At 40.6% G+C, this 1,153,433-nt stretch overlaps 2 protein-coding genes across 4 annotated transcripts; one reads left to right on the top strand and one right to left on the bottom strand.

The window, feature by feature from the left end:
* Positions 1-336,690: 336,690 nt before the first annotated feature.
* tbc1d5 (TBC1 domain family, member 5) lies at positions 336,691-822,603 on the top strand. Of its 3 annotated transcripts, XM_063044062.1 has the most exons (23): positions 336,705-336,861; positions 434,727-434,804; positions 514,893-515,041; positions 556,653-556,722; positions 598,869-598,977; positions 605,297-605,386; positions 605,471-605,545; positions 608,951-609,018; positions 636,104-636,206; positions 636,938-637,026; positions 638,801-638,851; positions 638,938-639,007; positions 643,988-644,160; positions 698,215-698,357; positions 704,064-704,170; positions 732,269-732,354; positions 736,939-737,189; positions 745,720-745,785; positions 754,604-754,770; positions 775,681-775,780; positions 789,767-789,846; positions 801,359-801,535; positions 820,548-822,603. In XM_063044062.1, exons 3-23 carry the CDS (start codon positions 514,927-514,929, stop codon positions 820,872-820,874), a joined length of 2,517 nt encoding a protein of 838 aa, XP_062900132.1. In that variant the 5' UTR covers positions 336,705-336,861; positions 434,727-434,804; positions 514,893-514,926; the 3' UTR covers positions 820,875-822,603. The 3 variants fall into 3 exon arrangements, with proteins under 3 accessions (XP_062900133.1, XP_062900132.1, XP_062900134.1); XM_063044063.1 differs by lacking the exon at positions 434,727-434,804 and having other exon boundaries at positions 336,691-336,861; XM_063044064.1 differs by lacking the exon at positions 745,720-745,785.
* An 85,670-nt stretch (positions 822,604-908,273) lies between these two features.
* Positions 908,274-1,149,660, bottom strand: LOC134344376 (inactive phospholipase C-like protein 2). The gene is made up of 6 exons (XM_063044061.1): positions 1,148,983-1,149,660; positions 1,003,228-1,005,711; positions 977,580-977,780; positions 940,106-940,181; positions 926,390-926,499; positions 908,274-914,118 (listed from the first exon to the last, which is right to left on the bottom strand). The coding sequence occupies exons 1-6, from the start codon at positions 1,149,214-1,149,216 to the stop codon at positions 913,879-913,881; spliced, it is 3,345 nt and encodes a 1,114-aa protein (XP_062900131.1). The 5' UTR covers positions 1,149,217-1,149,660; the 3' UTR covers positions 908,274-913,878.
* Between the last annotated feature and the right edge of the window lie 3,773 nt (positions 1,149,661-1,153,433).

The following is a 1,153,433-nucleotide window of genomic DNA, read 5'->3' as shown; positions in this document are numbered from 1 at the left end:
AAGGACAAGATAAAAGAGCATAATGTTCAGTCATCGACACGGTGGTGTAGTTTACTCCAAAGATCCAAGCTTGATTTTGGGAGTCGTGTTGGCCAGAAAGAACTACAATCTACAAATCAGTGAACTCAAATGAATGAAGGACAGTGGAAGCAGACAGACTAATTGCCTTTGTTCTTGTCATGAGGGAGAAGATGGAGCTGCCATTTTATGAAGAGACTGTGTTCTCCAATTTGTGAGTTAAAGTCACTTGGCTTGATCAGTGTTTTAAAGTAGACACAATGACGCTTCAGGTAACCTGCTGAACTAGGGATCATTTCCAAATTGAATTGAATTGACTTTATTACTTACATCCTTCATATACATGAGGAGTAAAACTTTTATGTTACGTCTCTATTTAAATGTACAATGTGCAACTTATAGTAATTTATAATAAATAGTATGTACAACAGGATAGTCAATATAACATAGAAATACAGATGTGTCAGCATGAATTAAGCCATCTGATAGCCTGGTAGAAGAAGCTGTCCCGGAGCCTGTTGGTCCTGACTTTTATACTGCGGTACCGTTTCCCGGATGGTAGCAACTGGAACAGTTTGTAGTTGGGGTGTCTTGGGTCCCCAATGATCCTTCAGGCGCTTTTTACACACCTGTCTTTGTAAATGTCCTGAATAGTGGAAAGTTCACATCTACAGATGCTCTGGGCTGTCTACACCACTCTCTGTAGAGTCCTGCGATTGAGGGAAGTACAGTTCCCATACCAGGCAGTGATGCAGCCAGTCAGGATGCTCTCAACGGTGCCCCTATAGAAAGTTCTTCAGATTTGGGGGCCTGTACCAAACTTCTTCAACCGTCTGAGGTGAAAGAGAAGTTATTTTAAATAGGAAGTAATTTGTGAGATGTTTTTTGGTTGGATATGACATGCAGATTTGTGACTGTTGTGGGTCTGTATTTGCCCTGCACTATTTAAGCTGGTTGCTGACTGAGAATAAACTGCCATTAATTACCGATTGTAATTTGTCAGGAAGAGGGCGATAAATGGCAGCTGGCTGGAGCAGAGGTGTTAACGGTCAGCCAATGAGACTGGAGCGTAACATTTGAATTGGTAAGGAATTAATATAAAAGCAGATGCTTCAAGTGTACTGGCAGCGGTAACTCAGTAGTATCCTGAACAACAATCGGGGATGAGGAGGATGCACATGGAAGGTGGAGATTCTAAATGGGACTGCGAGGAACATGTGGCCAGCAGCGGAAACTCCTTTTTAACTGGTATGATATTTTCTGTTCTTTGAATTTTCCTGGAAGGTTGGGAAAACTCAGTCGGTGTGCACAGAGCTATTTGGTTGTGTAAGTCACAATTTCTTCTGTTGGGACAATAAAGGTACTTGTCGGTAATTACAGATTCTCGCTGTGCTTTCCTGATCATTACTTCAAGGGTTGATTCTTGTAACAGTTGTCATGTTCTCCCTGTAATGTACTTCCCCCATGGTGCTGCAGCTTCCTCCCACTTGCTGAAGCTATCTTAGTTGGTATATTAACTGGCTGCTGTCCTTGAATTTCCAGTTGCTGATCACTTTAGTACCTCATGCAAGAGGGAAAATAGGACAAGTATAGATGGTGTTTGTTGATCGGCACAGATACAGTATGACAGGGGGCCATTTTCTGTGCTGTGACTCTATGACCCTAACATGTGTTGCATTTATTTCTTTTACGTGAGAAATTGTCCTCTTTGCAACTTAACATTGACTTATTTTCTCTCTTTTCTAGCCCTTATAAGTCTACAACCTGAAATATTCACTCTGCTGTGGTGACCCACTTTCCAGCGCACTCGAACCGGCTCACAAAATGGCGTGCGCCGGCACAGAGGCTGGCACCAAAAAGGGCGCCAGGCCATCTTCACCATCAGCGGGAAAATCCCGCGTGCGGGAAGGGTCTGCGAATACGCATTGCCCACAGCAGTCCCGCCCGGGGAGGGCGGGGAATGGGAAGGCTTTAAAGGAGGCCGCAAAGTTTGAATAAACATCTTTTTCCGCAACTACAACTTCCCGACTATGTGCCGTGTGGTTTTTCTAGCGCTGTGTGTAGCACACCGCTACAATTGGTGACCCCGACAGCCCAAACGATATTTGGACCAGAGATGACCGACGCTGCATCTGTTCATGCAGTTTCGTTAAAATTGCTGAGCTTCTGGACGCTGCGACTCCGCCTATGGTTCGAACAAGCAGAAGCCCAATTCCACATTCGGCAGATAACCTCGGATTCCACTCGTTACTACAACGTGCTGAGCTCCCTCAACAAGGAGACAGCTGTACAAGTTGAGGAGTTTATACAGTCGCCCCCGGAGGACGGCAGATATACAGCATTCAAAGCCCTGCTCATAAGGACTTTCGGACTCTCACGGCGCGAACGAGCACGCCGCTTAATGCACCTGGATGGTTTGGGAGACAGGCCGCCGTCAGCATTAATAAACGAGATGCTGGCCCTGGCTGAAGGACACAAACCCTGCCTCATGTTTGAGCAGGCTTTCCTAGAGTAACTGCCCAAGGACATATGCCTGCTGCTGTCCGACGCAGATTTCAGTGACCCCCAGAAGGTGGTGGCCTGGGCAGATGTGCTGTGGAATGCCAGGAAAGAGAGAGGGGTATCCGTCGCACAGATCACCAAGCCACGTGCCCAACGGCAGACCAGACCAGGCCCGGCAGCAGAGCCTACAAAACCCGGCAACGGGAGTGAGGAGCCCAACGAACAATGGTGCTTCTACCACCAGTGGTGGGGCACAGAGGCCCGCCGCTGCAGACCGCCCTGCAAATTCCCAGGAAACGCCAGGCTGCTGATGGTTACGGCAGCTGGCCATCAGGACAGCCTCCTGTGCGTCTGGGACAAGCAGTCGGGATGCCGCTTTTTGGTCGACACCGGAGTGGAGATCAGCGTTTTACCTCCGAGTTACGACACCCACAACAGAGAACCCGGACCTACCCTGAGGGCTGAAAATGGCAGCACAATACGAACCTACGGCACCCGCACGGTGCGGCTACAGTTCAGCTCCAGCCGGTTCACGTGGGACTTCACACTGGCCGCCGTGGCCCAACCACTGCTGGGGGCGGATTTTCTACGAGCCCACAGCCTGCTGGTCGACCTGCAACGGAAGCGATTAGTCCACGCCAAGACTTTTCAAACGTTCTCCCTGGGCGAAGCAAAGTTGCCAGCCCCACACCTGGACTCCATCACGCTGTCCGACGATGAATTCACCAGGCTCCCGGCGGATTTCCCATCAGTTCTGACACCACAGTTCACGGCAGCCATGCCCAGACACAGAGTACAGCACCACATCCCGACCCAGGGACCACCCCTCTACGCCCGTGCTCGAAGGCTTCCCCCGGAGAAGCTCTGACTGGTGAGGGAGGAGTTCAAGAAGATGGAGGAATTGGGGATCATACGACGGTCCGACAGCTCATGGGCCTCCCCCGTTCACATGGTGCCCAAGGCAACGGGGGGCTGGAGACCATGCGGTGTCTACAGACTGAACGAGGCTAAAACGCCAGATCGCTACCCTGTGCCGCAGATTCAAGACTTTGCAGCAAACTTACACAGCGCAAGGATCTTTTCCAAGGTAGACCTCGTCCGGGGATACCATCAAATTCCAGTACATCTGGACGACATCCCCAAAACAGCACTCATCACCCCGTTTGGCCTTTTTGAATTTCTCCAAATGCTGTTCGGCCTAAAGAATGCTGCACAGACATTCCAGCGGCTAATGGCCTGGACTTTGCATTCATCTATTTGGACGACATCCTCATAGCCAGCAGTAGTCGTCAAGAGCATCTGTCCCACCTCCGCCAGCTCTACTCCCGCCTGAGTGAATTCGGCCTTACAATCAACCCAGCCAAATGCCAGTTCGGACTCGATACCATCGATTTCCTGGGCCACAGGATTACTAAAGACGGGGCAACCCCTCTGCCCGCCAAGGTAGACGCCTCGACCCAACACAATCAAAGGCCAACAACAGGAATTCTGCAGATGCTGGAAATTCAAGCAACATACATCAAAGTTGCTGGTGAGCGCAGCAGGCCAAGCAGCATCCATAGGAAGAGGTGCAGTCGACGTTTCAGGCCGAGACCCTTCGTCAGGACTAACTGAAGGAAGAGTGAGTAAGGGATTTGAAAGTTGGAGGGGGAGGGGGAGATCCAAAATGATAGGAGAAGACAGGAGGGGGAGGGATAGAGCTGAGAGCTGGACAGGTGATAGGCAAAAGGGATACGAGAGGATCATGGGACAGCAGGTCCGGGAAGAAAGACAAGGGGCGGGGGGGACCCAGAGGATGGGCAAGGGGTATATTCAGAGGGACAGAGGGAGAAAAAGGAGAGTGAGAGAAAGAATGTGTGCATAAAAATGAGTAACAGATGGGGTACGAGGGGGAGGTGGGGCCTTAGCGGAAGTTAGAGAAGTCGATGTTCATGCCATCAGGTTGGAGGCTACCCAGACGGAATATAAGTGTCCAACCTGAGTGTGGCTTCATCTTTACAGTAGAGGAGGCCGTGGATAGACATGTCAGAATGGGAATGGGATGTGGAATTAAAATGTGTGGCCACAGGGAGATCCTGCTTTCTCTGGCGGACAGAGCATAGATGTTCAGCAAAGTGGTCTCCCAGTCTGCGTCGGGTCTCGCCAATATATAAAAGGCCACATCGGGAGCACCGGACGCAGTATTTCACCCCAGTCGACTCACAGGTGAAGTGATGCCTCACCTGGAAGGACTGTTTGGGGCCCTGAATGGTGGTAAGGGAGGAAGTGTAAGGGCATGTGTAGCACTTGTTCCGCTTACACGGATAAGTGCCAGGAGGGAGATCAGTGGGGAGGGATGGGGGGGACGAATGGACAAGGGAGTTGTGTAGGGAGTGATCCCTGCGGAATGCAGAGAGAGGTGGGGAGGGAAAGATGTGCTTAGTGGTGGGATCCCGTTGGAGGTGGCGGAAGTTACGGAGAATAATATGTTGGGCCCGGAGGCTGGTGGGGTGGTAGGTGAGGACCAGGGGAACCCTATTCCTAGTGGGGTGGTGGGAGGATGGAGTGAGAGCAGATGTACGTGAAATGGGGGAGATGCGTTTAAGAGCAGAGTTGATAGCGGAGGAAGGGAAGCCCCTTTCTTTAAAAAAGGAAGACATCTCCCTCGTCCTAGAATGAAAAGCCTCATCCTGAGAGCAGATGCGGCGGAGACGGAGGAATTGCGAGAAGGGGATGGCGTTTTTGCAAGAGACAGGGTGAGAAGAGGAATAGTCCAGATAGCTGTGAGAGACAGGGTGAGAAGAGGAATAGTCCAGATAGCTGTGATAGATGGAGTTGAAAACAATCAAAGGCCAGTAGGAATTCGTGGGTATGGTGAATTTCTACCACCGTTTCCTCCCCTCAGCAGCCTGAATCATGCGCCCCCTGTTCACCCTGATATCGGGTAAGGGCAAGGACATTACCTGGGACGAAGAGGCCGCAGCCGCTTTCGTTAAAACCAAAGAAGCCTTGGCAAACGCCGCGATGTTAGTGCACCCCAGAACGGAAGTTCCTGCTGCCCTCACGGTGGACGCATCCAACACAGCAGTCGGTGGAGTGCTGGATCAACTCATCGAGGGTCGCTGGCAACCCCTGGCGTTCTTCAGCAAACACCTACGACCACCCGAACTCAAATACAGTGCTTTCGACCGGGAGCTATTGGCACTATACCTGGCAATCCAGCATTTCAGGTACTTCTTAGAAGGTAGGCCCTTCACCGCATTCACAGACCACAAACCGCTTACCTTTGCATTCATGAAGGTGTCCGACCCCTGGTTGTCCCGCCAGCGGCGACATCTGTCCTACATTTCCGAGTACACGATGGACATCCGGCATGTCTCGGGAAAGGACAACGTCGTGGCGGACGCACTATCCAGACCGACCATACAAGCCCTGTCCCAGGGGGTGGACTATGCAGCGCTGGCAGAGGCACAGCAGGCAGACGCAGAGATCCCTCGTTACAGGACTGCAGTCTCCGGTTTGCAGCTCCAAGACCTCCCCGTAGGCCCAGGCGAGAGGACCCTACTGTGTGACGTAGCTACCGACCAACCCCGCCCCTTTGTCCTGGCGGCGGCGAGTTTTCAACTCCATTCACAACTTAGCGCACCCTTCCATCAGGACAACCGTCCGGCTGGTCTCCAACAGGTTCGTGCGGCATGGACTTCGTAAGCAGGTCAGTGAATGGGATGGACTTGGTAAACAGGTCAGTGAATGGGCCAAAACGTGCATGCAGTACCAAACAGCCAAGGTGCAGTGGCACACCAAGGCTCCGCTGCAGCAGTTCGAACCCACCCACCGGAGGTTCGACCACATTCATGTGGATATCGTGGGGCCCCTGCCAGTGTTGCGAGGAACGTGGTAGCCAACTATGATAGACCAGTTCACCAGATGGCCAGAGGCAGTCCCACTCACCAACACCACCTCCGAATCTTGCGTCCGAGCACTGATCACAACCTGGGTAGCACGCTTCGGGGTATCAGCCCACATTACCTCCGACAGGGGCGCCCAGTTCACCTCCAGCCTGTGGTCGGCTATGGCCAGCCTTTTAGGATCTCAGCTACACCACACAACTGCCTACCACCCACAGTCGAACGGACTAGTGGATCGCTTCCACTGTCACCTGAAGTCGGCTCTCATTGCCCGCCTGGAGGGGCCTAACTGGGTGGACGAACTTCCCTAGGTCCTGCTCGGAATCTGCACGGCGCCCAAAGAGGATCTGCACACCTCGTCGGCCGAGTTGGTGTACGGCGTACCCCTGGTAGTCCCGGGAGAGTTCATACCAGCCCTAAGGGGGCAAAAGGAAGAACCCACAGCAGTCCTGGACAGACCACGAGAGAGGCTCGGTAACCTGGCCCCCATCCCCACTTCACAGCACAGACAGAGCCCGACCTGCGTACCCAAAGACCTGCAGAACTGTAAGTTTCTTTTTGTACGACGGGGCGGACACCGGGCACCGCTACAGCGGCCCTACGAGGGGCCGTTTAAGGTGATCAGGAACAACGGGTCCACGTTCGTGCTGGACATTGGGGGGAGAGAGGAGGTTTTCACAGTGGACCGGCTCAAACCGGCCCATGTGGACCTGGCGCAGCCAGTCCGGGCTCAGGCACCGTGGCGCAGAAGCAGACCTCCCAAACAGAGGCCGATCCAGACTGTGGACATTGGGGGAGGTATCGCCGGTTCTGGGGGCGGGGGTTATGTGGTGACCCACTTTCCAGCGCACTCGAACCAGCTCACAAAACGGCGCACGCAGGCAGAGAGGCCGGCCCCAAAAAGGGAGCCAGGCCATCTTCACCAGCAGAGGGAAAAACCCACGCGTGGGAAGGGTCTGCGAATATGCATTCCCCACAGCAGTCCCACCCGGGGAGGGCAGGAATGGGAAGGCTTTAAAGGAGGCCGCGAAGTTTGAATAAACCTCTTTTTTCGCGACTAAAACTCACTAACTACGTGTCTTTATTCTCGCGCTGTGTGTAGCACACCGCTACACTGCTTCACTTTCAACAAATGCTGCCTGACCCACTGTGTTACTCTGGTGTTTCCTTTTTATATTTCCTTAACACGTAACTCCAAAAGTCTCACAACTCCCTAATGTCATTAGGGACATTAAGCATAGCATTTTCTCTACTCTTTTCAAAATGTATCTTCTAAACTGTTCTGTACACATCCACTAGTGCACTCTATTTCCACAATTTCTTGGAGGTCATCACTAAACAAAGGCCAAGGTGACAGCCTGTAAGAAATGCTAATGAGAATGGTGTCACAAAATGCAGTGGAGAACAATTGAGAAAAGTCAGAAACACTTAAAAAATAATCAGAGTTCAGGAGAAATATATTCCTCAAGCAATCAAGAGCAATAGTTGCAGAAAGAAGGGTAAAACAATAAGTCTATAGTAAGTACTCTACATAGACAACAAAGGAGAATGGAACAAGAAAGAATACAAAGAATCTGGGAAGCAAGTCAAAAGCAATTAGGAAAGCAAAAAGAAATTGTGAAATTAAATTACTGAATAAATTATTAAATAGAAATAGTATACTAGAGACCCACAGATAACAAAGTTCGTGGATAGGGCCGTGAAGGGATGTACATGTTTAATGGCAGAAATATTGAATTGTTCCTTTGCTTCTGTATTTACATGATATTACATTAAAAGGTCAACTTTTCTTTTAAAAATGGGGGAGATAACTGATAAGCCAACCGCGAGCATAACCCCGTCCAAATTAAAAGAAGCTGCAGGACAGATGTCAGAGAAATTATTACAAATAGAATAGTGTCAGGAGGATAGCTAATATGATTACTATGTTAAAAATATATACAGTAAAGCAATTCCAGGGAGCTATACACCAGTCAGCTTAATAGCAGAGACAGGGAATACAATGAATCGTTATTCAAAAACATAATAAAATTTCATTTGGAAACAGAAAAAAATACAAGTGTAGTAGGCATAGGTTTCAAAAGAGAAGGCTGTGCTCGACATACCCTATTGAATTCTTTGACGAAGTAACACGGTGAATGGGCAAGCCTGATGTGGTATTGTCATTTATTTAGGTTTTCGAAGTCCCTCGGGATTTATTGTTTATAAGTTCCTTTTTCCTAACCTGATTCTTCTGATCTTGCAGTCATTCAGTTTATTGCCATCTGTAAGTCTGAGCATTTGCTGTGGGCCTCCCTGTTCAAGTCATCAGGACAGTATCAATGTATGGATGACCAGGGCCAAAAAGCGTGGACTTCAGGAATGCACAGGGTGCTGATGACATATTAGAAAAGAGAGGAGTTAATAGTTGGGGATTGGGGATGGCACAACTGCTGTTCACCATTTCCGTAAATGACTTGGAGTCAGGAATCAGAAATGCAATTTCAAAATTTGTGGAAGATACTGAATTAGAAAGTGTGGTTTGTACAAAGAAAGAATTTTTTAAAAAGGACATAATTGACATATGAATGTGAATGTGAATGTCAGTAAGTTTAAGGTGGCATATTTTTGTAGGAATAAAGTATAATAATTACATATTGCTCAATTAAATCTAACATGACAGAAAATCAAAGGGATCCACGAGTTGTGAGTGTCAGCAATCCCTTCATTAAAGGAGGAGCTCAAACACAAATTTACTTTTGGATCAAGCAACACACACAAAATGCTGGTGAACGCAGCAGGCCAGGCAGCATCTCTAGGAAGAGGTACAGTCGACGTTTTGGCCGAGACCCTTCGTCAGGACTAACTGAAAGAAGAGCTAGTAAGAGATTTGAAAGTGGGAGGGGGAGATCCAAAATGATAGGAGAAGACAGGAGGGGGAGGGATGGAGCCAAGAGCTGGATAGTTGATTGGAAAAAGGGATACAGAGCTGGAGAAGGGGGAGGATCATGGGACAGGAGGCCTAGGGAGAAAGAAAGGGGGAGGGGAGCCCAGAGGAAGATGGAGAGCAGACAAGGAGTGATTGTGAGAGGGACAGAGAGAGAAAAAAGAGAGAGAAAAAAGGGGGAAATAATATAATAAATAAATGAGAAGGGGAGGAGGGGCATTAACGAAGTTAGAGAAATTAATGTTCATGCCATCAGGTTGGAGGTTACCCAGACAGAATATAAGGTGTTGTTCCTCCAACCTGAGTGTGACTTCATCTTGACGGTAGAGGGGGTCATGGATTGACACAGCATAGGTGTTCAGCGAAATGGTCTCCCAGTCTGCGTCGGGTCAGCTGGGGTGATATACTGTGTCCAGTGCTCCCGGTGCAGCCTTCTATATATTAGAACATAGAGTAGTACAGCACATTACAGGCCCTTCGGCCCACAATGTTGTGCCGACCCTTAAACCCTGCCTCCCATATAACCCCCACCTTAAATTCCTCCATAAACTTGTCTAGTAGTTTCTTAAACTTCACGAGTGTATCTGCCTCCACCACTGACTCAGGCAGTGCATTCCACGCACCAACCACTCTCTGAGTAAAAAACCTTCCTCTAATATCCCCCTTGAACTTCCCACCCCTTACCTTAAAGCCATGTCCTCTTGTATTGAGCAGTGGTGCCCTGGGGAAGAGGTACAGGCTATCCACTCTATCTATTCCTCTTAATATCTTGTATACCTCTATCATGTCTCCTCTCATTCTCCTTCTCTCCAAAGAGTAAAGCCCTAGCTCCCTTAATCTGTGACCATAATCCATACTCTCTAAACCAGGCAGCATCCTGGTAAATCTCCTCTGTACCCCTTCCAATGCTTCCACAACCTTTCTATAGTGAGGTGACCAGAACTGGACACAGTATTCCAAGTGTGGCCTAACCAGAGTTTTATAGAGCTGCATCATTACATCGTGACTCTTAACTCTGTCCCTCAATTTATGGAAGCTAACACCCCATAAGCTTTCTTAACTACCCTATCTACCTGTGAGGCAACTTTCAGGGATCTGTGGACATGTACCCCCAGATCCTTCTGCTCCTCCGCACTACCAAGTATCCTGCCATTTACTTTGTACTCTGCCTCAGAGTTTGTCCTTCCAAGGTGTACCACCTCACACTTCTCCAGGTTGAACTCCATCTGCCACTTCTCAGCCTGCTTCTGCATCCTATCAATGTCTCTCTGCAATCTTCGACAATCCTCTACACTATCTACAACACCACCAACCTTTGTGTTATCTGCAAACTTGTCAACCCACCCTTCTACCCCCACATCCAGGTTGTTAATAAAAATCACGATAAGTAGAGGTCCCAGAACAGATCCTTGTGGGACACCACTAGTTACAATCCTCCAGTCTGAATGTACTCTCTCCACCACCACCCTCTGCCTTCTGCAGGCTAGCCAATTCTGAATCCACCTGGCCAAACTTCCCTGGATCCTATGCCTTCTTACTTTCTGAATAAGCCTACTGTGTGGAACCTTGTCAAATGCCTTACTAAAATCCATATAGATCACATCCACTGCACTACCCTCATCTATATGCCTGGTCACCTCCTCAAAGAACTCTATCAGGCTTGTTAGACATGATCTGCCCTTCACAACGCCATGCTGACTGTCCCTGATCAGACCATGATTCTCTAAATGCCCATAGATCCTATCTCTAAGAATCTTTTCCAACAGCTTTCCCACCACAGACGTAAGGCTCACTGGTCTATAATTACCCAGGCAATCCCTACTACATTTTTTGAATAAGGGGTCAACATTCGCCTCCCTCCAGTCCTCCGGTACCATTCTCGTGGACTACGAGGACATAAAGATCCTAGCCAGAGGCTCAGCAATCTCTTCCCTCACCTCATTGAGCAGCCTGGGGAATATTCCGTCAGGCCCCGGGGACTTATCCGTCCTAATGTATTTTAACAACTCCAACACCTCCTCTCCCTTAATATCAACATGCTCCAGAACATCAACCTCACTCATATTGTCCTCACCATCATCAAGTTCCCTCTCATTTGTGAATACCGAAGAGAAGTATTCATTGAGGACCTCGCTCACTTCCATAGCCTCCAGGCACATCTTCACACCTTTATCTCTAATCGGTCCTACCTTCACTCCTGTCATCCTTTTGTTCTTCACATGATTGAAGAATGCCTTGGGGTTTCCCTTTACCCTACTCGCCAAGGCCTTTTCATGCCCCCTTCTTACTCTTCTCAGCCCCTTCTTAAGCTCCTTTCTTGCTTCCATACATTCCTCAATAGACCCATCTGATCCTTGCTTCCTAAACCTCATGTATGCTGCCTTCTTCCACCTGACTAGATTTTCCACCTCACTTGTCACCCATGGTTCCTTCACCCTACCATTCTTTATCTTCCTCACTGGGACAAATTTATCCCTAACATTCTGCAAGAGATCTCTAAACATCAACTACATGTCCATAGTACATTTCCCTGCAAAAACATCATCCCAATTCACACCCGCAAGTTCTAGCCTTATAGCCTCATAATTTGCCCTTCCCCAATTACAAGTTTTCCTGTCCTCTCTGATTCTATCCTTTTCCATGATAATGCTAAAGGCCAGGGAGCAGTGGTCACTGTCCCCCAGATGCTCACCCACTGAGAGATCTGTGACCTGATCCAGTTTATTACCTAGTACTAGATCTAGTATGGCATTCCCTCTAGTCGGTGGAATATCGGTGAGACCCGACGCAGACTGGGAGACCGTTTTGCTGAACACTTATGCTCTGTCCACCAGAGAAAGTGGGATATCCCAGTGGCCACACGTTTTAATTCCATGTCCCATTCCCATTCTGATATGTCCATCTTATATGTTCATAAGTAGCGAATTCAAAACCTGGGGAGGACCAGCAGTGATCAGACCTCCATATAATTCAAAGTGGTAATGGTAAAAATGATACAGTTGGACCAGAAATAAACATCTTAAATAGGGAGAAGGCCAGTTAGAACAAGACAGGGTCTGGCTAAGGTTGACTGGGAGCAGCTACTTGCACTAAAATCTACATCTGCACAATGGGAAGCATTCAAAGAAGAATTAGCAAGAGTTCAAGGCCATTTGTTTCTGTAAGGGTAAAAGCCAAGGGTAGCAAGTTCAGAGAGCCCTCGATGGCGAAGGTTTTTGAGGGATCGATAATGAGGTAAAAGGAAACGTGGCAGGTGATGGTGTGCAAGATTTGTCAGGAGTACAAAAATGTAGGAACGTGCTTATGAAGAACATTTGAAAGGCAAAGGGGAACCACAAAATATCACTGGCATACCTTACATGACAGGTAAATCCAAAAGTATTCATTAACTATAATAATGGCAAAAGCATAAGCAAAGAACAATTAGGGCCCTTTAGGGACAACAGGGGAAATCTGTGCATGGAGTCAGAATGGTACTGGCACGATCCTAACTGGGTATGTTTCATCAGTATTCACTAAGGAAACAGACTTTGTAATTGGAAAATTTAGTGAAGGGGAAGCTGAATATCTACTGCAGATTTCAATAAATAAGAGGAGGTACTCAATGCCCTAGCAGACTTAGAAGTGGATACATCTCTGCAGACAGATGGGATTTAACCCAGGATGCTATGAGAGGCAAGGGAGGAGATTGCTGGGGCTTTAACTGTGTACATACATCTACTGATGCTTCTGGACACATCTTCAGTGATGCTCCTGGAATCATCGGGTGCTTCAGGTCTTTCAACATCATACAACCTCCTCCAGATGACCCAGCCAGGGCTGATCAGACCCCAGCTTGTGTCCAGATGGCTAGCTACTTATGACTTCATGGCTCCCCTCTTTTGAGCCACAGCCATCTTGAGGCCTTCTCTGTCGCGTCAGTGGTACTGCGGATGGCTCTCCTCTTCCTCTCTCCCTCGATGCCCAAATTGCTGAAGGCTCTAACTAAAGAACGGGCTGCGAATCCCCTACAATCAACCTCCACTGGGAACCGTTCAGCTGAGATACTGACAATAATTGTTGTCATGGCTTGCAGCTTCCTATCAACCCCTCCCTTCACCATTGCCTCCAGAATCTGGTTGACATCTTCATCAAACTGCTTCCACAGTGAGGTCATGTTAGCTGCAGGCCATTTGATCCGACTCCTGTTAGACTTCATGTTAGAGGGATTAGTTTGCAACACTTGGAGGTTCCAGGCACTATGGAGTGACTCCAGGCCTGGCACCTCCTTCGCCTCACCAGGTTGGACATCTGTGAGCTTATTAAAAAATATCCAGTAAGCAGCACTTCTGTGGACAAAAACACCCTGTTAATGAGAGAGGTCAGAGGAGAATAGCCAGACTGGTTCAAGCTACAGGAAGGTGACAGTAACTAAATAACTATACATTGCAATAGTGGTGTGCAGAAGAGTGTCTTTGAACACACAACACATCAAACCTTGAAGATGATGGGTTGCCACAGCAGAAGACCACATAGATACACAGCAGGAGACCACATGCATACATTCAGTGGCCACTTTTTTTGGTACAGGGGGTACCTAATAAAGTGGCCACTGAGTGTAGATTTATGATAAAGGGGGAAGCGTTTCAGAGGGCTATGAGGGGAATCACTGTACCTGGAATATGATAGGAGCAGATCCACTGCAATCCTTCAAGAAGTATCTGGATGAGGATTTGAATCATTCAGACATAGAAGGGTCTGCTCCAAGTACTGGAAGATGGGACAAGTGCACTTTGGTATCCACTGGCTGGCATAGATGTAGTGAGCCAATTGGCTAGTTTCCATGTCTTTATGCCTCTATGTCTATGAACCAAGAGTCCAAACCTGGAACCACAAATGTTCCCACAGACATTTTTGCAGCTCAGCTGCCCTCACTTTCCCTTTCCATACTTCCTGTTGTTAGCCTCAAGGGTGATGTAGCATGATCTGGGTATGCAGCATGCTAGTGCCATTGAAGCCAAATTATGGCTTGCAAACAATATTAGTGCCACCAACAATCACCCAAAATTTATGGTGGCTTGTGATGGCTATCTCTGCGATCACTGTCCATGAGTCCTTGCAGTATTTACTCTGACCACCATGGTCTATGAGCATGGGCGAGTTGGGAACAGTCAGAGTTTATTTAGAGAGGCACAAATGTGACATCTATGTGCCATTTCTAGTTCAGCGCAATTGCAGCACAAGAATGATTGCCTCCAACTGGTAACATGAGCTTCACTGAGGGGTCTTCCCGATTGATTCTGAAGGTCTTTTGCATCATTGGTTCTTCTTGACAAGAGTCTTGAGGCAGTGGATCTGCCAGGTCTCACATATGTAGCAGAGTGTAGAGATGACAGCTCTATTATTATAGGTCTCAATCACTGAAAATGATTCAGAATGGTTTCCCAAAAGAGCTAGATGGAAGTTGCTGTTGACTCTCATGGTCAATGATAGTACTTTCATCAAAATGCTACTAGAAGTGCTCAATTGTCTTCAGTCTGATCCCTAATGTGATTTGTGGTGGACCATGTGCATTGCCTGAGGTGAGCTGATGGAGCACCTTAATCTTCTCAGTGTTAAATGAGATTCCAGGGCACCTGTTAGCTGAAGCATAAAGACTCATGAATGCCTTAGAGTGCATGAGGATAGCACAATCACCGGTATACTGAAAATCAGCAATAAATATTCTGGAGACTCCAGACTCTGTATGGAGTTACTGAAGTAAAATAATGAGCTGTTTGTACGTTCTCCCTGGGATGTCAGTTCTACAGGGAACACAAGAACATAAGCAAATAGAGTAGGAGTAGGCCGCTCAGCCCCTCAATCCTGTCCTACTATTCAATATGATTATGACTCATCAGCCAAATCCGCAACTTGTTTCTCCCCCAGAACATGACAGCTCCCAATCTTTCAAAAAAAAAGTTGAGGTGATGAGCGTCAATATGGGCAATAATATCTGCTGAGAAGATAGGAAATAGGGCTGGGGAAATTGCTTAACCCATTTTGAATGATGAAGGTTCATATCCAGACCACTATGGAGTACAGTTGTACTCCTCTGATTGTGAAGGACAATCTAAAACTACACTCAGACTCCACAGGATTGTCTTTCAGGGAGAAGTAATCAGTTTAAGAGGTTACAGGGGAGGATTTTTCTTGTAGAGTGAGCTAAGCAAGGACTTGATCATTTCTATACTGTCTTTCCCTATAGTTATAGAAAAGTAGAGCACAGAAACATCTAGTCCATGCTGGTATAGAACTGCCTACTCCCATCTATCTGCACCCAGATTATAGCCCTCCATACCCTTGCCATTCGTATACCTATCCAAACTTCTCTTAAACGTTGAAATCAAGTTCCGATTTCACTGAGCGCCGCTTGCACTGGCAACTTGTTCCACACTCTCATGGCCCTCCGAGTGAAGAAATTTCCCCTTAAATCTTTCACTTTTCACCCATAACCCATGACCTCTAGTTGTAGTCCCACACAACCTCAGTAGAACAAGTTTACTTGCATTCACCCTATCTATACCCCTTATAATTTTGATTACTTCTGTCATATCTCCCCTCAATCTTCCACGTTCCAAGGAATAAAGTCCTAACCTGTTCAATCTTCTGGCAGCATCCTCGTAAATTTTCTTTGTATTCTTTCAACCTTATTTACATCTTTCCTTTAGGTAGGTGACTAAAACTGCATACAATACTCCAAATTAGGCCTCATGAATGCCTTATGCAACTTCAACATAACATCCCATCTCCTGTACTCAATACTTTGATTTATGAAAGCCAATGTACCAAATTCTTTCTTTATGACATTATCTGCCCGTGCTTCCACTTTCAGTGAATTATGGACCTCTATTCTGAAATCTCTTTGTTCTACCCACTCCACAGTGCCCTACCATTCATTGTGTAAGGACTACCCTTATTGGTCCTACTGAAATGCAACACCTTGCACTTGTCTGCATTAAATTCCATCTGCCCTTTTTCAATTCATTTTTTCAGTTGATCCAGATCCCACCGTAAGTTCTGATAGTCTTCCTTGCTATCCACTACAGGCCCAGTCTTGGTGTTATCTTCACATTTGCTGATCCAGTTAACCACATTATCATCCAAATCATCGATATAGGGAAAGATATTCAAAGATTGCAAAAAAATTGGTATTCTTCAAGTCTTCAAGAATCTTATCTCTATTCCAAATGTGAAGGAAGAGTTTCTGGAGCTTTAATTCTCATCCTTTCCCTTTAAGAATGTAACCAGAATGTTTTCTGGTCCTCCTGCACTGTTTTTGCCATGAAAGTTGGGGGGAGAGAAGTAGATTCCATCATGGCGTATCATTGTTTGGAGTAATAAAACCTGCTCCACCCGGATTTGAAGATTTCAATTTCATTTTCATTAATGAGTTTTGGCACCTTGTTAGCTTTGAGTATTGAGGCGCCATGAGAACTTGGGTAGTAAATCTCTCTAGTCTAGGAAAGATCTTCATATCAAGTGTAGCCCCCCCCCCCGGCCACCCTCAGGGTTGCTCGGCTCGCTGTCGTCTAGGGAAACAGCCTCGGCCCCGCCAAACTGAGTAATTCATTTGTGTGGATGCTGTGTGAGGTACCTCACCCCGCCCAAATAACAGACAATACACCAGATGCAATTAAATGATTTACAGTTTATAGATATTACTGGAACTATATAATTAAAAGAGAATAAAATATAAAAGGAAAATAAAAGGCGCCACACTTATCAAAGTTCAATCTCTTCGTGCACAAAAACCGTTGGAGCACAAGGACCTTCTTCTTCACCCTGCGACCCCCTCGGACCACCTCGACTGGCCGCCTGGGACCAACAACGGTGGTCGACCAGACGCTCCACACAAGTCCGTCTCCGTCTCCTCGCCGAACGTCCCGCTCGGGGTCCGACCCTGTTAGCGGACTCACAGCACCTCGTCCATCCTCTGTCTCGCTCTCCCGCCTTCTGCCCCAAAACCCCGCGCATACAGTATCTTCAAATACACCAAAACCATAACAACTATCCCAATTGGTTAGTAGCACTCTCTTATTAGACTCTAAAGCAAAAACAAACTGTTAGCGCAAACTTTCTCAGTGTTTAACACAACAAAGCCACATTCCCCAGATTAACATAACAAAGACGCCATTTTAATTAGTCTCCGCAGTAACATAAAAATCGAAACCCCTTTACACAAGTTTATCAGATTATAGTTTAACATCTTTGGGCTTTTCTTACTATCATTTACCTTTAATGTCAGATTCTGTTTTGGGATATTGATCTTTAGTTGCTGGTATTATTCTTAGGCTAGAAAGTGCTTTTGTTTTTCAATATGCAATGGTCTTGTCCATTGCAGTCAACCAGGCCCTGAAAGTCAGCATCTTTCTCACCTTGGTGATGGTGTGTGACATTACAAATGGATTCAGTGTATGTATGCAAGGAGGGCAGCAGTCATGAATCCCTTGCAGACATTTTCATTATCATTTTGAGGCTCCATGGTAGTGTAGCAATCAGAGGGACACTATTACAGCTCAGGATGTCAGAGCTATGAGTTCAATTCAAATGCCACCTGTAAGGAGTTTGTACATATTCCCCATGGAATGCATAGTTTTCCTCTGAATGCTCCGGGTTCATTCCACATTCCAAAGGCATACCGGTGATAGGTTACCTGGTCATTGTACATTGTCCTGTGATTAGACTATGGTTCAATAGGTGGGTGACTGGGTGGTGAGACCCATTGGGTCAGAAGGGCCCATTCTGCATTGTATCTCTAAATAAACAATTAACAAATAAACACATGAACACATAAATAGATAGACAGATAGATAATTTGAGCTGTGGCATGACAGACACTACCAAAGTTCCCCAAATATTATTTTACCTTGAAATTGGTGATGGATTTCTTTCACATTGAATTTTCTTGCTTCCTACTAGATCCAATAAAGAAGCAGAGGATCTGATGACTATGTATTCAAGGAGGTGTCAGTGCTTGAAGCAAGAATCTTGTACTTATCATTCCAGGTATTGATAATGTCTAGGCCATGTTCTAAGCATTTTTTCAGAAGTAGAACAGTACTGGAGTTTTTATGCTTTCTTTCCCAATCAAACCATTCCAGAGAAAAGATTCACATTGAAGGCTAGAATTGAAATCTCCAAGAAGAGTGATGTTGTTCTCTTCCACTGAAGCTAGAGAATAAGTCAACTTGGAAAAATGATATGGACGGAGTATGCATTCTGTGTGGGCTCCTCAAATCCCATTGTCTATTTGTGGAAGGTCCACACAAGCATAAGTATGCAGGAAGAATAAGTCAAGGCATATTTTCTTTATACAAAGGCTCCTCACAGACTACTCTCCAAAAGACTCTATAATTATTTTTGCACATAGCAGAACTCTTACAAAAACTAACAGCAATAAACCAAACATTGTTTACAACCCATTTCCATATACTACAAGGTAAGTTGAGATAGAGTTGGTAGAGAATGCCTCCATCTTCACAAATGCTACCTGACCTGATTTACATATCTTGTATTTTCTGTTGCTATTATAACCACTAATAAATATTGAAATTAAAATTCTTTAAACTTGTTGTGCTACATTCTTCTCTGCTATTCCCTTCACATTTAAGCTTTTGTTCTCTAATCCTCAATGCTTGGTCTCTTCACTAAAGCAGTGACTCTTTTCCATTCAGAACTTTCTTTCACAGCATTTCACAGTGGAAGAGCCTCTAACTGTTGGTCTTAATCTCTGAAATTGGCCCCAAAAATCATGAAGTTAACTTTTCTCTGCTCTTCTTTAAAAGTCACTCAAAAATCTATTAAACACTGCTTTCAATCATCTCTCCTACCTCCCCATCAACTCTAGACATCTAATTATCTAAATGTAAAGCTCTGTGCAGAGAATGGTTGATGTAGGTGGAGTTTTAAGCTCTGCTACTACTTCATCCTTAATATTAGCACATCAACTATATTTTGCCCCTTAACTATTCAAATCTACTCTAAAATCGTCATACATTTCAATATTATTCTTGAAACCAAAGTCGTGTGAAACTGGAAGGATTAGGTGCCTTGTGGATTACATTCAAATCAATGTTGCCAAAATTGCATTAAGCCATACCAGTAAGAGTGATACTCAGGCAGAGCAAGTGAATAATTTAAGTAGAGGTGTTAGTAATGCCAACAGAGTCCCTGGACACTCAGCTCAGTATTTGCTTCTTCATTCCTTCATGGATTTCATGGATACCCACTTCTTCACTCCTTCCGTGCCTCCACCAATTTTTCAACTATGTCCTAATCTTCTTCTTCTTCATGTGCCTTGCGCGTTACATGCTTGGGCGATCATGGCTTTCCACATCGAGCGATCCCTCGCAGCGTCAATGCATATCTCGCACACTTAGATCTGTTAGTTCTTTCACAGTGTCCATATATTTTCTTCTTTGCCTTCCTCTACCGCATTCCCAGGCACGTGGCCTTGTAATGTAAGGCATTCTATTTTTCCCTTTCTGATGACATGGCCCAGGAATTTAAGTTTCCTCTTATTTGATGTTCTCATTAAAGATCTATTTATATGGACACTTTAGAGTACTGTCTCATTAGTTGCCCCTTCTCTATATGATATTTTCAGTATTCTTCTAAGAAACCACATCTCTGTTGCTTCTAAGTTTCTTTGGCGTTCTGGTGTTATAGTCCATGTTTCGGAAGCACACAGCAGGATTGACCAGATGTAACATTTTAGTAGCCTAAGCCTTGTTGTCATAGAAATGTGTCTGTTGGTAAAAATGGGTTTCATTTTTTGGAAGTTGGTTTTGGCAATGGCAATTCTTCCTTTTATTTCTACTTTACTTCTAGCATCTTGTGATATAAAGCTACCAAGGTAATTAAAGCTGGTCTTTTGTTCAATCTCTTGGTTACTGATGTACAATTGGCAGTTGGGAGTATCCTGCCGTTTTGATATTACCATACATTTGTTTTTTCTTGGGGTGTATGGGGTGGTTGGGTCCTGACTAAATATCAGGAAATGCCAATAGTGATTATATAGCTTCTACCATTCAAGACAACTCCGCCTTCACATAGGACTTAGGTCCGGGTGCAACCTGTCTTGCTGAAGGATCTCCGTCTATGGCAAGTGTTTGGCGCCAGAAAAATAACCAGACCAATGGTGGTGGTGTCACCTAAAATCACCGAAGTCTCCAGCAGCTGGGAGATGGATTCCAAGCTTCGGTGGAGGATTGTATTTGTACAACAACAGCAAAGGTTGGGCGACATCTAGTGTATGATTCCCAACTGGGAACACCAGTAGAGGTCAAGTGCTCTAGTTAGATGAGCACTGCGGCAACAGAAGGCAACGATAAACCACTGTTGAAATTTCTGCCTAGTCAATAATGGATGTCCTAACACATACCTCAAATCTTCACACTTTTCAGGAACTTAACCATTCCCAACAATTGTCTTAAAGTAATCATCAGTGCCTCTGGTATTTCTTGCTTAGTATTTTTTCAGCATTCTAGTTTAATGACAAGAAAATCTGCAGATGCTAGAAATCCAAGCAACACACACAAAATGCCGGAGGAACTCAGCACATCAAGCAGTATCTGTGAAAAAGTATAAACAGTCAACATTTTGGGCCAAGACCTGAGTTCCTCCAGCATTTTGTGTGTGTTGCTGTTAATGTTACAGAAATTCATTAATGTCACAAAACCAACATTGTGCTGTTGTTCTCTTAGTAGAGTATCGGGGGTCCGAATACAGTCTTCTTATGTAATCAGATCAGAAGAGCACCTCTTTCACAATGGATAGAATAAGCAAAATATATTTGGTAGAATTTCAAATATTTTTCCAATTTGTTATGCATCCCAAAATGTCTGTCAAATAGAAGTAAACTTGTCAATTATAACTTTGTGAATCCATTTTCCCTGAGGAATTATCAGCATAATTCCTTACCATGTCCATTGTGGCTACACTTCCAGCAAAAGGAATCCATCACTGAGTCTTGTTGTACCTTTTATCGAAAGTGATGATCAGTCCCTTGAAGGGAATAAAGTACATGGAGCAGAGAAAATGAAATCCAAATTTTGAAATTGTATTTTTCATTCTCATATTAGTGTGGTTGATGGTTCATCAGTTAACCTAATATTGCTGGCATAATATTCAATTAGTGCATAGTTCACAGCAATTATTGCACCATTATTAAAATGAAGGAACTTAATCCTTTCAAAAAGATTTTTAAGAAACCTTTTGTGGGTTTTTTACAATTATCGTGTCTTTTTTGATGTACTGTATTTAATGAGTCACAATGTGAAATTGGAATTATGATAGTCAAATGATGAAACATAAATAGTTTTTAAGAAGATACATGATGTTTTCATAAATAGTTTGGTCCATCTCCCTTGAAATCTGACCTGTAAATTTTACTGCGGGTGTATATTTATCCATTACAGGCTTATAAAATTATTTAAGATATTAGCTGTGGCCACATTATATTTGGATGTCAAGTTTTATATATTCACAGACATAGCTGCTAAATATCGCAAACACGAGGAAATCTGCAGATGCTGTAATTTCAAGCAACACACATAAAACCTGCTGGTGAATGCAGTAGGCCAGGCAGCATCTCTAGGAAGAGGTGCAGTCGACGTTTCGGGCCGAGACCCTTCATCAGGATGCTGCCTGGCCTGCTGCGTTCACCAGCAACTTTTATATGTGTTGCTAAATACCAAATACTTTTCACAGTTAGGTCCCTGGAAGTCAACAATAAACCGATTTTAAAAAATAGTAGTGATACTTGGTAATATGCTTGGTATGATGCTTAACAAAACAAACTTAACCGATGTTTACCAACCGCATCATCTACTGAATTAAATACTTTTCTTCATTGTATTTTAAGCTTGCTTCTCTGAGTGTATCTGCACTACACACTGTTCTTCATATCCAGATCTTGGATGACAAATGCTTAATACCGTCTATGTCAAGAAATAATCATCTTCAATAAGAAGATATTGAACTGCCATCTTTGTATATTCACAGGCATTTGCTGATACCTGGACTTTCAGAAAGCCTTTGATAAGGTCCCACATAGGAGGTTAGTGTGCAAAATTAGAGCAAATGGTATTGGGGGTAGGGTACTGACATGGATAGAAAATTGGTTGGCAGACAGGAAACAAAGAGTAGGGATTACTGGGTCCTTTTCAGAATGGCAGGCAGTGGCTAGTGGGGTACCACAAGGCTCAGTGCTGGGTCCGCAGCTATTTACAATATATATTAATGATTTAGATGAAGGGATTAAAAGTGACATTAGCAAATTTGCAGTTGATACAAAGCTGGGTGGCAGTGTGAAATGTGAGGAGGATGATATGAGAATGCAGGGTGACTTGGACAGGCTGGGTGAGTGGGCAGATGCATGGCAGATGCAGTTTAATGTGGATAAATGTGCAGTTATCCACTTTGGTGGCAAGAACAGGAAGGCAGATTACTATCTGAATGGTGTCAAGTTAGGAAAAGGGGAAGTACAACGAGATCTAGGTGTCCTTGTCCATCAGTCACTGAAAGTAAGCATGTAGGTACAGCAGGCAGTGAAGAAAGCTAATGGCATGCTGGCCTTCATAACAAGGGGAATTGAGTATAGGAGCAAAGAGGTCCTTCTGCAGTTGTACAGGGCCCTGGTGAGACCACACCTGGAATATTGTGTACAGTTTTGGTCTCCAAATTTGAGGAAGGACATTCTTGCTATTGAGGGAGTGCAGCGTAGGTTCACGAGGTTAATTCCTGGGATGGCGGGACTGTCATATGTTGAAAGATTGGAGCGACTGGGGTTGCATACACTGGAATTTAGAAGGATGAGAGGGGATCTGATTGAAACATATAAGATTTTTAAGGGATTGGACACGCTAGAGGCAGGAAACATGTTCCCGATGTTGGGGGAGTCCAGAACCAAAGGCCACAATTTAAGAATAAGGGGTAGGCAATTTAGAACGGCGTTGAGGAAAAACTTTTTCGCACAGAGGGTTGTGGTTCTGTGGAATGCTCTGCCTCAGAAGGCAGTGGAGGCCTATTCTCTGGATTCTTTCAAAAAAGAGTTAGATAGAGCTCTTAAAGATAGCGGAGTGGAGGGATATGGAAAAGGGTACTGATTGTGGATGATCAGCCATGATCACAGTGAATGGTGGTGCTGGCTCGAAGGGCCGAATGGCCTACTCCTGCGCCTATTGTCTATTGATTCCTCCCAACATCTTGGGTTTGAGGGAAGAGAGGAGGCATGATAGTGTGGGTAATGCTGAGGTCACTATTGGCTGTTGATTTCATTGTTTCTTCCATGTAAATTGCATGAACACCAGACAAGGTCAGACATTTTTTTAAATTTTTATTTAGAAATGCAACACAGGACAGGACCTTCCTGCCCAATGAGCTGTGTCACCCACCTCTTTAACCCCATCCTAGCACAGGGCCATTTATAATGACAATTAACTTACTAACAGTACATCTTTGGAGTGTGAGAGGGAACCCATGCAATCACGGGGAGAACATACAAGCTCCTTACTGACAGCGCTGGAAATGAACTTTGAACTCCAACGCCCCAAGCTGTAATAGTCTTGTGCTAACTGCTACACTACCGTGGCACCCAGACTGATTCCTGTGATGGTAGGTTTATAGTTTGAGGAAACATTAGCAGATTGAGCCAACACTCTTGAGTTTCGAAGAATATCAGCTGGTCTTGTTAAAGCATGCAAAATTCTTGTGGAACTGCAGGGTAGACAACGTTTCTCCTGGCTGAGAGGTAACAAGCTCAAAATAGGATACAGACCATTCATCTGAGAGATGAAAAGAAATTTCCTCACTGAAAAGTTGGATAATATTTGGAATTCTCTGTCAATGAGGTCTGTGGAGGCTCAACCGCTGGGTATATTTAAGAGAGTAATTAATAACATTTCAGATATTGGGGAAATAACTGACATGGGAAAGTGCTGAAAAGTCAGCTGGAGTAGACTAGCTATGATCTTATTGAGTTGCAAAGTAGTGATTAGGGATAGGGATTAGGCAGCATAGAGAAAATACTACTCTGGATAAACACAAACATTTCCCCATAATGGAGAGATCAGAAGCTAGAGGAGTAAGGGGATAAGAGGGGATCTGAAGAAATCTTTATTTTCACTCAGAGGGTAGTTGCAGTCTATAAGATTTTCTGTAGCCACTTGTCCAGGTATTTGTGTACTGTCTCTGAAACCTACACCTCCAGCACATGCAGCACATAAGAGATGATACGTTTCTATTAAAGTCACTTATCTAAACATTGATATGTCACCATATTTTCATCGCTAGGTCAAAATCCTGGAACTTCCTACAAAACATAATTTGGAATAGTACTGTGGTCCAGTGGGAATTATACTTGTAATGTATGTGGTTTGTCTTGTATTCATTGCTCAACACTTTAAGGAGTGACTATTTGTTCCTTATATGTTGCAGCAATGTTCAGTCACAATCTTCCAGAAGTCTGAATGCCTCTGTGGAATAACCACACAATAGAAATTCTCTGTAGGTGTTTATTTTGATATGTTTTTTGTTTGTTAGTTTAATATACTGGCTATCATCCAGTATCTTAACGAAAGTCATTGAAATATTATATCAGATCATGAATAAATTACAAATTAATTATACATAAATGCCATTAAAGAATTCCAACTCATAATAATTACATGAATCCTTGGGAATTTGGCAAGGTCGGTCACCATTCTCTTGATGTGAGGATTATTCATTCTCAGGTTCCTTGCTAGCTGCAGGTCTAATTCATCGAATTATTAAGTGGGGGAAGCAGTGATTCTGCTGCTGAATGACTACCTCCTCAGGTAAAAATCATTATGACGCTGGGGGCACTTTACCCATGGCTGGCAGTGCCAGCTAAAGCACCAGCCGAAGAACAAACCACAATATTGTGTCAATGCTTATTTTAAAGTCTCCCACTCTGCAACTGAATTGACTGAACAGTTTTTCCTTTACATTTTGTGGAAATGCATGCAGAAGATCCTTGCAGCAAATCCGCCCTATCACGCCGCTCTCCCAAATGCTCATTCCTTTACATGCATTGTCCACTAGTCAGGCATTAGAATCCATGAAAGAACTGTAATTGATGGTTAACTTGGACATGGTGGGCCAAAGAGTCTGGTTTGGTTTTGTATGACTATGAATGCATATAAGAAGGAAATAAATTTCAATGTGGCTTTGTAAGGAGTTGTATGGCTTCCAAATGGTGTCAATGGACATGTTTAGCACAAAATCTATGCTACAATATTGGGCTGAGGAATTTATTGGTGTGATTTAGGTGTGTCAGAATCAGTGCTTAGCTGGGTAGAAGGGAATTCCAAACCTCTTCCCAGTTGAATAAAATAAGCTGGCCAATCCAAAAAGGCTGACAGATTTTCGGCTGGAGACTGGGCTGAGGGGAATAAGCTCTGAATTGTGGCCAGAAGGCCCGAAAAGTTGTTGGACTTCCTCATCACTCCATTACACAATGAATGTAAAATCTAGGCTGAGATGTTGCAGAGGGCAAAATGTGTTAGAACAGCATTGCTGTGGTTAATTGTGCTTGCTGGGACCTTCGTGCTAAGTACACAACTTGAACTGAGGAACAAATGGGCAAGAAACCTGTTTCAGAAGTAACTCTCCTGTTTTCAGAAAGATGTCACTAAGCTGAAGAGAATACAAAACAGCTTTATGAGAATGTTGCCAGGATCTGAGGGCCAGAGTTATAGGGAGAGGCTGACTAAGCTAAGACTTTGTTCCTTGGAATGCAGGCAATTGAGGGGTGATTTTATAAAAGTGTATAAAATGAAGGGCATATACATTGGGTAAATACACACAGTCATTTCCCCTGGGAATGGGACCCAAAATCTAGAGGACATAGATTTAAGCTGAAAAGTGAAATGTTTGAAAGAATCAGAAGAGCAACTTACCCACACAGAGGGTGGTTCAAATACAACGTGGAATGAGCTGCCAGAAAAATACAATAACAGCAAGGGCATGTTAAGAAAGATTTAGAGGGATATCAGTCATACAGTGGCAAATGGCACTAGCTTAGATGGACACCTTGGCTGACATGGACATGTTGAGCTGCAGGACCTGCATTACCCTGTAGCTGCATGATTGCGATGCTCTGCCATTAGTTTTGTGGAAACAACATCTTGTTGGCTGACTCATCATTGCAAGACAATGGTCAGCATGAAATTGCCAGACATGCACACCAGGTACAACAAGAACAAGCCACCAACAATTGTCTTGTACTGTCCCCATCTCAGTTTCATTTGAACAGTATGCAGCGTGTTAACCTATTGCAATTCTAGGGTTTTGATGGAGATTTTAATGAGAAACTTTTTAAGAAGTTTATTTTTCTTTCTACATTTTTGTTCTTTCTTAACCAAATTTCTTTTGTTTACATTCTATTTCTCATTACAAATGGAGATTTCTTCTTCTAATTAGTCACAATCTCATTTCCTTAAGTTTGAACTTTCATAGACTGATAGAATCAGAATCAGAATCTGGTTTATATCACTGACATATATAGAAAATACAGTGCAAGACAATAAAATTACTTGAAGTTATAAAAACAAATAAAGAAATATAGTGCAAAAGAATAGCTCTACTAGTAATGGTTTCATGGATAATTCAGAAACATGATGGTTGAGGGGAAGAAGCTAAATTGTGGAGTGTGGATCTTTAGGCTCCTGTCCTCCTCCCCGCTGGTGGTAATGAGATGAGGGCAATTCTCAGATGGTGAGGGTCGTCAGTGATGGATGTTACATTCTTGAGGAACTGCATTTTGAAAATGTCCTCACTTGTTGGGAGAGTTTTGCCTGTGATGGAGCTGGCTAAGTCGACAATCGTCTGTGGCCTGCACGTTGGAGCCCCCACACCAGGGGGTGATGAACACTGGAGCCCCCGTACCAGGGGGTGATGCACACCGGATGCCCCATACCAGGAGGTGATACACACTGGAACCCCCATACCAGGGGTGATGCACACTGGATCCCCCATACCAGGGGGTGATGCACACTGGAACCCCCATACCAGGGGGCAATGCACATTGGATCCCCCATACCAGGGGGTGATGCACACCAGAGCTCCCATACCAGGGGGTGATGCATGTTGGAGTCCCCATACCAGGGGTTAATGAACAATGGAGCCCCCATACCAGGGGGTGATGAACACTGGATCCCCCATACCAGGGACAATGCACACCGGAGCCCCCATACCAGGGGGTGATGCACACTGGGGCTCCCATACCAGGGGGCGATGCATGTTGGAGCCCCCATACCAGAGGGTGATGAACAATGGAGCCCCCATACCAGGGGGTGATGAACACTGGATCCCCCATACCAGGGGTGATGCACACTGGATCCCCCATACCAGAGGGTGATGCACACTGGGGCCCCCTTACCAGGGGGTGATGCGCACTGGAGCCCCCATACCAGGGGGTAATGCACATTGGAGCCCCCATATCAGGGGGTGATGAACACCGGATCCCCCATACCAGGGGGTGATGCATGTTGGAGCCCCCATACCAGGGGGTGATGCACACTGGATCCCCCATACCAAGGGGTGATGCACATTGGAGCCCCCATACCAGGGGGTGATGAACACCGGATCCCCCATACCAGGGGGTGATGCACACTGGATCCCCCATACCAGGGGGTGATGAACAATGGAGCCCCCATACCAGGGGGTGATGAACACCAGATCCCCCATACCAGGGGGCGATGCATGTTGGAGCCCCCATATCAAGGGGTGATGCATGTTGGAGCCCCCATACCAGGGGGTGATGCACATTGGAGCCCCCATACCAGGGGGTGATGAACACCGGAGCCCCCATACCAGGGGTGATGCACACTGGATCCCCCATACCAGGGGGTGATGAACAATGGAGCCCCCATACCAGGGGGTGATGCACACTGGATCCCCCATACCAGGGGGTGATGAACAATGGAGCCCCCATACCAGGGGGTGATGAACACCAGATCCCCCATACCAGGGGGCGATGCATGTTGGAGCCCCCATATCAAGGGGTGATGCATGTTGGAGCCCCCATACCAGGGGGTGATGCACATTGGAGCCCCCATACCAGGGGGTGATGAACACCGGAGCCCCCATACCAGGGGTGATGCACACTGGATCCCCCATACCAGGGGGTGATGAACACCGGATCCCCCATACCAGGGGGTGATGCACACTGGCCAAGCGATGACCTTATAGAAAGGTATTTAAGATCATGAGTGGTATAGGTAGGGCAAATGTACACAGTCTTTTATACCCGGGGAAAGGAAATTAAAAATTGAGAACCTTGGTTTAAGGTGCAAGGGGAAAGACTTAAAAGGCTGGCAACTCCTTCACACAGAGCATGATGTGTTTATAGAACAAGCTGACTGAGGACGCTGTTGAGGCAGGTACAGTAACAACACTTAAAAGACACTTGGATAGGTCCGTGGATAAGACAAATTACCAAGAATCTTAGCCAAACGTGAGCAAAATGGACTAGTTTAGAAGGGCACCTTGGCTGGCATGAATGAGTTGGGCTGTAGGACCATTTTCTGTATTGGTTTTGTTTATAACTGTATGACTCCCTCTGTATCAATTATATCTTTGTCTTCTGTGATGTCTCCAGGAAGTGGGTGCAGATATTAAACATGCCTAACTGTACATGTTTTGACATATTTAAATGACAGATTGATAATGAAAATAATTCAGTTGCTATTACTACAAGAGTTTGGAGAAGACTTGCAGGTGTGGACCAACTCACAATCTACCCACCCACCTAACTTGGAACAATGGCTATGTTAAAATTTTGGCATTTCGAACAATTAATAAATCACAATTGAGAATAAAATTTGTTTATCACATTGTCACCACAAACAGTCAGACTAAATAACAACAGAGATTCATGCAGACAAAAAGCTGACATGATCTGAAGCCCTGGAATGATAATACACAAAATCTCTCCTTAAGTGTAGCTGCTCTCCACAGAGCTGCAATTAATGTTTTGAAGCTTTAGTGGTGTTTAAAACTACATTTTATTATATTTAGAATCATAGCTTCTTTGATTTCTTTGGTTTCACAATCTGAGAAAAGAAAGTGTATAATCAAACAGTTTTTAGTAAACGTTTGAAAACAACTGGTGATTGTACTAACGCAGATGTATTGGATCTTTTATAGATTCAGAATCAATGTTTTCATGGAGCTTCTGAATTCATCACTAAATAAATTGCATGGATGTTTAAACCATAGTACCAGACAAAAGGAATTTCCCTTCCCATCTGTACAATATTTTTGCAGTGGTTTTATCTGAATAGAAATGTTTTTCATACAAGGAGACATTGTTTTGCATCACTGATAAAATGTAATTAGTTTTGATGCACTTTTAGCAGCATTACAAAGAAATCGGTTATTTATCGGTACATTTTGGGCCTGGGGCATATGATTGTGGATTTGTGCTCCGAAGCAATTATATTGTCTGAACTATCTAATTATTGAACTGTCTAAGTCAATCTCCTGTGGACAAAATACTGTACTTTGAAAGTAACATAGCATTGACCACAAAGAATTCATGTCTTCAGTGGAGTAATGTTTAACTTATCACTATTTCTTTTTCCTTTGCACTTCAAAAGACAAACTTCAGTCCACTAGGATTTGATTTTTGAGAGGAATTATGCAGAACTCATCTTAGGCTCACAGATTTTTTTATTTATTCATTTACAGGATGGGTTGGGTGGGTCGCCAACTAAGCCAGCATTTATTGCCTATCCCTAGTTGCCCTGAAGAAGATAGTGATGAGCTGCCTTCTTGAACCGCTGCAGCTGCTGAGGTGTAGGTACACCCACAGTGCTGTTAGGGAGGAAATTCTGTGATTTTGACCCAGCGACAATGAAGGAACTGTGATATGTTTCCAAGTCAGAATGGTGAGTGACGTGGAAGGGATTAAATGTGACAGCCCGGGTGCCAACACATTTATCAATAAGGTAAATGTGGAATAGGTGACATTAACTAGTGTTTCATGGTCGTATCAAATACCAGCTGTGACACAAATATATCAACTATCATCAGCTATTGGTATCTCTATGATTACCAGTTTAATGCATGAACATAAAACACTGGCCATGGATTAATACCTAAAGAACAAGCATTAGCTTTATTTCTCACATGTAGATCAAGACATATATTCAAATGCGTCACTGGCGTCAATGACCCACACAGTCAGGGGATGTGCCAGGAGCAGCTGGCGAGTGTCACCATGCTTCCAGCAACAAAACACGGCCACAACTTATTAACCCCAACCCGTACGTCTTTAGAATGTGGGAGGAAACTGGAGCTTCCGGAAAAAAATCCACATGGTCATAGAAAGAAGCTATAAACTCCTTACAGACGGCTGAGGGAAAAACATATTAAGCACACAAGTAACATGCACCATCAACAAGACAAAGTATATCTGTTCAGTAAATTATTCATTCACAGGATGTGGTGTCACCAGGATTTATGTTCCATCCCCACTTGCTGCTAACCTGAAGGGCCTGATAGACTACTTTAAAGGGCATCATAGGTCAAGGAGACTCCTGTGGTCTGGAGTCACATGTTGGCCGCGCAGAGTAAGATCGACAGGTTTCCTATCGTGAAGGAATTCAATGAACCAGCTGTTTTGTTTATGACACATCAGCTTTGAAGCACCTCTGCTTAAAATTCTGATGCCCCACAGACTACACTCCTATACACTCAATGGTCACTTCATTATGTACCTCCTGTATGAGTGTATGTTCATGGTCTTTTACTGCCATAAGCCATCCGCTTCCAGGTTCAATATGTTGTGGATTCGGGGATGCTCTTCTGCACACCACTGTAGTAATGTGGGATTATTTGAGTTACTGTCACCTTCCAGTCAGCTTGAAGCAGTTTGGCCACTCTCTTCCAACCTTTGTCATTAACAAGGCATTTTCACCCACACAACTACTACTCACTGGATGTTTTTTGATTTTCACACCATCTTCTGTAAACTCTAGAGTTTGTTATGTGTGAAAATCCCAGGAGATCAGCAGTTTCTGAGATACTTAAACCACTCGTGCGACAATCTTCCATTCCACTCAATCATTCCACGGTCAAAGTCTGTCACTTTGATAACATTTCTTCCCCATTCTGTTGTTTGCTCTGAAAATAACTGAATCTCTTGACCATGTCTGCATGCTTTTATGCATTGAGTTGCTGCCAGATGATTAACTGATTTTCAGCAACAAGCAGGTGTATGGTGTAACTAGAAAAGTAGTCACTGAGTGTATGCTCTTAGGCTCTTATTTCAGCAGCCTCTGGAATTCTCTTTGAGAACAAGCTGGAGACTGGAGTAGGTTCACTTCAGTATTGAAATAAAGCCTGCGACAATTTCTGGAAGCATTCTGGGCAACTTAAAACAATACCCTCAACTAACTTAGCAATGAATTCGGAGGATTTGGTGATGAGACCTGAGGGCTTCTCGATACACAGGATGGACCAAACTGCTGACTCAGAGAAGGCAAAAACTGGAGTTCTGTGTTTCCTGATAAGCTCTCTGTTACCTTAGATACAGCGGTTTTAGACTGGATGCAATCTTGTCCCCTGACCTGGAACATCTAATGACTAAATGCGACTGTTTTACTTAGGAAGAGAGGTCTCCTCTGTGATCCGGACCACAGTTTACATACAGCCAAAAGCCGATGTTAACCAAGCTCTCAAGATATTGGATGCTGCCATCACCAAACAAGAAGCAGCACACCCAATGCATTTCACCTCATAGTCAGGGACTTCAGTCAGACTTGTTTGAAGTAAACTTTGCCCAATTATTACCAGCATATAATCTGCAGTACCTGGGATCCCAACATGTTAGACCACTGCTATACTACGGTTAGGAATAGAAACATAGAAACATAGAAAACCTACAGCACAATACAGGCCCTTCAGCCCACAATGCTGTGCCAAACATGTGCTTCCTTTAGAAATTACCTAGGGTTACCCATAACCCTCTATTTTGCTAAGCTTCATGTACCAATCTCTTAAAAGACCCTATTGTATCCGTCTCCACCACCGTCGCCGGCAGCCTATTCCACGCACTCACCACTCTGCGTAAAAAACTTACCCCGGACATCTCCTCTGTACCTACATCCAAGCAACTTAAAACTGTGCTCTCTCGTGTTAGCCATTTCAATCCTGAGAAAAGGCCTCTGACTATCCACATGATCAATGCCTTTCATCAACTCATACACCTCTATCAGGTCACCTCTCATCCTCCGCTGCTCCAAGGAGAAAAGGTCAAGTTCAGTCAACCTATTCTCATAAAGCATGCTCCCCGATCCAGGCAACATCCTTGTAAATCTCCTCTGCACCCTTTCTAAAGTTCCTTCCTGTAGCAAAGTGACCAGAACTGAATACAGTACTCCAAGTGGGGTCTGACCAGGGTCCTATATAGCTCTAACATTACCTCACGGCGCTTAAACTCAATCCCACAATTGATGAAAGCCAATGCATCATATGCCTTCTTAACCACAGAGCCAACCTGCGCAGCAGTTTTGAATATCCTATGGACTCCGACCCCAAGATCCCTCTGATCCTCCACACTGCCAAGAGTCTTACCATTAATACTATATTCTGTCATCATATTTGACCTACCAAAATGAACCACCTCACGCTGATCTGGGTTGAACGCTATCTGCCACTTCTCAGCCCTGTTTTGCATCCTATCGATGTCCCACTGAAACCTCTGACAGCCCTCAACACTATCCATAACACCCCCAACCTTTGTGTCAACAACAAATTTACTAACCCATCCCTCCACTTCCTCATCCAGGTCATTTTTAAAGATCACGAAGAGTAAGGATCCCAGGACAGATCCCAGAGGCACACCACTGGTCACCGACCTCCATGCAGGACATGACCCATCTACAACTACTCTTTGCCTTCTGTGGGCAAGCCAGTTCTGGATCCAAAAAGCAAGGTCCCAATGGATCCCATGCCTCCTTACTTTCTCAATAAGCCTTTCATTGGGTACCTTATCAAATGCCTTGCTGAAATCCTACTGTTCTATCTTAACATAGAAACATAGAAACATAGAAACATAGAAAATAGGTGCAGGAGTAGGCCATTCGGCCCTTCGAGCCTGCACCGCCATTTATTATGATCATGGCTGATCATCCAACTCAGAACCCAGCCTTCCCTCCATAACCCCTGACCCCTGTAGCCACAAGGGCCATATCTAACTTCCTTTTAAACATAGCTAATGAACTGGCCTCAACAGTTTGCTGTGGCAGAGAATTCCACAGATTCACCACTCTCTGTGTGAAGAAGTTTTTCCTAACCTCGGTCCTAAAAGGCTTCCCCTCTATCCTCAAACTGTGACCCCTCGTTCTAGACCTCCCCAACATCGGGAACAATCTTCCCGCATCTAGCCTGTCCAATCCCTTTAGGATCTTATACGTTTCAATCAGATCCCCCCTCAATCTTCTAAATTCCAACGAGTACAAGCCCAGTTCATCCAGTCTTTCTTCATATGAAAGACCTGCCATCCCAGGAATCAATCTGGTGAACCTTCTTTGTACTCCCTCTATGGCAAAGATGTCTTTCCTCAGATTAGGGGACCAAAACTGCACACAATACTCCAGGTGTGGTCTCATCAAGGCCTTGTACAACTGCAGTAGTACCTCCCTGCTCCTGTACTCGAATCCTCTCGCTATAAATGCCAGCATACCGTTCGCCTTTTTCACCGCCTGCTGTACCTGCATGCCCACTTTCAATGACTGGTGTATAATGACACCCAGGTCTCGTTGCACCTCCCCTTTTCCTAATCGGCCACCATTCAGATAATAATCTGTTTTCCTATTTTTGCCACCAAAGTGGATAACTTCACATTTATCCACATTAAATTGCATCTGCCATGAGTTTGCCCACTCACCCAACCTATCCAACTCACCCTGCATCCTCTTAGCATCCTCCTCACTGCTAACACTGCCACCCAGCTTCGTGTCATCCGCAAACTTGGAGATGCTGCATTTAATTCCCTCATCCAAGTCATTAATATATATTGTAAACAACTGGGGTCCCAGCACTGAGCTTTGCGGTACCCCACTAGTTACCACCTGCCATTCTGAAAAGGTCCCATTTATTCCCACTCTTTGCTTCCTGTCTGCTAACCAATTCTCCACCCACACCAATACCTTACCCCCAATACCGTGTGCTTTAAGTTTGCACACTAATCTCCTGTGTGGGACCTTGTCAAAAGCCTTTTGAAAATCCAAATATACCACATCCACTGGTTCTCCCCTATCCACTCTACTAGTTACATCCTCAAAAAATTCTATGAGATTCGTCAGACATGATTTTCCTTTCACAAATCCATGCTGACTTTGTCCGATCATTTCACCGCTTTCCAAATGTGCTGTTATCACATCCTTGATAACTGACTCCAGCAGTTTCCCCACCACCGACGTTAGACTAACCGGCCTATAATTCCCCGGTTTCTCTCTCCCTCCTTTTTTAAAAAGTGGGGTTACATTAGCCACCCTCCAATCCTCAGGAACTAGTCCAGAATCTAACGAGTTTTGAAAAATTATCACTAATGCATCCACTATTTCTTGGGCCACTTCCTTAAGCACTCTGGGATGCAGACCATCTGGCCCTGGGGATTTATCTGCCTTCAATCCCTTCAATTTACCTAACACCACTTCCCTACTAACATGTATTTCGCTCAGTTCCTCCATCTCACTGGACCCTCTGTCCCTTACTATTTCTGGAAGATTATTTATGTCCTCCTTAGTGAAGACAGAACCAAAGTAATTATTCAATTGGTCTGCCATGTCCTTGCTCCCCATAATCAATTCACCTGTTTCTGTTTGCAGGGGACCTACATTTGTCTTTATCAGTCTTTTCCTTTTTACATATCTATAAAAGCTTTTACAGTCCGTTGTTATGTTCTCTGCCAGTTTTCTCTCATAATCTTTTTTCCCCTTCCTAATTAAGCCCTTTGTCCTCCTCTGCTGAACTCTGAATTTCTCCCAGTCCTCAGGTGAGCCACTTTCTCTGGCTAATTTGTATGCTACTTCTTTGGAATTGATACTATCCCTAATTTCTCTTGTCAGCCACGGGTGCACTACCTTCCTTGATTTATTCTTTTGCCAAACTGGGATGAACAATCTTCATCAACATGTTTAGTCCCATCCTCAAAAAATTCAGTTAGGCTCGTAAGGCACAACCTGCCTTTGACAAAGGCATGCTAACTTTTCCTAATCATATTATGTCTCTCCATATGTTCATAAATCCTGCTTCTCAGGATCTTCTCCATCATCTTACCAACCACTGATGTAAGACTCACTGGTCTATAATTTCCTGAGCTATATCTACTCCTTTTCTTGAATAAGGAAACAGCATCTGCAACTCTCCAATCCTCCAGAACCTCTCCCGTCCCCATTGATGATGCAAAGATCATTGCCAGAGGCTCAGCAATCTCCTCCCTTGCCTCCCACAGTAACCTGGAGTACATCTCGCCTGGTCCCAGTGACTTATCCAATTTGATGCTTTCCAAAAGCTCCAGCACATGCTCTTTCTTAATATCTATATGCTCAAGTTTTTCAATCCACTGTAAGTCATCCCTACAATCACCAAGATCCTTTTTCGTAGTGAATGCTGAAGCAAAGTATGCATTAAGTACCTCTTCTATCTCCTCCGGTTCCATACATTCTTTTTTTCCACTGTCACACTTGATTGGTCCTATTCTCTCATGTCTTATCCTCTTGTTCTTCACATACTTGTCGAATGCCTTGGGGTTTTCCTTAATCCTGCTCACCAAGGACTTCTCATGGGCCCCTCCGGCTCTCCTAATTTCATTCTTAAGGTCCTTCCTGCTAGCAGTATAATCTTCTAGATCTCTATCATTACCTAGTTTTTGAACGCTTCGTAAGCTTTTCTTTTCTTGACGAGATTTACAGCATCCTTTGTACACCATGGTGCCTGTACCTTACCATCCTTTCCTTTTTCCATTGGAATGTGCCTATGCAGAATGCCACCCAAATATCCCCTGAACATTTGCCGCATTTCTTCCATACATTTCCCGAGAACATCTGTTCCCAACTTATGCTTCCAAGCTCCTGCCTGATAGCTTCATATTTCCCCTTACTCCACTTAAACACTTTTCTAACTTGTCTGTTCCTGTCCCTCTCCAATGCTATGGTAAAGGAGATAGAATTGTGATCACTATCTCTAAAATGCTCTCCCACTGAGAGATCTGACATCTGAACAGGTTCATTTCCCAATACCAGATCAAGTACAGCCTCTCCTCTTGTAGGCTTATCGACATAGTGTGTCAGGAAACCTTCCTGAACACACCTAACAAACTCAACCCCATCTAAACCCTTTGCTCTAGGGAGATGCCAATTAATATTTTGGAAATTAAAATCTCCCACCACATTGACCCTGTTGTTATTACACCATAGAATGCCTATCGTTCTATGCCTAAACCACAGTTTGGGAAATCTGGTCACTTGACTGTCGTTCTCCTAGCCTGAAGGCTCCAGAGATAAGGCCAGCAAAGAGGTGGTTATGGGAGGCCGAGGAGCAATTACGGGATTGCTCTGAGTCAGCGGACTGGACTATGTCAGGGACTCATCAGACGAACTAAATGAATACACCATGATTGTCACAGGCTTTATTAAAACAGTTGTAGATGAGTGTGTCCCCACAAAATCATTCAGAATCGTCTCCAACCCGAAGCCTTGGATGGTCGATGAAATCTGTAATCTGCTGTGGGCCAGATCAATGGCATTCAGGTCTGGCTACCAAGTAAGATACTCGAGGTCCAGGTACGATCTCTGGAAAGCCACCTCACATGTGAAGTAGCAATTCTGGACCAAACATGAGTCACTGGGGGAAGCCCGACAGCTGTGGCAGGGCTTGAATGCTATTACCTCTTACAGAGTGAAACCAAGTGACGTTGCTGACATGAGAGTATCCATCAGCAGGGTGAACCCATGGAAATATTTAGCCCAGATGGGGTGGCTGGCCGAGCACTACAGACCTGCGCTCGTCAACTGTCTAGTGTTCTCCAATATCTCATCCCCAGTGAGACCACACACCTGGAATATTGTGTACAGTTTTGGTCTCCAAATTTGAGGAAGGACATTCTAGCTATTGAGGGAGTGCAGCGTAGGTTCACGAGGTTAATTCCCCGGATGGCAGGACTGTCATATGTTGAAAGATTGGAGTGACTGCGGTTGTATACACTGGAATTTAGAAGGATGAGAGGGGATCTGATTGAAACATATAAGATTTTTAAGGATTGGACACACTAGAGGCAGGAAACATGTTCCCAATGTTGGGGGAGTCCAGAACCAGAGGCCACAGTTTAAGAATAAGGGGTAGAAAATTTAGAACAGCGTTGAGGAAAAACTTTTTCACACAGAGGGTTGTGGTTCTGTGGAATGCTCTGCCTCAGAAGGCAGTAGAGGCCAATTCTCTGGATTCTTTCAAAAAAAAGTTAGATAGAGCTCTTAAAGATAGCGGAGTGAAGGGATATGGGGAGAAGGCAGGAAAAGGGTACTGATTGTGGATGATCAGCCGTGATCACAGTGAATGGTGGTGCTGGTTCGAAGGGCTGAATGGCCTACGCCTGCACCTATTGTCTGTTGTCTATCATTAACCACTCGCTTCAGCAGCCTGACTTCAAGCAGGCTTCAGTGATACTGCTGCCTACCAACGAGAGTAAAAATTCATGGGAAGTTAGAGAATTGGGAAACTTTTAAAATGCAATAGAAGAGAACAAAAAATGCCATGAGGGGGGAAGGAATGATTAAATATGAAGGTAAGCTTGCTGACAATATTAAAGAGGATATCAGAAGTTTTTCAGATATATAAAGAGAAAAAGTACATATTGAACCACTAGAAAATAATGCTGGAGAAGTAGTAAAGGGGGACAGGAAATGACACATGAACTAAATAAGTATTTTGCATCATTCCTCACTGTGAAAGACACTAGCAGTGTGCCGGAAGTTCAACAGTGTCGGGGGGAGAAGTGAGTGAAGCTGCTATTACTAGGGGTGAAGATGCTTGGGAAACTGAAAGGTCTGAAGGTACAAAAGTCACCTGGACCAGATGGACTACACCCCAGGGTTATGAAAGAGGTGGCTGAAGAGATTGTGAAAGCATTAGTGATCACTAGATTCTGGAATGGCTCCAGAGGATTGCAAAATTGCAAATGTCACACCACTCTTCAAGAAGGGAGGGAGGCAGAAAAAAAGAAAATCATAGGCTAGTTAGCCTGACTTCAGTGATAAAGTGTTTTGAGAGGTTGGTGATGAAATGTATCAACTCCTCCCTGAAAAGTGACTTAGATCCATTTCAGTTTGCCTACCAGCACAATGGGTCCACAGCAGACCCCATTTCATTGGCTCTTCACTCAGCCCTAGAACATCTGGATAGCAAAGATGCATTCAATATTATCGTCCCCTCAAAACTAATCAGTAAACCTCAAGACCTTGGCCTCAATGTCTTCTTATGCAATTGGATCCTTGTTTTCCTCACTTGCAGACCCCGATCTCCATCAGCACGGGTACACCACAAGGCTGTGTGCTTAGCCCCCTGCTGTACTCACTTTACATATAAAACTGTGAGGCTCCAATACTATATTTAAGTCTGCTGATGACACCACTGCCCTTAGCTGAATCAAAAGTGGTGACAAATCAGCATATAGGAGGGAGGTTGAAGTTTTTTGTATGACGCATGGCTCCGGGGTTGTACACCTAATGGGGTTTTTCCCCCACTTTTTCTGCTTAGTAGGGTTTTTTTAATTACCACATAATTTTTTTTCAATCTTTAAGATAATGCTTTTTTTCTTAGAGACATTGTAAGTGTTGTTACTTCGATGTACTCGTGTTATTTCTTTTGTATAATACGACAATAAAAAGATTTGAAAAGAAAAGAAAATCTGGCTGAGTGGTGCCACAACAACAACCTCTCACTCAATGTCAGCAAATCCGAGGAGCTGATTATTGATTTCAGGAGGAGGAAGCTGGAGATCTATGATCCAATCCTCATCAGGGGATCAGAGTTGGTGAGGGTCAGCAACTTTAAATTCCTCTGTGTTATCATTTCAGAGGATCTGTCCTGGGCCCAGCACATAAGAGTAATTACCTTGAAGAAGGCATGGCAGTAGTTTGCGAAGATTCAGCATGACATCTAAAACTTCGACAGATTTCTATAGATGTGTGGTGATGAGTATATTGACTGGTTGCATCACAGCTCTTGAAACATTAATGTCCTTGAACAGAAAATCCTACAAAAAGTAGTGGATACAGCCTAGTCCATCATGGGTAAAGCCGTGAGTACATTTGAGTACATTTATACAGAGCCCTGTTGCAGAAAAGCAGCATCTATCATCAAGGACTGTCACTATCCAAGCCATGAACCCTTCTCAGCTGCCATTAGGAAGAAGGTACAGGAGCCTCAGGATCCTCACCAACAGGTTCAGGAACAATTAATACTCTTCAACCAAGAGGCTCTTGAAGCAGAGAGGATAACTTCAATCAACTTCACTTGTCCCATCACTGAACTGTTCCCACAAACTATGGGCTCACTTTCAAGGACTATTCTTCTTATGTTCTTGATTTTTATTGTTTATTTATTTATTTGTTTGTTTGTTTGTTTTTATTCTTTCTTATTTGCACAGTCTGTTGTCCTTTTCACACTGGTTGTTTGTCAGTCCTGTTGTGTGCGGTCTTTCATTGATTCTATTCTGTTTCTTAGAATTACTGTGTATGCCCACAAGAAAATGAATCTCAGGGATGTATATGGTGACGTATTTATTTGGTAATAAATTTACTTTGAACTTTGAATGAAACTGAATTTTCATTGGAGCAACTCACATTAAACAGTGGGACATCAGCAATGGTGAAGAGAAATGAACAGTCAATGTTTCAGTTCCAGATCATATATCAGGACTGTAAAGAATGAGGGGAGATGCCCAGAATTTTTTTAAAAAACTGGAGTTGGAGGAAGGGGTGAAGCAAGAGCTAGCAGGTGAATGGTGAATCCAGATGAGGGGACTGATAGGCAGGTTAGGAAGAAGGAGACCGGGACTGATGTAAGGAGCTGAAAGGTGTTAGGCTGAAGTGACAAAGGGCTGAAGAAGATTAAATTTAATAGGAAAGGACAACGGATCATGGAATAAAGGTGGTGAGGAGGGGGAGAATATAACTGGCAGATTGAAAGGGGAAGGGGAGGGGAAAGAGAGTCTGGTGGCTGTTGGGGAGAAAGGGATAGAGGCGAGTGATTACTGGAAGCCAGAAAAATTGATGGTCATGCTGTCAAGTTGGAGAACACTAAGGTGGAATATGTGTTGCCTTTCATCTAATTTGCATTTAGCCTCAACTTGGCGGCTGTGGACAGACATGTTGATGTGGGAAGGGGAAGTGGATGTAAAGTGGCTGGCCGCCAAATCATCCTGGTTTTTGAGGTAGACAGAGGGAAGGTGCTCAATGAAGCAATCCCACTATTTGCATCTTCTGGGGGAGAAGGGCGCCTACAATCTGCGTCAGGTCTTACCAGTATAGAGGAGATCACCACGAAACCACCATGCAGTAAGAAATCAACATCTCCCTGGATGAGGCCACTGTCCCTGCAGGCTTCAAGCCCACCCCCATCATCCCAAGAAGCCAGCCATATCCTGCCTCAGTGACTCCTGTCCTGTTGCATTGACCTCAGTAATAATGAAGTGCTTCGAGCAGTTGCCACCATGTTCTCCTTAAATATTTCTCCTTTCACCCTTAACCCATGACCTCTAGTTCTAGTCTCAGCCAACCTCAATAGAAAAAGCTGTATACATGAGAATGGCTGAAAGACAATAAACTTGAATTATTGTCAGGGGGTGGTGAGAGAGTGGAACAAGCTGTCAGCAGAAATGGTGGATACCGGTTCGATCTCAACATTTAAGAGAAATTTGGATAAATACATGAATGGGAGGGATATGGAGGACTATGATCCGAGTGGAGGTTTATGGGACTAGGCAGAATAATAGTTCAGAATGGCCTGTTTCTGTGCTGTAGTGTTCTACAATGTCTATGCTCTGTGTGTTGGCTCTTGTGGTTATAGGTAAGGACAAAGGGAACTCTATTCTTGTTATGTCTGGGTGGGGGGGGGTCTTGGTGGAAATTGATGATAGCTGGCAGACCTATGGAAAAATAGACGAGATGTGGGTGATGGCTGCACCAATAGCAGTAAGGAGAGGGAGTCTCATTTTCTGAAAAAAAGAGGGCAACTCGAAAGATGGTCTCATCACAAGAACAGATGTGGTAGAAACAGAGGAACAGAGAGGAGGGAATTGAACCCTCGTAACTGACAGTGTGGGTAGTGGTGAAGTAGATGTAACTGTATGACTCAGTGGATTTCTCGAAGATGTCAGTGGATTATCAGGTGGAGGGCCGGCTGGTGGCGCAATGGCATCAGCGCCAGACTCCGAAGCGAAGGCTCCCAAGTTCAAATCCAAGTTGGGCCACCCCCCGAGCACTCTTTCCATCCGTGCCGGGTTGAGCGTCCAGCTAGCCACTCGGCCTCATAAAAAAAAAGGGTCAAGTCAGGAACGTTCATACCGTGACCCGGTTAATTGGAAAGGAGACCAATCCTGACTCCACACACCAGACAAGAGTGACTGTCCGGTGCGACACGCTACAAAAAAAATCAGGTGGAGACAGAGAGATCAAGAAAAGCGAGAGACGTTTTGGAGACAGAGCAAGTGAATTTGAGGGTGGGGTGGGAGCTGATAGCAGCACCGATGAAATTGGTGAGCTCAGTTCGGATGTAGGAAGCACCACCAATGCAGTTGTCAATGTAGCAGAGACTGAGTTCAGGGTACTCAAGAGACAGCAGGTGCTGGAACAGCAAATAATCTGCAGGAGGAAGTCAGTGGGTCAAACAGCAAGTGAAGCAGGAAAGGAATTATCAACAATTCAGGTTGAAACTCTGCATTAGGGCAGAGAGTGGAGGGTGAAGGTAGTCAGTGTAAAGAGGAGAGGAGAAGTTTTGAGACTGGAATCAGTAGATGATTCCAGTAGGAATGGACCAAGGACGTGGGTGAAGGATGACAGGCAGACATAGTCAGGTGGATGATAGATTGGAGACAGGGCAACCAATAGATGTAAATGGAACTAGGTGGGGGAGGGCAGGGTGAAGGTTGGAGACAGCTGCTGGAGGGTGATAAACGGGAACACAAAGGACTATCAGTGCTAGACTTTGATAAGAAAATGAGGTGATAATGCAGACCACAAACACAAGAAAATCTGCAGATGCTGGAAATCTAAAGCAACACACACAAAATGCTGGAGGAACTCAACATTTTCCAGCCTTCTTCAGGACTGAAGAACGGTCCCTGCCTGAAACGTTAACTGTTTACTCTTTCCCATAGATGCTGCTTGGCTCACCAAGTTCCTCCCTCCTGCATTTTGTGAGTGTTGATATTAGAGGAGTCGTAAGGTGATGGAATCAGGTGAAGGAGGGGAGATTCCAGTGAATAAAATGTGTGTGTAATAGGTGGATGGAACAAAGATGGTGCCAAAGGTGGGTGATGGTTTAAAGAGAAGGAGTATGGGAAAGGAGATTAAATTGTAAGGACAAGAGGTGGATCTGAAGGAGCAAGAGAGATGAGGGAAACCCAGAAAATAATGTTCACATGGAATTGAAAAATTCAGTGTTTATTCTACTCAGGTGGAATATGAGGCGCTGTTCCTCCAGTTTTTATTGGTCCTCATCTCAGCACGACAAGAATGGACAGGTTGGTGCGGGAATGGGAAGGGAAGTTGAAGTGGCATGCAACTAGGAGCTCAGGATGGCCACCGCAGGCAGAGTGTAGGTGTTCTGCAAATCAGAAACCAAATCTGCAGCCGGTCTTGCTGATGTAGAGGAAGGCTCATCAGGAACACCAAATGCAGCAGATGAAGAGGTGGAGGAAGTGAATGTGAATATTTACCTCACCTTTAAAGCAGTTTAGTTCCCCGGATGATGGTGATGTAGGTAAATTGGTAAACAGGTTTATTATTGTCACATGTATCAAGGTATGCTGAAAAACTTGTTTTGCATACTCTTCATACAGATCAATTTACTACCAGTGTGAAATGAGGTAAAATAATAACAGAGTGCAGAATGAAATGTTACAGTTACAGTGAAAGAGCACTGCAGGTAGTAAGAAGCAACGTCCTAACAAGGTAGATTTTGAGGTCAAGAGTTCGTATTAATTGTACTAGGGATCTGTTGAAGTGGGATTCAAACACCCATCTCCAAATCAATAGTTTTCTAACAGTGCGGTAGAAATTGTCCTTGAGCCTGGTGGTACATGCTTTCAAGCTTTTGTATCTTCTGCCTGATAATATGGGGGAGAAGAGAAAATGTTCAGGGGGGTGGTATCTTTGATTATGCGGACTGTTTTACCGAGGCTAGAGTCTGTGAAGGGGAGGCTGCTTTCTGTGATGTGCTGAGCTGTGTCTACAACCCTCTGCAGTGTCTTGCAGTTGTGAGGACAGCAGTTGCTATACCGAGCTGTGTTGCATTCGGATATGGTGCATCAATAAAAATTGATGAGGGTCAAAGGGGACTTGACAAATTTCTTTACCCTCCTGAAGCATTGAAGGTACTAGTGAGCTTTCTAAGCCATGCATCTATGTAGTTGGCCAGCACAGGCTGTCAGTGATGTTCACTCCCAGGAAGTTGAAGCTCTGAACCCTCTTGACCCTCTTGACTATTGATGCCCAACTCCTTTATTTTGCTGACACTGAGGGAAATGTTGCTATGAAACCGTGTCACTGAGCTACAAAATTGTAGATGGAGATAGCGCAGAATCTGGCCACGTAGTTTGAATTATAGTATTGAAGGTGAAGCTGTAGTCAACAAACAATAGTCTAACCGAGATGCAACACTGGGCGTCATGGGAGGTTGTTCCTGCCTGTGGCCATTGAACTTCGCAGCTCCTCCTGTGGAGGGTCAGACACCCTGAGCCAATAGGCTGGTCCTGGACTTATTTCCATCTGGCATAGTTTGCATATTGTTGTTTGATTGTTTGTGGTTTTTGTATTGCTATATTTATGCTCTATTCTTGGTTGGTGCAGCTGTAACAAAATCCAATTTCCCTCAGGATCAATAAAGTATGTCTATCTATCTATCTATCTATCTAACAGAGGTGTCTTTACTATCAAGCTCCAGAGAAGATCATGGCTGCTAGACCTATATCAATGACAGGCCAACTGCAGTTGGTCAAGATTGTCTGGGAGGATGGAGTTAATGTGTGCCATGACTCACCTCTTGAAGCACCTCATGATGGTGAATGTCACAGCCATTGAGGGGTACTGATTATAGCACATTACTTTGTTCTTCTTAAATGCCAGGATGATTATGGTGTTCTTAAAGCAGGGGGGAATCTTGGATTGAAGCCGAGTTAAAAATATCTGTGACTATCCCATCAACTGACCTGCATAGGACTTAAGTTCAGGGCCAGTGCCTTCTGCAGGTAATCCCTCCAAAACACTGATCTCACAACCACAAAGGTAACTGAGTCTTCAGGTGCATTGGAGTTTGATAGGATAGGTGGAAACATTCAAATCCCCTTCTGCTCAAAATGTGCAGAGAATGCATTGAGGTCACTGGGAAGGGATGCATTGTTGTCAGCAAAGCTCTCAGTTTCATTTTGTATGATGGTAACATATTCATCTAAGCTAGCTGCAGAGTCTTCGAACACGGACCATTCTATCCAATGTTTCAGTCTACTCTAGAACAAATGTTACACCTCCTGCAGTTGCAGGGGAAGGGACCAGGGACCAGGGGTCAGGGAGGGGTGGATGGGAAGAGATAAGCCATCCAGGATGTCATGGAGAGACTGCTCCCTGACTAAGACAGAAAGAGGTAGGGAGGAGGGGCTGTTCCTTTTGGTGGCATCTCATTCCAGCTACAGAATTTCAAAGGTTCAAAGGTTGAAGTATACAACTCTGAAATTCTACAGATAGCCACAAAACCAAGAAAGAAAATAAAAGAACTCCAGCACAATCATCAATCCCCAAATCCCTCCTCCCCACACAAAAATATGAACAAAAATGGAACAGGCACATCGACCCCCCAAATCCCCCTCCCCTGCACACAAAAAAATGACAAAGATTGGGTGAAATACACAGAATATAAAGAACTATAAGACCGAAGAAAAGTCTGTCATCCAAGTCCATATCCAAAACACAGAAAACCTGTGTAACATTCTCCGAGGCAAGCAGCAGGCCTTTCCCTCTCCATAGCAGAGCCATTCCACCAGAGATCAAAAGGCAGTCACCCCTCTCCATAGCAGAGCCATTCCACCAGAGATCAAAAGGCAGTCACCCCTCTCCATAGCAGAGCCATTCCACCAGAGATCAGAAGGCAGTCTCCTCTCTCCATAGCAGACCCATCCCACCCGAGATCAAAAGGCAGTCTCCCCTCTCAATAGTAGAGTGATCCCACCAGAGATCAGAAGGCAGTCTCCTCTCTCCATAGCAGAGCCATCCCACCCAAGATCAAAAGGCAGTCTCCCCTCTCAATAGTAGAGTGATCCCACCAGAGATCAAAAGGTAGTCTCCCCTCTCCATAGTACAGCGACCCCACCAGTGATCAAAAGGCAGGCAGCCAGCGCTCACCTTCTGTATTCACCTTGATGTTTCATCTTCCTCATGGTTTTATTCAGCGAACAGTGGAAGCTTTAACCGGCAAAGTGCAGTTGAACATTGGCTTGTGCCCCATCCCGCCGTCTTCTCACCACTAGGTTCAGACATGCTGCCTCTGCCTCCTGCAATTCTCTTGGAGACTGCAGAGCACTGATACACCTAAATGATCTCCAAACTACAAATCACAGACTCCAACAGTTCTAGAATCAAATTCAAGATGAAAAACAAACATAAATGACATTAAAAAAGTGAGGTATATGGTTTCATGATCTATCCAGAAGCTGTCCACTAAGGGAGTATTGTACACAGGCGCCATCTTGACCGGAAGTTTTGAAGTGATCAGGATGATATGGGGTATGCAGAGGCTGGTAGGATAAAAGGTGAGATGAGGGGAACTATTATTAGGTTTATTTGAAACTCATAATACAGCAGAGGTAGAGAAAGGAAGTAGATTCTCTGCATTGTATCTTCCATTGCGAAATGTTCAAAATGCAGATAAAATTACAGGGGTTGATTTTTATTTCCATTCATTTGAAGTGAACCATTCAGTTTCTTAAAAAATGTTGACTTTCGTGATCTTTTAAAACATGCAAATAAATGCTTGTTTGAACGAATAAGAGCTTTCCCAAGCAATTTCGAGTTCGAATCTGTTTCACCCATTGTACTGGCATTTGAATTCAGAGCAAGGAAATGAAATGGAATCTCTGCCTCTACCTTCATAAAATTAATGTAGTACTACTTCTTGAAGAAGGTAAAAACTCCAGTATTTAGATGAGTTGCAACACAGAGCGTCATAGGAAGTCATTCCTGCCTGTGGCCATCAAACTTTACAACGCCTCCCTTGGAGGGTCAGACACCCTGAGCCAATAGGCTGGTCCTGGACTTATTTCATAATTTACTGGCATAATTTACATATTACTATTTAACTATTTATGGTTTTATTACTATTTATTATTTATGGTGCAACTGTAACAAAAATCAATTTCCCCCCGGATCAATAAAGTATGACTATGACTATGACTACTACGAGTTCCTTAAAATCGTAATTCTTAAAAGTGGTAGTAGAAGCATTGTACTGCCTTATTGTGTCTAACTGTGCCTTGATATCTTATTAAATTTCTATATGTTTTTGAAGCTTTAGACAGAACATCAGCAGTCACGACCTGCCAATGAAACAGTGGCATGAATGGATTCAAATAAAGTACAAAACCTTTACTACTGTGAGGATAAAGGCTTGGTGCATTTGATGAGTTAACATCTGTGGAAGGTTAACTCATTATTAAAAATCTGAGGAAGGTTTCAGTTCCATTCAGATTCATTAGCTCCTTGCTGTTTTAATAATATTTTAATGGAACAAGGTATTTAAATGAAACATAGTCATTTAGTATACCAATTATATATTTTAATCATTCATGGAATTTGGACATCCCTGGCAAGGTCAGAAATTATTGTCAACCTTAACTGTCCCTGAGTTAAAGAACAAGATAAGAGACAATCACATTGTTGAGTCTGGAGTCATATACAGGCCAACCAGATAAGGACAGCAAGCAGACTTCCCTAAAAGGCATAAGTGAACCAGATGAGTTTTTACAACAATCTGGTTTTTTCCCTGGTTACCATTACTGAGACCGGCTTTTTATTCTAGAATGACTTAATTACCGGTATTTAAATTCCACAGCTGTTGATATGGAATTCAAACACCAGTCTCCAAATCAATGGTGTGGGCCTTAAGGTCTTTAGGCCTTAGGCCCAATGACTAAGTATTACGTACCTTAGCCCAAATATTATCATCATTTTCTTTCATTACAATTCTTCCTGAATTAGCCATGTGTATTAACTTACTGCAATGTGCTCCTATTTAGCTTTGTTTGGTTAAGACTTCCCGCTTACTTCAGAAAAATAGTTTGCTTGTGGAGCACATTGTCAAATGAGTATTTAGCTAAAATATATCCTTCATGAAACTCACCTGCAGGGCAAGTGCACAATTGCATAACAGAAGTACAAGTATTGCAGCCAGTACAGTTGGTTCAATACCAGATAATTTTTCCTTTCTTCTTCGCTCCATTTCCTGCTCAAGAAATCTGTAAATCCACGTGCAATACAAGAACACCTCTGTACGGAGTAGATAACAACCTGTACAAGCCAAGCTTGCTGTGAATCGATGCTGATAGGCCTGCATTACAAAGCTTTTATTAAATGCTAATGGCAAGAAGCATTTTCTGAGCCAAAAAGCTGCAGTAGATCTGTCTAGGTCCATTATGACTGATATTAGCTTGTAAGTACATACAGCACTTGTACATCGCGCCTTATCTACCATGGTGCAGGAAGCTGACCTACATTCCATATAACAGAATATGATACACAAACATGTTGAATACAATTTTTCATTTCAAGTTGAAAACAGTGTGGCAAAATAGGATTGACTTAAATCCAATAAAAACTTCTACATGAAAATGTGCATTTTTCCCAATGAAATGATTTGTCTTGTGGCAGTGTAAAGCTTGCTGAGAGTCATACATTTGGCACAGATGGATTGGATTTATGTATAACAGAATTACAGATGGTAAGAATATATTGTGCCTTTATGTAGTGGGAACTATAGCCCAGAACACTTACCTGGATATGAATGTCTCAAAGTAATACTGACTCCCTTAAGTGAACTCAGTTTGTTATGTTTCTATAGAGTGTAATATGGGTGTCATGTAAAAAAAAATACACAACTGTATATGAACTAATAATATGCTTGTTACTATGATGAGATAACTGGGCCGCTTCTAAGTTCATGATTTGAAAACATTGCCTCAATTTTTCTCTCTGGCAATAGCATATGCATACAAACAGTTTAGCTAAAAACACTTGTAATGATTTCAGACAGATCTAAGAAAGCTAAAGCAGCAAATTATTTATAGTTAGATAAATTAAGTGTGTTCTTTTTAACTCAGCCAGCCAAACTGTATATGAGGATCTTGGCTTGCTCAAGTACAGGATAAATCTGCAAGATGTAATTTTAGGGAAATAAAATCATTATTTAACAAATATTTACCACAAAAATCTGGTCTTTTGATAGAATCATATATATCTCAAAACTGTACAGCATAGAAATGGGCTCTTCAACCTATCAGGTCTGATCTGACCATCAAACACCTATTTATATATGTCTGAATCTCCCCTCAGTCCCATCAGATTCTCCCACTCACATGCAGTAGTGACATTTTATAGTGGCCAATTAACCTATCAACCTGCTCTCCTTTGGGATCTGGAGAAAACTAGTGCACTCTGAGGAAACTAAGTCACAAGAGAACTAAGGCAGCACTCCAAACAGACAGCCTCAGAGGTCAGAATTGAGCCTCGTGCCTGGTCTACTAGCTGCACCACCCTTCTGCCATTGTAAAAAAATCTGGTAAGGCAACTGATGTTGGAGTATTTATTATGTGCAAATAGCAACAGCTGCCATATTGATGAAGATATCAGTGCATGAAGTACAAATCAGCATCACAATGCAAAGCTGATTTGCTGCTAACACTGCCAGTTTGAAGTTCCATGTCTCAACTAGTACCTTCCCTTCACCAAGAACAGATGACACTCATTCAACAGATGGAATACCACCTATTCCTACCAGTGAAACTTAAAGGAATCATCAACTATTTTCTGATTGAAAAAGGATCTAGTGCTTTCCTGGCATGTATGACAAATAAACTCCTCTTGGGCTTCAAGCCAATAAGTATTTTAATCAGTAACTATTTTCTGATTAGTTATTGATTGACTTGTACAAACAATTATACAAGAGTTTGACACTTTCTCAAGCTCTTTATGATTACCAGGATAGAATGGGTCTAGTGTCCCAGGTCTTTGACTAGATTTACGTTTCATTACAATCTGATTACTGCCAGATATGGCTGCAAGGTTGGAGAGTATTGGCCTTTGGAGTGCAGCACAAAGAGAGGAATGCACGGACCCACAGTACTTCACAATTTGTTAGAAGAGGGAAGAGGATGAGTGGGAGATGCTTCCTGCCTGCCCCCTATATCCAACCAGGATAGGGCAATTCTGCTGAACCTTCGTTAAGGCTGGTAATGTGGAATGTCAGGCCCCAGTTACCAGTCCTCAGCTGCTCCAGCTATGATTCTGCTATCAGCAGGGTGACAGTCACTTGACAGCGGCTGTCAAGGCTACTGTGGCTGTGAATGTTTACATATTGGGCTCATTCCATGAAATGGCAAATGCCCTACAAGTGTACTACTCACCCATGTGCACTTTCTTGCTGCCGTCCTACCTTAGCATTTGCCCAAATCATGCAGACTAGGTCATTGAAAGCTGTCGGCTCTCAAAGGACAAGGCCACTTGGCCTTACAGGATTATCTCCTGAAGCTCGAGGCTGAAAGAACTCTGTATCAGACAGCACAGGATGAGTAAATTGGCTCATAGACAATACCAAAGGCAGGAGCAGTGCTACGCTCAATCTGAACGTGGACAGCAGATTAACTATACATAAAGCCAATACCACTACCACAGCTCTGAGGCAATGCCACAGTGATTTTAATAATCTGTTGGAAAATACATTACTGGACCCCAGTGATACCTTGCAAGCCCTCAGGCCATCGGTATCTAAGGCCGAGATGGCATTAACCTGGCCTTCCACTGCAGGACCTAGACACATTACAAATCTGTGTGTGCCTCAGGTACATTGATTACACATCCCCCAAGATGACTCCTATAATCTTCTCCTACCATTCCCTCAGTCTGATCTGATGACGTTTTCATCTAGTACTTCCTTTCTCCTTCATCTTGGGTTTCCACCCACTGTATCAGACAAGGATCTCAGCACTGCCCATTCCATTCCTCTCTCCTTCTCTGGAACCAGGATAGGATTTCTCTTGTCTTTTCCTCTCACCCCACCGGCTTCCACAATCATTCTTCATAATTCATGACACCCTGCACTGTCAGGCTCAGCTTTCCTTCCCTTCCCACCTGGAAATTCAGAGCGATCTTCCCCACAGATGATTAATTTAATTGGTTTAGCACAACATTTTGGGCCGAAAGGCCTGTTCCTGTGCTGTACCAGTCTATGTTCTATTTTCTGTTCAAGGTGTGCTTGCCTCTTCACTGAAGAAAGCAAGCACCTTTTGGGTAATGTCTTTGCAGAGCACAGCATTCAGTCTGCAAACGTGATCCCGAGTTTCAAGTTGTTTTTCCTGTTTACACTTCCTTAACGCCTTCTACAAATCCTGTCCCCATCCTCTTTTCACTCCTTTAGCTATTTAAACTGCCCTGTCTTCCACCAACTTGTTCCCCATTTTCTTCATCTTTATTTTATTTTATCTTTTTCTATTTAGAGATACAGCATAGTAACAAGCCCTTCTGTTACCAACAAGCCTGAGCTGCCCAATTATGTCCATGTGACCAAATAACCAACTAACGCAGACGTCTATAGAATATGGGAGGAAACCCAGGCTGTCACAGGGAGAACATACAAGCTCCTTACAGACAGCAGTGAGAATTGTGCTGGTGCTGTAAAGCCTTATGCCAACTGCTTCGCTACTGTGGCTCCCCATGATGATTTTAAGATGACTTTCAAAGTATTCCTATACTGTTGTTAGAACGGTAGCAGAATCTTACAGGAAGCAGCTTGGGAGGATGTGTCATCAATGTACTGGATTTGTAGTTTGCAATTTACTTTTGCTAGTCCAGGTCAAAGGTCTGAAACGGTGAAATGTTCTGTTTCTCTTTCAACCAGTTAAATATCTCAGGCATTCCCTGTTTTATTTCAGACATTGCGAAGCTTAAGGTTGTACTACAGTGGAAGACAGGGCAATGCCCTACAATTACTGCATGGTATTTGAGATTCAGGAGTTCAAATTGAGTCTCCCACTGACTCCATACTGGAAAGAACGAGCTTGTATCAACATGTACGTATGGGTAGATGTGAGGGGAAAGGTTAAGTTTGATGATCAGAGTCATAAAGTTGTACAGCACAGAAAAGGGACTTTTGGCACCTCAGGTCCATGCTGAACCCTTTGCTCACCTACACTAATTCTAGTTGCTTGCACAATCTTCCATCCTTCACCGACTTATGTTTTAGTTTAAATGTCACTTAAGTGTAGTGCCTGTACTCTTCTCTGGCAAAGTGTTCCAGATTCAATCACTTTTTGTGGAAATAATTACCCCTCAGATCTTCTTCAAAACTCCTTCTCAACTTCAACTTATATCCTCTTGTTTTTGATAGTCCTACCATGGAAAGTGGTGGCGGGGTGGAGATATATTTCTACCAGAAGAGGTGTAAGGTGCTCTTTCCCTCCTCTGGCATGCAGGTCATATTTGGGCAGGGTGTAGCATCTGCTTAGCACCCCCCCTCTCCCCCTACCGATCAGGGTCATATGAAGCCATGGTGGCATATGCAAGTGGTCTTGAGTGCCTACATATAGTGTATGGTGATGTGATATTGCATATGAAAGTTGCGCACATGTCTACTCAATCCAAGTCCTCCATCAAAGCCTTGGCACAGACCTGGGAAATGAAGGAACCCATTCTGTACCAATTTTTAACAAGTAGCCATGATACAGCTTTAGAGTACCATAAATATGATACAGGTGCCATCCCACGCCAGTACTATAGATCAACGAAGAGAGTTTGCAGCTTCCATTGCTACGTCTACAAGTGGAGTGTCAGCAAAACAAAACATACTGTTGTCAGTTTACCTTGGCATTTTGCAAATTAACTGTCACCTCAATACAGCAGTGCCAAAAGAAGATCATTTTAATTATAGTCTGGCTTCCAAGCACAATAATTCATGCTTCTGAGTTATTATAAATGTAAATAAATGCAATAAGACAGTTGCATGTTTATGCCAGTTGTAGATAGAAATGTCATTGCTGGTAAAATGTGACCTTTTCCATTTCAGAAACAGAGGCCATAAAATGACAACATAAAGCACGACTTTTTGGGTTGACGTGCTGCATTGGTTTCAAAATGGCGTCAGGTGTTCACATGTTCATTTTGATGAAAATCCTGCTATATTAGTGAGAGTGTTAATATTAATGCCCACCAGGGTTCAGGGTAGAGTTTTCAGTTTTTAGTATCGCTCCTAACCTTGTGCAATGCAAAGGAATTCTGCTGATTAATTCTTCATGCTGTTAATACCATTCTCAAAGGTTTAGTGGTTTCTTAAGTAGTAAGGTGTTGGTAAGGCTGCATTTGGAATATTGTGTTCAGAGGTGATCAGCCTGCTATCTTACTTCCAGTGAGATGGAGAGGTGCTTGGATACAGCAGCTTCTAAGGGGTGAACCAAAGGTGTTAATGTCCTTTTTAAACATTTTTTTAATGATTGCAAGACCCTGCTGGAAATTAATAACTTAAAGTACTGCAGGTCGACCCCATCAGTGGATTAATTGTTGGTGGAGAAACTGAAGGAGCTGGACTTGGTGCAGACCATCGTGCTGCCTGAGACAGAGAGGCATCAATGTGCAAAGGAGGCTTCCAGTCTAACTGTGAGTGATCATCTTAGGTAGTTTCATTGTGATCGGAAGACCTTTTTGGACCTTGGTGGTGTGGAATTCTGCAAACCAAATTCATTGATTTATTGGTGATTTATTTAGTGGGAGACCACGTGGCGTGGAATCCATGCTGGAGTCAGTGCTGCCTCCGAGTGTTCACTCAGCAGGTGTATTGTGTGTGACTGCAGATTGCTGCAACATTTATTCACTCAGGAACATGGTCACTTTTTGCATGACTGTATTTTTCTGGTCTCTTATACAGCTATCTGACATGTGCAATATGTGTATTGAGCTGTGCATGACTGTCGGTACTGTGCTTTGCAGCTTGGTCGCGGATTAAGGCTGTCTTGTTTGACTGTATTCATGGGTATTCACGAATGGTTGACTGACAATTAAACTTGAACTTGAAGGGCGCCATTAAGCTGGAAAGAGTGCAGAGGAGATTCACAAAGATTTTACAAGGACTTGAATGACTGAGTAATAAAGAGAGGTTAGGTAATTTGGGATTATATTGGGATTTTATTATATTGGACTACAGGGGAATGAAAGGTGATCTTATTGAGGTATATGAAATCATGAGGGGCATAGGTAGGGTGAATACACACAGTCATTTTCCCAGGGTTAGAGAATCAAGAACTAGAGGGCATAGGATTAAGGTGAGAGTGAGAAGATTTGATAGGAACCTAAGGGCAACTTTTTCACCCAGAGGGTGGTCAGAAAATTGAATCAGCAGCCAGAGGAAGTAGTTCAGGCAGATATATTAACAATATTCAAAAGGTGCCTGGACAAGAAAATGGATAGGAAAAGTCTGGAGGAATATGAATCAAACATGGGCAAGCGGGACTAGCTTAAATGGGTACCTTGGATGGCATGGACCGTGGGCCAAAGAGCTTGTTTCCATGTTGTAGGACTCTATGACTCATGCAGACGGTCCATGTACAAACCAGTTCCCAGATGCAGCTGCCTTGGTAAACATCTCCTTTGGTGTAGACCATAAGGTTGACGAAAGGTCAGGAGCAGAAGGATATACTTCTAGGAAAGGGAGAAGGAGCAGAGGGAGTTGGGTTCTCTGAAGATACTCATTGAGTAATTCTCCCAGCTGAAATTTAGCAAGAACAGCAGGTGAGATATTTGCATTTTAGCGAGTTCATTGTCTCCAAAATCTGCCACTTAATCTAGCCAAAGATCTTTTTTGTCCTCTTGTTAAGGGCATATGATCATTATTTCTTATACTTCAGGATATGACAAGATGCAGCTAGGAATGTCTGCAATCCCTAATAGTTCTCTGTTTGATTGTATAAATGTCACTGGCACTTCCTATAAAAGAGAGTGGACCATATTTTACTCCCCTATATATTAGAACATAGAACATAGAATAGTACAGCACATTACAGGCCCTTCAGCCCACAATGTTGTGCCGACCCTCAAACCCTGCCTCCCATATAACCCCCCACCTTAAATTCCTCCACATACCTGTCCAGTAGTCTCTTAAACTTCACTAGTGTATCTGCCTCCACCACTGACTCAGGCAGTGCATTCCAAGCACCAACCACTCTCTGAGTAAAAAACCTTCCTCTAATATCCTCCTTGAACTTCCCACCCCTTACCTTAAAGCCATGTCCTCTTGTATTGAGCAGTGGTGCCCTGGGGAAGAGGCACTGGTTGTCCACTCTATCTATTCCTCTTAATATCTTGTACACCTCTATCATGTCTCCTCTCATCCTCCTTCTCTCCAAAAAGTAAAGCCCTAGCTCCCTTAATCTCTGAACATAGTCCATACTCTCTAAACCAGGCAACATCCTGGTAAATCTCCTCTGTACCCTTTCCAATGCTTCCACATCCTTCCTATAGTGAGGCGACCAGAACTGGACACAAGTACTCCAAGTGTGGCCTAACAAGAGTTTTATAGATCTGCATCATTACATCGCAGCTCTTAAACTCTATCCCTCGACTTATGAAAGCTAACACCCCATAAGCTTTCTTAACTACCCTATCTACCTGTGCGGCAACTTTCAGGGATCTGTGGACATGTACCCCCAGATCCCTCTGGTCCTCCGCACTACCAAGTATCCTACCATTTGCTTTGTACTCTGCCTCAGAGTGTGTCCTTCCAAAGTGTACCACCTCACACTTCTCCAGGTTGAACTCCATCTGCCAGTTCTCTGCCCACTTCTGTAACCTATCAATGTCTTTTTGCAATCTTCGACAATCCTCTACACTATCTACAACACCACCAACCTTTGTGTCGTCTGCAAACTTGCCAACCCACCCTTCTACCCCCACATCCAGGTCGTTAATAAAAATCAGGAAAAGTAGAGGTCCCAGAACATATCCTTGTGGGACACCACTAGTCACAACCCTCCAATCCGAATGTACTCCCTCCACCACGACGCTCTGCCTTCTGCAGGCAAGCCAATTCTAAATCCACTTGGCCAAACTTCCCTGGATCCCATGCCTTCTCACTTTCTGAATAAGCCTACCATGTGGAACCTTGTCAAATGCCTTACTAAAATCCACGTAGATCACATCCACTGCACTACTCTCATCTATATGCCTGGTCACCTCCTCAAAGAACTCTATCAGGCTTGTTAGACATGATCTGCCCTTCACAAAGCCATGCTGTCAGTCCTTAATCAGACCATTGTTCTCTAAATGCCCATAGATCCTATCTCTAAGAATCTTTTCCAACAGCTTTCCCACCACAGACGTAAGGCTCACTGGCCTATAATTACCTGGACTATCCCTACTACCTTTTTTGAATATTCTACTGTCCTTGAAAAGAACACAATGCAAACACATAGCTTCACAAGAAGCGGAGGCATCTTCAGGCCAGTCCTGCCCTGAAATAGCCATTGTCCATTTTCCTCCATAGATGCTGCCTGATCTGCTGAGTTCCTCTGGTACTTTGTGTGCTCTTCCAGCTTTCTAGCATCGACATTCTCCCTTGTTTCTCTGTTCCCTTCATGACCAGCTCGTGTGAGGTAACATGTGGTCCATTTTGAAAGTTAAAATAACTAAACTTTGCAGAGGCTTGCTACACTACCTACATTAGGAACATCGCAACAATTCCAGGGAGATTACACGGTGACAAATTCCATCCTCTGAAGAGGTCACTCCAGGGGACACAACCTTTGGCAGCAGGAAGGGAAAAGGTATTCTGCAAAACAAGTAGAGATAGTGTGGGTTATTGGCATGTGGAAATAATACTTTCACTGCTTAACTTCTTCAGCAGAAACCCCGCAGAATGCGTGTCACAACTCATCGTTGTTTGTACTTTTCTGTTATTCTTCTGCTATTGCTTGTCAAAAGACTCTGTTGCATGAGGAGTGGCAAAAGTAAGGGGTACGTGTTTATATTGATTGTAAGTTATTGTCAAAGGAAGAGGATCAGGATGTGAGCAAGATAATTGGACTGTACCTCCCAAAATGAAGTCTATAGAGATAGATTTGCATACTGATTTAGAAAATCCCCCAGCACCATGTAAAGTGATAAATGTTTCATATGATGAGGTCAGCAAGTGATTACAGAATCAACTCAATCCAACGCCTTCAATGAATTGTTGAAAGCTCCAAATTTGGAGCCAAAATCAGATGAGATGTTTAATAATTATAAAGTGAAGTTGAAGTACGTGCCATGACACTGTTATGTTGCCACTTTTCTGAAGCAGCCACTGAAAGACAAGTTTCTGTGTGGTTTCACAGATAAGTAGGTTCAATCTAAACTATTGAATACATATAGTGGTGCTAGAAAGTTTGTGAACCCTGTAGAATTTTCTCTAGTTCCGCATAAATATGAACTAAAATGTGATCCGAATGTCCTATCAGTCCTAAGACTAGATCAAGAGAACCAAATTAAATAAATAACACATTATTTATTGAGAAAAATGGTCCAATATTGCATGTGTTTGTTGGAAAAAATACGTGAACCTTTGCTTTCAGTAACTGTTGTGACCTCCCTTTACAGCAATAACTTTAACCAAACGTTTCCAGTAACCGTTGATCAGTCCTGCACATTGGCTTGGAGGAATTAGGCCACTCCTCCTTACAAAACTGCTTTGTATCTGGGATGTTGGTGGGCTTCCCTGCAGGAACTGCTTGCTTCAGGTCCTTCCACAACATTTCTATATGATTACGTTCAGGACTCAGCTATTCCAAAACACAAATTTTCTTTTTAAACCATTCTGTTGCTGATTTACTCCTGTATTTTGGATCATTGTCTTGTTGCATTATTCAACCTCTATTAAGCTTCAGGTGACAGACTGCTTCCCTGACATTCTCCTGTAAAATATGTTTATACAATTTTGAATTCATTGTTCTCTCAATGATGGCAAGCTGTTCAGGCCATGAGGCAGCAAAGCAGCCCCAAACCCTGATGCTTCTTCCACCATGCTTCACAGTTGGGATGAAGTTCTAGTGTTGGTGTGCAGTACTTTTTTTTCCATCCAAACATAGCAACGTACGTTTCTGTCAAAATGTTCAACTTCTGTCTCATCTGTCCACAGAATTGCCCCAGAAGCATTGTAGAACATCCAGTTGGTCTTTTGCAAATTTGAGACGTGCAGCAATGTGTTTTTTTTTTGTGTACAGTTGCTTTCTCCATGGTGTCCTTCCATGAATACCATTCTTGTTCAGCGTTTTTCTTATAGTGGACACATGAACAGAGACTTCAGCAAGTTCTAGAGATTCCTGCTGGTCTTTTGCTGTTCCCCTTGGGTTCTTTTTCACCTCCTTCATCATTGCACGTTGTGCTTTTGGTGTGATCTTTGAAGGATGCCCACTCCTAGGGAGAGCAGCAACAGTACTGAGATTCCTCCATTTGTAGACAATTTCTCGTACTGTGGACCGATGAACACTCAGGTCTTTAGAAATGCTTTTGTAGTCTTTTCCATTTTGATGCATCTATACAATTTTTCTTCTAAGAACATCTGAAAGTTGTTTTGATCAAGGCATGGTGTACATAAACAGATCTTTCTTGAGAAGAGCAGGCTCTGTCAGTAATCTGACTTTGTGTGTCTTTTGTATAGGGCAGGGCACCTCTACAACCCACATCTCCAATCTCACCTCATTGAATGGAACACCTGACTCCAAATAGCTTTTGTAGAATGAATTACCCCAGAGGTCCACCTACTTTTTTCAACACATACATGTAATATTGGATCATTGTTCTCAATAAATAAATTAACAGGTATAATGTTTTTGTGTTATTTATTTAATTGGGTTCTCTTTATCTAGTTTTAGGACTGACGTGACGATCTGATCACATTTTAGGTGATATTTATGCAGAATTAGAGAAAATTCTACGGGGTTCACAAACTTTCTAGCATCACTGTATGATTTAACACATAAGCATGCATATACATTAGCATTGTTACATTACATTAGTTAATGTTGTAACTGGGCAGAAGGAAAGAGGTAAAAACGCCAATCCTATGACCAAGTGACTCACCATGCAAGTGAGACTTTTATAAAAAATAGAAATCACCAACAGAACTTCAGTCAGTTTAGGAACGTCATGTATGTAAGGACACATAATCTCATTGTGAAGGATAACATCATTAAAGAGCCCTCACACCCTCTCCATGAACTGTTTGTTCTTCTGCCATCAGGCAAACGTTACAGGAGCATCAAAACTAAAACCACAAGGCTATTAAACAGCTTCCTCCCACCGGCCGTCAGACTGCTAAATAGTTGCTCTACCTGACTCTGCTTTGGACACTTTTAACTTGCACTGGACACTTATAACTTGATTTTAACTGACACGTGGCTGTTGTGTTTTACTATTTATTGTCATGTTTATTATTTAGTGTTGCGTTTGTTATGTTATGATTGCACTGCTCCTGGGAAACGCTCTCATTCTGCCCTGCAGAGCTGATGTACGGTTAGAATGACAATGAAGTTTTTTGAATCTTTGACTCTTTGAATCTTAGACCCAGCAGAGCAAGACAAAATAAGGACAAAGTGCTGGGTCTGGCAGCACGGAGATGGACAGTTGATTTATTGGGTTAAGCCCCTTTATGTCAGAACAAAGGAAGTATTGACAACATAAAGATAAGTATTGATAACATAACAGACATAAAGATAAGGACTGATTAGATTAGAAATCGAAAGACTGAATTCTTAACATTTATGTTTGCTGATAACAAGTATTGAGAAATGCATTTATTTTAAATTAAGGTAAAAATTAATAACCAGTGTATCAATATTAACAACAAAGCAGTTGCTGAAACCTTAATTATGATCAGAGATATGTCTACACAATATTATTGCATTAAGGATGGTGATAGCGAAGTTTATGCAGAGCGGCCAATGTTGATGTTAGTGTGTGAGAATGTCTTGAGTGATTTCATTCATACAGAAAGATGTTTCAATGAGAACAAAAAGCCAGTCCATTCTAGATGGATCAGGGTTGAATCAAATGATACCCAAAGACTATGCATTGCAGTTATGGAAGTTACGGAAAGCACCATTTCAACAATGAAATTCAGCCAGGAGTCCATTTATACTTTATACTTTATTGTCACCAAACAATTGATACTAGAATGTACAATCATCACAGCGATATTTGATTCTGCGCTTCCCACTCCCTGGATTACAAATATTAAATATTAAAGATATTAAAAATAGTAAAATTAGTAAATATTAAAAATTTAAATTATAAATCATAAATAGAAAATAGAAAAATGGAAAGTAAGGTAGTTCAAAAAAATCGAGATGCAGGTCCGGATATTTGGAAGGTACGGCCCAGATCCGGGTCAGGATCCGTTCAGCAGTCTTATCACAGTTGGAAAGAAGCTGTTCCCAAATCTGGCCATATGAGTCTTCAAGCTCCTGAGCCTTCTCCCGGAGGGAAGAGGGACGAAAAGTGTGTTGGCTGGATGGGTCGTGTCCTTGATTATCCTGGCAGCACTGCTCCGACAGCGTGCGGTGTAAAGTGAGTCCAAGGATGGAAGATTGGTTTGTGTGATGTGCTGTGCTGTTTTCACGATTTTCTGCAGCTTCTTTTGGTCTTGTACAGGACAACTTCCATACCAGGTTGTGATGCACCCTAGAAGAATGCTTTCTACGGTGCATCTATAAAAATTAGTGAGGGTTTTAGGGGACAGGCCAAATTTCTTTAGTTTTCTCAGGAGGTAAATGCACTGGTGGGCCTTCTTGGCAGTGAACTCTGCTTGGTTGGACCAAGTCAGGTCATTTGTGATATTGACCCTGAGGAACTTAAAGCTTTTGACCTGTTCCACTTGCGCACCACCGATGTAAATTGGGTCGTGCAGTCCGCTACTCCTTCTGAAGTCAACAACCAATTCCTTCGTCTTGCTGACATTGTGGGATAGGTTATTGTCTTCGCACCATGCCACCAGGTTCTTAATTTCCTCTCTGTACTCAAACTCATTATTACCCGAGATATGGCCTACAATTGTTGTGTCATCAGCAAACTTATATATTGAGTTTGATGGAAACTTGGCTACACAATCATGGGTTTACAGTGAGTACAGCAGGGGGCTGAGTACACAGCCTTGTGGGGCACCGGTGCTCAGAGTGATTGTAGAGGAGAGCTTGTCCCCTATTTTTACAGCCTGGGTCCTGTCTGTGAGGAAGTTGAAGATCCAGCTGCAGATCTGAGTGCTAAGGCCCAGGTTCCGGAGCTTAGGAATCAGTTTATTTGGAATGATGGTATTAAAGGCAGAGCTGTAGTCAATGAAAAGGAGCCTTACGTATGCGTCTTTATTCTCCAGGTGTTCTAAGGAGGAATGTAGGGCCGGAGAGATGGCATCTGCCGTTGTCCTGTTGCTCCAGTAGGCGAATTGCAAAGCGTCAAGGTTGACCGGTAGGCTGTGGTTGATGTGTGCCATAACCAGTCTCTCGAAGCACTTCATAGCAATTGATGTCAGAGCCACAGGTCGATAGTCATTCAGGCATGTCACCTTGCTCTTCTTCGGCACTGGGATTATCGTTGCCTTCTTAAAACACGAGGGGATCTTAGACTGAAGCAAGGAGCAGTTGAAAATGTCAGCAAACACCCTAGCTAGCTCGCTTGCACAGGCCCGGAGAACCCGTCCTGGGACGCCATCTGGGCCTGTCGGCTTCCTTGGATTTATCTTCAGGAAGGCCCTTCTAACGTCCTCCTCGGTGATGATGAATCTCGATGCCACCAGGTCCGGTTCATCCGGAGGGAGCGGGACGCTCCTCTTCTGTTCGAATCTTGCGTAGAATACATTAAGTTCATCAGGAAGAGAAGTGCCACAGTTACTGATATTCCCAGCCCTTTCTTTGCATCCAGTGATCTCATTTAGACCCTGCCATATTCAACTGGCATCCCTTTGGTTAGCCTGGGCTTCCAACTTGGCTCGATATTGCCTCTTGGCGCCCTTAATGGCTTTCCGGAGTTCACGCCTGGATTCCATGTAGCGACTGATATCTCTGGACCTAAAAGCCGCAGCTCTAGCCTTTAAAAGGGACTTGACCTCATAATTCATCCAAGGTTTCTGGTTAGGGAATACTCATATTGTCTTGCGAGACACACAGTCCTCCGTGCATTTCCAAATAAAGTCCGTGACAGCTGAGGCATACTCATCAAGGTTAGCTGCCGAGTCCTTGAATACTAACTAGTCCACCGAGGACCTCAAAGCAGTCACAGAGGACCTCATCTGTTTCATCCGTCCAACGCGACACTACTTTTGACACCATGACCTCCCGCTTCAGTGAGTCCATAAAGATGCCTGGACAACCTCCAGGTATAGGCGTACAGTTATTTGAGAAGGTTTGGGACTGTGTGCGAAGCTCCATTATCAGATGCTCTCAAATCCATTTTTATACCAAATTGAATTAGAATCAGAATCAGAATCAGGTTTATTATCACTGTCACATATTATGTGAAATACATTGTTTTGTAACAGCTGTTGAGTGAAATGACATAAAAATGGCACAGGACATATTTGTCTCAGACCAAAGCCCATGATTTAGCCATATCAGACTGAATAATATGCAAAGTCAAATAGGATACAACATCATTCCAAATCTCCCTATCAGGAAAAGCTCGTATGAAGAATTTGAAAGACCAATAGAGCAGTAGAAGAGACACTATAAAATTGAATCCTGGAAGGCAGATAAAATTGACTTTGAAGACTGAATTTATGGATTTCCTTTAGAGCTGTAGATAGAAAATTCATTCCACTACAGACTGTATCCAGCAAAACTACCAAAGAAAGTTTCAAGAAAGGCAACTCAACAGAGGAGAGGTCACAAAGCATGGAAAGAAAAAAGTTAAGACAACATGACACTTGCTGAGTCTCTTGGACAAGTCAGAGATGATGAAATGGGATAACAGGTTGTGGAAGTACATAGTTCCAAGTATTACCTTGTCCAAGTTATTGAGGGATTCATAAATGTTTATGCTTAAACTCACTTAATCTTGTTGCAAGATATTCAACAGAATAGTGAGGAGTTTTGTGGGGAATAGTAAGGTTGTTATAGCTGGGGGTGGTAATAGACACAAGCTCCCTCTACCTAAATGCTTCCAATGGTACACCTCATATAGCCTCTGACAACCAAAGGCAGCTCCTGGCCTTCATGTGTGTCTCAGCTACTAAGCCCGGCGGGACCATTTCTACTGATAGGAGAAGGGGCAAAGGCAAGTTACTGGTGTCTTAAAACCAGTCACTTCGGGCAGCTTTGCCTCATCAGCCATAGTTTGCAGCTCATCTAGGAGAAGGAAAATTCTGATCTCAAACCTCCACTGCCTTGCAGCTATACCCACTCATGGGGTAGGCGTTAGGAGTAAACCCTGAGGTTTGTACCAAACTGTATGTTTGGTTCAAAGGAACAACCTCTGTTGTTCCTTTGGGTTCATCAGTTGCATGGAGTGGTGGAGTTTGCTGCATGGACAAGAGCTTGCTCTCTACATCGTACTGCCCAGACTTCCATATCTAGACAGCTAGGACACAATGTCCATGGTAAACTCTGACCGATGGAGGCCCTCACTCACTCACATGTCAAGCAATGACTTTTCTTCCATGATAACTACAATCCCCATGTAATATTTGGTATTCTACAAGGAGCTGTCTTAAGAGCCCATCTCTAAATCTGGCTCAAGCAAACATTGCTTCAGACAAATGATCACCTGCCATATGGATATTCGCAATACATTCCATTCTACTTCCCACTGCTTCTCTGTCCAGCCCTTCCTATCCTGGGGGTGCTATATCAGATGAACCAGAGCTATTAAACTTCCTTTATAGAGTCATAGAGCAATACAGTACTGAAACAGGACCCTTGGCCCATCTAGTCGGAGCCAAATTATTATTGTGCCTAGCCCCATTGACCCGCACCTGGTCCATAGCCCACCATACACCTCCCATTCATGTACTTATCCCAACCTCCCTTAAATGTTGAGATCAAGCCTGCAGCCATCACTTCTGATGGCAATTTGTTTCACCCTCTTATCACCCTGTGTGGGAAGACATTCCCCCCAAGGTTCTACTTAAATACCTCTCCTTTTGCCCTTAATCTATGACCTCTAGTCTTACGCAAACTCAATGGAAAAAGCCTGCTTGCATTTACCTTATCTATATCTCTCATAATTTTGTATAACTCAAAGTTCAAAGTTCAATGTAAATTTATTATCAAAATACACATATGTCACCATATACAAACCTGGCATTCATGTTCTTGTGCACATACACAGTAAATCAAAGAACCACAATAGCATCAATTAAAGACTGCACCCAACAGGACAAACAACCAATGTGCAAAAGACAACAAACTCTGCAACCACAAAAAATAATAATGAGTAAATAAGCAATAAATATCAGGAACATGAGATGAAGAGTTTTCCCTTTCAAGGGCATTGGCGTTTCCATACCAGGCAGTGATGCAACCAGTCAATATATTCTCCACCACACAGCAATAGAAGTTTGTCAGATTTTTATCACCGGTATGTGACGTGAAATTTGTTAACTTAGCAGCAGCAGTTCAATGCAAAACATAATCTAGCAGAGAAAAAAATAATAAATAAGATAAAAATAATAATAGTAATAATAAATGAACAAGTAAATCAATTACAATATATGTATATTGAATAGCTTTTTTTGAAAGTGCAAAAAACAGAAATACTGTTTATTTTAAAAAAAAGTGAGGTAGTGTCCAAGGATTCAATGTCCATTTAGGAATCAGATGGCAGAGGAGAAGAAGCTGTTCCTGAATTGCTGAGTATGTGCCTTCAGGCTTCTGTACCTCCTGCCTGATGGTAACAGTGAGAAAAGGGCATGCCCTGGGTGATGGAGGACCTTAATAATGGACACTGCCTTTCTGAGACACCACTCCCTGAAGATGTCCTGGGTGCTTTGTAGGCTAGTACCCAAGATAGAGCTGTCTAGATTTACGACCTTCTGTAGCTTCTTTTAGTCCTGTGCAGTAGCACCCCCCCCCCACCCATACCAGAGAGTGGTACAGCCTGTCAGAATGCTCTCCACGGTACAACTATAGAAGTTCTTGAGTGTATTTGTTGACATGCCAAAGCTCTTCAAACTCCTAATGAAGTATAGCCGGTGTCTTGCCTTATTTATAGCTACATTGATATGTTGGGACCAGGTTAGATCCTCAGAGATCTTGACACCCAAAACTTGAAACTGTTCACTCTCTCCACTTCTGATCCCTCTATGAGGATTGGTATGTGTTCCTTCATATTACCCTTCCTGAAGTCCACAATCAGCTCTTTCATCTTACTGATGTTGAGTGCCAGGTTGTTGCTGCAGTATCACCCACTAGTTGGCATATCTCACTCCAGTACGCCCCCTCGTCACCATCTGAGATTCTCCCAACAATGGACGCATCATCAGAAAATTCATAGATGCTATTTTGAGCAATGCCTAGCCACACAGTCATGTGTATATAGAGAGTAGAGCAGTGGGCTAAGCACACACCCGAGGTGCACCAGTGTTGATTTTCGGCGAAGAGGATATGTTATCACCAATCCACACAGATTGTGGTCTTCCAGTTAGGAAGTCGAGGCTTTGAAAAGTCCTGCATTCTAAACCTATTCTCGAACTGGTTCCCATTGATCACAGTTACTGAGTAATCATGACTGAATTTTGTACTGACACCAATATACTATATAAAGCACAGTACTTCCTGTACAATTGATTTGGAATACGTGCCGAGGAGTTCACCTTGCTTATTGTGCTTTTTGAATTTAATATCCACAGCACAATAATAAATGAAATCCTTAGCCTTTCCATAACATTATTTTCGTCACATCCTCACACTCCATCATTTTCCTGCAATTTAACTACATTAACAAAAGCAGGTGCGTATTATCCAGTGGGAAATTTAACATCACCTTCACCCATCCGTTCGCCCTTATACCCCTGCAGCCCTCACTACATCTCTGACTGCTCTAAGTGCAGGTCCAGGTGTGCTATTGGCCCAATGGGATTATCTTATTATTTGGTTGATTCTGGATATCATGGGAATTTACTTTCTCTATGGCAACAAATGAATTGATCAAGGGAACACATTCTCACAAAGCAATTAGCCATTATTATTACAGTATTTACAATATTTTCCCACTCTCCTCCCCCTCCCAGCTCCACAAAATTTCCATCAGCCGAGAATGGGGATTACTGCTGCGCAAGGTCCAATGAGGTAATTTTAGAACAAGTCAGAGAATATAATAGATGTCTTTCTGGTATTGTAGGGCTCAACAAAGTCTCTGCATTGCACCCAAGGTCATAAATATTTATGGAGTAAAGTTTAAAGATGCCTGAATGGACATGATGTATGTTCTATATGGGCTCTCATTAACTCATTTCGACGTGTTTAATACCATTGAAAAGGGATTGTGTTTTATCCTGGGACCTTAATAAGGAAAATCTCCTGCAAGTGCTTGCATGCATGCATGGGTGTGTGCATGTTTGTTTGTGTGTGTCTGTATGTGATTGGGCAGCACTCAGTGCAGGTTCATCGACAAAGTTGTTGTAGATGTCCTCCTGTCAATAGGGGAGATGCAAATGAGAAGTGTGGCCTTTATGAACTTCTGGAGTTTCCATGAAAGAACCAGAAGACCATAGGAGCCACTTGGCCTATCGATTCTGCCCTGCCATTTCATCATGGCTGATCCATTTTTCTTTTCAGCGCCAATCTCCTGCCTCACCCCATGCCCTGACCAATCAAGAATCTATCAACCTTTGCCTTAAATATACATAAAGACTTGACCTCCACACCTGACTGTGGCAACAAATTCCACAGATTCACCACCCTCAGGCTTAAGAAATTCCTACTCATCTCCCTTCTAAAAGGAAACCCCTCTATTCTAAGGCTGTGTCCTCTGGTCTTAGACTCACCCACCATAAGAAACATCCTTTCCATACCCATTGTATCAAGGCCTTTCACCATTTGATTGGTTTCAATGAGGTCACCCCTCATTCTTCTGAATTCCAGTGAATACAGGCCCAGAGTCATCACATGCTTTTCATATCACAAGCCAGTCAAACCTGGAATCATTTTCGTGAGCCTTCTTTGAAGCCTCTCCATTTTCAACACATCCTTTCTGAGATAAGGGGCCCAAAACTGCTTACAATACTCTAAGAGGCCTCACCTGTGCTTTATAAACTCTCAACATTACATCCTTGCCTTTATATTCCAATCTTCCTGCCTTCCTCATCACAGACTCAACCTGCAAATTAACCTTTAAGGAATCCTACACAAGAATATGGCAGGGGGACCAGTATGATAGCACTGAGGATGAGTTAGCAGGTTTACAAGTAGATGATGGGTATAACATGAATGTAAGGAAGGACAAACCAATGATTGGGTACCCATGCAGACAGAGCAAAGAGTTAAGTTGTACCACAGAGGCAAAATTCAAAAAGGCAAAGAATGCAGGACTGAAGGGGCTGTATTTGAATGCGCATAGTATTCAGAATAAGGTAGACAAACTCATGGCGCAGAATAAGGTGGGCAAACTCATGGCGCAAGTAGGTTTGGTCAGTATGTTGTGGGCATCACTGATTTGTGGCTGAAAGAAGGCCATAGTTGGGAGTTTAATATCAAATGATATACTTTGTATCAAAAGGACAGGCAGGAAGGCATAGGCGGTGTGTAGCTTTGTTGGTAAGAGATGGAATTACACCTTTAGAAAGAGGTGACATAGGGTCAGAGAACGTTGTATTTTTGTGGGTGGAGTTAAGAAATTGCAAGGGTAAAAAAAAAACACTATTATAGGAATCGTATATCAGCCTCCAAATAGTAGCCAAGATGTGGGATTGAGATTGCAAAGGGAGCTGGAAAAGGCATTTAATAAGGCTAATAACACAATTGTAAAGGCTGACTTCAATATGCTTAGGGATTGGGAAAATCAGGTTGGTGTTGGATCGCAGGTGAGGGAATTTGTTAAACGCCTATGAGATGGCTTTGTAGGGCATCTTGTGCTTGAGCCTACTCGGGGAATGGCTACCTTAGATTGGGTGTTGTGTAATAACCCAGATCTTATTAGGGAGCTTAATGTAAAGAAACCCTTAGGAGGCAGTGATCATAATATGATTGAATTCATACTGCAAATTGAGAGGGAGAAGCATAACTCACATGTATCAGTATTGCAATGGAATAAAGAGAATTACAGAGGCATGACAGAGGAGCTTTGCCAGGTCGATTGGAGGAGGATACTGGTAAGGATGATAGCAGAGCAGAAACAGCTAAAGTTTCTGGGAATAGTTCACAAGGCACTGGATAGATATGTTCCACAGAGGAAGAAGTTCTCAAATGGCAGGGGTAGGTAAATGTGGCTGACAAGGGAAGTAGAAAACTACATAAAAGCCAAGGAAATGGCACATAAGGTAGCAAAAGTGAGTGGGAAGTTGGATGATTTGGAAGTTTTTAAAATCCAACAAAAGGTAACTAAAAAAGCTATAAGAAGGTAAAAGATGAAATATGGGGGCAAACTACCCAATAGTCTAAAGCAGGATACCTAAAAGTTTTTTCAGTTATATAAAGATCATGACCAATGAACAGATGAACCTAATGGATACTTTGCATCACTCTTCACTGCAAAAGACACTAACAGTGTGCCAGAAGTCTGTGAGCGTCATTGAATGCCATTGCTATTACAAAGGAAAAAGTGTGAGGCAAATTGAAAGATCTTAAGGTGGATAAGAGATTGAGGTGAAGGAACCCTTAGGAGGCAGTGATCATAACATGATTGAGTTCACTGTGAAATTTGAAAAAGAGAAGCCGAAATCTGATGTGTCGGTATTTCAGTGGAGTAAAGGAAATTACAGTGGCATGAGAGAGGAACTGGCCAAAGTTGACTGGAAAGGGACACTGGCAGAAAGGACGGCAGAGCAGCAGGTGCTGGAGTTTATGCGAGAAGTGGGGAAGGTGCAAGACAGGTATATTCCAAAAAAGAAGAAATTTTCAAATGGAAAAATGATGCAACTGTGGTTGACAAGAGAAGTCAAAGCCAAAGGTAAAGCAAAGGAGAGGGTCCCCCAATGAGCCCTATATAGACAGTGTATTGAATTTTTTAGATCTACCTAAACTTACAGATTTACAAAATGAAAGTTTATTAGAACCAGTAACTGTCAAAGAACTGAACGTGGCCATCTCTAGGTTAAAGGCTGGAAAGTCCCCGGGTTCTGATGGGTTTATCTCAGAGTGGTACAAGTCCCTGAAGACACAGTTAGCCCCATTACTACTTAACACCTTTAATTGGATCTTGCAGAGAGGAGAAACTCCACCTTCCTGGAGAGAAGCGATTATTTCAGTTATTCCTAAAGAGGGTAAAGATAAACTAGAATGTGGCAATTCTCGGCCAATTAGTGTTCTTAATTTAGATTACAAACTATTTACATCTATATTAGCGCGCAGATTGGAAAAGCTTTTAGCTGGCCTAATCCATTTAGACCAGACTGGATTTATTCAACAAAGACAAACACAGGACAACATAAGGAGAACTCTGCACATATTAGAACAGGTTAATAAGAACGAGACAGAGACAATGGTGGTAGGATTGGACGCTGAGAAAGCTTTTGATTCGGTTAGTTGGGCATTCCTATACAGAGTGTTAGGAAGATTCGGCTTTCAAGAAAGGTTTATTAAAGTAATTCAGACTCTGTATGACAGCCCAACAGCCCGAATTAAGATAAATGGGGACCTCTCTGACTCCTTCATTTTAGAGAGAGGCACTAGACAGGGATGCCCAATTTCTCCTCTCCTTTTTGCGCTATATATTGAACCACTTACCCAACTAATAAGACAGAGCGAAATCGTGAAAGGTATCAAGGTGGCAGGGATTGAACAGAAAGTGGCGTTATTCGCAGATGATGTTTTGGTCTATCTGAGTGAACCAGAAAAATCATTTATAGGATTGTTTACACTGTTGGATGACTTTGGGAAAATATCAGGTTATAAAATAAATGTAAAGAAAACGCAGGTTATGTCCCTAAATTATACACCATCCAAAAAATTGCAGGATACATACGATCTTAAGTGGGAAGCTAAATCATTAAAATATTTAGGAATAACCCTGCCGAAGGATCTTTCAACACTGTCACAGGTAAATTATGGGCCATTAATCTCAGAGATAAAAGCAGATAGGCATAGATGGAATCTTATCCCCTTTTTAAGTTTAAATTCAAGGATAAATACTATAAAAATGAATATTCTTCCTCGGTTATTATATCTTTTCCGTACTTTACCAGTGGAGGTGGATGATAATCAATTCAGGGAATGGGACAAATGGATTTCCCGCTTCATTTGGCAAGGAAGGAAACCTAGAATTCAATATAACACTTTACAGTTAGGGAAGGAAAGAGGAGGTATGGTTCTTCCTTGCCTGAGAAATTATTTTTATGCCTCACAGATAACCCCTCTGTTATATTGGTGTAATAGGGAATATAAGGCTAGATGGAAGGAAATAGAATTTGGATTAGTTGACAGTTTTCCTCTTCAGGCCTCAATAGCTGACAAAGGATTGATGGCCCAGTTGGAAAAATTTAATAATGCTTGGATAAATCTTACATTAAAAGTATGGCAGAAGGTGGTTAATTCATGTGGAATTAATAACATGCTAAAACTCTTTAGATGGTGTGCATATGATACCGAATTCCTTCCCAACAGAGGAGATAAAAGATTTGAGCTATGAATAAAGAAAGGTCTTACAACCTACCTCTCATTTATAGATAAAAGAGTATTACAAAGTTTCCAAATCCTGCAGGACAAACATGGCCTAGAACATAATGACTTTTTTAGGTACCTTCAAATACGAAACTATGTTAACCAGAGTTGTAGATATACAGACCTATCAACAGTAGAATTAGAATTTTTCAAGATTCTGAATTCGGCTTGCAGTTCAATACCTAGTAAATCAGTTTCTCGCCTATATAATGCACTCTCCCATGCTAAAAATGTAAATACACTGTATATTAAAGAGAAGTGGGAGAAAGCAGCGGGGTTGGTACTTTCAGAGGAGGCTTGGGGGAAAATCTGCAGCTTTCAATGGTCCTCGACTAATTCTTTGACTTGGAGAGAACATTGTTGGAAAAACATTATAAGATACTTCAAGACCTCACATCAGGAAAAATATAAAGATACAAATGTGATGTGTTGGAGAAGGTGCGGCTCTAAGGAGGCAAATCATTTTCATATTTTCTGGGATTGCCCTAAATTAAGTCTATTTTGGGAAGGTATTCATAGAACATTAGTTAAGGTACTTAGGTCCCAGATACCTCTGAACTTTGAGACGCTCTATTTGGGGCATGTATTGTTCCTTGAACAGAAGGAAGATATAAAGTTGCTGCAGGCCCTCTTAGCGGCAAGTAAGAAATCAATCACTAGAAAATGGCTAAATCCAATACCACCTAAGTTAGAAGATTGGTACGAAATTATCTTGGAAATATTTAAAATGGAAAAGTTGACCTACTCCCTGAGAACTCAAAGAGAAACATTTTATCAAATCTGGAATAAATGGATTGAATATATAACCCCAATGCGAGCAGACTTTAGATGACTCTCCTAATGATTTATATTGCTCTTCTCATCAACATAGTAATATTGCTAACGTAAGCACCCCTAGTCTAAATGTTTGTTGTTTTTTTTTGGAAAATAGAGAATTAACACAAGTAAAGGGAAAGATTTGGGAAAGGGATAAAAAAAAATGAAAAAAATTAAGTAAATAAGTACATAGGGATTGGATAATTATGTCTGCGGGCAGGAACAAGCACAAACAAATTGGGATATAAACACCTACAATGGTTGGTATATAGGCTTGTATGCAACATTTTGGACCAGTGGAAATGGTCCAGAAGGGTTGTATGGAAACTATTATTACCATTTTTCTTAACAACTAATTTCATTACTTAGCCTAATAGGTTAGATTTACCACAGTACATAATTATCTATTTAAATGTTTATTTTGCTTTTATATCATCTCAATGTGTACTTAAGAATGTATAAATAATTGTAGTTTTATACATATAAAAAAATGGAAAAGGTTATATGTGTGAAAAAAGTACATGATAATTGTGAACTCCTTATCCAAATAAAAATAAAATTAAAAAAAAGCAAAGGAGAGGGCATACAAGGAAGCAAAAATTAGTGGGAAGACAGAGGATTGGGAAGTTTTTAAAAACTTACAAAAGGAAACTAAGAAGGTCATTAAGAGGGAAAAGATTAACTATGAAAGGAAGCTAGCAAATAATATCAAAGAGGATACTAAAAGCTTTTTCAAGTAGATAAAGAGTAAAAGACAGGTGAGAGTAGATACAGGGCTGATAGAAAATGATGCTGGAGAAATTGTAGTGGGAGATAAGGAGATGGCAGAGGAACTGAACGAGTATTTTGCATCAGTCTTCACTGAGGAAGACATCAGCAGTATACCGGACACTCAAGGGTGGCAGGGAAGAGAAGTGTGCGCAGTCACAATTACGACAGAGAAAGTACTCAGAAAGCTGAATAGTCTAAAGGTAGATAAATCTTCCAGACCAGATGGAATGCACCCGCGTGTTCTGAAGGAAGTAGCTGTGGAGATTGCAGAGGCACTAGTGATGATCTTTCAAAAGTCGATAGATTCTGGCATGGTTCCGGAGGACTGGAAGATTGCGAATGTCACTCCGCTATTTAAGAAGGGAGTAAGGAAGCAAAAAGGAAATTATAGACCTATTAGCTTGACATCGGTGGTTGGGAAGTTGTTGGAGTAAATTGTCAAGGATGAGGTTACAGAGTACCTGGAGGCATACGACAAGATAGGCAGAACTCAGCATGGATTCCTTAAAGGAAAATCCTGCCTGACAAACCTATTACAATTTTTTGAGGAAATTACAAGTAGGCTAGACAAGTAATTTCTCTGCATCTCTGTTCTAAATGCATGTCTTTCAATCCTGAAATCATGCCCGTTTGTCCTAGATTCCCCTACCATGGGAAATAACTTTGCCATATCTAATCTGTTCGGGCCTTTTAACATTCAGAATGCTTCAGTGAGATCCTCCTTCATTTTCCAGAACTGCTGGGAATACAGCCCAAGAGCTGCCAGAGGTTCCTCATATGGTAATCCTTTCATTCCTGGAATCATTCTCGTGAATCTTCTCTGAACCCTCTCCAATGTCAGTATATCCTTTCAAAAATAAGGAGCCCAAAACTGCACACAATACTCCACGTGTGGTCTCATGAGTGCCTAATAGTCTCAACATCATATCCCTACTCTTATATTCTATACCACTAGAAATGAAGGCCAATATTGCACTCACCTTCTGCACCACCTGGAGGTTAACCTTTAGGGTATCCTGCACAAGGACTCCCAAATTCCTTTGAATCTCTGCATTTTGAATTCTCTCCCCATTTAAATAATAGTCTGCCCATTTATTTCTTCCACCAAAGTGTATGACCATACACTTTCCAACATTGTATTTCATTTGCCACTTCTTTGCCCATTCCCCATAACTATCTAAGTTTCTCTGCAAGCTCCCTGTTTCCTCAACACTACCCATTCCTCCATCTATTTTTGTATCATCAGCAAATTTAGCCACAAATCCATTAATCCCATATTCCAAATCACTGACATACATCGTAAAAAGCAGCAGTCCCAACACCAACCCCTGTGGAACTCCACTGGTAACCGGCAGCCAACCAGAATAGGATCCCTTTATTCCCACTCTCTGTTTTCTGCCGATCAGCCAAAGCTCCATCCACACTAGTAACCTCCCTGTAATTCCATGGGATCTTATCTTGTTAAGCAGCCTCATGAGCAGCACCTTGTCAAAGGCCTTCTGAAAATCCAAGTTCACCCCATCTACTGCATCTCCTTTGACAACCCTGCTTGTAATGTCCTCAAAAAATTGCAGTAGGTTAGTCAGGCAAGATTTTCCTTTCAGGAAACCATGCTGGCTTGGGCCTATCTTGTCATGTGCCTCCAGGTACTCCGTAATCTCATCCCTAACAATTCGATTCCAACAACTTCCCAACCACTGATGTCAGGCTAACAGCTCTATAGCTTCCTTTCTGCTGCCTCCCTCCCTTCTTAAATAGTGGAGTAACATTTGCAATTTTCCAGTCATCCGGTAAGATGCCAGAATCTATCGATTCTCGAAAGATCATTGTTATTGCCTCCACAATCTCTCCAGTTAGTTCCTTCAGAACCCTAGGTGCATTCCATCAGGTCCAGGAGACTTATCCACCCTTAGACCATTAATATTCCTGAGCACCTTCTCAGTCGTAATTTTCACTGCACAAGCTTCACTTCCCTGACACTCTTGAATGTCCGGTATCCTGCAGACGTCTTCCACTGTGAAGACTGATGCAAAATACGCATTCAGTTCCTCTGCCATCTCTGCGTCTCTCATTGCAATATCTCCAGCGTCATTTTCTATCAGTCCTATATCTACCCTCAATTCTTTTTTACCCTTTATAAACTTAAAAAAAGCTTTTAGTATTTTCTTTGATATTAGTCGCCAGCTTCCTCTCATAATTCATCTTTTCCTTCCTAATGACCTTCTTAGCTTTTATCTGCAAATTTTTAAAAGTTTCCCAATCCTCTATCTTCCCACTAGGTTTGGCTTCCTTGTATGCCCTCTCTTTTGCTTTTACTTTGGCTCTGACTTCACTTGTCAGCCACAGTAGTGTCCTTCTTCCATTGGAAAATTTCTTCTTATTTGGAATATCTGTCTTGCACTGCCCTCATTTTTCGCAGAAATTCCAGTCATTGCTGCTCAGCTGTTCTTCCTACCAGTGTCCCTTTTCAGTGAACCTTGGCCAATTCCCCTCTCATGCCACTGTAATTTCCTTTATTCCACTGAAATACCGACACATTGGAATTTAGTTTCTCCTCACACTTCAATGTGAACTCGATCATATTGTGATCACGGTTCCCTAAGGTTAAGGTTAAGGTTCCTTGACCTTAAGCTATCTTACCACCTCCGGATCATTGCACGACACTCAATTCAGTGCAGCTGATCCCCTAGTGGGCTCAATAACAAGCTGTTCTAAAAAGCCATCCCTTAGACATTCTACAAATTCTCCATTTTGAGGTCCAGTACTGGCCTGGTTTTTCCAATCCACTTTCATGTTAAAATCCCCTACGATTATCATGACGTTACCCTTCTGACATGCCTTTTCCATCTCCTGCTGTAATTTGTAATCCACATCTCAGCTTCTGTTTGGAGGCCTGTATACAACTGCGATTAGGGTCTATTTACCCTTGCTATTTCTTAACTCAACCCATAGAGACTCCATACCTTCCGATCCTATGTCATCCGTTTCTAATGATTTAATATTATTTCTTATACACAGAGCCTCACCACCCCCTCTGCCTACTAGCCTGTCTTTCTGTTACACCGTATATCCTTGGATGACCAGCTCCCAATGGCAGCCATCCTTTAGTCAAGTTTCAGAGATGGCCATAATTTGCCAATCTGTAGCTGAATTTCAAGATCGTCCATTTTATTTCTTCTGCTGCATGCATTCAAATATAACACTTTCAGTCCAGTATTTGTTGTTTTCTGTTTTAACTGCACCATGCCTTTATTGCCTTGTAATTCATCCCACTGGCTGTGATTATGCCTCACCTCCTGCCAATCCCTTCTATCATCTCTGTTGCACGCTATCTTTGACTTATTTCTATTTGCTCCTTCCTCAGCCCTGTCACACCGGTTCCCATCCTCCTGCCAAATTAGTTTAAACCCTCCCTAACAGCTCTATTAAACCTGTCTGCTGGGATATTGGACCACTTTGGGTTCAGGTGTAACTCGTTCTTTTTGTACAGGTCGTACTTCTCCCAGAAGAGGCCCCAGTGATCCAGAAACCTGAAGCCCTGCCCCTTACACCAGTCTCTCAGCCACACATTAATATACCTGATCATGCTATTCTTGCACTCGTTACCACATGGCACAGGCAGAAATCCTGCGATTACTACCCTGGAGGTCCTGCTTTTCAGCTTCCTACCCAACTCCCTGAATTCTCTCTTCAGGACCTCCTACCCTTTTCTATCAATATTATTGGTACCAACATATAAATGCAAGAAGATAATGCCAAGCCTTTATAAGACACTAGTCAGGCCACACTTGGACTATTGTCAACAGTTCTGAGCCCCTTATCTGAGAATGGATGTGTTGTCATTGGAGGAGGTTCACAAGGATGATTCCAGGAATGAAGGATTTAACATATGAAGAGCAATTAGCAGCACTGGAATTTAGAAGAATGCGGGAGGATCTCATTGAAACCTTCCGATTGTTGGAAGGATTAGATAGGGAGGATGTGGAGAGGATGTTACCTATGGTGGTGTATCCAAAACTCAAGTGCACAGCCTCAAAATTGAGGGGTAACCTATTACAACAGAGGTAAGGAATTTTTTTTAGCCAGAGAGACTGCAGTGGAGGTAAAATCCATGGGTATATTTAAGGTGGAAGTTGATAGTTTCCTGATCGGTCAGGGCATCAAAGGATATGGTGAGAAGGCAGGTGTATGGGGTTGAGAGGGATACGGGATCAGCTGTGATGGAATGGCGAAGCAGCTTTGATGGGATGAATGGCCTATTTCTGCTCCTGTGTCCCATAGTCTTATGGTCTAAAATACTTATTCAGTTCATCCACCATTTTCTTGTCCCCCATTACCACCTCTCCAGCATTGTTTTCCAGCGGTCCGATACCCACTCTCACCTCTCTTTCGTACTTCATGTATTTGAAGAGACGTTTGTTTTCCTCCTTTATATTATTAGTTAGCTTACTTTCATATTACATCTTTACCTTCATGACTTTTTTTGTTGTCTTCTGTTGGTATTTGAAAGCTTCCCAATCCTCTAACTTTTCACTAATTTTGTTCAATTGTGTGCCCAGTCTTTGACTTTTTTTTAGATTATGAGGACACGCAGTCCTCTTTTATTGTCATTTAGTAATGTGTGCATTAAGAAATGATACAACATTCCTCTAGAATGATATCACAGAAACACAAGACAAACAAGACTGAAAAACTGACGAAGACCACATAATTATAACATATAGTTACAACAGTGCAAAACAATACCGTAATTTGATAAGAACAGACCATGGGCACAGTAAAAAAAAGGTCTCATAGTCTCTCGAAAGTCCCATCATCTCACGCAGACGGAGAAGGAAGAGAAACTCTCTTCCTGCCATGAGCTCCCAGCGCCGCAAACTTGCCGATGCAGCACCCTGGAAGCACCCGACCACAGCCAACTCTTGAGTCCGTCCGAAAACTTCGAGCCTCTGACCAGCCCTCCGACACCGAGCACCGAGCACCATCTCTGCCAAGTGCTTCGACCCCGGCCCCAGCAACAGGCAATAGGCAAAGCTGAGGATTTGGGGCCTTCCCTCCGGAGATTCTCGATCACACAGTAGCAGCGGCAGCGAAGCAGGCATTTCAGAAGTTACTCCAGGTGTTCCTCCGTGCTTCTCACGTCTGCCTCCATCAAATCAGGATTGTGCACGGCATCCTACTTACAAATACAATATCATTTTGGAGCGGCCGCGCGAACTGCATCACGCTGCCATCTTCTCCTTTTATGTTGGCTTTGACTTCTCTTGTTAGCCACAGTTGTGTCATCCTGCCTCTAGAATACTTCTTTCTCTTTGGGATGTATATATCCTGCGCCTTCCAAATTGCTTTCAGAAATTCCAGCCATTGCTGCTCTGCTATCCTCTCTGCCAGTGTTCTTTTCCAATCAATTCTGGCCAGCTCCTTTCTCATGCCTCCGTAATTCCCTTTACTTCACTGTAGTACTGATATATATGACTTTAGATCCATACATTTGACATATTTTGTAGAGCACTGAATGCACAAATGTTAAAGAAGCTTAAGGCATTGTTGCCAGATCATTTTGTAGGATACTTGGATCAAAATCTATTAATACAGCAACTGCATAATAAATGTCAAGGGTTGAATTGCCATTCTTTGACTAAACATATTGAAAAGCAAAAGAGGTTAAACAGGCAGTTGGCCAAAGGTGGAGAAAATAACAAAAAATCTGAAAATATATTTGCGATTCTGATGCATTGTTAAAACGACCAAATTAATTATATTTACAAACTGAAAATTTAGGCTCCAGACTCTGGCTGGTCAAACATGGAGAAAAATGATAACTTTCGGAAGACTGAGCAAGTTCTTGAATTATAAACACAAGGGATTCTGTACATTCTGAAAATCCAGAGAAACCAACACAAAGCACTGGAGGAACTCAGTGAGTAAGGCAGCATCACTGGAATGAAGAGTCAATGTTTTCGCCAACATCCCTTCATCAGGACAGGACAAGGAAGGGGGAAAAATAAGAAGATGGGGGCAATTGAGAGATGAAACCAGGAGAGGGGGAAGATAGGTGAAGAAGAAGGAAAGAAAAAAGGAGTTCTTGAATCAAATACATTAACAACAGGAACTTGAGGAGCAGGTGTGTTGAGAAATTGCACATAGTTTTGAGAATAGTAGAATAGAACTACTGGGAGATTTCAATCGTCCTAGTATCGACTGGGGCACCTAGAGAGAAAAGGGCTTGGAATTTGTGGCAGAATTTGAAAAGCTGTGTTCTAGACAGTTTCTTCACACAATATATAGAAGAGCCTATTTGGGAAGGGGAAGTACTGGACCTCCTCTTAGGGAACAAGACAGGCCAAGTATCTGATGTGGCAGTTGGAAAGCACTTTGGGTCTTGTGACCATAGTTCTATCAGTTTTTAGGCAGTGCCTGGCCGAGATGAACTATGCAATGCTATTAAAAGGCAAAGGAACAGTTGGCAAGTGAGAGGCTTCTGAAAGGGTCACAGCAAGAATCCAGGGGCATCAGTGTTCCTACTAGGATGAAGAGCAGACATACAAAGTTCAGAGAAATCTGGCTCAAACAAATTCCTTGATAAATATAGAAAAATTTAATACCAGGTTTAAGAGGGAATTTAAGAGGGTAAAAAGAGGCTATGAGATGGATTTGGCAGACAAGGTTAAAGATAATCCCAAGAAATCCTTTAGTTATATTAACAGTGAAATGGTGAGTAGGGAGTAACTAGGTAGTCTGAAAGACCATCAGGGCCATCTATATGTGGAGATGCAGAAGATGGTTGTGAATTTTAATGCTTATTTCTCATCATTGTTAGTTAAGGAGAATATCATGGCTGACAAAGCAATGAGGGTAATAAATAGTGAGGTCTTGGATCATATGCATATTGCATGGAAAGATGTACTAGCAGCTGAATTGCAAAAAGTGAGAAAATCCCCAGAGTCTAACCAAGTGCACCCCAGATCTTATGGGATGCTAGTAAAGAAATTTCAGAGGCCCTTTTAGAAATATTTGCTTCATCAGTCACCGGTAAAGTTCGAGAGTAATGGTCCCATTGATCAAGAAGGGTAGCAAAAGCAGGCGAGAGAATTACATGCCATTGAACCTGAGTTCAGTTGTAAGGAAGCTACTGGAGGGATTTCCTAGGGACAAGACCTACCATCCCTTGAATAGTCAGGGCCTGATTAATAACAATTAGCATGGTATTGTGCATTGGTTGTCATGTCTGATGAAACTTTTGGAGTTTTTTGAAGAGATAACTAAGAGGATATATAAAGGTAAGGGAGTGGATGATATTTATATGGACTTTAATAAGGTTGTTGACAAGGTCCCACATTGTAGGTAATCTGAAAAATTTGGTTGCATGGAATTCAGGGGAAATAGCAAGGAAGATTCAGAATTGGCTTGATGATAGGAAACAACAGGTGACAGTTGAAAGTAAATTCTCTGACTGGAGGTCGGTGACTAGTGGGATACCTCAGGAGTCAGTATTGGGACCTCTGTCATTCACTATTAATGAGTATGATTTGGATGTGACTGTACATGGCACAATTACCAAGTTTACTGATAATACTAAATTAGGGGGTCTTGTTGATAGTGAAACAGGTTACAGTGAGTTACAAAAAGATCTTGAACAGATAATGATATGGACTAAGAAATAACAAATGGGCTTCAACTCAGATAAGAGTGTGGTGATACATTTGGACATTCAAACCAAGGTAAGATATATGCAGTGAATGGCAGGGGACAGCTGAGTGCTGTGGAACAGAGGGACCTGAGATTTCAAGGGCACAGTTCGCTGAAAACAGCCGTGCAAGTAGATCATGTGGTGAGGAAGGCGTTCAGCCTTCTGGTCTACATAGGTCAGGGCAATGAGTTTAGAAACTGGGACATAATTTTGTACTCATACAAGTCTTTGCTGAGATCACACTTGGTGTATTGTGTACAGTTTTGGTCACCCTGATATATGAAAGACATTGTCAAGCTGGAGAGGATACAGGAGAAGTTTATGAGGGTGCTGCCTGGACTGGAGAACCTAATTTAGAGGGAGAATTTGGCCACGCTGGATCTTCATTCCCTAGAGCATAAGCGTATGAGAAGTGATCTCGCAGAAGTTTATAAAATCATGGAGGGTATGGATAAGGTGGATTGTCATGCTTTATTTCTTTCCCCAGGCTAGGGAGTCCCAAAGTAGAGGACACATATACAAGATAAGAGGGGGGAGATCTGTCAGAGACTTAAGAGATAACTTCCTTACTCAGTGAGTAGCCAGAATGAGCTGCCATGGGAAGGTTGAGACAAGTACAATTGCAACATTAAAGAGGCATTTGGATAGGAGGGAATGTTTTGAAAGGATATGGGCCGAACATGGGCAACTGGGAACAGCAGGGTGGATGCTGTTCTTGGCCTGGTCCAGATGCTCTATTACTCTTTGACTCTTCCACTTGCACATACTAACTGATAAGATAAGTATTTATTCCATTGCATTTACAGGAGAATACAACATGACCTGGGTAAAAATGCTGAGTGTATTGTAAAAAGTGGAGGAAATTTCATATTGGTCTTCAGCAGTAGTAGCATTCCAATGGCAGAGAATCATGAAATTAAACAAGCATTTGTGGAAAGTACATGCAGTGGATCAACAGCTATATGAGAAAGTTTTTAAGGTAGATGCATTTTCTAGACTCTGGCAAATTCCTCAGTCAAAAGAATCTTATGATTCAACATCCCTTTGTTCCCTTGCATTTCAATTGATTATCATTCAGTATCTTATCAAGCTCAGAATATTTCTAGAAATATATATTAATATTCCTGGAAGTCTGCCGCTGAGTATGTCACTTGAAAATTATTTATAAACAGATCCAGTCATTAAATAATGTATGCTTGTTATTGCACTGAAGGAACACCTTTCTTCTTCCTTCAAAGTTCTGAGTAAGTTTATTATAAGTTATCACTATATACAACCCTGAGATTCATTTTCTTGCAGGCATACACAGTAATTCCAAGACACACAATAGAACCAATGAAAGACCACATCCAACAGGACGGCCAAATAAACAATGTGCAGAAGACAACAAACTGTGCGAGTACAAGAGTAAACAAACTAAGCAATAAATATTGATGGTGTGAGATGAAGAGTCCTTGAACGTGAGTCCATAGGCTGTGGGAACAGTTCAGTGATGGGATGAGTGATGTTGAGTGGTTCAGGACCCTAATGTTTGAGGAATAATTAATGTCCTTGAATCTGGTGGCGTGGGTCCTGAGGCTCTTGTGCTGTCTTCCCAATGGCTGCAGTGAAAAGGGAGCATGGCCTGGGTGCTGAGGGCTCTTGCTGGAAGATGCTGCTTTCCTGCAACAGGTCTCCGTGCAGATGAGCTCGATGGTGAGGAGGGTTTTACCCGTGATGGACTGGGCTGTATCCACTACCTTTTGTAGAATATTCTGTTCAAGGGCATTGGTATTTCCATACCAGACCATGATGCAGCCAGTCAATATATTCTCCACCACACATCCTTCTTCCCTCAGTTGCTCCCCATGTTGCTGGTGAGAGGAGATATACCTCCATGGCGGTACACTTGTGCTGCATTTGGAAGACCAATACCATTTTCACAGCCATTCTGCTGAGAAATGCTGGATTCCTTCATAATGTCCAGGTACCATAATCAATGTTTAGCCTTCTACTGAAAGCACACACACGTCTTTGTGCAGCAACCTGCTTAGGTCTGCATGGTCTCTGCTCATTCTGCATCATGTTCTATTCCAGCGGGGACGTCTAACCTGTGCACTCACGGGAACAACTGATTTACGAAATGCCCTGAAGTCAGCAGAAATCTTTTGCACCTGCCACAACACTCCCATTAGTCTTTCACAAATTGAAGCAACTATGGAAAGCACCAATCCCTTGTAGGATTGAGCCATCAGCCAAGAGAAATCAAATCCCAATAAACTACAAGTAGTTGGAACTTCCTTTAAATATTAATGGTAAAGTAATATTACAGTTAGAGAACATGTGTGGTGAGCAACACAGCCATTAGTATGTTGATAAACAACATGACTTTGCATTCAGCATACTGCAGGTATAATCTGTGCCCAGGACCGTACCTCCATCAATATTTGATCAGCTCAGATCATCTTACAAATTTGCTTATAACCACTGGGACCAATTTGGGTCTAGGGATACACAAAGTTCTCAAAAATGTCACAGTGGGAAGAGTGCAACCATAAGGCAAGACAATTTGATATGAAAGAGGAAAGAAGGCTATACTCAAATGGAGTACTTCTCTTGATAAAATGTTTGGAATATGGTTGTGACTCTTCCATTTATTTTCAGGAGATGTATCTCCCTAATTGTCCCAGAGAAGTGAGCTACCTTCTTGAATCAATGCGGTCCTTCTGGCAGAGATATTCTCAAAGTGCTGTTGGGTAAGGACTGCAGGACTGAGCTAATAATTGACTAGTGATATGTTTGCAGTTAGGAATGAATTGGACATACAGGGAAACTAGGAGGTGGCGAGCTTCCAAAGTACAGATCCTCCTGAGGCTATGATAGTGCTCATTCCTGAGAAATGTTTGTAACCCAATCATTTCGCAAGTCAGATTACAACCATAAACTGAGTTTCTACACAACAAGAAATGTACGGAGCCCCATAAAAGTAGACAAATGCATCCCGCCAGTCTCCTAAATGCTTGTTCATATGTAGGGTTTTACATAAGTTGGTCATTGTAAACTTGAGAAAACAATTAAGCAGCACACTGTTTCATCTCAGTGACATACACAGAACTGGTGATAGCCCCAGACCAAGCACAAGTTCCTCTTATACTTTTATCATTGTCTGACCAAGACAAAACAAGGGTGACCATTCCTGAAGCATCATCAATGACAAGAGTATCACTGTAAGAAGATTAACGTCAAACCAATTGAACGCACACAGATCACAAGGCTCAACCAGAACATAACAACTAACCTGTTGACTCCAACTGAAAGAAGCTACAGAGTGTCCATAGTTTATGGGCTGGCCTAAATCCAGCACAATTGACTTTCTTGGCTTCTCTACCAAGAAAAATCTGACTGATGGAATTGTCGAAAAGATCAATGAGCTAATTAACTGCGAATTTAGTGTTCCTGAATTAAACTCTAACTTTCCTCAAAGGAAAATAAAACAGCACTATAGCCACGTAAGGCAAATGTCCAAGAGGAAAAATAGTCTTCTGGCCTGATAGAGGCAAGTAACATTTCCACTACATAATTGCTGACCATCGCCAGCAAGAGAGAAACTAACCCTGGATCCTTCAAACAAACAAAGGGAATACCGTCCTCAGCACTGACCAGAGACAGCACAGCTACAAACGCAGGTCAGAGGCTACATATCCTGAATGGTGCATCAGAATCAGAATCAGGTTTATTATCACTGACCTGCAGAACATAGAACTAACTGTACAGCACAGCACCAGTCCTTCAGTCCATGACGTTGTGCCAGACTTTAATCTAACACTTCCCTCCCACATAGTCCTTCAATTTTATTTTTATCTACGTGCCTATCTAAGAGTCTCTTAAATGCCCCTAATGTCACGGCTGGCAGTGTGTTCCACGCATTTACCCCTTTCTGTGTAAATAAGTTACCTCTAACATCTCCCCTATATTTTCCTCCAATCATCTTAAAAGTAAGCCCTCTCTTGTTAGCTATTTCTGACCTGGGGTAAATTCTCTGGCACTCCATTCAATCTATCCTTCTTAACATCTTATAACCCTCTATCAAGTCACCTCTCATCAACCTTCGGTCCAAAGAGAATCATACGGTATGCTTTCTAATCCATGCAGCATCCTCTACACCCTCTCTAAAGCTTCCACATCCTTCCTATAATAAGGGGAACAAACTGAACATGATATTCGAAGTGTGGTCTAACCAGTTTTTCATGCAGCTGCAATATTTCATGAAATTTGAAACTCTTCGCAGCAGTACAGTGCAAGGCATTAAAATTTGCCTTAAGTTACGATATAAAAATAAGTAAAAGATTATAAACAAGAGAAAATCTGCAGATGCTGGAAATCCGAGCAACATACACAAAATGCTGGAGGATCTCAGCAGCCAGGCAGCATCCAAGGAAAAAAGTACGGTTGACATTTTGGCCAAAACCCTTCCGCTGGACTGGAGAAAAAAAGCTGAGGAGTAGATTTAAAAGGTGGGCGGAGGAGAGAGAAACACCAGGTGACAGGTGAAACTCTGAGGGGGGGGGAATGAAGTACAGAGGTGGGAAGTTAATTGGTGAAAGAGACAGAAGGTCATGAGAGAAAGAAAAATGGGGGGAGGAGCACCAGAGGGAGGTGACAGGCGGGCAAGGGGATAACAAAAGAGGGAAAAGGGGATGGGAAATGGTGAAGGGGGGAGGCATTACTGGAAGATTGAGAAATCAAGTAGGAGATTACCCAATCAAAATATAAGGTGTTGTTCCTCCAACCTAAGTGTGGCCTGATCACGACAGTGGTGGAGGCCATGGATGGACATACCGGAATAGTAATGGGAAGTGGAATTAAAATGGGTGGCCACTGGGAGATGCTGCTTGTTCTGGTGGACAGAGCGTAGATGCTCAGTGAAGTGGTCTCCCAGTCTACGTGGATCTCACCGATATATGGGAGGCCACACCAGGGGCACCTAACACAGTGTATGACCCCAACAGACTCACAGATGAAATATTGCCTCACCTGGAAGGACTGTTTGGGGCCCTAAATGGTAGTGAGGGAGGTGGTGTAGAGGTAGGTGTAGGACTTGTTCCGCTTGCAAGGATAAGTGCCAGTTGGGAGATCAGTGGGGAAGGAAGCAAGGGAGTCCAATAGGGAGTGATCCCTGTGGAAAGCAGAAAGTGGGGGGGGGAGAAAGATATGTTTGTTCATGGGATCCAGTTGGAGGTGGCGGAAGTTTTGGAGAATTATGTGCTGGGCGCGGAAACTGGTGAAGTGGTAGGTGAGGACAAGAGGAACCTCATCCCTAGTAGGGTGGTGGGAGGATGGGTTAAGAGCAGACGCGCGTGAAATGGAAGAGATACGGTTGAGGGCGTGTTGATGGTGCAGGAAGGAAGCCCCTTTCTTTGATAAAGGAGGACATCTTCGTTCTGGAATGAAAAGCCTCATCCTGAGAGCAGATGCAGTGGAGATGGAGGAATTGAGAGAAGGGGATGGTGCTTTACAGGTAGCAGGGTGGGATGAGGTATAGCCCAGTTAGCCATGAGCGTCCATGGATTTATAATAGACATCAGTAGATAAGCTGTCTCCAGAGACAGAGACAGAGGCAGTGAGATTGAGAAAGGGAAGGGAAGTGTCAGAAATGCACCAGGTGGATTTGAGGGCCGAGTGGAAGTTGGGGGCAAAGTGAATGAAATCGGCGAGATCAGCACGGATGCTGGAAGCAGCACGAATGCAGTCATCAATGTAGCGTAGGAAAGTGCAGGACGGTCACCAGTGTAGACTTGGAACATAGTCTGCTCCATGCAGCCAACAAACAGGCTGGCAAAGTTGGGACCCATGCAAGTGCCCATGGCTACCCCTTTTGTTTAAAGGAAATGGGAGGAGCCAAGTAAGAAATTATTTAGAGTGAGGACAAGTTTCGCTAGGTTGAGGAGAGTGATGATGAAGGGGTACTGGTTGGGTGGGTCTGGTGTTCAGAAAGAAATGGAGACCTTCCTGGTGGGGGATAGAGGGCTATAGGGACTAGACATCCATAGTAAAAATAAGATGATGGGGTGGGGGGGTCAGGGAACCTGAAATCCTTGAAAAGATCAAGAGCATGTGAGGTGTCATGGATGTAGGTAGGAAGGGTCTGAACCAGGGAGGATGAAACAGAATTGAGGTATGCCACAATGAACTCAGTGGGGCAGGAACAAGCTGAAACAATTAGTCTGCCTGGACAAGCAGGTTTGTGGATTTTGGGTGGGATGTCGAAACGGGAGGTGTGGGGTGAGGGAACTATGAGGTTGGTGGCAGTGGAGGAGATCCCCAGAGTCAATAAGGTTGGTGATGGTGTGAGAGACAATGGCCTGGTGTTCCTTAGTGGGATCTTGTTCAAGAGATAAGTCTGAGAGTTGGCGCTGGGCCTTGGCAAGGTAGAGGTCAGTACACCAGACTACTACAGCCCCTCTCTTATCTGCGGGTTTGATAAAAGATTACCTTTATTAGCTTTATTTATTACATGTACATTGAAACACAAAGAAATGCATCTTTTGCATTAATGATCAACACTGTCCATAGATGTGCTGGCAGCAGCCTGCAAGTGTCGGCCATGCTTCTCAGGTTCCTACCTGCTAACCCTTACTAAGATTCAAGATTCAAGATTCAAAAAACTTCATTGTCATTCTAACCATACATCAGCTCTGCAGGGCAGAATGAGACAGCGTTCCTCAGGGGCAGTGCAATCATACCATAACAAACGCAACACTAAATAATAAACATAACAATAAATAGTAAAACACAACAGCCACATGTCAGTTAAATCAGTTATAAGTGCCCAGTGCAAGTTAAAAGTGTCCAAAGCAGAGTCAAGTGGAGCAGCTATTTAGCAATCTGACTGCCTGTGGGAGGAAGCTGTTTAGTAGCCTTGTGGTTTTAGTTTTGATGCTCCTGTAATGTTTGCCTGATGGCAGAAGAACAAACAGTTCATGGAGAGGGTGTGAGGGGTCTTTAATGATGTACCGTGTCTTCTGGAGGCATCGACTCTGAAACAGGTCTTGGACAGAAGGTAGGGAGACCCCAATAACCTTCTCTACTCCCCTAACCACCCTCTGCAAGGCTTTATTGTCGACAGCACTGCAGCTGGAGTACCAGTTTATGATGCAAAAGGTCAGCACATACAATTTGGAAATGTGGGAGGAAATCTGAGCACCCAAAGGAAAGGGAAAGATCTACAAATTCCTGACAGACAACGTTGGGAATTGAACCACAATCGCTGGCATTGTAAAGTGCTTTACTGCTGTGCATATAAATAAATAAATAGATAAGTACCTTAATGCAAATGAAGAATAGCAAGGAAGTATTCATGGTTTCATGGACTATTCAAAGTCTGAAAGCAAAGGGGAAAAAAACTGTTTCTAAAACATTGAATGCTGCTCTTTAGGCCCCCATACTTCTTTACTGATGGTAGTAATGAGAAGAGGGCATGTTCCAGATGCTGAGAATCCTTAATGATGGATCGTAGAAACTTCTCCACTTGTTGATTGGCTCTCTTGGACTGGCCGCTGGCTGCGGATGATAGTCAAAGGACAAATTCTCTGAGATGTGTAGGAGGGAGCACAAGTGGGAGACAAATTGTGGCCCCCAGTCTGACACAATGTCCTGAGGAAAACCGTGGAGGTGAGTTACATTTTGAAGCACCAGTGCTGTCCTGTCAATGGCTGATGAAGTTTGAGAAGGGCGATGAAATGGGCTGCCTTAGAGAACCTGTCCACCACTGTCATGATGGCAGTGGTCCCAGTGGAAGATGCCAAACCAATGATGAAACCATGGTAATCTGGGACCACAGGTGTAAAGGGGCCTGGTGGAGGGTCTACAGGACCCCAGAGAGCCCTGGTTGGAGGAATTGGACTGGGCACACTGAGGGCAAGCAGCAACAAACTAACATGTATTTGCAATCATGGTGGGCTACCAGCCCAGTGTTACAGAAAATCCAGCGACTGACATGGGGTGGGATGGCCGGAGAGGGGTGAAGGGTGGGTCCACTGGAGGGCTTCAGAGTGCACTACTGCTGGCACATACATGCGGTAGTCAGCTGCATCAGGCTAAGGCAGGTTTGTGCTGAAGGGCCAGTCAGATCTTCTTCTCAAGGTCCTCGAAGATCGGGGTAAGAATATGGTAGGAAGGACCCATGGGCTAAGTGTCGATCTACATATTACCCAGGTGAGTCTGTCATGAGAGGTGTCCACCTTAGTGTTCTCGGAACTGGGTCAGTAGTCGATGGTGAAGTTGAATTGCTTGACGAAGAGGGCCCAGCGAGCCTGAGGTGGTGAGTCTGTTGTATGGATATGAGGTTCTGGTGGTCAGTCCAGATCAGGAGGGGCTCAGTGTCTCCCATCAGACAGTGTCTCCATTCCTCTATGGCCCATTCCTTTTTCCTACTCCATAGTAGCACTGTGCAGAGTTGAATTTGCACGAGAAGAAGGAAAAAGTAAGGAGCCTTAGGTCTCACAGCACCAGAGTCAGGAACAGTTATGACCTTACAACCATCAGGTTCCTGGAACAACATGGATAACTTCACTCAGCTCAACAGTGAACTGACTTCACAAACTGCAGACTCAATAACTCATATTCCTAGTTATATTTATTTACATTTTTAAAAAATTATTTGCATGATTTGTCTTTGTTACACATTAGTTGCTTGTCAGTCATTGTTATGTTTCTTTCTATCTCGTTCTCACTGGAAGGGGAGGACCCCAGCACTCATGTCAGATGTGTCCACCTCTATCACTAAAGATCTGGAGGGGTTTGGATGGCGGAGAATGGAAGTAATGGTGAAGTGTTTCTTGAACTCCATGAAAGTATGGTTTGGGCAGCAGACCAGGTTATCCGTGAGGTAGGTGTTAGTGAAGGAGGTGAGAGGAGCAGCGATTTGGCTATAGTTTCTGATGAAATGACAGTAGAAGATGGAGAAGCCCTAGAGACACGAGAGCTACTTGAGGAAGCATGGTCAGGACCATTCAATGACAGTGCACACTTCCTCTGGGTCCATGGTTATGCCTTGGGGTGAAAGGATGTAATCTAGGAATTAAATGACTGTGGTGTGGAACTGACAATTCTCTAACTTGCAGGACAGCTGGTATTTGGGGAGACACTGATGGACTGAATGGACATGGTAGACAAAATCTTGGGAGTTCTTGGAGAAGTTGAAAATGTCATCGAGGTAGATGAGCACATACATGTGTGGCATGTCTCAAGGTTCTCATTCGGAAGTGACTGGACTGTTGGAAAGTCCAAAAGGCATCACCATATATTTGTACTGGCCAGTGGGTCTTCCACTCATCCCTCTGGTGGATACGATATAGCTCGGGTGCCTAAGACTTTTGCACAGTACTATATTCATTAACGTGGAGTAGAGAGTGAATTTGTAAATCTGGTGGGAGCAAAGGATGTTAGAAATGATGAGGGTAAGGGGTCACAGGAGGGGTGTTGGATAGTTGGCAGCAAAGGAGTGCCAGGGCAGGGGTTGGCATAGGTACAGACACACCCAGCCCTGAGACACCAGGCAAGGTTATTTGATTCCAAACAATTGATTTATTAATCTTTACAGAATTTCTCTCTTGTGCTTCCACTCCCTCCCCTCTCCCTTCTGCTTTTCCCAACCCATGATTCACCTCTCCCTGTGCCCTTCCCACTCTCAGTTTATAATCACTCACATATGTCATAAAATTTGTTTTTTTTGGTAGCAGCAGTTCAGTGCAATACATAAAATGACTACAGTAATGTACTGTACAAAAATCTTAGGCACCCTAGATATATATAAGTAGATAAGTTCCTAAGATTTTTGCACAGTACTTTACGTCTGCTGATGATGTCTGCCTGTGTTATAGATAAACTGAAGAGATTGTCTAGGGTTATGGCATGACATAGATCAGTTGAAAAGTTGGACAGAGCAATGGCAAATCAAATTCAATCCTGAAAAATGTATCAAGTGTTACATTTTGGGAGAGCAAACAAGGTTAGGATGTATACAGAAAATAGTAGGGCTCTACTGATGAACAGAGGGACTTTGTGTACAAGTCAATGGATCGCTGAAAGGGGCAGCACAGATGGTCACAGTGGTGAAGGGGCCAAATGGGATGCTTGCCTTCATTGACCATGGCAAAGAATATAAGAGCTGGGACACAGCATATAAACACTGCATTAGCACATGTGGAATACTTTGTGTACTGTAGTTCTGATTGACACACTTTAGGAACAATGTGATTGTGCTGCAGACGGTACGGAGGAGATTCACCAGGATATTGCCTAGATTGGAGGTGATGATTTTAAGGAGAGATGAGATAAACTTGGTTTGTTTGCCCTGGAGAACAGGAGACCAAAGTGTGACCTAATAATTGTTTTATTATCTACCCTATCTGTTCCCATCATAAAATTATAAGTGGGGTAGATAAAGTAGACAGTAACTGTCTTGTTCCCATAGTGAGGGCATCTCATACATGAGAGCAGAAAATTAAGATGACAAGTAAAAGCTTTAGAGGAGAAGGAGGGGAACCTGTTCTAAATAATTTGAGTCTGGAATGTACTCCTGAGGAGATGGTAGAGGCAGATACTCTTACAACAATTAAGAAACATCTAAACCAGTCCTTGAGTTGCTTTGGCCCAGGAGGCTACAGATCTAGTGAGGATAAATGAAGTTAATGTAGATAGGCACAACAGGTAGCAAGGATATAATGAGTCGAAGAACCTGCTTGTGTACTGTATGATTCTGTGATTCTGTGAATCTGTAGGCAAGACGCCATCCCACTGAGAGTGTGATGAACTTACTAAGTACGAAGACAGTCGATGCCCAATGGAAGGAATTTTTCAAAGACATAGTCAACTGCTTGATATGTGCATCCTTTTTTAACTTAACTGTAGTCTACTTAATTGTACTTGACCAACAAAAGCTGAAAAGCCAATTTATTTACTACAAAGGACATGATTCAAGAGTAGACGCTATCCCTGTCGTAGTTCTAAAACTTGGCAGTAAGGAGCTTCGATGATGAATTAACAACCTCACCATCTGCAAATAAGGTTGACATCAGGAGACCTCAGTGCATGCCAGTACCAGGACCATCTTCAAGAAAGGAGCCACCACAACTAAGGTATTTCTAGAAAGGTTTTCCTGTTGTCTGCTGCACTGAAAGCAATTGTCCAGGTTCTCTACAACTGTCTCTTCTAGCATCTGCTTAATAGAACCACTGTGTAGTTCTATTGATATGGAGGCACAGTGGACGTAATATTTACCATGCAATAATTCCAAGAGAAATGTAGGGAGCTACAACATGACCTTTGAAGATCTCATAAAAGCCTTTGATTCTATCAACTAATGAGCACACTTTTTCAAGTTAGACCATAGAAATTTATCTCCATTTTACAATTTCATCAGGATGGCATGCAAACCATGATATCAACCATTAGGTCTTCAACAGAGCTATTCTCATTGAAGGCTGGTATCAAATAAGCAGTGTTATTGCCTCAATAATTTATTAGTTTTTATTCCTGCAATCCCCACCTCCAACAAATTTCCCATAGTTGTGGAGCTGATCATTAGATTCATGGCAAGTCATCAAGTATGGAGACTGCACTCCAGGGCCAAGATCACCCAGACCGCAATAGCTGAACTGTAGTTTGCAATATTTACGTTTGCACGTACTTATAGACAGCACTCCAAGTCACCGGTGATTCACTCACTTGAACACATATGAGAATGTTCCTAACATTCAAAATCTACAAGACAAAGGTCCTCCATCACCCTGACCCCACTTCACCATGATGGTCTCCAACAATAAAGGTTTTACAGCATGACTCTGGAAAACATGGACAACTTCTCCCTTTTTTTGGAGTTACTCTGAGCCAGGGATCCCCCACCTGGGGTCTACTGATCCCTCGGTTAATGGTAGGGGTCCATGGCATAAAAGATTGAGGATCCCATCTCTGAGCAAAAGCAGATATTAGTGATAAATTCTTAATTATATTCGATACGCACGCAAAGCTGTCAGCTGATTGAGGAAAAGAGTATTTGAAGGTCAAGACTTTAGACATGTCATAACATTCACAGTCTGAATGCCAGCAGTGAACTCTGACCTTTGATGTGCTTGTGAAACCTGGACTAGCTACTGCAGGTACGACAACACATTGCAAAGATCTTACCAAATGCTGTTTCCACAAAACTTCTAAATTCAAGGACAAGCAGCTAAAGCCAGCATCATTTCCCAATACCATATCCCAGCATTGAAACTCTGGTGACACTCCACTGTGGATAGGCCATGTCACTGGTAAGCACGTACTCACGGCTGGGTCCAGTCAAAAGATTTCCAGGCAGCAAGAAGAAACAATTAAAGGATATGCTCAAAACCTTCTTGAAAGTAACAAAAATAACCCACTAAGTCTTTGAAATTTCTAACCTATGACTATTCAGAATGGAGATGGAGCATTCAAGATAGTATTAAGAACCTCAATACAGTAGTGTGTATATTGGGATTATATAGAAGCTCTTGGTAAACAATGAAAAAATGCATTACTTCACAAACTACCTATATGCTTGTCCCATCAGGCACCTCCTGACCCATCACTACGAGTCCATGGAGGAGAAATAAGAGGTCAAAACTCTGAGATTATCTTATTCAACAAAGTCTCACAGAATAGGATCAAAAATCACATTATTCAACTATGTAAATAACATTCTTACTCATAATCTTTCAAGGTTAAAATTACTCTGTTTAGTTCACTGATTAAGTATATGTAATTTTTATCCAAGTCTTAAACCTATTGTTATATGAATTTTATATTTTGTGTTAAATAATTGGTTAAGTGCATTACCAAGTTCCCTGAAGCAGCCTTTTACATTCAATCAACTCTAACTGAACACAAAAAAAGGTGGAAATTTGTGGGAAGGAAAGAGTTAAGTGAAATACTGAACTAAGAAGATGTTATATTCACAAAGGCAGGTTCAAACACTTACTTTCACAAACGTGTAATAGGAGCCTTGACACTACTTATTTCATCAATTTTCTAAATGATACATGCAGGTGTACTAATGGTGCAATAGGATTATTTTATTATTCAACAGATCATACTCAACCAATGCTATGCCTTATGGGAATTTACCTTCTCCATAGCAACAAATGATTGGGCATGGTACCAAGTTCCCATAATTCCCTTGGATTTTTATTTTACTATTTAGATTTCCCCCACAGCACAAACTGTTTGCTCCCCAAAGACTCTCCTGATCGACTGGGAGAATGAGTAGGGCAGTCATTATTATTTCTGTTCTATTGTGTGGGTTTTAACAAGTGTAAATCAGGACCACAAGGCTAACAGACATTGTCTACAACTTTTCTGTATTGAATTGTTGGTAATCAGTAATATCTGTTGATTTTTTTTATGCAATTGCTAACTGAAGAAAACAACAGAGAATGAGCTTTCAGCAAATCATCTTCCATAGAAGGCAGTTGATTCTCAATGAAGAGCAGTGCCTGGTACACCAGTCTATCAAAAGTCAGTCCACATGGTACACCCAGTTCTTTAAGCTGGAGTCAAATATACCATGCTTCTCCTTTAAAAAATCCTATGCCAACCATCAACTATTTACATTAAAAATCGTACAATATATATATAATGCAATATAATTAATTAATTAATTGCAGGGCAATTAAATGAAATTTATCACAGATACTTAGGGAGGCCAGGGAACAGATTCTTGGGGCCTTGACAGAGATTTTTTTTTTATCTATTTTAGCCTTGAGCTGTGGGAGACTGAAGAAAAAACATTGTTTTTCTTTATTTAAAAATTGAAATAAGAATAAACCAACGAGTTATATAAGCCAGTGAATCAATAGTCACAAAATTATTGGAGAAGATTTTTTGGGTCTAAATTTACTCACATTTGGAAAAAGCATGGGTTTAATATAGGAAGTCAATTTAGCTTTCTTTACTTAGAGATACAGCTCAGTAACAGGACCGTCTAGGCCCATAGAAGGGCTCGTTACTGTTCTGTCTATCTCCTCACAGCTCCTGACATCATTCTCCCTCCTCCACGTTTATGTATCCCTCCTGGATCCACCTATCTCTATCTCCTGCCAGTTCTTACTCCCCAACCCTCCTCCATCTCTTTATACTGACTACCTCTTTTCTATCTTTTGGTCCAGATGAATGGCTTCAACCAAATTACCAACTTCCTTTTCCTTCCTAAGATGCCGCCTGACCTGCTGAGCTCTTCCAGATTTGATGTGTTGCTCCAGATTCCAGCACCTGCAGTCTCTTGTGTTAATATACTTACCCCATCCCCTGACATTCTCAACAGTCTACCACGTGAATCATATTCTATTTAATTCGAACTGATCTTTATTGTGCCACTTCCTCATACAGCAACATCCCAAACTAACACCAGTGAGGTGGCCATAGGCTTCTTAGAATACTCTGCAGGTTAGCACTTCCATTGTATCCTGAGTAATGGACTACCTGACAGGCAAACGACAGTTTGTGTGGCTGCAGAGCTGTGCATCAGACATGGCTATAAGCAGCTCTGGGGCCTCACAGGGGACTGTTTTGGCTCCCTTCCTGTTTATCCTGTATTCCTCGAACTTTAGATACAACACTAAGTCATGTCATCTGCAGAAATCCTCTGATGACTCAACAATAGTTGGGTGTATAAGGGGAAGACAGGAGGATGAATACAGGGTCCTGGTGGAGGACTTTGTCAAATGAAGAGAGCTGAATCATCTGCAGGTCAACATCAGTATGATAAAGGAGATGGTGATGGACTTCAGGAAGACTCAGCCTGCTCTGCTGTCTGTTATTATTGATGGTAAGGATGTGGATGGGGGTGCAACCGGCTGACAGACGAGTGGAGCACCAACGCAGAGGCTGTGTACAAGAAGGGCCAGAATCACCCCTACTCTCTGAGGAGACTGAGGTCCTTTGGAGTATGTAGGCCTCTCCTTCACATGTTCTATCAGTGTGTTGTCGCCAGTACAATCTTCTGTGGCGTGATGTACTGAAGCAACAGTATCAAAATGTGTGGTTCCAACAGGCTCAATAAACTGATTAGAAAGGCTGACTCTGTTATAGAAGTCAAACTGGACACACTGGAGGCTGTAGTAGAATAAAGAACCCTATTGAAAATCCTGGCAATTCTGGACAATGTTTCTCACCCTCTGTATGCCACCTTGGCTAAACAGAGGAGCACTTTTAGTAATAGACTAGGACAACTGTGCTACTGTGAAGAGCACTATATGAGGTCATTCTTATCCTCGGTCATTAGGTTGTATAATGAGTCGACCTTTAGCCGAGGAATTGATGACCCCATCCTGTTAGACTGTTTGAGGTAACTTATTTTATATTCTTTCCACTTCTCTTCTAATATTTATATATTTGTGCACTTGTAATGCTACTGTGACACTGTAATTTCCTTTGGGATCAATAAAGTATCTATCTATCTATCTATCTATCTACAACAGTTATTAAAGTGAAAATAGAGATAGAAATATTATCAAATTTTTGTTATTAAATATTTTGTTATTATTACTTTAATAACAAAATTTCCTGTTTCTAGTACTCTTGTGTCACAAGAGCACCAGAAACAGAAGTAAGTCTTTGGGCATGCTGCACCATTTAATGTAATCATACGCTCAGCTCCTCTTCCATTTCATTTCTCCATAATCCCCTATTCCTACATCTATTAAATATTTATTCAGCTTCATTTTTAATATTTTTAATGATCCAGCTCCAACCACTTGCTGGGGCAAAGAAATCCAGAGATTCACCACCCTTTGAGAGAAGACATTTCTATGTACCTCAATTTTAAATGACCAGCCTCTTATCTAATTATGACCCTTGTTCGAGAATCTCCCTTCAGTGAAAACATCGCAGCATCTACCCTTGAGTACCCCCCTAGAATCTTATATATGTTAAATTACTTCACCCTTCATTATAAACCCAAACTATTTAGTATTTCTTAGTAGAGCAACCATCTCATCTCAGGAATTAGCCAGTTAAGCACAAGAGATTTTGCAGGTGCTGGAAATCTAGAGCAAGACACAACCCAGTTAAATCTCCTTTGTACTGCCTGCAATGTTATAATATTGCAGAGATATTTAAAATTCTCTTAGTCACGAGTGAGGTGCTGGAAGGCTGGAAGTTCATGGTGTTCCATTTTTCAAGAGAGGTTCTAAGAATAAGCCAAGAAATTATAAGCTTGCGAGCTTGACATCATTTGCAGGAAATTATTAGAAGGTATTCTAAGGGACAGCATATGTAAGTATTTGGGTGGACAGGGCCTGATTAGGGATAGTCAAAATGGTTTTGTGCATGGGCTGGTTATGCCTACACAATCTTAGAGAGGTCTTCAATGGGGTTACCAAGAAGGTTGTTGAAAAAAAGGTGGTGGACGTTGTCTGTATGAACTTCAGCAGGCCTTTGACAAGGTCCTGCATGGAAGACTAAATGTCAAGTTGCCTGGCATTCAGGATTAACTAATCCATTGGATCTGACATTGGCTTACTAGCAGAAGCCAGTGAATACTAATAGATGGTTGCCTCTCTGACAGGTGGCCAGTGACTAGGAAACTGCACTGGGTCCTTCTTGTTTATCATTTACTTAGATGATAATGTTGTAAACTGGATTCAGCAGATTTGTAGATGACACCAAAACTGGGGATGTAGTGGACAGCAAGGAAGACTATCAATATTTGCAGCATGACCTTCCAGCAAAATGGGATGAAAAATTGCAGATTGCATTTAATGCAGACAAGTGTTGTACTTTGGGAGGACAAACCAGAGTAAGACTTAGGGACAATGAACGGTAGGGCCCTGAGGTGTGCTGTAGAACAAAGGGACCCAGGAATACAGATCCATAATCCATCACAACTGCCATCACAGGTAGATGGGGTAGGAAAAAAGTTTTCAGTGCATTGGTTTCGTAAACTAGGGCACTGAGTACAGGAGTTGGGATGTTACATTGAGTTCCTACAACACACTGGTGAGGCTGAATTTACCGTTCTGTGTTCATTTCTGGTTATCTATCTATGGGAAAGATATCAATGGGCTTAGAAGAGTGCAGAAGAGGACCTGTGTTGTAAGGAAAGGTTGAATAGATTAGAACTTTATTCCTGGAGTGAAAGAGAATGAGAGGAGATCTTATAGAGATATACAAAATTATGAGGGGTGTATTCAGGTTCTTTCCCTCCAAGTTGGGTAAACCTTGAAGTAGAGGTAATAGGTTTAAGGTGAAATATTCAAGGAGAATCTAAGGGGAAACTTCATCACTCAGAGAGTGGGATGAGCTCCCAATGGAAGTGGCAGATATGGATAGAAATTTAGATAGGTACATGGATGAGAGAGGTATGGAGGGATTTGGTCCGGGTGGAGGCAGAAAATCAGATCAGCACGGACCAGATGGGCTGAAGGGCTTGTTTGCCTGTTTCTACACTGTAGCACTCTGACTCTATCTTTTGTTACATAAGAGAACCAAAACCATCCGGAGTAATCCGGGTGAGAGCTCACCAACACCCTGCACAAATGCAACAAATTCCTCCCTGTTCTCAAACTCCAGCTTCTTTGCAACTGTTATTAATTGTGAGTCAGCCCACATTCAACAGCAATTGCTGGAAGAAAATGGCTCAAACTTCATACTACATGGTACTTATGCACTGTTTTTGGCATCTGCTAGAAATCAGTAATTTAGGGACAAAAGTTTAGAAATTGGGCCCTCATAAGCATATCTGAAAATATTAGCCCATATTTGCTCCATCTCTACAGAAAGCGGAGGAATTAGAGTCATAGGTTTGTGCTTTAGAGTTATAAAGATATACAGCACAGGCCTTTCAGCCCACTAAACCATCTAACACCCATTCACACTAATCCTAGGCTGAAACCATAATTATCTCCAACATTCTCACGAAATTATCTCAGATTCTTTAGCTATATTTAGCATCTCATTCACATCAGTTTAACATTCTAATGATTTCTTACTTGTCTGAGCATAATTGCAAATGATACCATGACCCTCAGTTTCAAGTATTTCCATTCTCAACAGGAGCACCAGACCCTTTCTTAATATTCCAGATATAGTCTCAACAGAGCCTTATATAATCCGAGCAAGCTGCTCCATTCTTGTACTCAAGTACCCTTGTAATAAAATCCCATATTCCAATTGCTTTTTGAACATGCATTTTAACTTTGGATGATTCATGTATAAGGTTTGCACAGAACAACACCTTTTAATCTCTTGCCATTTAAAGAATATCCCATCTTTCTATTTTTATAGCAGAGTGGATTACTTCACATTTTCTCTGCATTATATTCCATCTGCCATACACTTGCTCATTCACCCAGGCAATGAACATCCTCCGAAGTCTGTCTGCAGCCTGCTTCAGACTACACTGCCACCTGTCAAAAAAATTTAGATAGATTGCACTAGATTCCTGAACCCAAATTATTCTTTAAATTGTGAACCGTGCGTTGGTTCCAATTCTCAAACCAAAAATCACTCTCTAGTGATAGTCTTTCTAACCATTAAACAATGCTAAATTCACAATGATATATTGTCCTCGAAACGTGCAACTTCTGAAATTCAACAGTGCAAATAGAAGGATCTCTGAGCTTCCGGAGACAGAGCCTGTCCCCGATGAAGGATCCACCACTCCTAGGGTTAGGTCTCTATCACTGGAGCCCGAACAACCAAAACACAAGGAAACTCAGCAGAGTCAGTCAAGATAAAGGGGCTCGACCTGAAACTGTCTAGTTCCTCCATAGATGCTTCCTGACTTGCTGGGTTTTTCCACCAACTTGGTTTTTTGAGCCATATTCCAGCAGCTGCAATCTCTTGTGTCTCCTGACTAATAAAAAACTACCTTACACAGATGCTGAGTTTTGAGATAGTACCTGGCACTGGTGCAGAAACAAAGGATGTGTAAACTAAGCACAGAGTCTACAGGTAGCATAGTGACCTCATAAACCTGCAACTTCTACCACTAAGAAAGGTAAAGGCAATAGGTGCATAGAAACAACAGCACCTCAACTTTACCAGCAACTTGTGCACCATGCTGACTTGAAAACATACTGCCAGTCTAAATCCTGGGACTCCTCCCAAACAGCACTCTTTTTTGTGTCTTCATCAGAGAGACTGATGTGATTCAAGTAGCCCATCACCATCTTCTCAAGGTTAATTTGGGAAAGGCAATACATGTTGGCCCTGTTGGTGATAGTCTTTTTGAAAGTCTGTAGGAGAAAGCTCCATTTCTCCAAGCAAGCAGTTGGATACAGTTAGATATCCATGTTGGAGATGGTGCTTCCCTCCAGTGTTTGCTCAGCAGAAGGCAAGATGTATTGTGTTCAACTGCAGACTGCTGCAACATTCATGAACTCAGGGACTTAGAAAATACATTTTACGACTGTCTTATATATACGATGTGTGCCTTGTGCTGTGAATGACTGTCAGTATTGTGTTTTGCACCTTGGCTCCAGAGTAACACTGTTTCACACAGCTGTATTCATAAGTTTTCATGTATGGTTGAATGAGAATTAAACTTGAACTTGAACTCGAACTCAGATGACTGATGAAAATCCTGAGAGAGAACTCTTAGTCATATTAAATCTCACACACACACACACACACGCTGCACAGACCATCAACATTAGTATGGAAACCACACCTCATTCTCCATTATCTGTAAGGAGTTCGTATGTTCTCCTCATGACCACGTGGGTTTCCTCCCACATTCCAGAGACATACCAGTTAGTAGTTAATTGGTTATTGTAAATTGTCCTGTGATTAGGCTCGGATTAAATCAAGAGATCGCTGGGTGCTGTGACTCGAAGGGTCTATTCTGCGTTGTATCTCAATAGGTAAGTAAATTAAGTATTGTGCTCCTTCCAGGTTAGCATTTGAGGAATGTGCTACATTGTACAGACATGCAACGGTCTGCATTCTTTGTGTCATGGATATAGATTCCCATAAGGCTGTAAATTTCACCCAACGATCCTGTAAATAAATCTGAACTCCCTAAGTAAACGCTCAGTGTATTCACAAGTAGCCTTGTTTCTTTAAATTGTTTCAGAATATTCTTTGGGGCAAAGAAACAGGAATACTGAAATCCCTAGGATGAATGTGATTTATTTATGTTATTCTAAACAATTATTTGTCTCTTTCTTGTAACAAATCTTAGTTGTGCTCAATATAATGCAGACAGCAAATGAAGTTGGATGGTTGTCTGGAGTTACTTGAAAACATTACAGAGTAATAGTGTCAGGATGCTCTCTAGCAGTGGTTTCCAAACCTTTTTGGGTTACTGCCCACGTGTCTCCCAGACCACATCCCCAGCACCCAACCACCCCCCCCCCCGTTCCAGTCATTACATAAAAACTATAGAGTTTTGATTTACGATGCATAGTGAAAGAAAATAGGAACTGCAAATTCAAAGCAGTGAGAAATAATTGCAAAACTTATTCAAATCTATTAAAAGCTACAAATAAAATTACTTCTTTATTTAATTATAGTAAAGACAATTTTCATCAACAATCTTAGAGCATACAGTAGTAGTCCAACAATTCACCACCTCATTGCTTTTTTTTTACCTTTCAACGTGATGGACTGACTTGGTGCAGTGATATCTGCTTCTCAACATCAGGCAGAATGTCACTTACAAGGAGTCTCAAACTCACATGGTCAGTAATCTGTGTCTGTTTCATTGCTTTGAAAGAAGTTGGCAACTGCATTCAGCTTTCTCTCTGCAACCAAAAGTCTTGATGTGATTTTTTGAACCTCAGCTTCAGCTCAATATTATTTTGTAGTGCGATCAGTTCTTCCTCCATTCTTCCTTTTAATTCTTTGTAACACGTGTTCCGGAATGAATTTATCAGCCGGCGTGCAATCTGAAGCAAAAGAAAATCCTGAAATTTCTCTAACATGTCTTTATGCAACACACCCAGGTGGGCACAATATACTTGAAGATCATCATCCGGTATTCTTTCTTTCTCTTCCAACTCAGAGAGGCTCAGAAATTGGAAAAGGTCGCAACAGCCAATGTTGCACTTAAATAGGGTTAACTTGGACAGGAATGTGGAGACGACTGGTTTGACTTTGATAAGATTCACATAATTTCCTTGCAATTGAAGATTAATTTCATTAAACTTTGTGAATAATTCTGACAGATTAGCAATGTCATGCCTAATATTCTTGAGTTGATTACTAAATGAAGCACTTGAATCTTCTAAGAATTTTATTGGTTTCAAAAAAGCACATAAAAGCGTCTCAGGCAGTTTCCTTTTCAGAGCCATCTGACTTCTGTGTGCAACAGCAAGCATTCAAACTGTTCATCATTCTCAATACAAAACTCTCGAAATAGTCGAGCGTTGAGAGCATGGGACTTGACTTAATTTACCGCTGTCATAACAGTATTTCATGTTCTGTGCAGCTGATCACATAGGATTTTTGTGACAAGATATTGTCAGTGAACTACACTGTGAATGGTAAATAGGATACGCACAACTTTTTCACAAAAATAATAATCTCATCGTGGTATTTTGTCATTGATGGTGCCCTGTCTATTGCACAAGCAAAAACGTTGGTGAACAGAATGTCCTTCTCTTTGAAAAATTGCTTTCTAGATTTAGCAATGACCAAACAACTGTTGTATACAGCATGCAAACCATCACTGTTTTGTTATGAAGTGCTGACAAATACCGTATGTTTTGAAGTGTTTTCCGTTTCTGAAAGTTTTCATGAAGTGACTGAAAATAAACCAAGTTCTTGATAAGGAACAAGAGAAAATCTGCAGATGCTGGAAATCCAAGCAACACACACAAGATGCTGAAGGAACTCAATAGGCCAGGCAGCATCTTGGTAATCTTATCAGAGTGTATTATTTTCAGGAGTTCGAGGAGCCTTCAAATGTGGTCAAGACCTATGAAAGGGCAGATCCTGAACTTTACCTCATTGAGTGCCATACCTTGATTCACAAGAATTGTGTCACTTCAGATTAGAGTATGGGAATCGTATTTACTAACACTGTGTTACAGTAGTGAATGGCAATAACGCACAAGCTGGGCATAGAAATAACACAATTTCTTCTGACCAGATTTATCATGATATGCCAAATACTGAAGTGCCACATTGCTTTTTAACAACTATAATGCACCGAGCAAAGTCTAAGAGAACAGTGGATTGGGAAGAGATGAGGTGCTTACATAATCATTGTGATCAATTATGAAACACTGAAGATCAGACGTTTATAATTCATTTCTTAAATTTAGCCTGAAATACTCCGACTGCCCCGCTTGCTACTGAGAAATCCCCACCACCCCTGGGGGGTAATATCACCAACTTTGGGAACCACTGCTCTACCACCAGCAGAGCTACCTACATCTAGCAAGAAAATGTGACAGGAAAATGGAAGATATTTGAGTTAGTTTGGCAGAAAGATGCTGTAGCAATGGAGCTGGTGCAGAGAGTGGAACAGTTCCAGATGGCAATTCTTCATGACGTGATAGTGATGAGCACGTGACCCTTATTCCATTTGAACAGGCTTGGCAGAAGAAGAGAATGAAGAAGAAAATGTGGATTTTAAGGAAATCTTCTCAATATTGCTAGCCACCGGAAAGGAGAAGGTAAAATGCTGATGATTCTTATGATCACTGTGGAGCAGATTTGCAAACACTCACTGAATGTTGTGAATTTCATGCAATTATGAAGGGAGATAGAGATAGAGATAGAGAGACTTGCTCTTTAGCCAACTATTGTATGCAAGTAGGAGAAGGACATTCAAGTGATCAGATTTCCCAAAATATAGTTTTGGAATGTAATGGTAGGCATTCCTTATCTTAGTACACCAGTGGTCTGGTGTGTTCCGACAGGTTATATGTTGATGGCAATTGGGAAAGGATTTCTTCAGACAAACCTATTTTAAGTTCCATACTATGACTTGAAATGCGTCAGGATGGACTGTTTCTTGTTTGGAGATGGCATTATGCAGTATCTCGAGTGCATGATGATAGTCAGCTGCTGGTGGTATGTAAACTCCAGTGAGGATCATGGATCAGAACTCCCTAGGTAAATAGAATGGAGAGCATTTGATCTTTATATGTTCAAGGTCAGGGGAACACGTGTTTGACAAAACTGCCATATTGGAACACCACCGAGAGTTTATCACAAAACACAAACCTCTACCTTTTGCCTTTTCCAAAATAGCAGTATGGTCCCTCCTGTGAATTGAGAAGCCTTCAGGTCTGATCACCTAATCTGGTGTGCTAGGAGGAAACCATGTCTCAGTCAAACATAGAATACAGCAATCTCTTATCTCCCTCCAATTCTGATACAGCAATCTTGCCCTCAGGTCCTCAGTTTTGTTCTCCAGCAAATGTGCATTTGCTAAAAAGATGCTGGGTAGAGGTTGCCTCATTCCTCTTAGTTTCAGCCTGGCTTGGAGTCCCTCACCCCATCCCTCCTGCCTTACTTCCAGCCATGGCAATGAACTTTTGTCCGTTTAAAGGTGCCTTACCTGCCTGCTTGAGAGTTAAGTCCACGGATCATGAAATTTGTTCATGAAGTGAATTTAAAAGTACATTGCTTGAAGGGAAATTACATGCTGCAGATTGCAGTGAGAGCAATTCAAAAGAGGTATATTTAGAAGTATTGTACATAGCCTGCAAAATGTCACCGTGGTTCTTCAGTGCTATCTTGCATAAAGTGTGGAAGGAGCAATAATGTTTTGAAGTACCGCAGGGAGAATATCACAGGGCATATACAGCAGCCAAGACAACTGATGTGGAGCCCAGGATCATTGTCAATCATTATGGTTTGAATAACACTTTGGACACTAAGTTAGGCAACCATTTGAGTAATTCCATATCACTTGACAAAACCCCCTATGTTTGGCTGGTCCAAAAGATGGTCACATGGAATCTTTGGATACAATTCCCTAGGTTCCTAAAGTGTCAACAAAAGTAGATAGGGTGATAAAGAAAGCACACAACATGCTTGCCTTCATCAATTGAAGAATTGAGTATAAAAGTTGTTACTGCGGTTAGACGACATTTGGAATATTGTGTGTTTCTCTGATGGCCATACCATGGGTTGGGTGTGGAGCTTTGGAGTGGGTGCAGAAGAAGTTCATCAGGATGTACCTGGATTAGAATACATTAGCTGTAAGGAGAAGTTGGACAAACTTGGATTGCTTTCTCCAGAGTGTCGGAAGCAAAGAAGAAATTTGAATAAAGTGTATAAAATTATGGGAGGTATAGATCGGGTAGACAGTCAGTCTTTTCCCAAGATGGGAATGTCACTTGCAAAGCAGAGCATGGAACATATTGCCAGCAGAAATGGTAGAAGAAGATATAATAACAATATTTAAGAGAAATTTAGACAGATTCATGAATGGATGTGGATTTTATGGATATCGACCACATACATCTGGATGGGATTAGTTAAATTTACGTCACGGTCAGTGCAGATGTGTTAGACCAAAGGGCATAAGGTGATGCCAACAGGCTCAATTAACTGATTAGAAAGGCTGGCTCTGTTATAGAAGTCAAACTGGACACACTGGAGGCTGTAGTAGAACAAGGACCCCCTGGAAAATCCTGGCAATTTTGGACAATGTTTCTGATCCTCTGCATGCCACCTTGGCTGAAAAGAGGAGCACTTTTACAAATAGAGTAAGAGAACTGTGCTGCTCCAAAGAGCCCTATATGAGGTCATTCTTACCCTCAGCCATTAGGCTCTATAATGAGTCAACCTATGGTCAGGGAAGTGATGGGCCCTTCTGTTTGAGGTAACTTATTTTTTATTCTTTCTTACTTCTACTCTAATATTTATTTATCTGTGCACTTGTAATTCTACTGTGACACTGTAATTTCCTTTGAGATCAAAAAAGCATCAATCTATCTATCTATATTCCTAAAATGTACTTTTCTATATTTTTTGAAAACAACCAGAAAGCAACAAAGATTTATGGTTTGCAAAGCTTGAATCTCTAATGTCTACAACAAAAGCTCATGGTGAATCTTGTCTTCCTGTTAGAGAATAAATATAATATTGGGTTAAGCAATGACAACTGTAGATGTAAACTGGTCATTCAGTTTGTAGATCATCATAAAATCTCTGCTGGGCTGGAAGGCATGCTTGAATCCTAATTATAATAATATTGAGACGATCAATAAATCATCATTGACTAGTATGTATACATTATGTAATAAAGACCAAAGACTGTTCAAATCAGAATTACTGAAACATTAGACCCAGTGCACATGAAACTCATGGGGTATCAGTGGATTTAGGGGATAATCTATATGAAACGCTAGATGGTCTAATGAGACTATATAGTATCCTTCTGGCAATTAGACTGACTGCTTGGTTCAGTTTAATGGTGGCAATATTTAAAAAGGATGAATCACTATACGAGGAGTGATTGACAAGTTCGTAAGCTAAGGTAGAAGAAGTCAATTTTAGAAAACCTAGCAGATTTATTTTTCCTACATTTACACGCTTAGTCCGGCGGTCGTGGAGCATACGGATCCCTTCTTTGTAGAAGTCGGCGCTTGGACATCCAGAAGTGGTCCACAGCAGGGGTGATTGATAAGTTTGTGGCCTAAGCTAGAAGGAGATGAGTTATTAACTTCAAACTTTCTGCATGACCATTCAGAGTTGAACTGCATGTGCATGTAACGAGAGCTGTATAACTCATCTCCCTCTACCCAAGGCCTTGAACTTATCAATCACCCCTGATGTGGACCACCTGGAGGTCCGAGACGCTCTCGTTACATGCACGTGCAGATCAACTCTTTGAGTGATGATGCAGAAAGTTTGAAGTTAATAACTCATCTCCTTCTATCTTAGGCCACAAACTTGTCAATCACCCCGCTGTGGACCACTTCTACAAAGAAGGGATCCGTATGCTCCACGACCACTGGACTAAGTGTGTAAATGTAGGAGGGGACTATGTTGAAAAATAAATGTGCTAGGTTTTCCAAAAATTGACTCCTCCATATAGATGAGGGTAGTGCAGTGGATGTGATCTATATGGATTTTAGTAAGGCATTTGACAAGGGTCCATATGGTAGGCTTATTCAGAAAGTCAGAAGGCATGGGATCCAGGGAAGTTTGGCCAGGTGGATTCAGAATTGGCTTGCCTGCAGAAGGCAGAGGGTCGTGGTGGAGGGAGTACATTCAGATTGGAGGATTGTGACTAGCGGTTTCCCACAAGGATCTGTTCTGGGACTTCTACTTTTCGTGATTTTTATTTACGACGTGGATGTGGGGGTAGAGGGTGGGTTGGCAAGTTTGCAGACGACACAAAGGTTGGTGGTGTTGTAGATAGTGTAGAGGATTGTTGAAGATTGCAGAGAGACATTGATAGGATACAGAAGTGGGCTGAGAAGTGGCAGATGGAGTTCAACCCGGAGAAGTGTGAGGTGGTACACTTTGGAAGGACAAACGCCAAGGCAGAGTACAAAGTAAATGGCAGGGTACTTGGTAGTGTGGAGGAGCAGAGGATCTGGGGGTACATGTTCACAGATCCCTGAAAGTTGCCTCACAGGTAGATAGGGTAGTTAAGAAAGCTTATGGGGTGTTAGCTTTCATAAGTCGAGGGATAGAGTTTAAGAGTCACGAGGTAATCATGCAGCTCTATAAAACTCTTGTTAGGCCACACTTGGAGTACTGTGTCCAGTTCTGGTCGTGTCACTATAGGAAGGATGTGGAAGCATTGGAAAGGGTACAGAGGAGATTTACGAGGATGCTGCCTGGTTTAGAGAGTATGCATTATGATCACAGATTAAGGGAGTTAGGGCTTTACTCTTTGGAGAGAAGGAGGATGAGAGGAGACATGATAGAGGTGTACAGGATAATAAGAGGAATAGATAGAGTGGACAGGCAGCGCCTCTTCCCCAGGGCACCACTGCTCAATACAAGAGGTCACGGCTTTAAGGTAAGGAGTGGGAAGTTCAAGGGGGATATTAGAGGAAGGTTTTTTACTCAGAGAGTGGTTGGTGCATGGAATGCACTGCCTGAGTCAGTGGTGGAGGCAGATACACTAGTGAAGTTTAAGAGACTACTAGACAGGTATATGGAGGAATTTAAGGTCAGGGGTTATATGGGAGGCAGGGTTTGAGGGTCGGCACAACATTGTGGGCCGAAGGGCCTGTAATGTGCTGTACTGTTATATGTTCTGCCTTAGGCCACAAACTTATCAATCACCCCTCATATTTATGCTTAGATCCTAAATACAAATTAAGTTATTAAATGAAAGGTTTATCCACAAAAACTAATAGAGAGTGAAATTGCAGATGCTAGAAATTGCATCTATTTCCCACATCTCTGTCCTCATCCCCTCTCCTCCTCTACAGACTAAGGATAACGTTCACCTTCTAACTAATTTCCACACCAGCACCTTCAACAAGATTTTGCTAACATACACCTCCCCTGCCCTTTTAGCACTCTGGAGTGACTTTTCCCCTCACGACTCCCGATCTGCTCTTCCATCTCTGCCAGCTGCTCCTCTTCTTCCGGCCCTTTCCCACGTGCCCATGCAACAGCAGGAGGTGCAGTACAGTACCTGACCTTTTATTTCTTCTCTCCCCATGTTTAGGAATAAAAATGGGCTGTCCAAATAAAACGGCGATTCATTTGCACTTCTTCTAATCTAATGGACTGCATTCAGTGTCACAATGTGATCTCCTCTGCATTGGAGAAACTAAATACAGATGACCTCCAGAGGCATCTCAAAGTTCCTGTTGCAGCCACTTCAGTTCATCGTCCCATTTCCAATCTAATCTGCATTGTCATAACCGACTTAGATTCAGATTAGTATATTGACATATACAGTGAGGTTCAACAAAATGTGTTGCTTGCATGAAGCTCGCATATTCAGCAGTATACATACAAAGCAATAATAAATACAACAATAAACACGGTAACAATCATAAAACATCAAAATGTTTCACAGTTGGAAGTGCAATCTGAAGTAGTGCAATCAAATCGCTGAAGTGACAATAACGGAATAGCCAAAAGAGGTAGAAATATAAATAAGCACAACTCAGTATAGTCTAAATCAACAACATCCCATCGTTTAGCTCAATAATGAATTCTCCAGCTTACATGACTCATTTCTCTATCTGGATCAGAACCAGCCCATCCATTTCTGATCTTGTTGTATTGCCACATCCAGAATATTACATTCAGTTCTTGTCATCCCATTGTAGGAAGCATGTAGAGGCTATGGAGAGAGTGCAGGAGAGGTTTACCAGGATGCTGCCTGGATTGGAGGGCATGTGCTATAAGGAGAGATTAGACAAACTAAAGCAACACACACAAAATGCTGGTGGAATATCAGTAAGTCAGGAAGATCTCTGGAGGGAAATAAACAGCTGACTCTTCAGGATGAGACCATTCATCAGGACTGGAGACTCGTATTGTTTTCTCTGAAGAGGTGGAGACTGAGGAGTTCGCTGATAGAAGTTTATAATATTATGGGAGATACAGTATAGATGGAGTAGATAGCCAGTATCTTTCTCCCAAAACCTAAATGCCTAATACTAGACAAGATGCATTTAAGGTGAGAGGAAGTAAAGTTCAAAGGAGATGTGTGGGGCAAACTTTTTCCCCACAGAAAGTGGTGGGTGCCTGGCATGCACTACCAGATGCAGTTCTGACATTTAAGAAGCACTTACATAAGCACATGAAAATAAATGGACATGTTTCAAGTGCGGGAGAAGGAATAGATGTTATTTGCTTAATCAATGTGGCACAACATGATGTGCTGAAGGACCTTTTCCTATGCTATATTGTGTGTCCCTGATGATGGATGCTGCTTTCCTGTGACAGCACTCTGTGTAGATGAGCTCACCAGTAGTGGGGAGGGACTTACCCCTGATGGACTGGGCCGCATCCTCTACTTTTTGTAGGATTTTCTATTCCAGGGCATTAATGTTTCCACACCAGACTGTGATGCAACCAGCCAGTAAACTCTCTATCAGACATCTATAGAAGCTTATCGAAGTTGTAGAAGCCATGCTGAATCTTCACAAACTAAGGAAGTAGATGCGCTGTTGCACTTTCTTCATATTTGCATTTACACGCTGGGCTCAGGACAGATCCTCTGAAATGATAACACTGAGGAAGCTAAAGTTGTTGACCCTCTCCACCTGTGATACTCTATGAGGACTGGTTCGTGGGCCTTTGATTTCCTCCCCCTGAAGACAATAACCAGCTCGTTGGTCTTGCTGACATTGAGTTGAGGGGTTGTTGTTGTGGCACCGCTCAGCCGGATTTTCATTTTCCTTCCTATATGCTGATTAGTCACCGTATTGATTCTGCCAACACCTTGGTATAGATCCAAAGTTAAAGCAGTTTTGGTGATGCCACAACACTTACCGATGTGACAGGGATCCAACATTTATTGGGAATTGCTCAATGTCTACACAAATTTCCATCTCATTTACAATGCCAGATGAAGCTGCTCAGAGATCCAACATGGAAAGATACAGAACAATTCAGAGGAGAATCCAAAGAATTGCACTGAATATAAAAATACACTTACCAGCATATTATTTCTAAGAAATTATTATTTTCAGGATGAGGTGACTTTATAATCTGATGCATTCCAGTTTGGTCTTGTGAAACTTCAATGTAGAATTGGAAAGCCAGACACATTTTAATTCCACGTCCCATTCCCATTCTGATATATCTATCCATGGCCTCCTCTACTGTCAAGATGAAGCCACACTTGGGTTGGAGGAACAACACTTTATATTCCGTCTGGGTAGCCCCCAACCTGATAGCATGAACATTGACTTCTCTAACTTTCATTAATGCCCCACCTCCCCTTCGTACCCCATCCCTTATTTATTTATTATTATTCTTTTCCCTTTTTTTTCTCTTTTTTCTCCCTCTGTCCCTCTCACTATAACTCCTTGCCCATTCTCTGGGTTTCCCCCCCTCCCCCTTTCTTTCTCCCTAGGCCTCCTGTCCCATGATCCTCTCCATTCTCCAGCCTCATATCCCTTTTGCCAATCATCTTTCCAGCTCTTAGTGCCATCCCTCCCCCTCCTGTCTTCTCCTATCATTTCGGATCTCCCCCTCCCCTCCCACTTTCAAATCTCTTACTATCTCTTCTTTCAGTTAGTCCTGACAAAGGGTCTCGGCCCAAAATGTCGACTGTACCTATTCCTATAGATGCTGCCTGGCCTGCTGCGTTCACCGGCAATTTTTGTGTGTGTTGCTTGAATTTCCAGCACCTGCAGATTTCCTCGTTGTTGTGTTTTTAATAACTCTTAACTATTGGTTTAGTTATGTCAGGTTTGGAACATAGTTCTATGAATGGGATATGGGAGAATATTGAAACACATCACTGACTAGTGGAATCAGGAATCTGCAAAATGATCCTCCCAGTGCTAGGTCAGTTCCAGATCAGCAGTGGGGCAATGTTCCTGTTCAGACCTGTGCACTGTTAAGAGTGGACAGGGAATAAGGAGTAAGAGTAGAAGGGAGTAAGGACAGGAGTGGAGAAAGGAATGGGGGCACAGGCTTGCTCACATGACAGGAATAAAGGGGAGGACAAAGGAAAAACCTATGAGTGGGAAGGTGCAAGGCAAGAGGAGAGAACATTCAGATTGGGGAAAGGAGTTTACCAAAGGAAAGTGGGGTTGGTGCCCAACAGTGGGAAGGATGAAGTAGACCACATAAGAACATAAGACATTCGGGAAGATTTAGGCCACTCAGCCCATTGATTCTGCTCCGCCATTCCATCATGGCTGATTTTTATTCCTTTCAACCCCATTCTCCTGCCTTCTCCTTGTGACCTTTGCTGCCCTAACTAATCAAGAATCTATCCAGCTCTGCTATAAATAAACACAATGACTCGGCTTCCACTGCCATCTATGGCAAGGAATTCAACAGATTCACCACCAGTGGGCTAAAGAAATTTCTCAAAAATGTGGCATCCATTGTTAAAGCGCCCAACACCCAGGAAATGTTCTCTTCTCATTGCTACCATCAAGGAGGAAGTAAAAGAGTTTGAAAGTACACACTCAATACTATATCGAAACTACTCCAAACTATACCTTTCTCCAAGGATTGAACATGGACTTGGTGGAACATCTGCTCTTCACGTCCCATCATTCCCCAGTGGAGGCTGTCTCATTGATTATGTAGTTTGCCAATTACTCACCAATAAGGTGCAGTACATCATTCAAGGCTACCATAGAAGACAAGAGTACATCTCAGCCTTTCTGAGTCACTTTGGAACTGGTGTTGTGGAGTATGATGCTGCAGGATTTATCAAGCTCACATTATTATTAATATGGATGGGCTTCTGCTTTAAAGTTCACATTGATTTGCCCCTATAGTTTCTACGGGATCAACCCACTTTGACATTCCAGCCAGTGTACCAATTTACTAGCAATGGACAACTCTACCAACAGATACAAAAATCTTACCCTTACAGTCCATGCTGAGATGGTAATGAGATGGCCAGAAGAGCAAAGGCTTCCTTCAAAACCTATGTTCCTCAGCTCCAGGAGGTGGCTTTCACTAATGGGAAGTTATAATTCATTTTTTGTTTAATTTTTGTGCAACTATGACATTGTGGCCAATAGGAGCAGACAATTTGGAAAAACATTTTATTGGGGTAGGGGGAAATATGATGCTATTAGGCAGGAACTTGGGAGCAGATGTTCTCAGAGAAATGCTCAGCAGAAATGTGGCAAATGTTCAGGGAACATTTGCATGGCGTTCTGCATTGGTATGTTCAATTGAGGCAGGGAAAGGATTGTAGAGTAAAAGAGCCAAGGTGTACAAATGATGTAGAAAATCTAGTAAGGAAGAAAAGAAAAACTTATGAAAGGTTCAAGAAACTAGGGACTGTTAGAGTTCTAGAAAATTACAAGGGTGCCAGGAAGGAACTCAAGAATAAAATTAGGAGGACAAGAAGGGGCCATGAGAAGGCCTTGGAAGCAGGATTAAGGAAAACCCCAAGGCATTCTACAAGTATGTGAAGAGCAAGAAGATGAGTCATGTGAGAATAGGACAATCAAGACCGATAGTGGAAACGTGCATGGAGCCGAAGGAAGTAGTGGAGGTATTTAATGAATGCTTTGCTTTAGTATTCACCAGGGAAAAGGACCTGGGCAATCGTGGGGATGACTTACAGTGGAATGAAATGCTTGAGTGTATAGACATTAAGAAAGAGGATGAACTGGAGCTTTTGAAAGGTATAAAGTTAAATATGTCACCGGGACTAAACGAGAAATACCTCAGGCTACCGTCAGAAGTGAAGGAGGAGATTGCTGAGCCACTGGTGATGATCTTTCTATCATCAATAGGGATGGGAGAAGTACCAGAGGATTGGAGGGTTGCAAATGTCGTTCCCTTGTTCAAGAAAGGAAGTAGAGGTAACCCAGGAAATTATAGACCAGTATTACTTCAGTGGTAGGCAAGTTGTTGGAGAAGATTCTGAGTGGCAGGATTTTTGAGTATTTGGAGAGACATAATCTGATTAGGGATAGTCAGCGTGGCTTTTTCAAGGGCGGGTCATGTCTTATGAACCTGATTGAGTTCTTTGAGGATGTAACTAAACATACTGATGAAAGTAAAGCAGTGGATGTAGTGTATATGGATTTCAGTAAGGTATTTAATAAGGTTCCCCATGCAAGGCTCATTCAGAAAGTAGTGAGGAATGGGACCTAAGGAGGCCTTGCTTTGTGGATCCAGAATTGGCTTTCTCGCAGAAGGCAAAGGGTGGTTGTAGATGGTTCGTACTCTGCACGGAGGTCGGTGACCAGTGGTGTTCCACAGGGATCTGTTCTGGGACCCTCCTCTTTGTGATTTTTTATAAATGACCTGGGTGAGGAAGTAGAAGGGTAGGTTAGTAAGCTTTCTGATGACACACAAGTTGGCGGTGTTGTGGATAGTCTGGCAGGTTTTCAGAGGTTACAGCAGAACATCAGTAGGATGCAGAACTGGGATGAGAAGTGGCAAATGGAGTTCAACCCAGATAAGTGTGAAATGGCTTATTTTAGTAGATCAGATTTGAAGACAGAATATAATATTGATGGTAAGACTCCAGGCAGTGTGGAGAATCAGCGAGATGTTAGGGTTTGTGTCCATAGGACTTTCAAAGTTGCTGCGCAGGTTGACAGTGTTGTTAAGAAGGCATATGGTGTATTGGCCATCATCAACCATGGGATTGATTTCAAGAGCCATGAGGTGATGTTACAGCTATACAAGACCTTAGTTAGACCAAACTTGGAGTACTGTGTTCATTTCTGGTCACCTCACTACAGGAAGGATGTGGATGCTATAGAGAGAGTGCAGAAAAGATTTACAAGATTGGAGAGTGTGCCTTATGAGAACAGGTTGAGTGAACTTGACCTTTTCTCCTTCAAGCGATGGAGGACAAGAGGTGTATAGGATGATGAGGGGCATTGATCGTGTGGATATCCAAAGACTTTAGCCCAGGGCTGAAATGAGGAACATGAGGGGGCATAGTTTTGAGGTGCTTAGAAGTAGGTACAAGGGGAATGTCAGAGGTATGATTTTCACGCAGAGAGTGGTGGGTGCATGAATGCACTGCCAGTGAAGGTTGAATTGAATTGAATTGACTTTTATTTCTTACATCCTTCACATACATGAAGAGTAAAAATCATTATGTTACTTCTCTATCTAAATGTGCCATGTGCAATCATAGTAATTTGTAATAAATAGACCAGTCAATGTAATATAGAGTAAACTCAAATCAGCGTGAGTTCATCAGTCTGATGGCCTGGTGGAAGAAGCTGTCCCAGAGCCTGTTGATCCTGGCTTTTATGCTGCGGTACTGCTTTCCAGATGGTAGCAGCTGGAATAGACTGTGGTTGGGATGGCTTGGGTGCCCAATGATTCTACGAGCCTTTTTTACACATCTGTCCTTGTAAATGTCCTGAATCATGGGGAGTTCACAGCTGCAGATGCACTGGGCTGTCCGCACCACTCTCTGCATAGTCCTACGATTTAGAAAGGTACAGTTCCCATACCAGGCAGTGGTGCAGACAGTCAGAAGAAAACTCAAACTTGTGCCAAACTTCGAATCGAGTTTTCTTCACTTGAAAAAACCCACATCTTTAGATGGACTTTCAGGAAGGACAGATATGAGGTATTCTTTGAGTTTTGCTGGCTTGATACTTCCATTAGCAATATTTTTTCTACAGAAAGTCACAGTGACTTTTGAGTTCCATGATGTCCATTAATGCAAGTGAAACCATATAACTTGTTTGATAAATCTGCAATGAAATAAGTAATCTGTATGTTAATTGAATGAAGTGTAAGATATTTGAGAAAGTTGGATGCCAAGTAAGTAAAGTAAGGCAGGTTTTACAACTTATCAAAAGTTTTAACACTTTTAATGGCTTCTAGGGGATTCTAGGACAAGAGGGTACGAGTTCAGGATTAAAGGACGTCCTTTTAGAACTGAGATGCAGAGAAATTACTTTAGTCAGAGAGAAGTAAGTCTGTGGCATCACTGGCAAGCTTCACTGGATGAAATAGATCATAATGTGCAAGTATGCTGTCTGACATCACCATTTCCTCTGCCTTTTGGAAAGCCACCTTACACTGTTTTGTCCATTGCTATTTCTTCCTGATCCGCACTAATGAGTTCAAGGGGTGGAGCACAATAGCCAGGTTTGGCAGGAACCTGTTATAATAATTGACAAATCCTACAAAGGACTGCAACTGCGACATGCCCTTTGGCTTTGGGGCATCCACCACTGCTTGAATTTTCTCAGCATACTTGTATAATCCCTGTGCGTCAATCATGTGACTACAGTAAGTAATGCTTGGTTTAAAGAATTCACACTTATTGTGTTATGCCCTGAGCCCTTCTTGTCTTTTTCACACCGTGTTGAGGTTTTGGAGATGTTCCTTGTCATCCTTACTGGTAATGATGATGTCATCCAGGTAACACTGAGTACCTGAGCAGCCTCGCAGCACCTGGTCCATGGCTTTCTGCCAGAGTGCAGGTGCAGGTGCAGATGCTACTCCAAAAATAAGTCTGTTATATCGATAAAGCCATTTGTGAGCATTTACAGTGAGAAACACTTTGGACTCTTTCTATCTCCATCTGCCAGTTGGCCTCAGCAAAGTCCACTTTACTGAAGTGCCTTCCTCCAGAAAGGTTTGCAAAGATATCCTCCATGCAGGGCAGAGAGTATTGATCCACTTTCAGTACTAGGTTGATAGTGACCTTAAGATCACCACAGATCCTGAAAGACCCACCCATTATGGCGACTGGAACCACTGGCATTGCCCATGGGCTCCACTCAGCCTTGGAAAGAATACCTTCAGCCTCCATGCGATCTGGCTCACTGGCTATTTACCTTGGAGTCACAATGGGGGTGCTGGGAACAGACCCAAATGCAAGACACAGACACTGAAGTACAGGGAACAGGACTTGACTAGAGTGAGGACATGACAGGATTCAGACCAGGAGCAGGGGCAAGAATGCAGACTTGGGCTAGGGAAAGCGGGACCAGGACTAGGAACCATGGACTAGGAGACAAGGCTTGGACTCCGAGTCAGAGACTGGACAAGGACCCAGAACCTGGGTCTTGCCTTGGGTTCGGACCCCAGAACCAGGCAAAGACATGACATGGCTGGGGGTCTTAGCTCTTGAGGGTTGAGGCTTGGAGTCTTGGGTCTTGAGCTTGGCTGTGGGATCCTCGAGGCTGGGGTCCTAGGAGCGTGGCTGCGGGATCCTTGAGGCTGGGGTCCTAGGAGCGTGGCTGCGGGATCCTCGAGGCTGGGGACCTAGGAGCGTGGCTGCGGGATCCTCGAGGCTGGGGACCTAGGAGCGTGGCTGCGGGATCCTCGAGGCTGGGGACCTAGGAGCGTGGCTGCGGGATCCTCGAGGCTGGGGACCTAGGAGCGTGGCTGCGGGATCCTCGAGGCTGGGGACCTAGGAGCGTGGCTGCGGGATCCTCGAGGCTGGGGACCTAGGAGCGTGGCTGCGGGATCCTCGAGGCTGGGGACCTAGGAGCGTGGCTGCGGGATCCTCGAGGCTGGGGACCTAGGAGCGTGGCTGCGGGATCCTCGAGGCTGGGGACCTAGGAGCGTGGCTGCGGGATCCTCGAGGCTGGGGACCTAGGAGCGTGGCTGCGGGATCCTCGAGGCTGGGGACCTAGGAGCGTGGCTGCAGGATCCTCGAGGCTGGGGTCCTAGGAGCGTGGCTGCAGGATCTTTGTCTTGAAATGCAGAGGCTGATAACTTGGAGGCTGGAGCTGAGAGACAGACTGGGAACTGAACATCAGAGCCGGGACTTATCCTTCGACAAGCCAGGACACACCTTTGACACAACACTAACATGAGACAGGACAGAACATACACATAGAGCCGGGACTTATCCTACGACAAGCCGGGATTCAATTTCATCTCCACACCAAGGTGGGACAGATCCACCTGTTGGGTAACAGCAGGACAGCCAGACTTACCCAACAGAGGCAAAGACAAGACATGTCCCCCTACAGGGCAACAGCAAGACAGCCTGATTAACCCCACGGAGGCGAGGACAAGACAAGACATGACCTTCTGCGGGGCAATGGCAAAGCAGCCTGACTTACCCCACAGAGGAGAGGACAAGAGTAGACAAGACATGACCCCCTGTGGGGCAACAGCAAAACGGCCTGACTTACCCCACAGAGGCAAGGACAAGGAAAGACAAACCTAAAGAACAACAGACAGTTCCATCTCTGCTCTGGGGTTGCTCCAAGTCTCAGTTCAGCCAGCAACCTCAGCTGGCTACAGATACAGCCAGATCCCTACCTAGCTTGGAGTGGCTAGCAGCCACTCAGCTGGCCCAGGAAACAGCTGAATCCATACCGCAAAGACCACTCCAACATGTGGCAACAAGGCTCCATGAAGCAGTGGTCCTCCAACCAGGCCTAGAGATCACGAATGGTTTCCCTAGTCTTCCATCAGCAGGTTGCTCCAAGGGGGACTGACAAGACAATTTTCTTCTTCTTCTTCCCCCCTTCTTCGTTTTATGGCAGTTGGCAACCAGCTTTCAGTGCATTACCACCACCTGCTAGACTTGTGGTGTTCCAACCAAATATGTCCTGGAGTTCTCTACTTTAGTCAATCTAGTTCAGCCTGCAGTTTTCTATTAGCATCACTCTGTAGTTGCTTAATACGCTCATTAGATAATGCCGCAAACTGCTATTCTTCCCTAATTACGTCACACATTTTTGCGTAGTTGCATTACTTCAATTACATTGATTTCATCTACATCACTTGTAAGACTAAAATCATCTTGTTAAACAATAGTAATTATTGCACATTATACTTTTAAGATTGCTGTTTTTCCAAGTCTATCTGCTTTTTCACGTTTTCCTTTTCTTGGATCGTAGCCTGCAGTTGTTTGCTGAGACCTCTGAGTTCTTCTTCATTTGCTTCCATGTTTTCATTTTATAATCTGAATGTAGATAATTCACTTTGCAACAAATTTCTTTTCCTTTTGTATCCTTGTAATAATTTCCTCCATTTTCCAATCTCTTTCCAACTCACCGTTGTTCTTGTTGGGTACTTCTATTTGTTGTTGGAGTTCTGCACATTTACCCTGGGCTTCAACCATGAAATCTGAGGATTTTCCTTAAGTTCTGAAACATTTCTTAAATTCTTGACCATTTGCGATAAGTATACTGCCATTAAGATTCCATCTCCCCTGCCTGTGAACTGTTGGATCCTCCATTCAGCGTTTCTTTGGCTTCTTCCCACCTAATTCCTTTAATACCAAGAAACTTTTCTGCAAACTTGACGATAATTTTAATTTTCTCAGTTCTTTTGCTTGTTTGCACTGAACAATTAATTGCATCCACCATAAAAAGCACAAACTCCTTTCTGCTCATTAATAGTGTATCCTTATTTTTCATATTACAGCTCTCACAATTCACCAGTTTATTATTCCCTGTATTTGTTTGCTTGACAGCCTTTTTTTCCATCAAATTCGTTCACTGCCTCTGCATAACTGATTCCTTGAGTTACTTTTACATATTGTATCTCAGCCGCCTTCTTGCTATAAATGCACCCTCGATAAGCTGCGCTGTGTTCCTCGCCACAATTGCAGCATTTCAGCCTAGCTCCCACTTCACATTTCCCATATTCATGTATTCCAGCGCATCTCCCACATCTTTGTTTTCCTCTGCAGACCACAACAATGTGCCCAAATTTCTGACATTTATAGCATCTTAAAGGCAGTGGTATATATATTCTAACCACATAACACATATACCCTAAGTAAACATTAGTCAGCAATCTCTCTTCATCAAAGTTAATCATTACCAATAAACTATCACACTTTTTCCCATTTCTTGTAACTTTCAAACATTTGGCCTTAATAATTTTTGCTCCTTTATTCCTTTTATGTTCTGTTTAGTCTCATCCATAGTAACTTTTGTTGGTATCCCCAAAACAACTCCTCTAGTACACTTTCTATTGTTGGGTATTGAGCATTGTACTTCTTTGCCATCTATTTTACATAATCTTATCACTTTACCTTGCTGAGCACTATCCCAACAAATCACTAATAGCAATCCATTTCACAAAATCTTTGCTCCTTTAAACTCACCTATAATTTTGTTGAGCATCTTCAACAAATCAGGTTCCAATCACCAAATGACACCCCATCTTCACTTAGTTTTATAATTGCTTTAATCTCATCTTCTTTTCATTGTTTTGCTGTCCTGCTTTGATCATCCACTGATACCTCAGAGTTTGATATCCCATACCTCTGCTTTCTTTTCTCCCTCTTTCCATTCCATTACTCTTTCCCACCAACCTCCATCTCAAGTTCAGTTCCACTCTCACCAGAAACTTCCTTCAATAGCTTGGCTCTTTCCTTGATGTTCTCGCTCCCTGCCATTTTCCAGTCACAACTCAAAATCCAACTCCTATCTCTCCAGTCAAAAGCCACCACCCACACACAATCCCAAGCCTACTTATATTGCAAGCCCAAAGATGGGAATCAGGTGCCTTTGATTTAGTCAAACAAGGGACAGCTGGAAGACCCGGAGTCCTGAGTCCATGGACCGGACCGTGAACCAGAATGGGGACTTCACGGACCGGACCATGACACTTGGATGGTATCAGAAACCAGACAGGCTTTGCAAAACTAGGGTGCGGCATTTTCATTTAGCACTATTTTACCTTTGATAAGTTTGAGTTTTCCAATGCCATCCTTGAACACTACTGTGGCATCATCTAGTACCTTTCTTAATTTGCTTTCATATGGCTTCATTGCAGGGGATGTGACATGAAAATAGTGGATGGATCTCCAATCAAGTTATAGTTGTCTCAGATAATTGTGGCCCCACAATGATGGCCCTCCTGTTTTTACTACATACAAACTCAATGTGGCTTGTTAGTTGTTGTGTTTCACAGTTAAGGAAGTCATTCCCACAGGTGTTATCTTTTCTGTAGTGTAAGTTCTTAGATGGATATCTGCGGGCTTCAGTTCAGTATCTTTGAAATGCCGTCCAAACTTATTTTGCAGAATAACTGATACAGCTGAACCCATCTCCAATTCCATTTTAATTAATTTACCATTCTCTTCTGGCGTAAGTCATATTGCTTGTCTATTGCTAATTTTCACACTGTAAATCTCACAGCCACTAAATATTGTGTCACTCTCATCATTATCAGATTTTTCATTGGTGGCATGCAGATTAGTGCTCTTTCTGAAACTGCATTTTGAGATTTTAGTGTTTTCTCTTCCGTGTGTAGTCTATTTATTTTTGTCTGCCTAACGTGCTCTTTGTATGTGTTCTACTTTGTTGTATTTTCTGCAAGTTTCCCCTTTAAATCTGCGTTTTTCTTCTGTATACAAGCCCTTGCTACAGTTTGTTCAGCCAGGCTGGTTTCTGTTTAGACTTTGCAATTTTGTTCATGCTCACTCTCATTCCTGACTGCAAGTTCATAGCAACTCTGTCTGCGCTTTCCATTCAAATAGCAATTTCCACTGCTCATTTGAAAGTAAGTTCTGCTTCAGTTGCGAGCCATTTTTGAATGCTTTCTTTTAAGATTCCAAAAACTAAACAATCTCCTAGTATATCATTAAGCCCATTACCAAATCAATAATGCTCAGATAATGTCTTTAATTCAGCTACATACCCTGAAATGGACTTCCCTTCTTTTTGATTCCGTTTATGAAACCTAAAGCGCTCTGCAACCAATAATGCCTGCGGTTCTAAATGTTCCTGCATCACTTTTACAGTAGCAGCAAAGCTCGTTTCTGATGGTTTGATTGGAACAGTCAAACTTTAAAGTAACCTGTATGCCTTTAAACCTAATTAACTCAAGCAAAATTGGCTGTTTAATTTGCTTCAAAATATTGTTCTAATAATTCAGTATACACAAGCCAGTTATCCATTGTATAATCAAACTCATCAATCTTTCTGATGTAGCCAGCCACTTTTGATTTTTTTAAATGATTATCATCACCCTGTACTCTACTGTTTTCTGAGTTTAAAAAAATCTTGTATACATATACACATACAAGATTACTCAAATACTATTGAAATATTAAGCACACAATACATACTTCCAATATGCCCCTTCTGAGGGGTGGGTGGGATCTAACCGTACGAGAGAGAGTGGAGGCAGTGTGAATTATACACAGTGTTTCACAACCTCACTCTAGACCAGGGTTTCTCAACCAAGATTCTGTGAGAGCTCACCCGGTGTTCTGAGAGAAATCATGATTAAAAAAACAATGAACATTATTTTTCTAAACTTTGCACAATGCACAATGTTAACCCTCACAGTGGTGGGCAGTGACCAAGCAACCCCATTAGCAATATCATTAGAAGTCTCTCAGCCCAGTAGGACAGTGCACAGTCACAGTAGGACTGTGTTTATTTGGTTGAGTCCATTCTCAGTTTTTGATGTGAGATGGGGGGCACTATTGATAATTGGTGAGCACTGTATTGCACAGAGGGGAGGACAGTGGGCTGACAATTGGTGAGCGCTGTACTGCACAGAGGGGAAGATGGTAGGCTGTTGAGGAGTGTGAAGTGCATTTTCCAAGCATCGAATAGACTCGTCCAATTTAGGCTGTGACGTCAGCCTCTCCCTCCCAAATCACCTCCCCAACATCCCCTTAGGCACTGCCGACTGACTTATGGGAGCAATGAAACTCTACCAGTGTAGTAGAAAATAGGAGGGAAATTTTCATTCTAATAAAATTTTTACCTGCCACAATTCAGCTGCAGGCATACCGCTTTGCTGTTGTTGTAAACATTGCAAAAGGTGGATTGTGTAGTTTAGAAGTAAATTGCAATGTGAAGTTTTCATATTTTCGCAGTTTTCTTATTTAGTTATTAATTATGTCTTTTAAAAAATATTTTATTAACCCCTGTGTTTTACAGACATGTCTGATGGTCCAATGAGACAATTTTTGAATTACAAACTTCTGAGTCACTTCACTGCACGAGTACAACAACAGACATTAAAAAAATCCATCTTTACAATGAAAGCTACTTATCAATGGGTTTTATATGGACTGGTGATCCAAGTTGCCCTATTCCAATGGGCCTAGTCTATGGCAAACAATTTACAAGTGCAGCAATGGCTCCAGCAAAAGTGAAAAGACATCTAACTACAAATCACAGCCATATGACATGTAAAAGTGCTGATTATTTTGAACGGCTATTGGAATCTCAATACAAACAGAATAAAGCTTTGTTAATGACGTCACAGTCAGTAAAATGGTTCTGGAAGTAGGTTATTTAGTAGCAGAAATTATTATCCAGAAAAGGAAAAGTCACACCGTGGGTGAGAACCAAATAATACCAGCATGTAAAATTGTATGAGTAAAATGCTAGGACAAGATGCAGTACGAGAAATTGAAAAGGTTTCACTCTCAAACAGTGTGAATAGTCGATGTATTGATAACATGTCACATGATGCTGGAGAGGTTTTGTGTGATAAACTGAAAAACAACAGCTTCTTTATTCAAGTTGGTGAGTCAACAGATTTCAGCATTTGTAAGATTTGTAAATGATGGTGAAATTCAAGAAAGCCTTTTTTTCCTGTTGCAAAGACTGCCCAAAACAAGTAAAGGCCAAGATATTTAATGTTTTGTCTTCATATCTGGAAACAAAAGGTCTGTCTTAGAGGAACTATGTTGCTTTGGCTTATGGTTTCTAGTAATGTTTCTATTCAACCATTGTTAATAAATTTTCATGTTGTAAATATCATTAATTAAAATCAATTTACAACCTTTATTTAATTAAATCTACCGAGCCTACCTTTAGAAAAAATAAATCCCATTTTGGCTTAAGTCAGTTATTTAACAGGAATTTATTATGTTTGCCTTATGAGTTTTTAAAATGTATGAAAGAGAAAGAAAGAGATTAATTTCAAGAACAGTGAGCTAAGCTTAAGTGCCTGTTTTTTTTTCAAGAAAGGTTGGCTAAAAATTCATCCTCTACTCAAAAGGGCATTGACAATTATTTTTGGATTATTATTTCTATAACTTACTGATCACAGTAAAGTACAATGAGCTGTAGAATATTAATTTTTACACAGGGGTTCCCTGAGACCTGAAGATTATTTCAAGGGTTCCTCTAGGGCAAAAAAAGTTGAGAAAGGCTGCTCTAGACTTTCCATCGGCCAATGGAAATTGAATTATGCAATTTTATTTTTTGAGACATATTACTTTTGTTTTAAGCAATTCTGTGTACATACATATATTGATGCTTCTGGACACATCTTCAGTGATGTTCCTGGAATCATCGGGTGTTTCGGGTCTTTCAACATCATACAACCTCTTCCAGGTGACCCAGCCGGGGCTGATCAGACTCCAGCTTGTGTCCAGATGGCTAGCTACATTAAGTAGTTCCACGTTTTCTTTTGCATTTATTTGGAAAATGCAAACATTTACAATATTTACAATTTTCCTTTCAAGACCTTTAGCTGTTTTTAGCTTTTCACCGGCTCTCATTGAACAGTTATCATTGAACTGTTGCAGTATGAAAAAATGTACTTACTTTAGCTTCACATGCAATATTTATTGATCATTTCCTTATTACCTTCCGACCAAGTTTTTTGTGTAAACCTCTGATTTCCTCCTTCATATTATGAAAATGTTTGGTTTCGCATTTTAAAACCTGCAATTTGAACGAAACAAGTTGTCAACAGCATATGCATTCCCTTACTCGGGAACCCCACTAAACTGTTATTAACTTTCTACATTAAACTGCACCTCTTCAATCTAAAGTAGAGCAATGGACCAAATCATTTTTCTAACTAGGCATGATTTCTTGTTTCTTTTCCATTTTCATTCTATCCATCAGAAATAGATCACAAGAACCATTATACCTGCGTTATTTTTATAGTTTTTAACCTTGACCATGAATCAACCATCTTTACATATTTTAACATCTGTAAAAATAAATAAACAATGTAATTATCCAGTTTGATAATTATTCTTGTATTCTAAAGGATTTCACAATGTGCACACGGTTCAAATACACTGATACCTTTTCCTTGCTTCATTGTCTTTGTAATGCAGGTGCTGAGAGGCCAAGAACTCCAAGAACCATTATAATTATTGCTAGTCAATGATATTCTGCACCAGTGTGTCTTGTGTTGATTTATGCACACATTTTTCTTGCTTGTTAGTTTTGGGACATCTTCTGCATGGCACAGCACCAGCTGACAATGAATCGCTCTGTAAACTGTTGTGTTATAGAATTCCTGTTACAGATACACCATTCTCTCAGGTGGGTCTCTGAAAGAGTTAGGATCTTTATCTTGGTTTTCGCTATCTAATGCTGTTGCTATGTGCTGATTTGTCAAGTGCATCTGCCTTCAGATGCCTGCCAAAGATTATATCTGATATGTGCAGAGTGGGTGAGCTTGCACCTGTTACATTTTCTGGCTTAACAGTAATGATCTTAAATGCTTTCTTTTGCAAATGACTTTTATTTTGCTGTTTTTATTAAATTCAGCACAAGATTTAGAATAAGAGAATTATATTACAGAAAACTGCTGATCTGCAATGTTTTATTGAATCAAAAGGTCTACGGTATTCTAACATGAACCCTAGCACAAATCAAAATATTACTCTGCCATTATCTTGTGTTAAAATCATTTCATCACTTTTGAGTCTCTCTGAGTCAAACCATATTAGTTTCAGACACACAGCACAGCACAAGTTGGCAGAGACACATGAGGGAGAAGTTAAAGACCAGAGCAGGTCCAAGTTCTGATCATTGTTCAGTAAAGTAGGATTTCATCCAGGGAGATTTTCAGGCAAAAGATCAACAATTATTTAGCAATTACCAATAAAGTTTAATTTGCCACCTTTACTTATTTGCAAAAAGCATCAGAAAACATCACAGTCCCTTCCAAAGAGCAGCAGCCAGTACTTACACATTTTCTGAAAGTTGCTTTATTTTAGGAGCTTCCCACTTTCACATTGGAAAGGTATCTTAGTTTGTTTTGCCACAAATCTCACTTGGTAAAATACAGGAAATATGATTAATTGACAAGCACATTAAAAAATTAAGTTTGAAGTTCCTTTAATCATCAAAATATAATGACTAATAAGGAAGTAAACAAACCAAGGGATTCTGATTACCCAGATCATTAGGAAACGTAGAAACATTCTAGAAATGTTTTCCTGTGTTAAAACCAAATCCATCAATTTTATGAAAAAATATTATCATTGCTGAACATGTAAATGTCTTCCTATCGAACTGAAACAGTAAAATTCCACAGACATTAGCTTATGGTTGATCCATCAGCGACTTGAATATTCTTGATGAGCTAAAAATGCAATAGTGAGAAACAAGGATGAAAAATCCGGGATTTAATTTGATTTCAAGAAGACCGGTTAGCCATCAAATAATGGGAGCTGGTGATCGTTGGTTAGCAAAAATGTTAAAAGTGGTGGAGCACACTGTATATATTGATGTATGGGAAAAATTGCAGAATATGCACAGACTATATGGAAAGGTAGCCATCAAATGGAAAGGAACATTAATGAAACTGCAGATCAGTTTTGTGCATAATTTAGAAGTTCAGATACAAAAACAATTCTTTCCAATTTTATTTGCATACTTTAAAATGTTATAGAGTCGGGGAATGAGAGTGATATAGTGGTCAAAAGGATACGAAGGTTTTCTTTCTGTGCTCAGGTTTGAAGTAGCCAACAGAAAACCACAGAGCAGGGCAATGTGAGTTGAGGAGTGTTGGGGGAGCCGATTATCTTCTGCAGTTCAGCATTGATGAATTACGAGTTAGGTAGACCTGCATTAAAACACCAAGAGACTGCCACAGACCAGTGTCAGTGTTGAGGCTAACTGGTCAGATGAAAGAACAAGGACTGTGGATGAGAGCTGGGTTTAAATAGGCTGCAGGTGATGAGTTGGAAACGAGCAGCAGGTGACTCCTGTTAGCTGGGTTGACACTGGGAGAAGCATGCATGACAGGACCCCGACTCCTATGCCAGCACCCGACAGCCAGGATGATCCGGATAGTTCTGGTGCAACTCTTCAATGAGTGATGGATCCACTATTTAACTGGGCAGCCCCAAGCTCTCTCCTCTGCGCTGTATCCTTCCTCATCAACCAGGTAATGTACATCCCGTCCACAATGGCATGAATCCATCAACCGGCGAACAGTGTACACTGGACCATTTTCCACAATCCTAGGGTCCAGAGGCCCAGGTTCAGGTGGATTAAGTGGTTCATAGACAAGCACTTAAGGCAAGAGACATGGAAGGTTGGTATGATCCTGAGGGATGGTGGCAGCTGGAGATGATAAGTGACGGGATTGCTGCGATGGGTGATCTTGAAGGGATCAATGAAATGGGGCAAGAGCTTGTGGGAGTCAATGTGCAGGGGGAAATCTCAGTTGGGCAGCCAGACACAGTCCCCAGGCCAGATTAGTCTGGCTGGGTACCAATGGCGGTTAGCCCTGCAGCCGTAGACGCAGTTGGTCCTCTTCTGAGCGTTCCAGCATCAACAAACCTGTGCACTGGCAGATGGGACTTCCACTGTTGGCTCCTCCATGGGAAACAATGGGGTTGGCTCCTCCATGAAGCACCTCAAAGGGTGACATACCTGTGGCAAAGGAAGTGTGTAGATTGTGGTACAGCTCTGCCCAGAGCGGAGACTTCTTTCATGTGGAAAGGTTAAAAGTGGTGAAGCATCGCAGAAACTTCTCCACTTGTTGATTGAATCCTTCTGACTGACTGTTGGTCTGTGAATGATAGACAGAGAACAAACTCACTGAGGTGTGGAGGAGGAAGCAGGTCTCGCTGGAAGCAAGAGGAGACAAATTGTGGGCCCCAGTCCAACACATTGTCCTGAAGGAAGCCGTGGAGGTAAACTGCATGTTCAAGAACTAGGTCCACCATATCATTCACTGACAGAAGTTTGGGGAGAGCAAATAAGTAGACCACCTTGAAAAACTGATCCATCATTCTCTTGACCACCATGGCTTCATCAGAAAGTGGCAAACCCACGATGAAATCCACGATGATGTGGGACCACAGGTGTCGAGGGACCAGTAGCCCATAGGGCCACTGGTTGGAGGAATTGGACTGGGCACATTGAAGGTAGGCCCGACATGCATCTGGAAGGCCAGAGAGGAGTGAGGAGTGGGCCCACTGGAGTGCCTCGGAGCACATGGCCAACACCACTTTCTTCAGTCGTCTGGTGTGTTAGCCGAATGAGGCTCAAGTTGTGGAGCCTGGAGGATCTGGTTCTCAAGGTCATAGCTGATCAGGGTGAGGGTCTGAGAAGGTGGAATAATGGGCTGAGGGTCAATCCCCCTTTCTATTGGATCGGGCTGTCATGATAGAGCATCCATTCTGGTGTTCTTGAACCGGGTCAGTAGGAGATGGTGAAGCTGAATTGCTCAAAGAAGAGGGCCCAGCGAGTTTGACGTGGGTTGAGTTGGCAGGTCTGTTGTATAGATATGAGGTTCTGGTGGTCAGTCCAGATCAGGACGGATATTATGTTTCCCATCAGTCAATGTCTCTATTCCTCCAAGACCAATTTAAAGGCATGTAATTCCCTGTCTCCTACTCCATAACAGAGCTGTGCAGAGTTGAACCTGCAAGACAAGAAGGCACAAGGGCATGTCTTCTTGTCCGTTCCTCACTGAGAGAGGATAGCACTGGCGTCCACCTCTAACACAGAAGATCCAGAGGGGTTTGGATAGCAGAAAATGGAAGCAGTGGTGAACCTCCTCAAAAGTGTTGTCCATCACACCAGACCAGACTATCCGTGAAGTGAGTGACTTGCTGAGGGGAGGTGATAGCAACATCATTTTGGCTGTAGTTTCTGATGAAACGGTGGTAGAAGTTGAAGAAGCCCAGGAGACGCTGTAGCTGTTTGAGGGAGCATGGTGGCAGCCATTCCATGACAGCGCATACTTTCTCTGGATCCATGGTTATGCCTGGGGGTGAAAGGATGTAACCCAGGAAGGAAATAAGTGGGGTGTGGAACTGGCATTTCCTTAACATGCAGTGCAGATGGTTTCTAAGGTGACGCTGAAGGACTGAATGGATGTGACAGGCATTCACCTGGGAGTATTTGGACAATATGAGGATGCTGTCAGGAACTGAACTGTTGGAAAGTGCAAAAGGCATCACCAGGTATCCATAGAAACCAGTGGGTGTTACAAACGCTGCCTTCCACTCCTCTCCTGGCTTATGCAGATCAGGTTGGAAGCAATCTGTAGATCTAGTTTGGTGCAGATCTGGGCCCAGCAGAGTATCTCTAATGTGCTATACTTCAAGGAGAGAGTGTAGCGGTTCTTAATGCTGACTTGCTGAGACCCCAATCTTTCTTTTTGACAGAGAAGAACCCTAAACAAGCTGGGGACTGGGAAGGCCCACTGAAACCTTGCTGTAGTGCTTTGGCGGTGGAATCAATCATGTCTTGGGTCTCAGAAGGGGATAAGGAGAACAGATGGCCTTGGGGAGGGGTGGCACTCAGGAGGAGGTTGGTCAGGCATTCATGTGGTCTGTAAGGCAGCAGAGTGCTGGCTTCCTTTTGGCTGAAGGCGATGGCTGTCATTCCCGTGGAGGATGGCGAGAGTGCAAGTTTACTCCGTCTCCACTGATTTGCACGGTGAAGTCATCTGAGGGTGCAGGCAGGTGGGCCCCCGACTCAGCAGAGAACCCAACAACCAGGCAAAGTGAGGGTGATGAGTGGAGGGGGCCAACCTGAGGGGCACCAACATAAAGGCAACTTGTGCAACAGTTCTGATGGAAACCATTAAATATTCCCGTTTCAACCTGCTACAGCTGAGAACTATAATTGCATCTAAGGTCTGTATAGTTAGTAGCAACATTTTAAAGTGATTAAACAATCTATTGCTGCTCTAAATAGATGGCAGAAGATCAGACTGTGGCCAGTGGACTGCCCCTTTAAGATGATGGTGGAAGCAGGGCTGTCATGCTGGTCCAAAGGTGTATTTTAAAAAAGTAAGGTTTTCAACTCCCAGTACAGTCTCTGGTAAATAAAACCGAAGATCTTAGAGCTAGAGTGCTGTATCAGAGGAGCATTAGGACCACTTGCATCTGTTTTTTTTCACAGAATCTTGGTTAACCCCTCCCATTCTGGACGCAGCGATTTGAGTTGACAGGCTCACACTACACTGCCAAGGTACAATTGTTGAGCTTGAGTTTTTTTTAAAGTCAAGCGTGGAGGTATATGCTTCATGATCAATTTCACGTGGTGTGAAACTTAGCAGTAGTGTCCCAGTCCTGTTCACCAGGCCTGGAACTTCTCACAATCAAGTGCCGAGCCATTTTATCTGCCACCGGCGATTTCAGCAAACATTTTGGTTGTGGTGTATATCCCACCTTAAGCCAGTGTCAAACAGGCTCCAGAGGAACTGAGCGATGTTATCAATGGGCACAAAACGGCATATGCTAATGCCTTCCCCATCATTTTGGGAGATTTTAAAAAGGCCAGCTTGAAGAAGTCTCTAAATAATTATTATCAACAAATCACGTGTAGTACCAGAGGAACCAACACACTAGGCCACTGTTACACCAGCATCAAGAGTGCTGACCGTGCTATCCCACACCCACACTGTGGAAAGTCTGATCACCTGGCTGTACCTCTACTCCCCGAGTATAGGCAGAGACTGAAGACTGCAGCACCAGGAGTGAGCACCAAGAAGGTATGGACAAGGGAGCCACCAAAGTGCATACAGGACTGTTTTGAATCGGTGGACTGGACTGTATTCAGTGATTCATCTTTGAATCTGAATGAGTACGCCACAGCTGGCATCAACTTCATTAAAAGCTGTGTGGATGAGTGTGCCTACGAGAACATACCGTATATACCTAAATCAAAAGCCATAGATGAACCTGTAGGTTCTTAGTTCTGTTGAGGGCCAGATCTGTGGCATTTAAGTCTGGCAACCAGGGTCTGTACAAGGAAACAAGCTAAGATTTGCAGAGGACTGTCATCCAGTAGTGCTCACATCAACAGTGACAAAATCCTTTGAGATGTTGGTCATGGTCAGAATTAACTCCTGCCTCAGCAAGGACCTGGACCCATTGTAATATTCCTATTGCCACAACAGGCCTAAAGCACACACAATCTCATTGACTCTCCATGGGGCCTTGGATCACCTGGACAATATAAATACCTATTGTATGTCTGGATGCTGTTTATTGACTATAGCTCAGTGTTTAGAACCTGGACCTCTGTACATCCATCTGCAATAGGATCCTCGACTTCCTAACCGGAAGATCACAACCTGAGCAGATTGGTAATAGCATCTCTACCTCTCTGACGATCAACACTGGCGCACCTCAGGGGTGTATGGTTAGCCCACTGCTCTACTCCCTCTATACTCATGGCTGCACAGCTCAGATGCAATTTGTAAATTTGCTGATGATACAACCATTGTTGGCAGAATCTCAGATGGAGACAAGAGGACGTACAACAGCAAGATATACCAGCTAGTCAAGTAACATCACAGCAACAATCTTGCACTTACTGTCAGTGAGACCAAAGAGCTGGCTGTGGATTTCAGAAAGGGTAAGGCGAGAGAAAACACACCAATCCTCAGAGTACTCAGAAGTGGAGCAAGTTCCTGGGTGCTCATATCTCTGAGAACCTAACCTGGTCCCTAAGTATCAAGGAGGCAAGACAGCAGCTATATTTCATTAGGAATTTGAAGAGATTTGATATGTCACCTAAAACACTCAAAAATTTCTACCAACGTACCATAGAGAGCATTCGGACTGGCTGCATCACTGTCTAGTATGGAGTGTCTACTGCACAGGATTGAAGTAAGCTGCAAAGTTAGTCAGCTCCATCGTGGGTACTAGCCTTCGTAGTATCCAAGACCTCTTCAAGGAACAATGCCTCAAAAAGTCAGCATCCATAAATAAGGGCCCCCACCACCCAGCACACGCCCTCTTTAATTGCTACCGTCAGGAAGGAGGTACAGAAGCCTGAAGCCACCCATCAATGATTCAGCAACAGCTCCTTCCCCTCTGCCATCTGATTTCTGAATGGACACTGAACCCATGAACACTACTTCATGACTTTTTTATTGTTTTTGCTTTATTAATTTAACTATTTGATATACATAAATATATATTACTGTGTAATTTAGTGTTTTGTCTATATTATCATCTATTGCAATGTACTGCTGTCACATAACAAATTTCATGACCTATGCCAGTGATACTAAACCTGATTCTGAGAAGCAGGAGTAGCCCGAGATTGGGTGAGTCAATAAGGACTCGTGGTGCCTCTGACGCTCATGTGCGCAGGCCATCTGAACTCTGACCATCCCAGAGCCCAAGGGACATCTATCAATGGCTGTAATATAGGGGGGTGAGTGATGGATTCAGTAGGGGTCCATGCTGCACACACAGAATCCACCAGAGCCTCCTGTGCGTGTGGAGCCGTCAGGGTATGGAGGGGGACAGAGAGAGTGAGTCAGGCTGTGGTACTGGAATGTGAGACTGGGGGGAAATTAACAGATAGAAGGCCCCTCATCTCTACCTGGTGGTACTGTTTACCTGGACACAGTGGGGCATTTAATGCACGGGTGAAAGGCATCTCTGCTGTAAGCGAACAAGTTGGTTCTGCACTGACTGTCGCTTTCTTGAGGGCGATTCAGGGAGCTCTCCCTAACTGCAGGCATTCTGGATTCATTGCCTGAAATTATTCTGGAAAAGAAACTGGGGTTCTGGATGGTGACCTGGAGGGTCATTCCACGTTCCATTGGATGCTCAACAATTCGGAGGTCCAGAGAGATGAGGCTTTCAAGGTTGGTAGGCATCTTCCTGGTAGACAGCTTGTCCTTCAAGCATTTAGAGAGGCCATGGTAGTACTGGGCCAGCAGCACTTCTGCATTCCAGCCGTACTCCACTGCGAGATTATTGAATTCCTCAGTGTAATCCAGCACCGTATGATTGCCTCGATGCAGGTGAAGCATCCAATTCACTGCCCCCCTTTTCTACTTCCCATATGATCGAAGTTTCAGTGCAGCCCTGTGGGGAATTCCTCATACTTATTGCAAGTTGTGGTTTTATTGCCCCATTTACTAGCAGCCCAGGTCAGACAGAGCTTTCCCGATCAAGAAGGAGATGACAAAGGCAATCTTGGCTCTGCCCATAGAATACAGACATGTCTGGACTTCGATGTGTAAAACACACTGGGACAGGAAATTGCAGCACTGGGTTGTGGCACCAGAATATGGGGCTCTGAGGGAGGAAGTTGGCTGCCACAGGTTGGCCCATCAATACAGAGAATTGAAGGAGAGTGGCGAGCAGATAGTCAATGGTTTCCTGCCGCTTCTGGATCATATGCTAATGTCGACAGATAGTCATAGTCATATTCATAGTCATATTTTATTGATCCCGAGGGAAACTGGGTTTCATTACAGTTGCACCAACCAAGAATAGAGTATAAATATAGCAATATAAAACCATAATTAATCAAATAATAATATGCAAATTATGCCAGATGGAAATAAGTCCAGGACCAGCCTATTTGCTCAGGGTGTCTGACCCTCCAAGGAGGAGTTGTAAAGTTTGACAGCCACAGGCAGGAATGACTTCCTATGACGCTCAGTGTTGCATCTCGGTGGAATGAGTCTCTGGCTCCCCTGTGGAGTCCCAGTGCTGCTGATCACTCCATCTGACACATAGTGTTGCAAGCACATGTACTGTGGTCTGCCAGTCAGGTAATCAAGAATCCGTGACACCAGGAAAGCATCCACCTGCATCGTTGTCAGCTTCTCTCCCAGCAGAGCAGGGCGGATGGTGTTGAACGCACTGGAGAAGTCAAAAAACATGACCCTCACAGAGCTCGCTGGCTTGTCCAAGTGGGCGTAGACACGATGGCTTCCTTTAGACAGATGACTTCCTTTAGGCAAACATACTCTGTCAGGTCAATCTTTGATTCACTCACCCTATCAGGAAATTTAGAGAAGGGGGAGGCTTGACCCAAAAGCAGATCAGCAGAGACGATTTAGCAGAGAGTGATAAATTTAATAATCAACTGCAAAATATCAAGCCACGAGGGGCCACAAAACAAGAGAGAACAGGTACTAAACTCACAGGCAACAAGGCTACTGAAGTCTAGGTTGGCTAGTCGAAGGGTGAACAAAATCTGTGGATGAGAGCTGGGTTTAAATAGGCTGCAGGTGATGAGTGAGAAATGAGCAGCAGGTGACTCTGTTTAGCCACGTGGAGACTGGGAGGAGCCTGCAGGTGCAGGTTAGACAACCAGGGTAATTTGCCAGAAGATGAAGGAGGGGTAGAGGCAGATTGGTTTTTGCTAGGAAGCTCGTTCTGCTTTCCAGATGGTTTTTAACATTCCTTGCAATACATTGTCCTGTTAAGTCAATTTTGCAGACTCTTCCTCAGCCAACAACTGCATTAGATCCAGGAGAAGAGGAGGAAGTTTTGGCTGTGTAGAGAGTAGTGGCAAAGTGTTTTCAGTGAACAGGTATAATACTGGAAACCCTAAGCAGATCAGACTTCCTCTCTACACTGATACTGCCAATCTGCTGAGTGTTTCCAGTGTTTTCTGTTTTTATTTCATTGTTCTAGCATCTGTAGTAGGTTTAAGTTTGTTTGAATCTATCCAGTACACCTTAGACAAGGAAACAGCCTATGCCTTCTTGCAGCATTCAATTGTGGACTAATAATTGACAGACAAATATTTGTGCTACATAAGTGCCAATGAAAGATTGCTTACGCCAAATGTCCAATTGCACTTTGCAGTCAACAACAGTATCTTCATTAAAACTGCCTTCATCAATACTCTGGCATCATGACAGACTGGAATCTTACCAGAACCAGGCCTATAGTCACTGTGGCTACAACAGCATATTGGAGGCTAGATATTTCCCAATGAGAAGCTCAACACCTGGCTTTCCAATGCTTTATCAACATCTGCAAGTCCAGAGTTTCTTCACTTGCCTTGTTTATTTCATCTCCAACAACACAGAAGAAACTTGATACCTTTCAAGCCAAAGCAGCCCGATCCTCCACACTGAATATTCACACCACCGCCGCCACTAGTGTGCCTTAGTGACAATGTGCATCTTCTACAAATGTAAGCTCTAACCTGTCAATATTGATCTGACTGCAGCTGGAAAACTTGTAACTTCTACCAATAACCACAGCTGCCTCACAATTTCAGGGGCCTAGGTGTAACTATATCTTGGGTGCCCTAGTGTGGAGTATGAATGTTCTCCTTATGGACATGTGATTTCAGTCCATGTGTTCTAGACTCCTCTTACATCCCAAACACCTGCTGGAAGGGAGGCCAGCTCATCCATTGGGATTATGCTTGCTTCCTACAGAACAATCCTATCAGTCCCATTTGTCCTCTACTTATCTATCTGTAGTCCTACGAAGTATTCCCTTTCATACATCCATCAACTCCCTTTTCAGACTATTGCCACTTAATTCGGGAGAAATATACAGTCATCAATTAACTTACTAGCATGTAGTCAGGCTGTGTGACAGTACAATATTTTACAGTACCAGTAACTTGGGTTCTATTCCCACTGCTGTCTGTAAGGAGTTTGTACGTTCTCCCTGTGACTGCGTGGGTTTCCACCAGGTACTCTGATTTCCTCCCACAGTCCAAACACATACCAGTTGGCAGGTTAATTGGTCATTTAAATTGTCCCAAAATTAGGCTTTTACAAATTGGCCTATTCCACATTGTATCTCAATAAATGAAAAAAATGAAACACCTGGCAGAATCTCACATAGTCACTGATAGAACAGCATATACAAATGAATGTAATTACACCCTGCTCAACCCCACATGAGAAGTTATGAAATTAGGAAACAGAAACTGGCTAACTTTGCTTTCATGCCTTAGACAGGAGCCACATTCAAAGGCCACATCATAAGCTGGAGGCCAGAGACCCATACCAAGCTATGGCCAAGCCTTCAGCAGTACATTTCCAGTGAGATATGGAAGCCAATCATTTCTAAATAGGTCATCTGTTATTAAACCCTCTAAATAGTATTCTATAATCTGCCACTCTAAAATATATTCATTTCTCTCAACTGACTCCCTGCTGGGATTGTGGCTCACGGAACTACACCCTGTTGTGCATTTAATATTTGAGTAATATCGTAAATGTATTGCAAATAAACTCTTCTTGGGCTTCCAGCCAGATACAGGTATCAATTTTAACCAACGTTTTGATGACAAATTTTGCCATCTTCATCAGGTCCAGTGGTATTTCTACCCTCCTCATCTGTCTCTCCTGATTGGTTAGTCCTCATCCAATCAAGTTTCTGCTGTTCTACCTTGTGTACAATCAACCTCCAGTTCTTAGAGCGAGACATTCAGCTTTATTAAAATTATTTTCCTCTAGTTTTATTTCAATGGCTTCCTTCACCAGGTGATCCTAAAAGCCATTGACACACACAATAGTTTTGTGCCGCCTAAGTCAATCCTGTGGCCATTGTTACCGCGAATTTCTCTGGAACCCCCAAACGGATACACCTCCTTGTAAATATATTGTTTGATTAAGCATTCTTTGTTGCTTACATAATTAATTACAGGTTATGTGTAAAGTATGTGAATGGCATACGTCATCACACCACCATGTCATTGTGCTCACTAGCTGTACTGTTCCTGGATCATCCCTTGTGTTCACACTTCGATTTCCTCAAACCCAGTCTCAGAAGGAGTATGCTGGACAAGCAGCTGACAAATTGATGGCTCCTTAAACAAGGAAGTTCAGTGTTCCACTCCTGAATAAACAATGCTGGTGAGGGACTACAGAGATGATTAAAACTGGGTCTTTGGAAAGATTAAGGACAGAACTGGACCACTCTCCTACACAGTAGAGATTGCATCTGATGTCATCTGGAGACACCACATTGATCAGTTGAGGAGAGCAGAGTCAATTGTTAGAGAAGAAAGGTGTCCAAAGCTGTCAAAACCACTTCCTGCAGTCCCAGAGTCAACTCCTACAACCACGACGGAGAAGGCCCCAGAGCTTGGAATTGTTTCACAGCCACACATCTCACCTGCCAAACAGAGTGACTCCCCCTCCATATATTTACACACACACACACACACACAAAATGATCAACAGAAAAAGACTCTCACTTTATCAAGTCAAAGTGAAAACAGATCTCTACAAAGTGATCTAAATTAATCACATATATAAAAAAATACAAAATAATTGAGTACATTAGTATTCACCCCCTTCAAGTCAGTATTTAGTAGATGCTCCTTTGGCAGCAATTACAGCCTTGAAACTGCGTGGATAGATCTCTAACAACTTTGCACATCTGTACACTGCATTTTTTTCCCATTCTTCTTTACAAAACTGCTCAAGCTTTGTCAGATTGCATGGGGATTGTGAGTGAACAGCCCTTTTCAAGTCCAACCACAAATTCTCAATTGGATTGAGGTCTGGACCCTTACTTGGCCACTCCAAGACATTTGTTGTTTTCAAGCCATTTCTGTGTAGCTTTGGCTTTATGCTTGGGGTCATTTACTTGCGGGAAAACAGATCCTCCCAAGTTGCAGTTCTCTTGCAGACTTTTTGTCCAGGATTTCCCTGTATTTTGCTGTATTCATTTTACCCTCTACCTTCACAAGCTTTCCAGGGCCTGCTGCAGTGAAGCATCCCCACAGCATGATGCAGCCACCACCATATTTCACAGCAGGGATGGTGTGTTTTTGATGGTGTGCAGTGTTTGGCTTACACCAAACATAGCATTTAGTCTGATGGCCAAAAACTCAATTTTGGTTTCATCAGACCATCAGACCTTTTTCCAGCTGTCTTCACAGTCTCCCACATGCCTTCTGGCACACTCCAACTGAAATTTCATTTGAGTTTTTTTCAACAGTAGCTTTCTCTTTGCCACCCTCCCATAAAGCTGCGACTGGTGAAGCACCCAGGCAACATTTGTTGTATGTGCTCTCTCTTCCCATCTCAGCCACTGAAGCTTGTAACTCCGCTAGGGTTGGCATAGATCTCTTGATGACCTCCCTCACTAGCCCCTTTCTTGACGGTCACTCTGAGGACGGCCTGCTCTGGGCAGATTTACAGCTGTGTCATATTCTTTCCATTTCTTGATGATTGACTTAACTGTACTCCAAGGGATATTTAGCGACTTGGAAATTTTCGTGTATCCATCTCCTGATCTGTGCTTTTCAAAAACTTTTCGCGGAGTTACTTGCAGAGTTCTTTTGAATTTGTGGTGTAGTTTTTGCCAGGATACTGACTCACCAGCAGTTGAACCTTCCAGATACAGGTGTATTTTTACCACAATCACTTGAAACACCTTTACTGCACGCGGTGATCTTCATTTAACTAACTATGTGACTTCTAAAACCAACTGGCTGCACCAGTGACACCTTGGGTGGGTGTGTTTGTTATTTGTGTGTCTGGAGGTGACCGATGAGTCTAATCCGGGCTAGAAAATATCTCCCACATGTGGGACAAATGTGTGAAGGCTCTGTAGTTGAACCGATTGCTGCTCATTTTTTCCGCTGTTGCCATTTCGTTTTTTGCTTCAGCATTGATTCTTTTCAGCTTTGGTGGCATCTTATTGAGAAGACTGCACGAGGATGAGTGATTCAAGGCTGCACGTTCCCAAGAAGTGTGATCCATCTCAAGGGTCTTGAGCGAAGTCTTGAGCACGTCCTTGAATCATTTTCACTGACCACCATGAGAGCACTTCTCGGTGGATAGTCCTCCGATGAGCAACTGTTTGCAGATGCAATTGTCTGACATCCTGATAACATGGCCTGCCTATCTGACTTGATGTTTTGTTAGCAAAGTGTGAATGGTGGGCATCTCTGCTGCAGATAGCACTTCCCTGTCAGGAATTCTGTCTTGCCAATTGATTTTCATCATCTTCCGTCGGCATGACAAGTGGAAGTGATTCGGTCTATGCACGTGTCTCATGTACACAGTCCACATTTTGCGCGTGTACAGGAGGGTGAGTAGTTCTCCTTCCCCCCACCCCTCAAGACAGCGTCATGATGTTTCCTAAAGTTGCCATTAGCTTTGGTAATCCTGCAGCTGACCTCGTCGTCAATGTGATATAAGTAAATGGGTTATACTGCATGTAAAAGTAGGTGAATGGCATGTGTTATTACATCACCGTGTCATATTGTGTAAGCTTCACTAAAAGTAAAGAAACGAAGCATCCACACATACTGGACTGCTGTATTTATCTTTCAATTAGTTTTATGGTTTGGAGTTATAAAGCATAATACTCTTGATGTAGACATTTTTTTTCTTAAATACCCCCGGTATTCTTTGTTCATTGCTCTAGTCAAGATTTATCGAGCGACATTTTTGTTTATTTGCTGTTCTCCTCAAGGCCTGAGGGCTGCAGGAACTCCTTGGTTAGTAAAAGGTAGTTTTAAAGTGAAATATTGAGTTGCAGAGACCACATGTTCCTCCAGCTTAACCTGCACGGATTTATTTCATCTGCATTGGAGCTGCATTTAGGGACATTTTACTTCCGTGCCTTTGCTTATGAGAAAACAAATTAGGTACCATTATCAAGTCTGATTGCATTGAAGTGTTTCTTGTGAGATTCTGAATTTGCAAAGGTAGAAACTTGTTGGAATCGAGTTGCTATTGATATTGAAGCAAGATTTCTTTGTTAATTTATTTTTAAAACTGATAAATTTCATGAATGTTCAGTGTGTAACATTGAGAGTAGTGTAGCTTGCACCTGCCATGCTTAATGATGAGTTTTCAGTGTCCAGGTTTAAAGCACTGGGTCCTTGTGACTCACGCACAAGAGCACATAAAGGGGCTGGGCATCCAGGTTATCAGGAAACAAAGTCAGGTACAATTCAGAGTAATTGTAAGCCTTGGTACTTATGAATAAGCTCAAGAGCTCTTCAATTTTGAAGAAAAGATGGACAGACAAACAATATTATAGAAATTGAGATTAATGTGTCTGCACAAATCAAAGCCATATGAAAGTCTAAGAAAGCAATCTTCCCAATGGAGATAGGCTGGGATATTATGGCACATTGGCAAACCTTCTGGCACAATGTAAGGTAAACGTGTTCCATTTGATGAGGTGATTGATTGCAGAATCACTTTAATCTGACTCCTTCTTAGATAATAGAAAGATACAAATTAAGGGAAGAAATGAAAGATCAGTTGAATCTATTAATAATTATCTATTTTCTTCTCAGTACTAACTTTGGTGCCTTGGGATGAGGTTGTTTGCAGCTTAACAAACATGCAAATTCAGTTCAAATTACATTTAATGTTTGACCATGCATATACAATTGCCATATTGATAGAGATGGCTTCCAAAATTCTCAAATATTTCAGCCAATGAATAATGTCAGTGCTAATGCTGAATATTGGCAAATGGCAATAACAAAGACAGGAGTTCCAAACACTAGTCCAAGGCATATCTACAGGCTTGTCATCGCAATTCAGACAGGCAGGAGAAGTCGCTATTGAGGTAACGGAGATTATTTATGGCACTTCTGAGCAGTGAAGTGCTTCGACATTAAAAAGGAAGGAGGTACAGCTTTAATGTGTAAGGTCAAATATGGGATTGCATGCCAGAATAACATTTGCAGCGAAGTTCTGAATGTAAGACTACAAAGGCAAGATTAGTAAATCAAAGCAACCCACAGCCTGCTACTTCACCTCACTCTATGAACAAAGTTCCCATGGAACAGACTCCTCACCCTAGACTGGAAATTCCTCAATATGAAGAATCAGAGATTAGGACCTGTTATTCAGACCTGTCCACAACACCCCTCTCCACCTTGTACCCCACACCCATCCACCGAACTATCCAATCACGACAGCAGGTGACAGGTCAGACCTATCTGGTCCTGCATCAAATTCCAGCCCAACGGGAAGCTTGTCAACATTAGAGAAGAGGGCACAGCAAAATGATGTTTTCTTTGTCAGGGCGATATCTCTGCATGGAGAAACTCTAAAAGTAGCACAAAACACTAACAAACCACCAGGATTTTGATACTGAGCCATTGTTTTAGGAAGTATGAGAATACTCTCCGGTTTTTATGTGAACCATTTATTCAAAGAAAAATTTTTTGCAAAATAACTGCAAAAATCTACATCCAATTATTTTAAAAATATTCAAATTTGTTTTAACCTATTTGATTAGTATGTTTCCTAAATACATTTAACAGATTTAACATGTTCTTTTTCTATAAGTTTGAAAGTTTGCAAAGAATTGTATTTGCAGATGTTACAGTGTCACCGAAATGTGTGTGTATTTTGAAAGCTGTGAAGTAAATTCAGCTGTTACTGTTTTTACAAAGCTGAATCTTCTTGGTATAATTCTCAAAACATTTTTTTTCACATTTACATGAGTCCCATAAACTGGAATATAGAAGTGCACTGGGTCTCTTTTCCCCTAAGTGAAGGAATACACTCACAAAGATTGGCACAACACACAAAGTCATGATATAACATTTCCTCTTATACCAGTGATATTCAATACCCTAATTTATTACTGTCACCAGGATAGGACATATACATATCATGCCAAGCTACACTAAATCATTGCCATGCAGATCTTACTCTTACCTGCCTTCCACTAATAGCAATCTTACTGTACCAACTGGGAGCTCCAAATATTCACTATTTTATTCTTGTCAGGCAGTATCTCCCAATGCCTCTTGTCAAATATCAGGGTTAAATACTATTCATATTGCATTATGAAGAAACAACCAACAGTTCATTACAAAGGGAAGTATAGCACTTTATTCATACTATTTAGCAGTAATTCAGCATTAAGTACTGGCTGGTGAAAGGTGTAAACTTGGGAAATCCGTTAACACATAAATCATTGGAACTGTTCAATTTGATAATAGAACTAGTTATATAATCTGAAATGGAGAATTCACAGTGTTTGTGGGAGAAAATGGAGCCGAGGTCAAGGTGAAGGCAAGACTGGATCAATTCAGTGGCAATAGGGTATGTGTGAAAAGGGTTAGAATTTATGATAACTGGGTCAAATTCTCTTACTGGTGAATGTGTATTAGAGCTGCCAAAATAGTCTGAAGACTTGCTTTCCATACTCTGAATGACTATGGCCACATGATTAGCAAATATCAAAAAGCAACATTAGAAATCAATAATCTTCTAATGTCACAAAATCATACCCTGAACCATTTAATATAGGAAACACTGAGAATGATTTTTCAAAACATATTTTCTCCAATAAAAATTTTCAGAGCTAGACACTACTAGTTGGTGCTCATCCCAAGTTAAACTAAATTCTTATGGTGCATAATCTTAGCCAATCCAATATGTGTCGATAAAAAGTTAACTTCCATATAAGGTATCCAGGCATCAGCAATCTTTCAGTTTTACACTGATGGAACCATATTTGAGATGGGCAGACACCAAGCACAAACACATGGTTAACTTTGAGCAACAGAATACAGTAATTTTTTTTGCTTGTAATTGTTACTTATTCTTTATTCTTGTAATTTTGTACGATTATATCAAAACCATAAACACTGATTGCAATCATTGCAGCAGAATGCTTGAACTGATAGTCCTTGAATATTTAAATTCTCACAGCTCTCCATCTTGCCACCGATCACCTGATGAAGCTGTTATAATTCTTTAATGTCACCAACTGTTCTGATTTTTTGTAACTGACGTGTCTAACTAAACATTGCTGTAACCATGCCAACAGAATAATATGACATGAATCCACTGACATTAAACTAGGGCATTGCCTTTTGTAGCTATTTTTCCACCATGTGACCCCTATATTTTGCAAGATAAAATATCTAGACAATCCTCCTAATACAGTGGATGGAACCCATAAAATGTATGGGTTTCACTAAATGGTAAAGAAATCATTTCAAAAACATGCTTGCAAATTCGGAACAACTTTTTCACCAAAACTTAAACTGAGTGATAAGCTGATGAGCACTTAGCTATTGGAAATGTAGATAACGCGGATCTCTCAAGCTGTTTCAATTAGACCAAGTTGATCCTTGATGCTTTTTAACCAAAAGCATCCTTGATCCTTGATCCATTAGCTCTTTCATCCTGGCTTTATATGAACAGTCATAAAATACTTGTCAGACTGGGTACCAAAGACTTTCATACATAAAACAGAAGAGACATTTGAGGGGTAGCCATGGGCCCCAGCTATGCCTGCCTCTTCAGTGGCTACATAGAACAGTCTTCCAAGTCTTCCCTGGAAATGCTCCCCAACTCTTCCTCCGTAAAATTGACAACTGCATTGGTGCTGCTTCATGCATCCACGTTGACCTCATCAATTCCATCAACTTTGCCTCCAACTTCCACCCTGCCCTTAAATTCATTTGGGCCATTTCTGACATTCCCTCCCCTAACTTGATCGTCCTGTCTCCATCTCTGGAGACAAACTGTCAAGCAAAATCTTTTATAAATCCACCAATTCCCACGGCTATCTTGACTAAAGCTCTTCCCTCCCTGTCTGCTGTAAAAGTGCTATTTCCTTTTCTCAGCTCCTTTGTCTCTACTGTATATGTATATGTCCGTTCCAGGTCATCAGAGATACTCTCCTTCTTCAAAGAATGGGGTTTCCCTTCCTCCACCATTGATGCTACCCTCACCCGCATCTCCTCCATTTCCAGAACATCCGTGCTCATCTTAACGGTGATAGAGCTCCTCTTGTCCTTACGTACCACCACATCTGCCTCTGCAAGTTCCACCATCTCCAAAGGGATTCTATCACCAAACATATCTTTACTTCCCTCATCCCTTCCAACAGGGATTGCTCCCTCCTTGATTCCCTTGTCCATTCATCCCCACTAATCTACCTGCTGGTACTTATCCCTGCAAGCGGCCAAGGTGTCCATCAACCTCCACGCTCACTTCCATTCAAGGCCCCAAATAGTCCTCTCAGATAAGGCAACACTTCACCTGTGAATTTGCTGGGGTTGTCTATTGTGTCCACTGCTCCCCATGTGGCTCCTCTGCACTGGTGAGACCCATTGTAAATTGGGGGATCCCTTCATTAAGCACCTCCGCTCCACCTACCATAAGCAAAATTCCCGTGGCCAAATATTTTAATTCCCATTCCGACATGTTGTTCCTTGACTTCATCTTGTGTCAAGATGATCCCACTCTTAGGGTGGAGGAGCAAACCTTATATTCCACTGGGTTAGCCTCCAACCTGATGGCTTGAATATCGATTTCTCCTTCTGGTAGAAACATTTTCCCTCCCCTTCCCTAATCTCAGCTTTTACTTCTCACCTGCCTATCATCTCCCCCTGGATCCCCTTCTCCTTCCCTTTCTCCTATGGCCCACTCTCCTCTCCTATCAAATCCCTCCTCCCCTGTCATTTGTCTTTTTTCTGCATGAGGCTTCACCTATCGCATACTAGCAATCCTCCCTGCCCTCCTCCCACCTTTTTATTCTGGCATTTTCCCCTTTCCTTTCCAGTCCTGAAGAAGGGTCTCAGCCCAAAACGTCGACTGTTTATTCATTTCCATAGATGCTGCTTGAACCTGCTGAGCCCTCCAGCATCTTGTGTGTGTTAAGTTGGACCTACAGTTTAGCATTTTATAGGGTAACAGTTTTCAAGCTTCTTCAACAGATGAGAAGTGGCTTAAAATTGCTTTGATTCAAATTGAACACCAGAATATTGGTGTCGTGGTGTCTTGTAAAAAATAATAATATTAATATGTTTCTCCAATAGTGAATAGGCTGCTGATATCACACGTAGCAATATTTAAGCTGAAACTAGATGCATGTAAAGATATTAATATCAAAACATCAAGGTTTTTAGAATTCCATGAAATAAAAATGAACTTGTTCAGTTAGCATTAACTTGTAGGATTTTGTGAATAAAACATGTGAGAGTCATTTTATGTGCTTAACAAAAGCCGCAGCCCTTTACTTCCATTATGAACAAACCAAAAGCAATCATCTTACACTGACATCATTATATCAGAGACCATTTCTTAAAGTGTACGGAACAGCTCAATGACAGTATTTGTGAATTATGTAGAACTGTTTCAATTATAACAATATGTAGGAGGAGTTAAAGATGGTGCCAGAGGGCGTCTTCTCTCAGTCCATCTGCGAAACACAATTTAAAATTTTTCTCTCTAATGTCTCTTCTTTCCTTTTCGAGGTAGATAGGGTTCTGTCGGAGTCTGTGATCCACAGCTGCGTGGAAACTGTGGTTCTTTACAGCAGTGATATTTCCAGGAGCAGCCTAGAATTGGGTATCTTCGGAGTGCAGCCCTGCGGACAAACTGATTCCACGCTGGTGACACCAACTGAAGCATGGCAGGAGATCCAAACAGTGAAACCGACCACAGTGTACATAGCTGTTGAAATAAGCAATGCTTAAATGTAACATCACAACAGTGAGCTGTTGGCCTTCCTCTCACTGCGGCAGGAGCGATCCCTCTCTTTCCTTTTTAGTGAGAGAGCGATCCCGTGGTATTTTGAACCAATGTGGTGAACAGTGGTTTTTGATGGACTTTAATTCATAGTCTCTTTGGGGACTTTGCTCTTCTTTGCATGGTAGGTGGTGGGAGGGGGGGATGCTTTTTTCTGAGACGGGGGAAGGGGGAGAGTTGATGCTTTTGCTGCTACTTGTCGTGGGAGGGGGAGAGGTGTTTAGGATTTTAACACTTTCTTGCCATTCATTCTTTGGGGTTTTGCTTTTGTTTTGTGGATGTCTGAGAAGAGTAAGAATTTCAGGTTGCATACTGTATACATACTCTGATATTAAATGGAACCATTGAACTATTGAATCATACGCGTCATCTGTCACTTATTACATTTCTCTACACAGAAGCACCAGAATACAAAAAAAGCTGGCATTACAAGACTGTCTGGAGCTAGTACAAGCCACCTGGCTCGGGTCCTATGTGCCTCGGTTGGAGTAACAGCTGGAACCTCTGGCTCATCCCAGGGAGTGCTGGTACACACACAGTCATGCTGTGATGCAAGTGGTGTGATAGTGGAAAGTGTGGACTTGATGAATGTTGGGAATTTGCCCAGCAGGTGAATGAATTCACATATGGTGGACATGAGCTAGGCAGGGCTGTCGTGGGAACTGACTGGGGGTACAGGGGAACGACCCAAGGTCTTTTGTGTTCACAAGCCAGCAGTTATTAAGATCTACTAACAGTCTTTTGGCACACAGGAAATCTGTGCTGAGCAGAAGTCTAGCAACTTCAGCCAAGACAAAACCCCATGTGTAGCACCATCCACTGAAGCAGAGTGTCACACGTGCGAGTCCTATAACTCCAGATCTTACTGCCATTGGCGGCCTTCAGCAAGGTTTCGTCACTCTTTGCCTTCTCATCAATAGGCAATGCTGGTGGCACACTCACTTGAGCCCCCATGTCACACTGGAAGCATTGCCCTGAAAGGCTATCTGTAATGAACAATAGACAACCCTGGCAGTTGGAACCCATGGTGTTCACGGATCCCCCAATGTCCCAATGCAGTGATTCCTCACAGTGTGAACTGGGCTTCCACCTCCACAAACATTGTGGTAGACTGCTACTCCCTAAACCCCAGCAGCTTCAAAGCAACAGTGTTGCTTGATATGTTGTTGAGTAGCTCTGGAATTGTCTGCAAGCATCGGGTCACCAATGCAGGATTTTGTAAGTAAAACACATGAAGGTCATTTTATGTGCTTAACTAAAGCCACAGCCCCTTACTTCCATTAAGAAACAAACCAAAAGCAATCACCTTACACTGATATCATTACATCAGACACTGTCTCTCAAAGTGATAGACCAATGACGGTGTTTGTGAATTATGTAGAACAGATTCTATTATGAACAATATGTGTCATCTATCACCCATTACATTGCCCTACAAACTAATCGCTCAGGTAATGATAGAAAAACATGTGTCTTTCTTTAGCCCAGGCATATTGACCTAACATTGAGGTTTAAATTTCACTGGTCATAACGTGGAGCAAGATACTAGAATTGCCAAATGGAGGAGCACAGATACAAGGATTGGACTTAATAATGCTGAGAATCATGGAAATTCCAGCCTATCAAAAGATGTGTTACAGTTGAACATGCTGAACATTTCCTGTAACTCTGAACTTCACAACGTTTATGTTGCTTTATTTTTCTCTCCTTATTTCACAACTTTAAAATTTGTTTGTTCATACTCCTGTTTTTTTTCCAAACCCCCACCCTCCTCCACAACTTCTGGATAAGTTCATCGGCAGCTAATCCCCTCAACCACCCTGGCCTTACTCCATCATAAATATTCCATTTGATTTATCCTTTTTTCCTGCCTCGCCACCCCACCAAGTTTCACTGCAACATATAACTATCTTGTTTTCTCTCCTTCTCTGTTCTGACAAAAGATCTTCAACCTAAAATATTAATTCTGTTTCTCTTTCCATAGTTGCTATCTGGATTGCTGAGTGTTTCTGGAATGTTCAGTTTTTATTCAAAATCTACAGTCACAGGTTAGAAACACCATAAACAGAAGGCCATTTGCTTTAACTAATTTATCAGGGGGTTTTAAATCTCAACAGTAGTTACTTTATAATTACTTTAAAGTTTAGGTGCAGAAAGCAGCGAGGGTAATTGTTTTTATTCATTATTGTAATTTGGGTGTACTGCCCATCCCCAGCTGTCCTTCAAAGGGTGTTGGAGAGCCTGCTTCTCATACTGCTGTTGCTCTGGGAAAGGGGCTCCTACATCCTGACGGATGACACTCAACTCAATCTGTCATGCTGTTACGCATATGGCTCATCTAGACATGACCCAGATGAGACCTAGAAGGGTCTCGACCTGAAACGTCAACCATCCATTTCCCTCCACAAATGTTGTCTAACTTGCTGAGTTTTTTCAGCATTTTGTGTGCTGCTCCAGATTCTGCAGTCTCATATGTCTCCAACCTAAACCATTAAACGTTTTCTTTTCTCTTGGTGGATGATGCCTGATCTTTTTCTTACTTTTGGATTTCTGAGATCCTCACTTTTCTACTTTCTAATTTCAATTGTGCTGTGTAGGGAATTATAATATTTGAACCCTTGGGTTTTCTTTGATCTTGTACTACGTTTGTACAAAGTATAAGAGTGAAAGAGTGAACAAATGCCAGGCATGCCTCTGGTCCTACCTGCTAGAATTCACTCTGTTAGACAATAGTAAGGCAGTGGTTCAAACATACTCACCTTCCCCAAGGAACAATAGCTGAGCTCTATCATGAGCTTAGTTATAGCTCTGTTTAATGACTTGTGGGATTGATCTGCCAACACATTCTCTGTGGCTCTCCCAGGCTTAACTTAATGTTGTTCTACTCATTACTGGTGTCAAATATGATAATACACCTGCTACTTAAGAACTTCAAGTGTTTAGATTGGCACTTTCCTTGTGCTCGTCTTTCTTCTCCACGACTTTTGGATGAAGCAGTGACATGGAAAATTGGATATTATTGGTAGGGTTACACCAAAGGGTGGATGTGGTATATTAGCGTTCAGTCAACTAGCGAAGAAATCAAATCCAAAATGTTTATAAGGCCTGCAGACTGCACAATGTGTTTTCACTCTTTTCCTTGGTAAATCTTAATGTACTTTTGTCATAGTTCAGTATTAAGCAGGAGAATCTCAACAAACTCAAAGTCCTGGATAAAAAGGAGTGAACACTGAGCACCAGGAAGCCAAGGATTGTATGAGGTTATCAGGAGCACTTCTCAGCTGATGGCAGGAAAGATATTCTAGAGGGGCCTAAGAAGGGCCCGAAGAAGACAACTGCATGGTTAGAGCAGAGCAAGATGGAAACGGGGGGCGTCCCAGGGTTTCATGCTGGAGAAGAAAGGATAGAGTGACAGTCAGCTGTATCCCATGCACAGAGTGAGACCAGCATCAGTAGTATAAACAATGGTAACTCATGGGAAATTATTACACATAATTTCGAGGCAAGCTGTGTATTGAGAAGAGTGTGACAAAATGAGTGCATTTTCATGAGCTATAAATCTCATGAAAGGATACAAAGCAAGTACAAGGGACCTGCTACTAATGGGCATGCAGCAGAATTAAAAGTGACACTGGAGCAGATGTTAATCTGGATTCTGATATATTTAAATGTGGTGAACATAACAAGATTACACTTGACTATGGAAAGTACTAATCAAATGTTCATGAAATTTTCCATTGAGTATGGAAACCGTTAGGTCAGGAAAGGTAATAAATAAATGACAATCTTTTGCTTCTTTCTATTAACAACAGCAAAACACAAGAGTACATAGAAATCGGATAAATAAATAATTAAGTCCCAAAGTATTTTGAAGATATGCAAAGATAGAAGTTGAAGTCTGACATGACCACTTGCACTCTGGACCATAAGATGCAAATTCATTACATCTCTAAAGACATAGAACAATAGTTTCCGATAGTTGTACAGCATAGAAACAAGCTCTTCAGCCCAACATGACGAAGTCCATCTTTTTGTTTAACTACACTAATCCTGAATGCCAAGATTAGGTCCACATTTTTCCATGCCATGCTGCTTGAATTGCTTATCTATATTATATTTCTCAGATGTAGTACTTATATATAAATCTATCACTTCCGCTGGGCAAGGAGTATAAATATGACCCACTCCCAGAGTCCTCTTCAAAACGCCATTAAAATTCTTTCTCTCTCCTTAACTTTATAGTTACCAATTTGAAGGTTGTACAGTAAAAGCACACCTTTGACATATATGATCTACCCAATTTTCCAACAATTAACATACAACAATTTTGTGTAAGTTGTGATTTAGACTGAAGCTGTGCACTGAAATTCCTGTAAAGTGCAGGCAGTACATGGATCCCTGTGCTGAGATTGTCAAATTGAAAAATTTGCCCTCTAGTGTTTAACTTTTAGATAAATTGGACTGTGTGAAGCAGATGGGATGATACAAAAGTTGCAGAAGTAACTGAATGGTAAAGGAAAATTGCAGTAATGTGCAAGCAAAATGACAATTGTGTGTTTTTCATGAATTTGTTGATATTATTGATAATTTTTATCGTCCTCCCTTTTGACAGTTTTTTTCCTTTTTTTAAGTCTCCCATCCTTGACCTTTTCCAATTTGCATCTGCGCTTATTGAGCTTAACTTAAGTGGAGAGATTTGAAAGACTGAAAGTGAAAGTAGAGTTAATAATTCTTGACAGTCAGCGCTAACAGTTTTTGACACCATTTTGAAAGCACTTAAAGCAGTTAATCATATTTAAATCAGAACCAAGACAGTACGAGTTAGGTGGGTAAAAATACTATAATTCTAACTTGACAGTTATCCAGATGGTAAGAACCCTATGGACACTCACCATACATTTGCAATCAAGAAGATAAATCCACATATGATCTAATGCATGACTCAAAGCTCAGCAGCTAATAACAAATTAGAGTAACATTGGTTCTGACAAAGAAATGAGATTGGATACAAGATTTGAGCAATTTCAAAATGTCATCCTGAATATGGTTATACAGACAAGGGAAAAATTATTATATGTCCAGGTAAACCTCTCAGCCTAGAACCTACTGAGTGGCATTATTATTCATCCTTTTTGTTCATATCTTTCTTTTTCTGCTATCTAATGCAAGTAAACACATTTACCTTAAATGGGTTTGTACCTTTGTTAAAATTACACAGCAAGAAGGTCAATGGTTGTTCTTAATATTCCTACATTAATTCCACTCGAATTAATTTTTTGGGGAACGGTTGACTATGAATAGTTTTTTATGAACTCGGGTTTTCGTAGGGGGAAGAATCCCTTCAAGCTTATGGAAGGCCACCAGAGCACTAAAAGAAGCTTGGATTGCCACCATAGAATTATCAGTGATAGAGTATATATTAACACGGCAGAAGAGTACAAGAAACCTTTCATCAAAAGGCTCTGTGAAGATACCAAGGGAGATGCTTAGGGCAAAATGGAGGATGACTGCATGAACTTTTCGGCTACTATCTTAGAGTTCCTCTGATGGAGAAGGGCTGGAACACAGCAGACAGGGGGAGAAAGAGATCTGAAAACCAAGATCTGTTTCAGCTCTAAATATTGATTGTTTACTCTTTTCCATTGATGTTGCCTGGCCTGCTGAGTTCCTCCAGCATTTTGCTCTGAAAACCAAGCCATAACCCTGCATCGGTAGTTGAACACAATGGCCTACAAAATGTTTGATGTCAACCATCTTGTTAAGGCTAAGTTCGGAGCAGGTGATGAAATGGCAAATAGAGCTCATGGCTGAATTTTCTCCAACTTACCTTTGCTGCCGTCACCTCATTTATCAATGGAAATTGCAACCTAGTTGCCCCAATGCTTTTGGGTCACAATAATTCCAATCTTTAGCCTTTTATTAAAAGCAATAGTCTGATTAAGCTTAACAATTACAACATGTTACATCCTCAGTGGATTGTATCTGTACATGGAATGGAAATTTCCATCTATTTTACAATAATTCCCACAGAAACTGCTGAGCCAAATCCTCCCTCCACACATGTCCAGCGTTATCAACAGGTCTCATCTCCTGTGCCCAGAAGCAGCAATATCACCAATGGTTTGCTTCATGACCAACTTCAGATATTGATGGTTTTGGCAGGCAGCATGTTCAAAGACTTCTAGTGACCATTAGAAATCAAGTCTGAGCCAGTCATTGCCATTTGTCAGGATGTACAAATAAATTATACTGGTTACACTCATTAATTAAAAATGAACATTAAATTTGTGAGTAAGTATGTTACAAGAATATTTTGAGAGCTTATGTAATTTTCAGTAGAAAAAATAATAATTTTGACATTTCTATCTCTTTAAGTTAATTTTCAATAGATTTTTCAGACCCAATAGTGCATTTTCCTTTACTCTCTTTTTCTCTGCGTACATGTGTGTACACGTGCGTATGCATATCGCATTTGCGTGTTTCTCCTTTTTGTATCTTTGTCTGTTCCAAAGGTGTGAGCACTCTGAAAGCTGATGATGACACCCATAGGGCGCATCACAGCTTCTAGTGAAAGGAGAAATACTTCCTCATCTCATCATATCACACAAGCGTTTCCTTCAAACCAGCTCACTCCTTTTTTTAATGCTGTGCTGACTTTCTCAGCAGAAAGTGACAGGTTGCATATTGCTCCCTGAGTATCACAGCATGTTTACAGGATCCAACATTGCTTCACACCAGCCAAGCCTTAACCTTTCTAAAGTGCAGCTTCCGTGCTGACCAGCTGCCTATCATCTTCTAATCCCAAGCACTGAGAGAAATAATACTTCATGGAGTAGAAACTTGTCCTAAGCTGCATTTGCAAATTGTGCGATATATTAGTAAAAACGCATTGTTCACTGATTCAGAAATTTGGCTCCAATGAAATCAAGGGCAGGTCAGAATGGGTGCATGGTTAATTCATGATGTTAGAAGATACATACCTACTTATTCCAAATCCACAAAAATTGAAATACTGCAAGTTGTAGGATCTTTTATAGAATGAGTCCTGCAATCCCCTGAAAGATTCCTGATTATGGTCAATCAATGCTTGATCAAAATTTGGGAATCAGTGGCAGAAATGGAGTAAATCCAGAAAGGGCTGGAAATACTCAACAGTCTCGTTTGCATTTGTGAAGAGAGAAAGAGAGTTTAGGGTTTATGTCAGTGACCATTCATCAGACCTGGCTTCAGAGAGGGGTTAGGGTGGCATGGACAAAGAGAATATCTTTGACAGAAGACCAAAAATGCCTAAGTGACTCAATCTAAGCAGTTAATAGATGAATAAAATCAATTAGGGAGGACAAAACTACAAGGGCTGTAATTTTGAGAGGCGTGTCCATGTAGATGTAGGAAAATTGGAATAGAGAAAATGTTGCAATTGCCCAGCTCATCAGCCAGTTCAGACACAGATAGGAAAGGCTGGCTATCTGAAATTATCAAATTCACTATTGAGCCCTGAAGGACACAATGTGTCTAGATAAAACATAAGGTGTTGCTTCTTGCACTTAAGGTGCACTTTGTACTTTGTTACACCTGAGATATCAGTGTAATAGAGTATAAAGTATCAGGTAACTGTAACCCAAAGTTCTGAAAAAGACTAAAATGAGGTTTATTTCAATACCACAATGAGACAGTCCATAATTTCAGCCAGCATCAAGTTTTTGAAAGTATTTTCCTACTTTTGATCTTTTCTCTCATCCTGTTTATTTATCTATTCCCATTCCATCCTCAAGGGACTCAATGATAATGAACCTCACCTCTTAGAAAAATTCTGCTTCCAATTACAACGCGGCTACAAGTTTGAGCCAACAATTGCCATAATCCCCCACCTGCTTCCAATGTGTATATTGCACAGAATTCTAAATCACTGCCACCACCAGAAGTCAAAGTATGGCTTCTGAGGTCTGTACCCCTACACAGGTAAGTACACTGGGGTCACATGTTGATGCACTCATTTGATTGCTGTCTTCTCTTTCTCTTTTACACACCAGATTCTTTACAATAAATATGTTTATATTTTCATATCAATGGCATTAAATTTAAGTATTAAATTCATTCTGATTTTTTCACTAATATCCAAAATTACTAGTTTGTTGTAAAGACACATCTAATCCACCATTGTCTTTAAAGAAAGGAAATCTGTCAAGATTTCTTTTCTGATCAACATGTAACACCAAACCCAATCAATGTAGTTGAAGTCTCTATGTTAAGGGGGCAATTAGCCATAAACAGCAAATGCAATTTTTGTTCTCCTCCCACAAATTAAAAACAGGTTAAAAACACCCACAGCAAGATTGATTACAATGTAAATGTATTTTACTTTTCATTGTGAAGTGCTGCATTATAAAGTGCCTCTAGTGTAAAATAATTTCACATCTCTCAGTTTATTAAAGAATGACAAGATTTAAAGCATTCACTGGAAGTAAAAATAAACCTTGTATTTATAACCTGCCTTTTATGCTCCCTTCTTACTCATTATCAATAAGCAGGTTACCAGATAAGGCCTTCAAAATGGGAAGTTAAATAGGTCCTGATGAAAAATGGAAAAAAATGACTGGCAAGGTTGGCTCCATTAAAAACAGATGAGCTTGTTGGTCCTAATGGCAATTCGCTGTTCCTAAAAACTTTCAAGGTAGGGTTCTCTGAATCTAACATTTAATTTATGCCTGAAAAATGGAGTCTAAATTTAGGAAAATGGGTTTGATCGTGTGTTTGAAATCATCTCTCCAAAATCTCCTGTTGCCTTTCTGGTTGCTGAATCTGTAGAATGTTCACATAAATGTCAAGATTCTCCGCACACAGATGGGTAATAGATTCAGAATAGATTTCAGCAAAACCATTGCATCTGATTCCAGAACTGCTACTGAGGCAAAATGCAAAATGCAGCACTGTTAAAAAAGATTGTTTCCGTTTCTGTATTCTTCACAAGAAACTAATGCTTCATGAACAAGGCTATTACTGTAATTTCAACTCAATCCATGTCCCATTTATCTATCACTTTTGTGTTTGCTGTCAGTTTCCAATGGAAAAAACAAATGCCCTAATTTTAAACTACCCATCCTTATTTTCTAATTCCCTCTATGTTCATACCTTTCTCCTCTTCTTTCACCTCTCCCAGTTCTATATCTTTCTGTGCATTTTTGGTCTCACGTACATCCTGATTTTAATTGCCAGACCACCAGTATTGTTCCTGCAGCTGTCACTAACATTACTGTTCCCATTCTTTTTAAACCCTCAGCCTCTCTATTACTTTCAACCTTAAAGCACTAAATGAAACTACCTTTTGACTATTCACAAACAAGAGAAAATCTGCGGAGCTGGAAATCAAAGAAACATGCACAAAATACTGGGGGAGCTCAGCGGCCCAGGCAGCATCTGTGGAGGAGAGTAAAGTGTCAATGTTTCGGGCTGACACCATGAAAAGGAAGGGGGGAAAAGCCAGAATGAGAAAGGGAAGGAGTACATCAGAAGGGTGATAGGTGAGGAGGAAGGTACGCTTTTGGGGGAGAAGGGATGGTGAGAAACAGGGAGGTGATAGGTAGAGAAGGTAAAAGGCTGAAGAAGAAGGAATCTGATAGGAGAGGAGAGTGGACCATAGGAGAAAGGGCACCAGAGGGAGGTGACAGGCAGGTCAGGAGAGAAAACTGGCATGAGGAGAGTCAGAATGGGGAATGGGAAAAATGAGAAGGGGGAGAGGGGAGGAATTACTGGAAGTTAGAGTAATCTATGTTCGTGCTGTCAGGTCGGAGGCTACCCAGACAGAATAAGAGGTGTTGCTCCTCCATCCTGAGAGTGGCCTCATTATGGCAGTAGAGGAAGCCGCGGACCAACATGTCAGAAAGGGAATGAGGATTGAGATTAAAATAGTTGGCCACCAGGAAATCCTGCTTAATACTAACAGAGTAAAGGTTCTCAACAAAGCAGTCCTCCAGTCTACATCGGATCATACCGATGTAGAGGAGGCCACATCTTTAGCCCCTTCCTACATCATCATTCATCCTTACCTTTGCTTCCCCGTCCCTATATTTTCTGCTTAGTCTGAAGATCCTGACCTCCTACGAGTTCTCTCCTCAGCAGAGTGTATCTCTTTAAAATGTTATTTCATTTAGAGATTCAGCACAGAACAGGCCCTTCCAGCCCAGTGAGCTGTACCACCAGCAACTCACCTCTCTAACCCTAGCCTAATCTCAGAAGAATTTACAATGACGAAGCAACGTATTAAACAAACGTCTTTGGACTGCGGTAGGAAACCAGAGCACCTGGAAGAAACCCGTCGTACCCTCAGGAAGAACGTACAATCTTTCTTACAGAGGATACCAGAATTGAACTCCGAGTTGTCATAGCGTGACGCTGACTGCTACGGTATCATGTCACCCACAGTCTGAACGTAAAGGGACACAGGCTGCTGCTTGGGTTTCTGCTGTTGCTGTCCGAGATATAATATAAACTTATTCTCAGCAATAAGCTTCTAACCATAATCAGAAGGAACAGAGAGCTTCAAATTTGTGCTTCCAGCTGACATAAAGGATTAAGTCATGGTCAATTATTCATACAAATTGACAGAATAAAAATCAGGCTGCAATAAACAATAACAATTGGCTACATTTGTGGAATTCTTGCATGGATTCTTTACCCTGCAAACATGCCATCACCTGGTCTCAACATATGGCCCTATGTTTTACACCCCCAGTGACCCAAAGGCCATCCTGATACAGCACAAGAAGTTTCAAGTACATTGTTTAGAAAGCAGAAAGAACTGAAAGAAACCAGTATTAACATGACTGAAGGGCACAGATACCCAGGACCTGATCATCTACAACCCAGATCATGGCAGAAAGTGCTGCTGGAAATAGTGGATGTATTGATGGTCATCTTTGAAGTATTTTAGAGTCCAAAACAATTCTTCCAGATTGGAAATGGCAAATGCAACCCCACTGTTTAAAGTGAGGTTCCAAATGTTGTCTTCCATTACCAGTTTAATATCAGCACTGTCAGTGACAGAATGAATGCATTTTTTCTTTCACACAAAAGACACGTTCTTCAGCAGAAAGAGAATCTCTCTTCAAGTACCAACACACCACATTTCCTGCACCAAATTTTATCTATACCATTTGAAGCATTATCAATAAATTGCAGACTCTTGATACCTGAATTTAGAATGTGCTTCATTAAGTAAGTTAGTCTGATATTTCTGGAAAAAAGAAGACTAACTTACTTAATGAATCACATTCTAAATTTTGGCAGTCCATATTGAATAGTTTACACGTAAAATATAATGTATGTTGACAAAGCTTCAAAGGAACCTATAGCTCCTATGTCTGGGGCTCTGTTAGTGTTCACTTGCATAGGGTTCTGGATAGTTTTGTCCCATTGAGGCAGGGAAAGGATGGTAGTGTGAATGAACCATGGCTGATGAGAGATGTGAAACGTCTGGTCAAGAGGAAGAAAGATACACACTTAAGGTTTAGGAATCAAGGATCAGACGAGGTTTGAGTGAGTTATAAGGTAATCAGAAAGGACCTTAAGAATGGACTTAGTAGAGCTAGATGGGAACTTGAGAAGGCCTTGTTGAATAGAATAAAGGAAACTCCCAATGCATTCTACAGCTACATAAAGAACAGGAGTATGACAATCGTGAGGGCTGGTCCAATCAGGGATAAAAGAGGAAATACATGTCTGGAGATGGAGGAGGTAAGGAAAATGCTTAATAAATACTTTGTTTCATTATTCAGCAGTGAGAGCAACAGGACAAACAAGAGGACAGCATGAAACAGGCTGGTGTACTGGAACATGTTGGTGTTAAGAAAGGTGATATGCTGGAACTTTTGAAAAACCTTAGGATAGGTAAGTCCCTGGGGTCAGGCGGGATATACTCCAGGTTATTATGGGAAGCGAGGGAAAAGATTACTGCACCTTTGGCGATGATCTTTGCATCCTCACTGTTCACTGCAGTAATACCATAACATTGAAGGTGGCAAATACTATTCCTTTGCTCAAGAAATGTAATAACGATAACCCAGAGAATTATAGACCACTGGGTCTTATGTCACCGATGGGCAAACTATTGGAAAGGATTCTTAGAGATAGGATTTACAAGCATTTGGAGAAGCATAGTCAGTTTAGGGATAGTCCGCATGAGTTTCTGAAGCACAAGTCATGCCTCATGACAAGGTTCCCCAAGATTTCCCAATGTAGTCTCTACAGTAACAAGAAGACATAGAATCTAGAGAAACTTGTCTGCTTGGATTCAGAATTGGCTTCCCACAGAATGCAGAGGTTGGTAGTAGATGGCGCATATCCAGCTTGAAAGTTGGTGACCAGTGGTGTTCCACAGGAATCTGTTCTGGGACCCCTGCTCCTTGTGATTTTTATAAATGACTTGGCTGAGGAAGTGAAAGGGTTGTTAGTAAGTCTGCAGGTGACACGAAGGTTGGTGAAGTTGTGATAGTGCAGAGGATTGTTATAGGTGGTAATGGGATATTGACAGGATGCAGAGCTGGGCTGAGAAGTGGCAGATGGAGTTCAATCCAGAATAGTGTGAAGTGATACACTCTGGAAGGTCAAACTTGAGGGCAAAATGCTGGGTTTAGTGGCAGAGATCTTCGCAGTGTGGAGGAAGATCTTGGGATCCATATCTATAGATCACTGAAAATTGTCATGCAACTTGATATGGTGACTAGGAAGGCATATGGTGCATTGACCATCATTAGTCAGGGTATTTAGTTCAAGAGCCATGAGGTAATGTTGGAACCCTATAAAACTCTGGTTAGACCACACTTGGAGTACAATGTTCAATTCTAGTCGTCTCATCATGAGAAGGATGTGGAAACTTCAAAGAAGGTGCAGAGGAGATTTACCCCAATGGTGCCTAGATTAGTGAGCATGTCTTATGAGGATAGAGTGAGCGAACTAAGGCCTTTCTCTTTGGAGCAAAGAGAAAAGACGAGAGGTGACGTGATAGAGGTGTATAAGACGATAGGAGGCACAGATAGAGTGGACAGCCACAGACTTGTTTCCAGGGTGGAAATGGTTAATATGGGAAGTCATCATTTTAAGATGATTGGAAGAAAGTATGTGGGGATATCAGAGGTACATTTTTACACAGCAGAGAGTGGTAGGTGCATGGAACAAGCTGCCAGTGGTTATGGTGGAAGCAGACACAGTAAATTAGGGACATTTAAGAGACTGCGATAGTAAGATGGATTAAAGGAAAATGGAGGGCAATGTGGGAGGGTAGTGTTGATTGATCTTAGAGAAGATTAAAAGGTCAGAACAACATGGGGGGCCAAAGGGGCTGTACTGTTCTGTGTTCTATGGTCACGTTCTGTGATAACTGCATTCGCAGTGCAATATGATTGGGAGGATAATGAGAGGCAATCTGAGGGTGGTGGCGACAAGGGCCTCAGTAGGTCCATTATTGTGCATAGTCATAACAAAATGTCTTTGCACCTGTATTCAGTGCAATAAAAGTCAATATACCATTTGCTTTTTTATGCATGCAGAGTTTCGACCCAAAATGTCGATGGTTCATTCCCCTCACAGATGTTGCTCGAACTGCAGGGTTTCTTATGTTGTTACACCTGCATGTTTGTTTCAGTAATTGATGTACAAGGGCAGCAGAGTACATCAACATTTCCAAATCTCTCAACATTTGGTAATACTCTGACTCTCTGTTGATCCAAAGTGGTAACTGCATATATGCTTCATATATACTATACTTCATGTAACACTTATTTGTCCACTCACACAACTTGTCAAAATTACCTTGACACCTCTTCGTAACCTCCTCAGAACTGACTATCCTATCCGGTTTTATGTCATTAACAAACAGAAATATCATGTTTGCTTCCTCATTCAAACCTTTGTTTTTAATAACACTATTAATAGCTGGGATTCAGCTACTGATCCCTCTGGTACCTCATTAATCTCCACCTGCCATCCTAAAAAAGGCACTTTTAATCTTCCTCTCTTTCGCCTTATCAGTCACCCCGTGTCCACTCCTTTCCAGTATAGTAGCCAGATTTCAATATGATAAGTTTGGACACTAATCTCTTACTTGCTGTGTACATACTTTATCAGAGGCATACTGAATATACAGTACAAATAATCCACATCCTCTGGTTCCTCCTTATCTATTTAACTTTTATAAGCCATTACTGGATCACTTTTCTTTTTGTACAAAAAAGAAATGTATAACCATTACAGTTCCTTGTATTCATTCCTTCAATCATACCCATTGCCAACTGACTGTTAGACCTTTTAATAATGCTCCCCAATCTATCATAGATAAACTCACATCTCATATCATTGTAGTTTCCTTGGTTTAAAATTTGGATACCAGTTTCAGATTCAATAACTTCACCTTCCTTCCCAGATGTATTGTGTCACACTTCCCTAAAGGACTCTGTGGTATAAGATTAACAACCACTTTTCATTGTACAAGACTCAATCTTGAATAGCCTGTTTCTCGTTCATTCTCAACATACCAATCTAAAAATAAATTAATACCCACTCTAGTAATTCATCCTCCACCTTATTTTTGCTAATTTGGTTTCAGGTAAAAATTATCCATGGTCACTGAGATACCCTATTTACAATAAACAAGAACTCAGCAGACAGAAACAGAGGAACATTTTGGAGACAAAAGGTCGACGTCATTATTGTGGATCAAAACCCTGCCCCAGGACTTCCAGTTCTTCTAGCATTCTGTTTTTTAATTCCAAATTCCAGCATCTGCAGAGTCTTTTGTCTTCATAGCTTTTTAACATGCGTCTCTAAGTTCATATTTGTTTAATTAATGTTAGTCAATCACAAAATTAAGTACCTTGGGGATCCAATAGTATAATAACAGCACATCTAACTGTGGCTAGTCATTAAAATTACAGGCAGTATGACTTTGCAGTCTGCACTATGTTGTAAGGGTGCAAGTTAATTGCCATGCTGATCCAGGCACTTATTTGCTGACGCAATCCAATATAATCCCTTAATTCTTGCTTTCCATCATGAACTCCAAACTTGTCTCTCCTTTCTTAATGCAAGGAACAGGCTACAAGCTGTGATCTTTTACTGTGGCAAGTCAGTTCAATACCCCAGCCCCATTTCCTGAACCATGAGAAGTGTGGTTATCAGCTCTCTCCAGCTGATAACAGCCACTTGTTAGATTGGCTATAGCTTAATTTAAACTTTAATTTCCTGTCCGGCACTTCAAAGGGACATGAGGGGAAATTAAGACCATCCCAGATGGTTAATGGTAGGCTGCTTCTATTGTTTGAACTAATCTGATATTAACACTTAACATAGGATGTTACCTCCCTTCTGCCTGATGCTGCTCCATCATTGCCGCAGCCCATTTCCAATACGAGCATGTCTTATCCAGGACAACAGTTCATGAACTGATAAACTCAGTTTATGCCAGTTAAAATCCTTCCCACCACCTAGCACATCTACATGGAATGCTGTCGCGGGAAAGCAGATCTAGGACCTTCACCACCCAGGCCATGCTCTCTTCTCCCTACGCCCATCAGGAAGAAGATTCAAGAACCTCAGGAATCAGGACTCACACATCAGGTTCAGGAACAATTATTGTTCCTCAGCCATTAGGCTCTTGAATCAGAGAGGATAACTTCACTCAACTTCACTTGCCCAGCACTGAACTGCTTCCACAAACTATGGACTCACTTCCAAGGACTTTTCATCTCATGTTCTTGATATTTATTGCTTATATATTTTCCATTTGTATTTGTAGCTTGTTGTCTTTTGCACATCGGTTGTTTTCCTGTCCTGTTGGGTGCAGCCTTTCATTGATTCAAAGAATTCTAAGTACATTTATTATTGAAGTATGTATGCAGTATATAACCCCGAGATTCATCTTCTCCTCAGACACCCACAAGACAAAGAAAACCATGGAACCTGTTCAAAGAAAATCATCAAACCCCCACTCAAACAAAGTGGTGTAAGCAGCAACAAGAAATCAAACCCAGCTGCAGAAACAGCAGCAAGAACATCAATATCCTACCCCCCCCACCCCCCCCACCCCGGCGGCACATCAAACAAATTACACAAACAGCAACAAGAAAGAACAAGCAAGAATAGGCATCCGTTAGTCTCATGAGACCATGGATTTGCACCTTGGAAGGTTTCCAGGGCGCAGGCCTGGGCAAGGTTGTATGGAAGACCAGCAGTTGCCCATGCTGCAACTCTCCCCTCTCCACACCACCGATGTTGGCCAAGGGAAGGGCATTAAGACCCATACAGCTTGGTACCAGTGTTGTCACAGAGCAATGTGTGGTTAAGCGCCTTGCTCAAGGACACAACACACTGCCTCAGCCAAGGCTCGAACTAGCGACCTTCAAATCACTAGACGAACGCCTTAACCACTCGGCCACAAGCAAGAACACAGAAAATAAAACACAAAATCCAAAGAGTCCATACTCATGTCAGCTCAGTGGTCATTAGTCAAATCCACACACCCTAAACGGACCCAGAACTTCAGTACCACCCTCCGACAGCATCGAAGGAGAGAGAGACCATTTGAACACGGAGCAGTGAGCGAGAGACTGTAACATGCTGACACCTTTCTCTGGAAATCGGCGAGAAATGGAGTTGATCATGGGGTTGCACCCTATCTCCTGGCTTCTTGGCCTCCAGGCCGCATGCCTCACAGGACATCCTCAGAGACATAAAGTACCAGATTGCTCAATTGTCCCAAAAACATACCACCAAAATGTAGGTCACAGGCTCCAACAGTAGCAAAACCACTTCTGAAAGAAAAAGAAGGATTAGGAGAAGTGAAAGGAGCAGTTTTGTGAACCATCTGGAGAATGTCGCTGGTGATAAGCATTTTTGCTGGCGCAATCTTCTTCCAGATTCTTAGATTTACCGTGTATGCCTGCAGGAAAACAAATCTCAGGGTTGTATCTGGTGACATATGTGTACATTGACAATAAATTTACTTTGAACCTTGAACTTCTGTAATTTGATTGATATCTGGCTTGCAATAGGAAGCTGAGATTAACCCTTATCACCTCAGATAATGTCCCTTTTATTTTTCTACTTATAATATAGAATAAAAAGTGAGAAAGAAAAGGGGTTTTCTTGAAACCTGGAGAAGAGATTACCCATACAGATAACATAAATAAAATTGTAACAATGTCAGAATATTAAAGACAGTATGAAATTAAATTATTTAAATCTGATTCAATTGTATCTCCAATTTATGTTTATTACCAAATCAACACATCCACTAAGACCTATGGAGATTTTGAACTATTATATGATTGAGATCATGTATAGATGAATTTTAATTAGATCTTATTTACATACAAACTATTATAATTTATCAACCTTATATATTCTGTATCAATATGATCATTCTTAAGCAATTACAAGAAGACAGCCAAAATAACAGGTTTGAGTGCATATATTTTATTTGTTTTTCTCTTTTGTTAAATATATTAAGTTCTTTCATTTTTGTGATTTTATGTTTTATGCTTTGCTTTAAGACTGATGTTTCTTCGTTTGAACTTTTTTTTACTTTCTTAAAGTATCATTTGTCATTGAATAGATAAATAGATACTTTAAGGAAATTACAGTGTCACAGTAGCTTTACAAGTGAACAGATATATAAATATTAGAAGAGAAGTAGAAAGAATAGAAAATATGTTACCACAAGCAGTCTAACAGGAGGTGGTCATCCTGCTAATGAGTGAAAAAATACCTTAAAATAATAAAAATTTTAGCCATTTACACTATTTCCCAGGAATTCTTCTGGAGAAACCCTATAGAAATTCTAAGCATTTTTTTTCATTTGCAAGATCACAATATATTGTATATTTGAAACAGCATAATTTGCTTGATCCGTGATTGAATTATACTGACTGTAAGCAAACCAAATACTTCCATTTTATAGCAACATACATCAAAGTTGCTGGTGAACGCAGCAGGCCAGGCAGCATCTATAGGAAGAGGCGCAGTCGATGTTTCAGGCCGAGACCCTTCGTCCGTCCTGACGAAGGGTCTCGGCCTGAAGCGTCGACTGCACCTCTTTCTATAGATGCTGCCTGGCCTGCTGCGTTCACCAGCAACTTTGATGTATGTTGCTTGAATTTCCAGCATCTGCAGAATTCCTGTTGTTTACTTCCATTTTATAAGAGTTTTTGATAACATGGAGAATCTGTATGCCATAATCATTTGAGGTTTAAATGTCTTACATAGAGCATAGAACATAGAAGAGTAGAGCACAGTACAAACCCTTTGGCCCATGATAATGTGCTTACGCTTAACCTACTCTTAAGAACAATGCAACCATTCCCACCCACTTAGCTTCTATTTCTCTTTCATCCATGTGTCTAACTACAAGATTGTTGAAATATCCTTAATGTATCTGCCTCTACCCCCATCCCTGGCAGTCCACTGCATGCAACTAATACAGTGTAAAGAACCTACTCTGGTATCTCACTGATAATTTCCTCCAATCACCTAAAAATTATGCCTTCTTGTATTAGCCAGTTCTCTGGGAAAAAGTCACTGGGTATCCACTCCATGCTTCTTGTGATCTTGTACATTTCTAATAAGTCATCTTTCATCCTCCTTCACTCTTAAAAGAATAGCCCTTGCTGCTCATAAGGAATGCTCTCCTCCTCCATCCCTCCATTCCCTGCATATTCATATAATAAACAGCCTCCACTGCTAAATGTTTGGTAGTGATGAAGAAAGAAGTGAACTGCAAGAGCATATTAATAGATATAGGAGGTGGCTACAAAGATGGCAAATCAAATTGACCTGGAATATCTGATGACTAAGTTCCGACCATTCTACTTACCATGATCCTAAACACAGTTTACATACCTCCAAAAGCAGATCTGAAAAAATGCACTCAATGTATTGAACGCCTCCAGGTTCAGGAACAGTTATTACCAATCAACCATCAGGCTCTTAAACTTCACTCCACTTCACTTGCCCCATTACTGAACTGTTTCCACAACCTGTGGACTTATATTCAAGGATTTTTCATCTCTTGTCCTTGAAATCATTGTTTTTTTTTCCTTTGTATTTGTAGTTCATTGTCTTTTGCACGGTGATTGTTTTCACATCCTGTTGGGTGCAATCTTTCATAGATTCTGGTGTGTTCTTGTATTTACTGTGATTGTCCACAAGAAAATGAATCTCAGGGTTGTATATGGTGACATACTGTATATGTATTTTGATGATAAATGTACGTTGAACTAGAAAGCTATGAGTTTCTGCATTTGAGAAGGTAAACAAAACAAGGAAATGTACATTAAGTGATAGGAAATGAAAAAAGTATACAGGAACAGTCAGACTAATCTGATTCATTTATTTGTAGAAATTTGCTAAAGTCTTTGATGACATACCAAATCTTCTCAAACTTATTAAAGAGTTTATGCCATGCTTTCTTCATGATTGCATCAATTTGTGGACCCAAGTTAGATCCTCAGGGATGTTGACATGCAGGAAATTAAAGCTGCTCACTTTTTCCACTGTTTACTCCTCAAGGAGGACCAGTGCATGTTCTTCAGATTTCTCCTTCCTGGTCCACAATCAGTTCCTCTTTCTTGCTGATATTGCATGCAAGTATGCTGTTGAGACACCACTCAAACAACCAATCTATCTGACTCCTGTACACCTTCTCGTCACCATCTGAGATTCTGCCCATAACAGTTCTGTCATCAATAAATTTATAGACGATGTTTGCGCAGTGCCTAGTCACATAGTCATGAATGTAAAGACAGTACATCAGTAGGCTTGAGATGTGCTTGTGTTGATTATCAGTGAAAGATGTTATTATTCATCTATATTGACTGTGGTGTCCCAGTCAGGAAATCGAGGATCCAGGTGCAGAGGGAGGTACCGAGGACCAGGTTTTGAAGCTTATTGATGAGAACTGAGGGGATGATGGTGTTGAACGTCAAGCTGTAATCATTAAGCAGCAGCTTGACATTATGTTTTGCCGCTGTCCAGGCGCTCCAAGGTCAAACACAGAGCCAGTGAGTTTCTGTCTACAGTCGACCTGTTGCGGCAATAGCCAAACTGCAGTGAACCCAGGTCCTTGCTCAGGTAGAAGTTAATTCTGGCCATGACCAACTTCTCAAAGCACTTCATCATAGTAGACGTGAGTGCAGCTGGGTTGAAAGAGGACGCCCTCCTCTTCTTGAGCACCGTATGATTGCTGCCCTTTTGAAGCAGCTGGGAAATTCTAACTATAGCAGTAAGAGGCTGAAAATGTCCTTGAATACTCCAGCAAGTTGATCAACACAGATTTTCAGTGCCCTGCCAAACACACTATCGGTGCCTGATGCTTTGCAAGAATTCATCTTCTTCAATAATGTTCTGATATCAGCCTCCTTAAGGAATTTCCTCAATTTTACTTGCAGGATCCCTCCCATATCCTCTCTTTGAACTCCTCATTTCCCTCTTAGGAGCATTTCTCATCATGTTATAGTCACTAGGGGTTCACTCCAACCCAATCTCCTCAACTCAATGCATACTTATTTCTTCTGCTTGACCAGAGCCTCAATGTCTCTCATCAGCCAAGGTTCTATAAACCTACAAGATTACTCTTCACCCTGACAGAAATATGCTGTTCCTGGAATTGACATTACACTCTTAAAATCCTCCCAATTCCTTTCATTTCAAACTGGCTGGTTCCATTGATGTCTGCTAGATCCTGTTTAATTCTCCCGAAATTAGCCCTGCTCAAGTTGAGGACCCTAATCTGTGAACCCATCCTATCCTTTTCTATCACTACTTTAAAATTAATAAAATTATAGTTACTAAATCCAAAGTGCTCCCACTCCAGTTACTTGCCCTGTCTGGCTCCTTAACAGAAAATTCAGTAAGAAATGAAACCAAACCTTAACAGCAGGAAGCTGTCCTGTTATGCAATTCAAGGGAGTTCATTGGGGCAGATACCAATGTGTTTAAATGAGCTGTACTTTGGAGGTGGATTGATGAAGAAGATTTGCATAGATTATTCAGTCAGAGTGACTATATTTCTTAGGAGTGTCGCCAAACTCAAAGACAGCATTGGATAAATGAGATGTCTGTTCCTATGCCTGTGCACTGTACTTCCAAGCTATTTACCCCAAAGTCTTAAGTGACTCTCAGTCATGATTGAGTATGAGTGGTCTACACCAGTGTGTTTAATCCAATTATAATACAACATCCAAAATTTCTCAGGGCTTTCATTGGCTAAGACCCTAATAGCCAGACATCCCACCTCTCCCGCATATTAATAGTGGCTCCCTGATGCCCGCAAATATCACAGAAATCAATTTTTTGAGAGCAAGCGAGAGAAAGCAAGAGAGCGCGAGAGTGACCACGAGAGAGAGTGCGCGCGCAAAAGAGAGCGAGAGCAAGCAAGCGAGCGAGAGAGAAAGCAAGCAAGAGTGCTTGAGAATGCGCGAGCGACCACGAGAGAGAGAGAGAGTGCGAGCGAGCGCGCGCCATGGCAGAGTGTTCCAAAAAATATATAAAACATACGTCACCCCAGACTACACTAAAGTGTACCCCCACCTAATAGGGGTCAATATAATGACAGTGTTGCTCGCTGCACTGTTTGCAACAGTGACTTTTCTATTGCCCATGGTGGGTTAAGACTGTAAAAGACGTGTTAAGGTGAGTTTAACAGGTGTCATTCGTTCATTAGCATAGCTAACGTTATTTAAACTAGCTGGCCAGCTGCTAAGGAGCTACTCTATTGCAGACATCCCACCTCTCCCGGAAGTCTCCCGCAAGTTGATTGTGCTACCTCCCTGAAATGAGTTTTTGCAGGGTGAGATGTCTGAATGGCTGTGTTTTGCTGTGAGGGAAGCCGGGATCTTGGTTTAGTAGCTCATCCAAAAGATGATGACACTTCAGTGGAGAAATGGAATCTCATATCAATAGATCTATTTAATTAAATCAAGTTACCGGGTGTTAATATCTCTGAGGACCTAATCTGGTCCCAAAATATTGATGCAGCTATAAAGAAGGTAAGACAGTGGCTATATTTTAATAGAAGTTTGAGGAGATCAGAATCAGAATCAGGTTTATTATCACCAGCATGTGACGTGAAATTTGTTAACTTAGCAGCAGCAGTTCAATGCAGTACATGATCTAGCAGAGAAAAAAATAGTAATAATATTAATAATAAATAAAATAAAACATAATAAATAAACAAGTAATTCAATTATGTTTATTGAATAGATTTAAAACAATTTGCAAAAACAGAAATACTGTATATTAAAAAAATGAGGTAGTGTCCAAAGCTTCAATGTCCATTTAGGGATCAGATGGCAGAGGGGAAGAAGCTGTTCCTGAATCGCTGAGTGTGTGCCTTCAGGCTTCTGTACCTCCTACCTGATGGTAACAGTGAGAAAAGGGCATGCCCTGGGTGCTGGAGGTCCTTAATAATGGATGCTGCCTTTCTGAGACACCGCTCCCTGAAGACGTCCGGGGTACTTTGTAGGCTAGTGTCCAAGATGGAGCTGACTAGATTTACAACCTTCTACAGCTTCTTTCAGTCCTGTGCAGTAGCCTCTCCATACCAGACAGTGATGCAGCCTGTCAGAATGCTTGCCACAGTACAACTATAGAAGTTTTTGAGTGTATTTGTTGACATTCCAAATCTCTTCAAATTCGTAATAGAGTATAACCACTGTCTTGCCTTCTTTATAACTACATCGATATGTTGGGACCAGGTTAGTTCCTCAGAGATCCTCAAGTTCCACCCAGGAACTTGAAGCTGCTCACTCTCTCCACTTCTGATCCCTCTATGAGGATTGGTATGTGTTCCTTCATCCTACCCTTCCTGAAGTCCACAATCAGCTCTTTCGTCTTACTGACATTGAGTGCCAGGTTGTTGCTGCGGCACCACTCCACTAGTTGGCATATTTCACTCCTGTACGCCCTCTCGTCACCACCTGAGATTCTAACAACAATGGTTGTATGGTCAGCAAAATTATAGATGGTATTTGAGCTATGCCTAGTGTTACGTACCCCGTAACTGGGTTGCCAAACCAGCAGAAATGGATCACTCAGTTGGAGTCTGGATTACTAGAACTAAGAAAGTTTTATTAAAGAAACAAGCAACACAGTACTCTAATCAAAAGGATAATAAATGCAACAGTTCAGCAATGATAAACACACATGTACACAGAATTAAGATAACAGGATCAATCAAGCTCTATCGTTGTCTAGGGGTAAATGACCAGTTTCAAAGTGACGCAAAGTTCAGTTCAATTTAGTTCAGTTCAGTTCGCAGACAATGGGGGGAAGGAGAGAGAGAGCAAAACGAATGAATATTCAAACGGCTTCCACACACAGACCTTTGCAGTCAGCTTTCGTGCGAGCCCTTTGTGATGTCATCTGAGGTCACCGACCGTGACCCCTCCGTTTCCAGATACGATCGTTTCTCTGCGGTGAACCCGGCACCCAGGCAAGGGTGGACACACACCAGGTTCCCGCCGATCGTGCCTTTCCACCCTGTGCGTCTATGGCTTGTCCTGCGACCAGCCGTCCAAAAACTTCCCACCGACTTGTGGGAGACGCACTGCTTCCAGGGTCTCGTTACCTCGGGGTGTCGTGTGTGTCCTGCCTTAGCGAACCTGTCCCTTTTTATCCCCCTGCTGGGGTATCGCCTGTCCATCACTTCAAACAGTTCAGGGTTCAAAGGGGGAGCCGATCTTGACAGCTCTCCTTCCGTTACTCTCTCCCGTCCCTTCATTAACATCTCCAAATGCTGCTCCATTGTTTTCCTTATCTCTCTCTCTCCTGAAGACAGGTGGCAGACCAACTGCTGATCCCACTGGTGCCAGCACAGGACAGCTAACATCTTAATCTATGTGTATTCTTGTCACACTTCCCACCTTTAAGGATTTTTACCAGGATAAAATTACAAACATGAATACATTATTTGATACACACAAATATACATCTTTATCAGCTATTTGGCTAATACAGCAAATTTGAAGTTGTCAACACCTGACAGACAGTCAGCCATCACATTTTCTGTTCCTTTTATATGTGTTATTAATAATCCCTTAGACCAGGCTCCAACTTAGCAAACTTCATAGTAGCCAAAAACACTGATGAATTGCGATCAATGTAACCTCTCATTGGGTTTCGTCCCGGACCACAATAACAAGGGTCGTCCCATTCCGACTTAGTAGGAGGGGGAGGGCTAGTAACCGCAGAGTTATTGCAAAACTTCCTACAGTACCCCACCATCTCCAAGAGCCTTCTGAGGGCCCTCTTGTCTGTTGGGGTGGGGACCTCCAAGATAGCCCGCACCTTAGCCTGCATCGGAGCCAGCTGCCCCTGTCCTACCACAAATCCCAGATAAGTGACCTTCGCGTGGCTGAATTCATTTTTTTCAAGGTTCACTATCAAGCTGGCTTCAGACAGCCATCTTACATCGCCAATACACACCTCTGTGTTCGTCAGCCCTTTTGTCACTGAATTACTCATTCTATAGGAGAGTTGCTCGCTAGGCTAGCCTAGTGTAACAAACACCACCCAGCGTCCCAGTTCTTTGCATCGCCTCGGGACAATCAAACACACGTGTGCGAGTCATTTAATTACTTCTCCTAAAGAGTCGTTTTGTTCGGGGATTAAGGGAGAGACCTTATCAGCAGAGCTGGCCAAAACAATAGCCTTCTCCCATCTGGTCGATACCATACTCATCTTTTGAAAATGGTTTTTTTCTCTTATCAGGGGGACCCTAGCTTCATTAATTTCCGCGCTAACACCGACTAGGTTTGTTAGCATATCAAAAGCCTGTGACCGTCTCAGTTTGCGTCGGCCATAATCAATAACATCCTTCCTCCTGGGCAGCCAGCAAACCTCTTTCATGATTCCACCAACTGTTTCCTCTAGCACCGCAAAATGTCCACCGGGGGGTACATTGTGGGCCAGGTTAAAAATCTCATCCCCATAACTCTTTTGCACCACCCCCCATTCCTCATCTGCGGGTACGGTACTTGGTCTCCCTTTCTTCCTTAGCACTTCCTCCTCCACACAATAGCCTACTAGTTCCCTTGTTAAGTCTGTGTCAGAGAGAGCTGTGTCCGCCAACACCATCAGCCCCTCGTCTCGCTCCTGCACCTGCACAAATTCTTTCCTGGCTAATGCTAAGTCTGTCTCAGCTCCCTCACTACCTCTTGTTTCACTACACTCCTTCTTTTCACTTTCTACCCCCTTCTCGTACAAGGCTGGCAGAAATGTCTCAGCTAAATTTACTACCGCAGTCCCGTGATGAACCTGTGAGTCCATGGGCGGGGCCTCAATGCTGGCAGGCTGACCTGTCAATCTCACTGCTTCGAACACGATTCCCCCGGCGAGGTCATTACCAAGCAAGACTTCCACGCCTTTCATCGGTAATTCGGGCCTCACCCCGATCGTGACTAGTCCAGAGACCAGGTTGCTTTGTAAGTGTATCTGGTGCAAAGGGACTGACTCTGACCCTTCCCCAATACCTTTGACCTTGACCTCCCCAGTCTGGGTCTCTGAGCTAAACTCTAATACACTCTTCAGTATCAGTGACTGACACGCTCCCGTGTCTCTCCAGATCCGCACTGGAACTGGCTTTAACCCCTCCTTCTCTGACACCAATCCGGCCGAGATAAACCTCTCGCGCCCTTCCTGAACTTTGGCAGACCTGTCCTTTCCTAGCGGTTCGTTTACCAGCTCGATACAGCCAGTCAAAATCGCCGTTTTTCCTTTTCCCGTCTCCTTCCTTGGGGCAAAGCACCTGGACGCAAAGTGTCTGACTTTCCCGCAATCACAACAGATGACCCCAGGAGACTTCCTACCAGACTGCTCCCGGTCTACCTTATCCTTCTCACTAGTCCCCGGCTTACTTTCTGACTTTTCTGGCGGACTCTCCCCGCCGTCCTGACTACCCTTCTGGTAGCCTTTACTCAGGGCAAACTTCATTTTATGCGTCAACGCATACTCATCCGCTAACTTAGCAGTTGCGGCTAACATGGCTGCCTCTTTCTCATCTAGGTAGGGTCTCATACCCTCAGGGACACAACCTTTAAACTGCTCAATCAGGATCAGCTGTAGCAGTCTGTCATAATCCCCCTCTACCCCCTTTGAGGCGCACCAACGCTCACAATATGTCTGCATCTCACAGGCAAACTCTAAATACGTGCGGTCCCACTGCTTCCTCGCATTCCGGAACCTCTGCTGGTATGCCTCCGTGACCAACTCATAAATCCTGAGGATGGCCTCTTCCACCACCTCATACCTCTGGGCATCTTCCGCGGACAAAGCTGAGTAAGCTTGTTGGGCTTTCCCTTTCAGTACACTCTGAAGCAAAACAGCCCACTTATCCCTCGGCCAGTCCTGACTTGTAGCAACTTTTTCGAAGTGGAGAAAGTACTGATCCACGTTGGTATCATCAAATGGGGGAACCAGCCTAACCTCCTGGGTCGCCCAGAACCCTCCACCTTGGTTCGGCACGGGCCCCTGCTCTGCCCTTATCTTTAACTTCTCCAGCTCGAATTCCCTTTCCCTCTGTTTCTCCTCTCGCTCCAACTGTCTCTCTCTCTCTCTCTCTCTCTCTCCTGCCTTTCTAACTCTTTCTCTTTCTCTTCTCACTCCAACTGTCTATCCCTTTCTTTCTCTTCTCGCTCCAACTGCCGTACCCGGAACTTGTGCTCGAGTCTCAGTTTTCAAGCTGCACCTGTACCGCGTCTCTGGCAGGTTTTTCAATAGACACCACCTCCAGCTCCCCTTGGGGAAACACACCTTTAGATACATAGTGCTCTACGATAGCTCTGTGTATCTCCTCTCTCCTCATTGTCGACTTCCCTTAGCAAGGTTCAACCGTTTGGCCACAGCTACTAATTCCGTTTTCCTGGCATCCTCTAATGCCTCCAAGGTCGGCGCCTTTATAAATTCCTCAGCCTCCATTTCTGCTGTTTGTCTTTTCTTTCTTTTGGGAATTTTAACCCAATCAATTTACTCCATCCCAAATTTAGCGTTCAAAATCGCGGACGAGAACCCCACTTATATTACGTACCCCGTAACTGGGTTGCCAAACCAGCAGAAATGGATCACTCAGTTGGAGTCTGGATTACTAGAACTAAGAAAGTTTTATTAAAGAAACAAGCAACACAGTACTCTAATCAAAAGGATAATAAATGCAACAGTTCAGCAATGATAAACACACATGTACACAGAATTAAGATAACAGGATCAATCAAGCTCTATCGTTGTCTAGGGGTAAATGACCAGTTTCAAAGTGACGCAAAGTTCAGTTCAATTTAGTTCAGTTCAGTTCACAGACAGTGGGGGGAAGGAGAGAGAGAGCAAAACGAATGAATATTCAAACGGCTTCCACACACAGACCTTCGCAGTCAGCTTTCGTGCGAGCCCTTTGTGATGTCATCTGAGGTCACCGACCGTGACCCCTCCGTTTCCAGATACGATCGTTTCTCTGCGGTGAACCCAGCACCCAGACAAGGGTGGACACACACCAGGTTCCCGCCGATCGTGCCTTTCCACCCTGTGCGTCTATGGCTTGTCCTGCGACCAGCCGTCCAAAAACTTCCCACCGACTTGTGGGAGACGCACTGCTTCCAGGGTCTTGTTACCTCGGGGTGTCGTGTGTGTCCTGCCTTAGCGAACCTGTCCCTTTTTATCCCCCTGCTGGGGTATCGCCTGTCCATCACTTCAAACAGTTCAGAGTTCAAAGGGGGAGCCGATCTTGACAGCTCTCCTTCCGTTACTCTCTCCCGTCCCTTCATTAACATCTCCAAATACTGCTCCATTGTTTTCCTTATCTCTCTCTCTCCTGAAGACAGGTGGCAGACCAACTGCTGATCCCACTGGTGCCAGCACAGGACAGCTAACATCTTAATCTATGAGTATTCTTGTCACACTAGTCACACAGCCATGTGTATACAGAGAGTAGAGCAGTGGGCTAAGCACACACCCCTGAAGTGCACCAGTGTTGATCATCAGCAAGGAGGATATGTTATCACCAATCTGCACAGTCGAGGATCCAATTGCAAAAGAAGGTACAGAGGCCCAGGTTCTGCAACTTCTCAATCAGGATTGTGGGATTGATGGTATTAAATGCTGAGCTATAGTCGATGAAAAGCATCCTAACGTAGGTGTTTGTGCTGTCCAGGTGGTCCAAAACCGTGTGGAGATTTGAAATGTCACCTAAAATATTCGAAAATTTTGACAGATGTACTGTGAAGAGCATTCTGACTGGCTGCATCACTGTCTGGTATGAGGAGGCTATTGCACAGGATCATTGTTAGCTGCAGAGAGTGGTAAAATTAGCCAGCCTCCGTAATATCCAAGACATCTTAAAGGAGACGTGTCTCAAAAAGGCGGCATCCTTCGTTAAGGATCTCCACCACCCAGGACACGCCCTCTTCTCATTGTTACATTCAGGAAGGAGGTACAGAAGCCTGGGGGCACACATTCAGCAATTCAGAAACAGCGTCTTCCCCTCTGTCATCTGATTTCTGAATGGACATTGAACCCATGAACACCGCTTCACTACATTTTTATTTCTGTTTTCGTACTATTTATTTAACTTAACTATTTGACATACATATGTATACTTACAGGAATTCTGCTTTTTATGTATTTTATTATGTATTTCATTGTACTGCTGATGCTAAGTTAACAAATTTCATGACATATGCCAGTGATATTAAACCTGATTCTGATTCTGATTCTGATTCTGAATTGCACAACTGCTTGAGTTCCAGTTCCTAATTTGTTATCATACTCCATTTAATTTCTACATTTCCTTTGATTTTTATTGAATAATCGCATCATATAGTCCGTAAACATTTAAAATGATTGTCGGTACAGTGACAACTTTACACAACTACAAGGCAGATACTTCTGGGACAAAAACATGCTCTTAAACATTGCCTTCAATATCTTATTGTGAAGATCTGTATATTTCTCATAATTTTTTCATTTATTCATTGGTAAATAATTAATGTGCAAAAGTAGAAAAGTTAATTATAATGCAGAAAGCATGTTCTCTTTTGGCTCAATGAGTTTATCCAGTGTAGACGGATATATACTAGGAAGGCTAACCACTTTAATAGCCACTGCTGGCCAATCACTCTTAGCAGCAAGATGGTGATCAATCAATTCAGCCATGGCCATGTACCACAGTGAGGTCCGCCAGTCAGTATACCTTGCAGGCAGAGACCAAAGAAATCTATATATCACTGTCACCCAATCTCATCCATACAACTAGCAGCCAGCTATCTAGATACTCGTCACCATGAGTAAATAAAAGCAACTAACGCTAAAAATGTTCAGTAGCTCAGGCAACATGTATAAGGGAAAAAGAGGCAACATTCCTGGTTGGAATCAAAGCAAGTGGCAAAAGAAATGGCTAGGACAAAGAGAACATCTATAATATGACAAGACCGCCATCATTTCATTTCAACATTTGGATGGATCCAGACCCTTCACATCTCCCTGATCTACTCTTCTGTCCCCGCGAATCACTCGCTATCACGCTGCACTTCCCCGTGCACTGCTGGAGGCACAACCCCTGTCCTCCCATTTCTTTCATTCCCACCATCTAGGGACAGAGCAAGTCTTTCCAGTTGGAGCAGTATTTCGCTTACACTTCTTCAAATCTAGCAACTTTCATTCCATGTGGATAAAGCAGTCTCCTTTTGAGTGAAGAAACCATTTGCAGAACGGATATTCACTTGGCCGATCACTTCTATTCAGTCCACAGAGCAGTTCAATCCTATCTGCGTATTCCTGCAGCAAGGCCCAATACAAATTTAGGGTACAACTCCCGACTTTCTGTCTAAGTAAATCACGGGCATCCAGAGGAGCTATTAAATCCTACATCTACTGGAATTCACTTTTTTCTCTATTTCTGATGTACTTCCATATTCTTTCCATATTTTCTGACAATATAGAAGGAGGTTATTCTAGCCAATTACATCAATGTCATCTTACAGAGCAATCCTGCCCCCACTAATATTCCCCGTACCTATATTTCCATAATTCCCCTCTAGATTCCACCACCCATCTACAAATAATGGTCGCCTGATGTGGTCACTTTACCTATCAATCTGGAGCAACAGATGAAAAGCAGGAGGAACTCAGCATCTATGGAGGAAATGGATAGTCGATCTTTTAGGTCGAGACTCTTCATCTGGATCATCAACCTGACATCTCTTTGTCTATGACAACCTGCATGTTTTACGATGTGGCAGGAAAAGAGAAAACCTGAAGCAAACCCTTACATTTACAGTGAGAACATACAAACGCAACACAGATTACACAAGAAGCATAAAGGCAGAAACACAAAGGGGTACAAACCACGAGCAGGTAGAAGGAATTAGCTAGATTCATATCAGGTGCCTGTCGCTGAGCTGTACTATTCTTTGTTCTGCCTTCTGTGTTCTATGATACAGTACCAGAAGTCAGGATTGAACCTGATTCACAGAAAGGATTACCTAATATTCACACTCGAGGTACCAGTGTGAAACCCCTCAGACATTTCAGATATTCCCCCTCACACTGTATGTAAAAGGAGAAACAGAGCAGTCATCACCAGTGCCCTAGGTTTACCTTTTGACTAACTATACTAAAGCATATTATCTACCCACTGGCTCTCCCCATGGCTTTGGACCACCTGGGCAACAGCAATGCCAATGTTAGGCTGCTATTTATTGATGATTACATCAGCATTCGACATCATCATCCTTCATTACAAATCAACAAGCTCCAAAATCGAGGCCTCTATATCTTCCTCTGAAACGTGATTCTTCATTTCCTCGTCATGACACCACAGTCATTGTGGATCAGAAATTACATCTCTTTGCTGACATTCAACACAGATATACCTCAAGGATGCATGCTTAGCCCACTGCTCTACTTGCTCTATGCCTATGACTGTGTAGTTAGGCACAGTTCAAATGCCTTCTATAAATTTGCTGATGACACGATTGTTGGCAGAATCTCAAATGTTGATGAGGGAGTGTACAGGAGTGAGATAGATCAGAAAATTGTGTGGTGTTGCAACAATACCCTTGCACTCAACATCAGTAAGACCAAGGAATTGATTGTGGACTTCAGAATGGGGAAGTCCCCGGTCCTCATTGAGGGATCCTCAGTGAAAAGAGAGAGCAGTTTCAAGTTTCTGCATTTTCCAACATTGTTGAAGATCTATCCAGGGCCCAACATATTGATGTAGTTAGAAAGAAGCCACGACAGTGGCTATATTTCAATAGGAGTTTCGTGAGATTTGGAATGCCACCAAAGACTAACAAATTCCTACAGATGGACCTTGCTGAGCATTCTAACTGGTTGCATCACGTCTGGTATGGATGGGCCTCTGCACAGGATTGAAAAAAGCTGCAAAAGGTTGCCAACTCAGCCAGCTTCAACATGGGCACTAGACTCCGCAGCATCAGTGACATCTTCAACAAGAATTGCTTCATAAAGGTGGCATGCATCTCTAAAGACCCCATCACCCAGCACATGCCCTCTTCTCATTGCTGTCATTAAGGAGGAGGCAAAAGAGCCTCAACATATTAGGGACAGCTTCCTCTTCGTCATCAGATTTCCGAATGGACAATGAACCAACCCAGAACTCTATCTCACTATTTTTGCACTACTTATTTAATTTTACATATAAGGGTCATTGTACATATATATGTAGTTCCTATTATAATTTACAGCCTTCTTTATGTAGTGCACTGTACTACTACTGCAGAACAACAATTTTCATGACATAGCCCAGCAGTATTAAGCCTGATTCTGATTGCCATCTGTAGAAGTTGTCTCTGTATATATTGATTGACTATGCAGCAGTGACTGAAATTTAGAAAGTGTTTCATTGGCTGCAGGGTGCTTCAGGTTGCCCTGCGGAAATAAAAGATGCTCTTTGAATTCAAGTCCTCCTTTTAGTTTTTTTGTGATGATAAAATCTACTGAAATAAGCATGTGCAAAAATGCTAGTACTTTGGAAAAAATACAGAGAATTCTGGGATAAATTTTAGGAAATATTAACAGTGATTCTGATGAGTTCACTCTCCATACTCCTGGTGAGCTTGCTTTGAGTTTGACAGATGCATTCCTCATCCTCAGATACAATGGAGGTACTGTTTTTAAGGTACAAGAACAATAACTCAATGTCTGGACTAAACTTACAATATACTTGACATAAATTCCACCACAGCAGTCACTGGAACTTTAACTCAATTAATAATCTGGGAATAATAGGATAACCACAAAATCTATTCTTGAGAAGAGCTTTGCACTCCAGGACATCTGAGAAGTCCTCATTTTTCAGAAAACAGGACTCCCTCCAACTCTCATTGCAGGACCTTCCATCAACATCTTGTCTATTTCCCGCACTTCTGTTCTTGCCCCATCTTCCCTGGGAAAGAAGAGGCATAAAGGTCCGCTGGTCCTCTCCTCTCTGCCCACATGACCAGCACATCATTCCTTGCTACCTCCACGAGTTACAACGTGATCCCACCACCAGCCACATCTTCCTCTCTCCACCCCTTTATGCTTTCTGCAGGGATATTTCTCTGGACCTTTCTGCACTGCTCATTCTCCCTGCCAATCGCTTGCTCTCTCTGGGCATATTTCCCTATAACCTACAGCTCCTCCCTTGTCACCATTCAGGGCAGCAAACAGCCATGCCAGGTGAGACAGACATTCCCATACATCTCAACCAGCATTGCTTACTGCATGGGGTGATCTATTGTAGCCTCTTCTACATCGGGAAGAACAGGCGGAGACTAATCCATCACGTTGCCAAGGACCCGCACTCCGTCTCTCATCGCTGTCTGCAGCTCCTGGTTGCAAGGCATTTTAATTCTCCTGCCCAGTCCCAAACTGATGTCCCTGTACTCAGCCTCCTCCAAAGCAAGAGTGAGGATAAACATAAACAGCACTTCATATACACACTGACTGCATGAACATTAAATCCCCCAAGTTCAGGTAAACTGTTCTCCTTCTGTCTCATTTCTCTCTCTTATGCTCACCCCAACTCCCCTCCTTTATCCTGTCTCTTTTCCCTCCCCCACCCACTCACACACTCTTCCCAAAGGTTCCCCTGCCATTCCTATTCTTAATTCGCCCCCCGCCCCATCTCTCACATAAAATATTATGCTCTCCCTTCCTCTACTGTCAGATTCCATCACCTGCAGTCCTATGGTGCCTCTACCTATCTCCTTCCAACCTCTGTTACTATTTCTGCTCTCTTCTCCTTCATTTGCTTATTGACCCCTCTCACCTTGGTCTACCCATTACTGGCCAGTACTTCTTGCATCACTCCTCCGCCTTACCTTTTTAAACTGGCTATCTTCCCTTAGTCCAAATGAAGGGCGTCAACACAAAATGCAATCTGTCCATTTCCCTGCACAGATGCTACCTGACATGCTGAGTTCCTCCAGCACCTTATATGCTGCACTATAATGGTTGCCTCTGAAATAGCCTGCCAGTGCTGGCAAATCTAAGGCATGCATGCCCAAGATGGCACAAATATTTTGTTGGCATGTGGCATGCAGTGCTGGCCCCTTGATTCTTTAAACCCTATCCATAATAAAAAGTTACATAATAATTATCTTTACTGCTAAAATGAAGCAGCCAATGATTTTTACAACCTGAGGGCAGTAAGATACTTTTCACAGGAAATGTCACACACAGGCTTGACGCCAGCTAGATAGTTATGAGAACACCTGATGTTAGATTATATGTTTTTAACTACTCACAGATCTGGTGTTGACATCAGTATTTAGATAGTAAACAGTTACAATAAAACTACTGTTTAGACATTATGCTATTTTAATTGTCTTTTTAAAACATTAGTATTAATAATTTTTGAACAAGATTTCTAAAATGCTTCATTTATTTCAATCTGTCTGTTATACCTTTATTAATAGTAAAACAATGAATACACATAAATAAGCAACCTTTAAAAACTCCTTTTTCCTTTAAAAACTCCATAACGATTGTTACTAATCCTGTAATCAATGATAATCTCTGCTCAAAATTACCATGGCATGCAAGAGAATTTTTTTTAGAAGATTATTGCCAAATTGGGCACACATTCTCAAAAAGGCTTGCCACTTCTAGCCTAGCATGTCACTCAGTTACTAAGGGTAATTAGGGATGAACAATAAATGTTGCAGTTACCAATGTTGCCAGGGAACCAAGAATTGAATGTACAGTATATTAGGACAAATATCTCTGGTGATCAGGCCCAGTTGCAGCCAAACAGCAGGAGAAGCTTGCAGGTGGTTGCCTGACTGGACAACTGTTGCTCACCGTTATCCTAGAATCAGGCTGCAACAATTTGCCATCAAAAATCAGTTTGGAACAAATGGATTAGCACCCATGTAAAAATGGAAACACAGAGACTGATCAGAGTTTCTCATATGTAATCTCTGCCTTCATTCAGGCTTTAATTTTGCACTGGGGTTTATTTCCCCTGACAATTTCCTTGACTGGATGTCAATTTGACAGACAGGCCTAGGCTCCAGTTGCGAAGATAGAGCACAGAGCAGGCTTTTCCTCATCTACATCCCAACCCAGAGTGATGCCAGTGTCTAGGAGGTGGAAGAAGATGTTGATGTTTTGCTGAGAAAGGAGTTGTCCAATCTTCAATTCCAAAGACTTCTGCAGAGTAGTGGTCCAAAGGTTGATTACCCTGAGTGGTGGGATTTGTGATTCCACATCTGTTCTCATTATTTAACTGGAGAGTGACTACAGGTGAGTGAAGTACAGAGAGCTCTTGGTGTTCTAGAGGATGAAGAGCTAGCAGGCAGGTCTAACAAATGGTTAAGAAGGTGAGTGGCATTTTTGGCCTCATTCCAAAGGAGATGGAGTTTAAAAATAGGATGGTTTTATTGTACTTGTACATGGTGTTGGTGAGGCCTCACCTGGAATATTACTTACAGATTTGGTCTCCTTACATACAAAATGATAAAGTAATGTTGAACGTGGTACAAAGTCAATTTACCAGATTAATTCCTAGGATGAGAGTCTAAATAGTTTTGGGCCAATATGCTTTGGAGATTAATGGAATGAGGGTGACAGTACTCAAACATATAAGGAGGCATTTCAAGGTAAATGTTGGGAAATCTCAAACAATGGTAATTAATTAGATAAGGGGCTGTCCATTTAAAACTGAGGTACACAGAAATTTCTTTTCTTAGAGTATGGTAAATCTCTGGAATGGTTTGTCCCATTGATGTGGAAGCTGGATAGTTAAAACTGTTTAAAATGGAGGTGGTAAATACGTGATAGATAGAGAAATGGGGGATATGGAGAAGTGGCACTGAAGAGATGTTGAAGCCGACATAGATCAGTCTTGATCATATTAAATGTCGGGCAGGCTTGTAGAGCCAGGCGGCCTATATCTTCTCCACTTTCCTTGCATTCTTGTGTTCTTGTAAAGGCACATTCTTTCCATTGGCACTCTTGATTGGAACATCATGTAAAACAGCTTAAGTCACAGGCTGGTAACTTGATTAAAATATTAAAGCTGCCCGGGTAACTCCAGAGAGCAGCTGCCTGGCCTTTGTCCTACCTCCAATAGACTGGAAAGGGGCAGTTCAGTGAGGTGGGTTGGGGAGCGTTCAAATCTTACAATATTTGCCTCTAATCGGAATTGAACCCATCTGTTGCAGGCACTTGACCACAAAAATCTCAGATGATACAGTACAGAGGGGGGTGTTACACTCTCAGATATTCAGTCTTTCATATGGGATGTTCAGATGGTCAGCTCTCTGAAGTGAAGAATGAAAAGCAGAGTGGGGATATCCCTGGTATTTTGGACCATATTCTTCCCTGAGTCTAAATCATTAACAAAGATTATACTCTCATTATCAAATTGCTGTCTGTGGATGTTGGCTCTGTGATAATTCACAGCTATGTTCTGACAGTGCAGCATTGAATAACATTTAGAAAGTACCTCATTGCCCATAAAGTGCTCAAAGCCATTAAACATGTGTTTTAATTGAGAGTTTTTTTTCTATTTGATATTGACTGCTAAAATTTGATACAATATAACTGTGTGAAAGCACAGCTGCAGTGGGTAGATTTTACTCCAGTATCTTTTTTACATTTCTCCAAATATCTTTCGAAGGTGAAATACATTAATGTTAATTTTGAGCTTGTAGGTCTCACTGTACAGGGCACATGTCAGCCTGGTGCAGATTCACTGGGTTGATTGCCTACTGCCCCACTAATTTCCATCAGGAGTTGTACTGGGCAGCACAGAAATCCCACCATTTCCTTCACTTGGGAATTGCCTAGTTACCAGCGTATCTGCTGCCAGATGCATTGCAGATCTCGATGGAAAATTTGCTCCATTGTAATTCTCCATTTACAGAACATTCATTATAAAACGAATAATCCTAATGAATATCAAACAGCTGAGACCAACATAAGTACCTTATACAGAAATACGTAGGAGCATTATTGATTCCAGGAGAAGTGATACACCTGAGTCAACAGTCAGCAAGACATAATGATTTGACATTCTCTGTCAAATAACAGATGCTATCATGGGCAGCAATTCTCTGTAGGATTTCTGGTTTGCATGGTGTTGGTATCAATTATTTCTCCCACAGGAAGATGTGTTAATTTAACAATTTGCCATTCTCTGTTAAATGTATTTATTCTTTCATGGGTCCTAGCCCAATAGCAAGGAAACTCTAATTGGGGTGTTGTGTTGTGACTTATTAAAACATTGTCTGCACTGCATTTGGAGTATCATGTGCAGTACTGGTTGCCATACTATAAGAATGATGTGGTTGTGCTGGAGAGAATGTAGAAGAGCTTAACCCAGGACGTTATCTGGATTGGATAACTTCAGTTATGGGGGAAAATTGAATAAGCTGAGTTTGTTTTCCCTGGAGCAAAGGCTGGTTTGACCTGTTAGACGTATATAAAATTATAAAGATTGTAGATAGGGTAAATAGTTAAAATCTTTTTCCTATGATACTGGGTATCAAAAACAAGAGGCTGTGGACTTAAGGTAAAAGGAAGGAATTATGAAGGAGATTCAGGAGAAAAGTTATTTTATGCAGAGTGTTTGCTATCTGGAACATGCTGTCAGACAAGGTAGAGCATAAATCATAGAGCAATTTAGCACAGTAACAGGCCTCTGCACTGAACACAATGTCAAATTATATTAAATCTCTTCTGACTGTGCATGATCGATATCCCTCGATATTCTGCATATTCATGCATCTAATAGCAACCTCAAAAATGCCACGATCCTGACTGCTTCCACTACTACCCCTGGCAGCCAGTTCCAGACACCTACCTCCCTCAGAGTAAAAAGCTTTTCCCTGCATATCTCCTTTAAACTTTCCACCCTTCCCCACTTATGTGCATGTTCTCTAGTACTTGATATTTCTCCCCCGGGAGAAAGATTCTGGCCACCTATATTCGACTATAACCTGTGGTGGTGTCGGATAGAATCACTGTATCTTACAGACAATTAGACAGGCACTTCAAGAGGCAAGGAGCAGAGTGATACAGACCTAATAGAAGCATGACTGTAAATCTCAAAAGGATCAGCAGAGATGAAGTGGGCTGAAAGGCCTGTTTCTGTACTAAACAGATCTGTGACTCAATGAATATACTCTGCTGCTGCCTTTGTCTGGTTTCATTGTCAGTGAGGATGCAGGTATCCACTTCTGCTAATTCTGCTTTGGACTTTAACCAGTGTCCTATTAATCAGGTACTTCCTGGATTAATAACAGACTTTTACTTTGGTGACACAGAAGCATAGGGCACAGTCATACCCCATCCAGTCTAGCTGTCTCCTACATATAAACCCACTTCCCATGTTACACACAAATGTATGGTTGGACTATATGTAAACCCATTAATAATGTCAGCTATAGTCACATAGAAAAATAGCAGATGAATTTTAATGATTGGAAGACTGTACATTCAGAAGGAAATTTTATATTATGTGTCAAAGCTTCCAATAAAGGAATTAACTCTAAATCCATATCATCTAAATAATATCACATCAAGTAGTGTAAACAAATACGAAAATACTTGAAAAACTCAGCTAGTCAAGCAACATCTGTGGAGACAATAACAAGTTAATTTTTCTGGTCTGCACTAATCCCCAGTTCTGAGCAATGGCTACTGACCTGAAATGTTGGCTCTTTCCACAGACGTTATTTGAGTGGCTGAATTCTTCTTCCAGCCACCTACAGTTTCAGATTCCAGCACCTACAGTTTAATTTCTTTCTCCACAAAAAGTAGTATTGATGTTACTCAACTATTTTCCCAATTCAAGGAATCATGCTTATATATTTTTTATGACAAACAGGACAGGAACTGACATCAATGCAGAGTTGCATATTTTCTCTAACATTGTTTGGAGATGATAACTCAAAATTGATTCAATCATTCAGAAAGATAATAAATCACCACCTTTTCAAGGGCAAGTAAAGAAATTCCAACCTTCCTAATTATACATTTGGAGAAGCAATAATAAAAAGTGAGGAATGTTGGTGACAAGAGGCTCAATGTCCTGAAAAGCCTTGGGATCTGGAATAAGAGTTGTAATTACATCTGTTTGAGCATGATGTCTCTGCAGAATGGTGGTTATGCCAATCATATTTTTTCACAAATGAGCTTACAAGCTCACTTGTCCAGATGGACAGACGAAAACATAATTCATCACATCTACGGTTGAGAATTCATTTGGGTCAAAGAATTGAGCATGTCCAAATTTACCTTGTTTGATCAAAATGAGTTAAATCAAAACCTTTGCCAACTCAATTATAATTTATTTTACATTTTTAATCATAATTATGCACGTAGAGTATACTGACCCTCCAACGCACAGAGTTGTTGGCGCTAAGAGCACTAATAATGCCTCAAGTACCCCACTCTTTGAGCCCCTAATTGTGATCGTGTCATTCTGTACAGTGGAGCCTTTCTGCTTTTCTGCAGGGAATGAGAAGAAATCCAAATCCGTGATCAACAGGCTAGATACCCAATGCACCTCATTGCAAACCGCAAACAAAATGCTTGGGAGAGACACAGAATGGACATGAGTAAACAAGGAAAAAATGAGAAGAAACTGAAATTCTCTGTATATCAGCAGCTACATTTCGAAAATTGAAAAATGAGCAGAGTAATCACCAACCAGTGTTCTTCACAATTTTGGAAGAATCAAGAAATAGTATACATCTAAGTTTCTGCTCTGATGTCAAGTGTGTGTTCTGAGAAATAATAAGACTTTGGGAAATTTAAAAATAATTCTGGTCATCTGATGAGGTTGTAGTTTGGCAATGCTACTCCAAACACTTACTTTCTAAATACAATTCCATCCATGTACGGTCAGTTAAATAATGCATGCAGTTGCTGTCGCTGGTGGAGAAAATTCATGCTGAAATTGTTTCAGACTAGCAAGTTCCCAAATGACTTAATGAATTTATCCAGTGAATAATTTAATCATTCAGAGCAGGAAGGTCACAAATTCCATCACGAAGTTTTGAAGTTGACTGAAGGCAGGGTGATTTCTCTGGCCTGGATTAGGAAGGCAGATGGTAGCCTGAATTTCCACTCCAGAGCATCGTCCTGTCACCAATACTGTAAGATTGCCCATAAAATTTTGACTGAGACAGGATTCAGATTGGCTATTTTCCCCTCAGAGTAAAATTGCCTACTCACTTTCAAAACTTCTGCCCTGAGGGATCTACTGAAACGTGCTCAAAACTCAAAATATCCATGGTACTCCAGAAAGTAGTTAATCTTTTTGGGGTGTATGTGAAACTAAAGATTGTCATGGAAAAATAATCTATCTTAGCTCATGCTATCCTGTATACCAGCAGATACTTGTGACTAATGTAACTAAATATAACATAGATTAGAAAAGGTGTTTCAACATGTTCAAATCCTGAAATTATTCTCTGGAAAATACCCAATATATAAAAAGGTTTTGACCTAATAAAGAGAAATGGGATTTGCAGAGATTGGTGCAACAGTTGGCAAAGAAGCAGCGGACAAAAGGGGTTGTCCTGTGCTGCACCACCCTGTGCCTATGAAAATATGAGGGGTGATTGATAAGTTCATGGCCTAAGGTAGAAGGAGTCAATTTTAGAAACCCTAGCATATTTATTTTTCCTACATTTACACACTTAGTCCAGCAGTCGTGGAGCATATGGATCCCTTCTTTGTAGAAGTCAGCGTCTTGCACCTCCAGAAAGTGGTCCACAGCAGGGGTAATTGATAAGTTTGTGGCCTAAAGTAGAAGGAGATGAGTAGAAACTTCAAACTTGCTGCATTTTCACACAAAGAGTTGAACTGCACGTGCGTGTAACGAGAGCTGTATAACTCATCTCCTTCTACCTTAGGCCACAAATCTATCAATCATCCCTGCTGTGGACCACCTGGAGGTCCAAGGCACTCTCGTTACATGCACATGTAGTTCAACTCTTTGAGTGATAATGCAGAAAGTTTGAAGTTTCTCCTCATCTTCTTTTACTTTAGGCCACGAACTTATCAATCACCCCTGCTGGGGACCACTTCTACAAAGAAGGGATCCGTATGCTCCACAACCGCTGGACAAGTGTGTACATGCAGGAGGGGACTAGGTTGAAAAATAAATGCGCTAGGTTTTCTAAAATTGACGCCTTCTACCTTAGGCCATGAACTTATCAATCACCCCTCATATTAACTATAGTGTCTGCTGACTAACATAGATCCACAGGTGCACTCATTTTCAAATTGGTACAAAGTGTTTTAATCTGGTCACATCAGTTTTTTAATCCACAACCATTAAATGCTTGATGACCTGTATTAGGTACTTAAAGGCCAAGTACTAAAGACCTGTGCTGGTCAACAGGCTGGTGTGTTCTCTGAGATCTTTAAACTGTTATTTCATCAGTCTGAGGTACCCATCTGCTTCAAGAAGGCTTCAATTATACAATGCCCAAGAAGAACATGACGATCATCCAGTAGCAGTTACAACCACAGTGATGAAGTGTTATGAGAGGTCAGTGATGAAACATATCAACTCCTGCCTGAGAAGCGACTTAGATTCACTCCAAATTGCCAACCTGAGCGACCAGTGCACAGCCGATGCCATCTCATTGGCTCTTGCTCATCCCTGGAACATCTGAACAGCGAAGGTACATACAGTACATCAGGATGCTCTTCATCAACTACAGCTCAGTATTCAATACCGTCATCTGCTCGAAACTAATCAAATCTCCATGGCCTTACCTCAGTACCCCCTTGTGCAATTGGATCCTCAATTTCTTCACTGTCAGACCCCTGTCAGTATGGATTGCCAACAACATCTCCTCCTTGATCTCATCAGCACAGGTGCACCACAAGGCTGTAAGCTTATTCCCCCCTGCTCTACTTGTTTTTACACTTATGACTGTGTGGCTTAGCGTGGCTCTAACACCATATTCAAGTTTGCTGATGACACCACTGTTGTAGGCCAAATCGAATAGGAGGGAGACTGAAAATATGGCTGAGTGGTGCCACAACAACAGCCTCTCACTCAATGTCAGCAAGACCAAGGAGGTGATTATTGACTTCAGGACAAGAAAACCAGAGGTCCATGAGCTGATCCTTATCAGAGGATCTGAGGCAGAGAAGGCAACTTTGAATTCTTCTGTGTTACTATTTTGGATAGCCTGTCCTGGACCCAGCACATAAGAGCAATTACAAAGAAAGCACAGCAGCACCTCTACTTCTTTAGGAGTTTGTGAAGATTCAGCATGACATCTAAAACTCTGACAAACTACTATAGATATGTAGTGGAGAGTATATTGACTGGCTGAATCACAGCGAGTATGGAAGCACCAATGCCCATCAATAGAAAATCCTACAAAGAGCAATAGACACGGCCCAGTCCATTACTGGTAAAGCCCTCCCCAGCATTGAGCACATCTACATGAAATGTTGTCACAAGAAAGCAGCATTCATCATCAGGGACCCCCACCACCCAGGACATGCTCTCTTCTCGTTGCTGCCATCAGGAAGTAGGTACAGGAGCCTCAGGACTCACCCCACCAGGTTCAGGAACAGTTACTACCCTTCAACCAACAGGCTCTTGAACTGGTGGGGATAACTTCATTCAACTTCACTTGCCCCATCATTGAAATGTTCCCACAACCAATGGACTCAGTTTCAAGGACTCTCGATTCTGCTATGGTTATTATTCTATAGGTTTATTGAGTATGCAACAAGAAAATGAATCTCAGGGTTGTGTATGGTATATAATTTGATAATAAATTTACTTTGAAGTTTGAACTGAACCAACATTTAAAAAAAGGACCCAACCTGTGGTCTATGGACTCCTTGCTTAATGGCATTGGTCCATGGCATAAAAAGGGTTGAGAACCCCTGATCTAAGACAAAGTTAGATTCCTCATTTCTTTTCATATTTTTGAGAGAAGTGTATGAAAGTGTAAGAGAACACTTACACTGTATACATTACACTTCTCTCTAGAAGTAGAACAAGAAGCCTGATTATTAATTATATTAAAGAGAATAGTGGATTCTGAATTCTCTGTTCATCAAAGAGCAGCAAAATGTGCAAAAATAGACCTATGCAGAAAAAACAAAGCAAAGTAGGCAACATAAGATGGCGTGAGCATTTAACAGGAAAAGGAAGGGATCTTTAAGTATAACTTACAATTTTCTGGCACTCCTCAACTAAAACATTTCAGAGCATTTAATAGAAATGATTAAGTATGTAGAAATGGGAGGATCTTGGTGTAATCCCAGACTGAGATTAGTGTGTGGAGAGGGAGCTCTGTGTGAGAGATTTCCATCCGATGGGGACAATGACAGTGTTGGAAGTTAAGTTACGATACAGAAATAGACATGCAGCAGAGTCTCAACTGATTCGTAAGTCACTCCACAGCTTAAAGAATTGCAGCTGAAAAGGGAATGGGTGATCAGCAAGCAGGGTGGGGTGGTGGGGTGGTGGGGTGGTGGGGTGGTGGGGTGGTGGGGGGACCTCAGAGAGCATTTCACTCCACAACATAATTTGTATGTTGGAGGTAGTAGAGGGGAAGTAGTGATGTTCCTCTGGGGAGTCCAGCTCAAGCCAAGTTCTCAAGGGCAAGAGCATTAATGACAGGTTAGTATGACAGGAATGAAAGAGAACTTCTTCAACCTTTAGAAGTGAAACCAAGATGATGTGCTGTCTGCTTGTGCCAGAGTTAAGGGTATCACAGAACAGATGCTAGACATTTTAAAGAGTAAAGGTAAATGGTCAAAGGACATCATTCACCATGGTACCAACGACATTGCTGAAATTGGGAATAAGTCCAAGCAACTTGAATTTAGGGGGCTAGTTAACAGATTAGAAAGCAGGGCCTCTAAGATTGTAATCTCTGGATGCTGCCAACAGGTGGGAGATATAGGAGATGTTGAGGTGCAGTGAAAAATATACCCTGAGAGGCATAAGTTTGAAATGGATAGATCCCCCTACAGATGTGATTGAAAATTAAAGCATGAAGCATAACATTAGAGTGCTGTCGATGATTTTATTCGATACTGAGATTTAATTTACCCTTACTTAGTCAGTTAGCAGTGAGATGTGTATCAAAATATAGGATTAATGATATCCCTGGGCTAAATCCCATGAGGAAACATACAGTATAATTAAGTACATTTTTAACTTTAGCCAACAATCCAAAAGACCACAGATTATTAAAAGCACCTCCTCAAAAGTAGAGAACATTTAGATTTATTTGTGTCAGAAAAGAACCAAGTGAATTTAAAAGCAGGGTGGAAGTTGGAGGCAAAGTTGATGAAATTGATGCATGAAGCAGCACCAATGTAGTGCAGGATAAGTTAGGAAGCATTACTGGGGAAGGCTCAGAACATTGAATGTTCTATGTAGCCAACAAAAAGGCAAGCATTGTTGGGGCCCATGCGGGTGCTCGTGGCTACCTCTTGAGTTTATGGAAAATGGACAGAGCCAAAGGAAAAATTGTTGAGGGTAAGGACCAATTTTGCCAGACAGAGGAGGGTGGTAGTCGATGGGCACTAGTTGGGTCTTCTGTTGAGAAAGAAGCAGAGAGCTTTGCGGCCTTCGTGACGATGGATAGAAATGTATAGGGACTGAGCATTCAATGTGAAAATGAGGCAGTCAGGCCCAGGGAATTGAAAGTTGTTGAGGAGATCAAGAGCATATGAACTGTTGATGTAGGTGGGAAGGGACCCAAACAAGGGAAATAGATTGGAGTCGAGGAACGAAGGAACATATTTGTATTTGATCCTAGATTCCCCCAACAAATTCCAAATTGAAGAGCACACCCATCTTGTACGAAAGGGATATTCTGTTGAAAGCCTTCTGTCTGGTAATTAAATGCAAATTCACCTTCTTGCCCCATTCATAGTCAATCATATCCTTGAGCAACATAAGATTATCAGAGATCTTTCAACTGGAAACAGCATAGATCTGTTTCAGGTTAATGATTATCACTGTATTATAATTTCCTGTAATGTATTTTGATTAGATGGCAACCAAGCCTTGGGTTAGCTGCATTTGAAAACCCATGGATGTTCACTGTTAAGAGGCACATGTAAAAAATACCTGTCAATACCCAACAAGTAATAACAGTCTTCCAGGTAAGAGGGTAGAAGAGAGTAGAAAACTCACAATGCTTGTGTCAGTACATTCGGTTATGGCCCAAGTGCGGAGTGAGAGACGCTGAAGTGGGTCGATGGTTCACAGAGTTTAATGCAAACAGGGTTTTAAGGGAAAGGAAAACAATAAACACTGGGCCAAACAGGGCCGTTAACTAAAACTCTCAAATAGAAAACTAGATGCTAACACCGCAGATGAAAGGAATATCTAAATATAAAACAAATACCACTAGTCTTCAGAGTCAGTCAACTCGACAGTCCACTTTCTCGGGCAAGGCCGAATGCAAGCTTTGCAGAAACCTCAACAGGCTCTACAATGAAAAGAAGGGAGTTAAATACCACCATAATGAAAAAATAATCAGCTGACACGAGCGTGTTCACAAGTGTAATTGCCAAATCTGCTACACTGCAGAGTCCATGGTTGTGATAGTTTGACCCTCACAAACACACTGTCTCAGGTTGATTCTACAGCTGGTGATTCATGTGGATCTAATTTGTGCTCTGTAAAGCAAGAAGACCTCAAATAGCTCTTTGCTGTTCATGGACATGATTTATACGTGAGAGGCAGGAAGACAAATATATACTAATACTTAGACCAGCAAAGACCCTAAACAGAATATTGCTTTCACACATACAAACTTTAAGATTCAGAGCAGAAGAAGGCCACTCCGCCACATAATTAGGGGATAGCTGATCTGTTTGTAACTTCAGCTCCACACTCCCACCTACCTATGGTGACCATTCACACTCATGCTTATCAGGAATCTACCTAATGCTGTCTTAGAAATATTCAAAGCCTCAGTCATCTTTGAGGGGAAAGCTACTGACCTTAGTAGGGTTATCTTAATCAATGAAACCTGGCTCTAGATTCTCTGGAGGAAACTTTCAGTCCATATCCACCCTATCAAGACCATTCAAATCTTATACATTTCAACCAAGTATTCTCTCACACATATAACCCCCAAAAGAAACAGTATAAATCCACCTGTCCAACTTTTTTCTCAGAAGGCAGTCTGCCCATTCCAGGAAATACCTTAGTGAAGCTTCCCTGAACTGCCAGAGGAGTACTTACATCCTCTTTAAATAAAGAATAAACTGCTTAAATGAAAATAGCACTCCAAATATAGCCTCTATATATATGAAATTTAACCTCCTTACTTTTGTACTCAGTTCCTTCTGCAACAGACAATAATATTATGTTAGCTTTCTTAATCACTTGGTTTACCTGCATACTAGCCTTTGTGCAAATTTTACACCAGGATGAATAAATTCTGCTTTTCAAAGCTATGTAACTTCTCACCAGTTTAAATAATACAATTTTTTAGAAGTGTTTCTGCAAAAGCCAGTAATTTCACATTTTTACAAATTATACACTGCTAAATATTTGCCAGCTTTCTTAACCTATCTATATCCCTTTTTAGGTACAGATCCTATATTCCCTACCCACTCACTGGGTCCTCAGTACCCTCTCTCTCTTCAAACCCATATGGTTCTGATTCCCATGCTCTCTTGAAATTACCATGGCTTTGTTTTGTATGCTGCCTTTAAACTGGCCAGTTTTGCTGGGAACAACAGGAATTCTGCAGATGCTGGAAATTCAAGAAACACACATAAAAGTTGCTGGTGAACGCAGCAGGCCAGGCAGCATCTCTAGGAAGAGGTGCAGTCGACGTTTCAGGCCGAGACCCTTCGTCAGGACTAACTGAAGGAAGAGTGAGTAAGGGATTTGAAAGTTGGAGGGGGAGGGGGAGATCCAAAATGATAGGAGAAGACAGGAGGGGGAGGGATAGAGCCAAGAGCTGGACAGGTGATAGGCAAAAGGGATACGAGAGGATCATGGGACAGGAGGTCCGGGAAGAAAGACAAGGAGTGGTGGGGGGGGACCCAGAGGATGGGCAAGAGGTATATTCAGAGGGACAGAGGGAGAAAAAGGAGAGTGAGAGAAAGAATGTGTGTATAAAAATAAGTAACAGATGGGGTACGAGGGGGAGGTGGGGCATTAGCGGAAGTTAGAGAAGTCGATGTTCATGCCATCAGTTTGGAGGCTACTCAGATGGAATATAAGGTGTTGTTCCTCCAACCTGAGTGTGGCTTCATCTTTACAGTAGAGGAGGCCGTGGATAGACATGTCAGAATGGGAATGGGATGTGGAATTAAAATGTGTGGCCACTGGGAGATCCTGCTTTCTCTGGCGGACAGAGCGTAGATGTTCAGCAAAGCGGTCTCCCAGTCTGCGTCGGGTCTCACCAATATATAAAACTTCCGCCACCTCCAACGGGATCCCACCACTAAGCAACTTCCGCCACCTCCAACGGGATCCCACCACTAAGCACATCTTTCCCTCCCCCCCCTCTTTCTGCATTCCGCAGGGATCGCTCCCTACGCAACTCCCTTGTCCATTCATTTCCCCCATCCCTCCCCACTGATCTCCCTCCTGGCACTTATCCGTGTAAGCGGAACAAGTGCTACACATGCCCTTACACTTCCTCCCTTACCACCATTCAGGGCCCCAAACAGTCCTTCCAGGTGAGGCAACACTTCACCTGTGAGTTGGCTGGGGTGATATACTGCGTCCGGTGCTCCCGATGTGGCCTTTTATATATTGGCGAGACCCGACGCAGACTGGGAGACTGCTTTGCTGAACATCTACGCTCTGTCCGCCAGAGAAAGCAGGCTCTCCCAGTGGCCACACATTTTAATTCCACATCCCATTACCGTTCTGACATGTCTATCCACGGCCTCTTCTACTGTAAAGATGAAGCCACACTGAGGTTGGAGGAACAACACCTTATATACCGTCTGGGTAGCCTCCAACCTGATGGCATGAACATCGACTTCTCTGACTTCCGCTAATGCCCCACCTCCCCCTCGTACCCCATCTGTTACTTATTTTTATACACACATTCTTCTCTCACTCTCCTTTTTCTCCCTCTGTCCCTCTGAATATACCCCTTGCCCATCTTCTGGGTCCCCCCCCCCCGTCTTTCTTCCCGGACCTCCTGTCCCATGATCCTCTCGTATCCCCTTTTGCCTATCACCTGTCCAGCTCTTGGCTCTATCCCTCCCCCTCCTGTCTTCTCCTATCATTTTGGATCTCCCCCTCCCCCTCCAACTTTCAAATCCCTTACTCACTCTTCCTTCAGTTACTCCTGATGAAGGGTCTCGGCCTGAAACGTCGACTGCAGCTCTTCCTAGAGATGCTGCCTGGCCTGCTGCATTCACCAGCAACTTTTATGAGTTTTGCTGGGACATTTACAATCTACTGTGTAACATTTAAACAAAATGTTGAATAAAAGTACTGAACATTGGAGTATTATTATTTTTAATATTATTGTACTTTTATTTTTTTCTCAGCTCAAGCTGGTAAAACCTGAGGTATGGGCATAGCCAAGCACACTCATTTCTCAATTGCTAGGAAATTTTGGACTATTCAATTGATATTTAGCTGGAAATTTACATAAATATTGCTGTGTAGGCTTAATTGTTTAATGCTATTGTGTAGTGGTTCCTTAGGTTGTTATAGCCGGGGGTGGGGGTGGTAATGGGGACAAGCTCCCACTACCTATTAAATGCTCCCAATGGTGCGTGCCTCAAATAGCCTCTGACAACCAAATCTAGCTCCTGGTCTTCACATGTGGTTCAGCTACTAAGCCCGGCAGAATCATTTCTACTGACAGGAGGAGGGGCAAAGGCAGGTTACTGGTGCCTTGAAAGCAGTGGCTTCAGTCAGATGGGGCTCGTCAGCTGTGGTTGGCAGCTCATCTAATAATAATAATAAGTACTTTATTAATCTTGAGAAATTATTTTGTTACAGAAGCAACATTTAAAAACACACTTAGCAAAAATAATAAATATAATAATAATATAATCAATAATAATTTGCCAGTGTGCAATACTGTGCAATACTAATGTATGAAATAATAAAACACTATGATGTGTGTTCTCCTGTCACACTGTTGTACATGCTTACTGTATCTGGTAGGAAAGATTTTCTGTAACGATCCTTGTGACAGCCAAGCTGAATGAGTCTGTTTGAAAGGGTGCTCTGCTGTTTATTCAGTAGGTCATGGAGAGGATGTGCCAGGTTGTCCATAATGGATAACGGTTTGTTTAATGACCTCCTCTCCACCACTAACTCAAGAGAGTCTGCGTTGTAGCCAAGGACAGATCCAGCCTTTCTGGTGAGTTTATTTAGTCTTTTTGTATCACCAGCACTGATGCTGTTTCCAGAGCATCAAGCCACAAAGAAGACTGCACTCTCTACAACAGATTGGTAAAAGATCTCCACCATCTTGTTGCACACATTAAAGGATCTCAGCTTCTTTAGAAAATAGAGTCTGCTCATCTCATTCCCTTCTTGTAAACAGCCTTGGTGTCGGTTTTCCAGTCAAGTCTGTTGTCAAGGTGAATACCCAAGTACTATACTCCTCCACTAACACAACCCTGTCTCCCAGAACGTACACAGGATGTCACAGTCCCCTTCCTCCTAAAATCAATCACCATCTTCCTGGTTTTTGCCACATTCAGGAGCAGGTAATTCCTCCCACACCACTCCACGACCTTGTCCACCAGTCCTCTATACCCCGACTCCTGCCCATCACTGATACACCAAACCACTGAGGAGCCATCAGGGAACTTCTGCAAGTGACAAGACTCAGATTTGTACTGGAAGTCTGAGGTGTACATTGTGAACAGAAACAGAGACAAGACAGTCCCCTGTGGCACTCCAGTGCCACTCGCCACCATTTCAGATGGAGAACTACCCAGCCGTACAAACTGGGGTCTATCTGACAGGTAGGCAGTAATCCAGGAGATGGTGGATTTATCTACGCCCATCCTTTGCAACTTCTCCCTCAGAATCAATCGCTGGATTGTATTGAAGGCACTGGAGAAATGAAAAAATGTGATTCTCACAATGCCAGCAGCATCATCCAGGTGAGAGTGAGTTCTCTGCAACAGGTAGATGATGGCAGTCCAAGGTAAGTCAGGACCAGCCTCTCCAGCACCTTCACCACATAAGATGTGAGGGCAATTGGTCTGTAGTCATTAAGTCCAGATGGCGTTGCCTTCTTGGATACAGGAACCAAGCAGGAAGTCTTCCATAGCACTGGTATCTTTTCCTGACTCAGACTCAGATTGTAAAGGTGCTGCAAAATACCAGACAGCTGGCTCACACAGGCCTTCAGTACCCTGGGGCCAATACCAACTGGTCCAGCAGCCTTGCCTTGATGTAGTCTCTCCTGCTGTCTTTAACCTGATGTGCGCTCATAGTCAGGTGGAGGAGGGTGGTCATCCCCATGAAGGCAGGATACTCCAAACTTGGGGGGTGTTTGGAATACAAACACTCACCAGAGGGGAGAGAGGGGTGGAGGGAGAAGGCTTTCAGGGTAGGGAGGGTGTGTGGTTTGGGCAAGTGGGTAATGGGACAGCAGGAGGTCCCATGCTGAACCTGTTGGAAAAACAAGTTCAATTTGTTGGCCCTATCCAGGCAGCCCTCAATCTTCCTTTCCTTAACCTTGAAGCCAATGATCTGCTTTAAGCTCAACCACACGTCCCTTATGCTATTCTGCTGGATCTTGTACTCCAACATCCTCTTGTAGGAACTTTACACTCCCTCTGCTTTGTCCTCAGTTCACTCTGTACTCGTCTCAGTACTTGTCCATCTCAAGACCTGAAGGCTTTCTTCTTCTTATTCAAATGTTCTTTCAGGTCACTGGTGATCCAGAGCTTGTTGCTGGGGAAGCAGTGTATAGTCCTGGCTGGCAAGATGGTTTTCTCATAGAATTTAATATAGTCTGTGATACAATCAGTCATTTTGTTAATGTCCTCCCAGTGTGGCTCACATAACACATCCCAGTCTGCCCTCTCAAAGTATTCCTGAAGTGCCTCATTAACTTCCTGAGTCCACCTCCTTTCAATCCTTGTTGACACAGGTTGTCACCGGACAAGAGACACATGCCTGGGTGTTAGCAGGACCAGGTTGTGATCAGGTCTGCCAAGTGAGGAAAGGAGAGCGGCACTAACAATATCCCAAAGACTAAGAGCTCGATGCCCAGGTTACAAAAATGTTCTTTTACAGTAACATGTCCAGGATTACACCACCTTTCATTCACAAATACTGCAATCCCTCCGCCCTTCTTCTTACCGCTCAGTGTAATATCTCTATCTGCTCGGATGGTCTTGAAGCTGGGTATGGTTGTACAATGATCCGGAAAGTGCTCATGTAGCCAGGCCTCAGTTAAGCACAAAACACTGCACTCCCAATATTCCCTCTGGGTGTTAATCTGTGCACCAAGTTCATGCATCTTATTTCCCAAGGACCTCACATGTTCCATGATGATCGTGGGGATGGAAGGTTTATATTTGCTCCTCTTAGCCTTAACCTTCGCTCCAGCCCTGTAGCCTTGGCATCGCCTCATAAGCTCCCGCGAGATCTTAGGCCGCACTTGGGGAGGGACAGTAGCGTTAGTCAGCACAGCTCAATTAGCTGGTCCCTGGAATAAACACAACCTTCACTCAGCCTTCGCTCCAAACACAAGGTAGCCATCGCAAATGACCAGGCACACAATAATACAGAATGACACACAAGAAAACATAAAAGTAGATAAAATGATATGAAACATGGCAAAAACAGTAAAAACACAGGAGCTATTGCAACAAGCGATATTATCTAGGACAAGGAAAACTGCCTCACACCTCTGCTGCCTTGTGGCGATACCTGCTCATGGGGAAGACTTCAGGAGTAAATCCTGAGGAAACATCCAGAGCTGGAGACCCTAAGGCAGTCCTACATTGAGTTCAATGTTGACTATCAACTCCTGTGAAGCTTCTGGTACCAAACTGCATTGGTCTCTTTGGGGCTATCAGATGCATGGAGAGGAGGAGCTTGCTACATGGGCATCAACATGCTCTCCATATCATACTGCCCAGGCTTGCATATCTAGACAGCCAGTGCACAATATTCATGGTCAACTCTGACCAACCAAGGCCTCAGCAGCGTTGTGGTGACTTTGGCATGATAGCAGTTGTAGATATTACTATTGGGAGACTATATATACCATGTTCATGTTCCATAGTCTTTCCGTTTCCTCTCTTAATTCAACATGTTTCTAGTGTTTTTCACTTATTGATTTCAGCATGTTATGTATGTTTGGAATGGCCATATCTATTAAGTAGTGTTCTTCATGTTTCCTCCAAGAGGACCACAAGCTTCTCGTAGGGCTTGGAGGCTTGCAAGACTCAATGACCAAGAGAGCTATGTTGACTGGAGTCAGGACTTTATGCTTTGGCTCCTGGTAGGGTCACCCTTGCCAAACAGGTCAAAGGTTAGAGGCCAGACTAAGAGTGGTCCATCGGTCCTCCATGTTCGGGGGTTCAGCTCAGGGCTAATAACCCTGACCGGTAAAACAAAACTGTGATGGAAACAGCAACCTTTCTACATCTTAGTGTGACAGCATTCTTGAGTCTCCACCGGGGATGAGCATGACTAACAGTGGTGAAAACCAAGCTACTGACATGATGAAGGAAGCCTTGAACACCACTAGAGTTGGAAGGCTTTCATTGCTGCCCTAAAAGCCAGTAGCATAATTACCAGTATTATTCCTGTAACATTATATCTGTGTGGTTATTGGGGATTGCCCTATCTTTAATAGTGGATCAGTCAGCATATAATTTGTCAGACTCTAAATCTAAAATTGGATCAGGCTTGTATTTATAGTAATGTATGGTATTAAACACTCCCAATGACATGTGCCTCAAATAGCCTCCGACAACCAAGTCCAGCTTCTGGCCTTCATGTGTGGCTTAGCTACTAAGCCCAGCAGAACCATTTCTACTGACAGGAGAAGGGGCAAAGGCAGGATACTGGTGCCTTAAAACTCGTTGCTTTGGAAAGATGGGGTTCGTTAGCCATGGTTGGCTATCTAGGAGAAGAAAACTCTGATCCCAAACCTCTGCTGCCTTGTGCTATACACACGCTTGGGAAAGGCTTCGGGAGTAAATTCCGAGGGAAAAATCCGGAGCTGGAGTCCCTAACGCAATCCGATGTTGAGTTCAATGCTGACTGGCAATTCCTGCAACACTGCCTGTACCAAACTCTACCGGTCTCTGCCGTTCCTTTGGCTTCGTCAGATACGTGGAGAGAGGCAGCTTGCTACTTGGGCAATAATTTGCTCTCCATATCGTACTGCCTAGGCTTACTTATCTAGACAGCTAGGATGCAATGTCCATGGCTGTCCCTGACCAATGGAGGCCTCATGAGGTGTGTATTTTGACTTTGTATTTTAAAGCATGATTCTGGTGAATGATATTATCGCTTGATTGTGTCTGTGGAGGTAATCAGATTGAGTTAAACTGCTGCAGGATCCTGTAATATGTTTGATTGTTTCTGGTTGCTCTTGGTATTTTCTGCATTTATCATCTTGACTTTGTTGGTCTTTTATTATGTATTTTTGATCATTTTTTGTGTTAACCACCTAGTCCTATATTGCCACAAGAAACCCCTGTTTCTGGGAAGAGGGCTCCAACTCTGAGCCAGGCATTCAACGCTTCCTTGTCGACATCTAGTCTGCTCCGATTGTCTTCGATGGAGGGTCATGCTCTTCCATTGGTTAACTTTTTGTTCTGTAGTAATAACTTTTTTTTCATTTTCCTTGGTTGTGCTTTCATCTATGTTTAGTGGTGCATATTTCTTGTCAGGATTGCAAATGCTCGCATGAGTGTAGAATCTTGTTTTTGTTGATGAAAATATAACCATATAACAATTACAGCACGGAAACAGGCCATCTCGGCCCTTCTAGTCCGTGCCGAACGTTTACTCTCACCTAGTCCCATCTACCTGCACTCAGCCCAAAACCCTCCATTCCTTTCCTGTCCATATACCTATCCAATTTTTTTTTAATGACAAAATCAAACCTTCCTCTACCACTTCTACTGGAAGCTCATTCCACACAGCTACCACTCTCTGAGTAAAGAAGTTCTCCCTCGTGTTACCCCTAAACTTTTGCCCCTTAACTCTCAATTTATGTCCTCTTGTTTGAATCTCCCCAACTCTCAATGGAAAAAGCCTATCCACGTCAACTCTATCTATCCCCCTCATAATTTTAAATACCTCTATCAAGTCCCCCCTCAACCTTCTACGCTCCAAAGAATAAAGACCTAACTTGTTCAACCTTTCTCTGTAACTTATGAGATGAAACCCAGGTAACATTCTAGTAAATCTCCTTGGTACTCTCTCTATTTTGTTGACATCTTTCCTACAATTCAGTGACCAGAACTGTACACAATACTCCAAATTTGGCCTCACCAATGCCTTGTACAATTTTAACATTACATCCCAACTCCTAAACTCAATGCTCTGATTTATAAAGGCCAGCATACCAAAAGCTTTCTTCACCACCCTATCCACATGAGATTCCACCTTCAGGGAACTATGCACCATTATTCCTAGATCCCTCTGTTCTACTGCATTCCTCAATGCCCTACCATTTACCATGTATGTCCTATTTTGATTAGTCCTACCAAAATGTAGCACCTCACACTTATCAGCATTAAACTCCATCTGCCATCTTTCAGCCCACTCTTCTAACTGGCCTAAATCTCTCTGCAAGCTTTGAAAACCTACTTCATTATCCACAATGCCACCTATCTTAGTATTATCTGCATACTTACTAATCCAATTTACCACCCCATCATCCAGATCATTAATGTATATGACAAACAACATTGGACCCAGTACAGATGCTGAGGCACACCACTAGTCACCGGCCTCCAACCTGACAAACAGTTATCCACCTCTACTCTCTGGCATCTCCCATCCAGCCACTGTTGAATCCATTTTACTACTTCAATATTAATACCTAACGATTGAACCTTCCTAACTAACCTTCCGTGTGGAACCTTGTCAAAGACCTCACTGAAGTCCATATAGACAACATCCACTGCTTTACCCTCGTCAATTTTCCTTGTAACCCCTTCAAAAAATTCAATAAGATTTGTCAAACATGACCTTCAACGCACAAATCCATGTTGACTGTTCCTAATCAGACCCTGTCTATCCAGATAATTATATATACCATTTCTAAGAATACTTTCCATCAATTTACCCACCACTGACGTCAAACTCACAGGCCGATAATTGCTAGGTCTACTCTTAGAACCCTTTTTAAACAATGGAACCACATGAGCAGTACGCCAATCCTCCGGCACCATCCCTGTTTCTAATGACATTTGAAATATTTCTGTCAGAGCCCCTGCTATTTCTACACAAACTTCCTCAAGGTCCTAGGGAATATCCTGTCAGGACCCGGAGACTTATCCACTTTTATATTCTTTAAAAGCGCCAGTACTTCCTCTTCTTTAATCATCATAGTTTCCATAACTACCCTACTTGTTTCCCTTACCTTACACAACTCAATATACTTCTCCTTAGTGAGTATCAAAGAAAAGAAATTGTTCAAAATCTCCCCCGTCTCTTTTGGCTCTGCACATAGCTGTCCATTCTGATTCTCTAAGTGACCAATTTTATCCCTCACTATCCTTTTGCTATTAATATAACTGTAGAAACCCTTTGGATTTATTTTCACCCTACTTGCCAAAGCAACCTCATATCTTTTTTTAGCTTTTCTAATTTCTTTCTTAAGATTCTTTTTACATTCTTTATATTCCTTGAGCACCTCATTTACTCCAAGCTGCCTATATTTATCGTAGATCTCTCTCTTTTTCCGAACCAAGTTTCCAATATCCCTTGAAAACCATGGCTCTCTCAAACTTTTAACCTTTCCTTTCAACCTAACAGGAACATAAAAATTCTGTACCCTCAAAATTTCACCTTTAAATGACCTCCATTTCTCTATTATATCCTTCCCATAAAACAAATTGTCTCAATCCACTCCTTCTAAATCCTTTCACATCTCCTCAAAGTTAGCCTTTCTCCAATCAAAAATCTCAACCCTGGGTCCAGTCCTATCCTTCTCCATAATTATATTGAAACTAACGGCATTGTGATCACTGGACCCGAAGTGCTGCCCAACCTCCGTCACCTGACCTATCTCATTCCTTAACAGGAGATCCAACACTGCCCCTTCTCTAGTTGGTACCTCTATGTATTGCTGCAAAAAACTATTCTGCACACATTTTACAAACTCCAAACAATCCAGCCCTTTTACAGAATGGGCTTCCCAGTCTATGTGTGGAAAATTAAAATCTCCCACAATCACAACCTTGTGCTTACTACAAATATATCCTTAAACTTTTTATCTGATTGTTATATAAATTTTTTCAAGTCAAGTCACTTTTTATTGTCATTTCGACCATTAACTGCTGGTACAGTACACAGTAAAAATGGAACAACGTTCCTCCAGGACCATGGTGCTACATGAAGCAACACAAAACTACACTAGACTAAGTGAGACAGCGCAAGGCTACACTAGACTATGTAAAACAACACAAAAACTACACTAGACTACAGACTACAAAAATGCACAAAACAGTGCAGGGCAGTACAATAAATAATAAACAAGACAATAAGCACAGTAGAGGACAAATTACAATATAATAATAAATGATGTAGATGTCAGACTAGACTCTGGGTATTAAGGAGTCTGATGGCTTGGGGGAAGAAACTGTTGCACAGTCTGGTCGTGAGAGCCTGAATGCTTAAGTACCTTTTGCCAGATGGCAGGAGGGAGAAGAGGTTGTGTGAGGGGTGCGTGGGGTCCTTCATAATGCTGTTTGCTTTGTGGGTGCAGCGTATGGTGTAAATGTCTGTAATAGCGGGAAGAGAGACCCTGATGATCTTCTCAGCTGACCTCACTATCCGCTGCAGGATCTTGCGATCTGAGACGGTGCAATTCCAGAACCAGGCAGTGATGCAGCTGCTCAGGATGCCCTCGGTACATCCTCTGTAGAATGTGGTGAGGATGGGGGGGTGGAGGGCGGGGGGCGGGGGGGGGAGATGGACTTTTCTCAGCCTTCGCAGAAAGTAGAGGCACTGCTGGGCTTTCTTGGCTATGGAGCTGGTGTTGAGGGACCAGGTGAGATTCTCCACCAGGTGAACATCAAGAAATTTGGTGCTCTTAACGATCTCAATGGAGGAGCCATCAATGTTCAGCAGAGAGTGGTCGCTCCGTGCTCTCCTGAAATCAACAACCATCTCTTTTGTTTTGTTCACATTCAGAGACAGGTTGTTGGCTCTGCACCAGTCCGTTAGCTGCTGCACCTCCTCCCTGTATGCTGACTCATCGTTCTTGCTGATGAGACCTACCACGGTTGTGTCATCGGCGAACTTGATGATCTGATTCGAGCTGTGTATTGCTGCACAGTCGTGGGTCAGCAGAGTGAACGGCAGTGGACTGAGCACACAGCCCTGGGGTCCCCCGTGCTCAGTGTGATGGTGTTGGAGATTGTCCTCTTCCTCCCTCTGTCCAAGGTAGTGTTAATCTAAGTGTGTTCTGGGGTACATAGTGTTTTCTAAAATTTGTTATTTCAGTTCCTATTTTTCTTTGTAAATTCTCCAGATAGGGTTTCAGACCAAGATATTATGCCAAGAGAAGATGTTAATATGGGTATAGCAAAACTGCTTATTGCCTTTGTTATATTTTTACTATTGATCTCTGTTTGGGAGGTTTTCTTAAGTCTTGAAGCAAATTCTGATGAAACTTTTCCCTTTATCACACAATGATCTATTTTATTTGTTTGTTAAGATCCTAGATATTAAATGTTTCATGTACATCCATTGGTTGTAGTGTATCTTACTGCTCTGTTTTATGTTCTACTAGCTCCATTGCACCTTTCTTTATGCTTGAAGATCTGCACTTATCTAGTCCAAAGTTCATGTTTATATCTTTAGAAAATAATTCTACTACTTGAGTTAACTGTTTTTGTATAATTTCAAATCGTCTATGTACAGAAGGTATGTCAAGGTATAATTTGTTTGGTTGTTTCTGATTTGATGCACTATTTTCATCCAATTCAGTAAACTAGAAAGCAGCTTTAAAGCTAGAGAAAACTATAGTAGGCTAAGAAAGTAGCCCTGAAAAATACCTTGGTTTATTTTAATAACAGTGGCTGTTCTTTTTTGGTTGTTAATAAATGGGTGATTATAGTACGCCAATGCTTCATCAGATGTAGTTGGAATTTCACGAGCATTGGGTGTAGTTTACATACATTGAGAAATGCTATGTGTTTGTTGGACAGAATCAAATGCTTTTTGGTAGGTTAATATAACAACATTAAAGATTTCTGCTTTTCCTCCGGGCTTGATTTAGAATTACAGAATCCATTATCAGTTGTTCTTTACATCCTTTCATACCCTTATGGCATCCTTTCTGCTCTTTTGTAAGTATATTGCGGTTACCTTAGCGAGTAGTTGTTAGACAAATGATGTGACAATTTTATATATAGTTTGTCAGCAAGTAATAAGATGATATTTGGAGGGGTCATTTGTGATTTCTCCTTTAGGTAAGAGACCTTTTACTTTCTGTCAAATATTCGGGTACTTTTTCAGGTTTTTTAAGAAAATTGTTGATATGTATTAATGGACACAGATGATGACAAGTGAACCTTTTATACCAATAAGTAGACCATAAGACCATAAGATATAGGAGCAAGTTACTCCATCTGGCCATTTGAGTCTGTTCCGTCATTTCATCATGCCTGATCCAATTTTCCTCTCACCCCCGATCTCGTGCATTCTCCCCATAATCCTTCATGCCCTGACCATTCAGGAATCTATCTCCACCTTAGTCTACATAAAGACTTGGCCTCCACAGCTGTTTGTGACAAAGAATTCCACAGATTCACCACTCTCTTGCAGAAGAAATTCTTCCTCATCTCCATTATAAAAGGATACCCCTTTATTCTGAGGCTCTCTGGTATTAGACTCTCCCACCATTGAAAACATCCTCTCCACATCCACTGTATCAAGGACTTTCACCATTCAATAGGTTTCAATGAGGTCACTGCTCACTCTTCTGAAATCTAGTGAATTTAGGCCCAGAGCCATCAAGCTATCTTCATATGACAAGCCATTCAATCATGGAATTATTTTTCTGAAACTCCTTTAAACACTCTCCAGTTTCAGCACATCCTTTCTAAAGATAAAGGACCCAAAACTGCTCACAATTCTCCAGTAAGGCCTCATCTGTACTTTATAAGGTCTCAACATTACATTCTTGCTCTTATATTCTAGCCCTCTTGAAATGAATGCTAACACCACATTTGCCTTCCTTAGCACAGACTCAACCTGCAAATTAACCTTTAGGGAATCCTGCACAAGCACTCCTTGTGCTTCAGTTTTTTGTATTTTCTCTCTATTTAGGAAATAGTTAACCCATTTATTTCTTCTACCAAAGTGCATTACCATACATTTCCTGACATTGTATTTTATCTGCTATTTCTTTGCCCATTCTCCTAATCTGTCTAAGTCCTTCTGTAGCCTACTTCCTCAAAACTACCTGCCCCTCCACCTATCTTCCTCCTCATCTATGTTCTAAAAGGATGCCCCTCTATTCTGAGGCTGTGTCCTCTGGTAGAAACATAGAAAACCTACAGCATAATAAAGGCCCTTTGGCCCACGATGTTGTGCCAAACATGTACTTATTTTAGAAATTACCTAGGGTTACCCATAGCCCTCTATTTTTCTAAGCTCCATGTACCTATCAAGGAGTCTCTTAAAAGACACTATTGGATCCGCCTCCACCACTGTTGCCAGCAGACCATTCCACACCCTCACCACTCTCTGCGTAAAAACTTGACCCTGGCATCTCCTCTGTACCTACTTCCAAGCATCTTAAAACTATGCCCTCTCGTGTTAGCCATTTCAGCCCTGGGAAAAAGCCTCCGATTATCCACACATTCAATACCTCTCAACATCTTATATACCTGTATCGGGTCACGTCTCATCCTCCGTCGCTCCAGTGAGAAAAGGTCAAGTTCATTCAACCTATTCTCATAGGGTATGCACCCCAATCCAGGTAACATCCTTGTAAATCTCCCCTGCACCCTTTCTATGGTTTCCACATCCTTCCTGTAGTGAGGTGACCAGAACTGAGCACAGTACTCCAAGTGGAATCTGACCAGGGTCCTGTAAAGCTGTAATATTACCTCTCAGCTCTTAAACTCAATCCCATGGTTGATGAAGGCCAATGCACCATATGCCTCCTTAACCGCAGAGTCAACCTGCGCAGCAGCTTTGAGTGTCCTATGGACTCGGACCCCAAGATCCCTCTGATCCTTCACACTGCCAAGAGTCTTACCATTAATACTATATTCTGCCATCATATTTGACTTAACAAAATGAACCACCTCATACTTATCTGGGTTGAACTCCATCTGCCACTTCTCAGCCCAGTTTTGCATCCTATCAATGTCCCGCTGTAACCTCTGACAGTCCTCCACACTATCCACAAATACCCCCAATCTTTGTGTCATAAGGAAATTTACTAACCCATCCCTCTGCTTCCTCATCCAGGTCATTTATAAAAATCACGAAGAGAAGTCATTCCAGAACAGATCCCTGAGGCACACCAGTGGTCACCGGCCTCCATGCAGAATTATGACCCATCTACAACCACTCTTAGCCTTTTGTGAGCAGACCAATTCTGGATCCACAAAGCAATGTCCCCTTGGATCCCATGCCTCCTTACTTCCTCAATAAGCCTTGCATGGGGTACCTTATCAAATGCCTTGCTGAAATCCATATATACTACATATACTGCTCTACCTTCATCAATGTGCTTAGTCACATCCTCAGAAAATTCAATCAAGCTCGTAAGGCATGACCTGCCTTTGACAAAGCCATGCTGACTATTCCTAATCATATTACGTCTCTCCAAATGTTCATAAATCCTGCCTCTCAGGATCTTCTCCATCAACTTACCCACCACTGAAGTAAAACTCATTGGTCTATAATTTCCTGGGCTATCTCTACTCCCTTCCTTGAATAAGGGAACAACATCTGCGACCCTCCAATCCTCCAGAACCTACGTTCATCTCTAGGAGACAGAATGCATCTCCTTCCTGAGCGGTATGAGGGCTGCGTGCTCCCATGGTGTTTATAATTGCGTACTATTGTTTGTACAGATGAACGTGGTACCTTCAGGCATTTGGAAGTTGCTCCCAAGGACGAACCAGACTTGACATCATTTTCTGACCTCAATCCAATAGAAAAGTTGTGGGCAGAACTGAAAAAGTGTGTGCGAGCAAGGAGGCCTACAAACCTGACTCAGTTACACCAGGTCTGTCTGAAGGAATGGAACAAAATTCCAGCAACTTACTGTGAGAAGCTTGTGGAAGGCTACCCAAAACATTTGACCCAAGTTAAACAATTTAAAGGCAATGCTACCAAATACTAACAAAGTCTATGTAAACTTCTGACCCACTGAGAAAGTGATAAAAGAAATAAAAGCTGAAATAAATCATTCTCTCTACTATTATTCTGACATTTCACATTCTTAAAATAAAGTAGTGATCCTAACTGACCTAAGACAGGAAATGTTTTCTGGGATTAAATGTCAGGAATTGAGAAAAACTGAGTTTAAATTTATTTGGCTAAGGTGTATGTAAACTTCTGACTTCAACTGTATCTACCTTGAGGTCTTTCAATTTCCCAAGAACCTTCTCTCTAGTAATGGTAACTAACATCACACTCTTCACAACCCATGACATCTGGAATTTCCACCATACTGCTAGTGTCTTCCACAGTGAAGACTGATGCAAAATACTTATTCAGTTCATTTGTCATTTCCTTGTCCCCCATTACTGTCTCCCCAGCATTGTTTTCCAGCAGTCCAAAATCCACTATCTCCTCCCTTTTACACTTTATGTATCTGAAGAAATTTTTGGTCTCCTCTTTAATATTATTGGCTGGCTTACTTCTGTATTCTATTTTCAACTTCTTAATGACTTTTTAAATTTACTTCTGTTGGGTTTTAAAAGCTCCCCACTCCTCTAACTTCATACTAATTTTTGTTCTATTATATGTCCTCTCTTTGGCTTTTACGTTGGCTTTGACTTCTCTTGTTAGCTACGGTTGTGTTGTGTCATCTTTTCCTTTAGAATACTTCTTCCTCTTTGGGATGTACATATCCTGTGCCTTCCAAATTGTTCTGCCATCATCCCTGCCAGAGCTCTTTTCCAATCAATTCTCGCCAACTTCTCTCTCATGCCTCTATAATTCCCTTCACTCCACTGTAATACTGATATAAGTGACTTTAGCTTCTCCACTGATACATATGCCTTTATGTATATTACCAGTGTCAGTAATTTTCTGGTTGTGAGTATCTTTTATAACCACTTTTAGCATATCCATTGTAGCTTCAGGTGTTTGCATGTCTTCAAAGTGTGAGTGCATTCTTTTTCCTCCCTAACCCAGCTTGTTTCTTGATTATGCATCACCCTTTTGGCCAGATATTAGATCAAAAGTTCATTATCTCTATGTTTATTAATAATTCTGTGCTAGGGTTGGTGACATTTTGGTGCATCAAATCTAGTTTTATGAACCTTTTTCATTGCTTCTGAACTGATAATTCTGTTTTATTTATTTCTGTTTTGGTCCGTGGGTAGTATTTTACTCCCCCCTGCCCCCGCCCTACATATCTGCAAAGCTTTCCCCAATCCACTACCTGGAGATATGCCCAATGGGGGGAAAGACCCCTCCCGGGTTATTATTATTATTATTATTGTTGTAGTTTTGTTTTTTTCTCAGCTCAAGCTGGTAAAACCTGAGGTATGGGCATTGCCAAGCACACTCATTTCTCAAGCGCTAGGACCTTTTGAACTACTCTTGTGGTTTTTGGTATTGTGGCTCTCTGGTGATTTACATAAATACTACTGTGTAGCACTAATTGTTTAACGCTATCCTAATGACTACCTTTATACGTAGCTGTATCAGGTTGTGCATGGTTCATTCATGGCATTCATTTTTAGGATGGAGATGCGGAGAAACTATTTTTCCCAGAGAGTGGTGAATCTGTGGAATTCTCTGCCCAGGGAAGCAGTTGAGGCTTCTTCACTAAATATATTTAAGATACAGTTAGATAGATTTTTTACATAGTAGGGGAATTAAGGGTTATGGAGAAAAGGCAGGTAGATGGAGCTAAGTTATGGACAGATCAGCCATGATCTTACTGAATGGCAGGGCAGGCTCGATGGGCCGGATGGCCTACTCCTGCTCCTATTTCTCATGTTCTTATGTGGCTTCATATGTCAAGTTGTTGTCTGTTTCTTGTTCTGTGAAAGATGTATCTGACCTTTTTGTCATGCGATGTTCCAATTAGTTGACTCTGCTGTACCTCATGTAAAGGTTGTTGTGGAGAATCTGGAAACTTCCAAAGAAGCATGAAGATGTAGCTTATTCCTTCCTGTCAGGTCTTTTATGCACACTTGGAGTCTCATTGCCACCACACATTGTCCTTGAGGAGGCTGCAGAGAGCCAATAAAACCCTCTAGAAGGTTTATTTGAAAAGAATGTCGGGAAAGAACATATTGTTGAACTACTGAACACTGAGCTCTATGTGGGCTAAACCTCAGGACTGATTCTGAGACAGTAGTTAACTGCAGTAGTCAATGCTGTCTGCACTGTACTTAGAATTAAGCACCCAGAATGCTTTGCAGTGTACATAAGCTTGAACTATATCATACTTTGTGAGTTGTAACATTTAACTACATTTGACAAATATAATGAATTAAGTATATTGTTTTGAAAAAAAGAAATCAAAGAAAAAGAACATAATATTTTTATTTTGCAGTTTTCTTGAATTGGACTGCATAAGTCGAGTAAACTCCTTAAAAGGGAAATTTGCAGAAGAAAAAATATAGTGAAAATGTTGCTTTTTAGCTACAGTAAGTGGCCTTTCCTCATATATTACTAATGATATCTTACCAGTCTCTTGGGGATGGCTTATATTTTCTTCTGTGGCTGTCTTGCCCATGCAAGACTGATTGAGAGATTTGAATATTTGATGTCCATTAAACTGAAAACTTTTCTAAAATTGGGATTGAAATTCTGCTACAGTATAACTCTTCTTTCATTATATTATTTACTGTAAATTCTCAGACAATCACTTTAGTTATTTAGCTTTAGAGACATTGCAAGTGATCACATAAAGGAAACAGTTCAGATGAATTCAGTTTCAGTTTTTGGTTTCTGCTACAAATGCCATTTTGATTTGGTAAATCAGAGAGTGAAGTCATTATTCAGAAAATGATTTTGCACGAGTAATAGGAAGACAAACAACAGAAAATGGCAGAAGTGCTTTGTATATGTGATTTGGGTGCTCCCATATGAATGATTTTCATTGTGGATATTATGATAATGTTGCAGCTTATTTCTGGCATTCAGTCTAATTCTGGGCAAATTGCCAGTCAATTTAAGAATATTGAACTGAATCAGCCTACTCAACCAAACAACACATGGTATAAATCCATGGCTCAGAGGTAGTTATCTCTGGTTGCCTCAAGCAAAGGAATGGCTGTATTGTTGAAGCTGAGCCGAGAGTTGACTGTAGATATGAAATCTCTATTCTTAGGCAGACTGCATTTGTGAGCCCAGCTGTTGAAAATGAAAGATTCAATTCAGGGACTTAAATTACAAATAAGTGAAGTATGAAACAGATGTGATTGGTAAGAAGTTGAAAATGCTTTGCTCAAAAGCCATATTCCGGCTTTACCAGGGAATGTGAACTGTCTGGAGACTGCATATAAAAACAACCTGCTGTTTTATAAACTCCCTGATGGTAACACAGGCTCTGTATTGTAAAAGCCTGGTAAAGCAAGTCATTAAACTAAAATTGGCTATAACTAAATTTAAATCTGTGATAAAAATGCAGAGGACCAGCAGAAATGTCGCCGTAATAAAAAGAATGTGTTCTGTCAGCTGCTAAAGAACAAGAGGAAATGAATTGCTGTCCACTCAGTTTAAACTAAGTATATAATATAGGAATTGGAAGATGGTAAAATCCATTGATTAGTAAACATGCTAATGACACTTTGAAAAAATAAGTGGCTAAACTGTGCAGTTTTGTACGAAAGGGAAAGGGTGTAGTAAAATCCCCATGTGTTAATTTTCATGTTTTGTCAACAAAATTTCTAACACAAATCAATTGAAATGAAGCCAATTAAATAGCACTAACAGCTGCTTAGTCTCATGTTCCAGATCATGCCACCATCTGATGGTGTCTCCCCTGCTTTTGAACTCAGGTACTGAGGTTAGAAATGTGCAGTAGTACATGTTACAGCATATTGATTAACCGTTAACATGTATCATATAATAATTAGTGGATACACAATAAGTTTCATTATGCTTTTGTTCACTTGCTGCTTAATTATATATTCCCTGCACTTATTTTTATTCCACAGTTAGTATCCTATGCAAAATATTTTTATTAATTGGTTGAATACCTAATTGTGTGTGTGTATATATACATGTGCATATGTATAGGATAATGATCTGTGTTACATTATAGTAACCGGCACAGGATAATTTTGGCTTTGATTAAGATGCAAAGTGAATATGCCTTTTGATACAGCACAAAAAATGGTAATAAACACATAATCACATAAATACACCAGAGATTCAAATATTAATCATTTTTGAGAAATATAAGTGATGTAGTAAAGTATTAGTAAGGACAAATACAGCCAATTAAAACAGATAAGATGAAGTGCATTGCAAGTGATGCAGACAGTGGAGACAGACAACAACAGCAGGATAAACACTGGAAGAGTCATCACAACAAACAGTAGGCTGTCATGAAGGCTTGGGGATGAGTATTCAATTCCAGAATGTGGGCGTCATTGGCAAGCCCAGCATTTATCATCCATCCCTAATTGCCTTTGAGAAAGTGATGATGTTCTGTCCTCTTGAAATACTCCCACTGTACTGTGGTGGAGTGAGTTCCAGTATTTACACCCACCAATGATACAGGAATGGCAAAGTACTTCCAAGTTGAGTTTGGTGTGTGACATTGTAATTCTGTAGGTTGTTGTGTTCCTGTGTCCAGGTACCCCAATCTTTCCTACTGATAAGGTCCCATCTGAGGTAACCCAGGCAAGTAGCTGCAGTGCATTTTGTTAATGCTGTACTTGCAGGTACAGTGCAACATTGACAGATGGAATGAATGAATAGGGTGCCAGTCAAGCTGGTGAACTTGTCCTGCATGGTTTCGAGCCTCTTGACATTTGGTGGAGTTGGATCTATACAGAACAGTCAAATTGTGGTGCTCCCTCCAGGAGGGTAACTGCTTTATCCAACGTTGCTTAAGACCTTCTCTTGTCAACCACCAATACTTATGTGGCCCCAGGACATTATTTGTAAGTGTTCAGCAACTATGATCATGTTGAGCGTCAAGGAAAGATGGTTTCACCCTCTCCTGTAGAAGATGCTCATTGCCAGGTATTTTGAGGATGCAAACATATCCTGTACATGCAGGCTTATACTTCATTTCCAGAGGAGCAGAAAATGAATTGAAATTGTCTTGAACAGTGAATAAAAGCACTGAAAATTGGTTGGGCCATAGTACTACCCTGAAGAAGTACTATCCTGAAATGATACTGGGACTAGGCTGACTGATTCCCATGATAGCATGGCAGCTATAACCATCATTTATTGTGCAAGATATGACTCCAAATATTGAAATTTTCTTGTAATGCCCATTGACCTCCGTTACACAAATTTTCCTTGATGAGAGATGATGTTCAAGGTAGTCCCGAACGACTGGGCACAGGTTATTGGAGATGAAATGTCACTTGATAACACTATCAACAAGAGCTTCTGTCACCTTAGGGACAGTAATTACTTGTTGTAATTTCTACAATGTTAGGTGGATTCCTGCATTCTAATAGTTTGATATCTTGCGTATATTGCTAAGTCATCAGAATAATAGCCAGGATGTTAGCTGGTTCCATTTCCAGTGCCCTTGGCAATTTTTTGTATCACAAGGAGCGAAGTGAATTGACTAACGATTGGTTTCTGAATAGTGCTGATCACTGAAAGAAATCGGGATGATTAATCAATCTGGCACTTCAGGCTGAGCATAGTCGCAGTGACTTACCCATGTATTTAGCTCTCACATACAGAATTCCACTGTTGTCCAGGATAAGGATATTCATGGAACTACCACCTCGGATTAGCCATGTAGCTGTCCACCACCATTCATGATGAGATGTGGTAGGGTTGCAAAGCTCTGAAATGACCCCATAGTTGTGGGAACATTTGCTGTCCATTGCATGCTGTTTTGCCGTTTCCTTTGTATGTAGACTTCTATGCAGCTTGGTCAGGCAGGCGCCTCATTCCATTTCCTATTCCTTATGCTGTTCCCATTTTGTCTGTCTGCCACCCTCTTTGAGCCAGTGTTGTGCTTGGGCTTGCTTATTGAGTCATATCGTCATATACCATAGGAACTGGTCCTTCAGCCCACTGTATCTGTGCTGGCCATCAAGTTCCTCCCTGTGTTAATCCCACATTCCAGCACTCAATCTGTGGCCTTTTCATACCATGGCCGTTCAAATGTTCACCCAAATACTTCTTAAATGTCACTATCATCACTTCAGGAAGTATGTTCTATAATTTATCCACCATCAATTACCTCTAAAATTCCTCAATATCTACTGTGTCTAAACCGGTTATAATGTTGCATACCGCTATGGATTGCTTGCAGGATGCAGTTAGTAACATAAGTAAGGAAGAACTAGATGATGTGTTTTGAGATGTCCTTGTTCTTCAAAGAACGGGTTTCCCTTCCATCACCATTGATGCTGCCCTTACACGCATCTCCTCCATTTCCCACACATCTGCCCCTACCCATACCTTCTATCACCACCACAGGGATAAGGTTCCTTGTCCTTTCCTACCAACCCAAAAACCGTCGAATCCAACATCATCCTCTGTAACTTCTTCTATTTACAATGGGATCCTACCACTAAGTGTATCTTCCCCTTGCCATCCTCCCCCCACCACCACTTTCCATTGGGATCACTGCTGTGGAAAGTGGATCTCTTGTCCACTCGTCCATCCCCACTGACACCCTCCTGGCACTTATCTATGCAAGTGAGATAAGTCCTACACCAGTCCTCTATGCCTCCTGCCTCACCACCACTCGGGGCCCCAGAAGTCCTTCCACATGAGGCGACACTTGCGAGTGTGCTCGAACCATTTTCTTGATCCGGTATTCCCAGTAGTGACAAGGAATTTTCGTTGAGCATTTTCAAACGGCACGATTTCCCAGTAGCCAGCAACTTCAATTTGACTTCTGATTCCCATTCTGACATGTTTGTCCATGGCCTCCTTTACTGCCACACTCAGGCTGAAGCTGCAACACCTCATATTCCATCTGGGCAGTTTTCCAACCTGATGGCAGAAGCGTCAATTTCTCCAAATTCCAGTAATGTTTTCCTCCTCCTCTTGTTTCTATTTTCCATTCTGGTTCCCCTCTCACCCCTTCTCTTCTCCTCAACGGCCCATCACCTTCCTTTTGTGCTCCTCCTTCTTCCCTTTCTGCCGTGGTCCACTGTTCTCTCCTATCAGATTCCTTCTTAAACCATAAGACCATAAGACATAGGAGCAGAATTAGGCCACCTGGCCCATTGAGACTGCTCCGCCATTCAATCAAGGCTGATCCTTTTTCTATCAGCTCCTGAACTCCAGCTCCCGGCCTTCTCCCTGTTACCTTTGATGCCATGTCCAATCAAGAACCTATCAATCTCTGCCTTAGATACACCCGACGACCTGACCTCTTTATTCCTTTACCTCTTCCACCTATCCTCTCCCAGCTTCTTACTTCATCCCTTTCCCTCACCCACCCACTTTCCCCCTCACCTGGTTTCACCTATCACCTGCCAGCTTTAATTCCTTCCCTACCCCCACCTTCTTACTCTGACTTCTGTCCCCATCCTTTCTAATACTGATGAAGGGTCTCAGCCTGAAAAGTCGACTGTTTATCGCTCTCCATCGATGCTGCCTGACCTATTGAGTTCCTCCAGCACTTTGTGTGCATTGCTCAAGATTTTTAGCTTCTACAGAACCTTTTGTGTTTAGGATAATATATAAGTAGATTTTTGGGAGATTTATTGATAAGAGGCTGGTCTGAAATTATACTGGGAATAATATTCATGCATACTCTTTTGAGTTAGTGGTGGGGAGGAGGTCACTAAACTAACTATTATCCATTATGGATAATCAGGCACATCTTCTCCATGACCTACTGAATAAGCAGCGGAGCACTTTTCCGAATAGACTCATTCAGCTCGGCTGCCACAAGGATCGTTACAGAAAATCTTTCCTACCAAATGCAATAAGCATATACAACAGTTCATCTCTGGGCAACAGGAGAACACACATCATAGTACAAGAGTATCTGCTTTATTATTTCATACATTATTATTGCACATTGGTACATTGTTATTGTGTATTTTATTATTCTGTACTTTATTATTAATTAAGGCTGCACACTGCTAAGTGTTTTTAAGTGTTGTTGATGTAACAAAAGAATTTCCCACTCGGGATCAATAAAGTACTTACTATTATTATTATCATTATTATTATTAAATTGTGAATTGGACAGCAAAAAGGAAATTGAAGAGTGGGAGTAACTGAGTGTAACTAAATGCCAATAGGCTGGTCAAGCACAATTGCCTATTCATAAATCCACACTGTCTCTGCTCAATCCTATTGCTCTTTTTTCAATTGTTTTGTTATTACTGTAACTTTGCATTATATGTACAGTAGATTCCAAAATTTTCTCCAAATTCAGATGCTGGGCAAACAAGTCAGTAGTTACACGTTTTCTCTCTCTCTCCTGTGATTGATTAACTAATGCAGGGATTACTGCTTACCCAGTGATTCACAATCTATACTAACAATTTGGCTAAGGGGATCAAATGTTATAATTGTAAGTTTGCTGATAATATATAAAATGGGCTGGATTATGAGTCAACAGGGTATAAAGATGATCAAAGGAATTGTAGGCAAGTTGAGTGATTGGTCAAGAACATGGTATGTGGAATATAGAAACATAGGAACATAGAAAATCTACAGCACATTACAGGCCCTTCGGCCCACAATGTTGTGCTGACTGTGTAACCTACTCTAGAAGCTGCCTAGAATTTTCCTACTGCACAGCTCTCTAATTTACTAAGCTCCATATACCTATCTAAGAGTCTCTTAAAAGTCCTTATTGTATCCGCGTCTACCACCTTTACTGGCAGTGCATTCCACGCACTCACCACTCTCTGTGTAAAAAAACTTACCACTGACATCCCACTTGTACCTACTTCCAAGCACCTTAAAACTACGCCCCCTCATGTCAGCTATTTCAGCCCTGGGAAAAAGTCTCTGGCTATCCAGACAATCAACGCCCTTCTATCAGGTCACCCCTCATCCTCCATCATTCCAAGGAGAAAAGGACAAGTTCACTCAATCTATTCCAATAAGGCACACTCTCCAATCCAGGCAAGATCCTTGTAAATCTCCTCTGCACTCTGTCTATAGTATCCACATTCTTTCTGTAATGAGGTGACCAAAACTGAACACAGAACTCCAAATGGGGTCTAACTAAGGTTTTATATAGCTTAATGTTATCTCATGGCTCTTGAACACAGTCCCATAGTTAATGAAGGCCTACACACCATACACCTTCTTAATAACACTGTCAAACTTTGCAGCAGCTTTGAGTGTTCTATGGACATGGACACCAAGATACATAATGTGGAAATTTTTAATTTAATTATTTTATTGCTGTAAACAAAAAAAAAGAATCTTTTTAGTGGTGGGAGATTGGGTACTTAATGTTTAAAAGGACCTTGTGCACAATTGACTGATAACCGGCATGCTAGTGCAACAATGATTCAGAAGGCAAATGGCATGTTGGTTTTCATTACAATAAGATCTGAGTACAAGAGTAAAGAGGTCTTACTGGAATTATATACGTAGGGCTTTAGTGAGACTATGAATATTGCATATAGATTTAGTCTCCTTACCAAAAAATTATATTTGTGCTAGTAGGAATTTTACAAAGATTCACTAGGTTGATTGCTAGAAGAATGAGTTTAATTTAAAAGAAGATATTAAGTAAACTAGGCCTATATTCTCTAAAGTTTAGCGGTATAAAAGTCTCTCTGAGACTTCAAAGAAACTTTTCACAAGTTTTCCCTGGATGAAAAGGGTGGAATTCTGCACCCCCTCCACCCCTCATAGGTTTGTAGAGGCTCAGTCATTCAGTTTATTCAAAACAGAGAGAGATTGGATTCTAGATATTAAGACAAACAAGTAATATCGGGATTATGCAGTGAAAATGGGCTGTGGTAGAATATTCATGATGTTGATGAATGACTGAACTGTTTCAAAAGGCCAGATGCCTATTCTCTCTCCTAATACTTAATATGTTTTCAAATAACTTTAGTTTTATATTATTTTATAGTCTTTTATGTTTTCATTATTGTTAATTTTTCAACTTTTTTCCAACATCTCTGATTTCAATCAATTGAGACAGTTTTACCAACATGATTAGGAGCTGAGATCACAAAGCTGAAACTGGGCATGGCACCTGATGATGATGATGAAATCACAAATGGTTGTTATGACTATTGGACTATGAGCCCCTTTCTTGGTTGGGGTTGACCATGAACATTGCATCCCAGCTGTCTAAATGACATACAAGCCTGGGCAGTACGATATGGAGAGCAAGCTGTTGCCCGCAGCAGGCTCCCCCTCTCCATGCAGCTGATGAATCCAAAGGAACGGCAGAGACCGATACAGTTTGGCACCAGCAGCATCGCAGAGGTTGCCAGTCAACATTGACTCAATGTAGGACTGCATTGGGGACTTCAGCTCCAGATTTTTCCTCAGGTTTTACTCCTAGAGCCTTCCCCACGAGGCCCATCTGCCTGAACCAAGTGGTTTTAAGGTGCCACACCATGAAGTTCAGGAACTGAAGAGAAGATGGCAGTGCGACGCAGCGCACAGCGGCTACTCCGGAATGAATATCGGTTATCTGTCAAGTAGGATGCCATGCACAATCCTGATTTGATGGAGACAGACATGAGAAGCACGGAGGAACATCTGGTGAAACTTCTGAAATGCCTGTTTCACTGTCGCTGCTACTGTGCGATCCAGAATCTCCAGAGGGGAAGGCCCCGAATCCTCAGCTTTGCCTGTTGCTTGGCGGCTGGGGCCGGGGTCAAAGCGCTCGGCAGAGATGGTGCTCAGTGTCGGAGGGCTGGTCGGAGGCTCGAAGTTTTCGGGCAGACTCAGGGTCGACTGTGGTTGGGTGCTTCCAAGGTGCTGCAACGGAAAGTTTGCGGCGCTGGAAGTTCATGGCAGGGAGAGTTTTTCCTCCTTCTACCGTCTGCATGAGATGATGGGGCTATCGGGACTTTGAGACTTTTTTTACTGTGTCCATGGCCTGTTCTTTATCAAATTACAGTATTGCTTTGCACTGTTGTAACCATATGTTATAATGATGTGGTTTTTGTCAGTTTTAGTCTTGGTCTGTCTTGTGTTTCTGTGATATCATACTGGAGGAACATTGTATCATTTCTTAATACATGCATTACTAAATGACAATAAACGAGGACTGAGTGTCCTCATAACCTAAAAAAAACTATTATTATCAGGCTCCTGAACAGCCATGGATAACCTCATTCACCATTACTCTGATTCTGTGACCTACAGACTAACTTTGAAGGACCCTTTACAATTCATGTTCTCAGTATTATTTTTTATTTGTACTATTTGTCTTCTTTTGCACATTGGCTGTTTGTCAGTCTTTCTCTGTTTTTCATAAAATTCTCTTTTTTTTGTAAAGTTATTCCTTTTTTCCCTGTAAATGCTTGCAAGAAAATGAATCTCAAGGTGATATATGGGAACAGATATATATTTTGATAATAAATTTACTTAACATTTAGATTCAGAATTAGCTTGCCTATCCAAGACAGACAGTAAGGGTAGCGGTTGATCAGTCTTTTTCCGGCTGGAGACCCATGACTAGTGGCATTTTGCAGGAAACCATACTGAGACTTCTGCTGTTTGTGATATGACTTGGATGCAAAATTGATGAGTGGGTTAATTTGCAGATGACACAAAGATTAGTGGTATTGTGGATAGTGCAGGAGATTGCCAAAGGATGAAGCAGGATAGAGATTAGTTGTAGATATGGGCAGAAAAATGGTAGGAGGATTTAATCTGGGTAAGTGTGAGGCGTTGCATTTTTTTAGATCAAGTGTAAAGGAAAATTAAGTTAATTATTAAACCCTTAACAAAATTTACATACAGAAGGACCTTGGTATCTCAGAGTGACTTCACAAGTTGATAGAATGGTAAAGAAATCTTTTCCAAGATTTTTAGGGGTTCTCAAACTGGAAGTTAACATTACATGCAGTACCCAGTTGACACACCAAATCAGGGTGAAATCCAATTTCTCGGCATCGTAGTCAAAGATTGAGGGTGCCACTTGATGACTTCAGAGCTTCACATACTTGGCCACAAAATACCTATGACAACCATGGTGTATAAACTCCTAGTGAATCAAATCGATGGTTACACTTCCTAAATTTTTTCTTTTTTTGTGGATTCCATTGATATATACAATTCATACAATTGCTTCAGATATTGGGATAGTAGGTGAATTATCTGAATGTGAATTACTTTGAGGTTGGAAATTGTGATTAAGTCTTAAAGATAAAGAAAACTGTTGCCAGTGTTACACGATTGCAAATTGTTTTGATCCAGATGCATTTTCAATAATTGATACCCTGAAATGGAATTGTACTGGAGAGGATGGAGAATAGATTCACCAAGCTGTTGCCTGAGACAGAATACTGGAGCAATGGGGGAGACTGTGTTGGCTGGGTTTATTTTCCTTGGAGTGGAGGAGGCTGAGGGTGGCCCTGATAGAGATATACAAAATTTTAAGGGTCATAGCTGAGGCTGCTTCACAAGAACCCTATGATATTACAGGAAAGATACTGCCATGGAGGCAGCGAGTGGGAATAAAAGGGGCCTTTTCTGGTTGGTTACCAGTGACTAGTGGTGCTCCTCAGGGGTCAGTAGTGGGACCACTACTTTCCTCATTGTTTGTCAGTGATTTGGATAATGGAATTGATAGCTTTGTGGCAAAGTTTGTGGATGATAGGAAAATAGGTGGAAGGGTAGGCAGTGCTGAGGAAGCAATGCAATTGCAGCAGGACTTGGACAAATTGGAAGAATGGGCAAGAATGTGGCAGGTGGAATATAGTATTGGGAATAATAATGCACTTTGGTAAAAGGAACAATAGTGCAGTCTGGTATATAAATAGGAAGAAAACTCAAACATCAGAGGTGCAGAGGCACTTAGAAGTCCTCATGCAAGACTCCCAGAAGGTTAATTTACAGGTCGAGTCTGTGGTAAAGAAGGCAAATGCAATGTTAGCATTTATTTCAAATGGAAAAGAATATAAAACACTAGTCAGGCTGCACTCGGAGTACTGTGAACAGTTTCGGGCCCCATATCTCAGAAAGGATGTGCTGTCATTGGAGAGACTCCTGAGGAGGTTCAAAATTCTGGAAATGGAGGGGTTAACATATGAGGAGCATTTGGCACCCTTGAGCCTGTACTCACTGGAATTTAGAAGAATGCAGTGGATGTCATCGAAACCTATCAAATGTTGAAGGGACTGGATAGCGTGGATGTGGAGAGGATGTTTCCTAAGGTGGGGGTATCCAGAACTAGACAGCACAGCCTCAAAATTTAGAAGAGATAAGGAGGAATTTTTTTAGCCACAGAGTAATGAATCTGCAGAATGCTCTGCTACGGACTGCGGTGGAGCCCAAGTCCATGGATATATTTAAGGCAGAAGTTGATTGTTTCCTGATTGGGCAGGGCACCAAATGATATGGTGAGAAGGCAGGTGTATGCATCTGAGATCAGCCATGATGGAAAGGCAGAGCAGACTCAATGGGCTGAATGGCCTAATTCTGCTCCTACATCTTATGGCCTTATGGTCTTATAGGTGGAGTAGATAGATGGAAAATGTTCCCCCCTTCAAAGGGATTTAAAACTCCATGTAGGTTATGGTTGAGAGAGTTAGAATTTTTTCACATAGAGGTTAATTGTAAACTGGAATACACTGCTTGTGGAACTGGGTACGTTCACAATATTTAAGAGTACCCAGTTAATCACTAGAATCAGTAAGACATAGAAGGTCATGGAACAAATGGGATTGTATGCATGGGTATCTCTATGACTCTAGAGTCCAATGGAACATAAATATTGAGGTATTTATACAAGTAGAAAGTTTCCTCTCATATCACACAAGAAATATAAGGGCATCAATATAATATAATTATTAGGAGATCAGTCTTGATAAAGGGTCTTGACCCAAGATGTTGACTGCCTTTTTCCATCGATTATGCCTGATCTGAATTGCTCCAGCATATAGTGTGCGTTGCTCTGAATTTCCAGCATCTGCAGAATGTCTCGTGTTTATCAATTTTACTTGCAATCACATTAAAATACTTATCTCTATCAGGGCATCTCTTTTATCTATTTAATATCATGCTTTATAATCATAAAGATAATGTTGCATTGGGATCTTCCCCTAGTCACTGTAATTAAAACATTACCCAATAGCAGCTTGACTATGAAATGTAGGTCAAAAGGTTCAAAAATTCATTTATTTTCAAAGTATGTATCCAAATACAATTCTGAGATTCATCTTCTCCAGATAGCCACGAAACAAAGAAAGAACATGAAAGTCATACAGAGAGAAACATCAAACGCCCAAATTGCACAAAAACAACGGCATCCAGATCATCAACCATCCCCCCCCAAAACCCCCCTACTCCACACAAAACAGAACAAGAATATAAACCCCCAAAACCCTCCCCTCACACAACAAAATGAAAAAGGAATGGGTGATAAAAAACACAGAATATAAAAATCACAAGTCTGAAAATGTCCACAGTCCATAAACGTAATAGTCCAATCCATAAACAGAGAACCACGATGCCATCCTCCGACATCACCAACAGTCATGGAAAGAGAGGGACACTACATGAGGCAGAGGCCTACCATTGCCACAGCGAGCCACACAATGACAGGCCACTCACAGACAAAGCAGGCAGTCAGCACTGAACTCTCACTTGCCTTCCGCATTCACTTTGATGCCTCAATCTTCCTCAATGCTTAATCGACGATTAATGGATGCTTTAATCAGCAAAATGGAATTGAACATCAGCCCTTTCTCTTAAGTTTCTGCACATCGAAGCATCCAAGGGCGTGCTCACTTCCCGGAATCTACTTGGAGACAGCAAAGCTGTGGATCACTTAATCAATCACCAAATTGTAAATCGCAGGCTCTAACAGTCCCTGGAACATACTTAAGGCAAAAAACAGATGTAAAAGAAGTAAAACAGACATCTTCATAGGCTACCTGGAAAACATTAACTGAGAGAGTGTTGAATGTTGGCACCATCTTGGCCAGAAGGGGGAAAATAGTAAAATTATCAAAAACAGTGTTAGGAAAAATGCTAATAATCATTTGTTTCCCATCCAGGCCTTGTTTCATTTCCTATCATATTTGCTGCAATGAGGATTGATTGTTAAGATATAGTCCAAATTATTTTCATCCAGATATATGTTTAATATTTAACACATGACATACAATGAGATATCTTTATAAGTACACAGATTCCTCCCAGATTATATCAAAACTGTTTGGAAATAAATATTAAAAGTTACTGCCATGAGCATGAAAGCACTGGGGGAGTAAGGGGCAGGTGTGAAGACAGTATCTGAGAACTAAACCCATAGATCCATTGTTGCCCGATATGTCTGTATTCTGCTCTGCAGTAGCACAAATCCTCATAATATTAAAATTTGACTCCCACAGTGCATCTGGGATCCTGATTTAAATTTAACTTTAGCTGGCCTAAGGCTTGAAAAACTTGGCTGCAAATGCAAAGACAGAAGTGCTGTTTCAAGCAAGGAAGTAATTCGTTTTAGCACTGAATTTAGGTCAAGAAAAGCAAAAATTTCCTCTTATTCCCTTTACATAGCCTCTGCTTGCTGCCATGATGTGCTTGACCTCCCTTTGATCTTTCCCTCACTGCCTCACTTGCCATATCCTGGGCCCCCGATCTCGACAAAACAGTCTTGATCTTTACCTTTTTCCCTCTCATTTGGCTCTTTCACTAGAGCTGGTCATTTCAGATTGCTGGGAATATCCTCAGTTAGACCTGACTGACTCCTACTACTGGGTTTCCCAGCAGCACACTCGTTTATCAGTCTCTCCAGTTGCCAGCTTAGAATCAGAATGGCAAAATGATAAGGTTCTGCTGTTAAAGTCACTCCTCAGCTCCTCTCCAGTCTTCCAGCAATATTTAGTTCTTGAGATATAGTCTTGTTCTGACCCTAATTATTTATCCACTTCAGCTAAGTAAAATTTATGCAAATAATCATATATTGCCAAGACACTAAATACAATAAATTGTATCATCATCCATTACTGTTAAAAGAAAAGTGAGGTAAAACAATATACAACATTCAAGTAACACACATCAAAGTTGCTAGTGAACGCAGCAGGCCAGGCAGCATCTGTAGGAAGAGGTGCAGTCGACGTTTCAGGCTGAGACCCTTCGTCAGGACTAACTGAAGGAAGAGTGAGTAAGGGATTTGAAAATTGGAGGGGGGAGGGGGAGATCCAAAATGATAGGAGAAGACAGGAGGGGGAGGGATAGAGCCAAGAGCTGGACAGGTGATAGGCAAAAGGGGATACGAGAGGATCATGGGACAGGAGGTCTGGAAAGAAAGACGGGGGGGGGGGGAGACCCAGAGGATGGGCAAGAGGTATATTCAGAGGGACAGAGGGAGAAAAAGGAGAGTGAGAGAAAGAATGTGTGCATAAAAATAAGTAACAGATGGGCCTTTTGCCTATCACCTGTCCAGCTCTTGGCTCTATCCCTCCCCCTCCTGTCTTCTCCTATCATTTTGGATCTCCCCCTCCCCCTCCAACTTTCAAATCCCTTACTCACTCTTCCTTCAGTTAGTCCTGACGAAGGGTCTCGGCCTGAAACGTCGACTGCACCTCTTCCTACAGATGCTGCCTGGCCTGCTGCGTTCACCAGCAACTTTGATGTGTGTTGCTTGAATTTCCAGCATCTGCAGAATTCCTGTTGACAACATTCAAGTCTTGTATTTATTCAGACCTTCAAGCTTACTTGCGTCAGAAGTCTGAGTGTACCCAATACTGTTTTAGCAATTAGGAATGGATCTTTCATTCACCTCAGACAGAGCTTCCCATAACAGAGAGGGCATGGCTATGAGATAGTGGCTATGAGATCGGGCTTCCATATTCAGGTTTCTCATTCCCAATCTGGAATCCATTGGTCAACCAGTTTCTCCTCTTACAAACCCCCCATCACCCAGATCATGCCTTATTCTCATTGCTACCATCAGGAAGGAGGTACAGAAGCCTGAAGGCACACACTCAATGATTCAGGTACAGCTTCTTCTCCTCTGTCACCTGATTTCTGAATGGACATTGAACTCATGAACACTACCTCATGACCTTTTAATTTCTATGTTTGCATAATTTATTTAATTTAACAATTATATACTTGCTGTAATTAATGAGTTTTTTCTCTGTTATAGTGTATTGCAATGTACTGCTGCCACATAGACAACAAATTTCATAACAAATGCCTATGATATTAAACCTGATTCTGATTCTGAACCTGAATCCATGGGTTCAGGTTTGACTCTTATCTTGGATGGCAAAGGAAGTAGGGATCTTTTGCATTGCATCATTTTTCTTCAGTTATGAAAGGGACTGTCAAAAAAATGCTCTCCAATGGCCCTGGTAGAAGCAAGCTGGACAATGTGAATATTAGAGAAGTGCTTACAGTCATAGAGTGCCAGCCAGCAGCATGTAAAACAGATAGCTCTGCACTGACACTGAATCTTTTAGTGGGGTTAACAGCAAGGCAACATCAATAGGTACATCCCAGGAACTAAGCAGGAAGGTCATGTTCACTGCATTTGAATTCCAATGTTTTCGATAATTTACCTTCTCTGTGAAAATTATTAAGAAGTTGCCCACCTCAAAGGAAACGTGCTATTTTTGAGTGCTTCTATTCAGCACTTTAAGAAGCAGCTGTACACTTTCAATGGGGTATATGATGTGTAACAATCGCAAGGCTCTGCTGTCATACATATTCAAATTAAAATTTATTATCTTTTATCAAGGAACAAATAAAGCAAACCAACTAGCTAGTATTATTTTCACATGTGATACAAGAAGTGTGTAGTAAGACAGACCACAGTCCAGATACCCAAAAGGACGGTAGCAATACATAACAATGTCCAGAAATTTGATTCTTTAAAGGATGTTTTCAGTAAGAGGATGAGTAATGAAAACAAATGGCACGAGTATAGATGGAGAAAGAAAAGATCAGTGTGAACACGGGGTGGGTAGAGGTGGTGCGGGAGTGGAGGCGAAGGGCATGTTTCTGTGCTGTGCAATTCCTCATTTCCTTATGACCGAACAATTACTGTCTGTATTTTTCTCTTCACAGTGTAACATGATTTTCTTTTATATAACAACCAACATAGACCATAATTCAAATTGATTGATGCTACATTAAGAATTCTGCTTGCTGGTACAGATCATGAATACTGTATTCAAGCTATAACACGGAACTTAATAAAATAACTTCTGTTGTAAGCATTGCAGTATTAAGCTATGATGTGGAATTTATCAAATTTAACTGCATCATATTGTCATATATACTACTTAGTGAATAGGCTTGTAAGTCACTGTTAAAAAGACTGACTAATGGTACCCTGATAAATAATGGTATAATCCCACGACAACAATCAGTACACATTGCACAACACAGCACCCTCACAGCAGCTCATCTGAAGGCAAATTGCATTTGCTTTTACACCATTAATGTCTATGACACATATTGCACATTTATGCATCCATTTGTAAAGCATACCTTGAGATGCAATTTTGGTGTTTTATCCTTCTGGTTAATTCAAGTGTGTCAAAGCATTTTTACAGTTTCCAATCATGAGTGCAACGCAAATTACATTATAATATATTTGAATTAGGCACATTGGCACATAACCAGGCACCTTTGAGGCTGAAGCCCCCAGAATAAGGCACTGAAAATAAAGAGTAGAAAATAACTGGAGTTCTGGCAATAGTACGGGGAGGCTTTCATTGACTTCTGTCAGCAAGATATAGAATTTCATGAAAAGTATCTCATGCATAGACAACCAATATGCCCTTGCAGTAAGCTACATAAAAGATCCTGGAGGAATTCAGCAGGCCATGCAGTGTGTAGGGAGGGAAATGGACAATTGACATCATGGGTCAAAATGAAGGGTCTTAACCTAAATGCTGACTGTCCATTTCACTCCGTCAATACTGCCTGAGCTGCTGAGCTCTTTCAGTGCCTTTTGTGTTGCTCCAGATTCCAGTATCTGCAGTCTATTATGTCCCTGTTCTTGAAGTAAACCAATTTATAATAAAATATGTGCAAAAATAGGGTATATTTTGCTTGTAACCTTGCAACTCTACTGCAAATAAGGACGGTATATTTCAGCAATCCTAATTAAGTAGGAAACAGTGAGAGGAAGATAGTGTGTTCAAACATACTAAATGCAACAGACAAGTCCCAGATATACTTAGATTTAATTGCATAATATATCATTAGTGATTGTAATATGAGCCCTTTTGGTATTAGGTCTAAGACGTTTCAAATAAGATGTTTGAGGAAACATGGTGAACAAATTTGGGAAGCAGTAGCATATTCAAAGACTTCAAAGAGGTAAGGGAATTGGAAATGGAACGAACAGTAGTTTAAAAGAATCTAGAGTTAACTTATTAAGGAAAGGGGTAATGAAGAAATTTCTATAAGATGGTGATAGTGTTTAAGGAGCATGAACCAGAAGAAACAATATCACCATGATTCAGAAGGTATTTGGAATATGCTGATATAACATATCTGGTGCAATTTGTAGTGTATCCATAAACATGGACCTAATATTATCAGGGACCTCAATGTTTGTGTGCAATGAATATGTTGGGCAGGACACATTCATTGCACACAATGAATCATGCACAAATTTTGCTTAGTAACAATGTAGGAGCCCACCCCTGTCTGCAGATGGAGTAGCAGCAATCTTGTGCTGCTCTTAGTTATGTTTCTCACCCCTAGTTTAAACTTTGCATTTAGATTTTTTTTATTCGCTGATTCTTGAGGGGGAACAATATGTCTATGTCTGCGAGGAGCGGGAAGAACTTGTCTGAACCCAGTGACAAAGGTAATGGGAAAGGAAAGATGCAAGAGGAAAGATCTGTTGAAATACCACCATGGGCTGAAGATATCGTTCGGACACTGAATTCAATTAAAGACCAACTAGAGAAGAATAGTAATGAAATGAAGTCATTTCTGGGAAAACTTAAAGACTTGTAAACTCAAGTTATTACACAAGAAGAGGAATTGAAGATAACGAAGCAAAAATTGTTTGAAGCTACAACCCGTTTGGAAAGACATCAAAATAAGATTATAGACCTGCAAACTAGGTCTCGCCGAAGGAACACACGAATTGTTGGGCTGCAAGAAGGAGCTAAAGATGGAGATTTAACTGCTTACTTTGGTAAGTTTTTTCATACTTTTTTTCCTACCATATTAACACAGCTGCCTGCTATAGAAAGAGCACACAGAGCTTTTACTTCGAAATTTAAAGATCCAAATAAACCAAGGTCTGTTTTGGTTTGTTTTCATCAATTTAAAATTCAAGATCAAATAATGCGACAGGCAAGAAAACAGAGAGTTTTTAGATTTAAGGAATCTGAGCTCCGTTTTTATGAAGATTATCCAAAGGAGGTAATGGAACAAAGATCAAGATTTACTCTAGTAATGAAACAGGCATATGATAAGAAACTGTTTCCTTCTTTACGTTATCCGACAAGAATTAAAGATTTTCCTCCTAACTCTCCTCCTCGTACATTTTTTGATCCAAGAGCCACACTGGAGTTTGTTCAAACTATACCTGCTGCCGCTACCGAATGAACTATCTGAAAGGTTGTTTGGTTATCTGTGTATTATTCGCATTCCGGAAAGAAGATTTATGAAGGTTAGTTGGATATTCCATTGAGGGACTAATAAAAGAAGATAAGGAGATTTGTTCATTATTGCATATTATTGGTTTTCTTTTGGAAAGAAGATCTATGGTTCAAGTATGACTGTTTAAATGGTTACTTGAACATTCGACTGCGAAAAGAAGATAAAGCGATTTGTTTCTTAAACCTAATATCTGGTTTGATCTTTTTTTGTTTCTTTCTTAATTAACTAATTGGTAGTTGTTTCCCACTAATGGGGTTTCTTTATATATATATATTTGGAAGGGTTCAATTACTTATGGTATTATTAATTAGTATTTTTGAAAATTTAGCTAGGTTAAATATGCTATTAACTTTGTTTTTGCTTTATTGTAGCATCTTATAATCGATTTAATGTTTAGGGATTTAACGTTAAACTTAAAAATAGCGCTGATTTTTCTTTTTAAGAGATAACATTATTTTGGTTCTTTCTTGTTTAATAGATGCTGGAATGTAAATACTTTATTGAGACTTTATTGTTATTTTTACAAGGTCACTTGTTTTTTTTTTACTGACTAGGGGGAGGGAAAGCGGTCCCTGGCTTCGTATTCTATCATAGCTTGCCTGCCTTTTTTTCGGGCTTTCAGGGAGGTGGGTGGGGTTAAAGTTAGGAGTTTTTTCCCATTGGGTGGTTCCGGAGCATGCGTGTTCTCAATGTGGTTGCATTTTTCATCGCCGCCATTTTTGATCATCCCGTATTGGTATGTGCTCTGTGCATGTATAAAGTAGAATAAAATTATAGTATGGTACTTAAACGGATTAATGTAATAAGTTGGAATGTACGTGGTTAGAATCATCCTATCAAATGAAAAAAGACTTTTAAAATTATTAATCAATTCCAACCTGATATAATTTTTGCTCAAGAGACACATATCAGGGCGGGAGATCAAAATAGATTTTTTGGATGGCGGAGAGGTTTGCAGTTCCACTCCACTTCTCCGAGTAAAACTAAAGGCGTGCCCATCTTTATCAAATCCAACTTATTTATTCAAGAAGTTATTGAGTCAAGAACATCTGCAGGCGTTCTGACCTCTGCAAGGGACTGGCAGCTGTTGGTGGACCTCGAAGGGCAGCTGAAGTTCCCCAACCATATCGCAGCCACCACCCTGTGACCAGACATTGTCCTAGTATCTGAGTCTACTAAGCAAGTGGTGATGCTGGAGCTGACAGTCCCATGGGAAGATAGCTTGGAGGAGGCCTTTGAAAGGAAGCTCTCCAAGTACGCAGGACTGGTCAGCAACTGTCAGCAGGCTGGACGGAGAGCGAGGTGTCTCCCAGTGGAGGTTGGTTGTAGGGGATTCGTAGCCCGTTCTTTAGTTAGAGCCTTCAGCATTTTGGGCATCGAGGGAGAGAGGAAGAGGCGAGCTATCCGCAGTACCACCGATGTGGCAGAGAGGGCCTCAAGATGGTTGTGGCTCAAAAGAGGGGAGCCATGGACTCATAAGTAGCTAGCCATCTGGACACAAGCTGGGGTGTGATCAGCCCCGGCTGGGTCACCTGGAGGAGGTTGTATGATATTGAAAGACCCGAAACACCCAATGATTCCAAGAACATCACTGAAGATGCGTCCAGAAGCATCAATAGATGTATGTACACAGCAGTCAGATTCTAATGGTAGATTTTTAATTGTAAAGGAGGAAAAGTCCTTTACAATTAAAGTCTGCGTGAGATGTTGGGGCTATCGGGACTTTGAGACTTTTTTTTACCGTGCCCATGGTCTGCTCTTATCAAATTATGGTATTGCTTTGCACTGTTGTAAATGTATGTTATAATTATGTGTTTTTGTCAGTTTTAGTCTTGGTCTGTCTTGTGTTTTTGTGATATCATACCGGAGGAACATTGTATCATTTTTTAATGCATGCATTTCTAAATGACAATAAACGAGGACTGAGTGTCCTCATAATCTAATCTAATCTAATTGTTAAAGGAATGATCTGTAATAGAAAAGTTGTTTTGATTTTGAGAAAAGACGGGCTTCATTTGCTCGTTATTATCATTTGAGTTAATTGATAGATTTCCTCCATAACCTAATTGTAAATTTTTGGTATGTTTTTTCTTGCTGGCAGTTTGATGTTTATCTTTAGAAGCTTTTTGTATGACACTTGGCTCCGGGTTGTACACCTAATGGGTTTTTCCCCCCACTTTTTCTGCTTAGTAGGGTTATTTTATTATCACCAAAATTTTTCAATCCTTAAAATAATGTTTTATTTTCCTTGAGATATTGTAAGTGTTGCTTACTTCGATATACTCATGTTATTTTTGAATAATATAATAATAATAAAAAGATTTTAAAAGGAAGAAAGTAACAATGTAACCATATTACAGATACAAAACTTATAGCAGTATCATGGAGAGGAAAATAGGGTAATTAATATGGCTTGCAAATTAACCATTTTCAATAGATAGTATGCTTAAATCAATGTGTAAGGACTTCATAAATGGTGATGGTGATCAGATGATAATGAGAACTAATTTTTTTTTGTTGTGTTTTTCTGTGATCACTAGAAAACAGGAGCAGGTGTAGGACGTCACACCCTTCAAGTCAGCCTTACCATTCAATATGAACATCACTGCTCAATGTTGACTTCACTCTTCGTCATACCCTTCACGGAATCTAGTTTATCTGTTCATGCACCAACAATGGACAAAACTAAACTTGGTTTAACCTTGTCATTGTTGTATACCATGGAAACAACATAGCAGTTCCAAATGGTTGTATCAAACTTCAGAAATGTTTGATTTATTTATTGATTAAATGGACTTTTTTAAAGATTATGAAGTTGAAGTAAAAGGTATTACCATAACAGCTCAAAATGGTATGATATGCCAGTGGGGAAAAAAATCAATTTGACAGAGACTAGGCCAGAAACATACAGTACACTGACAAATCTTCTCATGCATGCTAGGTGAAAGATATCTCAAGATGTCACACAAAAATTGGAAGATTATTTTAATCCAAATCTGGAAGCTGTAATTTTGGGACAAGATGCCAGAGGCAAGGTGAGATGATTAGTGTAAGTCATTCTCTAGGAGAACTTTTCCTCCTTTACAATTTTGATGCTTTCTAATATCGTGCGTTGCCAGACATTCAAACTTGCACATAAAACTGCTCCAGTGATGAAAGTGTCATCTAAGGATGCAAGAGGATCTTGTCCACCAGAAGTAAATAGTACAGCTGCAGTTCCCAGTAAGACAGCTGTAGTGGTCCAACAATAAGTAACTGAACGCAAAGTACATATATGGCAAGAGAAGTTCAATCAGTTGTTATCATTACCATAGACATCATTCACCAGCTTAGAACAGCCAAGAACTTCAGTTACAAAAAGAAAAGTCATATTTCAACGACATGTTAAATCAAAACCTAAACAATTTTTTTCAAAGTAATCTCAATAGTAATTTGAAATGGCAACAGAAAGGAATCTTTTAAAATTTGCAAATTCATTTAGACCATGAAGAATTAGGATTACATAGTGTCTGCCAAAAAAAAAGCATCCATCATCAAGGACCCCACTGGGAGCCTTGGGTTGTCACCAGGTTCAGGAACAACTATTTCCCTTCAACCATCAAGCTCCTGAACCAGTATGGATTACTTCACTCACCTCAACACTGAACTGATGCACAACCTTTACACTCATTTTCAAGGATTCTACAACACACATTCTCAGTATTATTTACTTGCTATTTCATTATAATAATATTTTCTTGTACTTTCACCATTAGTCTTCTTTTGCACATTGGCTGTTTGTCAGCCTTTGTCTGTCAGTAGTTTTTCATTGATTCTATCGTATTTCTTAGTTCTAGTGTGAATGCCTACAAGACAATGAATCTTAGGGTAGCATGTGGTGACATATATGTATAGTACTTTGATTATAAGTTTACTTTGAACTTTGAACTGTGGTGTAACCAGTAAAAGTAGCAAGCAAACAGATTTCCAAAGGAAGATGTTACTTAGCAAGCAATGTTTTGGTGTACAAATTAATACTGTCACGGATTGTTAAAAGAAGAACTATGAGATGACTCGAATAAGTTCGATAAAATATTGCTGGAAAACATCATTATACTGAAAACCAGACAGAAATGAGTTCCTCTGGTCCTTATCTTTTACCCCTCTGCCTCTGCATCCAATATATCATCCCTCACCACTCCAGCAAGTTCCAACAGCTTACCAACATCAGTCACATCTTCCCCCTCCCTCCATTACTGCTTTTCACAGAGACTGCTTTCTCCTGCTCTGCTCATTTCTTCGCACCCACCCCTCCATAATTCTTGGAGCTCTACCTTGCAACCAGTGACAGTTGTCCCTTCATCTTCTCCTTCTCCAGAATCCAGGAACTAAATAGTCGTAGGTGAGGCAGAAATTTATGTGCACCTCCTCCAACCTGGTCTACTAAATTTGGTGCTTGCAGTGTGGCACACTCTGAGGTTCCCTCAGCCTTTGTCCACCCCGTCCAATTTCATCTGCCTTTCATTTCCTACCTTATCTGGTTCCACCTATCACCAACCAGCTCGTATCCTACCTCTCACCTGCACTTCTATAGACTGGCCATGTTTACACGTTACCCACACCTACCCCCAGTGTTAAAGTAGGGTCTCAGCCCAAAATATTGAACCATCCCTTTTGTCTCCACAGATGTTGCTTGGATCGCTTTTTTTTTCTAGCAGTTTTATTTTTACTCCAGATTCCAGCATCTAAACTCTCTTGTTCCTCCATATAATGCACAGTCGATTATAACCATCAATGAATACAATCATCTACCATTAGGAAAAATATGAAAGCTAGCTATTCTAAGGGGAGCTGAGATAACTCAGACTAGATCTGAAAAGTGCTTTCATCGCAGAAACCTAAAAACTGCATCATGACAAATGTTCAAAGGTAGCTTCAGTGGCATAATGGGCACAATCACATCATCGAACACAGAAATCTACAGCACATTATAGGCCATTTGGCCCACAATGTTGTGCCAACTATGTAACCAGCCTCATCATAGCACATGCAAAGCTAAAGTACTTAAAGTTCAGATCGGTCAAACTGACCCAGCTCTTTACTTCAGTGCTCCCTCTCCCAGTTTCACCTATCACCCACTACCTTGTATTTCTTCCTCCCCTCCCCCACCTTCATACTCTGACTTTTTTTTCTCCAGTCCTACTGAAGGGTCTCAGCTCAAAACATCAACTGCACTCTTTTCCATAGATGCTCCCTGGCCTGCTGAGCTCCTCCAGTGTTTTTTGTGTGTTACTAGAATAGAACTGAATGTAATTCTTGTCCAATCATTTTGGCCAGTTTTTACGACATCTATAATGGCAGGCTAACGGTTGCAACTGTATAGAGACAGCAAATCTCACTAAAATAAGCTGAAGACAATGAATAATATCTACTACCCATTTCAATAGACTGAGTTAGCGGCAAAGAGAGACACAAAATTCATCACCATGCATGAATCTTTGTGAAGATCATCATCAGCACAAATGAATCACCAGGAAAGGAGACCTCTACTTGCACATAAATTTAACTAATTTAACTAACCCAGTACCCTGGATTGGAAGAAGTGCAAATAAATCGTTGCTTCGTTTAGAAAGACTGCTTGGGTCTTTCGTTGGTGGGGAGGGAAGTGGTGAAAGAGCAAGTATTGCAATGGCTGAAGTTGCAAGGGAAAGGGCCATAATGGGTGGGGCGAAGTCATGAATGGAAAGGTCCCTGCAAAATAATGAAGAGAGAGGAGAGAGAAGGATATGTCATGGTGCAATCTTTATGAAGATGGCAGAAATGGAGATGACTGTGAAGGCTGGAAGGTGCAAATTATAAGACCATAAGGCATGGAAGCAGAACTTGACCAAATTGCCTATTGACTCTGCTTTGCCACTCCATCTTAGCTGATATATTATCCCTCTCAACCCCATTCTGCTGCCTTCTCCCAGCAACCTTTGACGCCCTGACTAATCAAGAATCTATCAACCTCTGCTTTAAATATATCCAATGACTTGGTCTCCACAGCCTTCTATGGCAATGAATTCCATAGATTCACCACCCACTGGCTAAATAAATTCCTACTTATCTCTGTTCTAAATGAACATCCCTCTATTCAGAGGCTGTGCCCTCTAGTCCTAGACACACTACAGGAAATATCCTCTCCACATCCACTTGGCCTTTCAACATTTAATAGATTTCAGTAAGATCCCTCCCCCCGCCCCCCCCCCCCACCATTATTCAAAACTCCAGCAAGTACAGGCCCAGAGCAATCAAACACTCATTCTCATGAACCTTCTCTGGATCCTCTCCAATGCCAGTGCATCTTTTCTTAAGGGGCTGTAAACTGCTGCACAAGGACTCCCTGGTCCCTTTGTACCTCTGATTTCTGAATTTTCTACCTGTTTAGAAAATAGTCTTTCCCTGTATTCCTTTTCCCAAAGTGCATGACCATAAACTTCCCCATATTATATTCTATCTCCCATTTACTCTCCTAAACTAAGTTCCTCTGCAGACTCCTCTGGTTCCTCAACCCTATCTGACCTTACACCTACCTTCATACTGTCCTCAAACTTGGCCACAAAGCCATCAATTCCATCATCCAAATATTTAACATATAACATGAAAAGTAACAATCCCAACACTAATTCCTGCGGACAACCACTAGTCATCGGCAGCCAACCAGAAAAGCCACCTTTTATTCCCACTAAGTGCCTCTGCCAATCAGCTGATCTTCTATCCATGCTAGTATCTTTCCTGTAATACCATAAGCTCTTATCTTGTTAAGTGTCTTCATGTGCAGCACATTGTCAAAAGCCATCTGAAAATTCAAGTAAATAACATCCACTGACCTTGTCTGTTATTTCCTGAAAGAATTCCAGCAGATTTGTCAGACAAGATTTCGCCTTAAGGAAACCATGCTAATTTCTGCCTGTTTTATCATGTGCCCCTATGTACTGTAAAACCACTTCCTTAATAATGGACTCCAACACCTTACCAACCACAGAAGTCAGGCTAACTAGCCTATAATTTCCTTTTCTCTGGAAAATTCCTTTGCAATTTTTCAGTCCTCCAGAATTTTTCCATAAACTAGTGATTCTTGAATGATCATTACTAATGCCTCCACAATCTCTTCAGCTATCTCTTTCAGAACTCTGGACTGTAGACAATTTGGTCCAGGTGACTTATCTATCTTCAGGCCTTTCAGCTTCCCAAGCACCTTCTCCTCAGTAATTGCAACTACACTCATTTCTGCTCTCTGACACTCTCAAATTTCTGGCATACTACTAGTGCCTTCCACAGTGAAGACCGAAACAAAATACTTACTAAGTTTCTTGGCCATCTCTTTGTCCACCAGACCAACCTCTCCAGCATCATTTTCTAATTGTCCAATATCTACTCTGGGCTCCCGTTCACTCTTTATACTGTGTATCCAAAAAACTTCGTGTATCCAAAAAAACTTCTTGTATCCTCTTTTATATTATTAGCTAGCTTACCTCCATATTTAATCTTTTCTCTCTTTATATTTGCCTTTTGATGGCTTTTAAAGTTTCCCAATCCTCTGACTTCCCACTAAATTTTTGCTGTATTGTATGCCCTCTCTTTCATTTTTATGCTGTCTTTGACTTCCTTTGTTAGCCACGATTGCCTTTAGAATACTTCTTCCTCTTTGGGATGTGTCTATCCTGTGCCTTACAAGTTACTCCTAGAAACTCCAGCCATTGATATTCTGCCATCATCCTTGCCAGTGTCCTCTTCCAATCAAATTTGACCAGCTACTCTCTCATGCCTCTGTAATTCCCCTTACTCTACTGTAATACTGATACATCTGTGTTTAGCTTCTCTCTCTCAATCTGCAGGGTGAATTCTATCAAATTATTATCACTGCCTCCTAATGGTACCCTAATCAAATCTGGTTCATTACATAATACCCACTTTAGATTTGCTTTTTTCCTAGTGGACTTAACTGTTCTAAAAAGACATCTCATAGGCGTTCTACAGATTCCCTCTCTCAGGACCCAGCACCAACCAGATTTTCCCAATCTACTATACCTGCACATTGAAACTCCCCATGATTATCACAACATGGCCCTTTAAACATGCCTTTTCTATTTCCTATTGTAATTTGTAGTCCACATCCAGGCTACTGTTCAGAGGTCTGTATATAATTCTTATCAGGACTTTTTTACCCGTGCAGTTTCCTAACTCTGCCTACAAGGATTACGTATCTTCTGATTCTATGTCACCTCTTTCTAAGGATTTAATTTCACTTTTTACTCACAGAGTACCTCACCCCCCTGCCTACCCTTTCCACACAGTGTATCCTTGTTTGTTAAGCTCCCAACTATCATCGTGTTTCAGTTACAACTCAATGATGCCAACTATGCCATACCTGCCAATCTCGAACTGCACAACAAGATCATCTACCTTATTCTGTGTACTGCATGCATTCAGATATAACACTTTCAGTCCTGTTTTCATCACCCATTTCAATTATGTCCCCATGTCACACTTGAACTCATCTTACTGACCGAAATTTTGCCCTGTCATCTACCCGGCCTCCCTTACAGTTTCACTACACATCGCACATATTGCATCTGCTTGTATACCAACTACCCCATCCTCAGCCCTATCACTCCAGTTCACATCTCCCTGCCAAATTAGTTTCCTCTGCCACACATTCATCTGCCAAATCATCCTATTCTTACCCTCACTGGCACGTGGCACAGGCAGCAATCAAGTAATTACTACCTTTGAGGTCCTGCCTTTCAGCTTTCTACCTAACTTCTCTATCTATGGATTCCCATATCATTACTGCATTTCTTCCCCCATTCACCCCCTTCTCTTCTGAGCCACAGAGCCAGACTTAGTGCCAGAGACCTGGTCACCGCATTTGCCTCTGGTAGGCCATTTCCCCCAATAGTATCCAAAGTGGTATTCAGGGGCACAGCCAAAGGGATACTCTATACTGACTGCCTCTTGCTTTTCCTTCTCTTGACAGCCTCCCGGCTACCTGCCTCCTGCAACTTAGGGCTCAGAAACTGTTTACCAACAGTTTCCTATCCATATTAAGTGGCATTGTGTCCCAAATAAATAAAGGAAATCCCCTCTATTTTCTTGATTAGTTTCTGTATTAAGTGGCATTGTGTCCCAAATAAACGAAGGAAATCCTCGCTATTTTCCTGATTAGTTTGTTTAAGAGTTGTCCCAAATAAGCGTCTGTCCTAATTAACCAATGTCCCAATTAACCAGAAACCAAAAGCTATTTTAACCACGATACAGAGAAAGTAAAAGAGAATAATGGCATAAAGACTTTTGTTTCTCAAACACTTTATGATAATTGAAACTCTTTATAGAGAAACCTCAGTTTAGCAACATAGAGATAAAAATAGTGTAGACGTATTAAAGGATGGTAAGAGATATGGAAGCACCCAGTTGAGAGGAAGAAAGAAGCTTACTTAAGGTTTGGAAGCAGGGATCAGACAGGGTTCTAGAGAGTTACAAGATAGTCAGGAAGCAGCTTAATAATGGACATGAGCTAGAGCTAGAAGGGGACATGAGAAGGTCTTGGCAAGCAGGATTGAGGAAAACACCAAGATGTTCTCCATGTTTGTAGGACAGGAGGATGACTAGAGTGAGGGTAGGACTGATCAGAGATAGAAGAGGAAACATAGAACTGGAGTTATAGGAGGTGGGGAGGCCCTTGATGAATACTTCTCTTCAGTATTCACCAGTCAGCATCAGGGACCTTGGCATTTGTGAGGACAGTGTAAAGCAGGTTGATATGCATGTCAACATTAAGAAAGGCAGTGTACCAGAATTTTTGAAAAACATATGGATAAAAAAAGTCCTGGGGCTGGACAGGACATATGTCCAAGTTACAATGGAAGTGAGACAAGAAACTGCAGTGTCTTTGGCAATGATCGATGTCTTCACCGGATATAGGAGTAGTACAAGATGACTGGAGAATGGCAAATGTTATCCTTTAGTTCAATTTCTAGGAGTAGGGATAACCTTGGGGATTATAGATCAGTGAGTCTTACTTCACTGGTTGGCAAATTATTGAAGAATTTATGAACATTTGGAGAAGTATAGTCTGATTAGGGACAGTCAGCATGACTTTGTGTGGGGCAGGTCATGCCTCACATGCCTGATTGAATTCTTTAAGCATATGAAAAAACATATTGATGGAGGTAGCGCAACAGATGTGGTGCATATTTATCAACTTTAGTGAGATGTTTGATAAGGTTCCCCAAGGCAGGTTCATTCAGAAAGTCAGGAAGCATGGGATCCAAGGAAACTTGGATCTGTTGATACAGAATTGGCTTACTTAATGAAGGCAGAGAATGATTGTAGATGGAGCATATTCTGCCTCCTGGTCAGTGACCAGCAGTATTATGCAGGGATATGTTCTGGGGCTCTGCTTATACTGATTTTTATAAATGACTTGGATGAAGAAGTGGTAGGGTAGGTTAGTAAGTTTGAAGATGACACAAAGATTGATGGAGTTGTGGACAGTGTAGAAGGTTGTTGTAGGTTAGAACAAGACATTGACAGGATGCAGAGCTAGGCTGCGAATTGACAGATGGAGGTCAGCCTTGAAAAGTGTGAAGTGATTCACTTTGGACAGTCAAATTTGAAGGCAGGATGTAGGTTTAATGGCAAGATTCTAATCAATGTGAAAGAACAGAGGAATTTTGGGGTCCACATCCATAGATCACTCTAAGTTAGCATGCAAGTTGATGGGGTTCTTAAGAAGAATCAGAATTAGGTTTATTATCACCGGCATGTGATGTGAAATTCATTAACTTAGCAGCAGCAGTTCAATACAATACATAATCTAGCAGAGAGAGAAAGAGAGAGAGAGAAAATAAATAAAATAAAACAGAATAACAAATAAACAAGTATATTCAATAGATTTAAAAGAATGTGCAAAAACAGAAATACTGTATATTTAAAAAGTGAGGTAGTGTCCAAAGCTTCAATGTCCATTTTGGAATCAGATGGCAGAGGGGAAGGTGAAGATGTATGGTGCATCGGTTTTTACAGGTCAGGGGATCGAGTTCAAGAGGCCGTGAGGTAATGTTACAACACTATAAAACCCTGGTTAACCCACACTTGGAATGTTGTGTTCAATTCTTGTCATCTCATCTAGGAAGAATGTGGAAGTTTTAGAAAGGGTGCAGAGGAGATTTACCAGGATGCTGCCTGGATTAATAAGCATGTGTTCTGAGGATAAATTAAGCAAGCTATGGCTTTTCTCTCTGCAGTGAAGGAGGATGAGAGGTGACTTGATAGAGGTGTACAAGATGGTAAGAGACATAGATTGAGTGGATAGCCAGGGACTTTTTCCAAAGGGGGAAATGGGTAATACAAGGGGGCATAATTCTAAGATGACTGGGAGAAGGTATAGGAGGAATGTCAGAGTTCAGTTTTTTTACACAGAGAGTGGTGATTGCATGAGGTGATAGGGGGAGATATATTAGGGGCATTTAAGAAACTCTGAGATAGCACATGGATGGTAGAAATATGGAGGTGTCATGGTCCAGTCTGTGAAGTCCGGATTCCAGTTCATGGTCTGGTCCATTATTCCTTATTCCAGGTTTTCTGGTTTTCCCTTTTTCTGTTGGGTGCTCCAATTGAGGCAGCTGATTCATATTTTGGGCTGGCTACGTAAATGGCTCCTTGGTTGAGCTTCAGTTGCTGGATTGTTCCTGGTCAAACCCCCTGTCTGAATCCCTTCTCTGCATCTTCCTTCTGAAGTCTTGCCATGCCCCTGCAACCTGTGTCTGGAGCCTTGCCTCACCTCACCTGGAGCCTTGCCTTGCCTTTCATTGCCTGTAACCCTTGCCTGCAACCTTTGCCTGCACTGCTGTCAAGTTCAACTGCTGGAGCAAGATGAGGAACTGTCTATCATTGTTTTGAACTGTCTCTGTGTCCATGCCTTTGCCGGGTAGGTCTGGCTGTTTGCTGCTACCTAGTGTTGGGAACTGTCTCTGTGTCCATGCCTTTGCTAGGTAGGTCTGGCTGTTTGCTGCTACCTTGTATTGGGAACTGTCTCTCTGTGTTCTATGTATGGGTCCTGACTCTGGGTAGAGCCCCAGCCCCAAGTCCTGTTTCCAAGGAGGGGTTATGGTTCTGCATTCCTGTCTCTCCCTCGACCACGTCATGCCTTCGCCTAATTCTGGAGTCCAAGCCCGAGTCAAGACCCAGGTTCTGGGTCCTTGTCCAGTCTCTGGCTCAAAGTCCGAACCCAAGCCTCGTCATGTCCTCGCCTCAAGGAACCCAAGCCACGTCCAGTCTTGTAGCCACGTCCTGCCCTCGCCTAGATCTGGGGTCCAAGCCTGAGTCAAGACCCAGGTTTTGGGTCCTTGTCCAGTCTCTGGCTCGGAGTCCTTGTCCAGGTTCCAAGTTCCTAGCTCCTCGTCCAGGTCCCACTTTCCTAGTCAAGTCCTTGCTCAAGTCTGTGTTCTTGTCCCGGTTCCTGGTCTGCATCCAGTCACGTCCCTAACCCAGCTCTCTAGTCAAGCCCTGTTCCTAGTACTTCAGTGTCTGTGTCTTGCATTTGGGTCTGCCATCAATGCCTGCCCCCACATATGACAGGAGGGCTATGTTGAAGGGAACATTTGGATTATCTTAGAGTAAGTTAAAAGTTGGCAAAGCATCGTGGGTCGAAGGGTCTTTACTGTTCTTTAATGTTTTATGTTCTATGTTCAGTGAATATTTTGCCTCGGTCTTTAAAGGGGAAAGGAACAGCAAATTATAGACATGACAAAAGGACTTTGTGACAGAGGGAAGCTGATATCTATACTCTGATGAGTTCCATCGAATAATATTAAAATCTATGAGAAAATTGAATATATGGCTGCACTTTTCCAGTGCTATCTAGATTTGAGAGTAATATTGAAGAATGCAAAAGGAAAGGAAGGATAAAATGCGTAACTGCAGACTAAGTGCAAATCAGGACTAGAATTATTGCTGGAATCTATCATCAGTAACAAGTAAGTAAGTGTAAAATCATAAGCTGATAACTAAGGTAATATTGTTCTTTGAAATGTAGGTCAAGGTATCCAATTTGGCTGATGGCATTTCAGCCATCCTCTTCCATCCCAAATTCAGGTGTACATATAATCTGTGTGATAAAGATGCTAGCACCCACATAGGGGATTTACCGCATGCAGGTTTTATTTTCCACAGAAAATCTTGGAGAAAGCAAGAGATGTATTTTTCCTCATTTTGCTCTTCTGTTCTGCTGCCTTCACTGAATGCTTCAATGAAGTTCTGAAATAGACATTCCAGAAAAAGGTTATTTAAAAATTGATGAGACATGCAGTGAAACCATCAGAGAGCTGAATGAATGAGTCCAGCATTTCCTGTTAGTTCCCAATCTGATGCTGAATTGTGGAGGCTCAATTCCTTTTATCAAGGCTGCACTGCATTCTCCATATTCTGTGGTAATTTAGATATTTTTGATGTGTGATTTAGACTAATCTGAATGCAAATAAGTCTGGCTCATGAAGTCCTTCTATGAATATCGCTCCAGACCACTAGCTTATGTAAAACCCTTTTTATTCATGAAACAGAGGTGTAGAAAAGCCTTTTTTGAATTCTCATCACTTCTCTTATGGAATTTCCAAAGAAGTGGTAGAGCTTTTACAGACAGTTATATATTGCAGGATCCAATCGATAACATCCCGCTGCTGACTCACCTCTGCTGCACCCAGGTTCAATCCTGACCGGGGGTGGGGGGGGGTGTTGCGGTACTCTCTGTGCAGAATTTGTGTGTACTCCCTGCAGGACTGTGTGAATTTCAACAAGGACTTTGGTTTCCTCCTATATCCCCAAGACATGTTGCTAAATTTTAAATTGTTAAATCACCCCTTAGCTTAGGAAAATGGTGAAGAATCAAAGGGGTGTTGATGGGTATGCAAGGTTGCAAGGTACAAGAAAATAAGGAGAGGTGTTTTACTGAATTGTTCTGCTGGGAGCCCACTGGGTCAAATGACTACCTACAGCAACATAATAACAATGAAAATTTTCCATATCAGCTTGTTACAACAGACGTTTTGGTGCAACAGTTGTATTCTTGGATCTTCTGTAGGGAATTTTAAGGTAAGTATATGCATATGGAACATACTAAAGAAGTGTAAGTAGATTGGCACAACTACATTGATACTTATTGGCTTTTTAAGCTCACTAGAGAGAGCCTGGAGTTTTAAAGAGTAGCCATATACCGCCTGCATCACTTCACTGTAAGATCCTACTATTGAATTCCCTGGTATTCTGGCACCACCCCCCCCCCGCCAAGATATTCCATGGCCATAATCCCTCTTCATACATGTAGTTCCCTACGAATTTGAAGTTTACTAACGTTGTGTGGATTTCTCTAGTCATGGTCCACAGAAGTTGATACTTGTTGCCAATTCTGTTATTCTTGAAGCAGTCTAAATTATTCCAAGGTACAGGTTTGCCCCACCTTCCGAAGGTACAGCGTTCCTATGAAACGGTTTGTAAGTCAGAATGTCGTAAAGCGAAGAAACAATTACCATTTATTTATATGCGAAAATTTTGTGAGCATTCGCAGACCCAAAAATGACCTGCCAAATCATGCCAAATAACACATAAAACCTAAAATAACAGTAACATATAGTAAAAGCAGGAATGATATGATAAATACACAGCCTATATAAAGTAGAAATACTTTTCCACAATCATTGCCGGCACTGATCTCCATAGCGAAAATCTCACACAAGTGCTCTCGACAGAAAATCTCACACAAGCGCTGTTGTCAGAAACACTCTCTCCAGTAACCTTTAAGCTATGAAGCTGCCAAATCATATCAAACAACACATAGAAATACACAGCCGATATAAAGTAGAAATAATGTACATACACTGTAGTATTACTTACAGGAATCAGGAAGACATCGAGCACACTGATGATGGTGTGTGAGACTGAGTCGTTGGAGGTCGGGGTGGTGCAGTGGCCCCCACCCTCCAGGCCACCGACCGATACTAATCTGTGAAACATGCAGGGGTGCAGCGGTAGCCAGGAGGCATACAGCACATCTTTAAGAAAAAAGCCGAAATAAACATGCTAATTAATTAGGTGCCACCCGGCACGTAATTGTCGGCCCAGATCAGAGGCGACGCAATCAGCAATCACCTCTGATCTGGGCCGACACTTACATACCGGGCGGCACCTAATTAATTAGCACGTTTATTTCGGCTGTGACTCATGTGGAAGGCTTGCTTGACTGCTTAGCCTCACGCATTTTTCTATCATACAGTTCTTTGTAAGCACTCAAACCATCTTGCAAATATGCCCTAAACCGACGTACCCTTTCAAAATTAAAGACGTACTTTATCATTGCAGCAAAAATCTCACGTAGTTGCTTCACGTTCAGCTCCTGGACGACTTCACTCTCGCTACTGAATTCGGTTTCGATTGTTATTCTTTCCTCTTCCAATTGCATCAGCTCTTCATCTATCAGTTCTTGGTCATGGGATGCCAAAACCTCTTCAACATCATCTTCGTCAACTTCCACAAGCCAAACTCACTTTGTCCTTACTTCGTTCACCACGATCAAAACGGTTAATTATGTCTAGTTTTACGCTAAGTGTAACACCCTTATGAGCTCTTTTAGGCTTTTCCGATACCTTAGAACTCATCTTGCAAACGGCCGTGTTTAAGCAATTCCGGCGAGAATGCCGTTCCGAATCCGGGGGACAGGGGCTGCTCACGCGCTGCTTTTCCCCACGCGCTGCCTTTCTTCGTAACAGTGAAAACACCTTCTGTTAGCAGAAACAGGGAACTAATGTAGGTCTTTCGTAACAGTGAGGTTTTGTACAGCAAATGTTCGAAAAGCGGGGGACACCTGTATTGCTTATTTCAAAATGTTTTAATATGTAACAACCAGTTTTCTTGCTTAGAAATTACCTTCATGGATAATACCAATGCCTGTTTCAAGAAAGCTAATTCTGGAGGAGGACTATATTACACAACGGCACCAATGAGCTCTGCTAAAATATTGGTAATCTCTATGTTATTGACAGGTGTGATTCAAATCATTTATTGAAATGGCTTACACGGTTGTGTAGAGGTTGTCTTGTAATGAAGATCAGATAATGACGTTTTTTGATGTCAACCACAGGAGGTTTGACAGTTATCCTTCAGAGAGAAATTATGCACAGGTGCAAGACAGGAAGTAACTGAGGCTGAATTAGATTGGCAGACACAGGTGTAATGAACAACGAATGAGGAATAAGAAACAGGGCAAATGAGTTGGGAGTAGGAAATCAACTTAAAACCGAGGCAAAGAACAGACTGCATGATGGAAAGGAGAGAATCTATATTTCAAAACGATGTCCTAACTTAAGTGCACGATGAAATGTGAAAACAGATTAACAAATAATTATGCTTGTTGGAGTCACATCTATTCTGCTGTAACTTTTGAGAATGGAGCCTCTTCATAAGCACGGTGAGTCTGCAACACAGTCAAGCATTAATGACCAGGAATTTTCAGACAGCTGGCATAGTTCTTCATTATAACTTCACCAGAATGAGCTGTAAATGGAATTAATGCCATACTTCCAGTCCTTGTCTCAGTCAAAACAATATGAATTTCTGGAGAATGCTAAAAACTCAGTTTAAAGCCAACTACAGACACGAGAGACTGCAGATGTTTGAATGTGGAGCAATAGTCAAGATGCTGGAGGATCTCAGAGGGTCAGGCAGCACCTATGGAAGGAAATTGGCAGTTAATATTTCTGGCCAATTTGCATCATTTGGATAAAAGGTCTTGACCATTTTCCCAGATTAACGTACAGCTTTATTTGGTGCGATGTAGGAACAAGAGGGTTAAAATCTGGGGAAAAGATCCCTTTGACTGGAAATGTGATCATAAGTGGTCTGAAGATCATTCTGTTCATGCATACCCAAAACTTCTTTTCCAATTCAACCAGAACAAAGGCTAAAAACCTTAGCAAGTCAGCATCCATTGGTAAGAATGCACTTGGTTTCATTTACCATTCTCTATTCTTCAGCAATGGATGCACTTTCTGACATCTAACCAAATCTGACAACTTGATCTCGTGGGCCCTTTGTCCTTTCTAGCCCATTAAAATGAACAAATGAAACAATTAAACTGAAACACAGCAAATTAAAATCAAAAACAAGAAAAAATCTGCAGATGTTGGAAATCCAAGCAACACACACAAAATGCTGGAGGAACTCAGCAGGCCAGGCAGCATCTATGGAAAAAAGTACAGTCGACACTTCAGGCTGAGACCCACTGTGTGTAAATTAAAATCAGTAAGTGCAGAAGCTGGAAATCAGAAATAAAAACATGGAATACTGGAAATATCATCAAGTTAGACAGCCTCTCCTGTCTTTATATTACTTGAAACATAACATTCTCATCTTCTTATAAACCTCAGTTGGTTCACTTTGCAGAGGGGTGGCAGCCATAACTGAAAATGGTATTGGGAATAGACAGCAGATGCAGAACTGCTATAAAAAGAAAAGTTGTGGTCAGAAACCCTAATGACTGTCCTAAATCTATCCATTTTCTGTAATTTGAATCATGACCGTAACATCTGCTGAAAATTGAGCACTGCAGCCAATCAGTCTCAAAGTTATCTTTCAATATACACAAAATGCTGGAGGAACTCAGCAGTCAAGAAGTATCTATGGAAGGGAAATAAAAGTTATCTTTCAGTCATATATTTTTCATTCAAATTCATCATTTCATTTTACATTTTTCTCTCTTTCTCTCAGAAAAATATCAACTTCACTCAATATAAATCTGAGTCATTTGGTCTTACAACACACTATGGCCTATTGATAGCATTTTCATCTTTCCAATGGAGGGTTGTGGGTTCCTGGCTCACACCAAGTACTGAAACACAAATATAAACTGAGATCTCAGAGCACTATTGAAACCGATGTATTTTGAATGAACTGAAGTACTCTTTGGCCTCTTTGCAGAGATAAATATCCCATGACACCATTTTGGCAAAGATCATGGGAATATTTATCCCTCAACGACGATTACTCAAACAGGGTATCTGATCAGTGTCAGATTGCTGCTTGAGAAATCTTTCTGCAATTGTTCTTTGTTGACATAGAAATAGTTGTTTTGATGCAGCTCTCCAAAATGGTTAGTGCTGTGTTAACAGGGCAAAGGTTCATGCTGCAATATACAGGTATGTCCTAATTAACAGTATCACAGTGAATTGTTAAACCTGCTCGCCACAGTTTATTGGTCATGCTGTAGCTGGAAGCCAGTAAAAGAAACCCTGATGTAAATATCTCAAAATAAGGAATTTGAGAATTGTGTGCATAACACTGATAGAAAAAATAAAGCCACATCACAATGCTACCTTTTGTCCACTTCAGGAATTTTTAGTAACAAATATGCAGTATTGCAGTGAGTATCATTTGTATGACTTTTTTAACTTGGGTGATTTGCCAATCATGCATATTCACATTTAAAATTCACTAATCTACTTACACAAACTAATAAACAGAAATTAACAACTTCTATTTATTGAGTTTAAGGACCCTCATAACTTTTAGAAAAGGGAAGGGTGTAGGACTCTTGTTTGCTCTGCAATATTCCTTTTAAAACTATTTTACATACCAACAATCATGTTCCATCTGGGATACTCATGTCTTGGTGGATGCATGCTTTCAATTCAGAACCAATCAGCTGTATATTGTGCAGGAACGGTCAGATTTCCAGTCTAAAGGATAGGCTAGAGAACAGATGTTCATGTAACAAGTTATTGGCCACAGGAATTAATGTGCTCACGCAGAAGGCTTCAAGCTAAAACACAGCACCATTATCACGTACTCTGTATAAGGAATCTAACCCTTAGAATTCAAGGGCATCAATGGCCTTGAGATCATAGGCATTCCCATGAATGTTCTGCTTCAAGGTCTGGGTTGAGGCTGTAGCCTCTTCAGTGAAACAACTTCACCTATGACCCCATGCTGCTCTGGGCTCCTCTGGAGGGGAAATGCTCACTGAAGTCCCACTAAAGGCCTCTTGAGCAGTGCACCCCTCCCCTCTTTCATATCTGATATTTCCTGATTTCCTGGCTCCTCTGACTCATAACCAGGCCCTAAAGTCAGTTGCACCACACCAGGGCTGTTTAAGTATAAATGGACATCCACATCTGCATCAATGCAAATGAAGTGCCCATTCTGCGTTACTGCTGGAATGAACATCTTGCTGCCAAAAACTTGACTATACCAAAGGGAAAATTCAGATAAATTCATTTATTTGAAGTAATTTATCATCACATTGGTGACCAAGCATGAAATCCAGTCTTCATACACATGGCTCCGGACCCAAGGAAAGGTTGCTAAAACATTAGCTTAGATTGTCATGGAATTCTGAAGAAAACCGAGGCATGGCCGCTTCTCAGATTGAATATGCAATGTAACATAGGCGCTGCAATAAAGAACGTGCCCAGAGTGTACTACTTTCCTGCAGAAATCGCAGTTTCCCTGACTCAAGTTGTGAATCAGTAGAGCTCACATTCATTTCCCTGCTCTGGCATTAAAAGAAAATCTGCCAGCACATCACAATATTGGGGACTTAGAGAAATGCATTGATTTCTAATTTCACAAGTGCTTTGGTAACCTGTTTTCATGGTAGAATTTCTAGAGTAAATCAATTAGAAATCAAACCTCAACCCTAATACATGACAACATACCTGCACTATCAACAAAACTGATCTCCACTGAAAGGAGATTGGACTTATTTTTAACCACTTAAGCAAGATCATATCAGCTGAGTCATCAAGTTCTGAAAAGCATTTTTAACATTATAACTATACAAATATGTCAACACTATGTAATGTTGGTTAACATGATAGATTCCCATATCACCTACATAGCATATAAAAGACGCATACAGCATTTTTAATGCTTTTATCTCCACCCCATAAAATGTGGAAGGGAAAATAAAATTCACTCTCTTGCTACAGTTTAAAAGCAGATGATCCAGAGCCCAAAGTGACATGCTTATAAATCACATTTTCATATCCAAATAAATGAACTATCTATATTTCTATCCAGCACGAATCTTCTGGGGAATCACCCAGAAGAAGCTGCCATTGTTTTGGCTGAAGAAGATGATGAAGACAAAGTGGGAAGAGCAGATGAAGAGAAGGGAGTTCATACCATTGGCACTGCGTATCCAGCTTCTCAAGGGCATAGCACAGCCAAGCCTAAAGGACAGCAGCTCAGCCAAAAGATGCAGTACCTCCAGAAAACATGAAAAGGCACATTAGCCAAAGGGATCACAGTCGCTTCCTAAAAATTCAGATTTCCTCATGAAGATTGTCAGGTCAATACATCTGCAAGTGGTGATAAATAGATGCCAATGTGACTTGGAGAGCTATTTCATACCAAAGCCCCTTGATCACAAAACCAGCTGCAGGAGGCTTTTAACCACCATCTTCCAAAAAGGAAAAAAAAAGCAAGAGTGATTTTAAGGCCAAAAATATCTGTGAAGTGAAATGTAAATTTGCAGTCCTTGTCTACATAAAGATCCTAATTGCTATCCGCCTGATCTCGGATCTTGAATCAGAGAGTGTAGAGGTGGTAGGATAATTATATTATTACATAAAGAGTGAAATCTGGAATCTATTGCTCGGTTCTAGAGTTATCCACATGCAACTTAAATCCAAAATTTAGATCAATTACTTTAAGCATGTGTTATTTCATTGGTGATAATATTGGATTGGTATCATTATATGGCAGCCAATTGTTGACTGAAGAGGCATGAGGTATCACCAGTTTCCAGAGACACAAGGGACTGTAGATACTAACTATCACAGAAAATCTCAGTAAGTTGCCAGCATCAGTAGGAGGAAAGGACTTGTTAATGGTTTGGTCTGAAACTTTACATCAGGACCTGATGCAAGGTTTCAAACCAAAATGTTGACAATTCCTCTACTCCCACAGATGCCATTTGACTCACTGAGTTCCTCCTGCAGATTGCTTGTTACATCATCAGTTTTCCCATGTTGCACCCTCACCCCATCCTCCCAGTGGCATAGACTTCTTGTAATGTCCACATAGTTGAAATCAATCTCCAGAGTGAATGACTTTGAAGTTTCATAAGTATTCTGCTGCCTGCTTCCCAAGATTTCTGTGTAACCAGTGGAGAACAATTGTAGATCTAGAATCACTTGCATCTCTGTTATATATCTTCACAGAAATAGGCCTTTTTCAGAATACTAATCTGAGCTGGGTGTAATGCCTTATCAATGCCAATCACATTTACGTGCATTAGTTTACAGCCCTCAATGCCTTTCCTCTCCAAGTATCTGTACAAATTATTTTTAAAAGTTACATACTGTATCTTCTGCATAACAGTAGGCTCCTCTGTAACTTCCTTTATCCCCTAGCAAAGGAAGTAGTAAGCTAACACTAAGAATATCCAGTACTCATAACCTTAACAGGGATTAAATAGATCAATGACAATTAGTAAACAGAAAGGAGAGTAGAAGTCATCTGTTTAATGATTCCAATCATGATTTATATTCTTTCTTTTATGCCTTTATTCTATGTGCAGTATAATACAATCATAGAACACAGAATATAGAACAGCACATCACAGGAACAGAACCTTGGGCATCCTATGTCTGTGCCGAACATTTTGTCAATTCAAATTGCACATGGTCTTTATCCCTCAATGTAACTGTCTCAGGGACAGGTTTCATTGAAATGTTTTTTTATATATTTTTGTCATAAATTCATGATTAATTTATCACCTTAAAATATTTTATGTAAGGTTTATTTAACGTAGAGTGAAATGGGTCACATGACCAGAGTTGACAGATCACATGACCAGAGTTTGATAAAAGCATGACTGTGGTATTATGGGTCAGAACCAACATGGAAGCAGAGAAACACACATGGTCCTAAAATAACCTCATTCTGCATGTGGCCCAAGAGGCGCACACGGTAATTGTTTTTCTTAATTTGTGTTACATAATGTTGTTGAGGTGTCTTTATATGATACGTTTTAGTGATGTATTTGATTTCAGCACACTTCTGATGTGCTAACGTGTTTGGGCCTGTTTATCGGCGGACACTAGCTTGAGAGATTTTAAAAGACAGAGGGATGTGTGTTTCAACCTTTATGTCCTTTGTTTTCTTGTAGTTTTTACGGTGTCTACTGAAGAAAGAGAGAGAGAGAAATAAAAATAAATCTTCAAGGACATCGATATGTTGCATGGGCATTATTTCATTGGACCGGTGCAGTTATACTCAATACCCTGCCTAATCACCTGCCCATCTAAATGCATTTAACACCTTGTTATTGTATCTGCTTTCAGCACTTCCTCTGGCAGTGCATTCCAGCAATCTGCCACATACTGTGTAAACCTCCTCACCTTAAGCTACTTTAGGACATCCTGGCAAAAAGACTCCGATCAGGTTGCCCCTCACCCTTCAACACTGCAGAGAAAACAATCCAAATTTGCCCAATTTCTATTTATAGCTAATGCTCTCTAATCCAGGCAACATGCTCGTGAACCTGCTCTGCATCCTCCCTAAAGCCTCCACTTCCTTCCTGTAATGCAATAACCAGAACTACATACAACATTCCAAATACTATCTAGCAAAAGTTGAACACAGCTGCAAAAAGACAACACAGATTTTAATTAAAATCAGAATCATGTTTATTACCACTGATATATGCCATGAAGTTTGTTCGGGGTAGCAGAACAGTGCAAGACAAAAATTACTATAAGTTACAAAAATACATAAATAGTGCGAAAGAAGAATAACAAGATACTGTTCATGGACTGTTCAGTAAGCTGATGGCAGAGGGAAAGCAGATGCTCCTCAAAGGCCTGAGTATGAGTTTTCGGGCTTCTATACCCCTTCTCACAGGCAGTGGGTAGTGGCTCCATATGTTACTACTACAGGGCGTGACGATCCTGCCTTACATGAGTCCCAGGCTCAACTGGCTCTGGCTGACAGTACCCGGTATGGGCCCCTATCCAGGGTTACGGATCCTACTGTCTTGTGGGTATCTTCGGGAGAAGAGAAGGCTAAGGAATAAACCCTACAGAAATCCGGAGTGGAGCCCCTAAGGCAGTTGGATGACGTATCATGTCACCTCCTGGCAGCTCCTGCAGCCAAGCTGACGCCAAATGTACTGCTTCGCATTCCTTTGGACCACATCCGCAAGGCTGAGAGGGGGATTTTGATGTCTGGGCAGCCCAGGATCTCCATATTCATCGCCCAGGTCTGCACCCCGGGACCAGGCGCATCCATTGTCTACTTAGACAGACGGAGCCATTATATTACATTACCTCTTCTCTGATGATAAAACTGAGAAGAAGACATGTCCTGGATGATGAGGCTCCTTGACGATGGATGCCACCACATGAAGATGTACCTGATGATGGAAAACTGACTGCATCTGCAACCTTCTGCAGCCTCTTGCCTCCATACCAGGCAGTGATGCAACCAGTCACAATGCCCTCTACCATACATCTGTAGAAAACGGGTGACATGCCAAATCTCCTCAATATCCTAATGAAATAGAACTGCTGCCATGCCTTCTTCATAATTGCATCAATGTGTTAGGCTCAGAATGGTCTTTTTGAGATGTTGACACCCAGAAACTTGAAGTTTCTCTTCCTTTCTATCACTTACCACTCAATGAGGATTTGTGTGTGTTCTCCCCTTTCCTGAAGTCCACAATCAATTCCTGGGACTTTCTGACATTGGTTATGAGATTGTTGCTCTGACACTACTCAAACAGCCAATTTATCTCACTCATTTATACCTCCTCATCACTATCTGAGAATCTGCCAACAACAAGGTTGTAATCAGCAAATTTTTAATTGGTATCTGAACTGTGCCTATCCATATAGTCATGCATGTGGAGAGAGCACACCTGTAGGCTAAGCATGCAGCCTTGAGGTGTACCTGCGTTGATTCTCAGTGCGGAGATTAATTACCTATGCACATTGACTGATCTACCGGTAAGGAAGTTGAAGATCAGTTGCAGAGGGAGTTACAAAGGCCCAGGTTTTAAAACTTGTTGGTTAGTGCAGAAGGGATGATTGAGTGAAACGCCAAACTGTGATCGATAAACAGCAGCCTACGGTTCTCTGGTACCCCAAAGATGAGTGGAGTGCCAGTGAGATTCTGTCTGCTGTAGACTTGTTGTGGTGGTCTAATTGCAGCAGGTCCAGGTCCTCGTTCTGACAGAAGTTATTTCGAGCCATGATCAACCTCTCAAAGCACTTCATTACGGTAGATGTAGTGCTACTGGGTAATAGGTACAGAGACAACTTACCTTGCTATTCTTTGGCACTGGTATGATTGATGTCTATTTGAAGCAGGTGGGAAACTCCACCTGTAGCACTGAGAGGTTGAAGATGCCCTTGAAATCTCAGCTAATCTGTCGGCATAGATTTTTGTACCCTCCCAACACTAAACTGCTGCGAGGTATGCCTTACACCATTGTTATCACTCTACCTACTTATGCTGCCACATTTCATGGAACTATGGACTTCAACCCACCTGCACTTATAAAGTCATAGAGTCATACAGCCCAAAAATAGGCTCTTCGGCCCATCTAGTCCATGCCAAAACCATTTAAATCTGCCTACTCCAATCGACCTGCACCGAGACCATTACCCTTCATACCCTTACTAACCATATACCTAATCAAACTTCTCTAAAACGTTGAAATTGAGTTCACACGGACCATTTCTGCTGGCAGCACATTCCACAACCTCATGATACTCTGAGTGAAGAAGTTTTTTCCCCATATTCCCCTTAAACTTCTCACCTTTCAACCTGAAGCCGTGACTTCTCATAGTAATCCCACCCAACCTCAGAGGAAAAAGCCTGCTTGTATTTACCCTATCTATATCCCTCATAATTCTGTATACCTCTATCAAATCTCCTCTCAATTTTGTATGTTCTAAGGAATACAGTCTAAACCTATTCAATCTTTCCTTATAACTCAGGTCCTCTAGCCCCAGCAACATCTTTGTAAATTTTCTCTGTACTCGTCCAACCTTGTTTACATCTTTCCTATAAGCAGGTGACCAAAATTGCCCACAATATTCCAAATTAGGCCTCACCAACGTCTTATACAACTTCAACATAACATCCCATCTTCTGTACTCAATACATTGATTTATGAAGGCCAACGTGCCAAAAGCTTTCTTTACAACCCTGTCTACATATGACACCACTTTTAACAAATTATGGACCTGTATTCACATATCCCTTTGTTCTACCACACTCTCAGTGCCCTACCATTCACAATGTGAGACCTTCAATGGTTGGTCCTACCGAAGTGCAAAATCTCACACTCGACTATACTAAATTCCACCTGCCCATTTTTCCAGCTGATACATATCCCTCTGCAAGCCATGATAGCCTTCCTCACTGTCCACTACACTTCCAGTCTTGGTGTTATCCATATATTTGATGATCCAGTTAACCACATTATTATCCAGATCACTGATATAAATGACAAATAACAAAGGACCTAACAATGATCCCTGTGGCACACCACCAGTCACAGGCCTCCAGTCAGAGAGACAGCCCTCTACTACCACTCTCTGGCTTCTCCCACAAAATCAATGTCTCTTCAATTTCCTACCTCATCCTGAATGCCGAGCGACTGAGCCTTCCTGACCAGCCTCCCACGCCGAACCTTGTCAAATGCCTTACTAAAGTCCTTGTAGACAATTTCCACTGCCCTGCCTTCATCCACTTTCTTGATAACTTCCTCAAAAAAACTCTAATCATAACATGATTAGACATAAGTTACCATGCATGAAGCCATGCTGGCTATCCTTAATTAGTCTGTGTTTATCCAAACACTTACAACGTATATAGGGTCCCTTAGAATACCTTCCAATAACTTTTCCACAGCCTATGTCAGACTCACCGGCCTATAATTTCTTGGTTTCTGTTTAGAGCCTTTTTTAAACAGTGGAACAACATTGGCTATCCTCCAATCCTCTGGTACCTTTTCTGTCACTAAGAATGTTTTAAATATCTCTGCTAGAGCCCCGGCAATTTCTGCACTTGCCTCTCATAGTGTCCAAGGGAATACCTTGTCAGGCACTGATTTGCCTGCTGATCTGCAAACACCTCCTCCTCTGTAACCTATACAGGGTCCATGAAGTTGATGCCACTTTTCCTCACAGCTATAGACTTTATATCCATCTCCCCAGTAAATACAGATGCAAAGATTGCATTTAAGATCTCTAGCATCAGTTTTGGTTCCACACATTGATTACCATTCTGGTCTTCCAGGGGACTAATTTTACTCCTTGCAATCCTTTTGTTCTTAATAAACCTGTAGAATCCCTTAGGATTCACCTTCACCTTTCCTGCCAGAGCAACCATATCCCTTGTTTTAGCCCTCCTGATTTCTTTCTTAAGTGTTCTCCTGCATTTCTTGAATTCCATAAGTACCTCATTTGTTCCTACTTGCCTATACCTGTTACGCACTTCCTTTTTTCTCTTAACCAATACCTCTTGAAAACAAAGGGTGCTTACACATGTTATCTTTACCTTTTATTCTGACAGGCATATACAAGTTTTGTACTCTGAAAAATTCATTTTTGAAGACCTCCCACTTTCCAAATACATCTTATTTATACTTGCATTTTCATCCAAATCACAAGCAACATAGGTTTTGGCATCAATTCTTTTGCAACACTGTTGGTCACAGGCATCTCATCAGAGTAACACCATTCCACCACTATGTGGCCACATACCTTAGGATTTCAGATCAGTCTATAATAGAGGACCTTGTTGAAAGCTTTACTTTCAACATCCACCCCTATTCTCTTTAACCATCTTCCCCCCTCCTCAGAAAGGCTCATAAGATATGATCTCTACAATAAAGTCAAGTGAAATAAGTCTATGCTTTTCCAGATGGGAGCTGATTATATCCCTCACAATCTTCTCCAATACTTTCCCACGACTGATATAAGGCTCACTGGCCTGTAATATCTTGGTTTGTCAAAGGAAAAACATTGGCTCCTGTGGCTAAAGAGGATGCCAAAATCTCTGTTAATGCCTCAAAAATCTCTTCTGACTTCTATCAACAACTGAGATTAGATCCCATTAGACTCTGGGGACTTATCCATCTCAATGTTCTTCAAGAGTGAGAGTGTGGAACAAGCTGCCAGTAGAAATGGTCTATGTGGGTTCAATTTCAACATTGAAGAAAAATTTGGGTAGGTACAGGGATGGGAGGAATACAGAGGGCTATGGTCCGGGTGCAGGTCAATGGGACCAGGTAGATTGATGGTTTGGCATGGGCTGGATGGGCCAAGGCGCCTGTTCTGTGCTGTAGTGTTCTATGACTCCATAACTGTATCTGAAACATCTGAATCTTGGGATATTGACCTATAAGTCCTGCCCTTCTTTCAGCTAAATCTCTGTAATGGCTGCAACATTGTAGTTCCATGAACTAATCCAGACTCTATCTTCATCTGCTTTACCCATGAAGCTCCTTGCAATGAAACAAATACTGTTGTTTTAACATTTAATTCATAAGACTATAAGACATAGGAGCAGAGTTAGGCTACATGGCCCATCGAGCCTGCTCTGCCATTCCATCATGGCTGATTATTATCTCTCTGAACCTCATTCTCTTGCCTTCTCCCCATAACCTTTGAAGACCTAACTAACCAAGAACCTATCAATCTGTGCTTTAGATATACTAAATGACTTGGCCTCCACCGCTGTCATGGCAATGATTTCTACAGAATCACAATTGAATACATTGCTACAAGGGCACTCCAAAAGAATGACAGCTTGTAGAGGTCATGTCTAGTGTACATTCATCTAAATCTTTGATCTAAGAGCGACACTTGTAGGGAAAACACTATACCCAGGGCTGTATGGAAGGTTACATATGTGGATAAAAACTGGACAGTAACCAAAAATTCTAAGTCATAATCTAAAAGAAGAGTTCACCAAATTCTGATGGTCAATGGTGAGAAGAATAATAATTTGATTTTAATGTCCCTGAGCTGTCATATAAAAGCAGCGACCTGACAGTGATGCATTTCCAAGGTTCCTGCTTCCCTTTTACTGATACTGGGAAATGCAGCAGTATTAACACGATTTTGACATTATTGGAATAGACATGGAGTCCCGCAAAAGCTTTAGGAATTTGTGGTCTGGAGAAATTGACTGGAAGTTGTATTTTTTTTTAACCCTTACAGAAAGTCTAGTCATTTGGTGAGCTCAATTCTTACGATCATGGATATTTAAATCTGACTCCTCTGTAACTCTAGATAATTAGGCAGTTAGGAAATTTTAGGGAGGGAATAAGAGTCTTCCAGCATTTGGTCATCATTTCAATGCAAACCCAGGCGGATCAGAGATATAAAAAACTAATTAACCTTCCTATTGGTAGCATGATTCTACACACTGTAGTTAGCCTGATTCAGGACTGAAAAATCTGCCAGGTTTATATTATGATCAGATGCTATTTAAATTATCAATACCCACTTTCTGTCAGGGTGACCAGAGATTTGGAATCAGGGTGCCATGGAAATTAGCATATCTCCTACAAATTCCATTTTCTTGTCATTAGTACCACAAAAAGTGCCTTACAACCATACATTTCACATGCAAAAGTAGCATTTTATTCTAAAAAGCAGACCTAAATATACTCTGGATATCTATTGCCTGAGGTACTAGGATTTTTTTAAAATAGAGTGAGAAATTTAAAATCTTCTGACCATGTTTGCCCTGCAACATATTTACCTTGTTTTCCTTAGAACATCACCACTTTCAGGAGATCTGTAGATAAGACCAAGAAGAATCTTACATTTTTGCCTCACTTGTATCTATATTTATTTGGTTTACCATTTTAATTTGAATTCTTTCCATTGCTCCCCATTGATGTGTCTTTCCCATCCCAATTTGCACATCCTTTCTAAAGATCTAATACATAAATTATTCAGCTGCCAGTCAGTCCCACCTCGTAGTGCTCAGTGTAACGTAACATTTAAACTGAGTTTTTGCTTCCAACTTACTTGCTTCTCATGCTTACACAGAATTCTTAGTTAGAATTCTCCTTGACACTGCTTAGTTATAGAACATTGTAGCCTTAAACAGGCCCTTCAGCCCATCTAGTCTGTGCCAAACTATTAATCTGTCAAGTCCTGGCAACATCCTTGCAAATTTTCTCTGCACTATTTCAACCTTATTTAAATCTTTCCTGTAGGTAGGTGATCAAAGCTGCACACAATATTCCAAATTAGGCCTCACTAACATCTTATATAATTTCAACATAACATCCCATCTCCTGTACTCAGTTCTTCGATTTATGAAGGCCAAAATGGCAAAAGCTTTCTTTACAACCCTATCTACCTGTGAAGTCACTTTCAAGGAATTCCCAAATCTGTATTCCCAAATCCTTTTGTTCTACCACACTCCTCAGTGCTCTACACTTTCAAGGAATTATGGATCTGTATTCCCAAATCCCTTTGTTCTACCACACTCCTCAGTGCCCTACAGCTCACTGTGTAAGACCTACCCTGGTTGGTCCTCCCAAAGAGCAATACAGCACATTTTCCTGCGTTAAATTCCATCTGCAATTTTTCCAGCCAGGTCCAATCACACTGCAAGATTTAATAGTCTTCCCCGCTATCCACTACACCCCAAATCTTGGTGTCACCTGCAAATTTGCTGATCCAGTTTACTACATTATCTTCCATATTGTTGATTTGATGACAAACAACAATGGACCCAGCACTGATCTCTGTGGTACACCAGTAGTCACAGGTCTCCAGTCAGAGAGGCAACCCTCTACTACCACTCTCAGGCTTCTCCCACAAAGCCAATATCTAATCCAATTTACTACCTCACCTTGAATGCCAAGCAACTGAACTTTCTTGACTAACCACCCCATGCGGGACCTTGTCAAAGGCCTTGTTAACGTCCATGTAGAAACATCCACTGCATTGCTTTCATCAACTTTCCTGGTAACTTCCTCAAAAAATTCTATAAGATCGGTTAGACACAACTTGACACACACAAAGCCATGCTGGCTGTATCTAATCAGTCGCTGTCTAGCCAAATACTTATATATGCATCGCTTAGAATACCTTTCAATAACTTTCCCACTACTGATATCAGACTCACCAGCCTATAATTTCCAGGCTAATTCTTTGAATCTTTCTTAAACAAGGGAACAAAATTAGCTATCCTCCAATCATCTGGCATCTCACCTTTGGCTAAGGATGTTTTAAATATCCCTGCTAAGGCCTATGTATTTTCTGCACTACCCTCCCACAGGGTCCGCGAGAACACCTTGTCAAGCCCTGGCGATTTACCCACCCTAATTTACCATAAGACAGCAAATACCTCCTCTGTAATCTGTATAGGGTTCACAACCTCACTGCTGCATTGTCTCATATCTATAGACTCTGCATCTGTTTATCGAGTAACTACAGATGCAAAAAATCCATTTAAGATCTCCCCATCTCTTTTGGTTCCACACATAGATTACCACTCGGATCTTTTAGAAGACTAACTTTGTCCCTTGCAGTCCTTTTTCTCTTAATATAAGTCTTTTGGATTCTCCTTCACATTGTTTGTTGGAGCAACCTCATGTCTTCTTTTAGCTCTCCTGATTTCCTTCTCACATTCTCTTGCTTATAGTCAAGATTTTAACTGATGTGTCTGTGCATAAAACTAGATTTTTTTTTGTATTTGTTTCTTTTTCTGAAGACTTCTGAGGTATTGAAGATGCTTTGTTCAATCCTAATGCCGCAGCTGCCTGATTTGTGTGATACACGTATACATGTTTCCATTAGTTAGTATTACTCATTAAAACACTATTTAATGCAAGACTTGCTTTAAAATACTTCAGCACTGTGAAGATGGATTCCACTCATAACTGGCTTTAGCAATGAAACAATTATATGCTGTCTGATCATCTTCCAACTGCATTTTACATTGTTTAACTTTGTTAATTGGCATGAAATATTATTTTGGAATGGGAATGGAAACCCCTCTGACAAAAACCATCACTTTCAAAATACTGGTAAACAGAAAATTCACATTTTCTAATTTTCTATAACACCTGCAAGCATTGATGCTGTCTTTCTTCTCTGACTTAATGAACAATCAGCAGTTATTGTTGAGCAAGCAGAAGATCTCTTTAACCTTCAGTAAAAGATGCATTATTGATAAGTGAAAATCAAAAGTACTGCAGATGCTGGAGACTTAAAAAGCAGAAAATTCCAAAAACATAGTGCTTCCAGTATTTTCTGTTCATTCTAATTTCATATTTATTGATAAGAAATCAGGATGGTCCACGAAAACTAATCTAATGGGATTAATTTAACACAATGGACACATTAGCAAGGGGGGCTCATCTGCTGTGCCTTGAGGATAGGGATCTTTGTTTCAGACTAAAGAAAGAGAAATTCCAAAACCTGTCCACGTTAGGACTAACAGACTGAGAAAGCTGAGGTAAGGGACTAATGAAAGTCTCCTACTGTTTATGCAGCCTCCACATATCTCCTAGCCTCATATTCTTTCTCCCAGTTTCTAACTGTTAGATAATCACCCACAAAAACAGTAACTAGGTAAAATGTTCAACACCCATCTAAGACTGCCACAAAGGCTTCTGCAACTCACTGAAGACATTTCACTTCAAAGACAATCAATGCTATAATTTTCCTATTTGCCTTTTTTGTTATCTAGCTTGGCCAAGCTTCAGCAGTGAGCTGAATCAGAAGCAAAAAGCATAAGTTTCAGTTAAACGTTTGCTGTGAGGAACATGCACTACCTGTGTGTATCCTTAATGTTCTGCATTTGGATTTTGTTCCATTTCAGAGTTCCATCCATTGAGGAATTAGAAACTTTACCATAACATCAAAAAAAGCTTAGGACATTGAAAAGACAGAGAGAAACCTGTAGCAAAAACTTGCTTAGATTCTTTTTGTTAACATATGAGACAGACTTGAAAAAAATCTGGAAAGCATACCAAAGGTGAATTTGATTTTACAGTAATGTAATTGGGTCCATACTGCAAACCCCCCTCAATGCTCCATAGACTGCTGTGACAATTCTGACTCTTCGGTGCATGTGTAATATAAGGATTGTGTAAAAAAGAATCCAAAACTTTATGAACATTGTGGTAGCTGCAAATTTTTGAATGAATACAGCAACCAGAAAAAAACAAATGTAGGCAAAAAAAAGTAACAGATTCACCTAAAGAAGGCAATTGTTTTAAGTCACAGTTGTCCCAGCATCCACAAAGCTAAAAAGCAATGAGCAGAGTGTCAACCAAATTTGCCTGATACAGTAATGTGTGAGGCCTCATTGCCTTCATTTAAATATTAATGTGAGGATTACATGCCCATGTTGTGCAGCCCCTTTAAATCCCCAAATAGGACTTCATAAAATCAGCAACATAGTAAATCCGATTTAAAGAATCCTGCTGGCGCCTTTGTGGAATAGATGTTAACAGTGACAATCATTTCCTCAAGCCAACTGAGTGGGAGTTCTTTTTCATGGCTACATTGCTTTTTTGTTATTCATTGAATCTTTTCTATTATATTTAATTTTCTTCTTTAAAACCCAATTGAGATTTTGGAAGTCCAAGGAATATCCAATAAATATTGCATTTTGAGGCTGTTATGATCCTTCCAACTTCTGCCTCTTTGTTGATAACTTTGATTTGGATCCAAAAAATTATTTCAATTTATTGGACCTGACGTTATCTCAGTCCACATGACTGGAAAGATGCATTAGTCTATAGCCAACCCCACTCCACCACCACCCAAAACTCACAGAGCCACATTCCCAGTCCTATTTGAATCCACCCTGCCCATATTGTGCCCAGTTTTCTCTCCAAAGCAGACCGGGCACATTCTGAAATAAGGAGCCTCACCAACTTATTGAAATCAGTGTGCTGTAATATCAACAAAACACTGATGTCATTCTCACTCACTAATGGAGACGGAGCTCAGAAATTACAGCACATTTTCTGTCTTCTTTTTCTAAACATTTAGAAGTTCAGCACTCGTGATTAGTTCCTTTCTGATCACTGTTAGAGGAATAATAGAAGCAAAAGAAAAAATGAGCAGCAAAAGATTTAATGCTAGGCCTATAAGATGGGACTACGAAGACAGGCTGGATGAAAATGCCAGCTTGTTGGCTTACTTTACTGTGCCTATTGGGACTAAAGGCCTAAAGCCAGTTCTGCAGTTTGGCCATAGGCCAGCCCATCAAGAAACAGCTTCAGAAAAACTACTATAAACCAGCACAGTATTCTATTACAAATCCTGCGATCTGTTCTTCCAACACCATGCATTGCCTTGTGACAGTGACAAAGGCCAGTCCAGAAGAAGGTTCTCAGCCCAAAACATCAAATGTTCATTTCCATGGATGCTGCCTGACCTGCTGAGTTTCTCCAGAATTTTGTGTGTATTGCTTTAGATTTCCAGTGTCTGCAGAATTAATTGTGCCCTTAAATTTTGTTGTGTTTTTTTTTTGCCTTGTGTTTATTCTAAGTAATAGCAAGTGAAAATTAGATCCGTCAATCTTTAGTCCATCCCTGCATCAAGCAGATCACAAATATCTCTTTGCCAGGGATAATGACTCTGGTGCTCTCTCTTTGTCATTTGCACGTTCTACCTGATAGTTGAGCCCCAGTTTTATCCCACGTTCCAAAGACATGCAGTTTGTGATTTAAACGTCCACTGTTAATTGCCCCTGCTTGCATAGGTAAGGGGTAGAATCAGGCAAAATGGGAGAGGAATATGGGAGAATAAAAATGCATTTCTGTAAATAGGTGACTGATGGTTGGCTGAAGATCCTGCCTCCATGCAGTATGGCTCTAGTTATTGTATTCTTCATGGAGATTAATTGTTGGGAAAAAAAATTGTGAAGAAGCAATGAGTACTCATCCCAATCATCCAACAGCCTGGGAACAGTAAAAGGTTACTACTTTGATTATCCTCACATGATCCCTTCAGTAAGTCACACACCCCTGTGCCAGTCTCTTGTCAGCTGACTTAGAAGATGCATGCAATACCAGCACATCATTCCCAATGACCTATCCCAGGTCTACAGGTCCAAAGATAGATCCTCTAAAACAGCACTGTCTCCTTGCTGTTACGTTCCATCAGTGATGCTGCTAGGTTTGTGCTTCAGAGGAATGGAACAAGTGCAAGTCCTTCTCCAGAATTATTTTCTCTCCCACTAGGGTTTAAGTTGGTGCTCCTTGGTTAATTGACTGTTTCCAACATTTTGGTTTTATTTCAGGTTTCTAAATTATGTTGTATTTTACTTTTAAAGAAACAAAGGACAGAAAATCATACGAAACACAAATCCAGAACATTGCCTTGATGTGTGATTGCTAAGGTATATTGCTCTGGCATCATCTCCACTTTTGGATAGTCTGCTCTGAAGAAGACCACAAATGTTTGTTCCCTCAGCATGGAGGCTATCATGGGGACTGATTGTCCCAGAGTCTGATTCTCTTCTGGCTTCTGCAAGCCAATTTCTCCTACAGGAAAAGAATGCTTGCTACAAAAGCTGGCGCTGATGCAGCTTCTTTACCTGTGTGATGAGAAGAATTTGTAAAAATGATAGGGATGACACCTGCTGAAGGTGCCTCGGCCCCAAAACATCGACTGTATACTTTTCCATAGATGCTGCCTGGCCTGCTGAGTTCCTCCAGCATTTTGTGTGTGTTGCTTGGATTTCCAGCATCTGCAGATTTTCTGTTGTTTGGGATGTGTTTCCATACAGAAAAATGGCTTCAAAGTCGAAGCGCTGAGATGAAGAGTGACATGCACTGTGGTTGCCTCCAGGTAATGACAAAGTGTTGTTTCTGCTTGTTGTAATGGTGGCGAACAAGCAATACTTCCTTGTGACTGAGGGAGCACATAAAGCAACAGGAGAGAAATCTAGAATGATGGCTAGCGTGGTCTGAGTTAGAGGAAGTAATGCAGCTAAGTCTGATGCAGAGAATTAGAAGTAGTAAACCTATAATCACCCATGCTCTCTCGATCAGTTTGATGAAGTGCTTGGACAAGGACATATTTTGCGTTATCCGTTACCTTTTATCAGACTAACTGCAGAGTCTATGTAGTCTGATGTTTTCTTGCTGACCTCCTGGGGAAGGACCTGGTATTGTATTCTCATTGGCCCTATAAGTATCACCTCCTCTGAGTCACTAATTAGAATCTTACCTGATTTTAAAAGATGCATTAATTTATTAGGTAGCCACAGAACTCTTTGAAAATCTTCACCTCCAGTTGATCAGGTTTTCTATTAGACCTGGAAACAAAATATAGTGTTATAACAAAGAAAATGAAGTCCAGTTTAGATATCATGTAATCATTTTCCACATAAGACTGTTTTAAAAATGCCTTCAGAACGTCTTCAGCAACAACAATGTCTACACTTCATCAGTCCTTAATTAACACTAGATGATATTTGGGTATCATCGGTGTCAAGAAAATTCCTATCTAAATGTATGTTTTTATTTCCTATCCATCTTTCTTAAATATACTGATATTTTGTAATGTAATGCTGGTCCTTTTTAACAAATATAATACTCTCATTAAAATTTTGTATTTATTTTGCACTTTGATTTCTCTGTTCTTCCCTTCAGCATAATCAACATTAAAACTCATGTTGATTTACATCAATGAACTAGTTATTTTCAGTTTGCTAGGGTGCCAAAATTTGACTACTTTCGGCAGTGTGTCATTGAACATCTTTAATAATGCAATAGTGAGATGCAGTGACTGGATTATACAACATTAACAGCTGGGCAGTAAATGTTATGCAGTTGCCATCAGAACTCTGAATTAACTTTATACTCAATAGTATGAATATCTGCCCTATAGACATAATTTATTGCTGATAACATATGATGCTGACACCTCATTGAATAATTCAGTCATTCCTCTCACTATCCCAATCTCCTATGCTTTGAACATTAATTCCAGTCAAATATCTCCCATCGAACTTCAACCAACAGTTAGATTAGGCAATACATAACTCATCCTTAATATACTGTACAGCAGAGTAATTTTGCATCTTTTTTTCCAAGTATTAATTAAAAGTTAATAATTTCATCCACACTGGTAGAGAAAATTTCAAAGTTGATATTTTCTTCTTAAAGAGAGAAACAACTTATTGTTTTGGTGAACAGCAGTCACCAGAACAAAGATCCTGTGCCTACGGATTGTCTTTACAATAGAAGTTTTGTATGAACCAAGATTAAAGTCTCAAGTGCCAGTTTTCCTTTAGTTGACCCAAACTGAATCACAGGTATGCACAAGACGTGCAGCCACTTGGCTTGCTATCTGTGTGCTAACTGCTTGCTGGACTAATCAAAATCAAGTCCACAGTGACACTCTCTTAGAATACTGGATCTTCCCCTTGTTGAAATATTAATATAATTTCACTTCAATGGTGCGATGAATTTTGCCTCAACAATTTCTGTGGTGGAGCATTTCTTGCTCATTGAAAGTTCTCCTATCCTTGCTCTTCACTATGTTTATCATAATTATTTTCCTTTCCTAACAGGACATGGGGCAGTTAAATCTGTGGGAATGAATTGGGTCATGATTACTTGGAACAGCAATAACAGACCATCAAATCATTTTGTATCCATTATTCTTCCATGTTCACAATGTGTGTTATGGATGTGTGCTTAGAGTCTATTGCATTAAGTATTATTGGAAGCAAGTGATACAGAAAGTGGTTTGATAACTGGAAGCAAACAATGTCAAATTTATTTCAATCAATAGAGTTAGAAAACACAAAAAAAAAGGCTGGGCAATGGTTCAGCTTTCTCCAGGTCAACTCTAAGATTGTTCCAGTTCAGTTTCTCAACTCAGATAGCTATTTTTTTTTCCATTTGGCATTTTTAAAATATGTTTTCCAATCTACTGATGATAAAATTCCTACAGGGTTCCCCTGATCTCCTGCTTTTGATGTGACTTCTTTAGGATTTCTGCCAACTCCCAGTAGGAAGTCAGGAGAATTCCCCTGCCAATTCTATCCTGTGTGGGTGTTTTTTTATTAAGTCTATAAGCCAGTACAGTTCTGCAATAGCCCCTTACATAAATACATCGAAATCTCAACTGATCCCCTACAAATCACATTGACTTACTCTGTTCCTCTTTTCCCCTTTTCCTTTTTTTCTTCCATTCAATATAATTATAAGCATTGACACATTTCTGCCTATAAGAGGATTCACCAGCCTTTCATTTGTTACCTTTACAGGCTATCATAAATCTCTATCATTTTATTGTATATTTGTAGCCCTTTGTGCTAGATTTCTCAGCTTCTGTATTTACCGTGGACACCCTTTCATTCTGTTAAATAGTCCTGACATTTAGGTCCCTAATCTGTGGGGTTTTTTTGCAATAAAAATATGACAAGTTTGAAAATTTTTCTTTGCATTTGTACTTCTCATGTGCCTGACAAATTTTCCTTGCTTCCTCGCTAAAGCTTCCGTATCCTTGGCCAGCAGAGACCCATATCCTACACTCTAACTGAGGGCAGGCCTGAGGACTTGAGTTATAAGGAGTGGTTGTGCTCTCCAGGAGATGCTCCAGGAAGTGGCTAACAGAGAGGACAGGTGGCTAGACTGTGAGGTAATCCACTCCTTAGACTACTTGCATTGGGAAATACAATGCATGGACTCCCTGTCCTCAGTACCATCTCAAATGCTCCACCTCCACTTTGAGCAGTCATGGGCCAACAATTCCTAGGACTGAGGGAAATGTGAACACATCCTTTAAATATTTCCTCTGTCCATTTGAAAAAGTCTTCCCATGACGAAGCTGTGAATAGACTGTTTTTTTTAAGGAGTCTGAAGCACGCAAAAATCTATCCAGCCAATACAACTGGCTGAGAATAACCAGTGTCACATTCCCTAAGGATGATACCTGGGGAGAGATTAACTTTGGTTTGCTTATTCCCCCATGCTGACTATGACCTAATTCCTCATGTGCCTCCAAATACCCTGAGACCTTATCCTTAATAATCAACTCCAACATTTTCCCAACCACTGAGGTCAGTCTAGTTTCCTTTCTTCAGCCTCACTGTCTTCTTCAAGAGTGGACTGACATTTGCAATTTTCCTGTCTTCTGGAACCATCCTAGACTCTAGTGATTCTTGGAAGATCATTACTAATGCCTCCATAAACTCTTCATCCACCTCTCTCAGAATTCTGGGATGTACACCAGAGTTCATAACTCTGGGGTATACATCTGATCCAGGTGACTTATCTGCCTTCAGACCTTTCAGTTTCGCAAGAACCTTCTCTCTATTTATGGTAACTTCACACACTCCATACCCGCTGACACCTGGAACTTCCACCATATTGCCAGTGTCTTCCACAGTGAAGACAGATGCAAAATACTTATTCAGTCTTTCTGTCATTTCCTTTTCCCCTTTACTACCTCTTCAGCATTGTTTTCCAGCAGTCCGATATCCACTCTCGCCTCTTTTTTACACTGTATGTATCTGAAGAAATTTTTGGTATGCTCTTTAATATTATTGGCTAGCTTATTTTTGTATTCTATCTTAACCTTCTTAATGTTTTTTTTAGTTGCCTTCTGTTGGTTTTTAAAAGCTTCCCACTAAGCTTTTAAAGCTTAAGGCTTGAAGCTATCCTCTAACTTCCCACTAATTTTTGCTCTATTATATGCCCCCTTTTCGGCTTTTATGTTGGCTTTGACTTCTCGTTAGTCACGGTTGTGTCATATTGCCTTAGAATACTTCATCCTATTTGGGATGTATATATCCTGTGACTTTTGAATTGCTTCCAGAAATACCAGCCATTGCTGATCTGACATCATCCCTGCCAGTGTTCTTTTCCAATCAATTGTGGCCAACTCCTTGCCCATGCCTCCGTAATTCCCTTTTATCCATTGTAATACTGATACACCTGACTGTAGCTTCTCCCTCTCAAATTTCAGGGTAAATTCGATCATATTATGATCACTTTCCCATGGACTGTGACCACCTGAAAATAAAAGAATAAATGTGTTTTTGCAGAATACCCTAAATATATTTCCAATAAATGGTAAAGCATTACCAAATCCATTATAAGTACATACTTGATATCTTACTTACGGTGGCCTGTCTGGCTATGGCATTAGAAGAACATTTGCTTCCCAGAGGTTTCATTAAGTTTTAAAGCAGGAGAAGCCTTATAACAGGAAAGACATCAGGAAACACTGCATAGAGATTACACAAATAATCCATTTTTCAGAAACCTAGGGACTGATGTTATTTAAATCTTTTAGTGACTATCTGGCAACCTGCGTAAATAGAAAAGTAATTTATCCACTGTCTGTAAAAGCTTGTACTTCCTGACCAGAAAGCCATTGATTCAAAGTCTATAGCTATATGTTCCAAAATAGCTTGTGGAAGCAGAGTGGAAGATAAATACAAAATAACCCCTGTAGTTCTTTAAGTGTTGCCAACTTGTCAGCTGACAACAGAACAAAGGAAAATATTTGAACAATGAAAGCCAGTTTAACACGAGACAATATTATTGATGCACCAATGCCAAGCCCTCTCTCTAGCATTTTAGCAATTGTGTTAACCTATTCAAACTTTATGAATAATAGGGGAAAACAGCACTTGGTAAAGTATTCCCTACTTTACTCTTTTTTTAAACATCCCTCTTCTTAAAAAATACAAATTGTGTAAGAGTATTACCTTTGTCCTTTTCATTACCGTGATCTGTTACCTAATCAGGCAATGACAGAAAACCGGGAAGAGAACAAAGATGAAATCACCCTATCACATTATTTGACAATCAGCTCAGATACTGTCACTGAGTACTGTAGAGGTTTGTTCAAAGGTAGAATCTGGATATGTTGGGGGGTGGGGGGAGAGGTCACTAGGGACAGGTGACATGCAGAAAGGGAGAGGGGAAAAGGAAGCATAGGCAGCAGTTTCTTGAAGGACGGTCACGTGTGAGTCCTGCTCCAGAGGGTTGGAAGAAAATCTGGCTGGAGCTGAATTCAAATAGAAGCTGTTAGGCACATACAGCCAAATTAATGGGCCTTTCAGAAAGCCTGCATCTGGTATCAGTGATGGAGTGAGGGGGAGGGAGTCAACTCAGTAGTTGCTGCTTATCCCTCCCTGAATGGAAGACAAGAGACCAAGCACAGCGCAGTGCCACAAGAATAATTCCTCAGAAACAAAAGCCACTTAAGGTCTGTGTGCTGTAAAGGAATCTCTGATGTTTTCGGCAAAAACTGAATGATGACATCTTATTTATGGATATCAGTGTTCACAATGCTTAATTCAATTGCTATGGCACTCAACTAGGTTCGAAGCAATAAGTCAATAGACGATGAATCAGTGTCTCCTTGTAGAGTGCTGGCAATCGTCCTTCCACAATTGCTATTCTAGCAGTACACTTTCTGTTATGTATCACCCATCCACCCCAGCTCCTGCTTTTGATTAGAAGGTGAAATCTATAGTTGGGCGTTTTATGAGTAGAGATACCTGACATCCACCTCCAAAGTCATCTACATCTCTCCCCTTCCCACCATCCAAAGATCCAAGAAGCCCTTCCAGGTGAAACAGGGATTCACTTGTGCTTAGAGTCATAAAGTGATATAACACAGAAATAGGCCTTCAGCCCAACTCATCTGTGCCGATGCAAGCTGCTAGTCCAACTTGCCTGCGTTGGCCCATGTCCGTCTAAATGCTTCAGTTCTACTTTTAATCTACTGCATTGCATTCAATGCTCACAATCTGGTTCACTCTGCATGACAGAAACCAAACACAGACTGAGTCATCACGGTTGTGAAGCATCTGTATTCAGTCCACATGAAGGAACAGCCTTCTCTTGCCTGCCACTTTAATTCTTCATCCCAATCACACTCTGGTCTGTCCACCTTTGATCTCCTTCACCATAATAAGGCTAAGTGAAAGCCTGAGTCACAGTATCAGAGTTATACAGTACAGAAACAGGTACTTTGGCCAAACTCATCCATGCTGATGAAATAACCTACTCATTTGCTTTCGTTTGTATCATAACTCCAGAACCTGGGTATTCATGAATCTGTCCAAATGTTTTTCGAATAATGTAATTGCACCCACCTCTACCACTTCCTCAAGAAGTTTGTTTCATACACCCACAACTTGTTGCAAGAAAAAAATGATCCCCAGGCCTCCTTTACATCTTTCCCCCCACACCATAAAGCTGTGACCTCTAGTTTTAGACTCCCCTACCCCGGGTAAAGCTGTGACCAGTCACCTTATCTATGCTCTTCATGATTTTATATACCTCTGGGAAGTCAGCCTTCAACCCTCTATGCTTAGGAAAAATATTCTTGGACTGTCAAATCTCTCCTTACAACTCAAGACACCCAGTCCTGGTAACTTTCTTGTAAATCTTTTCCATACTTTTTCCAGCTTAGTGTCTCTCTTCCTATAGGTGGGTGAGTAGAACTGCATATAATACTCCGTGTGGTTTACACAGCATATTGTGCAGCTGTAACGTGATGTCCCAATTCTTGTACTCAATGCCTTGATCAGTAAGTGCAAGTGTGCCAAAGGTCTTCCTCACCGCCTTGTTTACCTCTATCATTACTTTAACAGAATCGTGACTTGTACCCCTAGAGATCTGTTCTACAATATTCACCAGGAGGCCTGCAATTTACTGTGCAAGTCCTGCCCTGGTTTACCTTCCCAAAATGCAACACTTTGCACTTGACTGAGTTAAATTCCTATTGTCATTCCTTGGTTTACTTTCCAAGTTAATCTACAGTAGGTCCTGTTATAATCTTAGACAACCTTCTTCACTGTCCACTATACCAGCAAATTTAATATCATCTGCACACTTAGTAACCATGACTCCTACCACAAAGCCAATTTTGTATCCTACATAATTTATCTTGAGGAACTATATCTCTTCTATCATTTTGTGGTTTCTGAACTTAATATTGAATTCCACAGCTTCATAAAGTCCATTTGCTGTAAGTTATCCATCTGTGACTTTAGCTCAGTTTTGCTTTTACATTTGAGCAGCATGATCTGGGGCTCTGCATCTTGCAACATTTTGTGCCTCTTTGTATCTTTACCTTTTAACTGATGCCATTATCCCGTTTGACCGAATTTATTCTCCTCACCTTACTCTGTCTTCAATGTTCCTTTTGACCTGCCTTCTCCCCTCATACCCTCTCTACAACTAAAAATCAAACTGTTTTCACTCTTTCCCTGTGTTGTCAGAGAGTCATTGTCCTGAAAATTTAGCCGCATTTCACTTTCCTCGGATATTGCCCGACCTACTGAGTGTCTCCAGCATTTTTTTTTTGTTCTTATTTCAGTCTTCCGGCACCTGCAGCTTCTTTGATTGCCATTTCCATTGTATGCCAACAGCCACTGGGGGGACTTTACTGGAACTTTCAGTTGATAAATACACAAGAGAAATGCGCACATGAAAATTTGATGCTTGCATAATATTTGCTTAACAAACTTGGTTAGGAATAGGGATTTTACAGAAAGAAGTAAGGCAGGAACTGTTAGTGAACAAGAACTAAGGGTGGTTCATACTGGGAACACCTGCCAATCTCAGTCCTATCAGACATGTTCTCCAGATTGCTTCCTCTCACTTCCTCTTCCTTTTTCCTTGCCTCCTCTTACTCCTCTGCTTGATCCATGATTGCTGTCCATATACTTGATGGCAAGGGCTGAGACCTCATAATTTCAGGATCATTATACACACAATCAAGTAACCCAGAAATCCAATGGCTCTCTCTGCTGACTACTGCAGAGCGAAGGCAGAGGTTAAGAATGAAAGTAGACTGCCCTATGAGGTAACAATATGGCAGCATTGTGTTTGTGGTCTGCAGATGCCCTCATGTGCGTGTGCAGTTCACTACAGTCAAGAGCCATTTGTTTACATAACTCATCACTTACGTAGTGAACACTTCCTGCTTTGCTGTGGAAATGCATCAATATATAGATGGACTGGTAGAGCATAAGTTATTCACTGCTTCTATCTGGACGTGAGCCATTGATTAACATGATGGTCTTGCACAAAGTGGATACTCAGAGAGTTAGTTTTCTTCTGAGAGTGGCACAACAGTAAGTGTATTGTGCTGATGCCATTGTGAACTAAATACTGTTAAAGGCACCACGAACCAACGGGAAGTCTACAGTCCTAATAAACATTGCGCTTACTCTGCCTGCTGCTCCTGACTAGATACAGAAAGGATCTTTCCTGTATAAAGTTAAATTGTCCAGAGTCAGGGGATGGCAATGTCAAAATAAGGAGAAAAACAGAAATGACTTCACTCAGAGTGCAGTGAATCTGTGGAATTCCTTACACTGGTGCCTTTTATTAATGATTAGTTTATCCAGTATCTCAATCATTCCTCTTTCACCTCTACAGTGGCAATATCTTTACCATTGGTTAGGTATGTGCGAAATACTCATGCCCACTGCCCCTATCAGTATTTCACTATTAGGTTCCTCATCAGCCCCAGTATTTTCTTACTATCCACTTACCAGTTATCATCTATAAACTTTTATTTCCATTTTATCATAGCTTTTCCTTTTTTTAATATTTTCCTTTTGTATATTTCCTTTTAATATATTTTTACACTTTTGCTTTTCCTCATGGGTTTATAATATCATCAGGCTCTAACCTCCTGTGCTGTGGTTTCTATGGTTTCTATTGGTCTTTCTATTGGTCCGTGTGCAGGTCAGTGGGACTAGGCAGAAAATGGTTCGGCACAGCCAAGAAGGGCCAAAAGGCCTGTTTCTGTGCTGAAGTTTCTATGCTTTTCTATGGTTTCTGTCTGTTTATTTTAAATGCATTTTTGAGGTTTAAAACCGCTTTGCTATCTAAATGCCTTAGGAACTGATTAGTGGCAACCAGGCGTAACGGTGTCAAAGTCAAGTTATCAGCATTGCAAAGATATATTTCAAGCACCGAATCACTGCTTAATCTTATGAAGGAAGTCTAATTACAATATTGATTAATCAAACAATGATTAATTATATGTTTTGATCAATACATTACTGAAATGTCATAACTGTTACAATCATTACTACTGTTACTCAGCAGAACAAACATCATGTGGAGCATCAAAAACCTAATGAGCCCATTCCTTAAATCCAGAAAATTGATAAACAATGAATGTTTCTCCAAGCTTTAAAAAAAACTTAGTGACAGCATAAATTAAGCAATAGCTGATATGACTTAATTAAATTTGAAATAGACCTGCCTTTGACTATAAATACAATTAAAGAAAGTGACTTATGGTTTATTCTTAAATATTATATGGAATGAAACAAACAACAAAATTAAAGTGCAAAAGTAAAATACTCCAGATGGTGGAAATATAAAATAAGAAATATTCAGAATTCAAGAAAATACTCAGCAGATAAGACAGAGTTTTATATAATCGGCAAAAGAAAGTCTCTACCTAGGCTAGATTTGATACAAATAAGAATGCATGGAACAGGGTGGGAAAAAGATAGCAATTCTGCTAAGAAATTTCAGAATTAAGTCAACCACAATGGCATCCATATAATCCAACAGAAGCATATTTACAAATATTCAAGACATTGTGATGAAATTCGTATCAACCTAATTCATTTTTGAAAAAGAAAAATGCTGCAGATGCCAAAAATCTGAAATAAATCCAAAAATATAATTAAATATAGGAAATTTATAAGCTATAGAAAATGAAATGCACAAGTAAAATCCTCAATATAATTGCAATATTAATCATATATGATTTGAAGCTTTTGCTATATGAATCCAGTATGACCATCTTTCTAATATTCATGTGTTGGCTGCCGAACTAAGGTTTGATGCAAGGTCATCAAATTCAAATCTTGAGCCACAATTCCTCATATGCATAAAAATAAATTACTTCAAAACTGTGTACATTTGAGAAATATGGGCTACATTATCTCAGGTGGTTATGATGACTATTTGTAGCCAAAGTATTTTTGATTCTTCTCAACTATTCTTCTGTACATGTTAAAAATACAAAAGCTGTTACTTTTTTTGTGGTTCAAGAGCAACCCCTGTGTACGAGGATTCTAAATATCTGGTTGATAAAAAGATAGATTCCTTGATGCCTTATTCAATTCAGGGCAGTATTAGACAATAAGGTGAAAATCCAAATGCTCTAGAGGAGATCATGTAAACCCTACAAAGAAACCACCTAACCCATCATTGTGCTGCCCAAATCATAATTATCAATTGTCACCTGCCAATGATGAAAAAGATTTGGGATGTTCGGAGGCAAGTTAATTGTCATAGTATTCCCAGATCTTGCACCCACAGTTGAACATCTGATCAGCAGCGGTCATTAGGATGTTGATAGAGAGGGATTCAACAATGCTTAGGCCACTGAATGCCAAGGGTAGGTATTCAGATTCTCCCTTGTTGCAATTGTCACATTTGTGCCCCAAATGCTACACACCACTTTTCAGCACATATCTGAATGTTGTCTAGGTATAACATGAGTTGCAAATGGAATTAAGTACCTCCATTTCTGACTTTATGATGAGAAAACGGCTAAAGATGGATGAGATTAGTACAGGGCTCTGAGAACTCTAGCAGTGACATGGAGAATTGGAATGATTGGCTTCTAATGACCGCAACCACATCCCTGGTGTGAGATATAATTCCAGCCACTGAAAGGTTATCCTTTTGATAGCCAATAACTTATGTTTTATGAATGCACGTTGATGCCAAACTCAGTCAAATGATACCTTGATGTCCCTCTCACTCCACTACTGGAAATCACCAAGGCTTTGACGAAGTCTGAAACCAGATGGTACTGATGAAGGCTAGCCTAGATATCAGTGAGCAGGTTTTGTGTGAGCAACAGCCATGTGATTGTACTGCTGGGGAAAACTTTCATCACTTGGGAGAGTTGACTGATTTGGGGTGAAATTAGCCAAATCAAGGTCAAGTTCAAGCTTAGTTGTCATTAAACTATACACATGAATACAGCCAAATGAAACAGTGTTCCTCCGGGGCCAAGGTACAAAACACAGAACCAGTAGTCACATAGAGTACAAGGCATATATAGCATATATAATTATAACAGAAAAATATACAGTCACAAAGTAAAATAGCCCAAGTCCCTGAGTGTCATGGCCTGCAGAATGATGGGAAATGGGATGTTGTCCTGGAGTCACGTTACTGCAAGAACAAGCACACAGCAGTCCTTATCTACAGACAAATGCAATCCAAATTGTCTTCCACCATACGAACACTAGAGGGCTAGCCCCCAACCCAGCATGGATTTCCAGCACACCCACTGCTTTTCTGCTCTCTCGCACACCGCTTCCGGCGGCTCCTCCCCGAGGCAGCTGCAACAGGCAACCCCTTGGTATAAAGGCCTGGTCCATGTAATATCCAAGGCCTCACAGCTCCCGACTGCCATCGATGAACCAGTAAACTGGACTCACCATATTCTACGTTACCAACATCCTGCAAGGTCTTGAGATCACAACAGAAACATCCAAGACAACCATTTGCATGGAATGTTGGACTGTGCATTGCCTCTGTGCACTGCCTGACACCTTCCTCCTGAGTGGCTGTAGCAAGTGAAGGCAACATGATATGCAGCATCCAGCTCCACCACGATCAGGTATTCGCTAGTGGGATAGACCTGCAATATTTGGTGTTCTTAATATCCAGCAGTGTCTTGTGATCATGAAAAAGACATAAAGAACAAAATATTACACTTTTGTTTTGACCTAGATAGGCCACTGCGACCGAGCGCAGCCTCATCTTACTGCAAGTATAGGTTGTATTCTGCTTTTTGTGAACAATTTTTGTTATCACATTGTTGGGTAAAACTGGTGTTGTAATTGTAATGGGATAGCTGGCTGGAAATACAGCTAATTCTGGAGAACAGATCCTCAATACTACAGCTGGGATATTCTCTGGGGTCCTTGTTGTTTCTAGTGCTCTCAGGTAATTTCTCAGGTGGTATGTAGCACAATGAATTAGCTGACAAATGGCCTCTGTGATGGTGGGGTTCTCAGAAGGAGGGAGCAGGGATTAATCATTCACTTGTCACATCTGGGTGAATATAGCTGAGAATGCTTCGACATTTCCTTCAGCACTCACATGTTTGGCCCTGCCCCATTGAGGTTACGGTTGTCTTGGAGCCTTGCCGTCCTGTCAGCTGTTTAGTTATCCACCTCTATTCAAGACAACATGGGGTATGACTGCAGACCTGTGATTGAGATTGTTGGTTGCACAACGGTACAATGTTACTCATCTTCCAAACTCTCGTAGCTGGGAAGGACTGAAAAAGAACAGTTATCATCTCCACAACTTCCTTCCTTTCTTTTAACAGTTTTATTGATCACTTCATTTCAAAGATGTATGACCAATATTTCAAACTCTTCATCTTTAATTGGAATGTTGGCATCATCTCCCTATTAAGTATTCTTTAAGACTTTTAACCACATCCTCCATTTCTATGTTATTTTTAAAACTTAGTCCTTGGGAGGCTCTACAATTTCTTCAGTTACTCTCTTGTTCTGAATGTACTTAAATGGGATCTGAGAATTTTCTTTGGTTTCAGTTGCTGATATTATTTTATGTGCTCCATCTTCTGTCATTCACTTTCTATAAACAGAATTTCCAGTGCTTTAATTGTATTCATTCCCCTTGGAAGTTTTCATGTTTTATTGTTTTACAATATTGAACCACCATGGATTTAATTTGGCTTTTTTGATACTGATCAACAGAAAAAGATTCTTTCATGTCAAAGTGAAAACAGGGGGTGAATACTTTTTATAGGCACTGTATATTAGCTGTATTAAATTACCGGTCTTTGACATAAGCTTCACATTTTAACGTTATCCTATTCTCTTTCAAGTGTAAATACAAAATTTACATTAACAAAATGTGAAGCCTCCATTTAGGCAGTTGAGCATTTTTGACTTCGGTAATGAGCAGAAAAATATTAGATGTAACATAAATTGCCCCCAAGTATCTAGTGACAGGGCTTTTGAGAGTGAAGATGACCCAAAACTTTGGGAGCAATGTAGTCAATTTTTGAATCTTGTACTTGATATTTCAGCATCTGGTCGAGGTGTGAGGACTTTCTCATGAAAGTGTGGCTGGCATGATTTCCATTCTTTAGGAAGCACCAGTTAGAGAATGCAGTTGAAGAAAGTTATGGGTGCCACCTCTTTCTTCACGTGTTTTTCTCCTGACTTTCAGTCAGTTTTCATTTCATACCATAGATGTGAAGCCACCCAACTTTTGGCAGGTTTGATTTTAGTATTCGAGCCACTAAATCTTGATGGAGACTCTGCTGAAACCAGTGAGACTGGATTCTAGTTTGATTCAATCTGTTTGATGCATGTTTCACAGTTGCCCAGCTCTCTGCCAAAGATTGTATGAGAAATGGATCTTAGCTTTTAATTAGCATTCAATTTCAGTCATTAGTATTTGTAAACAGTGCTAGTCACAACTGAGACAAATGAGGTTTTGTTACCAGAAATGAACTGCAGATATTACTTGATTTCTGATAACATTTTGGTGAGGTGGATATCAGAAATATAGCACAAGGGTACTTGGAAATCTCACATGAAAAAGTTATTAACAACTAAAGATATCGCTCCTAGAAACACACGCAAATTGATTAATGCTATTGTTCAGGTGAATCTCTGGGCCTTTAAGGGAGTGGACAAAAAATATTGTTAGCGAGAAAATGTGAGGTAATACATTTGGTAGGAAGAATGAAACTAAAATATATAAAACATAGAAACATAGAAAACCTACAACACAATACAGGCCCTTCGGCCTACAATGCTGTGCCGACCATATACTTACTTTAGAAATTACCTAGGGTTACACAAAGCCCTCTATTTTGCTAAGCTCCATGTGCCTATCCAGGAGCTTCTAAAAAGATCCTATTGTATCTGCCTCCACCAGTCGCCGGCAGCCCATTCCATGCACTCACCACTCTCTGCATAAAAAAACCTTATCCCTGACATCCTCTCTATACCTACTTCCAAGCACCTTAAAACTGTGTCCTCTTGTGTTAGCCATTTCAGCCCTGGGAAAAAGCCTCTGACTATCCACACAATCAATGCCTCTCATCATCTTATACACCTCTATCAGGTCACCTTTCATCCTTTGTCGCTCCAGGAAGAAAAGGCCAAGTTCACTCAACCTATTCTCGTAAGGCATGCTCCCCAATCCAGGCAATATCCTTGGAAATCTCCTCTGCACCCTTTCTATAGTTTCCACATCCTTCCTGTAGTGAGGTGACCAGAACTGAGCACAGTACTCCAAGTGGGGTCTGACCAGGGTCCTATATAGCTGTAACATTACCTCTTGGCTCTTGAACTCAATTCCACGGTTGATGAGACCCAATGCATTGTATGCCCTCTTAACCACAGAGCCAACCTGCACAGCAGCTTTGAGTGTCCTAGGGACACAGACCCCAAGATCCCTCTGCTCCTCCACACTGCCAAGAGTCTTACCATTAATACTATATTCTGCCATCATATTTGACCTACCAAAATGAACCACCTCACACTTATCTGGGTTGAACTCCATCTGCCACTTCTCAGCCAGTTTTGCATCCTATAGATGTCCCACTGTAACCTCTGACAGCCCTCCACACTATCCACAACACCCCCAACCTTTGTGTTGTCAGCAAATTTACTAACCCATCCCACCACTTCCTCATCCAGGTCATTTATAAAAATCTCAAAGAGTAGGGTCCCAGAACAGATTCCTGAGGCATACCACTGGTCACTGACCTCCATGCTGAATATGACCCATCTACAACCACTCTTTGCCTTCTGCAGGCAAGCCAATTCTCTATCCACAAAGCAAGCTCCCCTTGGATCCCATGCCTCTTTACTTTCTCAATAAGCCTTGCATGGGGTACCTTATCAAATGCCTTACTGAAATCCATATACGCTACATCTACTGCTCTACCTTCATCAATGTGTTTAGTCACATCCTCAAAAAATTCAATCAGGCTTGTAAGGTACAACCTGCCTTTGACAAAGCCATGCTGACTATTCCTAATCATATTATCCCTCTCCAAATGTTCATAAATCTTGTCTCTCAGGATCTTCTCCATCAACTTATCAGCCACTGAAGTAAGACTCACTGGTCTATAATTTCCTGGGCTATCTCTACTGCCTTTCTTGAATAAGGGAATAACATCTGCAACTCTGCAATCCTCTGGAACTGCTCCCGTCCCCATTGATGATGCAAAGATCATTGCCAGAGGCTCAGCAATCTCCTCCCTCACCTCCCACAGCAGGCTGGGGTATATCTCGTCTGGTCACGATGACTTATCCAACTTGATGCTTTCCAAAAGTATCCTCTTAATGTCTGTATGTTCAAACTTTTCAGTCCACTGTAAGTTATCCCTATAATCGCCAAGATCCTTTTCTATGGTGAATACTGAAGCAAAGTATTCATTAGTACCTCCGCTATCTCCTCCAGTTCCATACACACTGCTCCACCGTCACACTTGATTGGTCCTGTAAAGGTTGAGAGACTATTAAATGGTGGTATTACAAGGTACAACAGATTAAAGAAGCTCCAAATGTACATAAATCTGGTGAAGTTATGCCTCGTGTACTACACATAGTTTTAGTCTCCTTTTTAAGGAAGGATATACCTGCCTTGCAAGATCTGCAGTAAAGATTTATTTAATCACTTCTTGAGATAAGCAAATTTTCTCAAAGTTTGAGCAGAATTGATTGATCCCCCCTGAAGTTAAGAAGTAATTCATTTCATGGAAACGTACAAGATTCTCAAAGGGCTTGACAGTGTAGATACTGGAAAGATGTTGTCGCTGTCGGTTGGGGGAGGGGATGGTCAGAGGCAAGTCTAATTCGGGTGGTATAAATTCAGAATAACCTATAAACCACTTAATACTGCTAAGAGGAAAGCTTTCTCTCAGAAGCTTGCGAATCATTAGAACTCTTTATGACAGATTTGAGAATGCCAAGTCATAAGTATAATCAAAATTGACTTACTGATATCAAAGGATATAGACAGAGGTAGCAAAATGGAATTGAAGCCAAAAATTAAACAGCAGAGCAAGCATTTGTGAATTAATTACCAAAGTCTGCTGCTATTTCTCAGGTTCTTATGTTCTTTAAGCAGAGGAACGTGGATGTCGTATTTGAGTCATAAGACACTGACAAAGCTATATCCAAACTACTGCACAGTTTTGGTCACTGTTGTGTATTTAATATTTCAGTAATATTTTGTCTAATCTTGTGTGTGTGTGTGTGTGTGTATGTGTGTATGTATGTATGTGTGTGTATATATATATATTAGTTGATTAAGCATCCTTGTTCATTTAAATAATTCATTACGGGTTATATGTATAAATATGTGAATTGTAGCACATGATACGCGCATGCCTTGCTTAAACTAAACACGAAGTTAGACCGACCCGCATTGCCGGACTCCTGCGTCTTCCTTTGAATTACCTTAATATTATGAAGCTACAAACATAACATTGGCAATGGGATATTTTTTAAATGAACCCGAGATGGCTATCGAATTGTTGAAGCGCAGCAAGACATTCGAGCCAAACAAACGCAGCAAGGAAAAGTCAGTAAAAAATGCAGCCCAGCATGTGCAGAGACGGTCGAGTTTACAAAATAAAGCGCAGCGTAGCATATGCGGAGATAGTTGAGTGAAAAGAAAAGACAGTAACTGGAAGAATTTGTGGGTTCGTAAAATGTGAGTAGTCAGTGATGATAATCATAAATAAGCAGAAATGGCTGGCAACATCAAAAAGGTTACACAATAGATGAGAAACAAGTACTAATTTTGCTCAGTGCATTGGGTTTAAAGAAATACAGTTTGCTTTGAAGTTTAACTGCTCCAATCAAACCAGCAGAAGTATGCTTTGCTGACATTGAGAAAGTAACATAGAAACATTTAGAACCAAAGCCATTATTGATTACAGAATGCACTAAGTTTCATAAGCGGAATCAAAATAAAGAGGAGTCCATGTCCTTGTAAGTGGCTAAATTGAAGAAGTCATCTGAGCATTGTCAGTTCAATGATGGGCTTAATGATGCACTGAGAGATTGTTTAGTTTGTGGAATCTTAAAAGAAAGCATTCAAAAACATCTCCTACCTGAAGCATAATTTACATTTAAAAAAGCAGTTGAAATCGTTGTTTCATTGGAAATTACAAACAGAGATGCAACTGAGTTGCAGTCAGAAACGAAAGTAAGTACAGTGAAACTCCTATTTTACGTGCCCCAATTTAACGCGAATTTGGATATAACACGATGAGTCATTGGACTCCATGTGCATGTCAATCCATACTCCCGTTCTCCAGCCTTGCATCCCTTTTGCCAATCAACTTCCCAGCTCTTGGCTTCATCCCTCCCCCTCCTGTCTTTTATCATTTCGGGTCTCTCCCTCCCCCTCCCACTTTCAAATCTCTTACTATCTCTTTTTTCCGTTAGTCCTGACGAAGAGTCTCGACCAGATGCTGCCTGGCCTGCTGCGTTCCACCAGCATTTTGTGTGAGTCATTGGACCTTTTTTTTTGCTCAAAATGGAACAAACTGCTAGGAAAAGTAAACCTTTTTCTGTGAAAGATGAGCCTCACGCACTTGACGCGCCCAAGACTAAAAGTCAAACTCAAGTTGCGCGAGGCCTCGTAATACTAGAATCAACACTCCATGGCTGGAAATCTCATGAAGAACAGTTACGTGCGTTGCTTTGCAAAGTTGAACTGTATAAACAAAATTGCAGCATCTAAACAGAAATCATCCTGGTCAAACAAATTGTGTTACCAGTGTTGCAGGGGCTCATATACACCAGACCAAAACAGGTTTTAAGGTGAAACTTGCAGAAAATGCAACAAAGTAGGAGACATACAAAGAGCATGTCAGCCAGACAAAAATAAATGGACTGCTCAGGGAAGAGGAAAAGCTAAAAAGTCAAGTTGCAGTTTCAAAAAGAGTACTATCCTGCACACCATTGATGAAAAATTTGATAATGATGACATCAACACTGGACTTTGTAGCCTGAAGATTTACAGTGTGAAAATTAACAATAGACAAGCAATATGGCTTATACCAGAAATGAACAGCAAATTAATTAAAATAGAATTGGACACTGGTTTGGTTGTTTGTCATTCCATAAAATTAGTTTGAACAGTATTTCAAAGATACTAAACTGAAGACTGCAAATATCCAATTAACATATTCTGCAGAAAAGATAACTCCTATGGGAATGACATTTGTCACAGTGAAATACAACAACTAACAAGTCACATTGAGCTTGTATGTGGTAAAAACAGGAGGGCCAGCATTCTGGGGAAGTGATTTGCTGAGACAACTATAACTCGATTGGAGATCCATCCACTATTTGCATGCCACATCCCCTACAATAAAGTCAACTGAAAGCAAATTAAGGAAAGTACTGAATGATGCCACAGCAGTGTTCAAGGAAAGCATTAGAAAACTCAAACATATCAAGGGTAAAATAGTGTTAAATAAAAATGCCGCTGCTAAGTTTTGCAAAGCCTGTCCAGTTCCTTATACCACACATGATAAAGTCAGCTAGATCGCATGGAGTCTGAAGGAGCTTTTTCCAAGGTGGAATGGAGCCCATGAGCAATGCCAGTAGTCCCAGGATCCAAGAAGAATGGGTCTGTTAGGATCTGTGGTCATTTTAAGGTCACCATCATCCCAGTATTGAAAGTAGATCTGCATAGGATAGAGGATATCACTGCAAACTTTTCTAGTGGAAAACACTTCAGCAAAGTGGACTTAGCTGAGGCCTACTTGCAGGTGGAGATGGAAGAAGAGTCCAAAATGTTTCTCATCATAAATACACACAAAGGACTTTATGGCTATAATAGACTTATTTTTGGAGTAGCACATGCACCTAGACTCTGGCAGATAACACTGGACCAGGTGCTGCAAGGCTGACCAGGCACTCAATGTTACCGATAAGGATGTCAAGGAAAATCTCCAAAACCTGAAAACTGTGTTAAAAGGATAAGAACATTATGGACTCAGAGCACAACGCTACAAGTGTGAATTCTTACAACCAAGCAACACTTGTTATGGTCACACTATTGTTCAAGGAGGATTACATGAGTTTCCTGAGTATATTCAAGCAGTGGTAGATGCCTCAAGGCCAAAAGATGTGTCACAGTTGCAATCCCTTTTAGGATTTGTCAACTACTATAACAGGTTCCTGCCAAACCTAGCTAATGTGCTCCACCACCTGACCTCATTACTGCAGATCAGGAAGAAATGGTAATGGACAAAGCAATGCGAAGTGACTTTCGAAAAGATAATTGGTGATATCAGAAACTGTACTCAAACATTGTGATCCACATTGTCCAGTAAAGCTGGCCTGTGAAGCCTCAGCTCAGCGTGCAGTCGAGTCACATGTTATAAGTGATGGCAGTTAACGCCCTATAGCCTTGGTATCATTTTCCCTTACTACTGCAGAGAAAAATAACGCACAGATTAAGAGAGGCCTTGAGACTGGTTTGGGGTGTAATAAAATTTAACCAGTACTTGTATTGGAGAGAGTTTACCCTCATTACTGATCATCGACCACAGTGTCCATTTTCAATCCAGAGAAGGGATTTCCACCAACAGCAGCAGCGTGAATATAGAGATAGGCCCTGTTCCTTGGAGGACGCAATTACAAGATTGAATTGAAGAAGATGACTAATCATGTAAATGATGATGGATTATCCCATTTACCCTTAGAAAAGGAAAGAGCAGAAAAAAATTACAAAAAAAAACAAATCCCCTTGATGCATTGTCCCCAACCCAAATAGAAAGTCTCCCTTTAATGGCAGAGATGATCCAAAGGGAAACCAGAGAAACCCCACACTATCTCAGGTTTACATGGCCACTCAAAATGGATGGAATGTGCAGCAGAATCTCCTCTTCCCCCATTATACCATTGCTGAGACGAAGTTGCCCTTGGCTGAGGTTGTCTTCTGTTGGAGTTGAGAGTTCTAGTATCATCCAAGCTGTTAGAGGAGCTACATGCAGGTCATCTAGGCATGGTTAAAATGAGACCATTGGCTCAAAGCTTTCTTTGGTGGCCTGGGACAGATCAGCAGAATGAGCAGCTTGCCATGGATTGTATAGGATGCCAGCGTATCCAGAAGATGAAAGAGCAGTGCCCCTCCACCCCATGTGGATTTTGCTGGATCATAATGGTAATAGTGGATGCAGCTACAAAGTGGCCGGAAGTGTTTCCAATATCCTCCACCACAGCTTTGCACACTGTTGATATGTTCAGAAGTATCTTCACAAGGACAAAGGACGACAGTTTGTGGGAGAACAGTTTCAGTCATTCCTAAAAATGAATGGAATAAAGACGTATTACATCTGCACTGTATCATCCAGCTACAAAGAATGCACTGTGAGCAATGTCAACAGAACACATTCACTAACACTGAACTAGATAAGCTTGCCAAATTTCCTCCTTGCATTTTGTAATACAACACACTCCACAACCAACACAACTGCCATGCTGTTCCTGAGTCACTCTTGGATCGCCTTAAACCCAATCTCAGAAAAAGGATGCAGGACAAACAGCTGAGACAAATTGAAGGCTCCTCAAATGAGAAGGTTTGATGTTTCACTCCTGGACAAGCAGTCCTGATGAGGGGATCAAAAGTGGGTACCTGGAAAGATTGAGTACAGAACTGGACCACCCTCCTGCACAGTAGAGATTGTATCTGATGTTATCTGCAGATGACACATTCATGAGTTGAGGAGAGTAGTGTCAATTGTTTGAGAAAGTTGGCTACTGCTATTAAAGCCACTTCCTACAGTCTCAGAGTCAATTCATACAAGTGGCAGGGAGTAGGCTCCAAAACCTAAGATTGTTTCACAGATGCAAGTCTCATGTGGTCGGGAAAGATCCTCCACAGTGATTAAGTATTTAGGCCTGAATGGGACAATTTAAAATTTACTCTGCTCTATATGTCCGTATATAGTAGTTGTATTAAATAGTATGCTATGCATATAGTTGAAATGCATTCTCTATTGAGTTGGAGCTTAAGCAGGGAGGAGTGTTGTGTATTGATATTTCAGTAATATTGGAGCAATCTTCTATGGTTGATTAAGCATTCTTGTTTGTTTAAATAACTCATTACAGAGTATATGTATAAAAACGTCATCAAAATACCTTGCGATACATGCACGCTTTGCTTAAAGTAAACATGAAGTTAGACCCGCATTCCTGGACTCCCTTGTCTTCGTTTGAATTCGTTTAATATTTTGAAGTTACAAAAAATGAAAGTCACCCTTACCATACAATAGGAATGATAGGTTAGATCTGGGAACGTTCCAGCGAATTTGTAAAATGGATGGAATTTTACAACAATACAATAATTTTATAATCATCATTACTAACACTTCTGTAAAAAAAAAACAGATTAATAACTGGATAATTCTAATTATGCCCTTTGAAACAAAGGAAACTCAGGGGGATTTAAGTGAGTGCACAAAAACTATGGCTGCCCTGTGCAGGGTGAGCAGGAGTGATATAGTTCCCTCTGCAGAGAGATCAGTAGCAGGAAGCCAAAATAAGCTAATTAGTAGAAGAATTATTAGAAATTGAGACAAACATTTTTTGATCAAAAGGGTAGTAGGGATCAAGAAATCATTGAATGGAAAAGGCAGAAAATTTCCCAATACATTAATTAAATGCCTGAATGAGTATTGCAAGAGTCGTAATCTACAAGAATAACATGAACTCGAAATTGAGACTAACCTAAAGAGCAAATTTTTGTTTGTCATGGGCACAATGGCTGGAATGATCTCTGATGCCATAATATTTTATGTCTCTATAATTCCATCATTCACAATGAGTTTAAGGATGTCAACAATCACACTGACAATTTCAATAGCAAATTATGCATAAAAGGCCAGAAAAATGTTCCTGTTATCTTTTCATGAGTTTCATTCCTTTCACAGAGGATACAAGGAGAAAGTCTTTGTCAGAGGCATACAGAAAATGGTTACAATTAAGAATTAAATGGAAGAACACGTGTAATCATTCACTCTGGTGAGATTGTGGCACACGGTATTGTTAACAATGACAAACAATAACAATACACTTCATGGTGCATAAAGTCATTAGACTGCAAAAAGTGATGTGGAGCAGCATGAGGTAAATTTGTGGAAAAGAACAATGTGACAATTTCTCACCTCCACTGTCAATCTTTTATACAGATATTGGTATTAACATGATGGCATGTCTATGCAAATACAATAGGAAATTAATTTAAAAGTACAAAGTACAGAAAACAAAAGAAGAAGCCATTAAAACAACAACTTAGTGCTCATGTGCACAGAATTCAAGAAGTGCTAAGAGTAAATGAGCAATCATTCAGAGCAGTCTATGTAAAATAATTTTGGCAGTGGATGAGAATATTTTCCGGAGAAATATTCGAAGAGAATTTAATATTTAAAATTTACTTTCATCTTTTGTCCCTTGTAAAGTGTATTTCTTGAATTTTCATTTGTAATTTGAATGTCTGGAATCTCTTCAGAAAAGAATCAGAACCCTATGGATGAAGACATCTGAAGATCAATTTATATATTTTTTTGAGGAAGTACTCTCTGGACTCTGGGCAGGTCCTGGCAGATTAACAAGCAGCAAATGTTACGTCACTGTTCAAAAAAGGATGTAGGTAAAAGGTAGGTAACTATGAGCCAGTTAGTTTAACATCTATAGTTGGGAATTGCTTGAAGCTATTATTAAAGAAGAAATAGCGAGGCATCTGGAAAGAAATGGATCCACCAGGCAGACACAGCATGGATTCAGCAAAGGCAGGTCCTGTTTGATAAACCTACTGGAGTTCTTTAAGGATATAATGAGCGCAGTGGATAGAGGGGAATAGATGGATGTTATTTACTTGGATTTCCAAAAGGCTTTCAGTAAGGTACCACTTAAAAAACTTATCCATCAGATAAGGTTGCAAAGAGTTGGGGGTGATGTATTAGCATGGTTAACTAATAGAAAGCAGGGAGTTGGGATACATGGGTGTTACTCTGGTCAGCAATCAGTGGTGAGTGATTTGCCGCAGGAGTCACAATACACATTAACAATCTGGAAGAGGGACTGAGTGTAGTGTATCTAAGTTTGCTGATGATGGTAAGTTGTGGAAAATTGAATTGTGCAGAAGATACAGAGAGTCTGCAGAGAGATATAGATGGGTTAAGTGAGTAGGCAAGGGTCTGGCAGATGGAGTACACTGTTGGCAAGGTCATTCACTTTGGAAGGGAAAATGAAAGAGTGGATTATTATTTAAATGGTAAAAAATTGCAGCATGCTGCTGTGCAGAGGGACTTGGGAGTGCTTGTGCATGAATCGCAAAAGGTTGCTTTGCAGGTGCAGCAGGCTATCTAGAAGGCAAATGGAATGTTGGCCTTCATTGTAGAGGGCTTGAATTTAAGAGCAGGAAGGTTATGTTGCATCTGCACAGGGAACTGGTGAGTCCGCACCTGGAATACTGCGTGCAGTTCTGGTCTCCTTACTTGAGGAGTCCATGGCCAGATCAACCTTGATCTTATTGAAAGGCAGAGCAGGCTTGACGGGCGAGATGGCCTACTCCTGCTCCTATTTCTTATGTTCTTATATATGTCCTACTGAAATTATATTGATTTCCAACTATTTTGTAGGTTTTCCCTAAGAAAATTGGGGGGATGCAGAATGAACACAACTAAACAAAGCTGAATATTTCAAGTCAACACAAATAACAGAAAGAGAAAGTTCACTATATATACTAACTTTTTTATTCATTCAATGTACAAACACTTTGCAGGTTGAGCTAACATTTATCATGCAAAATGCCCTCTTGCTGGTAATAATGAGATGTCTTCTTGAATTATCTTCTTACACAGTGCCGCAGGTGTAGTTATACCCAAAATACTATTAAGGAAAGTGTTCCAGAATTTTACTCAGTGATGGTAAATATATTAACATGAATGGATGGCAAGTGGTTAGGAGGGCAACCTTTATGGTGTTTCCCCATGCTTTTGCTATTGTCCTCCTAAAAGGTAGAGGTTGTGGGTTTGGAAAGTGCTGTCCAAGGAGTATAGAAAACGACAGGGCAGAAACAGCTCCTTTGGCCCATCATGTCCATGTCAACCCATAGCTTAAACACTGGCTTGCAACTGGATCATAGCCCTCCATATTACTCCCATCAATGTACCTATCCAAACATCTAATAAATTTTGAAATCAAATTTGCATCCACCATTTGCTCTGGCAGGTCGTTCCACACTCTCACCACCCTCTAAGTGAAGAAGTTTCCCCTCATGTTCCCCTTAAAAATATCACCTTTCAGCCTTTACCCAGTGAGTTGTAGTCTCACCGGAAAAAGTGTACTTGCATTTACACTATCAATATCAATACCCCTCATAATTTTGTGTACTTCTATCATAATCTCCCCTCAAAAATCTTTTACATTCTAGGGAATAAAGTTCTAACCTATTCAAACTTTCCTTATAACCCAGGTCCTCCAGTCCCGGCAACATCCTTGTAAACTTTCTCTCTACTCTTTTAATATTATTTACATGTTTCCCGTAGGTAGGTGACCAAAACTGCACAAAATACTCCAAATTAAGCCTCACCAACATTTTATACAACTTCAATATAACATCCCATCTCCTGTACTCAATACTATGATCTATGAAGGCCAATGTGCCAAAAGATATCCTTACGGCCCAATCTACCTGTCATGCCACTTTCAATGAATTATAGACCTGTATTCTCAGATCGGTTTGTTCTACCGCACTCCTCAGTGTGTAAGACCTACCCTGTTTGGTCCTCCCAAAACATAAAACCCACTTGTCTGCATTAAATTAATGCCATTAAATCTGCCATTTTTCAGCCCATTTTTTCAGCTGGTCTAGATCCCACTGCAAGCTTTGATAGTCTTCGTTGTCCACTGCAACACCAAACTTCATGTCATCCAGTTAAAATTTGCTAATCCAGTGAACCACATTATCATCTAGATCATTAATATAGATGACAAACAGCAATGGACGCAGCACAGATCCCTACGGCACTTCACTAGACACAGGCCTCCAGTCAGAGAGGCAACAATCTCTCGCAAAGCTAATGTCTAATCCAACCTACTACCTCATCATGAATGCCAAGCAACTGAACCTTCTTGACCAACCTCCCATGTGGGATCTTATCAAATGCCTTGCTAAAGTCCATGTAGATAACATCCACTGCCTTGCCTTCATCAACCTTCCTGGTAACTTCCTTGAAAAACTCTATAAGCCACCATGCACGGAGCCATGCTGACTATCACAAATCAGTCCCTATCTATCCAAATACTCATAAATCCAGTCCCTCAGAATACCTTCCAATAATTTTCCCACAACTGATGTCAAACTCACTAGCCTGTAATTTCCTGGTTTATCCTTAAGAGTCTTTCTTAAACAGCAGAACAAAATTAGCTATCCTCCGGTCCTCTGGTACCTCACTTGTCACTAATGATACTTTAAATATCTCTGCTAAGGCTCCTGCAATTTCTGTACCTGCCTTCCACAGATTCCAGGGGAACACCTTGCCAGGCCCTGGGGACTTGTGCACCCAAATTTGTCTCAAGACATCAAACACTTCCTCCTCTGTAATTTATATAGGGTCCATCACCTTATTGTTGCCTTGCCTCACTTTGTGTCAATCTCCTGAGTAAATACAAACGTAAAGACTCAATTTAAGATCTCCCCCATCTCTTTTGGTTTAACACACGGATTACCATCCTGATCTTTCAGAGGACCAATTTTGTCATTTGCAATCCTTTTGCTCTTAACATACCTTTAGGAGCCTTTAGGATTCTCCTTTACCTTGTCTGCTAGAGCAACTTCATGCCTTCTTTTAGCCCTCCTGACTTCTTTCTTAAGTACTCTCTTACATTTCTTATACTGCTTAAGTACCTCATTTGCTCCTATCTGCCTATACCTGCTATGCATCTCCTTTTTTTCTTAACCTAGCCTCAATATTTCTCAAAAACCAAAGTTACCTAAACCTGTTATCCTTGCTTTTTGTTCAATTAGGCACATACAAGCTTTGTACTCTCAAAATTTCATTTTTGAAGGCCTCCCACTTACCAAGTAGACTTTTGCCAGAAAACAACCTGTCCCAATCCACACTTGCCAGATCCTTTCTGATAACATCAAAATTGGACTTTCTCCAACTTAGAATCTCACCCCGAGAACCAGACCTAAATTTCTCCATAATTACCTTGAAAATAATGGTATTATGATCACTAGATGCTGTGTTCTCCTATACAAAATTCTGTCACCTGCCCCGTCTCATTTCCTAATAGATCAAGTGTTGCACATCCTCTCATTGGGACTTTTATGTACTGATTAAGGAAACTTTCCTGAACACATCTAACAAACTCTATACCATCTTGTCTTTTTACAGTATGGGAGTCCCAGTCAATACTGTATGTGGAAAGTTAAAATCAGCTAGTTTCACAACGTTATGTTTCTTGCAAGAATCTGTGATCTCTCTACAAATTTGTTCCTCTAAATCCCATGGACTGTTAGGTGGACTACAACAGCCTTTCTCAACCTTTTTGCCCCGGAGGAAGCCTTGAAATAATTTTCATGCTTCAAGGAACCCCTGCATAAAAATTATATCTACAGTTCATGGTACATTAGTGTGATCAGCAAGTTGAAGATATAATAATCCAAATATAATTGTCAATACTATTTTGAGTAGAGAACGAATTCTTAGCTTACCTTTCTTGAAATTAGTCTCTCTCTTTCCTTGTCATAAATTTTAAAATCTCACAAGGCAAATATGATAAATTTCCCAATTCTTGATCGAACTTGAGATAAGCACACATGGATTTCATCTTCAACTCAAATGAGACGACTTCTATCCTTGCTCATGATACTTGTTAAACAAGAAAAAGTTTGCTTACACATGTAAGAAGTTGAAAACTGCACCAAAATATTCATTGCATTCCTGTGAATAGCAGGGTACTCTTCTTTCACAGAAATCCAGAATTTATCCAGGGGCAGGTCAGTATAACTCATCTTGAGTGCATGATCAGAGTGCAGCTCACAAAGTTCTTCCTCTTCTCTCAAAGTCAAGTTCTCAGGCTGAGCAGAAGATTCAGAGAAAGGGTCCCTCACCCAGTCATTTCCATGTTGAAAGGGGAGAAAAATACTCTTCAATTTTGTTCTGCAGTTCCTCCAGGTGGTTTTCAATAAGACTCGAGACTTTGATATCCTTCCTCACTCTCATGCTAAGCAGCAGTGGAAGCATTTCAAGATTTCCTTTTGCGGCATGACTTTTTCAAAGATTCTGTTTCCTTTTAAACCCAAGAATCTTGTCACTTGAAGTCAAAGCATTTTCTCTTGGGGCTAGCAGAGACTTGTTCAACTGGCTCATATGATGAAAAATGTCTGTTAAGTAGGCTAGTTTCTGCAGCCATTCTTCATCCTTAAGGCACTCAGCAAAATCTGGCCGACTGTTTTCTTGAAAGTACTCCTGCAATTCACCTTTCAGCTCAAACACCCTGTTGAGAACTCTTCCTCTGGTAAGCCACCAGGTTTCTGTATGTAGCAGGAAATGTTCTCTAGTGAACTGGTCCTAAAGCTACTAAATAATTTGCTTCATGAAGCTTTTTACTGACTGTGACTTTATTTTCAAAAGTTTTAATCAGTTTATTTTGAGATTCCAATAGTCATTTAAAATAATCAGCACTCTTACGTGTCCTATGGCTGTGATTTGTAGTTAGGTGTCTTTTCTATCTTGCAGGAGCCATTGCTGCAATTATAAGTTGTTTACCATAAACTAGGCACAATGGAATAAGACAACTTGGATCACCAGTCCATGTAAAACCCATTGATAAATAGCTTTCATTGTAAAGACAGACTTCTTTTGTGTCCATTGTTGCACTAGTGCAGTGAAATGACTCAGAAGATTATAATTATTCATCATTAGCTTTATCAGAATTGTCCCTAAGCCTAGGCCTAGAATTCTCCTCTTCAAAAATCACCACACTGGACCATCTTTAGAATGAAAGAAAAATCCCTTCAGTTTTCTACTACACCAGTAGAGTTTGTTCGCTTGCATAAACCAGTCGGCAGCGCATAAGGGGAAGTTGGGGGAGGTAATTCGGGAGGGAGAGGCTGACATCACAGCCCAAGTTGGGCGAGTCCATTCAATATTCGTAAATCACACTTCATGCTCCTCATCAGCCTACTGTCCTCCCCTCCGTGTAACACAGCACTCACCAATTATCAACGGCCTCCCCTATCTCACATCAAAAACTGAGAATGGACTCCAGCAAATAAATACGGTCCTACTGCACACTGCCATACTGGACAGAGAGACCTCTAACGAGATTGCTAATGGGGCAAGTGCTAGCATTGCACATTGCGCCAAGTTCAAAAAATGATGTGTTTTTTAAAATCACAATCTCTCACGGAACTCCAGGGCCGACAGGCAAGATGGCCTATTCTTGCTCCTATTTCTTATGTTCCGCAGAACCCCGGTTGAGAAACCACGGTTTATAATATTGCCCTATAAACGTCATCATGTCTTTCTTATTCCTCAGTTCCACCCGTAAAGCCTTACTAGATGAGTTCTCCAGTCTGTCCCAACCGAGCACTGCCGTGACATTTTCCCTGACTAGTAAGTAATGCCATCCTTTCCCCTTTAATACCTTCCGCTCTATCACGTCTAAAACAACAGTCCTGCCTCTCCTGCAACTGTCTCACAAATGGCTACAATATCATAATTCCGTGTGTTGATCCGTGGCCTGAGTTCATCTGCCTTTCCTACAAAACCTTTTGAATTGAAATTGATGCATTTGTCCCATCATGGTCAATTATTTGATTCCTGACTTTGCCTGAGGTCTTAACAACATCTGTCTCCACAACCACTCCACTATCTGTTCTGGTACTGTGGTTCCCATCCCCCTACAACTCTAGTTTAAACAATCTCCCTCCATCTCGTACGAGCGAACCTTCCTGCTAGGATATTAATTCCCATCCTGTCACAACCATGGATTCAGCAGCACAGTAAACACGGCAACTGAGCTTGTTAATATGCACATGTCAGCTAATTATTATTTCATTGTGATAGTATTTAACTCCATTCATTCCATCGTAGTATTTGTTGAGACTTGGACACAACACAACACAGCAATGCTTCGCTCCCTGTTTGCATTTGGCCTTGCCTGAGAAATTGGACTGTCAAGTCAATGATTCTGAAGACTCGCAGTATTCATTTTATATTTTAGTTCCTCTTTTCACCCGCAGTGTAGGCTTCGTTTTTCCATTTGAGAGTTTTAGTTAGCAGCCCTGTTTGGCCTAGCGTTTATTGTTTTCTTTCCCCTTTAACACTGTTCGTATTAAAATCTGTGAACTATCGACCCGCTTCAGTGCCTTTCACTCCGCATTTGGACCATATCCGAACCATGGCGATGCTTCCAGTTTAGGTGAAAACCGTTTCTTCTGTACAGATCTTATCTTCCCTGGCAGACAGCCCAATGATCCAAAAACCTGAAGCCCTCCCTGTTACTCCAAGTCCTTAGCCACACATGTTAAACTATATGAGCTTCCTATTTCTGGCTCACAAGCACGTGGCACGGGTAGTAATCCTGAGTCAGAACCCTGGAACTCCTGTCCTTTAACTTAGCATCGAACTCCTTGAACTCATTTTGCAAAACCTTCCTGCCTATGTCATTGGTACCTATATGAACTATGACCTCTGGCAGCTGAGAACTTGATCTGAGATGTCCCAAACTATGCCAGGATGCAACATACCATCCAGGAATTTCATTTTCGTTCAAAGAACCTCCCTTTTGTTCCCCTAACTAATGAATCCCCTATCACCACAGCTCGCCACTTCTTCCCCCTTTCCTTCTGAGCTACAGAGCCAGACTATCAGCAACCAGAGATCTGACCATTGTGATTTTCATCTGCTATATCATCCTCCAACAGTATCCAAAGTGGTATACCTGTTGTTGAGAGGGATGGCCACAGGGGTACTCTGCATTAGCTGTTAACCACTTTCACCCTCCTGACTGTCACCCAGAATCCTGTATCCTGCACCTTGGGTGTAACAACCTCTCTATATGTCCTCTCTGTCATCCCCTCAGCCTCCCAAATGATCTGGAGTTCATCCAGTTCCTGCTCCAACTCCTTAACTTGAAGTGTTAGAAGCTTCAGCTGTTTGCACTTCTTGCAGGTGAAGTAATTAGGTACACTGGAGGTCTCTCTGCTTTCCCACATCCCACAAGAGGAGCATTCAACTATCCTGCCTGGCATCCCTCCTGCTCTAACTGTGCAATTATAAAGGAGGAATTAATCAATAAACTGAAAAAGCAATCTGCCAACAGTTTATTACCTTCTCTCAAGACTTTCCTCACTGAAATCTAGAAGAGCTAAAGCCTTAAATCCCCACTCTAACACTATCCATTCCAACAAAGGCCACTCCGCCTGACCTTGCCTTATTTTTATTTGCCCTTGCTAATGATCTCCAGTCTTAATTGGCTGCTGTTGAAATACTGAAACTCCTGCGAAGCTCTGCCTTTTAAAGCAGACTTGCCAACCTGTGTGAGATATCTCTTCTCTCACTCAAAACACTGCTTTTTACAGCATACTCAGCGACCTGTGTGAGTCACCTCTTCTCCTGCACCCATCCTGTGATTGGCCACTGTACAAACGCCAAAACGCTTGCAAAGCACTGCTTCCTAAAACACACTTGCCGAACTGTGTGAGTCACCTCTTCTCTTGCTCCCGATCTCCCACAAGACGTTGCTTTTTAATGCACATTCGGCAACCCATGTGAGTTACCTCTCTTCTCGCTCATGATCTCTGTTTGGTTACTGTTCAAATGCCAAAACTCCCACAAAGCGCTGCTTTTTAATGCACACTCACCAACCTGTGTGAGTCACTTATTCTCTCGCTCCCGATCTCTGATTGACTGCTGTTCAAACAGTGTTTTGGAGATTTTCTGTAGTACATCACATAGATGGTACAAACTGTTGGAGTAAGTGATAACTAATGAAGAGTGTCAGCCCAAAATGTCAACTGTATATACCTCTCCATAGATGCCACCTGATCTGCTAACCTCCCCAGGAATTTTTGTGTGTCACTCTACGTATTATCAAGAAATGGCTGACAACACCTAATACAGAAAATATGAGGAACTAGAGAACATCCAGCTGTACTCTGAATGATTGTTACCTCAGAATAAACTCCTGTGATAGACAATCCTTCCCAGTTACAATACTGGCATCTACATGAAAATGTGGAAAAAGATCTAGCTCATGAATTCAAACTGAATAATTTCTGCCCAGTCAGCCTCTTTGGAACCATCACCGAAATGATGGCGGGTGGGATTAGCAGTTCCACTAAGTGGCACTTACTCCCTGATATTCTGTTCACCCGTGCCACTATGGATTTCAGCAAGACTGCCTGGCTCTGCAACAAGGCTTTGGTGCAAACATGGACCAAAGAAATGAATTGCAGAAGCAAAACAGAATAACTTAAGTTGATAGATGTGTAGAGAAAAATTCTCGCATCCATAGCTGGCACAATGGAAGGTGACTATGAATGTTGGAGTCATTCGTTCCCCAAAAAGGGTTCCCCAGCACAGTTTTATTGGCTTAACCATCTTCAGCTGCTTCATTAATGAACTTTTTTTCCCACTACAAATTCAGAAATGGAGGTATTCACTGATAACTGCGAAGTTTTCAGTTCCACTGCCAACTCTTTAACAAACAATATGTGACAGGTATGGGCAGTACTGGGCAGATGGCGAGGCCTGGTGTTCAGGTTCTGTCTTCATTCAGTGTGGAATTGAGACCTGCTGTTTGGTGATTGCTGAGGATCAAATCGGTGGTCGTGTTGATGCCAAGTCCGAAGTCCGGAAGTTTTGGCTGTTGGTCGGTTCCTCAGGCCTGCAATTCTCTACGGGCCCAGGGGGCAGTCAAATGTCCTATGTCTACATGTCCCAGTCTGAATCAGAGGTTGGAAGCTGAAGAAGACAGACTGTCTCAGAGTTAAATTAGTGGTAGTCGATCTTTTTCTGCTTGTGGCCCACTTGTGACTTTCATTTACCTCTGTGGCCCCCATCCTTCAAAGCCTCTGTTAGTTCCTAAAGTTTTTTTTGTCATCTGTACAACTATCATAATAGACAGTTAATACTTACGTTTTAACATGTGGTTATACTGTAGGTATTACTAGCAACACACACAAAATGCTGGAGGAACTCAGCAGGTCAGACTGCATCTATGGAAATGAATAAACAGCATATGTTTCAGGCCAAGACCTTCTTCAGGACTGGAAAGGAAAGGGGAAAACAGCAGAACAAAAAGGTGTGGGGGGGGGAGGAGCTAGCTAGAGGGTGATGGGTGGACGCCATGAGGGTAGAAAAAGTAAAGGGCTGGAAGAGGAAGGAATCTGATACTTTATACTTTATTGTCGCCAAACAATTGATACTAGAACGTACAATCATCACAGCGGTATTTGATTCTGCGCTTTCCACTCCCTGAATTACAAATATTAAAAATAGTAAAAATTAGTAAATATCAAAAATTTTAATTATGAATCATAAATAGAAAATAGAAAAATGGAAGGTAAGGTAGTGCAAAAAATCTGAGAGGCAGGTCCGGATATTTGGAGGGTACGGCCCAGATCCGGGTCAGGATCCGTTCAGCAGTCTTATCACAGTTGGAAAGAAGCTGTTCCCAAATCTAGCCGTACAAGTCTTCAAGCTCCTGAGCCTTCTCCCGGAGGGAAGAGGGACAAAAAGTGTGTTGGCTGGGTGGGTCTTGTCCTTGATTATCCTGGAGCACTGCTCCGACAGCGTGCGGTGTAAAGTGAGTCCAAGGATGGAAGATTGGTTTGTGTGATGTGCTGTGCCGTGTTCACGATCTTCTGCAGCTTCTAATAGGAGAGGTGAGTGGACCACAGGAGAAAGGGAAGGAGGAGGGGCACCAGGCAGGTGAGAAGAGGTAAGAGGCCATAGTGGGGAATACAGGAAGCGGGGGAGTGAAGTTTTTTTTACTGGAAGGGGAAATCGGTATTTATGCCATATAATATCTCAGATGTATATGAAAAATAAAACAGCTTCAAAGCTCTGAATAGGATACTACATTCATAATATACATAATATTCAAGATTCACGATTTATTTATTATTAAAGAATATATAAATTATACAACATTGAGATTTGTTTGCTCACAAGTAGCTACAAAGCAAGAAACCCAAAAGAACCCAATTAAAAAGGGAAAAAAAAGAATAAAAATAAAAAATAGAAGACCAACACTCAAGAATCACCTCTTTTCACATCAAGATGGTTACAAGCTTTTGATAGTAGGTGAAGAACTTGACTAAACCACATTCAACTCGACAAGAGGTGGTAAATCCAATTAAAAATAACTGTTTTCTCCCAGAGGTGTGGAAACTTATTTTGAATATCACCAGTAATCCAGAAATTTTGCTTTTGTGTTTGAATGTTGCTTCAGCTGTTATATTGCTCTGCAGCTCAAAAAGACATTGTTGCAATGCGTTATCAACATCATTCACATACACACCAAATGGATCGGCCACCCAATCTGGAATATGCAGGTCTTGTAACTGAAATTCCATATCAGTGTGCAGTTGCTTCAAATGATCAAGATACACGATCAGATCATCATCCTGAAATTCTATTTTAAGAGTGGTCATGTATAAATGTGCAATGTCCAATATCGAAAGGACAGACAGGTTGGCAGAGGGAGTGGGGTGGCTCTGTTGGTGAGGAATGAAATTCAGTCACTTGCGAGGGGGTACATAGAATCAGGAGATGTAGAGTCAGTATGGATAGAACTGAGAAACCGTAAGGGCAAAAAGACACTAATGGGAGTTATCTACAGGCCCCCAAACAGTAGCCTGGATATAGGGTGCAAGTTAAATCAACAGTTAAAATTGGCATGTCGCAAAGGTAATACTACAGTTGTTATGGGGGATTTCAACATGCAGGTAGACTGGGAAAATCAAGTTGGTACTGGACCACAAGAAAGGGAGTTTGTGAAAATGCCTCAGAGATCGATTCTTAGAGCAGCTTTTATTAGAGCCTACCAGGGAGAAGGCAATTCTGGATTTAGTGTTGTGTAATGAGCCGGATTTGATAAGGGAACTTGAGGTAAAGGAGCCATTAGGAGGTAGTGACCATGATATGATAAGTTTTAATCTACAATTTGAGAAGGAGAAGGGAAAATTGGAAGTGTCAGTATTACAGTTGAACAAAGGGGACTATGGACCCATGAGGGAGGAGCTGGCAAAAGTTGACTGGAAAGATACTCTAGCAGAGATGACAGTGGAACAACAATGGCAGGTATTTCCGGGAATAATACAGAAGGTGCAGGATCAGTTCATTCCAAAGAGGAAGAAAGATTCTAAGGGAGGTAAGGAGCGACTGTGGATGACAAAGGAAGTCAAAGATAGTACAAAAATAAGAGAGAGGAAGTGTAACATAGCAAGGATGAGTGGGAAGCCAGAGGTTTGGGAGAGTTTTAAGGAGCAACAGACGACACTAAAACGGCAATACGGGGGAGAAAGATGAGGTACAAATGTAAGCTAGCCAAGAATATAAAGGAGGATAGTAAAAGCTTCTTTAGGTATGTGAAGAGGAAAAACTTAGTTAAGACCAAAGTTGGGCCCTTGAAGACAGAAACAGGTGAAATTATTATGAGGAACAAGGAAATGGCAGACGAGCTGAACAGGTATTTTGGATCTGTCTTCACTAGGGAAGACACAAACAATCTCCCAGATGTAATAGTCATCAGAGGACCTCGGGTAACAGAGGAACTGAAGGAAATTTGCATTGGGCAGAAAATGGTGTTGGGTAAACTGATGGGACTGAAGGCTGTTAAATCCCCAAGGCCCGATGGTCTGCATCCCAGGGTACTTAAGGAGGTGGCTCTAGAAATCGTGGACACATTGGTAATCATTTTCCAGTGTTCTATAGATTCAGGATCAGTTCCAGCGGATTGGAGGGTAGCTAATGTTATTCCAGTTTTTAAGAAAGGAGGGAGAGAGAAAACAGGCAATTATAGACCGGTTAGTCTGACGTCAGTGGTGGAGAAGATGCTGGAGTAAATTATAAAATATGAAATAGCAGCATATTTGGATAGCAGTAGCAGGATAGGTCCGAGTCAGCATGGATTTACAAAGGGGAAATCATGCTTGACTAATCTTCTGGAACTTTTTGAGGATGTAACTATGAAAATGGACATGGGAAAGCCAGTGGATGTAGTGTACCTGGACTTTCAGAAAGCCTTTGATAAGGTCCCACATAGGAGGTTAATGAACAAAATTAGAGCACATGGTATTGGGGGTAGGGTACTGACATGTATAGAAAATTGGTTGGCAGACAGGAAACAAAGAGTACGGATTAACGGGTCCTATTCAGAATGGCAGGCAGTAACTAGTGGGTACCGCAAGGCTCAGTGCTGGGACTGCACTTGTTTACAATATAAATAATGATTTAGATGAAGGGATTAAAAGTAACATTAGCAAATTTGCAGATGACATAAAGCTGGGTGACAGTGTGAAACGTGAGGTGGATGTTATGAGAATGCAGGGTGACTTGGACAGGTTGGGTGAGTGGGCAGATACATGGCAGATGCAGTTTAATGTGGATAAATGTGAGGTTATCCACTTAGGTGGCAAGAACAGGAAGGCAAAGAATACTATCTGAATGGTGTCAAGTTAGAAGAAGGGGAAGTACAATGAGATCTGGGTGTCCTTGTTCATCAGTCACTGCAAGCAAGCAGTAAAGAAAGCTAATGGCATGTTGGCCTTCATAATAAGGGGAATTGAGTATAGGAGCAAAGAGGTCCTTCTGCAGTTGTACAAAGCCCTGGTAAGACCCCACCTGGAGTATTGTGTGCAGTTTTGGTCTCCAAATTTGAGGAAAGACATTCTTGCTATGGAGGAAGTGCAGCGTAGGTTCACTGGGCTAATTCCAAAGATGTTGAAAGATTGGAGCGACTGGGCTTGTATACACTGGAATTTAGAAGGATGAGAGGGGATCTGATTGAAACATATAAGATTATTAAGGGATTAGACAAGGTAGAGGCAGGAAACATGTTCCCAATGTTGGGGGAGTCCAGAACCAGAGGCCACAGTTTAAGAATAAGGGGCAGATCATTTAGAACGGAGTTGAGGAAAAACTTTTTCACACACAGGGTTGTGGATCTGTGGAATGCTCTGCCTCAGAAGGCAGTGGACACCAATTCTCTGGATTCTTTCAAGAAAGAGTTAGATAGCGCTCTTAAAAATAGCGGAGTCAAGGGATATGGGGAGAAGGCAGGAACAGGGTACTGATTGTGGATGATCAGCCATGATCACAGTGAATGGCGGTGCTGGCTCGAAGGGCCTACTCTGGCACCTATTGTCTATTGCTGCTGAAAAGTTTTATTTTTCCAAGGAAAGTGGTAATAGCCTCTTTGCATGATTTAAGATTGCAGTTTTTTCACTTTAACTGTTTATATAAAAAGTTCAGTTTTTCAAACATCTAACAGGTAAAATATGTCAGATTTAGTCCATATGACCATTAGATATAGGAGCAGAATTAGGCAATTTAGCCCATCAAGTCTGCTCCGCCATTTCGTCATGACTGATCCAATTTTCCTCTCAGCCCATCAGGGCACTGGAGCAGGGATCTAATCACAGACCCAATACCGTGCACACAGTGATATTAATTGAGTAACAAGTCCCGAGGTGCAAACAAAGTCAGCGTCAAAGTTCAGGCGGAGATCAAAACATCCAGAGAAATCCAAAAACCGGAATCGGGAAACAGGCAGAGTCGATATTCAGACAGAGTACAGATACAAATACTGGAAAGGCTCAGGAGAATTCACTCACATAATCTGACAACAAACAGGTGAAAACACAGGACTAAAATACACTGAGCAATAAATAGAGAGGCAGATGACAGGTAATAATGCAAAATAGTTGAGAGGCAGAGTACTCAGTAATACAGGGGCCGGAATAGAGCAGGAGCACATGGGACACGAAAACAAATAAGAGCACGTGGCAATACAAAACCACAGACTGACGGCTAGTGGGAAAACACACAAAAGACAAAGTTCATCTGGAGGTACTGACACCTAATCAGTTTAAGTCCTTTAGTAGCCTTTATTTCTTCAAAACCACCTGCCCTCTACCTATCTTCATATCATCCGCAAGCTTTGCAACAAAGCCATCACTTCCACCATCCAAATCATTGACATATAATTTGAAAAGAATTGGTCCCAACACAGACCCCTGTGGAACCATCAGCCTCATGTATGGCAACCTGTCAAAGACCTTCTGAAAGTCCATACAACATCCACTGCATCCCTTTCATCTATCCTACTTATAATCTCCTCAAAGAATTCCAACAGGTTAGGCAGGCAAGATTTTCCCTTAAGGAAACCATTCTGACTTTGTCCTATCTTGTCCTGTGTCACCAAGTACGCCACAACCTCATCCTTAACAATTGACTCCAGCATCTTCCCAACCACTGAGGTCAGATTAACTGGCCTATAGTTTATTTCTTCTGCCTCTCTCCTTTCTTGAAGAGTGGAGTAGCATTTGCAATTTTCCAGTCTTCTGGAACCTTTCCAGAATCTAGTGATTCTTGAAAGATCATTACTAATGCATCCACAAATTTCTACCGCTACCTCTTTCAGAACCCTGGGGTGTACACCATCTGGTCCAGCTGACTTCTCTATCTTCAGACCTTTCAATTCTTCAAGAATCTTCTCTCTATTTATGGTAACTTAACACACTTCATGCTTCCTGACACCTGGAACTTACACCACACTGCTAGTGTCATTCACAGTCATGACGGATACATAATGCCTATTCTGTTCATCTGCTATTTTGTTGTCCCCCATTACTACCTCTCCAGCATCATTTTCCAGCCGTCCAATATCCACTCTCATCTCTCTTTTACACTTTATGTATCTGAAGAAACATTTGGTACCCTCTTTAATATTATTGGCTGTTTTACTTTCATGTTCCATCTTTACCTTCTTAATGGCTTTTGTAGTTGTCTTCTGTTGGTTTCTAAAATCTTCTAACTTACCACTAATTTTTGTTGTATTATATGCCCTCTCTTTGTTTTTTATGTTGGCTTTGACTGCTCATTAGCCATAGTTGTGTCATCTTTCCTTTAGAATACTTCTTCGGGATGTATACACCCTGTGCCTTCTGAATTGCTTCTAGAAATTCCCGTCATCGTTGCTCTGCCATCATCCCTGCCAGTGTTCTTTTCCAATCAATTCTGGCCAACTCCTCTCTCATGCTTCTGTAATTCGCTTTACTCCACTGTAATACTGATACATCTGACTTCAGCTTCTCCTTCTCAAATTTCAGGGTGAAATTTGATCATATGATCACTTGCCCATATGGGTTCTTTTTACCTTAAGGTCTCTAATCAATTCTGATTCATTGCACCACACCTAATCCTGAATAGCTGATTTTTAGTGGGCTCAACCTCGAGGATGCTCTAAAAAGCCATCTCGTAGGCACTACTGGAATCCAGCATTAACCTGATTTTCTCCATCTACCTGCATATTGAAGCCCCCCCCCCATGACTGCTGTAACACTGCCCTTTTGGCACGCATTTTCTATCTCCCATTGCAGTTTATAGGCCACATCCTTACTATTGTTTTGGGGTCTGTGTACAACTCCCACCAGGATCTTTTAACCCTTGCAGTTCCTTCGTTCTATCCACAGTGATTCAACACCTTCTGACCCTATGTCACCTCTTTCTAATGATTTGTTTTCATTTTTTGCCAACAGAGCAATGCTGCCCCCTCTGCCTTCCTGCCTATCCTTTCGATACAACGTATATCCTTGGACATTAAGTTCCCAGCTATAATCTTTCAGCCATGATTCAGTGATGCCTACAACATCATACCTGCCAACCTGCAACTGTGCTGCGAGTTTATCTACCCTATTCCACCTACTGCACACATTCATATACAACACCTTCAGTCCTGTATTCATCTTTTTCGATTTTGTCTGCCTTTTAAGTTGCAACCAATCCTGCTGACTGCAATTTTGCCTTGTCAACAATTTCTTCTCACTCTACATTTACCTCCATTTGCAAACCAGCTACACCATTTTCAGCACTATTATCCGCCTTTCGTATGATACTTTTTGCATTGAAATATTGGCAGCTCAGGACACTAGTTGCATCATGCTCAACCTTTTGATTCCTAACTTTATCTGAAGACTTACAAGTCTCTGCTTCCACAAACTCTCCACTAACTGTTCTGCACTCTGGTTCCTATCACCCTGCAACTCGTTTAAACCCGATTGTGCAGCATTAACAAACATTCCCACTAGGATATTAGTCCCACTCCAGTTCAGGTGCAAACCGTCCCTTCTGTACAGATCCCACCTTCCCAGGAAGAGAGCCAAATGATCTAAAAACCTTATGAGCTCCCTCCTACACCAACACCTTAGCCACGGTGTTACAGTATTAAACTGTATAATCTTCCTAGATCTGGCATCACTAGCAGGTGGCACAGGTAGCAATCTTGAGATCACAACTTAGTGTGACAATTTGTTCTCCAACCTGCTTATCACTCAGAAATGCTACAATACTCTCAAGAAAAGTGAATTGAACTTCTTTTCAAAATATGGTAAGTATCAAGGATATAATGGAGGTTCTAGTGGTAGATAGTGATGCAGTGGTAACCACACGTTCTCGCCTCTCTGTTGTTTAGCCGTTTCTAGCAACTGACCCCACTGCAGTAACTACAACCTTCATGTCACGTTTTGTATACATTAGAACAGGCTCAAGTCAGGGGAAGGCAAACAGAACCAGCCTCTTGCTGCGTACTCACTGACTGGCCTTGCTGCAGACAGACCCGCTCAATCTGCAGTTTGTGATTTAGGGGTGGGTGTGGAGCAGGGTTCAGCAAGCCGCCCTGCAGGGTGTGAATGGTGATCTGTGCGTGATCAAGCAGGAACAAAGATAACCACGTGAAAGCCTAAATTGATTTACTGTCTCATTTGCATCAGCTAGCTTTTTTTCCCCATTTCATTCTGGGTTCCAATTAAATTACATATATTCATTTATTTTTCATTGATACTGTATATTTTAGTAATATTTCATTAACACAGTAAACTTATCATGGCCCATTCAGAAGCTCCTGTGGCCCACAGTTTTCTTTTTTTTAAATTCTGGTCCCCTAAGAAATCCAGCATGGCCCCCTGGTGTGCGATATGGTCCATGTTGAGAATCAGTGGGTTTAAGGGCTGTGTATATCCATAGGTGGGAGGGAAGAACAGGGCTTGTTTTGCTGTTGTTGTTTTGATACTTGTTGTGCTCTATTTTGATGATGTGGGCGTGCTAAATTAGTGCCAGAATATGTGGTGATACTTGTGGGCTACCCCAGCACAGCCACAAGTATGTTGGTCGTGAATACAAATTAGGTATTTCACCGCCTGTTTTGATATACATGTCATAACATTATGGAATAGAGTGTTGGGAAATGTATGATGATGTACTTTGGGAGAAGGAACAATTGCACAGACCATTATCTAAATGGGGAGAAGGTTCAAACATCAGGGGTGCACAGGGACTTAAGGCGTCCTCGTGCAAGACTCCCAGAAGGATAATTTATAGATTGAATCTGTGGTAAAGAAGGCAAATGCAATGTTAGCATTTTTTTGAATTAAAAAATATAAAAGCAAGGAGATAATATTGAGCTTTTGTAAGACACTAGTCAGGCCGCACTTGGAGTATTGTCAACAGTTTTGGGTCCCTTATCTCAGAAAGGATGCACTTTTATTGACAAGAATCCAGAGCAGGTTTGCAAGGATGATTCTAGAGATGAAGGGGTTAACAATATGAGCATTTGGCACCTTTGGGCCTGTACTCACAGGAATTTAGAAGACTATGTGGGGATCTCATTGAAACCTATCGAATGTAGATAAGGTGGATGTGGAGAGAATGCTTCCTATGGTGGGGGTATCCAAAACTAGAGGGCACAGCCTCCAAAATTGAGGGGCGACCTTTTAGAGCAGAGGTAAGGAGAATTTTTTTTAGCCAGAGGGTAGTGAATTTGTGGTATGCTCTGCCATCAGACTGCGGTGGAGGCCACGTCCATGGGTATATTTAAGACAGAAGTTGATAGTTTCCTGATTGGTCAGGGTGTCAACAGAAATGGCGAGAAGGCAGGTGTATGGATATGAGTGGGATCCAGGATCAGCTGTGATGGAATGGCAGAGTAGACTCGATGGGCTGAATGGCCTAATTCGGCTCCTATGTCTTATGTTCTTATGGTCTTATAAATAAATTTGTACCTTGAATAATACTTGTGCCACAAAAGTGCTAGGTAATGACTGTTTCCAACAAAGACTGACTATCTACTTAACCTTGAAATTCAAAAGCATTGCAAAAATAGAAGACCAATACATACTTGCCACCCAGAATATGGGAGGCTTTATCCCATTATGTTCTTTTGTTTTCACATTTCTGGAAACTCAAGGATCCAGTTATGTAGGTGGGGGGAATCTTAAGAAAAGTGCAAGAATGAGTTGAAACTAGAAAAGAAGAGGAAGTTGGGGACATTGAAGAGTCACCTACAGTGCAGAGTGGAGAGGAAGCCTTCATTGCCTTCTCACTCTACCCATTATTGTCAGGTTCTCTACCAAAGAATAATCAAAAATTATGTATTTAAATGACATACAAAATAATTTAGAACACTATCAATACTACTACAGTACCATAAAACTGTGTATTAGTTCCTAATTGTTATCAATGGAAGAATTTATCCAGTGTACCTGTATGTTGTCACATCCATTTGCTTGACTGTAAATGAAAAAAAATCAGTGCAGACACCTAGTACAGACTGCCTTCATGCAATGCCATTAACGATTGCATCCTCCAAATCTTCATTTTCATTGTAACATTCAAGCTGATTGTTAATATGTTTGAATTTTTCATAGTTTCTAACTTGTTGAAGTGATGAAATCATTTCATCTTTCACTCCTGGCTGTTTCTGGCATCGACAAATCTGAATGCTTGAAACCGCAGTGAGCAAAACAGTTCAGAGTTGTCTTACAGCTTGTTTCTCGCCAACTCTCAGTGACAAAAGTCACTGTTTTTTTTAAACACAAACACACACAACTGATGCTACTTTAAAACTGCTTTCTCTAAACACAGTGTAGTGTCTAATGGCCACACAAGTGCACACATCTAATGTCAGTTAGAAACTGTTCAGCAACAGTCTCCTAAAGAGGAGAAAATCTGCAGATGCTGGAAATCCAAGCAACACACACAAAATGCTAGAGGAACTCAGCAGGCCAGATAGCATCTATGGAAAAAAAGTACAAAAGTACAGACCATCCTGCAGAAGGGTCTCACCTGAACTGCCGATTGTACTTTTTTCTATAGATGCTGCCTGGCCTGCTGAGTTCCTCCAGCATTTTATATGGACAGCAGTCTCCTGCCCCAATTCAGCAGCATTGTGTTCCAAATAAACAAAGGGAATCCTGGTATTTTTCTCAATTACTTTTTGTTCTTTATGAGTTGTCCCAGATAAATGGCTGCCCTGATTAACCGATGCCCCAATTAACCGAAATTCACTGCACTTCCTTCCCTCGGGGAGCTATTACCTCACTAACTCCTGGCTCCAATTATCAATTTGCTTTCCTTCCTGACGGAATCATCTTAGTAAACTTCCAAACCTGCTTCACAAAGATACTTATATTTTCAGTTAAGATGATGATAGCTATGTGAAAAAGTGACTGGGATAAGACAACAGGAATTCTGCAGATGCTGGAAATTCAAGCAACATACATCAAAGTTGCTGGTGAACGCAGCAGGCCAGGCAGCATCTATAGGAAGAGGCGCAGTCGACGTTTCAGGCCGAGACCCTTCGTCAGGACGAAGGGTCTCGGCCTGAAACGTCGACTGCGCCTCTTCCTGTAGATGCTGCCTGGCCTGCTGCATTCACCAGCAACTTTGATGTATGTTGCTGGGATAAGACAACCATAGTTTTCCCTTTCATGACTTTCTTTCAGTCCTAAGTGCTGCTTTTCATTCAAAGCTGATGCCTAACCACATGACATGAAAACAGCTGAAGATATCAGTATGAGGGCTTGGCTCTCAACATTTGTCTTTGGCGAGAAACTTCAAATATAAGAGACTAGCTCAATAATCCTTAAGTGATTTTATCTAAATGAAATGCAGCTGGAATCAATTTCATATAAACAGTGGCTCCTACAGAGCCAATCCATAGCTGGTTGATGTTATTTGCAACCAAATTTTCAAGATACAAGAATTTAGTCACATAGCTGCCCAAGTAAAAATGAGAATTATTAGGGCTAATTTTTTTTTACAATTTTTTCATTTCTTCTAACTTTACTCATGATGTACAACATTTCAGAGCAGCAAACACTGTAAACTACATATGCCTGGCCTATTCTTCTCGTTCCATGAACCCTGATTGATGAAAAAATATCTAGCAGTGGAATTTCTTTCTTTCTTTAGCCTGACAATTAACATACAACATGACAGCATAGTTCAGGTACCTTGGCCTATGATGTTCTGCTGACCCTTTAGCCTACTCCAATATCAATCTAACCACTCACTCCCGCATAGCCCTTTTCTACTTTTTTTAACCATCCAAGTACCTATCTAAGAGTATCTTACATGTTGCGAGAGCATCTGCCTTCAACATCAACCCAGGCAGTAGGTTAATTAGGCATTGTAAATTGTCCTGTGATTAAGCTAGGATTAAATCGGAGGATTGCTGGGCAGCATAGCACAAATGACCATGAAGTATTATTCCGCATTGTATCTCAATAAATAAACAATAATTTGCTAAACCAAGATTAACACTTGTCACTAAAGTTTCTAACCACAGTAGAACTGCCTCGCAATGCTGCAACAAACCAAATTAGATCCTAACCTTACGGAGCTTGTATTTTCTCTATATGACCATACACATGCTCACACATCCCAAAAATGTGTGGGCTGTAAATTACCCCAGTATGCAGATTAGTTGGGGGGTATGGAGGTTAGGAGTACACCCTATCCTCGTTATATGCGAGGGATACATTCCTCGAAGTTGACGCATAATGTGAATAAATATTTAAATGGAGAAAACAGGGATGCTTTCCAGAGGGCTTCCTAAATATGTTTTATCTGTAATTTATTCACATTTTTATACCAATACAACACAAAAGTAGAACTACCAGACAACATTTGTATTATATTTAATCAACTTAAGGTAATATTCAATATAATAAATCATAGAAAGTTAACATCCTCTGGTGTAGAGTACCAACAGTGGCAGGTGTGTTCGCTCTGGGAGACGAGTGGTTGTTGTGGTGTCGGGCAGCTTTACACAGATAAGGTGGATGGTTGTGGTCATCAGGATAATATCAAGCACAGCAAGGGGTGAAGGAAGACTCACAGAATTCTTAGAGCTGCAGGCAGCAGAAGATTACAGCGATTTGAATAAAGTGGTGATGGTTGTTCGCTTAGCAACATTTTGTCTTTCAGCATAAATTTGCTTGTAGGGAAGAAGGGTTGACGGCAGGGAACAACTGAAATGCTGGCTCCGTTCTAAACTTGGGTCCATATCCATTGCCATTTGTGTTCTGACTTTCACCATTCCCTCACCATTGGTAAACTCCCGGGATTTTCAAAATTGTCTGTTGCTTGCAGCATCTGAGAGATAGTTCGCCATAAAAAAAATACGTACGCCTTGAATGTGGATTACACCGGTCGAGTGGTTGAATCAGTGATGCGTTAGGCGGCAGGAAACACACTGTTATGTTAGGATGAATGCTGTCCAAACGTTTAGGATGGGCTGGCGCATTGTCAAGCAACAAAAGAACTTTAAAGGCAAGATTCTGTTCCCGGCAGTAGATGCCGTGCTGTTTATAATTTTCAACTTTTTTTCAAATGTTAAAGCGGTTCTCTGCCGCTCGGCTGACGGCCCAAGACATGACATCGGACGCTTAGGAGGCATAATTAAATATTTCAAGCACAAAGTCACTGCACCGTAGGTAAAACCAACAAAAGTTTAAGATCGCGCATCCACACCTTGCCAAAACCAATGCGAGAGTGGTGGGAGAGAGATTGTGAGGCACACACACCTGCCTTGTATTGGCGGGAAAACGGCGCTTCTCATCCCAACAGTGAGAACATGAAGCGTGCGCACCTGACTCGTATTGGCGAGAAGGCAGTGCTTCTCGCATAACTGTGAATTTTGGACGCATATAACGAGACGTTGGTAGAAATAGGTTCCTCGCATAACTGTGAATCAGCATAGTCTGAAGATGCATATAATGAGAATAGGGTGTATTGGAAATTCTGAGAGAATAAAATGGGATCGGTTTAGGATTTGTGTTCAAATGGGTGCTTGATGACCAGCATGGACCCATTTCCATGCTGTTAAGTCTGTGACATTAATGAATACTTGCCATTCTCCATGAGACTGAGAGTTTTGTTCTGCCACAATTCAGCCCAAAGGATAAGATTACTGAAATTAGGTAACTCCTTGTCCCCACTTGCCTGGTTAATTGAAAAGATAAATGTGAGTTCACTTTATCAATAAAATTTAGTAATTCATAACTGTTTGCTTCTGTGTCACCCTTTGTAATAGAACTTAAACTTCTCTAATCTTCCTTAATAACTAATACGAATACCACACTCAACAATGTCCACATTCCCAGTAAAGCAAAACAGCTCATTTAATTGCCAACCAATTGAAGACCAGGTAGATAGGTTCGTTAAAAAAAAAGACTTTTTGGCACATTGGTCTTCATTAATCGAATTATTAAGTATCGGAGTTGGGATGTCATGTTGAAGTCGTGTAGCCTAACTTGGAGTATTGTGTGCAGTTCTGGTCACCTACCTACAGGAAATACATCAAAAAGGTGGAAAGATGCAAAGAAAATTTACAAGGATGGTGATGGGACTTGCGAACCTGGGTTTTAGAGAAAGATTAAATAGGTTGAGACTTTGTTCCCTGGACCGTAGGAGGATGAGGGGAGATGTGATGGAGGTATACAAAATTACGAGGGGTATAGATAGGGAAAATGCAAGCAGGCCTTTTCCACTGAGGCTGGGAGAGACTATAACTAGAGCTCATGGGTTAAGGGTGAAAAGTGAAATGATTAAGAGGAACATGAGGGGGAACCTCTTCATTCAGAGGGTGGTGCAAGTGTGGTACGAGATGCCAGTAGTATTGGTGCATGCAGGCCTGATTTCAACATTTAAGAGTAATTTGGATAGGTAGATGGATGGGAGGGGTGTGATTGGGCACGGTCTGGGTGCAGGTCGATGGGACAAGGCAGCATCGTAGTTCAGCATGGACTAGGTGGGCTGAAGGCCCTGTTTGTGTTATGGTGGTCTATGGCTCCATGACACTGATCTTAAACGTTACTCTGAACTTCACCAGCACAGTGCAAGCTATAAAACTTGCTCTTGCAGGGATGTTCATAATTAGTAAATCAAAAATAAATCTGCATGTTTCTTATTCTGAAGCTTCTGACTGACTAATTAATTTAATAATCTTAGACCCAAGTTTTACTCTCTCGTTAAATGGGAAGAGATATTAATGATCTAGAGCTTATCTGTTTGCATTCAGGAATATAGCAGGAAGAAACTGGATGGTAGCCTCCATCCCCAAGTTGGATTAGACATTCTTAGTGCAGTTCCTGTAGCAAACCTGCAGCTTGTCGACTTTAGCAATGGCTGTTGTCCTCAGACCTCCTGCATGCCATCTGATTAGTTTCAAGTGTTATTTTTAGGCTAATGATTAAAACGGAAGGAGCATCATCATTCTTAAAAGATAAGATTTTAGAGGTTTTGCAATTATCATCAGCAGAGATGGAATCTGCAAGGACTGAACTTTGAATTTGTCAATTTGCTTTTGGAAACTGTTATTCCTTTTTTCTCTGCCACCACAAAACCTTTGCAGTTTCCATACACCTCTTTCCATGATTTAAGAGCTGAACCCCCGCTGAATTTTACCATCACTAGCTAAGTGTCTTATGGGCCAAGTTTTCTGGGCAAGCTAATCCTTTGCCTGTAGCTCTTCAAATGAGAGGGAAAACTATCAATCAACATATTCAGTGTGATATACTCCCAGTGGTATGTGAGCACTGAGACTACAGAACTGCAATCAGGACTGTAAACAATTATTTATTGTATAAATTAACCTTACACCATTTCAGAGTTGCACTTTTCCTTTAAAAATTATAGGTGTTCATTGCCTCATACTTACAACTTTGGGACCTTTTGATATTTCATGTAGTTATGATAAATATAGAATCATGTAAGTGAAATGTCACAGTTTACCATGTTTTCAAACCTTGTGTCATCCACAAACTTGTAAATTTTGGAACAGTCTATGTTCCAAGCCTACATCAGTGGAACAGTCTATGTTCCAAGCATACACCGGTATCACTCCACAACTTTTCCTATGCTACATCGACAACTACATTGGGTATGCTTCCTGACCCATGCTGAGCTTGTTGACTTGATCAACTTGGCCTCCAACTTCCATCTTACTCTCAAATTTACCTGGTCCATTTCCAACACCTCCCTCCCCTTTCTTGATCTCTCTGTCTCTATCTCTGGAGACGGTTTATCTGCTGATATCTTTTACAAACCCACTGATTCTCACAGCTACTTGGACTATTCATCTTCCCACCTTGTCACTTGTGAAAATGCCATCCCTTTCTGTCAGTTCCTCTGTCTTCACCACATCTGCTCTCAGGATGAGGCTTTTCATTCCAGAACTAATGAAATACCCTCCTTCGTCAAAGAAAAGGGCTTCCTTCCTCCACCATCAATGCTGCCCTCACTGGCATCTCTTCCAATTCATGCACATCTGCCCTCACCCCATCCTCCCACCACCCCACCAGGGCAAGGGGTGCTCTTGTCCTCACGTACCACCCCAATAGCCTCTGTAACATTTGCCATCTCCAGTGGGATCCCACCACCAAGCACATCTTTACCTCCCCACACTTTCCACAGGGATTGCTCCCTACGTGACTCCCTAGTCCATTCATCCATCCCCACTGATCTCTCTTCTGGTACTTATTCTTGCAAGTGGGATAAGTACCATACCTGCTTCTACACCTCCTCCCTCACTACCATTCAGAGTCCCAAACAGTCCTTCCAGGTGAGGTAACACCTCACCTGTGAGTCTGTTGGGGTAAAATTCTGTATCTGGTGCACCCGATGTGACCTCCTGTATATCGGTGAGACCCGACATAGATTGGGATACTGCTTCGCTGAGCATCTATGCTTCATCCACCAGAAAAATCGGGATCTCCCAGTGACCATCCACTTAAATTCTACTTCCCATTCGCATTCTGACATGTCAGTCCATGGCCTCGTCTACTGCTGTGATGACGCCACACTCAGGTTGGAGGAGTAACACCTTATATTGCATCTGGGTAGCTTCCAACCTGATGGCATGAACTTCGATTTTTGTAACTTCCAGGAGGGAGGAGAAGATGGCGGCGCAACGCAGCTCGCAGCAGCCACTCCGGTGGTGATGTCTGTTATTTGTCAAGTAGGGTGCCGTGCACAATCCTGATTTGATGGAGACGGACGTGAGAGCACAGAGGAACATCTGGTGAAACTTCTGAAATGCCTGCTTCGCTGCTGCTGCTACTGTGTGGTCCAGAATCTCCAGAGGGGAAGGCCCCGAGTCCTTGGCTTTGCTTGTTGCTCAGCGGCTGGGGCAGGGTTGAAGCACTCGGCAGAGGATGGTGCTCGGAGAGGCTGTGTCAGAGGGGCTGGTTGGAAGCTCAAAGTTTTCGGATGGACTCATGGAGTCCACTGCGGTCGGATGCTTCCAATGGTGCTGCATCGGCAAGTTTGCGGCACTTGGAGGTTCATGGTAGGGAGAGTTTCTCCCTTCTGCCGCCTGCGTGAGATGATGAAGCTATCAGGACTTTGAGACTTTTTTTACAGTGCCGATGGTCTGCTCTTTATCAAATTACGGTATTGCTTTGCACTGTTGTAACTATATGTTATAATTATGTGGTTTTGTAAGGTTTAGTCTTGATTTGTCCTCTGTTTTCTTGTGATATCATTCTGAAGGAACGTTATATCATCTTTTAATGCATGCATTTCTAAATGACAATAAATGAGGACTGTATCCTCATAATCTAATCTAAAATTGCCCGCCCTTCACCATTTCCATTCCCATTTCCCTCTCTCACTTCATCTCACCTGCCCATCACCTCCCCATTCCCTTTCTTCCATGGTCTTCTACCCCTCAGCTTGTAAAAAGATCAGTATCAACATCTTCTGATTTCTGCTTTTGACCTAATTTCCTATCAATTCTACCACTGATCCTTTAATCTTTGGGTTTTTTTATGCTGTTTATCAGTCTTATGAGGATCATTGTCAAACAGTCCTGTTTACCAACAAAAATTAACTTACTGAATTTACTCACTCACCTAATGCTCATGCTGGTATTGTTTATCTACAGTGAGATTTAGTTAGCAAATGATTTATGGGTTTTTTGCAAGGACCGGGAACTGAAAAGAGCTCATAAATAATGCACACCTGAATCCATTAAAAAGGGATCATTGATTTTAACTCCCCAGTTTTTAACACTTTGGTAGATTAGTTTGAACTTGTTGGCTGAAAAGTTATGAGCACAAGAGCATCTACCACCTTGAATGCGAAGACTTGAGAAGTTACAGACTATAAATGGAGCAGATGGAATGCTTGTAAAACTTAATTTTCCACCCATCAATTTAGTTGTAACAAATTACCAAGAAATATACAGGGCACAGCATCAAACATTATTTTTTTACTTCACAAAAGTCCTCAACCTTTCCAACTAGGATGATTATGGATCATTTTATTGATCTTCCTCAAATCTGGCTTTTAGCCTAAAATATCACCTTCTTCTTTCCGCTTCACAGTGACATACAAGTACTGATCCTCACCAATGAATCTACCAGAGATGAAATCGCAATGCAACACGGTCACTACACCAGCCCTTTTCTCAATTTCCTTTGCTTCATCTCTCAAAATGCTCCTTGCTGGATTGGAAATAATTCATAATATAAACAGAAAACGTCTAACATTCCACTCCTGAAATAAGATCTCTCCAAATCAGGCATCATGTTAGCACATACAGACGAATCTGTGCATTCTTGGAGGCAGATTTCCAGACCATTGTTGATTTCTTCACAAGACGACAAGTCTTACACTAAAATTCTGTGCAATAAAGCTCCTTCATTAATCTTCTATCGTCCCTATAGTCCCTGGTCACCAAGATCCATAAGATTTTGATCAACATTGAGTATTTCTAATACCTTAGGAGCTACCTCTAAGTTGAAAGTTCAGAATAGATTTTATTATCAAAGTACAAATACGTCACCCTGAGATTCAATTTTTTCTGGGCATACTCAACAAAACTATAGAATAGTAACTATAACAAGATCAGTGAAAGATCAACCAGAGTGCAAAGGACAACACACTGTGCAAATGCAAATACTAATAAATAGCAATAAAAATGAGAACATGAGATAAAGAGTTCTTGAAAGTGAGATCATTGATTGTAGGGACATTTTAATGCTGGGCAAGAGAAGTTGAGTGTAGTTATCCCCTTCTGGTCAATAGCTTGATGGTTGACAGGTAGTGACTGTTCTTGAACCAGGTGGTTGGATAACAAAGAGATGGCAGAGGAACTGAATAAGTATTTTGCATCAGTCTTCACAGTGGAAGACATGAGCAATATACCTGATAGCCAGAGGTATCAGGGAATAGAATTAGGTACAGTCAAGATAACTAGAGAGAAAGTGCTTGGGAAGCTAAGTGGACTAAGAATAGATAAGTCTCCCGGCCTGGATGAGGTGCACCCAAGGGTTCTGAAGGAGGTGGCTTTGGAGATTGTGGAAGCACTGAAAATGATCTTCCAGGAATCAATAGACTCTGGCATGGTTCCGGAGGACTGGAAAGTCGCAAATGTAGTTCCGCTATTTAAGAAACGAAGGAGGCAGCAAAAAGAAAATTACAGACCTATTAGTCTGACATCGGTGGTTGGAAAGATATTGGAGTCAATCCTCAAGGACGAGGTTATGAAATACCTCGAGGTGCATGACAAGATAGGCCAAAGCCAGCATGGTTTCATGAAGGGAAGATCCTGCCTTACCAACTTATTGGAATTTTTTGAGGTAATCTCAAATAAGATTGACAAGGGAGAGGCTGTAGATGTTGTGTATTTGGATTTTCAAAAGGCCTTCGATAAGGTGCCGCATATGAGGCTGCTTAATAAGATGAGAGCCCATGGAATTATAGGAAAGATATTGAAATGGGTGGAGCATTGGCTGATAGGCAGAAAGCAAAAGGTGGGAATAAAGGGATCCTATTCTGATTGGTTGCCGATTACTAGTGGTGTTCCGCAGGGGTCGGTGTTGGGGCCGCTTCTTTTTACGATGTATATCGATGATTTGGATTATGGATTAAATGGTTTTGTGGTCAAGTTTGCGGATGACACCAAGATAGGTGGAGGAGCAGGAAATGTTGAAGAAATGGAAAGGTTGCAGAGAGACTTAGTCAGTTTAGGAGAGTGGGCAAAGAAATGGCAGATGAGATACAACGTTGACAATGTATGGTTGTACATTTCGGAAGAAGAAATAATCGGGCAGATTATTACTTAGATGGGGAGAAAATTCAAAAATCAGAAGTGCAAAGGGACTTGGGGGTCCTCGTGCAGGATACCCTAAAGGTTAACCACCAAGTTGGATTGGCGGTAAGGAAAGCGAATGCTATGTTGGCATTCATTTCAAGAGCAATAGTGTATAAGAGTAAGGTGTTGATGAGGCTCTATGGGGCATTAGTGAGACCTCATTTGGATACTGTGTCCAGATTTGGGCCCCCTATCTTAGAAAAGATATACTGATGTTGGAGAGAGTTCAGAGAAGATTTACGAGGATGATTCCTGGAATGCAGGGGCTAACATATGAGGAGCGTCTGTCGGCTCTTGGATTGTATTCATTAGAGTATAGAAGAATGAGAGGGATCTCATAGAAATGTTTCGAATGTTGAAAGGGTTGGACAGAGTAGATGTGGAAAGGTTGTTTCCCTTGGTGGGTGAGTCCAGGACAAGAGGCCATAGTCTTAGAATTAGAGGGTACCCAGTTAAAACAGAGATGAGGAGAAATTTTTTTAGACAGAGGGTCATGGATTTGTGGAATTTGTTGCCACATATGGCTGTGGAGGCCTGATCATTGAGGGTGTTTAAGGAGGAGATTGACAGGTATCTAATTAGTCAGGGTATCAAGGGATATGGGGAAAAAGCTGGAAATTGGAACTAGATGGGTGAATAGTTTAGCTCATGGGGGAGCTGCGGAGCAGACTCGATGGGCCGAATGGCCTACTTCTGCTCCTTTGTCTTGTGATCTTGTGAAGTCCTGAGGCTCTTGTACCTTCTACCTAATGGCAGCAGCGAGAAGAGAGCATGATCTTGACGGTGGAGATCCCTGATGATGGCTGTTGCTTTCCTACAACAGTGTTTCATGTAGATGTGTTCAATGGTTGGGAGGTCTTTACCTGTGATGTGCTGGGCCATATCCACTACTTTTTATAGGATTTTCCATTCAAAGGAAACCATATTAGGCTGTGATGCAGCCAGTCAATATACTCTCCACTCCACATCTATAGAAGTTTGTCAACGTTTTAGATGTCATGCCAAATCTCTGCAACTCCTAAGGAAATAGAGGTGCTGCAATGCTTTGTTCACAATTGCACTTACATGCGGGGCCCAGGACAGGCCCTCTGAAATAGTAACACATAGGAATTTAAAGTCCCTAACATTTTCTGGTTCCTGAACCTCTGGTTTCCCTCTCCTGACGTCTATAATCAGTTCCTTGGTCTTGCTGACATTGAGTGAGAGGTTGTTGTAATGACACCTCTCAGCCAGATTCAATCTCCCTCCTGTAGGCTGATTCATCACCACCTTTGATTTGGCCATTGACAGTGGCATTATCAGCAAACTTGAATATGACATTGGAGCTGTGCTTAGCCACAAAGCCATAAGTGTAAGGCGAGTAGAGCAGGGGGCTAAGCACACAGATCAGAGGTGCACCTGTGCTGATGGAGATTGTGGAAAAGGTGTTGTTGCCAATCCGATCCAGGATCCAATTGCTCAAGGAGATATTGAGACCCGGGTCTTGAAGTTTATTGATTAGTTCTGAGGGTAATTATGGTATTGAATGCTGAGCTGTAAGCGATAAAAAGCATCCTGATGTATGCATTTTGTTCCAGGATTGAGTGAGGAGCTAATGAGATTGCATCTGCTGTGGCCCTGTTGCTCCAGTAGGCAAATTGGAGCAGATCCAAATTGCCTCTCAGGCAGGAGTTGATATGTTTCATCACTGACCTCTCAAAACACTTCATCACTGTGGATGTAAGTGCAACTGGGTGATAGTCATTGAGGCATGTTACCAGGTTCTTCTTAGGCACCGATAGAAGTCAAGTCTGCTTGAAGCAGGTGGGTACCTCAGATTGCCAAAGCAGGAGGTTGAAGATCTCAGTGAACACACCAGCTATTTGATCAGCAAAGGTCTTTCATACATGGCCAGATATCCCATCAGTCCAGATGCTTTCCGTGGATTCACCCCCATGAAGTCAACTCTTGCATCTTCTCTGTAACCAGGAAATTTGAACATAATGCAAACCATTTTGCAGTCTGCATCTCTAATTTCCTTAGCTATCCAGGACACATCCAAAACAAAAAAAAAATCTGCTGGAGGAACTCAAGGTATCGAGCAGCATCTATAAGACCATAAGACCATAAGATAGAGGAGCAGAAGCAGGCCATTCGGCCCATCGAGTCTGCTCCGCCATTCAATCGTGGGATGATCCACTCCATCCAGTCACCCCCACTCCCCTGCTTTCACCCCATATCCTTTGATGCCCTGGCTAATCAAGAACCTATCTATCGCTGCCTTAAATACACCCAATGACTTGGCCTCCACAGTCGCTTGTGGCAACAAATTCCACAGATTCATCACCCTCTGACTAAAGTAATTTCTCCTCATCTCAGTTCTAAAAGGACATCCTTCAATCTTGGACTCTTGCCCTCTTGTCTTAGAATCCCCTACCACGGGACATAACTTTGCCATATCTAATCTGTTCAGGCCTTTTAACATTCGGAATGTTTCTGTGAGATACCCCCTCGTTCTCCTGAACTCCAGGGAACACAGCCCAAGAGCTGCCAAACATTCCACATACGGTAACCCTCTCATTCCTGGAATCATTCTCGTGAATCTTTTCTATACCCTCTCCGATGTCAGTTTATCCTTTCTAAAATAAGGAGCTCAAAACTGCACACAATACTCCAAGTGTGGAATCACAAGTGGCTTATACAGCCTCAACATCACATATCCCTGCTCTTATATTCTATACCTTTAGAAATGAATGCCAACATTGTATTCGCCTTCTTCACAACCAACTCAGCCTGCGGGTATCTTGCACAAGGACTCCCAAGTCTCTTTGCATCTCTGCATTTTGAATTCTCTCCCCAGCTAAGTAATAGTCTGCCTGATTATTTCTTCCACCAAAGTGCATGACCATACACTTTCCAACATTGTATTTCATTTGCCATTTCTTTGCCTATTCCCCTAAACTATCTAAGTCTCTCTGCAGGCTCTCTGTTTCCTCAACACTACCCGCTCCTCCACCTATCTTTGTATCATCGGCAAATTTAGCCACAAATCCCTTAATACCGTAGTCCAAATCATTGACGTACATCATAAAAAGAAACGGTCCCAACACTGACCCCTGTGGAATTCCACTGGTAACTCTCTGCTTTCTACCAATGCTTCACCCATGCTACTAACTTCCCTGTAATTCCATGGGCTCTTATCTTGCTAAGCAGCCTCATGTGCGGCACCTTGTCAAAGGCCTTCTGAAAATCCAAGTACACCACGTCTACTGCATCTCCTTTGTCTACACTGCTTGCAATTTCCTCAAAGAATTGCAGTAGGTTTGTCAGGCAGGATTTTCCTTTCAGGAAACCATGCTGGCTTTGGCCTATCCAGTCATGTGCCTCCAGGTACACCATAATCTTATCCCTAACAATCAATTCCACCAACTTCCCAACCAGTGATGTCCATCTAACAGGTCTATAGTTTCCTTTCTACTGCCTCCCACCCTTAATTTTCCAGTCATCCGGTACAATGCCAGAATCTATCGATTCTTGAAAGATCATTGTTAATGCCTCTGCAATCTCTCCAGCTACTTCCTTCAGAACCCTAGGGTACATTCCATCAGGTCCAGGAGATTTATCCACCCTCAGACCATTAAGCTTCCTGAGCATCTTCTCAGTCGAAATTTTCTCTGCACAAACTTCACTTCCCTGATACTCTTGAATGTCTGGTATACTGCAGACGTCTTCCACTGTGAAGACTGATGCAAAATACGTATTCAGTTCCTCCGCCATCTCTGCATCTCTCATTACAATATCTCCAGCGTCATTTTGTATTGGTCCTATATCTACCCTTGACTCTCTTTTACCCTCTATATACTTAAAAAACTTTCAGTATCTTTTTTGATATTAGTTGCCAGCTTCCTCTCATAATTCATCTTTTCCTTCCGAATGACCTTCTTAGTTTCCTTCTGCAAGTGTTTAAAAGCTCCCCAGTCCTCTATCTTCCCACTACCTCTGGTTTCCTTGCATGCCCTCTCCTTTGCTTTTACTTTGGCTCTGACTTCACTTGTCAGCCGGTAGTGTCCTTCTTCTCTTTGAAAATTTCTTCTTACTTGGAATATATCTGTCTTGCACTTCCCTCATTTTTTGCAGAAGCTCCAGCCATTGCTCCTCTGCTGTCGTTCCTGCAACTTTGGCCAGTTCCCCTCTCATGCCATTGTAATTTCCTTTATTCCACTGAAATTCTGACACATTAGATTTTATCTTTCCCCTCTCAAATTTCAAAGTGAACTCCATCATATTGTGATCACTGTTCCCTAAGGGTTCCTTAACCTTAAGCTCTCTTATCACCTCCGTATCATTGCACAACACCCAATCCAGCACAGCCGATCCCCAAGTGGGCTCAACAACAACCTATTCTAAAAAACCATCCCTTAGACATTCTACAAATTCTCTTTCTTGAGGTCCAGTACTGGCCTGTGTTTCCCAATCCACTTTCACGTTAAAATCCCCGACAATTATCATGACATTGCCTTTCTGACTTGCCTTTTCTATCTCCTGCTGTAATTTGTAATCCACATCCTGGCTGCTGCTTGGAGACCTGTATACAATTGCCATTTAGATCCTTTTACCCATGCCATTTCTTAACTCAACCCATAGAGACTCTACACCTTCTAATCCTATGTCATTTCTTTCCAATAATTTAATATTATTTCTTATACACAGGGCCACACCACCCCCTCTGCCAACTGACCTATCTTTCCAATACATCTGCAGGAAGAAAGGAATTATTGACTGTACTGTTGCCACAAAACAAAAAAAAATCACAACATACATCAATGATAATGAACCTGATATTAAAATCATGAGGGGCATAGTTAGGAAAGATAGTCACAGACTTCATCGCATGCTTAGGGAGACTGAAGCTAGAAGGCATTGGTTTAAGGTGAAAGAGAAAATATTTAAAGGGCACATGATATTTTCTTTGCAGGGCTAGGTAGATATATAGAATGAGCTGAGAGAGGAAGTGGAGGGAACAGGTACAGTGACATTTGGATAAGCTCACAGGTATGAAAGATTTAGAGGCATATGGGCCTATTGCATACAGCTCAAAAAAGCCACCCTGCTGTGAGTTGGGCTGAAGGGTGTGTTTCCATACCATTTAACTGTATAACTGAATTTCTGTATCTCTCTGGCATTTCATGTTGAAACACTGCATTCGAACATTATGCAAACTGTTTTGCAGTTTGTATTTCTAATTTCTTTAGCAATCCAGGATGTATCCCTGTAGTTTGCTACATTCATTTTACCCTCTACCTTCACAAGCCTTCCAGTGCCTGCTGCAGTGAAGCATCCCCACAGCATGCCACACACCTCACAGTAGGGATGGTGCATTTTTGATGATGTGCAGGGTCTGGCTTATGCCAAACATAGCATTCAGTCTGATGGCCAAAGAGCACAATTATGGCTTCATCAGAGCAGAGAAAATTCCTCCATCTGATTTCAGAGTCTCCTACATGCCTTCCAGCAAACTCTAGCCGAGTTTTCACGTTTGTGATTTTCAACAGTGGCTTTCTCTTTGCCACTCTCCCTTAAAGCTGTGACTGGTAAAGCACCTGGGCAACAGTTGTTGTATGTGCAGTCTCTCCCATCTCAGCCACTGAAGCTTGTAACTCCTCTAGAGTTGTCATAGGTCTTTTGGTGGCCTCCCTCACAAGTCCCCTTCTTGCACAGTCACTCCATTTTTGAGAAAGGCAGATTTACAGCTGTGCCATATTCTTTCCATTTCTTGATGATTGACTTAACTGTACTTCAAGGGATATTCAATAACTTGGAAATTTTCTTGTATCCATCTCCTGACTTGGGCTTTTCAATATCCTTTTCTCAGAGTTGCTTGGAGTGTTCTTTTGTCTTCGTGGTGTAGTTTTTGCTAGTCTACTGACTCACCAGCAACGGATGATACAAAGATATGTGGAGGGGTAGGTACTGCTGAGGAAGCAATGCGGTTGCAGGAGGATTTAGACAAATTGGAAGAATGAGCAAAAAAGTGGCAGATGACTACAGTGTTGGAAAATGTTTGACAATGCATTTCCGTAAAGGGAACAATAGCATGGACTATCATCTAAATGGGGAGAAGGGTCAAACATCAGAGGTACACAGAGACTTAAGAGTCCTTGTGCAGGACTCCCAGAAGGTTAATTTACAGGTTGAGTCTGTGGTAAAGAAGGCAAATGCAATGCTGACATTTATTTCAAGGGGAATAGAATATAAAAGCAAGGAGATAATGCTGTGCCTTTATAAGACAGTAGTAGAACCACACTTGGAGTGTTTTCAACAGATTTGGGCCCCTTATTCGGAAAAGATGTGTTGTCATTGGAGAGAGTCCAGAGGAGGTTCATGAGGATGAGTCCAGGAATGAGGAGGTTAACATATGAGGAGTGTTTGGCGCTTTGGCCCCCGTACTCACTGGAATTTAGAAGAATGCTTTGGGATCTCATTGAAACCTACCGAACGTTGAAAGAACTAGATAGGCTGGATGTGGAGAGGATGTTTCCGATGGTGGGGGCATCCAGAACTAGAGGGCACAGCCTCAAAATTGAGGGGTGACCTTTTATAACAGAGGTAAAGTGAATTTTTTTTAGCCAGAGAGTGGTGAATCTGTAGAATGCTCTGCCACAGACTGTGGTGGAGGCCAAGTCCGTTTGGTATATTTAAGGCAGAGGTTGGTCGTTTCCTGATCAGTCAAGGCATCAAAAGATATGACAAGAAAGCAGGTGTATGGGGTTGAGTGGGATCCAGGATCAGCCATGATGGAATGGCAGAACAGACTCAATGGGCTGAGTGGCCTAATTCTGCTCCTATGTCTTATAGTCGTATGACCTTCCAGATACAGATGTATTTTTACTAGAATCAATTGAAACACCTTGACTGCACACAGGCCTCCAAAAATAGATCTCTCTTTAACTAATTATGTGACTTCTAAAACCAATTAGCTGCACCAGTGATGATTTGGTGGGTCATTTTAAAGGGGGGGTGAATACTTATGCAATCAATTATTTTGCATTTTATATTTGTAGAGATCTGTTCTCACTTTGTCATGAAAGAGACTTTTTTGGTTGAAAAAGCTACACTAAATCCACTGTGATTCAACGTTGTAAAACAGTAAAATATGAAGATGTCCAAGGGAGGTGAATACCTTATACAGGCACTGTAGAGGCAGACAAAAAGAGAGAGAAAAAAATTGAGAGACAGATGGATCAAGGTGTTAGTGGGAGTGGAGTGTAAATGTTGGAGGCAGCTGTTGGAGGGAGATAGCAAAATCACAAAGGACTACCAGTGCTGGACTCTGATAAGGAAGAAGATGGTGCCCACACACAATGAGACCAAAGGCAATGTCTACAGATAGTTCACAAAACTACTTATTTTAAGACCGTAAGACATAGGAGAAGAATTAGGCCATTCAGCCCACTGAGTCTGCTCTGCCATTCCATTATGGCTGATCCCAGATCCCACTAAACCCCAGACACCTGCCTTCTCGCCATTTCCTTTGATGCCCTGACTGATCAGGAAACAATCAACTTCCACCTTAAATATACGTACTTACGGACTTGGGCTCCATCATACGCTGTGTCAAACCATTCCACAGATTCACTACTCTCTGGCTAAAAAATTCCTCCTTACCTCTGTTCTAAAAGGTTGGCCCTCAATTTTGAGGCTGTGCCCTCTAGTTCTGGATACCCCACCAGAGAAGACATCCTCTCCACATCCACCCTATCTAATCCTTTCAACATTTGGTAGGTTTCAATGAGATCCCCATGGATTCTTCTAAATTCCAGCGAGTACAGGCTCAAAGCTGCCAAATGCTCCTCATATGTTAACCCCTTCTTTCCCAGAATCACCTCTTTTTCTTTCAAATATGATTCTGTTACTTTGGGAGCTTGTGATTTACATTTTGATGGTATGTTTTCAGGCCGATTAAGCGATCTAGCACTTTGCTGTCTCCGAGGGAGTTCGGTGAGGTTTCGAACACTGTGTGCAGCCTGGAGGCCAAGACGCCTGGAGACGGTGCGGTCAACTCCATTTCTCGCTGATCTCGCCCTTGTTAAGCAAAATTAAAAACGAGGATCAGAGCAGAAAGCGAGCAGGTGTTCATTGCCATCAGCCTACGTTTGATGGGTCTTTCTTTCACCCTCTTCCTCACTGCTGCCAGAGGAAGGTGCCTGTGTTTGGCTGGTCTCTCTCTTTCCCTCAATTCTGCTGGAGGATGGTCCTGGGTCTTGGGCAAAGCTTTATCAACACTGTTCGTTGTTTGGACTCCGCCATTCATGTTATGATGTGTTCCTGGTTTCTGCTTACTCCTTTTGTTATCGCTATTTTGTGCAGTTTTGATCTGGACTGGCTCTGTGGCCTGCAGTGAACGATTACACAGCACTAAATTGAACTGAACTGAACTAAACCTAACATTCCTGGACTGTTTCAATGACTCTGTAGTTTGGTATTTTATATTGTGTTTTTTTTTTGCTGATTTATCGCTGCTTGCTTGATTTGTTTTTTTGTTGCATGTTGAATGTTTGATGTTTTCTTTGAACAGGTTCCACAGTGTTTCTTTGTTTTGTGACTGTCTGTGGGAAGATGTATCTCAGGGTTGCATACTGCATACATATACTTTGATAATGAATGAACTTTGAATCTTTGAAATAAAGGAGTTGATAATGGAAATCATTAGGGGAGTACGGAACCAGAACTAGTTTGGTGGGGAGAGAGTGGGGACCTGTGGGTGAACTGCAGATTTTTTCCTAACATTTTAATTACTTACTCTCCCCTATTCTGAGTATTGTCTTGTCCTAAAAGCAAAGTATGGTATTTAAAAATTTAAAGACTACATGCAATCCTATCTACTGTTCATCCAATAATCAGGTTCAAGTTAAATTAAATGGATTATTCTTGAAAGGGCATCCTAACACAGCTTGTTTTGGCGGATGAACTGCAAAGATCAACTTCAGGCACAGAAATGACCATCTATATTTGCATACTCAGGCATAATGTTATCAATCATTTGGGGGTTTCCCTGAAATAAGTTATTGACATCCTATATTCTGTAATCAAGTCAAGTCAAGTTTATTGTCATTTTGACCATAAGCTGCTGGTACAGTAATAACGAATCAACGTTCCTCCAGGACCATGGTGCTACATGAAACAACACAACACTACACTAGACTATGTGAGACAGCACAAGGCTACACTAGACTACATAAAAAACAACATAAAAACTGCACTAGACTACAGACCTGCACAGGACTACATAAAGTGCACAAAACAGTGCAGGGCAGTTCAATAATTAATAAACAAGACAATAGGCACAGTAGAGGACAAATTACAATATAATAATAAAGGATGTAGATGTCAGTCTAGACTCTGAGTATCGAGGAGTCTGATGGCTTGGGGGAAGAAACTGTTGCACAGTCTGGTTGTGAGAGCCCGAATGCTTCGGTACCTTTTGCCAGATGGCAGGAGGGAGAAGAGTTTGTATGAGGGGCGCGTGGGGCCCTTCACAATACTGTTGGCTTTGCAGGTGCAGCGTGTGGTGTAAATGTCTGTAATAGCGGGAGGAGAGACCCCGGTGATCTTCTCAGCTGGCCTCACTATCCGCTACAGGGTCTTGCGATCCGAGACGGTGCAATTCCCGAGCCAGGCAGTGGTGCAGCTGCTCAGGATGCTCTCGATACATTCTCTGTAGAATGTGGTGAGGATGGGGGGTGGGAGATGGATTTTTCTCAGCCTTCGCAGGAAGTAGAGACGCTGCTGGGCTTTCTTGGCTATGGAGCTGGTGTTGAGAGGCCAGGTGAGATTCGTCGTTCTTGCTGATGAAACCCACCACGGTCGTGTCATCGGCAAACTTGGTGATGTGATTCAAGCTGTGTATTGCTGCACAGTCATGTGTCAGCAGAGTGAACAGCAGTGGACTGAGCACACAGCCCTGGGGGGCGGGGGAGGCCCATGCTCAGTGTGATGGTGTTGGAGATGCTGCTCCCCATCCAGACTGACTGAGGTCTCCCAGTCAGGAAGTCTAGGATCCAGTTGCAGAGGGAGGTGATCAGGCCCAGTCATTTCAGCTTTCCAATCAAGTGCTGAGGAATGATTGTGTTGAATGCTGAACTGAAATCTATGAACAGCATTCGAACGTACGTGTCTTTTTTGTCCAGGCAGGTGAGGGCCAGGTGGAGGGTGGTGGTGATGGCATCATCTGTTGAGCGGTTGGGACAGTACGCAAACTGCAGGGGGTCCAGTGAGGGGGGCAGCAGGGTCTTGATGTGCCTCATGACGAGCCTCTCGAGACACTTCATGATGATGGATGTGAGAGCAACGGGACGGTAGTCTTTGAGGCAGGACACTGAAGACTTCTTCGGCATGGGGAGATGGTAGCGGCCTTGAAGCATGTAGGAACGATGGCGCTGCTCAGGGAGATGTTGAAGATGTCAGTGAGAACATCTGCCAGCTGGTCTGAACATCCTCTAAGCACTCTGCCAGGAATATTGTCTGGTCCAGCAGCCTTCCGTGGGTTGGCCCTGCAGAGAGTTTCCCTCACATCAGCCACGGTAAGACACAGCACCTGGTCGTTTGGAGGAGGAGTGGTCTTCCTCGCCACCACGTCATTTTCCACCTTGAAATGAGCGTGGAAGTTGTTCAACGCATCTGGGAGAGAGGCATCACCAGCACAGGCAGGTGATGTTGTCTTGTAGTTGGTGATGTCCTGAATGCCCTTCCACATGCGCCACGTGTCGCCGCTGTCCTGGAAGTGGCTGTGGATTCGCTGGGTGTGTGTACGCTTTGCCTCTCTGATGGCCTGGGACAGCTTGGCCCTCGCTGTTGTTAGGGCTGCCTTGTCGCCTGCTCTGAAGGCGGATGCAACTTGGAAGTGACTAACGTGTTGTGTGTGGTGGGATGGAGAGAGAAGTTGTTGGGATCTGCTAACATAAGATTGAAACTTCTCCCAACTACTTTGGTGATTTGCTCACTAGGACAAGACAAAGTTTAATATGTAATGCTTTTTAATTCATGAACTCATAGTAATATTGAATATGGCCAATCAGTTCAATTTTACTCTCTACGAAGAGATTGAAGACATCTACATCTCAGCTCTATCCACATGGCCCTTTATATCCTCTCTAATTTAGAAATTATTGAACATCTCAGCTATCAGACCATTGTAGGAAGCAAGCTTCAAGCCAATGCCACTGAATCCTTCCCACCCTGTCTCCTGTAAAAATGCTATTCCCTTTCTTCAGTTCCTTCGTCTCCGCTACACTTGTTCCCAGGATGTGGCTTACTATTCCAGGAAATCAGAGATGTCCTCCTTCAAAGAACAGGATTTTCCTTTCTCCACCACTGAGACTGCCCTCACCTGTGTCTCCTCCATTTCCCGAACGTTCATGCTCACCCCATCTTTATACTTTATACTTTACTGTCGCCAAACAATTGGTACTAGAACGTACAATCATCACAGCGATATTTGATTCTGCGCGTCACACTCCCTGGATTACAACTATTAAATATTAAAAATAGTAAAAATTAGTAAATATTAAAAATTCAAATTAGAAATCATCAATAGAAAATAGAAAAATGGGATGTAAGGTAGTACAAAATAACTGAGAGGCAGGTCCGGATATTAGGAGGGTACGGCCCAGATCTGGGTCAGGATCCGTTCAGCAGTCTTATCACAGTTGGAAAGAAACTGTTCCCAAATCTGGCCGTACAAGTCTTCAAGCTCCTGAGCCTTCTCCCGGAGGGAAGAGGGATGAAAAGTGTGTTGGCTGGGTGGGTCGTGTCCTTGATTATCCTGGCAGCACCGCTCCGACAGCGTGCGGTGTCTTCTTGCCACCTTAACAATAATAGAGTTCCTGTTGTCCTTACCTACCACCCCATGAACCTCCACATCCAACACATCATTCTCTGCAACTTCCGCCATCTTCAAAGGGATTCTACCACCAAACATTTCTTTACATTCCCCCACCATCTCCCCGCTTTCTGCTGGGATTGCTCCACCTAAGATTCCCTTGTACATTTGTCCCTCTCCACTAATCTTCTTGCACATGCCCCTGCATGTGGCCCAAGTGCTATACCTGCCCATTCACCTCCTCCCTCACCTCCAGTCAAGGCTACAAACAGTCCTTCCAGGTGTGACAGCATTTACCTGCAAATCTGCTGGGGTCTTCTATTGTGCCAAGTGCTATCAGTTTAGCTTCTTCTGCATTGGTAAGACCTGTTGTAAATTGGATGTCTTCGTCAATCACCTCCACTCCATACACCATCTTCGCAGTGACAAACCATTTTACTTTCCACTCCCATTCTGACATGTGACAAGATCAGGCCACCCTCAGGATGGAGAGGCAACACATCTGCATAACCTCCAACCTGATGGCATGAATATTCATTTCTCCTTCCAGTAAAAAAATTCTCTCCCTCTCCCCCTTCTCTGGTTTCTGACCTCTTCTCACCTGCCTATCACATCTCCCGATTCCCCTCCCCTTTTCCTATGGTCCACTCTCTTCTGCTATCCAGCCCTTTATATTTCCTACCCACCTGGCTTCACCTATCACTTTCTAGTTATTCTCCTTCCCCTCCACCACCTTTTTATTCTGACATCTTCCCCATTCCTTTCTGGTCCTGAAGAAATGTCTTGGCCTAAAACGCCAACTGTTTATTCATTTCCATAGATGCACCTGATCTGCCAAATTTCAGCATTTTGTGTGTGTTGCAATGTTAGAAAATGTCTTCCTCACATCCGGTGCTTGTTCAAGAACTTCTAATTTGAATTATTGATCACAAACTAAAATTAAATTACTGCATCACAGAGTTGCACAAGTGATCAACTGAGCCACTTTTCAGTGGTTAGGTACATTGGACAACAAATTTTTTCAAAAGCTTATGGCTTCCTCAGAATTTTTTTGTTCTTGATAGACCGCTTGAAGCTGAACACAAATATAATTTCAGAGTACTTGTATCATGTAGGAATTTGGAGAATCGAGAAATTAACTTTTATTGAATATGCAAACAACAGGAATACTGCAGATGCTGGAAATTCATGCAACACACATAAAAGTTGCTGGTGAACGCAGCAGGCCAGGCAGCATCTCTAGGAAGAGGTACAGTCGACGTTTCAGGCCGAGACCCTTCATCAGGACTAACTTCCTTCAGTTAGTCCTGATGAAGGGTCTCGGCCTGAAACGTCGACTGTACCTCTTCCTAGAGATGCTGCCTGGCCTGCTGCGTTCACCAGCAACTTTTATGTGTGTTGCTTTTATTGAATATAATGTGTTTAGTTACATAATGACAATGATGCTTTGCAATAGTTCAACTAAGCTAAAAGTGTTGTTGATGATTTTCATTTGTACTCACTGTCTGAGGCTTCTCACTTAAGTGTCCAACAATAATCGGCTAGCATTGATGGATTCCAGTTGTCCTGACACTGTTTCTCGGTGACGACAAAGTCCTGGTGAAACCGTTCACCATGCTCATCACTGGCAGCACCAGGATTTGCAGGGAGGAAGTCTAAGTGGGAATGCAGAAAATGAATCTTTAGCGATTTGTTGCACTTCATGGTTTTGGATGTTTGAAGCATGTTGTCAACCAGCTACGCTTACTTTGGTGTTCTGGAATTGCCAAGAACATTTTCAACAACATCCTCGAATGCCTTCCATGTGATTTTCTCCAATCCCACTAGTTCTTCAAATTGCCTGTCCTTGATGACCTGTTTGATTTGTGAAACAGCAAAAATGCCTTCCTTAATCTTGGCATCAGTCAGTTTGATTTGAATAGTGAATTGAAACAACAAATGCAGGCAATTTCAAAAAAATGGTGCATGATAGGGAAATTTCACAGTGATTTTCATGATCAGCAGCCCAAAAATCCATCACACCCAAAAGTATTCAGAAAGCAAAATCGTAGTTGTTCAGTGGTATCCATACAATTGCAGCCAGTGCTTAACACAACCATATTCAATCTTCTGCATGATCGTAACAAAGTTTCCTTACTTCCCAACGAAGGCAAGCTGTAGTCAAGTTTCTTGCTCCATAGTAATTAAGTGTGCAACATCTCAGCCCTATTTTCTGTTAAAACACATGCTGCAATTTACAGAGTACATCCAACCACAGTTGGCAACAATGCACAATCAAGTTCAGCTGGAAAGAAACATTTCATTTTCAACATTGCTTGCTTAGCCAAAATATGGCATGAAATTTTCTGTACAAGGTACTGAAGTCAGTGTGTTTTTCTGTCAGGTGTTCTCCTTTAGGCTACACCTGGGTTTCATCAATAACAGTCTTTGGAAAGCCTCATGCCAAACATAATGCCCATTGCCACACATGCACAAAAATGCCACTTTGTTTTATAATTATCTACATGGCTAAAGTAAATTTCCACAACTCCAATTTGTAAAAGAAATACCCAAGGGGGGGAAAAACAATATAGCTACAGTACCATTTTCTGAACATTTAAGCAAAAAAGGAACATTTAAATCACTGAATTCTTGCTTTTCTGGTATAGATAACTTTTCATCATACTCTTCTTCATGCAACTATCTTCCTTGGTTATACAAGGAAAACAAATCAACAGTAATTAGTCTATTTTAATTTTCAGTAGAAGATATAAACATCTTTGAACTTTAAAGCTTCCTTCACATCTCCCTCAGATATGAATCACTTGAGATATTGGTATAAATGTTATGATAATGGCGACCTGAAAGTTATCTCAGAATAAAAGGCATTTCCCTCTTACATACTTACTAACGCATAGATCTAAATACTGTGAGATAATGTGAGTATTTAAATTTTAAATATTTTGATGAGAAATATTTTTTCTTTTATCTCATGTTTCAGTATTACACATATCAATTAGAATCCACACTACAGGATATAGGTAACATCCAAGAAAAATGGTAAATTGCAAATTGGAAGGGAGGTAGAAACTTAGGTAAATTTCAGTCAGTGAAGAGATACTGAGCAAATTGATGGAGCTATGGACTACAAGTCTCCAGGACTTGATGGACTTCACCTAAATCCAAAGACACGAGAACTAATGGTGTTATGGATAGTGAGGTTGTCTAAGGCTAAGGCAGGATACAGGTGACAAACCCAACACCCCATGCAATTTTTTTCAACTCTTATTTCATAACACATGCAGAAATGGCATGGCTTTGTGTTATGAGAAAACATGATATGGTCAAAATCTTGGACATACTATATAGAATAAGTAGTAGAAACTGAGGAACGTTGATGAACAGAGGAGTCTTTCGGTTCAAGTTAATTGTTCCCTGGAAGTGGCAACACAGGCAGAAAGGGCTGTAATATAGGCAGAGGCCATAAAATTTGGGACATATTGCTGGAACTCTACATGACACTGGTTAGATCACACTCAGAGTATTGTGTGTAGCTATGACCATCATTCTTTTGGAATGATGTGATAGTGCTGGAGAGAGAGAGATGACTTACCAAAACGCTGACTAAATTGGAGGAGAGACTGGATGGGGGGCGGGGGGGGGGAACTTGTTTTCTCTGGAGTGAAGGAGGCTGAAGGTTGACCCAAAAGAGATTAATCCAATCTTATTCCTTACGTCAGAGTATCAAAATCAAAAGGATATAGGTTTAAGGTGAGAGGAAGGAGATTTCAAAGGTTGATATCGGAAACAGATACAAGTACTATGTTTAAAGACGTTTGGACATACGGCTAAATAGACGAGGCATAGAAGGCTATGGACCAAATGCGGGTGAATGGAATTAGTGATAACATTAGAGAGATGTTGACAGTGGCCTTCATAAATCATAATATTGAGTACAGGATTGGGATATTATGAAGTTGATAAGACATTAGTGAGGCCAAATTTGGAGTACTGTGTGCAGGTCTGCTCACCTACCTGAAGGAAAGCTATCAGTAAGAGTGAAAGAATATGGAGAAAATTAATTTTATTTATTTTATTTGGTGATACAGCACCAAGTAGGGCCTACTGGTACCACTTCGAGCCACACCACCCCAGCAACCTCACAACCCCGATTAACTGTAACCTACCTGGTACACCTTGGGACTGTGGGAGGAAACCGGAGCACCCGGGAAAACCCATGCATTCCATGGGGAGGAAGTACAGGGACTCCTTTCATAATAGCTCCAGAATGGAACTCCGAACTCTAGAACAGCCTGAACTGTAATAGCACCGGGCAAACTGCTATGCTACAGATGCTGATGGGATTTGAGGATCTGAGTTATAAGGGAATGTTAAATTGGTTAGGACTTTATTCCTTTGAGCGTATGAAAATGAGGGGAGATTTGATTGAGGTACTTTATATGAATGATTAGGTAGGGGTACTGTATAAATAGGGTAAATGCAAGTAGGCTTTTCCACTAAGGTTGTGTGAGACTAAAACTAGAGGTCACAGATCAAGGGTGAAAGGTGAAATACTTAAGGTGAATCTGAGGAAAAACTTCTTTGATCAGAGGATGATGCTAGTGCTGAAGGCACCGCCAGAAATAATAGTGGATGTGGGTTTGATTGCAACACTTAAGGGAAGTTTGGATAAGCGCATAGATGGAAGAGCTGTGGAGGGCAATGGTCCAGGTACGGGTCGATGGGACTTGGCAGGATAACAGTTTGGCATGGACTTGATAGGCTGAAGGGCCTGTTTCTATGCTCTAGTGCTCCGTGATTCCAAAGATAGTGATGCGTGAAGAACTTCTACAAGTCATTTTCTCTCCCTTCGGCTGTCCTTCAATTTCAATGTTGACTGTGCAGAAAGTTTAGTCTCTGTAGGCACGTTTATGGGCCACAAGAGCAGCATTGGATCAGCACTGTCCCCCACATTGGCTGCATTTGTGATTTGACTGGTCTAGCACCGAATGCATTCATGACCTGCTTCGTATTTCTTCTGCCTTTTCTCCTCCATAGCTGGGATTGACTTCTTGACAGTGCAGTGCCAACTTCCTCTGTCCAAAGCATCTTTCTCCCAGGTGTTGACATTCATGTCAGTGTTGTTCATGTGGAGCTTGAGCACATCTTTGTAGCGCAGATTCTGACCACCATGCTTCCTCTTTCCTTCATGTAGCTTGCCAGAGAAAACAGCTTTGGATGAACGATCATCGCCCATTCTTGTGACATGACCAGTCCAACACAGCTGAGAAACTGTAATGAGCGATTCTACACTGACTGTCCCAGCACGTTTGAGCACATCCACATCTGGTACCCTCTCTTGCCACTTGATGTGTAATATTTGGCGTAAATGCCTGTATTGTCTCTTGGTCAATTTCTTGATGTGCTTCCGATACAATGTCATAAGATCATAAGATCTTAAGATATAGGAGCAGAATTAGGCCATTTGGCCCATCGAGTCTGCTCCACCATTTCATCATGGCTGATCCAATTTTCCTCTCAGCCCCAATCTCCCACCCTCTCACCGCATCCCTCCATGCCCTGACCAATCAAGAATCCATCAACTTATGCCTTAAATATACATAAAGACTTGGCCTAACATATAACAGTTTAAGAATTCACTCTTACCATCCCAAGGTATTGCTGCAGAAGTCATTTGACAGCAAAAACAAACTGGAATTAGGTATCATGAACCTTGATCTCCACGACAACAGTGACATTGCATATATCCTCTCCCACCACCATCCCCACTTAAAACATGCTGTTTTCTTAGTCATCCAGTTCTGATGCAAGATTATCAAAATATTATTTCTGTCTCACTTCCCACAGTAGCTGCATAACATTTCATTTGAATAAAGCAGAGACAGTAAAACAGCTGTGTTATACAAAATCCTACCTTGATGCCTCACCATGGCATAGGAGTGACACTCACTGAATACCAGTGAAGTACGGCGGAGATTCGTTCTCTGGCAGGTCTAACCTAGCCGTGAAGGTGACATTCCATTGGTATACTACTAGACTAGATCTAGTAGTAGGATCGTGGCTGGCTAAGTCAAGGAGGTAAGCATGCGAGGATGCCAGCAGCAGGGCGTCTGATGGTGTCTGTGGCAGATGAATCCAAAAGGGTCAATAGTACAGCCACCTTGGTGGTATGCAGAGGAACCAGAGTGCTGGTCATCGGACGGCATCACTAGACTAGTTAGTTGTCACTGCGGGGCAGCTTCCTTATCCGCTAAGTCTGTTACACTCCTGTGTACCATTCAGCATCAGATTTGGAAGCCCAGAGAGACTGTATGGTGGGGGCACGACACCGTCTGTCTTATTACTGTGCTAGGCGAGTTGGAGTAGAGTTTCTGGATGGCGTGGAAAGCCCTGTGGCAATGGAGCTCATGTGACGGCAGCAGGCTTGAGGAGCTGGAAGCTGCTAGCATGAACTCTGCACATAGGTGGCTCACATAAGATGGTCACTACCTTGTTGAGTTTTCTGAGCAACAACAGGGTTGAGGCAGCTATGTGAGTGTCCGGGCAGCCCTTTTTAGGGATAGCACTGCCTGCCCTGGAAGGGAAAGCCCCTAGAAAAGATGGGGTAAAGAAAGCTTGCTCAGATTTCACCTGGCTGGCTCACTACAGCCAGCAAGTCTTCACCACTGCGGTAAGAAGTTTAAGAAGATGAAACTGATTGTTGCCACATGGAATGTGTGAACAATACTGGATAATGACTCAAGACCAGAAAGGAGAACTGCTTTGAATTCTCTCTCCCAATACATTATTTAAGGTGTGTTTGCCAAAGTTAAAATTGGCTCTTGAACCAAATGGGCCATAGACAATACTGAGGCAGGATGTGAAAATTCTTAACTTCCTGATCACATTAGTCTGTGCAGCTTCACACCAATAGAGCACCAAGGTCCTCCTGTAATTTCTGCCGAGGCTCCAATATGGTCGTAGTATTAGCAAGTGGGTAAACCCCAATATGTAAATAGCCATATCTACAGATTTGAAATGGAGGCATGGAAATGACAGATTAACAGAGGAAATATTGCTCTTTATACTTTTGGTTTTAACAGTGCCAGGGTGACATCAGAATTGTTACCTGATTATTTATAGAAATTCTGGAAGAATATTGCATTTGTGAAGCTGGAAGTTCAGCAAGCAATCACTATTATTGGTCTGTCCTTCCCATTTCTCTCTTCTCTTGCCTGAAGACAAGGTAATTTACTTTGGGTAGAGGGGAAGAAGCTGTTCCTGAATCGCTGAGTGTGTGCCTTTAGGCTTCTGTACTTCCTCCTGATGGTAGCGATGAGTATATGGCATAACCTGGGTGATAGAGATCCTTAATGATGGCCACCACCTTCTCGAGGTATTGCTTCTTGAAGATGTCCTGGATGCTATGGAGGCTAGCACCCATAAAATTATGGCTCATGGGTATTTTAAGTACATTTATGGATGAGATGGTGAAATCTTAATATAAAATTCTATCAACATAAAAGCAATAGTCAATTTATACAGTCCTGAATTTTTAAAAAAAAATATGGGACTAGATTCAGAGGAATTGCTGTTAGGTACACATTACTTATGATGATTTGAACAATTCGGCAAGTGTCAAGACCACTCCCTGAATCAAATGGCAGGAATACCGCAATGAGACAGGTAGTCATGTTGGACTTCAGAAGAAGGGCTCATTAAATTTTCATAACTAGCTGCTGACGTGGAATTGGCCTGACACCAGGAGCTCAGTGAATCAGGGAATAGCAGCTCTTAAAGAATGTATGGTAGCTTCTATGAATATTGGTCATAACTGACATTGTCTTAAAGTGAATCATAGCGAATGCTGAAAACTGTTTGAATGTTTTCAGCATGTGTAAAGGAACGGCTTTGTTTTGATGCTTTATCCTTCCCCCTACAGTCCTGACGAAGGGTTCCGGCCCGAAACGTCGACAGATCTTTTCCACGGATGCTGCTCGACCTGCTGAGCTCGTCCAGCGTGTTGTGAGTATTGTTTTGATGCTTTATGTTGGTGTTCCTTTATAAGGAGCTACAGCATGGTAAATTAGGTCATTATCTTAGAACATGGAACAATACAACACAAGAATAGCTCCCATAGCCAACCATTATGTCAACCTAAACTAATCACATCTGCCTGCATGTAGTACGTATCTCTCCATTCCCTGTCTGTTCACTGGTCAGCCTAAATGCCTCTTAAAAGTTGGCATTGTAGCTACCTACACCATTTGCCCAGCATGGCATTCGGGCACCTACAAGTCGGTGTAAAAAAAAAGGCTTTAAAAAAAGTTTAATTCCTTTAAACATTTTCCCCATCACTTTAAAGCTCTGCCCTCCACAATTTGTCATTTCTACCCAAGGAACAGACTCTGACAATATTTCCTATCTATGCTTCTCATTATTTGATATATTTCCACCTAATCATCCCTCTGCCTTTGATACCCTGGAGAAAACAATCCAAGTCTGCCTAACCTTCCCTTGTAGCTAATACTCTCTAATCCATACAACATTCTAGTGAACCTTTTGCATAGTCTCCAAAGCCTCCATATCCTTCCTGTAATGTGGCGACCAAACCTACACACAATATCCTAAATTTGACCAGACCAAAGTTTTAAACAGCTGCATTTTGCCTTCCCAACATTTATACCATCACCCTGACCAATGAAGGCAAGTATGCCAAATGCCTTCTTCATCATTCTATCTGTGTTAACACTATCAGGAAGGTTGCACTCCAAGACCTCTTCGTACATCAAAGGCCTTGAGGGTCCTACCATTTACTGTACACATTTTTCTTACATTTGACCTCACAAAGTACAACATCTCACATGGTTCAGAGAAAATTCCATCTACCATTTGTCTGCCCATATTTCCAGCAGGTCTAAATCCTGCTGAATCCTTTGTTAATGTTTCTCGTAATCTCTTCTCTTGCCTCTCTCAATAACCTGGGATAAGTCCCATCAGATCTTGAGAACCTATCCACCTTAACATTCTTCAAGAGTCCCAAAGCCTTCTCCTTCTTCATATCAGCATGCCTTAGAATATCAGCATTCCTGTCCCTGACCCTGTTATCCTCCATGTTCTTCTTCTTGATCTACACCAATGAAAAGTACTCATTTAGTCAAAGTCCTCACCCACCTCCTCCAGCTCCATTCATAAATTCCCTCCTTTGTCCGCAACTGTCCTATCCTCTTCCTCATAATCCTTTTGCTTTCAATATATGTTTTAAAGGGCTTGCGATTTCCTCTAATCCTATTTGCCAAGGATAATTTCATGGACCCTTCCAGCCCTCCTGATTACTGGTTTAAGTTCTCTCTTGCTTCCCTTATATTCCTCAAAGGCTTTGTCAGATTTCAGCTTTCCTAAATCTTGCATGTTTCATTTTCCTTCTTGACCAAATTGGAACCATTTTTCATCATCCAAGGTACCCCTAGCCTGCCGGGCTCATCTTTCTTCCTCGCAGGAGGATGTTACTTCTGAATTCTGATCAACTGGCCTTTAAATAACTGCCACCTTTAACATTGGATTTACTCAAAAACCTCTCTCCAATTTAGTACACTAAACCCCACTACGACTGAGGTCCAGACTTATTTTATCCATAACTATCAGAAAACCTAAGAGTTATCATCATTATTCCTGACTCTCCCACTGAAACTCCAATCACCTGGCCAGGTTTCATTCCCCACTCTACTCACTCCACCTTGCTACATCTGCCTCCCTTTTTTTCCTCTTTCCTTTGACCAACTTCACTGGCCATTGTCTCCCAATTCCCCTACCTGGTGCAACTTGTCTGATAACTTATACCCCTCATCAGTCATCCAGCCACCTCAGACTCTGTTCTCACCATTCTGTATGCCAGCCATCTTACCTTTCCATTCTCAGTTCTGGTGTTTTGTTTCAACCCAAAATGTTGACAATTCCTTTCTTCCCAAAAAATCCAACCTGACCTTCTGAATTCCTCCAGCAGATTGTTACTTCCCCTTCTACATGGTAGAAAATATCTGACACACTCAGTTTTGTGAATACAAGAACAGCTCAATATCCTTAGGCATTATGTGAGACCATATCTAGGATTGGTAGATTGGTATTTATTTATTACATCATCTAAACACACATTCTCCCCTTTTCGTCTTCTTATGGTACACCTTACTACAGTAACTCACAATGTAAACTTACCTTTTTAATGAAGGAAGCACGTTGTCTCACATTAGATATCATGTTCTCTTTTAACTTCCAATACTTTCACTAATTTTAAACAAAGGCAGCTGATACCAGAAAGCTGGGTATGTTCAAAGTTGAGTTTATTGTCATATGCACAGGTGCTATGAAAAAATTTCTTTCAGCAGCAGTATTTTTACAAGAAAGAACACAATTAGAACAAGAAGTTTATTTTAGTGAAAAGTGATCATAGTATTCCTAAACCCTAGTGATTAAGGTTGTGCTGGTTGGTTTAAGAACCAAATGGTTGAAGGGAAGTAGCTGTTCTTGAACTTATGGTGTGGGAATTCAGGCTCCTGAATCTGATAATTGATGGTAGCTGCAGGAAGACTGCATTGCCTGGGTGGTGGGGATCTTTGATAATAAATGCTGTGTTTTTGAGGCAGTATCTCCTATAGGTATTACCGCTGACAAGGAGAGATATGCCTGCAATCATTGTGTAGAGTCATGCATGTACTCTCTGCAGCTTCATACATCCCTCTGCACTTCAATTGTCATACCAGACATTGATGCAACCAGGTAGGATACTTTCAACTGTACACTTGGAGAAGTTTGTTAGAGTGTTCAATGACACCTGAACCTCAATGTTTTACTGATATTGAATGAGAGGTGTTGTGGCCCCACGCTCACTCCATTCAGCTGATTCAACACCAGCTGTGATTCATCCTACACCGGGGATGTCAATGGTGAATTTGTATCTCATTGGAACTGTTCTTAGCCACACAGTCACGTGTGTATAGAGTCAAGCAGGGAGCTCAGCACACAGCCTTGGCACGTAACTGTGTTCATGGTCAGTGATTGTGAAGTGTTATTAATATCCCCCATTAATTGAAGTCTACTGAAGAAGTCTCATATCCAGTTGTAGAGGGAAGTACAGAAGATCAGGTCTTGAAGCTTGATAATTAATTTATATGGGATGATTGTGTTGAATGACGAGCTGTAGTTGATAAACAGCAGCCTAACATACAGTATGAGTTCCTACTGTCTAGATTGTCCAGAGCACAGTGAAGAGGCAAAGAAATCACATCTGCTGTTGACTTACTGTAGCAGTAGGGAGACTGAAGTGAATCCAGAGATCTGAAGCAGGAGTTGATTTGCACCATAATCAAACTCTTGAAGCACTTTATTACAGTTGATGTAAGCACTGTCGGATGGTAGTCATCGAGCCAGGTCACAAGGCTCTTCTTGGGCACCAGTAGAATAGTTGACTTTTTGAATCAGATGGAAACCTCAGACAGTAGAAGCAAGAGGTTGAATATGTTTGTAAATACTCCATCCAGTTGGTCTGCACGGATCTTCAGTACTCAGTCAGCTATACTATCTGAATTTTGTGGATTCACCCTGTTGAAGAATGGCCAAATATCTATCTCAAAGATTTGAGATTACAAGGTCATCTGAAGATGTTGGGGTCATGTGGGTGGGTCGTAGCTTCCCCTATCAAAAGCACATAAAGTGGCCAAGGAACTGCAATTTCAATTTAATTCAGACAAATGCAAGGTGTTGCATTTGGAAAGTCAAATCAAGGCAGGTCTTTTGCACTAAATAGTAAGGTCCTGAATCAAGGAACAGAGGGATTTGGGAGTTAAGTTTCAGATACATGAACAGAAACTACTATGAAAATTGACTTAAATTCACTAACACTATCCTTCAGTTCTTCAGAAATGTCCTCAAAAACCTGTATTTTAAAAATAATATTGGCATTCTCTTCAAACCTTCTATACTTAGGGGCTTAATCATAACAAAGGCACATATAATGGATATTATTCACCAAATTGGTCAACTGGCCTGCTTTTAGAACAAATTTCCATGATTCTGCTTTTTCTATATATGGATATGGATGTTGCCTTGATTCAAACCCCTGAATTACTTTCAATAATATGAACAAATGAATCGAGCTAGTGTAATAATAAAATACAGATTTCAAGTGTGTAAATATGCATAATAAAAATAATGGATTCGACGTACAGCACAGAAACCGGCCACCAAGTCCACCACTACCATTCTCCAGTACTCCGCCTCTAGCTTTCTGTACCCTGGCGTTTCATGTGTTCAATGAAATGCCGGTTGAGGTGAATTCACACCCATTCACGCAGAGCGTTGCAAGTCAGATCAGGTCCTGCCTTTCGATTTACGCTTTCCTTCGCAAGGAACCGCCCGCACTGCACTCGGTGCGCAAGCGTATTGTCGATTGCCAGCCTTTCGGTTGTGCGCAGGCGGAGTTCCGGTTTGCCGGCAAGAGGCGAAGGTGGTACGCAGCCGTGCTGCCGGTTGTCTGGCGAGCGGCAGCAGCGGCGCGGTACGAGACATTCCTGTTTCTGGGACAGGGTACAGGAGGCGGAGTCCGAACGGCGGATCAGGTAAACAAACACAGTCAGCTCCGCTGGGCCTGAGCTCAGCTGTAGGAGCTGGGGGTTGGGGGACGCTATTGGGTGGTGCTGCACATAGCCAGTCTTTGAGTGTCCCATCTGTGAGTTGCTCTCAGGCCTAGAACTAAGGCTTTTCGTGAGAACGAGTAAAAGCAGAGATCTGAGGTTCTGATTGGTTCCATCCACCAAGGTCATGAAGTTATTTCTTGGTGATTGATGAAGTCTTGATTTATTTTTGAGGATGAAGTTGACATGCATGGGTCCTGTGTGGCGCGGTTACAGCTGCATTTAAACGAACATAAACTTTTTTCTCTCTTCCTCTCCTTCATTTACTGTTTTGGTGGTTCTACCAAACAGCATTCGCTCCAAACGAGGAAGTGTCTTTTTAAGAGGGTAAAGTTAATGACAATAGAAACCTATTGTAGTCCTCAGTAATCAGTACGTTCTGAGTATATGGGAAAGTTATGTAAGATTCTGGAAAAACAAATGACATGCAGATACCAATTAGTTTGATCTGTAGAATTTAAACGAAGAGAGAAAATGCGTTTGTAAACACTCAACAGATCACTAAACTGTTGAAAGAGAAAGGAAGTTAAAATTTCAGTTGGAAAATTCAGAATGTTTCTAGCTTATTCTGTTTTAATTTCAGATTTCTAACATCCAGTTTTTTATTAAATTTTGTGATGTAAAAGAAACATGCATTTATAAATGAATTTTCATAACCAAGCAGTACCAAAGTAGTTCCCAATCAGCGACTGCACTTGAAATGTACTTTATTATAATATCAGGATCAGCTTTAATATCACTGACATATGTCATGAAATTTGTTGTTTTGGGGCAGCAGTATATTGCAATACATAAAAAAACTATAAATCACAATAAGAAATGTATAGTGCAAAAAGAACAAACACAAAAAATGGTGAGGTCATGTACACAGGGAAGAAACTGCTTCTGAAATGGTGAGTGTGCGTCTTCAGGCTCCAGTACCACCTCCTTGATGGTAGCTATGAGAGAGGGCATGTCCTGGTTGATGGGGATTCTTACTGATGGATACTGCCTTTTTGAGGCGTTGCCTTTTGATGGTGTCCTCGATGCTGGGGAGGCTAGTGCCCATGATGGAGTTAGCTGAGTTTACAACTTCCTATATCTTTTTCCAGTCTTGTGCAGTTGCCTCTCCATACCAGATGGTGATGCAACCAGTTAGAATGCTCTCGACATACACCTGCAGAAACTTGCGAGAGACTTTGGTGGCATACCCATATGAAATATAGCTGCTGTCATGCCTCCTTTGTAATTGAATCAGTATATTGGATCCAGGATTGATTTTCAGAGATGTTGACACCCAGGAACTTGAAACTGCTCACCTTTTCCATTACTAATCCCTCGATAAGGACTGGTGTGTATTCCCTCGACTTCCCCTTCTTGAAGTCCACAATCTATTTCTTGGTGCAAGGTTGTTGTTGTGACACCACTCACCCATCTGATTTTTCTTGCTCCTGTACATTTCCTCATCACCGTCTGAAATTCTGCCAGCAGCAGTTGTGCCATCGGCAAATTTCTTGCTGTTGTTTGATGTGTGCCCAGCTACACAGTCATGGGTGTAGTGAGAGTAGAGCAGTGGGCTAAGAGTCCTTGAGGTGTGCCAGTGTTGATTGCCAGCAAGGAGGAGATGTTATATCTGATTCACACTGACTGTGGTCTCCCAGTGAGGAAGTTAAGAATCCAAAGTATGGAAAGTGACAGGAGCCATCACACAGCCAACAAAAACTATAACATGATAATGTTTTTGTAGTGATTGAGGGGCAGGTATTCACTGGGTTGCTAGAATATCTCTCACTCTTTGTCAAACTAGTGATACAGGATCTTTTAAGTCATACAAGGGAGCAAATGGGGCTTCCATTTCAGCATTACATCTAAAAGACCTGTTTTGAGAGACAGGTATACATACAAATATAGTTCTTCAATAGAAGTGTGCCCTTTTCTTTCAAATGAATCAGAATTAGGTTTATTATCAATGATATGTCATGAAATTTTTGTTTAGTGCCAGCAGTACAGTGCAAAACATAAATATTATCATAAGTTACATAACTAAATAGTGGAAGCGACATTACCTTGCTGTTAACAAGAAGATGACCTCAATAGCAGGAAGGGTAAGGATTGTGCCTGTGATGGAACTGTCTTGCGTTTACAATCCTCTGTAGCCTTTTGTGATCCTGTGCATTGCAGGCACCACACCACACTGTAATCCAACCAGCCAGAATGCTCTGCACTGTACATTTGTAGTAACTTGCAAGAGTAGTTGGTGACATAACAGATCTAAAATTCCTAATGAAGTAAAGTTGCTGGTTTGTGTTCCGTATGATTCCATCAGTGTGTTGGGCCCAACATAGATCCTCTGAGATGTTGACACCAGGGAAATCGAAGCTGCTCACCGTTTCCACTGCTGACCTCTCAATGAGGACTGGTGTGTGTTCTTCTGACTTCTCATCTTTGAAGTCCACGATCAATTTCTTTGTCTTGCTGGTATTGAGTGTGAGGTTGTTGCTCTGACAGTACTCAACCAACTGATCTGTCTTACTTCTGTATGCCCCCTTGTCACCATCTAAGATTCTGCCAACCACAATGGTGCCAACAGTGAATTTATAGATGGTGTTTGAGTTGTGCCTAGCCACACAATCATGGGTGTAGAGAGCACGCCCTTGAATTGCACCTGTGTTGATTGTTAACAAAGTGTTGTTATTGATCCATGCTGACTGTGGTCTCTTGATAAGAAAGTTGAGGACCCTGTAGCAGACAGAGGTCCAGGTTTTGAAGTTCGTTGATGAATACTGAGGGGATGGTGTTGTTGATATATGTTTTGCTGTTGTCCACGTGCTCCATAGTTGAGTGGCGAGCTGGTGAAATTGCATGTGCTGTGGATCTGTTGTGGTAGGTCCTTGCTCAGCTAGAAGTTAATTCTAGCCAAGGTTAACCTCTCAAAACGTTTAATCAAAGTAGATGTGAGTGTTACCGAGTGATAGTCATTGAAGCAGATCAGCCTACTCTTCTTGGGCACCCGCATGATCTCTGCCCTTTTGAAGCAGGTGGGAACCTCCGACAATAGCTGTGGGAGTTTGATAATTTCATTAAAAGCTCCAGACAGCTAGTTGGCACAGATTTACAGTACCCTGCCATGTATACCATTGGGGCCTGATGCCTTGTGAGGATTCACCCTCTGGAAGATGTTCTCATGTCGGCCTCTGAGACAGAGATCACAGGGTCAACAGATGCTGCAAGGATTAGGACAGGGATAGTATTATTCTCCCTTTCACAGTGTGTATAAAAGCATTAAGCACAGGGGGGAGTGAGACCACTTACCTTTACAATTGTGCAGAATGTTTGTGAACCCTGTAGAATTTTCTCTAGTTTTGCATATATATGGCCTAAAATGTGATTAGATCTTCATTCAAGTCCTAAAACCAGATAGAAAACTCAATTAAATAAATAATACAAAAGAACATAATGTTTGTTCATTTATTTGTTGGGACATGTATTTCTTGGAAAAAGTATGTGAACCTTTGTTTTCAGTAACTGGTGTGACTCACTTGTACAGCAGTAACTTCAACCAAACATTTCTGGTAACTGTTGATCAGTCCAATACGTTGGCAGTCCTCCTTGCAAAACTGCTTCAACTTTGGGATGTTCCATGCATGAACTGCTTGCTGCAGGTCCTTCCACATTTCCATACGATTAAGGTCAGGACTTTGACTCAGCCATTCCAAAACACGAATTTTCTTCTTTTTAAATCATTCTGTTGTTGATTTACTCATGTCCTTTGGATCATTGTCTTGTTGCATTATCACATGATGGACTGCTACCCTGACATTCTCCTGTACAATATCTTGATACAATTTTGAATTCATTGTTCCTTCAACGACTGCAAACTGTCCAGACCCTGAGGCAGCAAAGCAGCCCCAGACCATGATGCTCCTTCCACCATGATTCACGGTTGGGGTGAGGTTTTGGTGTTGCTGTACAGTGCCCTTTTCCCTTCAAACATAGCAATGTGCATTTCTGCCAAAGATTTCAACCTTCAGAAATATAGAAAACCTACAGCACAATACAGGCCGTTTCGGCCCACAAAGCTGTGCCGAACATGTCCTTACCTGAGAAATTACCTAGGGTTCCCCATAGCCCTCTATTTTTCTGAGCTCCATATACCTGTCCAGGAGTCTCTTAAAAGACCCTATTGTATCTGCCTCCATCACCGTCACCGGCAGCCCATTCCATGCACTCACCACTCACTGCATAAAAAAAAACTTACCCCTGACATCTCCTCTGTACCTACTTCCAAGCACCTTAAAACTGTGCCCTCTCGTGCTAGCCACTTCAGCCCTGGGAAAAAGCCTTACTATCTACACGATCAATGCCTCTCATCATCTTATACACCTCTATTGGGTCACCTCTCATCCTCCGTTGCTCCAAGGGAAAAAGGCTGAGTTCACTGAACATATTCTCATAAGGCATGCTCTCCAATCCAGGCAATGTCTTTGTAAATCTCCTCTGCATCCTTCCTGTAGTGAGGCGACCAGAACTGAGCATAGTACTCTAAGTGGGGTCTGACCAGGGTCCTATATAGCTGCAACATTACCTCTCGGCTCCTAAACTCAATCCCACGATTGATGAACGCCAATGCACCATATGCCTTCTTAACCACCAAATCAACCTGCGCAGCAGCGTTGAGTGTCCTAAGGACTTGGACCCCAATATCCCTCTGATCCTCCACACTGCCAAGAGTCTTACCATTAATACTATATTCTGTTGTTATATTTGACCTACCAAAATGAACCACCTCACACTTATCTGGGTTGATCTCCATCTACCACTTCTCAGCCCAGTTTTGCATCCTATAGATGTCCTGCCGTAACCTCTGACAGCTCTCCACACTGTCCACAGCACCTCCAACTTTTGTGTCATCAGCAAATTTACCAACCCGTCCCTCCACTTCATCCAGGTCATTTATAAAAATCACAAAGAGTAGGGGTCCCAGAACAGATCCCTGAGGCACGCCACTGGTCACTGACCTCCATGCAGAATATGACCCATCTACAACCACTCTTTGCCTTCTGTGGGCAAGCCAGTTCTGGATCCACAAAGCAATTTCCCCTTGGATCACATGCCTCCTTACTTTCTCAATAAGCCTTGCATGGGGTACCTTGTAAAGTGCCTTACTGAAATCCACATACACTACATCTACTGCTCTACCATCATCAATGTATTTAGTCACATCTTCATAAAATTCAGTGAGGCTGGTAAGGCATGACTTGCCCTTCACAGCCATGCTGACTATTCCTAATCATACTATGCCTCTCCAAATGTTCATAAATCCTGCCTCTCAGGATCTTCTCCATCAATTGGTCTATAATTTCCTGGGCTATCTCTACTCCCTTTCTTGAATAACTGAACAACATCCACAACCCTGGGGTTGGCGGCTATGCACCTCCATCTCCTTCGATCCTGCGACAGTACCGAGTATAGCCTCCCCTCCAGTTTGTTCTTGCTGGCTGCCTTGGCACTGCCTGCTGCCACCCCCGCCGAACTCAAGCCCAAGGCCGTGTCAGCGTCCAGCCGCGGCTGCCTCTTCAAGCTCGGCCCTTCCCTAGGCGGAGGCCCCGGGCAGGTCCAGGCACACGGTGCAGCGCCCAAGTCCATCTCAATGGCTCCTCATGCGGCTTTAGACAATCTGGACAACACAGACACCTATGTCAGGATGCTGTTCATCGACTATAGCCAGCATTTAATACCATTATTCCCACAATCCTGATTGAGAAGTTACAGAACCTGGACCTCAGTACCTCCCTCTCCCCCTAACCGGAAGTCCACAATCTGTGTGGATTGGAGACAACATCTCCTCCTCGCTAACAATCAACACTGGTGTACCTCAGGGGTCTATGCTTAGCCCACTGCTCTACTCTCTCTCTATACCCATGACTATGTGGTTAAATACCATCTATAAATTTGCTGACGATACAACCATTGCTGGTAGAATCTCAGATGGAGACGAGAGGGCGTACAGGAGTGAGATATGCCGACTAGTGGAGTGGTGCTGCAGCAACAGCCTTGCACTCAATATCAGTAAGACGAAAGAGCTGATTGTGGATTTCAGGAAGGGTAAGATGAAGGGACATATACAAATCTTCATAGAGGGAGCAGAACTGGAGAGAGTGAACAGTTTCAAGTTCCTGGGTGTCAAGGTCTTTGAGAATCTAACCTGGTCCCAACATATCGATGCAGTTATAAAGAAAGCAAGACAGCAACTATACTTCATTAGGAGTTTGAAGAGATTTAATATGTCAACAGATACACTCAAAAACTTCTATAGATGTACAGTTGAGAGCATTCTGACAGGCTGCATCACTGTCTGGTATGGAGGGTCACAGGACCGAGAGAAGCTGCAGAGGGTTGTAAATCTAGTCAGCTCCATCTTGGGTACTAGCCTACAAAGCACCCAGGACATCTTCAGGGAGTGGTGTCTCAGAAAGGCAGTGTCCATTATTAAGTATCTCCAGCACCCAGGGCATGCCCTTTTCTCACTGTTACCATCAGGTAGGAGATACAGAAGCCTGAAGGCACACACTCAGTGATTCAGGAACAGCTTCTTTACCTCTGACATCCAATTCCTAAAAGGACATTGAACCCTTGGACACTACCTCACTTTTTAAAAAATATATTCCTGTTTTTTTGCATGAATTTTTAATATATTTAATATACATATGCTGTAATTGATTTATTTTATTATTTTATTTTTTCTATATTATGTATTGCATTGAACTGCTGCTGCTAAGTTAACAAATTTCATGACACATGGTGATAATAAATCTGATTCTGAATCTGATTATATTTAAGGCAGAGGTTGATAGATTCTTGATTAATCAGGACATGAGGGAAAATGGGGAGAAGTCAGGTGATTGGGTCTAAGGAAAAATATGGATGGCAGAGCAGACTCAATGGGCCAAAGGCTTAATTCTGCACCTATATCTTATGGTCTATTTTGTGACATTATGTTGCAGCTGTATTGTCATTGGTGAAGCTGCATGGTGTACTCTGACCCTTCATCCCAGTGAGTCAATGTGACTTTGGTGTCTATCCACTCAGTTACAATTTCCTGCATTCTGCCATATCCCTCCAAGACTCGCCTCTCTAATGCCTACCTATCCAAGTGCCTCTTAAGTGATACCCCTGTACCTGCCTCAACTGCTTCTTCTGCCAACTCATTCCAGGTATTCATCATTCTGTGCATGAAAAAGTTGCCTCTCAGGTCCCTATTAAATCTCCCCCCCCCCCCACCCTAAATCTATGCCCCTAGTTTAGGACTCCTTATAGATAGCTGAGTAAGACAGGCATTGACAATTACACAGCTGTTGATAGTCAGTATTCTCTGCTCATTTTCAGAGTTCTCTGATCATCAAAGTCATTGTAAAGTGTGGTGGAATCTGGAGGGTGTTGTTGGGAATGTGTGGAGAATAAAATCAGATTAGTGTAAATGACTCTGGGTTGAAGGATTTGTTTCTGTGTTCTAACTATGTGAACATAACTGAGCTTGGTCAGATTTTGTGTACATTTTATATTATAGTTTATTAACTTGTTGTCAAGGTGAAAATGTTTATTTTTTCCTTATCTACTGAAATAAATAGTAATATACAACTTTACTAATCTATGAGGTAACTAGTTTATTTGTTACTCTGATGATGAAGCACTGCTTGTCAGAGTCTAGCAGTGCTGCTGAATTTATCAATTATAGTGATAACATCAGAGCACATGCTTTCTCATGACAGGGAAGACTGTGAAAAGACTGCTATCCCAGCTGAAATTGGTTAAGTTAGTGGTGAATGAGTATTAATAGATACTTTATTGATCCCAGAAGAAATTACAGTGTCACAGTAGCATTACAAGTGCACAGATATACAAATATTAGAAGGAAGAAAGAAGGGATGATAGCAGTTGGTTTGTGGAGGTGTGGATGGTAGGTGCAATGCAAGGAAGGGATGTAGACAGTGGTAACTTGTGTCATTCATCCACGTGTTGAATTGGAGGGGGAAGGAGAGGAGCCATTGGTGCTGAGGAAACATTGGGTGCCTCAGCAATTGGAGTGGTGTGCTGAGGGAGGTCTGAACAGGAAGGCAATTGTCAGACCTATTGAAGAATTGACTTAACTCATTAGCCCATTCACAGCAGAATTCAGAGGCTTACGGCTAGGTTGATTGAAGTCAGTGATGCTCGTCATGACTGTCCACACTTCCCGTGTGCTACTCTGAACTTGTAATATAATGGAACATCATTTCTCCATATCATGCAACACACAAATTGCTGGTAAAACGCAGCAGGCCAGGCAGCGTCTATAGGAAGAAGCACAGTCGATGTTTCAGGCCGAGACCCTTCATCAGGACTAACTGAAAGAAGAGGTAGTAAGAGATTTGAAAGTGGGAGGGGGAGGGGGAGGGGGAGATCCGAAATGATAGGAGAAGACAGGAGGGGGAGGGATAGAGCCAAGAGCTGGAAGTTGATTGGCAAAAGGAATACAAGGCTGGAGAAGGGAGAGGATCATGGGACAGGAGGCCTAGGGAGAAAGAAAGGGGGAGGGGAGCACCAGAGGAAGATGGAGAGAAGGCAAGGAGTTATTGTAAGAGGGACAGAGGCAGAAAAAAGAAAAAATAATAAATAAATAAGGGATGGGGTGAGAACGGGAGGAAGGGCATTAACGGAGTTAGAGAAGTCAATGTTCATGCCGTCAGGTTGGAGGCTACCCAGACGGAATATAAGGTGTCTTTCCTCCAACCATATCATGTTAGTTTTATAACTTGCTACAAAGCTAAATGGAAACATGCTGCTCAGGTTATGTGATTAAAGAAATTAAGTAATATTTTATTTTGAAACAATTATATATTTTTTTCAGATATAGCATTGATTAATACAATTTAGCCTTCCAGTATTGGTATAAGATTTTAATTTAATCCAGAAATTCTCTTTACAGTAGTTATTATAAAACAAAGTTTTATTGTTGAGAGAGAAGATGTTTTTGTGACACTTTGCTTCTCCAGAAGAGATGAAACCTTCATTAAGTTAGGATCCATTAGTTGCCTTTCCTGCTCTGATACCTGACCATGTGACCAGCTTCAGTGAAGTTTGGTGGAGTATCATAACTGAACCCAAGGGATTATTAACCTTGACAATTTCCTCATTTCACCACTTTAGAACACTGTCTTGAGATCATTTTTAGATTATTATCCTAATGGACATTAGCTCACAAAGTATTATCAGGGAATCAAATAATCTATTTTTGTTCTAAAAGTGAATGTATTAATTTAAGATGTTGTTTTTCCTTCGCAATGAAAATTGACATTCATAAACTTAAGAGTTTCTCTCATGTGACTTGCAGGGAGCTCCATGAAGATACTGGAAGCAGTGTAATTTCTTACAGAACAGCCACCCCTTATCTACTTGGATAGTGCCATAAAATTATACAGCATGGAAACAGGCCCTTTCCAAGCCACATTCATTGCCAGCATTTGACCCATAACCTTCTAAAGCTTTCCAATCTATGTATCTGTCCAATTGCCTTTTATAAAGTTGTTATTGTACCTGTCTCATCTACTTTGTGTAAAAAAAAGTGGTTCTCAAGTTCCTCTTAAATGTTTTTACTCTCACCTTAAACCTATGGCCTTTTGTTCTTGATTCTCCGACTCTGGTAAAAAGACAGAGTGACTTCACCCTATCTATGCCCCTCATTGATTTCATACACTTTTGTAAGATTAACTCTTGATCTCCTGTGCTCTAAGATATAAAGTCTTGGCTTGTCCAACTTCTCTTAACTTAGTCTCTCAAATCCTGACACATCTTCACAAACCTTTTCTGCACTATTTCCAATTTAATAACATTTTTCCTATAGCAGAGTAAAACTGAACACAATATTCCAAAATTCAACTTTACCATTATCCTGTACAAACATACCACGACCTCCCAACTTTTATACTCGGTTCTCTGATTGTGTGCAGAAAGCCTTCTTTGCCATCCTGTTTACTTGTGACTCCATTTTCAGGGAACCATGTTCTTGCAGTCCAAGGTCCCTCTGTTCTGCGACACTTCCCAGGGCCCCGCTATTCACTCTGAATATCCTACCCAGATTTGACTTTGGAAAATGCAACACCTCACACTTATCTGCATTAAATTAAATTAGCCATTCCTTGACCCATTTACTCAGCTGATTAAGATTCCTCACCCCCATCCCCTGTAATTTTTGATAACCTTATTTGTTTACTATACCACCCACTATAGTGTCATCTGCAAATTTACTAACCATGCCTAGTACATTCTTATTCAAATTGTTGATGTAGATGATAAATAACAAAAGGCCCAGCACCAACCCCTGAGGCAGAACATTAGTCACATCAAACATTGAGATATTTGTGTACTAAGAAAAGTAAGCACTTCTTGCAGTTAGTTCTTTAGTGTTACAAGTGTTATTAAAATATTCTTGAGGGGATGTCATGCTATTGATTGTTTAAACTGGAAAATGCTCAGAACATTTCCCTTTCCTTCCAAGAATGGGTTGTCTGAGTGAACATTTAGAATTGACTAATTTCAGACTGAACCACTATTTAGAAGAAAAGCAGTAAAGCAGTTTAAAATTGTTGACTTTAAGAGGGTTGCAGAAAAAAGATGAGAGTTTTAATGTTTTATGGATGTATTGAAACTACGGCACAATACCTAGCACAATATACCAAGATAATTCGCAGGAGCATGAATTAAACAAAAATTGACACTGAACCAGTGGATCAATTGCAGAGATTTTAAGGCAGCTGCAGTGGGAACTCGTCCCCAGAGGCAACTTCAGCAGAAAGATGCCTCCAGCAGAGCCAGGAGTATGTTCCTGGCAGAGCAGAGTGTTCCAGATGGCTTCAAAAGTGAGTTCCTGGAGTGTTTAATTAAAATTATCTATTACTATATGGAGGGTTTGAAGGTTGGCTAGTATATTGAATGGATCATTAAAGCATGCTGTTGTGAGTGAGGAGGAACTTGAATTGGATTGGGTGGTGTACTGAAGGATGAAGCAGAGTGGAATTGTATGCATATGTTAGTGTTCAAAATGGTGTGCTTGGGATGATACACTTTTTAAAGCACACATTCTTAAAGGCTGGGCATACCCCCTCAATTACTTTGTGAATATTGAAGTCCGTTTTTGGTAGTTGTGTACCTCACATTTGCTAGACTCGTTCAAAAGCAACACTTCGCCTTAATGTGAAGTCGAAATTATCAACCAGGATACTATAAAGGCTATGCTTTAATTTTATGAATAGAAGAGAGACTACAGCATTACATTTAACCACAGTTCCATGCTTATCAATAATCTGAATTTGCCAAGTGGCCAAAATGACACTTCCCCTTTCTTCATTTTTACAAGCACAAAACTTCATACTGTTAGGAAATAATAAACTGATGTGCAAAATCAAGGGAAACCAAATGTATGCTGATCTGTTGACAACTGGATGACCTTTGCCTCATACAGGAGAGTGAGGAGGTGATGGGAGCTACAGGGAGGTAGTAGTCTAAGAGATGCAGGAAGCATTTAGCTGGGTGATTGTCAGGAGAGAGAAGGAGAATAGGCTGTCAGTGCAGATTATCTTGATGGCCATTCCCTCAATATTAGGTTTATGGCTTTGGATACTGTTGGGTGGAATGACCTACCGGGGAAAGCCACAGTGACCAGGTCTCAGAGACTCCCAGATGATATGTTGCCTCCTAGCTCCAAGGGTCAGGGATGTCTCAGATAGGGTCCATAGCATTCTTAAGGCGGAGACTGAGCCAGACGTTGTGATGCATATTGGTACCAACAATGTAGATAAGAAAAGGGATGAAGTGCTGAAGAGACAATATATGGAGCTAAGCAGGAAGTTGAGGACTTCAAGGACAGTAATCTCTGGATTGCAGCCTGTGCCATGCCATGAAGATTTGGCAAATGAATGTGTGGCGGAGGCAGGGGGTGGAATTGGTGCAAGTTTGTGATTTCAGATTTCTGGATCATTGGGATCTTTTCTGGGGGACACATGGCCTGTACAAAAGGGATGGGTTGCACTAATATTGTGTAACAACATGAACAATCCACTTCCCACATCTTGATCGGCAAAAGGTTTATAGGTATGTCCGGGAAGGAGACAGGCCAACTAGATTAGCGGCCATACTGGACCTGGTGCTTGGTCATGTATTGGATCTCTTGGTGGGTAAGCATTTTGGAGAAAGTGACAAATTCCCTGATTTTTACCATAGCCTTGGAGAGGGATAAGAATAGACTGAATGGAAAAGTATTTAATTGGGAAGGGAGAATTATGATGCCATTAACCAGGAAATTGAGAACATAAATTGGGAACAGATGTACTCAGGGAAATGCACAATAGAAATGTGGCGGTAGTTTAGTGAGCACTTGCATGGAGTTCTTAATTGGTTTGCCCCATTGAGGCAGGGAAAAGATGGTATGGTGAAGGAAGCATAGTTGACCTGATGTGGAACATCCGTTCAAGAGGAAGAAAGAAGCTTGCTTAATGGTTAGGAAACAAGGATCAGACAAGGATCAGGTGTTGCTCTCGAAAGTTACGAGGTAGCCAAGAAGGAACTGAAAATTTGACTTGGGAGAGCTAGAAGGCCTTGACAAATAGGATTGAAGAAAACCCTAAAGAGTTCTGTACTTAAGTGAATAACAAAGGGGAGTGAGGGTAGGACTGATCAGTGATAGAAAAGGAAACATGCATCATGTCAGAGGAAGTGGCAGAGGTTCTGAATAAATACTTTGCATCAGTATTCACTAGTGAGAGGGACCTTGACGTTCATGAGGACAGCATAAAGTGGGCTGATATGTATGTAAATATTAAGAAAGAAGATGTGCTGGAACTTTTGAAAAACATTAAGCTAGATGAGTCCCCAGGGCTAGACAGAATATATCCCAGGTTGCTAAGGCAAGTGAGGAAAGAGATAATTGCACCTTTGGGATCTTGGCCACAGGAATAGTATCATATGATTGGAGGGTGGCAAATGTTATTCCTTTATTCAAGAAAGGGAGTAGGGATTACCCTGGGAATTATAGACCACTGAATCTTACTTCAGTGTTGAGCAACGTGTTGGAAAAGATTCTTAGAGATAGGATTTATAAGCATTTGGAGAAGCCTAGTTTGATTAGGGATCAACGGCATGGCTGTGTGAGGGTTAAGTCATGCTTCGTGAGCCTGTGTGAATTTTTTTTGAGAATACGATAGAGCACTTTGAAGTTAAAGCAGTGGGTTTGGTGTACATGGATTTTAGTAAGGCATTTGATAAGATTCCCTGTGTTTGGCTCTTTCAGAAAGTCAGGAGGCATGGAATCCAGGGAAACTTGGCTGTGTGGATTCAGAATTGGCTTGCCCATAGAAGGCAGAGAGTGATTGTAGTTGTAGTGTCTTCTGCCTGTAAATTGATGACTAGTGCTGTTCTGCAGTGTAGTAGTTTGCCATAGGTTACAACAGGACACTTGCTAGGTGCAGACCTGGGCTGAAAGTGGCAGATGGTGTTCAACCCAGAAAACTGTGTATTGATTCACTTTGGAAAGTCCAAATTGAATGCCGTATACAGGGTTAATTGCAGGATTCTTAGTAAAGTGGAGATACAGAGGGATCTTGGGGTCCATATCCAGAAATCCCACAAAGTTGCTGTGCAAGTTGATAGAGTGGTTAAAAAGGTATATGGTGTGTTAGCCTTCATTAGTCAGGGTACTTGAGGTCAAGAACCCCAAGGTAATGTTGCAGCTCCCAAAAATCCTGGTTAGAGCACACTTGGAATATTGTGTTCAGTTCTGGTCACCTCGTTATAGGAAGAATGTGGAAGCTTTAGAGAGGGTCGAGAGATTTACTGGGATACTGGCTGAATTAGAGAGTATGTCTTAAGAGGAATAGATTGAGTGAGCTAGCAAGTTTCTCTTTGAAAGGAAGGAGGATGAGAGGTGATTTAATAGAGGTGTATAAGATGGTAAGAGTCAAAGATCGAATGTATAGTGAGAGACTTTTTTTTCCAGTGGGGAGATGGCTACTAGGAGGTGATTGGAGGCAAGTACAGCGGGATTGTCAGAGGTAAGTTTTCAGACAGAGTTGTGCGTGCATGAAATGCCTTGCCAGTAGTGGTGGTCATGGCAGATGCAATAAGGACATCTTAGATAGGCACATAGATGATAGAAAAAAGGACTATGTAGGATGGGTCTTAGATTGATCTCAAGGTTGGTTATAAGGTCAGCACAACATCTTGAGCCGCAGGGCCTGTACTGTGCTGTGGTGTTGTATGTTCATTGTCAATTACGTAAAATAAAATTTATTTCTCATATCTTTCCCTTTCTGAATTATGCTTAAACTGTAATTTTTCAATTTTTTCCTCTTACCCTAATCCTTTACAAAATCTTGCATTTTCAAAGTTTCTAAAAAGAACTCTATTTGAAGAATCTATCAGTAGCTAACTGAATTGAGAAGTAAAATGCACAATAAAATATATCAAGCACATTTTTGTTGTTGTAAGCAAGAAAGATAAATAATTTCGTAACTTAGAAATATTAAGTTCAGCAAAATTGTTATACATTGAATATTAAATAGTGTGTGCTTTAGATTATATACAATTTGTAACAAATTTTCAACTCTGTAAGCCAGCTGTGACATCAAATTCACTGTCTCTGCATAAAATGCCATGCTGTTGCAGATATAGAAATGTTTCTGCATAAGTTGGCTGTTTCTTTTTCAAAGAAATTATTAGATTTATACTCAAAGAAGAATTTCCACTGGCATCTTTTACATTTTTAACTATTTTCAGACCAAGTTTAATTTTCGTCTCTGGCTTCACATTGCTACCAAAATTTCATTACAAATCATGAGTAAGATTCCATTTGAGAGAAGTACTGTGAAAACCCTGGAGGAGCTCCATCTGGAGTTACATTCCAGACTGGCTTGTAAAGCGCTGTAGTGGTATTTGAATTTCTTGAACAACCTTTAACACCCCCATTTACTTTGTCACAAGGTATATAACTTCGTGATTATATCTCATTTCGAAATGAGATTCAGTAAATTTGAAGGAGACAAAATGACAATTCTGTAATCTACTTCAGATTTTGCACCTGCTGGCCCTTTTGAGTATTTGATAAACTGTTAGTAAGTGGTCTTCGCTTAAGAGAATGGTTTGTGGTAACTGAAGAAAATCCAAGTATATTACAGAGCTAACTAATAGATACAAATAAAGGATATTGTGGCATGCCCCATGGTGAAACTAACCTGCTGCAGAGAAAAATCTTATGTTTTATGTCGGTGTTCAATACACTGGTGCATTATCTTTTCAATTCACATTAATGTTAAGCTCTGAATCTTGAGTTGGGTCCTTGAGTTGACATTTTCTGTTTCAAGGTCTGTTGGTTTGCTATCAGTTGAAACAAAACAAAAACCCTTTGGTAAAGCTAATATGAGTGTATCAATATAGTTGCTTGAAATTTATTTACAAAAAAATGTTCCTGAATTGCAAATGTTTATTTTAATCTTCTCAGACAAAATGCAGTCTTAATATTTAAAAGATAACTAACTTTTGTATGAATTTGTAAGTGCAACTTAGATTATATTGGTGTGATTATTCATATTAATTCACAGATTCATTATTCAGATTTATTTGGGGAATTATTTATGCATTCTATTATTTGATTATTAAATTATTTATTTTATCAATTATTCATATTGCATCATTTTTAAATTATTTATGCCTTAATTTTGATATTTGCAAAGGTGCTGACACTGCTGCATAACACTTCTTTTTGCATTGTAATAGTGTACTAAATAATACAAGATGACCTCTAAGATTCCAGTGCTGTCATTAGGAAAAGTGCATGCCAGCAGTCCCTCAAGAATGTGGTTATTTGTTATTGTTAATTTGTTGCACTGAGTGTTTTTTTGTATTATTTGTAGTTTCGGCATTTTATTAGCATTGAACTACAAAAAAAAATCATGTTCTTTATTCTCCTAAATTCAACTAGCATAAATGTAATCATTTATTAGTTAATTATTGAATTACTTAATATTATCATTTTCGGTTTCACTGCTGTTATTCTGTTAATTGTTCCCATTTATGATCAACCCTTATAAAATTGCAGATTACATTTATTTCACTTTCTTTTTGACCACTGCTACTGAATCTATGCTGGCTTTCAGAGAACAGCCCCATTTACCCCCCCCATTTAATTTTTTATAACCTACTGTTCTCACATAACTACACCCAGCCCCTCACCACGTTCCCTTATCTCCAGCATTTATATCCAGCCAGAATAAATGTGCAGAGATTAAAGTGGAGCCTAGTTTCAGAGGAGATGCTATGTTGATGTCACTGTATAGCGAGGCCGTTAGATTTGTTATCTGAGAAACACATTTCCACGGACTAATGAATTTTTTTTTGTATGATGGAAATTTATATAAAAACCTGAGAAATTTCATTAATAAGAGGGCTAGATTATCGTGGCACAATTCATCCATGCCTAAACCTGTACGTGTACCTTGGATTCAAGATTGGATCACAATCCATGTGCAAAAGCATGTGTATTTTATTTACAGTTCTGCTTTACAAGTTGAAATGAAGAAGTCCTGATACTATTTTAGCACCATGCACCTGCAAGCACATTCCTTGATGTAGAACCATGATGGAAATGGTAATCACATTTGCAGTCCATAAGACCATAATATATAGGAGCAGAAGTAGGCCATTTGGCCCATCAAGTCTGCTCCACCACTCAATCATGGCTGATTCAATTCTTCCAGTCATCCCAACTCCCCTGCCTTCACCCCATACCCTTTGATGCCCTAGCTAATCAAGAACCTATCTATCTCTGCCTTAAATGCCCCCAATGACTTTACCTCCTCGTGGCAACAAATTCCACAGATTTACCGCTCTCTGACTATAGTAATTTCTCCGCATCTCAGTTCTAAATGGACATCCCTCAATCCTGAAGTTGTACACTCTTGTCCTAGAATCCCCTACCACGGGAAATAACTTTGCCATATCTAATCTGTTCAGGCCTTTTAACATTTGGAATGTTTCTATGAGATCCCACCTCATTCTCCTGAACTCCAGGGAATACAGCCCAAGAGCTGCCAGACGTTCCTCATACGGTAACCCTTTCATTCCTGGAATCATTCACGTGAATCTTCTCTGAATCCTCTCCAATGTCAGTATATCCTTTCTAAAATAAGGAGCCCAAAACTGCACACAATACTCCGAGTGTGGTTTCACTAGTGCCTTATAGAGCCTCAACATCACATCGCTGCTCTTATCTTCTATACCTGTAGAAATGAATCCCAACAATGCATTCACCTTCTTCACCACCAACTCAACCTGGAGGCTAACCTTTAGGATATCCTGCTCGATTCTCTCCCCATCTAAATAATAGTCTGCCCATTTATTTCTTCCATCAAAGTGCATGGACCATACATTTTCCAACATTATATTTCATTTGCCACTTCTTTGCCCATTCCCCTAAACTATCTAAGTCGCTCTGCAGGCTCTCTGTTTCCTGAACACTACCCGCTCCTCCACCTATCTAGCCACAAATTTAGCCAGAAAACTATTAATCCCATAGTCCAAATCATTGAGAAACATCATAAAATGCAGCAGTCCCAACACTGACCCGAGTGGAGCTCCACTGGTAACCAGCAGCCAGCCAGAATAGGATTCCTTTAGACCTACTGTCTGCTTTCTGCTGATCAGCCAATGCTCCACCCATGCTACTAACTTCCCTGTAATTCCGTGGGCTCTTATCTTGCTAAGCAGCCTGCTGTGTGGCACATGTGCAGTCCCATAGAGTCAAGCTGATGGAGCAGCGTTTTTGTTTCAATGGGCACAGATGGAAATCCCAAATAGTTTGTGATTGTCCAGGATAGCCAACCACAATTCAAATAACAGAAAGTGAACAGTCTTAGAACCTTAGATGTAATCATAATGAACTCAGTGGTAGGCCAGGAAAGCAAGTCATGTGTTAGGTTTTCAGGAATAAACCGTAAATATTAACATATAATTAGTAACATTTTCAATATTCTTGCAAGCTCTATGGACTTAAGTAAATTTTCAAATGAACCATCCAGAAGAGCTTTGGGAAGTTAGAAGAACCCAAAAAATGCTCTTTCTGGAAATCTAAAATCAGTAAAATGACAGAAATATTTAACACATAGTGTATGGACAGCAACTTTGTGACATAACTGGAAATTAGAAAATCACCATGTTGCAGAGGAAAGGGAGAGTAGAGAAAAGCAGTGGACAGAATGATGCCACCTGAGGTTGCTGACCGTTATTAATCATAGTTGACAGCTCTCGAGGAGAAATAAATGGGATATGCATGAAATAAGAAGCAAATGGAAAGAAAACAATACTGGAACTGTGAAATACAAGGCAGGGAATCCTTGAAATACTTAATAAGCCAGGCAGCACCTGAGGAGAGGAACAAAACTAATGTTTCAGGCTAGTTTTGATTCAGATAGGAGCACTTAATTTGAAATGGTTGAAATTCCATTTAAGACTTAGGACCTGTAATGTGTTAAGTTAGAATATTTGATACTGTTCTTCAACTAAATGTTGGGTTTTGGTGGAAATATTTTTGTCGTCTATGGGCATCAGTAAGTAGTGGTTGAAAGATCAGGCAGAAAGAAAGGAAAGGCAGGTAGGCCGAGGGTGTGGGGTGCCTCTGTTGGTAAAAGATTAAATCAAATCCTTAGGAAGAGGTGACATAGGGTCAGAAGATGTTAAATACTTGTGGGTAGAGTTAAGAAACTGCAAGAGCTGCAAGACCTGATGGGAGTTATATACAGGCATCCAAACAGTAGCCACAATGTGGGATATAAATTACACCAGAACATAGAAAAGGCATGTAAAAAGAGCAATATTGTGATAGTCATGAGGGATTTAAATGTGCAGGTAGATTGGGAAAATCAGGTTGGTGCTGGATCCCAAGAGAGAATTTGCAGAATGTCTATGAGATGGGTTTTAGAGCAGCTTGTGGTTGAACCCACTAGGGAAAAGGCAATTCTGGATTGGGTGTTGTGTAATGAACCAGATTGGATTAGGGAGTTTAAGGTAAAGGAACTCTTAAGATGCAGTGATCATACTATATTAGAATTCACCCTGCAATTTGTGATGGGGAAGATTAAGCCAGATGTATCAGTAGTACAGTGGAGTAAAAGGAATTACAGAGGCATGAGAGAGAAGCTGGCCAAAGATGATTAGAAGGGGGCACTAGCAGGAATGACAGCAGAACAGCAATACCTGGAGTTTGCAGTCCTGATGAAGGGTCTCAGCCCGAAACGTCAACTGTACCTCTTCCTAGAGATGCTGCCTGGCCTGCTGCATTCGCCAGCAACTTTGATGTGTGTTGCTTGAATTTCCAGCATCTGCAGAATTCCTGTTGTATGCCTGGAGTTTCTAGGGGCAATTTGGAAGGTGCAGGATAGATATATCCCAAAGATAAAGAAGTATTCTAAAGGGAGAAAGAAGCAACTGCGGCTGACAAGGAAAGTCAAAGACAGTATGAAAGCAAAGGAGAAGGCATATAATATAGCAAAAATTAGTGGGAAGTTAGAGGATTGGGAAGCTTTTAAAAACCAAATAAAAGGCAAATATAAGGAGATCAACGAAGAAATATAAAGGTAAGCTAGCCAATAATATGAAAGAGGATATCTGAAGTTTTTTCATACATATATTTAAGAGAGACGCAAGAGTAGATATCAGACCACTGGGAAATGAGGCTGGTGAGATAGTAATGGGGGGCAAAGAAATGGCAGATGAACTTAAAAAAATTTAAATCAGTCTTCACTATGGAAAGCACTAGCAATTGCCAGAAATTCTGTTAGGGAGCAGAAGTGAGTGTAGTTGCTACTCCTAAGGAGATGGTGTTTGGAAAGCTGAAAAATTTGGAGGTAAATAAGTCACCTGGGCCAGACGGAATACACCCCAGGGTTCTGAAAGAGGTAGCTGAAGAGATTGTGGAGGCATTAATAATGATCTTTCAAGAATCACTAGATTCTGGAATGGTTGCAGGGGACTTTTAAATTGCAAATCATTAAGAAGGGGGGGAGGCAGAAAAAAGGAAATTATAGGCCAGTTAGTGGTTGGGAAGATATTGGAGTTCATAATAAGGATGGAGTTTCAGTTGAAGGGACATCAGCATGGTTTCTGTAAGGGAAAATCTTTCCTGACACATCTGTTGAAATTCTTGAGGAAATAACAGGCAGGATGAATAGAGTCCGTGCTTGTTGTTTACTTGGACTTTCAGAAGACCTTTGACAAGGTGTCACACATGAAGTTGCATGACAAGATAAGAGCCCATGGTATTATAGGAAAGATACTAACAGGAAAGATTAGCTGACTGGCAGGAGACAAGAAGTGGGAATAAAGGGGCCTATCTTGATTGGTTGCCAGTGACTAATTGTTTTTTGCAGGGGTTGATATTGGGATTGCTTTTCACATGATATGTAAACAATTTGGATGACAGAATTGATGGCTTTGTAGCCAAATTTGTTGATGATACGAAGATGGGTGGAGGAGCAAATAGTGTTGAGGAAGTAAGATGTCTGCAGAAAAACCTAGATAAATTGGGAGAATGAGCAAAGAAGTGGCAGATGGAATATAGTGTAAGGAAGCATATGGTTCTGCACTTTGGTGAAAGGAATAAAGGTGTAGACATGATAAAGTAGGTTAAAGTCAGCATAGTTTCCTTAAGGGAAAATCTTGCCGGGCAAATCTGTTGAAATTCTTTGAGGAAATTAAAATTACTATATGGTGAGAAAATTCAAAACTCAGAAGTGCAAAGGGAATTGGGAATCCTTGTGCAGGATACCTAAAGGTTAACTTGCCGTTGAGTCGGAGGTAAGGAAAACAAATGCAATATTAGCATTCATTCTGAGATGACTAGAATATAGGAGTAAGGATGTGATGTTGAGGCTTTATAAGGCAATGTTCAGACCGCACTTGGAGTATTATGAGCAGTTTTGGACCCCTTGTCTCATAAAAGATGTGCTAGCATTGGGGAGGGTCCAGAAGAGGTTTACAAGAATTATTCTAGAAATGAAAGGGTTAATGTATGTGGAGCATTTGATGGCTCTGGGTCTGTACCCACTGCAGTTTAGAAGAACTGGGGGGGGGGTGTGGTTCTCATTGAAACCTATTGAATTTTGAAAGGCCTAGAGAGAGTGGATGTGGAAAGGATGTTTTCTATAGTGAGTGAGTCTAGGACCAGAGGGCACAGGCTCAGAATAGAGGGACACTAATTTGGAACAGAGATGTGAAGGAATTTCTTTAGTCAGAGTGTGGTGCATCTGTGGAATTCATTGCCACAGCTGGCTGTGAAGGCCAAGTCGTTGACTATATTTAAAACGAAGGTTGATAGCTTTCTGATTAGTGGGCGGCAAAGGTTATGGGGAGAAGGAAGGAGAATGGGGTTGACAGTGAACACAATTCAGCCATGATGGAATGGTGGAGTAGATGCGATGGGCCAAATGGCATAATTCTACTCCTATCTCTTACTGTCTTATGGTCTGAGTGGGAGTGGTATGAATAATTATAGTAATGGACAACTGAAAATTATTTCCACTAACTGGAATGAACAAAGGTTTTCTGCAAAGCAGTTACTCATTTGACATTTGTTTCTCCTTTTTAAAGGAAATCACTTGTGATGAAAGGTCATCCGACAGTAATGTTAACTGTATTTATCTCTTCTGGTATTTGTTTTGTTCTCCAATTTTCATTTATCTCCTACTCTGCACTTGACATTGTTGCGGCACTCCTTTTAGTTCTGTTTCTGCAAATTCTTTCAGCAATACCCCTTCAAAAAGAGAGAACAATTGCAAGTGAAAAGTGAGAAATATGTAAGAACAGTTGTAAACCAAGACTAGAACTAGGAGATATTGTTTCAAGATTCAGGGGAGAAGATTTAGGATGGAGGTGAGAAACTGTTTTTCCCAGAGAGTGGTGAATCTGTGGAATTCTCTGCCTAGGGAAGCAGTTGGGGTTTCTTCACTAAATATATTTTAGATACAATTAGATAGATTTTTACATAGGGGAATTAAGGGTTATGGGGAAAAGGCAGGTAGATTGAGCTGAGTTTACGGACAGATCAGCCATGATCTTATTGAATGGCGGGGCAGGTTCGATGGACCAGATGGCCTACCCCTGCTCCTATTTCTTATGTTCTTTGTATTGCCAGTTACTGAATTTGTGTAATTTTCTAAATCTGAATGTCTTTTTAGACTTCATTGTATCAGTAACAGATTCCACATGGAAGATTGGCTTGTACATTGGACAGATCTATTTACGAAGACTTTTCTAGCAAATCATGTAGCCATTATTTCTCTGGAAGTCTAAAGATGAATGCATTCTTGAAGCCAATGCAGTCAGTATAACTTGGATTGAAAATCCAAGAAATCGTGTGGATTCCATACACTTGAAGACTCTGAAACTGGATTCTTGTGAAAGGTCTATATTTATTTCCGTCATCATTTGTAATTTTTCAATTGCAATGTGAATTGTTTCAGCGGAAAAGACACCTAGCTGCGATATTGTGTCATCAGTTGTCATTTCCTCCGAAGGTTGTACTGCTGAGGTCAAGTTTAGGCTGTAGGTTTTGCATAACTCCATTTATTTATTATAATGCGCCACATAGCAATTTTGATTTGTTAAGGTGACTAGGAAGTGCTCTGTCTCATGTCTTGCATTCAGTGACACACCCCAGTTGGTGATCACATGACATGAAAACACAGCTACTATGATATTGATAATTGATAATGATATTGCTGAGACTCACAGACTTGATCAGTTCTGTGATGGAATATGAAACAAGCAGTAACCAGTTAATGAATTCATACTGATATTTTACTTCATTGCATTTCTCCACCAACCCAATATCCCTTAATATTTAAAATTCTATGTTCATCGATGGATGTTTTTCTCAACTCAGATTGGTAGTCTTTAAAAACAGGACTTTTCTGCAGGGATCTATAATTAATCCGCTTGATTGATCTGAATGATTTCTTTATATATGCTGAAAATTCTCATGAGCACAACTGATGATGCTATCAATTCCGCAGTGTTGTTCATTAACTACAAACTATCAGAGCTGACTGACTCTGAGGCATATAATCATTTGAAAGGTAACAAGTTGTCATTAATTGAAGTAATTTTGTTAATGTTGCTGAGGAATGCTCTGTCCATCAGTAAAAGAACGGGCTTGGTGCAGGCTTACTGCAAGTATAATATTTTTGGAAGGAGCCAGAAGAGATTCCAGAGTGGGAATCAGCCAATATCCTCTTAATAGTTCAATATCAAAGGCAGGTGACGTGAGACAACATGGTATTGTTTTGGTTTGAAGGTCTTGGTGTGGGTCTTCAGGAGAATCTCCAGATAATCAAATTGGTCCTGACTGCACTAGTACTGATTGCCTCCCTGTACTACAGTCTTCCAAAATTTATCTCTTCAGATATCTGTGCCTGTTCCTTCACTGCCTTGGGCAAAGGATATGAATTTGTGCATAAAGCAGCAGATGAGAACAAAGTGCCCATTTCTCTCTAGAGGGTACTGCAAAGCTTGCAGGCTCCGGAATTGTATCCGGAGACCTTGTTGGTATTCATAATACTCTTCATAGTTTCAGGGCAATAGTTTTAGCACTGATCAGCTGCACTAGTTGCAACACACATGAGTCTGATGCACAGGAGAGAATTTAGCTCCAACATCCAGCCTTCTGCAGATCAGCAAATGAAAGATGACCAGCATTACAGATTGTCTTAGTGTAAAAGCGTCATGTGTATTTCCCAGATAACTGACTGAGCATACAGCACAAAAAGCCCTTCAGCCGATCATGATGGTGCTAGTCATCAAGTATCAATCTACATTAAAACATAGCCAGCCAATCCAGTCTTTCTTCAACTGAAATATTCTAACCTAAGAAACATCCTGGTGAATCCTCTCAGCATCTTCCCCAGTTCAACCCTGCTTTCCCAATAGTTGTCCCATTTTTCAGCCTCTTGCTTTTTCTAACAAGTGCTCATCCAAGTACTGATAGTTCCTGCTTTTACCACCACTAAAGTGATTCAGCTCATTCCATATACCCACCACCCTATGTGTGAAAATATCGCCCCCCCCCCAAAATGTCCTTTAAAACTTTCTCCTCTCACCTTAAACCTGTGCCTTCTCTAGTTTTAGACTCCCCTGTCCTGGGGAAAACTGCTGTGACCATTCACCACCATCGAGACTGTCTTCATAACTGAAGCATTCTCTTTCAACCAACATGCTTTGTCAGTGTTTCACCCCGCCCCGCGGATGTTGCTTCACCCACTGAGTTCAGCAGATTGTTGCTGTGGAATCCAGCAGCTCCAGTCCCTTGTATCTCACATTCTGGTGAATCTTCCCTGCACCTCTACAATGCAATTACATTCAACCTCCATATTTTTATACTCTGCACTCCAATTAATGAAGTCAAATTGATCATACAGAATATTATCCTTGTTGAATATTCTCCATGCTGATAATGAATGAATGAATGAAATTTATTTCGGTCAGTACAAACATAACAAAAAGCATCATTTTCAGCGATAATTTCATAGTACAAAATTACAACAAAAAAACATAGATATTCTTTAAAACAGACCAAAGGGGTGTAGGCTGAAGCTACAGCTTATTACGCCTACCCCTCTTACTTATACAACAACATATTTGGCGTCAATCATCACATCAAAACAAAAAATTTCATAATCTTTTATCCCAAAATCCAATTCCAAGTATCATTTATTTACATTACTCCCATTCATTTTAAATCATTTATTTTATATTTGTTCATCAAATTATTTTTTGATAATTTTTTAAACTTGTTAAGTGTGGTGCATGTTTTTAAATTCTCACTACAACTGTTCCATAGATTCACCCCTCTGACTGAAATACAATGATTTTTTACATTTGTTCTTTTCCTTTGTTTTTGAAATATATATGTTCCTAACAAATCATGTTGACTTTCTCTCATTTTAAACAACCTTTGGATACTTTGTGGTAGCTGTCCATTTTTTACTTTATACATAATTTGTATTATTTTAAAATCGATGAAATCTCTGAATTTTAAAGTGTTTAGTTGAATAGTGGATTGGTTGGTTCATAATAACTTCTCTTATTTACAATTCGTATGACTTTCTTTTGGAGTAGAAAAATGGAGTTTGTATTTGTTTTCTATATATTTCCCAATATCTCTACACAGTAAGTCATGTATGGGACTATAAGTGAACAGTATAATGTATACAAAGATTCCTGATTTTACAGTATTGCAATAGATTTTGACATTTTTGCTTTGACATAATTTATATGTGGTTTCCAGCTTAATTTATTATCTAATACCACTCCTAAAAAATTTTGTTTCAGATACCTTATTAATTTCAACATCATTTATTCTAAGTTTACTATATGAGTTTGGTACACAGTTTCTAAATATTATGAATTTAGTTTTACTTAGATTCAGTGATAATTTGTTGGTATCAAACCATTTCTTTATAATTTTAGTTCCCCACCGCAAAATATAGTTGTATCATCAGCAAATAATATACATTTTAATGTCCGAGAGACCATACATATATTGTTTAAATACAAAATGAACAGCAATGGACCAAGCACTGAACCAAGTGGAACCCCACAAGTTACCCTCAAAAGTTTTGAATTTGAGTTGTTTATATGTACATACTGATACCTGTCTTCCAAATAACTACTTAACCAGTCATGTGCCACCCCTCTAATACCATATCTTTCTAATTTTGGTAATAATAATTTATGGTCAATGGTGTCAAATGCTTTTTTTTAGATCAAGGAATATTCCCACAGTGTATAAATTTCTTTCTATAGTATTTGATATTTCTTCTACAAAATCTATTAGTGCTATTGTAGTGGTTCTGTTTTTTTTCTGAAACCATATCGCTGTTCACAGACAATATTATGCTTTGTTATGAAATCATTTAACCTTCTTACAAATATTTTTTCCAATATTTTGGAAAACTGAGAGCAAAGAAATTCTCCTTGATTCTAAGTCACTGTAATCTTAATACCACTGATATTTTGACTCCCTTAATATGGGAATAACCAGCATGTAATTAACAGGCTTATCATTGCTTGTATAAAGGCATAGCATTTGCTTCCCTCCATTCATCTCGCATCTCTTCTGAGACTAGAGAATTTTTTTTTAAAAAATCCTGCCAGAGCTCCAACAATCTCCTTGTTTCTCATGGTAGCCTGGGATGCATCACAACTGTAATCCTAGTACGAAATCTTTTTTTTTGAGATAATTTGTTCTAGAATTTCACCATTCTGCAGCTACAATGTCCTCCATTGTGAATACAGATGAGTATAATTCATTTAAATTATAAAAAGGACCTTCTGACTTCATGCTCAGATGATCTCTTTGGTGCCTAAAGCCCCATACTCTTTCCTTGGTTACCCTTTTGTTCTTAACATACTTATAAAATGCATTTATATTCTACTGAAGAATGTGATTACAGTAAGGAAGAAGGTACAGAAGCCTGAAAGCACAAACTCAGCGATTCAGGAACAGCTTCTTCTCCTCTGCTATCTGATTTCAAAATGGACACTAAACCAATGATCACTACCTCACTACTTTTTATTTCTATTTTTGCGCTACTTATTTAATACAAGTATTTAATATACATATATATCCATATTGTAATTCAGTTTTTTTTCTATTTTCATCGAGTATTGCATTGTACTGCCTCCACAAAGTTAACAAATTTCACAACATACGTCAGTGAAACTAAACCTGATTCTGAATCTGATTACATTAGATAGATTGCTGGGGAGAACCATGACTGGGTTGATGCATTTCAGCTACAAGGTAAGGGTGGAATGGCTGAATTGCTTTCTTTCCTGCAGTTTTAAAGGCTGAGGGGCGATCTTACAGAGATAGATAAAATCATATGAATGATGAGCTTATTACCGTTTTCCCTTTGGGGGTTTCTATGCCAAACAGGCAAAGGTTAATGTCAGGAATAGGAGATTTAGAGTAGATCTGAGCTTGGAATATGTTGCCTGAAGAATTGTAGAAGCAGATTCCTCGGACTTGTCCTTTTTACCCTATAGAAGTAACAAACAATTTATCAGTAGGATAAACAGCATCTGTGGGGTGAGAGTGAAGTCGTTGATGAGGCAAACAGCCTGCAATAGAATGCTTCAGTTATGAAGACAGTTTTGTCCGAAACCCTGGTGGGGTGCATTTTCAAGCTTGTGTGTCTTCTACCCAGTTGAAGGGGGGAGAAGAGAAAAAGACTGAGGTGGAAGGTGTTTTTGATTATGTTTGCTGCTATCCCAGGAAAATATTGATAGAGCCAGTGGAAGGAAAACATTTTTTGTGATAGACTGGAATGTGTTCGTACCTTCCTGAAATTTCTTGCAGTTTTGGGCTGATCAGTTGCCATTCACATCTGGTTAGCAAGCTCTCTTTCGTGCACCTGAAGTATAAAAATTGGTGAGGGTTGTCATGGACATGCTGAGCTTCCCTAGCTTTCTAAGCAAATAGAAGCGCAGGTGTGTTTTTTTGCTGTGGTGTTGCATATTGCAGCAGCTTCCTGAATCAGACCAGTCCTGATGAAGGGTCTCAGCCTAAAACATTGACTGTTTAATACCCTCCATGGATTCTGCCTGATTTGCTGAGTTCCTGCAGCATTTGGTGTGTGTTGCTCAAGATTTCCAGCATCTGTAGAATCTCTTGTGTTTATGATGAGGCTCGTGAATTGTCAGCCATTTCCAGTGTTTTGCAGAGAACTGAAGATATAAGTTTAAATGGCACTGTCCCTATTGAACTATGTAACTGCAGTTAATGAAGAATACATTCTTCTCTATGAGCAACAGGCAAGAAGATATGACCCAGTTTCATCTGGCAGGGCTCTTAGCAAGCATTGAATAATGAATGACGAATGCCTTTATGTGGCACACATCTGACACATACTGATGTATATTGTGGCTGGATAGTCATGGAGTACATAGAACATAGAAATTTACAGCATATTATGGACCCTTCAGCCCACAATTTTGTACCACCCATGCAACCTACTCTAGAGACTGTCTAGTCTTTCCCTAGCACATAGCCCTCTATTTTTCTAAGTGCCATGTATCTATCTAAGAGGCTCTTAAAAGACCCTATTGTATCCTCTTTCATCATCACTGCTGGCAGTGCATTCCATGCACCCACCACACTCTGTGTGAAAAGCTTATCCCTGACATCTCCTCGGTACCTATTTCCAAGCACCTTAAAACTATGTCCCCTCATGTTAGCCATTTCAGCCCTGGGAAAAAGCCTCTGACTATCCACACGATCAATGCCCTTCATCATCTTATACACCTCTATCAGGTCACCTCTCATCCTCCGTCGCTCCAAGGAGAAGAGGCCAAGTACATTCAACTTATTCTCATAAGGTACGCCCTCCAATACAGGAAACATCTTTGTAAATCTCCTCTGCACTCTCTCTATAGTATCTACATCCTTTCTGTAGTGAGGTGACTATAAATGAAGACAGTACTCTTCATTTAGTGGGGTCTGACCAAGGTCTTCTATAGCTGTAACATTACCTTACGGCTCTTGAACTCAATCCCACGGTTGGTGTTTGCCAATACACCATTCGCCTTCTTATCAATACTGTCAACCTGTGCAGCGGCTTTGAGTGTTCTATCGACATGGACCTCAAGATCTCTCAGATCCTCCACACTGCCAAGAGTCTTACCATTTATGTTCTGCATTCAAATTGGATCTACCAAAATGAACAACTTCACCTTTATCTGGGGGGTTGAGGTTCATCTGCCACTTCTCAGCCCAGTTCCGTATCCTATCAATGTCCCGCTGTAACCTCTGACAACCCTCCACACTATCCACAATACCCCCAATCTTTGTGTCGTCAGCAAACTTACTAACCCACCATTCTACTTCATTAATACAGCATGTAACAGATCTTTGGCCAATTCAGTCTACGCTGATCATCAGTCACCTATTTGCACTAATTGTACATTTCTCCCTTTTTAAAAAAAATTCTTCCCATATTCTCATTAACTGCTCAGATTCTAGCACTCGCTAACGCATGGGTGGTAATTTACAGAGGCCATTTAACCTCCCAGCCTGCAAATGATTGGGATGTGGGAGGAAACCAGAGAAACTGTAGAAACTGGATGGATGTGTAAAATCCATGTAGACATTGGGGACGGCATGATAGAGTAGTGGTTAGCGCAACACTTTACAGTGCCAGTGACCTGGGTTCGATTTCTGCCACCGTCTTCCTGTAACTTCGTTGGTTTCTCCAGGTGCTCCAGTTTCCTCCCATGTTCTGAAGATATACAGGTTAGTAGGTTAATTGGGTTTAATTGGTGGACACATGCTCGCTAGGCCGGAAGGGCCTGTTGGCACACTGTATTCCTAAATAAATAATACCTGAGGTTAGGATTGGACCGGGGTTTGTCAGACGGCGAAGCACTAGTTCTACTATCTGCATCACGGTGTTACGCATGCTGGGTTAGGAAGGTCATACTGAATTTCCCAATGATGTAGCACTCTGAGATTTAGAGTGCTTTTGGTATTTACTCACAACAACATTAATTTTAGTTCAATTTTTAGGCAAAAGTAGTTCTGCAATGTGTTCTTGTCGATGATTGATAGTGTACTTTACGAAGTTAAGGCTTGATTATCCAGGTGCTGTCAATATTATCAATCAGTTAACATGTTAGAACTGGCAAATGGATTAGCACAATGAGTGTTTAGATCAATTGGTTCAATTTTCCATTAAATGATATTGAAATTTGTGCCTCAGTAGACATGATTGTGATTGACTACTGCATCAATATCATTACTTCTGTTATCAACTGTCATCCATGCTTTGTTTTCCTTTTGGATGTTGTGATTTATGTTTCTGGATCTCCTTTGGTCACTCTACAAACTAAACTCCTTTTCCTGTTTTTTTTAAAACAAAAGACCTCATCATGTCTTTCACTGCTTAACCTCACCAGTCAACCACTTTCTCCATGATCTCTAATCGGCCCTTCATTACTTTCTGAGGTCACCTCATGAGAGAAAAAGTAATATCATCTCTAAAATAATGATGTCATAATTGCAGTATGCGAATTTTACAGTGTGCCTTAGTCCTTTCTAAACTGGTTCAAATGACATCATCACCATCTTATTACTTTTAACTGACATTGAGACACAAGGAATGTGTTGGTTACAATTAATTATTTTTTTAATTTAGTTTTAACTTGTAACAAATGTTTAAAATTAATCCGCATGAATAAATAGAGTTGCCAAGTTGATGGTGCAGAAATAGGCCTTTTGGCTCATCAAGTCTTTGAAAATCTTACGGAAGATGTAGAAATGTTATTCAAACAATGAATAAGTATTGTGTGTGATACAAGATTCTGAGGCTGTTAACCACATTGAGGGAATCTAAATTGACTGCAATCATCAGGTTTTTGGGCTTTATGTGGATTGCAGAAAAGTTGCTATTGACATCGTGTGACAGAAACCGGTCAGTCAATTGCACAGTATCACCCATATCAATTGAAGTTGTATATATGTATATATTCTACCAACTTCATTACATTACATGAAAAGAAAGTGAATATATTTAATAGGAATGCAATTTAGATCTGTGAAATTAAAGAAATAGTACTGAAGTTCTTACGCATTTAAAATTGTGAATATACTATACAAAGCATATAGAGTGGAATCTAGTTAGTTGGGGCACATTGGGACCAGTATATTTTGGCCCAGTTAAGTGGCTGCCTCAATTAGCTGAGGTTTCATGAAAATAGTTAAAAAGGTATAAGAAAGATAAACTGAACAACACGTTATGTATTTAAATGAAATACAGAATGAATTAGAACACTACCAATAGTAGAACAGTACACCCTATCCTCGTTATATGCGAGGGATACATTCCTCGAAGTTGACGCATAATGTGAATAGTTATTTAAATAGAGAAAATAGGGATGCGTTCCAGAGGGCTTCCTAAATATGTTTTATCAGTAATTTATTCACATATTCATACCAATATATAACACAAAAGCAGTACTACAAGACAACATTTGTAATATTATTAATTAAGGTAATATTCAATGTAATAAATCATAGAAAGTTAACATCCTCACTTTTATTCAGCGATTTGAATAAAGTGGTGAGGGTTGTTTGCTTGGCAGCATTTTGTTTTTCAGCATAAATTTGCTTGTAGGGAAGAAGGATTGACGGCAGGGAACGACTGAAATGCTGACTCCGTTCTAAACTTGGGTCTATGTCCATCACCATTTGTGCCAAGTGTTCTGACTTCCACCATTCCCCCACCGTTGGTAAACTCAAGGGATTTTCAAAATCGTCTGTTGCTTGCAGCATCTGAGAGATAGTTCGCCATAAAAAAAATGTACACCTTGAATGTGGATCACACCGGTTGAGTGGTTGAATCAGCAATGTTGTGTTAGGCGGCAGGAAACACATTGTTATGTTAGGATGAATGCTGTTCAAATGTTTAGGATGGGCTGGCGCATTGTCAAGCAACAGAAGAACTTTAAAGGCAAGATTCTGTTCCCGGCAGAAGCGTCCCAGAGCTGTGTTACCTTCAGCTGATGCCGCGCTGTTTATAATTTCCAACTTTTCTTCAAGTGTTAAAGTGGTTCTCTGCCGCTTGGCTGACAGCCCAAGACATGACATCGGATGCTTAGGAGGCATAGTTAAATATTTCAAGCACAAAATTACTGCACCATAGGGAAAACCAACAAAAGTTTAAGATTGCACATCCACACCTTGCCAAAACCAATGCGAGAGTGGCGGGAGTGAAATGGTGAGGCACGCGCACGTGACTCATATTGGCGAGAAGGCAGTGCTCCTCGCATAACTGAATTTTGGACGCATATAACGAGATGTTGGTAGAAATAGGTTCTTCACATAACTGTGAATCCGCATAGTCTGAAGACGCATATAACGAGGATAGGGTGTACTATAAAACTGTGTATTAGTTCCTAATAGTAATCGCTAGAGGAATTCATACAGTTACATAATGAACAAAACCAGCGTGGACACCTAGTGTGGATGTTGGACTGCCCTTTTACAATACTATCGACGATTGATCCTCCAAATGCTTAAAACTGCAGTGAGCAAAACAGTTCTTAATTGTCTTACTGTTTGTTACTATCAATGGCAGCAATCACTGCCTTTTGAACACAAGTACATGCAACTGACGCTATTTTAAAAACTGATCACGCCAAGTGTCTAACGGCTGCACAAGTAGACACGACTGACACTATTTAGAAACTGTTCAGCAACAGTCACCTGTCCCAATTAAGCAGCATAATGTTCCAGATAAAGGAAGGGAATCCTTGCAATTTTTTCGATTAGTTTTGCTTCTTTAAGAGTTGTCCCAAATAAGCAACTCTCAATTCATCAATGGCCCAATTAACTGGAGCCCATTGTTTAAAAATATATGCTAAGTATTAAGTTTGATAGATTTAATACATATTTGATGTATTTGTAGAATTGCCATAAAGTTGCTGTATGAATGTAATGGCATTGAAGCTGGACTTCAAAGAATCTATAGGTTTATCTGCCTCTTGTATTTTGATAGCTATGTCTCTATATACACTGGTTTCATACAGACCTTATTGTAATTTTCTGTCATGTTTTGGTACGCATTTTCTGGCAGCTCTGGAATTCTGTGGTTTGAGACATTATTGTGAACTCAGTGTCACCTATTTGCTTAATATACTTACCTGCATTTAAATTGTTTATCACTTCTGAGTTTATAAAATAGGAATACATGGATATCTTTTAAGATTACCTGAACTGACATGATAGCTTCCATTCAAACTAGGTGATTATATTTTATTTCAAACAAATTTTACAAATGTTTCAAAAACATTGCATATTTGTTCAAACTGAATAATGCAACAAAATGATTGGTGTAATTATTAATATATACCCATGTAACCTGAAGGGTTTAAAATATTTTCTTTTTATGATCAGCATTCTTTTCTCATTTAGCTTGTCCTGATCTTTACTTGGCCTTTGTCTCATAGTCTATTGTTCTGGATTCAGATATTTCATTTTCTGTGCATGTACTCTTCTAAATACTTTACCAGAAGAGATGCGGAATATTAACACCTACAGTCTGTTCAAAAGCACCGAGAAGGACTATTTAATCCAACTGCCTAGGCATTTGATTTAATCATGCATAGTACCAGTCTAGTATAGCATCTGTTTAGTAGGTAAACTCTCATCAAATCCATTCTTGCACTACATAAAATAGTCAATTTAGTATTCTTCATGAAACTTAAATGCTAAAATATGTTTCATTAAATGTCCCCACTACAGTTTATTGCTTTAGCTTATTGCCTGTGGTCATACTGTATTATATATGAGCCCTCAACTCATTATGCCTCCAGTCTACTCTTTTTTTTACAGTATCTGTTTCATTTCACTTCTGATTCCAGAATGATGAGTAAAAGTGGAGGTCCCACAGATTTCACAAGATTTCATTGCTTTACTTTTTCAAATAAATTTGAATATATTACAACTCATGTTAGCTTCGAAGGCACTCTTTAAGAATTGTCAAAAACTTTGCTGGTTGTATCAATATCAAATATTTGCTAAATGCTGCATCAGAGTTATTGCAGAAAATAATAGCTCTTGGATAGAAAACTGGCTCACTAATGTGAATCATAAATCGGTCTTTTTCAAGTTGGCAGTGTTCCATTGGGATTGGTGCAGGGGCTTTGACCTTTTGCAATTAATATATATGACATGAATTAAGGGTTTGAAAGGGCAATTGCTAAATTTGGTTGTGATGCAATGATAGAAAAGTAAGTTTTGAAGTGGATGTAAGCAAGCTGAAAAGGGGTGTAAATAACTGAGTGGACAAAGATCTGGCAAATGGAGGATAATGAGGAAAAATGTGAAATTGTTCACTTTGGTTGGAGAAGTTAATGATAAATCATATCTTAATGCAGAGAGATTGTAGAGTTCTCAGGTATGGAGGTATTTTTGTGTTTGACCTGTTTCACAAAAGGCTACTATGAAAGAATAGCAATTAATTGGAGAAGTTAATGGAGTATTTTTGTTTATTATTAGGAGCATTCAGTACAGTAACAGGAAGTTTAAGCTTCAGTTCTATAGAGGCCACCTCAGGAGTAGTGTGCATAGTATTGGTCTCGTTTAAGGAAGTACGTGCATAAGAAGCAGTTCAGAAAATATTTACTGCATTAATACTTGGAATGTTGGATTGCTTTATGTGGAAAGGTTGGACAGATTTAACTTGTCTCCACTTGAGTTCTGTAGATGAGAAGGACCTTGAACGAAACATAGATTGAACATAGAACAGTACAGTACAGACTGTAGGCTCTTCAGCTAACTGTATCTATGCTGACCATGATTCCAATCCCACTAATTTCTTCTGCCTGCATGTAGTTTATATCCCTCTATTCCCTTCTGTTTGTGTGTCTGTCTAAATGCCTTTTAAGCATTGCTGTTATATTTGTTTCACTATCTCCCCTGGCAGCACATTCCATACAGCTGTCATATTCTGTGTATAAGATAATAATTGCCTCACAACTCTTCAAACTTGCTCTCTCTATTTACAACTATGCCCTCTTGCATTTGTCATTCCCATCCCAAGAAAAAATTTTTGAGAATCTACCACATCTAGGCATCTCAATTTTTTCACATAACTCTATTAAGTTACACCCCTCACCCTGTGACACTGCAGGGGAAAAAAAATCTCTCTTTACAGCTAATATTCTCCAACCTAATCAATATCTCAGTTAACCTCATCTGCAGTCTCTCCAAAACCTCTATTTTCTTTCTGTAGAATGATCACCAGAAGTTCACACAGTACTTCAGGTGTAGCATAACCCAAGTTTTATACAGCTGCATCATGCCTTCCTGACATACTCAGTTCCCCAATTAATAAATGCACGCATGCTATATGTCTTCTCTACCACCCATCTATGTGTTGCTGCTTTGAGGGAACTATGCAGGTGCGCCCAATATTCTTTTCGTTTAATAATTGCTTTCTTTCTTCGTACACAGTTAGAGCACTGGGGATGCCAGGAAGGATAGTAGAATGGCCCTCTTGCAGGATGTGGGAAGTGTCCCTGATGACTACACCTGAAGGAAGTGCACCCAGCTGCAGCTTCTTTCTGACCGTGTTAAGGAATTGGAACTTTAGCTAGATAACTCCATATCTTTTGGAGCCTGAGCCGTTGATCAACAGGACATGCAGGGAGGTGGGTGCAGGACTAAGATAAGTGGGTGACCGTCAGGAAGGCGAAAGGGAATAGGCAGCCAGTGCAGAGTACCCCCATGACTGCTCCCCTTAGCCACAGGTATACTGTTTTGGATATTGTTGAGTCATGACTCAGCAGAGGAAAGCCACAGAAGTCAGCACTGAATTTGGTTCTGTGGCTCAGAAGGGAAGGAGGAGAAGAGGGGAGTTGTAGTGATAGGGGATTCATTGGTTAGGGGATCAGATAGAATGTTCTTCGGACAAGAATGAGATTTCCAGATGGTATGTTGCTTCCCAAGTGCCAGGGTCAGGTAAATCTTGGCTCAAGTCCACAGCATTCTTAAGTGGGAGGTTGAGCAGCCAGAGGCCGTGGTTCATATTGGTACTATTCACATAGGTAGGAAGGGTGACTAGGTTCTGTAAAGTGAGTTCATGGAGTTAGATGCTAAGATCAGGGTTGTGATCTTAGGATTGCTACCTATGCCACATGCTATTGAGGCCAGAAATAGGAAGATCATGCAGTTTAACACATTGCTGAGGAGATGGAGGAGGGAGGGGTTCAGACTTTTGGATCACTGGGCTCTCTTTCAGGGAAGGTGAAACCTGCACAGGTGGGGGAGGGGTGTTAAACTAGAGTTATGGAGGATTGAAACCAGAATGCCAGAGCTGATAGTGGGTTGTTTCTGAGGAAAGATGTTAAGCCGACACACAAAGTCAGGAATTGAAAGACTGAGCCTGGTTGGACTGATATTCTCAGTTGTGCATATTTCCATGCAAGAGAATTATAGGAAAGGCAGATGAACTTGGATCAGTACCTGGAATTATGAAATTGCAGCCATCAGTAAGACTTAGTTACAGGAGGGGTACGATTGGCAGGTCAGCATTCCAGGGTTCAGTTGCTTTAGATGTGATGAACAGGAGGGATTAAAAGGTGAGAGGTAGCACTAGACAAGGGAAAATGCCATGGCAGTGCTCAGACAAGACAGACTGGAGAGCTTGTCTACTGAAGCTATCTGGATGAAAGTGAAGAACAAGAAGGGGATAACTGCGTTAATGGGATTATATTATAGACCACCCAACAGTCCGTGGGATTTAAGAATAGCAAATTTGTAGAGAGATCACAGACATAAAGTGACATAAAGAAACATAAAGTGACAACAGGTGATTTTAACTTTCCACATATTGACTGCTACTTCTATACTGTAAAAGTGCTAAATGGGATAGAGTTTGTCAAATGTATACAGGGAAGTTTCTTTAATCAGTACGTAGCAGTCTCAACTAGAGAGGGTGCGATACTAGATCTCCTGTTAGGGAATGAGACAGGGCAGGTGTCAGAAGTTTTCACAGGGACTCTTTTTGCATTCAGTGATCATAATGCCATTAGTTTCAACATAATTATGGAGCAGGGCAGGTCCGGCCCTCAAGTTAAAATTCTAAATTGGAGAAAGGCCAATTTTGATGGTGTCAGAAAGGATCTGGCAAGTGTGTATTGGGACAGGTTGTTTTCTGGTAAAGAGAGTGAAAGGTCTTCAGAGGTGAAATTTTGAGAATAAGGAGTTTGTATATTGCTAAAAGTAGAAAAAGAAAAGGATAACATTCTTAGGGAACCTGGTGTGAGAGATATTGAGGTCCTGGTTAAAAAAAAAAAGGAGGTACATAGCAGGTGTTACCAAGAAAGTTGATGAAAACAAGGCAGCAAATTGGATTAGACATTGGCTTTGCCAGAGAAGATGGATAGTGGTAGTAGATAGTTGCCTCTCTGACCAGAGGCCTGTAACAATTGGTGGACTGCAAGAACCAGTGCTGAATCTGTTTTGTTTGTCATCTATTATATCAATGATCTGGACAATAATGTAGTAAACTGGATCCAAGTTTAGGGGTTCAGTGGATAGTGAGGAAAACTATCAAAGCTTGCAGTAGGATCGATGCTGGCTGAAAAATGGCAGATAAAATTTAATGTAGACAAGTATGAGGTGTTGCACTTTAAAAGGACAAATCAGTGTAGGTCTTAGATGGTGAACAGTAGGGTACTGAGGATTGCAGTACAACAGAAGAATCTGAGAATACGGATCCAGAATTCCTTGAAAGTGGCATGACAGGTAGATAGGGACTTAAAGAAAGCTTGCAGCACATTAACCTTCATAAATCGAAGTATTAAGTGCTGGAGTTGGGATGTTATGTTGAAGTTGTATAAGGTGTTGGTGAAGCCTTATTTGGAGTATTGTATGCAGCTTTGGTCACCTACCTACAGGAAAGATGTCAATAAGATAGAAAAAGTGCAGAGAAAATTTACAAGGTTATTGCCAGGACTTGAGGATCTGACTTATAGTGAAAGGTTGAATAGATTAAATCTTAGTATTGTGTGCAGTTTAGGGCTCCTTATTTTAGAAAGGACATACTGACATTGGAGAGGGTTCAGAGAAGATTCACGTGAATGATTGCAGGAATGAAAGACTTACCATATGAGGAACATCTAGCAGCTCTTGGGCTGTGTTCCCTGCAGTTCAGGAGAATGAGGAGGGATCTCATAGAAACATTCTTAATGTTAAAAGGCCTGAACAGATTAGATACGGCCAAGTTATTTCCCATGGTAGGGTATTCTAGGACAAGAGGGCACGACTTCAGGATTGAGAGATGCCCATTTAGAACTGAGATGCGGAGAAATTACTTTAGTCAGAGAGTGGTAAATCTGTGGAATTTGTTGCCACGAGTGGCTGTGGAGGCCAAGTCATTGGGTGTATTTAAGGCAGAGATAGGTATGTTCTTGATTAGCCAGGGCATCAAAGGGTATGGGGTGAAGGCAGGGGAGTGCAGATGACTGGAAGAATTAGATCAGCCCATGATTGAATGGCAGAGCAGACTTGATGGGCCGAATGGCCTACTTCTGCTCCTATATCTTATTGTCTTATGGTCTTTATTCCCTAGAGCATATGAGGATGAGGGGAGATTTGATAGAGGTATACAAAATTATGAGGGGTATAGATAGAATAAATGCAAGCAGGCTTTTTCTACTGAGGATGAGACTAGAACTAGAGGTCATGGGTTAAGGATGAAAGGTGAAATACTTAAGGGGAACATGATGGGGAACTTCAACAGGAGGATGTTGAGAGTGTGGAAGGAGCTGTATCGGAAGTGGTGGATGCGGGTCCAATTTCAATACTTAAAAGAAATTTGGACAGGTACATGGATGGGAGCATTATGGAGAGCTATGATTGGTGCAGGTCAACGGGACTATGCAGATTAATAGATCGACATGGACTAGATGGGCCTTATGGCCTATTTTATTATTTTGTGCCTCCATCCCTCTGTACATTAGTGCTCCAAAATGTCTTCCCATTTGCTGTACACTTCCTCCTTAATTTGACATTCCAGATGCAACACCTCATATAAGGACTTAAATGTGTTTGAAAGGTTAGATACAGAGAGCATGTTTCTGTGAGAGAATCTAGAAATGGGTACTTGAAGAGGGGTGCCAGTTGAAGAGAGTGATGAAGTAAACCTTTTTTTCTGAGGATTTAAGTCTTTGGAATTCTCTTCATAAAAAGGAAATGAAAGCAGAGATTTTAGGTCTGTTTAAGACAGAGGTATATGGATACGTAATGAGGTGATAGATTACCACAGATAGATTGGATTGAGAAGTTGATGATCCTTGAATTGGTGATGTAGGCTTGAGAAATGGAGCATCCTCCTCCGGCTCTTGATTCATGTGTTCTATCTGTAGTACCAGCAACCCTTTCAGAATGCCTTAAATATTTTGAGTTCTTTCCTAATTTTATTTGCCTTTTTAAAAAAAACTTTCCAGCAATGCAAGGTAAAATAATAAAGCCTATTTAACATTAATGAAATGCTCAATAATATATCATTTAGCAGAACTATATGCTCTTCTTTTTTCCAATTAAACCTGAGCTGTGGGCAAGTGAGTCACATAGACTGCTCCCGAGCACAATCTTCCCTTCCTTCCCCTCTCCGATTTTGGGAGGACTCGCTGCCTACATGACTCCCTGTCTACTTATCCCTCCTGACTGTTCTCTCTTTTGCTGTTATCGCTGCAAGTGTGACAAGTGCTACATCTACCCCTACACCTCCTCTCTCAGCACCATTCAGAAAGGTTATAAATTTTTAAGGTCATCTACATTTGTATTATATCTGGTGCAGCCTCCTCAAGTGAGAGTCAACACAGACTGGGGAACCACTTCATCAAGCACCTTTGCTCTGTCCATGGTAAAGGGCAAGATCTTCCATTTTAATTTGATTTCCTATTCCCAATCTGACATGTCTGTCCCTGGCCTCCACTACTGCCACAAGTCCAAACTCAGGTTGGAAAAGCAACACCTCATATTCTGACTGTGTAGTCTCTAACCTGTGTAGTCTGTAATCGATGCTTGATGGCACGAACATCAATTTCTGTAACTCCAGGTAGTTACTAACCCTCCCCCCCCACCTTTCTGTTTTTCCATTCACCATATTGGGTCCTCTTACCCCTTTTCTTCTCATCTGCTCATCATCTCCCTCTAGTTCACCATCCCTTCCCCTTTCTTCTATGGTCCACTGTCCTCTGCTGTTGTATTTCTTCTTCAGCCCTTTACCTCTTCCACCTATCATCTCCCAGATTCTTACTTCAGCCCCTCACCTGATCTTGTCTATCAACTGCCAACGTACTACTTCCCCTTCCCCCACCTTATTCTGGCTTCTGCCCCCTTCCTTTCCAGTCCCAATGAAGGGTCTTGGCCTGTAATGTCCCCTCTGGTTCAAGATCCTGATGGTTGAGAGATAATAACTGTTCCTCAACCTGGTGGTGTGGGACCTGATGCTCCTATACTTCCTTGCTGATGGCAGCAGTGAGAAGGGAGCATGGCCTGGATAGTAAGCGTTCTTGATGATGGTTGAATTGAATTGAATTGACTTTATTTCTTACATCCTTCACATACATGAGGAGTAAAAATCTCATTCAGAGTCTCTTTCTAAATGTACAATATGCAGTTATAGTAATTTATAATGAATAGAACAGTCAGTGTAACATAGAAATACACTCAAATCAGCATGAGTTAATCAGTCTGATGGCCTGGTGGAAGAAGCTGTCCTGGAGCCTGTTGGTCCTGGCTTTTATGCTGCACTACCGTTTACCGGATGGTAGCTGCTGGAATAGATTGTGGTTGTGGTGATTCAGGCCCCCACTGATCCTTCACGCCCTTTTCTCACACCTGTCTTTGTAAATATCCTGAATCTTGCGAAGTTCACAACTACAGATGTGCTAGGTTGTCCGCACCACTCTCTGCAGAATCCTATGATTAAGGGAGGTACAGTTTCCATACCAGGCAGTGATGCAGCCAGTCAGGATACTCTCAATTCTGCCCCTGCAGAAAGTTCTTAGGATTTGGGGGCACATACCAAACTTCCTCAACCGTCTGAGGTGAAAGAGGCGCTGTTGTGCCTTTTTCACCATACAGCTGGTGTGTACAGACCACGTGAGGTCCTCGGTGATGTGTATGCTGAGGAACTTAAAGCTGTTTACCCTCTCAACCCCAGATGCATTAGTGTCAATAGGGGTTAGCTTGTCTCCATTCCTCTTGTAATCTACAACCAGCTCCTTTGTTTTTGTGACATTGAGGGAGAGGTTGTTTTCTTGACACCACTGTGTCAGAGAGGTTCTTCTTCCCTGTAGGCCACCTCGTTATCGTTTGAGATTAGGCCAGTCAATGTTGGCCAATGGTGTTGCTGCTTTTATACAATGGTGCTCTTTGTAGAGTGTTCAGTGGTGGGGAGGACTTTAGCCACTATAGACTGGCCTTTATCTGCTATCTTTTGTAGACTTTTTTCTTCATGGGTATTGGTACTTCCATACCAAGCTGTGATACAATCAGTTAGTATACTCTCCACTGCGTACAGTATCTATAGAAGTTTGTTAGAGTTTTAGATGACATGCTGAATCTTCGCAACCTTCTAAGAAAGTAGAGACACTGCCATGTTTTCTTTGTAACAGCACTTACGTACTGGACTCTGGACAGATGCTCTGAAATGATAATGCTGAGGAATTTTAAGTTGCTGCCCCTCTCCACTTCTGATCCCCTGATGATGACTGGCTCAGGGACCTCCAGTTTCCTTCTCCTGTAATCAATAATCAACTCTTTGGTTTTGCTAACATTCAGTGAGTGTTTGTTGTTGTGCACCATTGAGCCAGATTTTCAATCTCCCTGCCATATGCTGATTGCCACCACCTCAACAACAGTGATGTCATCAGTAATACAGCAGGGAGCAAAGTCAACAGCCTTGTGCACCTGTGCTGATGGTGATTGTGGAAGTGATGGTGTTGCAAATCTGAACTGACTGGGGCCTGCAAGTGAGGAAATCCAGTTTTACAGGAGGTAACACACATAAAAGTTGCTGGTGAACGCAGCAGGTGAGGCAGCATCTCTAGGAAGAGGTACAGTCGACGTTTCGGGCCGAGACCCCTCGTCAGGACTTCGTCAGGTATTGAGGCTGAGGTCTTAGAGCTTAAGTAATAGATATATAAAGTATAATATATTTAGATACTGTATATTTATATGAAGTTATAGAAAGATAAAGTTATAGATATAGTTTATTTTAATGAAAACAATTAATTGCACAAAGAAGGATGTCAGGTCAGAAGATTGGACAGAATACAAAAAATGTAGCCAGGAATAATGAAAAGATGAGTAAGGAAGGAAAACTTTTGAGATACAAACAGCCAGAAAGAAAAGAGCTAACATAGGTCAAAGCTTAAGGGTCTTTATGTGAGTGCACACAGCAGTTCCAACACAAATAATGACAAATGAACAGGATCTAATAGCCACTATAGAACTTTATTAATTCGGCTCTTTTGAGACTTTGGTGGTTCCAGACTAGAGAATGTTATTTTGTTGATACTTCAACACTAATTTTAGATCACTTTATTAAATATGTTGGACTGTAATGCTTCAGTGAATCCATATAGTTCAAAGGAAGTGCAGAAAACAGAGCCAGATGGTTTTCAAGGCAGTGGCCAGCAGAAGCAGGTGTGTTTAAAGGAAGGTCAGGGGGTGTTGGATGTCTAGAAAAACATTAAGGTGGTCGAGTCCCCAGGCTTGATACGAACTGTTCTAGAATACTGAGGGAGGAGAAGGAAGATCCCAAAAATGTGGACAATATCTCATGTTGTTACTTTATTTAAGGATGGTAATAGGGTTAATTCAGGTATTTACATGAGAAATTACTGGAGAAGATGACAGGATTTACTCACATTTGGAAAAGCATGGGCTTGTTAATGATAGCATGACTCTGTGCAGGGGAGGACCTGTCTCACAGATTTGATTTTTTTGAGCAGGTGATGATGAAATGGCTGTCATCTACTTGGATTTTTCTAAGTTATTTGACAAAGTCCCTCAAGATAGGATGAACCAGAAAAGATCAAATCACATGGAATCTGTGGTGAATTGGATACAAAATCAGCTTGGTCAACAGAGGGAAGTGGTGGATTAGTGTTGTTCTGACTGTAAGTGATTAGCAAGGATCAGAGCTGGGATCTCTTTGTACTAAATGTAAATTATTTAGGTGAAAATATAGGTGGTTTGATTAGAAAATTTGTAGACAACATAAAAAATCGTGGAATTTTGGATACTGAAGAAACTTATCAAAGGATACAGCAGGATGTAGATCAGATGAGAAATAGAAGGTAAGGTGTCTTGACCTGAAACATCAGCAGTACATTTTCTCCGCACAGATGAAACCTGATCTGCTGAGTTCCTCCAGTATCCTGTTTGTTGCAAACAGCTGCAGTTGCTTGCATCTTCAATAGGATGATGCACAGACTGGAGAATAGTAGCTATAAAGAGAGGTTGGACAAACTGGTATTATTTTCACTGGAGTGTCAGAGGTGTGAGGGGACCTGACAGAAGTATATAAAATAATGAGAAGCATATAAAATAATGAGAAGCATAGATAAGGCAAATAGTCAAGTTTTTCTGCCAGGATAGAAATGTCAGATACTAGAAGGCATAGATTTAAAGTTGGAGGGGTAAAGTTAAAAGAAACTGTGCAAGATAAGTTTTCTTTCACACACAGTAGTAGGTGTCTGGTACCAGAGAAGGTGATAGAGGTAGATAGCGATGTTCAAGAGGCGTTTAGACTCACTGAAACAGGCAGGGAATAGAAGGTTGCAGGTCCTGTGCAGGCAGATGAGATCAATCAGATTAATATAATGGTTGGTCCAGACTTGGTGGGCTGAAGGACCTGTTCCTGCACTTTACTATTCTATGATTTGTGCATAATAGCATCAAAGAGAATTGGGTTGCTCAGCACAATCGTTGCTGAAATGATTTGACATATATGATGCATTTCACTGTATGTTTTCATGTACATGTAACAAATAAAGCTGATCTTCATTTTTACTTTCTTTCTGGTTCCAATATGGTTTATGGGGGATAAGGTATTTGATAAACTAAAGGGACTAAAGGTAGACAGGTACCCTAGAACCAATAATTTCTACCCAAGGGTTTTAAAGGAAGTGGCTGTAGAGATAGTGAACACTTTAGTTAATTTTTCTGGCACCAGACACCTACCACCTTCTCTGGCTCCAGATGCCTACCACTCTGTGTGAAACTCACTAAAACTTAAAATGGGAACTAAACAAAAAACAGAAACTACAGGACTATAGTTAGTTCAGCATCTTATTTTTGGCAAGATGCTAGAGTCAATAATCAAAGAGGAAATACATAGTAATTTAGAGAAACCCAACATAATCAAACCAAACAACATGGTTTTATGAAATGTAAATTATGTTTGACAAATTTGCTTGAATTCTTCGAGGCTGCAATGTGAAGTTGATAGAGGGGAATATGTAGAGTTAGCGTATTTGAATTTCTAAAAGGCATTTGACAGGGTGCCATAGAAAAGGCTGGTGCACGAGATAAGAGCTCAGGGTATTGGGGAAGTGTGTTAGTATGGACTGAAGACTGTTTATCTCACAGAAGACAGTCTGAATAAATAGGCATTTTTGTGGGGGAAGGATGTTACTAGTGATGTGCCCCAGGGATCTGTTCTTGACCCTCAATTTGTTACTACTTATGTTAATAACCTGGAGGAGGGGCCAGAATGTGAAGTATACAAGTAGGTGGAATGGCATGTTACATTTTGTGACTCCATAACAGGAAATAGAGAGCTAGAAGAAGTAGGTAAAAACTTGACAAATAGCTTTTAATGTGGAAAAGTGTGAGCCAAGAAGAATCTTTAATAAGTCAATCAAATGGCAAAGTACTATCTTAATGGTTGTGATTGCAAATGGGTGAAGTGCAAATGAAGCTTTACATAGCTAAGTTGGTGGGCAGAGATCTGCCAAATTGTGTATAATGTCAGAAAATGGCAGGAAAAGTAACATAAAACTTCATTAATAAGGGGAGAATGCAGAGGGATCTGAGAGTTGGGTAAGATTCTGGAAAAAAAAAGCTAGTGTGCAGATACAGCTAGTGATTGGATATTTAAGAACTAAAATAAGGTGGTGATGTTTCAGTTAGAAAGGGCATTGCTGTGACCTCATTAGATTGGTGTAGATTGATATTAGTCTCCTAAGTTGACAAAAGGTGTACAGTATATGTGTGTGGGATGCAGTTCAGAGAAGATTTAATGGATTGATACTAGGAATGAGTGGGTTGCTTTATGAAGAAATATTGCACAGGCACAACTTGTCATCCACTAGAGTTTAAAAGAGAGGGAACTTCACTTAGACCATGAGATCCTGGAGGTCTTGACAAATTATGTGGATAACTTGTTTCTTGTGAGAGAATCCAGAATAGTTGTTTTAAAAAAAAAATTAGGGATCTCCCAATTAAGACAGAGCGAAAGTACATTTTTTTCCTCAACATAAAGTTGAGGTTTTAGAACTCCCTTCCTCAAACTGGTGGAAGCAGAATCATTGAGTATTTGTAATAAGTATGGAGATAAAAGGCTATTGGGAATAGGCAGAAATCCAGAGTTGAAATGGCAGTCAGATCAATAATGATTTTTATAAAATAGTCATCCAAGCTTTAGGGATGGAGTGTCCATTCCTGTTCCTGCTCCTCATCATTCATTAATAAAAAACTGATATATTTTTCTATAATTCTGCGTTGAGTGGTTTTATATATTTTTTGCTAAAAGAAGAACAAGAAAAAGAAGAAACATACCTGCTTCACTATTCAGTAAGATTTTGGAAGCAGATTCAATGCCTTCATCTGATCCTCATGCCTTCTGATTTTCATATCGTTCAATAACATATACAACTTTTCTTTAATATATGCTGTTTGCAGTGAGCACCTACAGCTCTCTAAGCAGATAACTCCCTATATTTACCACACTCAATTTGGACTTAAATGGCCAACCTTGTGTCCTGAAACTATGTAGCATAGTTTTAGACTTCCAGTCTGGAGTAAAAAGCTCCTTGGCATCCACCTTGTTGGTGTATTTCAGAAACTTAAATATCCCAATTACATCATCTCATTTTGCAGTGATGCCACTATTATTCATAGTCAATTAACTTTATATCCTTCATCTTTGCAGTAAAATAAGGTTAAAAAAAAGTAATTACTTTACGTTTTAAAGTCTAACTGGCTTCTTTCTAGACTTGTTGACACTTTAAGATAATATGTATAATTATTAACACTACTTGATTTGTTTTAGAGGGAAAATAGTTCCATAAAAGAGAGGATAAATAAATGATGTTCATGGAAAGCCCATGTGATATTCATACAAAAAATATGAATGAACCAGCATTAATAGACTTGAATGGTCATTTCTCCATCAAATATTTGTGTATCTTTATAAAGATCTTGAATTTGTTTGCTTAGTTGAGAAGGTGTTTTCTTTAAAAATAAATGTGGTATTTTTGTTTGTCCTGGGTGACTGAGCAGAAAAGCACCAATTTACTTCAAGAAACAAAATTAGTTATGACTATGGACTAGCATAGTTAATTCACCTATTCTGTTTTCCTAACAAATATATATTTAATAGAGCTATTTGATATTTATTTGATAACTCTACCATTCAGCTTTGTTTTCCAGAAAATAAGATGCTCCACCTGTATTTTATGCATTCCACTTTCGTACATTGCCACAGAAATCACTTGAAGTATACAGCAATTGATAATGAAAATTACAAGAGAGGAAACACTAAAAACTTTCAATATAGCATAGGAGGTTGAAACTGAAACTTAATAAAATCTAGGTTTTAACAAGTCTCTGTCGAAAGCCACCAATTTGCTAAGTATAATCTTAAAGCTCAAAGTTTAAAACTTTATTTGCTAAAATATGATAGGAAATTTCCAAGTTTTAAGTATTCTTCAGTGTGCAGAGCATTTGTGAAAATTATATAGCCAACAGACGTGGTGGCAATAAGCTCATACATTATGCACTGGAGAAAATAATATCTTTTTAGTGATGTATGTGGCTTTATTTCACAATTTACATCATAGTTCTTTTAAATGCACAGTTGATTCATTAAAATAGGGCCATCTACAATGGTAATGGATTTTGATATGTTTTTGTTGACATATTTTACATTATTCATGAGTCTGTTATGATGTATAATGTAGTTGAAATGTGTGGTTCTGTTGACAGAAATGATGGTGCAAAATATAGAGCTTTCTACTCAGAGGGCTAACTTGTCTGAAAGAATGCTTCAGTTTTATTCCTTCTTTTGTGTTAACTGCCCTTTCTCTAGATGTAACCTTGAAAGCTTTGCTTTTGAGTCTACAGACCAAAAAAGTGAAGACTCTAAAGTTTGTTCATGTTGTTCTTGTGTCTTTTCTCTGACATTGCTCTTGTTCTCGCTATGTGATCTGTCTACTGAGAACTTGAACTGATTCAGCAATACAAGGAACATTTTATTATTCTTATTGTACACTCCAGACTTAGTAAGCTGAAATTCTTTGGAGATCCTACCTGCCACTTGCATGCCTATTAAGGAAGTCTAATGTAGTCCACCTTTATACTCGCCTCAAAAAGTGTTGATGATCTGGTTGCATGCTAATTGAGAAACTGTTTCCTCAATTTTTGCTAAAGGATGAATCATCATTTTGACTCTTGCAAGCTAAATGGTGGAAGTAGGGTTAGAAAATGGCTAAATCACAGGTTCCAGCACATTTGGATAAGTAAGTATCTGGTATATCATGTGAGGTTGATATGCTAATTGAGCTGAGCTATTGTGGCTCTCAGAAGAGCACGTGGATGCTGTATCACTGGTGTGCACACCAGTTTGAGCTCTGAAGAAAGGAACTTAGAATGGTTTTGTTTCAGAATGATTGGACTCCTTTCATTGCAGAACACATTGACCATAATCAGAATCAGAGAGTCTAGACAAGTACCGATCACCCTTATGAGTAAGTTGCAAGCATTTCCTCCTGCTGGAAATGCTGTTTGCATAATGACTGGGAGAGTGATCTACCCACCTAAAGAAAAAGATGTTGGAGATGGGAAATTGTTTGCAGAAGCAGAGTGGTCAAAGTTTTTTGAGGAAATTTGAGGTGGTAAAGGAGGAACATGCAACATCTTATTCTGGTATAATTTTAATCATCTAATCCATAATGAATCTCGGTAATATTTTCAATGCAATGTTTTCCATATTGGCTAAAAGATTAGGAAAGCATGTTATGTCTAAAATTATAATTAAATAATCTATATGTATTTTGGTTTTGGAGGAATGAATTATTTTCTGATCAAGGGATGAAATGAATGTCAGAAATATTTTTGATTTGTTTTCTGGACTTTATTCACTGGAGTGTAGGAGAATGCTGGGAGATCTTATACAAAATTATAACAACAAGAATTCTGCAGATGCTGGAAATTCAAGCAACACACATAAAAGTTGCTGGTGAATGCAGCAGGCCTGCTGCGTTCACCAGCAATTTTTATGTGTGTTGCTTATACAAAATTATGTTGGGTATAGATAAGGTGAAAGCTTGCAAGCTTTTTCCCCTCAATTAGGGTGAGAATAAAACTAGAAATAGGTTTAGGGTGAAGGATGAAACGTTTAAGGTGAATCTCAACTTCTTCACTTATACGGTGGTGCAAGTGTGGATCTAGCTGCTAGCTGAAGTGATAGTTGTGAGTTCAATTGTAACATTTAGATACATGGATGAGAGAGAGGTGTGGAGGGCTATAGTCCAGGTGCAGGTAGATGGGACTAGACAGAATGACAGATTAGATGGGCCAAAGAGCCTGCATCTATGCTATAGTGCTCTGTGACTCAAACTATCATAAATTACTTTCTGCACAATTAATTGTAATCGAGTAAGTAACAAACTGCTAGAATATCTCAGTGGACTGAGCACCATCTGTGGCAGAGAGGAGGACAAATGAATTATTTTGTGTTTTTGGTTGTGACCCTGCATCTAATCGAGATAAATAGGAGATTTAATACAAAAGAAAGAGTAAAACTGAAGTACACTTTCCAGCAGGAAGGCCCTCTTAGCATGACTGCAGTAATTCTTTTCTATCTGCAGATACTGCCTGACCTGTTGTGTTCCTTCAGAAAATTGTTGCTTCAGATTCTAGTATCTGCAGTCTCTTGTATCTCCACTCTTGAGTGAATGTCGTGAAAGGGTTGGCTACCACAATCAATGTAAATATTGCAACATCTTGTAAATAGAAGTGGATAAAAAATACATTGATCTGTTTTTGATAATTTCATTTGAACAGAGATTGTTGGCTTAGACACCTGGATAAGTCATCGCTTCTCGAATTGTTCCATGGAACCTTTAAGATTTATATAAAAGAAGCAAAGTGTCTGTATTTGTATAAAATGTGGTATGTTGAGAGTGTTCTGACTTTTTGCACCACAACCTGGTACTCCAGCTGCAGTGCTGTCGACAATAAAGCCTTGCAGAGGGTGGTTAGGGAAGCAGAGAAGTTTATTGGGGTCTCCCTACCTTCTGTCCAAGACCTCTTTCAGAGTCGATGCCTCCAGAAGACACGGTACATCATTAAAGACCCCTCACACCCTCTCCGTGAATTGTTTGTTCTTTTGCCATCAGGCAAACGTTACAGGAGCATCAAAACTAAAACCATAAGGCTACTAAACAGCTTCTTCCCACAGGCAGTCAGACTGCTAAATAGCTGCTCTACCTGACTCTGCTTTGGACACTTTTAACTTGCACTGGACACTTATAACTGATTTACCTGACATGTGGCTGTTGTGTTTTACTATTTATTGTTATGTTTATTACTTAGTGTTGCGTTTGTTATGTTATGATTGCGCTGCCCCTGAGGAACGCTCTCATTCTGCCCTGCAGAGCTGATGTATGGTTAGAATGACAAAAAAGTTTTTTGAATCTTGAACCTTGAATGTTCTCAAGATCATCCAGCAGTGATTCACAGTCAGATTTACTGTTGAAACTTTCATTAAAAATGGGAGCTAGAATGGACTGTCCATTCCTAGATATTGCTCCACTGTTTGAGGTAAGATCAAAGCCAATCTGATCTTTCACCTCAGAATATTAACAGATTGAGAAAGGAATTGTGAGATGCAGTGACAGTAGATTTCAGTTAATTGGAGCACATTGGGACCAATACATTGTGGCCTAATTAAGCGACTACCCCAATTAGTCAAAGTTTCACAGAAATAATTAAAAAGGCATAAAAAGACAAACTACCATTTAACTCGGTAACAAATTATGTATTTAAATGAAATACAGAATAAATTACAATGCTATCAATACTACTGCAGTATCATAAAACTGTGTATTAGTTCCTAATAGTTATCAATGGAGATATTCATCGAGTTTATGCTGCTGTGATCTTTTGATTGACTGTAGATGAACAAGATCGGTGCCTACAGCTAGTGCAGATAATAGCGCCTTCATATAATGCTTTTGACAGTTGCATTCCTCCAAATCTTCATTTTCATTTTAACATTCAAGATGATTGTCAATACCTTCAAATTCTTCATAGTTCGTAACTTGTTGAAGTAGTAAAACCATTTCATTTTCATTCCAGGCTGTTTCACGTATCTCCAAGCCTGAGTGCTTGAAATTGCAGTGAGGAAAACAGTTCTGAATTGTCTTACTGCTTATTTCTCTCAAGCTATCAGTGACAAAATCACTGCTTTTTGAACACAAACACAAGCAACTGACGCTAATTAAAAACTGATTGCTCTCAGCACAGTATAGCATCTAATGACCACAAAAGTGCATGCGACTGACACGAGTTAGAAACTGTTTGGCAACAGTCTTCTGTCCCAATAAAACGGCAGAGTATCCCACATAAACAAAAAAAATCCCTGCTATTTTCTCAATTCGTTTTTCTTCTTTAAGTGTTGTCCCAAATAGGTGGCTGCCCTGATTAACAGATGACCCAATTAACCAGAATCCACTGTATCTGTAATTTAAATGATCTGGATGGAAATGAAGATAGCCTAACTAGCAAGTTTGTAGACAGCCAAAAATTGTTGGAGTTGTGGACATCGAAGAAGATTGCCAAAATATGGTGGTATATAGATCAGTTGGAAATGTAGCTGGAGAAAAGGCACATAAAGGTTAATCCAGGCGAGTGTGAGATGTTGCATTTTGAGAGGACAAATGGCAGAGATATTAGGAACATTAATTTTTTTGATGAGGAATCACAGATGCAGCACAGTAACATGCCCATCTGGCTGAATGAGCCCACACCACCCACTTATACACATGTTACCATTTAACCTGCTAACCCACATGTCTTTGGAATGTTTGAAGAAACTGGAGCACCGGAGGAAACCCATATGGGGAAAGCATATAAACTCCTGAAAGATAGTGGCGGGATTGAACCTGAATTGCTGGTGTTGTAATGGTGTTAATGCTAACTGCTACACTGTGCTGCCTACAGTTACTGTACAAAGGAATCTAAGGGTGCAAGTCCATACCTTCGTGAAAGCAACAGCACAAGTGGATAGCATTATAAAAAAGATACCATATACAGCATGCTTATGGTTGTAGTGCTGATTTAAATAAAAAGTTGGGAAGTCATATGGAAGTTGTACAGAAATTCTAGTTCGGACATATTTGGACTATTATGTGCATTTCTGGTTGCCACATTACAGGAAAGTTGTGGTAAGACAGTTGAGGTTCACGAGGACATTGCGTAGTTCTCAATGTTTCAGCCAGAAGGAGAGGTTGGAAAACCTCTAGAGCATTGGAGGCTGGAGGATAACCTGAGAGAAAATTATGATGTACATGTATAGACAGTATCTCTTTCTTGCATCTCCTCTAATATTTGAAAATCTGTGCACTTGTATTGCTACTGTGGCACTATAATTTCCTTTGGGATCAGTTTATCTATCAAGGGTAGATAGGATCTTGTCTCACAGGGTCCAAAGGTCAAATACTACAGGGCATAGGTTTAAGGTGAGAGGGGAAGTGTAAAGGAGTTATTTTTACACACAGAGAGCAATAGCTGCTTGAAATGTGCTACAAGTTGAGCTGTTGGAAGCAACTATAATAGCAACACGTAAAAGACATTTAGGCAAGCACATGAAGAGGCAGGAAATAGATGGATATACAAATTTGCAGGCACTTGGGATTAGATAGATTGGCCTCATGGAAACCACAGTCATTTTGAGCCAAAGGGCCTGTTCTAAAAAGAGGATTAAATGACATCAAGGAAGAACTTTCATAGCAATAAGTTGGTTGGAATATGGAATGTAATATGAGTGTGAGTGATACAGGCAGGTATTCTCACATTTGTGTGTCCACACAAGGGCTTGAATCACAAAGGCGTAAAAGGCTACAGACCAAGTCCAAGCAAACAGGATATATAGAGATAGCCATTTAAGGGTCAGCATTAATTTGATTGGACGAAGGGCTATTTCTGAGGTGTATGACTGTAACAGAAGAAGATTATTCATCATATTGCATCCATGTCAGCTTCCAAAATAACAATTCCATCATTCTCATTCTGTCAGTAGCCAGTTAACCTGCTGACACTCATTTGGGAGTGAGAGAAATTGGAGCACTCTGCGGAGCCCTACGTATTATTGGGAGAACATGCATGCTCCACATAGAACATAATTGAGGTCAGGACTGAAAACTGGATCCTACTGCTGACAGGCACCATAATAAATGCTGCCTCTAAAGCTACACAGTCAAATATGTTATTCAGCCTTTAAACCCCATGTGAGGCAAAACAAAATTTGCTTCATTTTATATTCTAGTGCAGACTAACATGCCAACTGGACTGTAGTTTACTTTTCTAAAGTGAAATTAATGGATTCTAAACCATCAGCTCTGAAGCTCATAAGACCTGTACTTTTTGTTGTTCTTATAATTATTGCTAGATCTATAATATGGCCAAATTTGCCCACAAGAGGTCAAGTAGACAATCTGAACTAATCTTGATTAATGCAGGACAACACTGGAATTTTACCTCTGTGGTAGCTTCCAAAATTAAACAATGCTTGGGTTTACAAGTAGTCTCCCTGCGTAATACACTAGCCACCAGAGTTTGTTGTTATTTACAAAGATACAGCTCATGATAATCCATATGAGTTGGTACTATTGCAAAACTCTTGACAGTGGAAGATTTTGAGAATAGTTTCTTAATGGCAGACTCAAGTAATTGGTCTGAGTTGACGTTCCCCCAAATTATTGACACAAATTATTGGGATTTGTACTATATTTTAGATGAACCCATCTCATTACACAGTTAACTGATCCTTTGCTCCAAAAGAAACAAACTCACTCTGTCCAATCTCTCATCATAACTAAAATCCTACAATCCTGGCAACATCCTAGTGAATCTCCTCTGTACGTTCTCCAGCACAACTACATCCACCCTATAGCGTGACTATCATGCAAGTGAGGCCTAACCAGGGTTTTGCAAATGTGCAACATAATATCCAGAAATTTCATGTTCTATGCCCTGACAAATGAAGGCAAGCATGCCATATCTCCCTCTCCCTCTGTCTCCCTAGTCACTCCCTCCTCACTCTGCTCCTAGTACCTACTCTTATGGTGAGTGTGCCTCAGGGAGGTGCATTTGTATTACATCTATTGCAAGTTGCCCTTACCTTTCCTTCGTTGTACAACGATGTTACTGTTCAATTATACATGACGTTTATTCATCAGTCTGCCATTGCTAAAATGTATCGACTCAAATTTCATCTGCCAGCTGCATCAACAACCAGTCTTCCAGCCTTTAAAAGGCAGCTTTTTGTATAAGTTTATTTTAAAGATTTATGGGACTTAAGAGCAATGTACTTTTAGTACAAACTCAGGCTTACTTAACAATTGGGAGTTAAATAATTAAGTGTGGATAAATATAATTGGGCAAGGGTGGGTCAGGTCAAAAGCAACTCAATAGCCAAAGCTTAAATTATATAAAATTTCATTCTATTCCAATTGGATTTGGGGGCAAAATAAGCACCAAGAATTAAATGAGTAATAAATCCAGCAAACCAATAATTGACACAGTGAGTCAATTCACTCTCAATACCTTCAAAAGTGCTTTGGCAAAAATAAGCTAACTGGGAATTAATGAGCTCAATACTAACTCTGAATAAATAGATATGATGCTAAGAAGCATTTTACCACTATTAAGTTCTAATTCCACTAAATAATGTTATATTTCGCAGAGATGAAGTAACAAATTACCATAGACCAAGTAAATATATCACAAAACCAATCACAAAAATGAATGAAAACAGTTAGTAGAAACACTAAATACCATTTGAATTTAATCAATGAAAAAGCATAAAATATTTACAAGAATTTCAAACCATCTCACACCTGTAGAATTTTGAAAGCAATTTGATATGTGCTGAAGACGGCCTGTGTTCTTCAAGGACACAAGCAGACAAATAGCTAGACAGGCACAGTTATTAGGATAACTCCAAAGCAAATAAACTAAATCTTTTGAACATCTGATCTGCATTTGAGAATCTTCATTTGAGAAGCATAATAATAGGTTAATGGAAATACTTTTAAAGTATGCAAGATATTTGAAATTATAGCTGTATTGAAAAGTCTAGGAGAATTTTTTATTTCAAACTTCAACTCTTTTAGCAGACATCAGTTTATTCTTCTTGAATATGTACTAGTTAACTCCTGTCAATCTGATCATATGTCACAATGCAATGATAAGCATTTGATATTAAAGCTAGTGTGGACTGAAGTGTGCAAATCTTAGGAAGGTATATACAGTATGTTGCCCATGTGCTTCAGAAGATTGCACTTTATAGTTAATATCAAAACAATTGGATATGGTGCATCTAGAGAACTAATCCTATTTGTCATTCTGCATAATGCTGTCATTCAGGTAAATATTCAGAAGAGCACAAGATATAGAAACAAGAAGAGGCTATTCAGTTCCTCATACCTGCACCATCTTTCAGTAAGATCATGGCCGAGTTTCTAACTTCTTGGCGCTTTCCTGTTCTAATCCCATATCCCTGATTCCCTTTGTATCTAAAAAATTATTGATCTCTTCCTCAAATGTTCTTGCATCAATAGTTCTTCATGGTAGAGACTTGCAAAAATTAACTACCATCTTGGTGATGACATTCCTTCTCATCTCTTTCCTATTAAGAATGAAGCTTCATGCAAATGAACAGAAAGCTTCCTTGCACCTGAATTAATGAATAGTGTTTATCATTTAAACTTTTAACATTAACACATTTAGTACTAGGTAGCTTTGTAAATATTTTCAAAATCGCATTGCATTTGAAACTTGCAAAGTATGAACACTTGTTCCACTGCATGTCATTAAAGTTTACTATTTTCAGAAAGCATATATCATAAACATACATTTTCTCAAGACATGGCATTTTATGGTAATCTTTTCAAGAGTTCAGTATTTGTAGTCCTGAGGGGAACTAGAATTTTAAAAGTGCCAAATTTTACAGAATCGTTTTTGTAATGAAACAGTAGTTTTAAGAAACTTGTCTTTGACAATCACAAAACAAGCTGCAATGCAAGCACCAAGGGATAGAATGGGGATATCTAGCAGGTGCTGTAGTTTATCACAAAACCGTCTAAAATAATTGGAAGTGACAACCAGCAGCACCACAAATGATTTATTAGTCTTTCACTCAGCTTCCTCAGGGCCAGAATAAATAATTTACTGAGTCAGTGTCTTCAAATCATTAATTCTCCTCCATGTATCCAAAATGCATTAAACTCTGGTGGGTATTTCATAGCATTAAAAATACAATATAAAGGGATTTTTTCCCATTTAGCAGTGTCTAAAGGTTAAGTAGTCATACCAAATTCACAGGATATCCCATACAATACCATATCAATATAGTAATATAGCCAGCTGGAGAGCTGCCAATTTCATTGTTACCAATGATACTGAGAATATGCTGCTGTTCTCAATTAGCTCTTCAACAATTCTGCATCAAAAGTTGTGGAAATAGTGCAACTAATCTAGCAAAGCTTGAAAAGTAAAATCAAAGGAATAGACCCAGAATACTCCCTTACTTTGTCTTTTATACATTTTGGAGATATTCCATACGAAATTTTAAAAGTTGATCTAATCAAGTAAAGCAATTTAATTTTAGTAATTAAGACCTAGATTCACTGAATTTTAATTTGAGATAATCTATTTATTGATTTTACAAAAGCCACACACGGTGCCTACGTGCATCATTACCCACTGCATGGCACTTGTGAATGAAGAGATGCAGCCAAATCTAAAACTGGAACCAGCCTACATTTTACAGAGATTTCTTTGCCTATGGTTTTTAAGTCCAATCAGTTTTCCATCTTTTAAATGAAGTCATCCAAAATGATATTTTGTAGTAGTTATAAAATTAGGTGAATACCTATATTTGTTAAAACATTTCTTTCATCAGTTTTTATATCAGGTGCTACGGGCCAAAAATGCAGAGAGGTTGTTATTGCAGCATAAGTTTTAACTTGTAAACTTTTCTGAGACAAAAATTTTGTTAACAAATAAGGTTTTAATATCAAGGCTAAAACTTACGTCTTTTAGAATGATTTTCTAAGTAAATGATAGAATAATATATTAAATAATTGTTCATTTTGCATAAAGTTGGGAACATACCCAAAATCCCTCTGGTCATATATGGAAGCAATACAATTCTATGTTTAATTATAGTCTTAAACTTACACTTAGTGTTCACTTTATTGGGTACACCTGCAAGCGGAGCAAGTGCCATACCTGTCCTTACATCACCTCCCTCACTACAATTCAGGGCCCCAAACAGTCCTTCCAGGTGAACCGACACTTCACCTGTGAGTCCTTTGGGCTCAGCTACTGTATCCGGTGCTCTAGGTGTGGTCTCCTGTATACCAGTGAGACGTGATGTAGATTGGGAGACCACTTCGCTAGGCAGCTACGCTCCGTCCGTCAGAAAAAGTGGGAGCTCCCAGTGGCCACCCACTTCAATCTTTTTTCTCATTCCCATTCCGACATGTCAGTCCATGGCCTCCTCTACTACCACGATGAGGCCATACTCAGACTGGAGGAGCAACACCTTATATTCTGTCTGGGTAGCTTCTAGCCTGATGGCATGAATATCAATTTCTCAAACTTCTGGTAATTCCCCCTGCCCCTTTCACCATTCCCATTCCTGTTTCCTCTTCTCACCTCATCTCCTTACCTGCCCTTCATCTCCCTCTGGTGCTCTTCTCTCTTCCCTTTCTTCTGTGGTTTTCTACCCTCTCCAGCCCTTTATCTCTTTCACCTATCAGCTTCCCAGCTTTTTATTTCACCCCTCCCCCTTTCCCAGTTTCACCTATCACCTTGTACATTTTCCTCCCCCTCCTCCCACCACCTTGCTCTAACTTCTCATCTTTTTTTCCTGTCCTGATAAAGGGTCTTGGCTTGAAACAACGACTGCTTACTCTTTTTCTTGGATGCTGCCTGGCCTGTTGAGTTCTTCCAGCATTTTGTGTGTGTTATGTGGATTTCCAGCATCTGCAGATTTTCTCGTCTTTTAGCTATACCTGTTTACCTGGTCATAAATACAAACATCTAATCAGCCAATCATGTGGCAGCAAATCAATGCATAAAAACATGCAGACATGGTCAAGAGGTTCATTTGTTGTTTAGAACAAACACCAGAATGGGGAAGAAATCTGATCTAAGTGATCTTGATCATGGAATGATTGTTGTTGCCAGATGGGGTGGTTTGAGTAACTCAGAAACTTAAGATATCCTGAGATTTCACACACAACAGTCTCTAGAGATTGGTGTGAAAATCAAAAAAAAAATCCAGTGAGCAGCAGTTCTGTGGGAGAAAATGTCTTGTGAATAAGAGAGGTCAGAGAAGAATAGCCAGACTGGTTCAAGCTGATAGGAAGGCAACAGTAACTCAAATAACCACACGTTACAACAGTGGTGTGCAAAAGAGCATCTGTGAAAGCAGAACACTTTGAAATTTGAAGTAGATGGGCTAGGCAGAAGAAGACTGCAAACATACACTCAGTGGCCACTCGGTACCTCCTGTACCTGATAAAGTGGCCACTGAATGCTAGTCACATCACCAATTTGTTTCTGTCTCACATATACAAACACAAAGTTGTTCTAATGTATCATGCAATATGAAACAAACAACTAATTTTACATAGTATAGAACTACACAATGAAATGGAGATAATATAGATCATGTAACATGCAACTAGTACTAAATACTAGGAAGTATAGGTTAAAATTAAACTAAATCAGCAGAGGAAAACTGATTTTGATGCTTGCTCCTTCTGAACTTAAGTGCCTATTTTGCCGATCATAGTCCATGTACAGCAGAAACTAAATTTGGGAAATCTTAGCGAGTGGCTAAGCTCACCTTGCTTCGCAGTTTTCAAATGCGGTTCAGTGAGTTTAGTTAGTGCCAAAAAATGATGATACAAATGTTTTTCTATGGCAGTATTTAACCCAAATTTCAAGAGTTCTAGTTCATGTATTACTGCATATTTTTGTGAACTGCAGCAATGAAAACCAATCCTCAAATTTGTTCTTCTGGGGTCAAGCTTGAGTTTATAACCTGATGCTTGCGAACTTGTCTGTCTCAGAAACTACTTTTCATTATTCAACCTCTGGGGGATAAAAGCAATCCTTAAGATACTCCATTTCATTAACAAAGCAAGAAATTTGTTTCATTTATAAGCTCTATCTATCTATCGATCTGTGTGTGTGTACATAAGATGCATATACAGTGTGTGTTCAATATGTGTGCACAGTATGTGTCTATGTGTATATGGAGCTGTGTGGATGTGTGTGAGCGTGTCTGTGTGTGTATGCGTGTGTATGTATACATTCCACTATGAAGCAAGCTATTGTTGTAGGAGGCCCACTACCTTCTAACAGTATTGTGGGTAATAATAACTATCCTTGCCAATAAGTTGCATAATGAGACAGGATTTTAAAAGCCTTGTCAGAATTGTCACCTTCCTAATAAATAAATTGTCTAGTCTCCCGAGAGAACCTCTTCATGGATGTAAATATGTTACATAAAGGAAGGAATTTATGAACAATAGGACTTAAATAAAGCTTAGCAAATTGATGTTTCTATTCTTGTTAAATAAAACATTATCTTTTATGGGTGTAATTGGGCAGCACAGGTTAATCAGAATGGTCTGCTATATCTGAAAAATATAGATTTTGAAAAAGTGTAAAAATATATAGCTTATTGTTATCCTGTCCTCCCGAGGTTTCTGCTATTTATTCAATTAGAATTTTTAGGACTGTTTCATGTTATAAATACCATGGATTCTGCTTAATTCAGCTATTGGCTAATTGGGGCAGCTGCTTATTTGGGACAGCTCTCATGGAATAAAAACTAATTGAGAAATTAGCCAGGCTTCCCTTTGTTTATTTGGGACACTGTACCACTTAATTGAAGCAGGAAACTGTTATCAAACAGTTTCTAACTAGCTTCAGTTGTGTGCACCTGCGTGGCCATTAGATACATCACTGTGCTTCGAGTGAACAGTTTTTAACTGGTGTCAGTTGTGTTTTTAAAGCAGCAATTTTTGTCATTGATAGTTGGTGAAAAATAAGCAGTAAAACAGTTCAAAACTGTTTTGCTTACTGCAGCTTCAAGCACTCAGGCTTGGAGTTGCCAGAAACAGCCAGGAATGAAAATGAAACTACTTCACTACTTCAACAAGATAGAAACTATGAAGAATTTGAAGGTATCGGCAATCACCTTGAACATTACAATAAAAATGAATATTTGGGGGATGCAATTGGCGACTGCCATTGTATGAATGGAAGTAGTCCATTATCTGCAGTAGGTGTCTGCTTCGTTGATAAGTAATAGGAACTAAAACAAAGTTTTATAGCACTGCAGTAGTATTGGTAGTGTTCTGTACTTTATTTGTTCTGTATTTCATGAAAATACACAATTTGTTATTCAGTTTTCTTTTTATACTTTTCTAACTATTTTCATGAAACTTTGGCTAATTGGGGCAGCTGCTAGGTTGGTCCATAATGTCCGAGTCTCAGTGTGTCCCAATTAACCGAAATCCATTGTGTATGCAGTAATATGAAAATATAAGTAATTTAAAAAACATTTTAGTTGCTTGTTTTTTTACATTTAATTTATAAAATTATGGAAAATGTGTAGTGCCATTTCCACTAAAAGTAGAATCGATCTTTTATGTCAGATGCATTATCAGTGAAATTTGAATAATGTGGCTGACAGCTTGAAAAATCTTCAGTGTTGAATTGTCGTCTTGAACTTACAAGCTGTATTTGCAAACAATATGGATAAAACCGAAGAATGGGGGAATTTTTTGGAAGCAGAATGACTAACCAAGTTCATAGTTCATAAAGGAGAAAAATAGAATACACGATTTTAGAAGACTAATAAAGTTAACCATTATTCCTATAGAAATTAAAAGGGGAAGCACGCAAAATATGGCAGAACTATTGAACAAGTACTTTGAATTTGTTTTCACAGTGAAAGACACTATAAGCTTATCAAAAGGGGTGAGAAATAGGGGATGAAAGGAAAGAGGAACTTGAGGCTGGAGAAAGAGTAATGTGATTGAAGATTGACATTCTCTAGGCTTACAATATGGATTCTGAAAGAAAGGGCTTCAGTGATAGTGCTGCCTTCTGTGCAATCTTTAAAGATTTGCTAGTTTCTGGAAGGATCCTCACAAATTAAGAACTACAGATCTGACACTGGTTTTTGACCAGCATATGTAAGAGTAAAACAGGATATTGCATCCATTTTTCCTAATGATGCAAAGCATGGTGAAAGTAAGTTGTAAAGAGGATATAATATTCGCAAAACAATATAGAAGGATCACGTGAATGGACTCAAAATTGGCAGATGGATTATGATGTGAGCATATATAAATGTATTCATTCGGGTAGGAAGAATAGAAACCCAGAGTGGTATTTATATGAGGTGAGACTAGAGAATGTTGATACCATAAGAGATTTGGATGTCCTTGTAACGCAGAGTTAACATTCCATATAGCCATTAATCCAAAATCCAAAATGCAAATGGAACAATGAAGTACAGAAGTAGGGAAGTCTTTTTATAACAGCAGCTAGCTTTAGCACTATCGTATCAATAAACCTAATGTGGTCTTGCTAAAGCCATCTAAATATATACTTGCCATGAAGACATTACAGAGAAGGTTCATCAGATTGGTTCTTGATAGGAGGAGCTTGTCTCTTAAGGAAATGTTAAGCAGGTTAGACCAATGCCCCTTAGAGTTTATCTCAATGAAACATACCGTAAATTCCAGTGAAAGAGCGGAGAATTTGGCCCTAAATTTTGGTCCTAAAATTAGGGGGTTGGCTTATAGAGAGGGTGCCAACTTTGGAAAAACGAATACATGGAAGACAGGTCGTATTTATTGGCTGTTTTTGAGTCAAAGTTGTTCCAGTGTCGACGCATGAATTCTTTGAATGGTTTGTTTAAACTCACATCTCGTGGCTGGAGCACGGACATCAAACCACCGGGGATGACTGTAATGTCCGTATTTCTAGCTTTCAGAAAACACAAAATAATCTGCAGATGCTGGGGTCAAAGCAACACTCACAACACGCTGGAGGAACTCAGCAGGTCGGGCAGCATCCGTGGGAAAGATCGGTCAACGTTTCGGGCCAGAACCCTTCGTCAGGACTGAAGAGGGAGCAGGCAGAGGCCCTATAAAGGAGGTGGGGGGAGGATGGGAAGGAGAAAGCTGGTAGGTTCCAGGTGAAAAACCAGAAAGGGGTAGGGGAGGGGAGGCAGGGAGGTGATAGGCAGGAAAGATGAAGAAGGAATAGGAGAAAGCACAATGGGTAGTAGAAGGAGGTGGAACCATGAGGGAGGTGATAGGCAGCTGGGGGAGGGGGCAGAGTGACATAGGGATAGGGGAAGGGACGGGGAGGGAATTACCAGAAGTTGGAGAATTCATTGTTCATACCAAGGTGCTGGAGACTACCTAGACGGTATATGAGGTGTCGCTCCTCCAACCTGACTTTAGCCTCATCATGGCAGTAGAGGAGATCATGTATGGACATATCATGGTTTCCCTTCTGCTGTCATCAATGATGCCCTCACCCGCATCGTCCATTTCCTGCACTTCGGCTCTCACCCCATCCTCCCGCCACCACAACAGGGACAGAGTTCCCCTTGTCCTCACCTACCACCCCACCAGCCTCCGGATCCAGCACATTATCCTCCGCAACTTCCGCCACCTTCAACAGGACCCCACCACTAAGCACGTCTTTCCCTCTCCACCCCTCTCCGCTTTCCGCGGGGATCGGTCCCTCCGTGACTCCCTGGTCCACACTTCCCTCCCCACGGGTCGCCCACCTGGCACTTATCCCTGTAAGCGCAAGGGCTACACCTGTCCCTACATCTCCTCTCTTGCCACCATTCAGGGCCCCAAACAATCCTTCCAGGTGAGGCAACACTTCACTTGTTGAGTCTGTTGGGGTCACCTGTTGCATCCGGTGCTCCTGGTGCGGCCTCCTCTATGTCGGTGAGACCCGACACAGATTGGGGAACCGCTTCGTCGAGCACCTCCGCTCCATCCCCAAAACAGACAGGATCTCCCAGTAGCCACCCACTTCAACTCTGCTTCCCACTCCCATTCAGATATGTCCATACATGGCCTCCTCTACTGCTATGATGAGGCTAAACTTAGGTTGGAGGAGCAACACCTCATATACCGTCTAGGTAGTCTCCAGCCCCTTGGTATGAACATAGAATTCTCTGACTTCTGGTAATTCCCTCCCCCTCCCTTCCCCTATCCCTATGTCACTCTGCCCCCTCCCCCAGCTGTCTATCACCTCCCTCATAGTTCCGCCTCCTTCTACTAACCATTGTGTTTTCCCCTATTCCTTCTTCACCTTTCCTGCCTATCACCTCCCTGCCTCCCCTCCCCCACCCCTTTATCTTTCCCTTTACTGGTTTTTCACCTGGAACCTACCAGCCTTCTCCTTCCCACCCGCCCCCCCACCTTCTTTATAGGGCCTCTGCCCCTTCCCTCTACGGTCCTGACGAAGGGTTCTGGCCTGAAACATCGACCGATCTTTTCCACGGATGCCGCCCAACCTGCTGAGTTCCTCCAGCGTGTTGTGAGTCCAGCTTTCAGTGCTGCTTTTGCCTCACCTGACAAGTGCGTTTTGAATCTGTCCCAGATAAGTAGCGACTTTTCCTTCCCGAAACCTTCGGGACGTCGACGCCACACCTTGTTAACCCACTTCAAGCAACCCGCTTCGTCCATCCAGCAGCGTTTTTGGACGTAAACAACACCCCACGGGAATTTTCTGAGCAATCTTTGTTTTTAGTCTCAACACAAGATCACGTCTATTCATAAATCGGGTGCACCAACTTCGCATAGCTTTGAAATTTTCGTTGACCTCACCGTGTTTTTCGTCCCATTTCAACGCTTGAACTCGAATCATTTCTCTGGTAACAGTGTATACAGACAATCGCTGGCGATTCACCCACTCTAAAACTTTTTCTTCCACTTCTGGCCACTGACATGTTTTCCCGTGGTTTGCACATTTCGTCTTTGGCATTTCCCTCAGCGTGTCCTCTGCCTTTCTCCACTCTCACTTGTTTCTCATTTACACTAAACTTCTTAGCAGCTGCAGAGTTATTCGTTCTTTTAGCAAAATCAACAACCTTTAGCTTGAAGCCAGCATCATATCGCTTTCGTTTTAATCTTTTGTACGTGGTGGTCGCAAACTCAATACTGAGTACATGTACTGATCCCGCCACCCTGTGTTATGTTTTAACAAGATTACGATGGGTGCTAAATGGTTTCACGGGGGTTACATTCCAGAGGATTCTTTACCATTGGAGACATAATCCAAAATTTCCCTCCCTGATTTGCAAGTTTGTATTTATATTACAAATTTGCTTATAACGCTCTACAATGTGTAGGCCTGTTTTCTTAGCAGGTACTGGTTCACAAAGTTTCCAGGTTCCGGATCCAGCAAAGCTGAGTACCTGCATATGAGATCTTGTGATCTTTTCTGGTTAAATCAAAAACCTCTACAAAAGGGGTCGGCTTATACAAAGGTAACATGAAAAAGTCACTTTTTTAACCTTGAAAATGGGGGGGGTCGGTTTATACTCCGGAATATATGTATATGGTATGATTTTAAGACGGCTTGAAAAGACTATCTGGATGCTACATCTCAAGGCATCTTTGAAGCTGAGATAGATTTCTAGACAGTTTTTGGAGAGTGTCAATGAAGCCAACAATTAGTTTAGTATGATCATGGCAGGGTTGATGGGCTGTCTGGTGTCTTTCAACTCATATTCTTATTTCTTGGGACAAGTTGTAGTGGACTCAGTGCATAACCCATCCACACTTCATATGTATGATCACCAGCCCCTCCATGTCTGCATTCACTACTTTGTGGTGTGGATAGCCAGATGCAGAGGTTGATTGTACTGGCCATCCACACCCTTGAATTGGGTGATAAGGTCCCCATGTTGGCTGAGCCTTTAAAGAGCCTACAGTTATATCACACCTGATTTATTTCAGAACATTGACCATAGAACAGTACAGTACTAAAGTTAATCTGATACCAATTTACACTAAATGTCCTTCTCCTTCTCCTTCATGTTGTATATATCCCTCTATTCCCTTCATATTCATGTGTCTATCTAAAAGTCTCTTAAATTCCAGAAAAATGCCTGGTTCTGTTGTTATCCTGGGTAACCAGTTACAGGCACCCACCACTCTCTACGTTAAAAAAAAATGCTTGCCCCTCACCTTTAAGCCCCACCACAACCTTAAACGCATGTCTTCTGATATTTCTACCCTAGAGGGGAAGATTCTGATTGTCTACGCTATCTGTTCCACTCAACAGGTCTCTCACCAGCCTCCAATGCTCTAGGAAGAACAACCTAAGTTTGTCCAACCTGATAGTTTATTCATACACTCTATTCTGGGCAACATCCTGGTAAAACTCTGCTGTACCCTCTCCATAGTCTCTACTTCCTTCCTATAATGAAGTGACCAAAAATGCACACAATACTCCAAGATCAGTCTGACTGTAGTTTTGTATAACTGTAGCATGTCTTCCTTATCCTTGTACTCAACACCTCTAGTAATGAAGACAAGCATGCCAAATGCTTTCTTATCCACTTGGGTAGCTACTCTCAGTGAATTTTGACATATGCAAAATCTGTGGGCAGGACCTTGTTACATAATAACTGTCAAAGGGTTTGTTTTTAAGTTGTCTTGGGAATCAGATGTTTTAAAAATCTATTCAAATTGAGTAAATAATTAAAAGGAAAAGAAATAAGGTTTAAAATGAAAACAAGGTTAAATAAAAGCATTCAGTGCTTTAAAAGAGCTAAATATTAGATAGAGGTAAAGTAATTTTAATTACTGAGGTCCAAATGTACAACCCCATAGTTCCCTATTTAAATTACTGGAGCCAACGATTCCACATGCAGTTTGAAATGGAGTCGGATCTGAATGGCAATTTCCCCTGTGCATGAGGGAGTCCTGCAAGCTCTGGGCTCCAACAGCAAAGTATAGTGTAAGATTCAAACCTACCTATTGCTGGTTTTTAGACTTGTATGAACAAGAACACTTGCTTGAAGTTCAGCTGCAGAAAACCAGTCATTCCAATAAGTACTATTGATAAATATTATTCATCCCAAAATGTTCCTGTACTTTTATACTGTTATTTTTTTACAATTTTTTTGTTGATTTGCTTCTCCTTTTTCACCTAAGATGCATTTCCATTGTAGTTTATCAGATGATCTAGTAGTTGTACACAGTTTCTTGTAAACTGTTATTGCGAATACAGTATGTATTTTGTGTAATGAAAATCAAGTGATTTGATATTCTGATGGAGATTGATTTGCGTATAAGGATGTCATTTAAACATATCAGAGGCACACTGATACATTATTGGAATGTGTGAAACATTTAATTGAGGAAAATGCATTTCAGGATTAATAATAAATATCAGGATTAATATTTACTTCCATGTTTTTAAATTTGAAACTCTAATTGTAATGATAAACCTATACTGTTATGACAGTTTTTAAGGATCCAACTCTATTATTTCTAGAATATCTGGGTCATTTAATAATGCAAAATAATTTTATTTTTATAAAGTCTCAAGTAAAACATTTGCTTAATGCTGAGTATAAGACTTGTTCCGTGATTTCATACAACACGTTTTAGTCTGCCATTCAGTTCCATTGAGACATCCGCTGACATGGATTAAACATTAAATGTAGAAATAAAGATTTAAGATGATCTTGAGGAGATGGGAGAAGCCATTTGTAAATATAGAAAAGTTCTGCATAAAATACTTCAATATTGAGCTGCAAAGGAAGCCAGTATTTTCAGCCACTAGTGTCAGAAAACGAGTGTCACACTACTTGGAACAAGAATTGGAAGAAAAACTGTTAATGGAACTTGGGTAAGATCCTTCTCATACTACTATGCATTCCCCCCTAAAATTTGGGAGAAAAAAAAAATATCTGCATGTAATATATGCCCATAAGAAAGGATCCTAGACTAAAATCCACACTGCAGTTACTTTCTTACAATTCTCGATTTTAAACATCTAACTATATTTTGTACCAAAATTATTGTTGAAATATTTTGACAGTTGAACTCTCCTAAACACTCACAGAACTTGGTACGATTTTTTTCCTGTTGAGAATGGCCTGTTAACTATTTAATGCTGTATTTTGAGCCAGGATTCAATTTTCAATTGCTTTGTGGCATGTTTTGTTCCATCGTGGCTGGTTTGCACATTTTTCTTTCACTTCCAGTAAATGTATTGAGGCTGTTTGATTAAAAATATTTTGTTGTAGACATGGGAACTGAAGGCTCTTATACAGTTGTGAAGATTGACACTGGTGACTTCAGTAATTGTAACAGATCTGTGAATCCATTAAGCTCCAGATGGAACTTTAATCAGGGTTCTGATTGAACCTGGTGTCCTTGTAAAGTCTCTCAGCATCTGCTAGGAAAAAATATAAATGACATTATTCAAGATTTAAACAGAATGCAGCTATCCAAGGACTGTAATTTTGTTTTGTTTATTAAAAGTGTGCTGATTATTATTCAGAAATTTTGATATCACGAGCACAAGAATAAAATGGCTGTGTTAATTTTTAAAGCAAAATTATCGTTTACAGCAATGCGCAAAGCTTATTGTAGAAATATTAAACCAAAATAAATCCAGTTTTCTGACATATTTTACTTAAAGGCAAAGTGTTAATAGTAATTACTTTTGTTTGGAATGATCTGTTCTTTCAAAATTAACTGTTCTCTTACCTAATATTGAATACACCTTAATCTCTTCCATCCCAAATTTATAAAATTATTGTTGTCTTTCAAATTTGAACTACTTATTCCCAGAAATTCATGTATCCAGTTGGCAAAAGAGGAAACATTTTGTCAGTTATCTCCCCAGAAGTCAACAGTGGGTTATTGGCAAAGTTTTGGAAAATGTGCTTGGAACTCTTACTCAGCACAGAGCAGCTCATGAGCACTCAATTTGGATTCTTCCCTAGATCTAGACCACTCATCCCTACACTTCAGTATTATCTTGTTCCAAAAGAGCTGAACTGAACGTGATCTAGGATTGACTGGTTACCAAAAGTGACATTTAGTTCAGTACTGTTTGTGTATCTTTATGCATATCTTCCACCTGAAGTTGACAGAATATGTTGAAAAGGTAACTAAATATACTGATGAGGGCAATGCAGAAGATGTTGTCTACGTCGTCTTGATCCCACATGGTAGGCTGGTCCAGAATATATGAAATCAAATGATCCAGGGCAAGCTGGCAAAGTGAATGCAAGATTGGCTCATTGATAAGAAGCAGAGGGAAATAGAGCATGGTTGCCTTTTTTTAGTTGGAAGCCTGTGACCAGTGGTGCACCATGTGACTGACGCAAGGATCTTTTGATGTGTTTAGATAATCATAAATGACTTGGGTGTAAATGCAGGAGGTATGATAAGTAAATCTGTAGATGGCATGAAAATCTGCAGTGCTGTGGATAGTGAGGAGGGTTGTTTTAGGCTTCAGTTTGTAATAAATAATCTGGAATTATGCCAGATGGTGTTTATTACCATGGTAATGTCCTAAGTGAATGTGAAATCGAGTCTAATCTTCACCTTTTCCGGTATTTGGGTTTTTAGCGCTGGAAATAGTCACATTCGGACACGTCTCATTAGCGGGGCAGCAGTATGGTCGCATTGTTTATTCCAGGGACCAGCTGATTGTGCTTATGCCGGCTGATTTAACGAACAGAGCGGCAGACACCCCTGCTGAAATCTAGAAGAAAACACACAGAGGATGCAGAGGGGGATCAAAAAAGCGAGGGAAGAGGTCCGGGTTGAGACAACAGAGACTTGTGGAGAAGAGGAGTTATAAGCCGTGTCTCCCCTCTCTCATTATGGGCAATGTGAGATCGCTGGGTAATAAAATGGATGAGTTGATGGCGTTAGGCGGGAGTCAGAGAACATTTCGGGAGGGCAGTGTTATGTGTTTTACTGAAATGTGGCTGCACGAGGACGTACCCGACCAAAACGTTTTCATAGAGGGCTTCCAGACCATTCGGGCTGACCGGAATTGCACTGAGAGCGGTAAGTGTGGGGCGGGGGGGGCTTGCTGTTCTGGTTAACAACAGATGGTGCAATCCTGGTGAAATTACGATCAAGGAATGTGTTTGTAGCCTGGATATTGAACTTTTTGCTGTTGGACTCTGGCTCCACCGAGATGCAACACTGAGCGTCATAGGAAGTCATTTCTGTCTGTGGCCATCAAACTTTACAACTCCTTCCTTGGAAGGTCAGACACTCTGAGCCAATAGGCTGGTCCTGGACTTATTTCCATCTGGCATAATTTACATATTGTTATTTGGTTATTTGTGGTTTTATGTTGCTGTGTTTGTACTCTATTCTTGGTTGGTGCGGCTGTGGCGAAACCCAATTTCCCTCGGGATCAATAAAGTATATCTGTCTATCTATCTAGCTATCTATAAACACTTCCTTCCTGTCGGGTGGCAACTAGCTCAGATTCACCTGGATTGGAACATTTTAGTTATAAAGAAAGATTAGATAAACTTGGTTTATATTCTCTTGAGCAGAGAAGACTGAGGATGACTCGATAGATGTATATAAAATTATGAGGTAGATAAGTAGTGTAGACCTTTCTCCTATAGTGGAATTATATAAGAAAAGAGAGTATGGAATTAAGCTGAGAGGTAGGAAGTAGGGGGGGATTCATTCTACTCCAGGAGTGATTGGAATCTGGAACACACTGCCTTGGGGGATGTTGAAGGCTCTCACAACATTTAATAAGCTTCTAGACAAACAATTGAATTAACAAGCAAAGAAAGCTATTGAGCTAATGCGAGTAAGTGGGATTAATATATTATACATGGCTGCAATAGCTGGCACGGATATAGTGGGATGAAGGACCCTTTTCTATCTATATGATTTTAAACACAAAGAACATCAAAACCATTATTTGTGATTCCCACTTAAAGGCTGATTTATACTTGTGCGTCAACTCGACGCCGTAACCTACGCAAGTGGCCTACGCGCATTGTGGGCATTTATACTTGTGCGTTGGTGTGTCTGCGTCGCTCTGCAATGCGGGCATGTTGCACATGCGTACACACCTGCCTGTGCAGGGCTTCATGGTCATGATAGTCTTTCTCGGAGTAAACAAGTTTAAAGCGAGCGTCTTTTTTCGTAAAAGCAAAATGTGTCCTCCATAATTTTGGAGGTCTGTAAAGCTTTATAGAAAGCATTGCAGCCAGAGTTCCTTCCCTGCCCTTCAGTCACCCAATGGGAAGCTATTGCAGTGCAGGAGGAAATGCGATGCTACCAAGCGGACCATTCACAGTTGTTGCGGTCTGCGATGCTACAATGCGTAGTTACATTTTGGGAAAGGTGTGCGTCAGGCTACAGCGTAGGGATCCGCGTAGGCTCTGCATTGGGTTCACGGCAACGCCGTACCTACGGCGTCCATTTGACGCAGAAGTATAAATCAACCTTAATGCTAACCTAGCCTTTGATTCCAAAGCAAATTTTACAGCATTTCTATCCAGTTTAATTTTAATCTGAACTTCTGATCCAATATTTCTCAGTTGCCTCCTTCCACTGCCCTAATATCTTCCTCAACTCATTTTCTGCTGTAACCTTCATGCACTCTATTGCTAGCTTCGGACTCAACTATTGCAAATTTCTCCTGGCTATCCCTTGACATTATATCCTCTGTAAATGTTTGAGCTTTCCAAGAGTCTGATACTGAATCAGAACTTTGATCATCTCATTTACCATTTATAGCAATAGGTTGAGAATGTGTCTATCCTTGTTACACCTCTCCTTGCAGGTAAACTTTCCAATGTCCTTCTGAGCATTTTCCTGTTCTTCTTTTGTATGTTTTCTCACTTTACTCCATTTGCTTCCACCTGCAAGTCTTATTTCAGTCTAAGATCCTTTGCTTTGGAGTTCCGTATTTAAATCTGATTGTGAAAAGGCCTCAACATTCAAAAAGAATGAGTAAAGAAGTAGGCATTATGATTTATTATGAACCAGCTGAAGTAAGCAAGGTACTAAATGAGTTCTTTGCAATGGTATTCACCAAGGACAAGGTCATAGATGATACTAAGATTAGGGAGGGGTATGCTGATGTTCTAGAATGTGTTGATGTTAAAGAGAAGGTGTCAGGTCTCTTGAATAACATTAAGGTGGATAAGTCCCCAGGGCCGGATGAGATCTGTCCCAGGTTATCGAGAGGACTTTCAGCCCACTACATCTGCACTGACCATGATGTCAATTTAAACTAATCCAGTTTGCCTGTATGTGCTTGGTTCCTTTGTTTCCTTCCTGTTTGAGTGTCTGTATAACTGTCTTTAAACAATGTATTTACACCTGCTTGTCCCACCTCCCTTGGCAGTGTATTTCAACTTTTCCCCTTTCACCTTAAAATATTTACTGAGATACGTTTAAAAAAAAGTGGCACCACTCTATTTGTTTAACACAATAAATCAGAAATGTTAATGATGAATGTTATTTAAGACAAAGCAGCCTGCTTAAATGGTGTTTCATTCAGCACCCTGTCACTTTATTTTATCCATATGCTGTTCTCCATGATTTGGTGCCCATCGTCCGTAAAACACTTTGCAACATGCTATGCTGTCCGTCAGACTAGGCTACACAAAGTAATGTAGGGCCTGGTGTCTCCTGTAAACTGAACTACTTGTAGATTCCCCTCCAGGTCTCACACAATTTATTGCCACTATCTAAATCCTAGAACGTTCTAGCAAATAACACATTTTTACCAAAAGGACTGCAGTCATTCAGAAATGTGCCTCTGTGCAGTTATGGGTAAACAACAAATACTGGCCTTGGCTGTAGTATCCACATCCCTTAAAACAGATAAATTCAAAAGTCTCTGGCACACATGCACCACTATTGTGGAAGTTATATTTTTGATGAGCTCAGTCAGCTAGAATCTAGAAAACCTCTTGCTGTGCCGAACCATTTTCTGCCTAGTCCCACTGACCTGCACACAGACCATATCCCTCCATACACCTCCCATCCATGTATCTGTCCAATTTATTCTTAAATGTTAAAAAAGAACCCACATTTACCACCTCGTCTGGCAGCTCATTCTATACTCCCACCACTCTCTGTGTGAAGAAGCCCCCCCTAATGTTCCCTTTAAACTTTTCCCCCCTCACTCTTAACCCATGTCCTCTGGTTTTTTTCTCCCCTTCCTTCAGTGGGAAAAGCCTGCTTGCATCCAGTCTATCTATACCCATCATAATTTTATATACCTCTATCAAATCTCCCCTCATTCTTCTACGCTCCAGGGAATAAAGTCCTAACCTATTCAACCTTTCTCTGTAACTGAGTTTCTCAAGTCCCGGCAACATCCTTGTAAACCTTCTCTGCACTCTTTCAACCTTATTTATATCCTTCCTGTAATTTGGTGACCAAAACTGAACACAATACTCCAGATTCGGCCTCACCAATGCCTTATACAACCTCATTATAACATTCCAGCTCTTATACTCAATACTTTGATTAATAAAGGCCAATGTACCAAAAGCTCTCTTTACGACCCTATCTACCTGTGACGCCACTTTTAGGGAATTTTGTATCTGTATTCCCAGATCCCTCTGTTCTACTGCACTCCTCAGTGCCTTACCATTAACCCTGTATGTTCTACCTTGGTTTGTCCTTCCAACGTGCAATACCTCACACTTGTCTGTATTAAACTCCATCTGCCATTTTTCAGCCCATTTTTCCAGCTGGTCCAAGTCCCTCTGCAGGCTCTGAAAACCTTCCTCACTGTCTACTACACCTCCAATCTTTGTATTATCAGCAAATTTGCTGATCCAATTTACCACATTATCATCCAGATCATTGATATAGATGACAAATAACAATGGACCCAGTACTGATTCCTGTGGCACACCACTACTCACAGGCCTCCACTCGGAGAAGCAATTCTCTACTACCACGCTTTGGCTTCTACCATTGAGCCAATGTCTAATCCAATTTACCACCTCTCCATGTATACCTAGTGACTAAATTTTCCTAACTAACCTCCCATGCGGGACCTTGTCAAAGGCCTTACTGAAGTCCAAGTAGACAATATCCACTGCCTTCCCTTCATCCACTTTCCTGGTAACCTCCTCGAAAAACTCCAAGAGATCGGTCAAACATGACCTACCACGCACAAAGCCATGTTGACTCTCCCTAATAAGTCCCTGTCTATCGAAATGTTTGTAGATTCTGTCTCTTAGTACTCCCTCCAATAAGTTATCTACTACCGATGTTAAACTTACCGGCCTATAATTTCCCGGATTATTTTTCGATCCTTTTTTAAACAACGGAACAACATGAGCCACTCTCCAATCCTCTGGCACCTCACCTATAGACAGCGACATTTTAAATATTTCTGCCAGGGCCCCTGCAATTTCAACACTAGTCTCCTTCAAGGTCCGAGGGAACACCCTGTCAGGTCCCGGGAATTTATCCACTTAAATTTTCCTCAAGACAGCAAGCACCTCCTCCTTTTCAATCTGTACAGTTTCCATGATCTCACTACTTGTTTCCCTGAACTCCATAGACTTCATGCCAGTTTCCTTAGTAAATACAGACGCAAAAAACCTATTTAAGATCTCTCCCATTTCCTTTGGTTCCGCACATAGCCGACCATTCTGATCTTCAAGAGGACCAATTTTATCCCTTACAATCCTTTTGCTCTATTTATATTACCTATTTACATTTTTAAGTATAGTTAGATTTCAAGAACTCAGTATAGCATGGAACGTAATTTCCATCACACTATTGTTCAAGTTAGTGTTGGAGCTCCAAAGCTAAGTGCAATTAAAGATGTTCCAGAAGCTGTGTCTGATGGGTTGCATTTTTTGTTTGGAAAGTATGAATTTGATTTTGCTCCTTTAACAAACTATGAGTAAATGAAAGCAGGACTCAAATAGTATTAAATAGTTAAAATGTAAAAATAAACGAAAAGGTAAAAAGTGAGAAGCCAATACTTTGAGTTATGGAGTGTGATTGGTCATTGTCAATAATCAGGCAACAATTTAAAATATTGTAATCATTTGTGTATGACAGATAATACATCACATAGCTTTTGGATATCACAAAACAAGAAAGTCAGAAATTAGTTGATTTGGTTCATAGGACACCTAATTATTATATAAAGTAATAGAGTTATAAGTAATTGTGTGAGTGTTTAAGGAAACATAAGTATAATGTTTGAAGATTTCAGTGCATCTCTTGTGATACAGATTTATGACAGCACAATGTTTCTGCAGTGAGTTATATACAAGAAATACTCAATTTGGTATGCTTTACTATTGGAAATAGTGGTATTTTAGTACTTTTATGTATATGTGTATTGGTTAATATATTTGGTTCTGAACAATATGTTACTGAACTAGCATATAATTGTTTTGTTTAGAACTTTTATTTAAATGTTTATACTTAGGTGGCACAAATGTATGTAATTGTCTATAGCATTACATTTTCTGATCTAATCAGTTTGTTTCTGAGTTGAAAACTCCTCAATTTATTTTTTGTCTGGTGTTTTAACACCAAGTCAATCTAGACCAGACATTTCTTACAGATAGTGGTACAAAGAAGTTTATAAGACCTTTTGCTCATGTTTCCTATCCTGAAGATGTGCAGCAGCTTCCATCACCCAGCCATCACTGACCACGAGTTGCCAAGCTTTCAACATGCTTCTAAATGTGCCTGAACTCTCATGGCCCTCAGTCTAATTTTCTCCAAAACACCTTGAACCTCTAAATCTGAAATATCAAGAACAGGAAAGACTGTCTATCAGTGATTTTTCAATGGCTCATCGGATCCTTTCACAGAGGATTCTGATTGTCCTAGCTATTAACAAGTCAGTGTTTAGAGTTATAAAATTATGCAATTGTTGAAGATCTTTATTCTCAGTTCAAACTGCACAAAACAGTTGCTATGAAATGTGAATCTGGCAGACGTTTATCTTTGAATAGGTCTAACTGTAAGGTTAAATAGAGGATGTATGAGACCATAAGTCCATAAGACATAGGAGCAGAATTAAGACTCATTGAGTCTGCTCCACCATTTGATCATGGTTGATTTTTCCCTTTCAACCCCACTCTCATGCCTTTTCCCTGTTACATTTGTAGTGTGATCACTTGAGTTGAGTATGATGTTTTCCTAAGGGGTTGTCTATTGGTGGGTTCTCAGATGGTTGTCGAGGCTAATCTGGAATCCACATATTCTGGTGCAGTGCAGGCAAGAGTCAGCAGTGGCCTGTGGTTAGTAGTTGTGTCTTTTGGATGTTCAGGGTCTCCGTTTGTAGGTGTTGTTTGTTCTCTGTGGCACCCCCAATTTCTAAGTTCACTCCTGTTTAGAAAATAGGTATGACTATTCGTTCTACCAAAATACATGACTATACACTTCCCTACACTGTATTCAGCCTTCTACATTTTTGCCCATTCTAATCTGTCCAAGTGCTTCTGCTGACTCCCAGCTTCCTCAACACTGTCTGCCCCCACCTATCTTTGCTACAATGCCATCAATTCCGTCATCCAAATTAGTAACATACAATGTTAAAACTAACACCAACCCCTGCAGAGCACCACTAGTGGTCAGCAGCCAACCAGAAAAGCCCCCCTTTATTCCCATTCTTTATCTTCTGCCAGTCAGCCAATCTTCTATCCATGCTACTATCTTTCCTGTAATACCAAGCGCTCTTATCTTGTTAAGTAGCTTCATGTATGGCACCTTCTCAGATGCCTTCTAAAAATCCAATTAAGCAACATCCACTGACTCTTGTTTGTCTATCCTGCAGAATTCCCGTAGATTTGTCAGGCAAGATTTCCCCTTAAGTAAAACATGCTGTCTTCATTTATTTTATTATGTGTCCCGAAATCTCATCCTTAACATCTTGCCAACCACTGAAGTCAGGCTAATTAGCCTGTAATTTCCTTTTTTTTTTGCCTGCCTTCCTTCTTGAAGAGTGGAGTGACATTTGCAATTTTCAAGTCCTCCAGAATCTAGAGATGCTTGAACGATCACTACGAATGCCCTCACAACATCTTCAGCTATCTCTTTCGGAACTCTGGGGTGGTGGCATCTTGTCCAGGTGACTTATCCACCCTCAGACCTTTCAGTTTCTCCAAGTACCTTAGTAATGGTGATTAGACTCACTTCTGCCCCCTGCCACTCTCAAATTTCTAGTATACTGTGGAGACTGTATACAGTGAAGACTGAAGTTCAGTTCATCTGCTATTTCTTGGTTTCCCATTACTATCTCTTCAGCTTCATTTTCCAGCAGTTCAGTATCACCCATTGGGCAGTCTCAAGTGCTGAGGCTTCTCCAGCACTACCTTTTGGATCCCTCTACCTGCCTCATTCACAATTACACCCTTTTGTCCCTGGCCACAAATTTAATTTAAAGTAGTTAATCTAATTGCTGTGACTGCATCCTGAAATACGGTGTTCAGGTAACTCTGTCCTTACTGAATGTATCACAATGTGAAGCTCAGATTCCAGGTCATCAACTTTGAGCCTGAGTTTCTTGAACAACAAATGGTTGAAGCAACTACAACAAATCACCTAATCTTGGCCATTTATGTATCAGCTAGGTGCAAGATGGAAAAGGCGGGTAGAATGCATACTTAGCAAAGTTTTATCTGTCTTGTATGTTAAGGAAATTTCCGCAAGTGTGAAATATTAACAGTAGCAATAGTGTCCTCATTAAACAACAGGAATTCTGCAGATGCTGGAAATTCAAGCAACATACATCAAAGTCGCTGGTGAACGCAGCAGGCCAGGCAGCATCTATAGGAAACGTCGACTGCGCCTCTTCCTATAGATGCTGCCTGGCCTGCTGCGTTCACCAGCAACTTTGATGTGTGTCCTCATTAAAGTGTGTCACCTATTACACAACTACAAACTTGCAAAAGAGTGAGGTTAAGTTGCAGCAGTTGGGTTGACCAGTTTGATAACATTTTACTTCTTCCAGATTGGATATGGAGATTTTTGCAGCACCTCACAATTTTCACTCTAGCATTTTCTGTTGGAAGGGAGCATGGAATGTTAAATTCTCTTCCTGTCAACAGGCAGAGTTGAATGTGGCTTCAAAAGAATTGAGGCTTTTCCAGTGCGGTGTTAACTTGTATGAATGATACTCATACTGGACCCCCTACAATTCACTTACTGACACAACCAATCAACAGACGATGCAATAGCCACTGCTCTACATACCGTCTTTATACATCTGGAGAAGAAGGATGCGAAGGTGAGAATGCTGTTCTGGACTACAGTTCATTATTCAACACTATAATTCCATCCAGGCTCAACAAGAAGCTCAGAGACCTCGGCCTTGACCCTGCCTTGCTCAGCTGCATCCTGGACTTCCTGTCAGATCACCAGCAGGTGGTGAGAGTGGGCTCCCTCACCTCCACCTGTCTGAGTCTCAACACAGGAGCTCATCAGGGCTGTGTACTACGTCCCCCACCTTTACTCCATGTATACCCAAGACTGTGTCGCCACCCACAGCTCTAATCTGCTAATTAAATTTGCCAACGACACTACATTGATTGGCCTAGTCTCAAACAATAACAAGGTGGCCTGCAAGGAAGAAATCATCTCTCTTGCACAGTGGTGTCAGGAAAACAACCTTTCCCTCAATGTCACAAAAACAAAGGAGCTGATTGTGGATTACAGGAGGAATGGAGACAGGCTAACTCCTATTGACAGTCATGCATCTGGGGTTGAGAGGGTAAACAGCTTTAAGTTTTTTGACATCTACATCACCGAGGACCTCACGTGGTCTGTACACACCAGCTGTATGGTGAGAAAGGCACAACAGTGTCTCTTTCACCTCAGTCAGTAGAACAAGTTTGGTATGGGCCCCCAAATCCTAAGAACTTTCTACAGGGGCACAATTGAGAGCATTCTGACTGGCTGCATCACTACCTGGTATGGAAACTGTACCTCCCTTAATCTCAAGACTCTGCAGAGAGTGGTGTGGACAGCCCAGTGCATCTGCAGTTGTGAACTTCCCATGATTCAGGACATTTACAAAGACAGGTGTGAAAAAGGGCCCGAAAGATCATTGGGGTCTCGAGTCACCCCAACCACAATCTATTCCACCTGCTACCATCTGGGAAAAGATACCACAGCATAAAAGCCAGGACCGACAGTCTCTGGGACAGCTTCTTCCACCAGGCCATCAGACTGATTAACTCATGCTGATTTGAGTGTATTTCTATGTTACATTGACTGTTTTATTTATTATAAATTATTTTAAATTACTATGATTGCACATGGCACATTTGGACAGAGACAGAACATAAAGATTTTTACTCATGTATGTGAAGGATGTAAGAAATAAAGTCAATTCAATTCAATTTATAGCACATCACTGGCCAACTCTAAGGTGTACAGCAGCTGAGAGAGATTCCACTTTCTCATAGCTTGGCAAATCATGCCGGTTAGTACATGGCAGTCGTTATGATTTCTTCATTTCTACTCTGTCATATACCTATAAAACATCACAACCAAATCTCGGAAGACACCAGGGACATCTAAGGGCAATATTTTTATAATTTTAGCATGAATTGAGGGCACCAGGCATACAGCAAAGGACGACTTGTGAAACATTAACAGATCGCAACATTAACATGCTTAGACAGCATATCCACTCTGTGGCCCTCTGAGGGAACTTGCAATACTTGGCTGAGCACTTGTCAAAGCTAATTGTAGTCTGCTATAAGCTTCATAACTTTGTCACTAAGTGAATGGCTATATAGTGAACAAGGGGTGACAGAGGAATGGTTGTCTATAAACAATTCATTCAATTGGGAAACTACCAAATGAGGCCTAAATTTGCTCTTTGCCAATTATGTCAGTTATGTTTTATATTTGACCCATATCCTTTGAAACTTTTCCTTTCTGTGTACCTTTTAAATGTCTCTTAAATGTTATAATTATTTCTGTATCTACAACTTGAGCTGATAGTTTGTTTCATATAATTACTATCAGCAGTCTGGGAAAATTTGTTCCTCAGATCTCCTTCAATTTTCTCCACTCTCACCTTAAACCTGCATGCTGTAGCTTTAGATTCTCCCACCCATGGGAAAAGACTGACTACATGCCCTATTTATGCGTGCGTGTGTGTGTGTGTGTGTGTAAGAATCAGTGTTGTGATCACTGATGTGTCATGAAATCTGTTGTTTGATGACAGCTGTACAGTGCAAGACATATAAATTACTATAATTTCCAGGTAAATAAAAGTGAGAAAGGGGAACAGCGAGGTCCTGTTCATGGACCATTCCTACATTTAATAGAGAATAAACCTACTTCTTCAATCTCTCCTTATAAGTAAAGCCCATTTTCCAGGAGCATGTAGGTAAATCTCTGCATTCTTTCAAATGCCATTATATCCTTCCTGTAATGAGGTGACCAGAATTGTCCACAATACTCTTAAGGATGGCCTGATAATATCTCACCCAGCTGTCAGATGTGATTGAAAAGTAAAAATATGCGGTTGAATCCCAACCTTTTAGACCAGCTGAAGATCTGGAATAAAATCTTGACAGCAGTCATTAAAATGTCCAAAGGACAACCTGTAGATAAATTTCATTTTATCATTAAATAACTAAATAACACTTATTTCATTTAATTTAAAAGTTTGTTTATACATGGGAACATTATTTTTCAGAAAGCATTCTGATAGCTTTCCCATCAGGAAGGCAGGAAGCCTGTGTCACAGACACGACCTTGTGTCTACTGAAAACAAACAGAAATTGTTATGTTGGAACCAGGAAATTTAATGTGATTTGATGAATTTATGAAGGATTTTGATATGTAGGGAAAATAATGTTTCGTTTGGCAGGGATGGTTGGTAAACAGAGAAAGATAATTAGCTAAAAATAAGCTTCACTCTTGGTTGTAGTTACGATGCAACATTTTCTTGGCAATGTTATTCCTTTAAAGGTTGTCATAAAGTTGTAATTTCCAATGTCATAACAGAGACTTGAATGCATATTATACACTCTGGGACAACAATCTGATAGAGTTGTACAATCATAGATGCAGTATTTTGAATGAGGTATCAAGTAAGACTACATCTGAACTTAAGTAGATTGAAAATTCTTTTGGCACTGTTTACACGAGCACTTATCCTTAAATTTAATTAGAAAACTTTTTTTTTGCAATTTCTGTTGTCCATTTGTTTTGTGATACAGGCCAGTAATGGAAGTACATTTCATAACAATAAATTTGTAGTCAACTTGGATGTGACATGCAAGAGAAATTTCCACTGCCTATCATGGTTATGCCCTTGTGTTTCCCCAAATATTTTACTGTGCTCATCTGATTCATGATTTAGAGTAAAACAAAATAAATACACAAAAGTACTAGAAACCTGCATGTCTACTGGAGGTTTTCCGTCCGAAAGTGAACCTTTGCTTGGAATTGAAAAGATTAAGAGATGCAAAGTTCAAGAGTAGAATTGTTTTATTTTATTTAAGTTTGTCATTTGTCCCTGCAGATACCCACACTTCCTTTTCAGTTCGTACAATTTTCTCTTTTCAACTTAATTTTTCTGCAATTTGTTTCAGATTTCCACCTTTTGTGGCATGATCTTCATTTTTCTAAGGTTGTTCTGTTTTTGCATTTGTGTTTGTCAAAAAATATTTTTAAGGCCAGATTTGTAAAACAATAGTTACAAGTAATAGAATAATAGTCAAGTGCTACTTATTTGTTGGTTTCACTCTATATTTATGCTCCAGATATGTTTTATTATTTTGCAGTATATTCAGAATCAGATTATCACCAGCATGTGTCGTGAAATTTGTTAACTTAGCAGCAGCAGTTCAATGCAATATATAATATAGAAGAAAAAATAATAAACAAGTGTACCTATAGTGAATAGATTAAAAATCATGCAAAAAACAAAAATAATATAAAATAAGTGAGGTAGTGTTCACGGGTTCAGTGTCCATTTAGGAATCAAGTGGCAGAGGGGAAGAAGCTGTTCCTGAATCACTGAGTGTGTGCCTTCAGGCTTCTGTACCTCCTACCTAATGGTAACAGTGAGAAAAGGGCATGTCCTGGGTGCTAGAGGTCCGTAATAATGGACACTGCTTTTCTGAGACGCTGCTCTTTGAAGATGTCGTGGTATTTTGTAGGCTAGTATCCAAGATGAAGCCGACTAAATTTATAACCCTCTGCAGCTTCTTTCAGTCCTGTGCAGTAATGGTAGTTGTACCCAGTTAAAGAACCTGCATGCAATATTTTGTGGAAAATAATCATGAAACACTGACAAGATGTAAAGATATTAATTTAAGCCTTGACCTGGTTCCGACCATTTAGCAGATAAAAACTTCTGCCTAGAATTTAAGCTTTTGTCATGGGATGAATTTAAAAACATAGAAGTATGGAAAACCTACAGCACAATACAGGCTCTTCGGCCCACAAAGCTGTGCCGAACATGTACTGTACTTACTTTAGAAATTACCTAATGTTACCCATAGCCCTCTATTTTTCTAAGCTCCAGGAGTCTCTTGAGAGACCCTGTTGTGTCCACCTCCACCACTATCGTTGGCAGCCTATTCCACACACACCACTCTCTGCGTTAAAAAAAAACAACTTACTCCTGACATCTCATCTGTACCTACTTCCAAGCACATTAAAACTGTGCCCTGTCATGTTAGCCATTTCAGCCCTGGGAAAAAAAACCTCTTGACTATCATGCGATCAATGCCTCTCATCATCTTATACACCTATATCAGGTCACCTCTCATCCTCCGCCACTCCACAGAGAAAAGGCCAAGTTCACTCAACCTATTCTCATAAGGCATACTCCCCAATCCAGGCAACACCCCTGTAAATCTCCTCTGTACCCTTTCTGTAGTTTCCACATCCTTCCTGTAGTGAGGTGACCAGAACTGAGCACAGTACTCCAAGTGGGGTCTGACCAGGATCCTATATAGCTGCAATATTACCTCTCAGCTCTTAATCTCAATCCCATGGTTGATGAAGGCCAATGCACCGTATGCCTTCTTAGCCATAGAGTCAACCTGTGCAGTCAATTTGCAGATAAAGTGAATTAATGTCAGTTTATTTATGAGATTTGTTTATACTTCACTAGATTTCTACTGTAAATTAGTGCTATCAGTAACTATTCATTTGAGATTTTATACAAAAATATGGAATTGTGCTGAAAACATGAAGTATATTGTGTACTGTCCTGGGAACACTCCCGTTTGTCACTTCTGCTGATGGTTATTGACTGAAGATGATGTGAAAATTTAACTTGGTCACATAGTGTATTCTGCACTCTATAAACCTCCTGAAATGTGGTTTGCTTATCTTGAGAATAAAGGATGGTATTATTTAAAAGTACTGTTTGTCTCCTTTGCAGGATGATCCGGAGTGTTTATAACCAGTAAAATAATTGTAAGAATATTTGCTGTTATAATTTACAAAATATAGCAAAAAATTTGCAATCAGCAAATTTCTGTAAACAGCCATTTGTGAACGTCAATGTGAACTATTAGGCAATAAATGTTGGACGAAGTACTCGGGATAAATCCACAGTTCTTCAGAATACTGTAATAAAAATAAAGTGATGTCAGATGTCTCATCCAGAATTTCTCTTAATATAACACCACATTACTACACTTCAATGGAAGTGGGACTAAAACCCAAAGCTTTCTGATTCAAAAGCCAGGATGTTAACCACTGAGCCACAGCTCATGCGGCTTATCTTTGAAAAACAAATTAATTTTGTCCTAAATCACTATAATGGGTCAATATCTGACTTGTTTCATCAATTAAACTACATGAATTACAGAAGTTAAAACTTTGCACCTAGTGCAGTCCGGTCATGTATTCCTTAAATCTACTCATGAAAAATTTTAAAAACTCATTTGAAAGAGTTTTGAAACTTAGCATGATCAAGCCGTGTTGTAAAACATGCCAGAGGTAGGCTGGATAAATTTGAAGTTGGTGAATGAATGGAAAATTTATGTTAGAAAGATAGTTAGGATATGACAAAAGATTTTATGCTTCGAGTCATGGTTATATTGCATCTGACAGCATGTGACAATGTCGTGGTTTCACAAATGACAAGGAAGCGCCGGAGATTCTTCAAGAAATGTTTGAACTTTAATTTGCAAAGTAAAGCTGAGACAGACAGTGGACTAGGCTGTGTAAGTCTATCACTGACTGCCCATTTGTCGTTTTCACACAGCATTCTTTATAGCCCTTCTGGGTTAGCATACCTCTGTAAGTTTTTTACTCTAACTAATAAATCAATTACTCTTATCTCTCTTACTTGGCTACATTTGTTTTTCTCGAGGGGTTAAAAGTACACAGGTTTCATTCAATGGTTACATCCCAAATACCACAGTAATCCCATACACTCAGTAACAGACACTTAATGCATAGTAAAGGCATGGTCAACATCTGAATAAACACCTAATACGCGATAAAAACACTTAAAATAAACACTTAGAAACCAGAGTTAAAATGTTTCCAATAACAACTCTTGATTTCAGCTGTATATGGACAGTTATTTACAATTGCTTATTTGCAGCTCAGCACAATGCAAAAAGGAGGCTTAAGAATGTTCAATGCTAATAAGGTAAAAACTGTATATGAAAGGAAAGTTGCAAGAAAGATTGTAGCTGGACACAAGACTGTAACTTGAAGTAAGAAATATGATTTCCACTTAGATCAGATATTTCTTTTTTTTGTCTATGTGAAAGAAATATCAGAAATGTGACTTCAGGCAGTAGATAAATTCAGGTAGAGTAGAGAGTAAGGAAATTGGAACTTTTTTGGGAAAGAACTGTTAGATGCATGTATGTTGTCCTGAATAAGGTTCACTATTACTCTGACAGGATGCATTTGCTTCCTGTACTGGAATTCATAAAAGTCAATGTTCTGTTTCAAAATTATGAACTCTGACTACTCTAGTCTCATTTTAGCTCGTAAATCTTTCCCATTTAATGTTCTGGCACTTTCTTCCTGTGCCAGTTTCTTCCCATCCACGAAACTGTCAATTGCACAGCCTTTAGATTACATAATTTATTTGGATTTTCCAATTCAAAAACCTTCCTCCTGGCTACTTCCCTTTCTCAGCTCCCTACCTTTATTAAATTTAAAGGTAGCCTTATTATATTATATGGGCATTTCTTATTCTTATTTCTTTTGATCTTTCAAAAGCCTTTGCAAAGCACTCTTTAGACATACTTTGCCATTTCTTCAGTTGAGCTCCAGAAAGCTGCACTTTGGGCTTTTTCTATATTAAAGGTGTGTAGTTGGGCTGACACGTGACAAGTGAAAGCAACACACTTGAGTCAAGCAGGGTCTGGTTGAACTGTTTACTGTTTCAAATCCGCGCATGCTTGAGTGCCCGCTTCTAGCATTCCCTGCTCTTTGTGGGGCAGAAGTGATGTCGGCTTCCGTGCCGACGTCTGCCCGGCACTCAGAGCCCTCTCGGTTGCTGCTGGCTGCAGAATCACCCACGACTGCTGGAGCTGGTTCGTTTGCCGCGTGGGCGAGCCACCACATGACGCCCCCCCCGCCCCCCCAGAACCAGCACTAGGAGGTGCAGAGTCCGCAGCCTGCACACTGTCGGTTCTTCTAGGTGGCTGGCCTCGTTGTCGGGGGGGTGGCACCATAACCGGGCATTCAAGGTCTAGATGCGCTGGTTTGAGATGGTCAATGGTAAAAGTCTCTTCACGACTGCCGATGTCGAAAATGCAGGTCGTCCCATTATGGTGCACCACCTTCTAGGGTCCTTCATACGGTTGCTGCTGGGTGGTCTGTGCGCGCCTCGGCGAATGAAAACATACTTGCTCTGTTGTAGGTCCTTGGGCACGAAAGAGGGTGTTGTTCCGTGATGGGACTTTGGGACTGGGGCATGTGTTCCAAGCCGCTCCCGGAGTTTAGTTAGGACCACCGTAGGTATGTCTTCCTGGCCATGGGGTGCTGGCACAAACTCACCGGGAACTGTGAGCGGGGCACCGTAAACAAGTTTGGCCGATGATGCGGCCAGGTCCTCCTTGGGTGCTATGCAGTTGCCAAGCAGCACCCAGGGGAGTTCGTCAACTCAGTCTGGCCCTCGTAGGCGTGCCATCAGGGCTGACTTCAAGTGCCTGTGGAAACATTCCACCAGGCCATTGGACTGCTGGTGGTAAGCAGTCGTTCGGTGGAGCTGGGTTCCGAGGAGTTGTGCCAGTGCAGACCACAAAGCCGATGTGAACTGCACACCCCTGTCTGAAGTGACGTGGGCTGGGAGTCCGAACCGTGCCACCCAGGTGGTAATCAGGGCTCTGGCGCACGTCTCCGTGGCCGTGTCAGCGAGTGGGACAGCTTCCGGCCACCTTGTGAACCTGTCCACCATGGTGAACAGGTATCTCGCTCCTCTCGAAACCGGCAGTGGGCCGAGGATGCCCACGTGGACATGTTCAAACCCCCTATGTGTAGGCTGGATTGCAGTGGGGCCCTCGCGTGCCTCTGGATTTTGGAGGTTTGACAGTGTGTGTATGTCCTGGCCCAGTGCCCGACCTGCTTGCGTAGGCCGTGCCACACAAACCTGTCTGCGATCAGCCAGATGGTCGCCCGGATGGAAGGGTGGGCTAAACCATGTAAGGCGTCAAAAACGCGGCGCCTCCAAGCGGTCGGGACAGTGGGCCGAAGTTGCCCAGTGGACACGTCACAAAGGAGCTCATTACCTTTGGGCCCAATGGGTATGTCTTCAAGGCGGAGTCCTGAGACTGCGGTTTGGTACGCCGACATCTCGCTGTCTAGTCGTTGTGCCTTAGCTAACGCCGCATAATCCACCCCTGGAGACAGAGAGTGCACTGATTGGATGGAGGTGCGTGACAGTGCGTCGGCCACCACGTTGTTCTTCCCGGAGATGTGCTTGATTGTGGTGGTAAACTCCGAGATGTACGACAGGTGGCGTTGCTGGCGGCTCGACCACGGGTCTGACACTTTGGCAAACGCGAAAGTGAGGGGCTTGTGGTCTGTGAAGACCGTGAACTCCCTCCCTTCCAGGAAATAACTGAAATGCCAGATGGCAAGGTACAGGGCCAGCAGCTCCCTGTCAAAAGTGCTGTACTTAAGTTCCGGGGGTCGTAGGTGCCGGCTGAAAAAAGCGAGCGGCTTCCACTGGCCTTTGATGAGCTGCTCGAGTATGCCACCAACTGCCGCGTTGGAGCATCCACAGTGTGGGCAGTGGGGACATCGACCGGGGGGTGGTCCAGGAGCGTGACGTTTGTTAGCATGTTCTTGGCTTGTTCAAAAGCCGCCGTTGCCTCCTCTGTCCAGGTGACCTTTTTGACCTTGCCGGACATCAAGCCGAAAAGGGGCCGCATGATCCGGGCCGCTGAGGGCAGGAAACAGTGATAAAAGTTAACCATCCCAACAGATTCCTGCAGGCCTTTAACAGTGCTGGGTCTGGCGAATTGGCAGATGGCTTCAACTTTTGCTGGCAGAGGCACAGCTCCATGGCGGTCGATCCGGTGTCCCAAGAAGTTGATGGCGGGTAGGCCGAACTGGCACTTGGCGGGGTTGTTAGTCAGGCCGTAGTCGCTTAGGCAGCAGCAGAGCAGGCGTAAATGTGCTAGATGTTCCTGGCGGGAGCGGCTGGCGATAAGTATGTCATCCAGGTAGATGAACAGAAAGTCCAGATCTCACCCTACTGTGTCCATCAGGCACTGGAACGTCTGCACCATGTTTTTGAGCCTGAATGGCATCCTGAGGAACTCGAAGAGGCCAACGGGGGTAATGAGGGCCATCTTGGGTACATCATCCAGGTGGACTGGGATCTGATGTTACCCTCGGACCAGGTCAATCTTCGAAAAGATGCACACCCCGTGCAGGTTGGCCGTAAAGTCCTGGATGTGTGGTATCGGATAGCGATCGGATGTGGTGGCATCGTACAGCCTCCTATAGTCGCTGCATGGTCTTCACCCTCCCGTGGACTTGGGCACCATATGGAGAGGGGAGGCCCACGGGCTGTCGGAACGCCGCACAATCACCATCTCCTCCATCTTCTTGAATTCCTCTTTCGCGAGGCGGAGCTTGTTGGGCGGTAGCCTGCAGGGCCGGGCATGAAGGGGAGGTCCCTGTGTGGGGATGTGGTGCATCACGCCATGCTCAGGGTCTGTTGAGGAAAACTACGGCGTGATGATAGATGGGAACTCCGATAACACTCTGGCGAACTCGTTGTCGGAATAAATGACGGAGTCCAGATGCGGGGCCGGTAACCTGGCCTCACTGAGGGAGAAAGTCTGGAAAGTCTTCGCATCGACCAATTGTCGTCCCTTCAAATCCATGAGCAGGCAGTGCGCGCGGAGGAAGGCCGCACCCAGCAATGGCTGTGATACTGCGGCCAGCGTAGATGTCCATGTAAAGCTGCTGGAACCGAACTGCAAGGGGATGGTTCTTGTGCGTAGGTGAGGACGGTGCTGCTGTTGACTGCCGTAAGTTCCGGTCCTGTTCTTCTAATTTGGGTATCGTGGCTCAAGGGGGGTAGGACTCTGATTTCCACCCCCGTGTCCACCAGGAATCTATGCCGGGAGTGCTTGCCCTAAACGTAGAGGAGGCTATCACGGTGATCAGCTGCTGTAGCCATCAGTGACGGCTGGTCCTGACTTTTCTCTGGAACGAGCATGGCGGTCGGCATTGGCGGGCCCCGGAACCCCACCTTTGATGATAAAAACACCAAGACTCAGAAGTGGTGCCGTCCCTTGGTGTGGGTGTTATGTGCTCCGCTGCTGGGGTGTGGGAGGGCTGGGCTTTCGGCCGTGCCGCAGCACTAATTCCGATGGTTGTTCCGCCAATTTGTTTGGCGCGCCAAAGCAGGTCCACGCAGGCAGCCACCCTGCGCGGGTCTCTGAAGTCTTCATCTGCTAGCAGGAGGTGAATGTCTTCTGGCATTTGCTCCAGGAAGATCTGTTCAAAAAGCAGGCAAGGCTTATGGCCGTCTGCCAGTGCTAGCATGTCGCTCATCAGGGCTGACGGTGCGCGGTCGCCCAGGCCGTCCATATGCAGTAACCGCGCAGCCCGTTCGCTGCGGGAGAGGCCAAATGTGCGGATTAACAGGGCCTTGAGTGCTTTGTACCTGGCTGTTGCCGGGAGTTGATGCAGAAAGCCGATAACGCGGCCCGCTGTCTCCTGGTTGAGGGCGTCCACCACATAGTAACACCTGGTGGCATCTGAGACAATTTGCCTGACCTGGAACTGGGCCTCTGTTTGCTCAAACCAGACCAGGGGTTGGGTGGTCCAAAAGGTTGGCAGTTTAAAGGAAACTGCATTTTGCAGAGCTGAGTCGTTCATGCTGGGTCCAAATGCCGTTGAACCGTCAGGGTCACCAATGTAGTCACGCTGATACGCAACGAATGAAAGCAACACACTGAGTCGAGCAGGGTCTGGTTGAACTGTTTACTGTTTCAAATCCGCACGTGCTTAAATGCCCGCTCCCAGCATCCCCCGCCCTTAGCGGGGCGGAAGTGATGTTGGCTTCTGGACCGAGATCTGCCCCGCACTCAGAGCTCTCTCGGATTCCGTTGGCTGCGGACTCACCCGTGACTGCTGGAGCCCGTTCACTTGCTGCGTAGGTGAGCCGCCACAGGTGCTTTTTTAATTGTGCAGAGCAAAGCAAAAAACTTAAATACAGCTGACTGTAAACAGGAAGGCTGTATTATGGTAGAAAGTTTAATGTTAAACTGTTAAAATGTGAAAGAAGTGAAAAAGAGATTTTTTTCTATCAAGCAAACAGTCAGTGGGAGCAAATTGCAGTAAATTGGCCATTGATGTGTTAGATATTATGCATCCTGATCAAAGTAGTAAATGAATAAAGAGTGGAATTATAAAGCTAGTTATTAAGTTAAAGAAGGCATTTGCAGCACAAATATTACCTGTGCAGGAAATGTCTGTTCAGAGAACCTGCTGTTGAATACAAAAATATTTGAGAAGAGGTTTGATACCAATAAACATTAGATCATATGCACTATCAGCATCTTGTTTGGAAATGCATAATGCCAGACTCTAACAAAGGTTTGAACGTAACTGGCATATTGACAGGCAGTTCCAATGGAATAAAGCTTAGTCTGCTGTGGGTAAAAAGATCACTAGTAAAATACCCATGATTAAAATCTCAGATGATGCACATTTTTCACAATGATAATTTGAGAATTACCAGATGTTTCACATGGCTGAAAAGGAATAGTCTTCATTGTTTGGCATTTGGTAGGGATCACTTGGGATTATGGAAAATAGTTAAGAGAGTAGATAGCCTGATAATAAATGAAATTGAAGAGAACAAAATTTTCAGAATCGTAGATTTGGAGTATGATGAAGAGCAGGATCAGATTTTCTTGGAATCCCAATGCACACCAAGTTAATGGACCAGATTGACATAAGACTTGATGTTAGCCATATTGTTGACATTTTACAACAAGGTTCCTAATCATGATGAGTTGGAGAAACTAAAGGACTTTTCAAGAGAGCTTGTTTTATATCACCAAGAAAGAGGAAAATCCACAATTTTTCATGAACTTGGGGAGAATTGAATAGTCAGTTTTTGGAAATTGTAGAGAAGGTGGCTTGTCTTTGCTCCTAACTAGATAACATATACTAGTAGTTCCCTATTTTAACTTCAGCTTGCTTGGGTTTAAGGTCAATATACTTTCATTATGCTCACTGACATGTTGTGTTAATAGGATATTTATTTTTCATGAACTTAAAATAAAACTGAAGGAAACAAGGGAGGAAGTTACAGAGGCTCTGACAGCCTTTTCTATGTAAAAGAATCATGTCATAGGAGTGGAAGTGTTTTCATTCAACTATTATCCCAAAAAAGATGGTGTTACCCGAATAATTACAGCCCATTTAGTTAATGCCAGTGGTGGCAACATAGATTTGTAAAGAGTAGATCATGTGTGTCGAATTTGATTGAATTTTTCAAGGATGTAGTAATAAGGGTTGATGAGGCCAGTGTATTTAATATAGTCTACATGAATCTTAGCCAGGTTTTAGACATGGATGCACATCACAGGCTGGTCAAAAAATAAAAAAACACCTGCTATCCGAGAAAGTGGCAAACTGAATTCAAAACTGTCTCAGAGCCTTTGAGCCAAGGTGAATCATTGGTTGATAAGTTAGAGAAAACATTAGTAGCACAAACAATAATGATGACTGCCATGTTTATTGGTAGAAATCTATAACCAAACCACAAGCCTCAGACTTTGGTCCTTTGCTTCTTGTGATATGTGTTAATGATTTTGATAAATATACAAGGAATGCTAAAGAAGCTTTCAGATGTTTCAACAATTGGCTGCAGAGCTAACAGCGAGGAGGAGAGCTTTAGATTCAAGGAAAATATAACCGAACATAGAACATAGAAATTTGCAGCACATTACAGGCCCCTCGGCCCACAATGTTGTGCTGACCATATAACCTATTCTAGAGACGTACTCTAGAAATTGGTCTGGTCATTTAAAACTATATAACACAGGAGCAGGATTAGTCCATTTGGCCCATTGAGTCTCCTCCTCCATTTGATCATGGCTGATTTATTTTCCCAATCAATCCCATTCTCCTGCCTTTTCCTCATAATCTTTTATGCCTTTACTAATCAAGAATCCTTCAACCTCCATTTTAAATATACCCAATAACTTGCCTCCATAGCTGTCTGTGGCAATGGATTCCACAGATTCACACACTCTGGCTAAAGAATGCCACTGACAGGAAGGGAGATAACAGAGTCTATATTAGATTGGGAGCAGGCCCCTCCTGTCAACGCTGTCCTCATGTTCACTTGGTGGAAGACAAGCTGGATTGCCTGCGTGCAGTATTCTGCAGACTGCTGAGGGCTTGTTCTTGCTGACAACATACGTGCTCCATCAATCTATGGGGCATGTCACTTAGGCACTTGTGCTCTATGATATTTTTTGTGTGACTGCATGTTTCCAAAGTGCATGTCTATACACTTCCCTACCCTGTATTCCATCTGCCACTTTTGTCCAATCTCCTAATCTCTCCAAGCCCTTCTGTTTCTTCAACGCTGCCTGCCCCTTTACCTATCTTTATTTCATTCACAAACTTGCCACAATGGCATGAATACCATCATCCAGGTCATTAACATATGACGTGAAAAGTAGTAGAACAAGCACTGAATTTAGACAGAACTGGTAACTAGAATAGATTTATTGGGGGAGGGGGTTGTAAGGGGGTCGTGGGAGGGTGAAGGACTAAAGTAGCATTGAAATATATGCCCAAAGATCCAAAAGTTTGGTACAACAGATCAATAGATGGGTTAAAAATTAAACAAGGTGCTTGCCTTTATTAGCTGGTGTATAGACTGAAGTAGTTATGTACTAGTTTAATCATATGTTTAATATAGTAATATAATTCTGGTCATCTTATAACAGAAAAGTTATGATTAAGCCAGAGAGAATATTGTACAGATGTAAAAGGATATGGCCAGGACTGTTTACTATGGAATGAAAGAATCTGAGAAGGTTTAATTGAGATCAAAAACCAGAAGTCTCTGGCTTAAAATATGAATTAGAGGGTTGATGATGAACAGTGTTTTCACGCAGAAAGTGATAAGAGTTCTGCAGTGTTCCCTCACGGACACAATGAGCTGAAAATACTGTATTTTAAATTTTCTTATTTCTATGATTCAGAGAAATCTGTTTCATTTAGCTTTCTTCTAAAAGATTAGAAAGTTTTTTAAAAATTATAACTCAGTTTTCACATTGCCTGTCCAGCTTTCTTACCGTACAAATGATGTAGAGCAACAAATAGCTTGTCAACTTGGTTTAAATGCTGATACAGAAAACCTATTTTTTCATCGCTGGGAGTGAACGTTGCCTGTGTTCAAAAGTTTTTAAATTTGAATGCACATGGAACCTACAGCTAATGGGAAAAAATCATAATAAATCAAAGTGCTGTAAGTTCTCAGCAAGTAATGCAGCATCTGTGGATCTTTCAAATCTGGCATACTTAATCAGAACTGGGAAAGAAAGAAAAGGAGCCGGGGAAAGAGCAGAATAAAAGTTCAGACCTACTTAATTGACTTTTTTGATTGGGCAGAGAGAGTGGACTGACAAAATATCATTGTTGCTTTCCTTTCTTTTTTTCATTTATTTACTGTGTGTAAATAAACTACATAAACTTCAGTCATTAAAATTGTGCATTAATAATGCATTTTGCCATCTGGGAAGATTTAAACTGCATTAGATTGGATTGACAGTTCATAAATAATGCAGTTAGTACCACCTTCAGTTCATTGACTTATTCCAGTTAGTAAAATTTCTCTTTTAACTATTTTATCAATCTGTTAACTGAAGGGCAAAACATGTCATGAAATACCTCACCTCATCTTCCTGCTGCCTTAATAGAGATAGAGTTCCTCTTGTCCTAAACTATCACCCCACGAGTCTCCACAATTTCTGCCGTCTCCAAAGCAATTCTACTACCAAAGATATCTTTATCTCTCACTCTCTGCTTTCCACAGGAATCGCTCCCTCCATGATTCCCTTGCCTATTTGTCCCTCCACATTAATCTCCCTCCTGGCACTTATCCCTGCAAGTTGCTAAAGTACTACACCTGCCCATTCACCTCTTTCCTCAGTTCCATTCAGAACCTCAAACATTCCTTCCAGATGAGTCAACAATTCACCTGTGTATCTGCTGGGATCGTCTCTTGTATCCGGTGCTCCCGATGCAGCCTCCTGTACGTTGGTGAGACCTGTCGTAAATTGGTGGACCGCTTTGTTGAGTACCTCCACTCAATCGCCAGAAGCAGAATTTTCTGGTGGCCAACCATTTTAATTCCTATTCCCATTCCACCAGGTCAGTCCATGATCTCCTCTTGTACCATGATGTGGCCACTTTCAAAGTGGAGGAGGAATAGTCGTATTCCATCTGGATAGCCTTCAAACAAATTAAATTCATTTCACAATTTGGACTGAAAGATAAATACATGTACATGTTTTTGTTCAAGCAACACACATAAAAGTTGCTGGTGAACACAGCAGGCCAAGCAGCATCTCTAGGAAAGAGGTACAGTCAACGTTTCGGGCAAGCCCCTTCGTCAGATTCCAGCATCTGCAGATTTCCTCGTGTTTACATGTTTTTGTTTTTGATTTTTGCATGTCTGACACCATTTTCATTACCCATTGATAATGGGATTGCTGAACTACATTGCAGTCTGCTTTAAAATTATCATTAGTGTTTCGAAGTTCTTCTGTCTTGTTCTCCAAACCTTCATCTTTGTAAAGTCTGACAGTTCTGCAAGGTACCTTCAATTCCCACTTCCTGGATTTAGCCTCTGCCTATTAGACTCTAAATTGTTACTTCACATGAATATCAGTATCTCCTTCTGGTAATTTTTTCTCCCTTCCCCTTTCCTCCCTCCCTCTTCTTCTATTCATCACTCTGGCCTCTTAACTCCTCTTGCTTACCTCTCACCTCCCCCTGATGCCCTTCCTTTTCCCCTTTCTCCCATTGTCCACGCTCCTCTCCTATCAGATTCCTTCTTCTCCAGCCCTTTACCTTGCCCACCCACCTGGCTTCAGCTATCATCTTCTAGCTATCTTCCTTTCCCTTCCCCTACCTTTTTATTTTGGTGTCTTCCCTCTTACCAGTCGTAAAAAGATTCTCAGCCTGAAACATTGATTGTTTATTTATTTGCATGGATGTTGTCTGGCCTGCGAAGTTCCTCCAGCATTTTACGTGTGTTGCTATGGATTTCCAGCATCTGCAGAATTTCTTGTGTTGAAATTTTTGTTGCTTTGGGCAGATTGATAGATATATAAACTACTGATACAGGTGCTTTGTTGAGTGATATCATTTTCCAATGCATGGCCAAACATTGGTCGACATCTTATAATAATAAAGTTAGTTGAGAAAAAGCCTTAAAAATATATTAAAAAACAGACTTAAGTCACAGGTTCACCTTTAACTGAAGGAAAATTAAGATAGTATGTAAAATTGTGGTAGATTGGCCTATTTATATAATACTCATAAAAAGATGAAGTCTATTTTTAACTTGTAACTACATTTTCTTGCTATTTTCACTTGAGACATTTTGTTTTGTTTATTGAATGATCAAATTGGCTTTTTGTTGCCTTGCACCATTATCTCTTTGACATTTAGTCTTGCTGGCTTGCAAAGCTAGCATAGATTTTTCTCTTTTAGAATTCTTTCCTTATTCACATAGTCATATGGTTCACTCCAAGTCCATGTCAATCATGAGATACCTACTTGCATTAATTCTACTTAAAAATACTTTCCCATCGATTCTACCACTCACCTACACACTGGGGCAATTAACAGCAGCTGTTAATCTTCTAACCTGCACATCTTTGGGATGTGGGTGGAAGTTGGAGCACACGGGCAGCATTGGAGGTTCTGGATTGAAACCACATCACTGAAGCTGTGAGGCACAGCCCATCTGATTTTGCCAATGTGCCTTTCTTGCTTGCGTCTATATTTGAAGAATGTACTATCACTAAATTTTTCTGTTGTTGCTAAAAACGTAAAGGTTACTCACTCCACAGATGCTCAAATTTGAAAATGTTCTCTTTATTTTAGGTTTATTACACTTGCATTTGCTTACTTTTATTAATGTGGACCTCTGGTTTTTAGTTGATTTTAATTTCCTTTGTTTTCCCATAATTCAATAATGTTTTTATTTTATTGATAGCTTTATGCTTGAACTTATTAGGGAATTTATGTAATTTGTAGACATTTTTTGTTCAATATTGTTTCTTCGTATTTTAAAATCACTATTTTATTCCTCAGTATTTATTTTTCTGTAGTTAACAACAGATTTTCTTTGTTTTGAAGTTTCTGGGAATATGTGACGTGCTCAAGCTTTTTGTGCACAATAATGGAAAACAAATTTAAAGCCAAATTTCAGATGTAAACTCTTTAGACAAACTCTAATCAGTGTATTTTGATGAAAGGTGATGTACCAAAATGGTAATTCTATTTCTGTTCCTACAGATAATGCCGTACCAGCTGAATATTTCTGTCATTTTCCATTTTATTTTGTCAGTGTGACTTGAGCATCAATCTCATAGAAAAACAAGGAATTGACTGACAGATAATATTTCAGATTTTGCCAGGTCCTCCAATAGTACGATCATAAAGCAAATGGCAAAATACTAATCATGCAATATTTGCCATGTTATGTATCTGAGTCAAAGAGCTATGGGCTCAAAAAGCCTGAACACAATACTGAGATTTCAGTGCAGTACGAAGGGAATGTTGCTGTTTCTGAGGAGTAATTTTTTGAGGGATCTTAGCCTGAAGCCCTGTCTGTGATCTCATTGGATGTAAAAAGATCTCACTGCACCATTCTGAAGAAGTATATTTCATAGTGTCCAAAGAAATAAATGTCACGTAGATTATTTGGTCATTATAATTTACTGTTTATGGAAGCTCACTGTAAGCAATTTCATGTTTCCCATATTATAACAGTGACACCTCCAAAGAACATCATTAGCTGTTAATTGCTTTGGCATTGCTCAGCATGCGAAAGGTACAATGAAAAGTTATTTTTCTTCATGAAAGATTACTTTGTCCACTTCTTATCAGAAATTAAATTCATTTGGCAATTCGGAGTGAGAAATAAATGCATGTACACAGTTTTGTTTTTGATTTTTGCATGTCTGACCCCATTTTAATTGCCCGTTGATAGGGGATTGCTGAACTACATTGCACTCTATTTTAACGTTATCATCAGTGTTTCCAAGTTCCTCTGTCTTGTTTTCCAAACCCCCCATCTTTGTAAAGTCTGATAGTTCAGCAAGGTAACTTCAAATCCCAATTCCTGGATTTAGCCATTGCCCATGTTAAATTGTTACTTCACATTTTTCTAACCATACATGTCTCCTCTAAAATATTTCATAATCCCAGCCCTTTAGCCAAGCCATTTTGGTCATCTGCCCTAAATTTTCCTTGTATGGCTTGATGTCAATTTTTATTTGAGTATTCTCTTAAAAAGCACCTCAGGATGCCTTTGCCATGTTAAAGGTGCTGTATTTTCTTGCATTAGTTTCGACTCAATAGTTAGTCATAATTCTAATTGGTTTTCTACTTGAATAAATTAGTGTCTTGGAAATACCACTACTAACTAAACTGAACCAGTGGACATAATTGTCAGTCTGGATCAGTGGCAAATAGTGAGTGAACACATGCAAATACTAAACATAATTGATCTCTCCCTCACTAAACTATTCGCTACAATTCTCTCAGCCCACCATGGTCAAACATGCTCATTGCACAATCTTATGGAGACAAAATCCCATCCTCTGCCATGTTGTTTATTGCTGCAGTTATGCTAAATGGGATAGACACAAAATACATCTGACAAAGCAGAACGTGTGTTCATGAGGCACTGTAATACATGACAGTATTATACCACAGCCGGTAACATCAAGGGTTAGAATTTCTCTGTCATCCACTATTATCAAACCAGGATATCATCTCTGGTTCAGCGTGCAGGCAGATATGCCAGGAGTAGCACCAAGTATACTGATACAGAAGGTCTCAACCAAGTGACACTGTAACTTGGAACCACATGTGTGCAAAAAATCTAAAATAGCATGCAATATACTGTATACAGGTAAATTATTCCACAACTAGCAGTTCAGATTTTAGGCTCATGGTAAATAATTAAACACCTAACAGGCAAAAACACCAAGAAAATACCTGTCTAAATGATGACAGAATCCCAATGGGTGCATGTTATAGAAAAGGCTGAAATACTTGCATCCTCTAACCAGATGTCCTGACTGAATGCTCCATCACAGATGTTGTAGAAGACAATCATAATCAATTTTTATTTATGCCATGCAGTAAATATCAAGGTATGATTAAGACCATTGGATACAATTAAGACAATGGGGCTATTCTAACTGTAGTACTATTTTTACGACAGCAGTCTCTAAAGCAGAATTAAATCACCCTGTTCTTAACAGTCACTTCATCAACATCCTGATGAGGATTGAGGTGGATGGTGTAGTCACCTTCAACCAAAACTTAATTAGATCAGTTACATAAATACTGTTCCAAATCAGAAATAGGATATTCTGTGGGAACTAAGTCACTACTTACACCCCAAAGGGTGTGCACCATCTATAAAGCATAGGATGTGAGCATGATTGAATAATTTCCATTTGCTTAATTGGTGTACTGTTCGAAGAACACTCTAGAAGCTTGATTACAACCAGGATAAAGCAGGCTAACTGACTTGGCAATTTAGCAATCATTCTAAGCATTCATTCTCTGCTCAACCATTTCATTATAACTGCAATTTGTGCCATCTATAAAATCCACTGCAATTACTGGGCTACTCTAACAGCACCCCACCAAAAAGAGCACAGACATGAGGACAGGCATCACTTGTAATTGATGCTGAATCAAGCTGAGGTAGACCCTCTCATGTTAGGACACATTGTGTATCTAAATGTTTAAATTTCCTAACTTAACGTTATTCTGGTATACCTTCACCAGAAGAAGGCTCCATTGTCATCTTTTAAAAAAAAAAGAGATTGGCAATAAGTGCTGCCCCTTCCACTGATGTTCCCTCCCCCCAAATAATGAATGAATTAAAATGACAAGTAAACTTTAGTAAAAAAAGGACAAGTAGATAATTTTGAGATGGTCGGACAAGAATTAAAGTCAATTTACATGTACATTTATTTATTTAATATGAGGCATATAATTTGCAAAGGTGGTAATATGAAATTTTTCTCATGTCATAGACATGTAAAAGGTAGTACTTTAAATTTTGTAGGTAAGTTATGAACAGAATCATTGATTCTTTCTTCCTGGCATGTGGATAATTGATTCAAGAATGTGCCATGGTTTCATAATAGTACTGAAAATAATAATTTTAGATGTTGGAACTAGAAGAAAATTTTTTTAAAGCTGAAAAAGCCATGCAGCATTTGTGGAAAAAAAAAGAAGCACAGTCTTTGATTTGGGTCCAAACTGGAAAAGTAAGAAAAGAAGTTTGCATAACATGTTGAGGAGGAATGGCTCAGTAACAAAAGGGGATATTTCAGATGGGGTGAAGGGAGATTTGCTGTATTTCATAATTTGATTGTTAAAATTTTTTTCTCTGCTATGTTCTTTTTGTGTTTTACATCTATAATTTTTTTATATTTGACACAGCAGATATGTTACACGAGTCATATGATTTTGAATATTTTAAATTGAAATTTATTTGAGTTTTCATAGAAACTTTTACTTTTTTCATATTAGCAGAACAAACTGGAATTACTTTGCAGTCAGGCACTTTTGTTAGAAACAATTAATGCTTCAGATTGACCTTTCGTCAGTCCTTCCATTTAGGTCTGTTTCATTTCTAACTATCTTCCATCTTTAATTTTTATCTTAATATCTAATTTCTTAGTTTTACTCTTGGATAATGTTAGTTGGGTTCATGTATTATTATTTTAAATTTGTGCAGCTTCATGCAGTATAGCTCATTGTTAACATCAGACAATAAGTTAACTTCAAACAATTTTGTAATTGGTTGGCAGCATAAAAATTTACTGTAATTGTTTTTCATTTAGGTGTTGATTGACTGAGCTTACAGAGTATTAAATCAAGTATTGCTGAAAAATTTGGAGTAATCCTTATCCTGCTGATCGGTGAGTTAATTTGTACATAATCTGAAGTTAAAAATTTTGTTACCTGCTTCAATTCAGGGGTACATTGACGTTCATGCCAAAGTGATACAGAAATGTCGCTATTGTTTGCTGAATGCAAGAAAATTATGCAAACAGAACTGACTCATATTGGAGGAACAATATGCAAGTGGCACAGCCTTAAACTGCAGCAAGAACAAAAGAAACAGGAGGAATTGGGCAACTTTAGTGGGGTGCTCCCTGCTTGGCATTCACAGAATCATTTTCTATATTGGATGCCATGGACTCCTTGACAGAGAACTATTTAAGTTTCAGAATCAGATTTATTATCACTGATAACATAAAACTTGTTGTTTTGCAGCAGCAGCAGTACAGTGCAAAGGCATAAAGTTTTCATGAAGTAGCTGTTTCTGAATCCTTAAGTGTGGATCTTCAGGCTCCTGTATCTTCTCCACTATGGTAGTAATGAGAGTGTATCTTAAATGGTGGAGGTCTTTGATGGATGCTGCCACCTTGAAGCATCACTGCTTTAAGGTGTCCTCAGCGGTGGTTTCTCATTAGAGTTTCTTGCGATTTCATAGTACTTTTGCCAAGTCCTCCAATAATACCAATATCACAGTACACCACTATAAACTGAAGTTGCTGGAAATGGTCAGCAAGTCTGGCATTGTTAATGGGGAGAAAATCAGAATAGATTTTTCAGGTTATTGACCTTTCACTGGAACTCTTCTGATCAAGGATTATTAACCAAGCACATTAGTTCTGTTTCTTTCTTCATAGATGTCATCTAACCTGAGTACTTTTATCATATATTTTTCTTAATTTTTAAATGTCACATTTCTAGAATCTCTAGTATTTTGTTTTAATAATCAGGTTGATGAATCCAAATGAAAGTAATCACTTGCTGATTGCAGGTGCATTAGCACTAGTTATAAGCCATCAATAAATTATCCCAGGTTCATTTTCTGAAGTGACACAGTACAACTGCTTTAAGTGGCTGGCAGCTCACTGTCTTTGTTTTTGTGAGTACATAAAATTTAATTCTACATTGCTTATTTGAGTGGGGGATCCTCATACCTAGTCAAAAGAACTCCTTGCTCCCATTGGCGCACAGGACCACTGTCCCAGAATGGCTGGGCATCTTTTCTCAATCTAAGGATTTTTTTTTTCATTTCCTGAACCAAAAAGGTTCTTTGTTGTTTCCTATCCACCATGGTATCCAAAATATACATTGCTGCTGTTTCATTATTCTGATGGTTTTACCAAAGACTGGTGTGCTGTAAATTGGCCGCAGCTGCAGTTTGCTGATTTGAGAGTTTTTTTTATGGATAGGAGGAGCTGCTAATTTTTAAGTGCTTGATCTATTCAAGATACTGTTGGAGAAGTGCAAAGTGATGCAGTTAATTCAGGGTGGGGCCTGTTCATTGAATAGTTATTCCATGTGGCATTTGTTAAACAGCAAGACCTCAATGTACTTTGTTTCCTGAAGAGTGGAACACTGGTCAATAGGATGGTGAGGAAGTACAAGGCTTGTGTTGTCATGTTGCAGTTGTATCAAAAGTAGATAGGCTGCTCTTGGATTATGTTGTGTTCTGTAGAAAGGATATGATTAAACTAGAGAGACTGCAGGAAAGGTTGACTGGGTTAGAGGGTTTGAGTTAGCAGGAGAGATTAGGTAGACTGGATCTTTTCTTTTCATTGGAGCAAAGGAGGCGGAGAGGTTACATAATAGAGATTTTTTAAATTATAAGAGGCATTGATAGGAGAGCAAGCCAGTATCTGTTCCCCATGGTAGAGGTGTCTGCAGCTAGAAGCAAGTGATTTAAAGGGGATCTAACGGGTGAATGTTTCTCAGAAAGAGTAGTTGATGCCCGGAGTGAGTTACCAGAGGAGGTGGTGCAGGAAGTAACACCATTTAAAAGGCATCTTGCCAAGTACTTGAATGAGCTGGGTATGTGAAGGATATGGAACTAATACAGGCAATAAATTGGATTAGCGTGATGGTCGTAATAGCGTGGTGTGGGAAAAGAGCTTGTTTCAGTGCTGTATGCCCCCATGACTGACGATTGCAATCAAATAAAGTCTTACTTATATTTTTATACCTATCATTTGACCGTGACCTTGAGATGCAATGTGGAAAGTATATACATATTTCTGTGTTAAAATAAGCGTACAGTGCCCTATTAAATAAGACACTTTTGTTTAAGCATTTTGAAAGATTTAATAAAATATTTCGAGTCATTTGGAAAGCATCATTGTACAATTTACTATCAGCCTTTTGTGCATACACTCAAAATCATTCTGTAGTATTCTAACATGAAAATAGGTTGTTTTATAGAACCATGCTTGCTAAAATGTCTAATGTTTTAGCATTGTTTATTGAGGCGACAAAGAGTTCCAGTTTATTAATGTTTATTAATCATTCACTGATAAGTCAAAAAGGACATGTCACCTGCAAAACAAGACCTCAGAAGCAGATGGTACTCCAGCTGAAGTTCTTAAATTTGATGGAGAAAAACTTGTCTAAAATCCACAATTTCATCTCCCACATTTGAAAGGTAAGTATACCAGAGAAACACAGAGGTGTCATAATCATAACCATCTTCAAGAGCAAAGACAAGTCTGATTGTAATAATTACATCAAGTCAAGTCACTTTTTATTGTCATTTCAACCATAACTGCTGGTACAGAACATAGTAAAAATGAGACAATGTTTTCCAGGACCATGGTGCTACATGAAACAATACAAAAACTACTCTGAACTATGTAAGAAAAAAACACAGAAAACTACACTAGACTACAGACCTATCCAGGACGGCATAGAGTGCACAAAAGAGTGCAGGCACTACAATAAATAATAATAAATAATTAACAAGACAGTAGGCACAGTGAGGGTATAGTAGGTTGGTGTCAAGCCAGGCTCTGGGTATTGAGGAGTCTGATGGCTTGGGGGAAGAAACTGTTACATATCTGGTTGTGAGAACCCGAATGCTTTGCTGCCTTTTTCCAGATGGCAGGAGGGAGAAGAGTTTATATGAGGGGTGTGTGGGGTCCTTCATAATACTATTTGCATTGCGGATGCAGAGTGTGGTGTAAATGCCTGTGATGGCGGAAAGAGAGACCCCGATGATCTTCTCAGCCGACCTCACTATCCGCTGCAGGGTCTTGCAATCCGAGATGGTACAATTTCCGAGCCAGGCAGTGATGCAGCTGCTCAGGATGCTCTCAATACATCCTCTGTAGAATGTGGAGAGGATGGGGGGTGGAAGATGGACTTTTCTCAGCCTTCACAGAAAGTAGCTGCTGGGCTTTCTTTGCTATGGAGCTGGTGTTGAAGGACCAGGTGAGATTCTAAGCCAGGTGAACAACAAGAAATTTGGTGCTCTTAACGATCTCTATGGAGGAGTCGTCGATGTTCAGCGGAGAGTGAACATGAGACTTTACTGTCCCATGTGATTATTAACTTTAGGAAAATGTACAATACTGCTAATCTGAAATAGATCTGCAGTTAATTTTAACATGTTTATTTATAATTTTGAGATCATTAGCCTGTTGTAGTCACTTGACTCCACTATTGACGATGAAGTTCTATAATATGTAGGTAAGCAAGGGAAATGATAGTTGCAAGTTGGGTAAATTTGAAAATGACAAAGAAAATGAAACTTGGGGTTGTTTATGATGGCATGTGTACTTTGATAATAAATTTACTTCGAACTTTGAAGAAATCATTAATGGGGACCATATGCAGTTTACCTCAGTAAATAGAGTCAAAAGCTTTGCGAAAACCAGTGTAAGTAAGCACGGTTGGTAGGTTGTTCTTCTTGATTTCCTCGATAATTCTATGGAGAGCAAGTATTTGCATTACTGTTGTGTGCTTCTGCTGAAAACTATTCTGATTGAATCTTAGCTTAGGATCAATGGCAGTGTGAATCCTGTTCAAGATCATCCAATTGTATAGCTTTGCTAAGATACAGGTCAACCTGATACCGTGGTAGTTATCTGTCTTCGTCAGGGATCCAGATTTGGAGACTGGGATAATGTTTGAGAGTGTCCACTGTTCTGGTTTGCTGCTTTTCATCAGTGCCGTATTACATTTGTCCAGCAAGATGTCGTCCAGATCGCAGTTCTTCAGGACATCTGGTGGTATCCCATCTGGTCCAGCGCTCCTGCCCTGTTTGAGTGCATATTTGGCCGCTTTCAGTTCCTCAGTGGTGAATGGGCTATCATCGATCTCGACTTACGTTAGTGTCGTGGCTATGTCCTCTTCTTCTTCAGTGATCATTGGAGGGCTTCCCAGCAGGTTCTTAAAGTGGGTAAATGAGGTAAAATGCTGAAGGTCCTGAAATCTTACGGAGTGCCAGACCGTCTACTGAGAGCAATAGAGTCCAGCTATACCAAAACCATGGCGAAAGTTGTATCACCAGATGGAGAAACAGCAGTGTTCGAGCTCCTAGCTGGTGTGCTGCAAGGAGACACTCTGGCACCCTACATCTTTATAATCGTCCTTTGGTGCTCTTACGTCAAGCTACTAAAGATCATGACAAGCTTGGTTTTACCATAAAACCAGGACAAACCAAAAGGGTCAGACCAGTTACGCTCACAGATCTCGATTTTGCAGATGACATAGTCCTGCTCTTTGACCAGATGGAGGAAACTCAGCAGCTACTGACAAAAGTGGAAATTGAGTGCAATAAAGTTTGACTTCACCTAAATGCTAAAAAGACAGAGTACATGGCACTTAACTGTGACGAAGGTACTCTCAAGACTGTAAAGAATGATACCATTCAGAAAGTCTTTGACTACAAGTACCTCGGGTCAAGAATGATGAGTTCGGAGAAGGACATAAAGATACAGAAGGCGCTGGCATGGAGGGCTATGAACGACATGAAGGAAATCTGGAAGTCGAACCTGACCAGAGGGCTTAAAAAGAGGATCTTCGTAGCAGTCATAGAGTCCATTCTCATGTACAGATGCGAGACGTGGACACTCACCAAGACTATGCAAAAGTCTCTAGATGGTTGCTATACACGAATGCTCCAGATGGCTCTTGACGTGAGTTGGCAACAGCACATGACGAACGTCGAGCTCTATGACGACCTACGGATGCTCACCACAAAAATCGAGGCGAGAAGACTGCAACTAGCGGGACACTACCTATGGCACCCTGAGCTATCTGCCAGCCTAGTCATCATATGGGAGCCCAAGCGTGGGAGAATGAATCCTGGGCAGCTAATGTAGATGAACTGAACACACTGATGAGGAAGAGGGAGAAGACCTGAGTCAGCATAGTAGTAGTAGACCATATGCAGTATATACCATAAATAAACCAAAATTGCTAGAAGAACTCAGTGTGTCATACAGCATCATTGGAGGCATAAAGGAGAATCAGCATTTTGGGTTGAGATCCTGCTTTCCAATCATCTACAGTCTCTTGTATCCCCCCTCCCCCCAGAGTAAATATAGTTTAAAATTTTATAAGAAGTTAAATAATTTTGGTTGTATTGTTCTTTCCATGGTCAGTACAAATACTAAGATGTCCTTTTGACACTAAGTAGAGGAGAATTTTTATATACTTTTCTCTGTTGTGCTTAGCATTGTGTATGACACCAAGCACTTATACACTTCTACCCAACTGCCCTGAGAAGTCTTTGCAAGCACAAGTACATTTCAGAATGTTTTCCTTCTACCCTCATTCAGGATTTGTTTCTTGGTATTTTTTAATATATCAGCAAATGAAGAATGTAAGAAGATTGCTTACCTAATTGAAATTGCATGTTATAGATGACCAAACTGAACAGGCCATCAAAATCTTTGGTTGGCAAGGCTGAAGAGATGGTACATTTGGTAACACTAAAAACTGAAAATTGCTTAGTAAGCACAAAGGCAAGAAGAATATCATTGCAAGTTTAAAAATTATACAATTTGTTTAGAAGTAACTTATTTCAGCACAAGTTATTTCAAGATGTCTGCAGATTTTAATATTTTATATTTTGTTGGCAACTAATCTAAATGTAACTTCACGATTTATGAGGATGTGGCCTGGTTTGGCAAACTCTCAATTCCCTTTAGAGAATAGTTAAACAGTGATTAATCATTGTTTCTTTACCAAGTATGCAGGGAAAAGGGAAACCTGCATTACATACCTCTGAAGCAATTAATCCCTGTGATCTTTGCCAGCCTCTTACTGATGATAAGTCTAAATACAAAACTGTGCCTAATTTATTGAATCATGCATGGCAAAATGTATAAAATGTATCATTTATTTCCCATTATTTTGCCAAGCAGAAAGTGAAAACTTGCCATTTCTAAGAGTGCCACACACTGTATGGGGATAACAAATTAAGTGAGCTAGGTAGCTGTGATTACAATGTAGCAACTACTGTTATTTTTTTAAACATGCGCATCTGGTGCGCTTTTCATTCACTTGCTGGCATTTTTTAGTGATTGTGGCATAAATCATTTTGCTAATCAGAAACACAAGTGACTGAGAGTCATTTCTTCTTTGCACATTTGCACAATAGAAAAAACATATGGCTTTCCAGTCATCTCTAGTAAACAAAAAAAAACATTGACATGAAGGTTTGTTGTTTCTTGAGACGAAAAATGGGCAGCATGCTCTATTTCTTAGCCTGAATTCTGAAAGTCAGCTTTTATTTTTGTATGCATCAATGTAATTTTAATAAGAAATTTATTGAGATCAACAATAAGTTTAAAATTGATAGTTTTTAAACCTTAGGATTTTAATTGTCAGTACTGTTTACTCTTCAACATTCTTTTGTCAAACAGACATGTATTTATTTTTAGGGAAAATATTCCTCTTTTTAATATCTAGTGATATGGAGATAACTATCCAAAATAAACCCATTTCCAGATTACTGTGATTTTGATATTATATTATACTGCCATAGATACTTTTTAACCTGAAATTCTTTTTCAAGTTATAATACACAGAGAATAGATTCGATAAACTCTCACCTTTCTGATAAGCTCTGTTTCTACACTGCATTGGATTGAGTTGTCATTCAGCGTCTCCACTGAATCAGAAAATTATAGTTTTAAATACCACTCCAGAAACTAGAGTATCTGAATGACATTTCATTGCTGTATTGAGGGAATATTGTGTTATCAGAAATGAGACATGGCAAAAGATAAATTCAGGCATGAACTTCCCCTTGGAGTTATTAAATGTTAACACTTAGTAATATTTGAGGTAGAAAAGGAGAATTACAGCCAGTATTCTTCTAAATGATTGATCCATCAACCAAAATGATTATCTGGACAAATGTATATATATTTTGTACTGTATCACAACTGGGTGGTAGCATTTTACTGAACTATCTACCTGCCTGGGAAATTATATTTTTTAACCATGGGAAAACTTTAGACATTAAACATTGGTGGCTGTCTCTGCGTGTGAAGAGTTGCAGAATCATACTGCACATATTAGTTCTTTTTCTAATCTTGTTTTAGGGAAACTGTGTCTTCAAAATGGTGTGAATAAATAATATATATGTCATCATCACTTTGCAAATTGTAGGCAACAATACCAAAAAAAAAGGGAAATCTGCACAATAGACTCTGTTAAGAGTATTGTGGGGAAGTTTCTTCAAGGTCAGTGAGAAGTGCCGTTTGCTTCACTGTTGATGCAACTTCTGGGCAGATGTATTGACATCCAGGAACACGGTAAATTGTAGGAATATGCTTCAAACACCATCACCTTGACTTGCTCTCTAAATACTAATATTCATTTGACTAATAATTCTAAGGCTATGAACAGTAGACCACTTTACCCCTTGAGCTTTCTATACAATTTTATAAGAACGTTGCTGATATGGTTTTATCCTCACTCTAAAATCTATTCTACCTGAAGTAACTTTTCACGCCTTGTTTGTAAGGAATCTTTTGACCTCTGCCTTAAAAAAAATTCAAAAGCTACACTTCCAACAGCTATTCCAGCAAAAAAAATTATAGAGGGTCATAAACCTCTGAGAAAATTGTTGCCTCATCACGTTCTTAAATGGAAACCTCCTATTTTTTACATTGACTCCTAATACTAGTTTCTTCTACATAAGAATTATCCTCTTCTTTCATTACATCCTTCCATAAATATGGAGAATAATATTATTACCAGTATCTTTTAAAAGTAGGGAGTAACCTCCTTACTTTTATAGTACTTTCCCTAGTGTCACGTGACCGCCAACAATGAATATAGAATTGAGTCAGGTTTTATAAAAACAATCAAACATTTATTAAACTCTGCTCAATATAAAAAATAAACAAATGAAAATCTTAACTGGAAGTAAACTGCTATGCAGCCATTTAACAAACCGCCACTCAGTACTAGTTCTTAAAGCGATAAATGCGAAAACAGTTCTTAAAGTGGTAAATTCAAACACAGTTCTTAGAATGGTAAATTCGAAAGTCCAGGAGATTTATACAGTCAATTAGGAGAGACTTTCCTGAAGTAAAGAATTCTTCAAAGACACGACGTCACTGCCAATCCCAGCCGAAACCTGCCTTGTCCGCAGGATTCACGACGACGGAAATAAAACGATTTAAAGGCACTGACCTTTCCCTCTGGATACTAGATACTGCACAGCCTTTTCTGCTGCTTTTAGCAGAGGCTATCTCATGCAGATCACTCTTTCTTGAACGAATTCAATAATGGTCGATCCTATCCAAAACCGCCGAACTCCGTCAGGTTCCTGTCTTCACTCTCCAATATTACTGAAAAGATGCATCCACAAACCTGGTTAAACTGCCGGCCCAACACTTTGGTACCTTACAATAGTTTTAAATTGAAACTGCGTCATAAGGCAAATACGCAGCGGAGAGGAGTATCTAGCTTACGTTCCAACTGGAAAACTAACTGCGTTACCAGAGGTCTACACTAATATACCTGGTGAGAACATGTCATCATGTGACCTCACATCGGTGGGAAAATTACATCATGTGACCTCCGCAAGACCATTACATCATCCTCGTAAGACAGTCACAAGATATCCATGAAGTATGTAACACTAGCAATAAAAAGATTTTTGATTATTTTTAGTTTGTAAGTTGCGGAAACAACTTTATAATTAGTCTTGACCATCCTTGGTCTTCTAATGAATTCACTTCTGCATAATGATAAATTATTTGGCCAGTAGTATATTGCATGTGTATATTGCCTTCTGCATGAACTACGTTATAGTGACTACAATTTAAAAAGTACAGTAACTTGTTTGAGAGAGATACTACAGACTTCATTCCTTGCAGCTTTTTGTCTGTTCAGCAGATGTGGAAGCCAAGTCATCGGGTATATTTAAAACGTAGGTTGGTAAGTTCTTATTAGTCAGGGCAATAAAAGTTACAGGGAGAAGGCAAAGGAATGGGTTTAGGATGGATAATAGATCAGCCATGATGGAATGTCAGAGCAGATTTGATGGGCTAAATGGCCTCATTCTGCTCCTCTATCTAATGATCTTATGGTCTTATGTCCTAACTTTTAATAACCTTGGAAAGTGTACAGAGCAGTCTTTTAAGGGTAAGGTGATGAGAAGGTATATGAGAGTGTACATTGCACCAATAACAAATAATTGGTTGACCTTATCTGTGATTGAGATGACAGAAATGAGAGGCTTTATGAAATGTCTAGTGGTTCTCAATATGAATAGATGATTTTATATTGAGATCAGTGTGTATTAGAATTAAATGGGGCTATGTAGCATTCACAAATGCATTTTCAGGAAAGAGTCTTGAGTAGTAATTGGTGGTAATGCTGTCAATTTTTCTCCTTTCCGAGCTATGGTTGGTGTTGACTGTAGTAATGCCCAAAATAGTGTTCTTTGTTGCTTAGGCCCTGGTCATGTAAGCTAGCCAAACCAGTGAAGGTTCCATTGTACTCATTAGTTTTATTATGTAAACCTTTTTAAGCCATCTTTTTGTAGTAATTTCAGCAAGATTCTCACTAATATTGCAGTCTAAATTCTTTGTATTTTAATTTTGTTGAAACTTTCTTATCAGAGAAGTACGAACCTTTCAGTTATGGCTACATTTTATTGCCACTTTTTGTTTGTATCAAATGCACAAATGGTTAACTTCCTAAAACGTGAAAAGTAGTTTAACCAAGTAGTGTTCAATTTTCTCGACACGATATAGCTGTGTATTTGAATCACTTGATTCTATAGATTCAGAGTGCAACTTGTATTTATTGTATATCAATTGAAAGACAAATCCAAGCACCTATTGCCAAGTTTAAGTTCTATTGTTGTTCAACCATACACATGAATATAGCCAAGTGAAACATGTTCTTTCAGGACAAGGTGCAAAACCCATAGTAGCAACAGCGTACAGCATATAGCACACACAGTTACGAAAGCAGAGAAACATACAGTTCCAAAAACATACAGCCCGAGTCCCGAGTGGTATGGCCTGTAGATTGATGGTGTGTGGGACATTGTCCTGGTCTAGCTTGTCTTCCACTGACCGAACAATAGAGAGTGGCACTGATGGGAGGGACTAGCCTCAAAACCAGCGTGAATTCCCGCACACCTACAGAGGCCTCTGCTCTCTCCCAGTCTGCCTCTGGGAGGCTGCAACAGGCAGCACCATGGCATGAGCACCTGGCCCGCACAACTGAGACAAAGCAACTTCCCCCCACTGTCAGTCACACCAATGAACCAGACTTACAATATCCTACATTACCATGTTCAACAGGGTCTTATGATCACAATAAAAATGTCCAAGACAATTATTTGCACCATCTGTTAGACTGTTCACTTCCTCCACACAACATAGGTACACGGCACACAACAAGTCCCATTCCATTGTTTGATGTTCTTAATATCAGGCAGTGTCTTGATATCATTAAAAAAAAACTTTAAGGGACAGAGTTACATCTTTGCTTAGACCCAAAGAGGCTGTTGAGACAGTTCATGTGGCTATCTTACTGGAACATATCAAGAGTGTTGAGAGTGCTGATCTTTCCAATATTAAATCATTTTGCAGTATCAGCTTGATTTTTATTTTTACTTTAGTTTATGAAACATATATTTAGACTGATAGCAAGACTTATGTGGAGAGCTCAGTAACTTCTGTTTATCGTTTCACAGTGGAGGCATCTGTAACAGATGATAGAATAGACTTTCATTCTTTGTTGCTTGCATTGAAAACATTTTCCACAGCCTCTGAACCCTTGACTTATGTACAGTGCATATATCCAAATGAGCATTTAAGAGATCAGTAGTGTCGATTTGCCATCTGCTCCGCTGCTGTGCAGAAACTTGATTCACAACAATATTTCCAGTTTGTAAACTGTTTGGGTTGTGAACAGTTCACAGGACTGGAACCCTCCTGTAACTGGAGCCAACTTGTATAATATGTTACCAGATGAGCAGATTACACTTCATCCCTGTGCAGATTGGAAATAACATCTCCACCTCGCTGACAATCAACACTGGCATACCACAGAGATTCATGCTTAGCCCACTGCTTTACTCTCTCGATGTCCAATTCTATGTGGCTAGACACAGCTCAAATGCCATCTATAAATTTGCTGATGAAATTTGTTGGCAGAATTTCAAATGGTGACGAGGGGGCAAACAGGAGTGAGATACAGTATATCAGCTTGTTGAATGGTGGCGTAGCAACGACATTGCACTCAATATCAGTAATATTAAAGAACAGATTATGGACTTCAGAAAGGGTAAGATGAGACCAGTCCTCATAGAGGGATCAGAAGTGGAAAGAGTGAGCGATTTCAAGTTCCTGAGAGTCAATATCTCTGAGGATCTAACCTGGACTCGGAATATCGATGCAGCTACAAAGAAGGCACAACAGCAGCAATATTTCGTTGGGAGTTTGAGGAGATTTGGTATGTCATCTAAAAAAAACTTGCAAATTTCTACAGATGTACCATGGAGAACATTCTAACTGGCTGCATCACTGTCTGCTATGGGGAGGGAGTGCTATTGCACAGGATCAACATAAGCAACAGAGAGTTGTAAACTTTGTCAGCTCCATCATGGGTACTAGCCTCCGAAGTATCCAGAACATCTTCAAGGAGTGCTACTTCAAGAAGGTGGTGTCCATCATTAACACCCTGTTCTCGTTACCATCAGGAAGGAGGCACAGAAGCCTGAAGACATTGCATTGTACTGTTGCTGCAAGGTTTACAAATTTCATGACATATGCTGGTGATATTAAAGCTGATTCTGATCCAAAATTTGGTGGCGTTGAAGTCAATACACAGCCATAACATTGTTACATAGATGTTGTCATCCTATTTCTATTCAAGCAGTTCCTAAATATGGATATTTGCTTAATTTGAAATGAAAAGATCTGCCAATTTTATAAATGAAGAAGAGTCAATTTTAAAAGAGGCTGTTCACCAGCTTCCTGTGACATCCCTTCATTGTTAATAACGGTAAGGCCATATTAACTTGGTTCCATTTTCATTTTAGCAAGGAAATCATTGTCAATAGTATCTGTTCTCTTGGTGTTTCCATTACCCATTAGGAATCTAGCTTCTGTATTTTACCCACACATTGCAATCAGAAATGTTATCCAAATATGTGCTATAAGCATGAGAACATCTGCAGATGCTGGAGATCCAAAGCAACACACACAAAATGCTGGAAGAACTCAGCAGGCCCACCAATTGATGATTCAGGCTGAGACCCTTCTTCAGGACTGGGAAGTAAGGGCAGAAGTCAGAGTAAGAAGGTGGGGGAGGGGGGGGAATAAGTACAAGGTGGCTGGTGATAGATGAAACCAGAAGAGGTGGAGGGAGTGAAGTAAAGAGCTGGGAAGTCGATTGGTAAAAGAGATAAAGGGCTGGAGAAGGGAGTACCTGATAGGAGTGATTAGAAGACCAAAGAAGAAAGGGAAGGGGGAAGAAGCACCAGAGGGAAGTGATGGCCAGGTAAGGAGATGACGTGAGAGAGGGAAACAAGAATGGAGAATGGCATTGGAGGGGGCAGCTAGTGTAAGTTCTAGAAATTGATGTTCATGTCATCAGGTTGGAGGGTACCCAGACAGAATAAGTGGTTTTCCTCCAACCTGAGTGTGGCCTCATCGAAGCAGTAGAGGAGGCCATGCACTGACATGTCAGAATAGGAATGGGAAGTGGAATTGAAATCGGTGGCTAATCTAGATACAGTATGGTATCCGTTATCACTTCCCACATATACTGATAGTATTCAGCACTAATTTACCATCTTATTTGAATTCTGCATTGGCTTTAAATTGTAAGGCAGTGTGTTCAATGTGAAGGATCAAATAAACTGAAATTTCCTCCAACATAAATATTAGGTACTCCAATGCAATTGCAAGCTGCTGACTGAATCCCCTTTCACTTCAGTTGCTAGAAACTAACATGTTCCCAGACAGCCTTAGTGCCAAATTTGTTCCATGTATGCATACCATGCTAATTTCCTACTTTCCTTCACTGTAATGTTATCAGACACTGTCTGTACCTTGGTACACATACTTAGGTGATTTGTTTTTGGGATTTGGGTGTCATCAACAAGGCCATAATTTATTTCGGATCTCTCCTTACCGCTTACCCTAAATCTATGTAATCTAGTTATATCTATTTCTGAGATGGGAAGAGTGTCCTACAGTGTATCATTTCAATGTTCCTCATAACTTTACATACTTCAGTCATGTCTCACCTTAGCCTTTTCTACAGGGACACACAGCTAGACTCCCCATTCTCACTTCATAACTGAAATGTCATCTTCAATCTCCCTTGCATCCCCTCCACTGCTGTCGTATCTTTCCCACATCTGAGGTCTGACCAATGTTTTATAAAGTTGGTGTATAGCTTCTCTGTTCTAATATTTAATGCCCCAACTACCAAACGTAAAATCATATTGTCTATGACTGAGCCTCATGAATGCTCCCAAAATGCATCACCTCACATTAATCTGTATTATACCTCATCTGCTATGTTTCAGACCATTTTACTAACATATTAATTTCTCCCTGTAGCCAGAAGGATGCATCTCCCATCCCCACTATCTGTCCCTTTGATCATTTTTGACTAAATAATTCTAAAATGTTCCTTCTTTTCCCACTCTCCTGCCTGGAATTCTATTTATTTAAATATATGCTGACAACATGTAATTTCTGCTCTATGTCTTATTTCGTATCTGTTTGCTGATAAACACTGACCTTCTAGGGTAAGTAATCTGATTTTAGAATTCTCATTCTTGTTCTCAGATCTGACCATATTCATCTACCCAGTATTCCACCTATCCATATTTTATATTTTCAATGCTTAACCTTGTGCTATATCCATACTCCTCTGTTTCGGGCCTTACTGGCCTGATTTCAGTTTACGACACCTTTGATCTATCTTTCATTTTGGTAAGTGACTCTTACTGCCACACTGATCCTTCACTATCCTTATGGATGTCTTAATCCTTCTTTAAACACTGCAATCCATATAAGTTAAAGATCTCCCAAAATGCATTCAGGTGTGGGTACGATGTTGTTTATTTTATTATCACCTCTTTATTGTTGTGCATTATGAGCAATATTTGATTTTGCTGATTTGACACATCTATCTTGTGTATTATTAGTAATTTTAATGCTTAGTGCATACTTTTGTGGCATGGGTGTGTGTGTGTGTGTATATATTCTTACCAGTCTCGTCCATTTATGATTTGTTCTGGAAGCCATTTTCTCACCAGATGATCCCAGTTCCCCAACCGTTGATGGGGACTTTGTTAATCCAGGTGATGTCCAAGCTGACATGACTCTTCTGGCCTCTGTGTCACAGAGTCTGGCCCTGTGGCTCAGAAGGGTAAGGAAAGGAAGAGGATGGCAGCAGTGTTAGGAGACTCTATAGTTAGGGGATCAGATAGGCGATTCTGTGGACACAGGAAAGAAACGCGGATGGTAGTTTGCCTCCCAGGTGCCAGGGTCCGGGATATTTCTGATCGCATCTGCGATATCTTGAAGTGGGAAGGAGAACAGCCAGAGGTCGTGGGACATACTGATACTAACGACATAGGTAGGAAAAGGGAGGAGGTCCTGAAAAAAGACTACAGGGAGTTAGGAAAGAAGTTAAGAAGCGGGACCTTAAAGGTAGTAATCTTGGGATTACTACCTGTGCTATGTGACACTGAGTATAGGAATAGAATGAAATGGAGGATAAATGCATGGCTGAGGGATTGGAGTTGATTAGATTATGAAAGCACGTAGTCTTTTATTGTCATTTAGTAATGCATGCATTAAGAAATGATACATTATTTCATCCGGTGTGATATCACAAAACACAAGACAGACCAAGACTGAAAAAACTGACAAAACGACATAATTATAACATATAGTTACAACAGTGCAACAATACCATAACTTGATGAAGAAGTCCATGAGCACAGTAAAGTTCAAAGTTTCTCAAGTGTCCCACATCTCACGCAGACGGGAGAAGGAAAAAAAAACTCTTCCTGCCAAGCCGACCGCAATCCAACTCTGAATCATCTGAAAACTTCGAGCTCTGATCAGCTCTCCGACACAGAGTACTGAGTGCCATCTCTGTCCGGACGATTCGACCTCCTTCTCAGTCGCCAAAAGCAGGCAAGGCCGGAGATTTTGAGGCCTACCCTCTGAAAGATTCCTGACCACACAGTAACGACAGCAGCGAATGGACGTTTCAGAAATTTCTCCAGATGTTCCTCTGTGCTTTCACGTCCATTCTCCATCAAATCAGAATTGTCCACGGCCCCTATTTAACAGATACGATATCATTTTTCACCAGAGGGCTGCGCACATGCAGGCGCGCTGCCATCTTCTCCTCCCGCCTATTAGTAGTAATAGGGGGCAGGGATTCAGATTTCTGGATCATTAAGACCTCTTCTGGGGCAGGTGTGACCTGTGCAAAAAGGACGGGTTGCACTTGAATCCGAGGGGGACCCAATATCCTGGCGGGAAGGTTTGCTAAGGCTATTGGGGAGAGTTTAAACTAGAATTGCTGGGGGGGTTGGGAACTGAACTGAAGTGACGGTGGAAAGGGAGGTTGGCTCAAAAATAGAGAGTTTGGAGACAGTGCAAAAGGGAGGATAGGCAGGTGATAGAGAAGGGACGCGCTCAGTCAGATGGTTTGATCTATTTTAATGCAAGGAGTATCATGAATAAGGTGGATGAGCTTAAAGCGTGGATCAGCTCTTGAAGCTACAATGCTGTGGCCATTACAGAGACTTGGATGGTGCAAGGGCAGGAATGGCTACTTCAAGTGCCAGGCTTTAGATGTTTCAGAAAGGACAGGGAGGGAGGCAAAAGAGCTGGGGGCATGGCACTGTTGATCAGAGATAGTCACGACTGCAGAAAAGGACGAAGTGATGGAGGGATTGTCTACGGAGTCTCTATGGGTGGAAGTTAGGAATAGGAAGAAGTCGATAACTCTACTGGGTGTTTTTTATAGACCACCCAATAGTAACAGGGACATGGAGGAGCAGATAGGGAGACAGATTCTAGAAAGGAGTAATAATAACAGGGATGTTCTGGTGGGAGTTTTTAAGTTCGCAAATAATGGTTGGCGTCTCCCTAGAGTGAGGGGTTTTGATGAGGTAGAATTTGTTAGGTGTGTTCAGGAAGGTTTCCTGACACAATATGTTGATAAGCCTACAAGAGGAGAGGCTGTACTTGATCTGGTATTGGGAAATGAACCTGGTCAGGTGTCAGGTCTCTCAGTGGAAGAGCATTTTGGAGATAGTGATCACAATTCTATCTCCTTTACCATAGCATTGGAGAGGGATAGGAACAGACAAGTTAGGGAAATGTTTAATTGGAGTAAGGGGAAGTATGAGGCTATCAGGCAGGAACTTGGAAGCAGCTGTTCTCAGGGAAACATACAGAAGAAATGTTGCAAATGTTCAGGGGATATTTGCGTGGGGTTCTGAGTAGGTGCGTTCCAATGAGACATGGAAAGGATGGTAGGGTACAAGATCCGTGGTGTACAAAGGCTGTTGTAAATCTAGTCAAGAAGAAAAGAAGAGCTTACGAAAGGTTCAAAAAACTAGGTAATGATGGGAATCTAGAAGATTACAAGGCTAGCAGGAGGAGATTAAGAATGAAATTAGGAGAGCCAGAAGGGGCCATGAGAAGACCTTGGCGGACAGGATTAAGGAAAACCCCAAGGCGTTCTATAAGTATGTGAAGAGCGAGAGGATAAGATGTGAGAGAATAGGACCAATCAAGTGTGACAGTGGAAAAGTGTGTATTGAACCGGAGGAAATAGCAGAGGTACTTAATGTAGATATTAGAAAGAGGATGCGCTGGAGCTTTTGGAAAACATCAAGTTGGAAAAGTCACCGGGACCGGATGGGATGTACCCCAGGCTACTGTGGGAAGCGAGGGAGGAGATTGCTGAGCCTCTGGCAATGATCTTTGCATCTTCAATGAGGACGGGAGAGGTCCCAGAGGATTGGAGGTTTGCGGATGTTGTTGCCTTATTCAAGAAAGGGAGTAGGGATATCCCAGGAAGTTATAGGCCAGTGAGTCTTACTTCAATGGTCGATAAGTTGTTGGAGAAGATCCTGAGGCAGGATTTATGAACATTTGGAGAGGCATAATATGATTAGGAATAGTCAGCATGGCTTTGTCAAAGGCAGGTCCTGCCTTATGAGCCTGATTGAATTTTTTGAGGATGTGACTAAGCACATTGATTAAGGTAGAGCCATAGACGTAGTGTATATGGATTTTAGCAAGGCATTTGATAAGGTATACCATGCAAGGCTTATTGAGAAAGTAAGGAGGCATAGAATCCAAGGGGATATTGCTTTGTGGATCCAGAACTGGCTTGCCCACAGAAGGTAAAGAGTAGTTGTAGATGGGTCATGTTCTGCATGGAGGCCGGTGACCAGTGGTGTGCCTCAGGGATCTGTTCTGGGACCCCTACTCTTTGTGATTTTTTATAAATGAACTGGATGAGGACGTCGAGGGAAATTTGTTGATGACACTAAGATCGGGGTGTTGTGGATAGTATGGAGGGCTGTCAGAGGTTACAACGGGACATTGATAGGATGCAAAACTGTGCTGAGAAGTGGCAGATGGAGTTCAACCCAGCTAAGTGTGAGGTGGTTCATTTTGGTAGGTCAAATATGATGGCAGAATATAGTATTAATGGTAAGACTCTTGGCAGTGTGGAAGATCAGAGGGATCTTGGGGTCCGAGTCCATAGGACATTCAAAGTTCATGCGCAGATTGACTCTGTGGTTAAGAAGGCAAATGGTGCATTGGCCTTTATCAATCATGGGATTGAGTTTAAGAGCCGAGAGGTAATGTTGCATCTATATAGGACCCTGGTCAGACCCCACTTGGAGTGCTGTGCTCAGTTCTGGTCGCCTCACTATAGGAAGGACGTGGAAACCATAGAAAGGGTGCAGAGGAGATTTACAAGGATGCTGCCTGGATTGGGGAGCATGCCTTATGAGAATCGGTTGAGTGAACTCGGCCCTTTCTCCTTGGAGTGATGGAGGATTAGAGGTGTACAAGATAATGAGAGGCATTGATCCTGTGGATAGTCAGAGACTTTTCCCCAGGGCTGAAATGGCTAGCATGAGAGGGCATAGTTTTAAGGTGTTTGGAAGCAGGTACAGAGGAGATGTCAGGGGTAGGTTTTTTACGCAGGGAGTGGTGAGTGCTGGCGGCGGCAGCGGTGGAGGCGAAACAATAGGGCCTTTTAAGAGATTCCTGGATGGCGACATGGAGCTTAGAAAAATAGAGGGCTACAGGTAAAGCCTAGGTAGTTCTGAGGTAGAGACATGTTTGGCACAGTTTTGTGGGCCGAAGGGCCTGTATTGTACTGTAGGTTTTCTATGTTTCTCATTCTTGCCACTCTCATCCAGAGGTTTTTGTGGGCAGATGTAGCATAAGCACGAGGGGTCTAACTCAAGACTTCTACCGGGCCACCAACACTGGGACGTGAACTTTGGATCCACTCACCAAGCTGCAGGAATTGTGTACGGGACCATCTGCACTGAGTATGGATTGGATACTCCAAGAAAAAAAGAGGAATACCTAAGAAGGTACTGAAGAATGACAGAGCTAATGTCTTGTAGGACCTCCAAATACAGGCTGATAAGCAGGTACTGGCCAACCAACCATTCGTGGTCATACTGAACAAAGAACAGAAGAAAGCAGTAGTACAGGTGGCCCCTGTTTTCCGAACGTTCACTTTACGACACCTCGCTGTTACGAAAGACCTACATTAGTTACCAGTTTTCACTAACAGAAGGTGTTTACACTGTCACTAAAGAAGGCAGCGTGCGCCCAAACAGCCAAGCTCTTCCCCTGGAACTGCATTCTAGCCGCCATTGCTTAAACACGTGCTTTATCTCGATTTATTTTGTGCATCCGTTAACAAGATGAGTTCTAATGTATCGGAAAAGCCTAAAAAGCTCGTAAGGGTCTTACACTTAGCGTAAAACTAGACATAATTAGGCGTTTCGATCGTGGTGAACGAAGTAAGGACATTGTCTGCGCATTGAACTTGCCTGCGTCCACCATTTGCACTATTTCTACTCAGAGAGAAAGAATTTTGAAAGCTGCCGATGTTACTGTTGGTTCTGCTCGTAGCAAAGTGGTCTCTCTTAGTTGGCATCCAATAATAGATAAAAATGGAAATTCTATTGCTTAAGTGGATTGATTGGTGTACAAAGCATGGTGTTCCGTTAAGTTTTCTTATACTTGAGAAATCAGTCAGTCTTTTTAATAAGCTGAAACAGAAAGCACTGGACGATGGTGATGAAAGTGTTGTGAAAGTGGAATTTAAAGGTAGTCATGAGTGGTTTGATTGGTTTCTGAGTCGAGGGCAGCTTCATAGTTTAAGCAGTGGTCCCCAACCTCCGGGCCGTGAAGAATGCAGTGGTGCAGTGGTAGTCGAAAGCTGAAATAAGCTAATTAATTAGATGCCACCCAGCACGTAAATGTTGTCCCAGATCAGAGGCGATTGCCAATTGCGTCAGGTTGTTATTCGTATAAGCAAGTGTTTAACTGTGACGAAACTGCAATTTATTGGAGTCTTCCCAATTCCAGTAAGTGAAACTACACTGTACATACATTATTACTACTTTATATAGGCTGTGTATTTTTGTGTCTTATTTGGTATGACTTGGCAGCTTCATAGCTTAAAGGTTACTGGAGAGAGTGTTTCTGCCGAGAGTGCTTCCGCGAGATTTTCGCTGCGCTAGACAGTGCTGCAGAAAAGTATTTCTACTTTATACAGACTATGTATTTATCATATCATTCTTGCTTTTACTATATGTTACTGTTATTTTAGGTTTTATGTGTTATTTGGCATGATTTTGTAAGTTATTTTTTGTGTCTGCGATGCTCAAAAAATTTTTCCCATATTAATAAATGGTAATTGCTTATTCACTTTACAACATTCCGGCTTACGAACCGTTTCATAGGAATGCTCTACCTTCGGATAGCGGGGGAAGCCTGTAATAGATGTGGCAATCCCAAATGACAGTAACATCAGGAAGAAAGAATATGAGAAGCTGGAGAAACATCAGGGCTCGAAAGAACAGATAGAAAGGATGTGGAAGGTTAAAACCAGAGTAATCCTGGTGGCGATAGCATTTGCAGCTGTGACACCTGGATTGGGAGAGTCACTTCAGCAAATCCTGGGAACCATATCTGAGATCTGGGTCCAGAAGAGCACACTGCTAGGATACTGCGCTAAACCCTCAAGCTCCCAGGCCTCTGGTAGAGGACCTGAGATTGAGGGGAAAAATAAATAAATACACACACTTACACACTTGTGAGTCCTGAAAAATAAAATTCTTATAAATTCTTGTTAAAGTAATATGGTTCTGTTCATTATACTGGAGGGTCCTTTGATATTGAATAAATATCAATTTACTCCGGCCTATGGTCAGGCCACATTTAGATCCCCTCCAGTGCGCCTACCAGCCCCGACTAGGAGTTGAGGATGCCATCGTCTTCCTGCTGAACCGTGTCTATGCCCACCTGGACAAGCCAGCGAGCACTGTGAGGGTCATGTTTTTTGACTTCTTCAGTGTGTTCAACACCATCCGCCCTGCTCTGCTGGGGGAGAAGCTGACAGCGATGCAGGTGGATGCTTCCCTGGTATCATGGATTCTTGATTACCTGACTGGCAGACCACAGTACGTGTGCTTGCAACAGTGTGTGTCCGACAGAGTGATCAGCAGCACTGGGGCTCCACAGGGGACTGTCTTGTCTCCCTTTCTCTTCACCATTTACACCTCGGACTTCAACTACTGCACAGAGTCTTGTCATCTTCAGAAGTTTTCTGATGACTCTGCCATAGTTGGATGCATCAGCAAGGGAGATGAGGCTGAGTACAGGGCTACGGTAGGAAACTTTGTCACATGGTGTGAGCAGAATTATTTGCAGCTTAATGTGAAAAAGACTAAGGAGCTGGTGGTAGACCTGAGGAGAGCTAAGGTACCGGTGGCCCCTGTTTCCATCCAGGGGGTCAGTGTGGACATGGTGGAGGATTACAAATACCTGGGGATACAAATTGACAATAAACTGGACTGGTCAAAGAACACTGAGGCTGTCTACAAGAAGGGTCAGAGCCGTCTCTATTTCCTAAGGAGACTGAGGTCCTTTAACATCTCCTGGACGATGCTGAGGATGTTCTATGAGTCTGGTGGCCAGTGCTATCATGTTTGCTGTTGTGTGCTGGGGCAGCAGGCTGAGGGTAGCAGACACCAACAGAATCAACAAACTCATTCGTAAGTCCAGTGATGTTGTGGGAATGGACTGGACTCTCTGACGGTGGTGTCTGAAAAGAGGATGCTGTCCAAGTTGCATACCATCTTGGACAATGTCTCCCATCCACTGCATAATGTACTGGTTGGGCACAGGAGTACATTCAGCCAGAGACTCATTCCACCGAGATGCAACACAGAGCGTCATAGGAAGTCATTCGTGCCTGTGGCCGTCAAACTTTACAACTCCTCCCTTGGAGGGTCAGACACCCTGAGCCAATAGGCTGGTCCTGGACTTATTTCCTGCATAAATAATTTACATATTACTATTTAACTACTTATGGTTTTATTACTATTTATTATTTACGGTGCAACTGTAACGAAAACCAATTTCCCCTGGGATCAATAAAGTATGACTATGACTAAGAAAACAATATGTATAGCATCAATCAGGTAGTAATTTTAGAGGGCTTATCTTGGAACTGCCAGGGTTTAGCACCACACATTGCTCCACAGTGAAGTTCACAATCGAAATTTTGTTCTATTAATGTTGTGTTGTTTGATGCTGGATATGAGCCTGACTGTGAGTTTTATTGTTCGTTAAATGAAGAACATTTGAGAGCTCTGGGCCTGTACTCACTAGAATTCAGAAGAATGAGGGGTGATTTCATTGAAATCTATCGAATGGTGAAAGGCCTTGATGGAGTGGATTTGGAGTGGATGTTTCCTATGGTGGGAGAGTCTATGACCAGAGGACACAACCATAGAATAGAGGAGTGTTCTTTTAGAATGGAGATGAAGGGGAATTTCTTCAGCCAGGGAGAGGTGAATCTGTGGAATTCTTTGTCACAGACAGCTTGGAGGCCAAGTCTGTATGTGTATTTAAGGAAGAGGTTGATGGATTCTTGACTGGTCAGGGCATGAAGGGATACAGGGAGAAGACAGGAGATTGAGGCTGAGAGGAACATTGGATCAGCCATGATGAAATGGCAGAGTGGACTCAATGGGCCAAATGGCCTAATTCTGCTGCTATATCTTATGGTCTTATGATATGTAATAGCAGTTACACTAAGTGATTATAATTATCCAAAAGTGTTTTTGGTGTTACAATTCAAGTTTAGAGGACTCACTCTTTCACTCTATCCGATCTTTAACATCCAAGTATCTGTAAATTTGTGGAAGTACTATTCAAATTAAGTTAGTATAAGGTGCTGAATTTTGCTGGCAGCTTGCTGGCAAAGGGAACTCATGGCATTCCGCCATTTGGACAGAACTAAGTTATGGCCTTAAGCAAACCTGCTAAGTCTGGGTCTAAGTGAATGACAGATGCTGGCATGTCTGTCATTTTTCTCCATTGCCCAGTTCACTTGGGCACCGGTGTGTTGCACTGGGGAATCAGTTACCATTATCATAAGTGAGGTTGAATATAGAATTGGTTGAAGCGATTTTTCAATTAAGTAGACATTCTCTATCTTCAGAATGAGGGTCATAAATTTACGTTGTTTAATTGCTTACAAAATCCTTTTTCAAGAGCAGTAGTTAATGAAATGTGTGATATTCTTAAGGAGTTTCAGCAAGTCAATGAGATAATGCTTTAATTGGGTAGGCATCCAGAATTGGGGTCACATTCAAATGAAAATCAAACAAAAACTGCAGGTGCTGAAAGGGTGAAATAAAAACAGAAAATGATGGAAATCCTCAGCAGTTCAGACAGGATCTGTGTAAATAGGTTCGTAGATAATGTTTTAAGTTAGAGATCCTTCATAGGATAGGATCTGTTGAAAGGTATCTGACCTGAGCTGTTAACTGTTTCACTTTCCCCATACAGCGCCCGATGTGCTGTTTTTTCAGCATTTTCTTTTTTCATTGCTATAGCTTGAAAGAGTTCAGCCTTCGCACAAAGTGTATTGAACCTTGAAGTTTATGCGAAAGGTATGAATATTAGGAATTTTCTTCCCAAGAGGATTGTGAAGTCTCAGTGTATTCAGGGAGAGGTCAACAGATTTATAAATATTAAGGAGCATGGATTACAACAGCAAAGAAAGGCAATTATGATATTATTGAAAAGGCCCAATGGGCCTCATTCTCTTTCTTATGTTCTTATGTAATTATTTACAAAATTTTTACTGGTTATATGAATCTCTTGACCTCCCATATGTTTTGACATTTGCAAGAGAGATTGGTCCTCAGCATTTGGCCAGGTGAGTACTAATTGGCATCAGTTTTGATTGAAATGCTGTATTCAGGAAGATCTAGCACATTGTATTCTCCCTCTGAAATTTGTCCATGATACAGAATCCATTCTCAGCTAATCTTAATTGGGCATCCATTTCTAAGTATTTATTATTATCATAGAAAACCTATGAGAACAATCTGGTTTCTTAGGATTGCTTTAATCCAAGGAGGAATTACCATCCAAACAACAGGAATTCTGCAGATGCTGGAAATTCAAGCAACACACATAAAAGTTGCTGGTGAACGCAGCAGGCCAGACAGCATCTCTAGGAAGAGGTGCAGTCGACGTTTCAGGCCGAGACCCTTCGTCAGGATTACCATCCACAGCATTACCAACAAAATTCTATTTGAAGGTAAATCATATAACTTGTAAGACTACTGTCTCATTGTAGCTGTAGCAGTCATTACTTTAGAGATGTCCTGATGAGGGGTCTCAGCCTGAAGTGTCGACTGTTTCCTACAGAGTTTCTCCAGTGTTTTCTGTGTGTTGTTTGGATTTCCAGTGTCCATAGATTTTCTCTTGTTTGTGATTATTTTGGAAATATTGGCTTGCTCATACAGTAACTGTGGTGAGATACTTTAGAATCATCTTTGTAGCACTTATGTAACAATCATTACACATCAAAAGCAAATTGCATTTTGTTAATCACCTTGAGAATTCCATTTCCTATTTTGGTGTGACATTGTGAGATTTTTTGTTAATTCAGCATTATGCTTTCTTTCACAAATTTGACAAGAGAAAAGAACTTTTAGAATCATGGAGCATTATTGCACAGAAGCAGACCCTTTGACCCATCTAGTCCATGCCAGCCTGATCTTCTGCTTAGTCCCATTTACCTGCACTCAACCATGTCCCTCTATATCTCTCTCATTCATGTAGCTATCCAAACTTCTGTTACAATTGAACACACATCTACCCCGTTCACCGGCAGCTCCTTCCACACTCTCACCACCCTCTGTGTGAAAGAGATCCCATTGAGATTTCTCTCAAATAATTCACCTTTCACACTAAAGCTATGATTTCTTATTCTGATCTCAGCCAACCTGTGAGGAAAAAGCCTGCAGGCGTTCACACCATCTTTATTGCTCATAATTTTGCATACCTCTAGAAAATCTCCCCTCTTTTTCCTGTACTACAGTGAATAAAGTCCTAACCGATTCAACCTTTTGCTATAACTCAGGTTCTCAAGTCCCAACAACATCCTTGTAAATTTTCTCTGCATTCATTCAAGCTTATTGATATCTTTCCTGTTGATATGTGACTAGAAATGCATGCTATACTCCAAATTTGCCCTCACTAATGTCTTATACAACTTCCACTTAATATTCCAACTCATGTGCTTGAGTCTTCATAAAAATTTTCGTTTCATTGTTTACAGTCAGATTTTGTTAACTTGTTCCCAAAGGTCTTGTTTAGCTAAGAGATAAGAGCAGAAGTAGAACACCAGGCTGCTCAAGTCTACCCTGCCTTTCAGTATGATCATGAGTGATCTCTGTTGGCCTCAGCACTTCTTGTGTGCCAATTCCCCATAACCCTTACTTCTTAAATCCTTCAAATATTTACCTGTCCCCGCTTTAAATATTCCACCTAATGATCTGGCCAGCTCTCCTTGGGCCGAAAGAAATACCTTTGCACCTCGGATTAAAAGCAGGAAGATTTGCTTCATAACATTCACCATTAAGTCCTGATGAGGCAGTTTTATATACAAAAATGTTTAAAAACAAAATAACTGTGCTTGCCCCTTTATATTTGAGGTGACAATTTTCTTTCACTACTCCTTATGGAAAAAATGTTGACAGACTATTTACTGATTTTAAATGAAGAAAGTCATACTTTTACTATTCATTTAAATATTTCATTCAATAAAATTAGTCCTTAAAAGGAGAGGTTTATCATTGTAAAAGACTGAAAAGGGGTTTGTTTTGAAGATTTTATTACCTTAAATATTTCTATCTTATAATTATAGGTACTCATTAGCTATGTTATTTGTTAATGTGTACCTAAGGTGCTACAAATAGGGCATTTTAAAATTTACAATAATTTAATAAAGGTATTCCTATCTTAGTTTTTATCTGTTTAGATCACTTGCATTCTTAACTGATAGAAATTTGATATTGCCTCATGCATTGAAATAATAAGATGGTTCCATCACTGCAGCAGTACCGATTTTTGAATGTTGAATCTAGTTAAAAATCATAATAATAATAGAAGTGTGCTTATTTAAATATATTCTCTTTGATTTATGTTCTAAATAAATGCAATTTATGGTGAATAATCAGATATATAATTAACTCAGGACAGTATACAGAAACAGAGAACTTTCTCTAGCATCAAACTCTTGTATTGAAAATGACTTCACATATTTGTATTAATGTATTCAAGGCTGTAGAGGGAAAGTTAATTTTCCAGCTTAAATATTTAATTCAAGCTTAAAATTTAGCCTGTAATTAGAGCTCCCAAATGGCAAGAACATGGGGTATTTGTCCATTTTAATTAGATTGTTGTTTACCTATTAATTATATAGCATATCTTGTCATATAGTTTTGATGATAACAGATGGTGCTAGGAGTTGGTGAAGGTTTCAACAAAATAAAAATTCACATGATTTATTAAGTTGCACTTTATTATTGACTGCCTTACCCTAATCAGATCATGCAATTTTGAAACATTCAAAGCGCTCTTAAATTTAATTTGGAATGATACAGTGAGAGTTCTATATTTTAAAGTTATCTTTGATATGATGAATACATCATGCTCATTATCATTTAAAATATATTGTTAAAATGGTATTGTGGAGAGGCATCCTTTAAAATAGTATCACAAGTTTTAAATGGGTGAATGTTTTAGCATGAATATTAACGTTCTGTTTAGTTCAGTATGACAACAGTAATAGACCAGTCGGAATGTTAAAACTATTCTTCTTTGATTTTTTTTTTAAGTTTAGGGTTGTTAATTATACTAATTACAGAACAGCAATATTATTATGGTTTCTCAGTGGGTCAAGTTCCAAGAAGAACTGTAACTGAACCTTCAGAATGCTTATGCTCAGTTTAAGATATTACCTCTGTTTAAAAAAAAGACTTTTAAAAACAGCAATCTCACGATGCAATGCACATACGAAGCTTCTCATCTCTGCCACTGTTAATTCTCGACTTGACTATTCTATTGATTAGTTGATCGGTTTTTTTTTGTTCTCCAAAAACCTGAGCTCATCCAACATTGCTATTCAAAGTTTTGTTCACCCATTACCCCTACACTGGATTATGGTCTGGCAATCCATGCAACCCCGCCTTCAAGTGCTCAGGCCCCAAACTTTGGAAATTTCATGAAATACTGCCCTTACCCCCCCCCGCCCCCTTCTTTTGCCTTTCATAATCTATCTTAAAATCAGCTCTTTAACTTATACTAATACCATTTATAACTTAATGTCTTTTTTTGCTTTATAATGTCCTTTTAAAAACAGTTCATAAGAGCAAGATTTTGTTGCTGACCACACTACCAATGAATGTCATACTGTCTTCACTTTTGACTGTTGGATTATGTTTAAGTTTTTTAACGTATTTATCTAATTTAAATAAACAAATTATTTAATTTTCGCATCTCCAACTCCTTGATCAAGTATCATTTTTGACCTTGTGCCTTTAGGTGGTGCTGTGGGTAAGTTTCTTTTCAAATTGCTACCATTCCTTTTCTACAGGGTGATATTCTTATAAATTCAGTGGTAGCTGTCTTAACACTTTGCTCATGTATACAGTGTGAGTCCTTTCTTGTCACCTTTGAGGCTTGCACTTCCTTTTCTCCTCCTGCTCTTCAATCCAAAATCATACTTTTTCTTTTTATGCAAGTCCTGTTATCACCCCTCTTTATCTTTAATTTCACTAATTTGCTGCTTCATTATTATTGTCACTTCTTCACCTTACCTCGCTCCATTTATTTGTTCTTTCCCCCACTTTCTGTATTATTTGAAAATAACACTGATCTTTTACATCAGTGACATGTCATTATAAATTGGAATTTGCCAGTTATTGTTTCACTTCCTATCTTTTCTCTCTCCTTTCCATTCTTAGTTTCTGACCCAAGTTACATTCTATGTTATTTTTATTTTGTTTCCTGTGGTGAGAGATGATTGGTTTTGTACATAAGAAAGTAACTTACTGTGGTTACATCACAGGATGCGAAGTAGGGTGGGGATCTTGTTGGCAGTATCTTGTTGTTGTAACATAGGCAGGTGTATATTTGTTATCAATTTGTAGCTGTGCTCAGAAGTGTTTTAAATGGATTTCCTTGCACAACAGTAACCCTTACACACACAGTGCCCTTTCGATGGTAAGAGGTGGAGATTCCCAGGATTTTGATACTGAACATAAAATTAGCCAGACAGTGCTTATGTATCTGTTATCTTTGTGATAATGGTGTAGAACTCCTTGGGTGGGAGGTGCTTATTGAAAAACTTATTAGGTTGTTTAAAATATTGCAGGCAGAGTGAAAGTACTTTTATTGAGAGGGAAAAATACATTTTTCATCTGCTCATTAAGATGGAATGTGTCAAGGCAATAACTAAGCTATAGGAGAAAATGTTGGAAGATTGTGAGGGGGGAAAGAAAATGAAGGAGAGAGTTGAGGGTTTTTAAGGTGGCAGATGGACTTGAAGGGGAAGAACGTTTTAGAAATGATGAATTGAAGTGTTCGAAGCTAACAGAGGTATGGGGTTACAGCAGCAACAGTTTTGAAGAACAAGATAGGGAGTGACGCTGATTCACTCCAAAGACAAACTGGTGGAAGTTAGCCAATGAGGTTAATAATTACAGTTGTAAAGTTGTTTTCTGATCCTAAGCTTAGATTCAGCATTTTTTTTTTGACAAATGACAAATGTTGACAAGTTCTCTTCTCCAACTGAGTGCTGAAGAACAAAAATGGATTTTGAGTAGAGTAACAATCCTGAATAGTGTTGGAAGTGAAGAGGATACAGGGATCAGATTAAGGCATATAAAAGGATGTTTGTTAAAAGCTGAGGTGGAAGTGTTCATTGGAGGTGTGTGTTTCATGATAAACTCTTGGTGCTACGATCTGGCGGTTTTTTCACTCTGGTACTTCCCTGACCTTGAACATTTAATGATCAAATGACACCTGTTCTTTTACTTAGGGAGTTCTCCTCTATAATCCTGACCACAGTTTACATACCACCAGCTGCTGACTATAATCAAGCGCTTGAGATACTGCAAGATGTCATCTCCAAATAAGAAACAGTCCATCAGAATGCCTTTCAAATCATAGTCGAAGACTGCAATTAGGCTTGTTTGAAGAAAGCCCTGCCCAAACACCACAGCATATACCTGTAGCACCCACTACAATAGACCACTGTTATACTAAGATATGGAATGTCTACCGTTGTATACTCAAATCACATTTTGGTAAATCGGATAACTTGGCTGTCTTTTTCCTACCTGCATACAGGCAGAGGTTAAAGAGCAAATCTCCAGAGATTAAAACAACAAAGAGGAGGTCGTGGGAGGCAAGAGGAGAGACTACAAGATTGCTTCAAGTTGGTGGAGTGGGCCATGTTGAAGGACTCTTCTGTGCATCTGAATGAATGCACCGTAGTCGTCACAGACTTTGTTAAAACAATCGTAGATGAATGTGTTCCCACAAATCATTCAGAGTACTCCCCAACCAGAAGCCCTGGATAACCATGAGATCTGCAACCTGCTGAGGGCCACATCAGAGGCATTCAAGATTGGTGACCAAGAAAGTTCCAAGAGGTCCAGGTACAATCTCCAGAAAACCATCTCACAGGTGAAGTGACAATTCCAGATAAGACTTAAATCAATAAAGGATGTTTGACAGTTGTGGCAGGGCTTGAATACCATCACCTCTTTTAAATGAAACAACATAGGCGACAACAGGGCTTCGCTTCCAGATGAGCTTAATGCCTTCTATGCTCGCTTTGACAATCAAAACATGGAGGAACCATCACAAACTCCCACAGGCCCCAATGATCTTATGATCTCAGTCTCTGAGGCCAACATGCAAACAGCCTTCAGGAAGATGAACCCATGAAAAGCATCTGGCCCAAATGGGGTACTTTGGCAAGTACTAAAAACCTGCGTTAATCAACTGGCTGGAGTGTTCAGTAAGATCTTTAACCCTTCACTTTGGCAGCCTGAGGTACCCACCTGCGTCAAGCAGGCTTCAGTTATACCAGTACCTAATAAGAATGTGGTATCCTGCCTCAGTGACTATCGTCCAGTAGCACTTACATCCACAGTGATGAAGTGTCATGGGAGGTCGGGAATGAAACACATCAACTCCTGTCTGAGAAGCAACTTAGATCTGCTCCAGTTTACCTATCGGAGCAACAGGTCTGCGCAGCAGATGCCATTTCATTGGCTCGTCACTGAACCCTGGAACATCTGGACAGTGAAGATACATACATCAGGATGCTCGTTATCGACTACAGTTCAGTATTCAATCGCATCATCCCCTCAAAACTGATCAATAAGCTTCAAGACCTTGGCCTCAAATCCACCTTGTGCAATTGGACACACAATTTCCTCACTTGCAGTCCCCAGTCAGTTTGGATTGGCAGCAACATCTCCTCCACAATTTTCATCAGCACAAGTGCACCACAGAGTTGTATGCTTATCTCCTGCTCAACTTGCTTTACACTTATAAATGTGTGGCTAAGCACAGCTCCAAAGCCATATTCAAGTTTGCTGATGGCACCACTGTCAAGCTGATTCAAGGGTGGTGACCAATCGGCATATAGGAGGGAGGATGAAAATCTGGGCTGAGTGGTACCACAACAACCACCTCTTACTCAATGTCATCAAGACCAAGGAGCGGATAATTAACTTCAGGAGTAGGAAACCAGAGGTCATTCGGAAGATCTGGTCTGTAGAGGGTCAGCAACTTTAAATTCACTGGTTGTTATTATTTCAGAGGACCTGTCCTGGGCTCTGCATTAGGGTATATTTATTTATTTTTTTATCATTTATCTTTTGAATTTTTTTTATTTAACTTAATCCTACATATTTCTCCCCACATTCTCATCAACACCTCAGATTGTGCTGCTCACCTACACATCATTAACTGGCAGCTCAGGTCACCCTTACAGGCTGAACAAAGACAACTACAAGATTCCAGTTGCAGATCACTTAACTTCACCATTCCACTCTCCTTCTGATTTCTTTGTATTTGGCTTCTCACCGGAGAAGCCCAATGAAAACCTGAGACCAATATCGCACCTTCCTTCTGGAATTAGCTATATCCCTTGGCAGTTCACCAACTTCAGATGATCATCGTTTCCGGTTAATGTTAGAACTGGTCAGTTCTAATGAAAACACATGGGATGCGGGGGTGTTAAGGTGGCGACTGTGGGGATGCATGAAGGAAAGATTTAGGAGGGGTTGAGAACTTGGGACATTTATGTCATTTCTATCACCATAATTCTGTTAAATTATCCCAGCATTTATGTTAGTATTTTGGAATTAAAATATCTGCAGTGTTTGTTTTTACTTTTTAATCCCAGGCAGTTCTAATGCAGCTCTGCTTTGTTCTGCATCTCATAGTTCCAACGATTTTGTATTGGTTTTCTTCATGACTGTTTCCATAAACAGGCCTTCAGATCCCTTTCTCAGTTGTGACAAGTCTGTCCTCCATTTTCTCTTGGTCTACACCAGATCACTGATTTGGGCTATGCCATTTCCCTTTTTCTCTAAGCCTCACTCCTCTGCAACATACTGCACTTTTTACTTTGCAAGATAATAGGTTTGTCTATCGATCACTATGTCTTGATTAAGATACTATGATTATTACAACATTAAATGATTTATTTTCAAATAAGCACCCCTATAGCAAAAAGAAACGAGATACAGGTTATACCTCTGAGGTTTATTTTTGTTATTTCCTACAAACCTGAATTACCGCTTCTTTCTTTTTAGTGTTTGCCTCCTGCACTTTTGATATTCTTTATTTATTTTCAGGAATATGTTCGCCTTTGAAACCAGAATCTCCAAAATAGTAATAGTTGAAAGAATTCTGCATTTTATAAATCTTTTCCTTGATTTCGTTCATGACTTGATAAGATAGAGGAATTGCTGTGTTTATTCCTAAGAACAAAACCTTTGTTGCAATCCTAAAATGTATTCAGCATAAAAATGATAAATTCTATTAATAACTATGCTAAATGATTTTTACATGTGACAGATGTACTGTAGTTGGATTGTCAAATCATAAATATTTGTTGATGTAATTACCTTGGCTGATTCAGTCACTTTCACGACTTTCAATAAAAGCCTGAATATTTTGCTTATGTTAGACATTCATTCTTAAAAAATATTTTTTGTATTATCAAACTAAAGTATTGCTGTTAAAGGTTGTAAATAAAATGCTAGTTTTCTTTGACATTCCATCATTAACAAGACTGGATGGTGAAATTCTGGTCAGTCATATTATTTTCAGAAAGGCTTCAGCAATTGTAGCATTTATTGCTTGTATCAAATTATCAATGGAAAGGTGGTGGTGACCTCTAATTTTTATTATTAGAAAGTTCCAGGATTTTGATCTGAGGGGCATGTGACTTGAAAGGGAACTAAATGGATTGGTAAAATTGTCTTAGATATTCTAGAGCTTCTGAAATGTCATTGGAACCCTACTCATCTACACAAGTGGCAAGTATTTCTTACCACCTTTGAGTTTTATCTAATGATTTCTGGAGTTTTAGAGTGAGTCACATATGGAATATCCAGACTCTCATCTGTTCTTATATCTGGATCTTTTTGTATGATAAATGCAGTTCTGATTCTGATTAATTGTGACTTCCCATGGAATTTGGTGATTTTTCTCTTGGTTGTCTTGAGAGTACTTTGTTAGGTTAAGTATTACTGGGGAGTCATGTTGTCTGTGACATAAATTATACCAACCATTCATTGGTCATTCTTGAATGATATCTAGGATGTGCCGTCTGTGGGCATGGACAGCTTCATTACCTGAGATGGAACCGAGTACTGTAAAATGTACTGTATCACTTTTAATTTTAATGGTAGAAATAGTGGAAGATGGCTAGGTCTTGGCACGTCCCTGTGAAACTCCTGATTGATGACTAACAGCCACAGATGCCCTTCTTTCCAGTCCTTGCTTGAATATAGTGTCAAATATTGATTCTACTGCTGATCCTATCTTTTGAATTCGGCTATTTTTGTCCATTTCTGGATGAGGACTATATCAAGGTCTGAAATCAAATTATCTTTCAAAAACTCAAAATTGCTGAGTTAAAGGCACTAATGAGCACTGATTGAATCAGATAGATTGATGAGTGGTAGTTGGTCAGAATGAATTTTCCTGCTTTTGTTTCCAAACTGTTGAATGGATACCATTGTTACGGATGAAGTAGCATGATTCATCTGTAGCAGATACAGTTCGTTGTGAATTACAGATTGTTAGCATTTGAGTCAAGAAGTTGACAGAGTCCATAGAGTTGTACAGCATAGAAACAGGCTTTTTGGCCCACTCCATCTGTGCCAACCATCTGATAAGCATGCCTCTTAAATGTTGTTACTGTTCCTTCCTTTACTACTTCCTCCAACAGCTCATTCTAGATACCAAGTATTAAGCTATGCCTTCCAGTCTTGGATATCCCTACCAATCTGGCTTTCTTTCCAAACTGTACCTCTCATAATTTTATACATTTCTATTATGTCATTGTCAGGCTCCTGGTCTTCAGGGAAAACGGACACAGCCTATCTAATATCTCCTTTGACTGAAGTCCTCCAATCTAAGCAATATCCTTGTGTATCTCTTCTGCACTTTTTAACTTAATCACATCTTTCTTAGAGTCACAGAAAATTACAGTACAGAAACAGGTCCTTCAGTCATCTAATCCATGCCAAACCATTTAAACTGCCAACTTCCATTATCTGCACCCGAACCAAAGGCTCTGTACCACTACCGTTGATGTACCTGTCCACCCTTCTCTTAAAAGTTAAACTCAAGCTCACGTGCACCACTTGCACTGGCAGCTCATACCACACTCTTACAACCCTTTGAGTGAAGAAGTTGCCCTCATATTCCCCAAAACTTTTCACCTTTCATCCTTAACCCATGACCTGCTTGCTTGCATCTACTCCATCTATACTAATCATAATTTTGTATAACTCTATCAAATCTCCTCTCAATCTCCTATGTTCCAAGGAATAAAGTCTTAACTTATTCAGCTTTTCTTTGTAACTCAGGTCCTTCAGTCCCAGCAGCATCCTTGTAAATTTTCTCTGTACACTTTCAACCTTATTTACATCTTTCCTGTAAGTAGCTGACCAAAACTGCACACACGCTCCAAATTAGGCCTCACCAATGTCTTACACAACTTTACAGAGCATCTTATTCCCTGTGGTGAATACTTTGATTTATGATGGTCAATGTATCAAAAGCTTTGTTTATGACTATGTCTACATGTGATGCCCATTTCAGCTAATTATGTACATGTATTCCCGGATCTCTATTGTTCTACTGCACTACTCAGTGCTCAATATCTTCCACTTGTCTGCATTGAATTCCATCTGCCATTTTTCAGCTCATTTTTCCAGCTGCAAGCTCTGATAGTCTTTCTCACTGACCACTACACCCCATATCTTGGTGTCAACTGCAAATTTGCTGATCAAGTTACCAAATTATCATCCAGATTATTGATCTAGATGACAAACAACAACGGACCCAACACCAATCCCTGTGGTCCTCCAGTAGTTACAGGCCTCCAGTTGGAAAGGCAACCACTTATTACCACTCTCTGGCTTCTCCCATAAAGCCAGTCTCTAATCCAATTTGCTGCCTCATCTTTAATACCAAGTAACTAAATCTTCTAGACCAACCTCCCATGTGAGACCTTGTCAAATGCCTTGCTAGACATTCCACTGCCTTGTCTTCATCAACATTCCTGGTAACTTAGACAAAAAACTCTATAAGATTGGTTAGACATGACATAACCACACACTAAGCCATGCTGACTATCCCTAATCAATCCAAGTCTATCAAAATACCCATATATTTAGTCCCTTTGAATACCTTCCAATAACTTCCCCAGTACCAATGTTAGGCTTACGAGCCTAAAATTTCCTGGTTTACTTTGAGAGCTTTTCTTAAGCAGCAGAACAACATTAGCTATCCTCCAATCCTCTGATACCCCGCCTGTCACTAAGGATTATTTTAAATATCTCTGCTAGGGGCCTCTGCAATTTCTGAACATGCCACTCACAGGGTCTGAAGGAACTCTCTGTCAGGGTCTGCGTATTTATCCACCCTAATTTGCCTGAAGACAGCAAACACTTCCTCCTCTACAATCTGTATAGGGTTCATGGCACCTCTGTTGCTTTGCTTCACTTCTGTAGACTCTATATGTCTGACTTCTGAGTAAATACAGATGCAAAAAATCTATTTAAGATCTTCCCCATCTCTTCCAGAGTCTTCCAGAGGACTAATTTTGTCCCTTGCAATCATTTTGCTCCTAACATATTTGTAGAATCCCTTAGCATTCTCCTTCACCTTGTTTGCTAGGGAATCTTCATGCCTTCTTTTAGTGCTCCTTATTTATTTCTTAACTGTTCCCTTGCTTTTCTTATGCTCCGTAAGTACCTCATTTCTTCCTACCTGCTTATTCCTGCTCTTTTTTAAAAATTCTTAATCAGGGCCTCAGTATCTCTTGAAAACCAAGGTTCCCTAAACCTGTTATCTTTACCTTTTTTTCCTGTATGGTGCTGACTGGAATAGCACTGTATAATCTAGGTGCCGTTGAAACAATCAAAACACACAAAATGCTGAAGGAACTCAGCAGGCCAGGCAGCATCTATGGGGAAAAAAAAAGTAAACAGTGGACGTTTCAGGCCAAGACCCTCCATCAGGACTGGAGAAAAAAAAATGAGAAGTCAGTAAGAAGGTGGGTTGGGGAGGAAGAAGTGCCGGGTGATAGGTGAAACTGGGAAGGGAGAGGGGTGAAGTGAAGAGCTGGGAAGTCAATTTGTGAAAGAGATAAAGGGCTAGAGTAGGGGGAATTGGATTGGAGAGGACAGAAGACCATGGAAGAAAGGAAAGGGGGAGGAGCACCAGAGGGAGGTGATGGGCAGCTAAGGAAATAAGGTAAGAGAGGGAAATAGGAATGGGGAATTGTGATGGGGGGGGGGGAGTTAGCAGAAGCTCAGTAAATCAGTGACCATGCCATCAAATTTGAGGCTACCTTGATGGAATATCAGGTGTTGCTCCTCCAACCTCTCCTCCATTCCTGATGAAGAGTCACAGCCTGAAAAGTCAACTGTTTATTCTTTTCTATAGAAGCTGCCTAGGTGGCTGAGCTCCCCCACCCCCCTGCATTTTTGTGCGTTGCTTGGATTTCCAGCATCTGAAGATTTTTTCTTGGTTGTCGAAACAATGTTTTATGCAGTAATGCCATGAATTTCTATTGAGTCATGAGTCAATATAGGTTAGTAGGCAGAGGGGGTGATATGGCTCTGTGTATAAGAAATAATATTAAATCATTGGAAAGAGATGACATAGGATTGGAAGGTGTGGAATCTCTATAGGCTGAGAAATGGCAAGGGTAAAAGGACCTAAATGGCAGATGTATACAGGCCTCCAAACAGCAGCCGAGATGTGGATTGCAAATTACAATAGGAGATAGAAAAGGCGTGTCAGAAAGGCAATGTCATGATAATCGTTGTGGATTTTAACATGAAAGTGGATTGGGAAAACTAGGTCAGTACTGGACCTCAAGAAAGAGAATTTGTAGAATGTCTAAGGGATGGCTTTTTAGAACAGCTTCTTATTGAGCCCACTAGGGGATCGGCTGTGCTGGATTGGGTGTTGTGCAATGACCCGGAGGGTGATAAGAGAGCTTAAGGCTAAGGAACCCTTAGGAAACAGTGATCACTGATCACAATATGATCGAGTTCACATTGTAATTTGAGAGGGAAAAAGTAAAATCCAATGTGTCGGTATTTGAGTGGAATAAAGGAAATTACAATGGCATGAGAGGGGAACTGGCCAAAATTGACTGGAAAGGGACATTTTCAGGAAAGACAGCAGAGCAGCAATGGCTGGAGTTTCTGTGAAAAATGAGGAAAGTGCAAGGCTAAATAAGGAAAAAATTTCAAAGGAAAGAAGGACATTACCGTGGCTGATAAGTGAAGTTGGAGCCAAAGAAAAAGCAAAAGGGAGAGCATACAAGGAAGCCAGAGCTAGTGGGAAGATAGAGGATTGGGGAGCTTTTAAAAACTTGCAGAAGGAAACTAAGAAGGTCATTCGGAAGGAAAAGATGAAAAATGAGAGGAAGCTGGCAAATAATATCAAAAAAGATACTAAAAGCTTTTTTAAGTATATAGAAGGTAAAAGAGAGTCAATGGTAGATATAGGACCAATACAAAATGACACTGGAGATATTGTAATGAGAGATGCAGAGATGGCAGAGGAACTAAATATGTATTTTGCATTAGTCTTCACAGTGGAAGACATCTGCAGTATACCGGACATTCAAGAGTGTCAGGGGAGTGAAGTTCGTGCAGTGAAAATTTCGACTGAGAAGGTGTTCAGGAAAGTTAATGGTCTGAGGGTGGATAAATCTCCTGGACCTGATGGAATGCACCCTGGGGTTCTGAAGGAAGTAGCTGGAGAGATTGCAATGGCATTGACGATGATCTTTCAAGAATCGATAGATTCTGGCATTGAACCAGATGACTGGAAAATTGCAAATGTTACTCTGCTATTTAAGAAGGGTGGGAAGCAGCATAAAAGAAACTATAGATAAGTTAGCCTGACATCAGTGGTTGGGAAGTTGTTGGAATCGATTGTTAGGAATGAGATTACAGTGTACCTGGAGGCACATGACAAGATAGGCCAAAGCCAGCATGGTTTCCTGAAAGGAAAATCCTGTCTGACAAACCTCCTGCAATTCTTTGAGGAAATTACAAGCAGGGAAGACAAAGGAGATGCAGTAGACGTGGTGTACTTGGATTTCAGAATGCCTTTGACAAGGTGCCGCACATGAGGTTATTTAGCAAAATAAGAGCCCATGGAATTACAGGGAAGTTACTAGCGTGGATGGAACATTGGCTGGTTGGCAGAAAACAGATAGAATAAAGGGATCCCATTCTGGCTGGCTCCCGGTTACCAGTGGAGTTCCACAGGGGTCGGTGTTGGGACTGCTGCTTTTTACGACATATGTCAATGATTTGCACTACAGTATTAATGGATTTGTGGTTAAATTTGCCGATAGGTGGAGGAGCGGGTAGTGTTGAAGAAACAGAGAGCCTGCAGAGAGACTTAGATAGTTTAGGGGAATGGGCAAAGATGTGGCAAATGAAATACAATGTTGGAAAGTGTACTGTCATGCACTTTGCTGGAAGAAATAAACAGGCAGACTATTATTTAGATGGGGAGAGAATTCAAAATGCAGAGATGCAAAGGGACTTGGGAGTCCTTGTGCAAGATACCTTAAAAGGTTAACCTCCAGATTGAGTTGGTTGTGAAGAAGGAGAATGCAGTATTGGCATTCATTTCTCGAGGTATAGAATATAAGAGCAGCGATGTGATGTTGAGGCTGTATAACTCACTCGTGAGACCACACTTGGAGTATTGTGTGCAGTTTTGGGCTCCCTATTTTAGAAAGGATATACTGACATTGGGGAGGGTTCAGAGAAGATTCACGAGTATGATTCCAGGAATGAAAGGGTTACTATATGAGGAAGGTCTGGCAGCTCTTGGGCTGTCTTCCCTGGAGTTCAGGAGAACGAGGAAGTGTCTCATAGAAACATTCCGAATGTTAAAAGGCCTGAACAGATCAGATATGGCAAAGATATTTCCCATGGTAGGGCATTCTAGGACAAGAGGGCAAGACTTCAGGATTGAAGGACGTCCTTTTAGAACTGAGATGCGGAGAAATTACTTTAGTCAGAGGGTGGTAAATCTGTGGTATTTGTTGCCACGAGCAGCTGTAGAGACCAAGTCATTGTGTGTATTTAAGGCAGAGATAGATAGATTCTTGATTAGCATCAAAGGGTATGGGGTTGAAAGCAGGGGAGTGAGGATGGCTGGAAGAATTGGATCAGCCCATGATTGAATGGCTGAGCAGACTCGATGAGCCAAATGGCCTACTTCTGCTCCTATATCTTATGGTCTAATATTTATGACTCCCATAATAATTGATTTCAGGAAGCAGGACAGCGTATCTGATCTATGGTGATCTAGTGGAAATTGTTGGTAGTTTCAAGTTTCACAGTCTAACCACACAGATACTGTTCCTTGTCCTGGTCTTACCACATAGATACAATGGCCAAGAAAGCTCATCAGAATCTCTACATTAGCAGAAAGGTAAGGAAATTCACTATATCCCTGATGACTATCACCAATTAATACAGACACACTATAGAAAGCAGTCTATCCAGATTCACAACTGTTTGGTATGTCTTCTGCTCTGTCCAAAACATTGAGAAGTTGTGGAGTTGTGAACACAGCCTTGTCCATCACAAATACCAGCCTCCCCTCCATTGATTCTGTCCACACTTGCCTCTGCCTTGGGAAAGTAGCCAACATAATCAAAGAGCCCACGCACCCCAGATGTTCTTCTTACTACTCCATGTTCCACCAGACAGAAGATAAAAAAAGCTAGAAAACGCATACCACCAGGCTCAAGGACAGCTTGTATCCTGTTGTTATAAGATTCGTGAACCGACCACTTATACAATAAATGTGAACTCATGTTATGACGTTTGCACCTTATTTGCCTTACCTCACATTTTCTGTAACTGTAACACTATATTCTAACTTCTGTTGTTATTTTTCCTTTTCTACCACCTCAATATGCTTATATTTGGAATGATCTGTTGACTTACATGGAAAATAATGTTCTTCACTGTAGCTTGGTGTATGTGACAATAATAAACCAATCACCAATTTCTTTCTTGCAGTAATAAAACTGACTAGTAGTTAGACTAGACCATCTGCATAGTAGTTAGCTGTCTGGATGTTGGTTTGAAGATGAGTGCGAGTTACTTAACCTTCCTTAAGACAACTGTTGTTTGGCATAATCAAGGTATTTGTGAGGGGAATGCTTCAGGAATTCCTGTTTTCTGTTTAACATTTGTTAAAAATGTATTCAGTACTCAAATTCTTGTTTAAACAAATGATATTACAAATCAGAATAATACAGAGCTTGTTGGGTTAGCTGACATAAGCAATTTTGAGAGAAATACGGTGATAAATTGATTTGGATCATTTAAGCATATATTTGTTTCTCTAAGGAAAATTGATAAAAAAAATTATGTTTTTGACACAATGGCATCAAAATGTAATTATATTGTCTTTAGAACTGTGCCCCTATTCAAGGATGTTATTATTTTAGTCAAAATTTAAAGTTTATTATCAAAGTACTGTACATACACTACCTTGAGATTTATTTTCTTGAAAGCACTTACTGAAAAATAAAGAAATACAATAGAATTTATGAAAATAATAAAACACATAAAAACTGACAAAAATCCAATGTGCAAAAGAAAACAAATCTTGTAAATAAAAAAATCAATAAATAATACTGAGAACATCAGTTGTGGAGTTCTTGAAAGTGAATGTGTAGGTTGTGGAATCCGTTCAGAGTTGTGAGTGAAGGTATCTACGCCAGTTCAGGAGCCTGATGACTGTTCCTGAACCTAAGGCTTCTATAGCTCCTGTTCAATGGTAGTAACGAGGAGAGTACTACAGCTGGCCTGTATGATGTGGATCTTTGATGATGATGCTTTCTTGTGGTCAGTGGTGGGATGGGCTTTGCCTGTGATATACTGGGCTGTATCTACACTTTCTGTAGGCATTTCTGTTTCTGGGCATTGGTGTTTCCATTCCAGACAGTGATGCAACTAGTTAGGATGCTCTCCACTATGCATCTAGAAACACAGAAACATAGAAAACCTACAGCATAATACAGGCCCTTCAGCCTACAAAGCTGTGCTGAACATGTCCTTACCTGAGAAATTACCTGGGGTTACCCATAGCCCTCTATTTTTCTGAGCTCCATATACCTGTCCAGGAGTCTCTTAAAAGACCCTATCGTAACCGCCTTCACCGCCATTGCCAGCAACCCATTCCACACACTCACCACTCTCTATGTAAAAAAAAAAGTACCCCTGATATCTCCTCTGTACCTACTTCCAAGCACCTTAAAACTGTGCCCTCTCATGCTAGCCATTTCAGCCCTGGGAAAAAGCCTCTGTCTATCCAAACAATCAATGCCTCTCATCATCTTATACACGTCTATCAGGTCACCTCTCACCCTCTGTGGCTCCAAGGAAAAAAGGCCAAGTTCACTCAACCTATTCTCATAAGGCATGCTCCCCAATCCAGGCAACATCCTTGTAAGTCTCCTCTGCACCCTTTCTATAGTTTCCACATCCTTCCTGTAGTGAGGTGACCAGAACTGAGCAGAGCACTTCAAGTGGGGTCTGACCAAGGTCCTATATAGCTGCAACATTACCTCTCAGCTCCTAAACTCAATCCCATGATTGATGAAGGGCAATGCACCATATGCTTTCTTAACCACAGAGTCAATCTGCGCAGCAGCCTTGAGTGTCCTGTGGACTTGGACCCCAAGATCCCTCTGATCCTCCACACTGCCAAGAGTCTTACCATTAATACTATATTCTGCCATCATATTTGACCTACCAAAATGAACCACTTCACACTTATCTGGGTTGAACGCAGTCTGCCACTTCTTAGCCCAGTTTTGTATCCTATCAGTGTCCCGCTGTAACCTCTGACAGCCCTCCACACTATCCACAACACCCCCAACCTTTGTGTCATCAGCAAATTTACTAACCTATCCCTCCACTTCTTCATCTAAGTTTTAAGTGTCCTGTCAAGTCCATGCAAATTTCATTTTTTAAAAAGAAGTAGGGGAGTAGTTGTGCCTTCTTTGTCATGTATTTTGATGTCATTGTAAATTGTCCCATAATTAGGTTGGGGTTAAGGCAGGTGTTGGGGATTGCTGTGCTGCATGGTTCAAAGGCCAGAAGGGCCTATTCTGCACCATGTCGCTAAATAAATAAATAAATTCATCAACCTCCACTTTAAATATACTCAATGAATTATCTTCCACAGCTGTTTGTGGCAATGAATTTCTCAGGTTCTGGCTAAAGAAATTATTCCTTATCATTGTTCTAAAGGAATATCCTTGTATTCTGAGGCTATGCCTCCTGGTTCCAGACTCCCCCGCTATTGGAAACATCTTCTCCACCTCCACTCCATCTGGGCTTTTCAATATTTGCTACGTTTCAATGAAGCCTTCCCCACCCACCCCCAGTCGTCTGTACTCCAGTGAGTACAGGCCATCATTCACTCCTCAGATATTAATCCTTTCAGTCCCTGAGATCAATCTTGTAAACCTTTTCTTGATCTTCAGCAATGTCAGCACATCCCTTCTTAGAGATGGGACCAAAAACTGTTCATAATACCTCAGATGTTGTCTGACCAGTATTTTATAAAGTCTCAGCATTACATTTTATATTCCACACCTCTTGAAATGAATGCTAACATTGCATTTTCCTTCCTTACTACCAACTCAAACAGCAAGTTAATATTTAGCAAATCTTGCGCTAGAGGTCTCAAGTCCCTTTGAACCTCTGATTTTTGAATTCACTATCCATTTAGAAAACAGCGTATGCCTTTATTCCTTTCACCAAAGTGCATGACCACACACTTCCCTACACTATATTCTGTCTGTCCCAAGTCCTTCTCTGACCCTCCATTCCTCAACAGTACTTGCCCCTCCACTTATCTTTGTATCATCCACACAGCCATAAATTCCATCAGGGGTTCCAACCTTTTTTTATGCCATGGACCAATACCATTAAGCAAGGGGTCCATGAACCCCAGGTAGACAACCCTTGATGGATCATTCATATTTAACATAAAAAGTAAGATCCCATTGTAGATAGCAGGGAGAATGATGTGCTGAACACAGAGGCTTGTGGGGTGGTAGGTAAGGACCAGGGGAACCCTATCCCAGTTTTGGTGGTGGGAGGATAAGGAGAGAGCAGATGTGTGGGAAGAGCTGCGAGTAAGGGCATCATCAATGGTGGTGGAAGGGTAACCTTGCTCTTTGAAAATGTAGGAAATCTCAGATGTTCTGAAATGGAAAGCCTAATAATGAGAACAGATGCAATGGAGACAGAAGAACTGAGAAAAGTGAGTAGCAATCTTACAAGTGACGGAGTGGGAAGAGGTATATTCAAGATAGTTGTGAGAGTCAGTTTGATTTTAAAATCTATCAGTAGACAGTCTGTCTCCAGAGATGGAGACAGAGAGATCAAGAAAGAGGAGAGAGGTGCCAGAGATGGACCAAATGAATTTGAGGGCAGGGTGCAATTTGGAAGTAAAGTTGATGAAATGACGAGATCAGCATGGGCACATGAAGCAGCACCAATGCAGTCATCAATGTAGCATAGAAAGAGTTGATGGGCATTACCTGTGTAGGCTTGGAACATGGACTGTTCCACATATCTGATGAAAGGGCGGGCATTGCTGGGGCCCACAGTTACACCTTCAGTTTGGAGAAAATGAGATGAGCCGAAATTTTTGAGTATAAATGTTCTGCCAGACAGAAGCAATGGCCTGATGCTCCTTAGTGGTTCTCCTCCACTTTGTATGTCATAATCTTTGTTCTCTTTGTTCATATTCTATATTAAATGCTGATTTTGTAAAAAAAAAGTTTATATTTTTGAATGCTAAATGATAATCATTGCTGGCTAAGGGAAATTATGCTCATATTTGTCAGAAATGGCGAAATTGCTACCTGAAGTGAATTCTAAGGATGCTGTTGTAATTGAAAGCTCATTTTCTAACAGCAGCATACAGAAGTACACAGTGTAGAAAGGCTTGTAAAGGTACCAAACAAATTTATAACACCAGAAAGTTCACTGAAGGGTTTGCATTTCTCATTATAGAGGTACTTCTGCTGCTGCGATTATACTAAGAGCATCTTTAATTGCTTAAAAATCTGAATGCATGATAAGAATGGATTAATTTGATTTTTCTGTTACTACAAGTGGCAGATGGTTTATGTCTCTGGAATGCTCATGTTGTTAAAAGAGATCCCTGACTTGCTTGTGATTGGTTGTTGTTAATGAAGCATGCTGTGCTGATTATTGATTTAGAAAATGAGTATGACATGAGTATTGTGTGTGTTGCTGTAATAAATTAAAGAGGAGTTTTCTAATAGCCAACAGACATACACCTTAAATAACATGAAATGTTTGATTTCTATTTGGGTGGTCTCTACACCATCTAACTGGTTTTATTGCATAATGAAAAGGTGCACTTTACTGGTTTAGAATATTAGACAGATGGTCACATTTTGACTTGTTCCTCTAAATTTTTGTTTGACAGATAAGAATCATGATAGGAACAGCAATTAGTTTGTAGCTTAGAATAGAAAATTCCAGAGTAAAACTATTTTTGTTCTTTTGACACGAGCAGATTTCTTGTATACTTGATTGTTGTGCACTGGTTTGCTTTAACATCCATTGTATACTATCATATTCTGTAATCTCCTTTAGTCTCATTATCCTCTGAGGAAACTGTGCGTCTCTAATTTCTCCCTCTTGACTGTTTTGAAATGTAATCACTGTAATTCTTGTGACCCTGCCTTTAGCTTCCTCTGCCCTAAGCTCTGCAGTTCCTTCCCTTCACCAACCTACTTCTCTTGCTTCATGGATTCTTCTTAAAACCCACCCTATTGAGAAGGTTTATGATCATGTGTCGCAGTGTGTGTTCAGCATCAGATTTTTTTTTTGTTTGATGATCATCTTTGTGGTGACTTGGTTCTGATACACGAGAGACTGCACGTGCTGGAACCTGAAGCAGCAAGCAAGATACAAGACGTTTCATCTGATGAAGGGTAGTAATGAAGGGTCTTGACCTGAAACATCAACTGTCCATTTCCCTCTACAGATGCTAGTTCCTCCATTGTTGTTGTCTCACAGCTCCAAGGATCTAAATCTTTTCCCGGCCTCATCTGTTGTCTGTACATTCTATCTAAGACCATGTTGGTTGCTGTCAAGTGTTTTGGATTCCTCCCACGATCCAAAGATTGGCTAATATATATTAAATCCTAACAGCGGTAGGATCAATGACAGTAAATCTAAGGGAGTTGTTGTGTATGTGTGACAGAGAATAAATTGACGCCATATAGAAAAACAATAGGTGATGGTTTGAGAGTAATGGGACTACCTGCCTGGAAGATAGCATGGGCTCATAGGGGCAAATATTCACAAACTTAATTCACCATATTAAGTATATTCACTATATTTAATTCATTCAGTATACACCTTGAAATATTTCTGCAGTTGAATGGAGCTATATAAAGTGAATTGTTTTCTAGTCTAACCCACAATTTGGTATAAGCTTGAATGGTGAGAAAACTATTTTTTTTCTTCCTTCACTACACTACAAAATACACTGAAACTTTGGTGTTATCATGGAACGGTGTGGGAGGATTTCATATTGATATGAGTCAGACATTATTCCAAACAGGATATTACTTAACCCCATTTATTTGGGTAGTGAATATGTTCGGGTCCTTAAAATCACTTCCTGAAAAAATTGAAATGTGCTCTGAAAATGTAAATGCTTTCTGGTTGAGTACTTTTGCAACTACAACCGCACACTCACCATGAGTAGGACTAAGGAATTGGGTTTGGACTTCAGGTAGAGAAAGTCGGGAGAACACACAGCAGACTTCATTGAGTGGTCAGCTGGTTGTATCACAGCCTGGTATGGAGCCTACGATGCATAGGATTGCAAGGGGCTGAAGAGGGTTGTAAACTTAGCCTGTTCAAATATAGGCACAACCCTCCCACCATCAGGGAAATCGTTGAGGCAGTACATCGTTAAAGACCCTTACCATCTGGCACAGCTCTTTTGTCATTGAGGAAGTACAGCAGCTTGAAGACTCACATTCAGTGTTTTAGGAACAGCTTCTTCCCTCCTCCATCAGGTTTCTAAATGGTGCACGAATACCACCTCATTAGTTGTTTATTTTGTAACTTACAGTTTTGTAACTTTTGTACAAATTTCACAACAATTTTCATGATGTATGTCAGTGATAATAAACCTGTTTCTGTTTAAACATCCAATGAGGGTCACTTTCCTTCAATTATCCAATAATGTTTTATCAGTAAACGATAATATTGAAAATCCAGTTGGCAGTAGATATCTTCCTCAGCTTGAGCAGATGAATGTACGCAAATAAGAAGGTAGTCAGGTGTGAGCCTGCAGTTACTGGGGTTGGAAGCAGTAACAATTTGCTGGAAGAATTCAGCAGGTCAAACAGCATCTTTAAGAATGAAAGGAATTGCCCATGTTTCAGGCTTCAGGGCCAGTACTCAAACTGCTACTCGACCTGCTGAGATCCTTCAGATGATTGTGTTCCAGAAAGGAGGTAAGGAATTTAAAGTGACAAAACATGAACAGAGATTATGATGGTAGAGATGGCCAATCTGGAAAATAATCAATTTTATTAATGGGTAGGATGGAATAGTTGAAGCTGGGTGATGGATTGAATGGGGTGAAGTGCTCTATCAGTTAATATAAGATAATCATTTCATCCCTTGTGCGCTTTTAGCTTGTGAAGTAGAGGGAAGGGATCTTTGTAGGTTTTAAAATGTAGTTTAATCAGAATAATGTGACATGCAGTGTCATGGAGAGGTTACAACTTGTAACTACATCCGTGTCCAGCTGCAATTTGACAGAACTGTAGTGCTGACTGGGTAAGAGAGGTAGTTGAAGGATAAATTATTTTGAATCTTCTGTTTATCATAGGCATATTTGAAGGAAAATTTCTAAATTGTGTTAAGTGCTGTGGAGGCAGAAAAGTATCACTAGACTCTTAAGTTATTCTCACACACACCATTCTGAGAGGTTAAAACTGATATTTGTGAAATTTTCCTTTTCAAAACAGACCATTAATTTTAGCCCTGTTGTGCTTTGCATTTAGCTAACCTGTTTACAAATTAAAGCTACTACATGGTCCTCCTTTCAAGAAGGTTGCCAAAGCCAATTGAATTCACGGGAGTCTGGGCAACAAAGCATGTGGAAGCTTGATAAATAAAAAGTAAAAGGAATATTAATTCCTTTTTGGTCAGTTTGCTAATTGAATCCTACTTCCAAAGTTCTGTTTTATTAAAGCAATCCAATATGAAGGAATGAATCTCTAACCTTACAATTGTTAATTAAAATTATTCTTGGGTGATTGATTACAAGACAAATTTAAGTGACAAGTTTTGTGGGACAACAATCTGCAAATGCAAAGACTACATGTAAATCCAGAGACTAAGTGAGAAATAAAATATACACAAAACCTCAGCAAAGTGGAGAAAACCATCCAGCGACCTTCGAAGTTTACAGTTCCTCTAGCTTTACAAAGGGCATAACTTCCAAAGATGTCAGTTGTCTCATAGATAGGATGATTATGCTTTAATATAACATTAACAAATTAATGCAGCTTGATGGATATCCTGTTTAAATCAACAAGTTATGAATCTCTTTCAGAAGTGCAACCCTAACTTGTATACAGTATAGCTACAAACTGTCTCTGGGTAACAAATAGGTGCTGCTTTTACAGATAAGTTGATTCTGTTCATCAGAGTATTCATAAAAATATTTTTTCTATGGTAACTATACCTCCACAGAATCATAAAGAAGAGCCTCAAAAGTACATCAGACTGATAAGAAAGATAAATAACTAACAGTGGGAGGGAAAGGAATCTTGTTCTGCCATTCATAGGAATAAACACATGTATTAATAGGATTATGATTATGATATAGAACTCATTCATGTGTCGGGATATCCATAAGTCAGTTGCTTGTAACCTACAAATAGTCTGTACTATTAATTTAAATAATTGCTTGAAGCTCAAAGTGATACTTAAATTAAGCAATCTATTTATATTATTTTAATATGGAATTTTATTACCTAGCTCTTTTTAATTAGCAGTGAAGTTTTATATTCAGGATTACAAACCTCATCTTGCATCTCACAAGGTACGCAAAACACTGGGTCTCGGCCCGAAATGTTGACTGTTCGTTTCCACGGATGCTGCCCGACCTGCTGAGTTCCTCCAGCGTGTTGTGCGTGTTACTGTCTCCCTTCGTTTTGAAAAACAATTAACAATAAGATGCTTTTATACTTTTTTCAAATGTATTTATAAAAGTATGGGTTGGACTGCCCTGATATTTAGCTTTTCCATAGAGAAACAGCAAATACCTTTGGTATATGTTTCAGCATGTTCCTGACTTCTGCACAGAAATAGGTAATGTGTTGGATGTAAAGTGTTAGTGCATTTAATCTTCTGCTTCTTTGGGCGTGGAATATAAAAGTACTTCCTAATCTTACTCAACTGTAGGGTTAAATTTGATCCCAGCTTTACACCATCAACCCTGTTTCACCACTTCTATAAACCTAAAATCTAAAATATATAAAAAAAACTTAGCATTCACAGGTGGGTCATGCAATAGAGAGTTAAAGACCTCCATCACTTTTTTCATGTGGGTGGTTCATTCCTGAAATATTCTTAAACTTGTCAATGACTAGGTTACTTGTTACTTAATTTCCAAACTACCAGGTCATCCTGTAACCTCCTTGAATATACAGTATGTTTAGTCGATTTAATCTAGCCTGATAAATTAATCCTCAGGAGTCCAGATAGCATTTTGATAATTTTACTCTGCATTCTGTTAAGCCCAGCAAGGGAAGCAGTCGTTACCCATTCAACATTATCATTACATATCCTCTGCCTCACATTCATATTCCCTTTCGTTTTTTATTCCTTTCAATGCACGAAAATCTATCCAAATCAGAAATATCCAGGTAAGAGCAGTAGAAAATTCCAAAGATTCAGTCTGAATAAAGAAATTTCTCCTTATCTCGATTCTGCATAGCCAAAGCTTTATCTTAAGTAGCTCCCCAAAATCAAGTCTCCACAGCCAGATGAAATCATCGAAAAGTTTAAGAGCGTGAGAAGTGTCACGAACATAGGTCGTAAGGGATTGAACAAGGGGTGATAAAACAGTGTCGAGGTATGCAGAAACAAGTTCGGTGGGGCAGGAGCAAGCTGAGACAATAGGTCTGCCAGGACAGGCAGGTTTGTGGATCTTGGGTAGGAGGTAGAAACGGGAAGTGCGGGGTGTGGGAACTATAAGGTTGGTAGCAGTGGATGGGAGATCCCCTGAGCGGATAAAGTCGGTGATAGTGTGGGAGACAATGGCCTGGTGCTCCTTAGTGGGGTCACGATCGAGGGGTAAATAAGAGGAGGTATCCGCGAGTTGTCGCTATGCCTCGGCAAGGTAGAAGTCAGTACGCCAGACTACAACAGCACCCCCCTTATCGGCGGGTTTAATAATAAGGTTAGAATTAGTGCGGAGGGAGTGGAGAGCAGAGCATTCCGAAGGAGTGAGGTTGGAATGGGGACAAGGTGCGGTGAAGTCGAGACAGTTGATGTCCCATCGGCAATCAGCGATAAAGAGATCCAGAGCAGGCAGAAGATCAGAGCGGGGTGTCCAGGAAGAAGAGGAGGGTTGAAGACGGGAGAAGGGGTCATCGGTGGGGGTGGAAGAGTCCTTGCCGAAGAAGTAGGCTTGGAGACGGAGACGGCGGAAGAAAAGTTCCGCATCATGGCGAACACAATAAGAGGAACCTCCTCTTATTTATCCCTCGATCGTGACCCCACTCAGGGGATCTCCCATCCACTGCTACCAACTTTATAGTTCCCACACCCCGCACTTCCCGTTTCTACCTCCTACCCAAGATCCACAAACCTGCCTGTCCTGGCCGACCTATTGTCTCAGCTTGCTCCTGCCCCACCGAACTCGTTTCTGCATACTTCGACACTGTTTTATTACCCCTTGTTCAATCCCTTCCAACCTATGTTCGTGACACTTCTCACGCTCTTAAACTTTTCGATGATTTTAAGTTCCCTGGCCCCCACCGCTTTATTTTCACCATGGATGTCCAGTCCTTATATACTTCCATCCCCCATCAGGAAGGTCTCAAAGCTCTACGCTTCTTTTTGGATTCCAGACCTAATCAGTTCCCCTCTACCACCACTCTGCTCCGTCTAGCGGAATTAGTCCTTACTCTTAATAATTTCTCCTTTGGCTCCTCCCACTTCCTCCAAACTAAAGGTGTAGCTATGGGCACCCGTATGGGTCCTAGCTATGCCTGTCTTTTTGTTGGGTTTGTGGAACAATCTATGTTACGTGCCTATTCTGGTATCTGTCCCCCACTTTTCCTTCGCTACATCGACGACTGCATTGGCGCTGCTTCCTGCAGGCATGCAGAACTCGTTGACTTTATTAACTTTGCCTCCAACTTTCACCCTGCCCTCAAGTTTATCTGGTCCATTTCCGACACCTCCCTCCCCTTTCTAGATCTTTCTGTCTCTGTCTCTGGAGACAGCTTATCAGCTTATCCACTGATGTCTACTATAAGCCTACTGACTCTCACAGCTATCTGGACTATTCCTCTTCTCACCCTGTCTCTTGCAAAAACGCCATCCCCTTTTCGCAATTCCTCCGCCTCCACCGCATCTGCTCTCAGGATGAGGCTTTTCATTCTAGGATGAGGGAGATGTCTTCCTTTTTTAAAGAAAGGGGCTTCCCTTCCTCCACTGTCAATTCTGCTCTTAAACGCATCTCCCCCATTTCACGTACATCTGCTCTCACTCCATCCTCCCGCCACCCCACTAGGAATAGGGTTCCCCTGGTCCTCACCTACCACCCCACCAGCCTCCGGGTCCAACATATTATTCTCCGTAACTTCCGCCACCTCCAACGGGATCCCACCACTAAGCACATCTTTCCCTCCCCCCCTCTCTCTGCATTCCGCAGGGATCGCTCCCTACGCAACTCCCTTGTCCATTCGTCCCCCCCATCCCTCCCCACTGATCTCCCTCCTGGCACTTATCCGTGTAAGCGGAACAAGTGCTACACATGCCCTTACACTTCCTCCCTTACCACCATTCAGGGCCCCAAACAGTCCTTCCAGGTGAGGCAACACTTCACCTGTGAGTCGACTGGGGTGATATACTGCGTCCAGTGCTCCCGATGTGGCCTTTTATATATTGGCGAGACCCGACGCAGACTGGGAGACCGCTTTGCTGAACATCTACGCTCTGTCCGCCAGAGAAAGCAGGATCTCCCAGTGGCCACACATTTTAATTCCACATCCCATTCCCATTCTGACATGTCTATCCACGGCCTCCTCTACTGTAAAGATGAAGCCACCCTGAGGTTGGAGGAACAACACCTTATATTCCGTCTGGGTAGCCTCCAACCTGATGGTATGAACATCGACTTCTCTAACTTCCGCTAAGGCCCCACCTCCCCCTCGTACCCCATCTGTTACTTATTTTTATGCGCACATTCTTTCTCTCACTCTCCTTTTTCTCCCTCTGTCCCTCTGAATATACCTCTTGCGCATCCTCTGGGTGCCCCCCCCCGCCCCTGTCTTTCTTCCCGGACCTCCTGTCCCATGATCCTCTCGTATCCCCTTTTGCCTATCACCTGTCCAGCTCTTGGCTCTATCCCTCCCCCTCCTGTCTTCTCCTATCATTTTGGATCTCCCCCTCCCCCTCCAACTTTCAAATCCCTTACTCACTCTTCCTTCAGTTACTCCTGACGAAGGGTCTCAGCCTGAAACGTCGACTGCACCTCTTCCTACAGATGCTGCCTGGCCTGCTGCGTTCACCAGCAACTTTGATGTGTGTTGCTCTAGTTGTAAACGTTTTTTTTTGTCACTGCTTCCAATGAAGGGCAACATACCATCTATATTTGCCATTCCATGCTGTTAATTTTGTATACAGTATTTCATGTGCCAGTATTCTAAGATTCTTCCATACAGACAGTCTTACAGATTTCATGACTTTCTGTTTTGGCATACTTGTAAACAAAATACATTTTTCCCTAATCAACTTTATTAACTGCTTATTCAGTTAACCTGTTAGTGTGCATTTGCAGAATTAGGTGTCATTTATATGTGAAACTCTGTCCTCCTATACAAGTTATGAATAGTCTTTTCAATTGACCCTTTTCCAAACCTGCTATGATCCATGTGTGATCTTACTAGATATCTGTATAGCTGAAATAATGATTTTTGTTTTCTAATCCTTGAGATCTTAAATTAGCATTCCAGCATTGTATGTGTGTGTGTTGCTCAAGATTTCCAGCATCTGCAGAATCTCTTGTGTTTAAAAAAAAAACTGCCAAAGCAGTGGATCTGAAAGAAAAACTGAATATATTGGAAGTACTCAGCAGCTCATGAGGTATCTGTGAAGCGAGAGATCGCTTCAGTGTTTCTAGTAGGAGACTATTCATCAGAACCTTCTTGAACGGTCACTGATCTCAAATGCTAACTCTCTCCACTGATGCTACCTGACATAAATGGTTTCTCCAGCATTTTATTATTTTATTTTATTTTATTTACAGATAAGATGTTCCTGCTCTTGCTTGAGTAATATATCTTTATAATTTACATTGCTCACTATTCTGAATATCCATAAAGAAAATCCTATTTAAAGCATTTGAATAAAAATAAAATTGACACTTTAAAGGTTCTATGAAGTAAAGGTTGCTGTGTGTTTCTGCTCCCTTCAGGGTCAATATATTAAATACCACCGAAAGGGTAATTAACAAGATACACACTTTAAAAATTTGAGAAATCACAAGCTATTCTGTTATTACAACACGTGATGTTATCTGTGTTACTGATGATAATGAGTTTTTAAACCTGAAATACAACCCCAACTGTTGTTCCTGTTTCAGGTGAAATGATTGCCAGTTTCCAAGGGAATTACTTTATTTGTTACACCATATGTTTTTAATGGCTTGGTCTATAGAAGACTAATAAAGCTTTTCTTCCTGTTCTTTTAGAGCCATTGTAAGATCCAGCACAATTTTAAATGTTCAATGCAATAATGTACAATAAGAATGATGTATAACAGCACATTTTAAAATTATCTATTCTACATGCAGTCTTCACTGCTAAGTATACAAGTGCTATAACTTGACAAGATATCTATCTCAAAGTCACTTAGAGCATAAATCATTCTGCTGCTGTGCCAAAGAGGTTGCAATCCATACACAAAAGAATCGTGCTCGAACATACAGCTGTTTGGGGATAGTATTGTAGTGTGCAACAAAGGAGGGGAAAGCATACATGGAGAGTTATCTTTAGTATGTCTAAAACTGAGGAGATCGGGATATTAGTTCATGTCTATACCGTTTTCTTTGGGAAGTAAACAGGACCATAGGAACTGCAGAAATGACAGTAGTGATACTAAGGTTTTTTTTTAGATGGTTTCCTGCTTTATGACAGCTGCTAACAAACTATTTGGTTTTAAACCACACAGCACTATTTGAAATGTATGCAGATACTTTGGCAATACTATTGTATAAATAGCAACACACACAAAATGTTGGAGGAACTCAGCAGGTCAGGAAGTATCTATGGAAATGAATAAGCAGGCGACATTTCGAGCTGAGCTCTTCCATCAGGATTCATTGTATAAATCTTGGCGTGTTGTAATATTGAAAAACAAAATCAGTTTAAACTGACGTAAACTTCTGAAAAAAATTAATGATTACCATTAAATGGTAGGAGTTCAGCTAACTTACGGAAATAAAAAATCATTGGGATAATGCTGTTTTTTTTTGTCTACTTTGTTCTCCTTGCTCAGACATATTTTGTTCCAGCTGAGAAAAAAATGAAAATAACCTATAATGTTTCATGTAGAATCTCAAGAGCATTTCAGTAAAATCCAGCTGTATACATTTCCTATGAGGTTGAACAGCTGAATCTTGCTTAAACATAAAGTCTCACATGTTAAACAGGCAAATTGGTTTCCCTCAAATCCTCAAGAACTAAGTTATTTGTGACAGAGTGACTGTTTGATGTGTAGTGAATTTATACAGTTCTGTGAGACAAACTTAGATTTATCTTCTGTTTTTCTTTACTATAACCAAAATACTGTGGGCACAATAATTCTGAAATACTTAACATGTTAGGTGGCATTTGGGGTGAGGGAAACAAGATTATTTCATACTGGTACTTTTCACTAGCTCTGACCCTAAAATCAAAAAGTATTTTGTTTTCCTTTTCCTTTTGAAGAAAAGAAAAGCTGTGTAGACTGTCTTTCAAAGCATAGAAGATTGGTCAGTGGTATTTGTATCAACAGGTACAGATAGTTTGCTTGGATGTATTCTGGTGAAGGCCCTTGCTTCTACGCTCAATAGCTCTACTTGCCGATTGTATAAGCAAACAAACATTGATCTGCTTTTTCTTAAACAGCTGATCACTCAGGAGCAGGTTTGCTAATAAGGTAATATATGATTAACATTGTACTGTGGGATAATGGTTTCTCAAAACATGACCTGTAGGGACAGTGAAGTTGATATTGTGGACGTAAGTAATAAACCCTCCAAGCTCTGAGATTCTCTCAATGAATGAAATTTTTTTTTAAAAATCTTGATACTTGATATACTTCCCAATATTTTGAAGTTTATTATTGCTGTATTTTAATCAAAACTGACTTAATTGAGACACTTTAACATGTTCTGCCTTATATTCCAAAATGCTCTCAAAGAGTGAAAATTCAAATATCAAGTGTATTTTGTGTACTCTATTTTCATGCCTGTTGTGTAAACTGTATATATAAAAACAGTTTGTGCAATGTTATATTTTGTAACTCCAAAACATAAAAACTAATTGGAAGAAAAATATGGAAACCCAGGAGAACAGATCTTAGTTTCGTTTTTACTTTAAGACGTACTTATGACGCGGTGGTGTGATCTCATTCCATTCATGTACTGCAACTCAATTGCATCTCTGTCTGCTTTTTCCATTGATACAGCAATTTCAACTGCTTCTTTAAATGTATGTTATGCTTCAGATAGGAGCCGTTTTTGAATGATTCCACAAACTAAATGATTTCTCAGTGCATCGTAAAGCCCACTACCAAACTGACAATGCTCAGGCAATCTCTTCAATACAGCCACATACATTGAAATGGACTGCCCTTCCTGTTGATTTACACATAAGAAACCTAAAGAGTTCTGTAATCAACAATGGTTTCAGTTCCAAATGTTCCTGCATTGCTATCATCGTATCAGTAAAGCTCATTATGGCTGGAACAGTTAAACTGATAAGCAGATTTTAAGCCTTTAAATCCAATACACTCAGCAAATCTGGCACTTGTTTCTCATTGGCTATTCCATTTACTTTAAAATACTGTTCAATCTGTTCAGTATACATATTCCAGTTATCTTTTAAGTAATAAAATGCGCCAACCTTTCCAGTGTAACCAACCATTTCTGTTGTATAAATTAGTTATTATCACCCAGTGCTCACTGTTTATAAACTTGTGAATTCTTCTATTTTCTGCTTTTTTTTTTACTCGATTGTCTTCCCTTTGTGAAGAAAATGTGTTTTTTTTTAAATTTGACTGTTTCTCACTGTTTTTTATAACTCAAACATATTGCTGCAGTTCGACAGGTAGATAGTCATCTCAGGTTTGTTTAAAACTTCCTCATTGCCAGTGTTATGTTCTGTAACTCCAAAATAAAAACTAATTGCAAGAAAAAGATGGAAGCCCAGAAAGGGTATTAGCTTCAGTTTTACTTAAAACAAGGCAAGTACCTATGTCATGGTAACATGATGACATATGCCATTCACGTACTTTGTACATATAACCATAATAAATTATTTAAACAACAAAGAATGCTTAAACAATACGTTTATGATATTACTCAAGTAATAAATACACAATATGTAACACTGACAGCTGGTGCAACATACTAAATTCTGTAGCAAATGAAACGATGGAAAGGAACAAAACGGTCATTAGTATTTCTGGTTTCCTGAAATCTTGCATCTTCTTGAATATTCTGTATTTTCACAATTATTGTAACTAAACTTGAGTGGAATATTTCATTTAAAGTAATGCCAAAATATGGAGAAGCACAATGGTGATCACTTTGCCATTTAATTGTTGAAGAGCTGATGCATGCCTCACCACTGCAAAGCTTGCTCTGTAGCTACTGACTATGAAAAATATGATTTGCAGTGTGTTGGCTAATGCACTAGTTTGGTTGTGCGTTGTGTAAGACTGAATGGTTCACTAGTCCAAATAAAAAAAAGTTTGTTTGCTTGTCATTTGGCTGTATACCCAAAGACCCACCCCATTTAAAACATTTTCCATGAGATTGGAGGTACCTTTAAAAATTCTGTACCATTCTGTATCTCTCCCTAAACCCTTCCTCTGATTGCTTTCTTTGGGCATAAACATATTATTTTGTTGTTATCACTTACATTTGCAAATTTTGAATCGTGTTTTAATCACTGTTTTCCTTTTTATCTGATAAATTTTAAATTGGCAATGCACAGGAAATCTAAATTTGAGAGCGCCACTTAATCTGCCCTTTGGAAGGTTTCATATTTAAATATTTAATTTCCTTCCATCTGAAATAAAATTCTAATGTTAATAAAACCATAACAATCCTTCTTAATTCCTAACCTTTCAATGTAGATTTATATTCATTTTCTGCTCAAAAACGGATTCAGATGTACAATAATTATAACAGTGAATGGTGGAGAAATGTTTCATGTTTATACATCATAAATTTATTTTCAATAAAACAGCTGTATTATAATCTACAATGCTGAATACACTGAAATGCTGCATTATATAATTGATTTTTCTGCCTTAAATTAGTGCATGTTATGTCAATTCTGTTGGCTTAATCTCCTTTTGAAATACTTCATGACAGTTGTAAATTTATTGGATATGTAAGATGGATCAGTCTATTTTACCTGCTTCACTTTTCAATATATTCAATAGTATAGATTAAAATACAGCATGTTATTGAAAAAAAGTTCTTGTGTATGTAAACTAAGTTGTGTGCAGTTCTGGTCTCCATACTTGAGGAAGGATATACTGGTTTTGGAGGCAGTGCAGAGGAGATTCACCAGGTTGATTCCAGGGATGAAAGGGTTAACCTATGAGGCGATATTGAGTCACCTGGGACTATACTCTCTGGAATTCAGAAGAATGAGAGGGGATCTTATAGAAACATTCAAAATTTTGAAAGGGATAGATAAGATAGAAGTAGGAAAGTTGTTTCCATTGGTAGGTGAGACTAGAACTCGGGGACATTGCCTCAAGATCCAGGGGAGAAGATTTAGGACAGAGATGAGGAGAAACTGTTTTTCCTGGAGAGTGGTGAATCTGTGGAATTCTCTGCCCAGGGAAGCAGTTGAGGCTTCTTCACTAAATATATTTAAGATACAGTTAGGTTTTTACATAGTAAGGGAATTAAGGGTTATGGGGAAAAGGCAGGTAGATAGAGCTGAGTTTACGGACAGATCAGGCATGATCTTACTGAATGGTGGGGCAGGCTCGATGGGCTGGATGGCCTACTCCTGCTCCTATTTCTTATTTTCTTAAGTATGTTCTTGTATTTTAATTATGTTTTGTTTTTTGATAAGCACAAGGGGCATTCCTTACAAACTACATTTTGTTCACGGTTTGTTTCTTTTAAAGCTGCTTCGTTCCTTTGTACATAAGAATTTGACTATGTTGAAATATAACAAACAAATACTGAAGATTGCTTTTGGTAGGTTGAATACGTTTCCAAATAATAGATATCCTAGGATAGTAAAGCTCTTAATTTATGTCCATAATACCTGTATATGCTAGAGGTTAGAAAAGTAGCGTCTTGTACAAAGTTCTGAGAGGGCTACATAAAGGGATAATGTGTCTCTTAGCTGGGGAGGTCTGGACTGAGGGATCACTGGTCAGAAGAATCAATAGAACATATAAGACTGGAATAAAGAGAATGGCAAGAAAGGGGAAAAGCCTTAATAGTATTGAATGGCCTACCTCTGCTTTGCTTTTCTATATTTCTGTTTCTATAGCATATGGTAGATGTTGTCTGTCTTTGGAAGATAACTTTGTAGATTCCTTAATGTAATTATGCGAGTAGTTACTTATGGAGAGTAAGCCCCAGTTTTAAAAAGCAAGTGGGGCCTGTCAGGACTTTTGGCAGAGCTTGATCATTTGGATAATTAGATATTTGGCAAGGGCCAATAAAAATAAGTCAGGTTTAAGCAGAACAGCCATTTCAGGAATGGGCCATGTTTAGAGTGGAGAGTAGATGCTTTGGTTCAGGAGGGTTCAGCGAGTGGAGGCAGAGGCTATGGTTAGTTTCTGATAAACTTATTTTTTGCACATTTGGAACACTGGAAATGTCAGTCAGGACAGTGGAGTGGTCTTCTTGCAGGATGTTGGAAGACAGGGGTACCTTTAATATCAATGATGATTAAACCTGCAGAAGTACATCCAGCTGCAGTTTCTTACACACCGCTTTAGGGAACTGGAGCTGGATGACCTTCATGTCATTCGGGAGATAGAGGAGTTGATTGACAGGAGATACAGGGAGGTAGTTACACCCAAGGTGCAGGTCACAGGTAACTCGGTGACCATGAGGAGAGGGAAAATGGATAGGCAGACTGTGCAGGGTACCCTTGTGGCCATCCCCCTTAAAAGAAGCATATTGTTCTGCATATTATTGGTAGTGAGGGCAACCTAGCAGAGGAAAGCCACAGCAGTCAGCTTTCTGGCACTGAGTCAGGCTCTATGACTCAGAAAGGAAGAGGGGAGAAGTGAAGAACAGTAGTGATAGGAAATTCAATGATTAGGGGAAGAGACAGGAGGTTCTGTGGATGAGAACAATATTCCTGGATGGTATGTTTCCTCCCAGGTGCCACGGTCAGGGATATCTTGGATCAAGTCTACAGCATTTTTAATGGGAAGGCTGAGTAGCCAAAGGTTGTGGCGCATGTTGGTACTAATGACATAGATAGGAAGGGTGATGAGGTCTGCAAAGTAAGTTCAATAACTTGGGCATTAAGTTAAATGACAGGACCAACAGGATGGTGATCTCAGGATTGCTACCTACCTGTGTCCCGGGTACGATCAGATTTTTGGATCATTGGGCTCTCTTCCAGGGACCTGTACAAATGAGACAGTTTATACACTCGAACTGGAGGGGCACCAGTATCCTCGCAGGAAGTTTTTCTGGTGCCGCCCTTGTTTGGGGGGGGCGGGTAGTTGATCTGGAACCAGAGTGCCATAGCAGCTAGTAGAGTAGTTGTGGGGAAAGTAGTTATTAAGCCTACATACAAAGACAGGAACCAAAAAAAAAGAGCATGGTTCTGAGTTGTATTTATTACAATGCAAGGAGTATTGAGGGTAAGGCAGATAAGTTTAAAGCATGGATCAGCATGGAATTCAAAATTGTTTAATGTCCTTTCCTGTACACAAGTGTAATTAGAAAGCAATAATTGTTACTCTGGATCTGAGGCAGCAGAATAAAGACCCACAAAAGATAAAGAGCACAATAGTTAATTTACATAAATAGATCTTATGTCCATAAACTGACAGTAGTCATAAGGGGACTGATGGAAAATAATAAAATAGTGATAGAGTCAGTGGGTGGAGATGTTGATCTGTCCTACTGCTTGGGGAAATTAACTGTTTTTGAGTTTGTGGGTCCTGGCATGGATACTGCATAGCTTCCTCCCTGATGTGAGTGGAGCAAACAGACCATGAGTAGGATGTGTGTAGTCCTTCATGATGTCACTGGCCCTTTACTGGCACCTTTCTGTATGTGCTTGATGGTGGCTAGTTTGGTGCCAGTGATGCACTGGACAGTCTTGACTACCTGTTGTTGGGCCTTCCTGTCTAGGCAGTGTTGTTTCCATACTAAGCAGTGATAAAGCTTGTGAGAACGTCTCTATTTATTGATTGATTGATTGATTAAGATACAGTTCAGAATAGGCCCTTCCAGCCCGTCAAGCTGTGCCAACCAACAATCCAATTTAATCCTTGCCTAATCACAGGACAGTTTACAATGATCAATTATCCTTCCAACTGGTATGTTCAAAGCAATTCACAATGATTAGTGTCAGTGCCATAGGACCTTGGTCATTTAGTTCTGAAGGTGTAGAATTCTTTGGTAGAGAGGTGATGGTGGCTGAGTTGAAGCATGTGGGGACAGCATCCTGGATGAGTCAAGTATTGAAGATGTCTGCTGATGTCAGTGAGCAGGTGTGCACACTCTCTGAGTGCTTGGCCTGGGATGCTGTCTGACCCAGGCACTTTGCAGGGAGATTGACTGTATGCCAAGGGTCCCCAACCTTTTTTGCACCGCAGACCGGTTTAACATTGACAATATTCTTGCGGACCGGCCGACCAGTGGGGGGGTGGGGGGGGGTGGATGTTCAAGTAGGGTTAAACTCATAAACTCACCTCAACATGTCTTTTACAGTTAGGGTTGCCAACTTTCTCACTCCCAAATTAGGGACAAAAGTAACAGTCAAATACGGGACACTTGTGAAAGACTATCATGACCATGAAGCCTGGCGCGAGCACCTGTGTGTGCATGAGTGACGTGCGCATGCGCGTACGTGCCGATTTTTTTTTCCCACAAATTGGTTTTGGCTTAATCTTCCCAACTATACTGTACATACATTATTTCTACTTTATATAGGCTGTGTATTTATTATATCATTCCTGCTTTTACTACATGTTAGTGTTATTTTAGGTTTTATGTGTTATTTGGTACGATTTGGTAGTTTTTTTTGGGTCTGAGAACTCTCATAAATTAATGGTAATTGCTTCTTCGCTTTACGCCATTTCGGCTTATGAACAGTTTCATAGGAATGCTGTACCTTAGCGGGGGAAATACGGGACAAGGGCGGTCCCGTTTGGGACGAACCAGTTTAGCCCAATATACGGGATGTCTCGGCTAATATGGGACAGGTGGCAACCCTATGTTCAAGTTCAACAGTGGGTGACAGGGAATGAGGAAAGGTGCAGCTGACTCGTATCGTTTCCTTGTGGCCTGGTAGCACATGCTTTGTGGCCCGGTGGTTGGGGACCGCTGCTCTATGCAGTGTCCTTTTCACGTCTGCTGCTGTCACAGAGAGACTTGGTCAGCTCCAGTATGGGCATTAGCCTCTTTAGTATGCAGGACATCCTAAAGGATCGATGCCTCAAAAAAGCAGCATGGATTATTAAGGACCCCCATCACCCAGGTTATGCTTTGTTCTCATTGCTCCCATGAGGAAGGAGGTACAGAAGCCGGAAGGCACACAGTCAACAATCAGCTTCTTCCCCTCTGCCATCAACACCACCTCATTATTTTTTAATTTCTATTTTTGCACTACTTATTTAATATTTAATATAAATATATATGTGCATATATTATATATGTCTGTGTATGTGTGTGTGTATATATATTTTTTTCATATATTTTTCTATTACAATGTATTGTATTGTACTGCTGCCACAAAGACAACAAATTTTGTGACATATGCTAGTGATATTAAACCTGATTCTGATTCAAATAATTGGTGGTCACCTTGGGGGTGGGGGGGGTACTTTCATAGCTTGTGTGGGACTGCATGCCTCGAAGCATGCATAGGAATTGTTTAGAGCATTAGGGAGGGAGGCAATACTGATACAGTCAACACCCATTTCCCCTGCATAGTCAGTAATGACCTTGATGCTTAGCCATATACTGTGGGGATTGTTATCAGACACTTGTTCCTGAATATTTTGCCCTCTTGATGCCTAAGATGAAGTTTTTCCTGGCTGATCAGAACTTTACTGTCACTGAATTTGAAGGCAGCATCCCAGGTTTTAGTAGGAGGACACTTCTGCATTCAGCCCAAGTTTTCTGATTGGGGCTTGAGATGACAGATCTTGAGGTACCAGCATCATCTATATACTTACTGATGTAGCCAATGTCGTGGTTTCACAAAGGACAAGGAAGCGCCGAAGATTCTTCAAGAAATGTTTAAACTTTAATTTGCAAAGTAAAGCTGAGACAGACAGTGGACTAGGCTGTGTAAGCCTGTCACTGACTGCCCATTTGTCGTTTTCGCATAGCATTCTTTATAGCCCTTCTGGGTTAGCATACCTCTAAGTTTTTTACTCTAACTAATAAATCAATTACTCTTAACTCTCTTACTTGGCTACATTCGTTTTTCTCGAGGGGTTAAATGTACACAGGTTTCATTCAATGGTTACATCCCAAATACCACAGTAATTCCATGCACTCAGTAACAGACACTTAATACATAGTAAAGGCATGGTCAACATCTGAATAAACACCTAATACGCAATAAAAGCACACTTAAAATAAACACTTAGAAAACAGTTAAAATGTTTTCCAATACCAACAATAAATGAGACATATTCCTTGGGGTCTGTGTTTGCTCCATTTGAGATGGCCACCTTGAACATCTGCCAGTTGGTCTGTTCAGAACAGTACTGAAGCTTAGATGTTACCTCATACAGTGATGGTCTATACAATTGACTGCTCCTCAATTTTCAACAGCAGTTGGTATGCTGGGATTAACGTTATGAAGATGTGGTCAGAGAGCCTAATATGAGGGTGTATTCTGGCTTTGTATAATCGCGTCTGTTTGTATAAACATGGTCCAGACTGTTTGTTCCCCTAATGGCCATGGTGACATGTTGGTGAAATTTGGGTAAAATGTCCTGTAGGTTAATATGAAGTCTCCTGTAATTATGAAGGGATCATCTGGATGCTTCCTTTGTAGAGAGCTGATGATAGTGTGAAGTTCCCCCGATGCATCCTTGCCATTCGTGCTGCGGGGTGGCGGGGTGTTATCGGCAGTGGTGATGAACAAAACAGTAAACTCCCTGAGCAGGTAGCGTGACGAGTGTTTAATTGTAAGAGGCTCAATTTCCCCACAACACTGACTACTAACTACAGTTAAGTTTGTGCACCATCCTATTATGATAAGAAGTCAAAGAGTTATAGAACCTTCCAGTACAGAAACAGCCCCTTCGGCCTATCTAGTTCATGCCAAACTTTTAATCTGCTTAGTCCAATTGACCTGCACCTGGGCCACAGCCCTCCATACCCCTCCTACCCACGTACCTAAATTTCTCTTAAATGTTGAAATTGAATCCACAACAACCATTTCTGCTGGCAGCTCATTCCACATTCTCACCAGCCTCTGGGCAATTCAAGTTCCCCCTCATGTTCCCCTTAAACAGTTCACTTTTCACCTTTAACTCATGGCCTCCAGTTCTAGTCTCACCTAATCTCAGTGGAAAAAGCCTGCTTTCATTTACCCTATCTACAGTATACCAACCATGATTTTTGTATACCTCTGTCAAATATCAGATATTGTAGCCATTAAATGAGGTTTTGTTGCTGAAGAGCAGCTCAATATTTCAGGGTTCTGTTGCTTTAGACATGATATACAGAGTGATATTAAAGGGGAAGGGTAGCATCAGGGTAAGTGTCACGGCTGTGTACTCAGTCTATATGTGTGGAACTGAGGAATAAGAAAGGGATGACCACATTAATGGGATTATATTATAGACCTCCACATAGTCAGTGGGATTTAAAGGTGCAATTTTGTAGAAATATAGCTGCCAATTGCAAGAAAATTTTCCTACTAGGGAACAAGACAACAAGTGACAGAAGTGTGTGTAAGGAAATATTTCTTTTCGTTCCAAAATAATTATGGAGAAGGATAGGACTGGTCCTTGGGTTGAGATAAGATTCTAAATTGGAAAAGGCCAATTTTGATGGCATCAGAAAGGATCTGGCAAGTTTGTAATTGCGACAGGTTGTTTTCTGACAAATGGATGCTTGGTAAGTGGGAAGCCTTCAAAAGTGTAATATTGAGAGTACAAACTTTGTGTGTTCATGTTAGAATAAAGCACACGGCTAACAGGTTCGGCAAACCTTATTTTTTTGAGGGATATTGAGGCCCTAGTTAAGTAGAAGAAGGAGGTGCATAGTAGGTATAGACAGCAAGGAATAAATGAGTACTTAAGGAGTTTAAGAAATGCAAGAGAATACCTAAGAGGGAAATCAGAAAGGCTAATAGAAGGCATGAGGTTGTTCTGGCAGGCAGGGTGATGGAGAATTCCAAGGGCTTCTACACATACTTCAAGAGCAAAATTGGTCCACTTGAAGATCAGTATGATCATCTATGCATGGAGCCAATAAAGATGGGGGGCATCTTAAATGAAGTTTTTGCAAATGTTTTTCTTGGAAGATGGACTATAGAACTGAGGGAAAATTGTAATGAGTTTATGGACCATATCTGGATTATACAAGAAAAGATGTTTGATATGTTGAGGCAAATTAGAGTAGATAAATCTCTTAGCTGATCAAAATAAGTTTATATCCAATGCTGAAATCCAGTGAAATGTCTATGCTTTTGAATCTGAGTTATAAGGTTATTCTTTCAATATTGGAAATGGTAATTGCCTGGCACTTGGATAGTGTGAGTTTACTTGCCACTTATAAGCCCAGAGCAAAATATTATCGGCTCTTGCTGCACATGATCATTGATTGCTTCTATTATCTGAGGTATTAATGTATTTGTATTGTGCATTGATCTGTAATGAAGAGAGGGTCATGCGAAAGCATTTGAAGAATTTTGAATATAGCATTCTGTCTTGAAGAACTCTGATAGGACAACCCTAGATCAGAGATAGTCTGTCTCAGATAGCTACTCACACCCCCATTTGTACTAGGCATGATTTCATTAAGTGAGCCGGACTTCTCTCAAGCCAATGTTCCTATTGTTCTTTCCAGCCATCTCCATTGAAATTTAGAAAACTTTATTTCTAATTTGTCTCAGTCCTAATGACGTCAACCTGAAATGTTAATTCTGTTTTCCTCTCCGCAGATCTTGCCTTATCATTTACAAATCTTGTGCTTTTATGTATGGTAATGGGGTGAATCTAAACACAATTGTCCCTCTACTGCAATCTCCAGTTTGTTGTCTAACGGTTTCACCTTGCTTTCATTTTATTCATTACACTGCTTTGCAATCTAAAAGGTTTTCCTTTTGAACTTTTTTCCCCATTGTATCCAAAAAGTATGGGTTTGACTCAGTCCCTTACTTTATAGCTGTGTCCTCTTTTTGTTGTAGTTTGCCCATTTGTGAAAACATCTCAACATTTACCTTGTCAAGCTCCCTTTGGATCTTGTGTGTTTAAGTCCCTCCTCTTTCTTCTAAACTCTGAGGAATATAAAACAAGACTATCTAGCCTGTCTTGATAGGCTACATATCAATGAAGAATGTTAGGATCTATAACCAGTGAATTTATTCTGAGGCACAGTGATAATTGTTATTTTGCTAAAGATGAAGCTGTTTTTCGTGACTCATCAAAACTCAAATCTACTCTTCATCGTTATCATAAGATTAGATGTTTACCATAAATATAATATATTTAATGGTGCTGATTTATCGACTTTTGGTGACTTAATTTTGGTGATTTGTAAGTGATATAATGCATTGCTTTACTGTGCCTACTTTTATTGATCAAGGTTCAGTTCCTGAGCAGCCTCTAAGGAGTTTGTACTTTCTCCTTTGGATTCTCCAGTTTCCTCCCACATTCCAAAGCTGGACAGTTAAGGTTAATGAGTTGTACACCGGATTCATGGTGACACCTTTGGGCCTCCCAGCACAATGCTTGCTGAAGCAAATAATGTATTTCACTGTATATTTCCATGTACATATGACAAATAACGTTGATCTTTAAATGTCTACACATTTTCTGTATGGAAACAAAAGAAATCTTTAAACCTTGTGGTTTACTTTAGTAAATTTATGCTCAGCTTTCTAGCTGCATGCATAAATTGAAATTTCCTGTAGTAGATATGACAACTTATACCCAAGAGCATAAATTACCATCTCCCTGTACAACCTTTTGTTATAATTAGGAAGCATTAACAGCAAATGTTTGCTTTTTGTAAATTATTCAGAACATTTATTTTACTTGTCAAAGGTTATTCTAAATGTTGGTTTTAATGATAATTGTGGCTGGACCTGTAACCATCAATTTAAAAAAAAAATGTATTCTTATTTCAGCACTCTAATTTGAAATAATTAAAGCATATAAAATGGACCGTAAATTCTTCAAATGTAATATAGTCGTTTTCTAGCTTATCGTAGTCTGCCCTACTTTTTTTTTAATCCATAGAATGTGAATGTGATTGTATAATAAAAACTCAATTTGTCATTTGTTTGGAAACATATTCAATTGCTCATGTGGGTATATCATGGTAAAAGCTGGGAATAAGGGTAGCGTTCATTTTTAGGTCCAATTTGAATAGGAACTGCAGGCCCAAATTAAAACTTCAGAGCCTCAGTCTCTTGCAGTACACTGTTGAATAATAAACATAAAAACATTGCACATTTGGCAAACTTTATTTGATTTCCTTTATCCTCCCTAATCTCTTGAAAGCTTGGCTCTATAGACAATTCTCTGACTCTGGCCAGTGGAAATAGTGTCTTTCTACTCAGTTAGTTCCTTTGAATATTCTGAAAACTTCAAACACCTACTCCTCTCAACATTCTAAATTTGAAATAATGCAACCTTGTTTCTGAAATCTGCCCTCACATTTTACCCCTAATGTCCAGGTGTTATTCTGATATACATATGCCAAACTTCCTGTAAAAACATTTTTTTTAAATTTGATGCAGAACTGTTCTCGGTACTTTGGTGTAGACTACCCAAGCATAACTTCAATCACCTTGTTCCCCATTCCCCCAAATATAAAGGCAGTATTTTATTGGGCTTTTAATATCTGTTTTCTTTACCATAATTATGCAAGCCTAGGTAGCAGGAGCAGTAAAAAGCCATACAACATATTGAGTCTAATCTGTAATTCAATAAGATCATGGCTGACCGGATTATCCTTTTCACTTCTTGACTGTTAGTTGTAATGTTCGACTCCCTTATCTTATAAAATTATTTTCCGGCCAGTCATATATTCAGCTGGAGCAGGCAGTGATGGTGCTTTTGGACCTGCTACTTCGCAGCTTTAGTGATGCAGGTTCATGAGAAAAGAATTTTATAAAGGGAGGCTTGAATTATATATTTTACTTGAATTACGCTTGTATATGTTAACCATTATCAGTGTTATACCGATCTCTTTGTATCATTAATATTGTTACGTATATTAATCTGAAACTTAATAAATAGATTGAAAAAGAAAGTGATGCAGGTTCAGTCTCAACATCCACTACCATCTGTGTGAAGTTCTTAACGCAACCATTTGGGGTTCCTTGGAAAGTGATCCACTTTCCTCATGCATCCTTAATGTGTGTGAGGTTGTAGATCAGTTGACCACTGTAAATTTGTCCTAGTGTATGAGTGATTGGTGAAAACATGTAGAGAATGGAATTAGTGTAAATGGGCTCTGCTTAGGTGATGTGGGTTCAGTTGGTGGAAATGCCTATTTCCATGCTATGTGACTCTGAGAATAACAAAGATTCTTAGTCCCAAAGAGAAATTCCTCCTTACCTCCAAAGGTTATTGCTTGTTATAATACATGCTGTCAATTCTCCATTCCTCATCCCCTCCACCACTACAAAGGGAGAAAATCTGTTGGCATTTATCCTGTTAAGCCCACTCTAATGGAAAGTGTGTCTGGGGAATTACTAAAGGGAAGCAAGGAGATAGCAAATGAATTAAACAGCTATTTTGCATTGACCTTCCTGTAAAGGGTAAGAAGAATTTCAGTACTTCAGAAAAGGACATTTGGTTGGGACCCTTCCTGAATTATTTTCAAAACTTTCAAAATCCTCAATCTGTTGTTTAAATTAGATGTTGGCTATTATTAATTTTTATTATATGAGAAGGTATTTTACCTTTTTTTTCTCCTTAATAAACAGCTTCGGTCTTGGTAGGAGTTGGGCTCTGTTTTTGTAATAAATTAGTATATTTCAATATAACTTTGACTGACCTACATGAATACGGGATAATGAGATTATTATTATGAATAGATATAATGTAATTGGTCATTGTTTTTTTTTTAACATTTATATATACTCTCTTGTACTCTGTATTCTTCTATGTAGAGACTAATAAAAATATTGAAAAGAGAAAAGGACATTTGGAGAGGGAGAAACTTTGAATAAGTATAAATACCAGGGAAGTGACAACGAGCAAATCATTGCAGCTCTAAGCTATCAAGTAGGGCAAATTTAATATTATTTTATGAAGGGGAGGTGTCACATTTGAACAATTTATTGAAATTCTGAAAATGTAAAGAGTAGTTGTCAAGAAGAACCAGTGGATGTAATGTGTCTAGAAATGGGCAAGAACTTGACAGATGCAATATAATGTAGATATATAGAAAAACTGAGATTGCCCACTTTGAGCATAACTATTTTTTTAACTGCCTATTTCGACCTATCACCTACCAGCCTCTGTGCCAAAGATTACTGGGATGACGGATTTGCTGTTTGTGGAAAGACTGAGCTGAAAAAAGAGATCTCATTGAAGCTTACTAAATTATTAAAGGACTTGATAGTTAATATGAAGGGAGGATGTTTCTCCTGACTGACAATCAGGAAGCAGAATTTGACATTAAGGGATAGGACATGTAGGACTGAAATGAAAGTGATGAGTCTTGGAATTCTCTCTGTACTTCAGTCATTGTGTTCAGAGGTTTGATAGATTTCTGGATGTGATGGCAATTGAAGGTTATGGTGATAAAACTGGAAAGTAACAGTTTTTGGAGAATACCCATGATCTTCAGTAATGATAGAGGCCAGCTGAAGGGACCATATAGCTTGTATCTGACTTACTTCTTAAATTCTTATGACTCCTTCCTCAGTTCTCAGGCATAAATAAGTGATTCTTGAAGAACAAATCCACCTGAACCTTTGTCTTAGTTGATCCTTTGTTTTGAAACTGAGCTGCCTGGTTCTAACTTACTGCCACGAGGGGAACTACTCTCTTTGCTGCCAGTATGACAGTGATTCAGCAAGGTTAGCTCTCATTTTTCAAAGCTCTGTAGCATAAATATCTAACCTAATCATCCCAAGAATCAACCCAGTCTACTTACTGTCTGCTATGCAGATACATCCTTTCTCAGAAATGGAGACCAAAACAATGCACTCTATTTCAGGTAATAGTTACCAATATTCAGTCAAGTTGCATCAAAGCCTCCTGACATTTATACTATATATCCCTTGCGATAAAGAACAACATTCCATTAGTCCTAGAGAGAGAATCATAAATCATATAAACAGACATTTGTTTTATACCTTCCTATTTTAACATCAAATTATTTTTTCTAATGTTGAATGTCTGTGATGTTCTGCTGTGTTAATGGCACAACAGAAGTATGGGTTATTTATTGATAAAGATTTTGAATCTAGAAGTACGTAGTCAAGAAAATTAAAGGAACTGGAAGAGATATTTCTGTTTCATCATTCTGTTGAGAGCAGGTTTAAGCAAGGGGGTTGAGGAACAGAACTTTTGCTCCCATCTTTATGACAAGGGAGACAGATTAACTTTGGTAATCATAGGACAGCTAATTTAATATCTTCATAATAAGAAATGATGGGCATGCAACAGAGAAATGTTTTACATTGGGTTATTATCAAGTGCCAAGTTTTAATAGCTATTTAGATAGCAAGTTAAAGGATAGAGGGATAAATGAAAAAGATAACAAAGATTACCCACTTTACACTGTTTGAGGACTAATATCAGTACAAATTCAATTAAAATGAATAGAAATGCTAAAATGCACAACATTGAGTATTCTGATAAATTTAGTATTGTTTTGAAATACATTTTTAACTTTTGAAGCTTGTTTTCAAATTTGGACATAATTTGAGGGAAATGGCAGACAGAGTGATTTAAGATTTTCTTTTACAATTTAACTGTTTGGCGTTTTTCCCCGAAGAAGATATTGATCCCTGAAGAGGATATTCTTCAGGTAGGAAAAATTTAGTTACCTCCTAAGATAAAAACAGTGCAGTAAATACTCAATAGGGTGGTCATTTTCAGTAGAGAGGGAAATGGAATTGAGATTTCAGGTTTTTATCTCCGTAGATAATACTCATCTGTTGAATTTTTCAAGCACTTTCTGTTTTTATTTAAAATTTGAAGCATCTGAAATATTTTGATTTTGCATATCTTAAACAAGTTAGATATCTGTCTATTTAACCTCTAAGTGGATCAATGGTAAACTTAGTGCATTGATTAAGTGTTGCAAACTATACATGAGTCCCATGAAGGAATCTATCCCTGCCTGTTTAGAATCTTGATAGTTGTAAGTTTATAATTGTTCCTAAGCCTAGTGATGTGGGACCCAAGGTTTGTGTCCAAACTGCTGGATGAATAAACTGCTGCAAGACAAGAAAATGGTCTGGTTGATGCAGGTCTTTGATGATGAGTGTTGTTTTCTTGTGACAGCGCTCGCATGTAAATGGACTGAATGATGGGGAGGGCTTGTGACACTGCCTGCAACACTCCCTCTACTTTTTTACAGTTGTGCAGAATTACCATTGCTCTGAGCAAGAAATTTTTTTCACAGTCTGAAACATTTTTAAAAAAATTCCAGCAGCTCAGCAACAATGGCTATCTAAAAAAGAGCATTTCAGGCAATGAACCCATGAACATTTCCTCAGTAAAACAAAAGGAAGTAGTGCTTTCCTGGGGTATATGGTGAATAAACTCTTCTCTGGCTTCCAACTGGGTACAGGTATTGATCTTAACCAATGTTTTGATGATAAATTCTGCCATCTTCTTCAGGGGTAATATATATATGCCAGTCGTCTGTCCTCCTGATTGGTTAGTCCTCTCCAATCAGGTTTCCGCTTTCCCACCTTGTTTATAATCAATTTCCAGTTCTTACTTGGAGAGAGACATTTGTCTTTGTTAAAATCTATTTCCTCTAGTTTTATTTCAGTGGCTTTTCACCAGGCAGTCCAAAACACATTTGTGCGGCACAGTAGCTTTGTGCCATCGAAATCAATCCTATGGCCATTCCGAATGCAAAGTTCTGCTGCCACCAATTTCTCCAAGTAACCCAAAAGAATATACCTCCTGTGCTCCTTGATGCTGGTTTCCACTGTGCATCCCATCTGGCTGATATATGCACCGCTCTGCATACACAGGGAATCCTGTAAACACCAGCCGTCCTGAGTCCAAAGTCATCTCTGATTATGCACAAATTCCTACAGAACGGCTGCAAGATGAAGGAAATCAATCAGGCCCTTAAAAGGGCCGATAGAAAAACCAGGAAACCTAACAATGAGGAAGAACCCATTGCTCCCACATGTCTTCCCTATATTTCCACAATTTCTGGAAGGATTCCCAGAATTCTGAAGAAATAATGGATTAATATCATCCACAAACCCATAAGGAAGCTGAAATCGCTGTTCATGCATGCCGAAAGATGGACTGAATGACCTAGTTCTTTTTCTATGCCTTATGGTCTTGTGTGTTGACACTGCATAATGGTGAGCATTCTAGTATGCTTCTGATGTGCTTTGTACTTAACGTAAATGCTAGGGGTGTCAAGATGTGGGCCCTTGCCACAGACGCCTGCTCTTGTGACCACAGTACTAGGTGGCTGCTGCCTATGTTTTAATAAAAGGTGGAAAGCATTGTGATGGTAATAGCATATAACTTTGAGAGGGGCTGATCAGACTTTCTTGAGCTGGAGATAAAACTATAAGCATAGGAGCTCGTCATTCAAGCTCCCCCAGCTCCCTCATTCATGACAGATATTAGGAGAGCCAGAAGGGGCCATGAGAAGGCCTTGGCGGACAGGATTAAGAAAAACCCCAAGGCATTCTACAGGTATGTGAAGAGCAAGAGGATAAGACATGAGAGAATAGGACTAATCAAGTGTGACGGTGGAAAAGTGTGTATGAAACCGGAGGAGATAGCAGAGGTACTTAATGAGTACTTTGCTTCAGTATTCACTACGGAAAAGGATCTTGGCGATTGTAGGGATGACTTACAGCGGACTGAAAAGCTTGAGCATGTAGATATTAAGAAAGAGGATGTGCTGAGGCTTTTGAAAAGCATAAGCTGGATAAGTCACCGAGACCAGACGAGATGTACCCCAGGCTACTGTGAGAGGCGAGGGAGGAGATTGCTGAGACTCTGGTGATGATCTTTGCATCATCAATGGGCACGAGAGAGGTTCCAAAGGATTGGAGGTTTGCGGATGTTGTTCCCTTATTCAAGAAAGGGAGTAGAGATAGCCCAGGAAAATATAGACCAGTGAGTCTTACTTCAGTGGTTGGTAAGTTAATGGAGAAGATCCTGAGAGGCAGGATTTAAGAACATTTGGAGAGGCATAATATGATTAGGAATAGTCAGCGTGGCTTTGTCAAAGGCAGGTCATGCCCTACAAGCCTGATTGCATTCTTTGAGGATGTGACTAAACACATTGATGAAGGTAGAGCAGTAGATGTAGTGTATATGGATTTCAACAAGGCATTTGATAATGTTCCCCATGCAAGGCTAATTGAGAAAGTAAGAAGGCATGGAATCCAAGGGCACATTGCTTTGTGGATCCAGAGATGGCCTGCCCACAGAAGGCAAAGAGTGGTTGTAGACAGGTCATATTCTGCATGGAGGTCGATCACCAGTGGTGTGCCTCAGGGATCTGTTCTGGGACCCCTACTCTTCATGATTTTTATTAATGACCAGAATGAGGAAGTGAAAGGATAGGTTAGTAAATTTGCTGATGACACAAAGGTTGGGGGTGTTGTGGATAGTGTGGAGGGCTGTCAGAGGTTACAGCGGGACATTGATAGGATGCAAAACTAGGCTGAGAAGTGGCAGATGGAGTTCATCCCAGATAAGCGTGAGGTAGTTCATTTTGGTAGGTCAAATATGATGGCAGAAGGGATAGTGGAGGTATAACTTGTCCATCTGTGCTGATCACCCCATCCTTGACTAAGCTGTTCCACCGTGAACATGATCTGTTATGAGTCAACATGATGCTTTCAGATCAGGTCATGCATAGCACATACCTCCGCCGCACCGCTCAGGTGTGTTTCTGGGGTACAGGGGCTAGCGACACTTGTGCCTGTTTTATGTTCTATTGCTGAGCAGCAGTGAACCATCTGATTGGCCTATCAGAGTTCTCTTTGGGAACTAGTTGACTTGATCAGCATTTCTGATCTGGCTATTGTTCATGATTGCACTTAATAAAAAAAAAAGTATAAATAATATATAGTATATAAAATATAGTATAATAGTAAGACACTTGGCAGTGTGGAGGATCAGAGGAATCTTGGGGTCTGAGTCCATAGGACACTCAAAGCTGTTGCGCAGGTTGACTCTATGGTTAAGAAGGCGTACAGTGCATTGGCCTTCATCAATCGTGGGATTGAGTTTAGGAGCTGAGAGGTAATGTTGCAGCTATATAGGACCCTGGTCAGACCCCACTTGGAGTACTGTGCTCAGTTCTGGTCACCTCACTACAGGAAGGATGTGGAGACTATAGGAAGGGTGCAGAGGAGATTTACAAGGATGTTGTCTGGATTGGGGAGCATGCCTTATGAGAATAGGTTGAGTGAACTCAGCATTTTTTCCTTGGAGCGACGGAGGATGAGAGGTGACCTGATACAGGTGTATAAGATGATGAAAGGTATTGATTGTGTGGATAATCAGAGGCTTTTTCCCAGGGCTGAAATGGCTAACACGAGAGGGCACAGTTTTAAGGTGCCTGGAAGTAGGTACAGTGGAGATGTCAGGAGTAAGTTTTTTATGCAGAGAGTAGTGAGTGCATGGAATGAGCTGCTGGCTATGGTGGTGGAGGCAGATACAATAGGGTCTTTTAAGAGACTCCTCGACAGGTATATGGAGCTCAGAAAAATAGAGGGCTATGGGTAAACCTAGGTAATTTCGAAGGTAAGGACATGTTCGGCACAGCTTTGTGGGCCGAAGGGCCTGTATTGTGCTGTAGGTTTTCTATATTTCTATTTATGTTTCTATTCAATAAGGTCAGCACTAATCTAATTTTCTTCAATTCTATTTTCCAGCCTAATGTCCAGAACCAATGATTCCCTAACAGATTAAAACTTAACTTTCTGGCAAGGAATTCAGAATGTTCAGAATTCTGTGAAAAACTTCCTCCACATTTCAGTCTGAAGGGATTATGGTCTTTGATCTTTGACTCTCCCATGAGGAGAAAACTTCCTCTTAGCATTTAGCCTGTCAAGGCCCCATTCTTCTAACTCCAATAAGTACAGACCAAACCTATTAAGTCTTTCCTCATAAGATAGCATCTCCATAATTCTGATTTTCCCAGTGAACCTTTCTAAATGACAATATGCTTCTCCTTAAATGAGAGGGCTAAAATTGTTCACAGTATTCCAGACATTGAATGACTAGTGCCGTATGCAATTGTGATAAGACTTCACTACTTTTATATTCCAGCACACTTGAAATAATTATATCACGTACCTGCTGTCTTATCAATTACCTGCTGGACCTGTACTCTAACTTTGAGTTACAAATTCCTTTGTGTTACAACTCTCTACAATCTTTCTCATTTAAGTAATACTCTTTTTTTTCTTTCTTTCCTCCAAATTGAGCAACTTCACATTTTCCCACATTATCCTCTGTTTGCCAGCCTCTTCTCCACTGAATTAACCTTTCATTATGTAAATTGTTTGTATCTACCTCACAGCTTCTGTATTTACCCCCTTGTTTCATCTGGATGCCTGGCTGCAGTACACTTATTTCCTTTCTCTGAAGCGTTAATGTATTATATATTGTCATGGCCTGGATTTTTTTTTGGTGGAAAGGATACTATTTGCTACTTATCACCCCATGTCTGAATGCTGCCTTCACCCTTTTGTGTTAAAGCATGGATTGGTTTATTCGTCGCAATCAAAAGTGAAACGTGTGCCATCATCAAAGATGTATCTAAGCCTGATTTTATAATGGAAGGAAGGTCAATCAGCTGAAAATAATTGGCCACAGGATATTGCCCTGAGGCCCATTATCTTCATTTTACCAAGGCTTCTCATGCCACATTTAGTCATATATGGCCGTGATGCGAAAGACAGTCATCCTTCTCTTTTGTTATATCATAAAGTGTCATTCAATCCAATTCTTAAAAACCCACTAGCCTTCAGGTGTCCAGCCGTTTTTGAGTCACTGATTAGTTCTATCTCAATTACCCTATAAGCAATGATTTCTGGATTTTAACCAGAATTAATATGGTTTTTCTTCCCCACAACTTCCATGTAATTCTGGCCCAAAAGTTCAAATCCGTGCCTCCTGAACCTTGACACATTGCTTAATGGGAACAACTTCCCTTTCATCTTTTTTAAACAAATTGATCTTGTAAACTTGAATTGCCTCTCGGCCTTGTTTGTACCAAGGAGATAAAATGCAGCTGTACGTTAATATTACATTTGAATCCTTCATTCCTTGAACTATTTTATTAAATTTTCCTGCACCCCTCTCTTAAGATCTTCTTCATATTCTTTTAGAGTCCAGTTGTGACCTATCAGTGCCTGATAGTTTAACAATAACTTTCTGTTTTTATATTCTGTTTCTCTCTTTTTGAAAATCTGTTCCAAATACTTAATTAATCACTCTCTCTCAATGCACCTTTAATTTCCAAAAACTTTGAACGTTTGCTCCCAGTCCTCTATTCCTGCATGACTGTGTCTTATTCTATTTGCTGAGGTGTATCACTTTACACTTCTCAGCCTTGTACCTATCGTCTCTGAATTAGTCAGGAAAATCTACTTGCTGTAATCATATCAGCTCAGCAAAGTACAGTGAAGAAGAGTGCCATCCAGCAGTATGACAATTGCAGTTGACATTTCATAAGTTGCCATTGGCATTGTGTCTCAGTAGGGAATAAGCTAGAGAATAAGCCTCTATGGTGGAGTCAAAAGATAAGTATGGCATGACTATATTAGGGAAAAGGATATCCTTGACTCTAGCTCTGTGAAGGAGTGGGTCACACTCAAGTTCAGGCCTCAGAGAACTCAGCCGTACAGAGAAATTTTGGTGCATAGTCGCCTTGTCTGAAATTCCAGGGATTATGAAGAACACATTCCCAAGCTTGTCCATGGATTTTGAATTGATTGCAGCCTGTCCTTTCCAATATGGAATTAATCCTCAACTCCATTTAGATGCAATAACACCAGCACTCCTACAACCTTTAGTGTTACAGTTTCCATTGCGGGCAAGTTGAAAGCACGTGAAGTCTTCTATAAATGCCAAGCATAGGTTAATCCCATTATGAGTCTTGAATACCTGTTTTGAAAGGAGCTTTGTGGCTTTCAAAGCAGCATAGCAATTGGTTCTCAAACTGTTCATTTGGATTGCTGAGCAGCTGCCCTGAGGAAGCAACTTCGTGTTGCGTGAGTGAGAGTCCAGCCTCAGAATAATAGCATATGTGATTACACTTGTAATCACCAGTGCCCTTCCTGTTGCTTTTCAGCAAGTACATACTGCCACCATACTTGGCAAGATAGGTGTAGTTTGAAGCTGGGCCATCTGGGCATAGACCTTATTTTGAGGTTGACATTCTACGGCCATCTGCAGCATGTCACCAGCCCTGCTCTGGAGAAACACTGTGTCTTCTACATGCCAGGCCAGTAAGGGCATGTAGAAGACATATAATGACTGTATGTACAAGCTGATTAACTGATGTTTGGAACTTCCTGCCATGGTAGTTTGAAATGTTAATTTGATTTGGTTTTCATAATCAGCAACAATGACGAAGCAGACAACAAGGCAAACAGTAATCGCAAGAGCTGGTGCAATGGGCACTTCTGTATTTCTTTCAGAGACACAAGAATGCAGATGCCACAGTATAAAATAAAATACAAACTGCCAGAAGAACTCAGTGGATGATACATCATCTGTGGAGGCAAGGGATGGTTGGCATTTTTGGAAGACCCTGTATCAGGGCTTCATTTTCTTTGCTTTGTTAACTAATGCATGTCAGTGGTATTGTTAAAGCTAATAATTCATAGTTATCCCAAATGGAAATGATGCTTTATAGTCCTTTCGAACCATTTTTGAGATTGAGAGTTCTTTAATCTCTGTCATTGGAACATAACGATATACTTCTATATAAGGATAATGGGATTTGTGTTATTTTCCAAGTGCAGTCAAAGGGTCTTAGTAAATTTAAACTAATTCATTTTGTGATGATACAAATTAAAGCCACAGAGGAGAGGTGAAAAGGTTCAGCATGGTTCCTTTGTCCTGGGTGATTACTTGCTTCAGTAATGGAGTCTCTTGCCATGATGTTCTACTAAGTATTACTTTGTTTGTACAAATAGTCAAATAAACCTTAAGATCTCATCCTACTCCAAAAAGTGCAAGAAACATTTGTGGGAGTTATTTCCTGCAGCATTCTTGTCCTCTGGTCTTGTAGCTGTAGTAATTATATGGTTGTTTCACTTGAGGTTCTGCTCATTTGTGTTTATGATGACTACTTTTGTAAAATTTTAAAGTGAGATGGTTAACACTTAAAAATGTATTGCGTGATGTAGCTAATCCCGGGGCAGGATGTTTTTGTCACATTTGCTTGTCAGCTGGACACTGCAGGAACCTGTTATGAAGCAGGGTCTTGCCATGAGATGCTGTACAGTAATTTTACCTTGTTCACATAAATAAAAACTCTACTCGAGCTTCACTAACAACCTTGTTTAAAGTAGATTGGGTGCCTCAGGTTATAATGCAAATCTTCAGAATAATCACATCGGGAAGGTTACATTGTGAAAATATTTAATCTTTGCTGTAAATTTTCATTGACAGTTGTTTTATTCATCACTCAATGGTTAATGGAGAAAATATTACAGAATATAAATCTTTATTAATATTTCACTACAGTTGAATATGTATTAACATAACTAGAAATGCAGCACATGATTGCAAATGCAAGAACCTAGCAAAAGGTTTGATACTATCTGGTTTGCACCTTTTAAGTTTAATACAACAAACCCCACAAAATTTCCTCATGCCTGTTTGGTCAGTTCATGGAAAGGAATGGCAGAAGTCACCTTTTCTTAAAAGTTGTAGGATTCTCTGCTATGGCGGCAAATGGCCTGTCACTTGTCACACTTCCCCTGCTGAAGTCTTCCACTCTTTGTTCTCTTTCCTTCAGCTTATACCTGGAACCTGTGCTCAGCTCCCACTGCTTACACTGCTCCCTTCTCTTTGCCTCAAGCTCCCATCTCAATTTTTGAAGTTTCAAGCATCTGTCCCCTGGCTTTGGTCCCTGAGTTCTGTCACCTCAGATTGCTTGCAACTTTGTAACTCCAACCCCTAGTTTCTGTTGCCATCTCCATGTATTTCCCAATTTTAATATCTGACTGTGAACTGAATATGTAAAATTCATTCTGTTGACCAACTAATTGGCTCGAAATGAAGTGTGGACTGTTGGCTCTCTGATCATAAGTTGTCAAAGCCTCACTAAAGTGCAAGGCTTTTTGGGAAGTAGTCGTTTGGAAGGAGCCACTACGTGTCAGCAGGAGTCTGAATAGACTGAAACCAATCAATGTGGCTTTTGGTGCTTGGAAAAGTTGAACCAAATTTCCAGTTCTATGGGGACCAAGGCAGGACTTTTGTTGGTTGAGATTGTGCTGACTATATAAGCATAGGTTTTGACTCTAAAGCTGATTTTCCACAGGAAATTTATAGTAAGAGATTCAGCAAAAGAACTACTGTTGAATTTCATGAGGAAATTGATATAGACCACTTTAGAATTCTATCACTTGTTTGGGGGTGGGCACATGCCACATCAGTTCAAGTCTTTTTTGTCCAGTTCTTTGTGAGGACACAATCTGCTTCATTGTCCCAGGAGCAGAACATAGAACATGGAAATCTACAGCTTATTATAGGCCCTTCAGCACACAATCTTGTACTGACCATGTGCGATTGGATATTCAGGTTTCTGATCATTAAAGGGGGAATACTACAGTAAGTAACTGAATACAATAACAAAAAGAGGTTGCAGATTTTCTCTTCTTTCCTTCTCTTGCCCATCCCATATCTTTCCATCATTTTCACTACCTTCCTCTTTTTTCCTTTTGTTCATCCAACGTGTGAGGATCTAGTCAATTTTATGTCTCCGAGGATATTCCTATATTTCACACTGTTTATTGAAGCATCAACTGAAAAGAAGTGGGCACAGTATTCTGGCCCACTATTACCATTGATCATCTTTATCTTTTCAGACCATGATCATAGATTATATGCATGCTGAGAGAGTGATAATCACTTTTGGTGATAATCACTCCCTCAGCATGAACAACTTGAGATCACAGTGATACAAGGTTTAGACTGTAACTCCTTGCATCACTGGCCATCTCACATTACTGAAAAATAAATTCTTCCCCTTTGCTTTGCATGCTGCCCTCTACACAAGATAAAGGAGCTGAATGTCCTGGAACAACAAGCCCCCATAACCTCCAGAATTGCAAATTTCTCTAGAACTGTCCTGAAAAGAGCCAGCAGCCTAAAAAAAATTAGCATAGGTACCTTTTGCAAGCTGGTTCTGGTTCTGTAATGCAACTGTTGTTTATTGAAGTATGCAGACGATCTTTCTGAAAACCCCTTGAGAGAAGCAAAGTCCCTTCAGCCATTGGTCCATAACCCATTGTGGATAGGAATCATTCTCAGAGCCCTCCTCCTCCACCTTTCCACTTTTCTCCCTCTTTCTCCCCCCTCCCACCACCATGTCATCCTACTCTGCTGTCTATCTTGTCCTGTATGTTAAAATGGATGCCTTGATATATGGTACTAAACCCTCATACTGGTGTAGCCTCAAGTTAAACTCTACAGGCAATGTAACATATGGACTTTTATCAGTATACAAACTCTTAAAAAATTTAGTAATAAAAGTCATGCAAATCTGCAAACCAGCTGTTCCAATCAATCACCAAACTTTTTTGGGATCCCATTAGAAAATATTAGTGAGCAAGTTCTGTTGTTAATTACAGGTTTTATCTCCTGTTTGATTATACTGGTTCACTTTTGGAATGATATGAAATTAGTGTGAGATTTGACATGATGATTTATTTATTCTGTGTATGCCTAGCAAATATATTACTGATCTAATTTGCTGAATTGTGTGAGTCACAATAGAAATGTTTGTTCATGATTTGAACAGGAAATTGGAATGAAATCAATGTATTTACTACCCAAGAGGTATTGTTAGACCATCAGATAACTGTGATGTTCATTCAAGGTATCAACAAATTACCTTTTCTGTTTGTAGGAAATTCATTTGGATACCTGAGGTGACTCTCAAGATGCTGTCCTCCTCGAGAAGAATTTCAGCCTTTGAAACCAGACATCCTTTGGAAACAGATGCTCAAGAAACTGGAATAGATCCATTACAAAATGAACTAGTAAAAGATGACAATGGTAAGTTGTAATAAGTTATAGCTGCACTTTGGTATCATCACACAATCGCAATATTGCATAAACCAATATTGCATATTCGGTATCAGAGACATCACAAGTTACTTCTTAGCTAACCAATTTTGAGTACTTTTGCAAGGTTGATAAGATATGAGATTCCTTTGTGTTAGTATTTTGTTTCCTATGAAATTCCCTGTAAAGTGTGAAAGATATGAATATGTCAGGAAATCTTTGCATTAAAATACTTTTTTATGTTAGCTTCTACAAAAGACTTTCAACAATGTGTGTTCTGAGGAATTTATTAACTGATCTCTTACAGTTTATTTGCTTTTGCTGGTGAAAATCTTGAGTTGTCTCATGGATTAGTTGTAATCTTCAGCAATGTGAAAGTGATTTTTTTTTCAAAATAGTTATACCATTAAGGTTTTTATGGTATCAAGATAACTTCATGAAATGAAAATGCCATTTGGACTGTGTGTTTGTATAGGTACTGTACCGTCACTCTAAATGGTTGCTTGAAGCAGCAATATTTAATTGCTAGCTCTCAATTAACTTCCATTTAACTGTATCCTACTAATTGCAAAGGATGGTGTAACCAGTTTTATTTAGAATATAATCAACATTAATTTATAAGTGCATCTCTACAAAGTATGGAGGCAGTTTGGAGTGGTTTGGTTTAAGTAATTGCATAACTAATTTTCATTTAGGTAGCCTAAAGTAAAAACATCTTTTTTTAATATATTTTTCGAAGTTGTAAATGTATATTTTCAAATAAAGGAAATTTATGCTGTTTCATGCTATATATAAGTGTCTCAAACTTTCTTGCCTCTGGGTGCACTGCACCTTGAGCAATACTTTGTTCAGTCACTCATTACGAACTCCAGAATAAAAATTATTGCCAAAAGTTATATAGTTTGGTCACCACAGCAGTGTTGTGGTTAGTATAATGTTTTACAACACCAGCTGCAAGATTGGGGTTCGGTTCTCACTGCTGTTGTAAGACTTGTACATTTTCCCCATGAACACATGGGTTTCCTCCAGGTGCTTCAGTTTTCTTCCAAATTTCAAAGATGTATGAATTAGGCATAGTAATCTGTGGGCATGCTATGTTGGCACCAGAGGAACGGCGGCATTTATGGGATGCCCATCGGAACATTTGCTTTGCAAACGACACATTTCACTGTACATGTGATAAATGTCACTAATCTTTAAATCTTTAAATACTCAGCAGTTTTGAAATAACTTCATATGCACTTATATTCTCCCTGAGGGGACCTGTGTGTGTCTTTGTCTGTCTCTCTCACTCCCTCCCTCCGTCTTCCACCCTCTCTCCCTCTCTCCTGTGCTCGGTTCTGGTCGTCTCACTACAGAAAGGATGTGGAAGCCATAGAAAGGGTGTGGAGGAGACTTACAAGGATGTTGCCTGGATTGGGGAGCATGCCTTATGAGAATAGGTTGAGTGAACACGGCCTTTTCTCCTTGGAGCGACGGAGGATAAGAGGTGACCTGATCGAGGTGTATAAGATGATGAGAGGCATTGAACATGTGGATAGTCAGAGACTTTTTCCCAGGGCTGAAGTGGTTGCCACAAGAGGATACAGGTTTAAGGTGCTGGGGAGTAGTACAGAGGAGATGTTAAGGGTAAGTTTTTTACTCAGGGAGTGGTGAGTGTGTGGAATGGGCTGCCGGCAACAGTGGTGGAGACGGATACGATAGGGTCTTTTAAAGAGACTTTTGAATAGGTACATGGTTGGATAGGTACATGGAGCTTAGAAAAATAGAGGGCTATGGGTAAGTCTAGTAATTTCTAAGGTAGGGACATATTTGTCACAACTTTGTGGGCTGAAGGGCCTGTATTGTGCTGTAGGTTTTCTATGTTTCCCTCTCTCCCTCTGTCCCTCTCTCCCTCCCTCTACCCCACTTCCCTCCCTCCCCCTCTCCTTTGGGCTAGATTGCATTTAACCTCGCTCTTGTGTTAGAAAGAGGTGACATTGGATTGGAAGACGTGTAATCCTTGTGTGTAGAGTTTAAAAACCTGCAAAGGTAGAAATACTCTGATGGGTGTCTGAACAATAGCCAGGATGTGGGGTTCAAATTACAATGGGAGATAGAAAAGGTGTTTAAAAGGGCAATGTAATGATAATCATGGCAGATTTCAATATGCAAGAAAATTGGGAAAATCAGTAGTGCTAGATCCCAAGAGAAGGAATTTCTGAGATTTCCTTGTGGTGGCTGATGAAGTAACAGCAATCTGCCGTTGCTCCAATTTTAATTATCTTACTATTTTCAAACCATCTTGAAACGTCTTTTTTTTAAGTGTGATATTCTTTCATTATGGCTGGAAGGAGTGTCAGAGGTACTAAAAAGGATAATTTTCCTGCCTCTTTGGATTCTATTATGGAATTGCTACAAAGTCATGCACGAGAAGCCTCTGAGAAGTTTCAACAGTTCAGCAGTGAATTTAAACAAGTAGATGGTAAATTGGACTCTATTCAACAAACTCTTAATGAACACAATAAACATATCAAGAATAATGAGGAAAATTTTTCGGCTCTGGAAACAGAAGTGGATGAATTGCAGAAGCTTTGTGAAAAGCAATCGAAGTCCAACGAAAAGTTAGGACAGAAGATTATCGATCTAGAAGATAGAAATAGAAGGAACAACCTATGGGTTATGGGTCTCAAAGAATTAATCGAAGGTAACCATCCTAGGGAGTTTTTTGCAAACTTTTTGCAAGAATTATTTCCGGAGATTTTGACGTCTGTGCCTATGATCGAACGAGTTCACAGATCTCCTCCGTTTAGGTCTCCTAACGCTCAGAAAACAAGATCAGTAATAATCTGCTTTCATGAATTTAAAACAAAGGAACTCTTAATTCACGAATCTCGTCGAAGAGGCATGATTGACTGTAATGGTCGCAAGATTAGAATTGTTGAAGATTATTCACCTGAGGTTATGCAGGGATGTGTTAAATTCAAAGAAGTTATGTCCAAGTTTTTTAATATGGGTTTCAAGCCTTCCCTTCGCTACCCAGCCCGACTCAGAATTACACTTAAAAACAGTTCTTTCGAATGGTTCTGCTCGACTATTGAAGCACAGAAATTTTAAAAATCCGAAGGTTAAATCCCAAGGCTAACTGTGTACTTTCTCCTTACATGAAGACTTAAGATTAAGTGAAAACTTCTAATTTGCAAATCCCGTCGAAGGGGCATGTCTGGTTATAGGGTGGAATATTAAGATTCTGGAAGGTTATTGGCTTGAGGTTATGCAGGAGTGTGTTAAGTTTAAACAAGCTCTGTTGGGGTTTTCTTTAACAAGGGTTTTAACCCGTCCCTTGGCTACCCAGTTTGACTGAGAATCTAATTAATGATGGATCCTTCGAATGGCTTCTTTTGAATGTTGAAGCACAAAGATTTTTTTAAAATTCGAAAGCTAATTGCTTAGTCTGTTTTTCCATGAAGATATAAGATTAATGTTCAATGTCGTTCTGTATTAATAATTGTATCTTTTATTTTTCATAAACCTTTGTAACTAATTTCCTTTCGTATTTTTTAATACTGTATTTTTGATATACGAGAGCTGAATCTCTTGTTTGGGTTTTGTTTAGTCTAGGTTGGAATATAAATATCCTTGTAACTAATTGGAGCGATCACCCGGTTTTTTGGGGGGTTGTCAGTAGTTTGTAGATGCCGACTTTCTATTGGTCGGTTTTCTTCCTTTGGGAGGTGGGCGGGGTTATGTTTTTTTTTCTGGAAGCTGCTTACGAATTTTTAGCCAACTTGTTGCTTGGTTACCATTTCTCAAGGCTTATAGCTTGGTTTTTAACTTACATTTTAATCCTTCCTTTAAATAATATTAAAAATGGACCAAACTATTAATTTACTCAGTTTTAACATGAAAGGATTAAATCGCCCTGTTAAACGTAATAAGATTTTTGCTTATATTAAGAAATTTAAGGTCCCTATTTTTTTTTACAAGAAACTCACACACACAAATGTGATATCTACGTTTTTTTAGCAGTTGGAATGGACTTTGTTTTCACTTTTCAGGCCAAATCTAGAGGCGTTTTGATTCTTATAGATAATACACTTTCCTTTGTCCAACATAAAGTCTGCTACTAATGGACGTTTTGTTACAGTCTCAGGAAAACTAGATAATAAGTTAATAGTATTTGCCAATGATGACCCAGGATTCTTTGAACATTTTTTTTCTTTTTTACCAGATCTGAATCTTTATTCTTTGGTGATGGGAGGAGATTTTAACTGTTGGCTCGACCCAATCTTAGACCGATCATCTGTTAACCAGCGTCTCTTAATAAATCAGCTTTGTTTAAAAAATTATTTTTATTGAAGTGTGGTATAGTTGATGTTTGGCATTTCTTATATCCCATAGATAGGGAATATTCAATTATTTCCCATGTTCACCACACATATTCCAGGATTGATTTTTTTTTATTGGTAGTCAAATGATCTCATCAGTTCGTTCCTGTGAATATAAAGAGATTGCTGTTTTAGATCATGGTCCTATATTTTTATCTTTAAAACTCCCTGGTCTTCTTGAAACCAACAGATTCTGACGTTTTAATACAACTTTGTTATCAGATAAGGAATTTTTAAAATTTCTAGAGAAGCATATTATTTTGTTTTTTGAAGAGAATAAAAAGGAAGAGACTTAAATCTTATTGAATGGAATACTTTCAAGGCCTATATTAGAGGACAAATTATTTCTTATACTGTGTTAACAATAAAGCTAATAAAGAAAGAATTGAATTAGCCAATCAATTAAAACAATTAGATCAAAATACGCTATAGCTCCAGATCCTGTTTTGTATAAAAGACGTGTTGAAGTTCAAACTAAATATGATCTTCTGTTAAGATATCCAATTGAAACTCAACTTCTTAAAAGATAAAACTCAATTTTACATTCATGGAGATAAATCAGGCAGAGTGTTGGCCAACCAATTAAGAGAAGTGGAGAGTCTGTCATCATGCCCGACGCTGGCCCCCTAGGCCTGAGTCGATGTAGTAGTAGTAGAGTAGTAGTAGTGATTAAAAACTTCTGTAGTTAAATGACAAATTAAAGAAATTTGCAAAATGAATGGTGATAGGACAAATGATTACTCTGAAATAAATGATACCTTTAGAGAATTCTATTCTAAACTTTATAGTTCTGACTCCCCTAAAGATAATACTGTAACGAACAACTTTTTAGATCAATTAAATATCCCTGCACTTTCTGCAGATAATTGCAAACAGATGGATCAACCCATTTCGTATGAGGAAATAGCCGAGGCTATACGTTCATTACACTCGGGGAAGGCTCCAGGTCCAGATGGATTTTCAGGAGAATTTTATAAGGCTTTTTCTTCATTAATTATACCGCAGTTGTACTTAGTCTTTTTGGATTCTTTCAAATTAGGTAGTTAGCCTCAATCTTTTTATGAAGCTTCTATTTCACTTATCCTAAAAAAGAATAAGGATCCAACTGAATGCTCTTCATATAGGCCAATTTTATTACTTAATATAGATACTAACATTCTTCCTAAAGTTCTGGCTCGTAGGATTGAAAATATTTTACTTTCTATTATTTCTGGTGATCAGACTGGATTTATTAAAAGCCAACATTCCTATTTTAATATATGCCGTGTATTAAATGTTATTTAATCTCCTTCTCAGGAGGTATCGGAATGTGTGATATCTTTAGATGCTGAGAAGGCCTTCGATCGGGTTGAATGGAATTATTTATTTAAAACCTTAGAAAAATTTAATTTTGGACCAGATTTTATTCAATGGATTAAATTACTTTATTTATCTCCTTCTGCTCGAGTTCTTACTAATTTTCAAAATGCCAAACCATTAAAACTTCACCGCGGAACTAGACAAGGTTGTCCGTTGAGTCCTTTACTTTTCGATTTAGCTTTGGAACCCCTTGCTATTGCTTTTCGAGAATCTAATGATAGCTGTGGTATTTCAAGGAGAGCTATCACCCACAAAATCGCGCTTTACGCTGATGATATATTGCTTTTTATCTCTAATGTTGAGATTTTGTTACCTTGTGTATTTTCTTTACTCTCCTGTTTTGGCCAGTTTTCAGGATATAAATTGAATCTATATAAGAGTGAAATATTTCCTTTAAATAATTTGGTATTAGTTAATATTAATCTTCTGTTTAAAATTGTAAGGAATCAATTTACTTATTTGGGTGTAACAATCACTAAGAATTACAAATACCTGTTTAAAGAAAACTTTCTTACTTTATTGAACCATGTAAAAAAGATATTATTAAATTGGTCACCTCTTTCAATATTGTTGGACGGAGGAATTAATTCTATTAAAATGAATATTCTACCTAAAATTATATATCTTTTTCAGGCTTTACCCATTTTTATTCCTAAATCCTTTTTTGACTTGCTTGAATCTATTCTATCCTCCTATATATGGAAAAAAAGTCCTTGTTTAAAAAAATTTCATCTTCAAAAACCTAAAAAGTCTGGAGGTTTAGCCTTACCTAATTTTAGGTTTTATTACTGGGCAGTTAATATACGATATCTTGTGTTTCGGATATATTATATTAATCATGTAGACTGTCCGGTATGAGTTTCTTTAGAAGCTAATTCTGTTAGTAAATTTTTTATTATTTCTCTTCTTGGATCCTCACTTCCTTTATTTGTAAGGAAACTAACTGATAATTTAATAGTTAAACATACTCTGAGATTCAATTTAGAAAACATTTTGGTTTATTGAGATTTTCCCTTTCTAGTCCCATTTATTCTATTTTTTTTAAACCCTCCATGACTGATTTAGTTTTTAAAGAATGGGACAGGTTGGGTATTAAATACTTTTGGGATCTGTTTGTTGGAGGAGATCTTTTTTCATTTGAGCAATTGTCAGCTAAACATCGCTGTCCCAAAACTCACTTTTTTAGATATCTACAAATTAGAGACTTTCTAAGATCTCAATTATGTACATTTCCTATAAGGTCAGATAAGAACCTACTAGACATAATTTTTAATTTGACACCTTTTTATAATGGTTCAATATCTAATATTTATGGTGTATTACTGGAGATAAGGAATATTCCTTTAGACAAAATTAAGAATCTCTGGGAACAAGACTTACAGACATCAATATCTGATGAAATTTGGAATGAAATTTTTAAACTGGTTAATAGATCATCGCTATGTGCTCGCCATTCTCTCATACAATTTAAGGTGGTACATTGAGTCCATATGATTAAAGATAAGCTATCTCGTTTTTAATTGGATATATTTCCCTACTGTGACAGATGCAATAATGGAGAAGCTTCATTAATTCATATGTTTTGGACTTGTCCATGTCTTGTAACATATTGGAAGGAAGTTTTTCAAACTTTTTCTTTACTTTTCAAAGTCAATTTTAAGCCTAATCCTCTGACAGCCCTATTTGGTATTGTTGCTGGACAAGATATCAAGCTGGAGACATCAGATTTACATATTTTGGCCTTTAGCTCTCTTATAGCTAGGAGGGCTCTTTTGTTTAAATGGAAAGATGTTTTTCCTCCTACTCATGTTCAATGGTTTTGCGATGTTATGTCATGCTTAGATTGCTTAGATTTAGAGAAGATCCGTTATTCAATTTCTGAATCTCGTCAAGACTTTCAAACATTGTGGGGACCTTTTCTGAATTATTTTCAAAACTTTCAAAACCTTCAATTCGATGTTTAAATTCAGATGTTGACTATTATTAATTTTTATTATATGAGAAGGTATTTTACCTTTTTTTCTCCTTAATAAACAGTTTTGGTCTTGGTAGGGGTTAGATTTTTTTTGTAATAAATTAGTATATTTCAACATAACTTTGACTAACCTACATGAATACAGGGTAATGAGATTGTTATTTTGAATAGATATAATGTAATCGGTAGTCGTTTTTTTCGACCGTTATATATACTTTGTATTCTTTTATGTAGAAACTAATAAAAAAATATTGAAAAGAGAAGGAATTTCTGGAATGCATAGAAAATAGCTTTTTAAAGCAACTTGTAGTTGAGCCCACTAGGGGAAAAACATTTCTGGATTGGGTGTTGTGTCATAAACCAGATGTGATTAAGGAACTTAAGGTAAAGGAACCTTTAGAAGGCAGAGATCAGAGTATGATTGAATTCAGCCTGCAGTCTGAGAGGAAAAAGCTAAAATCAGAACTATCAGTATTATAGTGGAGTAAAGGATACAGCAGAGGTATCAGATAGCAGTTAGTGAAAGGTGATTGGAAGGGGACAAGAGCAGCGATGACAGCAGGACAGCAATGGCTGGAGTTTCGAGGAGCAATTCAGAAAGTACAGAATAGATTATCCCAGAGAAGAAGAAATACTCTAAAGAGAAGATGAGACAACCGTGGCTGACAAGGGAAGTTACAGAGAGCATAAAAGCAAAAAAGAAGTGTACAATGTTGCAAAAAAAAGCAGGAAGCTAGAGGATTGGGTAGCTTTTAAAAACCAACAAAAGGCAATTGAAATGTCTTAAGGAGAGACAAGATGTAATATAAGGTTAACCAGCCTATAATACAGCTTTTTCAAATACTGTATACAAAGAGTAAAAGAGAGGCAAGACTGGAAATTGGAGTGCTGGAAATGACTTTGGAAACGTAATTGGGAAGCAAAAAGGGCGACAAACATCACTGAGGGATGCACCAGCTGTATGCCAGAGATTTGAGAGTTTTGGGGCTAGAAGTGAATGTCGTTGCTGTTACTACGGAGAAGGCACTTGGGAAGCTGAAAGAAATAAAGGTGAGTTCTTCAAACTTTCTGCATAATCACTCAAAGAGTTGAACTGCACGTGCATGTAACAAGAGCTGCATAACTCATCTCCTTCTACCTTAAACCACAAACTTAGCAATCACCCCTGCTGTGGACCACTTTCTGGAGGTCCAAGACGCCGACTTCTACAAAGAAGGGTTTCATATACTCCACGACCACTAGACTGTGTAAATGTAGGAGGGAACTATGTTAAAAAATAAATGTGCTAGGTTTTTTAAAAATTGACTCCTTCTACTTTAGGCCACGAACTTATCAATCACCCCTCGTATGTCACCAACCCAGAGACTAATTTTCTTATAAACATATTCAATAATTCTATAGAATAGTAACATAACAGTGTCAATGAAAGATCACCCAGCTAGGGTTTTTAACCAGAGTGCAGAAGACACCAAACTGCAAATACAAAAGGAAGATATGAAAATAATAATGAATAAATAAGCAATAAATATTGAGAACATGAGAAAATGAGTTTTTAAAAGTGAGCCCATAGGCTGTGAGAATATTTTAATGATGGTTGAGGGGTAGTAACTGTTCTTGGAGGTATTGCTGAGTCCTGAGGCCTTTGTACCTTCTTCCTGATGGCAACAGTGAGAGAAGAGGATGTCCTGTGTGCTGGGGGCTCCTGATGATGGATGGTGCTTTCTTGTGACAATATTCTATGTGGAAGTGCTCAATGGTTGGAAGGATTCTACCTGTGATGGACTGGCCATATCCACTACTTTTGTAGGATTTTCAGTTCAAGGGGTATTAGTGTTTCCATACCAGCTGTGATGCACCCAGTCAATATGCTCTCCACTACTCACCTATAGAAGTTTTAGATGCCATGCTGAATTTCTGTAAACTCTTAAGAAGTAAAGGCACTGCTGTGCTTTCTTTGTAATTGCATTTATATCCTGGGACAGGTGCTCCAAAATAATAATACCTGGGACTTTAAAGATGCTATCCCTCTTTACCTCTGATCCTCCAATGATTTCCTTCTCCTGACGTCTACAATCAGCTCCTTGGTTTTCATGATATTGAGTAAGAGGTTGTTGATGTAGTGCTACTGGGTGATAGTCATTGAGGTAGGTCACCATGCTCTTCTTGGGCACTGGTATAATCAAAGCCTGCTGGAAGAAGATAAGTAGCACACACTGCCAAAGCGAGAACACACCAACCAGTAGATCAGCACAGGTCTTTGGGACCTGGCAAGGTACCTCAGCTGGGCTAGCTGCTTTTTGTGGGTTCACCCTCCTGAAGGCTGCTTGCACATCGGCATCAGAGACTGAAATCATAGTATCATTGAGGAATGTGAGAGTTTGTGATAGTTCCTCCATGTTTTTGGTCAAAGCGAGCATAGAAGGCATTAAACTCATCTGGAAGTGAAACCCTGCTGTCTCCTATATATAACACTCCATTGGCCTCATTTTACACATGGCATCTCCCACAGAATGCCTTAATAACCTTTTGACATATCATGCCTTTACAACTAAATGTTTCTGATAGCCAGAAATGTTTTAAAATAGTTAAAAGTATTTTTAAAAAATCAAAATTAATAATTTTATTAAAAAACTTAAGTAATGTTGTTAAAATATTAGTATCAAATAGAATAAAATGCAAACTTCAGCAATGGGACAGGAGATCAGATTCAGTAACATCTAACTGTACTGCAATGTGCAGGAATGGAAGTCAGGGGCATGACAATGTAATATAGCAATTATTAGCGAAATAAGCGAAGTTTGTGTAACCAAATTAGCAATCTTCAGACCATTGCACATCCAGTACTCTCTCCCCAAAGTTACATCTTAATCCAAATCCAAATCCTTCATGTCTTTCTCTATGCACAGTTAGTACGCTATGTATGTTGCTATCTACTTCATGAGTTAAAAGCCACCTTTCACACAAATGGATACAAGGCCATGATACAGAGATACCACTTCTTTCTCAGAGGACACTGACACAAGGCAGTTATCAACAAAGAAGAAAACCAAAATGTTATCTGCTGTCTCAGCTGAACTGATTTTCATTGTCTTCTGCACATTTCCTAAGGGCGAAGTTGGCACACCGTGGTGATGAAGTTGCTCCAAAGAGATGTACCACCTTTCTAAAGTCCATCATATCTTGGCTGAGGCCACCATCAGACCACCAGAGAAACCTCAGCTGATCTGCATCTTCCTCTGGTACTTTAACCTGATGAAACATTGATTCAGTACTTGCCATGATTTCCTCACTTGCAGATCCCAGTCAGTTCAGATTAGCAACAACAACTCCTCCACAATCTCCATCAGCACAGGAGCACCACAGGGATGAGTGCTTAGCCACCCTGCTCTACTCACTTTACACCTATGACTGTGTGGCTAAGTACAGCTCCAACACCACATGCGTTTGCTGATGACACCACTGTTGTGGGCTGTATCAAAGGTGGTGATAAGTCAGCATACAGAAGGGAGATTAAAATTTTGGCTGAATGGTGTAATAACAACCACCTCTCACTCAATTTCACTAAGACCAAGGAACTGATTGTAGACTTCAGGAGAGGGAAACCAGAGGTCCATGAGTCAGTACTCATCGGAGGATCAGAGGTGGAGAAGATCAATAACTTTAAATTCCTTAATGCAGAGGCCCTCGAGACTCAGGACTACCTCAGAGGCCCTATCTTGGACCCATTTATATAAATATAATTTCAAAGAAAGCACAACAGCACCTCTGCTTCCTCAGGAGTCTAGGACAATCATGTTATCAAAAACCTTGGCAAACTTGTATAGATGTGTAGTGGAAAGTGTGCTGACTGGCTACCAATGCCTTTTGAGTGGAAAATCCTACAAAAGGTAGTGGATTTGGCCCAGTACGTCATGGGTAAAGCTCTCCAAACCATTGAGTATATCTACATGAAACATTACCTTAGAAAAGCAGCATCCATCATCAAAGAATCTCACCACCCAGGTCATTCTCTTTTCTCACTGCTACCATAAGGTAGAAGGTACAGGTGCCTCCGGACTTGCACTACTGTGTTCAAAAACAGTTACTACACCTGAACCATCAGGCTCTTGAGCAAAAGAGGATGACCACACTCATACTATTTCTGGTGTTCCCACAACCGATGGTTCTACTTTAAGGGCTCTTTATCTTGTTATTTCATGCTCTTTCATTTTATATTATTTCATACTCGTTATTTATTGCTATTTATTTATATTTGCATTTGCACAGTTTGTTGTTCTTTGATCCTGTTTACAGTTACTGTTCGATAGATTTGCTAAGTATGCCCACAGGAAAAAGAATCTCAGGGTTTTATGTGGTGGCTTGCATGTATTTTAATGATAAATTTTACTTTGAACTTTGATCACCACTGGTTCTTTTCTGAATCTGGTTATGACTCCAACCAGTGAGCTAGTAAGATCCGGTCCCTGTAAGAGCTAAGCATTGATATTTCTTGAAAAGTCACTCCACATTCAACCGCAACATGAAGTTCCCCTTTTCTGGAGTGGTAAACATCATAATGTGGAATATGCCAGACTTTCCCATCACTGCATTCCAGATCCTCTGCTAGCACTGTTTCGGCAGACCTTGAGAGATGACATTCATCATGGAAGCTGTGTAGTCTATCTGAAATGAGAAATCCATTTTAAACCTCTTCCTTAAATTTAGAGCATGCTGTTCTTCATTCTTCCTGTTATTTGGCATGTTAGCCTCCTTTCTCAAAAGTAAACTAATTTGATAGTGTCTGTCTAATAGTTTCGCAGAATTTGTAACCAGCTCCATGAACTTGTGGTCTTATCTTGACAAACCAAATTGTTAATCTTGCCTGCATTCAGGGAAGTCTGCCTTGAACTGCCACTGCCAAAGGTCATCCAAGTTCAAAACTGTGGGCTCAGGCCATGCATAGTCTCTCCTGTCACCATTGATTCTTTTCAGTAGTCCATTTGCAGTCCAACCCAACATAGTTCTCCCGTGCAAATCACTTGCAATGGCCCCAATGCTTTAGGCATATTTGTCCCTATTAGTAGCTTAATTTCTGAATCAATCTCTGACAAATGGACATGCTTCAGGTGAGACCATCCCTGGAGATCCCCGGCATGGATTGTTCCCTCCATGGACAGGAATACTTTCCTATTTAAAGATGTTAGGTAGTTCACAATAGTTTTCACCATCTAAGCCCGCCACTTGCAATTCTGAAACAGTGTAGCTGCTCATGACCTTCTATTGCCCGTGGTGCTCAAGAGAATATGTGTTCTTTTTCCTGTGAAGTCGAGCTTGTTCATGAGGCCCAATATGCAGAATCCTTTGTACTCCCTTAATCTAGGTAAGTATAAGTAACCACAAACAACAAGAATTCTGCAGATGCTGGAAATTCAAGCAACACACATCAAAGTTGCTGGTGAACGCAGCAGGCCAGGCAGCATCTGTAGGAAGAGGTGTAGTCGACGTTTCAGGCCGAGACCCTTCGTCAGGACTAAGTCCTGACGAAGGGTCTCGGCCTGAAACGTCGACTGTACCTCTTCCTACAGATGCTGCCTGGCCTGCTGCATTCACCAGCAACTTTGATAAGTAACCACAGTCTTGTTGCTCCCTTAGATTTCACTTGTACTGGAATTATGATCGCCAGCCCCTGTAAGGCCGTTATGTATCAGGGCACCGCTCACTGCTGATTCTTTCACGGCATGTTTTGATTCTGCATTCTTTTCGTTAGTGTGAATATGAAATGTGCTGGGATGCTTAAAACTGCTTACCTTGCCTGAAAATCATGCCCTACAATCCTTGCTGATGTATCCTGTACACAAACAGTCAAAGCAGACAACATTTTCCTTTAGAAAGACAACGTTCTCAATATGAGCCTTTTCCTCCAGCTAAGGGCACATATCCAATGTGTCTTCACCTTTGCAGAACAGACAAACCCCTTTGGCTGGCAAGACCATTTCCCTTCCATTAGTTCGAGGTTCAGATTCAGCTTTACTTCCACAATGGCCACAGTAGTGGCAAATCTGCTTCCTAGAACAAAGCTGTAACTTAGTTGTGTTCACACCTTTGATTATTGCAGGTGACTGTATATTCCTAAGTACCGGGTCTGTTGCAATCTTTACTTGCCCTTCAATAAAATCAACAATACTCTTATGGTTGTGCCTTTCTTGCAGTTCACTGGCCATCGTTCTCCATTTATAATGTAAGGCAGTTTCTTTACAACAATTGACATTTGGCAGACATGTCCAGCTCACGCAGGTACTGCACTTCTTCTATGGCATTGCAACAGCCTCTAAGAACAACACTGTAGTCTTGAAGAGCTTTTACATTTTCAGATTTGATAAGTACCCAAGAAAGAGCCTTTTGCTTGTAGGTGGATGCAATTTTCTGTCCGTTACAATATATTCCTGTAATAAAGCCTCAGCTGTGACATATCCTTTCTTAGGGTTGACATGCTGAAAATATCTGACAAGTTCTCTAGGGTGATCCCTAGTTTATTGTTCAAGGAAATAGAGGCAGTCACTATGGCTGTCAGTTTTGCTTTCTAAGGCCTTCATGAATGCATGATACTACAATGGATCACCATCTAAGATTTGAATCTCTCTTTTAGACAAAGATAAAATACATTGTTGTTGTGCCAATAAGATTGTTATTTCACTTTGCTTCTTCATAATATCAATAATACTGTTTGACCTCTAACGTCTGAAACAGGAGTGTTTCTATGCGGCAGGTGAATTTCCCCATGAGCTCTTTGAGCTGTTGGATATGTCATCGGTTCAGAGCGCCTCATTAGTGCAAGCTGAGTGTAAACCCCCTGAACTACTACTACGGGTTTTGTTAATGTATCCCAAATACATGAGGAACAAATGAATCAACATTGATATTGATTGTTTTTTTTCCTGTGCCTTTTCAGTATAAGAATTGACACCATAAGACCATCCTGCTGGAGCACTTTTAGCCCTTGCTACACTTGAAGCCCTTAGCACATTTACTTTAGCCATATGTGCGGCAATTTCTTCCTCCATCTTAAGCTGTTCCTTCCTATTCCATAGTTGTTCCTCTTGCTTTTCCAGCGCGTGTTTGTCCTTCAATAATTATTGACATACCATTAATCCAGCAAAATCAGCTTCTGTTTTAGTGCATGCAGAGGAGGTTGTAGATACAGAAGATTTTCTTCCTACAGCAGAGCTTTGAGGGCTGACATCTTGTGGATCATCTACTACATGCATAGTCAAAATATGCCTTGGAATCTGAGTGACATCGTCTGTTGGAATGTGAGACACATAACCTTCAGTGTAACATGGTTGAGTCAACCATTGTTTTACATCCAAAATACTGGAGGAACGCAGCAGGCCAGGCAGCATCTATGGAAAAGAGTACAGTTAACGTTTCAGGCTGAGACCTTTTAGCAGGACTGAAGAAAAAAAGACAAGTAGATTTAAAAGATGGGGGGAGGGGAGGGAGAAACACAAGGTGATAGGTGAAACTGAGAGGGGGAGGGGTGAAGTAAACAGCTGGAAAGTTGATTGGTGAAAATACCCAGAACTGGGGAAGGGGAAATCTAATAGGACAGGACAGAAGGCCGTGGAATAAGGAAAAGGGAAGAGGGCACCAACGGGTGGTGATGGATGAGCAAGGAGATAAGGTGAGAGATGGAAAAGGGGGTGGGAAATGGTGGGGTAGAGGGCAACATTACTGGGACTTTGAGAAGTTGATGTTCATGGGAGGCTGTTTTGCCGAGCGCCATGCTCTGTTCGCCAGAAGGAGCGGGATCACCTGGTGACCACCCATTTTAATTCCACTTCACGTTCTGATATGTCAATCCATGGCCTCCACTACTGCTGCGGAGGCCACACTCAGGTTGGAGAAACGCCACCTTATATTCCGCCTGGGTAGCCTCCAACCTGATGGCATAGTCATAGTCATACTTTATCAACAGCTTCACAGAGATTAGTCAAGTCCTCAAGATGAAATTGCACTTGTAAGACATCTCCTTTATTTTTTATTAGATCCTTAATTGATGGTATTAAACCTTTAATTTTGTTCATATTTGTTTTATATTCCTTTTGATAACTTTCAATTCTACTGACCAAAGGTTTAGTAGAAAGTTTAATTTCTCTTTTGCCAGCCCCAACTTCAAGATCGCTGACATCATTTCCATGCTTCAATTCACTCATCTTACTTTCTTCTTATTACGCAACTTGTAATTAACTCTTTATTCACTCACAACATATTCATAAAACGCACTGGCAATATTCCATTCAATAAACGAGGGTAATAAATAAACTGTCCGCACATCCACAGGGCTTAAACCAGACCAAACAGTGTTCAATTCAAATGTCGGCAACTGGAGGAATATTTCAGCACTTTGGTAAAACAAAGCAATGGACCCTTGGGTAAGTACCACATGATTGTGCAACGGTCCCCAATGGACAGGCGGCACTGACCATTCAAAACTGTGTTCAAACCACAAATACACAGCATGAATCAACCAAATATTGCAGATAATCTTCCCACAAGCTGTTTCTGATGCCAGTGTGTTGTTCTCTGTTGTGATTCCAATTTCAGTAACAAGTCTGAGGCAATTCTTTGCCATAAACTGGTGTTTGTTTCGTATAACTGTTGTTTGTTGACAAGATTGGAAGAGTGGTTTGATATGTGGTGGTAGGTAAGGACAAAGAAAACACTATCACTGTTATGGCAACAAGAGGTTGGGATGAGGGCAGATGTGCTGGAAATAGAGAAGATGCAGGCAATAGCAGCATCAGTGGTGGAAAGGAAACCCCATTACATGTATTTGAAGAAGAAGGACATCTTAGATGTTCTAGAATGGAACACCTTATCATGAGAACGGATGCAGCAGAGAGGGCGGAACTGAGAAAAATTATTTTTTTATGCATTTATAAGTGACAGGGTGGAAAGAGGTACAGTCAAGATAGCTGAAAGCGTGAGTAGGCTTAGAAAAGATACAGTTGAACTCAGAAGTTTACATAGACTTTAGCCAAATACATTTAAACCCAGTTTTTCACAATTCCTGACATTTAATCTGAGAAAACATTCCCTGCCTTAGGTCAGTTAGGATCACTATTTTAAGCATGTGAAATGTCAGAATAATAGTAGAGAGAATGATTTATTTCAGCTTTTATTTCTTTCATCACTTTCCCAGTGGATCAGAAGTTTACATACACTTTGTTAGTATTTGGTAGCATTGCCTTTAAATTGTTTAACTTGGGTCAAGCGTTTTGGGTAGCCTTCCACAAACTTCTCACAGTAAGTTGCTGGAATTTTGTCCCATTCCTCCAGACAGAACTGGTGTAACTGAGTCAGGTTTGTAGGCCTCCTTTGCTCGCACACGCTTGTTGTAAACTTCTGACCCACTGGGAAAGTGATGAAAGAAGTAAAAGCTGAAATAACTCATTCTCTCTACTATTATTCTGACATTTCATTCTTGAAATAAAGCAGTGATCCTAACTGACCTAAGATAGGGAATGTTTTCTAGGATTAAATGTCAGGAATTGTGAAAAACTGAGTTTAAATGTATTTGGCTAAGGTGTATGTAAACTTCTGACATCAACTGTGTCAATAGATAGTCTTGTCTCCAGAGACAGAGACAGGGAGATCGAGACGGGGGAGAAAGATGTCAGAGACAGACCAATAAATTTGAGGGAAGGATGGAAGTTGGAAGCAAGTTGATGAAATTGACAAGGTCAGCATGGAAGCAGGAGGCAGCACCAATGCTGTTGTCAACGTAGCACAGAAAGAGTGGGGAGCATTATCAGTGTGGGCATGGAACATGGACTGTTATATGTCTTCATGATGCAATGAATGACCTGCGTGGTAAACAGAATCCCAGAGCACAGGAAGCAAACTCAAGGGCCTATGTAAGAATTAGCAGAACTTCCTAGTATTCTGAATTGACTGAGATGAGAGGTTGATTAGTCTTTCTCAATCATTTATTAAACTAATGAACATCTTATCAGAAATTATGTGAGCCCTCAGTTTTGCTTAGATTTTACATAACAGAAGATTTGACCACTGACGTAATCTATAAATCAGATTATTATCAACATTAAACAATAGAAAAATAAAAATGAGCAGAGGGCATGAGATTACAATGGAGTAAAATGGAATGTATGATTAGCTTCCCCAATAACACCAAACCAGATGTCTTCTACAAATGTGAGCCATGCTGTTCCTTAAAAAATTTAATAAATCACAGCACAATTTTTGTATATTTCATAAACAAATGCATATTGTGTGGGAGATCATGCTTATCCTTTGAAGAACTTCCCTTATAAACTAAAACATCTTTACCCTCATCAGTAATTCAATAAAGATTTGCTTGTGAATTCTTTGTAATTCCCCGCCATAGATGCTGCCTTAACTGCTGAGTTCTACAGCACTTTGTGTGTGTTGTGCAAGTTGTGCAGTGTAGAGGTTGTATACTAGTCATGATCTTACTGAATGGTAGGCAGTTTTAAGAGTCCAAAGCAAGAAGACAAGAAAATAGAAGTAGGCCATTATGCCTTTCATGTTATTCCACCATTCAAAATTTTTGTGACTGATTTATCTCAAGCCATTGTTCATCATCAGTGCTAGTTTCCCCCTACCCCTCAATTTCATGATTTTTCTAAAAATTATCTATCTCCACTAAGTACCTCCAGTGATCTGGTGTCTACAGCTGTATGGAGCAGGCAATTCCAAAGATTTACTGTCTTTTGTGGGAAGAAACTTCTATGCACTAGTTTTAAATTACCACCAGTTTATCTTGTAATCGCCTTTCATTGTCCCAGAACACAATCAGGAAAACTCACCAACTTTCTGAGGAGGCTGAAGAAAGTTGGACTATGCACATCTACGTTTGTATATTCAAGTCATTATACAGATGTGCAATAGAGAGCATCCTAACAAGCTGCATTACTGCATGGTATGGAAACTGTACTACGGCAGACATGAAGGCTCTATAATGGGTAGTCAAAACTGCTCAATGCATCACTGGCACCAGTCTACCTGCCTTTGAGGACATATGTACAGAAGGTGCAGGAAAAGAGCCAGTAACATCAAGAAGGATCCCACCCACCCTGCTCACGGACTGTTTGTCCCACTTCCATCAGGGAGGAGGCTACATTGCTTCCAAGCCAGGACCATCAGACTCTAAAACAATTACTTTCCCAAGCAGTGATACCTCTACCAACTAACACACTGCTCAACATCCTCCACCACCATTACTTTATTGTTTCCTCTCATTCACCTTATGTGCATCACTTTATGGACATACAATCAGTCTGTGTACAAACAAGAGAAAATCTGCAGATGCTGGAAATCCAAGCAACACACACAAAATGTTGGAGGATCTCAGCAGGCCAGGCAGCATCTATAGAAAAGAGTACAGTCGACGTTTCAGGCCGAGACCCTTCAATCAGTCTGTGTATTTAAGTATTTATATTTCTTACGTTCTTTGCCTTATTGTGTGTTTTTTGCATCCGTTCAGATAAACAATTATTTCATTGCCCTTCATACTTGTATACTGGAAATTATGTTAAGCAATCTTGAATATCTTAAATAATTACGTATATTACTCTTTCAAGACTCTTTCACTTGCAGAAACCGCTCAATGTCTATCATGTCTTTCACCTTCAGTATTTGTTTCAATAAGATCATCTCTCATTCTTGTATTCTCCAGAAGGAACAAAATCAACAGTTTTAGTCTCTCATAATGGAACAATTCTGTCATCTCGTGAATTAACATAGTGAATCTCTTTTGACAACCTCCAATACTGTTATATTCTTTCTTAAATGAGAAGAGAAGACTCAAGTGTGGCCTCGCTAGCACTCTGGAGATTTGTAACAATACTTGCCTAAATTAAAACTCAATCCCATTGCCATAAATCCCAATATTTCATTTGCCTTGCTGATGCACCTGCCTGTTAACTTATTGTGAGTCATGTACTGGACGTACTGTACTTCACTTATTTGTCATCTCTGCCCATTGTGATAATCTGTCTTTTTCCCCTGCTAGCAAGTTACATGATCTTGCACTATTCCTGCATTAAACTCAGTTTGCTGAGTTTTTGCAAATTCACTCAACCTATCTGTATTCAATCACAGACCCATAATATTGTCATTTTTGCATGTCATCCCACCTATTTTCATGTCATTGCCAAGCTAAAGAGCTGAATATTTCTAATTAAATTCTTGCATTGAACCAGAGAACCACAGAACATGCGAGCTTCAGATAAAAGCAACATTTGAAAAATGACTTGCATTTGCGTAACTCATACTACAAATTTGGGATATTTGAAAGCACTTTACAGCCAATTAAATATTTTGAAGTGTACTCACAGTTGTAATGTAAGAAGAGTGGCATCAGTTTGCTGAATGCATGTTTCCACAAACAAATCTGATAAAGTGCAGATAATCAGAAAATGTCTTTGCAGATAGCACTGTGTCCAAAGCTCCTGGTGTGACCTCCTGTATATCGGTGAGACTCGACATAGATTGGGAGACCATTTCACTGAGCACCTAAATTCTGTCTGCCAGAAGAAGCGGGATCACCTAGTGGCCACCCATTTTAATTCCGCTTCCCATTTCCATTCCGATATGTCCATCCATGGCCTCCTTTACTGTCGTGATGAGGCCATACTCAGATTGGAGGAAAAACACCTTATATTCCATCTGAGTAGCCTCCAAACTGATGGCATGAACATCGATTTCTCGAACTTCCGGTAATGCCCCCCACTACACTATTCCCCATCCCCTTTTCCTTCTCTCACTTTATCTCCTTGCCTGCCCATCACTTCCCTCTGGTGCTCCTCCCCCTTTTTCTTTCTTTCATGGCCTTCTCTCCTATCAGACTCTCCATTCTCCAGCCCTGTATCTCTTTCACCAATCAACTTCCCAGCTCTTTGCCTCATCCCTCCCCCTCCAGTTTCACCTATCACCTTGCATTTCTCTCTCCCCTCCCCCACCTTTGAAATCTACTCCTCATCCTTTTTTTGCCAGTGTTGCCGAAGGGTTTCGGTCCGAAAAATGGACTGTACTTTTTTCCATAGATTCTGCCTGACTTGCTGTGTCCCTCCAGCATTTTGTGTGTGTGGTTTGGATTTCCAGCATCTCCAAATTTTCTATTGTTTACAAATAGAGGGGCTTTTTTATAAAAATGCCTAGATATGGCAGAGGGAACACTCCTTTTAAAATACTGAGAGACAAGGGGATTCGATAATTGGGTTGGAGCATGTGGTTGTGTATACTCATGTGCTTCAAAGCAAGGGCAAGAGAACCACATTTGTGGTTTGGGAATAGAGAGATATGAGTAATGGGAGAGGTGAATTGTGAGTGGAAGTATAGGCATAGTGAGTTTTTGTAGAAAAGTTGGTGAGACTTTTGAAGTTCTTTGTAAAAAAATAGGTGAGAGAAATAGAAAAGATGACCTGTGTGTATATTAGAAACAATAATTATTAGAAAACTAGTTAGCTAAGAGTTATTTTGGGTCTACCAAGTCATTCAGGTCAGGACTGTGGGCAAAAAAAGCAACAATACCTAAAAATAAATCCTTTAAAACTTGCAAACGAGGAAATCTGCTGATACTGGAAATCCAAACAACACACACAAAACTTGCAGCAATCTTTGCTATGTAAGAGAAGTGTTTTTTTTTAATGTGAATTGATAATTAGTCTGCTTTTAATCTTGATATATCACATAATTATGTAGATTATATCATACAAAATTGAAAAAGAAATATAATGGACAGGAGTTTGCTGTTTTAAAAAAAAACGGTATGTAACTTCCACAGAAGCGTAGCAGTTAGCTTTTACAGCTTGGGGCTTCAGAGTTCAGAGTTCAGTTCCAGCTCCAGTGTCATCTGTAAGGGGTCTGTATGTTTTCTCTGTGCAGTGCATGGGTTTTCTCCGGCTGCTTTGCTTTCCTCCCACATTCCAAAGATGTACTGGTTAGTGGGTTAATTGGTCATTGTAAATTGTCCTGGGATTAGGCTAGGGTTAAGTTGGGGACTGTTAGGTGGTGCAACCCGAAGGACTTATTCCATGCCGTATCTTAGTAAAAACAAGTTTAAAAAAAAAAGCTAGAAGCCATGAATTGAGAACCACTGAAAGAAATGGCATTAGCTTTATGGAAATATTATCTTGTGTTTAACCTTTCAATTACTTTCTTGTTGTATTTGCCATATTTGTACAGAAACTGTAGATTAAATTTCCCACAAGTTAACAAGGTATTTATTGCCTTAGGTAAACAGTGAATGATAAGAGTCATAGAGTTGTCAACATAGAAACAGGCAAGTAACTATCCAGATGTCTCTTAAATTTTGTTACTGTTCAAGTCTCCACCACCACCTCTGGTATCTTTCTAGATGCCAACTACTCTCTGTGGGGGGTAGGGGGGGAGAAATCCCTTAATCCTTTGTAAACCAATATATACCCTCTAGTTTTAGATGCTAATGTTATGGGAAACTGACTCTTGGCTTTTACCCTAACAATATACCCTAAATTTATATACCTTTTTCATGTTACCTCTCTCAGCTTCTCTCTTTGCTCCAGGAAAAGCACATTCAGTTTATCTAAACTCTCTAATCCTAGTAGTCTTGTGAATCTTTTCTGCATCTTCTCAAATTTAATTATTTACTACTACTGGGGCGACTAACATTGCACAAAAATATTGCAAGTGGAGCCATTTTGTGCAATTGCAGTGTGATGTCATATAGGCAACAGCTTACTCTCCATATCATAGTGCTCTGACTTGCATATCTTGTAGACAGCTGTGACACAACATCACAGTCAACCTCAATCAATGGAGGGCCTCATATAATTAATGATCATGAACATAGCTGGGATTCCCTTCATTTATTTGGGACACTATGCTGCTTCATTGGAACAGGAGACTGTTGCATGGCCGTTGGACACTACGCTGTGCTTAGATTGAACAGTTTTTAAATAGCGTCAGTTGCATGTGTGTTCAAAAAGCAGTGATGTTTTGTCACTGATAGCTAGCAGGAAAATAAGCATAAAACAATTTGCTGTTGTTTTGCTCATGTAGTTTTAAGCATTCAGGTTTGGAGATCCCAGAAACGGCTGAAAGTGAAAATAAAATGACTTCAGTACTGCAACAAATTAGAAACTATGAAGAGTTAAAGGTTTCGGCAATCATCTTACATATTACAATGAAAATGTAGACTTGGATGATGGAATCGTTGACACATTGTATGAAGGCAACAGAGGATGCAGCACTGATCTCTGCATCCTGCACCACACCAGTGGTCACAGACAAATCTGAAAATCTGAAAAACCCCCACCCCAAGCCTTGGATCGTTTAGTAAATTTTCTATCCAATCAGTTAGGTCTAACCTCTGATCCTGCTAGCACTTTTCAACTTGGCTGGCAATGGTTTCTGAGAATTAGTAGTTTACATAATGCTGCTTTGTTCCTAGACATTCTTTTCTTTTCATGTGTTCATCATGTTAAAAACAAATAATATGTCCATAAAGCATTTAATTGTAACATAAATGCCTTTATAGAAGAGAAAAGAATTCAGTAATTTGTGAAAGCAAGATAGTATAGTTGTCAGAAACTTAAAATAAAAACAAAATATCCTGTAGGTTTCCACAGGTCAGGGAGCATCCACAGTTGGAGTAAGTGAATGCTTCAGGTCTATAACGTTTCATCAGACTTGCACATGTAGTTTAATTAGAACTGTTGTTTGAGGTAAATTATTTGCTGATTTTAAATATCTTAGGTTTTGTAATTCATGTATAGTTGGAAAGAAAGTTTAGCTTTGCAGTGTACTATATTTGTAGAACCCAGGTGCGAAATGAATCATTTATGTACTCAATAAATTTGAGTGCAGGCTTTTGACTGGTGATGTTCTCCCATGAAAAAAAAATAAACTCATTGCATTACATAAAGTTATTAACGCTGAATTGATACTTACAAGTGCCATTAATACATTTACCACAAATGTTCATTAACAATGTAAATTTATGCTGATGTACTCTGAGATGAGCTTGTGAGTAATGACTTAAAAGACTAACAGCACTTAAAATAGAGAGAAACTTTAGATAGCAAATCTTTCAGGGTAAATTAATCAAGATCTGTATTCAGTGCTATCAAAATATCTCTGTATATGACAAAGCAGCTGTTTTCTGGTATAAAATTGACGTCTAAAAAGTACTCAATCTAAAGTTCTCTGGACTTTTACTCCAGATGTTTACTGATGAATGTTGATTATTTTTCTGATTGAAGAGACAATATTGGAATGGGACACTGCAAAGTTGAAAGTTCATTGAATTATATAGTGTAGAAAACGCCAGTCAGATCCTGTGCCAACTATTTGTAAAAGCTACTTAATGAGACTTCTTCTGTTACTAGAGTCATAGAGTAATATAGCACAATCAGGCTCTTTGGCCTAATTGGTCCATGCCAACCACAGCATTCTTCTTGCTAGTCCCATTTGCCTCTAATCGGCCCATTATCTTCCAATACCATATACCTACCCAAGCGTCTTTTAAATGTTGCAGTTGTACCCACCTAATCACTTCCCCTAGCAGCTCATTCCAGGTATTCATTGCCCTCTTTGTAATTGTGTTACCTCTCAGGTGTTTTTTTAAGTCTTTCCACTCTTTCATCTCTCATATCTTTTTCCTGTGTCTCCTATTCTTGCTCTACTGCCTAAAAGTAACTTCTCTGAGAAAGTAAATCCAAATTCCTTTGGAAAATTCTCATTAATTGCATGAAAGGATTGTATATTTATATTACTTGATTGGATTCTGTTTTTAGATTCAGTTTTAAAACTTCGGGAGTTTCTAGGAATTTTAGACACTGTTAGCTGTTTGTATCCACCTATCTTCAGGTTGTTTTATCTGTCCGTACTGGCAGTTTATAATATACATGTGAAGCATAAAATTAGAAGGAGACCTAATGGCCTGTAACACACAGATTCGTGCATCACTTTGTACATAACTCGCTAAAATCTCCAGGGAACTGCAATCCAAGATACAGATTAGTGAGCATGTTCCTCTCTTTCCCACTAAGATTATGCGCCTCTCTGGCCCGTATTATTATTTTGTAACACTTACACTTTTCATTTCATTTGATTTCACTTCACCCAAAAGGATTATAAGCTGGCTAGTGGTGTGGTGGCTTCCACACTGGACTACAAGGCGAGTGGTCCCAGGTTCAAATCTGGCTGGCTCCCTGAATGCTTTCCATCTACATGGGGTTGAGCGTTGAGCTAGCAACTTGGCCTTGTAAAAAAAAAACAGACAAACGCTAAGGAAATGGCAAAGTTGCTGCCCAGTGCGCCACAAGGTGTGGAAAGGATCAGTGCAAAAGATTATACAAATCTAATTGCCAGCATTTCATTAACTGATTTCAGCACCTAATATATCAATGTGCAAAACATATTCACCATTTTCTGAGTAGAAAATCCACGTAGATTTTTTCACAAAAAATAGCTATGCAGTTGAGCTAACAAACAATAGTACCTTTTCCACTGCTGAATACCGAATATTACACAGGTAGAAAATTTCACCCCAGAGGCATACAGTGTATCTCTATAGATAGTTCTAACTTAAATATTCTTGTAATGTTTAGATAGAAAGGAGTTGGTCACATTACACAATTCATGAAATGGTACTCATTCAATATTAGGTAAACCACAAACATTAGATATCTCCTTTAATATATAAAAAAAACTAGAAAAACAAACATTCAAATTACCTATTCAGTCAGCATGTTTCAACTTAGCACTTGGTCACAGTAGCTGAGTTGATGGATCTAGTACTGTATCTGTTCCTCTGGTAAGAGATGCCCCCTTTATCATACTCTGGTTTATGTTGACTTATCACTGTCAACTACCATATCAAGTGTCAGCCTGATGACGTGGGTTTCATCATCTGTATGTCAACAGGTCTTTTGCACTTTTAATTTTCGTTGTGACATGTTGCCACTTGTCTTACTGATGTCTTTTGCATTCTGCTTTTCCTGCTCCAAGTACAGCATCTGTTAGCTCATTGTAGGGCTGAAATAATTGCTGAAGTTGAAGCAATCCTGATGATGATGCACCTTTAACAGTACAAGAGCTGTACTATCGTGTTTCCAAGTATGGAAGTAATATCTTTCTGGACTATGATGATGAAATGCTCATCATAACACTCTTGATTCTCTGGATTCATCAACTTAAGATCTCTCAACAGGCTTCAGTATAGTACATTAACAGCTCATATTTTATTGACTTCTGCACTGCACAATAAGAAGGCTGATGGCTTGCTTTGGCAGTATGTTATATATTGCTTCTGAGTTAAGTTAAAATGTCACTTTCCTTTAATGTAGAGCCTTGTCGTAGACACATTTGGTTAGTGTGCCTTCCAAAGAGTGGCTCTCATTTGGCACCAGGTGTATTGTGTTGAAGTGGCACTCTGAGTTTGACCCTGTTTGTGATCTCACATTGTTTGGGTTATTAACTCTATGAACTTTTACTGTAATAGTCATTACATATCATTTGTAGGTATGATTTTCCATTTTGAATTGTATGTAATTTTCCCCAAGCATGGGGCATAGGGCACGATTTTCAGTTAATTGTACTACTGCACTTTTTTCACTTCTGACATCTCAGCTACCTTGGCTTTTAAAATTTCGTATGCTACCACTTCTCTCATGTTTCACATGTGCAGTACATCCTTCAATTGATCAGCTAACATTTCTCGTCTGGTTTGGATGGCTCTGTAATTTTTGTCAGTATTAACTTCTCTAGTGCTAACTCCTGGGTTCCATAATTAATCCAATCACTAAACAAGTCCTGCTGCAAAAAGCTGGAATTATGTGCTAAAAGCTTCTTTAACGAAGTGTCAGGGGATCTTGGTTGAGAATTCATTTCTAGCTCGATTACAGTGTGCCTGTGATGGATTTAATGTATTCTCACAAGTTTCATTTAAGTGTTTTATCTTTTGATACAATTTTCTTACCATGTGATCCATGAGATACGATAATATCTTTCTTCTGTCCTGTATTATCTGCCTTAGCAAGTTTAAAATCAAATGTAAAGTCTTCTCTATGCTGTCATCATTCTTTAACTATCACTTTCCAAAAAATCCTGCACTCAGACATATTTGTTCTACCATGTACAATCTACAGTGAATCAGAAAGCTTGCTGTCTCGGCACACATTTATGTGTTATTTCAATTGGGAGAGATCATGCCTAGTATTCTGCATTTGGATGGAGTGCAAACTTCTTAAGTTTTATCAAACAACACTTTTAATGCTATGTTTCAGTATCTAGTCTCACTCACTCAGACGCTGGAATATAGCTGGTCACTCATAAAGTTTGTCACTCATAAAGTTTGTCATAAAATAACTTGCCTTGCGCCAATATCAGCCCCATAAGTCACTAGGAAATTAACAGATATACATGTCATAGGGAAATCAAAAGTGCAGAATGTGACAGGAAGACAAATGATAGAGAGGGACATATCAACAGAGACCTGCCAGCGCAAAGAGCTGTAGAGGAATTGAGGGTGGAGCCCCCATCAGGCTGACACATGATATGGCAGTGGGGTCTCAACACACATCATATGGTACAGACAAGGGCATTTATCATTGGAGCAACGAATATGGTACCACCCGCTGTATTCCCTTATCAACCTTTCTTGTCACCTCATTGAATAAAAAGGTCAAATTAATTTTATCTTCAAAAAAATCCATACTAATTTCCCTTTATAAGTTCAAGCTTTTCTGGGTGTTTATTGATGGAATGCTTTACATGTGAATATAAAGGCCGAGACGGTAAATTAAAGTAAATAAAATTTTGAACAGGAAGAGTGTAAAAATGTTATAGAGCAAATGTAGAAGGGAGAATATCATATATTTATTTAGTGCTTTTGTGACCTCAGGCCATCCCAATCCATTTGACAATCTACTGGTTGAGGTGTAATTGCTTTTGCAATTCTATGTAGGGAAATTTGCGTTGAACAAGGTGCCACTTATAGAAATACAATAGATGGCCAATTTTTAAAAAACTGATATTTAGCTATCTAGCTGGAACCACACGACTACTCTTCATATTTAATTATCTGTGTTGTAAATTGTACTTATTTGCAAATTGTAAGAGACTGTTACATTTAGATAAGTTCTGGAAAAAAATTTTGCGTTGAAAAATTATTTCTCACCACAAAGAAGAAACATTAGTTAGTAGGGAACTGCTTTGTCTAGGTTCTAACATTTTGGACGCATCAGATATTTGAAGGATTAGGGGTGAATACCTCCACTGTGCAAGGTATCTCCACATGATGCACAGTACAGAGAAGAATCTGGCTGAACTCAGAACTTTGTTAATAACTTTACAAACATGAGTTGTTTTGTTGTTAATTTTAAATTTGATTAATACTCAAACGTACTTTGATATGGAAACGATGAACATTACATCCTATAGTTACAATTGAGCTTCAGAGGTACAGGCTTTAAATACTGAGGCAAAAAAAATGTTTAAAAATTAAAATTCTAAAGGAAATTCACAATTTTACATGGAATTGGTACAGACTCAGTGGACCAGATCGCAGCTTCTGTGCTGTAACTACTATTCTTTTTGTTTTTATTGCAGCATGTTATTGCATTCAAACACAAGTAATAAGTGGAGGTTAATTTAAACAGGAAAGTGCCTCGAAAACATAAATGTGTGGCTTAGCAAACAATCTTAGGGCAGCCTTTTCAAAGTGCGTGGTTTGTAATTTGGACCCTGATCACACCCTACTTGGAGTACTGTGCTCAGTTCCGGTCGCCTCACTACAGAAAGGATGTGGAAACCATAGAAAGGGTGCAGAGGAGATTTATAAGGATGTTGTCTGGATTGGGGAGCATGCCGTATGAGAATATATTGAGTGAACTCGGCCTTTTCTCCTTGGAGCGACAGAGAGAGGTGACCTGATAGAGGTGTTTAAGATGGTGAGAGGCATTGATCATGTGGATAGTCAGAGGCTTTTTCCCAGGGCTGAAATAGCTAGCACGAGAGGGCACAGTTTTAAGGTGGTTGGAAGTAGATACAGAGGAGGTGTCAGGGGTAAGCTTTTACGCAGAGAGTGGTGAGTGCGTGGAATGGGCTGCCGGCAACGGTGATGGAGGCAGATAGGATAGGGTCTTTTATTAGTCTCCTGGATAGGTACATGGAGCTTAGAAAAATAGAGGGCTATGGGTAACTCTAGGTAATTTCATGTTCGGCATAGCTTTGTGGGTTAAAGGGCCTGTATCGTGCTGTAGGCTTTCTATGTTTCTATATATAGTGAAAAATGATTTGAAATAATTGTCGAAGTAACTTCTGGATTTTAGTATGTTTTATAACTTTACATTGTGAAATATTGCAGGTATGCTGATGTAGATACTTAATACTTATGCATCCTGCCTTGTTTTTTTTTGTCCATTGCTTACTCTGTGTCTTCAATCCTGCAGATCTTTCCATTTCTCTTCTTTGCCACTTGTACATGTATCTTATTGCTTACTTTTACTGTTGAGCATCTTTTCCTGCATCCTTCCCAGAATTATGGAATCATTATGACATAAAAAGATATCATCTGTCCATTGAATCAGTGCTAGTTCCTTGTTGAGCAATCATTTCAGTCCAATCATACAACCGTGCAAATCACATTTCTTCAATTACCTGTCCAATTCCTTTTTGAAAGCCCTAATTAATACTGTTTCCATTACCATTTAGGCATTGAGTCCCAGATTGAAATGTCTCTCTGCCAAAACAAAATGACTTTCCTCTCATTCCTTCTTACATGTTTTGCCTACCATATTCAATTTGTGTCTCCTTGTCCACAAACCATTAGCCAACAATCTTCTTGAAAATTCACCATTTTAACCAAAGTGATCAAACTACCTAATGCTGAATTGTCTTTATGACTTTTTATTGTTAATTGAATTGACTGTATTTCTTACGCCCTTCACATACATGAGCAGTAAAAAATTTTACGTAATGTCTCCATCCAAATGTACAATGTGCAATCATAGTAATTTATAATAAATAGAACAGTCAGTGTGATATAAAGTACACTCAAATCAGCGTGAGTTCATCAGTCTGATGGCCTGGTGGAAGAAGCTGTCCTGGAGCCTGTTGGTCTTGGCTTTTATGCTGATTTAGCGAGTGCAGAGCCGCTGCGTGTGGACGTGCCGCCATGTTGAATCCTGGACATTGCTTATGCTGGCTGGTTACTTGATTTATTTATTGTTTATTTATTTTATTTGTTGTTTTATAGCATTGAGTATGAGAGTTGCAAATTCATTTTTGCTGTATTGGTGCATGACAACTGTGCTATGCAGTGACAATAAAGATATTTCATTTCATGCTGCGGTACCATTTCCCAGATGGTAGCAGCTGGAATAGATTGTGGTTGGGATGGCTTGGGTCCCCAATGATCCTGCAGGCCCTTTTTACACACCTGTCCTTGTAAGTGTCCTGAATCATGGGAAGTTCACAACTGCAAATGCACTGGGCTGTCCGCACCACTTTCTACAGAATCCTGTGATTAAGGGAGGTACAGTTCCCATACCAGGCAGTGATGTAGCCAGTCAGGATGCTCTCAATTGTGCCCCTGTAGAAGGTTCTTAGAATTTGGGTGCCCATACCAAACTCCCTCAACCATCTGAGTTGCCTTTTTCACCACACACCCAGCTGGTGTGTACAGACCACATGAGGTCCTCGGTGATGTGGATGCTGAGGAACTTGAAGCTGTTTATCTTCTCAACCCAGATCCATTGATGTCAATAGGAGTTAGCACATCTCCATTCCTCCTGTAATCCACAACCAGATCCTTTGTTTTTGCCACATTGAGGGAGAGGTTGTTTTCTTGACACCCCTGTGTCAGAGAGATGACCTCTTCCCTGTAGGCCACCTCGTTATTGTTTGAGATTAGGCTAATCAGTGTAGTGTTGTCAGGAAATTTAATTAGCAGATTGGAGTTGTGGGTGGTGATACAGTCATGGGTATGCAGGGAGTAAAGGAGGGGACTTAGTACACAGCCTTGAGGGGCTCCTGTATTGAGAGTCAGAGGGTTGGAGGAGAGGGAGCCCACTCTTACAACCTGCTGGCGATCTGACAGGAAGTCCAGGATCCAGCTGCACAAGGCAGGGTCAAGGCTGAGGTCTCTGAACTTCTTGTCCAGCCTGGCTGGAACTATGGTGTTGAATGCTGAACTGTAGTCCAAGAACATCATTCACACATAAGCAAACCAAAAGAGAAAACAATAAAAATGCTACTGTGAACTGATTCACTTTACCTCTGCTCTGAAAAGGACAGATTGCAATTTTATATTGCAGGCAACAAGGGCAAGCAGCTCATATGGGAGGCCTGCATTTTTAATCTGGAGATCAGACGCTAATGACGTAGGAGTTTGTTTCACATTTGCCTTGCCATCCATGCCAAACTGAGCAGATTTAAAGTCAACACATTACTTTATTCCTTGTATCAATCTATTGTAGTGGATTCATCTACAGGAAAATGTTGAACATACGGTGGATAGTTGGGGCTGCAGTATCTTGGGATTTAATAGTTTCCTTTGTGAGCAGTTTTGTGCAGACTGCAAAACCAGAGTAATTTGCAGTGATTCTTCATTGTGATGTTTATAATTTCCTTGTAGTCAGCTATGTTAGTGCAAAATCATTTTTGTTTTTGCATCTGATATCTGAATTATGTTCTCCATAGAAAAGACAATATCAGATATTTATCAGTTTTATGAAGGATAAAGATGACTCTGTCAAAATCCAGCTATGTGCCTACTGTAAACCATATTTAAAATATGTTTTTACTCACCATTCTTATTATTTTTAAAATAAGACTGCTGTTTTAGTTTTGAATGATGACTACTTTAATGTTTGTTTTGGTGGTAAGTAGTAACTGAGAACTGGACTGCTTATGATAATGCATTTCACCTATGGACTTCCCAGCTGGAAAATGAAAGAGGTAGGTAACATATTAGCTCTGGCATAATTCATATGCAGCCTCAAGAGGTGACCCAGTGTTCTAACTCACATCGTCACCAAGACCCACAGATGGTAATGTAAAATATTTATCACTTGTAGCCACAACCATAAGTGACAAATTTAGGTCATTCAATGTTCAAGTATTGTAAGCAGCGTTAGGTATCTACAAATCGATTTACTGATACACGTCATTGTTTTTTTCATCCTTTCTTCGTGAAATTATTGTTGGTTCTGTGATCACTTGTTAGCAGTTTAGTTTTAAGTGGAACAGCTTACTTAGTATTTTTAAATCTCCTCACTCATGCATGATCTCCCCACTTCCGTTATAGGTAATGTCAGAATGTTTGCTGTAGTGAGTGAATATGTGTCTTTAACAATCAGCTTTGAATTTGTATTTTTTAAATTGTTGTCTTTTCCATTTATGGATAGAAATACCGAATGTTACTGACGACTCTAAATTATTTAATGACATATTTTAATCCAAAGTGTAGTACTTTGGAAACATTTGACAATGTAATCTCCTGTATGGTGCTTATGAACCAAACTGTCCATCAGTAAAACGTGGTAGTTTTTCTTTTTTAAAATCAATGCTTAGTTTATGGAAGGAGTGATTTAAATTCAGTATTTATATTTTCAAAAATTGTGAGAAATTCTGCTTCTGCTTTTATCAATACAAATTACCTCCTTCTGTTGGGTGTTTAAATCAATCAGTGCTCATAATTGACATTTTTGGAGAATTATTTAACCTCATCAAAAATATGAACGATATGTGTATGATTTCCATTATGCCAAACCTGGTTTTCAATATGGCAAGTATTAATCCACCGTATGTTTTCTTTCTAATGTAAGTTTCTTCTGCCTAAATATTATTCATATTTAAGGCTTCATATTGAGAAGTATGTAGCAGCAATGATAGAGTCATAGAAAAGTACAGGACAGAAACAGGCCCTTTGGCCCATCTAGTCCTTGCTGAAACATTGAAATTGCTACTCCCATCAACCTGCCCTGGGATCATAGCTATGTATCTATCCACACTTCTCTTAAATGCTAAAAGCGAGCTCGCATGAACCACTTGTGCTGGCAGCCTGTTCCACACTCTCTCAACCCTCTGAGTGAAGAAGTTTTACCTCATGTTCCCTTTAAAACTTTTTACCTTTCACCCACTAACCCATGACTTCTAGTTGCAGTCTACCCAATCTCAGTGGAAAAAGCCTGTTTGCATTTATCCTATTTATATCTCTCATAAATTTGTATACCTCTATCAAATCTGCCCTCAATCTTCTTCATTCCAAGGAATAAAGAAATAAACCTATTTAATCTTTCCTTGTAACTCAAGTCATCCAGACCCGGCAATATCCTCATAAATTTACTCTGTACTTTTTCATGTAGGTAGGTGACCAAAACTCTCACAGTACTCCAAATTAGACCTCAGCAATGATCTGTACAATTTCAACATAACATCCCATCTCCCGTACTCAGTACTTTGATTTATGATTGTCAATGTGCCAACAGCTTTCCTTATGATCCTATCCACCTGTGACACCAGTTTTCAATGAATTAAGGACCTCGATTCCCAGATCCCTTTGTTCTACTGCACTGCTACCATTCACTGTGTAAGACCTACCATGGTTGGTGCTACCAAAGTGCCACACTTCACACTTGTCTGCATTATTTCCATCTGCCTTTTTAAGGGCCCATTTTTCCAGCTGGTCCAGTTCCCGCTGCAAGCTCAGATAGCCTTCCTTGCTGTCCACTGCACCTTACTACCTCATCTTGAATCTTGAGTGATTGAACCTTTTTGACCAACCTCCCATGCAGGACTTTGTCAAATGCCTTGCCGAAGTCCATGTAGACAACAACAACTTTCCTGGTAACTTCCTTGAAAAACTGTACAAAATTGGTTAGACATGACCTACCATGCACCATGCCATGTTGACTATCCTTAAACAGCTGAATATAATAATTGCAATACTGCTTTTACCTTCTTATTCAATGATTACATCAATTTCTGTTTTGGAATGACAATGAATAAGTCCTTTACCTTCCCAGCCACCTGGCCTCACCTATCATATTTTAACTTGTCCTCCTTCCCCTTCCCCCACTGGTTTAATCAGGCATCTTCTCCCTTCCTTTCCAGTCAGGATGAAAGGTCTCAGCCTGGAAAATTGTTTATTCATTTCCATCGATGAGTTCCTGACCTGCTGAGTATCTCCAACCTTTTGTGTATGTTACTGTGGATTTCCAGCATCTGAAGACTTTCTTGTGTTTCTGACCATTCCCTATATATATTTACAGATTCAATGTGAGCAGTTTATTTAACCATGGGAGCAAAAGCTGGCAATTACCTATTACACTTCAAGGTTTACACAGGTACATTTCTAGTGCTGGATATATTCACAGCTTTTTGAACTTTCCCAAACCAATGGTATTGTCAGTTGCAATATCTAAAATCTTTCAGCCTGAGATCATTTTTAAGCACAAATAAATGATCAAAATGTAAGCTTTCTTATCTTGTCTGAACCATCAATTCAAAGTCCAATTCATGACCTGAGTGAAAAATCCAGCCTGATTTTTATAAGAATTTGTCTTTCAAATGGAACTACAGTACCGAGGTGAATGAGAAAGAAAGGTAAAAGAGCTTACTTGGTATCTTAGCCAACATTTATCCTTCATTATGTATAGAATACCTGCTGTGTTTGCTTACAGCATTGAATATGTTTTCTTCCCGCAAAGAAAACAAACCTTCAGTTGTGAAGTACTTTCGGTCATCCTGAAAGATAGACAAGTAAATAAATGAAAGAGCTTACTTCAACGTGGTCTCCAGTACCCAGAAAGTGTACACATTTGTGTTTTTTTAAATTAAAATGTTATAAAACCTTTGCCTCAAAGGTTCCTAGGAGGGAGTTTGAATCAGTTTCCAAAGCTGATAAATAATTAATACCTGTGGAAAAAAATGTGGAAAACATCATAAGAAGGAAATATGGAATAAATTAGGAAGTGCTAGAAATACTTAGGTCAGGCAACATCAGCAGAGGGTGAAGTAGTTTTTATTTAGAACCTGAACTGTTGACAATTGTGTTTTTTTCCCCTCATAAGCGTGCTTATCTTGCTGAGCATTTCCAGCAGTTTCTGGTAATACTGTGATAAACTCCATCACTGCTTGACACAATTGAAAATAGGAATATTTCTATTTTCAATTTTAGTGTTTTGAGAATTTACGTGCATTACCAGTTCCCTACTGTTTATGTTTGGTAAATATTTTTACAATGTATTTTTGATCATATTTGATTAAGTGAAACATTGGTTGATTAAATGAGCTAACAATCTATGTAGCCTTAGTTTACTGTGATAGAATATAATACCTAATTAACAAAGTGAAAATGCTTTTCCAACTTTCACTTGAATCGCTCATAGTGTCATTGCTTTAAGCAGGTTTAAATTGTTTCTTTTGCAAACCTCTGTTTTTCTACCTGTACTCATCAGTATCTGAGGTGTGTGTTTTATACATAAAATTATTTTATTAACATAAAGAAAAAGGAAATGTTACTCTAGTCTTTAATGTGTCAGTAGTGACAATCAGATCAGCCACAAACTTATTAAATATTAGTGCCTCATCCAATGGGGTACTCCAGCTCTTAAGCTGTAATTTTGCAACAATGAATAATAGGTTCAATGTTGATAAACTCGGGTTCCTGTGGTATCAGCTTTCACTGGTCAGATACAGGTTTCCCCCGCCATCCGAAGGTAGAGCGTTCCTATGAAACAGTTTGTAAGCCGAAATGCCGTAAAGCGAAGAAGCAATTACCGTTTATTTATATGGGAAAAATTTGTGAGCGTTCGCAGACCCAAAAATAACCTACCAAATCATGCCAAATTTCACATAAAACCTAAAATAACAGTAACGTATAGTAAAGGCAGGAATGATATGATAAATACACAGCCTATATAAAGTAGAAATACTTTTCCACAATCATTACTGCACTGTTCTCCGTAGCGAAAATCTCACACAAGCGCCGTCGGCAGAAAATCTCACGCAAGCGCTGTTGGCAAAAACACGGTGCAAGCGCTCTCCAGTGACCTTTAAGCTATGAAGCTGCCAAATCATACCATATAACACATAAAAATACATAGCCTATATAAAGTAGAAATAATGCATGTACAGTGTAGTATCACTTACCGGAATTGGTTCAGCGCCGAGCACACTGATGATGGTGTGTTAGACTGAGTCGTCGCAGGTTGGGGTGGTGCAGTGGCCACCAACTGATCCCGATCCGTGAAGCATGCAGGGGTGCAGCGGTAAGCCGGGAGGTACACAGCACATCTTTAAGAAAAAAGCCGAAATAAACATGCTAATTAATTAGGTGCCGCCCGATTGCATCGTCTCTGATCTGGGCCGACAATTACGTGTCGGGCGGCACCTAATTAATTAGCATGTTTATTTCGGCTTTTTTCTTAAAGATGTGCTGTGTGCCTCCCAGCTACCGCTGCATTCTCCGTGAATCATGGGGTGGTGGGACAGTGAGGTGTCATCTTGTCATCTGTTTCCATTAGAGCAGGCAGCTCATCTTCTCCTATGACTGCCCGCCTCGATGTCGAAGGTCGAGGTTCGTTGTCTGCTGTGGCTGATGTGGAAGGCTTGCTTGACTGCTGAGCCTCGCGCAGTTTTCTATCATACAGTTCTTTGTAAGGACTCAAATCACCTTGCAAATATCCCTTAAACCTACGTACCCTTTCAAAATTAAAGTCGTACTTTATCATTGCAGTGAAAATTTCACGCAGTTGCTTCACGTTCAGTTTCTGAACGACTTCACTTTTGCTACTGCATTCGGTTTCGATCGTTATCCTTTCTTCTTCCAATTGCATCAGCTCTTCATCTATCAGTTCTTGGTCATGGGATGCCAAAACCTCTTCAACATCATCTTCGTCAGCTTCCACAAGCCAAACTCACTTTGTCCTTACTTCGTTCACCACGATCGAAACGCTTAATTATGTCTAGTTTTACGCTAAGTGTAACACCCTTATGAGCTCTTTTAGGCTTTTCCAATACCTTAGAACTCATCTTGCAAACGGCTGCTCACATGTGTTTAAGCAATGCTGGCTAGAATGCAATTCCGAATCCGGGGGAGAGTGGCTGCTCGGGGCGTGCGCTGCCTTTTATCACGCGCTGATTTTCCCTGTGCGCTGCTTTTTTTTCGTAACAGTGAAGACACCTTCTGAAAGCGAAAACAGGGTATTAATGTAGGTCTTTCGTAACAGTGAGGTTTCGTAAAGCGAACGTTCGAAAAGCGGAGGACACCTGTATATCAGAATCCAAATCAGGTGTAATATCACAGCATATGTCATGAAATATGTTGTTTTGTGGCAACACATAATAAAAAAAACCTATAAATTTCTATTTGGTGGAGGGGAAGAAGCCTTTCCTGAAACATTGGTGAATATATGTTAGTGTGAGAAAAGTTGACCAAATATATGGCATCAAGAACAAACGTTTCTACCATCAAATCCCTACATTATATGAAACTAAGAGAATGGCAAATAATATTCTTTCTACGATAAACTAAGTGACTAACATTGAGTGCCTTCACAAGATTGGATTCTGTCTTTGCATATGTTGTCCACTGCCCTCACATCTTATCATAAATCACATATTAGATAAAGGGATGTATGATTCTTCCTGCCTGTTAACCTAGGAAATAATTTAAGACCTACTAAATTGCTCGAAGTTCAAATCAATTTGTGTGCAAGGTGAGAAATGAGAATTTTCTTAAACCAGTTCTGCAAGTGAATGTAACACTAATGATAGGACAGGAGCCTATAATCACAGCCTGGTTAAGCAGCTTTTTTGAGTATCTGAGTATGTCCTATATGAATTTTCCAGATTTTACCTGCACATAAAAAGAGGAAATATTGATCCCAGGTGGATGATTTCCTTGAAGTCCACAGTTAAACCATATCCTGTAGTTTACTATTGTACAGTGATGCACAAACTCTGAATCAGCTTTTGTGACTAACATTGGTTGAAATCTGGAAAGGATTACCCTTTAGAAAAAATATTTGGTAGCTTGATTGCTGCAACATTTTTTTCCTGTTATAGGAGCTTCCAAAAATGACAATTACTGGAATTGATTAGCAGATGAAGAGGCAAATGTTTAAACAGAAGCAAACTTTTAAAAATGCAGTTAGATCAATTTAAGATGAAAACTTTGAGTCTGATTGCTTTGATGAACTGCTTTATTCACGAGTGCTCTGAGCACAAGATTAGATTTTAGTACTCGAGTTGATATCAGACAACAAGTTGAGAGCAAAATTGTTCATTAAATCACTCACTCTTGATGCTTAAACTCTTATTGCCTGTGAACTAAAGAAAGTAATCAGTACTACAGCTGGCAAACTTATATTCAGCCATGTCTGTATTTTTAAAGTGCTTAACCAATCATGCATGGAACTTTTTTTCTTGCAATGTTGATCACTGTTTGTCCCATACGGTGATGCTCAGATTCAAACTTTCACATCCAGTTATATTTTGGCTTTAGCACAATGCTTCTCAAATAAAACACCCTCTCAACAAAGAATCCAGACCGCAGATTTCTAAACATTAGCAGAGTCCTCAGATTCCCATCCCATCCAGTCCTTTAAATTTAATATATAGACATTATGAATGTTTTCTATTTATGTAATGCTATTCACCAAATCCCTTTTTCATAAGGTTGCCAACTTGCCTTTCTTCCAAGTAATTTTTTCTACCTCGTGGGAATATGTCACCGACATCTTTTGCCCTCTTTTCTTACAGCTATTGTTTTGGTGTGAAGAATATTGTTGAATACAAGGTAATTAATAGGTCTTTCAGTCATAACATGGAGTGATATATTTGACTACATTAATAAATTCTGTGCTCTCTCATTATATTTTTGGGGTCTTATGCTTTAGAAAGGCTGTGAATAGTGTTAAATGTAATTTTCTTGGTAATGTTTTCATATTACACTGTACAGTTTTATACTTCTAAGAAAAATTAAAGAGGCAATGTATGATTGTTCATTTGCATATGATCTCATCTATGGTTGTTTGATGGTATTCTGGAATCAGAATTCATTATAAAGTAACATATTCCTCCCTTGACTTTATAAATTTATGTATATGGTTGGACGAATAGAAGGTATAAATTTACCATACTCAGTGGTCATTCTGAGTTCAGTTAATGCTTGTATTACAGGTATCATGAAGGAAGTATCATGTAATGAAGATGTTTCAGACATACTATTTATCCCATGAGAAGATTGACTTGATTCTTAATTGCCAGTGATTGAGTTAGCTAGTACACTGGTGGAATACCAAATGTTGCTCATGAATCTACATTGTACATTTGCTATTTTTATAACAAATAATGTAGCTTATCACTGTCAAATGAAATAACTTGAAAATGATAACTTTTAAATATTTTTCTTAAATTTATGCTGTATATCATGGATGAAATGTGAAAACCATTTTAAACAGCCACTCTCTGTGTTGATATAATAGTGGATTTCATTTGGACAGTATGGTATAGGAGGAAGTTTTCCCTGATTTTTTATCCTGTCACAACAATAGTTAAAAAAGTTGAAATTTAATGGGGATTCATTTAGAATTGAAGGATCATTAGGCCATGTAACCCATTCTTATAATTCTGTTAGATTATGACTGGTCTGTAGCTTAACTTCATTTACCTACTCTTGCTCTATCTACTTAGATATCTTTACCTGATATAAGATCTATCAAGGCCCCTTCAAATGATGCAGCATTTTCAGGAGAAAGTTTCACATTTCCACTGCTCTTTGTGCAAATATTTCCTAATTTCATTGCTAAATAATGCCTTAATAGAACATAGAATAGTACAGCACAGTACAGGCCCTTCGGCCCACAATGTTGTGCCGACCCTCAAACCCTGCCTCCCACATAAGCCCCCACCTTAAATTCCTCCATATACCTGTCTAGTAGTCTGTTAAACTTCACTAGTGTATCTGCCTCCACCACTGACTCAGGCAGTGCATTCCACGCACCAACCACTCTCTGAGTAAAAAACCTTCTTCTAATATCCCCCTTGAACTTCCCACCCCTTACCTTAAAGCCATGTCCTCTTGTATTGAGCAGTGGTGCCCTGGGGAAGAGGCGCTGGCTATCCACTCTATCTATTCCTCTTATTATCTTGTACACCTCTATCATGTCTGTTCTCATCCTCCTTCTCTCCAAAGAGTAAAGCCCTAGCTCCCTTAATCTCTGATCATAATGCATACTTTCTAAACCAGGCAGCATCTTGGTAAATCTGCTCTGTACCCTTTCCAATGCTTCCACATCCTTCCTATAGTGAGGTGACCAGAACTGGACACGGTACTCCAAGTGTGGCCTAACCAGAGTTTTATAGAACTGCATCATTACATCACGACTCTTAAACTCTATCCCTCGACTTATGAAAGCTAACACCCCATAAGATTTCTTAACTACCCTATCCACCTGTGAGGCAACTTTCAGGGATCTGTGGACATGTACCCCGAGATCCCTCTGCTCCTCCACACTACCAAGTATCCTGCCATTTACTTTGTACTCTGCCTTGGAGTTTGTCCTTCCAAAGTGATTTTAATTAATCTTAAAATCATGTACGGTCACTTCCAGTCAAGATGGCAACTGCATACAACGCTCCTTCGGTCAACATCTTCTGGATAGATCATGAAGCCATATATTTCATTTCTTTGATGCTTTTACATTTGTTTTTCATATTGAGTTCAGTTTGGAGATGGTTTGAGTGTTTCAGCGCTCTGCAGTCTCTGAGAAGATTCCGGGAGGTAGAGGCATCTTGTGTGAAAGCTGTGGGGCACGAACCATTTCGCCAATTATAGCTTCCATTGTTCACCGATTAAAGCAACAAGGGAGATTGAAACATCGAGCGAATATGGAAGCTGAGTGCTGGCTGCCTGCCTTTTGATCACTGGTGGGATCGCTCTGCTGCCAGAAAGGGAATGGCCTGCCGCTGTGCCTGGAGAATGTTACCCCGGTTTTCTGTGTTTTGGATATGGACTTGGACTGTACACTTTTTCCAGTCTTATGGTTTTTGATATTCTGTGTTTTTTTTTCCTGATCTTTCTTGTGTTTTTCTGCGTGGGCACAGGGAATTTGGGAATCGATGTGCCTGTTCCATTTTTGTTCATTTTTTGTGTGGAGAGGAGTGATTTGGGGATTGATGATTGAGTTGCCATGCTTTTCTTTCTTGGTTTTGTGGCTCTCTGCAGAAGAATTTCGGGTTTGTATACTTTGGTAATGACTGAACCTTTGAAATTTAGTGTTCTGGCTTCCTCCACCAATTTTGTCACCTGGCCAGATATCGGGACACTATCAAGTAACTTAAAAATAAAGGACTTCAATTCGTTTATGTATCAGTCTTCATGACTTGCACTGGGTGCTAAGTTGAATTGGCCAAGACAACAGAAGGAGTGCTACATGAACCTTGCTGATCTAGAAGTGTAGAAGGAAGAAAAATTGTCTCGGTTTTCTCCTTCAATTTTTACTTAGGGTCTGAGGAAAATGCAGGTGTGAATACTGGCAGTGATCTGTATTGAAGTTAGTTCAGTTGTCACCAAATCAAATATTTTGTCATGTTTATTGGCTAATTTGTATATGAAGATTAAACCCTGTTGCAACATTATGTAGACCTACTAATATCTGTGGTATCAGCTAAGAAGCATTGTTATTTAAGAGAAAATAAAATGACACATTCTGATTTAGAAGTATATATAATAACATATATTTAATACTAAATAGTTAATATGGATTGTTAGGAGTTTCTTGAAATTTTAGTGATTTTTAACAATAATTGCTGACCTAAATTATTTGTGCAGACTATTTTAATTACATTTATGATGATTTTTTTTTGCTTCTGTGTTCTGCAGGTGAGAATAATGAAAATGAGGAAACCAAATTGCAATCAGTATTGGACAGTGGAAAATACAGCTGTTATAGGTATATTTTTCACCTACAGAATAAGTTCATTGCCGATTTCCTTGTACTCAGCTGAAACAAAATAAAAAATTTTGTTTTTGTTCTTTGATAACTTATTCTGAATTAATATTTGTTTTTGTGTATATGGAATATTTTGAATCTCAAGTATTTTTAAGATGTAGTTATCGTTTTATACTGTATAACACGAGAACCGTGACAGAACGTTCAGCAAGGCTAATCATCTTATTGCTTCTGTAATTCCTCAATTGGATATTAAGTCTATCAAACTGATGCAAAGAAACAACATGCATTTATATAATTCTTTTCACAATCTATAACAATATATAGCCATAGTTATGTTTTGAAATGTAGTCAGTGTTTTGTAAGTGGAAATGTAGCAAGTAATGTATGCCTAATGAGATTCAACATAAAGCTTCAGAAAGAAATGGCCAGAAAATTGTAGACATGTTGGATGAGGATTTAATGTTGACCAGTACATCAAGATTGATACCAGTGTTTGTTTGAGCAATAGATATTTCCATTCAACCAAGAGAGCAATAAGACTTCTGTTTAACATTTCATCAGTCTGGTGACTCCTCTGATAATGAAGCATTTCCTTAGTTTTATGCTGAATGATCACACACTTGAAAGATTTCAATGAACAAAGTGAATCTCTAAATTTAGACAGCCAATTAAGTTTTTTGTTTAATCTCAGAAATATATTACTTTTCCTTGTGACTCATAGTTCTGTGGCTAACTGTAATCAAATTTTATGAGACTTATTTTCTTAGTGCTGATAGAAGTTGAATCAGTATGTACCAATTTACTTCTGAGAGGCGATTCAGTAAGGGACAATAATGGTATAAAAAGTATCAGAGGTACAAGGAATGCCATTATGTTTCTGCTTATGGTAAAGTGATACGGAATATTAATGTTGCATCACAGAATATTAATGTTATTCTGTTTCTGATGGTTACTGATTTGCAAATATTATGGGTTTAAATCTATCCTGCTGCCACCGTCAATACATTTTATTTATATAAAAAACATTCTTTTATGAACACCATCAAGTAAAATAATGTCTAATTATTTCAAATATAATGTAGATTTAAAGCCCTTGTTGAAAGTTGGTTTCTTCAAGCATCTAGTTTGTTTTAAATAAGATTGGTGTGTATATCATGTATGCTATGATGTTAACTTATTTACATGGTGATCAATCTTATCTTGGTAGATTTTGACAGGATGGAACAGTGAAGGAGGGATGAAAAACTAGCTATAAAGTAACATGATTAATTTACAGTTTTGTTTCATTTTAGCAAGTGATATCTTGTATTATAAACCATGCATGCCCCAAGGGAGATAAATCCTTGCAGATACTCTGTTAACATTCACCCAAATTGTCATCATTTCTCTTTATATAATATTAGTTACTGACAAAGGAGCTTGTTAAAAGGTAAAGGTTTTTCCTGAAAAACTGAATTTGGACATCAGAATTAAGTGTAATTTGTTATATAAAAGAAATACGAGAATTACTCAAGTGGGATTTGCTGGTGATTTTGCTTAACAACAATAATATACAAAAAAAAGAATGCTATCCACAGTCTATAAAGATCTTGTCAATGACAAATTGACTGCTCTAAGTGAATACTTTAATTCCAAGTTTCTTGTAATTTTAAAAGGAAGTAAAATTACTAGAATGCACTGTAGTTTAGTGACTTAACAAGTACAACCTTTTCATTAGCTTCTAATCAAAGTGTATTTTCAGAACAAAATAAAAATATATACAGTAGGCTATTTCATGCATGGCCAGGAAAACATTGCTTGTTAAATTCCCAATGAACAGTACAGTCATAAGGCAGGTGGTTTTGTTCAATGGATGAATGTCCCGTTATAAATCTGTAAACCAGGAGTTACTAAATTCTCATTCAGTTACTTATTTTGCATTTGTAACCTTTTCAGCACTTGAAGAGAACATAATTAACACCTCTTTGCAAACACCTCTTTATTTAACTGAAGTCGCCATTGGGTAAATATACATCAATTGCAATCAGCTGTTAGCTCAAAAGAAGACTGCAGATGCTGAAATCGGCTGCAAAAAGTAAACTGCTGGTCAATCAGTATCTGTGGAGGAAGGAAATGCCTACTATTCTCTTTGCCTCCACAGATGTTGAGATCTCCCAGCAGTTTGATTTTGCCTGTGTGCTTCTGCAGTGCAAGCTAGAGTTATAAAATTATTTGAAAAATTCTGTCATGATTAATGAAACATCATCACTTGAAGACAACTCATCATAAACTCTGTTAATAATCTAAAAAATGTGCTTAATGCTTGCCTGTCAGTGTTTGACATACTGAAGGCTTATGAGTTTTCTGCCTGGAATTGCTGCAATATTGCATTGTATCTTTAAGAACAGTTAACTATTATTTTCATGTAGTCCTCCCAATGTCTCCTCATACACATTTTATATTTACACCTTAAAATTTTTCATTATTATATTTGTTCATATCAGTGGCCTTTCTGCAGAGATTGAGATAGTTTGGCTTAATAGGGACTTGGCAAGAGCCAATAAAAAGCAGTTAGATTTTAGTGGAGTGGCCATATGCAAATAGGATAGTATTAGGGTGGGGGAGCTTGACGCTTTAGCTCCAGAGGCGTCATGGAGAAGGGGCAGAGGCTAAGTTGAGGTTTCTCTTTGTCTATGAATACCTAGCTAGAATAGTGAAAATGGATCTCAGGTGTGCTTTCCATGCAAGATGTGGGAAATCTATGAGGCCTCTAGTTTTCCTGATTGCTACATCTGCAAGAAATGCATTGAGTGCAGCTCCTTATATATTGTATGAGGGAACTGGAGCTGCAGGTGGAGCTGAGTGACCTTCAGCCCATATGAGAGAATGAGTCGGTGATAGATAAGAACTACAAGGAGGTAAACACGTCTAAGTTGTAGGAGGCAGGTAGCTGGGTAACTGTCAGGAGAGGGAAAAGGAATAGACAGAAACAGCATAGAGTACTCCTGTGGCTGTTCTCCTCAATAACAAGTATACCATTTTAGATACTGACGGGAGGGCGGAGGGTTGGAATCGACCCACCAGGAGAAAGCTGTAGAGTCCAGGTCTGTGGCTCCCAGTCTGGTTTTGTGGCTCAGAAGGGAAAGCGGGGGGAGAGAAGAATAGAGAAGTGTTAATAGGAGTTCAGTAGTTAGGGGAACAGACAGGAGACTTTATTGCCTCCCAGTTGCCAAGATCAGGGACATCTCAGATAAGGACCCCAGCATTCTTAAGAAAGAGGGTGTGCAGCCAGAAGTTGTGGTGTATATTGGTACCAATAACATAGGTAGGAAAAGGGACAAGGTCCTGAAGAAACAATGTGAAGAACTAGGTAAGAAACTGACAAGTAGAACCTGGAAGCTAAGAATCTCTGGATTACTGCCTGTGCAATGTGCCAACAAGGGTAAGAACAAGGTGATTTGGCAGATGAATGTTTGGCTGAAGAACTAGTGAAGGAAGTTGGCTTCAGATTTGTGGATCAATGGAATCACTTCTGGGGAAGGTATGGCCTGTAGGAAAGGGATAGGTTACAGCTTAAATTGAAGGAAACTGGTATTCTTACGGGCAGGTGTTGAGGAGGGTTTAAATATCTGGCAGTTTACACAGTTTGGAGATAGAAACCAGAATGATAGGTCAGCGGGTGGGGCAGTTTGTTAAGGTTGATACAGCATGTAGAGAGACTGTGAGGAAGGATAGGCAGTGGAAAGGGTATAATTGTAGTCAATTGGGTGGATTGAAATGTGTCTAATTTAATATGAGAAGTACAAAGTTGTGTCCTTTCAGGAACTTGGCTGTCACGTGAGCAGGAATGGCTACTGGATGTTCTGAGGTTTACATGTTTCAAAAGGGACAGAGAGGAAGGTAAAGGATATGGGGGAGTGGCATTACTAACCAGGGATAGAATTACAGCTACAAAAAGTGAGGACATCATTAGAGGGATTGTCTACTGAGTCAGTATGGGTGGAAATAAGAAAGAGCGAAGGAGCAATCACACTATTGGATAATTAATCGAACTCCCAATGGCAATAGGGACACTGAGGTGTAGATTGGGAGGCAGATTCTTGAAGTAAGCGAAAAGTAAGAGAGTTGTTGTCATGGGTGGCTTCAACTTCCCTAATATTGATTGGAATCTTCCTAGTTCAAAAGATTTATATGGGGTGGAGTTCGTTAGCTGTGTTCTGGAAAGATTCCTGATATATTTGTAGATAGGCCGACTAGAGTAAAAACCATATTGAATCTGATACTAAACAATGAACCTAGTCAGTGGGTGAACATTTCAGAGACACAGACCTTTAACATAGCCTTGCAGAGGGATAGGAATAGATAGTATGGGAAAATATTTAATTGGGGGAGGGCAAATTATGTTGCTATTAGGCAGGAACTTGGAAGCATAAATTGAGAACAGATATACTCAGAGAAATACACAACAGAAACTTGGAGTTTGTTGAGTGTGCACTTGCATGGAGTTTTGGATAGGTTTGTCCCATCGCGGCAGAGAAGGGATGGTAGGGTGAAGGAATCATGGTTGATGAGATGTGGAACATCTAGTCAAGATGAAGAAAGAAGCATACTTGAGGTTTAGAAAACGAGGATCAGACAGGGCTGTTGAGAGTTACAAGGTAACCAGGAAAGAGCTTAAGAATGGATGTAGGATATCAAGAAAGGGACAAGGGAAGGCCTTGGTAAGTAGGTTTAAGGAAAACTTCAAGGTGTTTTACACATATAAGAAGGCGAGGACAAAGTGAGAGAAGGGAATCAGAGATAAAAGCATAACCTTGACAAATGTGAGGTCAGTGTAGAATAAGCTGATATAAGACCGTAAGACAAAGGAGCAGAATTAGGCCATTCAGCCTGTCAGATCTGATACACCATTCCATCATGGCTGACTTATTATCCCTTTCAACTCCATTTTCCTGCCTTCTTCCCATACCCTTTAGTGCCCTGACTAATCAAAAACCTATCAACCTTCACTTTAAATATACTCAATGACTGGCCTCCAAAGTCATCCATGGCATTGAAATTCAGAGATTCACCACTCTCTGGCTAAAGAAATTCCCCCCAATCTCTGTTCTAAATTTAAATCTCTCTCTGTTCTGAGGCTATGTTCTTTGGTCCTAGACTTACCCACAACAGGAACTATACTCTCCATATCCACTTCATCTAGGCCTTTCAATATTTTATAGGTTTCAGTGAGATTGCCCCCCTCCCATTCTTCTAAGCTTCGGTGAATACAGGCCCAGAGCCATCAAACACTACTAATACGTCAATGCTTTCATTCCCAAAATCAATCTCCTGAACATCCTCTGGACCCCCTCCAATACCAGCACATTTTTTCTTAAATAAGAGACCCAACATTGCTTGCAATATTTCAAGTGTGGTCTGCCCAATGCCTTATAAAGCCTCAGCATCACATCCTTGCTCTTTTATTCTTGTCCTCTGAAAATAAATGCTAACATTGCATTTGACATTCTTCCAACAGACTCAACCTGCAAGTTAATACTGCAGAAAGACTTCCAAATCCCTTTGTTCCTCTGATTTTTAAATTTTTTCCCATGTACGTCTTTGCTCCCTCTACCAAAGTGCATGACCATACACTTACCTATATTATGTTCCAACTGTGACTTTTTTGCCCATTCTCCTAATCGGTCCTTTTGCGGATGTCCTGCTTCTTTGCTACCAGCTGCCCTCCACCTTTGGGATGTATTTATCCTACGCTTTCTGAATTGCCCTCGAAGCACCAGCTATTACTGTTCAGCCATCATCCTACTGGTATTTCCTTCCAATCAACTTTGGCTAGCTCCTCTCTCATGCCTCTGTAATTCCCTTTAATTCTGATACAGCAGACTTGTGTTTTTCAAACTGCATGGTGAATTTTATCATACTGTGATCACTGCCTCCTAAGAGGTCCTTTACCTTAAGCTCCCCACTCAAATCTAGTTCATTGCACAACACCCACTCTAGGATTGCCTTCCCTTCATGGGCTCAACTTCAAGCTGCTCTAAAAAGCCATTTCATAGGCATTCTACATATTCCCTCTCTTGGGATCCAGCATCAACCTGATTTTCCCAGCATTTTGAAGACCCCCATGACTATGGTAACATTGCCTTTTTCTATCTCCTGTTGTAATTTATATCTCACATTCTGGCTACTGTTCGGAGGCCTGTATGTAACTCCCATAAGGTTCTTTTCACCCTTACAGTTTCCTAACTCTACCCACAATGATTCTACATCTTCTGATCCCATATCATCTCTTTCTTGAGGCTTTGATTTCATTTTTACTAGCAGAGCCACCCCACACCCTCTGCCTAACTGTCTGTCCTTTCAATACAAGGTGCATCCTTGGATATTAAGCTGCCAACTATGATCTTCTTTCAGCCATGACTCAGTGATGCCCACAACGTCATACTTGCCAATTTCTAACTGTGCTACAAGATCATCCGCTCTATTCCATTTTCTGCGTGTATTGAAATACAACATCTTCAGAACTGTATTCATCACCGCTTTTGATTTTGCCCCCATGTTACACTGACTGAAATTTTGCTCAGTTATCTGTCTGACCTTCCCCACCATCTCACTACATACTGCATCTTCTTGATCTTCTTGTATACCAACTATCCCATCCTCAGCCCTATTTTTCTTGTCCCCATGCTCCTGACAAGTTAGTTTAAACCCTCCTCAACTGCTCAAGCAAACTTGGCCGCAGTGGTATTGGTCTCCCTTGGGTTCCAGTGTAACCCGTCTTTTAGTACAAGCCATAACTTCCCAATGATCCAGAAATACTGGAAAATCTCAGTGTTAATCAAGAAGATGTGCTGAAACATTTGAAAGATATAAAGGTAGTTAAGTCCCCAGGGCCCGACTGTATATACACTAGCTTACTATGGGAAGCAAGTGAAAAGATTGCTGTGCCTTGATCTTTGCATCCTCACTGGCCACAGGAGTAGTACCAGAAGATTTGAGGTTGATCAAATGCTATTTCTTTGTTCAAGAAAAGTAATAAGGATAACTCTGGTGATTATTAATCAGTGAGTCTTGCATCAGTGGTGGGCAAATTATTGGAGAGGATTCTTAGAGACAGGATTTATGAGCATGTGGAGAAACATAGTCTGATTACAGGTAGTCAACATGGCTTTGTGAGGGACAGGTGATGCCTCATGAGCCTGATCGATTAAGAGGAATTGACAAAACAAATTGATGAAGATAGAGCAATGGTTGCGTGAATGTGGATTTTAGTCAAGTGTTCAGCGAGGTTTCTCATGGTAGTAGGCTCATTCAGAACGTCAGGAGGCATGGGATCCAAGGAAACTTGGCAGCATGGATTCAGAATTAGCTTGCCAACAGAAGGCAGAGGGTGGTAGTAGTTGGAGCATATGGGGGGGGGCAGAATGTCAGAAGTAGGTTTTACAGAGGGAGTGGTGAGTGTGTACAATACACTGGCAGGGATGGTGAGAAGAGGCAGATACTTTAGAGCAGAGTTCCCAACCTGGTGTCTACAGACCCCTTAGTTAATGGTCAGTGTCCATAGCATAAAATACATTGGGAACCCCTGCATTAGAGACATCGTAGAGACTCTTAGATCGGCACATAGATGAAAGAGTAATGGAAGGCTATGTGGCTGAAAAGGCTTAGATTGATCTTGGAGTAAGTTAAAGGGTCGTGGGCCTTAGGGCTTGTACTGTGCTATAGTGTTTATGTTCTACTGTATATCATCTTTTTCTGCACTACTATGGAATTTTGTCTCCTTGGATATGTGCAATAAGGAGATTTAATGATATCTTTGACAATGTCAGTTCATTAAAAATTGATCTTGTATCCCGATATAACTGAAGTAATCTAGAGATGAACACTATGCCTAAATGTACCATTACAGAAGATAATTTTTTGATAATTTATCAAATTGATAATTATAGCCTGAACACTTCAATGTGGTACATCCATTTTTATTGGCCTGTGTAAAGGGTCTGAGCAAAGCAAACATTCGGGTTTGAACATTTTATGTATTCAAACAGATATTCATATTCCTTCTCACATCATTTTTTCCACCTGTTGTGTTTCATTGTTGTGTTCGTCCTCCTGTACCACTATGCTACATTCTGGGGGAACTCAGATTTGGCAGCTTCTGGAGGGGTTAGAGAGGTTGGAGATTCATTCTGTCTCTCACTCTTTCACACTCCCTTTCTCTCTCTTGCGCTCCCTCCCCAACTCTCCTCCCCCACCCCACATAGATGTTGCTCAAGTAATTCTCCTTCATGGTCCTGATGCAGGGTCTCGACTTGATACCTCTGCAATTCTTTTCTTCTGAGTTCCTAAAGCATATTGTTGCTGTAGATTCCAACATCTGAGAGATGCAGATAGAGTTCAGTCCGATAAAGTGTGAAATGATTCACTTTGGAAGGTTAAAGTTGAAGGCACAATATAAGGTTAATGGCAGGATTCTTAACAGTATGGAGGAACAGAGGGATTTTAAGGTATGCATATATAGATCCGTCAAAGTTGCACAATCTGCACAAACTTTCTCCACAATCTGTTCTACACTATCCACAGCATTATCAACCACAAACCTGTGATCTCTTGTGTCTCTCTCCTGAATCTGCCCCAGAATTTCCTGACAGCAGGAAAGTTCTTGCCTCTGGCTCCATGCAAGGTGATGGTGAATTGGAACACAAACTTCAGAAACAGCAATGCATCAAGGAGGGTGAAAATTGGATAGATATTCAATTGTAGAAGACTGTCACACATCTTAACTTCAGTTTTGGTCACCTGCTATAGCAGAGATGGTATTAATTTAGAAAGGGTGCAGATCAGATTTACAAATATGCTGCAAGGTCTTGAGGGATTGAGTTGTAAAGAGAAGTCGGACAGGCTTTGAATTTATTCTAGATAGCATAGGAGACTGAGAGGTGTATAAAATGAAGAGGATGAATGCAGTGAAATCTTTTTTCCCAGTGTAGGAGAATCAAGAACTAAAAGGCCTATGTTTAAAGTAAGAGGGGAAAGACTTATTAGTAGTTTGAAGAGCAACTTCATTTTTTTCACAAAAGGGTGGTATCTGTGTAGAAGGAGCTACCAAAGGAAGTGGGTTGTGGAGGGCAGTTTGGGAGAACTGGCTAATGTGGACAGGGAAAATAGTTTATTTAGGTAAGAAGATAAGAAATTGCAGGCATTTAAAGTAGTATTTCCTAATTCTCAACAAAAGTGTACTCCACTGAGGAAAAGACAGTGAAAAGGATGATCCATCCACGAAAGCGGAGTTGAGGATGACACCATATCGAAAGAGAATTTCTATGCAAATATAAAAAGAATAGCAAAAGCAAAAGTTTGCCCCATAGAAGATGAAACTGGGAAATGAGAAAACAGCAGAGATTTTGAACAAATATATTGTATGTCTTCATGGTAAAAGCATCCAATTAATTGGAGAAAATCAAGGAACAAAGATTGAGGAAACCTTCAAGCCGTCATTATTGCTGGGAAAAGACTATTAAACAGACCCATGGGATTAAAGGCTGAAAGGTTCCCTGGACATGATGCCTACATCCATAGACCTTAAAAGGAGTTGTTGGAGGTAGAGTGAAAACTTCTTCTAACATTCCATAGAATCTGTAAAGGTTACAGCATGTTGAAGTATCATAAATTTCCCTATTCAGATAAGAAAGGAAACAAAAAGCAGGAAACTACACTCATGTTAACCTGACATCTGTCATGGGTAAACTGCTAGAATTCATTATTAAAGACATGGTAGCATATCATCATGTAATTAAGCCAAGTCAATATGGTCTTATGAAAGAAAAATCATGCTGACAAATTTGCTAAAGCTCATTGAGAATGTAACAAGCAGGATGGATAAGGGAAGCAGCAGATGTTTAGATTCCTAAAAGGCATTTGATAAAGTGCCACATAAAATGTTACTATACAAGATATGAGCTCATGGCATTAGGAGTAATATGCAACATGGATAGAGGATTGGTTAACTAACAGAATAAAATAATTCTGGATAAATGCATTATTTTCAGATAGGCAAGCCAGAATATATATGTTGTTGCAGGAATCAATGCTAGGGCATCAACTATTTACATTGTATCTTAACAACTTAATGAAAGGACCAAGTCAAGTTTGTTGCAATTGCTAGGATGGATGGAGTAACATGGAAGAATATGAGGTTTTCCATTTTGGTAGGAAGAATAAAAAATCTAAATATTACCTTAAAGGAGAAAACTGACAGAATGGTGCCTTACTGTGCCCTCATACATAAAATACATGTTGTAGGCATGTAGATGCAATAATGATATAGAAAAGTAAAAGGAACAAATGCCCTCATTGCAATCAGAATAGAATGCAAAGAAAGGGTAACCTTACTACAAATGTACAGGGCCTCAGTGAGATTACACCTAGAGTATTGGGTAGAGCTTTGTTCTTATATAAAGAGGGGTAAATCTGCATTGGGCAATGCAGAAGAGCTTTCGTTAGGTTGATTTGAAGGAGTTAGAAACATAGAAAACCTACAACACAATAAAGTCCCTTCGGCCCACATAGCTGTGCCGAACATGTCCTTACCTTAGAACTACCTAGGCTTACCCATAGCCCTGAATTTTTCTAAGCTCCATGTATCCGTCCAGGAGTCTCATAAAAGACCCTATCATTTCAACCTCCACCACCGCCGCCGGCAGCCCATTCCACGCACTCACCACTCTGTGTAAAAATCTTACCCCTGATATCTCCTCTGTACCACTTCAAAGCATCTTAAAACTGTGCCCTCTTGTGCTAGCCATTTCAGCCCTGGGGAAAAAGCCTTTGACTATCCACACGATCAATGCCTCTCATTATCTTGTACACCTCTATCAGGTCACCTCTCATCCTCCGTCACTTTAAGGAGAAAAGGCCGAGTTCACTCAACCTATTCTCATAAGGCATGCTCCCCAATCCAGGCAACATCCTTGTAAATCTCCTGTGCACCCTTTCTATGGTTTCCACGTCCTTCCTGTAGTGAGGTGACCCGAACTGAGCTGTCATCTGTTGAGCTGGTTGGGCTGATACTTAACTGTTTTTTAGAAGAATGAGAGGTGACCTAAATGAGCTTCTTTAAGTGGATGCTGAGAAGATGTTTTATCCCACAGTTTAAGTCAGCACTAGGGAATACCTTTCCAAAATGAATGTTCATCCATTTTATGATGGCATATAGATGAGGGTAGTGTAGTGGATGTGATCTATATGGATTTTAGTAAGGCATTTGACAAGGTTCCACATTTATTCAGAAAGTTAGAAGGCATGGGATCCAGGGAAGTTTGGCCAGGTGGATTCAGAATTGGCTTGCCTGCAGAAGACAGAGGGTGGTGGTGGAGGGAGTACATTCAGATTGGAGGATTGTGACTAGTGGTGTCCCACAAGGATCTGTTCTGAGACCTCTACTTTTCGTGATTTTTATTAACGACCTGGATGTGGGGGTAGAAGGGTGGGTTGGCAAGTTTGCAGACGACACAAAGGTTGGTGGTGTTGTAGATAGTGTAGAGGATTGTCAAGGATTGCAGAGAGACATTGATGGGATGCAGAAGTGGGCTGAGAAGTGGCAGATGGAGTTCAACCCGGAGAAGTGTGAGGTGGTACACTTTGGAAGGACAAACTCCAAGGCAGAGTACAAAGTAAATGGCAGGATACTTGGTAGTGTGGAGGAGCAGAGGGATCTCGGGGTACATGTTCACAGATCCCTGAAAGTTGCCCCACAGGTGGATAGGGTAGTTAAGAAAGCTTATGGGGTGTTAGCTTTCATAAATCGAGGGATAGAGTTTAAGAGTCACAATGTAATGATGCAGCTCTATAAAACTCTGGTTAGGCCACACTTGGAGTATTGTGTCCAGTTCTGGTCACCTCACTATAGGAAGGATGTGGAAGCATTGGAAAGGGTACAGAGGAAATTTACCAGGATGCTGCCTGGTTTAAAAAGTATGCATTATGATCAGAGATTAAGGGAGCTAGGACTTTACTCTTTGGAGAGAAGGAGGATGAGAGGAGACATGATAGAGGTGTACAAGATAATAAGAGGATTAGATAGAGTGGATAGCCAGCGCCTCTTCCCCAGGGCACCACTGTTCAATACAAGACGACATGGCTTTAAGGTAAGGGATGGGAAGTTCAAGGGGGATACTAGAGGAAGGTTTTTTACTCAGAGAGTGGTTGGTGCGTGGAATGCACTGCCTGAGTCAGTGGTGGAGGCAGATACACTAGTGAAGTTTAAGAGACTACTAGACAGGTATATGGAGGAATCTAAGGTGGGGGCTTATATGGGAGGCAGGGTTTGAGGGTCGGCACAACATTGTGGGCCGAAGGGCCTGTACTGTGCTGTACTATTCTATATTCTATGTTCTATGTTTACACGAAGTTGAGAAGGAAACTCTTCTCTCACAGAGGTATTAACTTTTGGAATTCTGTATCCCAGACAATTTATAGAGGTTAAGCCATTGAATATATTTAAAACTGCAATAGAAATTTTTGTTGGGAAGGGAGGCTTTAGTTATGAGATCAGACATGTCAATTGAGCTGAACTCAAAGACAATGGCGGATCAGGTTCCTGGGTTATAAGTCCTGCTACAACTGAAAGGAAGGTGGGGATATTGTTAAAATAAGTCAGTCATATGATATGGGATGATGTAGGTAGAGTGGATCAGAATTAATTTAGGTGGAAGTAAAGAAAAATAGAAAATCAAAGATATGGGTTGGAGTACTATTAGGCCCCATACTACTGCCTGACGACAGAACAATGTATAAATGAAGGAGTATCAAAGGCATGTTAAAAGGGAATTGTAATTATTCAACTGGCACTGTACCAGGAAGACAAAATTATGGAGTGCATTAGAATTATTTTTCATACAATATGTTACAGAACCTACTTGGGAGCAGTCTGCTTTTGATTTAGTCATGCGTAATGAGGCAACATTAATAAATAGAATATGTAGTTAGGATCCTCTAGGAAGCCATGATCACAGTATGGAAGAATCCAGATGCAGTTTGAAGACAAATATAGCCAATCATAGAGTCATAGAATTCTGCACCATAGAAAGTGAGACCTTTGCTCCAGAATGTCCATTCAGAACATATTCCCTACCTGCATTATTTCTTCCTCCCGGCACTAGATATGTATCTATCTGTGCTCTGCCCACTTAAGTCTAAGTACCTCTTAAATGTGTGATCAAGAATCTTCAGAGGAAAGGCCCCAAATCCTCAGCTTTGCCTGTTGCAGGGTTGGGGTCGAAGCGCTCGGCAGAGATGGTGCTCGGTGCTTGCTGTCGGAGGGCTGGTCGGAGGCTCGAAGTTTTCGGACGGACTGAGAGTCGGACTGTGGTCGGGTGCTTCCAGGATGCTGCATCGGCAAGTTTGCAGCGCTGGAAGCTGATGGCAGGGAGAGTTTTCTTCCTTCTACTGTCTGCGTGAGATGTAGGTCTTTCGAGAGACTTTGGGACTTTTTTTTACCGTGCCCATGGTCAGTTCTTCTATCAAACTACAGTATTGCTTGCGCTGTTGTAACTATATGTTATAATTATGTGGTTTTTGTCAGTTTTTTAGTCTTGGTCTGTCTTGTGTTTCTGTGATATCACTCTGGAGGAACATTGTATCATTTCTTTAAAAGAGGGCTGCGTGTCCTCATAATCTAATCTAATCTAATCTAAATGTAGTAATTGTAATCACTCCAACACTTTATATGACAGCAAATTGCAGTTATCAACTGAGAATCAGAATCGGGTTTAATATCACTGGCGTGTGTTGTGAAATTTGTTATTTTGCAGCAGCAATGCATTGCAATACATCAGAATTTTAAAAAAACATAAATTATAGTAAGGTTGGATCACTCTAAGTGCTAAGTGCAGAGATTGAGAACAACTTCTCTGGAAGCGAAACCTAGGCATGGGATGATTTGTTGCAGAGGGGCTCGGATCCTAGTGCAAGGTGGGGACAATTTAAACGCCGGCCCAAATAGTCTCTCCATGACACTACAGCTGTGAGACTGCCTCCAGCTGCTGTGCTTTGTTTCTGTGAACTTTGTGGTGACTCACCCTGTGAATATGATGAACTGAATAACAGGGCTTTGGGCCTATTCCGAGCTGCTCTGGGAATTTGGGTCTAAGGACTCAGTTTGGTTCAGAATGCTGTTGTTGCTTGCTTCTATTGTTTGCATGATTTGTTTTGCTTTTTTTTCTCTTTCTCTGTGGGCACTTGTGGTTGGTCTTTTTTTTAAACTGGGTACTGTCAGGTTCCTTGCTTTGTGACTGTCTGCAAGCAAACAAATCTCAAGGTTGTATAATTTATACATTCTTTGATAATAAATGCACTTTAAAATATATTTTTAAATTAATTAATTAAGTAGAGGGGGAAAAAAAGTAGAGAATCCTATCTGCAGGCTGAGAATAAATGGGGAAGACATAAAACAAGTACAGAACTTTTGCTACTTAAGCTGGGTGATATCAGATGGCAGGTGCAACATGGGCATCAAAAGAATAATAGGGATGGCAAAAGACACCTTTACGAGAATGAAGAGTATACTGACCAATACTAAACTAGGCATGACAACCTGCCTAAGAGTACTGAAATGTTCTGTTTATCCAGTTATGTTATATGGCTCAGAATGTTGGACAATATCTAGTAACATGAGGAAACGAATTGAAGCAGCAGAGATGTGGTTTTTGAGGAGGATGCAAAGAATATCATGGACGAAATGAATATCTAACGAGGATATCATGAACAGAGCAAACAGAAAAAGAGAAATAATGTATGAGATCATGAAAAGGCAACGTAACTTCATTGGACATGTGATTAGGAAAGAGGAGTTAGAATGCATGGTAATTATGGGAAAGATTGAAAAGAAGAAAGCAAGAGGAAGACAAAGACAAATGATGATGGAGACAGCAGCCAGAGAACTGGAAATGAATACCAATGAATTGAACCACTTGACCCGAAACAGGAGTGTGTGGGCCATGGCAGTCAAAGCTCAAACTGGGCACTGTGCCTGATGATGATGATCAAAAAAAAAAGGAAGTTAATATTGTGATAGGGGTCATGGGTTCATTGTCCATTCAGAAATCTGATGGCGGGAGGGTAAAAGCTGTTCCTGAAATTTGGGTGTGTGTCTTCAGACTCCTGTACCACCTCCTCGATGGTAGCAATGACAAGTAGGCATGGCTTGGATAAGGGGGTCAATGATGGACACCACCTTTTGAAGATGTCCTCGGTGCTGGGGAGGTTAGAACCCATGATTGAGCTGACTGAGCTTACAACTTTCTGCAGCTTTTTCCAATCCTCTGCAGTCGTCCATCAATACCTAATGGTGATGCAGCTGGTTAGAATGCTCTTCACAATATATCTGTAGAAATTTGCGAGAGTCTTTGGTGACGCACCAATTCTTCTCAAACTCCTAATGAAATGTAGCTACTGTCATGCTTTCTTTATAATTGCATCAGTATGCTGGGCCCAGGATAGATCTTCAGAGATACTGACACACAGGAGCCTGAAGCTGCTCAACCTTTCCACTCCTGTTCTCTCAATAAGGGCTGGTGTGTGCTCCCTTAACTTCCTGAAGTCCACAATCAATTCCTTAGTCTTACTAATGTTGAATGCAGGGTTGTTGCTTCAACACCAGTCAACCTGCTGATCTGTCTCACTCCTATACACCTCCTCGTCACTGTATGAAATTCGGCCAATAATAGTTGTCGTCAGAAAATTTTTAGATAGCATTTGAGCTGTGTCTAGCATCACATTTGTTGGTGTAGAGAGATTAGAGCAAACAGCTAAACATGCATCATTGAGGTGCGTGTTTACTGCATGTGCCTGTGTTTATTGTAAGCGAGAAGGAAATGTTATTTCTGATCCGAACAGAGTTTCGTCTCTCAGTGAGGAAGTCAAGTATCCAATACTAGAGGGAAATACAGAGGCCCAGGTTTTGAAGCTTGTTGATTAGAACTGAGGATATGAGGGTGTTGTACACTGAGCAGCAATCAATAAACAGCAGCCTGATGTGGGTATTATCATTGTACAGGTAATCCAAAGCCGAGTGAAGAGTCAGTGAGATTGAGTCCACTGTGGACCTTTTGTGGCAATAGGATTCCAGTGGGTCCAGATTCTTGCTTAGGCAGTAGCCATGACCAACCTCTTAAAGCACTTCCATCACAGTAGATGTGAGTGCCACTGGGCCACTGTCATGGAGGGAACTCACCTTGCTCTACCTGGGCACTGGTATGAATGCACTCTTCTGAAGCAGGTGGAAGCCTGTGACTGCAGCAGTGAGAGATTAAAGATGTCCTTGAACACTCCAGCCAGTTGGTTTTCACAGGTTTTCAGTGCCCCACCAGGTACACCATCAGAGGGTTCAGCCTCTTGAAAGATCTTCTGACGTTGACCTCCAAAATGGAGATCACAGGGTCATCAGATGCTGCAGGGATTCACACAGGTGTGGTTTATTTCCCCTTTCAAAGCAAGCATAAAAGGTAATGAGCTCATCTGGGAGTGAAGCATCACAGTCATTCGTGATGTTAAGTTTTGCTTTATAGGAAGTCATGGCCTACAAATCCTGCCAGAATTAACGTGCATTCAATTACCTGTCGAATTGTTTTCTCGCTCTTAAAATAGCCTTCCGTAGCTTGTACCTACACTTCTTTTATTATTGTAGATCTCCTGTCTTGAATGCCGCAGATCTAGTCCTCAGCAGCCTACGAATCTCCTGGTTCATCCATGGCTTCTGGTTTGGGTATGTTCCTGGATGTTTTTGAAGGCACAAATTAAACCAAACAAATCTTGATGAAGTCGGTGACAACTGTGGCATATTCATTCAGACACAAAGTTGAATCCCTGAATATTGTCCAGTCCACCGACTCAAAGCAGTCATGTAAGCATTCCTCCGCCTCCCTTTTCCACACTTTCTTGGTCCTCAGCATTGGTGCTGCAGTCTTTAATCTCCTAACTAAACACTGGGAGTAGAAGTTTAACCAGGTGATCAGACTTGCCAAAGTGTGGGCATGGTTTGGTATTGTAAGCATTCTTGATGGTGGTATTACAGTACATTGGCTCCTCTGGTTCCACAGATGGTATGTCGGGACAGGCAACTATGGTTGAAAAGGGAAGTCGGGGGACTTCCGGTAGCGCTCATGGAGTGAAGTCGCGTTCTTGACTCGCTCCATTACCTCTGAGTTTTTTTTCTTATGATCAGCTATATTTTAATTAACCATTAAGGCATCAACTTTTACAATACTTTGAAATAAATTGGGCTCTTCGGTAACTGGATGCGTTTAAGGTCTGCTATGTCTAAGAATGGGAAAAACGGGAAGGATGGCAAACCTCCGGTTAAACCGAAAGGTATTGATTTCCCCCCGACTGAACCACCGGTGACTTTGAAAGCTATATCGGAGTTAATTCAAAGGGAAATTTCAACCTCTGTTATGGAGCTGATTTGTGCGGAAATTTCAACCTCTGTTACGGAGCTGATTCGTGCGGAAATTTCAATTAATTTCCAGAAAATTGCTAATTCAATCGATAAGATACAAACATCTATTACGGAGCATCAGTCGGCTATATCTGATCTTCAAAAATCCACACAACAAAGTGAGCTTAAGATGGGGAAAATCGAAGAAACAATTAATGTAATGAAGAAGAAACTTGACTTTCTGACCTTTAAAAACTCTGACTTAGAATCTAAAATGCGACGGCAGAATCTACGAATGATCGGGGTGCGTGAAGCTGTTGAATCTGATAACCCTATGAAGTATTTTTCTCAACTTTTAAAAGATGCATTTCCTACTGTATTTCCTGACCAACCACCGCTATTGGATCGCATTCACAGAGTTCCATCATATTTGCTTAGGTCAGATAAACCTCGACATGTCATTTTACGGTTTCATTACTTTCAAGATAAGGAGAAACTGTTTCGATTTGTTCGATCTAAAGGTTTCATTGATTTTTTGGATCTTAAATTCCGATTCGTGGAAGATTTCAGTAAACCAATCCGGGATCAACGGGTTCGTTACAGATCTGTGATGTCGGAACTCTACAAGATGGATTTAAAACCAGCGCTTCTTTACCCTGCACGTCTAAGGATTCGTACGTTGGATGGAGCCTTCCGTTTTTTTGACTCTCCATCGGATGCCCAGAGTCATCTGGATCAATTTTTACCTTCAACATCTTAATTGCAATTTTTTTTAACTATCTCCGTTGATCGGAGGCTGTGAATTTGTTGGTCTTAATTTTTTTTTTGCCCTATTTGGGCAGAAAAGTTTATTTTTGATTACTTAATATGGTTGCTAAACTTTCTTTTTAACTGCGTCATTTCTTTCTTTTTCCCAGGGGATTCTGGGTGGTTACTTCCTTATTGTCATTTTACGTATTTCCTTTGTGGCCTTAAATTTTGTAGTTTTTTTTAAATCTATTTTGTTTTGTAGGTTTTTATAACTAGTTAATGTTAATAATCTTATTTTTTTTGTTGTTCTGTTTATTCATGGGTCTGGGGTTTATTGCGGTTTTTTAATATATTTTCTGGCTTTTATTCTGTTATGTGTTTATTTTAATTGAGTTATCTTTTTTTTATTCTTTTACTGTTTTATAATCAGCTGATCTTTTTTATATTTACACTTTTTTTTAGGGAGCGTATACCGGAAGTCATGGGGGTAGTTTTAGTGCTTGCTGCTTTCGGGCTGGTCTGCGTTAAATTTAGCCTTGGGGTCATGGGGTGGGGGTGGTGGGAGGGGCTTCACGTTTTAGTTTCTTTCTTCTTGGGCTATATACATTATTGAAGTATTGGTTGCGTTCTTCTTCCCGGTATCTCTTGTATGTTCTGTTCCCTCTCCGGGTTCGTGGGTCGAGCCTATCGTCAATCCTCCTTGTTGCGGGTTGACTTTAGGGTACATGGAGTCTATTATTAATTTTGTCTCCTGCAATACTAATGGTCTTAATCATCCTATTAAAAGGAAAAAAGTTTTTAAAGTGTTCCGGAGACTTAAAGCACAAATTTTATTCTTACAAGAGACCTATGTGCAGAGGGGGGACAGACTATGTTTTTTTAAATTCTGGAAGGAACAACAGTTTCATTCGAACTCCAATGCTAAGATTCGAGGCATCTCTATTTTTATAGATTCCTCAGTTACTTTTATACAACATGATATTATTTCTGATCCGAATGGTAGATTTCTGTTGGTTAGTGGTTTACTATTCAATAAAAAAGTAGTTTTGGTTAATGTTTATGCTCCTAATATGGACTGTCCGGAATTTTATAAATCATTATTTAATCAGTTTCCGAATTTGAATGAGTTTTCATTGATCTGGGGCGGAGATCTTAATACCTGTTTGTCTCCAGCTTTGGACCGTTCGGCTCCTTTACGGACCTTACCTAATAAATCTGCAACTTTGATTAATTCATTCCTTTCTGATTCTGGGTCGACGGACATTTGGCGCTTTTTGCATCCTCAGGAAAAAGATTTTTCTTTTTTTTTCACATGTTCATCATTCCTATTCAAGAATTGATTATTTCTTTATTGATTCTCGTCTTATTTCCTCAGTGATTAAATGTGATTATGATTCTATAACCATTTCGGATCATGCTCCACTTAAGCTTTCTATTAAAATTCTGGCCAATATACAAAATAATAGACAGCGTTTTAATTCGCTGTTGCTTCAGGATTCGGACTTTGTTAACTTTATGAATGAACAGATTGATCTTTTTTTTACAATTAACCATACAGAGGATATTTCTGTTAACACTCTTTGGGACACTTTTAAAGCTTATATTCGTGGTCAGATTATCTCGTATTCTGCTGCTTTGAGGAAGAAGCAGAAGCAGGAGGAGTTGCTAATTGTGGACAAGATTAAGGAAATGGATAAGAAATATGTTATAGCTCCTTCTGAGGAGTTATATAAACCAAGAACTGAACTTCAAATGGAACACAGTTTATTACTCTCGTCCTCGATTGTAAACCAATTAAAGAAAACAAGAAGTGAATTTTATGTACACAGTGACAAAATTGGCAAACTGTTGGCTAATCAATTGAAGTCTAATTATGCTAAATCTCAAATTAATCAGATTTATAACCAAAATGATCGACTGATACTTGATCATGTGGGGATTAATCAAACCTTCTGTGATTTTTACTCTTCCTTATATCAATCAGAGTCTCCTCGAGATTCTAAATATATGAGTGATTTTTTGGATAACTTAGACGTCCCTGAGATTTCACAGGATATGGCTTCTATGTTAGATACTCCCATTACCATGGATGAGATTAAGAATGTTATTTTCTCTATGAATTTGGGGAAAGCTCCTGGCCCTGATGGGTTTACCGTAGAATTTTATAAATGTTTTGCTCCTTCATTAATCCCTTGGCTCTGTAGGGTTTTTGAGGCTTCATTGAAACTTGGTAAACTTCCTGAATCTTTTAATAGAGCGTCAATTTCTTTAATATTAAAGAAAGATAAAGATCCTGCTCAATGTGCATCTTATAGACCAATATCTTTATTAAATGTTGATTCTAAAGTTTTTTCTAAGTTATTAGCAAATAGATTAGAAAAAGTACTTCCCTCTATTATTTCGGAAGTCCAAACGGGTTTTATTAAAGGTCGTTACTCTTTTTATAATATTTGTACACTGTTAAATATCGTTTATACTCCCTCACAAAATGTTCCTGAATGTGTTATCTCTTTAGATGCCGAGAAAGCTTTTGATAGAGTAGAATGGCCTTATTTATTTAAGGTGCTTGAAATGTTTAATTTTAGCTCGAAATTTATATCCTGGATTAAACTCTTATATTATTCTCCTGTGGCCTCAGTCCGTACTAACTCTTTAAGTTCACCTTTTTTCCCTCTTTTTCGAGGTACTCGACAAGGTTGTCCTCTTAGTCCCTTATTATTTGATATTGCATTAGAACCTCTTGCAATTGCCATTCGAGAATCTCCAAATATTACTGGGATAACTCGGGGCTTAAAGTCCCATAAATTATCACTCTATGCTGATGATTTACTTTTATATATTTCTAATCCTCAAAAATCCATCCCGGCTGTTTTAGAGTTATTAGCACAATTTGGTCTTTTTTCAGGTTATAAATTGAATCTTAGTAAGAGTGAACTCTTTCCGATTAATAAACAACTTCCCTTATATTATAAATTTCCATTTAAATTGATTAATAATTATTTTTCATATCTTGGGATTAAAATTACTTGTAAATACAAAGATTTATTTAAGACTAACTTTTTACCATTAATAGACCATATTACTCAACTTTCATCTAAATGGTTTCCTTTATATTTAACTTTGATTGGTCGTATTAATGCAGTTCAGATGTTTTTTTTGCCAAAATTTTTATATATATTTCAGGCATTACCAATCTTTGTTCCAAAATCTTTTTTTGACAAAGTTGACTCTAAAATTTCTTCATTTATTTGGCAGAATAAAAACCCGAGACTGGGTAAAATACATTTACAGAAAGCTAAGAGAGATGGAGGCTTAGCATTACCTAACTTTAGATTTTATTATTGGGCAATTAATATTCGACATATGAAATTCTGGTTACTGGACCAGGATATACTATCCATTCCTAAATGGGTAGTATTGGAATTACAATCTGTTCAGGGTTTTACACTTGGCTCTATTTTAGGTTCCTCTCTTCCTTTTGATTGGAAACGCCTTAAACAGGTGTCTAACCCGATAGTTAAATATACCTTGCGTATTTGGTTTCAATTCAGAAAATTTTTTGATCTTAATCAATTTGGGTTAGTGATTCCTATTTTAGGTAATATATTTTTTTCTCCCTCTTTTACGGATCGTGCTTTTCAAACTTGGAAGACTAAGGGTATTTCACGGTTTTTGGATTTATTTTTAGATGGTTCCCTTATGTCTTTTGAACAATTATCTAATAAATATAACTTATCAAGAATACATTTTTTTAGATATCTACAAGTTAGAAATTTCCTAAGTACTATACTTTCTTCCTTTCCAATGCTTCCTCCTACATACATTTTAGATACTATAATCAACCTTAATCCATGTCAGAAAGGTGCAACGGCTATGATTTATAATATTATTATGAAACTTAGGAAAGCTCCATTTGATAAGATTAGGGTAGATTGGGAACAGGATTTGGGGTTTACCATTTCCGTGGATGACTGGGGGCAGATTTTACAATTAGTCAATGCTTCCTCTATCTGTGCTAAACATTCCCTAATTCAATTTAAAGTTGTTCATAGAGCACATATGTCCAAAGATAAGTTAGCGCGTTTTTATTCTCATATTAATCCTTTTTGTGATAGATGTCTGGGGCAGATAGCCTCTTTAACTCATATGTTTTGGTCTTGCCCTACTTTGGAAACTTTTTGGAGAGACATTTTTAATATTATCTCTAAGGTATTGAATATAGATATCTCTCCTCACCCTATTACTGCTATCTTTGGACTACCTAAAATTTCCAGTAATCTCTCCCCTTCAGCCCGTAAAATGATTGCATTTCTTACTTTAATGGCGAAAAGATGTATCTTACAACATTGGAAAGAGCTTAATGCTCCAACTACCTTTTTTCGGTTTTCTCAGACGATATTATGCTTGAATGTGGAGAAAATTAGAAGCAATCTTTATGACTCCTCATTTAAATTTGAACAGACTTGGAGATCTTTTATTCAATATTTTCATTTAATGTAATATATACCCTTCTTGTTTTTTTTTCACTGTTTTTAATGGAGGTCGGGATTGAGGACGTGATTTTAAGCTTAACTCTGTTTGGTTTCAAGTTAGCCCATTGCTTTGCTTTGCTTTTAGTTAGTTGCACGGTGGGTTTTTTTGGGGGTTTTTTTTTTCCTTTTCTCTATTGATATATATATAAAATTAGTATACTATTATGTTAACTTGGTATGTTATGTTTAAATTACATTGTTTGTAGTATTTTTTTTGTATTAATATCTTCTGTAATTTTATTATATTCTAACAGTGTATTAGTGTCTATATGGCTTACCTTTTTGTATACTTATTTAATAAAAAGATTTAAAAAGGAAAAGGGAAGTCAAAGGCAATATAAAAGAAAAAGATAGGGCATAAAATGTAGCATCAATTTGGGGAAGCTGAAGAATTGGGAAGTTTCTTTAAAACTAACTGAAACCAACTAAACATACCATAAGGAGAGAAAATATGAAATATGAAGGTCAGCTCATCAATAATGTAAAAGAGGATACCAGAAGTATTTTCAACTACATAAATAGTAAAATAGAAGCAAGAGAGGACATTTGGCCTTTAGAAAATGATACTGGAGAGGTTGTAATCTGGATCAAAGAAATGGTAACAATTTTGTGTCAGTCTTTACTGTGGAAAGTACCTACAGCAAGCCAGAAATTTGAGAGTTCGAGGACAGAAGTGAGTATAGTCACTGTTACTAAGGAACAGGTGCTTGGGAAGGTGAAAGTTCTGAAGGTAGGTAAATCACCTGGACCAGTTGGGCTATATCACAGGGTATACAAGTAAAAGGTAACTGAAGAGATTGTGGCGACATGAGTAGTGACCTTTCACGAAACACGAAATTATGGAGTTGCTCTGGAGAATCACAATATCACTCCACTCTTTAAGAAGGGAGGGTGGCAAAAGGCAAGGCCAGTTAGCCTGACTTCAGTGGTTAATAAGTTGTTAGAGTCCATTATTAAGGGCAAGTTTTCTGAGTACTTGAAGGCACACGATAAAATAAGCCTAGGTTTTCAGGCAAGGTTTCCTGAAGGGAAGATCTTGTCTGACAAATCTGTTGGAATTCTTTGAGGAAATAACAGGCAGATAGAAAAAAAGAGAGTAAGTGGATGATAAACACCAGAAATTCTGCAAATGCTGGAAGTCCAAAGCAACACATACAAATGCTGGAGGAACTCAGCAGGTCAGTCAGCATCTATAGAAATGAATACAGGTGTCCCCCGCTTTTCGAACGTTCCCTTTATGAAACCTCACTGTTACGAAAGACCTACATTAGTACCCTATTTTCACTTTCAGAAGGTGTTTTCACTGTTACGAAAAAAATATTCAGCGCGCGATAAAAGGCAGCGCGCCCCGAGCAGCTGCTCTCCCTCGGATTCTCACCGACATTGCTTAAACACGAGCCTGTGAGCAGCTGTTTGCAAGCTGAGTTCTATGGTGTCGGAAAAGCCTGAAAGAGCTCGTATGGGTGTTACACGTACGGTGAAACTAGACATAATTAAGCGTTTTGATCATGGTGAACAAAGTAAGGGCAACGTGAGTTTGGCTTGTGGAAGTTGACGAAGATGATGTTGAAGATGTTTTGGTATCCCGTCACCAAGAACTGATAGATGAAGAGCTGATGCAATTGGAAGAAAAAAGGATAACAATCGAAACTGAATGAGTAATGATAAAGTACGACTTTAATTTTGAAAGGGTACGTAGGTTTAGGGGATATTTGCTGGATGGTTTAAGTCCTTATTAAAGAACTGTGTGATAGAAAAATACGCGAGGCTCAGCAGCGAAGCAAGCCTTCCACATCAGCCACAGCAGACAACAAACCTCGACCTTCAACATCAAGGCGGGCAGTCATAGGAGAAGATGAGCTGCCTGCTCTAATGGAAACAGGCGACGAGATGACACTCCAGTGTCCCACCACCCCAACTCCCAGTCCACGGACAGATACCGATTCGAGGAGAACGCAAAGGTAGCTGGGAGGCACACAGCACGTCTTTAAGAAATAAGCCAAAATAAACGTGCTAATTAATTAGGTGCCACCGACAAGTAATTGTCGGTCCAGATCAGAGACGACGCAATCAGACATCGGCACTGATCTGGGCCGACAATTACGGGCGGCACCTAATTAATTAACATGTTTGTTTCGGCTTTTTCCTTAAAGATGTGCTGTGTACCTCCCGGCTACCGCTGGACCCCTGCGTTCTTCGCGGCAATGTATTGCTCAGCGGCCTGGAGGGTTCAGTGAAAAGAGAAGTTTTAAGCCTCGATTTAAAAGAGCTTAAAGTTGGGGAAGGCTTCAGATTATTTGGAAAGTTATTCTAGATATGTGGAGCATAGTAACTAAAAGCTGCTTCACCATGTTTAGTTTTGACCCTGAGGGTGATAAAGAAGGTTAGTCCCAGACGACCTGAAAGCTCGGGAAGGTTCATAATGCAGCAAGAGATCTGAAATGTATTTTGGCTCTAGACCATACAAAAGGGGTAAAGGTGTAGACTATTTTCTAAATGGGGAGCAAATTCACTAATCAGAGTTGCAAAGATATTTGGGAGTCCAAAGTGCAGGATTTCCTGAAGGTGAACTTGCATATTGAGTCAGTAGTAATGAAAGCAAATACAATGTCAGCATTCATTTCATGTGACCTGAAATATAAAAGCAAGGAAAATGCATTGTTCAACCACGTTTGGACTATTGCGAGCAATTTTGGGGCCCCATATCAAAGAACATGTACTGGATTTGGAGAGGGTCCAGAAAAGGTTTACAAGAATAATTCTGGTTATGAAAGGGTTAATACATGAGAAGCATTTGATGGCTCTGGACTGTACTTGCTGGCATTTTCTTTTGTTCCCTTTCACACCTGTGGTGATCAGGCGACCATTTTTGCTGTTTCCTTCTGTTCATCCTGAGTCCAAGGTGCTCAACCCAGCACAGCTGGAAAGCGTGCAAGGAGCCGGCTAGATTCGAAACCTGGACCACTGGCCTTGAAGTCCAGTGCTGATGTCACTACACCGCCAGCCACTATAACTTGCTGCCATTTAGTTCGTCTATTTTCATTCAACCATATACATGTATACTGCCAAAGAAAACAATGCTCCTCCAGACCAAGGTGTACAACACAAAGTAATAAGCCTTGCAGTTCTCATTCCAAACGTTGATGCAGCTAGTCAAGTCACTCTTAACAATGCTTCTGTAAAACTTGGTTAGAACGGGAAAGGGGAGTGCAGGGAACCTCCTCACCTCAATCTCCTCAAGAAGTGTAGACACTGCTGTGCTTTCATGACTAAAGAGATAGTGTTGAGGGACCAGGTGAGATCATCTGTTACGTGCACTCCCAGAAACTTGGTGCTTCTAACTCTCATTGAAACCTACCAAACATTGAAAGGCCTTTTAAGAATTGACATGAAGAGGATATTTCCAATAATAGAGGAGTCTAGGACCAGAAGATAACTTTGAAGCTCTGAAGTATGCTACACCAGTGCATTGCGGCAGCTGGATCAACAGAGGTGTTTAAAGAAAAGGAAAGTTTTTTTTTAAAGATTAGGAAATGGAGAGCTTTGCAGAAACGGTACAGAAGAGGCATTGCAACCTGTGGCATAATATTCCTGAGGCTCCAGGTAGACTACTCTTGTTATGTTTTTGTGTCATCAGAGACTCTATCACAGTGACAAGTTTGATGTGACTATTGTGCTCTTGCAAGAATTTAACAAAGCCAGCTTATATTCCTTAAAAATTGGGAATATTAGAACATAGAACAGTACAGCACAGTACAGGCCCTTCCGCCCACAATGTTGTGCCGACCCTCAAACCCTGCCTCCCATATAAGCCCCCACATTCCTCCATATACCCGTCTAGTAGTCTCTTAAACTTCACTAGTGTATCTGCCTCCACCACTGACTCAGGCAGTGCATTCCACGCACCAACCACTCTCTGAGTAAAAAACCTTCCTCTAATATCCCCCTTGAACTTCCCACCCCTTACCTTAAAGCCGTGTCCTCTTGTATTGAGCAGTGGTGCCCTGGGGAAGAGGCGCTGGCTATCCACTCTATCTATTCCTCTTATTATCTTGTACACCTCTATCATGTCTCCTCTCATCCTCCTTCTCTCCAAAGAGTAAAACTCTAGCTCCCTTAATCTCTGATCATAATGCATACTTTCTAAACCAGGCAGCATCCTGGTAAATCTCCTCTGTACCCTTTCCAATGCTTCCACATCTTTCCTATAGTGAGGTGACCAGAACTGGACACAGTACTCCAAGTGTGGCCTAACCAGAGTTTTATAGAACTGCATCATTACATCGCGACTCTTAAACTCTATCCCTCGACTTATGAAAGCTAACACCCCATAAGCTTTCTTAACTACCCTATCCACCTGTGAGGCAACTTTTAGGGATCTGTGGACATGTACCCCGAGATCCCTCTGCTCCTCCACACTACCAAGTATCCTGCCATTTACTTTGTACTCTGCCTTGGAGTTTGTCCTTCCAAAGTGTACCACCTCACACTTCTCTGGGTTGAACTCCATCTGCCCACTTCTCCGGGTTGAACTCCATCTGCCCACTTCTCAGCCCACTTCTGCATCCTATCAATGTCTCTCTGCAATCTTTGCCAATCCTCTACACTACCTACACCACCACCAACCTTTGTGTCGTCTGCAAACTTGCCAACCCACCCTTCTACCCCCACATCCAGGTCGTTAATAAAAATCACGAAAAGTAGGGGTCCCAGAACAGATCCTTGTGGGACACCACTAGTCACATATTGTTGTGGTAGCCATAAGAGTTAGTTGCAGAGTTAACTTGCCTTGTCTGGTTTAAAAAAATTGATTGGGCTCTTCCGTCTAGAACAATTAAGATTGCTCTATTAATGTTTTTTATAGCAAAACAGAATTTATGTATTTTCTATGCTTTACTGTTCATTGTTTGTAAGCCACTATTTCAGTGTATTCATTGTGTGAGGTTGCTTGATTTTGCCTTTAATGATTTCTCATTTTATGCAATCAAAGCCTATGATCACAATAACTACATTGCGACTCATGTTTTCGGGTTTTGCCTTTTCTCTTGTCTTTAATAAGAAATTCAGACACATTATTTTTCTCTCTATAGTCTGTTGTTAAATTCAAACCAAATGTTGCAATTTCGCATTGAGCTTGCTGAGGAATTTGTTATAATTTCCTATTGAACTGGACATGAGAGATTTGCTATTTCTGTGTACGTACATCTACTGATGCTTCTGGACACATCTTCAGTGATGTTCCTGGAATCATCGGGTGTTTCGGGTCTTTCAACATCATACACCCTCCTCCAGGTGACCCAGCCAGGGCTGATCAGACCCCAGCTTGTGTACTTATGACTCCATGACTTCCCTCTTTTGAGCCATAGCCATCTTGAGGCCCTCTCTGCCGCATCGGTGGTACTGCGGATGGCTCTCCTCTTCCTCTCTCCCTCAATGCCCAATTTGCTGAAGGCTATAGCTAAGGAATGACTGCGAATCCCCTACAATCAACCTCCACTGAGAGACACCTTGCTCTCCATCCAGCCTGCTGACAGTTGCTGCATGGCTTGTAGCTTCCTATCGACCTCTCCCTTCGCTATTGCCTCCAGAATTTGGTTGACATCTTATTCAAATTGCTTCCACAGTGAAGTCATGTTAGCTGCAGGCCATTTGATCCGCCTTCTGTTGGACTTGTTGTTAGAGGAATTAGTTTGCAACACTTGGAGGTTCCGGGCACTATGGGGTGACTCCAGTCCTGGCCCCTCCTTCGTCTCAGCAGGTTGGACACCTGCGCGTTGTGCTGCTCCTGCTCCCGCCAGACACTTCATCCTAAAAGTGGATTTGCAGAAGAGGATATATAGAAATTTATTTTACAAATTACTATCTTTACAGCTAGTATTTTAAGTAGATCTTAAAATATGACAGAAATATTGTTGAAAATATCAAGTTAATCAAAAATTATTCACACTTGAATTATGGCCTGTATGTATAAAGAAGGGACATAAATTATTTCATGGTTGAGTCTTGCCAAAATAACTGAAGAATGTTGTTTTCAAGATTCATCCCTGGTGAACTAAACTCTGAAATGTTGGAAGAGAACTATTTATTGACAGTTATTGTAACTGAGCACAGTCTGACATGCATACGATCATTCTGATAAACTACTTGAGAAATGCACAAAATTAAATGTAATGGAATAACCAGATAATAGTTTTATTTCTAGTTGGTAGAAATCCTCCAGATCTTGAAATTTATAAAACTTGGTAACAAAAGAAGTACCATTCAAAAATAAAGATGCTTTGTTTTTTCATAAATTAATATAAATTTAAAATAAACTTGCCCACTTCTGCAGCCTACTTTGCTTCATTTCGAGCTTCATCTGGCCCTACAATCCATTATGAATTCTGAACTTTTCCACATCTTGCCATCCTCCAATTTTAATCACTCCCTCATCATTGATCTAACTTTCAAGTGCTTATGCATTACGCTTCATCATTTCATTTCTCAGTTTACAACTCTCTGAGGATCTATCCTGCACCGATTATATCGATGTAGCTGCAAAGAAGGCACATCTGCGGCTATATTCCATTAGGAGTTTCAGGAGATTTGGTATGTCACCAAAGACACTCACAAATTTCTACAGATGTACCATGGAGAGCATTCTAACTGGCTGTATCATTCTCTGGTGTGGGTGGGGGGCTGCTACTGCACGGGATCAAGGTAAGCTACAAAGAGTTGTAAACTTTATCAACTCCATCATTGGCACTGGTGTCCATAGTATTCACAACATCTCCAAGGAGCGATGCATCCATCATTAAGAAACCCCCAGCACCCAGCACATGCCCTGTTCTCAATGGAAGGAAGTTCAGGAAGGAAGTACAGGAGCTTGAAGGCACACACTCAATGATTCAGGAACAGCTTCTATCCCATTGCCATCTGATTTCTGAATGAGCGTTGAACTATTGAACACTACCTCACTACTTCTTAAAAAAATTTTGCACTACTTATTTAATTTCACTATTTTATATTTACCCTAGTGGCGCTTTTCCAAGTGGTTAAGGCATTTGTCTAGTGATTTGAAGGTCGCTAGTTGGAGCCTTGGCTGAGGCAGCGTGTGTGTCCTTGAGCAAGGCACTTAACCACACATTGCTCTGCGACGACACCGGTGCCAAGCTGTATGGGTCCTAATGCCCTTCCCTTGGACAACATCGGTGTCGTGGAGAGGGGAGAGTTGCAGCATGGGCAACTGCTGGTCTTCCATACAACCTTGCCCAGGCCTGCACCCTGGAAAACTTCCAAGGTGCAAATCCATGGTCTCATGACACTAATGGATGCCTATAAATAAATATTTACTCTAATTCACAGTTTTTTCTCTATGTATTGCATTCTACTGCTTCTGCAGACAACAAGTTTCACAACATATGCAGATGATATAAAACCTGATTCTGATTCTCCTTGAAATCTGTCTTTTTTAAGCCAGCATATGGTCACCTATCCAAACACCTGATTGTTTCACTGTCAAATTTTGATGCTTAATCCTCCATTAAAACTCTTTGGTTCATTTTGTTCCATTGAAATCTATATGTGATACTCCTTGAGCATTTGCAAAGATTTGGCATGACATCTGAAACTTTGACAAACTTCTATAGATGTGCAGTGAAGAGTATATTGACTGGTTACATCATGGCATGGTATGGAAACTCCAATGCCTTTGAATGGAAATTGTACAAAAAAGTAGTGGATATGGCCCTGTCTATCACAGGAAATCCCTCCCAACCATGAGCATGCCTACACAGAATGCAGTCGCAGGAAACCAGCATCCATCATCAGGGATCCCCACCAGCTAGGACATGCCCTCTTCTCGCTGCTGGAAGAAGGTATAGAAGCCTCAGAATCGGGTGCAGGAACAGTTATTACCCCTTAACATCTGGCTCTTGAACTAGTAGAATAGCTTCTCTGAACTTCACTTGCCACATCATTGAAATGTTTTCACAATCTATGGACTCACTCTTCTTTTTGTTCCTCGATATTTATTGCTTATTTACTTATTATTATTTCTTTATCTTTGTATTTGCACAATTTATTTTCTTTGGTGTTCTTTGTACATTGGTTGGACACCCAGGCTGGTGTGGTCTTTCATTGATTTGTTATGGTTATTATTCTGTGAATTTATTGAGTATACCTGCAAGACAATGAATTGTATATCGTGACATATATTAGATTAGATTAGATTATGAGAACACTCAGTCCTCTTTTATTGTCATTTAGAAATGCATAGATGCATTAAGAAATGATACAATGTTTCTCCAGAGTGATATCACAGAAAACAGGACAAAGCAAAGACTAACACTGACAGAACCACATAATTATAACATATAGTTACAGCAGTGCAAAGCAATACCATAATTTGCTGAAGAACAAACCATGGGCACAGTAAAAAAAAGTCTCAATGTCCCCGAGTCCCCGATAGCAGGTGGCAAAAGGGAGAAACTCCCTGCCATAAACCTCCAGGCACCGTCAACTTGCCAATGCCTTGGAAGCAGCCAACCATAGCCGACACTGAGTCCATCCGTCCGAAGACTTCGAGCCTCCGACCAGCCCCTCCGATACAGCCTCCCGAGGGCCATCCTCTGCCGAGCGCCTTCGACCTCGCCCCGGCCGCTGAAACAAGCAAAGCCGAGGATTCGGGGCCTTCTGCTCTGGAGGTTCCAGTTAACACACAGTAGCAGTGGCAGCGAAGCAGGCATTTCAGAAGTTTTCCAGATGTTCCTCCGTACTCTCACATCAAATTAGAATTGTGCACGGTCCCCTACTTGACAGATAACAGATATTCATCACCAGAGAGGCCGCGCGCGCTGCCGTCGCGGCGCCATCTCTCCTCCTGTTATATGTACTTGATAATAAATTTGCTCTTAACTTTGAACTTTGAAAGTTATTATTTGTTCATCCTTTGTATAAAGGCACAAACTAGTTTTTGTGAAGGTTCCACCACTTTAAACTGAACAAATTGTGCTCACTTATTCCCCATTTCTTACATGCCATACTATGTAGCAATTCTGTCTATGTACAGAAGAACTTAGCAGGAGTTTCACTTTTGGAGGTAATTGTGAAGTAAAGCAGGAACAACAAAAATGCCATGATTATAGTGCAGGATTTGACTAAACTAATCTCTATTGCATTTATTCCATTGTTGTATAACTTTGAAAGTAACCTTTATCTTAATAATCTATGACTGACTTCTCCGGTTGTTACCACTTGCCTCAGCCTAGAATTGGTTCTATTCCTTTATCATCAGCCAGATGTATTAAATGGTAATTGAATTGAATTGAATGATCTTTATTGTCATTATACATAGGTACTATGAAACTCTGTTTGGCTTCCTCTCAGGCAATTAAATAAAGCGGTAGATAAAAACAAGACAGTAATAGAAAAACAGTATTAAATAGATAAGTAACAAAAAATGGGAAGGTTGCAATCAAACTTTGGATGTCATCAGCAGCTGACGTTTTGTTTATATAGGATTGAGCAGAGTCATTATGGATTTACAAGAGGAAGAATCATATTTTAGTTATCTCAGAGAATTGTGAGTGTGTGGCTGGTGGAATGGACAAGAGAGAACTTGTGGAGGTGGTTTATTTCAATTATCAGAGGACTTTTCCTGAAGCCCCACGAGAGATTGGTCTAAAAGATTAGAACATATGGAGCTGGAGATAATATGCTATATGGATTGATAATGAATAGAGAGTAAAGGGTGGGAATAAGTTACCTTTCTTGGGCTGATAGGCTGAGACTACTTGGGTCCTGCAGGATCGGTGGCTCTACCCGGTTATAGTCATAGTCATAGTCATACTTTATTGATCCCGGGGGAAATTGGTTTTCATTACAGTTGCACCATAAATAATAAATAGTAATAAAACCATAAATAGTTAAATAGTAATATGTAAATTATGCCAGGAAATAAGTCCAGGACCAGCCTACTGGCTCAGGGTGTCTGACCCTCCAAGGGAGGAGTTGTAAAGTTTGATGGCCACAAGCAGGAATGACTTCCTATGACGCTCTGTGTTGCATCTCGGTGGAATGAGTCTCTGGCTGAAAGTACTCCTGTGCCCGCCCAGTACATTATGTAGTGGATGGGAGACATTGTCCAAGATGGCATGCAACTTGGACAGCATCCTCTTTTCACACACCACCGTCAGAGAGTCCAGTTCCATCCCCACATCATCACTGGCCTTACGAATGAGTTTGTTGATTCTGTTGGTGTCTGCTACCCTCAGCCTGCTGCCCCAGCACACAACAGCAAACATGATAGCACTGGCCACCACAGACTCGTAGAACATCCTCAGCATCGTCCGGCAGATGTTAAAGGACCTCAGTCTCCTCAGGAAATAGAGACGGCTCTGACCCTTCTTGTAGACTGATGATGTACATCAGTAGTTTTACTTAGGGGTCTAGATGTTATAATTTCAATTTCCCTGTGTGTTCAAAACTAGCTGAGTTTCCATATAGGAAGAAGGTATCAAGAAACTTAAAGGGGGATATAGAATATTTGGTAAAATTTTGGAATTTGCAGTACAATGTGGAAAAATGTCAGCGTCCGCTTTAGAAAAGGGAAGCTTTTTTTTTTGTAATGGTAAGTGGTTAGGAGTTATTGATATTCAAAAGGATTTTGATGTTCTGCACACTGGAAGTCAAGTAAGTGCAGCAAGCAATTAGGAAGACAAATGATATGTTGGTCCTTATTATAAGAGCATGTGATTACAGGAAGATAGATGTCTTACTTCATTTATACAGGGCCATGGTAAGACTGCACTTGGAAGATTGTGTACAGCTTTTGTACTCTTACCTAACACACATGAATATATTTACTGTGAGGGAGTGCATTGTGGCTTTTTTTCCCATTTGAGGAGAGATCGGTTTGGCCTAATTTCTAGGAGTTCTATCTCTAGTGTTTACAATAAGAGGAGATTTTACTAAAACTTTCAAAATTCTTACAAGGCTCCACTGTCTGAATGCAGGTATGTTGTTTCCACTGGGAGTAAACAATTCAGTACAAGGCTAGTTATGACTGTATTGAAGAGAAACTTATTAATGCCAAGGGTGATGAATCTTCGGAATTCCTTTCCTGTTAAAATTTGGAGCATTACAGGAGAAAATTCAGTTATATTACCCCAGATGCAACTATCATTGCAAACCATCCGGGAAACTAGTCCTACTTTATGTTATGCTTAAATATCCCTTTAGCCTTACAACTCCCCCATTTATCGTTGTGAGTTAACAATATCTGGTGTGATGATTCAGCCTAGACAAAAGAAATTCAGATGACAGATTTTCAAAGGTGATATTTATCATATCTTTGAAAAAAACATGCTTAAGCTTTCAAATTCCAGTTCTAACATTCAGAGGTGAGTTCAAATAAATTTGAAACCCTGGCAAAGTTTTAAAAATACACTGAAGCTCAATATGAAATCATCCACTTAAAGCATATGGTGGAGTAGCATACATTGACCACCACGTTTTGGAGATTTGCTATGAACAGTGAAATCTGCTGATGTTAGTGGCCAGCTCGCATATTAATGACAACATGCATGATTAACATTAGTTTCCCAGCATGATACAGCCAGCTTATTTCATTTTTCATGATTCACTAAATCACTAGCTAGAAGAACTCCTTTGCAAAATGTAGACACATCTGATGTTAAACACACTACATTTCTAAGGAATACATTGTGTATTTGATACACAATTTAACAATTTAATATGCTTGTATTTCTGCATATTGCTACTCAAGATAAAGCTAACTAAAATTTCAATAGATACTCTAAATCAGGGGTTCCCAACCTGGGGTCCATGGACTCCTTGCTTCATGGTATTGGTGCGTAGTATAAAAAAGGTTGGGAAATGATATCACTTATCATTTATGGACATTGATAGTAACCAGAAAATAAATTTGGAAAATGCTAGAAATACTCAGTAGGTCAAGTAGCAGCTTGGAGAGAGAAATAACGTCATACTTCCATGTTAATGACCTTTAAATTAGACCTTTTGCTCTGTCAACTGCTTTACTTCTTAATTAATGTGAACAATTTGTTTCTATTAATTAACTTAATTCAGAGCTAAAAATGAAAGGCTGCCTCCTATCAATAAGGAAATAGACTGTTTCAGTTAGTGCTGAACCTACACATGTGGTCCATGGAAATTGTTGCCCTATCTAATGTAACTTGAGTGAATCTATATCATTAAAGTATGTGTTCAGTCCACAAAGAAGAGCTCTTGAGCTACTGAATTCTCTGAAAGAAGTACTTAAACGGTACACAAAAAGTGATACAGGTGTCCCCTGCTGGGTGCGTCCTGGCTACAGCTGCACCACTGCATTCTTCACCGATTGGTATTGGTTGGCGGCGTGGAGGTTGGGGACCACTGCACCACCCCGACCTCCGACGACTCAGCCTAACACACCATCATCAGTGTGCTTGACGCTGCCTTCCCGATTCTGGTAAATGATACTACACTGTACATACATTATTTCTACTTCATATAGGCTGTGTATTTTTATGTGTTATTTGGTATGATTTCGCAGCTTCATAGCTTAAAGTTTACTAGAGAGAGTGTTGCTGCTGAGAGCACTTGTGTGAGATATTTGCTACGGAGAATAGTGCGGCAATGTTTGTAGAAAAGTACTTCTACTTTATATAGGCTGTGCATTTATCATATCTTTCCTGCTTTTACTATATGTTACTGTTATTTTAGGTCTTATGTGTTATTTGGCATGATTTGGTAGGTTACTCTTTGGGTCTGCGAGTGCTCACAAATTTTTCCCATATAAATAAATGGTAACTGCTTCTTTGCTTTACGACATTCCGGCTTACGAACTGTTTCCTAGGAACGCTCTACCTTCGGATGGCGGGGCAAACGTGTAATTGGTTAACATTGAATACATGCAACACACATCAAAGTTGCTTGAATTTCCAGCATCTGCAGAATTCCTGTTTGCGTTTTTAACATTGAATACATAGTTACTTTCTTATTGCTATTTAAAATGCATTCATTGAACAGCTGGAAATGAATTATTTTGGTAAATTCAGTCCTCAAATGGTTATGATTTTAAGTGGCTTTGATTATGGTGCAGCCAAAGAAAGTTTTACAGTTTCAGGCTTCAGTCATTCATGAAACCTACAGCATTTAACACTGTAGAATTTGGAGTTTTGCTAACTACTTCATGAACCAGGCACCTGTTGAATTGCAAACTGTGTAATATTATTTTGTTTCTACAAAAAAAAAGGCTTGTTGACAAAAGAGGAATTTTAATTTGAGAACTTTAAGGCAAGGTCAGGCAAATGAATAGGATGGAGCTCATGGTTGAAGTATATTTATTTCAGTGCAAGGACTATTATAGGTGATGCAGAGGACAATTAAGTTAGAGCCTGGATTAATATATGAATCAATGATGCTGTTGCCATTAGAGAAACTTCATTGAGAGAAGGGTGTGGCTGGAAGCTCAGGATTATAAGGTTTCAAATAAAAGAAGAGGAGAATAAAAGAAGTAGGACAGTTGCACTGGTGATCACAGCAGCACTTAGAGAGGACATCTTTTAGGATTCATGCAGTAAGGTAATATAGATCAGATTAAGAATAAAAAAGGTGTAATCACTATGATGGGATTATGCTATAGGCCTCCCCATCAAGATGGCGCCGAGGTGCAGTCTCCATTGAGGTTGTGACTCAGATGTTGTTCCGTGGACAGATGATGGGCCAGCAGATCAGCGAGGATGACTGCACCCCAATGTCAGCGAGGCATCAGCGGGTTCTGGGATCCCATGCAGGCAAGAGGCAAAAGGACCAATGACCCTCCAAAGTACACAAGTCAGTAAGACCTGAGTTTGAGGCCTAGTGTTCAGCGTCCCAGCATTGTTGAGTCCGGAGTTCAAAACCTGGAGTTCGGAATCCTCATTCATCAGTGAGTCTTGGGTTTAATACTGAAGATTCAAAATGGAAAGCCAATTAGAATTTCAAAAGTTAAGGCCCAATGGCTAAAGCCTGGGTCAGTGAGTCACTCTGAGTCCTCTAGCAAAGTTGAAGGCCCAATATCTGTGAGTCCGACTCCACTGGAGGCCTGGAGCTTCACTTTTCATTAGTAACTTCCTATATAAATAATCATTATAGTTGATAAACGGACATACTAATCTAGGTAATGTGACATTTTTAATGAAAATATAAAGAAAATCCTGAATGAAAATAGAAGAGTTTAAGTAATCATAGTTGCATTTATTTAGACAATAGTGTACTTTTTCTGGTTGGGAAATTAGAAGACAAGAAAATAGGAGCAGGAGTCGGCCACCAGCATGTTCAAATCTGCCCTCATTCAGGTATGATCATATCCTCAGATCTCAACTCATTTTCTGTGCCAGTTTATGATAAAAAAAAAAGTTATTTATCTCTTCTTTACCAATTTCCCCCGGGATTAATAAATTATGACTATGACTATGACTTTAAGTATTTCCAATAATCTATTCTCCATAACACTCTGTAGGAGAGAATTCCAGTGTTTCTTTACTTTTTGCATTCTATTTGCCCAGCTAGAAACTTGTCACAAAATTTAACCCATATTTATGTCATTGTAATCCTTGTTCATAATACTTTGATCAGTGTAGATTTCTTGCTTCAATTGTAAATGGACTGCATGGCTGTCTTTTTATCTGATTGATCTGAAGTTTAGTTGATCCAAGCAATTTAGAATAATGATCAAAAAACAAATGATTTCTGATCAGTATTGCTTTATTTTGTTAGCTGCATTCATGATTTTACTCAGAACTGATTTTTTGGAACTAAGCCTTATTGCTATACTAATTACCTTTGTCAATTGCATATTTAATTTCCACAAACAGAGTTATCAAAGCTGGTTAGCAGTTTTAGTCTGCTGCACATGTAGTGGATCAGGATTGACCCAGATTGTTTCGAAGATAAACAGGAATTACTGAGAGCCACAAATAAAAATGCATTAAAATATGCTAGTATCTGGATGTGTCAGAACATGTCTCGTCGTATTTTTTCAGCACAATATGTTCTGCAGAAAACATTTGGAACACTATTTTTTATGTAGAAGTGAAGGTCACCATAGCATAAAGCTTTCATGCTACTGGATTCTTTCAAGCCATCCTAGGGACATGTGCCATGGTATACATCTGCAATGTGTTGAGTGAATGACATGTACCATGTTTCCAAAGGGCAACACATTCATCACATTCCCCATGGAAAGAATGCATCAGCTGGGTAGGCCTTTGGCAATTCCGTGAAGTGCAAAAAAATCACATATGGTATCCATCTGAGCATCAGGTTTCTTCATGTCAACATTATGGCCTATGTGTGAAGAAAAAGGTTTCATTTACTTAATGGTCAACTGATTTCTAAACACAGATATCATTATGTACATCAGTGAACATCATCCCAGAAGCAGGAACTTCCATGTTACATATGGTGAATATATTTTCGTAAGGAGAAAAACGCTAGAATGAAGAATGACTTTTTAAAGGCCACGGCTAGCATTTGGTGCTAAATCAGCTGGCAAGTAGTATTGCTCTTTAAAGGGAGCTTTGGACTGGAAACGATTCATTTGTTCATGCCCTGTGCTCCCATGCAAATAGAAATGTGTGAGAGCAGAATCTTTATTTTCAGAAGATGTCCCCAAATTGATGAGAAGTGAAAAACTACATGCAAACTGGGAAAAAAAACAAGAAAGACACTATCCCTACTCGAATTCTAGAACTTAGCAGAGAGGAATTGCATTCATATTCACATTGAATATAGTCCCTATTAAAACATTTCACAGGTCTCCTTGCAGATCTTCTTCTTCCCAGCAAGGACCACTGTATACAATTAATTTTGACCTTGCAAGCGCCTTAGCACTGTCAGTCAAGATGGACTGTGTCGCATCTCACTCAAATTTGGCCGCCTGCTGAAGTTTGCGCTTTGCTTCTGCTACCTTATGGCATGCAAACGGTGATCTTAACTAATGGATCTACCACAAGTTTCCTTGTTGCTATGGTTCACCAGGTCACTAAAGCTTCCCTCAGGGAAAATGGTAGACAAGATGGTTAAAATGATGTATGGCATGCTTGCCTTACAGAATTGAGTATAAGAGCTATTACAGTTGTACAAATCATTGCTTAGACCACATTTGGAGTATAATTTGTAGTTTTGTTGCCACTTCATAGAAAGGATGTGATTTAGTTAGAAGTGGTGTGTGGGCTGGAAGACGTGAGTTATAAGGAGAGAGAGAGTAGATAGACTGGAGTAAAGAAGGCTGAGGGATGAAAATGTTGAGGCTTAGAAAATGTGAGGGGCATTTATAGGGTACATAGTTAATAGTTTTTCATAAGGTCAAGAAGAATAAAATTAAAGGGCATGGGTTTAAGGTGAGAGGGCAAAAATTTAAAGAGGATCTGAGGGGCAAGTTTCTAGACAAAGGTTGGGGGATTTATGAAATAAGATGCCAGAGGAGGTGACAGGGATAGGTAAAACTGCAGTGTTTAAAAAATAACCATTGAATAGGTAAGCTGATATGGGCCAAACACAAGCAAATATTAAAAGGCATGGACAGAGTGGATGTGGCAAAGTTGTTTCCCATGATGGGGGAGTCTAATACGAGAGGGCATGACTTCAGGATTGAAGGGCGCCCTTTCAGAACAGAAATGCGAAAAAATTTTTTTAGTCAGAGGGTGGTGAATCTATGGAATTTGTTGCCACGGGCAGCAGTGGAGGCCAAGTCATTGGGTGTCTTTAAGGCAGAGATTGATAGCTATCTGAGTAGCCAGGGCATCAAGGGTTATGGTGAGAAGGCGGGGCAGTGGGACTAAATAGGATAAAATGGATCAGCTCATGATAAAATGATGGAGCAGACACGATGGGCTGAATGGCCTACTTCTGCTCCTTTGTCTTATGGTCTTATGGTCTAAATATTATGATCTTAGTTAAACTAATCTGGACAAAGGGCCTGTTTCTATGCTGTGTTCTTATGTATGAATGAATAGAGTACAAAGCAGGAAGGTATGCAGAACCTTCATAAAATAGTAGTTCAATTTCAACTGAAGTATTGTGTTAAATTCTGGTTGCCGTATTGAAGGAAAACTGTTAAAGTGTTAGAGAGGGTTCAGAAACAATTTATTAAAATGATTAGAATGGCTCGTGAGAAGAGGGACTACAGTTACAATAGTAGATCAGAGAAACCAGACTGTTTTCTTTGAAGAAAAGAGTACTGAGGGAAGATCTAATAGAATATAAAGCATATAGGGACAGGTGCTTCAGCCCACAATGGCTCTGCTGACCTAGATGCCAATTTAACCTGCAGACTTCCCAGCACATGGTCTCTCTCAATTCCATGCCTGTTCATGTGTCTGTCTTAAGTTCTCTTAAATGTTGCTTTTGTAGATAGAAGCATATAAAATGATGAGAGATTGGCCCAGAGTGGATAGTAGGAGCTATTCCTATTCGTGAAGGAGGAGAAGTCTCAGGTATAAAATAAAAGGAAAAGGAATTAGAAGTAACTTGTGGAAAATTCTTTATTACATATAGTATGTTTGGGATCTGATATACACACTGCATTTACAGTGAAGCTGGACACAAACAATCTGCTGGAAGAACTCACTAGGTCAAGCATTGTCTGTGCTGGGAAAGGAATTGTTGACATTTCAGGTTGAACTGTCCGAACTGTGGTGGAGTCAGATTATATTAAGGCTTTCAAGAGGAAATTTGATAAATATATGGTTGAGAAAAAATTGCAAGGAAAAAAAACTCGTTTAGAGGATAGGGAGTGAGCTGGAGAATTGCTGCAATATGGCTGGCATGAACATGATGGGCTGAAGGATCTCCTGTGCTTTAACTAGTCTGTGTTCCTATGATACCTAATTATTAAAGATCCCGGTAGATAGTGCTGGTCCAATTCTTCCAAAGTTGATTAGGAAAATTAATTTCTAATGATTCCTATTGGAAAATGTATTCAGTCTATAATAATGAGGCACATGTTTATTCCCCAGTGTCGCTAAGTGTTGGAGGGGTACTTAAAGATATTTTACCAAAGGTTTCATGTGGTATTGTAATGTGTAGGAACATCCAAAAGCAATGAGTCCCTATATGCTTTATATTCTATTCGTTTACATTATCAACAAATAATTTCTTCCTCATCCATTCCAGCGCTTTTCTTTCCTCAACAATAACTGTTGCTGTTGTCTGCTTGTTCTAATTCATCAGTCTTGCATCCTTCAGATGAACACCTACAGTATAGTTTAATTAAACCTCATATTGAATTTCCCTTTCCCCTCTCTACTTTTTTGAATATGTCATTATCAACGATAATAATACTAATGAATTCTTTACATCCTCCTTTCACTCAGTGCATGTTACGCCGTGATACACTTAATCATTTACTAAATCCTTTGTGAACGTGTCATGGTCCTCTGTCTCTCCACCTTTACACAAATTTACAAGAATGGTCAAATAGTCATCCATCCAGTAAACTGCCTCTGTTCTGTTCCATTTCTGCTTGTTATAGTGTGATGAGTGTATTTACACCAATGATTTTTCTTTCCCTTTTCACCAGGTCAGTTCTGTGTTTTGCCTCTTCTTTCTCTTTGTTGATGAATCATTCTGTTTTTTTCATCCTTGAGAATGGATTCTTGTATATGTGTGTGTGTGTGTGTGTATGTATGTATGTATATATATATATATATAATATGCCAAAGATAGATACAAATGTATATCTATGGCATAGGACAAGTCAGCCATGATCATATTGCAGGCTTTTCGGGGCAAGATGGCTTGCTCCTGCTCCTATTTTCTTGCATGAACATTATATTCCTACTCTGCCACCCTTATTCCAAAGCTCAATAATGCTATCTTATGCTTGTCTGATAATGTTGGTGTGAATATCTCTTTTAACATTTTGGTGAAGCATCTATGTTAAAGTTGTTGTATAAATTGAATTTTGTTGTCAAGCTAAAGCATTCTCCATGTTAACGTTGGTTCTCCTAATGTTATATTTCCTTATAAATAACGGAATGAGATTTTGTTATTGTAATTCAGTTCGGCATAGAAAAACAGTATAATAAAACTCCCACAATGCCTTTGCCCAACCCAGCCACATCCCCCAAATAGTAACTCCTTCCCATCCCAATAGTTAATGCAGCAAGTTAGGTTAGCAGCTACTGTACAACATAATCCAACAGAGAAAATTATTTATCAAAGTTTCTCCTCAAATAAATAATCGTTTTTTTTTAAATACTTCACGCTTAAAATCTAAATCCAAATAATCTTAGTTGTTTTTGTGTGCTGAGCCAAATCAGCATTGTGCAGTTTAAGAGAATGAGAATGGAGATCTATTAATACTGCTATTTCTTAAAAATAAATCTTGGCATAAATCTAGGCAGAATTGTAACGGGTATTGCATATTTTATACATATTTTTCACCTTTCAAATTTTAGCAACGAATGGGAAGACCTGTTTGAACACAGTAATTACTTTGCAAGAATAAGACTGAAGGGGATTAATGGACAACTGAGAAGCAGCAGATTTCGCAGCATTTGTTGGAAGGTAAATAAATACTTCTTCTGTAATATTTTGTTGGTAAGATTTTACCAGTCATTTGGAAATAGCTAATATTTCAGATGCAAAATGTCAAATCTATTGTGCTTAAATGCAAAATATAGTGGTTTTCCCCCATATATATCAGAAGTAACTCTGCTCTTAGGGGCAATGCTGTTTTATCAGTGAGAGAGTGTTCACTCATTGGGGCTAGCACTAGTGAATGGATAGAGGGGGTGCTCCCAGAATTGAGAAAATGTTAATTTAAAAAAAAACATTTTTAGGACATAGGGTTGCATTCTTTGGACTGGAGAAGGCATGGAAAGATTTAACTGATTTGTATTAAACAATAAGATTCTTAGTTTGATTAAATAGGAATAGAGAGTTTCAGATTTGGAGTAATTAGAGAATGATTTAAGAGAATTTGCATCAAAGTGTATATATCCATAGTATGGTAAAATTTGGAAAGAATGATAGTAACAGAAACATCCTTTGGATTTAAAAATAGTACTTGGGAAAGTATTTGGGTTATGGTGCAAAAGTGACTTTAAACTGGATAGTTTCCTTGCGCAGAATGGATGTGATGAAACATTATTCAAAACTATGCATTTCTAGAAATCCAAGTGGTACTGGCGTCCAAAGTTGAATTGTTGTTAATTGTGCCATGTAATATTATGGACTGACTTTTAAGTTGTATGCATGAATACTTTTGAGAGTCACTCAGGAAGTAAATTTACTGAAAGTTGAAACCCTGTTTGCAAAATAGCTCCAATCACCCTAAAGTTGCACTTAACTGGAGAAATGTTGGCTATGTATAAGCATTCCCCTCGGAGAAAAATATTTATTTAGATAGAGTAATATTAATGGGAGTTTTCATGGCTTAATGGGTTTGTGTAAATTTCCAGTGCAAATAAAGCACAAACATATTCATTTCAAACTAATATGGCAGGGGATGGGAACCAGTATGACAGAGCTGAGGATCAGCCAGCAGGTTTACAAGTGAACGATGTAATATGTATTATGAATGTAAGGAAGGACAAGCCAATGATTGGGTACAACTGCAGACAGAGCAAAGAGTTAAGTTGTACCATAGAGGCAAAATTCATAAGGGTGAAGAATGCAGGACTGAACGTGCTGTATTTAAATGCACATAGCATTCAGAATAAGGTGGACAAACTCATGGTGCAATTAGAGATTGGTCACTATGACGTTGTGGCCATCACTGAGTTGTGGCTGAAAGTAGGTCATTATTGGGAGGTTAACATCAAAAGATATACTTTGTATCAAAAGGATAGACAGCAAGGCATAGGTGGTGGTGTGGCTATATTGGTAAGAGATGTAATTTCATCTTTAGAAAGAGGTGACATCGGATCAGAGAAGGTTGGATCTTTGTGGGTGGAGTTAAGAAACTGCAATGGTGCAAAAACCATTATGGGAATCATATATAGGCCTCCAAATAGTAGCCAAGATGTGGGTTGAGATTGCAAAGAGAGCTGGAAATGGCATGTAATAACTGAAATGAGGGACTTCAATATGCAAGGGGATTGGGAAAATCAGGTTGGTGTCAGATCGCAAGATAGGGAATTTGTTGAATGACCTACAAGATGGTTTTTAGGGCAGCTTGTGCTTCAGCCTACTCAGGGAAAGGCTATCTTAGATTGGGTGTTGTTAAATATCCCAGATTTTATTAGTCAGCTTAATGTAAAGGAACCCTTAGGAGGCAGTGATCATAATATGATTGAATTCATACTGCAATTTGAGAGGGAGAAGCATAAGCCTGATGTATTAGTATCACAGTGGAATAAAGGGATTTTTTTTTAATCCAACAAAAGGCAACTAAAAAAGCTATAAGAAAAGAAAAGATTAAATATCAGGGCAAACCAGCGGATAATATAAAGCAGAATACCAAAACCTTTTTCAGTTATATAAAGATAAAAGGGAGGGGAGAGTTAATATTTGACCACTGAAAAATGATGCTGGTGGGGTAGTAATGGGGGACAAAGAAAGGGCAGTTGAACTTAATAAATACCTTGCTTCAGTCTTTACTGTGGAATACATTAGCTGTATGCTAGAAATCTGTGAGTGTCAGGGAGAAAGAGTGAGTGCCATTGCTGTTACAAAGGAAAAAATGCTAGGCAAACTCAAAGGTCTTAAGGTGAATAAGTCACCTGGACCTGATGGACTACGTCCCAGAGTCCTGAAAGAGATTGCTGAAGAGATAACAGATGCATTGGTTATGGTATTTCAAGAATCACTTGATTCTGGCATGGTCCCTGAGGACTAGAAAATTGCAAATGCCACTGCACTCCTTAAGAAGGGAGGGATACAAAAGAGAGGAAATTATAGGCCAGTTAGCTTAATCTCAGTGGTTAAGAAAGTGTTGAAGTCCATTCCTAAGGACAAGGTTTTGGGCTACTTGGAGACGAATGATAAAATAAGTCAAAGTCATTATGGTTTCTGTAAAGGGAAATCTTGCCTGATAAATCTGTTACAATTCTTCTAGGAAGTTAAAAGAAGGGTGGACGAAAGCAAAGGCAGTGGATGTAATTTACTTAGATTTTCAGAAGGCATTTGATAAGGTGCCTCACATGAGGCTGCTTAACAAGGTAAAATCTTCTGGTGTTACAGGAATTATGCTAGCATGGATAGAGGAATGGCTGACAGGTAGGAGGAAGCGAGTGGGAATAAAGAGGGCCTTTTCTGGTTGGCTGCCAGTGGTGTTCCTTAGGGGTCAGTATTGGGTCTGCTATTTTTCACATTGTTTATCAGTGATTTAGATAGTGGAATTGATGCCTTTGTGGCAAAGTTTGCCAATGATACGAAGCTAGGTGGAGGGGTAGGTAGTGCTGAGGAAGCAATGCGATTGCAGGAGGACTTAGACATATTGGAAGAATGGGCAAAAAAAGTGGCAGATGGAATACAGTGTTGGGAAAGTTATAATATTTTTTGTTAAAAGAAATAGTAGTGCAGACTGCTATCTAAATGGGAAGAAAATTCAAACATCAAAAGTGCAAATGGACTTTGGAATCCTCGTGCAAGATTTCCAGAAGGTTCATTTACAGGTTGAGTCTGTGGTAAAGAAGGCAAATGCAATGTTGGCACTTATTTCAAGGGGATTAGAATATAAAACCGAGAAGGTAATGCTGAAACTTTATAAGCCACTAGTCAGGCTGCATTTGGAATATTGTCAACAGTTTTGGGCCCCTTATCTCAAAAAGGAGGTATTGTCATAGGAGGTTCATGAGGATGATTCCGAGAATGAAGGGGTTAATATATGAAGAGCGAGTGGCAGCTTTGGGCCTGTACTCACTAGAACTTAGAAGAATGCATGGGGATCTCATTGAAACCTACCGAATGTTGAAAGGACTTGATAGGGTGGATGTGGAGAAGATGTTTGCTGTGGTAGGGAGAATGCAGAGCTAGAGATCTCAGCCTCAAAATTGAGGGACTACCTTTTAAAGCAGAAGTAAGGAGGAATTTTTTTATCCAAAGAGTGGTGAATCTGTGGAATGCTCTGCTACAGACTGTGATGTAGGGTCATGTTTGTGGGTAAGTTTAAAGCAGATGTTAGTCCTGACGAAGGGTCTCGGCCTGAAACGTCGACTGCACCTCTTCCTACAGATGCTGCTTGGCCTGCTGCGTTCACCAGCAACTTTGATGTGTGTTGATAGATTCCTGATTGTTTGGGATATCAAGGGATATGCTGAGAGGACAGGTGTACAGGGTTGAATGGAATCTGGGATCAGACATGATGAAATGGTGGAGCAGACTCCACAGGCTGAATGGCCTAATTCTGCTCCTATGTCTTATAGTCTTATAGTGTCATTTTTGGTGCAGCTGAAGAAATGGTGGGGAAAATCTGTTCATAAGGTAAATTAAAGGTTGAGTGAGCAAGGAGTTTTCTGTTTGGAGGAAAGGAGGATGAGGGGTGATTTGATGAAGATGATAAGACGAATTGATAGAATGGACACCAGTGCCTTTGTCCAGAGTGGTAATAGCTAATATGAGAGGGCCTAATTTTGAGGCGATTGGAAGTAAGTATGGTGGAATGTCGGAGGTAGTTTTGCTTTTAATAACAAGTGGTAAGTGTGTGGAACACTCTGCTGGGATGGTGGTGGAGACAGATACATTATTTAAGGGACTCTTGGATAGGCACATAATAAAAGGAAAATGGAGAACTTCATAATTACTTTCTTTACTGCTTTCTTGAAAGATTGTTCACAAAGCTTATTATGTCACTATTGTAAATTTCTGTAAACTTCCATGTTCGGTTTGTACATTATACAATTGACTGCCTCTATATTTTTCAGTTCTGATTTAAGATGTCTTACAAGTAATTTCAGGTGACTGCCATGATAAGAAGCTCTGGAGCAACTCTTCAATCTTTAACCCTGCTATTATGATTGTATTCTACCAATTCTTTAATAATTCTTTATTTTTTATTTTATGATACAAGTCCAAATGCAGGAGGTTGCATCCTGTATATTGGTTTTAGATATATAAATTCAGAAGCTTTAGTTATTGGTGTAGAATTGAGGGAGAAGATGCTGGTGGTACTGTAATGATGGAACCTGGAAACGATCTGCTTGCATCTCGGTCCTATTCAACAGTGTTTTGTGGATAATAGAAAGGAGTAGTTTTTCTATCCACTTTTGCCTGCTTCACCCTTCTGCCAAACTTCCACATCTCCTGACAGCAATTCTGTAAGATGCTTCTGTAAGAGGATGATAGCACTCATATTTTGCAAAGAGCAATTGTAGCTGAATGTAAAACTCTCTGTAGATTGGGGTTGACCATGTATATTGCATCCTAGCTGTCTACCTGATACACAATATGGAGAGCAAGCTGTTGCCCATGTAGCAGGCATCCTGGCTCCACGCAACTGAGGAATCCAAAGGAACAGCTGAAGCTGATCAAGTTTGGCACCAGCAGCATTGCAGGAGATACCTGTCAGTGTTAACATAGTTAAGTTAGGAATTCCAGCTGCAGATTTTTCCATGGGTTTTACTCCCAAAGCCTTCTCTGTGAAGGCAGCGGAGGTTTCAGATCAGAGTTTTCCTTCTAGATGAGCTGCCAGCCATGGATGACAAGCCCCATCTGCCTGAAGCAGCTGGTTTTAATGCACCAGTAACCCAACTTTGCCCCTTTTGTCAGAAGAAAAACAGAGCTTAGTACCGGGCTTAGTAGCTAAGCCACACGTGAAGGCCAGGAGGTGGACTTGGTAGTCAGAGGCTACTTGAGACACGCACCATTGGGAGCATTTAACTCCAACCCCAGCTATGACAACCTTAAGAAAGCAGCTGAACGTAGGCCAGTGTAGTTAGTGATAAGTCCTAGAAAGCACATAGAATTGGATTCTGTGTATAAGTATGGGAACAATGACGGTCTAAAGAAAAAAATCTGTTCTATAATGTAGGTAGTTTGTGCTTCTCCAACCAGTGTGGCAAGTTGCTTTTCCAAGGTTTTGATCCGTGCGCTTTGACTTTTACACCACTGCTACACATCTTTCATTCATTTTCCCAGTTTAAGGAATGTAGAAAAAGAAGAGAAGAAAGCCCTTAACTCCGAGTGAACTCATCGGGATGCTGTCATGACGGCGTTTTTTAAGCAGGCTCTTTATTTTTACGAGACCGAGTTGCTAGCTCGACACTCAGCCCAGCACGGATGGAAAGCGTGCAAGGGAGCCAGCTGGATTTGAACTCGGGAGCCTTTGCTCCGAAGTCCGGCGCTAATGCCACTACGCCACCAGCCGGCCAGTTTAAGTAATGTGCTCATGGCATTTGTCAGCAAATGGAAATGTAATTCATTAAAATATGCATGTATTGATCACAGAATCAAAGGGTTGTCATACCACAGAAGGAGGCTATTTGGCTCAGAGTCTGTGGTTCTAAAGAAAGGTATTTAGACTTTGGTAGAATGTGAGTGAAATTAATGAAAGCTTTGTTTTAATACATGATTAAGAAATACCCTCAAACTGGCTAATACGTAATTTCATGCCATCTATTTTTGTGCCTATGGATGCATACAGTCTTTATCCATTATGAGTTTATTACTTTTCAGATATCTGTAATAATTGCTATCTGCTTAACTGTGCTCATAAGGGCTAATCAAACTGTTGGTTGTTTTATATCTATTTTTTGTGTTGAATGAATATAATACATCACTAGTTTCTGTGGGAGAGAAAGTTTATTTCAATGTTGCTTTCGATTTATCATAGCTCCTGAGTGATGCTTTCCTTCCCCTATGGATTGGATTTGTATCCCCCTGGAAAGCAATGATGTATTTTCTGTTTATTTTGTATTAACTGTTGAGATTTGTGTCCTTGCAGCTGTTCTTGGAAGCTTTGCCTGAGGATAAAAAGCAGTGGCTTAATAAAACAGCAGAATTAAGATCTCACTATGAACAGATAAAAGAAATTGTAAGTGATTTTCCATTTTTTTCTAGAACTGCATGCCTAATTCTTGTATATAAAAGGTACTGATAGCAATTTTATTTACCACAGCATATCACAAACCCTCGGAAAGCTGCTGGACAGCAAGATCTGATTGTCAATAACCCACTTTCACAGGATGAAGGAGTAAGTATAATCAGATTCATTTTTGTTGTCTAGGTTTTTGATGAACGTTAGTTAGTCATTATTACCCAAACTAGTTACCAAAAGCAAATAGCATTAAGTCTGTGGTTAACTAATCAATCCATCATTTCATCATTTTGTATGAAATTACCTACATAGTTCTTCATGCATTATAAAATAGTACTAAATTAAATTGCTGATTTTGAAATTAACTCTTGACTTTTACAAGTTAGCAACTTGTTGACTAGTCATAGATCGAATTCCATTCCCAAATCACTCTGAATGGAAACTGTTTTTTCTCAAGGAATTTTGTGCTTTATAGTATCTGCATAATTATGCCCATCAACTTTAATGTAAATTATATGAACTGAGCTATCAAAATCATCATTTAAGATAGCCTATATTTACCTCAATAATATTGCTCATATCCATCACCTTATTCTCCATTGAAATCCTCACCCATGACTTTGTTGCCTGCTAAGCTGACAATCAATTTGACCATACCTATATGGTTCCAAGAACTTGAACTCATTTAAACTTATGAGACCTGATACAGGGTTTCAGCCCAAAACATCACCTTCCATTGCTGCTGGCTGACCTGCTGAGTTCCTCCAGCATGTATTACTCATTTAACCTTACGCTTTCTATGTCTCATTAACTAACATACACCCACAGCCTCTGTTCTGGTCACCTGAATAAATCTACACTTTATCACTGGCAACTACCAACAAAATATAAGCTATGAAATTCTCTCCCCTAAATCTCTGTGTTTCCCTTCCTTAAGCTCATCTTTAAAACTCTTTACTTTGAACAAATGTATAGATTTAGAGGATTAGAATGTAAAAGCAAAGGTGTAATGCTGAGACTTTATAAGACATTAGTCAGACAACATTTGAAGTATTTTAAGCATATTTTGGTGCTGTATCCAGGAAAGAATGGTGTTGGCATTGGAGAGTCCAAAGGAGATTTACAAGAATGATCCCAGGGATGAAAGAGTTACCATATGAGACTATATGGCTCTGGGCCTGTACTTGCTGGAGTTTACAAAAATGAGGAGGATCTCATTGAAACCTAGCAAACATTGAAAGGTCCATATAGAATGGATGTGAAGAGGATGTTTCCAATAGTGGAAGAGTATAGTACTAGAGGGCACATCCTCAGAATAGAAAAACATCTGGTTAGAACAGAGATGAGGGATTTCATTAGACATACTGTAGGTTGGTGAATCTGTGAAATTCATTCTCACATACAGCTGTGGAGGCCAAATCACTGGGTAAATTTAAAATGGAGATTGATAGGTTCTTGATTAGTAAGGGCTTCACAGGTTCACAGGAGAAAGCAAGAAAACAGAGTTGAAATATGTCAGCCATGATTAAATGATGTAGCGGACTCAATGAGCTGAATGGCCTAATTCTGCTCTTATGTCTTATGGTCCGTGCAATTTATTCAAGATATTGATAGCCTGTGCAAAATAAGACTATTTGTCATTTGTTTTACCTTGCAGAAGGATTTTACTTTGTTTTAGGTTTTCTTGGACTTCCAAGTAGTTTAACCTAGATTCTGAAAATTGGGCATTCAGTTCTAATTTACCTGCATATCTAGATATTGAAACCTCAGTATGTACCTAGCTTGAAATGTAAATTTCAATTGCTTGTGCTGTATTGGATTAGATGAAATTTCCTGGTGAGGTCCTCCATTCTGAAAAATTGAAAAGATAATTTTGCCATAGTCCAGTTGGTATTTCCCTGGTGTCATTCATATACAAGAAATTGTCTATTGGTTTAGTTTGTCCAATTACAATTGATGCTGATATAATATATGGGTTTGTCAACCTGTATATTCTGTTAAACTAGGATTGTTTTCAACCTATGTAAATTGAAATAATCCCAACTAAGGCATCAATATTCTACTAGATCTTTGTGCATGTATGATCACTGATCTGCTAGTGAAACACTACGTTTTTGTTTTGTCACTGACTGTAGGGATTACTGTCCTGGTCTCCATAGGCATCACAATCGGGTCTCATAGGTAGTTTTGAACACTTGAAATAGCTTAATTATAGCAAAATTGGGCTTTACTGTTAAATATTCAAACATAGGATATGAAGCATGAAGATAATGATTTGGTCTAGTTACATGGAAAAAGTGGTGGAATAGGATTGAGCAGATTGCTCTGAGAGTTGATATGGATTGAACGGTCTGTGTTGACATCAAATATGAGTGGTACCACCCATGGTAAAGTTGCACATCTCCTTCATGTGACAAGTTTATCATGATCCCAAGCAAAATTGACACGGCAGAACTTACTTTGTAATTTGCCAAAATGAAGGAAAGCACCCTGGACGTTTCTTTTTTGGAGGTAAGTTTCACCAATTTAGTGCTGCGATATTTTCCTTGTCCATCAATTAAGGCAAAACATATTTAGCACCCTAAAATAGTGAAGTCTAGTTTTTAGGCAGTTTCATTTTCATTTTTTAACTTTAGCACGCCTTTATATCCCATTTCTTCTGACAATACATGTAACATTTGTAAATTGTGCTTTTGTATTAATACAGATTATCTGTTTACCTAGTACCAACTATATTTTCTTCAGTTGTAGGCTTTTATTTATGTTTGTAATTCTGGTGGAAATTGCAGGAATAATTTAATGGAATTGTACACCCATCATAGTGCTGCATATGACAAGAGTGCATGTGAGGATTTTGGGCAGAGGTCAATGAGTCCTCTAGGTGTTTCCATCCATTTGAATTAAGCCTCTTCACCGAATGTCTGATAAGCACTTCAGATCAGAAAGCTCTCTGCTCGAAGTGCCAACTTACAAAGCATACCTTTGTATGACAGTTATTGTGCACACAGGATACCAGCTGCAGCTCATTTTTTTGTAGAATGCATGCTCCCTTTTAATTCATCCTCAACCATCTATTATTCTGCATTTTATTTTTAGTGCCTTTTCTGTAAATTGAATAAAGATTGCATGATATGTAACAGCTAATGCAAAATGATCAAAATCTTTGAATAAAAAATTTAAAAGGTCCAGTTGTGTAAAATGAATTGTGAGGCCTTCTGTCATCTTCTGCACAACGTTTTTCCTTGAAGTTGAGCTCCTTAACATATATTGATATGAATTTATCATTTTTTTAAATTACTCCTTGTTGCTGCTTGCACATCACGGTCAGTGTTTTAGCAGTGTAGAATGTACATCTGTACTTATGTAGTATCATATTATATCCCTTTAGGAAACAATATGATTGGATAGTAGATTTAAAGATGCTGTGAGATGCATTATAATATGGAGTGAACAAAAAGGCAATTGGAAAGGACTGAATCAAGTAACTAAATTATCTAGTAAAGCATTTGTTGCTGGTTTTAGTTTTGAAGATTTATTGTTTGTTATTGATTTTTTATGCAGAGTCTTTGGAACAAGTTTTTTCAGGATAAAGAATTACGAGCAATGATCCAACAAGATGTGACAAGAACGTATGTACACAATTAAGTTGCAAACAGTTTTCCTAAATAATAGCTTAATAAATTAGTAACGGTGCCATTTATTTTTGTGAAATGATGTGTAATTGACCACTGCCCTTTATCATAAACACAAAGAATTGTCAAATGAAACTTTATTCAACTTTTATGTATATATTTTGTAGATGTTAAGTCATGTTACTACCTCGTGTTTATGAAAAATTTATTACTGAAATATATGTGCCCTATACTGCAATAGACTTGGTGTCTGAAATTCATTTCCTAATTCTTTATATAATTTTTGTAGTTTCTTTTTCTGACTGAATGCTGCATACTCTTTCCATACAAAAGGTAGTCTTGGATACAGTAAACCAGCTGTAAGGTGCTTTAATTAGGAGTGAACTAGCTCACTTTAATTTGGACAAACAAAAATCATTCAATAGTTCAATAGTTTAATTTAATATCAGAGAAATGTGTACAATATACATCCCAATATTCCTATTCTTCACAGACATCCACAAAAACAGATTGCCCCAAAGAATGAGTGGCAGTAAAACATTAGAACCCCAAAGCCCCCTACTCCCCCTTCCATGTACAAGCAGCAGCAAAGTAACGACCCTGACCCTCCCCCACTTACTTCCCAAAGTCCCCAGTCAAGACCATGATCTGCAATACAACAAAAACTAATTGTTCACCCGACAATTCGACAAGCCACAGGTGTCTCTCTCCCTAAGAAAGGGAAAAAGAGGCATCCCCTTTCACAGTGAGACAGGAGGCATAACAAAACAACTCACTAAATTACAATGATAAAGTCTGTCACGCTGCTTTTTTATTCCTGAGTTTTCCGATCAGAGAGTCAGCAATAAACTCCTCCCCACCACTGAGAGAGAGAGCACAATTCACCGTGTACAGAGCCCCCAGTAGCTACTCTGCTGTTCCCGATGTTCCGTTTTCGCCTGAAACACTTCAGTTGGCAGCACCAGCATAGAATCAGCCTGTCCACAGGGCCGTGAAACCTGGGAAATCTGAAAGATGTGCTCGTCTTCTGGTCCATGTCCTTGGGATTTCAAAAAGTGGCCAGTTGTGAACCCCACCACCACAAAGAACTGAGTCTTGAGTATAACTCAGGTCAGGGTCTTCAACAGAACCCCATCCACCCTGAAAAGGAAAAAGAGAGACATCAAAGCTAGAAATTAAGCTGGTTTTGCAGATAAGCTGAAAGGAGTCACCATTGAGAGCCATCATAACTCCACCTCCACCATAGTAATTCCGCCTCTGCCTCAGTTGATTTTCATGAATTATTTTGATGAAAAAAATGTTTAATTGAGTCAACCAATAGAAGTAGTATGAAATCGTTAGTGCTATACTCAAAAACCGCAAACTCCGTAAAGGTTGGAACTACCCAACTGTCTGCCTAAATCCAATTTAAGGCTTTCATTTTGCATCAAAAGTACCATGTGAACTTAATTAGACATTAGTAGGTTTTATGTTCCTGGCCTGTTTTACAGCTTAAATAGGGCACAAGGCCACCACGTTCAGAAGTCCTATGTGTATGGAAATTGAAAACTCTTTGACCGATATTCAATGGGGTTTTGCTGACTCTGCTCAATGTGAAGTCCGCGAGTGGAAAGCTTCAGTTTACGGGCACCTAGCTGGTAACTTCCCCGGTGAAAATGTGCCAATTTAGACTTGATGCAGGAGCAGCAAGTCACTTCATTTCATTGATGCAGAACAATTGCGAGGAGCATGGATGATTATTAACTTACAATTATTTTTAGAAGTAATTGAGTTTGTTGAAAGATTTTTAATTAGTTTTATGTGTTATCGCTCTTCTCTAATTCAGGGGCATGTCTTTGCAAACTATTGGTTTTGCTTCATCTGCTCTGCAAATGGGACGACTTCTAACCTAACATCGTAGCAGCGTTATGGCATGCAATGTTTTGTCACTTTGTAAGATTTGCCATTCAGGGTCAGGGCACTTCCAGACAGCAGGTCAACTTGGGCCTTCCAGGCTGCTCCTCCATTCAACATGATCATGGTTGTTCCTCTATTTTAGTATCATATTCCTGATCTCTCGCCATGCTGTCTGATACCTTATGTTGGAGAAATCTGTCTTCGTTCTCATTAAATATAGTTAGTGATCTGATCTCCAACAATTTCAGCTGTGGAGAATTGCACAGGTTGACCATGGCTGAGTTGAAGGAATTTCTCTTCATCACAGCCTTAAATGTCTAGCTGCTAATCCTTAAGCTTTGATCCCTTAGCTTAGACTAATGCAGCCAAGGGAAACATCCTCTAGTATCTATTCCATACAGCTCTGTAGGAACTGTGGATGGCTTTGTACAGAAAATGGAAATGTTACGTATTACATAAGATTTTTCCTTTCATATATACAAAATGAACTAAGTCTTATTTTAGTGAACAAAATGAATAACATCAAACAGTATTTAGCAGACCACAAATATTGAATACAGCGGAAATGTTTAGCAATTTACTTTGAGAAAAATTTTTTAAGTTATAATATCAGCAATGTCTCTTAGTTCATATACAGTATAGAGGTAAATAAGTAAATACACACGCACACACACACACACACACACACACACACAGACGCGTATATACCTGAGTCATGATGTACAGTACCTCGAAAAAGTATTCAACCCCCACAACTATTTTCACTGTACTAGATTTAGGACATTGAACGGCAAGTCCTTATCAAGCCTGTCAGGTATTATAATATTATTCTGAAATTCAGAAATATTTTCCCTGGTGTCCTACCCTTCAAGCAATATTTTAAAAACACCGTACGTTCATTTGTTAAGTGTCATGTCGTATGATGTGTGCGATCATGGTCTTTCCATGACCATGATTGTTCTTGGCAAATTTTCTACAGAAGTGGTTTGCCATTGCTGCCTTCTGGGCAGTGTACTGACAAGACGGATGACCCCAGCCATTATCAATGCTCTTCAGAGGCTGTTTGCCTGGAGTCAGTAGTCACATAATCAGGACTTGTGATATGCACCAGCTGCTCATACAACCATCCACCACATGTTCACGTGGCTTTATGTGACCCTGATTGAGTGGCTAAGCAGGTGCTACACCTTGCTCAAGGGTGACCTGCAGGTTAGTGGAGGGAAGGAGTGCCTTACACTGCCTTTGATAGGGTTGTATCTCCACCCTACCAGCCCAAGAATAGATAATCTAGTTGTAATTGGATATGTAGTAATGGCACTTTGCATAACTCATTTGCTATATTTCTTGCATTAATAATTACTTTATAGGCTACGAAACCATTATAGAGATGGGTACCCACATCCCATAATAAATATAAATATAAGGATATTTCTGCTATGAATGATTCTCATTTGTGAAATCCACAATATCAATGCAAGTCTCCTTTTTTTAAAAAATTGTTTCAGTGTGCTTGTGCCAAAGAAGGTACTTCTCACAGCTATTACAGCTGGTAGTCTTTTTGGATAAGTTTCTATTATCTTTGCAGGACATGATGGAGCAATGTTTGCCTGTTCCTCCTTGCCAAATTGCTTGAGCTGTGCCAGATTAGCTGGGGAGTGATGGTGGAAAGTAGTCTTGAGGTTTTCCCGGAGATGTTCAATTGGGTTAAGGTCAGGACTCTGATTGGGCCACTCAGGGACATTAATTTTCTTTGAAGCCACCCCATGGTTGCTCTTGACAGCATGCTTTTGGTCATTGTCCTTCTGAAATTCGAACTTCCTCCCCAGTTGAAGCTTTTTGGCAGAAGCTGGCAGGTTTTTTATTCAGGATGTCTCTGTATTTAGCGGCATTCATCCTCCCCATCAATCCTGACCAGATTTCCAGTCCCATGCTGCTGAATAGCATCCCCACAGCATGAAGCTACCTCCACCATTTTATACAGTAGGTATGGTGTTACCTGGCTGATGTGCGGTATTAGATTTACCGCTACATGTATCCTTAGTGTTGAGGCAAAAAGCTACATTTTAGTCTCATCCAACCACAAGACTTTCTATCACATCTTCATGGTATCTTCGAAGTGATGCTTTGCAAAGTCTTTATAGGCAAGGATCTGTTTTTCTTTTTAGCCAAGGCTTCTTCCTTGAAACTCTTCCATAAATACCATTTTTGTGCAAGGCCTTAAAGATTGTGGAGCCACGAACTTCATGTTTAGTTACAGCTACTAACGTCTGCAGCTCACCCTGAGTGACTATTGGTATCACAGTAACCTCTCTTACAAGTGGCATTCTTCCCCAGCGACTAGGTTTAGAGGGATATACTGACCTAGGCAGTGTAGATGTGATTTCATATATTTTCCACTTTTTCACGATGGACTGCATTGAGCTCTGAGGTATATTCAGTGCGTTTGGGCTTCTCTATTATCATTCGCTGACTTGCCTTGAATGTTCTTTTGTCTTCATTTTGGTTTGGTCTGTTGAAAATCTGCCATACTGAGGACCCCCTCCCCCTCCCTTTGTATTTAATCTTGTGAATTCATTGAAAACAGGTGACCCTTCAAATATCTACATCAATGAATTGTACGAGCTGGTAAGGTAATAGTATATTGCACCTGAGGACAGTTAGTATAGTAATTGCAAAGAGGTTGAATACTTTTTCAGCCTTCCAATTTTGGTTTTAAATTTTTAGTAAACTGCAGATTTTGGATTTTTTTTAAATTTGACATCATGTACAGTGTTTTGTATATTAGCTCAAAAACTGCTTCAAAATGTTTTAAATTTAGAAAGAGATAGTAAAAAAGTGAAAATAGTTGTGAGGGCTGAATACTTTTTCAAGGCACTGTAACTTAGTGCTTTCATTTGTTCATATGTTCCACAGTTATGATATTGTCAGTGATGAAGGGAGGTGGCTACTGAGTGGCAAAGTTGCCAGTCAAACAGATTGCTCTAACCTAAAGCAAAATACTACAGATACTGGAGACAGTCAAAAGGGTTGGACAGCATATGTCAAAAGACAGTTGACAATTTAGATAATTAATTTTCCATTTTAATTGGGAGAAGTTGCATCGGTGCAGAATGAAATCGGATGAGAAAGGGATTACACTGGTATCTCACCTAGCACCATCTATTATCATGCTCTCAGTCAAGAGATGCATAGGTATGCCTTAGTATTTTAAAACAGCACCCATTGCGTGTTGTTGTACCAGGTACTGGCATAGCTTCTTGCCCTCTGCTGCCATTTCACCGTCAATATATCACTAATGTGGAGAGGCTACCTGAGAGGGGTAATGATGGGCGAGTAATGCAGTTGCTCATTGTTGTCATATGTGGGTTTGTACTAACCCAGACCTGCACTGTGAGAGCTGACCTTTGCAGGGGACTGGAAGTATCTGTCCCATGTGTTGACAGATTGCCCAGACGGTTTCTCTCATCACCTCTTGTTGCATCTGCTTTCAGTTTCTGTCTCCCCCCCACCCCACTTAAATGTTAAATCTGTTTGATTTAACAATCTTAATGACAGTCATTGGCCATTGGGACATGCAGCCAAACAGAGATGGAGCAACACTGGCTTCCATCACATCCAACAAGATGGCAACAACACATGGAGCAGCTGCTGCCAGGCCCAAGCAATGGCCCACACTCACTGTGCTGGCCAGGGTACATTGCTGACTCACCTCTTAGCAACGAGCACCTGCCGCAACTGTCCCAGCCCAACAAACACTAAGCTTCTCAAGCAGATACTCCACATCAAGGAGTGGAGTGAAATATTGCTGGATATGCATCAGGTTCCTGTGTAGCCGATAGTAATTCATCCCACCTGATACAATGCTCTAATGATTTATTTTAGCACTGATTCATTAGCATTTTCCTTCATAAGAATACATCTTGCATCTTGAGCTAGGAGTGAGAAACAAAAGGTTTGTCTGGAGCAGTTATAGTTGGGAGAAACTGAATAATTATCTGAAATTGCCAGAAGGGAAAAAAAACCATGAATGCTAACAATGTAAAATGCAAAAGGTAAGATAGCTTTTTTTTTTAAGTTTTAAACTCATTACTGAGTCCAGAAGACTGTAATATGCCTTATCAGAAGAGAGATTATTGTTCGCAAACACGAGGAAATCTGCAGATGCTTGAAATTCAAGTAACACACACAAAATGCTAGTGGAACGCAGCAGGCCAGGCTACATCCATAGGAAGAGGTTCAGTCGACGTTTTGGGCCGAGACCTTTCATCAGGACTAACTGAAAGAAGAGATATTAAGAGATTTGAGGGGGAGGGGGGAGATCCGAAATGATAGGAGAAGACAGGAGGGGGAGGGATGGAGCTAAGAGCTGGGAAGTTGATTGGCAAGAAGATACAAGGATGGAGAAGGGAGAGGATCATGGGATGGGAGGCCTAGGGAGAAAGAAAAGGGGAGCATCAGAGGAAGATATAGTGAGAAGGACAGAGGGAGAAAAAAGAGAGAAAGAAAGGGGGAAATAAATAGATAGATAGATAGATAAATAAACAAATAAGTAAGTAAGGAATGAGGTAAGAAGGGGAAGGAGGGACATTAACAGAAGTTAGAGAAATCATTATTCATGCCATCAGGTTGGAGGCTATCCAGCCGGAATATAAGGTGTTGTTCCTTCAACCTGAGTGTGGGTTCACCTTGACAGTAGAGGAGGCCGTGGATGGACATATCAGAATGGGAATGGGACGTGGAATTGAAATGTGTGGCCACTAGGAGATCCTGCTTCCTCTGGCAGACAGAGAAAGCAGGATCTGGCGGCCTTCTATATATTGGCGAGACTCAATGCAGACTGAGAGACCATTTCGCTGAACACCTATGCTTTGTCCGCCATTCCCATTTTCTTTCTCCCTAGGCCTCCTGTCCCCTGATCCTCTCCCTTCTCCAGCCTTGTATCTTCTTGCCAATCAACTTTCCAGCTCTTAGCTTCATCCCTTCCCTCTCCTGTCTTCTCCTATCATTTCGGATCTCCCCCTCCCCCTCAAATCTCTTACTATCTCTTCTCTCAGTTAGTCCTGACGAAGGGTCTCGGCCTGAAACGTCGACTGTACCTCTTCCTATAGATGCTGCCTGGCCTGCTGCATTCACCAGCATTTTGTGTGTGTTGCTTGAGAGATTATTGTTGCTTAGATTGTGTTTCAAAGATAGAAATCAGAACATCAGAATTTTTTAAAATATTTCACTTAGTTAAGGATTGTTTACATGTTACCCATTCTAATTGCTCTTGAGAAGTTAGTGTTAAACTGCTGTCTTGAACCAATGCAGTCCATAGAGGCTGTGGATGGACATATCAGAATGGGAATGGGACGTGGAATTGAAATGTGTGGCCACTAGGAGATCCTACTTCCTCTGGCGGACAGAGAAAGCAGGATCTGGCTGCCTTTTATATATTGGTGAGACCCAACACAGACTGAGAGACCATTTCGCTGAACACCTACGCTTTGTCCGCCATTCCCATTTTCTTTCTCCCTAGGCCTCCTGTCCCCTGATCCTCTCCCTTCTCCAGCCTTGTATCTTCTTGCCAATCAACTTTCCAGCTCTTAGCTTCATCCCTTCCCTCTCCTGTGAAAATATTCCTAGTGTTTTTGTGTATCATCTTCAAAGGTTTAAACTGCACAAGTTAGGATGATGTGTGACTTGATGACTTGTGGTGATCCCTGTGCTTTATGCCCTTATCTTCCTTGGTGGTCAAAGTTGCAGTTTTGGGAGGTGCTCAGCTGAGGAACTGTGGTGTATTTTGTAGCCTGTATATATTGTAGCTTCTGTTTGCTAGTGTGGAAGCAATGGCATTTTAGGGTGGTGGATGACATGTTGATCTAAGACTGCTTTGTCTAGGAATTTGTCAAGGTTTTTATGTGTTGTTGAAGTGACACTCAATCAGACAAGTATAGAGAATTACATTGCACCTTTGACTCAAACCTGTAGATGGTGAAGAAGCACTGGGGCATATGTGGTGAATCATGGTTGGAAAGGGTGGTGCTGCTGAATCAATTAAGACTGGTACTGAGTATTCCAGTGCATTGATAATGTGATTTGTAGATGGTAATGTGTTTGAAGGATCAAGAGATGATTATTGATGGCAGACTACCCACCAATGATGTGGCAACCCAGGTGTTGACTTGGTTGCTTCAGGTAGACTTCTTGTCAATAGTGATCACTTGGATGTTAACAGTTGTGAATTTTGTGTCCCTGGTACTGTTTACTTGTGTATGATTGGTAATAAACATTAGCTGAAGTTTACGAGCCCTAATCTGGCTTTGTACTATTCCTGGTGTATAGCCTGCCTTCTTTTCTTTGTCTGACAGGAATTGTTTTGTTATTGTTATTATTATTGGAGGGGTGAATGGTGCAGAACATGAGAGAGTTGTATATGGACAAGACCATTACAAATTATATGGAGGACGGAAATACACTGATGAAGCAACTGAAGACTATGACCCAGTGAAAATCCTGCAACTGTGCTGTTGGCTGAATATTAACAATAGCTAATTTTCCTTTGTCTGACCTGAGCCATTAAAGAGTTCTACCCTTGACCCATAATGATATTGGTTTTGCTTCAACTCTTGAGTTCCATAATCAAACAGCTTCTGATGGCAAACAAGTTACTTGAAATTAAATGTTACTACTGTGGATAATATTTTTTCCAACTCATTGATTATCAGAAGCGGCTTACGGAACATAATTTAATATTTTCAGGAATTCTTGGGTAGCATTATTCGAATTTTTTTTGATGCAAGAAAACTGGACGATGGCAGATGCGATGGCCTTGTTGGAATAGGTGTGAAAGGATATACATTACAACTGCAGACTTATCATTTTAATCAGCATTGGGGAAGCTTTTAGAATCGGTAAACATGATATATTTACAAGTATTTGGACAAGTTTTAGTTAATAAAGGAAATTTAATACAAGTTAAATGAAAATCATGTTCAACTAATAACAGTTATATATTTTTAATGAGGTAACATAGAGGATTGATGAAAGGAATGCAGTGAATGTCAGCTAGATGCATTTCTTGAAGACATTTGATAGTCTTGCATAAGTGGCTAGTTTGCAAAATTGAAGCCCATAAAATATACTGATCAATAGGTCACGTTATCATGGAATAAAGAAAATTCTATTGATGAGGAAAATATTGGTTTAATAACAGAGTTGTGATGAACTGTTGTATTTCAGTGGATACCATGTAGTTATGTTCCCCAGGAGTTATTGCTGGCACAAGAATTTTTTTAACGTATGTGCTTGATAAAATGTTGAAGTGGGAGCTAACTCAAAACTTGTAACACACACAAAATGCTGGAGGAACTCAGCAGGCCAGACAGCATCTATGGAAAAAAAGTATGGTCGATGTGAAACGTTTCGCTTCAACTGTATTTTCTTTCCGTAGATGCCACCTGACCTGCTGAGTTCCTAAAGCATTTTGTGTGTGTTTCTCAGATTCCCAGCATCTGCAGATTTTCTCTTGTTTGTGACAAAACTTGTAAGTTTGGTAAACATTGAGAAGGAAGTAATAGAATGCAGAGGATGTTGATAGTCTGGTAGATTGGGTTGACAAATGGCTGATGAAATAATAGAAGAGTAACGTGCTAGATTTTTGGAAGGGTGACAAAGGAAGGACAATATTGACTAAGAGGCATGATTTTGAACTATGCAGAAACAGAGGGATTATAGGTGCATCAATCCTTCAATACGCAGGGCACCTTGAGAGTTTTGGTAAGCTATATAGAATCTAGCTCTAATAAGTAGAGGCATAAAGTACAAAAGTATGGGTGTGGTGTTCAATTTTTGTAAAGGACTAGTTGGGACACGGACTGTTTTGGTCACGACACTTTCGTAGAAGTGGAAATCTGAGATTATAGAAGAGATTTATAAGAATGGTTGCAGAGTTGAAGGGGTTCAGATAAATGTTTAACTAAATGATTTGTGATGGATTTCATAGGAACAAAGAAGGTTTAAGAGATAGCTTGGTAGAGATTTAGAATGGTAGACACCTGATACACAGATTCAACGTGATGAGCAGAAACCACAGCAAGATCATGAGGTAAAATTTTATTTTTACACCAGACTGGTTGTGAGTAGAACTTGTTGGGTAGTAGTAACTGAGTAAGTGAGGGTTTTTGAAAAAAAATGGATAAGCATTTACAAGAAAGTAAGTTGCTATGAAGAAAGAACAAGACAATGGAACTGAATATGACAAGCAATAAAAGACTGCATCTCCTGGAAATATGAAATTAAAACATAAAATTCTAGGGTTACTCAACAGATCAGATGGCATCTGTAGAGAGAGAGAAACAATTAAGCTTTCAAGTCAGTGAAGTAGTTCAGCATTTACATTCTCTATTGCAAATTTACCTTTGCACAGAACAACAAACGAAGTAATAATCAGTTCCTGATTTTTAGCTTATATATGCACTTGGAGCATTGTAATTGTATATTTGCAGTGTCAAGATTACAGCACTCACCTAACTTGTTTGTGCATAATCAGAAGTAACCTGTTACATGACAGTTACTATATTGGATCATTGCTGCACAGCTTGAATTTGGTGTCAACATTTTGTACATTTTCTTGTTCATATCAAAGTGAATTGTGTAACCATTTCCAGTCTTTGCTACACACACGTGACAGTTGAAGCAGTCTTGTAAGTTAAGAATATAATGTAATTAGGCATGACTTGTTTACAGTTATTAACATCATCTTATGGAATAGACTGCCATCTAGTGTGGTAAATGCTGTCACAGTGAAAACATTCAAAAGAGAATCATATCAATTCCAAATATAGTGCAAAAATACTGATCGTACTGATTACATTTTTTGTAGAGATCGGATCTGGTTCTGAAAAGGACTTGGGTGACTTGGCAAGTACAGTAGGCTCTTCATGTACCAACATGCTCACAATTTTAAACGTTGTGGCCCAGTTGAGTAGGTCTTGTTGGTGTGTATATCTACATCTGTGTATTGCTATAATTTAGTGGATTGCTCAGAGTGAACTACAGGAAATGTTGTAATTATTTGGGGTGTTCTGCCATTAATCATGAAAAGACTAAAGTCGAATTCTGTTCTTGGTGTTTCTTATTTTATTGGTGCCTAGGAAATAGAGCCATTATTTTATGAAAGCCATTTTTGAGTTCGCCAAATAAAGCATATAAATCAGTTATTGTAGCTGAGTATACACAGCAAAACTATGTTAAATATACCAGTTGGATTTTGATATCTGGGACTTCTTAAAAATGGTTTTGGAGAGCTGTGAGAAGTAATATAATGGTTACTTCTAATTTTGAAGTAATGCAATTTTTGAGGTGTGGTCATTTCATTTTAAAGAGAGCCCTGAATTTAGCAGAATTGGGTGGTGGACAGTATTCATTGTGAATCGGTAGTGTTGGATGCTCATGTTTATCACAGCTGGTTTAACTGTTTAAAGCGATGTCTGTAATCATTGAATTTAAAGTTTTTTGTGTTTTGAAATTCACATACTCCTCCTGCACATTATGCCTGCGTGCTCTTCCTACCTCACGTGCAATCTCTATAAGTTCAATATACCCCTTAAAGTTCATGTGCAACATGTATAATTCAAAACCAACAAAGGCTGACAAGGGTGTGTAATTAGTACAATCTGTTTACAATTTCTGAACTGCTCAATCAGAATCAGGCTTATTGTCTCTGACATATGTTGTGTAGTTTGTCGTTTTGCAGCAGCAGTACAGTAGAACAGGTAAAAGTTATAAATTACAATAAGAATATATGGAAATAAATAATGAAAAAAAGAGCAAACTCCAGAGGTAGTGTTCATGGAATATTCAGAAATGTTTGGACAGAGGAGAAGAAGCTGTTCCTAAAATATTGAGTGTGCATCTACAGGCCTCCATTCCTCTTCATTTACAGTAGTATTGAGAAGAGGGCTTGCCCTGGATGGTGATGATCCTTACATGATGGATACCGCCTTCCTGACGCATCACCTTTTTAAGATGTCCTCGATGGTAGGGAGCTCGTGCCCATGATAAAGCTGGCTGAGTTTACAACCCTCTACAACTTTTTCTGATGTTGTGTGTTGGTGCCTCCATACCAGATGATAATGCAACATGTCAGAATGCTCTCCACGGTATATCTATAGAAATTTGCTTGAGTTTTTGGTGACATACCAAATCTCTTAGGACTCCCAGTGAAACATATTTGATGACGTGCCTTCTTCGTAATTGCATCAATATGTTGAGCACAGGATAGATCTTCAGAGGTGTTGACAGCCAGGATCTTGAAGCTGCTCCCCCTTTCCACTGCTGACCCCTCGATGAGAACTGCTGTGTATTGGCCCGATTTTCCCTTCCTGAATTTCACAACCAGTTTCTTAGTCTTACTGACATTGAATGCAAGGTTGTTGTGAGACCACTCAACCAACTGATCTCTCTCACTCCTGTGAGCCTCCTTGTCACTGTCTGAGATTCTATCAACAACAGGTGTTTCATAGGTGAATTTATAGATCCCGTTTGAGCTGTGCCTGGCCACACAGTTGTGGGTGTAGAGAGAGGAGTAGTGGATTAAGCACGCATCCTTGAGGTGTGCCAGTGTTAATTGTCAGCAAGAATGAGGTGCTGTTTCTGCACTGTACTGATTGTGGTCTCCCAGAGAGGAAGCCAAGGATCCAGCTTCAGAGAGAGGAATAGAGGGCCAGATTTTGAAAACTATTAATTAGTACTGAGGGGATGATGGTGTTGAATGCTGAGCAGTAATCAATTAACAGCAACCTGACGTAGGTATTGTTGTTTTCCAGGTGGTGCAAGGTCAGTTGGCGAGTCTGTAAGATTGCATCTCCTGTAGACCTGAAGAGGCCAGTGGTTAAATTGAATTGGGTCATAAACACAAGAGATTCTGAATATGCTGGAAATCCAGAGTACATACACAAAATCCTGGAGGATCTCAGCAAATTAGCAGCATCTGTGGAGGGATTTAAACGGTTGACATTTCAGGCCAAGACCCTTCATTCAGACTAGAAGGGAAGAAGTAAGAAGCCTGAATAAGAAGATGGGGGAGAGAAGGAGTAAGCTTTCAGGTGATAGATGAGAGCAGGCGAGTGTGAAGATGTGTGAGGGGAGAATGAAGTAAGAAGCTGGAAGATGATAGTTGGGAAAAGATGAAGGGCTGAAGATGAAGGAATTTGATAGCAGAGAACAGTGCCAGACCCTTGCTTAGGCATGAGTTAATTCTAGCCATGTCTAACCTCTTAACACTCTTAATTACAGTAGATGTGAGTGCAACTGGGTGATGGTTGTTGAGGCAGTATATCCTGCTCTTCTTGGGCACCAATATGATTTTTCCCCTCTTGAAACAGGTGGGTACCTGTAACTACAGCAGTGAGAGATTGAAGATGTCCTTGAACACTCCAACCAGTTGGTTGGCACAAGTTTTCAGTGCCTTGCCAGATACACCATTGGGTCCAGACTCCCACCACAATTGATCTTTCACTCACACACCTAAGCTGCAAATTGTTCTGCGGCTGTTTTACTGCTATGGATGGCAATGTGTTTTCATTGTTGTGTGCTAATTGTTATTGCAATGTTGTGCAACTTGTGCTTGGATATACTTCCAAATTGACATAATAAGGTTCAAGGAATGGTTACAAAAGCATCAGATAAAATGTAAAGCAGAAAATTCAAATAAGATAAATGTGGTATGGTGAATGAAGGGAAACAGCAGATAAGGGTGGTGCAGGAATAGAAGAAAGACAGGTATGCATTATCTTTGTAGGTGTTCGGGGAAATTGGGAAACTAGTGTTCAAAAGGATAAACCTTATAAAGTGGTGTGTAGGAAAAAATCCTTTATTAAAGAGCAACACACACAAAGTGTAGGAGGAATTTAGCAAGTTAGGCAGCATCTATGGAAATGAACATACAGTTGTCACTTCGGTCCAAGACCTTTCATCAGGACTGGAAAGGAAGGGGAAAAGTACAGAATTAAAAGGTGGAGGGAAGGGAAGGAGGACTAGCTCAAAGATGATAGGTGAAGCCATGTGCATGGGAGAGATATAGAACTGGAGAAGGAAGAATCTGATAGGAGAGGAGAGTGGACCATGGGAAAAAGAGAAGGAGGGACTCCGGGATCAGGTAAAGAGAAGAAGTAAGAGGCCAGAGTGAGGAATGGAAGGGGGAAGGAAAAAGAAAAAAAATTACCAGAAGGAGAAATTGATATTTATGCCATCAGGTTGGAGGCTGGAAAGGCTATGAGGTGTTGCTCCTCCAACTTGAGAGTGGCCTCACCATGGCAGAAGATGAGGCCATTTTACCAACAATTGGAATGGGGATAGGAATAAAAATGGTTGGCCACTGGGAAATTCTGCTTTTGGTGGATGGGATGGATGTGCTTGACAAAGTGGTTCTCCAATTTACATCGAGTTCGGCAATGTAGGGGAGGCCACTTTGGGAGCTCTGGATACAATGGACAACACTAACAGATTCATTGGTGAAGCGTTGCTGCACCTCGAAGGATCATTTGGGGGCCATGAATGGAGGTGAGGGAGGAGGTGAATGGCAGATGTAGTATTTCAGTCACCTGCAGGGATGTGCCAGGAGGGAGATTAATGGGGAGGAATAAATGGGCAAGGGAATCATGGAGGGAGTGATCCCTGGAGAAAGCTGAGAATTGGGAGGTAAACACGTGTTTGGTAGTAGGATCTGATTGAAGATGGTGGAGGTTATGGAGAAAGATGTGTTAGATACAGAGGCTCATGGGGTGGTAGGTGAGGACAAGAGGAACACTATCCCTGTTAAGGTGGTTGGAAGATGGGGTGAACATGGCTGTCTGAGAAAGGGAAGAGATGCAGTTGAGAGCGGCATCAATGGTGGAGGAAGGGAAGCCCCATTCTATGAAGAAGGAAGACATCACTGAATCACTTGAATGCGAACATCTATGATGGACATCTCTTGTTTGGCCACAGCTGAAAGATTGTGTCCTATTATGGACACTGGACTTTATAAAGGATGTGAAAGCGTGGAGGTAGATCAGAAAAGACTAATTTCAACAAGTTACTAAAATAGCTCAAGAAGCTGGGATTTTACAGAGAGAGAAGGGAAAGGAAATGCAATAGTGGTGTTCAAAATAACGATGGTTTGCTGAGCGGATCCAAAAGAAAACACTTTCATTGATGGATGGGTTGAGACCGGAGGTCCAGGTCTCCAGGTCTCCAAAAATTCCATGCACTTTTATTCCACAATAGCATGTGCACCCTCGCATATGCCAGAAATATGCATTGAGGTAGGTCATTATTCGGGTGTTGTGCAATGCTAGTTATTGCCTGCACTACCAAATTGAACTGCAGGAACTAGTTAACGTTATTGTGTTTGCAGGTATATTCAGTGAATATTGTGCTATTTGTTACTTTTCACATGTACCGTTTACTCCATTAGAAAGTGGTTAAATGTTCAGGTGCAACAAAACATGTTAGCTGTAATGCTGATACCACCGACTTTAACAGCTTATCCTGGTAGCATGACACAGACATACTGCAAATCTGTTACGTTCATGAGAATCAAGATAAACATAACATAGTTTATTAGTCCAAATCAATCTGCTTTGAGTTATTAGCAAACATATTCAGCCAATATTGACATCACTGCAACAGTACATTCCTCTCTATATCTTAATACACAACAGTTGTATCTTGATTTCTTCAGAACCATGATGTCAAGGTAGATATTAGTGGACTCTCTTTGATATGATGGTGTCACTTTGACTTGAATACAACACCATGTTTGTCAAGTAGCACTGGGGATTTAAAGGATAACTTCCATTGGATTGTTTTATATGGAAGATGATCAAGGTAGACAGAGTAGATAATTGCAACCATAGAACATTACAGCACAGACACAGGCCTTTTGGCCCTTCTTGGCTGTGCTGAACCATTTTTCTGCATAGTCCCACTGACCTGCACCTGGACCATATCCCTCCATACACCTGTCATCCATGTACCTGTCCAAGTTTTTCTTAACTGTTAAAAGTGAGCCCGCATTTACCACTTCATCTGGCAGCTCATTCCACACACCCCCACTCGCTGTGTGAAGAAGCCCCCCCCATGTTCCCTTTAAACTTTTCCCCCTTCACCCTTAACCCATGTCCTCTTTTTTTTCTCCCCTAGCCTCAGTGGAAAAAGCCTGCTTACATTCACTCTATGTATACCCATCATAATTCTATATACCTCTATCAAATCTCCCCTCATTCTTCTACACTCCAGGGAGTAAAGTCCTAACCTATTCAACCGTTCTCTGTAACTTAGTTTCTCAAGTCCCAGCAACATCCTTGTAAACCTTCTCTGCACTCTTTCAACCTTATTAATAAGGTGACCAAAACTGCACACAGTACTCCAAATGCGGCCTCACCCATGCCTTATACAACCTCACCATGACATTCCAACTCTTATACTCAATACTTTGACTTATAAAGGCCAATGTACCTAAAGCTCTCTTTATGACCCTACCTACCTGTGGTGCCACTTTTAGGGAATTTTGTATCTGTATTCCGAGATCCCTCTGTTCTACTGCACTCCTCAGTGCCTTACCATTAACCCTGTATGTTCTACCTTGGTTTGTCCTTCCAACGTGCAATACCTCACACTTGTCTGTATTAAACTCCATGTGCCATTTTTCCAGCTGGTCCAAATCCCTCTGCAAACTTTGAAAACCTTTTCAGTGTCCAGTACAACTCCAATCTTTGTATCATCAGCAAATTTGCTGATCCAATTTACCTCATTATCATCCAGATCATTGATATAGATGACAAATAACAATGGACCCAGCACTGATCCCTGTGGTACACTAGTCAGAGGCCTCCACTCAGAGAAGCAATCCTTCCCTACCACTTTCTGGCTTCTTCCATTGAGCCAATGTCTAATCCAATTTACTACCTCTCCATGTATACCTAGCGACTGAATCTTCCTAACTAACCTCCCATGCAGGACCTTGTCAAAGGCCTTCCTGAAGTCCATGTCGACAACATCCACTGCCTTCCCTTCATCCACTTTCCTGGTAACCTCCTCGAAAAACTCTAATAGGTTGGTTAAACATGACCTACCACGCACAAAGCCATGTTGACTCTCCCTAATAAGTCCCTGTCTATCCAAATACTTGTAGACCCTATCTTAGTACCCCTTCCAATAATTTACCTACTACCGACGTCAAATTTACCAGCCTATAATTTCCGGGATTACTTTTAGAGCCTTTTTTTAAATAACGGAACAACATGAGCTATCCTCCAATCCTCCGGTACCTCACCCGTAGATACCGGCATTTTAAATATATCTGCCAGGGCCCCTGCAATTTCAACACAAGTCTTCTTCAAGGTCCGAGGGAATATCCTGTCAGGTCCTGGGGATTTATCTACTCTGATTTGCCTCAAGATAGCAAGCGCCGCCTCCTCCTCAATCTGTATAGGTTCCATGACCTCACTTCTTGTTTGCCGTATTTCCATTGACTCCATGCCAGTTTCCTTTGTAAATACAGACACAAAAAACCCATTAAAGATCTCCCCCATTTCTTTTAGTTCCATACATAGCCGACCACTCTGATCTTCAAGAGGACAAATTTTATCCCTTACTATCCTTTTGCTCTTAATATACCTGTAGAAGCTCTTTGCATTATCCTTCACCTTGACTGTCAAAGCAACCTCATGTCTTCTTTTAGCCCTCCTCATATCTTTCTGAAGTATTTTTTTGCACTTTTTATGCTCCTCAAGCACTTTATTTGCTCCCTGTTTCCTATACATGTCATACATCTCTCTCGTCTTCTTTATCAGAGTTCCAATATCCCTTCAGAACTAAGGTTCCTTATTCTTATTCACTTTTCCTTTAATCCTGACAAGAACATACAAACTCTGCACTCTCAAAATTTCTCCTTTGAAGGCTTCCCACTTACCAATCACATCCTTGCCAGAGAACAACCTGTCCCAATCCACATGTTTTAGATCCTTTCTCAACTTCTTCAAATTTGGCCTTTTTCCAGTTTAGAACCTCAACCCGAGGACCAGATCTATTTTTATCCATGATCAAGTTGAAACTAATGGTGTTATGATCACTGGAACCAAAGTGTTCCCCTACACACACTTCCGTCACCTTTCCGAACTGGTTTCCTAATAGGAGATCTAATACTGCATCCTCTCTAGTTGGTATCTTTATATATTGATTTAGAAAACTTTCCTGAACACATTTTACAAACTCTAACCCGTCTAGACCTTTAACAGTATGGGAATCCCAATCAATATGTGGAAAATTAAAATCCTCTGCAATCACAACTTTATGTTTCCTGCAGTTGTCTGCTATCTCTCTGCAGATTTGCTCCTCCAATTCTCGCTGACTATTGGGTGGTCTATAATACAACCCCATTAATGTGGTCATACCTTTCCTGTTTCTCAGCTCCACCCATATAGCCTCAGTAGACCTCTAATCTGTCCTACCTAGCACTACTGTAACATTTACCCTAACTAGCAATGCTACCCGCCCCCCCCACCACCCTTCATTCCTCTGTCTCTATCACGTCTGAAACATCGGAACCCTGGAAAATTAAGCTGCCAGTCCTGCCCCTCCTGCAGCCAAGTTTCACTAATGGCTATAATGTCGTAATTCCGTGTTAATCCATGCCCTCAGCTCATCAGCCTTCCCCACAATACTCTTTGCATTGAAATAGACACACCTCAGAAGATTATTACCACCACACACAACCCTTCTATTTGTGACTTTGCATGAACTTTTAACATCATTTATTTTCACCCCTGCTCCAATATCTGCTCTGGCACTCCGGTTCCCACCCCCCTGCAAATCTAGTTTAAAGTGTCCCCAACAGCAATAACAAACCTCCCTGAAAGGATATTGGTCCCCCTGTAGTTCAGGTGTAACCCGTCTCTCTTGTACAGATCCCACCTGCCCCAGAAGAGGTCCCAATGATCCTGAAATCTGAAACCCTGTCCCCTGCACCAGTTTCCTAGCCATGTGTTCATCCTCCAGAGCATCCTATTCTTACCCTCACTGGCACGTGGCACAGGTAGCAATCCTGAGATTACTACCCTCGAGGTCCTGCTTTTTAACTTCCTACCAAGCTCTCTATACTCACTGTTCAGGACCTCCTCACTCTTTCTTCCTACTTCATTGGTACCAATATGTACCATGACATCTGGCTGATCACCCTCCCACTTCAGAATGCTGTGCACGTGATCAGAGACATCCCTGACCCTGGCACCTGGGAGGCAACAAACCATCCGAGAGTCTCTGTCACGACCACAGAACCTCCTTTCTGTACTTCTAACTATCGAGTCCCCTATCACTACCACTCTCCTCTTCTTCCACCCTCCCTTCTGCACTGCAGAACCAGACTCAGTGCCAGAGATCCGGCTGCCACAGTTTGTCCCAGGTAAGTCATCCCCCCTAACAGTATCCAAATCGGTATACTTGTTGAGGGGAATGGCCACAGGGGAACCCTGCTCTGCCTGCCCTTTCCCCTTTCCTTACCTGACAGTAACCTGTGACGAGAATACACATAGATGTTAGCTGTCCTGTGAGATCAGCAGTTGGTCTGCCACCTGTCCTCAGGGGAAGGAGAGATAAGGGACAATGAAGCAGCATCTGGAGATGTGTAATGAAGGGATGGGAGAGAGAGAGCTGTCTGGAGCGGCTCCCCCTTTGAACCCTGAACTGTTTGAAGTGATGGACAGGCGATACCCCAGCAGGGGGATAAAAAGGGACAGGTTCGCTAAGGCAGACACACACGACGCCCGAGGTAACGAGACCCTGGAAGCTGTGCGCCTCTCACGAGTCGGTGGGACATACCAGACCTTAAACGCACAGGGTGGAAAGGTACGATCAGCAGGAACCCGGTGTGTGTCCACCTTCGCTTGGATGCCGGGTTCACTGCAGAGGATCGACCGCATCTGGAGGAGGGGTCACAGTCGGTGACCTCAGGTGACATCACAAAGGACCCGCCCGAAAGCTGCTTGTGAGCAATATCGCCGGTCTGTGAGTGGAAGCCGTTTCTGAATGATCAGTCGTTCTCGTTCTCTCTCTCTCCCCCGCCCCCAACGTTGTCCATCGCCATGGCAACGATTACTGCGAACTGAACTTTTGTGTCACTTTGAAATTTGGTCATTTACCCCTAGACAACGATAGAGCTTGATTGATGCTGTTATCTTAATTCTGTGCACATGTGTGTTTATCATTGCTGAACTGTTGTATTTATTATCCTTTCGATTACTGTGTTGCTTGTTTCTTTAATAAAACTTTCTTAGTCCTAGTAATCCAGACTCCAACTGAGTGATCTATTTCTGCTGGTTTGGCAACCCAGTTACGGGGTACGTAACATAAGTGGGGTTCTCGTCCGCGATTTTGAACGCTAAATTTGGGACGGAGTAAATTGATTGGGTTAAAATTCCCGAAAGAAAGAAAAGACAAACAGCAGAAATGGAGGCTGAGGAATTTATAAAGGCGCCGACCTTGGAGGCATTAGAGGATGCCAGGAAATCGGAATTGGTAGCTGTGGCTAAAGAGTTGAATCTTGCTAAGGTGAAGTCGACAATGAGGAGAGAGGAGATACACAGAGCTATCGTAGAGCACTATGTATCTAAGGGTGTGTTTCCCCAAGACGAGCTGGGGGTGGTGTCTATTGAAAAACCTGCTGGAGACGCGGTACAGGTACAGCTTGAAAAACTGAGACTCGAGCACGAGTTCCGGGTACGACAGTTGGAGCAAGAAGAGAAGGAGAGAGAGGTAGAAAGACAAGAGAGAGAGAGACAGTTGGAGAGAGAAGAGAGAGAGAGACAGTTGGAGCGAGAAGAGAAAGAGAGAGAAAGACAGTTGGAGAGAGAAGAGAAAGAGAGAGAGACATTTGGAGAGAGAGAGAGTTGGAGAGAGAAGAGAAAGAGAGGGACAGACAGTTGGAGAGAGAGGAGAAACAGAGGGAAAGGGAATTCGAATTGGAGAAGTTAAGGTTAAGGGCAGAGCAGGGGCTCGTGCCAAACTAAGGTGGAGGGTTCCGGGTGACCGAGGAACTCAGCTCTGTCTGCGGAAGATGCCCAGAGGTATGAGGTGGTAAAAGAGGCCATCCTCAGTGTTTATGAGTTGGTCCCGGAGGCATACCGGCAGAGGTTCCGGAATGCGAGGAAGCAGTGGGACCGCACGTATTTGGAGTTTGCCAATGAGATGCAGACATATTGTGAGCGTTGGTGCGCCTCGAAGGGGGTAGAGGGGGATTATGACAGATTGCTACAGCTGATCCTGATTGAGCAGTTTAAAGGTTGTGTCCCTGAGGGTATGAGACCCTACCTCGATGAGAAAGAGGCAGCCACGTTAGCCGCAACTGCTAAGTTAGCGGATGAGTATGCGTTGACGCATAAAATGAAGTTTGCCCCGAGTAAAGGCTACCAGAAGGGTAGTCAGGACGGCGGGGAGAGTCCGCTGGAAAAGTTAGAAAGTAAGCCGGGGACTAGTGAAAAGGATAAGGTAGACCGGGAGCAGTCTGGTAGGAAGTCTCCTGGGGTCGTCTGTTATAATTGTGGGAAAGCCGGACACTTTGCGTCCAGGTGCTTTGCCCCAAGGAAGGAGACGGGGAAAGGAAAAGCGGAAATTTTGAATGGCTGTATCGAGCTGTTAAGCGAACCGCTAGGGACGGTCAGGTCTGCCAAAGTTCAGGAAGGGCGCGAGAGGTTTATCTCGGCTGGATTGGTGTCAGTGAAGGAGGGGTTAAAACCAGTTCCAGTGCGGATCTGGAGAGACACGGGAGTGTGTCAGTCACTAATACTGAAGAGTGTATTAGAGTTTAGCTCAGAGACCCAGACTGGGGAGGTAGAGGTCAAAGGTGTTGGGGAAGGGACAGAGTCAGTCCCTTTGCACCAGATACACTTACAAAGCAGCCTGGTCTCTGGACTAGTCACGATCGGGGTGAGGTCTGAATTACCGATGAAAGGCGTGGAAGTTTTGCTCGGTAATGACATCGCCGGGGGAATCGTGTTCCCAGTCGTGAGATTGACAGGTCAGCCTGCCAGCATTGAGGCCCCGCCCATGGACTCACAGGTTCATCACGGGACCACGGTAGTGAATTTAGCTGAAATGTTTCTGCCAACCTTGTAGGAGAAGAGGGTAGAAAATGAAAAGAAAGAGTGTAGTGAGACAAGAGGCAGTGAGGGAGCTGGGACAGACGTAGCAGTAGTCAGGAAAGAATTTGTGCAGACACAGGAGCGAGACGAGGGGCTGATGGTTTCGGCAGAGACAGCTCTCTCTGACACAGCTTTGACAAGGGAACTAGTAGGCTATTGTGTGGAGGAGGAAGTGCTAAGGAAAAAAGGGAAATCAAGTACAGTACCTGCAGATGAGGAGTGGGGGGTGGTGCAAAAGGGTTATGGGGATGAGGTTTTTAACATGGCCCATGAGGTACCCCCCGGTGGACATTTTGCGGTGCTGGAGGAAACAGTTGGTGGAATCCTGAAAGAGGTTTACCGACTGCCCAGGGGGAAGGATGTTATTGATCATGACCGACGCGAACTGAGACGGTCACCGGCTTTTGATATGCTAACAAACCTAGTCGGTGTTAACGTGGAAATCAATTAAGCTAGGGGCCCCCGATAAGAGAAAAAAACCATTTTGAGAAGATTAGTATAGGATCGATCAGATGGGAGAAGGCTATTGTTTTGGCCAGGTCTACTGATAAGGTCTCTCCCTTAATCCCCGAACAAAGCGACTCTTTAGGAGTAATTAAACGACTCGCACCCGTGTGGTTGATTGTCCCGAGGCGATGCAAAGAACTGGGACGTTGGGTGGTGTCTGTTACAATAGGCTAGCCTAGTAAACAACATCCATATATAATGAGTAATTCAGTGACTAAAGGGCTGACGAACACAGAGGTGTGTATTGGCAATTTAATACGGCTGTCTGAAGCCAGCTTGATAGTGAACCTTGAAGAAAATGGGTCACTTACCTGGGAATTGTGGTGACACAGGGGCAGCTGGCAGCGATGCAAGCTACAGTGCAGGCTATCGCTGACCTCCCAACCCCGACAGACAAGAGGGCCCTCAGAAGGCTCTTGGAGATGGTGGGGTACTGTAGGAAGTTTTGCAATAACTCTGCGGTCACTACCCCTCCCCCTCCTACTAAGCCCTTGCGAAATAAAACTGAGTTGGAATGGGACGACCCTTGTTATTGTGGTCCGGGACAAAACCAAATGAGAGGTTACATTGATCGCAATTCATCAGTGTTTTTGGCCACTATGAAGTTTGCTAAATTGGAGCCTGATCTAAGGGATTTTAATAACACCTATAAAAGGAACAGAAAATGTGATGACTGTCTGTCAAGGTGTTGACAACTTCAAATTCTCTGTATTAGCCAAATAGCTGATAATGATGTATATTTGTGTGTATCAAATAATGTATTCATGTTTGTAATTTTTACCTCCTGGTAAAAATCCTTAAAAGGGGGGAAGTGTGACGAGAATACACATAGATGTTAGCTGTCCTGTGAGATCAGCAGTTGGTCTGCCACCTGTCCTCAGGGGAAGGAGAGATAAGGGACAATGAAGCAGCACGTGGAGATGTGTAATGAAGGGATGGGAGAGAGAGAGCTGTCTGGAGCAGCTCCCCTTTTGAACCCTGAACTGTTTGAAGTGATGGACAGGCGATACCCCAGCAGGAGGATAAAAAGGGACAGGTTCGCTAAGGCAGACACACACGACGCCCGAGGTAACGAGACCCTGGAAGCGGTGCGCCTCTCACGAGTCGGTGGGATGTACCGGACCTTAAACGCACAGGGTGGAAAGGTACAATCAGCGGGAACCCAGTGTGTGTCCACCTTCGCTTGGGTGCCGGGTTCACTGCAGAGGATCAACCGCATCTGGAGGAGGGGTCGCAGTCGGTGACCTCAGGCGACATCACAAAGGACCTGCCCGGAAAGCTGCTTGTGAGCAATATCGCCGGTCTGTGAGTGGAAGCCGTTTCTGAATGATCAGTCGTTCCCGTTCTCTCTCTCTCTCCCCCCCCACATTGTCCATCGCCATGGCAACGATTACTGCGAACTGAACTAAATTGGACTGAACTTTTGTGTCACTTTGAAATTTGGTCATTTACCCCTAGACAACGATAGAGCTTGATTGATGCTGTTATCTTAATTCTGTGCACATGTGTGTTTATCATTGCTGAACTGTTGCATTTATTATCCTTTCGATTACTGTGTTGCTTGTTTCTTTAATAAAACTTTCTTAGTCCTAGTAATCCAGACTCCAACTGAGTGATCCATTTCTGCTGGTTTGGCAACCCAGTTACGGGGTACGTAACAAACCCAATTACATGTGCGCTGCTACTTTGGCGTAACTACCTCCCTGAAACTACTATCTATAAACACTTCATTCTCCCGAATGATCCGAAGGTCATCCAGCTCCTGCTCCAGTTCCCTAACGCGGTTTGTTAGGAGCTGCAGCTGGATGCACTTCTTGCAGTTGTGGTTGTCAGGGAGACTGGAGGTCTCCCTGACTTCCCACATCCTGCAAGAGGAGCATTCCAACATCCTGCCTGGCATTCTCCCTACTCTAAACAAACAGAACAAAATTTACCAGAACCTACCCTCGCCTCTGCCTGTTCACGCCAAAGCCTGTTGAGCCAAAGCCGTCCCACTCTGCTCCCTCTCACTCTGCTGCCCGCTGTATATGGTGGTCTTTTTTTTAAACCTTTGGTGCTCTACGTCACGCACCTGCGCAGTCTAGTCTCTTTTCCCCGAGCAGTGTAAAAAAAAATGTTTTCTCTCCGAGATTCCTTACCCCTTTTCTCTCGGCCTCTTGCTCCGATTTAAAAAGGACCATTGAAAATTACTCTCCTTTTTAAACCTTTGGCACTCCACGTCACGCGCCTGTGCAGTCTAGCCCCTTTACCCCGAGCAGTGTAAAACAGAAAAAATGTCTTCTCTCCGAGATTCCTTACTCCTTCTCTCTCGGTCTCTTGCTCCGATTTAAAAAGGCCATTGCTATTTCCATATAAGTAACTGAAAGTAGTAGAAAATGCTATGGATCATATCTGAAATCAAAATAAATGCTAACTGACCTCCTGAGTATTTCCAATAGTATCTGTTTTATGCTAACTGAAGAAAATAGCTCCTTAACCTTTCCTTGTACAATAAGTCCTCTAGCCTAAGAATTAATCTTGTGTACCTCTGGTGCACTTCCTTAATGGCACATATATTGTCCCTAAAGTAGGAAAACTAGTATTCCAGATGAAGTCTTACCAAGGCATTATAGAAGAGGAGCAAGATGTTTCTATTCTTATACTCAAATCTTCTTCCACTAAAGACCAACATTTTGTTTACCTTTCTTGTTGTTTCCTTTACCTGCATATTAATTTTTAGTGATTCATATACAAGGATGCCTAGACAGTTCTGCATGCTAGTAGCATCCATTTTTGGTTGAAAACCCTGTTTTCGATGACATTTTGAATTCTCATCTTTTAAAATGATGTTATTTTACTATCTTATATTCTTTTCATATAAAATTACATCTGTTATGTCCTTGCTTATACACTAAACCTGTGTGTCTTTTTGAAGCCTCTCTGCTTTCTTAACGTCGTTGTTTGGTATCATAATCAATGGTCAAAGATAGATACTTGGCCCAGATATCCTTCAGGTGTGTTTATCCTCCTCCTAGCTCCTATGTTCATTATAGAGAGGAGTCCCTCCGTAGGTCAGGGCCGACCATGGATGTTACGTCCAAGTTGTCTACATATAGTCGATATGCAAGCCAGTACACTAGCCAGGGCAGTACGAAAGAAAGCTGTTGCCCATGCAGTAGGCTCCCACTCTCTACGAAGCTGATGAATCCAAAGGAACGTCAGAGACTGATACAGTTTGGCACCAGTGGCGTTACAGGAGTTGCCAGTCAGCATTAAACTTAGGGACTGCAAGTCCTGATTTTCCTTCGGGGTTTACTCGTGGAACCTTCCCCGAGTGGGTAGAGCCACAAGGTGGCACAGGTTTGAGATCAGAGTTTTCCTTCTCCGAGATGAGCTGCCAACCATGCATGACGAGCCCTATCTGCCCGAAACGACTGTTTTTTTAAGGCACCAGGTACCCACCTTTGCCCCTTCTCCTGTCAGTAGAAACAGTTCCACTGGGCTTAGTAGCTAAGCCACACATGAAGGACAGGAGCTGGGCTCGATTGTTAGAGGCTATTTGAGATGCAAACCTTTGGGAGCATTACTAGATAGTTGGAGCTTATCCTCATTACCTATCCCCTCCCCCCAGCTATGACAATCTTAAGGAACCGTTCATTATAAGAACATAATCAAAAGAAGAACAAGAAGACTATTTTATCCCATGTACTTGCCCTGCTATTCATAACAATTGTGGTTAATCATTTACCTCAACACCACTTTCCTGCACTGACTCTATTTTCCCTGATTCCCCTTAATGTCTAAAAACTACAGGTCTTTGTCATCTTTTCTCATCTGGCTCAATCAGTATAACCCTATGTTCCTAATTTGCTTATATCATTATCCTCCTTCCTTAACATGCATTTTCACTACTCCCCAATGCAGCTAGTTCTTCATTTATGCCATACTCTTGGTAAAAAGGGCTTCTTCAGTATTTCCTGTGAGATCCTAGAATATCTTGCCTTGCACTATCACTGCAAGGATCACATTGGTTCAGGAATGCAATCTGTCACTTTACCTTAGGCATGACATGAAGTGTTATTAATAACATTAATATCTTGAGAGCTTTGATTTTATTTGGAAGTAGGTAAGGGCACTATAGTTGAACAATGAAGTTGCTCAGTTAAGCTGGCATAGGAGTACTTGTCCAGGCTCGTATGATACATGTTCTTAAGTAAGGTATTCAGTTCATCTGGCACGTGTGGTACTCAAGTGTTTTTTGCTTTTATAAGAGGTTATATACTATTATTTTTTCTGATAGATTTATATGTGTAATTTATTTTAATACTTACAATATATACATTTTGGATTGTAATTTTTAAAAATTTTTATTACAAACTAGCAGGCTTCAAGTAGAACCTTAAGGCCATTGTAACACGAACAAAAGGTCATCTGTTTGGATTGCTGAAATGGGCCTGTACAAGGCAGAAAAAAGGAACAACATTTATTCAGATTATGTGCATCAACAACTATTCTAATAACTGAGATGTTGTGTCTTTCAGGTTTCCTGAAATGCAGTATTTCCAACAAGAAAGTGTGAGGCAGATCTTGACAGATATCCTGTTTTGTTATGCGAGGGAAAATGAGCAGCTGCTTTACAAGCAGGTAATGAAATACTGTACAGGTTTGGTTGAATAATTAAGCAGTTTAAAATTGGACTGTGAGAAAAAGTGTCTTGTGACATTTACTAAGAATAAATATGCATTCATTCTGGGCATAACATTCTGTCCCTAAAGCATTTAAGTCTGCTGTAAGTTATACATTGCATGTGTTTTCATGTTGTGTTCTCAAAGATTGTTGCAGGAGGAACTTCTATGCACTTAAATATAGCGAATTTCTCATTAAGAATTATTCTGTCATTTCTCGAGTACGTTTCTGTCTGCAGAGGTGCATGCTTTTACCTTATAAAGCAAGATCATATTTTATTATGCATTTAAATGTCCATGCAGACTATTAGAAAGATTATATCTTTAATTCTTTGTCTTTTACTATGGCAACTAAACATAAAAGTAATGATTATCTCGTATTTGTAGACCAGTCTAGACATATAAATAGTAGCTGTGGAATACTGAAGTAATTTGTATGGTATATACCATGCAAAATCTTCAAAGTTTCAAAAATGCAATATACCTGGGAGTCCATAGCAGTTTGGTATATGTCAGCATGAAGAATTCAGGTTAACACTGCCTTCTGGCAGCACTGGCACTGCTATGGTACTGTCCGAATTTGCTGACCCAGCAAATGGATTGCACTTATCAGGCACCCAGATTATTTCCAGAGTATGTGCTTTCTTATACTTCGATTCAAAATTATTATTTGTAATGCTAACTTTCTAGGGCATGCACGAACTACTGGCTCCTCTTGTCTTCATTCTGCACTGTGATCAACAAGCCTTTTTACATGCAAGTGAGACGGCTAATCCAAGGCAAGTTTTATTCAGTTAAATGCTGGATCTTTGCAAATGGTAGATTTTGCAGTTGAAAGAGGTCTTGTTTTCCCCTTTATGCAGAGTACAAGTCAATCCTTAATAGGGGAGCCATTACTTCTTGAAGGTTGCAGTTCTCACTGTTTTAAAGCTTTATGATTTGCATTTATAAAAACAGGAGTGCAAATATCTTAGTCTTGTCTGGTAAATTGGCAGAGAGAAAAGATGAAGGATGCTTTCCTAGTTTTTCTAAAGCACAGCATCTGCAAGTTAATGTACATTTAGGTATGGTGGATTCCAGTGAATAAATGGTAGGGGTGGAAAAAAGAGAGGGGAAAAAATAACTATTCTTTTTGATCTCATATTAAACCCACACAATTGCTTTTGATTGACCACAATGTTTCCATCACAAGAATGTTTCGCTTACATAAATGGAACTGATATAAAGCAACTAGATTAGTCACTTAGCCTACACAAAGTTGTTTTCCAGAGTTCTAAATAGATAATACATAATGAATGCTGAAGTCGCAAGAAAAAACAACAAAGCTTAGATATCAATCTTGACTAATATTTCCAAGGTGTTTCATAGAAGTGATAGATCTTGGGATAAGGAAAAGCATCTGCAGTAACTGTATTGTTCCTGGCACACTTGAGGAGTAAACTACACTGGGCAACAATTTTTTTTCGGAAATGTTGTTTATGATAGACCACTTGGAACTGAACACAAATGTAATTTCAGACTAGTTGTGTCATGTAGGAATTCGGAGAAATAAGAAATTAAGTTTTATTGCATATAATTGCATTTAATTGCATAATAGTGCTAAAGCTTTGCAATAGTTCAACTAAGCTAAAATATTTTGTTGATGATTTTCATTTGTACTCAGTGTCTGAGGCTTCTTGCTGAAGTGTCCAACAATAAACTGCCAACATTGATGGATTCAAGTTGTCCTGATACTGTTTCTCCATGACCATAATGCCCTGGCGAAACCTTTCACCATGCTTGTCACTGACAGCACCATAATTTGCCAGGAGGAAGTCTAAATGGGAATCCAGAGAACGAATCTTTAGTGACATGTTGCACTTCATGGTTTTGTATGCTTGAAGCATATTGTCAACAAGCTGCACGTAATTTGGTGCTCTGTAGTTGCCAAGAAAATTTTCAACAACATCCTTGAATTCCTTTCATGCGATTTTCTCTTGTCCCACTAAATATTCCTTGAATTGTCTGTCATTGATAACCTGTTTAATTTGTAGATGAACAAAAATGCCTTCCTTAATCTTGGCATCAGTTATTCAGACTTGAACTACAAAATTGAAATAATAAATGTAAATGATTTCAAAAAATGGTGCATGTTAGGGAAATTTCATGATGATTTTCATGAACAGCAGCCCAAAATCCATTATATATGCGTAAAAATAGTCAGGAAGCAATAAATCTTTGTTGTCCAGGGCTATCTGGACAGTGTATATATGTCCATTATATAAAATAAACTAAAGTACAATGGATGTATGGAGTAGGATTTATGAGGGGGAAGGGAGAAATCACTGTGTTAATCAAAAGATAAATATGTCAATAATCTCAATTATATTGCTAGCAATTGTCTCGATATCGCACATTGTAAAAGATGGTTATAAAATTAGCTATTTTTACTATGTCTGATATGAATATGTATGTGGATTTTGGCAGTTTTTATAGGCTAGGTAGCAAACATAAATGAATTTGTTAGTGTAGAAAAGAATATATAACTAATTTTGCAGATTTATATCTCAACAGTGAGGAAATGAAAACTCTCCTCAACCCTGAATTTTTGGAACATGATGCTTAGTAAGTTAAAATGCTAAATTTTAATACATTTATTTTTCTTTTCTCTTGAGAGATTTTTCTTTAAACTGGCCCTGTTCTCTTGTCAGTGCAATGTTTTCACGACTTATGGACACTGCGGAACCATGGTTTTCAAGTTTTGAAAGAGAAATAAGAAAGGTATGTTTCTTTCAATCATAAATTTATTGCAAATTATATTTCAAGGATGAATATTTTTCTCAAGTTACCAATACAAAGTTATTTAATTATTTCTGAAATCTTGTGAGAAATGCTGATTTCTGATTCCCTTATGACATTCATTTGTGAATATTGTCTACTCCTAATGGCTCCTTTCAAGGTTTGTTCATTTCTTTATCCGTAAATACAGGGGATTCCAATTAATTGGGCCACTGCTTATTTGGGAGAACCTTAAACAACAAAAACTAATGGAGAAAATAGCTGTGATCTGCTTTGTTTATTTGGGACGCTATGCCACTTAATTGGGACAGGAAATTGTTAGCGAGCAGTTTCTAACTAGCGTTAGACACATTTGTGTGGCCGTTAGACACAACTCTGTGCTTAGAGTGAGCAGTTTTTAAATAGCATCAGTTGCATGTGTTCATGTTCAAAAAGCAGTGATTTTTGTCACTGATAGTTGGTGAGAAATAAGCAGCAAGACAATTCAGAACTGTTTTATTCACTATGATTTCAAGCATTCAGGATTGGAGATGCCAGAAGCAGCCAGGAGTGAAAATGCTGGGATTTCAGTACTTCAACAAGTTAGGATCTATGAAGAATTTGAAGATATCAATAATGAACTTTAATTTTCAAAATAAAAATTAAGATTTGGAAGATGCAATAGTCAATAGCATTGTATGAAGGCATTCCATTATCTACACTAGGAGTCTGCACTGATTTTGTTCATTTACAGTCAATCAAAAGGATGCAGCATTATACACTGGATGAACTGTTAAGAACTAATATACAGTTTTATAATACTGAAGCAGTGTTGACAGTGTTTTAATTGGTTCCGTATTTCATTTAAAACATAGTTTGTTTCTCAGTTAAATAGGAGTTTGGCTCTTTTATGCCTTTTTAACTATTTCCATGAAACTTAGACTAATTGGCCTTATGCCGGCCCCCCGAGGCCTCAGTTGACATAGTAGTAGTCGGCTAATCGGAGCAGTTACTTAATTGGGACAAAATGTACAGGTCCCAATGGGTACAATAGAGAATTGTGAGATTAAGTATTATTGCACTGACAGTGATATTAGCTTAACTTATGGTTTATTTTTTGTTTAAAACAGTTTATACTAATTATCTTAATATTTGTGACCAAAAACAATTCTCCAGTGAGTATGGTTGCATGAAATGTGTAAATTACCCTTTCATTCTGGGAAGAGAGGGAGAGATATGGTAATATGGTAAGTAGATTTTGCCTATATAATCATTGGTTCCCTAAACAAAAGTTTTTTTTATATTTGTTCATGACCAAAAGTATAAGTAGTCTTCAAAAATTCTAGGGAAAATTGTTGGAACAGATGTTTTGTTCTGGAGCAGCTGCCTCAACAGACTTTCATAAATAACTTCTTGGGTGATAATGTATTGTGTTATATAAGACCATGTACATTTCATTTTGCTATGTCTTTTCAATGGATACCATCATATGGAGAAAACACAAAAGAAACAGTCAGATGTATTTAGTTGTTCGATCAATACTATTTAATGTAAATATTTTTAGGGTTGGCAAAAATTCTTGTAAAGTACAAATATTTTGGGACAGAGATCAGAACAGAGAAAATCAAAAGTGTCACCAAACCAGTAATGTTAGGTGACCCTGGTTTAGAAGGGAGAGTGTGGACAGAAAATCATTTGTGTTGTAAAGTCCTGTTGAAATCCCTAGATTCTCAAAACTAAACTAGGCCTCAGCTTCGAACAATTTGTATCCAAGTGTATATTTGTAATTGATTGAAGAGATAGTAAATTTTCTCCCTGACATATTTCAAAGCTAATTGTGATCAAGTAGAGGACTAATAGATTGGAAAGTATCAAATGGAACAAGAGATGAACTCTCAAATCACAAACCTGTGAGCCTTGGCTCAAAGATGGGGAAAGTATTAGGAGTGGAAAGTGATGTATAATGAAGTCTCATAGGTATCAGTGTTAAAGCCAATGGTTCTTATTGTTATAAATGACTTTGACAAAAGAATTTTGGCCAAGGTGTTCAAATTATAGTTGATGCCAAATTGGAAATATTGGCCAATCATGCTGAACAATTAAGATTGCCAATTTTTGTTGAGCTGATTCCTAACTGACTGGCCACCAATTATTTGTATAGTCTGGAAATGCTGTTACTTAGTAGCTTAATAATTATTTTGTTAAATTTACAATTCTTAGGGAAATTTTTAAAACATTTAGTTCTGAGGAACATGAATGAACAGATTTGGTCTTAAATTATTTGCTGCACAGGCATGTAAATACATGTCATGAAGTATTTAGGCTCAAACATTTTCTAATTTATTTGAAAATGCATGTATAGGGTGAACTATTTCAAATATACAAAATGAAAACATCTTCTTTGATTCATTTAGTCGCTTTGGCTTCCAGTCGAACAACACTTTGATTTTAAAATTCGCAGCTTAATTTTAAGACCCACTGTGACCTTCTTACTTCTGTTATTTCCCACAGTCCTAAGTGACTCTCCTTTCTCCAGGTGTGGTCTACTTCAATCCAAGAATTTAATTGCCCCACGACTGGTGACCTTTCCACCACTGCCTTATATTCTAAAACTCCCTAAACTTTCCAGTTTGTGAAAACTCCTTAACTTTTGCCCATGTGAAATAATATGGCTCAGAATGACATACTAACATCAAAGTAATACCAGTATTATCAGTACAAAAGATAAAATGCCGTGCATGGCTTTCTACATTTGCCACGTAATTCAGTCTATATATTCAGAATGTTACCACTTCTGTACATTGGTATTGTTAGCACATTTTTGTATATCTAGCTCTGTTGCCACTCACGTGACCCAACTCAGGTGATACAGATTTTCGTCGTTTGATGAGCTTCAGACCAGACCCAGACCCTCAATGTCCAATGGCTAGACTGCAATTCCTCCCATTCAGCTTTTGCAATGTGTTTCAGTGCATCTCTCAACACATACACCTGCAGCCTGGAGTGAGCCGGCTGGCAACAGTGGAGATCTCATTGTACTGGAAAATCAACAGGTTTTGGACAGACCAATGAATTGGTGTTCTACCAGTGGAACTTGTGTCCCTGGGAAAAGCCCATAGATCAGAAAGTCCTCTGTTATGCAGTTGCTTGGATGAACCACTTGCATCCTTCTCTAGACCTTCTGCAAATATACAGTCCGCAAGGAGATACAGTAGGTGACCGTGTCCTCTTCCTCATCCCGGCTGTACCTGGAGCAGTGTGCATTGGGAATGAGATTCTCACCTTGTAGGTAGGAACTGACAAGGGCCGCACAAACCAAGTGAGGTCGTGCTGCTTATTGGTGAGTTTTGGCGATGAGGCATTTTGCCAGATGACCTGGGCAGTCTGTATAGGGAACAACCCCATGTGTCTTTGTCCCACAGTTTCATGAGACCACTGCCTGAAGGATTTGCGGCCCAAGGTGTTTGCCTGGAAGAACCTTTCGATGAAGGATAAGTTGTGCAGCAGTGGAGATTGGATGAAGGCTGCGGTGACTGGCAGGGTGGAGGAACAGTGAATGGGCCACACGCATAGAATGTTGGAGGAACTCAGCAAGTCAGGCAGCATCTATAGAAAGGAATAAACAGTCAACATTTCAGGCCAAGACCCTTCGTTAGTGAATGGGCCACACCTCTACTGGGTACTGCTGCACAGAGAGCACCTTACCCCAGTAACCAGGTTCTTCCCAGTTATTGAAGAGAGTGCCTCTTTTGCAGTCTCAAGTTTTGTTTCACCCTAGCCCCTCCACTCCAGTCACTTTCTGTTGCATGTCTCAGCCCCTTTGAATCAAATTTTTGGCACCTTCAGTATCCCAGTTGCCCAAGAGCATGGCTTTGTTCTTCTTGCAGTTGACTTAGGCACTCAATGCCAACACGAACTGATTGATGAGGTATTCAATCTGCAGACAAGTCATGAATCCAAGCAGAAAACCACAACATTATTCATGTATAGGGAGGCTTTGGTCTGGATGCCCACACTTCCTAGTAATAGCATACCTCTTATTCCCATAGCCTTTCCAAGAGATTCATCAAGGGCTTCAATGAAAACTTTTATATCAAAAGTAAACTTATAGTAAAAAAGTAAAATGGACAATACCCTGTAAGATTTGTAAATTCTCATAGCCCTGAATTGACAGGTGAGCTTGGAATGCCTTTATTAGCATCAGGTATTGGTCAATAGAGATGCATTAGGAGGATACTTGATATCCTTCCCCAGTAAGGAGTAAGGACACTGAAGACTCTTCCTCAATTTAAGAGTGATGTTTAAATAGGTTGACTGCTCCGCTACAGATGAGAATCTTGAGAATTGATAGCTTGGCAAACAACTGGAATGTTAGATGCCTGAAATTTCAATAACAATGTGTATCACTGTGACTACAATGAAACCTGTACTCCCTAATTGCTGGTTTTTCAATGTACAGTTCCTGTGTTTGGAGTTTAGTAGTACACATACAGGTGGAAATAGAATTAATAAACCTATTCAAATATTTCAATAGCACCTGTATCCTTGCTTATAACCTAAGTTAAGAATGCTGGTTTGGAGCTAGCTCTATAAAATTGGTTGTTTCTTCACAAGAATATTTGATAACCTGAGATTGGCTGACAATTTAAACTTGTAATTACTAGCAGTGGTAATTTAAAGCAAGAGATAAGGACAGTGCTATTTATATTACACATTTAAGAAGGAGAAAGTAACTACTAAAAAGATAAATTGTTATTTTTACTTCAGGGTGAGTGGCATACTGTTCATGGTTTTTATTCAAGTGTACTTTGGTCACAGTATCTGACATGACATGAAATCTCATTAGTGAGATTAATTGGAATTAATAGAGATTTTATAGAAATTTACAAAGCTCATCAGATAATTACTAAGTAATACAGTGAAATATTTTATAGGTAATAAAGTTTTAGAGTTTTGATCGTGGTACTCATTTTATCTCTTTAGGGTAAAGAAGAGATGGTCACAGCTGTACCATTTGCTAGACCTCAGGATCTAGGACCATCACTCGCAATAGTTTCTAAAGTGAATCGGATTCAGGATCAGTTATTAAAAAAATATGACACGGAGCTTTACATGCACCTTAATCGACTGGAAATTGCTCCTCAGATTTATGGAATGTAAGTGAGGCTTTGTAATTTTATTTGTTTTGTTCTGTTAAAATAATTATTAATGGTTTTATCATGCAAATTATCTAAAATATTATTGAGCACAAAATCATCCTTAGGCCCAAATAGTAAATTGCAATAGTCACATACACACATTGAATGCAGCTTCCAAAGTTTAGATTCATCATAACCTGTAGCTTCGGAAATGGAGTTCAGTATTGCCCATGTTACAATACTTCTAACTGAAAAACAAATTTCCATTCTTGAGTATTTAATAACAGAGCACCATTTAATCAGGAACTATAGAATAACGAATGTTTATTTCATAACATCAGGCACAGAAAAAAAATCTATGTATACAAGAACAGAAAAGAAATTTGGATATTTTACATTTATCTTTAAATTGTGTAGTCTCTTTCCACTATTACTAAAGGAAACGTTCTTTTGCATTTATTCTGGCCATGTGAGAAAACCATTGAGTGCAAGGGTGTGTAAATCAATATAATTCTCTTGAAATGGCTTTGGAAATTCTTTCATGTACTGTATGTACATGTCATCTGTAATAACTATATCAACAGATTTTTAAGCCTAATGATATAGAAACAACAATGTTATTCCTACAAAGTTAAGATTCATGTATGTTGAATTAGATGCTTAAAAAGAATGAGGTAAGATGGAGAAAATTAAGATAGCTTGACTTAAACCTAAATTGTTATAAGGATACAGACTTATTTTAATTCTTTTTAAGATTAACTTTCTCATTTCCTGAAGAAACTTCATGTGACTCCAATTGAAATTTGGTTGCTTCCTAACCTGAAAACAATTTTTTATGTCCAGTCTACCGTTCTTCATACTGAATTCCAGGATTTTCCTGACAATTGTCTTTCCAATAACTAGTTTCTCTCATTACCCTTTCATCTATAGAAGTGATACATTTATTTCCTTCCATTCCATTGGATTAAATCCAAAACCTACTGAATCTTGGAAAATAACACAGATTGCTTCTCTTTCAGACCAGGACAGTATTGGCCTGAAGATCTAGCGATACATCAGCTTTTGGTTCCGTTAACCACTCCACTGTTTTTTCCCTATTCATTCATTTAAGTTCGTTAGAACCATGTCTTACAAAAATTTTCCATATACTTATTTTCACTTCTCATGTTAAAACAGATAGTGTTATTTATTTTTCAGTGAAATGTCTTATGTCCCTTTCCTTTAGCAAGTAACAGCTGCTTATGCAGCCCATTGCCCTTTTATACATTAAATATTCTTGCATTTTTATAGTCTTTGCCAGGTTATTTTGTATTCCATCTTGTCCCTTTTTATCATGTTTTATCATCTGCTTGCTTATGATGTTCCCCTAGTCCTCAGATTTACTATTGATCCTGGCAATATTACCAATTTTTTGTTTTTAGTCTTTTCTTATAATATGTGTTCACTGATGGATCATTTACCTGATGGAATGTTATTCATTGAGATTCTTAACATTTTTTCAAGTATTTTAATTGTTTATGAACTGGGAAACTTTTTAATACAGTTTCTAAGTCTAACTAAGCCAATTTACCTCTCATACCAACAGAGTTAGTCTTTTTTTAAAGTTCATGAATCCCTTTTATTCTGATGTATTTCAACTCTTAACTGAGTGGACACGTAACTGGGAGCTACAGTATAATGGGAGTAAATGTGAGGTTATTCAGTATGGTTCTGAAAGGCCGATTTGTATTTGTCTTGAGAGATTGGAAAGATGCAACAAGACCTGGATGACCTTGTATTTGAAAGCACATGTTAAAATAGGCCAAAGTCAGTATGGTATCTTTAAGAGGGTAAATAGAGCTTTGACCAGTGACCAATCTAGACATCGGAAGTTTGAGAGGAAGTGATTTCATTCACACCCACTGCCTGAGTGTAAAAAGGGAGCAGCAGGTCGTGGCAACATAATAGAGTTTTGACCTGTGACCAGTCAGTGTTTGAAATTTAGAAACATAGAAAACCTACAGCGCAATACGGGCCCTTCAGCCCACAAATTACTAGGCTTACCCATAGCCCTCTATTTTTCTAAGCTCCATGTACCTATCCAAAAGTCTCTTAAAAGACCCTATCGTACCCACCTCCACCACCGTTGCCAGCAGCCCATTCCACGCCCTCACCACTCTCTGAGTAAAAAAACTTACCCCTGACATAAACACGAGGAAATCTGCAGGTGCTGGAATTTCAAGCAACACACAAAAAAGTTGCTGGTGAATGCAGCAGGCCAGGCAGCATCTCTAGGAAGAGGTACAGTCGACATTTCGGGCCGAGACCCTTCGTCAGAACTAACTGAAAGAAGAGCTAGCAAAAGATTTGGAAGTGAGAGGGGGAAGGAGAGATTGGAAATGATAGGAGAAAGCAGGAGGGGGAGGGATGGAGCCAAGAGCTGGACAGTTGATTGGCAAAAGGGATATGAGAAGATCATGGGACAGGAGGCCTAGGGAGAAAGAAAAGGGAGTTGGGGGGGAAACCCAGAGGATGGGCAAGGGGTATAGTGAGAGGGACAGAGGGAGAAAAAGGAGAGAGAGAAATATATATATATAAATAAATAACTGATGGGGTACCCCTGACATCTCCGCTGTACCTACTCCCCAGCACCTTAAACCCGTGTCCTCTTGTGGCAACGATTTCAGCCCTGTGGAAAAAAGCCTCTGACTATCCACATGATCAATGCCTCTGATCATCTTATACACCTCTATCAGGTCACCTCTCATCCTCTGTCGCTCCAAGGAGAAAAGGCCAAGTTCACTCAACCTGTTTTCATAAGGCATGCGCCCCAATCCAGGCAACATCTTTGTAAATCTCCTCTGCACCCTTTCTGTGTTTCCACATCCTTCCTGTAATGAGGCGACCAGAACTGAGCGCAGTACTCCAAGCGGGGTCTGACCAGGGTCCTATATAGCTGCAACATTACCTCTCAGCTCCTAAATTCAATTCCACGATTAATGAAGTCCAATACACCGTATGCTTTCTTAACCACAGAGTCAACCTGCATAGCTGCTTTGAGCGTCCTATGGACTCAGACCCCAAGATTCCTCTGATCCTCCACACTGCCAAGAGTCTTAACATTAATACTTTATTCTGCCATCATATTTGACCTACCAAAATGAACTACTTCACACTTATCTGGGTTGAACTCCATCTGCCACTTCTCAGCCCAGTTTTGCATCCTATCAATGTCCCGCTGTAACCTCTGACAACCCTCCACACTATCCACAACACCTCCAACCTTTGTGTCATCAGCAATCTTACTAACCCATCCCTCCACTTCCTTATCCAGGTCATTTATAAAAATCACGAAGAGTAAGAGTCTCAGAACAGATCCCTGAGGCACTCCACTGGTGACTGACCTCCATGCAGAATATGACCCATCTACAACCACTCTTTGCCTTCTGTGGGCAAGCCATTCCTGGATCCACAAAGTAATGTCCCCTTGGATCCCATGCCTCCTTACTTTCTCAATAAGCCTTGCATGGGGTACCTTGTCAAATGCCTTGCTGAAATCCATATACACTACATCTACTGCTCTTCCTTCGTCAGTGTGGGTTAGTCACATTCTCAAAAAATTCAATCAGGCCCGTAAGGCACGACCTGCCCTTGACAAAGCCATGCTGACTATTCCTAATCATATTATACCTCTCCAAATGTTCATAAATCCTGCTTCTCAGGATCTTCTCCATCAACTTACCAACTACTGAAGTAAGACTCACTGGTCTATAATTTCCTGGGCTATCTCTACTCCCTTTCTTGAATAAAGGAACAACATCCACAACTCTTCAATTCTCCGGAACCTCTCCCATCCCCATTGATGAATCAAAGATCGTCGCCAGAGGCTCAGCAATCTCCTCCCTCGCCTCCCACAGTTCCCTGGGGTACATCTCATCCAGTCCGGCGACTTATCCAACTTGATGCTTTCCAAAACTTGATGCACATCCTCTTTCTTAATATCTACATGCTCAAACTTTTCAGTCTGCTGAAGTCTCCAAGATCCTTTTCCATAGTGGATACTGAAATAAAGTATTCATTAAGTACCTCTGCTATTTCCTTGGGTTCCATACACACTTTCTCACTGTCACACTTGATAGGTCCTATTCTTTCACGTCTTATCCTCTTGCTCCTCACATACTTGTAGAATGCCTTGGGGTTTTCCTTAATCCTGCCCACCTAGGCCTTCTCATGGCCCCTTCCGGCTCTCCTAATTTCCTTTTTAGACTCCTTCCTGTTAGCCTTATAATCTTCTGGATCGCTGACATTACCTCACTCTCTGAACCGTTTGTAAGATTTTCTTCTGGACTAGATTTATTACAGCCTTTGTACACCGCGGTTCCTGTACCCTACCATAACTTCCCTGTCTCATTGGAACGTACCTATGCAGAACTCCACACAAATATCCCCGGAATGTTTCTTCCGTACATTTCCCTGAGAGCATCTGTTCCCAATTTAAGCTTCCAATTTCCTGCCTGGTAGCCTCATAATTCCCCTTACTTCAGTTAAACACTTTTCTAACTTGTCTGTTCCTATCTCTCTCCAATGCTATTGTAAAGGAGATAGAATTATGATCACTATATCCAAAATACTCTCCCTCTGAGAGATCTGACATCTGACCAGGTTCCTTTTCCAATACCAAATCAAGTACGGTCTCTCCTCTTGTAGGATAAGCTACATATTGTGTCAAGAAACCTTCCTGAACACACCTAACAAATTCCACCCCATCTAAACCCCTTGCCCTAGGGAGATGCCAATCGATATTTGGGAAATTAAAATCTCCCATCATGACAACTCTGTTATTATTACACCTTTCCAGGATCTGTTTCCCTATCTGCTCCTCGATATCCCTGCTACTATTGGGCGGCCTATAAAAAATACCCAGTAAAGTTATTGACCCCTTCCTGTTCCTAACCTCCACCCACAGAGACTCCGTAGACAATCCCTCCATGATGTCCACCTTTTCTGCAGCCGTGACACTATCTTTGATCAACAGTGCCACGCCCCCACCTCTTTTGCCTCCCTCCCTGTCCTTTCTGAAACATATAAAACCCGGCACTTGAAGTAACCATTCCTGTTCCTGAGCCACCCAAGTCTCTGTAATGGCCACAAGTACAAATTAAAGGACTGCTGAGGGAAGCACAGCAGCCAGCGTCGAAGTGGAAAGAGTCAGAGCCTCATGCGGGATGTGGGAAGGCAGTGAAGTCTATAACTACAAGAACGGTTTCCAGCGTCAGTTTCTAACAATCCGCATTAAGGAGTTGGAGTTGAAACTAGATGAACTCCAGTTCTTTCAGGAGGCTGGAGGGGTGATAGACAGGTCATATAGAAAGTGAGTTACACCCAAGTTGCAGGAAGAGGAAAGGAATTAAGGAACCAGTACAGCGTACCCCTGTGGCAATCGTCCTCAGCAACAGTTATATCACCTTGGATACTGTTGTGGGGAGGGGTTGACCTAACAGAGGTAAGTCACAGTGGTTAGGTCTCTGGCGTTGAGTCCGGCTGTGTGACTCAGAAGGGAAGAGGGGAGAAGAGACACACTGTAGTCATAGGGGATTCGTTAGCTAGGGAAACAGACAGGAGGATGGTATGTTGCCTCCCAGGTGCCAACATCAGGGTCATCTCAGATCGAGTCCTCAGCATTGTTAAGTGGCAGTGTGAACAACCAGAGGTCATGGTCCATGTAGGTACCAATGACATGGGTAGGAATAGTTGCGCAGGGAGTTCAGGGAGTTAGAGGTAGCACCTCCAGGGTTGTGATCTCAGGATTGCTATCCATGCCACATGCTAGAGAGGCCAAAACTAGGAAGATTATACAGTTTAATATTTGGCTGAGGAGTTGGTGTAGGAAGAGAGGGGATAAGGCTTTTGGATCATTGAGCTCCCTTCCAGGGAATGAGGGACCTGTAGAGAGGAGACGCTTTGCACCTGAAGTGGAGAGGGACTAAATGTCCTAGCAGGAAGGTCTGTTAATGCTGCATGGTGGGGTTTAAACTAGAGTTGCCCGGGGATGGGAACCAGAGTGCCAGAACAATTTGAGGAGAAGTTGTGGAGGCAGATATTGGTAAGACCTCAGACAAAGTTAGCAATTGAAAGGTTCAGCATGGTGTGATTAGTAGCCTGAGCTGTTTATATTTCAATGCAAGAATTATCGTAGGAAAGGAGAGCACGGATTCACACATGGAATTATGACATTGTAGCCATTCGTTAGACTTGGTTGTGGGGCGGGGGCAGGATTGGCAGCTCAGTATTCCGGGGTTCCATTGTTTGAGACATGACAGAGCTGGAGGGATTAAAGGAGGAAGGGTGGCATTACTAGTCGGAAAATTTTACAGCAGTGCTCTGTCAGGACGGACCGGAGAACTTGATTAGTGAGGCATCATGGGTGGAACTGAGAAGTAAAAAAAAGTATGACCATGTTAATGGGGCTGTAATATAGACTGCCCAACAGTCCTAGGGATTTAGAGGAACAAATTTGTAAAGAGATTGCAGACTGGTGTACAAGAAACATAAGGCTGTTACAGTAGGTGATTTTAACTATCCACATATTCACTGGGAATCCCATACTGTTAAAGGACTAGATGGGATAGAGTTCGTCAAATGGTTCAGAAAAGTTTCCTTCATCAGTACATGGAAGTCCTAACGAGAGAGTGTGCGATACTGGATTTGCTATTGGAGAATGAAACAAAGCAGGTGACAGAAGTTTGTGTAGAGGAGCAGTTCACATCCAGTGACCACAATGTCATTAGTTTCAAAGTAAATATGCAAAGAGATAGGTCTGGTCCACAGGTTGAGATCCTAAATTGGAGAAAGACCAATTTTGATGGTATCAGAAATGATCTGGCAAAGGTGTACTTCGAAAGTGGGAGGCCTTCAAAAACAAAATTTTAAGAGTACAAAGCTTGTATCTGCCTGTCAGAATAAAAGGTGAAGTTAACAAGGGTAGGGAACCTTGGTTTTCAAGAGATAATTGGTTCAGAGAAAAAAGGAGGTGTAAAACAAAACAGGCAGATAGAAACAAATGAGGTACTTATGGAATTCAAGAAATGCTTGCGAACACTTAAGAATGAAATCAGGAAGGCTAAAAGAAGGCATGAAGATGGTCTAGCAGATAAGATGAAGGAGAATCCTGAGAGATTCCACAGGTATGTTAAGAGCAAAGGATTGCTAGGGACAAAATTGGTCCTCTGGAAGACTGGAATGGTAGTCCATTTGTGAGCCAAAACAGATGTGGGAGATCTTAAATGAATTCTTTGGATCTCTATTTACTCAGGAGATGGATACAGTGTCTATAGAAGTGAGGCAAAGCAGCATTAACTTCATGGACCCTGTACAGATTATGGAGAAGGAGGTGTTTGCTACCTTGAGGCAAATCAGGGTGGATAAATCCCCAGGACCTGACAAGGTGTTCTCTCAGACGCAATGGGAGACAAGTGCAGAAATTGGGCCCTAGAGAAATTTAAAACATCCTTAGCGATTCAAGAGGTACCAGAGGACTGGAGGGATAGAGAATGATGTGCTGCTGTTTAAAGAAGGCTCTAAACAGAAACCAGGAAATTATAGGCCGGTGAGTCTGACATCAGCTGTGCGAAAGTTATTGGAAGGTATTCGAAGGAAGCGGATATATAAGTATTTGGATAGACATAGACTTATTAAGGATAGTCAGCATAGCTTCTTGTGTGGTAGGTCATGTGTAACCAATCTTACAGAGTTTTTTGAGGGAGTTACCAGGAAAGTTATTGAAGGCAAGGCAGTGGATTACCTACATAGACTTTAGTTAGGCATTTGACAAGGTCCTGCATGGGCAGCTGCTCAAGAAGATTCAGTTGCTTGGCATACAGGACAAGGTAGTAAATAAGATTAGATATTGGCATTGTGGGAGAAGCCAGAGAGTGGTAGTGGAGGTTGCCTCTCTGACTGGAGGCCCATGACTAGTAGAATGCCACAGGGATCTGTGCTGGGTCCGTTGTTGTTTGTCATCTGTGTCAATCATCTGGATGATAAGGTGGTTAACTGGATCAGCAAATTTATGGATGACACTAGGATTAGGGGTGCACTGTACTGTGATGAAGGCTATTATGGCGTGTAGAGGGATCTGCATCAGCTGGGAAAATAGACTGAAAAATGGCAGATGGAATTTAATGCAGACAAGTGTGAGGTTTTGTACTTCAGTAGGACCAACAAAAGTAGGTCTTACACAGTGAACAGTAGGGCAGTGAATAGTAGTGTGGAAGAACAAAGGGATCAGGGAATAGAGGTCCATAATTCGTTGAAAATGATGTTCCAGGTAAATGGGTGGTAAAGAAAGCTTTTGGCACAGTGGCCCTTATAAATCAATGTATTGAGTACAGAAGATAGGATCTTATGTCAAATTTGTACAAGACGTTTATGAGGCCTAATTTGGAGTATTGTGTGCAGTTTTGGTCATTACCTGCAGGAAAGATATAACCAAGTTTGAAAGGGGGCAAGAAAATTTACAAGGAAGTTGCCTGGTCAGGAGGATCTGAATTATAAGGAAAGATTGAATAGGAAGTGAGGAAGAATGTAAAAGATTGTGAGGAGATTTGATAGAGGTATACAAAATTATTCTTTAAAACGTAAAGGGTTGAGAGGAGATTTGATAGAGGTACACAAAATTATGAAGGTATATATAGGGTAAATGCAAGCAGGCTTTTTCCACTGCGATTGGTTGGGACTACAACCAGAGATCATGGCTTAAGTGTGAAAGGTGAGAAGTTTAAGGAGAAACTTCTTCACTCAGAGGGTCGTGAGAATATAGAATGAGCTGCCAGCAGAAGTGGTCCTAGTGAGTTCGATTTCAACAATTAAAAGAAGTTTGGATTGGTTCGCGGATAGTAGGGAAATGGAGGACTATGGTCCCAGTGTGGGTCGTTGGGAGTGGGCAGCTTAAATGGTTTTGGCATGGACTAGATGGAATGAAGGGCCTGTTTCTGTGCTGTACTCCCTATGACTCTAAATCTTTTAGAATTCTTTGAGGGAAAAACAAGCAGAATGGACAAAGGAACGTCAGTGGATGTTGCTTACTTGGATTTTAGGAAGGCCTGAGGCAAGATGCCTCACATGAAGCTACTTAATAAAATAAGAGCCCTTGGTATTACAGGAAAGATACTGGCATGGATAGAAGATTGGCGACTGGCAGAAAGCAAAGAGTGGGAGTAAAGTGGGCCTTTTCTGCATGGCTGCTGGTGACTAGTGTTGTTCTGCAAGGGTCTGTGTTGGGACCATTTCTTTTCATATTAGGTCAACGATTTGGACGACAGAATTGACGGTTTTGCGGATGATACAAAGACAAGTGGAGGGGTAGGTAGTGTTGAGGAATCAAGGAGTCTGCAAAGGACTTAGACAGATTGTGAGAATGAGCAAAGAAGTGGCAGATAGAATATAGTGTAGGTAAGTGTATAGTCATGCACATTGGTAAAAGGAATAAGACTATAGACTATTTTCTAAATGGAGAGAAAAAAATCAAAAGACCAAAGGTTCTTGGCAGAATTCCCTAAAGGTTAACATGCAGTTTGAGTTGGTGGTAAGAAAGTGAACTGCAATGTTAGCATTTATTTCAAGAGGACTATAATATAAAAGCAAGGATGTAATGCTGAGGCTTTATAAGGTACTGGTCAGACCGCACTTGGAATATTGTGAACAACAGGAATTCTGCAGATGCTGGAAATTCAAGCAACACACATAAAAATTGCTGGTGAACGCAGCAGGCCAGGCAGCATCTCTAGGAAGAGGTGCAGTCAACGTTTCAGGCCGAGACCCTTCATCAGTACTAACTGAAGGAAGAGTGAGTAAGGGATTTGAAAGTTGGAGGGGGAGGGGGAGATCCAAACTGTTAGGAGAAGACAGGAGGGGGAGGGATGGAGCCAAGAGCTGGACAGGTGATAGGCAAAAGGGATACGAGAGGATCATGGGACAGGAGGTCCAGGAAGAAAGACGGGGGGAGGGGGGACCCAGAGGATGGGCAAGGGGTATATTCAGAGGGACATAGGGAGAAAAAGGAGAGTGAGAGAAAAATGTGTGTATAAAAATAAGTAACAGATGGGGTATGAGGGGGAGGTGAGGCATTAGCGGAAGTTAGAGAAGTGGATCATCGACTTCTCTAACTTCCGCTAATGCCCCACCTCCCCCTCGTACCCCATCTGTTACTTATTTTTATACACACATTCTTTCTCTTTCTCTCTCCTTTTTCTCCCTGTGTCTCTCTGAATATACCCCTTGCCCATCCTCTGGTTCCCACCCCCCCCGCCCCTGTCTTTCTTCCCGGACTTCCTGTCCCATGATCCTCTCGTATCCCCTTTGCCAATCGCCTGTCCAGCTCTTGGCTCCATCCCTCCCCCTCCTGTCTTCTCCTATCATTTTGGATCTCCCCCTCCCCCTCCAACTTTCAAATCCCTTACTCACTCTTCCTTCAGTTAGTCCTGACGACGGGTCTCGGCCTGAAACATCGACTGCACCTCTTCCTAGAGATGCTGCCTGGCCTGCTGCGTTCACCAGCAATTTTTATGTGTGTTGCTTGGAATATTGTGAGCGGTTTTGGGCTCCTTATCTAAGAAAAGATGAACTGAAATTAGAGAGACTCCAAATGTCACAAGAATAATTCTGGGAATGCATGAGTTAGTGTATGAGGAGCATTTGATGGCTCTGGGCCTGTACTCACTGGAGCTTAGAAGAATGAGGGGGGATCTCATTCAAATCTATTGAATATTGAAAGGCCTAGATAGATTGGATGTGGAGAGGATGCTTCCTATGCTGGACCAGAAGGCACAACCTCAGAATAGGCCTTCTGATCACTGATGATGATGAGTCCCACTATTGTTGTGTCTTCAGTGAACTTAATGTTATTGTTAAGGTGTTTAGCCATCCAATCACTTGTGAGCAGAGTGTACAACAATGGGCTCTGCACACAGCCTTGGGGGGTGGGGACACCTATGTTGAGGATAATGGGGAGGGAAGAGCAGTTGTGCATCATGACTATCTGAATTCTAGGCAGAATAACGATTCAGCATAGAGTAGATGGGCCAAAGGACCTGTTTTGTGTTGTGGTGTTCCATGATTATATGACCAGTCGCTGAAAGTTCTGTAGCAGCTGCAATTAGGAAGGCACATGGTATGTCAGGCTTACTTAGAAGAGGACTTGAGTATATGTGTAAGAATATTTTGTGGATGTTTACAGGGCATTGGTGAGACAGTAATAGAATTTTGCGTGCAGGTTGAGTCTCTTCATATGAGGAAAGATATTCTTAGAAGAGAGAGTGTGTGCAACAAAGGTTGACTGGTCTGATTCCTAGGATGGCAGGATGGACGTATAAGGAGATATTTGAAGCAACACACACAAAACACTGGAGGAACTTAGCAGGCCAGGCAGCGTTAATGGAAAAGAGTAAACAGTCGGTGTTTCAGCCCTAGACACCTCATCAGACTGACCAGTCCTGATGAAGGGTCATGGCAAAACATTAACGGGTTTATTCTTTTGCTTAGATGCTGCACCTGGCCTGCTGAGTTCCTCCAGCATTTTATGTGTGCTACTTTGGATTTCTCATGTGAAGGAGATGTTTGGGTTGATTATGCTGAAAATCACTGGAGCTTAGAACATTGAGAGGAGAGTATATAGAATCCTATAAAATTTTAATAGAGCAAGACAGACCAGATGAAGGGACAATGGTCCAAAAGACTGGAGAGTCCAGATTCAATGGTCATTGCCTCAGGATGCAGGGTATTCTTTTAAAAACTGGCATCGGCAGAAACTGCTTCACTCGGACGATGGTGACTCTGTGAAATTCTCTACCAATGAAAGCAGTGGAGGCTAAGTCATTAACTATACTGAAGAATGTCATGGCATGGTCAAGAGCTGAGTAGACTGTTACTGTGACAATTTCATCTGCATTAAGCATTGGGACATATGCACTGATGACATGAGCAGATTGGCTGTTGCTGACAGTCATTGATTCCTACTGGGAGCACTGGTAGCTTGTTCTTAATTGCAAAGACAACATTTCTGTCATTGTACTACAGTAAAAAGCTGCAGCCTTCCCTCTTCCTTTCAGCTGAGGCCACCTTAACTCACTAAGACCATTGACATTGAAGTTATTTCTATTAAGTTCTCTCACAACCACAGCAGTATCATTTCAACTTATATATTATCTGTTATTCATTGGAGGGCAAACATTCCATGCTTCAAAAGTTACCACATTCTTGATTAGGAGTAACTCAGAGAAGATGGATGAAATCGAGAAAAGGAATGAAAATCTGAATGCTGAGTATGTGAGGAACAATATAAGATTAGAAAATTATTAACTGAAGTTGTTGAATTCTTGAGTTGTTGAAGCATGAAGTATATTGTGATGTGCCAGGGAGGAAGATGAGGTGCTGTTCATCAAGCTTGAGTTGACCTTGATTGGAACAGGTTAGGAGGACGAAGGCTCAAGTAACAGACAGTATTCCTATGACAAACGTAGCCTCCCCTGGCCACCCTCAGGGTCGCTCGGCTCGCTGTCGTCTAGGGAAACAGCCTCGGCCCCGCTAAACTGGATAATTCGTTTGTGTGGATGCTGTGTGAGGTACCCCACCCCGCCCAAATAACAGACAATACACCAGATGCACTTAAATGATTTACAGTTTATAGATATTACTGGAACTATATAATTAAAAGAGAATAAAATATAAAAGGAAAATAAAAGGCGCCACACTTATCAAAGTTCAATCTCTTCATGCACAAAACCGTTGGAGCTCAAGGACCTTCTTCTTCACCCTGCAACCCCTCGGACCACCTCGACCGGCCGCCTGGGACCAACAACGGTGGTCGACCAGACGCTCCACACGAGTCCGTCTCCGTCTCCTCGCCGAACGTCCCGCTCGGGGTCCGACCCCGTTAGTGGACTCACAGCACCTCGTCCATCCTCTGTCTCGCTCTCCCGCCTTCTGCCCCAAAACCCCACGCATACAGTATCTTCAAATACACCAAAACCATAACAACTATCCCAATTGGTTAGTAGCACCCTCTTATCAGACTCTAAAGCAAAAACAAACTGTTAGCGCAAACTTTCTCAGTGTTTAACACAACAAAGCCGCATTCCCCAGATTAACATAACAAAGACGCCATTTTAATTAGCCTCCGCAGTAACATAAAAATCGAAACCCCCTTACACTCTCCCCCCACCAAATAAAGTCATGTCCTCATGACTTATAAATAACTCGCCACCCAGTCCTACAGACACACAACACACACATACACAGATACACACAGTGACAGTGCTCCCCAAACAGTGGACCTTACTCCCGTCCCACGGGCGCTACATAGGCCAACCTATCTGGGAGCTTCTTAACCCTCTGAGACCTCCGTACCCCCTCACCTAAACCCAAAAGGCTCAGACACTACTAGGGATACCTCGGGCCTGCTTGCCAACTCCTCTCCCACTCAGGCCACCACTACAGCTCGGAGCCCCCAGTCCAGTATCCGGGGCCCCGCCTCTCCTCCTTCCTGATCCTGCTGTAACTCAGACTGCCCACAGCTAACTCTCCCCACTACACCTGACTCAGTGGGAGAAGGGCCAAAAGTCTCTTCCTCAATCACGGGGAAGTTAGCGAAAGACAGCATGTACCACATGTGTAGCACATCATGCTTCGAACCCGTATCCTTCCTCATTCCCTCGATCGGTAGCTGCTGTTTGAGTTTCTCCAAACTGAAACATTTAGCCAGGGCTACCCCTTCAGCCTCCTGCAGTCGAGACGTCAGCTTCTTCGGGGACTCCTTCAACTCTCGCCACAGCCTCCGCAGTTCTGACTCAGGGTTCCTGGCCATCTCAATCTGGGACGCAGTTACCCCACCAGCTTCTTCCACCCTGACCTGAAAAGCAGCAGTTAAAGAATGTTCGGCCTCCGGTTGTTTCTTCCTGAAGGCGTCTTCCAGGTCAACTTTCAGTTTTTCCACTTCATTTAAACTCGCGATAGTCACCTTCAGGTTCCTTTCAAGCGTCCGCCTCCCTTTTCCGAGATCTGTCCTCCATTTCTTCACCTCCTCGGGAGTGTAGTCAAATTCCCCTCCCTGGGCTCTTGGTTTTCTATTGACCTTAGTTAGAACACTTCCTTGATCTTCCCCAACTTGTAAATCTTCCAATCTGTTCTGAATGGACATCTTGAGTTTCTGCTGATCCCTTCCAAGGTGGGTCATTGTTTCTTCTCACTGGATTAATTCATCAGTACATGACCGCAGTGCGGTGCAAATCCCCTCTCTTCCCTGTGTCTCATTCAGATTGACGACCTGGGTTTCCATCCCCCGGTTCACCACCGTCTGTCCCAACACCAGGAAGTTCAACTGGTATGTCGGGTCATTTTCCTCACATTGCACCAAACTCCTCCGGCCAAAAGCTCCTCCACATTTGACACTTCGCTTCGGTCGCCCGGGCTCAGCCACTCGCCTTGCCTCATAGTCCCCCCAGGCGAATCCAAGCTCTAGGCGGTCATCCACATACGTCAAAACTCCACACTCCTTCACTTCCCCCATGGTCTTCCTCATGCCCCGCGGGAAGGTTGCAGGGGTTCCGGATATGCCCTTGGGCATCTTTTCGGATTGGAAGAATCCTAGGGAACTAGTAAAGGCCATCTTCAGCTCAACAGCCGCACTCCTCAGGATCTGGCAACATCCACCCCTCAGATGCAGCACATTAAACCACATCGCATCATCCCCACACACGCTGCCTTCATCTTCCACGCCGCTAGGGTCCAGTTGCCGCGACCTCTCTCTCACTGAGGTGTCTTCAGCGGTCAACTCCCCTCCCTCGTGGTAGTTTGGAGCATCTACTAAGAGGGTCTCACCCTCAGCTACTTTCCCCAGGCCATACCACCGCTGGGTCTCGCTTAAATTCGGTACCGTCTCAAGGCTGCTACACACGTCCTCAGAAGCAACTCGACACACTGGGTGCCCAGACAATGCCTCCATGAACTCCAGGGTCATTAACCAATCATCGTCTTCTGGATAACTACTGCCACTAGTACCCAGAGTCTCCGGTGCCCTTGCGGTTGTCAAGGATAAATGCTTCAGACACCGGTTGTAAAACAAACTGTCCAACAACTTGATCTGTGCCCTGGGGTCGAGGATAGCTTTAGCATTGCTTCCCTCTATCCATAGCAACACCCTGGGGCGTAGCCCCTCTAAGCCTTCAGGAATAGGGTCTTTTCCTTTCAGAAGTTCATTGGTACGTTGCTGCGAACGTGCTTCCCCAGAGACCCCAAGCCGTTCCTCCACTGGCCCTCCACTAAGTTTCCCGACACCTCTCTGATCAGCTGAACAACTGATCCCCTGAAATGATCCCCCTGGCACTGCAAGCAATTTAGCCGCCCTCCTCGCCAGAGAAGACACACTGAAAACTGTCCCCCCCTCTTTCAAATAACTGACAGCTGTCACTACGGTGTAAGTGAACCTGACAGCTCTCACACCATCACCAGCCCGCCTACTCAAACTTTCAACCAATCCCTGTCGCTCTCCCTCAACCAAGCACTGCCACTCATCTAACAACTGAGAGATCCTCTCCGCCCACATCTCGCACGCCTCCGCCCCTCCTGGGGTGGAGACTATCCCAAGTGCCAGGCGGAGCCTGCCAGAGCTAGAACATTTATTCGCAGACCCTACCTACAAATCAGACCACTCTTCCCTCTCTCTCCCAACCGCTTAGGCAGCTCCAAGTGCCACCTCCAACTCGTCAATGCCAACCCGAACTCGAACAAAGACCTCACCCACCACGCATACAGCAATCACCAGCAAATAACCCACAGAGATACACATTACAGATTTAAACAGGGTACCCACACAGCATACCAGCAGACTCAATCCTGGACAAAGCCCACACAATGTAGCCCCCCTGGCCACCCTCAGGGTCGCTCGGCTCGCTGTCGTCCAGGGAAACAGCCTCGGCCCCGCCAAACTGGATAATTCGTTTGTTTGGATGCTGTGTGAGGTACCCCACCCCGCCCAAATAACAGACAATACACCAGATGCAATTAAATGATTTACAGTTTATAGATATTACTGGAACTATATAATTAAAAGAGAATAAAATATAAAAGGAAAATAAAAGGCGCCACACTTATCAAAGTTCAATCCTTTCGTGCACAAAACCGTTGGAGCTCAAGGACCTTCTTCTTCACCCTGCGACCCCTCGGACCACCTCGACCGGCCGCCTGGGACCAACAACGGTGGTCGACCAGACGCTCCACACGAGTCCATCTCCGTCTCCTCGCCGAACGTCCCGCTCGGGGTCCGACCCCGTTAGCGGACTCACAGCACCTCGTCCATCCTCTGTCTCGCTCTCCCGCCTTCTGCCACAAAACCCCGTGCATACACTATCTTCAAATACACCAAAACCATAACAACTATCCCAATTGGTTAGTAGCACCCTCTTATCAGACTCTAAAGCAAAAACAAACTGTTAGCGCAAACTTTCTCAGTGTTTAACACAACAAAGCCGCATTCCCCAGATTAACATAACAAAGACGCCATTTTAATTAGCCTCCGCAGTAACATAAAAATCGAAACCCCTTTACACAGAATTTTGTAAGCATAATTCTTTTTTAATGTGGGGAGATTTGCCCAGAGGCAGAAAAGACTTAAAACAGGTGGAAACTTACTGCAAGGAACTTCTATAAGATTAGAGAGAGTGGGAAGGAAACAACTTCTGAAGCCCAATGTCAATCTCCTGGTCTGAAGGTAGGTATTCTGGTGAAAGAGTCACTCACTCTGCATTTGCTTTCCCCTCTGGAGGAAAGGCCACATTATGAGTACTGAATGTATTTCACTCAGCTGGGACGTTTACAAGTAAGTCACCTGGAATGTGTCTTTGGGTCCCTGGATGACAGGAATGGACAAGGTACAAGAGCAGGTGATACATCACTTGAGATTATATGGGAAGGTCCTATCAGAAGGAGAGAGGTTTTGAAGAAGGCCAGAACACTGAAGAGTGAATGATCCTTTCAGAGTGCTGAAAGGGGAGGGTAAGAAGACTCTATTGGTGGCATAACACTGGAGGTATTGGAAATTACAAATATCGATCCATTGAATCTATAGTTGGTGAAGTGGAAAGTGAGGACAAGGGAATGTGATCCTTGTGCAAGTGTGAGGATATTGGGAGAACATAATTGTAAGATATGGAACAGTGTGCGAAACAGTTGAGAGCCCTGTTTGTAGTGGAATAGGAGAAACTACATGTAAGGAAATAAGAAAACTTCCTGCAAGCAATAGTGTGGAAGGCATTGTCATCAGAACACATGTGGTAGAACCAAAGAAGAAATAAGATTGGAATGGAATTTTTGTTTGAAGTAAGGTGAAATCAAATGAGGTGATCCATGTATGTAATGTTCAGTGGCAGAAAAAAATTTAAAATGAATGAAGATGTCCAAAGTTCTGCAATGAAAGAAAACCATAAATCTTTTGGTCAGGCAATGAGCAGGATAGATGAGCTGGTATCAGTGGCTCGATGTAGATGACACTGTAATGGTTAGCACAATGCTTTACACTGCTGTCTGTAGGGAGTTTCTGTATTCTCCCCGTGACTGTGTGGGTTTCCTCTCACTGCTCTATTTTCTTCTCACATTCCAAATCAATACAGGTTAGGGTTAGTAAAGTTGTGCGCATGCTATTTGGCGCAGGAAGCATGGCAACACTTGCGGACTGTCCTCAGCAAATCATTGGACAGTAAATGTTTCAGGTCTGAGACTGTCAGAAGAGATTTTCAGAGTTGGATAGAGTACAGATCAAAAGGAAAAAAAATTAGATAACAAAAATAAATTACACTGTTATATGAGCAGAGGCAAAAGGATATGTATGACCCCTCTATTTACAATGTATATTAAAAGAGGAAACAATAGTCAAGCTAGTTTACAATTTAAAACTGGTAACTTGGACTGAGAGGAGGATACGGAGAGCCTGTAAATTCAGTGGGCCAGAAAGATGCCAAATGAAGTTATTTCAAGAAATCCAGTATTGTTCACTTTTGTTCAAAAGATAACAAAACCAAACATGTCTTAAAAGTGAATGTTGTTACTCTTTTGTAGTTGGATATGCATTGCTCACTGGAAGTTTAACATTCAGTTGCAGTGTAATTTAGTCCTAAAATAAGGAGAATTTTCTTAAAGGATTTGTTTTGTGGTCCTCTACAACAGACTTCATTATAAAAGGCTTTGGTTAACACATTTTTTAACTAAAGCAGTCACAGGATATAAAGATTGGGCAAGAAAGTAAGTTTGAATAAGGATTTACCACGACCTTTTATTTAACATTGTAGCAAGTTTCAGAGACCATACAGCATAGCCACACACTCAAAATGCTAAGGAACTCAGCAGGCCAGGCAGTATCTATGGAAAACAGTAAACAGTCAATGTTACTGGCCAAGACCCTTCATCAGGACTCACCTCATGTCTGTGATTCAGCATAGTCCTACAGTTTCTTACGTCCTCTGCATTGCTTCAATAAAATAAAATTTGAATATATTAATCAGAGAACTTGGGAGTACCTTAGATAGACATCTTTGTTAGTATGGACAAGTTAGGCCAAAGATACTTATGACTCTATGTCTAGCTGAATTTAAAACTGACACAACCTTTGATTAGAGCTTTTTGCCATGTTTTTATGTTATGTCTGCAACTACATTTCAAAATTACTCAGTACCCCAGGAAGTATACTTTGATGCTACTAAGTACCTAAAACCTTATTGTATCAAAAGTGGAAAGTACATATTCAAAATGTATTTTCATGATGATAGATATAATTTTTTGGTATGAAATTGCATCATTGCTTGCATTTAATAATAAAAGGGTCAGAGTGTACATCAACTATGAAGAATTAAAGTGCAATTTGATATACAAATTTAAACCCGTAATGTTTTAGAATAACAAGTATTACACTAATGAACTGCACTGTATTTGACAATTTTGTGGTTAAGCTTTCCTTAAACATCTAAACCACAAACATTTTATTAAAAACAGGAAACCTCAAATGGTATTATTTTCTTGAGAATTGGAAACTTAGCATTGAAGAACATTTTGTTTTATTTCAAAAACATTTGTCCCAACAATATTTGCACTATTCTATGAGTTAAGGAAATGTATCACATAACTTAAGATTACTTTAGGTGAAAGTCCAAAAATATTTGTTGTGCCATATTTAACATCATAACAACAGACTGGGTAATAGTAAGATGATCTGTGAGGGGGCTACAAATCTGAAAAGACAGATTAAGAGAGAAAAGGAAACAGATTTGGAATTTATTGATTTTGGTAGGAAGAACAGAAAAACAGAATGCTTCTGATGCTATGAGCAAATATTGTTGCATGAAGAGATCTCCACCTGTTGGTTCTTGAGATGCAGAAAGTCAGCATGCATTGCAATGTGAATTTAGAAAACAATTATTGTGCTGGCATTTAATAGAGTATTTTGAGTAGAAAAAATTTTGCTGAGATTCAATAGGACTCTGCAGAATTAGAAATCGGGTTTAATATCACAGGCAGATATTGTGAAGTTGGTTGTTTTGAGCAGCAGTACATTGCTATACATAATAAAAAATACAAAATATTACTATAGAAATATATATAGAAAATTAAATTAAATAAGTAGTGCAAAAAGAGAGCAGAAAAAAAGGAAGAATATTGAGGTAGTGTACATTGTCCATTCAGAAATCTGATAGTGGAAGGAAAGAAGCTTTTTCTGAAACATTGAGTGTGTACCTTCAAGCTCCTGAACCTCCTTTGTAATGGTAGCAATGAGAAGAGAGCATGTCCTGGGTGATGAGATGGATGATGGATGCTTCCTTTTTGAAGCATTGCCTTTTGAAGGTGTCCTCAGTGCTGGGGAGGCTGGTGCCCATAATGGAGTTGGCTGAGTTTACAACTTTCTACAGCTTTTTTGATCCTGTGCAATGGCCCCCTCCATACCAGAGAGTAGTGTAACCATTCAGAATGTTCTACCCAGTACTTCTGTAGAAGTTTGCTAGAGTCTTTGTTGACATACCAGATCTCCTTAAACTGCTAAAAAAATACAATCGTTGTCGTGAGAGATTGATGATGTCCTTGAAAACTCCCGCCATTTGGTTGGCTCATTTTTTAGTGTCTTACTTGGTTACATCATCAGGGCCTGATGCGTTGCGAGGGTTAAGCCTCCTAAAAAGATGTTCTGATTTCAGCCTCTGTGATAGAGATCACTGGATCACCAGATGCTGGAGGGATTCATACAGGTGTGATTAAAATCTCCCTTTCAAAGCAAGCATAAAAGGTGTTGAGCTCATCTGGGAGTGAAGCATCACAGCCATTCGTGATGTTAGGTCTGCTTTGTAGGAAGTAATGGCCTGCAATCCCTGCTAGAACTAACATGCATCTGATTCAGTCTCTAATTTCAAATGGATTCATTTTTTTCACTCCTAAAATACTCTTCTGTAGCTTGTACATGGACTTTTTGTATACTTCTGGATCATCGGTCCTGAGACTTCATCTGAAATACTATCGGGAGATCTGGTTGTCATGCCAGAAGAATATACATTTTGACATAAGTGCATTACAAATTCTCAAAATTGGTTCCTGGATTTATGGGTCATTTCACAAAGAGCTATTAAGAAAGATTATTCTATACATGCTTGGAGCCATTTGAAAGAAATTGGCAGGGTAGATGCTGAAAAATGTTTGCTTTAGCAGGAACCTAGAACCAGGGGCAGTTTCAGGATAAGGTTGAGATGAGATGTTTCTTCACACAAGAAGAACCTTGTTCCAAAAGGCTGGAGTGCTCATATGTTGAGTATATTCAAAGACGGAGTCAGTAGATTTTTGGAAACAGTGTTGGAACAGGCTTGAGTGGTTGTATGATCCATTCCTGCTTCTATTTTGGGTGTTCAAATTTTCTGTTAGTTAGTAGTGCACTTGGTTCTAAGATAAAAGGTTGTGCGCCCAAAAATCCTTGCAGAATCTTTACCACTCAGCACTATTTTAAAGAGGAATTAGTGTCCTGGCCAATGTGCACCCCTCAAATCAAAATCACCAAAGATAGATTATATCTGGATTTAAAATGTTTTATGACACGTTGCATACATTGACAACTGTGTTTTGCACTTTATACAAGTTGTTATACTTCAAAAGTATTTTATTGGCATCACGCTATGTCTTAGGTTTCTTCGTGAATCCAAATTAAAGATTATATGCATAAATTCAAATAGTTGGCTTTAAAAGGAAATGGGTAAATATTGCTGTCACTAAGCTACCAAGCTGAATAAGAAGCAAAATTCAACCGGACAGTTGAATGATCAACAATATGGAATACACGATCAATGAAGTGACTTTCGTTTCGATGATCAGTGGTAAGAAATATGAAATATACTGTACACCCAAAAAGTCTACAGGCCAAGGACTTACAGAGGAAGATAAAATTTAAATTAGTATTATAAGATCAATTGAGGATATGAATAAATGCTTAGTATTTTAATTTATGTTCATGGTCTTTTTTGTAAGAATCTTGAAGCTGCTGTTTGTAGGTGAAGTGTACCATGCAAAATGGAAAGTAAAAGCAATTTCACATCATTTTGAGTTTTCTTTATTCTGTTTCATGCAATATATTTAGTATATAATGAACATAGCATTTCCTATTTTGTCTAGTATTTTTTTAAACTAATTGCTTTATATATGTCTGCTTATCTTGTTTCTGAAAAGAACTGTTAGGTCGGCACTAAAAATAATAGTTACAGACCAATTACCTTAGAAATATCAGCAAGAGTAGTCAGGATTCATGTAAATTCAGTAAAGTGAACCAAAGGCACATTAAATTAATAGGCCACATATTGCTAGTCCCAATTTGAAAACTTGTGTCCATACCATATCTACTGTCCTCACTACTCTACTCTTACATTTACTTTCTGTTGTCAAAAAACTCTTAAGGTATTCCATGCATTACTGCCAAATTCCTGCCCTTGGAATATTTTGAAAAAAAATTAAAGTTACCTTAAACAATTGTTACAGAAATTAATTAAAACATTCTATTTAATAAAGGCAAAGTGTAGAAACATAAATCTCACTTGTTCTTAGTTACTCTGATCTTCAGTGAAGATCAGCAATCCCATTCAAATAAAAAGAATGCACTTCCTAGTTGGTGTAAAACTGAGCAACCTTCTGCAGTGTATTCAGACCCCAGCTTGTGCAGCACTCTGCCACAGCTAATAGAGTTGCTAATATAGTGACCGTAACTGACTTAAATGATTGCCGCCCAGTGGCACTGACCTCAACAATCATGAAGTGCTTTGGGCGGCTGGTAATGAAACATAAAATCCCACCTACATTGGATCTTTCCTGTTCGCCTACTGCTCAAGCCAGTGCACTAAAGATGGCATAGCATCCTGCCTAACTGGAAAACAATTGCTTATATGTCAACAACAGGAATTCTGCAGATGCTGGAAATTCAAGCAACACACATCAAAGTTGCTGGTGAACGCAGCAGGCCAGGCAGCATCTCTAGGAAGAGGTACAGTTGACATTTCAGGCCGAGACCCTTCGTCAGGACTAACTGAAGGAAGAGTTAGTAAGAGATTTGAAAGTGGGAGGGGGAGGGGGAGATCCAAAATGATAGGAGAAGACAGGAGGGGGAGGGATGGAGCCAAGAGCTGGACAGGTGATTGGCAAAGGGAATATGAGAGGATCATGGGACAGGAAGTCCGGATGATAGGAGAAGACAGGAGGGGGAGGGATGGAGCCAAGAGCTGGACAGGTGATTGGCAAAGGGAATATGAGAGAATCATGGGGGACCAGAGGATGGGCAAGGGGTATAGTCAGAGGGACAGAGGGAGAAGAAGGAGAGTGAGAGAAAGAATGTGTGTATAAAAATAAATAACGGATGGAGTACGAGGGGGAGGTGGGGCATTAGCGGAAGTTGGAGAAGTCGATGTTCATGCCATCAGGTTGGAGGCTACCCAGACGGAATATAAGGTGTTGTTCCTCCAACCTGAGTGTGGCTTCATCTTTACAGTAGAGGAGGCCGTGGATAGACATGTCAGAATGGGAATGGGATGTGGAATTAAAATGTGTGGCCACTGGGAGATCCTGCTTTCTCTGGCGGACAGAGCGTAGGTGTTCAGCAAAGCGGTCTGAGTTCAAGAGCCATGAGGTAATGTTGCAGCGCTATAAACCCCTAGTTAGACTATGCTTGTTCACTCCTGGTTGCCTCATTCTCGGAAGGATGTGGAAGCTTTAGAGAGGGTGCAGAGGAGATTTACCAGGATGCTGCCTGGGTAGGAGAGCATGCCTTATGGAGGTGGGTTGAGTGAGCTATGATTTTTCTCTTTGGAGTGAAGGAGGATGAGAGGTGACTTGATAGAGGTGTACAAGATAATAAGAGGCGTAAATAGAGTGGACAGTCAGAAACTTTTCCCAGGGTAGAAATGGCTAATACCAGGGGTCATCAGTTTAAGGTGATTGGAGGAATGTATAGGGGAGATATCAGAGTTCAGTTTTTTTACACAGAGAGTGGTTGGTGAATGGAACGTTCTGCCAGGGCTGGTGGTAGAGGCAGATACATTCTGGATATTTAAAAGATACATAAGCACATAGATGATAGAAAAATGGAGGGCTGTGTGGGAAGGAAGGGTGAGACTCATCTTGGAGTAAGTTAAAGGGTCAGCACTTCATTGTGGGCTGAAGGGCCTGTATTGTGCTGTACTGTTCCATGTTCTGTGTTCTAATACTGAGAACATGAGTCGTAGAGTCTTTGAAACTAAGTCCATGGGTTGTTGTCCTAAAATATAGATTTGCATTGTAAAACTTAGTTGCCTAAATAGGTATGGAAATACTAAATAGTCGAGCAATTTATGTGAAGATTTATGCATAGAACTGTAGTGTTGATACACAGTAATCTGTGTATTTACGCAATCCACACTCTCCTCTTGAGTGAATGGTGCATAGTTTATCCGAAGATGTTCAATGAGGTGATTTCTAAGAAATGTGTTATAAGACAGATGTGTCAAGTAGTGCAAGACCAAATATAGTTATTTCTGTTAAAATTTGGAAAGTCACAGAAAATAATTTGCTTTATCACGTTGGTTAATGGATAGCAATGAAATAAATAGCTCCTATGCATATTTAAGCCATATACTCTTATGGATTAAGAGAGCAAAGGAGGGAAAGGAGAAGAGGAGCAGAGAAGAGGAGGAGCAAAAATAATATATTTCAGGGATCAGTGTTAGATCAACAACATCCTAGTCCTGCATTTGACTGAGTATGATGGAAGTGGAGGCTGGATGTATGTACTCTTTTGTCAACTTATGTATTCCAGTATGCTTTCTTTTCTATATCAAAATCTTCTTTAATTAATGGTAATTTAGTTAGAAGATAGTAAAGGCATCCTTTAGTCTTGCGAGACCATGGATGTGCGCTTGGAAAGTCTTCACTCTCCAGGGCGCAGGCCTGGGTAAGGTTGTATGGAAGACCAGCAGTTGCCCATCCTGCAAGTCTCCCCTCTCCATGACACCAATGTTGTCCAAGGGAAGGGCATTAGGACCCATACAGCTTGGCACCAGTGTCATCGCAGAGCAATGTGTGATTAAATGCCTTGCTCAAGGACACATGTTGCCTCGGTTGGGGCTCAAGCTTACGACCTTTAGAAGATACAAGCATTCATTTACCAAACAATGTTTGCATTTTGGCCCAATTAAGTGGTTGCCGTATTAGCCAAAGTTTCTTGTAAATAGTTAGAACTTTATATTCAAAAAATGCAAACTATCCTTTAACTAAATAATAAATTTTGTATTTAAATAAAATACAAAACAAATTAGAACACTACCAATGCTACTACGGTACTATAAAATTGTGTATTAGTTTCCAATAGTTATTGACAGGGGAATTCATCCTGTGTACTCTGCTGCATTCTTTTGATTGACTGTAAATAAACAAAATCAGTGCAGACAGTAAGTGTAGGTAATGTACTACCTTCATACAATATTTGTGACAATTGCATCCTCTAAATCTTCATTTTCATTGTAACATTCAAGCTGATTGCCAATTCCTTCAAATTCTTCATAGTTTCTAACTTGTTGGAGTAGTACAAATCATTTCATTTTCATTCCTGGCCGTTTCTGGTATCTCCAAGCCTGAATGCTTAAAACTGCAGTGAGTAAAACAGTTCTAAATTGTCTTACTGCTTATTTCTTACAACTATTAGTGACAAAAACCGCTGCTTTTTGAATACAAATACATGCAACTGATGCTATTTAACCAACCACACATTTTAATTCCACATCCCATTCCCATTCGGATATGTCTATCCACGGCCTCCTCTACTGTAAAGATGAAGCCACACTCAGGTTGGAAGAACAACACCTTATATTCCGTCTGGGTAGCCTCCAACCTGATGGCATGAACATTGACTTCTCTAACTTCCGCTAATGCCCCACTTCCCCCTCGTATCCCATCCGTTATTTATTTATATACACATATTCTTTCTCTCGCTCTCTTTTTTCTCCCTCTGTCCCTCTGACTATACCCCTTGCCCATCCTCTGGGTCCCCCCCCCCTTTTCCTTCTCCCTGGGCCTCCTGTCCCATGATCCTCTCATATCCCTTTTGCCAATCAACTGTCCAGCTCTTGGCTCCATCCCTCCCCCTCCTGTCTTCTCCTATCATTTTGGATCTCCCCCTCCCCCTCCCACTTTAAAATCTCTTACTAGCTCTTCCTTCAGTTAGTCCTGACGAAGGGTCTCAGCCCGAAACGTCGACTGTACCTCTTCCTAGAGATGCTATGTTCACCAGCAACTTTGATGCTATTTAAAAGCTGATCACTCTGAGCGCAGCATAGCAACTAATGTCCGCACAAGTGCATGCGACCAGCACTAATTAGAAAGTGTTTGGCAACAGTCTTCTGTCCCAGTTAGGTGCCATAGTGTCCCAAATAAATGAAAGGAATTCATTTATTTTCTGAATTTAGTTTTGGTTCTTTAAAAGTTGTCACAAATAAATGACTGCGCTGATTAACCAATGGACCAGTTTACTGGAATCCACTGTATTTGAAAAATGCTTGCATGAATTTGCATAATGTCAAATTTCCATGAGTCAGGGAGTCCCTGTACTTTTGAAGATGCACTGCTTTTTTGGTAAGGTAAGGATTTTCTTCTTGTGATCTGCGTTTTGCATTCAAATGCCACGAGTTTCCATAGGGATGCCTGCAAATTTATAAGTTATCCATATTGATAAGTACTCTCAACACATTCCTAGCATATGAAATATTTAGTCACGTCTGCTCTTTTTGTTATGACATGAGGACACTAATTTGGAAGCCAGTAATGTAGTTTTATAATTGTTTTTCTCTGTAATAAATAATAAAAGCATGCTGTTTTTATTTTTCTTTCGGAAAGAAAAGTCTTTCATTCATCCATGAAATATTTCAGTTAATCACAGCAGCTGGCACAAATGTGTTTAAAAGTAAGTTGTACTGGATAGATGTGATTTTTTTTTAAAGGTGTTTAGAGGAGTATGTTAGATGTGAATATAGATTATTTAAAGATGTTCACTAGCATGTTTTACATGATGTAACTTTTACAACACTAATGTCAAGGCAGGGTCAAACTGAAGCATGCACAGAAAGTTAACTGATAGACAGAGACCAAACAGTTAAGACTAATGGAATCGGTGAAGACTGAAAGAGAAGCAAAAATTGCAAGGATTGGTGCTGGGTCTATGTTTGCTCTGTCTGTACTAAGGGGCAGTTTATTTTGCATATTTTGATAAAAACATGAGTATAGGGTTTGCAAGCATCTAGACTGTAAAAGATTTAGAATGATTTGATTTTGACTCATTAGCAAAGGAAACAGCTGATTAATTTTAATACAGACTAGTATGAAGTAACTTCCTTTGGGAAGGGGTATGGAAATGAGGAATACAATGAATGGAAACACACCAGTGTCTGTGGCTTAGCAAAGAAACCCAGAGGTTCAAATGTACAGTTTTCTTAAAGCCCGAACACATGTTAGTGAGGCTATTCAACAGCCAAAATAATTGGAATTTCAATAACTGAAATGTGGCAAATGTACAGTCTCTAGAAATTAAAGTGGAAGACATCAGAGCAAGATTGCTGTCCCAGAGGGACATCAGCAACTTCTGTGCACTTTGCTTCACAGAAACATGGCTGTCCCCCACCATTCTGGATGCAGCGCTGTAACCCCATATCTTCACCATTCTCTGCAAAGGCAGGAGAGCTCAGTCTTTTAAAGGTAGAAAAGGTGGAGTATGCTTTATGATGAACTTGTTGTGGTGCACAGACATGGCAGTTCTGCCTCAGTCCTGCTTCCTTGACTTGGAACATCTAGTGGTCAAATGTCATCCTTTTTACCTTACTTACTACCCATTATGCTGCTGGCATTTAGGGCAGCAATGAAGGTCCTTCATCTCTGATGGTGTTCAGGGCTTCCTTCATCATGCCAGTAGCTTGGTTTTCACGACTATCAGTCTTGCTGGCTGAGACTCAGGAATACCATCACAGTCAGATGCAAAAGGATATTTCATTGCTGTTTCCATAACAATTTTGTTTAATCAGTCAGATTTGTTAGTCCTGAGCTGAACCCTGAACCTGGAGGACCAGAGGGCTACTCTTAGTCTGGCCTCTACCCTTTGACCTGTTTGACATAGGTGACCCTACTAAGAGCCAAAACATAAAGCCTTTCCTTCATCCAACATAGCTCTCCAGGTCATTGAGGCACACAAGCCTCCAAACCACAACAAGGTTGTGGTCCTGTCTATCTGCCAAAGGAGTTTTCTGCCATCATTCTGATAGTAGTGTACACTCCAGCTCAGGCAAACGTCAGACAGGCACTAGAGGAGCTGATCACTGTAATTAGCAGGCACAAAACAGCACACACTGATCCCTTCCCTATCACCGTGGGGGATTTCAACCAGGCCAGCTTGAAGAAATCTCTGAACACCAACCACAAGCATATCACCTGTACAACCAGAGGAGACAATACAATTGACCAATGTTAAACCACCATCACAAACGTTTACCATGCTATCCCATGTTCACAAGTTGGAAAGTCCAATCACCAAGCTGTACTTCTACTCCCAGTGTATAGTCAGAGACTGAAGACCATAGAACCAGTGATAAAAGCCAAGAAAGTATGGTTAAGGGAGGTGGAGGAGCATTGACCAGATTGCTTTAGAGTCTTACAGCACAGAAAGGGGGCCATTAGCCCATCTAGTTCATGCCAAAACTGTTTAAACTGCCTACTCCCATCTACCTGCACAGAGACCATAGTCCTCCATACCCCTTCATCCATGTACCCATCCAAACTTCTCTTAATGTTGACATCGAGCTCAGACGTACTACTTGTACTGGCAGCTCATTCCTCACTCTCACAACTTTCTGAGTAAATACGTTTTCTGTCATGTTCCCCTTAAACTTTTCACCTTTTGCCCTTAACCTATGACCTCTGGAGTTCCACCCAACCTCAGTGGAAAAAGCCTGCTTGCATTTACGCTATCTATACACCTCATAATTGGTATACCTCTATCAAATCTCCTCTTAATCTTCTGTGTTCTAAGGAATACAGTCCTAACTTACTCAATCTTTCCTTATAACTCAGGTCCCAAAGACCTAGTGATGTCCTCGTAAATTTTCTCTGTGCTCTTTCAACCTTGTTTACATCTTTCCTGTAGGTAGGTGACCAGAATCGCACAAAATACTCCAAATTAGACCTCACCAACATCTTATACAACTTCAACATAGCAACCCATCTCCTATACTCAATACATTGGTTTATGAAAACCAATGTGTCAAAAGCTTTCTTTACGACCCTATCTACATGTGATTGTTCTAGCACACTCCTCAGTGTGCTAGCATTCCCTGTGTAAGAGCTACCATGGTTAGTCCTACTGAAGTGCAAAATCTCGCACTGGGCTACATTAAATTTTTGAGTTGGTGAACTGGACAATATTCAAGGATTCGTCTTTGAATATGAATGAATACGCCACATTTTTTACCCACTTCATCAAGACCCATGTGGATGGATGTGCCTTCAAGAACATACAGGACATACCAACCCAGAAGCCATGAGTAAATTAGGAGATTCGTAGTCGGATAAGGGCTAGATGTGGCATTCAAGACCAATGATCCAAAACTGTAAAAGAAGTCCAGGTACAACCTACAGAAGGCTATTTTAAGAGCAAAAACACAATTCCGATTGAGGCTGGAGACAGAATCAGATGCATATCAGCTCCAGCAGGGTTTACAGGCCATTACTTGCTACAAAGCAAGACCTAACATCATGAATTGCAGTGATGCTTCACTCCCCAATGCACTTAATGCCTTTTATGCACACTTTGAAAAGGAGAATAAAACTACACCTGTGTGAATCCCTGCAACATCTGGTGTCCCTGTGATCACTATATAGGAACTGATGTCAGAACATCTTTCAAGAGGGTGCACCCTCACGGGTCAGGCACTAATATACGTGGTCAGGTTCTGAAACCTTGTGTTAACCAACAGTGGGAGTGTTCAAAGACACCTTCAATCTGTCACTGCTTCAGTCAAAGGTTCACACCTGCTTCAAAAGGATGACAATCATACCAGTGCACAAGAAGAGCAGGGTAAGCTGCTTCAATGACCTTCACCCAGTGGTACTCACATTGACTATGATGAAGCGTTTGAGAGATTGGACATGGCTAGAATCAGATCCTGTTTAAACAAGGACCTGGACCCACTTCAATTTGTTTATCGCCACAACAGGTCTACAGCAGATGCAATCTCACTGGCTTTCCACTCGCTTTGGATAACCTGAACAATAGTAGTATCTACGTCAGACTGCTATTTATGAATTACACCTCAGCATTCAACATAATTATACCTTCCATTCTAATCAACAAGATCCAAAACCTCGGCCTGTAACTCCCTAGCTCCCTCTGAAACTGGATCCTTGACTTCCTCACCAGGAGACCACAGTCTGTGCAGATCAGAAATAACATCCCCTTCTCACTGACAGTCAACACTGGAATACCTCAAGGATGCATGATTAGTCCACTGTCCTACTCTCTCTAGATCCATGACTGGGTGGCGAGGCACAGCTCAAACGCCATCAATAAGTATGCTGAGGACACAACTATTGTTGGCAAAATTTCAGATGGTGATGAGGAGGTGTACCGAAATGCGATAGATCAGCTGGTTGAGTGGCGGTGAAACAACAACCTTACACTCAACGTGAGAAAGACCTAAAGAATTGATTATGGAGTTCAGGAAAGGGAGGTCAAGGGAACACCCACCAGCAGTGGAAAGAGTGAGCAGCTTCGAGTTCCTGGGTGTCAACATCTCTGAAGATCTATCCTGAGCCCAACCTATTTATGCAATTACAAAGAAAGCACGATAGCAGCTATATTTCATGAGGAGTTTGAAGAGACTTGGTATATCACCAAAAACACTCGCAAATTCCTACAGATGTACCATGGACAACATTCGAATTGGTTGCATCACCATCTGGTAAGGAGGGTCCATTGTACAATGATTGGGAAAATGTGCAGAAAGTTGTAAGCTCAGCCAGCACTGGCCTCATCAGCATCAAGGACACCTTCAAAAGGTGATACTTCAAAAAGGTAGTATCCATCATTTAGGACCTTATCACCCAGGACATGCCCTCTTCTCATTGTAAACATCAGTGAGGAGCTTTAGGAGCCTGAAGATACACACTCAATGTTTCAGGAAGAGCTCTTCCCCTCTGCCATCAGAATGCTGAATGGTTAATGAATCCATGAACACTTTCTCACTATCTTTTCCTCTGTTTGCACTACATATTTTATTTAATTTTATATATGTATAGTAATTTATAGTTGTTTATTATTATTATGTCAGGGAGGGGTAGCACTTCTGGTGGGGGAACATGTCGCGTCCTTTTCAAGGCGGTTAGTCCACCTTTGGTCCCCACCTGGCACTCAGCTCTCACCTGTGGCTCCCCGTAGCTGTTTATATGCAACAGCAACCACACCCCGGGCAACAACAGCTTCGACAAGCCGGCTAAACCAGGTGAGGGTAGCCGACGGGTCTCAAACCCTCAGTGAGATAGGGAGTTGTCTATCCCAGCATGTGAAGACAGACTCCGGCGGATTGAGCAGACCAGACCAATGGACGGTCTGACGGTCAAGAAGGCAGTCTCTGCAAGCATCGTGGAATGTGTAGAGCAGGACAAGACACAGAAGACGTCCTGGTCATCCACTGCGCCTAGTCCCATCTCCAGTCGTCTCGACTCTGTCTTGCCACTGGATCCAGATGGGAATTGGGAAGAGAGAGTGAGGCTGACGCTGCGCAACTCTCCCTCACTTAAATCCAAATCAAGTGCTAGTCTCGACACCATCATAATGGTGTCGAGGTCCTCATTGACATTGGACGAACAATTACATTGCACCGCTACCACAAAACAACAAATTTCACAACATATGCCAGTGATATTAAACCTGATACCGATTCCTATAGAACAATTGTTTTCACAGGTGGGAGTGTCTAATGCTGGAGGAATTTGAAATCGATCCCGCAAACAGCAATTAAGATAAAATTAGTTATTACTTTTGTACTAAGAGAAATTTTCAGACATGAAGAAGGAGAAGCGAAAAGCAAGGGTATGGCAGTGTGTTACATTTCAGCCATGACCTCATTAATCGTGTGAGCCAAGTTCAAAGAGTTAAACAGACAGCTTCATTTCCTGTGCTTCTTTGAAATCAGAGAACTCCCACACCAAGGCTCATTGGAGAAATCTCTACTTTTAACATCTTGGGAATTTTGCTAAGGATACCTTCTCCTTCACTTTTAACATTGGGAAAGGATCATGTCCTCTTTGATACTCTGGTCCAATCCTAATTGCGTCCACCATACCCATTCACTCAAATGGCACCGAGTAACCATATACTGCTTAATCTCTTAATTTTCCTACTTCCCGAACTCCAAGCATCCTGAACCAGGATCAGGTTTACTATCACCGGCATGTGTTGTGAAATTTGTTAACTTAACAGCAGCAGTTCAATGCAATACATAATATAGAAGAAAAACAACAAAATAAAATAATTAATCAATCAATCAAAGTATACGTATATAGAATAGATTTTAAATTGTGCAAAAAACCCAGAAATAATATATATTAAAAGAGTGAGGTAGTGTCCAAGGGTTCAATGTCCATTTAGGAATCAGATGGCAGAGGGGAAGAAGCTGTTCCTGAGTCGCTGAGTGTGTGCCTTCAGGCTTCTGTACCTCTTACCTGATGGTAACAGTGAGAAAAGGGCATGCCCTGGGTGCTGGAGGTCCTTAATAATGGATGCTGCCTTTCTGAAACACCCCTCCTTGAAGATGTCCTGGGTACTTTGTAGGCTAGTACCCAAGATGCAGCAGACTAAATTTACAACCCTCCGCAGCTTCTCTCAGTCCTGTGCAGTAGCCACCTCCCCCCCGATACCAGACAGTGACGCAGCCTGTCAGAATGCTCCCCATGGTACATCTAAAGTTTTTGAGTGTATTTGTTGACATACCAAATCTCTTCAAACTCCTAATGAAGTATAGTCGCTGTCTTGCCTTCTTTATAGCTGCATTGATATGTTGGGACCAGGTTAGGTCCTCAGAGATTTTGACACCCAGGAACTGGAAACTGCTCACTCTCTCCGGTTCTGCTCCCTCTATGAGGATTGGTATGTGTTCCTTCATCTTACCCTTTTTGAAGTCCACAATCAGCTCTTTCGTCTTATTGAGATTGAGTGCAAGGTTGTTGCTGCGACACCACTCCACTATTTGGTATATCTCACTCCTGTACACCCTCTCGTCACCATCTGAGATTCTACCAACAATGGTTGTATCGTCAGCAAATTTATAGATGGTATTTGAGCTATGCCTAGCCACACAATCATGGGTATATAGAGAGTAGAGCACTGGGCTAAGCACACACCTCTGAGGTGCACCAGTGTTGACCATCAGCAAGGAGGAGATGGTATCACCAATCCGCACAGATTATGGTCTTCCAGTTAGGAAGTTGAGGATGCAATTACACAGGGAGGTACAGAGGCCCAGGTTCTGCAAATTCTCAATCAGGATTGTGGGAATGATGGTATTAAGTGCTGAGCTATAGTCGATGAACATCATCCTGACACAGGTGTTTGTGTTCGCAAACACGAGAAAATCTGCAGATGCTGGAAATTCAAGCAACACACACAAAATGCTAGTGGAACGCAGCAGGCCAGGCAGCTTCTATAGGAAGAAGTACAGTGCATGTTTCGGGTCAAGACTATGGGAAACATCCTCTTCACATCCACTGTGGATTCTAGGTCTTTCAACATTCAATAAGCTTCAATGAGATTTTCCCCTCATCCTTCAAAATTCCAGTGAATACAGGCCCAGAGCCATCAAACACTCCTTAAATGATAACCTTCTTCCCCCCCCAGAATCATACTTGTGCACCTCCTCTGAACCTCTTCAATGTCAACACATCCTGTCTTTTATGAGGGGCTCAAAACTGCTAGTATTTCTCCAGGTGAGGTTTCACCAGTGCCTTATACAGCCTCAGTATTACATCTTTACTTCTATATTCTAATCCTCTCAAAATGAATGCTAACATTGCATTTGCCTTCCTCACGCCTGACTCAGCCTGCAAGTTAACCTTCAGAGAATCCTGCATGAGGATTCCCAAGTCCCTTTGTACCTCTTTTTTTTTTAAATTTTCTGCCCACTTAGAAAATAGTCTGCAGTTTTGTTCCTCTAAAAGTGTATGGCCATCCACCAAAGTGCATGACCATATACTTCCCAAAATTGTATTTCATCTGCCATTTCTTGCCCATTTTCCTAATTCCAGCTATGATCTTCTTTCAGCCACAACTCAGTGATGTGCACAAGGTCATACCTACCGATCTTTAACTGCGCAATCCCATACCTAGTATAAGATGATGAGAGGCCTTGATCGTGTGGATAGTCATAGAAACATAGAAAATAGGTGCAGGAGTAGGCCATTTGGCCCTTCGAGCCTGCACCACCATTTAATATGATCATGGCTGATCATCCAACTCAGAACCCTGTACCAGCCTTCCCTCCATACCCCCTGATCCCTTTAGCCACAAGGGCCATATCTAACTCCCTCTTAAATATAGCCAATGAACTGGCCTCAACTGTTTCCTGTGGCAGAGAATTCCATAGATTCACCACTCTTTGTGTGAAGAAGTTTTTCCTAATCTCGGTCCTAAAAGGCTTCCCCTTTATCCTCAAACTGTGACCCCTTATTCTGGACTTCCCAGCATCGGGAACAATCTTCCTGCATCTAGCCTGTCCAATCCCTTTAGGATTTTATACGTTTCAATAAGATCCCCCCTCAATCTTCTAAATTCCAATGAGTATAAGCCTAGTCGATCCAGTCTTTAATCATATGAAAGTCCTGCCATCCCAGGAATCAATCTGGTGAACCTTCTTTGTACTCCCTCTATGGCAAGGATGTCTTTCCTCAGATTAGGGGACCAAAATTGCACACAATAGTCCAGGTGTGGTCTCACCAAGGCCTTGTACGACTGCAGTAGTACCTCCCTGCTCCTGTACTCGAATCCTCTTGCTATGAATGCCAGCATCCCATTCGCCTTTTTCACCGCCTGCTGTACCTGCATGCCCACTTTCAATGACTGGTGTATAATGACACCCAGGTCTCATTGCACCTCCCCTTTTCTTAATCGGCCACCATTCAGATAATAATCTGTTTTCCTGTTTTTGCCACTAAAGTGGATAACCTCACATTTATCCACATTAATTTGCATTCGCCATGAATTTGTCCACTCACCTAACCTATCCAAGTCACCCTGCATCCTCTTAGCATCCTCCTCACAGCTAACACTGCCGCCCAGCTTCGTGTCATCCGCAAACTTGGAGATGCTGCATTTAATTCCCTCATCTAAGTCATTAATATATATTGTAAGCAACTGGTGTCCCAGCACTGAGCCTTGCGATACCCCACTAGTCACTGCCTGCCATTCTGAAAAGGTCCCGTTTATTCCCACTCTTTGCTTCCTGTCTGCCAACCAATTCTCTGTCCACATCAATACCATACCCCCAATACCATGTGCTTTAAGTTTGCACACTAATCTCCCGTGTGGGACCTTGTCAAAAGCCTTTTGAAAATCCAAATATACCACATCCACTGGTTTTCCCCTATCCACTCTACTAGTTACATCCTCAAAAAATTCTATGAGATTCGTCAGACATGATTTTCCTTTCACAAATCCATGCTGACTTTGTCCGATGATTTCACCGCTTTCCAAATGTGCTGTTATCACATCTTTGATAACTGACTCTAGCATTTTCCCCACCACCAATGTTAGGCTAACTGGTCTATAATCCCCCGGTTTCTCTCTCCCTCCTTTTTTAAAAAGTGGGGTTACATTAGCCACCCTCCAATCCTCAGGAACTAGTCCAGAATCTAAAGAGTTTTGAAAAATTATCACTAATGCATCCACTGTTTCTTGGGCTACTTCCTTAAGCACTCTGGGATGCAGACTATCTGGCCCTGGGGATTTATCTGCCTTTAATCCCTTCAATTTATCTAACACCACTTCCCTACTAACATGTATTTCCCTCAGTTCCTCCATCTCACTAGACCCTCTGTCCCCTACTATTTCCGGAAGATTATTTATGTCCTCCTTAGTGAAGACAGAACCAAAGTAGTTATTCAATTGGTCTGCCATGTCCTTGCTCCCCATAATCAATTCACCGGTTTCTGTCTGTAGAGGACCTACATTTGTCTTAACCAATCTTTTTCTTTTCACATATCTATACAAGCTGTTACAGTCAGTTTTATGTTCCCTGCCAGTTTTCTCTCATAATCTTTTTTCCCTTTCCTAATTAAGCTCTTTGTCCTCCTCTGCTGGACTCTGAATTTCTCCCAGTCCTCAGATGAACCACTTTTTCTGGCTAATTTGTATGCTTCTTCTTTGGAATTGATACTATCCCTAATTTCCCTTGTCAGCCAGGGATGCACTACCTTCCCTGATTTATTCTTTTGCCAAACTGGGATGAACAATTGTAGTTCATCCATGCGATCTTTAGATGCTTGCCATTGCATATCCACCGTCAACCCTTTAAGTGTCATTTGCCAGTCTGCCAGTCTATCTTAGCTAATTCACGTCTCATTCCTTCAAAGTTACCCCTCTTTAAGTTCAGAACCTTTGTTTCTGAATTAACTATGTCACTCTCCATCTTAATGAAGAATTCCACCATATTATGGTCACTCTTACCCAAAGGGCCTCACACGACAAGATTGCTAACTAACCCTTCCTCATTGCTCAAAACCCAGTCTAGAATAGCCTGCTCTCTAGTTGGTTCTTCGACATGTTGGTTCAAAAAACCATCCCGCATATATTCCAAGAAATCCTCTTCCTCAGCACCCTTACCAATTTGGTTCACCCAATCTATATGTAGATTGAAGTCACGCATTATAACTGCTGTTCCTTTATCGCGCGCATTTCTAATTTCCTGTTTAATACCATCCCCAACCTCACTACTACTGTTAGGTGGCCTGTACACAACTCCCACCAGCGTTTTCTGCCCCTTAGTGTTACGGAGCTCTACCCATATCGATTCCACATCCTCCTGGCTAATGTCCTTCCTTTCTATTGCGTTAATCTCCTCTCTAACCAGCAATGCTACCCCACCTCCTTTTCTTTCATGTCTATCCCTCCTGAATATTGAACATCTCTGAATGTTGAGCTCCCATCCTTGGTCACCCTGGAGCCATGTCTCTGTGATCCCAACTATATCATATTTATTAATAACAATCTGCACTTTTAATTCATCTACCTTGTTACGAATGCTCCTTGCATTGACACACAAAGCCTTCAGGCTCGCTTTTACAACACTCTCAGCCCTTATACAATAATGTTGAAAAGTGGCCCTTTTTTGATTTTTGCCCTGGATTTGCCGGCCTGCCACTTTTACTTTTCACCTTACTACTTTTTGCTTCTACACTCATTTTACACCCCTCTGTCTCTCTGCACTTGTTCTCATCCACCTGTTGTGAACTAACCTCCTCTCTCCTAGTCTCTTTAATTTGATTCCCACCCCCCCCCCAACCATTCTAGTTTAAAGTCACCTCAGTAGCCCTCGCAAATCTCCCCGCCAGGATATTGGTCCTCCTAGGATTCAAGTGTAACCCGTCCTTTTTGTACAGGTCACACCTGCGCCAAAAGAGGTCCTAATGATCCAAAAACTTGAATCCCTGCCCCCTGCTCCAATCCCTCAGCCACACATTTATCCTCCACTTCATTGCATTCCTACTTTCACTGTCGCGTGGCAGTAATCCCGAGATTACTACCTTGCGGTCCTTTTTCTCAACTCCCTTCCTAATTCCCTATATTCTCCTTTCAGACCCTCTTCCCTTTTCCTACCGATGTCATTGGTACCTATATGTACCACGACCTCTGGCTCCTCACCCTCCGACTTCCGCATATCTTGGACGTGATCAGAAATATCCCGGACCCTGGCACCAGGGAGGCAAACTACCATCCGGGTCTCTGGACTGCGTCCACAGAATCGCCTATCTGATCCCCTTACTATCGAGTCCCCTATTACAACTGCCCTCCTCTTCCTTTCCCTACCCTTCTGAGCTACAGGGCCGGACTCTGTGCCGGAGGCACGGCCACTGTCGCTTCCCCCAGGTAAGCTGTCCCCCCCAACAGTACTCAAACAGGAGTACTTATTGTCAAGGGGCATAGCCACCGGGGTACTCTCTATTACCTGACCCTTCCCCTTCCCCCCCCAACCGTGACCCACTTGTCTGCCTAGGCTTTTTCCCAGGGCTGAAATGGTTGCCACAAGAGGACACAGGTTTGAGGTGTTGGGGAGTAAGTACAGAGGAGATGTCAGGGGTAAGTTTTTTACTCAGAGAGTGGTGAGTGCATGGAATGGGCTGCCGGCAACAGTGGTGGAGGCAGATATGATAGGGTCTTTTAAGAGACTTTTAGATAGGTACATGGAGCTTAGTAAAATAGAGGTCTATAGGTAAGCCTAGTAATTTCTAAGGTAGGGACATGTTCGGCACAAGTCTGTGGGCCAAAGGGCCTGTATTGTGCTGTAGGTTTTCTGTGTTTCTAGTAATTCAGTTCCTTAGCACGGTCTCTAAGGAGCTGCAGCTTGATGCAATTTGTACAGGTGTGGTTATCTGAGAGGCTGTTGGTCTCCTAGAGTTTCCACATCTCACACAAACTCAAACACAACATAGCCCCCAGAGCCATTCTCACTGCACTAACAGAAAGAAACCAACCAGCAATTTACTTCAACCAAGCCTGTTGAGTCAAAGCCTCCGCACCCTAACACTCGCTAATTCACACAATAGCCACTCCACTTGTCCCTACCTTATTTTTATTTGCCCTTGCTAATGAATCACAATTCAATTGGGCTACCAGAAAAAGCTGAAAGCCTATGAACATTCTTTATTAAATCTCTCGCCCCAACCTGTATGTAGTCTTCCGTCTTGATTGAAATGAACCACCAGAAAATTTGAAGATTTATTTTCATAGACTGCAGCAGAAGCACTTTAGTGAGCAGAAACTAGTCCTCTCAAGCCACACTCATAGCTCAAGTAAAACAATTTTTTTGAGAATGTGTGATGAGCAATAGATGTTTGTTAGGGCATACATCCAAAGAACCGAGAATTTGATGGTTTTGTACATGTAGTTCAGCATGTATTGGTTGCTATTTTTAAAAATAAAGGTATGTTTGTATTTTGTGAAAATAATAGGTTACAGAGTGGCTGTTTTTATACTATTAATATTAAATGTAGCACTCAAATTTTGAGTAGATTTCAGAAATATTTTCATATTATTTATTCAAATACACAGATGTTTGCTCCTTATATAACATGCCTGTTTTCTGATTCAATTTAAATTAAAGATCAGGTATTTTCTATGAAATCATGCTACATGGTAGGGAAAGTGAAAATCTAACACTTTAATTCTTTTGTTCTGAATAATGCAAATCTTAAGTTAAATGTTTTAAATAAAAGCAACTTTTCCCTCTGGTGCTGTATTAAGCATTTTAAACTATTAGATATAGTGGATTGATAGCAATAACTTGGATTGGCCAGTGCTTCTCAGTTCAAGCAAAATAATTATTAATGTTATTTTTATTTCTCCAGTGTCTTCAGTGGTGAGAATTGCTCTGATTATTCACAGAAAACCTTATCTGCAGCAAAATGCATCAGCTGGCTCTAGGTTTTCATCATTTACTCAATAAACCATTAATACAGTGCTGTTGCCCAGGCATTTTTTATAACAACGAATTTGTGGTAATTCTAATCAGCTACAGCAGCTGGTATTAAGCAGCAGATGTTGGAGAGTCTACACAAATATCCTGATTTGATGCCATAAGGATTTCATTTTTGTGAATTTTCCTTAGCTGTTCCTCTCATTTTGTCAAAGCTCCAATAATCTTTTTTTTTATTATTGGCCAATATAAAATGTTTTTCAAAGCACTGTTTATATGTGTTTTAGTTTCTATACAGAATCACAGTAGCAAAGCTGCCCAAATTTGCAGATATTTTCTGTTTAAAACTTGGCAAAGGTAAAATGTGAAGCTTGTTACGTTTCTTACATCAAAGTAAAGAAGTCTTAGAAAATTTAAAGCTGTACAACAACTTAAATTAAGCTAGTGTTTATATTCCAGCTACGTACCACAATCTATTTGAAAGTTTAAAAACTTCACCTTTCAGAAGTGATATTCAATTAAATAACCACAAACGAAGGACCTACAGGTCTAAATGTAGCTCTGTCAATAAAATAAAACAAGGCATTTTTATTGAGACTTCAATTTATTTTTTAAATAATTATGAAGGAGTACTTTCCACTTATAAAGCACTTTTTTTTATTTGTAACATCTTGTGAGAATCATATCACATTGGTGAAGACAGTCTGTTTAGGTTTGTTTAGCATATTTGACAAAAGACACTTTGATGTATTACCAGGCATGATGGTGGGTTTGGCCTAACTAGAAGTAGCTCTCACTGCTTTGATTAATGGCAATTGTTTCAAAGAAAAGGCAGTTTTTATGTTGCAGCGTTGGAACTGGAAGGCAGAAGTCAGACAGCAATATCCATAATTGCTTATTTTACTTTAGAAAAGGGATGCAGAGATATTAGTGTTCAAGTTATTTGTAGATTTTGTGTGAAGGCAAAATATCCATTTTGTCAGAAAGAAGACCTTGCTTTTTAGGAAAAAAAAATGATGTGTTGCAGTTGTGATTTATGGGACTTCATTAGGCAGCAAAAATTGTTGTGTGCTAGTGTTTGATGGAATTTTCCTGATTAATAATACTGCATTGGCAGGCTACCAGAGGATTCAGATTTAGAAGCAGGTGTAATAAAGGTGTGATATAATGCAATTGTTCTGTGGCTGTTGCAGCTTCAGATATAAAGGCAAATCTGCAAAGACAAAGGCTAAATAGAGTGCAGGGTTTAGTAAAACAAATGCCAATGAAACAATTGAAAATATTCAAGGAACAAGTCTAACCTGAAAATTAAACATACGAGGGGTGATGAATAAGTTTGTGGCCTAAGGTAGAAGGAGTCAATTTTAGAAAACCTAGCACATTTATTTTTCAACATAGTCCCCTCCTACATGTACACACTTAGTCCAGCGGTCGTGGAGCATACGAATCCCTTCTTTGTAGAAGTAGTCCACAGCAGGGGTGATTGGTAAGTTCATGGCCTAAGGTAGAAGGAGATGAGTTATTAACTTCAGACTTTATGCATTTTCACTCAAAGAGGTGAACTGCACGTGCATGTAATGAGAGCATCTTGGACCTCCAGGTGGTCCACAGCAAGGGTGATTGGTAAGTTCATGGCCTAAGGTAGAAGGAGATGAGTTATACAGCTCTTGTTACATGCATGTGCAGTTCAACTCTTTGAGTGAAAATGCAAAAAGTTTGAAGTTAATAACTCATCTCCTTCTATCTTAGGCCATGAACTTATCAATCACTCCTGCTGTGGACCACTTCTGGAGGTTCAAGACGCCGACTTCTGCAAAGAAGGGATCCGTATGCTCCAGGACTGCTGGACTAAGTGCGTAAATGTAGGAAAAATAAATGTGCTAGGTTTTCTAAAATTGACTCCTTCTACCTTAGACCACGAACTTATCAATCAACCCTCGTAAAACTGATGCTGCAATGAAAATTTGTATATTTTTAAATAATGTATGTTAAACTTATAAAAGTGGTATCCAAATCCAAATATCATGGAAAGGTTATTTGTCAGTATTTTTGATTTCAAATACTTGTGCTTTCCAATTGTGCTATTATTTTAAATTATTAAAAAGCTTGATACTTAAGATTTTGATAGCCTGATAAGTTCCTGAATGGTTTATCATTTTGACTCAATTAGATGGTCTTTATCAGTTATTAGCTGAGGTAGTGAATAAAGAAATGATTTTTAAAAAGTCAAACAAAAACATACAGACTCCATCTTATAGTTTCTTTGTCCTACTCAATTCTTCTCAGTTGAATTTGTCTATTAGTAAAATTATCAATATATGTCTCAATTTGTCTGAAGAATTTGCTGAAATTAGTTTTGAATTTGCTGGAATCATGTTTCTAGCACTTGTTTTGAAGCCAAGTTTGATTTAGATTTACTTATACAACTTTACTACGTTCTCTACCCACATGAGTTTCATTGTTCAATTGTCTTTTTTCCACAAATGAAAGGGAACAGATGTTCTTCCTCATCCACATTCACTCTATAACTGGACTGTCAATCAGTCATGGGTTTGTTGCAGTTACTTTCAGATTGCAGACTGGTGCAGATTTGTACTGCCAGTAAGATAGTAGTGGCTAAGATAGAATGCAAGCTTCATAACTCAAAGATGCAAAAGATTGGTAATGATGATATCAACTTCAAACAAATCTGTTTAACAACATTAAATAATAGCTGTAAGATTTCTGAAGTGTTAAAATGATTAATTGTATTAAAATAAAAAATAATTTCAAATGGAATAGACATTTTAGCACCTATTACAAACTACATTCAATGGCCAATTTATTAGATACAGGAGCCACTGTGTATATTTGTTGTCTTCTGCTGCTGTGGCCTGTCCACTTCTATGTTCAATATGTTGTGCGTTCAGAGATGCTTTTCTCCACCCATTGTAGTAACGAGTAATTATTTGGGTTACTGTCGCCTTCCTATCAGCTTGAACCAGGCCAGCCATTCTCCTCTGAATTCTCTCATTAATATGGTGTTTTTGCCCAGAGAATTATCACTCACTGGGTTTTTTTTTTGTTTTGTTTTTTGCACCATTCTCTGTAAACTCCAGAGACTGTTGTGTGTGTAAATTCCAGGAGACCAGCGGTTTCTGAGATACTCAAACCACCCCATCTGGCAGCATTATCATTCCACGGTCAAAGTCATCTAGATCATATTTCTTCCCCATTCTGATGTTTGATCTGAACAACCACTGAATCTCTAGACCATGTCTGCATGCTTTTATACGTTGAGTTGTTGCCACATGATTGGCTGATTAGACGTTTGCATTAATGAGCTGGTGTACCTAATAAAGTGGCCACTAAGTATAGGTATGAAAATCCTTCTGAGGACTCAACAGTAATACCAGAATCTGAAATAGAAAAAGAACCTGCTCTGAGACTTTTAGCCTTATTTTGGAACGACATAATGTAAAGTCACAATTGTTACACACAGGATGTTCTAAATTTTGGAACAAATTAAGTGTTTTTATCACTCAAAAGCCAGAACTTGCAAGTATTTCCTTCATGGGAGGGAAAATAGTTATTGCAGTTGTTCATGTTGGGTATTCTTACATCAAGCTTAATGGCAGCTGTTTAAAATGTTTTGAATAAAGTTTAAGTGTAGATATTTCGTATCACTTACAGAAACTGAGGATGTTTATTTTGTTAATGTGAGCCTAACAAAAATAAGTGTCACTTTAAATTTATGTAGCAACTTTATGTATGATTTATAGCAACAATTTGCCATTTTCTTGGAGAACTATAAGGAGCAATTTTCAATATGTAAGTGAGTAGAACTTCTGTGGCATTTCCATGAAATCTTGTGTCTGTGGGAATATCTCACATTTGTTTATCCATTACATTTAGCATTTTCCATCCTGTTCTTTTTCACCTTCCGTAAGAACGTGAGACATAGGAGCAGAATTAGGACATTTGGCCCATCGAGTCACCTCCCCATTACATCATGGCTAATTTATTATCCCTCTCAGCCCCATTCTCTTGCCTTCTCCCCATAACATTTGGCGGCCTGACTCATCAAGAACCTATCATCCTTCATCTTAAATGTACCCAGTGACTTGGCCTCCACAACCATCTGTGGCAATGAGTTCCATAGATACAGTACACTCTGGCTAAAGAAATTCCTCCTCATCTCTGTTCGAATTGGATGTCCCTCTATTCTGAGGCTGTGCCTTCTGCTCCTAGACTCCCCTAATATAGGAAGCTTCCTCTCCACATCCACTTTATCTAGGCCTTTTAATATTCGCTGTGTGTCAGGGATATGCCCCCTCATTCTTTTAAACTCCAGGGAGTACAGGCCCAGAGCCATCAAACGCTCCTCATACCCTTTTGTTCCCAGAATCATTGTCAAAGACCCACTCCAATGCCAGCACAGCTTTTTTTCAATAAGGGGCCCAAAACTGCTCAGAGAGCTCCAAGCCTCAACATTACATCTTTGGTTTTGTATTCTACTCCTCTTGAAATGAATGCTAGCATTGCATTTACTTTCCTTGCACACAACTTAACCTGCAAATTAACCTTTAGGAATCCTGCACGAGGTGTCCCAAGTCCCTTTGCACCTTTTTCTCCCTGTTTAGAAAATAGTCTAAGCCTTTATTCTTTCTACCAAAGTGCATGGCCATACACTTCCCTACATTATATTCCATCTTCCACTTCTTTGCCCGTACTTCCAATCAGTCTAAGTCCTTCTGCAGACTTCCAGTTTCTGCAACACTATCTACTCCTCCACCTATCTTTGTATCGTCCACAAACTTGGCTACAAAGCCATCAATTCCATCATCCATATTATTGACAAATAATATGAAAAGAAACAGTCCCAACACCGACCCCTGAGCAAAAATATTAGTTATCACCAGCCAACCAGAAATAGCCCTCTTTATTCCTGCTCTTTGCTTCCTACCAGCCAGTCAATTTTCTACCCAAGCTAGTATCTTTCTTGTCATACCATGGGGTCTGATCTTGTTAAGTAGCCTCAAATGTGGCACCTTGTCAAAGGCCTTCTGAAAATCCAAGTAAACAACATCCACTGACTCTCCTTTGTCTATCCTGCCTGTTATTCCCTCAAAGAATTTCAAAAGATGTCAGGCAAGATTTCCTCATAAGGAAACCGTGTTGACTTTGGCCTATTTTATCAAGTGCCTCCAAATATCCTGAAAGCTCATCCTTAATAATTGACTAGCTTACCTTCATATTTCATCTTTTAGTTGCCATCTGGTGGTTTTTAAAAGCTTTCCAACACTCTTAACTTCCCACAAATATTTGCCATATTATATGCCCTTTATTTTGCTTTTATGATGTCTTTGACTTCCCTTGTCAGCCAGGGTTGTGCCCTCCTTCCTTTAGAATACCAATTCATATTTGGGATGTATCTGTTCTCTGCCTTTGAAATTACTCCCAGAAACTCCAGCCATTACTGTTCTGCCATCTTCTCTTCCACCATATTTCAACAAGGAACTCTAATAATTTGTTTTATGACCCTCCCCCCCATCAACAAACTGTCTATACTTTTGTTACACTGAGGAATATTTTAAACTTCACCACAATTAACAAATAAGAGGTTGAGGATAGGTGGTGAGGGAGTTAACCCTGTCTAAGGTAAACATGACAAGATTTATTTTATTACTATGCCACGTTCTTAGTGTAACTCTCGCTTCGGCTAGCGGCTTAATATAGGGGATGATAGCCCCTGGCTCAGCCAAACTTAAGAAATCTCATTTGAGTGGATGGTGCGAGATGTGTCCCCTGTTACAAATCAGTACCACGAAATAACAAACAGTACACAATATGTGATTAAACAATTGAGCTTTATAATTCTTAATTTGACTATATGGTTAGTAAAGAAAAGAAAAAAAGAAAAAGGGACCATTCTCGTGAAACAGTCTAATGTGCAAATGTTGGAGCTCACTGATAAGGCCGTTCATCCACCATCGACTTTCTCCGATCCTCACTGACCTTCAGACCCTCGCTCCAAGTCCGCTCCATCCGCAGTCTACCAACTCTCTCCATTCGCATCTTATCTCCTCATCTCTCCCCAGCAAAAGAACCGCGAACTTCCGGCTCGCAGTCACACAAGAAGGAACAACATCCTGCTCATTGGCTAGCATGCCCCGTTATCTGTAGTCATAACCCAAACATTGCTGCTACAGAAAAACCATTACTTCAGCAGTGGAACATTACAGAGAAGCCAATACATTAGCAATGCAACCTTACAACGTGTGACATTAGTTTTATGAGCAAATATTTGGTTAAATAATCATGATTTTATTATTTAAGTCGAGGCTGTCCTCCTCCTATTGGTGGGAGACATTTGAATTTCTCTGTTAAATCAACCAGACATTTCCGACCCCTGACTGCAAACTTTGCCACACTGTTGTTGACCATGACATGTTGATGAAGAGGGCACACCATGCTATTCCCTAAAATTACCTTCTTGCCCCTATGCTTCACTTTCCAGAACTTTAATCTGTCCTTCTAATATCTTCTCCTCCGATCAAGGATCAGTATTTTTGATTATGCTTCTGCATATTGCTTTGAGAATTTTTTTTTTAATTAAAGAAGTAACATCAGCATTCTTTAATTACGGTTGATGAATGACCTTGTGGTTTCCTTTGCTTTCAGTTACACAAGAAACATCTATCTTTCTCCCTCTTAATGTTTTACTTTCCTTTGCCCTGGCTATTGTGCTGCTGTGTTCAAACCACAAGTTGTAAATGCAGATTCCTGTACTTGTGGCCTCCTGTGTTTGTGTTTTTTCACTTTTAGCTCTCTTGTGTTTTTTTTCTGATTTCCTTGCTGCTTCATTTTCCCCAACCACTTTTTTTTGGGAAACACACACAAAATACTAGAGGAATTCAGCAGAACAGGTAGCATCCATGAAGGAAGTTGAACAGTTGATGTTTCAGGCCAAGACTCTTCATTGTTTTCCTCCATAGATGCTGCATAACCTGCTGAGCATTTTTTGTGTTGCTCACGATTTCCAGCATCTGCAGAAGCCCTTGAGTCTCCACTTTTTTTGTACTTCTGTTACCTTCCAAGTAAATACAAAGGTTTAACTAACTAACAGTAAAACTCCAATAACCACTGTTTCACATAATCCAGCATCTAGCTCACAAAGTCACCAAGGTTCCAATTCTTGCATTCCCATGAAACTCTTTAGATTCCCAATTCCCAAAATTTTCATCAAAGAAACAGGATTTTAGGAAATAGCTTAAGAGTGGAAAGAAAAGTAGGGATTTAAGAAGAAATTCATTGAACGGGGGGGAAATTAAAAAATCAGTGGTTCAAAGAGGCTTGGGAGTTGTGCAGGGTTCTGTAATGGTTAGTTTGCAGGTTGAGTTGGTAGTAAAGAAGTCAAATGCAATATTAGCATTCATTTCAAGAGGACTTGAATATAAAAGCAGGGATGTAATGCCAAGGCTTTATGAGGCATTGGTCAGATGATTACTTACCAGATAATTAGCAAGTATAGACACCTTAAAATATTTCTAGATTATTTATTCCTTCATGTGAAAGTATTTGTATAAGTGTATAGTTTTAGGCATGGATTCTTTTACAATTATGTGTTATTTAATAAGATGGGTGCCAGAACATAGAGTAATAGATGACACCAACTTTGACTTGTGACATCCAGATGAGAGCACTTCCAAGTATTTGGTGATCAAATATTTTTCATATCTAATGTGAATTATCACCAACTTTCTTGTGAGCTATCCTTCAAATGTGAAAAACTTCAGAATTTACTCATCATAACTTCTACATAGTATATTTATCTATTCATCCAACAGGCTATGAATGTGAACTTTAATGTTACTTTGTGATAAACATAAGTTCTCTCAGTTGTTAAAGAGTAGTAGATTTCCGAGCGTATACTTTCAGGTGTATTTATGAGTTATTGCAACTTTTCCTAGGTGTTCTACATTCTGACAGAGACTAAATCATAGTGCATGAAGTCTGTAAAATGACACAAGAGATTGCAGATACTGAAATCTGAAGCAAAAAGCAAACTGCTGGAGGAACTCTGGGTCAGACAGTATCTGTAAGGAAGCAAAGAGATGGTCAAGGTACTGCATCAACACAGGTGCTAACAGAAAATGAACGTTTCCACCTCAAAGTAACTGAGGATTTTCTTCAAATTGTTTGGAAGAGTAACTGTTTACTTTGATAGAAAGTTGGTTTGGAAGGGTAGAGTAGTGTGGGTTAAGAAGGCCGTTTATTTGTTCCTTTAATACTGAAAGTACGTAAGCAGAACAATATATTATTTATGCTGCATTTTTTAGGTTTAAAAGAAAAATTCTGTTCTAGACAATATTGTCTGCCTTTTTATTTAGTGCCAGCTGGAGTATTAGAACAAGTTTAGCCCATGAGAATACAGTGTAAATGGTGAAATGCTGAAAAAATATAAGTTAATGACAATGATTGTGCTGGTCAAATTCTTTCTTTGAGCATGGTTTGATTCTGACAGGCAATTTATTAAGCTACCTTGTGAATAACACTTGGTTTGATGGGGCCTCATAGACCTCATTTGACATTTGTCCCCAGTAAGACCGGATGCTACATGAAAAATTTACTCAGGCGAGGAGCTCCTAGGAATAAAGTGTTCTCTAGCTCTGCACACATGGGATGTACAAGGTGAGCAGAACTTCAACTTGTCACGGATGCAGTACATCTGACAAACATAAGTAGATGCTAATGGCCAAATCGTGACAGAATAAAGTCCCATAACCATATGGCTAATTGCCACAACAATATCTTCAGTGTTATTAATCAAGTTTTCATAGTGTGCCATGATAATTGGAATAATTAGAAAGAACCTAGGCATAGCCAGCCTTCACAGCATACTTTGTTAGCAGGGACTTGAAAGAACAACATTTGCACTTTCTTCTGCACAGTTAAATGTTGTGGTTCCCAACAAAAACTATAGTTAATTAGTGAATTACCTTTCTGTCTCTGAAGCCTCTGATGTCAGCAAGGGCTCTGTGGCACACAGAGTGATCCAAAGAAATACACTGCTTACCATTTCAGAATTTTCATTATTACTGTTCTGTGAATTTTCAAAATAAGCAAGATTTGGTCCTGGTTACTGGTACTCAACAGGAAGATATAAATATATGTGTATGCGTGTATGTATATCCTGGGTTTCCTCGGGTGCTCCACTTTCCACCTACATTCCAAACACATATGGGTTAGTAGATTAATTGATGACTTGTGTAATTGGGCGGAATGGCATGGGCTCGCTGCACCGTAAGGGCCTGTTACCATGCTGTATCTCTAAATAAAATCTTTCAGTAAGCAAATTGATGGTAAAATACATAAATCTTGTCACTTAATGCAATTAACGTTTGGCTTAAATCTGTTCCTTTTGCTACTGAGAAGTATTGATGATTAATTTGATTGTGCTTTTAGAAAATGAGTGATCATATTTATACCACAAAATAGAGTGTGAACAGGCCCATCACCCCAAAGTTGGCATAGGCCATCAAGGGTTATTAATGCAAAGCATTCGTGCACTGTATTTTTTTTTCTCACAGTCCCTTAAGCACAGATTTATTTGTTTTTCCCATTCCCACCTTTTTATCTACATTCATGTTTAATGCATAACAAGCTTAAAATTAACTGTATCAGAAAAAGCAAAATGTGGAAACCACACAGATTTGAAATACCAGGACATATCATAAAGGAAAAGCCTGGAGTATCAGATACCATACAGAGAAAAGTATGCCAGAGGGCGAAAGAAGATGAGGACTGAGCAGTATAGAACAGAATTAAACTATGGGATGCAGCACAGACAATGTTATTTGTTTTACTCATGCAAGGCACTGCAGAAAATGGTGTGTGCTTTTGCCGGTTAGGAAGAAACAAAAATGTCTACATATCTGCAGTCACTAAATTTCATCTAACCCCTTGAATGAATGTTTTTATTTATTTCTTTCTTATTGAGCTAAACTACTCAGCTTATCTTGTCCTTTTGGCAGCACGTTCCTTATGCTGATCAATCTCTAGATATAGTTATTTACATATTAGGAAGTGTCATCTCATGTAGCTACCAAGAAGATTTTTTTAAATTGGGGCTGTGGGGGCATAAGAAAGATGGAGGGGATTGGAAGTAAATTGGGAAAGAGGAGCTCAGGATGAGGATGGATACATGCCACAGAGCTGAGTGATTGGGTTCTCTTGCAGTGAAGAGAGAGTTGTGATAGAGATGCTGCCATGCCAATCGTTAGGGCCATGGTTGCAGTTTTTCACACTGGTGTACTCTCTGTCAATGCTGCCGGAATGCAATAAGCACTTCAAAGCTTGCAGTTAAATCCTTTTATTTTCTCCATGCAACTTAAGCCAAAAGAATCCTTTCCAATCTAGTTTCTAGAATACCATTTTTACAGTATCAAAACCTTCCATAACCTTAAGTACTTTTTATGTACTGTACCTCCAGCAAGATTCCCTCACAGACGATTTTATAAATAAATCTACTTAATTTTCCATGATAGAGATAGCCCCCTAGAGATAGCTGGCATCATTTTAATATATTTCTTTTGCATCTACTTCAAACCTATTCATATGATATGGAAAATATATCTATTTACAGTACTGCTTGTGTGGTCTAAAAGAGGTTCAGTGCAAGTTTACGAGTTCAGTACAGTTTAATTTCTAACCCACCATAAATAAACCAATGATTTGTTTGCTCTTCTTATTAACATATTTAGATATCACTGAATTTGTAACTTGAGGATTATGTCCTACCAGAATGTATAACTTGGTACTAACCTACATCAGTGTTTTCTTGCCAATTCCATACAATTTCTACTAGTTTATTAACGCTACTAGTTTATTAGTCACACTTGCTTCATTCTGCTCTCCAAACTCTACCCCTGATTGCGCCTGATATGGGTGTGTGGATTCAGTCCTCATAATTCCAGGGTCAGACAGCAGGGTATAGCAAGGCCTCTGATGACATTCCGTTGAATATCCATTCCTGCCCATTGACTGATCAAAATCTTTGCATTTGTTTATAAGTGTCTTATAGAAAAATGTCTAAAAGCTATAAAATAGACTTACATTATTTAAAAAAGTTGGAAATTATTATTAGTTCCAGCTTTCGCTGAAAAATACACTGCAGTAAAGAACTTCTTTCCCATCTTGCAACTGCTTCAGATTATACTGTATTATATTTATAACATACTCTGCAACTAGAGGATTTCCCATGATATTACTTGCAATTGTTTTTAATAACAAACATAATATTCTTAAAGGAAACTTTTAATTTCAAATACTATATACTAATATTTCTCCCCAATCTGTCTTGAGGGCAAAGAAAGGTTTAGATGATAGCTTCAACAACTACTCAGACAATTGAACAAATTCCCTGAGCAACTTAAATAAATTCTAAATTTGTCAGTTGCCAGGACAATTGTTATGGTAACAAACTAGAAATCTCATTCAGTAATGAATAAAATGTGAGGGTAAAAACAGTTATTTTAAAATATAGTGATGATTGCAGCTGGATGTGTCACCTTTGTTCAACAATTTCCTCAGTTTATGTCTCCTGTTTCTAGCACAGTATCTAATTTCGTCACTTTTTAAGGTGTTTGCTGTTCTTCCAACATTTTCACTTTTGATTGGTTAGTATCACTTTCACACATGCACATAATGCTTACAATTTAAATTACTTTCTTCCTACTTTCAACTCAGTAACAATACCCCTATCTTTTGCATTGATTGCTGCCAATTTCCTGGATTATCCCTTGGGTGGTATTCCATCCATTATGATATGGAAATTTGGCATGTTCCACAACAGTAGCTTACTTGAAACGTAATTGTCCAATGAAAGTGACAGCAGCTTAACTCCATTTGTTGCCAACTATTTTCCTCTCCTTAACTAGTTATCCTTATGTTAAGGTAGACTCCCTAAATTAGTCTACCTTAAAAGTTCCAAAGTTCATGTTTTAGATTGATTTAGAATTATTTGAAGCAGAACCTTTTAATTTTTCCGATAGGCTAAGGCTTTGAGTTGTTATGCTTAGATTGGCAGTAAATTAAGAGCACTATTTTTGTCTCTGGTTTTATTAAATAAATGGAATTTCAATAGCCAATTTAAGAGGGCTACCAAACCACCTGTGTTTGCAAAGGGTGTTATCCATGTTGAGAATTTTGTGGGCATTGTAACATCACCCAACAATAATTACTATTTAAGATGTATACATTCTAAAGGAAAATTCCTTATAGTCTTCTATTTTTAATTATTGTTGCCCTTTGCAGCATGTGACAGGCCATAACAATGGACAAGAAGATTCTTAAAGTATAGATTTTTGATGCAATTTGTTTAAATGGCAGCTGTTGAAAACCTATTGCTGGTTTTCATTCTTGAATGCCATTTTCCAATTGGAGTTCCTATTCACTGTTTAAATTTGTTTCTATTGAATAATTATAACAACTGTGAGCATATGGAAAATATCAAGTGTGATGAATAGACAGGAAATGCATATGTTTATTTTTAACATGGTACATCAGATAATGGTATGTTTTACATTCCCTCACTGGTAAATTATTGGCCCTGATGTGTTTCAAGCAGTACTCTCAGATTTTTTTCATGATGAGCCATAGCAGAAGTTTGTAAGCAAAGAACAAAACTAATGATTCCAGCATACTTCTCCTGACCTTCACACTAATTAGTTTCAATTTCAAATTCCTGGCAAATTTCATTGTATGAAAGAAAACAAGAAACCCAGCAGGACAAGTTAATATCTATGACATATTTTAATTAAAAATACTATCAATGCTCAGAAAGATCATGTAATTTTTAGAAACAAAGTAAAAACAATCGTTAAACACTGAGCTCTTCACTCTTGCATTTCTAATTTTCAGTATGGGATGCCTAAATGCAGAATTACCTTATAAGTTATAGTTAAATACCTAAATGATCCAACCCTCTGTTTATTTAATGGCATCAGTGACAAAAAAGTGACTCCTAATTTACTGTCAAAATAACAACAAGCATTTGCATTCACTGTTGCTTTACTAAAATGAACAATGCTCTTTGGGCAAGGAACTTATGTACAGTTAAAAACAAAAAGCTGCACTCTGAGAGGAACTATTCTGCTCTTGGCTATATTTAAACAAGGTACCTTGTTTGTCTCAACAGGAAAATATATTAAAATCTTGACTGCTGCCCATGTTCATTCCCACACCCACCCCTTACAAGTTAGCCATCCTCTCAAGGACCTTTAAAATGGCCAAATTACAAGGTAAAGTGTGTTATAAACAGTATCTAGCCTTGTATCATATCTTGAATTACTGATCATTTAAAAAACATTTAAAAATAGCTCTAAGTGATTTAATTAATTTTAAACATTTTTAAAGTTAATTTACTGCTAAAATTAATTTAAAACATAACAGTAAAGAAAAATAAACCACTTATAAACACTTGTCATTTTAATCAATATTAGTGGCATTTAAAATAAGCCAAGTCAGGAATGCCTGACCTACGGTCCATCCACCAGAAAAAGTGGGATCTCTCGTTGGCCACCCACTTCCCGGCATGCTCGAGGTGTCAACTGCTCTCTGTATGCAAAATTTCCCCTATGATCTCTAAACCTTCTCTCTCTCACCTTAAAACTACACCCACTAGTCTTAGACTACCCCCTCCCACCTTTGAGGTCTTCTGAGTTACTAAACTTCATTCTTTCCAGTAGACATATTGCAGTCCTCTGGACTCAATTCCACATCATTGCACTTCACTTTCTGTATCTGTATCAAAATGACCAGTCATGCTATAAGTCATCAATCAGTGATAATTCGTTCATTTATTTTCTCTCTTTAATAGTGCAGCCTAATTTGCTGGGCATATCCTGAAGTCCTATGTGTCACATTGTGAAGCTACATACTGCAGGACCTTTACAACCCTAACCTCACACTTGCTTTGATGTTCCCTTTGTCCTGAACATTTCGTACCTTGCAACTTCAAACCAACTTTCTCTCTCTTTTTCCCAGGTCTGATAAAGGGTTTTCAGTGTGAAACTTTAAATCCTAGTTCTCTTTTCACAGATGCTGTTCGACCTGTAGAATGTTTTCAGAATTTTCTGTTTTCATTTCAGATTTCTGGCAATCTTTGTTTAATTGAATAACCAGTTTGTGGAAACAATTAGAATTGACCAAATTCTGACAATTTAGATGGATTACTTTAGAAAAAAAAACTTGTGAAATAGTACAAGTGATTTGATTTGTGAGTCACAGGAAGTGTAGCATGATTGGTTTCTAAATAGTTTCCAAAGTTCTTCACTATTTGATTTTCTTCATGTAATTTCTGGATAGTTTATGAACTAATTAATATAAAGTGATTAGCAAATATCTGAACAAGAAGTAAAACACTTTAGAAATGAAAGATGAATTGCTGTTATAATGTTATAAACTTTTAAATTCAAACACACAAATCATCTCAAGTCTCTAGTTCAAGATACTTTTGAAAATGATTTGCATGAATAGTTTTGTCAGTCTTTTAAATTATCTTGTTGTTACAATTACATTTTGTCAATTAATAGATTCAGACACTTTGTTTAATACTAGAACAGATGCAGATAAGAGTTAGGGAAGGACCGTAGTTTAGAGAATTAATTATATATTATGATTACATGAGGGCATGTGCCTTCAGCGCAGTTAGAAGTTTCATGATGAATATCTCAAAAAATACTACATGCATTCATAACTTTCATTTAAAAATTGTCTTTGCTTCATTCTTTCCACAGATTAAGCACCTCTGCATGGTCTGCATAGATTAATAGCTTTAGTAACATTGAATGTTGTTTCCTTTTTACAGACGATGGGTCAGACTCTTGTTCGGACGAGAATTTCCTCTTCAGGATCTCTTGGTGATCTGGGATACATTATTTGCTGACAGTATCACCCTGGATTTAGTTGATTATATTTTTCTAGCAATGATGTTATACATAAGGGATGTCTGTAAGTATATGCATACCAATAATACTCCCACATGGCACTGATGTTATGATAAGAATTGTGAACTATTTTAAGAAATACTTTGTGTTATCTCATTGTTGGAATTGGATAAGTATAATTGTCATTCCAGAGACATGAATGTAATGACCAATGCTGAAGGCTGAATTTTCAGAGATATTCAATATTTAGAAAGTATATCAAAGAAGAACAAGAAGTGTGGCTGGTATTTGATCATGCCTAATTTATTTTCCTCTCAACCCCATTCTCCTGATTTGACCTCCCTGTAACCTTTGACACCCTTACTCATCAAAAGCCTACGAACTTGCATCTTAAATTTACCCTCCACAGCGGTCTTTGGCAATGAATTCCACAGATTCACCACCATCTGGCTAAAGAAATTCTTTCTCATCTCTATTTTAAGGGAGTGTCCTTCTGTTCTGAAGCTGCACTTTCTAGTCCTAGGCTCTGCCACCTTTGGAAATGTCCTCTGCATGTCTACTTTATCTAGGCCTTTTGGTGATATCTCAGATTTATTTCATAGTTAGCCATGAATGAGGTACTGGAAGACTGGAGAGTGACTAATGTGTTTTTCTTTATGAAGAGTTGCAAGAACAAGCCAGGTAACTACAGTGAGTCTCATCAGCGATGGGAAATTTACTGGGATAATGAGATCTGCCCGTACTTGGAAAGGCAGATTTATTAGGAATAATCAGTATAGTTTTGTGCATGGGAAATTGTGTCACTCAAGTTTGAATTGAGCTTTTTGAAGCAGTCACCAAGACGATTGACAAAGGAAGGTTATTGGATTTTGTTTCCATGGCCTACAGAAAAGTCTTTGATAAGGTCCTGCATGGTAGGCTGGTCCAGTAGTTGGATCAGATGGGATCCAGAGTGAGTAAGCCAATTAATACATAATTGACATGCTGCTGGAATCAGACGATTGTTTTTCAGATTGGAGGTTTGTGACCATGGTGTGCAACAGAGGTTGATACTGGATCTACTCAAAGTTCAGGGTTCAATGTAAATTTATTATCAAAGTGCGTATATGTTACCATATACTTCCCTAAGATTCAGTTTTCTTGAAGAAAATGAATGTATGAGATTTATTTTCATACACTTTCTTCAAGTAAGAAGTGTTGCCTTTTGGGAAGTTAAGTTTGGCAGGCATCAGGCCCCTAAAGAATGTTGTAGAACAGAAGGACCTCAGGATACATATACTGAGTTACCTGAAAGTGCAGGTAACAGACATGGAAATATGGTGGTGAAAATATTGGCACACTTGCCTTCATCACTCATGGTGATCCTACAAATGGAGTATGATGTGCATTCTAGTGGCCTAGCTATAGAACCCTTAAGCTTGTGGGAAGGGTGCAGAAAATATTCACTTGGATGTTATTTAGACTGGATGTCTTGAGTTTTAGGGGAATGCTGGATAGTTTGGAGCTTTTTTCCCCCCGCGAGTGTAGGAGGCTGAGAGTTACCAAAAGAGGTATTTAAATTCATGAGGGGCATACATTAGGTGAATGGTCACAGTCTTTTTTTCTAGGGTAGTAGAGAGGGCAAAGACTTAAGGTGAGAGGGGAACAATTTAAAGGGGTCTTGAAGAACAGGTTTTCACACAAAGGGTGGTGAGAGTGTGGAATAAGCTGCCAGAGAAATGGTAGACGCAGGTACAATTGCAAAGTCTCAAGGCCATTTAGACAGACAGGTAGTTGGGTGGGAATATTATATAGATGCAGGAAAATGGGACAAGTTCAGATAGGCAACTTGGTCATGTGCATGAGTTATCTTAATGGGCCTGTTTGCATGCTCTATAACTGGGTGACTCTCTTTAGGCATCCTTATTCAGAAAACACAACCAAAGCAACAGGGGCAGCAAATGGCACAATGGACTTTTATTGCAAGAGGTTTGGACTTTAGAAATGGGGAGGTGTTGTTGCAATTTACAGGGCCTTAACTGGAGTCTGAGTCCGGTGCATAGTTTTGGTCTATATAAGAGACCTGGGTAACATTGAGCACCCAAAAGAAATGCAGAAATGTTGCAAGCAATTCAGAAATCAAATGGAAGACTGGCTGTCTTTGCAAGATAAAAGATGTCGTGCTGCAGTTATACATGGTTGAAGTGCAACCAATAAAACCTATGGACAATTTTGTTTTTCTTGCCTGGGAAAGCATGTGGTGAAACAAAAGATTTACCTGACTGATCTCTGGAATGGCAGGACTGCCTTATGAGAAGAGAACTGGTCAACTCAACTCTCAGGTTAAGAAGAAAGAGAGGCTTTCTCATGAAAACATACAAGCTTCAGTTTGTGATAGGATATTTCCCCTGGCTGATGAGTCAGACTGAGATGAGAATTTTTTCATTCAGACAGAAGTGTAAGAGCTTAGGATTCTGGGAGATTATTGACAATTATTTAGCATAGTTCAGATAACACTGCTGTATACTAGCATTTTCTTTATTTTGAATTATTATACATAGCTAAGGTCTGCTGATTACTGTAAGTGAGTGTGATCCTGCAAACCTGAATGTTCAATGCATTGTTAAATAAAGTAGCTTAATTGATGTGTAACAGCTTTCATATTACAGCATTGATCTCATTTTTGCCATTGTTGGAGAGGTGTGTACAAAGGAGCTTCTCATTCCAAGTTTCAGGATTGGGAAGCATTGTATATAACTTCATAGAGTCCTTATGGTTATCTTTACATTAGTGACACAGTAGTGAAAACTGAAAGCACCTTTAGACTCCTGGGAGTGCACATTTCGTACATACTTTATGGTCTCAGAACACATTCTACACAATTTAAAAAAGCTCACTAATGCCATTACTTTCTGAGAAGGCTGAAGAGAGCTGAACTGTGTATGTCAATACTCACATCCTCCTACAGACGAGCAGTAAAGAGCATTCTAACATGCTGCATCATTGCATTGTACAGAAACTGCACAGCGGCAGACAGGAAGGCTGCACAGCTAGCACCAGCCTACCTGCATCAAGGTCATATATTCAGAAGGGTGCTGGAAAAAGGGCAGCAACATAATGAAGGATCCCAGCCACCCTGCTCATGGACTGTTTGTCCCACTCCTATCAGAGAGGAGTTTACGTAGCATCCACGCCAGTACCACTAGACTCAAAAACAATTACTCTCTCCAAGCAGTAAAGCTGATTGACATCTCCACCCACTAGCCCAGCCCTCCACCACCACTACGTTATCTTTTCCTGTCAGTCACCTGATGTACAGATACTGCTGTGCCTAGCGTCACTTTATGAACATTCAATCAATCTATGCAAATAAGCTATCTTATGTATTTATATTTATTGTGTTTTTTTAAAATTATTGTGTTCTTTATCTTGTGATGTTTTTTGTGCTGCATTGGATCCAGAGGAACAATTATTTTGTTAAACTTTACACTTGTGTACTGGAATTGACATTAAACAGTCTTGAAACTTGGTCAGAAAAAGTCCTTTAACCCACATTGCATGCAGACTCTTGGTACAGAAATCCAGTCAATCACTTCCCCTCATTCTATCCCTTTAGCCTGTTAGTTTATTACCTACAACCACATTTCCAGTTTGCATTTGAAATCATTGATGGTCCTCATATTCTGAAGGATCTTTTACCCAAAGCATTAATGTTGTGTCTTCACCTGATCCTACTACCAGTAGTTGATGGGACCAGCTTTTTTTTTGTTTGCCTGACCTTATATGGTACATCGCCATCAAATCTTTCCACAATTGCTCTTTGAGCAAAAGGAAACAACCCCAGCATTTCCAGCCTGTAACAGACATCCCTCTTCCTTGGGTCCATTAGGTTAAATCTATTCTACATGCTCAAATAAGTTCACATCCTTCTTAAGTGTGGAGACCAAAACTGAATATAGTTACTGAGTCTGGTTATAGCCTAACTGGAGCTTTATAAAGCATAATTTGTCTGTTTTTCCAATCATTACCTCCATTTATGAAGCTTAAGATCCCATATGTTTTGCTTGCTCTCAATATGTTCTGCCCCCTTCTCTGTACGCACCTTCACATATATGTATGTGCACCCCACAAGGCTCGCTTTCCCTCCACATCCTTTAACATTGTCCCATAAATGTATATTGCTTCTTTCACACCATTTAGCATAGGTTCACATTTCTTTGTAGTACATTCAGTTTATTCAGCTAGCTTACTTATATCTTGTTTCAGTTGGTATCTGCACTGATTGCCACACAGTTAGGATTGGCATTGTAGGCAAATTTAGCAATTTTACTCAATATTCCAATATCCAAGTAATTCATATAATCTGAAACAAATGGTCTTAACATTAACCCTTGGGAAACACCGCTGTCAACTGTCCTGCATTCTGAAAAAGAACCATTTATCATGACTTGCCTTTTTTTGTCATTAAGCCAATTTTGTTGTATCCAAGCTGACATTGACCCACCTATTTCCAGTGCATGATTATGGTTATGGAAAAAAACAATGTAAGAATGAAAAATAAACTTAAAAGCATATTAATATCAATGAATTTAAGAAAGTTGATGGTACGTAGTCAAAATTTAAATCACTTGAAAAATTAGATTATAAACACACACATTGTTATGTGGAAGACTGCCACCTTGTGACTAATCATTCCAACCTGATACAAATAACTCACTCTTCTTCATGTCTTGTTATAAATATAGTATATCTTTTGTCTATTGTGTATATATTCTTAGGGAATAAGATTAAAAGCAGACTTTAATAAAGATTGATATCTTATGGTTTTAATTATATTACCTTAGGTAATATTTATATTTACACATACTACAGATGTTTGGCAGATTAAATATCAAAACATGATTCTGACTGATTCATTTGCTGTTTTATTAATATTGCTTTAAAATGTCAAGATCATAAGTAAACTATAATCATCTAAGTTTTGTAAAGATGCCGTACTATGTAGTTTAGCACTCATAAAGCACTAACTTACATTATTAATGTACCATGTGTTTTTGGCTTTAATGACTTTCACAAAAAGTACAGTAAATGGTCACAAGAGAACAAAAGTATTATGGAAGAGTGAGCACGATAAGCGAGTGCTTCACAAATGAAACCAGATGTATGAAATTACAAGCTGTCGGATCAGAAAGGAAGTGAAGATGATGAAGTGGTTCTCACAGTAGAATATAATTATTTGTTTCAATCACTTTTTTTGCTCATATTTTTTAAATATCAAGGTCTGCAATGACAAAAAGTAAGCAACTGCAGCCAGATGCAGAGCATTGCCATGAATGTTTTTATTCCTATCTTTTTAACAAACTGCTGTTAATATAGTACATTAACAGCCTCTGCTGAAATATTGTCAGATAATTCACAGAACATTTAAACAAAATATATTGAACTACTATTCCACTATTCTGAGGAAAACCAGTGATTGTTTTCTGTGATTTTGTATTACACCCATGTATCTTTACATAGCATTTAATGTGCCATTATATTTAAGAAAAGATATTTTACAAATATAGCACCATGTACATCATATTTTGTCATTTTTCTGAAGAGTTTGATGAAAAATGTTTTCATGCCCAAACGTATCAGTTAGGTGAAGGCCTTTAACTCAATCTCTTTTTACTTCATAATTTCTCTGTCTACCATAGTTAGCAGAAACTTGCAATAAATTGTGTAAGTGTATAGTTAATGTACATAAATAATTTAAATAAAATACTTATACTTTTTGTATTTTCCTCAGTAATTGCAAGTAACTATCAGACATGCCTTGGATTGCTCCTCCATTATCCTTCTGTAGAAGATATACATTCTTTGATCCAGAAGGCACTCTTTTTAAGAGATCCAAAGGTAATAACGTATTTTTAAAGTACATGTTCCTAATGAAGAAGATGTGTGTAAAATTATATTGTTCATTAAGTTATAAGATTTCCATATATAGAGACCTAATTTTAAATAATAAGTGATCTGAAGGAGATGTTTAATATTAAGGAAATAAATTTAAATTAATTAACATGCAAAATTTTCAATTGCAGATGATGTTTAAATTACTGTACTTGCATCTCAGCAATATATGGCAATATATATGAGTATATTTTATAAACATATGCATTACATATGTTAGTGGTACATACAGTGAAGAGGGATAAAGTTGACTACGAACAGTTTTACTAGAGAGAAAAAAAACAAGGAAATTGCTGTGGTATCATCACTATGGTTTGCTTGTTTTACAATGGTCATTTGCTGGCCTATAAAAGAAAGAAAAATTTCTGAATTATTGTACATTTGAGGGCAGATCTGTAACCAGAGGGGTAATAACTCATCAATTATAGCCTCAGAACGGCAGTCAATATTTGTTTTATTATACCCATGAGCTAAATTTATTTTTCAAATGGGAGATGTTTTCACCCATTTTGAATGGTTAATAGCCTGTGCTTTGTGGTCTGTTCACTGAAGATTATTACCTACTGTCATCAGTTATTTGTCAAGAGTGAAAATATTTTCTCATGTATAATTTTCAGCAAATCATGTATTTCTGAGCAGAACTTTAAGTGCATATTCTAAGCTGTACAGGCCTTATTAACATGAGAACTATAAGTAATTTTCAGCAATTTTCTCTTAAAACTTTCTCCGTGGTATTTTATGTTTCTAGATGGCCATTAATTTGGTGTTCAGCCTGTTCTGTGATTTCAGTATGACAGCCTTGGCTCAGTGGTAGCAGTGTTGCCTCACAACTATTGGATTGAGTTGTAGATCCATTACGGATGTTTTTGGCTGATACTTCAATGCATTGCTGAACTGTACTAACAGTTTGAACTGAGATCCCAGCCGCCTTCGCTGATGTCTATAAATATACCTTGACATTTTTAGAAGAAGTGGGCAAGTTCTCCTGGTGTTTTGATTAACAAATTATTTATCACATTACTGTTTATGGAACTTTGTTTTGCATTTAAGGAACAGAAACAAGGCTGCCCATTAACCTGAGATGGGGAAAGTACAAAGGAGAAGAGCAAGGCAAGTTTTTATCACACAGAGTAGTGGGGGCCTGGAATGCGCTGTTGGGGATGGTGTAAAGGCAGATAGCATAGGACCGTTTCAGGGACTCTTAGATAGGAACATGAATATGCAGTGAAGTGAGATTTATGGTCAATGTGCAGGGAAGAGGGATTAGATTAATTAGAAGTCATTGATTTAATTAGTTGAATACAACATTATGGGTCAAAAGGCTTGATCTGTAACTTCTGTGTTTTTAAACCTTTTTACTTAAGGATAGGATAGGACAAGGATGCAAAAAAAACTTAGAACTATATTAAAGGGAAAGTTAGAAAACTAATATTTTCTGGAAAAAAATGGTCGGGTATTTTCAGTTGTGAATCAGAACTGTAGAACTGTAGGGGACTACAAGAGCAATTAAATGGAAATCTAGAAGTAAGTGCCAGTTATTTCTTGCTCCTCCAGAGGATGTACTGTTTGCAATCTTTACAGACATATTTCACATCAAGTTAATAATTTGATGTGAACTTTTATCATTTTTGCACAATACTCTCTCTGTAAAGACTGCTTAAAATGTTAAGCCTAGTTGGATGTGGTGAAACTGAACTCTGAGCAATTTTCAATTACTTCTAAACAGTCTCTCTAGTAATAGAAAGCTAATTTATAAGGGTTTAGTTTCATTCCTCCATTTCTTGAAAATTATATAGATTTTGAAAATGTAAAATTAGCATATTAAAGTTAATGTTATTTCAGCCTCCATCTTAATCTGATTCAAACTTTCTTTCATTCTTTGTAAAATGATTAAAAGGGGAGTTATGATCTATACTTTTACTTCTTCATTTCAAATCCAAAATACTTCTACAACCTGATTAGCTGATTAGCACAGTTCAAGCATCCTCTGTAAAAAAGCACCAAACGAAAAGTCATATTAGATTTAGGGAAAATGATGCCACAGAGCTTGCTAAATCTTTGTGTGTATGGTACTCACGGGACAGCCGATTTTGAAGTCAGTAGAGAGTGTCATTGCTTTGCTTCTGACTACAAAATATAAACCGAAGGACAGAATTCTTGCTTGCCACATTTTGTTCAGTACATTTTGATTTAACGTAAACATAGTATTATTACCTTATAGATAAATTATTACTAGGGACAGTACAAAAACAGGCCCTTCGGAAAAACCCATCCATGTTGAGCTTGATGCGTCTAGAGGCTAATATCCCTTCTATTCCATTCTTATTCAAACACCTGCTCAAATACCTTCTAAGTATTGTACTGTAATTGCATCTGCCTATATCACTTTCTCTGGCAGCTCATTCCATATAATTTCCACCCTATGTGTGAAACACTTGCCCCTCAGATCTCCTTTATATTATCACCCTAAATCTATGCCGTTGAATTTTAGATTCTCCCACCCTTGGAAAAGTCACTGACTATCAACGTTATCCATGCCTCGTATAATTTTATAAGCCTACATAAGGTGATCCCTCGGCCTCCTGTGTTCCAATGAGAATAATAACAGCCTTTCCAATATATCCTTATAAGTAAAGCTCTCCTTTCGAAGAAATATCCTGGAGAATCTCTTCTGCACTTTTTTAATGCCGCCACATCTTTTCTATGTTATGGTGTGCACAACTGTACGCACTACTCCAAATGCTGCCAGACCAATGCTGCAACAATGGCATCCCAATTATTATACTCTTCCTTAGCCTATGAAGGCAAGGTGTTGAATGCCTTCTTCATTACCTATGTGATTACCCTCAATGGTCGCTTTATTAAGTATAAAGTGGCCACTGAGTGTACATTTGTAGTCTTTTACTGCTGTGGTCCATCCACGTCAAGGTTTGACGTGTCATCCATTCTGCATACCATTGTTATAATACATGGTTATTTGAGTTACTGTACCTTCCTGTCAGCTTGAACCAGTCTGGCCATTCTCCTTTGACTCTCTCGTTAACAAAATTGTTTTCGCCCACAGAACTGCCACTCACTGAGTTTTTTTTTTGTTTTTTCTTAAAACACCATTCTCTGGAAACTCTGGAAATCCCAGGAGATCAGCAATTTCTAAGATACTCAAACCACCCCATCTAGCACCAACATCATTCTGTGGTCAAAGTCACTAAGATCACTTTTCTTCCCCAGTCTGATGTTTGGTCTAAACAACAACTGAACCTCTTGACCATGTCTGAATGCTTTTATGCACTGAGTTGCTGTCACATGTTTAGTTGATTGGATATATGTATTAACGAGCATGTGTACTGGTATACCTCATAATGTGGCCACTGAGTGTATGTTATCATAACCAGAGAGCTGTAAACCATCCCTGCCATTTCCTATAATTATCCTGTTAGTATTTGACATCCAAGAATGTATTAACTCATAGCTGTTTAGATTAAATTCAATGTATCACTGCTCCACCCAACTAATCTAGTTCACTCTGTATTTTTTCCCTATCTACTATTTCACCAGTTTTTGTGCCATTCTCAACCTAGTCATATATAGCAAATAACAATGGTCTAGCACTGTTCCCTGCGTTACACCACTGGTTACAGATTTCCTGTCAAAATAGCACTCTTACTGAGACAATCCCAGCTAATACTGGGAAAGTCTAATGTCCCAACTACTAAAGCTCTGTTGTTTTTGTACTAGAAACAACACTAATTATGAATCTGTGATGGTTTCATCCCTACAGATTATCAGGTCACATCATTGTTAGTAATCGCAAACCTGTTTTCCTGAATTTCTTCAATTAATTTTACTGAGATTACAACTTTGGATAAACCAGTAACAAATTCATAGCTACACAATCTGGGGGAAATACTGTGTATCAGTACACTTGGTTCTTTGAAATAAAATAGTTTGTCAGGTCTGTGGCTAAGAATTAGTTTTGGATAACATTGACAAGTACTTTGAACAAAAAGTAGCTCCCTAAGCATTTTCTTTTTCAAAATTTCTGCGTATACCTTAGTTACTAAGCCAATACAGACTGGTTCTGGTCATTTACCTACAGGAAAGATATCATAGTCATAATCATAGTCATACTTTATTGATCCCAGAGGGAAACTGGTTATCAACAAACTTGATAGAGTACAGAGAAAATTTGGAGAGCAAGAAATTGAGTGGAGATCTTATGGGAGGTATACAAAATAATGAGGGGTACAGATGGGGTGAATGCATACAGGCGTTTCCACCTCAGGTTGGGTGAGACTTGGGCAAACAAATCTCAAGGATGTTTAATTTACAGTGGCATGCAAAAGTTTGGGCACCCCTGGTCAAAATTTCTGTTACTATGAATAGCTAAGTGAGTAAAAGATGACCTGATTTCCAAAAGGTATAAAGTTAAAGAAGACACATCTCTTTAATATTTTAAGCAAGATTACTTTTTTATTTCCATCTTTTATAGTTTCAAAATAACAAAAAAAGGAAAAGGACCCAAAGCAAAAGTTTGGGCACCTTGCATGGTCAGTACTTAGTAACACCCCCTTTGCCAAGTATCACAGCTTGTAAACGCTTTCTGTAGTCAGCTAAGAGTCTTTCAATTCTTGTTTGGGGGATTTTCACCCATTCTTCCTTGCAAAAGGCTTCTAGTTCTGTGAGATTCTTGAGCCGGCTTGTATGCACTGCTCTTTTGAGGTCTATCCACCAATTCTCAATGATGTTTAGGTCAGGGGACTGCGAGGGCCATGGCAAAACCTTCAGCTTGTGCCTCTTGAGGTAGTCCATTGTGGATTTTGAGGTGTGTTTAGGATCATTATCCTGTTGTAGAAGCCATCCTCTTTTCACCTTCAGCTTGTTTTACAGACGGTGTGATGTTTGCTTCCAGAATTTGCTGGTATTTAGTTGAATTCATTCTTCCTTCTACCAGTGAAATGTTCCCTGTACCACTGGCTGCAACACAAGCCCAAAGCATGATCGATCCACCCCATGTTTAACAGTTGTAGAGGTGTTCTTTTCATGAAATTCTGCATCCTTTTTTTCTCCAAACATACCTTTGCTCTTTGCAGCCAAAAAGTTCTATTTTAACTTCATCAGTCCACAGGACTTGTTTCCAAAATGCATCAGGCTTGTTTAGGTGTTCCTTTGCAAACATCTGACGCTGAATTTTGTGATGAGGGTGCAAGAAAGGTTTTCTTCTGAAGACTCTTCCATGAGTAGAATAGTGCACCACCACTCCAGAGTCTGCTAAATCCTCCTGAACATCTTTTGCGGTCAAACGGGGGTTTTGATTTGCCTTTCTACCAATTCTATAAGCAGTTCTCTTGGAAAGTTTTCTTGGTCTTCCAGGCCTCAACTTGACCTCCACCGTTCCTGTTAACTGCCATTTCTTAATTACATTATGAACTGAGAAAACAGCTACCTGAAAACACTTTGCTATCTTCTTATAGCCTTCTCCTGCTTTGTGGGCATCATTTATCTTAATTTGCTGATTGTTGGGACAAGGTTTGAGGAGGCAGGGTATTTATAAAGCTTTGAAATTTGCATCACCTGGCCTTTCCTAACGATGATTGTGAATAAGCCATAGCCCTAATAAGCTAATTAAGGTCTGAGACTTTGGTAAAAGTTATCCTGAGAGCTCAAATCTCTTGGGGTGCCCCAACTTTTGCATGCTACTGTATATATTCTTTGATAATAAATGTACTTTGAAATGAATACTAGAACTAGAGGTCATAGGTTTAGGGTGAAAGGAGAAATACTTAAAGAAGAATCTGAGGGAGACCTTTTCCACGCAGGAGGAGATGCAAGTGTGGAACAAGCTGTAGTGGAACTGGTAGAGGCATGTTCAATTGAAGCGTTTAAGAGTAGTTTGGATAAGTACATGAGTGGGAGAGGTACAGAGGGCTATAGTTCCGGTGCTGGTCGATGGGTCTATGCAGAAAACTAGGATGGCACGAACTGGATGGTCAAAGTGCCTGTTTATGTGCTGCAGTGTTCTATGACTCTGTAAATAAAGTCATTATTATACTTGTAACAAATAAATCAAATTAATTTAATTAATTGTTTTTCTTCTGTAGATTATCAAAATATTTTCTGGAACAGTTGCTAAGCATTTAAAATATTTTATAACTATCAACCCAAGATTTCCCAAAACCTCAGTAAATTGTCCAGCGTTTCTTTGAGAGTACTTCTCTTTCTGTGGTACTTATTTTCACCAGATTATTGAAATTACAATTTTAAAGAAGTACAGAACAATAATGTATAACAGCGAAATTTGATTTTAAGTAAATAGCATTTGTAATACTAAGGTTGAAAGAGCTTATGCTGAAAAGAGTAATTGAAGTAGAAGCAGCAGAGCAGCAAAAGCTGACCTTGGTGATTTATGATTATGCTGCCTTTTAATATGCAGCTAGGCAACCACTGTTGATAACAAATGCTTCACATTGCAAAAATGAGAATAGTAACTAGATACTTTATTGAATAACAAGTGAACAAAACTAAAACCCATATTATTCTTGAACTCTGGTATTAAATTTTCTGACATTGCCATTTAAGCAGTCAAGCCCATTAATAAATCTCATTGTTTACATTTTTTAAGTGTGAACTTCATACCTCACTTACAGATATGCCAGTGAGTGTATATTTATATACTATGGGTTATGCATTCCCAAAATGTAACTATTTTTTTCAATCATTTGAAGCCTGAAGGGCATATCTCCTACCGATTTCTTTGTTGATATTATAATATTAAATCTCTTGAGCTAAAGTATGGATACCTTAAGCTGCGGCAATGCAGTCTGATAAAGTCTGCATGATTCCTTTAATTGTATCAAGAATGCATCTACAATGACGCAAGAGCTCAAAGTTCAAATTTGTTCATTAATACTTAGGTCCACTGCAGGCCATGGCAGTGTTGTGTTCATAATTGTTCATAAACCAAACACTTTGCAAGTTGGAACCACAGCCGTGAATCAAGTTCCCGCATGGCAGAAGATGCCTGCAGCCCTGCAGCAAATCCATCCCGCCAGTTTCCCAAACACTTGTTCATATTACAGGCTGGACACAAGTCAGTTGTACATAAACCGGGGAGGATGTGTACACTTCAGAGTAAAGGAACATTCAGTTTAACATTCTGGTTCTGTCTCCTTTGTGGAATTCTACAAATAATGTCATTTTTCTATTTGTTTGTTATTTGTCCAATTTACATTTTATTTTTAATATTAAATATGCTTTACCTCCCTACATGTAGATACTTCCTAATAATAGCAGCTCAGTGTTTTAAAATAATCCCCTGTAACCTTTGTTTCTGTAGGAACTACAAATTTGTGTCCTCTGATTACTGATCTTCTGTCATTAGAAATAGTTTTTCCTTATTTATTCTGTCAAGATTCTCTGTGATTTTGAAAATTACTATCAGATCTCCTCTTAAACTTCAGTGCTATAAAAAGAACAACCCCATTTTCTCTGACAAAATCAAAGTACTGCAGGTACCATAAAACTGACTACCAAGTTAGAGAGGATCTATGGAGAGAAAACATTAGATATATTATAGATCAATGCCCATTTATCTGGACTAGTAAGAATTAGAGGTAAATTGTTTTGAAGATGCAGAAAAAGGGAAGGAAAAAATAAAAGAATAAAGTGTTGCCTTTCACTTAAATTCTCCATCACACTCCCATCCTGAATCCCTCAACTCTGTTTCCTGTAATATTCTAATGTAAATTGCAATTATAAAAGTTGGTGAGGGTCAAAGAGAAGATGCTGAATTTTTTTGCCTTCCTGAGGAAGTAAATGTACTGATATGCTCAACAAAGCTCATCTTCTCAACATTTTGGGTTTTTGATTTCAGATTTCCAACATTCTGATGGGCAGAGGGGGTGGGGTGGCTCTGTTGGTGAGGAATGATATTCAGTCCCTTGCGAGGGGGGACATAGAATCAGGAGACATAGAGTCAGTATGGATAGAACTGAGAAATTCTAAGGGTAGAAAGACCCTAATGGGAGTTATCTACAGTCCCCCAAACAGTAGTCTGGATGTAGGGTGTAAGTTGAATCAAGAGTTTAAATTGGCATGTCGCAAAGGTAATGCTACAGTTGTTATGGGGGACTTCAACATGCAGGTAGACTGGAGAAATCAGGTTGGTACTGGACCCCAAGAGAGTGAGTTTGTGGAGTCCCTCCGTGATGGATTCTTAGAACAGCTTGTACTGGAGCCTACCAGAGAGAACGCAGTTCTAGATTTAAAGGAGCCATTAGGAGGTAGTGACCATAATATGATAAGTTTTAATCTACAATTTGAGAGGGAGAAGGGAAACTCGGAACTATCAGTATTACAGTTGAACAAAGGGAACCATGGCGCTATGAGGGAGGAGCTGGCCAAAGTTCAATGGAACAATACCCTAGCAGGGATGACAGTGGAACAGCAATGGCAACTGTTTCTGGGAATAATGCGGAAGGTGCAGGATCAGTTCGTTCCAAAGAGGAAGAAAGATCCTAAGGGGAGTATGGGGAGGCCGTGGCTGACAAGGGAAGTAATGGACAGTATAAAAATAAAAGAGAAGAAGTATAACATAGCAAAGACGAGTGGGAAGCCGGAGGATTGGCAAACTTTTAAAGAGTAACAGAAGGTAACTAAAAAGGCAATACACGGAGAAAAAATGAGGTATGAAGGTAAACTAGCCAAGAATATAAAGGAGGATAGTAAAAGCTTCTTTAGGTAGGTGAAAAAGAAAAAAAATAGTTAAGACCAAAATTGGGCCCTTGAAGACAGAAGCGGGTGAATTTATTATGGGGAACAAGGAAATGGCAGATGAGTTGAACAGGTATTTTGGATCTGTCTTCACTAGGGAAGACACAAACAATCTCCCAGATGTAATAGTGGCCAAAGGACCTAGGGTAATGGATGAATTGAAGGAAATTTATATCAGGCAGGAAATGGTGTTGGATCTGAAGGCTGATAAGTCCCCGGGACCTGATGGTCTGCATCCCAGGGTACTTAAGGGGGTGGCTTTAGAAATCGTGGACGCATTGGTAATCATTTTCCAATGTTCTATAGATTCAGGATCAGTTCCTGAGGGTGGCTAATGTTGTCCCTCTCTTCAAGAAGGGAGGAAGAGAGAAAACAGGGAATTATAGACCCGTTAGCCTGACGTTGGTGGTGGGAAAGATGCTGGAGTCAATTATAAAAGATGAAATTACGACACATCTGGATAGTAGTAACAGGATAGGTCCGAGTCAGCATGGATTTACGAAGGGGAAATCGTGCTTGACTAATCTTCTGGAATTTTTTGAGGATGTAACTATGAAAATGGACAAGGGAGAGCCAGTGGATGTGGCGTACCTGGTCTTTCAGAAAGCCTTTGATAAAGTCCCACATAGGAGATTAGTGGGCAAAATTAGGGCACATGGTTTTGGGGGCAGAGTAATGACATGGATTGCAAATTGGCTGGCTGACAGAAAACAAAGAGTAGCGATTAACGGGTCCCTTTCGGAATGGCAGGCGGTGACCAGTGGGGTACCGCAGGGTTCAGTGCTGGGACCACAGCTGTTTACAATATATATTAATGATTTAGATGAGGGAATTAAAAGTAACATTAGCAAATTTGCCAATGACACAAAGCTGGGTGGCAGTGTGAAATGTGAGGAGGATGTTATGAGAATGCAGGGTGACTTGGGCAGGCTGGGTGATTGGGCAGATGCAGTTTAATGTGGATAAATGTGAGGTTATCCACTTTGGTGGTAAGAACAGTAAGGCAGATTATTATCTAAATGGAGTCAAGTTAGGAAAAGGGGAAGCACAACGAGATCTAAGTGTTCTTGTACGTCAGTCACTGAAAGCAAGCATGCAAGTACAGCAGGCAGTGAAGAAAGCTAATGGCATGCTGGCCTTCATAACAAGGGGAATTGAGTATAAGAGCAAAGAGGTCCTTCTGCAACTGTACAGGGCCCTGGTGAGACCACACCAGGAGTACTGTGTGCAGTTTTGGTCTCCAAATTTGAGGAAGGACATTCTTGCTATTGAGGGAGTGCAGTGTAGGTTCACAAGGTTAATTCCCAGGATGGCGGGACTGTCATATGTCGAAAGATTGGAGCGACTGGGCTTGTATACTCTGGAATTTAGAAGGCTGAGAGGGGATCTGATTGAAACATATAAGATTATTAAGGGATTGGACACGCTGCAGGCAGGAAGCATGCTCCCGCTGATGGGTGAGTCCAGAACCAGAGGCCACAGTTTAAGAATTAAGGGTAGGCCATTTAGAACGGAGTTGAGGAAAAACTTTTTCACCCAGAGAGTGGTGAATATATGGAATGCTCTGCCCCAGAAGGCTGTGGAGGCCAAGTCTCTGGATGCTTTCAAAAAAGAGATGGATAGAGCTCTTAAAGATAGCGGAATCAAAGGTTATGGGGATAAGGCAGGAAATGGATACTGATAGTGGATGATCAGTCATGATCACAGTGAATGGTGGTGCTGGCTCAAAGGGCCGAATGGCCTACTCCTGCACCTATTGTCTATTGTCTATTCACATTTTAGTTTGGAAAGAAAGTCCTCGCAGGTCAAGCATATCCTGGACCTGATCAGCAGGACCAGGACCAGAATTTTGTAGAGTGTGATCAGGTCATGTGAGTGGTTCAGAACAAGCCCTGCTCGTGGAACTGCTGAGATAAACTTTGGCAGACAGCAAAGCCGCACCCACAGCTTTGCCTTTGCATTCAGAAGCAGAAATCTTTGTTTGAATTTTTAAACACCTAAGCTCCAAAATAACTTTAAATAATTAAAAGCACTTCTGTAAAGAGAAATTATTATTTTAAAAATCTTGCTTGACCCTTGCCTTTTTACCTTGCAGCTATAAAATCTTAATTGAGATAAATGCATTTATGGATCCTTAGTGAGCTTATTCATTGACATGAGTGGTGGGGAACCTCAGTAAGGTCATATTACACACTTGAGTACAGTGGCAAAATTTACTGGTGACTTGTCATCTGCAATCTTCCTGTGTCTTCTGGACTTCTACATTTGGAAATGCATAGGCCGAAGTTCAGGCGTGTATGTACTCTCCAGAATGCTGCCGGCATTTTACCAGTTTTAACCTAATATAACCTAGGATGTACTGCCTGAAAAAGCGGTGGAAGTGTATTCAGTAGTATTTTCAAAAGAAAGTTGAATGAATACTAGAGGAGAAAATAGCTCAGCTGTGAGGAGTAGGACTAATTAGATAGCTCTTCAAAGACAGGATAGGTCAAATGGCCACTTTCTGGATGCTATCATTTTATGAAATCGTTAAGCATACTCTGCCAATATCTTTAACCTTATTAAATTTATTTAGAAAATAATCACATTTTCATTGTAATATATTACTGATACCAAAATGCCAGTAGGAAAATGTTAAAGGATACCAGGGAGCAACATGTGAACTAATTAAAATTTTACAGGTTCTTTGTCAAGTTTTATTTGTTAAAAATGATCAAGTTCATTAGCTTGATAACAGATGTTTTTTAATAGCCTAATTATAATGACCTTGTTTGTACCCATCAGGTATATAATTTCTCATTGTTGGAATACTGCCCAATTTCCATTGTGGAATATCAGTATCATACTTGCTGTGCTAAAGTACAAAAAAATTGCTTATTTAATTTCAAATACTAGCAGTTCAGACATGACACACTGTATTATATTTTCCTCCAATTACTGTTAAAGGAGATTTCTGACATTCATAGTACAGTATTAGTCTTCCCTAGTATTTATACATATATGTAAGTGGCATCACATCATTTAACAGATCTTATAATTTTTCTTCATCAAGAAACATAACAATATAATAGCAGGAGATAAGGGCATTGAATCTCCCATGGTAATTGCTGATCTGATCTAGGCTTCATCTCCACTTTCTTATCTGAATGCCTCCTAACCTCCCCAACCCTTATTAGCTTGGATTCCTCTGATTATTCAGTGACTCCACATCTACAGCTCTTAGTGAGAGAATTCCAAAGATGCTTAACCCTCTGAGAGAAGGATTTCCTTCTTGCCCTCATCTTCAGTAAACAGTCCATGTTCCAAGGACTTTGCCTATTAGTTTCAGAAGTCTTTGCAGTATTTATCCCATTATTCCCCCTCATTCCTCCTCAGAAGTAAATATACTTCAATGATATGTCATTTGATATCAAGAGAATCAGGAGGCAGAGCCATAACTGATAGATATTTAAGAAGAGCAACGTTTTAAGCAATGGAGACTTATACTAATAAGGCGGGGCTTAAATATTATCACCTCCTATAAAGATAAATCAAGCAACATGGGAGACAGCAGAGCTTCGCTTCTGGATGAACTCAATGACTTCCATGCTCACTTTAACCGTCAGAACGTGGAGGAACCATCGCGAACCCCTACATCTCCCAATGATCCCTTGATCTCAGTATCTGAAGCTGACATACGGACATCCTTCAGGAGGGTGAATCCATGGAAAGCATCTGGGCTGGATGGGGTATCTGGCCACGTACTAAAGACCTGTGCTGACCATCTGACTGGTGTGTTCACTAAACTCTTTAACCTCTCATTCGGTAGTGTGTGGTACCCACCTACTTCAAGCAGGCTTCAATTAAACCGATGCCGAAGAAGATCGTGGTGATCTGCTTCAATGACTGTCATCCAGTAGCATTTATATCCACAGTGATGAAGTATGTTTAGAGGTTGATGATGAAACATATCAGCTTCTGCTTGGGAAGTGACTTGGATCCACTCCAATATACCTACTGTCACAACAGCTACACAGCAGATGCGATTTGTTGGCTCTTCACTCAATCCTGGAACATCTAGGCAGCAGAAATGCATACATCAGGATGTTCTTTATCAACTACAGCTCAACATTCAATACCATCATCCCCTCAAAACTAATCAGTAAGCTCCAATACCTTGGCCTCAATACCTCCTTATGCAAATGCATCCTGGATTTCCAATACTTGTAGATCCCAGTCAGTTCAGATTGTCAGCAGCACCTCCACCGTGATCTCCATCAACACAGGTGCACCACAGGGCTGTGTGCCTAGCCCCCTGCCCTACTCGCTTCACACCTATGACTGTGTGGTGAGCACTGCTCCAGTACCATGTTCAAGTTTGCTGATGACACCACTGTCATAGGCCAAATCAAAGGTGGTGATGGATGAGCATACAGGAGGGAGATTGAAAATTTGGCTGAGTGGTGTCATAATAACGACCTGTCACTTAGTGTCAGTAAGACCAAGGATCTGATTGTGGACTTTAGGAGAGGGAAACCAGAGGTCCATGAGCCAGTTCCCTTCAGAGAATCAGAGGGGCGAGGGTTAGCAACTTTAAATTCCTGGGTGTTACTATTTCAGAGAATGTGGCATAGACGCAAGTTCAATTGCGAGGAAAGCATGGCAGTGCCTCTACTTCCTTCAGAATCTGTGGAGATTCAGGATGACATGTGAAACTTTGACAAATTCCTATAGATGTGTAGTGGAGAGCATATTGACTGGCTATATCACCGCCTGGTATGGAAATACCAATGCTATTGAACAGAAAATCCTACAAAAGATAGTGGATTCAGCCCATAACATCACAGATAAAACCTTCCCAATCATTGAGCATATCTCCATGAAACACTGCCAGAAGAAAGCATCCATCATCAGAGATCTCCACCACGCAGGCCATGCTCTTTTCTTACTGCCGCCATCAGGTAGAAGGCACAGGAGCCTCAGGACTTGCACCGCCAAGTTCAAGAACAGTTACTACTCCTCATCCTTCAGGCTCTTGAGCAAAAGGGGATAACTACACTCACTTGCCAGTCCATTGAGATGTTCCCATAGCCAATGATCTCACTTTAAAGACTTGTTCTCTTGTTGTCTCATGTTCTCGTTATTTATTGCTATTATTTATATTTGCATTTGCACAGTTTGTTGTCTTCTGCACTCTGGTTGACCTTTCACTGATCCTGTCGTTCTATAGGTTTACTGAGTATGCCCGCAGGAAAATAAATCTCAGGCAACACACATCAAAGTTGCTGGTGAACGCAGCAGGCCAGGCAGCATCTGTAGGAAGAGGTACAGTCAACGTTTCAGGCCGAGACCCTTCGTCAGGACTAACTGAAGGAAGAGTTAGTAAGAGATTTGAAAGTGGGAGGGGGAGGGGGAGATCCAAAATGATAGGAGAAGACAGGAGGGGGAAGGATGCAGCCAAGAGCTGGACAGGTGATTGGCAAAAGGGATATGAGAGGATCATGGGACAGGAGGCCCAGGGAGAAGGAAAAGGGGGAAGGGGGGAAAACCCAGAGGGTGGGCAAGGGGTATAGTCAGAGGGACAGGGGGAGAAAAAGGAAAGAATGTGTGTATATAAATACCGGATGGGGTACGAGGGGGAGGTGGGGCATTAGCGTAAGTTAGAGAAGTCAATCTTCATGCCATCAGGTTGGAGGCTACCCAGACGGAATATAAGGTGTTGTTCCTCCAACCTGAGTGTGGCTTCATGTTTCAGTAGAGGAGGCCGTGGATAGACGTCAGAATGGGAATGGGATGTGGAATTAAAATGTGTGGCCACTGGGAGATCCTGCTTTCTCTGGCAGACAGAGTGTAGGTGTTCAGCAAAACGATCTCCCAGTCTGCGTCGGGTCTCGCCAATATATAGAAGGCCACATCGGGAGCACCAGACACAGTATATCGCCCCAGCCGACTCACAGGTGAAGTGTCGCCTCACTTGGAAGGACTGTCTGGGGCCCTGAATGGTGGTAAGGGAGGAAGTGTAAGGGCACGTGTAGCACTTGTTCCGCTTACAAGGATAAGTGCCAGGAGGGAGATCAGTGGGGAGGGATGGGGGGGGAACGAATGGACAATGGAGTCGCATAGGGAGCGATCCTTGCAGAAAGCGGGGAGGGGGGAGGAGGGAAAGATGTGCTTAGTGGTGGGATCCCGTTGGAGGTGGCGGAAGTTACAGAGGATAATATGTTGGACCTGCAGGCTGGTGGGGTGGTAGGTGAGGACCAGGGGAACCCTATTCCTAGTGAGGTGGCGGGAGGATGGAGTGAGAGCAGATGTGCGTGAAATGGGGGAGATGCGTTTGAGAGCAGAGTTGATGGTGGAGGAAGGGAAGCCCCTTTCTTTAAAAAAGGAGGACATCTCCCTCGTCCTGGAATGAAAAGCCTCATCCTGAGAGCAGATGTGGCGGAGACGGAGGAATTGCAAGAAGGGGATGGCATTTTTGCAAGAGACAGAGTGAGAAGAGGAATAGTCCAGATAGCTGTAAGAGTCAGTAGGCTTATAGTAGACATCAGTAGATAAGCTGTCTCCAGAGATGGAGATAGATCTAGAAAGGGGAGGGAGGTGTCGGAAATGGACCAGGTAAACTTGAGGACAGGGTGAAAGTTGGAGGCAAAGTTAATAAAGTCACCAAGCTCAGCATGCATGCAGGAAGCAGCGCCAATGCAGTCGTCGATGTAGCGAAGGAAAAGTGGGGGGCAGACACCAGAATAGGTTCGGAACATAGATTGTTCCACAAAGCCAACAAAAAGGCAGGCATAGTTCGGACCCATGTGGGTGCCCATAGCTACACCTTTAGTTTGGAGGAAGTGGGAGGAGCCAAAGGAGAAATTATTAAGAGTAAGGACTAATTCCGCTAGACGGAACAGAGTGGTGGTAGAGGGGAAATGATTAGGTCTGGAATTCAAAAAGAAGCGGAGAGCTTTGAGACCTTCCTGATGGGGGATGGAAGTATATAGGGACTGGACATCCAAGGTGAAAATAAAGCGGTGGGGTCCAGGGAACTTAAAATCATCGAAAAGTTTAAGAGCATGAGAAGTTTCACGAACATAGGTAGGAAGGGATTGAACAAGGGGGGATAAAACCGTGTCGAGGTATGCAGAAACGAGTTCAGTGGGGCAGGGGCAAGCTGAGACAATAGGTCGGCCAGGACAGGCAGGTTTGTGGATCTTGGGTAGGAGGTAGAAACGGGAAGTGCGAGGTGTGGGAACTATAAGGTTGGTAGCAGCGGATGGGAGATCCCCTGAGCAGATAAAGTTGGTGATGGTGTGGGAGACAATGGCCTGGTGCTCCTTGGTGGGGTCACGATCAAGGGGTAAATAAGAGGAGGTATCCGCAAGTTGTCGCTGTGCCTCGGCAAGGTAGAGGTCAGTATGCCAGACTACAACAGCACCCCCCTTATCGGCGGGTTTAATAGTAAGGTTAGGATTAGTGCAGAGGGGGTGGAGAGCAAAGCGTTCGGAAGGAGTAAGGTTGGAATGGGAACAAGGTGCGGTGAAGTCGAGACGGTTGATGTCTCGTCGGCAGTTAGCAATAAAGAGATCCAGAGCAGGCAGAAGACCAGAGCGGGGTGTCCATGAAGAGGAGGAGGATTGAAGACGGGAGAAGGGGTCATCGGTGGGGGTGGAAGAGTCCTTGCCGAAGAAGTAGGCTTAGAGACGGAGACAGCAGAAGAACAGTTCTGCGTCATGGCGAACGCAGAACTCGCTGAGGTGTTTGCGAATGGGGACAAAGGTGAGGCCCTCATTGAGGACAGAGCGTTCTGCCTCAGACAGTTGAAGGTCGGAGGGGATGGTAAAGACCCAGCACGGATGACAGCTGGGATCAGAGGGGGGAGCGGGGGAGGCTGGGGTTATCAGTGAAGAGGGAAGGGTTGGGGTGAGAGGAAGATGGAGCCTCTGAGGGCCCAGGAGCTGACGGTGGGATCTGAGGGAGACGGGGTTGCAGAGTGGTGGTGGGGTCTCCCTGGGCCTCCTGTCCCATGATCCTCTCATACCCGTTTTGCCAATCACCTGTCCAGCTCTTGGCTCCATCCCTCCCCCTCCTGTCTTCTCCTATCAGTTTGGATCTCCCCCTCCCCCTTCCACTTTTAAATCTCTTACTAGCTCTTCCTTCAGTTAGTCCTGACGAAGGGTCTCAACCTGAAACGTCGACTGTACCTCTTCCTAGAGATGCTGCCTGGCCTGCTGCGTTCACCAGCAACTTTGATGTGTGTTGCTTGAATTTCCAGCATCTGCAGAATTCCTCGTGTTTGCGTAAATAAATCTCAGGGTTGTATATGGTGACATATTTGTACTTTGATAATAAAATTTACTTTGAACTTTGAACCTATTATTTAAGTTATGGTTATGTTTTATTAATTGAGAGAGAAATGATGGTTGCTCCTCTGCCCTCAGACTCTCCTCATAGACTAGTCATATGTATTCCTAATGTGTTCACGGCTTCTCAGGTGATACTACTTTGAAATGGTTTGTTTACCCACATTCTAATAATTGTTGTGTGGCTTAACAAAATTAAAACCAATCGTCAGAACATTGTACAACATGACATCATAACTAAATTAATGCTAACTAGCCTGTTTTTAATTAGTTTTTTGCACTGTGTTACTTCACTATAATGCTCCAGATATATTTGGACTCTTCTCATACTGCCTGAATTCACCTCCATGCTCTCTGACTGGAGGTCTGGAGGGTTGAATAAACTGCCAAAGGCTTTTATACTGCTTTAATTAAATTATTCTGATACTATTAAAATTAAACATTTTAACATTATTAAAAATAGCTTATATATTTATAATTCACTTCCTTGTACATTTTTGAAACAGCCAGTGACCCTTAAAAAATGTAAACTGCCTTTAATAATTAAAAAAATATTTTTATTGTCATTTTAATAGTATCAGGATATTGTAATAAAGCAGTTCAAAAGTCTTTGACAGTAGTTGTTCCTCCACCAGTGCTCCTGGTGTAAAGTTGATTACTTGTATGGAAAATAGATCCAAACTATCTTCGGCATCTCAGTGCACTGCCAGAGGGCTCAGTACTGAGCTTGACAGTGGAACAAGTGGTCAGATCCGTATGGAATTGCCAGATGTCAATTTGATTTGACCTGTCGTTACACATTCCTCAAAGTGGAAATAAAATGTAGGTGATGGAGCAAAATGTGCATTTTTTTAAAATTCTTATTGTATTTCTCTTGTAAGCCATTCTTAGCTGCTTGTTCTGGATTCAAGCTAAAGGCAATGCATGCTTTTACCAGTGTCTCTGGTTAATACAGACACTCAAAGCAAGCATCTCTGCCTTAGCCATTATTTCTTAAATTGCTGAAAATTTTAAAAATGTACTATATTGTGTCAAGCTGAAATAAAAACAAAAAATCTGTAAAAGCTTGACAGATCAGGCAGTATATATGGAAGGAGAAGCAGAGTTAGCATTTCAGCCTGAAGACCCTTTGGTGAAACATTTTCTATTTTTATTCCTTATGTTCCAGTATGAATCATCTTGTGATGCACTGATATACATGTTTCACATTGTATATTCTATTTTCAGTAAAGTCAATCAATGGACTAAAATTATTCATCCACAAACCCCGAAATTAAGTGGATCTTTGCTGAAACCACATTAAAAATATCTTTTTATGCAGAATTAATAAACATAATACCACAGAGTTGGAACCAATATGGCTCGCTGTCCGGATGTGAAAGAATTCTATCATTTTTACCATCTTATTGGGATCATTTGCAACAAAGTCCATAGCTGAATATATCCACATAATTCGAGGGGACCTGAAAATTCAGAGATTTGCTTGTGCTCTTCTCTGATTATATTCTGTTCTTCTGATGTCACTTGGAAATTTAAATTCTTCTACAGCCTTACGCATTTTGCATGCAACTGCTAAAAAAAATATTCTTTAAGTAAAGAGAACCTAGAGAAAATCAAAACTATTTAAATTTTGACAAAGAGAGCAAGCTAATTCTATAAAACTATTTGCAACAAGTGTGTGCTTTAAAATAATAATGCTATTTGAGATGTGCTGTTTTCTGAAATGAGTTTTAATATGTTATCTATTACAATTATTATGTTTATATATCATGCATAAGAAGATATTGTTTTTAAATTTGGTTTTAACAGGAATCTACTGAATATTTGAGTTGGAGAATGAGCAATGTTATCCCATTTGGAGGTTTGATTAAAACAGGTGTTTTGGATTAGTGAGATACAGTGTGTTGTACAGTGTATGTCATCGATATTACATACAGCATACACATCACAGCTTTCATAGCAAGCTCAGTAATGGAAGACATGAACCTGGGCCTGGCTTTGAGGTTCACTGCTTACAATGAGGTCAAGCATGGATTCATGTGTCACTACAACCGTCTTTAATCAGACACAGTCAGTGGGAAAAGTTTATTATTGCTAATGGTGTGCAATAGTTCTTTAATATTTCTGGAAACAGAGTGCTGGAACCTAAGTTAACAAATTTCACGTCACATGCCGGTGATAATAAACATGATTCTGATTCTTTACTAATCAACAGCTTCAGATTGAATTTTCTGCTCTGTAAGTATAAAAAAATTGTTGTGTTGGAGTTACTTGATTTCGGAAGTTGCAGTTTGTACATTTGGCAGGTGTGGAAAGTCTCTGAGTTGTATGTATAATCATACATTGGTTATCAATTAACAGGAATGAAAATACTCCAGATAGTCAGAGCTCAGTGCTCATTTAAGGCTTAGTAGTGCTGCCCCTTGACACTTTTAACTCATTAGTGCTCTTTCTTATGGGTGACATGAATATAAAGAACCAAGTGCCGAGGAGTGCACTTTATTACTTTTTTTAGTGGTGAAAGAAATTGTCATGTTAGACAGACTCTGAAAGAAAAATTGAAACAAAAAAAATGGAAATTATTACAATTCCCAGAAAAATACAGTATTCAAGTTATTATTAAGTGTTATATTTTTCTTAACGTAAAAAGAATGTTTTTTTAAAATATTTACATCAATTATAAGTAGAAACTTAGTGTGACGGTCAGTGTCTGTGCTAATGAATGAACCATCAAGATATTTTGAGTATAATAGGTGATTCATTTGATTTTCCTATACTGCTTCCTGTAAACAGTTATTATTTGGTACTGGTCCTATATAAGCAACTGATTCTGAGCAAACATCAACCATGTTATTATTACAGCTGCACCACGTGTGTTTAGATGATATCAAGTGAGACAGTAATTATATTTTCAAAAGGTTACCTGAGCAGTAAATAATATCCGATCTTATTTCTAGAAATATCAATATTTTAGTTTGTTGACTATACACAGAAAAACATATACACAGAGTCGATCACTTGCTCTGTATCAAGGTTGTAATTAGAACAGGGTGTCTACTTGATGGTTATACCTGTCTGTATTTTTTTGCTTCACATCTTTAAGTTGAATCTTTTAATTACTAGTTAGGTAAATAGCCTATTTTCTTTGACACCTTAATTCCACATGTCTCGTATTGTATGTATCAATATTATATTTATCTCAGATAACCTTGCCATCTGGGACTAATAACAGGAAAGTACTAGACATAGAAAAGAAAATATTTACAGGATAAAGAGGAACAAGCAGTGGGAGAAAAGCTAATTGGTTAGCTCCTTTGAAAAGCAAACACAGAAAATTTAGGCAGTATGTCCTCCTCTGTACAAGTACGATGCCAGTGATCTTTTCAACCTGTGAGCTTGCTGATCTCTAATAGCAATAACCTCTCCTTACTGTAATGACAGGAAGAACTTATGTTACTTTTAACCTGAGCTACTTAATCAACCACAAGGATACCATCTGGTATGTCTGTAAGTTGTTGACACATTTTAGATTGTGTTAAGTAGCTTATTCAGAAGTTAAATGTTACACAAATTGATAAGTTTAACAATACTTTTATTAATATCAGCTACCTACAACAATGTATACTAGTTTGATAATAGCCAGTTGCATCCATTTCCTGTAAATGGATAAAAAGCTGTGTGAACTCCTTATTTTTAAAACAATTTTAATAATTATAAATGTTTACCATGTCAGAAACTCAGAAAACATTACGTTTAAAGTAATACATGAAACAAAACATACACCACCATTCCAGTCCGTTCTTTCCATGGGACATAAATGTACCGTTTCAACATAGATTCTGTCTAATCTCCCGGGGGAAAGTTATGCAAAAGTATTACAGTTCATTCCTTCCTTAAATATAACAGGAATAAATATTAAAAATATTTATAGACTCTTATATCTCTTGCTGCCCTTGCAATTCTCACTCTCATTGCTACAGTTTGAATTCCCACCTGCTTCAAAATGGCAACATCATACCAGTGCCCAAGAAGAGCTGGGTGAGCTGCCTTTTACAAATATCATCCAGTAGCACCCACATCTACAGTGATGAAGTGCTTTGAGAGGTTGGTTATGGCTAGAATCAACTCCTATCTCAGCAAGTACCTGGACTCATGGCAATTTGCCTGTCACCACAGTAGGTCTACAGTGGATGCAATCTCATTGGCTCTTCATGCAGCAATGGATCACCTGCACAATACTAATACTTACGTCAGCTTGCTGTTTATTGACTGCAGTTCAGCATTTAACACAATCATTCCTACAGTTCAGATCAAAAAACTCCAAAATCTGGGACTCTGTGCCTCTTTCTACAACTGGATCCTTGACTTCCTCACCAGAATTCCACAGTCTGGGCGGATCAGAAACAAGATCTCCACCTTGCTGATAATCAATGCTCAAGGATGTGTGCTTAACCCACTGCTGTACTCTCTCTACAGTCATGACTCTCTGGCTAGGCATAGTTCAAATGCCATCTATAAATTTGCTGTGGACACAACTATTGTTGGCAAAATTTCAGGTAGTAATAAGAAGACGTAGAGGAGCAAGATAAATCAGCTGGTTGATTTTGCAGCAACAACCTTGCACCCAACATCAGAAAAGCCAAGGAATTGATTGTAGACTTCAGAAAGGGCCTACACAACAGTCTTCATCGAGGGATCAGAAGTGGATAGAGTGTGCAATTTCTAATTCCTCAGTTCAACATCTTTGAGGATTTACCCTGGGGCCAACATATCAATGTAGTAACAAAGAAGGCATGACAGCAGCTATGTTTCGTTAGGAGATTGAAGCGATCTGGTATGTCAGCAGAGTCGCTCACAAATTTCTACAGATATATTGTGGATAGCATTCTACATTACCGTCTGCTGTGGGGAGGAGGCACTGCACAGGATCAAATTATTTTATGTTGCAGAAAGTTGTGAACTCTGTCAGCTCCATCATAGGTATCAGCCTCCCCAACATCCAGGACATCTTCAAGGAGTGATGCCTCGAAAAGGTGGCATCCATCATTAAGGACCCCCATCACACAGTTCAGGTCCTCTTCTTATTGCTACCATCAGGGAGGAGATACAAAAGCCTGAAGACACACGCTCAATGATTCAGGAATAGCTTCTACCCCTCTGCCATCAGATTTCTGAGTGGACATTGAACCCATAAACACGACCTCACTACTTAAGTTTTTTTTCTCTTTTTGCATTACTTGTTTAACTCTTTTTAATATATATATATATACTTACTGTATTTTACAGTTTATTATTATGTATTGCAATGTACTACTGCTGCATAACAACAAATTTCACGATGTTTGCCGGAGATATTAAACCTGAATCTGATTCTGATTCTTGCTGTTCACTGCTTCATTTATCTTGACATAAATGTGAATCAACTTTGGAAAGAAATGGGCAGGGCAAGACTTCAATTTGCTTCCCTGGCCAGTTCAATCAATGAATTACAACGAAATTGCCCATCACTGAAATATTCCCATAATTTGATCTTATTTTACTCAATATGACTTGATTTTGTTGACTTCAGCATGGCATCTATCAATAGTGTGGGAAAATTATTCATGTTTTGTCCTGTTCTCTAAAAGCACGATTAACTAATCTATAATTACTGCCCAGTCAGTCCACTGTGTATTATTATCAAAATGAAGAGAGGTATCACCGATAGTAGTATCAAGCTGCACTTACTCACCAATAACCTGCTTACTGGTGCCTTGTTTGGACTTCTCCTGGTATCATCTCAACTTTGGCTCAAAAACTGAGTTCAAGGGGTGAGGTAATACTGTAGAGACTGCCCTTGACAGGAAGTCAACAGTTAACAAAGTGTGGCACGAAGGAACCTGAGTAAAACAAGTTAGTGGACATCAAAGGGAAGGCACACCAATAGTTGGAGCCACATTTTATACAAAGACGTATGATTGTTGAAGGTTAAGCATTCCAGCCCCAGGAGTTTCTCAGCTACCTTTCCTTTCATTAATGACGTACCTTTCATCAAAAGGTTATAAGTGGAGGTGTTTTTGGATGAGTACACAATGTTCAATTCCATTTTCAACTCTTCAAATTAAGCTGTCTAACCATGTATGCAGCAAGGCCTAGCCAACATTCATAAGCAATATATACCTGGCAATATAATTCATTGTCATTCATCATCATCATCATCATCATCAGGTGCCGTGCCCAGTTTGAGCTTTGACTGCCGTGGCCCACACACTCCTGTTTCGGGTCAAGTGGATCAATTCATTGGTATTCATTTCTAGTTTTCTGGCTGCTGTCTTCATCATCATTTGTCTTTGTCTTCCTCTTGTTTTCTTCCCTTCAATCTTTCCCATAATTACTGTGCATTCTAACTCCTCTTTCCTAATCACATGTCTAATGAAGTTACGTTGCCTTTTCATGTTCTCATACATTATTTCTCTTTTTGTGTTTGCTCTGTTCATGACATCCTCGTTAGGTATTCGTTTTGTCCATGATATTCTTTTCATCCTCCTCAAAAACCACATCTCTGCTGCTACAATTCATTTCCTCATGTTACTAGATACTGTCCAATATTGTCAGTGTGATTACCATTACCAAATATTCCTCTGTCAACTTGCTTGGAATTATCATGGGACAGCCAAATAAACACAATTACTGAAAGTACAGTCAAAGGCTCAGTATTCCTTTGGGGAGGTGACTCATCTCTTGACATCTTGGAGCTTTTCCACCATCCATGAGGAACACTGCTTTCTTGAATGAGTGCAGTTCCAACAGCCCCGAAAAGCTCAGCACCATCCAGAACAAAGTGGCCCAATTGATTGACAGTCCACCCACCACCTAAATATTCATTCCCTGTACTCTGTGGTTTCAATTTGTACCATCTCTAAAATGCTCAGATAGACTAACTGCAGTGCATTTTACAGATGGTACATGCTGTAGACATAGAGTGGAAGGGTGAATTTAAAACTTTGAAAAAGTGAAGCAAAACATTGTGTTATCCGCTTATGAATCTGCATTATGGGATACAATAGGGTATTTTAAAAGTCTCTTGGATAGGTACATGGATCTTAGCTATCAGTAACCCTAGGTAATTTCTAAAGTAAGTACATGTGTGGCACAGCATTCTGGGCCAAAAGGCCCGTATTGTGCTGTTAATCTATGCAGCTACTGTATTATAACTTTATATACCTCCTGGTATTGAAGAATTTGGTTGCTTGAACATTAAATCTGTAAACCAAGGTATGCCTGATTATTCCTTTCTTAGATAATCACTCTTACAGTCTTAATACTTTTCCTACCCAGATATTGATCAGTACAATATAATCATTTTTTGTTAAGCCTGTATCCCAGTGTCTTTTGTCTTCTGTGAGTGATTATTTATATTCGATGTTGTTTACAGTGTCATGCAAAAGTTTGGGCACCCCAGTCAAAATTTCTGTTACTGTGAATACCTAAGCGAGTAAAAGATGAACTGATTTCCAAAAGGCATAAAGTTAAAGATGACACATTTCTTTAATATTTTAAGCAAGATTACTTTTTTATTTCCATCTTTTACAGTTTCAAAATAAGAAAAATAAAGGGCCTGAAGCAGAAGTTTGGGCACCCTGCATGGCAGTACTTGGTAACACCCCCTATGGCAAATATCACAGCTTGTAAACACTTTTTGTAGCCAGCTAAGAGTCTTTCAATTCTTGTTTAGGGGGTTTTCGCCCATTCTTCCTTGCAAAAGGCTTCTAGTTCTGTGAGATTCTTGGGCCGTCTTGCATGCACTGCTTTTTTGAGGTCTATCCATGGATTCTTGATAATGTTTAGGTCAGGGGACTATCAGGGCCATGGCAAAACCTTCAGCTTGCACCTCTTGAGGTAGTCCATTGTGGATTTTGGGGTGTGTTTAGGATCATTATCCTGTTGTAGAAGCCATCCTCTTTTCATCTTCAGCTTTTTTACAGATGGTGTGATGTTTGCTTCCAGAACTTGCTGGTATTTAATTGAATTCATTCTTCCCTCTACCGGTAAATATTCCCCGTGCCACTGGCTGCAACACAAGCCCAAAGCATGATCGATCCACCCCCATGCTTAATAGTTGGAGAGGTGTTCTTTTCATGAAATTCTGCACCCTCTTCTCCAAACATACCTTTGCTCATTGCGGACAAAAAGTTCAAAGGAACATCTAGGCAAGCCTGATGTATTTTGGAAACAAGTCCTATGGACTGATGAAGTTAAAGTAGAACTTTTTGGCCGCAATGAGTAAAGGTATGTTTGGATACATGCATATGTTTAATTGTGGAACATATCAGCCTTAACTAAGAACTTTTGGAAAATGGTCAGGAAGTACTCCTAAATATTTTGTTTTCTTCTACTTTTGATAATGCCAATCACTTCATATCAGGAGGTTGAGTAACTGTTACTGTTACTTACCAACTTTCTTAGCACAGGACAGAGGGCGGGATGAAAGAGGATTCTCATGTTTGCCAGTTCTGAATTTAATTGGGCTTTGTTGTGTTGGGTTCATTCAGGAAACTGTCAAAAAATGTCAACCAGATTCAGATACATTTATATTAATTTATTTAGCATATGTACATTGAAACATAAAGTGAAATGCATTGTTTGCATTAAACATCAACACAACCTAAGGATTCGTTGGCAGCACATATACATACTTCTTTTAGTTACCCCATATGATAATTGTTCCAACTCTAATTCCAGTCTTGTTTCTACAGCTGCCCTCTTCCGATTTATGTATTGAAAGAAATTTTCACTATTTTAATACTACTTTTTTCTCAAAATTCATCTTCTGTCCTATTGCTGCTGGTTCCTAAAAACTTAACAGTGCTCTGGTTTACCACTAGCCCTTGCCACGTTGTATACCTTTTTTCAATTTAACATTATTCTTCATCTCTTTTGTTAATCACAGTTTGTATTTCATTCTCTTGAAATTTTTTTTGATTGGGATAAACTTGCTGAATCATTGTTCATCTACTGAGTTGTCTCTTAGCCTGTGCACCTTAGACAACTTCTTCCTCGTACCAATTATTATTGTCCTTATTTAAATTGAACACACTAGATGTGGATCTTTGATGTTCATTCTGAAACTGCATTTTGAATTTTATCTTATTCTCACTGTAAATGTTTACTATTAACAAAGCACTGATTTGACCTTAATTATCATAATATTTCCAATTCTGGGCAGCACACTTCAGAGTCTTGAAGCAGGGTACCGGCATTTTACTACAGTATTAGCAAGATGAATTTAAATTCAAGTGAGCATCAAGAGATACTGAAATTGTTTCGCTGAAACAAAAAAAGCTCGTTAGATTTAACAGAAATGTTCAAAATCATTATAGATTTTAGTGTGATAAAGTTAAACAGCATGGAGCCATGCCTTCGGTCCAACTTCTCCATGCTGATCATGCTGGGTGTTAATGGAGTAAATAAGTTTACATCTACCAGTAGATGGATCAGTATTTAATGACTACAGACTTACAGTAAGACAGTTAGCAAAAGAACCAGAGGTGAAATCAGTAGCTTTATAAACATAAAGATGTTGTGTTCTAGATGCATTACTTAAATAGCAAATTGCAAAGGAGAATTAGGTATATACTTGAAAGGAAAGTAAAGCTAATTGACTAGCCATTTGAACAAGCTGGGACAGGCCATATGGGCCAAATATTATCTTCCTTCTGTAAAAGATTCTGTGAACCTATCAATCGCACATATGTAATCCACCATAAGAATTCAATTCAAGGCTTTAATATCACTAAGGAGTTCAAATAACATCATATGTTTTATCATGAACTCAAATCCACAATAATATTATAGTTTGTAATTGCCTCCAGCTATGTATATTTGGTTCATCTGAAGATGTACTATATATCTACATCACAAGGAATTATTAATTGTGGGAAACTGTCAAAGATATTTTGCTTACCTGTCTAAGCGAAGTCCTCTATCTTTAGAAAAACTCACTAATGAAAAATAAATTGAATTTTTAACATGCCTCTCAGCAAAAAAAAACAGAAGCTGACACTTGCATTCATTAAGTTTCGTTCATGTCTTCATATACTACTGCTATCTTTTTGAAAGGAGGCTTCAGCTTTGATTACAAAATTAAATCTTACATATAGAAAAATTATGTGCCTTTGGCATGGGAAAATATCTTCATGTTAATTCTCATAAAACATATCGGAAGACAGGAAATGGAGATTTTTTTCACTTTTCAGTATTTCAAAGTAGATTTGATCTTCATGATGTACAGAAGGGCTCAGTTTCAGTTTAGATTTTATTATTGATTTAGTTCAGAGATCTTTTATTTTTTGTTTGATAAATTCAACTAGTTTTATCCTGTTGGCTAGTATGCTGTGTTTTTGCTTTACTAAAGCTTTCAGAAGTGCAATTTAATACTTAGTGATAGCCTCTTGAGTAAAAATCTTAACACTGACCAATTTTTGAAAATTTTTCATGTTTTGCATCATTTCTTTGGTTTTACATTCCATATCCAAAGAATGTTTTTACTTCTACCTTTTGATTGTCACACCATCGATTAGAGCATAGTATGAGATACTGATACAGAAAATTACCATCAAAATACTCAGTATACCCAACCTGTCTTGTGTTTTTGGGGTCCATTGCCTTCAGCCATGTTATTTGGACAATTCAAGCTGTAATGTTAAAGTAGACATTATTGATCCTTCCTAGATCAGTAATGTACTTCCATGTTTTGGAAACCACATACAGTATGCTGTAAAAAGATAAATTCTGCATGGTTAGTATTTATTGTTAGTGTAGAGTTGGATCTGTGGGAAGAAAATATGAGATGTTATCCAAGTAAAATAAAAAATAGCTCTGAATGATTGTTAAAATTCTGTCAATGTAACTTAATCCACCTTGCTACTTATAGAGTATAAAATTATTGTACTTTATTTCTTGTTAGAATAACCCAAGACCAATGAATTACCAATTCCAACAGAATCTGGATTATTACAGGGCACGTGGTGCTGAAATTGTAAACAAGACACGGTAAGAGTTCCAGACAGGTACAACATTGCACTTGCTATTCTACCAAATTTTTTAGACAAAATGCTTGCTTTTGGGATTGGTTGAATAGCTAAATCATAATAGCATAAGAATTATGCTCTTCATGCCTACTTTATTTTCAGTAATCTCATTACTAATATTTGATATCACTCTACTTTGCTTGATTCTTTGGTACCCAAAAAGCCAAGGTGATGAAAACAATATCTAAGTGTGATTACACCAGTGCCCTTGTATATTTTTGAGGTGATGTTAACTCTGTCACTGATGGTATTGGAATGAAGCGAAGATACTATTCACCTTTCTAAGTGCTCACTCTGCCTGCATGTTAACTACATAATTTGTGCGCAAGGGCAGCCAAATCCTTTTGTTTCACAACATTTACTAGTCTTTTTTTTAAACAATGAGTATTTTCCATTTTCCCTTCTCAACTCACATTTCTCCATCTTATTTTCTGTTTGCTGTTTTCTTAATCTACTTACACCCTAGCCTGTATCCATTTATCGTCTCATTGCATGCTTCTCTCAGTTTTCTTTCACACTAAGCTTTTTACCATTTCATGTAGATTACATTCTGTCCTCTCTTTATCATTAATACAGTTTAGAAATGGCTACAGATCAAGCAGTGATCTTTACATTACACCACTAATATGGAAATTATTCTGTTCAGGGTTAACCTAATCTTGGGATTTATCCAGAAACCACCATTGCTACAACCTTTGCCATGATTTTCTGTCTGTGAGGTGTTCAAGCCTTCCTTTCTTTTCTGTTAGTAAAAACAGCATACCATTAAATAGCACCTTCATGTTGTCATTTCATAGTGTTTTATGCCTGCCTTATCTATGTAGGGTCTGGTAATATCTGACTTGGGTTAAAGCATGAGCAGTTAACAATAATCAATTAACTATGGTAGTGGTGATTGATTAGTCTGTTTGCAATCATCTCATTTAAGATTTTGCATGTGGAAGTGTATCTAGAAACCTAGAATGAATTTTGCTGATGATTTACATTTGTTTGCGCGTACCTGTGTTTCTGAAATATATTTAATTGTTGACATTACTAATATGATGTAGAACTATATTTTGAGACTTAGATCCTATTCATTTTCCTATTTTGAATAGAGAATCCCTGCAAAATTGACCATTGTAATGCTCCCATAAATAATAAGGAAAATTATTGAAGCATTTCTGGGTGACCTTCCATTGAAATCAACACTATGCTATTATTTGATAGAATGGCCATTATAAGATAGCTGGAACAATAACATACCATGGTGATTCCGCTTCTTTACACTATTAGAAATAAATAGATTCCTCTTTAATAAATACTTGTTAGCATCAGTTACAAATGTTGAGGTCTTCAGCAGCATGTGTGACAACTTAGAAAATCATTTGTGTAGCTCTGAAAACGGGGAAAAAAAGTCTCCTCAGATATCCAATCAGGGAAGTCCAACTTACTGTCAGGAAGGAAAAAGCAAGCTTGAACTCAAATTGCTTTCAGATGCTACCACAGTTGAAGTGACATTTTTGGTGGTAGAAACGATCGGTGTTCCAACTGTGTCATTGTTAAGATACTTGGTATATAAAGGCAAAATACAACCATATTCTACCCTCAGTGGTCACGTTAATAGGTACAGGACAGGAACCTTGTGTGGTTTTCTGCTGCTGTTCGGTTTTGAGATATTCAAACCACCCTGTCTGGCGCCAAGAATTACTACATGGTCAAGTCACTTGGATCACATTTCTTTTCCATTCTCATGTTTTTTCTGAACAACAACTGAACGTCTCAACCAATGCTGCATGTCTTTATACATTGAGTCGCAGCCACATGATTGGCTGATTAGATAGTTACATTAATGAGCAGGTGTACAGGTGCACCTAATAAAGTGGCCATTATGTGTTTCTGTCAGGATATGAGCTAATATGACAGAATAAACAGCTACCAAGAGAGATGAAAAGCCCTACTTGACATGACTGTAAAGGGACCAACATAGCATCACATGATAACAGCAGCAAAAACCCATTTAGTATATCTTGTTGGAAAACATCACTCTGGCATATGTAGGTTTTATTATCATTATGAAACTGCTGAACACATTTTTTTACAATGTGAAGCATATAATGTTGAAAGAAAGCAAATACAGGCTGCATTACTATCTTTGAGGGTTGATAATTTTCATTTAAAAACTTTATTAAGTTATGGATGTGACTTTAATTCACAATATTGTCTTCATTATTTACAATCTATAGGGCTTTTGGGGGTAATTTAGTTTTCATTTGATAAAGAACTAGTAGGGGTTTTATTTCCCAACTCTCTATCCCACACTCCAGTCCAGTTGGTGACAGTAATGACTGCCAACCACCATTGATATTCAGAAGAAGAAGAAGAACCCATTTGGCTCTCACCAGCTCTTAGTGGTTACCTCTTATACCAATGTAGTGAAAAATGAAAACTATTGTAAGGATATAGAATGAAAACTGGAATGGGAAGGTGTCTTTTGAGGAAAGTTTGGGCAGACTTGTGTCCACTTGAGCTTAGAATGAGAGTCTATTACATTAAGTATGTGTGAACCTAAGGGGTGGAAATGAAAATGGATGTGGGGTTAGACGGGTGGGTTGACAAGTTTGCAGAGAACACAAAGGTTGGTGGTGTTGTAAATAGTGTAGAGGATTGTCGAAGATTGCAGAGAGACATTGATAGGTTGCAGAAGTGGGCTGAGAAGTGGCAGATGGAGTTCAACCCGGAGAAGTGTGAGGGGGTACACTTTGGAAGGACAAACTCCAAGGCAGAGTACAAAGTAAATGGTAGGATACTTGGTACTGTGGAGGAGCACAGGGATCTCGGGGTACATGTCCACAGATCCCTGAAAGTTGCCTCACAGGTAGATAGGGTAGTTAAGAAAGCTTATGGGGTGTTAGCTTTCATAAGTTGAGGGATAGAGTTTAAGAGTCGCGATGTAATGATGCAGCTCTATAAAACTCTGGTTAGACCACACTTGGAGTACTGTGTCCAGTTCTTGTCGCCTCACTATAGGAAGGATGTGGAAGCATTGGAAAGGGTACAGAGGAGATTTACCAGGATGCTGCCTGGTTTAGAGAGTATGGATTATGATCAGAGATTAAGGGAGCTAGGGCTTTACTCTTTGGAGAGAGGAGGATGAGAGGAGACATGACAGAGGTATACATGATATTAAGAGGAATAGATAGAGTGGATAGCCAGCGCCTCTTCCCCAGGGCACCATTGCTCAACACAAGGGGACATGGCTTTAAGGTAAGGGGTGGGAAGTTCAAGGGGGATATCAGAGGAAGATTTTTTACTCTGAGAGTGGTTGGTACGTGGAATGCACTGCCTGAGTCAGTGGTGGAAGCAGATACACTAGTGAAATTCAAGAGTCTACTAGACAGGTATATGGAGGAATTTAAGGTGGGGGGTTATATGGGAGGCAGGGTTTGAGGGTCGGCATAACAATGTGGGCCGAAGGGCCTGTACTTTGCTGTACTATTCTATGTTCTATGAAAAGGATATTTATTCTTGCAGGCGAATTTAAAACTAGAAGGGACACTGTTTTAAGGTAAGATGTTACCTGTTTGAGATGGATGAGTTTTCTTATCTCTGTGAAGTTTGCTTCTTTTGAAAGGAAGGTGGAAGCTGCGACTTTGAATAATTTTGAGACAGAATTATGTACATCCTGGGAGTAAACAGGAATGTGGAGATGAAGTCTAAAATCCATCCTAGTTCTAGATCCCTTCACAAGGGAAAAACATTGTCTCAGTTTCACCTTATCAGGCCTCCTCAAAAGCCTATATGAGAATGGTAAGACGTATATGTTCTGAGTTTCGTAGATGAAGATGCCTGCATCCACTAAACAGCAACATGTTATAGCCCCACTATTTAAAAAAATCTACATTTCTATTCTTCCTGAACTTGTGTTTTCCCACATTGAATTTTTCCTGATGAATTTCTGCCCATTAGCTTAAACTATCTATATTCCTTTTAGACATTTTGATTCCTCTATACAGCTTGATTTCCTCCCATGTCGCGTTAATAAATCTATTTTCCAACAGTGGTGCTGAGGCATTATTCCATACATGTACAGAGGTAAAAGAGCAGATTAGACTACAGCAATTTCAGGGGCATTGATCTGCAGTCAATAGTAGATGAAGTTAGTCAAAGTGATTTTTTTCCTGTCATATACTGTTGGGGATAAATAACAAAATTAACTAATCTGGCAGTGGAGACAATTGGTTCACCATTGAAGGGAGATGACCACTACGACGGGGTAGCCATGCAATGGAAGTGTAGTAGCCAATATTACTGCACTAGTGAACAAAAGCTTTTGACCCTCTGAATATCTCTAAATATTTCTACATAAAAGATTTCCACATTTTGACCATAACCTATGTAAAGAAGTTATCCCTAAAATTCATCTCAAAAATGTATTTGTTCATAGATTAATGTTTTTAGCAATTTCACCTGATACTTTGGATATAATAGTTCTCAGATTGATTGCTGATGCCGTTAAGTTGATAAAGGAATATATTAAGAGTGCATCCTTCAATATTTTTTTCAGTGCTGGGGCAAAGGTTGCTCCTCTCAACATCAATAAGGTGTCCAGCAGCTTAATGAACTTCGGACGGAGGCTGATAAATCCAGCTATCTTAGTTGGAGGTACCAGCAGTTTCCAAAATGTTGGGACAAACTACAGCAGCAGTCCTTCACCCCTACCATCTTCTGAAAAAGTAATGGTGGAACACACCCATCAACACCAACAACAACAGCGAATGATGAAATCTGAAAGTATGCCTGTACAACTTAGCAAAGGTAATCAATGATATATCAGATTCTAAAATACCTTAGTGATACAGTAAATAAATAATTCTTTACACCGTTGTCTTGTTGTCTGAGGGTTCATTTGCAATTTAGCATTTTGAGGCACAGCTGGCAGACCAGAACCAACTGGTATAGCCAGAGTTCTAACAGTGTTTATTATACAATGCTCCTTGAAAATTGAAAATCACATTCTCTAAATGCTTACCTTAGGTTTGGCCATTTTTTTAAATTAAGAATTTACATTGAACACTTTGTTAAACAGAGTTTACTCTTTGCCCACTAGGCTGTTGATATCTGGTACTCTGTCTAAAAAGACAGTGGAGGCAAAAATATTTATTGGTTTAAAATGCACCAAGATGAACACTTGATGTGCCGGAGCTATAAGCCAAGAGCTGGGAAGTGATATTAGGCAGTTTTTATTTTTTGCTAACATAAACTTATTAAGCTAAATGGATTCCTGCAGTATCGTAAATTTAGCTAGTTCTATGGATTCACATTTGTGGTGTCATATCAATGCAGTGTGAGATTCCCTTTTGGGAATTCTCCATATGTAGTTATAGTAGCCCATGACTTTTGATTCAGATTGCCAGCAATTGCAACCCTTCATGTCTCTTATAATAAGGTAATGTCTCAAAGACCTCTATTCTAAACTAAAGAGTTTGAGTTTCTCTAGACATTCTTAGAGAATGGTGTTTGATATGCTGAGGTTTAATTGTGAAGTTAATTGTGTTCTTACTGTAGAAAATTTCCTTTACACCCTTCTTTTAGATCTCTTTTATAAGCATCAGATGGTACTAGATAATGATCACTACCAAAGGCTTTTCAGTGATCATTTTTATAAAGAGGATTGATAAATTTATACATCTTCATCTGCAATAACCCCATGTATGAACTCACAAAATGATTTAAAAAAGCACTTTCAAACTATTAGTTCAACTACAATTGTAAAATAGAGATTTGATAATAATCTTTCCAAATCATTGGTAGGATTCAATGTCATGCCTGTGGAATGGCAATCCGGCTTTATAGTAAATGTGCAGCTTATCTCAAACTTCTTTGACTGAAGTTTTTTGATCCTGAACAGAAAGTAAATTTACAGAATAATAATGAAACTTGTACCAGTTACTACAGTAAACAATAAATAATTTGAAGATGGAACTGCAGGAAAACAATACATTTTAAAATGATTTGGAAGAAAAAGCCTTCAGCCTGTAGGCAATGAAACGTAAAGGAACCAAAGTGATTAGTAGTCAGACTTGCATAAAATCATACATTTTCTTTTTAATGTAGCATTTGTTTTATTGTAATTAACTAACTTCTAATTTACTGTTCTATTGCTGTTTGAGCTAAGAAGAGACATTTCATTTCTTTATTGGCCTAGAAATGACTATGGATAACTCCAAATGTAACGTATGAAATAATAATGATCATATAACCATTACTTTATATTTATTGAATTAAGTATTGCCAGTTGTAGTTACCCCAGTGTGTGGATGTGAATACTTAGTGGAACACTATCTTTCTGGCATTTAACATTCCTACTTTAGGCATTCACAATGAAATTGGTTTGATTAAAATTAAGTGCAGTTGAGAGAAAACTAAAGGGTTTATAACTATTTAATTTTCTGAAAATAAAAAAAAACACATTCTGGAGCTCAGGGCAAATAAACCATTAAATGCATTCTCTGCATTTTAATTCTAAATGAAACATATACAGTAGCTGGTGCCTCAGGTCTATGTTTTTTTTCAAATTTTCAAACAAAATATATCAAAGACATTTATGCATAATGTTTTTCACAAAAGAAGCACCAATATCTTCCTCAAGTTCTGGGTTAGATGAATCAAGCTTTAATATTGGTAATTCAGGCAAGAAGCTTCCATTTAATTCTTCAAAATCACTCAGTGTTGAAAGAAAAAAAGCATGCCACATGTTCAATGAAAATGAGAGTTATCGGATGTGTTTTTAAATGATTCTCAGTAGGTGGACGTCACTGGCAAATTTGCATTTGTAGCCAATCTTCAGTTGCATTGAGAAGGTACATAAGAGACCACTCTTATTAACCACTGGTAACAGTTTGGCACAACTAAGCAGCTGGCAAAGGAACCATTGTATGTATTAAAAGAACTTAAGGTGTAGTGCTGAAAGATTGGCAGATAATTAACAATTCAGATAAAGGGAGATAACATGTCTAGTGAACTACAAACCAATTAATTTTAACACTAGAGGCAGGAAAAACTAAACTACATTTATTATCGAAGTATGTATAGTATATACAACCTTGATATTCTGTCTTGCAGGCAACCCATAAAAACCCCTACACAATAAGGGCTGTCAAACACCCAGTGTGGGGGAAGGGGGGAATAAATAGTGCAAACAATAAAAAAAAAACAAATAGTACACAGAACATGGTCTGCAGAATCCCCGAAAGTGAGTCCACAGCCACAGAGCCAGTTTAGCACTAAGGCGAGTAAACCTCACGGAGTAGTGAGTTGTACGCTGATTTGCTTTCACCTTCGGCCTTAGCACCTTGATCTCTTAATCTCGCTCTGCTCTTAAATTGCCCACACATCTGTTTGTTTTTTGCTGTTGGGCCCAGGCCTCACCGCTTCAATCTGGTCCCAAGTCCACTCCAGCAGTGGCCAAACATTGGTTAATGTTTCTCTCTCTCTCTCAGGCCTGGACTCCACCGCTTCGATCCAGCTCCAAATCCACTCCAACAAAGACACTCTCAAGAGTCCAGTTCACTAGATCCTTTGGGATACCGCAAAAATGCCAGGTCATACAGACAGCTTAAAAGCACACTCCTCCAAGGAAAATTACAGGCTGTAGATTGCAGTGATCGTAGTCCAGAAAAAGCAAAATTAATAGTGTAGTTAATAGTTTAATGTGCTGCCCGTAAAGCATCAGCATGTCTCGCCAACACTGAGCAATTAGTCAGAATGAAAAGGAAAATCTTACTTGATCATTTACCTTCACCAACCCTAACTGACGTCAGTGAACTAGCTGTGATTTTACAACAATCCAACAGCCATTTTTTTGTTTGGAAAATTCAGAGATTTCTCCTGCCTTGGTATGCTTTGGAGTCCCATTGCCAAATTTAAGTTCATAATAGCAAAACTACCAGATAGTACTACCTGAACTAAACAGTTTCAGAAATGAGTAAATTTTAAACATTTTCAACAGCTCGACTCAATGACTGTAAATGGCACCATCTATCTGAGTCACAGAACGATTACAATGTGGAAGGAGGCCTTTTGGCCCCCTGAATCCACACAAGTTTTACACAAAAGCAATCCAATTGGAATTTGAATATGTTTTTAACTCTGACTTGGTGAGTGAACTATTTAAATACTTCTTTGTTAACATTATGGTCTACTGAAAAGAACAGATATGTGTTTAATCATAAAACCAGAATACAGTGGGTGCTGAAAATCAGCGTACAAACAGAAATTGCTGGAGACACTAATCAATAGAGAGGTTGAAATTAACATTTCAGATTGGTGATCATTTATTTGAATAAATACAATTGTAGCAGTTTTTAAAAAGTATCAAAGCAAAGAGAGGGCATTTAAGGGCAAAAAGGAACTATTGTAATAAGACACTAGACAGGACTAAATGAAAACTTAAATTTATAGTGCATTTCACAACCTTAGAAAGCTGCAGGAAACTTTATTGCCCATTAAATATTTTTGAAGTGTAGTTACTGTTGATGTAACAACAAATGGAAGTGTTACAGTACAAAGCAAAGTATGGTTTAAGGTGAGAGAGGGGAAGTGTAAAGATTTGTGAGGCAATTTTTTTTATACAGGGTGGCTGTTGCCTGGAATACACTACCAGGGGAAGTGGTAGAAGCAGCTACAATAGTAATATTTAAGAAGCATTTAGCCAGGCAAATGAACGGCCAGGGAATAGAGGGATATTAACCTTGTATGGGTGTATGGGTTTCTGGGCTGATGGGCTTAGATTGGACAAACACCCTCTAGTTGATTTGAGAAATGAGTATTAATTTATTTTTTCCAGAACCATCAGATTTTACTAGTGACATTCTTATTTATGCATACCAAATATCCTACATCAAATAACTGGTTCATAACTTCTACAGTTTGAGGGTGAATGCCTCAAATCCAAAGTTAGCATCCTCAACTTAAATAAGGGCAATTACAAGGACAAAGGCAAAATTTGTCTGGAACAGACTGGGAACATAAACTAAGGGATCAGGCAGTGGATATTTATTTCATCCTTCTCAGCAGAAACCCAACCTAATCAGAAAGGGCAACTGAGTAAGAAAGATGACTAACAGAGAAGGTTAAGAAAAATATTAATTCAAATACTTGAATATATAATGAGGACTGGGAATTTTTTCAGAAACCAGCAGCAGAATAGTAATAAGTTAATAAGGAAGAAAATTGCTAGTGAGAGTAAACTGGTAAGTAACAAACATCAAACGTTATGAATATACTAAAAGAAGGTAGATAAGGTAAATGGGAATAATGGAAAACAAGGAAAATGCAGAAATTTAAATCAATCGGTGTGGGGCACTGCAAATATCCCAAAGAAAACAGATGGACTAGTTTCAAATCAGAGAGAACAAATAATAATGGATCATATCTGAGGGACAATGTATTGCAAAAGCTTTTGGGACTAAAGGCAGACAGGTTGCCAAGACCTGATGACCTGCATCTGTGGGCTTTAAAGGAAGTGGTTGTGCGGATAGAAAAGCAATTGGTTGAAGTTTTTCAAAACTCAGAGTTCAAGAACAGTGTCAGCAGGGAACTGTAGGCCAGTTATTGAGAAGAATAAAAGAAGTCCATAATCATGGAAGAAATAGCTCTTCCTTTAGAAAAAAAAACTGAATACAGTAAGGCTCAATCAACATTGCTTTATGAAGAGGAAATCATGTTTGAAAAATTTGCTGGAATGTTTTGATGATATTACAAGCAGAGTTGATAGAGTAGATGTGGTACATTGGATCCTCTGGAAGGCATTCAGTAAGGCTTCCACATAAAGACTTGTGCACATTAAGGCCAGTAGGCATGAGGGGAAGTGTGCTGACTCCAGTTGTAAACTCTGTTATATTGAAGAGTGTGACAGAATAAATTGGTCTTTTTTGGTCTGGAAGGAAGGAATGCCCAAAGGATCAATTCTGGCCTTCTATTACGTATTATTTATTAATAATACAAACGCTCTTGAAGCATTAGAGAGAGAGTGCCAAAGAGACTCACCAGGATATTGCCTCAACTGGAGAGCAGGGGATATGGAACAAGGTTTAAGGTGAGAGGGAGACAATTAAAGTAGGTATGAGGGGCAAGGTTTTCACACAGAGGTTGTGTTTAAAAAGCATTAAAAGGATTAAAAAAAGGCATAGAGAGGTGCAGGTATAATGCAGGCAAATGGGATCAGTATATCTGGGAAACATGATCAGCTTCAAAGAAATGGGCAAAATGGGTCTATTTCTGTGCTGTGTGATTTTATAACTTGGAAGAGGAGACAGATGCAGGACATCTAAATTTGCTAACCATGTGAAAATAGGTGGGTGGGTGGAGAAACACTTAGATGAGGTCATTCAGACTTTGCAACAAGGTATAGATGGGTTGCCTGAGTGCACAAAATCTTAGCAAGTAGGGAAGCAAGAGGCTGCAGATCCCTGAATCTGGAGGGGAAAGCAAACTGCTTGAGAACTCAGCAGGTCAGACAACATCTGAGGAGGGAAATGGACAGTCAACATTTCACATTGAGACCCTTCATCTGAGTAAATAGAATTTAATATGAGGAAGGTAATATGGTATATACCTGGAGTAGAGTGAAATGTTTTGGTCCCTTAGTTTAAGAAAAGATATGCTAGCACTGGAGGCAATCCAAAAGAGAATCATAAGACTTAGCATGAGTCTGTTTAGCAAGATAAGAGCCCATGGAATTACAGGGGAGTTACTCGCATGGGTGGAGCATTGGCTGACTGGCAGAAAACAGAGAGTGGGAATAAAGAGATCCCATTCCGGCTGGCTGCCAGTTAGCAGTGGAGTTCCACAGAAGTCAGTGTTGGGACCACTGCTTTTTACAATGTATGTCAGTGATTTGGACTATGGGATTAATGGATTTGTGGCTAAATTTGCCAATGATACAATGCTAGGTGGAGGAGCGGGTAGTGTTGCAGAAACAGAGAGCCTGCAGAGAGGTTTAGATAGTTTAGGGGAATGGACAAAGAAGTAGCAAATGAAATATGATTTTGGAAAGTGTATGGTCATGCACTTCGGTGGAAGAAATATTAGTTAGATGGGCAGAGAATTCAAAATGCTGAGATGCAAAGGGACTTGGGAGTCTTTGTGCAGGATACCCTAAAGGTTAACTTCCAGGTAAAGAAGGCGAATGCAATGTTGACATTCATTTCTATAGGTATAGAATATAACAGCAGGGATGTGATGTTGAGGTTCTATAAGGCACTCGTGAATCCACACTTGGAGTATTGTGTGCAGTTTTGGGCTCCTTATTTTAGGAAGGATATACTGACATTGGAGAGGGTTCAGAGAAGACTCATGAGAATGATTCCAAAAGGGTTACCATATGAGGAACGTCTGGCAGCTCCTGGGCTATATTCCCTGGAGTTCAGGAGAATGGCGGGGGGGGGGGGGGGGTATCTCATAGAAACATTCCAAATGTTAAAAGGCCTGAACAGATTAGATATGGCAAAGATATTTCCCATGGTAGGGGAGTCTAGGACAAGAGGACACAACTTCAGGATTGAAGGATGTCCATTTAGAACAGAAATGCAGAGAAATTACTTTAGTCAGAGGGTGGTAAATCTGTGGAATTTGTTGTCATGGGCAGCTGTGGAGGCCAAGTCATTGGGTGCATATAAGGCAGAGATAGATAGATTCTTGATTAAAGGGTATGGGGAGAAGGCAGGGAAGTGAGGATGACTGGAAGAATTAGATCAGCCCATGATTGAATGGCGGAGTAGACTCAATGGGCCAAATAGCCTATATTTGGTCTCTGCTCCTATATCTTATGGTCTTATGGGATGAGAGTACTGGTCTAACATGAATCGATACAAAAGTTAGACCTGTATTCTTTAGAGTTTAGAGGAATGTGGAGCAATTTTATTTAAGCATGTAAGATTCTGCAGTGGCATGACTGTGTAAATGTTAAGATGCTTCCATTAGTGGGAAAGTGGATATGGTTATGAAATAAGGGGCAAGTCATTTAAAACTGAGATGTATAGGATTATCTTTTCAAGACATTTCTTCTGATCTCAGGGTTGAGGATGCTAGATGACTGAGGGTAATTAAGTGGAAATGAATAAATTTCTGAAAGATTGGGGGATAGAAAATATTATGGAGCTAGCATAGAAAAGGTATTGCCAACGATCAGCCATGATCATACTGGTGAGGTCTGAGGAGCCAGGTGGCCTAATTCTGCTCCGTTTCTTGTGCTCTTGTTTATTGGAAGCGTGCATGTAAATTCCTTTAAGGCATTCAGTTGGAAGAAAATGCACCTCTTCTTTTTGTAATTTATTTTTTTATTGAATTTCATCATCAAACAAACAGGGCTAAAGCAGTGAGTGAGTCATAGAACTTATAGATCACATTTCCAGTTACTTAAGTATATCTATAGTTGAATAACCAAACAGGATGAATAACAGCAATGCAATAGAATTAAGTCTTCTTAGATTGTGAAGCTACAAAAGATTGAAATTGAAAATATTAAAGTTGGCTCAACTGAAGACTCAAGGAGTTAATAATCTAAGAAGCTGAGTCTTGTAGACTAGTAGTGACACAGTGACAATATGAGTCTGAGTGATTACGTGGTGAAAAAGCAGTCCTGGTACTTAGAATGGAAAGGCTGTGCTATCCAGTAGCCTGTTTGAGGCTTTAGTGACAGAATCGCATTTGACTGAGATGCTATTGCTGTCAAATTTCTTGTCTAGCTGACCTGGTAATTTAATAAGTAAATATACTTCCCAATGTGACTTTAAAACAGAAAATACCAGAAATGTTCAACAAGGCAGGCTGCTTCTGTGGAGAAATGGAATTAATATCGAGAGTAAAATCCAGTAATTTATTGTTCTAGGAAGATTGGAATTAATTTGATTGCTGGTTTACTTCTGAGTTGAGTGAACTTGTTTGGATTTAGGGTTTAAAATTGAGCCTCTTGGATACAGGAAAGAATCTGTCAGGCTTTTGTGTCTGTTTGCTAATCTGGAAAGAGGTTTGTGTGTGAGAACTTCCACTGGGCTAGATTCTGTTATGATGTTTCCAGGGAGATATAACCTGACCTTCACTATTATGATGGAGAGAGAACTGTTTTTTTTTAAGTGTTGAACTATAATGTTTCTGGTTTTCATCAGTGATGGTTAATCTGTCTTTTAGATTAGTTCCTCATATTTTTAACACTGAGCTATACTACACTGTTATGAAGTTTTTCCTGTAATGAATTTCCTGAAGAAGAAACAAGTACCACATGAAAATTATAAAGGTCTTTAAAAATTTGATCCTGTCTGTGCAAATAACTTTTCTTATTTACTAGGACAGATAGTTACAGGAGATGATGCTAAGGCTTGTATCCCTGTCAAGACTATTACTGAGCTTCCAGGTAAAAATCGCTGTAGTAGTCTGCTTCATTAGTTGGCTTTTGTAGTTGTTTGTGATCATTGAAGCATATTGTGGTTTGTTGCTATGTGCTACTTCATTCATTTCGTTCATGGTCCATTGTCAGGCATTCGCCACTGTGGGGCAGTGTTGTTCAATAAATTCATGTATCTCAACGTCTATCGGTGTTACTGTGCTTTGTTTGCATGTTTACCTGACAATTTAGGTTTTGGCACTTTATTATGTATTTTATATTAATAATAGTAGTTGCTATTCTACAGGAAGGATGTGGTGACAGTTTTGTTTGCTATGTGAGATAGAATACATCAATCTCATTTTTTCTTTGCTGCACTAAATTAAATCTCTTAAAATACCACACTTATTGTTGTTATTCACCTTATATTACCCTGGCCTCATTAATTTTCTGCAATTCCTGATTCCCTCTCCTAGACTGGACTCTTCTTGCACACTTCCTGGTATGTAGTAGTGAAACTCATAAATACAGCAGGAAGCTCTTCTAGAGTCAATAATATTAAAACTTTACCCACTGCACAATGTCATTCAGACATTACTGAAACAGACTTAACTCATGTCAAGCTACTTTTCCTGTCTGAACTGCAATCAATATAATGTATGCATTGGAGCAACATAGAATCACTATTGATTGAGCAAGCCAAATCCGGAAGGACATAATAGCCAAACTATGCTCACAGCAGTTGTGAGAGAAGGAATACATGAGGAAAAATTTGATTATCTTATTCTCATCAATCTGCTTTTCATAGATTCACTTGCAACAGTAGCATATAAATGAAGGATGTTCATACAACACCTGAAGAGATGGTATCCTGTTTTCACATTCTGAATGATGGCATGTGACTCCATCACCATGATAGATGGAACAGATTTAGCAACTCAAGTCCTTGTTTTATAAGTGGTCAGTAATGTACTTACCACACAAGTGCCAGGCAGTGACCATATTCAGTATCTCTCATTAACATTTAAAATGTTATCATCTCTGAAACACTCACCAACAACATTCTGGAGATCACCATCAATCAGAAATTTAAGTGGACTAATCACGTAAATGCCATGCCGACAAGAACCATTCAAAAGGATAGATATTCTGGAAAAAGTGACTTAATCCCTTATTCCCAAAGTCTTTCCACTACTTATAAAGCAGTGATCAGAAATATAGTCTCCACTTACCTGGATAAGTGCATCACCAAAGGCACTCAGGATGTCCAATATCATTGAGGGCAAAGCAACTCATTTGATTGGCCTCCATACATCACTTAAACAGATTTAATCTTTCTAGAACTGCTGCTCAGTATACCATCTACAAGACTAAAATCAGCAGTTGACAAGTATTTCTTTGCTAGCTTCCCCCAAAGCAAATGAAACCTCCTACCTATCATCCGACGCATGGCTATACCAATTTCCCCACTAAATCAGATGTCATTCTGACTTGGAAATATATTACTGTTATTACTTCACTGTTATATGAATATCCTGGAACCCTTCTTTAAAGGCACTGAAGGTGTAATTTCACCCTGTTGTTTGCATTAATTCATGAGGACATGCACAGTTCCAGGGGGATAGCTAGGCATGGTCAATTAATGGTTCACCTCGCTGCAATATCCATATCCCATAAATGAACTAAGAAACTTTACTTTTTTTTAGAAGACTAATGACAGTAAAACACTAGAAGTAATGAAAATATGACAATTTATTGTTCTTTTTTAATTTTCACAGAAAGGCACAACCACAGCCAGGTACTTACAACTTTCTGAAGTCTGGTTTTACTTGTCGTAAATATACCCGCTGAAATTTTATCACCACAATAGACGCATTATTGTTAGTTTATTTCGTATAGAATAGATAAGAGCAGATTTACTGTACATTTACAAAACTAAATACAGAAAGTAGCTGATGGTGAACAGTCTCTATGTAAGTGTATTTTTCTCAGACATGATTCTCCAAAATGCAGCTCAATGTCATTTTTACCCTAATCATGGTAAGTACTTGTCTATAGGAAAGTCCCCAGCTTGGCACCAACAGCTAAAATGCTCATACAGCATAACCTGCATTTATCTTTAATTCTCCTTGTCTCTCTACCATGAAAAGTGTACTTCTACATTATACAATATAGTTGTTTACAAAAGTGATTTAATACTTAATGTTTTTCAATTTAAAAAGTGCTATACACAATGGTGCACGAATATTTCAACCAAGCATCAGCAGGTGACCAAAGGTTCTATATTTAATCTGAAGCCGCATGTCTGGACATGGGATTGCTATATGAAAACTACATAGAGTGATTTGCAATTCTATATCGGTGACATCTCACAAGTTGCCACTTTGGTAATTTTCAGTTATGTATGCCTGGCCCAATGTTTACAGAGGCCACTTATTAGAAACAGTCTGTGACACATCTCCCTACCCGTCAGTGACTGGAACTTCCCCTGTGAGCACTGACCATTCTGGGGGTGGAGAGGGAACTCGGTTGAAACATAAAAGTTTCAAAGTTTTGGGGGATCTTGATAGGGGATATTTGGAAAGGTTGTTTCCAACTCTGGGGTAATCTGAAACTAGGATGACTGTTTAAGAAAGATGTGGTGAATGGTTGTTTCCTCAGAAGACTGAGTGTTTTGAACACTCTTCCTCAAAGGGTAGTGAAAGCAGAGCCTTTAAATATATGAGTAAATATATTGTTGGTTTCAAGGGGTTAAGAGATTGGAAAAAGGCGAGAATGTCGAAATAGTGTTTCAGTCAGATGAGCTGCAATCCAACTGAGTGGCAGAACAGACTTGAGGGTTAAAGTAGCCTACCGCTGCTTCTAGTTCATGTGCTTGTATCTGTACATCCTCTGACCTCAAGACACACACGACTACTGCCCTACTCCCTGACTACTAATCTTTTCTATAAATCCCAACACTTCTCTCACCAATCACCAGCAGGTTATCCTCCCCACAACTTTTTTCCTTGTTAATCCCAAAACTACTTCCTGATGAGCCTGACATCAGTATTAGGTAAATTATTGCAGGTATTATAAGTTGAAGGATATATAAGTATTTAGATAGACAGGGATACTCAACATATCTCTGTGCATGGTAGTCTGCAAATGCTATAGGTCTTATACAATTTTTTTGAGGAGATTACCAGGAAAGTTGTTGAAAGACAATGGAAATTGTCATCCTAGATGTTAGCAGTGCCTTTGACGGTCCCACACGGGGTCTGGTCCAGAAGGTTAAGTTGCTTAGTATTCAAGATAAGATAAAATAGTAAATTGGCTACAACATTGGCATACTGGAGGCCTAATACTAGTAGTGTGCCACAGGATCGGGGCTGGATCTGTTGTTAATGATTTGGATGATAACGTGTTAAACTGAATCAGCGAGTTTGCAGATGACATCAAGGTTTGGGATGTACTGTACATCAAGGAAGGCTTTCAAAGCTTGCATCAGGAAAAGTGGGCTGAAAATGGCAGATGGAATTTAATATAGACAAGTGTGGGGTGTTGTACTTTGAGAGGACAAACCAGGATGGGACTTACAGACTGAAAGGTAGGATACTGAGGAGTGCAGTGGAACAGAGGGACTTGGGAATATTGAAACATTGTTTCTTGAAGGTGTGCCACAGGTATGTAGGGTCATAAAGAAAGCCTCTGGCACATTGACTTTCATAAATCAGAGTACTAAGTACAGGAGTTGGGACATTATGTTGAAGTCGTATAAGACTTTGGTGAGGCTAAATTTGGAATATTGTGTATAGTTCTGATCGCATACCTACAGGAAAGTAATCATTGAGATTGAAAGAGTACAAAGAAAATTTGCAAGGATGTTGCCAAGACTTGAGGACCTGACATAAGGGAAAAGATTGAACAGGTTAGGACATTTTTCCTTGGAGTATGTGGTGAGATTTAATAGAGATACACAAAATTGTGAGAGGTATAGATAAGGTAAATGCAAGCAGACTTTTTCCGCTGAGGTTGGATGAGATTAGAACTAAAGGTCAGAGGTTAAGGGAGAAAGGTGAAATATTTAAGGGGAACCTGAAAGGGACTTCTCTCAGGTGGTGCAAGTGTGGAAGGAGTTGCCAGTGGAAGCTTTGGATGTAGGTTCTGTTGCTACATTTAAGAGAAGTTTGGTGAAGTGCATGGATGCGAGGGGTATGGAGAATAACAGTTCGGTATGAACGAGATGGCTTAAGGGCCTGGTTATGTGCTGTAGTGCTCTCTGGCTCTATGATTTACAATCCCTAACCTTACACTCCACTCCATCACGACCACTCCCTGAAACATCACCTACGCCCCAACCAGTAAACAAACAATGCAAACATTCTGACTGAAAATGAATTCTGTATGACTATATTTCAGAATTTGCAAACAACAGGAATTCTGCAGATGCTGGAAATTCAAGCAACACACATAAAAGTTGCTGGTGAACGCAGCAGGCCAGGCAGCATCTCTAGGAAGAGGTGCAGTCGACGTTTCAGGCCGAGACCCTTCGTCAGGACTCCCAGGCAGCATCTCTAGGAAAGGTCTCAGCCTGAAACGTCGACTGCACCTCTTCCTAGAGATGCTGCCTGGCCTGCTGCGTTCACCAGCAACTTTTATGTGTGTTTCAGAATTTGCTCCTGTTCTTCGTAGAGAGAACCCAATTCCCTTGAAAAGTTTACGAATACAGAAAACTCCCTAGATTTTTAGTTTATTATTTATTCCTAAAATACAAACAGTTATGTTGAAAGCTCAAGGCACCAGACATGAATAACAGCAGATAAATGTCTTGGATGCCACTGTTACACACACTACCTGGTGGTGGAAGAAAAGTACTGTATAGTGGAATCAGTGGAGTCAATGACATTCATTCTTCATTTCAGATGTTGATTCAATCTTATGCAGAAGTCTCCCCGTCCAAATTAGCAAATACCTCATAATTGTTTCTGTTGGTAGAACTAAAGGATGTAAATGCAGGGATTTTTTTTAGTATTTTCATGACTTCACAAAGAATGATTAATGTGTAAATTAGTAAATACATTCCAAGCAATGTTTCCAAATTGTTTGTGTAGTAAAATACAGGGAAAAAAATAACAACAAGAATTTACACATTTAAGGTGGTCTTTCACAAAATTAATTTTGAATGATTGAATTAATTTTTAAAAATAGTTTTTGTTATTTATCTAGATATCTAGATTTATCTAGACTTAAAAGTTAATTTTGTGCCTATCACAATCCACATTTCCAGATGTAATAGTAGCCTGTCTTTTGAACCTAGTTCGCAATCATTAAACTGTGGGCAAAGTAATTGTTTTTTTAAAGTCTGTCACAAGCCTTGTGGCCCATCAGGCTGGTGCTTATGCCAGTTTCCATGGCGTGAAGTGGCTGAGAGTACGAGATAAGATGCCAGTCTATCGTGTGGTTAACCCCCAACATTTTTGCCGGTACCCATTCTCAGCTGGGTAGACTGGAGCATTGTGAGGTTGTGCCTTGCTCAAGGATACACAGGCTACCTCGTCCAAGGCTCGAACCCACGACCTTCAGATCGCTAGTCCAACGCCCTAACCACTTGGGCATGTGCCACACAAAGTAAATGTTAGAGTACTAAAAAGTTACAAAATTCAGTACCATTCAATTCTAGATGTAGTCACAAAGAGTGAATCAAGAGCACAATGGTATCCTCTCATGCCTCTTCGCTAATAAAATTACAATCAGCAGAGGTGAGCAGAAGTATACCAGTTAGATCATGGTGGTTTATAACCTTATTCTATTGACAACCTTGATATACATTTAGAACAAAATTCTGCTGGTATTGAAAGAAATATCCTTTCCATATGCCCTCCAATATCAGGTCCCAAAGAAAATTTGGAGTATTTAGGAAAGAGGAACAGTATTGACTTCATGCATTAGGATTCAGCTCTTAGATCTTTTAAAGGTAGATGTCATTCAAACTGCAAAGTTCTACACAAACAAGACCCACTGACCTCAGATAGTTTCCAACGTAGGGTCTTTTGGTGCTGATACACCAATAATATGGAGTTGATTACCAAGTACTACGAAGTGCAACTCCTTTCAAAAAATATTCCATTCTAAATATAAATAATATTAAGTTGAAAAGATTTCATTGATTTTTGTAGTATGATAATTTTATAACTATTAATGTTAATTAACAATCTCATTTTGATTCAAGATTGAAAAATAGAAGCTACAAAGATTATTAAAGTTTATTTTGAGTTTGTAGTAACTTTGTTGATCCTTACAATTACAAAATGCAGCTAGATGTCTCATTTGTCAAAAGACTGAACACTACTTGCCCGTGTAAACTGCAAAATCAAGTCGTAGTTAATTCTTTCGTTTTAATTCTATTGCATATCTCTAAATTATGTGAAAGATGAATGAGGAAGAATATAAAATGATATACTTTTTCATGTTCTGTTCTGGTTCCAACTCTCAAATAATACTTCTGGCTTGATTTGGAATGTTTTATTTTGGTAAGTTGTCTTTCTACTAAAAGGGAGTAAGGCTGATTCATAACAAATATATTGCAGAGTTTTCACATGCGTATATAGTTTTTAAAAAACCCTGGGGTGTATTTTCATGTATCCATTTGATCTGCTCTGAAGAAGATCAGTAGATGACAAAGAAAAAAAACTGTCCAGTGACCTCAGAGCCTGCCCATCAAATTTTACCTCTTCACGAGTGCTTTCAGTCACTTCCCATGATATACTTCTGGGTTACTGCCTTTCATAAGTGCTTCATTTGGTTTTATCATGTGAAAACTATTTTATACTGAAAGTGTCCTCAGTTTTTTTTATTCACTCCTCCAGTGATAAAAATGTTGCCAGCCTCAGCTCTGACCTATTTTAAAAAAAGTCCTGTCTCATCTCCTGAATTTTCCTAAGGAGGATTTAGCAGAAGAATGAATATCAGAAAAAAAATACAGGTCTGCAAGTGCCAGAAATCCGAAACAGACAAAAGATGCTAGAAACAGTCAGCAGGTGAGGCAGCATCAATTCTAGCATAGAAACTAGCCTGATCTTTAGCAATGAGACTCTATACAAGAAGAGGTCCTTCTGAAATATCACGTAGAGGGGGAGGTCAGATAGTCTTGGCCCAATAAATCCCTGGTTCAGTACACTGAAAAAGAACTGTCAATAACTATGAATACTTCCGAAATTCAGACTAATAAAAAATACTAAAAATCTCAATCTATTAAAAGAATGTAAAAAGTATTTAAATAAAATAATTAAATACTTTAAAATGTTGTTACAAGATCCAACAATAACAGTGTTATTGCAAAGGATCTAACTGGATTCGGGTTATTTGGCTGAATTTCATAGTGCAAGGGCTCCCTGGGTAAGAATGAACTGACTTATGGAAATTTGACTTTAAAGAAATTTCCCTATACAATTTCATGCTAATAATAACAATATCCTTCGTGATTTTCGTTAATGACTAGATACACCATATATTTTGTTAGTTTAATTATGGACAGCATTAAAATCATTATTCAGTGAAATGAAAGAAGGCAAGCAGGCGCACATAGAATAATACATTGTGGGTTTGACTTGGAGAAATTGGCTTACAGAGAGTTCTCAGAAATGGGGCCCTGGTGTAACCTAGGGATTGCCTGTATAGTGATTCAGTTTAGGCTCCCAAGGTGGACTCATGAAGAGGTGGAAGAAATAGCAGCCAATAGCAACTTTGGGATATCTGCTTCCCTACTGTCTCTGTACTTGCTCACACTTATGCAGGGAATTGCATTCAGTGACACATGGATCTGAGAGCATGCTCAACATAATCTTTGTCAGTGTAATTCATCAGAATTCTCCCTTAGTAAGTAAAATACTTCGCATCTGTAGGATATAGATATTAATTTTTTAAAATATTGCTATACTTTTTAATTTTATGTAGATTTGTTCTGTGTAGTTTCCTAAATCTACCTGATCATCTGTAAATTTCAGAAAATATTATTAAATCCATGCAAACGATGATTCGGAAAGTTTGGAATGCAGGCCAAGTTTATCTATAAGGATTTGTCAGAGGTGAAAATTATTCAATAGTTTAGTTTTATGTTCATTTTCAACAGGCCCTTAAAACCTATAGCTTTTGAGCAGAGGTAAGCTTTTCTTCAGATTTGAAATACTGCTTGTTAAGTTCACAGTAAGGTAGCGGTAAGTGAGACGCTACTGCAGCTTGGGGCATCAGAGTTCAGAGTTCAATTCTGGCATCCTCTGTAAGAAAGTTTGTATGTTCTTTATGTGAGTCCATGGGTTTCCTCCAAGTGCTCCGGTTTCCTCCCACAGGCCAAAGACGTGCTGGTTAATAGGTTAATTGGTCATTGAAAATTGTCCTGTGATTAGGCTGGTGTTAAATAGGTGAGTTGCTGGGTCTGAAAGGGCCTGTTCTACACTGTATCTCTAAATAAAAAACAAAGTCAGTCTCGGATCAATTATATTTGGAAATTTTGTTTACAATTTGATCCTGGTTGTGTTTTTTTCAATTTTTAATGACTGAGTTCATGTTTGAAGTCTTTAAAGAAATACCTGCATTTATGTTGTACCTCAAGAAAGTTTTTTTAAGTGTTGTTACTGTTGTAATGCAGAAGGAAATTATAGATGTTGAGAATATGATACACAATGAATCATGTATTCATAATGTTTCGCACATTTCGGCTCTACTTTTCAAATTACAGTTTGAATAAGTCAATATTGTTAATGCATTTTATACTACCTACCTAACATAGAAGAGCAGAAAATTACTTTCAAATAACGCATTATGAAATCATTTTGGTAATTTTTATGGTCTTTTGAACTATTTCCTTTAGGTCACAGTGCCGGTCATGTTAGTTCATCACCTAGTACTGAGAGTCTTTTCACTGCAAAGGATAACACAGCATCTCCTCCACATTCCACTGCTAAAAAGGATTCATTCTTTAGTACAATCTCTCGCTCACGATCACAGAGTAAAACTATGGGTGGCCGAAAAGATGTGGTAAGTCCTTTCAGTCAACATCCATGTTTAAGTAAACTTGCTGGGTTAAAAGATTCCTGTAGTATAGATTGTATAATTTACATACCGTGTCTATGTCATACTCATATTTACCCGCGGTTTCTATGTTAACCTTCAATTTATGTTTACTTCTTTACCAGAAAAATATGTTTTTCCTTTATATCACAAAACTTTACATAATAGTTGTTAAACTTGTAAATTATTGATTAAGATATCTCCAGTAACTACTGAATTAAACATGATTATTCATCTAAATATTTTCACACCTAGAAGGCAGTGTTAATAGCATTGTAATTAACCCTTAAGACTTCATTATTATCGAAGTACATAGTCACAAAGGCAATCTTAATACTACTCATTGTTAAAACACTTTAGTGAATGAATGGAATCATCGGTTCGTATGCTAATCTAATTTTTAGACTATTCAGTTGTGGCCATGTTTTGGGGTTGCAGTACCTTCTTCTGAGGTTGCACTGTCTGTGTGGAGTTTGGATGCTTTCTCACATGAACTTTCCTTGACGCTCTGGTTCCTGCCGCATCCCCAAATGTGATGTTTGGTTAATTGGCTACTGTAAATCACTCTTTAGTGTAACTTAATGGCAGCTTATGGGCAGATGTGGGAGAGCATAAATTGCAGGGAGATAAGGAGATAGGGAACAGGACTAATTGAATTACTACCTTGTGGGCCAGCTTGGACCTGATGTCCCCCCTCCTAATAGCATAAGGTAAAATTACTATATAGTTCTTATCAAAGTCATAAGAGACATTCTATGAGTGTTAAGCAGTGAAAAACAACATATTTGTTCTTCTCAACCAGTCTGCAACCTTTGACATTGTACCCAAAGTGACCAAAGAGCTACACCTGCCCATTCACCTTCTCTTTCACCTCAATTTAGGGCCCAAACAATCCTTCCAGCTGAGGCAACACTTCACCTGTGAGTTTTCTGGGGTCATCTATTGTGTCAAATGCTTCTGATGTGGCTTCCTCGGCATTGGTGAATCCAGTCGTAAATTAGGGGGCTACTTCATCGAGCAACTCCGCTCCACCACCAAAAGTTGAACTTCCCTGTGGGGCCAAGCATTTTAATTATGATACCTCATCTGGGTAGCCTCTAACCTGGTGGCATGAATATCAATTTCTTCTTCTGGTTTAAAAAAAAGATTTTCCCTCCCTCTTCCTTCTTCTTCTATTCTCCACTCTGGCCTCTTACCTCTTCTCACCTGCCTATCGCCTCTCCCTGGTGCTCCTCCTCCTTCCCTTTCTTCTATGGTCCACTCTTCTCTCCTATCAGATTCCTTTCTCTCCAGCCCTTTACTATTCACACCCACCTGGCTTCACCTATCACTTTCGGGCTAGATAGATAGATACTTTATTGACCCAAAGGAAATTACGGTGTCACAGTAGCATTACAAGTGCACAGATATACAAATATTAGAAGAGAAGTAAGAAACAATAAAAAATAAGTTACCCCAAACAGTCTAAGAGGAGGAGGTCATCACTTTCCCTGCTATAGGTTGACTCATTATAGAGCCTAAACCTCTTTCCACTGCGCCAATCTTTTTATTCTGGCGTCTTCTCCCTTTGAATTTACAGCATTTGCAGAACTTTACATGTTTATTACCCATTGGTGCTTCCTTTCTGAAGGCACTGGTGACTCGTTTTCTTCAACGGCTGTATTCCATGTGTTAAATGCTGAATTTTAGTCCTCGGGATCAATAAAGTATATCTATCTATCTATCTAACGTAGGTAAATTCAGTGCAGCAAGAGTCCTGTCAGCCATCGATGTCTGAGCCATTCACAATGCCACATCATGCATATATCCATCCATTCCCTGAGGGTATTCTCACTTTGACACAAGAGAAGGCCATGGAATGACATGTTGGAACAGGAATGGGAATTGGAATTAAAATGTTTGGCCACTGGGTAGTTCCGCTTTTGGCAGCTGGAGCGGATGTGCTCCCCCAATTTTTGATGGGTCTCACCAATGTAGGAGACTGCATACAGAACACTGGACGCTATAGATTAGTGGTCCGTGCAGAAACGATATGATTGGCGATATGAGTTAGCTGCACCTTTCCTCATTCTGTCACGCACTGTTGAACTTGAACACCGCCCCCCCCCCCCCCACCGTCGGCTGGTCCGCAAGAATATCGTCAATATTAAACTGGTCCGCGGTGCGCAAAAGAAAGGTTGAGGACCCCTGCTATAGCCCACCCCAGCAGATTCACACTGGACGCAATCAACCATCCCAGCAGATTTGCAGGTAAAGTGTTACATCACCTGGAAGGACTGTTTGGGGCCCTGCATGGAGGTGAAGGAGGAGGTGAATCCTGTAAACCTCTTTTGTACCCTTTCCAAAGCTTCCTCATCCTTCCTGTAATTTAGCAACCAGAAGTGCACACAGTACTCCAAGTTTGGCCTAAGCTAAGTTTTATTTAGCTGCAACATGATTTACTTTTGTACTCAATGTCTAAACAGTTGATATTTCAGGCTAAGATCTTTCATCAAAGTTCAAATTAAATTTATTATCAAAGTGCATATATGTCACCGTATGCAACCCTGAGGATTATTTTCTTGTGGGCACTCTCAATAAATAAAAGAAATACAACAGCATCACTGGGACACCGCACCCAACAGGACGGACAAACGACCAATGGTCAAAGGACAACAAACTGCAAATACGAAAGAGAAAGAAAACATTATAAATAAACAGTAACTATTGAGAACGTGAGAAGAAGAGCCCTTGAGAGTCTTTAGGTTGTGGGAACAGTTAAGTGATGGGTGAGTGAAGTTATCCTCACTGGTTCAAGAGCCTTGTGGTTGAGGGGTAATAACTGTTCCTGAATCTCTTGGTGTGGGTCTTGAGGCTCCTGTACCTTATTCCTGACGGCAACAGTAAGAAGAAACCATGACCGGGATGGTTGGATCTTTGTTGATTGATGCTGCATTTTTGCAACAGTGCCCTATGTAAATGTGCTCAATGGTAGGCAGGGCTTTACCCATGATGGATTGAGCTGTACCTATTATATTTTGTAGGATTTTCCATTCAAGGTCTTTGGTGTTTCCATACCAGGCTGTGATGCGAACAGTCAATATACTCTCCACCAAACACCTATAAAAGTTTTTGATTTCATGTTGAATCTTTGCAAACTCATAAAGTAGGGGCACTGCATGCTGGGTCCAGGACAGATTCTCCGAAACGATAACACTGAGGAATTTAAAGTTGCTGACCCTCTCCATCTCTGAACCCTCAACGGCGACTGGCTCATGGACCTCTGGTTTCCTCTTCCTGAAGTCAATAATCAGCTCCTTGGTCTTGCTGACATTGAGCGAGAGGTTGTTGTTGTGGCACCCCTCAGCCAGGTTTTCAGTCACCTTCCTGTATGCTGATCCATCACCACCTTTGATTCAGCCAATAACAGTGGTGTTTTCCGCAAACTTAAATGTAGCACTGGAGCTGTGCTTAGCCTCACAGACTTGGGTATAAAGCAAGTAGAGCAGGGGGCTAAACACATAGTCTGGTGGTGCACCTGTGCTGATGGAGATTGTGGAAGAGATGTTGTTACCAATCTGAACTGACCGGGATCCGCAAGTAAAGAAATCAAAGACTCATCCTCATCAGGACTCATCATTCAGCATTCCTTCTATCAGAGTCTTGGCGTGAAATAACAACTGTTTGTTCAACTTCATAGATGCTGCCTGACCTGTCAAATTCCTCTAGCATTTTGTGTGTTCCATTCAAGTGTGCCACATGCCTTCTTTACCACTTCTATGGACTTGGACCCCTGGATTCCTCTGTACATCTGTGTTGTTATATGGCCTACCACGTTACCATTTCATTTGACCTTCCAAAGTGCAACACCTCCCACTTGCCTGGATTAAACTCAGATCTGCTAATTCTCTGCACATATCTATAAGACACCAACTGTATATTATGCATATTTTGATAGTGAAGGAACAGCAATATATTTAAAAGTCAGTTCACTTAGAGGCTTGAGTGCCTATATACCTTCAACCACTGCCCCAGGCAGTGTACATCACAGGTTTAGGAGGTGCTGTAATGCATTTCACAGATTGTATGTGGACCTTATAGTTCACCAGTGGTGAAGGTTGTAGCTATTTAAGGTAACGTCAGTTGTCAAGCAGACTATTTTGTCTCAGATACCTTTGAGTTCTTAAATATTGCTGGGGCAGGGTCTGAGTGCAGGAAGCAGCACCAATACAGCTGTTAGTATACCAGTAAAAGAGTGGAGAAAGTAAAAAACATTTACCCACATATCACACAATTGAGCCCAATTGAACTGTGACTTTGATTTGGAGTAGAATTGAAAGAGAAGTTGTTTAATGTGAAAAGAAGTTCAGGCAGGTAAATGAGTGTATTACAGAGGGGAACTGTTTGGACCTATGCTCAAGGAAGGAGCAGAATGCCCTCAGAACCATCCTAGTGAACGACTGAAGCGTAGAGGAATTATAATCTATGGTAAGGATGGGCTAGTTGAGACTAGTGAATTGGAAATATGCAGAGTGGCAGAGGGCATCAGAAGTGTTGTGGATGTAAGCAGAAATGAGCCAGGCCAGGAAAGAAAAGATTAGTGGAGAAAGAGCAGGCTGAAACAGTGGACCTGTTGGGATAGTTCTGCTTTTATATCTTGGGCAGGAGAAACTGTGAGACTACAAGGATGCAAGTTGTAGAGGGAATATTTCCTCAGGAAATGAAGACCATGACAACTTGGAGACCATGGTATGATGTTTGATAGTACAGTTATGGTCCGAGGGAGTTATGAGGAGGTACCTGCAAGTCAGAGGTCAGGTCACCCAACCACAGCAGCACATTCCTTGTTAGATGCATTTAATGACAATATCCAATGTACTGGAAGCCTGTATACCATAATTGTTCCATGAAATGGAGCAGAGATTAAGCAAGGCATAAAAATGAAGGGCTCAATGCCAGGTGTATTCAGTTTCTCAGCTCAATACGATTCCAAACCTCCAGTGGGTGTAAGGATGTTTATCTGCAGGCAGGAGCTCTGACCCCCAGCACTTCTTCAGCTTCTGCATTACAGTGTAGGGATACAGAAATTAAAACAACACTGAACAGGAGAGGATGGATAAGCATCAGTTCCCTAAGGAAGTGTCTTCCTATTGAAACTTCATCTTACACACTGCTTTTTTTTCCATAATCTCTCTATAGACTTTAAGTATATGATACATCTGCACTTTCTTCAGTCAGATCAGGCTTGGTTTCAGAACTGTAAAGGCTGCAGACTAAATTTTGTCCTTGTGTTGCCAACAACCAATAGCATTAGCTTTGGTGTATGTAACATCCTTGCACAGAGGCTGGAACTACATATTAGCCATTGATTGTGCATCAGAAGGAATGAATGTACGTAATGTGCAACATTGACCCCTGCCTCTTTAGCTATCGCATTTACACTCACGATGGTAATATCATTTAACAATGATAAATTAAATTCAAGCAAAAATAAGGAAAGAAGAATAAAAATAAGAAAAATAACTTTTGATGAATGGTGAAGAACTGCTCTTAAGAAAAATTCCTTCCCAGCAATGATACAAATCAGTATTGCCTTTGGATGTTGGCATTAGCATAGAGGAGCATCATTCCCAATGCAGTAAATCAGAACTCATGGCCTTGGTATCCTCACAAGTCTAACAAGTATGTTTCCACTTATTATTAGTTATGTATTCTGCTTTCTGTCAACATGGAATTGGCTTTCAACTCAAAGCATAAAGGTCGACATCTAATTTCCAATCATGAATGAACAGAAAAATGTGGTTATAAGCCAAAAGCTGTATGTTATTGTTTGAAGTTGTCCATATGTCCGCAAGAGAATATAATATATACACTGAGAACTCAATCAACTTTTGTATTTGGAAACTGAAGAATTGGGAAGATTGCTAGATTACTCACCATAAGTAATCACCCTGTGTTTGACCAATTTAATTCAATAGGTTCAGGCCTCACTAGTAAAGAAATCTGAGGAAAGTTAAGCATGTAGAGAATGGTTTAGTTTCCCGATACTTCTGTACAAAGGCCAGTACAATGACATTAAACAGGCCAACTCTTGATTTATAATTCAGAATGTAAGATTAGGTTCCTCACTTAATGAGACAATTAGAATAATTCTTACAAGGCTTTTGAAAAGTTAAAAATCCTAACATCCAATTAAAAGCTCAAATTTTACTCTTCCAGTTGAACCACCCCTCAAGCCTCATTGCTCATTATTGTAATGGTACTAACACAACTGAATTCCTTCCAGCCAGCAGAAGCAATGTCAAAAGTTATACAATCTAGTCTGACTTAGAGCAGTTACTGTGGGTAGATGGAAAAGCAAATCACTGTATACCTTTATTAGATTGAAAATATACCAAGTTATACACTAGTTTCAGAAGATATTTAGCCAGGTTCTATTTTCTCCTTACTCCACTTGAATCCACTAGAAATACATATATAGATTTCATTCTCAGCATGATTAAAGACACGAACGGTAAAATTGTGTAACTGTTTTGCTGTTTTGATTCAGATTTGTTACGTTCATATAGATCAGGATGCGATAAAGTTCCTTGCTCACACAGAGTAAACAGTATACATAGTGATAGTGAATACAACAATAAATACAGTGACAAGCGTAAGAAAACAGAATGGTGTAAAGATTGTAGTGAAATCTGAAGTAGTACACCATAGAAATGCTAAAGTAACAGCACTGCAATAACCAAGAGGTAGCCAAATGCTAACCAGGTAGTAGGAAACTTAATGTTGCTTAAACTTATATGAAACAAGATTGGTTATTTTCCAATAAAGTAAAAGAAGTAAGAAAAAGGGACAGGAAAAGGCCATTTATTCCCCTTGAAACTGCTGCTCCATTTTGCAAGATCTTAAATGATCTAATCTTAGCCAAAGACTACCTTGCTGCTGTTTCTTCATATTCCCAGATTTACTTGCAGTTTAAACGACTGTCAATCTGTGTCTTAAATATATGTGATGTCTCTGCCTCCACAGTGCTTCATCTTTTTTGTAAAAATAAATCCTTCCCCTAAAAGGATGACTCAGTATTACTCATAGTTTAAAAAGAAATTTCTTTATCCTAAAAGTATGCTCTATAGTTCCAGATACTCCCACCAGGGGAAGTATCCTCTCAACATCCATCCAGTTTATCTCTCTTACCATTTTATACACTCAGTGACCATTTATTTAGGCACTCCTGAACGCTGCTTGTTAATGCAAATATCTAATCAGCTAATCATGCAGCAGCAACTCAATTCATACAGTAAAAGTGTGCTGTCATGGTAAAGAGGTTCAGTTGTTGTTCAGGTCAGACATCAGAATGGGGAAGAAGTATGATCTAAGTAACTTTGACCATGAAATGATTGTTGCTGTCAGCTGGGGTAGATTGAGTAGCTTAGAAACTGTTGATAACCTGGGATTTCCACACATAACGATTTACAAAGAATGATGCAACAAAAAAAAAGGACATCCACTGAGTAGCAGTTCTGTGGGCAGAAACACCTTGTTAATGAGAGAGGTCAGAGGAGAATGGCCAGACTGGTTAAAACAGTGGTGTGCAGAGGAGCATCTCTTAACACACAACACTTTGAACCTCAAGGTGGATGGGCCACAGCAGCAAAAGACCACACACATACACTCAGTGGCCATTTTACTCAGTATTTCCTGTATCTAGTAAAGTTACAACTGAGTGTATGTTCCAATGAGATTACTTCTCATTCTTTTAAATTCCTGTGTATATAGGACCAACTTATCCCCACTTTAGAAGTCAGCCTATGAATCTATTGAGTAAAACATCTCTGGGTTGCCTCCATTGCAAGTATAGCCTACTTTAAATGAGGAGGCCAATACTCTATACACAGTACACCAGGTGCAGTCTTCCCAGCACTCTACAAAGCCCTATCAGAAATTCCCTACAATTATACTTAATGCTCCTCGCAAGAGTGACCAATTTCCTTTAACCCATGTAATTACCTCTTGTACCTTGAACTCTTGTTTCATGCACTAGGCTTTCCAGATCACTTTGTTCTGCTACATTTTATAGTCTTACTCAAATCTAATTAATAATCTGTTCTTTTATACTTCCTTCCAAAGCATATAATCTCATATTTTCCCACAGTATATTCCATCTGCCAAGTTCTTTTATAGTCAATTAGCTCACTGATATCCTTTTGCAGGCTCTTCTACTCACCTCACAACTTGGTAACCTATCTATACTTGTTTCATCAGCAAATTTGGCTCTAGCATATTCAATTCTTTCATCAAAGTCACTAACACAGATAGAAAGCAGTTGAGGTCCCTTTGCAACCCCCTCTGCCCACTGTCCACCCACTCCCCCACCAGTTACTTCTGGTCAGCTTGGTTTTCTGATGGTTCGTCACTCCCCCATCCATGCCAATATACGACTCCAACGTCGTGTATTCTTGTGCAGTACTCTTTATATAGAATCTTACTGAATGCTTTACAGAAATTTAGACACCTTACATCCATCATGTTTTATGTCCTTAAAGACCTATAGCAAAATTGTAAATCACAATTTATCTTTCAAAACATAGGATTGTTTTATATTTTTCCAAATGTACTACAGTTACCTCCTTAATAATGAATACCTGCATTTTCCAATAACATTTGATAATCTAACATGTTTACTATCTCCCTCTCTTGAATAATGTTGTTACGTTTAAGGTTTTCTCAGTTTATGGAACTTCTTCAGAATCCATGCAACTTTTCATGAATTATGACTAATTTCTTTAAAGGGGCCATTTAAAAGTTCCTTCCTCCCTGAAGATATTGATTATCTGTGATCATTGCATGTTTTCCACATCTGCTGTGTGAAGACCAATCCAAAATAATTAGTTAGCATCTGTCTACTTTCTATTAATAGCAAAATTTCATCCTCTTAATCTCTTAATTTTAGCTAACGTCTTCTTTATTTTTAATATTCCTCTTAGACCATTTGTTATTGAGATGAAGGGAACTTTCATCATGCAGACTATGTGAATCCTTTAAGTCCTTTACTCCTGAGGACTTCGGAGTCTTGATTATTGAATTCATTCAAATCAAAGAGTGATTGATTTCTGAAAATTCAGGGAATCAAGTGATTTGGAAATAGTGCAGGAAAATGATGATTAAGTTAAAAACAAAAACATAATCTCAATAAAAAACGGAACAGGGAGAGAGACCCAAATGGCTGCCCTCTGTTCCTATTTTTTTTCTTTTCAAATCTTTTTATTATTATTATCCAAAATTAACAAGAGTACATCGAAGTAGGTAACACTTACAATATCTCAAGAGAAAAAAAAACATTGTTTTAAAGATTGAAAGAATTTTGGTGACAAAAAAAAGAGGGAAAAAAAACCCTACTAAAGTAAAGAAAAGTGAGGGGGGGAAAAGCCCATTAGGTGTTCAACCCCAGAGCCATGCATCACACAAAAAGCTTCTAAGGATAAGCATCAAACCACCAGCAAGAAAAAAAAAGTACCAAAAATTTACAGTTAGATCATGGAGAAAATCTATCAATTAACTCAAATGATAGTAACGAGCAAATGAACCCCATCTTTTCTCAAAATCAAACATAGGTTCAAAGGTTTGACTTCTAATTTTCTCCAAACTAAGACATGGCATCACTTGAGAGAAGCATTGTGACAAAATGGGAGCCGACGTATCCTTCCACTTCAACAAAATGGCCCTCCTAGCTATCAATGTAACAAATGCAATAACATGTTGGTCAGACAAAGAGATACCGCAGATATTTTGAGCTAAAGTTGCTAATTTAAATTTATACCCTGTGATGAAGCATTCTTTACAAACTTGGCTCCAGTTCCGTAATTTTTTTAATCTTAAAAAATTTAAACTTTGTAGTTTAATTTATCGAAATTACTTTTTTAAGCCTTCTTTGAGTGATACAATTTTTTTACTCTGGAAAAATAAAGGTATTAATTCTTTTTTTAAAGACGATAGACTGATGTCTTTTGAACGATTAGTTGATAAATATTCTCTTTCATGCTCACTTTTTACAATAACTTCAAGTTAGACATATCTTACAAAAATATTTAAGTAATTTTCCTTACATATTGGATGCTGACCTGTTAGACACTATTACAAGTATGAACCCTTTGATGAAGGGTTCCATTGAAAGAATTTATAATTTACTATTACAATGGGATTAGCATCCTTTATTTAAGATTAAACAAGTTTGGGATAAGGAACTTAGTTTGACTTTTATGACGGAGGACTGGACGCGGATTCTGAAGTTGGTTAACTGTTCTTCAATCTGTGCAAGTCATTCACTGATTCAATTTAAAATTGTACATCGTTATTATTTGACAAAGGAGAGATTGTCTAAAATGTTTCCTAATGTTGATAGTTATTACGATAGATGTAAAACTGAGACAGCTACACTGACACACGTGGTTTGGTCTTGTTCTATACTGGAACAGTTCTGGAAGTCAGTTTTTTCTACAATTTCTAAAGCACTTAAAATTAATTTGCAACCTAACAAATTAACTGTGCTTTTTGGAATAATTCCTCTGTTCCTATTTCTTATGTTCTTATAATTATGTTAGCCGTTCTTTCCCTGATACAAAAAAAAAGTTTCAACACTGGATACAAACTGAACTTTGCAGTTTCTTAATTGGTGGTGCATCCTTTTTTAGAATCTTTCTTTCTCACTGAATTGAAACTTTTTTCGTATTTATGAAATATTATCTTATAGTCTGTCTGCCACTACTAATCCAGCACCTTACTCAATTTTCCTGTTTCACTTTAGACAACTATATTCTCATATCATTCTAATTAACATTATTTAAGCTTAGTGCACTAGACTCACATTTTTCACCCTCAAGCTGAAATTGAAATTTTACCATGCTATGATTACTCATTTCCTGGGGATCCTTTACTGTAAGATCATTTATCTATCCTGTTCTCTGGATAGTTCTTAAATGTGTTGCTCTAAGAAACTATTACAAATATGCTCTGAGCACTTGTCCTTGGTACTATATTTACCCATTTGATTTGTTCAGTCTAAATGATGATTAATATCATTATGATAAATGGAGCACCTTCCCTACAAATCTCGTTGTTTCTTGACTGATATTCTTTCCCATAATTTAGCTACTGTTAAAGAACACATGTATTTGTACCATTGAGATCGTGGCCTTAGTATTTCCTCTTTTTATCCAAATTGATTCTACTTCTTGAGATTCTGTGCCAAGAGCATTCCTCAACATCGCTATGGTCTCATTGTTGATATTACTCCATTACCTTTCCTTTATAACTAAACTAGAGGATCTGTTCTGGGACCAGAATGTAAGTACCATTGCAAAGAAGGCACAACTACAGCTCTACCTTCTTAGAATTTTGTGCAGATTCAACATGTTATCTAAAACCTTGACATTCTTCAGTAGGTGCACAGTGGAGAGTATCGTGACTGTATCACAGCCTCTTTTCTAACTCCCTAAAGTCTATCTATAGGACCTCATCCCAACTATCTCACTGATAATGATATGGCCCATGACCTGTAGTTGTTCACTCTCCCTCTGCTCTGCATCCATACAGTGCTCCCCTTTGGAACCAGGGACGATGAATGCTATTACAGAATCGTGTGCATCTTATTTTTTATTTAATGATTTTTGTAATACAGGTGGCCCCCGTTTTCAGAACTTTCACTTTACGACACCTCGCTGTTACGAAAGACCTACATTAGTTACCCGTTTTTGCTAACAGCAGGTGTTTTCACTGTGTCGAAAGGTAGCACGCGCCTGAACAGCCAAGCTCTTCCCCCGGAACTGCATTCTAGCCACCACTGCTTAAACACGTGCTTTATCTTGATTTATTTTGTGCATCCATTAGCAAGATGAGTTCTAAGGTATCGGAAAAGCCTAAAAGAGCTCGTAAGGGTGTTACACTTAGCATAAAACTAGACATAATTAAGCATTTCGATCGTGGTGAACGAAGTAAGGATATTGTCCGTGCGTTGAACTTGCCTGCGTCCACCATTTGCACTATTTATACGCAGAGAAATGGCGTTTGGTTATTCGTATAAGCAAGTGCTTAACTGTGACGAAACTGCAATTTATTGGAAAAAATTGCCGAGCAAGACATTTATTTCGATAGAAGAAAAGCAGGCTAAGGGACACAAGGCATCGAAGGACAGGTTTACCCTAATGCCTATATTAATGCCACTGGTGATGCTGCCCTTACGCCTCTACTAGTGTACCATTCAAAAAATCCGAGGGTACTTAAAGGTGTTGATAAGAAAACACTTCCTGTTGTGTTCCGTTCACATTCAAGTGGTTGGAATACCCAAATGCTTTTTTCTGAGTACATGAGTGGATACGTTTGTCCTTTTGTTGAAAAATACTGTAGAGAAAATAACCTTGATAAAGGTGTCTTGTGATTGTGGATAATTGTGCTGCTCATCCACCGAGTATGCCATTACCGAGTATGGCGGTAACATTCGTGTTGCGTTCTTACCGCCGAATACGACATCGTTGCTGCAACCGTGTGACCAAGGCCTATTAGCCACAATTAAGGCTTACTATACGCAAAATGTGATGCGTTTTATTGTAAGTGCTATTGACAAAGAGGGCAACTCCGAAGTGTCTTTGCTAGAGATCTGGAAAGAATACAATATAAAATTGGCAATCGCCAACATTGGAGATGCTCTCGATAGGCTAACGGTCTCAATGAGAAATGGCGTTTGGAGGAAACTCTGTCCCGAAGCAGTGAACGATTTTAAAGGCTTCGAACCATCAACAGTAAATACGGCAATAGTGAGTTTGGCTATTGGACATACATTATTTCCACTTTATATAGGCTGTGTATTTTTATGCACTATTTGATATGATTTGGCAGCTTCATAGCTTAAAGGTTACTGGAGAGAGTGTTTCTGCCAAGAGCACTTGCGCCGTGTTTCTTCCGAGAGTGCTGCCGTGAGATTTTTACTGCGCTAGACAGTGCTGAAAAGTATTTCTACTTTATATAGGCTGTGTGTTTATCATATCATTCCTGCTTTTACTATATGTTACTGTTATTTTAGGTTTTATGTGTTATTTTGCATGATTTTGTAGGGTATTTTTTGGGTCTGGGAACGCTCAAAAATTTTTCCCATATTAATAAATGGTAATTCCTTATTCACTTTACGACATTCCGGCTTACGAACCATTTCACAGGAACGCTCTATCTTCGGATAGCTGGGGAAACCTGTACCGACGTTTTGGACTTTCTAGATAAATATTTCTAGGGACTCAGAACTTAGAGAATTCTTGTGTGAATGTATATTTTTGGTTGCAGTTTGATGTTTTTCTCCCCCCTCGGTGTTGTCATTGCAGTGTTTTCTCTGATTCGATTTTCCACTTCAGGTGAAGGTTTAATGTGATTAGAGTCATCAAGTCACAGAAAAGTATAGCACAGAAACTGGTCTTTCTGTCCAATTAGACAGTGCCGAACTACTTCAGCTGCCTACTCTGTCAATCTGCACCCAGACCATAGCCCTCCATACCCCGACCATCCACGTACCTATCCAAACTTCTCATAAGCGTTGAAGTTGAGCTGCCATGCACCACTTGTGCTGGCAGCTCATTACACACTCTCACGACCCTCTGAGTGAAGAAGTTTTCCCTCATGTTCCCCTAAAACTTTTCACCTTTAACCCATGACCTCTAGTTGTAGTCGGACCCAACCTTAGTGGAAAAAGCCTGTTTGCATTTACCCTATCTAAACCCCTCATAATTTTGTATACCTCTATCAAAGCTTTCTCAATCTTTTATGTTCCAAGGAGTAGTCTTAACCTATTCAATCTTTCCTTATAATTCAGGTCCTCCAGTCCCAGAAAATTCCTTGTAAATTTTCTCTTACTCTTTCAACCTTATTTACTTCTTTCCTCTCGATACGTGACCAAAACTGCACGCAACACTCCAAGTTAGGCCTCACCAACATTTTATACAACTTCAACATCCATCTCCTGTACTCAATACTTTGAGTTATGAAGGGCAATGTACCAAAAGCTTTCTTTATGACATTATCTACCTGTGCTGCTACTTTCAATTAATTATGGACCTGTATTCCCAGATCCCTCTGTTCTACCAACTTCCTCAGTGCCCTACCGTTCACTGTGTAAGAACTATTCTGGTCGGTCCTACCAAAGTGCAACACCTCACGCTTGTCTGCATTAAATTCCATCTCGCATCTTTCAGACTATTTTCCAGCTTTTGCAGATCCCTCTGCAAGCTCTGATAGTTTTCTTCACTGTCCACTACAACCCCAAATTCGGGGTCATCCGCAAATTTGCTGATCCAGTTAATCAGTATATCATCCAGATCATTGATATAGATGACAAATAACAGCACTGATCCTCGTGGCATTCCACTAGTCACAGGCCTCCAGTCAGAAAGGCAACCATCTACTACCATTCTCTGGCTTCTCCCACAAAGCCAATGTCTAATCCAATTTACTACCTCATCTTGAATGCCAAGCGACTGACCTTCTTGACCATCCTCCTATATAGGTCCTTGTCAAATGCCTTGCTAAGTGTACAACATCTGCTGCCTTGCCTTCATCAACTTTCCTGGTAACTTCCTCATAAAACTCTATAAGGTTGGTTAGACACGACCTACCATACACAAAGCCCTGCTGACTATCGCTAATCAGTCCATGTCTATCCAAATGCTCATATATTCGGTTCCTTAGAATAACTTCCAATACCTACTGATGCTAGGCTCACCAGCCTATAATTTTCTGGTTTAGTTTTAGAGTTTTTCTTAAATGGCAGAATAACATTAGCTATCCTCCAATCCTCCAGTATCTCACCTATCGCTAAGGATGATTTAAATATCTCTGCTAGGGTCCCTACAATTTCTGCACTTGCCTCGCACTGGGTCCGAAAGAACACCTTGTCACAGCCTGGGAATTTATTCACCCTAATTTGCCTCAAGTCAGCAAACAACTCCTCCTCTGCAATCTGTATAGGGTCTCTGACTTCAATGCTGCTTTGCCTCACTTCAATAGACTTTGTGTCCATCTCCTGAGTAAATACAGATACAAAAAAATTCATTTAAGATCTCCCTCATCTCTTTTGACTCCACGCACAGATTACCATTCTGATCTTCCAGAGGATCAGTTTTGTCCTTCACAATCCTTTTGCACTTTACATATCTGTAGAAGCCCTTAGGATTTTCCTTCACCTTATCTTCTAGGGTAACTTCATGCCTTCTTTTTAGCTCTCTTGATTTCTTTCTTAAGTGTTCTCTTGCATTTCTTATACTCCATAAGTATTTCATTCGTTCCTTTCTGCCTATACCTACTATGCACCTCCTTTTTTTCTTAACCATTGCCTCAATATCTCTTGAAAACCAGGGTTCCCTAAACTTGTTCTCTTTATCTTTTAGTTTGACAGACACATATAAGCTTTGTACTCTTGAAATTTCACTTTTGAAGACCTCCCACTTAACAAGTACACCTTTGCCAGAAAACAGTCTGTCACAATCCACTCTTGCCAGATCCTTTCTGATATCATCAAAATTGGCCTTTCTTCAATTTAGAATCTCAACCCACGGTCCAGATCAACACGCACAAAATGCTGGAGGAACTCAGCAGGCTGGGCAGCATATATGGAAAAAAAGTACAGTCAACGTTTCAGGCCAATAGATGTTGCCTGGCCTCCTGAGTTCCCACAGCATCTGCAGATTTTCTCTTGTCTGCGGTCCTGATCTATCTTTTTCCATATGTACATGGAAGCTAATGATATTGTGATCAGGAGATGCAAAGTGTTCCCCAACACAAATTTCTGTCTCCTGACCTATTTCATTCCCTAATAGCAGATCAATTGTCGCACACTCTCTCACTGGGACTTCTACGTATTGATGAAGGACACTTTCCCGAACACATCTGACAAACTCTCTCCCATCTAGTCCTTTTACAGTCTGGGAGTCCCAGCCAATATATGGAAAGTTAAAATCGTCAACTACAACAACCTTATATTTGTTGTAAAAGTCTTCAACCTGCGGACTGTTGCCCTATTAACGCAGTCTATATCTTTCTTATTCCTCAGTTCCACTCATAAAACCTCTGTCCTGATTGAGCACTGCCATGACCCTTCCCCTGATGAGTAACACCACCCCTTCTCCTTTAATCCTCCTGCTCTGTTGCGTCTAAAACAATGGAACCCCAGAATATTGAACTGGCGGTCCTGCCCCTCCTGCAATCAAGTCTTACTAATGATCACAATATAATAATTCCACTTATTGATCCATGCCCAGAGTTCACCTGCCTTTCCTACATTACTTCTTGCATTGAAATATACACAGTTCGGGACATTAGTCACACGGTGCTCAACCTTTTGATTCCTGACTTTGAGGTCTTAACAATGTTTGTCTCCACAACCTCTCCACTATCTGTTCTGGGTCTCTTGTTCACATCCACCTGCAATTCTAGTTTATCCCCTTCCCCCCACCAACAAGCAGCACTAGCAAATCTTCCTGCTAGGATATTAGTCCCCCTCCCCCTCCAATTCAGGTAAAAACCATCTCTTCTATGCGGGTCCCACCTTCCCTAGAAAAGAGCCCAATGATCCAAAAATCTGATGCCCTCTCTCCCATACCAACTCCTTAGCCATGTGCTGAACTGTGTAATCATCCTATTTCTGGCCTCACTAGTATGTGGCATGGGTAGCAATTCTGAGATCACAACCCTGGAATTCGTACCCTTTAACTTAGCACCTAACTCCCTGAATTCACTTTGCAAAACCTCATCACTCTTCCTACTTATATCATTGGTACCTACCTGGGCCATGACCTCTGGCCCCTCACCTTTCCTTTTAAGAATGCTAAGGACTCGATCCAGGATGTCCCGGACCCTGGCACCCGTGAGGCAACATACCACTTCCATTCTGAATCACAGAGGTAGACTCAGTGCCTGAGACCCGGCCACTGTGACTTTATTCTGTTAGGTCATTTCACCCCACCCCCACCCCCACCCCCACCCCTGGCAGTATCCAAAGTGATATACCTGTTGTTGAGGAGGATGGCCACAGGGGTACTCTGCATTGGCTGTTTAACCCCTTTCCACTTCCTGACTGTCACCCAGTTTCTTGTGCCCTGCACCTTGGGTGTAACTATCTCTCTAAGTGTCTTGTCTATCACCTCCTCAGCTCCCCAATGATCCGGAGTTCATCCAGCTCCAGCTCCAACTCCTTAACAGGGATTGTTAGAAGCTATAGCTGGATGCACTTCTCACACTTGTAGTCGTCAGGAACACTGGAGGTCTCCTTGCCTTCCCACATCCCACAGGAGAAGCATTCAACTAAACAGCCTGGCATCAACTATGCTGTCTGACATCCCTACTGTTCTAACTGTGCAAATCTAAAGAAGGAAAACAATAAATAAACTGGGAGAGTGTCTACCTATAGCTTTTTCACTTCCTCTCACTCAAGCCTTTCCTTGCTGAAGCCTTAAAAAGCTAAAGCCTCAAAATCTCCACTCTAACACCATCCACTCCAGCAATAGCCAATTAAGGAAACTTGGATTGATTAAGAAATCTTTTCTGCAGATCATTTGTTTCAGTCAACCAGTGGTTTCATTTCTATGTGTATGTTTACAAGATAGCTTTACAAAAATTAATCCTCCCTTGGCAACATTACGCATAATGGTAGCTGCGCATTCTACATTGCTTCTGACATTTGATTTCATTCACCTAAATGGAACTGCATTGCAGGTTTAGTACTACTGACTTGTGTTGAATATCTTGGCGAGCATGTGTTTCTGCCATCGGTAGATATGTTATACAACTCCTGAGATTGCTCTTCTTTCTAAAGGACCACAAACAACCTTGTCACTGATGATGTTAAAATATCACATTTCTCCTTTCTTCAATAAAGGTAGCATTTGCTACTGCCAGCAAAGTGTCAAAATACAGACAGATGAAATATATTTGCTATATTTGCAATTTAAGCACGAACAGCATGAGTGACATTCTTGTCACAAAAGCTTCTTAGGCCAAGTTCTCCTCTTCATATATCTTCCAAAGCTCCTTGGCAGCCAAACCCCTCTCCTATAGTTATGCCTACAGCTATCAGCTGAATTTAGATGCTATTTTATCAATCCATCCTATTAAACATGCTTTACAAGTCAAGCTTTCAAAATGATTGAGCATTTTAACAAACTATCTTGTTAGTCTTTCCTACTGTCTGCCAAGCAAAGTGTATGTAGGAATCACCACATCTACATGGGTAGAAGTCACCACATCACCGTGTCTAGCTACCTTCCAAATCAGCCTCCAGATGAATGTGTCCAACAATCATACCTTTTCTTACTAAATATGTTTGTTGTTCAGTCGTTAAGTTGAGCCCAATTCTTCGTGACCGCATGGACCATAGGGTTCATAGTAGATTGCCAGGCCTTTCTTCTGCGCAGATACTGCTGCTGCCTAGATTGGGACCCACCTGGGTTTGAACTGAGGACCCATCTGCCTTGAAGTCCAGTGCTGATGCCACTACACCACCAGCCAGCACACTAAATACATATGTTTAGGGAATTACATATTTTCTTGTCAGTCAGCCAGCTATTTTCTCCTGCCATGTACCTGCGCTGCCCATTCTAGCACCTCTCACCAATCACAGTCAGCAAATCCTCCCACCAGTTTAGAGGAGAAATGACAGAGATAGTGATAGGAGTATGGTTTTGGTAGGAAGTGGAGTGGGTGGTGGACAGGAAGTCAAGAAATAAAAACAGAATGTGCTGGAAATCTCAGCAAGTCAGACAGCATCAGACCTGATAAAGGATCTTGGAAATGAAATGTAAATTAATTTCTCTTTCCACAGATGTTGCTACCTTTTTGCATCTGCAAACCATAAAAGTAGCTTACAAAAATTTGCTCCAGTTAGCCACGATCTGAAATTTAAAAAGGGTAAAAGAAATAGCAGATGAAGTTGGAGAGAGAATTAGAAAAAAGCTATAAAAGTGGGAAAACAAAGAACGTATGAAAGCAGTAGGAAGACTGTGAAAATCAGCAAAAGAGAGCAAGTATATTCTCAGATATCTGTTGATGCACAACATATTTGACAAATAATAGTGTATAAACACATCAGTATTGAAGTAATTTGATAATATTCTAGAATCTACATCATGTAGATATGATAATATTAAAATATTAATGTATTCTTTCTCAGTAATATCAATTCTAATTAATAAAACTAAATGAAAATTTTACATGGAACAATCCTTCTTTAAAAAAAACTTTATGCCATTTTTCATGTACATTAATTGTCACAGCGATGTTATGCACCAGAAATATTTTTGTGATGCATTTAAAATGATCATCGTTATTTAAGTTTCTACACATATCTACTACTGTTAATAATATATTACTTCAGAGTAGATCCTGGTCTGTATGAATGAAATCTTTGGTTTGTACAGCAGAGGGCAGCTCTCTAAAGTAAAATTATAAAGAAGTAAGATTTGCTGCTGAGTTATAAGTCGGTAAGACATCAGAGTAGAATTAGGCTATTCAGCCTCTTGTCTGCCCCGCTATCCAGTCATGGCTGATTTATATTTCCCCTCATGCCCACTTTCCTGACTGTAATCTTTGACATTGTTACTCTTTCTAAACTATCTCTTATTTTTTTATTCTGGTAACTTCAGTAACCTATCCTGCATTCTCCTTCCATTTAATTTTATCCTCACTGTTCCAAGATGTTAAACCCATCCCGCTACCATTTAGTCTAAGCCCTATCATGGCCCTAGTTATGCGATTCACCAGGACCAGGTTCCAGCATGGTTCCATGATACGATGTTATGGTACAATAAATAACCCTCCTCTTCTAAATGGAGAACTTCCTATCACTTAGCTCATTCTAGGAAGTAAACCATGGAGTAACGTTAAAAGACCTAGAAATGCAGTTTTTTTTTAAAAATCAAAAACAATTTCTCACAATGCAGAATGATATTGTGTAGAAACTTATTTTCAATAAGTTTTCATGATAGAAAACAGATTAAACTACTTTTGGCAACTAAATATAAATTTACATTAATTGATAGATAGATAGATTTCCATGACCAAATTGGATTCAGAATCAAGAATCTAATGGCTCACAGGCTGAATGCACCTTACAGCTATTGCATATAACTATTGTAATGATGTTGACATAGCCAATGGCATTTAGTGTCCACTCTAGGGTTCCTGATAGAAAAATAAAAAAATATTGTTAAAAGCCCTCTGCGTCAACTTGGATATGTGAGAGAGTAGCAGAATTGTTGATTAAATTGTTGACCTTTCCTTTCACAACTGTGGTCAGGCACAAGATGTCTTTCTATATTAGCATAGTTTGGCTAGCATACGAGCTGTTGTGCATATGGCACTAGCCATGTAGTCTCATTGTTGAAAAGGACTGGTAACTTAGTGAATCTAATTGGCTAGTTAATAATGCAAACTTCAGGATTATGTCTTGTTAAATCATCTATTTATTGATTTTGGAATAAGCAGGGCTTTATTATGCTTGAAGTGAGTTCATAGTCAAGTGATAAATTATCCCCAAGTAATTTTATTTAATAGTGACTTTCTATATATCCTAGTTTTGTTTTGAACAGATCAAATAGTTAAGCCACAATAAAAGCATTTTCACATCTCAGTGGCTTATTAAATTGTCCATGGAACATTAAATATAAGATCTGATTAAAGATCCAAGCAATAATGTTTATAAATTCTTTTTCTAAATCAGAGATACTCATCAGATCCTTGATTTGGTAAATCTTGAAACCAGAAACACCCATGTTTAATTGTTAATAGAAACTGATTATGCAACTGATTCTGGTGTGATAAGAGTGAAACATTATTGTTGTTTTGAAGATTTATAAACATTCACCTTCTATATTTCAGGAAGATGAATTGGAGACCCAAGTGTCATTTCTGCAAGGACAACTGAATGACCTTGAGGCAATGTGCAAATTCTGTGCCAAGATGATGAATACACATATATGTAAGTATTGGTGGTATTGTCATTGGAGAAGGTAAATCCTATGGGTGCATATGATATCTTTATGAGCTAAGTGAGACAGGGACTGATTAGGGTTAGTCAACATGGCTTTGTGCTTGGGAGGTCATGTTGAGCCAATTTTATAGAGTTCTTCAGGTAGGTTACCCAATTGCTGAAGGAAAGGCAGTGGATGCTGTCTACTTGGACTTTAGCAAGAACATTAACATGGTCCAGTATGGGAGGTTCAGTCCCTTGGCATTCCAGATGAGGTAGTTATCTGGATTTGACACTGGCTTTGCGGAGAAGCTAGAGAGCAGTAGTAGATGGTTGCCCCTCCTACTAGAAGCTATGACTAGTAGGGATCGGTGCTGGGTCCATTCTTCTTTGTCATCTATATCAACAATTTGGATGATACTGTGGTAAATGTGACTGTTTACTCTTTTCCATAGATGCTGCCTGACCTGAATTCCTCCAGCATTTAGTATTAGAACATTTGGAAATCATTTCAGATGGTAAAATAAAATTAATCAGTACTTAGAAAGGACATTTTCTAATCATTAAGCGGGCTGAGATTTCTCATTGAAAATTAATGAGTTTCAGATCTCTTGCCAGATCCAACCATAATGCTCAAGCAGAAGTGACGATTGTAACTAATGCATGTCTGCACACATTGTGATTCATATAGAAGACCATCAGGCAAGGCAGCAGAATTAGGCTATTTAGCCCATTGAGTATGCTCTGCCATTCCATCATGGCTGATTTATTATTCCTCTTGACCCCCATTCTCATGCTTTCTTACTATAACCTTTGATGCTCTAACTAATCAAGAACCTATCTGTTTGAGGCCTCTGTTGGTCAGAGTCACCATGGATATTCCATCCTAGCTGTCTGGATGCGCAAGCCTGGGCAGTACAATAGGAGAGCAAGCTGAGCAAGCTCCCCCTCTCCACGCATCTGATGAACCCAAAGGAAAGGCAGAGACCGATACAGTTTGGTACCAGCAGCATTGCAGGAGTTGCCAGTCAACAGTGAACTCAATGTAGGACTGCCTTAGGGACTCCTGCACCAGATTTTTCCCTCTGTGTTTACTCCTGAAGCCTTCCCCTTGAGTGGGTATAGTTGCAAGGCAGCACAGGTTTGAGATCACAGTTTTCCTTCTCCTAGATGAATTGCCAACCACAACTGATGAGTCCCATCTGCCCGAAGCAACTGGTTTTAAGGCCCCAGTAACACGCCTTTGCCCCTTCTCCAGTCAGTAGGAAAAGTTCCACTGTGCTTAGTAGCTAAGCCACACATAAAGGCCAGGAGCTGGACTTGGTTGTCAGAGGCTATTTGAGACACATACCATTGGGAGTATTTAATAGGTAGTGGGAGCTTGTTCCCATTACCACCCCTGGCTACAACAATCTTAAGGAACACTCCACTTTAAACATACCCAATGACATGGCCTCTACAGCTGTCTGTGGCAATGAATTTCACAGATTCACCACCCTCCAGCTAAAGAAATTCATCTTCTTCTCTGTTCTAAATGGATATCCTGCTATTTGGTGTTCTGGTCCTAGACTCCCCACACCATAGGAAACATCCTCTCCATTCTGTCTAGGCCTTTCAATATTCGATAGTTCCTAAGGTTGTCATGGCTGGGGGTGGTAGTGAGGTTAAGCTCCCACTACCTATAAAGTGCTCCTACAGGCGTGCGATTCTAATAGCCTCTGGCAACCAAGTCCAACTCTTGACCTTCACGTGTGGCTTAGCTACTTGGCCCAGCGGAACTGTTTCTACTGACAGGAGAAGGGGCAAAGGCGGACCACTGGTGCCTCAAAACCAGTTGCTTCGGGCAGGTGAGGCTCGTCAGCCTTGGAGGGCAACCCACCTAGGAGATGGAAAACTCTGATTTTAACCCTCCACTGCCTTGCGGCCACACCCACCCATGAGAAAGGCTTCGGAAGTAAATCTTAAGGAAGAGATCTGGAGCTGGGGTCCCTAAGGCAGTTTGATGTTGTTTACAACTTCACTCTGGCAACCTCCGCGACGACACTGGTTCCAAGCTGTATCGGCGCTTGCCCTTCCCTTGGGCTGCATCAGTGACGTGGAGAGGAGCAACCTGCTGCATGAGCAACAGCCATTTCTTCAAAACCCGCCCAGGCTTGTGCCCTGGAGAAGACACAGTCCACCAGAGGCACAAACCCATGATCCCCTGGGGTTGACGGCTGGCTACTACTAGTTTTCAATGAGATCCCCTTTAATTCTTCTAAACTCTAGCGAGTACAGACCCAGAGTTCTCAAATGTTTCTCATGTGTTAACCCTTAAGTTCTTCTTGTGACCCTCCTCCAGACCATCCCCAATGTCAGCTCATCTAGCCCCAAAACTGCTCACAATACTCCTAGTGAAGTCTGGGGTATAAAGCCTCAGCATTACATCCTTGCTTTTATATACTAATCCTCTTGAAGAAATAAATGCTAATATTGCATTTGTCTTCCTTACCACTGACTTAACCTACAAGTTAACTTTGAGGGAATCCTGTACAAGGACTCCCAGTTCCCTTCACACCTCTGGAAAGGCAGCATATATTACCCATCCTTCACAAGGTGGTGATGAGCCACCTTCCTGCACTGCTGTCTGCTTCTCATGAAGGTTCTCCTGTATTTTGACCTATTGGCAATGAAGGACTGCTAATGTATTTCTATGTAAGTTTGGTGTGCAGCTCAGAAATGCAACCTGCAGGTGGCAGTGTTCCCTTGCACCTGCTCTACTTGTCCTTGACAGATGCTGTCAGAGTAGCCTGGATGAGTAACTACAATATATTTTGTTGTAGTACGCACAGTGGCAACTGTGTACTGGTAGCAGAGGGGGTGAATATTTCAGCTGGTTGCCTGGATGTTTTGTCCTGGATAGTGTTCAGCTTTTCAATAGACTTGCATTCACCCAGGCAAGCTGAGAATATTCCATCAAGTTTCTTATTTGTGCCTTGTTGATGGTGAAAAGACCTCTGGGTGTATAAAGATCAGGTATATACAGTTATGTCACAGAATACTCAGCATATACCTGATCTTGTAGCCACAGTATTTATGTAGCTAGTGCAATTGAGTTTCTGATCAACAATGACCCAGAGGATATCAACGGTAATATAGTCAGCAATGATAATAGCATTGAACGTCAAGGAAAACTGTTATCAGAGTTTCTCTTTTTAGAGATGGTCATTACCTTGCGTTTTTGAATGTGAATACTACTGGCCACTTATAACCCCACATTGTTGTTCAGCTCTTACTGCATGCTGTCATGGTCTGCTTAATCTACAGAGGAGTTGTGAATGGATTGAGCATTGTGCCATCTTCAGGGAACATTCCCACTGCCAATCTTACGATGGAAAGATCTCTGATGAAGCAGCTGAAGGTGTTTGAGCCTAGAGTACTGTTCCAAGGGACTCTAGTAGTGACAGGTTCAGCTCACCCAGATACACCTCCTTGTGTGAGGACTGATTCCAGTTGTTGGAGTGTGTTTTTCCCCTTGACTTCAATTTATCAGTTCATTGATGCCACACACTACCAAGTAATCTCAAAGCCTCCTGCTGCTGAAGATTGATAAAGTTATGTCAATTGTCATTTTGTGATGACATGACATGGAAGAAGCTTGAATGCAGTCATTGTGATGAGCATAAGAGCAACATAAATGGCAGAAGAAACACACCACTTCCCTCGCTGTAGCAGAGCCTGAGAGTTTCATAGTGGTCTCATCACCAATCTCACATCTTACAAAGTGAATATAGAAATAAGTCATCCTCAATCCCAAAGGACTACCAGAGATGTGGGAAAATGTGGGCATAATTCAAATTAATTAATTAGTGCTTTGATCAGATTAGTAGTTTAAGATTATTGGAGGGAAGTAGAAAGTGGAATTATGCCAGAGTGATAGTAGGATAATGCTTTATTGACTTGGACTTGGATAAAACAGGGGTTCCCAACCTGGGGTCCACAGACCCCTCGGTTAACGATAGTGGTCCATGGCATAAAAAAGATTGGGCACCCCTGAGTAAACAGAATGATAATGGAGATGATACAACATTTGAAGGCAGGATGAACTGTGAGAAGAGTAGAAGTAGATTTTAAGGATTCAGGAATAGTCTGGCGAAATGGGTGAATAGGTGGCAGATGAAATTCAACACTGAGGAATGTTAAATATTTTAGTAAGAGTAATGAGAAAATCAATATAGAGAGCAAGTCTAAAATGGAGGGTCTTAGGGAACATGTGCACCGTTGGTTAAGTGAGACAGGACAAAGTAGTTTAAAAAATGATGAACTTTAAATCTTAGCACTTAAAAAGGAATTGAATACCTATCCAAAAGGAAAGAAGTTGTTGGGCTTTTGGGGAGGCAAAAGAGTAGGACTAACTAATTTGTTTTTTTCTTTGCATAGAGCTACTACAGAGTAGGTAAATCAAATGGCCTCCTTCCTTACTCTAAATGTTCTGTCATTCTGTGATACCTAAAGAATGGATATTTGCTCATATTCTTTTATCCAACATCATTCATCTCGGCCCATTTGGTACTGAACCTTGAAGTAATTCTTTGTCATCTACTCTGATGCTTGCTTCCTATTAATCAACGTTTACAAACTTCAGCTAAACCAGAACTCTACAACCAAAATCTATCAAGCATCAAGTCTTGTTCATCCATCTGCTCTATCAGACTTATAGTGGCTCAACTTTAGAAATATTACACCTTCTTATCTCAACAGCTTTCTACCAATCAATGTAATTTCCCACAGCACATGTAACACTCCCACTAAACTTTGGCTCCAGGAGTCCTACACCTCTGATAAAGCCCTCCCAAAATTTTCTACTTAGTTCTCCTGTGTTAAGTCTCTCCATAAACCAAATCACCAGCTCTTTGAATACCCCACAGGTTGTTTACATGTCGCAGAACTGATTTTTGCCAGCTTCTGTTAGGTAGTTTGGCATATTTCCACTGTTAAATGGTGCTATGGAATGTAAGTTATTGCTAGTGTATCTGCCTTTTCATTATCATAATTATTTGGGTTTTAATTAATTACTAATATTTATCTCCCTTTTGATGAATAATATGCCATTAAAATATCAAACAAAAATGCATAGTGAATAAGAGACTTAACATGGAAATAATTGATTTGACTTGTTTTAAAACATGGCTATAAGACTCCAGTACTTACATTTTTTTATTAGTGTGCATTCAGATTCTGAACGTTCAACCAGTGGCTCAGACAGAATGGCAGCCGTCACACTTCTCAATCCTTCATTTCTTCCACATTATTACAATCACAGCAAATGAAGCAGGACCCTTTTAAATAGACTGTTTAAAAAAAAGAAAGATCCATCATCAGCAACAAACATAATTGCCTCAACTTAGTGTGCCTTTGGCAGTGAGTACCCAATCTTGCACAATTTATAAATTCTCCAAGGAGCAATTTAGATACAAATAATGAGGCTCTACTACAGTAATGTTATTGCCATTCCAAACATTTATTCTGATGTTACAGGCAAGGTTCTGCAGCAGGAAATTGTATTTGTATAATGCAGTAAAATATCACAAGTTACTTCGCTAGGGCATTGTAAAACAAAGTTTAAAATCACCCTTCAAAGTTATTATGAGAAGTAACAACATAGTTGAAGTGAGGTGTTCTGGAGAGCATTTTAAAGGAAGTTTATTCCTATAAAGGAAGTAAATTCCAGAAGTTAGACTCTAATACACTGAAGGCACATCCATCAGTGGTGGGGAGTGAAAATCAGGAATGCAAGCACAAAGGACTGTGGCTGCTGGAACCTAGAGCAAAATCCAAACTGCTGGGGATCTCCAGTGTAATGTGAGTCCTGATGAGACCATCCCTTTGTCTCCACAAATGGTACCTGACACACTGATTTCGCATGGTAGCATAGTGGTTAGCTCAACGCTTTACAGTACTAGTGACCTGGGTTCAATTCCCACCACTGTCTATAAGGAGTTTGTACATTCTTCCCGTGACCACATGGCTTTCCACCTGGTGTGCCAATTTCATCCCACAGTCCGAAGATGTACCAGTTGGTAGGGGTTAATTGGTCACTGTAAATTGTTCTGTGATTAGGTTAGGGTTAAATCGGGGGATCACTGGGCAGCATGGCTTGAAGGGCCTAATCCACTCTGTATCTCCATAAGTAAAGAAATATACTTCCCCTCAAAAATCACTAGCCGCATCACCGCCTGGTATGGGAGTTGCAATGCATCAGATCATAAGATCCTGCAACGGAAGTGAGGACTGTTGAAAACATCATTGATGTTGCTCGCCCCTCCATTCAAAACATACTTCAGATGCACTGCGTGCACTGTGCCTCCGGCATTGACAAAGACCCCTCCCGTCTTTCCCACAATTTCTTTGACCTCCTGCCATCAGGCAGAAGGTACCACAACTAGAACTGTCAACCTGGGTAACAGCTTCTTCCCCCAGGCTGTTAGACCTAATACCCTGCTACCATCTACCACACATGTACACCCTGTCTGAATGCCCTGCTGCACCCCCTCCCGAACTCACAGACACACCCTCATCCTGCACTGGCCACTTTTCAGCTTTTATTACTGCTGTTTCACACATTTATACTTCTTGTTTTATTATAATTGTACTAATAATATTATACTGTCATATATAAACATGCACCTCACACTTTATGTCAACCTGTCAATCAGCTGTCCATGTCACTCAGGAACTTCTGTGATTATTTTGTGACTGTATGTGCTGTGTGTGATGATATGTACTGTGTTTTTCACCTGGGCCCCGGAAGAATGATGTTTTCAGCTGTACTCGTGTGTATGGTTGAACCACAATAAAATTGATCTTGAACTTGAACTTAAGTGCACTGGAATTGAAGGCTGCTGATATGAGAGAGGGTTGTTGGACCGAAGGAGGCTGTTAAAGTAGAAAAAGACAAATCTGTTTGAAGTATGTGGTGCACAGCTCCATAACATGTCAATATGACAAAATGCATTCAGTGGTCACTTTATTAAGTATCTCATGTACCTAATAAAGTGGCCTCTGAGTTTAAGTTTGTGATCTTCCGCTGCCGTAGCCCATCCACTTGAGGGTTCAACTTGTGCATTCAGAGTTGCTCTTCTTCACACCACTGTTGTAACACGTTGTTATATGAGTTACTGTTGCCTCTTTGTCAGCTTGAATTCTCCTCTGATCTCTCTCATTAACAAGGCATTTTTGCCCACAGTTTTGCCACATCATGCTCTGTAAACTCTAGAGACAGTTGTGCATGAAAATCCCTGGAGATCAGCAGTTTCTGAGATACTCAAGCCACCCTGTCTGGTACCAGCATTTATTTCATAAAAGTATGAAATTCGCAGCCACCTTGTGACGCCAGAGTCAAGCAGCATGTGTGGCAAGGTATACAAACCATAACAGATTACAAGTCCACCCTATGCTTCAATGACAGCAAAGCTTCCTGGAAGCAACGGTAACTGGCCAAAATGGTTACCGCCTAGTGGTATTGACTTCAATAACTGTGAGTTGCTTTGATTGTATAAAATCCCACCTTCCAGCTACATTGGACCCTATCCAATTTGCCTACCACTCAAACCAGTCCAGTGATGATGCCGTAGCTTGGCTGTCAACTCTGTCCTGTCGCACCAAGTAACCTCAGCTCAGCGTTTAACCTGATCATCCCTCAGAGGCTGGTGGCTGCATCATTGTGTGCTACGGAAGCTGCCTGGCATCGTACCACAAGAAACCACTGAGGATAGCAAAGACCACCAAGACCATAGGGGTCTCCTTTCCACTCCCCATTTGTGCCATGAACCAGGAGCTTCGTATGTGATGGGGCCCGAAGCATTGTTGAGAATCCTGAGCACCCATTCCACAATCTCTTTGACCCACTTCTATCAAGAAGGGAAATACAAAAGCATCAGGACTAGGACTGCCAGACTGGGTAACAGCTTCTTCCCCCAGGCTGTGAGACTCATGAATACCCAGACACCACTGAGGTCTTGTTACTAGGACAGCAAGTTTTTTACTGTACTGTTTATCTGTGCTGTGCACTACATGCATTTTGAATTATATTTTATTTTATTAACTATTGTGGTAATATTTTGTTTTTTATGTGATGTGTATGACAAATGTATTGTGGGTGCTCCGTGGTCCAGAGGGATGTTGTTCTGTTTGGTTGTATATATGTACAGACAGACAACAATAAACTTGAACTTGTCTAATCAGATAGAGATAGGTTTCATAGGTATACATAGGGTGATGCAAAAGTCATTTAGTTTGTTGGCCTTCATGATTCATGGCATTGGGTATAGGAGTTGGGACATCATGTTTCAGTATTGTGTACAGTTTTGGTCATCTTGTTATAGGAAAGCTGTGGTTGTACTGGAAAGGGCGCAGAAAATGTTTACAAAGGTGTTGCCTGGACTAGAGAGGCTGGCCTGGCTCGGAGGCCGACGTCAGGCTGTCTTTCAATAGGGTGAGCCCTCACAAGCTGGCTGGGTCCAATGGAGTATCTGGTAAGGCTCTGAAAACCTGTGCTAACCAACTGGTGGGGTATTCAAAGACATCTTCAGTCCCTCATTGCTCTTGTCAGAAGTTCCCACCTGCTTCAAAAGACCAAGAAGAGTATTATGAGCTACCTTAATGACTATCATCCAGTAGCACTCACATCTACGGTAATTAAATGCTTTGAGAGGTTGGTCATGGTTAGAATCAACAGCTGCCTCAGGAAGGACCTGAACCCACTGCAATTTGAGTATCACCACATTAGGTCCACAGCAGATGTAATCTCAATGGCTCTGCATGTGGCCTTGGATCACCTGGACAACACAAATACCTATGACAAGATGCTATTTATTGACTGTAGCTCGGTATTTAACACCATCTTCCCTACAGTCCTGATAGAGAAGCTACAGATCCTGGGCCTCTATACCTCCCTCTGCAATGAGATCCTCGACTTCCTAACTGGAAGACCACTATCTGTGCAGATTGAAAATAACATCTCCACCTCACTGTCAGTCAACACTGGCACACCGCAGGGGTGTGTACGCCCACTGCTCTACTCTCCCTACACTCATGACTTTGCGGCTAGGCACAGTTCAAGTGTCATCTATAAATTTGTTGATGATACAACTTTTGTCGGTAGAATTCCAGGTTGTGACAAGAGGGCGTACAGGAGTGGGATACACCAGTTAGTTGAGTGGTGTCACAGCAACAACCTTGCATTCAACATCAGAAAGACTGAAGTGCTGATTGTGAACTTCAGGATGCGTAAGATGAAGGAACACAAAACAATCTCATAGAATTTTTTGAGGATATAACTAGTAGAGTGGATAGGAGAGAACCAGTGGATGTGGTATATTTGGATTTTCAAAAGGCTTTTGACAGAGGCCCACACAGGAGATTAGTGTGCATACTTAAAGCACACGGTATTGGGGGTATGGTTTTGATGTGGATAGAGAATTGGTTGGCAGACAGGAAGCAAAGAGTGGGAATAAATGGGACCTTTTCAGAATGGCAGGCAGTGAACTAGTGGGGTACTGCAAGGCTCAGTGCTGGGACTGCAGTTGTTTACAATATATATTAATGACTTAGACGAGGAAATTAATTGCAGCATCTCCAAGTTTGCGGATGACACGAAGCTGGGCTGCAGTGTTAGCTGTGAGGAGGGTGCTAAGAGGATGCAGGGTGACTTGGATAGGTTAGGTGAGTGGGCAAATTCATGGCAAATGCAATTTAATGTGGATAAATGTGAGGTTATCCACTTTGGTGGCAAGAACAGGAAAACAGATTATTATCTGAATGGTGGCTGATTAGGAAAAGGGGAGGTGCAACAAGACCTGGGTGTCATTGTACACCAGTCATTGAAAGTGGGCTTGCAGGTACAGCAGGCGGTGAAAAAGGCGAATGGTATACTGGCATTCATAGCAAGAGGATTCGAGTACAGGAGCAGGGAGGTACTACTGCAGTTGTACAAGGCCTTGGTGAGACCACACCTGGAGTATTGTGTGCAGTTTTGATCCCCTAATCTGAGGAAAGACATTCTTGCCATAGAGGGAGTACAAAGAAGGTTCACCAGATTGATTCCTGGTATGGCAGGACTTTCATATGATGAAAGACTGGATCGACTAGGTTTATACTCTCTGGAATTTAGAAGATTGAGGGGGGATCTTATTGAAACGCATAAAATCCTAAAGGGATTGGACAGGCTAGATGTAGGAAGATTATTCCCGATGTTGGGGAAGTCCAGAACGAGGGGTCACAGTTTGAGGATAAAGGGGAAGCCTTTTAGGACCGAGATGAAGAAAAACTTCTTCACACAGAGAGTGGTGAATCTGTGGAATTCTCTGCCACAGGAAACAGTTGAGGCCAGTTTATTTAAGAGGGAGTTAGATATGGCCCTTGTGGCTAAAGGGATCAGGGGGTATGGAGAGAAGGAAGGTACAGGGTTCCGAGTTGGATGATCAGCCATGATCATACTGAATAGCGGTGCAGGCTCAAAGGGCCGAATGGCCTACTCCTGCACCTATTTTCTATGTTTCTAATCCTCATATAGGGATCAGAAGTGGAGAGAGTACCATTTCAGGTTCCTGTATGTCAATATCTCTGAGGACCTAACCTGCTCGCAATGCATTGATGCAGCTATAAAAGGCAAGATGGCATCTATATTTCGTTAGGAGTTTGAGGAGATTTGGTTTGTCAACTAAAACACTCAAAAACTTCTATAAATGCACCGTAGAGAGCATTCTGACTGGCTCCATCACTGTCTTGTATGGGTGGGAAGGGATGGGGCTACCACACAAGATGGACATTAGTTGCAAAATCTTGTAAAATTAGTCAGCCCCATCATGGGTACCAGCCTCCATAGTATCCAAGACATCTTCAAGGAGCGGTGCCTTCGGAAGGTGGCATCCATCATTAAGGGCCCCCACCACCCAGGACATGCTCTCTTCTCATTGTTACCATCTGGAAGGAGGTACTGAAGCCAAAGGGCACACACTCAGCAATTCAGGAACAGCTTCTTCCCCTCTGCCATCCAAGTTCTCAATGGACATTGAACCCATGAACTCGACCTCACTATTTTTGGGTTTTTTGCACTACTTGTTTTTAACTTAACTGTTTAATAGACATACATATGCTCAAAGTAATTCAGTATTTTTTCTCCATATTTATTTATCATATATTTCATTGTACTGCCAGAAAGTTAAGGAATTTCACGACATATGCCAGTGATTCTGATCCTGATTCTTTATTCCTTGGAATGCGGGTGATCGTATAGAAATGTTTAAAGGCCTAGATAAGGTAGATGGTAACTATGATAGGGGAGTGCAAAACCAAGGGACATGTTTAGGGTGAGAGAAGAAACATTTACAAAGGACCTGAAAGGCAACATTTTTGAGTAGAGGTTGCTGACTATATGGAATGACCTGCCAGTTGAAGTAGTTGAGGCAGGTACAATGATATCAGTTAAGAAGCACTTGGATAGGTACATGAAGGGGTGGGGCTCGGAGGGATATGGGCCGAATGCAGGAACTTCGGTGGTTAGCGTGGATTGGTTGCAGCAAAGGGCTTATATTACTCTGACTCTATACATGCGGAACCTGACATTGTGTTGTCTGACGGTGGTTTTGAGAAACAGTATGTAGAAGGCATCCGTTAGTCTTGCGAGACCATGGATCCGCGCCTGGAAAGTCTTCACTCTCCAGGGCACAGGCCTGGGCAAGGTTGTATGGAAGACCAGCAGTTGCCCATGCTGCAAGTCTCCCCTCTCCGCGACACCAATGTTGTCTAAGGGAAGGGCATTAGGACCCATACAGCTTGGCACCAGTGTCATCGCAGAGCAATGTGTGATTAATTGCCTTGCTCAAGGACACAACACATTTCCTCGGCTGGGGCTCGAACTCACAACCTTCAGGTAGCTAGTCCAATGCCTTAACCACTTGGCCATGTGCCGACACATGTAGAAGGAACTTCGGAATTTCTGAGTAATGGTGTCATACTGAAAAGAGAATCATTTATAGCTCATATTCATAACTAGTAATGGCCCCTCCCAGCTAAATGATAGGCAAGTGTTGGAAGAGGATAGTATCATAAATGACGTCAGGTAACAGCTTCATAAAAGCTGGCTACAGCTGACTCTTCGTATCTAGGCTGCTAAAGGGTGTTTCATAAAATAAGAAACTACATTTTGATGGTCTTTCTGTTGCCTTTGATGTATTGTCTTCCCACATTCTGTGCCTCTGTTCCTTTTTTGATCTCTATGATATCTATATCATCTGGTGCTATTGGTCTTTGGGTGGCACTTACAAAGGGTATTCCATTGAGTTCCTTTAACAGAATTGGAAACAAATTTGTGGCAGTCAATACAGTTACTAATCCAGAGATATCTTTGCCTTTATCAGGATCCCTCTACACCTAGCTACACAATCTTATACTCTTGAATTCCACATCAGTTTTCTATTTTCTCCATAAAACTAGTAACTGAAGAAACCTGTGCTTTACTGCTATTGGTATGTGCCATCTGTTACACGATGTTGTTTGGAAGTCGGATTGGGGACAACAGTGGTTACCATAGAGTAAACTTTTCTGTTACCTGCCAAATCAAACAGGCTGTTATGCACGCGTAATGACAGATGGTATGTTGCTGTGGAATAGTATCAGCCTCTGAATCGAACAAACTAACTTCAATGTGCACATCTCAATGCAACGTGTCTCTTATGAATGTCCAGGCTCAATTCCATCATCTCAATAAGTAATACATTTTTGAATTGTCCCAATGTTCAAATGCTTGACCAGCAAAAATGTATTCTCAGGCTATATGGTTCGTAATTTCAAAAGTAGTACGTATTTGAGAATCTTTTTTCAGCTTCTTGATCTTTCGCTGCTACCTCTCTTCCTAGGAGAATATGTAGAAGAGTCAGAGGGAAAAGTAAGTAAGTGGAATTGGAAACATAAGTCAGAGATTGTTTAAGAGAGACAGGAAGCAAACCTGCATAGGTATGACTGATTTGTTAGTGGTAAGTCTGGTTCTTCTTTATACTGTACAAAAATAAAGTGTAAAGAGAGGCAGATAACCTCACAGAATTGAAGTGAATTGACTCTTATTTCTTACATCCTTCACATACATGAGGAGTAAAAATCTTTATGTTATGTCTCTGAATGTGCATTGTGCAAATTATAGTAATTTGTAATATATACTGTGATATATACATCAGAACAGTCAATATAGCTTAGAAATACAATTGTGTCAGCGTGTATTAATCAGTCTGATGGCCTGGTGGAAGAAGCTGTCCTGGAGCCTGTTAGTCCTGGCTTTAATGCTATGGTACCGTTTCCCGGATGGTAGCAGCTGAAACAGTTTGTGGTTAGGGTGACTCGGGTCCTCAATGATCCTTTGGACCCTTTTTGCACACCTGTTGCTCTAAATGTCCTGAATAGAGGGAAGTTCACATCTACAGATGCTGTGGGCTGTCTACACCATTCTCTGCAGAGTCCTGCGATTGAGGGAAGTACAGTTCCCATACCAGGCAGTGATGTACCCAGTCAGGATACTCTTAATTGCGCCCCTGTAGAAAGTCCTTAGGATTCAGGGACTCTTGCCAAACTATTTCAACTGTCCGAGGTAAAAGAGGCGCTGTTGTGCTTTTTTCACCACACAGCAAGTACGTACATACAAAGTAAGGTCCTCGCTGATGTGTATATCGAGGAACTTGAAGCTGTTCACCCTCTCAAACCCAGATCCATTGATGTGAATAGGGGTGAAGCTGTCTCCATTCCTCCTGTAATCCACAACCAGCTCCTTTGTTTTTGTGACATTGTGGGAGAGGTTGATTTCTTGACACCACTGTGATGACTTCTCTGTAGGCTCTGTAGAAAGCTTGTTATGTGCTGCATCCCATATATTTAAGTGTACTTTTCAAATTCTACCACATCAATTTATATCTCTTTAGTAGAGCAGATCTGTTTGAAAGTAATGCTTAATCTTTTTTATATATATAGGCAAAATACAAGATGTGATTCTAAAAGAAAATCTTGAAAAGGAAGATGAAGTCCTGGTATCTCTGGCTGGACTCAAGCAGGTAGTAATGATGCAACGTATTTTACCTTCTATGGTTCCATATAACAGATTTCTCAGCAGATTTTACTCCAGTCGTAAATACCTTGCTTGCCCGTACTTTGAGATCACCATGTGTAATCCTTGGGCTTTAGAACAATTAAATGAGAAAAAGGTTACCGGCTCTTGGTAAAGAGATCCAGTCAGTGTCACTATTTTGGTCTATTCTAATGCCTATCCAGATTCCTTTTGAAATCATCCACTTCCAACACCTTACCTTGCTGAGGCCAGTTGGCAACATTCAGACACCTCCTCATACCTACCCCTTGAAGAGGACCCCACTCTAGATCATCTCCACCACTATTACTGATCTCATCAACTCTGGAGAACTGCCACCAAACCCATAATTCCCTTACCTGGCACAACTTGCTTCTATCTCCTACCCAAGATTCACAAACCTGATTGTTCAGGTAGGCCCATTGTCTGTTTCTGCTCCAGCTCACTGAACTCGTGTCCTCATACCTCAAATCCATTTAATCCCCCTTGGTTCAGTCCCTTACCACCTACATCGATGACATTTCTCATGCTCTTGCTCTCCTCATTAACTTTCAATTCCTTGGCCCTGACCACCTCATTTTCACCATGGATGCCCAGTCCTTTTACACTTCTATCCACCATAAAGAAAGCCTTAAAGCTCTTTGTTTCTTTCTCAATAAAAGAGCTAATCAGTTCCTCTCAAGCATCACCCTCCTCTATCTGATCCTCATCCTCAACAATTTCTCCCTTAGCTCCTCCCATTTTCTCCAGACTTGAGGGATAGCCATTTGCACCTACATGGGCCCAGCTATGCTTGTCTTTCCATTGACTACGTAGAACAGTCCATGTTCCAAGCCTTCCCCGGTAATGCTCCCCAACTCTTCCTCCACTACATTGATGTCTGCATTGATGCTTCTTCACATACCTATGCTGAGCTCATCCATTTCATCAACTTTGCCTCCAGCTTCCACACTACCATTAAATTCACTTGGACCATTTCTGGCATCTCCCTCCCTTTTCTCGATCTTCTGCATCTCTGGAGACAAACTGTCTACCAACATTTTTTATAAATTTACAAATTTCCATACTTCTTCCCACCCTGTCTCCTGTAAAAATAGTATTCCCTTTTCTCAATTTCTTCTTCTCCACTGCAAATGTTCCCAGGCTGAGGCTTTCCTTTCCAAGACAACAGAAATATCTTCTTTCTTCAAGGAATGGGGTTTCTCTTCCTGCACTTCATCCACATCTTCTCGCCACCTTAACAATGATAGAGTTCCTCCTGTCCTTAACTATCACCACATAAGCCTCCACATCCAACACATCATTCTCTGCAACATCCACCATCTCCACCACAACAGACAGGATCTCCCAGTAGCCACCCACTTCAACTCTGCTTCACATTCCCATTCAAATCTGTCCATACTTGGCCTCCTCTACTACCATGATGAGGCAAAACCCAGGTTGGAGGAGCAACACCTCATATACCGTCTGGGATGTTTCCAGCCCTTTGGTATGAACATTGAATTCTCCAACTTCCAGTAATCCCCTCCCCCTTCCCTTCTCCCTTCCCCCAACCCAGTTTCACTCTGCCCCCTCCCCCAGCTGCCTATCACCTCCCTCATGGTTCCGCCTCCTTCTACTACCCATTGTGTTTTCCCCTATTCCTTCTTCATCTTTCCTGCCTATCACCTCCCTGCTTCCCCTCCCCCACCCCTTTATCTTTCCCCTTACTGGTTTTTCACCTGGAACCTACCAGCCTTCTCCTTCCCACCCTCCCCCCACCTTCTTTATAGGGCCTCTGCCCCTTCCCTCTTCAGTCCTGACGAAGGGTTCCAGCCCAAAATATTGACTGATCATTTCCACGGATGCTGCCTGACCTGCTGAGTTCCTCCAGCGTGTTGTGAGTGTTGTTTTGACCCCAGTATCTGCAGAGAATTTTATGTTTATCTCCAAAGAGATCCTACCACCAAACACCTCATTACCACCCCGCATTCTCCACTGTCTGCAGGGATTGCTACCTCCCCACTAATCTCCCAACACTTAACCCTGCAAGCAGATAAAGTGCAACACCTGCCCATTCACCTCCACCCTCACCTCCATTCAGGGCCCCAAATAATCCTTCCAGGTGAGGCAAAACTTCACCTGTGAATCTGCTGGGGTCGTCTTTCGTGTCAGGTACACCCGATGTGGCCTCCCCTACATTGATGAGACCCATTGAAAACTGGGGGACCATTTCGTCGAGCATCTCCACTCCATCCACCAAAAGCAGAACTTCCCAGTGCCCCAGCATTTTAATTCCGTTTCCCATTCCCATTCTAAATATCGGTCCATGGTCACTCCTTGTGCCACAATGAAGTCACCCTCAGGATGGAGGAACAACACCTTATATCCCATCTGGGTTGCCTCCAACCTGATGACATGAATATCGATTTCTCCTTCTGGTAAAAAAAAATTTCCTCCCTGTCCCCTCTTCTTCTATTCCCCACTCTGGTCTCTTACCTCTTCTCACCTGCCTAACACCTCCCCCTGGTGCCCCTCCTCATTCCCTTTCTCCTTTGGTCCATTTTCCCCTCTCCTATCAGATTCCTTATCTCCAGCCCTTTATTTTCCCACCCACTTGTCTTCAACTATCATCTTCCAGCTATCCTTCTTCCCTTTTTATTCTTGCGTCTTCCCCCTTGCTTCCAGTCCTGAAGAAGGGTCTCGGCCTGAAACATTGACTGTTTGATGCAGCCTGACCTACTGAATCTCACCACTGTTTGCTTTGGATTTCAAGCATCTTCAGAATTTCTTGTATTACCTTCACAAGCATCAAGTTTGAGGTCATTATATTGTTGCTATGTAAAAATTTCTCCATTTCCTGCCAAAACCTTAAATCTGTATTCCTGGTCCTTGTACTATCAACTAGTGGGAAAGGCTTTCATTTATTTATCTTATCCAGATCTTTCATAATCTTGTACGCCTTTATTAAAGTCTTATTATTGACTTACTTTACCCCATGAGAAGGAAACTTGGTCTCATAGCTAAAATCTCTTTCCTTTCACCATTCTGGTAAATCTCCCCTCCACTTTCATGAACCTTCATGACCTTCTTAAAGTGTGGTAATAGGTAGGAACTGGATATAACTGGATATACTCCAGTTGGGCCTAACCAGATCTTTATATAAGGGATCACTATTCATACTTTTCTATTATGTTACCAGATATTTGCAACTGAAGTCCCGGGTCCTTCTGCTCTTGTATGTACTACAATAGTACCATTATGTCAGTACTGTCTCCACTCATCCAATGGCCTTTATTATTCAGATATGGTCTAGAGCAGGGGTCCCCAACCTTTTTTGCACTGCGGACTGGTTTAATATTGACAATATTCTTGTGGACCGGCCAATGGTGGGGGGGGGGGGAGGTAGGGTTGCCGACGGACAAGAGTAGCAGTCAAATATGTTGGGTTCACCCTGAGAAAGACGACAATGACCATGAAGCCTTGCGCGGGCACCAGTGCGCATGCGTGTTGTACATGCCGATTTTTCCTGCAAATTGTTTTTGGCGATTCTTTTCGGGCGCAGGGGGGGAATGGTGTTGATCACGACCAGAATATAGGTGATAAGTGGCTAATATACTCAATTCCATTTCTGAAAGGGTTTATCTAACGAATTTAATATTAAACACACAGCGCATATTTTCCTCGCATGAATATAGTGATAAGTCAATTATCAGGGGAGGACAGTGGCGCTTGAAGTAAGTGTGGAACGAACTTCCAGTAGAAGTGGTAGAAGCAGGTTCGATATTATCATTTAAAGAAAAATTGGATAGGTATATGGACAGGAAAGGAATGGAGGGTTATGGGCTGAGTGCAGGTCGGTGGGACTAGGTGAGAGTAGCGTTCAGCACGGAAGAGAAGGGCAGAGATGGCCTGTTTCCGTGCTGTAATTGTTATATGGTTATATAAGTCAATAGCATAGTAACGTTTGGATATTAAACACACAGCATATATTTTCCCCATATGAACATATAAAATCATTGCAACACACCAATATCGCTGAATCAGTGGGAGCCCTGGGCTTGTTTTCCTGCAACAAGATGGTCCTATCGAGGGGTAATGGGAGACAGCGATACTCGAAGGGGGTTCCTTATGTCCAGTCTGTTCCGCAATTTAGTTTTCATTGCAGATATATGTTGGAAATGGAAGCAATGTTTTCAGTGCTTTCATGGCTGTCTCAGGATATTTAGCCTTGACTTTGATCCAGAATGCCGGCAGAGATGTTATGTCAAACATACTTTTTCAGCCCGCCGTCACTTGCAAGTTCAGGGAGCTGATCTTCTTCCCGCGCTGACATGGATGACACGCGGGTAATAACCTCACGTGCCTTCAAGCTCAACAGTGGGCGTGACAGGCAATGAGGAAAGATGCAGCTGACTCATATCGCCAAATCATATCGTTTCCTCGCGGCCCAGTAGCGCATGCTTTGCGGCCCGGTGGTTGGGGACCGCTGGTCTAGAGCACCGACCTGAATATCTTTGCAGTGTTTGAAGTGATGTGTTAGAACAAGGTATCAGGATTTATCAATTAATGTTCCATTTCTGCACTGTTGGATGGGAGCATAGCTTAATATTAATGTGCATAGTGTTATTATAGAGCCTTAGAAATTTGTGAAGGAGCAGCTTGGGTCTTTCAAAACTGAAAGGAAGCATACTCAGAAGAATGTAATTTGCTTCAACACTCATTGACCTTTGAGTGGCACTCCACATGTATAATTAGTATTTCAGCCGCAAGTGTGTTTATATTTAACACTGAACTATTTGCATAATACTTTATTACTGGTCTCAATAGTCTTACATAGACTCTGAATCCATAGACAAGCTTTGATTAAAAAAAAACACCATTTCCAGAGGCTACACTGCTTTCTGTATTTTTTTTATTTCAATTGCAATATCAAAACTTTACATAAAAGACTTATGTTCCAGTTTAAGGTTAACTAATCTTTTGTCAATAGCTTTAAAATTAAATTCGTTCCACTCCAGCAAGGACATTGTTGGAGCTGAGATCCAATGGTGCATTGAGAATATTTGATGATACACCTTTGCTTAACCCCTGTCTGCAGTAGTGGACCCAGTGAATACCATCAGTGCAGAATAGGAACAAATTACCACAGGCAGCCAGATGTAAGGAAGGTTCACTGCAGTTTCACTCCATCACAAAGTCACATGCTTCTCTGAGGTTGAAAGAGAAAACAGTATATTCACACAAAAGACAAAACCTTTTTGTGGTGTTGAATTCCAAGGTAGGGCGATGGCATAGCATGATTGCAACACCTCTTCTGTAGCAGTTCCCCATAACCCTCAGTATTTGAAATATTTATCCATCTCCATCCTAAATATATCTAATGATCAGCCTTAGGGTTAGAAGTCCAGAGATTCAGTATCATCTGGGAGAGGCAACTTCTACATACCTTAATTTTAAATGACCAGCCCCTTACTTTTTGTTTTAGCTCTGAGCTCTTGTTTGTAACTCTCCCACTAATGAAAACATCTCGGAACCTGCCCTGTCAAGCCCTCTTTTGATCTTGTACATTTGAATATGGTAATCCCTCATTATTCTCAACTCCAAGTACAGTCCAAAGGAGATTCACTAGATTAATTCCTGGGATAACAGTGTTTTATATCAGGAGAGGCTGTATAATACTCCAAATGTGGCCTCACCAACACCCCGTACAATGGAGGTGAGACAAATGTGGATCGTTCTCTAGGTTCATCTCTCTGTGGGATGGACATGATATTTCTTACACATATTGATTTTACACACGTGTTGGCTTCGTCAGTAACACAAACATTAATTGTCCTTTGGAAGATGATGGTGAGCTACCTCTTGAACCAGAACAGCCTTATGTTTTAACACAGGCCATTACTAAGGATAGCAAAGCATCAAATACAGTGCTTCTTTGTATATTTTGATACTTAGTGAAAATAATCCAGCATTTTGTGGATAATTGCAGCTCTGTGTTTATAATTGTACAGGTTTCATAATGATAGCACTAATTGGTTCAGATAGACAGAGTGTTAATCACAACAGATGAAATAACTCTCAATAAAAATAGTGCATTTAATTCTTTAGCAAGGTCATTCTTGTTTGGCATTATGGATTAGGTTTTGTTTTGCCAATAAGTATTCCATTACTATTAGAATGTAGTCTGAAACAGGACCGGGTCTATTTTTAAACTGAAATAGGCTGCGGGTCAGACAGTTTTTTTTTCCTGATGAAAGGACATCATCCTTAAATATTAACTCTGTTTCTCTGCATATACTGTCTGATCTATTGAGTATTTCCAACATCTGCTGCTTTATTTTTCAACTATGTCTTTTAAGTCATTTGCTTCTATCAGATTATTATTAATTTACACAAGAAAATGACAACTGCACATAGTCAAATATGGCAACCAAAGAAGCACTTAATCCAAAATCCAGTTTTTAAGACAAACATGTGAAATTAGTTGCAGTGTTTTGTATGCGTTCATTTTATGAACAAACTTTGAGAAAGATAGGACTAAACCATCAAATTAAATGGAATTTAAAAAATGCTGGAAACCTTAACAGGTTAGGCAGCATATGCGGAAAAAATCTTTAAAGTTTCAGGTTCAGGTTCCTTCTTCCAAAGGAGGTATAATCTGTATGTACATCCACAAAAGGTGCACAAACTCATCTGTAGTTAACAGTCACTGTTCTGGGGAAATTGAGCATCTTGCAGTTAAATGCTAGTCATATTACCTATTCAGGGAGTTCACTGTTGTGTTTATCAACACTGTCCACGAACACTAAGATCACACTGGGAGATCTTTACAGTATCATTAGCTGTCTACAAAACAAACATCCAGACAGTCTGTTCATAATTGCAGGAGACTTCAATCATATTAATCTGCAGGACATTTTACCCAAGTTCTACCAACATGTCATCGTGGCCCCTAGGGGAACAAACAGACTGGATTATGTTTATACAAACAGATCCTCTTCTTGGCCTCTCTGACCACATCTCCATAATATTAATCCCAGCACACCGACTGCTGCTGAAAACGGAGAAACCAGTCAAGAGGACCATCACTGTATGGCCTAAGAAGGCAACCTCTATGCTCTAGATCTGATTTGAATGTGCTAACTGGCAGATTTTCAAGGAGGACCCACAAACAGGGAAGACATAGACCACGAAGAATATCTCAATTGTCATCGGCTACATCAGTAAGTGTGTAGACGACATTGGTACCTCAAGAACAGTCATCTCACATCCCAACCAAAAGCCCTGGCTGAATGCAGAAGTGCGATTCCCTACTAAAAGCCCAGGACACTGCCTTCAAGTCTGGTGACAGACAGCTCTTAAAACAGCCTGAAGAAAACTCATCTTAGGCATCAAGAGGGCAAAAGCTGCCTACACACAAAAAAAATTCAGGAACACTTGTCTGCTAACGATCCCCAGCATATGTGGCTGGCCATCAAAAGCATTACGGACTACACAAGCAAAAAACAGCATCGACTGTACCAGTGACACTTCCCTCATTGATGCTCTAAACAACTTTTATGCACATTTCAAGGCATGTAACACAATGTCAGCCATGAAAACGGTCTCCCTCTCAGGTGAGCAGCCACTGTCAGTAACAGCAGCAGATGTGAGAAGGATTCTGCAGTCAACCATCAAACAGCAGCTGGGCCAGACAATACCCCAGGCCAAGTACTGGGAGTGTGAACACCAGCTCACTGCAGTCTTTATGGATATCTTCAACACTTCACTCACCCAGACTGCTGACCCCACATGCCACCATCATCCCTGTACCAAAGAGCTCGACATCTTCAGAACTAAATGACTAGCACCCGGTGACACTAGTGCCAATTATCATGCAGTGCTTTGACAGTTGATAATGGCATATATCAAACACTCCATTGCCACCACAGTGGACACTCAACAATATGATTACTAACAAAACTGCTCTAGTACAGATGTCATAGCATCTTTCATGCACCTGGTCCTAACACACCTAGAGAAAAAGGACATATTGTCAGAATGCTGTTTCTGGGTTTCAGTTTGGCATTCAACTCTATTGTTGCACAGACCTTGGTGAACAAACTCCTACACCTTGGTCTAAATATATCACTGTGCAACTGAGTGTTGGGACTTCTTAACGAACAGATGTCAGGTAGTCAGGATGTACAACTGCTCCCCCCCCCCAATCATCCCTAACACGGGTGCCCCCATAGACAAGCACACAAGCAACCACATCATCAAATTCGTCGATGACTCAGCAGTAGTGGGGCTCATTATCAACAACAATGAGACAGCCTACAGAGGGGAGGTGGAAGAGTGAGGTGCCAGGCAAATAACCTCTTCCTTAATGTCAACAAGACAGAGGAGAAGGTTATCAACTTCAGGAGAACTCACACCCCTCTTTACATTGGCAGCACAGCAGTGGAAACTGTGAGCAGTTTCAAACTTCTGGGAGTGCACATCACACAGAACCTCTCATGGTCCCAAAATACATCCTACACAATCAAGAACTCTCGTCAATGCCTCTACTTTTTGAGAAGGCTGAGGAGAGCTGGACTTTGCACATCTACATTCATGTCATTCTGCAGATGTCCAATAGAGAGCATCCTAACAAGCTCCATCACTGCTTGGTATGGAAACTCCACTGTGGCGGGCAGGAAGGCTTAACACCGGATAGTTAAAACTGCCCAATGCATCATTGGCATAGGCCTACCTACCTTTGAGGACATATATACAAAAATGGGCCAGCAACATCATGAAAGACCCCATCCACCCAGCTCATAGACTGTTTGTCCCACTTCCAACAGGGAGGAGGCTACATAGCATCAACGTCAAGACCATTAAACTCAAAAACAGTTGCTTTCCCCAAACAGTAAGGCTGATCAACACATCCACCACTACTTTATTATTTCCTGTCAGTCCCCTAATGTACAACCTAACATCACTTTATGGATATACAATCTATATATATATATAAGCTATCTTCTTATATTTATTGTGTTTTTTATTATTATTGTGTTCTTTAGTGTTTTTTTGTGCTGCATTAGATCTGGAGTAACAATTATTTCATTCTCCTTTACACTTGTGTACAGGAAATTATATTAGACAATCTTGAGTCTTGAAATAACAATGAGTTGGAGTACAGGAACGAGATAGAAAGCCTAGTGACATAATGTCATGACAACATCTTTTCCCTCGATGTCAGCATAACAAAAGAGCTGGTTACAGGTTTCAGAAAAGGGGGCTAGTGCACGTCCACAGTTTACATCAGTGGTGCTGAGGTTGAGAGTGTTGAGAGCTTCAAGTTCCTGGAGTGAACATCACCAATAGCCTGACCTAGTCAAACCACTTTGACACCTTGGCCAAGAAAACTTATCAGATCTTCTACTTTCTCAAGAGGCTAAAGGTATTTGATATGTCCCCTTTGATCCTCACCAAGTTTTATTGATGCAGCTTAGAAAACATCCTATCCAGATGCATCATGACTTGCCACGGCAATTGTGTGCCCTGACCTCAGGAAACTGCAGAGAGTTATGGACTCAGCTCAGCCAATCACAGAAACCATCCTCTCCTCCATGGATTCATGGTCTACACGTCTCACTGCCTCAGTAAAGCAACCACCTATTCCGGATCTTCTCCCTTCTTTCCCCTTCCATCAGGCAGAAGATGCAAATATGGCTCTTTGGCACACAGTAATTCCATTAATCTCAGAAACTATGAATTCTGTATGTATTATTCTGCGTTTCCAACATCTGCAGAATCTCTTGTGTTTAAGATTTGCTGCTCCACTGCGAATGTCTACCCTGAAAATGTTTAAATCTTCGCTGTGACAGGAGTTCACTGAGACCCTCTCTCACTGCTGTTTGATCTTTGCTACTCTCCAACTCACCCATCACTTGCTAGCTTATACCCTTTCCATTCCTCACCTGCTTATTCTGGCTTCTGCCCCTTCCCTTTCCAATCTTGATGAAGATTGTCAGCCAGAAACATCAACTGTTTATTCCCCTCCTTAGATGCTACCTGACCTGTTCAGTTCCTCCAGCATTTTGTGTGTGTATCGCTTTTAATGTTCCTGCTTATCATCCTTCGCCAACTGTCTCCACCTTCACAATCACTCCTCATCTCATTCCGTCTGTCTCTTATTTTTTTTCCTTCTTTTAGCTCTCTTTTTGTCTGCCTCCATCTACCTACCACTGTCTCCTGACTACACACCACATTCCATCCCCTACCTGGGACTAGCTGCCCGTCACCGTACAACTGTGCTCAGTCCACCAATCACCTTGTGCCTCTGTCTCACTATTCCCCTTCTCCACTTTATACTGTCCATGTTCAAACATTCAAAGGTCCAATTTAATGTCAGAGAAATGTATACAATAGACACCTTGAAATGCTTTTTCTTCGCAAACATCCACGAAAACAGAGAAGCGCCCCAAAGAATGAACGACAATTAAATGTGAGGACACCAAAGTCCCCCCCAGCTCCCCCCTCCCACGTGTAAGCGACAGCAACAATCCCCACTCCCCCAGCAAAGAAAAAGTGCACCCACTACAGAGCACAAGTGTGAGCTAGGTGATAGCAAAGACACAGACTTGCAGTTACCCCAAAGACTATCGCACTTCATCCAGCATTTGACAAACCACAGGATCTCTCGCTCCCTAATAATGGAGAGGGAGGTGTTCCCCATTTTCATAGCGAGCAAGAGATATAACAACAACCCGCTGGTTTATGATGTTAAAAAGTCCGTTTTGTCGTTTTTTACATGCTCTGTGCCCGAAGATCCCAAAGATCTCGGGTCTTCTGGCCCACAGCGAAAGATGTTCCGGCCTTCCCAACAACACGAGTCTCCTGTCGTGACACCAACCCCCAATCTGCCCATCTCCAGAGCCCCGAGATCTTAGGCTTTCGAATACAAGGCTGAACAACAATGGCCAGTCCTGAAACCCCAAGAATGGGTCCCATTCCCACAAAGAACTGAAGTCTGCATGTAACTCCAGGGCAGGGTCTTCAAAAGAACCCTGAAGGGGAAAAATAATGGTATTAAAGATGGAAATAGAGCTGTAGATCACTCTTAGTCTGGAGTCTACCCTTTGACCTGTTTGGCGTGAATGATCCACCTAGAGCTGAGGCATAATGCCTGACTCCAGCTAACATAGCTCTCCAGGTCTTTGAGGTTGTGGTCCTCTTGGAGGTGTGTCACCTATATACAGGGAAGGAATTACCACTTTGTCAGTTCAGGAAGTATTTATGCTCTAATGATATTAACAGTCTTTTGTCCTCCTATCTTATTGCAAAAGGAAATCCAGAATCCTCACTTGTTCTATTTTAAACAAATGGCTGTAAACGACTTTACATCAACAACTATCTTGAAAGTAAATGCTATCTTTTTGAAACCATAGTCTTCTTTAATTAAAAAAACATTCACAACTGCTGAAAACTCTAGAAACTAATCATTGTCTTCACTCTCTTCTACACAACAGATTAAAGACATTCTGAAAGGCTCCCTGCGTTTTAACCAAAGTCAGCTGGAGGCTGAAGAAAATGAAGAGATTACAATCGCTGATAACCATTATTGTTCCAATAATCGAGCAGAGGGTGAGAGCATAAAGTTGCCACAAACTGACAGGGAGATGCAGGCAACAGTGAAAACTGAAGAGGTAAAGCCTTTCAAATACAACTTTGCTAAAAAGGTGAAATCATGAAAAGGTACCACACATTGATGTCAAAAGATAAGTTCAATTCTGTATTTCAACTGTAAGTAATATACCTTATTTTAGGGTAATAGGTTTAATAATATTTTCCTAAATACTTATGGTTTAATATGTGTACAGTGACATATTTCTCAGTGCAAAATGTGCTTTAATGGCTTTGTAATGTTATGTAGATAAATTGAATATGTTGGATTCTGACGAAGTACAATGATTGTTGTTTGTATGTGAAACACATTGCAATCTAGATTTTCATCAAAGTAAAGCCAGTCAGTGGCATTAATCTTAATGAACATTTTTAAATGGTACCTTGCAGGATTTGCAAAGTCAGATCTTACTAGCTGTCATATAAATATATGATTCAATCTATGACTAAGAAATCATTACTACTTTGAATTATTGAAGATGAATGACTAAATTCATATTCATGATCAAGACTTTTGTGAAATCCTTAACAATCATTGCTTTGCTGAGTTTCTAATATATTGCAGACATATTGTACAACTATTCTTTCCCTTACTCTTTCTGATTTTTACTTTATATGGTAATGAAATGAATGAAAACACTTCTTACTCTTAAGTACTTTCATTGAAGACCCCAAAACATTCTTGATCACTTTTCTAAGTCTTTTGAAAGGATAAATAAGCAGGAATTTCATAAATTTATTAGAAATTCATAATACACACACAGTCAATATGGCTTAATGAAAGGAAAATTGTGTTTGATGAGTTAATTCCAATTATTTGAGATATATGTGGAATTGTTGATGTGGTACATTTCTATTCTGAAGAAGTGTCAATAGTGTCAGATGAAAGAAAACTTAAGAGTAAAAGGATGGATAGGGAGAGAATAGGTCCACTTAAGGATCAGGATGGTCTTGTTCAGAGTAAGTTTATTATCAAAGTGCATATATGTCACCATATACAACCCTAAGATTCATTTTCTTGTGGGCATACTCAATAAACCAAAGAAACATAATACAATCAATGGAAGACTCCACCCAAGAGGACAGACTAACAACCAATACACAAAAGACAAAAATAAGTGAACCAGAGGAAATGGGTACAATTTTTCATGGATTTTTCTCTTAAGGTTTTACTGTGGAGAAAACAGTGGAAGCTAAGGAAATGGGGTAAATGAGTGGTGTTGTCTTGGATCACATACAAATTAGCAGGGAGGAGGTATTGGAGGCATTAAAGTGGATAAGTCCCCAGGGCCCAACCTGGTGCATTCTCAAACTTTGAAGGAAGCTAGAAAAGTAATTGTGGTTGTCCTTGTAGAGATTTTTGCTCTGACCACACTTAAGGTACTGGAGGGCTGAAAGGTAGCTATTTATTTACTGACATACAGTGCAGAGTAAGCCCTTCGAGCTATACCACCCAATAATTCCCCTGATTTAAACCTAGCCTAATCATGGGGCAATTTACAATGACCAATTAACCTACCAGCTGGTACATCTTTGGAATGTGGGAGGAAACTGGAGCACCTGGAGGAAACCCATGTGGGCACGGGGAGAACATACAAACTCCTTTCAAGCAGTGACAGGAGTTGAATACGGGTCACTGCCCCATACCATTGTTTAAAAGGAATAGCAAAAACAAGCCAAGAAATTACAGGCTAGTGAGTCTGACATTAGTGGTTGGTAAGTCACTGGAGTTGATTGTGTGGGACAGGATCTACTGTACCAACATTTGGAGAGACAAAGTCTGGTGTAGGACAGCCAGCATAGCTTTGTGCATGGGACGTTATGTCTGAAAAATAAGTTCTTTGCGGAGGTAATCAAGAGGGTAAATGACAATAGGGCAGTAGATTTTATTGATTTGGACCTCAGCAAAGCATTTAGCAAGGTCCCTGTGGCAGTCTAGTTTGAAAGGTTACATTGAATGGGATTCATGAGGAGATAGCAAATTGAATTCATAATTGGCTCAGTGGTAGCAAGAGGTGATGTAGGACCTTTGTTGTTTGTACTTTATGTAAGTGATTTGGATGTAAATGTACAATGCACGCTTTGTAAGTTTGTGGATAATACTAAAGTAGATAGTTTTGTAGATAGCGTAGAAGGTTATGAAAATTTATAGGGACATCTTGATCAACTGTGTATGTGGACGGAGGATTGGCAAACAGTTTTCAATCCAGATAAATATGAGGTGCTACAGTTTTGAAAATCAAACCAAGATGGGATTCATACAGTGCAATCACCTGAGGGCCCTAGGGAGTGTTATGAAGCAGAGGAACTTAGTAGTGCAAGTAGTCTCACAGATAGACAGGGTGGTGAAGAAGGCATTTAGCCTGCTGGCTTTCATCAGTCAGGGTATTGACCATAGGATTCGGAAGTTATGTTGCAATTATGCAAATCACTGGGGAGGCCCCATTTGGCCTACTGTGTATAGTTTTGGTCACCCTGTAATAGGAAAGATGTTACTAAACTAGAAAGAGAGCAAATAAAATTTACCAGGATGTTGTTTGTTCTTGGGGCTTGAGTTACAAGGGGATTTAAATAGACTAGGACTTTATTACCTGGTACAGAGGAGACTGAGGGGTGACCCAGTAGAGCAATAGAGGATGAAAGCACAGTCTTTATCCCAGGGAGCTGTTGTAAAACAAGAGGGAATAGGTGTAGGATCAGAGATGAAAAAATTTAAAAAGGACATTGGGGGCAGCAGCTTCTCACAATTTGAAATGAGCTGCGGGAAATAGTGGTTCAGACAGGCACATTAGTAGCATTTAAAAGACATCTAGATAAGCACGTGTATAGGCGAGATTTAGGGGGCCATGGGTCAAACGCCAGCAGATGGGATTTGCTGAGTAGCACAGTCAGTGTGGACATGTGTTTCCATGTCCTGAGGCTGTTTCCTCGTGGCAGTTGTGGCAATATATTAGCATAAATAGAGAATGGCTAACTAACAGAAAATAAAGAATCAAGATAAATAGATCACTTGCAGGCTACAAAACTGTAACTAGGAGGATGCTACACAGACCAATGCTGGGGTCTTATTTAAAATCCATGTTAATAACATAATTGAAAAGAGGTAGAGAATCAGAACCAAATTTGTTGATGAAAAGATAGGTGTGAAAATTTATCATTTATTAATTTTTTATAGAGACGCAGTGTGGAATAGGCCCTTCTAGTCACGCTGCCCAGCAACCCACAATTTAACTCTAGACTAATCACGGGACAATTTACATTGACCAATTAACCTACAAACCTACCACCTTTGGACTGTGGGAAGAAACAGGAGTACCTGGAGGAAACCTACGCGGTCCTGGGGAGAACGTACAAACTCCTTGCGGACAGTGGTGGGAATTGACCCGGGTCGCTAGTACTGTAAAGCACTACTGTGCCATTCCTTTCGTTAGAATTTGGAATGTAGGTCATGCTATGGTCTGCAAGAGGGGATATGCAGTAAAGAAGTATTTGTAAGGCAACAGAGGAAATGGCTGGTTTGCAGAACTAGCCAGCCAGCATGGACATGAAGTGATTGACCTCCTCTCGTGCTCCACCAGTCAATGATGAGAAAGAAAATCACAGAGCTTATACCCTTGTTGAGAAAAAGGGGTACAGGGATAAACCAATCAGAAACAGACCAGACCATTTAACATCTTCGTGGGAAAATTAGTAGTTATTTGGACAAGTGTAGACTTATTAGATAAAGCCAACATGTTAAGAGCAAATCAGTTTGTTAAGTGTTTTGGTGAAGTACAATTTATGAGAGAAGTGCTATTGATAGTGGTATATACAGACTTGCAAAATAGCACTTGATGTGTTACTTAATATGCGTGAAATCACATTGAACAAAAGGAGCAATTGCACAATAGATAGAAGATTGGAGTAGGAAGCATAGAATGGCAGTTAAAGTTGGAGCAAAATACTACAGATAGTAGAAATCCAAAAACAAGCAGAATGCTGGAAGTGCTCATCAGGCCAAACAAAATATCTAAGAGGGGCTGGGGACTCAACTGATATTTTGGATTAAGGACTGAATAGGTGAGAAGATGAGCATGTTTAAATTTACAGATGGAAGATAAAGAGAACATATGGAAAGTCTATGACCAAAACTATCAAGGTAATAATTACTTTAAAAGTCAGCAGTTTGAACAAAATTCAAATTGAAAGGTACAGCAAGCCCTTAATTTTCATGGGTGTATGTTCCAGAAACTTGATGTGAATGCTGAAAACATTTCCATGTAAGAACAGAAATCAATAAAGGGGAAAAAGTACAATGTGTTGGTAAATTGTAATAATGTGACACTTCAGTTTACCTTAATATTTTAGTAATGAAGATGATGATGCATAGGATTACTTACTGCTCAGCAAAGCAATCTGGATTAATCATAGGAGGCAGGAGAGATGTATCATTGAGAAGACTAGAAGACTTGCAGCCGCATTTGTAGAAATAAAAAAGGGGTTATTATAATAGGTCCAGAAGTATGAAATGTGCCAATGCAGAACTTGATCTTACTCTGGACATAAATGGAGAAACAGAGGAGGCCAAATACAGAGGTCAGAGTAGAACTGGAACAGAGAACATGGTCACACAACCTATGTTTAGTTTCTCCAGTACAGAGAAGATGGCATCATGTGTACAAATGCATTAAGCTAAGTTAGAGTGCAAGTGAATGGCTTTTTCAGATGGAAGAGGCATTTGAGTCCCTGCTGGTAGAAAGGTAAGAGGTAAAAGGACATATTTTATCTTCTGTGGTTGTACAGGGAAGTGCCATGATATAGGGAGTAGGTGAAAGAGATACAGATGTGGACCAGGAATTTAGTATGGAAATGATCTCTTTTGAATGCAGAAATGGGAAGGGAGGGGAAAACATACAGGTTTCCCCCGCCATCCAAAAGGTAGAGCGTTCCTATGAAACGGTTCGTAAGTGGGAATGTCGTAAAGCGAAGAATCAGTTACCATTTATTTATATGGGAAAATTTTGTGAGCGTTCGCAGACCCAAAAATAACCTACCAAATCATGCCAAATAACACATAAAACCTAAAATAACAGTAACATATAGTAAAAGCAAGAATGATATGATAAATACACAGCCTATATAAAGTAGAAATACTTTTCCAGAATCATTGCCTGCAGTGTCCACCGTAGCGAAAATCTCACGCAAGCGCTGTCGGCAAAAACACAGCGCAAGCGCTCTCGGCAGAAAATCTCACGCAAGCGCTGTTGGCAGAAACACTCTCTCCAGTAACCTTTAAGCTATGAAGCTGCCAAATCATACCAAATAACACGTAAAAATACACAGCCAATATAAAGTAGAAATAACATATGTACAGTGTAGTATCACTTACGGGAATTGGGAAGACAGCGCCGAGCACATTGATGATGGTGTGTTAGGCTGAGTCGTCAGAGGTTGGGGTGGTGCAGTGGACCCCACCCTCCGGGCAGCGACCCAATACCGATCCGTGAAGCATGCAGGGGTAGCTGGGACGCATCCAACACATCTTTAAGAAAAAAGCTGAAATAAACATGCTAATTAATTAGGTGCCGCCCAGCACGTAATTAATTAGCTTGCTTATTTCAGCTTTTTTCTTAAAGATGTGCTGTGTGCCTCCCAGCTACCGCTGCATTCTCCGCGAATCGGTATCTGTCTGCGGCCTGGGGTTTGGGGTGGTGGGACACTGGGGTGTCGTCTCATCGTCGTCTGTTTCCATTAGGGCAGGCAACTCATCTTCTTCTATGTCTGCCTGCCTCGATCTCACTTTCCGTCCATTCGCTACTGCATTCGGTTTCGATTCTTATCCTTTCCTCTTCCAACTGCATCAGCTCTTCATCTATCAGTTCTTGGTCATAAGATGCCAAAACCTCTTCAACATCATCTTCGTCAACTTCCACAAGCCAAACTCATTTCGTCCTTACTTCGTTCACCACGATCGAAACGCTTAATTATGTCTAGTTTTACGCTAAGTGTAACACCCTTATGAGCTCTTTTAGGCTTTTCCGACACCTTAGAACTCATCTTGCTAACGGCTGCTCACAGACATGTTTAAGCAATGCCGGCGAGAATGCCATTCCAAATCCGGGGGAGAGCGGCTGCTCGGGGCGCATGCTGATTTTTTTTCCGCACACTGCCTTTTTTCGTAACAGTGAAAACACCTTCTGTTAGCGAAAACAGGGAACTAATGTAGGTCTTTTGTAACGGTGAGATTTCGTAAAGCGAACGTTCGAAAAGCGGGGGACACCTGTATCTGATAATTAAAATTATGGAGAATAATTCACTTAACATGGAGGCTGGTGAGGTGGAGGCAAAGGTGAGAACAAGGGGAGCCACAGCCATATTTGTACTGTGAGAAAAGGGGGTTTAGAGGAGACAATGTTGAGAGCCCTGTCACTAATGGAAGGGGCAAAGCCACAATGGGGAAAAGAGGAAGAAATTTTCAATGCACTGATGTGGAATGTATCAGCTACAGAGCAGATTCAATGAAGAAACAGAAAATGAAAGCAATGTGGGAGTAGACATAATTGCGTCATTCACCTTCCGGATATAGGTAGCTATCTCTGATACGGAGGTAGAGTTATCATAATACCTTTGTAGATATACTGAAAGGCTGTTTAGACATTTGAACTCTCTGATCAAAACTGTAACACTGGGGAATCTTTTTTTTAATCTTTAAACAATAGTTTTAAAATTATTGATATAATTATTTTAAATGTTATATTATTGTAATAAAATATTCAGAAAGCGACCCACAAGTGCCTATAAAAAGTATTCACTCCCTTGCAAGTTTTCACGGTTTATTGTTTTACAAAATTGAATCATAGTGGACTTAATTTGGCTTTTTTTTAACACTGATCAACAAAAAAAGACACTCTTGTCAAAAAGTGAAAATAGATCTCTACAAAGTGATTAAGTTAATTACAAATATAAAACAAAATAATTGTTAGCAGAAGTATTCAGCCCCTTCAAGTCAGTATTTAGTAGATGCATCTTTGGTAGCAATTACAACTTTGAATCAGTGTGGATATGTCTCTATCAGCTTTGCACATCTGGGCACTGCAGTTTTTCCCCCATTCTTCTTTACAAAATTGCTCAAGCTCTGTCAGATTGCATGAGGATTGTGAGTGAAAAAGCCCTTTTCAAGTCCAGCCACAAATTCGCAATTGGATTGAGGTCTGGACGTTGACTTGGCCACTCCACGATGTTAGCTTTATTGTTTTTTCAAGCTATTCCTGTGTAGCTTTGGCTTTATGCTTAGGGTCATTGTCAAGCTGGAAAACAAATCTTCTCTTAAGTCACAGTTCTCTTGCAGACCGCATTAGGTTTTCCTCCAGCCTTGCCCTGTATTTTGCTGCATTTATTTCACCCTCTACCTTTACAAGCCCTACAGTGCCTACTGCAGTGAAGCATCCCCACAGTATGATGCAGCCACCACTTGCAGCTCAATTTTGGTTTCATTAGACCATAGAACCTTCTTTCCAGTTGACTTCAGAGTCTCCCACATGCCTTCTGGCAAACTCTAGCGGAGATCTCATGTGAGTTTTTTTCAACAGAGTCTTTCTCTTTGCCACTCCATAAAGCTGTAACTGGTGAAGCACCCAGGCAACAGTTGTCATATGCATAGTCTCTCCCATCTCAGCCACTGAAGCTTGTAACTCCTCCAGAGTTGTCATCAGTCTCTTAAGGGCCTCCTCACTAGTCCCTTTCTTGCACGGTCACTCAGTTTTTAAGGACAGCCTGCGCTAGGCAGATTTACAACTGAGCCATATTCTTTCCATGTCTTGATGATGACTTAACTGTACTCCAAGGGATATTCAGTGACTTGGAAATTTACTTGGATCCATCTCCTGACTTGTGCTTTTCAATAACCTTTTCGCAGAGTTGCTTGGAGTGTTCTTTTGTCTTCCTTTTGTAGTTTTTGCCAGGATGCTGACTCACCAGCAGTTGAACCTTTCAGATACAGGTGTATTTTTACTACAATCAATTGAAACACCTTGACTGCACACAGATTCCCAAAAATAGATCTCCATTTAACTAATTATGTGACTTCTATAACCAATTGGCTGCACCAGTGATGATTTGGTTCTGTTATATTAAAGGAGGGGAGGTGTATACTTATGCAATCAATTGCTTAATGTTTTATACTTGTAATTAATTTAGATCACTTTGCATAGATCTATTTTCACTTTGACATAAAATAACCTTTTCCTGTTGCTCAGTGTCAAAAAAGCCAAATTAAATCCACTGTGATTCAACGTTGTAAAGCAATAAAACATGAAAACTTCCAAGGGGGTGAATATATTTTATTGGCACTGTAAATAAACAGAAGGATCAAAATTAACATTGAAAATACAAAAATAATCCATTTTGATTTAAATTAGAGGACAATTGCCCTTCGAGAATTAAAAATATGTGCAGATGCTGAAACCCTGAAACAAAAGTAGAAAATCCTGACAAAAATTGCTGGTAAACGCAGCAGGCCAGGCAGCATCTATAGGAAGAGGTACAGTGGACGTTTCGGGCCAAGACCGACTGTACCTCTTCCTATAGATGTTGTCTGGCCTGCTGTGTTAACCAGCATTTTTTGTGTGCATTGCTTGAATTTCCAGCATCTGCAGATTTCCTCGTGTTTGCATAGAAAATCCTGGAAGCATTTGGCAGGCCAGGTGACAACTACTGTGAGAGCAACAGAGGCATGTTCTGTATAATACAGAACAGCTCCAACCTATTTTCCTCTCTCTTCTATTAACACCTCATCTAGACAAATCAATTCCATTAGCAAATTTTCAGTGCTGTCTCTCACCCAGCATTGCTTGGTCTTTACCTCTCTCCAACTTAAATTGTGACTGTTTCATAATCTTTCTACATCAAACGAAGTATCACTGACCTGAAACTTTATCCATTTCTCTACAATGCTCCCTGATCTGCTGAGCATTTCTAAGATTTTCCTATTTTTCTTTTCACATCTCTTGAATACTTCAATAGTCATACAATAACCCCTGCAAAAGGGAGCCTTTTAGAAAGAGCAAACGATGATCATATCCTTTCCTGAACAAAAAAAAAGAGTAAAGAACGCAAAGCCAACAAGTAGAATTCATGAACTTTTCTACACCAACAATTTAGCACCTTCATACAGCATGGTCCATGCTGATTCTTTCCTGCTCTTGCTCTCCTGAATTTCTCTTCCATTTCCCCTTAACTACAAGCTCCCATGTGAGCTCCCTCCAGCTAACTTGGAACCGTAACCACCAAGCTGAGCATGATTGACTCATTTCTATTAGTCATTGTTCCAAAGTTTCATCATACTCACCATTTCAGGGAACCTTAGAAAAAAGTCACAACAGTTGTGATTCTAAATGTTGTGCTTTTGTGAGGTCTGATATAACTGACCACATTCCAAGACTCAAACCGCTTTCATTAACCAATACGTACATTATATCAAAGTATCCCATTCTGATCTACAGATCCCTTCATCACCTTCCGTGCTCTTAACTCTACACTCATTTTGACTGCATAACTGTCATACTTCCTTTAGTGCTGTAATTCTGACCTTGGGTGAAACCACTGCATGTTCCAATAGCCCTCCAAATGTATCTTCTGCTGATCCTAAAGCTGTCAATAGCCCACAGCATCCACATCATGATTCTTTATCAGAAAATTACCTTTATCCATTGTATCCATGCTGAAAATAAAGCACCTATATAAGTATACTAATTCCCTTTTATTCTCCTTACTTTCCTAATTACTACCCTAGTTTCTAACATTCACTTACAAACTAGGAGTAAGTTACAGTGGTCAACTAACTGAACAATCCGCATACCTCTTGAATATTGGACAAAATCTGAGTGCTTGAAGGAAAGCCACAATGCTGCATTGAAAACGTGTGAACTCCATTCAGGCAGTACCAGAGGAAGGCCTGAACAGGTGGCTGATGCTTTGAGGCAGCAGATCCCTGTGGTGCTTGTTTGGTTTAAATGTTCTGCTGTTCCTTATGAACAAAACAGATTTTCATACAATAGATAGAATAATTGACTCCTGAGGATGTTAGGGAGTTGATGGGGAAGTGAGAGATGGATAGGTTAGAGGGAAACTAGTCTGAAACCCCAAGGATAGGTAGGTGACTGGCAGGAGAATCAGAGCAATGTTTCTGTGCTTACAAGAGATGAAGATACAAGAAGGTAAATGGGTCGTCGTGGTTCTCCTGGGAGCTGGCACCAACTCATTGCCATATGAAAAAATGAAATAAGTTAAAGTGAATCATAAAAGCCAGTTGTCATCCCACTTGTTACAATACACTGCATCACTGGTGGCCATGCCGTACAGATCAGCCAACTGGGCCAACTTTACTTCTTTCCTATGAGTGAGAAAGAGGTTCACTGATTTTCTTGTCTACATACAACTGGATCTTGGAAAGTGAACATCCTGCATGAGTTGTGGATGTAAATGGGCCCTTGTTGAGGTTTTCTTTCCTATGAATACTTGTTTGCAGCATTTTGATACAAAATGGATTTGTGTCTAATTGTACAAAAAAATAGAAGAGTATACCAAAATAGTATTGACAAATTAGTTTATTCTTCCATCAGTGTTTCTGCCAAGGTAAAATTTGTGAAATCACACTAGCCAAGGCATGCTGCAAACTTGGCACAGGGAGACAGCAGAGTGATTGGACATGGCAAATGACTTGGTCCAACCAAGCAGAGTCCACTGCCAAGAAGGCCCACCAGCGCCTTTACTTCCTGAAAAAGCTAAAGAGATTTGACCTGTCCCCTAAAACCCTCAGTATTTTTTATAGATGCACCGTAGAAAGCATTCTTCTAGGGTGCATCACAACCTGGTATGGAAGCTGACCTGTCCAAGACCAGAAGATCGTGAACACAGCCCAGCACATCACACAGACCAATCTTCCGTCCTTGGACTCACTTTACATCGCACGCTGTCGGAGCAGTGCTGCCAAGATAATAAAGGACACGACCCACCCAGCCAACACACTTTTTGTCCCTCTTCCCTCCGGGAGAAGGCTCAGGAGCTTGAAGACTCGTACGGCCAGATTTGGGAACAGCTTCTTTCCAACTGTGATAAGACTGCTGAACGGATCCTGACCCGGCCATACCCTCCAAATATCCGGACCTGCCTCTCGGTTTTTTTGCACTACCTTACTTTCCCTTTTCTATTTATGATTTATAATTTAAATTTTTAATATCTACTATCGATTTGTACTCCAGGGAGCACGAAGTGCAGAATTAAATATCGCTGTGATGATTGTACACTCTAGTATCAATTGTTTGGTGACAATAGAGTAAAGTATAAATTAAATGCCTTGTCTCAGAGATGCATCTGTGACTTTGGACTAATGCCCTTTACTCTGCACCAGCATATTTCCAACCAAACAGGAAAAAGAGAGTTGTTAATACTTTATTAGAAACTATATTTCTAATACAGAACTAACAACTATCCTTGTAATGAACATGAACCTTACTTTGCAACAGGTGTGTAACCTTATCCATAAGTTATGTACATCTATGACCATCAGAAAACAGTAAAAGTCTGCCTTGAGCAACAATGCATTACTGTTAATTTTCATTTAAAATCCATATTACTGTACTGCTGTACATAATTAACAAATTATAAATTGTACCTCAGGGGTACAAATTAATTATTTTCCATGTCAATGGAACAGAGATATCATTCGAGTCAAAGAGAACTGTGGAGCTGAATAGGGATAAAATACTGCATGATGATTCTGGCCAAATGGTTTCACCTTCCATTAACCAGGGTCAGAATCACTGGCATATAGCGTGGAATATGTTGCTTGTGGCAGCAATACATAATACTAAATTACAATAAGAAATTTATTTTAAAATTAAGACCATAAGACAAAGGAGCAGAAGTCAGCCATTCGGCCCATCAAGTCTGCTCCACCATTTTATCATGAGCTGATCCATTCTCCCATTTAGTCCCACTCCTCTGCCTTAAATACACCCAATGACTTGGCCTCCACTGCCGCCCGTGGCAACAAATTCCACAGATTCACCACCCTCTGGCTAAAAAAAATTTCTTCACATCTCTGTTCTGAATGGGCGCCCTTCAATCCTTAAGTCATGCCCTCTCGTACTAGACTCCCCCACCATGGGAAACAACTTTGCCACATCCACTCTGTCCATGCCTTTCAACATTCGAAATGCTTCTATGAGGTCTCCCCTCATTCTTCTAAACTCCAAGGAGTACAGTCCAAGAGCGGTCAAACGTTCCTCATATGTTAACCCTCTCATTCCCGGAATCATTCTAGTGAATCTTCTCTGAACCCTCTCCAACGTCAGCACATCCTTTCTTAAATAGGGAGCCCAAAACTGCACACAGTACTCCAAGTGAGGTCTTACCAGTGCCTTATAGAGCCTCAACATCACATTCCTGCTCCTATACTCCATTCCTCTAGAAATCAATGCCAACATTGCATTTGCCTTCTTTACCACTGACTCAACCTGGAGGTTAACCTTAAGGGTATCCTGCACGAGAACTCCCAAGTCCCATTGCATCTCAGAACTTTGAATTCTCTCCCCACTTAAATAATAGTCTGCCCTTTTATTTCTTCTGCCAAGGTGCATAACCATACACTTTCCAACATTGTATTTCATTTGCCACTTCTCTGCCCATTCTCCCAATCTATCCAAGTCTCTCTGCAGACTCTCCGTTTCCTCAGTACCACCGGCCCCTCCACCTATCTTTGTATCATCAGCAAACTTAGCCACAAAGCCATCTATTCCATAATCCAAATCGTTGATGTACAACATAAAAAGAAGTGGCCCCAACACGGACTCCTGTGGAACACCACTGGTAACCAGCAGCCAACCAGAATAGGATCCCCTTATTCCCACTCTCTGTTTCCTGCCAATCAGCCAACGCTCTATCCACGTATGTAACTTACCCGTAATTCCATGGGCTCTTATTTTGTTAAGCAGCCTCATGTGTGACACCTTGTCAAAGGCCTTCTGAAAATCCAAATATACAACATCCACTGCATCTCCCTTATCTAGCTTATTTGTAATTTCCTCAAAAAATTGCAATAGGTTTGTCAGGCAGGATTTTCCTTTAAGGAAACCATGCTGAGTTCTGCCTATCTTCTCCTCATCTCTGTTCATAGAACATAGAACAGTACAGGCCCTTCGGCCCACAATGTAGTGCCGACCCTTAAACCCTGCCTCCCATATAACCCCCCCCCCACCTTAAATTCCTCCATATACCTGCCTAGTAGTCTCTTGAATTTCACTAGTGCATCTGCCTCCACCACTGACTCAGGCAATGCATTCCAGGCACCAACCACTCTGAGTAAAAAACCTTCCTCTAATATCCCCCTTGAACTTTCCACCCCTTACCTTAAAGCCATGTCCTCTTGCATTGAGCAGTGGTGCCCTGGGGAAGAGGCGCTGGCTGTCCATTTTATCTATTCCTTTTAATATCTTGTATAGCTCTATCATGTCTCCTCTCATCCTTCTTCTCTCCAGAGAGTAAAGCCCTTGCTCCCTTAATCTCTGATCATAATGCATACTCTCTAAACCAGGCAACATCCTGGTAAATCTCCTCTGCATCCTTTCCAATGCTTCTACATCCTTCCTATAGTGAGGCGACCAGAACTGGACAGAACTGTTCTAAACGGATCTCCTTCTCTTCTGAAGCTGTGCTGCCCTCTGGTCCTAGACTCTCCCGCTATAGGAAACATCCTCTCCAAGTCCACTCTATCAGGCCTTTCAATATTTTTAAAAGTGGGGATTTGGCTGCAACCTTATTTTACTAAATTCCAGCAAGTACAGGCTTAGATTCACCAAACACTCCTCATACCTTAACACTTTCACTCCTGGGATTATTTTTCTGTATGCCCTCTTGACTGTCTCCAATACCAGCACATTCTTTGTTAGATAAGGGGCCCAAAAAACCTGCTCACAATGTCCCAAGTGTGGTCTGATGTTACAATTCCAAGCCTCAGCATCATGTCCTTGCTTCTGGAGGTGGAATATCCCATCAGGGTAGGGTAGGTCAGTATGGGAAGTAGGCAGCTCCACTAAACCTCCCTCATTTTCATCCAATTTTAAGAGTGACTGTGGACAACCCAGTCTGATGTGCTACCTCCTACACTGAACATAAGAATTGATTTATTTGGAGATACAGCACAGAACAGGCCCTTCCAGTCCAACAAGTTACACCACCCAGCAGCCCACGATACAGCCCTACCCTCTGAAAACTGCCCCAAGTGTGCCAACAGAAGTATTTTAATGCAGGTCATTCTGCCTCTCAAACCCTCTTGTGTTAATCCCTGAATAATTCTGTCATCCCCTGCCCCACAGTGACTCACAGACAGCCCCATCACCTGGGTTAAAGAAAACAAAGGAATACGGCACTATTGAGATTGCTTCCTTTGGATAAGACGTTAACCATATCTTGTCATATGCCTGCAAGTACTCCTAACCTCATCCTTATTTAAATTAAATAAGTAGTGCAAAAAGAGAGCAAAAAAAATTGTGAGGTAGTGTACCTGGGTTCATTGTCCATTCAGAAATCTGATGGCAATGGGGAAGAAGCTGTTCCTGAAATGTTGAGTGTGTGTCTTCAGGCTCCTGTACCACCTCCTTGATGGTAGCAATGAGAAGAGGGCATGTCCTGGATGATGGGGTTCTTAATGACAGATACTACCTTTTTGAGGCATCACCTTTTGAAGATGTTCTTGATGCTTGGGAGAATAGCGCCCATGATGGAACTGGCTGAGTTTGCATAATTCTGCAGCTTTTTTCAATCCTGTGTTGTGGATGCTGCATACCAAAGAGTGATGTAACCAGTTAGAATGCTCTCCACAGTACATCTGTAGAAATTTATGAGAGTTTCTGGTGACATCCCAAGTCTCCTCAAACTCCTAATGCAATGTATCTGCTATTGTGCCTTGGTAATTGCATCAATGTGTTGGGCCAAGGATAGACAGTCAAGAGATGTTGACGCCAAGAAACTTGAAACTGCTTACCCTTTCCACTGCTGATCTCTCGAAGAGAATTGGTGTGGGGTTCTTAGACTTGCCTGTCCTGAAGTCTACAATCAATTCCTTGCTCTTACCAACATTGAGTATAAAGTTGTTGTTTCAACATAACTCAGCCAATTGATCTATCTCACTCCCGTACGCCTCCTCATCACCATCTGAAATTCTATCAACAATAGTTGTGTCATTGGCAAATTTATAGACGGCATTTGAGCTGTGCCCAACCACACAGTTTGGGCTAAGAGAGAGTAGAGCAGTGGGCTGAGCGCACATCCTTGAGGTGCACCATAGTTGACTGCCAGCGGGGAGGAGATGTTATTTCCAATCTGCACTCCCTTTGGTCTCTCAGTGAGGAAGTGAAGGATCCATTGCAGAAAGAGGTACAGAGGTCCAGGTTTTGGAGTTTGTTGTTTCGTACTAAAGGGTATGATGGTGTTGAACAATAAAGGGCAGCCTGGCATAGGTACTGCTGTTGTCCAGTTGATCCAAAACCAAGTGGAGGCCAGAGAGATTGCATCCACTGTTGTCCTATTGAGCTGGTAGGCAAATTGCAGCGGGGCCAGGTCCTTGCTTAGGCAGGAGTTGATTCTGGCCATGACCAGCCTCTCAAAGTGTTTCATTGCAGTAGATGTGAGTGCAAATGGGCATAGTCATTGAGGCAGCTCACCCATCTCTTTTTGGGCTCTTGTATGATTGAAGCAGGGGGGAACCTCCAACTGCAACAGTGACGGATTGAACACTCCCACCAGTTGGCACAGGTTTTCAGTGCCTGACCGGTTACACCATCAGGGCCTGACACCTCACGAGGGTTCACCCTCTTGAAAGATGTTCGGACGTCGGCCTCCGAGACAGAGATCACAGAATCACTGGCTGCTGCAGGACTTGCTCAGGTGTGGTTTAACTCCTGCTTTCAAAGCGCACCTAAAAGGTGTTTAACTCCTCTGGGAGTGAAGCCTCACAGCCATTCATGATGTTAACCTTTGCCTTCTAGGAAGTAACGGCCTGCAAACCCTGCCAGAGATGACATGCACCTGATTCAGTCTCTTCAATCAGAATTGTTTTTTCACTCTCAAAGTAGCCTTCCAACAGTCATACCGGAATCTCTTTTATAGTTCTGGATCACAGATCTAGTCCTTAGCAAATTCCAAATCTCAAGCCCAACCACAAGCTTATCTATGCTAGGCCACACCAGTCCAGTTTTTCCAGTGTGATCTTAAACTTACAGATCAAATACAAAGGTCTGTTACCATTCTCTCAGAATCTGTTTCTTCCCATTGCTATCAGTGCGTCTGCTTCACTGAGGAATAGAAACAAAGAACAGGACAGCACAGGAACAGGGCCTTCGGCTCACTGTGTCTGTGCTGACTATTACCCCATCTGCCTGCACTTGGTCCATATCCCTATTTCCTGCTTGTTACCAATCTAAATGTCACTCTTCTACCTCCTCTAGTGGCAGTGCAGTGCAAGAACCTATCAGTCTCATAAAGAAAAACTTGTCTTGCAAATCTCCTTTAAACTTTCCCACTCTCATCTTAAATCTGTGCTCTAGTATTTGACATTTCCACCCTTGGGGAGAAAGGCTATCTACCCTAACTATATCTCTCATTTTTATATACTTTTCTCAGTTCACCCTTCAACTCCTAACACTGCAGACAAAACAATCCAAGTTTGTCCAAGCTCTCCTTATAGCTATTACTTTCCAAACCAAGCAGCATCCTCACCAAAACATCCATCCTTCCTCTACCATCGTGACCAGAGCTGTACACAATACTCCAAATGTAACTTAACCAAAATGTTACAGAACTGCAACATGACATGTCAGTTTTTATACCGAACACCCCAACCACCCTATCGTCTTGTGTTGCCCCTTTCAGAGAGCTTGCACCAAAGCATCATTACTTCTGTGGGTCCTACTATTTACTGTATACTTTCCTCTTGCAATTTGACCTACCAAGATGTAACACCTCACATTTGACTAGATTAAACTCCATCTGTCCTTTCTTTGCTCATCTGTCCAATTGATCCATATCCTGCTGAACCTTTTGACAAACTTCCTTTGTTTGCAGACTGACTAATCAGACCAACTAAATTTCCAACCACTGGTTGTTGACTTCAAGTTAGAAAACTACCCTTCTACTATTACGTTGTCGTCTATGACCAAGCCAATTTTGAATCCTATCTACCAGCTCACTGTAGATAGCATGTGACTTTGACATCTTGGACTGGAAAGTATTAGCTATAAGAATAAATTGGACAAACATTGTATCTTCTTTCAAACGAGAGAATCTACAGATGCTGGAAATTCAAGCAACACACTCATTTTTTTTTTTCTCCAGTCCTGCCAAAGGGTCTCAGCCCGAAACGTCAACTGTACTTTTTTCCATAGATGTTGCCTAGCCTGCTGAGTTCCTCCAGCATTTTGTGTGTGCTGTTCACATCTTCTGGACCAGCTCAGTATGATGGTCCCCATCAAATGGTTCATTAAGATGTATTTAGCCAACATCCTCTGCCCTCGTCAATCATTGTTGGAATTTCCTCAAAAACTCAATTACATTTTTGAGACAGGATGCCCCCTGCATAAAGGCATGCCTAATTAATCCATGCTTTTTCCAAAATGCATGTAAATCCTGGCCCAAGAACCTTTGTCAATAATTTCCTTACCATTAATGTACCTGCAGCAATTTAAAGATGGTACGGGTTCAATGGCCAGATTTTGCTGACAAAATCAACAGAAATCTGTGTAGCCCACTGTGTATCGGGGGAATCCAGATACCCCAGTGGCAGGTGAGCAGTGAGCAGTGGCAGGTACCGCAGTGGGAACACACACAACAACTGATGTAATCCAGCACCAGCAGGTTATTTCAGAAGCACTGGCATCTCGAAGGTAGTTTTAAGCCATTAAGTCTTATAAGTTACTGTTAAATTCCTATTTTTTTATTAAATGAAATCCTCCAACTAATTGATTGAAATTCAACAGGAGTACAGATTTTGCAACAGCCACAAGAAAAACTTTACAATGCATAGCATGAAAGGCAAACTGCCAGTATTCTTAACATGTTCAACAAAAAAAAACAACCAGGTACATCTTACTAGGTCTGGTAGAATGGCTCACGAGAGAGTGAATGTGATAGTTGGTGTACAATCTTTTAATGCTGTGCCATAATATTCACAAGATGCTCAATTGATACCGCCTCTGGCCAAATATTGTCTTCTAATTTCCACTTTTAAAGTAATATTCTACTCCCTACTTTTTTTATTTGAACTCTTGCTGATGAATGATATTTGCTTTGGTTAATGTAAGAGGAAATAATCTGATAATGAAAAATAAGAAATATTGTAGACATAAGATACATAGAATTTTATTTATTGAATTTGTACATAGTCAGCTTTTCCTTTTTTTTCCATTCTTGGTAACCCAGTGGTTAGGCTGTAGTTGGAGTGGTGTCTGATTGCATGCACCCACTTTTAAGAAGGGTTTCAAGGGGAAAATTAGAGGAGATTCCAATGATAACAACAGGAATTAATTTTTCATTGTAAGGTGAAACTAAGCAGCAAAGGCTTATAAAGGCAAAATTATGCTGGCAAAAGTAAAAGAGGAAGATTAATCATTTGTCAAATAGATAGCTAAAGGAATGACAAAAAAATGGAAGACTTATGTTTTAATAGAAAGTTTGTTTGGACATGAAATGTTCAGTAAATATCCAAAATTATGAATGAAAGTAGATAAACATTTCGATGGTTTCAAATCGAGACAGAATTCAGAGTAAATTTACATCTAATTAGGTCATTAGAAGTAATTATTAAATGTATTTAAACAAAAAACTATCATTTGAAATGCAATTTATGTAAATAAATCTGTTGATCAGTTTTGTACCTTAACCATGAATATGATGTTTAAATGTAGAGATTTAGCATGATGGAAAATTGGGAATATATCACATCTGAGACTTAGTAAATGGATCTGGCAACCTGCAGGATTTTAATTAGTCCCTTATTTATTTTAGGTCACATCACTGACTTCCCTGAATTCAGATGGTAGAAATTCAGATGACTACATCTTGGTCACCAATGAAGATGATGACTTGATACATGAGCATTCATCCAAGCAATTAGAAGCAACAGGAGGCACACCAGAGAAACATCAAACCTTAAAAGCTTCTAATGCAACTCATGCAACTGAAAAACAAACACGGCAGCCTTCAGTTTTTTCTGATCCTCTGACGGGTGGAATTCTACGCCTTCCATCCAGCAACCTGGAATCCAGTCCTGATGATGACAGCAGCAACAGCAAAGATTCTGATTTCACAATTGTCAGTCCCCTGGACATCTGAAAAGTTTCGAGTCAGTGCTGCTCTCCATATTGATATAAAATAATTTTATCTGCACACTAATAAAATTCCATAAGGACTGACTAACAAGTGAAACTCTCCTCCCTGTGTTTGGAAGTCATGTAAGGTTTATATTATATTTGTTCACTGTTGAACAAAGAATATTTGAATATAGTTAATGATGGGCCATAGCCATCAAAAGTAATTCCTTACCCTTTGACACCACACAACAAATATCTTTGGTCTTCTCCCCCAAGCAGTTCAAACTACTTGGTGAGCCGTGGGAGTTCCTTATGGTGATCATGATTATACAAATAAATGCAGAAACCTGTCTTGGATATCATGCTTGCTTCGCTGCACTGCATTCCCCATCTCACCCAGGCAGATACAAGACTAAAGGAATTTATAATATAATTTACTGATATCAGAAAATGAAGTTATATTAGTAATTTAACAACAAAAATAGGAACAAAGACGTTATCCCACAACTTTGTGATAGCATTTTGAAATGCCGGGGAAGTACAAGTGTCTAATCCTCTAACTGTTGAAAGCACTGGACATGTTAGTCCTTGGATCCTAACCTTGGTAATGGAAATGAATACCTCCTATCTGTCTGATAATTATTGTACTTGCGATGACTAATGCTGTTTTATTAGTCTGTCAATTTGATTCATAGTCTGAAGCTTTGTAGTCTTTATGCTAATTGTTGTTTGATTACATCATGAAAGTCATAGAAATATGTTAACAATGTGCTTCCAATTTTATAATTTAGCCATGTATTGTTTCTTCAAATACCACTTCATTATGTACTCTAGTCTTGGTGGCATTTGCAAAACTCGTTACTGGGAGCTTCGTAAATTCTAAAAAGTAGCTGCCTGCATATTTTATACTACTATGAGAACCTGCTACATTCTACCAAATGGTTGTTGTAACAAAGATTTTGCTTCCATTGGTTATTGCTGCAATGTTCAATTTTGGATGTATATAAATAATGCATAGTGTGTAACTGGAAAAATCACTGGAAAGCATTGTACTAACAATGACTTGTGTTTTTATGAAAAATCCCATTTAACCTTTTAATACAGACCACAATCTACAGTGAGCCACCAAAACAATAATTAGAATGTATACCAAATGCCATATCCAAATTATGTGCTTATTGAAGTCTTGACTTACTCTATAGAAAGTAATGCAGTTAAGCAAAATTTTCAGTATATAAGGTTTATTTTACAGAATAGACTTACAGGACTGTATTGTATTAAAGATTAAGTCTTTTGCACAACCTATAATTTATACAGGAATTAGATGGAGAAGATAATTTTGTCCAGGAACATGATGAGGATTCTATTGGTGCAGAATTTGCTTAATGAACTGAAAAATTACAAGCTCAAAATACTGAATAAAATGACCAATAAACCATACAATGTGACTCATTTCAAAAGACTGCTTTAAAAGCCCATAGATGCCTTGGAAACCAGCTGTGGTATTCAAGTACGTAAAGCAAACATAAGACACTGTACAAGAAGAAAATACTTAATGCAATCTATTATGAATTCACCAATTTTATTTACTCACCTGCCATAATATGCCTGAATAGGCTATGAATTAATATCATTGAAATTCTGCAACATTTCAGGAAATTGATTATTCGTACATCTATGATCACATTAATCCACTGTGTTGTGTATGTAGCCTGATTACACAACAATGCTATTAATAAAAACTCTGGAGATGGGAGCTAAGTTTCATGGTTCTTTACTGGCAGAAACTGAACTCGGCACACACGTACAGATCAATACGCGCCTAATAGCGCATTCAACAACGTGTTACTAAAAACATAAAAGTAGTCCCTTATTATGCTGCAGGTTATACAGTACACACTGCTTTGAGCCTTAGTCAACAGACCACATTATTACATCTTTGGGATATCCCAACAGCACAAATATGACCATTACATTGATGCACCAACTAGCACACAAGGTTATAAAAACAATTGGCCTTGAAACACTATTGACCAGAAGCCATTTTTTTTGTGAAGAAAGGTTAGTTTAACCAAACAAATAAATTTCACGGGGAAATGCTCATTATTGCAGAGTGTACTCAATGAAAAATGTTATTGGGTACCTTTTGGTCTATTCACATTAGCATACTTAATGCTCTTTGAGTTTCAGAGTCACATCTAAAGACACCATTCTTCACACAATACTCATTACCGACAGAAAATGGAACTACAACACAAACTGCAACTGAACCAGTCCATTAGGTAACCTGCAATGCGTTGTTACTTATCTCCTATTTAAAAGGAATACTGTTGACAACAGAAGACCAATCCATTCACAACTCATTTCTGACTGCTCAAGCATCTTTCATGACAACAATCCAGATCAAGCATGGTGACATTACGGACTTCTACAGAGCAACCTTTCTAGCTAAAATATTGCAGTCTGCAGCAAATGGCATCTTCTGCCCCAGCATCGTTTATATCTGCACAATAAAGCAATTGATTTATCCCAAGTGAAAATGTGTTTGAACAGTGATGTGATCAGAATGTAATTGTAACAGCAGAAATCAAAATATTTTTGTCAGAACAATGACATACACTCAATGGCCACATTCTGAGATACACCTGTACACCTGCTCTTTACTGCAAACATCTAATCAGCCAATCATAAAAACATAGAAAATAGGTGCAGGAGTAGGCCATTCGGCCCTTCGAGCCTGCACCGCCATTTATTATGATCATGGCTGATCCTCCAACTCAGAACCCCGCCCCAGCCTTCCCTCCATACCCCCTGACCCCTGTAGCCACAAGGGCCATATCTAACTCCCTCTTAAATATAGCCAATGAACTGGTCTCAACTGTTTCCTGTGGCAGAGAATTCCAATCATGTGGCAACAACTACATACAGTAAAAGGGTGCAGATGTATGTGGTCAAAAGGTTCAGTTTTTAGAGCAAACATCAGAATGGGGAAGAGATGTGATTAACTGACTTTGGCCACGGAATTGTTGTTACCAGAAGGGATGGTTTGAATATTTCATTAACTGCTGAGCTTCTACAATGTTCATGCACAATAGTCTCTAGAATTTACAGAGAATGGTGTTTAAAACAAAAAATGTCAATGTTTTGAACATGAAAGCCAAAGTCTAATATCCCCTTTGAACTAAAGTTGTGCTAAGTCATTTTACAATAAAGAAGCTGAGAATCAAACAGTTTGATGCCTCTAGAGTCACAAACATTCCAGGCCAGAAAAAGCTGAAGGCTAATAGTGGACCCAGATGACATCTGAAGAGAAACTCAGAGCCAATATGACTTCAGATGGTAAATAAATCAATAATACAATATTATTACCTGAATATCAGCACCCCTTACAGTATGGAACATCTTCAAGACTGGACTGAAGTGTAATGCCGGTAGGTTCATGTCCTGACATGGCACTTGAATGATCAGCCTCCTAATTCAACAGGAAAATTTCACTAAGTAAGCATTTAGTAAATACGAAATAAATAATAGAATCTGAGTAATTGTGGCCACATCCTTATTTACTGGTGCATTGTGCGTAGAGAGAAGCACAATTTTTGGTTGGAAACTAGGAAGTATGACTGTGAATGCCTTTGTCAATGACCTGAGGTTTTACTACTTTGTCATCTACTAAACAATTAGCAAATATCATGACAACCAACATGTCAAATTTAACTTTAGTATTAGAGAGACATCCTAAATCCATCTTGGCAATAGCCAGAAGGTACTGACGACGATGCTATGAGAGAAGGCTGAAGCTCCCGAGTCTCTTCCCAGCAAATGCATGGTCGATCATTAACAAAATGGATAAGATTTGACTGAGACTCGCCCTGCAGAAGAATGTACTAGAGTGTTGTGCTATAATCTTCACAGAAACATGGCTGGACCACGAGGTACCCAATGCAGCTACTGGGCTAGCAGGCCAAATGGTTTTCTGAGCCAACAGAACGCACAATTCTGGCAAGAGATCAGATGGTAGGTTGTGCATTTATATTAACAATGCCTCGTGTACTAATTCAGTCATTATTGAAAGTTACTGCCGTCCCAACTTCAAATACCTAATGATAAAATGCAGACCGCTTCATCCACTGAGAGAAATCACTGGTGTTTATATTACAGCAGTTTGTATACCTCTGTGGGTCAACACTACGTTAGCATTAGCATGATGCAATTGTTAAATAAGTGGTTGTTCATCTTGTTGGTGCCTTCCTTATAGCTGGCAATTTTAATCAGGCGAACCTTAACTGGCATTCCCTAAATTTCATTGGAATGTGAATTGCCCTACAAGAGGTAATAACACACTGAACCAGGTGTACACTAACATTGCAGGCACATATAAGGCCTTACCATGCTCTCACCTGGAATTGCCAATCATCTTACACCTGATCAGTGGTAAGGAAGGACAAACCAACCTTCACGACAGTGACGATGTTGCCTGAGGGAGGCATCTCTGGTCTTCATGATTGCTTTGAGACCACTGACTGGAGTCTGTTTGCACACCAGGCTACGCACGACTCGGGCATTGATTTAGAGAAATACAGAACCACGGTTATGACTGACATCAAATTCTGCATAAACAATGTCATCACCACTAAAAATATCCGGGAATTCCCGAACCAGAAGTCATGGATGAACAATGAGGTACAGGACCTGCTCAAAGTTAATGATGCTGCTTATAGATCTGAGGATGTCAAAGCATACAGAGAGGCCAGTTCTAATCTTAAGAGAGGCATCAAGGCCACCAAGTACCAATTGAGACATATTTCTATAATGCCACGGATCTCCAACATGTTTGGGAAGGCACCAGATCTATCTCGGATTACAAAGCAAAGCTCTCCTTCTCTGCTCAGGGTGGTGCCAAACTAGCTGAAGAGCTAAAAAAAAACTCCTTTGCTGTCTTTGATATGGACAATAAAGAACATCAGACAGAGGAACTGCACCAACACTGAACATTCATGAGGTGAGCCGTACTCTCTGTAATGTCCATGCACGCAGAGCAATGAGACCAGGTGGCCTAACTGGACAGGGACTCGGTCTTGGCCAACCAACTGGCGGAAGTTCTGACAGGTATTAACAATGTCTCGCTGACCCAGCAACAGTTCTGGCATGTATCAAAACAGCAACCATCATACTGACCCTAAAGAAGTCAGTGGCAACATGTCTCACTGACTATAGATGAGTGGCATTCACTCCCATAGTTGTCAAGTGCTTGGAAAGATTGGTCATGTCCCACATCAAGGACGTAATCCCGGCTACCTTGAACCAGCACCAGTTTGACTACAAGGTAAATAGATCAACTGAAAACGCCATTTCTATTGTCCTTCATACTGTCTTGGGCCACCTGGAGCACCAAGACACCTACATCAAGATGCTTTTTTATTAATTACAGTTTGGCCTTTTACACCATTCTACTGAACAAGTTGAATATCACACTGTAATTTTGGTCTCGGCACATTAACCTGTAATTGGATCGTGGACTTCCTTATTAATCATAACCCGACGGTGAAACTAGGCAAGTGCATATGAACCCCTCGCACTCTGCACACAAGTACCTCACATGAGTGTGTACTGAGCCCACTGCTCCACTGTCTTCACCCACGACTGCACTCCTGCTCGTGCCACAAACTCAATCATCAGCTTTGCCGACAACACAACTGTGATGAGCCGAATCACAAACAAAAACAAATCTTCATATACAGAAGAGGTGCTGAAACTGTCCAATTAGTGCAGGAACCACAACCTATCACTCAAAATTAAGAAGACAAAAGAAATGATAATTGACTTCAGGAAGTCAAGCTGTCCCAAAAAAACTCCACTGTTCATTAATGGTGAGGTAGTGGAAAAGGACTCCAGTTTCAAGTTTTTGGGATGAACATCACCGAGGAGCTGTCTTGATCTGTCAACACAACCCCGATAGTAGGGAAGGGATAACTATACTACCCAAGATGCTTAAGGAGAGCTAATCTGCCTTAAATATTGCGGCCAACTTTTATTGATGTGCAATAGAAAGCATACTGTCACACAGAATAACACTGTGGTACTCTAGCTGCAGCAAGAAAGATCACAAAGCACTCCAACTGCTGATTAGGATAGCACATCACTGGGACTCAACGAGCAAACCAGGAGTCATTCTACAACACAGGGTACACATTGTATTGAAATCACAGGCAGGAAGGCATTGCTCTTGGTAAAATAGGAAATCAAGTCATTAGAGAGAGGTGACACAGGGTCGAAAGGTGCTGAATCCTAGTGGATTCAATGGAGCTAAGGCACTGCAAGGGTAAAAAAAATCCTGATAGGAGTTCTATCCAGACCCCCAAACATAACAAGGAAATGGCCTACAATTACAATGAGAGATAGAAAATGCATGCCATAAGGGCAATGTTACAACAGTCATGGGTGACTTCAATATGCTGGTAGATTGGGAAAATCAGGTTGGTGCTGGAATAAAGAAGGGAGAATTTCTCGAGTGGCCATGAAATGGCTTTTTAGAGCACTTTGTGGTTGAGCCCACTAGAGCAGGGGTAGGCAACCAACAGCCTGCAAAGGTATTTTGACCGGCCCACGAGCAAGTATTGGGATACTATGCTTATCCGGCCCGCGAGCGATTTTTCCTTATTCTGAGTGTTTCACACGACCACACTGATGGTCATGCATGGCGCCTTGCTACACTGGCCCCAGGTTCTGTTTTGTTCCAAACCAGACACTGATATATACAAATGACGGGAAGGCAGACTAGCTTATTAATATGTATTAGATACTCTTCATGCACGCGCAAGTTTTCAAATGGGATCGTTCAAATTTGTAAACAGAAACAGCGTCACTGTGTTTTAACACGAAATCCACGCTAAATATCCAGATATTTACATGTGCTACGATACTTGTTGAATAACTCGCGTTTCGAAATAAAATCGAAGAAAAAAATTCCAATGGCAATGAATGCAAAACACAGGAAGGTAGACACTGAGTGCCGAAATTTCCAAGACACTTGGACACTAGATTACTTCTTCATTGGGCAAGCTGGGAAACTACTTTGTCTCATTTGCCTAGAAAACGTTGCTGTGAAGAAGGTGGCAAATATCAGGCGACATTTGTGCGAGTAAGAGTTCAGCACGGACTAGAAGGGCCGAGATGGCCTGTTTCTGTGCTGTAATTGTTATATGGTTATATGGTTATTACGAGACCTGCCATAGTGGAAATTTTAACAAGGTTACTGGGCAAGTTGGTGCAACTGGTGGCATAATGACATTGTCGCCGGACCTGGGAGCGGAGGTTCCTGGGTTCGAGACCAGTCGTGTACGCTCCTGAGTACGCTTTCCATCTGTGCCAGGTTGAGTGTCGAGATCGCAACTCGACCTCGTAAAAATAAAGGGAAAAATACTGTGAAAATGTCTGTGTGAGGAGTGGCCGCCACACAGTCTCTCTCTCTCTCTCTCGCTCCGCGTCTTGTAAAAGGCCATGAAAAAGTCATCATCACGGATGCATGCACGCACACGCAGACGCACACTCCAAAAAAAAGTTCACTGGGCAAGCAAGGAAAGATGAAGTTGAGCGAACAAAGGCTAGTTTCAGAAAACAAATGTCATTTTTTGCCAAGAAAAGCGGTGAAAATGAAGGAAATACCCATGCCAGCTATGAAGTCTCAAAACGTGTTGCAGAAAAGATGAAGTCTTTTACAGATGGAGAGTTTGTCAAATCTGGATAATGTCTTGCTCTTGGCATCAACAAGTCTGACACCCAATATTGAGAAGCTTTCAAGCAACAAACAGCATTGGTTCACATTGATTTACCGACTGTTTGCACTAAAATGTTCTTTTTTATATACTTAATTTCAATGCGTCATGTTCATAAGTTTTATGTTTAAAGATTCTTTGTGTCCTTTTAATAGATTCAAAAGATGCCTTGATTGAAATAAATTGCAACTAAACTGAGTTCTTTGATTACTAATTGGCATCCTTGGTTAAGCACAAATGATTTTCTAGCATGCGTTACTCATTAATTTGAGGCAAAACATAACTAGATGTATTTAAATGGATAATACCCATATTTCAAGTTTTTCTCTTTCAATATTTTTATTAGTTTCTACATAGAAGAATACAGAGTACAAGAAAGTACATATAAAGGTCAAAAAAAACTACCAATTACATTATATCTATTCATAATAACAATCTCATTATCCCGTATTCATGTAGGTTAGTCAAAGTTATATTGAACTATACTAATTTATCACAAAAAAAAGTCTAACTCCTACCAAGACCAAAGCTGTGTATTAAGGAGAAAAAAAGGTAAAAAATCTTTTCGTATAATAAAAATTAATAATAGCCAACATCTAAATTTAAACAATGAATTGAGGGTTTTGTAAGTTTTGAAAATAATTCAGAAAAGGTCCCCACAATGTTTGAAAGTCTTGATGAGATTCAGAAATTGAACAACGAATCTTCTCTAAATCTAAGCATAACATAACATTGCATAGCCATTGAGCATGAGTAGGAGGAGAAACAGCTTTCCATTTAAACAAAAGCGCCCCCCCCCCACCAGCTATAAGAGAGCTAAAGGCCAAAATATGTAAATCTGATGTCTTCAACTTGATATCTTGTCCAGCAACAATACTGAATAGGGCCATCAGAGGATTAGGCTTAAAAATGACTTTGAAAAGTAAAGAAAAAGTTAGAAAAACTTCCTTCCAATATTTTTCAAGACATGGACAAGTCCAAAACATATGAATTAATGAAGCTTCTCCATTATTACATCTATCACAGTAGGGAAATATATCCAAATCAAAATGAGATAGCTTATCTTTAATCATATGGACTCAATGTACCACCTTAAATTGTATGAAGGAATGGCGAGCACATAGCGATGATGTACAAACTAGTTTAAAAATTTCATTCCAAGTTTCCTCAGATATTGATGTCTGTAAGTCTTGTTCCCAGAGATTCTTAATTTTGTCTAAAGGAACATTCCTCATCTCCAGTAACATATCATAAATATTAGATATTGAACCATTATAAAAAGGTGTCAAATTAAAAATTACGTCTAGTAAGTTCTTATCTGAGCTTATCGGAAATGTACATAATTGAGATCTCAGAAAGTCTCTAATTTGTAGATATCTAAAAAAGTGAGTTTTGGGTAGGCTATATTTAGCTGACAATTGCTCAAATGAAAAAAATATCTCCTCCAACAAACAGATCCCAAAAACATTTAAGACCCAACCTGTACCATTCTTTAAAAACTAAATCAGTCATGGAGGGTTTAAAAAAAATTAGAATAAATAGGACTAGAAAGGGAAAATCTCAATAAACCAAAATGTTTTCTAAATTATATCCAGATCCTCAGAGTATGTTTAACTATTAAATTTTCAGTTAGTTTACTACCAAGTAAAGGAAGTGAGGATCCAAGAAGAGAAATAATAGAAAATTTATTAACAGAATTAGCTTCTAAAGGAACCCATACTGGACAGTCTACACGATTAATACTATATATCCAAAACGTAAGATATGGTATATTAACTACCCAGTAATAAAACCTAAAATTAGGTAAGGCTAAATCTCCAGACTTTTTAGGTTTTTGAAGATGAACTTTATTTAAACGAATATGTTTATTTTTCCATATATAGGAGGATAAAATAGATTCAAGAGAGTCAAAAAAGGATTTAGGAATAAAAATGGGTAAAGCCTGAAAAAGATATATAAATTTAGGTAGAATATTCATTTTAATAGAATTAATTCCTCCAACCAACAATATTGAAAGAGGTGACCAATTTAATAATATCTTTTTTACATGGTTCAATAAAGTAAGAAAGTTTTCTTTAAACAGGTGTTTGTAATTCTTAGTGATTGTTACACCCAAATAAGTAAATTGATTCCTTACAATTTTAAGAGGAAGATTAGTATTAATTGGTACCAAATTATTTAAAGGAAATATTTCACTCTTATGTAGGTTCAATTTATATCCTGAAAGCTGGCTAAAACGGAAGTTTAAAGAAAGTACACAAGGTAACAAAATCTCAACATTAGAGATAAAAAGCAATATATCATCAGCGTAAAGCGAGATTTTGTTGGTGATACCGCTCCTTAAAATACCACAGATATCATTAGATTCTTGAGAAGCAATAGCAAGGGGTTCAAAAGCTAAATCAAAAAGCAAAGGACTCAATGGCAGCCTTGTCTAGTTCCATGGTGAAGTTTAAATGGTTTGGAATTTTGAAAATTAATAAGAACTCGAGCAGAAGGAGATAAATAAAGTAATTCAATCCATTGAATAAAATCTGGTCCAAAATTAAATTTTTCTAAGGTTTTAAATAAATAATTCCATTCAACCCGATCGCAGGCCTTCTCAGCATCTAAGGATATCATACATTCCAATATCTCCTGAGAAGGAAAGTAAATAACATTTAACACATGGCGTACATTAAAATGGGAATGTCAGTTTTTAATAAATCCAGTCTGATCATCAGAAATAATAGGATTGAAAATATTTTACCTTCTATGAGCCAGAACGTTAGAAAGAATTTTAGTATCTACAGTAAGTAATGAAATTGGCCTATATGAAGAGCATTCAGTTGGATTCTTGTTCTTTTTTAGGATAAGTGAAATAGAAGCTTCATAAAAATTGAGGCAAACTACCCAATTTGAAAGAATCCAAAAAGACTAAGTGTAACTGCGGTATAATTAATGAAGAAAAAGCTTTATAAAATTCTCCTGAAAATCCTTCTGGACCTGGAGCCTTCCCCGAGTGTAATGAACGTATAGCCTCGGCAATTTCCTCATAAGAAATGGCTTGATCGATCTGTTTGCAATTATCTGCAGAAAGTGCAGGGATATTTAATTGATCTAAAAAATTGTAATGTCAGAACTATAAAGTTTAGAATAGAATTCTCTGAAGGTATCATTTATTTCGGAGTGATCATTTATCCTACCACCATCAGCTTTGCAAATTTCTTTAATTTGTCGTTTAATTACAGAAGTTTTTAATTGGTTGGCCAATACTTTGCCTGATTTATCTCCATGAATGTAAAATTGAGTTTTATCTTTAAGAAGTTGAGTTTCAATTGGATATGTTAACAGAAGATCATATTTAGTTCTAACTTCAACATGTCTTTTATATAAAACAGGATCTGGAGCTATAGCATATTTTTGATCTAATTGTCTTAATTGATTGGCTAATTCAATTCTTTCTTTATTAGTTTTATTCTTAACACTCACAGTATAAGAAATAATTTGTCCTCTAATATAGGCCTTGAAAGTATCCCATACAATTAGATTAGAAGTTTCTTCCTTTTTATTCTCTTCAAAAAAAATAATATGCTTCTCTAGAAATTTTAAAAATTCCTTATCTGATAACAAAGTTGTATTGAAACACCAGAATCTGTTGGATTGAAGAAGACCAGGGAGTTTTAAAGATAAAAATATAGGAGCATGGTCTGAAACAGCAATCTCTTTATATTCACAAGAATGAACTGATGAGATCACTTGACTATTGATAAAAAAAATCAATCCTGGAATATGTGTGATGAACATGGGAAAAAACAAATATTCCCTATCTAAGGGGTGTAAGAAACACCAAACATCAACTATACCACACTTCAATAAAAAGGATTGAATAAACAAAGCTGACTTATTAATAGATAGGTCTAAAATTGGGTCTAGCCAACAGTTGAAATCCCCTCCCATCACCAAAGAATAAAGATTCAGATCCGGTAAAAATGAAAAAAAGCATTCAAAGAATCCTGGGTCACCTACATTTGGGACATCCACATTGTCAAATACTATTAACTTATTATCTAGTTTTCCTGAGACTATAACAAAACGTCCAGGAATATCAGACACTACTCTATGTTGGCCAAGGAAAGTGTATTATCTATAAGAATCAAAACTCCTCTAGATTTGGCCTGAAAAGAAGAGTGAATTCGCAAAAATTCGTCAACAGCTTCTAGGGGAAAAAACCATAACCCCGCCCACCTCCCAAAGAAAGAAAACTGACCAGTAGAAAGTCGGCATCTACAAGCTACTGAGAATCCCCCAAAAAACCTGGTGATCGCTCCAATTAGTTTCAAGGTTATTTATATTCCAACCTAGACTAAACAAAACCCAGGCAAGAGATTCAGTTCTCGTATATCAAAAATACAGTATTAAAAAATACGAAAGGAAATTAGTTACAAAGGTTTACCAAAAGTAAAAGATACAATTATTCATATAGATAGTCATTGAACATTAATCTTATATCTTCATGGAAAAACAGACTAAGCAACTAGCTTTCAAATTTTAAAAATCTTTGTGCTTCAGCATTCAAACGAAACCATTCGAAGGATCCATCTTTAATGAGATTCTCAGTCAAACTGGGTAGTCAAGGGACGGGTTAAAACCTTTGTTTAAAAAAAATTCTAACAGAGCTTGTTTAAACTTAGCACACTCCTGCATAACCTCAAGCGAATAACCTTCGAGAATATTAATATTCCACCCTATAACCAGACATGCCCCTTCGACGAGATTTTCAAATTAAAAATTTCTCATTTAATCTTGCATCTTCATGTAAGGAGAAACTAAACAGTTAGCCTTTGGATTTAACCTTCAGATTTTAAAAACTTTTGTGCTTCAACAGTCGAGCCGAACTATTTGAAAGAATCGTTTTTAAGTGTGATTCTGAGTGGGGCTGGGTAGCGAAGGGAAGGCTTGAAACCCGTATTAAAAAGCTCAGACATAACTTCTTCGAATTTAACACATTCCTGCATAACCTCAGGTGAATAATCTTCAACAATTCTAATCTTGCAACCATTATAGTCAATCATGCCTCTTCGACAAAATTCGCGAATTAAGAGTTCCTTTGTATTAAATTCATGAAAGCAGATTATTACTGATCTTGGTTTCTGAGCGTTAGGAGATCTAAACACAGGAGATCTGTGAACTCAATCGATCATAGGCACAGACGTCAAAATCTCCCGAAATAATTTTTGCAAAAAGTTTGCAAAAAACTCCCTAGGATGGTTACCTTCGATTAATTCTTCGAGACTCATAACCCATAGGTTGTTCCTTCTACTACTATTTTTTAGATCGATAATCTTCTGTCTTAACTTTCCATTGGACTTTGATTGCTTTTCACAAAGCTTCTGCAATTCATCCACTTCCGTTTCCAGAGCCAACAAATTTTCCTCATTATTTTTAATACATTTATCATGTTTATTAAGAGTTTGTTGAATAGAGTCCAATATACTATCTATTTGTTTAAATTCAGTGCTGAATTGTTGTAACTTCTCAGAGGCTTCTCATTTATGACTGTAGCAACTCCATAATAGGATCCAAAGAGGCAGGAAAATCATCCTTTTTAGTATCTCTGGCACTCCTTCCAGCCATAATGAAAGAATATCACACTTAAAAAAAAAGTTTCAATACAGGTTGGAAATAGTAAGATAATTAAAGTTGGAGCAACGGCAGATTGCTGTTATTCCATCAGCCACCACCAGGAAACATCTATATTTCAAGTTTTTATCGATTTTTTCTGGCCCACCGTCCACTCATTAATACGCGATCCAGCCCACAGAGGCAAAAAGGTTGCCGACCCCTGCACTAGGGGATCATCTATTCTGGATTGGGTATTGTGCAATGGACCAGAATTGTTTAAAGGTAAAAGAACCCTCAGGAGCAAGTGATCATAATATGATCAAATTCACCCTGAAATTTGAGAAGGAATAGCTAAAGTCAAAAGTATCAGTATTACAGTGGAGTAAAGGGAATTACACAGGCATGAGAGAGGAGTTAGCCAGAATTGACTGAATACACTTACAGGAATGACAGCAAAACAGCAATGGCTGGAATTTCTGGAAGCAATGTGGAAGGCACAGGATATATACATCCCAAAGAGGAAGAAGTAACGTCAGCGGAAGGAGAAGATAGCAGCGCGCCTCGCGTGCGCAGCTCTCCGGTGAAAATGATATCGTATCTGTTAAATAGGGGCCGTAGCCAATTCTGATTTGATGGAGAATGGACGTGAAAGCACAGAGGAACATCTGGAGAAATTTCTGAAACGCCAGTTCGCTGCTGTCGTTACTGTGTGGTCAGGAATCTTTCGGAGGGTAGGCCTCAAAATCCCCGGCCTTGCCTGCTTTTGGCGACCGAGAAGGAGGGCGAATTGTTCGGACAGAGATGGCGCTCAGTACTCGGTGTCGGAGAGCTGATCGGAGCTCAAAGTTTTCGGATGACTCAGAGTCGGATTGTGGTCGACATGGCAGGGAGAGTTTTTCTTCCTTCTCCCGTCTGCGTGAGATGTGGGACTTTTGAGAAACTTTGAACTTTACTGTGCTCACAGACTTCTTCATTAAGTTATGGTATTGTTACACTGTTTGTAACTATATGTTATAATTATGTGGTTTTGTCAGTTTTTTCAGTCTTGGTTTGACCTGTGTTTTGTGATATCACACCGGAGGAAATAATGTATCATTTCTTAATGCATGCATTACTAAATGACAATAAAAGAGGACTACATGTCTTCATAATCATAAGTATTCTAAAGGAAAGATGACATAACCGTGGCTAACAAAAGAAGTCAAAGCCAAAGAGTGGGCATATAATAGAGGAAGTATTCTAAAGGAAAAATGACACAATTGTGGCTAACAAGAGAAGTCAAAGCCAACATAAAAGCCAAAGAGAGGGCATATAATAGAGCAAAAATTTGTGGGAAGTTAGAGGATTGGAAACTCTTAAAGACCAACAGAAGGCAACTAAAAAGGTCATTAAGAAGTTAAAGATGGAATACAAAAGTAAACTAGCCAATAATATTAAAGAGGATACCAAAAGTTTCTTCAGATACATGAGTGTAAAAGGGGGCAAGAGTGGATATCGGACCACTGGAAAATGATGCTGGAGAGGTAGTAATGGTGGACAACCAAATGGCAGACAAATTGAATAAGTATTTTGCATCAGTCTTCACTGTGGAAGACACCAGTGGTGTGGTGGAAGATCCATGTGTCAGGGGTTATGAAGTCAACATAACCAGAAAGAATGTTCTTGAGAAACTGAAAGGTTTGAAAGTAGATCAGTCAGCTGGATCAGATGGTGTACACGCCAGGGTTCTGAAAGAGGTGGCTGAAGAGATTGTGAAGGCTTTAGTAATGATCTTTCAAGAATCTCTAGATTTTGGAATGGTTCTGCAAGTCCGGAAAATTGTAAATGTCACTCACTCTTCAAGAAGGGAACGAGGCAGAAAAAAGGAAACTCTTGGCCAGTTAGTCTGACCTTAGTGGTTCGGAATATCTTGGAGTTGATTATTAAGGATGAGGTCACAGGGTACTTGGAGACACCTGATAAAATAGGCCATAGTCAGCCTGGTTTCAACGGAAAATATTACCTGATAAATCGGTTGGAATTCTTTGAAGAAGTAACTAGCAGGATAGACAAAGGAAAATCAGTTGATGTTGTGTACTTGGATTTTCAGAGGGCCTTTGACTAGGTGCCACACATGAGGCTGCTTAAGAAGCTATGAGCCCTTGGTATTACAGGAAAGACTCTAGCATGGATAAAGCAGCAGAGTGGGAATAAAGGGAGTCTTTCCTGAATAGCTGCCAGTAACTAGTGCTGTTCCACAGGAGACTGTGTTGGGACTGATACTCTTTACATCATATGTCAATGATTTGGATGATAGAATTGATGGTTTTGTTGCAAAGTTTACAGATGATAAGAAGATAGGTGGAGGGGCATGTAGTTTTGAGGTAATAGAGAGGCTATAGAAAGACTTAGACAAATTAGGAGAATGGGCTAAGAAATGGCAGATGGAATATAGTGTCAAGAAGTGTATGGTCATGCACTTTGGTAGAAGAAATGAAAGGGTTGACTATTTTCTAAATGGAAAAAAAATACAAAAAACTGAGGCACAGAGGGACTTGGGAGTCCTTGTGCAGTATTCCCTAAAGGTCAATTTGCAATTTGAGTCTATAGTGAGGAAGGCAAATGCACTATTAGCATTCATTTCAAGAGGACTAGAATATAAAAGCAAGGATGTAATATTGAGGCTAGAACGGAGATGAGGAGGAATTCCTTTAGCCAGTGTGGTGAATCTGTGGAATTCTTTGCCACAGGAAACCATGGAGACCAAGTCTTTATGTATATTTAAGGCAGAGGTTGGTAGAGTCTTGATTAGTCAGGGCATGAAGGGATACAGGGAGAAGGCAGGAGACTGGGGCTGAGAGGAAAATTGAATCAGCCATGATGAAATGATAGAGCAGACCTGATGAGCCAAATGGCTTAATTCTGCTCCTATATCTTATGGTCTTATCTCTTGATGTCTATGACATGTTCATAACATCATTGAAGTCCTATCCCATCCCAGACACTGTCTGTTCACTCTCCTGCCTTCTGGTAGGAGATATAGAAACATCTTAACCAAGACAGTAAGACTGAAAAATACCTTCTCCCTGAGGCCTGTTGTGCAACTGAATTATGCTACAGCCCGGCTTGCCAATGGCCTTTGAGTGTTATGGACTGTTGAAGACTCTTGTTGCATGTAAAGATGGGAATTTATTTTTTTAATTAAGTAGTACCTCATGCATTGTAAATCTCTGATTAGCACGGATTGGAGTAGCACCACAATCTCGTTATCTTGAGCATTGATAATAAAGTTCTACTCTATCAGCACTGCCACTGAATCACACTCAGTGCTGTTCAGCTGGGCAAACCCTGAGCCTCAGTGGAGTGATGCCTCCTTCAGTGTGATGCCATGGACTTAAGAGCTCAACAGTAAAACCCTGACGTTGCACTTCACAGTTTGTCAGTTCTAGTCACACATGTTCATGGACACAGTTGTCTACAGCTTTTTAGACTATGCTGACCAAACATCAGTTCACTGTATCAGCTTTCCCTCTTTCTGATACCAGTGCTGTCCAGCCCCATGCATAATCAGTGAAGCTGGTCCTCAGTCAGCCTCTTGTCCTTCAATCTGCCTTCCTCTGGCCAAACTACTGGAACCCTGCAACCTTCAGTCTCCAGGTGATGAGCTACGTGTCACAGAATGAAACAAAGGAATTTTCCTCCTTTGAAGTTGCTGGTGAACGCAGCAGGCCAGGCAGCATCTCTAGGAAGAGGTACAGTCGACGCTTCAGGCCGAGACCCTTCGTCAGGACTAACTGAAGGAAGAGTGAGTAAGAGACTTGAAAGTGGGAGGGAGAGGGGGAGGGGGAGGGGGAGGGGGAGATCCAAAATGATAGGAGAAGACAGGAGGGGGAGGGATGGAGCCAAGAGCTGGACAGGTGATTGACAAAAGGGATACGAGAGGATCATGAGACAGGAGGCCCAGGGAGAAGAAATCAGACCTAATCAGTTCCCCTCTACCACCACTCTGCTCCGTCTAGCGGAATTAGTCCTTACTCTTAATAATTTCTCCTTTGGCTCCTCCCACTTCCTCCAAACTAAAGGTGTAACTATGGGCACCCACATGGGTCCTAGCTATGCCTGCCTTTTTGTCGGGTTTGTGGAACAATCTATGTTCCAAACCTATTCTGGTATCAGTCCCCCACTTTTCCTTCGCTACATCGACGACTGCATTGGCGCTGCTTCCTGCACGCATGCTGAGCTCGTTGACTTTATTAACTTTGCCTCCAACTTTCACCCTGCCCTCAAGTTTACCTGGTCCATTTCCGACACCTCCCTCCCCTTTCTAGATCTTTCTGTCTCTGTCTCTGGAGACAGCTTATCTACCGATGTCTACTATAAGCCTACTGACTCTCACAGCTATCTGGACTATTCCTCTTCTCACCCTGTCTCTTGCAAAAACGCCATCCCCTTCTTGCCATTCCTCCGTCTCCTCCGCATCTGCTCTCAGGATGAGGCTTTCCATTCCAGGATGAGGGAGATGTCCTCCTTTTTTTAAAGAAAGGGGCTTCCCTTCCTCCACCATCAACTCTGCTCTCAAACGCATCTCCCCCATTTCATGCACATCTGCTCTCACTCCATCCTCCTGCCACCCCACTAGGAATAGGGTTCCCCTTGTCCTCACCTACCACCCCACCAGTCTGCGGGTCCAACATATTATTCTCCGTAACTTCCGCCACCTCCAACAGGATCCCACCACTAAGCACATCTTTCCCTCCCCCACCCCTCTGCTTTCTGCAAGGATCTCTCCCTACGTGACTCCCTTGTCCATTCGTCCCCCCCATCCCTCCCCACTGATCTCCCTCCTGGCACTTATCCTTGTAAGCGGAACAAGTGCTACACATGCCCTTACACTTCCTCCCTTACCACCATTCAGGGCCCCAGACAGTCCTTCCAAGTGAGGCGACACTTCACCTGTGAGTTGACTGGGGTGATATACGGTGTCTGGTGCTCCTGATGTGGCCTTCTATATATTGGTGAGACCCGACGCAGACTGGGAGATCATTTTGCTGAACACCTATGCTCTGTCCGCCAGAGAAAGCAGGATCTCCCAGTGGTCACACATTTTAATTCCACATCCCATTCCCATTCTGACATGTCTATCCACAGCCTCCTCTACTGTAAAGATGAAGCCACTCTCAGGTTGGAGAAACAACACCTTATATTCCGTCTGGGTCGCCTCCAACCTGATGGCATGAACATTGACTTCTCAAGCTTCTGCTAATGCCCCACCTCCCCCTCGTACCCCATCCGTTATTTATACACACATTCTTTCTCTCACTCTCCTTTTTCTCCCTCTGTCCCTCTGACTATACCCCTTGCTCTTCCTCTGGGTTTCCCCCCCCCTCCTTTTCCTTCTCCCTGGGCCTCCTGTCCCATGATCCTCTCATATCCCTTTTGCCAATCACCTGTCCAGCTCTTGGCTCCATCCCTCCCACTCCTGTCTTCTCCTATCATCTTGGATCTCCCCCACCCCCCCCACTTTCAAATCTCTTACTAGCTCTTCCTTCAGTTAGTCCTGACAAAGGGTCTCAGCCTGAAACGTCGACTGTACCTCTTCCTAGAGATGCTGCCTGGCCTGCTGTGTTCACCAGCAACTTTGATGTGTGTTGCTTGAATTTCCAGCATCTGCAGAATTCCTCGTGTTTGGGAATTTTCCTCCTTATTACTTTGTTGAATGTTATTCATAGAAGAATGTAAATAACAACTCGGATTCTGTTTTTGTAACTTTTCTAAAGGTTCAAACTGATTGGTTTCTATGTCACTGAACTTTGACGACATTTGTCTTTAAACGTGATCTTTGGAACAGCACATTATAATTTGCTTCGCAAACACGTCAGTCCTGACGAAGGGCCCCGGCCTGAAACATCGACCGTACCTCTTCCTAGAGATGCTGCCTGGCCTGCTGCGTTCATCAGCAACTTTGATGTGTGTTGCTTATAATTTGCTTGCACTTTTTCATCACCTGAGGATCACCAACATTAAAAATATGTTTTCTTACAATTGCAGTTTCTGATATCTTGAAAATTTTGATTTCACGTTATTTAACATTTACGTTAAAGTCGGGGTGAATGTAACACAGATGCCTCACCAGTATTTTATGTCTGTTTCTTACACACACACACAGGTGTATAAAATTATGAGAAGCATAGATGGGTAAAGAACCAGTGGCTGTTTCCCATGACTGGTGTCTAAAACTAGAGCACACAGGTTTAAGATGAGAGGAAAGAAGTTTAAAGTGAATCTGAAACACAGAACGAGTAGCCGATATCTGGAATGAGCTGCTTGGGGATGTGCAACGGGCAGAAACAGTAACATTTAAGATGCACCTTTGCAGGAAGGCAAGTGGGACTAATATAGACAAGCACATTGGCCAGCTCTCAACCAAAGACTGTACAACGCTATAACATTGTTGAATTAACTGATCTGTACTTAATGAATAAGTCACTTCATTATTAACCCACTCCAGCTTACAGCTCATAAAATATAATTTTAAAGCTTACAGATGTCATCACACTTCATATAGATATTGTCTTCTATTACAAAAAAGCACCATTTATTTCGAAACAGCTTAATTCAAATGTATAAAAAAAAGTTTCCTAAATGCAGCGGACAGCTAAATTTAAATAAAGAGAAAGTGAGTAGTTTTCGAGGCCTGTAGTATTTAAGGAACAGTCAGAATGTTCTCAGATTGTAATACTGTATCAGGAAAGCATGGTGCCACCCAGTTGTCTTTCAGAGTCACATACCAACACGTTTGAACATAACACCGATGTGTATCTGTATATCTGCCTGTATCACAGTCCCCATCTGCAGAGAATACCATGGCCCTGTTATTCATCCTCAGCAGGGTCTTAGTTCATGCAGGGACAGGAGTACTAAACACAAGCAGAAAATCAGAGCTGTCTCTCCAGCCAATTCACACTGGTTTTGACTTCTGTATGGAGATCAGATCGATAAATTCAACAATGGCCAAAATTTCCAAGGGCACAAGACAAAATAAGCATAACAAAGCCCTGTATCTTATCACTCATGATTAACACGTAGTGGGAAAGCACTGCCAGTCACAACTACAAGCAGATGGTTAATGCAGTCCAAGGCAGTGAGCCTTAAATATCAAATTTACCGCCTTTGGACAATGTATATAATATATTGAAATGTTAAAAAATAGTTTTGATTTCCATTGCTGATCCACTACAGCTTTATTTAAGGGGATTCTCCTCAGTAAAACTAACATTTCACAGAAGGAAGAATTGTTCAAACGTTTTGAAGAATAAACTTTGATAAGCCAGAACTCTTGGTGGTGGCGGGACAGCAGATTTTCTGAATCACTGGATGTTACTGCAGAAAAAATGTCTGAAGGATGTGCTGGCACAAGAGGGCTTGAGTTGTGAAGAGAGACTTTATAGGCTGGGACAATTTTCCCTGCAGCAAAGGAAGCTGAGATATGACCTTGTAGACATTTATAAGACCACGAGGGGCATCGATAAGGCAGATGGTCACAGTCTTTTTCCCAAGGATAGGGGAGCCTAAAAGTAGAGACTTAGGTGAAAAGTGAAAAGGGAATCATAAAGGGGATCTGAGGGAGCAAGTTTGTTTAACCCCTCCTCACCCACCTCAGTCAGGAGGAGGTGAGTATATGGAATAGGTTTCCAGAGGAAGTGGTACAGGTGGGTACTATTATGATATTTAAAAAGTATTTGAATACTTAAATAGAATCAAAGGTTTAAAGGAACACAGGCCAAAGACACACATTTAATTTTCTGAATGTGGCTACCTCAGGAAGACATCCTTGTCAGCATGGATGAGTTGGGCCAATTGGTCTATTTCTGTGCTGTGTAACTCTGATAAACCTGATAAAAGCTGAAATTTTTCCAGTCATAATGCCATAAGACCATAAGACATAGGAGGAGAATTAGGCTGTTTGGCCCATCGAGTCTGTTTTGCCATTCCATCATGGCTGATTTAATATCTCTCTCAAAACTATTCTCTTGCCTTCTCCCCATAACCTTTGATGGCCGGAAGTCTTATCAAGAACCTATCAATATCCTTTTTAAATATACCCTATGACTTGGCCTCCATAGTTGTCTGTGGCAATGAATTCAACAGATACTCCACTTTCTGGTCAATTAAAAAAAACTCCTCATCTCTTTTCTAAATGGACATCCCTCTATTCTCAGGTTGTGCCTTTTGTTCCTAGACTCACCCATTAAAGGAAGCGTTCTCTCCTCATCCACTCTTTTCAGGCCTTTTAATATTCAATAGGTTTCAAAGAGATATCCCCCACCCCCATTCTTCTAAACGCCAGTGAGTACAGGCCCAGAGGCATCAAATGCTCCTCATATGTTAATCTTTCATCCCCAGAACCATTCTTGTGAATCTCCTCTGCACATTGCTTCTTAGAGAAGAAGCCCAAAACTGCTTGCAATACTCCAACTGAAGCCTGAACAATGCATTATAAAGCCCCAGCGTTATATCCTTGCTCTTAAAATTGTAGTCCTCTTGAAATGAATGCTAACATTGCATTTGCCTTCCTTACCACTGACTCAGCCTCCAGGTTGTAACCATTAGGGAATCGTGCACAAGGACTCCCAAGTCCCTTTGCACCTCTGATTTTGAATTTCCTCTACACTTAAAAAATAGTCTATACCTTTATTCCTTCTACCAAAGTGCTTGACCATACACTTCCCAACTCTATTTTCCATCTGGCACTTCTTTGCCCCTATCTCCCAATCTATACAAGTCGCTCTGCAGACTCCCTGTTTCCTCAACACTACCTACCCCTCCACCTATCCTTGTATCATCTGCAAACTTGATCACAAAGACATCAATTCAATCGTCCAAGTCATTGAAAGATTACGTGAAAAGAAGTGATCCCTATACTGATCCCTGCAGAACACCATTAGTCACCAGCAGCCAACCAGAATAGGCCCCTTTTATTCCCATTCTATGCCTTCCACCAGTTAGATAATCTTCTTTCCATGCTAGTATCTTTCTTGTGATAACACAGGCTCTTAGCTTTCTAAGCGGCTTCAAGTGCAGCAGCTTGTCAAAGGCCTTCTGAAAATCCAAGGAAGCAGCGTCCACTGATTCTCCTTTGTCTATCCTGACTTATTTACTCAAAGAATTCCAACAGGGTCATCAGGCAAGATTTCCCCTTGAGGAAACCATGCTGAATTTGGCTTTCTTTATTGTGTGCCTCCAAGTACCCCAAAACCTCATCCTTAACAATTAACTCCATCATCTTCCCACCTACTAAAGTCAAATTAACTGGCCTATAATTTCCTTTCATCTGCACCAAACTGCACCCCCCCCAGCCTTCTTGAAGAGTGAAGTGACATTTGCAATTTTCCAGTCCTCCACAACCATGCCAGAAGCTAGTGATTTGTGAAAGATCGAATGCCTCTACAATCTCTTCGGCTACCACTTTCTGAGATGTCATCCATTTAGTCCAGGTTACTTATCTACTTTCAAGTCTTTCAGCTTTCCAAGCACCTTCTCCTTAGAATTTAGCAAGTACACTCAATTCTGTCCCCTAACCCTCTTGAATTCCTGGCATACTGTTAGTGCTTTCCACAGTGAAGACTGATGCAAAATACTTAAATCGTCCACTATTTCTTTGTTCCCCATTACTACTTCTCCGGCAGTCTAATATCCACTCTCATGTCTCTTTTGCTATTTATAGATCTGTAAAAACTTTTGGTATCCTCTTGCATATTATTGGCTAGTTTACTTTCATTTTTCATCTTTTCTCTCCTTGTGACTTTTTTTATAGTCTTCTGTTGGTTTTTAGAAGCTTCTCAATACTTCAATTTTCCACAATTTTTTGCTGTATTATATGCCCTCCCTTTTCCTTTTATGCCATCTATGACTTCCCTTGTCAACCTCATCCTGCCCTTAAAATACTTTGGGATGTATCTATCCTGTACCTTCCAAACTGCCCCCAAGTAATCCAGCCATCGCTGCTCTGTCATCATCCCTAATAGTGTCCTCTTTCAGTCAACTTTGACCAGCTCCTCCCTCATTCCTCTGTAATTCCTTTTACTCCACTGTAATACTGATACATCTGACTTTATCTTCTCCATCTCAAACTGCAGGGTGAATTCTAGCATATTATGGTTGCTGCCTCATAAGTGTACCTTTACCTTAATCTTCCGAATCAGATCTGGTTCATTACATACACCCAATCCAGAATTACCCTCCCCCTAGCTGCTCAACCACAAGCTGCTCTAAAAAGCCATCTCACACGCATTCTACAAATTCCCTCTCTTGGAACCCAGTACCAACTTGATTTTCCCGATCTATCTGCAGTTCCTCATGACTATCACAATTATTGCCCTTTTTACATGTCTTTCCCTCTGATGCCTTTCCCTGAAGGTTGTGAGGTCGAGCCCCAGCCGAGGCAACATGTTGTGTCCTTGAGCAAGGCACTTAATCACACATTGCTCTGCAACGACACCGGTGCCAAGCTGTATGGGTCCTAATGCCCTTCCCTTGGACAACATTGGTGTCATGGAGAGGGGAGACTTGCAGCATGGGCAACTGCTGGTCCTCCATACAACCTTGCCCAGACCTGCGCCCTGGAGAGTGAAGACTTTCCAGGCGCAGATCCATGGTCTCGCAAGACTAACGGATGCCTTTACTTTTACTTGCCCTCTCGTGTTGTAATTTATATCCCAATCCTGGCTATTATTTGGAGCCCTGTATATAAGTCCCATCAGGGTCTTTTACCCTTGTAGTTTCTTAAATCTACCCAAAAGGATTCTACATTTTCCAATCCTATGTCACCACTTTCTAAGGATTTGATTTTTTTTTGTTTACCAGCAGAACCAGCTCTACTTGCCTATCTGGCATTTTAATACAATATGTATCCTTGGATGTTAGGCTCCCAACTATGATCTTCTTTCAGCCTTGACTCAGTGATGCCCACAATGTCATACTCACCAATCTCTAACTGCACTACAAGATAATCTACCTTATGTAGTTATAAAGCACATTGAAGAAATGGGCTCTTCAATCCATCAAACTGTTATTCTGCTCAGTCCAATTGACCTGCACCCAGTCCATAAACCTCCTTATCCTTCCCATCCCTGCACCTATCCAAGCTTGTCTTGAATGTTGCAATCATATCCCATTCATTACTTCCACTGGTAGCTCACACCACACTCACTCCACCCTCTGAATGAAGAGGTTTCCCCCCTCTGTTCACTTTAAATATTTCACCTTTTACCTTTAACCCATGACTTCTAGTTGGATTCTCACCCAACCTCAGTGGAAGAAACCTGCTTGCATTCACCCTACTGTGCCCCTCATATTTGTATACCTCTATCAAATCTCCCCTCATTCTCCCACACTGCAGGGAAAATGTCCTAACCCATTCATCCTTTTGCTATAACTCGGGTCCTCAGCACCTGTAGGAGGTGGCCATAAATGCACATCATACTCCAATTGGAGGTGGCCTCTCCACTGTCATATGCAACTTTGGCATAACATCCAACTCCAGACGACAAACCTCACCACATTGCCAGCCACTGGATGTCCTGCCCAGCTGAAAATGCACACCCAGACCATGTGTCCGAATGCACACCACACCAGACCTTCTGCTCACATTCCCAACTAATGGCTGAGCAGGTGCCAGGTTACTAGGATTTCTAAACAATCGGATGCTCGGTTATCGGAATTTTAGTAGGTGGCTTTCAACTTTAAATGTAGTTTCATGACAATCTGCAAAACTGGAGTGGACAACTTTGAGAAATTTTAGGAGTATCCCAATACAAGCTTTAACTTGTAGTCCTTAAATCTTATAACACAGTCAACACTTCTCTCCTTCACTGAACCATGAGACAAGCACAAGAATGTAGATGGGATTTCTACAACACCACACACTGCAAATTACCCACAGTGACCAGCACCCATCCCAGGAGATCCACATTTATTTATTACTACCATGGGAAACCCCTGAATTTCCCCACAGCTCGACACCATGCCGGTGGAGGAGGGGCAAATTACCCTGAACTTCAATAACCATCCCTGCATTGTCTTTTGATGGTAATCAAGTATCACTAAAATCTTGCCAAACAAATTAAAAAAGATCAAACAATTCCAGCCTTATCACTTTAGAAAGCTAAACATTGCTAAAAGACTGGCAGTCACAATCAACTTTACATATCATTGGGAATTCGCACACTAGTCATTAGGAAATTGTTTATATTTAAGGAATATCATGACCCGTGCTTGACGATCGCAGTTTAGAAAAAGTCTGAAATTAGTTAAATTGAGATCCCATTAATTAGTCTAAACTGATAACACTGATTGCTTGTGAGTGAATGTGTATAAAGAGAAATAGGCCCTAGCCTGGTTTATAGGAACACATCTATCACACATTGTATTCAGTGAAACAAAACAATATTAAATCTGTTCAAGGCTTAATTTCTGATAATAATTCAGCCCTTTTCAAAAAGCCCAAATCAAAATAGAATCAACAAATCTTTTCTCTTGCCCTACAAATTTAAAACATAATGGTAATTAAGTTTTAATTCCAAACCAAAACCTAAACCAGCACATCAGTGCAGTCCTGAAAAAAAGCTGCATGGCATGAAACATAGGCCCTCCCTATCCAACTCTTAAATCAATATGGAAGGCAGAAGAATCGTGGCCATGTTTCAGTTATCCTGGTGCGTTGGAGGGAGGCCATTCCACCCACGATTCTATGCCGGCTATCAGAACAATGTCTTCTATCCCATTCCTCCACTCATTTCCCTGTAGTTGACTCCCTCTCACAGACTAAGAACCCACCTACAACAAGCAATTAACCTTCTAACCGGCACATCTTTGGAATGTGGGCAGAAACCAAACCAGCCAGAGAAAGCATACGCAGTCACAGGCAGGAAATGCAAACTCCACGCAGAAAGCAGCCAAGGTCAGGATCGCAGCCAGGCCACTGGAGTTGTGAGAGAGCAGCACTACCTGCCGTGCCAGCATTCTGATCAGAGTCCAGCTTAATTCCTTTTCAGTCCTGAACTGATGTTTTCTCTCCCAGAGCCCAAAAGTTATTTCACTTCATATGCCTGTCCAACGTTACAACAGTGACAATACTTCAAAATGTAGTTACTTGTTCATCAGAATGTACATGGGTCAAGAAAACCACAATTTGATCCACCTTCTGCACTGAAAGTCTTCAAGCAACCTTTGCTAAAAACTGGTGAATTATATATCTTTGAGAAACATTTGCAAATTGAGCTTATAGTAACACAGATATTTTTGTTCCCATAATTTTAATACATCAGCATAATTTCTTCTTAAAGTAGCTAACTTTATAACTAATAACACTATATTTCCTCACCAGTATGACAAAAAATTCATTCCATATCTCTCAATATTTTGATAAAGTTATTAGTATTGGTTTATGATTGTCAAATATACCAAGATATAATGAAATGCTTTTGTGTTACATACAGACAGATCATTCCATACATAAGTACATCAAAATAGTGAAAAGATAAGAGACCACAGGATAGTGTTTCAGAGGAAGTACAGTGCAGCTAGATCAATGAAGTGTAAGACCATGACAAGGTACAGTAGATTGGAAGATCAAGCATTCATTGTTTAGCCTTTTAAAGATTGCTGTAAAATTATTCTGTTTTGGGAAAATTCAGGAATGGGGAAGTTGTAACGGGGGAGCAATATCCTTGCAGGTAGGTTTGCTAGCATGGTTGGGGAGGGTTTAAACTAATTTGCAAGGGGGGTGGGACACAGAGGGATAGAGCAGTGGAAGGAGTGCATGGAGTAAAGCCAGATCTAACATATAAAGAGGCTTTGAGGAAAGAGAAGCTGAATAAAGGGTGTAAAGATAGTAAGGTAGAAGGGCTAAAGCGCATGTACTTTGATGCAAGAAGCATCAGGAACAAAGGTGATGAACTGAGAGCTTGGATACATACATGGAATTATGATGTAGTGGCCATTACAGAGACTTGGCTGGCACCAGGGCAGGAATGGATTCTCAATATTCCTGGATTTCAGTGCTTTACAAGGGATAGAGAGGGGGGAAAAGGGGAGGAGGGGTGGCATTACTGGTCAGGGATACTATTACAGCTACAGAAAGGGTGGGTAATGTAGCAGGATCCTCTTTTGAGTCAATATGGGTGGAAGTCAGGAACAGGAAGGGAGCAGTTACTCTATTGGGAGTATTCTACAGGCCCCCTGGTAGCAGCAGAGATACCAATGAGCAGATTGGGAGGTAGATTTTGGAAAGGTGCAAAAATAACAGGGTTGTTATCATGGGTGACTTTAACTTCCCTAATATTGATTGGCACCTGATTAGCTCCAAGGGTTTAGACGGGGCAGAATTTGTTGAGTGCGTCCAGGACGGATTCCTGTCACAGTGTGTTGATAGGTCAACTAGGGGGAATGCCATACTAGATCTAGTATTAGGTAACGAACCGGGTCAGGTCACAGATCTCTCAGTGGGTGAGCATCAGGGGGACAGTGACCAACGCTCCTTGGCCTTCAGCATTATCATGGAAAAGGATAGAATCAGAGAGGATAGGAAAATTTTTAATTAGGAAGGGCAAATTATGAGGCTATAAGGCTAGAACTTGCTGGTGTGAATTAGGATGATGGTTCTGCAGGGAAATGTACTATGGACGTGTGGTCGATGTTTAGGGATCTCTTGCAGGATGTTAAGGATAAATTTTTCCCGGTGAGGAAGATAAAGAATGGTAGGGTGAAGGAACCATGGGTGACAAGTGAGGTGGAAAATCTAGTCAGGTGGAAGAAGGCAGCATACATGAGGTTTAGGAAACAAGGATCAGATGGGTCTATTGAGGAATATAGGGAAGCAAGAAAGGAGCTTAAGAAGGGGCTGAGGAGAGCAAGAAGGGGGCATGAGAAGGCCTTGGCGAGTAGGGTAAAGGAAAACCCCAGGCATTGTTCAATTATGTGAAGAACAAAAGGATGACAGGAGTGAATGTAGGACTGATTAGAGATAAAGGTGGGAAGTGGTGCCTGGAGGCTGTGGAAGTGAGCGAGGTCCTCAATGAATACTTCTCTTCGGTATTCACCAATGAGAGGGAACTTGATGATGGTGAGGACAATATGAGTGAGGTTGATGTTCTGGAGCATGATGATATTAAGGGAGAGGAGGTGTTGGAGTTGTTAAAATACATTAGGATGAATAAGTCCCCGGGGCCTGATGGAATATTCCCCAGGCTGCTGCACGAGGCGAGGGAAGAGATTGCTGAGCCTCTGGCTAGGATCTTTATGTCCTCGTTGTCCACGGGAATGGTACCGGAGGATTGGAGGGAGGCAATTGTTGTCCCCTTGCTCAAAAAAGTTAGTAGGGATAGTCTTGGTAATTATAGACCAGTGAGCCTTACGTCTGTGGTGGGAAAGCTGTTGGAAAAGATTCCTAGAGATAGGATCTATGGGCATTTAGAGAATCATGGTCTGATCAGGGACAGTCAGCATGGCTTTGTGAAGGGCAGATCATCTCTAACAAGCCTGATAGAGTTCTTTGAGGAGGTGACCAGGCATATAGATGAGGGTAGTGCAGTGGATGTGATGTACATGGATTTTAGTGAGGCATTTGACAAGATTCCACGCGGTAGGCTTATTCAGAAAGTCAGAAGGCATGGGATCCAGGGAAGTTTGGCCAGGTGGATTCAGAATTGGCTTGCCTGCAGAAAGCAGAGGGTGGTGGTAGAGAGAGTACATTCAGATTGGAGGATTGTGACTAGTGGTGTCCCACAAGGATCGGTTCTGGGACCTCTACTTTTCGTGATTTTTATTAACGACCTGGATGTGGGGGTAGAAGGGTAGGTTGGCAAGTTTGCAGACGACACAAAGGTTGGTGGTGTTGTGGATAGTGTAGAGGATTGTCGAAGATTGCAGAGAGACATTGATAGGATGCAGAAGTGGGTTGAGAAGTGGCAGCTGGAGTTCAACCTGGAGAAGTGTGAGGTGGTACACTTTGGAAGGACAAACTCCAAGGCAGAGCACAAAGTAAATGGCAGGATACTTGGTAGTGTGGAGGAGCAGAGGGATCTGGGGGTACATGTCCACAGATCCCTGAAAGTTGCCTCACAGGTAGATAGGGTAGTTAAGAAAGCTTATGGGGTGTAGGCTTTCATAAGTCGAGGGATAGAGTTTAAGAGTCGTGAGGTAATAATGCAGCTCTATAAAACTCTGGTTAGGCCACACTTGGAGTACTGTGTCCAGTTCTGGTCGCCTCACTATAGGAAGGATGTGGACGCATTGGAAAGGGTACAGAGGAGATTTACCAGGATGCTGCCGGGTTTAGAGAGTATGCATTATGATCAGAGATTAAGGGAGCTAGGGCTTTACTCTTTGGAGAGAAGGAGGATGAGAGGAGACATGATAGAGGTATACAAGATATTAAGAGGAATAGATAGAGTGGATAGCCAGTGCCTCTTCCCCAGGGCACCCCTGCTCAATACAAGAGGACATGGCTTTAAGGTAAGGGGTGGGAAGTTCAAGGGAGATATTAGAGGAAGGATTTTTATTCAGAGAGTCGTTGGTGCATGGAATGCACTGCCTGAGTCAGTGGTGGAGGCAGATGCACTAGTGAAATTTAAGAGACTACTAGACAGGTATATGGAGGAATTTAAGGTGGGGGGTTATATGGGAGGCAGGGTTTAAGGTTCGGCACAACAATGTGGACCGAAGGGCCTGTACTGTGCTGTACTGTTTTATGTTCTATGTTCTATATGTAAATTTGATTATTAGGTTCTAACTCGTAAAAATGACACATGCATTGTCTAGTTTTCAGTAAATAATCAAATATTTAAAATACAAAGTAGATCAAACTCAGAAATCAGAAAAAGAATGTTGCTGGGAATACTTAGCAGGGCAGATAGGAAAAAAATCAGTTATAAGGTCAAAGGTCTGTATCTCTCTCCACTGATATGATATTATTTCACTAAACATGGATGCCACTGGCCACAGCAGCTCGTATGTTCACTCGTTATTACCTCCAAACCGTGGCAGTAAAAATCTACTGTAGGCTACGCATGGGCACACCTTTAGTGAGGTAGATGGGTTCTTTTTTCCCTGAGTTTTGAGCTTACCATGACAAAAGGGACCTCAGTGCACTGTGTAATGATTTGACCTTTACGAACAGTATGCAAGACAAGCTCTGTACTGTATCTCCATGTATGTGACAATAATAAACCGTTTCAAACTCTATGACAAAACTACCTGGTAACAAGACAAAAGATAGATCCAGGGAAATGTAAATGTTTACAATAGAAAGCAGCTGCCAACCATGAAATAGAAGCAGAAGCAGTAAGATCTGGCACAGTGGTACAGTCGCTCGAGCTGCTACCGGGGGTCTGTCTGGACCTTTGGTGCTGCCTGTGCAGAGTTTCCATGCTCTTCTGATACCTGTCAGAGTTCCTCCCTCACCCCAAAACTAACTGCGAGTTGCCTTTATTGTAGAATCTGGGGGGTGATGATGGGATGGGGTGGGGTGGGGGGGGGGCTCATATTTGCAGTTGTGTACTGGGAGTGATCCCACCCCAGGGCCAGCCTCACCTTATTCACTTCCAATTACAAGTAGATGTTAACCAGCAGCTGCAGTCAGAGAGATTAACATCAACTTCAAGGCTGCTAGATGTAAAATAGCATGCCGAAAAAATACATGTGCCAACCCATAGGCAGACTGTTAGACCTGTAGAAAATTGAAGTGTTTCAATTGACCGTAAAGCCCAGGGTTATGCACCACACTCCCAAACACATTAGAACACGTCTCCCACCACACCTTCTGCAGGTTCTGCCTCTCAACCACATTCACCCCTTCCTGTTTCCCACCAACAGACACAAAGTGGTTACCACACCCAGGTTAGCAGAGAAAAACCTGTTTTGTATTATTTACTTGTTTACACCAGTTAAGATATTAGACCCAGTTTTTAAATTGACTGTAGAATGCAATGTTCAAAAGAAAATGTTAACCAGGAAAAGCAGAGCTGTTCTTAATCTGGGTACACTATCTTCAACTGTTTCCACAGTGGGAGATAAGTTTTCAGAGTGGCATTGAAGAGCTAGCGTTCTGAGAAACGCAATGATTAAACATGGAATAGCAATTGTTTATCCTGTCTTGTACAGAACATATTTTTATGGAGAACATATGTTATCTTTAACCAGTCACATCAATCTCACGCTCTGGGTGACAGAGGGAAAAGCATTTCAGCCCAGGCTCTATCAAAATTGGCAGCTTTGTACCTGGAATGACCCCACCTCAGAAACAGCCACACCTCGTTCACTAGTGCAGATTTACCGGTAGCTGCAGTCCAGTCAGAGAGATAAAGCCCAATGTCAAGGCCGTTGGAGCTCATAGCCCTTGAATTGCACTGAAGGCAATCCAGAAGAAGTTCGCAATAGTAATTCCTGGGATGAGAGGCTTGACCTACCATGCTCAGCTAAAGAAATTAGATCAATAAGAGACAACCTTATCGAAACACAAGATACTGAGAGGGAGTAACAAGATGAATGTAGTGATGTTTCCACTAGTGAGGGAGTCTTAAACATGATCAGGGACCAGTCATTTAAAATTGGCATGTGCAAGAACCTCTCAGTGAACCACCAGACGGCTGTAGAGATACTTATAAAGGAAGTGGATAAATGTTTGAAAGGTCAAATAACTGAAGGCTGAGGTACAGTGGCACGGAAGAGTCGAGTGCTTGGAAAAGATTCGATCATAGGGTTAGGTTTTAAGGAACAGCTGACTACTTCTGCCCCTATTTTCACATATTTCTAATGACGCCAGATCAACATTAATCCTTCCTAGCTATATTACCATTATAGTCCAGATTATTCCTGTAATAATTTATTTTACTTATCTCGATGATCCATAAATAAATGCAAGATCACTTTATTCTTTTCGGAGAGAGCCAAATCACACTTTCCCTTTTATTCCATATCCTCAGTTAGAGGATTTCCAGTTTCCAGTGTTCAGACTTGCAGTGCATGCCTCCAATGAGATCTTAACCCATCCCACATCCTTCCCCTGGTTCTAGTGCCAGTTCCACACTCATCCGAACTTTCATATATGGAATGGAGCAACAACAGGCCACTCCGCCCAAGGTCTCCCCACCTTTTAGTGATATCATAGCTGATCTACTTCTTCCTAACCACCATTTCCCATCCTATCCTTTGCTTCCTGATGAGACTGCTGAAATTACTGCCAATCTCATCCCCAGTACTGTTGCCACTTCCACAGTTCACCTCAGAATTGTCATATGTACAGGGCAGGACATTAAAAAAAAGCTAACTTACAATAAAAATAAAATGAATAAATCGTGCAAGAGGAAAATAGTGATGTTGTGTTCATGGGTTCGTGAACTGTTCAGAAATCTGATAACAGAGGGGAAGAAGCTGTCCCTAACCCACTGTCACTCTTCAGGCTCCTGTACCTCCGTCCCGGTGGTAGTAATGAGAAGAGGGTACTTAGTGATGATGCCACCTTCTTGATGCAATGTCTCATGAAGATGTCTCAATGAGGTGTGTTGTGGCCACTGATATAGCTGGCTGAGTCTACAACCCTCGACAGCCTCTTCCGATGCACTGGAGCCTCCATACCATGTGTAATGCAACTAATCAGAATGTTTTCCATTGTACGTCTGTTAAAGTCTTTGGTAATGTACCAAAACTCCCCAAACTCTTAATAAAGTTCAGGCGCTGGTGTGCCTTCTTCATGATTACATCAATATGTTGGGCCTAGTATAGATCCCCTGAGCTGTTGATACCCAGAAACTCCAAGCTGCTCACCTTTTCCACTGTTGACTCCTCAGTGAGGGCTGGTGTGCCTACCAGAACCACCCCTTTGGTTAGATCTTGTACCTAGTCTTTTAACTTACATCTGCGCTATTTTGCTTTCTAACTCAATAGTAATTATCATTCGCTAGGCCGTACATCCAACCACTCCTTTGAATTTGATGTTATTCTTTCCCAGTTTTTAAACTATTCCCCAACTTCAGAATGTCAGTAACACATTACAACCTTCATTATTCAAATCCCGTTAACTTTATTCAGAGGAAATTTTTCATCATGTTGCTGACATTATTTTTCTCATTTCTGTTCATACTTATTATGGTTCTATCCAGTTTTAATCATCCTTTTTCAGTTTGTATGTTAAAGGAATTACATAACGTTGCATATTGTATCATTTACAATTCATCCCATGTATTGACAGACTTCATGTATATGTGGTTACAATCACCAGTGACCCCATCTAATCCATGTGGATTTAGCCCCTTGTAATTTTCAATTAACTCAGAGAAACAAAGGGCTCCTTTGTGATGTCAACATCCAATTCGCCTCATTAAAAGACATAGAACAGGAAATATGTTCAAGTATTTTTTCGCCTGTGATTTCCATCTGAATTGTCCATTATGCATTGAGAGTTTAGATCAGATCATTTATTCAATTGATGAATTTCTCAGAGAACTGCAAATACAGATTACTGTCAGTTGACAGTTGCAACTTGCTTACCCACTGAACTTCCTGTGATCAAAAATTTCTACGCCAGTTACACAGAAGCTGGCATAACATGGCAAATACAGACATCTTCAGAAAAACACACTGACGACTCAGTATCGCCTCCCTTATTTTGTTACTCTTTCTCCTTTCACCACCCACCCTAGAATATATACAAATGCACAACATGGTATTTGACTCATTGTTTCAAAAACAAACCCCCTCAGTGTTTGAAACCCCTTCTGAGCTGACCGAGTTCTTCTATGATTAAGACCATAAACAAAGTTAGCAATACAGATGAACAGAAAACAACAAAATGATGTGTACGCTCGTGACCACTTTAATAGGTTCCTTGTGTAACGTGTGGTTATTTGATTTATTGTTGCCTGCCAGTCAGCTTGAACCAGTCTGGCCATTCTCCTCTGACCTCTCTCATTAACAAGACATTTTCACCCACAGAACTGCCGCTCACCGGATGTTTTTCTTCGCACTATTCTTTATAAACTCGAGAGACTGTTGTGCATGAAAATCCAGGAGATCCGCAGTTTCTGAGATACTCAAACCACCCCTTCTGACACCAGCATCATTCCATGGTCAAAGTCACTTAAATCACATTTCTCCTCAATTCTGATGTTTGGTCTGAACAACAATTGAACCTCTTGACCATTCCTGCATGCTCTCATGCACTGAGTTGCTGCCACAGCATTGGCTGATTAGATATTTGCATTAATGAACAAATTAGGTGTTCCTAATAAAGTGTCCATTCAGTGTAAATTGCCAAAGGACAAAAGGTGGCTAACTTAATTCTTGGCAAGCTCTAAACCTACTAAGCATACAGGAATACGTGGAAGCTGCTTCTTCTCAGTCAGGCCGCTTTTAATCGGCTCACATATTACTTTGATGTATTAGTACCCATTAAGGTTAACGGACATGCTTAGGAGCAAGGGAAGTTAGAAAAATAACAGTATTTTACTGGTGAAATACATGCCTTAATCATCTCATTTTCCTAATTAGGTGAAAAGATCATTTTGAACCCAACTGACAGGACTTTTACAGTTATGGAAATCCATTAACTGTCTCTAAATCAATTTACCGAGACATCAACACTAGAATCCTGTTTGCTGCATTAAAATAAGCATTCTCTCCTGCCAAGTGCATGTCTCACTTAAGTTCACGAAGTTAAACACAGGCTAACAATAGGCAAGACAAAGAATCCAAGATAAAAGATGCTGCTGGACTGAGTCTTTTTTAAAAGGTGACAGATATTTGGCGAGACTTGAAGAACAGATGCTCTCCATCTGGACTCTTAATAAAGCATTTCACAAGGTCCCTTGATGTAAGACTGGATTCAAAACTGGCTTGGCCATAGAATACAGAGGATATGGTGGAGGGATGTTATTTTGTTTGGAGGTCTGTGACCAATTGCATTTTCTGGGGATCTGTGTTGGAACCTTTGTTGTTTGTGATTTGGATAAAAAATTTAGGTGGCAAGTTTCCAGACAACTTAAAAATTGTCAGGGTTCAAAATACTAAGGAAAGTTGTCAAAGGATAGAGCAAGATATAGATCAATTGAAAATATGGGCAGGGAAATGGTATATGGAGTTTAATCCAGACAAATACGAGGTTCACTTTGGGAAGTTCAAATCAAAGAGGAAGGATATCCCCCACCCCACCCCCCACCAAAGGCATTGATATACAGAGGAGTTTTGGGTGCAAGTCCGTGGGTCTCTGAGAGTGCCAACAGAAGAGAGTAGGGTGGTAACGAAGGCATACAGCACATTCTCCTTCGTTGGTCAGGGTTGAGTGAATAAGTTTGAATGACATGCTGTAGTTTTATGATATCTTGAAGTACGGTGCACAGTTTTGGTTTCAATGTTATAGGAAGGATAGGGGAGGCTTTGGAGAGGTTACCAGAATATTACCTGGATTGGAGAGTGTCAGCTTTAAGAAGTTTGAGAAATTCAGGTAGTTTTCTCTGAAGCATTAGAGATTAAGTGGCGAACTGATGCAAATATATAAATTTATGAGATTGGTGGTCAGAGTCCTTCTCCCAGGGTAGAAATATCAAATTGTAGAGGGCATAAATTTAAGGGGAGAAGAGGAACATAAAAAGGAGACCTGAGGCAAGTTTTGTTTTAACACAGAAAATGGTATGTCTGTTAATGTGCTGCCAGGGAAAATGGTGGAGGCAGACACAATAGCAACATTTACAAGGTATCTAGACAGGCCCATGAACAGGCAGGAATATGGACCACATGCAGGCTGATGAAATTTGTTTAAATCGGCATGAGATTTGGCACACACCCCATGAGCCGAAGGGCCCAATCCTGTGCTGTACTCTTCAATATTCTGTGTTATTTAGAGTCCAAATTGTGTTGAATTAGCCTGCTTAATTGTCATTACCTTTGCAGTTTAACAACTTAGGCCTGCTAGTATTTTATACCTACTTACTGTATATGCATGTAATTATTTAGCATGTTTCCTGGTGGCCACAGTATGTATATGCATTGTTTAGTATGTTTTCTAGTGGCCACTGAATATATACGCAGTTTTTCAGTGTGCCCCCTAGTGGTCACAGTTCTTTGTAACATTCTGGAAAGTTCTGGAAACTTCTTAGTGCTGCATTATTTGAATAGGGGCTATCTGATTGGTTGACTGTCCTGTGTGAATTTGAATGAAATGCTGGTCCATGGGGTATAAAAGAGCAGACCATGTGGATGGCATCTTTTTGCTACCTCTCGCCCTTCTGCTACTAGCCTCTGCTCCTGTTACAGTCCGTTTTCAAATGTCTTTGTTATATTAATACTTAATAAAACGACGATGAAGCCATACGTTTTGTGACGCTTTCCTGTCTTCTGAAAGAACCTTGGATTAAAAACAACAGAATCCAAAAATCGCAAAACTGAAATTGGCCTCGGATTTATTCAAAAAGGGCCATTTGACCACAGCTGGTTTTAACATAATCTAAATACAAAAGGAATCCCAATTTACACCTCTCCCCAATCCTTTTGAAAGGACTGTCACTGACATTCGCATTAATCAGCTAGGGAGGCCAATTAGTCATTAACAGTTATCTGGCACACTACAATTAATTTATTCACCATGGAGTCTCCCACTGTTCATTCCCTGAAGCAACATCCTGATAACCTTCAACCCCAAACACAATTTCTTCTCTTCCCCCAAGGAGTCAAATTAATAAACTTAATAGAAAAGACTATAAATACTGAACAGGGTAGGCAACTTATGACCGAAGAAACAATTGATCCTTCACTTTTCGCGATACTGAATTGAAAACAGTTACGTATAATTGGCAGTATTTAAAACATCCATCTGATCTTCTGAAACCCATTCCTACAAAACAGCAGCAACTCACAGACATAACATTAAAACCACAGGATATGTGCAATAATTTGCTAGAAAATATACCATCATTCATAATCACATTCAATAACCTTTTGTAAGTTATTTTTAAAGGGTCATTGATGAGTTTACTATTATCATTCCACGCTGCAAATTTGCATCTTTTGTCACTTTGTAAGCATATTGAAGGTTATGGGCTCTGACACAATTGTTACAGTTCAGTTTTGATTTTTTTTCCTATCCAATACTTTCTAACTACAGTACTGTTAATAACTTTTGAGTTTTACTTCCAACGTGCAGCAACATCCATACATTGTGTTTGTTTTTGTAAATAGAAAACTCCAGCCCAATGTGCATAGCGGGTCAAAGTAATGATTAGACATTCACCACAGAGCGAAAAAAAAAACACCCTGAAAATTTGCAACTTTAGAGGTAGGGGAAATAAAAAACGGGGTTACATTTGCAAACCACTAATCAGAGTAAGAAATCTGGCCTATCCCCACACATTGATGTTATTGTCTTCAAATATCTATCTCACTTTTCCAATAATTCTGAAAACAAATAATCAGATAACCAATAAAAACCAGGTGCTGTAAAAGCCTGACTACTAGGGCAAGGAGAGGGAGATCCTGAAAGATAGCATGCTGAACAAGGTGAGAAAGATACAGGAACTCGCTGACCTTTGCAGCATCAAAACAAAAAGAGCAGTTAGGATTAAAATCAGACAAGGCATTGATTAGAACACAAGGACTCACTTATTTCAACATAGAAGTGGCATTGTTAATAAGGACTGAACCACAACCTGAGGTTTCAATTAGAAGTTGCTAAAACAAAGATATAGATGCTTGTTGGTCAGCACAAACCTTAATGGGCAGATCTGCCTATTTCCATGCTGTCCCTCTATACATCTCCATTAATTAAAATCAGGTTAACATTTCCTTTCAACTTGCTGTTTCAGAATACCCTGAATGTTCCATTCATTTTTGTTATTAGTAATCATTGTTAACCTTGGATCCTTCACACCCTATCAGAAACAATTTATTATGTCATACAAAAATAAAGTTACATACCCAAACTTAAAGAACAAACAGCACGGATATAGAAAAGTAGAATGATGTGGCAATGCTCAGAATGCAAGCTGAAATGTTGAAATCCATCAATTTAATTAAATGAAACTCATGATTTGAAATGATTTGAAACTCATGCTGCTAACTTCTACACTTTATTCATTGTCATAAGAATCTATTTGCCACCTAGGGAACCAAGACAAGATATTCCAAAGCCAAACTTACTCCAGCTCTAACTTGTTCCTCTCCTTCCCAGTTCTGATGAAGTATCCCATGGTAGGGGATTCTAGGACAAGAGGGCACGACTTCAGGATTGAAGAACGTCCTTTTAGAACTGAGGTGTTGAGAAGTTACTTTAGTCTGGGGGTGGTAAATCTGTGGAATTTGTTGCCACGAGCCGCTGTGGAGGACAAGTCATTGGGTGTATTTAAGGCAGAGATAGATAGGTTTTTGATTAGCCAAGGCATCAAAGGGTATGGGATGAAGGCAGGGGAGTGGGGATGACTGGAATAATTGGATCAGCCCATGATTGAATGGCGTAGCAGACTCGATGGGCTAAATGGCCTACTTCTGCTCCTGTATTTTATGGTCTTATGTGAAATATTAACAGTTTCTCTCTCCACAAATGCTGCCTCACCTGCAAAGTTTGTCTAGCATTTACTATATTATCCTAGATTTGATTGCTGTTATCACCCAATGAAAGTCATCAATCCAAAATGCTTCTTTTTTTGTGCGCCTGCTGCTTAATCTGTTGGGAAATCCTAGTAAATTTCTTTGTAAATTTTTGAACCTTTGCCGGACTTTTCTGCAGAAAGTGACATTATCAAAGCACCGTAAAGATGCACCTAAAGGAAAATGAATGCACGATAAATTACAAGCTTTAAAGATGTAGAGAAGGTTATGTTTAAGGAAACAAGTGAGAACTGGGTGGACAGGAATCCTGTCAACAGCATCCTGAACTATGGGGAGACCAAAAGTCCATGCAAGGGATTATATCCACTCTACCTGCCACCTTCTGTCAACAGGGAACAAAATGTATTCAGCACTCTTCGAATACAGAGTGATGGTAAAAAGGCAGTAAAAGTGAATCCGAATCAGATCTACTATCACTGACATGTTGTTTTATGGCTCCAGGGCCTCTTCTTCTGTAACAATAAGGCCACTCTCAGGTTGCAGGAGAAATGCCTCATATTCTGCATTGGTGGCCTCCAACCTGATGACATGAAGATTGGTAATTTCCCCCTCCCTCTTCCTTCTTCATTTCCCCACTCTGGCCTCTTACATCTTCATCTGCCTATCATCCCATCATTCCCCTTGGTGACTTCCCTCTTTCCCTTTCTCCCATGATCCACTCTCCTCTCCTATCAGATTCCTCCTTCACCAACCCTCTGCGTTTTCCACCTATCACCTCCCAGCTTCAACCCCCCCCCACCCACCTGGCTTCACCTATCACCTTCCAACTTGTCCTCCTTCCCCTCCCCTACCTTCTTATTCTGGCATCTTTGCCCTTCCTTTCCAGTCCCGATGAAGGGTCTTGAGGTGAAACGTCGATGGTTTCTTCATTTCCATGGATGCTGCCTGACCTGCTGAGTTCCTCCAGCATTCTGTGTGTGTCACTCTGGATTTCCAGCATCTGCAGGATCTCTTGTGTTTAAGTTGTTTTGTGCAGCAGTATAGTGCAAAGATATTAAATTACTTAAATTAAAGGCATCCGTTAGTCTTGCGAGACCATGGCTCTGCGCCTGGAAAGTCTTCACTCTCCAGGGTGCAGGCCTGGGCAGGGTTGTATGGAAGACTGGCAGTTGCCCATGCTGCAATTCTCCTCTCTCCACGACACCAATGTTGTCCAAGGGAAGGGCAAGGGCTGATACAACTTGGCACCAGTGTCATCGCAGAGCAATGTGTGGTTAAGTGCCTTGCTCAAGGACACAACACGTTGCCTCGGCTGGGGCTTGAACTCACGACCTTCAGGTCGCTAGTCCAATGCCCACACGTTAATCACTATACCAAAATAAATAAATAGTACAAAATAAGGAATGCCAAGGTAGTTCTCTTGGGTTCATAGCCCATTCAGAAATCTGATGGCAGAGGGGAAGAAACTGTTCCTAAATGTGGGTCTTCAGGATTCTGTACCTTATCCATGATGGTATTTGTGAGGAGAGCGCATATCCTAAATTATGAGATCCCTTAATGATGGCTGTTGCCTCTTAAAGATGTCCCTGATTGTGGAGAGGGCTCTGTCTCTGATGGGGCTGGCTGAATCGATAACACTCTGCGATCTCGTGCATGGGCGCCTCCATATCAGACAGTGATGCAACCAGTCAGAATGCTCTCCACTGTACATCTGTAGAAATCTGCTAGTCTTTGGTGACATACTAAATCACTTCAAACTCCTAATGAAATACAGCCTTCTTCATGGTGTATCAATATATTGGGTCCAGGATAGATCTGAGCTTTTAACACCTAGAAACTTGAAGCTGCTCACTCTTTCCACCGCTGACCTCTGATTGAAATGTTGAAAATATCTTTGGCTGGAGTCAGAGTGGACAAACATTCATGGCTACAGTCATCATGACTGCAAGGAAATGATGGGAATTAAGACAATTATTCAAATTGGCAGATTTGTTAAGATTAACAGTTGCATAGCACAGAAACAAGCCTTTTGCCCACCATGCCTATGCCAATCTTTCTGACCACCTACAGTAACACTGTGGTGCATTGCAAGTGCCAGGCAGATTAATGAGATTAGGTGATGGCATCTGGGTTATGGAGCCATTCAGTGCAAAGGCTGAGGGAAGACAGTAGAGAGAATCTTTGGGTGGCAGATAGAAAAGACAGAAGAAATCTGAAGGGGAAATTAGGCCAAATGCTTTTCATGTACCTAGTAAACAAGAGGAGTGGAACAAGGAGAAAACCTTAAAATACTATACCAGGGATGGGGGGCATTGGTTTCTCCTGACGGAAGACAAGAGCTTGACAGGATAAAGCAATTAAGGAGCAAGGTATTCGTTCCTGCAAGACAATCTTCAGGTAAGGCCAGCAGGTCAGGGTGGTGACTCACATGAAGGCGCAGACCTTGCAAGTGAGCAGATATTCCGTAGGGGTGTTTGTTGCGTATTTAATATTTAAGCAATGTTTGAGTAATCTTGTGTATATATTTTTCATTAAGCATTCATGTTTGTTAAATAATTCATTATGGGTTATATGCGTAAATACGTGAAAAGCATACGTCATCAGGCTACCATGTGATATGTGTGTGCATCACTTAAAGTAAAGACAAAGTTAGACATACTGTGTATAGGTAAAGTGGACGAAACTGGTGAATTAGTCCACAGTGAATAATATAAAAAGTCTGGGACATTTAGGTTTCCTCTTGCAAGGAGCCACTGAGGGAACATTTAATGTGTCCTTTAGGAATGCAGGAGTCCCAATGACACTTGTGGGGCGCTGAACCCTGGAACAGTGCTACTCAGGTAGGTGGTGCAATGGTGCAGATAAAAGGGCTTCCACCAGCTGGGTTCAGTCTCAACCCCCAGAGCTGTCTGTGTGGAATTTGCATAGTATCCCTGTGACTGTGTGGTTTCCCCCTCGATGCTCTCATCATCTCCCTCATTCCCAAAGATGGCTTATTTCCCCTGTCACATATTCTTCCCACGTTGCTACCAGCACCACAACGACCTCACCCCACATTGCCTCTGGTGTGTGGGTGATTGGGGATGGATAGCAGCGTGGGGAAAATAAATGGTAAAATAATTGGTGGGGGAATAGGATTTCTCCTTGAGCCGGACAGTGCGATGACATGGCCTTCTTCTCAAGGTGAAACCTAACGTATTGAATGGCTGCACTAGGGAAATTCTAGGCAGCCTCTGGAGTAGGTTGCATGGTCGGCACAATATTGTAAGCTGAAGGGCCTGAAATATACTGTAAATTTCTATGATCTATGTTCTACGTTACTCCCAGATGAGCTCAATGTCTTCTTATGCATGCTTTGAAAGGGAAAATAAAGCTACATCTGTGCACATCCCTGCAGCATCTGGTGACCCTGTGATCTCCATCTCAGAAGTCGACGTCAGAACATCTTTCAAGAAGGTGAACTCTCGCAAGTTGTCAGGCCCTGATAGTGAACCTGGTAGGGCAATGAAAACCTGTGCGAACCACCTGGCGGGAGTGTTCAAAGACACCTTCAATCTCTCACTGATGCAGTCGGTGGTTCTGCCTGCTTCAAAAGGGCAACAATCAAACCAGTGCCCAAGAAGATCAGGGTGAGCTGCCTCAGTGACTATCATCCACATCTACTGCGATGAAGTGGTTTGAGATGTCGGTTATGGCCAGAATCAACTCCTGCCTAGGCAAGGACCCCTTGCCACAACAGGTCTACAGCAGGTGGAATCTTACTCATCCTCCACTTGGCCTTGGACCAGCTGAACAATAGTAATATCTCTGTAAGGCTGCTGTTTATTGATTCATCGTGGGCTCAGCGTTCTATACCATCATACCCTCAGTATTAATCAACAAGCTTCAAATCCCGGGAACTCCCTCCAAATCTCTGTAACTTCTTCTGCAATTGGATCCTGACTTCCTCATGGAGAGACCACAGTCTGTGCAGATTGGAAATAACATCTCCTCCTCGCTGACAATCAACCTCAAGGATGTGTGCTTAGTCCACTGCTCTACTCTCTCTACACCCACAACTGTGTGGCTAGGCACAGTTCAAATGCCATCTATAAATTTGCCGATGACACAACTACTGTTGGTAGAATTCCAGATGAAGACAAGGAGGTGTGCAGGTGTGAGGTAGATCAGCAGGTTGAGTGGTCTCGCAACAAAACCTTGCATTCAATGTCAGGAAGACCAAGGAATTGATTGTAGACTTCAGGAAGTGGAACTCGAGGGAACACACAGCAGTCCTTAATGAGGGATCAACAGTGAAAAGGATGAGAATTTTCAAGTTCCAGAGTGTCTACATCTCTGAAGATCTATCCTGGGTACAACATATTGATGCAGTTACAAAGGAGGGTCAACATGGCTGTATTTCATGAGGAGTTTGAGGAGATTTGGTACATCACCAAAGACACTCATAAATTTCTGTCAATGTAGTGTGTAGAACATTCTAAATGGTTGCATCAGCTTCTGGTATGGAGGGGCCCCTGCAAAGAATCGGAAAAAGCTGCAGGAAGTTGCAAGTTCAGCCAGCTCCATCATGGGAACTAGCATCCGCGGCATTGAGGACATCTTCTAAAGGCGATGCCTCAAAATGGCTGCATCCTTCATTAAGGGCCCCATCACCCAGGACATGCCCTCTTCTCATTTCTACCATCAAGGACGAGGTATAGGAGCCTGAAGAGATACACTCAATGTTTTAGTAAAAACTACTACCCATCTGAATTCCATGTACACTACTTCACTTTTTTTCTTTTTTGTGTTCTCTTTTTGCACTATTTATATAGAACATAAGAAATAGGAGCAGGTGTAGGCCATCCGGCCCATCGAGCCTGCCCCGCCATTCAATAAAATCATGGCTGATCTGTCTGTAAACTCAGCTCCATCTACCTGCCTTTTCCCCATAACCCTTAATTCCCTTACTATGTGAAAATCTATCTAACTGTTTCTTAAATATATTTAGTGAAGCCTCAACTGCTTTCTTGAGCACAGAAGCCCACAGATTTTCCACTCTTCTGGAAAAACAGTTTCTCCTCATCTCAGTCCTAAATCTTCTCCCTGAATCTTGAGGCAATATCCCCTAGATCTAGTCTCACCTACCAATGGAAACAACTTTCCTACTTCTATCTTATATATCCCTTTCAAAATTTTGTATGTTTCTATAAGATCCCCTCTCATTCTTCTGAATTCCAGAGAATATAGTCCCAGGCTACTCAATCTCTCCTCATAGGCTAACCCCTTCATCTCTGGAATCAACCTGGCAAACCTCCTCTGCACTGCCTCCAAAGCCAGTATATCCTTCCTCAAGTATGAAGACCAGAACTGCACACAGTACTCCAGGTGGGGTCTCACCAGTATCCTGCATGATTACAGCATGACCTCCCTGCTCTTGAATTCAATCCCTCTAGCAATGAAGGCCAACATTCCATTTGCCTTCTTAATAACCTGTTGTACCTGCAAGCCAACTTTTTGCAATTCATGCACAAGCACTCCCAAGTCCCTCTGCACAACAGCATGCTGCAATCTTTCACCATTTAAATAATAATCTGCTCTTCTATTATTCTTTCCAAAGTGGATTTACCAACGTTGCATTTCGTCTGCCAGACCTTGGCCCATTCACTTAACCTATCTATATCCCTCTGCAGACTCTCTACATCCTCTGTACAATTTGCTTTTCCACTCAGTTTAGTGTCATCAGCAAATTTTGCTACGCTACACTCAGTCCCCTCTTCCAAATCATCAATGTAAATGGTAAACAGCTGCGGGCCCAGCACCAACCCCTGCGGCACCCCACTCACCACTGACTGCCAACCGGAGAAGCACCCATTTATACCAACTCTCTGCCTTCTATTGGTTAACCAATCCACTATCCATGCCAATACACTTCCTCCGACTCCATGCATCCGTATCTTATTTATAAGTCTCTTGTACGGCACCTTATCAAATGCCTTCTGGAAATCCAAGTACACCACATCCACCTGTTCCCCTCTATCCACTGCACTTATTATGTCCTCAAAGAACTCCAGTAATTTTGTCAAACTGGACCTGCCCTTTCTGAATCCATGCTGCGTCTGTCTAATGGAACTGTGTCTGTCTAATGTGTCTGTCTAATGTTTCACTACTTCTTCCTTAATGACAGCTTCAAGCATTTTCCCGACTACAGATGTTAACCTAACTGGCCTATAGTTACCCATCTTTTGCCTACATCCTTTTTTAAAAAGTGGTGTGACATTTGCTGTCTTCCAATCCGCCGGGATCTGCCCAGAGTCCACAGAATTTTGGTAAATGATTACAAACATGTCTACTATAACCTCCGCCAATTCCCTCAGCACCCTGGGATGCATCCCATCAGGACCAGGGGACTTGTCTACCTTCAGGCCTTCTAGTTTGCTTATCACTATCTCTTTAGTGACAGTGATTTTATCGAGGTCCTCACCTCCCATTTTGTCCATAACATCCTTCTTTGGCAGATTAGACGTGTCATCCACTGTGAAGAGCGACACAAAATAGTCGTTCAATGCCTCAGCTATTTCCTTATCACCCAATATCAATTTCCCCTTCTCATCGTCCAAGGGACCTACATTGACTTTAATCACCCTCTTCCGCTTTACATATTTATAAAAACTTTTGCCATTTGTTTTTATATTTTGTGCTAATTTACTTTCATACTCTATCTTCCTTTTCCTTATTTCTTATTTAGTTGCTCTTTGAAGTTTTCCCAAACCTTCAGTCTGCCACTACTCTTCGCGACTTTGTACACGAGTTTTTAATTTGATACTATCTTTTATTTCCCTAGTTATCCAAGGCTAGTTCTCCCCACACTTAGTGTCCTTACTTCTGAATGGAATATACTTTTGTTGAGCACTGTGAAAAATCTCTTTGAAAGTATTCCACTGTTCCTCAACTGTCCTACCAAATAGCCTGTGCTCCCAATCCATATTAGCCAACTCCTCACTCATCCTGTTGTAGTCTCCCTTGTTCAAGCATAATACACTAGTTTTAGATCTAACTATTTCATCCTCCATCTGAATGCGAAATTCAGTCATACTATGATCACTCTTTCCAAGAGGATCCCTGACTACAGGATCGTTAATCTTAACCGTCTCATCGCACAGGACGAGATCTAAGATAGCATTTTTCCTCGTAAGTTCACTAAATGCTGCTCAAGAAAGCCATCACGGATGCATTCTATGAAGTCCTCCTCAAGATTTCCTTGACCAACCTGATTCACCCAATCTATGAGGAAGTTAAAATTCCCCATAACAACTGCCGTTCCGTTCTTACAAGCCTCAGTTATTTCTTGGTTAATCGCCCCTGCCACTGCAATATTTTTATTAGGTGGCCTATAGACAACACCCACCAGTGATTTTTTCCCTTTAGTATTCTTAATCTCTACCCAGATGGACTCAACATTCTGCTCCAGAGATCTTAGATCGTCTCTCGCAATCACCCTAATCTCATCTCTAATCAAGAGCGCCACCCCACCTCCTCTGCCTTCCTGCCTATCTTTCCGTATTACCTGAAACCCTGGGATATTTAATTCCCAGTTATCTCCACCTTGCAACCAGGTTTCTGTAATGGACACTAAATCATATGCCTTGGTACTGATCTGTGTCACAAGTTCACCAAGCTTGTTTCTAATACTACGGGCATTTAGATAAAGTGCCCTTTGTGATGAGAATACACATAAAAATTAAGATGTTTGCTGGCCTGGGCTAGCATCAGTGGCATCAGCAAGTGGTCTGCCACCTGCCCTCAGGGGAAGGAGAGATAAGGAACAATGGAGCAGCGTCTGGAGATGTGTAATGAAGGGACGTGGGAGAGAGAGAGCTGTCTGGAGCGGCTCCCCCCTTTGAACCTTGAACTGTTTGAAGTGATGGACAGGTGATGCCCCAGCAGGGGGATAAAAAGGGACAGGTTCACTAAGGCGAGACACACACGCCACCCGAGGTAACGAGACCCTGGAAGCGGTGCGCCTCTCACGAGTGGGTGAGAAGTACCAGACAACGACCAGGGTGGAAAGGTACGATCAGCGGGAACCAGGTGTGTGTCCGCCCTTGCCTGGGTGCCGGGTTCACTGCAGAGGATCGACCGCATCTGGAGGAGGGGTCACAGTCGGTGACCTCAGGTGACATCACCAAGGACCCGCCCAAAAGTTGCTTGTGAGCCATCTCGCCGGTCTGTGAGTGAAGCAGTGTCTGAATGATCAGTTGTTCCCATTCTATCTCTCTCTTCCCCCCACACTGTCCATCGCCAGGGCAACGATTACTGCGAACTGAACTACTAAACTGGACTGAACTTTGAGTCACTTTTAAATTTGGTCATTTACCCCTAGACAACGATAGAGCTTGATTGATGCTGTTATCTTAATTCTGTGCACATGTGTGTTTATCATCGCTGAACTGTTGCATTTATTATCCTTTCGATTACTGTGTTGCTTGTTTCTTTAATAAAACTTTCTTAGTTCTAGTACTCCAGACTCCAACTGAGTGATCCATTTCTGCTGGTTTGGCAACCCAGTTACGGGGTACATAACATAAGTGGGGGCTCGTCCGGGATTTTGAATGCTAAATTTGGGACGGAGTAAATTGATTGGGTTAAAATTCCCGAAAGAAAGAAAAGACAAACAGCAGAAATGGAGCTGAGGAATTTATAAAGGCACCGACCTTGGAGGCATTAGAGGATGCCAGGAAATCAGAATTGATAGCTGTGGCCAAATGGCTGAATCTTGCTAAGGTGAAGTCGACAATGAGGAGAGAGGAGATACACAGAGCTATTGTAGAGCACTATGTATCTAAAGGTGTGTTTCCCCAAAGTGAGCTGGGGATGGTGTCTATTGAAAAACCTGCTGGAGACGCGGTACAGGTACAGCTTGAAAAACTGAGACTCGAGCACGAGTTCCAGGTACGACAGTTGGAAAGAGAAGAGAAAGAGAGAGAGAGACAGTTAGAGAGAGAAGAGAAAGAGAGGGACAGACAGTTAGAGAGAGAGGAGAAAGAGAGGCAATGGGAGCGAGAAGAGAGAGGGAAACAGAGGGAAAGGGAATTTGAGCTGGAGAAGTTAAAGATAAGGGCCGAGCAGGGGCTCGTGCTGAACCAAGGTGGAGGGTTCCGGGCGACCCAGGAGGTTAGGCTGGTTCCCCCTTTTGACGATACCGACGTGGATCGGTACTTCCTCCACTTCGAAAAAGTGGCTATAAGTCAGGACTGGCCGAGGGATAAGTGGGTTGTTTTACTTCAGAGTGTACTGAAAGGGAAGGCCCAAGAAGCTTACTCAGCTCTGTCTGCGGAAGATGCCCAGAGGTATGAGGTGGTGAAAGAGGCCATCCTCAGGATTTATGAGTTGGTCCCGGAGGCATACCGGCAGAGGTTCCGGAATGCGAGGAAGCAGTGGGACCGCACGTATTTGGAGTTTGCTCGTGAGATGCAAACATATTGTGAGCGTTGGTGCGCCTCGAAAGGGGTAGAGGGGGATTATGACAGACTGCTGCAGCTGATTCTGATTGAGCAGTTTAAAGGTTGTGTCCCTGAGGGTATGAGACCCTACCTCGATGAGAAAGAGGCAGCCACGTTAGCCGCAACTGCTAAGTTAGCGGATGAGTATGCGTTGACGCATAAAATGAAGTTTGCCCCGAGTAAAGGCTACCAGAAGGGTAGTCAGGACGGCGGGGAGAGTCCGCCGGAAAAGTCAGAAAGTAAGCCGGGGACTAGTGAAAAGGATAAGGTAGACCGGGAGCAGTCTGGTAGGAAGTCTCCTGGGGTCGTCTGTTATAATTGTGGGAAAGTTGGACACTGTGCGTCCAGGTGCTTTGCCCCAAGGAAGGAGACAGGGAAAGGAAAAGCGGAAATTTGGAATGGCTGTATCGAGCTGTTAAGCGAACCGCTAGGGAAGGACAGGTCTGAAAAAGTCCAGGAAGGGCGCGAGAGGTTTATCTCGGCCGGATTGGTGTCAGTGAAGGAGGGGTTAAAACCAGTTCCAGTGCGGATCCGGAGAGACACGGGAGCGTGTCAGTCACTAATACTGAAGAGTGTATTAGAGTTTAGCTCAGAGACCCAGACTGGGGAGGTAGAGGTCAAAGGTGTTGGGGAAGGGACAGAGTCAGTCCCTTTGCACCAGATACACTTACAGAGCAACCTGGTCTCTGGACTAGTCACGATTGGGGTGAGGTCCGAATTACAGATAAAAGACGTGGAAGTCTTGCTCGGTAATGACATCGCCGGGGGAATCGTGTTCCCAGTCGTGAGATTGACACGTCAGCCTGCCAACAGTGAGGCCCCGCCCATGGACTCACAGGTTTATCATGGGGCTGCGGTAGTGAATTTAGCTGTAGTGGTAAATTTGGCTGAAACGTTTCTGCCAACCTTGTACGAGAAGGGGGTAGAAAATGGAAAGAAAGAGGGTAGTGAGACAAGTGGTAGTGAGGGAGCTGGGACGGACGTAGCAGTAGCCAGGAAAGAATTTGTGCAGACGCAGGAGCGAGACGAGGGGCTGATGGTTTTGGCAGAGACCGCTCTCTCTGACACAGCCTTGACAAGCTATTGTGCGGAGGAGGAAGTGCTAAGGAAGAAAGGGAAATCAAGTACAGTATCCGCAGATGAGGAGTGGGGGGTGATGCAAAAGAGTTATGGGGATGAGGTTTTTAACATGGCCCACGAGGTACCCCCCGGTGGACATTTTGCGGTGCTGGAGGAAACAGTTGGTGGAATCATGAAAGAGATCTACAGGCTGCCCAGGGGGAAAAATGTTATTGATCATGACCGACGCGAACTGAGACAGTCACCGGCTTTTGATATGCTAACAAACCTAGTCGGTGTTGGCGTGGAAATCAATGAAGCTAGGGGCCCCCTGATAAGAGGAAAAAAACATTTTGGAAAGATTAGTATGGGATCGATCAGATGGGAGAAGGCTATTGTTTTGGCCAGGTCTACTGATAAGGTCTCTCCCTTAATCCCCGAACAAAGCGAATCTTTAGAAGAAGTAATTAAGCGACTCGCGCCCATGGGTTTGACTGTCCCGAGGAAATGCAAAGAACTGGGACGTTGGGTGATGTCTGTTACAATAGGGCAGCCTAGTAAAGAACACTCATATATATTGAGTAATTCAGTGACTAAAGGGCTGATGAACACAGAGGTGTGTATTGGCAATTTAATACGGCTGTCTGAAGCCAGTTTGATAGTGAACCTTGAAAAAAATGAATTCGGCCACACGAGGGTCACTTACCTGGGAATTGTGGTGACACAGGGGCAGCTGGCAGCGATGCAAGCTACAGTGCAGGCTATCGCTGACCTCCCAACCCCGACAAACAAGAGGGCCCTCAGAAGGCTCTTGGAGATGGTGGGGTACTGCAGGAAGTTTTGCAATAACTCTGCAGTCAATACCCGTCCCCCTCCTACTAAGCCCTTGCGAGAGAAAACTGAGTCGGAATGGGACGACCCTTGTTATTGTGGTTCGGGACAAAACCAAATGAGAGGTTACATTGGTCGCAATTCATCAGTGTTTTTGGCCACTATGAAGTTTGCTGAGTTGCAGCCTGGTCTAAGGGATTATTAATAACACGTGTAAAAGGAACAGAAAATGTGATGACTGTCTGTCAAGGTGTGGACAGCTTCAAACTCGCTGTGTTAGCCAAATAGCTGTTAAAGATGTATATTTGTGTATGTATCAAATAATGTATGCATGTTTGTAATTTTTACCTCCCGGTAAAAATCCTTAAAAGGGGGGAAGTGTGACGAGAATACACATAAAAATTAAGATGTTTGCTGGCCTGGGTTAGCATCAGTGACATCAGCAAGTGGTCTGCCACCTGCCCTCAGGGGAAGGAGAGATAAGGAACAATGGAGCAGCGTCTGGAGATGTGTAATGAAGGGACGTGGGAGAGAGAGAGCTGTCTGGAGCAGCTCCCCCCTTTGAACCTTGAACTGTTTGAAGTGATGGACAGGCGATGCCCCAGCAGGGGGATAAAAAGGGACAGGTTCGCTAAGGCAGGACACACACGCCACCCGAGGTAACGAGACCCTGGAAGCGGTGCGCCTCTCACGAGTGGGTGAGAAGTACCAGACAACGACCAGGGTGGAAAGGTACGATCAGCGGGAACCCGGTGTGTGTCCGCCCTTGCCTGGGTGCCGGGTTCACTGCAGAGGATCGACCGCATCTGGAGGAGGGGTCACAGTCGGTGACCTCAGGTGACATCACCAAGGACCCGCCCAAAAGTTGCTTGTGAGCCATCTCGCCGGTCTGTGAGTGAAGCAGTGTCTGAATGATCAGTTGTTCCCGTTCTATCTCTCTCTTCCCCCCACATTGTCCATCGCCAGGGCAACGATTACTGCGAACTGAACTACTAAACTGGACTGAACTTTGAGTCACTTTTAAATTTGGTCATTTACCCCTAGACAACGATAGAGCTTGATTGATGCTGTTATCTTAATTCTGTGCACATGTGTGTTTATCATCGCTGAACTGTTGCATTTATTATCCTTTCGATTACTGTGTTGCTTGTTTCTTTAATAAAACTTTCTTAGTTCTAGTACTCCAGACTCCAACTGAGTGATCCATTTCTGCTGGTTTGGCAACCCAGTTACGGGGTACGTAACACCTTGTACTCATTGTCCTTTTAGAATCTAGTGACCTATGTAATTTTTGCTTTTTACTTTTATGCACTCTACTCTTACTTTTTTCTTCACTAACTCTAGCTTTAGTCTCTGCATCATTTCCCTCCTCTTTTCTGTTTGGTTCCCATCCCCCTGCCATATTAGTTTAAAGCCTCCCCACAGCACTAGCAAACAATCTCCCTAGGACATTGATCCCAGCCCTGCCCAGATGTAGATCGTCAGGATGGTACTGGTCCCACCTCCCTCAGAAGCGGTTCCAATGCCCCAAGAATCTAAAATCCTTCCTCCTGCACCACCGCCCAAGCCACATATTCATTCTAGCTGTCCTGCTGTTCCAACTCTGGCTAGCACGTGGCACCGGTAATAATCCTGAAATGATTACCTTTGAGGTCCTACTCTTTATTTATCTCCTAGCTCCCTAAATTCAGCTTGTAGGACCTCATCCCGCTTTCTTCCTATATCGTTAGTACCTACATGTGCCATGACATCTGGCTGCTCACCCTCCCCTTTCAGAATGCCCTGCAGCCTCTCCGAGACTTCTGACCCTTGCACCTGGGAGGCAACACACATACGGGAGTCCCGTTTGCAGCCACAGAAGCTCCTCTCTATTCCCCTTACCATGGAATCCCTTACCACAACAGCTCCACCACTCTTTTCCTTGACCTTTTGCGCAGCAGAGCTACCCACATATATATAGTAATTTGCAGTTTTTGTTATCATTATATATTGAACTATACTGCTGCAGCAAAACAGTGGATTTAACAACATATGCTGATGATATTAAACCTGATTGTGATTAAGGAAACAAGATAAATGATTTAGGCTCATGAAAGGAGAGCAAAGAAGTGCCACAACTGGGCAAACGGGAGTAAGGTATATGGACAGAAGGGCCCAAACCAACATGGATGTATTAAAGCATGACCTAACTGCCACACAAATTCTCTCAGATAAATAGCAGAAGTGTTTAAAGGAATCATATCCGGCTGGTAAGCTTACTCTGCTAACCCGTACAAGATGGATAAGAAGTTGCAACACTCAGTACTGTTTGTACCCTATCACTGCAACAAAATGCCACAGAGTAAACCAACTGTCAGCTGAGGTGCACAACCTCTCCTGCTCGATAACCTCCTTTGATACAGCATTAAAGCTTTCCACAAAATGGGGTTCACACATTCAACATGTGGTTTACATATCTTTGTTGATCTTTCCTCACCCATAGATTTAATCCTTTGTCAGCCCCAATTCCCTGGTGGTTTACTGGCTTTGGACCAGGAATGCTAGCTTACTTGGAGTTCCCATTGAACCCCACTTTGCTCTGATTCCCCAGGTAGTTCACAGAATAATGTGCTAATTTCCTTATGGGTGCCAGCTCCTTCCAGTTTTAGTTGTTAAACAACGACCGGCCTTTGCCCTTTCCTGATGGATTTTCTCGCCCAGATTCTTACACACTATCTGCAGCAGATTGAATACATTATTAAAATGGTAGCAACAGCTTCCTCAGCTGCTGATTTAAGTTACCCATCAAAGGCAGCTCCAGGATTTTGTTGAATAGATGAGGCTTGGAACAACAGACATGAAGCTGGAGCCAGAAAGTCTTTGATATTCCCTGCAAGTTAATAAACTGCAAACATTTATGTTAAACTGTTTGAATAGTTTTCTATTTTTACAGTGTGACTGCGTCTCATCTAATTTCATTCCTTTTTAAAGCGACTCTAAAGCAATTTATCACTAAAGTCTGGTGTTAAATTTGTTGAATCATAAAAATATTTTTCTCAAAACTTAACTGACTCGGTACCTTAGCTTATAAATTCCACTTCATGACTCGGGCACTGGAAATCATTTTCTTTGCTGATGCTTCTCAGTTGCTGACTGGTCAGGGGTGTGGTGCATGAGGCCAACCACTTGTGCCAAATAAATGTGTGCAAAATGCTCTTTTGGGCCAACTCTTAAAGAGCAAAAACTAATCGAGAGAATTGCTAGGATTCCGTTCATTTATGGGAAGACTATGCCACTTAATTAAGGCAGGAGATTTTAACTAGTATTATTTGTGCACACTTGTGTGGCCGTTAGATGTTTAAGCAAACAGTTTTTAAATAACATCAGTTGCATGTGTTGTTCTTTAAAATACAGTGATTTTTGTTACTGATACATGGTGAGAAATAAGCAGAAAGACAATTTCAACTGTTTTGCTCACTGTGGTTTCCAGTACTCAGGCTTGGAAATGCCAGAACTGACCAGGAGTGAAAAGGAAATCATTTCACTACATCAAGAAGTTAGGCACTACGAAGAATTTGAAGGTAACTATCGACAGTCACCTTGAATGTTACAATAAAAATGAGGGTTTGTGGGATGCTATCATTGATAGCATTGTATAGAGTTAGTCCATTATCTGCAGTAGTTGTCTTCGCTGATTTTGTTCATTGCATACACTGGATGATTCCTCCATCAATAACTATTAGGAACTAAAACCCAGCCTTACAGTACTGTAGCATTATTGATAGTGTTCTAACTTGTTTTGTGTTTCATTTAAACACATACTTTATTATCCAGTTTGGCTTTTTCATAATTGAGAAAATCTGCAGATGCTGGAAATCAAAGCAACACAACAAGATGCTGGAGGAACTCAGCAGGTCAGGAAGCATCTATGGAAAAGAGTAAACAGTCAACGCTTCGGGCCGAGACCCTTCATCAGAACTGGAAAAGAAAGATGAGAAGTCAGAGTAAGAAGGTGGGGGGAGGGGAGGAACAAGTAGAAGGTGGTAGGTGAGAGGTGAAACTGGGAGAGGGAGAGGGGTGAAGTAAAGAGCTGGGAAGTTGATTGGTGGAAGTGACAAGGGGCTGAAGATAGGGGAATCTGACAGGAGAGGAGAGAAGGTCACGGAAGAAAGGGAAGGGGAGGAGCACCAGAGGGAAGTGGTGGGCAGGTAAGGAGATAATATGAGAGAGGGAAATGGGAATGGGGGATAGTGAAGGGTGGGGGGAGGGTAACTACTGGAAGTTCAAGAAATCAATGTTCATGCCATCAAGTTGGAAGCAACCCAGATGGAATATAAAATTTTGCTCCCCAACCTAAGCGTGGCCTCATTGTGGCAGCAGAGGAAGCCAAGGACTGACATGTCGGAATAGGAATGGGAAGTGGAATTAAATTGGGTGGCCACTGGAAGATCCCACATTTTCTGGCGCTCAGCAGGTGCTCGGTGAAATGGTCTCCCAATCTACATCAGGTCTCATGGATATACAGGAGGCTACACCGGAAGCACCATATACAGTAGATGACCCCAACAAACTCACCTGGAAGGTCTGTTTAGGGCCCTGAATGGTAGTGGGGAGGAAGTGTAGGGGCAGGTGTAGCATTTGTTCCACTTGCAAGGGTAACTGCCAGGAAGGAGATCAGTGGAGAGGGATGAATGAACAATGGAGTCGTGTAGGGACCGATCCCTGCAGAAGGCAGAAAGTGAGAGGGAGGGAGAGATGTACTTGGTGTGGGATCCCATTGGAGATGGCGGAATTTACAGACAATTATGTGCTGGACACAGAGTTTACTGGGGTGGTAGGTGAGGACAAGAGGGACCCTATCCTGGGTGGGGTTGTGGGTGGATGGGGTGAGGGCACACGTGCACGAAATGGAAGAGATGCAGACGAGAGCAGCGTTGATGGTGGAGGAAGGGAAGCCCCTTTCTTAGTTCTAGAATGAAAAGCCCCATCCTAAGAGCAGATGTGGCGGGCACAGAGGAACTGAGAGAAGGGAGTGACAGTTTTACAAGTGGCAGGGTGGGAAGAGGTAGAGCCCAGGTAGCTGTGAACTGCCCTTTTCATACTTTCCAAAAAATAGTTCCATGAAACTTTGGCTAATTGGGGCAGCCACTAAATTGTACCAAAATGTGCTGGTCCTGATTTGTCCCAATTAACCAGAATCCACTGTATTCTAGAATTTTGACTGGATTTAATTATTTTGCACAGGGACTATTTTTGTAAAGACAGTATTTAAAATAAACGCCTCAAGAATTTAGTTGATGACCTTTTTCTTAATTTTAGACCTAAGCTGAGTTTTGTTTACTGTTAATATATGGTTTCATTTAATTCTTTACTTTAGGGGTTTCTAAAACTTACCAGCCGCAACATTTCTAAATATGTTGGCAAGAGTGTTGTTTGATAATTGTGAATAATTGAATTTCAAAACTGCCACAAATATAAGACTAGTAGAAAAGTGGACTCAAATCAGTAGAAAAACATTTTTACCAATGTGCACGCAGAAGTAACTTCAAGGCAATCATCTCTCAATGGTTACAGATAAATGTTTTGCTCTGTTTGCAACCTGATCTTTTCAATTAGATCACTTCCTTTTAAATGTAAACAGTGATTGCTATCATTTACATTGTGATATATATTGCTTAAGTTACACGTGCTTCAGACTGTTAGTCCTAATCATGGATCAGTTCCAGATTTTGCAGACAGTAATATTAACATTTTCTATACTCATCAATTATGGCACAGTTTCAGTTTTGAAAGGTTTCCAAAATGATTTTATTTAACCTTTTCTTCCTGTAATACATTGCATTACTTGTGATTACATCAATGCAAAACCAAGTGAAAGCTAATAATTATATACTTCCATCCCCCATCAGGAAGGTCTCAAAGCTCTACACTTCTTTTTGGATTCCAGACCTAATCAGTTCCCCTCTACCACCACTCTGCTCCGTCTAGCGGAATTAGTCCTTACTCTTAATAATTTCTCCTTTGGCTCCTCCCACTTCCTCCAAACTAAAGGTGTAGCTATGGGCGCCCGTATGGGTCCTAGCTATGCCTGTCTTTTTGTTGGGTTTGTGGAACAATCTATGCTCCGTGCCTATTCTGGTATCTGTCCCCCACTTTTCCTTCGCTACATCGACGACTGCATTGGCACTGCTTCCTGCACGCATGCAGAACTCGTTGACTTTATTAACTTTGCCTCCAACTTTCACCCTGCCCTCAAGTTTACCTGGTCCATTTCTGACACCTCCCTCCCCTTTCTAGATCTTTCTGTCTCTGTCTCTGTCTCTGGAGACAGCTTATCCACTGATGTCTACTATAAGCCTACTGACTCTCACAGCTATCTGGACTATTCCTCTTCTCACCCTGTCTCTTGCAAAAATGCCATCCCCTTCTCGCAATTCCTCCGTCTCCGCCGCTTCTGCTCTCAGGATGAGGCTTTTCATTCTAGGACGAGGGAGATGTCTTCCTTTTTTAAAGAAAGGGGCTTCCCTTCCTCCACTATCAACTCTGCTCTTAAACGCATGTCCCCCATTTCACGTACATCTGCTCTCACTCCATCCTCCCGCCACCCCACTAGAAATAGGGTTCCCCTGGTCCTCACCTACCACCCCACCAGCCTCCGGGTCCAACATATTATTCTCCGTAACTTCCGCCACCTCCAACAGAATCCCACCACTAAGCACATCTTTCCCTCCCCCCCCCCGCATTCCGCAGGGATCGCTCCCTACGCAACTCCCTTGTCCATTCGTCCCCCTATCCCTCCCCACTGATCTCCCTCCTGGCACTTATCCGTGTAAACAGAACAAGTGCTACACATGCCCTTACACTTCCTCCCTTACCACCATTCAGGGCCCCAAACAGTCCTTCCAGGTGAGGCAGCACTTCACCTGTGAGTCGACTGGGGTGATATACTGCGTCCAGTGCTCCCGATGTGGCCTTTTATATATTGGCGAGACCCAATGCAGACTGGGAGACCGCTTTGCTGAACCTCTACGCTCTGTCCACCAGAGAAAGCAGGATCTCCCAGTGGCCACACATTTTAATTCCACATCCCATTCCCATTCTGACATGTCTATCCACGGCCTCCTCTACTGTAAAGATGAAGCCACACTCAGGTTGGAGGAACAACACCTTATATTCCGTCTGGGTAGCCTCCAACCTGATGGCATGAACATCGACTTCTCTAACTTCCACTAAGGCCCCACCTCCCCCTCGTACCCCATCTGTTACTTATTTTTATGCACACATTCTTTCTCTCACTCTCCTTTTTCTCCCTCTGTCCCTCTGAATATACCTCTTGCCCATCCTCTGGGTCCCCCCGCCCCCTCCTTGTCTTTCTTCCCGGACCTCCTGTCCCATGATCCTCTCATATCCCCTTTTGCCTATCACCTGTCCGGCTCTTGGCTCTATCCCTCCCCCTCCTGTCTTCTCCTATCATTTTGGATCTCCCCTTCCCCCTCCAACTTTCAAATCCCTTCTCACTCTTCCTTCAGTTAGTCCTGACGAAGGGTCTCGGCCTGAAACGTCGACTGCACCTCTTCCTACAGATGCTGCCTGGCCTGCTGCGTTCACCAGCAACTTTGATGTGTGATGCTTGAATTTCCAGCATCTGCAGAATTCCTGTTGAAAGCTAATAATTCTAAGCCATGAAATTCAGTTCCAAGGCACAACATTTGTCTATGTATTTTTAATATTTATTTTCAGGATTTTGGCATTGGTTTCAAGGCCGTTATTTATTGCAATGAGAAGGCATTCATGAACCACTACAGTGCCGGCAAAGGTATACCCTCCGGGATCTTCAGTAAGGAGCTCTAAAGTACCTTCAGTAAAGAGATCCAGCAATATTTTTCTAAATGTGTAAACTGGATGGGAATCTTGAACTGGTGATGTTCCTATCTGCCCCTTTCCTTTGCCATTCTTCCCCTTCAGAAGAGGGCATGGGTTTGGGAAGTTTTCTCAGAAGTAGCCCTGGCACGTTATTATGTTTTCTAACTTCAAAGCATTAAACTAATTTGAAGGAAGACATGGAAATCCAAAATGTGAGTCTAAATTCATGTTTACTTTAAGCAAGGCATGCATGTATTGGGTGGTAGCATGAAGATGTAGCAATTCACGAATTTATCATATAACCTGTAATGAATTATTTAAATGAATGATAACGCTTATGCAACCTATATTTTGGGGACAGAGCAGGGAATTAGAGGTCAACTTATGATTTATTGGTCAGGGACGTGGAACAGTTAAAGGTTAGGCTGGAATTTGCTTTGGAGCTCTCTGTGGTCAAAGTCCACCGATCCCCTTGGACAGATGTCAGGTTGGCAGGTGCTCTGGACGAAGACCAGAGTGAGGATGAAGGCTGGTGCCACCCCCACCTCCAACCACTTCCCACCACCCCCAGCTTGGCAGGTGCCAGGATCAGAGGCCCATACGGGCAGGAGGCACAAAGGTCAGTGACCCCACCACACCCCTCTCCCAGGTCAGCAGATCAACGAGTCTGGAGTTTGAGGTCTGGAATTTGGAATCCCACCATTGGTGAGTCCCGGGATTCATGCTGAACACCGAAGTCCAAAGGTCAAAGACTAAATTTAGCAAGTCCAGAAGCCAAGGCCTGATGGCCAAAGCCCTCGTCTGTGAGTCTGAGATGCCACTGGGGAAGTCAGAGGCCTTTGTCTGTGATTCCACCGGGGAAGTCAGAGGCCCGATGTCTACGAGTCCGCAAGTCCACTGGAGGATGGAGGCTTGGAGAAGCCCGTCTATGAGTGTGAATGTGGTGAGTGGATGGCTGGGAGGAAAAGGAATTGTTTTGCTGTTGTTTTCTTTTGATGCTATAGTGGTATTGTTGTACTTGCTTGTGTTCTACTGAAAATTGTTGGCATGCTATGATGGTGCTGGAATGTGTGATGACACTTGCGGGCTGCCCCAAGCGTAACCTTAGATTGTGTTGGTTGTTAATGCAAACAATGCATTTCCCTGTATGTTTTTAATGTACATGTGTTAAATAAACAAATGATTCTGAAATATGATACCTGTTCTCATAACCACAGCAGTTAGGTGGCTGGTTCAGTTGATTTTGTGGTCAACCATGACCATCAGAATATGGATGCTGGTGACTCAGTGATGGTGATGTCATTGAACAGCAAGGGTAATTGTTGCACTCTCTCCTGTTGGAGATGGCTATTGCCTCTGGCACTTTGGTGAAGTGAAAGTTATTTACCACTTATCTGCCCATGATCTGCTGCAAGGAGGCATGTTTTAGTTAATTTGCTAAAAATTTGGGAATGAAACTGAACATTGTGCAGACACCAGTGCTCATTCCATCCTGACATTCAATGGAAGGAAGTTCATTGAAGAAGCTGATGAAAATGAACGGACCGGATCCCCCAGGATTCTGAGAATGCCATTTGTTGTAATCTCTGCAAATGACGTGCTATGAATGTTGTACTGACCTCTCACAATACAACCAGCTTCCTGTGTGTGGTGCACCATTCTAGACTTTGGAGAGTGTACCTCTCAATGTCCATAGACCTCAGTTCTAACAGATCCTTTTAATGTCATACAGCAGTCAAATATGGCCCTGAAAATAAAGACAGTCACTCACTTCACCTCTGGAACTCAGCTCTTTAGCCTGTGTTTGGATCAATGCTATGGTGCGGTCTTAAGCCAAGTCGTCCTGGCAAAACCCCAAACAGACATATCACTGCATTCTGCTTCAGAACACTGTCAATAATGTCTTCCATCAGTTTACTAAAGTCCGACAGTAATGAGAACAATTGGTTATGTCCAGCTTTTTATGAACGAACATATCTGAGCAATTTTGCACATTGCTGAGTAGATGCCAAGGTTGTAACAACGATAGACCAGTTTGGCTAAAGGCACAGCTAGTTCTGAAACCCAGGTCTTGAGCATTATAGGTGAGATACTATCTGGATCCCTAGTCTTTGACTAAACTAGTGCTCTCAGCCATTTCTTCATAGCACATGGATTACTTGAGTTGGCTGGAGACAGGCTTCTGTGATGGCTGAGGTCTCAGGAGAGATCTTAGTTAGATCATTTAATGCATGACTGTATAGATATGAAGACATTTTAGTTAAGTTAAATCAGGAACATTGCATGAACTGTGATCCTCTATGATAGATTTTTGAGAGACCAGATATGAGAATGGGGTTAAAGCCAAGATCGGGTCAACCACCGACTGTGCAAAATACTCATTTTATGGGGTCCTGTATGTTTTTGACAACATAATGCATGGATGACCCTGGACACAGAGAGTGCACATTAATCTTCCATATGTGGCTTGCTGTCTTAAAGACCCAAGGTAGAGCCCCACCACCAGTTACAAATGTGCTCTACATACAGGAGCCCAGGGGGTTTGAGTGGGTTGGATTTGCCAACTGCCCTGGAACTGCAGGACTCTTCGGTCGGGTGGGAACGGGTCATTTCCATGAGCCTTCTCTCCCTCTCCCACGAGCCGCATCAACTGGTGACAGGGTCGAGCTGCGCAGAGCTGGGAGCACTGAACGGACTCAGTGAGTCAGTGAGACCAGCTGGTGGCCACCCTTCCCATGCCTGATCACTTCCCCATCACAGCTGCTTGTGTTCATTTCCAACTAACAAACAATTTGGGTTGCAAACAGCTCCCTGGAACAGAATCCTATTGGCCCCAGTTATCTGAATCCTGCCAGATCCCTGAAAGGCTTCAAAGGCTAAAGGTTTGATTTAGATAAAAATATAAAGATCAATGTAAATTTACTATCAAAGTACGTATGTCACCATATGCAACCCTGAGATTCATTTTCTTGCAGGCATACTCAATAAATCCATAACAGAATAATAACCTTAATAGTTATAAACATAAAAGTTTGAGCAGTGTGCAATTGAAGAGATTGTAATCCTGAAAAGACATAGTCCACAGGTTTGTCAATTGAGTAGAAAAGGCAGCAACTCACAGTAGTTTGCAGCTTTGAGCAGCAGCCAATCATTAATGGATCTATACTACCCAACAGTCCAAGGGATTTTCAGAAATCACAGACCGTTGCAAGAAACCAGGTTGCTATAGAAGGTGATTTTAACTTCCCACATATTGACTGGTATTCCCATATTGTAAAAGGACTAGATGGGATAGACTTCATCAAATGTGTTCAGGAAACTTTCCTTAATCAGTACATAGAAGTCCCAGTGAGAAAGTGGCGATACATTCATTCCAAATAAACTGATTCCTAAGCTCCGTTACCTGGGCCTTAGCACTCAGATCTGCAACTGGATCTCCAACTTCCTCACAGACAGGACCCAGGCTGTAAAAATAGGGGACAAGCTCTCCTCTACAATCACTCTGAGCACCGGTGCCCCACAAGGCTGTGTACTCAGCCCCCTGCTGTATTCACTGTGCACCCATGATTGTGTAGCCAAATTTCATTTTCCATTGAACTCAATATATAAGTTTGCTCATGACACAACAATTGTAGGCCGTATCTCGGGTAATGATGAGTTTGAGTACAGAGAGGAAATTAAGAACCTGCTGGCATGGTGCGAAGACAATAACCTATCCCTCAACGTCAGCAAGACGAAGGAATTGGTTGTTGACTTCAGAAAGAGCAGCGGACCGCACAACCCAATTTACATCGGTGGTATGCAAGCGGAACAGGTCAAAAGCTTTAAGTTCCTTGGGGTCAATATCACAAATGACCTGACTTGGTCCAACCAAGCAGAGTCCACTGCCAAGAAGGCCCACCAGCACCTTTACTTCCTGAGAAAGCTAAAGAAATTTGGCCTGAGCTCTAAAACCCTCAGTAATTTTTATAGATGCACCATAGAAAGCATTCTTCCAAGGGTGCATCACAACCTGGTATGGAAGTTGTCCTGTCCAAGACCAGAAGAAGCTGCAGAAGATCATGAACACAGCCCAGTACATCACACAAACCAATCTTCCGTCCTTGGACTCACTTTACGCCGCACGCTGTCGGAGCAGTGCTGCCAGGATAATCAAGGACATGACCCACCCAGCCAACACACTTTTTGTCCCTCTTCCCTCCGGGAGAAGGCTCAGGAGCTTGAAGACTCGTACGGCCAGATTTGGGAACAGCTTCTTTCCAACTGTGATAAGACTGCTGAACGGATCCTGACCCGGATCTGGGCCGTACCCTCCAAATATCTGGACCTGCCTCTCGTTTTTTTTGCACTACCTTACTTTCTCTTTTCTATTTTCTATTTATGATTTATAATTTAAATTTTTACTATTTACTATCCATTTTTACTCCAGGGAGCGCGAAGCACAGAATCAAATATTGCTGTGATGATTGTACGCTCTCGTATCAATTGTTTGGCGACAATAAAGTAAATAAATAAATACATGAACTCCTATTAGGGTATGAGACCGGGCAGGTGACAGAAGTTTGTGTAGGGGAATACTTTGCATCTAGTCATCACAATGCCATTAGCTTCAAAGTAAATACCTGTATCCAAAAAGATAGGCCTGGTCCACAGGTTGAGATTCTAAATTGGAGAAAGGCTAATTTTGATGGTACAAGAAAGAACCTGGCAAGTGTGGATTGGAGCAGGCTGTTTAGTGGCAAGAGTGTGCTTGGTAAGTGGGAGGCATTCAAAAGTGAAATTTTGAGAGCATGGAGCTTGCATGGATCTGTCAGAATAAAAGGCGTAGGCATAGGCATAATATCACGCGTAGGAAACCTTGGTTTTCAAGAGTTATTAAAGGCCTATAGCGGTATATGGAGGTAGGAGTAAATGGGGTACTTATGGAATATAAGAAATGCAAAAGAACACTGCAAAAGAAATCATGAGGGCTAAAAGAAGGCATTAGATTAGATTAGATTATGAGGACACAGAGTCCTCTTTTATTGTCATTTAGTAATGCATGCATTAAGAAATGATACAATGTTTCTCCAGAATGATATCACAGAAACAGATGACAAACCAACTGAAAAACTGACAAAAACCACATAATTATAACATATAGTTACAACAGTGCAAAGCAATACCGTAATTTGATAAAGAACAGACCATGGGCACGGTAAAAAGTCTCAAAGTGATTAGGCATGAGGTTGCCCTAGCAGATAAATTGAGGTAGAATCCTAGGGGATTCAACAGATATGTTAAGAGCAAAAGGTTTGCAAGGGACAAAATTACTCTGTTGGAAGATCAGTATGATAATCCATATGTGGAGCCAAAAGAGATGGTGGAGATCTTAAATTTGCATCTTTATTTACTCAGGGGACGGACCAGTCTATAGAAATGAGGCAAAGCGGCATCAATTTCATGGATCCTATCCTGATTAAAGAGGAGGAGCTATTAGCTGTGCTGAGGCAAATTAGGGTGGATAAATCCCGAGGGCATGACAAGGTGTTCCCTTGAATCCTGCGGGAGGCAAATGTAGAAATTGCTGAGGCCCTAGCAGAGATATTTAAAACATCCTTAGCGACAGGAGAGGTACCAGAAGATTGAAAGATAGCCATTGTTGTTGCACTGTTCAAGAAAGGCTCTAAACTGCTTCTTCAACTGCCCCTTGCTTCAGTCTAAGATCCCCTCGTGTTTTAAGAAGGCAACGATAATCCCAGTGCCGAAGAAGAGCAAGGTGGCATGCCTGAATGATTATCGACCTGTGGCTTTGATATCAATTACTATGAAGTGCTATGAGCGATTGGTTATGGCACACATCAACCACAGCCTACCGGTCAAGCTCGATGCTTTGCAATTCACCTACCGGAGCAACAGGTCAACAGCAGATGCCATCTCTCTGGCCCTATATTCCTTCTTAGAACACCTGGAGAATAAAGGCGCATACGTAAGGCTCCTTTTCATTGACTACAGCTCTGCCTTTAATACCATCATTCCAAATAAACTGATTCCTAAGCTCCAGAACTTGGGCCTTAGCACTCAGATCTGCAGCTGGATCTTCAACTTCCTCACAGACAGGACCCAGGCTGTAAAAATAGGGGCAAACAACAGGAATTCTGCAGATGCTGGAAATTCAAGCATCACACATCAAAGTTGCTGGTGAACGCAGCAGGCCAGGCAGCATCTGTAGGAAGAGGTGTAGTCGATGTTTCAGGCCGTGACCCTTCGTCAGGACTAACTGAAGGAAGAGTGAGTAAGGGATTTGAAAGTTGGAGGGGGAGGGGAGATCCAAAATGATAGGAGAAGACAGGAGGGGGAGGGATGGAGCCAAGAGCCGGACAGGTGATAGGCAAAAGGGGATACGAGAGGATCATGGGACAGGAGGTCCGGGAAGAAAGACAAGGGGGGTGTGGGACCCAGAGGATGGGCAAGAGGTATATTCAGAGGGACAGCGGGAGAAAAAGGAGAGTGAGAGAAAGAATGTGTGCATAAAAATAAGTAACAGATGGGGTACAAGGGGAAGGTGGGGCCTTAGCGGAAGTTAGAGAAGTCGATGTTCATGCCATCAGGTTGGAGGCTACCCAGACGGAATATAAGGTGTTGTTCCTCCAACCTGAGTGTGGCTTCATCTTTACAGTAGAGGAGGCCGTGGATAGACATGTCAGAATGGGAATGGGATGTGGAATTAAAATGTGTGGCCACTGGGAGATCCTGCTTTCTCTGGCGGACAGAGCGTAGATGTTCAGCAAAGCGGTCTCCCAGTCTGCGTCGGGTCTCGCCAATATATAAAAGGCCACATCGGGAGCACCGGACGCAGTATAGCACCCCAATCGACTCACAGGTGAAGTGTTGCCTCACCTGGAAGGACTGTTTGGGGCCCTGAATGGTGGTAAGGGAGGAAGTGTAAGGGCATGTGTAGCACTTGTTCCGCTTACACGGATAAGTACCAGGAGGGAGATCAGTGGGGAGGGATGGGGGGGACGAATGGACAAGGGAGTTGCATAGGGAGCGATCCCTGCGGAATGCAGAGAGAGGGGGGGGAGGGAAAGATGTGCTTAGTGGTGGGATCCCGTTGGAGGTGGCGGAAGACAACTCGCGGCTACCTCCTCTTATTTACCCCTCGATCGTGACCCCACTAAGGAGCGCCAGGCCATTGTCTCCCACACTATCACCGATTTTATCTGCTCAGGGGATCTCCCACCCACTGCTACCAACCTTATAGTTCCCACACCTCGCACTTCCCGTTTCTACCTCCTACCCAAGATCCACAAACCTGCCTGTCCTGGCCGACCTATTGTCTCAGCTTGCTCCTGCCCCACCGAACTTGTTTCTGCATACCTCGACACAGTTTTATCCCCCCTTGTGCAATCCCTTCTGACCTATGTTCGTGACACTTCTCACGCTCTTAAACTTTTCGATGATTTTAAGTTCCCTGGCCCCCACCGCTTTATTTTCACCATGGATATCCAGTCCTTATATACTTCCATCCCCCATCAGGATGGTCTCAAAGCTCTACGCTTCTTTTTGGATTCCAGACCTAATCAGTTCCCCTCTACCACCACTCTGCTCCGTTTAGCGGAATTAGTCCTTACCCTTAATAATTTCTCCTTTGGCTCCTCCCACTGCCTCCAAACTAAAGGTGTAGCTATGGGCACCCATATGGGTCCTAGCTATGCCTGCCTTTTTGTTGGCTTTGTGGAACAATCTATGTTCCGTGCCTATTCTGGTATCTGTCCCCCACTTTTCCTTCGCTACATCGATGACTGCATTGGCGCTGCTTCCTGCACGCATGCAGAACTCGTTGACTTTATTAACTTTGCCTCCAACTTTCACCCTGCCCTCAAGTTTACCTGGTCCATTTCTGACACCTCCCTCCCCTTTCTAGATCTTTCTGTCTCTGTCTCTGGAGACAGCTTATCCACTGATGTCTACTATAAGCCTACTGACTCTCACAGCTATCTGGACTATTCCTCTTCTCACCCTGTCTCTTGCAAAAACGCCATCCCCTTCTCGCAATTCCTCCGTCTCCGCCGCATCTGCTCTCAGGATGAGGCTTTTCATTCTAGGACGAGGGAGATGTCTTCCTTTTTTAAAGAAAGGGGCTTCCCTTCCTCCACTATCAACGCTGCTCTTAAATGCATCTCCCCCATTTCACGTACACCTGCTCTCACTCCATCCTCCCGCCACCCCACTAGGAATAGGGTTCCCCTTGTCCTCACCTACCACCCCACCAGCTTCCGGGTCCAACATATTATTCTCCGTAACTTCCGCCACCTCCAACAGGATCCCACCACTAAGCACATCTTTCCCTCCCCCCCTCTCTCTGCATTCCGCAGGGATCGCTCCCTACGTAACTCCCTTGTCCATTCGTCCCCCCCCATCCCACCCCACTGATCTCCCTCCTGGCACTTATCCGTGTAAGCGGAACAAGTGCTACACATGCCCTTACACTTCCTCCCTTACCACCATTCAGGGCCCCAAACAGTCCTTCCAGGTGAGGCATCACTTCACCTGTGAGTCGACTGGGGTGATATACTGCGTCCGGTGCTCCCGATGTGGCCTTTTATATATTGGTGAGACCCGACGCAGACTGGAAGACCGCTTTGCTGAACATCTATGCTCTGTCCGCCAGAGAAAGCAGGATCTCCCCGTGGCCACACATTTTAATTCCACATCCCATTCCCATTCTGACATGTCTATCCACGGCCTCCTCTACTGTAAAGATGAAGCCACACTCAGGTTGGAGGAACAACACCTTATATTCCGTCTGGGTAGCCTCCAACCTGATGGCATGAACATCGACTTCTCTAACTTCCGCTAAGGCCCCACCTCCCCCTCGTACCCCATCTATTACTTATTTTTATGCACACATTCTTTCTCTCACTCTCCTTTTTATCCCTCTGTCCCTCTGAATATACCTCTTGCCCATCCTCTGGGTCCCCCCCTCCCCACCGTCTTTCTTCCCGGACCTCCTGTCCCATGATCCTCTCGTATCCCCTTTTGCCTATCACCTGTCCAGCTCTCGGCTCTATCCCTTCCCCTCCTGTCTTCTCCTATCATTTTGTATCTCCCCCTCCCCCTCCTACTTTCAAATCCCTTACTCACTCTTCCTTCAGTTAGTCCTGACGAAGGGTCTCGGCCTGAAACGTCGACTGCACCTCTTCCTACAGATGCTGCCCGGCCTGCTGCGTTCACCAGCAACTTTGATGTGTGTAAAAATAGGGGACAAGTTCTCCTCTACAATCACTCTGAGCACCAGTGCCCCACAAGGCTGTGTACTCAGCCCCCTGTTGTACTCACTGTACACCCATGATTGTGTAGCCAAGTTTCCATTTTCCATTGAACTCAATATATAAGTTTGCTCATGACACAACAATTGTAGGCCGTATCTCAGGTAATGATGAGTTTGAGTACAGAGAGGAAATTAAGAACCTGCTGGCATGGTGCGAAGACAATAACCTATCCCTCAACGTCAGCAAGACGAAGGAATTGGTTGTTGACTTCAGAAGGAATAGCAGACCGCACGACCCAATTTACATCGGTGGTACGCAAGTGGAACAGGTCAACAGCTTTAAGTTCCTTGGGGTTAATATCACAAATGACCTGACTTGGTCCAACCAAGCAGAGTCCACTGCCAAGAAGGCCCACCAGGCCCTTTACTTCCTGAGAAAGCTAAAGAAATTTGGCCTGTCCCCTAAAACCCTCACTAATTTTTATAGATGCACCATAGAAAGCATTCTTCTTGGGTGCATCACAACCTGGTATGGAAGTTGTCCTGTCCAAGACCAGAAGAAGCTGCAGAAGATCATGAACACGGTGCAGCACATCACACAAACCAATCTTCCATCCTTGGACCCACTTTACACCGCACACTGTCGGAGCAGTGCTGCCAGGATAATCAAGGACACGACCCACTCAGCCAACACACTTCTCATCCCTCTTCCCTCCGGGAGAAGGCTCAGGAGCTTGAAGACTCGTACGGCCAGATTTGGGAACAGCTTCTTTCCAACTGTGATAAGACTGTTGAACGGATCCTGACCCGGATCTGGGCCGTACCCTCCAAATATCCGGACCTGCCTCTCGGTTTTTTTGCACTACCTTAACTTCGATTTTTCTATTTTCTATTTATGATTTATAATTTAAATTTTGAATATTTACTATCGATTTGTAATCCAGTGAGCGGGAAGCGCAGAATCAAATATCGTTGTGATGATTGTACATTCTAGTATCAATTGTTTGGTGACAATGAAGTATAAAGTAAAGTAAAATAAAAATAAATCAGGAAACTAAAGGCTGGTGACCCTGACATCAGTAGTCGAAATGTTATTGGAAGGTATTCTGACAGACTGGATATATAAGTATTTGGAGAGACACGGACTTATTAAGGATAGTCATCATGACTTCATGCGTGGTAGGTCATCTCTAACCAATCTTATTGAGCTTTTCGAGGAACTTGCCAGGAAAGTTGATGAAGACAAAGCAGCGAATGCTGTCTGCATGGAATTTTGTAGGGTATTTGTCAAGTTCCCGCATGGAGGTTGGTAAAGAAAGTTCAGTCGCTCGGCATTCAAGATGAGGTAGTAAATTGTACAAGGCATTAGCTTTATGAAAGAAGGCAGAGAGTGGTAGTAGATGGTTGCCTCTCTGACTGGAAGCCTGTGACTAGTGGTGTGCTCAGCGATCACTGCCTGGTCCTTTGGTGTTTGTCATTTATATCAATAATCTGGCTAATAATGTGGTTAACTGGATCAGCTAATTTATGGATGACACCAAGACAGAGGGTGAAGTGGACAGTGAAGAAGGCTATCATGGATTGCAGAAGGATCTGCATCAGCTGGGAAACTGGTCTGAAAAATGGCAGATGGAATTTAACGCTGACAGGTGTGAGCTGTTGCACTTTGGTAGCACCAACCAGGGTAAGTTTTACACAGTGAACGGTAAGGCACTAGGAGTGTGGTAGAACAAAAGGATCTGGGAATACAGGTCCATAGTTCGTTGAAAGTGGTGTCACAGGTAGATGGAGTTGTTAAGAAAGATTTTGGCTCAATGGCCTTTATAAATCAAAGTATTGATTACAGGAGATGGGATGCTATATTGAAGTTGTATAAGACATTGGTGAGGCCTAATTTGGAGTATTGTGTATAGCTTTGGTCACCTACCGAGAGGAAAGATATAAATAATGTTGAAAGAGTACAGAGAAAATTTACAAGGATGTTGCCTGGTCTGCCGTACCTGAGTGATAAAGCAAGATTGTATAGGTTAGGACTTCATTCCTTGGAACGTAGAGGAGATTTGATAAAGATATACAAAATTATGAGGGGTATAGATAGGGTAAATTCAAGCAGGCTTTTTCCACTGAGGATAGATGGGACTACAACCAGAAGCATTGGGTTAACGGTAAAAGGTGAAAAGTTTAAGGGGAACATGAGGGGAAACTTCTTCAGAGGGTGTGAGAGTGTGGAATGAGCTGCCAGCACAAATGGTGCCTGCGAGCTGGATTTCAATGTTTAACTAGGTACATGGATGGTAGAGGAATGAAAGGCTATGGTCGCAGTGTAGGTCGATGGGAGTAGACAGCTTAAATAGCTCGGCATGGAGTAGATGGGTCAAAAGACCCATTTCTGTGGTGTATTTTTCTATGACTCTATGATTCTAATGGAATCAATGAAAGACTGTATCAAATTGGGTATCCAAAAAGTGTGCAAAAAAAGACAACAAACTGAAATATAAAAAAGTAATAATAATAATAAATAAATAAGCAATAAATATCAAGAACATGAGGTGAACAGTCATTGAAAGTGAGTCCGTAGGTTTACTCCCATTTCAAAGATGGGCAAGTGAAGCTGAGTGAGGTTATCCCTTTTGGTTCAAGAGCCGGATGGTTGAGGAGTAATAACCGTTCCTGATCCTCCTGATGTGAGTCCTGACTCTCCTGTACCTTCTCCCTGATGGCAGCAGTGAGAAGAGAGCATGCCCCTGAATGATGGGTGTTTCTGATGATGGATCTTGCTTTCTTGTGACAATGCTCCATGTAGATGTTCTCAATGGTGGGGAGGGCTTTACTGTGATTAACCGGGCCATATCCACTACCTTTTTGTAGGATTTTCTGTTCAGGGGCATTGCTGTTTCCATACCAGGCTGAAATACAGCCAGTCAATATACTATCCACTGCATGTATATAGAAGTTTGTCCAAGTTTTAGATCTTGTGCCAAATCTACACAAACGCCTAAGGAAGTAGAGGTGCTGTCGCACTTTCTTCGTAATTACACAGGACATGCCCTCCAAAATATTAACACCGAGGAATTTAAAGTTGCTGACCCTCACAGTTATTTTGTAAATAACACCATTCTTTGCATTTCTGGTCAGATGCTAAATGCATTTCATTGGCTTTGTATCTGTACTCGGCACAATGACAATAAAGTTGAATCTAATCTAATCTCGCCACCTCAGATCCACCGATGAAGACTGGCTCATGGATATCTGGTTTCCTCCTCCCCGAAGTCTTGCTGACATTGAGAAAGTGGTTGTGGTTATGGCACCACTCAGCCAGATTTGCAATCTCAGCTAACTTTGCTCACATGATTATCAGATGCAGCAGGCCCCAGGTTTTCCAGGAGTCTGCATGTGGCAGACGTGACCCACTGAAACTCCAAGCTCAGCCTCTGTCTGTGCACCTTACATCATGGGCTGGCCCTCCTTCCAACTGTGCTTACCCACTGCTTTCTACCTGGCTGTGTCAGGAAATTTCTCCTGAACCTGAAACTCATCTTTGTTCAACATTTGGGAGGATTTTCCACCAGAAAAGCAAGCAGGATATCTTCAGGATCAAAAAGGATAACCCTGCTGTTGAAAGTTACTTTCCCAAAACATCAATAAAAAGCTAATTAAGGTGTTAAGTATTTGTGCAGATTGAAAGCAGATGGAATTTCTGTTCTACTCCCTGCTTGACTTAATTCTATGTTTATTTAAATTTACCTTTGAATTTAAACATACAGAAGAGAATAACCTCAACTCAAACTGTGAGAACTGAACAAACAGTGTGGAATTTATTCATCGCTGGGAACTCTGAATGTGCCAAGTTCAAATGCTTGGAAAAAACTACTCCTCAAATTGTGGTGTTATTGTCTGTGGAATTATGATCGTTTCATTTGAGACCAATTCAGAATCAAATAATAGCCAGTAATTGCAGTAAAATCTCATGAGTGTTCTTGATGGAGTATATTTAATTCATTTAAATTCTAAATAAAATTAAATTCATTGTGTAACTTTAAGCAAAATTTACATCAGTTCTCAAGCTTAGACCCCAAGAATGATAGGACAGGACCATTTAAGATCAATACAATAATTGATTTCACTGAATATTACTGTAGATGCAAATATTGATTCAAGGATTTACTTCTCTAAGAACACTTTTCACAGGCCATTGTTTTAGAAAGATTAGTTTTACATTTTACCAGCACTAATCAGATTTAAGAACTGTCTTGGAAAAATTTACCAGTGAGGTTGACAAATGGAAAAAAAACCATTTGTCTGAGAGGCAGTGTTCACACAATTTCTAATGTTATGGTGAAAGGAGTTGTGTAATAACAATTATTCATGAGTTGATGTTTTATTTGGAGAACAAGCTACCATCTGGTCCTAATATCAAGTTGATTTATATTTACAGAGATGTTTCTACAGTACCATAATTGAACCAGTGACTATATTACTCAGCACGAGTTCTTCCAATAGCACTGATAGATTTAAAGGGGGAGAGGCAAATAGTATCTTGGAGGAGGAAACTCCCAGATCTCAGTCCAGCACCAATGCTGACAAAATCCAAGAGAATCTGCTTTCATCCCTAGGTTGTGTCATCTACCACAGCCCAACCAGTATTGGGAAAATCCTGTCTACTGTTCTATTGAGTTCTTTTTTTCAATGTAGGAGGCATCCTTTCGGATTGCATTGGATCAATCAAGGAGCCCTTGGCTTACTGAAAGGCTAAAATATGTGCAAGAGAGAGCAGAGCTAAATGATTAACCAAGTCACTTGGCCTTAGCAGCGAAAGAGCATAGGAGGAGAAAGAAGCAGATAAGCAAACAAATTAATAAGATTTTTACTTAAATCTGGCAATATGCTGTGGATGGGCTAATCATAGTCTTGTGCATCACAGAACAAAGGGCAATAGTTTCACTTTCAGTAGCACTTCACCTGTGAGTCTCCACTGTCAACACACTTGGTTCCACAATGACCAGAAGAATAACATGAATGCCCTACCACTAAAGAGCATTCCCCTCTCCACTCCCTCATTCTCAACTTTCTATCTGTCAAGATCGCTCTCGACGTGACTCCCTTGTCCACTTGTCCCTCCTGGTAAGCGAGACAAGTGCCACATCTGCCCCTAAACCTCCTCCTTCACCACCATTCAGGGCCTCAAATAATCCTTCCAGGTGAGGCAACACTTCATTGGTGAGTCTATCAGGATCATCGGGGTTGGCTTCTTCTGCAGTGGCAAGCCCTAAGGCAGAGCCTGTTTGTCAGTCACCTTTACTCTGTCAGTCACAAAGGGCAAGATCACCCAGTGGCCACCCTTTTTAATTCAATTTCCTGTTCCTGTTCTGACATGTCAGTCCACGACCCCTCTGCTGCCACGATAGGGCCACACTTGGGTTGGAGGAGGAACACCTTATAATCCGTCTAGGTAGCCTCCAACCAGACAGCATGAACATTGAGAACTCCAACTTCTAGTAATTTTTTTCCCCTTCCCCTTTGCCATTTTGGTTCCCTTCTCATCCCATCCCTTCTCCTCACTGGCATATCACTTCCTTCTGGTGCCCCTCCTGCTTCCCTTTCTCCCAAGGTAAACCTTCTTATTCTGGTTTCTGTCCTATTCCTTTCCAATCCTGATAAAGGTTGTATCCAGACTTGCTAAGTTCCTCTAGCATTTGTGTGTGTTGCACATAAATGCCCATTTAATCTAAATGATAAGACTGCAGATCCTGACCCGGATCTGGGCTGTACCCTTCAAATATCCAGACCTGCCTCTCAGTTTTTTTGCACTACCTTACTTCTCATTTTTCTATTTTCTATTTATGATTTATAATTTAAATTTTTAATATTTACTATCGATTTATAATCCAGGGAGCGGGAAGTGCAGAATCAAATATCGCTGTGATGATTGTACGTTCTAGTATCAATTGTTTGGTAACAATAAAGTATAAAGTAATAAAGTAAATCAGGTTGGAGCAGGATGTGTTGTGCTGAGGGTATCGCTTTGAAATGTCCCGAACCCTCAGGTCTACCTACAGTGATGGAAACCTGTACTTTGTTGTATATTTTCTAACTTTGGTATCTCTCAGATCTGTAAACAAAATGAACAGTTTCGAAATTCAGAATTAATATGGGCAATACACACATATATACACACACACACACACACACACACACAGAGGCACACAAATAGCAGAGGCACATGAAGATTTTTTTTAAAGTATCAGGTGTGAGGAAAATGTTAGACAGGACATCAGAAGAAATCGACTGCCCTTTGAGCATGGTGAGGGGGTTGCTTTAAGATCACCTCAGCTGGAGCTTTGAGTTCGTGTCTCATTCAAAAGAATACTCGCAATCCATTATCACTTCATTGCCGACAAAAACCAGCTGTGTAATAGAAGGCAGTAGGGTGCAGTAGCAATAAACTAATAAAGTAATGTAAACCTGAGCCCTCCCCATGAATACATGCAGTATATAGAATGCCATCTCCACTGCAGTTCACACTGCCCTGACCCATCTGGACAGCCCCAACTCTTACGTCAGAATGCTGCTCATTGACTACAGCATTCAATACTGTGATCCCCTCCAAGCTGATCACCAAACTTTGCCAGCTTGGTATCAGCTCATCACTCTGCAATTGGACCTTGGACTTTCTAACTAACAGACCCCAATTAGTTAAGTTAGACAACCTCTCCTCCTCCACTCTCATCCTGAACACCGGTGTCCCTCAAGACTGTGTGCTGAGCCCTCTTCGGTACTCCCTTTTCACCTATGACTGCTGTTACGTACCCCGTAACTGGGTTGCCAAATCAGCAGAAATGGAACGCTCGTTGGAGTCTGTGATTACTAGGAATTCATAAAGTTTTATTAAAGAAATAAGTAACACAGTACACTAATTGCAAGGATATAAATGTAACAGGTTAGCAATGATAATACACACATATACACAGAAATAGGGTAATAGGAATCAACCAAGCTCTATCGCAGTCTAGGGGTAAAATGATCAGTCTTAAGTGAAGCAGAGTTCAGTTCAGTTTAGTGCAGCTCGAAGTAATCGCTGTTGTTGTACCGTTGGGGGTGGGGGGAGACAGAGAGAGAGAGAGATAGGTAGATAGATGCAGTTGGTTTCGGGCAGACCTTTTGATGTCTTCTGATCCCGCTGTGGTCACCGACTGTGACCCCTCCATTCCGGATACGATCGTTCTTCCGCAGTGAACCTGGCACCCCAGGCAAGGGCGGACACACACCCCAGGTACCCACCGAACGTACCGTTACACCCTGTGAGCCTCTGACCGATTCCCGTGAAACGGTCCTCCAAACTCCCACCAACTTGCGGGGGCACACTGCTCTTACCAGGGTCTCGTGGCGTGTCGTGCCTTAGCAAACCTGCTCTTTTTATCCCCCTGCTGGGTATCACCTGTCCATCAAACTTCAAACAGTTCAGGTTCAAAGCAAACGGTCTGTCAATATCTGAATTGTGTTTCTTTCTCATTAATCTCTCTCTTCTCCCTTATTAGCATTTTGAATGTTTCTCCATTGTCTTCCGTTATCTCTCTCATTAGCATCATCCGTCCGGTAGCTCTGCTTGGCATCATATGTGACACTGCATTCCTGTACATGGTTCTAACTCCATAATCAAATTCGCAGACAGCACCACAGTGATGGCCTGATCAGAGGGGATGACAAGACGGCCTACAGAGACGAGGTCCAGCACCTGGCCGTGTGGTGTGCCGACAACAACCTGGCCCTTAACACCCAGAAGACCAAAGAGATCATTGTGGACTTCAGGCATGCTAGGAGCCACACTCACGTCCCCATCTACATCAATGGAGCTGTAGTGGAGCGTGTATCAAGCTTCAAATTCCTTGGTGTCCATGTTTCCGAGGATCTCACCTGGTCCCTGAACTCCTCCATCCTGATCAAAAAGGCGCAATAGCATCTTTATTTCCTGCGGAGTATCAAGAAAGCTCACCTCTGTCCCAGGATACTGACGGACTTTTACTGCTGTACCATTGAGAGCATACACACCAACTGCATCTCAGTGTAAATGGCAATTGTCCCGTATCGGACCGCAAAGCACTCCAGCGTGTGGTGAAAACTGTCCAGCGGATTATCGGCACCCAATTGCCCACCATTGAGAACATCTACCATAAACACTGCCTGGGCAGGGCGAAAAGCATTATCAAGGATGCATCTCACTCTAACCATGGACTTTTTACTCTCCTTCCATCCAGTAGGCGCTACAGGAGCCTCTGCTCCCACACCAGCAGGCACAGGAAAAGCTTCTTCCCTGAGGCTGTGACCTTGCTGAACCTCACATCACAGCGCTAAGCAGTATTGCACCCATATTGTACTGTCTCAGTACTTTGATATTTGTGTGTTGTAGCACTTACTTTTTATTTGCAGTTATTTTGTAAATAACACTATTCTTTACATTTCTGGTTTGATGCTAACTGCATTTCATTGGCTTTGTATCTGTACTCTGCACAATGACAATAAATCTAATCTAATCTAATAAGGTAGATGAATTGGTAGCAGTTACTGATCGGCATGTATAACGTGTGGGCATCACGGAATCATGGCTGAAAGAAGGTTATAGCTGGGAGCTTAACGCCTAAGGATGCACATTTTATTGAAAAGATAATCAGGTAGGCAGAAGGGGTGGTGTGGCTCAGATGGTAAAAAATGAAATCAAATCCTTAGAATGAGGTGATATAGGATTGGAAGGTGTAGAATCATTGTGGTAGAGCTACGAAACTGCAAGGGTAAAAATACCCTGATGGGAATTACAAACCCCATTTCCAGAAAAGTTGGGATATTTTCTAAAATGCAATAAAAACAAATATCTGTGATATGTTAATTCACGTGAACCTTTATTTAACTGACAAAAGTACAAAGAAAGGATTTTCAATAGTTTTACTGACCAACTTAATTGCATTTTGTAGACATACACAAACTTAGAATTTGATGGCTGCAACACACTCAACAAAAGTTGGGACAGAGGCATGTTTACCATTGTGTTAAACACCTTTCCTTTTAATAACACTTTTTAATCGTTTTGGAACTGAGGATACTAATTGTAGTAGATTTGCAATTGGAAATTTTGTCCATTCTTGCTTGATATAAGACTTCAGCTGCTCAACAGTCCGAGGTCTCCGTTGTCTGATTCTCCTCTTCATGATGCGCCATACATTTTCAATAGGAGATAGATCTGGACTGGCAGCAGGCCAGTCAAGCACACGCACTCTGTGTGTACAAAGCCACGCTGTTGTAGCCCGTGCAGAATGTGGTCTGGCATTGTCCTGTTGAAATAAGCATGGACGTCCCGGGAAGAGACATCGCCTTGATGGCAACATATGTCTCTCTAAAATCCTAATATACACCTCAGAGTCAATGGTACCTTCACATACATGCAACTCACCCATGCCGTGGGCACTGATGCACCCCACACAATCACAGATGCTGGCTTTTGCACCTTTCGCTGATAACAATCTGGATGGTCGTTTTCATCTTTGGCATGGAGAACTCGACGCCCGTCTTTTCCGAAAACTAGCTGAAATGTGGACTCATCTGACCACAGCACACAGTTCCACAGTCTTTCGGTCCATCTGAGATGAGCTCGGGCCCAGAGAACTCGCCGGCATTTCTGCATAGAGTTGATGTATGGCTTCCTCCTTGCGTAATACAGTTTCAAGTTGCATTTCTGGATGCAGCGACGGACTGTGTTGAGTGACAATGGTTTTCTGAAGTACTCCCGAGCCCAGGTGGCTATAATCGCAACAGTAGCATGACGGTTTCTTAGGCAGTGCCGCCTGAGGGCTCGAAGATCACGCGCATTCAACAGTGGTTTCTGATCTTGCCCTTTACGCATTGAGATGTCTCTGAATTCTCTGAATCTTTTCATAATATTATGTACAGTAGATGTTGAAAGACCCAAATTCTCTGCAATCTTGCGTTGAGAAACGTTCCTTTTGAACTGATTCTTGAATATTTTGTGCACTTTTCAATCTTATTTTAACTCTGTCCCAACTTTTGTTGAGTGTGTTGCAGCCATCAAATCCTAAATTTGTGTATATTTACAAAATACAATTAAGTTGGTCAGTAAAACTATTGAAAATCTTTTCTTTGTACTTCTGTCGGTTAAATAAAGGTTCAGGTGAATTAACGTATCACAGATTTTTGTTTTTATTGCATTTTGGAAAATATCCCAACTTTTCTGGAAATGGGGTTTGTATATACAGGTCTCTGAACTGTAGCAAAGATGTGGGCTACAAATTACAACTGGAAATAGAAAGTGCATGTATAAAGGGCAATGGTATGAACCAACAAGGGGATTAGATATTCTGGATTGGGTGTTGTGCAGTGAACTGGAATTGATTAGAGAGCTGAAGGTAAAATAACCGTAAGGGAGCAGTGATCATAAAATATGATAGAATTCACCCTGCAATTTGAGAAGGAGAAGCTAAAGTCAGATGTATCAGTAGTACAGTGGAATAAAGGGAATTATGGAGGCATGGAGGAGGAGCTGGTCAAAGTTGATTGGAAAGGGACACTAGCAGGTATGAAGGCACAGGATAGATTAAATTAAAGGCATCTGTTAGTCTTGCGAGACCATGGATCTGCACCTGGAAAGTCTTCACTCTCCAGGGCGCAGGCCTGGGCAAGGTTGTATGGAAGACCAGCAGTTGCCCATGTTGCAAGTCTCCCCTCTCCATGACACCAATGTTGTCTAAGGGAAGGGCATTAGGACCCATACAGCTTGGCACCAGTGTCGTCAAAGAGCAATGTGTGATTAAGTGCCTTGCTCAAGGACACAACACGTTGCCTCGGCTGGGGCTCGAACTCACAACCTTCAGGTCACTAGTACAATGCCTTAACAACTTGGCCACATGCCCACAGGATAGATACAACCCAAAGAAGAAGACATATTCTAAAGTCAGGATGATGTAACCATGACTGATAAGGGAAGTTAAAGCCAACATAAAAGCCAAAGAGAGGGCATAATAGAGCAAAAATTAATGGGAAGTTAGAGGATTGGGAAGTTTTTAAAAACCATCAGAGGCAACTAAAAAGTCCTAAAGAAGAAAAAGATGGAATACAAAGGTATGTTCGCCAGTAATAGAGAGGAGAGAGTAGGTATCAGTCCACTGGACATTGATGCTGGAGAGGTAGTTATGGGGGAATAAGGAAATGGGAAACAAACTGAATAAGTATTTTGCATTAGTCCTCACTGTGGGCGACACTAGCAGCATGCCAGAAGTACGAGAATATCAGGGGCATAAGTGAGTGAAGTCACCATTACTAAGGACAAGGTGCTTGGGATACTGAAAGATCTGAAGGTAGATAAGTCACCTGAACAAGACGGTCTACACACCAGGAATCTGAAAGAGGTGGCTGAGGAGATTGTGGAGGCATTAGTAATGATCTTTCAAGAATTACTAGATATTGACATGGTTCTGGAGGACTGGAAAATTGCAAATGTGACTCTACTCTTCAAAACAGGAAAGACAGAAGAAAGGATATTATAGGCTAATTAGTTTGACCTCAGTGGTTGGGAAAATGTTAGAGTTAATTGTTAAGGATGTGGTTTTGAGGTTCTCGAAGGCATATGATAAAATAGGTTGAAGTTAGCATGGTTTCCTTAAGGGAACATCTTGCCTTACAAACCTGTTGGAATTCTTTGAAGAAATAACAAGCAGGACAGATAAAGGAGAATTGGTGAATGTTGTGTACTTTGACAAGGTGCCACATGAGGCTGCTTAACAAGTATTACAGGAAAAATACAAGTATGGATAGAGCATTGGCTATTTGACAGGACACAAAGAGTGGGAATAATGGGAGCCTTTTCTGGTTGGCTGCTGGTGAATACTTGTGTTCCACAGGGGACCATGTTGGGACTGCCTCTTTTTACATTATATGTCGATGATGGAATTGGTGGTAATGTGACCAAGTTTGCGGACGATAAGAAGTTAGATGATGGGGCAGGCAGTGTTGAGGAAGCGGAGAGGTTGCAGAAGGACATAGACAGATCAGGAGAACAGGCAAATTAGCAGATGGATTAGTGTCAGGAAGTGTATGGTCATGCACTTTGGTGGAAGAAGTAAAAGCATAGCCTATTTTCTAACTGGCGAGAAAATACAAAAAGTCTGAGGTGCAAAGGTATTTCAAAGTCCTAATGCAGGGTTCTCTAAAGGTTCATTTGCAGGCTGAGTTGGTGGTGATGAAGACAAATGCAATGTTAGCATTCACTCCAAGAGTACTAGAATATAAAAGCAAAGATATAATGATGTGACTTTATGAGGCACCGATGAGGCCTCAGTTGGAGTATTGTAGTTTAGGGCCCCTTATCCTAGAAAAGTGCTGACATTGGAGAGGGTTCAAAAGAGGGTCAGAAGAATGATTTCAGGATTGAAAGGCTTATCATATGAGCAGTGTTTGATGACTGTGGGCCTGTACTCATTGGAATTGAAAATAATGAGGGGGGAAACTCATTGAAACCTATCAATTAGTGAAAGGCTTCGATCGAGTGGATGTGGAGAGGATGTTTCCTTCAGTGGGGGGGTCTAAGATTAGAGGTCACAACCTCCGAATAGAGGGACATCCATTTTGAACACAGAAGAGGAGGAATTTCTTTTGCTAGAGAGTGGTGAATATGTGGAATTCATTGCCACAAACAGCAGTGGAGGCCAAGTGATTTGGTATATTTAAAGCAGAGGTTAATAGCTTCTTGATTAGTCAGTACATGGAGGGTTATGGGAGAAGACAGGAGACTGGGGCTGAGAGGGAAATGGTGGAGCAGACTCGATGGGTGAAATGGCCTAATTCTGCTCCTATACCTTGTCGGCTTATAACTGCAGTATCAGCATGGCTTTGACAAAGGCAGGTCACGCCTTACAAGCCTGAAAGAATTCTTTGAGGATGTGACTAAACATATTGATGAAGGCAGAGCAGTAGATGTAGTGTATATGGATTTCAGTAAGGCATTTGATAAGGTATCCCATGCAAGGCTTATTGAGAAAGTAAGGAGGCACGGGATCCAAGGAGACATTGCTTTGTGGATCCAGAATTGGCCGGCCTACAGAAGGCAAAGAGTGGTTGTAGACGGATCATATTCTGCATGGAGGTTGGTGACCTCAGGGATCTGCTCTGGGACCCTTTATCTTCATCATTTTTATAAATGACCTGGATGAGGAAGTAGAGGGATGGGTTAGTAAATTTGCTGATGACACAAAGGTTGGGGGTGTTGTGGATAGTATGGAAGGTTGTCAGAGGTTACAGCAGGACATTGATAGCTTGCAAAACTGGGCTAAGAAGTGGCAGATGGAGTTCAACCCAGATAAGTGTGAGGTGGTTCATTTTGGTAGGTCAAATATGATGGCAGAATATAGTATTAATGGTAAGACACTTGGCAGTGTGGAGGATCAGAGGGATCTTGGGGTCCGAGTCCATAGGACACACAAAGCTGCTGCACAGGTTGACTCTGTGGTTAAGAAAGCATACTGTGCATTGGCCTTCATCAATTGTGGGTTTGAGTTTAAGAGCCAAGAGGTAATGTTACAGCTATATGGGACCCTGGTCAGACTTGGAGTACTGTGCTCAGTTCTGGTCACCTCACTACAGGAAGGATGTGGGAACTATAGAAAGGGTGCAGAGGAGATTTACGGGGATGTTGCCTGGATTGGGGAGCATGCCTTACGAGAATAGGTTGAGTGAACTTGGCCTTTTCTCTGTGGAGCGACGGAGGATGAGAGGTGACGTGATAGAGGTGTATAAGATGATGAGAGGCACTGATCATGTGGATAGTCAGAGGAAGTGAGTATAGGAATAGAGGGAGGTGGAGGATAAATGCGTGGCTGAGAGATTGGAGCAGGGGGCAGGGATTCAGATTTCTAGATCATTGGGACCTCTTTTGGGGCAGGTGTGACCTGTACAAAATGAAAGGGTGGCACTTGCATCTGAGGGGGACCAATATCCTGGCAGGGAGGTTTGCTAAGGCTATTGGGGAGAGTTTAAACTGGAATTGCTGGGGTATGGAAACCGAACTGAAGAGACAGAGGAAAGGGCGGTTGGCTCACATGTAGAGAAAGTTTGAGGAAAGTGCGAGAGGTAGGATAGGGAGGTGATGGAGAAGTGATACACTCAGACCGATGGTTTGAGACGTGTCTCTTTTAATGCAATAAGCATCATGGATGAGCTTAGAGCTATGATGTTGTGGCCATTAAAGAAACTTGGATGGCTCAGGAGCAGGAATTGTTACTTAGGGTACCAGGCTTTAGATATTTCAGAAAGGACAGGGAGGGAGGTAAAAGAGGTGGGGGTGTGGCATTGCTAATCAGATAGTGTCACAGCTGCAGAAAAAGAGGAAGTCATAGAGGGATTGTCTACTGAGTCTCTGTGGGGTGGAAGTTAGGTGGAAGGGATCAATAACTCTACTGGGTGTTTTTTATAGACCACCCAATAGTAACAGGGACACTGAGGAGCAGGTAGGGAAGCAGATTCTGGAAAGGTGTAATAATAGCAGCGTTGTTGTAGTGGGAGATTTTAATTTCCCAAATATTGATTGGCATCTCCCTAGAGCAAGGGGTGGAGTTCGTTAGGTGTGTTCAGGAAGGTTTCCTGACACCATGTGTAGATAAGTCTACAAGAGAAGAGACTGTACTTTATATGGTATTGGGAAATGAACCTGGTCAGGTGTCAGATCTCTCAATGGGAGAGCACTTTGGAGATAGTGATCACAATTCTATCTCCTTTACCATAGCATTGGAGAGGGACAGGAACAGACAAGTTAGGAAAGTGTTTAATTGGTGAAAGGAGAAATATGAAGCTATCAGGCAGGAACTTGGAAGCATAAATTGGGAACAGATGTTCTCAGGGAAATGTACGGCAGAAATGTGGCAAACGTTCAGGGGATATTCTGCATAGGTACGTTCCAATGAGACAGGAAAGGGATGGTAGAGTACAGGAACCGTGGTGTGCAAAGACTGTTGAAAATCTAGTCAAAAAAAAAAGAAAAGCTTACAAAAGGTTCAAAAACTAGGTAATGATAGAGATCTAGAAGATTATAAGGCTAGCAGGAAGGAGCTTAAGAATGAAATTAAGAGAGTCAGAAGGGGCCACGAGAAGGCCTTGGCGAGCAGGATTAAACCTAAGGTAATTTCTAAAGTAAGTACAAGTTCGGCACAGTATTGTGGGCCAAAGGGCCTGTATTGTGCTGTGGTTTTTCTATGTTTCTAATGCACTGCAACTGGTGCCAAGTCTTCCTCAGTATCATTTCCCAAACTCCACTAACTAGAAGAAAAAAAATGGATATTGCGGATGTAATAAAACACCAACCCCTCCAAGTCAGACACCACCCTAATTTAAACATATCTTTGTTGCTAGGTCACAACATAAGAGTTCTTATCTCTGTGCTCTGAAAGTACTTTGAGTGCATGAACTGCAACAAAGCAAGCTCCCAATTGGCTGTAGAGAATCAGCTGATTTGATGCATCACAAATTAGGAAGGAATTTAAATACAAAGATTTAAATTTAAAGGGATTTCACATTGTCAATTTTACTTTATTATTTTTGTTTCAATAGGTGAAAATTTAATATACAGATGGGGTTGTTCAAAGGGGATAACAAATTAATGACTAAAGAGGGAATTCTCTCCTGCTTCGTAAGAGAAGATACAAGACTTGAAAGTCTGGATGACTAGATTCAGGAACAGCTGCTTCCCCACTGCTGTCACACTTCTGAACAAATCACCGCTAGCAAACCTCCTTCGCAGTGTTGCTGCCACATTATTTCTATCTTTTTCATCATTGTCATTTTAGTATATTTTCTGTACTACTTCAGATTGCACTCTGACATTTTGCTCCATTCAATTTCTCCTCTTTGCTCGATTTTTGTGGCATTTATTATTACCACTTGTTCTGTTCACTGTCTGAACAACAAGGAATTTCATTGTCCTCTGATAAACTAATTTGAATCTGAATTTATAAAAAAAGTACAGGTAGAAACATTTTTTTTAGATGATGGTTGGGTTGGTGTGACCTATCACTATAATTCCTGCGACATGTGGAGACCTACTGTGTAGGAAGAGTCAGGAACACCACATTTCAGGGGCAGTGCAGGCCACAGGTGGGCATGAAGGAGGCCAAGGTCCTCCAGGATGATGCTTTCTCTGAACAGTCACCAGGGGAACAAGTTTACAGCCATGTGCGAAGGACTTCTAAACCATCCCTGGCAATCAACTTGGTTGGGGGAGATGACAACTTCAAGAACAGCTGTCCAGACTGAGGCAGCATGGGGTGAGGATAGCATAGCAGGAAATAATAGTATCAAAATTCACATTTTGCATTGGGTTTCACAACTGGAAGTGTAGACTGCCACTATAAACAGGAATCCTGTGTCCTGCATTGCCTCTGTCACCAGCACAGAGCAGTATGAGATGTTGCAGAGTGTTTTACAGTGGGAAGTGTGTGAAATATTTGAGATTTATGTATAGGTACACAAATGAGAGGGGTTTGGAGGGATATAGTCTAGGTGTGGGTAGATGGGACGAGATAGAAGATACCTGTTACTATGCTGTGGTACCCTATGACTGTATGAAACTTAACTACACTTCTGTATCATGATACAGAGAGGACAGAAACTGAGGCCCTACAGTCAGAAACTAGGGAGGAAGCTACGGTTGAAAATAAGAGCATTTCTGAACTACCCACACTGCCATATTGGGTGCAAATAGAAATGGAAAATGAGGAACTGCATGGCTCAGGAAATAGTGCAGGAGAGCAGGCTGCAGATTCTTGGGGAATTGGGATCATTTTTGAGGCAGGAGGAGACGCCTGTAATAGTTGGAACATTACACCTCAACAAGACTGTTACCAATGTCCTTATAAACTTCTGTAATTTGGCAAGGAGAGACATAAAGTAATTTGACAGCTGGATAGGCACCAGGAAGAAGGAGCGCACATAAATGAGAATGTTAAACACCACTAGTAGTTTGAACTAGCACAGTTTGGTTGGGGGCAGATTAAGAGAGACTAAAAGACTACATTGGCACAGCCAGTAGCACTGTCCCCTGAGAATTTCAGCATCTGGTTCGGTCCTGACTCTGGGGCTGCTGGTGTGATCGTCGCACATGCTCCTGTGATCACATAGGCTTCCTCTAGTAGCACAGGTTTCCTCCTATAACACAAAGTTGTATAAATTGGTAGGTAATTGACCACATATGATCAGGAGGAAGTTGATGGGATTGTGGGAAAGATAGATTACAGAAAAAAAAATGGAGAAATAGGATTGCTCTTTGAACTGGCATTGATTCCGAGGGACCAAATGGTCTCCTCCTCTGAGGAAATGAGGAAAAAAACAAAGCCAGGACTCCAGCACCCGCCAATTTACAGTTGAAGTCATAAGTTTACATACACCTTAGAACTGAAGAAGTGTGTGCGAGCAAGGAGGCCTACAAACCTGACTCAGTTACACCAGTTCTGTCTGGAGAAATGGAACAAAATTCCAGCAACTTACTGTAAGAAGCTTGTGGAAGGCTACCCAAAACGTTTGACCCAAGTTGAACAATTTAAAGGCAATGCTACCAAATACTAACAAAATGTATGTAAATTTCTGACCCACTGGGAAAGTGATGAAAGAAATAAAAGCTGAAATAAGTCATTCTCTCTACTATTATTCTGACATTTCACATTCTTAAAATAAAGTAGTGATCCTAACTGACCTAAGACAGGGAACGTTTTCTAGGATTAAATGTCAGGAATTGTGAAAAACTGAGTTTAAATGTATTTGGCTAAGGTGTATGTAAACTTCTGACTTCAATTCTACATGCATCAAATCTGCTCATGCATGTTTAGGTGTGTTTGTGTCACTGGTATTTGAATCAGGTTCTTGTGTGTGAAATACCTTGGCATGACCAATATTATCATCACTCGCACACATAATGACGCCCAACTGAAATTGGACCAAAAAATTGACTTTCATTTTTATCTCACAATCAAACTAGAACTAAAGTTTCCTATGAGACACTGATGCTTTGCTCTCTGCAATGTTTTTACTACTCTGCTTATAGCTAATGTATTTTCTGAGTCATAGAGTTAACTGAATATAACAATGTGTTATATGAATGCTGTGATCTCTGCAGCATCACAGTGGTATGAATTGGGGTGGGGATGAGGAACAGGGGGAAAACGGCATGGTCAATCTTTATTCACTCCGGTTCAATCACTTTTACGCTCGGTTCAATGTCGCTGACTCTGAGAATCCACGGGAAGCCACCGCTACAACCTGCAACCTGGTCATCTCTGAGGCTGAGGTACGCAGATGTTTCCAATGAGTGGACACTCGCAAGACTGTGGGACCGGACGGCATCCCAGGGCGAGTACTCAGGATGTGCACAGCACAACTGGTAGGTTTGTTTACTGACATTTTTAATCTCTCCCTCTCCCAGTGTAGAGAGCCTTGCTGCTTCAAATTATCCACGGTGTTCCAGTAGCAAAAGGACCAAGGTAGTGTGCCTGAATGACTAGCGTTCTGTTGCAGTCACCTCAATAATAAGCAAATGCTTTGAGAGGCTGGTCAAGGACTACATCTGCAGCATGCTAAGACTCACACTGGACCCCCTACAAATCACCTACCGACACAACCGATCGACAGATGACACAATAGCCACTGCTCTACATACCACCCTTACACATCTGGAGAAGAAGTATGCTTATGTGAGAATGCTGTTCTTGGACTACAGTTCATCATTCAATGCCATAATTCAACTCAGGCTTGACTGGAAGCTCAGGGACCTCGGCCTTGACCCTGTCTTATGCAGCTGGATCTTGGACTTTCCTGTCAGATCGCTGGCAGGTGGTAAGAGTGGGCACCCTCACCTCCACCCCTCTGAGTCTCAACACAGGAGCCCCTCAGGGCTGTGTACTAAGTCCCCTCCTTTACTGCCTGTGTACCCATGACTGTGTCGCCACCACAGCTCTAATCTGCTAATTAAATTTGCCGACGACACTACATTGATTGGCCTAATCTCAAACAATAATGAGGTGGCCTACAGGGAAGAAGTCATCTCTCTAACACAGTGGTGTCAAGAAAACAACCTTTCCCTCAATGTTGCAAAAACAAAGGAGTTGGTTGTGGATTACAGAAGGAATGGAGACAGGCTAACCCCTATCGACATCAATGGATCTGGGGTTGAGACGGTAAACCGCTTTAAGTTCCTCAGCAAACAACAGGAATTTTGTAGATGCTGGAAATTCAAGCAACATACATCAAAGTTGCTGGTGAACGCAGCAGGCCAGGCAGCATCTCTAGGGATGGGGTGCAGTTGACGTTTCAGGCCGAGACCCTTCGTCAGGACTGTCCTGAACCAGCAACTTTGATGTGTGTTGCTTTAAGTTCCTCAGCATCCACATCACCGAGGTCCTCATGTTGGTATGGGCCCCCAAATCCTAAGAACTATCTACAGGGGCACAATTGAGAGCATCCTGACTGGCTGCATCACTGCCTGGTATGGGAACTGTACTTCCCTCAATCGCAGGACTCTGCAGAGAGTGGTGCGGTCAGCCCAGAGCATCTGTAGTTGTGAACTTCCCATGATTCAGGACATTTCCAAAGACAGCTGTGTAAAAAAGGCCCGAAGGATCATTGGGGACCCGAGTCACCCCAACCACAATCTATTCCAGCTGCTACCATCTGGGAAACCGTACTGCAGCATAAAAGCCAGGACCAACAGGCTCCGGGACAGCTTCTTCCACCAGGCCATCAGACTGATTAACTCATGTTGATTCGTGTGTATTTCTATGTTACATTGACTGTTCTATTTATTATAAATTATTCCAAATTACTATGATTGCACATTTAGATGGAGACATAACTTAAAGACTTTTACTCCTCATGTATGTGAAGGATGTAAGAAACAAAGTCAATTTATTCATTCATTCTTTCCAGCCTTGTGCACCTTGGAGTGAGTAATTTTACCTGGAGCATTCAGACTCCTCTTGCAAACCACTACACGTTAGGTCAGCTGATCATGGAACTAAACCAATATAACAGATGGTCTATGATGAAACCATGCTCTTAATATTAAGTATTTGGTCTATATTATTTAAGGTCAGTAAATGACAACAGTACTGTTTTGGAAACAGCATTTTAATCTGACAATACCATCTTTTACCTTAAATATATAATATGAATGTAGTATTAAAGCAAAAACAATTGAATTCAAATTAACTTTTCATAGAACAACATTTCTTCACAGTATTGTTGTATTTATAGGTAAACTAGTGGCATTTCTTCTCAATCTGGTAGGTCACATCATAGCAAAGAGCCAGTGAAATAAATTTTTGGCAAAAAATCAAAAGCAATTATGCTAATTAAAAGTTCACTTTTACTGGCAGAGGTGAACAGACTGTGGTTTTGTATCACAGAACCAATGTCAGGGAGCAAAGAACTGCATTCCCATCAAATGAATCTTTCCAATGACCTCCTGTGATCAGAGGTTATCAATCAGAAGCATCACTTGTGTATGTCTCCCTATTAATTACTTACAGTATTTTCTTATATATGAATCCTTTAGAAACTCCAGTAGTCTTTTTGTATGGTGGCAAAACACAACTAGTTACAATGTCTCACTTTCTCAAGTTAAACTTATCATACATAATATTAATCATAATGACCTAATATTTCTTATGCAATGTCCAGGACTATTGTTTTATATACCATATATAAATATATGATGAAAATATATATTAACTTTTTGCAACCTGCAAATTATATTCAGTCTTTAATAAATGCAATTCTTAAAGTTAACTTTCAGGAATTTATCAACTCCAGACTTGATTGGATGCCTTACTTTATTTGTTTATTTTAAATTTGGAGGACACCATTTTCTTGTATTGTGAAATAATTACATAGCAGCTCCCTTCCTTAGTTTTCTCTCTGATGTCCAAAAATTAGGTAGGACTATGTACAAATTCTATGCACTGCATTCTAAAATTCACTGTTTTACAGTAAAATAGATCACTAATCAAAAATCATTAATTTAAAATTCCTTGACAAAGGTTGCATGTGTTTTAAAAATTGTGACATAAAATACTTTATTTTGTTGACTTGGACGATTCTAAAAATGTTTGGTTGAATTTCGGACAGTCATGTAACAAAAAAAAACATCTGCATTAAGAACTTCGATTTCCTTTGTTTTGCGAAGTTAATAAAACTATCTTCCTGTGCAAGTTTTTGTACATCATGTCTCTAACTAAGTCATGGATCAATAAGCATGCAAAGCTTACAGTAAGTAGTTTAAACATTATCCTTCCTTTAGTGATACTGATCATTATCACATCTGAAAGGCTCAAATGTGAACGGGCAAAATGTGGCCCAGTTCAAATATGCAATACTGGTTAGGGTAATCTTTTTCTCCTTCATCAGACACGGTCTGGTTGACAAAATGTACCCAGCTAATGCAACTAAGTTTAACAGGCAGCCTAAAGGAATGAGTGCCAAACTCACAAAGTTAAATTGTTAATTAATTCATTGGAATGGGTCCTAATATTGATCTTCTGATTTGAGATTTGCAAATGATGTTTTAAGTGTTACTTACTAGTATCTGTCCTCCATAGAGATGGAGGATCAGCATGATAATCTACAGCGTTAAGACGTTGCCAAAATAAGACTTGATTTATTTAAAGCATCTTCCAATTGTAAGAAAATATACTGTAAATTATTACGGACCTCTTATAAATTGCTCATACTTCTCTTAAGGTAATAATGTTTCAATTTAGTGGCAGCTGATTCCCTTCCACAAGCCAGAAAATATACTTTTGTTTGGAATATATTATTAATTAATGCAGACACTCATAAAGAATATGCTGTACAGAAGTTTAAGGAATTAAAGATGGGAAACAGATTAAAGATACGCTGAAAATTGTACATTGAGACCCAATTTGCTGATCTCAGTTCCTAAATAAGCTAAGCTTTACAAATTGAACTTTGAATATTTAGGACACCTGAAATAAATGAATACATGATAAAACTCTGTTAATGGTAAACAAACGGGTCATCTATCACATTTTCAGACATTACATTTTATCCTTTTATGTACTAAGCTAATCCAGGGGAAAATCAAGTGGCAGGTCTAATAGATGACGAATTTGCAATGGCAAGCTTACCACTTTTGGATGTGACTGAAAAATAATTTGTTTATATAAACAGTAAGGAAAATGTAATAGTGAAGATTTTCCGGATTTTTAAAGCCATATAAATTCCACAAGCTAAGGACAAAGTACTAAATAGAGTATTTTTGGCAAATGGACCTCTTGCCTTCATTTCATGTGGGTTGGATAAGACTATGGAAGACTTTATGGATCTATGCAGAGTTTTGGTTAAATAACATCTGGAGAACTGTGTCCATTTGGATCTCCATAACTAAGGAAAGATTTCTTTGCCTAATTTCACTTGAGGACTCTCGGGGATGAGGAGTTGTTCTGTGAGAGGAGATGAAGTACAATAGACCATCTCCTCCTCGTGTTGGGGGCGGAGGGTGGATCGGAAGTAATCTGATTGACGTAAGTAAGACTGAGACACAATTTCAAGGCAGGCATTCTGAGATAGTTTCCTCGAACTGAAGAGTTTAGAAACTGAAGGCCAAAGAACCCAAAAGGTGAGTGCACAGTCTTGGGAATGAGGCTAGAAGAAACCCCTCTACTCAGAGGGTTTTTGGTGTTAATTATTTTCTATCTGAGAGCTGTGGGTGTTTTGCTATTAATTATGTACAGAAGTAAGATAGTTAGATTTTGAACAATAAGAGAATCAAAGAATGTAGCAGTCAGCAGGAAAGTGAACTTGGGGATAAGCCACGATTTTATTAAGTGACAGAACTGGTCCAGACAGCAGCTGTCTAGAGAATTTGTGCATTTGTTTTCAATGGAGGATTTTTGCATGGATCATTAATGTTGCTGCTCTTTAATTACGTTAGAGAAGGCAAAAAAAAAACTTGGATTCTGTCCACGAAAATAAACTCAAATTCATAAAATAAACCTGTTTAAAATTATTTATCTTCTGCCCCGACTATATAAATATATAGCAGAGAAGCAAGTTAATACCTCAAAACAAATCTGGGTAAATAATAAGACAAATAAATATACAGTAGGTTCAGATAGGCTTCATGGTGTTAGATTTTGCTTTCATTGAATGGCAAAGGTTATCGCCTGCTCTCACAGAAACTATTCAAATTTCATTCCTAGAACTTCAATACCTGGGTTATTATGAATGAAAAATCTGCTATACCATGCTAGGGTGCAGCTAGTAATGACAAAACATTTATTTCCAGGGTTTTTTGAATACAAATAAAGTAGTTTGTGAAGCGCAAACATTTAAGGGTAATAAGTCAAAATGTTAGGAGGGATGGAAACAAGTGGTGATGTTTTCCTCTCAAGGTAAAGTAATGAAGGATTCCAACAAAATTAGAAATTATAGCAAGTGAAGTGTGCACAAGACACAGGAATGGCTGTGCCTGGAGTTCTATGCACAATTCAGACAGCTGTTCAAAAACATTGAAAGCAGTGAAAGAGAAGACAAGAAAACTGATGACTGACAAGACTGTTCCTTTCACTGACTGTAGCCACAATGCGTAAATGAAGTTTGGACAGAGGGATGTAAGCTGCAACGTGTTGCACAAGAAAGTCTGCTCTCTCACTGCAAATATAAATTTTAAGAACCTGTGAGAATAAAAAAACTCACAGTGGTTACTAAATAATTACAGAGATTAGTTGAACCCTAATAATATTTCCCAATGATCATAAATATTAAGAGCAAAGAATACAGTTTAGGGAGAGGACAGATTACAATGGCGTATGCATTAGCCATTGCCTTATAATGCAGTGTCTTGTAAACTAGTAGAATCAAAGTGCAGAGAAGATTAAGAAAAAATTGGAATATTTGATGGATTGGCAATTGAAAAATAATTATCTTCAGGGTTAGATAGAAAGATCGTACAGTGGTTGTTAGGCTTATACATCTTTCATGTACTCCTCTGTTTCTTTTTGATCAAAAGGGGTGATGTTTAGTTAAAGTTTTCTTCGGTCTTTTATCACTTGTCATTGATAATATAACTTGTATGTAGCAGTGAATTTTTCCATATCACAACATATCTAAAAGCCCTGAACAAAGGTCTGCAAACAACAACTGAACTACTTTGCACACTAGACCACTAATCTGGGTGGATTTCACATGGACTTTATTTTTTAAAAATGCAAATGTTTGTTGCTGCTTTGCTCTAAACAAACCCAACAACTTTTGATTGATTCAAGACTGTCAACAATGATGATATTAACATTTTATTTTGTACGACCATTTTCAAGTAATTCACAGAGCTAGAAGAGGCTAATTCCTGGGAATGAGATGTTTGCCCTATCAACAGGAGCTGGAGAGCTGAGTCTGTATTCCTTGGAATTTAGAAGAATGAGGGTGACCTTACTCAAACATGTAAGATCATGGTCTTGGCTTGACAGGGTAGATGTTGAGATGTTTCCACTAATGGGAGAGTCATGACCAGGTGACACAACTACAGAAAGGGGGATGGTCATTTAAAACTGAGTTGTAGAAATTGCTACTCCTAGAAGGTAGTAGATTCTCTACCCCCATGATTGGTTGAGGCCAGATCATTACATAAAATTAAAGATGGTGATAGGAATTCTGGACTAAGGGGAACTAGATCAGCCATGATCCTAATGGGTTGGCTTGAGGGGTCTGAAGGCCTACTCCTGTTCTTGTGAAAGACAGGTCAAAGTATTTCCCTTCTTTCAAAGCAAACCACATACATTTAGCACAATGGAAGATCATGGCTACAGGCAATGCACTGAATGACTAACTGAGTCACTTGGAAATCATTTCTTGTTGAAATTAATTAGCCTAACCTTTCCATTTAATGAAATAATAGCTATACACATTACAACAACTTGCTAAAAGCTGCTGTCTATTTGGTCACCAGACGCTGGGTACAAGCACTTCAAATGTATTTTTAACATTAACAATCATCTCTAAAGAGCAGAATTTACAGTAACTTTTTCCAGCTTTTTTTTGATTAATGGTCATTGTAAAGTGCACTGAAACTCAGTGACCATAATCAACGATACAATGATTCCACTTATGGCTCAACAATCTTTGCAATCTTTCGGTGGCGTCACTACAGACACTTCATTGTATTTATATATACTTTACATATTCTTCTGTATAACAACCATTTTGCATTTAAATTCAGACATGTCATTTAGATATCTAGAGAAATGTTACATTTACAAAAAGAATGTAAAAAGGCAGCATAAGTTATTAGAAAAGAAGTTACACTTTAACTGATTTTTTGTGACATCATATATACACACAATAGTTTGGCAGATGAACATTCAGTGGCATGTCTACCACTTGTTTAAAGCAGTAGTAATTTTCCATCACTAGTGGCATATTTTCACTTGGAGAAGTGTTACATTCAATGCTCCATTTGTCACAATATACCAAGAATGAGAATTGTGCTTTAGAATTGCCAAAGTACGAAAACTAACCAACCCAAGCAGGCTTTCCAGTGCAAACAAAAGTTCCATGTGATTGTCTTCATTTGGCGGCTTTGACGGATTTTTCATTCGTATTCTGGCGAGATTCTGCAGCTCGATCCCCAGCTCCAACCTCCACACCCTCCTTCTCAGGTATGGCCTCTAGGCTTCTCCTTGGCTTGGATGATTCTGTATTCCCAGTGCCTGGCTTATTCAGACCACAAGACACTGCAGCGTAATGAATTTGCTTCAGGTTCTCCAATGCTTCAATCTTAGCATTTTTCAGCAAATCAGCTTGCCCCTGTAGATAGTAAATAGTTCACAAAGACTAAATTAAGCAAATAGATGATGCATGTACCGAGTATGTAAAGTAAAGATACAGCAGGGAAACTGAGATAGAGTGTTACTTTGTTTGCATGTAGAAGGTCAATCTTACTGGTCCAGTGTATCATGGAATCAAGAGCATTGCCTTAATGGCAACAGAACATCATGTGGCAGTGAAGAGCCCTTCCATTTTCTGACAGCTAGCAGCAGAATTCTATCAACTGTAAAAACTAAATTTGATTTGTAGTGGATTTTCTCCAGTCTTCAGAAACAAGTAGAAGTGTTATAATTGGTATAACTAAGAAATTTTAAAAAATAAGAAGTTAACTAAAATGCTAAAATTAAACAAATAATTAATAATATGAAATTAAAACAAAATAATTTTCATACAGTAATTTTGCCTTTCTGTTTTCTGCCCTAGAATTCTCACTGAATGAATGAGGGTGTCAGATCTCTTGCCAGGTCCAACTGGCAAAGATCCAAGTGATTACTCCAAGATGTAATGCTGGGGAATCCTAAGAAGATTCCATTGATCAGCTTCTTGGCAAATCTCTGGAATCAATGAAGAAAGCAATCAGATACTGTAAATGAGGTGGGAGGGTTGGCCTTGTAATGTTTGCTTGAATGAAATGAAGTAAGTTTGTCCTCATTTAAAATTAGCTTGTAATTAGCATTACAAGTTACCTAAAATTAATCATAGTTAAGCTATTACAAGGGCATGCTTTGTTTCCACTTTAAATTTATTGTACAATATATTTGAAATAAGTATTTATGCAAGCTAGGTTTGAGTTGGGTATTTTACTTTATAATCTGACAATACCTTGTAACTCCTTAAAGTTTATTCTTCAAAAGTTGATATGATTTTTGTAGGAAGATCAGATAAAAGACTGCATCCAATTTCTACATCCCCAAATGGTATACATTCTACTGGAAGTCACAGGTACGTGGATTACTACTGTAGACAGAGGGAAGGTGTGGAATGGAAAGAGAAGTTTCCAGGCTTGGCTTTTAACTCTAGTGGGTCTGCTAAGCGACTACATAACTGAATTACTGTATTCAGCAACGTTCTTTCGCCTGCTCTGAAACAGAAGCACCAATAAATTCCAGACATGATGTCCACAAACAAATCATGGATCACTGTGCCCAAAAGGGGGGAAATTGCCTGCCAAGTCACAGGAAAAAGCAAACTGTTGGGGGAACAGCAAGGTGGGTAGCATCTGTGTGGAGGAAAATGACTTGTCGATGTTTCAGGTCAAGGTTGTGCATGACAGTGGAGAAGGAAGATAACTATTTAACAGAAGAGAGAGAGAGTAAACAGAGAAGGAAGAGGCAGGGGCCAGAAGGTAGTAAGTGGGGGAAGAGAGGTAGTTAGGTTGCAGCAGACAAAGTAAAAAAAAGGCAGGTGGGAGAAGTGGGGTGGTGGAGAGAAGCTGGAAGGTGATTAGTGGGGACCCAATGGCTACAAATACTGGAATTTAATAAGTAAGGAAGGATGGAACCAAATGGGAGAGGGGATCCTTTGTGTGAAAAGTGTGGGTAGTAGGTGGATGGGGGAGGGGGACAAAATGAGTGATGGGGGCTGGGGGTTGTGTGGCAAAGGGAACAAAAAACTCTAAGGAGGGAGGGGAGAGGCAGAGAGGGGGTAGAGGGTGAGCAGTGAGGGGGAGAGGAGAAAGGGAGAGGGAGAAGTGGGGAGGATGGAGAGAGTTTGGGAAGAGGGGTCAGCAGGGAAGAGAGGAAGAAGGGGGGAGGGGGAGGGGGGAGACAGGGGAGAGAGAGCGGGAGAGAGGGGGGAGAGTGATGGAGGGAGAGAGAGTAGAGGGGGAGAGGTGAATTGGGGAGAGAGGGAGAGGGTGGAAGAGAGAGGGGGAAGGGGAGAGGGGAGAGGAGAAGTGGGGAGAGGGGAAGGAGGAAAGGGGAAGGGGGGAAAGAGGAGAGGGGGAAACTTCCCTGAAAATAGTAAACACAATGTTTATACTATTGGGCTATAGTCTATTCAGATTTGATATGAAGTATTGTTGTCCTAGTTTTCACTGGACTTCGCCCTGGCAGTGGAGAAGGTGAAGGACGAACAGGTTGGTGTGGGAATAGCAAGGGGAGCTGAAATAGCATGCAACTGGGAGCTTGGAGATGCCATTGCAGACAGAACACAGGTGATCTGCAAACCAGTGGTCTACTCTACACCTGGTTCAGCTGACTTAGACAAGGCCATACCAGAAGCATCAATTGCAGCAGGAGGGAAACTTGAATCTTGGAAGGTCTGGTTATGTCCCTGGGATGTTGGTGAGGGAAGTGGTGTAGTAACAAGTGTTGCACCTTCTGCCACTGCAGGAGTAAGTACCAAGGGGTCAGGGAGGTTTGAGCAGACCAGGGAGTCATAGAGGGAATGGTTCCAGCAGAAGGCAGAAAGAAGTGAGGAGGGGAAGTTAATCCTAGTGGTGGGACCCTATTGCAATTGGCAGAAGTGATGAAGTTTGATGTGCCAGATATGGAAGGGAACTCTATTTCTGTCCTGTCTGGAGGAAGGGCGGTGAGAGGACAAGTCTGAGAAGTTGCTGAAATAGGCTCCAAGAAACCACAGTAGAGGGGAAACTGATGTTTCCTGAAAGAAATGTATTTTAAGTTTTTAAATAATTTAAACATTTTAATGGTATTGCTATTTAAAATTGAGTTGTTGCCAATGTCAATAACAGCTCATTTGACTGGACTGGAGCCTCACTGCCCGTCAGGGCAACTCTGGGGAGGCAGTCACCCAAATCTGTTGGGTGAGGTCTTCACATCAGAGCAGGTTTTCAGAACTAGTAATACAAGCACAAGATCCATCCCATTATTTTATAGAACATGTCAACTATTTGAAGAAAAAGATATTTTTAGCTTAATGTCTGCTTTAGACTTTAAAGTTGTAACATACTATAACACATAGGAGCAGAATTAGGCTCCTGACGAAGGGTTCCGGCCCGAAACGTCGACTCATCATTTCTGACTGATGCTGCCCGACCTGCTGAGTTCATCCAGTGTACTGAAAGCAGAATTAGGCTACTTGGCCCAGAGAATCTGCCCACCTTTTGTTCACAACTGATTTATTTTCCCTCTCAACCACAGAACCTTCTTCTGCCTTTTTCTCATAACCATTAATGCCCCTACTAATCAGGAATCTATCAATCACCACTATAAATACACTCAATGATTTTGTCTCCATAGTCATTTGTGGCGATGAATTCCACATATTCACCAGCCTGGGGCTAAAGAAATTCTTCTTCATCTCTGTCCTTGTATTCTGAGGCTGTGCCCTCTGGTCCTAGACTCTCAAACTATTGGAAACATCCTCTCCTTGTCCACTCTATCTAGGTCTTTCAATATTTGGTATGTTTAAATGAGATTCCCCTTCATTCTTCCAAACTCTAACGAGTCCAGGCCCAGAGCAAGCAAACATGCCTCATATATTAACCCTTTCATTTCCAGGATCTTTCTTGTAAACATCCTCTGGACCCTTTCCAATGCCAACACACATTTTCTTAAATATGGAGCCAAAGCTGTTCTCAATAGTCTTAATGTGGCCTGCCCAATGCTTTATAAATACTCAGAATTATATTGTTGTTTTTATATTCTAGTCCTCAAGAAATGAATGCTAACATTGAATTTGCCTTCCTTACTACCAACAGAACCTGCAAGTTAACATTTAGGGAATCCTACATCAGGAGTCCAAAGACTCTTGGCATCTAGATTTCTAAATTTAATCTCCATTTCAAAAATAGTCTGTGCCTTCATTACTTCTATCAGAGTGAATGACCAAACTACACTGTATTCACTAGCTACCAGAAATTACCCAGAAAAGACCCCCTTTATTCTCACTCTTTGCCTTCTGCCAATCAGCTAATATTATGTCCATACTAGTTATTACCTTTCTAGTAATGGCCCTACTGAAGTGCAAAACCTCACACTTGTCTGCATTAAATTCCATCTGCCATTTGTCAGCCCATTTCTCCAGCTCGTCCAGATCTTGTTGCAAGCTCTGATAGCTTTCCTCGCTGTCCACTACACCCCTCATCTTGGTGTCATCTGTAAATCTGCTGATCCAGTTAACCATATTAATATCCAGATCATTGGTATAGATGACAAATAACAATGACGCAGCACCGATCTTGCGGCACTCGACTAGTCACAGACCTCCAGTGAGACAGACAACCCTCTACTACCACTCTCTGGCTTCTCCCACAAAATCAATGTCTAATCCAATTTACTATTTCATCTTGAATGCTGTGCTGAACCTTCTTAACCAACATCTCATGCATGACCTTGTCAAATGCCTTGCCAAAGTCCATGTAGACAACATCCACTGCATTGCCTTCATCAACTTTCCTGGTAACTTCCCCAAAAAACGCTGTAAGACTGGTCAAACATGACCTACATGCACAATGCCATGCTGACTATCTTTAACCAGTCGATGTCTAGCCAAATAGCCATATATCCAGTTCCTCAGAATACCTTCCAATAACTTTCCCACCACTGACGTCAGGCTCACCGGCCTGTAATATTCTGGTTTATTTTTATAGCCTTTCCTAAACAGTGGATCAAAATTAGCTATCCTCCAATCCTCTGATACACCACCTGTCACTAAGGATGATTTAAATATCTCTGCTAGTGCCCCAGCAATTTTTGCAATTGCCTCCCAAAGGGTCCAAGGGAACACTTTGTCAGGCCCTGGAGATTTATCCACTCTAACTTGCCTCAAGACAGCAAACACCACCTCCTCTATAATCTGTATAAGGGTCATGACCTTGCTTGTGCTTTGCCTCACATCTATAGACTCTGTGTCTGTCTCCTGACTAAATACAGATGCAAAAAATCCATTTAAGATCTCCCTCATTTCTTTTGGCTCCACACATGGATTACCATTCTGATTTTCCAGAGGACCAATTTTGTCCCTTGAAATACTTTTGCTCTTGACATATCTGTAGAAGCTTTTAGGATTCTCCTTCACCTTGTCTGCTAGGGCAACCTCATGCCTTCTTTTAGCTCTCCTGATTTCTTTCTTAAGTATTATCTTATATTTCTTATTCTCCATAAGACCCTTATTTGTTCCTACCTGCCTATACCTGCTATGTACCTCCTTTTTTCAAGGTTCAAGGTTCCTTTCTTAGAACCCTGGGATGTAGCCCATCTGGTCAAATGACTTATCTAACCTTCAGACCTTTCAGCTTCCCAATCATCTTCTCCTTAGTAATAGCAACTACACTCACTTCTGCCCACTGATGCTCTCAAATTTCTAGCTTGCTGCTGGTGTCTTCCATAGTGAAGACTGACACAAAATACTTGTTCAGTTCATATGCTATTTCTTTGTTCCCCATTACTACCTCTCCAGTGTCATTTTCAGCAGTCCAATGTCCACTCTTGCCTCCCTTTAACTCCTTATATATTTGACAAAGCTTTTGGTACCCACTTTTATATTATTGGCTAGCTTACCTCATATTTCAGCTTTTCTCTCCTTAAATCTGCCTTCTGTTGCTTTTTAAAAGCTTCCCAGTTCTTTAGCTTCCCACTAATTTGTGCTATATTGTATACTCTCTCCTTTTCTTTTTTGCTGTCTTTGACTTCTGCTGGTTGCCTTATCCTCAATTTAGAAGGCTTCTTCTTTGGGATGAACTTATCCTGCATCTTTCAAATTAAATCCCAGAATCTCCAGCCATTGTTAGTTGCTCTTCCAATTAACTTTGACCAGCTCCTCTCTCATGCCTCAGTAGTTACTTTTACTCAACTGTAATATCAATACATCCATATTAACTTCTCCCTCTCAAACGCTCAAATTTCTTCCTCTCAAACTGCAGGGTGAGTTCCATCATATGATGATTACCGTCTCCTAAGGATTCCTCTACCTTAAGCTCCCTAATTAAATAACCATCCATGGTTTTTTATAAAGTGATTTCTACCAGGCATTCAGAAGTAGAATTACATCCTTATTACTTGGGGATGTCCTTTCTTATTTGAAAAGTAACTAAATTGTTTTGAATTTTAGAAGATATTCAGCTGGAAACAGGACTTGCGTGTGCCCATTTTATGTAGGTAAACCACACACTTTTTGGCACTGATCTTGCTAATTCCAGCGGTATATTGTTCCCAGGTGATACCATGAGCATAATTCATTGAAGTTTTTAATGACACACATTGAGTCAAGAAGTCATGAACTGCAACCTTTATAATTAATGTAACTCAAAAAAAGTGAGGAGTACTTTATGTTGAACTGAGTGAAATATATGTGTTTTAAAGTGCCCCCACTGAAACATTATTAGTATCACCAAACAATCCTCCCCATGGAACTTTCTTCAGTAAATTGATCAGTCTCACCAAGCTGCTGTAAAAATGGAGGCCCATGAACGACTAAACATGATTTGTCAAGTCCTCAAGTTGTGGACTCACTGGGTTCCGCTGACCATGGGTGCATGGGTCACCCCGATCACAGGCTTTGAGTGCTCTCCCACCCCTTATCACTGTCTCTTGCACTTTCTGGGGAATCAGCGGATGTCTCACAAGCAGATGCCACCACGAAGAGTGCAGGCTGGAAGTTAACATGAAGCAATACACAATGGTAACTTCATAAAGAAGCATATCCCCATTCTGTGATTTTTCTTTGTGTTTTGGCACTAGTGCATCAAAAATTTCTAAGCCATTGTCTTTAATTGTGACAGGTTTATTACCGCAAGGCAAAAGTGTAATGGATTTGTCTCGAAATTTTAAGAAAATGAGTTGTAATAATTAAAGGCAGGTGAATAGCTTCTAATTCTCTGCATGAAAAGAACTGGGGGAAACACAATAAATAGAAAGCGTACAAGTCCTGTAGTACAATAACCACAGTCTCTGATCCTCCTGCATGAAAAGAACTGGGGAAACACAATAAGTAGAAAGTGTACAAGTCTTGTAGCACAATAACCACAGTGATATCAAAATATTCTTTGGTCTGGGAATGAGTGCTATTTTCACATATTAAGATGAGTTGATCACTTACTCACATGATGCATAATACAGCTTGTTTGACAATATGTGGAAATCAGTGAAGAAAGATCATGGTAAATTAATTCAGAGGATTTGAGACAAGATCTTAGGAATGGGAGGTCAAGGGAGTATCATAACTATGGGAAAGGAATGAGGGTGAGGGGGGAGAGGGGATAGGAGAGAGGCTGTTTGAGGAGAAGGTTGTGGGGGTCCAGTGAGAAGTACAGAGGAAGGGAGGAGACCACTGGGAATATGAAGTGAACCATGTGAACCAGGAAGAGGTTCGGGTGAGTGATGGAGGATGATGATGAAGACATCAGAGGGATTGAGAAGATCACAGAATAAGAGCAGATTGGAATAGGATTGGGGAAAACTGGGAAGGAGGCTGGGTTGCTGGAATTATCAAGGATACTGGAGAAAATAAGAGTGGAGAAGGAATGGGATCAGGATGATCAGTGGGAATGAACCAATGAAAGTTTGTTGGAATGAGGGATGGAGAGAGTGTTATGAGGAGCTATAGTGTAATCTGAAGAGAGATCAAACCTATCTCAGGGTATGGGTGCGAATGCATGGGTGATGGGTGTTGGGGATAGGAAAATCACTGAGAGCCATTATAGAGAATGGTAACATATTTTAGCAAAGATCAACTCATGTTCAAAGATTCTTTACTCCTGAATATCCCAACAATAAAGTAGAAGCAGGCTGCAACTCTCTAGATCAGACCTGCTTCTGCTGCATGTGCCATTTGAAAATCAGGTACATACTGTAAAGGAAAAGGTCGTCAATGAGTGGTGGGGCACCAGAGGAGATCAATCGCTTCATGTCCATGCTGGCTGGCTAGTTTCATAAATCGACCATCTCTCTGTGGCCTTACAAATATTTCTTTACTGTATATTCCCTCTTGAAGACCATAGCATAACCCGCATTCCAAATTCTAAAGACATGCTGCAAAACTGTTCTTCCTCATGTCTCTGTCAATTCCCTTGCTCTGTACTTTGTTCCTATCCGTCTATACTCTAGTCCCCAATCCCTTCACAAACACAGTCAGCTTCCCACTATCCACTCTATACAAAACCCTCATCATTTTATACACATATCAAATTTCTCCTCAGCATTCTCCAAAATTACAGTTCCAGATCTTTGATCCATCTTTGTAACTATGGTCCCTCATCCCCAAAACCATTCTTGTAAAATTTTTCTGAATCCTTCACATCCTCCCTACAATATAGCAGCTAGAATTGCACACGACATTCCAGTTGAGACTACACCAGTGTTTTACTTAGATTCAGCATTACACATCTACGTTTGTACTCTATGATTAGGCTCATAATATTTAACAGCTTTCTCAACTAGCCCTGCCATTTTCAATTACTTGTGCACACATACCCCCAGGTCTCTTTGCTTCTGTATCCTTAATTCTATTTGGCATCAATCATGCATTAAATACCAATTGATGGCACAACAAATCCCAACTGACCTCAGTGCAAATACATGTCATATGTACAGTGGGCTATGATTGTACATTGCATCTGGTCACATTTGGAGGTCATTTAAACATTGCACCATGCAGCAAAATTTCTTGGCCCTTACACTTTAGAATATGCTAAGGCATAGCACTATATCTCTACCCTAGCACTATCATAATATGTACTCTTTGTAAGGAGCTGATAGAGCCAAACCAAAAGGAGACTTAATTTCAGTGTACTTGAGAGTAATAGATAAAGGAACGAAACAGGCTATTCAGTGCACCAAGTCTATGCCAAGTACCAAGCACTTATTTTTACACTGATTCTATTCTAATCTATTTTATCTTCCCCATCTTCTACTAACTCTACCACTCCTTTACACACTCAGAACAACATATAGTGTCCCATTAACCTACTAACTTGCACATCTTTTAAACTTGGTAGAAAACCAAAGCACCAGAGGCAATGGGGACGACACGCTACTGTCAGAAGGCTGGAGGATAAATCTCACTCCAAGGACTTAAACCCAAAAGCCTATGCTGTCAGGCAGGTGCAGTAGGCAGAGAATGCTGCAAAGCTGGAAGTTTTCTCTTTGGAATGAGATGTTAAAGTCTATCCTTTCAGGTGTAAGATATCTCAAATTATTTCAAAGAACAGGTGGAAGGATATCCTTGGCATCTTGTCTGCATCTTATCCAACAGGGCTAAAGAGCACATTTGATTATTTTCATATCTGATCTGACTGGATTTGAAATGGATGATCAGCCTGGAAATATATTGCAGAGTGCAACTTTTATGTGTGTCAGGAAAAGATGTTTCTCAGGATCTTTTCCTTCCAGACCATCAGATGAACAGAGGCACCTAAACAGGCCATTATTAAGAGGAGAACCGTCAGAGTATATGTGGGGCTTTCTTCTGTTCCCAGGAAACTGATTTTGGGAGTAAAAATACAACTCTAGATCTCCAACATGCAGTTGACTGATGCTCTAACTTCCATTCCAAGCTTTTCTCCACTCAAATAATTTTCCCAAATCTACATCTGTGACCCTTCTGTACCCTTACTCTGACTCCACTGCAATAGAGAGCCACTGAAGAAATTATTTATTGACTCAACACTATTTCACCTGTCTCTTTTATATGCCAAAGGATCTTTAGGCTGTAGTACTGTATTAAGCTCTTTCAATTATGAAGATTGGCACTGCAATTACTTCACAATTTCCCACTTACATCAAAAATCTATCAGATGGAGTAAAACTGTACTATCACATAACTACTGTGCAATGAAATGAACCAGTACAGTGCAATTTATCAGCAACATCAAATCATTTAAAAGAAACTGTATTTTAAATGGTTTTCACTTGCTGATATTTCAAATCATCAATCTTAAAATAAATCGACTTGCCTGAACATCAGTGGCAGTTTTATCAATAATACATTAAAAGACAGAGAGATAAAAGAAAGGATAGTTAGCTGTCAATCAGAATACCAGTTGACTTCCTCCTCTCATCTTCCCCTCCACTTAAGAAACATCAATCTTACTTTTCAAACTTGTCTAGATATTATTATTGCAGATCACTGTTAATTTATATACACTCTTTTTTTAAACATGACGCCTTGTCAGAATAGAGGAGAGTAATTGTCAGATTGACTCAGGGATCAATTCCAGGGTTCACCCACTGTCTTGGGAAACATCTATCACTTAGCCAGCCTGTAAGACAAGAGTAGCTGATCAATTATTTCATTGCTGTGTTCCCAAAGGTCAATAATTATCAAGCTTCATTCATTACAGAAGTAACTACACTTGATGAAGAACTTTGTTGCCTATAAAGTGTTTGGAATGCTCTGAGATCATGGTAGTTGTTCCATAAATGCCTATTTTTCCATTTACTTTAGATAAGGAGGGTTAAATGAATTCAGATTACAAGTGGTAAATGTTAATATAGACAAATGAAGTGTGACGTGACTGATGAGGGGAACTGTCAATAAGTAACAGTAGGCTATATGATCCACAAAAGGAGTGTGAGAATATTGAGCTCATGAACAATATCTGCGGTATTGAGTGTGCAGAGAGAAAATGGACGTTAGAGTATAAGTGAATTCTATACTATCCAGTCAGCCAAGCATCTCTGCTGCAAGTAGCAAGATTTTGCAAAATTATCTCCTAGCCAGAGTGGGAGGAATGCAGGTTTGACTCCTGAACACATCTAGCAATGAGCTGCATGCTCATAGCTTCTCCACAGCAGTCAAGGAAAGGTTGATGAATACTACAAGATTTAATGTTATACCTACTTATAATATTGAACTTTCTATAACCATTCACATTCTTACATCAGTGCATTCCTTGTAAAGGGGAGTGAGAGCTGCTGCTGAGTTAGAGATAGTGCACAGATGTTAAAATAACCTAGGCCTTACAGAAACTGCTCAAGAAATTAAGATGGAATGAAATATAATAAAAGTATAACAACTGATAATAGTACAGGTAGTAAAGAAAGTAAAGATAAAGATTGGTTTTGAAGAACGTTATATTCTATGAATGATACTGATACAACACAAATAAAAATCTTTTGCCTCATATGAGCATTTATCTTTAACTCTGTATTTGTTCTTCACAACAGACAAAGGGCATAATTCAAAGAGGTAGGTAAGAAACTGAACACATATTCATTAGGGTGATTGCTGATTAGCTGGGGAAAAAACACATTTCCAAGATCACAAATTGCATTCATTCTGCTGTTATGAAGTTCCAATGCAGTTCATGAATCCTTACTGCATCAAACTTGTTTTTACTAGATTCTTTCTTAGTAACAATTGTTTGCATGTGCATTGCCAATTTTTTCCCTTACAGATTACAGTTCAAATCAAGAGATAATCAGTGATATTAAATTAAATGTAATTGTTAAAGTAAGTAATAAGTTGTATTCAACCTTTTCTAAACTGGAGACTACTTTCATATAATTGGTTTCAGGCATATCATCAGATAAATGGTTATCACATTCACTTTCATGACCATATTTTCAAATTTGAATCCAAAGTCAAACATTTCACTGACATTTATGATTTACTCAAATTGCTAATTGTAAAATTAACTTTTTATTGATTACCAAACATCTGCAAATTTTAACTTGTAAAAAAAAACAACTTTCTGTTATTACATTTTCAATTATCTGCATCTCTGTCTAGTATTTCAATCATCTAGTCTCTTGCCTTCAATTACCTGCAGTCTGGACTACAAAACTACAATTTTTTCAATGTAGGAGGCCATTGGCCTATTGTATTTGTATTGCTTCTTATAAAGAACAATTCAAAACCTATCTCACTACATCTTCAAGTATGCTTTTACATATATCCTTTTGATTATCTTTAAAATATGTTCCACAATTCAAGGATAGAAACCATCCTTATTCAATCTATCAAGTCCTTCATTATTCTGAAAACTCCCATTAAATCAACTCTACACTTCATCCACTGGAAAGAGTCCCAGTATTTAATATCTCAGGTTGTAGCTACAATTTTTCATTTCTGGCATTATCTTAATGAATTTGTCTTGAATATTCTTAACGGCTTCAAAACATGTTTATATTAAAATAACACCTTAAATACTATAAGCAATATCAAAATGTATTCTAAATAATCTTATCAAATTTGTATTTTGTCACTTTATTTATAAAACTAAAAATTCCTTTAATTTTTTAATGATTTAATTTGCCTGCTTAGAGAAAATGTATTATTTATCAGGCAATGCCTATAACCTCAATCAGCATCTTTTATAATAAAATAATGATAATGGTGATAATACCTTAAGAATTGTGATGTTCCATGTAAAACTCTCGACAGCTTTCTGAAGTTTTCTTCCTTTAAGGCCTTCTTTAACCCCAATATTGTTCAGATTTTCATGGAATTCCATGGCTGAAAGTAATATACATTTGTTATTCCCAAGCACAGTACATGAGCATACCTCACTGAATGATACAAGAAATTAATTCGAGCCATTCAGCAGTACTGAACGGCCAGATTTGAGAGAAAACTGTGAAACAATATTTTGCCTTTAAAGCTTATCTTTACAAAAACGATGGACAATTCCATCCTAGATGGTACTTCATCCACATGATCCTCTGTTCAAAACACTCTCAAAGATAAATGATTAAGATACTAATTATCTACAAATCCTGGGCTCACTTCTCCTTCACAGCTCCCTAGTACAGCCTTACCACTCAGTTCAAGTCTATTCCCAAACCTTATTAATTAAGCCCTAGCTTGACTCAGTGATAGAACTTTCAACTCTCAATCATAAGGTTACAGGTACGTGTCCAATCAAACAATCAATCTAGTCTGATTGTTCAGTGCTATACTGAGGTAACATTATGTAAATGGAGCTGCTACAGTTCCGCTGAGATACAGAATTATAAAAGGTATGAATACTTAAGATAGCTTTACTTCACCTCGGGAATACTTACTGTCTTTATATCAATGTAGAAGTCATTACTAAATGTTGACTAAAGCATATAGGATCATTTTACGTAAAGTCTGCAAAATGAGCCTTAAGAAGTTTAAAGTTTCTAGCAGAAATAATACATTGAACATAAATAGTGCAGCAAACAGGTCGAATACAATTCCACGAAAAACTTCCAAGGACTATTGGACCACTTCAAGATGCCTAAATTGAAGAATTAAGGATGAGATCCTTAAAAGATTACCTAAACTTGAAAAATTCATCAAAAGGCTAGCACAGAAGTGGTGGGTTAAACAGCTGCCTTATGGTTTTATGCAGGAGATAAAGCTTGAGAAATGAATGAATTATTTAGTTACATTAAAAATCAAATAACAAGGTATTTACTTAAATCACAGTGTCACAGGTGCAGAGTTTATAGTGATGCAAATCTGACACTGCTGAACTATCTGCCCAACTGAACTGTTACACATCTGCAATAGAAAGCAAGAATTTCAATCCACTGAAAAATACTTTTGAAACTAGAAAGGTTTAGAGTTAGCAAAATTGAAATGAAGGCAAAATTGACCAGAATTCTCCCTTAACTGTAAAATGGGTACGATGTACAACTAAACTCTTTTTAATTAATTTTTTTATAAGTTTCTACAATGCAACAAAAAAAAGTTAAAAAAAAAGGTTTATTCAGTGCAAAACAAACATAACAAATGTACAGTTCATAACGGTTAAGGAAAAGCACCCATAGTAGAAGCGTATAAAGTTAGTTACCACCCCACCCTCCCACTACCCAACTCCAAGCCAACCTTACGATATATAGAAAAGTTAATCAGAACTTTTATCATCACAAACATGAGGAAATCTGCAGATGCTGGAATTTCAAGCAACACACATAAAAGTTGCTGGTGAACGCAGCAGGCCAGGCAGCATCTCTAGGAAGAGGTACAGTCGACGTTTTGGACCAAGACCCTTCATCAGGACTAACTGAAAGAAGAGCTAGTAAGAGATTTGGAAGTGGGAGGGGGAGGGGGAGATCCAAAATGATAGGAGAAGACAGGAGGGGGAGGGATGGAGCCAAGAGCTGGACAGTTGATTGGCAAAAGGGATATGAGAGGATCATGGGACAGGAGGCCTAGGGAGAAAGAAAAGGGGGAGGGGGGGAAAAACCCAGACGATAGGCAAGGGGTATAGTGAGAGGGACAGACTGATTTCCCTCCTGGCACTTATCCTTGTAAGCGGAACAAGTGCTACACATGCCCTTACACTTCCTCCCTCACCACCATTCAGGGCCCCAGACAGTCCTTCCAGGTGAGGCGACACTTCACCTGTGAGTCAGCTGGGGTGATATACTGCATCCGGTGCTCCCGATGTGGCCTTCTATATATTGGCAAGACCCGACGCAGACTGGGAGATCGTTTTGCTGAACACCTATGCTCTGTCCACCAGAGAAAGCAGGATCTCCCAGTGGCCACACATCTTAATTCCACGTCCCATTCCCATTCTGATATGTCTATCCATGGCATCCTCTACTGTAAAGATGAAGCTACACATAGGTTGAACAACACCTTATATTCCATCTGGGTAGTCTCCAAACTGATGGCATGAACATTGACTTCTCAAACTTCCGCTATTGCCCTATCTCCCCCTCGTACCCCATCCGTTATTTATTTATATACACACATTCTTTTTCTCTCTCTCTCCTGTTTCTCCCTCTCTCCCTCTCACTATACCCCTTGCCCATCCTCTGGGTTCCACCCCACCCCCCCGCTTTTCTTTCTCCCTGGGCCTCCTGTCCCATGATCCTCTCATATCCCTTTTGCCAATCACCTGTCCAGCTCTTGGCTCCATCCCTCTTCCTCCTGTCTTCTCCTATCATTTCGGATCTCCCCCTCCCCCTCCCACTTTCAAATCTCTTACTAGCTCTTCTTTCAGTTAGTCCTGACAAAGGGTCTCGGCCCAAAACGTCGACTGTACCTCTTCCTAGAGATGCCACCTGGCCTGCTGCGTTCATCAGCAACTTTTATGTGTGTTGCTTTTATCACCACAGAGCTGTATTTATAAAAAGTTATATTGCCTACTAGTACAACTAATTTTTACAGTACCTTTGACTATAGATCTGATGATGGTGCAGACTGAGTTCCAAGGGAAATACCAGCCATATTTTTGATATGACAGCCTGGCTTGCAGGCTGTCTTGCAGAAAGGCAGCTGAGATAATAATTACAGCATTTCTGACCTCAGGGGCACTGTGATCTGTGACGTATAACTTCTGTGTCAGGCCCCTACCCAAATGTTCCATATTGAGAGGTCTCACCACATACCACTTGATTATTTTCAATCTGTCGGACTTCAGATCAGCTTCAAATCACATGGGGCAATGGAGTTATAGACAGTGGAAATTGACACTTTGATCTTGACTATCACCCACAGACACCAATCCAACACTCAGCTCAATGTATTCTCCCCATGTCCCCAAAAACTTCCCACAGATACTTACTTATATTAGAGGTACCTTACAGTAGCCAATTAACCCACCAACCTGCACATCTTTCTGTCAATTCCAAGTAAATGGCACTGTGAGGCCATGGCTCTACAAACTGTGCGACGGGGTTCCCATGCTTTGGAACAACTTGAGTGAGCTCTAAGCTACAAATGGGCCACTGCTACAGATATGATCAGGGCTAAAGATCACAGAAACACCTGGACTTGCTGAGTATTTGCTGTTTTTAAAAAAAAATTAATGCCTGCTTTTCAAATCCACTACATAATCACAAAACTGCTGTTCCTTATGATATATGTATTTTCCCTCTTGCTCATATTGTACAGGGGCCAGCTAATTTCTGGGCTAGACATCCTGCTCACTAAAGGAAGATGAAGCGTCTCCCATAGCCTCTCCTTTCCAGGTGTAGAGGTCGCTGCAGACTCCCGTAGCCTCTCCTACACTCTGTGCGTATAGCAACACCTTCATATGGCATCCCTGTTATTATTGAGTTTGCTATGTCATGGCACAAATGAGTGTCTAGCAGTATAACTGGGCAGGCAGGTTGAGCTCAGCAGCCTTGGTTGGCAGTCAGCCAAGGAAAAAGGACACTCCGATTGCAAACCCAGGAAGATGGGACTCATTAGCCTTGCCAGTCGGTCTGCCTAGGCGATGGAAAACTCCGCTACTCAACCTACAGCCTTGTGGTCACCGCAGACGTGGCAGCTCACTGTGCCATTGTGGAATGTCCCTGGCCTAAAGAGTGGAATTGGTCCACATGCACCAATCCTCACTAAAAACCTACACAGCGCAGGTGGGAGGAAAAATCCTACAGTGATGGAGCTCCATTCTGATCTTCGCAAGCAAAGAACCAGCCATCCATCCATATCGTATAGGGCTCTCAGACCCTCATTTTGGGTTGAACCCTATTTAATACAATGCTTTCTCAAGAATCAGAGTTCTGATATTAAGGATCAGACTTATGTATGTTCAGCATTCCTTTCCATATCAGAAATGGACATAGTTTTCAAGGGTACTGCAGTTAGGTCATGGTTTTCTGTCCTTGTTTTCCCACTGTTCTAGCTGCCGGATCCTACCTGCCTGTGACATGAAGGGACTGTATTGCAGAGTGGGTTCCACAACTTATTATTTCCTATCAACAAGGCTAAATTGGGCAACTCATGGGATTTTAAATATTTTAGGGAGGCATCTGGATAAACTAATGCATTTGAAAACAGGAGAAGGAAGTAAAGGTGGAAATAAAAAGGGTAAGGTAAACAGTCAGAAAGCAAGGAGCAGGAGCAAGTCATCTCTCAAGCTGCCTCACCAGACAACAGGATCATGACTGATTTGTCTCAGACCTCAATTCTTCTTCTGTGCCAGTCTAACGGGCCCTCAATTTCCCAACCTTTCAAAAAACCCTTCTTCTCTTAAATACCTTTAGCGAATCCCAGAGATTCATTGCCTTCCGTGAGAAGAAATTCCTCTCACCTCAGTTTTAAATGGCCATTCCCTTTTCTGGTACATATGTCCATAGTCAGGCACATAGTTTGAGTCTTTCCCACTTATTCCAACATCTCCCTGTCACTTAGGATTTTATATGCTTCATAAAGTTCACCACTCATTCTTGTACATTTCATAGAACTATTTCCAGTCAATTGCCTTAGAACGACACTCACATCCCAGGAATTAGCAAAGTCAATCTCTTCTGGATTTCCTCCAAACCTAATATATTCTTTTTTAAAACATAGGGACTGAAACAGTACACAGTACTCCAGAGAAGCAATAACAAAAGGCTGCAAAAAAGGTGCAGGAAATGCTGTTGTACAATGTACACAAAAGTCGATTCTAACTGGACAAGGATCAAACAGTGAGACTGCTGGATCTAGCAATGGGAATCAAACAGACACAGACAGAAGTTGTAACAGGAGGGGGGATTATATGTGACAGTGCTCACAGTGAAACAAAGGATCAAAATAAAGATTATGAAGAATGTACATATGACGAAGTTCAAAATAATAAAGGAATGCTGTGTCTGAGGGATGAGACTGGAAATGAGAAAAGTAAGCTAGAACAAAAGATGAAAAAGAACAACAGTGGAAAGCATTAAAAAGATGGACCAAGAATACGTATTGTAACACAAAACAAGAAAAAAAGCCAACAATTACAATAATTAGAAAATTACAAAATGAAACCAAGAAAATAGAGAAGTATAATAAATGATAAGAAAATACCTCTTCACATTTTCTACGAATGAGGGTATCAAATGTTGCTTTACAGCTAATTAAGTTTTTTTGTTAAATGTGGTTACTGCTGTCATAGAGTGACGTTGTTATACAGAGACACAGAAACATTCCATGCCAATGATCAATTATCTATTTAAACTAATCCTACAGCAACCCCATTTTTAATTCTCTCATATTCTCATCAATTCCCCCCCCCCATCTAGACTCTACCTCTCACCTACACTGGGGGCAATTTAGAGTGGCCAGTTAATTTTTAAACCCACTTCGGTGAGGAAAGCGGAGAGCACCAGGAGGAAACCCACACAATCACAGCGAGAACATGCAAGCTCTATACAGACAGCACATGAGGATTGAACCTGGGTCTCTGGTACCACAAGGCAGAGAAAACAATATCACCTGGTAAGAACTGGTGCATGGCAATTGAAGAGGGCCAAAGTGATTTACTATAATGGTATTATTTAAATGTTAAATATTGTAGAGGATATCAGAAATAAGGTCTTGCTCGTCTTCAAAATACATCCACCTGAAAGAACGATACTGGAACCCACTGATGAAATCCATGCATACCACCACTGACAATGTAGTCTCTATGAATGTCTAAACCTAATTCAAAAGGGTTAGGAAAATTGTAAGAAAAAAGAGGCAAGCAAGCAGCAACTTAAATTTATCAAAAAATATTAACAGAAACAATAAAATACCCCACATTATGAAGAAGATAAACCTCTAAGGCAGACACACAATAAGTAGTAATGATGAAATTTTAATTGATGACTATATTGCTGTATCAGAATGATTAATGTTGCAGTCATGACATAAGAAAACATCGAAAGAAAAGATAGAGGAGATGATTGATAAACTAATCTAAGGTAGAGACAATAAAATATTAACATACGAGGGGTGATAGATAAGTTCGTGGCCAATTTTAGAAAACCTAGCACATTTATTTTTCCTACATTTACACACTTAGCCCAGCGGTCCTGGAGCATAGGGATCCTTCTTTGTAGAAGTCGGCGTCTTGGACCTCCAGAAAGTGGTCCACAGCAGGGGTGATTGATAAGTTTGTGGCCTAAGGTAGAAGGAGATGAGTTATTAACTTCAACCTTACTGCATTTTCACTCAGAGTAGAACTGCATCTGCATGTAACAAGAGCTGTATTACTCATCTCCTTCTACCTTAGGCCACAAACTTATCAATCACCCATGCTGTGGACCACCTGGAGGTCCAAGATGCTCTTGTTCCATGCATGTGCAGTTCAACTCTTTGAATGATAATGCAGAAAGTTTGAAGTTAATAACTCATCTCCTGTTACCTTAGGCCACAAACTTATCAATCACCCCTGCTGTGGACCACTTCTACAATGAAGGGATCCGTATGCTCCACGACCGCTGGACTAAGTGTGTACCTGTAGGAGGGGACTATGTTGAAAAATAAATGTAAACACGAGGAAATCTGCAGATGCTGGAAATTAAGGCAACACACACAAAATGCTGGTGGAACACAGCAGGCCAGGTAGCATCCATAGGAAGAAGCACAGCCAACGTTTTGGGCTCTCACAGCTACATGAACAACCCACCCTGTCTCTTGCAAAAATGCCATCCCCTTCTTGCGATTCCTCTGTCTCTGCCGCATCTGCTCTCAGGATGAGGCCTTTCATTCCAGGACAAAGGAGATGTCTTCCTCCACCATCAACTCTGCTCTCAAACGCATCTCTCCCATTTCACGCACATCTGCTCTCACCCCATCCTCCCGCCACCCCACTAGGGATAGGGTTCCCCTTGTCCTCACCTACCATCCCACTAGCCTCCGGGTCCAACATATAATTCTCCATAACTTCCGCCACCTCCAACGGGATCCCACCACCGAGCACATCTTCCCCCCCCCACTTTCCGCAGGGATCGCTCCCTACACAACTCCCTTGTCCATTCGTCCCCCCCATCCCTTCCCACCGATCTCCCTCCCGGCACTTATTCGTGTAAGCGGAACAAGTGCTACACATGCCCTTACACTTCCTCCCTTACCACCATTCAGGGCCCCAAACAGTCCTTCCAGGTGAGGCGACACTTCACCCGTGAGTCGGCTGGGGTGATATACTGCGTCTGTTGCTCCTGGTGTGGTCTTCTATATATTGGCAAGACCCGACGCAGACTGGGAGATCGTTTTGCTGAACACCTACGCTCTGTCCACCAGAGAAAGCAGGATCTCCCAGTGGCCACACATTTTAATTCCACGTCCCATTCCCATTCTGATATGTCAATCCACGGCCTCCTCTACTGTCAAGATGAAGCCACACTCAGGCTGGAGGAACAACACCTTATATTCCGTCTGGGTAGCCTCCAACCTGATGGCATGAACACTGACTTCTCTAACTTCTGTTAATGCCCCTCCTTCCATTCTTATCCCATCCCTTATTAATTAATTAATTTTCCCCTTTTTTTCTCTCCTTGCCTGCTCTCCATCTTCCTCTGGTGCTCCCCTCCCCCTTCCTTTCTCCCTAGGCCTCCCGTCCCATGATCCTTTCCCTTCTCCATCCTTGTATCCCTTTTGCCAATCAACTTTCCAGCTCTTAGCTCTATCTCTCCCCCTCCTGTCTTCTCTTATCATTTCAGATCTCCCCCTTCCCCTCCCACTTGCAAATCTTTTACTATCCTATCTCTTCTTTCAGTTAGTCCTGACGAAGGGTCTTGGCCCAATACATCGACTGTGCTTCTTCTTCTAGATGCTGCCTGGCCTGCTGCCTTCACCAGCATTTTGTGTGTGTTGCTTGAAAAATAAATGTGCTACGTTTTCTAAAATTGATTTCTCTACCTTAGGCCACAAACGTATCACTCACTCCTCGTAAAATGCCCAGGCAGACAGGAGACATACATATCATAAGAAGATGGGTAAGAGATAAAGGAAACATTATTGTATTTTGCAAACAAAATTATTTAAAAAGGGAATCATGCCAGAAGACAAATTTCCTATATTTAAGAAAGCTAAGGAAGTAAATTCAGAATAATTATCTGAACTCTAAAGACAATACAATCCTTATTCATAGAAGTGACAGAAAAATATACGGCAAATGAAGATGTAATAGGACAGACTCTAAAAGAGGTTACGCTTGAGCAGCCTTATTGAAATGTCTGAAGACAGTAGCAGAAAATATATATTATGGAATGATATTTTGTCTTTGAATTTTCAAAAAGCTTTTATTGTAGGCTTGTGACTAAAGTCATAAAAAGCAGAATCAGCGTATTTTATTTCACTTAAGCGTACTAATGAAATAGCTATTGAAAAACTTACAATTTCTTTTACATTATATTTTAATTTACCAGATATTAATAAACATATTTGTAAAGATACCTATTCAGTTATTTTTCCACTTCCTGTGGAAAATTAAGTTCTTATGCACTTTTATTAACCTTTGATAAGCCTATATTTTGATCTTTTTAATTATGTTCATTCTTTGATATTCCATTTGCATTTCATCTTTTCCTCTATATTAAGCTTCTTCCATAAACCCAAGACTGCATCAGAAATATTCCACTAATTGAAAAGTGAAAGTTAAGCTGGAAGAGCATACTCTAAATCTTTGAATAACGAAATCAACAGCTTGGTAAAGGACACAAACTATGACCACATTTAAATTACAATTACAGCACAATAAATTAATTTTGTTTAGACTTCTTTATGTTTGATTTTCCTTCAATATCTTTGGCGCTGAAGGCATTTACCTCACACTGCAATCCCTGCAGACTTACAGAATCATAAATGTTACTGTGCATTAATGAAATGCTTTGGGTCATTGGTCTGGCACTGATGCTAGTTCTTCAGTTGAAACTATCTAAATTAAATTAATTTATTTTTCTTTTCCATTAACATGTTTATTGTATTCTTCTTTTGCAAGTATTTAATCTATTCCTCTAACTTTTATTAAAGCTTGCGTCAATTGTAGCCTCAGTTGTAATTCATTTCAGGTCAAAAACAAGTCATTCCAATCTTTTGCATGGGGTGATTAGGGAATAATGGGAGTGGAGTAGGAATGGAAAAGAGAGAGAAAATATTTGCAGATTTATTTCCTGGAATAATCATTCAAACCTGGGGCTTCATTATGAGGGATATTGCAAGCAATATCATTTTTGTATGGTTTGGGGATAAGGATTCTTGTGCTTTCTTGCTCCATTTTCAGATATATTACTCATCTATTTGATGATGCCCACCGCAATATTGGCAATCTCTGTGTTAAGGCTGTTCAGGTAATGGGAACTCGCAACTACAAAATTCACAAGTCGCTACCCAAAAATTTGAGATACAGAATAAAATTCTCTCTTTTCAGAAAGATAGTTTGACTGGGAAAGTGTGCATGCAATCAATAAGCCTTTGTGGGCCTTGTATGGGAGATGCACAGACACATTTAAAGACCCTTCTCATTTGATAACTCCTAGTATGAAATTCATTCTATAATTCTGGTTTATGACCTCCTGATACCAATTTATCAACATGTAAAAACAACCTAAAATGATTGACCACTTAGAATTCTTCATAACTGAACGTGTCTACAATATCTCCCAGGCTCAGTAGAATGTCCTTTTTTTGTACTGAATCTTCATTATAATCCTCCCATGGCTCACTGCCCTTCCTACAATGTAGTGAGCAAAAGTATGGTTGTGGCCTAAATAACATATGGCACAATTACAGCATCACTTCCTTGCACCAATGGTTTATTTTGTTTATGCCTGCTCCAATTGAACTTTCAATTTATCTGACACGCACAAAGTCCCATTTGTCCATCTCACTTATTCTGGTCAAACTTTAATTTTAAAAGCTTTAACCATGTTTTCAAGTGTTCAGTAGCATTATTTTATTGATTTACTGAATGTGGGCAACACTGAAAAGGCCAGCATTTAACAGTTATCTGTAAATGCTTTGGAAAAGTGCTGGTAAACCACCTTTTCTGAATGGCTGCAATTCCTGAGGAGAGGTGCTCTTTACAAGTGCTCTTGCTTACAGAGTTCCAAAAGGAGGGAGCATGTTGAAGGAATGATGATATTTTTCATATTTTGCTACAACCCAGGACACTCTATGCATCCAACCAAATGGAGAGAATTCCAACACATTCCTGACTTGTGTGGAAAGTTGAGTAACTCATCACAGGACACCAGCCTCTTCGGTGTTGCTAGACTTTGGCAGTTTGGTTAAACATGGTGGTAATAGTGGTCAATCTTACTGGTGAACATTGAAGTACCCCAGGCACAGAACATTCTGCTCTCTTATTCTTCCATGCTAACAAGGGTAGCAACAAATTTATTAGCTGGAGAGTGCACTTTGAAGGTAATAATATGCAGAATATTTTCTTACTCACACTTAAGTTGATTCTAGGATTCATCATGGGTTCCAGAGATAGCCTTCTAATTACCCCTTCCTGAATACATACAGTATACAATGGGTCTTGACTGTGGGACAACATGTATTTGTATAACTCGATGGAGTAATCAGAGACACTGCTTGAGGACAAAAGGTGATCTGGTCTGTAAAGCAGCTTTCACTTATGAGGAAGTCTTTGCATGATCAACTGGGTATGGGTATACCTTTGCCTATATTAGGCAGCTGTAACAACTGGGAGGCTATTTCTCATCTCTTGATGTAGTGGATCAAAACAATAAGCAGTTTGTTGGAGGGTTATTGAGAATCAGCTTCCTTGGTGTAAGATGCAGTCACATTTAAACTAGTTTGGTAAGGACTACAAATTTTCTTCTTTAATGGACATTGATAAGCCAAATGTGTTTTTAGAACTATCTGGCAGATTTATGGTCATCGCTACTGATAACAGGCTTTTATTATGGATTTATTAAATTAACTGACTTTTAAATATCCAGCTAAAGGATTGTAACTCATTTTGATCTAGTCCAGTGATCTAACACTTTATTATCCTTTCTGCACTGCTGCTCTGTAGCTCTCTAAAATCTCTGTGCTTTTCTAATTCTGAGCTTGAGGATTTGAACTGCTCCCTTATAAGAAGTCACATCTAGGCCCACACTCTGAGCTATCCTCCCAAAATCTCTCCAACATTCTCCTCTTCTCACAATCCTCAAACCCCCTCCTCTGACCAAGCACTTGGCAACTTCTCTCTACAAGTCTCACTATGTCAAAAGTGTTTGATTGGGCTCCTGTGGGAAAACCTCGTTGTTTTACTATATGGAAGGTGCAATACAAATACAAATTGTAAGAGGATGTCCTTTGATGTAATGACATTCTTCAATATTAAGATACATTCTGAACTCCATAATATTGTACCCAATGATTCTACCATGAACAAAAAAGATGCAGTAAACCAATGCGTGTTGCTAGGCAGTGCTGGTATTAAAATATTTTATGGAATCACTGAAGCTTAATGCTTTTCCTCAGCCTGAATTCAATATTTTTTTTCATAATTGTTAACACTTTCAAACTACGTAAGGGTAGTGAAATGCAGCCAAACATAACATTTTGTAATCTTTTTGCACCTGCTGCTGCACAAGTCACCACTCATGAACATATAAAAAGGGAAGTCGTTGTTCTTTTCCAGATGGAGAACCAATACAACTAACTTATTGAATATATTATGTACTTGATACACTTGAGGTTGTGGATCAATCAGTGAATGGTTTACTGGAGGGTAGCATAGAATCCAACTGTGTGCTTCAGTCACACAGATCAGCCTTGGTAAGAACCACAGATTTCCTTCCTTGATTCACTTTAGTGAACTAAATCTATCTTTATGTCTATCTGATATATAATGGTCGTTTCAACACATGGTAGATTTTTATTCTGGTTTTATTCAGTTAGCTGATTTTAATATCCCTAGCTGTTGTCAAAAGATTTGCACTTGGGTTGTTTGGGTGTAGAGAGGTTGTAAACAGGTGGTATGAGGGCATAAAGCTCCTACAAAGGGCAAGAAGTTGGCAGCTGGAGAAGAAGGAGGAAAATGTGAATTATTCACTTTGGAAGGGAGAATGAAAAAGAAGATCATTATTTAAATGGAGTGAGACAAAATGTTATGGTACATAGGGTTTGGTGGGGGGGTCATAGAACACAAAATATGAAAGTTTAACATGAAAGTAGAGCCAATTATTGGGGGGGGGGCTAACAGAATGATAGTCTTTTATACATGGAGCACAGAGTATAAAAGTATGAAAATTTTGATGTAGCTTAATAGATGCTACTGTGACTACACCAGGAAATTTGGTTTCATAGAAAGATGAGCTTGCAATGGAGGCAATGCAGATGATTAACTAGGTTCACTCCTGGCATGATGAGGATGAACAAAGTTCAGCAGCTTAGGCTTATACTGATTGGAGTTTACAAGAAGGAAGAGGGATCCTATTGAAGTATATAACATTCTATGGGAGCTTGACAGAATAATTGAAGGTTTTTCAGTAAACAGAGTCATTAGAAAAATCTAACTTCTGTCTACTTGTGAGCAAGCTTTCTGCACTGCCCCATTCAAGTTAGGATTCAAAGTGATAGGAAGAGATTTTTTGTTAGATGAGACACCATTTTAAATTTCAGTTACTGATACTGCAAAAACAATTTATTCAGACCATTGCTTCCATCACTGTAAGCTAATAATGGAATCAGGTTTAATATCACTGGCATATGTCATGAAATTTGTTGTTTTGTGGCAGCAGTACCTTGCAATACATAATAATATAAAAACTAAATTACAAAAGAAATATATTTTAAACAATTAAATCAAGTAAGCAGTGCAAAAATAGAACCAAAAAAAATAATGATAATATTGAGGCAGTGTATACGGGTTCATTGTCCATTCAGAAATCTGATAGCAGAGGAGAAGAAGCTGATCCTGAAATGTTGAGTGTGTGCCTTCAGGCTCCTGTACCTCCTTCTTGATGGTAGCAATGAGAAGAGGGCATGTCCTGGGTAATGGGTATCCTTAATGATAGGTGCCACCTTTCTGAAACATCACCTTCTGAAGACGTCTTCAATGCTGGGCAGCTAGTGCCCATGATGGAACTGACTGAGTCTGCAATTTTTCCGCAGCTTTTTCTGATCCTGTGCAGTAGCCCCTCCACACTAGATGCTGATGAAACAAGTTAGAATGCTCTCCATTCTGTAAAAATTCGCTAATGTATTTGGTGGCATACCAAGTCTTCTCAAACTCCTAATGAAAATTAATTGCTGTCACATGCTTTCTTTGCATATTATGAATTACAAGTTCTATTTAGTTTGTATCTAATTCAACCCTTAACTCTGCTAATTATTTAAAATATACTCATTATAAAAACTTGTTAAATACACAAATAGTCATTCAATTGTTATGCAGGTAGTAAAACCATTTTAAGGAAGCAACTTAAAAATTTGTACATACCTACTCTTTGACATTGCATTATTTTTTCACACACTCCATCACCATTTTCTAGCAGAGCTTTGGTTGTCTGGATCATCTACAATATATAAAAACAACACAAAGTGAATTACTATCTTGACCCACACATTTAAGTCACTTTAAAACCATTCCTGCCTGAAAATAACAGTATAAGATATAATGAGGATGTGCACACCATTTTAACTGTGACTCTGACTGTAGGTCCACAATCTCCAGCCCCTGAATGATGCTTTACTGTAAAATAAATGCAGTCGCAAGAATTTTAGGGTGATGGTAAAAGAGCAAGGGAGAGACCATTAGTAGAGCAGGTGCATCCTGGTTTCATGCCTTCCCAAACTTCTCAGAACTATGACAGTTCCCTCAACCTCAATGCCACCAATATGTACACTCAATGAATCATCCTTTCCTATTTACACCATACCTAATGTCTTCCCTCCCTTGCCTTCTCCTTTCAGCATTCAAAGTAGTTCTCTATGCAAAAACAGAAGAGGCAACAATGCATATTTTCTCTTCTTTCCTCAATGTTAGAACACTCCTTCTGTATTAATAAACTAATTTATTCATGTTTGTTTTTCAATTTGTTTATTACTACTTACGACACATTACTACTTTTACATCTGAGATATTGAATGTCGGCTTTGGGGAATACTTCTGTTCAGTTCAAAAGTGAAACTTCAACAATCACTTTATTTCCACTTCCGAATTCAACTTACTGTTTTTGATTCTGTATTTTAAATGTAATGGACAGGTTGTGGGCAGGGAATGCTGCAGATGTGATTTGGGGAGGGAAACCTTACTGAAGGAAGGGCATGTCTGCCTCATCAGCGAGTTGCCAGTGGTTGTAGGAAGATCACTCTGAGATGTTTCATTTTGTTTCAAAGGTCAGGAGTGGTCACCAGTCACCCGTGAGCCACATTGGAAAATATGGTCTCAGAGTCACTGCCAGCCTTAGCATATGAATACGTTCACCTCCCTCCATTCTATATTCCCTCCTCCCTTGCTTTCCTTTCTTGTCTCCCTCCTCTCTCATTTCACCTTTAATGTTACAGCGATGTGAAGGGGCCATTGGTGGGGGCAGGGGCTTGTGATCTGCTAAGAAGAAATCCTGCAGCAGTTCTCATGAGTGTCAACTGGGAGGACTCCCCCTCGAAATGGCTGCACAGGTTGTTAGGGTGGTAAAGAAGCCATATGGCATGCTTGCCTGTATTGGTCAAGACATGAGTTCAAGAGTCAGAAAGTTTTATTGCAGCTTTACAAAACTCTAGTAAGGCTGCATTTGCAGTACAGCATTTAATTTGGGTGCCCGTTATTGGGAGGAATGTGGAGGCTTTGGAGAGGGTGCATAAGAGGTTTATCAAGATGCCGCTACAAGGACAAAGCTGGGTGGTTTTCTACAGAGTGGCAGAGGCCATGAGGAAACATGACAGAAGTTTATAAGATTGTGAGAGACATAGATGGAACAGTCAGCTGTCATCTTTTTCCTAGGGTTGAATATCTAATATTGGAGGGTATGAACTTGAGTTAAAAGGTGTAAGTTCAAAGGAAATGTGTGGGAGAAGTTTATTTTCCACAGAGAGTGGTGAGTGTCTGCTAGAGTGGTGAGTGCCAGAGGTGGAAACATGACAGGAGTGTTTAAGAATGTGCAGAGGATGGACATATATGGACATCATGGGAGCAGAAGGGATTAACTTAGTGAGGCATTTAACCACTAGTTTAATTAATCTGGCCAAAGTTGAGGGACTAAGGAGCTGTCCTGTGCTGTACTGTTTGTTCTTTGTTCATGTTCTAACTTCAGCTCAGATTCTTCTTTCTGCAGATGGGGAAGGGACAACAGCAGCCTTTGGATGCAGCCACATTGTACTCACGCATAGGCCAGGCTGGGTTAGAGTGGCTAGCAACCAGTTAAATAACAAATTTTTACCAGTTTTATTTCAGGTATCAACCTCAAATATTGCCTTTAATTGTCTCATGACTGATGCTGCCTACCCTGATGAGTATTTCCAGCCTGCATGAGAATAGGCCACGTGGTTACACAGCACTGAAAATGGCCCTTTGGCCCAACTTGCCCATGCCAACCAAGTTGTCCACTTGAGCTAGTCCTATTTTCCAGTGTTTGGGGCATACTATGCTCAACATTTCCTATCCAATGAGCTTCCTCTCCTTGTCCTGTTATTATTTGATTACAAGTCTATGTAGGTTATTGGTAAACTCTACTTGGAGGACTTTTCATGGGCCTTAAAGAGCAGGAGTGCTTCTTTTGGTTCCTGAGGAAGTGTTGGACTTTCACTGGGCTTGTAAGATAAAGCTGGGATGGTTGTACATATTGCTTAGGTATCTCACAAGCTGGAAGAGCTAAGTATTCTAGTGTGCTACTGATGAAAACTTCCAGCATAGCCATCCATGCTCTGAATAACAGAAAGGAAGTCCTTGATGAGATCCAGATGAACATCAATATTTAACAAATATCAATCATTCACAAAATCGGTTGAAAAAGAGGCAAATCACAAGATGAGAAGAAAACTTTACTTCATTATCAATCCATCATAGTAGCTGGAATATCACAAATTATGACAAGATATTAAAAAAATGCCTGATGTTCCTCTTAAAAACAGTCAAAAGAGAATCCCATCACTGTAATTCTTCCCAGCAAAACCTGGCAATGTAGTTTTGCTAATGTGTCTCTTGTGAAAATTAACTCTGCGTAGGTTTAAATCTATTAATAAACTATAGCTGCTCCACCTCCATGTTGTCTTGGCTGACTTCTGAAACTCTTGCAGGTTTCAACCTGTTTCCAAATGGCCAGTTTCCTAATCATGTTCCCCACTCCCATTTCTATCCATTGATTGGGTATTTTGCCTGGTATAAGTTAATTGTTTGGTATTTAGTGGTCCAATTCATGTTTTTTCCTGTTTATTTGGTTGTCATTCATATTTTATTGTTCCTTTCATCTTCACTTACTGCTTCACCCCTTGTTATGATTCATTCTCAGAACTATAAAGCAGTTCATAGCGCTGAAACAATTTTTTTAAATTCTAAAATCTTTTAGAACACAGGCATCATCCAACTATTTTGATCATTCATGTAATCTTTAACTAAGGGCTTCCTCAAATGAAAAAAAGTAATTGTTTCAGTTTAAAATGTAAAGTTTTAAAGGTTCTAAATTTTTACAGAGTACTATGGCATGAACTGAAGCTCTCCAGTATTTGTATGGACTGCACCATGAGTTGGAAAACAAGCAGAGAGCAAGGAGGGCAAGAGAAGCTGCTTGAGGAATTGGAATTGGTTTATTATTGTTACATATACCGAGATACAGTGAAAAGTTCCCTTGCGTACTGTTCATACAGATCAGATCATTACACAGTGTATTGAGGTAGTACAAGGTAAAGTTACAAAATGCAGAATAAAGAACAACAACAGAGAAGGTACAGTGCAGGTAGTGAATAAAGTGCAAGGTCATAAAGAGGCAGTAAACAGTAAATCTTATCATACGTGTGTCCAGGCTTTTGTATCTTCCGGAAAAGCGACATGGTCTGACAGCTGGTGCCTGCAAACATGCAGGATATCTAAGGTGCAGTACTCTTCCCTGAACCTTGGTGTGGAACAGTGCATGAGACTTCTCTGCTGAAGTTTGGCAGCTGCCATAACGTAGAGGCACAACAGTCATTAATGTGATGATTTCCATGGTGCTCTTTCTGAACAATGACTAAGGGAATCAGCAACTTCTCAAGTTTGCTGTCCACTGATGTATGACAGTGATTACTTATGCTCTGCACTTCATTCTCTCCTGTCGGATAGCAGCAGGCAGAGTCGAGTTTTGCACACCAATACTTTGCTATACAGTAAATGCAATATACCTTTATTCTTCTATCTGCATTTCAGCCACCATGGGAAATGACCTTGCTTTGACTTGGGTGTGCTGTCCCCAAACAGGTAGGTCCATTCATTTATTATGTGTCGTGTCTTGACCATGATTGTTCTTGGCAAATTGTTCTACAGAATTGATTTGCCATTGCCTTCTTCTGGGCAGTGTCTTCACAAGACGGGTGACCCCAGCCATTATCAATACTCTTCAGAGATTGTCTGCCTGGCGTCAGTGGTTGCTCAACCAGGATTTGTGATCCGCACCAGCTGCTTATACAACCAGCGACCAATTGCTCCCACAGTTTCATGTGACTGTGATCGGTGAGGGGGAGGGAGGCTAAGGCCTTGCCCAAGGGTGTTCTGCAGGCTAGTGAAGGGAAGATGGGCCTTACGTCTCCTTTGGTAGAGATTTATCTCCAAGCTGCCACCCAAAAAACAAGTAAATAGCATACATAAATGGAATGCCATACAAAGTGTTATAGAGCAAGCCACTGCATACAGAAATAACAACCTAGCTCATATCAAGCAAACACAGACTTGACAGAGGTGTCTTTTGTATGATGTTAAGCCAAGTTCTGTCTGTCCACTTAAGCTACTATTTCAAAGAATGACAGGGGAATTTCTGCGTCCTGGCCAATAGTTAGCTTTTAATTAACATCTTTAAAATATAAATTAAAAGCACAGTGTGCAGATGGTGATAATCTGAAACGAAAACAAAAAGTAAAGTCCAGATAAAGTCTTCACTGGAAGAAACATTAATTCAGTTTACTCGCCACAGATGTTGTCTGATTTGCCTGTTCTGTTACTATAAAACTAAAATATACTGTATTAAGTGGTAACCATTGCAATGCTGTTTTTAGACCATGCTGGGTACAACAGTGAAGCACTATACAGTATGTTCTTTAATAACAGTAACAACCTGCATTAAATATACTGAAATATCCTCAACCATTTCAAAGGAGTACCTCTGAACAAAACAAACTTCTATTAGCTGAAAGCAACACAAAACTAAAGTTTATAACTCTTGATTTTTTTTCTTTATTTCAGATTACCATTCTTGTCCATCCTGAATGTTTCCTAAAAATAACCTAGAAACACCATTTCTGTAAAATACATAGAAGAGATAATAGGTTGCACTACCAGAGAAATATGTGAAGCTCAAGGAATTCGTTAATTCTTAAAAACATTAAATTACAAAAGTAAAACTGAACTTTATCTTGAATCTGTCTATTGAAAGAATTCAGATTAGCAAACTAACAAAAGCCACTCTTCCCACTCCCACCCCTATCAGCATGTGCCTGGCACCTTTTACTCACTCTCTGTATTTTGTTTTAAGACATCAGTAAATGGTTTTAATAGTAGCAGTTTTAATTAAGTGTTTAACTAATGCAAAAAATAAACTTGTGTTATTTACAAGAGAATCAAATTTAAAACTAATGACTATTAATATTATAAATAAGTAATTTTTTTAGGGTTGTGAGGTCAATTGTTATGGTTTTGGAGATTACCCATTTTAAACAAGACGTGGATTAACCCTTCAAATCTGGGAACTAATCTGCTAATTGGATAAATTCATTGATCCCTTGCCTAAACTAATAATGTAAATATTTTTGACACCATTGCTCTGGAAGCCTTCTTTTCACAGTTCTCGAAGTTGGATATAAAGATAATAAATACTTAATATATTTCTTAAGTATGGTTTGTTTCATATATATTTACCATTTAATTGTGCAAAACCAAATTTGTACACCAAATTTCAGATAAATTCCAACTTGCTTTTAATACAGGTTAATTCAGTTCCACTGACAGAATTAAATTCCCCCAGTAACTTATCAAACTTAGTTAGCTAATGAGGCCAAAGCAAATATTAATTAAATAAAATACCCCACTGAAATAAACAGAAGATTAAATTTACTCATAGCTCTTTATATCTAATTTTTGAAAAAAATTGACTACTAAGTGTCAAATTGAAAAATGTTGCAGTGAATATAAATGAGAAATTACTCTCTTCAACGAAGAGGTCATTAATGACCTTTCTTTGAAAGTATCATGCTGGAGTGGTTTTGCTGCATGCAGACACTTCAATGACAGAGGATTATCTATTTATGATGCATCTGTGAGAATATTTCTTTTTCTCACTTCACTTAATAGGCACATGACAGAGATTTCAGGAATCCTACTTCATGGTAAGAGCTTAATATATTGAGCTGTTCAGCTACTGCACAGAGTCTTGTCATCTTCAGAAGTTTTCTGATGATTCTGCCATAGTTGGATGCATCAGCAAGGGAGATGAGGCTGAGTACAGGGCTACTGTAGGAAACTTTGTCACATGGTGTGAGCAGAATTATCTGCAGCTTAATGTGAAGAAGACTAAGGAGCTGGTGGCAGACCTGAGGAGAGCTAAGGTACTGGTGACCCGTTTCCATCCAGGGGGTCAGGGTGGACATGGTGGAGGATTACAAATACCTGGGGATACGAATTGACAATAAACTGGACTGGTCAAAGAACACTGAGGCTGTCTACAAGAAGGGTCAGAGCCGTCTCTATTTCCTGAGGAGACTGAGGTCCTTTAACATCTGCCGGACGATGCTGAGGATGTTCTACGAGTCTGTGGTGGCCAGTGCTATCATGTTTGTTGTTGTGTGTTGGGGCAGCAGGTTGAAGGTAGCAGACACCAAAAGAATCAACAAACTCATTCGTAAGGCCAGTGATGTTGTAGGGATGGAACTGGACTCTCTGACGGTGGTGTCTGAAAAGAGGACGCTGTCCAAGTTGCATGCCATCTTGGACAATGTCTCCCATCCACTACATAATGTACTGGTTGGGCACAGGAGTACATTCAGCCAGAGACTCATTCCACCGAGATGCAACACAGAGCGTCATAGGAAGTCATTCCTGCCTGTGGCCATCAAACTTTACAACTCCTCCCTTGGAGGGTCAGACACCCTGAGCCAATAGGCTGGTCCTGGACTTATTTCCTGGCATAATTTACATACTACTATTTAACTATTTATAGTTTTATTACTATTTATTATTTATGGTGCAACTGTAACGAAAACCAATTTCTCCCGGGATCAATAAGGTATGACTATGACTATGACTATGACTATGAGAAAAGTGAACACGCTGTGCAGATCTATGCAGAAGCAGAACATTTTTAATTGATATCGACATTGACTGAATGACAGTCATTCTTACTTAGAATTCTGTGGTCTAGCTTCTATGGCCATGAATGGTTCTAAGCATATTTTCAATGAGGTTTTGGGAAAATATCATTGTAGTTACACAGTGGCAGTGTCTCCTCCCTTGGGCAGGTCCTTCTAAAATCTAGTGACCAGAACTGGTTGCAATAGCTCCGTGTTTTATAAAAGTTTAAAATTTCCTCAATAGATTCGTATTTGAGGCTTCTGTATATAAACTTCAGGGTTCAGAAACACTTTGCTGCTTTTAATTTCTTCTGCCCTTTGTCAACCCAAACTGACACTTTGTGAGTGCAGGCTGAGTTGACAAAGATGGAGAGGAAGTAATAGAGACAACTAAACACTTTGTCCTAGCTTGGTGAAAAAAATCCATGGGTCCTTTGTGCTTGTTAGAAGTGAAGAGTAGTAAATGCAGGAAAAATAAACATTTCAGTGTAGATCTGGTGGGGTTAGAAAGGAACCCAAGGCTTAATAATAGAAAGATTAGAGACAAAATGAGGAAAAATACTTCTGCACAAAGAATGGCAGGGTCTTGGAACTCATCATAATTTAAAAAATGCTTGGATGTCACTGCAAAGAATGTGACTTGCAGTATCAATGATCTAGGGCAGTGTTAGGACAGGTCTTGGAAGCACTTTTTTTGAACAACAAAGATATAATGAACTGAATAGTCTCCTTCTGTGTTGTAAATTTCTTTTGTTTTCTTGTTCACCAGGATTATCCCAGAGTATGAAGCAATTGTGGAAGCGCAGAGCAGGGCTTTGTTAGTATTTGAAATAATCTATACAGATTGAACAATACATTACTCAGCATATCCATAACATATGCTCAGCTCTCTGCCCAAAGTTGAGAGCAGTACTAGGAGAATGCCTAGCTCAAATGAAATTGCAGTTTTACAGTGAAAAAGGATACCAAAGATGGATTAGAGCAGGGGTTGCCAACCTGGGCTCCACAGATCCCTTGCTTAATGGTACCGGTCCATGGCATTAAAAAGGTTGGGAACCTTTGGATTAGAGGAAATGGCTGACTAAATCAAAAGCTGCAACATCATTGTGACCACAAGAGAGAAGAAGACTAGGAGGTTAAGATTTCAAATGTTAAGTTGAAAACAATTTGATGGTGCTTATTTTTTTCTGGGGTAGATGCAAACAGAATGAGAGGAACAAGGAGATGAGAGTGATAAGGAAAGAATCGGAGATCGCCACAGCAGTGATTGAGAATATTGGAACAGGATCAGAAAATCCTGCACAGTTATGAAAATTGGCAAGAGAATTTATAAATATTTAGGAAAGAAAGAAAAAAGGCAACTAATATTTTTAATATATCATTTGAAATGCTGGCAGTGAGATCTGCATCACTTCAGAGGAACCCATTGATAAAGGAGTGGGTGATTTTCAAATATGATCAGAATGGCCTTTAGAATTCATTAACAGGGGAGCAGGTAGATTCCTACTTTACTGAACCATAGCAGACGAGTCTAGACCATCCAATGCAACCAAGTGCAACCTGTAACATCTTCAGAATTTTCATGATGCATCTTTGAAACATCTTAGCTGTTTCCGGTAACTTTGACCCACTTCAATGACTTGAAGCTAAGAATGAAAAGATATAATTTTCAAAAAATCAGTGATGTTGCTTCAATTTAATGATATCTCTCTCTTTGTCACTCACTTCTTAAACTTCAAACCTGACTAACAGCAATCCACAATTGAGAACATCCCCAGTACTGTCCTGCAACTACACATCAAAACATCTACAAGTTTTAATTCAAGGAAGTCTGGATACCTATCCTGAACATACATCAGGATGCTTTAAATCAGGTACTATGCTAATGCTTTCTTTCTTTTTTGAAACAAAGGGAACCTTCAGGTTATTGATTCCCTGGCACACTCCTGGCCAACGTTCAGTCCCTGGACAACAAGCTTTGTGAATTGAGAGCCAGAACCTCCTACCAGCATGAAACAAAGGAATGCAACGTTTTGTGCTTCGTGGAGACCTGGTTGATAGTGGAGATACCGGATCATACCATCGAGCCCGCTGGATTCTCCCTGTTCTGGGTGGACACGTTGAAAAACCTCTCTGGGAAGAGTAAAGGAGGAGGGGTATGCTTCATGGTCAACAATGCTTGGTGTGACCCCCGGAATGTGCAAACACTCAAACCCTTTTGTTCTCCAGACCTGGAATACCTGGTGCTGCTGTGCAGGCCCTACTGGTTGTCTGGAGAGTTCACAGCTGTTATCATCACAGCGATGTACATTCCGCCGCAGGCTGATACTGACCTGGCTGTCAAGGAACTGTATGAGATCATCAACACACTGGAGACTGCACACCCAGAGGCTGTCTTCATCGTCGCCGGTGACTTTAATCGAGCGTCGTTGACAAAAGTCTCTCTGAAGTTTTGTCAGCACATCCAGGTGAGTACTCGTGGAGATAACACATTTGACCACTGCTACACTCTCTTCCGCAACGCTTACAAAGCTCTCCTTCGCCCAGCTTTTGGAAAATCAGATCACTCTTCGATCCTGCTTTTGCCGACATATAGGCAGAAGCTGAAACAAGAGGCGGCCATAGTTAAAACCGTCCGCTGTTGGTCCGACCAGACAGCATCCATGCTGCAGGACTGCTTCAATGACATCGGCTGGAATGTCTTCCATAATGAGGATGTCCCTGAGTTCACTGATGGGGACCTGAGTCGCCCTAACCACAAACTGTTCCAGCTGCTACCATCCAGGAAATGGTAGCGTAGCATAAAAGCCAGGACCCACAGGCTCCGGGACAGCTTCTTCCACCAGGCCATCAGACTGATAAACTCACGCTGATTTGAGTGTATTCTATGTTACATTGACTGTTCTATTTATTATAAGTTATTATAAATTACTATGATTGCACATTGCACATTTAGACGGAGACATAACCATAGAACCATAGAACATTACAGCACAGAAACAGGCCTTTTGGCTCTTGGCTGTGCTGAACTATTTTTCTGCTTAGTCCCACTGACCTGCACCTGGACCATATCCCTCCATACACCTCTCATCCATGTACCTGTCCAAGTTTTTCTTAAATTTTAAAAGTGAGCCCGCATTTACCACTTCATCTGGCAGCTCATTCCACACTCCCACCACTCTCTGTGTGAAGAAGCCCCCCCAATGTTCCCTTTAAACTTTTCCCCCTTCACCCTTAACCCATGTCCTCTGGTTTTTTTCTCCCCTTGCCTCAGTGGAAAAAGCCTGCTTGCATTCACTCTATCTATACCCATCATAATTTTATATACCTCTGTCAAATCTCCCCTCATTCTTCTACTTTCCAGGGAATAAAGTCTTAACCTATTCAACCTTTCTCTGTAACTGAGTTTCTCAAGTCCCAGCAACATCCTTGTAAACCTTCTCTGCACTCTTTCAACCTTATTCATACCCTTCCTGTAAATTGGTGACCAAAACTGCACATAATACTCCAAATTCGGCCTCACCAATGCCTTATACAACCTCATCATAACATTCCAACTCTTATACTCAATACTTTGATTTATAAAGGCCAATGTACCAAAAGCTCTCTTTACGACCCTATCTACCTGTGATGCCACTTTTAAGGAATTTTGTATCTGTATTCCCGGATCCCTCTGTTCTACTGCACTCCTCAGTGCCTTACCATTTACCCTGTATGTTCTACCTTGGTTTGTCCTTTCAAAGTGCAATACCTCACAATTGTCTCTATGAAACTCCATCTGCCATTTTTCAGCCCATTTTTCCAGCTGGTCCAAATCCCTCTGCAAGCTTTGAAAACCTTCCTCACTGTCCACTACACCTCCAATCTTTGTATCATCAGCAAATTTGCTGATCCAATTTACCACATTATCATCCAGATCATTGATATAGATGACAAATAACAATGGACCCAGCACTGATCCCTGTGGCACAACATTAGTCACAAGCCTCCACTCAGAGAAGCAATCCTCCACTGTCACTCTCTGGCTTCTTCCATTGAGCCAATGTCTAATCCAATTTACCACCTCTCCATGTATACCTAGCGATCAAATCTTCCTAACTAACCTCCCATGCGGGACCTTGTCAAAGGCCTTACTGAAGTCCATGTAGACAACATCCACTGCCTTCCCTTCATCCACTTTCCTGGTAACATCCTCAAAAAACTCTAACAGATTTGTTAAACATGACCTACCATGTACAAAGCCATGTTGACTCTCCCTAATAAGTCCCTGTCTATCCAAATATTTGTAGATCCTATCTCTTAGTACTCCTTCCAATAACTTACCTACTACCGACGTCAAATTTACTGGCCTATAATTTCCCGGATTACTTTTAGAGCCTTTTTTAAACAACGGAACAACATGAGCTATCGAGCTATCCTCCAATCCTCTGGCACCTCACCCGCAGATGCTGACATTTTAAAAAAACATACAGATTTTACTCCTCATGTATGTGAAGGATGTAAGAAATAAAATTCAATTGGCCCAGTGACTTCAATGGAACATTGAAATAAAATTAGATAATAGTGTCACTAAATTGCTCCAAGTCTTTCACCATTTTGAATATGCTAATTTAGAGGCTTCCTATAGAAATTCCCAGTAAGGACTTTAAGAGAGCCTTGATTACTAATCAAACAGCCACTTACATTCTTGAAAATTTTGTGGCACATTTATAGGTGAGAATTTTTTTCTCTATTTAGAAATGTCGTCTTTGGGTAAATAGATGGTGAGTCTGAGACATACTCAAACCCCATTTTTAGGTAACTCGTAATTTATTCACAAATGTTATGTTTGACAATATGCCAGATATTTGGTTTATTAGCAAAGTCCAGTAGAGAAATGGGCAGTTGTAACATGGATAGTAAATTGGTTAAAGGATAGACCTAAAATGATAGCTCTGTTTTTCTTCCCACAGATGCTTCATGACTTGATAAGTGTTTCTGGCATTTTCTGTTATTATTTTAGATTTCCAATATCTGCAGTTTATTTTTCTCTCTAAAAAGAGAGGATTGTTAAGATGGGCTGTTTTGCAAATTGTAAAAAGGAATACCTAGCAGTTTCCCAAAATTGATGGCAACTTTATTGTGCTTTGATCCAAGTTAATGATTTAGAAGCCACAGGAGATGATTTGGATATGTTCCAGATAATACAAAAGTGTCTAGACCGCCTTAAAAATAGAGTAAACCAAAAAGATTTCAAGGATATTTAGACAGACAGCTGAGAATGTGTAGTGACTAAAATTCACAGCAGCAAAGCATGAAGAGATAGCAGCACAGCATCTGCAGATTTTCTCTTGTTTGTGCATGAAGAGATATATTTGTTAGGGAGATGGAGGAGAGAAAATACATATTAAATAATATAATTTAAAAATAGATGTATAAATACAGAGAGAGGGGCAGAAAGGGAGTAGTTGATTTAAAGTTGTAGGAACAAAAGGCTTGGTGTATAAAGCTACTATGTTATGCTAACCCTACATAAAATGCTACTTTATCCCAAGCTGAAGTATTACATTGAATTCCTGACATTACACTTCAAGATGGCCAAGAAAACGTTGAAGATTTACTAGAATAATCCCATGAAAGAGGAGTTGCAGTCATGAGCTAGTCAAGTCCAGTCGTTTATTGTCATTTATCTATATACTGTACATGTATACCAACAAAAGTGACAACATTTTTTCTGAACCAGGATGTAAAACACCGTAGCACACAAAACACACATATAACATTCAATAACATAAAAAAGTTAGAACTAAATCTACAAATTTTTAGGTATGTACAAATCACACACCAAAAAATGCGACTGTTCGCTGAAGAGGCAAGAGGAAACTTGCAGAGGTACTTAAAGTCATTAAGGAGTTAGAAATGACTGAAAGATCAGTAACAATGGGAAATTACATAGAGGTAAGGTGGAGAAAACATTGATCCATAACAATTATCAGTAGGCACAAAATGTTGGAGGAGCTCAGCATGTCAGGGGAGTAAACAGTTAATGTTTTGAAGCAAAATCCTGGCACAAAACTCCAATTGCTGATTTTCCTTCATAGATGGTGCCGAACGCACTGAGTGCCTCCAGCATTTAGAATGTTTTGATCCAGATTTCCAGCATCCACGTCTTTCTTCTGTCCTACATAACGAGTAGTTTGGATTTGAATGTACACAGCTTAACCTCTCAAAAGAAAACTGAAATTCTCACAACAGAAGAGAATCAGCAATAAGAAAATAATGCAAGGGGGGAAACCATAATAGCCATTTTTATGGTCACAGAATTCATCTTGGCAACCTCTCAACAATCAGAAAACAAGCTGTTGGAGGAGTTTAGTAGGTCAGGCAGCAACATCAGAGCCAAGTGGATAGTCAACATTTTGGGTTGCAACCTTTCTCTGGATTACTTCACATCTTAAGCACATTTTGGTATATTTTTGGACTGGAAATGTCAACCGGCAACTTCCTTCCTGACCCACTGAGTTCCTCCAGCAGTTTGTTTTTTGCTCCAGATTCCAGCTTCTGCTGTCTCTTCTGTCTTCTATTAATAAACATAAATTTGAATAAAATTAATCAAATCGAAAATGAGTAACAACTTTATACATAGTTTTCACTATGATTAAGGATATTTTGATAAAAAAGTGAGAATGTTATGGCGCCCTGTACATTCTTTTTGATTGAAGAACTCTATATTTTTAGATCAGTACAAATCATACTCTTGGCAGAAATGTCCTATGTGAGTTGATCTAAATCCTTGTGCCATAGCTTGAGACATGTTTAAACATCAATATTTATAATATAAATATCATTTGTCAATACTTTTCCTGTCAGATGGTAAATTCAGGCTTCCTGTTGCTGTATGGAGCTACTGTCTCCTGGATTCCACATTGATCATTAATAAATAACACTGCATCCTCTGTCTTACTATCAACTAACTGTAAGACAATTTTCAAGCACTGCCTAGATGTTAGATTTATGTAATGTCTCTATCACTCTTCCAATATGTGCTCACTCTGCTTTCTTCTCACTTCTCTTTTAGCTCTCCATCCGGTGATGCTATGTAACTTCAAACTTTGTTTCCCACTTTCAAGTCGGACTTAAAATCTTCATTCCTCCTGTCCCTGCTAGAATGTGCACACCAGATTTCTCTCTTCACTGACTTGCATTTCACTGCCATTCCTGTAGATTTAGGTAGTGTTTTAACATTTTTATGCCCCTCCTCTGATGGTCCTCAAAACCTGCATTGTAATTTCACAAACTGCTCTTTGATGTGCATTGTAATGTGTTCTGCCTGTGCATGGATCTACCTCTTTTTGTTTTGCCTGGCCAAGCCTCTCAATGCATCCCAGGTTAAATATTAAATATGTCCAAACCACTGATTCTATGAGCTCAGCCATCTGTCCTTGCTGTGATAAACCCTTTGAACCAGATCATGCTTTGCTCTGGCCCATTCCTCGCACTTACCACACCCACTGTTTCTACAGCTGCACTTACTTTTGGCAGCCCCATGGGTACAAGTGAACTGTCTTGGCCAGCCTACAAAGCAGCGAGCGGGCCTCAGGCAGCAATTCTTGAGATCTCATTTCCGGACTACCTGATGATCTATCAGTGCACTGAAAGGTCATTGAACTTAGCTCTGTCTCTAACTGTCTCCACTTCTGATCTCCTTGTGTTCTCCTCAATAATTCCAAAAAATCCTATCATCCGAGGCAAATAAGAATCCAAATGCATGTGTCTTCTTCTTTCTAATATTTCCCTGTAAATTTAGAGATACCTTGGCTTTACTTGCTTTTGGTCCTCTTTTGAGCACCAAGTAGTTAATAATTTTTTTAGGAGCATAAATTAGCCATTTACCCCTCGAGTATGTTTGTGCCATTCAACAAAACCATACTCATATAACCCCTGTCATCTTCTCAGCTTTTCCCTGTGTTTCTTACAGTATGTTATGATTTAAAATGAACAGTGATCGAGTATCAACTGCTGCATTGGATGTAGTGGTGGTGGTGAAGTTATTAGATGAGATCCTTGATCGAGAGTTCAGAGTTCAAATCCCAAAATGCCAGCTTCAAATCTAACTACTAACAAATAAATAAAATTGCAATAAGAACTAATGCCAAGCAAGGTAATCATGAACCACTAATAATTGTTAAAAATTCAACTTGTTCACTAATATCTAGGCAATCTGTCATTGTACCCAGTATGGGCAGTATGAGACAACAGAAACATGTTAATACAATTGACTTTTAAATAAAATGGGTAATAACTGCTGCCTTTGCCAGTGTTGTCCACATCCTGTGAATGAATCAAAAGGAACAAAAGGGTATTCCAAATTTCTACCATCCTCCACATGTCGAGACTTTAGTCTGATTTTGTGACTATACACCCTTACAGGACTCCCCAGTCACTGCAGATAGTCTCCCTTGATCAATACTCAGCTGTCCTTCCTTTTGTGTGGACACAAATCAAAACCCCTTTACAACACCACTGTAAAACTTATGTCCCAATATTCCACTTAAATGGGTCTTCAAAGTATATGTAGTCCCACTATTGCAAAAGATCCTCGCAGCCTTCTTTCTTGCTATGGGCCCGTTTTACATAGAAAACCTACATCACAATACAAGCCCTTTGGCCCACGATGCTGTGCCGAACATGTACTTACTAAAAACATGCCAAACATGTTTGCATGTGAATTTTCTCTGGAGTTTGCGGGATTGGTTTGCAGAGATTATCTTCTCTGATAGATTTGAGGCCCCTGAGATCTATGTTCAAATAAGTGGTTGCACTGAAAATGAATCATCATTTTAAAATGCCTTCAAATTAAGTCCTGTGAATAACATGCACTCCAATATAGATCAACTTTCCTTCTTGCATGATGATTCTTCAAGCACACTTAGCCTACTGACATCTATAAATGTAAAACCTAGCAGAACCAGATCCACGAGAACCATAATACCGAATTGAGGATCTAACTCTAGTTCACCTCCACATTAAAAACCCAAGCTACTTCCAGATTTTAAAACAGAACCCACTTTTACACTCTTCAGCCCATCTGCCATAATTTTCCTGCCTATAATATCCAAAGCTCTCATAGCCTCCACTCATGAGCTCCAGCTTATTAAAAACTTTTCCACCTATATCCTATCCAGAGAAATTCCACCAGTTTATCACCTACCTTCTTTCTTCAGCTTCTATTCCCTCAAAATTCAAATTCAAAATTCTCTCTGGTCACTTTCTCTGCAATATCCTTCACTCACATAAACCTTGCATCTTTCTATGTAAAAAACATTAAAGTGTATGTAAAAAAGTACATGTGAATATGTAATATAACAGCATTCAACAGCCATTTTGGTAATAAAATATATAACTTTGTCCTGAGGTCTCCTCGAAATAATGTTAAAGAGATTTTTGAAGCACTTGAAGGCAGGTTCACAACTATACTACAACTTGTAACAAGGAGTGCAACAGCCACAGACATACATCCAGTCTGAATAAATATCCGTTTGAAGAAACCCTCCTCTGCACCTAGTGAGCATTACTAATCAGTGTCACTTACCACGTGACTGCAGGAGTAATCAGCTGGGTCAAAAATGGCCCAGGTGTCGAAGATTCTCTTGAGTAAAGGGTGTATTACTAAATCTGCACAGGAAGTAGCAAGTAAACAAAAAGAAGTCCTATAGGCTAAATAGTAGACCAAAAGAAACAATGGTTATAGAAAATCTGAACACAGATTAATTCAATAAAAAGGAAAAAGGATAAAATGGTAGCTGGAGCTTAATAACTACAAGAGTGACCTGGTTTTACACAATTGAACATGCAAGTTACTTACAACCTAAATGAAACAATAGATGTATTCTTCCTGGATTCCTTTGAAAAGGAAATCATGTGTGGGAACACTGCCGTAAAAGTGTAAGAAGACTTTTATTGGCCTTGGAGATTGCCCTGCGTATGTATCACATGATCACTGATCTGATAGCCCCATGGAAAGTCAAAGCTCTTCCCTTCATAAGAAGTTATACAGATGTTGGAAGACTATTTTAGTCAACCTCCATTTGAGTAGGGATCTACAAATCAGCACAAAAATCATATAATAGCAAAGTTTGTGACTCCACTGTGGTGCTGGAAGATCTCTTGAGGAAAATTAAACAGCCACTGATCATGTATTCTTGCATGGTTAAGAAACCAAGGCCTTTCTTCTGCTCAGTCCCTCACTGTAGAAGAAGATTACAGATGGCAACAATACAGATGAGAGATGTAAAAGTAGGGAGAAATGAAGTGCTTCCATTACATCTGCCCACAGCTGCACCTTCCATCGACACCTGACTTCTTTTTCTCTCTGTCAAAGTCGCTTCCGCTAAATGCTTCTCCCTTAATGCATTTCAGTAAGTTTCTAAATGTACTGTACATGTATATACTTCACGAGACCATAACCTCTCCCCACGTTCAGTCCCACCAGTTCTAGTGTGAATTTCCTCTCCCTCCTCCAACATTGCTGCATCCTGGATCTGGCACTTCTGCTTTGTAATATCTGAGCATCCCTTGGCCCTGATTACTAACTGACATCCATTTAATGTTATGTCATCTGGAACTTGGGAAAAAAAATTACAAATCAATCAGAAAAAGTAAGAGAGGGGAATAAATGGTTCAGTCTTTCAAAGGCACAAGGGACTAAATAACTAGAAATGGCTTGAAACAACAATCCAGCATGATCAGAACAATAATATTGTTCACAGGATTTATTTGGTTGTTTGCCAAAGTTTAAGAGTTGCATCAGAGGAACCTGCACAGAATTTTGGTCCTTCTGTCTTTACCCTTAATCCACTTCTAAGTAGGTCAGAAATAATTCCTCCCCCCCCCCCAAGTGATTTTGTTATAATACAATTTCATTTTTCCTTTAGGATGGCTCCAGACTTACTGGACTCCAGAAAATCAAGTTACAGGCTGGCATTGCACAATTTCCAGTCTGCAGAATGCATACCAGGGATCAAATGGCTCCATGGCAGTGATCCACAGCACAGCCTGTTTGAATTTCTATCTCCCTGTGTTTGTAGTGGAACCACTATAAGACTCAAGGGGGCACTTCAAATAATTGCAGATACCCAAGAAGCATAGCGGAGTACTATGATAGCAGGGGAAATGGATTTTAATTCTGTTTGATATCATACTCAATATTCTACATTATAGATTTGTCTTGGCATAATTTAATTACTGTAAAAATGAAGAAGCACAAGATATTTATTTATCTAGAATAAATAGAAATTACTGCATTTTAAAATATCTGATTCAAGCTTTTATACAATTCATGCATTAAAAGCATACATCATCAATGGTTACTTCACCTTTAGAGTTTTCCAGCAAAGGCAACACAGTATGCAAGAAGCTTAGAACAGATTACTAGAGTTTGCTTATCTGAATGCAGTAATATGAGTATATTTTTCAATGACCCTTGCATAACACACAGTGGTCAATTTTCCCACCATCTAGAATGCTTTTAGCATTTGGGAGGAAACTTGTATACTTGAACTTTTGGAGAACATTCAAACTCCATTCAGCTAGCATCTGAGATCAGGATTGAATTTAGGTCACTGGAGCTATGCAGCAACAACAGCACTAACTGGCTCTGGTGTTAGGAGCTTGTCCTTTACAAACAATTTTTAATGCTAAAAATAACCAAATAATTTAAGTAGTATTGCAATGCAAATCAAATTATAAAATTTGAGGTTCATGTAAACATTCTCTCAATAACTAAGTTAATAACTGCACATACACAAAATAGTAAAAAGAAAACAGCCACGAGATAAATTAACTTACACAGAACATGTGACCATATGACTGGTATTTGTATAAAGAAGTATTTGTGCATCAGACATTGCTTTAAGATGAATTTTTGATTAACTAATCAATTTCTGCTCCTTCACATTCAATCTCTTGCATGTTCTGAGGTACCATAAAGTTCTGGGCTAGCAACCAGAATGCTGGATCATTGATCCAGAAACAACAGTTCTAATTGCACCACAGAACCTGAGCAATTTAAATTCAATTCAATAAATCTGAGATTTAGTGTTAGTTGCCCAAATGATTAAACCAGATTGTAATTAAATTTTAATCTTTAGAAAATGGACATAGAAGGATATCAGCAGAGTACAAGCCCTTCAGCTCACGATGTACTTACCTTTCAACCCACTCCAAAATCAATCTTACACTCCCCTCCTACACACACTGCCTTATACGATGTGAAATTTATTGTTTTGTAGCAGCAGTACAATGTAAAGACATAAAATTACTATAAATTACAAAACAAACAAACAGAACAAAAAATAATGAGGTAATATTCATGGATGGCGGGGAGGGCTGTGCTCGTGATGAAGCTAGCTCAGTCAACAACCCCTCTGCAGCCTCCTGCGATCCTGTGTGTTGGAGACTCTACCAGGCTGCAACCAGACCGAATGCTCTCCACCAAACATCTGCAGAAATTTACAAGTCTTTGATGACATAACAAATCTCTTTAAACTCCTAACAAGATAGAGTTGCTGGTGTGTCTCTTCATGACTGCATCAAATTGTTTTGTCCAGGACAGATCCTCAGAGATGTTGATACACAGGAACTTAAAGTTGCTCACCCTTACCACCACTGAACCCTCACAATCAGTTCCTTGGTCTTGCAGACATTAATTGCAAATGTTGCTGCAACTCCATTCAACCGGTCAATTTGCCTCACTCGTGCATTCCTTCTCATTGCCATCTGAGATTTTACCTACAACAGTGGTGTCATTTGCAAAATGGCATTGGAGCTGTACTTAGCCACACTGTCATGAGATTATGAAATCAGAGTCACGGAGTCATGTGGCAAAGAAGCACAGTTAGTTAATTCTTCAGCGCAATTTGACTATGCTGACCCAGATGCCTCTCTATGCTAACCCCAATTTGCCAGCATTCAGCCTAAATAACTCTATTCCATTACATGTACCTGTCCAGATGCTTTTTAAATACTGTAACTGTACTTAGCCTCTACCACCTCCTCAAGCAGCTTGCCTCATTACATCCAGTATGCCCTGTGTGAAAAACTATGCTCTAGTGAAATCCATTTAGCCTGTCCGATCTCTCTTTGTAACCGAAGCCTTCTATTCCAGGGAGCATTTGGAGAATCTCTTCTGATCTTGCTCTAGCCTACTGCATTACTATATCCTATCTATAGTGTGCTGATCAAGGCTGCACACAGTATTCCAGGAACAGCTGAATCAATGTTTGCAACATGATGTCTCAATGCTTATACTTAGTAACTCAGATGAAGGTAGGCAATGAAATGCCTTTTTACTGCGCCATTAATCTGTATTGTTATTTTCAGGGAGCTAACAACTTGTACCACAAAGTCCATCCACACATCAACACGTCTTAGGTCTCTGTTATTTACTGCATATGCCCTGCCAGTATTAGATTACACTTTTTGGATTAGATTCCTCCACACATAAAGACTGAATGTTAAAGCCTAGTGGGACACCAGTGGCAAGAGGCCTCAGGCAATGCATGCTCATGTCTCGCCTCCACTCTGTCCTGAAAATCTTTGTCAGGGGGTGAATTCAGGGGTGCAAACAGTGAGATGAGATGTTCAGATTTCTGTGTGCTTCAAAGAGTCTCCTAAATTCCTGAACACAGGCATAGTCAATTCAAATTGTTTTCTTCAATCTTGCCATCGCAGGAATTAGTCTAGTGAAAAGCATTTCCTCCCTTAGGTAAGAACACCAAAACTGCATTCAGTACTCCATGATTGCTCGTTCTAAGATTCTATGTGATTTAAGTAAGATATCATTGCTCTTGTACTCAAAACTTCTTCAATGAATGTAAACATATGATTTACTTCTTAAATCCTACCAGCAGCTGTATATTTGCTTTCAATGCCTAGAATACAGGGACAACAAGATCCCTTTGTACATTAACACTTCCCTTTCTATCATTTATCACCTGTCAAATAAAACCCCGATTTCAATTTTGTCTACCAAAGTGTATAACTTCACATTCATCCACATTAACTGTAACTGTCAATCACTCGCCCACTCATTCAATTTGTCTAAATTGCCTGAAGCCTCTTTGCATCCTCCTCACATCTCACAATCCCACCTAATTCAGCAAATGCAGGGTGATTACATTCAGCTCCTCTATATCATTGATATATAATATGAATAGCCGGGGCCTAAGAATTAATGCCTGTAGTACTCCTCTCGTCACTGTGTGCTACCCCTAAAAAGATACATTTATTTCTACTTTCTATTTCCTGTCAATGTCTATATATTACCCCAACTCCCATACACTTTGTTATTGCACATCAACTTCTTTTGTAGAATTTATCAAGGTCATCTGAAAATCCAGATGGATTACCTAGTTGTTCCTTAACTATTCTACCAATTACATCCTCAAAAAGCTTCAGTAGTTTGGTTAAACATGATCTTCCCTTCATAAGTCCAAGTTGACCATGTCTAATCTCATTGATATTTTCTAAGTGTTCTGTCATAACATTCATTATTCCATAAGAAACTGCAAGGTAAGAAGACTCTGATGCGAGTGATATACAGGGCCCTGAACAGAGGCCAGGTTGTGGGATATAAATTTCAAAGAGAAATAGAAAAGATATGTAATAAGGACAATGTTATGATAGTCACATGGGGGATTTCAATATGCAGGGTGATTGGGAAAATCAGGTTGGTGCTGGATGCCAAAAGAGGGAAATTTGTAGATTGCCTTCAAGATGGCTTTTTAGAACAGCTTGTGGTCGAGCCCACTAAGGGAAAGGCAATTCTGGATTGGAACTCTTAGGTGACAGTGATCATAAAATGATAAAATTCACCCTGCCGTTTGAGAGGGAGAAGATAAAGTCAGATATATTAGTATTACAGTGCAGCTCCTCCTTCTGAGGGAGGAGCTGGCCAAAGTTGATTGGAAGGGGACTAGCAGGATGACAGCAGAACAACAATGGCTGGAGTTTCCGGGGGTAACCGGTGGTGCGGGATAGATACATCCCAAAAATGAAGAAGGATGAAGCAACCATGGCTGACAAGGAAAGTCACAGTCAGCATAAAAGCAAGTGGGAAGTTAGAGGATCGGGAAGTTTTTAAAAATCAATGGAAGGCAACAAAAAAACAGTAAGGGAAGAAAAGAAGAAATATGAAGGTAAACTAGCCAGTATTATCAAATAGGATACCAAATATTTTTCAGAAAAATAAAGAGTAAAAGAGAGGTGAGAGTGGATATTGGATCCACTCAAAATAATGCTGGAAAGGTAGTAATGGGGGACAAAGAAATGGCAGACGAACTTTTTGCATCAGTATTCACTGTGGAAGACATTAGCAGTATGCCAGAAATTTGAGAGTGCCGGTGGGGGGGGGGGGGGCAGAAGTAAGTGTAGCTGCTATTACTAAGGTGCTTGAGAAGCTGAAAGGTCTGAAGGTAGATAAGCCACCTACACCACAGGGTTCTGAACTCACTTTCAAAGAATTTTCATCTCATGTTCTCGATATTTATTGTTTATTAACTTCTTTTTTTCTGTTTGTTTTTGCACAGATTGATGTTCTTTGTCCTGTTGGGTGTGGTGTTTCATTTATTGTATTATGGTTCTTTGATTTACTGTGTATGCCCACAAGAAAATGAATCTTAGGGTTGTATTTGGAGACATAAATGTACTTTGATAATACATTTACTTTTAACTTTGAACTTTAAGTGCCTCCTCTTTGTATCTAATTTCTTCTATTCACAATGGATGGTTTACTTTCTTTGTTGTGTTCTGTGTCAGATATGGATATATATCAGAATCAGAATCAGGTTTATTATCACCGGCATGGTGAAATTCATTAACTTAGCAACTGCAGTTCAATGCAATACATAATCTAGCAGAGAAAAGAAAAAAAATAATAGTAATAATAAATAAAATAAAAATAATAATAATAAATAAAGAAGTAAATCAATTACATATTTTGAATAGATCTTTTTAAGTGCAAAAAAAAGAAATACTGTATATTTTTTAAAAAGTGAGTTAGTGTCCAAATATTCAACGTTTACTTAGGAATCGGATGGCAGAGGGGAAGAAGCTGTTCTTGAATCACTGAGTGTGTGCCTTCAGGCTTCTGTACCTCCTACCTGATGGTAACAGTGAGAAAAGGGGACTGGAGGTCCTCAATAATGGACGCTGCCTTTCTGAGACACTGCTCCCTAAAGATGTCCGATGGGGCTGACTTGTTTAATGCTCTCCACGGTACAACTATAGAAGTTTTTGGGTGTATTTGTTGACATGCCAAATCTCATCAAACTCCTATTGAAGTATAGCCGCTGTCTTGCCTTCTTTATAACTATGTCGATATGTTGGGACCAGGTTAGATCCTCAGATATCTTGACACCCAGAAACTTGAAGCAGCTGACTCTCTCCACTTCTGATCCCTCTATGATGATTGGTATGTGTTCCTTCGTCTTACCCTTCCTGAAGTCCACAATCAGCTCTTTCATCTTACTGATGTTGAGTGCCAGGTTGTTGCTGTGGCACCACTCCACTAGTTGGCATATCTCACTCCTGTACGCCCTCTTGTCATCACCTGAGATTCTACCAACAATATTTGTATTGTCAGCAAATTTGTAGATGGTATTTGAGCTATGCCTAGCCACACAGTCATGTGTATATAGAGAGTAGAGCAGTGGGCTAAGCACACACCCCTGAGGTGCGCCAGTGTTGATCTTCAGCAAGGAGGAGATGTTATCACCAATCTGCACAGATTGTGGTCTTCCGATTAGGAAGTTGAGGATCCAATTGCAGAGGGAGGTACAGAGGCCCAGGTTCTGCAATAACTCAGGATTGTGGGAATTAAATGCTGAGCTATAGTTTATGAACAGCATCCTGACATAGGTGTTTATGTTGTCCAGGTGATCTAAAGCCATGTGGAGAGCCATTGAGATTGCGTCTGCCTTTGACCTATTGTGGCGATAGGCAAATTGCAATGGGTCCCGGTCCTTGCTGAGGCAAGAGTTCAGTCTAGTCATGACCAACCTCTCAAAGCATTTCATCACTGTTGATGTGAGTGCTACTGGGCGATAGTCATTAAGGCAGCCCACATTATTCTTCTTAGGCACCGGTATAATTGTTGCCTTTTTGAAGCAAGTGGGTACTTCCACCCGTAGCAGTGAGAGGTTGAAAGTGTCCTTGAATACTCCCGCTAGTTGGCTCATACAGGTTTTCAGAGCCTTACCAGGTGGCCCATCGGGCCTTCCGCCTTGTGAGGGTTCACTCTCTTTAAAGACAGCCTAACATTTGGCCTCTGAGACGGAGATCACAGGTGCAGCAGGGATCTTCACAGCTGGTAGTGAAGCATCGCTGCCATTCATGCTATTGGGTTTCATTTTGTAGGAAGTAATGTCTTGCAGACCCTGCCAGAGTTGCTGTGCATCCAACGTCGCCTCCAACCTCGTTCGAAATAGTCGCTTGCAGTTCCTGCATTCATGTCTTCAATGTTAGCCATTGCCACCTACTGTTGTGATATTAATGAAGGTTCCCAGTTTTTCAGAGCCAACTCATTCCTCATATCTTTGTTGTTTCCTTTGTTTAGATTTGGACCCCGATTTTCGATTGAACAGCTTCACTTTCCATTCTAATGAAATTCCTATCAGTCCTCTTCACTAAAGGATAAGGAGGACTAATTTGCCATGATCATCCCTGACCTTGATTAGAACTGCTTCTGTGTAAGACAGGGCTTGAAACCCAAGAAATACAGGAACAAAAAACAATTCTTGCTGTTGTTCATTGATTTTGATCATTTTAGCTTCATAGAAATAACCAAGTACCTCCCTCTGCAATTGGATCCTTGACTTTCTCATCAAGAAACTAGTCAGTGTGGATGGGAAATAACATCTTCTTGCTGACAGTTAACTCTGGCACACTGCAAAGGCTTAGCTTACTGCTCTACTCTTTCTACACCCATGACGATGTAACTGGGCACCAATTATAAACTTGCCAATGACACAAATAATGTTCTATTTTTCCGAGGAATCTGCGTCTCTGAAGATCTATCCAGGGCCCGACATATTGATAAATTACAAAGAAAGAACAACAGTTGTTATACGTCATTAGGAGTTTGAGAAGACTTGGTATGTCACCAAATACTCTCGCAAATTTCTATAGATGTACCGTGGAGAACATTCTGACCAGTTGCATCACCATTTGGCATGGAGGGACCACCGCACAAGATCAGAAAAAGAAACCTCAGCCAGCTCTATCATGTGCACCAGCCTCCCCAGTATCGAGAACACCTTGATGCCTCAAAAAGGGGACACCCATCATTAAAGACCCTCATTACCCAGAGCATAACCTCTCATTGCTACCACCTAGAAGGTGGTACAGGAACCTGAAGACATATGTTTAATGCTTTAGAAATAACTTCTCCCCTGTGCCAACAGATTTCTGAATGGACAATGAACCCATGTACATTAACTCACTATTCTATTTTTTCTTTCTAGCTCTCTTTTTGCACTATTTATTTATTTTATATATATATATATTCTTATCGTAATTTATAGTTTTTTATTATGCTGCCGCAGAATAACAAATTTCTCGACATATGCCAGTGATATTAAACCTGATTCTGAAAGAAACTCTTACTTTCGTAGGGAGTTTTACAGCCTCAGGAGATATTCACTTTAATTTTTAAATTAAATGTCTCAAGAGAAATAAAATCAATAAAGTGCCTTACAATTGTTAGAGATTTTTCAATTTGTCTCTTCTATTTCGAAACAAATGACAATCAATCACACCATTAATGTATTTTTTAGGTAATTCAGCAAGCTTATACTGTGTGTCATTGAACCAAAAAGATCATCTTTGATCACATTTTAGCTGAACTCCTTCAGGATAGTAAGAGGTTTACCAATTCAATTTGGGAACAACATGAAGAAATTCTGTAATAAAGAAATTATAACTGAGTAAAGAGTTAGTAGCTTAAGGAGAAGAAAAAGGCTGGAATTTTAAAAAGTGAATGGGAAAGAATTGCCAGGTCACATCTCAATGTAGTCCTCTGTTGCTATGGCAGGGGTCTCCAACCTTTTTTGCAATGCGGACCGGTTTATTATTGACAATATTCTTGCGGACCGGCCGACCCAGGGGTTGGAGGTGTAGGGTTGCCAACGGACAAGAGTAGCTGTCAAATACGTTGTGTTTACCCAGAGAAAGACTACAATGACCATGAAGCCTTGCGCGGGCACCAGTGCACATGCGTGACTTGCGCATGCATGTACATGCTGATTTTTTTCTACAAATCGTTTTTGGCGATTCTGTTCGGCGGTGGGGGTGTTAATCACGACCAGAATATAGGTGATAAGTGGCTAATACACTCAATTTCGTTTCTAAAAGGGTTTATCTAATGAATTTAATATTAAACACACAGCGCATATTTTCCTCGCATGAATATAGTGATAAGTCAATTATCAGGGGAGGACAGGGGAGCTTGAATTAAGTGTTGAACGAACTTCCAGTAAAAGTGGTAGAGGCAGGTTCGATATTATCATTTAAAGAAAAATTGGATAGGTATATGGACAGGAAAGGAATGGAGGGTTATGGGCTGAGTGCAGGTCGGTGGGAGTAGTGTTCAGCGCGGACTAGAAGGGCAGAGATAGCCTGTTTCCATGCTGTAATTGTTATATGGTTTATATAAGTCAACAGCATCATAACATTCTAAGCAACGTTTGGATATAGCGCATATTTTCCCCGTTTGAACATATAAAATCATTGCAACACACCAATATCGCTGAATCAGTGGGAGCCCTGAGCTTGATTTCCTGGAACAATACAGTCCCATCGAGGGGTGATGGGAGACAGCGATACTCGAAGGGGGTTCCTTATGTCCAGTCTATTCCGCAATTTAGTTTTCGTTACATTCATTGCAGAGATATGTTGGAAATGGAAGCAACGTTTTCAGTGCTTTCGTGGCTGTCTCAGGATACCTAGCCTTGACTTTGATCCAGAATGCCGGCAGAGATGTTATGTCAAACATACTTTTCAGCCCGCTGTCATTTGCAAGCTCGAGGAGTTGATCTCCTTCCTGCGCTGAAATGGATGACGCGTGGGTAATGACCTCGCATGCATTCAAGCTCAACAGTGGGCATGACAGGGAATGAGGAAAGGTGCAGCTGACTCATATCGCCAAATCACATTGTTTCCTCGCGGCCCGGTAGCACATGCTTTGCAGCCTGGTGGTTAGGGACCACTGTGCTATGGGACTTTCTTCTACTCTCAGAAACTCATTCTGTTCCACATTATCCTTGCCCCTATTCAAATCCTTTTATACCTCTTCCCCAGCACCATGCACATTTTCTCATCAAGAATTGTTTCTTCTTATTGTTATCTCAACCAACAGATAATGACAAGTATAAACTATCCTCAATCATCCTTGTCACCGTCTCCACTTTAACATCACTCCTTATAGTGAAGGTGTAGTAATGGTTAAGAATATTAATAATCATAAAACAATTACAGGGATACAAAAGAAAATAATCAGCTGGGTTACCAAAAAATACAGATACTTGAAATCTTGAATAAATCAGAATATGATGCAAATATGCAGTATTTGTGGAAAAAGAAACAGACTTAATATTTTGTCAATGACCATTCATTAGAAGGTCACTGTCCTGATAAAAAGCTCTTGACCCAGGAGGTTTACTCAGTTCTTCTCTCCACGAGTCTTGCTTGACCTGCTGAGAATATCTAGCATTTTCTGTTCTCTCTTTTCTTAAATATACACAGATAGTTGAGACTTTGTATCTGTAGTTTGGACTCCCAAAGGGAATGGTTACAACAGATACTGTAGATGTAGGGGGGTGTGCAAACACAAATGTAGAAAGTCATGCTGCAGCTGTATAAAACTGATTAGGCTGCATTTAGAATTTTGTTTGCAGTTTTAGTCACAGCATGACAGGAAGGACGTGGAGGCTTTGGAGAGGGTGCAGAACAGGTTGTTGCTTTAAGGTGAAGCTGAACAAACTTTGGGTTGTGTTCTCTGGAGTGCTGGACGCTAAGGAGTGACCTGATGAATTAAAAGAGGCATGGATATTCAGAGTCTTTTACACAAGGTGGAAATGCCAAATACCAAAGGGCATAGGTTTAAGATGAGAGGAGGATTATTCAAAGGATATGTATGAGTTAAGTTTTATTTTTTTTCCACAGAGTGGTAGGTGCTTGGAACAAGCTGCCATTGAGGTGGTAGAAGCAGGTATGAATACACTTGATGCACAAGAGGAATTTAGATAGATACATGAATAGGCAGGAAAAAGAGGGATATGAACAACGAGCAGGTAGCTGAACGGCTGGCTCAGATATGTGGGCAGTAGGGCCTGTTTCTGTGCTGTACAGTTCTATGAGATTTTTTTTTAAATGGTGTATATAGAAATTGCAATGTCTCTTTAAATTGCAAGTGTTTCCTTACACTTACAGAATTTGGTGCACACATCACAATTACAAAAATCTAACCATGAATGTGTTAATCCTTAATTAGCTTCCTAAGATTTTCTTACCATTAATTAAAGAAACATAATTACAATAATTCCCAATAGCCAAGTCCTAACACCATTCACTTTCAATCTTGAAGACTGCAATAATTGCACTAATTTTGCAATACTGGTTTCTCTGCTGCCATTAACCTGTTTCTCCTGTTTATCATAATAAGTGCAATTTCCACTCCAGCAGTTGGTTGGCCATGCCACAGCATTAAAATAACTTCTGCAGCTACTGAAATATCTCGTGAAAGAGGCTGTAACATGAATATTGCACACTAGATACAAGCAGCCATGTGGTCACTGAATTGGAGGATGCAAATACTAGTGGGGCATCCCCTTTAAAGGAAAACAAGACGGAAAGCTCAAAGTGCAAAGTTAAAACTGGGTGTATTGTGCTTAAGTTGTTTAAAGAAGTTAGGTAAAATCCTGAAAGAACTTGCCGACTCTTAATAAGCAAGCTGCACTATGTAAATATCAAATAGTTGTTTAATGTTTGTCAAAGGGAACACCTCAAAACGTTTAACCCAATCACTAAAATCAAGAGATTCTGAAGAGCTGGAAATCCAAAGCCGCAGACACAAATGCTAGAGGAACTAAGCAGATTAGGCAGTATTCATAGAAATGAATACACAGCCAACATTTCAGACCGAGGCCCTTCAAAAGGACTGGAAAGGAGTGGCCATCATTTTTTGGGGCAGGTTAGCTCTCCTTAAGCACCTCAGGTAGTATAGTAACACACGCAAGCTGCTGTGAGTTCACAAGGTCACAAGACAAAGGAGCAGAAGTAGGCCATTCGGCCCATCGAGTCTGCTCTGCAGCTCCCCTATGAGTTAAGTTATTCACCCATCCAGTTCCAATTTCCGGCTTTTTCCCCATATTCCTTGACACCCTGACTAATTAGATACCTGTCAATCTCCTCCTTAAACACCCTCAATGATCGGGCCTCCACAGCTGTATGTGGCAACGAATTCCACAAATCCACGACCCTCTGGCTAAAAAAATTTCTCCTCATCTCTGTTTTAACTGGGTACCCTCTAATTCTAAGACTATGGTCTCTTGTCCTGGACTCACCCACCAAGGGAAACAATCTTTCCACATCTACTCTGTCCAAGCCTTTCAACATTCGAAATGTTTCTATGAGATCCCCTCTCATTCCTCTATACTCTAATGAATACAGTACAAGAGCCGACAAATGCTCCTCATATGTTAGCCCCTGCATTCCAGGAATCATCCTCTCATTCTTCTCTGAACTCTCTCCAACATCAGTACATCCTTTCTAAGATAGGGGTCCCAAAACTGGACACAGTATTCCAAATGAGGTCTCACTAATGCCCCATAGAGCCTCATCAACACCTCCTTACTCTTATACACTATTCCTCTTGAAATGAATGCCAACATAGCATTCGCTTTCCTTACTGCCGATCCAACTTGGTGGTTAACCTTTAGGGTATCCTGCACGAGGACCCCCAAGTCCCTTTGCACTTCTGATTTTTGAATTTTCTCCCCATCTAAATAATAATCTGCCTGATTATTTCTTCTTCCAAAATGTACAACCGTACATTTGTCAACGTTGTATCTCATCTGCCATTTCTCTGCCCACTCTCCTAAACTGACTAAGTCTCTCTGCAACCTTTCCGTTTCTTCAACATTTCCTGCTCCTCCACCTATCTTGGTGTCATCTGCAAACTTAGCCACAAAACCATTTAATCCATAATCCAAATCATCGATATACATCGTAAAAAGAAGCGGCCCCAACACCGACCCCTTTGGAACACCATTAGTAACCGGCAACCAATCAGAATAGGATCCCTTTATTCCCACCCTTTGCTTTCTGCCTATCAGCCAATGCTCCACCCATTTCAATATCTTTCCTATAATTCCATGGGCTCTCAACTTATTAAGCAGCCTCTTAAGCAGCACCTTATCGAAGGCCTTTTGAAAATCCAAATACAGGTGTCCCCCGCTTTTCGAACGTTCGCTTTACGAAACCTCACTGTTACAAAAGACCTACATTAGTACCCTATTTTCGCTTTCAGAAGGTGTTTTCACTGTTATGAAAAAAAAATTCTGCGCGCAATAAAAGGCAGTGCGCCCCGAGCAGCTGCTCTGCCCTGGATTCTCACCGGCATTGCTTTAACACGTGCCTGTGAGCAGCTGTTTGCAAGATGAGTTCTATGGTATAGGAAAAGCCTGAAAGAGCTCATAAGGGTGTTACACTTATGGTAAAACTAGACATAATTAAGTGTTTTGATCGTGGTGAACGAAGTAAGGACAACGTGAGTTTGGCTTGTGGAAGCTGACGACGACGATGTTGAAGAGGTTTTGGCATCCCATCGCCAAGAACTGACAGATGAAGAGCTGATGCAATTGGAAGAAAAAAGGATAACAATCGAAACCGAATGAGTAATGATAAAGTATGACTTTAATTTTGAAAGGGTACGTCAGTTCAGGGGATATTTGCAGGATGGTTTGAGTCCTTATTAAAGAACTGTGTGATAGAAAAATGCGCGAGGCTCAGCAGTCAAGCAATCCACATCAGCCACAGCAGACGACGAACCTCGGCCTTCAACATCGAGGCGGGCAATCATAGGAGAAGATGAGCTGCCTGCTCTAATGGAAACAGGTGATGAGATGACACCCCAGTGTCCCACCACCCCAACCCCCAGGCCACGGACAGATACCGATTCATGGAGAATGCAAAGGTAGCCGGGAGGCACACAACACATCTTTAAGAAAAAAGCCGAAATAAACCTGCTAATTAATTAGGTGCCACCGACACGTAATTGTCAGCCCAGATCAGAGACGACGCAATCGGAAATCGGCACTGATCTGGGCCGACAATTATGGGTGGCACCTAATTAATTAGCATGTCCGTTTCGGCTTTTTTCTTAAAGATGTGCTGCGGACCTCCCGGCTACCGCTGGACCCCTGCGTTCTTCGCGGTAATGTATCACTCAGCGGCCTGGAGGGTGGGGGGCCACTGCACCACCCAAACTCCGACAACTCAGTCTAACACACCATCATCAGTGTGCTCGCTGTCTTCCCGACTCCCGTAAGTGATACTACACTGTACATACATTATTTCTACTTTATATCAGCTGTGTATTTTTACGTGTTATTTGGTATGATTTGGCAGTTTCATAGCTTAAAGGTTACTGGAGAGCGCTTGCGCGTGTTTTTGCCAACAGCGCTTGCGTGAGATTTTCTGCTGACGGCGCTTGCGTGAGGTTTTCTGCCGACGGCGCTTGCGTGAGATTTTCGCTCCAGAGAACAGGTCAGTAATGATTGTGGAAAAGTATTTCTACTTTATATAGGCTGTGTATTTATCATATCATTCCCACTTTTACTATATGTTACTGCTATTTTAGGTTTTATGTGTTATTTGGCATGATTTGGTAGGTTATTTTTGGGTCTGCGAACGCTCACAAAATTTTCCCATATAAATAAATGGTAATTGCTTCTTCGCTTTACGACATTTCGGCTTACGAACCGTTTCACAGGAACGCTCTACCTTCGGATGGTGGGGGAAACCTGTACAAAACATCCACAGCCTCTCCCTTGTCAATCTTATTTGAGATTATCTCAAAAAATTCCAGTAGGTTGGAGAGGCAGGATCTTCCCTTCATGAAACCATGCTGGCTTCGGCCTATCTTGTCATGCACCTCGAGGTACTTCATAACCTTGTCCTTGAGGATTGACTCCAATATCTTTCCAACTACCAAGTTCAGGCCAGGCAGTATCTATGGAAAAGAATAAACAGTCAGTGTTTGTAGAAACATCAACAGTTTACTCTTTTTCATAGATGCTGCCTGGCTTGCTGAGTTCCTCCAGCAATCTGCGTGTGTTGCTTGAATTTCCAGCATCTGCAGATTTTCTCATGTCAGGTGGAATAGCCTTTCCTACTATCAAAGTTGTGTTGACGGACCAAGAAGTTCCTCGGTGATGTTCATCCCCAAAAACTTGAAACGGGAGACCCTTTTCACTATCTCACCATTTATGGATAGTGGGGCTTGTTCAGGAAATTCCCATATTTACATGCAACAAGTGACTTTGATAATCTATAACACTCAAAGGCCATTGGCAAACCAGGGTGTAACATTATTCAGCGTCAAAACAGCCCTCAGAAAGAAGATGCTTTTCCAGTTTTACTGTCTTGGCTTAGATGCTTCTATATCTCTCACTAGATGGCAGGAGATTGACAATGTCCAGGATTGGATAGGTCTTTAATGATGTTACGAGCACACTGTAGACACTGAGAGTTGTAGATTGTTTCCATGTCCTGTAGTTGAGTCCCAGTGATGTGCTATCCTAATCAGCAGTTGAAGTGCTTTGTGATCTTTCTTACTGCAGCTAGAGTACCACACTGTCATTCTGTGTGACAGTATGCTCTCTGTCACACATTCATAAAAGTTGGCCAGCAATTTTTGGGGCAGGTTAATGCTCCTTGAGCACCTCAAGTAGTATAATCGCTGTTGTGTCTTCCCTACTATCGAGGTTGTGTTTTCCCTACTATCGAGGTTGTGTCTTCCCTACTATCGGGGTTGTGTCTTCCCTACTATCGAGGTTGTGTTTTCCCTACTATCGAGGTTGTGTTTTCCCTACTATTGAGGTTGTATTGACAGATCAAGAGAGCTCTTCGGTGATGTTCATCCCCAAAAATGTGAAACTGGAGACCCTTTCCACTACCTCACCATTAACGAACAGTGGGGCTTTTTCAGGACCTCTTGCCTTCCTGAAGTCAATTAACATTTCTTTTGTCGTCTTACTGTTGGGTGATAGGTTGTGGTTCCTACACCAATCAGATAGTTTCAGCAACACACACAAAATGCTGGAGGAACTTTTTTTTTCTCCTCAGCTTTTTCTCCCCAGTCCTGCCGAAGGGTTTCGGCCCAAAACGTCGACTGTACTTTTTTCCTTAGATGCTGCCTGGCTTGCTGAGCTCCTCCAGCATTTTGTTTGTGTTGCTTGGATTTCCAGCATCTGCAAATTTACTCTTGTTTGTGAGATAGTTTCAGCACCTCCCTTCTATATGCTATTGTTTGTGATGAGGCCAACTGTAATTACAGTTGTGCCGTTTGCAAATTTGATGATTGAGTTTGTATAATGAGCAGGAGTGCAGTCATAAATGAAGAGAGAGTAGAGAAGGGTGCTCAGGACACACCCCTGTGGAGCACCGGTTTTCAGGGTTGGGGGGTGGGGTTGATGTGCACTTTTCTAGTTTCAACATCTGGGAACGGTTAGTGAGGAAGTCCAAAATCAATTACAGGTTGTTACGCCTAGATCTAAATTATGGAGCTTGACGTTCAGCTTGCTTGGTAGTATGGTGTCAAAAGCCGAGCTGTAACCAATAAAAAGCATTCTGACATAGGTGTCTTTGTGCTCCAGTTGGTTCAAGAGAGTATGAAAGGCAATAGAAATGGCATTTTCAGTTGAGCAAACTGATGCTGGTCCAAGGAAACCGGGATTACATCCTTGATGTGGGACATGAAGTATGCCAGAACCATAGCCTGGTACAGCGAAAGATTGCAAGTACCTGTCAGAACTTCTGCCAACTGGTTGGCGCAGTCCCTGAGGACCCATCTGGGTATGCTGTCTGGTCCTGCTGCTCTGCGTGCATTGACATTACAGAGTGTACGCCTCACCTCGTGAATGTTCAGCGTCCGTGCAGTTCCTCCATCTGATGTTAAGACCCTTATCACTGGTTCCTTATTGTCCATATCAAAATGAGCAAAAAAGTTGTTTAGATCTTCAGCTAGTTTGGTGTCATCATGAGCAGAATAGGGGAGCTTTTCTTTGTAATCTGAAGTGGGTTTGATGCCTTCCCAAGCATGTTGGGGATCAGTGGCCTTATAGGAACATGTCTCAATCTGTGTCTTATGTCTAAACTTGGCAGTCCTGATGCCTTTCTTAAGATTTGATATGGCCTCACTTATGCTTAAGCATCACCAGATCAAACATGGAGGTACCTTCATGAACTCTCACAGCCTCCGATGCCCTGTGGTTTCGGGCTCTGAGGCCGACATGAGAGCATCCTTCAGGAGAGTGAACCCATGGAAAGCATCCAGCTCATTCAGGGTATCTAGCCAAGTACTAAAGACCTGTGCAGATCATCTGGCTGGAGTATTCACTGACATCTTTAACCTCTCACTTCGGCAGTCTGAGGTACCCACCTGCTTCGGGCAGGCTTCAGTTATATTGGTCATAAGAATGTGGTAACCTGCATCAGTAACGAACATCCAGCAGCACTTACATAAACTGTGGTGAAATGCTCTGAGAGGTTGGTGATAAAACTCCTGCCTGAGAAAGCAACTTGGATCCACTCCAAAGTGCCTACCATCACAACAGGTCAACAGCGGATGCCATATCATTGGATCTTCACTCAATGCTGGAACATCTGGACAGCAAAGGTACATACATCAGAATGGTCTTCATTGAATACAACTTGACATTCTCTATTAACGTCCCCACAAATCATTAAGCTTCAAAATCTTGGCTACAATATCTCCTTGTGCAACTGGATCCTCGAGTTCCTCACTTGTAAACCTCAGTCAGTTCAGATTGGCAACAATATCTCCTCCACAATCTCCATCAGCACAGGTACACCACAAGGCAGCGTGTCTAGCCCCCTTTTCTACTAGCTTTATACTTAAGTCTGTGAGACTGAGCACAACTCTACTACCATATTTAAGCTTGACGACAACTGCACTATTGTTTGCCGAATCAAAGGTGGTGACGAATCAGCATGTGGGAGGGAGATTGAAATTCTGGCTGAGTATTGCCACAACAACCTCATACTCAAAGTCAACAAGACCAAGGAGCTGATTATTGACTTCAGGAGGAGGAAATTGGAGGTCCATGAGCCAGTCCTCTTCAGAGGAACAGAGGTGGGCAGGGTCAGCAACTTTAAATTCCTCAGTGTTATCATTTTAGAGGATCTGGCCTGGGTCCAAGTGTGTATGTGCCCAGCTGAGCCTCGACTTGGAAGACTGCAAAAATTCAGCATGCCATCTGAAACTTTGACAAACCTCTATAGATGTGTAGTGGAGAGTATATTGACTGCTTGCATCACGGCTTGGTGTGGAAATACCAATGCCCTTGCATGGAAAAGCCTACAAGAAGTAGTGAAACAGCTCAGTTCATTATGGGTAAAGCTCCTGCCACCACTGAGTACATGTACACAAAACACTGTTGTAGGAAGGCAGCATCCATCTAGAAGCCCCACCATCCAGGCCATGCTTTCCTCTCGCTGCTGCCGTCGAGAAAAAGGTACACGAGCCTGAGGATTCACACCACCAGGTTCGGGAACAGATATTACCCTTCAAACATTTGGCTCTTTAACCAAAGGGGATAACTTCACTCATGCATCACTGAACTGGACTTAGTTTTTAGGACTCTTCATCTCATATTCTCAATATCTATTGCTTATTTATTTCTTATTATTATCATCATTATTTCTTTTTATTCTCTCTTTTTGTATTTGCACAGTTTATTGCTTTTTTGTTTGCACATTGGTTGTTGTCCATCTTATTGGATGTGGTCTTTCATTGAATCTATTGTGTTTCTTGTATTTACAGTGATTGCCCACAAAAAAATGAATCTCAGGTTTGTATATGGTGCCATGTATGTACTTTGATAATAAAAGTTTCTTTAAAACTTGAACTAAAGAAGGGTCTTGGCCCCAAACGTTGACTGTTAATTCATTTCCATTGATGCTGCCTGGCCTGCTGAGTTCCTTCAGCATTTTGTGTGTGTAACTCAATAACTACTACCTTATCAAAACAATCGTGTCATGATCATTCCTGTCAGTAGACAAATAGTCCATTAATCGCCAATTCTTCATGGTTGCACTTTAGCACCTGGACAAATTCAAACAGTAAAATCTGTTATCACATGTTCATAGGAAGAGCTACAGCAGAGAAAATGACCCTGTGTGTCCACACTGATTACTAGCAGCTCATTTACACTTACACTGTATTAATCCTATTGTATTTATTCCCCAAGCATTCTCCAGAGTCCATCCATTTACCATGAGGGCAATTAACTGTGGTAATTAGATCTACTATGCCACGTGTCCTTGGGACATGGAGAGAAATTACAGGACTGAGAGAAAGCCTATGAAGTGACAAGGATGTGGCAAACTCCACATTGACAGCACACAAAGTCAGGATTGAACTGGGGCACTGGCAGTGTGAGACAGCAGCTGTACTTGCTACATCATGGTGCCACTCTTCATGGAGCAGTTCTTATAAACCTTTTGGAGGCTTGAAGAAAACAATCTTTGATACACAACCTAAGTACATGACATAGAGTTGAATTACCACTTAAAAGGCTTGAACTGCTTGACGGTCAGGCAAATGTCACTGTGAAGTTAAATCTGAACCACACACAAGACTACTTCAGCAGTTAAAAAGAAGTCTGAAAATTGTTCTTGTTAATCTCTTTAACATATGCATGTAGGATTCAGCCCAATTATAACACAAAATTATTTATATTCCTGCCCATCATTCAAGCTGCACATGCAAATTACCTCCAGAATGACTGAAGCAATAACAACCAGTCAGCTGCAGGCTGAGTTGATTAAAAGATCTGTGAGACAGTTGTGCTGTTTGACTACCGCAAGAGTTTTCAATTACAATGTTTTTCTTTGCAGGTATTATACAGTATGTCTTTACCATTTGCAATGGAAAATAAAGTGGTCAGCTTTATGCTTTACAAGGAGATAAAGTATGAAGTATGCAACTGTCGGCATTTAATCAAGCACACTAATTTAGCTACTTTGGATGCATGCAATGGAAGGAAAATTAATTCTAGAGCTTTGCAAAAATAGGTAAAATATGTATTTTTTGTCAATAATACAAGAAGTTTAATAAGGCATCTATTGAAGTGATGGGGAAATAAGTTTTCTCACATAAAAATACTTACCACCTCGTATGCAGTGACTACTTTCTTCAGTACCTCAGGGATCATTCCTTGGGGCTCCATTGATGGGTAGTCATCTTTCAGGTTCAGTACAACAATTGGAATGTTATCACTGTTCAGCAGTGTTGACAATGCCATAAAGCACTGTATTAGATTAGAAACTGGGGATACACCACATAGTTCTTTGAAAGAAGCTACGGCGACCTGAAAAAAGAAATATAAATTTAATGACATTAAAATATATTTTACTCTGCCTATCACTTACCATGGAATGGATATACCTGAATTTCAACAGGAGTAGTGATTCCCTAAAAGACCAAGAATAAAACTCACCAACAGCGCTCCCTGAAGCTGAATTTCTGCAGCTCAAATAGCAAAACAAAAAGTCACAAGTCTTAAGTTTATGTCTCTAATGGTGTACAATCCATGGCCGGCATAACATTCAGCAAGAACAAATGCTCCTTGAAACACTCAACATTTGTTGTACCACTGGAAATTTCCATTTGTTCATTTTGGAATGTTTGAAAATTATGACTTTCTTGTTATGTTTGGACATGCTAGTTATAAAACCAGAAGTCGTCAGGGAACTTATTTGATGGTTGAAGTGCTATATCAAATGGCCCTCTGTCCTGGAATGCATCCAATTTCCCAGTCAAACAGATGAAGCAGTAATGAGGTTGGAGAGATCTGACTGCATGATTTACAACATAAAAAGGTACAGGACAGTGTTAAGTATAATCATCCAGAGTTGGTGTAGAACAGTTCTAGAGTCTGTGTCAGTGGTGGAATGGGGATGACAGGTGAATTAATATAAACTTAATATTGAGAACTGTGACTCAAAGTAGGAGAGGAAATGATCAGAAAAAAATGGATGTGTGGGATATACTGTGAAAGGATGCTGGCAACAGAATTCAGGGTGGGTCAGTGAGAAATAACAACCAGCCAGTAGAATAGCTAAATATGGAGGTGACAAAGGGATGGATATGAGTTTCAAAAATAATATGGATTAAGACAGAGATAGTCATTATGAACTGAAGTTTAGATGTTTAGTTCAAATTTTTACCAGCCGGTTTGCTATATGAATTGGTATTTTCTAAATCGCCTTCAATTGCATAGTATGGTTAGGACAACCAACCACCGGTGGGAGTCATCAGAATTAAATCCACATCCATTTAATTTTCAATGTATAAGACCATAAGACACATAGAATCAGGCCATTCAGCCCATCAAGTCTGCTCCACCATTCCATCATGTCTGATTTATTATCCCTCTCAACACCGTTCTCCTGCCTTCTCCCCATAACCTTCTGACACTCTGGCTAATCGAGAACCTATCAACCTCTGTTTTAAATATACCCAATGATTTGGCCACTAAAGCTGTCTGTGGCAATGAATTCCACAGATTCACCACTCTCTGGCTAAAGTAATACCTTCCTATCACTGTTCTAAATGGACATCCCTCCATTCTCTCTCTGGTCCAGGACTCACCCACAAGAGGAAACATCCTCCTCACATCCACTCTGTATGGGGCCTTCAATATTTCATAGGTTTCAATGAGATACCTCACTCATTCTTCTAAACTCTAGAGTGTACAGGCCCAGAACCAGCAAATGCTCCTCATTGGTTAAATCTTTCATCGCTGGAATCATTCTTATAAGCCTCCGCTGGACCATCTCCAATGCCAGCATATCTTTCTTAAATAAGGGACCCAAAACTGCTCACAATCCTCCAATTGTGATCTGACCAATGCCTTATAAACACTCAGAATCATATCCGTTCTCTTATATTCTAATCTTCTCAAAATAAATAATGTTGCATACACTTCCTTTCACTATATTCCACCAAGCATTTCTTTGCCCATTCCTCCTATCTGTCCAAGTCCTTCTGCAGACTCCCTCCTTTCTCAATATCAACTGCTCCCCCCGCCTACCTTTGTATCACCTGCAAACTGGGCCATAAAGCCGTCAATTCTATTCTCCTAATTAATGACATGAAACAATGATGAATGACAAGGGAAGTCAAAGCCAACAGAAAAGCTAAAGGGAGGGAATACAATAGACCTAAATTAATGGGAAGTTAGAGCATGATAGGCCTTTAAAAACCAACAGAAGTCAACTAAAAAAGTCACAAAGAGGGAAAAGATAGAATATGAAGGTAAGCTAGACAAAGGAGGATACCAGAAGTTTCTTTAGATATATTATGAGTAAAAGAGAGACAACAGTGGATATTGAACTGCTGGAAAATGATGCTGGAGAGGTAATCGCAAACACGAGAAATTCTGCAGATGCTGGAAATTCAAGTAACACACATCAAGATTGCTGGTGAACGCAGCAGGCCAGGCAGCATCTCTAGGAAGAGGTGCAGTCGACGTTTCCAGCCAAGACCCTTCGTCAGGACTAACTGAAGGAAGAGCTAGTAAGAGATTTGAAAGTGGGAGGGGGAGGGGGAGATCCAAAATGATAGGAGAAGACAGGAGGGGGTGGGATGGAGCCAAGAGCTGGACAGTTGATTGGCAAAAGGGATATGAGAAGATCATGGGACAGGAAGCCCAGGGAGAAAGAAAAGGCGGGGGGGGGGAACCCAGAGGATGGGCAAGGGGTATACTGTAGTGAGAGGGGCAGAGGGAGAAAAAGGAGAGAGAGAAAAAAAAATGTGTGTATATAAATAAATAATGGATGGGGTACGAGGGGGAGGTGAGGCATTAGCGGAAGTTTGAAAAGTCAATGTTCATGCCATCAGGTTGGAGGCTACTCAGATGGAATATAAGGTGTTGTACCTCCAACCTGAGAGTGGCTTCATCTTTACAGTAGAGGAGGCCGTGGATAGACATATCAGGATGGGAATGGGACGTGGAATTAAAATTTGTGGCCACTGGGAGACCCCGCTTTCTCTGGTGGACAGAGCGTAGGTGTTCAGTGAAACGATCTCCCAGTCTGCGTTGGGTCTCGCCAATATATAGAAGGCCACATCGGGAGCACCGGATGCAGTATATAACCCCAGCCAACTCACAGGTGAAGTGTCGCCTCACCTGGAAGGACTGTCTGGGACCCTGAATGGTGGTAAGGGAGGAAGTGTAAGGGCATATGTAGCACTTGTTCCGCTTACAAGGATAAGTGCCAGGAGGGAGATTGGTGGGGAGGGATGGGGGGGGGGACGAATGGACAAGGGAGTCCTGTAGGGAACAATCCCTGCAGAAAGCAGAGAGATGGGTGGAGGGAAAGATGTGCTTAGTGGTGGGATCCTGTTGGAGGTGGCGGAAGTTACGGAGAATAATACGTTGGACCTGGAGGCTGGTGGGGTGGTAGGTGAGGACAAGTTAGGACTGTCTCTAACATGGACAATAAAATCAAAGGTACACCTTTATTGATGGTTCACAACAACTTCTTTAGTTCTAAAAACTTTTTAAAAATCTGAAAATGTCCTGAAAGAAAAAAAATAACAAAAGCAATTTCTTTAGATCTCACCACCTGAGGCTGTCAGACACTCACACGTCATGGGAACCTAGGTGAATTTCCAGCAAGAATACAGATACAGAGGATTCTGGTTAATTGGGCACATCGGGGCCAGTATATTTTGGCTCAGTTAAGCACCTGCCTCAATTAGCTGAAGTTTCATGGAAATAGTTAAAAATGTATAACAAGACAAACTACCGTTTAACTAACAAATTATGCCTTTAAATGAAATATAGAACAAATTAGAATACTATTAATACTACTGTAATAATATAAAATGGAGTATTAATTCTTAATAGTTATCAACAGAGGAGTTGATCCAGTGTATGCTGACATGTTTTTGATTGACTGCAAATGAACAAAATTAGCACAGAAACCTAATGCAGATAATGGGCGGCCTTCAAATGATGCTTTTGATGATTGCATCCTCCTAATCTTCATTTTCATTGTAACATTCAAGATGATTGTCAATACTTTCAAATTCTTTGGAGTTCCTAATTTGACGAAGTTGTGAAATTGTTCCATTTTCACTCCTGGCTGTTTCTGGCATCTCTAACCCTAGATAGTTGAAATCGCAGTGAGCAAGTCAGTTACTGCTCATTTTTCACCAACTATCAGGGACAACAATACTGTTTTTTGAACACAAGCACATGCCTCTTTTCACACTGTCTTCTGTAAAAATGCTATTCATTTTTCTCAGTTCCTTCATCTCCTCCCTATCTATTGCCAGGATGTAGCTTTCCTTTCAAGGATGTCAGGGATGTCAGGGATGTCCTCCTTCTTCAAAAATGGGGTTTCCCTTCCTCCACCACTGAAGCTGTCCTCACCCACATCTTCTTCATTTCCCGAACATCCTTCCTGGTGAGGCAACACTTCGCCTACAAATCTCCTGGGGTCGTCTATTGCAGGGGTCCCCAACCTTCTTTGCACAGCGGACCGGTTTATTACTGACAATATTCTTGCGGACCGGCTGACCGGGACCGGGGGGCGGGGGGGGGGGGATTCCCAGCAGATAAGATGAGCAGTCAAATATTTTGTGTTTACCCTGAGAAAGACTACAATGACCATGAAGCCTTGCGTGGGCACCTGTATGCGCATGCGTGTACGTGCCGATTTTTTTCTCTACAAATTGTTTTTGGCGATTCTGTTCCGGGGGGGGGGGTGTTAATCACGACCGGAATATAGGTGATAAGTGCCTAATACACTCAATTTCGTTTCCAAAAGGGTTTATCTAACGAATTTAATATTAAACATACAGCGCATATTTTCCTCGCATGAATATAGTAATAAGTCAATTATCAGGGGAGGGCAGGGGAGCTTGAAGAAAGTGTTGAACAAACTTCCAGTAGAAGTGATTGAGGCAGGTTCGATATTATCATTTAAAGAAAAATTGGATAGGTATACGGACAGGAAAAGAATGGAGGGTTATGGGCTGAGTCCAAGTCGGGGTCGGTGGGACTAGGTGAGAGTAAGCGTTCGGCACGGACTAGAAGGGCCAAGATCGCCTGTTTCCGTGCTGTAATTATTATACGGTTATATAAGTCACTTATAAGTCAATAGCATCTTAAGTAACTTTTGGATATTAAACACAAAGCGCATATTTTCCCCGTATGAACATATAAAATCATTGCAACAGACCAACATCGCTGAAACAGTGGGAGCCCTGGGCTTGTTTCTCTGCAACAAGACGGTCCTATCGAGGGGTGATGGGAGACAGCGATACTCGAAGGAGGTTCCTTATGTCCAGTCTATTCCGCAATTTAGTTTTCGTTGCATTCATTGCAGAGATATGTTGGAAATGGAAGCAACGTTTTCAGTGCTTTTGTGACTATCTCAGGATATTTAGCCTTGACTGTGATCCAGAATGCTGGCAGAGATGTTATGTCAAACATACTTTTCAGCCCGCCGTCATTTGCAAGCTCGAGGAGTTGATCTCCTTCCCGCGCTGACATGGATGACGCGCGGGTAATGACCTCGCATGTATTCAAGTTCAACAGTGACCGTGACAGGGAATGAGGAAAGGTGCAGCTGACTCATATCGTTTCCTCGCGGCCCGGTAGCACATGCTTTGCGGCCCGGTGGTTGGGGACCGCTGGTCTATTGTGTCTGGTGCTCCCGAAGAGACCTGTCATAAATTGGGGAACAGCTTCACTGAGCACCTCTGCTCCATCCGTCAAAAGCGGAACTTCCTGGTGGCCAAACACTTTAATTTCAATTCCTATTCCAACCTGTTAGTCCATGGCCTTAACTCATTACAAGATGAGGCCACCCTGTTTTCCAGCATCTGTAGAATTTCTTGTGTTTACGACATACAACTGATGTTCTTTCAAAACCGTTTGCTTTCAGCACAGTGTAGTGTCCAATATGCATGCGACTGACACTAGTTAGAAACTGTTTGGTAACAGTCTCCTATCCCAAATAAACAATGGAAATCTCAGCTGTTTTCTCAATTAGTTTTTTGTCTTTGAGATGTCCCAAATAAGCATTTGCCCAATTAACAGATGGACCAATTAATCAGAATCCACAATAACTAACACTTGCAGAAGGTATGGAAATACTGACTGATGTAAAGTAGATCAAGAATGTAAAGTAAGATGACAAAAATGAAATGTATTTGTAAACTATTTAATAATTTACACCATTAACTATAACTTTGAATCTAAGAAATAAAATAATGGGAAAAAAGTTAGTATTTTGTCATCTTATATTACGGCATAAACCCAGGAGCATAATAATCATTCAGAATTCCATTCAAAAGAATTGGAAATTGTGTAGAACACTCTAAAGAACAATCAGAATGCTGTAGCTGTGAACATTATACATTATAAATACTATCTTAAATTATATCTTGATTTAATCTATAAAACCACATTAATTATTATTACAGTACATCCTGAATCACGGTAAACCCTGTGGCCTCTGTAATACATACTGTACATGCTTCTTGAAGACATAGCCTATCTTTGGAATTACATGGTATAGCTTCATTTTGGCAGAAGTTAATATATTTAAATGAAGATATTATCTTGTACCACAAGGGATTACCATCCAATTGTTGAACTGTAACTATAGATTTCTTCAAATAGATTCCACCTTTCATTTGAGAGTTTCAACTCTCAGGTGAGAATTGGAAAAAAAATCCTAATAGCAAAAAACAGAGCAGGCAAGTATGATTAACTGATCTCTATTTCAAAGAGTACCTTATCACAGACAAAACAGTGCCTTCTGTTCTTTAAGGTTCTTTACTGTCTTTCTCAACTGCTTGAAGATATTTTTCACTTTAAAATGTTGTACCATTCATCAAACTGATCTGTTTCAATACATCATATTCAACAACAGTTTACAGAATACCACTGTTATACATGTTGTCTGACACGAACGTTATGAAAAGGTAAAGGGCATTTAGCACTCAATATTATGTTACAGTCATTCTCCTATACATCTGAAATGTTGCATTTAGAAAGACATTACTACACTCTGGGTCATTGTTTCATGTTCGGCAATTTCATAATAGCAACATGACCTTGTTTACAATGCAGACAGAATAACAGAAACAATCTCAAATATATTGTATAAGGACCAATTCATCACACTGTACTATAATAGGTATCACGTCACAGCAATATTATTATAAAGAAAAGTCACTGCGACAAAATGTTGCTGAAATTTTAACATCTGACATGAATCTTGAGTGTCAAATGTTCTACTTACTGAGGGAGGTCTTCGCCATGACCCTGACCGCAATTTACATAATGTAGATGTTATTGAGTGCCTTGATTAGCAAACAAAAACCAGACTATCCCAACAACTTTCACATCCTTGCTGGGGACTTCAATTAGGCTAACTTGAATAAATCTCTGCCCAATTATCATAAGCATATCACCTGCAGCACCAGGGGTCACAATACACTTGACCACGGTTACATCACCATCAAGAATGCCTACTATTCTATCCCTAGAATCTATTCCTGGAAATTTGATCATCTGGCTGTCCTCCTCCTCCTACTACTTACAGGCAGAGGCTAAAGAGCAAGGCACCAGAGGTAAGGACAATAAAGAGGAGATTGCAGGAGGCAGAGGAACAGCTACAGCATTGCTTAAAGTCGGTGGACTGTGCCATGTTCAATGACTCATCAGGGAACCTGAATGAATACGCCACAGTTGTCACGGACTTGGTAAAGATACTTGTGGACGAGTGTGTCCCCACAAAATCATTCCAAGTCTTCTCCAAACAGAAACCCAGCATGGATCAAGGGATCCACATTCTGCTAATAGTATTCAGTTCTGGTGACTAAGAAAAGTGCAAGAGGTCCAGGTATGAACCCCAGAAAGCAACCTCACATTCCAAGAGTCAATTCCTGACCAAGCCTGAACCACTGAGGAGTGCTCACAGCTATGGCAGGACTTGAATGCTGTCACCTTCTACAAAGTAAAACCAAATGACATATTCTATCTGACAACAAGGTTTCACCCCCAGATAAGCTCAATGCCTTTTATGCTTGCTTTGACCAAGAGAATACGGAAGCAGCTTCATGAACTCCCACAGTCTCTGACGACCCTGTGATTTCAGTCTCTGAGGCCGACGTGACAGTATCCTTCGGGAAGGTGAACTCACATAAAGCATCTGGCCCAGACTGTGTTCCTGGTCAAGTACAGAAGACCTGTGCTAATCATCTGGCTGGAGTCCTGACGAAGGGTCTCGGCCTGAAACGTCGACTGCGCCTCTTCCTATAGATGCTGCCTGGCCTGCTGCGTTCACCAGCAACTTTGATGTGTGTTGATCTGGCTGGAGTGTTTACTGACATCTTTAACCTCTTGCTTCAGTAGTCTGAGGCATGCACCTGCTTCAAGTTGGCTTCAATAATACCAGTGCCCAAGAATGTGGTAATCTTCCTTAATAACTATTGTCCAGTAGCACTTGCATCCACTGTGATGAAGTGAATTGAGAGGTTGGTCATGAGACAAATCAATTCTTGGAGTGACTTGGATCTGCTCCAATTTGCCTACCAACATAACAGGTCAATAGCAGAAATAATTTTATTGGCTCTTTACTCAGTCCTGAAATATCTGGACAGTGGAGTTGCATATAGTAGGGTGCTCTTCACTGGCCACAGCTCTACATTTAACACTATCATCCCATGCACAGATTCGTCATGGCATCTTGTGATAGATATTCACTCTGCTTTATTTTTGCTAAGCTTGATTTTAAAATAGCAGCTGCCATTTGAAAGGTCACAAACAGCTGTAAGTAAACGCGCAACTAACATTTTGTTTAACTTCTGCTTGCAAATAGACATCAGTCTTCAGTTCTTAAGATGTGAATGAAAATCACTCTTCACAGAACAGCTTTGTAAACTGGCTCTGTATTTTGAACACGTTCTGTATGTAGAGTCACTGAACCTCCTTTATTAATGCTTGAGACTGTTCAATTTGGGTTGTTTCAAACAGACAAGCTGACTCTTTGTCATGGTCCCATCCGTGAAGTCCGCATTCTGGTTCACAGTCCGGTCCGTGGATTCCATATTCTGGCTATTTCTTTTTCCTTTGTTCCATTGGGCGCCTTAATTGAGGCACCCGATTCTCGATTCCGGCTGGCAACATAGATAGCTCTGGGGTCCAGTGATTCCTTGCTGGACCGTCATCGTCAGTAACCTCGTCAGAATCCCCCTCATTAACCCACCGGAGTGGGACGAGAGCCGCTGTCAGTAGTTCCTTGGCCGTGTCTAGGGCTTGCTGCTACTTGGAGCCTTTTCGCGTCAAGATAAAGAACAGTCTAACGTTGTGTGGTTTTGTCTCTCTGTGTTCTCTCCTCCGCTGGGTAGGTCCGGCTGTTCGCTGCTACCCTCGGGGGGGAACAGCCTCAGTGTTTTGTGCCCTGTGTCTAAGAAGAGACCCAGCTCTATGTCCTATGTCCAAGGAGGAGTCCCGGCTCAGTGTTCTGTATCCTGTGTCCAAGGAGGAGTCCCAGCTCGGTGTTCCATCCCCTGTGTCTAAGAAGAGTCCCGGTTCTAAGTCCTGTGTCCAAGGAAGAGTCCCGGCTCAGTGTTCCATCTCCTGTATCTAAGAAGAGTCCCAGCTCTATATCCTGTGTCCAAGGAGGAGCCCCGGCTCAGTGTTCTGTATCCTATGTCTAAGTCAAGTCTGAGCCTAGTCCAATTCGAGAGCCAAGTTTCAAGTCCAAGTCGAGAGCCAAGTTCTCAGTCCAAGTCGAGAGTCAAGTCAAAGCCAAGTCCGAATCTAGTCCAAGCCCAGTCTGAGTCAAGGAAGTCCTAGTTCTAGTCAAGAGCCAAGTGTAGACCCAGGTACCGAGTCCCTGCCATGACCCGAGTTCCAAGTCATGACCTGAGTTCCCTGTCAAGTTCAAGTCCCAAGTCCAAGTCCAGGTTTTCCGGTTTGTCACTCTTCGTCTACCTTCGTGTTATCATTTTGTCCTCGCTCCTTGGCTTCCCTAGCATTCTTAATAAATGTAGTCCAGTTCCTAGTACTTCAGTGTCTGTGTCTTGCATTTGGGTCTACTTCCATCGCCTCCTTATGACACTCTTAAGTTGCTTAGCTCAAGGAAGCTTGTAGAACAGATGGATAATATAATGTAGCATATCAAGAACTGGTATGTTTATAGTTTGAAAGGTTTATGTATTCAAAGAAAATAGCTTTATGGTAATTAGCTAAGATAAGAGTTGCTGACTTGTCTCCAAAAAATGCTTTTAGACCATTTGTGTTTAAAGGATATCTGAGAAAATATCACCTGCTTATGAAGTCTCCCAAGTGGCTGAAAAACATATAAATGTAGACAGCAGTTCAGGCTTATTAGGAAAGAAACATGGAAGAACTGGAATCCATTCCTCCAGCTTCAGTTTCTGTGAAAGACAACTTGTTCGTCTGCATTTTTGGTATGTCTTTTTAGTTTAGAGGAATTGTACCTGTGTTTTGGAAATCCTTAAATGTTTGAGAAATGCTTTGTGCTTTGTGCCTTGGAAATGGTTTATGTTTTTGAAATGGTTTGTAATTGTAATTGGGAAATGTTTAAGATAGAAACCCTCTGGGAGCTTTAACTATGTTTCAAGAATGTGATGAAGAACATCTTCAAGGAGTGATCTTCAAAAAGGCCGTATCCATCCCCCATTGCCCAAGACATGCCCTCTTCTCATTGCTACAATCAGGGAGGAAGTACAGGAACCTGATGACATACACTCAATGATTCAGGAACAACTTTTTCCTCCCTACTATCTGATTTCTGAATACACATTGAACCCTTACTACTTTTCTTCCTCTTTGTGCATTACTTACTTAATTTAATTTAACCATATTATATATATATATATGTATTGCCCCATAACAACAAATTTCATAACAATGCTAGTGATGTTAAACCTGATTCTGATTTTGCTTGGATTTAAATGTGTATCACTGAAAATAAATGAACTGTGTTTTAAACTACTTTGTTAGCTGAAATTATCTTCTTCTAGGTAAGAAGAGGGGACCTACCACTCAAATGATCGGCATTGGCTGCTAAACTCACTGTGGAGAGTAAAAAAGGGAAATAAATGAGTCTTTGAAGATTGGGTAGCTACAGTATAATTTTCATTTAGTGAGAGGGGGCAATTTATATCTGATGGTGCTTAAGGTCTTTGAGTTTAGAGCTGCGCAATCAGCAAAATCAATACTATCTCAATCTCAAACTTCTATAGATGCACAGTAGAGAGTATCCTGATTGGTTGCATAAAGGCCTGGTATGGAAACACCAGCGCTGATGATTGGAAAAGCCAATGAAAAGTTGTGGAAACAGCACAGTCCATTCAGGAAAAACCCTCCCCCACTATTGAGCACATCTACAAGGAGAGCTGCCACAAGAAAGCAGCATCCATCACCAAGAATCTCCAGCAAGGACAACCACTATCCAGGCGATGCTGTCTTCTTGTTGCTTCTGCCAGCTAGGAGGTATAGCAGCCTTAAATCCAACACCAGCAGGTTAAGGAATATCAGGCTGTTGTACCAGCATGGGCAACATCACACATCCTAAAACTGAACTGATTCCACAGCCTATGGATTCACTCTCAATGACCCTACCACTCTTGTTCTCAATATTATTTATTTATTATTAATTTGTTAGTATCTGCACGGTTCATCTTCTTTTGCACACTAATTCTTTGTCTATCTGTCTGTGTAGTTTTTCACTGATTTTATTGTGTTTCTTTGTATCTACTGTGAACGCCCATGGAAGAAAATGGATCTCACTATAGTATATGGTGACATAAGCATTCTTTGATAATAAAATTTACTTTGAATTTTGAACATTGAACTTCATTTCATCACCATACTGTAGTTAGACACAGGAACTGTGTACAAATTTCTTACATTCAAATTACTAACTCAAACACCAGGGAAACCAGCATCCAGTTGTTAACTCTGCTCCTTAGACCTAATCTCAAACAGGGTAGGAGAAGACTGGGTCACCACTGCTTAACTCTGAATAACAGTGAAAAACAAATGATAATATGCAAATTCTGGGTATGAAACAACAACTGAGATGGAACTTAGCCACTTCCATATTGAGTGGACAGTGATTTTCCACTCAGAGAAACACCCACAGTGTTAACCTGCTTGACTGAACTGAATAGTTATTTTTAAATTTCTGTTTCACTTTCTTAGAGTAATTTGAATATGATTCCCAGATACGTGGGCAGTTTTTAGGTATGTGTATGTGGGTGAGTGAAGAACACAAGATTAAAGTTTTGTTTTAGCTAGGTCAAAAACATAGAAACATAGAAAACCTACAGCACAATACAGGCCCTTCAGCCGACAATGCTGTCCCGACCATGTACTTACCTTAGAAATTACCTAGGGTTATCCATAGCCCTTTATTTTTCTAAGCTCCATGTACCTATCCAGGAGCCTCTTAAAAGACCCTATTGTATCCGCTCCCACCACAGTCACTGTCAGCCCATTCCATACACTCACCACTCTCTGTGTAAAAAACGTATCCCTGACATACCCTCTGTAATTACTTCCAAGCACCTTAAAACTGTGCCCTTTCATGTTAGCTATTTCCGCCCTGGGAAAAAGCCTCTGACTATCCACACGATCAATGCCTCTCATCATCTTATACACCTCGACCAGGTCACCTCTCATCCATCGCTCCAAGGAGAGAAGGCCAAGTTCATTCAAACTATTCTCACAAGGCATGCTCCCCAATGCAGGCAACAGCCTTGTAAATCTCCTCTGCACCCTTTCTATAATAGAAGTTTCCATATCCTTTCTGTAGTGAGGTTACCAGAGCTGAGCACAGTACTCCAAGCGGGGTCTGACCAGGGTCCTGTAAAGCTGTAATATTACCTCTCAGCTCTTGAGCTCAATCCCACGGTTGATGAAGGCAAATGTACCATATGCCTTCTTAACCACACAGTCAACCTGCACAGCAGATTTGAGTGTCCTATTGATATGGATCCCAAGAACCCTCTGATCTGCCACACTGCCAAGAGTCTTACCATAAATACTATATTCTGCCTTCATATTTGACCTACCAAAATGAACCACCTCACACTTATCTGGGTTGAACTCCATCTGCCACCTCTCAGGCCAGTTTTACATCCTATCAATGTCCCATTGTAACCTCTGACAGCCTGCCACATTATCCACGACACCCCCAACCTTTGTGTCATCAGCAAGTTTACTAACCCATCCCTCCACTTCCTCATCCAGGTCATTCATAAAAATCACAAAGAGAAGAGGTTCCAGAATAAATCCCTGAGGCACACCACTGGTCACCAACCTCCATGCAGGATATGACCCATCTACAACCAATCTTTGCCTTCTGTGGGCAAGCCAATTCTGGATCCACAAATCAAGGTCCCCTTGGATCCCATGTCTCCTTACTTTCTCAATAAGCCTTGCATGGGGTACCTTATCAAATGCCATGCTGAAATCCATATACACTGCATCTACTGTTCTACTTCCATCAACGTGTTTACTCACATCCTCAAAAAATTCAATCACGCTCGTAAGGCACGATCTGCCTTTGACAAAGCCATGCGGACTATTCCTAATCATATTATGTCTCTCCAAATGTTTATAAATCCTATCTCTCAGGATCTTCTGCATCAATTTACCAACGACTGAAGTAAGACTCATTGGTCTATAATTCCCTGGGCTATTTCTACTCCCTTTCTTGAATAAGGGAATAACATCTGCAACCCTCCAATCCTCTCTCTAATCCTCTGGAACCTTTCCTGTCCCCACTGATGTTGCAAGGATCATTGCCAGAGGCTCAGCAATCTCCTCCCTCGCCTCCCACAGTAGCCTGGCGTATATCTCATCCGGTCCCGGTGACTTATTCAACTTGATGCTTTCCAAAAGCTCCAGCACATTCTCTTTCTTAATGTCTATATGTTCAAGCTTTTCAGTCCACTGCAAGTCATCCCTACAAACATCAAGGTCCTTTTCCATAGTGAATATTGAACCAAAGTAAGCTATCATATAATATTTTTTCTGTTACTTTAGGAACATATCACTGGACCAACTTTCTCCCCAGATTTCAGAAGCCATGGAATATTCCACTTCCTAAAGTTTGCAGTCACCTGTACCACAGATAATCACGTTTCTCCCAATGATATCCCTGATGTAGTCTCAAAATGGGAGGCTAACAAAAAACTGCTGAAATGCCAGGCCCAAGAAAACCTGCTGATGAGGGTGAAGCTCCCCCAGGATTACCACCTGTTAAGTCTGCTTTTTTAATTGAATCTCTTCGGCATTCACACATTATCTAATTCAGCCAAGTTTTATTTCATCACAGAAGTAAGCTTAAAAAATAAAGTTATTAAAAAATTAGAAGTTAAAACTTCAAATGCAAGTATGCAAACATACACAGACACTCAAAAAAATTAAACTGACTTAAAATTAAATCTGATAACTTTCCTTAACCCTCACAGTTGATTTCTCCCACTGAGCCTGATGGGCTTGTTATGCCTATCATAGGTTAGCCTCGTGGAGATTCCGTGGTCTTTTGCAGCCCAGGATTTGGGGAATTCTTGAAGTTCACCTCCCTCGGGTGTTGCAGCACAGGTGTTCTGAGGCTGTAACACAGCCTTTATTTTAGTTATATCAGCTGACAGATCAGTGTGAATATTGGCAGAAGACTTCCCCCTTCAGTTAAAGCTAAAACCTGCCCTTAATGATTTAATCATTTTGACCAAACATCAATTTAATCATATATTAATTTAACATACAAGGTGTAGCTGCATTCTTTTTTGAAGGAGAAATCTAGTTGAGGTCCCCCCTACCTGCACGGTTAGATATTAAAGGCTCTGCTGCACATCCAGTTTTCCGGAGAACATTTATTATTCAAATCATGATTCCATATCAATCTTTGATTTCTTTTCACTGTTTGGGAATTTACAGTATGCAAATTAGTGGAATATTTATCTTTACAGTAACAAAATGTAACTGCAAATATATGTAAGTGTAACTTTATTGTATACGACAGTAAACAGCAACAACACTTTAAATATACAGTGAAAATTTCTTGTATTTGTGGCTATCTGTGCCATAAGGGATATATCGAATGTTCTCAAGTTATTCAGAGAACCAAGGCATGTTTATTAGTGACAGTTTTTGCTGATTGTAATGATCATGAGAAATATGTAATACTCATGCACTTCTGGGTCATAAGTGGCTAAGCAGAGGCATTTAAGGCAATGGGAAAGTACTAGAACTCCTGAGCGAGAGGGGCTTTTTCTTGATTTTGGTAGAGCCTTGCAATCAATCTATTCACTTAAACATCAATATCAGTCAACTGACCATTTGAACACGTGAATTGTACAGAAATACAAGCACCTACCTCCACAGAATAGTTATGTCATTATTGTATTCACTCAGAAACATTATATTGTTAAACACTATGTTCTGATGCACAAATCACTGACAGCAATTTTATAGAAAATAATAGTCCAATTTAATAAAAAATATTTTCATTATATTCAAGGAATACAAACATTTTAATTCCTGTCTGTATTCTTTGTACATCTGACAACATGGAAATTTATCGAATCAGAAGGGACTAATGGATATATCAAACTCTCCAGAAGTTTAAATTATAAGTTCAAATTATATTATATGCAGAAATAGGCCATAAGTTCAAACTGATTTGTGCTGATACTTATTTTCCAGCAATACTGAATCAATGTGTGGTTCTCTTATTCATTCAATCACCCAACATTCAATAAAATATCATTGCTAACTGGATGTTAGCTTTAAGCATTTAATTCCTTCACTTCACTTCAGTACTATGTTTGGAGTTACAGTCACCAACAAACATGCTTCCCCTTTCTTAGTCCTAACTAGTTACTTTTACACTTCCACAGATGTAGTTCAGTAGTAACCTTTGCTGAGACACCGAAATTGGTCTTATCTGCTATCGAGTTAAAAATCAACCACATTGTTTCTGTGGTATCCAGTCATATCCCAAAAGATGTACATTAGTCATGGAAGAAATGAAGGTCAGATTATAAAGTCACTAAAATCAATGTACCTAAGGAGAAAAAAGAAATTCCCCAATTCTGAGGAAGGGTCACTAACCCAAAACATTAACTGGTTTCTCTTTTCACATAATGCTGCTACAACTATTATATATTTTCCAGGTTCCAGCATTTACAGTTTTACTTGTTTTGTAATGTACCTGAATCAAATTGGAAGAAACTCATAATGTGAGAACACAAAATTCAGCTGTCAGACCTCTGAGAAAATTGACCACAGGCTATGGAGAGACTATGTCACATTCTGAGAAAAGGTTTAAAATAGCTACTTGGTCAATGACTCATAAGTATAAGTGTAAAAAGGAGCAGTAGCAAGCCACCTAACTCATGAGTCTAATCCACCATTGATATGATTATGATTCCTCTAATCACAAGCGTCAACCCCACAATACAGTTCAGCCCCCATAATCACTTTTTTAAATGTGTTCATTCACAGGATGTTGGTTATATAGAACATAGAACAATACAGCATAATACAGGCCCTTCCTCCTATGATGTCGTGCCGACCTTTAGTCCACTCCAAGATCAATGTAACCCTTCCATCCTACATAGCACTCCATTTTATTTTCATCCATGTGCCTAAGAGTCTTTTCAATGTCCCTAATGTATCTACCGGTATTCCACGCACCTATCACTCTCTGTGGAAAAACCTACCTCCGACATTCCACCTATACTTTCATCCAAACAACTTAAAGTTATGCCCCTTGTATAAGCCATTTCTGCTTTGGGAAAAAGAGTTTCTGGCTGTCCACGTATTCTATGCCAAAGTTCTGCTACAAAGACTGACACTGATTGTCCACTCCCAAATGATCCTCAGACAAGTTAAAAATAACCACATTTTTCAGTCTAAAGTTACATTTAGGCTAGACTTAGTGGGGAAAGGAGAAGAAAATATTTATAGATTTACAAGCACGGGGTGAAAGAGACGTCTTAGACAAATAACACTAAGCCCACATACTGTAAATGAGTATATTTTTATATATTACAAAGGTTATATAGGTGATTGGTTATAAAGGACTGAGTAAAATGGTGGAATTCCTAATCTGAAAGACATTAGTGAAGCAGAAAACTTGATACAGGAATCTAGCAGCTTCATTATTACCTCATCAAAATGTTTTTTAGACTTTCTTTTAGAAAATTTAATTACTCAAATTAAAGTCTTCATCAAACATTGTGGGATAAACAAAATTTACCACCAGGTGAAAGAAAGATTAAGAATACTGACAAAAAAGCTTGATCAGTGGACTAGCTTCAAAGAACTATTTAAAGAAGAGACGAGTAGAGGGGCTGAAATGTTTCAAGGCCCAATTCTATTCTCAAATGTACTGCTTAAATCAATACAATTACCTCACAGAAGATGGGAGGAATTCTCTTATATAGGGAGGGGCAGATATGAAATCCTCCTGTTAGGTTTTTCCTTCAGTAACAGGTCTCTCTTTGTTATTTCAATGTATTGAGCCACGTAATGGTTCTTCCTGCTCACTTTTTAACTGTGTGCTTCTGCACTCTCCATTGATAGGCATGGCCAGCATCTGACTTTGTCCATGTTCTGTTACACCAATGCTCTGAAGCAGAGGGTTAGACAAAGACTGAGAAAAAACAATTGAACTACTAGTAGGCAGATTTGGCTCACTCTCACAAACCTGCGACATTTTTTCTTAAGCAACAGGACTGGAGGCCTAAGAAGGGATAACTGTCTACCTACTTTTGGTTGGTGAATTAATTTCGTATGATATTAAAACATTCAAATATAATGAAGATTTTATATAATGCTGGAAGTCATCTTTTAATCGTGAGTACTCTTTGAAATTTATGTCTACAGGAAAAAAGCACTAAGAATTTTGTAAAAGTGGGTGAATGAACAAGAAAATTGTTTTATTTGTTGCTTAGCAACATTAAGAATTATCCACGGACAAATAAGCACATCATGCCTTGGATACCTCACTACATCCACCATGGGCAAAAAAATGAGTAATTAGCACAGAAAAAATATTTGATTTTTATGTCTAAGTGAAAGTGTATTGAATAAAAGTAAAAGCCAGTCACATTTTGCAGTTAATGCACATTATTTCATTATGTAATAATCTGTTGCTAAAGAAAAACTATAGTGGCTAATTTAAGTAGTTGAACAGTGACAGAAGAAATTAATGCATGAACATAGTTTTTTGCATGAACAGCAGAAAAATTAGAGATAAATTAAAAAGAAAAAACACATCAAATGAATTTCAACAACATAACACAAGGGTATAAAGAACATAGAGCTCTTGAAATTTGGTGTAAAATAGTGGCATGGATTGAAAGTTTTGGTGAAGAGGCCAAAAATAAAAGAGGTAGGATAAAAGTGTACATATTGGATTGGCAAGCTGAGAATGACAGCTGGAGACACTGGAGGGATCAGTGCTCGGGTCCCAAACATTTCAAATTTACATCAATGATTTGACTCTGCTTTTTTCCATAGATGCCGCCTGGCCTGCAGAGTTCCTCCAGCATTTTGCATGTGTTGGTTGTAAGATGACGGTTATCCTGCCTTTGAAATCTAGAACTAGAACTCACTGTCTCAAAATCTCTGTTATATCATTGGAACTAAACAAGGACAAATTTCTGCATTCTAAAGGTAGTATATCTTATGGAAATCACAACACCAGATGTTTATGTGTACCCAAAGTTTGATTGTATTAAAAACAGTCATTCCTAACAGCCGTTCCTACAGAATAAGGAAATTAAGAGATTTGGAGAAATGCAAGAAAAATCATATTTGAGACAGAAGTTTAGCCATAAAGGCAGAGCAGGATGAGAGGCAAACAACTTGGGCCTGCTCTACCATTCAATATGACCAAGGCCAATGCTTTACTTTAATGGTATATCCACGCACACTCCCCAAAATCTGAAAATATTTTGTATCTGCGTATTCATCTATCTCTCCCATAACTTCATTTAGCAATCTGTCTTCCACTACTCTTTGTGGTAAAAAAGTCACACAAGTACACCACACTCTAACTGAAGAAATTTCTTATGGTTTCAGTCCCAAATGTCTTATCCAATTCCCTGACACTGTGACTCCTTGTTCCAGATCACCACACCAACCACACTCCCCACACCCACTTGCTATCCTCATCACAACTAGTCTCTCCAGTTTTGTCTTTTTTTTGTAAACTTCAAGGAGTTCCTATCTGATTCTTTTAAACTCTGGAGGATACAGACCTGGCTCACCTAATCTCCCCTCGTACAGCAGATCTACTATTCTTGGAATCAGTCTGGTGAACCTATGCTTCATTCCCTCAGTGCCAAGTATATCCTCTCTCTGTAAGAAGACCAGAACTGCACACGTTATTCAGGTGTGGTCTTTTGTAATGAAGGCCATCTTAACTGCTTGCTCAGCTACATGTATACACTCAGTGAACACGGACACTCAAGTGCCTTTGTAGATCAACATTTTTGAGCCCTGAGGAAGGGTCTTGGCCCGAAACATCGAGCGTTTACTATTTTCCATAGATGCTGTCTGGCCTGCTGAGTTTTTTTTGTGTGTGTTGCTTTGGACCTTTCCAATCTGTCACCATTTAAATCACATTCTTTCTTTCTAATTTCCCTACAAGGTGGACGGGTTCACATTTATCCACAATGTACTGCATTTGCCGACTCACTCAAGTTGCTATGAAATCTCCTCTGAACAATTCACAATCCTACTCAGCTTTGTGTCATTTGCCATGTTATATATATTACATTTGGTTTCCTCATCCAAATCACTTCTGTACCCTACTTGTCACTGCCTATCAATGAAGTCCCAATTATTCCAGCTTTGTTTTGTTTCCTCAATTAATGGTCAACCCATACCAGTATATTACCCAAAATCCTATATGCTTTAATTCTCTACAACTACCTCTGAAGTGGGAATTAAACTGGAAGGGCTTGTTCTCTGAGATAGTTGAACCAAATATTATGCCCAGATGTAAGGCTCTTGACATAAGAGGCAGAGGTCAGAACTTAGAGCAGGGTGGAATGAAGAATTAAAGTGAAACGTGAACTCTACCAAAGTATTCCACAAAAGTGGCACGTAATCCGAATCTGTTTTCTCCAATGTAAAGGAGACCACATCGTGAGCATCAAATACAATACGTTAGGTTGAAAAAACTACAAGTGAATCGTTGTTTTGCCTGGAAGGAATGTTTGGCTGCTGAGAAAGAGAGATGAAAAGATCCAAAAAGCCAGGAATTCCAGAAAAAGATCCCACAAAAGGGGAAATGGTTGTTAAAAAAAGTGAAAGTCTTAACTATGGAGTTGCAAAATAAATAGTCCCTTTGTAATGCAGGAGGTGTGCCTGGTGGTGGAATCTGAAGGTGGCAGGAATATAAGGAGGATGATCCATTGAACGTAAAGACTGGTGGGTTGGCAAGGGAACAGAGGGGAACTCTATCTTTCCTCTGGGGGTAAGATGAGCGTATGAGCAAAAATGCAGGATAAAGAAACAATCATTGATCAATTATTTTCTTCATAAATCTGAGAAATAATTGCACCAGGTGCTTCTATCCAAACCTACCATTTATTCCTTTCACTTATTTATTTAAAAGCTGTGGATGTTGTTGCCACTTAACATGCACCACATTTGCTTCAAATTGAAGAGGAAATCAAGGACAACTCCCCGATTGTTGTAGTCATATAATGCAAGAACATTAACAAAGAACAAAAAGCAGACACATTCTTTACTAAAGTCCAGTAGTCTCATGGTTAGTTACTGAAACACTTCTTTAAAAATAATACCAAGTTTTATTTGTCCATCTATTTGCATTTAAGTTCCCAGTGGTCTCAGTGGGATTCAAACTCATCTCTCTGGATTAACAGTGCCAACCTCTGGCTGTTAGTCCAATAATTTAATCACTATTCTCACAAAATGCTGGAGGAACAAAGCAGGTCAGGCAACATCTATGGAGAGGAATAATTAGCTGACATTTCAGGTTGATGTTACCTGGGTTTCATCTCCTAAGTTACAGAGAAAGTTTGAACAAGTTGGGTCTTTATTCTTTGGAGCGTAGAAGGTTGAGGGGGGACTTGATAGAGGTATTTAAAATTATGAGGGGGATAGATAGAGTTGACGTGGATAGGCTTTTTTCATTGAGAGTGGGGGAAAATTCAAACAAGAGGACATGAGCTGAGAGTTAAAGGGCAAAAGTTTAGGGGTGACATGAGGGGGAACCTCTTTTCTCAGAGAGTGGTAGCTGCATGGAACGAGCTTCCAGCAGAAGTGGTTGAGGCAGGTTTGATGTTGTCATTTAAAGTTAAATTGGATAGATATATGGACAGGAAAGGAATGGAGGGTTATGGGCTGAGTGCAGGTTGGTGGGACTGGGTGAGAGTAAGCGTTCGGCACGGACTAGAAGGGCCGAGATGGCCTGTTTCCGTGCTGTAATTGTTATATGGTTGAGACTGTTCATCAGACTGGAAAGGAAGGGGACAGGAGTCAAAATAAGAAGGTGGGGGCAAGGATAGAGTACAAGCTGGCAGAATGATAGGTGAAACCAGGTGAGGGAGATGATGGCTGGGTGGGGGAGGGGATGAAACACGTGGCAGGGAGGTGAGGGTTAGAAGAAATAAAGGGCTGAACAGATAGAAATCTAATAGGAGGAGTGGAACAAGGAAGGGAGGGAAGGAGGAGGGGCACCAGTTGAAGATGATGGGCAGGTGAGGAGAAGGGAGCAAGAGGAGAGCCAGAATAGGCAATGGAAAAAGAGAGGAGGTAGGGGAGAAATTATGTGTAGGAGAAATTGATGTTCTTGCCATCAGGTTGGAGGCAACTCAGATGGAATATAAGATGTTGCTCCTTCAACCTGAGAGTGGCCTCATCATAAGAGTAGAGGAGGCCATGAACCAACAAGGCAGAATGGGAATGGGAAGTCGATTTGAAATCACTGGCCATGGGAAATCCTGCCTGTTGTGGTGGATGGAGTGAAGGTACTCGACAAGGTGGTCACTCAATCTACGCTATGTCTCACCAACTGGGGAGGCCGTATCAGGCATCAAATACAATAGGTGATCCTGACAGACTATTTCCTAGTGGCCGCCCATTTCAATATGACTTCATTCCCCTCCACCACTCACCACATTCCACCTCACCTATCATCTGCGAACTTGTACTCCTTCCCCTCCCCTCAGCTTCTGATTCTGGCTTCTCCCCACTTTTATTCAGTCCCAATGAAAGGTCTCTGACTGAAACATCAACTCTTTATATATCTTCATAGATGCTGAATTCCTCCAGCATTTTGTATGTGTTGCTCCGGATTTCCAACATCCATAGAATATCTTGTGTTTAAGTACTACACTACCCATTTTACACTACCTTGCATTACACATCATCAGCCACATTGGCCCATTCTACCAGACAGACTGTATTCTATTAGTCTTTTGTTGTAACCTTGTGGTTCCAAGTTTTGTGTCTTCTGCAGATTTGCGAAGAACGTCCTACACATCTAAAACTACTGTGTGATACCTGTACCTCTAGTCCGACAACACACTCAACTATTGTTTCCTGTTGTTTAAACAATTTTCTACCCATGCCTGTATCATTACTTCTGTTCAATTGTCTTCAATCTTAATGACAAGCCTATAATGTAAGATTTACTCAAACTATTTTTTTGAAAATCCATATCCAACATTTCAAATGCATTTGCTGCATTGACTTTCTTGGTAACTTTATCAAAATGGTTTAGTTATCTTTACAGAACTTTATTTGAATTTAAAAGACCATCTACAGTGATTAGTTAATTGTGGAGTGTCAGGAACATTGAAGACTTAATTATCTTATTGTCGAGAAACTTGAAATTTCCCAGCGAATATGGTGTTGTACCTCAGCAAATTAGGGGATCTACTAGAGGGGACTACACTACATAGAAATCTACAGCATATTACAGGCCCTTCGACTCACAATGTTGTGCCGACTATATAACCTACTCTAGAAACTGCCGAGAATCTCCCTACCAGATACTCTATTTTTCTAAGCTCCACATACACATCTCAGAATCAGGTTTATTATCACCGGCATGTGACGTGAAATTTGTTAACTTTGCAGCAGCAGATCAATGCAATACATAATCTAGCAGAGAAAAAAAATAATAAATAGAATTAAAAATAATAAACAAGTAAATCAATTACAGTATGCATATATTGAATAGATTTTAAACAACATGCAAAAACAGAAACACTGTATTTAAAAAAAAAGTGAGGTAGTGTCCAAAGATTCAATGTCCATGTAGGAATCGGATGATAGAGGGGAAGAAGCTGTTCCTGAAACGCTGAGTGTGTGCTTTCAGGCTTCTGTACCTCCTACCTGATGAGTGGGAAAAGGGCATGCCTTGGGTGCTGGAGGTCCTTAATAATGGACGCTGCCTTTCTGAGACACCGCTCCCTGAGGCTATCTAAGAGTCTCTTAAAAGACTGAAATATCTTTTTATATAGCTGCAGCATGGAATAGGCCCTTATGGCCTATCTAGTCTCGCTGCCAGCAACCCACCAATTTAACCTCAGCTTAATCACAGGACAGTTTTTAATTACCAATTAACCTACTAACTGCTACGTCTTTGGACTGTGGGAGGAAACCAGAGCACCCGAAGGAAACCCACACATTCCACTGGGAAGATGTACAAACTCCTTAAGGACATTGGGATTCAAACTTCGACACTCCAAGCTGTAGTAGCATCACGCTAACAGTTATGCTACTGTGTATATGCCACTTATTTCTGAAGCACATCAAACTTAATCTCCCTGTCCTGATCTCTCCTCAAATTTCATAGGCTGCAGAATCTTGTGGCAAAGGAAGAACTTACTATTAATAAGCCTTAATAATTAATCTTTCTGGAATAATCAGACCAACTTAATAACGGCAAATTAAATTAAAGCCATATGTATTCATGGGGAACAAGACTAGCAAATAAAGACATCTGAGGCATAACCTGTCAAGGCCATAGCATAAAAAATAGCTCGTTAGGGGTTATAAGGCATTCATTATTGGAACACAAATGAAGTTCTTTGTTTGAAAGTGACTGACATGACTGGATTCGGATGCTTCATTGATCTGAGCTCATCTTAGATTCTGTCATAGTTGTTCAATTTCAATGGTATCACAAAGGAGTGGCTTAACTTGCATAACTGTGAGAAGATTTGTTTAAGAATATCATAGATAAATGGTATTTTATCAGTTGTTATTTCTTTTTATGTATCCTTTTCAGTTCTTTGTCATAGTTTTGCAGTATAAAAAGGGGTAAGTTTTCTAATTAACCTTGGGCTCTATGTGATCACATTAAATGCACTAGGGAAGGGGTTCTTTGTCTGATGTATATGGATGAATGTTCCTATAAAAAGGTGAAAAATACATTTCTGGAAGTGGGGGAAAGAAAAATTACAGTTGTGAAGACTGCTCAGCTGTATAATCCAGCTACAGACAAATATGTGGTACTTCTCTGAAGTGTCCAAAATTATGAAGCCCCTAAATGAAGTAAATAGGAAGAATCTATTTCCTTCACCAAAAAACAGTATGTCCTCTAGTTAAAATTAGAGAAGGCTGAGAAGTAATATTTTTTGGTTACAAGTGGTAGAACTCACTGCAGTAAAGAATGGTCACAGTAGAAACCATCAAAGCATTAAAAAAGAAACACCTGAATAAGCATCTGATGTGTACTCCCAACAATGAAACAAAATTAGTCCCTACAGTTCATTTTTCAGCGGATATGGATACAATGGTCCAAGTGGTCTCCTCTGTCTCATGGACTTCAAAGATCAGTTGTCTTGTAAAATTAGTTCTCGTTCACTAAATGCCTTAAGGAAGGGAACTTTTAATAATAAATTTTCACTTTAAACCAAGCATCAGTTTGGCATATAGAGGTATTTTATTGTTTATCACTCGGATTTTTCGACAAAATTATCCTTGGCTAGGGTAAATCTGGTTTATTGCAATAGGAGGTAGTTAACTAATAGATTGATTCTTCCATTGTCAAACCTTTGAAGATGTGCAGAATCTTTAATCAACCAGTTAATTATCCATGAAAATATTCTTCATTGGTAACTAATGTTTCCATTAAAATAAATCTTATTACCTTTTTAATCGTTAAAAACTACTCTGATAAATGATTACGCATGGAACATTAACTTGTCTTTTTTCTTTACAATCATTGGGTATTTTCTCACAAACATAAACAGAATGCCCAACTCAGTGCCATGCAATCCTCATATAATTTGTCTGCTAACAGTCTCGATTTTCAAACATGGTAGTTTAATAGCCAGAAATTACTATGTAATCAGTGACAGATGAACTGAGATGTGGTCTGTTGTTGAAAGGAGATATTACGTAGAACTTGGATGCTATTCTGCAGAGATTAAGAAATTGAAGTTCATTTCTGACTACTGCAGCAATTTTCCTGACCATTCAACAGAAAAGGAAACTGTCTATCTGGATTTCTGGATATTAAAGCAATCAAGCTATAAAAGATTTCTGGATATTAAAGCGATCAAGGTATACAAGAGAGTGCAGAAAAATTGTGATGAGGTGGATCAACTATAATTTTATTGAACAGTGGAGTAGGCTCAAGGGGCTGAGTCATCTACTACTGGGCTTAAGCCCCAAGAGCTAGAAAATAAAATGATTCAATTCTTGTTATACTTAGACAGATCAATTTTTGCATACACAAACATACCTGCATGTTTTCTCGAAGATCAGTTGCTTCCCGCAATTGCTGGACAATAGTCTTGAACACTTCATCTATAGATTTTATCAAGATCGTTCTCATGCTAGCATACTCTCTTGACTTTTTAGCTTTTCTCACAGAAAGACCACGTTTGTGAGGCTTCCCTCCACCTCTTCGGTTAGTGATGGCCACATGGACAAATAACGAAGCAAATGGTAGAACTTCGCCAGTCAGTGACTGAAGTGGCACATGTCTGAATCCTGGTTGTAAGCATTCAAAAGGGATTGTATACTGAGCAATAAACTCATCTCCAATGTAGTCATCATCCAGAACAACAAATCGTACCATTGCCAGCTCAGGGAGGTTAATCTGGAATTCAAAACTCTCATCAAAAATAGGGTTCTCTCCATTTTGGTTAACAGTTTTAGTCCTTTGTTCTGCGCAGTCTGCAGGTATTCCATGGATTTCGACATACACATAGGGATCAACAATGTCCCCTTTAGAACCTGAGCCTTTGGGTTTTGGAAAGTTTTGGCCACTAATGATTTTAATGTGGAGTAATTGAGGAGAAACACCTGGCACTGAATCTTTAGTATTGGCACTAAAATAGGACACCTCTTCTCTCATGATGGCAGGACGAAGTACATACCCACAATTCCCATTTTGACGGAACCAACCGATATTGAGGTCCATCATTAAACCGGGTGTCTGGTAATTCATTGCAACTACTTGGCAACCACATTTCCAAAAGTCCTGAGGATTCATGTTACTCGAATCTATCCTCATCGGATTTGGATATATTCTGGCAAGAAAACGTTTATTATAATTCACAAAGTCCTTTGGGTATTCATTAGCTAGTTTACTAGCAATTACTTCATTGAATGAACAAAATTCCCAGAATTTCTGATTTTGAAGCGATTCTGTGAAGTCCTTAAATAGTACAGATTTACAAAGACTCACCATGTCTGAGAGCTCTTTGCAGAGCAGAAATCTTTTGGGAGCTACATTCTGTTGATCTATATTATCACCTGTGGTCTTTCGTGACATTTCTGCTCCTTCATCTTCATCTGTAATGTCACCCTCAAGACCTGTGCAATTTTCTGGCAGCTTTTTCGCCTTTAATAAAATTTTGTACTTAAGGACTTCAGGGGAGGGCAAATAATTGTCTTCAACAGATGGTGGCTCTGTATACAGTTTGTCTCCCAAGATCTTTTTTATATGTTGGATCATCACTTTCTGCTGTTTAACTGAACAGTGATTTTCCAGACATAAAATCAAAGGATATTCTGATGCAACAAAAGCATATTTGTTAATTACATCGATGACACGATGGAAGACTATCTGAGATGTCATTGTGTGGCCTGTGTAGATGATGGGCTCATTGTCAGGACCATCCCATGCATCCACTTCAACACTTCTGCAGCCCATTTTCAGGGCACGGATATATCCTGTAATATCTGAGGGGCCTCGGAACTGGTCCTCAATTAAGTAGGTGTTGTGTGATGCATTAATGTAATAATGAGACACTGGCTGTGTCATATCCTGACAAACCTTCTTGTGCTCTGGATCAAATATATGGCATTCAGGTGAAATGAGGTACTTAGTAAAACCATCTAAGGAAAGCCAACCATTTTCTTGTCCTTCCTTTGATGGCTCATACTTCTGAATAATGTTCATGCTCACTTGTTCTGTAACATGTGGCATTCCCTGCTCTGCCTCCAAAAACATCATCAGGTCCTTGGTATCTAGAAATTCTTTATTGCTTGAAAATTGGACTAACAAAAAATATATTTCTGGTCTCGTACAAAGCTCATGATATACTTCTATAAGTTCCTCTTTGAAAACATCTGTTCCTGTTTTTCCTTTTGCTTTGTGTAATTCTTTGAATTTCAATTCAATTTTGGTATTTTTTAGCCCAGAGTTTAGACTTTTAATAAGCTGCACAGCTTTGTTAAATGATATGTATCCTACATCCTTTGTATCAGCTGTGGCAAAAACATCTGAAAGCCACGATGCCCGCATGATATTGTGGCTACTCACTATCATATCCAATGTGTGCTTCCCATAAGAGATCAGGTACCGTAAGCCAGTAACCCAAATATTTGCTACATCTGCAGAATTAGCTACAAGGTCCAGTGACTCATAGTTTTCTCCATATATTATTGAAAATGCACAATCTTCTGAAATATGGTCATAAATAGCATTGGTGCGGAACATTTCGGTATTTCTGCCCGTTCGAACCTCTTTGATTGACGTTATGTCAATTTTCGCTTTATCCGATTCTTTCTTTGAAGGATCCCATCTGAGGGATTGCATGTCTGCATCCAAAAGGAAATAACGATGGTACACTCTAGAATTTGAACGAATCTTTTTAAGTTCAGAGCCTTCAATCATGGAATTGATACAGTCACTAGCACTACTGATCTTCTTTTCTGTTGGCATACTGCTGAAGGAGACTGTTTTCTTTCTCTCCCTTCGTTGTCTGTTGCCATCCTGAAAAGAAAAAAAAAGGTTTATAAATAGAAGTGCTTACGTCCAGGTTTCTTCAACCCATGAACACTACCTCACTATTCCCCTTTTGTACAACAGTATATAAGAGGTTCAGTTGTTGCTCAGACCATACATCAGAACGGCAAAGAAGTGTGTTCTAAATGACTTTGACCATGGAATGATTGTTGGTGCCAGACAGATGTTTTGTTTATCTCAGAAACTTATGATATCTTGACATTTTCATGTAGAACAGTCTCTAGAGTTTACAGAGAATGGCATGAAAAACAAAATAATCAGTGAATGGCAGTTCTGGGGGCAAAAGAGCAATCTCTCACACTAGTTTTGATCTGCATACTATCTACTCAAACACAGAAAGCCAATCTCATTCATATTGAATTAAAAGTAGAAAGAAAGTAAGATCCTTGGATGCAAAACTGTTACCAGAGGCCAACTTGGATGTACATTTGTAAAACAACAAAGAGTTACTGACCTAGTATCGCAGACAGCAATGTTTCAACCAATGCTAAACCATGATGGAACAAATGATCATCATTTGCTTCTATTTTCTATAACATTCTGCAATAGTGTGTACAGCACACCAGCCTGATAGGCATAAATTTCACCAGAGCACGCCAATAATACCATCTAGCTAACGCTATGAACTTCAACAATAAAGCATGAGACTTGTATTGCAAATTTTGTTTGTATTTTAGTAAATCCTTCTTCAAAATAATTGTCCGTTTCTCTGACAGGAATGATGAAGAATGGAAAACAAAACTCTCCAAGTATAAAATTACTGGTGTAATAGATTTTATACTGTTTTTACTTTCTTGCTTTTCATTCATCTTTCTTTGCACAGGTGTATAAAAGGTGATGTTTCATCATGTACTGTACCTCAAAAAAACAAAATTTTCTGCAGCATTCCTAGACTGTTTAAGATGGTAAACTATAGAAAATCTTCCCATTTAATATAAATTACAATTTTTCCACATTTGCATAATGATTAAAAGTGCATTACTGTGATCTTTTTGCCATAAATTAACCAGTACTGCCAGTGCTAACAGTTCAGGAAATCAACAAAAAGTCTGAAATTATTTGCTCAATGCACACACAATGTCACTTATTTAATTTCCCTATTGTGAAATGGGATAATAGCAGTATAATTCAATTTACATTTTTTTCTATATGAAGCCTGCAACACCTCTATTCTAACTCACTGGGTTTCACAAAAATAAAACAGAGGTCCAGCAGTTGCCATTTTTAATCAGCCCAGAGCATAATGAACTGCGCCAAGGAAGCAAAAAAAAATCTAAAATAAACTAGTAACTGGCTTCAAAGGCCCAACATTTTAAAAACAAAAAATAAACCTCAGATGGTAATCTGAAAAAAAGGAAACCAAGGCAGTGATACACTTAAACACAAATTATTTGGTATTTACTCTCCATTGATTTACAAATCTAGATAAGTACCATAATTAAAGGGAATGGTGTTCAAATATTTGGCAAACAATTTTTCAGGAGACACTAAATGCACCATTACTGTTAAAAGCAAAATCCGTCAGATAATTGATTTCATACAACTGGTGTGTGGGAAATCACGAGCTTTTGCATGTCATTTGGTGTTTTCTTTTTAAACTCAGCTGTATCAAATATCAATGATTTGGATTTTCACGGCATTAGCAGCACAATTTTAACAAGTTATCTCTGAACTGGAAACAGCCAAACTTTAAGCCTGATGCAAAGTGTGAGAAGCTAGGGATGGGGAGTTTGCTACAATACAGCTGTAGATAAGACCTTCATACACCTGGACTGAGGTTTTGAGGATACACGCCAATTGCATGCGAAAGGGTGGAAGCTGATGAGGCTCCCTGGGTGATACGCGGTTGCTTTAATTACCATCCTCTGAAATTAAAAACATTCTGTACTTCTGGGAAATGCTGAGAGTCCCAGACCCGAGGGCTTGTGCAACACTCACAACATGCTGGAGGAACTCAGCAGGTCGGGCAGCATCCGTGGAAACAATCAGTCAACGTTTCGGGCCGGAACCCTTCGTCAGGACTGAAGGGGGAAGGGGCAGAGGCCCTAAAAAGAAGGTGGGGGGAGGGTGGGAAGGAGAAGGCTGGTAGGTTCCAGGTGAAAAACCAGTAAGGGGAAAGATAAAGGGGTGGGGGAGGGGAAGCAGGAAAGGTGAAGAAGGAATAGGGGAAAACACAATGGGTAGTAGAAGGAGGTGGAACCATAAGAGAGGTTATAGGCAGCTGGGGGAGGGGGCAGACTGAAACTGGGATAGGGGAAGGGAGGGGGAGAGAATTACTGGAAGTTGGAGAATTCAATGTTCATCCAAGGAGCTGGAGACTACCCAGACGGTATATGAGGTGTTGCTCCTCCAACCTGAGTTAAGCCTCATCATGGCAGTAGAGGAGGCAATGTATGGACATATCCGAATCAATGATGTCCTCACCTGCATCTCCTCCATTTCCTGCACTTCGGTCCTCACCCCATCCTCCCGTCACCACAGCAGGGACAGAGTTCTCCTTGTCCTCACCTACCACCCCACCAGGCTAAACTCAGGTTGGAGGAGCAACACTTCATATACCGTCTGGGTAGTCTCCAGCCCCTTGGGATGAACATTGAATTCTCCAACTTCTGGTAATTCCCTCCTCCTCCCTTCTCCTATCCCAGTTTCAGTCTGCCCCCTCCCCCAGCTGCCTATCACCTCCCTCATGGTTCCACCTCCTTCTACTACCCACTGTGCTTTCTCCTATTCCTTTTTCATCTTTCCTGCCTATCAACTCCCTGTCTCCCCTCCCCCACCCCTTTATCTTTCCCCTTACTGGTTTTTCACCTGGAACCTACCAGCCTTCTCCTTCCCACCCTCCCCCCCACCTTCTTTATAGGGCCTCTGCCCCTTCCCTCTTCAGTCCTGACGAAGGGTTCCGGCCCGAAACGTTGACTGATCGTTTCCACGGATGCTGCCCGACCTGCTGAGTTCCTCTAGCGTGTTGTGAGTGTTGCTTTGACCCCAGCATCTGCAGAGTATTTTGTGTTTGTATCCCGAGGGCTTGTATCTTCTGACTTGACTGATAATATGCAAATTTGATTGGACACCTTGACAAATGAGCAATCAGGTGCCTGCTCCAAAAAGTTTAGGGAACTGACCTCAAGATAACGTTTTTCTCCAGGCCAAGAAGTCGAGTGAAGTCATTGTTGACTTTGAATGTCACTATTCATCAGGTTTTGATATCTATCTGTCTCCTGGGATGCCATTGTTCAGGCAAATGAGGAGCAGGGATGGACCTTTGTCTCTGTCTCCTCCTGCAGGCAGCACCTCATTGCCATTCCTTCCCCCCATCCCCCCCCATGCAGAGTAGGAATGCCTAAAGCTGTCTAATGCTATTCCCAAGACACTTGTTCATGTTTTCCAAGATTTTCCCCAGTCCAAATTTATAGCTGCATAAATACCACAGATGTGGATTGGTGGTAATTTTAAAATGTAATTCACAAATGGCCACTATATTTCAAAATTAAACTGCAAAGTTTAAAGATTTTGTTCCTATTTTCAAGTTCCTTCAAAAGCCTCCTATCACGTCTTCAGTGAATGGATCCTTCCACAGAGTTCCTCGTGAAAGCATCCGTGAGATTTGCCTGTCAAATTTTCAGGCTCTTCCAAAGAGACTGTGCTTTTGTTTTGCTTTCATTAACAAGTTCCAAAATAACTTGAAAAACAAGGGTTAAAGTTCATAACTCCTCCTGTTTCTGACACACCCAATGAGCAAGTAACATTGTGAAACTGACAAACAGCCTCAAAGGAACTAGATGACAATTAGATTAAAAGGAGAAGCTGACAATTGCCAACACATCAATTTTGCTGTATTTAACCACCACCTTGTCTTAAACCTGCTTTTTAATGGAAGTTAAGATTCAATGCCATAGGTTGTAAGATTAATTTTAAGTACAGGACTTGACTAACTTGTATTTCTCACATCTGAATTATACGATCATTTATCCCACTGTACGTGACCTGTCTGATAACTCTGTCCATAAAACAGCAGTTACTACACTACAAAAATAATAATGATCTGTCAAGTGCTTTGGAACTGCCTAAAGATGTGACAGGTACTAAATAAATGTAAGAATTTCCTCTTCAATAAAAAAATCACTAAAATTTACAGCACAGACTAGACCTTAGGTTTTGACCCACAGCCTCGCCATTTCTGGTTCTTCAAATGCTCATTCAGGTTATGTCCGAAATGTGATGAAAGTTTCTGCTCCCATGACCATTTCAGGTTCCACATACTCACAAGATAAAAAAAACATACATTTTCTCAGCTCTCCTTCACCATCCCCTATCCCTCCACGACCTCTCACCAACCTAACTAAATCTATGACCACTAGTTACCAACTTCTTCTGTTAAGAGATCCATTTAAAAGCCTTTTATAATTTTACAGACAATTAAATCTCCGCTCAGACGTTTCTGTTGCAAAGCAAACCAAACAGCCCAGACAGTGTTTGCTCATAATGATAAATCTCCAGTCATGGCAATATCCTCGTAAATCTCCTCGATATCTGTGCTCTGCAGGACTTGGACTGCAAGATTCATATACACTTTTTAGTACCTTGTCATTCATCATGCAGTCCTTACACTGTTTTCCTTCCTCAAATGTTTAATCTGACACTTCTATTGACTGAATTATATTTGCCAATTTTAAATTCACTGTTCACTATCTTATGGTACTTTCTTCCTTGTTGTTAATCATACCAGCATTGGTTTCATTGGCAAACTTGTTAATTATGACCTTACATTCAAATCCAAATCAGTTATCTAAAGCTTGAAAAATCAAAGAAATTTACAGGGGACCCTGCAGAAACACATTGCAGACAGCCCTAAGACAGTGAAGTTCCAAACTACCTTTCTGAACCAATGGTAGAAACCAACGAATAATGTTAAATGAAAATTCTAGTTACCAGTGGCTGTATGATACTTACTACTTTCAGAGGAAATACAGGGATTTAGAGTACTGTACTTTAGTATGTTGTAGCATGACCTGAATCTCTTGCCATCCTATCAGGGATATGGTTCTCTTGTCCTCACCTATCACCGCACCAGCCTCTTTGTCCAGCACATAATTCTCAGAAACCTCTGCCATCTCTAAAGGGATCCCACCACTAACCACACCTCCCCCCCCCCAACTTTCTGCTTTCTGCGGAGATCGCTCACTACGCCACTCCCTTGTCCATTCGTTCCTCCCTACTGATCTCCCTCCTGGCATTTATCGTAGCAAGCGGAACAAGTACTACATCTCCTCCCTCACTGCCATTCAGTGCCCTAAACAGTCCTTCCAGGTGAGGTGACACTTCATCTGTGAATCTTTTGAGATCATATACTGTGTCCGGTGCTCCCGGTGTGGCTTCCTGTATATCGGTGAGACCCGATGTAGATTGGGAGAATGCTTCGTCACGCACCTATGCTATGTTCACATGCAAAAGCCGGATCTCCCAGTGGCCACCCATATTAATTCCACTTCCCATTCCCATTCCAATATGTCTATCCATGGCCCCCTACACTGCCGTGGTGAGGCCACACTTAGGTTGGAGGGACAACACTTTATATTCTGTTTGGGTGGCCTCCAACCTGATGGCATGAACATCGATTTCTCGAACTTCTGGTAGTGCCCCCACCCGTGTTCTTCACCATTTCCCATCCCCCATTCCCTCTCTCACTTCATCTCCTTGCCCGCCCATCATCTTCCTCTTGTGCTCCTCCCCACCCCTTTTCTTTTTTCCATGGCCTTCTGTCTCTTTCACCAATCAGCTTTCCAGCTCTTCACTTTATCCCTCCCCCTCCAGGTTTCACTCTCCCCGCCCCCACCTTTTAAATCTACTGCTTAGCTTTTTCTCTCCGGTCCTGCTGAAGGGTTTCAGCCCGAAACATTGACTGTACATTTTTCTATAGCTGCTGCCTGGCCTGCTGAGTTCTTCCAACATCTTGTGTGTGTTGCTTGGATTTCCAACATCTGCAGATTTTTTTCTTGTTTGTGACAAAACTGATTCTAGTTTTTATTGCTGTCTTTAATTCTGAGATCATAGTATGCTTTCTTAAATGGGAAACTACTATATGTTAAGAGTTAACTCAGCAGAAGTTGCAGTAATTATTTTATTGGTCACAAAGAAACATGCTTGATAGCAGAGACAAGCTACTCAATTTTAAACTCAAAAAGCAATGAGACCAGATTTTGAACTGAATACAGAACTATTTTCCATTTCCTTCTCCTTCCAGCCAAGGCAAGTTCAGCTCAGCTGCATGTTGGTACAGTCACAATGCATTCCATTTTGATCCAATGAAGCTTTCAGCACCTAAAGCTTTCCACCACAATGTTTGTAAAGGGCATGAAAAGGGAAGGGAACAGATTAAAAGGTATACACATGCACCCAGATGAGATACAAACAAATATGACAACAGGGCTGTGTGAATCAGATGCAACAAAGCCAGTAAAACTGGCTAGGCAAGGTACGAATCCTATAAACAACACACAAATTGAGGATTATGAATAAGGAACAGTTACAGTAAGGTATTTGGGATTTAATTTAATTTTAATAAGATAAATCTGCTGAAGGAACCGCGAGTCTAAGCAGTGTAGATGAAGGTAAAGGTATAGTTAACATTTCAGTCCAAAACCCCACATCAGGACTGAGAGGGTATGGGGAAGATAACCTGTACAAATAGGTGAGAGAAAGAAAGAAACAGAAAGCGAGAGAGAGAAAGAGAGAGAGAGAGAGAGAGATATGGATGAGGTAGGGATGATGGGCAGATGAAGGCAGGCGCAGAAGGGGAGAAAGAATAGGCTGGATGGTGAAAAATGGAACCAAAAAAGGGAGGGATGATGGTCAGATTGAACCAGATGGAGGTGATTGGAAACGTAGGCCGTGGGAGAAGAAACACAGGTGGATAGGTTGTGAGTGATGGAACAAAACAGAAGGGAAAATGTGCATCATGATGTATATCCATACGGAGGTTTTAAAAGTACAAAATGTTGTAAATCTTAAAATCTTGACCATGACAGCTATGTTATCAAAATAGACACAGAGCATGACATGACCACAAGGTATCATTCACTTCACAAATTAAATTGAAACAATGACAGCAATATCTCGTATCTGAAATTTACAGAAATATTTGTGCTTCCATCGTGATGTGATATTAAAGCTCTATGTGTAACCAGGCAACATTTTGAAGCATACAGCCAATACCACAGAACCAAGCAATGGCATTTGATCGATAACATCATTTGTCGCAGACAGGACACTTGTGATTTCAAGATCACTACAGCCAAGTATGGAGAGGAACGATGGACTGAACATCATCTGGTTAGATCAATCTTCTCACTGCACTTCATCCAACTGCAGTGAAAGAAACCAAAAATAATTCAACAGCATCTTGATACAACAGCATCATAAATATCGAGAGCGATTTGCAAATGGTCTTTATGATGCACTAGCATCCCATAGGCCCCTGAATGGAGGCGTAGCACAGAGGAGGGATCAACACAAGATGCCAGTGGTAAAATCAGCAAAGTCAGCCCTAAGACCAAAAAGAAAAGAGCTCATCATGATTGGTTTGATGAAAATGACAAAAATATCATTAGGTTAGTGAAAGAGAAGAAGAAGGTATTTCCCACATGGCAGAACGAGGTTTCTTTCATCCTGAAATGCGATCTCTTCAAACATCTTCAGAGGCAAGCACAGACTGCACTAAGCAAAATGCAAACTGAATGGTGGGAGGGAAGGGCAGAGGAAACACCAAAAACTTTTAAGATGCTCTTCAGTGCTAGCAGAGCAATCTATGGACCACACAAACTACGAACCACACTCCTTCTGTCAGCAGATGGCACAGTCCTGCTCTGAGAGAAGAAGAGCATTAATAACAGGTGAAGAGAGCAGTTCAGTTATCTGCTTGTTTATTTATTTATTTATTGAGCTATAGTGTGGAATAGCCCTTCCAGCCCTTCGAGCTGTACCGCATACCGACCACTGATTTAACCCTCGCCTAATCACCAGGCAATTTACCAATTGACGTACCAACCAGCAGGTCTTTGGACTGTGGGAGAAAACTGGAGCACCCAGAGGAATCCCATGCGGTCACAGGGAGAACGTACAAACTTCTTACAGATAGTAGTGAGTATTGAATCCGGGTGACTGGTACTGTAAAAGAATGTGCTAACCACTATGATACCATTCAATAGGTCCTCTACCGTAGACCGGGTTGCACTCAATTAGATCCCAAAGAAACCCACTGCCAACAATGTCTACCTCCCTCCTACAATGGTTGAGGTCAAAAAAACCATTGATCGCTTAAGTTCTGGAAGAAAAGGACAGAATCCCTGCTGTAATCTTCAAGTCAATGGGTCTATAGCATTCTGACAAACATCTGGGAAGATGAAGACATGCCCAATGAATTCAGAGATGCTTTGATCGTACCTTTTCAAGAACAAAGGCAGCAAAGCTGACTGCGTTAACTACTGTGGCACCTTGCTGCTGTTGATCACCAGGAACATGCTAGCCGAAGTCATTCTCAATCGCCTAATCACCACCATATCAGAGAAGAACTGCCAAAGACACAGTGTGGGTTCCCCCTAAAAGAAGCACTATTGATATGATGTTCACTGTCTGTCAGGTTCAAGAAAAATGCACTGAGCAGAACCTGAATCTGTACATTGCTTTCATAGGTTTAACCAAGGTCTTTGACACAGTTAACAGAGAACTGCTCTGGACAATCTCGTCAAAGTAGGGATGCCCATGCAAGTTCGTCAATCTTACTAGCTTCTTTAACAAGTGATGTGACTGATGTTACCCTCTCAAAGGGGGAAGCCTCAGAGCCGTTCAATACACCAAATGGTGTGAATCAAGGGTGTGTGCGGGACCTCGTGCTGCTCAAAATCCTTTTCACATGCATAATCAACCACATAGTCAGAGATCTTGAACATGAGGTGTACTTACAGTACAGACTTGATGGATTGTTGTTTGACCTGCATGGCCTAAAATCCAAATGTAAGCAGTTAAAAGAGTCATCCATGAAGCACTCTATGCAGATGATTGAGCTCTAGTGCCCCACATGGAGTAAAATCTGCAACTGGTTACTGACAGGTTTGCAGAAGCCTCGTGTCTGTTTGGCCTCACCATCAGTCTGGACAAAATGGAGGCCTTAGTTCAGCCTGCTCCTGGATCCGCTGCTATGCTGCCTTCCATAACCACTGAAGGCAAAACACTGAGAGCAGTAAAGAAAATTAAATCGGTAGTGTCATCTCTGAGTGTTAGTTCCTTGGATAAAGAAATCAAAGCCTCAATTTTCAAAGCCAGTCAAACCCTGGGCCACCTGGGATCACGTGTGCTAAGCCAGCATAATATCCAGATGTCCACTAAGATCAACTTGTACAAAGCTGTTGTCCTCACTGGCCTCCTGTATGGTTGTGAAACATGGACCATGTACAAAAGGCAACTCAGCTGAGGGAGCACTTCCACATCCGCAGCCTGAGATCTATTATGGGTATCCAGTGACATGACTGAATTACAAACCTGGACAAAGGCAAAGACTATGAGTATTGAAGCCATGATCCAGAAGCCACAGCTTTGTTGGACCAGACATGTCCCTAAGCAACTTCTCCATGGCCAGTTATCATGGGGGAAGTAGAAACCGTGGTAGGCCTCATAAGAGGTAGAATGACTGAGTGAAAACCAGCATTGCTTAAAGTGTGTTTGCTCTCTGGCAGCTGGAACATAGGACACAAGACAGAACTAGTTGGCACACCTTCAGTAAACTTGCTCACGGCAATTTAGAAGATGGGCATCACGTGGACCTGAGACAGCCCAACAGAAGAGGAAACCAGGAAAACTCCCTTGCCTATGCCTTTCAAGAAATGGCCTGTACAGACACCTCCAAGCACACATCAGACGAGCTGCACAAACACAATCATCATCGTCAAAATCGATGGACAACCAACACAGCCAATTTAAACTTATGAATGTAATCTTCTTTTAAAATAGGTTGGGAGTATTTTTACAAAGTAACATCAAAGCAACACCTCTGACCTATTATTCAACATTTTAACAGACAGAAAGTAATGAATTAAACTTGGAAAATCACCAAGACCAGAAAATTTGCAGATGCTGGAAATCCAAGCAACACACACACACAAAGTGCTTGAAGAACTCAGCAGGCCAGGCAGCATCTATGGAAAAGAGTGACCAGTCGATGTTTCAGGCTGAGGCCCTTCATAAGACTGGAACAAGATGAGAAGTTAGAACAAGAGTTAGAGCACTCTTTTCCATAAATGCTGCCTGGTCTGCCAAGTTCCTCCAGCATTTTGTGTGTTGGAAAATCATCACTTAATTTTCCTACTGATAATTTAAAGATTGGAATAACAGTCCTCACCAAAGAATAATACACCTTAAACTGGCCAATGAAGCACTCTAATATTACAAAACATTTTCAGTTTCTAAAGAAGTGAATAAGACTACTTTTTTCTCCAAATTTAATCTTCTATTGGACCTTCTTCTCCTGACAGTTTTCCTCAAGTTAATAGTTAAAAGTGACATTAAAAATCTTACTGCAAAAGCAAAATAAGCAAAGTAGATTTATTTAAGAGTCATTACCTACTAAGATTTTAAAAAATAATTCTGGACAACTTTAAGTGAAATGACATCTATGTGGGTTGTGCAATCTATTATTGCAACTAGCATGTGTGTAAACAACTATTAAAATAGAATCCAAACTGTGATTAATAGGAGGCAGTGAGAAGCTGATTTATGTAACAAAAATAACCTGTGGACTACATGAATGAACGATATAACAGATGGTGAGTAGTAACACTAGTCATTGCAAAATCCACCTGAAGAACAAAGTACTCATAGCAATGTTTAACATATAAAAACATGACCGAGATTCAAAAGAAAATACTTCGAGCATCCTGTATTCTCAGACACCAAAAACCAGATTATGGCCATCATCTCCCATCCTAGAGTCATACTGAACTGCGCCTGCTGTTGTGAAATTCTTTTAATTCAGGGGATCGCTATCCATGGTGTCAACTGGGGGGCAGTCTTACAAAAGTACAAATGTAAATGAGAAAGGAAAACAAGTTGTGAAGTACTTCATCATAAGGTGTTCTTGTATCAGAGACCTGGAACCCTATGCTCATTGAATTCAAAAGTAATTCCAAAAGGTGCAAATTGACTTTTTAAATGCTTTAGTAAACCACTTGTACTATTCTGTGCCTTTGCCATACAGAAATATATTCTGACCTGATCTAATGTGTTGCTCTTAACTTTGGATACAGTAGCAGATGAAGGATATATTAGTTTTAAGAAAACACAGGTCACAACCATCACAATTATATCTTGATTTAGAGTGTTAAATTTAACAGCAAAGCACAAGTTTAGCTAAGAATTAGTAGCCGTTGGAAGGTTGAGCTAATTAAGGAATATAAAATGGCAACATAATTGGAAAATGTGTAAACAGATCCTTTCTAAGAAATTCTATTACACATAGCTTATTTTTATGTCTCATGTGATGAAATCAATTGCCACATATAGTTAGACTTCTATGCACACTCAAAACCCCCGATGGAATTGAATTCTTTGCTTCCAAATATACAACGCATTAACTCATTGAAGCTGGTGGTCACGCAGCAATAATGTCAAAGTGTAGTGCATGTTTGCTGCTGTCGCTACAACACTGAACAGGACATAAATGATGAGGAGACAGATCTGCCCTGACTAATAAGATGGGCTTTCATCAGGATTAGGGCAGCTTGCCTGAATCTGTGATGAAGAGGCAGTTAAACTGGAACTACTGCTGGCAAGCACTGACGATGACAATGGAATCTCCAAAAGAACATAAATCTCTGTATGCTACAGTCAAGTCCATATTGTTTCTTTGGGGAAAACCAAACCCTACAACACAATGCTTGATAGCAATTCCGCTAAATGTCCATTGGAAAAGCAAATCAACTGCTGCTCCTGTGTCCATCTCACAATTTCCTATCAGGTCATCAAATTTATCTCTGCCACTTGTTCCTTTTGTTCCTGGTTAACTTAAACAATATACCTAGGTTTAAAATCAAGAAGCAACATTGTGCAGAGTAGTGCAATCTACAGTTTATTACACCATCACACACTGGATTCTACATTAACTGGAATTTTGAAACTTGGTATCGATAAATATCATAATCTACAGTTTATTACACCATCACACACTGGATTCTACATTAACTGGAATTTTGAAACTTGATATCGATAAATATCATAATCTACAGTTTATTACACCATCACACACTGGATTCTACATTAACTGGAATTTTGAAACTTGATATCGATAAATATCATGACAGAGCTTCAAGGGATTGAGAGTTTCAAAAGATTAGTCAATTACAACTCAGCTTTGGAGTAAAGACCACTGACAGAGTGGACTTTCTTGTTCTTTGTTATGTTTGAGTTTGATCGTGTTCATGTCTTCAAATGAGATGTACGAATTCAAGAGATTTTTACAAGAGAAAACACTCTGAAAAATTAGGCTAAATTGAAATAAGGCAGGAAAAGTTATAATTGAAAGAAAAGTGGCTCAGGTAATCAGCTGCAGTTTGTCAGTAATCTTGAACAGTTTCGAGTCTTCCCCAGGGAACAAACAAGTTCCATTTTACAGACATCCATAAGTCAGTTTTGTCTTTAAATCGAAAAATGAACAAAAGTCGTTCCATATGTTAAGAAAGAGCAACTACAAAAAGTAGAGGGAGAACGTAATCGAGTTCTGCCTTTCGTAGGAACAGAAGCATATACTTACATTGGTTTTTTTGAATTCAGTAATATTATGGGAATTTAAATGTACACGAGTCATAAATTAAGTGTTTGTAACCTGAGTATGGCTTATAATCTCAAACATTCAGTAGGACCAAAGATACAGGCTTCATTCATTTTCAGATTCATGATAATCTATAATGAATGCAGCACACATCATTTTCAGGCCTCTTAAAGAACAGTCACCTTCAGAATGTGGGTCAAATTATTACTTTTTTTAGTTGATCCAAAGAAAGGAATAAGCTGACTTCTTGATAGTTAAACTGTGGTGTGTAGTGGTTGTACTTGGTTAGCAAGTTCAGGAGCATTAAGTGTCAACAACATACTACAGCACTGGAGTGACCATCCCTAGCAAGGTGGCAACATTTCTCATGGCCTGTGAAGAATCAGCTAGATATTGGGAATATTCAGCAAATCACAGTTTATTTGTGGAGGAACAAAGAAGGCCTGTATTTCATCAGAACTGAGAATAGTTAGAAATAAGTAGGTTTGAGGTACAGAGAAAAGGACAACAAAAAACAAGGTTCGTGACAAGTTGTGGAGGCAAAATGACAAAAGAGCTGATAGTGACACATTAAGAACAACCAGATTTTCATTAGGTTGCCTGCACTGGTGCTGTCCCACTTGAAAGGCGAGATACTTAAGCAGGTCTAGGTCAGGGGATCCCTTTAAGCTAATTCAAACTCATTTTAAATCTCAAACTTACCTTCCCAACTGTTACAGCCCCACTAATGGCAGTTTAAAATCATTAGTTGTGTGCCTCCACCCACTAATTTCTTAACCACCCCTTTCAATCCACTAATTGGCCAGTCCCAGGGCCTAACCTGTGATCTTGAGACCTCACTCATCCAACAGCTGCCAACCCCCAGGCTCCATCTGATGACAGTTCTCATCTCCCAGACCTCAAAAACACACCCTCAGGCACAATCAACAATAACTCTCAGCCCCAGACTCCTGTCATCAACCATTCCCAATTTACAATCCTTCATAATCCTCCGACCTTGATCATCTCCTCCCCTCCATAAATCATCCCTCTCCCCAGCCACCAAACTATATATCCTCTATATCACAGCCGTATCTATATGTGAGGCAACTTTCAGGGATCTGTGGGCACGTACTCCCAGATCCCTCTGCTCCTCCACACTACCAAGTATCCTGCCATTTACTTTGTACTCTGCCTTGGAGTTTGTCCTTCCAAAGTGTACCACCTCACACTTCTCCAGGTTGAACTCCAGCTGCCACTTCTCAGCCCACTTCTGCATCCTATCAATGTCTCTCTTCAATCTTCGACAATCCTCTACACTATCTACAACACCACCAACCTTTGTGTTGTCTGCAAACTTGCCAACCCACCCTTCTACCCCCACATCCAGATTGTTAATAAAAATCACGAGAAGTAGAGGTCCCAGAACAGATCCTTGTGGGACACCACTAGTCACAACCCTCCAATCTGAATGTACTCCCTCCAGCACGACCCTTTGCCTTCTGCAGGCAAGCCAATTCTGAATCCACCTGGCCAAACGTCCCTGGATCCCATGCCTTCTGACTTTCTGAATAAGCCTACCCTGTAGAACCTTGTCAAATGCCTTACTAAAATCCATATAGATCACATCCACTGCACTACCATCATCTATATGCCTGGTCACCTCCTCAAAGAACTCTATTAGGCTTGTTAGACACGATCTGCCCTTCACAAAGCCGTGCTGACTGTCCCTGATCAGACCATGATTCTCTAAATGCCCATAGATCCTATCTCTAAGAATCTTTTCCAACAGCTTTCCCACCACAGACGTAAGGCTCACTGGTCTATAATTACCCAGACTATCCCTACTACTTTTTTGAACAAGGGGACAACATTTGCCTCCCTCCAATCCTCCGGTACCGTTCCCGTGGACAACAAGAACATGAAGATCCTAGCCAGAGGCTCAGCAATCTCTTCCCTCGCCTCTGGAGTGGCCTGGGGAATATTCCGTTGGGCCCCAGGGACTTATCCGTCCTAACATATTTTAACAACTCCAACACCTCCTCTCCCTTAATATCAACATGCTCCAGAACATCAACCTCACTCATATTGTCCTCACTGTCATCAAGTTCCCTCTCATTGGTGAAAACCGAAGAGAAGTATTCATTGAGGACCTCGCTCACTTCCACAGCCTCCAGGCACATCTTCCCACCTTTATCTCTAATCGGTCCTACCTTCACTCCTGTCATCCTTTTCTTCTTCACATAATTGAATAATGCCTTGGGGTTTTCCTTTACCCTACTCGCCAAGGCCTTCTCATGCCCCCTTCTTGCTCTTCTCAGCCCCTTCTTAAGCTCCTTTCTTCCTACCCTATATTCCTCAATAGACCCATCTGATCCTTGCTTCCTAAACCTCATGTATGCTGCCTTCTTCCACCTGACTAGATTTTCCACCTCACTTGTCACCCATGGTTCCTTCACCCTACCATTCTTTATCTTCCTCACTTCTTTATTTAAAGAAAAGAAACTTCCCCAGTATTCAAGACAGAATATTTCTTTGAAAAAGTTCATTAATTTCATTGTGCAATTTGAGGCATCTCTCCTTATTACTCTTAAAAATAAGACTTTTTTCAGATGGCAATGAAGTGGCACATAAGAATGAGGCAGATCAGCTGATTGAGTAGTGTCACAACAACAACCTCGTACTCAACATCATAAAGATCAAGGAAAGGATTGTGAACTTGAGGAAAGGGATTCCTTAAAGTTCCAATCTTTTTCATAGTTATAAATTAACATACGTTAACCACTTTTGCCCATAAAGCATTTTGTACACTCAACGGCCACTTTATTAGGTATGCTTATACACTTGCTCATAAATGCAAAAATGTAATCAACCAATTATGTGGCAGCAATTCAATGCATAAAAGCATGCTGACATGGTCAAGTGGTTCAGTTGTTGTTCAGAGCAAACATCAGAATGGGGGAGAAATGTGACCTAAGTGACTTTACCTGTGGAATGATTGTTGGTGCCAGGTGGAATGGTTTAAGCATCTTGGAAACTGCTGATCTGGGATTTTCATGCAGAACAAACTCTAGAGTTTACAGAGAATAGTGTAAACTACAGAAAAAAATCCAGTGAGCAGCAGTTCTGTGGGCAGAAACACCTTGTTAATGAGAGAGATCAGCGGAGAATGGGCAGAATGGTTCAAGCTGACAGGCAGGCAACAGGAACTCAAATAACCATATGTTACAACAGTGGTGTGCAGGACATCTGTGAATGCACAACACATTGACTCTTGAATTGGATGGGCTACAGCAGCAGAATGCCTCCAACATACACTCAGTAGCCACTTTATCAGCGACAGGCGGTACCTAATAAAGTAGACAATGAGTATATATCTACCATTCAGAATGAGGGATGGGGAAGGGTGGGACTGGGGATGAGGAAGAGCAGGGGAGACTTCTACTCTTTGATTTTATTGGAGACTGTCTAATTTCACCGTCATATCCTCTGGTTCTGTTCTCATAGTTAATTAAGGTATCAAAACTTCCTTTGTCTAAATTGACACTCCAGACCATGGGCTTCCTTCATTTCCTATGAAAATAAGTTTAGCATTTAAACTTCCTTCCAGGACCGGGATGCTGAATTGTATAAAACTTTCCTTGACAATTTTCTGTTACTTTCTCTAAAAATTTGGGCAGTATCATCAAAATCATATACTTTAAGTCTCAAATCATTTCCCAGGGTATTCATTCACAGGTAGCAAAATTACTTCTTTTAATTTTCAGTCGTATTCCAACTGAATAAAGGAAAATATTCTTGCTCTTGAGTTAAACAACAGAGGACTCAAGCATTATTTTAGCACATTACCTGAGCCTCATACAAACAATCTACAACTGGTTTTTGAGGTATGATAAAAACGAATCTGAAATATAACTTAGTATTGATATCAATTTCACCCCGAGTGCATTATTACAAGACACAATTGTTAATTATTCCCAAATAATCCTTATTCTAACGTGGTCCTTTTCTTATTGTGTGCATATTTATTTACTGTTTTAATGACACAAATAATATCAAAATTCACCTTGTCTCTGCATAATGGTAAAGCTCTTAACACTTATTAAAAAATAAGGACTTATACAATTAAAAAGTACAGTGCAATTTTAAAACTCCTGAAAATAACTCAAATTATGCATACAACATAATTTTGGGGCAGGTACTACCTTTATAAATCTTCTGACCCAACACAACAAAATAGGTAACAATTGATTGCAGGCATTTATATGGTATACGGTGACAAGATATAAAGAGAAACACTAACAACAGATATCCTCACTGTAAGAGAAGAGGCTTACTTGTTCACAAATTCTTGGAGTTAGTCTTGTTAACCTGGAACAGTCTGCTCAAAAACCAGAAATAGCCTGGTAAAATAAGGGTGTTTAATTTTGGGAGCCTCTAGTGTTACTAGTGACAGATGCAGCCAAAAGAAATGCTGACAGTTTAAGAACCAACCACCTGTTCCTTTTCTTTGACCTGCATTGCTCTGCTCGTCACTGATCTGTGTGAACAACAATGTAATCTGTGGTGATATTCTCAAGCATATCAAAGCAGCAACCATGGATGCACAATTTCTGCAACAGAGTCTGTTATGAAAGTAAAGTTAACCCTGGAGTTTATCAGGCACCACTTGCATACTTGCTAGGGAAACAGGATGCAACAGCAGATACACAGTTGGAGAAGACACGTAGCTAGGGATTTCCACAGCGCACACTTCTATCAGGCCGATAATAAGAGCAGAAGGCTTGATGAGATGTCAAGAATGGAGGCAATGAGCACAATCCTAACAACTCTTACCAATATGCTCACTCAAGCTGTAAAGATCTGACTTTCACCATCCTACAGCAATGAAGCTGAGTACTGTTATCATCCTTCTGTTGCTATCATTCCAGTGCTTCTGTTGTTTCACTGATGATCAATGGCTTTGTAATTGAATTGCAGTTTCCTTGCACGTTGCTGCCAAAATAGGATTTATTGGAACCCTAATCTTGTAGCCTTGGATCTTTCAGAACACGAATGATTATCGCCACTCTCACCACTTTAAAGCTTGCTGATGCAGCCATGTCGTATACAAATTAACAGAGCCAGTTCTTTAAAACGTTTGCCCAGTTTTATGTGGAATTTTTGCTGAACATCTGCACTGTGTTAACATCTGTATCATGGGTATTTTTGTGTAAAATAGGATGAAAAACAAGTTTCCCCATACCCTTCAATTTGTGTTTAACAAGCCAAAGTAAAAACAGATAAACTGGATTATTAAACAACATCTCAGAGTATATGTTAACCTTCAATAAACTACAAAACATTAGTTCAAGACAAATTTCTCCCCTCACCCCAGGGTCTACATCCAAATGTATCTGTATTTCTGATCTCAGTAAAAGAACATGCTTCAGGGAACCTTGGCTGCTGGCAGATTCTTTGCTACAGGCGGAGATCATCTTCCTAGAAATCCCACTTGTCAATCTGGGGATTATGTACCTGCAACGTTTTTGCCTGCCCTGGATCCCTTCTGACTTCTCTGGTTTGGTGTTATTGGGCCACTAGTGTTAGGATACACAGCCAATAATAGCCTAGAAAAGCAAATCCAGAGACCTAAAATCTGCCAGCCATCTCAATCCCTGAGAAATCCAGGTCTATTTGTTTCTAGATCAGGAGAAGAAATGGGGGGGGGGGGGGGGAATCTGCCTCATTGGCACACGAAATGAATTTTCTTCCTCTCCATTGATACTTCTGAGTTTCCTAATACATGCACATTCAAAAGAAATCTTAACATTTTGGAGTAATGTTTACCAATATTTTCTTGACAGAAATTAATATTTTGCATGAAGTTGTTTGCAAAAGCTGTTAAAATTATTTTTAACAAATCCAAATAGGAACTCACAGCAAGCATTTTTTTAAGCGGTCAAACCTGCAGAGACATGAAGACATTCCACTCAACACTAATTTTCAATTTCCCCTGCATGTGGTAACTCATTTGCTTCCCAGCTTAGCAATTTCCTCTAATTACAACTCCATTCAAAATACTAGTAATAGCAGAAGAAAACAGTAGATTCTGCAGATACTGTACTGGAAATCCAGAGCAACACACACAAAATGATGGAGGAATTCAGCAGGTCAGACCGCATCGTTGAGAATGTATAAGCAGCTGAGGTTTTGGGCCAAAATCCTTAAGGATTAGAAAGGAAGGGGGGAGGCTTTAGAATAAAAAGGTAGAGGATTGAATTGACTTTATTTTTTATATCCTTCACATACATGAGGAGTAAAAATCTTTACGTTTTCTCTATCTAAATGTGCAATGTGCAATTTATAGTAATTGGTAATAATTAGTTAGAACAGTCAATATAGCATGGAAATACAATTTTGTCAATGTGAATTTATCAGCCTGATGGCCTGGTAGAAGAAACTGTCCCGGAGCCTGTTGGTCCTGGCTATGATGCTGCGGTACCATTTCCCAGATAGTAGCAGCTGGAACAGTTTGTGGCTGGGATGACTCGAGTCCCTAATGATCTTTCGGGCCCTTTTTATGCACCTGTCACGGTAAATGTCCGGAATAGTGGGAAGTTCACATCCACTATAGTAGGATGCGAAGGAGGACGAGCTAGAAAATAATAGGTAAATCCAGGTGAGTGGGAACGGTAAAGGGCTGGAGAAGAAGGAATCTGATAGGAAAGGAGAGTGAACTACAGGAGAAAGGGAAGAAGGAGGGGCACCAGAGGAGGTAACAGGCAGATGAGGAGAAGAGGTAAGAGGCCAGAGTAGGGAACAGAAGAACAGGGAACGGGCAAGGGAATTTTTTTTCTAAACGAGGAGAAATCGATGTTCATGTTATCATGTTCCACCCAGACGGAACATGAGGTGTTGCTCATCGTGGCTTCATTGTGACATGGACCAGCATGTCAAAATTAAAATGGTTGGCCACTGGGATGGATGGAGTGGAGGTGTTTAATAAAGCTGCCCCCCAGTTTATAGCAGATTTCACCAATGCAGAAGAGGCCGCATCAAAAAGCACCGGACACAGTACACAACCCCAACAGCTGAAGTGTTACCTCACTTGGAAGGCCCTGAATGGAGATAAGGGGGGGAGGTAAAGATGTGGTAGGGTCCTGCTGAAGATTGAAGTTGGAGACAAAGTTAATGAAATTGACGAGCTCAGCAGATTATTGTTGATACTTTTATTTTGAGATTGAATGAAGGAAAATAACCCACCTCAACTGAATCAAAAATGTCATAAGATCGGGTGGAAGGGGAGAGTCGGAGAAAATAGGAACATCAGAAAGGAGAAAAGAATGTTTGAGGCAAAAAGAGGGATGGGGAAGAAAATAATGGGAAAAGCGTGGAAGAGAAATGGATAAGAGAAAGAGGGACGATTCCTCATGGTATGCAGTCAAAAGCAAGAAGACATAGGTTTAAGGTAAGAGGAGGTAGATTTAAAGGGGATCTGACAGGTAAGATTTTACATGAGAGCAGTTAATATGCAGAAATCGTTGCCACAGGAAGTAATGGAATCAGATGTAGCCACTACATTTAAGGAACAGTTAGGCATAAAAGGACAGATTTTATGTAGATAAATGGGATTATTGTAAAATGTACATAAAGGGCAGCGTGAACATGTTGGGCCGAAAGTCCCATTACCATGATGTACCACTCTATGACTCAGTGGAGAAGCTGGAAAAGCTAAGGTTAAAAGTTTCAGATGAGACCCAAGCTTCAGTTTTAAAACACCTATACTAGTCTCCAACATTAGTCCAATTCCTCAACAGGGTACTCAGTATGAACACCAGCTGCGAAATACCACACGGAAATTCCTCACTTCAATAGGAGAAGCACAGGAACTAGAACTGACACTATTGTACTCAAATCATCTAAATGCCTTGTAATCCCACTCACAGAAATTCACCCTCAGCAACAAGAGGTAACATGCTATATACTGTCAACCTGTTGTACTCCTACAACATTCATCCCATTCAATTCAATGGAATAGATTTCAGACGCAGAATAATTTGCAGGATTTACAGCATATTTTGCACTACTAAGGTTGAATTTCTGGGAATTCTTCTTTTTCAGTCACAGATCTGCTAAGTTTATTTTGAAATCTGCCATGCTTCAGAGAAAGTAAACTTGATTACATTAAAAAAACAGAATTATTGCTCAATCATTACCAGTTATAAATTTGGTTATTTGACTGCAAATCAAATATCTGGAGTATATTAAGGCCAGTAAATCTCTGTACAATCATGTAGCTTTGGCACCAAGCTTGTCAATTTCTTCAAAATGTTTGAAACAACTTGCATTATAACGGCTGCCAATCAATTGTCAAATGGGTGCAGAACTGCTTTATTTGTAAAGTCAAGTTGGTGCCATACACAGGCACTAAATTGTAACATATAAAGAGGGATAAATTCATTCCTGTTCCAAATCTTTCATTTAAATAAACGTTAGTTATCACTGCAAGTGACAGGAAAAACAAAGAATTAATTATCCAAGTCTCTATAAACTTCAACTTAAAATTTACTGTAACTAGACAAACCATGGCATCTTAAAGACTGCTGTTGTTTAATAGGCTGCTTAATTATAAATAGTGATATCCAGTTCAAAAGGAATAAAATTCTTTGTGGTATGTCAATCCTATTTACAAAGATCCTCGTCATAGCAAGAAAGCTTGCTACTGAAACATTTAGTTATGATGACTGAACAAGCATTTGCAGCATAGATCGTGAATGCAGGATGAAAACATTGTACATACACCATTATTGTCATAGAGATAGACAGCACAAAAACAAGCCCAGTGGTCCATGCTGACTAAGATGCTCCATCTAGTTCCATTTGCCAACAAATGTTGCAACTCCATAAAACTTTGGCTAGACACCACTTGGAGTATTGTAACAACTCACACAAAATGCTTGAGGAACTCAGCAGGTCAGGCAGCATCTAGGAAAAGAGTACACTCGGCGTTTTTGGGCCGAAACCCTTTGGCAGGACAGACTCTTTTCCTAGATGCTGCCTGACCTGCTGAGTTCCCCCAGTATTTTGTGTGTGTTGCTCAGATTTCCAGCATCTGCAGATTTTCTCTTGTTTGTGACTTGGAGAATTGTGTTCAGTTCTAGTTGCCTCATTATAGGAAGGATCTGAAAGCTTTAGGGAGCATGTGGAGGACATTTATCAGGATGCTGCCTACATTAGAGAACATGTTTTATAAAGGAAGATTGAAGAAACTACAACTTTTCTCTTTGAAGCAAAGAGGATGAGGGGTGACTTAATGTATAAGATGATAAGAAGCATAGATTAAGAGTGGATAGCCAGTGTCTTTTTCCCAGCGCGGCAATGGCTTCTAGGAGGGCATAATTTGAAGGTGACAGGAGGGAAGTATAGGGGAGGATATCAGAGATACATTTTATTTTTACATAGAGAAGTAAGTGTGTGGAATGCACTGCTGTTGCTATGGTAGAAGCAGATACATCAAGGGCATTTAAGAGACTCCAAAATCAGCCCATAGATGAAACAAAAATTGTTATCTACGTGGAAGGGAAGGGTTAGATTGATCTTGGAGCAGGTTAAAAGAGCGTCACAACATTGTGGGACAAAGGTCCAGTACTGATCTAAGTTCTATATTCTTTGTTCACCTACACACTGGGGGCTACTTACAGTAGCCAAGTAATCTACCAACCCACACATCTTTCAGATATTGGAGGAATCCGAAACATCCAGGGCACCCAGGGAGAACATAGAGACTCCACACAGAGAGTGTCCAAGGTCAGGATTGATCCCAAGTCTCTGGGGCTGTGGGGTAATAGCTCCTCTAGCTGTGTTCTGTGAAACCTTGCTGTGTTTCTCTAGCACTGGCTATTTTAATTTCAGATTTACAGCATCCTTTTTTTAAATCATTTCTACTTAACTCTGAACAAATTGTAATTATTTCTAGGTAAATTTGTTCCTAATGGAAAGCTGGAACAGAGATTTTTATTTAATATTCATGGTATTGACAACTTCTGGCATTAGATGCACACCTAATTAAGTCATTTTTTTCTGCTATGACTGCTCTCACCCACACAAATTCTACCATTTGAATGAAAGTTTGCAGCATGTTCTTTGTTGATTGTTTCACTACACTGAGACATATACTCCTGCCATTGGAAAGAGTTTGATCAGCCTGTAGTCTGTTCTGAAGTATCTCAGTTGCCATCCGAAGTCCACTGAGTGTACCTAAACTAACAGTATTTCACCACTTAGGTAGAAGTGCAACGGGTTGTGACAGCACTAGAAATACTGGGCACCTAGCAGAGCTGCTGCCTCACAACTCCAGGTTCGACCCTGAGTTCAGGCACAATCTGTTTGTTGTTTGCACAGTCTCACTGTGACCACCTGTGTTTCCTCACTTTGCTCTAATTGTCTCCCACATCCCGATGACCCTGTGACTTTAGGTCAACATGAGAGCATCCTTCAGAAGAGTGAACCCATGGAAAGAATCCCGCCCTAATGGGGTTAGGGTTAGCTAACCCTAACCCGAACGATTACTAAAGATCTGTGCTGATCAACTAGCTGGAGCATTCACTCATATCTTTCACCTCATGCTTTGGCAGTCTGAGGTACCTACCTGCTTAAAGCAGGCCTGAATCTTGCCAGTGCCTGAGAAGAACATGGTAACCTGCCTCAGTGATCATTGTCCAGTAACACTCACATCCACTGTGAAGTGTTGGTGATGAAACATATCAACCCTTGCCTGAGAAGCAACTTGGATCCAATCTGCCCATTGGCACAACAGCAAATGCCATTTCTTTGGCTGTTCATTCAACCCTGTAACATCTGGACAGCAAAGGTGTATACATCAGGTTGCTCTTTATCAATTACATTACCAATAGCTGTACTGGTCCAATCACATATTCACTACAGCCAAGAAAGCTTACCAACATCTCTAATTTGGTATATGCCTGTAAACTTTTACCAATTTTGATTGATGCACTATAGAAATAGTCGTATCTGGATGCATCATTGTGTGGCAACTGCTCTATCCACAGCCACAAGAAACTGCAGAGTTGTGGATATAGCTCAGCACAGTAAAGAAATCAGTCTTCCTTCCATGAACTCTGTCTACTCTTCTCACTGCCTCAATAAAGCATCCAGCATAATCAAAGACCTCACCCACCCCACATATTCTATTTTCTCTGCTCTCCCATCTGGCTGACGATAGAAAAGCCTGAAAGCACATCCCAGCAGGCTAGAGAACAGCTTTTACCCCACTGTCATAAGCCTACTGAATGGTTCCCTAGGATGACAAGATGGACTCTTGACCTCACAATCTGACTCATTATGATCATGCACCTTGTTATTGAACTGCGCTTTGTCTGCAGCTGTTACACATCATTCTTTATTGTTTTATCTTGTACTACCTCAATGCACTGTGTAATGAATTCATCTCTACGAACAGAATGCAAGACAAGTTTTATTATTGTCGACATGCGGGACAATAATAAAGCAATTCTAATTCCAGGTACTTATCTCACTGAAAAGCATGTCCACGTCACCTCCATTAAATCTGGATGTTCTCTCCCACCCCTCTGCAATCTCATTTTCCTCCATGATGGCCGACTGCCATATTGTGTGTTGAGAGGTCCGACATTCTTTGGAGAATGTGCCTTTAAGATCTGATGAGCTTTTGATTGCCACAAAGAAAAGAATTAGGAGATGCACTAAATTGTGTGATTCCCAAAGGAATCTCATTCAAGTCCCATTTTAGCACATATTTTGAGGTGTTAATCATCTTAATGCCATTTCAAATGTCTTTTTGGTGCAATTTCACAGTGGGTATTAACACCCTAGACAGCTCGAAGAGTGAAATCCAATTTTCAGGCTTAAGTTTTTAAAGTATGAATTGATAAAAATGTGATACTTTTGATGGTATCTGTGGGACATCACAAGTCTGGATCACATAAAAATGATATTGATCAGTGCAGAGTACACAGAAGGGCCAAGAAAGTTTGGCTGGATGCCATGGGACAAAGTAGCCTTCATATAACCTTGTCCATGCTCCATCAGCACCACTGATTAAATCCACTTTGATTTCTGAAATTTCCCACTGCTCCCACTTCTTCTCATGCAATGAAGCCTACTCTTTCATCCCATAAACATATGGCAATTTTATAAGCTTTCATTTCAGTTAAAGACACAAAATGGAAGATTTCATTTGAGGTCAACACATGGCATTAGTAAGGACGAACCATAGGATTTTACAAATGAATTCCAATGTAGACTGATTACAAGTACAAATAGCATTTTGGCTAGTAAATGACAGATTAATGATCAGCAGAATATCCACATTATTACTCATTCTTCCTAAACTATTTGAACAATAGATCAGAACTCTGGTCTTTGAGATTCTAGAGGATTTACGTGTGCTTGATGAGAATGGAATAACAATTGCCACGTTCCTTTGTTGCACTTAGCTGATTCTCTGGTAAAAAAAAATCAGAAACCAATGTAATAACCTGTCCAAGCAAAAGGATCTTTGTTATAGCATAAGCCAACAAATATATACAGAACTGGGTCATCTCCTATGGCCTTAGGCATGGTAGAAGGGAAAAATATATCATCAGTGCATACCTTCTACAGATAGAAAGTATTTTCTGTAAAAATGTGTATAATTCATTATCAATGCAAGTTAGTGATAAACCAAATGTTCTCAGAATTGAAAATGTATTTAAGACTTGGAAGCATAGTGATATATCATTTGACTGTCATGATGTGATACATGTCCCCAACACTGTGTCATTGAATTTAAAACTATTTGAAATGGCTTTTATGAATTGCCTAAGTTATGCAAATCTATAATCAGCGGAAAGAATATAAGAAAGCTTACAATTGACGCATTTGGAGAAAACACTGTATTTGCTAATAGTATACCCCAGTCACCTTCCAGTTAGCCTCTTTCCCTTCTCCTCACCTTTTTATTAAGGAATTTCCCTCCTTTCTTCTCAGCCTTGAAGAAGAGTCTCAGCCAAAAATGTCTACTGCTTATTCTTTTCCACAGATACTGCCTGACCTGCTGAGTTCTTCCAGCGTTTTGGGTGTGTTGCATTGGATTTCCAATATCTGAAGACTTCTTTGTGTTTGTGATACCTCAGTTTTCTTTAGAATAGTAAGATTTTTCAATACAAAGTCAATAAAAACCTCATCCACACTAGTGCAGTACAGTAGTTGTGGGAGGATGGGAATCTAGGTGCCTGTGGCGACCCACTTTCTGGCACCCACGAACCGGCTCACGAAACAGCGCGCGCAGGCAGAGGGCCGGCAGCAAAAAGGGCGCCAGGCCATCTTTACCAGCAGGGAGAAAATCCTGCGCGCAGAAAGGGTCTGGGAATATGCATTCCCCACAGTAGTCCCACCCAGGGAGGGCGGGAATGGGAAGGCTTTAAAGCGGGCCGCGAAGTTTGAATAAATCTCTTTCATCGCAACTCTAACTCACCGACTCCGTGTGGTTATCCTAGCGCTGTGTGTAGCACATCGCTACAATTGGTAACCCCGACGGCCCAAACGATATTTGGACCAGAGATGACCGACGCTGCATCTGTTCACGCAGTTTCGTTAAAACTGCCAAGCTTCTGGACGCTGCGACCCCATTTATGGTTCGAACGAGCAGAAGCACAATTCCACATTCGGCAGATAACCTCGGAGTCCACTCGCTACTACTACGTGCTGAGCTCCCTCGACCAGGAGACTGCTGCACAAGTTGAGGAGTTTATACAGTCGCCCCCGGAGGACGGCAAATACACAGCATTCAAAGCCCTGCTCATAAGGACTTTCGGACTCTAACAACGCGAACGAGCACGCCGCTTAATGCACCTGGATGGTTTGGGAGACAGGCCGCCGTCAGCATTAATGAACGAGATGCTGGCCCTGGCTGAAGGACACAAACCCTCCCTCATGTTTGAGCAGGCGTTCCTAGAGCAACTGCCCGAGGACATATGCCTGCTGCTGTCCGACGCAGATTTCAGCAACCCCCGGGAGGTGGCGGCCCGAGCAGATGTGCTGTGGAATGCCAGGAAAGAGAGAGGGGCATCCGTCGCACAGATCACCAAGCCGCGTGCCCAACAACAGACCAGACCAGGCCCGGCAGCAGAGCCTACAAAACCCGGCGACGGGAGTGAGGAGCCCAACGAACAATGGTGTTTCTACCACCAGCGGTGGGGCACGGAGGCCCGCCGCTGCAGACCGCCCTGCAAATTCCCGGGAAACGCCAGGGCCAGCCGCCGCTGATGGCTACGGCGGCTGGCCATCAGGACAGCCTCCTGTACGTCTGGGACAAGCAGTCGGGATGCTGCTTTTTGGTCGACACCAGAGCGGAGATCAGCGTCTTACCTCCAACGAGTTACGACACCTGCAACAGAGAACCGGGACCCACCCTGAGGGCCGCTAATGGCAGCACAATACGAACCTACGGCACCCGCACGGTGCGGCTACAGTTCAGCTCCAGCCGGTTCACGTGGGACTTAACACTGGCCGCCGTGGCCCAACCACTGCTGGGGGCAGATTTTCTACGAGCCCACAGCCTGCTGGTCGACTTGCAAGGGAAGCGATTAGTCCACGCCAAGACTTTTCAAACGTTCTCCCTGGGTGAAGCACAGTTGCCAGCCCCACACCTGGACTTCATCACGCTGTCCGACGATGAATTCACCACGGTCCTGGCGGATTTCCCATCAGTACTGACACCGCAGTTCACGGCAGCCATGCCCAGACACGGAGTACAGCACCACATCCCGACCCAGGGACCACCCCTCCACGCCCGTGCTCGAAGGCTTCCCCCGGACAAGCTCCGACTGGCGAAGGAGGAGTTCAAGAAGATGGAGGAATTAGGGATCATACGACGGTCCGACAGCCCATGGGCCTCCCCACTTCACATGGTGCCCAAGGCAACGGGGGGCTGGAGACCATGCGGTGACTACCGCAGACTGAACGAGGCTACACGCCAGACCGCTACCCTGTGCCGCACATTCAAGACTTCGCAGCAAACCTACACGGCGCAAGGATCTTTTCCAAGGTAGACCTCGTCCGGGGATACCATCAAATCCCTGTACATCCGGACGACATCCCCAAAACAGCACTTATCACCCCGTTCGGACTTTTCGAATTCCTCCGAATGCCGTTTGGTCTAAAGAATGCCGCACAGACTTTCCAGCGGCTAATGGACGTGGTGGGATGTGACCTGGACTTTGCATTCATCTATTCGGACGACATCCTCATAGCCAGCAGTAGTCGGCAGGAGCATCTGTCCCACCTCCGCCAGCTCTACTCCCGCCTGAGTGAATTCAGCCTTAAATCAATCCAGCCAAATGCCACTTCGGACTCGATATCACCGACTTCCTGGGCCACAGAATTACTAAAGACGGGGCAACCCCGCTGCCCGCCAAGGTAGACGCGGTCCGCCACTTCCCCCAACCCAACACAATCAAAGGCTTGCAGGAATTCGTGGGTATGGTGAATTTCTACCACCGTTTCCTCCCCTCAGCAGCCCGAACCATGCGCCCCTTGTTCACTCTAATGTCGGGTAAGGGCAAGGACATTACCTGGAACGAAGAGGCCGCAACCGCTTTCGTTAAAACCAAAGAAGCCTTGGCAAACGCCGCGATGCTAGTGCACCCCAGAACGGACGTTCTGGATACTGCCCTCACGGTGGACGCATCCAACACAGCAGTCGGTGGAGTGCTGGAACAACTCATCGAGGGTCGCTGGCAACCCCTGGCGTTCTTCAGCAAACACCTACGACCACCTGAACTCAAATACAGTGCTTTCGACCGGGAGCTATTGGCACTATGCCTGGCAATCCGGCATTTCAGGTACTTCTTAGAAGGTAGGCCCTTCACCGTGTTCACAGACCACAAACCGCTTACCTTTGCGTTCACTAAGGTGTCCGACCCCTGGTCGTCTCGCCAGCAGCGACATCTGCCCTACATCTCCGAGTACACGACAGACATCCGGCATGTCTCTGGAAAGAACAACGTCGTGGCGGACGCACTTTCCAGACCTACCATACAGGCCCTGTCCCAGGGGGTGGACTATGCAGCGCTGGCAGAGGCACAGCAGGCAGACGCTGAGATCCCCAGTTACAGGACTGCAGTCTCCGGTTTGCAGCTCCAAGACCTCCCCGTAGGCCCAGGTGAGAGGACCCTACTATGTGACGTAGCTACTGGCCAACCCCGCCCCGTCGTCCCAGCAGCCTGGCGCCGGCGGGTGTTCGAATCCATTCACAACTTAGCGCACCCCTCCATCAGGACAACTGTCCGGCTGGTCTCCAAAAGGTTCGTGTGGCATGGACTTCGTAAACAGGTCAGTGAATGGGCCAAAACGTGTATGCAGTGCCAAACGGCCAAGGTGCAGCGGCACACCAAGGCTCCACCGCAGCGGTTCGAACCCACCCGCCGGAGGTTCGACCACATCCATGTGGATATCGTGGGGCCCCTGCCAGTGTCACGAGGAGCGCGGTACCTCCTAACTATGATAGACCGGTTCACCAGATGGCCAGAGGCAGTCCCGCTCAGCGACACCACCTCCGAATCCTGCGCCCGAGCACTGATCGCAACCTGGGTAGCACGCTTTGGGGTACCGGCCCACATTACCTCCGACAGGGGCGCCCAGTTCACCTCCAGCCTGTGGTCGGCTATGGCCAGACTTTTAGGAACACAGCTACACCACACAACTGCCTACCACCCACAGTCGAACGGACTAGTGGAGCGCTTCCACCGTCACCTGAAATCGGCTCTCATGGCCCGCCTGGAGGGGCCTAACTGGGTGGACGAATTTCCCTGGGTCCTGCTCGGAATCCGCACGGCGCCCAAAGAGGATCTACACACCTCGTCGGCCGAGTTGGTGTACGGCGCGCCCCTGGTCGTCCCAGGAGAGTTCATACCAGCCCCAAGGGGGCAAGAGGAAGAACCCACAGCAGTCCTGGACAGACTACAGGAGAGGCTCGGTAACCTGGCCCCCGTACCCACTTCACAGCACGGACAGAGCCGACCTGCGTACCCAAAGACCTGCAGAACTGTAAGTTTCTTTTTGTACGACGGGGCGGACACCGGGCACCGCTACAGCGGCCCTACAAGGGGCCGTTTAAGGTGATCAGGAACAACGGGTCCACATTCGTGCTGGACATTGGGGGGAGAGAGGAGGTTTTCACGGTGGACCGACTCAAACCGGCCCATGTGGACTTGGCGCAACCGGTCCAGGCTCAGGCACCGCAGCGCAGGGGCAGACCTCCCAAACAGAGGCCGATCCAGACTGTGGACATTGGGGGAGGTATCGCCGGTTCTGGGGGGGGAGGTTATGTGGCGACCCACTTTCTGGCACCCACGAACCGGCTCACGAAACAGCGCGCGCAGGCAGAGGGCCGGCAGCAAAAAGGGCGCCAGGCCATCTTCACCAGCAGGGGGAAAATCCCGCGCGCAGAAAGGGTCTGGGAATATGCATTCCCCACAGTAGTCCCGCCCAGGGAGGGCGGGAACGGGAAGGCTTTAAAGCAGGCCGCGAAGTTTGAATAAATCTCTTTCATCGCAACTCTAACTCACCGACTCCGTGTGGTTATTCTAGCGCTGTGTGTAGCACATCGCTACATGCCTCTACTGACATATTGACAAATCAGGCATCAGGCTAATGCTGAAGATTTGTGGTTAGATAGGCTAATTAATCCTACAATAGGAGGGCACATGCCAGAAGCTGGTGTTCTTCTCCTTGCTCTACTACAATAAACACAAAATAATTCTGATAGGGCAGTACAGATACAAACGTACATTCAGGAGACCAAACATTTCTGTTCCTTTTAAAGAAGAACTAGTAGATCCTACAAAACATAGCATTTGTTCAGATCCTTTATGCCTATACATTACATTCAGGGAAAATGATTTATTCATTTAAAAAAAATCAAACAGCAGAGATTGACTTCCACCTAACTACAGCCCCACCCAAAAAGGCAACATACAATACAGCACAGCAGGAGCGCTTTCAGACAAGGGCTGCATCAGTTCAAGGAGGAAACTCACCACTACTGTTCCAGCCAATTGCTGCCAAATGAAGCTACTGAATAAAAGAGATTGAGCTATATTCTGTGTTTTCCCAGTGTTAGCTGCCTGTCTTTCAACAAAGGAACAGGAAGACAGTATGTAGAAATAACTTCCCAATAAACAGAAGCAGGAGAACTATGCTGTTTAAAATGGAACTATTTCCAAACCATTGGATTAAACAGGTTTACTTCCATCTGCTAGCAGTATAGCACCATGGTTAAAGAGATGCTAACATTTGTTAATTTGAGTTTAAATATTATTAAAAAAGAAAGCCATCAAAGATGTGATGGGAGGTGAGGAACTCGATACAATAGCTATCACTAGAGAGGTAATACTGAGCAAACTTGTGGGCCTGTAGATAGATAATTCCCCCGGTCCTGATGGAATGCATCCCAAGGTACTGAAAGAAATGACAGAGGTTATAGTACAGGCTTTGGTGATAATTTATCAAAATTCTCTGGATCCTGGGCAGGTCCTGGCAGATTAGAAGCCACTGTTCAAAAAAGGATGTAGACAAAATGCAGGTAACTATAGGCCAGTTAGTTTAACATCTATAGTTGGGAAATGCTTGAAAGTATCATTAAAGCAGAAATAACAAGGCATCTGGAAAGAAATGGATCCATCAGGCAGACACAGCATGGATTTAGCAAAGCCAGATCCTGTTTGACAAACTTACTGGAGTTCTTTGAGGATATTACGAGTGCAGTGGATTGGTGGTGGGGGGGGACGGGACAGATGACTTTACTTACTTGGATTTCTAGAAGGCGTTTGATGAAGTGCTGCATAAAGGACTGATCCATAAGGTGAGGATACATAGACTTGGGGGTGATGTATTAGCATGGATAGAGTATTGGGTAACTATTAGAAACCAGAGAGCTAGGACAGTGGGTGTTACTCTGGTTGGCAATCAAAGGTGAGCAGTGTGCCACAGGGGTCAGTGCTGGGCCTGCAACTATTCATAATGTACGAGGGGTGATTGATAAGTTTGTGGCCTAAGGTAGAAGGAGTCAATTTTAGAAAACCTAGCACATTTATTTTTCAAAATAGTCCCCTCCTACATGTACACACTTAGTCCAGCGGTCGTGGAGCATACGGATCCCTTCTTTGTAGAAGTGGTCCACAGCAGGAGCGATTGATAAGTTTGTGGTCTAAGGCAGAAGGAGATGAGTTATTAACTTCAAACTTTCTGCATTATCACTCAAAGAGCTGAACTGCACGTGCATGTAACGAGAGCATCTTGGACCTCCAGGTGGTCCACAGCAGGGATGATTGATAAGTTTGTGGCCTTAGGTAGAAGGAGATGAGTTATACAGCTCTTGTTACATGCACATGCAGTTCATTTTTGAGTGAAAATGCAGAAAGTTTGAAGTTAATAACATCTCCTTCTACCTTAGGCCATGACCTTATCAATCACTCCTATTGTGGACCACATCTACAAAGGAGGGATCCGTATGCTCCACGACCGCTACACTAAGTGTGTAAATGTAGGAAAAATAAATGTGCTAGGTTTTCTAAAATTGATTCCTTCTACCTTAGGCCACAAACTTATCAATCACCCCTCATACATTAATGATTTGGAAGAGGGGACCGAGTGTAGTGTATCTAAGTTTGCTGATGATAGTAAATTGAGTGGAAAAGCAAATTGTGCAGAAGATATGGAGAGAGTGAAGAGAGATATAGAAAGGTTAAGTGAGTGGGCAAGGGTCTGGCAGACAGAATACAATGTTGGTAAATGTGAGGTCATCCACTTTGGAAGGAAAAATGGAAGAGCAGATTATTATTTAAATGGTAAAAATGCAGCATGCTGCTGGCAAGATGGACTTGGGAGTGCTTGTGCATAAATCACAAAAGGTTGGTTTGCAGGTGCAGCAGGCTATCAAGAAGGCAAATGAGATGTTGGCCTTCATTGCTAGAGGGATTAAATCTAGAGCAAGGAGGTTATGCTGCAATTGTACAGGAGGTGGTCTCCTTATTTGAGGAAGGAAATACTGGCTTTGGAAGCGGTGCAGAGGAGGTTCACTAGGTTGATTCCAGAGATGAGGGGATTAGACTATGAGGAGAGATAGTCGCCTGGGACTGTACTCACTGAAATGAGAGGAGATCTTATAGAAACATATAAAATTAAGAAAGAGATAGTGATAGAGGCAGGACAGTTGTTTCCACCGAGAGGTCGGACTAAAACTAGGGGACATAGCTTCAAGATGTGTGGGAGTAAATTAGGACAGAGATGAGGAGGAACTGCTTTTCCCATTGGGTGGTGTATTTGTGGAATTCTCTGCCCAATGAAGCAGTGGAGGTAACCTCAGTAAATATAGTTAAGACAGGGTTGGATAGATTTTTGCATAGTCGGAGAATTAAGGGTTATGGAGAAAAGGCAGGAAGGCGGAGATGATTCCGTGGCCAGATCAGCCATGATCTTAATGAATGACGGAGTGGGCTCGACGGGCCAGATGGTCGACTCCTGCTCCTATTTCTTATGCTCTTCTGCTGGATCTTGAAATTAAAAGCAAATAAAGTTGGCAATAATTATTTCTAAGTTTCTGACATGGTGAAGACAATAATTTAAGATTAAAGTTATGTCATTGTTATCCTACTTAGCTAATAAGAAACAAATATGAATATGGCTTCTCATGCTTTCTCTGCTGTTCAATAAGATCACAGCTGACCTTCTACTCCTTAGGAGAGTTTGGTAGGTGTGGATTATGTTTTATGGAGGTATGATTCCAACCTAAAAAACAACTGCTCCTGGATTAAATCCATGGAATTTCCTCCCTAATGTTAAGGGACTACCTTCATCATGTGGACTATAACATTTAAAATCTCTAAAACATATCACAATATCCGTAGGGGAAACCACAAATGTGCACTGAATACAGAATTTGCCAAGGATATGGATATTGAAGATTTTTTTAGACTGCTCCTCAATGCAGAGCTCCACTCCTTCATATCTATTTCTTTAATACTGTGTGTGTAGAGTTTCAAAATGCCCAGGAAGAAATATCCAGTATACCAGAGCAATTTAAACAAAACACCATAATTATTCACCCATGCAGTATAGAAAAGTCTCTTTGAAAGTGTGTTTCATTGCTCAAGTTTATGTTCATAAAATATAATAAATTCTATGTAAGCTATGCACAGACTGTTCTACCTTGCCCAGTCAGACTAGTCAATCACTTAAACTAAAATCACTTAATTCTAAATGTCAAAACAACAGTGAAATTTATTCTTTGTGTTCTGGATACCTTATTAGTATTTCATCAGGTTCAACGGAATTCTTGTGCGTTAAAGGCTGAGGAGATTTAGGCTTACTGGCTTTATCAACAGATTTGTTATGACCCCTAGCTTGTATGCCTTCCTTTTCCCTTGCAAAAAGTATGAACAAAGAAGCTGAAACTACAGTTTGAGTAGAAAGCAATTTCATTGCTCAACAAGTTTCTGGTACAGGTGTCCCCCGCTTTTCGAACGTTCGCTTTACAAAACCTCACTGTTACGAAAGACCTACATTAGTACCCTGTTTTCGCTTTCAGAAGGTGTTTTCACTGTTACGAAAAAAATTCAGCACGTGATAAAAATTAGCGCGCGAAAAAATCAGTGCGCGATAAAAGACAGCGTGCCCCGAGCAGCCGCTCTCCCCCGGATTCGGAACTGCTTTGCTTTAACACATGCCTGTGAGCAGCAATTTGCAAGATGAGTTCTATGGTATTGGAAAAGCCTGAAAGAGCTCGTAAAGGTGTTACACTTAGGGTAAAACTAGACATAATTAAGCATTTTGATCATGGTGAACGAAGTAAGGACAACGTGAGCTTGGCTTGTGGAAGCTGACGAACATGATGTTGAAGAGGTTTTGGCATCCCATCACCAAGAACTGACAGATGAAGAGCTGATGCAATTGGAAGAAAAAAGGATAACAATGGAAACCGAAGGAGTAATGATAAAGTACAACTTTAATTTTGAAAGGGTACATCAGCTTAGGGGATATTTGCAGGATGGTTTGAGTCCTTATTAAAGAACTGTGTGATAGAAAAATGTGCAAGGCTCAGCAGTCAAGCAAGCCTTCCATATCAGCCACAGCAGACGATGAACCTCGACCTTCGACATCGAGGCGGGCAGAGATAGAAGAAGATGAGCTGCCTGCTCTAATGGAGACAGGTGACGAGATAACACCCCAGTGTCCCACCACCCCAACCCCCAGGCCATGGACAGATACTGATTCATGGAGAATGCAAAGGTAGCCGGGAGGCACACAGAACATCTTTAAGAAAAAAGCCGAAATAAACATGCTAATTAATTAGGTGCTGCCAACACGTAATTGTCGGCTCAGATCAGAGACGACGCAATCGGAAATCGGCACTGATCTGGGCCGACAATTACGGGCGGCACCTAATTAATTAGCATGTTTGTTTCGGCTTTTTTCTTAAAGATGTGCTGTGTACCTCCCGGCTACTGCTGGACCCCTGCGTTCTTCGCAGCAATGTATCGCTCAGCGGCCTGGAGGGTGGGGGCCACTGCACCACCCCAGCCTGCGATAAGTCTAACACACCATCATCAGTGTGCTCGGCAAGCTGCCTTCCCGATTCCCATAACTGATACTACACTGTACATACATTATTTCTACTTCATATAGGCCGTGTATTTTTACGTGTTATTTGGTATGATTTGGCAGCTTCATAGCTTAAAGGTTACTGGAGAGAGTGTTTCTGCCGAGAGCGCTTGCGTGAGATTTTCTGCCAATGGCGCTTGCGTGCGATTTTCGTTATGGACAGCAGCGCAGTAATGATAGTGGAAAAGTATTTCTACTTTATATAGGCTGTGTATTTATCATATCATTCCTGCTTTTACTATGTGTTACTGTTATTTTAGGTTTTATGTGTTGTTTGGCATGATTTGGTAGGTTATTTTTGGGTCTGTGAACGCTCACAAAATTTTCCCATATAAATAAATGGTAATTGCTTCTTCGCTTTACGACATTCCGGCTTATGAACCGTTTCATAGGAACGCTCTACCTTCGGATGGCGGGGGAGACCTGTATACCAAATACAAATAGATGCTTTTGAAAAATAAATTATAAAATTGTTTAATATTCCAAGAAATGTTGACAGTTGCATGAGCATTCCACATACATCAATACTGGATAAACAAGTTTATTATAGGATATTCCATAGTTTATCTGCTTCTTATTTGTTAATCAAGAGTACATTTGATAGAAATGCTTTCAAGTACCATTTTTAATATAATAATTCTGCTAATCTAATTTCAATACACTAATGATGCTGACAAGATGTTTATTACCATACTTACATTATAAATTATTTATCACCCTGTGGAACTAATTATTGTAGGTTAGTGATCTGTGATTTAGCAGCCCCAGCTAAAAGCAGAGTAGTTTTCTGAAATAAGCCTATTAGAGCCACTATGAAATGGATCTAAGTTTATTTTAAAACCTGCAGTACAGATGAAATGTTGCATTTCCCCCACATTTAATTTCCCATGCTTTTTAAAAATATACACCTTCTCTTTAATATGCCATGGAATTGACACTGAAATCTACAATATACTTGAAATAGAATATCAGCAAATGCCGCAGAGGAAAAGAGTAGTACAGTTACTTCTTTAATAAATTGATTTGTTTTCAACTGTTACCCCAATATTCTCCTGATTTACGAATGTTGTTGCTGCATATTTTAACACATCAAGTTCATGATCCCAGCTGTGTACACCGTCCTGCCTAGTGTAGTGAGCCTTTTTGCTTGGGGCAAAAGCAAGGTACCGTTTTGTCTTCTCTTCCCTGGCAGAGGAACCCTGGAATACTTTCTCAGCAGCTGCCCAGAAACATTGGGAGAAGGCCACTACCGCTGGTACCACGACCAGGTGCTGAAGGCAGTTCCTGAAAATATCTCTTCAGCCATTAACAACAGTAAGCATCTCCGCCAACCCAGAGCCTTTGTCAGAGCAGGAAACCAATCACAGCTTCAACCCAGGTCACCAACAGGCTTGTTTGCCATGCCGTATGACTGGCAACTAAAAGTCACTCTTGGCAAGTAGTTAAAGTTCCCTGACTTCATTTCATCATCATAACTGAGGGTCGACATGGGCATTCTGTCAGAAACCTCAAAGCAGGTGGTCATGGCAGAACTGACAGTACCTTGGAAAGTTTGGTTTGAGGAGGTGTTTGAGTGAAAGAAGGCCAAATGCTGGGAGCTGGTACAGCAGGGCCAGGGGTGGAGGACACGTTGTGAGCCTATAGAGGTGGGGTGTAGAGGTTTTACTGGCTACTTGCTCTGCAGAACCTACTCTATCCTTGGAGTAAAAGGGACTGTAAAGAGAAAAGCAGTCAGGACCATGATAGAGTTTCCTGAGCGAGCCTCTAGATGGCTCAAGAGCTGTGATTCATGGACCAATATTGCTGGGTTACAAGCTGGGGCCTGATCAACCCTGGCTGGATCACCTGGTCAAGAGTGCCTGATATTGAAAGACCCGAAACACCTGATGACCCCAGGTTACATCACTGATGAAGTGTCCCAGTGCATCCTGGAATGTATCTCAGCACTGGAAGAGATTTATGGAAATCAAAATTCTGCTTCAGCTTTTAATTACATTTAGAGAATATACATTGTGTGTGTATTCAAAAGGGATTGTGCTATTGAAATCTATCTTTGCAAATAAGTCATGGCTGTTAAACTATTTTGCATTGGTTTTCCAACAGAAGACAGTAATAGTTAGAGACCTGAAGTGAGGTACCCAAAACAATCTGTTCATTTTGGATAATGTTTGCAATCAAGGACTGTTGCCTGTGGTTCACAACATGCAAAATAACGCTGACTGAAACAACGGAATAATAAAACCCGATTTTAATTAAGGGGAATACTACTGTTCAGGCAAGGTGTTATTTAGTTCCTAACTCAGAAAGGGAATGTACTGATTTATCAAGCAAGCTAAAAGGAATGGCTGAGAATGGGTATAAACCTGGTAATGCTCAGTTACATCAGATTAGCATCTTGTGAGAATCATAACAATGCTTGTAATTTATCACATAGCAGCTGGTGATAATGATTCAGCAATTCCCACTTTTTCTTGCTCAGAATCCGAATTTAAATACATACATCAGGTTGGGGTGAGATTAATTTCTGGCAAGGTCTTAATTTTATATTCAATGAGAGCTCAAATCCAGATTCATTTATTATTTCTTGACTTTTCTAATAATGCCTTGTATGATTAACCCTTTGGTTATTTAATTTCAGCTGCCTTCCATTCTTTCTTAGATCTTCTCTCTTGTCCTTTTCTCTATCTCCCTTTTCCCTAGCATTATGGTTTTCTGAAACATAACTGCATTAACTTTTTTTCTGTATTGTTGATGGATATCAAACTGAAATGATAGCCCTGTTTTTTCCCACTTCAGACAATGGCATGGGGCAACATAGTGACATGGGTCCGGACCTGATTTTGCGTATATGTAGTATGTGTAAAGTTTGAATGTTCTTCTTGTCACCAGGTGGATTTCCTTGGGCTGCTCCCCACAACCCAAGCAAGATAAGTGGTTAATTGGCCGCTTTGAATTGGTACCAGTGTGTTGATGAGTCATGGAAATTGGGGGAAATTGGAAAGGATGTAGGAGTATAAAAGGTATAATAAAAGAAAGCCGTTCTTTGACCTGCTGAGTACTTCCAACTTTTCCTGAATGTATTTCCAGTGGCAATTATGTTGCTGAATTGATATTTCTTGAATTTTTCTGGTGCACTGGTACTATTCATTACGAGATGAAGTATAATGTATTGCATTGTACTGCTGCTGCTAAGGTAAAAAATTTCACAACATGTGCCAGTGATATTCAACCTGATTCTGAGATTAATAATCTGGATACCCAGGACAAAATCCAAGGTTTGAATCCCACCAAGGCAGATGGTGATAAATTCAATGCTAACCATAAAATATCTAATGATAACCATGAAAACTATAGTCAATTATTGAACAGACCCATCTGTTTTACTAACATCCCAGAAGGGGAGGGAAATTTGCTATCCTTACCTGGTCTGGCTTACACGTCTCCTGATTCACAGGAATGTGGCTGGCCCTCTAAACTGATCTAGCAAGACAGTCATTTGTAATAAACTGCTAGAAAGCTACTTCAACAAAAAACCAGATGAATCATCAAGAATCAGCCTAGGCAATGGAAATGGCAATGGCAAAATCTGCCTTTCTACCTTGTAGGGTCTTGCTTACCAACATTTGTCAGCCTGCAACAAAGCAGGGAGAGCTGTGTCTCACACGAGTCGAGCAACAGCCTGACATAGTCATAATCACGGGATCATGATCACGACCTTCTTCATTTGTCAGGATATCCAGGTGGACAGACCCAGCAGAGGTGGCAACGCACTATGTACAGTTGTGAGGGAGCTACCCTGGGAGTCCTTAATTTTGAGGATCCCATGAAATTCCATGGTATTAGCTTAAATTTGGTCAAGGAAATCTATTTCTGATAGCCACCAATCGTCTCCGCCCAGCTGACGAATCAATACTGAACCATGTAGAGCACCACTTGGAGAAAGTATTGCAAGTAGCAATGGTGAAAAATGTGTATGTGTGTGGGGGGAGGGCGAGAGAGTTCACTGCCCGTCAAATCGATTGGCTCAGTCATCACATTACTGACTGAGCTGGCTGAGTCACTCAAGGGGTAACAGGGTAATAGAAATGTGAAATAAGATGTCAGCTCAGCTAAAAACTTCAAATACAGATCCCACGCCTGGGGTGACAGAAGATATCAGGCTGAGGTGGGTGAAATTAGAAACACACAGTCATAAACTTTCTGGTTGGGAGAGCAGCTCAAGGGATTGAACTAGTGTTGGATAAATATTTAATGTGACCTTAGAATCATAATCATGTTTGTTATCACTGACATGACATGAAATGTGTTGTTTTGTGCCAGTGGTACAGTGCAAGACATAAAAATTACTACAAGTTACAAAAATACATAGTGCAAAAGAGGAATAATGGGGTCGTGTTCATGGGTTTATGGGCCATTCAGATATCTAACTAAAATAATTTAAATTATTCCAAGAATTTATATGGGTATTGTATTAAGAAATGATTAAAAATACTTTTTAAGGTCAGTTAGGCCAGTTTTACTGTCCACCCCTACTAGCCCTTGAAAAGGTGGTGATGAGCCACCATCTTGAACTGCTGCAGTCTTTCTGGTGAAGCTTCACCCACAGTGCTGTTGAGCAAGGAATGCCAGGATTTAGATTCAGCAACAACAAGGGACTAGTGATATACTTCCAAGTCAAGACAGTCCATGACTTGGAGTGGAATCTACAATGATACCACTACTTCCCTTGACTTTCCCTAATGTAACCATCCCTAATAATACTGAGCTACTCAATAGGCAAACATCAATTTGCCAGCTCATTTACATGACTGCTTTAAGCAACCTCTGTAAAGGCTAATGTTTCTGTAGTGACTATATTGGTGGCTAACATCACTTAATGGTAACACACATCAAAGTTGCTGGTGAACACAGCAGGCCAAGCAGCATCTGTAGGAAGAGGTGCAGTCGACGTTTCAGGCTGAGACCCTTCGTGTATAAAATGTGACGAGGGGTCTCGGCCTGAAACGTCGACTGCACCTCTTCCTACAGATGCTGTCTGGCCTGCTGCGTTCACCAGCAACTTTTATGTGTGTTGCTTGAATTTCCAGCATCTGCAGAATTCCTGTTGTTTATCACTTAAAGGTCTCGGGGTACTTGGAGGCACATGATGTCAGCAAGGTTTCCTCAAGGGAAAATCATGTCTGACAAATCAGTTGGAATTCTTTGAAGAAGTAACAAGCAGGATAGACAAAGGAGAATTGTTTGATGTTGTGTGCTTGGATTTTCAGAAGGCCTTTAACAAGGTGCCATACATGAGACTGCTTAACAAGCTATGAGCCCATGGTTATTACAAAAAAGCTTCTAGTATGGATAAAGCAGTGGCTGATTGGCAGGAGGCACAGAGTGATAATAAAGGGAGCCTTTTCTGGCTGGCTGCTAGTGACTAGTGGTGTCCACAGGGGTCTGTGTTGGGACCAACTCTTTTTATGTTATATGTCAACGATGGGTGATAGAATTGATGGCTTTGTTGCAAATTTTACAGATGATATAAAGATAGCTGGAGGGCAGGTAATTTTGAGGAAGTAGAGAGGCTACAGAAGCACTTAGATAGATTGGGCGAATGGCCAAAGAAATGGCAGATGGAATACAGTGTTGGGAGGTGTATGGTCATGCACTTTGGTGGAAGGAATGAGAGGGTTGACTATTTTCTAAATAGAGAGAAAATACAAAAAAAATGAGATGCAAAGGGACATGGGAGCCCTTGTGTAGGATTCCCTAAAGGTTAATTTGCAGGTTGAGTATGTGGTGAGGAAGGCAAATGTGATCTTAATACCCATTTCAAGAGGACTAGAATATAAAAGATAGAATGTTGAAACTTTATAAAGCAATGGTGAAGCCTCACTTGGAATACTGTGAGCAGGTTTGGGCCCTTTTATCTTAGAAATGATGTGCTGAAACTGGAGAGGACTCAAAGGAGGTTCACAAAAATGATTCCAGGATTAAATGGCTTGTCATATGAAGAGTATTTAATGGCTCTGGGCCCGTATTCACCAAAATTCAGAAGAAGAATTCATTGAAACCTATTGAATGGTGAAAGGCCTTGATAGAGTGGATGTGGAGAGGATGTTTCCAATTGTGGGAGAGTTGAAGGCCAGATGACACAACCTCAGAATAGAGGGGTGTCCTTTTAGAATAGAGGTGAGGAGGGATTTCTTTAGCCAGAGAGTGGTGAGTTTGTGGAATTCTTTGCCACAGGCAGCTGTGGATGTCAAGTCTTCTGTGTATTTAGGGCAGAGATTGATTCTTGATTGGTCAGTGCATAAAGGGTTACAGGGAGAAAGCAGGAGACTGGGGCTGAGAGGAAAATTGGATCAGCCATGATGAAATGGCAAAGCAGACTTGATGAGCCAAATGACCTAATTATGCTCCTATATCTTATGGTCTTAAAGAGATACAACACTGAAACAGACTCTTCAGCCTACCAAAATTGTCCCGACGAGCAGATAATTTATGCTAATTCTACTGTACACAAGTCCCATATTTATTCTGACCATATCCTCAACAACTCCCTCTCACATTCTACCACTCACCCAGACACTAGCAATTTTCACTGTGACCAATAAAGTAAACAATCTGCTTGCCTTTGCGGTACGGGAGAAAAGTGGTTTATCTCGAGGAAACCCACACAGTCACAGAGAGAACATACACACCTCACACAAGGAGTACTCAAGGTAAGGATTGAATCTGTGTCTCTGGTGATGTGAGGCTAATCATCTGCATTATTTAAAGAAGAGGAGCATTATGGCGACAGCAGCTGTGGTCAGCCATTCTGAAATTTATTCTAACCTATAAAGATTTCAAGAATGTATAGCAGGGACAAGAACAGGTTCCATTGCTGTACAAAATGACACTGGAGGTGGTGAAGGAGAAGGTGCAATATGAGATGGATAATGTGCTTCTATCAGAATCAGGAAGTCTTCCAGAAACACATTATGAAAGAATTGAAAGGACTAATCAATGTCATGGGCCACAACCAATAGACCAACATGCAATGGGACGAATAGTTCAGTGACTGGTCAAAGTCAGTGAGTGCATCTTCAAATGTCATACACCACTAATTGCAAACACTGCTCAAAGCAATTCCCTCTACTGATTGATTAACAATCCCCATAAATCAAGGTTAACACATATACTTTGACTTGCAAATTTGATTTGAAATGTTTAGTTTGTTTCCAATTTTACTTTTGGCTTGTCGCCAAGCAGTGATGTAATGATAAAGCAACAGGGAAGCAGATAAGACTGTTGGCAAAGAAAAAAATTAAAGCTGTGTGTGAATGCCTTACACCATTAACCATGTACAAGTTTTCAGCAAATGATGAGCACAAGGCTGATAACGTGTGATGTTAGGAAGATGGAATCAAGTCATCATTAAGATGAAACCGAAATGGAGTTAGAAAGTTTGCTTGTAGCAGACTAAAATACCATGGTTGCAACTGGATCAGTTTGAGAAAATGAATGAGAATGGAATGGTGATAAGGTTCAGCATCTTATGCTATAAGCTGATCAATTCAGCCTTCTCTTTTTATCAGATGGCTAAACTTTCTGACAGAAAGAAATAAGACAAGAGTGACAGAGCTGTGTTTGTCAAAACACACAGGAAATGACTCTGTGTGACAGAAATTTACCCTCTACCGTATGCACGGAAACCACAGTGCGTAACATAATGTGGAACTTTGGTTCCATTGCAGTTAATGGTCTGATGAGCAGTAATCTGGCACGGCATGGCTCAATTCCAGCAGTACACAGAGGCATAAACTAATTCCTGTGCTTTTATGTCATAATTCCCTTGTTTTTACTGGAAAACATCACTATAAATGTCAGGCAGGCCCTAACAATAAGGCAATGTGCCTGGAATAGAGTTACAGAGGTAAATAATATAGGATGTCCTTTGGAACCTGGATGAAGCATAGATTCAGGTTGCAAAGGACACTGTACCATGAAGGGATTGCTGCAAGTCCAATCTCCTGAGAATTTTCATGCTGTGGAGAAAGAGATGATGGCTACCCCTCACAACATTTCCCAGACCACAGCTTCGTGAAAGAAATAGTTGAGAGAAAGCTCTTTATGTCACAGACAATAGACAATAGACAATAGGTGCAGAAGTAGACCATTCGGCCCTTCGAGCCTGCACCACCATTCTGAGATCATGGCTGATCATCTACTATCAATACCCGGTTCCTGCCTTGTCCCCATAACCCTTGATTCCCCTATCCATAAGGTACCTATCTAGCTCCTTCTTGAAAGCATCCAGAGAATTGGCCTCCACTGCCTTCTGAGGCAGCGCGTTCCACACCTCCACAACTCTCTGGGAGAAGAAGTTCCTCCTCAACTCTGTCCTAAATGACCTACCCCTTATTCTTAAACCATGCCCTCTGGTACTGGACTCTCCCAGCATCTGGAACATATTTCCTGCCTCTATCTTGTCCAATCCCTTAATAATCTTATATGTCTCAATCAGATCCCCCCTCAATCTCCTAATTCCAGCGTGTACAAGCCCAGTCTCTCCAACCTCTCTGCGTAAGACAGTCTGGACATCCCAGGAATTAACCTAGTGAACCTACGCTGCACCTCCACCACAGCCAGGATGTCCTTCCTTAACCCTGGAGACCAAAACTGCACACAATACTCCAGGTGTGGTCTCACCAGGGACCTGTACAAATGCAAAAGGATTCGCTTGCTCTTGTACTCAATTCCCTTTGTAATAAAGGCCAACATTCCATTAGCCTTCTTCACTGCCTGCTGCACTTGCTCATTCACCTTCAGAGACTGATGAACAAGTACTCCTAGATCTCTTTGTATTTCTCCCTTACCTAACTCCACACCGTTCAGATAATAATCTGCCTTCCTGTTCTTGCTCCCAAAGTGAATAACCTCAGACTTATTCACATTAAACGCCATCTGCCAAGTTTCTGCCCACTCACCCAGCCTATCCAAGTCACCTTGAATTCTCCTAACATCCTCATCACATGTCACACTGCCACCCAGCTTAGTATCATCAGCAAACTTGCTGATGTTATTCACAATGCCTTCCTCTAAATCATTGACATAAATTGTTAACAGCTGTGGTCCCAATACCGAGCCCTGTGGCACCCCACTAGTCACCACCTGCCATTCCGAGAAACACCCATTTACTGCTACCCTTTGCTTTCTATCTGCCAACCAGTTTTCTATCCATGTCAATATCCTCCCCCCAATGCCATGAGCTCTGATTTTACCCACCAATCTCCTATGTGGTACCTTATCAAATGCCTTCTGAAAGTCAAGGTACACCACATCTACTGGATCTCCTGCGTCTATCTTCCTGGTTACATCCTCCAAAAACTCCAATAGATTAGTCAAGCATGATTTGCCCTTGGTAAATCCATGCTGGCTTGGCCCAATCCTATCACTGCTATAAGGTATGCCGCTATTTCATCTTTAATAATGGACTCTAGCATCTTCCCCACTACTGATGTTAGGCTAACAGGGCGATAGTTCTCTGTTTTCTCCCTCCCTCCTTTCTTAAAAAGTGGGATAACATTAGCCATTCGCCAATCCTCAGGAACTGATCCTGAATCTAAGGAACATTGGAAAATGATCACCAATGCATCCACAATTTCCAGAGCCACCTCCTTTAGTACCCTAGGATGCAGACCATCTGGACCCGGGGATTTGTTAGCCTTCAGTCCCATCAGTCTACTCATCACCATTTCCTTCCTAATGTCAATCTGTTTCAGTTCCTCTGCTATCCTATGTCCTTGGCTCATCCATACATCTGGGAGATTGCTTGTGTCTTCCCTAGTGAAGACAGATCCAAGGTACTTATTAAATTCATCTGCCATTTCTCTGTTTCCCATAACAATTTCTCCCAATTCATTCTTCAAAGGCCCAATATTGTTCTTAACAATCTTCCTTCTCTTCACATACCTAAAAAAACTTTTGCTATCCTCCTTTATATTCCTAGCTAGCTTGCATTCATACCTCATTTTTTCTCCCCGTATTGCCTTTTTAGTTAAGTTCTGTTGCTCCTTAAAAATTTCCCAATCATCCGTCTTCCCACTCACCTTAGCTCTGTTATACTTCTTTTTTAATGCTATGCTATCTCTGACTTCCTTTGTCAACCACTGTGGCCACTTTCCCCACTTTGAATCCTTCCTTCTCCGGGGGATGAACTGAATTTGCACCTTGTCCATTATTCTCTAGAATACCTGCCATTGCTGTTCCACTGTCTTCTCTGCTAGGATATCCGACCAGTCAACTTTGGCCAGCTCCTCCCTCATGGCTCCATAGTCTCCTTTGTTCAACTGCAATACTGACATTTCTGATCTGCCCTTATCCCTCTCAACTTACAGATAAAAACTTATCATATTATGGTCACTACCTCCTAATGGCTCCCTTTACTTCAAGATCACTTATCAAATCCTGTTCATTGCACAACACTAAATCCAGAATAGCCTTATCCCTGGTCGGCTTTCGTACAAGCTGCTCCAAAAATGCATCCCATAGGCACTCTACAAACTCCCTATCCTGGGGTCCAGTACCAACCTGATTTTCCCAGTTCACCTGCATGTTGAAATCCCCGATAACTACTGCGACATTTCCTTTGCCACATGCCATTGTTAACTCCCTATTCAACTTGCACCCAATATCCATGCTACTGTTTGGGGGCCTGTAGATAACATCTATTAGGGTCTTTTTGCCCTTACTGTTCCTCAGTTCTATCCACACTGACTCTACTTCTCCTGATTCTATGTCCCCCCTTGCAAGGGACTGAGTCTCATTCCTCACCAACAGGGCCACCCCACCCCCTCTGCCCACCTTTCTGTCCCTTCGATAGCATGTATACCCTTGTACATTCAATTCCCAGGTCTGATCCCCCTGCAGCCATGTCTCTGTTATCCCAACAACATCATAGTTACCCATTCGCACCTGAGCTTCAAGCTCACCCGCCTTATTTCTGACACTTCATGCATTCAGATATAGACTTTTTAACCCATTTCTCCTCTCTCTGTTTAAATCGCTGCCTATTGTGCATAACCCAGCTCCCCGAACTCTCACCAGGCTATACATAGAAACATAGAAACATAGAAAATAGGTGCAGGAGTAGGCCATTCGGCCCTTCGAGCCTGCACCGCCATTTATTATGATCATGGCTGATCATCCAACTCAGAACCCTGCACCAGCCTTCCCTCCATACCCCCTGATCCCCGTAGCCACAAGGGCCATATCTAACTCCCTCTTAAATATAGCCAATGAACTGGCCTCAGCTGTTTCCTGTGGCAGAGAATTCCACAGATTCACCACTCTCTGTGTGAAGAAGTTTTTCCTAATCTCAGTCCTAAAAGGCTTCCCCTTTATCCTCAGACTGTCACCCCTCGTTCTGGACTTCCCCAACATCGGGAACAATCTTCCTGCATCTAGCCTGTCCAATCTCTTTAGGATTTTATACGTTTCAATCAGATCCCCCCTCAATCTTCTAAATTCCAACGAGTACAAGCCCAGTTCATCCAGTCTTTCTTCATATGAAAGTCCTGCCATCCCAGGAATCAATCTGGTGAACCTTCTTTGTCCTCCCTCTATGGCAAAGATGTCTTTCCTCAGATTAGGGGATCAAAACTGCACACAATACTCCAGGTGTGGTCTCACCAAGGCCTTGTACAACTGCAGTAGTACCTCCCTGCTCCTGTACTCGAAGCCTCTTGCTATAAATGCCAGCATACCATTCGCCTTTTTCACCGCCTGCTGTACCTGCATGCCCACTTTCAATGACTGGTGTATAATGACACCCAGGTCTCGTTGCACCTCCCCTTTTCCTAATCGGCCACCATTCAGATAATAATCTGTTCTCCTATTTTTGCCACCAAAGTGGATAACTTCACACTTATCCACATTAAATTGCATCTGCCATGAATTTGCCCACTCACCCAACCTATCCAAGTCACTCTGCATCCTCTTAGCATCCTCCTCACAGCTAACACTGCCACCCAGCTTCGTGTCATCCGCAAACTTGGAGATGCTGCATTTAATTCCCTCATCCAAGTCATTAATATATATTGTAAACAACTGGGGTCCCAGCACTGAGCTTTGCGGTACCCCACTAGTCACCGCCTGCCATTCTGTCTGCTAACCAATTCTCTATCCACATCAATACCTTACCCCCAATACCGTGTGCTTTAAGTTTGCACACTAATCTCCTGTGTGGGACCTTGTCAAAAGCCTTTTGAAAATCCAAATATACCACATCCACTGGATCTCCCCTATGCACTCTACTAGTTACATCCTCAAAAAATTCTATGAGATTCGTCAGACATGATTTTCCTTTCACAAATCCATGCTGACTTTGTCCGATGATTTCACCGCTTTCCAAATGTGCTGTTATCACATCTTTGATAACTGACTCCAGCAGTTTACCCACCACCAACATCAGGCTAACCGGTCTATAATTCCCCGGTTTCTCTCTCCCTCCTTTTTTAAAAAGTGGGGTTACATTAGCCACCCTCCAATCCTCAGGAACTAGTCCAGAATCTAACGAGTTTTGAAAAATTATCACTAATGCATCCACTATTTCTTGGGCTACTTCCTTAAGCACTCTGGGATGCCCCTTGAATTTTGTTGTCCTTCTTAAATTTACTTACTCTTTCTGTACATTTAACTCCATGCTCCGTCAGACCATCCCTCTGCACATGTATCCTCCTTATCACTCGTTCCGCCTCATCTTTTTCTACTTCACACTTAATATTCCGGAACCGTGTAATCCCCACCTGTCCTTTATACGTCATCTTGCTATCCTCTCTCACATTCTGGATCCCTGCCCCCTGCTAACTTAGATTACCACCCCCCAAGCAGCACTAGCAAACTTCCCTGCAAGAACGTTAGTACCCCTCCAGTTCAGGTGTAAACCGTCCCGTCGGAACAGATCCCACCTTCCCTGGAACAAAGCCCAATTACCTAAAAACCTGAAGCCCTCCCTCCTGCACCATCCTCTCAGCCACGTATTGATCTGTATAATCCTTCTGTTCCTCGCTTCACTCCCACGTAGCACAAGTAGCAATCCTGAGATTGTTACCCTGGAGGTCCTGCCCTTCAGCTTCGCACCTAACTCCCTGAACTCACTACGCAGGACCCCCTCACTCTTCCTACCCACATCGTTGGTCCCTACATGGACCACAACATCTGGATTCTCGCCCTCCCTCTCGAGAATAACCTGCACCCGATCTGAGACGTCCCGGACCCCGGCACCAGGGAGGCAACATACCATCCGAAACTCCCGATCTCCCCCACAAAATCTCCTATCTGCCCCCCTGACTACAGAATCCCCTATCACTACCCCTATCACAGGAAACAGAAAGTATTCCAGTGTAAAATAATGAAAGATTACCTCAGGATTATTCATTAGAAATTACTCATTTAAGATCAATGCTGAAAGACATATCATGACATCACTCAATATGCTAAGTAACATCTTACTGGGAACTGTACCTCATTTCTGCTGATTTCAGGTACAATACTAAATACCTCTCGACAATGCAGACTCGTAAAACGATTCCATACTGGCTGTCATTATCCACCTGCTCTTCTACATTCCACATCACTCATTTGGTTTAAGTGCCGAATAGAGCAGTCCCACTCACTCTGGAGAGCAGGACTTCTGTCTATCTTTGGCCCAAGGCTATAACAGGGTTAGGGGCTAAGAGGTCTTAAGAAAGTCTGAATTTGGCCTTCATAATGTTAGCGGGCAATTCCCCCACAATGCTTGTAGTAAATTTTTCTCACCTTGGACCTGACTCATGCTATTAAATAGACTTAAGGCAACACATGGGCAATTGTCAATAGATACATTGATTAAACAAGTTATTGCATGTTCTGCACATAATAAAAACAGCAGTTAATCTGACCCATTGATTAGTATGCAAGCAGCTAATTCTCCTGTCCTTGAGAATCACTGACCATCTGAAAATCCTATTCCTCTCACATGAAATGCCTCATGTGAGATGACCAACTAAATCAAGAGTCTCTGTAAAATAACCTTTCCTTCAAACCTTTCATAATGTAGAGTGCCCCAAAATTCAGTCTACAATCTACCATATCAAGATTTTCTGCAAAAACAGATGGCTGTTACCAAAGATATGGGTGTCATTTCTAAATAGTTTGTACCATATTTGCCTGATGTTTCTCTTCGCAATACAAATAGAAACAGATTTGCAAAGTTTCCGAACAGTACTAAATCTGTCAGTGCAGTGCGTAATTTCGAATATCTACAATAACTGCAACCCTTTTGGATTTAGTAAAGTAGTTATGACTAAGCATTTTAACAGTATGCTGAGAACTGACCCAATTAAAGCAGTTACAGAGGGCAGCCAGAGTAGAATTCTCACTGTCATTTAAATTCGTGCAAAGGAATTCTGAAGTGTTGACACATCAATTATTTCAGATTATTTTTGAGCCAAGGAAGGGAAACAGCTAAATGCAATCTTACTCTTATTTTGTTGTGAGGCATTGGGATAGATCAGATTTGAGAGGCCAAGAAAAAATATTACACACATAAGAAATTGTTCCATCTCTTTGTATCGGATGTCCAGTTTGACCTTCATAATTGCAATCAATTTGCTTTTACCACCTAGAGGAACTGCATGACAAACAACTCTCTCTAGAAGCTCACCTCTTGCTTTGTCCAGCCTTGTGGGACACTGCTAAACTTTTCTCAGCTGACAAGCCCAATGGTTTACAGTGGCCTTTGACAATGAGAAGCTGCAAGGATAATTGTCTCTGCTGCGTTCATCTCAAGTCATTGATCATTAAAAAATGATAGGAAAGATCAACTACTCAATTTAGTATTGTAAGTACTCTAACGGAACACAAACCCTTTGCAATGAAGTGCACAGGAGAATCCATGAACAATCTCCACAATTTCCTCAGGGAGGATTAGAAATCAACAATAAATTGGCCTGCAACACACATCAAAGTTGCTGGTGAACGCAGCAGGCCAGGCAGCATCTCTAGGAGGAGGTACAGCTGACGTTTCAGGCCGAGACCCTTCGTTAGGACTAACTGAAGGAAGAGCTAGTAAGAGATTTGAAAGTGGGAGGGGGAGGGGGAGATCCAAAATGATAGGAGAAGACAGGAGGGGGAGGGAGGGAGCCATTGGCCTGTCTCATCTTCAGCTCCTATATCCCAAAACAGGGTAATTAAAAACAACCAGATTGGCTAAGCATATCAACTGAGAACAAAAAAATAATCCTCCTGCCAATTCCCCCATGGTCATCAACCCCTAGTATTTGTTATGCAAGGTTTTAATCCCCTCAGATTTTCCATTTTGTTATTGAATTCCTCATGCTTTGTGCCCCATCCCCCCACTTCTGTTGAAGAGCCATAGGCAAGGATCAATGCTTCCTGCTGCCCAAGTTGTACAGAAAGCAGCAGACAAACAGGTATGAATATTTGTCAGGAGGGTAGGCAGACACCTCTAGAGCTGTATAATGTCACATTTGGAGAAGCCCAGTAGCAGTATCTACTGAACTTTTGGTAACACAATGCAGACATCCCACCCTGCAAAAACTCATTTCAGGGAGGTAGCACCCCCGCCTCCCGCAACCCCATATCCCCCTCCCCCGCCGACCTCCAAGGGTGTATGTAATACTTTGTTTAGTGATTTTGTCTAATCTGTAAACCAAGAAGGCAAGCCAACAGCTATACTTCATTAGGAGTTTGAAGAGATTTGGTATGCCAACAAATACATTCAAAAACTTCTATAGATGTACCGTGGAGAGCATTCTGACGGGCTGCATCACTGTCTGGTATGGGGGCGAGGGGCTACTGCACAGGACCAAAAGAAGCTCTGGGGGGTTGTAAATTTAGTCCACTCCTTCTTGGGTGCAGGCCTACAATGTACTCAGGACATCTTTAAGGAGAGCTGTCAAGGCAGCGTCCATTATTAAGGACCTCCAGCACCCAGGGCATACCCTTTTCCCACTGTTATCATCAGGTAGAAAGTAGAGCAGCCTGAAAGCACACACTCAGCGATTCAGGAACAGCTTCTTCCCTTCTGCCGTCTGATTCCTAAATGGACATTGAACCCTTGGATACTACCTCATTCTTAATATATAGTATTTCTGGTTTTTGCACAATATTTAATCTATTCAATATACGTATACTGTAATTTATTTATTTTTTATTATTATTTTATTTTGGTTTCTCCTTCAATATTATGTATTGCATTGAACTGCTGCTGCTAAGTTAACAAATTTCGCGTCACATGCTGGTGATAATAAACCTGATTCTGATTATTATGTGTTTACACAGAACTTGGGAAAACTCAGTTTCCAGACACTATTCTGGAGAAGACAGGTTATACAAAGGACTTTCAATGTTTCCTTGTGTAGACTTCAGTGAGTGGCTAGAATACGTAAAGGACCAAATACAATGTGTGAATGTTTGTCTCACCTTTATTTCTACTTGAGATAAAATAGAGTGTGCAATTTTGCAGGCTAAGTTTAATCATGCATATGGGACCCTGGGATTCAATTGTGTAAATAAGGCCAAACTACAATTAAATACAGGCTTGAAATAGTAAGTTATATTCATTATGTCACAGTGTTGGGTGGGCCTGAGATCTATTGAAAAAACTCTGCGTCAAACCACAGAGTTATGTCCACGTATTAAAATACACCCACCAGCAACCCCCTCCATTGAATGCACATATTTTAAGTATTTAGAAACAATTAAACAAATAGTTAATCTCATCAATATGTTGTATCATTTGTCTGACTGCACCGAGGAAGTATTAGAACATAGAACATAGAAATCCACAGCAAATTACAGACCCTTCAGCTCACAATGTTGTGCTGACCAGGTAACCGGCCCTAAAAACTGCCTAGACTTACCCTGCTGCATCACCCTCAATTTTTCTAAGCTCCATGTACCTATCTAAGAGTCTCTTAAAAGCCCCTATTGTATCCACTTCCACCACCATTGCTGGCAGTGCATTCCACGCACCCACCACTCTCTGTGTGAAAAACTTAACCCTGACATTCCCTCTGTACCTACTTCCAAACACTTTAAAGCTATGCCCCTTTGTGTTAGCCATTTCAGCCCTGGGAAAAAGCCTCTGGCTGTCCACATGATATTATCTTCTAAATGTTCTTTTTAAGTTATCTTGAATCTTTACGAGCCATAAAGTATTGTTATTCCTCCAAGTTGGTAGGATTTTTTGTTTGTACTTTAACATAGAAACTCTGAAGAATGCAGTCAAGTATAAACTGGACAGAGCTGAAAGCCTGAGTTAAGAATGCCAAAACCAGTACTTCCATGTAATTAAGTAAGGTGTTGGTGAAGAGCATCAAAGTTTATGGAACTGTTTTCACCGAAAAAATTGCATTAATATAGTGTGTTTTATCTCTATTTATGCCAAAAATTAGAATCACAGAATAGAACATGGAAGATTTATGTTCTATAATGAGGTCACTACAGGTCACAGGTCTTCCAATTGCGCATCCACTAAATGTGCTGTTTATTTAATCTCCTCCTACACAACAAATCCACCAAAACTGGAACAGGTCCAGTGAATCTCCACAGCACTCTCTGTATGGCAAGTTTATCCTTTCTTAAGTATGGAAGTCAAAATAAAGATCTATGGAACTGAACTCATTTAGGCAGAGAGCAGTCTGTCATGCTCAGGAGTTTCCAAAGGAAGGTGGATAGTCTTATGGTTGTCAAGAGATGAGTTTCTCGATGCAGATACCCAGCCTCTAACTTGTTCATACAGCCACAGTGTTGTAGTTGGTTCAGGCAACTTTCTGGTCAATGGTAAGCCCTGATGTATCAATAGCAGGAAACTAAACAAGGGTAATGCAAAGGTAGCGCCAAGGATACGAAAATCGACTCTTGTTGGAGTGGCAAATTCCATGGCAGGCAATAACTATCCAATGTAACTTCCATCCAGTAGCTTCCTTGACACTGGGTGTTTCAGAGTACAGAAATGCAGTATCTCCTCTTTCAAGATGCCATTTGGGGAAACATTCTATATTTCAGTTTTGCTTTTAGTGCAGCAAACACATCAGATTTAGAATCATGTCAACAGTAGCAGGAAGAGAATCTAAAGAGTGACTAGGAAGGGTATTAAATGCCCTTTAGAAATTTGAAAATGGATATCGATTTAAGAACTGAGTTTCTGAGCACACTACCAGAACGACCAGAGGTCGTTTTGGGATAATAGGACAATACAAATAAATAGGAACAAAACCCTGAAGCCATGAGTGTACATGCTGATGCAGTATATGTACTGGAGGAATGTGAGTGGTGCTGTAAATAGTAGTGATTTAGAAATAGAAACACCAGGCTGGTAATGAGGAAAATCTGAAGATATTCATCACAAAGCTTTTTTTTTCTCTTAACAATCTCTTCCAATCTACTTCAGGAGTGCCTCCTGTATCAGGCAGGCTATGTCCTACATACAGATAAAGGCCATTCATCTATTCTAGTCAGTTCAACAATTCAATGACAGCATAACTGGCCTCTATCCTAACTATGTACTATATATCTACCTTTGTCCAATTTTTAAAATATTTTTGATTTACAAAAACTAACAACCTCTTCTTTAACAGTGACAATTAATCTGGCTTTCATTTCTGTTTACAGAAGTCAATCCGAGACTTCTACCTCCTTTGTATTATCTCACTGTATTCCCAGCTCTACTTCATAGACAGTCAAAAAGATTTACAACAGTATATACGCAAGAGTAGGGAGCTATCAGTTTTGCTTAATACTCTGAACTTCAATCAAATTACTCCTTATAAATTCCAAGCAATACAACTTTAGGTTGCATAATCTCTAATCATATTTTGACTCCTGGCATGCAGGGTTTATTTTGGTAATATTGTACTTTCGGTGGCGGCCTTATTCCTTCAAAATATGTGTTGTCCACAGTACTCCGGCTTAGATATAAACAGACTTTGTTTAACTAATATAACCATCCCTGTGTGTTTCAGTCCTTTAAACACAGAGATTGATATTTCAGTAGTCTTTTTTATTATTTCCTGTATCTCTGTGATATTTTAATGATGTGCTTGGATACCAGAGCCTCTTTGGACCTCTGCTGTTTCTAGCAAGGTTTGTTATTGTTGTCTCCTTATAATGTCTCCGTGTATCAAGCTATATTTCTTCCCACCAAAATAGGTCTGCTGTACAGCTATGCAATTTCTGCATCAAGACACTAAATCATATGCACATATCTCTGCAAGGTCACTTGGATAACTTTCATTGTCTCCCATCACCATCTTCTATCATTACAGCTCACCGCTGAAAAGTTGCTGCTTTTCCAATCACACTAGTCAGTAAGAATTGTAAGTCTGCAAGAGCCAGCACAACACAGTTTTTGCCATGTTCAGACCCAGCAATAAGATATACAAGTTCAACTTTATTGGTTTTAATAGGTATTCATACACTGGATATAGAAGCCATAAAAAATTAGTAGTAGCACAGTGCATTCCAAGACAAGAATAAACATGTTAACATAAATTTAGATTATATATGTTTCAAGATATATGCTCAGATGAAATAGTACAAATCTTTCAACTTAAGTAGTTTAAACTGGTAGAACATTTCCTCTTACTTTTAAAAATAATTACTAAATGGACAAAGCCTTGTAGTGTAAAAATATGACCATGAACCAAAGGATTTGGGAAGGTTGAGGTTTTAGGTTAAGGATGAGATTTCAGGGTATTTGGAGGCATACAACAATATAGGCCAAAGTCAGCACAGTTTCCTTAAAAGAAATCTTGCCTTACAAATATTAGGAATTCTCTGAGAAAGTAATGGGCTGACTGTTTTCTTTATTGTATTTTCAGATCGCCTTTGATAAGGAGCCACACAAGCAAGATAAGAGCCCATGGTATTACAGAAAAGATATGAGTAGGGACAGAAGATTGGCTGACTGACAAAGAGTGGGAATAAAGGGAGCCCTTTCTGGTTGGCTGCTGGTGTCTAGTGGTGTTCCTCAGGGGTCGGTCTAGGGTCCACTACTTTTCACATTATATGTTAATGAACAGGGCAGTTGAATTGATGGCTACATAGCCAAATTTGCAGATGAAGGACTTGAGCAGATTAGGGGAATGGGCAATGAAGTGGCAGATGTAATACAGTGCATGGAAATGAATGGTCATGCACTTTGGTACAAGGAATAAAGGTTTTCTAAACAGGAAGTGAAGTCAGGAATCAGAGGCGTAAAGGGATTTGGGAGTCCCAGTGCAGGATTTCCTAATGGTTAACTTGCAGTTTGAGTTCATAGTAAGAAAGGCAAATGCAATGTTAGCATCCACTTCGAGAAGACTAGAATACAGAAGCAAGGATATAATGCTGAAGCTTTATAAGGCATTAGTTAGATCACATTTCTACACTAGATTAATTGGAGTATTGTGAGCAATTCTGGGCCTCATATCTAACAAAGCGTGTGCAGGCATTGAAGAGAGTCCAGAGGAGGGTTTTAAGTGTTCCTGGAAATGAAAGGGTTAACATATTAGGGCCTTTTGATGACTTTGGGTCTGTACTCCTGCAGTGTAGAAGAATGGGGGAGGGGGGGGGAAATACTCATTGAAATATTGAAAGGGCCAGACAGAATGAATGTAGGAGAGTCTAGGGCCACAGGGCACAGCCTCAGAATAGAGGTACATTCCTTTAGTACAGCAATGAGCAGGAATTTCTTTAGCCAGAGTATGCTGAGTCAGCCACAGAAGGTTGTGAGTGTAAAGCAGAAGTTGATAGCTTCTTGATCAGTAAGAGCATCAAAGGTTATGGGGAGAAGGCAAGAGAAAGGGGTTGAGAAAGAAAAGTAATCTGTCATGATCAAATGGGATAGCAGACTTGAGAGGCCAAATGGTCTAATTCTGCTCATTTTTTTTGAGTCTTATAGTTTTATGGTCTTATGAAAAGCTAAGGTTATCACCTGTAGTCTATGTTAAGTTGGATTTCCTCAACAAGCTTAGTAAAATTAACAGCAGGAGTTACTGGGATAGAAAAAAAGGCAAAAGGAACAAGGTTTGCTATTGCTGCTCACTGTCATAGGATTCTTACAGGAAATGTACGGTTGTTTTTGCACAAAACTGCTCCAAATTTCTACCTTCTGTGTGTAGAAATGTTACCTCACTTTACTCCTAAAAGGCCTGGCTCCAAATTCTTATCTTGCCAACAAATTGACATAGGGTGGATAGAAACTAGCTATCATTTTGGCATAGTATCTTGAATACTTAAGCAAATCACTCATTAATCTTATGAATTCCATGCAATACAAATCTAGCTTGTGTAAAGATGAGAAGTCCAATTGCCATGTTTCCATATTGATTGAGCCTATCGCCACTTACCATGTACAGTCAAAGATGAGATGCTAGAAGGCCTCTGTTGTTTAAATAACATATTTCTAATATGCTGCATTACAATTACAGTTTGTGCAGGTTCAGTATGTCACCTTAAACTTTCACAAACATCTGTAGATGCACAGTGGAGAATTTCCTAACTGGTTGTGTCACAGCCTGGTATGAAAATATCCATGCTCCTGAACGGAAAAGACTACAAAAACTGTTGGACACAGTCCAGTCCATCACAGGAAAAGCCCTCCCATCATTGAGCACACCACAAGGAGAACTGCCACAAGAAAGCAGTGAGCCTCGTCAAGAACCCCTGCCATCCAGGCCATGCTCTCCTCTCGCTGCTGCTTCGGGGAAGTGGTAAAGGAGCCATATGCCTTAGACTACCAGGTTCAGGAACAGTAATTACCCTTCAACCATCAGGCTCCTGAACCCGTGTGGATAACATCACTCACCTCAACTCTGAACAGATTCCACAATCTACAAACTCACTTTCAAGAACTCTACAACTCAGGTTCTCAGTATTATTTATTTTCTTTTTTTTATTTGCACGTGTAATGCCTGGTTCATATTTTTTACTGTTATGCTGTTCTGTGCAAGCTGCTTGTTTGGGTTACTGTTGAAGATAAGAGATAGGAGAATTGTGTGCCATCCAGTCAGGATGGCTGGATCAAGGGGAGGTTTCTCCAGTGAGGGACACTAAGGATGGGCTTGCAGCTTTTGTTCGAGAGGAGATGAAGAGAGAAGATGCTGGAGAGAAGAGATTGTAGGATACGACCTGGAGCGGGCTGTGATTCGATGAAGCCCGGGGTGAGATCGAAGGAGAATTGACAACGGAACCAGAGTATTTCACACAGTTTGCCTTTTTTTGCACGAGTTATTTGTCAGTTTTTGTGCATAGTTTATTTGTATTTCTCCATTCTACTGTGAATACTTGCAAGATAATTAATCTCAATGTAGTATATGGTGCAGACTTTGATTTAAAAAAACTACTTTGAACTTCGAAATCAATTTGCATCTGTACTGGAGCATGATCTGTTGCATCATTATGCACATCCCCACGGAGGCCAGGGGTAGATAGAAAGTGCACCACGCTTAATAGATACTAGCCATTCAAAATTAATCTAACCAGATCTTGACTTTTGTCCCAAAATGGGACAATTTCCTTCGAAAATTACTTGACAATCTGCAATAGCAGCTGGAACTAAATAGTTCAGTGAATTGTGATCTCAAATGATACTCAGTAACCACTGGCTTGTAAAGGTTGACCTAAATAGCCTTTTAGGCACAAGTACACAGCGGCATAAGAGACCAAAGCTGTACACTGCTTGAGTGGCTGTTCCAGGTGGCAAACTGGAGTGCTAGGGTCATAATTAACATATGGCTGTCAGATCTAATGAGTACGTAGCAGAGCTTGTTTGAGCTGCTCTATTTATTTTCTGAATAGTTCATCATCTATAAATAGATCTAAATCTGATTTTTTATATAAAGTATCAGCACATCATAGTGTTCGAAGCAATTAACTATTCTAAGCATGGGTAAACAAATCATTTCATCCCACTGCCTTATGGGACTTGAAAGTATTTTCTATGAATAGGATAGTTACCTTCTGAAGTACGATTATTCACATAAGTAAAAACTCATCTCTACAACACGGTGCTTTTCATGCTAAGCACAAGCCTTTTCTCAATGGACAGAATTAACATGAGTCAATTCCAATATAATTTGCACTAGAAACCCAAATTTTCCATTCAAAAATTAATGACTATGAGAAAATAAACATCTACTATCAATATCTTCAATAATCGTATTCCATCAGTTATTAAATTCTGAATATTAGTATTCTGAAATAATAGCAGCCAATTAAAATATTTACAGTAAATAAGCTCCAGTAAGTTGTAGTCAATGGTAAATTCCGCACTGGAGCCACATCAAGTATAAAAGCACTTTGTACGACAATAATACCAGCCACAAGACATTGCTGCAGTAGCTCAATGTACAATTGAGAGCAATGTACATCTTCATCTCCTCCACTAATGGCTTTTCCAACACCATAATGATCAGATGTTGGAACCTTTGCTGATGACGACTCAACTGCCCACATTAGCAAGATTGGGATCAGAATCACACATGAACCCTTTCCACCATTCTGTAACAAAGGAAGATATTCTCCACTTGTCCTGCTATATATATTTCCAACTGTCTTTAGCTTGCATCAGCTTCTTGATTGGCACCTATGCATCGCATTAAAGCATTCATCATCTTCAAAACCTGCAGACTGTGGTTTTAGGCTTTACCCCATGCTAAATGCACTACTATCACCAGCAGATTCCACTCTGTAACCTTTAACACTTAGGAGGAAATGAATTTTGATGCTTGGGAACAGCAACTCCTAAAATTCATTGTCACTGGGGAAATATTCTGAAATTCCCTACCTACAACACAGTAGTTCCTGATCAATACAAGAATCTTCCAATTTAACATATGCACTGTTTCACTTAAAATAGTGTATGCTATTGAAGTTTGGTTTACAGTGCTGAACCTGGTGGTTGTTTGAAAAATATATATCTGTAAAATTTTGTTCTGTTGCACTTTACTTCAAGGTGATGGTAGGGGTAGAGGGACACAATTCTATTATGAAATATTATAATTCTATTATAAAATACTCTCCTAAGTAATGTTAAACATGAAATATTTGGTGGTTTTATACTTTCACATTTAATTCAAGAGAATCCCATACAAAAACCAAGCAGGACTAGCCTCAGTCAGGGATTCTAAGGAAGCTGGCACCTAACTCAAAGTCTCATGGTTTTGCAGTGATATTATTTGTTAGGTTATAAGACAACGCAACATGGAAACAGGACCTTTGACCCAGTTCATCCATGCCAACCACAATGCCCACCAAGCTAATCCCATTAGCCTGCATTTGGCCCATATCCATGTAAAGCCCTCCTATCCATGTACTTATCTAAAGGTTGTTTTAATGTTGTTATTGTACCTGTCTCAACTATTTCCTGTGGCAGCACATTCTATACGCATGCCATTCTCTAGCAAGAAGAAGTTGCCTTTCAGGTTCCTTTAAAATTTTTCACAGGTCATCTTTAAACCTATGCTTTCTAGATTTAATTTCCCTTCCCTGGGGAAAAAAAAAATGTGTGTTCACCCTAGGTAGGCACCCTCTATAGGGTTCTCCCTCAATCTCCTATGTTCCAGAGAATAAAGTCTTACTAGAGCCCAACCTCTCATTATAACCTCTCAGGCTCTCAGTCCTGGCAGCATCCTCTCAAATCCTCTCTGTACTTTTTCTAGTTTAATGATGTCTTTCCTATAACAGAGCGATCAAAACTGTACACAGTTTTATCAGTGGTATCAACAATGTCTCGTACAGATGCTTGATGAATAATTGTATATTTATATAAATTTGTAGCTGAAAATAGAATAGACAACTATATACTAAATTCCCTTTCCATACCTTCACCAGCTATGCAATAAACCAATCTAAAGCACTTCATAACGCAGAATGGAAAAGAATCTGTCAAAACTGTCTTCAAGACTAAAAGCAGTTATAAAGTTAAGATTTTAGGAGGAAACAGTTGTTACTTGCCACAAGTTCAAGTTTATTGTCATTCAACCATACACATATATACCCCCAAACAAGATAACATTCCTCTGAACCAAGGTGGACAACACAGTACACATAACTCATAGAGTAATATTACCACAAACCAATTAAACAAATAATAAGGTGCATATATGATACAAGTTAAAAAGTAAACAATATAATGCCACTGGCACAAGGGTTCAGAAAGATATGTTAAGAATGATTGCTCTTCTATCAGAAACAGGCTCCTGTCCAGCTTTTCCACAAATGCTTTGGGAAGAGAAGTATAATAAGAAGTTCGAGCTGCAGCAATAACAATCGTCCTGCATAGTGATATAGATCCCAGTTCACATGGAGTTTAATGGAATAGTTTCAATCAAGCTGATTTTGGAGAATATTCCTTTTTACGTGGTACTTAATGATGGAGAAACAGTTGAAGAGTCTAATGGCGACAGCACACTTGAGGGCTGAAGTAGTGTTTAAGTACCTTTTTCAAGAATATGCAATTTGTTCTCTTGTCAGTGGCTTACCTGCATCTAATATAACCAGGTGGGAGTGAAAAATCATCGCAGGAGATGCAATGGAACAAACCTAAGGGATACAGTTCCTCATACTATGGAAGGAAAATAATAATATGATGATGATCACCTGTACTTAACAGAATGGATACGTGAAGTGATAGAAAATGTAAATCAGAGCTACCTCAGATTTATAGAAGAGAAAAAGATTGATTTAGGACAATGGTAGAAGGGATTGCTGGGTTAATAGAGTAGCAGAGACACACAGTACAGAAATGGGCTTTTTGGTCACCACACCTGTGCCAGCCTTTTTGTCCATCACTAATCCCATTTGACCACATTTGGACTGTATCATTCTGTACCTACCCACCGACGCATTTGTTTATTTGGAGATACAGTGTAGCCACAGTCCTTCTGGCCCAACAAGCCCACACCACCTAATTACACCCAAGTGCACAATTCAGTCCCTATTTAAGCACAAGACATTTGATCAAATACAACACTTAAAATAGTCAGCTGGATCAAGCAAGGCTTGAACTAACTTTGGTACTTGTTAAAAAGAATGCAGAACCAGCTGATAATTTGTTCCACAGAAATATATCAAGCAAATGTTTTTGGGTAGCACACGCAAAATCCTGGAGGAACTCAGCAGGCCAGGCAGCATCTAGAAAAAAAGGACAGTCAACATTACGGGCTGAAATCCTTCAGCAGGACTGGAGAAAAAAGCTGAGGAATAGAAAACTGTGGGGGGAGGGGAGAGAGAAACACAAGGTGATAGGTGAAACCTGGAGGGGGAGGGGTGAAGTAAAGAGCGGGTAAGGATAAAGTATAGAGCTGGGAAGTTGGTGACAGAGACAGAAAGTCATGAAAGAGAGAAAAGGGGGGAAGAAATGAATTGAATTGAATTGACTTTATTTCTTACATCCTTCACATACATAAGGAGTAAAAATCTTTATGTTACATCTCCATCTAAATGTGCAATGTGCAGTTTATAATAATTTGTAATAAATAGTATCTACAACAGGACAGTTAATATAGCAATTGTACCAGCGTGATGGACTGATGGCCTGGTGTAAGAAGCCTGTTGGTCCTGGCTTTTATGCTGTGTTATCATTTCCTGGATGGTAGCAGCTGGAACAGCTTGTGGTTGGAGTGACTCAGGTCCCCAAAGATCCTTCAGGCCCTTTTTACGCACCTGTCTTTGTAAAGGTCCTGAACAGTGGGAAGTTCACATTTACAGATGTGCTGGGCTTAGGGTTGCCAACTTTCTCACTCCCAAATAAGGGACGAAAGTAGCATTCAAATACGGGAGACCTGTGTTTACCCCGAGAAAGACTACCATGACCATGAAGCCTTGCGCGGGCACCTGTGTGCACATGCGTGACGTGCACATGCGTGTACGTGACAATTTTTTTCTACAAATCGGTTTTGGTTTAATCTTCCCGATTCTGTTAAGTGAAACTACACCTTACATACATTATTTCTACTTTATATAGGCTGTGTATTTATCATATACAGTAATTCCTGCTTTTACTATATGTTAGTGTTATTTTAGGTTTTATGCGTTATTGGTATGATTTGGTGGGTTATTTTTTGGGTCTGGGAATGCTCAAACATTTTTCCCATATAAATTAATGGTAATTGTTTCTTTGCTTTATGCCATTTCGGCTTACGAACTGTTTCATAGGAACGCTTTACCTTAGTGGGGGAAATACAGGACAAGGGCGGTCCCGTATGGGACAAACCAATTTAGCCCAATATACAGATGTCCCGGCTAATATGGGACAGTTGGCAACCCTAGCTGGGCTGTCTGCACCACTCTCTGCAGAGTCCTGCGATTGAGAGAAGTACAGTTCCCATACCAGGCAGCGATGCAGCCAGTCAGGATGCTCTCAATTGTGCCCTGTAGAAAGTCCTTAGGATTTGGGGACTCATGCCAAACTTCTTCAAACGTCTGAGGTGAAAGAGATGCTGTTGTGCTTTTTTCACCACACAGCCAATATGTACAGACCACGTGAGTCCATCAGTGAAGTGTATGCCAAGGAATATGAAGCAGTTCATCCTTTCATTTTCAGATTCATTGATGTCAATGGGGTAGCCTGTCAACATTTCTCTTATAGTTCACAATCAGCTCCTTTGTTTTTGTGACATTGAGGGAGAGGTTGTTTTCTTGACACCACTGTGTCAGGGTGATGACTTCTCTGTAGGCTATCTCATTATTATTTGACATAAGGCCTATCAGTGTAGTGTCGTCAACAAATTTAATTAGCAGATTGGAGCTGTTGGTGGCAACACAGTCATGGGTATACAGAGAGTATAGGAGGGGGCTTAGGACACAGCCCTGAGGGCACCTGGTGTTGAGGAGCACCAGAGGGAGGTGATGGGTGGGCAAGGAGATAAAGTGAGAGAGGGAAAAGGGGATGGAAGATGGTGAAGGAGTGGAGGGCTGGTGGGGTGCATAATGGAAATTTGAGAAATCAATGTTCACACCATCAGGTTGGAGGCTACCCAAACAGAACATAAGGTATTGGTCCTCCAAACAATGTGTGGCCTCATCATGACAGTGGAGGAGGCCATGGATGGACATATCGGAATGGGTATGGGAAGAGGAATTAAAATGGGTGGCCACTGGGAGATCCCCCTTGTTCTGGCAGACACAGCGTAGGTGCTCAGCGAAATAGTCTCCCAATCTACGTCGGATCTCACCGAAATAAAGGAGGCCACACCAGGAGCACTGAACACAGCATATGATCTCAACAGACTCACAGGTGAAGTGTCGCCTCATCTGGAAGGACTGTTTAGGGCCCTGAGTGGTGGTGTGGGAGGTGATGTATGGGCAGGTGTAGCAGTTGTTCCACTTGCAAGGATAAAGACCAGGAGGGAGATCAGTGGGGAGGGATGAATGGACAAGGGAGTTGCGCAGGGAGTGATCCCTGTGGAAAGCAGAATGTGGGGGGGGGGCGGGGGGAAGGAGAGATGTGCTTAGTGGTGGGATCCCGCTGGAGGTGGCGGAACTTTCGGAGAATTATGTGCTGGATGTGGAGGCTGGTGGGGTGGTAGGTGAGGACAAGAGGAACCCTATCTCTGATAGGATGGTGGAAGGATGAGGCAAGAATAGGAGAGCATGAAATGGAAGAGACACATTTGAGGGCAGCATTGATGGTGGAGGAAGGGAAACCCCTTTCTTTGAAAAGGAGGCCATCTCCTTCGTTCTAGAATGGAAAGCCTCATCCTGATAGCAGATGCAGCGGAGATTGAGGAATTGAGAGAAGAATTTCCAGCATTTGCAGATTTTCTCTTGAAAATGTTTTTGGGTATAACCTGAAATGACAAGTGTCCACACAGATACTAAGTTTAGGAATCATCCTGTGCCCCTGTAAAACCAGTGCCAGAATAATGAGATGCTGGTCACAACTCCACGTGTAGTTCTCCCGAAGAAACAAATGACCAAACTGCACATCCTGTCACAAACAGGAGAAAATCCGTAGATGCTGCAAATCCAAAGCAGCATAAGCAAAATGCAGGAAGAACTCAGAAGGCCAGGCAGCAGTTACGGAAAATACTGTTAACTCGTGTTTACTCTTTTCCTTAGATGCTGCCTGGCCTTCTGAGTTCCTCCTGCATTGTGTGCGTGTTGCTCTGCATTTCCTGCCAAGCTGCAGCAGCCTTCAGGCATGTCTCTGGGAGGCTGCTGAAGTGGCCAATCATGATTCCTGTTCATCTGCCACTGTTTATGCAAATGTAGGTCAAGGTGCCCAGAAGCTTCAAAGTACATTACAACTAGAGACTATTAATTTTCCAATCTCCACAGACTTTCTGAACGGACTCTGGTGAATGAATGAGGCAAACCTCACAGTGTTACATGGCATGACTATTTCTAGGGCACCTGTGCACAACATTCCAACACCCAGCTACAACCTATGCAAAATCGTCAGTAATATTTCCAAACTGTGCTTGTTAAGATTCCAAACCAGACTAACCACAGGGAGCTACCTTCATCAGGTACTGTGGATAATTAGGCTATATAATTCAGCTTCAATCCAAGACAGGGCAGAATGGTGAAGTTGCAGGAGATCACGTTCAGACTGCATTGAGCATTTTTGTCAATGGAATAGAGCAGAATTATTATTATTTTCCATGGATTTAACTTGTGTTTTCATTCCTTCATGAAATTTGAGTCCTTATTTAAGCTGGACTCAATGTAATTGAAGGTGGTTGCTTGCTTAAAAAGGTAATGTGCTTGTAAAGATTTACAGCTTACTTGATGGCATATCAATTAAGGGCTTTAAAATGCATTCTGTACATTGCAGTAGTCCACTGTTGAGGAGCCAGGATCAGTGGAATTACCACCTAAATGGATGCCCAAACTCCAACTGCTAAGCATCATACTGAGCAAGTGCAGCATTTTTTAGACAGGATACGATTTTAGCAAGTTTCAGTTATAAACTCTTAATCAGGCCTTGTCGTTTTTGTCTGGTCTAGAAAGGCCTCAATGATCTCAAATTTTGTTTGGGCTAAAATCTGATAGTGGCATTGTACTTTGGCTGAGATGCCACTTGAACGTCAAGAACTGCTCAGTCGAAGACAGGTCTAATTTTCTGGACATTCAAGGAATTTTCGGATTGTGTATACCCAGCACAACAGCTGGTTAGCCCACTTTGATTGCATCAATGATTAGTGCATCCCGCCAGGTTTTTGAAATGCATCCAAATTCTATGGTATTTATGCAGTTTTGCAAGCCATTGTGTTCCTTTGAGCTAGAGGGATACTTTCTCTGTTGCCTGCTTTCACTTCATTCAAATTGTAATTTCTAATTCAGTTCATTAACATAGGCGCACCAGTGTATTACAGAGAGATTAGTCACTGTCCATTCAAAGGTAAGTCACTCATTAGGCATATCTTGTTAAACAATCCTTTTATCCTTCTTCAATTTGCAGTTCGGGCATTTTAAATTCTGTAAATTGACATTATGGATTGGTGACAAGAGTTTGATTGATGATAGTTTAATGCCATGGGTGTGTGCTGTAGACTTACAACACATTGCTGGTCCTGGACTTATTTTCTGGCATAATTTACATATTACTATTTAATTATTTATAGTTTTATTACTATTTAATTATTTATGGTGCGACTGTAACGAAAACCAATTTCCCCCGGGATCAATAAAGTATGACTATGACTATGACTATTTACCCCAGTAATAGACTTGGGATCGAGTTTGGAGAGTGCAGCAGGCAATCTACCCAAATGGCGTGCTGCTGGAACAACCCTAAACTCTCACTTCTTAAAAACCAACATGGCATTTTAAAATGTGTATGTAAATTCCCACTTCTTAAAAATATTACATTGACATTGAAAAAAACAAACAAAATCTGTACAGAACAGGAAGAATAACATGTAAGAATAATCCACATAATTGTACACACAGACGTGTAATCCTATTGGCATGCAGTTACCCTGTAAAATTAACCATATAAACCTGTAAAATTCTTATCATTCACATCCACACATGGCTCCCATATCTATCCAAGCAATAAAAGATAGTTTGACAGCAGCAACAACCACCAAAACAAAACAGGTATGAGAGACTAACCATAATAGGTGTACATGGCAAAGTGGAGAAGATGTCACAAAGGAACTTAAGGTAAAATAATAAAAAGATTAAACATTCAAAATGACTTAAAGAAAGCTTTTTTGAGAGTTTCAGCTATTGTCTAAATATTAAAACTACTTTGGACAACTTCAACAATATAAATCCAAAATAAATATGAACTAAACAGTTGTAACAGTGCAGTTGATAAGGGAAAAGATAATACAGCCTTTGAAACTTGCAAATAAATACTGTTTCATACCTGCAGCTGCAATGAACCATGTATCAAGGAGGATACCCAAATATCTAGCAGTGCCAGAAGTGGCTGTTAGCCTCTGATCACTGCTAAGATTCTGATTAGCACAGTGTTACCCTCAAACTGAAAGTCTGTAGAAACACCACAATGTAGGAAGTTCCTAGACTGCTCTGACCTTGAACTTCTTATATATGACTGACAGCTGCAATGTAGAACCAAGACAGCTGCAAAATTAACCCCACATTTACTTAGGTCTAAAGTATTTTCTGCATCTCAACTAAAATTAAAACATATCTCTGACAAATCCACATTCTAACATGTAGAGCTTTATTTTCAGCAAGCAAAAATACAGTGGCATGGAAATTCCACTGTTTTGCTGAATTTTTGTGAATGCTATTTAATAACATTAAAATACTTCATTTCAGGGCTTTGTACACTCATGCCTCAAAAGGGTTTAAGGGGTTGATTGTACCCAGTCCATTGTCACGGAGTTAACGGTGACCATTTTGTTTTCGGCACTTATCCTTGTAAGCGGAACAACTGCTACACATGCCCTTACACTTCCTCCCTCACCACCATTCAGGGCCCCAGACAGTCCTTCCAGGTGAGGCGACACTTCACCTGTGAGTCAGCTGGGGTGATATACTGCGTCCGGTGCTCCCGATGTGGCCTTCTATATATTGGCGAGACCCGACGCAGGCTGGGAGACCATTTCACTGAACACCTACGCTCTGTCCAACAGAGAAAGCAGGATCTCCCAGTGGCCACACATTTTAATTCCACGTCCCATTCCCATTCCGATATGTCTATCCACGGCCTCCTCTACTGTCAAGATAAAGCCACACTCAGGTTGGAGGAACAACACCTTATATTCCATCTGGGTAGCCTCCAACCTGATGGCATGAACATTGACTTCTCTAACTTCCATTAATGCCCCACCTCCCCTTCATACCCCATCCATTATTTATTTATTTGTTTATTTTTTATTATATATATTTTTTTCTCTCTCTCTTTTTCTCCCTCTGTCCATCCCACTATACTCCTTGCCCATCCTTTGGGTTCCCTCCTCCCCCTTTCTTTCTCCCTAGGCCTCCCATCCCATGATCCTCTCATATCCCTTTTGCCAATAACCTTCCAGCTCTTAGCTTCATCCCTCCCCCTCCTGTCTTCTCCTACCATTTCGGATCTCCCCCTCCCCTTCCCACTTCCAAATCTCTTACTATCTCTTCTTTCAGTTAGTCCTGACGAAGGGTCTCAGCCCAAAACGTCGACTGTACCTCTTCCTAGAGATGCTGCCTGACCTGCTGCATTCACCAGCAATTTTTATGTGTGTTGCTTGAAATTCCAGCATCTGCAGATTTCCTCATGTTTGTTTTCTAATCTGCTTATCCTAATTACTGACTCAACCAATGTGATTACCTTCCCAACTCTCCCCAATCCACTTCACAAAGATTGCATGCCTTGTCCCCCCTATCCTCTACAACCCTCCTTATTGCAAATCTATCTTTTGCCCACCTTTAACCCTCTTCTCCTGACCCACATTACATTACTGACCACTATCCCACAATCCAGTGGTCAGAAGATTTTTATTTTGTGTTATAATGACCAGGTTCTTGTAGATGAAAAGATAATGGATAAACTTAAACACACATGACTGGATATTCTGCATAATTGCTTGGGCATTATGCACAACAGAACAGACCTACTGGAAAAGGCCTTGCCAGAAATTGTCACAACAGTTCCAGCATCCACAAGCTCTTCCTGTCTTCGACAGGACCCAAAATCAGAGTTCTAGAATACTGCACTTAATACAACCATGAGAAAACATTTATTACCAGGATCACAGGGGTTCAGTAAGAAGGCTACACCATAAGTTCTTGTCTATAATTCAAGTTTAAATGGACAAACAAAAGATAGTTTTTTTAATTGACAAGTAAACTTGATTGAAGGCAAAATCAGATTATAGCTCAAGCATCAAATGGTTACTCATACAGGCAACAAAAAACATTGCAAATGTCCGGTGATGTGGTTAGCCACCAGAGCACACTTGTTCAAAGACTCAAGAATCCAAATGAGGCACATCAAGGGAGTGCAGCAGGTATGAACAGGAACAATGTATGAAAAAAATGACTACACTGAACCCTCAACTATTTGTAAATTGAACTGAGAAGACAGACAATAAAGAAAGTCACAAAGTTCACAAGCAGCACAGGCTCAGACTTTTATTATTGACCCCCAATATCCGAGAATCAGCGCTGAGAGACAATCCAAACAGTTGTCCCTGGTTAACCTTTTATCATATTCTTTCAATGGTAACCTGTGATCATTCATTAAAAAATTGCAAGAAAGAGAAGGAACATTTTCCATCAACAAAAGCAGCTCATCAGAATAAAAAATTTATTCAGATAGCTCATTATCAATAGCTGCTTACCCAACAGGCACAGTGTGGGTAAGCTGATGTGGATGATATTGAAATGGGGAAGGAAAGAAGACCAAAGGCATATAGAAATAAAACAACTTAAAGAAAGTAATCTATACAATTAATTTAAAATATAGAGCTTGAAAATTTATTGTAAAATTCCCATGCAGAATATGAGACTAAAGAATAGGAAATGCACATGGAACAATACATTGAAACAGACATAAAAGGCACAAAAAGAAGTAAACACCAACAAATAAAAAAATTCAAAAGAAAAAGTAATGAATGTGTTGCTCCAATTTTAGCTAACGCTCTGGTGTTGTGGCTGCAGTGTACATTATACCATCTATTATCTGAGGTCAAGGAAATGTTAACCTTCAGGCTTCATCTCCACCTATCTCTAAACTTAATCTAACATTACTTGGCTGGTGAGCAAGAGAACTGCAGTAGGGAAAGGAAGTTTAGGGCATTGGAGCACAGGGAGGATTTGAGGAATCTCACACATCTCCCGTGTTCACATTTGGTTTTCATTCTAAGCATCTCTAGTATTCTGCTCTCCTTATTTACCAGGTAAACCTTTTTAGCTTCCTTTAAAAACTGAAAGGTTTCTATGACACCACGTATTTAACAAAATGGGATCAATAGAAGAACATCTTGACTAGTTTCCACTTAAAACAATGCCAACCCTTCCTCCTCCAAGAAAACCATGAAAGCACAACTTAGAAATGCAAACAACCTCCATTTTTCCTTCTGTGATCATCTGGGGTAATAACTCAAATACAACGGATTCTGGAAGTTATCATACTGACAGGGTACTTAGCAAAGGGAGCACAATGTTTAAAGTTATACAGTATAGAAACGGGCCCTTCAGCCTAACTCTCCATACCAACCTAGTTGCTTACCTGAGCCAGTCCCATTTGCCCATGCTTGGTCCATATGCCTTTCAACCTTTCCAGTTCATGTACGTGGCCAAATTCTTTTTAAAACATTATAATTATACCTATGTCTACCACTTCCTTTGCTATCCAATACCCTTTTGTGAAGAAGTTGTCCCTTGTGTCTCATTGAAATTTTTGCCCTTTTAGTTTAAACCCATGTCCACTTGCTTTAGACTCCACTACCCTCGGGGGGGGGGGGGCGGAATCTGTGACCGTTCATCTGATCTATTTCCCTCAAGATCTTATATACCTCTATAAAGACATCCTTTATTTCTCCATACAGGGAAAATAACAGCCTTTTCAGTCTTTCATAACTGTAGCCCTCCAGTCCCAGTAACATTGTTGTGCATCTATTCTGTATTCTCAATGACATCCAGTTTAATGACATCCTTTCTTTGATCCATCAACCAGAACCACACAGAATACTCCACCAACATCCTACACAGTTGTAAAGTTATGTTCTAACTTCTTTGCTCAATGCCCTTACCAACAAAGGCAAGCATGTTTCCTGTCTTCACCACCTTGTTCATCTATGTCAGGACTTTCAGAGAACTATGTACTTGTACCCCCTGATCTCTGTCTAAAACACTCTCCAGAGCCCTGCCATTCACTGTGTAATTCATGTCATTCTGACGCCCACTTTCCCAGTTGTTTTGGATTCTACTGAGATCTTAATTAACTATTACCACTATATCACCAATTTTATTGTCATCCAAATGCTTACTATGTCAACTAGATTCTAATCTAATTTTTTAATATGGATGACAAAAAAACAGCAGAGTCAGCACTGTGGTCTCAAGCCTCCAATCTAAAAAAAACAACCCCCTGTGATACACTGACTCCTATGATCGATCCAGTTTTGGATCCACTTGACTAACTCACCCTAGATCCTATGTGATCCAACCTTCTGGACCTACCACTTGGGATCATACCAAAGCCTTGCTGAAGTTCATATACCAGAGGTTCCCAACCTGGGATCTACGGAACCCTTGATTAGGGGTTCAAGGGGGTCCATGGCATAAAAATGGTTGGAAACCCCTGATGTAGACAATGTCCTTTTGATGTACAGTGAGTCTACGGGTTTAAGCCCATAGTTCTTTGAAAGTGGCTGCAATTTTTTATTGGGCAGCAAAACAGGCATGTAACATCCTTGCCTTTATTAGTTGATACAATGAGTTCAAGAGTTGGGAAGTTATGTTGCAGCTTTAGGTGCAGAAGTTAAGTGGCATCTGGGGCATTACATTCAATTCTGGTTGCCCCATTATTGGAAGGATGTGGAAGCTTAGGTGAGGGTGCAGAAAAGGTTTACCAGGATGCTGCCTAGACTAGAGGGCATGTATTATAAGGAGAGACTGGACAAACTTGGGTTGTTTTCTTTGAAGTTGCAGAGGTTGAAAAGATATATGTTAGAAGTTTATAAGATTATGAAAGGCAGCAAGCATGTTCTCACAGGGTCAAGATGCCTAACACTGGAGGGTATGATTTAAGATGAGAGGGGTAAGTTCAAAGGAGATGTGCAGGGCATTTTTTTTTACAGACAGAGAGTGGTGGATGCCTGGAATAGCTCTGCCAGGTGTGATAATGGATGCAAATACAATTAAGGTGCTTCATCCTCTTCAATAAGCACATGAATGTGCAAAGAGTGGAGCAATATGGACATTGTGTAAGTAGCAAGGATTAGTTTAGTTAGGATTTAATTACTAGTTTAATTAGTTTGGTACGATATCATGGGCTGAAGAGCCTGTTCATGTGCTGTACTATTCTATCCTATGTTCTAATATCTATTCCTCTGCCCTTATTACCCTCTTGGTCACCTCTTCAAAAAAACACAATGAAACTCATGAGACCTAAGTTCCCATGCACAAATCTATGCTTACCATTCCTATTCAGCCCTCGTCCTCCCAAATGCAAGAAGATCTTGTTTCTCAGAATCCTCTCCAATAACTCAGCCACCACTGATGTTAGGCTCACCAGTCTGTACTTCCCTGGCTTGTCCTTGCAGCCCTTCTTAAATAAAGGAACACCATTTGCCACCTTTGTCTTGCATTATCTCACCCCTGGCTAATGACAATACAATTATCTCCGCCCCAGCAATTTATACCCCACCTTCCCATAATGTCCAAGGATACACTCAGGCACTGCGGTATATCTGCCTTGCTGTGCTTTAAGATGACCAGCACCTTCTCTTTTGCATTGTGTAACTCTGTGGTTAAACACCATGTTGTGAAATCTAACACTCAATGTGGTGCAGCATGTACTTCCTCTTACTGTAAAACTTTCTGGTCGAGTTCTTTAACCAGACTGCTTCTCTGTACTATATTTCCACCATTCGCTAAAAATAAACTTGCTATTTTTAAATTCATTATTTCTATTTACAATTTTATCGTAATTCCATATATAGCACACATTTGGTCTTCCAGGCTGTACTTTGATGTCTCCAATCCACACAAGGTGCTGGTCATGTAACTTTAATCTGGGACCCATAAGCATTGCTGCTTCCGTCTCTTCCTTCTTCCTCATACTGAATTGTCTATGTGGACTTTAGCAAGGTCCCTAGTGTGGGTTGACCCAAAAAATTAAGTTGCATGGTGAGTTGGTAAGTTGTATTCAAAATTGGTTTGGTCATAGAAAAGAGAGGGCATTGGTAAGAAGGGTGTTTTTTTTTCACTTAAAACCTGTGACCAGTAGTATTACGCAAAGATCACTGCTGGGACATCTGCTGTTTGTAATATATGTGAAGGACTTGGATGAAAATGTTGGTCGTCTGAATAGTAAGTTTGTTGATAATACTAAAACTAAGTTGTAGGTACAAAAGAAGATTATCGAAAGATATAACAGGGTATAGATCAGTTGGAATTTTGGGCAGAGAAATGGCAAAGTCAGTTTAATCCAGTCAAATGAGAAATGTTGCACTTTAGAAGGTCAGATTTAAAAGTAAAGTATAGAGTAAATACAGGACTCTCAGGAGAACTGATGTACAGAGAGATCTTAGGCTGTAAATCTATAGATTCCTGAAAGTGGCAACGCAAGTGGAAAGGATAATAAATGTATCATACAGCACCCTTGTCTTCATCAGTTGGGATATTGAGAATAAAACATAGCAAATCAAGTTACAGCTATACAAGACATTTGTTAGACCATATTTGGAGTACTGTGTACAGTTATGGATGCCACACTACAGGAAGCATGTGGATGCTTTGGAATGGGTGCAGGAGACGTTCACCAGGTGTTGCTGTATAAGCTAAAAGGACAGTTTAGACAAACTTGGACAGTTTTTTTTTCTGGAGCATCGGAGGATGAAGGGACGACCTGATGTAAAATTATGAGGGGCTTTAGTTACGGTAGATAAGAAGAGTCAAAAAGTCTAAAACTAAAGGGTTTGGCTTTAAGGTGAGAGGACGAAAGTTTAAAGGAGATGTGTGAGAAAGGTAGGTGCCTGGAATGTGCTGCCAGGGAAATGGTGGAAATGGAGAGCAAAGGGAGCTAGCAGCTAAGTCAGGTCTCCAAGTCTCTGATCTGTTTTCCTGGCTACATTATTTATGTGTCCAGTCCATTTAAGTTCCTGGTCAATAGTGATACCAGGGATACTGATGATGGTAGAAGTAAGAATACTAATACCATTGAAAATCATGGGGAAGGGGAAAGATTAGACTTCTTGTACATGGTATTACCTGACACGTACACCAATTTTATCAGTACAAGATTTAATGTGCTGTACACAGGCACAGATGGCTTTGTTAACTGTAGGGTTTTGAATGGAAATGTACATAGCACCATTCACAACCTTAAGAGGTTAATGAATTACAACAATGAATTATTACATATGTTCCACTACAGAAAATGCAACAAGTATTCTGCAAGAACCGATGCAGGATAAATCAAGTGTGAAGCTAATAGAACAACAACAGGGACTTTGGCAGTAGGTTTGCTGCTGAAGCATGAGAAGGGATTTGATTTTTCCAACCCGCTATTTGGCTGTCAGCTCCTGGCGTGGAATAGGAATGAAAGGTTGTTTATCAAACTAGAGAGAACTGTACTGTGGTTCCGCAGGGACGAGTAATGCTTTTCTTAAAATATATCAATGAGTTAGATTTGGATGTGCAAGCCACAATTTCCAAATCTGCATATTGACAGATGCCAAAGATTGGCTAGTGGAATGGATAGACAGATGGCAGGTTAAATTTAAGAAATGTGAAGTGCTGCCTTTTGGTGAGAAGAATAGAAAATGACAATGTAAACTAGAGCATAGAGTTGTAAAGGGGTGCAAGAAAAGAGATATTTGCAGATATATTTGCACAGTCCACCTTAAGCAGTAGCACTGATTCCGAAAGAGGTTTTAAAAGCTATCCAGCATATTAAGCTTCATAAATGGGACATCAAGTACAGGAGCAAGCAATAAATGTTTTAGGAACAACAAGAATTTACTTACGGGCTTCACACCTTAAAAACAGGTTAGAGTACACAAAAGGGGTTTACTAAAACTGTTTCAGGGATAAGGGACTTTAGCTGATACTGTTTTCCTTGGAAGGTACAAAGAGACAATGAAGATATTTAAAGCCATTAACGGAATAGACAAATACACAGCGACTGGTTCTAGTGGTGGTGGGGTCAAGAATTTGGGAATTCAGAATGAAAGTAATTGGTCAAAGAACTAAGTGTGTCATGAAGAAAAATACACAAGAGAGTAGTCAGGACCTGGACTGCACTGTTAGAGGTAGGGGTGGAGGCAGATTCAACTGTACCATTCAAAATGAAGTTGAATAAAGTACCTGAAAAGAAAACATTTGCAGGGTCACAGAATGATGTTGGTAAAGTGAGATGAATGAGGTGGGTTCTGTTTACATAAAGCAGGGGTGGACCACACAATGTGAATGATCTGCTTCCATGTTATAACCATTCCTTGTGATTCAGTGAAGTTTTGACAGGACTCAAGAGAGTCCTCCAGATTGCCCATCTATGAGTAACAAGCATTCACCACCCTTATTTACATGCTACCAACAGCATGAAGTCCTCCGGATTCTCTTGACCTCCATTCAATTAGGGATATTTCTTTTATTCTCTACATCTCTCACACAACTACAACTCAAACATGCTCAGTTTCTCAGTGTGAAAAGGGTTGATGAAAAGTCACTTTCTCTCTCCAAAGATGCTGCACCATCTGCTGAATATTTCCAACATCTTCTGTTTTTACTTCTTGATTCAGGGTCTGTCAGCCAGGTCACTTCTAGCTTTGGAGGTCAAAACAATAACAGCACAGTCTGGATACCAGCAAATCATTCCACTCAGTCCCCTGGGGGCGGGTAGGAGTTATAAACACAAGAAGTTCTGCAGATGCTGGAATCCAGATGAAGGGTGTCAGCCTGAAATGTTCATTGTTTATTCCTTTCTATAATTGTTACCCGATCTGCTCAGTTCCTCCAGCATTTTGTGTATATTGCTTCAAGAGGATCACTAATCCAAATTCCATCATTGCCTCTTGTCATTACATTTACTTGTGCACCATTGTTGACATCCTAAACTGCTCCTTTGATTGTTCTGGGCAGTAGTCCGTGGAAAAACTGTCTGGAGAGGGAGCTTCACCAAGTCATCAAGAACCTCTTTAAAAGGTAAAGATGAGAACGGAGCAGCACTCTACTCAATGGACATGAGAAAATCTGCAGATGTGGAAATCCAAAGCGCTACTCCCAAAATGCTGGGGGAACTCAGCAGGCCAGGCAGCAGCTATGAAAAAGAGTAAACAGTCTGCGACCCTTCATCAGGATTGGAAAGGAAGAGGAGAAGTCAGAGTTACTCTTACATTGCTGCATTTTGTGTGTGTTTCTATTCAATGGACTGTAGTCACAGGGGAACATTGTCAGGTTAATACATACAATAAATTATATGACATTGTTGGTTATATAAACAATTCTCAGGACAGCAGCAATGTCCATTGGTGTTCCTATTTAAGATTCATAACATCCTTTAGCGTTCAGAGATGCCACAATGGTGCTGCAATTTCCTGTATTGCCTGCTATGCCCAACCTAGAAAGACCGCTAATGCTTTTTGGCAATTCACTTAGGGGAAAACCTTGATTGTACCTGGACAGAATGTTTTCTAATATAAGTGATTACCTCATTGCACTAGGGAATGTGAATATAAAATAATTTGACTGATACCATAGTCACTATATTATTCAAACAAAATTATGATCCTGTATGTGAAACTGATTCCCATTTTTGGATTTATCTCAACTGCTTGATCTGCTCTTACAATCAATATTATGGCCACCTTTGAAAGGAGTTTTTACAAGAGGCTAACAAATATGAGTGAGATTTATAATTTGTGCTTGTTGTCTGAGAAGGCACTTCTAACACTGAAATATAATCAGTTCTTCTGCACTAAGTATGTTGAAATTGTTGTACAATGGCTTAAATGTATCTTGTTTGAAGTTCCATGAGGGATTTCTCATCAATGAATGTGTATGCACTTCAATAGTCCCAACTGCATCCTCAGCCGACTGAACACAAGAACATAAGTGGAAGCAGGCCATTTGGTTTCCCCAAGTTGTGGTATCAGTGATCAGTATGATCACTGCTGATCTTTTAACTCAGTCCCAATTCCCTCTTCTAATATCCAATTCTCTTAAATACCCCAAAATCTGTTTCTGAAGTTCTTGCTGAGCTGATCAATGGAACCTATTTTTATCTATATTGACAACAATGGTGAAAATCCACAATTGATTTTGAACAGCAGGACAAAACTTTCAGGCTAATGACTACTTTGAAAGGCAGAAACTTTGTCCAAGGAGATTGCACATTTTGTGAAAATTACAGCACTTTTTTTTTAAAGGGTATCCTTTATCAGGAAATACTGAAGTATTGTGACAAGCCATTTAAGTTATTAGATCCACAATTCATGCCTGCAGAGCCATATGTGAGTGAATATTATGTATCAGCTAGGTTCACTAACCCAATTACTGGTGTTTAATGTGAGCAGTAATAATTGGAATGTGGAAAAGGGCATTTGAAATGTATCATAGACTGTAAATTTACATAGTCCCTTATTGCCTATGCAGACATCTCTCCCAGCTGAGAGTTTTGCTGTCAATGAAGAAAGAGATGTCTTGGTAGCCTTTGTTACTCTTCTGCTCGCATTTGTCTTCGGGTTCTACAATATGGCCCCCAGGCTATCTGGGAACAGGATCTTCTACTGGATGATTAAGAACTTATTTACAGAGTCAAAGTAAGAAGATGACAGCTTTCCACTAAATAGATCACAGTCATATATGAGTCATGATGGATGGGCACTCTTTTTCCCGGCTCTAAGATGCTGGACAGCTACCTACACCTATCCCAAAGCCTCCGGTGATAAACTGCTGCCTGTGGCATCACCACTGCGGTACCCACTGATGGAATAGTTCAGCAAGCTCAATGCTGAACAACAAAACATAGTCTATTAGCTACAAGCAAGCTCAATGGACCTTGCAGGAGTTTGAGCAGCCTGCAGCCACTTCCAACTCAGAATGCTTAATGTCAGCAGCATCCCTTCAAAAGGCAAGAAAAGGAAAAACAGTACGTAATGGCAACATAGTCCTAGTTATTCTGAGACAATTTAACAATGGTCGTGTCAACCTCTGAGCTCCAATCAATGTCAGTATGAGCAGGAACCTATGTTCCACGATTAATGACCTCATTAGTCAGGTAATGCCAGGTAATGAGCCAAGTGGCACTCTCCACATTCCAGCATTAATATTACCAACATTCAACACCAATAAGTCAGGCAGGCCAATTGGCATTGCAGACACAAGTGTCTGATCTAATTTCATTTCACACCATTTCACCCAGAAATGATTGTTAGCACAATCTATTTAATATACAATCAATTTACAATCTCATAACATCTTAAAATGACACACAATCCAATTGTGAGCCTTGTGTCAATGTGTTTGGCCTCATTATCCTGGACATCCAACCTCACTACAGCCAACGATCACAAACACAACTCATGTGCAAAGGTAAAAAAAGTGCAGCCCAGTAAGCAACCATACAACCTTCTATGCCAGTTCTCTCATAGCCAAATGCAGATGGCATGTGAAAAACAGAAGTAAAAGAACTACATTTAAGACAAGAATCTTCAATCTCCATTTCTTAATTGCTATTGTTAAACAGTAAGATGTATGTCACATAGCATTATTTCAACAAAAGATTCTGTAAAATGATAAAGATTGTGCACAGTTCTATCCCCAAGTGTGCATCAATTACTAACTTTAGTATATTTTTTGTTGTTTCATCAAGCATGCTTTCCTTCCCCTTTCTTCTGACCCTTGCACTAATTCTACCACACCCTAAAGTTATTCCACATTTGAGGTTAGTCTTTGTTTTTAACTGAAGAATGACTCTCAGCCCAAAATAAGGGTGACTCCCTTGTTAAACTTCTTGCAGCTGAACCTCAACAACTCAGCAATACAAGCTTCTTCGCCTACATTTCTATTGTCCTGCTCCCACTCTTCTGACACAATTTCAGCTGCCTCTTTGATGGCAAGTTCTTTCATTCAAGAGCAGTCAACTTGCTACTTTCTTTATTGGCTAAATACAGGCCAAGCTCACTGGTCAAAGTTTCTGTGTACATTAGAAGCCACTCATATCATGAAGTTCAATAAAAGCACCCTCCTCCTGGCACAGTCATTTCGAACACTGGCCATATTGTTCAATGAGTGAGTATATTACACACCACTTTTACAGTATGATGCAGCAAACTTGGTAAAACAATTTGGAGAAGCATAACAAGTAATATTAGGCATAAGGATTTGTAACAGAAAATTGCTTAATTAACATTTACAGTGTACTTTAGTTTTGTGTCAAAACATAAATGGTATACACTCAGTGATCACTTTATTGGATACACCTGCTCGTTAATACAAATATTTAATCAGCCTATCATGTGGAAGAAACTCAATGCATAAAAACATGTAGATACAGTCAACAATTGTTGTTCAGACCATACATCAGCAGGGGGAAGAAATGTGATCTAAGTGACTTTGACCATAGAATGATTGTTTCCACCACATGGGGTGGTTTGAGTATCTCTAAAACTGCTGGTCTCCTGAGACTTACACACAAAACAGTCTCTAGAGCAGGGGCTCCTAACCTGGTCCAGGGACGCCTCAGTTAATGGTAAGGGTCCATGGCATAAAAAAAGGCTGGGAACCCCTGATCTAGAGTTCACAGATAATGGTGCGAAAAACAAAAAAAAACATCCAGTAAGCATCAGTTCTGTGGGCAAAAACGCCTTGTTAATGAGAGAGGTCAGAGTAAAATGGCCAGACTAGTTCAAGCTGACAGGAAGGTGACAGTAACACAAGTAACCACATGTTATGATAGTTGTGTGCAGAAGAACACTTTTGAAAGCCCAACATGTTGAACCTTGAAGTGGATAGGCTACAATAGAAGACCACAAACATACACTCAGTGGCCACTTTATTCAGTACCTTCTGCATATGTATATGCAAAATTTACTAATCAATATCTTGGGCATTCATAAAAGACTGCTAATCAGTTTTAAAATTCATAATTTTATTTGAAAAATGTTAAAACTAGAATTTGACACCTGTACCATCACTTAAATCAAGCAGGAAGACACAATTGACAGTAATTACACATACCAGTATAGGGAACTGGCACGCTTGCATAAAATAAACAAAATGAAGTCAAATAACAGATTGGGTTTTAAAGTGAGCACACCATGAAATGCTGTACAATGCAGAGTTTAAGTGAGACTATAGCTATCAAGATAAATTGAAAACGTTCTGAATGTTGGACTGTTGGACAGAAGGAATCATTGTTGTTTATTACAATTCATGGGTACACCATCAGTTAATAAACGTAACCCATTCTGTCAAAGAAAAGAATGAACAATAACTTAAACAGATGTTAACTCCACATATAAACTCCTAACAGCTTTATAAAAACTGTCAATTTATTTTTACAGGGTGCAATTCTTCTTGAAGTATTTCTACCACATTGTGATACCACCAGATTTACAATTAGTTTAATTTGTTAGATATTATTTGAAGAAATCTGATTCTTGAGAAGAAAATTATCATCTTTTGGCAAAGGAACTAAAACAAACAATGCCCTACAATGACTTTTCTTAAACAACAACCCTAAAAAGTTTATATAGCACTAGCTCAGGTATTTACATCATCCACCAATTTTTTTAAAAAAACCCACACTCTTTTGCACATCATTCTTATCAAGCTAGATTTTCAATTTTCTCCAAAAAAAAACCCTTTGTTTGGCTAATGTGAATTATAAGGTGGAAGAAATAAACACCCAATGCAAAAAAAAAATTCAATGACTATTTGCTTTCCTATTTTGCTTTCATCTTCATCATCTGATGCTGTGGCACAACATTACACTCTAAGTATGATTCTTTTCCCCTTCAGAATGTAAAAGAAAGCATCCTATTTTCCAACGTTCATTAGCCTGTTACTAGAAAAATAAAGTTGAATAAAACTGAATCCAATTCACCAACTGAAACCTTGAAAAAATCAAGTAAAATAACAAAAGGGATGCTCTTAAATCTTATATCATGTCAGCTACAATTTTAAACAAATGCACAGTGCCTTGTAAAAGTATTCAGCCCCCAACCCTTTGGTCACATAAATGAGTGTTACAACCAGAGATTTTAATCAATTTAACTTTTTATTTATGATTTATGCTTCTCTATTATCATTTCCTTGACTTGCCTTGAGTGCTCTTTTGTCTTCATTTTGGTTTGGTCTATTGAAAATCTAGCACACTGATGGACCTTACAGAAAGAGGGGTTAGTTATTCTTATGAATTCATTGAAAACAGGTGGTCCTCCAATTTTCTACAACAACAAATTAGGTGAGTTGGTAAGTTAACACAGTATGTACTTACAGAAATTAGCATTGTAACTTTCCTCAGTTAGGGTATGAATAATTTTTCTAGCCTCATAATTTTGGTTTTTAATTTGTAGCTAATTCTTGACAGGTTTTGAAATTTTCCTTTTGATTTGACATGATGCACAATGTTTTGTACATTGAATTAAAAAATCCCACTTCAATATATTTTAAATTTAGAAATGAGACTTTAAAATGTGAAAATAGTTGTGGGGGCTGATTTTTTCAAGGCACTGTATAAAAACAGGCTTAGCAACCTTCTGTAGCAAAATCTAAAATTCAATAGAAGTTAAAATTAACAGAATTGAAAACCCAAGAGATGTTTTTTAAAAAAAAAATCAAAACCTACCCCATCTTGAAAGAAACAATTATTTTTGAGTTAGTAAAAAATGACTAACTTGAGATGAATGCCAAAAGAAAACTTCTACCTTTATGTCTAAATAAGTTTATATTCATAAATGATCATATGAATAACAAAATGCAGCAAGATCTGGACCATGGCCAGGCCGGATTGATAGGTAACCAGCAATGTTCCTACCACACAGGTGCCAGGCCACGATGATACCCAACAAAAGAAAATCCAGCTATCATTCCTTGACATTCGGTGGTATTACCATTACTGAATCCCCCAATATCAATATCCTGGGGGTTACTACTTAAATGAAACAGAACTGGATAGCCATGTATAAGTTGTGGCTACAAGAGCAGGTCAGAGGCGAGGAATTCAGTGGCAAGTAACTCACCTCCTGACCTCAAAGCCTCTCCACCATCTACAAGGTTCATGTCAAGAGTGTGATGGAATACCATCTACCAGCCTGGATGACAGCAGCTTCAGCAACACTCAAAAAGCTCTGCAATATAGAGGACACAATAAGCTGCTTGATAGGCACTCCATGCACACCTATTCATTCACTCCACTATTGACAAACAGTAGCAGCAGTTGGTGTCATCTAAGGATGCACAACTAACCATGACACTGAGGACAGTACCTTCAAAACGTACCAGCTAGAAGGACAAAGATCGCAGAAACACGGGAACACCACTATATTGCCCTCTAAGTCACTAGATCAAAGTCCTGGAATTCTCTCACTAACAGCATTGTGACATACATACATATATCCCGAGAACTACAGAAGTTCAAGAAGGCAGCTCACTGTCACCTTCGCCAGGACAGGTAGGGTGGCAAGTGGGTTTATTATTGTCACACGTGGTGGGGTACACTGAAAATCTTCATTCTGCATGCCACCCATAAAGATCATTTTATCACATTGAGGTAGTACAAGGGAAAAACAACACGGAATGTTACTAAATGCTATCTCAGCCTGTAAGGTCAATATCCCTTGAATGAATCTTAAAAAAGGTAGTCTTCACTTAAAACAAACCATTAACACCAATAGTGAAAGGGAAAGAATTTGAAAGCGGCCTTTACAGTCGTACTCCATGAATAATTTCCAGAAGTTACAGTGTGTAAAAATATCCCCAGCACAGTCTTTAAAAATATTACCCAGGTTTCTGTAAATAATGAGCAATACATCATCAATCAATTCTCAAAGTTACCACTTTTCCACTTTCAGGGCTACATTATACCAGCATGTTAATGCTTAAAATTAACACTGTTTTCAGCAGAATATCAAAATGAATAAACAGTCAACTTTTCAGGCTAAGATCCTTCATCAGGACTGGAAAGGAAGAGGGAAAGAAGCCAGAATAAGATGGTGGGGGGAGGGGAAGTAGTACAAGCTAGAAGGTGATAGGTGAAGCCAGGTGGGTGCAGGACAGGTGGGGGGGGGGAGTAAGAAACTGAGAAATGATAGGTGGAAAAGGTAAAGGGATGGAGAAGAAGGAATCTGATAGGAGAGGAGAGTGGACCATAGGAGAAAGGGAAGCAGGAGGGGCATTAGGGGGAGATGATAGGCAAATGAGGAGAGGAAAAGAGGTAAGAGGGGGGCCAGAGTGGGGAATTGAATTAGAAGGAAGGGGCAAGGAAAAAATTACCAGAAGATGGAGAAATTGATGTTCATCCCATCAGGTTGGAGGCTACCTAAATGGAATATGGCCCCTCCAACCTGAGAGTGGCCTCATTGTGGCAGTACAGGAAGCCATGGACCAATATGTCAGACTGGAAATGGGGATGGAATTAAAATAGCACACACAAATGCTGGAGAAACACAGCAGGCCAGGCAGCATCTATGGAAAAAACTATACAGTCAATGTTTCAGGCCAAGTCCCTTTGTTTTTGTTTATTTTTTTCCATAGATACTGCCTGACCTGCTGAGTTCCTCCAGCATTTTGCATGTGTTGCTTGGATTTCCAGCATTTACAAATTTTCTTGTCTTTGGAATTAAAATGATTGACCACCATGGAACTCTGCTTTTTGAGGATGAGCAACAGTGCTCAACAAAACGGTCCCCCATTGTACAGGAGGCCGCATTGAAAGCACCAAATACAGTAGACAACCCCATCAGGTTGACGGGTAAGGTGTTGTCTCACCTGGAAGGACTGTTTGGGGCTCTGAATGGAGGTGATGGAGGAGGTGAATAAACAGGTGTAGCAGTTCTTCCACTTGCAGAGATGTGCCAGGAGGGAGATTAGTGGGGGGGGATGGATGGACAAGGGATTCACATAGGGAGCGATCCCTGCAGAAAGCGGAGAGCTGGGGGTAGTGGGAAGGTAAAGATATGTTTGGTGGTAGGGTCTCATTGAAGATAGCTAAAGTTGCAGAGAATGATGTCCTGGATGCAGAACTCATGGGTGGTAGGTGATGACAAGAGAAACTCTATCCCTGTTCAGGTAGTGAGAAGATCTTGACTATACCTCTTTCCACCCTCTATCCTGTAAAAATGTCACTGCTTTTCTCAGTTCCTTGGTCTCTACTGCATCTGTTCTCAGGATGAAGCTTTCCTTTCCAGCATATCAAAGCTGTCCTACTTCTTCAAAGAACAAGGTTTCCCTTCATCCACCATTGTTGCTGCCCTCAACCTCATTTCTTCCATTTCCCAAATATTCTCGTGTCCTTACCTACCCCCCCAAGAGCCTCCACATCCAACACATCATACTTCACTAAAAGCAGGATATTCCAATGCCTTGCCATTTCAATTCCAATCCCCACTCCCATTTCGAGATGTCGGTCCATGGCCTCCTTTACTACTATGATGAGGCCACTCTCAGCTTGGTGGAGCAACACCTCATATTCAATCTGATTGCAACCTATTGCATGAACATCAATTTCTCCTGCTTCTGGTAAATATTTCCCCTCGCCCCCCTCACTTCAATTCCCCACTCTACTATCTCTTTACCTCTTCTCTTCTCCTCACCTGCCTACCTCTCCCACCTCCCAGCTTCTTAATTCATCCTTCCTCCCACACCCAACAGCCTTCACCAATCAACTTTTACTCCTTCCCCTTCAGCCACCATCTTGTTCTGGTGTCTTTCCAGTCCTAATGAAGGGTCTCGGCCCAAAACGCCAACTGTTTATTAATTTCCATAAATGCTACCTGACCTGCTGTGTTCCACCAGTATTTTGTGTGTGTTACTCTAGATTTGCAGCATCTGCGGAATCTCTTGAACTTCAGCAGACTATGACTTGTTGACTGTAAGTGGCAATACTAAATGCTTTCCAGTAACGTATTAACCACACCATATCTTAACCGATGCTAACTTAAATATAACAGAAAATAATCTCTTATGCAGCATATTTAGGACATTGTGTACCAATATGGAAAGTGTGTGCGCAGCCAGTAATTACCTTCCTGATTTGTGCAATCTTCCATAACAGAAAACTGCTCATTTACAGAACCACTCAGTAACTCCCCACGGAAAAGCTGAGATCTGAATACTGCGCACACACATTCACTTTCTCCGTGATGCTGGAGAATTTCAATGTGCTAGAGCCGTGAACCATGGGCTTGATATAACTATCTGTACTTTCTGATTCAAGTACATTAAAATGATAATACTGCAAATCTAAACATTTTTGGAATATGAATAAAGAACAGAGCAATGGGACTAACTAATTGTTCTTTGAAACGGCCTCGCCAATAGCTGAGCAAATTCTACTATTCAGTGATCCCTTGATTTAAATTGGCTATCTCATTTCTGGAGCAGTGGCTAAGTTTCTCAGATATGTCACCACCAAATTCCCATAGGTACTCATATTTAAAGTAAAATTAATGTTAAACTAAGGAGTAAAAACTCCAATACAAATTAATGACATTGTGCATAGGAAATGATACTACTAGCAATCTGATATTTAAAATGAAGTATTATCTTTCCTAATTTAAAGAATTAGGTGACAAATGTTTGCTTTATGATGCAAACATTTCAGGCCCGAAACGTCGACTGTACCTCTTCCTAGAGATGCTGCCTGGCCTGCTGCATTTACCAGCAACTTTTATGTGTGATCTTGTTTAGCCCCCTTATTTTCTGCACATTGTATTGATAACATTTAAAAATTGTAATGTTGTTTCCTGTTTTTACTGAAAGTCTTAGCATCCTTTGGTCACAATAGAAGCAAACTCTACAATAATACAATAGCGAAAAGGGAGAGCTATATAAATAAATACGGATACAATAAAAATTAACATTAAAGGTGTTTAATTTTTGCTGAACCTCTAGCGGTACTAGGTCAAATAAGAAATCTTGGTTAGAGTTTTGCTCTGAAGATCAAATTGAAAGTGGAAAAGGCAGCAGAACTTGGATGTCAAAGTTAAATTGTATTGTTAAATCAGATTAAGATTTAGTTTTTTTTCAAAATACTTCAAAGACTTCCTTTACGATTGCAAGCCAATAAAGCTTATAGCAGTGTTGTATGCATTGCATACCTGCAACTTGACCCCATTTTCCAGGTGGCAAGTGCTACAATACAACCAGTGATGAAGTAACCATCTTTAGTCCTTCTAAAGTAGTAACCACGGGTTGTGATAGTGGAGATTAACTTCCTAATTTGAGAAATATGGCATGACAGGCAAAGAGAAATATCCTTCCTATTCCCAGAAAACATTAACAAAGTTCAACAAAAGAGATGGTTACTTAATCCAGGGGTCCCCAACCTTTCTTGCACTGCGGACTGGTTTAATATTGACAATATTCTTGCGGACCGGCCGACCGGGGGGGAGGGTTGCCAAAGGACAAGAGTAGCAGTCCAATACGTTGTGTTTACCCCGAGAAAGGCTACCATGACCATGAGGCCTTGCACGGGCACCTATGTGCGCATGCGCGTACATGCCCATTTTTTTCTACAAATCGTTTTTGGCGATTCTGTTCAGTGAAACTACACTGTACATACATTATTTCTACTTTATATAGGCTGTGTATTTATCATATCATTCCTGCTTTTACTATATGTTACTGTTATTTTAGGTTTTATGTAACATAGTGCATGAATATAGTGATAAGTCAATTATAAGTCACTTATAAGTCAATAGGATCATAACATTTTAAGTAACGTTTGGATATTAAACACACAGTGCATATTTTCCCCGTATGAACATACAAAATCATTGCAACACACCAATATCGCTGAATTGGTGGGAGCTCTGGGCTTGTTTTCCTGCAACAAGACGGTGCCATCGAGGGGTGATGGGAGACAGCGATACTCGAAGGGGGTTCCTTATGTCCAGTCTATTCCGCAATTTAGTTTTCGTTGCATTCACTGCAAAAAACCCTGCTTCGCAGAGATATGTTGGAAATGGAAGCAACGTTTTTAGTGATTTTGTGGCTATCTCAGGATATTTAGCCTTGACTTTGATCCGAAATGCCGGCAGAGATGTTATGTCAAACACACTTTTCAGCCCACCATCATTTACAAGCTCGAGGAGTTGATCTTCCCACACTGACATGGGTGACGCGTGCGTTCAAGCTCAACAGTGGGCGTGACAGGGAATGAGGAAAAGTGCAGCTGACTCATATCGCCAAATCATACCGTTTCCTCATGGCCCGGTAGCACATGCTTTGCAGCCCGCTACCAGTCCGCGGCCCGATGGTTGGGGACCGCTGACTTAATCAACATCTGCTGTTACATTTTATCTTTGCATCAACTACTTTTTCACTGTGATATATCAAAAGAGTAATTTTATTATTAGTACATTGTTAGATAATTACTTTTGTCAATAAAATATAGCTAATTCCCCCTCCCAAAATTAACTGCACTGCTGTCTCTTTAAATGCCTATAATGAACCTAGCCAAAACTTAAAGGGTAAATCCAGAAGTGAAAACAAAAGTACCATCTCTTTTTAAACCTGTTAACATATTGCTTGGAAACAGATAGCAACCTTTTTTTTATAGATCACTCTTTAGATGACATCCTAAAATTTCATTCCAGTGCAAGTGACACAATAAATGTGTTTGCATAGAGTGTATTTTAATCATTTGGAGCACGGAGAGTAGAAGTAAAGTAGCACTAGAGTTTAATTTTTCTTAACCAATAACTTCATGTGATCAGAGACATAATTTAGAAGAAAACTATGGCTGCATAATTTTGTAGATTAATGGCCCAAGTAGGGAAGACACGCTGGGTTAAACAGAATCAATTGAGAACAGATTAGGACCACAGTATCTAATTAACTTCTGCATCATGCTTTCAGTGACCAATTGGTGGTAATTACATTTACTGTGCTGAAATATCACTGCAGCGTTCAGTCACTTGAGTGTCATGTGCCATTTCAGCAGAGCTTACAGAGCTTGTGGGCAGATTTTAAATGGAAAGTTATTAGTAGTTAAAATCAGTGCTGGAAATTATTCCACTTGTGTCTGGGGGTTAAAGAAAGCAGTGCAGTCACAGATGAGATGGATATCCAGCTTTCCACTGAAGGCTGTGGTATGCCAGGTGGAAATAAGGATGAGTTCCTTTACTTGCTAGGAGCAAGCACGTTAAAGGTGACAGTGGGAGGTCAATCACATACAAGCAGACCCAACCAAAGAAAATGTGCTAAATTCTTACCAGCCTTACATAGATGATCAAGGTCAAATCCAAGCAGTTCCACTAATCTCATATACAATAAGCCAGTTCCTTAACTGCCAACTATTTTAATTAATCAGGACTTACTATGTCCTACCATACCCTTGTCACTGTTCTACATTCATATCTCACAGCTTATACACACTGTTATGCCAGCCTTGAAGGCACACTGCCCAGTTATGGCACACACACTTCATTGCTCTTGACACACTTTGAGCCACAAACACTCTTAACAGCAGTAAACTAGCAGGGGATACTTGCTCCAACTGTTTGACTACTTGCATGAAAGAGACCTGTTTGTTATTGGACTGACTGACACAAAGTCAGCGATCAGTGGTGGTACAACGTTGACTGAAACTGCTTACAACTAATCAGGTTATTACAATCCATCTGGTACTTAGCACATCATCTCCCCTGGTTCACTCCTCTCGTATGACACCACAATATCCCCTTTCAAACAGCCACAAGCTCCTTCCTAGCACAGTTAAAAGAGTGATTTGGGGGCAACACGACAGTATAGTGGTTAGCACAATGCTTTACTGTACCAGTGACTGGGTTCAATTCTCACTGTTGCCTGTAAGGAGTTTGTAAGTTCTCCCCATGACCGCATGGGTTTCCTCTAAGTGCTCTAGTTGCCTCCCACATTCCAAAGATGTACCAGTTGATGGGTTAATCGGTCATTGTAAATTGTCCTGTGACTCAATCAATCAATCAATCAATAAATAAATAAAGTGGCGTCCTGCCATTCGGTCTGAACATAGAACATAGAATAGTACAGCACAGTACAGGCCCTTTGGCCCACAATGTTGTGCCGACCCTTAAACCCTGCCTCCCATATAACCCCACCTTAAATTCCTCCATATACCTGTTTAGTAGCCTCATAGAAACAGTCTGACAGCCACGAGCCTAGTAGTGCTTTCAAATAACATCAATGCACTGATGCCCAAATCCCAAAACTCCAGTCCTCATTACAACCTTGGTACACATGGGCCAAAGAGCTGAATTCCAGGGGTGAGGTGACATTAATTGGCCTTGAATCAAGACAATATTTGACTCAGTGTGATACACCCTATTGGCCATATCTCTAACAACATCACTCACATAACTGGTGGCTCCAAGGTAAGCCAAATTCTCATAACCATAAATGATCCCAGTGAAAATTGAAGTAAGCGCTGATCAAGGGGAAGAACAGTCCAATAAGTCAATGGTGTTGGATATGACTGCAAGGAGTTTCATTGGACAGTGTGACAGTGTTCCAATAATCTTCAGCTACTTTATCAAATGGCATGCCTTTCATTATAACAGTAGACTTGGGATGATTACACAATAGTCAAACCCATGTACAATTCCTCAGAAATGAAATTGTCCATGCCTGCATGCAATAAGATTTAGACAAAATCTGCACATAAACAGCAAGTAACACTTGTGCCACAATAGTGTCAGGTAATGACCACCCAATAATGTTGAGTTTAACCACCTATTCAATGGCATTAACATCTCTAACTCCAATGCCATCAACATTCTGCTGCCCCCTATTAACCAAAAACTCAACTGGGCCAGTCAGTACTATGGCTACAAGTGCAATTCAAAGGCTGGATATCCTAAAGCTCTTTCAAACTTCTGCAAAGCATGAATCAAGAGTATCTTAAAATAATCCAAACTGATGAATGAATGCAGCTTGAACAACACCTGAACATATCAATACAGTCAATGTAACCTAAAACTATTCCCACCTCCCCCACCCCCCATCAACCATCTTAAACATTCATTTCTTCTATGACCAGCAGGTAGCACTGAAATGCACACCATCTACTGAACTGCACTGAAGTTACTCACCAAGGCTATTCTGATCACACTTCCTAAATGCATGAGTTGGATATTCCTTAGTCACACACTTTACCGGCTTGCTGTCAGCATAACCAAGGCAAGTAACTGCTGTGTATTTTGTACATAATAAGTATTGCTGTCACTGTGCACCAATAAAGAAGGGCAGGATCATGAAAGTTGTATCAAATTAGTTGATTTCTTTGTCCTTGATGGTGCTGGACTTCCTCAGGTGGAGTTAAAGTTGCTCATGTAGATAAACTGAGCAACATTCTATCACACTCTTGGCATGTATGCTATAAATGGGGGGCAGCCCTTGATGTGTCGGGAGGTGAATCATTCAGTAGAAGAACCCAGCCTCTGGCCTACTTATGTATCCAGAATATGTGTGGTTGGTTAAGTGCACTCCTAGCTTATGGCAACCTCCCCTCCCACCAACTGGTAGTTGATAATGTGGAATGTGGTTATTGTAATGTCATTCAGTGTCTAGTGTAGGTAGTTAGACAATATTACATTGGAGATGGCCATTAAGTGGCATTTTAGGGATCTGAATATTACTTGATAAACATGCCTACATAGCCTCTAGATTTTGGCAGATATAGATATGAGATAGTTTCCTTGCTGAGAATTTACAAATCGAATTGAATTTTATGCTATCATCAGTGAACCTGCTCACACCTGCCCTTATGATGGAAGAAAGATCATTGATAAACCAGCTGAAAATGGTCAGGCTTCGGAGATTGTCTCAAGGAATTCCTTTGGTGATATTCTAGGTTTGGGATTTATTGACCTCCAGTAACATAACTCTCTCCTTTGAGTAAGGGAGGACTCCGGTCTCTGGATTGTTTAGAATGCAAAGCATGTTGCTGATTAAATCAATTACCCAGCAATGTCACAAAGAACACTGCTTTAATTATTTACTGTGTACATCAACAGAAGAAGATGTGAAGAGATTTTAGAACAGTCTATTAAAACATTATGTACCCTACAGAAAAATACCTAATTGAAAAATGAAATTAGCTTTCTGTCAATACAAAAATGTTTAAACAACAGGATGCTGTGGTTAATGCTAATATGATTCACTGAGTCTTCTAAGAATAAGAAAAGTAGAAGTCCTACTAATATTGATATTTACACAAAAACAAGTAAACCCTTCATATATAACTTCCAAAAGAGTAATTTTTTAAAACATTGAATTACTATTGGGATTCAATGAAAAAATAGTGCAATGGTAATGTAAGACTGGAGTAAATGAGTGGTTGCTGACTGGCATGGACTTGGAGGATAGTTCTGTGCTATAACCCAATCTTGAAACAAAAGTCTTCAGAAAACACCATTCATATCCTCCTTTGATCTGTACAAATGAGCATATACTAGAATTCATCAGCTGAGTGATACCCAAATTGATGCTTTGTAAATTATTTTTTTCCTCAATGAATATGTATTTATTAAGAACTGTTAATTATATGTCATATCTTTTATGTCCAAGATCTAAAATTGGGCAGCTAGTAATTTTTTATTTCTATTAATAATGGAAAAAACAGAAAGCAAATGTTGCAAAGATTGGTTTGTCATGAATTAACAACAAAATTGGACAGATTGTTTCGTATCCAAATGACAACAGATACCCCACAGTGTAATAAAAGCTGCAAATTTATTTTAATAGGAGTCAAAATTATACATTTTGATTTTTAAATATGGCATGTCTTGATTTACGAATCTCTCAGAAATAACCTTCATCATATATTTAGAACACAGAACAGCAGAGCACAGCACAGCACAGTACAGGCCATCTGGCCCACTATATTGTGCTAACCTTTTAGCCTATGTATGCTAAGGTCAATTTAATGCTTCTTTCCCATACAGCCCTTCATTTTCTTTTCATCAATTTGCCTAATGAGGAGACTCTTAAATGTCCTTATTGTATCTGCCTCTATCATCATCCCTGAAGTGCATTCCATGCACCCACCACTCTGTGAGAAAAAACCTGTCTCAGAATCTCCCCTATACTTTCCTCCAATCACCTTAAAAATTATGCTGTCTTGTTCTTAGTCATTCCTCTTCCGCACTCTCACTAGAACTTCTGCATCATTCTTATGAAGCAACCAGAAATAAACATAATACTCCAAGTGTGGTCTAGCCTGTTTTATTGCATTGTAACATTATCTCGTGACTCTTGGACTCAATCCCCTGACTAATGAAGGCCAACATCCACTTTCTTAGCCACCCTATCAACTTGCTTGGCAACTTTGAGGGACCTATGGACATGGACTCCACACTGCTAAGAATCCTGCCATAAACCCTGTATACTACCTTCAAGTTCGCCCTTCTAAAGCATAACACTTCACACTTCCAGAATGAACTCCATCTGCCACTTCTCCATATACACCATATCCACTGCTTTACCTTCGTCAATTTGTTTCATCACTTCCTCAAAGAATTCAATCAGGCTCATGAGGCACAACGTGTCCCTCACTAAGCCATCCTGACTATCCCTAATCAGACTATACTTCTTCAAATGCTTGTATATCCTGTCTCTAAGAACCCTCTCCAATAGTTTGTCCATCACTGATATAAGACTCACTGATCTATAATTGCCACGATTATCTTAATTACCTTTCTTTAACAAATGGATGATATTTGCCACCTTCGACTATTCTGGTACTACTCCTGTGGCCAGTGAAGATGCGAAGATCAGTGCCAAAAGTGCAACAATCTCTTCCCACTCTTCCTGTAGTAACGTGGAGTATATCCCATCCAGCCCTGGGGACTTATCTATTTTAATGTTTTTCAAAAGTTCTGACAATGCATTTTGATCTGCATTATCATTGTTCGTCCCTGAAATTTCCAACTCTATCCAGTACATATACTATTGAGCCTGGTAAACTCACTTTATGGCAAATACTGAGAACATAAATAGAGGTCCCATGGTAGGTACATGAAAATTTGTTATAAGAAATAAATATACAAGCTAAAAAGTGGAAAACCAAGGGGGAATTGTGTGAGTGATTCCTGATATGGATGCCCGACAAAAATACTCCATCATGAAAGAATAATCCTTTGAAATTTTTTCTGCGTACTTTTATAAATGTAATTCTATCTCAGTAAAACCAGTTCAATGATGATTGATGTAGTGTGCAATATTACAGATCTTCAAATGGTAACCACAATCTCAGAAGTAGAGCTTACATGCTATAACAATCCATTTACAGTACCTAATTAGGGGAAACAAATGGGTAAACATTCGGCCACAGGTAACATTCTTGGGATGTTATATTATCCTTACTTTAGATTTTTTTGGGCACTCCCATATCTATTGTGAACACACTCTCAAGAGCCTCTTCCAGAATGGAGAATGGGGATTTAAGCTGTTCAAAGTAGGAAACAAAATTATAGCCTCCTGTACATGTGTTCATTTTCAATTTTGCCACCAGAGGATTTGGAGTTATTCAGTAATTTTGGACAAACACCTCCAGCAAAGACATCTGGAACAGTAAACATGGAGGAAGCAGATCAGCAGGTGAGGAGTGATCACCTTCAGCTATGATCTGCTTCCACTCTTCTCAATCTATTCCCCGATTCACCTCAAGAACATTAAAAACTGTATATAGTGATAACAATATAAACTATAGCAATACCATGGTGGTTAGTGCGACGGGATTACAGCTCAGAGTGTTCAGAGTTCGGATCTGGCATCGTCGATAAGGAGTTTGTACGTTCTCCCCGTGATCACGTGGGTTTCCTCTGGCTGCTTCAGTTTTCTCCCCACAGTCCAACAACGTAATTGTTAGCAGATTAATTGATCATTGTAAGTTGTCCTGTGACTAGACTAGGGTTAAATAGGTGGGTTTGCTGGGTGGTGTGGCTTATTGAGCTGGGAGATCCTGTTCCGTATTTTAAATCAAAATAAAATAAAAATAAGATGTTACATTTCTCTCATACAAAAGTAGCGGTTAAAAAATAGTCCTGCCTCTATGCTAAGAAATACAGTACACTGAAAAGAAAGGGCAAGCACAAAAAAAAGCAAAATAATTTGTAATGTCTTTTTTTTCAGAACAGACATGGGAAGCAAAATTCTGTTTCCCAGGTCTGTTCCATGCAAACCAGAATTTTAAATTGGGGAATTATATAAACAATATTATACAACATCAAATTAACCATATTCTTTCACTTTTGTGGTTAAATATTTGCTTTCAAGTTAGGTGATCAATGAACAAAAGTGACAACATCCTACTCCAGAAAATGTTTTGCTAGATTCCTGGAAACACTCAGCAGACCAGATTAAATGTGTTGATTAAAATACACATTTGCATTTTCTAATTCCTGATTCCTTTGGGTCCTTTACTTGTCCAAGTTCAATGATGATCACTGCAGTGTGCAATGGTGTGATATGACAGATTTCCAAATAATAAATCTACAATCTCAGAAGTAGTGTTCATATGCCCATTGTTAACATCACACTCTTGGGATGTTTTATTATTCTTACTTCAGATTTTAGTACACTCCCCGATGTATATATGAAACCATTTTCAGGAGCCTCGTTTGTCTGACGCACGACTGTGTTGCCAAATCCAGCTCAAGCCATGTCATCAAGTTTGCAGATGACACAACAGTGGTTGGCCTTACTAAGAGAGGAAGTGGAATGGCTGGTAGACTGGTGTGAGAACAACCTCAGGCTAAATGTGGAAAAGACCATTGCGGACTTCAGGAAGGTGCAAACAAATCAACCCCTTTTGCGGATACACGGCTCCTCTGTGGAGAGAATTAGGTGCACCAAGTTCCTGGGAGCTCACATCACAGGGGAACATCCTGATCAAAATCATCCTACACGATCAGAACATCCTGACAAGTTGCATCTCCACCTGATATGGGAGCAGTTGAGCATCGGACCTGAAGTCCCTACAAAGGACTGTGTGAACAGCTGAGAGGATCATAGCGGTCCCCTGCCATCCATCGGAGACATTAATCAGAAGTGCTGCACATGCAGGGCCCTTAGTACTATTATGGATCCCACCCATCCATCCAGCATCCTCTTTGACTTTTTACCGTCAGGCAGGAGACTAGGATGCACAAAAACTAGAACGGTCAGGATGAGAAACATTTATTTATGTGTGATTCATCTGTAGACTTTATCCTTACCTTCATAAGTTATTGTGTGTTATATGCTTTACACCCTAGTTTGAAGAAACATCTTGCTTCTATATACATTATATACATGTATGTAGTTAAATGACAATAAACTTGACCTGTCGTGTGGACTTGATGAAGAATGGGGAAATACACAGGGAACAATGGTTCTTATAAAATGTACTAACAGCCACGTTATTATTTTTGTTAATAACTTCATTACTTAAGCCATTACAATTTAGAAAGTAAACCTTACTAAAATGACAATACAATTATAGTAATTTTCAATTGCAATTGATGTATCTCATTGGCATCTCTATCTAATCCTTTTGTTCCCCCTCACAGTATATTTCTCACATTACCAAATAACTCCACAGATCAACTGACGTGGCAGAGTTAAGAAATAAAAGAAAATGCAGCTTTCTAGCACAAGTGCTACATTCTGTTAAAAGTGTTATCCACAGTGGACTTAAAAGACAGTACACGAGAATCCAACAAAATGAGTTCCATGAATTTGTATTAAACTCAGTACTCAAGTGCATTGTGCTTTTAAATGGATGTTAATTATTTATATTTGGGACTTTAATAACAATATAAATCCATTGAAAGGTGTATACCTTTGTTGAACTAGAACTAGAATGTATTAAGTACAAAATTCCCAAGTCAGACAAGGACATAATTGAGTTCAGTAAACATAATATATAATTCTGATCTTACTAAACAGACAGAAGAATTCCTGTTGTTTGCAGAAAAATATGCTGACAGATACACGAATTATACAATGAACTTAATTACACTACAAGGGAAAATGTGCAGGAAAAAAATAGTAAATTAGATCAGCTAGGAAAATAGTACCTAATGTTTATTCAACTGCTGCTGGTACGAAATAATCTGTTGTGTTCAAAGGTTTATACTTAGAATAAATCCACTAACTATTTTATTATGTCTGCTAGAGGCCTATAAATGTTCTTAATCTCAAAGATCTGAAAAAAGAATGAGGAAAACCGTCATAGTAGTCTACAAGATCAAATAAACAACAAGCTTATCAATTATGAAAGGAATGAAAAGACCAGGTTGTGCTATTAAATAGTCTCAATGCAAAATGGCAAACATGTTCTAAATCTGATCCACACATAGGCTAGCATTTGCCAATGCCAAAGATAAGGCTAAAACTGGAAATGTGAAAGAAGAAATAAGTTGCTGGAGACACTCAGAGAATCAGGCAGCATTTGTGTGGAGAGAAACAGAGTTAATGCCTCAGGTTATTGGTGTTTCACCACAGCTAAAAATAACTTCCAATAATTTTCAAGATACAAGGTAGGGGGAAGGGGAGAAAAGAGGGAAAGTGAATCAAAATCAGGTTTATTATCACTGACAGATATCATGAGATTTATTCTTATCCCACAGAGAGTGGTGGTGTGTGGAATGCACTGCTGACCCTTCATCAGGACTGGAAAGGAGGAGGGCAGAGCCAGAATAAAGAGTTGGATGAGGGAGGGGAATGAAGTAAGAAGCTGCGTGGAAAAGATAAAGGGTTGAAGAAGATGGAATCCGATAGGAGAGGACAGTACACCATGAAAGGAAGGAAAAGAATAGGGGCATCAGAGGGAGGTGATGCACAGGTGAGGAGCAGAGAAAGGGTGAGACAATGGGAAATTGAAAAAGAGAGAAAGAAAGAGGGGGGAGAAATTACTAGGTTGTTTATATCAATGATCATGCAATCAGGTTGGAGTCTATCCAGCCCAGAATATGAGGTATTGCTCTTCCATCCTGAGTTTAACGTTATCATGGACAGACATGACAGAATGGAAATAAGGTACAACTTCAAGATAATGGATGAAATATGGCAATCAGAAACTAAGCAAACTCCACCAATTATCACTCATATCTGGATGTAGCTTCTTGACTTCCAACTATTCTTAAGGGCAGCAGGGATAATCTGGGTAATTATAGAGCTGTGGGTTTAACATCAAAGGCTGTCAAGTTATGGGTAAAAGAATCTGGGTACAGCATTAATCCACACCCAGAATAGCGGGGGTAATCAGGGAAATGATGGTTTAGTTAGAGGAAGACCTTGTCTGACCAATGTGATTGCATTTTTCTTAGGGAATAACAATACATTGTCTTGAAGAAGGGTCTCGGCCCAAAATGTCAACTGCTTATACTTTTCTATAAATGCTGCCAGATCTGCTGAGTTCCTTCAGCATGTTGTGTGTGTTGTTTTGGACTTCCAGCATCTGCAGTCTTTCTCATTTTAACAAAATATAGTGATGAAGATAGTGTGGTTAATACAAGTCCAAAATGTCGGAATCCGTGTAATCCAGGGCATGTTAGTAAACTGGATCCAAAATTGGCTTAGTAATAGAACAGAGGGTGATGGCAAAAGTTGTATTTTGTGATGAGAAGCTTGTGACTAGTAGTAGAAAACTGGAATCTTTACTGTGGTAAGATATGGTAATGACTTGGATATAAACAAAGGAGTGTGATTAGCAAGTTTGTTGATAACATGAAAATTGGTGGTGATACCGAGGAGGTCGGTCTAAGGCTACAGGCTAAATTTCAAAAACAGTGGCCTAGTCACACCTGGAGTATTGTGTGCAGTTCTGGTCACCAGCCTATAGAAAGGACATGATTCCACTGGAGAGGATACTAAGGAAATGGTGCTTGGTTGCAGCATTTAGTACTTGGAGGAAACTGGATAGCAGCACACATCAAAGTTGCTGGTGAACGCAGCAGGCCAGGCAGCATCTCTAGGAAGAGGTACAGTCGACGTTTCAGGCCGAGACCCTTCATCAGGACTAACTGCAGGAAGAGTTAGTAAGAGATTTGAAAGATTGGGTTTGTTTTCCTTGAAGAGAAGTAGTCCATATAAATATACAAAATTATGAGGGGCATAGATAAGTAAACCATAAGAAATTCTTCCCCTTAGCAGAGGTATTTAAAAGTAAAGGACATCAATTTTGAGTACAGTAGTAAGAAGTTTAGCAGGGATTTGAAGAGGATGATTTTTCAACCCAAAGAGTGGTTGGAATCTGGAGTACACTGCCTGAGGACATTGAGTGGTAACCTCATGTTCTCTTAGCAACACCGGAAGCCATTCATCCTAAGGAAACCCCATCAATCCCATTCTCCCATGAATTTCCTTGTAACCCATTCTCTTTCACATGCCCATCAACTCCACCACCTCCACTCCCATACTTGCAGTAATTTACATCAGTCAATTAACTGAGCAACCAACATATCATTAAGATGTGGAAGGAAATTAGAGTACTCTGGGGAAATCCATGCAGACATCAGGGAGAACATGCAAACTCCACATGGAGAATACTGATGGTCAGAATTGAACTTGGGTCGATGGAGCTATAGGTTAGCAGCTCTGCCTGCTGCGTAACTGTGCGAAATAGAAATAAAGCAATGAAAATAAATAAAAATGTAACAGCACATTTTTAATGAGCAATTTTGTGATCAGAAATGGTACAACAACCAAAGAGCATTCCAAGATGGTAGAATACATTGTTGGATATTTGTCTGTCGAAATAGTACTTGGAAAATAATTGTGTAATTTACCTTTGATTATATTGTTATCTACATAACCATATTAAGTAATTATGCTCTAATTTCCTATTTTCATTCAAATATAAATTAATAGTAAACAATAGATTGTTTCTCTCAAATTTCAAATATATATAATAAATTTCCAAAATATCAATTTAATACAGAAAACTGTTCAAGTAACATCAGAATATTTTTTACATAGACCAATAGCCTCTTTTTCCTTTCTACGTCACCTTCGTGGAGTAACTTCCTTACACTTTTAAAATTTAAAGCTGTTGAGCAAAAGAAGGAGTACCAAAACTGTTTGATCCCACTGATATGTAGTGCAATAACTGTCATCACCAAAAGCAAGAGAATATCATACAGAAATTTTACTTTAAATAAACAACTGCCTTTGCAAATATGGACAATTTGCCAATGACATTAAGCTATTTGTCAGATGGGTTTTGTGGTGAACATTTCAGTTAAATTATGGGTTTAAATTGTTAGGCAGTCATCACTATGTGGGACTTTTTCATCTATGCAAAATAGTTAAAACATAACTACTGTGGCTGAGCTTGAAGGATCCCTGCAAACTCCTGCATCAGAACTAGCAGTTTTAAAGAAAAACTGAGATGCTTAATTCTTCAGTTTTATGTCACAGACTTATTTTTCACTAATACATACTGAAAGACAAGCCTAAGGATTGCATAAAGCTCTTTGCAGCTGCTGTAATGTAGCAAACATGACAGTGAGGTTTTGCATTGTTCCCACAAATAGCACTGAGATGATAAGCAGATAATGTGTTTTAATTGATATTGAATGAAGAACTGGTCAGGACAATGTGGACAACTCCCTTACTCTTCTCTTTAACCATGACAAGAACATTGCTTTGAAGTAAATCCTTCTGAAGGCTGATCATATCTATGAGCCCTAGCAGGAGCATCACAATTTTCAAAGAAAAGGTTTTTTTTAAAACGTTTCCAGACAGAATTAAGTTTCCTTCCTCCACTGATGCAGGAATTCAAGTCCTGTTACAGCTGGTTTTCAATCGCATTTTGCCACAAATCTAGAGCTGAAGCTCGTGGGCACCTACAACAGGCAAGTGATCCCAGAACAAGAAAGTCAGTTGCAGTCAGATCTTTTCAGTGGCACAAACCTCTCTCCGTCAGTGATGCACTCCATTTAGCAAGCTCAATAGAGAATGCCCCAGTTACTAATACAATGAGTGAAGGAGTCATGTGTTTGTTGGGTTAACAGCCAAGAATGCTCTGTCTCCTGCAAATCATCCACATCGTGGGTGACAGCATAACATAGTACTATAATTTATTCCATTGATAGCTTATCACTAAAGAATGTAACTTTATTTCTGATACTGTATTAGAAAATCCACTCAGTTTTCTGTCCATAAAGATTACATACTTAATATTCTTTTAATTTTTTTCTTTCAAGTGATGAGGGCTTCAAGGGCCGAGCTAATGGTTAATTGTCCATCCCTAATTGCACTTGAGAAAGTGGTGGGAAGCTGCCTAGTTAAACTGTTGCAGTCCTTAAGGTGTGGGTGTACCAATGATGCCATTAGAATCAGAATCAGGTTTATTATCATTCACTTACTTGACATGAAATTTGTTGTTTTGTTCACCAGCACAGTGCAAAGAGATAAGAATTACTAAAATTTACAAAAATAAACAAATAAGGCAAAAATAAGATGAGCGTATATATATAGATTCATGGATTATTATGACCGTTCCAAGACTTTGACCCAGAGACACTGAAGGAATAGTGATATATTTCCAAGTCAGAATGGTGTATGTCTTGGAGGGCAACTTCCAGGTGGTGTTTCCATGTTTTCCTGTCCGTTTGCTTTCAGCTGGTAGAGGTTGTGGGTTTCAGAGATGGTGTCTGAATGGTCTTTATGAATTGTGGCCATACATCCTCCAGATGATAAAAATGCTGTACATCAAGCAGGCCCCTATGGCCGATAAGCTTCTTGAATGTCAATGAAGCAGCACTCATCCAGGGAAGTGGGCCACATTCAGCACAACTCTTGACTTGAGCCTTGTAGATGATGGACAGGCTTTGGGGAGTTAAGAGGCGAGTTACTCACCATAGGAGTCCAAGCTCTGACCCAGTCTTAATCAATTTCACATTGTGTATCTGGCTAATCCAGTTCAGTATCTGGTTAAGGGTATCAGATATTAATAATGGGGTTCAGTGATGGTAAAGCCATTGATAGCTGGATTTTCCCTTGTGTGACACAAATGTTATTGGATATTGTCCAGATTTGTTGCATTAGCATGTGGATTACATCATTTGAGGAGTGGCAACAGTGCTGAACATTGTGCAATCATCAGTGAACATCCCTACTCTAGCCTTACAATAAGGTCATTGATGAAGCAACTGAAAACGTCTGGGCTTCGTACACTATCCTGCATAATGAATTCCAATATTGTATAAAACTTGTTACATTAAAGAGCATTATCAAATAGTAGAAAATTTATAACACAAGAGACCACTCAATTCATTGTATCTGCGCTGTTCAAAAGGTCCATAGCCCTACATGTCTCAAGTCCTCACATACAAATCCAAACTTTTTTTTAAATGAAGGCAAAGTTTCTGTCTCTATTATCCTTTTAGACAATGAGTTCATCCTCTGTGTGAAAATAATTTTCTCCTCATCTCTATTTGTTTAGCCCCAACTTTTTGACTCTTCTGCAAAACAAAACTGGCCTTATTTACTCTCTGTCTTAGCCCACCATTGGTAGATAAGCTAAATCTCTCCTCAGTTTTCTCTGGCTCAAAGCAAGCACATCCAACTGATCCAATCTTTGCTCACAGTTAATAGTTTCCAGTCCTCACACATCCCTGAAAAGAAAATGGGACTGAGCAATCAGTACGGTTTTATGAAGGAAAATATATAACTCACTAGCATTCTTTGCACATATAACTACAGGTCGACCTTCACTAATCCGGCACCACTGGGACCTGAGGAGTGCCGGATTAGTGAAAATGCCGAATTACAGAAGGATCACATTAAGCTTAATCAGTGCCGGATTATTGAAAGAACCGGATTACAGGTAGTTGGATTAATGAAGGTCGACCTGTAGTAGAATGCAGGTGAAGGACAATTGTACAGAGAGAACACCTAAACCTAGAGTAATGTATGCAGCATACATTATCAACCAGGGTGTTAAAAATAGAAATCAGGAATTTATGATACAGCTGTATAAAAGCTAGTTGGGCTACATTTGGAGTACTGTGTAAAGCTCTGGTTGTCTCATTGCAGAAGAATGTGGAAGCTTTAGAGATAATTCATAAGAGAGTCACCAAATATTGCAACCTATCATCTGTCATTCCATAACCTCAACCCTCTCTATCACTTCTTTATACTGACTACCTTCCCTCTGGACTTGCAGTCCTGACCCAAAACGACAACCATCTCTTTCTTCACAGATGCTGTGTGACATCCTGAATTCCTCAAGCATTTTGTTTTATGACTAACTGGTGTTGTACATTTCTCCAAAACTTCTCTATTCCTGCATTAGCTTTGTCCTCAACTAATAAAAATATCCAGCATGCCTTTTTAATATCTTCATCCACCTGTTCTGATTCAAGGATCTGTGGATGTTCACTGCAAATCCTTCCTTTCCTTCACACTTTTAAATATTCTTCCACTGCACCTCCATAAATTCATTACCTCCCATTCCAGTAGATTAAGTTCCTTTTGCCACTTTTCTCTGCAACAGAACATTTACATCCTCTTGAGGAAAGAAACTTTTTCTTCACTGTCAACTGCATAGATAATTCTTGTATCATTCACAAACGGCAATTAAGTAAAAATCATTAAATTATTTGACATGAGGCAAGGGATTAAAGTCAGACTTGTGAAACCTCACAGGTTACAGCCTTCCATTTATAAAATAATCTATCAATCACTATCCTTTGCTTCTTGCCAGTTAGCCAATTTAGGGTCTAATCCGCCAGTCTCCCTCCATGTAACTCCACTTGTAATAATCCAAAAGTCCTGGTCAAACTCCCTAGACTACAAATACATTGCCCTCATCAACCCTCCATGTTACCTCTTCAAAATAATTGCTATTGATGTGATCCTCTCTAAACTAATCCATGTTGACTATGTCCTTGATTGATCCTGTCTTACAAAATATAGGTTTGCAGTGTCACTCAGAGTGCACTTCAATAATTTCCATTCCATTTAAGTTAAACTAATTGAGCTATAATAACTTGGTTTATCACCACCTCCCCTTTTAAATGGCAAAAGTCGATATTCAATGTTATTTGTGTGTCTTCTCCAGCTGATGCCTTCACTCCACAGGAAAATGACAGAACTGTTATTTCCCTAAAGTCAGTCTGCTTGGTGGACAGCATGGTTGGACAGATGTTCCTACAGTGTCTTGACAGATTTAAAAGTATGACTGCTTCATACTGTTGTCCCCTTTCCTTCTATGTAAAATGATCTAGCTCCTCCAGAAATTCTGTGTTTGCACTCCACAAAAGAGGGCATAATTCTACAGCAGTCTGTATTACATGATAAAGGTGTAGGGAAGAAAATTCCCTGGCATGCTTAGTGAGAATGTTCCTTATTAATGCTGAAGCAATCAAAATGCCTCAGGAATTGTTGCAATTGCACTTATGGAACTCTCAAAAACTCTCTTATCTCAGCTATACAGAAAGTCGGAACACCCAGGGTGTTCCTATCATTGCAACATGGTATGATGTCAAAGCTGAGAAAAACCAAGAATAATAAAACAAAATATTGATATGGGAATAAAAACAGAGAAAAAAATAAAGCCAGAACAAACTGACAAACTTCTATAGATGTGTAGTGAAAAAGTATATTGACTGGCAGTATTACAGCCTGGTGTGGAAACACCAATGCCCTTGAACGGAAGATCCAACAAAAAGTAGTAGATATGGCTCAGTCCATCACAGGTAAAACCCTCCCCACCTTTGAGCGTATCTACATGAAACATTGATGCAGGAAAACAGCATCCATCATCAGGGACTCCCAACACCCAGAACATGCTCTCTTCTCGCTGCTGCCATCAGAAAAAAGGTACAGGAGCCTCAGGACTTACACCACCAGGTTCAGGAACAGTTAATACCCCTTAATCATCAGGCTCTTGAACCAAAGAAGATAACTTCACTCAACTTCACTTGACCCCTTTACTGTTAGGTTCCCACAAGAACTCTTCACTTTCAAGAACTCTTCATCTCATGCTCTCGATAGTTATTACTTATTTATTCATTATTGTTATTCTTTCTTTTTGGACTGTCTTTTGTACACTGACTGAATACTCAAGTTGTTCTTTCAGTGATTCTACTATGGTTATTATTTTGTTATGGATTTATTGAGTATATCCACAAATACATGAATCTTAAGGTTGTATATAGTGATATATATGTACTTTGATAAAAAAAATTACTTTGAACTTTGAAACCTTCTACAGGCATACAAAAAATACCTGTAGAAAAATTATATTTTACAAAAAATAATCTTCTGGTCAAATGGCTCACAATGATTGATGGATATTAATGGCATATCAGAGTTGGTAATAATATTTACCCCCATCTTCAGGCCTCTATTCCTACCATGCAAACTATTATTCCCTGGTCAAGGAAGCAAGGAAATAACTTACTCACAAACCTTAGCTAATGCAATTAGCTAAATTTACTGGGCACCATAGTGGCATAGTGGTTAGCATGATGCTATTATAGCTCAGGGCGTTACGGAGTTCAGAGTTCAATTCCGGCACCGTTCTGTAAGGAGTCTCTCTACATCCTCCCTGTGGAATATTTGGGTTTTGCACAGGTGCTCTAGTTTCTTCCTACAGTCCAAAGTTGTACCGGGTATGTCAATTGGTTATTCCAAATTGCCCCATGGTTAGGTTATGGTTAATCAGTGCTGTGGGGGTTGCAGGGGCAGCATGGCTCAAAGGGCCAGGACCGTGGGCTGTACCACTAAGTTGATTAATTATTAATCTCATTTGAAATACTCTTACCACTTCTCATCCTGAACAGTGATGAATGACAGAGAAATTATGATGCATCTTTTCACAGTTGTTGAAATGATCGCATCAGCAGAATTCCTATCAAAGAGACTGTAATGACATAAGGCAAATGTCTTCATTTCACAATGCTTCCTTATTTAATGTCATTTCCCTGGTAAATCTGTTTCCCATACTGCTGCAAGGCCTAGGAGTTGAAAAATTCCTGGGCAGAAAGGCAAACAGCAGCCAGCAGCACACATTTAGAGAGGCAAAATACATTACCGCCAAGGACTTACAAGTATCATATATTTGAAAAAGGATGTAACAACAAGGCCAAATGATGCAAGATACAAGTATGCAAAGCTGCAAGGTTTTCAATAATATATAGATAATTATTATCCCTCATGTAATTAGTTAACAATGTAATTTGGGGATGCTGGTTTCACTTTTCCAAGTAAAGGCTGTGGGAACAATGTCAAGCATTAGGAAACCATGGACATCTGTCACAATTTCCTGTATATTCTGGTGACAGGCAAAGTTCCCTACTGCTGAAATATACATAGAAAATAGAGAGTATTGAGGGAAAATCCAGCAGGATCACTTTCCACATGGATTCTCCTGTCCGTTCTCAGAAGAGTTTCCTGACACAGTGGAAAAATTGCATAAGCTAAGTTTACTTGGCTGTTCCACCAAAACTAAAGGATGATGAGGAGGAAGACATACTCCCTGTATGAAATTTCCCTGTCCAAGTACTCCATCAATTATAATCTTGCAGAATCTCACAGTGCTTTGCCCCCACTCTTCTCTATACACACCACTGTATGGCTAAGCACAGCTCCAATTCCAGCTTCAAATTCACTGCTGTTATCACAGCAAGACAAGAAAATGGCTGCGTGGTGCTGCTGCAACAACAACCTCTTGATCAACATCCACAAATCTAACCAGCTCATTGTTTACGGCAGGAAGGGGAAGGGCAGCAAACATATGCCAGTCTACACTGGTGGAATCAGCAGCAGAGAGCATCAGAAGTTTTAAATTACTGGGTGTTAAAATATCAAACAACCTATCCTGGGCCCAGCACATAGATGTAATCATAAGGAAAGCAAACCATCACCTTTACTTTATGGAGGTTAAGAAGGTTTGGCTTATCATCAAACACTCCAACAAACTGTTGAAAGTATCCTGACCAGTTGCATCATAGTCTGGTATGGTTGCGCACCCCTTATCCAAAGTTCCAAAATCCAAAAACCTCCAAAAACCGAAACTTTTTTGAGCACTGACACGACGTCACAAATGGAAAATTCCACAAGGTGCTGGGGAGGTTCCCAGGGGATGTGCAAGTCTCTGCGCACCACAGACAGTTCTGCGAAGTGACCTCACGTATGTAATGAACAGAAATTAATGAAAACTTGAAAAACCCTGCATAAAGCTATAAAAGATCTCGATCGTGCATTGAAAGAGTGGATTTGTCAGCGTCAGAGCGAACATATGGCACTTAACGGTATGCTGATTGTGAAACAAACAAAGGTCTTTCATAACGAATTGAAAACTGAATGCAATTGTGAATATTCAGCAGACTGGTTGAGGAAATTTAAGAAAAGGCACAGCATTACATTTTTAAAGATTTGTGGTGGTAAATCATCTGCTGATCATAAAGCAGCACAGGAATTCATTAATGAGTTTACCAAAATCGTCACTGATGAAATTCTAACACGCTCAATGGTTACATCAGTAGATATGTGTGATGAACTAATGAAGACAAAGACTGCTTTCTGGTAGCACATAAATTTAGAGTCAGGAACAATGGTGATGCCAAGCAGCTACTGACTGTCCACCTGGGTGACTGAGGTAGTGATAGCTTACCTTTCTGATGGTTCAATGTACACATTGTTGTTTCATTCACAAAATTATTTAAAATATTATATAAAACTACCTTCATGGTATATGTATAAGCTGTAAATGTAATGTAAATGGATTTTGTGTAAATTTGGGTCCCATCCCCAAGATATCTCATTATATAGATTCAATATTCTAAAATCTGAAAAAATTCTGAAATCTGGAGCACTTCTGGCTCCAACCATTTTGGAGAAGCGGAGCTCAACCTGTACAACAACTCAAATGCACAGGAACATAATAAAATGCAAAGAATCATGGCCTCTGCCCAATACATCAGCTTCTTCCCTTCAGCTATTCACTACAGTTTAGCAACACTATGACCTCATTGATCAAGTTGCACAAAAACTGCCTTTTTTGTCCTAATTGTGTTATTGTTAAAATCAGAGGCATTTATGTTTTCCTTATGAATGCTGCTTATATGATGCTATAAATCTGTGATGCTGCTGTAAATAAGTTTTTTCAAATAACTAAATGATTACAGAGCAGGCACTACATTCACCTTGGGCCCGGCTGCTATCTATACAGATTGCACACTCTCCATGCATGGGTTTCCTCCAGCACTCTATTTTCCTCTTGCACCCCGAAGTCTTGTAGGTTTATTGGTTATCTAGGCACTATAAATTGTCCCTCATGCAGGTGAGTAGCATAATATGGGGGTGGGGGTGATAGTGGATAGGAATATGGCAAGAATAAAATGGGGTTAGTCTGGAGGATTGGTTAAATGACGGCTTGATGGTCAGTGCTGACTCAGTGGGTCAATCAGCCAGATTCCTGGCTCCAGGCAATGAAGCAGGCCACTTTGCCAAACTAGTCTGTTACAGCTCTTTGCAAAGCAATCCAGAAAGTCATAATACCCTGGCTTCTCCACTTAGTCTTTCAAATTTTATTTCCTGTCATGTACTCATCCAGTTCTGTTTTGAAAGCCACAGCTGCTTTTGCTGTGTAAATGAACTCTTCCCCACTTTACTTTTGCTTTTTTCACCAATCATTTAAAATTTTTGTCCTCTGATATTTGATTCTTCCACCAATGTAGTTTATAGTTTCATATGGAACTAAAATGTGGCAAAATAAAAAAAACTGTGGTACCGAAGACATCAAAATTCTAAAAGAAATGCCTGGAGAGTATAAAGTCAAAAAGGCTTGAAGAAAATATTGTTATAAAACAAAGTGACTTAGTATCAGAAAAGATAATTCTGCAGTGTATCAATTGCATTCATGACAATGAACTGAAGTATGTAATTAATTCAAACACCTACAATGCCTGTGTTTGATCTGTGTGGAATATCATCTTTCTGGAAAGAAGCTAAGTTAACAACATCGTCCTTGATATACTTTTATTTGCCAGAACCATACAGCTAGAACAGAGGTTTGGTGAGAATTCCAGAGGTTTGGTGAGAATAAATGCATTGTGTGGCATCAGGAGGCCACGGTAAAACTGAATTCAAGAGACACCAAAGAGAAAATACTCCAGTAGTTGGAGACATGCAAGTATCTCAAAGGCTGTCAAATGTTAATTATCTCAGCCTTAGGATATCAGTGCAAGAGTTCCTGGCCACAAAAAAAAACTTCAAATGTTTCATCAAAGTCCTTCTTTCCTTCATAAAGTTTGAAGTTGAGATGTTTGTTGATGGTTGCATGAAGTTCAATTTTATTTTCATATTTTGGTGGGGTCTCAATTGTTTAGAAACTCAAATGGATCAGTCATGTAATTATAATGGCTATACCAGCAAGTCAGATGATGGGTACCCCATGGTGAATGACTCAACAGGTAATATTTCAAAGCCAATCCACTATCTGCAGTAAAAGCTCTTCATTTGCCTGGATGTATGTCTGTCAAGAAGCTCTGCATCATCCCGGATCAAATAGACTGCTTAACTAGTACCCTAAACAGATATTCGTTCTGCTATTGGCATACATTGGCTGCTTTGTGTACCATCTACAAAATGTTTTATGGTTACTGGCCCAGGCCACTCTGTTGGCACTTTCCAAACCATGCCTCAATAGAACACAAACACCTGCAGGGTCCTCTCTAAGTTGCACATCATACTGACTTGGAAATATAGGGCCGACTTGGAAACTAGGGCCGATACAGCTTGGCACTGGTGTCGTTACAGAGCAATGAGTGGTTAAGTGCCTTGCTCAAGGCCACTGGTGACTCACTACAGGAAGAATGTGGAAACCACAGAAAGGGTGCAGAGGAGATCTACAAGGATGTTGCCTGGATTGGGGAGCATGCCTTATGAGAATAGGTTGAGTGAACTTGGCCTTTTCTCCTTGGAGCAACAGGGGATGAGAGGTGACCTGATAGAGGTGTATAAGATGATGAGAGGCATTGATCGTGTGGATAGTCAGAGGCTTTTTCCCAGGGCTGAAATGGTTGCCACAAGAGGACACAGGTTTAAGGTGCTGGGGAGTAGGTACAGAGGAGATGTCAGGGGTAGGTTTTTTACTCAGAGAGTGGTGAGTGCATGGAATGGGCTGCCAGCAACAATGGTGGAGGCGGATACGATAGGGTCTCTGAAGAGACTTATAGATAGGTACATGGACCTTAGTAAAATAGAGGGCTATAGGTAAGCCTAGTAATTTCTAAGTAGGGACATGTTAGGCACAACTCTGTGGGCCGAAGGGCCTGTACTGTGCTGTAGGTTTTCTATGTTTCTATATTTCTAGAGAGAAATATGCTAAAGTGGAACTGAAAGGTTTTCAATGGCACACTTCATGCAAGGCTTCTTACATGCATGCTGCATAATTCTGTCAGTGGTACAGATTAACTATGAGTAATTGATGTGCTCAATCCTGCACTACTTCTCTGTACCCCTGAAAGAAGCACCCAACAGCCACCACTATTGTAAATCTTTGGAGCTTAGGATCAATTGTATGGAAGAAGGTTTGAATAGGCGTGGAAGTGGAGGATGCACGGCGTGTCAATGATGACTGAAAAAAATTCAGCAGATATTGTAATTCTGAAACAATTTTATTCTTTCTTCAATGATGACCTTAAGATTTTGCGAGAGGATAGTCATTTGTGGGGCCCACTAGAAAGATAGAGGTTTCACATAAATCATGCAAAGATATAAATGAGTGCATTGCATTTTATATAGCCTATGTGGATTTAGGCAAGGCTTTGACAAGATCCCACGTGGAAGCAGAGTCCTAAAAAGTTAGAGCCCATGGGATGGGATCCAAAGCAAATGAGTAAATTAGGTCCAAAATTAGATCTGAGAGGTGATGGTGCAGTTTGCTTTTGTGATTGGAAGTTTGTGACCATTGATGTAATAGGTATTCGTTAATCTCCTGAGACCATGGATTTGCACCTTGGAAGGTTTCCAGGGCGCAGGCCTGGGCAAAGTTGTATGGCAATTGCCCATGCTATAAGTCTCCTCTCTCCACGCCACTGCTGTTGTCCAAGGGAGGGGCACTAGGGCTGATACAGCTTGGCACCGGTGTCGTTACAGAGCAATGTGTGGTAAGGTGCCTTGCTCAAGGCCACAACACGCTGTCTCAGCTGACGCTCAAACTAGCAACCTTCAGATCACTAGACCGATGCCTTAACCAGTTGGCCACGCACCAACACATTGATGTACCACAGAATTAATAATGGCACCCTCTCTGTTTGTTATATACATTAACTTCAATATTAATGTCAGAGATATGATAAGGAAAATTGCAAATAAAATAACAATTGGTGGGTTGTGGATAATAAGTGGAATAGCCTCAGGCTACCAAAGATATAGATTAAGCTAATAAATTGGGCAGAGCATTGGCAGATAGAATGTAACCCTGATAACTGCAGGTGATGCATACACAATGAATGGACGGGCATTCAGAAGTATCACGTAAGAGAGGAATCTAGGCGTACAAGACCAAAGATCCCTGAAGTTGGCAGCACAGGATAGGGTGGTAAAGGGAGCATACAAGATGCTAGCTGTCATTAGTCATGGCACAGAACTTAAGAGTAGGCAAAGTGTGGTACACATTTATAAAACATTGGTTCTGTCACATTTAGAATATTGTATGCCATTTTGATCATCAATTGCACAACTGTTAGCAGTCTATACTGCAGGACAGAACTAAACTTGCAAGACTATATCTGTCTTCCATTATAATCACAGCTTTAATCCATTTATCCTATCTCCTACTTTCTACGGTCAATTTTTATTCCAACTGATAATATGCCATTAACTCCATCAGGTACTCAAATCTGAAGTACAGTGTATTGAGTTGCATTTTATAAGACAAGCTTTCAAATGACTGGACTGCAGGAGCAAAATAGCTTAATCTTCATTCTCCTGACCTTACTGAATTTACACTAATGTTACAATGAATCATAAGTAGATTTTAATCTTGCTGTTATTTTGATGTCAAATTTCAGTAACATTATAAACTGCCTCTTAAAGCTACCAAACCAATTGCTACATACTCCCAACCATCCAGTAATTTCAATCTCATTTTGGCTCACCATTAGCTTTAAATAAATTTATTGAAGGGTTAGCAAACATTTCAATATCTATATTATTCCACATATAAGAATTATGTACAAATGGAAATACAGAGATGCTTATCAGTTGCGGGTAATGGAAGTCTTTAACACGATGCAAACTTAATTGCTCAGTTTAAGTCATTCCCTGGGTGGGTACTTACACACAAGATCACATTGAAAGCACTGCAACTTACCGTGCATGCCTGAGGAGTGGATACATCTCACAACTATAATGAGATGATCTAGTAACAGTGCCAAGAAGAACTAACAACAATTCCTCATTGGTCTTGCCTCATTGTAGTCTGCAATATGATCTAACACATCAACCTTCAACACTGTTTAGCTCAATTCTTTAGCTCTCACTTAGTTACACTCTTGCTAATTCCTGATGAATATTCTAGAAATAGTTTCCTTTCTTGACCGCACACTATTACTTATGGAGTCACACAGTTCCAAATTTAAACGCCATCACACACATACATGGGATGCAACTGTACATAATACCCAAAGATAAAGCTTCAATCTGTGTGTCTCACAGCGCTCAGCTCCATCTCTATCTCTGCAGCTTCTCTTCTGTATCTTCCACTGCCACAATGCCAGTAATCTGCTTATACAGTATCCTCAATTGGATAAACTGCAATATCCTCCAATTAAATGCTTAAGGTTTCACTTTCAGCTCCAGCCTCAAATAGTATAATTTAAAGCTAAGCAGTTACTGACCTGATATCTTTTCCACTACTGAGGCAATTGCCTATACCTCCATTATACTGACAACTTCATTCCACATTCTTCCAATTCGCTCTTGTCACCTCCCAACTAATTAGCCCAAAAGTTTTCTTTCCTGGCCTTCTGAGTCCTACCCTCCACCAGCATCAGCTCATCCAATTCTCTGATGTTCAAACTATTTCTCTCAGCAGAAACAGTTTAGCCAATAGTCTCAAACTCCCAATGCCTCAGATTAAAATTGTCAGGTTTATGTTTAAATTTCTTGTATCAAAATAATGCAGTCACACTTGCAAAAAATGCATTGTCAAGATTGCAGATCTGTAAATTGTCAGTAGAAGAACAATGCCATAAAAATATTGGGGATTTTGAAGATTCTTATCACTGGATTTCCTCTAATGATATAACAGCGATACTTCATTGGATGAATATGTGGGGAAAAAATGAAAAAAGTTAATGGAAGTTTACATTTGACTGAAGATTTACTGAAATGTGGTTCATTAAAGTAGGCAAATAGAGATAAAATTTCAGTTGTCAATATTTTCTGTAAAAACATTGTATGAGATGAGATTCATTAAGATCTTTTTGAAGTAAGGCTATAGCATAAGGAGCAGAATTAAGCCATTCAGGCCATCAAGACTGCTCAACCATTTCATCATGGCCGATCCAGTTCCCTCCCAACCCCATTCTCCTGCCTTCTCCCCATAACCTTTCATGCCATGACTAATCAAGAACCCATCATCCTCCACTTAAAAATACACGTAATGACCAGGCCTCCTCAGCCACCTGTGGCAACAAATTCCACCAATTCACCACCGGCTGGCTAAAGAAACTCCTCATCTCCATTTTAAATGGACATCCCTCTATCTATTTTGGGGCTGTGCCCTCTTGTCCTGGACTCCCCCACTATTGGCTATTGGAAACATCCTCTTCACATTCACTGTATCTAGGCCTTTCAATAATCGATAGGGTTCAAAGAGATCCCCCTTATTCTTCTAAACTCCCACAAGTACAGGCCCAGGGCCATCAAACACTCCTCACACGATCAGCCTTTCTTTCCCGGAATCATTCTCGTGAATCTCCTCTGAACCCTCTTCAAAGTCAGTATGTCCTTTCCCAATCTGCTCACAATACTCCACGTGAGGACGTACCAGTACCTTATAAATCCTCAGCATTATTACATCCTTGCTTTTATATTCCAGTCCTCTCAAAACGAATGTTGACATTGCATTTGCCTTCTTTACCACCGACTCAACCTGTAAGTTAACCTTCAGTGAATACTGCAGCACTCCCCAGTCCATTTGCACCTTAGATATTTGAATCTTCTCCCTATTTAGAAAATAGTCTACGTTTTTATTCCTTCTACCACAAGTGCATGATCATACACTTCCCTCTTCTTTGCCTGTTCTCCTAATCTGTCTTAAATCCTTCTACAGCCTCTCTGCTTTCTCAACACTACCTGCCTATCTACCTATCTTCATATCATCCACAAGACCATCAATTCCATCATCCAAATCAATAATGTACAATGGAAAAAGCGGTCCCAACACCGACCCCTGTGGAACACCAGAAGTCACCAGGAGCCAAACAGAAAAGGCTCCCTTTATTCCCACTCTTTGCCTCCTGCCTATCACCAATGCTCTATCTATGCTTGTATCTTTCCTGCAATACCTTGTTGCCCGAGATGAGGTGCCAGAAGACAGGAGTACAGCTCATGTCCATTGCTCATAATAGGGAAACAGGGATAAGCCTGGAAACTGCAAGTGGTAGGAAAGTTGTGAAGAAGATTCTGAGAGACAGGATTTATGCTCAATTAGAAAAAGTGAGGATAGTCTAGAAGTCGGCATGATTTTGTATAGGGGCAATCTTGTCTCACATAGTTGACGGAGTTTTTGAAAAGGTATTGTAACTTCAAAAAAATTATGAATGTAGAGCACAGATGGTTTATATGCACTTTAGCAAGGGTTCTGACAGAGTCCTGCGTGATAGGCTGGTCCAAAAGGTTAAAGAACAAGGAATCTAAGGTATGTTGGTAAACTGGATACAAAATTAGCACTGATAGGGAGGTGGGGGAAGAAGTGCAAATGTCATACTGCAGCTGTAGAAAACTTTGGTTCGAGTGCTGTCTACAGTTCTGGTAATCAGAGTACAAGTATATGGTGGCAATAGAGAGAGTATTGATGAGCGTCACCAGGATGGTGCTGAAAATAAAGGACTGAGGTTATAAAGAGAGAGTGGCTAGGCTAGGTTTATTCTCACGGGAGTTCAGTGGCTGAGTATGACCTTACAGAAATTTATAAAATTATCAGGGCCAAAGATAGAATCTTTTTCATGGGAAATGGGAGTCTTGAATGATAGAACACAAGTTTAAGATAAAAGGGGAGAAACTTAAAGATATGAGGTGTACATTTTTTATACAGAGGCTATTGAATATCTAGAATGAGCTGCTGGAGGAGATGATGAAGTGAGATATAATTACAATGCTTAAAAAAGCTTTTGGACAGGTAGTTGAGAGAAAGAATGCAGGCGAATGGGATGTGTGTAATGGCATGGAGGATGGCATAGACAAAGTGTGCCAAAAGGTCCCATTTCTGTAATGTACAATTCTATGATTTTATGATACATATAAATTGGATTAGGATTTGGTTTGATCTCATATGATTAAAGATTTTTTAAAATATCTTTTTTCTAATGAAAATTAAAAACTATTCATTTCAAGGCTAATTTAGAAGCTGATGTGTTACAGCACAATTTAATTGAATTTCCAGCATCTGCAGAATTCACTACTGCGAAGCCTCTTCCGGTGATGCCTACACCGAAGAAGTTTAGATCCTCTCTTCGACGGGAGTTCAGTGAAACCATCTCTCACTGCTCCCCATCTGTGATTTCTTCGGCTCTTCAACTTTTCCCCCTCCAGCTTTCAAATCCCTTACTCACTCTTCCTTCAGTTCGTCCTGACGAAGGGTCTCGGCCTGAAACGTCGACTGCGCCTCTTCCTATAGATGCTGCCTGGCCTGCTGCGTTCACCAGCAACTTTTATGTGTGCTGCTTGAATTTCCAGCATCTGCAGAATTCACTACTGCGAAGCCTCTTCCGGTGATGCCTACACCGAAGAAGTTTAGATCCTCTCTTCGACGGGAGTTCAGTGAAACCATCTCTCACTGCTCCCCATCTGTGATTTCTTCGGCTCTTCAACTTTTCCCCCTCCAGCTTTCAAATCCCTTACTCACTCTTCCTTCAGTTAGTCCTGACGAAGGGTCTCGGCCTGAAACGTCGACTGCACCTCTTCCTATAGATGCTGCCTGGCCTGCTGCGTTCACCAGCAACTTTTATGTGTGCTGCAGGAAGAATTTCATGTTGTTTCAATTGTTTCCATGATCACAATGTACAAGTTTTGATAAAAAGGAATGGAATAAAAGCAGAATGAGACCGTTAACATCTGTTGTTTAGAAAGGAATATATAATTCAGAGGGCATTGTTCTCAATGTTCAGCATGCCCTAATAATTATCACTGTCAAAGATGTATTTAAGGCAATAAAAATCCAAAGCTGTAGAAAGGACCAAGAATGGAAAGAAATAGCGAGCCTCAATCCTTCTTGGGAGAGAGATACCTTGGTACTATTGTCAATTCACTGCTTAGTGAAAATACAGTAGCTTAGAAATTCAACTGCGCAGCAGTTGCTTCTGATACACTATTCCACTGAACTGAAATATAAACCCACCAATATAGCAGGACTTCATAGCACAAAATGTGACTCTGAATTACACACGTGCCCAACTCATACTAGTACATTCACATAAAATAGCAATGGAATCACGTAATGTAATTATAATCAGATTCCTGAGCAATAACAGGAGTGCTATGTATTTGGTGATCTTCCCCAGATAACCCTCCGAATATTGACCTCTACTATCATGATCTACAATCCAGCATGAGAGATGCAGGTGCCAGTTTTCAGATCTGTTTAAACACACCTCACAACAATCCACCCCAACTGTCCCAAACCCTTTCCACCTGTGACTCCAGAAGTTATATTGTTGCATGGCACGCACGCGCACACACACACACACACACACACACACACACACACACACACATATATATGCGAGTCTTTATATACAGCCATACAAGCAGTGCTCACCAATATCAATCAGGTGTACGACCCTCAGACGGCACCATTTTTTACACGTTTGCATGCAAGTTGAAGTTCAAGATTAACAAGTTTTCCTGGAGTTGGTCTCATATGAATAAAAGAAGATGCTGCAAGTTTTTAGTTTACCAACAGATTTTTCAGCTTTTTTCAGATTTTAAAAGCCGTCAACTTATTAAAATTAACTGCTGCAGACCACTTGAACCATGATGAATTCAAATAAAGTACCAAAGTTTACTGGTCAGGGTCAACAGTTGGAGAATTAATATGACACCAAATTATCACTCAAATTAAGCAGTCCCAATTAAGCAACAGATTTTAATGAAGGAATTCTTATACATTCAATCCCAAAAATGTCATTATTTTAAAATACATCTATCCATTCCTCTGCAATGTTTTTTATAACTTCAGTGTGTGGGATCACACCTTCAGCTGACAGAAAGTTCCACTGGGAGGCACTTACAATTTGTAATACACACAACAGTGTGTTACAGACTTGTGAGCTAGCACAAAGCACTGCAGATAGTGGGAATGTACTGCAGGTCAGATGCCTGCATCTATTTGTTCTACCTTTGAGCTCACCATTGAACCCAAGCAACTAAATACATGATATATTGGTCACACAACTTTATGCCGGCATTAAGCATTGCCACCCTTGTTTATTTTACTTTAATTAAAAACACAAAAATACTGTAATACATTAATATTAAAAATTAATATTCAACCATTCCTAAACTTCTGTTAAAGCAGCACAGCAGAATGCCTGCAGGGCGAATGCAGGGTCCATTGTAATCCTGGGTCAGATAGAGAACATTCTGTCCAATTCTTTCACTTAAGATCAAACTGAAAATACAAATCTCAATTTTTAAAAATGAAGATCAAATTTTACCGTTAGTATAGAAATTGCATCAGTAGCCTCATCTAATCTCTTCTCTTTAGCCCATTCTAAATCAAAATCAACTTGTCAATGTTTTTACAGTGCAAATTAAGAGGTGAGGACTGATACCAAATTGAATTTTGTGATTGTGGTCACAAGAAGTCAGGCAGCAAAATACAAAGCATAAGAATAAAAGTATGTCAAAGACTGATAAGATGTAGTAACTAGTGCTTTATGGCCAGCCTCGCTGTGGCTTCTTTTCTCCATGTCTAAGAAAGAACAATGTTAAATGCTTTCACCAATACCTGTTTTGAACAAGAAAGCCATGGCAGGTCTATATTCATAACTTAAGTCATTAGTTTGAAGAGGAACCTTTGAAATCCATGTGAACCTCAGTCTGTCAAGACCCACAGTACAATTACAACTCCCGTCTGAGAGAGGTAAGTGGATAGATTACCTGGTAAAAACTGCTGCGCGAGGAAACCACAGAAAAGTATCAAATTATTTCTGCGAATCTAGCACAAGCAGAAATGAGCTGTGCGATAATGCACCAAACCATAACCAGAAAGCAGTACCACAACACTCTTAAGAAACCTCCAGTGATCTAGCTTTCCACCAGCAATATTGACATTCTGCTGGCTAGTTGATCAGCCAGATATCAAGATTCAACATATTTATAGCATCAAGAATCCTAGACATGTGTTGCATACTTTCATGTAAAGTCTAACTTCAAAGGATGGAAAATGATCAAAAATCACTCATTTCCCTTGTACCAAAGGTATTCCACAGTACCAGAGAAGTGACAAAGGTGGAAATTTACTGCAGCACGTTTGCAGTGCACCTCTGTGCTCTAACATTCTGCGTAAAACACTTTAAAATATTAAAAGTCTTAACAAACACATTTTGCAGAAATATGTGAAGAAATTAATTTTAAGTTATCTCAAAGTGTTAAACTTGGTAAAATTCACAATAACAGCACATTGCACAACATTTTGTAATATTTAGCATACTTGATTTCACACAGTCAATTTCTGAGGCGCTTCATTATTTTAATGAAATCAATTTTAAACCTAATGCATATCCAGTTTATTTCAGCATACTAGCCAGTGACACATCTGACTATAAGGTGAACTTCTGACTTTTACTACAGTCTAAACATAGCTGTCTCAGCTTGCCTAATGTAGAAAACATCATCAATGCTTTTAGTACCTCTAGATTTCCCTATGGCAATGACCTACTGCCTGGCCTCTTCCATATTCAATGAACTTAAGCTCAGAAACTCTGCTGCCTGTATAACTTCATCAAGACACATTGGACCTAAAGATGCTAACCTACTTTTGCTTCCAATCTGGACTTCAATGGACCAAGATTCCCAAGGTTCCTCTTCAGACTAATGCAGCAAATTTAACTTTAAATTTCGTTCTTTATTTTTATATCCCTCCATGGGCTTTGCCCTTCTTATCTCATTAAGCTCCTCCAGCCTTACAACCCTCCATGTTGCTCTAAATGTTGTCATTCGTACAACCCCATTTACTATTGCACAACTTTTCAGTTGCTTTGGTTCAAAACTTCATATTTATTCTTTAAGATATTATTTTCTCCATTAGAAGTCTCCTTAAAACTCTATCTTATCTCCAAACTATTTCTCAGTTATTCTGCTATGCAACTCAATTTTGCTTAGTGATGATCCTGTGACATTCTTGTTAAAAGGAATACATAAATGCAAGTGGCTGTTGTTTGGTCCAGACTATTAGACATCCCCTGTCATCATCATGAAGCTGACCACTTCGGGACCAGGAAATTGTCATCATTGCGGCAATAACCTTTGTGTACCATCTGTAAGACCAGTGGGAATGATCTAGAAAATTCATAGGTTGAGATCTGAAAAAATATGTAGGTTTGGGCTACATCCAAGACTTAAACATGTACACATACAATATGTATACATGTTGGAAACATACTTGTTCAAAGGAATAAAACTGTCCACGCTGGAAATCTGAAGCAAAAACAGAAAGACAAACTGGAAACACCAAGCAAATCATGTAGCATCAGTGGAAAGAATAGTAGAATTAACACTAACGTTTGTTGCTACTTTGTTAGAACCACACTAGTGCAGCCAAAAATATCTAAGGGCTAAATATGGGTACTTCAGAATCTAGATAGAGTTAACTGCATTCCCAATTTTCAAAAAAAAATGAAATTGGGCATGTGATCTCATTACTCATACACACATAGCAAATGCTATACAGTCTATGCATATATCTGTACATTGATGTTACCAAGATCATAGGAAAAACCAAACATGATATAGTTTGACAATGCAGGTGTCTTGCCAATACATTCAAGTACAATTAGTTCTACTGTCAATGTCTGCAAGGCAATTTATTATTGAAATTGTATTAGTAAAATACGATAACCCCAATCTCCTGCCAGCCAATTGTTACTGAGAAATAAGAAAAGAAATTTCTAGCAATTTGGGGAATCAGACAAAACAAAACAATAAGAACTTATTTTTAAATAACTTGAAGATTATTTGAAACTCATGAAAATTGTGTTTTTCTATGGTAGAATTAATCAGTTAATTTTCAACCCCAAAATTTGGATCATGCAAGATATTAAAAAAAACTCAAACCACAACCCACACTGCCAATTTCTGGTTTTAACAGCAGCGGTACTTTCAAAGTCCAACCCTGCGCCCCCAACGTGAGAGGTGGAAATGGGTAAGGCTGGCCAACAAGGCTCTGGTGAAACTGAATAGACTAATACCTTGTACAGTGGATGCAGTGGATTACAGAAACATTGGTGAACTCCAACCATCCCATCAGCTTCAGAGGACGATGTAGACAGAAGGCCATCGATGGCCAGTGCTCCACTGGAGTTAAAGGCACAAGACAAGAAGACCACTGATTGACATCCAACCCATTCCTGTGAAATGGGTTACTTACTTAAATAGTTCAATTGGAATGCCTGCCTCAAATTTTATCTCACCTCCAACTTTACAGTTGAAGCGCTTCCTCCAGCTCCTGCCTCCCAAATGACAATATCAGAAATCTCCTTCTTGTGAATACAGTCCTCTCCTTAACTCCAGAACATGACATACTTAAGCTTCACCTCTAAATCTGCTACTCTTTGCCGAGGTTTCCTCTGGAATGTTTTAACAAAAATGACAAGTAGAAATTAACCCAGAATATACAAAGCTTTTTTAACCAAAATTGAAGTAATCAACAACTAAACAGAAGACCAAAAGTTCAGTATTTAAGGTTGTTAGTAAAAGTTCAGTATATAAGGCTTACTGTACTACAGAACATTGTTACAATGCTCATTAGGACAGTCTGGCGCTGAGGAAACAGAACCATCCTGTTTCCAAATTGATCCACATAGAAACTACAGTATTTTAAGGACAGATTTAATGATAATGGGTTTTTGTACTCTACTAGAACTATTGTGCACGAATAACAGACAAATCAGGGAAAAAAAGTATTGAAAAGTAGTATTTCACTTTTAGTGGCAGCTATTTTGAAAAGTCAGCAGGTATATTTGCTTCCAGGGAGGAAATAGCTTAAAACTATACAGATAAATTTCATACTTGTACCTCCCACTTATGTCTATTCTAGACCTATTTCATACTTGTTTGAAACATTGAAATCATGCCATTAAATGGCATCTGTGAAATATTTTATTTGGTAGCTACTTTCCTTCAACATCCATGCAGTGCTTCTCTGTTACTCATTGCTCCATGCTAGGGACGCAATTGATTATGATCTGCAAAGTCTGCTACAGAATAGATGAGTCTGGGGTCTGGGGCTGAGGTTTAAATTTTATGGAGCCGACAATCTTGAAGTTTAGATAGTGCCTGACTCTATAAATATTATAAAACTTACTGCCTTTATAAGCTAAAGGATATGTGATTAGCTTGCCAAACAATCTTATGACAACAACTGACTTTGATATAATGAAAGGAATGAAACAATAATTTATATTTACAAAGGGTGAATTTAATCCAACTTGTCCATGTGAAATCTACAGCTATGCAATTAAAAATGGTTTTAAAGAATCCTGTCTAATTCCATCACGCTTGCTCTTATTTCTACTGCTTATCTTTTAAAGCAGCTGAGTATCTCTCTATCAAAATAAACAACCTTAGAGGTATTTGTGGTATTTTTTTACTTGGAGCAACAATTACACAGATTTTGACTCACAAAAAGGGAAGGAAAGGCCGTCATCAATTTTAAAATTACCACTGTGGGCCAAGAATTGCGCTGCTCTTCCTCATTCTCTATGAGATAAATAAAGAGAATTTATTTCTCTATACATTTATCTTGAGGTGGTACAAGAAGTGCAGCACTGCAGCAGCAGTGTAAGGTATTCTCTCTCCATAGTTGTAATCAACCTCAAGGAAAGGAATGAGCTTGATTGCAATAATTACAGAAGGGTCTCCCTGCTATCTGCCAGAGGAAAGCTTACAGCATTCTTCTCAAGCACCACCTTCCAATGGTCTAAGAACAATTCCTAATGGTAACATAATTGATTTTGTCCATTATGAGGCGCAATGGACATGATTATTGCACTACAAATTAAGAAAAATGTAAAGTGCAATACCACTCACTTTATGTGGCCCTTCTGACCACACTAAAGCCATTGACTCCATCAACAGAGAGGACTCACCGAGGATCCTTCAGAAATTTGACTGGATTTGGAAACCTCTTACCATCCTACATTTGCTCTACAATGACATACAGGTGTTAATGATAATGCATGGGTACGTAACAGTCCGACTGTCGATATAGTCAATGATTAAGCAACACCATTTTATGTACCAACCTCTTTTTGGAAACATCAACCCTCTTGAAATCCTCCTGTCTGCTCACCACTATCAAGTTTTCAAATGGAGTATGATTGATCAACAAGAAGCTGATCAATCTTTGACTTCTGTACTTGAACCAAGATCAACTGCACTTCAGTTTTCAGACAACACTTCCTCCTATGCACATTCAGAAGGCTAACTCTAAGTTCCCATAGACCCCTATGCTGAAGCACATGAGAGAACAGATTTTACTCTAACCAGCCAGATGAAAAAGTCCTCAACCAATCTGTTCCCACATAATGCCCTCTGCCCTCCAAAAGCAAGATCTACAACAAGACCCAAAATCCTGACAACATCAACAAGTCAGCTGGTTTGAATCATACCAAGCACAAAGAAAGATGGCTCTGGTGGCTGCAGGTCAATCACCTCAGCCACAGAATATTACTACAGGAGTTCCTCAGCGTAGTTTCCAAGGTTAAACCATCTCCAGCTGCTTCATCAATTAACTTCTTTCATTTGTAAAGTTAGAAGTTCACTGATGATTGCACAATGTTCAGGATAGCTCCTCAAATAATGAAGCAGTCCATATCCAAAAGCAGCAAAGTCTGGCAAATATCCAGGCCTCTGCTGAGAGGTGGCAATAAACATTCACGCACAGGTGAAAGCCTATCCAACAAGAGAAAATCCAGCATTCGCTCTCTGACACTCAATGACTATCACTGAAGCTCCCATTATCAATAACCTGAGCATTACTGGATTAGCACTCTATATATAATGTGACTACACGAGCAAGTCAGAAGGAAGTAATTCCTTAAAGCCTGTGCATAAAGCTCAAATCATGACTGTAATGGAATGCTCTCCACTTGCCAGGATGGATACAGGTTCAACTATACTCAAGCAGCTTGACAACATGCAGGACATAGCAGCCTACTTGAAAGGAATCCCCTCATCAATCACCAACACACAGAAGTAGCATTTTGTACCACTTACGCAGCAACTTACATGTTTCCTTCGATAGAAGTTTCCAGACCCAAAACCTGTACCAGTTAGAAGCACAAGGACAGAAAAAGCATGAGAACTCCTCCACCTAGAAGCTGCTCTCCAAGCCACATACCATTCTGACTTGGAAATACACACTGCTCCTTCACTGTCACTGGGTTAAAATCCCGGAAACTCTCTCCCTAACACCATTGTGGATTTATCCACACCTCAAGTACCGTAGCTGTTCAAGAAGCCAGCTCACCCACCGCCAATGAGCAGTCTCAAGGGCAATGAATGATGGGTGATTAAATGCTGGTTCGGCCTGTGAAGATCCAAAACCTTCACTAACTTTTTTTAAAAAGGATGATAAAATTCATCATCACCTCTAATGTGTCAACAAAGCCTCTGGCCAGCTGAGGAAAATAATGTTTGAAAATCCAGATCTCAAACCTGGCAATAAGCTTATGATCTATCTAACATGAATGATCCCTTCCATCCTCCATGCTTCAGAGACATGGAACACAAAGTTTGCACCTGAAAGCACTGAGAAATAACAATGCCATCCCTACAAATTCATCCAAATCTACTGGCAGGACAGGGAAACCAATGCCACTACCCTCTCCCACTGATTGTATTCAACTAGCTCTGTGATTCTTGCCAGCCAGGACTCAGAAAACAGGAAAAAAGACCCCGGAAGGACTTTCACAAATTTTCTTTACAAAAATTGTATCATCTACATTCAAGCCCATAATTTCTCAAAAAGGAAAAGCACTTGGGAAGGCACTAAGCACCTTGAGTCTCTGCAACATCTGTATGGGACACCATGCACAAAGCATGGAAGATGAAAGCAACAGTCCTGATGACCCATCCACTCACCTGCACATGACTATAATTTTCCCCACCTGTAGCAGAGTCTACAATCCTAAATAGACCTCTTCAGTCACCTCAGAACGGGTCATCCTTGACCCTGAAGGAATGCTTACATATAGCAAAGGCACTTCATTACCATGTCTCAGATTTTCAGTTTCATTTACTTCTGTTTAGCTAAGATACTTGTGCATTTAGCATTACCAACTAGGGGTGAATTTCCAAGTACCCAATTCTACCTCTTACAAGACAGATTTTCAGTAGGTGGCAAATTTACATATCACATTCTGAACCATCAAACATACAGATCAAGAGTTACAGATCATGCTATCCTACTAATTATAGCTTAAAACAGAAGCTAAAAGATGCAGTTCAGAAAAAAAAATCAAAACCCTTTGCAGAAGGCAATCGAGGATTTCTGTTCAATACATCCATATTATTCTCTCAAATTTTCCAATACCTGATAGTACACTGAAAGATAATAAAATCTATTGAGTGTGTAAATATTCAGTAATTTGGTCAACAAGGCAATGGCATTCATAAAATATGAAATGTTTTAAATATTGTCACATTTAAATTCATCTGGAATATGTCAAGTACTGAGAACTATAACAGCAGTGCTTTAATCAACTACTCTCAAATTAATGATTAGCAAAGGCAAATGTTACTAGAATCAACACTTGTCTGGCAGGGCACCAACATATTACAGCTGCTAATTCGATCAACAGTCAAATCCTTCTGAGGTAATTCAGTATGACAGTCAATACACAGCTTATTTCTCAAGTTTTTGCTATTTTTGCTTTTATAATTGTGAGAAACACAAACCGGTTGGTCTGCAAAAAGAAATTCCAGAGGATCCAGATCAAACTGATTCTATTCCTTTGTAAACCTATCAACAAGCTTGGAAAGCCCATATAAAAGTGGCAGCCCCAAAATTGCCAGCCATTCTATGCCAGAAACTTCCAATCTGCATTATTTTATCAGTATTCAGAGAATGCAGAAGACTGTGAACTTGTTGCAAAAGCACTGGTAAATGTCTCTGAGGGGCCTAGTTAAGTATAGAGTCATAGAAAAATAAAGCATAGAAACAGACTCTTAAGCACATCTAGTCCATGCCAAACCATTTAAACATTTATAAAGTCATTTACAAAATAAAAACATCGTAGATGCTGGAGATTCTAATTCTCTGATAGCTAAACATGAAGTATGGCTTTACCAGATTTCGAAGATATCTTCTAGCCTTTTCATAGGCAGGGCTTGTTCTGGCCCATGTATGTTGATGGAATTAGATAACACAGACCCAACCACTACCCAAGGCCTTTCTACTTTGAAATAGGACAGCTTCAGGCTGCAAGTTACCACCAACACATCTGGAACAGTCGATACTTCTCAGACAGGTCAGCAACAAGAGTGGATAGATCACTGCTGGCAACAAGTTGTGAGTTTTAGATTTTTCTTAAAAGCAACTAACAAAACTAGTTTCCAATATGATATCTCGCAATTTCACTGTTATTTCATGTAATTAGAGTAGCTGAGCTATCAAATATAGGACTTACAGTAATCATTTAATATTGATTAGTACTGATTTAATTTTTTTTACACATACATTCTGTACAAGTAACTAGTCACTGACATTTTGAGGCAGTTACTTCTAACTTCTTGCTCAGTTGTTAAATGGCATTCATTTTGAGAGGACTAGAATATAAAAGCAAGGATGTAATGCTGAGGCTTTGTAAGACATTGGTCAGACCACACATTAGGAGTATTGTTGACAGTTTTGGGCCCTTAATCTAAGAAAGGATCTGTTGGCATAAGAGAGGAGGTTCATGAGAATGATTCCAGGAAAGAAAGGGGTACCACTTGAGGAGTGTTTGATGGCTCTGGGCTTGCTGGAGTTTAGAAGAATGAGGAAAGAACTCATGGAAACATAATGAATAGTTAAAGGCTGAGATAGAGTGGGTGTTTTTTATAGTGGGGAAGTCTGATACCCACAGTACCAGTGGTGAGGACCAGGAAGGTATGGTCAAAGGAGGAGGAGGAGCACTTACAGCACTGCTGTGAGTCGGTGGACTCACAGTGATTGATCTTCAAACTTGACTGAACACATTACATTTGTCACCAGCTTCATCAGGACCTGTGCGGATGAGCATGTGCCTTCAAGAACATAATAAGCATACCAAAACCAAAAGCCATGGCTGAACCAGGAGATTCATAGCCTGCTGAGGGCTAGATCTGTGGCAATCAAGACCGGTGATCCAGAACTATACAAGGTCTAGTTATGACCTATGGAAAGCTATTTTAAGAGCAACAAAACAATTCTGATTGAGATTAGAGACAGAATTGGATGCACATCAGCTCTGGCAGGGTTTGCAGACCATTACTCCCTACAGAGTGAAACCGAATATCATGAATGGCTGTGAATTATACACGCTTCCAAAGGGAGAATAAAACCACACCTGGTGAATGCCTGCAGCATCTGATAATCCTGTTACCTCTGTCTCAGAGGCCCACATCAGAATATCTTTCAAGAGGGCAAACCCTTGCAAGGAGAATGGCCCTAATGGCATACGTGGTAGGGCATTGAAAACCTGGGCTAACCAACTGGCGGGATTGTTCAAGTATATCTTCAATCTCTCACTGTTGCAGTAGAAATTCCCACCTGTTTCAAAAGGGTGACAATCGTACCAGTGCCCAAGAAGAGCAGGTGAGCTGCCTCAATGACTATCACTCACATCCACTGTGATGAAGTGCTTTGAGAGATTAGTCATGGCTAGAATCAACTCCTGTTTAAGCAAGGACCAGGACCCACAACAATCTGCCTATTACCACAAAAGGTTTACGGCAGATAAAAATTCATTGACTCTCCACTTGGTCTTGGATCACCTACGTAGCAATACCTACATCAGGTGCAGTGTTCAACACAATCATACCTTCAGTTCTAACTAGCAAGCTCCAAAACCTTGGCCTCCATCCTCCCTCTATAAATGGATCCTTGACTTCCTCACCTCACAGTCAGTTCAGATTGGAAATAACATCTCCTCCTTGCTGATAAACAACAGTGGCACACCTCAAGGATGAATATTTAGCCCAGTACCCTACTGTCTCTATACCCATGACTGTGTAGCTAGGCACAGCTCAAATGCCATTTATAAATTTGCCAATGACACAACTATTATTGGCAGGATTTCAGATGGTGATGATGAGACATACAGGAGCAAGAGTGGTGATGCTCAATATCAGTAAGAACAAGGAAGTGATTGCAGACTTCAGGAAGGGGAAGTCAAGGGAACACATGCTAGTCTTTATCAAGGGACAAGCAGTGGAAAGGGTGAGTAGTTTCAAGTTCCTGGGTGTCAGTATCTTGGAAGATCTATCCTGGGCCCAACAAATTAATGCAATTACAAAGAAGGCACAACAACAGCTATATTTCATTTGGTGTTTGAGGAAACTTGGTATACTTTATACTTATACTTTATTGTCGCCAAACAATTGATACTAGAATGTACAATCATCACAGCGATATTTGATTCTGCACTTCCCGCTCCCTGGATTACAAATCGATAGTAAATATTAAAAATTTAAATTATATATCATTAATAGAAAACAGAAAAATAGGAAGTAAGGTAGTGCAAAAATAAACTGAGAAACAAGTCCGGATATTTGGAGCGTATAGCCCAGATCCGGGTCAGGATCCGTTCAGCAGTCTTATCACAGTTGGAAAGAAGCTGTTCCCAAATCTGGCCGTACGAGTCTTCAAGCTCCTGAGCCTTCTCCCGAAGGGAAGAGGAACGAAAAGTCTGTTGGTTGGGTGGGCTGTGTCCTTGATTATCCTGGCAGCACTGCAACGACAGCGTGCGGTGTAAAGTGAGTCCAAGGACGGAAGATTGGTTTGTGTGATGTGCTGGGCTGTGTTCACTATCTTCTGCAGCTTCTTCCGGTCTTGGACAGGACAACTGCCATACAAGGTTGTGATGCACCCTAGAAGAATGCTTCCTACAGTGCATCTATAAAAATTAGTGAGAGCTTTAAGGGATAGGCCAAATTTCTTTAGTTTTCTCAGGAAGTAAAGGTGCTGGTGGGCCTTCTTGGCAGTGGACTCTATGTCACCAAAGACACTAGTAAATTTCCACCAATGCTGAGGAGAGCATACTAACTGGATGCATCACCATCTGGTATGGAGGAGCCACTGCACATCATCAGAAAAAGCTGAAGAATATTGTAAATTCAGCCAGCTCCATCATGGGTACTAACCTCACCAGCATCGAGAACAGCTTTAAAAGGTGATGCCTCAAAAAGACAGTATCCATCATTAAGGATGTCCATTACCCAGGACGTGCCCTCTTCTGATTGTTATCGTCAAGGAGGAGGTACTGAAGCTGAAGACCCATACTCAATGTTTCTGGAACAAAGCCTTCCCCTCCTCCATCTGATTTCAAAATAGACGATGAACCCATAAACACTACCTTACTTTATTCTCCTCTCCATTTGCACTTATTTAAATTTATATTCTATATATTTATTATTGTAATTTATAGTTTTATAATTATGTATTGCATTGTAATGTTGCCATTAAGCAACAAATTGCATGACATATGCCAGTGATATTAAACCTAATTCTGATTCTGAAATTCTGATCCGCTGAACTCCGTATCTAATTCATTTTTAAAAATCCTTATTGGCTGTTTCCAACACCCTTACAAACAGTGAATCCCAGATCATAAGTTTCAAGTGTAATGAAGTTTCTACATGTTCTCATCAATAGTTCATGCCATTCTGTGTATCTATGACAAAGGCAATCAATCTTTTCAATCATTCTGGAGATTTTCCAAACTGAATTTGTGGTGCTCCGTTACTGTACTCTTGATCAGCCAGAATTCGATCATTCCACTACCAGCGGCCCTGAATTCAGATGCCAAGACCCCATATTCTAAAAACTTGCCGTCACACAATTTCTCTTTTCTTTATGATGCCGTTTAATACCTTCTTTTTTGACTAAACATTTGGAGACCTTCTCTAACACTGTTTTGCATGCCTCTGTTAAAAATTCATTTGATTCTGCTCCTGCAAGATTTCTTAGAATGTTTTGCTAGTTAAGAGCCTTGTATAACTACAGCTTTATTTTAAATTCAAATATTTATTCCATTTTCCTTTCCAAGATGCAGTGATGTCTGTCTCAACTATTTCCCTTAAACAAGGCATTCCATGCTCCAGAAACCATGCATTTAAATATTTTTCACCTAAACTAACTCTGAGCAATGATCTGTTCTCTGCTTCATTAGGTAAAAATCACAATTTTCAAGTATCGTAACTACCTATCATTGGCAATATCCAAGAAACCTACAATGAAAAATTTTGTCTAAAGTCCTCTCTATAATGATTCATCCAAAACAATATGCAATAGTCTTAACAGCGGTCTGTTTATTAATTTATGATTTTTAATCAATTTATTATTTAAGCATGCAAGTGATATTGTCAAAAGGACTTAAATGAATATTTTAGGGAATGTGTACTATCACAACAAATTAGTCCATGGTGCTCCCAGTGCACTAATCAACATCAGATGTTGAAATAAAATCAGTTAAATAGATTTAGCTACAATGTTTACTTTGTAAAAACTGGGACTATATTGGTAAAGTAATCTGGTTGCTCTGAGGCAGTTTGAGTCCTCACAAGGGCATATAATATATTACACAAATACAAGTTTATCTTTCTTCTGATTTGCTACTCCTTGTTTGCTAATTGCTGCTTTAATCTGTCAAAACAAAACATGTAATCATTTACAAAGTTTCCCTGTGAGTTTTGGAGTGCTTTTAACAAGATACCCATCTTTGTTCAAGTTAGCACATTAAAAGAATAAGAAACACTTTTTATCATTTATAATAATCTTTTAGATAAACATAATACAGTGCCTTGAAAAAGCATTCAGCCACCCACAATGATATTGATATTTTACTGTCTCATTCTCTAAATTTAAAACATATTGAAGTAGGATTTTTGAGCTTATCCACATAACATTGTGCATGATAACAAATCAAAAGAAAAAATCCAAAAGCTATCAACAATTTACTGAAAATTAAAAGCCAAAATTGTGAGGCTAAAAATGTATTCATCACTTTTATAATTACTAGACAAACCTTCCTCAGTGCAATAATTACTTCACCAACTCAACCAATTTGCTGGTGTAGAAAATTGGAGTATCATCTGTTTTCAATGAATTCATCAAAATACACCCCCCCCCCCTTTGTAAGGTCCAATGCTATGGTAGATTTTCAACAGACCAAAACCAAAATGAAGACAAAAGAACATTCAAGACAAATCAGGGAAATGATAATAGAGAAGCACAAATCTGGGGAGAGTACAAGACCTTCTCAAAGGCACTGAACATACTTCAGAGTTCAGTGCAGTCCACTGTGAAAGAGTGGATAAAAATATGAAACCACAAACACATTGCCTAGGTCAAGCCACCCCTCCAAACTTAGTTGCTAGAGAAGAATGGAAATTGTAAGAGATGCTACTGTGAAGCCAACAGTAACACTCCGAGTGAGCTGCAGAAGTCACTGTCTGCAACTGGAGATGATATTCATGGCTCTACAATCTCTAAGGCCTTGCACAAAAAGGGTACTTATGGAAGAGTGGCAAGGAAGAAGACCTGGATTAAAAAAAAATCCTTGCACATAAAGACTTCGCACAGCATTATGAGGAATATACTGTAAAGATGTCTTGTGGTTGAATGAGACTAAAGTGGAACTTCTTGGGCTCAAACACTTGCGGTATGTGTTATGTAAATTTAACACTACACTTCAGCCAGGTAACACCATCCCTACTGTAAAGTACGGTGGAGATAGAATCGTCCTATGGTGATGCGTTTCAGCAGCAGGAACTAGAAACCTGGTCAGGATTAATGGGAAGATTAATCCTGCTAAATACAGAGACACTCTGGATAAAAAACCTACTAGCCTCTGCCAGAAAGCTTAAACTGTGGAGGAAGTTTGTCTTTCAGCAGGACATTGACCCAAAGCAAGAGCAATCATGGAGTGGCTTCAAATTAAGAAAATTGATGTCCGTGAGAGGCCTAGTCAGAGTCCAATCAGACAAGAATTCAAGATTGCTCTCCACCGCTGTTCCCCAACAAACCTGGCACAACTTGTGCAATTTTGCAAGATGAAATGGGCCAATCTTGCTCCATCATCTTGTGCAAAGCTAATAGAGACTTATCCAAAAAGACTACTGGCTGTAATAGCTGCGAGAGGTGGTTCACCTGAGCAAAAGGAGATGAATAGTTTTGAACTGCCAACATTGTTGTTGAATTTTTGTTTTTCATGCTTTGCAATTTTTTTTGGACTTCACTGTCCAAAAAAATTCTCAGTTAAATTGATCAAAATCCTTGGTTGTAATATTCATTTATGTGAACAAAGAGTTTGGGATGAATACATTTCAAGACTCTGTAGCTAAAATCTGGGGAAGTCAACACATTGCTCTGTTTCAACAATAAGAAGCCCTTGGCACTGAAGGCCATATTCTTTGGCAAATTAATATGTTTTAATCAGCAGACACTGAAATACACTTCCACTTTTCTAGGTCTACTTCTTCCAACTCTGATTACCATGTTCCCTGTAAGATCAATCTTTGATATGATCATTGATTGCTGTTAAAATTAACAAGCTGGTTTTTGTTTGAAAAATGCCTTTACATTTATTGTTATATTTTTCAGTTTGGTACAGCATGGATGAGATATGTCATGTACTACATACGATGCACAGGATTGAGTGCTGACTTGCTAATTCAAACTTACTTCCTTTAGTTTTAGTAACATGCTACATGAAAAATCAGGTAAAATACTAGCAAAAGAGAAGTTGTTACACAATGCAACCACATCCTCTTCGGAAGAGTCAGAACTGGTTTGTGCAACTAATCCAGGGTTGCATACAGACGCTTGATACTTGTTTTCATTAAATAAAATGTAGGTGGGAAAATTTAATAAGTTTCTTAAACTTGTATATTTAATTTCTTCCGAAAGTATGCAGGAATCAATAATAATGATCTTAAGTTTTCTACAATTAATTTATTTACCTTTATTTTAGAAAATCAAACATGCTATTTGGTTTGAAACTTAGTCATTTATGACACCAGGTTCATTGCTCAAGTGAAAGGCTAGTCCACTAACGTTTCCTAAAAGGTACTGATAGCAATCAATTTTTGCTGCAGAACTCATCTGCAGAGCAAGATCTTACAGGAAACTGTTTGAACAAACACTCAAGGGAACTGAAGATTTTAATAGCAGCAACTGAACAAATATTTCAATTGCAGCACAAAGCTAATAATTAGAGTCCTAAGTATCAAAGGAACATAATGGAAATAAACATTTTGCATTTATTTACCACCTTATCACACTATAATTCAACTGCATGCTGCAGGCTACTTTTGGTGGACATGATGCACAATGTTTTGTAGATTAGCTCAAAAAAGTCCTACTTCAATATATTTTCACTTTAGAAAATGAAACAGTAAAATGTGAAAATAGCAGTGGGGGCTGAATACTTTTTCCAGGCACTGTAGTTTTGCTTCTTGAAGTAGATTCTGTGAAGAATAATGTCCAGGTAACTTTCCATTCAGCAAATACCCTTTCCCTTAAAGGGTATTTTCCCCTTAAAGTCCACTGAAACGGGCAGATAGAGCCTGATCCTAAAGCAGCAGCAGAATAAACAAAACCACAGCAGCATCCTAAAATATCAACCCAGATTATATTAAGTACGAAAGCATGCTTTGAACACATATCAAAGTTGAATTTTTTGAAAGCAGATTGTCAACCATTTTTCATAACATTAACACAATGTTGATACTGACAACAATGTTTTGTCAGCAAGACCAAGGAGCTGATTAATGACTTCATGAGGAGGAAACTGGACGTCCATGAGCCAGTTGTTATCACGGGATCAGAGGTGAAGAGGGTCAGCAACTTTAAACTCCTTCCTGCTATCATCTCAAAAGATCTGTCCTGGATCTAGCACCTGAGTGCTATTACAAAGAAAGCATGGCAATGGCTCTACTTTCTTAGAGGTTTGCATAGATCCAGCATATCATCTAAAACGTTGACCAAATTTGAAGATGTGTGATGGTAAGTACATTGACTGGTTGCATCACGCCTGGTATGGAAACATCAATGTCCTTGATCAGAAAAGCCTATAAAAATTGATGGATACCGTCCAGTCTATCATGGGTAAAACCCTCCCCACCATTGAGCATATCTACATAGAGTGCTGTCACAGCAAAGCAGCATCCATCATCAAGGATCTTCGCCCATTCTAGGCCGTGCTCTCCTCTTGCTGCTGCCATCAGCAAGGTGGCATTGAAGCCTCAGGACCCACACCCCCAGGTTCAGAAACAGTTATTACCCCTCAACCATCAGGGGATAACTTCACTCATGCCAACTCTGAACTGAACACAACCTATGGACTCATCTCGTGTTCTCGATATTTATTAGTTTTTTCCTGTTTGTATTCGCACAGTTTGTTGTCTTTTGCACGTTGGTTGTGTGTCCGTCTTGTGTGCGGTCTGTCATTGATTCTATTGTGTTTCTTTGTACTTACTGTGAATGGCCACAAAAAAATGAATTTCTGGGTTGTATGTGGTAACATGTACATTAATAATAAATTTACTTTGAACTAGAAAGAAGTAAATAACACAAATATGTAAAGTGAAACCAACTGGATATTTCTAATCATAAGCGGCAACCTAATCCCATGGTTTTGAATGATGTAGACATCCACAAGGCAGAACTTGATTACAGTGTTCATCTGAGCTCAAGAGAAGTTAATGACATTCACTAACAATCATTTTAAGGTTAGTACCAATCACCCGAGGGTGGCTAAGAAAACTCTTATTGATTGCTCAGTACAGGAAGCACAAGATGAATTGACCATGACCTCTAGGAATACATTCCATAAACATGCCTATCACATAATAATTTCCCCTTACACAACATTGAAAGGTTTGAGTTCTTCCCCAACACTGCACAGAAGTCATGTAATCTTATACACAGTAGGTGCTCCTGGCATATCTACTTTATATGCTATCCAGAAGCAATCATATCACTTTGTGGCATTTGGCAAAGACATGCAGATAGCACAGGAAGAACAGAGCTGTGACAGGAAGCAAATTCTCTCCACTTTCACTGAAAGGTCTGCCCTCTGTATTAGGCACTGAAGCAGATGAAGGCACAGCACAGTAGCACAGTTGCAGTTGCCTCAAAGCTCCAGCGACCCAGATCAGGTGCCAGCTTCAGCTACTGTCAGTGTGAGTGTGCATGTAACCATGTTGGGTTGCCCCAGGTGCTCCAGTTTACTCCCACACCCCAAAGGCATGCTGGCAGATTAACTGGCTGTTGTTAATTACCCTGAGTGTAGGTAGGTGTTGGGAGAATAGGTGTTGATGAACATATGAGAGAGAACAAGTGAATAGCTAACAGAGAAATAAGTAGGAGGAATAAATTTGTGGGCCAAATGGTTTCCTTCAATTTAATGAGAAAATAAGCAATATTTATCAGATAAAGCCATGGTGTGAATTTATACTTACACGTTCAGCCATTCCATAAGCCAACAGTTTGGGCCTACACCTGAAATCTGTAATAGTTAAAAGTACCACTTTTAAGGTCTGGACAGGTACCATTCTTTTTCCCCTTATGCAATTGCCTGCAGGATGACGTTGTACCACTGCATTGCACACTGGAATTTGTGTAGTGATTGTAATTGATACCCTGCACTGACGCCTTCCAAAATTATTGAACCCTCAGGAACCAGGAGATAAATCATTCAGTGGAGCCATCAAGATTGTCCAAAATGAGCTCATATTAAAGGCAAAAAATTGAAAGAACAGCAGGCTGGACTACTAAGAAATTAACTTATTAACTCTTTGAAGTTTCTAAGCGATTAAACCTAACAGAAAATCATGAATCATTACATTGATTATCATAACTTCCTAAAGATATACATTGATAATGAAAGGTTAATTCAAAACTTCACCTATTAGATATCTATTCATGGTTTGATGGTTTACCTTTTAATGAGAAATCTGCGCTCTGACTCAAAAATACACATTCACATGGAGCTCTAAAGTTAGGAAGAGAACACGTTTTGCAAACTGAAGATTAACACAAAAAAATCAAAACAACTGCAGCCATTGGAAGTCTTAAACAAAACCAGAATACTTATCAGGTCAGACATTACCCATGGAAAGAGAAACAGAGTTAATGTTTCAGGTCAACCACATTTCATCAGAACTTGGTCAAATCTGACATTAACCTTCCAGTTAAAGACAGCACTGGGAAAAAGAAAAGCAATTTTTTCGAACCTCCATTGCATTAGGCTGCAGCAAGTTACAGTAAAAAAGAAACAGTATATTCTTCCTATTACAAAAGAGTACAAAATTTCAAAACTATTAGCAAGTTAGAAACGCTATTAGCCTTTGGTATGTTGCTTGTCAAGGTCACCGTTATGCTGTTGGTGTTACAACTAAGATGAAAATTAATTAATTTACGTAAATAAAATAATTTTCTTTTCACTTTACCCTAGTCAAAGCAATTACAAAACAGAATTTTCCATTGAGCTTCTGGAACTCTGTGGAAGAGACTTAAACAATGCTTGCACATTTGGCTGTATCCAAGAATGCTAAAAGACCTGGCACTTGTGGGAACAGTTGCTGAGAAGATACACTCAATGCATTTACAACAATCACATGTTTTTTTTGCAAAAGTTTAATATTTTTGTGAACACTACTTAAAAAAATAACCTTGAAGTTGTTTGCAGGTGGCAGTTTCAGGACCCTACCAATGTCAAATTGAGGGAGTGGTAGAACTCCTGCCAAAAGTTAAAAGAGCTCAAGTTCCACTCCAGAAATTGAATAAATCACAAACAGTGCAGTTCGACACAGAACGCTGTTCTTCAGATAAGATTCAAGACCAAAGTCACCCCGCTTCCCTGAATGAGTACAAAATATTTCATTTCTTTATTAAAAAGGTGAATGATTGTACTCTACTGAATAATATTCAGCCCTCAATTAATAATCAAAGAACCAATTGTCTGGTCATGTCTTTTTGCTAGAAATTACACACACACACACACACACCTTAAAATGCCAAATAACATTACAGTGCAAATTAAATAGCTTATTTTCATTGGTGAAGGCTCCATTTAAGGAAGTGAAATGTTGACAGGAAGGTTTCAGAATGGCAGCAAATCATTATTTAGTAAAATGTACAATGTTATCCAGCTAGCCTTCACTTAAAAGTAAACTCTGTCAAGAATTATATTTTTGATCCAGCACTTAATATTAGCTTTGAAGAATGACTCAATCTTCATGCCTGAAAAGTGGACAGCATTCATCTGTCTTACTTTCTATGCACTGCACAGGCAAATGATAAACTTGATTCATGCAACTGTAACATAATATAAAACAAGATCACTTGCTTTTTATGGATTCTATTCAAGTAACTCGGAATTAAAATTTTAAAAAACTCATTGAAAAATAATACCAAGAACTAGAACAGGTTAAATGAAGCAATACAGCATGACTCTTACTTTTAGCGAAGTTGATCTTTGTGCAACACAAAATGATAATAAACCTCCGGAGTCTCATTTCACTTCTTTTAAAACTTAATCTTGAACTTTTATACTTCTCTGTTTCTTGCCAATGTTATTTCCCAGACACTTAACACTTATCTATAATTTTTAAATTTTGCTACTCAATCCAACATTCACTATGTAGACTTCAATTACAGTAAATTCCACTTAAAACAACGCAATATCTTGGTTACAAAGTACCTCATACAATATGGAGAAGTTAAACATGAGAAGGACATTCATAACATCCAGTCAGATTCATACATCCTCTTAAGTATTTTTAGTTCACAGATAATAGTCCAGAGTAGTAATTCCATTAGCGATTTTAACCAACCCCACCAAGGGTCAATGTGCAAATGATTTGCTAACCACCTCTTTATCACATTCAGCAGTTTTACTAATAGTTTCTTTTTACTTAATATTCCTTAGTTAATCCCAAAAGACACAATTTACAACTAAAAATTCTACAGTATCTCTTATCTTATTTTGTTTTAAAAGCTTTTAAATTGACAACCTCTCCTCCTCCACTCTCACCCTGAACACCGGCGTGCCACAAGGCTGTGTGCTGAGCCCTCTTCTGTACTACCTTTTCACCTACGACTGCATTCCTGCACACAGTTCTAACTTCATAATCAAGTTCGCAGACGACACCACGGTAGTTGGCCTGATCTGAGGGGATGACGAGACGGCCTACAGGGATGAGGTCCAGCACCTGGCCGTGTGGTGTGCTGACAACAACCTGGCCCTTAACATCCAGAAGACCAAGGAGATCATTGTGGACTTCAGGCATGCTAGGAGCCACACTCACATCCCCATCTACATCAACGGAGCTGTAGTGGAGCATGTATCAAGCTTCAAATTCCTTGGTGTCCACATCTCTGAGGATCTCACCTGGTCCCAGAACTCCTCCATCCTGATCAAAAAGGCGCAATGGCGCCTTTATTTCCTGCGGAGCATCAAGAAAGCTCACCTGTTTCCCAGGATACTGACGGACTTTTACTGCTGTACCATTGAGAGCATACTCACCAACTGCATCTCAGTGTGGTATGGCAATTGTCCTGTATCGGACCGTAAAGCACTCCAGCGAGTGGTGAAAACTGCCCAACGGATTATCGGCACCCAATTGCCCACCATTGAGAACATCTACCATAAACACTGCCTGGGCAGGGCAAAAAGCATTATCAAGGATGCATCTCACCCTAACCATGGACTTTTTACTCTCCTCCCATCCGGTAGGCGCTACAGGAGCCTCCGCTCCCGAACCAGCAGGCACAGGAAGAGCTTCTTCCCTGAGGCTATGACCCTGCTGAACCTCACATCACAGCGCTGAGCAGTACTGCACCCATATTGTACTGTCTCAGTACTTTTATATTTGTGTGCTGTAGCACTGACTTTTTATTCACAGTTATTTTGTAAATAACACTATTCTTTGCATTTCTAGTCAGATGCTAACTGCATTTTATTGGCTTTGTATCTGCACTCGGCACAATGACTATAAAGTTGAATCTAATCTAATAAGGCGCATTGTTGGAAATGCAGTTGCTGAGAGAGTTTGCTGCCGATTCTCGAGTCAGGGAACTTGAAATAAAAAGCAACACTTCAGACTGACTGTAACATCAAAATAACAACATTTAGTTTCCCCTCTTGCTGTGGAAGGAGCAGTAAGTCTCTCCCTTGTTAGTGAAAGCCTGTGTGATGTCAAAATGTTGGAATGAACTATTAGTTTTTGATGTACTGTAGATCATGGTCTTTCTTTAGGGCTTTGCTGTTGCTTGCATGGTGGGTGGTGGGAACGCTGATGCTTTCTGCTAGAATAATTGGGGGAGGGGAGGGGGAGGGTTGATGCTACTTTCAAGGATGTCTGTGAAAAGTAAGAATTTCAGGTTGCATAGTGTATACATTCTCTGATATTAAATGGAACTACTGAACTACTGAACTAGAACATTAAAAGTAATATCAGCCAGTAAACAGTCACACTAAAAATTCTGGGTTACCTTTCATATTGAATTTACTTCTCTGTTCAAAGTACAGTGCAATTTAGCTACGTATAAGTATGTACAGATGTTTCAACTACATATGGTTTCATCCAGTTATTGTAATCATCACTTACAAGGTTCATATTTGAATAATGAGAAAGATGAGAATCTACTTATCTATCAAACAGTATTCCACTATCAAGATAATAACAGAAAACACTGGAAGTACTCAGCAGACCTGAATCAACTTCTCAGGTTGAAGATCTTAAGTCATTGCTGGAAAAGGGATATCCTGAGATGGCTTAACTTCCAGTTATGACAAAGGGCAGTCAACCTGAAACATTTACTAGTGCACTTTCCACAGATGTTGCCTCAACTTCTACTTTTATTTCAGACATCCAGCATCTGCAGCTTTCTTTGAATTTCAATTGCACTGCTGAAGGAATGCAAGACAGTTAAATCTACTGGCAATTAAAGTGGTAGAAGCAAATGGAATTAACAAAACGCTTAGGCAGGTACACCAAAATGACAATATGGTCTTGGCAAGTAGGATTAAGGAGAGTAGCATTTAGACATAAGAACATGCAGGGTATTGGAAAATACGGATCATGTGCAAGCAGATAGGTTTAGTTTAATCTGGTATCATGGTCAGCAGATATTACGGCCAAAGGGCCTAGTCCTGTTTTGTACTGTTCTATGTTCTAAAAGTGCATTAATGTTGCATATTAATGTCTCTGAGTTAAAAACATTCTTTCTGTCTTGAAAAGAGTTAGGAATCCCCAATCCTATACTAAACCAATACATTTAACAGCCTCTAACAATTTCTCTATTTCAAGCTAAAATCATTATGTTATTTAGTCCACTGACTGCACAGGCTCCCACAGGGATCAATCCCATCAGTGTCACTGTCCCATTCTTTCCCCATTCCCTTAAAATATTTTTTTACTTAAGTTCCTTTTGAAATTTGTGATCAATTCTATTCCCACCATCTTAACAAAGCAGAGAGCTCCATATAATAACTGCTCTCCATGTAAGGAAAAAGCAGATTTCACTGCACTCTCTTGTATCACTTACTCGTCATTATAAATCTGTGCCCCTAATTCTTGAACCATCCACTAATGGAAACAGCTTTAGCTGTCTGTTTATTCTATCAAACTGTCTTGATATTGTATAGCTTTATTTCAAATGTTCTCTCAATCTTCTTTGCTTAATAGACAGTCTAACCTTCAAACTGAAATTCCTTATCCCTGGAACTATTTTGGTAAATCTTTTCTGTACCCTCTGCAGACCTTCACAAATGCAATACTCCACCTGTGACCTAAGCACGATTTTCTAAACATTGAACATAACTTCCCTGTTTTTGTACTCATTGCCACATATTACTCAGCTCAGGATACTGCAGAGAAGCCACTTCAAGAAGCAGATGGTCAAGAATGGGGCATACATTTATAATGATGTTCTTCCAACATGCCCTGTCACCTTCTAAAATGTTGTGAGGACGTGCTGGTATTTTTGTATTTTTGCACATTTTATTCCATATCCATACTTCAACCACAAATTTAATTTTATATAACTCTTAATTTTTTATAATTGCTGAATGTTTTGTCGCATATCCCACCGGCACATCTCTGTTTTTCAGCAAATCCTATAGAACAGTGCCATTTTAGGTGTCACCTCTTCATACTTATTCTGATTAAGGTGTATTACTTTATTTTCCTTCAGAAATGCTCAGCTCATTAAATTAGCTTTTCTATTTCCTCCTGTCCTTGCCATTGCCACCGCCACCATACCTCGCGTTGAGGCGATAGAACATCATTCTACCTTCCTCACACATTAATTATCTATTTTCAAGCGATCTATTCCTTCATCTACTTTCAAGGAATGATCTGAGCACTGACCCATGGAGAACAATATGATCTAACTCTCTCTGTCTCTGCTTTGCAGAAGTTTCTGTGAATCATAACTCAATAACAACATTTGTTTTATCAAAAACTTTTTATAAGAACACAAGAAAAGAAAAAGAGTAGGTGTAGGCCATAAGGCTCCTTGAAGCTGTTCTGATGTACAGTAAAATTGTGGCTGGTCTGATCTTGACAGCACTTTCTACAATGTTCTGGAAAAAATACTAAAGTTCCTGTATTCCAAGTGTCCATCCATCTTTTGAGGCAGATGAATTCCAAAGATTCATAGCTTTGTGCAAGGAGGATCCTCTTCATCGTTGTTTTAAATTGGAAACCGCTTATACAAAAAAAATTATTCCCCCCTCCCCACCACACCCCCAGGTTCTACCTTCTACTATGAAGGGAAACATCCTCACTGCTTTTACTGTGCCACATTTCCCACAGAATCATTCTTTCAAAATATCACTTCTCATTTTTCTAAATACCAAGAACATATAGTATTCCAGCTGTGAATTCATCAACAAGTACAATATTACTCTTGTATTCCAACTTATTTGCAGGATTCCATTTGCCTTCCTAAATACTTAAATTTATGTGCATCCTATTTAAAAATGCAAACACGAGGAAATCTGCAGATGCTGAAATTTCAAGCAGCACCCATAAAAGTTGCTGGTGAACGCGGCAGGCCAGGAGGCATCTCTAGGAAGAGGTACAGTCGACGTTTCGGGCCAAGACCCTTCGTCAGGACAAAGGGTCTCGGCCTGAAACGTCGACTGTACCTCTTCCTAGAGATGCTGCCTGGCCTGCTGCGTTCACCAGCAACCTTTATGTGTGTTGTCTGCATCCTATTTGTTGTATTTCACCCAGATTGGTTTAAAATGTTGCTGCCTCATCTTTTTTTATTTAAACAATATCCTGGTTTTCTGCTCATACCCTCTTCTCATTACTACCACCAGGGAGGAGGTACAAAACCTGAAGATTTTGGATCAGCTTCTTCCCCTTTGCCATCAGATTTCAGAATGGTCCATGAACACTACTTCACTATTCCTCTTTTGAACTATCTACTTATTTATTTATTTGTTTACCATTGCAATTCATAATTTTTATGTGTTGTACTGTACTGATGCCAGAAAACAACAAATTTCATGACATATATCAGTGACATACCAGATTCTGATTCAGATTCAAAAATGGTAACCCTCACGTTATCCTCCATCTACCAAAGTTTTCCCCACTACCTTAACCTATTGTTTTTCCTTCACAGTTTCTTTGTCTTTCTCTCAGCTCTTTTCAGCATTCCTGGCAGCCAGCAGCAATACCAACTTGCTTTGCCACCTATCTTTGTGCTGCTGACATAACTGCAACAATACACTTGTTCCTTCCATCTCAAAGTTCAGAGTAAACTTATTATCAAAGTACATATGTTAGCATATACTAACTTGAGTTTCATTTTCTTGCAGGCATTTACAGGAAAAAAGCAACACAACTTTACAAAAAAAACTATACATAAACAAAGACTGGCAGACACCAATGGAAAAAGACAAAACTGCAAATAAAAACAGTGAGAACATGAGCTGTGGTACTGGAAAGTGCACCTGTAGATTGTAGAATTAGTTCAAACTAGTGGCGAATGAAATTATCCACGCTTGTTCAGGAGCCTGATGGTTGTAGGATAATAACTGTTCCTGAACCTTGGGGTGTTGGACTTAAAACTTCTGTACCACCTGCCTGATGACAGTGGCGGGAAGAGAGAACGGTCTCGATGGTGGAGATCTTTGATGATGGATGCTGCTTTCTTGTGGCAGGGCTCCTTATAAATGTAGTCATCTGGAAGGCTTCATCTGTGATGCACTGGGCTGTATCCACCACTTTCTGTAGTCTTTTCCATCTTCTCATCATTGTAGACTGTAAATAGTTGAGGCAGCAATGCTCTGCGGTAACCCACTAACTACAACTTGCCAACCTGAAAGTGATCTATTTCTCCAAACTTTTTTTGTTTTCCATTAACTAACTAATGCTCTGTCCAAGCTGATATTAAACCCAATGCTATGGATGCTATGGATCTGCAGTAATTAATACTGGTCTAGTATAACTAGTCCATGCAGCATCAGACTGGCAACAAGAGTGTCAATGCTTGAAAGGGTCAGGAAATACATTGCCAATATATATGACTGCAATGTGCACAAAACATTGGTATACAAGCTTTTCACAAACTTCATTTAAAATGCTTGCATGTCTGCAGTCATTACTAAACTATAAGTTACTAGCTTTAAGTATGTTCCACTGTTTTTCTCAATTCTCAAAATCACCAAGGTTAATCAGGCAATATTTTATACACTAACGTAGTAATAATTTCCAGCAAATTATTTTGGGAGATGCTTCCCTACTCAGGATGGGAAATTTAAAAACCTATCAAAAGATAGTCTAGTATGTACCGGCCTTATGTACCTGCAATAATCATTCACAAAACAACACTGCTAAAGACCTATGCACCTACAATAATCATTCACAAAACTGCTAAAGACCTGAAAACCAGATTAGTTTCAATCAAATACATCAATGTTGAAAGAAGCAAGGTGAGGGAACCAAAGGGCTAAGAAGTAGAAACAGAATATGTGGAATATTTTAAACACCATTAAATTATATAAATCTTTTGTTCTTCTTGAAAGCTGTCAGAATTGCACCACTATTACTGAAAAATATTAATTGAATGTCATTGAATTCCATTTTATCTGTGACTGGTTATGCATTTATAAGCAACTTCCATATACTGTGCCTGCCAGAGCATCTCAAAGTGCTTTATAATTGACATGGCATCTCAAGCCTCCCTCTGTACTCATTGTTGAAATGCAGGACATACAACAGCCGATTTACACACAAACCTAAACATAATAACAACTTAATGGTCTGCTTTTGTAATTTTGTGTGAATTGTGAGACCATGAACACACTGATACCTTCTGCTCTTCTTTGAAAAAAAAGGTAAACATTAATGCAAACGAAGGCACCATCAGCAATGGGGAATTTCCTCAGCAATGCTTGAGAGAATAGATTTTTAATCTCAAGTATCTTGAATTGGGGATTTGAGGCAGGGAACTGCAGGGAATTGAACTCAGAACCTTCCTAGTCAGGCAAGAATGATAATGACCAAGATACAGCTAATGAAATTTGGTTTGACTTTTAAAGATCGTGAGATATGCATCATGTTTATAATATATTCATAAAATTAAAAAATCTCAAAGCTATTGAACTAACAGCGTGGTACAAATATCCGAGAAAAATTCCACTTCAAATGTATACAGCTAACTATATTCAACCCAATCATAAATCATAATCGATAATTCCGATGGGCCTCACCATTTACCTCGGAGTGCCTTACTTTCCAATGGAAATCTCACCTGTATAAAGAGTGCTGATATAAAATGTTCACCACGTCAGGATCGATCTTACCTTGATGATGCTGCTCCTCCGAGGGATGCCTGTTTTTCCATCTTGGGATGGTGCTGTTGCTGGTGAAGGTGTGTGTGTGTCTGCTCTGGGACCTATCGCTGCAGTCACCGGCTCTTCTCCCACACAGTCTCCGTTAGATACAGCTTCAACTCCTTCCTTTTTGGCCCAGGAGGGCGAAACAGAACACGAAGGCACCAGAGACGGGACACCACGTTCCGCCTTTCCTTCCGCCATGGCTTTCTTTTTTTCAAAAAACAACTTACAAAAACAAAACTAAACAGGGCAAGGTAGACTTTCAATTCTTTAAATTAAAAGAAGAGAAACGGCGATTGTCTACAACGTGCATGGTATATAAATTATACTGCTAAATTGCAAGAAAATATCCAAATACGTGTTGAAAACCTCCCGCTATAATAGTGACAGTCCCTCTTGCACACGAACCAACTGCTGCCACCAACCGAAATTCTTCTCAGCTCGCAACACGGGAACAAAACGTATCACAAAGCCGCAACATTTACATTTCTGCGCCTCTGATGTTATCTCGACCAATCCATAAGAGGGATGCACTAGAGTTGCAGATGCAGGATTTCAATACCCAAGCAAGTAATGCAGCGAGCTCCAGCTGCACTCGCCTTGACAGTCCAGGACTCCGGTTGCGTCTGTTTCCCCGGTGACAGGCTCGCGCTCCACCTCGCTGATTGACAGCTCTCGCCTTGTTTTTTCGCACTCTTGCAAAGGGGCGGGACCTCGAGATGTCAATCATCGGGCAGGCCGCCGGCTCCTGCCAACAAGGAAGCACCTGATCGTAACAATCCCCCCTGGCCCCGCCCCTGCACACACACCTTCTTCCTGTCACAGAAGAGCGCGCTGCCAGTCATGCTTCCAATTGGAGGAAGAAGAGAACAAAGGAAGAAAATGATTGGCTATTGCATCACAATTGCGAACGTTTTATCGCAAGGCTGCTGCTGTTGGTATTGACTAATAAGCCTAACTGGGCGAGTAACATTGAAACTGTCTTAGACTGAGAGAGAAGAACTGAAAATATTTTAATTCGTTTTAGCGTGTGATGATAGTAAAGTGCATTTGAGCAGTTTGTCACCGATGTGACTTGCTTTATGCGTGAGAGTGCAAGCAGTTACAGATTCAGGGGTGTTCACATTTCGGATGGCCCGTTCTAGGCCCAGCACTTAGATGCAATCACGGCAAAGCCGCCAGCTTCTGCATAAAAGCTTGGCATGCCACTACATTTTCTAACAAACTTCTACAGATGTACCGTCGAAAACATCCTGACTGGTTGCATAATGACCTAATCAAAGAGCCACCACCATAAGGGTCTTTGCCCTCTTCTCACTTCTACCATTAAACGGGAGGTAGAAAGCCTGAGGACCCCATCACTAGGTGCAGGAACAGTTAGTTTCTTATGATCATCAGGTTCTTGAACTTACTTGTACAACCCTGTACCTTAGCAATGGAATCCTATGAACCGCCTCTTACACTGGCAATGCTTGTTTCTGAATGTCCTTTTGTTTTGTACTGACTTCTCTCTATTCAGATATAATGTATATACATTATGTTTCATTGTTAGTGTTTTCTCTGTACCAACATGCTTGTGATGCTGCTGCTTTTTTTCATTGTACCGATATTTTTGCAATACTTGTGCACATATTTAAACTCAACTTGACGTCTTGGGAAAGTAACTTCCTGCAATAAATTTTAAATAAAAGCAGAAACTGCTGAACAACACTCATCAGTTTAGATAGCATATGTAGAGAAAGAAACAAAGTTTTGAATTGGGGAAAAAGAAAAAAAACGTAATTTTAAACTGCAGAATAAGAGGTAGGAGGGAATGCTGAGGTCAGTTCATATGAGTAAATGAGGCAATTAGAGGGTGATTATGCTTCTTTATCTGTGTTAAGTCTTGCATTATGTCTATGCCGTGTGTTGTCTGTATCATTTTAGGGTCATGGGACAAAGCAAGCAGGTCTCACTGTACCGAGAGAACTGAGCTCAAATCACAAATAGACAACTTACAATACAAATAGCCAGTTCTGATATGGAAAGGAAAAGTAAGCTACCTGCAGTTGTAGAATTCAGTAATGAGTCTGGAGGACTGCAGTGTGCCAGATGGCTGATGAGGTATTGTTCCTCAGACTCGGTAGGTCTTTACTTAGTAATGCAGAAGACAAGTTATAGTGGGATGGAGAATTAAAATGGCAAGCAACTGAAAACTCACAGTCATTTTCATAGATTGTGCATATGTGCTCTACGAAGTGATGACTCAACTTTGATCCACTAGATATGAATAATGCTGCCCCATTAGCCTTTTATACCTGTTAATGACATTTTGAAGTTCCATTCTCTGTTTAATTCATCAGTTTTGAAGATTTGAGGATTTAAAACTAGAAGATTTTAAGAGTTGATAGTAAGTGTCCAGGAGTTAGGGTGAAGGGTAAGCCTGGCAAGTTTAGCGAACCCTAGCTGATAGGTATTAAGAAATCATAAATTGGGTCTAAGAGGTCAGGATTGAGCAAATCCCTCGATGACTACAAAAAGTGAAAGAATACTCTTAAGCAGCAAATCAGAATGGCAAAGAGAGGACATGAGATGCATCTGGCAGGTAAGGTTAAAGATAATCTCAAGAGATTCTATAGCTATATGGAGAGTAGGATGGTGGCTACAGAGAGAACAGGTCCCTTTAGAGAACAACAAGGCTGTCTATGTCTTGAGCCCTGGGAGATAGGTGTGATTTTTAATGAGTATTTCTTCTTGATGTTTACCGAGGATAAAATTATGGTTGCCTGAGAAATAAGGGAAAGAAGTATAGATGTTTTTTGGGACATTCACATTACCAGGGAGGAGGAATTTGCAGCCTTACAGCGCATTTGGTATGCCTGACTGAATGCATTCTTGAACAATGAGGGAGGCTGGAGATGTAACTGAGGAGCCAATATGGAGATTATTGCTTCAGCACTAGCCACTGGTGAAGTTCCCAACGACTGGAAGGTGGCCGATGTTGTTCCATTGCTTAAAAGGGGTCGCAAGGCTAAGGCAGGGAACTGCAGGCTGCTTAGCCTGACATCAGTAGTGGGGAGGTTACTGAAGAAAATTTTGGGGGACAGCATCTACAAGTATTTGGATAGTCAGAATCTGATGAGGAGGAGTCAGCATAGTTTTGTGCATGGAGAGTTAGTTTTGCTTGACAAACATTTTACAGTTTTCTGAATAGGTAATCTAAAAGATGGCTGAAGGGAGCATAGTGGATGTAGTCTATATAAACTTAAGCAAGGTTAGCTCCCATTGAATCCAGGAAGAGCTAGATAGGCAGATTCAAAATGGATTCGTAGGTACAAAGCAGAGCATGATGGATGAAGGTTCTTGAAATCGTGGCTAGTGACGACTGGTAGTTGGTGTTAAGACAGTTGGGATTTCTTATTTATATAAAGGATATAGATGTGAATGTGAAATGCTTGATCAGTACATTTGTGGATGTTTTTGATAGTGAAGTAGGTTATTCTGGAGTATTGTGTGCAGTTTTGGTCCCCTAATCTGAGGAAAGACATCCTTGCCATAGAGGGAGTACAAAGAAGGTTCACCAGATTGATTCCTGGGATGGCAGGACTTTCATATGATGAAAGACTGGATGAACTAGGTTTATACTCATTGGAATTTAGAAGATTGAGGGGGGATCTAATTGAAATGTATAAAATCCTAAAGGGATTGGACAGGCTAGATGCAGGAAGATTGTTCCCAATGTTGGGGAAGTCCAGAACAAGGGGTCACAGTTTGAGGATAAAGGGGAAGCCTTTTAGGACAGAGATTAGGAAAAATTTCTTCACACAGCGAGTGGTGAATCTGTGGAATTCTCTGCCACAGGAAACGGTTGAGGCCAGTTCATTGGCTATATTTAAGAGGGAGTTAGATATGGCCCTTGTGGCTAAAGGGATCAGGGGGTATGGAGGGAAGGCTGGTGCAGGGTTTTGAGTTGGATGATCAGCCATGATCATACTGAATGGCGGTGCAGGCTCGAAGGGCCAAATGGCCTACTCCTGCACCTATTTTCTATGTTTCTATATTTTAGATTACAGGGGAATCTCAATCAGTTAGGTAAGTGGGCTGTGGAATGACAAATGGATTTTAATGTCAATAAGTGTAAGGTGATTTCTTAATATCTGTCAGCTAGGGTTCGCTAAACTTGCCAGGTTTACCCTTCACCCTAACTCCTGAACAGTTACTATCAACTTTTAAAAGTGCTGACAGTGCTCCTTACCAACTTTATTTTCTGAATTGTAAAAATTATATTGATTTTAATATTCCTTACGTTCTATTTAATACTTACCTCCCTGTTTTGTCTGCTTTTATTATCTTTTGGATTTTACTCACTTTCCATTATCTCCACTGTTCTTGCAGTTATTATGCATTTTCTTAATGTTTAATAGAGTCCATCACCTCTT

This window comes from Mobula hypostoma, chromosome 3 (assembly GCF_963921235.1).
Source record: "Mobula hypostoma chromosome 3, sMobHyp1.1, whole genome shotgun sequence".
Taxonomy (NCBI): domain Eukaryota; kingdom Metazoa; phylum Chordata; class Chondrichthyes; order Myliobatiformes; family Myliobatidae; genus Mobula; species Mobula hypostoma.
Note: the sequence above shows the minus strand (reverse complement) of the source record. Positions and strands in the feature narration are given on the sequence as shown.

Excerpts from the sequence above, each read along its gene's own strand:
- tbc1d5 (XM_063044063.1), top strand. The coding sequence starts at position 514,927 with ATGCTGTCCTCCTCGAGAAGAATTTCAGCCTTTGAAACCAGACATCCT. Across the intron at positions 639,008-643,987 it reads TTGAAAGAGAAATAAGAAAG|GGTAAAGAAGAGATGGTCAC; the intron begins GTATGTTTCTTT and ends TTATCTCTTTAG. Across the intron at positions 745,786-754,603 it reads GACTATTACTGAGCTTCCAG|GTCACAGTGCCGGTCATGTT; the intron begins GTAAAAATCGCT and ends TATTTCCTTTAG.
- LOC134344376 (XM_063044061.1), bottom strand. The coding sequence starts at position 1,149,216 with ATGGCGGAAGGAAAGGCGGAACGTGGTGTCCCGTCTCTGGTGCCTTCG. Across the intron at positions 977,781-1,003,227 it reads ATCTTCGAGAAAACATGCAG|GTCGCCGTAGCTTCTTTCAA; the intron begins GTATGTTTGTGT and ends TTCTTTTTTCAG. Across the intron at positions 940,182-977,579 it reads TAGTCACTGCATACGAGGTG|ATGATCCAGACAACCAAAGC; the intron begins GTAAGTATTTTT and ends TATATATTGTAG.